Consider the following 1,153,433-nt stretch of genomic DNA (forward strand, 5'->3'; position numbering starts at 1 on the left):
CCTGCCCTTAAGCAGTTAACATTCTAATAGAAGAGGCAATGTACAAACACACACACACACACACATATATATATATAAATCAAGCTAAATACAGGATAATTAGGGGGGAACAATGAACAGAGGGAAAGTACAATAATTGAGAGGTAAGGAAGGGCCTCCTGTAATAGATCGGATTTTAGTTGGGACTTCAAGGAAGCCAAAGAAGTCAGTAGGCAGAGTTAAAGGGAATGAGCCTTCCAGGCATGGTGGACAGCTAGAAAAAATGCCTGGAGACTAGAAATGAAGTATTTTGTTTGTGGCACATCCGAGAAGACAGTGTTCTTTGACTGAAGAGTACATGGTGAGGAGGTAAGACTAGAAAGTTAGAGGGGGCTAAAGTTATCAAGATCTTTGAAGAAGTTGGAGTTACCTTTTCCTGGCATGTATGGAAATTGTTGCTTTGGGGCAGATGGAAAACTTTCAGGTTCATCCCCTTGCCACCTTCCCTCAGGGGACATTAAGTAGGAGATGGAAAGCATAAGGTAAAATGATGAAAGGAATGATTTCAGGGAAGCCTGAGGAGATACGAAGTAATGCAAAATGCAATAAATAGAACCAGGAGAACGATTTATACAATGACAACATTAAAAAAAATTGAAAGGCTTAGCAACTCTGATTAGCATAATTTATAAAGCATCTACTACATTCCAGCTTCAGTGGGAAGCATTAAAAAAACACATATTAACTCATTTGATCTTTATAACAACTGGGTTGTGTTTTATCTACTTCACTACACAGGTGTTTATGAGCTCTGAGCCTGGAGTCAGGAAATCCTAAGTTCAAATTCCACCTCAAACATTTATCAGCGGTATAACTCTGGACAAGTCAATTAATCTCTGTTTGCTTCAGTTTCCTCAGCTGTAAAATGGAGATAACAACTCCCTCTCAGCGTTGTTGTGAGGATCAAATGAGATAATATTTGTGAAAAGCATTTCCCATGCCTGGAACATAGTAGGTGCTTAATAAATGCTTATTCCCCTCCTTCCTTATCTGTGTCAATTTGCTTCTTTCAGTAGAATGTAAGTTCTTTGAATTCAGAGACTGTTTTGTTTCTGTCTTTGTATCTACATTTCCCAGACAATGCCTAACATTTAGAAGGAGCTCAGTCAAATACTTGTCAAGGTGTGCGGAACTAAACTGAGCTGAATTGCTTTCTCTCTCTGTCTTCCTCATCCCTCCCCAGCTGTGTCCGGGATTCCAACCTCAGTGTCCTGAGGATGCTTCTATTTCCGTGTTCTGCTTAGAGCTAAGAAAAACAAATCGGCCTTTTTTTTTTTTTCCTGTGGCTTTTTGAAAGTGAGTGTTTTTCTTAGGCATGATGCCAGGTGGATGAGTATGGAAATCCTGGGTTGCTATAACAATAAAGTTTGCTATAATTTCCCCCAGAACAGTTGCTCTGGGAGCTCCTCTCTGTCAGCGGTTGATTCGCACCAAGCACCATCTGTAGCATGCATCCCATAGAGCAATTTTAAGCCCAGTATTGGCCCAGTCCTGGAGGCTCTCCACCCCCTGCTCCTTCCCTATTGGAAATCCAAACGGTCCCTTTCCCAAAATAACCAAACTCCCTACTCCGGCATTCAAGGCACTCTACAATCTAGTCTCAACCTACTTTTCCAGCTCCATCTCTCACTGTACCCTTACATGCACTCAACTCTTAAGACATTTCTGCTTTTAGTCACATATTCCCTCTCTCCTAGGAGAATGTCTTCTCTCTTCTTCTGCAGTTGAATTCTACCATTCAATTCAATTTAATTCAACAAACTTCAACTATGTACAAGGATCAAAGAATCATAGGTTCAGGGCTGAATGGATCCCCCAGTATAGAGGGCTGAATCTCTGAGCAGATGCACTTGGATAACCAAGCACTTAAGGCTAATTACTTATTGGCCAATACTCTATTAGCATTTGCCTGGAAAATGCCCCCTTCCCCCCCCCCCCATCCTGTGCCGGCTTCATCTGTTGTTGTATAGAGAGACTGGGAGGAGGGATTGGAGGGTGGAGTAAGAGTGACTCCTGGCTGGATTTGTGTGGCCATTCCTCTCATGTCCACAAAGAATAAAGATCAAGGACTTTTGCTTATCCTGATTCCTGGCTGATTCTAAAGTATCCAGAGTGCTAACACAGTCATCACACCCCAGGGCTCAAGGTCATCCACAATTAAGTATCAACTATGCATAAGATCAGAAGATCATAGATTCAGGGCTGAATGTGTCCTCCAGGGCTCATGGTCATCCACAATTAAGTATCAACTATGCACAAGGATCAGAGGATCATAGATTCAGGACTGGATGGGTCCTCTAGGGCTTGAGGTCATCCAGAGATGAAGAAACTTATAGAGAGGGTAAATGATTTGTTAATAGTCACAGAGGCATGAAATGCCATCGCAGAGCTTTCTGATTTCAAGTCTTAGCTCTGTCCACTGTGAGAAGGGAAAAGAGAGGGAAAGGAATAAATATTTCTATAGCACCTACTATGTGCAGGTATGATATTAAGTGCTTTTTGTAAATAATTTCATTTGATGTGGAAATATGTTTAGAAGAATTGCACATGTTTAACATGTATTGGATTACTTACTTTCTAGTGGAAGGGGAGATATGAAGCACAGGTTTTGCAAGGGTGAATGTTGAAAACTATCTTTACATGTATTTTGAAAAATAAAAATCTACTTTTAAAAAAAGAAAAAAATGTCATTTGATCTTCACAACCTGGAAGGCAGGTGATATTATTATCCCCATTTCACTGTTGAATAAACTGAGGCAAACATGTTAAGTAACTTGCCTAGAGTCACACAGCTAGTTTATGTCTAAGGCTAAATGTTCCTAACTTGGGCTCAGCACTCTATCTGCACCACCAAAACTATCTCTGCCACCAAGCCTTTGGCTGTGCTAGACATTCAAGACAAAAATCAAAAGCTTAATAGTTTCTGTTGCTCAGGGAGTTCCTAGCCCTGAACCCTTGGTTCTTGAGCATCCCTTGTGCCAAGCACCATCTGTAGCATGTGCCCAATAGAGCAATCTGATCATTCAAGAAGCTTACTGGGGGAGCTTATTATTGAGCTTATTGTTTTACTGGGAGGATGCAAAATGTACACAAATAATTATAAGGTTAGTTAAAAGTAGTGGGAAAGGGAGAGGAATCGGAGAAAACTTCATGGAAGAGCTGACATCTGAACTGAGTCTTGAAGGAATACAGAGATTCTAAGGAGAGATTTGGAAGAAGTGCATTTCAGGAGAGGGGAGTAGCCTAGGGTACTGTACAGGTAGTAGGATTATATAAAAGTGGATAGGTAAGGGTCGAATTGTAGAAAGTCTTAAATAACAGAATCAGGAGTCCTTATCTTATCCTAGAGCCTGGTCAAATGACTGTTCTTTATGGTGAATGGGTGGAACATAGATTGGAGAAGAAAGAGTTGAGAAGCAGGGAGACCCATTAGTAGAGTAATGTAATAATTCAAATGAGAGGAGATGAGAGTTTGAACTTAGGTGGTGACTGTGTGAATGGAGCAAAAAGATGAGCTCCAAGACTTGGAAACTGATTGGATTTGGGGGATGAGGAAGAGAGAAGAATGAAATCTCAGTGACTTGGAGGATGGTGGTACCCTCAGTGGAAATGGGGGAGTTGGAGAATGGCATCTTCAGGCTAGGGAAGAGAATGAGTGCTGTTTTTAGGCATGCTGAGTTTGAGATGTCTACCTGGCTTAAAAGAAGATGCATTTCTCAGCCAGTTGTTGACGCAAGACTGGATCTCAGGAGAGAGATTCGACCTGGATAAACAGTATGGGGAATCATGTGTGTGGAGATGTTAATCAAACGGATGGAAATGGATGGAGCTGCTGAGAGAGAAAGAAGAAAAAGAAGAGATGAGAACTCTGGTTAGCATTTTGGGGGAAACCCACACTTGGAAGGTGGGAGGTAGATAGTGATCTAGCAAAAGAGCCCGAGAAGGAAGGTTTGGAAGAGTAGGCGGAGAAACTTTAGAGAACATTGTCATGGAAGCCAAGAGAGGATTCAGTAGGAGGGGGAGCTGGATAACAGTGCCAGAAGTAGTAGAGAGGTCAGAGAAGATAAGTGCTGAGAAAAGGCCATTGGATCGAGCAATTAAGAAAGCATGAATAACCTTTGAACAAGCTCGGCTGAGTGCTGGAAGCCAGATTGCAAGGGGTTGAGAAGAGAGTGGGTAGTGAGGAAGTGGAGGCAGGGAGTGTAGATGATTCTTTCTAGGAGTTTGAGAGTAAAAGGGAAGAAAGATTTAAGGAATATCTTGGTTTTGTTAACTCTTATTGAGGGTTCTGTTAATATAGTAAGCAATTACTTGTGAATCCCCCAAGCACTGATTCACATCTCAAAGAGATAGGGAGATTGAGATAGATATAGAGCTATTTATACATAACAATGTATAGTATAGTATATAGAGATGTAAGATATATATTTTTGAGGTTTCAGTTATATATCTTATATATATAACTATATATGTGATTTTATATATAACACATATATACCTATTATATACATTAATTTACGTGTCTCTATGTGTATGTATATATGTATACATATATATATACAGATAAATGTACAGACATAAAATTGTTATTCAATTGTTTCAGTCATGTCTCACTCTTTTAAAAAATTATTTATTTTTAATACACATTGCTTTATGAATCATGTTGGGAGAGAAAAATCAGAGCAAAAGGGAAAAACTATGGGAGAGAGAGAGAGAAAAAAAAAAAAACCCAGAAAAAAGAAGTGAACGTAGCATGTGTTGATTTATATTCAGTCTCCATAGTTCTTTTTCTGGTTGCAGATGACATTTTCTATCCAAAGTCCATTGGGATTGCCTTGGATCACTAAATCACTGAGAAGAACCAAATCTTTCATAGTTGATCATCACACATTCTTGCTATTGTTATGTACAATGTATTCCTGGTTCTGTTTGTTTCACTCAGCATCAGTTCATGTAAATCTTGCCAGGCCTTTCTAAAATCAGCCTGCTCCTCATTTTTTATAGAATAATAATATGCCATTATCTTAATGTATTGCAACTTGTTCAACCATTCCCCAACTGATGGGCATATGCTAATTTTCCAATTCTTTGCTACTACAAAAAGAGCTGCTACAAACATTTTTGCACATGTGGGTCCTTTATGATTTCCTTGAATACAGACCTAGTAATGGCACTGCTGGCTCAAAGGGAATCCACAGTATAATAGCCCTTTGGGCATAGTTCCAAATTGCTTTTCAGAATGGTTGGATCATTTCAAAACTCTACCAACAATGTATTAGTGCCTCAGTTTTCCCACATCCCCTCCAACATTTATCATTATCTTTTTTTGTTATCTTAGCTAATCTGAGAAGTGTGAGGTGGCACCTCAGAATTGTTTTAATTTGCATTTCTCTAATCAATAGTGATTTAGAGCACTTTTTCATATGACTATAGATGGCTCTAATTTCATCTTCTGAAAATTGTCTGTTCATATCTTTTCACCATTTATCAATTGGGAAATGACTTGTATTCTTATAAATTTGATACAGTTCTTTATATATTTTAGAAATGGGATCTTTATCAGAAACACTAGCTGGAAAGATTTTTTCCCCAACTTTATACTTTCCTTTTAATCTTGTTTCTGTTGGTTTTGTTTGTGCAAACCCTTTTTAATTTAATGTAAACAAAGTTGTCCATTTTGCCTTTTATAATGTTTTTAGTTCTTTGGTCACAAATTCCTCTCTTCTCCAAAGGTCTGATAGGTAAATTATTCCTTGCCCTCCTAATCTGTTATGGTACCATCCTCTATGCCCACATCATGTACCCATTTTGACCTTATTTTGGTATGGGGTGTGAGATGTAGGTCTATGCTGAGTTTCTCACATATTATTTTCCATTTTCCTCAGCCATTTTTGTCAAATAGTGAGTTCTTATTCCAGAAGCTGGAGTTCGGGGGTTTATTAAATACTAGATTACTATAAACCTTGATTATTGTATTATGTGTATCTAATCTATTCCACTAATCCACTTCCCTATTTCTTAGCCAATACCAAATGTTTTTTTAAATTATTATAGCTTTTTATTTATGATATATGCATGGGTAATTTTTCAGCATTGACAGTTGCAAATCCTTTTGTTCTAACTTTTCCCCTTCTTCCCCCTACCCCTTCCCCCAGATGGCAGGTTGACCAATACATGTTAAATATGTTAAGATGTAAGTTAAATACAATATATGTATACCTGTCCAAACAGTCATTTTGCTAATACCAAATGGTTTTGATGACTACTACTTTAGCCCATCCTCATTCTTTGTAACCACGCTGGAGTTTTCTTGGCAGAGATATAGGAAGGGTTTGCCATTTCCTTCTCCAATTCATTTTACAACTGAATAACTGAGGCAAACAGGATTAAATGACTTGGCCAGGTTCATACAGCTGGTAAGTGTCTGAGGCCATATTTGAACTCAAGTTCTCCTGAGTCTAGGCCTAGCACTCTATCCATTGTACCCCCTAGCTGCGCTAGTCTATTTATACCCAGATGTTAATAATAACAGCTAATTAATTAATGTTAATATAGCATTTTACATATGATATTTCATTTGATCCTCACAACAACCTTGTGAAATTGGTGCTATTATTATTCCCTTCTTACAGATGGAGCAATTGAGCCATATAGATGGTTAAGTTATTTGCCCAGAATCCTAAAACTAAATGTCTGAGGCAGGATTTGAATGTAGCTTTTTCTGATAGGTTTTCCTTCTTTTTGCTGCATCACTAGTTGTTTAAATTTTTAGTGACCTATTTTTCTAAATGAAACACAAGCTTCTCGGCTTGGCATTTAAAGCCCTCTACAATCTGCTTTCCGCCTAACTTTCTAGGCTCACTTCATATCATTCCCCTTTACAAATTTTAAGTTCTAGTCATGATGACAAATTTTCTGTTTCTCCAACTGGGCATTGATTCTCATACTTCAGTTTGCTGCACAGGCTGTACCTGATAGCTGTAGTGCCCTCCCTCTTTTGGAACTATCCCAAGGGTCAGTGGAAGTGCCATTTCCTTACACTCCTGATGGAGTGTAAGGTCCTTAGGGACAGGGGCTTTTTCACTTTCTATCTCTGTATTCCCATTCCCAGCATGGCCCCTTGTCCTGAAAGGAGCTCAATAAATTCTTGTTGAACTGAACTGTTGAATCAGTTGGGGTTCTAGACCAGATATCACATAGGTCAAGAGAATGTCTTTACCAGGCTGCTGGGATCTTGGAAGCTGTAGCCACATTTTGTTTTTTTCAAACATTACAGTTTTCCCATTTATTAATGCAATCCCACTTGATCAATCCTTGGCAATGGGAAGGCCTCCTTGGGCCTCTGAGACTGGAGCAAAGGAGACAAGGGGGAAGAGGTAACAGAGTGTAGGGGAGATGAGAGAGCTTGCACCAGTTAGCTTGATTTTCTCATTCAAGTAGGAGGTGAGATCATCTGTTGAGAGAGAGGGGGTGGAGGTGGTTGAAGAGCTCGAATATGGAACAGTCACTGTGATGTGAGAGTGGATTGAGAGGGGAGAAAGAGTGATGGAAGAAAACAGGTTCCAGTTGAGATTAGGAATGTGAATGTGGAATGGGATGGAAACGGGGTTTCTTCCAGGATTGTGGAACAGCTTGGGAGGGGGGTAGAGAAGGAAATTCCCCCAGTGACCCTGTTCCTGGCTTTCATTTCTTAGGCTGTTGAAGAGGATGTGGCCTACACGGGTGCTCAGTCCTGGGAAAGCTATGTGTGACCCACTCAGTCTCTCATTGGAAGGCTACTATTATATTTGGAGTTGCCTTGATCAAGAATCTTATCTGATCTTAACATGTGCAGGAGAAGGGTTTTTAAGGCTGCTTTTTGAACCTGGCAAAGCATTGCTCCTTATTAGGCCTTAGCTTGGTGTGAGGAAAAAAATGAACTGAATTCAGTCATGAATTTGGGCCCTTCTGGACCAGAACATCTACCCTTCTGGGGCCAGGGTGGTACCATAGGAACTAGACTGTCAGCTTAGCTGAACTTACTGGACAAGACCCACATAGACTCAGTCATTCCAGTTGATTCCTCAAAAATTGATCACTGCTGACCACCCAATACCACATGGGTACCGAGAAACAAGTGTTTCTGGTTGGAGCTGAAAGGATGTTCCTCTTAAAGTGCCACATTGCATGTGCTCTCTCTCCCCAAGAGTCTCTGCCTCCTTGGAAGCCTGTGTTGGAAGAATAGAAAGAATACTGGACACTGCCCAGAGTGATGGACCTCCTGGGGTCATGGAAAACCTGAGTTCCAATCTAGCCTCTGACACTTCCTAGCTGTGTGACCCTAGGCAACTGACTTAATGTTTTTTGCCTCATTTGTTCATCTGTAAAATGGGGATAATACTTTTCCTCTCTGTTGTAATACTTTTCCTTTTGGTTGTAAAGGAAGTTTGTTGAAAACAAGTATTATTATAAAAACATGAGTCATGATTGTGAAGTATTGAAAGAATGGTGAGCTGTTATTATTATTATCATTATTGTTAGTGAGAAATTGTAAATTGGTTCATCTGATGATTGGGCAAAACCATCAGAATCCATCTGGTCACATCAGTGTTAAATGCTAACAAGTTCCCTGGGTTGGAGACCAGGTAGTTTTAGGGAAATTGTCCTACTTTTGTAATTGGTTCCCAGGGCTCTTCTCAACGATTATTAAAATACTGACATGAAATCTCACTGAGAAATTGCTTCAGGTCCTATATTTATCATTGGTTTCTCTGTGACAAGCAGAGGCCTTTCCACAGAACGTCATCTCTGGTACGTTTGAAGGTCAGATAATTAATTTTCCTCAGCAAGCCTCAGATTTGCAAAGGGAAAAGGGGCCCAAAGCACATCTGTGCCTCATTCACAAGGTACAAGCATCTCTTGGTTAACAGGAACGCACATCCCAGAGTTGCTAACCTGAGGAGTCTGTGAATTAAGCTGTATGTTCATTCTACAGAAACTCCAAATTGGGGTGAGGAGCAGGGTAGTTAAGGCTCTGATTTGTGCCTAGAGTCCAAATCTCTCATTTTACAGAAAAGGAGACTGAGGGCTTATTCAAGGTCATAGGGAAGTAAGTAAAGGAGGCAGGGTTCTAATTCATTTTGTGACTCTGAGTTTGGTGCACTTTCCACAGCACTGAGCCAAGGCCTAATAAACATCCGTGCCTTCCTAAGTGCAACAATGATTTGTGGAGCAGAAAGCAGCCTTAGAGCCCCTCCTCCAATAGAGAGTCTCTCCTGCATGTGTTAAAATCATATACAAGACTCTTCGATCAGTGCAATCTTAGGTATAATTTTGTTCATCAGCTATTATCTGGTTATTATATGATATAACAATAATATAATTATTATATATTAATAACATAATCTGGTTATTATGTTAGGGAGGTGTGTGTTGACAAAGATTTTCCGGCTATCCTGTACAGAGTCCACATGGAAGAGGGATTCCCTACCGAAATTGCCATTGATGGGCAAACCCACGTTCCCCACCATACTACAGCCTGCCACCTGTAGCCATCGTATAGGGGGGCAATCCTTGAGGAAGAGGGGTTGGCATCCTTGTACCCCACCCCCACCAACTGCCATGTACAGACAGGTAAATCCAAGATCCTTGGGAACAACAGGACCTCCCAGCCCACTGGCCCTGTTTCCATCTTGGCCTGTGAGTAATAATCAGGAAACGAGCCTTGTGGAGATGCTACCTGGCAATTTCCTTTGCAGGAGCCTCAGGCCCTGCCTCCTCAGCAGCCATGGTCATTGAAACTCTGGGAAAAATGTCCTCATTACCAAAAGGCCTTGCCAAGTGGCTCAGCATCAGAAAGTAAGATGATGTTAAGGATGAAAACAACATTAAATAAAATGGAAAACTACAAAGGCTAAGCCTCCTCTATGGGTTGTCTCTCCCTATTAGAATATGAGCCTTTTGAGGAGAGTGACTATATTGCTTTTTTATTTATTTTACCATAGAGTAAGTGCTTAATAAATGCTTTTTCATTCATTCATTCATTCACAGTAGAGCTCTTCAAATGTTCCTCTTTGCAGATATCTTCAAATGTCATCACAGATAAATCAATAACAATTAATTCTAGCCTCAGACACTACAGGACCTTTTCAGTGGAAGCCAGGGCCAGTTGAAGGAGACTGGCCTACTAATCCATATGAGAGACACCAAATGATTGAAAAATATATATTTTGCACAGTTTATAATGTATAGCTGGATGAACTATTGTCTGAGCTGAGCGATAAAATCCTCTAGACTAGACTCTGGACTTGAAGTCAGGAAAAAGTAAGTTCAAATCCTACCTTTAATCCTTACCTGTGGTCCCTACCTCAAAGGGTTGTTGTGAGATTCAAATGAGAAAATACACATGAAACACATGCAAACTTCAAGGGACTGTTTTTTCCTCTCTCTATAAGCCAGTGATTCTCAAACTTTTGTTTTCAGTATCTTTATCCTATTAAAAATTATTGAGGATCTTGCCAAAGCATTTTTGTTTATCTGGATTATATTTATAGACATTTACCATATTGGAAATAAAAACTATTTTTGAATTTGTAGACCCTCTAAAAGGGTTTCAGAAATCCCCAGGATTCTCTAGACCATACTTTGAGAACCACTGCAGCCATCTATATTCTATCTAATCTACTCCACCTCTCTATAGCAGAGGATCTTGACCTTGAAAAATTATAGTCATCTCTTATGAGCACCTTCTCCCTAGTTTTACATTTTGTTATTGTTGAGTTGTTTTTCAGTTTTGTCCAACTCTTCGTGACCTCATTTGGGATTTTCTTGGCAAAGATACTGGGGTGGTTTGCCATTTCCTTCTCCAGGTCATTTTACCAATGAGGCAACTGAGGTAAACAAGGTAAAGTGACTTGCCCAGAGACTTACAGGTAGTAAGTATCTGAGGCTGGATTTAACTCATGAAAATGAGTCCTCCTGACTGTAGGAATCTAAAATAGTTGCTTTAAATCAATTCAAAATTACCCTCTACTCTCTCTTCCTCCAGATGCTTATAAAGAGGTAGTTTTATCTCTTGCCTGCCCTGATACCTCTTTTTTGGATCCCATCCTCTTCCATCTCTTCTGGAAACTTGTATTTTCAATCATCTTCTCCCTTCCTCCTCTAGTCTTTAAAATTTCCTTATTCACTGGTTTCTTCTCTGCTACTTACAAATGTGTCCATTACATTAAAGAATCATCACTGATCCTGCCTTGCCCTCAAACTATTGCCCTATGTGTCTCCCCCTCTCATAGCCACACTCATAGATAAAAATCTTTCAGAGTGCTGATTGAGATGCTTATTTTTTGGACGTGGACAATGTGGGAATTTGTTTTACTTAAGTATTCATCTTTCTTAAAATTAATTTTTGTTGTTTTCAATTAAGAAAAATTGACCTTCTCTCCCTTCTCTTCCTCCAATTGAAAAAGAAAAATAAAAATCTTGTTATAAATGTGGACTAAACATTTAATTGATTAAAAAATTAGTTACGCTTATTGCTTCAGTTTCCTTCATTACCCACTTCTTAAACTCTTTCAATCTGCTTTCTGTCCCTACTTGACTCAAACTGCTCTCTCCAAAGTTCCCAATGCTTTCCTTTTTTGTTGTTGTCCTTTAAAATTTTTTTGGTTCCTTTGTTGGTGATATGGATAGAGCACTGGGCCTTGAGTCAGGAAAGCTCATCTTCCTGAGTACAAATCTGGCTTCAAAAACTTCTTAGATGTGTAATTCTGGGAAGTTATTTAGCCCTGTTTGCCTCAGTTTCTGTATCTGTATCTGTAAAGTAAACTGGAGAAAGAAATAGCAAATTACTCCAATATCTCTGCCAAGAAATCCTCAAATGGGGTTTCGGGGAGTCAGATATAATTGACTGAAAAATGACTTAACAACAACAATTTTATTATCTTGTTTTTCTCTCACCTATATTTTTCCCTACCCCCAGTCTTCCTCATGCTCTCTCTCTCCCAGAAAGCCATCTTAGTGTCATTAGAACTGAAAAGGGAACCTAGATCCTCTTCAACAAAAAAAGGAAAAAAGAGAGAAAAACCCCCAACTGCTCAGCAAAACTAATGAACACTTGGAAAAAGTCTGACATTATCTGCCTTTGGTTCCCCCCTTGCCAAAGAGGGAGGTGTCTTCTCATATCTTTTCTTTGGGGCCAAGCTTGGTCAAACTAATTTCACAGTATTTAGCTTCAATTGTTTTGCTGTTATTATTGTTCCTCACTTTGCTGTAGTCATATAGATTATAGTCCTGGTTCTGTTTGTTTCTTCATAAGTTCAAGCAAGGCTTCTCATGCTCCTCTGAATTCTTAATATTCATCATTTCTTATGGTGCTGTAATATTCCATTCCATTCTCAGACCGCAATTTCTTTAGCCATCCCCCAGTCAGTGGGCGTCTACTATGCTTTCAGTTCTTTGCTACCATCCAAAGTGCTGCTGTAAATGCTTTCATGTATTTGAGACCTTTCTTTTTATCATTGACCTTTTTGGGGTAACAGTGAAATCTTTGGGTCAAAGATTATGGGCACTTGAGTCATTTTCTTGCATAGTTACAAATTGCTTTACAAAACACTTGGAACAATGAATGGCTTAACCAACAGTGGATTACATTGCCTGTCTTTCCCCAGTCCTTCCAACAATGACTATTCCTATCTTGTTGATCTTTGTCTAAGATGTGGGCATAAAATGTCAGAGTTCTTTGGATTTTATTTCTTTTGTTATTCATGATTTATAACATTCTTTCCTATATTTGTAATAGCTTGCAACTCCCCTGAGAATTTTTTGATTATATACTTTGATTACTTGCCTATTAGGGAATAACTTTTGACCAGTGATCTCTTAATTACCAAATTTTCTCGGACCTCATCCTACTCGAATCTGTGTAGCCTTGGCCATTATTTACCTTCACCACCTCCTAGACTTTCTCCTCCTTGGGTATAAGTGATTTTGGTATCTCTGATTGCTCCTTCTCAGTCTCCCTGGCTGGATCATTGTTATCATGTCCCCATGGGCATGCCCAGGACTCTGCCCATAGGTCCTATTCTCTTCCCTCTCTATAGTTTCTCTCTTGGTTTTCTCATCAGATCCCAAGAACTCAGTTATCCTTTTCTGAGTTTATCTTTTATCACCAGCCACCCATTCAGTGTCGCCAACTACATGTTTTGTAGGCATTTTAAATTTGTTGTTGTTGAGTTATTTCAATTGTATCTGTTACCCTATTTGGGGTTTTCTTGGCAGAGATACTGGAGGGGTTTGCCATTTCCTTCTCCAGCTCATTTTATAGATGAGGAAATTGAGGCAGATAGGGTTAAATGATTTATCCAAGTGATTATCCAAGCTAGTAAGTGTCTGAGATCAGAATCTCTCTGGGTCTCTGTTTCCTCTTCTGCAAAATGGAAGGATGATCTCTCAGGGACTTTCCAGTTGTAAATTCTAGGATCCAGTTCTCAACTCTATAGATTCCAGATGGAGCACTGAAAGTGAACTGAAACAATCCTTCTCCCCTCCCTTAACATTCCCCTCAAGTCAAGTCCACAAACATTTGTCAAGCACTTGCCAGATGTGCTATATGCCTTATATTATTAGAAGCACTGTGCTAGGCACTGGGAAATACATATATGAGCAAAAAGTCCCTGCCCTTATGGAGCTTATATTCTTGGGGGAGGAGCTGAAACGGGGACAAGGGAAAAACAACACATGAAAGGGAACTGAAAAGGAGTGGGCAAGGGGGGAAAATTCTGGTGGGATGATGGTCATTCAGAAAGAGGTAGGAGAGGGATGATGAACTACTGATTGGAGCCCTTCCTCAAAATGGAGGCTCCAGGAGGACCTCATTAAGAGGTCTGAAGGAGCTGAAGGGTGTTCCAGGGTGAGAAGGCCATGGCAGGACTAGGGCAACTCGGTCTACAAACTGCAGCTAATCACTGAGGCCATATTTCCAAATTAAATTCTAATTCCACTGGGTTTTCTGCTGCCTTAGGTGAAGCTCTTTTAGCTCTGACCTCAGAGATGAGCTTCTTTTTTCTTCCTTGGCTTATTTGGGCACATTTCTGTCCCAATTACAGATCTGCCATCACCTGTGTCAGGGTGTAGTCATATAATACCCAGAATAGTAAGAGACTAGATCATCTAGTCCCCAAGAAAAAAAACACAGAATGTCACAAATTCAGAGATATAAGATATATGCTTCCCTTCCTAACTTGCCACCTTTTCCAATTAAAATGTGATCTCCTTTTGAGGACAGAAACTATCTCGTCTGTTTTTATTTGTATTGTCCGTAACACAGGTTGTGGCACATAATGAGCACTTTATTTTATAAAGTTTATAAGAGCTTATAAGCACTTTCTATCCATTCATCTATATCAGTTTATTTATTTATCTTTTTATCATCTATTTCTGAGTTTTTAAAAATAATTATTTTATTTCCCTAAATATATACAAAGATAGTTTTCAACATTCGTCTTTGTGAAAGTGTGTTTCAAATTTTTCTCTCTCCTTCCTCCACATTCCCCCTACCCAGAATAGCAAGCAATCTGATATAGATTATACATATGCAATTCTTCTAAACAAATTTTATTTCCTAGCTTCTTAAACTGTGGTTTGTGATTCCATTTGGGGATCTCACAATTGAAGCGGGAGTTGTATAATTATGATTTATTATCACTAAATGTTTGATTTGTATACCTATTTTATACACTTATATCAATCTGGGGCCAAGTAAAAATTTCTTGGGTGAAAAGGGATCGTGAGTAGAAAAAGTTTAAGAAGCCCTGATCTATCTATTATCAATCTGTTTATCTTTAATTATTTCTCTTTTATCTATTTATTTGGAAGCTCTCTATTGTTTACATTCTGCCTTCTTTCTATTATCTATCTATCCATCCATCCAATCTATCCATCAATCTATTCTTACTTGGGAGAATCAAGGACTTGAAATATTGGGAAAAGTATTGTCTTTGGAATCCAAGGATCTGGATTCAAATGCTGTCTCTGTCATTTACTACCCTTATGTCTTTGCATAAGTCACTTCATCTATTTGGTTTTCAATTTCCTCATCTGTAAAATGAAAGGATTGGTCTAGATAATTTCTAAGATCTCTTCTAAGATTATAAGTCTAATTCTGTGAATGCTAGTGCAAATCTCTTTCCATTTTGCCAAGACAACACAATTTATTTCCATTTTTCACTTTTCACTTGGTTCTGAAACCTTTTGTTGTTGTTGTTCAGTTATTTCAGGCTCATTTTGGCTCCATTTGGAGTTTTCTTGGCAAAGAAACTGGAATGATTTGCCATTTCCTTCTTCTGAGACCTAGTGCAAGAATATAATAGAGCTTTGGAATCGTAGCTCCTTGACACCTGCCTCCCCTCCTACTCCCTTTCTGATTGTGCTTCTTACTCTCTGGATGCATTTCACACCATTCTAGAACCCCTCCCCGAAGGTCCTTTCTTTCATATTTTATAATGATGTGTTTAATTTTCTCATTGGGCCAGAAACTGTCTTTCTGTCTTTATTTGTATATTGACTATGTAGTAGTAACACAGAATAAATGCTTACTAAATCCTCTTGCCTTATTTTGCCTTGCCTACCAACAGCCTCTCTGCCCTCAGTCCTGGGAACGTCCAGTTTCAAATTCACCATGTTTTTGCCTCAGAGATACAGAGGCAGGTTTTTGTCTTGGAATATGGGTGGTGCTGGGGATGTCCTAGCTGGAACTGGGATGATTAGGATGATTTTCTGCCACTTTAGATATGTAGTCTGTACCTTTGCATAGTCAGTTTACTTCACAAACTTGCCAGGAAGCTAGTCTGTCCTCAATTTGAATTAAGTAATACTGTGGTAGAGTTTTCAAATAAAGACACCTCAATCTTACTGCTGGGAAAAAAAAATAGGCCTTTCAGATGCTAAAATTTCCCAAAGTTAGGAAATAGCATCACTGATCCCAGAGGGGAAGTAAATTGTCCTGGAATAACCCCAACTGCCAAGAGAAAGTCAGCTCTTGGTAAAACTGTGAAAGCTGGAGCCTGTTTTTTTGGGGTCCCTGCCTCCTTTTTTTCTGTGTCCTTCCCCTGTCTCTATGTCCCTTTGAGTGGTCTGTCTTCTCAAGTTCCCAGGATTTCAAAGCTGCCCTTGTTTTTCCTTTCAAGGAAGAAAAAAACTGGTGAGTGAGAATCCTAGAATGTGAAAACTAGAAGACATCTTGGGGATGATCTAATTTGGGGGTTCTTAACTTTCTTTGTGTCAAGGACCCCTTTGACATTCTGCTGAAACTTATAGATCCCTTATCAAGATATTGTTTTTCAAGGGATAAATTTTTTTTTTTAAAACATGGCATTTACAAAGGAAATCAATTACTCTGAAACAAAGTTATCAAAATAATAATAATTTTTAAATAGTTCAGGTCCCCAGGTAAAGAATCCTCGAATGTCATCTAACCTGTTCTCTTTCCATTGTGCCATCCAGTGCCCTTTGCAGGCAGGACGACTTGGATGGCTTTCTGCCCCAGCTGTCTGAGTTGGGTCAACAGCTTGGTGAATTTCCAAGAGATGGGGAGGACCCACTTGTGGCCTGGTGAGCTTGTCAGCCAGTCTCCAGGATGAATGAGTCTAACAAGGAAGCAAACATTACAAAACCTGCTGTGTTGGTACCTTTATTGGCAAAGTCAGCAGGAAGAAAAGTATCCAGTTTGAGTTGCCCTTCTGTAATGTTAAAGCAACCGGTCAATTTGGATAATTCAGTGGAAAAAGAGGCTCACCAATTCATTGACTTTATATGCCCCTATCCAGCTAAAAACAAAACAAAAAACCTGTCCTTTGAATTGTTTACCTGAGGTTGTGTGGCTACTGGATGTAGACGTGGCTTTTGGCACTGCTTACTCACTAGCACTGTGATTTTGAGCAAATCACTTCTCTCTGGGCTTCCTTTGTAAAATGAATATTTCTTTGCTTTCTTTTTAACATCTCATAGGCTTTATTTTTAAAAGGCCATTTATCTACTTTACAAGAATTTGTTCTCTCTCCCTTTCATTGTCCCCTTTCTTGCCTACCATGTAAAAAAAAAAGAAAGAAAATGAAAAACCTTATAACATTTATGTGGTTTAGCAAAACCATTTCCCATATTGACCATGTACAGAAATTGTGAATGAGATATTTTGAAAGGTCTCTTCTAATTCTAAAATGTATAAAATATCTTATAAACTAATATATTATATAAATGTAATTATATATAAAATATAAAATAAAATGGCTTCAGACTATCAGAATGACATGCTAGAATAATCTGAAAGTGGGGAAAAAAAGTACTAGGTTTTATTTGGCAGTGGAATAGGATGGAGAATGGTCTCCCACAGCAGAAAGGTCATTGGGGAAAGTTCCATTGTAAAGCATTCCCAGATCCCTACTTTCTTTGGTAATATAGTTAATTAACTTCTTCCAGGTATTCAAATGGATCAAACAATGAACATATACATATATATGTATATATAAAGCTAATCTTTGACCTGGAAAAACCCAAATTCAAGTTTTGCCTTTGAAACATACTGACTTTGACACACACACAGACGTATTTAAGTCATAATCTTCTGAGAACTCTCTAAAACCATGATATATAGAAAAAGTGCTCATCCTCATTGATAGAACTTCCTCATCTGGGAGTTGCCAATGTCGATGCAATTATAGGTCCAGTATTTATTCCTTTCCACTGTTCTAGCTTCTGGGGATATGATGACAAATATGAAATCGTTCCTGCCTTCAAAGTGCTTATATTCTTTTACAGGAAGTAACCTGTACAGATTTGAGTATAGATAAAATAATTTTCTTGGTGGATATCAGTATATGGAAGGATCAGAAAAAGCATTATGAAGGAGATGAGATTTGATGCTTGCCCCTCTCCATCTTGTTCCAGTCAGTAGAGATGACCCTTAAATTGAGGGGTTGGATTCCTATCATAGGTATAATACAGATATATGGGGCTTTCTGTATATCGAGATGCAGATGTCATGGATAATTATGATCTGTCTGGCCCACTTTTGCATACCTATACTACCAGCAACTTTAAGGGAAGGAGAGAAGACAAGAGGAAGTAGAATCCGGGAGCCAGAAACTTCAGAACCTGAATGAGTGATCTCTCCTGTCTCTAAGAAGTGGACCTGTCTGCCGTCCTTCAAATATCTCTAGGGACACAATGTTTGGTGATTCAGAATGAAAGTTGCTTCCCTGATTGCTAGCTAAGGGGAAGGGTAACTTTTATCTTACTGTTACCAGTTTTTAGTCCCTTCCAATCAAACCAGTATGTTACACAAAAGACTATTATGAATCTCAATAGCAAGTTATCTCATTTATCTAAACGAATATGAAAAAGAAATGGAAGAAATTCTACAAATTAGAATATTACTTTCCTCCCTTCCTCCCTCATGAGCTTCTCACCTGGGAATAAGATAAGATCTCAGGTTAAAACAAAAAAAAAAACAAAAAAAAACAAAAAAAAAAGAGAAAAGTATCATCTTTTGAAGGGAGCCATCTACACTCAGAGAGAGGACTGTGGGAACTGAGTATGGACCACAACATAGCATTTCCATTCTTTCTCTTGTTTGCTTACGCTTTGTTTTCTTTCTCAGTTTTTTTTTTTTTTTAACCTTCTTGATCCCATTTTTCTTGTGCAGCAAGATAACTGTAAATATGTATACATATATTGGATTTAACATATATTTTAACCTATTTAAATGTATTGGATTACTTGACATCTAGGGGAGAGAGTGGGAGGAAGGAGGGAAAAATTTGGAACAAAAGGTTTTGCAAGAGTCATTGCTGAAAAATTACCCATGCATATGTTTCATAAATAAAAAGCTTTAATTAAAAAAAGTATCATCTTTGGAAAATCCAATCTCAGTAGTCTAGGATTATAAATCCTGGAGATCAAGTTAAGTTACATTACGTCCAGTGATGGATTCAGGAGTTTTTATATTTTCCCCTGTTGAGGAGTAGAATCATCCATAAGCACACCTTTGATGTTATCTCACGACATGAAATATCCCTGGTTTCTTGAACACTATTCCAGGGAAGCCTTTCTAGGTTGATAGAATCTGCCTGAATTTGAATTTGAGTACAGTGATTTAAGATAGTGTCTACTGTCTGAAGGTCAGCCTAGCTAAGTACATAGAGGTCTGCCACGAATAAGCTGGAAACCGGGCAATGAATCATTTGGCTCTGGCAACCCTTGAATTAAAACAAATATCCCTTAATCCTGTGTGTCCCTTTTCTATTTCTTCAGTAAAAGTGGCAGAAAAGGGGGCAGAGTGCTAAAGAGGATTGTTTTTAGACTGTACACATTAACTTTTGGTATTTTAAACGGGAGCTTCTTCAGTTACCAATGAGTTGGTATACTCCAGGAAGATATGAATCATATCAATATTGACCTTCTTACCATAAATGGAATCATGAGGTAATGGAAGAATGAATAAGCAAATTATGTTGTAATCCAATCAAGAAAGATCCTGAGTCCCCACATTTGGCCTATCTAAATATTACAATATATCGATTGGATACAAATAGATCTGATAGACAAATTGACCCTGCCTGGCTTTTATTTTGTATTTTAATGTCCCGGTACTAGGAAGGATGAGAGTATATATCCAAGAGAAGCAGATCTCTCAGCTAGAAATAAGTGGCCTGAAGCACTTAGTGCAAATGGCATTTTATAATAAGGGATAGACAAAGACACGCTGGTGAACTTCCAGAAACCACTAGTCTGAGATAAAGAAATTATCTTGTTTGTATGAACATGTCCAATCTATTTAACTAAAGAGAAAGATACATTTTGAGTGACAAGATACCCCTATTGCTCTGTGACCCCACTCTACAAATTAACACTATTAACTCCTAGTTGAATACTACTACCAATTTAAGTGACTTAACCCAGTGTTAAGTGTCTGTGGCCAAATTTGAACCCAGGTTCTCCTGACTTTAGGGCTGGTGCTCTATATACTGTGCCATGTAGCTATCCTGATGATCTCTTAATAATTAAATTGCATTTTTTCAGTCCTTATCCTTGGTAACTTCTCTATAGCATTTTGACACAGTTAACCACCTTTTCCATTTGAATTTTTTTCTCTGAGTTTTTGTGGCATTATTTTCTTTTGATCTTTCCCTATATATCTGATTGCCCTCTCTTAATTTAGCTTTGCTGGGTTGTAGCAGGTGAAAGAGAAAATGACTGAGAAAACAAAGGTTTAAGCTTTAGAGTATATTAATTTATTAAACAATTCCTGGCAATTGCTCAAAAAACCAGGAGCTACAGGAGCCTTCCTCAGTTTTGGCACTGGACCCCAAATATAGGGGGAGACAGATTTTTATACATTAAAAATAATCAATCAAATATGGTCAATTAATAAAAAGGAAATGACTAACCACAACACAATGTAAAGTAATCTGATTTCTAAATAGAAGAATGATCAGGGACTTTGCAAGTTGGGAGAGGGATAGTGAACAAGTACAATTCCCTGAAATAAAAAAAACAAGGGTCCCACTTTCCCCAAATGCCTTTGACTAATCAAAGGAATGTGAGAACAATAGCTATTTTCAGATAAGACATTGCTTAAGATGTATAATTGTGAAAATTACTTGCTCTATCTTAGGATCTTACTGGATTTATGGTCAGTATAACCTAGGTCTTTCTTTAGTTAAGGATCTCTAAGCAACAGAGAGAGGTAGGTACTCTAGCTTCCCAGACACATAGGGCTAGATTCAAACAATATAATCAAGTCCTGTCACAATTCCTACAAGAGAATACAATTTTGTTTTTTCCAGATGAGATAGAAATTGGACTAAATAATCAAATAGAAAGGGAACTGAGCTAGCTTCAGAATTGAATCACAAAATGGAATTTCTGTATTCACTCAAATCCCACCACCACCTGCTGCTCCAATCCTCTTAATTTCCTAGATTTCCCCCTTTTGATCCATGAGGTAGTGGTCATTCCTCACTGATCATGAGTCATAATCACAATTATATAAGTCAAGTTGCAATTCATACTATTTAGAGATTGCTAATTTTGAGATGAGAGATTTACATGTCATAAAGCAACCAAGAAAACTTAAATTTAAACACAGTGAAACAACAGGACAAAGTAATAAAATAATGATCATCAATTAACATGAAGTCTTCTTGTATCCTAATAATACCCTCACTGTTTCACTTCATATTTTGTCTTGAGTTGTTTATTCCTTGATCTTCTCTTAGACATTGTGGAATGCACCTTGTTCTCAGGGCAGCTCTGAAGGGAGACCTACTTCTTTGGTTCCAAATCACTTGTGAAGGCTCCTAGATAATTCTGCTATAATCTGCTAATAATAAAAAAAGATTTAATATATAATTTAACACAATCTCTTAAATCTGGTTCTTCAGATTTGAAACTTCAGAAAATTTCAGTTTTAATATACAACTTGCTGGGTGTTTTTATTATTACCTAAACCTTAGACTTGACATAAGAATCTTTAAAAATTTAAAGAGTTTAACTGGAAAACGAATTCTTGTGTCTTTTAAATTATCATATAGACACTTTAAAATGGAAAAGCAATTTTACTTTTTTTGCAACCATCAATGCATTTGATATGTAAAATCCTTAATCCAATTTTAAGAACTTATTCCTAAAACATAAAGTTTGAATTTCCATGTTAGTTACATCTGGAAGCCAATCAGATGTGTATGTATATAGTTTTTAGAAAAAAGTCAAGTATTGTTATTTTCTTAAAATTTACTATTCCATTTAATTCAAATATTTTTATATTACATCTTTGTCTAATAGTCTTTTTGGAGGATATCATCCCAATATTATAATTTGACCACAAAAAAGAGTAAAATTGTTAGATTTTTCATACTCATATATAGCATCTTATTTTAGTAACTCAGAGATGTTTTAGTATCAATCAATTAATAAACTTAGTATTTTATTTATAAAACTTCTACTGCCCTGATTATAAAAATTTTCTGTTAAGGGAAAAGGAGGGACATGGTTATGACAATGTCAAAACTTGTCCCAAGAAGAGCACAGGCTTAAGTGACATATACAATAACAGGAGAAAAACTTCCTTGGCTCTGATTCCGGGCATGAGTCCTATCTTTCAGCCAATCATGTAGTCAGAGTTTCAAAAGCTAGGCTCAAGATTAGCTAGATGGGTAAATTGCCTATTCAAAAGGGAAATAGCACAATGGAGAAACTGAGTCAAGAGGTTCCCATCTTAGACTATGTCAAGGTCATTTCCCCAGCTTTCCATTGGGACTGCTATCCACTTGTATCAGGTCTCAGATTACCGCACATGCAATTTTCTACTATTGACTTCATGACAAGACAACATCCCTGTAATCAAAACTCAAAACAATAGTAAATTGTAGTTCCAAGAGTTTTTACCTCATATAGCAAAATTTCACTAACCATAACTTAGGGCTTGAATATTATTAATTTCTCATGTTTCCTTAACAGTTATATTTTATTTATCCTTTACTTATAAATTAAAACTAGTCACATTATGGGCTTTCAAATATACCTTTCAGACCCCTCTTCTTCTCATTTCAGAGAATTACATCTACTCTCTCCCTCCCAACTTGGAAAGTTGGTAATCATTCTTCCAATTAGAAATCAGAGTACCTAATGTATTCTAGTTAATTGTTTCCTTTTAATTAATCAGTCTTATTTGATTGATTGTTTTTAATATATAATATATATAACATATTATTATATATTACCATATATATTATATATCAATATAATAAATATTATATAATAATAATATGTAATAATCTGCTCCTTGTATTCAGGGTCCAGTGCCAGAGGAAGACTAGAGGTCTCAGTTTGTTGAGAAATTTCCATATATTGTTTAATAAATTGTTATTCACAGAAGCTTGAGCCTTTGTTTTCTCAGTCATTTCATCTTTCATCTGACATAGGATCATCATGCATATCCTACCCCTGAACTATGGATTGTCTCTCATAGCTTTGTCTTGGGCTGTCTCTTCTCTCTGCATTTTCCCTTGATGATCTCATCAGGTCCCACAGATTCACTCTCATGCATATATCCAACACTAGTATCTTTCCTGAACTCCTGTCACAAGTCACAAACTGCATGTTACTTTCAACTATATGTATAGCTTGATCTTCAATAGAATGTAAATTTTGGGGGACAGGAACTATTTCATTTTTATCTTTGTATCCCCTGGTGGCTAGCAGAATACTTGACATGTAGTAGAGGCTTTATAACTGTTGGTTGATCAATTCTTTTACATTATTAATAGAATCACAGATTTGAATCTGGAAAATTGGACCTGAGAGGTCTAATTCAGCCCCCTTATTTCTAAATGCCTGATTGCTATTTGCCATTGACAGCATTTCAGGTCTGTCTTCCACTTTCGCGTCTTTATACAGGTTGCTCCCTTATTGCAATTTCCCTACCTCCTTCATCTGCTTTCTTGGATTCCATAGTTTCCTTCAAGACTGTCCAAGTATCACCTCCTACATAAAGCCTTTTCTGATCTCTCCCCTGCTTAAATTTTAAAAATTTCTTTATTCTCTCCTCTTACTTCCACATTTAAGTCCTTAAGGGTATTTAAGGGTGTTTTTGGTAATTGTCTCCCCCATCTGGCCTAGAACTTAATAGAGCCACTTAATAAATATTTGTTAAATTGAACTAAAGAGAACCAAGTTATTTCACATAGAGATAAAGTGATTTGTCCAGGGTCACACAGACAGTAAATGGCACATCCAGGCTTTAAAACAAGGAACTCTTGACTTCAAATTTAATGCTTTCTCCTTTAAGGGTCAGTCCTTTCTTTCCCTCTTACAGAGAAGTAGATTTAGTCTCAAGGTAAGGAAGAATTTCTGAATCAGTTCAACAACGAGCTTTTAATAAGTGCCTACTGTATGCCAGGAACTGTGCTAGGAATCCGATCAGTTTTCATGGGCTCAATTGTCCTCTCAGTACAAATGATTCCTATATCTATATTCCCAGATGTAGTATCTTTCCTGAGGTTCAGTCCAACATCATTAATTACTTTTTGGACAACTCTACCTAGATATCTCTTGGACATCTCCAACTCGATGTGTCCCAAATGGAATCTATTTTCTTCCCTCCCTTTTCACTTTTAATCCCAGCTCTTGCTCAAACTCAGCTCATTCTGAGCTTTAATACTATTGATAAAGTGTTGATTCTTAAAGGACCATGATACACTTCTATCTTCATCCTGTGTTATCTGTCCTTGTATCCATCTTCTAAACATAGTAGAGGAGGAGGTGGAGCAAGCTGAGATAGCAAGTCACTTTTCTTAGTGTACTACTAGCTCAATATGTTAATAATGTGATAAACAAAAAAAAATGTAATTTCAGGCTACATTGAGAGAGACATACTATCTCTGGTTAGAGAGGTAACCTCTCTATCCTAGTAAAGCACAATTTGAGTATTATGTTCAGGTTCTGGACATTACCATTCTTCCAGTCACCCAAGTTCACAACCCAGGGGCCATCCTCAATACCTCATTCTCTCTTAACCCCATGGCCTTTGTTTGATAAATCTTGTTGATTCTGCAACCTCAACATTTCCCGCATCCATTTCCTGTTCACTCCATAACCACTCTCTTTCATGCCCTCATTACTTCTTGCTGGAATGATCACAATAATTTCTACTCCATCGATCTTCCACACAACTACCAAACTGATAGTCTGACCATGTCACTTCTGGGCTCAAGAAACTTCAATGGCTCCCCTTTGCCTCCAAGATAAAACAGACTCATTGGTATTTAAATGGTAAATATTCCATTTGTTTGGTACATATTCTATCTTCAGTCTCTCTTCTGAGGCTGATTGCATGTTCTTCACTTTCATGTACTCCATACGTTAGCCTATTTGCTATTCTCTCTATATACAGAACTTCATGTTTTGCCTTTGTGTTTTTGCATACTATTCCTATGCCCAGAATGCTTTCCTTTCTTACCTTCACTCCTGGAACTCCTCCCTCCCTTCAAAATAGCTCAAGTGCTATAGCCTCCAAGGGGTCTTTCATGATTTTCCCAGTAGTTAGCTTCTTTCCCATTGAATCCCTGCTGAAATCACATTGTATTTATTTTGCATGCTTCCTCTTTTTACTTATCTGTGCACATGTTATATTCAACCAGTAAAATGTAGGCTCTCTGAGGGCAGAGACTGTCATATTCATATTTTGCATTCTCAACACAGTGCTCTGAATATAGAAGGGACAGTATAAATGTTTGGAGATGAATTAATTGGTAAGTTGGAGAATGTCCAGAGGAGGGTAACAGGATGATGAATAGCTCTGAAATTATGCCATCCAAGGATGGTCTGAAGGAATTGGTGAGGTGTAATCTGGATAAGAAGCCTTAGGGAGAACATGATACTGTTTTAAAGTATTTTCTCTGCTTGGTCCCAGAGGATACAACTACAGCGTGTGGAATTTGCAAAGAAGCAGATTTAATTTCAAAGCAGGAAGAATTTCTAAATCAATTCATCAACCAACTTTTAGTAAGTGCCTACTATGTGCCAGGTACTATGTTAGGTGAAAAAAAGACAGTGCCTGGAGACAATTCCTACTTATAAGGATCTTGTATTGGAATATAAAACTGTGAACTACAGTAATGTACTTGAATAATATATTTGAATGAGAACACCTGCACTATTCTTACATCGCAGGATTGTTGTGGGGATACATCTCTTTGTAACTTGCCAAGTGACGAGTCAGTGCTCTTATAATCTTGGATTGTTCTTTAATGGCTTAATGTATGTCAGCCTTACTACCACCTCTTGCTGCAAAGTGGTATGTTCCTTTATGCCAAAGATTATGTCTTTTATTTGATCACTATGGCTATCATAGAACTTGGCTTACATTAGGTTCTTGGGGAGAAGGAGGAAAGAATATTTGTTAAGGACCTACTATGTTCCAGGCATTGTGCTTTCCAAATATTACCTCATTTGATCTTAGTGCTTAGTAATTATTGGATGGCTCGATCCATTTGGAAGTCTGTGCTTACACAGTGCTTAAAATAACTCAAGAATTAATTGGGGGAAAAATGAACACATAGCCTGTTGTTGACTATGGTGTGGGCAAGAAATAGAAAAGGGTAACTGATTCCCTTCAAACATATCTAAATTGCTGTCCATCTGGTTATTCAAGTAGCAGCTAGTCACAATGGTCAGTGGCTAGACAAATCAATTAACTTCTCCCTGCCCTGGACCATTCTCTAAAACTATAAATTAGGGGGTGGATTAGTTGTAATTCCATGTTGTTGGAGGATATTTCCTCATAGATTATGCTGCCCAAATCACAGACTTGAAAAATAAAAAATTAGACAAATGGCCACACAGCAGAATTTGTTCTTTATGCTCTCTCATTTCTGCTGTTAGTCTCTTTACCATTATTGTTAACTAACATCATGACACCAGCACCAAATACACAATCAAGACGGATCTGAGAATTTCTACCAGTTCAAACGTTACATAATGCGTGGCTTTTTTTTTTTTTGTTGAAATGTAAGCTTTGCAAACCAGAGAATGCTTTTTTAAAAGGTCAGCAAGGTTAGTCAATGTTTTATTTTCATGCATATTTATAAATGTTGAATTTCACTTTTCTGTTCTCGAAGTTTCCATGTGCTTGAAAACATGCATAATTCATCATCCTGCTCTTTTTTTGTAAGTGTAGAATAAATGAGCTGATTAAAAAATAATAAAAGGGGAGCTTGTTGAAGTTTCATGTCAAGCACAGCCAATAGTGGGGCTTTGCCTCTGCTAAAACACCAGAGTAACCAAAGCTTTGATTCCAAGGCATTCTGGGGCAATGGAAAGAGCAGTGGATTTAAAACTGAAGGCCCTAAGTTTGAATTTTAATTCTCATTTATTAGACGTGTGACCATAAATAAGTAACTTCATCACTTAAGTTTCAGCACACCAGAGATAATCATGCTGGTACTGCCTGATTCATGGAGTTGTTGTACTGTAAGGTAAAAGTTGTACAAGTTACAAAATGTAGTAATCCAGCATTTGTATCATGATTTGAGGTCTGTAAAATGTTTTGCAAACATCATCTTGTTTATTTCTCACAACAAACTGGGGAGGTTGGTGCTATTACTATCTGAATTTTGCAAACAAAGAAACGGAGGCAGGCAAAGGTTAAGCAATTTGCCCAGGATCACACAGTGTCCGAGGTTAGATTTGAACTCAGGTGTTTCTGATTCATTGCTCTATCCACTGAGTCACTTAGCTGACCTGTTTAGTCTTTAAATGAGACTAATGAAAAGGAGATTCAAAGAAGGGATAGAACTACTTCTTGGAAGAGATGGGATGAGAATAATGGATGGCAGAGTCTGCTTTTAAAAAAGATCTTGACAGGTCTTAACGTGGGGCCGAATTTAATGAGATAAAATTGAATAGGAATAAATGTGAAGTTTTACACAAAGATACGTAGTCTTAGCTGTTAGATGGCACAGTGGATAAAGTTGGATTTGGGGTCAGGAAGATCTGAGTTCAAAGTCTGCCTCATTTGTATACAAGCTGTGTCACTCTGGGCAAGTCAATTTACTTCCTTCAGCCTCAGTTTCCTTATCTGTAAAAATAATAAGAGCACCTACTTCTCAGGGTTGTCACAAGTAACCAATGAGATAGCAGAGGTACGGGGCTCTTCAAACCTTCAAGTGCTATGTAAAAGCTAGTTAGTTTTTACATGTGGCTTCCAAAATCCTGTGGCAGCAGGTTGTCATAAAAAATTTGGAGTCTTTGATCCATTGCAAACACAGTATAAATCTATGGTGTGATGCGGCAGTCAAAGAAGCTAGTGTGATCTTAAGCTAAGAGACACAATGTCCACATATGAGGATCATCTACCTCTAGAGTATCATGTTCAGTTCAGTGGGAAGCATGTTTTTGTTTTTGTTTTTTAGGAAGGATATTGGTAAATTACTGATTATAAAGTAGTCCAAGAGGAATGGAATGGAAAAAGGTCCAGGGTATTCAAAAGGGAAATGAGAAGGTGATGGGTGGGGGTGGCCTAGAATATTGCCATATTGCCCCCAAATGGGTGCCTCCTCCTTTGTGTGCTATCTTTCTCAATTAGAACATAAGCTCCCTGACCATAGGCACTACCTTATTTATTTGTATCTGGAACCCAGTGCTTAGTACACAGCAGGTATTTAATAAATGCTCCACCTATCTAGTTACTTCTACTTCCCACCTCTCTCTCTCCTATTTATTATCTAAATATCTATTCATCTACCTATCCATTTATCTATCATCTAAATACCCACTTAAATATCGATCATCTCTCTATCATATAAATATTTATCCATCTATCATCTAAATACCTATTTAAATATCTATCACCTATTTATCTATCTGTTTCTGCCTGTTTACTAATACAACTTGTACAAAAGGAAATAACTATAAAATAATACAAAGTAATACAAAATACTTTCAAGCAGGAAAACATTCTGCCAATTGTGGGGCTTGGGGGAAGAAAGCTCTCAGGTAGGTAGTGGGACCTAGCCTGGATTTGAAGGAAGTTAGAGAATGCAGGATGAGGTGGATATTAAGATAAAGTTCAGTCCAGAAGTGCAAAGATATGCATCCATCTCTCCTCCTCCGGCCAAGTCTTCTTTTTCCAGTTTAAACATTCCCAATTCTTTCAACTGATCTCCATATGACATGGCCTTTCCTTTTTCTGACTGCCATTTCTTAAATATTTTCCAGCTTATCAATGTCTTTAAACTATGGTGCCTCCAACTGAACACAATACCTCGGATGAATCCTGACAAGGCCAGAGTAAAGTGAGACTATCAATTAATTCTCTATTCCTGGAAGTTGTGCTGCTGTTAATGTAACTCAAGATTTCTGACTAATTGCTCGATCCATTGAGCCATGTAGCTGACTTGTTTAGTCTTTAAATGTGAACTACTACTAATAAAGAGGAAATTCAAAGAAGGGATAGAACCACTTCTTGGAATAGATGGGATGAGAATAATGGATGACAGAGTCTGCTTTTTAAAAAGATCTTGACAGGTCTTAACATCTGTGACAAAAATTAGCATTTGTTGTTGTTGCCACATCCTACTGCTGACACACATGGAGCTTGTAGGCTCCTAAAAGCATCAAATCTTTTTCAGAACAACTACTGACCATGTCTCTCCCGTCATGTATGGTGAAGATGATTTTTTTTCTGTACCCAAGTATAATACTTTACATTAATCCATACTGAATTTCATCTTAATAGATTTGGTCCGGTGTTCTAAATGGTCAGAATTTCTTTGGATCCCAACTCCATTATTTAGTGTCTTTTCTTTCTCTTCAGCTTTGTATAATTTGTAAATTGGTGACTCAGGTTCCAGGAAGCTAATTCTTCCCTCCCCACAGGAGGAGTCATTTGGAGCCAAGTGCATCTCCATCACTGAAATCAGTGTTAAACAGTATAGGAGCAAGTATAGATCCCTGGAGCACATTCGACTGGAAAGAGCCCTCCTGCCATTATGATGTTAAGCCATCACCAACTACTTTTTGAGTCAGGCCATGAAATCAGTTTGAAATCCATCCAATTGTATCATCTTCTCACAAGAATAGAATGTAATACTTTATTAAAATCTGTCTCATCAACTCATTGAGTAAATGAAATTCACCCCAAATTACCTGTTCTTGATGAAGACTTGCTGACTCTTTGAAAGCACTCCTTCCTTTTCTGGATGTTTGCTAAAGGTCTTTTTATTGATTCTTTCTAAAATTTTTCCAGGATTCAAATTCAAGCTCATTGGCCTATGGTTTAAAAACTGTTCTCCCCTTTTTAAACACCAAGACAGAGAAAAAAGACAGAAAATTAAATTTTGCTCTAAAACATGAAAATTATGGAAATCTCTATATGATTCTGTGGCTTTATTTCCAATTTGGGAGTCAGGTCTTCTCTTCTTCTCTCCTTCTTCCCTCCCTTACCACTCCCTCTCTATCAATCTCTTTCTCTTCACCCTTCTCTCTCTCATTTATTTCTCTTCCCTCTTTCCCTCCTTCTCTCCTTCCCTCCTTCCCTCTCTCCTTCCCTCTCTTCTTCCCTCCTTCCCTTCCCTTCTCTTCTTCCCTTCCCTTTCCTTTCTTCCTTCCTTCCTCCCTCCCTCCCTCCTTCTCTTTCTTTCTTTCTTTCTTGGCAATCAGGGTTAAGTGACTTGTCCAGGGTCACATACATAGCTTATAATCTGAGGCCAGATTTAAATGCAGATCCTCCTGACTCCATGGCCAGTATGCTCTCCAATGTAACACCTTGCTGGTCTCCATAAATGGATCTTTCTATGTGAATGCTTTCTCTGTTTCACATTGTCATAAGCAATATACACTCTAGCTACACACAATGTCCTTATGCAAAGAAAATAAATAAGATATTTTCTAAGATCCACTTTAAGGAGTACTTGACCTAATCCCCTCTTCCCTATGAAAGCTCCAGATCATTTCTCAATGTATGAACTTCCTCCTGCTATATTTCCTGCTCTGCATGATGAAAAGAGTGGGAATGGGAATTATGCATCTAAGACTCCTTTTCACTCATCAGGGCTCTTAATAAACTGAACTAAGAAAACTGGGGAAAAAAGAGTTTACTTCACCAGCTGATATAGCTCTTAAAAGCTGCTCATCTGACTGAGTGCCTTGGAATCTGTCTCTGCTTAAGATCTGAATCCCAGCCCTGATTCCTAGTAGCCATAATATAGGCATCTTGCATCTTTGCTTTGATTCTCAACAAAAGACATCTTTTGTATCTCTGGTTACAGCATTCAGAAGCTTGAATCACTCCGATTATTGTGGCTGTATCATAAAATATCAGCTTAAGCACAGCCAAGCAGGGAAATCAACCAGCAGGCTATCACAGTAATCAAGGTGAGAGGTGATAAGGACCTGAATTAAAGTTGTGTGAATTGAGAGAAGGGATTGTGTAAGAAATATGGAACTAGGTATGGCAAGTCATGCTAACAGGTTGGATATATGGGGTGAATAGGAGTCAGGAGTTGATGATGACTCTAGATAAAGAGCCTGAGTGACTTGAAGCATGGTTCTGCCCTCAACTTGAAAAATGGTAAAACTACAAAGATGATGGTAAACTCAACAGTAATAGGCAAGTTGGGAAGATGGGGAAGTCTTAGGGAAAAGATAATAAGTTCTGTTTTGGACATAGCGAGTTTGAGATTGCTGCAGGATGTACAATTCAAGATGTCCAAAAGACACATGCTTGACCATAGTTCAGGGGAGAGACTAGGGCTGTATTTATAGATTTGGGAATCATCTGCATTGAAATGATAATTGAATTCATGGGAGATGATGAATTCATCAATATAGAATAGAGGGAAAAGAAAAGGACCAATGTAAAATTTACCCACAAATTCATGATTGTACAAACTCAAACAAACAACTCCTTACAAATATTTGGAGATTATTACTTACCTTGGTGCACAAAAAGATCTGTCTCAACCCAAAAACAATAAAGAAAAGAAAAAAAATGAAGATTAAAAACAAACAACTAAAAATTTTTTTTAAACATATAAAGAAAAAAGAAAAAAAAAACCCTGCTTTTTGAGGCGGAATGATCCTAAATGAACTCCTTGACTTCATCATGGTTACCCTTTATCTTCAAGTAAGAAATCAAAATATTTGGTGTGAAAATTCTCCTAATTCAGAGGTTCTTGACATCATTATTAAAATAATATTTTATTTTCCTCAAATACATGTTAAAATAATTTTAAACATTTTTTAAAAGTTTCAAGTTTTGAATTTTATCTCTCCATTCCCTTCTTTTCCTCCCTCTTTTTCCAACATTGTATGAAATCTGATATAGGTTATACATGTAAAATCATGTAACACATTTCCATATTAATAATTTTGTGTAAGAAGACTTAGAAAAGAAAGAAAGAAAGAAAAAAAGAAGAGGGGAAAAGTGAAAAACAATATGCTTCATTCTGCATTCAGACAATATCAGTTCTTTCTCTGGAGATGGATAACAGTGTTTGTAATGGGTCCTTTGAGATTGTCTTTAATCATTGTATTGCTGAGAATAATGAAGTTATTCATAGTTCATCACACAATATTGCTTTTACTCTGTACAATGTTCTGCTCACTTTATTTTGCATCAGTTTATGTAAATCTTTCTGGGTTTTTCTGAAATGATCATGCTTGTTATTTCTTATAAAACAATAAAACGTCACAATCATTTATCACAACTTGCATTCCCCAGTTGATGCACATAATCTTCATTTCAAATTCTTAACTATCACAAAAAGAGCTGCTATAAATATTTTTGCACAATATTTTGTCATTATCCCTTTTAGGTACCTTTTTTGGGTAAGAGAGCTAGCAAATAGTATTACTGATTCAAATGATATGCACAGTTTTATAGCCCTTTGGGCAAAGTCCCAATTTGTTCTCCATAATGGTTGGATCAGTTCACAATCCCATCAACAATACATTAGTGTCCAAAAACGTCCCCAATACATTAGTGTCCTATTTTTCCCATATCCCTTCCAATATTTGTTATTTTCTTTTATTTGTCAAATTAGCCAACCTGATGGATGTGAGGTGTTACCTCAGAATTATTTTAATTTGCATTTCTTTGGTCAATAGTGATTTAGGACATTTTTTGTCATATGTCTATAGATAGTTTAGTTTTTTTTTTTGTCTGAAAACTGCCTATTTATGTTTTTTGGCCATTTATGAATTGATGAATGATTTATTTTCCTATACATTTGACTCAGTTTTCTATATTTTTGAGAAATGAGGCTTTTACTTGTGACTTGTGATACTTGTGACAAAATTTTCCTGTTTTTTGCTTTCCTTCTAATTTTGGTTGCATTGGTTTTGTTTGTACAAAAATTTTTTAAATTTATAATCAGAATGTGTGTAATAAGCACTTTTGATGTAGTTTCCTTATAAGAATAATGATTTTTAAAAAATTCATAATGGAAGGAAATGTTAAATTTCAGTTAGAGGTTAATGGAAATAAAGGTGCAATTTTTTCCCCATCCAACTTCAAACATCTCATGAAATTTATCTGGATAACCATAGACCCATGCTCTCAGGTTTGCACCCCTTCTAATGACTCTCTTTATCACAAATAATTTATAAATATCTCCAGCGCATTCTTACAAAAATCATAGGATCTCTAAATGAAGGTTTATACAAAACTTCTTTAATGGGTCCCTACAATAGACAGGGCACCCCAAATTGCTCCAAAGACTCCCTGAAACATAGAGAACATTTCAAATGGAGATCTGAAGCAATCCTATACTATAACAAATGAGCTAGCTAAAAGAAATTCAATAAACTCAAGAAAAGCCTCAAAGATGTATAGGGTTCCCCAAAAAGTATTAAATAGGACTGACTACTTGGGGCTTCTAGGCCATCTGAGAAACTTTATACTACAGACCAGAAGTCCATTAGGGATCTTAGATAAGCTGTCTGGATTCCTGACAAAATAGGGTAAGCAATCTATGTTTGCTCAAGAGTGAAATTAGAAAAAAAATTAATGGAGGAAAGTCCCCATTGACTACATTTCTAGGCACTAATATTCTAGTGCTGTCATCTATATTGTTGATATCAGCTCTTATGCTCATAATGGACACAGTAATATAATTGATATAGTAATGAATCTTTAACCATGCAAAAGTTATTTCCGAGCAACTGGTCTAACTTACAAAGGGAACACAATGAAAAACTATCCAATTACAATCTAAAAATAAACAAGTAACCAAAAAAATCCTTTTTTTCCCTTCTATTATATCCTTGCAATAGTGGGGAATCAAAGATTCAGAGAACACCACAAATATATCTCAAGTAAATTCTCAAAGTGTAACACCACCTTCATTTCCAAGAAGTTATATTCTCTGGAACTCATTCACACAGATTAAATGATCTATGGGATAACTCTTTATTTAGTGGCTTTAGGCCACTATAGTTCGGCTCCTGTTCAAGCCAACCAGCAATCTCAATCTCATCTAGGGGCAGGGATTTTAGAAATGAACAGCCATGCCCCACTGCGGGTGTTTTCTAAAACTATAGATTTCAGAAGTACTGTCCATCTGCATGTTTGGAAAGAATTTCATATAAAAGGTCCCTATACTAAAGAAATCACACATTTGGACCAAACTATAGAAATGTGTAAATAGCAAGAGAATTTACTCAAAAATTAGAAATGGAATTTTATTACAATAAGTGACACATGTTTTTGTACCTAGATATGTTTTTTTTTAATCTCTACCCAATATTAACAACTTCTGTTGTTAAGTGCATAAGGATTTTTAAAATAAATATTTGTGTTTTTTTTAAGTCCTCAAAAAAATAACACTAATCACCTTATGGTAGTCAAGTGGGGATAAAGGTAAAAATTGCAGGAGTAACTTAGCAATTTCTTTGGAACATACTCTAAACCCTCAGATAGTAATGGGAACATTAGAATATTTTCTTCTAGCTGATTGCAAATTTGTTTATTTTAAATGTTCTCTTGGGTATTTACTTTAAATCTCTACATTTATAACTGCCTATGTTCTTTTCCCCCCTATAGTTACAGTGCTTGCTCTCCTACAATCCTCTGGGATATCTTCCTGTCCTCTATGATTTCTTAAATGGCCAATGGCTCTAAGGTGATATCTGCCATTTCCTTTTATAGCCCTGGGGGCTTGTCATCATTCTTTGCTGATTTGATGCATCCAGTTTGCAGAGTACTCCCCAACTATTTTTGTTAAGGTTTGATTTTCCATCTATCTATTCCAATTAGCATTTTCCTCCAGTCAATTGCTCCCATCTGATCTTTTCTCAATAGACTGAAATTTTTAAAAACCACACAACACTTAAAGAATCCACCTTTTTAACCTCCTTAGTCATTAGTGTTGCCTTCCCTCTTCTCCACTCCTCTAATCTTCCAAGGGAACACAATTTATATTTGTAGATGGGATTTTTTTTGGATGCTTTACAACGTTCTTTGCTAGTATTACCTCCTTTCAAACATTGACTTTCTCATTCTTGTCTTGATCATGAAGATGTTGTTTCTTTTCATCAATCAGTGATTAAAGAAACATTTTTAAGTGCTTATTATTTGCTGAATACTATGTGGCCATCCTTTAAAAGTTATTAAAAGAGAGGTTAATTAAAAGAGGATTATAAAGTAATTAAAGGACAGCCTTGCTATAGTAAAGATCCAGATGAGACCGGATAACATGAATTTGCAAAATACCCAATCAGGGTGGTTGGAGGCTTCCTTCCAGCTTCATTTATTGGCTGGTGAGCAGGAGAAGAGTAGGAAGATGGGGAGAGAGATACAGTGCTGAGAACTGGAAAGAGAAAAGTGACAGTAAAACAAGGGATAACAGATCCTAGGGTAGACGCTAGCAGAGAGCGGAAATAGATGATCTACTATTGGGTTGAGATTAGAGAGAAAGGAAAGTGAAGTCAAAAAGGGATAATTAATGATTTGAGAAAGCCTAGAGATATCCCTCCAATGGAAGGATTAGAAACTTCATGAGCAAAGAATACATTTAGGAGAGGTGAAGTGATGGGGAGGATTGGAACAAAAGGGGATTTTGGTCCAATGTTGAAATTTCTCATTAGGGAGGCAGAACAATTGTGAGTGATGGCAAGATATAATGTACAAACATTCCTATGTAGGACTGAAGTTCAGGGAAGGGACTTAAGGAGGTTGAGAGAAAGGGAGTCTTAGGTAGTTTGAGGGAGCCTTATAAATGGGTATTAAAGTTTCCTAGTATAAGGGCAAACGTTGGTGAACAAAGGGAGATGATGAACCTGGAACTGAACTCCTTGAGAAAGAAGAGGAATGACTTGAGGGTGTGTATACAACGGCTAATTTGGATTGGGTGGACACTTTTTAATATAAAAGTATAAAAAATGAAGAAGAATAAGAATCAGAACAAATAGTGGTTAGAGTGATGGTCTTGGAGTCAGCAAGTTCCTAGAGTCTAATCATTTAGCCCTTAATGGTTGTATGACCTTGGGCAAATCAATTATCAGTTTCTTCATCTGCCAAAGAGGCTGATAATAACTCTTATCTCATAGGGCTATGAAGATCAAAAGAGATAATGTATATAAAGAGCTTTGAAAATCTTAGAGCACTATATGAATGCTAGCTATTTTTGTTATTACTAAGAGAATGACATAATATAACATGTAATTAAATGCTAGAATATGTGGGATCTGTGGGTTGGGGTTGTTAGGAAAGGCTTTATGGAAAAAGAGGGAATAGAGAAGGCTCTTGAAAAATGGGCAGAATTGAGATGATCAGAAAGAAAACAGAAGCCATGGGAGCCAGGAGAAACAATCTAAAAAAAGCACAAAGGTGAGAATGAGTGAGTGAATGTGGGTAGAGACGTAAGTCATAAAAGATGAATGATGGGGAGGATTTTCTGTCAAGATGGCAAAATGAAAGACTCCAAAAGAGCCAAGTTGCTAAGATAATACTAAAAAAAACCCCAACAACAATAAAGACACCCAAGAGAAGAAAAATGACTTTAAAAAAGCACATGAATACAATATGAGAATCTACCAAAATAGAAAATGAGCAAAGCAAGATGAGCATGGACACGATTTAAAGGAAACAACCAAAATACTCCAGAATAACTAAATACCTAAGTAGAAGAAATATCACAGATTTTAAAAAACCCAACACAATGCAAGATGTCCCAAGAGACATTCTCAAGTGGATAAATGACACTTCTAAAGAATGTGAGCAAGAATTAGCACTGACAAGAAAAACAACAAAGGCATATAGACCTGCCTATAAAAATTAAAGAAGTAAGCCGAAAGAGACAAGTTGGGCCCAGGTGATGGAAGCACTTTTGCAATACTGGACTGAGGAATTAAACTTGATTTAACAATCAATAGAAAGATTTTTTTTCACCCTAAACTTTGACAGTGAGATAGTTCTTTGTCATCCCACTGGAATTTTAGGAAAATAATTGGGCAATAGCAGATTTGAAGGAAAAGACCTGTATTTCTATGTGTGTATATCAAATAATACCAACAGTTTGTTCATTCAATCACCTTGACCTGAAATTTCCTTTTATGTTATCAATCTATCAATCATTCAGTCAATCAATAAGCATTTACTGAATGTCTACTTAGTGTATTAGGCATTGTGCTAGGTCTTATTGCTGTGCCTTGCCAATCTACTCCCTTTAGATAGATTGATGCCCAAATATATTCTGAAAGTGGTGAAAGACTCAACATACAATAGAGAAAAACTTATTATTGTGTATATGACTTCTTGTGTATTTTGGGAAATCTGCTTTAGTCGAGGCCTACAAAAATTTGCTAAAAATCTGCCATTCATAAAGAATGAGATTATAAATAAATTAGAGGAACATAAGATAATTTACCTCTCAGACTTGTGGAGGAGGAAGAAATTTGTGACCAAAGATGAACTAGAGATCATTATTGATCACAAAACAGGAAATTTTGATTACATCAAATTAAAAAGCCTTTGTACAAACAAAACGAATGTAAACAAGATTAGAAGGGAAGCAACAAACTGGGAAAACATTTTCACAGTTAAAGGTTCTGATAAAGGCCTCATTTCCAAAATATATAGAGAATTGACTCTAATTTTTAAGAAATGAAGCCATTCTCCAATTGATAAATGGTCAAAGGATATGAACAGACAATTTTCAGATGATGAAATTGAAACTATTACCACTCATATGAAAGGGTGTTCCAAATCACTATTGATCAGAGAAATGCAAATTAAGACAACTCTGAGATACCACTACATATTGGCTAGAATGATAGGGAAAGATAACGATGAATGTTGGAGGGGATGCGGGAAAAATAGAACATTGGTGCAGTGTTGGAGGAGTTGTGAACGAATCCAACCATTCTGGAGAGCAATCTGGAATTATGCTCAAAAAGTTATCAAACTGTGCATACCCTTTGATCCAGCAGTGTTACTACTGGGCTTATACCCCAAAGAGATCATAGAGAAGGGAAAGGGACCTGTATGTGCCAAAATGTTTGTGGCAGCCTTGTTTGTAGTGGCTAGAAACTAGAAAATGAGTGGATGCTCATCAATTGGAGAATGATTGGGTAAATTATGGTATATGAATGTTAGGGAATATTATTGTTCTGTAAGAAATGACCAGCAGGATGAGTACATAGAGGTTTGGAGAGACTTACATGAACTGATGCTAAGTGAAATGAGCAGAACCAGGAGATCATTATATACCTCAACAACGATACTGTATGAGGATGTATTCTGATGGAAGTGGATTTATTTGACGAAGAGAAGATCTAACTCAGTTTCAATTGATCAAGGATGGACGGAAGCAGCTACACCCAGAGAAGGAACACTGGGAAATGAATGTGAACTGCTTGCATTTTTGTTTTTCTTCCCGGGTTATTTTTATCTTCTGAATCCAATTCTTCCTGTGCAACAAGAGAGCTGTTTGGTTCTGCACACATATATTGTAACTAGGATATACTGTGGCATATTTAACATTTATAGGACTGCTTGCCATCTGGGGGAGGGGGAGTGGAGGGAAGGAGGGGAAAAGTCAGAACAGAAGTGAGTGCAAGGGATAATGTTGTAAAGAAATTTTTTTTCAAAATAAAAAAAAATCTGCCATATACAAATGCTGTACTGGGCACTGGGGATATAAAGACTAAATGAAAAAAAAATACTCCTTCAAGCAGCTTATTAAAATGTAAGTTCTCTGTGTATATGCCTTCAGCATAGGGTCAGAGGAGGGAATGTCAGGCAATGCGATATATAAACTGATAAGCAGATAACCAGAAATAGTTGAAAATAGAGATTAAAAAATGTTCTGGAACAGGTTTTCTACCTGAAAAATTGTTTGTATCAATGAACCTATAAAGAACTGGGCCCTTTGAGATACTTAAAGAAATGGGCTTTGACCATTGGAGCCTGGATAATATCAAGAATGACTTGGCTAATGTCCAGAATTCTCTGTCTTAGAATTCTTCAGATTTCAGCAGCTTGAGCCAATAATCCTAATAATGGCTGGCCCTTAATGGTATTGACTGCATTTCTGGTTTTGGCTCTCACATGGACATCAATTTAGGGTCTGCATTGCTAAGAAAGGCGCAGTGAGAGCGTATACCTAACGCTTCTCCAAACTGAATCTTAACATCTAAATGATTAATGAGCACATGCTGGAAATAGTACCTGATTTTCCCAGTGCCTGTAGGATGCTTAAAAAAATCTTTTTTTTTTCTTGCCTTTTCAGCAGTTTTAAACATTATGCCAAGATTGAGATGCAGGTTTTATTTTTGTTGTTGTTGTTATTAGGATATATCCATTACCTGTTATAAACAGATTTACAGTGACTTGGAAATAGGTCTTCTGTATTTATATAAGCTTTATTTTTTTTTCCTGGTTACAGTGAAAAGAGTACTGGCCTAAGAGACAATCCAGAATCTAGTTTGCCTCATTATAACTTTCTGTGTGACCTTGGACAAATTACTTAAATCATCTGAACCTACCTGCCTGTAGGGTTATTGCAATGATCAGATAAGATAATGTATATGAAAGCATTTTGAAAAGCTATAAAGCATTAGATAGATGCAATATTATTTGAATCATTATTGAATCTGAAATTCTTTAGCACATAAAAATTGCATAGGGCTGGCTATGTGCTTTTAGTCTCATAAATGTGTCATAAAGATATATAAATTAGCCTAATATCTCTCATTATGTCTGAGGCCCTGAGTAGATCACTCTGCTAAGTCACAATGACCATGCTATGTGACCATGCTTTGTATCCAGCATCCTATACAACAAGGACAAGTTACTCAATAGAAATCTTTCTGAATTTGGGACTATGTGACTCTGAACAAGTCATTCTGTGAACATTATTATCTTCATCTGTAAAGTAAGGGATTTGGACCAATTAGCTCCCAGTGTCCCTTCCAATTCTGAATTTATGATTCTATGACTTCTCACAGTATCAGAAAGTGTGACAGTCAATCACACAGCTGGAACCAATGTTGAGACAGGATGTGAGTATTCCCAGTGGCTGCAGATGCAATTGTTTGCACCTATAACTGGGGCTGAAAGATTGAGGAGGGGCAGGGTTACAAATGTGAAGAACTAGGGAAAGGAGGACACTCCTTATATACTGGAAGAACTTTCTTTCCTTGGCCACCTTTCAACAGGTGTGTGGTCAGAGGTGTTCTCAGTGTAAGGGAGGACCCAGGTATCACCTTAGGGTGTGATATCAGAAGGATACTGGGAAGTATCCGAATTGGGATTACATTCCTCCCCGTCTAGGGGCTGGATTGCAGGGCACCCTCTGCCTTTCCAAGCCATATATATATATATATATATATATATATATATATATATATATATATATATATACCTTTGATAAGTTCATGACTTCAGCACTATCTTGGAGACTCTAGATCTGACTGATTGACTCATCTCTCATTTCACTGATTATCACTTGACTTTACCAACTCTCTGTCACTGATTGACTGGTCCTGACTCGCATCCACTTGACTGATTCTTTTCTTGAAGCCCTGTATAAGTTTGCTCATTCTGGGTTTCCCCTCTCTTTGTGGCTAATCAGGGTAACTTCTGTCCTTCAGATCAGCCTTTAGGGACATGCATCTCAACCAGAATATCATTTCACATGGTAATTGTCTCTGAAGTCCAAAAGCTGGCATATTTTGGGCTATGGACCAGCCATTTGTTCCTGCTGGGGACTTCTGGGAGAACACCCTGGGATGGAGGAATGAGGTAATAGAGCCATCATTAGTATAGGATGATTAGGATTTTGACTTAGGCTATTGATGTGGTAGGGAGGCTAAGAGGGGCACCCTTCCTCTTTATGAAGCACCCTTCTTTACACCTGTTCTAGAGTCCCTAGGGCTTCTATCTTTCATTTAGATTTACGATCATGTCCTTGGACCTCCCAACAACCTACTCCCCACCTCCCATAACTATTGCCCCATGAATCCTGTTACTAGCATGCTCCTTTTTGGGGGGTCATCTAACCTAATGCAGAGTGAGGGTCAGATTCTTTGGGGGATAAATTAGTCCCTCTCCCAGCATGAAGACAGGGAGATACTATGATACAGTGGAAGAAACAATTGATTTTTAGACAGAGGATCTGTATTCTCTTGGTCACTTTCTGTCTTGGACAAATACCTTCACCCATGTGAGTATTTTGTTTGAATATATACAAGAGGGGTTAAATTAGATAGCATCTGAGGTTTCTTTTAGATCTAAATCTATACTATTATTGGTACCTACCCTTCTTCTGACTCTGCTACCTCTTTCCTCCCTGCTGTGATGTCCTCTTCTTTAACCCTGAAATATTTCTGACCCAGGTAAAAAATTTTTAATTCTGATTTGAGGTATGTATATGTGTGTGTGGGGGGGGGCAGTAATCACCCAGCACTCAAAGATTCTTGGGATGCCAGTGACATGGATGAATGTAAGACTTTTCCCTGAAAGGAGAGGCTTAGACTCATCATTCTTGTATGATTAAAAAGATTGAATACTGAAGTGCTTGTAATAGTAAGGGACCCTCTCCAGAGACCTGTTTTATTGCTCAGGATAGGAAGTGTTTGAGAATTGTAGACTCTTTTGGGAATCCAGAAATCACTTTTGGCTGAAACCATTCTTCCTTGTTTTCATAGCATCTTAAACTTGAAGTATTTAAACATCCGCCTCTAATTTGTCTCAAAGCTTTCTGAGCCTCAACCCAAGGGCTTTTCAGGATGAGGTATGTTCTACCTCAGTTGGCAATATCTGCTAAAAACCAAAGTAGGCTAATCCCTTATTTTGATAGGAGTATTTCTTTAATGCTTTTAATGTTTGTAAATGTTGTCCTTCTATATCCTCTCACTCCCATGATATAACTAGGCCACATCCTTTTCCAATTCTACATTTCCTGGATGATATTATTTTTAATGTGTATTTTTTTAAAGAAAAATTCTGAATCAAACACCTTTCCTTCTTCTAGCAAATGAATATTTCTATATAAAAATATAATGGGAATCTGCTTCATTTATTCACAGACCCTATTGGTTTGCTCTGCTGCTGGCTTCTGCACTCTCTCCATGTGGAGGAAGCAAGGGAACTATGTAGAACTTAAAAAGATTACGTGATTACATAAGACTACAAATCTTTGTTATATACCAGCTTGTTTATTTTTTTTCTTTTCTTTCCTTTTTTTTTTTTTTTAAGAAAAAGTATGTAATAAATTCAACATGGTATTTGGAAAACTGTCCTGTTCATCTGTGTTTCCTTCTGAACTTCCTTCTGTTCTGTTTTGTGTATTTTAAAAATGCTTTATTGTTCCTCTTTTTTCCCCTTCTTTCTTTTTTTCCTTCTTTGGACAGTTTGGTGTTCTAACACTTACAGCTTATATAATGTCATCAGGAGAGCCCGGATATATAAAACACATACAAATATCTATACATACATATCCATATGCATGCATATCTAGAAATACCCACTTGCATATATAGCTACATATACCTTTGTGTATATATATGCACGCATGCATGTATTTTGGATTTAAAACAGCTTGGGTTTATTAAAAGTGGTACATATTTTCTCAGATGCAATCCAGCCTTCTGTCTTTCTCCGAACCAATTGTAAATTCAACTAATTGTCCATCCATATTTAATCCCTGTTTTTAAGTATATATGTCCTGATGTGCTAATGAATAGATTAATCATTTACCTATATGTTGTAACACTAGACATTAGGCCTTTTGCATGCATTTGCTTTTTCCCTTGTGGAGAAGTAATCCTTTTTCTCTTAATGATCAAAATTATTTCTCTCACCTTTTAGGCTCAGGTCCTGTCCCATTCCTTCTATGGATCATTGATTACTATAGTATTTTCTCTGGGGCCTTTGGAATCAGAGGACCGGGATTTGAATCTTTGCTGTTCTCTTTACGGCTTGTGTAATCTTGTGATAGTCATTTTTCTTATTTATGCCTCCCTTTTCTCTGTCTCTTTCTCTCAAGTTCTTTTTTGTGAGACAATTGGGATTACGTGACTTGCTCAGGGTCACACAGAGGCCTCCCATTTCTCATCTTTAAATGATTTTTGTTGTTGTTATTGTAGGCTAGGAAGACTTGGTTTTCATCATGCCTCCACAGCAATTGGCTGGTAAGTTGAAATATGGGTTACTCACACTCTTTGAACCTTGAATTTTCTCATCTGGAAGATGAGGATAACAATATCTGGATAATTCAGGGTTTTTGTGAGGTCTAACATATGATGATGTATCTTCATTTCTTCTTGTATATGCCTCCTTGAATGGAAATGGCTTTTCCCTAATCATGCTTGTCCTTCAAAAGTTTTACTAAAGACACACAATTTTATTTTTTTCCTTACTCTTCCATATGCCCCCCCCCCTTTTTAAAAAAAAACAACTGGGATAAACCTTAACAATCATCTAGACCAAGTATCTATTATGAAATCTTTAATTTCCTTTGATATCCATGTATTTAAAAGTAGCGTGGTATATTTGATAAAAAAACTAGCTTTGGAACCAGAAAAACCTGTGTTCATGTCCTGCTTTTGACATACTGCTTGTATGAAAGTCATTTACCCTTTCTGACAACACTCTAAGACTATAAGTTGCCAAAAATGTGCTCATCTGCTTTGATGGAAGGTATTTCCTTACCCATGTCTTCCCTAGAAAAATGAAATTATAGGTCCTGTTCTTATTAATACATAACATGTATCATAATATGTAACATATGATATGTATCATAATATGTAACATAATATGGTACATAAATAGTATCTCATTTAATCTTTTCAACAACCTTTGGAGGCAGGGGCTATTATTGATATTCCCATTTTACAAATGAGGTAACCGAGGCAATGGGGGGTTAAGTAACTTCCTTCAGGTCCCATAGCTAGTAAGAGTTCAAGGTTGGAGCTGACTCCAGTTCCTCCCCACTGTGCTCCTAGACAACTTAAGTCTCAACACTCAAGTTCATTTAAATTATTAGGTGTTTTCTCATGACATTACTCTTTTAAAATCTTGGTCTTCAATGTCTTGTTAAACCTTGATAGTTCTATTTCTAAAATCATTTTCCTTTATGCAGAGGAAGCAAAATAGTTAAGTAATTCTGTTTTCTTTTTGTTCTGTGTTAATATTATACCATCTGCCATAATCAGTGGGCTTATTTTCACTTCTAGCTTCAAACATTTCTTAAAATTGTTGTCCTTAACATTTTTTTGGTTCTCCCATCATCCTCCTCTGTGCCAGCTAATTGATATAATTGTAGAAAGTAAGGGACAGATAACAAAAGTTACCTGGCAATAATTTGCTGATGGAGTACTAAGATATGTCTATGCCCTATTGTTCCATTTTTTAAAGTATGAAGGAGTTTTCTGACTTAATTGGAAACACAATAGTAAAAAATTGTCTCTGAGCCTTGAACACCTTTAAAAAACTAAGCCAGTCAAACCCTTAAAAGACAGCTGAGAGACTTCAATGTATCTTTTAGATGCATCCAGAAGGGAATAGAAACACATATAGTTTAAGAAGACCAGACACAGAAAAAGAAACATTGTAGGCATGAAATAGCTTCAAGCAGTGGCAGCAGAGAAGAGAGCTGATTATGGATTTAAGAGAGAATGAATCTTGGCAGCTAAGAGTCAATCTGCAGAGAGGAAGAAGCCCTGGGAGCCCAGCAGAGGTTCACAGGGAAGAATAGCATGAGTAATCCATGAGAAGAGACAACAAAAACCATCAGGGCTTTGTGGAAGCATTAGTTTATCTTGTTACATAAGTTTCCTACACGTATGTTTCGTTTCCATTGAACTCTAAATTCCTGCTCACTGAATATTGTATTGGTGGGAAGGTGCACTCCAGGCTAATGCAGGGAATGTTTTGCAATTAATCTTTTTTACTTTTATTTATTTATTGATCCTCTGATGCTATTTTATTAATTGACATAGTTTTGGGTTAACCATTTCTATTGCTGATTATTAAAAGTAAGCCCATTCATGTAGACTCAGGGGCAATAGTTTTAGGTATATGGACCTATAGACTCTATTCCAGAATCTATGAGAATAAACTTTCTCTAGCAAAGTAGCTCATGAGATACATTTAGGTTGTCTTTTTTCTTTTTGAAAGCCTCTTTTTAAAGTAATTTTTTCTGGTTAGTTAATTAATAAAAGCTTAGCTAATAAAAACTTAATGAATACCTATTTCAGGTGAGAAACTGTACTAAGTATAGGGGAAACAAAGAAAGGCAAAAGGCAGTCCTTGTCCTCGGGGAGCTTACAATTTAATGGTAGAAACAATATACAAACAACTATATACAAAGCAAGTTATATACGGGATAAATGGGGGAAATCAATAGAAGGCAGACATAAGAATTAAGAGAAGGGGTGTAGGGAAATGCTTCTTGTAAAAGACAGGATGTTAGTTGAGACTTAAAAGAAGCCAAGGAAGTTGGGATGCAGAGTTGAAGAGGGTGAGCATTTCAAGCATGGCAGACAGCTAGAGAAAATGTCCAGAGCCTAGAGATGGAGTATTTTGTTTCTGGAACAGTGGAGGCCAATGTCATTAAACTGAAGAGCATGTGGTAGGAAGTAAGTATAAGGACACTGGAAAGGTAGGAGTGGCCTAGAATGCCAAACAGAGCATTTTGTGTTTGATGTTGGAGACAAGAGAGAACTACTGGAGTTTTTTTGAGTAGGGGGTGACATCACTGGATCTATGCTTTGGCAAAATCACATTAGTGGCTGAATGGAAGATGGATGAGAATGGGGAAAGATTTGAAGCAGGCAGACTTACCAATGGCTATTGCAATAATATTGTGAACCCATGAGGACCTGCATCAAGGAGAGGGCAGTTTCAGAAGAGAGAAAGGGTATATGTGAGCTGTGTTGCAGAGGTGAAATCAATAGGCCTTGACAATATCTTGAATCTGGGGAATTAGAGAGAGTAAAGAGTTCAGGATAACTTGCAGGTTGTGGGTCTGAGGAGCTGGGAGGAGGGTGTTACCCTCTATGGTTAAAGGGAAAGTTAATAGGGAAGATAAGAGGCAGGGGCAGTTTAGGGGGGAAAATAACAAGTTCAGTTCTGAATATATTGAGTTTAAGATGACTAATGAACAAACAACTTGAGATGCCCAACCAGCATGTGGAGATTTAAGATTGGAGGCTGAGAAAAAACAATGGAGAAGAGGATGAATGACAGTATCAAAGGCTGCAGGGAGGTTAAGTATATTGAGAATTGAGAAAAGACCCTTATATCTGACAATTAAATCATTAGAAATTTTGGAGAGAGCATTTCAGTTGAATGATGAAGTCAGGTCAGAAGCCAGACCACAGAGAATTAAGAGAAGAATTGAGAGGAAAGGAAGTGGAAACACCTATTAGATGACCTCAAATCATTGGAAATAGTGATAAAGGTTGATAGCTAGCCAGGATAAAGAAATGGGAAGGAAAATCATATTACCACAGCAAAACTGCCAAAGTTCCCCAGAACCTTACCTGGCCATTCATCTTTATTCTTTCATACTCTATCCACTGTGCCACCTGTATATTCCTCTGCCTTTATTATCTGTTACAAATACTAAAATGGCATGGTCATTTCTTCTCCCTCTCCTCCCCCTGCAAGATTTCTGGATACTGCACTTCACCAATTTTTTTTTCCAGAGTGGTCAGAATTAAATCCAGAATAGCAATTCCCCCTTAAATCCTCTACATTCTAAAAGCTCGAACTGTTGGCTAGGCAACTCAAGAATTAATCATTTCCTCTACTTTTGGTGGAATGAAATGAACAAAAGATATCAGAATCATTAAAATCCCCCATTACTGCCCTATCTTGTCTTGCACTGATTTTCTATCTTATATTGGGAAGGTAGTTTCCCTGACCACAAACTCCTTCGTTAAGCCTTCCCAAGACTACTTTGGTCAGTGTTGATCTCTCTATTCTCTGTGCTCCAATAACATTTAGTTTGTGTTTCATATTTTTAAAATATTTAATAAAAATCTGTTAATCAAACATGGCTTTCTCTTTCTTAATTGTTTCACATATGGTTCCAGAAACATTCTGTTTATTGCCTGAGAATCATATTAAACTGAGTAAAGAGAAGCTCATGTCTGCTAAAAAAGAAAATGTGTTCTTAGACTAAAAAGAGGAATAGTGTTTATAACCAACAGTCAGGTGATATAGAACTACTATATTCTGCTCTGTTCAGACCCCATCTGTGCTCTGTGTTCAGTACTGATGGCACATTTTAGAAAGGACATTGATAAACTGGAAGATATCCAAATGTCCATGACATCACATGAGGATTATTTAGAGGAATTAGGGACTTCTAGCTTGGAGAAAAATTTGAAGGGACATGCTAGTTTTCCCTCTCAAATCTCTAAAGGGTTTTCATTTGGCAATCTTTCTTTCCTTCTTTCTTTCTTTCTCTCTTTCTATTTCTCTTTTTCTCTCTCTCTCTTTCTTTCTTTCTTTCTCTCTCTTTCTCTCTTCTTTCCTTCCTTCCTTCCTTCCTTCCTTCCTTCCTTCCTTCCTTCCTTCCTGCCTTCCTGCCTTCCTGCCTTCCTGCCTTCCTGCCTTCCTGTCTTCCTTCTTTTCTCTTTCTTTCTTGTCATTCACAGCTGATAACCATACAATGTTGCTGTTATTGTGTTTTAGTTCTGTTTACTTCATTTTATATCAGTTCATATCTTTCCAGGATTTTCTGAAAGCATATGGCTCATTATTTCTTTTTTCCCCTCAATAGTATTTTATTTTTCCAAATACATGTAAAGATAGTTTTCAACATTCATTTTTGTAAGATTTTGCATTCCAAATTTTTTCACTCTCTTCCTTACCTCCCCTCTTGCCAAGGCAGCAAGCAATCTGATATAGGTTATACATATACAATACTTTTGAACATATATCCATATTTGCCATGTTGCACAAGAAAAATCAGACAAAAAGGAAAAAAACAAAAGGAAAAAAAAGCAAATATGCAAACAAACAAAAACCTAAAATAACTGTTTTGATGCACATTCAGTCTTCATCATTTTCTGGATGAGAATGGCATTTTCCAGCCCAAATTTATTGGAATTATCTTGGATCACCAAATTGCTGAAAAGAGCTAATTCTATCACAGCTGATAATTACATAATCTTGGTGTTCTTGTGTACAATGTTCTGGTTTTGTTCACTTCATTTAGCATTAGTTCACCCAAGTCTTTCTAGGTTTTTCTGAGAGCATACTGTTCATCATTTCTCATGTCACAATAGTATTTCATTACATTCATATTCCATAGTTTATTCAGCCATTCCCCAATTAATGGGCATTCTCTCAATTTGCAATTTTTTTTTGTCATAGTAAAAACCTACTATAAAGATTTTTGTACATAAAGATTCTCTCTCTCTCTCTCTCTCTCTCTCTCTCTCTCTCAAATATCTTTGGACTATGGACCTAGTAGTGGTATTGCTGGGTCAAAGTGTATGTACAATTTTATAGTTTTTTAGGCATAGTTCCAGATTACTCATGGAGACATTTTCTAACAATTACAGCCTTGTCAAGGTGAAATGGGCTGTCTCAGAAGGTAGTGACTTCCCATTCATTATAAATTTAGTGGAGCAAACCAAGTATCCAGATGAGAAATTGAGTTAACTTGAAAGTCACCAATTTTCTTTTTATTAAATCCTGTTGGCTAAATGTTTTGTGGGCATTTTGAAATCAACATGCCTAAAATGGAGCCTAAGATCTTTCCTTCCAAACTCATCCATCTTCTTACCTTTCCCTATTTCCATTCAATTCAATTCAACAAACATTCAGTAAGCATGTCTATCTCCCAGGAACTTGGCTAGACCATGGGTTATGAAGACAAAAACAAAACATGTCATCTATGAATTCAAGGAACTTCCATCCCATGGGGGAGAAACTACATGTGAATAGAAAATTAAATGTAAAATAAAGTATAAAATAAAATTAAATATAAAATAAAGTCTGGACAAGGGAAAGTAAGACATTTGGACTGAGGAAACAAGATAGCCTTCCTGTAGAAGATGGCATTGACCTGAGGTTGATATTAGCTGAGTATTCAGGGAAGGAGAGATAAGGAAGAAATATATTCCAGGCAAGAGGGAAATATAGCCTTCACAAATACGACAAAGGTATGGAAATATCAAATAGGCCAGGTTTTTAAAAGCCAAACAAAGCTAAACCTAGTGTCAAGAAGGAGACATTAGATTTCTTGTAACCCAGGTTTTTTTACCCTAGAATCTTTCTTAATCTTCATGTTCCTCAATTCATCATATAATTAATTGTCACAATTATTCTACCTCCATAATAGACTTCACTCTCTACCTTGTAGAATACCTAGCTTCCTTTAAGACGTAGCTCAAATCACATCTTCTGAAAGAAAATTTTCCCTTTCCACCTACTTTTAGTGACTACCATCTATTTTGTTTCTTGCATTTGAGATGTCTTTTTTGCCCTTGTGTCAAATATATAAACTCAAGTAAAAAAAGTTTCCCACATTAGCTACATCAAAAAAACCCAAACCTCTCAATCTACCCCTTGTGTCCATTATCTCTTTGTCAAGAGCTGGACAGCATGTTTTATAATGAGCCTTCTGGAATTATGTTTGGTCATTGCATGGATCAGAGTTCTTAGTTCTTTAAGAGTTGCTTTTTAAAAAAACTATTATTATTATTGTATACTTTGTTCTGGTTCTGATCACTACATTCTGCATCAGTTCATAAAATCTTCCCAGGTTTCTCTGAAACCATCCCATTTATCATCTTACAGTACAATGCTATTCCATCACATTAGTATATCACCATAATTTGTTTAGCTATTGCTCAATTGATGGACACCCCACTTATGTTTCCAGTTCTTTACTACAAATATTATTATACATACAAGTGCTTCATATATCAATTATTGTACATTATCTTTTCTATTTGAATGTGAGCTCAAGTGACAGGATCTTTTTTTCTATTCTTTTCTTTTTCTTTGTATCTCCTTAGCAGTGTTCCATATAATGCCCAGCCTTTAGTAAATACTTAATAAATGCTTGCTGTTTGATTAGATTGTTAATAGGATGGAAGCTTCTAGGAAGGGCTAGAGACTTCAATATAAGCTGCCATAAAAACAAATTCCTGGCACAATGGTTGTGTGGATTGCTACTTTATCCCTTGTCTCTAGTATTTCAGGGATTTTATAAATGTGAACTACTTATGAAGTTGATAAGCCTGGAGCCCCCAGGCTAGAGAAGAGATCTTTCTCTTTTACAACCATTGAGTGAAAGTAGCTATTCTATCTTAGTTCAGCTAGTCATAGCATTTCCCATCAACCCCTTCCCCCATCTGCTTGCATTCATGTATAAACAAGACATTCACAACAATTGTATGTCATGATGAGAGGAAGATCACATCCAAATAAAAGAACAAAGATTAATACAGCTAGGAGGCCTATCTGCATGGTTACAGACAGTGTTCACTCTTTCAGAGTGGTGAAGGGAGTAAGGAGATGGAATAGAAGGGAGAATTGGTAAGCAGTTTTTGAGCAATTCTTACAAGGTGTTAACTCACTAGTCCTGTGAATTGATGCTTTTATTATGTTTCCTGCAAAGCTGAGGCTGACAGTTTTCTATGCTCATTCCCTTGTCTTGAAATACAGACTGTGTGACATAATCAAGGACCATGTCAAACCTACTTCACTCCTTTCCCCAAGAAAATCAGTTTTCTCTCTTCCCTTCTCAGTGCTTTGCCTTTTCAGTTCTCTCACCTTGACATTCAACATCTGAAAATTCCAAATGCTTCGCAAGTCCTTGGATGCTTCACCCTTGATATAAAAAAAAAAGTCTTCTTTGCTTTGGCTATGGGGTTTTGGCTGTCATACATTATCTAGTCCAGCCCCCATATTTTACACCTATTTCTTTGCTCCCTTTTCACAGCATCCTAAAGACTAATTTTTTGTCTGCATGCCTTTGTAGAAACTATACCTCATGCCTGTAATGCTCTCCCTCATTGCTTCTGCATCTTGGAATCCCTAAATATTTTTTAGAACTCAGTTCAGGTGTCAACTCCTACAGGAGATGTCCTTTTTTTTTTTTTTTTTTTTTTTTAATAATTTTATCTTTCTTTTATTTCCATTCTGTTATTTGCTTTTTTTTTGTTTTCAATAGTATTTTATTTTCCCAAGTACATGTAAAGATAATTTTCAACATTCACTTTTATAAGATTTTGAGCTCCAAATTTTTCTTCTTCCCTCCCCAAAACAGAAAGCAATCTGACATAGATTATTTACATACAATCCTTTTAAACATATTTCCATATTTGTCATCAACATTCAATTTTGTAAAATTTTGAATTCCAAAATTTTTCTCCCTTCCTCCTTTACCTCCCCTAAAATTTTCTCCTTTCCTCTCCAAGACAGAAAGCAATCTGACATAAATGATACATGTACAGTTATTTAAAACATATTTTCTTATTGGTCAGGTCAAAAAAGAAAAAAATCAGAACAAAAGGGAAAAACCATGAGAAAGAAAAAGCACACAAAGAAAAAAGGTGAAAATATTATGCTTCATTCTTCAATCTCCATAGTTCTCTGTATTCAGAGGGAATTCAGGAAATCTTTCTTAATCTTCCTTTCATCCCTTTGTTAATTCTCTTCCCTTATCTAAATGACTTTATAGCATTTATTTTTTTACTTGTGACTGTGTGATCCCTTGGAAGGTAAACTTCTTAAAAAGAAAAAGGCTTTTTTAAAATTTTGTTTTGTTTATCAATGTATTCTTAATGCCTGGAGGAAGGACTTGTTCAATTAATAAATTCTTGTTAAATTGAAATAAATAGAATGAAGACCCAAAGAAGGAGAGGGTCCAGGGTCACAGAGATAGTGGCAGAAGCAGGATTTTTAATCTTTGCCTCTAAATTCAACATTCTTTCCTTGAAGTCAGTTTCTGACCTTTCTCTCTTGCTACACTCTTGGGACTGCAAACATGTCTACTATGTAGGTGACTCTCAGATCTATATTTGTAGTCTTAGTCTTTCTCCTGAGCTCTATGACCACTTGCCTCTTGAACATCTCTACCTGAATATCACATGAGAATCTCAAATTCAGTTGTGCAAAGTAGAATTCATTATCTTCCCCTCTCATCCTCTCCCTCTTCCAAATTTTCCTGTTGAGGAACCCATAATACTTGCCATTACCCAGACTGACCACCTTATACTATAGTCATACTCAATTTTACCTCCTTACAACCATCAATATGTCTGGTTAATTTGACTTCCAAAGCTGTTCTTTCATGCATGCCCTTCTCTCCCCTGAGAGCCACCACGCTAATTTAAACCCTCCTCACTGTTCACTATGGCAATAGCCTCCTTGTTGCATTCTAGTTTCCGTTGTTTCAGTCTGTCTGTCTTCTCTCTCATCCATCCTTTATTCAGCTGCTAAAAGAATCATCCCAAAGCACAAGTTTGACTATGTCACTCCCTTGCTCCAGAAATATGACAGACTCTTTTTTGCTACTGGGATAAAGTACAAATCTCTCAGCCTGATATTTGAAACCTTTACAATCTGGCTCCATCTTACCTTTCTAGGCTTATTCCTCATTACTTTCCTTTATGCACTATACACTTTGGCTGTGCTAGCCTGCTCTCTCACAGACAGTTTCCCATGTTCAGAGGGCTTTCCTCCATATTCCCTTCTCCCCTGCCATGCTTTACCCCTACTTCTTAGCATCCCTCCTTCAAATCTGAGCTCATGTGCCTTTTTCTGTGGGCTGTCATTTGATTTCTTTAGTTTGGTGGCTTCTCCCTTCTCCTAAAATAATCATCTTACATGTTTACATATTGCATTTCTCTAGCCACTTATATTTCTTCTCCACAACTCCTCCCACCCTACCCCCAATATGAGCTCCTTAATGGCAGGGACTATTTTTCATTTTTTCTTTGTTTCATCAGCAATTTAAAATTTTTTCTTGTTTTAATTTTTTTTTAGGTTATACGTGTACATTCATTTTTTACATATTTCCATGAGTCAGATTGGGACAGAGAAATCAAAACAAAAGGGAAAAAACACAAGAAAGAAGGAAAATAGTATCTTTTGATTCACATTCAGTTTTTGGATGCAGATGGTGTTTTCCATCCAAAGTTAATTGGGATTGTCTTGGATCACTGAGTTGCTGAGAACAGTCTTATTGTTGGTGTGTACAATTTCATGGTTCTACTTGCTTCACTTAGCATCAGTTCATGTAAATTTGCCCAGGCTTTTCTAAAATTAGCCTGTTCATCAGACCAATACTATTTAATTATTTTCATAGACCATAACTTATTCAGCCATTTCCCAATCGATGGGCATTTATTCATTTTCCAATTCTTCCCCTCTACAAAAAGAGAGCAGCTATTCCAAAAAAATTCACATTAGATGAATTCTCTAATCTCCTCTGCTTTTGTGAAATTATGGGGAGATATGGAGAGGAATCATACATGACGGGCAAGGCACAGATGGGCTGCTATCTACATCACTGATGGGAACATTTATACTTATGAGATCATAGGTACCTCTGAAAATAGTGCCTTGTAAGCAGTTATCCACTTAGTAAATGCTGTTGGTGGTCCCTTAATACACTTTTAGAGAAGTTATTGACTAGTCCAGCTAATATTTAAAACAATTTGGAATTATGCCCCAAAATTACTAAACTGTACACACCCTTTGATCCAGCATTACCATTAGATCTTTGCTTCTGAAGAGGTCAAACAAAAAGAAAAAAAAATCCTACGTACAAATATATTCGTAGAAGCACTTTTGAAATGGTAAAGAACTGGAAACTGTGCGAGTGCCCATCAATTGGGGAATGGCTGAATAAGCTCTGGTAGTGAATAACCTGGTATGTGATTTTGGGGTTTCAACTGGTAAAAGTCATACTATTGGGGTGAAAGTCATTCCAAAGTGTATATGTGGGGCTACTTTAAGAACACTGTGCTTAGCAAATAACTTTGTATGTGTCTGGGAACTGATTCAAACTGATCAGCACATGGCCTTGTGGGGTTCCAAATAGATTGAAAGCCAAAATAAGATTATAGTAACCAGGTGCAAGCTATAGCAAGACATAATGAGGACACTGTGACCAGAAAATAATCTTCACCACCAATATGTCTACTATATAACCTTGGGTGTCTAGGCTTGCCCTGGGACCCAAGCCCAAAATTAGAGCTGTTAACTAAGCATATTGCAAATCCCTAATGACATATGTAATGATACTTTGCAGCTCCTTCTCCCTTTGTTTGAATTCTATAATTATAACAGGACTTTTGGGGGATCTTTGTGGAGATCTACTGAATATTCTGCCCTCCGCCCCAGATTGCCTGGTGGGGATCTGAGATACAAGGAATTGTCTGGCAACTGCCCCCAGACACTCCCCCATCACCATGTAAATAACTCATTATGATTATTAAACTACTTGCATAACCACTTCTGACTTTGGGCAATTGCAGGAGAGTAGAATCCCTGGCTTTGATTTCAGGGCAGAGAGGTGACTTAAAGTTTGCTGCCATGGGACAGACTGCAAAGACAAGAGGTGTCAATGATAGCATGGCTGGGAGACCCAGTTATCGCTCAGGGACAGAGAGGAGTGCTCCCCAGAGACAGTTCAGAAAACAACATGTAAAAAACATGAAGACTGAGGCATCACTCTACACACCCGAGGACTAGAATCTGATATAATAATAAACCACTAAAATGATGAGGAAGCAAAAGAGAATAAACCCAACCACAGATAGTTACTATGAGGTTAGAAAAGACTGAGGTTCATACTCAGAAGAATATAGTGAAGTTAAAAAAGCTACTCCTTCAAAGAAAAATGTCAAATGATTTCAAGTCTAAAACAAGCTCTTGGAAGAACTTAAAAAAGGACTTCAGAGATAAAATAAAAGAGGTTGAGGAAAATTTGAAAAAAAAATAAGAGCAATATAAGAAAATCCAGAATATTATTAAAAGAAAGTAAACCAATTAAAAAAAAAGATCCAAAAATTTAAGGAAGAAAACAGTACCTTCAAAACTAGAATTGGTCAAAGGAAAGCTAATAAGATAAGAAACCATGAAATAATCGAACAAAATTTAAAAAATGAAAAAAAAATGAAGAGAATGTGAAATAATTTCAATGGAAAAACTACTGATTTACAAAACAGATCAAAGAGAAACAATATAAGAACTATTGAACTATCTGAAAGTTATGACAATAAAAAAGAATTCAAATATATTATCAGAAATTATTAAGGAAATTACTTTAAAGTTTCAAAATGAGAAGGTAAAATAAAAATAAAAAAAATCTATTAATACTACCTGAAAGAGATCCCAAGGTAAAAATTTATGGGAACATCATAGCCAAGTTTCAAAGTTCCCAGGTTAAGGAAAAAAAATACTAGAAGCAACAAGAAAAAAGTAATTTAGGGGCAGCTAGATGACTTCCTAGCTGTGTGACCCTGGGCAAGTCACTTAACCCAATTGCCTCAGCAAAAAAAGAAAAAAAAAGAAAAAGGCAATTTAAATATTATTGAGGTACAGTTAGGATAATACCAAATTTAGTAGCTTCTACTTTAAAAGACCAAATGGTTTGGAACATTATATTTCAAAGAGCAAAGGAGCTGGATTTTCAATCAAGAGTAACTTACCCAGCAGAACTGAATATAAGCCTGAATTTTTTTAAAAAAGATGTTTACTGAATTGTAAGACTTATGGGTATTTGTGACACAAAGATCAGAGCTCAATGAAAATTTGATATATAAGATCCAGGAGAAACATTAAGCAAACATTAAAGACTAATATAGGAGACTAGTAAGATTGAACTGCTTATGGGGAAATGTTATCTGTATTCTTAAGAATTTATTATTTATTATTACTTGGGTAGTTTGAAAGACTATAGATAGATAGAAGAGTTGGGTTGAGTTGAGTGTGATGGGATGATTCTAAAAAATAAAATTGAGTAGGGAGAGATAAATGAAGCAATTATTTCATACAAACAAGATGTGAATGGAAGAACTGTTACAGTGGAAGCATGTGGAAGTATAGGGCAAATAATGCTGGAATCTGTCAACTGGACAGGAACACATCTCTAGCCTGTGGATGCCGAGAGCTGAACAAGCAGGCTAGAGACAAGCGAGTCAGTTCATAAATAGAAATTTTATTTCAAAGTGAGGAAAATGACTTGCTAAAAAAGACATATGTACTTATTGGGGCCCCACTCCTAGTGATGGATTGAAAGTAGTGGTGGTAGATCATGTAGTGAGCTATCCTGCTGACAATGAGGGGCAACAGCAAGAATAAAACAAGTTTGATCGATAGCATATTCCATGATTGAAATATGGGCAGTATAGGTACATGGTCATGCTCAGAGACTAACTGATTCTGGAGTGAAACAACTCTGGGATTTTGCTGTGGCTGAGATAATTCTGAGGATGAGTGCAAAGGATTGTTGTTATGCCAAATTCAGAACACAGCCTGCTTGCTGTGCTAATGCTGGGCATTATTAGCTCTGGAAAACAATGAGTCTCCTAATATCCTGACAAAACTGATTTTCATTGGACCTGGATTAAAGAAGAAATAACATATATAACTTCTAAGTTTATGAAAAAATAGGAGGTTGAGGATAATGACAAGATAAGGGAGATTTTAGAAGGCTGTATAGATCAAGAGGTAAGATAGTGGGGGATTAGAAAATTAGGAAGAGATTCTTAGAGAGTTAGGGAGATTAAGGAATAGAAAGGTAAGGGGAAAAGGTAAAGAAGTTATTCTCAAAAAGTGTGCAGATTAGGAAGGTAATAGATATAAAACTGAAATGTGAGGAAGGATAGATTAGAAAGAGAAGTCAGAAGGATAATAGCGAGGAAAAATAGCATATAAGGAAGTACACAACTAGTAATTATACATCTTTGAATGTGAATGGGATGAATTTACCTATAAAATGGAAATGGATAGCAGAATGGATTAAAATAATAATATGACAATAGTTTGTTTACAAGAAACACATTTAAAAATGAGAAATACACACAGAATTAAAATAAAGATCTAGAGAGGAATTTTTTATGCTTCAGCAGAAGTAAAAAAAAAATAGACAAAGCAATCATGATCTCAAAATAAAGCTACAAGAAATATAATTAGAAGAGATAAATAAGGAAGCCATCTTATAATAAAAAGTACATTAGTAAAGGAAACAATATCAATACTAAATCTATATGCCCCAAATGCTGTAGTATCTAAATTTTTAAAGGAAAAGTTAAATGAATTACAAGTGTAAATAGATAGTAATACTATAATAGTAAGGGATTTTAACCTTCCTTTCTCAGAGTTAGATAAATCTAACCAAAGAAATAAGAACAAAATTAAAGAGGTGAATAGGATCTCAGGTGAGCTAGACATGATAGCCGTCTGGAGAGATTGAATGGAAATTGAAAAAAAAAACTCATTTTCTCATTGATATATGATATTTACAAAAATTGACTGTATATTAGGGCATAAAAACTTCATAGTTAAATGCAGAAAAGTAGAAATATTAAATACATCCTTTTCAAGTCACAGTGCAATAAAAATTGCATCCAATAAGGGGCCAAGAAATTATAGATTAAAAAATAATTGGAGATTAAGCAATTTAATTTAAACAAACCTATGAGATGTAAAAAGTAGTAATCAGAGTAATATATCTCTAAATATTTATTTCAATAAAATAAAGAGAAGATGAGTGGATTGGATATGCAATTTAAAAAAATCTAGAAAAAGAACAAATTAAAACTCCAATTAAACAACAAATTGGAAATCTTAAAAATTAAAGATGAAATTAATAAAATTGAGTGTAAGAAAATCATTGAATTAATAAATAAACCTAGGAGTTGGTTTTATAAAAAAACCAATAAATTAAAAAAAAATTAATTAATATGATTTAAAAAAGCGAGAAATCCAAATCAGTAGTATTAAAAATAAAAAGAGTGAATATACTTCTAATGAAGATAAAATTAAAGCAATTACAAGGAGATATTTTATCTAATTATATGTCAATAAATTTAACAATTTAAGTAAAATGGAAGAACATTTACAAAAATATAAACTGTTTAGATTAACAGAAGAAATAGAATATCTAAATAAACTTTTTTAGGAAAAAAGTAAAGAGGCCTTAAATGACCTTTTAAGAAAAAAAGTAAATCCACATAAATCATCAGCATTTCTATATATCACCAACAAAATCCTGCAAACAAAGATAGTAAAAGATACCCCACTTAAAATAACTTTAAACAATATAAAATACCTGGGAACATACCTACCAAAACAAACTTAAGAACTACATGAACATAATTGTAAAATACTTTTTATACAAATAAAGTCAGATTTAAATAATTGAAGTAATATTAATTATTCATGGGTAGGCAAAGTCAATATAATGAAAATGATGATTTTACCTAAATTGATCTACTTATTCAATGCCCTACCAACCAAATTACCAAAAACTATTTTGCTGAACTTGAAAAATAATAACAGAATTCATTTGGAAGAACAAAAGTTCAAGGATATTAAGAGAATTAATGAAAAAAAAGTAAAGGAATTTTAGCAGTACCAAATCTTAAAATATACTATAAGGCAGTGATTATCTTTTTTTTTTTTTTTTTTTAATTTAATAGCCTTTTATTTACAGGATATATGCATGGGTAACTTTACAGCATTAACAATTGCCAAACCTCTTGTTCCAATTTTTCACCTCTTACCCCCCACCCCCTCCCCCAGATGGCAGGATGACCGGTAGATATTAAATACATTAAAATATAAATTAGATACACAATAAGTATACATGACCAAAACGTTATTTTACTGTACAAAAAGAATCAGACTCTGAAATATTGTACAATTAGCTTGTGAAGGAAATCAAAAATGCAGGTGGGCATAAATATAGGGATTGGGAATTCAATGTAATGGTTTTTAGTCATCTCCCAGAGTTCTTTTTCTGGGCATAGCTAGTTCAGTTCATTACTGCTCCATTAGAAATGATTTGGTTGATCTCGTTGCTGAGGATGGCCAGGTCCATCAGAACTGGTCATCATATAGTATTGTTGTTGAAGTATATAATGATCTCCTGGTCCTGCTCATTTCACTCAGCATCAGTTCGTGTAAGTCTCTCCAGGCCTTTCTGAAATCATCCTGTTGGTCATTTCTTACAGAACAGTAATATTCCATAATATTCATATGCCACAATTTATTCAGCCATTCTCCAACTAAAGGATATCCATTCAGTTTCCAGTTTCTAGCCACTACAAAACGGGCTGCCACAAACATTCGTGCACATACAGGTCCCTTTCCCTTCTTTATAATCTCTTTGGGATATAAGCCCAGTAGTAACACTGCTGGATCAAAGGGTATGCACAGTTTGATAACTTTTTGAGCATAGTTCCAAACTACTCTCCAGAATGGTTGGATTCGTTCACAACTCCACCAATAATAAGCCAGTGATTATCAAAAGTGTCTGGTACTGACTAAAAAAATGAAAAGGTAGATCAATGGAACAGTACAATATACAATATCAAATGAGTATAGTAACTTTGTGTTGAACAAATGTAAAGGTTTAAGCTTATGGGATAAGAATTTAATATTTGGTAAGAATTATTGTGAGAGTTGGAAAACAGTCTGGCAGAAATTGGGCATAGAACAATATCTTACACCAATTACCCAAGATAAGATCAAGATGGATACATGAACCAAATATAAAGGGACATACCATAAGAACATTATAAGAACATGGAATGTATTATTTATCAGACTTATGGATGGAACAATTTACAAGTAAACAAGAGTTAAAGAGCATTGTGAGGAATCAAACAGATATTTTCAATTACATTAAATTAAAAAAAAGTTTTGCACAAATAAAAACAATGTAGCCAAGATCAGAAGGAAAACAGAAAATTGGGAGAAAATTTTTATAGTTTTTCAGATAAAAGTCTCTTATTTCAAATATATAAAGAAGTCTAGCAAATTTATAAGAATAGAAATCATTACCAGAGTGATAAATGGTCAAAGGACATGAATAGGCAGTTTTTCTATGAAGAATCAAAACTACATATAATCATATGAAAAAGTGCTCTAAACTGTATTGATTAGAGAATTACAAATTAAAGCAACTTTGAAATAGCATTTTATGCCAATCAGAGGGCTAAAATGGTAGAAGGGAAAAGCAACAAGTGTTGGAAAGGATATGGAAAAACTGGGGCACTAAATTCATTGTTGATGGAACTATGAACAGATCTAACCACTTTGGAGAGTGATCTGAAATTATGCCCAAAGGGTTATAAAACTATACACCCTTTGATCCAGCAAAAAGCATGTAGGTCTTTTTCCCAAGGTAATTAAGGAAAAAGGAAAAGTTGTATTTTCTAAAATATTTATAGAAACTCTTTGTGTGGTAAAGGTTGGAAATTGAGAGGATGCTTATCAATTGGGGAATGGCTAAATAAATTGTGGCATATGATTGTGATGGAATAATACTGTGCTAGAAGAAATTATGAGCAGGTTGATTGTGGAAAATCATGGAAAATCTTGCATGAAATAAAGAAGAATGAAATGGGCAGAACCAAGAGAATATTGTATACAATAACAGCAACATTATTCTAAAAACAACATTCAATGACTAAATTATTTTGAATATTAACTCAAATACAAAGGAATATGCTATCCACATCTAAAAAAAGAATTGTTAATAGAAATATGTATAGTTTTGTTTTCTGTCTCTCTGTCTCCATCTCTGTGTCTGTCTGTCTCTCTCTCTCACACACACCTGCATATATGCACACACACATTTGTGTCTAATAGTAGTCTTCTCGGTAGGGTGGGGAAGAAGAGAACAAAAAAACCTTAGAAGGAAGCAAGAAAAGCAGGATAGCTTTGAAAATGATCTGTAGTATATATCAAATAGTTTTTTTAAAGTAAACAATTTGAAATGGAAATTCATGGTTTTATATTGAATATTTTATACTGAATCCTCTTTTATGTTGTGTTGTGCACATGAAAATGTTTCTTTTTTGTTTTTTTGGTATTTAAGTTCAAAATGAAAATAATAATAATAATAATAATAATAACCTTATCCATGTAGATTGGGTCAGACTGTAATGCACAGCCTAAGAATTAAAAGCAAACTGAGAGCATTGACCATGCTAGACAGTGTCTGAATGCTGCACACACACAAAGAGACACAAATTTTTAGGTGGGACCTGGGGCTGCCTCATCCCAGCTTTTTCTTTCTTTCTCATCCTCCTTTTTTTCATCTACCACTTTATTTCTTCCCTCAGCCTTCTCTTCTACATCACTTTCTAATTTCCAGTCCCTATTATTACTTGGAGATCTCAAATACAGATGCTAAGGTTCTACCGTACATCCTATTCTCTCTATCTCTTGTCTCTGTCTCTGTCTCTGTCTCTGTCTCTGTCTCTCTCTGTCTCTCTCTATCTGTCTCTCTCTGCTTCTCTCCTCTCTTTTTCTCTCTCTCCCTTCTCTCTTTCTTTGCTCCCCCCTCTTTGCTATTTTATTCAGAGAGTTTATGTATTTTTATGATGACTTTTCCTTATCTCTCAATTGCTATTGCCCTTTATCTCAAACTTCCTTGTAGTTTCATTAGTTTGTATGTTGAATGGATTCACTTTTATATTTATTCTGTGAATACTTATTTACAACTTGTTTTCCTTATAAGATAAAAGTTCCTTTCAGGTAAATTTTTATATTCCCACAAGGCCTCAGACAGTGATAGATACAAAGTAGGTGCTTAAAAAGTGCTTGTTGATGGGTTGATTAATCTAAGCCTGTTATAATGGAAAATTTGACACTAGAGTCACAGTCCCTAGATCTAAGTCCCATCTCTTATACTTACTAGCTATGTGAATTTGGGGAAATCCCCGAACCTCCTTGGGCTTCAGTTTGTTCGACTGTAAAATGAAGAAATATGACTCTATGATGTCTTCTAGTTCAAGTCTGTGATCCTATGTTACTTGTTTCCATGTGACTCCCAAACCCTGGACTCCAACCCATGAGTATTTTAACCAAGTATATACCATGTCTCAAGAAGAATTTAACATTCTGTGACTTATTTTTTTTAATAGTATAGATATACATATTTTTTGCTGAGGCAATTTAGGTTAAGTGAGTTGCTTAGGATCACACAGCTAGGAAATGTTAAGTGTCTGAGAACAGATTCGAACTCAAATCCTCCTGACTTCAGGGCTGGTGCTCTATCCACTGTACCACCTAGCTGCTCCAACAGTTTATATTTTTGAAGTACAATTAATAATTTTTTAAGATTTTAGTTTTATTTTCTTTGATGAATAAAAAAGCATTTTATTACTGTGCATTCAATAACTGTTCACCTTAAAAAAATTATCCATATGTCCACCCTGATGAAATATGCTATACATATACTTATGATTCAATCCTGGTCTCTCTCCTGAGTACCAGTGCAATATTTCTAGCTACTAGCTGGATATTTCCATCAGAAAGTTCTATCAGCATGGCAAGTCTAATATGATTAAAAGAGAAATTATCTTCCTGCCTTGAAGTATTCTTTCTTATTGCTACTTGACCCTATCTTAGTTATAGAGACTAGAAACTATTAGACAATCTCTTATTCCTTTTCCCTGAACTCTCATTGCCCCCAACTTCACCCTAAGTCCAATCACTCACCAAGTGCTATTGATTCTTTTTTCATAATCCCTCCACAGCCATCCTTTATTCTATTGGGGATTTTAGGATTAATGTTAGGTTTCCCACATTAGAAGTGAATGTCTTGCCAGATCCATCAATTAACCAATCAACAAACATTTATTAAATGCTTACTATATACCAGGCACTATACTCGGTGTTGGGGATACAAATACAAAGAGTGAAATGATGTTTCATCAAAATAAGCTTACATTTTCATGATGGAGACAGCAAAAACATATACAAATACACAAAACATAAATATAAAGGGAATAAGTATAAATAAATACAAAGTAATTAAATGTCAGACAGTTTGGGAGGGAGGATATTAGCAGGTGAGAGGATCATCAGGAAAGGCTTCATGAAGAAGCTGGTTCTTGAGTTGCATTTTAAAGGAATCAGAGAACTCTATGAGGCAGAGTTAATGTAAAACATTGTTTTGTTCTTTGTACTTGCATCCTAAGGTCTTAGTTTCCTTATTTGTAAAATGGGAATAATAATAATTGAACTATCTACCTTAGAGAGTTGTTCTCAGCTTTGCAAGCTATCAAGTATTATTAAAAAGGTGATTTCTTATTATAGATTCAAACAAAATGAAACGATAAAAATAAAACAGAAAGCTGACAAGAACAGATTGTTTTTTGACACCTTAAACTTAAGCATGCAATTTAACACTGAGCTCGAAAGTGTATGTGATACTAGTGAGTTTATAACTATTAGGGAGTTACTATACCTAGAATCTAGAAAAGGAGATGAAAATAAGAAGGGCCCCTGAAAAATGAAAGTTAAGAGATTAAAAAAATGAAATAATTACTCACCATAATAATATAATTATAAATTATAATTAATTATTTTTAAATAATGACGAAGGATAACACAAAAGGAAGACTTTATGCACACAGGTTCAAAATGAAATTAGAAATCACCCAATCCAACTCCCTCATTTTGCATATTAAAAAACTAAGACTCAGATGGAACAGTGATTAGTCCAAATTTGAATTGCTGAGACTCTAAATCCAATTCTCTTTCTATTATGCCATGATTTTTCTGTTCAAGCTTTGAAGCTATGTAGAATCAAGAAACTAGTCCACAAGTAATTAAATATTTATGCCCAAGGATGCAGCTTCATGCCACATGCTGTAGATGATAAAGGAATACTTTAAGATGTAGTTGTTGCCCAGAAAGATCTTTCAATCTCCTAAGAACAACAAGAGCAACGAAAGGAAACAGTCCAATTGTGAGCCCAGGTCATTGCAATGTCTGCTCTAGATAAATATTTAGATGTTCAATGGTCTGCCTTTCTGTTTGCATATCTAGTGTTTTCATCCACTTGGTTTTTCTTGTGTAGAAAGAATGAGCCCTTTAGAGGGATTATGGATCTTATTTAGAAGGTTTAGCAATGTTTTCTGATTTGATACTCTTAGAAGTATTTGTATTTCAAGGAGTATTTCAAGTATATCCATAGGGAATCTTTTCAATTTTAGCTCTGCCTTGGACATGCTTCATGAAAGTGAAGGGCTCACATAGATCTGATCTTGCATACTAACTGAAAAAAAGTCACTTATTCCTTGGCTCATTGTGTCCCCCTGCTCTTTCCCACTTTACCTTGGACAGTCAGGCATCATGCCTGTAATCCCGTTTCCTTTCATTAATTTGTTGTTCTTATAAAATCTAAGTAGAAACTGGGTTAGAGAGATTTGAGGTAGTAAAACCAATTAAATGTCTATTTTCTTAATCCAAGATAAAGGTGATGGGGGCCCAAACTAGGTAACTATGTGAAATGAGAAGGGAGATATATCCAAGAGATCTTGTGAAAGTTGAAATGAATGCCAACATTTGACAACAGATTGAATATGTGGGTTGAGTGATAGTGAAGAGGCTGAGGTTGCAAGCCTGGTTGACTGGAAAGCTAATATTGTTCTTAACAGGTAAAAGAGTTTAGAATAGGAGAGGCTGTAGGAGGAAAGTCAAGGAGGCTTATTTTGAACATAATGAGTTTAAAATGACCATGGAACATTGTTTAAGGTGTTCAAAAGACAGTTACAGGAAACCCATTAGAGCTAGAGCCCCAGATCTGAAAATCCTCTTCAAAAAAGATAATGGAACCTGGGAGAGTTGATAAAGATCACCAATTGAGATAACATAGAGGGAAAAAAAGAGAAGGGGGCCTAGGGCAAGAGCCTTGAGGAGGATGGAGAGTGGAAAGAGAGGGAGACAATACCTAAAGTTAGTGATCTGAGTAGATAAAAGATAAATACAAAGTAGTGTTGGGAAGGAGAACTTTGATAGCTGATACCAGGAAAAGCAAAAGAAGGAGTTGCTTGATCAACTAAAGTCTAAGCAGAAGTATAGAAGGGAGAATATTCTAGACAGGGGGACACAGCTAGTACAAGGCATAGAGATGGAAATGGAGTGTTGTATATGAGGAATAGTAAATAGTGAGTTTGGATGGTAGGAGAGGAGATATAAGAAGACTATAAAGAAAGGAAAGGGCCTGAGGCTTGATATACTAATGGATGAGTTTATATTTGATCCTAGAGCTAAAAGGGAGTCAGTAGAGTTTACTAAGTAGGGGGATGACATAATCAGACTTTACACTTTGGGGAAAAAATTCACTTTGGTGGCTGAGTGGAGGGTGGAGTGTATACATGCACACAAATGTCTATAATAAGTGAAGCAATTGAAAGGTGTGCAAACAACAAGACTTGTGAACTAGGAACTGGACTCATTGAAGATGGAGGGAAAGTTATTGGAATCAGTAAATAATGGCTCCTGAAATCTGGATTAGGTGATGAATTTGGGTTCCAAGGACCTTAAATAATGAGATTGCTCATTGATAGATAGGGTTAGAAGAAGAGTCTGGAAGTGGCAAAAGATAGCAAAGAGGTATTCTGGCCCTCGAACTGCAACCATTGATTTGAGGGGTGAGGGAAAGAATGAAAAAAGCAGACAAGCCCAGAAAGGGTGACTAGGGATACATTGTCACTGAGAGGAATCTGTGTCTCAGTGATTGCTAATGGACAGAAGGAGTAGGAAAGGAAAGGAACCTTGTTAATTTGGGAGAATATGTCCCAAAGGGCAGATCCGGAGCAAGCATTGTTGGTAGGGTTGAAATGGATGAGAATGAAGGGCTATACATCTGGAATTGAAATGGTTTTTTTCCCCTTTAGATCAATAGTATTGATAGGATGGAGAGAATAAATGATAGGAGCATGCTAACCTTTAGGAAATGAGTGCAGGTAGAGTATCAAAGAGCTGTTGATTTAGGAAGGTGATCAGAAGGCACCAACCTCACTTGTCTGGCAATGGCAGGCATGAGCAGGGGGTGGTACATTTCCAGCTTGGAGGTTGCTTGGTCTTGATAAGACATGGTGCTTATTAGTGTTGGGACCTTTGGCACATCTGGAAATCTAGGGAGGATGCAGGCAGTGGTGTTTCCCAGCTGGTGGAAACCAAAGGAAAATAACAGAAGATTGTATGTTCCAGCCCAAACTCAGGCCAGTTGATTTAAAAGAAAATCAACCAATAAGCATTTATTAAACACCTTCTATGTCATCAAACATACAATGAGGAAAAAACACTCCCTGTCTTCAAAAAGCTTCCATTACATCAGATATTGAGATGTATAACTTTCCACACTCAAAACCAAAGAGGCATACTTCAAATAACCACTATCCACTTATTGGACCTTCATTTTTACATCATCTAGTTTAGAATCGGTGCTTTTAATTCCCTAGTTGTTCTCAAGCCAATAATCTTGTCTTTTTACCTGAGGAATTATGGCCTTCATTCAACACTCCTCAGGCCCCCTTCTTCTCCTTCCTCAATGTAGACAAACCCTAGAACTCACCCCTTGGCATTCTCTTTACCAGTCACTGCTGGGAAATCCCAGGATTAAAAGTTGGCGGAATCACAGACCTAGAAGGGACCTTAAATATCATCTACTCCTACCGCTTCCTCTTACAGTTAATTTATCTTGGGCCGGGTTTCTTGAAAGGACTCGACCAAGGACACAAAGGTAACTGGTGCCCCAATCAGGCAAAGAGAACCCTGGGCCATGTTTATATGAAAAGATCTATCCTTTTCCCCTGCCCCTGCCCTATATTCAGAACTGATAGTGAAAGTTGAATTTCTTTCTTTTCTTTTCTTTCTTTCTTTTTATAAATCCAATAAATAAATAAACACGTAAACATGATTAATTGATGAAATGGAGGAGACCAAGGAGGGGAGGGGAGTCAGATGGCCCAGCTTCCTGGTAGAGCTCAGTTTTCCAGCTTCAAGGGGTAGCATGGAGGAAGCCTCTTTACAGAAAAGGTTCATCATTGTGTCGTTCCCCCCTCCTCCCTTTTGCCGGGCTCCCCCCTTTCTTTGGGACAGTCCCACTGGATAGGAGGGGGTGAGGGCAGCCACCAATCTGGGGAAAACCTGCCTCCAGTTCCCAGTTCTATTATGTGGGAGTCTGGGCCCCCTCTCCCAAGATCTCTGGGAAGGATCCTCCCCCATATCCAGCCCAGTCCTTCCCTTCTAACTGCCAGGACATTTTTCAGGAGGCTACAGCGACTCTTGTCCACCCTTTTTCTAAGCCTGGGTCACAGGTGCGTGAGGGAAGCCTGGGATGGGGAGATTGTGGGGAAAGCATGGGCTGAGTGACAGGGCATCAGCGTGGGGACTGCCCATCCATCATCTTTTCATCCTCCAGGCTAGGCCAGTCCAGGCCAGTGGTTGCTGGGACCCGCCCCTAAGTCCTCGGTACTGGTAGGGGGTGAGCCTGAAGCTCCAAAGCCTGCAGGGGGCTAGGGAAGTGGCGGTGGTTGGGGGCCGAGGGCAGCCGTGAGGCTCGATCCGGCCAACCTTAGCTCTCTAGCTCTAGGGTGGGGGAGGTAACCTCCTTCTCCCGTCTTCCTCTCCCCCCCCCCCCAACTCCTGCCCGATCTCCCGCCCCCCTTCCCCCCCCCCCCCCCAGCAGCTCCAGTTCTAAACACGTGGGGCCAGCTCGGGTTAGGGGGTGGCGAAGCTGGGTCCGTCTGTATTGGGGCCTCGCGGGGTCCTAGCTGTCCGCCCGGACTTTGGAGAAAGAAGAGAGCTAGGGAAGGAGAAAGAGTGAGAGGAGGGAGGGAGGACCCGCGTCAGGAGGAGGGGAGAGGAGGGGAGAAGAGAGGAGAGGAGAGAGCAGTGCGGCAGCTTGGGCGGCCTCGGCAGCGGCAGCGGGCGGCGCAGCGGAGCCGGAGCAGGAGGCAGCCTCGGGGGCGGACCCCCGAGGGGAGGGCGTGGGGGCGCGGGGCAGCGGCGACCGAGCCAGCAGCCCGTGGAGCAGCCGCAGCCGCAGCCGCAGCCGCAGTCACAGCCGCAGCCGCAGCGTCGGTCCGCCGGTCCGCACGCCCGCCTGCCCGACCGCCCGGGCACTGGCTCAGGGTCCGGACGGCAGCCGCAGCCGCAGCAGCCCCAGCAACCCCCGGCAGCGGCCGCGGCACCGCCAGCGGCGGCAGCGGCAGCCGGAGCATCCCGCCGCCCGGAACCCGCTCAGGTGAGGCGGGGCGGCTCTCCGGAGGGCCCACGGGCTCCCGCCACGACCCCTGGCCGGCTCCGAGCTGGGGCTCTGGGGAAGGGAGGGCTCGCATCTCTCCTCCCTCTCCCGCCATGGTTGTGCCAGGCCGGAGCGGCCAGGGGAAGGGAGTCCGGCGCAAAGAGGGAGCGCGGTGTCAGCTGTGACCTTGAGCCGGCGGCAATGGGGAGAGCACGGCCAGCAGCCGAGGCTGGGCTGGCCTGGGCTAGGGATGGACGGACTGACGGATGGACGGGAAGCACGGGCGGGAGGTGGATGGGAGGAAAGGCAATAGCCCCAAGGAGCTGGGGTTCCTGCTGCCTAGGCACGAGAGTGGGGGAGAGATTGAATTAGAGGAGGGGGTATTGGGGCGTCTTATGTGTGTCGGAAACTTTTCCAGCACCTGAGTCGCAGCTTGAAAAGGGGAGGAGTTTGGAAAAGGGTCGGACCAGGGACACTTACACGGAGTTGGGGGAGGGGGTAACCCCTTGTCCCTTCTCTGAGCTCAGGCTCAGGGGGACGTCACTGCACAGAGAGGCTTCGGTGACCCGAGAGAGAAGGAGACGGGCTCTTCTCTCGGAGGGCCACGGGAGCATCGGCGTCCACAGCGAGGGAGGAGACACCTCCAGCGTTCTGGCCGTCTCCCCCGCTCCCCCTCCCCAGAACCCCCTTCCCGGTGCTAGGGGGTGTCCGAATGCTTGCCTCCGCCGCCTGCCTTTCCCCGGGGATGGGGCGGATGTGTGTGTTAGCGGAGACGTTCTCCCTGGTCCAGAGACCATGACCGCTGGCTCAGTGGCTCAGAGGGGAGATGCTCTCAGGCAGAAAGGAGCAGGGGCGGGACCTCATCTCCGCTGCTCCTCGGAATCCTAGTCCTTGGCCTCTTCTGATCATCCCGCGGGACTCTGCCCTCTTTCCCTTCGGAGTTTTGCGGGTTCCGTCTCGGCAGGGTGGGCTGACCCCGCGGGCTTTCTGCAGCTGGTTGCATTCGGATCTCAGATCCTCTGGCCACATTCTCCCACCTGGAAGTCTAACATTCTGTCCCTGCTGGGGTTTTTAGCTTCTCTGCATTGGTTAGCTGCAGTTGGAAATCTCCGCCAGGAAGTGAATTACCTCCTGGGTTGTCAAATCTGATTTTTTTTTCGTGCTGAATCAGAACCTTGTCCATTCCACAGGCCCTTGAACTTGTCGTTCATTAAAGCATTCGAGTTATTAAGAGCAGCTTGTGCCAGGCGCTGTCTTGCACTGGGGATGTTGTGCCCAACTGGATGTGAAACCTACATCCTCTGGGAAGGTGCAAATACCCTGAATCAAGGCCAGGGCCTGGGGATCTTTATTCGTAGGACTTTAGAGCTGGAAAGGATCTAGATATCATTCGAGTTCAAGCCCCTCTTTTAAGGAGGACGTTTTTGAGGCTCAGAGAGCAGAAGTGATTTTTTTCCAAGGTCATTCAGTTAATTTGTCGGATGGCATGGGATTTCCCTAAGATAAGGTAAGTTGGGGGTTTGATTTGGATGCATATGAAGCTTAGTTTTTTTTTTTTTAAACCTCCATTGGAGGAACCATCAATTTCTATTAAATCTTTTTGCTCTTTGGTAGGGATGGGAATAAAGACAAATCAAAGGCCATAGCTTAATGCAGGGCTTGATTTAGAGACATTCTAAATGGGGCAATATTAAAGAGTAAAGGGGAGGAAATAAGAGTAGGATCTCCCGAGGCAGGAGACTACAGGATCAGGGAAATCCTGGCCAGCTAATGCTGTCTAGACTGTCTGGCTTATGGCTAAGATTGGAGTGCATCTCTAGAATATGTACTCAGTTGCTTTGAGAATGAGAGATTTCACCCAAAATATTTAGGCCAAGACAACTTCCACCTCCCACCTTCCACCTCCCAAATAAATCAGAAAGCATATCTTGGCTTTTCTTCAAGAAAGTTAAGTCCTTCCATTTTCCATCTCCCTTCCCCTCTTCAATAAGAAGTAAGGACAAAGTTGAGAAAGGCATGGAAAGAATTGCAGTTCCTGGATACGGTTTCTGAATCTTCCAGAAAGCCCAAACAACTGACCAATACTTGAATTTTTGGTTGTTTCTCATCTTTCTATTCAATTTCATGTCCTTTCTCTTTCTTCTTGTCTTTCTTCCTCCTTTCCTCCCTCCCTCTCTTCTTTCTTTCTTTCTTTCTTCCATTTTATTATTTATTCCTTGACAACTTTTCCCTTTCCCCCAGGGGAACCAAAACCAGGGATAATATTTGGGCATTGTGGACAGCTATATTGGGGATTGCTTCATAAGAAAGTTCAGGAAAGAATAGGACCTAGGCTCTCAAGGACAGGATCTAGGCAACTGGCTATGGTTGAGGTAGAGGACATATGAGACTGAAATTTATCTAATTCACCTTTGTTTGGTTTAAGCCTGGACTTCACCTTGGTCTTCAGTTTCTGATAATTTCATGGCTGTTTCTTATAAGAGTGAAGGAAGTGGAAAGTACTGATTTCTCTACTGAGAAGGTTGCTGTGGTCCAGGTAATATATATATATCCCCCAGAGGATGGAGTGGAACCAAAGCTAGGAGAATAGGAGTGAAGATGGTGGTTAATGTGACATTCGTGGACAGACCCTTGGGCCCATGATGGAGCTCTGGTTATTCTGGTTAACTTTCCCTGGTTATTTGTTGTTGGTGATCTCAGTCTTTCAGGTCAGGGTCAGAACTTTGAGAAGAAAGAAATGTCCTTTGTCCAAAGGCTTCTGTCTCATTTAGTTTGGTGTGAGCTGCAGAGATTTATACATTTTTACTTATTTATATCTAGATTTCCTCATCTGTAAAATGATGTGTTTGGAGCAGATACCTAACTCTGAGTTCCCTTCCAGTTATTTTTTTTATTTTTTTATTTTTTATTTATTTAATAGCCTTTTATTTACAGGTTATATGTATGGGTAACTTTACAGCATTAACAATTGCCAAACCTCTTGTTCCAGTTTTTCCCCTCCTTCCCTCCACCCCCTCCCCCAGATGGCAGGATGATCAGTAGATGTTAAATATATTAAAATATAAATTAGATACACAAGAAGTATACATGACCAAACCGTTACCCTTCCAGTTCTAAATCTCTCTACAGTTTAGACTTTTTAAAGGAAAGGAGTAAAAGAGGCACACCCAATCCTTTGATTTCTTTGGTATAAGGTTCTCTCTATTGCCAGAGATCAGCACCTGCTTAGTAACTTAGATCCCACTGAGATTCCTGTTTCCTGAAACCAGTCAGTATCTAAGAAGTACTCAAGGCCAAGCACAACAACTTGCTTTTTAGTACCCATCTTAGATATACTTAGATTCTTCCTCACTGGGAATTTTCTACACTGATGAAAACACAGGTCTAAATCCCACCCCACTCCATACATACATATCTACCTATCTGTCTGTCTGTCTGTCTGCCTCTCTATATCTGTCTGTCTACACCTACACACACAAATATATACATATCACACACACATGTATATATGTATAATATATACATTAACATATACACTTATGTATATTAAATATGTGTATATGTATATATTTAAATCTCACCCCACGATATATATAATATATATGCAAATATATTATATATCTATTTTAAAATTATGTGATATCATTAGTGTTGATACTTCCTTCATTAATACAGATTTAAAGGCCTTCCCACCTTAGTGAAAATGATAGGAGAGGGTTGGACTGAATGGCTGCTAAGATCTCTTTTTACTCTACATGTATGATCTTATGATTCACTGCAGCTGAGTCCAACCTTCTGGTTGGGAACTTAACTTAGTTTCGCCTCAGAATTCAGTCCTTGGACCTGGGCTTGTAGGATTGATCACAGTGAGACTCCATTGGTGTAGATAGTATTTAGGGAACTTTAGGGGGTCGAGAGACATGAATCTTTGTGTATATATTTGTATGTGGCACTACTGCTTTTCATAAAAACATTTCTGTGCTACCAACTTCAGTTGGTCATGTATAAAGTAGATGGTAGCCCATGCAATTGGAGGAAGAGGGGGCAATAGAAATAGCAACCTTTCCCTTCCAATCCACTTCCTTAATTCTGAGAAGAAAGACAGGTGCCTAGTGGGAGGGGAAGAGGTCGGTCATTGACTCGGTGGGGATACAAAGAAAGGCAAAAGATAGTCCCTGTTTTTGAAGAGCTCACAGTATCATGATATGTGTGTGTATGTGTGTGTGTGGGAACAACATACAAACAATTATGTACAAAAACAAGCTGTATCTGGGGTAAATGAAAATAATCAACAGAGGAAAGACACTAGAATTGGGGGACAATAACAATTTATTTTTCTATAGCTCTTTAAAGTTTACAAAATGCTTCCTACAAAAACCTTGTGAAATGTGGCTAGTGCAAGAATGAATATTCCCCCTTTTCTGAAACTGAGATCCACAGAATTTAAGTAAGGAGGTTGAAATATTAGTAATTGTGTTAACTGGGATATGCACCCAGGTCTTTTCTAGTTTCAAATCTAGCTTGCTCTTCACTACATCATGACTTCTGTGGGTGTGTCTGAGGTTTTCTCTAGGCACCTGGGGGTGAGAGGAAGTGATGAAAAAATAGGTGTCTGAGGATACATAGTGGTATGTTCAGGACAGAAATCTCAGATGCCATCTGCCATAAAAAGAGATATAGTAGTATTGGATTTGTAATTCAGAAGATCTGAGTTCAAATCCAGCCTCATATCTTGTTAGCTCTTTGATCTATAGAAAATCAGTAAACCTTTCCCTGCCTTAATTTCCTCTTCTATAAAATGGGGTTAATGATCTTACCTACTTTATAGGGTTTGTCGTGAAGCACAAAAGAGATATCAGATATCAAGTACTTTGTAAAACCTGAAATGATATGAAAATATTTATTATTATTATTATTAAAAACATCCCAAACAAGGCTTTGGGGAGTAAATTGCTATCTGGCAAAGCTTTATTACTCTATTTTTCTTTTGGCTCCAGGATCTTTGTACTTTCTGGGGAAAGGGGATTTGATTGTTTAGATGGAAGTGAGGGGGATACTGGAGGTGGAGGGAGGTGAGCAAAGTTGAGGGATAATTGCTACTTGAGCTGCAATTATCAGCAATTATCTTTGTTCTTTCATCTTCCTGATACAATGGAAACAGAGCACAATCAGACAGAGCAGTGGGATTGTGTTCTAAAAGTTCACCTGTAAGTTGGTTTGTTTGGAACCTAGAAAACATTCTTCCTTAGAAACCATCTTATAAATTGGTAGTTAGGTTCCCAAATGATCTGACAGAAACCCACAGTGCACCTGAACTTCTGAGTAGAAGGCATCAAGGTGTGATGGAGAGCTGACTTGCCAGTCTGGAGACCTGTGCTATTCCCCCCTCCCTGGACGTGATACTAACCTTATGGTTTGGGACAACTAATTTTGCTCTAATGGGCCTCACTTTCCTTAGCTGTAAAATGAAAAGTCCAAAATCTTTGAGACCCCTTTCAGTCCTAATGGTCTGTTAATAATTTTATCTATAGAACTATAATTCTCATGGAGAAAATGCAGCCTAAATTCCATGTGGGAAATCAGGAAACTGGGGAATCCATTTTTCTCTTTCTGCTCTCCCATGGTGAAAACCAGCCTTTTCTTTTCCTCTTCTTTCCAACATAAAGGAGTTTTACATTTTCCCCAGCTTTGGTGAAAGGGCATTCCTTTCTTCTATATCTCACCATCCCTTTTAGCAACAACTATCAAGACAGGGTATAGAGGTGAAGAATTCCTACAGGGAACTGTGGCAATACCTGTGTGACCTTGTTCAAGTCACTTAACTAACTGTCTTGGGCCTCAGTTACCTCATTTGTAAAATGAGGGTTTTGTCCCAGCTAGAAAGCACTTTCACAATATTTTTCTCCATGGAAAATTTGTTGTAATGAGGTAAAAAAAACCCACTCCTACTATGCTAACTTTTGGGTCTGGGAAATAGAGAAAACCCTTTTGTAATAGGTTTTTACCTTGATCTGAGAGGAAGAAGTGAATTTGCTAAGCAAATCGATTGTATTAGCCAGGGAAACGTTAACCTACTTAAAGAGTATAGACCTTTAATGGCATCATTTGAAACAATGAATGTGTTAATTATAAATGGATTCTTATCTATTTGTTAAAACACTTATTCTCCAGCCTCTTTTTCCTGGGGTCAGCAGTGTGACTGCTCTTACTTGTAGATAATAAAATGGAATTAATTTAATAACATTGTATTACTCAGAACTTTCATTAATTCAACCCGACCTTTTTCCCTCCTCCTCCTCCATTAAAGGGAATTATTGAGGCTTTACTTATCAAAAAACCCTGAAGCCAGCAAAAAGAAGGAGAGAGAGAGAGAGAGAGAGAGAGAGAGAGAGAGAGAGAGAGAGAGAGAGAGAGAGAGAGAGAGAGAGAAAGAGAAAGAGAGAGAGAGAGAGGTAGAAGAGAGGGAGATGAGGGGAGGGGAAGGGAGAGAGGAGAAAAAGAAGGAAGGATGGTAGGGAGGATTAAAAAAGAGGAAGGAGAATCCAGATCAAGGTCAGAAAGATGAGAGAGAAATGATGAAGAAAAAAGGATGAAGCAGGGGAAGATCAGAGAGGAAGAGATAGAATAGAAAAAGAGATGGAATGGAAGAATGCAGCAAAAGAGAATATTATCATCTAATGCAATAGATGTCCTGGGGAAGATGACAAATTTAGGACAAAATTAGCCTCTGACCTTATAGAATTTATAATTCTGGTAAGTAAGGAGGCTAACACAGAAATAGATAAATATATTGAACAATCACAAACATATCTTAGAAGAAGTGTATGGATGAAAGGCAAATCAATGTCAAGAAGCATTTATTAAGTATTTGCAATTATAAAAACGAATATCATCATGACATTAATAATTATAAATACATAGTTTATTATAATTATAATATGAATATATTTATCATATCACTATGTGCCAGACAATAGATTAAGCACTGTGGATACAAAGAAAGGGAAAATCCAATGTCTTTCTATTGGGAAACAACATGCAGACAATTGTGTACAAACCAGATATGGACAGGACAAATTGGAGATAATTAACAGGGAACGTAGTAGCATTCAGGGGGTTATTGTAGAAGGTGGGATTTTAGGTGGGACTTGAAGGAAGCCAGGGAAGCTAGAAGGCAGAGATGAATAGGGAAGGCTTGTCAGGCATGGGGGACAGTTAGTGAAAATGCACAGCACTGGAAGGTGGAATGTTTTATTTGAAGAACAAAGAGGTTGGTGCCTTTGGATCTCAGAATAGGTAGGATGGTGGAAATATAGTGTAAGGAGACTGGAAAGGTAGGAGGGGGTCAGGTTATGAAAGGTTTTGAAAATCAAACAGAATTTGATATTTGATCCTGGAGGTGATAGGGAGCCACTGCATTTTATTGAATAGGGAGATTGATATGATTAGATCTGCACTTGAGGAAGATTAATTGGACAGTGATGGACTAGAGTGGAAAAAGATATGAGGCAAGAAAACCAGCAGCCTATTGCAATAGTTTGAGAAGATGACAAACAAAATAATGATAGGTACATAAATGATTATACATGGTCTGAGAATGAAGGTCTTTATATAATAAAAGAATCAAGGAAGGAAAAAATGGAAGGGAGAAGAAGGTAGTTAGAATCACAGAATTATAGCATTAAGTCAATCTTCAGAGGCCCTCACTTTAACCTTCACCTTGACTCAGGAGAGTTCCTTATATAACATTACTGACCATGTTGTAGAAGTGTAATGGGGAATTTTCTGTCATATATTTATTGAATATATAAAGGGTGCATTGTCATATTCTGGCTAATGTTTTAAAACTGCAGTGTTTAAACCTCAAGAATGACAAATTATAAAGATAGTAATCAAATAAAATAGTTAATTGGAAACTAACAAATTAATTCTCTAAATCATGATGACTATACTTTTAGGTAGTTGAGCATAAAGGGTGTATGTATAAATAGTTTTACATTAATGATTATTTTTGCAAAGTCAACTAAATTTTTAGTTTTTTTCTTCTCGCTTTGTTAGAGGTCCCTTTTAGGTAATCATTTCCCGATTCCACTTGCCACTTAAATTTTCCCTGAAGATCAGAGGCTATGTCTGTTATGGTTACAATGGTTATATATAGTTATATGTGATTATAATGTGGTTATGTATGAAAGCCACCACCAAGGTGTCTGCCATGTGTGTGTATGGCCATAGAGGGCATCATCTCACACAACCTGAGCCAAAGATATTAGGTTTTATTTTCCAGTAATTGGGGGTTGTGCCGCCAGGCTCTACTTCCCCCTTCTGCCTTCCCGCTAATGGCTAGGACCTCTAAGGTCACCTCCTCTTTCCATCCATGTTTCTTGTATGATGTTGTCTCCCATTAGAATGGGAGCCCCTTGGGAGCAGAAGTAGGGCTGTGGTTTTGCCTTTCTTGGGGTCCCCAGGGTCTTGAACACAGTAAGTACTAAATAAATGCCAATTGACTGACAAGGCTGAGGTTTCTGTTGTTTTGTACAAGGGCTCCCTTCGACTTTTTTCCCAGGGAGTGTTCCCTTTGCCCTTCTCCATCCACTGAGAGTCCTTGCTTATTGTGCCTCTGTGTTGTGTGTGCTGGTTAGTGGGAGGCTCAAGGCAGCAGAAGCTCTGGGCAGAGGACTATGGATTGTCTACAGACTGGCAAGAGAAAGCCTCTTATGGCCCACCAGATATTGTCTACTCTTCAACTTGGCCTTCAAGGCTTTCTGCAATCGACATTTCCATCTTTATGTGATTCACTATTTCCCTTTCAGGTATTATGAACTAGACAAATATGGAATGTTGTTGTCCCTTGTATCATGATTTCCTGTGTCTGTTTTTTCTTTTGTTCTCAGTGTATTCAGTCCTTCAGCTACTCTTCTTTCCTTTTCTATCTCCATTTATTTAAGTCCTTTCCCTTTTTCATCCTCAGCAGTCATCTACTACATGAAACCTTCCAGTTGAAAGTGAACTTTCCTTCATTTCAGATCTGGTATAACCTTTTGCATTTCATGTTTTTGTATTCTGTTTTCATCAGTAGTTATTGCATTTTATAGTAAATCTCTCTCTCTGTATGTGTGTGTGAGAGACACACACACAGAGAAAGACACAGAGAGTGTGTTGTATGTATGAGAGAGAGAGATAGAGAAAGGGAGGAAGGAAGTAGGAGAGAGAGAGCAGATGGAGAGAGAGAAAGACAGGGAGAGAGATAGCAGATGGAGAGACAGAGAGATAGAGATAGAGATAGAAAGATTGAGACGGTGAAAGATGGAGAAAGTATGTGTATGAGAGACAGCGGAGAGAGAGACAGAGACAGAGAAAGACAGAGACAGAGAGAAAAAAGAGAGAGACAGAGACAGAGAGAGATTGAGACAGAGAAAGACAAAGATAGATAAATGGATAGAAAGATAGAGAGAGGGAGTGAGTATGGGTGTGGAGGTGTTCTTCCTACTTCTCTCCCCTACCATTATAATCTCTATTGGGCCAGGGAATGTGTATTAAATGTGATATCTAACCCTGAGTCTAACCCACTGGAGCCAGTGGATTTGTAGTCAGGAAGACCTGTGTTTGAATCCTATCTCAGATATTTACTTTTCTTGTGACTCTGGGTTAGTCATTTAATTTTTCTGTGCCTGATTTTCTTCATTTCTAAAATGAGAATTTTAATAGTTCCTATCTTCCAAGATTGATTGAGGATCAAATGAAATAATGTATGTTGAACACTTTGCAAATTTTAAAGCATGTATACGTGCTATTATTATTGTTACACCTTTTATTATTAATATTAATATTGTTATATGATTTCATCTCTTGTATCTAGCACAATGCTTTAAAATTAGTCTGTGTGCTAAGTAATAATTGAATTAGTGACTTTTATGTTATCACCAATGTAGAGATATATAGGAAGTAGGATTTATAAGAACAATACAGGTAGCCCCCAAAGGTTTACAAATCCAAATTCTTATGGACCTCAGCATTTTGGTAGCTGGCTTTATTGCCTTTGTCTATGCTGGGATAACCAGAAACCGGGCAAAGATGTTTTAAGTTCTATATGGCCTGGTCCCTGCTGGGAAATTAGTGGAAGAGATGATACCTGGCCTTGTTCCCAGGTGCTTGAGCAACAGATTAAAGAGAGACATCTTGTCTGCCCTCAAGGAGTTTATGACTTGGGAGTTTGCAGAAATAGGAATGTGCTGAAGAATAGAGCTCCATAGGAGGGAAGCAGCAAAGTGGGGATTTTGCTGGTGAGTTAGAGAAAGAATCAGGCTCATTTGAAACCTCTCACTCAATACTGTAAGGCAGCTGGAAACCAGGGAATGGGCAGAATAGTTTGTCTTTGGGGGATGTTTGTTTGGCCTGGAGAAGATTTGGGGAACGTGATCATATTAATCAGATTCAGATCTAGAAAGGACCTTGGAAACTTCCTAGTTTCCTGTTATACAGAGGGAGAAAACAGGCCCAGAGAACTTAAGTGATTTGCCCAAGATCATATAGATAGTAATATTTATATACTATATATTGTATATAATATATATTAGTTGTTAATTTATCTATATATAATAATAGTTGTAGGATATGAACTTAGGGTCAAAGCCAGCACATTTTATACTCCACCATGTTGCCTCTTTTGGTAGTGGTTTTTAAATATTTGAAGGCATGTATTTTTAAAAAATATATTTTTATCTCCTCCCCCATTACATGTTAAAACAGTTTTTAACATTTACAAAAAAGTTTTGAGTTCCATATTCTCTCCTTCCCATCTTTCCCTCCCTTTTCATAGTCAGATAAACTCCCCCATCAGTGGAGGTTTTCAGACAGAGACTGTGGGATGTTCTGTCTGAGATGGTTTTTGGAGGGGGATGATTCCTGTGGTAGGTAGGAATTTGGAAGGAATAGCCTCTAAGCTCCCTTTTAAATCTGGAGCACTGCCCAGAATAGGGTGGGTCTTGAGGTATAGTTTAATTAAATGAAGGGAAGGAGACTTGGGGTGGGTGAAGCTCCAAGGAATTAGTAGGGAGTTGCGTTAGTTACATGGGACAGCAGAAGGCGAGTTCTGGGGCACAAGAGTGACAATCGACAGAAAGAAGAGTCATCCAGACTGGGACAGAAGGTGTAGGATTGGGCTATGATAGCTACTGAAAAGGGATGGGTATGTTAAATGTTAGCTTAGGAGAAGAACTGAGGATAACAGCAGATTTTCCTCTAGGGGGTAGTGAGATGTCTCTGAGGAGACCTAGATGGTAGTTGAAGTGACCAGCGTGGCTATTGAAGTTAGTCAGAAGCTCACAGAAACAAGCAGTCAACAAATGTTATTCAATTGGGTCTACTGCCTTCAGAGGGTCTGGTTGGTGAGATAAAAATGGTCATGAAATTCTGAGGAAAATAACTTAAAGCATTTATATCGTTCCTACTATGGTCCAGGTTCTATGCTGGTTGTTGTTTAGTCGTATTCATTTCTTCTGGCAAAGATACTGAAGTAGTTTGCCATTTCCTTTTCCAGCTTATTTTACAGATGAGGAAACTGAGGCAGAGTTAAGTGACTTGCCCAGGGTCATACATTAAGTCACAGACACACAATCTAAGTAAGGTTAGATGTGCCATAGGAAGATGAGTTGTCCTGACTTTAGCATAGGCTTTAGCATTCTATCCACTGTACTAGTTAACTGCCTGCAGACAATACAGATAAACTAGATAGTATTTTATTGTGGCAGGATTTCTGGGAGGAAGCTTGAAAAATTCCCTTGAGCAAGAATTTGGGGAGGTGGAGATCATTTTAAGGTAGGGGGATCCCAGGAATGAAGCCATAGGGGTATTCTTTAAAAAAAAATAATAATAGTTTTTTATTTTTCAAAATACATACAAAGATAGTTTTCAGCATTCACCCTTGGGAAAACTTGTGTTCCAAATTTTTCTTCCTCCCTTCCAACCTCCCCTAAAAGCAAGTAATCCAATATAATTTAAACATGTACATTTCTTCTAAATGTATTTCCACATTTGTCATGATGTGCAAGAAAAATCAGATCAAAAGGGAAAAAAAAGAACGAGAGAAAAAACCCCAAGCAAACAAACAACAACAAAACAGTTAAAATACTCTGCTTTTCCATCCCAAATCTATTGGAATTGTCTTGGATCACCTCATTGTTGAAAAGAACTAAGTGATCACAGCTGATCATCATATAATTTCATTGTTACTGTGTACAATTTTCTTTTGATTCTGCTCACTTCAGTCAGCATCAGTTCATGTAAGTCTTTCTAGGTTTTTCTGAAATCATCTTGCTCATCATTTTTTATAGAACAACAATATCCCATTATCTCAATATACCATAATTTATTCCGCCATTCCTCAACTGTTGGGTATGCACTCAGTTTCCAGTTCCTTTCACTACAAAAGGCTGCTACAAACATTTTTGCATGTGTGAGTGCTTTTCCCTTTTTTATGACCTCTTTGGGATACAGATGCATTGGGGCATTCTTAAACCTATTCACATGATAGTGAGGAGAGTGCCTTATTGGTGGAGTGGGAGTAGTGTAAAGTGAGGATGGGTGGGTCAAATTAATTGAGTTTCCTACCTTAATGGAGGGCCTTGAATGTGATGAAGTATCAAAAGGGAGCTATTTTAGGATTTGAGCTTAGGGATGATATAAAGAATAGAATGAGAATGGAGAGGACTACAAGGGGTATATGGAAAAAAGCCATGGCTTTGAAACCAAAAGACCTGAAATTTTGAACAACTTTCTCTTTATAATACCTCATCTTTTCTGGCTTCACATTTCACATCTGTATAAGATAGGGGGGTGGGCTTAGACTAGATCAGGATTCTGTGAACTTAGATGGGGAAAACATTACATCAATATTTCTTTATAATTGCTTTCTTCTGTAATCCTACATATTTTATTTTGTATATTAAGAACACGATTCTGGGGAGTTTGTAGGCTTTATCAGATTGTGAAAGGGGGCCACCACACACAAAAAAGTCCAGAATTTCTGATTCACTTGATAGTCTTTAAGATCTCTTTTAATTTCAGATCTAAAGAATAATTGTAGGGAATCTGATTTGCAGGGAGATCAGTTAAGATCATTGTAGTGATCTAGAAATGCGTCACTGAGGAGTTGGACTTGGGGGGTGCCAGTGATAATGGGATGTGAAAGGAGAACAGCCATTAGGAAGGAAGAATAGATAATGTTGACTGGCTAAATAAATATAAGGAGAGAGATGAGTCAGTATGAATGGGGAAAGAGAGAGATACATGGTAAACCTTTTTAAACCAAAATGGTTTTGATGACTGTTGTATTAATATAGTTTGAGGTTGTAAGTGCTATTTTCTCTTCTTAGCTTCTTTCACAATTTAAGTTGATATTCTAGAGTGTTTATTTTTCCAAGTGAATTTTGCTAATTTTTCAAGTTCTGTAAAATATCACTTTAATAATTTGATTGGTATATTATTAAAACTGCAAATTAATTTTGATAATGTAATTTTTGATATATTGGCATGGCCCAGTCATGAGCACTGAATATGCCAGTGCCATTGGTTGCTCTTTAATTGCTTGAAGGAACACTTTGAAATTGAATCCATATAAGTATTGTATGGACTTTTTGTAGATTAATATTCAGAGATTTTAGGTATTTTATAGTTATTTGGAATGTAATTTCATTTCCATTATTGTGCCTTAGATTTTATTGTTATATATAAATGCTGTTGATGTTTTAGATTTTATTTTTTGGCTTCTGAGTTTGCAGAAGCTATTAATTTACCTTAATTGTATCTTTGCTGGCTCTCTAGGATTTTCTAAGTAGATTATTGTAGCCTCAATAAAAATTGTATCTCTTCTTTATCTACATTTGCATCTTTAATTTTTTTCATTTTATTTCTGTTGCTAGTATTTCTAGAACTCTCAAATCATATAAAATGAATATCCTTGCTTTGCTTTTGTATAATTGGAAAAGCTTCTAGTAGTTCCTCTAGTTTGCATGTAATGTTTGTTTTTGGTTTTAGATGTCTGTTTTTATGAAATTTAAGCATAAATGACTATTGTACTTTGTAAAATGCCTTCCCTAAATCTACTGTGATAATCACACAATTTTGGATGATTTTGTTTTTAATATGTTTAATTATGTTGATTGTTTTCTTAATATTAAACTATTCTTGGTTTCCTTATATAACCTACTTAGGATGAATGATTTCTTGGATTAATCAGTGTAGTCTATTTAAAATTTTTGAATCTATATTCATAGATGATCTATGTTGGTCCATAATTATCTTTCTATGCTTTATCCTTTCTTGTTTTAGACATTAGGATTATCTTTGTCTATTAGAAGGTAGCTTGCTTCCTTTCTCTATTTTTGAGATTAATTTGTGAAGCATCAGTACAAATTATTTAAAAATTTTGATAGAATCCTCTTGGAAATCTATCAGAACCAGGAACATTTTTCCTTTGTAGTTCCTTTAAAACTAATTGTATTTTCTTTTCTTTGATTGAATTATTTAAGATCATTATTTGATTTTCTGTTTGGCTGTTTTTTATTTTTGAAGATGGTCCTTTATTTCTTTTGATTCTCAGTTTTGTTAAAATACAACGGTATATAAAATTTTCTGTCCTGTTTTGAAACAGTTTGGATAAAGGTCTATCAATTTTATTAGTCTTTTCACAGAACTAGGTTTTAGTTGTTTTAACATTTCTTTTTATTTTATTTTAATAACTTTTTATTGACAGAACCCATGCCAGGGTAATTTTTTACAACATTATCCCTTGCACTCATTTCTGTTCCGATTTTTCCTCTCCCTCTCTCCACCCCCTCCCCAGATGGCAAGCAGTTATATACATGTTAAATAGGTTACAGTATATCTTAGATACAATAAATGTGTGCAGAACTGAACAGTTCTCTTGTTGCACAGGGAGAATTGGATTCAGAAGGTATAAATAACCCGGGAAGAAAAACAAAAATGCAAGAAGTTTACATTCAATTCCCAGTGTTCTTTCTTTGGGTGTAGCTGTTGTTTTAACATTTCTTTAGCTTATTTTTTGGTTTGTAGTTTTAAATTTTTTTAATGTACTTTGCTTTTTGCTTTTTTGGGGGGATTTATTTGTTGGCCTTTTAATTTAATATTCAAAACTGAGTATCTATTTAATAAATCCTTTCTTTTTCTATTTTGTTAATATATGTTTGAGGGAATATGATTTTTTTCCCCTAGAGGGCTGCTTTAGTTGCATTTCAGAAATTTGGGTATGCTGTTTCATAATTATATATATTTCATAATTATAATTGAATATATGTATATATATTCAAAATATATAGTTGTGTCTGTGATTTTCTTAATTTACTCTTTATTTAGGAATTCAATGGTAAGCTTCCATTTGGGTCAGTGTCTTTTGTCTGTGCTTCTTGAATGTATTACTATTTTTATTGTGTTACGGTCTTTAAAGGATGAATCTGCTATTTCTGCCTATTTATTTTTACTTTTAATATCTCTGTGGCCTAACACATGGTTATTTTTTGTAAAAGTTTCATGTGGTGCTAAGAAATACATATGATATTTAGTAGTTTCATTTATAAGATGTCATGAGTTTTTTAGTTCTAGTTTCTTTAGCAATTGTTCAATTTTATAGTTTCCCTATTTATCATTCTGTTAGACTTATTTAAAATTGAGAGACTGACATTGAATTCTCCTGCCACTATTGTTTTATTGTCTGTGTTATTTTTGTGGGTCAGTTAATTTTTCCTTCATGAAGTTAAATGGTAGGGCTTTTAGAGGATGTCTGTTTACTCTTGATATTCTTTTGTTGTCTATGATTTGTTTTGGTGTAATATAGTCTTCTTGCTTTTCTATTTTTAATTTTTGAATGATTTTGTTTTGTTTGATACCATGATTAAAACTCTTACTGTTTTGGATTTACCTGATGCATAGTAAAAAAAAAATTCAATCCCATTCTGTGAATGTGTTTATTTTTAAAGTGTGTTTCTTGTCAGCAAGTAGATAATGAAGTTTTGTTTTCTTATCCAGTCTATCAATCTTTTTACTTTTATTGGATAGTTTCAGCCATTCACATTTGAGTTATGAGATTTAAATTTATATTTACCTCTGTGCTTAAAATTGTTCTTTTTCAAATGAAGATTTTTTTTTTCTTCTCTCCTTCTATAAACATGGTACTTTGTATCTTTAGTTATTTTATCTTAATCTACTTTGAGGAAACCTGAATCTCACTAGATTTCATCTCCTTATTCTCAGTCGTTCTATCCCTGCCTATTTATTATCCTGTTGTCTCTAATTTTGAAGTTTTATTTTACTTCTTAGTTCCTTTTTTTCTTCTTAATATTTAGTTATTTAATTTTTCCCCTCAAATAAAGCCAAGTAAAATCTATCTTTCTCTCCTTTCCTTTAACTTGTTTCATTTGTTTAAAAACTTTTTTTGTATTTTTTTCTAAAGAAAAAAAAAGGATTTCCACCCCCATTCTCTTCATTATTTATTATCCTTTTTTGTCTTTTCTCTACTTTTGTTCTTAATTTTTTTATTTTTATTTAATAGCCTTTTATTTACAGGATATATGCATGGGTAACTTTACATCATTAATAATTGCCAAACCCCTTGTTCCAATTTTTCACCTCTTACCCTCCACCCCCTTCCCCAGATGGCAGGATGACCAGTAGATGTTAAGTACATTAAAATATAAATTAGATGCACAATAAGTATACATGACCAAAACGTTATTTTGCTGTACAAAAAGAATCAGACTCTGAAATATTGTACAATTAGCTTGTGAGAAATCAAAAATGCAGGTGTGCATAAATATAGGGATTGGGAATTCAATGTAATGGTTTTTAGTCATCTCCCAGAGTTCTTTTTCTGGGCATAGCTGGTTCAGTTCATTACTGCTCCATTGGAAATGATTTGGTTGATCTCATTGCTGAGGATGGCCTGGTCCATCAGAACTGGTCATCATATAGTATTGTTGTTGAAGTATATAATGATCTCCTGGTCCTGCTCATTTCACTCAGCCTCAGTTCGTGTAAGTCTCTCCAGGCCTTTCTGAAATCATCCTGTTGGTCATTTCTTTCAGAACAGTAATATTCCATAATATTCATATACCACAATTTATTCAGCCATTCTCCAACTGATGGACATCCATTCAGTTTCCAGTTTCTAGCCACTACAAAAAGGACTGCCACAAACATTTGTGCACATACAGGTCCCTTTCCCTTCTTTATAATCTCTTTGGGATATAATCCCAGTAGTAACAGTGCTAGATCAAAGGGTATGCACAGTTTGATAACTTTTTGAGCATAGTTCCAAACTACTCTCCAGAATGGTTGGATTCGTTCACAACTCCACCAACAATGCATCAATGTCCCAGTTTTCCCGCATCCCCTCCAACAATCATCATTATTTTTTCCTGTCATCTTAGCCAATCTGACATTTTGTTCTTAATTTTATGGCCATTATACTTGCTAAGTTTTCTTTTGTAAGTCTCTGCATTGCATATAAAATTAATGCTTCTAAAATACCCATTTTGAGTTCTCTCTTCTAAATTGTTTCTATATTTTTGCCTTGCAGATCTTTCCCTGTAATTTCCTTTTTCTGTTTAGCTTCACTCCTAGAAATATCAATTTCTGCATGTCATAGGGAGGATATTGCCCCATGGTAAGAATTTTCCTATGTTCCTGATTATGCAGTTTGTTGTTAACCTTTTCCTTTTCTGTGGTCATTCCTCCTCTCCCTCCCCTTTTGCCATGAAATTTTGTCCTTGTGTCCATACCCTCCCACTCCTCTGAGTGTCTGTTAAGCCCTTTTCCTGAGGCAGGATGAGTCACTCTTTTTTCTACACACCAGATCTCTTCAGATTATACATATTGTGAGGTTTCTATCTCCCTTTATAGTTGATCTCACTTCCCCAGTGTGTGCTTTCATCAATGGTACCCCCTCCCATCACTGAAACAAAATTGCCATTTTAATCTTTCCCTTTGCCTCTTTGCCCATTCTCCTCTAAGGCTCTTTTCTTCATCTTTATATAATATTTTATTTTTTTCATATTAAAACAATTAAAAAACTTTTCGGATAAAGTTTTGAGTTTCAAATTCTCTCCTTCCTCTCTCTTTCCTTTCTTTTTCCTTCCCTGAGAGGGGCAAGCGATCTTATACAGTTTTTAAATGTGCAATCATGTAAAATGTATCCACATTATTAATTTTATACAAGATCTCTTCTTCTTGAGAAGATTATAGGAGTTATTTTCCCTTCATTATGAACTTTTGACTTGATTACAGTTTATCGTCTATTTCTTCTGTTTTTCCCTCACTTCTCTACTATTATCCCCTCTCCAATTCTGTAGTTGTAACCTGTCCAATTGACCTGTAGGAACTGTTTTATGAGATTTAGTCTGGGATGTTGCAGACCTGTATTTCCCTCATTGCTTCAGTTAGCCTTTGTCCTTTGCCCACCTCTCCTCTCTTACTTTTAGAAAGAAATCTCCGTTGCTATTTTGTTGTAGGGTTACTGTACTTGCTTACCTTTCTTGTATTTTTCTTGCCTGGGGTTCCCTTCCAGTTTTAAATCTAGGTTCAAATGTGCTATTTCTAGACCCAGCTCCATAATAAACTAGTTTGTGTGACTTTGGACAAGTCATTTAAATCCGTGCCTTCATTTCCTTATGTGTCAAATGAGGGGGTTGGACTCAGGTCTCTTCCTGTTCTAAAATTGGCTCATGTGGAAGGGCGAGGCAGCTGTGTAGGAGTGGGAGTCAAAGATGACTCAAGATTTTGGGCCTGGGTGGCTGCAAGAATGGTGATGCTTGTTTGAGGTGGGGGAAGAGATGGAGGAAGGTGAAATGAGGTGAGGCAGAAATGGTGGAAAGGGAGGAAGAAGGGAAAAGGAAGGAGGGTGATGAAGGGATGGCAAGACTGGAGAGGTCATCGAAGGGAAGACTAGAACCCAGATGGTTTAGTGGTGGGGAATAAACAGGGGATGGCCTTGTTCCAGTGACTTTCACAGCTAGGTGGTACAGTAAGGGAATCTGAATCCTCTCATAGATATTTACTAGTTCTGTGACTCTGTCCAAGGGATGTAACCTCTCTGAACCTAAGTTTTCTTAGCTGTGAAATGGTGATGAAACACTTATCTCAAAAGGTTGTTGTAAAAATCTGATTACATATTACATATGTGCATTTGCAAACATTAAAAGTGTTTTAGAAATGTTAGCAATTATTATAATGATCATTACTTGACAATGTGAGAAATATATATATTGTATGTATGTATGTATTTAAAAGAGAGAGCCACTGAAACTCACCCTGATGTTTAAGACTTAGGGGGCAAGGGTTTGAAAAGAGTTCAACAATTGAAATAGAATTTACAAAAAAGTACGTGTGAGCACCACAATTATGCTAAGGAATGAGGCTATGAAATCCCCTTGAAATCTATTTTTGGTGGCAAGGTTTTATAACCAGAGTCAGAAATTGAGTGGAAGTGTGTAGGAGGGTGACTCTGGAAGGTTTCCATTTTTGAGAGTAGGGGAAAGAATATTTTTAACTCCCAACTCTGAAGCTCATAGGGTACAGCTGGAGAGAAGTCAATTTCTTGTTCCAGGTTCCCCTCCCCACTGTCATGACACTCGGCTTATCTAAGACAGCAGTTGTACCCACTTAAGCATCTCCCTCAACTCTTGTCCTAGGTGTGTGTGTGTGTGGGGGGGGAGTGATGAGCCCATCACTACCTGGTCCAGCCAGGTAGCATACCTGGTAATTTCTGGTCAGGTGATATTCAAGTTGAAATTGTGAAGGATTATAGATTCAGAGCTGAAAGAGACTTCAGGGGACCAGATGCCCAAGCCTCTGATTCTGAATCCAATGCTCTTTCCATTGCTTCTCACCTCTTCAGATGAGAGGACTGTGTGGGGAAACCTGTTTGGAGCTGAGCTTACCTACATGTGTAAGTTGGCTTGAAGAAATACTCTTTCTTTGGGAAAAGGTGTCTAGTGTGTTCTAAGTGCTGTGAGGCTGGGCAAGTGGCCTGTATTGGAAGGCCAATTTGTATTTTTAGAATAGGTTATTTGGGGATAGGAAAAATAGAAGCCTGGTAAGGAATTTGACCTCTGCAGCTAGGTGGAGTAGATACCTTTTTCCCATTTTGCAAATAGGAAAACTAAAGAATGAGGCTGGTAGGTGGTGATGATGTCTGTTGCATCGCCCAGCAGAACTAGGAAAAGCAAAATCACTGCTCTTGATGTAGCTCACTGGATCCTTTTCCTTTACTTGGACATGTAGGATCCAACATGCTCCCTCTATGCCTCTAATCTGAGATCCACGAACTTAAAAAAATGGATAAGCGAATTTCAATATATTTGATTTCCTTTGCAATCTATATATTTTATGAATTTTAAAACAAAATTCTGAGAAGGGTTCATCTAGCTGCCCAAAGGGTCCATGACACCCTAAGGGTTAAGTGTCAGATTATCTCAGTCTATCAAACTTTTTCTTTCAATGCATGTGGAGAAGGGCTCTCTACTGTAGCTTTTTGTATACATTTGAATGAAGGGCAGAAGAGGTAATTGAAAACACTGTGAACCTGGCCCTGCTTGTCTCTTGAATCTTAGCCTGCTCCCTGATCTCGCTCTTACATATTCTATTTCTCCCAGAATCTGCAGGAAGCCATAGGGTGAAGGTGGGAGGAGAAAGAGAGAGACTACCTTGGGAGGAGGCTAAGATTTGCCCTTCTCTACTTTTCTTCCCATTCCTGGGAAAAGAAGTGAGCCAGGAGGGGATAGGTCAGCAATATAGGATGACTCTTTTTTTTCTTTCCTTTCTCTTGGAGCTGTCTTTCTCTTTTAAATGGAGATAATAATTTCTTCCTGGAGAAATGAGAGTCCAGGATAGTGGTCCAGTATCCAAGGGACTATTTTCTTACAACCTATTTGGATTCTGGTCAAAGATTTTCATTCCACTTTTTAGTCATATTATAATAAATAATCCAAAGTAGAATCGGCAATTTTATTTTATTTAGCATAACAAAATTGTGTTCAAAAGTCACTTTCCCTGCTATAGGAATTTTCTTTAAAAGGACAGTTATTCAGTTTTTTTGTGTAGATAGAGGTTTCCCCTGCTAATTTTTTTCTGGAATGTTTCAAAATTTAATTGTTTGTCCTTTGGTTGGTCATTTTCACTCAGTTTCCTACTCTGAAGAAAAAGCTATATGGAGAAGAGGTAGTTCAGTGTGGAAAAAAGAACAATGGGATTTGGGGTGAGAGGAGTTGATTTTGGATCCTGGCTCTCCTGTTTAATTAGACTTAATGTGTCTTGTATCATTTGATTCTCCTCATTGAAATCTTATTTTTCTTATTTGTATCTCTCAGGCTTTTCCACACTTTGATGAGTTGATCTCTCAGGATCTATCACCTTTTGATGAATTAACCACTCAGGATCTGTGACCCCATGATGAGCTGATCTCTCAGGATCTGTTATCTTTTGATTAGTTGATCTCTCAGGATGTGACTTTTTTGATTAGTTAACCTCTCAGGATCTATGACCCTTTAATGAGGGGACTCTCAGTCTCCGCACCCACCTTCAAATCTTGGTAATCTCCAAAATCCCTTCTAGTTAGGATATTCTAAGATTCTGAAAAAGATTCAGGGCAGTTCATCTCCTATCTCTGTGCCTTTACCTGTCTATCTCCCATTCCTGGAAGATTCTGCCTCCATGGCCTTTGCTTGTCCTTCAAGATATAGCTCAAGTCTGACCTTCTGGGGCAGGCTTTTCCCAGCCTTGCCAATGGCTAAAGCCTTCTTCTGTGACATTTCCTTCATCAATTCTGTCTGATGTAGTGTCTATGTGTGTTTATATTGTTCATATAGCATGTGAGCTCCTTGACAGTTTTTTAAAAATATGTGCAATATTTTAATATTGCAGTTTTTTACTTTTATTTTTGTCTTTTTTCATATACCTAGTGTTTAGTTGTATGGTGGCTGGCATATAGTAAATACTTAATAAATTCTTGTTGACTGTCTTATTGGCCTGGCCCCCATCCTTTTGTTAGACTCTGAACCGTTCTTCACCCTTATTTCTCCACCGCTTTCCTGGCCTGGATGGCACAGAGGAAAACTTAACATGACAGAAGTCAGTTTTTTTTTTCTGTTATTTCCCCATATTCTACTTTAACTCAAACCCACAGTGTTGACCTTCTGTAGTACAAACAGACCTTCAGCATAGAAGGGACAGAGGCTGGTTTAGGGGTTCTGATTTTCCGTGGAAGCCACAGCCCTCCTTTGCTTGTTCTGTGACCTCACCTTACTCACCCCATCTATTTCCCCGGCAGGTCCTTGCTAACATTTATTACTTGCCAGCAGAAAGGGGCCATGAGGTCGAATGCCACTTAGCTTCAGGCAGGCTCTCTCCCTCTCTAGTGGGTTAGTCCAGAGCAGCACAGAACAGAAATAAATGAATCCCAGGCTGGGGAGAGGAGGGAGACGAGAGCTATGGCTATTTTCGGTTCTCCGAGGCTGTATCTGGGTTCTAACTTAGTTCCCATCTTTGAATATAAATTGAATTCGTGTTGCTTCAAGTTTTGTTTTGGCAGCAAGTTGAGGGCACAAGTTGGTAGGTAATATGTAAGTTTATAGGTTTAAGATTTAACTCCGAGATTCTTGGTCCAACTTACATGATTCATAATAAGCCTTCTGTTTATACAAATATAGCCTAGTTTTCTCCCACCTTTCAAGAAGAGGCAGGCTGCTTCCTGGAAAGAGCATTGTTTCTAGCAAGGAGGAGATTTGGAGTCTAGTTCAAGAAACTGTTGTGTAATCTTGGGCAACTTTGCTTAACCCCTCTGTGCCTAGAATGGGAGACTCAATAAATACTCTGTCTTCTAGGAACAGGCAGTGTTTGGATGAGGGAATTAGATGGAGAGCTATGAAGGTTTTTGGAAAGGAGACATTCACAACCCCAGTTTCATTGATGATTTTAACTGTTAATGGGATGGCATATCCTTCCAAGACTCTCAACTGGGGGTTCCTACTTGATTCTTCTCTCTTCTTCCTCATGCTCTGCTTTCTGGAATTAATCAATCACAGGCCAACTTATCAATTCCATAAGCTATCCAGAGCTGCCATCTGCTTCCTTCTTGCCCATGACATGCTCACCCATTCTACTTCCCTTTTATTGCTTTCTCACCCGGGACTAATACAGTAGCCTTTTAATTGGTCTTCCCGATTCTATTGTTTCCCCTTTCCAATTTATCCCCTTTGCACACACTGATATTCCTAAAGTACACTTCTAACCATGTTACTTCCCTGCCTGAGGGGGTAGCCTAGTAACTTGCTCATGCCACTTGGAAAATATATGTACTCTTCTGAGAGCCATTTAAAGCTCATCCATAATCTGGCTCCTGGTTTCCTTTTCTTTATACTGTTGCGGGTGTACTAATATGCTGTTTTTTGGGACAAAATAATGATAGCTGATATTTAGGTAGCACTTTAAGGTTTATAAAAAGCTGTCTACATTTTCCCATTGGAGCCTCTCAGTAACTCAGATGAAATATGTATCATATTCTATAGATAAATTGAGACTGAGTGTACTCATAGAAACTATAATAATAATGAGCATTCAAAAAGTGTTTTACATATGCTATCGCATTAGTTCTCACAATAACTTTGTAATGTAGGTGTTATGATCCCCATTTTACTGATGGGAAACAGAAAGCAAACAGATGAAATGACTTTCCTGGTGTCACACAGCTTGTGTCTTACTGACCACTGTACCACCTACCTGGAGAGGGAGGATTCAAATCCAGTTTGTTCCTGGATTTCATACAGAGTTTAGTGCTCATTTTTTGGAAAATAAAACTTAAAAATGATCAGCAGGATGATTTCAGAAAGCCTGGAGAGACTTACATGAACTGATGTTGAGTGAAAGGAGCAGAACCAGGAGATCATTGTACACGGCAACAAGATTAAACGAAGATCAATTCTGATGAATATGGCTTTTTTCAATAATGAAATGATCTAGATTAGCCTCCAATGATCTTGTGATGAAGAGAGCCATCTGCCCCCAGAGAGAGGAACTGTGAGAACTGAGTGTGGATTACAACATAGTATTTTCACTCTTTTGGTTTGCATTTTGTTTTCTTTCTGATTTTTTCCCTTTTTGATTTGATTTTTCTTGTGCAGCAATGATAATCATAGAAACGTATAGAAGAACTGCACATGTTAAACATATATAGGATTACTTGCCATCTAGGGGAGGGAGTTGAGGGAAGGGGAGAAAATTTGGAACACAAGGTTTTGCAAAGGTCAACATTAAAAAATTATCCATGCATATGTTTTGAAAATAAAAAGCTTTAGTAAAAAAAAAGAAAGAAAAAAAAGAAAATAAAATTTAATTGGTTTTGGTGGTTAAAGGGAAAAATAATCAGTTTTCATCAGCAACTGATGTTTCTTGATAGATTTATTTTAACTTAAGGGTTTTTTTCCCCAGTTTTAGAGAGGGCATAGTGGAGAAGGCACTGAACTAGTCTCTAACCTACCTTTTCAGATTTGTTTGACGTAATTGTCCTTCATCCAGAGTGTCCCCAAGTCAGTATGGTTTTAAGCTATTAAAGCTTAAGGCTTTTGGGTAACCCTGTACGTTCCTTGTTCTAGCCACACTTGCATATTTGAAGTTACCCTCAATATTACATCTCCCACCTCTGTCTTTTTGCACGGGCTATCCTTCCTGCCAGGAATGAACTTCTTCCGAACTTCTTCCTCTTGGAATCCCTGGTTTCCTTCAAGACTCAGCTCAAATTCTTCCTCCAGGGAAGCCTTTCCTGATTCACTCCTTCCTCAAAAAATTATACACCTGTAGAAGTATACACACTGACTTATTTACATGTTGTATCATGTTCCTCTTCCTCTGTTAGATTGTAAGCTCCCTGAGAGGAGACACCGCTTCCTATTCCTATTCCTAGGAGACTAACCTCCCATAGGATGTGCTGACTCTCAGATGAGAGAACTGCCTTTACTGGTACTGGTCAGTAATCTCAGAACACTGAAAGATTAAATGACTTTCCCAGTGTCACACAGATAGGACCTGGATGCAGCTCTTTCTGGGCAGTTCTTTATCTGCTATTCTATGTATACTTCTCACTCTGGACATGCAGTAGTATGTGCTACCTCCTATAGGAAGCTTTTCCTCTTGCCCCTAGGACAGTGTCTTATATGTAATAGTTGCTTAATAAATGCCTATTGAATTGGATTAGAAATCAGAGCCTAGGTTTGTTTCCTAGTAGAAATCATCAATGTAGTGTCGCTATGTTTAGTGCTAGGGTTTTGTTTGGTTTTTTTTGACAGCAGAGATTCTCCTGGCTATTTGGTCATCTGAGGTCTCAGGTTGTGAGCTGGGAAACGGATAAAAAAGTCGCTGTTTGTTTGGGGAGCTGCAGAGCCGGACCTCGGAATGTGAAAGCTCAGGAGTGAGCTGGACACATTCTTCTTGAAGAGATCTCTTTGTGATACCTGCAAATGTTGAAAGGAAACACTCCAAAGGGTCCTGAGAAACACCTGGGCTGGGAGAAGCCAAAATGATCACATTCCATCTCCTAGGGAGAGATAGCCGTGGGCTTATTTGACTGTGGCCATGGTGCTGATATTTAAGCAGAGGACTGACGCTCAAGAGGTAGTGAGATAGGCCTGCTGGAGGCTCTGGGCATGGGGAGGAATGTGCTCCCTCTCACCTCTGCCTTCTCTAGTCCCTGGCTTCCTGAAGACTCAGCTCGTGGGCCACCTCCTGCTGGAAGCTCTTCCTCGCCTCTGTATAGGATAACACAGTCTTCTTCCCTAAATAATAGAAATAATAATATGGTTATTTATTCCATATCTCAGGGGTTAGGGGCGCAGCTCCCCCACAGTCTGGAAAATCTGCATTTTCTATCCTTTTGTCCCAGAGAAGTCTGAATTATTATAGTATATTATACATACATATATTATAGATATACTATATATTATAGTATAAAAATAAAATATGTTGATATTATACACTATCATACATATATCTTATGTATTTGTGAGTTTCTAAACTTTTTCTGTGTTATTTGCAGCTTCTGAAAAAGTCCCACTAAATACCCATTTATTTATTTGTTTTGCTGAGGCAATTGGGAATAAATGACTTTCCCAGGGTCAGACAGCCAGGGTCTGAGGCTAGATTTGAATTCAGATCCTCCTGACTTCAGGACTGGTACTCTATCCACTACACCAATAGCAGCCCCCCATTTATTTTCTTATGCCCACCTGAGACCTATCAAAACCATGTTGGGGAAAATCACAATGTGGAAGAGATAACTATACAGAGAGGGATAGCGACTAGACGTGGGTTTTCCTTGGTACTGGGGACTTTCAGATGAGGGAGCTCCCTTTACCAGTGCTGGTCAGTCCTCTTAGAGCACTAAAAGATTAGGTGACTCTCCCAGTGTCATCCACGTAGTGTACGTAATGGGGAGGACCTGAACGGTCAGCTCTTTATCCACTATGCCATGTATACCTCTCAATTGGGACGTGCAATGACAAAAATGAAAATTTGAAGGTAAAAAATGAAAATAGACTTTGACCTCAAGAATCTTGCTTTCCATCTCGACCCATCCTTTGATGCCTTTAATATCCCTTTCACAGACTCCTTGACAAGAACAATACTTACCTCACCTATACACTAAATTGTTGACCCAAACGGAGGCAGTGTGGAGCAGTGAGTAAAGAGCTAGACTTAAGAGGAGGAAGGTGTGAGTTTGGATTCTGGGCAAACCACTTTACCTCTTAATGAACCTAATTTCTTTACCTCTAAAATGGGAATAATAATAGCTGTTGCTTATGAAGATCAAAGGAGATGTGCCCTATAAATGCCAGGTATTGTTAGGTGGGACAGTGCTTTGTAACTTAGGGACTGTCTAGCACTCATCAATGAGAAAGAAAGAGTGGAGAAATCAATGAGGAATGAAGCCCTGGAAAATAATGGCAAACCATGCACCAGTGTAATCACTTAATCAACAAGCATCTGTTAACAACCTTTTGTGTGCCAGGCACTGTGAGGTAGCCCTTGTTATTTTGGGACTAGATACTAATGGTGGAGGGGAGGCTGAGTTCCAAGACTGGGTTCAAGTCTGGCGTATGACTGTTTCCTAATCATCTGTCTAAGACTATAAATTACAGAAGGGTTGCCACACTCGGAGTCACACATTTCTCTTCCCTCTCACATTTTTATTTCCTTAGGACATCTCATTCAGTCATTTCAATGTCCCATGAAGTAAGTATAATAGATAGTCTTGTCTCCATTTTATAGATGGGGAGACTGAGGCTCAGAGAGGATTTTGTGAATTTCCAAGATTCTCACAGCTGGGAAATGTCAGAGGAAAGATTTTAACTCAGGCATTTTTTTATTCTTAAGTCCAGCCACTGTTCTTTCCACTAATTCTTACTGCCTTTTGATCTGCATTTCTTCACTGCTTTTCCAAAACAGCTGCCTGAAAAGTGATAGGAACAGTTAGTAGACTAGTTGAATAACTGATTTTATGAGTAGTTCTCTCCCATCACTCTTTTCACTGAAATAATTTGCTAGTGATAAGAAAGTACAGCAACAGATTAGTAATACAAGCTAGGAAAAGTCTGTTATTGGCAATTGGGCTTAGCTAAGCTAACAGAAGGACCAGAGGAGCAGTATTAACTGTATCCAGCAAAATGACTTCATGACTCGTTTCCAGAAATAACAAAATTCCTCTAATTCATCCAACACTGAATTCAGGAGAAATAGCTCATGTTTCTTCTTCATTTTCCCTCTCCTAGATCTGCTGGCTCTGAAAAGGGTTTTTAAACACACACACACACACACACACACAGACACAGACACATGCAGAGCTAACGAAAATACCCATACTTGGGGATTGTCATTTTACTGAGAGTTCTTGTTAAAGGATGAATGATGTTGCCGAGGTCAGTGCTAAAAATGGGGTTTGCCCGCATCAGTGCCCCATGGATAGGAACTGGGTTTATTCTGGGTTGTCTATGGAATGTTCATGGATTTGGGAATTTTCCAATGTAGCAGTGGGGACAAAGAAGAGGAACAACTGGTGTGTTCTTTATAATTCAGGTAGAAGGAGTATTTCTCTCTGTGTGTACATGTATGTGGGTGTACATACATGTATTTGTATGTATATTTATATATGGAATGACCTTGGTTCAATCCATTCCATAAAAATGGGATTTCATGGTTTTAGACCTACACTGTGCAACATGTCACTAGGATTGACAAATTAAGAAAATATCGATAGTTGTGTGTTATAATTACTTTTAATTTTGGGGGGACTTTAAAGAAGAAAAAATACTGAGCCATACCAAGCCAGAGAAGTCTCAAAAGTCATCTTATTCAATATCCTTATGTTATAAGTGAAGGAACTGAGGACTGAAGTAGCTTCTGTTTATGTGGGCAACCACACATAGGAATATATTTGATATTCATACACATCTCACATGTATACACATCCTTGTTTTGGATCTGTGATTTTTATCAGTGATATCCCGGTATTAAAACTCCTTTCAAAAGTGCTGACAGACTACTCCTCTGTAGCTTACCATCTGAGAGAGTTTGCTTATGGCCCCAAGAAGTTAAATTACTTGTCCAAGGTCATGCAGCTAGTATAACTTTGAGGATGGCAGAGTGTATGGTTTTGGAAATGGGGAGATTTGGATGCAAAGCTTGCCTTTGGTACATGTTGGCTGTATGACCTTTGGAAAGTATATTAGACTCTTGAGTTTCAGAAGAATAGCCTTAGTTGAAGCTCTTTCAATAATCAGGTGTTCCCTATATGGATCAGAAGTTGTATTAATTGCTAATTTTCATTCTCCAACATGAGTATTCCTTATACTAATGAAATCATAGTTCTGTCTATGTCTCTATCTTCCTCCATGTCCTGCCATATCCATATATATGCATACCATTCATACATGTATATATATACATAAATGCATATTTGTGCACAAATATATGTTGTTCTTTAGTCATTTTTCAGTCATGTCTGACTCTTTGTAACCCCTTTTGGGTTTTTATGTACAGATAGATAGTGGGATGGTTTTCTATTTCTTTATCCAGCTCATTTTCCAGTGAGGAAATTGAGACAAACTAAGTTAAGTGACTTGCCCAGGGTCACACAGCTCATAAGCATCTGAGGCTGCATTTAAACTCAGGTCTTCTGACTCCAGGCCTACAATGTGCCAATTAGCTGCCTCCCTCACTTAAATCCAGTTCACTAGCATGTTATGGTATCACCTCCCTGTTATCATGGTCCTCTGAGAATGATGGACAAAGAACAACAATAATAACAGCTGCCTTCACAAATAAGTAGTGAATATATGTGTATATATATATATATATATATATATATACACACACACAAATAAACATGCGAATATATATGAAAAATTCTGCTATACATTTACTTAAGCTGTATAATGACTTACAAGTTATTTAAACTTTCAGAAACTCAGTTTCCTCATCAATTGGATATGCAAAAAGCTATAGAACATCAGAGAGTTATCTTAAAAGTCAAATTACACATATATTTGTAACCTTAAAGTGCTGTTGTCTTTTTGTTGGCTGGTTATTACTATTATATTATGTTATAATTTTACTAATAGTATTATAATGTCTGTCCAGCAGACAAAAGGTCCTTTACAATAGCTCAGAAGTCATTTAGTCTCTGCTGAACATCTCCAGTGACAGTGAAATCACGGTTCAACTCTGTTAATTTAAATTCAGCAAACATTTGTTAAGCTCTGACTTTGTGCAAATCATCATACTTCTTCTCTCCCCCCACCCCGGTCCAAGTATATAAGAATCCATTCGACCCCTCTTTTATGTTTCTGCATCAGTTTCATTGTGGGAAGGCAGCATGGGCTATTCTCCATGATGTTAATGTCTAATAGTTGCTAATTGATCTTTGTGTTGTCTTTTTCATTTGTTCTGACTTCCTTTTCAGAGAACTAAGTAATTCTCCCATCATCTTTTTCCTGAATTAGGTGAGCAAGTTCACTTTCATATAGATCATTCCCCTTTTCAGGAGGCATTTTTTTTTTCAGAATAAAGTGTCCTAATCTTTTATCACTGGTCTCATTCTATGCTGTATTCTTATGATCCATCCCTCCATCCCTCCATCCATCTATCCTTCCAAATATCTCTCCACCCAACATTTATTGAACATTTGTTCAGCAGGAACTGATTGTATTTAGAGAAGCAGGAGTTCGATATTAGAAGACCTGGGGTAGCATCTGTCCCTGCTATTTGCTAGATTTATGAAAATCACCTTGGAAAGTCACTTTTCTGGGCTTCATTTCCCCAGGTCTGATATGAAGGGTTTGGACTAGATGGTCTCCTAGGCCCCTTTCCACTTTAAATTTCTCAATTCTTTGGAGTTGAATTTGGAAAATTCAATTGAGTTTGGGAAAAAGAAATGCATGTATGTGTATATGTATACACGTGTGGTTATTATTTTCACATATATGGAAGAGAACTTAGACTTATTCTATGTGGTTTTAGAAGTCAGGAAGTTATAGGGAGGCAACCCCGTAATGATTATGGCCATCTTCTCAAATCCATTTTTTCTCCTTGATAGTATTTTGTTTTTCTAATTACATGTAAAGATAGTTTTCGATGTTCATTTTTGTAAGACTTTGAGTTCCAAATTGTTTTTTTCCTCCCTCCCCAAAACAGCAAGCAGTTTGATATAGGCTGTACATGTACAATATTTCAAACATATTTCTGTATTAATCATGTGAAAGAAAAATTAGAACAAAAGAGTAAAACTACAAGAAAGAAAAGTGAACCTCAAATCCATTCTGAAAACAGGCAAGGTATAGCTTGTAAACCTCTTTGACTTTCAGAGGTGGCCAGAACTGACATAGACTCCCACCTTGAGGAATGGTTGGATTGCTCAGTATTCAAAGTACATTACAACTCTGTTCCTAAAAGTAGTTACACCATGCTGGCACAAATCTTCCTCTGCCATATGGACTTCAGAGTCTATTGGGATTGAAAGGTTGTCTAATACATCCCCTAACTGGATCAGGATCCCCTCTATGCTCTCTCTCTCCTGAAAAGTGGTCACCCAGACTCTGCTCGAAGATTATTAATGATGGGGACCCCCAGCTAGATCTCTGCTCTTTCTGCTGCCATCTAATGGTAGGGGATGATAGGGATAGATAAAGAAAGTCAGCAGATGATGGAAGAGGAGAAATGTCGAGGCTTTTTATATATTAAGATATCCACAAAAACCCTTGGAGCATAAATAACAACATTGTCTTGACAGCGGTAATAATAGTCTTTATGACACTGGGGCCTTCAGTCCAGATTTGCTTCAGTAGTGCTCCCCTGCAAGATGCAAGGTAGTTTATTTCCATTATTAATTCATGTGACCTCTTCCCTGGCCTCTTAGAATGGCCATGCCATCTTAAAGAATGGCTCACAGGGTAAATGCAGACCTAAGTGGTTTCCATATCTGCATAAGGAGGGCAAAGGCATTCATAATGGCTTCTCTGTGCCTGTTTAAATTGAGGCAGCAAGCTAAAACCTTTTCTGGGTTGGGGCCCATTATCTCTTAACTGCATTTCCCTTCCCAATCAAGCTAAGTGATCAATCATCCCGTCAGATTTAGCTGAGAAGTTAATGGCATTCCTTTTGGTTAGTAAGCATTTTGCGAACCATGGTTTGTGTAAAACGGGACTTTGCCGGTTTGGATGTTGTCTCTGACTGTAGCTGGGACAGTGAGTGACAAATGAGATAGGGTGGCTATCCATTTTTAGTTTTGGTGTTGTTTTATTGTACTCTCAAACCAGATTATATACTTTTGTTGGGTTTTCCTGTGCATCAAGGTTACCTGGCTTGAATTGACAGTGATAAATTGGTAACAAGAAACAGAGGTAGACTCATTTCTGAATAAATGTTGTACCATTCAGGACTTAAAATAGATTGTACTCTGTAATGGAAATTTTTTTGGGAGGGGAAGGAGGAGAAAATATACTCTCATCCCTATTTCCTATAAAGAGCCATCACAGAAGAATGAAGTCACTCATGTCTCCATCAGAATCATAGCATCCTAGATGCCTTGCTTTGCTATGTTGTTGCCCATTTTTTCTGATGAGGAAACTTCAGCCCAGAGAAAGGGCTCATGTTATTGGCAAAATGGCAAAGAAAAATCAATTTTCTTGACTTCCAGTCTATGTTTCTTTTTATCTAGCAGCCCAGCACCTTCCTGGCATTCAGAGGGGGCTTCAGATCCTTTTGATCCTTCCAGCAAATAAATCTTTATGCAGATATATATTTCTTTCAAAGCATTTAGGAAGAGGAAAGTTTTAGATTGAATACTATAGGCATCTTCATTCATTGGCTCACCCCTGATATAGAAGTAGAATGTGCTTCTTCTTCTTTTCTTCTTCTTCTTTCTCCTCCTCCTCCTCCTCCTTTTTTTTTCCTGAGGCAATTGAGATTTAGTGACTTGCCTGTGGTCACACAGCTACGAAGTGTTAAGTGTCTGAGACCACATGTGAACTCAGATCCTCCTGACTTCAGGGCTGGTGCTCCATTTACTGTACCACCTAGTTGCCCTGAATGTGGATCTTCTAAGAGTGATGACTGTCTGCCTGGCCTCTGGGTTGCAAGTCTGCAGAATATATTAAGATTCTGCCTTGGCTCCAGGAGGCAGCCCATCCTGTTAGCTGGAGATGTGTGCTGGTAGGGTTGAGGAAGCTTTCTTTGCTTTGTTTCTGCTAGGTCTCTTGTGGCACATAGATTAAATGTTAGATGTGAAAGGGACTGTTGGTCACCCAAGAGAGGTCACCCAACAAATCTAGTCCTTTTCAATTATTAGGATGGTGGAGTCCTGCTCTATTCTCATTGGCTCTGCCATGATGTTTTTCTATTGTTGAGCACTTCAGGGCAAAGAAATTTCAGAAGACATGGACCTTCTTGGATCAACTCCTTACTGATGATGGCTGTCTTCTTAAATTCATCTTGGAAACAGGAAAGGTATAGATTGAAAATAAATAGACTTCCTGTGTTACCTCTTTATAATGCAGCTTGCCCATCTTTAAAGTGAGAGGATTGGACTAGAGCATCTCCAAAGGTCTTTCCAGCTGCAAATTCTTTGATCCTGATGTTATTTGCAACAAATCTAATTTCAATGGATCTAATTCTTAATTGTGGAGCTTTTTTTTTTTTTAGTTTGTAGATAATTGGAAACTCGTGTCAGTGGTTCTCAAACTTTTGTTTTCAGTATCTTTATCCTATTAAAAATTATTAAGGATCTCTCTGAAGAGTTTTTGTTTAGCTGGATTATATTTATAGACATTTACCATATTGGAAATAAAAATATTTTTGGATTTGTAGACCCTCTAAAAGGGTTTCAGAGATCCCCAGGATTCTCTGGACCACACTTTGAGAACCACTGCTCATGATGTTTCTTCTGTATGCAAAGCTAGGCACCGTGGGAGAGAAGAAAAGTTTCATCTCATAGTCTAGCTGAGAGGTCGGTATCCATGAGACTTGATTGGAATTCGTATCAATAGGACTTTTTATTAGGGGCCATCTATGTTCAAAAGATCATGGTAGGTTTTGGGCAAGCAAAGACAAACGCAAGAAATAGTCCCTACCTTCAACGAGATTACATTCTACTCAATATGTCTATTTAGCCTCCATGAAACATCTGGTTGGACCTGCCAGAACTTGGATTCAGCTGCAGTATTCAAGAACAAAGGGAGCAATAATAACATAAAGGAAGACTAGTGGAGGCTATAAAGTGGAGCAGGCCATGAGATCAGGAAAGTATGAACTTAAATCTAGGCTCAGATATTTACTAGCTGTGTGATTCTGGATAAATCACTTAACTTCTGTCTGCCTCAGTTCCTTTACCTCAAATGGGGATAATAATAGCACATATCTCCCACAATTGTTGTGAAAATCAAATGATATAATGTTTGTAAAGTACCTGGTACACAGTAGGCACTTAAGAAGTCTTTCCTTCCTTCCTTCCTTCCTTCCTTCCTTCCTTCCTTCCTTCCTTCCTTCTTCCTCTTTCCTTCTTTCCTTCCTTTATTTTTCTCTTTCCCCCTCTCTCTTTCTTTCTCTCTTCCTCTTCATCTTCTCCTCTCCTCTCCCTTCCTCCTTCCCTACTTCCCTCTCTCCCTCCCTTCTTCTCTCTCTCCCTCCTTCCCTCCCTTCCTTTCTTCCTTCTTCCCTTCCTGAAACCAAGTCTTTCTGCCTCTGATACCAGCTTTCCACCCCCATGCCATTGCTCTCATTAATGCTGTGATATAGACACAAAAATGAGAAGGCTGGCCCTTAAGGAGCTACAGTCTCTCTTTGCTTATCCTTGAAGACCTAACTGAAAGGCACCTCCACTGCATCCCCATCCCCTGAAAGTTCTTCCTGGTTCTCCCTTGCTGATCATGATCTTCCTTCTTAGCTTGTTCTTTGTTTCACTTTGATGCTGTCTTGAATTGTAGTTAGTGGAGCTGGTGCTTTATTCCCTTCCTTTAGACTATAAGCTCCAGAAGGCACAGAATTTGTTATATATAATTTATAAAATGAGTAGAGAAGGAAAAGGCAATCTAGTATCTTTGCCAAGAAAACCACAAGCGGGGTCACCAAAAGCCATACTCTATGGAAAATAACTGATAAAAAAATATCAAAACCTCTTCTAGCTGTTTGACTGGGCAAGTCATTTACCTGCTAACTACCTCAGTTTCCTCATTCTCATTCCGTCAAATGGGGATGTTAATGATAGCATCTGCCTCACAGGGTTGTTGTTAGCATTAAATGAGATGATATGTTTGTATAGTACCTGGCACATAGTAGGTGCTTGTTTCCCTTCCCCAAGTCCCTTCCTTTAGCTTATGTATTTTTTTCTGAGGCAATTGGGGCTAAGTGACTTGCCCAGGGTCACACAGCTAGAAGTGTCTGAATCACATTTGAACTCAGGTCCTCTTGACTTGGTGCTCTATCCACTGCGCCACGTGGCTATCCCTTCTTCTTTTAGCTTATCAACCAGACCAGAACTGGCTTCTAGCCTGTCTGTGGCCAGAACAGAACAGGCTAGAGAAAGGAGAGTAGGACACAAACAGAAGTTTAACTTTAAAGTGAGGCAAATGGCTTGCAAACAAGGACACATGTGCCGGAGCTCTGCCCCTAATGGGAGGAACCCAAAGCAGTGTGGGGAACTCTCCGTCCTTATACCTGTGGCGATGCTGTCCCCTGTGGCCCTGACAGTGAGAGGAAACAGCAACAATGAGACAAGTGTGATTTACTGCAGGGCTTAATGATTGGAACATGGTACCATAGTTGCTTGTTCAAGCTCAGAGACCACCTGATGCTGGTGTGTGAAACAGCTCTGGGATTTTGCTGTGACTGAGATCATCTAGAGGGTGAGTACAAAGGATTGTCACACTTGAAGAACTTGCTGGACCTTAGCTCTGAAAAGCAGGGTATCTCCTAATGTCTTGACAAGCTGCAGCCTTCTATTCCAATCTAGCCGCCTTGTAAAACTTGCACAGACCTGGGGGCGGTGGTGGAGTTGGCCATGTGAGATAGATCATTATCCAGGAGAACAGGTACTTTGGCACTGAGCCTTCAGCAGGTATGCATGCCGTGGTTATCATAATGAGCTTCCTGGCGTGTCCTTTCTACCTCTCTCTGCCCCAAACCCAACAGCTCCCTCCTGCTCAATTTGGAACCGTGGGAACTCAAGGTGGGGATTAGCCAATTGTGCACCAGGAACTCGGTAGGAGGCGAGAAATCTCCTCCAACCCATTTCTGTTAGTGCAGCATCCATTTGCTTTCTGCTTGGTGACCGCAGTTGAATGGCTTTTGAAGCTGAGCTGGTGAAAACAAGTGTCACTTTACAGATTTTGTATAAATCTGTCAGTGACCTTTAATAAAAATTTATGACCCTAATAATCTTGGTCAGTATTACTGTAGTCATATTACCACTCACAGGTCAATAATCAGCAAAGCTTTGCTGTGTAATGACAGAGTCCTGGGGAAATGCCAGAGGTTTGGCTTGAAGTGATGGCAGTGGGGTGAGTAATTATTAATCGGAACTGCTGAGAGGTGAATGCAAAACTTTTTTAAACACAGCACTTAGCTCAAAATCCTAGAAAGATCAGTAGTCAGAGGATGGTCCAACTTGAAAGGCCATCAATAACTCCTCTTCTGGCTACAGAGCTTGATTTGTGAATATGTAAAAATCTAGGTGGTACAGAGGACAGAGCACCAGGCTGGAGTCAGGAAGTTCAAATCCTATTTCAGATACCTACTAACTTATGAAGCTGGGTAAGTCATTTAACTCTGGTTACCTCAGTTTCCTCATTTGTAAAAATGGGCTGGAGAAGGAAATGACAAACCATGTTAGTATCTTTGTTAAGAAAACCCCAAGAGGGGTCATAAAGAGTAATTAAACAGCAACAATATTTTCCTTTTTGAAATCTGCTTTCTTCACTCTTCATCACTTCATCTGAGTCCTTCTATGTGTTTCTGAAATCTTTCATATTCATGATCTCAATGGCTCAGTAATAATCCATTATGTCTATATACCCAAATTTGTTTATCTGTTTTCTACCACTTGTGTATGTTGAAAAGTTGCTCCTAATCTGCTTGGGTGATATAATGATAATAGATAAGGGACCCGTGTTGGAGCCAAGCCTCTGAATTTGCTAATGGGATCATGGGTAAGTTACTCAATTTTCTAGGCAACCTGAGAATCTAAGGTATAAAGGAGTGGCTCCTGATATGCACTGATGGAGGGAATTTTCACACTGGGAATTTCTTATATCTGATGAAATTGTAGGTCTAAATCAAAATAACCTGAGCTTCCAGGGAACTCTTTTCTTTGGTTATAAAGTGTTGATTATAGGGATTTTATTATTCTCTCTGAGGCAACTGGAGTTAAGTGACTTGCTCCCCATTACATAGGTAGGAGGTGTTAAGTGTCTGAGGTCACATTTGAACTCAGATCCTCCTGACTCCAGGGCTGGTGCTCTATCCACTACACCACCTAGCTGCCCCTACTTTTGTTATTCTCAATTATTAAAAAAACAACTAAGAATTTGCGGAAGGAAGAAAAGGAAACATTTATAGAGTATTTACTATGTGCAAGGCACTGTGATAAACATTTTACAATTATTATTTCATTTGACCTTATGACAATCCAATCTTGGAAGATAGGTGCTGTTATTATCTTACTGTTATAGTTGAGGCTTGTTGTTCAGTCTTTTTGGTCATGTCTGACTTCATGATCCTATTTGCTTTTTTTTTTTTTTTTTTTTTTTGGCAAAGACACTGGAATGATTCTTGCCATTTCCTTCTCCTGCTCTTTTTGAAGTTGAGGAAACACAGGGTTAAAGTATTTGCCCTATATCATATAGCTAGTAAGTGTCTGAGGCCATATTTGAATTCCTAGACTGGCACTCTACCTACTGTGCCCCTTGGTTCCAGGGTTATAGCTGAGGAAACTGAGGCAAACAGAGCTTAACTGACTTGTGGAAGGGAACAGAGCTAATAAGAATCTTGAGGCTGAATCTGAACTCTTCTTCCTGACTCTAGGCTCAGAATCCCACCCTCCCTGCTGCCTCTGGGTAACTGTGGTTCTACTTTGTGTTCCAAAACCCAGAAACTAGAAGAGAGTTCCTTTCTAGCCCAAGCAGCTGAAGCTATGTTCAGCTTCTGTTCTGGGCATCTATTCCACATGTTTGCATTTCTTTCTCTGCAGAAACCTCATTATTTTAACTGGTGGTGATATAATATGTTATCATGTAAGATCTTGAAAGGATTGCATGCACAGTTCACCATTAACACCGGGGATACAAGGGTGGCCTAAAATTGCTACCTTGGCTTTGAGGAAGCATTGCCAACCCACCAATACAGAAATTTGCATGGATATTGCTAGTTAACTAACTCACACGCTGCTTTCCAGCGGCCAGGTTACCTTGGAATGAGGCTTCCTGGCTTGTGAGATCATCAAGGGCTTCTGAGAACTCCACAACTGGTGTGAGAAAAAATATTTTAGGGTTCCTCAGAACAACCCCAAAGTTATCAGGATTTTTATTCTTCATGCAGGTAGACCGAGAAGCTCTTTCACAAGTGTTTTTTTTTTTTTTTTTTTAACTTTTGGCCCTTGCTTTCTCTGTCTCCTCAGACTTGAACTTGTGAGTTGTTCTCAGTAGAAAATGGAAGGAAGAAAGAAAGGGAAAAAGCATTTATTGAGTGCCTACTATGTGGCAGGTACTGCACTAAGTGATTTACATATATTACCACTCCAATTTTATGTCACAATCTCTTTTGGGATAGAAATGAAGAATGCTGGATTCTCTGTTTGGAGCAATGAGTAAGCTGCTAGGTGGTGCCATATTGCCCAGAATAAAAAAAAGGAATAAAAAAAGATGAGCTCAAATTCTACCTCAGACACAATTAGCTGTTTGACCCTATGCAATTTGCTTAAACTGTTTGCCTCATCTTCCTCATCTGTAAAAAGGACTTAATAGCACTTACCTCTCAACATTTTTATGATAATCAAATAGGATAATATTTATAAAGTGCTTAGTACAATGCCTGGCAAATAACTGCTTAGGACAGCTAGGTCACAAAGTGGATAGAGTACCAGATATGGAGTCAGGAAGATTTGTCTTCCTGAGTTCAAATCTGACCTTAGATACTTTCTAGCTATATGACTCCGGGCAAGCCACTTAACCTTGTTCCCCTCAGTTTACTCATCTCTAAAATGAACTAGAGAGGGAAATGGCAAACCACTCCAGAATTTTTGCCAAGAAAATCCTAAAAAGAGTCACAGTCAGAACTGAAGTAGCTAAACAGCAACAATAAATGCTGATTCTCTTCTTCTCTCTCTCCTATCCCTTCCCTTACTTCTCTAATAAAAGAAGGGAGGTATTTTCTCATATCTTCTTTGAGTTCAAATTTAGTCATTATAATTACATAGTGTTCAGTATCATTTTATTTTTCCCTCATTTACATTGTCACTAATCAGTATTGTTCTTCTGGTTTGACTGCGTTCTGCATCTATTAGTGTGTATGTGTCTTCCTATGTTTCCCTGAATTTCTCCTGTACCTCATTATTTACACTGTATTGATATTCTGTTATTTACCACAATTTGTTGAGCCTTTCCTCAGTTCCTGGGCACCTACGTTGTTCTTAGAGCATTGCTGGCACAACAAATACCACCATGACTATTTTTGTATATATGGGAATCTTTGTTTCTAGCACAACCCTTTAAATATGAGAGAGAGAGAGAGAGAGAGAGAGAGAGAGAGACAGAGAGAGAGAGAGACAGAGAGAGAGGCAAAGAGAGAGACACACACAGAGAGATACAGACAGAGACAGAGAAAGAGACAGTCACAGAGACAGAGTGACACACACACAGAGACAGAGAGAGAGAGAAAGAGAGAGAGAGAGAGAGAGAGAGAGAGAGAGAGAGAGAGAGAGAGAGAGAGTGTGTGTGTGTGTTAGTTTTGCAGGTATGGGAACTTGATCCACAAGGCAGTCCTTTGTCACATTCTTTCCAGGAACAATGGCAGTATTGATTTTATGATTTATGTAGCTAATATTGATTTGATTCTGTCATATAGCCAGATGGATTAGTGCATAATGAGTTTGGAGGTAGGACTAACTGAGTTCAAATTCTACTGCAAACACTGCAGTGACAAGTCATTTAACCTCTGATTGACTCAATTTTCTTACCTATAAAATGGGCTCACTAAATAACACCTGCCTCTCAGGGATTTTGAGAGAACCAAATCAAATGAGATAAGCTATGCAAAGCACTTTGCAAACCTTAAAGCATGATAAAAATATTAATATTATTATTATGCCCGGAGCAAGAGAGTGGGTGGAAGGAAGATGTAGGCTTGGCAACAAGGTAGATGGCAGAATGATTCAGATGGATGACTGAATTACATGTGAACAAAGAGCTTTGTTTAATAGCATTATCAAACTGTTATTGTTTCCCCAGGCATTATTGTGCCCACTTTGCAGATGAGGAGAATGGTCTTCTTGTCTCCCATGGTGTGGGAGCAGGAGTTTTATTAAATTGTGTGAGATAGTTGGCTTTTTTTAAAGCCTCTCTATTGCACCACTGACTAATGTGGAGGTTGTGGTCAGCTCCTACCTTAATTTCTTTTTCATGTGAAGTATTGCCAAGTTAGAACTCTCTTTTCTGGAATTTCTATAGCTTTTTTTTTTTTTTAATCTAAAGCTAGAATTTTACTTGTATCTCCACTAGATTAAATTTTGTCTTGTTTCTGGCCACTTGTGCACTGAAGCTAGATTTTGTTCTCAGATAGATTTATATCATCTTAAGTTGGAAATCAGTCTAGTTGGGGAGACAACGTTACAAGGATCAGAAAATAACAGAAATATAAGGAGGCTGATCTAGAAGGTCCAGTGTGAGGTCAGAAGATACTCAAAAGAACACCTTCGAGGAGTTTACATTGGTTCTAGGGATCCACTGTCTATTTAAACAATAAAGGACAGGGCTAGATTTTGAAAATACTGAGTTCCCTTCGCTTTAAGTAGGACACTGGTAGATGTATGACTTGCCCAAAGTCATACAGTTAACGGACACAAGCTGTTGTGAGGGGAAAGTCTGGCAATCTGCAAAATGCCCTTTTGCTACTATGTTATCAAGATGCTATTCTGATGATCATAGCTGATACTTCTTATATAACATTAGGTTTGCTAACAGCTTTACAGAATGATCTCACAGTACGTTGAAAACACTGAAAACTCTCAAGAGCTATGTAAATGAAGGGATTATGGTGATATATTATTGCTAACAACATTTATTAAGCACCTGCTGTGTACCAGACACTATATTAGGCTCTGAGGTACAAGCATCTATTAAGCATCTGCTGTGTACCAGACACTTTGTTAGACTTTTGAGGATATAAATATGAAAAAAAAAATCCCTACTCCAAGGAGGTTACCTTTTATTGGAGGAGACATGTACATATGCATAAATAAATAAAAACGCGCATGTGCTGTGTGTGTGTGTGTGTGTGTGTGTGTGTGTGTGTATGGTATGTGGTAAGGAGGTGGGTACTAGTAATTGAGGATCAAGAAAAGCTTATGGTGGCAGGAGCTCCTTGAGCTAGAGCTTCTATGAGGAGGAGGCAAGGAGCAAATGCATTCCAGGTGTGAGGGAATGACTATCACAAAGATGTGATGACAGAACTATGTATGAGGAACAAATAGAACTTTGTTTCTAATATTTTAGCTGGATTTTGAAGAGATGGGAAAGAGGGATAATTCTGAATCCGGAAAAGGAGGATGAAACGGGTAGGAAAGGGTTTTAAAAGCCAAACAGAAAAATTTCTATTGGGCCCAAAAAGGAAAAGGGAGGCACTAGGACTTTTGAGTTTCGGGGAGTGATGCGGTCACTGAAGATGAATCACTTTTGGCCTCTATGTGGAGGATGCATTGGTATGAGGAGAGACTCAAGGCAGAGACAATGGCAGTATATAGGTGCAAGGTGATTAGGGTTAGATTGTGTACATGTCTGGGCTGCATTAGTGCTTAAGGTCCTTAGAGTGTACCTTAGTAGTTGGGGGATTCGGGGGACAATCTTTAGATCTTGTATGTCATGGCTCCTTCTATCCTATTCCTGGTCTGTGTGATTTTGTTAACTTGGGGGCTCCCTCTGCTGATACAGATGTCAACCCTTCCATGACTTATTAGATGGTCTTCAATAATAAATGCTTCTTTATTGATTGATTGATTTAAAAATTGCTGAGCCAAAAAAAGTCATTACCTTGCAGCCAACCTGGTAATGAGTTGCTCTGGATTTATTGAGGTTGGGTCGTGGATGGCAGACATATAATTTGTCACCAGGCTCAAACTTGAAGTCTTTCCAGCTTGGTTGGATCTGCTGGTACGGGCTTTCAGAACAGCTGAGGGTCACCTCCAAGCTAAAATAAGTCCCAATAAGGTGAGACCTTGGTGCTGGGAATGAAGTAGTATCAATTGTTTTTCAACTATGTCCTATTGCCAGGGAATGGAAGCCACCCCAGATTTGATAGTGTGGTAATTGAAAAATTTGGTGTCCTAGGATACTCTCTATTGTTCTGGTTTTCAGAAGTGCTCATAGAGGGATCCTTTTGATTAAGGTAGTTCTTTGAGGCCCACAGAAATTGGCAGACATTTATTAAATCCTTCTTATATGTCATGCAAGGTGCTGCAGGTACAAAGATAAAACAATACTTACTCTTAGGGAGCTCACATTCAAGCATGGATCCTAGACTCATTGTTATGTTCATATGTTACAGGTGCTTAGAGATAGACAGTCTAACCCAGCACTCCCTTTTTATAGGGAATGTGTAAAGCATCTTGTGCGAGCCTATGCAGCTGGTTAATGGCAGAGCTGGGACAGAATCCACTTCTTTTGTTTTTCAGCCTTTATTGGCCTCTCCACTTTAGTTCTTCTTTTTCCAGAGTTCTAAGAATTATGACATGAGATCTTCAAAATATATGAAGCCATGTGGAGGGAAGAAGTCCCTCTTTTATCTGGGAATGTTCTATTAAGATTAAGCACCTACTGCATGCAAAACACTGTGCTGGTGTTAGGAAGTTATGTCATAGACTGCTCCCAAAGTTCTATAGCACAGATTTGTAAACTAGGGTTTAGTGCATTTAAAAAAAAAAAAGCTGTATTTCAATATAATTGATTTAATTTTAGAACTTTATGTATTTTATTTTATGAATTTAAAAATATTCTGAGAGAGGTTCATAAGTGTCCACACTAGGATGCCCAAAACACACAAAAATGGACAAAACTCTTAGGTCTTATAAGACCTTTTGGCATCCTAATGTGGACACTTATGCAGGAAGTTTTAGTACCTTGGAAAGACCACCGATTTGGGATCCAGGGATTCTGGATTTAAATCTCATCCCTGATACTTACTACCTATATAGTTTCTGGCAAGCCACTGCACCAGCCTTGGTCTTACTTTCCTCATGTCCATAATGAAAGCTTTGGACTGAATTTTTTTTTTTTTTTCATCTCTAGTGCTGTGACTCCTATTAGCCTATAAATAATAGAGCTGTGTGTGTGTGTGTGTGTGTGGCGTGCGCGTGCATGCATTCGCGCAGGTGAGAGAGAGAGAGAGAGAGAGGGAGGAATGAGAGAGGGAGGGAGAATGATGTAATCTCTACCATGAGAAGACTTTAAGCAGATGTTGACCATTCAAGCAGATGACTGTCAATTAAATTCAAGAAGGATTAAGTGTTTACAATGGACCAGGTATTATGCCTGGTTGTAATCATACAAAGACAAATAAAGTAGTTAATACCTTTGTGGAGCTTACATTCTATTGGGGATGTGCATAAATTTATGCAGATAGGTAGATACAATAGATCAGCAAATAGAGCACTGGGCCGGGAAGACCTGAAGTCAAATCCAGATTCAGTTGCGTCCTACCTGTATGACCCTGGGCAAGTCACTTGATCCTGTTTATCTCAATTGCTTATCTGTAAAATGATCTGGAGAAGGAAATGGGAAGCCTTTCTAGTATCTTTGCCAAGAAAAACCCATACAGGATCATGAAGAGTTGGATACAACTCAGCAACAACATAAAGTAAATACAAATTAATTTGAGAAGGGAAGAGAGCTCTGTGAGGATCAAGAAGAGCTTCCTATAAGAGGTAGTCTTGAGGAAGGTGAGGATCTGTAAGAGGGAGATGAGGAGCAAGTAACTTTTAGGCAAGGGTATTAGCATGTGCAAAGTCATGGAAATTAGTGAAGAATATTAAGCTCTTGGAACAACAGTAGACTACTTTCATTGAGTACCATGAAGGGAAGTCTTGTGGATTGTCTCCAAAGGCTCCATGAAACCTTTCTTGGGAACATTAGGTTACATTGGGAACAATAACATGGTACCATCTACAGACCAGTCTTGCCATGAGGCATACAAAGAAAGACAAAAACAGTTACTGTCCTTGAGAAGCTTACTTTCTAATATTCAAGACAACATACAAATACTTAGGTATATATGAGATATATACAGGGTGACTTGGAGCTAACTTAATAGGGAAGGCATTGGCTTTAAGAGAATGCCATTGAAGGTTCTATTCAGGATTTGGGATTATGGGATTCTTGCTTTAGAGTAGTATTTCTGGATGAAGTCAATGGAACTAATTACTCAACCTCTCCAAGTACATGCTCAACCTGGATTAACTACTCCCATGTTCTTTGTTCTTGCCCCCTTTAATTCTGTATTAGTAGTCCAGTGAAGCCATAAAGCTACAAGTACGCCAGTCTGTGAGCTAGTAATAGCCTTTCTCATCCATTAGGAGAAATGCTCCACTCAGTAAAGACAAATGATATGGTATAAAAGAGAGAATGGAAACTGGATGATCTCTAAGGCCCATTCTTCTCTGATAGTTTGGTTCTAAAATATCATTCTAAGTTCTATTGACCCACAGTTTAGGAAGTGGAGGAGACTTAAGGAAAAACCTCTTGTGACTGTCATTTTGGTCTAGCTTTATCCCTGGTTTAAGAAATTCCCCAATCATCCACTGAATCCCATTGGTTCCAGAGAGGGAGAAAGAAAAGCACCCACAATGGACAGGGGTAGAGGAAGGCTCCTCTTCCATTTTTCTTGCTCTTCAGGACCAATATTGTTGAGGAAGGATTTCTGTTTTCCTCTCAGGAGTAGGTTGACCTGAATTATCTCTGAATTTCTTTCTACTCTGTGGTTTTGGGATTGGATAGGAAGGAGAAGGGAGGGAAAAGATATTATACTAAAATGTAAGAGTTGACTGTATGCTTAGGGTCTTTATTCCCTTTTAGCTCCCATCAGTGGAACTACATGCTTTTCTCCCACCCAGATGTCTCCCACCCATTCCTTCAATCTCTGATGAGTCAATCTCTCTTGAGTCTTGAGGAAGTCACTCAAATTCTTATAACCAAGTCTTTCAATATCATGTTATCTATGAATCCTCACTCATTCACCCCCTTTATTTTTGATTCTATCTTCATAATATCTATTGCATATTCCTCTTTCTCTCCCTCTACCACTGCCACCAGCCTGAAGTAAGCCTTCATCACTTTATGTTTGGATTATTGCAGTAGTCTACTGTTGGGTGGGTCCGCCTGCCATAAGTCTCTCCCTATTCCAGTCCAACATCCTCTCAGCTGTCAAATTTTTCTTCCTAAAGCACAGATATCACCATGTTATCTCTCTAGTCTAAAATCCAGAAGCTCCTTGTTACATCCAAGATCATGTATAAAACTCCAATTGGCTTTGAAAGATTTTCATAATCTGTTACTCTCTTACCTTTCCAGTCTCTTACCCCTCATTTACCCCCCCTCCCCACTTTATGACTTAGTCACACTGGCCTTCTAGCTGTTCCTTGCACAGGAGAATCCATCTCCTTTCTCCAGGCAATGTCACTGGCCATACTCCAAGCCTGGTATCTTCCCCCTTTTCTCCATTTCCTGGCTTTCCTCAAGCCCTTGCTAAAATCCTATCTTTTACAAGAAGACTTTCCCTATCTCCCCCCCCCCCCCCACTTTAAAATGGAGTGCCTTCCAATGCTCTAAATCATTATTCATTAGAGAAATGCAAATTTAAAAACTCTAATACATCACTTCCCACCTATTAGATTGGCTAATTTGACAGAAAAGGAAAATGATAAATATTGGTGGGAATGTGGAAAAATCGGGATACGAATGCATTATTGGTGGAGTTGTGAATTGACTCAATTATTCTGGAGAGCATTTTCCGTAAATTTTCCATGAAACCTTTTGACCCAGTAGTATTGCTACTAGGTCTATATCCCAAAGAGATAAAAAATGAAAAAGACATGTATATACAAACATATTTATAGCAGCTCTTTTTGTGGTGGTAAACTGTTGGTATTTTTCTCTTCTTTAAAATAATAAAGGTTCTTTCTGGGAGAGAGGTTTATTTCTCGGGGAGGTTTTCTGGAGGCAGCCTTAGTTTCAGTTACAATCAATAATTACTCCAAAATCGCAGCCAGCTGGTAAAAGTTCAGATCTTTTATTGTGTCCTTCAATATAGCCTGGTTAGCTCAGAGGCCTACCTCTCTGCTTTGTTCTAAGAGCTCTTACAACTTTGTCCTTGGCTTCTGCCTTTGCTTTCTTCAGCCTCCAGCCAACACCAAAATGAAAGTTGTAATGAATCTCTCTTGCCTCAGACAGAGGGCTTGTGGGCTTCCTCCCAGAGTGCTTCCCTCTGACCCCTGGGAATGTTCCCAAGTAACTCTCCTAAAGCTCTAAGAGCTTCCTCTATATATATGATTTCCCAAAAGTTAACTCCTCCTGTGAGAGAATGGGATTATGGGTTATCTCCCAGAGTGCTCTCTGGCCCTAAGAACTTCAAGGGAGGTGTGAATTCAGATATCTCTCCCAAAAGTGTGAACTCTATTGAGTACTTAAATACTTATGAGCTCTCTAAAGGTGTGAACACAAGCATTGTTTCTATCAGTTGTACTTAGTACCTTGTTTCACTTCTGGCCCAAAATATCTCCTTCTAAGATCAAATCAATCATACTGAACCATGCTAAAGTAGATAATTATTGTCTCTATCAACTCTAATGGCTTAACAGTTTGTAAAAATTCCAACAGTAAACAATTGGAAATTGAAGGAATGCCCATCTAACATCTGAGAAATGGTTGAACAAATTGTGGCATGTGATTATGATAGAATGCTATTGTGCAACCAGAAGTGATGAACAGGATACTCTTAAGAAAAACCTGGAAAGACTTACAGGAACTGATGCAAGTGAAGTGAGCAGAACCAGGAGAATGTTACACACAGTAACAGCAATATTATAATGATGATCAACTATGAATGACTTAGCACTAATCAGCAACACAAGGATCCAAAATATTACTGGAAGACTTAACGATGAAAAATGCTATTCACCTCCAGAGAAAAAACTTATAGATTCTGAATGCAGATTGAAGCATATTACATTTCACTATTTTTTTCTTTATTAGTTCATGTTTTCTTTCACAACATGACTAATATGGAAATATGTTTTGCGTGACTGCACATGGATATATCAGACTGCTTGTCTTCTCAACTAGAGGGGTAGGAGAGAAAGTGGAGATTTGAAAAGCAAAATTAAAGAAATATTAAAAATTGTTTTTATCTGTAATTGGGAAAAATAAAAATAAAAAATGTAAATATAAGTAAAATAAATATATAAAACATAAGTTAATTATAAATAAAATAAATATATAAGATGTAAGTATGAAATACAAATAAGATTAAAAAAAAACAACAAAAACCCTTGTGCTTTCCCTCTTATTGATTAACTCTAATTTATTTTGTCTGTGACTTGTTTATACATAGCTGTTTACAGGTTCTTTCTCCCCTTTAGATTGAGTTTCTTGAGGGTAGGGTCTGTTTTTTTGCCTTTTCCCTTAGCACTTAACATAGAGTCTGGCATATGGTAGTAGTTTAATAAATGCTGGTTGAATGCTTAGGAGCTTATGGCATAATATAGCTGAAAGTGAAAGCTCTTTGAACATAGAAAGTGAGATGTTTCTGCCACTGCCTTAGGTGAATTAGATCCCTAATTGGCCCATTTAAGGCTTCTATCTCTGAGAGGAAAGAGCCTTGAAAAAGATTCAAGAGAATTGGGTTCAAATCTTGACTGTGCTCCTTCTCGCTGGTGTAACTGAGTAATTCATCTCTCTAGGTCTCAGTTTCCTCATCTGTAAAATAGAGGTGCTGGACTAGATGATGTCTAAGGGTCCTCTCAGCTCTCAGTCTCTGATTCTGATTCTGTGATGCTGGCAAAAGCCCTTCCAGTACCAATTGTCCTACAGTCGGGGACACTGCCTTGAGATCAATGCTAAAAGAATGGAGGTGCTCAGCAGGAGAGTTTGTGCAGACTTGTTCAGGAATAGTTATCTTCCCTTGGAATCTGTCTGATCCTGGGGAGCCCTGGCTCTGAATATTCAGCATGACTGCTGTAGCCTGCCTGGGGCTGGCAAGAGACTGCTTATTCTTAGCCATTTGGGTCCTGCCTCTGATTTGAACCTTCATTTCCTTGAATCAATCAGTATTTATTGAACACCTGCTCTCCCTTAAGGCCCTAAGCTGGGCCCAGATTTCCCTGGACAAACCAATTTATCCAGAAATCTTTGCTGAATTGTCCTTATTTACTGTCTCCAAAGTTTAGGAAAATATTAACCCTGTGATTCTAGACCAGGTGAAATGAATGGCACTTTCTACTCCCCTTCCTCTATTTTTTTATTTTTGGTTACCTCTCCTGTCTTTGAGAAGGAAGCAAAAGGAAAAAAAAATCATAAAAAACCCCCATCCACCCACCCAAGGCTCACAAAAATGTTTTGGTGAAATAGGATTAGGTCTTAAGTCTCTGAAAAGCTTGTGGAATCATGCAATGTGCAGGAGAGCTGTTTAGCCTACATAGAAAACAGGATCACATGAATAAGAAATCATTTAGACCTTCAGTTCATGTGATGCCCTGTTCTCGTTGGAGACAAATCTGGAAGAAAAGGTACTGGAATTTTTAATGGGTAAGTAGCCCAGGCCAGATCCAACCGCTGGGTGATGTTAGGAAGCTGAGGGTTTTTTTTTTTTTTTTTTTGGTTTGTTTGTTTTGATTGAAAGAGAAGCAAAAGAGATGGAGAGAATATGGGGGAGCAATAATTGCTCTGATTGGGTTAAACCCATCAGCCAACAAACGTGCTTCCATTGACTTCTGTAGCCAGTCCTTTGTAAGTCCCTGTAGGGGTAGGAAATATTGGTTTCTTGTCCTTGAGAGAGACAAGAATAATTTAACAAGTATGAAACCATAGGGAACAATAGGACTGTGTTGCATGATAAGGGAGAGGGCAATGTGGAGCAATGGAAAGAACAGTGAACTTAAGAAGCATGAGACCTGGGTTCTACTAGTTGGGTATTTGTGGGCAAACTTTATTCTTCTCTTTTTGAGCAGTTCAGATGGCAGAATTAGCATATGGAGGGAGGGGTTGGTGTTTGCTTTGTTTTTGGCAAATGTATGATCTGAGAAGATACAAACTGTGTCTGGTGGCAACTAGGTGGCCCAGTGATTAAAGCCATTCTATAAATGGTCATTCCTTTCTCCACAATAGGTTTTTCTCTCATTATCCCTGAAAGCATTGTTCCAATTATAGCTTGGAGGTGATTTTGGGTTTTCAAAGGCTACATAAATGGATTAAAATCACTTAACCAACAAGTATTTATTAAACATCTCTAGGTGCCATATAGATGTTATATATATTATAGGTGTTAGATACTGAACAGTTTGAATTCGAGACTGACTTGGCTTATTTGGAAAAAATTCCTCAGTAGGTTGACTGCAAGTGATGAAGCTTTTTTGACCACAACAACCCTTGAAGATCATTTTCCAAATCAGAGAGGTAATGATTTATATCAGTTGAGGGAATATCAACATTAGTGAAATCAAAGGCTACTATGTATTATAGTGGATCTAACTTTTTCTGTAGAGCACATCTTCCAAATGTTAGGAAAAGGAAGGAAGGGAAAAACCATCTATTAAATGCTTGCTATGTGCCGAACTCTGATAAATACTTTAAAAATATTATTTTAGGGGGCAGCTAGGTGGTGCAGTGGATAGAGCATCAGCCCTGAAGACAGGAGGACCTGAGTTCAAATCTAATCTCAGATACTTAACACTTCCTAGCTGTGTGACCCTGGGCAAGTCACTTAACCCCAATTGCCTCATCAAAAAAAAAAAAAAAATATATATATATATATATATATATATATATATGTAATTTTACTTGATTCTCCCAACTACCCTGTAAGGTAAGTACTGTTATAATCTCCATTTTACAGTTGAGGAAACTTGAGACAGAAGTTAAATGGCTTGCCCAGGATTTCACAGCTAGTTTTCACCCACTGCTGAGGTGGAATTTAAATCCAAGTCTTCTTGGCTTCAGATCCAGTCTTCTAACTATTGAGTGAATTAGCTGCCTAGGAGCTAGAATTGAACTGGCTTGGAGATTCTTCCCCACTTGATGGTTCTTAGATTAACCAAAAGGAGTTAGTTTAGCATAGAATTTTACTCTCAGAAATTTAGAAATTTTTGCTATATTAGAATGTGATTATGCTTTTTTGGTGGATGACACTTTCCCTAGAAATCCAGTCTTTACCTAATGGTTTTTATTCAGCACCCACTGGAGAGGAAATTCCTAAACTGAACACCTTGGTCAATTCTTAGCTCTTGCTACTGGAGGGCACTAGAATAGTTAATCAAAGCCAGGAGATAACAGAAGAGTCATGTGCACTTGAATAAAAAGATGTGCACTCTGATATAGGAATGCATAACTTCAATATTTCAATGGAGCTGTGATCTCACTGGTGGAAATATCTCTTCTAGTGACAATAATTGTAATCTTTCTGTCCCTGCCCTTCCTGTGCTAATCTGATCCATATCCCACAGTGAGCTCTTCCAATGTTCTAGAGCAGGGGTCCTCAAACTTTTTAAATAGGGGGCCAGTTCACTGCCCCTCAGACTGTTGGAGGGCCATACTATAGTAAAAACAAAACCTTTGTTTTGTGGGCCTTTAAATAAAGAAACTTCATAGCCCTGGGTGAGGGGGATAAATGTCCTCAGCTGCTGCATCTAGCCCGCGGCCGTAGTTTGAGGACCCCTGTAATCTAAAGAGTCTTTGTTGAATTTTCTTGACATCATATGGATACCAGCAAAGTATCCAGACTATCTACTGGCTATCTCTTTTTCTTTAATTTAAAAGTTTACTGTTTATTGATTTTAAACATTCCTTTTTTTAATTTTGAGTTCCAAATTTCCTCCCTTTTCCCCTTTCCACCACCAGCTGAGAAGGCAAGCAATATGATCTCAATTATACTTGTGAAATCATACAAAACATATTTCCATATTAGCTATATTGCAAAAAAGTGAGAAAATTGAACTTCAATTTATACTCAGAATCTATCAGCTCACTTTCTGGATGTGGTTAGCATTTTTGTATCATGAGCCTTTTATAATTGTCTTGGATCATTGTATTGATTAGAGGAGCCAAAGATTTCACAGTTGATCATTATAGCATTGCTGTTACTGTGCACAATAATTTTCCAGTTCTTCTCACTTTACTTTGCATAAGTTTATATAATTCTTGCCAGGTTTTTTCCTCTTGAAACCATCCCTCTCATCATTTTTATAGCATAATAATACTCCATCATAATCATATGCTATAACTTGTTCAGCCATTCTCCAATTGATGAGCATCCCCTCAATTTCCAATTTTTTGTCACCAGAAAAAGAGTTGTTATAAATATTTTTGACATAAAGGTCCTTTCCCTTTTCCTTTTATCTCTGATACAGACTTAGTAGTAGTATTACTAAGTCAAAGGTTACATACAATTTTACAGCCCTTTTGATATAATTCCAAATTGTTCTCCAGAATTCTTGGACCAGTTTACTATCCCACCATAGTGTAACTATTTTCCCTTATCTCCTCCAGCATTTGTAATTTCTAATAGGTATGAGGTACTACCTCAGAATTGTTTTAATGTGCATTTTTCTAATTATTAGTGATTTAGTGCATTTTTATATGACTATAGATAGTTTTGATTTATTTTTTTGAAAACTGCTTCTTCATTTCCTTTGCTTTTTAGATTGGAGAATGACTCATTTTTTAAACAAATTTGAATCAATTCTCTATATATTCAAGAAATGAGGCCTTTATCAGAAAAACTTGCTGTAAAATTTTTTTTTGATATTACTTCATTTTCCATGGTACTTTTTAACAAAATGCAATTTCCTTGTTTATCTCTTTTAATTAGGTTTATTTTTGCTTTTGTATTGTCTGAGATTATGATTGCTGTCTCTGCCTTTTTAACTTTAGTTGAAGTATATTAGATTTTGCTCCAGCCCTTTTTAAATTATGTGTGCCTCATGTGTCTCTCATAAACAACATCTTATTGGATTCTGGTTTCTTATCCATTTTACTATCTGCTTTCATTTTATGAGTGTGTTCATTCCATTCACATTGACACTTAGGATTGAATGTGTGCACATACATATACATATACATATACATACATACATACATATATATTCTTCCCTCTGAATCTATTCCAGTGAGAGTGAGGTTTAAGCATTGCCCATTCTCATCCCACCACTTTTTTCCTTCCAATGTAAAAGATCTTTCTTGTACATCTTTTTTATGTAAGAAAATTTCTCCATTCCACCTCTCCCTTTTCTATTCTCTCAGTGCAACCCTCTCTCTTACCCCTTTCATTTTTTTTTTTCTGGAGATCATTCCAACATAATCAATTCACTCCTATGACTTTTCACTATGTAAATTCCTTTTTAATGATCTTAAGTCCTTAAGCATAACATGAATCATTTTCCCCTATAGAATTGTAAACAGTTTAACCTTATTGAGTCCCTTATGATTTCTTTTTCATGCTTACCTTTTTATCCTTCTCTTAATGTTTCTCTTGTGTCATGTTTAATATAGAATCTTCTATTCAGCTCTGGTCTTTTCATCAGGAATATCTATTTTTCTCTTGAAAAAATATTGATAGTATTCTTTGCCTTTTGACATATCATATCATTTCATGTAGAAACCATTAAATATTATTTGAACCTGACTATGGCTCCATGAGATCTGAATTATTTCTTTCTGGCTGCTTGCAGAATTTTCACCTTAATTTGAGAGTTCTGGAATTTGTCTATAACATTCATAGTCATTTTGGGGTCTTTTAAAGGAGGTGATAAGTAGATTTTTTCAATTTTTATTTTATCCTCTAGATCTAAGATATCATGGCAGTTTTTCTTCCCAAATTTCAAGAAATATGTTGTCTAGTTCTTTTTTTTTTTTTTTTTTTTTTTTTTTGATCATGACTTTCAGGTACTCTAGTAATTCTTAACTTATCTTTCCTCAGTCTATTTCCCAATTGTTTTTCCAATGAGATGTTTCACATGTTCTATTTCTTTTGAGTTTGATTGTTTATTGATGTTAATGGGACTATTAGCTTCTAGTTTTCCAATTCTAATTTTTAGGGAATTATTTTCTTCATTGAATTTTTGCACCTCTTTTTTTCATTTGGCCAATTCTACTTTTAAAGAAATTTTTGTGTCTTTTTTACATTAGACCAATTTTGTTTTTTACCAAATTATTTTCACTGTTTTGTGCCTCATTTATGAAGCTGTTAATTCTTTTTTCATAATTTTCTTGTGTCATCTTCTTTTCTTTTCTAAATAATTTCTTTACCATTCAATTCATCTCTTTAACTCTTCCAGGAATTCTTGTTGAGCTTCTGTTCACGTAACATTTTTCTTTGAGGCTTTCATTATAACTGGTTTTTGTGTTATTGTCTTCTTCTGAGTTTATGTCTTGGTCTTCCTTGCTCATTTCCATTTATCCTCCATATCTGTACTTGTAGTGGTCAATACATTCTTAGGAAACGCACACTAACTTCTAATATAGGACTGCTTTCCTTTCTAAATTTGCTTTCAAAAAATCTTGTTATTGATATAGTCTAGGGTTTTGTTAATGTTCAATATGTATTTTTGTATGAATAACAACTTTTCTGTAACTGGAAATCCCTGATCAAAAGAGCCTCCCTTCTTAGAAAGATGACAAATACCTATCTAAATTAAATTCCTTCTATAATGGAGCTTCTCTCTTTCATTGGTTTGGAGATAACAATTAAGTATTTTTGTTTAGCTGGTTTCCTCCTATACTTTTCTCTACATAGGAGAACAAATAAAGGACTCTGCTACCTACATCATTTAATTATTATTAATATTAAATAATTAAATAATAACAAATAATTAAATAAAGTAAATGAGAAATTGAAAATAAGATTTGTAGGTCATAGAATAATAGAATTTTGAGTCTGGAAGAGATCACTGACAGTTGGTTGACTTGAATTCACAAGAAGAAACTTTCTCCTGAGGTTGTTCATCCATTTCTATATGGCTCTGATCATTGGGAAGTTTTCCCTTCGCTTTTACTAAATTTTGTTTCTGTTACCTCCTATGCTGCTCTTAGTTTTGCACTCTGTTGCCAGACAGAACAAGTCTGAGTTTGATAGTCTGAGTTTTTCCATTTGACAATCCTTTAAAAATTTGAAGGTAAATGCAATCCTTCCTTTCAACTCTTCTTTAGATTTCATTCCCATAATAATGAGAATAACAGTCATTTTTCATTCCCTTAATACTGGAAAAAATGGAAGTGATATATGTTTATTGAACATCATTTTGTGCTTGGTCATTGTGCTCAACAATGATGGAGTTACAAAGAAGCAATAGATATGGAGATTTTCCCAAGTAATTTATAATGTGTATGGAAACAGATGATAGAATTAGGAAATTATAGAAAAGATGGATACAGTTAAAAAGGGAGCTAATGTTACCTATAAATCCACTTGGACCAGGAATTTTTTTCCTGATAGTTCCTTTATGACATTTTTTGGTTTCATTTTCTAAAACTGGGCTGTTCAAGATCTCTATTTATTATTTTGTTAATATTTGTATTTTATATTATGTAAATGATTGTCTTGGTTTTAGTATATACTATAGACAGAATGTCCTAATGATTCTTTTTCTTTTCCTCTGTTGTGAATTCAACTTGTTCATTTTTAATTTTAGTAATTTGATTTTATTCTCTTAAAAATCAGATTTGGCAAAGCTTTATTGATTGCATTAGTTTTTTAAAAGTATGAGCTTTGAAAAGTAACTCTTAGTGAACAAATCTATAGCAACATATAAAAAACTATTAACAATGATAAAGTCGAGTTTATATCAGGGATATAAAGATAGTTAAATACAAGAGAAACAACATAATCTTATTAAAATAAAAACAAAAACACATGATTACATTGATAGATGCAGGATAATCCTATGAGAATAGTATAACATTCATTATAGCCCCCAAACTCTGAAAATATAAAAGTAGAAAGACCATTTAAAGTATGATAGATTCCTAAAAAAACAAAATCAAGCATTATTTTCTATAAATAAATACTAGAAACTTTTGCAATAAAGACAAAAATTCTAAATTTGAAGTGATAGCTGTGGAATGAAATTAAAGGCATAGACATTGACAAAGAGAAGACAAAATTATTCCAATTTGTGATGACATGATTTACTTAGAAACAACTAGAGAGAAAACAATTGAAATAAGTCCACTACAAAGTAAATTCATTATGCCAAGACCATTTCTATATAGCAATAACAAGAACCTAGGAGGAAAGATGGAGAAAACTGATTCAAAATGATTTAAACATGTCTAAAAATATATGGGAACTCATTCTGTCAAAACACTCTCAAAACTTATAAAAATATGATTACAAAATACTGTTCTAGTAACAAAGGAAGACAAGTAATTGGAGGAGTATTCATTGCTCATGGTTGAGCTGCACTAATATAGTAAGATAGAAAAAATGATTATATTGCCTAAGTTAATTAGTATTAGACCAATCAAACTGTCAGCTAGAAAAAACAATAGCAAAATTTATTTGGAAGAACAAAAAGCCTAGCCTCCCAAGGGAAATAATAATAAAAAAAAAAAGAGACTGAAGCATGGGAGGAGGAGGTTGTAGCAATTCCATACTTCAAGGTATATTTTGAAGCAATTATTATCAGAATTATTTGGAATTTGTTAAAAGGTAGAAAAATAGAGAAATCTCTTTCAAAATGCCTAAAATATCTGGAAATTAGTCAAGACATTAACAACTTATAAAAATATAATCGAAGAATTCTCTTTATAGGAATCAAGGAAAACTTAAAATAATTGGAAAACTATTCATTGCTCGTGGTTCTATTGAACCAATGTAATAAAAATGTTGTGTCTAAATTAATTTGTAGTTATAATGTGATACCAATCCAACTAACATCCAGATAGAATAATAGTAAAAATTTGAGAGAACAAGAAGTCAAACAACTTAAGGGAAATAAAGAAAAAAATGGAATAAAAAGCATTTCCAAACTTCAAACTGTACTGTGAAGAATAATGATTAAAATTATTTGCTACTGGTTAAAAGATAATGAAACAAACTAGACAAGCAAGAATCACAGCTAAGAATCACAATTAAACTCAACATCCCAATGTTTAATAAACCTAAGAATATAAACTTATTGGGGAAACATTTCCCATTTGACAAGAATTATTGGGAAAACGGGAAGGTCCTTTAGCAAAAAATAGATTTAGACCAGCATTTACATCATATGTCATAGGGAGTCATAATTGACTATGCTAATTAAATGTTAAAAAACTCATATGTTAAAAATATAGCAGGAAAATTAGTCACTTTTTAAAACCATGGCTAGGGATAGAATCCTTAATAAAACAAGAGATCATCTAACCCATAAATAGGCATTTTTAATTACCTGATTTTGAGAAGTATTTGTATAAATAAAATTTATTCAGTTCATATAAGAAGGGAGACAACAATCTTTTCACCAAATATATTGAATTTTCAGATTCTCTGTGACTTCATCAGTTTGGAAGCTCCCTTCAAGGATGTATATTTGAACACATTCAAACCTATCTATCCTATGCAGCTCTTGTTCAATAACACTACTTTGGAATTCCTTGTTGGTGATATATCAGATATCTGTAGATCTGATATTTAAGCTACATTGAACCACAAATATATTAGACCAAGGGTCATTTCCCAATAAATAAATGGTCAAATTAGAGATACAGATAATTCTCAGTTCTCTTCTCAGAAGAAGAAGAGCAGTACTGCATATTTGTAGACTTTGCTCCTGGGGAGACTGAAGCTGATGGATCACTTGAATTCAGAAGTTTTGAGCTTCAGTAGGGATAAAGCCTATCAGATATCTGCACTAAGTCTGAACCAATATAGTACTCTTGGAATTGAGACACTCCCTGACCAAGTTGGAAGTAGAGCTGGTTAAAGCTTCTATGCTGATCCTCAGTGGGGTTGGACCCCTGAGTGATCATTACATTTTCAGCCTGGAAAAGATAGGGATTCCTAGTTTTGAAAAATAATAATTGTAAACTTCACAGTCATATGAAAGAATCTTCCAAATCACTAGTAAAGAACCATATATCAAAATAATTCCATAGTTCTTTCTCAGTTCAGTGAAGATGAAAATAAATTAGGACCATTCCAGTATTGGAGAGGCTTTAAGAAGATCGGCATATCCAATGTACAATAAAATCCCTTGTATTGGTATATCCCTATCAATCCAGTGATGCTGGGTTTGTGAATTGGTCCAGCCATTCTGGAAAATACTTTGGAATTGTGTAAAAATAGTGATTCAGATGTTCATATCTTTTGACCTAGACATCTCACTCCTAAAGGGAACTCATGGAGCAAATGAAGCAAAGAAACAAAGACAAAAATAAGTTCAGATGGATTGGGGAATGTTGAAAAATTGTGGTATATGTGGTATATGATTGTACGCAGTTGGTAGCCGTTTCCACCAACTGCTCCTATTTATTTGTTTTGTATATATTCCTTTTTGACTCATCTGAGAATCATCGTATGCTTCAATGGGATATAAGCTATTTGAGCACTGAATCTGTCTCACTTTTGTGTCTATATTTCAATTATATGGCACAATTTCTGGTACGGAGCTTGTGTGGAATAAATGTTTATTAATCACGTTTATTTATTGTATTTATCCTGTCCTTGTTCAAGTACTACCTTGTGACATTTTTGCATTGATATCTTTTTTTTTTGACAAAACATATGCATGGTTAATTTTTCAACACTGACCCTTGCAAAAACTTCTATTTCAACTTTTCTCCTCTTTCCCTCCACCCTCCTCCCCTAGATGGCAGGTAGTCCCATATATGTTAAATATTGCATTGATATCTTGAATCAACTCCACCCTCCCCCTTTTAAAAAATAGTTCTGACTTGCTCTCTAACCAACATTGTAAAGTAAGGCACTCCTCTCTGGGTCTTTCCAGACTCCGAATCTTTTTTTCTCTCCTCTTAGATTGTATGTATGTTCTTTGAGCATAGGTGTCACATATTACAAGATGTCCCAAAATTTTAGTGTGGCTTTAAGTTTGAGTAGCTTTAAACTGTAATAAGATTTTTGGGACACTCTGTATCTATCAGGCTATTATTACATCCCTTCCCACTTTCTACCTCTCTCCTGTATTACATCTAGCAGGCTCTAAATAAATGTTTGTTGACCAATGGAAGAATTTATTTCCTTCTCCAGATCGCATGCCTGGAGTTTTCACTACCCCTTCTCTTCCTGTTCAAGTGTCTCTTTCAAAGCCCAGCGTTAAGTCTCTTTTCCCCTAAGAAGTCTTCCCTGACCCTCTGAGCACGGATGATCTCTCATTTTGAGCTCTCATGGCATTTATTTATTTCCTGCCCCACTCATGTTGGTACTTAAGCTGCCTTGTACTGGCTGTTTGTCAGCACATTTTCATATGTTCCCCATCTCCCCACCCTCTAAGTCTCCCAGTGAAATTGTAAACTCCTTGAGTGAAGGAACAGTGTCCTCATCTAGCCTCTTATATCTCTGAAAGGTCTTACCCCAGGGCTGGGTACTTTAGGAGCTCAGTTAATTCTTGTTGAATTGAATTGCTCTAAGCAATAATTCTTCTTGGGATGGCATATGAGGTAGGAACCAGCTGATTACAACTGGGCTGGAAATGGGGACGGAGAGAGGAAGGTGGAAATGAGGAGGAATAAAGGAACATCCAACCCTGTTATGGGCTTCTGCCAAATCATGATCACAGTTCTAGAGTTGGAAGAACATCTTCTCCAGTCCCATCATTTTTAGATGAGGAAACTGAGGCAGAGGGAGGTGAAGTGATCTTCTTGAAGGTCACATAGATTGTATCAAAATGGGGATTTGAATCCCAGTCCTCTGTCCAGAGTTAGTGATTTCCTTGTTGTACCATGTTGCCACCATCAGACTGTAAAGCAGAACTTAAACTTTTTCCCCTCATGGAAATTTTTACATGACCCCAGTTTATAGGCATATAAAATAGGGATACAAATCAAATATTTGCTGATGAGAAATCATAATCCACTACATTCAGTTACAAGACCCCAAATGGAGTCATGATCCACAGTTTAAGAAGCTGGGGAATAGAGGATGCTGGATTTGGATTCACTTCCTACCTCTGACACTTATATGACATAGGACAGACAAGTCTATGGACAAGAATACCGTCTTTGGGCCTCAGTTCCTACATTTGTAAAATGAGAGAAGTTGGGCTAGATGACCTATGGTCATCTCTGAATATATATGTTCACATCCTCATTTGCACTAGCTACCTGTGTCATTTTGGACAACTTATTCATCCTCTCTGAACATCAGTTCCCTTATCTGTAAAATGAGCATGGGACCTGGCTGCTTTTTAGTTTCTCTGCCAAAAGCTCTAACCCTGTGCTTATCTCTAAGAAATCTCAGTGTCCCTCTGGTTTTCCCATGTGGCTTCCCTTGTCTCCCCCTGCCCTGCAATGGGAGGCCCTCCTGTTGCCTGTGTTTCCTAACTCTTGCTGAGTCACTTTGCTGACAGATGTTGGCAGATGCTGGCTAAGTTGTTTTCTCTGTTCCTTCCCACCAGTAGATTTAAGGAGACATGAGTGTCTTTTTTGAAGGTACTGTTGATTAGTTGCATAAATGATGAGAAATGAGGATCTGGAGTAAAAGCTGCCTTTTCTACAGAGACTGGATAGCCAAACTGTTTCCCTAAAGTTCCTGCCTAAGATGGGGTTTAGTGCCAGCAGGCAGAAGTGTGCTGAAAAAAATATTGGCTTTAGAGTCAAAATGGAAATGCTGGCTCTCCCTTTTATTAATTGGGCAAACCTGCTTAAACCTCATTTTTCTCTATAAAATAGGGCAAATAATTGTTCTATCTATCTCCTACACAAAATGATAAGGATCAGAAAGAAAAATGAATTGTAAGGGCTTTGGACCTTTTTTGGGGGGGAAGGAGGATTGTGTCTGCAACTGTGGTTTCATTAGTGAAGGCAAAGACCTCCAAAGATACCAAATGTCATTCAATATGGTCTCTGTAACTTATATTCTTGTTAAGTGACTTGCTCAAGGTCACATAGTCAATATAGATCAGGTTATGGCATGAGTTATTTCTTTCTTTAGAACAATAATAACAACAGCAATAATAGCTAACAATTAAAAAAGATATAATATAACATATATATAATAAAAACCTCTATACAAATAAATAAGATATATTGTATTTAGGATGTCCAGATTGGTCCAAAGATAACATAATAGATAAGGCTGAAACCATAAAAAAGGTCAATTATAATAAGAGTGACGATGATTGTAGCTACCATTTATAGAATTCTTTTAAGATTTGCAAAATGCTTAATACATGTTATCTCACTGGATTCTCACAATAACTGTGTGAAATAGGAATAGGGATGGGACTAGACTTACTGTTTCATTGATATAGGGAACTATCAGGAAGGAATTCCTGTTACTAGGGATGATAAGTAATTTCTCTGCATGTGAGAATCTTAGAGAGTTGCCCTATGCGTCTAGTAAAGCAAATGACTGGCCCAACATCACATGAAAAGGAATAGCCTGAAGAATTTCAATTCAGGTCTTCTTGTTTATAGGAATAGTGCTCAATCCATTGTGTCACATTTATTAATCTATTCTATGCAAGACTGGATAGAGCATTAAGGCTGGAATCAAGAAGAGTCCTGTTCAAGAGTTCAAATCTCTCCTCAGACATTTACTAACTGTAAGACCCTCTAGTACTTAACCCTGGTTGCCTCAGTTTACTTATCTGTTAAAAAGAGGAGGAGGAGCAAATAGCAAACCACTCCATGGCAAAACACTTCTTTTCCAGGAAAACCCCAAATGGGGTCATGAAGAATATATGATTGAAAATTACTGAATAAGAATAACAATAAATGTGCAAGTTTTAGGGTTTTAGGACTGAAATGACCTCAGGTATCTTACATTCTACTGAATATAACAAGTATACAAATAAGTAAATGTGAAATATGAAAAAAAAAAACAAGTAAAAGAATAGTTTTGAGTGTGGGGAAATGAATAATTATAGGAAGTGGCTCTTGAATTGAGACTTGATGAAAGATAAGCATTCTAAGAGATGAGGATAAGGGGTAGTAAGCATTTTAAGTATAGGGGACAGGCTCATGCAAAGGCAAGGAAGTGAGAGATTTAATGTCATGTCTGGAGAAAAACAATTGCTTAAAAATCATAGTTCTAGAGCTGACATAGGAAAACTTCTAACACCAAGTAAGTTTTCTCTGCTTCCACAAACATTGAGAAGCTGCTCACATATTCTACCTAGAGGGACATTGTGTAAAATAGTTTGGAAACTCTGGGTATAAATTTAAGAGGAGTAGTGGTTGGTTTGAAGGCAGATTCATGATAGGAAATCCAAGAGCCCAAAAGGATGGAAGCATGATACAGAGTGAAGATACTTGGAGGGAAGAATCAGATAATACATCATTGTTAAAGCAGATTAAAGCTCACCTGGACAGAAAAGTTAAGTTGAGCTTAGTGAACTGCTAGATCATAAATCTGGCATGGAGGAATGATATGGTGGTGATGTGTGACTTCAGTTAATTCTACATCTGCTCAAGCCAAAGGCCAAAGAATTAATAATTTAAAAAATATTATTGGAGTTCTGATTTCATCTATGTAGGAAACTCCTGGTGAGGGAATTCCCTTCATCAATGCTGAGCAACAACTGCTCTGCAATTTACAGTCTTACAGAGTTAGCTTTTCCTCTGTGATCAGAAGATGAGATGACAGGAGGAACTGCTGTTCTGGACCAGATCCTAAGTCCTAAGAGGAGCTCTTGGAAGAAGAGGAATTGATAGAAATGCCCTCTCTATTTAGAGTTAGAAAAGCCAAGAGGAATCTGAGTTCGGTACCCTAGATTTTGGGAGAAAATATTTCAGAGAGCCCAGATTGGGTGGAGAGATCTTAATAAAATTCTGCAGAAAAACTAAAGTCATTCCAACAAAGGAGAAAAGTGACAATTTCTTTAGAATCTTAATGTGGATGTATAGGGAACTTATCAATCACATTAATCTTATGTGGAAAATGGAAGCAAAAGCACAGGTTACAAGGGTATAGTGTGAACCTGCAAAAAAAAAACAAACAAGAAGTGCTAAAGTTCAGAGGAATGTTAAGGACAGTAAATAAGTTATCAATGGATTAGTATCATTATGGAGAAAAGGGCTCTGATTTTTTGCCTGAGGAATTTGTTCATGGTCCTATGCTATTTACCAAATTGTTATCAAAGACTTAGATAATGACATAGATGGAATCTTGTCAAATTTGCCGATGACACAAATATCTAAGACACATAGCCAACATATTTGGTGACAGGAACTAAAAGAACTCAACAATCCTCAGTTTCCTCATCAGCAAAATAGGATCTATAATAGTACCTAATTCTCAGGGCTGTTGTAAGGATTAAATGAGCTCATAGTTGTAAAATACTTGGCAAATGTTAAATCACCCTTAGTCAAAGACCACCTATAACTACATAACATATAACGCTCAAACCATAGCTGAACAAAATTTCTCTGGGTAGCATCCTCAACAAATGGTCAGCCATCTTTGAAAAACTCTGGAGAGGGTGGGCTGAATCAAATAGGGTGTTATGTACCAGAGATAATGTAAAGTTCTATAGTTAGGTCCAAAAACTATAGCTTGATATGGCATAGCATCATAGATGTAGGGCAGGAGGGGATCTAAGAATCCAACCATATCATTTTACAGATGTGGAAAATGAGTGATTTGTCTCAGAACACACATTAAGTGGCAGAATCAGGATTCGAATTTAGGTTTTGTGACTCCCAAGTTCAGAGTTCTTTGAACTATATACCACACTACTTCATCTGAGAAAGATGGCTTTTAGTGGGCTGTGTGTTAAGGTATAGAGGGAGGGGAACAAGAAGGGAAAAAAAAAACATTTATTAAATAAATTAAACAAATAAACAAATAAATAAATAGATAGATAAACAAGCAAACAAATAAACAAATAAATAAAATACTTACTATATTCCAGGCACTGCGAAGTGCTTTACAAAATATGATCTTGTTCTATCCTGTGTCTACACATAGTCGAGAGGTGGGTGCTGTAGCATTCTCATGTTACAGCTAGGTGGTACCATAGTGCACAGAGCGCTGAGTGGGGAAGACTCATCTTCCCAAGTTCAAATCCCACTTTCTACACTTTCTAGCTGTGTGATGCTGGTCAAGTCATGTCCCCTCTGTCCATCTCAATTTCCTGAGTATCCGAGAGGGATATTAGTGGCACCTACTTCCAGTTATTGTTAGGATCAGATGAATAATATTTGTAAAATGTTAGCAGAGTGCCTGACACATGGTAAATGCTATATAAATGCTTATTGTCACAAAATACATGTAGATTGATTGTTTAATGATAAATTCAAATATTTGAAGACGTATTATGTGGAAGAATCATCAAATCTTTTCTGCTTCCCCCCAGAAGCTTTGGAGCAGTGAAGGAAGTGTCAGAGAAGTAACTTTAGGCTTGATGTCAGGAAAAGTTCATATTTATTAGAACTGCTTTGAGATGTAGCTATCTTCTCTCGAGGTCTTCAGGTGAAGATGAATGACCACTTATTGGGGATGCTACCCAGAAGAATCTTGTTAACTTATGGTTTGATGGTTATATGTTAAAAGTGACCTTTGATTGATGATGATTTAAAGTTTGCCAAGAATTTTACAACTGTGATCTCATTTGATTTTCACAACAGCCCTAGGTGCTATTATAATTCCTAGTTTACCCTTGAGGAAATTGAGGTACCACTTGGAGGGGACTTGCCTAGGGTCACATAGTAAGTGTCTGAAGCCAGATTTGAACTAGTCCCAGTGCTTTATCTATTCCATCACTTAGCTCTCTATTAAGTCCCTTCCAACTCTTTCCAACTCATCACTTCTGATATTCTGTGATGCTGTTAACCTGAGGCAATTTAAGTAGCCAGACAAGAAAAGCAACCTCATTACCCCACATTATCATACTCTGTTGCAGATGGTCAAGTGATTGAAGATTTACCAGCTTAATCAAAGCAGTGGATTTGACTAAAACCCCATCCTCCCTTGCAGTGTGATAGTGGTCACCACTGACAATAATCAAACAATTCACTGCAGGCTCTGAAAGGAGTTTCCCAAGAGGCTTTGTTATAAATGGATCATAGCATTAGTAGCTGGAAGGATTGTTGAAGATGAATGTAGTCTAACTTTTTTGTTTAGAAATAAGGAAATGGAGACCTAGAGAAGGTTAGGGACAGCATCCAGGTTCACACAGATTCCAAGTAGCTAAGTCAGGATCTGAAACTAGGTCTTGATACCCAATTCAACGCTGTTCTACTTCACTGTGTCATATCAAAAACTTTTTGAAAAATGCCAACTTTAATGGAGTATGATTCCTTCAAGAGCAGGGCAATACTCATTCACTTGTGAAATTTCTGATATTTTCACCCAAAAGGTCCCATCTTTAAAAAATTGTTTTTCAATTAACAAGCATTTATTTTTTCTTCCTTCCATCTACCCTGCCTCCCCATTAAAAAACCAACCAACAATTTCTAATAATAAATATGCATGGTTCAATAAATTCCTTCCTGCATTGGTCATCTTGCTTAATACCATCTTGTTAATGCCTTCCTTGCTAAGAAATCCCAGGCCGGGAAGATGTGATCACCTTGATGAAAGTATGAAGAAAGGGCAGAGTTTGAGGGAGATTTTTTGTGCTAACCTAGAGAGCACTTGGTACTTTCCATCATATATGTAAAGGTCTACCTGCTGGAGACATGATTGTGTTTCCTGGACCTCCGGTGCTTTGGACAGATTCTATTTGCCGGGATTGAGCGTAGTATTTCTTTTCTCATGAAGGCTTTTGGTAGTTGGGTCTGAGGTCAGCTCCTGGGAAATCAGAAAAACAGACTGGGTTTGATAACCAGCAGCTTGGGCCTAATGCTCTTGATTCTGCATGACCTATAGAGAGTGACCCAGCTTAACCCACTTAATTGGGATTTAACAGGCAATCTGTGAGAATATTTATTTCACATTTTGGATCTCCTGAAAGAGCGGTTGACTCAGAGGTTGGAAGAGATAGGTCATAGGATCCTGGATTGAGTGCTAGAAGGGACATTAGAGGTCACCTAGTCCAAGCTCCTCAATTTACAGGAACTTATACCATGAGAGGTCAGATAACTTACCCAGTTTCACATAGCCCATGTCTATTGTTGTTCGTCCTTTGTTCTTGAAGACTAGTGCATCAGGGAGCTGATGCCATGACATGCAAGTGAATTGGATTTAAGTGACCATGTAAGGTCACCTGCCTCACTTTCCCCTCCAGAACCATCTGGATCCAGTGTCAAGCCCAGGATCAGGAAACAGGAGATGTCTCTGCATACAGACATAGCTGGTGGCATTTGAACTCAGGTCTTTCTTTCTTCATGTTTAGCACTCTCTCCTACGTTATATAGTTTGTTTCTCTCTCAGCTCATCCTCTCACTCTCACCAACCTGTTATCCACCTGTCCTTTAAATGCTATATTTTGGTGAAGGAGGGAGGACACAGAATTTACCAACAAAGATGGCTACTGCTCTACAATTTATAGCTTAAGAGAGTTTATTGGAGGTTTGAGAAGTTAATTGACCTGTTCAGGTTTGTGTCAGGGTGGAACTTGAACCCATGACTCTTTATGATTACAAAGCTGTGTCTCTATTACTGGTCTCTGTCCAATCTATCCTTTACACCATTGCCAGACACATTCTAAAGTACCACTTTGCACATGTCAGATTTCTTGTTCAAACCCTCTCCAATCATTCTTCTTTGACAGGCAGGTTTTTAGAAAGCTTTGGAATTAGCAGAGGCCATTTGAAACATGAGAACTGACGCTGGAATCTTAGAATATGGATTCAATCCTGCCTTCAATCCTTGTGTATCTGGGTCAAATTACTTAACATATCTAGCCTCAGTTTCCTCAATGGTAACAGGAAAGAGAAGGATGGCCAAATGGTTTCTGTGATCTAGTTTTATATTTATGATTCTTGGATTCAGATAAGAACTTGCTGAATGATCATGGACCAGTCATCTTTCCCCTCAGAACCTCATCTTCCTCATTTGTCAAAAAGGGAAATAAAACCCCTGTGGGTGTAAATTCTGTGAGTTTTTATACTATAGAGAATTTATGAAGGTCAAGTGAGCTAATGAACATAAAGGGCTTTACAAACTGCAGAGCACTGTAACGTCAGCTTTTCTGACCGGTATATTCTACCTTATATTATTAGTTTTTTCTTTTTAAGGCATACCTTGTCTTCCTGAGGAAGGCATTGCTTCACAGGTTTAGAGCTGGAAGGAACTCAGAAGTTAAGTTGAATTTCTTCCTTTAAGTCCAGAAAATGAAGGCCTAAACTGATCAAAGGCTTTGGTCTAGATAATATGGGAAGTATTTAGGAGAGCTAGAATTCTGCTCCAATTCTAAACGCAGGCAATTTTTCACTGTCTCTCTTTGCATCCCCATGTAAGGGCAAAGACCATTGGAATCACTTAACATAGTGTCTCAGACTCCTTTGGCAGTGTGGTCTAATCTGGAACCCTTTTTCTTTTCTTTTCTTTTCTTTCTTTCTTTCTTTCTTTTTTTTTTTAAAGATTTTTATTTTCAAAACATATGCCCAGATAATTTTTCAACATTGATCCTTGCATAGCCTTGTGTTTTAGATTTTCCCCTCCTTCTCCCCACCCCCTCCCTTAGATGGCAAGCAATTCAATATATGCTAAACATGCTAAAATATATGTTAAATCAAATATGTATAAACATATTTATACAATTTTCTTGTTGCACAAGAAAAATCAGATAAAAAAAGAAAGGAAATGAGTAAGAAAACAAAATGCAAACAAACAATAACAAAAAGAGTGAAAATATTATGTTGTGATCTACATTCAGTTCCCAGAATCCTTTCTTTGGGTGTAGATGGCTCTTTTCATCACAAGGTCATTGGAACTGGCCTCAATCATCTCATTGTTGGAAAAAGTCGTATGGAACCCTTTTTAATATTATTTTTAAATGTATAAGATAAAACAAAGCTTTACAAAGGAAGTCAAAGATTAGTGAAAATAAATATATATTTTTTCCCATCCAAGTTCCCCTTCCCCTTCCCCTTCTACAAATACATATATGTATGTGTCTGTATATATATATATATTTATATACACATATATAAACCCTAGATTAAAAATATGTATTAAAAATATTCCATGGAAAGGGATCTGTATTTGCAAAAATGTTTGTGGCAGCCCTTTTTGTAGTGGCCAGAAACTGGAAACTGAGTGGATGTCCATCAGTTGGAGAATGGCTGAATAAATTGTGATATATGAATAATATGGAATATTATTGTTCTGTAAGAAATGACCAGCAGGATCATTTCAGAAAGGCCTGGAGAGACTGACATGTACTGATGCTGAGTGAAATGAGCAGGACCAGAAGATCATTATATACAACAACAATACTATATGATGATCAATCCTGATGGACATGGCTCTCTTCAACACTGAGATGAGCCAAATCAGTTCCATTTGTTCATTAATGAATAAAACCAGCTACACTCCGAGAGAGAACTATGGGAAATGAGTGTGAACCACAACATAGCATTTCTACTCCTGTTTTTGTCCGCCTGCATTTTTGATTTCCTTCTCAGGTTAATTTTACCTTATTTCAAAGTCCAATTCTTCTTGTGCAGCAAAATAACTGTATGGATATGTATACATATATTGTATTTAACATATACTTTAACATATTTAACATGTATTGGTCCACCTGCCATTTTGGGGAGTGAGTGGGGGGGAAGGAGGGGAAAAGTTGGAACAGAAGGTTTTGCAAGGGTCATTGCTTAAAAATTACCCATGCATATATCTTGTAAATAAAAAGCTATAATAAAAAAAAATATCCCATGAAGTCTCCAGTTTAAAAAAGTACTTTCCCATCCCTAGAAAGTAGTCTGTGCAGAACTGTATATGTTAGAGATGATACTTGACTAGTCAGCCTGAAGACATTTCCACAGCTCCCCTTTGCCCTCCATAGCATCCAGATTGGTTTCATTGACTTGCATAATGTTGCTTTGCTTTTCCTTTTTAGTCTTCCCTGTCTCTAGGCTCCACTCCTTTTATAGACTAGAGACAGCCATAGCCTTTCAAGCCATCTCTCTCCATTACTACTCTTTCCTCCATCTCATGCACTCTTGGTCTCTATCCTGCATGCTTTTGTTATTCCATTGCCTCTACTTAGGTTGTGCTTCCCTTCTTTTTCCTCTTTTTGTTTCTTCCTATTTATCTTTCAAGGGTCCACTTAAAATCTCACCTCCTCCAAGAAGATTTCCCTGACTACTTTAGCCTCAAAGTTCTCTCTTTCCTTCCAGTTCCTATACTACATACACTCTCTTGGGACACTGTGGGCCCTAAATATTATTGCCCAATGTTTTTATTGAACTGATTAAGTGCTTTTCAAAGGGCAGGGACTGTCTTACATATCATGTTTTTAATTTAACATTTTTATTTATATCATTTAACACCATCTTTATTTCTTTAATATTCACTTTTCTAAGACTGTTATTTCAACATTCACTTTTGTTAGATTTTAAATTATATAATCCTCATTTCTGAATATATTCTTGGCTCCTTCTCTACCCAAGGAGCTATCTATCCCTAGTAATAAAAAAGAAAAAAAAAGACAATATAGTCAAACTAACAATATATAAACCACATTTGACAGTAGATGCAAAATGTGAATTACTTGTCCAATACTTATTGAATTGGGAAGTGAATATGGTACAGTAAAAAGAATTACTAATTTAGGCTAAAGTATCTAGGTTCAAATCTTGATCTCTTAATCTTTGTGTGAGTTTGTGCAAGTTGATCAATATTTACAGACCTCAGTTGTATCATCTGTAATATGATTTGGGCTAGAAGATTGTTTCCCTTCCCTCTCTTGATTCAACACTCTTATTTATTAAAACTCACACCTCAGAGACTAGCTGGAGTAAAGAAAGAGCAATTCCCTTGGAGTCAAGAATCTTAGTTTATTTTCTTACTTCTGACTCTTACCTTTGGTTTGATAACAGGAAAATTTACTTAGCCTCAGTTTCCTTATTTGTAAAAATGGGGACATTACTATTTCTGGAATATAATCAATCAACAATCTCTGCTTAACTAAGTTTTTCAGAGATAGCTTTAGTATTTTACCTTTAAAAGGCTTGGAGAGATCCTGGTAAAAAGACTTCCAATGCAAAACTAAGAAGTGTCTCAAAGTAACCTGCTTGGAAAATATGATTGTCTCTGACATATATGAGCTAAAGTGCTATGAAGTTTGTTTCTTCTACATATTTATAATCTAGAAATGGGTTATCCATAAGGAACCAAGAACTAATGATCAATTTAGATTAAGTAAGCAAACACTGTTTAACATATCACTATAGGTTTCAAAATTTAGTACCTGTTGTATACCTAGCAAGACATGACCTGATAGTTAGAATTATGCATCAGAAATTAACTATCTTTGTCTAAAGAATTGGCGGTCTTAGCTTTATCTATGATAAATCCCTTGCTAACTCTTATATTTGTTTTTTTTTTTTATTTAATAGCCTTTTATTTACAGGATATATACATGGGTAACTTTACAGCATTAACAATTGCCAAACCTCTTGTTCCAATTTTTCACCTCTTACCCCCCCCCCACCCCCTCCCCTAGATGGCAGGATGACCAGTAGATGTTAAATATATTAAAATATAACTTAGATACACAATAAGTATACATGACCAAAACGTTATTTTGCTGTACAAAAAGAATCAGACTCTGAAATATTGTACAATTAGCTTGTGAAGGAAATAAAAAATGCAGGTGTGCATAAATATAGGGATTGGGAATTCAATGTAATCGTTTTTAGTCATCTCCCAGAGTTCTTTTTCTGGGCATAGCTAGTTCAGTTCATTACTGCTCCATTAGAAATGATTTGGTTGATCTCGTTGCTGAGGATGGCCTGGTCCATCAGAACTGGTCATCATATAGTATTGTTGTTGAAGTATATAATGATCTCCTGGTCCTGCTCATTTCACTCAGCATCAGTTCGTGTAGCTAACTCTTATATTTGGTTATTACCTAACTTTTAATGCACATATTCTTTTTCCATGCAGGCAAGGCAAAATAAAGCAAGGTAACAAACATTTCTTAAGTCTTCTATATCAGGCACTATGCTAAGCTCTAGAGATACAAATACAAACAAAAAAGACAGCAAACTATAAATTCCTTGAAGGTAGATTCCCATGGCTGGCACATAGTAAACACTTAATAAATACTTCTTGTTGCTTTGCCAATTATGCCCAAGAATTCAACAATAAACTCTACTTAAAGGAGACCATTATCATTATTATTCTTAAAATCTGAGACATGCCATTGATTATCAATCCATATGGATCATTGATCTATAGTCTCTTAAATACTCAAAAACATTGTTTTTAATAGATGTAACTCTCCCATATACTCCTAATATCAAAATTATATTGAATGAAGATCTCTTAAAATACAGAGAAACCCAGCACCATGAATAGAAATCATGAGGTGTTTGATACTGCTGTGGGAGTATTCCCCAAGAACCTTTGGATGGAAATACAGAAAATAAGCTGAGATGCCAAATTTATTACCAAAAGCAGTTATTTTCTTCACCTAGACAATAGTCTTCAGAACATTCAATATAAAAGAGTAATAGCCAAAGCCCCAGGACCATACTGTCTGAACACCAGTGAAAAAGATGTTAGAAGAATGATTTTAATAATGATAATGATCATGACACATGGCTTTACCATTCATTTTCCACTACTTTTATCTTGTATCTTTTTGGTTATTATTATTATCTTAACTAATAGCTAATTTTTATATTTGTTAGCTCGCTTTTAAGGTATGCATGCCTTATAGTAGATTATCCATTCCCTGATGGCAGGGGTGTCTTAATAGGGCATTGTAGGGGCATCTAGGTGATGCAGTGGATAGAATACCAGCCCTGAAGTCAGAAGAACCTGAATTCAAATCTGGTCTCAGACATTTAACATTTCCTACCTGTGGGACCCTGGGCAATCACTTAACCCCAATTGCCTCAGGAAAAAAAAAGGTCATTGATTCTCCTGGAGCATTTAATATAGGGAAAGCCACATAGCAGGGCTTCAGTAAACATCTATTAAATACATACTTTAGTATAAAGTTGATGCTCAATAATTCATAGAATTATAGTTCTAGAACTTAAAGAGACTTCAGAAGTCATCAAGTCCATCTTATCATTTTTCAGGAAATTGATACTTAAGGTTATTAAATCATACAAGTGATTCCGAAGTGGTTTTCAAACCCAAGTCCTTTGCCTGCAGTGGCTGCTGTGCACTGTACTGTCCTCATTGTAATTGCTTCAGAGCTCAGCCCAGGAGTTTGAGACAAAGTGAATGGTCCTGAAATATTAGCCCCTTCAGAGCCAGCCTGGTCTTGAGGACTATTGAAATCTGAATGAGCTGGAGCAGAGGGAGGCGAGCTCCTCTGGGGGTTTTCAGATCACAGTGGCTACATGGTGCCTTCTGAGTTTTACAGGTTCGGCCTTGGGAGAGAAGGAAGCAACCTTAAGGGGAAAATGTATTTCTTCCCTTTCTCCTTCTCTTTTGTCACCTTCCATCAAGTGCTGATCCCATGTGTCACTGTGCATTTGAATGATTAGAAGAGCTTGAAATCTTATGGGAAAGTGCTGGGGGACTTTAAGATGCTCCAATAGGTATCACTTGCAGCCTGGTTCTTTTGACTTCAAGACCCTGGATCCCATTTTCTTTCTAGCAGGAGACTGGGACCACTGCAGCCTTAGAGGCGGGGGGAGCAAATACCTTATGGTCAGGGTATGTGCATGCAAAGAGCAGTCTGCTGAGTGGGTCCCATCACAAGTACATTCCCTGAGTGCTCCTTATGTTAAATTCCATTCTCCAGTTGATAAATGTTCAAAGGTTATAAATGGACAATTTTTAGATGAAGAAACTGAAACTATTTCTAGTCATATGAAAAGGAACTTTAAATCACTATTGATCAGAGAAATGCAAATTAAGATAAGTCTGAGGTACCACTGCACACCTCTCAGATTGGCTAAGATGACAGGAAAAGATAATGACAAATGTTGGAGGCGATGTGGGAAAAGTGGCTCATTGATACGTTGTTGGTGGAAATGTGAACTGATCCAACCATTCTGGAGAGCAATTTGGAACCATGACTAAAGGGCTATCAAACTGTGTATGCACAAAGGGTATCCCCTTTGATCCAGCAGTGTTTCTACTAGACTTATATCCCAAAGAAATCTTAAAGGAGGGAAAGGGACCTGTATGTGCCAAAATGTTTGTAGCAGCCTCTTTGTAGCGGCCAGAAAATGGAAACTGAGTGTATGCCCATCAGTTGGAGAATGGCTGAATAAGTTATGGTATATGAACATTATGGGATATTGTTCTTTAAGAAAAGATCAGCAGGATGATTTCAGAAAGGCCTGGAGAGACTTGGATGAACTGATGCTGAGTGAAATGAGCAGAACCAGGAGATCATTATACATGGCAAGAACAAGATTATACAATGATCTATTCTGATGCACGTGATTCAGGCCAGTTCAATGATTTTGTTATGAAGAGAGCCATCTGCACTCAGAGAGAGGACTGGGGGAACTGACTGTAGGTCACAACATAGCATTTTCATTCTTTTTGTTGTTTGCTTGTATTTTATTTTCTTTCTCATTTTATTCCATTTTGTTCTGATTTTTCTTGTGTAGCAAAATAATTGTATAAATATGTATGCCTGTGTTGGATTTAACATATATTTTTTACCATGTTTAATATATATTGGATTACTTGCCATCTAGAGGAGGGGATGGAGGTAGGGGGAAATTTGGAACACAAGGTTTTGCAAGGATCAGTGTTGAAAAATTATCCACGCATATGTTTTGAAAATAAAAAGCTTTAATAAAAACAACAACAACAACAACAGCAACAACTAAAGGACATCCACTCAGTTTCCATTTTCTAGCCACTACAAAAAGGGCTGCCACAAACATTCATGCACATACAGGTCCCTTTCCCTTCTTTATGATCTCTTTGGGATATAAGCCCAGTAGTAACACTGCTGGATCAAAGGGTATACACAGTTTGATAACTTTTTGAGCATAGTTCTAAATTGCTCTCCAGAATGGTTGGATGTATTCACAGTTCCACCAACAATGTATCAGTGTCCCTGTTTTCCCACATCTCCTCCAATACTGCTCATTATCTTTCCCTGTAATTCTAGCCAATCTCACAGCTGTGTAGTGGTATCTCAGAGTTGTTTTAATTTGCATTTCTCTAATTAATAATGACTTGGAGCATCTTTTCATGTGGTTAGAAATAGTTTCAATTTCTTCATCTGAGAATTGTCTGTTCATACCCTTTGACCATTTATCAATTGGAGAATGGCTTGATTTTTTATAAATTAGAGTCAATTCTCTATATATTTTGGAAATGAGGCCTTTATCAGAACCTTTGACTGTAAAAATGTTTTCCCAGTTTATTGCTTCCCTTCTAATCTTGTCTGCATTAGTTTTGTTTGTACAAAAACTTTTCAGTTTGATATAGTCAAAATTTTCTATTTTGTGATCAGTAATGATCTCTAGTTCTTCTTTGGTCATACATTCCTTCCCCTTCCACAGGTATGAGAGGTAAACTCTCCTGTGTTCCTCTAATTTATTTATAAACTCATTCTTTATGCCTAGGTCATGAACCCATTTTGACCTTATCTTGGTGTACGGTGTTAAGTGTAGATCAATGCCTAATTTCTGCCATATTAGTTTCCAATTTTCCCAGCAAGAAAATGAGATGTAGTGAAGGTGAGTTATTCTCCCAGGGGTTTATGGTAGTAAATGGGGAAGCCAGGATGAGAACTCAGAAATCCCGGACCCTGAGAAGTGGAATTGTCGGTCGATGGGGCAAACTTGGTTCTCAGCTTTATATGCTGACTTTATACTCTCTATATTTTGGTAGAGTGATATAATCTCTATATCACTGCCTTGAGGTGCCAGTTGTGAGGGTGTTGCTCCAACATTCAAGGAGAGACTTTTGTGGCAGAAGGACTTTTGTCTATTTTGGTGTTATTCTCACCTTCTCACTCCTACCCACTCCAGTCTGTTGTCAAATTTTACCATTTCTACTTTCATGATATTTCTTGTATATGTCTCTTTCTCTGTAGCCATCTTTACCTTACATTTGGACTGTTGCAGCGGCATTCTAATTGGTCTCCCTGCCTCAAACTTCTCCCCATTCCAGTACCTCCTCTACTAATCTTTCAGGATGATCTTCCTTTTTTAAAAAAATGAACTAAATGCAAAAATGAGAAAAAATAGAATAGAAAAAAGACAGAAAAGGAAAATAACAAAACAAAACAAAACATTTTCATATGTCCAGCAGAACAGCAGGGAGGAGTCAAAATACAAATTTCCATTTCAAGAAAGCATATGTAATAATAGAAGAAATTATATTCATGAATGTTCATCTTTTCTTTGCTTCCTAGTAGGTTATTCTTTTGTTCTCTGCTGAGCAATTTTTACTTTATTCTTTTTTCCCCTTTCATTTCCCTCACCTCCCCTGAGCAGGCTACAGTTAAGCACAGATATATTATACATAATACATATATATGCATATACATACCACATTCAGACTCACCCACAGACCCACATACATATAGGTATATCTATATACACACATATATAGACCTACATGAATATGGACTCACAAATACATGCATATTCATTTAACCCATATGTAAATATGCATCTAAAATAATAATAATATGACTGACATATTTCTTGATTGAATCTTTAGGTTTGATTTTAAGATCAGTGATTACTAGATTTACTTTTTTTTGTGTGGTAAATTCTACACCTGATTCTTCTTGTAGTGTTTCTGTATTTCTCTTATTTTCTCTCCCTGATAACTCTTGTACTTTAATTCTGCTCCTTAACTTACCTAGCAATTACTTAATCCTCTCCACCCATGGATGCCTCCCTTATCTTGTTTCTCCTCCCTTTCCTTGCCTTTGTCCTATTCCCACTAATCTATACCCCTATCTAGAATGATCTTCCTAAAGCTCAAATCAAACCAAGCTCAGCATAGTTTATAACCTCTCACTTCTTAGGGGCACATACAGTGCTTCCTAGCATGAGTCTGACCTTGCCTCCTAATTTCTTCTAAATTATATCTTCTAAATTCTTCTAATTTCTTCTAAATTATATCTAGTTAGTTCAGGTGTTCTTTGAGAGGATATGTTGTCTAAGCTATGGTGGACATATAATGGATTACCTATTTTGCTGCATGAGTTAATTCAGATTCACAGAATCTCACTTCCTGATTTGGTCTGATTAGGGCAGATCATGTTCACCTTTCTCTTATATAGTAGGTTTCTACTAATGTAGTGTGAGACTACATTAGCATTTTAAGTTGCAATGTTCCATTGCTATTTATACTGACTCTGTTGTTTATTGAAACCTCCATATTTTTTCAGCATACTCTACTTATTGTTTCTCTTTCTCTCTCTCTTTCTTTCTTTCTCTTTCTCTCTCTTTTTTTCTCTTTCTCTTTCTCTTTCTTTCTCTTCTCTCTCTCTCTCTCTCTCTCTCTCTCTCTTTCTTTTTTCTTTCTCTCTTTTTTCCTTTTTCTTCCTTTCTCTCTCCCTTCCTTCCTTTCTCGCTTCCTTCCTCTCTTCCTTCCTCCCTCCCTCCCTCCCATTCTTCCTTCCTTCCTTTCTTTTCTTTCTCCTTCCCTCCCTCTCTCCCTTCCTCCTCTTACTTCTCTGCTCCTTTGTCTTAAGTTCCAAGATTCCAGCATTTCCTACCATCCTTCTTTCTTTTTCTCCTCCCTTCTTCCTTCTGTCCCTCTGTCCCCCCCTTCTTCCTTTCATGGATGAAGCAATGGACCTGGAATAAGAAAAACCTGACTTCAAATCTTATTTTATTACATTTTTTTTGTTTCAGTTTTTAAAAATAGTATTTTTTCTCCAATTGTATGTCAAGACAATTTTTAGCATTAATTTTTACAAGATTTTGAGTTTCACATTTTTCTCCTATCTCTCCTTTCTTTCCCTCCCCTATTCCTTAAATGGTAGGCAATTTAATATAGCTTATACATATGCTATAACGTAAAACATATTTCAGTGTAAATCACAATTGTGAAAGAAGAAATGAATCAAAAAGAAAAGAACTACAAAAAAGAATAAAGTGAGTGAAAAAAGTATGCTTCAACTCCATTCAGAGTCCATCAGTTCTGGTGTGAATAGCATTTTCTTTCTTGAGTTCTTTGTACTTGTTTTGGATCATTTGGCTGTTGAGAAGATCTGAGTCATTCATAGCTGATCATTGTACAATATTGCTGATATTGTGTACAATGTTTTTGTGCTTCTGTCATTTCAATTTGTATAAGTTCATATAAGTCTTTTCAAGTTTTCTGAAATCTGTCTATTGGTCATTTCTTATTGCATAATAGTGTTCCATTACATTCATATACCACAGCTTGTTCTGCCATTCCTCAATTCATAGTTATCCTCAATTTTCAATATTTTACCACCATGAAAAGGACTGCTGTAAATGTTTTTGTACATATAGGTCCTTTCCCCTTTTTAATTATCTCTCTGGAATATAGACCTAGTAGTAGTATTGCTGAATCATAGTTTTATGGCCCTTTGGGCATAGTTCCAAATTGTTCTCCAGAATGGTTGGATCTATTCACAATTCCACCAACAGTGCATCAGCATTCCAGTTTTCTTACATCCTCTCCAAAATTTATAATTTTCCTTTTCTTCTCATCTTAGCCAATCTGACATGTATCTCAGAAGTAGTACCTCAGAGTTATCTTCATTTGCATTTCTCTAATCAAATGTGATTCAGAGCACTTCTTCATTTGCCTATAGACAGCTTTGATTTCTTTGTTCTGAAAACTGCCTTTTCATAGCCTTTAAGCATTTATCACTTGGGGAATGGTTTGTATTCTTATAAATTTAGTTTAGTTTTCTCTTTATTTGAAAAATGAGGCTTTTATGTGACATACTTTCTATAAAGATTGTTTCCCAGGTTTCTGCTTTTCTTCTAATCTTGGTTGCATTGGTCTTGTTTGTTTCAAAAGCTTTTATTTTAATATAATAAAAATTATCTATTTTGTATTTCATAATGCCTATAACTTACTTAATTTTTCCTTTGAGAATGGATGCTATATATTTGGTGCATATATGTTTCATATATATATATGTTTGTTCTCTCTCTCCTTTTGTCCTTTCCCTCTTCATCTTGCTTCTATCACCTTCTCCAATTTGCCCTTCCTTCTGTTAGTTCCCAAGCCCCCTTTACTTCATTTCCTTCCCTCCTACTTCCCTGAAGGTAAGATAGATTTCTAAATTCAACTCATTGGCCAGTTCCAATAGTCCTGTGATTAAGAGAACCATTTGCACCTAGAGAGAGTACTGTGGGGACTGAGTATGGATCACAACATAGTCTTTTCACTTTTTGTTATTATTTGCTTGATTTTGTTTTCTTTCTCTTTTTTTCCTTTTTGATCTGATTTTTTCAGCATGATAAACATAGAAACATGTATAGAAGAACTTGTCATTTAGGGGAGGGAGTGGGGGAAAGGGAGGGGAAAAATTGGAACACAAATTTTTGAAAGTGTGAATGTTGAAAATTATCTATGCATATGTTTTGAAAACAAAAAGTTTTAAGAAAAAATTTGACTGTATATTATTCTCTCTTTGAGCTAATACTGATGAAAGTAAGGTTCAAGCAATGCCCATCACCCATCCTCCCAACGTTCTCTCTACTCTAATAAGTCTTTCATGCCTTTTCATATGAAATAATTTACTTCATTCTACCTCTCTTTTTCTTCTGAACCCAGTATATTCCTCTTTCTTATCCCTTAATTAATTTTTATTTCATCTTCTCAAATTCACCTTATACCCAATACCCTCTGTCAAAATATGGATGTCCTAATAGTTTTGAAATTTTAAAGAATTACGAGTATCATCTTCCAAGCAGAGAGGTAAACAGTTTAGCTCTTTTGAATCCTATGTTTTCTTTTCATTTTTCACCTTTTTGCCTTGGGTCTTGATATTGAAGATCACATTTTTGGCTTATTTCTGGTCTTCTCTTTATGAAAGGTTGAAATCCTTTTATTTCTTTGAAAGAGCATTTTTCCTGCTTGATGTATTATTCTTATTTTTGCCAGGTAGGTGATCCTGGGTTGTAGTTTTAACTCTTTGCCTCTAATCTTTTAATATTGCACTTGTTAAGTCCTATATAATCCTGATTGTGGCTCCCTGATACTTGACTTGTTTCTTTCTTGCACTTGCAATATTTTTTCCTTGACTTGATAGTTCTGACATTTAACTATAATGTTCCTTGGAGTTTTTATTTTGGGATCTCTTTCCTGAGGTGATTGGTGGTTTCTTTCAATGTCTATTTTATCCTCTGATTCCAGAATATTAGCAGAGTTTTCCTTGATAATTTCTTGAAAGATGCTGTCCAGCTCCTCCTTTTGATGACTTTTAGATAGTCAAATGATTCTGACATTATTTCTCCTGGTTCTATTTTCTGAGTCAGTTGTTTTTCCCATGAGGAATTTTACATTTTTCTTCTATTTTTTCTTTTTTTTTGGATTTGTCTGATTCTTGCCCAATTCTAATTTTTAAGAAGTTGTTTTCCTCAATCAGCTTTCGAACATTCTTTTCTAGATAACCAGTTGTACTTTTTTTGTTGTTTTTTTTTTCTGTGGATTTATGTATCTTCTTTTCCATCTGACCAGTTCTACTTTTTCAGCAGTTATTTTCTTTTTCCAAGCTGTTGATTCTTTAAAAAATTTTTTTCTTGCATTACTTTCATTTCTTTTCCCAATTTTTCTTCTACTTCTGTTATATAATTTTAAGATCTTTTTAAAATGTCTTCCATGAGTTCTTTCTGGGCTTGAGATGACTTTCTGTTTTTCTTTGGGGTTTTGTCCATAGATAATTTGACATTGTCCTGTTCTGAATTTGTGTCATCTTCCTTGTCACTATAATAACTTATGATGGTCAGATTCTTTTTTGTTTTTGTTTTTGTTTTTGCTCATCTTTTTTAACCTTTCCCCCTTTCTTTTAAATTTGAGCTCTGCCGCCAGGGTAGGAGTGTCACAGGTTTCTTATGCCAGTCCTTGTAGACCACTATACACTGATATTGTCCTGAGGTCCATGGAGAATTCTCAAGTCTGGTGTTGTGCTGAGGGGATGGGGTTGTGGGTAGTTGGTGCTACTAGAGGGTGTAGGGGTCTGGCAATTTACCTGATGCAGAGTTGGGGAGAGTTGTAGCAATTTACTGCTTATGTTGCCATCTTGGCTCCCAGGAGTCACACCCTGCTTTCTAAACACTTGCCTTATACTTGTGCAGTTGAATTTTTGAATCCCAGATACAGCACTTTACATTTATCCTTCAAGTTTCACCTTATTTGATTTGACTCATTTTTCTAATTGTTGAGATATTTTGGAATTTTGACTCCAATATCTATGTTGTAACTATCTTTCTTTCCCATATGATAGTAAAATCTTGCCTTCAAAATTGATTACAAATAAATTCAGAGATAAGTAAAATTTCATTGTTGATCAAGTCTTTGATTTTACCCCTGTCTTTCCTACATCCTTTTATTTCCTAATATGTCTTCACTGTATTGATGTTATTTCCTTACCTCAACCTCTGTGGAAGACTTTGATAAACTTCTTTACACTGAAGGGTAACAGAAAGATGAGTTAATGCTTTTTTTTTCCCTTGTAGAGGTGGTAGTTACATTTTGGTAGGAAATAGAGCTTTAAGCCAAAGAAAGAAAATTCCATTAGCATGATTATCATCATGAGGACATACATGCCCTGGGGAGGCTTTTTTGGGGGTGATTGGGTGGGAGGAGTCTTATTGGTGTCTTTATCACAAGTGTATACCCCTGCTTATTCAGGAAGACATAGATGGATATATATTCTTTCCTTGGAGCAACCCTAAATCTATCTGGCCTAGAAATCTATCATCATTCTTTGAAGCAGGGGGATTTTGCAGACATCTGTGGAGGATCTTGATAGCCATCCCAGCCTGTAATTTTGGGATCCCCAAAAGGATAGTTTTTGTAACTTCTATACATTGTGAAGGCCAAAACTGAATGTATTCCTCAGTGAAAAGCTTCTGGAGAGTCTATTTTATCTAAGTAAGATTTATTCTATTGATCAGAGGCAAGAAGGCTGATTTTGTTAAGCTTGGGCTAGTTAATGGAAGCTGTCTTTTGGTTATAGAAAAATCTGTGCTGTCCATCAGTGTGGAAAAAAAATGTACCCGCAGCCCATTCTTTCTGATCACAGAGGTAGATTTCCCCATTCAGTGACAGATGTGGTCTGTGGTGGAATCACTGCAGCATAACTAGTCAGGAGAGTTAGAATAATGTGATGAAAGAAGTGCTGCAAGAGGAGGCAGAGAACTTAGCATCTATTCTCCTCCCCCCTACCCCTCCATCTGGCTTTGTATTGTTGGGCAAACTCATTTAACCTCAGTTGTCTCATTTGTAAAAGGAGGATAATAATGACTTATTTTACTGTTCTGAAAGGGGACTGAGACTGATGCCCTCTTGGAACTAGGCATTCTGATTCTATATCATTCTGGGACACTTTCTCAGTCATGGTCACAGATCATAATGCTACCCTTGGTTCTTTGTGCTTAATTAAAACCATTCTGGATTTGGAGGTAGGAGAATTGGGTATGAATTCTGCTTCTGCTATTTTCTACCTGTGTGAGATCTTGGAAGACTAATTCCCCATCTTTTATCCTCATTTTCCTCAAAGAGTCATGTAGTAGGAAGAGAAATGGTTTGCAGTCAATGGATTTGGGTTCAAATACTAACTTGGACATAATCTGGGTGGCCCTGGCCTCAGTTTCCTTATCTCTATTACAAAAGATTGGATTTGAAGATCTCTAAGGTCTCTTATTAGTGCTAAATCTAATAAAAATATGAACCCTAAGCCCATCCCTTGCTGATAGAAAGAGATAAAGTTAGAATGGGAGAGGCAAGATGTATATAATAGATAGCTAGAGTATCTGGCCAGAAAACATTCAGTGTGGTGTCCCTTCCTCCTTCCTTTTCTTTCTTTTTTTTCCTTTTTTTTTTTTTTGTTTTTTTTTTTTTTCCCCCCTGACTTTGGCTCAGCAACCAGGGTGGCCAGATATCACAGGAAGACTGAGTCTTTAGATGCTAAGGGAAGAAACTTCACTTGAACAGAGAGAGTCCAGCCCTGCAGATGCCTCTGTTTCCTCTGTGGCCTGTAGCCCTGGGGGCTTCCAAGTCTTGGCTGCCGCACGCCACAATATGGAGACTTCTCTCCCAGCTGATCACCAGGGGGCTCAGGAGAGCAATGCAGACCTCTTCCATCAACTTGTCAGGCCAGGCCTGAAAGAACAGCCAGTCTGTTGGTGAACAAGTGAGAGGTAGTTTGTTTTCCTCTGGCACTGGCCTGCATCAGCACTGTAGTGAATAATTAAATCCTGCCCAGCTATGCTCAAATCTTGTATGTTGTGTTTGAGAGACATGCTTTTAAGTTGCTTGACATTTACCTTTTATCTTATTTCTCAACCTTCTTCTTCACCCTCCATCTTTTGCCATAGAACCAAACTGACAGGATTAAAATATTTAAAAATGGAGGGAATCTTTGGTATCATAATTTGAAGGTCAATTGGTCCAACTGTTTCACCTTACAGATAAAGAAACTGAGACCCAGAGAAATGAAATATTGTAAGCTCATAAACCACAAGATCATAGAACCCTTCATTTTACAGATAGGGAAACTGAGGCCCAGAGAGGTTAAGTGAATTTACTGAAGGCTCACAAGTCATAGTTTGTACATCTAGATCTTAAAGGGATTTTAGGGGTTATCTAGTCCAGCTTTTTATTTTATAGATTAGGAAAATTGCAGTCTAGAGACATTAAATTACTTGTCAGAAGTTACAAGGAAAGTAAGGGACAGAGGCAAACTATGAATGCAAGGCTCTTTTTACTAATATGCTATCTGAATTGAACTAAATTTTTTCATTTGGGTTCTCAGTTGGCTTGAAAATGTTAGAGCTGGAGGAGATCTCGGGGGCAGTCTAGTCCAGCCCACTTACTTTACAGAGAGGTAAACTGAGGCTTAGGGAGGGAAATGACTTGTTTAATCAAGGTCATAAAGTAGGTTGACATCATAGCCAGGAATATGACCCAGTTCTTATTTGGTACTCCTCTTACAGTTTTCAATTTAAATATTAAAATCCTTTGCTGGATTTAAGGCCAATCTTTTATCATTCATATTTCCTGGACCTGAGATGATATTTTAGCTATGTCATGAAAGTGCTAAGGGCAAAAGATGTGGTCTCATGGAATTGTCTCTGTAAGAAAGAATAACAGGGGAATTCAGGACAAGGTATTTAAATCCTCTTGCCATCTTCTTGACAATGTTGTGTTCAATTCTAAACCTGTCATATTTGTTATTTTTAAAAAGGGTGGTGTCAGAGCAGTGTTTGGAAGGGAGATGTTTTTGTGCCTTCTTGTTTAGATTATAAAAAAAAAATCAGATTCATTTTGTGAAGGACAGACATGGAGTTCATGGCAAATGGATTCACCTGTGTTTGTTTTATAGGTCATGTGTAAGAGTGAAGGCTTGCTTTCCCTGCCTGTCATTTTACCTGACTAGACATTGGAAAGGCCCCTTAAAATGCTTCTGTATGCCCCTCATTGAATCCACAGAACTGCAAATTCTTGGAGTAGGAAAGATCCCAGAAAACACCTAATTTGTTCCTCACTTGCCCAAGACTCCTCAATTTCATATCTAACAACTGCTCAGTCCACCTCCAGTAATACAGAATCCTATGCTCTCTCCTTCAAGGTAGGCTGGTCCACTTTGAGAGCGCTCTAAGTGGTAAAAACAACAACAAAAACCCCTCTAAACCTAATGTGAATAGGAAGTCTAAAGTTGCCTTTGTGTATCTTTCACTTACCGAGTCTATTCCCTTTTCCACACGATGGCCATTCAAATGTGCCTGACTTCATGTCTCCATGAACCGTAACATGTCAGTCCCTTCTATCCTCTGTTATCTCTTGAAGTCTGTCCAAGTTTATATTTGTTATTTCCATGACACTATTTGCTCATCTCTGTCCTAGCTAATTATATCTCTCCTGAGTCTTCTCTTCACTAGACTAAAAACCTGCAATTTCTTTAATTGCCAAATGGTAAAATTTGAAGGTTGAGGTGTGGAGAGCCAGGAGTGGACCTTAAAATCTCACTATTAAGGATTCTTCTAGGTTGGAGATTCTTAAACTGGAATGTATGGGATGAACTTGTGCAAAGTGTCAGATACGGGGTCATGATGATCTGGGTTTCAATTGTGCATCTCATAATATATTGACCATGTACTCTGCACAAGGCACTTAACCCATTAGCCTTATTTTTCCAGGTGGCTCTGGGGCCAGATGTTTGGGTCTATCATCAAGAGAACTTGTTCTGAGTGGGCTCCATTTTCTTGATATGTTCTTTACTAATTTTGGCCTCATTGCTAGCCCAATGGCCTCTTTGAAGAACTCACTTTGTCATTTGGTGGAAAGGGTATATAATATTAGAGAAGGAGGTTCTAGGGTCTGGCTTGGCCACTAATCAATAGTGTGAGTTTGGAAAAGACATTTCTTCTTGCTGAGATTCATTTTCAAAATAGGCGTGGAGCTGTGGGAATGGAGGCAGTTTCTAAATCACAGGCACAAATCCCAAATGCCCTGTTATTAACTCATATTTATTTAGTATTTTATATTTTTAAAAGATTTTTTATTCACACCAACTTTCAAAGTAGGAAGTGAATGTAATGCTATCTGCATTTTATAGGGGAAGAAATGGAGATCCAGTGGGGGAATAAAGTGTTTTGCCCAAGGCCATCTAGCCTAGACAGCTCTAGGGTTTGACCCAAGTTCTTTCACAGTCATTATTGTTTTTTCTGCCAAATCATTAAAAAAAAAAATTTTTTTCAACCAGGTCAACAGAAGAGAAACTGAGATAGATTCAATGAAGTTGGCAAATACAGTTTTAACTTTGCTTTTCCTGTTCGTCCATTGATGGGAAAAGGTAGACAAACTTTTCTGCTTCTTCAGTTCCCAGACTGTGTCTCAGTTGAGATTCAATTAGCCTGAAGGACAAAATGGTTCTTTCTACACCTACAGAAGCAGCAGCTCTTGCTGTTAAAAGCAGGTTGTCCCTCCTGAAGTTTGAATTCTGGTATCCATGGGTCTGACTTCAATTAGTCTTTGGCCTGATCGGCTAGAAACTCAGCACATTCTCTTTCTTTCATTGCTAAACCCAGTTTTCAAAAGAAGAGCATTCTGACATTGCTGAGATTGCTTCTGTGTCCAGGAGTGCCAAAAGTATTCTGGCCTGGCAGGATTACTGAAGCTTCACCTCGGGCAGTAAATGAGGATCTAAATGTGTTTCCAATATGGACATTAAGAGACAGTTCTTCAACTTCCCAGTTTAATATACATATGTCTATAAACTGTAAGAGGATTTTTGCTTGAGCATATCATAGAAGAATTTTGTTTAAATGAATTTATGCAAGGGATTAGTAGGCTGGGACCTTGGGTGCTTTCTGACTATATGGCAAAAGGAAGATGAAAGGGCTTTTTAAAGTGATTTTTTTAAAGGAAGAATTTTAGTAACATTGCATTTTCTGAAACACAAAAGAAGACTGAGAAGTCCTAGAAATACAAAATTTTTGAGCTGGAAGGGATTTTAAGGCTCATATAATGCATCTTTTTCATTTTATGAATGAAGAAACTGAGGCACATAGAAGTAATGTGATTTCCTTGAGATAGTAGACTAGACCATATATTCCTTGACTTCTAATTTCAGGCTCTTTCCATAACATTGCACTGTCTTCTCCTTTTAGGGGCATTTTTGGGGATCTATCATGCTGTACTTTGATGGTTCTGAGGTCAATTTAATCAATTAACAAAACTCTTTGAGCTCCGAGTACATGTATACCATGCCCTGAACTAAGTGCTGAGGATGCAAAATCAAAAATGAAATATTTGTGTTTTTGAGCATTGATACATGTTGCCATTGCAGATTACATTTTTCTTCATCTCATACTCTGGGATTCATTTTCATGGCCTTCTTTTAAATCCTCTATGAAGGATCCATCCAATGAATGCACCAATGCAGATACCTTCCCCTGCTTTTTTTTTTCTTTCTTTTAATATTGTCAGGATACCAGTACAGCCCTTGAATCCATTATTTCGTGTCTCTCTTTTGTGCCACTTGACTGGTCTCACCTCCTTTTGTCAGTTACACGCATTTTTAATGGTGTCTGATTTGTCACTCTCACCATTTACCTTCCATCACCTCTAATCTTGATTCTTTTGAAGATTGTAGAGTTCCATGATTCACAGCCTATTAGCATCTCTGGGAGAATATTAATGGAAAAAAGTCGGGCCTTTGTGTGTCAGAGCAGCTTAGTTGGAAGTGCTAGCTAGTTTCTCAAATGTGACCCAGCATGATCTCCTCCCATTCACTTCTGGGTTCATTGTCCATCATCAGTGTCTATCTAAAATTGATGCACTGAAGGATTGACTTAGTGGATTGTCCATCCATCATAGCCTTCCCTCCCCCCCCCCCCCCGCCCCCCTGCCTTCTGCTTATAAGAAGAGGGACACTTCAGACTCAAGCTAAGGTGCAGTTACAGAATTTACAAATAGCACCTGTGACAAGAGTAGATTAAAAAGAAAATTCAATAATATGATATGATTCATGGATCACACGGCTGTCAGAGTAATATTTCTAAAGCATAGGTTCATCCATGCAACTCAATAAACTGATGATTCCCTATCACTTCTAGAATCAAATAAAAAAACATCTTTGTTTGGCATTTACAATCCTGCATGCAGTGCTTCCAACTTACCTACCCAGTCTTATCATATATCTTCTCCTTCATGCCCTTTGGCCAAGCCAAACTGATCAAGCTGTTTTTCAAATAGGACACTCCAGCTCCCATCTTTGTACATTTGTGCTGGCCTGAAGTCCATTTCTTTATCCCTTTTGCTCCCTAGCTTCCTTCAAAGCTCAAGTCACATACTTTAACAGGAACTGTTTTCTGGAATATCCAAGAATTATTTTCTGAATTATCTTGTATTTCTTTTGTATAGATTGTAAATTCTTTGAAAACCAGGCACTATTTTTGGCCTTTTTTTGGGGGGGGTATTTGGGGAGGGGTATCCTTAGAGAACAATCACCGGGGCCTTTTTAATTTTCACTTTTGCTAATTTTAGGCTCGGAATTTGAGTGGGGGAGACTCCATGTTCCATCTCCCTTGGTTCTCTGGCCTCAACTCCTTAGGAGGAGGGATCAGCAAGGTTTTGGGGGAAGGAGACACATGCAGAGCAGAAAAGTCTCCATCAAAACCCTTCAGGGGTCCTCAAACTTTTTAAATAGGGGGCCAGTTCACTGTCCCTCAGACTATTGGAGGGCCGGACTATAGTAAAAACAAAAACTTTGTTTTGTGGGTCTTTAAATAAAGAAACTTCATCCCCCTAAGGGGGATAAACATCCTCAGCTGCTGCATCTGGCTCGTGGGGCCAGTTTGAGGACCCCTGTGTCTAGATGATTGCTTCTACCTGCTTATCAGCCCATCTCTGGAGATGCACATAGGTCTTTTTCCAGAATCTCCCCAGGATTTATGTGTCACTCTTGTGGGGCCTGGATCATTAAAACTGTCCTGAGACATTTTCCCTCTATCTGCCCCTCCTTCTCCCCCCACCCCCCTGCCGCATTCTGGAATTCTCAGTCCCCTGGATCTCCAGGGTTATCTCAGGTCTAGTGCCAGAAATTCTCTCCTTGTGCTTATAGCAGATTGGAAATGAGAGGGGGATGGAGCTCACGGGAATACTGGGAATACTCTGAAATACCCTTCAGATAAAAGGGTCAGGGCCCTTCTGGTAGGTAGAAGGGCCAAATTACCAGCTCCCCCATGGCAGTACCTGCAATGAAAGAGTCTGATTATGTTCTTTGAGAAGGGAAAAAGGAGGAGCTGAGCCCAGTCTTTGGTTTAATTTAGTTTTTATCCTGCTGCTGCTTTAGATTCAAGGTAAAAATTGGGGTTTTCCATCTTAGCTTGAGCCTAGGGGTGCCTCCCTCCCTTTTATCTCCCATACCAGGCTGTATTAGGCAAGAGGGGCCAGTTGTCAGGTACATGGATTTTCCCTCTACCCTTAACCCCCCCCCCCCCCATCTCTTTAGGCACGAGTCTGCTTCTGTGCCAGGAATCAAAGACAAAGCTTCAAATCAATTTTTCTGATTCATCAAGAATTATTTTAACTCCTACTATGTACCAGGGACTTCAATGAGAGAAAAACATTCAGAGGTTTTCAGGAAATTTATAGTCTATTGTGAGAAACAATTTGTAATATGTCAGAATAAACAAAACAAATGCAAGATAATTCTTAAAAGTTCCTCCCCTTAAGATGTTTTAGATTGACATTGAGTCATTTTCACTTGCATCTGACTCTTTATGACCGTTTGGGTTTTCTTGGCAAAGATACTGAGGGGTTTGCCGTTTCTTCTCCAGCTTATTTTAGAGATGAGAACACTGAGGCAAGTGGGGTGAAATGACTTACCCAGCACCATACAGCTCATAAGTGTCTAAGACCAGATTTGAACCCATGAAGATGAATCTTCCTGCCCACATGATCAGCACTCTATTCACTGTACCACTTAAGCTGCTCAAACGTTTTAAGGTACTTAAATGATATAAGATAGGAGAGCATCTGACTTGAAGTTTGAAGTTTCCTCAAGTACTTACTATCTATGAGTGACCTTAGGCAGGTAGCTTAGTCACTTCCAGGTTATATTTCTTTACCTGTAAGATGGGGATAATAAGAACATTTTCCCTATTTCACAAAGCTATTTGTAAGGATAGAATGACATATGTGTGCAAATGTGTTTTACAAATCTTAATGTGCTAGGTAAGGTTAGCTATTATTGTTATAACTATAAGGTATTGAGAGAAAACAGCAGGTATATAGCTATGTAAAAATAAGTTGTGTGCAAAATGAATATAATAATAATAGCTTGCATTTATCTCACTCTTTATGGTTTGCAAAGCACTTTAGATATTTTATTAGATAGATGTGAAGCAGATGTGTCTGGGCTTATCTTATTTTGGATTCATTAGCCCTGATTGTGCCCTTCCCCAGTCCAAAAATGTTTGATGACTTCCTACTACCAGAAGAATTAAGTCCAATTTTCTTCACTCAGTATTAAAAATTCTCCCCTTTCTTATCCCAAACTGTCATTTCAGTCTTTTCTCGGTCTATATTAATGCTCTCCTTCAGTAGAGCTAGTCTATTTATTTCTCATTCTGTAGTCATGTCTGCCTCTGAACCTTCTCTTAAGCTTTTACCTCCTCTTCTATATCCATTCTACTTTTTAAAAAAAATCTGAATAAACCTAGTACCTCCTTGGAGGCCTATATCATGTCCTCCTTCCTCCATGATGCCTCAATCTTTAGGAATATATCTCACCCTCCCTTAGAATCCTGTAACCCTTGGGTTCTTGTAGATTGCTTTATCTCTTGGGTTGTTAGCAGATTTTCATAGATTTAGAAAGGCCTTTCCAACCTGTGATCCTATGAATGTCAACATTGGAAGGTGCTTTAGGTAGTCCTATAATGTATATATATATATATATATATATATATATATATATATATATATATATATATGATATAGCCTCTTTTAGGGAAAACTGAGTCTCACAATGAAAATTCATAGTTTGTATAGGACATTTCTTATATGTAGAGGGGAGAAATGGATTTTTCTTTTTGTTTTTGTTCTAGTAATTCTTCCATGGCCCTCAGGTAAGCTAGGTGGTGCAGTGAATGGAGCTCTGGGCCTGGAGTCGGAAAACTTGAGTTCAAATCCACCCTTAGAAACCTATTAACTATGTGACTCTGAACAAAGTATTTAACCTTTATTTGCTTCTGTGTCCTCAGCTTAAAATAGGGATAATAAAATTTCCTATCTCTCAAGTTTGTTGTGAGAATCAAATGAGATGTTTGTAAGGTGTTTAGCACAGCACCTGGCACATAGCAAGGCCTTAGAAAATGCTTATTTCCTTTTTTCTTCCTTCTCCTAGCAGAACTGTTTGCACATAGTAAGGGCTTTATAAATATTTCTGGAGCAAGTGGTTCCTTGGGTTTGGGAACAGGTATCTGGATTTTCTTAACTGGCTTCTAAAAGGTTAAGCTCTTACATACAAAAAATGTGCCTTACCTCACAACCTCCCCAGGAGAGAGAAAGGCAACACATTTATTATTTCCTTATCTCAGGCAGCTCTCAGGTCTGCTGCCTTCTGCTTATTACTTTATTGAAAGGAGTTCACAATCCAGAAAAGAAAATTCTGATTTTTAATGGATGAGATCTTCAGGGTAGGGTCCACTGACAACCAATGAGATCCGTCATGAAAAGACTTTGCTTCTTAACTGTTAGTTTTACTTAGACTCATAGAATGTTAGAGCTGAAAGGGATAATCCAAGCTCCTCAGGATACATATGGAGAAACTGAGGACAGGGGGGAGGGAGTGAGAAAGGGGGAGTGGTCTCTCAAGTTGTCTCTTCTGCTAGTATTTGAAATTCCACTGTTAAAAGATTCACTTCCTTTTTGGCCCCCACTGTGAGTCCTTGGGGTCAAGCTAGGGGATGGGGTGAGAGGGAGAGTACTGTTAGTCACTATAAGCTTGCTACACTGGAGAGAGGTTAGTTTAAGTGATGGAGAGAACAGGGAGTCTGTGAGGGGAGAAATGAGATGCCTCTATGATTTAGCCTCTAGTTGGCTCTGTGGACAAAATGAGCAATGGACTGGACATGAGGTGGCACATCGAAAAAGCCTTATTTTTGAGGAAGGAAAATTTTCAGTGCATTTAAAGAGGTTTTGATGGTGTCTGTATCATACAACCATATCACAACTATTTAATTTAATGTAAAAACAGTCTAAAGGAATGTTTATTAAATAAACATTGTTTACAAAGCTGTGCTAGATGCTGGGGGAGATGCAAAGTTCCCATAAGACATTGTCCCTGTCCTCAAGAAGCTTACATTCCAGTAGGGGAAGTACATGTGCACATCAATAATCCATAGTATTACAGCTTTTCACGAAGATTTTGAGAGAGACAGAAGAGTAAAACCCGCTTCTTCTGTTCGCTGTTCTGGATTAGTGGAATCTTTTACCATATGACAACCATTATTGCCAATTTTCTCAAGCCATGGTGTGACCTCCAAATGTTCTGATTCAATGATGCTTTCCATGTATAGTGTGTGGATATCAAGTTCAACCACTTGCCCTTTAATTTCTATGATTCACATTCAAAGTGCAAAAACTTCTCTGTCAAGCTCCCTCTCCCCACTCTCTCATCCCAATTTAGCTCAACTGTATCCTTTGCCAGTCCCTCTGTCCTTCTGTTCTCCCCTTGTCCTATGGCATAATCTACTTTTTAAAAAAAGTACATATTAAGGGCAGCTAAGTGGTGCACTGGATAGAGCACCAGCCCTGAAGTCAAGAGGACCTGAGTTCAAATTTGGTCTCAGACACTTAACACTTCCTCATTGTGTGACCCTGGGCAAGTCACTTAACCCCAATTGCCTTAGCAGTAAATAAATAAGTAAAAATAAAAAATAAGTTAAAAAGTAAATATTTTTTTCCAATTACATATAAAAAATTTAAACATTTGTTTTAAAAAATTTTTTTTGTTCCAGATTCTCTTCTTTTTCTTTGAGAAGGCAATCTATTACTATTATCTCTGACTAATAGCTTCTCCTGTTTGCAAATATCTTCCTCTCATATTCTTTCTGGCTTCCTATGCTTATTTCAATTCTGAACTCTGTAGTCCAATTGCTGCTCTCCTGCTTGGAGATTTCCATATTTGTAATAATGGCCACATGAATATTTTTGTCTTTAATTCAAAAATTTCCTCACTGTCCATTTTCTTTCTATCTCAGCTATAGACAGACATGGTAGATCTGTTTTGTCCCCTAACTCTACCAGCTCCACATTTTGAATTCTGAAATTTTTCTTTCTTGTTATACACATTTTTTCTTCTCTTTCCCTCTCAGCTTCACTTTTTCTAAATCTATTATTCGTTCTTAACACAATCTCTAGCCTTTCTATTTCCTCCTCTCAAATTCCATCATTCCTGCTGTCTACAATTTTCTTCTTTTACAGTCATGACCCTGTAGTTAAGTGGTTCCATTATGTACTGACTTAAATCTCTTACCCCTTGTCCAAGCAAAATCCATATCCAGTCAGTAATATTTAACCTTGGCAATATTCAGCTCTGGGTTACTCCTCAATTCACCTTATTTTCTTCCCCTACAATTTTTTCATTGTGAAACACATCTGTTCCTATGGATCCAATGACTAATTCTACATTTATATATTTCAAATTCTAATTTGAGAGCTAATGTCTCTCCTTAACTCCAAGCCAATGTTATCAATTGCTTTCTGGGCACTTTAGCCTAATAGATTGTGACAACTCAGATTCAAGATTGTCAAATTATCACTCATCATTCTCTCTCTTAGACCTACCCCTTTTCCAGATTTCCCATTTCTGTTAAGGAATGTTTCCGTCCTTGTAATCATCCATATTCATAATCCCGGAATTGTCCTTAACCTCCCTCTCTCATCCTTACCCTGCAGAGGTACTCCCTCATGAAATCCTATTGATTCTCCTTCCACAGCATCTCTTGTGATAGCACTGATAGTCTTAATTCGGTCCCCTGCTTTTTTCTTTTCCCAAACAGTCCTACAAAATAATCTAGCAGAGCCCTTGCTCAGATACAGATCAGATCAAAGCTTCCATGCCCATCAGCAGTGAGATCAGGTCCATGAGTGGTTGCTATAGTTCAAACCCGGGTGAGATGCAGTTCAAAAAAAAATGTAAAAAAAAGAGACAAAAGCCAAAGCACTTCTTTATTCCACAAAGGTAGGGGTGTGTGTGTGTGTGTGTGTGTGTGTGTGTGTGTAGGGGTGGTGGAGGAGCAACAAATACATGGAAAAGTCAATAAAAAAGCAAATAATGGTATAATTGGGTAGGTGGGTGGGAGATGAAGAAAAGCTTGATGTTAAGAGGCGGCTCTTGAGCTGAGACTTGAGAGCAGCTTCTGAGAGAGGATTCTAAGAAGCCGAGATAAGTATGGAGAGCTTTCCAGGAGTGGGATGAGGTGGGAGGTAGGGCCATCTATCTGAAAGCACAGGAATGGAAGATGAAATATCATGTGCTGGGAACAGAAAGTAGGTCCAGTTTGTCTAAAATGTGGAATTCATAAAAAGGAGCGATGTAAAAGAAATCTGAAAATAGAGGATTGAACCATCTTGTGGAGAGCTCTGAAGGTCACACAGAGAAGCGGGCTTTTTATTGGAGGGCAAGAGGGAACTTGTTGGATAGAGGTGTGATGAGGTCACACTTATGCTTCAGGAGCAGGACTGGGATTTGTACCTAGACATCCTTCCGTCTTTCCATTTGCCATACTGCATTGAGTTGGGAAAGAGAATAGGAAGAGGGTACCCTTCAAACCCCTGTGATTTGTTCCTTATGGATGGGCTTTTCTAGATGGAACCTGAAAACCCAGCTTTTCCTATGGATTTTTCTTGCCTTTCTGCTTCCCGGAGGCAGAGCAGTCAGGACAAAGCTCTCTTGATCAGAATGTCTGTAACTCAAACTGGGTCGTTATTTATTGAGCCTAATCTCCTGCCCCTTAAATGCTCTTGAATGGCCAGCTTCCTTAAGGGATATTCTTCAAATCCCAACTCGAGGAAAAGTAATCTGGAAACCTAAGGCCATTCAAACCGGGTAGTTTAGTAGATCCTGTAGGGGCTGGCCGCCGTCCAAAAAAGGTACTGTCCTTTTCTAGTGTTTCAAATCAGGGACACCTTTTCTCTTCCACTTTACAGGCTGTGAACAGCACTCCTGCATTTCTTTATTTCTCAATCTGAGTGTGGGTTCAAGGGCATTCTCTGGGCTGGTCTCATCCATTCATCTGAATATTTATGTGGCACTTAACTATATGTAAGCTCTGATAGGAGTCACAAAGAATAAGAAGGCTCAGTATGGGCACTCCTTGAGTGCCCATATATAATTTAGTAGGAGAGATAAGACATGCATCTGGGGAAGTTTTTTTTTTTTTTTTTTTTTTTTTTTTTTTTTTAATTCTTCTTTAGTGCTTGGGAAAAATTGAGGGAAATTTTGCTTTTCCTGGTTGCCTCTTCTTTAGCTAGCAGTGAGAGAAATCACTATTCCCTTGACTTTGGTGCTTCTAGGGCACATTTGTTATTCGTTCATTCCAGTTGTGTCCAACTCTTCATGACTCCATCTGGAACTACTGGAGTGGTTTATCATTTCTTTCTTCAGTTTATTTTACAGATAAGGAAATTGAGGCACACAGGATGAAGTGACTTGTCTAGGTTCATACAGCTAGTACGTGTCTGAGATCAGATTCGAACTCAGATCTTCTTTAGTCCACTACCAGCACTATCCACTGGGATTCTATTAATAGGTGCTGCAAAGTCTTGGGATGCTCTGTGCTGGGCATTTGATGATCTGATTTGGCTATCCCAGCTTCACTATGTGATTGTGGGCAAGAATTTAACCTCTTTGAGTCTAAGACTTCTCACTTGTAATTTTCCCTATCTCAAAGGGTAGTTGTAGGGGAATATTTTTGATACTAAAATGCTCTAGGAGTGTAATTAAATAACAGTGATATAATTATCATTGTATTGGAAAGTTGTATGAGAGTTCAGATGACATCTACTTTCAAAACCATTTCTTTTATAGTATGTAGTGTGGCAGATCATGTGCAGCCTGGCATAATGACCTGGGTGTTGTTCCTGGAGTCAGGAGGTCAGGTTCAAAGTTGACTTCTTACTCTTAATTGCTAAATGATCTTGGCAATCTTACTCAGCCTGTTTTCCCACCTGTAAAATGTAGTGTAATATAAAATGTAAAAAGTAATACCAGTATTACTTGTTTTGCAAGACCTTTGTAAGGCTCAGCTGAGATGTCTACAAAGTGCTTTGTAAACCACAAAATGCTAAATGAATATCTCTCCTCCTTCACATCTCCTTCATGCTCCTTTTCTTTTTTCTCCTCTTGTCCTTCTCCTCTTTTTTCTTTTTCTGCTTCCTCTTTCCCTTTTCTTCCTCCTCCTTTTCTCCTTCTTCTTTCTCTTTTCTTTCTCTTAATCCTCCTATTCTTTCTCCTTTTCTTCTTCTTAAGTCTTCTTCCTCCTCATTTCCTCTTCCTTTTTTTCTTCTACCTGTTTTTCTTCCTATCACCACCACCACTACCAACACAACTACCACCACTATCATCATCATCATCATCACCACTATCAATACAACCACCACCACCACCACCACCATCATCATCATTACTACCAAAACAACCACCACCTTCACCGTAGTCACCATCCACCATCACAAGAGTGGTCTATGGGCCATGGTCTCATTACTGCCTATTTAGTCTTAGGCACATCACTTCTCTGGGATCCAGTTCCTCATCTATTAAACAACAGGGTTGGATTAGATAATTTCCAATTTTAAGTCCATGATCCTATAATCTTAAACTTTCTCAGTGGTGACTTTAATTGAAATTCAAGACTCTGAATTGAAATTCAAGCTAAGCAAGACAGAGCTCTACCAACAAAGAAGCTCAAGATCATATTACATTTAAATCATTTGGTAACCACCATTTATCCGTAAAAATAGACTGAAATAAGGGGCAAGGACTAGTCAGTATTGTAGAGTGATGGGTTCCAGGGAGGTTTGCTTTTCATTCCAATACGATCACTCTGAGAATCATCAATTTTGTCTGGAGAGTTGTGCTATGTGTTAGAACTCATTGCATTTGGTTTGTAATTAAAAATATATATAATTTTATCAAATACATGTAGGCTTTCTTGAACAAAGTTCAAAAGGCCTACATGCTACTCTATGATAATTTTGCTCAATAGAGCTGAGAGATTTATGGCTTTCTCTTTGAAATAAATCACTTATTAGGTTATCATTAAGTGTGATAGGTTAGTTGCTGGCCAAGAGACAAATGGAATGGTTGTTGTTGTTGTCTAGTCATTTCAGTCATGTCCTACTGTTTGTGATCCCATTTGGGGTTTTCTTGGCAAAGATACTGGAGTTATTTGCCATTTCCTTTCTCAGCTCGTTTTACAGATGAGGAAATTGAGACAAACAGGGTTACATGACTTGCTCAGGGCCATAGAACTAGTAAGTGTCTGAGGCCAGATTTGAATTCAGGAAGAGGAGTCTTCTTGACTTCAGGCTGGGTACTTTAGGCTGTGCCACCTGACTACTCTAAAATGGAATTGTACTTAGAAACAAAACAGAGACTTCAATGGATTTCTATCCAGTCTGAAATTATTGATCTCTAATTCCCTAATGAGTCTACTCTTTTTTGATTCATAGAACTATAAACTCTCTTGATGAAAGGGATCTTAGAGACCAATCTGTAACTCTCTAGGGAATTCTATTGAACTTGTCAGAAGAGGGCATTGGATGACCATCTTTCTCATCTCATCATCTTCCCCTCATTTTGTGATGTGACATGTTATCCTAGGTGGACGTTAACTTCTGATAAGTCCACATCTTTTGGACTAGTGCAGAGAGTTTGACTTCTGGAAACATTTTGTGGCAATTTTGATTCACTTGGAGTTAGCTAGAAATAATTAGTTCTAAGGGATTTCAGTGGCAGGATAATTTTTCAACAGCTGGTTCTTTTGGCAGGTGGTTTCTCTCTTTGGAAACTTACTATCTAATAAAGCTTTGGTTCCAGACTGGGACAAAAGGAAGATTTTTGTTATTGTTCTCTTAACTTCTCCCAGGAGAGGCAAAACTGGAGAAACTTGGGTCAGAACAGGACGAGATAAGAGCACTGCAACTGATGTTTACTTCAGAGGATATGTCCTTTCTCCCATTCTCTGTTGGTGCACAAGGCATGGGTATCTCTTCATAAAGAGAAAAGAGACCTTGTGGAAAAGTGGTGTCTACGATGGAATTATTTTTTTCAAAGTCCGTTTCCCCATGAATTTATCTTTTTAATGGTCAATACAATTCAATTCATATTTATTGATTACCTCCAATGTGTAAGATTCTAGGGATAAAAAGGCAAGAAAGGAAATGGCTCCTGCCCTCAAGTTTACTTTCTATAGAGGAGCTATAACATGTACATAAAATGCTCTATTTGTACATGCATACACTCACACTCACCATTCACATATACTCCTGTGAACTGGCAGGTTTCATTTGTAATTAACATATAGACTGCTTTGCTTTGCAAAGGATTTAGGTAGAAATTTTTTTTTCAAAACACGTTTTTCTGCAATCTGTTGATATGGTTAATTTGTTCAGAGAGTACTTTTCCCCCCATGTGTTTTAGAGCAAAACTAGACTTGAGGTTGACCTGGTTCATTGTCATCATTTCTGAATCATCCAGAGTACAGATTCAAGAGGTGTGGTTGTACTTTGTAAGTCAGGTTTCTACAGAGAAATGGGTCTTCAGGATTAGCAGGGGATCATGGCCACTGGTGTGGTGAATGGGACTGTTTCTCTTAGAGATCTTTCAGTTCCATGAAGGGAGTTCTTGTCCAAATTTCCAAGGCAAGATCTCTGCAATAGAGAAAGAATCAAATTCATGTTACTTTCAAAATTATGCTTAAAAAAAGAAAGGGGAGCATGAGACATTTCCTTCTACTCCTGCCCCCTACATGGTGGTGTTTAGTTCTTTCTGATTCTGTGATCATTTGTGGGGTTTTCTTGGCAAAGATTTTGTTTGGTTTGCCATTTACTTCTTCATTTCATTTGGTAGATGGAGAAACTGAGGCAATCAGGCAACCAAGGATAATACAGCTAGTAACATTTGAGGCCAAATTTGACTTCAGGAAGATGAGCTTTCCTAGTTCCAAGCCCAGTGCTCTATCCACTCTCCCTCTTCTACTAGTTCTATAATTTCAAAGTTCTGTCATTTCACACAATCTTTTGTAGAAGTTTTGTAGAAGATAGGAACATATCTTATTGATCTTTGTATGTCTCCCAGAACTTAGCACAGGACCTTGAATGTGGAAGGTACCTAATACTTCATTTCTGAATGAAATCGCATGATAGTTAGATAAAGCAAAACACTCAAATCTGTATTTCTAGACTTGAGTCAGTGCTGGCTGATACTCATTAGTGAGGGCATAGCCTGCTGGTTGGGAATGCTGGAAAAGTTGACTCAGAGCATCCAAGTCTGTTTGTGGTCTTTAGGTTCTTAGAATCCATCCTAGCCTTGCTGAATTCCCATGTTTCCTGGACCAAATTAGACTTGATCTTTAACCCAAAGGGACAGAATTAGAAAGATCAGTGCAGACTGCAGAGAAGCAGATATAGTTCTGGATATAAGAAAACATGGTAATAAGATTAGAGTTGACCCAAAGTAGAAATACCTACTTTTATAAATAGGGAGTGCCCTGTCATTGGAGGCCTTCAGAGAGGAGCCAAATGATTGTTCTTACATGATGGATCAGAGGGGATGCCTTTTTAGGTATAGTTCAGACTGATTGGCCTGTGAGGTCCCTTCCCCTAATGATGTTTTAAAGAAAGAATATACTTTTAAAGCAAACCAATTATATTGAAATATAGATGTAATTTTTTTGGTCTGTGGACTCCATGCTAAGATTATTACCTTATTATACATCACTTGCTGTCACACATTGTATGTGGTCCACCCAAAGTGGCCCAGTTGTTCCTTATGTGGGGCACACCAACTTCCCTTTTTGTACCTTTTCACTGACTATCACCAATGCCTGGAATGCACTCATTTCTCACCTCTACTTCTTATGCAGTTCATTTATGCCAAATATATGCATGTTGTCCTCCACAGAGAGATTGCAAGTTTGACATCAGCCTGTTTCTTTTTGTCTTGCTTTTCCAGCAAATAGCACAGTGTCTGACATGGTAGATGCTTAATAAGTGATTATCGATTGAAAATTGAGATTCCTTTTCAAAAATGAATTAGACTAGATGGTCACTGAGAGCCTTTAATTCTCAAATTCTGTGATATTATAGAATATCAAAGATGGAGTTCTTTGATTGATGGTAATACTTTGGTGCTGTCATGGGAATAGAAAAAAAAATACCTGTGTGTTCTGGGACTTGCATTTAGATGAGCTGGGTTGAAGTGATGTCTAAGGCTTCTTAGATGTGGGACCCATCTCTGAGCCCCAGTTTCCTCATCAGGAATAATATGATGTTTGCATTCTATACCTCACAGTGCTGCCATGAGAGATGTGCTTTGCATACTATTAAATGTTATATAAATGTGAGCTATGATTATTTATTTATAGGTAGAATGATGTAAGTGAAGGGCTTTCATCTGTTTGCTAATGTAGATGAAATTTTAACAAAGGCGACATCCAAGAACCTGGGTCCCCTTAGCCACACTTCACATCAGGGGCTGGGGTCTCCTTTCTACCCTAATTAAAAATTCAATAGCTTGGACGGATAGCTCATCAATATTTCACCTTGCACATTCCCCCTAGGAGAAGTCTGTGAAACTCTTGTTGAACCAGGTCTGTCTGGGAAGACCCTAAGGACTCGATACTCTTGTCTAAATGGGTCATAGGTATCTTGTTGACAGGTGTGTAATGGAGGTCTTGAAGGTGGGTGGAGGGGGAGGTCTTAGCTCCTGGGAGTGGAGTGCAATGAGTTTGGATGGGGGTGGGAGAGAAGAATCACACATAATAGAAGACTGAGACTGAGACTAAACTATCTGCATATCAATGTCATGGTGGAGTAAGTGAGTGAGACTCTTTGAGGCTCAGAGCTACTAAATGACAGGTCAGAGAAAAAGCAAAGCATTCACTAAATAATAAATAAGTAAATACTCATTAAATAAAAATGGCGTAACTCTATACATTCATCCCCTACACACCATTGGTCATCCTAGGCCAGACTATTTATTTTTATTCATGTCCTAGTCATTAAACCAAAGGGGACAGGATTAGGATAGGGAGGCCAAGAGGTCAAAACTAAGGCATAGTTCCTGGGGGATAGAAAAGTTATTCAGGACAGGTATAGACAGGATGAAAATGAGAACCAGGATGAGCCCATCAAAGGGAACTGGCGAATAGATTACATCTATCTATCTATCTATCTATAAAGCTTAAATGGACATGACAGAGTGTCTTGGAAAGGTCCCTGACTTTGAAGTTAAGTCCTTACCTCTGCCTCTTAATTAAGCTGTGTGATCTTGAATTAATCACCTCATGTCTTCAAGCCTCAGTTCCCTATTCTGTAACAAACAAAGTGCACAGGTTATTACCTCCATTTTAAAGAGGAAGAAACTGAGATTCTGGAGATTTGAATGATTTGCACAGCTAGTAAGCAGCTGAATCTGGCCATGAACTTAGCTTTCCTAATAATAATTAGAGACTCACTTTCCCTTCTAAATTAGAATGGACTGCTTCAGGAAGTAGTAGTTTCCCCCTCAATGGGAATTTTAAAGCAAAGGCTGGATGACCACTTATCATGTTGTAGATGGCTTCCCTGATCCCTTCCAACTCTGAAATTCTATGACTTTGTGACCCAACTATCTTTAAAGTCCTTTCCAGCTTTAAATCTCCAATCTCAATTCAGGTTACCATGGTGTTTTTAACACTCTGTTGGATGCTTCAGTCATATTTCTTCTTGACCCTACTAGCAGTGACTTTCTGGAATTGAGTTCTTTTATGCATCATCCAGAGATTTTGGGAGAGCTCACTTGACATTTACCCATTATCGTCTGTAGGTTACCCCCAAATCATAGACTTTGTTAATGCTTGATTCAGACATATTTCTTTTTAGGAAGGGAAAGAAAAGGGACTGACTGGTTGTATTGTCTGCCATGCTCTGGGATGGATGTATATTTTTCTTATATCTGTAGTACCCATATAAGCCCCCCTCATATGTGAGTACCCAGAAAATGATGCCATTTTCAAGTCATGTGTCTCAGCATGTCTCTATGTCATTACCTATTCAAAGCTATAGCTCATCAATGGTGACCCATTTCTTGACTTTTATCAGCTAATTAGATGAGAGGTATTAACTTTTTTTTTGGTCATGGACCCCTTTGGTAAGATCACAAAGGAAATGAATTCTATTGAAATATATATGTTGAAATATTATGCCAACTTCTGAAATGCTTAATGAATATACTATTAAGTGCATTGAAATATAGCAATCAAAATATTAAAGAAGACATTTAATCAAACTGAATAGCAGCATGATAAGATCTGTGGACAGATAGGATGCTACATCTGTGAAGGAGGGCAAATTCCCAAAGAATCCATGTCAACAGGGAATATGCAAATAGAGAACATGTAAGATGAGAGAATACACATAAAGAACACACACATAAGAAACTCCTATTGCCAAGACAACTTGTGCCTTCAAAGCTGTGTAATCCCTCATGGACTCTGGTGCCATTTTTGCTCCATTCTCTGCTGTATGTTACCTCTACTGTGCATCTTTGGTTTTTATTGGGCATTACATTGTCTATGCTGGGTCTTTTATGTTGTATCTGTTGGACTGGTCTCATGATTGTTGAACTATTTTCTCCCACCATCTATTAGTTCTTGAAATATCCATCCTCTTCTGGTCTCCACCCCCCTCCTCCTTTAACCATTTGATGAGATGTAGTGGTTAGTAAGCCCTTCCTTGACAAAGAAGGAAAAGCTAAAGTTATTTTGATATATAGCCCAGGTCTAGGAGCCAATATATAATAACCAATAGAAGCTAGTCAAAGTTTTTATATTGTCTTTTATTTTGGACAGTTTTATTCTGATGTTGATTCTCCCAAAAGTATTGGGCCTCAGATAAGTAATGGACTTGGGGTTTGGAAATTCCATTGAACTCCTGCTAAAGTTCTTATTGTCAGTCTGTGTCCCTGTAATACATTTGGGAGATTGCACCACCAGCTCATTCCCCACCTACATCCTCAGAGCTGTATGAGGGATGGGATCACCTCCCACCATGTTTCTTCTGTTCAACATGCAAATGAACCTGAAGCAGCAACAAAATCATTGCTTTTTGATCTAGTTCAAGTCAACATAAGCACCAGTGCTATCCCTATTTATTTTTTATGCAGCAGTAGCAGCAACAACAATAATCACCTTGAATCAGGAAGATTAGTCCAAATACAATCTCCCAATAGATATGTGAGCCTGCGCAAATCATTTTTATCACTATCTGCCTCATTTATCTCATTTGTAAAATGTGGATAACAATAGTACCTACCTCTCAGCATTGTTGACATAATATTTGTGAAGTACTTTGGAAACCTTAAAGGGCCATATAAATATTAGGTGTGATGAAGAGGATTTATTATTTACATGATACTATTTTCACAACATTTTGGGGAACAGGCTCAGAGAGATTCAGTGAGTTATTCAAGTTCACATGGATTGTAAGTGGGTAACCTAATTTTCTTTGCTTTCTGTTGCTAAAATCAACTTTCTGCCCTGGTTTTTACTTCTCCTACCTTGGTTTTTCTTATGTTCTCCCATGCTTGATTCCTTCTCTGGCCTCCCCTATTTCTGTTGAGGACACCACAACCTTTCTGTTCACCTTGGTTTTGTTCCTTGAAGTCACCCTCACTTCTTCACTTCTTTAGCCTCTCTAGTCAAGCAGTTGCCAAATCATATTGTTTCTTTCTCCTCAATACTTGTCTTATCTGTCCCCCTCCTCTCCTTTAATTGTTCTTTGATCCTTCTCACTTTTCATCTGGGTTAGTGTAATAGCCTCCTAACCAATCTCTGTTTCCAGTCTCTCATTTATCTCCCAAACATTGACCAAAGTAATCTTTCTAAAAAAACATTTCTGATCATGTCATTGTCATTTCCATGTCATTGTCTGCCTTAAGACACTTACTAACTGTGTGATCCTGGGCAAGTCACTTAACACTGATTACCTCCAAAAAACAAACAAAAAATAAATGAATACTGAAGAGAAGAAACTGAGACTGAAAGAGGTCAAGTGAATTATTTAAGGTCATAAAGGTAGCAATTAGAAGGGTCAGGATCAGGATTTGAATTGATGTCCTCTGAGTCAATGTCAGGAAGGAGAACTGAATCTGGAGGACCAGCTGTGTAAATGGGAATAAGACACTTAAACCTCTCCAAAATTCTCACCTGAAAAGTAGGGGTATGAACAAAATAACTGCTGATGTCTCTTCCATTTCTACACCTATGATTCTTTCATTCTACATCTTTGATCCTTTCACCAGTATTCTTAATATTCACTGAATTATGCAATAGTTCTTATGTGATGTGGGAGATTAGTTATAGCATGGCATAATGGGAAGATCCTGGAATGTCTGGGCTTCCATTCTGGCTGGGGGAGGGAAAGAGAGAGAGAGAGACGGACAAATAGAGACATACACATAGAGACAGAGGGACAGACAGACAGAAAAAATAGGAGGAAAGAGAGAGAGAGAGAGAGGTAGAAAGAAGAAAGAGACACATACAAGAGATGAGACATGAGGGGAGAGATAGAGACACCAAGTCAGAGAGACAGAAACACAGAAAAAGAGACAGAGACAGCTACAGAGACACAGAGAAACAGAAAATGAAATAGAGAGGGAGAGAAAGGGGAAAAAATGAGAGAGACAGAGAGGAGAGAGAGAGAGAGAGAGAGAGAGAGAGAGAGAGAGAGAGAGAGAGAGAGAGAGAGAGAGAGAGAGAGAGAGAAAGAGAGAGAGAGAGAGAGAGAGAGAGAGAGAGGACTTTTTCCATGAATAAGAATGTTTCCCATACTGTATAATCACTCAGTCTTTTCTTGAAGATTTCCAGGAGCAAGAGCCCATAAATCTGGAGTCAGAAAACCTGGATTCCAATCCTGCCTCTGTCACTTGCTTCTTGAGAGACCTTAAACAAGATACTTCCTTTTTAGGAGGGGTGGGTGTGCTAGACTAGAGTTCCCTTAAACCTTTTAATCCTATTGTCCTGTAATCTCCCCTGATACTAGTATTGTCATTAATAAGCTACTCAGGCCTTCCAAGCTTTGAGCTCCTCATATTTAACATGATGGCTCCTCCAGTTACTTCATGGTCTTGTTAGGGGTTCTGGATGAGATGATGCATCTCAGCAATTGATTCAAATGGTGTGCAAATGTGGGTTCTCCTGGCAATATTAACCGTTGTCTCTAGCTGTTGTTGCTACTAGGGACACTGGAAAATTGGCCAAATTATTCTGTTCTTGGTACAAAAATTTAAAAGTGAGAGGTCCTTTGTCTTCAAGTCAAGCCAGACCTACTTTAGTTTAGTTTGCTCTCCCATGACACCAGTCATTTTCCATGTTGTATTTGTGAAGTAGAATGTAAGCTCTTTAAGATCAGGGACTATTTCATTTTTGTATCCCTTCTGCCTAACTCAGTGTCTTGCACTTAGTAGGGGCTTAATAAATCCTTGTTGAATTAAAGCGAATCATTTCCTCTCTCCTATTAGTTTACAAGCTTCTGAGGTTAGGGATGGTGTCTTATTTGTCATTGTCTCCAACAGTGACTGTGTACCTAGTCAGTGTTTAATAAGTGATTGTTGGATGAAAGAGTGAATAAATAATAAAGGGATAAGTCTGGAGAGCTCACTTCCAATAACAGTCTTCACATTCTTGTTTGCAGGTTGGAGTGTACCTGGAGACTGGACATATTGGGGAAGGATCCAAGACACCAGGTGAGAGTTGGAGGAGCTGTTTCTTAGGAGCCCATCATAACTTGGAGCAAACTCCAACTTTTGCTTTATAAAAACCTCATTCATTCTGTACTCATGCCTTCATTCTTTGTTTGAACAAACCAGTTGTTATTGAAAGAATTGAGCAAGATAGAAGATGGGTAATGGCGGTGGGCTTGGCCCTTGCCATAAGCAGAGTAGGTGGCAATTACTTTGGTTATGATTTAGGGGGAGTGTCAAATACCCTTCCCCCAGTCATCCACTAACCTGCCACCCTCCCCCAAATCTCCCTTTAGAGTCATTCTTCTGGGTTAAGACACTGAAGGCTTCTGCAAATAGGTTATCTGGGATGAGTAATGTTATACCATCATTACCCATTTCCTCCCTGGTAAAGATCAATTTATCAGATAATCTGTAGCAGAGAGAGAGGAGAATGGGAATGAAACCCAGATTAGGTAAATTTTGACTTTGTAATGCTATGTGGATGAAAGGGCTGTTGTGGAAGAGGAGGAGGGAGGGAGCTTTGACTTTGGGGAATAGAGATTCACTCATGTCAGTCTGACTTAACTGTTTTCAGTGAGGGCCTAATCATGACCATTTTTTCTCAAGTATTGGATGGGCAATCTTCCCTGCAATATCTGTCAAGCAGGCCTTCTCAGTTTCCTGTGAGTCTCTGGAGTCCATAGACATTGCATTATTTATCCTCATTTGAAAAACCTCCTTGCTGTCAACAGCCAAGTTCCTCACATTCCCTTTAAGAGACTTAAAGACAGAACAGACTGGATACATGTTTTTCCCCTGTGCTCTTGTTAGTTTCTTAGGTTAGCTTTGTGGGTATCTTACCTAGTTCAGAATCAAGCATGGAAAGTAACTGGGGCAAGTGAGCCTTCACTTTGAGTCTTTAAAATTTAAATGATCCTTTTAGAAGTATGGTAATGTTAACTTTGCAACTGGAATCTTTATGAGGTGCAGTGGGAAGGCTTTATCACAGAATTGCCATGGCTGGACAGTGCCTTGGAACAACTAATCCAACCCCATTTCAGAGAGCAGGAAACAGGAGCCTGGAGAAGGTGAATCACTTTCTTTAAGTCTTTAAATAGAGTCCTAGGATTGGGGTTAGGAGACAGGCTGTCAGGTCCCTGCAGATTCTGTGATCTAGAAGAAAAGTTGAAATATGGCCTTGATCTTTGTACCAGAACTACCCATTGCTGGGTGTGTTCTTTTGTGTCCCAGATAATGAAGTAGGGCTTCTTTTGCTTTTAGTGCACACCTACTTAATAAACATAGAGGCAACAATGTATGGTGGAAAGGGCACAGGATTGGAAGCTATAGGATCTATGCTTAGATTTAAAGTCTCCCATTGTTATCTTTATTTTTCTGCAAGTCACTGTATTTCTCCTAGGCACAGTTTCCTTCTCTCTAAAATATGGCTGTTGGACTAGATGCCCTCCAAGATCCTTCCTAGCTTTAAATCTGTAATCATTCAGTCTCTGCTTGAAAACATTAAGGGATGGCAAATTCTCATGCTACTTGGCTATAGATTAATTGTTTGTGTTTCCTGACAGTGGCCAATATTCTTTCTACTGTTCTGAGGGAGAGGTTAGGTTCTCACTGTTTATTAACCTTTTGGGGCTTCACTAAGTTTTTCCTTCAATAGGGTGACAGAACCATGCTCTGGGTTTCCCCACTCTGATCATACCTTCTAGACTTTGTGCTGCAGAGGCATGGCCTTGGTGACTCCCTCCTTCCCCTCCTCCCCGGGTCAATTGTTGGGGCACAGTAAGGGACTGGACTTGGATTTCATCAGTATGGAGAATTCCCCCTCCCCGCCGATGCAGCTCTCCCTCTCTACAAAGTTAAACTCCTTTTCCAGGATCACACAGCTACTAAGTAGTTTCTCCTTCTCTCCATCCTTCTCCTTCCCCAGCAAGGCTGTCTGCCCTGGAGCCATGTCCTCATCACACTGCTGGGTGACTAAGGAAGAAATCATGAAGTGATGGGAGGAATTTCTATACTGGGAGAAACTGTCAAGATTTTATAGGGAGTTTCCATGTAAAGTACTTACTGAAGATAAAAATATCTCCCTGAAGACACATTCAGGAGCTCTTGCTACCACCCTACGCACATCTCTGGCTTTTCAAAGTGCTATCTCATCTCCCATCTTACTGGATCCTCCCTCCTAGCAACTTGGTGGAGGAGGCAGGGCAGGAATTATCATTCCTCTTTGACAGCAAAAAGAAAGGAAAGCGCAGAGAGTGGAGTTATTTTTCCAAGGTCACACAACCAGGGAGTAGCAGAGCTGGGACCCAGTTGAATCCTTGTGACTTTTAGACTCTGCTCCCTCTGCTTCTGGCTGTGTCTCCCATAATAACCTCAGCCTGAGGTAGGAGGGACAGGTTGGCTGACAGAGCTCTCTCTTGAACACAGTGATTCGATTTAGAGTGACTGTCCTTGCTGGACACTCATATTAGAAAGTTTATCTATAGCACAGGTGGTTATAAGAAAAAAGAGACCCGAGGCTCAGATCCAATGAACTCCACATAGGGGATTCTTAGTGAAGAGGATTTAGCCTTTTTTCCCTTTTATTATTATTATTATTATTTTTAGTTTGGTCTCTGAAGATAGAACTAGAATCCTTATGTGGAAGAAACAGGGATTAAGATTTTAGCTCAGTCTAAAAAAGACATTTATTATTAGTACAGTAATTCACAAAAAAGAGTTTAATTATAATTATGACATATTTAAATTAGCATTGCTGCATGGGGTCATTTTCCCCTTACCAATTTGCATTTGCAGGTTTGAATCCTCCAGAGAGGCAGCTGATAAATCATGTTCTAGTGCTAACCTTTGTAAGTAAATCCCTCGCAGATGTGCTTCCATTAATGTTCATTGAGTTGATTCAGTGAACTCTTAGAATTTAGTTAAATGGAATAGCGAGAGCAGTAGTTATACATTATGCCTAAAAAGCCAGGTCATGCTCTTATCAATATATGCAATGTTTGAGGAAAAGTCTGGGTGCAAATGGAAAGCACACTCATAATGAGACTAAGTGAACACCTACAGCCGAAGCAACTAAGAATTCTGAAACTGCAGAATCCCAAAGTTCCTTCTGCCTCTGTAAATGTGGGTCTGCAATGTCTTTTCATGCCTCTAAACCATAATACACAAATTTACTATAAGGCATAGTTCAGTGCTTTATGGATGGTTCTGCTTTTGGGTGGGGATGACATGGGTTAATTTCTCATGGAGAACAGCATTTCAGTTGGAAAGAATGATACCCTGGACTTCCTCAGCTGTTCTTAGGATGGGATACTTTGGGCTAGGATGAGCTGTTCCTTTACTCAATTAGGTTTACTCTTTGATGGAAGCTGTATTCTCTGACACTTTTTATGTCTTACTCAGCTGAAGCCTTCAACTTAGAGTAATGTTTTATTCGTTCAGAAAGGGCAAAGATACTTAGCTTAGGTTTGGCAGAAGCTATTCTATTTTTAGTATCTTGGATGGGCTCAAACTTTTTTTTCCCCTTTTTAGGAAGCAGGTAGCAATGCAGAAAACTATCTTTTCCTTTTCTTGGTATCTCTTCCTGGTTCAGGGGTAGATCCCCTAGTGAGTGATCTTATTTTAATTTATGGTGACCACCCAGTACAGTTCCTAAGTAGTTTTCTCAACAGACTGTGGCCATTTGTCCAATATTCACCAAAAAGCTTTGGAGTTCAGGATTCCCCAATTATTTAACTCTTAAGTCTCTCCTTCTCTGTACATGTAAATGAGTGGCTGGTGAAAAAAGGTATTGAGGCAATCTGTGTCCTGCATGCAAGTCTGTTTTCTCTGCTGCTTTCCTGGCTTTGCAAATCAGTTGCTTAAAGACCCACATTGTTTCTGTCCCCGCTACTTAGAAAATATAAATTTGTTAAATTCTGAAGGAGGCATCCCCTTAAATTTATATACTACTTCAAGATTTGGGAAATGGGCTGTTTTGGGTGATTGCAAATTCCCATCACTAGAGGTCTTCAAGTAGAGATTGAATGACTGTTCACCAGGGATTCAAAAGAATTCAAAATATAGGTTGGGGTCTGAATTTTATTTTTAAGATCTAAGTTTATAGGTCATGTGGTGTAGTGGAAAGAACATAGATTCTTATGTCAGAAGATTTGAGTTCAAATCCTGCCTCTTCAGTTTACTACCCAAGTGTCCTTGGAAGATCACTTAATCCTGATAAGCCTCTTTTTTCTTACCTGAAAAATGAGGGAATTGGTTTGGGTACCTCTATCTTAATATGTCTGATTTTATAATTCCAATATTTCCTCCTTGTACAGCTCTCAGCCATTCCTAATAAGCTAAGACTTTCATCTACTCTTCTGCCTCTGGACCCATGGAGTTATTTTCGCTTCTCCTAATATTCCTTTTCTAATTAGTTTCCTCGTCTTGTTTATTGGAGACAGCTGGGTATTACAGTGGCTAGGGCACTGTTGTCTAGAATCAGGAAAAACTGAGTTCAAATCTAGCCTCCGACACTTACTAGTTTGGTGACTCTGGGCTTTACTGCTTCAACTATAAAATAGGGGTTTATGATAGTACCCACTTCTCAGTACTTAATTGTGAGGATCAAATGTTGTAGAGGGCTGAAACTATTGAGTCAATGCACTGAGGTCAGCACTGCTGAGCACTTGAGGCTAACTACCCATTGGACAATACTCTATGGGCATATCCTTGGAAAACGGTCCTTCCCTCTATCCTGTGCTGGCTCAATGATTGGTGTATACAGAGGATTGTAGGAGGGACTAGGGGATGGAATAAGACTAGCCAGGGTGGCAGAGATTCTTCCTGTTCAATCCTGCATCTAAGGACCAAGGATAAAGACTAAGGACTTTTGCTTATCCTGACTCTGGCTGATTCTGGGATGTCCTGGGTGCTAGCGCGGTCATCACAAAATGTGGTAATATTTATAATGTTTAAGACAGTGTAATATAGTAAGTGTTTCATAAATATTTATTTTCTTCCTTTTCCTTCCCCTTATGCTTTCAAATGGAATTTTTTGTTTGTTCTTTTCTTTCCACTCTCATTTATTTACTACCCTTCCTAAGAGCCTCACCTCCTCCCACCTGTACTATTGTAACAACTTCCTAATTGATCTCCCTATGTATCTACCCTCTTCCCTACATCATCAATTTATCTTTCACACAGTTGCCAAAATAACCTTCTCCCCCCATTTTCCCATTAACTTTTTTAAAAGTTTTTTATTTTCAAAACATATGCATAGATAATTTTCAACATTTATCTTTGCAAAATCTTGTGTTCGAAATTTTTTTCTCCTTCCCTTCTTCCCTTCCTATCTCTCCTAGACAGCAAGTGATCCAATATATGTTAAACAAGTTCAGTTCTTCTATACACATTTCCACAAATATCATGCTGCACAAGAAAAATCAGATCAAAAAGAAAAAAAAATAAGAAAGAAAATAAAATGCAAACAAACAACCATCAAAAAAAGGTGAAAATACTATGTTGTAATCCAGACTCAGTCTCCACTGAGTTTTCCCTCTGAGTGCAGATGGCTCTCTTCAATATAGGATCATTGAAAATGGCCTGAATCATGTCACTGTTGAAAAGGCCATCAGAATTGATCATCATATAATCTTGCTATTGCTGTGTACAATGTTCTCCTCGTTCTATTCACTTTACTTAGCATCAGTTCATGTAAGTCTCTCTAGGCCTCTCTGAAATCATGTTTCTTATAAAAAAATATTTCATAACATTCATTTACCATAACTTATTCAACCATTCTTCAACTGATGGGCATCCCCTCATCTGGCTTCATTTCTTTCTTTTCTCCTCTATACATTTGATATTTTAGCCAAATTAAACTCCTAGCTGTTCTCTAATGTACTCCCTCAGTTCCCATGTTTGGAATACACTCCACCCATATCTCTACCTGTAGAAATATTTTTCCTTTAAGGAAAGGAAGCTTGAGTTTACTCGCCTCCATAAGACTATGCTTGGATTTCCCCAATTGAAAATGGTTTACCCCATTTCAAATAAAATATTGTTGTCTATATCTCTACTTTGCTTATAATCTGTTCTTCATAATGTCTTACTAATAATACATTTCATCCCTTTTATTAGAGTGTAAGTTTATACTTTTTGAGAGCTTATAATTTTACAAATCTTACAAAAACCGTACCATTTTTCATCTTTATATTAATCAAATATTCAAAAAGTGTTTACTAAGTGATTAACATATATTAGGCACTGTGCTAAATGCTTGGGATACAAAGACAAAATAAAAATAGTCCTGCCTTTGGAGATCTTATATTCTAATTAAAGTTATATGTGCTTATAGATATATACAAAATACATATAGATTAGACAGACACAAAGTCAATTTAGAGGAGGAGGTATTATCATTTTGGGAAGACCTGGAAAGACAGAAATGTTTAAGCTGAGTTTTTTAAATTTAAATTTTTTAAATTTAAAAAATGTTTAAATTAAATTGATTTTTATATTTATTTATTTATTTATTTTTACCCAATATGTTTGTTTATTTATTTATTTAGATAACTTTTTATTGACAGAACCCATGCCAGGGTAATTTTTTATAACATTAACCCTTGCAGTCACTTCTGTTCCGATTTTTCCCCTCCCTCCCTCCACCTTCTCCCCGAGATGGCAAGCATAAATTGATTTTTAAAAAGCTGAGTTTGTAATGAAAATCAGGAATTCTAAGAGGTGATGAGAAAGAAAAGCATTCAGGTTTTGGGAGACAGCCAGTAAAAGGATCACAGGTGAGAGATAGAACATTGTATATGTAGAACAGTTGACTGGACCACAGCATGAGTGAAGGGAAGTAATGTGTAAGAAGGCTGGGGAGTTAAATTAGCATAAGGGTATAGACGGTTTGAAATGCCTAAAGTTTGTTTTTGATCTTAGAGATATATTGAGCAAAAGCTGTAATTTCATCAGTGGGAAGCAGCAGGGTGTTGTGCAAAGACCACTAGATTTGGAAAAGTTTGTGTGACCTTGAACTTCCCGTTTCTGGACTTAGTTTCTTCATTTAGAAAAGGAAGGAGGGACAGCTAGGTGATGCAGTGGATAGAGCATCAGCCCTGAAGTCAGGAGGACCTGAGATCAAATCTGGCCTCAGACACTTAACACGTCCTGGCTGTGTTACCCTGGGCAAGTCACTTAACCCCAATTGCCTCAGCAAAAAAAAAAAAAAAAAAAAAAAAAAAAGAAGGGATTAGATTTAATGATCTAAAGACCTGTCCATGTCTAAATCTTGTGATTTCAGGGTCAGTAGCTTAGGATTTAAATATCATTAACCTGTCTAGATCTAAATCCTATGATTCAGTTACACAGTTAGGAAATATACAATAACTTGGTTGACATTCTAGGTGAGTTGTAGTCATTGTACAAATTTATTATCTATAGGCTAATCCTAGAACCACCATTTTTACTCGTAGCCAGACTGGTGCTTGGACAACTGACCTATCCCTATGTCACACTAATTTGTGTTTAATATAGAATATAGAGTTTAAAATGTAGTAAAAAAAAAAAAGAAAATGAAATATCACTTTAAAAAGTTTAAATTAAGATAAGCAAAGAAAGAAAAATCTCTTGAATTTAGTTGTGATTGGTGGAAAGGGCAACCCAGTTACCAAATCTCATCTCCGAAGCTAATTAGCTGTGGGAAAGAGGGGATAAGTTATTCACCTTTCCACTAGCTTCTAGGTGTTCTCTGAGACCATAGATAATGGAGGAGCTCCTGATCTTTATCACTGGAGAGAGTTTGCACGCCAGGAGTTCCCTCTGTTGATAGGGTCTGGAACAACAACAAGATGAATTCAGATATGGGAACCTTACATGGTAGAAATTCCCTCCCCTGATTAAACTTGGTAACCTTGTCTCAGGTGCCATTGGGCCTGGCATAGGAAGACCTGAGTTCAGTCCGGCTCCTGACACCTATTAGTTATGTGATCTTGTGGAAGTCACTTAACATGTTTGCCTCAGTTTCCTCAACTGTCAAATGGGGAAAATAATAGCACCTCCCTTCTAAGGTTGTTGATCAAATAAGATTATATTTGTCCTTAAGTACAGTATGACACATATAATTGTCTCTGGGCAGCTAGTTGGGGCAATGAATAGAATGCTGGGCTTAGAGTCAGGATGACTCATGTACCCGAGTTCAAATTTGGCTATAGACACTATCTGTATGAGCTTGTGTAAATCAATCACCATTTGCCTCAGTTTCCTCATTTATAAAACGAGTTGGAGAAATAAAAGGCAGATTTCCAAGAAAACCCCAAATGAGGTCTGAAGAGTTAGACAAGACTAAAAATGACTGAAGAGCAACCAAAAATGTAAATGTTCATTCCCTTTCCCTTTCCTTCTTACCTATAACCTAGTCTTAGAAATTGCACTGACAGAGAACACTGCTCTAACTATATTGCTAGTATATTTAGGATAAAAGGATTCTAGATCTACAATTGGGAAGGAGGCCTTTTAGTCTGAATTCCTTCTTCTACACTTAAGAAAACTGAGGCCTCTTGGCATTAAATGACTTGTCCAAGTTCACATGGAGATAAAGCATTAGAGGTGTGATTTGAATCCAGGTGTTTTGACCCCAGCATTTTATATACCGTGGCAAGACTCAAAACCAGGTGTTTTGGACTCCAGGACTGTCATTCTATCCACTGTGCCACCCTCCCTTTTAAAACTGCCCCTGCAATCATATCACAAAGACCAACAGCAGAGGTGGCAGAGAATAGAGCTAGGGAACTTGGTGTTGTCTTCCTTGATGACAGGAAGGCTTATTTGATAGAACAGAATTTCTTTCAGTTCTGAGCTTTCCTCCTGGGCTCTGCCCTGGGGGTCAGGAAGGATTGATGGAGAACTGAACATATTTGTAGCTGAGTTGTACAAGATGAATAAAAGTCATTTGGGTAAATGCATCGTCGTTGGTGCAGGACAGCACATTAATTTTTTTTTGTGTGATTTTTTTTCCTCTGCTGCACCTCATCAAGCTAAGATAGCTTTCTTTTTTTGGTATTTTTTTTATTAAAGCTTTTTATTTTTAAAACATATGGATGGATAATTTTTCAACATTGACACTTGCATAGTCTTATGTTCCAAATTTTCCCCTACGTCCCCCAACCCCTTCCCCTAGATGGCAAGCAATACAATATGTTATACATGTTAAAAAATATATGTTAAATCCAATATATGTAAACATTTATACAATTATGCTGCACAAGAAAAACAAAATCAAAAAGGAAAGAAAATGAGTAATGAAACTCAAGCAAACAACAACAAAAAGAGTGAAAATACTATGTTGGGAACCACATTCAGTTCCCACAGTCCTCTCTCTGGGTATAGATGGTTCTCCTCATCATAAGATCATTGGAACTGGCCTTAATCATCTTTCTGTGATAGATTTCAAACCAGCACATTTTTTTTTATTCTAATATCTGTCTATGCAGCAAGCTGCTGTAATGTAGTGAAGAAGTGCTTGACCAAGAATAGGGAAGCTCTGATTTCAAATGTCACCTTTGACACTTACTAGCTGTGTGCCCATGGAAAAAATCACTGAACTCTTCTGGGCCCCCTCAGGTTATGAGTGATAGAGTGGTTGTGATTGGTTTCCCACACGGATAGAAATACAGGTCATTGATATACTGAAGCAATGACTTATCTTTCTATTCTCTAGTGCACAGAAATATCATGCATATTCTTCCTCTGCCATTGTTCATAATATAGTTTCTTCTGACTTGGAAGCTCTGATTTCTTTATGTCATTGCTTCAAATTCTAAGCATTCTTCAAATCTCAGTTACTTCACATATAAATGGGGATGGTTATAACATCTCCCTCAGCCAGTCAGTCAATAAGCATTTATTAAGTACTTACTATGGGTAGTCACTGAGATACAAAGAAAGGCAGACAATCACAACAAAAATCCTGCTGTCAAGGAATATTCATTTTAAATAAAGAGAAAACATTCAAATTTTCTAGCTACACATAAGAAATAAATGCAATAGATGAAGATATTATGGAAAGAAGTAATTAGCATGTAAGGATATTAGAAAAGGTCCTCTCTAGAGCTATCTGGGGAGACTAGAAAAACTCCTCTCTATAGCCATCTGTGGAGACTAGAAAAGGTCCTCTAAAGAAGGTGGGGATTTGAGTTAATTCTTGATGGAATCTTAGAATAGGATTGAACAGTATAAATTGAACAGTATAACTGGATAGTAGAGTGCATGCAGAAAGAGGGCTTGAAATATGGGAAGGGAAATGGTCATGAACAAATGAGTTAATTTTTTGATATTAGGGTTAACAGGGAACCATTGGAGCTCTTTGAACAGGGGCTGATGTGGTCAGAATTATGCTGTAGAAAAATTGTCTTGGTTGTTGAGTGGGTAGATGGACTGAGATATGGAGACCAGTTAGAAGGTCCTTTCAGTAGCCTGTGTGAGAGATGAGAGTCTTAACCAGAGTTAAGACAATAGGAGTGGAAGGAAGGGATGAATAGATTCAAGCTCAAACCTTATAGTTTATCATTAAGAATTTTATAGTTGTGTCCAAATGCCATTTTAATATCATTGGAGATGTCCCATGAGAAAAAGGAGCTATTACATTCTTTTTGGTTGGAGGCATAGAGCTTGTTTCTATCCTTGTACATTAAGCAATTAAAGATGTTTTCCTTCAATGCCTCTTTTAATTTTACAGTCATACTTAGTTTTATTCCGGAGAGATGATGATAAACTTAAGGCTAGGCAGAATCTCAATGAACTAAATTGATCATCATCATTACTAACATTTATATAGTGTTTTAAGGTTTGCAAAGAACTTTACATGTTATTTCATTTAATCCTCAAAACAATTCTGTGAGGTAGGTGCTATTATTATTGTTGTTGTTGTTGTTTTTTGAAGAACTGGGGTAGGGAAGATGAAGGGAATTATCCCAAGATACACAATAAACCAGCATCAGGGGAAGGATTTCAACTTGGACTGACTCTAAACCTAGTTCTCTTTTATTTGTAAAATGAGTGAATTGGACTCTGTGGCCTCTAACTTTCCTTCCAACTCTTAAACATATCATCCTCTAATTTGAGTCTTCCTTTGATATGACAGTATATTTATCTCACATGAGAGTAGAGTATGACATGTGATATTAATTAGGAGATTGTGGGGGCAATTACTTCTTGGGGAAAGTCTTGTGGAATCTAGGTGTAGAACCAAGAAAACAGGCCGTTATTAGTGCTTTCTCAGAGTTCTGAAATCTGGTTAAGTTAGATAAATATAAAACACTTTTGCAAGAGTGAAGATTCAGCACACTAGGTTAAAACTAGATGGAGAGGAAAGACACTGACAATAATGGAGAGCTGACTTTTTGGTATGTTTCATCTTGTTTTCCCAATGTGTTGGCACTTTAGGCTAGCTTTGTATATTTCCCAACCATAGGCTCAGAGAAACCATCATTTTATCACCACACTAAGCTATATACTATGTAGTAATAAAAGTTTTTGTTAAGTACAAGTTTGTACTTATTTTCTGCGTACTAAAATCATTTTAGTAGCATTGAATGTTAATTTACACTTGGGTAAATTTACATGATGTCAGAACTCCCTTTGAAATGTTAATTTTGGATAATTATTACATTAGGGTAACATTAATATTTTTGTGCTGGGTCAAAATGCCCCTATTTGGGACTTTGTGTCCTCCACATAATGATATTTGGGAAACATTCTATTTATCTCTGAAGGTTCATATTCAGAAAAAAGACCTATTTGCAAATGGAGTAGCTATTGACAACTAAGATCAGGAGACTGTGGCAATAATAGTGATGTAAGATGATGAGGTTGTAGACCTGCTTTTTTTTGACTGAAGAATTAGAGAGGAAGGGGGTAAATAGAAGAGGAAATTGATAATGTTTGGTGACTGATTGGATGTGTTCTACTGAGAGGATGAAAAGTAACTGTAAGGCTCTGAGCCTTTAAGAAGCTAGTAATCATGTTGAAAGAGTAATCTCACTTTACTCAAAGAGAGGATGTTCTCAGATGCATATATTTGAGTGGATGCTGTCCAGATATTACTTCACAGATTCAGCATTGCATATGTCCTTCAGTGGTCCTTGTGCCCAAGGATTTATTCAAGAAATTCTAAGCATGATCTGACATGTAAGCTATTCCAAGGGACAAATGATATAGACACACAGGGAAAGCCACATAAGGGCAACATACTACCAACAAAGAGGATTCATCACTAACTCTCTTTTCCTTTGAGATGAAATTCTCAAGAGTATGATGGTTCAGCCTCTGAACAGCCGCCCAGAAGTTCTGGCTCTCTTTTTTATCTGCTTATTATAGAAAGGCTGAGTGCTACAATGGTTCTTGTTACTGCCCAAAGTTCTTACTTTCCAACACCATAGCTCAACTGCCTTGCTTTCCTTTTTGTGTTTACAGAAATAACACTATTGAAGAAAGGCCTGAGAGTGTATGCAGTATAATCAGAAAAAGTTGGAACTTCTCATTTGTTTTTACCTGTATTATAGCTTACATAGACACACCACTATCTTCTCTTCCTTTGCCTTCAGCAGCAACTGTTGCATTGAAAGAATAGTTTATTTACCTAATATGCACAGGTGTCAAAATGCCCGGGGCTTAGATGAATCAGCACTTTGGCCAGTGATCTTCCCTGTGGATCGGCTGGCCTTGTCAGCACCATGGCTAGCAGCCAGCTTGCTGCTTCAGACAGCCTAGGGGACATTATTGTTCCTTAGTGATCATCTTTATTAAAAATTCTTTATTGTTCTCTGACTATAATCACCAACACCTGACAGTTATATAAGACTTTAAACTTGTCACATCTGTTATTTTATTCCCACAGTAATTCTGTGAGATTGACAAAGCAGACATAACTACTTAAGTTGAAAGTAAGCTTCTAGAGGACAAGGATTGTTTTATTCTCAACTTTATATTCCTAATGCAGTATTTTAAATGTATTTTATTTGGTCTAGACTTCATTTTTCACTGGTGAAGGAATCTCTTGGTGAGTACATTTTTTCTCTCTGTCTAAACTGACAGCTTCTTTGTAGCTTAGAATCTTTTGTATTGGGGGGGGGAAGGCACTCAGAATTTGTCTTTCTCCACATCACACAGGCAGAATGTTCAGGGCTAGGACCTGAACTCAGGTCTTCTTGACTCTGAGCCTGGCACCTTATTCACTATACCATACTTCTACTTCTTATTTTTATGCATAGTAGATATTTAATAAATGTTTAATTAAATCAGAGAGAGATAAAGGTATGAGAGATTATTGTCACAGCTATTTCAGAAACGGAATCATGGACATAGGACAGTTGCATATGATAATATCATTGGATAGAAGCAGCCCTTTGTGAAAGGAAAGATCATGGGAATTGTGGAGTTTATTAACTGGGAAGTCAACATATACTAAGGCATAACCATTTTGTTTTAATTTGGATACTTAAATTTAAAACAAAACAATCAACTTTCACAGTAAATATATATATTTAATTGGTCATTTTGTGTAATTTTTAAAAGCACATTTCTTTGTTTTTTTATTTTGAAGAAATTTTGTTTTAATGGGTATCACCTATATTAGGACCAACATGGTGGTGCCTTTTGCAAAACTCCAGTGATAGATAAGTTGATTATTCACATTGGTAAATAGATTTTGCTTACTCCAGTGAAAAAAAGGCCCTTTACACTTGAATACTCCCTTGGTCTGTTCCTGCTCATCCCTTTACAAACTCCAACATCTGATTATTCTCACTTCTTTCCACCTTTTTTTTTTCTTCTTGAGAGAGTACTACTAAATGCTGCTAGAGGAAACCATACAACAACATGGACTTAAATTCATTACATATTTACACCATCATATCTCAACTAGCGTCTTACTGTTGCACAAGAATTATTTTAATCTTTTCAGATTGACTCATCATTTCCATAGCATCTATTACAAATTTCTCTTGAGTCACCTACACTGCTCCCTTCTTCCCTTCTCAGCAAAAGACCTTGCTTCATATTTCATTAAGGAAACTGAGGCAATGTGTTTTGACTGTTTTCTTTCTAATTCCAAATCTCAACCCCCCCTTCAACATCACCTCTTCTTCTTTCTTTCTTTGGTCCAGTCTTAAAGGATGGGTAGTTCTACTTGAATTTGTAAATGCTATATTTGTGTTTTTTAAAAATAATTTCTTCCATTTTCCCTGGGATCTCACTCCCTTAGATCATATTTTTTTTTGTAATTTTTAACCTTTCTTTAGTCATTGGCTCATTTGCTACCTTGAAACACGTTCAGATGTCCCACACCATTAAAGGATCTTCCATCCCTTCAAGCTATTGCTCTAAGTCTCTCCTTACTTTATCTACACACCGAGAAAAAAAACTGTATAAAATCATTCTCTTAACCCAGTCACTTCTCAACCCTTTACATCCTAACATGCCCATGTTTCCAGTGATATCTCATTAAATTCACTAGTTTTTTCTCCTTTATGTCTCTGTAGTGTTTGATACTATTTCCTCCTCCAGATGACTCCTCTTCCTAAATTCTCCCTCTTCCATGAATTTTCAATTTCTCTCCTGGTTCTCCAACCTGGGCAGCATCATCCTTGTCTCCAGCAGCTGAGTGACACAGTAAACAGAGGGCCAGTCCTGGAGTCGGGAAGACTCATTTTCCTGAGTTCAAAATCTGGCTTCAGACACTTATTAGGTGTATGGCCCAGAGCAAATCACTTTACCCTGTTTGCCTCAGTTTTTCATCTGTAAAATGACCTGAAAAAACAAATGGCATACCAGTTCAATATCTTTATCAAGAAAACTCAAAATGGCATCATGAAAAGTCGAATGTTACCATTCTGTCTTTTGAAGATTTTTATTTGATTAATTAAGGCAGCTAGATGGTTTGGTAGATAGAGCACTGCTGGACCAGAGGCAAAAAGACCTAGATTCAAATTCAGCCTCAAGCACTTATTAACTGTATGACTTTGGGCAAGTCCATTATGAATATAAATGCCTGTAAAATCTCACATATTTTATTTGGTGAAGTAGTTATCAAATAAGTCGAAAGTAAAATTCTTCTACTTGTAAAGTGGGACAGTAATAGCATTTACAAAACATTTTACATATGTATACATATAAATGCATACTATATACACACTTTTACAATATAAATTTATACCTATGTTGTTTATAAATATATGTATATTGGTATATATAAAGACACATGCCTACTTGTGTGTATATATATATATATATTTATATAAACATATATACACATTCATATATGGCTATATAAATGTGTTGATTGATAATTAGGTCATTAAGACCTAGGCCAGACCATGAAAATTTCAGGGATTGTGGGGGTGGGGAGGCATGTCAGTAAGCAAAAGTTGGCATCTGTGGGTTTTTGAGTCACTTTTTTGAAATTCGACTTAAGGCTCTACAGTTGAAATGTACACTTTTTCATGAGATATTTCTTCAGTTTCAACAATTGTAGGCCTTTGGGGCAAGGTCATCCATATATAAGGGTATTCATTCTCTTCAAGATCAGATCTGGGAACCATCAATATCTTTGCTGATCCCATGTGCTGTGAAAATAAAGTATTTATAAGGTAATATCACCAAATAAAATATGTGAGGAGATTTGACAGGCATTTATGAGCACAATTGAATTTAGAACTACAATATAATTTAGATATTATCTGGCTAAGGACAGTTAAGTAATTTGCTGAAAGTCACACAAATAGTCATCTGAAATTTGAATTCAGGTCCTCTGGCACCAAGTCTGGTCTTCTTTCTATCATCCCACAGATAACCATAATTTCACCAATGAATAAGGAGGCCTTATTTTTTCCATTAACCCTTCTCTTGGCCATGAGAAAGAGGGTCAGATCTAGAAGTTTAAATGTACTGACTAAACAATTGTAGTTTTGGGTCAATTCCTTAGAATTTTGGGGGTTTCAGCACTTGCTCCTTGAGTTCTGGTTTTTCTTATATGTAAATCTATCTGCTTCTCTTGGGTTCTGGTGTAGCTCCTGGAGGGATCTGAGTGGGAGGATGTATGGCATGGTAAGATGTGTGGTTAAAGGGGTTTGAGCCAAATAAAATCCAGTTACATAATCCTCTGCAGTCATTTTGAGAGGTGTCTTATGATAGTTCATGAGGTACGACACAGCTCCATCTAGGGTTTTTTTGGTTGTTGTTATTTTTTGGTGGACTTGTAGCCTCTTTTTGCAGGAAAGAACCTTAGAAATCAACGGGACTAAGTCCCGATGATGAGGAAAATAAGATCCAAAGAAATCAGGTAGCTCTCTCAGAATTCTTTAATGCTAGTCGTGCTTCATTCTGAATCTCCATCATATACTATGTAAGAGCAGCAGACACCAAGGACAATGGAGAAATTCTAGTAATAATGCAGAACTGGGAGGAAACCAGCATTTTTGATTTATATGAATAAATACATAGAATTCTAAGATGATACAACTTTGCCCTTTTTTTTTTTTTTTTTTTTAATTGGACCTGGTTCACTAGGAAATCCATTCAGGTGGATTGGAGACCAAGTGAGCTTTCAGTCTGCAAAGAAAATGTCTTTCACCTGATTTTTCAAGGGAAAAAGGCAGGATTAAGTCAAATTGTGCCAATTCTTTGTAAACCTAGTGGCAGATTGCCCTGGGAAGAAACCCTAAGGAAAAGTTATGTCTAGAAATCCATCCTCAACTCTGAATCTTCCCTTTCGGCTAATAGGAAACTGTTTTGTGATAAAGTGGTCTAGTCTTTTACTATTAGTGCAAAGAATTCTTACATATATAAGGAATAATGCCAGTTGGGATTCCAGTCATTGGTCGGAGGGGCTAGAAGCAGTGAAGACCCTCCCCCCTACTTTACATTCTGGCCCAATTGGACTTCTCATTATTCTTCTATTGTAAGATTCCACCTCCTGCCTCCATATCTTACCTTGGTCTGTGGTGCACTCCCTCCTCAATGCCATCTATTAGAGTCCCTAACTTCCTTCCAAGTTTAATTTATAAATTACCTCTTAAATGAGACTTTGGGTTCTGGTGTAGCTCCTGAAGGGATTGAGTAGGAGGATGTGGGAGGATTTCCAAGTCACCAGTCTCCAATGAGACCTCTAAATGAGACTTCCTCCAGCTGCTATTGCCCCCTAAAATATAGTAAATATACATTTATTTTGTATTTATTTTTGAAGATTCACATGTGTATATTTTGTTTCCCTGATAGAATGTAAACCCCTTGAGATCAGAGACTTCCTTCAGCTGCTATTGCCCCCTGAAATATAGTAAATATACATTTACTTTGTATTTATTTTTTAAGATTCACATGTGTATATTTTGTTTCCTTGATAGAATGTAAACCCCTTGAGAGCAGGGACTATTTACTTTTGACTTTGTATCCTAGTAAAATGTCTGAATTACAAACTTACTAAATGGCCTTGGTTGGTTGATTTAGCTAGAGAAAGATACATTGTAGATTTTTCTCTTAAGGCAACATATTATCTGGCAACATAGAGAGAAGTGTCCCTGCCTACCACAGCCCTCTTTTCCCCTCCCCGCTAAGGCTAGTTTGGTCCTGGAACTTCTGAAATCCTAGTACAAGATGCCCATGCACTGTAATTCACTAAGTCTTATTTTATTGAATTTTTATTTGATAATATTGTTTTGGAAAAACCTCAAACACTAAATATCTGTTTTAGATGGGCTAAAGGGGAGGAAACAGGCATGTACATGAGGCCCTGTGTGAACTGAAGACCGGAGAAGAGGGCAATTGCAAGCATTCCTACATTCAAAAGCTCAGTGTGTGAAGAGGAAGTATAAGATCGGTTAGGAGACACAAGCCCACGAAGTATTGATCTTGGGATTGGCTGTGAGAGGAGTGAGCTTTCTTCCTGTCTGAAGGCTCTTTCTCTAGAGACTAAGATGTGTGCCTCGTGCTGACCACTGACATTCACATAATAGACTCTCCAGTGAAACTGACTGGATTCTGCAACTATCAGGGTTTGGGAGAAAAATGTCAAAGAGCCCATGTTTTCTTTGACCTCTTTTTTCCTTCCTTCGCATCTTTCTCTCTCCTAGTTTCTTTTTCATCGTTCAGTTAAAGGTTTGCCTCGTATGTTACACTATGCAAGAATTCTTCTTTGAACTATTTTTGGGAGAGTACTGTGAAGCAATTGGAATTAAGTGACTTTCCCAGGGTCACACAGCTAGGAAGTGTGAAGTGTCTGAGGCTGGATTTGAACTCAGGTTCTCCTGACTCCAGAGCTGGTGCACTATGTACTGGACCATCTAGATGCCTCTCCATTGAACTATTAAATAGATGTCTGGTACCTTTAGCCATCTGGAAAGAAGGACCACATTGAGAGAACAACTAAGAAGAAACTTTTCCTTCCAGGATGAGCAGGGACAAAAATGGGCAAGAAGAGGCAAATGCTCTTACTTAGCCTATTATTTATAGCACTATCTATGACTTGGGGCAAGTACTTCATCTCTTTCAGGCCTCAGTTTTTCCATTTATAAAAAGAGGGAGTTGGATTGGGTGACCTAAACACTCTTTCAGATCCAAATTCCTTTTTTTAAAACCTGAGTTGCTGTGATATCCTTCTAACTAATCATCTTTTTCACCCTTGCAATCCTTCACAGAATGGCCTGAGTCATTTTCCTAATGCTTTGATTTTAATATACCACTCTTCTATTCTAAAACCTAAGATGGCTCCCCATTGCTTCTTGGATAATATTTAAACTTTGGAATTCAAAGCCCTCCGTGATTTAGTTTCAATCAGCCTCTTTGGTTTTCTCTTACACTATTCTCTTTTTTGTCCTTTTAAAAGAGATATTTGTAAATCACTCAACATGGCACATAGTAGGTGCTTAATAAATGCTTTTCCTAACCCTTTCTTGTATTTTTAAAATCTCTGTCTTTGTTCTTTCTCTCAGCATAGCAGGAATATGTTGCCTATTCCTTTCTCCACAATCTTTGTCTGTTGAATTCTTTCCTTCTTCCAGAGGCTAATTAACATAGATATTACTTCACTCATAAAATCTTCCTTGAACCACCCCTTTCCTAACTTCTTTAAGGTAATGGTGACCTCTCCTTCCTCAGATTTCTCATAGCACTTGGCAAAAGGCTTTCCCATGCATTTGACTCACTCTCTCATCTATCAGTTATTTGTCTGGCTGTCAGGCTTCTCAGTTAGATTGTGAAATTCCGGAGAGTAGAGGTTGTATTAAAAAAATTCTTTGTATCTTTGCATTTGTACTTTGCAGATAGTATGGACTTTAAGATGCCCATTGAATGGAATTATGTTTTTTAAAAGGTAAAATAATGACATGTACAAACTGGCTTGTTTGGCTCATGGACCAGAAGAGATGGTCCCAATGTCTCCCAAGTTCCAAATCTCTTCAATGTATGAGGCTTGTCTTTTCTTGGTTGGCAGTAATAACAGTTGAGTCCCTTTAGAGTAGAAGTTAAGAATTATTGATTTAATCATTGACCCTATGACAGCAGAAGTGGTAGTTCTGATTCGAAGTAGACAAGAGAGGCAGTGTGGTACAGTGGGTGGGGAACTTAACCTAGAGGCGGAAAGACCCAAGTTTTTTGGTATGGCCAATTTTGTGACCCTGGATTGGTCGCTGAATTTCTCACTGCCCTGGCAACTCTTTAAAAGCTATTTGTTACAGAAAAGATGCTGGCCAGCTTTGGTGGAGGGAATTTCCTCACTTGGAGTTCCTTATCCCAGTGAAGTCACAGGGCCAATAAAATAAATAAACAAAAAAGAAGTGAGGAAAAAAACCATATCCAGAAGTGAGAGAAAAGTGCCAATAAATAATAGTGAGGCCCAGAAGGTGGGAGAGAAAACTCTCTAGCTTGGACAAGAGAGCAGTCTGGGAACATTCTATAAAGGGGCAGGCAGTTCTCAGTATATAAATAGACTTCACTATTAGGTGGCTATTTATTGCAATAATCCTGCAACTATTCAAAATTGGTTAAAAATAGGTTCTGTCTTATAACAGTTCACATTTTTCTAGACTGCATCAAGTTCTACAAAGCTCTTTTCAATCAACAAACCTGTGAGGTGGGTAGAATAGTGGATCTTATTCTCATCCCCCATTTAACAAAGGAGGAAACCAGGATCCTTTAGAAGCAAAGTGACTTGCCAGGGCTAACATAGCTAGTAAGTGTCTGAGTCAGTATGTGCTCTGTACTAAGGGAGAAGAGGTGATGTTATTCATTGTAGGATGGTTTCCAATAAAAATGGTTAAAATGAATGAATGAATGGAAAAACACTTATTAGGTTTTTGCAATATGCAAAGCATTGTGAATTAAATCTAAAAGGTTTGGTCCTTAAGGGGTTAACCTTCACTTCTCCAGAAACCCTCAATGAACCAGAACACCAACCCTACAAGGTATAGAACATTTTCATTTTCCAGGGATGACTTTTGGTTTGGCCTTCATCGGGGGAAGACATATTTCTGAGTGAGTTACGTACTTGGATGGATTCTACACTTTTTTTTTTTTCTTTTGGAGCCCCGAAGAGACTTGTAGTAGCAAGAATTATTGATGCTGAGAACCTTTGCGCTCGCGTTTCTGCCAATGCTGCAGTCCTCAGCGGAGGCGGCTGCGGCGGCAGATTCCCATCAGCCTCACAGGGAATTAGGAGGGCTGCATTTTCTCCTTCACTCCTTCAAGCCCCTGGTCTGTCTGTGGAGCTGAAGGGGAGGAGAGGAGAGGAGAGGAGAGGAGAGGAGAGGAGAGAGAGAGAGAGAGAGAGAGAGAGAGAGAGAGAAAGAGAGAGAGAGAGAGATTGATTGAGAGGCTCCTGCGGCCAAGGATGTGGATAAGCTCTGCTGTGCAGGGTAAGTGGAGATGTGGCTGATTGCTACACCCACCTGGGAAGGGGGGCTGCTGGGTAAGAATAATACCCCCCAAAAAAGAGTGAGGGAAAGGAGGTTGAAGCTGCTTATGTTTCAACTGGTTTTGCCGGCAGGGGGAGGTGGAAATTGTTTGGGAACAATGGTCTGGTTCTATCACTAAGGCAGTGTGACCTTGTAATGACCTTCGGGGTCTCAGTTTCTGCCTTTGTCAAATGAGGGATTAGGATAGAATGATACAATTCAATTAAATTCAGCTTGGCTAGCATCTCTTAAGGCCCTACTCTGTGCAAGGGACCTTACTGGGGAATCCAAAGCCAAAAAAGAGACAGTTCCTGCCTTATTTAAGTTCCCTCCCAACTCAAATATTAGATCTGAGTACATGTTGATTGTAATTTTATAGATGGGAACTTGATTTTGACTCATACACGCTTTGAGTTGGTGTAGCATTTTGTAATGAAGGTTTATGTTATTTCCCACCTCAGAGGGAAGGCCTTGGAAGGAGTTTGTTTGATGTGGTTTTACCTTGTGACTGTGAAACCTATAGTACTCTCATCAGGGGTGGGTACTGAGCCAGGGTTGGACTAATGTTTTGTTTTTTACAATCAAGGAGCTTAACATTTCCAAACAGTTCTTTCACCCCAAACATCAACTGAATACCTATTGTGTATTTGTACTATCCTTATGCTAGGTGAAAGCACTAGAAGGGAGCTCGAGGTCCTTCAAACCTCTGAAGATTTCTGGATAGGCAAACTGAGGTTCAGAGAAGGGAGATATTTGGTCTACAGTAGCTAATGATAGAGCCAGGATCCCAATCTAATTTCTTGGGATTCCAATTGTAGCTTTCTTTCTTTTGCATCTTGCTACCTAGTGGAGACTCCATAAATGGACTCCATAAATACTTAAGTTAATTGGATTCCATGTTGGCCAGCAGTCTGGTAGGTGTGGCCATTTTTGGCCCAGACTTAAAATTTTCTGCTTGTTCTCTGGGCAGCTATTGCAAAATGTCAGTTCTAGGGAACCAAAACAACTCCAGGGCATAGTAACCCTCCATCTGATAGAGAGGGCACCATATAACTTTTCCTGGTTGGGGGATGATGTGGAAACCAGGGGCTGTGGGACTGATAGAAATCATATAGGGAATCTTGAAATGGGAACTGGGAGCCATGAGATGGAATTGGGGGTTCCCCAACTCCAAATCAGAAGACCAGAACATAGCTTTCAGATTTGGATAAAATTGAAAAAGGGGAAGAATGGAAAAGGATTCATAATCCCTTGTCTGCTCTAACTCTTTATATTTCTCTATTTCAATTCAATTCAGGAAAATTAAAAAAACATTTTGTGTCAGCTTCTTGGTTTAAAAAGATGAAAAACAATAGTTTCTGCTTTCCAGGGGGTTAAAATCTACAATAGTGGTGAAGGAGAAAATGTGTAAAAAAGTATAATGCAAGGTAGAGCAAGTAGGATGGGGACAAATGAGAGGGTCAGTGTTCTTAGAGACAGAATAAAGGGGGAATTGGGGGAAAAGCAGGACAGGCTTCATGAAGGAGGAAACATTTTCTATTCCCTTGTATTCTAATTCTTTATCTTCTCCTTTACTAAACTCTTATGCTTCATGAAGGTCTTATACTTTTGTATTCTCTCCTTTTCCCCTCTTGAATTTGGTGTTAATGGTACTGATCATTTATAATTATTGTATCACAAAACATGTTTGAGATGCTATACACACGTGTGCATAAATATATATTTATATATGCACACACACATATATACATACATATATATGTGTATATATGTATTTCATACTCATAAAAACATGGTCCCTCAAGAGACTTAGAGTTGTTTTTGTCTGAACCTCTGATTTCATTACTGTAGGGAACTCTCAGTATGGAAATTCCCTTCAAGAGGGCAGATAGGCAACTCTTCTGTAACATATACTTACCTGGGGCACTGGAGGGTTAAAAGACTTGTTCTAAAATATCCTACCTATGTTGCAGAGGCAAAATTTGAACCCAGATCTTGATTTCAAAGCCCTCCCTTTTTGTTCTACTTATATTTTCCCCAGTTGCTAAATAAACCTTTTAAAAATGGTCTAGGGAACCCTTCCCTCCCCATAGATAGCCTAAGATAAGGCCCCAGGATTTGAAATGTAGATGAGACTATTTTACAGTAAAAACAAAGAAAGGGGAGGTCTGTTTTAACCCTGGGTTTTTATCTCCTCCCATGGGATGCTGGGAAAGAGAAGCCAGCAGGTAGGTTCTTGGAATTTTCCTCAGTGAAAGAGAGAATGAATATGCTGCCTAGGAATGCTAAGGTGAAGGGAGATATTCCTTCTTCATCTTTCTGGCACTGGTTCCTGTGGAGGTCTGCTACAGAAGACAAGCCTTGCAAGGCAAGGGGCTGCTTGGTGACATCCTAAGCAATTGATGCCTGGGGTTTTCCCCATAAGGTAGAATCACCTCTTTGCCTCAAGCTTCACCTGCTCCCTCAGAAGCTGTCAGGCTTCCTGGAATTTTTATTAAGGATTTCAGGGCCCTGGAGATACATTTCTGAGCTAACTGTGACAAGTTACCCAAAGAGAAACTTAGTCATTCTGCTTTTTATTTAAAGGTCTGGCAGGAATTAGCAAAAGATCACCCAGGAGGCAAAATCCAACTTCTGTCTCTCATTAGCTGTGTGACCTTGGACAAGGTACTTCTTTCTAGGCTTTGGTTTTCCCCAGCAGATAAATGCAGCAGTTGGACTACATGAATTGAAGTTATAACAATCTGTGATTGTATGAAATGCTTTCCTACTTTAAAATTTGGGGTAATTATTGAATCGGGAGAACATATATACAAGCCTGGACTAGGGATCTGGAGCTTAGCTTCTAAGAGCCCTTCTGCTGCTGATTCCTTTGTTTGAGGATGGTGGGCTATATAGCTCTCATATTTTATCAGCACTGGATCTGTGGTTGGTGATGGCAGCAAAACACAGAGAGAAGACAGTAAACTGGGACTCTAAAAGTCAGGGAGTAAACTAGAGTCTAATTTGAAAGTAGATCAATAGTCAGGAGTCCAGAAATACACAAAAATGTCTCAGTGAAGTTAGGACTTATAAACCATATGAATTGACAAGAACAAGGAGGATTCTAAAACTACTATTCTTGTATAAAGTTAGCCAGATCAGCTGAAACCTTCAGGGTTAGAAGGCAGTAGCTGTGGACACTGTAAGGTGACACTTCCCCTTCCCTCCTTACTCCAATGCTACTTCAGTTAAGTGTGTACATGATAAGAAGAGTAATTGTGATGGTTCCTGACCCTTGACATAATGTAGAGGGAAACCAGTCCCATTGGGAGGTGATTTTTTAAATTAAAGCTTTTTATTTTTCAAAATATATGCATGGACAATTCTTCAACATTAGCCCTTGCAAGACTCAGTGTTCCAATTTCCCCCCTTTCCCCCATGCCCTCCTCTAGATGGCAAGTAGTTGAATATAAGTTAAACATGGCAAAAATATGTTAAATCCCATATATGCATGCATATTTATACAGTTATCATGCTGGACAAGAAAAAAGAGAAGCAAAACAAAATGCAAGCAAACAACAACAAAAAGAGTGAAAATACAATGTTGTGAACCACACTCAGTTCCCATAGTTCCCTCTCTGGATGTAGATGGCTCTCTTCATGCATATGTTTTGAAAATAAAAAGCTTTAATAAAATTAAAAAAACAGAAACCCAGTCTTAGTGAGCTGATCCAGAAGTGAAATATAGTTTAGGCTAGGCTCTGGGGAGTAAACTAACAAATTACAAAAAAAGAAAAGGACTTTGCATCATGTAGGGATAGGAAAAGACCATGATCCATACTAAATTTTATTTTCTCCTTGTCTTCCTCTTGGGTTTTGTGCATTTGGGGATTTCAGATTTTGGTTTTTTGAGAGGGTAGGAGGTATCATAGGCAGCTGTAATGTTCGGGCTAGCTTTCTGGAGGTCTTGGCTTCAGCAGGATAGACACCACGAGAATGGACAAGAATAGAATCCAAAGTCTTTATTGTCTCTTACACAGTCTGTCTGTCATAGTCTGACCCAGTCTCAATCTGACCTAGTCTCCTCCAGCAGTCTGCCAGTCTGCCAGTCTCAACCAGTCTCCCTCTCTATCTGAGTCTGACTTTGTCCCCAGTTTAAGTACCCTATTACAAATACATCATTACAGCATACTGAGTATATGTGAACTACAGAACCATTATATCACCATAATAAGTATATGTAGAATCATTATCTCATCAATTCCACTGAGTTAACTTAACACCTTGTGTTAAGTATACTTCTCCAGAGTTCCCTCTCTATAGGCAGCAATGGAGATGTTTGAAGTTGAGAGAGTGAAATTGATCCTTAATGGTGGAACACAACATGTCAAATAACTTATCTATAGTTCCTCTCAGCTCAATTCTTCTATTGCCTCATTTAATGTAAACAGCATGCCATTAGATAATTTTAAAAAGTGGGTATTGACCTAAACAGATAGGTCCAGAGAAACCCTTTTTTAACCTAAGATTTGTGGTAATCAAATTGGTGAGATTATGGGCCATTTTCAGAGATGGGGAAATAGCCTTGTTATTCAGAACCCTAGTAATGGGATTTTTTCTTATAAAAAAGGAAAAGAGTTGCTAAGCAGATTGATAGTTTAACAAGACTACTTTAAAACAGGTTTTCAGAGGCATCATTTGCATTTTAACAATGAATGTGCAAATTATAAATGGTTCCTTATCTATTTTTAAAGCACTTATGAGATTCTTTAAGACGTATAGTCCTGTCTTGCAACCTCCCCCCTCAGCATACAGTCAGCAATGACATTCTATAGGTACTTGAGAGTAGGAAACTGCATTGTTTTAAAGATGCTCTATTACCATGTCTTATCATTAATTCAGACTAGCATCTTTTTCTTCTCAATTAAAGTGAATTAGGGAGGTTTTGCCATGGCCTTAAAACTTTGAAGTTAGAATCAGGGTGAGTCACCCGTGGGTTTAGAGAGCAGAGAGGGAGGCAGAAAAGGAGGAAGAAAATTGAGAAACTCTCAGAGATAGAGGGATGAGGAGGAGAGAAGGATGAAAATGCAGAATAAAACTTAAGTGATATTCTGAATGTCACCTCCTTGGAACTATACCTTCTGGGTTCCTAGGTAGTTATATCATTACCTAAGTGTGTTGTTGACTAGGATTCTCTCTAAACCATATTTGGATGGTTTATGGATGGAGTTTGTGTTTACTGGTCAGCCAGATGATACATTGGTTTTGTTAAAAGTATTTAAGTACAATAGCAGTTTAAAGGAAATACTAGTGTAACATTCCAGTCACAAATCTTGAATTGATTCTCTAATAAATACATATGTGCACAGTGGGAAGAATTGATCTTTATGGAGATCACGTATGGGGCATCCACATGTGGGTGACTAGGACATTTACATGAAAGGATACATATATTAAAAATGTATCTGATCAGAGCAAAGGTATGAAGGTTAACTCGTATCTCCAACACTGAAAAACTGCTCTGAAAAATAAAATAGCAGCTTGAAGTGAAGGAATAGAGTAGATAGTATAAGAAGGGGGGAGTTGGAAAAGATATAGAGGGACTGAGAAGGAAAAAGCAGGGAAAAAAAAGGAGGTAGGGGAGACCAATAAGTCAAAAGGGGAGAGGAAAAGGCTAAAAGTGCAGATCACTGAACTGGGATATGCCTAAAAATAATTTTAATGTCCATAAAATAATGTAATTTTTTTTTTTTTTTACCTCCATGAATGTGTTCTTAAAATAAAAGCCTGGAGAGAAACCATGGGGGGTGGCAGAAAGATTGGGGAAAGAACAAAAGACAAAGTATATGATGAAAGGATATGGCAAGGTGGGAACATCAAAGATAAACCAAGTGTGACAGTTCACTGGCCTGGGTCTTAATCCAGCTTCTGACATCAGCTCACTGTGCAACCTCAATCCAACATGATCCCTTTCTGGTCTTCAGTTTTCTTGTTCATGAAATGAAATGGTTGAGTAAAATCAGAGACTTCAAAATTGGTGGATACTTGAGGTGCTTACAGCCTCCCAAATTGTACTGTGTACTTCTTTTCCTATGTAGACAAACAAATAATCATTTTGATAAATCTTTGTTTGAAAAGAAACAAAGATCTGGAGAATGTAGTAGAAATAGATTAGTGGCCAATCCTTAAAAAACCCCCAACACAGTTTAAACTAAAGATCACCCTGAAAATGCCTTCCAGGTTTGAACTCCTATGATGTCTGTTTCCCCATTTCTCAGGAGAATGGGAATACTCCTGGGTATTAGTTACCCTAGATAACTGTCAGTCTGAGCAGGTCTAGTTTACATGGTCCAATTTCTGCCAGTTTAACCATGTGTAATCTCTCTAATGTCATATAAATTAATTGCCTCCAGAATGAATAACAGGGGCACCCTGAATTTGGAGGTTTGGGGTGCAGATGAAGGAAAAGAAAATGTTAATTTCCACTACCTCAGCATGGGGCTTCAGGAATGGGTGGGCTCCTGATGTTGGGTTAGGGTAAGTAGAGCATGATCTGAAGGCCTAACTTTGTTCTAGGAAGGGGAAACCAGGAGTGCCCTTTGCTGGAGGCAGTTATTGAGCTACCTTCCACCCCTTCCACTGGAGCTCCTTTTCCTTGAAGTTATGATAGTAATAATAAAATAATATATCTTTCTCAAGGCTTCTGGTTCCCTTTAAAAGCAGCCAGCCTGAAAGACAGTCAGTCACACCTGACCTCAAGCACTGATTGGCTTGTAAGCACTTGATCTGTGTCTCCTAATGGGCAGGAGGGACTCACAATTCATTCACCGTTCATCCTACAGTCAACAAATATTTATGAGACACCTTTGTGCAGGCTGAAGGGGAAGAAAAAAAGGAGGAAAACAAGATGATCTCATTTTACAACCTCCCCAGTCTTTACTGTCAGTAAAGGGGTGAGATGGTGAAGGGTCTCTTTGGGACAGGTGCACATTGGTCTCTAGGTCCTCTGCCAGTGGCCTTCCCTCCCTTTTTGGTATATAGTCAGAAGCTCTTGGTCAGATGGGGAGTTACTAAAGATGGATTATGAGTGAACTGTACCCAACATTTAAGAGGAGGAAGAGCAGAAGCACCTCAGAGATGACTATCTTCACTTAAGCCCCCCCTGCCAATCCATTTAGTGTAAAGTGCGTGTGTATATGTATGTATGTGTGTGTGTGTGTGTGTGTGTGTGTGTGTGTGTGTGTAGGAGGAGCAGGAGGGAGATCAGACCATTGATTTATAGGTATAGGGAACTCCCAGTGAGCGAAACTCCCTCTACTAGTACAGAGCAACTTTTCTTTTGCAACTTATAGTCTTAAAGAATTGCCCAGGACAGTGGGACTTGTCCTTGTTCAGATAATTATTATGTGGCAGAGGTGGGACTTGTCCCAAAGTCTTTCCAATTTAGAGACCAACACTCTCTCATATGCCATATTTCCTCTCCTCTTTAGGAAAGTTTTCTTCTGGAAAATATTGGAAAGCCTGGCCACTTTTCCTGTGTTACTCCAAGCCTCTGGTATCATCTAGGTAGTTTCCCCACCCCAACCTCCCCTCTGGGTTCACCTTGGAGAGGGTAATAGCATGTCAGGGCAGTAGTGGGAGATTTAGAAATTTGAATGATAAATAAGTGAAGTTTATCTGGTTTCTGAAATTAGAGGCATGTAGGTAAATCTGCTCCAGTTGCTTGTAAGAGGAATCTGCTTTAAACTATGAATGAGGCTTTTGTATGTCCTCACTCATTTCTGTGTGATCTGTGATTCCATTTTAATGAAATGCCCAGCTGTTTGGCCTCCACTAGGCCCCTGGTATCATGTCTGTGCACACTGGCTCTGGGGCATGTGGTTGATGGGGACAGGAATACTTGGTACTTGACTCTGCTGAGCTGTTCTAGGTCAACCTCATTCACTTTGGTTCTCCCTTTGGTGTCTGTTAGTAAAGGGCACAGATAGGCAATCAGTGATCTCTGTCCCAGAGAATGTTCAGCAACTGGCTAATGTCCAGAAATAAGCTAATGTCCAAAATTATCCTTTGGAGGTCTGGATAATGTCCATTATAGTGGAAAATCCCCAGTTAAGAAGGTGAATATGACATTAATTTCATTACTTTTTTTTTTTTTTTTTTTTTTTTTACTGAGTTGTGGGTGAAGGATTTCTTTATTTTTAACTGAGATCCTCAGAAGGACTCAGTAAAGAGTTAAAGAGTTATAGAGTATCATATTTGGAGGTTGCCTTAGAATCATTTGTTGGAACATCTTATTGTTCAGAGGAAGAAAAGATGAGATAAGGAAAAGTGACTTTTTCAAGTTCATCCATGCAATAAGCCAAGTCTAGACAGACCTTGAGTCCCAGGGGGCTGTTCTTTCCAACACTCTACCAGTCTGCAATGCACTCTCTCCTTACCTCTGCTTCCAAGGTTCTGGTTCTCCCATCTCCTTTAGAGATCAGCTCGAGTTTTCCCTCCAAGGGAAATGATTTTTCTGATTCTCCTAATTGTATTGCCCTCCTCCTACCATTACATTCCCTTTATTTTGTATCTATTTACCTGAGTTTGTGATATTTTCTGTGAAGATAAGCTCCCAGAAGTGGGTTTGCTTTGTTTTTGTCTTTATAGCTATCCTCTCTCAAATAATAAACACCTAATAAGTAGCTACAAATTGATTGATGGGTCACTAGTGAATAGCACAGTGAATAGAGCAGTGAACTTGGCATCAGGAAGACTCATTTTCATGAATTCAAAATCCAGCCTCAGATACTAACTGGTTGATCTTGTGCAAGACATTTGCCTCAGTTTCCTCATCCATAAAATGAGCTGGAGAAGGACATGACAAACCACTGCAGTATCTTTACCGGGAAAACCCCCAATAGGGTCACATAGAAAATGACTAAAAATGATTAAACAATTGTTTGATAACATATATCTCTTACATTCTTTAGTTTTTATTTAAAAGGATTATTGATACATTATTTTTATATCTCTTTCATTTTTAGATATTCCCTTTCCCTTTCTTTACAGAGAAAGTTACTCCTACAGGAAAGAATAAAAAAGAGAGAAAAAAAGGCAGCTCAGTTTTCAACCTACATACTGCTTTCATTTTAACCATGCTATAAGTTAGGTAGTGAAAATATAATGTTTTGCAGAGGACATAAATGAGGCTCTGAGAGGTTCAATGATTTACTCATGGTTACCCATCTAATAAGTGTCTTGGGATGAGATTTAAACTTGCGTCTCTGCAGTCCAGCCCTCCATTTGCTGCATCATGATGTCTCCCAAGAGACTGGTAGCTTTCCCCCTTTTCCTCTCTGAGTTTCATCTTTTCTTCCTCTGTACAATAAGAGGCTCCAATAAATGTCTCTAATTCAACTTCCAGGTATGAACAGCTTTTGATTCTGTGTTCTGATGGAGCTGTTTATGTAGGCAGTCAGCATCCAACCCCCCTGCTGTGCTAATCTCTGCTTCTTGCCTCTTTTTTGAGATCCTATCTAATGGGTATGTGCTACCGTTTGGTGCAGAGGCATTTTTTGCTCAGTAGGGTGGAGGGCACATGGTGGAAGGGATCTAGAGAGCAGGTTAGATTTCAACGCTGACTCAATCCTATGCCTAATCTTGTTCTTTGCCCCTTTCAGCTTTCTACTCCAGCATGTGGCTTGTATACATCTGGGAAAACATGAATAAAAAGCCCACCGAGATCAGTTATACCCTTAAAGAATGCTCTCTATGTCTTAGCTCTCTGACTTTTATGTGCCAACCATAAGAGAGGTCAGCATTCTTATTGCTTGGGGGTAAATATTTTGCAGGTTTCTCCCCTTCTTTGTTCACTTAATAAGGTTAAGTGACAATTATTATATATCCAGTATGTATACTCTTCATAAAGGTTTTCAGGGAAATCACTTTGGCTCTCATTGATTGGCTAACAAAAGGTCATAGGCCAACTTGGTTTTAATTTTGGTCCTGATTGTGATGTTCTCACCAGACTCTGAGAGCATTCCCTTCCTAGACTGATTCCTTTTTTTTTTTAAGCTAGGTAAAAGAAGCCATTCTCTGCCTTCTTTTTATTTAGCTTTAATCATTGAATGGGCACTGTCTCAGTCAAAATGACACTTGTTGAAGATCTTAAGCTTAAAAAGGCCAAGGTCTCCCATTTCACCCATGACCATCTCCAGTCCTCCTGATCTATATCTGGCCACTAGATCGAGATGGCTCTGCAGGGGAAAGTGAGGCAGGTGACTTTGCCCAGTCTTCCCTCACTTACATCCAGTGCATTTGCATGCCATGATAACACTTCCCTGATGTTAGGGTTGTCTTTGAGAAGGAAGGATAAACAACAACAACAACAACAACAACAAAAACAGGAAGAGCCAGTGGAGATAGACTCCCAGTTGTGGGATCCTCATTTCTTTAGAGAGTAAAAGTCTTCCAGGGAAGACATGGAGACCAAGATGGGTTATGAAGAATGAGGAAGATTTGAAAAGGAAGAAGGAGGCAGTCTAGATGGAGGGAAAAGCCTAAGTAAAAACTCAGGGGTAGGAAGCAGTAAATAAGGCATGAGCAAGGAAGGTATGAGCTGCAGGTGAATTTATACAAGAGAAGGAAGTCCCCTAGGGAGCTAAGACTTAATCTTGGCAAAGGCCTCTTTATTCTCTGGGGTAAAAAGAGCAGAAAGGCCCAAACCAACATTTTTATGTAACCCTCTTAACTGGAAAACATACAGATTATAAGATCTACTTCTCATAGCTTTGTCTTGCCAGATCTGGTCTTAGAAGTGAGCAGGATGTAGAATTGAGAGATCAGAGTTTTAATTTTGTCTTTGAAACACACTGTTTGACTCTGGGCAAGTCATGTAGCTTTTTCAAATGAATGGAATGACACTTATTAAGTACTTACTATAGACAGAGAGGCAGCTAGCCCAAACATTACACTTCTGAATTATCATTCTGGATCAAAACAAGATAAAAGAGGGATCTGGTAAAGAATTAATTTCAAAATGTTCTTTACTTGAGCAAAATTAAAAACTAGAGAATTCAGAGTATCTGTTCTCCAGGTCAATAAAAATCAAGTGCCTATACATTAAATTCCATTTTCTCTCAAGTGGAATTAGACAATCACTATAATGTTTTTGAACCTTTGGCTACTTTAGTGTCCTGACAGAATTTGTCTCTCTACCAAGCCCCCTTTCTCCTTCTCTCCCATCCTTCAAGGTCTTAACCAAACTCCACTTCTTCTTTATGGCCATGTTAACCCTTCTAGGATCGCCAAGATACCCCATATTTTCAATCAGTTGATTCTTAGCATATATACAACCTTGCTTGCATTGCTAGTTAGCTTTTTTGGTGATAGCTCTTGTTGCCTCAAATTTCCAGGGGCCAGGGGAAAGGAACAAGACTTTGCTGGCTTTTTGTATACTCTTAATACCAATATAGAAACTGGCCTTCAGCTGGTACTTTATCACCATTTGTTCACTGATTGGTTGATTTTTTTAAACTCCTAAGCCCTATTAAGACTCTTGGCTGGTTTCTCTCTCTTTTTTAAGCTAGGGATTAATTTCTAGACTATTTTATTGCCACTTGAAGACTGCAAAAAATCCATTTTTCCATTTTGGGAATATACATTTCTTGAGAAAAGAATGTGTGTGTACGTGTATGTGTGTATGTGTGTGTGTGTATCTGTATAGGAGAAACAGAGATAGAGAGACAGTAAGGGATTGAGGGAGAGGGATAAAGATAGAAGGAAAGAGAGGGACAAAAGGAGGAAGAGAGAGAGACTTATTTTGAAGCAACCCTTTGAGAATACTATGTTTGAGGAGAAGAGTTTCTGTGTCTTTGAGGCTTTTCTGGATTGTTACAGTCTTTATCTGGGAATTAAACCTTTTTTCAACTATGTGTTTCTTTTCCTCTCTTGGGTAGACGCTGATATCACACTGTAGGTTCTGGCTCTCAAGGGACAGCAGTCAAGAGCCCCATCAGAAAGTGAGTCAAGTCCCTACTTCAGAAGGCTGGTTTTCTCTTGAGTTTAAATGGGAGAAATGTAGCACAGTTAGTATTTAGAGGAGCTTGGTGGGATCAGTTTTTCCTTTTGAGAGCCATGGATGCTTTCTGAATAATCAAGGCTATATGACCAATTTACTTAATATTGGGTTACCCAATAGTTTGATCTTATATTACTCTCCCTTGCCTTCTAAGGGCTTAAGCCATTGAATTCCTCTTGTGAACAGCCCTGATCTGTGAAATCCCTTCTCAAAGATGTACATATACCATACATATGCCATATACATACATACAAACCATATAATCATTCAACTTAGGCTTTGTCGTTTGTCTTCTCAGCTAGGTTTTAATGGGTCTCTCCATGCCATACACACATATATACACAGATATTTAGATATATGAACATGTGTATACATAAATATACAATCAAAAAATCCCCAACAAAATATATTTTCTTTAAAAACTCATCAATTACCAAGCAGCATCTTATTGCCTTATAAGTTTATCAATTTATCGGGAAGCTCCATTGATCAATTATTTTGAGTATTATTTATACATTGTAATTTGTACATGAAGGGGAAATGTCAAAAAAGCATGTATTTGGGCTCAGTGTGAGCTTAAAGCTGTACTGCTTCTTAAGTTGGGATGAGGTCTTTCTGGGATCCTTGCTTTAGCTGGAAATCTGACCTCAGCTGGAGGGGGCAAACCGGGTATTTGATAAGGGATATCAGGAAGGAGAGAAACAGGAACTGAAACCACTGAGTTCAGTCATAGATGATACAGTCACAAATTCAGGGGCAATTGGTTAGAGTGTCTGGTAATCAGAATCCAGAGAATACTAATAGACAAAACCTGAAATCCAGAAATTCAAGATGGGAGAGTCACACACAGCACAGTTCACACTATGGACTCTGGTCCTGATGGTGGACTTTTTTGTCAATATTTTATCATTTCATATATGAAGTCCTACTTTTTACTACTGATTTGTTCTATAAAGTTGAGCAAGTCATATCTGCTCCTTGGGATTTGGTTTTTATTTTTTTTTTAAATCTGTAAAATATGGAGTTTTGACTACATGCATTTTAAAGTCTGTTACAACCCTAAATCCTCTAATTCTAGGTCAGATCAGGATTTTTTTTAGCCCTTTTTGTGTCATATATCTTTGGTGAGGCCAATGGAGACTGTTGTCAGAATATTTAAATAGTCAAAGAGAATACTGAATTTCAGTTTGTTATAAGTAAAAATAAAAATATAATCTTATCCAAATTCATGGATTTCATGAAATCTACCTATTGAGCTTTGGGTGGATTTCTTGAATTCTACCCACAGATCTGTGAGTGTCTATAGATCACAGGTTAATAACTCTGAGACTAGATGATCTCTAGAGCCCCAACTCTAACACATTGATGAAAAAAATCCTGTGAAATATTGTGATTCCTGAATCCAGGATCATTTTGGTAAGCCCATGAAACCCTAGCCCTTCTGAGGTCCCACTTGCATGGAAGGGAAGCAATAACTTTGGAACAGTATTATAAAACACTTTTAGCCTGATCTTGACAAGGGAGGAGATAGCATTAGATCTGACAGTTTTCACCCAGTAATCACTTAGAGCTCTCCAGGGTCCTGATCCTGATCTCTCTTCAAGATCAGTTTTCTTTCTTTCTTTGAAATGGGACTTCTAAATATGTCAAAATGGGTAAACACTGTGGTCTTAAAAGGGCACAGGTAGTCCATGATCAGTGACATTAATCTCTAACATTTACATGGTGTTTAAAGATTTACACAGTGTTTTATATACATATGCGTTGTTTCATTGAAGCATCAAAAGAACTCTGTGAGATAGGTATTGTTTTTCCTATTTGACAGATGAAGAACTTGAGGCTCAGTGAACTAAGTGATTTGTCTGGGTCTACACAGATAATGCCAGAGACATTATTCAGACTCTCTTTTTGGCTTTCCACCTCAAATCCTTCTCTTTCCCCATTCTATGATGCTGTCTCTTGAATGTCAGGAACTAGTGCCCTATAATCAAGTTATTATCCCAGTGACTTAGCATTACCTCTGCAAAAGACCCTCCAAGATAGTAACAGATAATGAATGTCAGTCTTCTGGCCTTGTTTCTGAGGGCCCTCACTCTGTGGACTCTGGGTTACTATAAACTTTGACCTCTTCTCTGAATTTAGCTCTCCTTTACCTCCTCCTATTTTCTGCTTCTAATGTACTAGCTTATACCCTGACCAATACAGGTTCATTTCACTATGCTGTTTGCCAGTCCCTTGGTGCTAATGGGCCTGGTATTCCATCTCTAAAATGGAAAATTAGCTGCCATATTGGGAGTTCTAGGAGGATAGAGGGTAAGTAATTCTTACTTATCTTTCTGCTCTCCTGTAGAGCCTCAGCAGAATTCTGTGTATAGATGAGATGCTTAGTCAATGGCTGGCCCCTGTAATTGCATTAAATGTTGACTTGCATGTAAGAGGACCTTGGAGATGAGGTGAACTGATTTTTAAAGGAAACTTTTAAAGCCCACTCTGGGATAGGGAACATGTTGTTCCTTGCCCCCTGTGATGTTGGAAGAGTAAAGTGGCCCCTTCCTTCCCAATCTAAATACATTTGTTTCTTAGCAACCACCTGCCCACAGCCTGGCTTTTTACTACTCAACTTGCCATCAGCCATAGAAAGCTACTCAGAGCCTGCTCTCTAAAAGGGCAAGAACAAAGCAGTTCCAGGAGAACAACATAACAAGATTTAAAAGCAAAAATTTAAAGTGACTTACTCACCTCCCTCCTCTCCCCCAACCCCTGCCTCCCTTTCCCAAGGCTGGGCTTTGTGGGTTGCTAGCAGTAGCACTTTCTGGGGAAACAGTTAAAGTTATTTCCTGGGCTTGAGGAGCTGTTCATATTTACTAATAGAATGTAAGTGGTCTGAAATTTTCTTTTCCCCAACTTTATAAATACAAGATGGGGAAGCCATGGCTGGACTGTGGTTCATCTGAAAAGGGCCTGGGGTTTTTAGTGGATGGGAGGCTTAACATGAGTCAACAGGATCACATGACAACAATGTGAACTAGTTCTTAGGTTGCATTGAGAGACATGGCATCTGGCAATAATAAGCTCATTTTCCATTCTCTGTTCTACCCCTGCTCAACCTACTTCAGAGAACTGTGTTCAATTCTAAGGGCAACATTTTAAGAAGATCATTTGAAAAACTGGTGAATGTTCAGAGGAAATAAACCAGAGTGGTAAAATATCTGAAGTTAACAAAGTCTGAGAAACTGGGGGAATGCTTAGCTTATAGAAAAGAAGAGTCATTGGAACCAGCTAGTCCTCTTAGAGTTTTTGAAGGACCACAGTATGGAAGAAGACATATCTAGAAGCAATAGGTAGAAGTTATAAAGAGACAAATTTAGGTTTGTTTCAACTACCCAAGAGTGAAATGAGTTGTCATGGGAAGTGGTAAGTTCACTTTCGTTAAAGGTCTTCATGTAAAGTCTAAATGATCATATGTTGGGTGTGTTGTATTCTTTGGGGAGTCTAAGTTGGACTAGGTGGCATTTAAAAGTGACTTTCAACTTTAAAATTACCTAGAAAAAATTACTCCACCCAATTCAATACAACAAACATTTATTAATCCCCAAATATATGCAGGATAACCTGCTGAATTCTGGATATGAGTTAAATAGTTGATACCATCTTGTAGAAGGACAAGATTCTTGAAATGCAGAAGTCCAGAAGAGCAGATAGGTAGGAAATGGATACATGACTTTACTGACTTGACTGATTGCTGGGAATTCAAGGGCAAAAACAAAATAGCCCCTTGTTTTATATTTGTATCCTTAGAAAGTCCCGATTGATCTCTTAGTTATGTACAAACTACACTAGTCGACAACAAAGTGAAGCTACATCGATTCCTCACTTTAGTTCTTTCCTAGTTGCTCCCTGCATTAGCATATAGGTATTTGGTAGGAGTGGCGGGGGGGATAGGCAGTTATGTGTTTTAATGTTAATAATCTCATGGATGTATAACTTTGCTGCCTTATAGACTCACTGTTAGAAACCATAGCTAAAGAAACTTTTAAAAATGTTAAACATGGTAAAAATGTTAAATCCAATATATGCTTACATATTTATACTATTATCTTGCTCCGCAAGAAAAATCAAATCAAAAAGGAAAAAAGTGAGAAAGAAAATAAAATTCAAGTAAACAACAACAAAAAGAATTAAAAAGCTATGTCATGATCCATCCTCAGTTCCCACAGTCCTCTCTCTGGGTGTAAGATGGCTGTCTACATCACAAGATCATTGGAAGTAGTCTGAATCATCTCATTGCTGAGAAGAGCTTTTTCCATCAGAATTGATCATCATATGATCTTATTGTTGCCATACACAATGATCTCCTGGTTCTGCTCATTTCACTTAGCATCAGTTCCTGTAAGTCTCTCCAGGTATCTCTGAAATCATCCTGATGATCATTTCTTATAGAACAATAATATTCCATAACATTCATATACCCTAACATTTTCAGGCATTATGGGCATCCACTCAGTTTCCAGTTTTTTGCCACTACAAAAAGAACTGCCTTAAATATTTTTGCACATGTGGCTCCTTTCCCCTCCTTTAAGATCTCTTTGGGATACAAGCCCAGTAAAAATACTGCTCAATCAAAGGTAAAGAAATTTTTCTTGTAGAGTCTCTTGGCAGTATGAAGAAAAGGGGATTGAAAGATACTTGTGGTGGCTGAACAAAGACTGGAGAATAGTTCTGAGCACTCCCTGGAGAAAACGCTTAATACTCCTTCACTAATGTCCCACTCTGCCAGCTTGTGATGGGGGTGGAAGTGAAGCTGGCTTCTTTAGACTGTATCTGAAGCAACTGATCTCTTGAAGGTCTTAAAAAGACTTTGGATATGACTGATGATGAGCTGTATGTCTCTTGTCTGTGGGTGAGTTGAGCTGAGTTTGGGGAGGCTCACTGCCATGTTGGCTTCAGGGAGATAAAGTTTTGGGTCAGAGAAGCCCGCATATTGTGAGTGATGGAGAGAGTTCACCAACCAATGAAATTTCAGATTCATGAAAAGTTGAAATAAGAGGGAAATGAAAAACTCTACATTTCTAGGACAGAAGGTGATAAAGGAAAGATTTCTCTTTAATGAAATCCTTCCCCTGATCCCAAGCTTATCTTTGACCCATTCTCATTTTAAGAAAAAAATCTTAAAATTATCATGGTCTTATATTTATTTAAACTTGTGAAATAGAAAGATATGTCATATTGCCTTAGTTCAGTGATTCTTTTATCGCTTTCTTCACTTATTTTATATTTCCTTGTCCCTTCTATCTCTCAGTTCTTATTCTTGAGAACTAATAACAATAATAATTAACATTTCCATAACTTTATAAGGTTTTTATCCAGATGGTGCCATGAATAGAGTATTGGGTTTGTAATCAGGAAGTCTTGTCTTTCCTAGACAATTACTGTGTTATGCTGAGCAACTCACTTAATCCTATCTGCTTTAGTTTCTTCATCTGTACAAGGAAATGGCAAATAACTTTTGTATCATTGCCTAAAAAAATCCCAAATGAAGTCACAAAGAGTTGGACATGACTAAAACAACTGAACCTGAACAACAACAAAGGTTTTCAGAATACTTCATGTATATTATCTCATTTGACTTCCCAAGAGTCTTGTAAAGTAGTTGCTATTATTATCCACATTTTACAGATAAAGAAACTGTGACACAGAGAGGTTAAGTAGCTTGCCCAGAAGTCACACAGACCCAAGAGTATGAAGCAGTTTTTGAATCCACTTCTCCTTGATTCCAAGTTTAATAGTCTATCATACCACCTAAATGTACAATTATTGAAGCACTTCTACATTTTAAAAATCATATTTGACATTCATAGAAAATACAGTTCTACTGTAGTTCGGACTAGCTGTTTGCTAGCTCTTCTCCAAACGTGGTGAAAATGAATCTGAGAGTTTCCATGACTTGAAGCCAAAGGTCATACAGTCAGTAAAGGAAGCCAATAAAAGGGAGAAATCTCTACCATTCTGCTTCTTTGTTTACATTTAGAGACCTAATGGAGGAAAGTGGAGTAGGGGAACACCTTAAGGAATCAAATTTGTTAAATAGAAGGGAAAATTCTTATATAATCATACATTTATTGCTTGCAAATGTGATTGCTAACTTTTCTCTCTTTAGTTAGCTAATATTACTCCATGCTTAGTTCACTTTCTCCTTCTTTCTTCTTCTTTTTAATGGTTACAAGTAAAATCTGAAGAAATATAGAGTTCTGTGTAACAAAGCTATTTCTATCCACCTTGATATGACCCACAATAAGTGTTTTGTTGCTATGGCCACTGAAGACTCTTTCTGACAAATGCTTTCCCCATCCTCCCCTATGGACAGTGCTAAGAAGCACCTCATAGGATGAAAAGAAAAATATGTTGGAAATCTCATTTCATTATGCAAATGTGGGCTATGGGCAAGTGGTTCTGGACCCGGAGAAGAATGACCATCTCTTAAAGGGGTGAAAGACCCAGCAATTAGACCTTGTTCAAGTCAAGTCAAGCAAGCTTTTAAGTGTTTACTGTGTGCCCATATGATGCTCAGGTCTAGGAATAGAAGTAGAACAAAAAGAAAGCCATTGAATCTCCTCAAGGAAAGAGAAAACGAAAAGTAGCTTAAAAGTATATGTGGGAGGAGCTGCTATGGAGGATGGTGGAGAATAAAGTTTGGAGAAGCAGGAGAGGCATGAAGGCATGAACCCCAGGAGACTGGCTGGACTCATTCTTACAAAGGAGATTCTGGAAGGAATTGGCTGACCAGAGGGAGGGGGATTTGTGGACTCTTGCAGTGAGAGAAGGATCAAGATGTTTTCCCCTACCATTTAACAGTTGTCTGATCTTGGATAAGGAATATGAATGTTTTTCTGTTTTCTTATTTGCAAAATGAAGATGATAATTCTTGCATATTGTATAATGCACAAAGCCACCCTGGTTCTCATCAAGAGCAGGAAAGAGTTAGAAATCAATTACTCTGAGAGCAGAGATGGAGTCTTTTTTTGATCTTTGTGTACCCAGTACCTGGCACAGTGCCTGGCACATAGTAGGTGCTTCATGAATGTTTGTTAATTGGTTCTCTGATAGGGTCAGGCTGTGTGGTTCTCTCTTATAGCACAAAATTAAGGAACAACTCATAAAATAAACACTAAGATTTCCAGGAGAGCAGGACAGGGAGGATGGGGAAGTTTATCACTTCCTTCTTTTCTCCATTAAGTTTATAACTTAAGCCAAATCACTTAACTTTTCTGTATTTTCATCTGTAAAATAAAGGGGTTGGTCCCTTCATTAGGTTTTTAGCTGAGTGATCATAGACAAATCACTTAATCTTTTTGAACTTTTCTTTCTTTTATAAAATAGTAATACTAACTCTATTTGTCTCATAGAGTTGCTGTAAGGAAAGCCTGCTGTAAATCTGAAAAAAGTCATGTCTTGTTCAGTTGTATCTGACTCTTCATAACCCCATTTGGGGTTTTCTTGGCAAAAATATTGGACAAGTTTGCCATTTCCTCCTCCAGATAATTTTACAGATGAGAAAACTGAGGCAAATGGAGTTAAGTGACTTGCTCAGGATCACACAGCTAGTAAGTATCTGAGGCCAGATTTGAATTTAGGTCTCAGAGACTCTAGTTCTTCTATTTCCCAAGCCTATTACTTCATCCTATTATAAACTCAGCCTTCTCAGGATTTCTGTTTTAGTGACTTCCTATGTTGGAAAGTTCTTAAAGAGGTTTTAAAATCTTCAGCTGTGGCGCTTTACAAAATCAAAGAAAAATGAAAACTCGTTCTTAAGCCTGTGAAACTAGTAGTGAAGGAGCAGAAAAGAAAGTAGTGGGTGATAAGCAAATATAGATTTCTGCCCATCTAGAAATTCTTAGTATTTATATCTTTTAAATCATATGAGATGGTTTTATGCATATACCAAGGGTTTCCTTGATGAAAAATGTGATCGTTTTATAATTAACCAAGCAATAAACATTTATTAAGAATGGACTATATGCCAGTCACTGTGCTAGCCACTAGGGCAACATAAACAAACGAAACAGTTTTTCCCCTCAAGGAGCTTACATTCTAACAGGGAAGACAATGACAACTATTCCTGAACAAACTGAAGCACTTCAGTATTGACTGTAATTCTTACTGTAATTGAAATCAGAAGACATAAAGAAATTGAATTTTAATGTAAGGATGGTATGCTAATTTTTTTGAAAAGAAAATTGGTTTCATTATGTCTCAAATGTATTGAGAGAAAATTTTCATGTTGTTGCTGTGCTAGTTTCTCTTATAATTCTTATGATGAACAGAAGCAAAAAGACTACCAGGCAGATAATTTCAGCTAATACATCAACAAAGGATCATTGATTAAGAGCTAGATGGGATCATAAAATCCTGCTGTTCCAACCTCCTCTTGAAGATGAAATTTTTAAAAATTATGCAGATTTTGACAAAATTCTGCTTATCAAGGCAACATATAACTTGCTAAACTTCAGTGCAAAGGTATATACAAAGGAGAATGCAAAAATATATAACTGATTGTACCCAATAACAAAAAGATTGTGATGATCAACTATGACGCACTTAACTCTTCTCAGCATTGAGGTGATCCAAGACAATTCCAATAGACTTGGGATGGAAAATGCATCCAGAGAGAGAACTATGGAAACTGAATATGGATTGAAGCATAGTATTTTTACCTGTTTTTGTTTTTTATTTGCTTTTTCTTTCTTGTGTTTTTTCCTTCTGATCTGATTTTTCTTGCACAAGATGACCAATATGGAAATAGATTTAAAAGTATTGTACATGAACAACTTGTATCAGATTGCCTGTGGGAAAGAGGGGAAAATTTGGAACACAAAATCTGACAAAAATGAATGTGGAAACTATCTTTACATGTATTTGCAAAAATAAAATATTATTTAAAAAAGAAAGCATGGTTCAGGAATAATAAATGGAAGAGATCGAAGATTTATAAGCCATTCAGAAATCTCATGACCTTTTAAATACTTTGTTCAAGAAGAGGGTACACAGAGTCTGAGTCAGAAGGTATCAGACATATGAAGTCCTGAAAAATATTACAAAAATGAACTCAACTGTTTCTAGATGAAGAAGAAATGACTGTCGATTATGACCATTTCCTTTCCCCTCTGGAGTACAGGATGGTAGTGTGCTAAACTCCTCTCAATGTCTTCTTTTACAGCGGTAGAAACTACAACTCAAATCATTCTACCTTTCATCTGCTGCTCTTCCTGGTTTCAGCTTCACTTTATGAAACAAGATGCCCTTGCTCTGAGTACTCTATAGTCCTGTTCCTCCTCTATGCTTTCCTGCTTCCCGTTTTTTTTTTTTTTTGTTTGTTTGTTTGTTTTGTTTCATTTATTTATTTTGTTAAAGCCTTTTATTTTCAAAACATATGGATATATAATTTTCAACATTTACCTTTGCAAAAACTTATGCTCCAAATTTTTTCTTCCTCCTTTCCCCCTTATATATAATCCTGTATATGTTAAACATGTGCTATTCTTCTATGCATATTTCCACAATTATCATGCTGCACAAGAAAAATCAGATTAAAAGGGAAAAACGAGAAAGAAAATAAAATGCAAGCAAAATATAACAAAAAAGGGAAAATACTAGTTGTGATCCACATTCAGACCCCACAGTCTTCTCTCTGGGTATAGATTCCTGCCTCCCTTTTTGTTTTGTTTCTCTCTTTAGAATATAAGTTTGTTGAGGGCAGGGACTGTCTTTCTTTTTATTAATTGTATCCTTAGCTCTTAGCACAATACTTAGCACATTATAGACACATAATAAATGTTTATTGTATTGTATTGCTGACGGGTTGGTTCATCCCATTAACTGGTTAAAGTAAAGGTCAAAGTAAAAATCACATTAGCAGAAAGGATAAAAATGAGAAGACACTTTATACAAATATTCAGTACCAATTAAATTGTACCAAAAATGTACAATACCAAATAAAATTACAGTATCTATTAAAATATGCTGATAATGCTGAGAAATTGGAAATGGGTCAAAATAAAGACATTGACTTTGAATATCAGCCTCTCTTAAGACAAAGTTTAATTAATGAAAAGCTGTTAATTCAAGAAGGTCCCAGAAATGACTCTAAGGAGCTGCAATCATCCAGTGTTGCTAGGATATGAAACATAAGGACAACACTGATTTGAAATACAATTTCATTTATAAAGCATGAAGGGGGGGTTATAATAAAATCATCACCTTTTAAAACAATGAAAAATGATGGAAGAAAAACAAGGTTGGAGAAGATTTAGTATGGGATCCAAGTAAGCCAAATCATCCAAGGAGAATTTTTAGATGAAACTGGCAAACAGAGTCCAAACTGAAACAAATCTACTAGCATTTCTATAGCAATCTATTCTCATTGTCAATGACATAGAACTAACAACATCAGCCAGTGTGAGTGCTATATGAGAAAGTGGGAAGGGCATTAAAGATAAAATTGGGAAGAGCAAATGGGACTTGACCAGTTATACACAGATGAAATTGTAGCTGGAGGGAACATAGTTTTGAAGGCACTGATTTAAAGATATGTCAAGGAAGGAAAGAAAAAATATAACAATAATGGAAAAATGGAAAAAATTTTCCTGGATGGTATTATTATCTTCAAAAAAGATATCTGAGATGACATCAATGACTATAGATTTTATACCTCTTTTCATATTTATCAAAACTTTATGAATATATTTTATGCATGTGACAAGGTTTCCTTGATGAAAAATGAGATGGTAACAGGTGGGGTTTTTCAAACCATTCTTCTCTAGGAGACCGTATTTTCACGATCTCATAATTGACTGAAAGACACATAGAATACATGCTTTTCTTTTGTTAATTTTTTTAAGTGTTCGACTTAAAGGTATCTGCCTGTGCATATGTCAAAATAACATAAGCTTGATTCCTGGATAGCTGCAATCATAGAGGAGTTAACTGTTTGAAAATCTATCAATATTGACTGAGGGAGATAGAAACTTTTCATTATTATAGAAGTTGCACTAGGTAAAGTTTAAACAGAAGAAAAATATTTTTTAGATGATGAAGTCCTGCAGATTTTTTTTTAATGGACAACATAGTTGTATCAAATTTTCTCAGTGAAATTCATGGCCACTTAGTTGAGATTAGCCTAGTAATCCACACAGGAAAAACCATATGAATAAAGAATATCTATTGTTTGGATTATGACAGTTAGATGGACAGGCAATTGGTAATAAATCTGGGTCTAGAATAATAGGAAGATAGTGGACTAAATCACGTATATTAGAGATAGAAGGAGACGAGTAATATATAGAGAATATCACCCACAAAGTATTAAATAACCTAGAGTAATTTATTCCTCACAAGTGTTAGCAAGAAAGACACATATGGGAATGTCTGGTCAAATACCATAAGATCCACCAGTAATGTTATGTAGCTGAGAATCATGGAGTGCTAGATTTAGAATTAAAAAAAAATATGATTCAAATCCTACCTCTGCCAACAAACTGCCTGTAAGACCTTGGGCAATTCACTTTAACCACTCTGAACCTCAGTTTCCCTGTGTGTAAAATACAGGGAAACTCTGAATGAGAATTGTTTCATTAGTAACCAAAAGGAATTTGTGTTATATCTACTGGTCATCCTGCCATCTGGGGGAGGGGGTGGGGGGTAAGAGGTGAAAAATTGGAACAAGAGGTTTGGCAATTGTTAATACTGTAAAGTTACCCATGCATATATCCTGTAAATAAAAGGCTATTAAATAAATAAATAAATAAAAAGGAATTTGTGTTATATGAGAAAGTGGAAAGGGCATTAAAGATAAAATTTAGATTTTAGATGAAGTACCTCCTTACTCTCATCAAGTTTAAAGTATAGTAGTATTTCTTAAGTCTTCCCAAGATAACTGGCTACAAGTATAATTCACTTGCTCACTCTCTGATATTCTGTGATCTTATCATTAATGGGAGCTCCTAGGGGAGTATCTACCCTACATCACAGAGAGAGTATCTACTCCCTTTATCAATGAGGAATTCATCTATAATTCAGAATCTAGAACTAGAAAGATTCTCAGATGACATTTAGTCTAAATAGCCCATTTTACAGATGAGAAAAGTGAGACTAGGATTATTCCTATCTTGGGGAAGAGAGGAAAGAAAATGAAAGCGAAAGCTTCCTGGGGGAGAAGCTAGGCCCTTTAGCACAAGAGAGATTCCACCATGAACAAAACATTTATCCTTTTTTTTATTTTATAGCTTTTTATTTACAAAATATATGCATGGGTAATTTTTCAGTCTTGACAGCTGCAAAACCTTTTGTTTCAATTTTTCCCCTCCTTCCCCCCATCCCCTCCCCTAGATGGCAGGTAGACCAATATATGTAAAATATGTTAAAGTATGAAAACATTTATTCTTTGGGGATTAAACTGGGTCTTCCTTGGGGGGTCTTCTTAGGAAATGTAAACCACCCCTGAGGAGAAGGGTTTCTAATGTCTTTGTGTGACTGAATATTTTTCTTTTGTCCTGCTCCATGTTTGAAACAATTAAATTATGTCTAGTAAGGAAGGCCTGAGATGGGAGGGCCACAGACTCTCCTGGGTGAGGAGGGGAGGGAGGAGAAGGTGGGCTTCTTTTGCCTTTTCATGTGTGGGTCTTGCCTCCAGATCCTCCTTGGCTCTTCTTTCTTCTCCTGAGCGATGAGCTCTTCATTAGAGGCTGCTTCATAATGAAAGCCTGGGAGCACAAGGAAATTTTCCTTCTGGACTTAGCCTGTTCTTTGTGAAGTCTGATGAGAAAGTTTGGTCTTTGAGCTAAGCTAATCCTTTTTTATTGGCATACAGAACCAACTGGGCTTTGAATGCAGGGTTACTAAGTTTCTCCTTATAAAAAAAGCAACCCCAACACCCCAAAACAAGATCATATCCAGCTCCAAACCCCAAACTACTCCCACTCACTTTTTTCTTGTAGTCTAGCTGGCCTGGGACTGGAGAGTAATCTTTCATTTTCATGGTGTCTGTGTTTGAGGGGAAGAGTGAGGCAAGAAATTGGTGGTGTTGAGGTGAGATAGGAAGAGTTACTGGGTTGAGCATCCGTCTTTTCAGGGGATTTTCTGATGTTTAGCACTTGTACAGAACATGGCTGTTGGAGAACTGAAGCCACAGGGCCTGGAGGAAAGAGTATTCTATTTAAACCCCAACTATGTAGAATGTAATGTCCTTGAGGACAGTGAGTGGTTTATTACTTATGTCTGGCAGCAAGCATTTGCCTGATGCATTGTAGGTCCTTAAGGTTGCTTATTGATTAATTTATTGATTAAATCCCTTTCCAAGTTGCTTACTAGACTTCTGTGGGGGCAGTCTCTGAGCTTTAGTTTTTTCATCTGCAAAATGAGGTTAATAATGACTTTACAACCTGAAGTATCTTGGCTTAGTGGCTAAAGAGAACTAGTACTGAGAGTCCAAAAGGCCTGAGCTCTCAAGTCTAATCTTTGGCTTATATGAACAATGCATAAGTCATTTAGCCACCCAATGCTTCCAGAGAGTTGAAATAACATTGTCTGGTTTCAGAGGATCTGGTTCAAATCTTGTCTCTGATATTTACTGCCTATGGGGAAATCACTTAATCCTCCCTTAGTCTCACTTTCCTCATCTATAAAATGGGCTATTTAGACTAGATGTCATCTGAGGCTCTTTCTTGCTCTAGATTCTAAGTTATAAATGAATTCCTTATTGGTAGAGAGAGTATCTACCCTGGGAGCTCCCATTACTGATAAAATCACAGAAAATCAGTGAGAGAGCTAGCAAATCCTACTTGTAGCCAGTATCTTGGGGAGACTTAAATACTACTAGACTATAAACTTGATGAGGTATTTCATCTGAACACTGTATCTTTTCCATCAATGAGCATCCTGTGGCCAGAACCCTATGCTTCCAATCTCTGCAATACTCTCCTACAGACACTATTTTCCAACCAATTCACTTGTATTTTCCAGACTGAGATTTAATCATAGAAGCTGCCAAGTAAATGCTTTCTCACATATTCTCTCATTTAGTTTTCACAATGATCTTTAGAAGAACCATTTTTATTTGGGGCGATTTTTATTAGGTAGTTAAATGACTTTTTCAGAGTTGCATTGCTTATAGGTGTCAGAGACTGAATTTGAGACCCCAGATCTGATTCGGATTCCAATAAAACATACAAAAAGAAACCAAAAGAAGGTGATGTGGACTCCAGCATGGTGTCAGAGTCTGGGAAGTCAAAGGCAAAGTCAGGAGGGGAATGAAAATTGGTCAGTCTGGGCCCCTCCTCAAAATGGAAAGTGAAAAGAGTGGGCCAATATGGCAGAAGGGGCTGTTCTAGGATAAGGAAGCTCAGGTACTAAAGGAATTCTATTATTGGCACATAGGAAATATTTAATAAGTGCTTGTTGCCTTGGGTAGAACATAGGAGCTCTTCAAGCCAGAGAAGAACTTGGGGGCTTAATTTTAAGTTAGAGAGTGGAGACCTATAGATAATAAGGTATCCCTTGGTGGCTGTACCACTAACTAGCTATTTGATTTTGAGTATGGAGAGGAAGTTTGGTTAGTAGCAAGAACATTTTGAATCTTGAATCAGAAGACTCAGATTCAAATTCTACCTCTTGCTTACTACCTGTGTGACTTTAGGCAAGTTGTTTTACCCCTCTAGGACACTAATATGAGGGGGATGGTTTAGATGACTTCTAAAAGCTCTTTCAGCTCTTAATTATGTGTTCCTATGATCATATCACTGGAATCCTTGCAAACATGAACTATAAAATCAGTTTCATATCATGTAAAAGCTCAAATGAGCTAATAGAAATCAGAGTACATTGTAAATAGTAAATCACTGGCCAGACAGGAGAGTCTTTTATTGTCAAAATTAGTGGAGAGATCATTGAGAGCTTATGTATAGGGTCAACTCACTCTGGTGCGGAAGGACACAGATTCTATCATACTCAGCTCCTTCCATGTGTGTGCTCAGCATTAGATGGGGATTTTTTGAGTTTTGGGCCAGCCCTGTGCTCCCCTCTGTCTTCTCTGCCATCAAACTGAGATCTCTGATCTTCCCATGTCCCATCTGCCAATCTTCCCAGTCACTGTAATGCACTCAGGCCAATCCAAACCTGGTTTTCATTCCCTTTCATTTCTTTCCTGCTACTGGCAAGCAGTGCCCATGAATTCCTATGGATATTTCTTCCCAGTCTCCTTTCCTACTTTTATCAGTCATGTACCAACTCCAAGTTACTGGGCCTAGAATTGCCTGAATTTAAGATGCTGAACAAATCCTCTGTCTGTTTTAATTGCTAATCTCTCCACGTTTTCCCAGGTTTAATCTGAGTTTGCAACTCTCAGCTCCCAGCCCAGTAGCTTACCTCCTTCTTCCTGAATGCTGAAGCTTTTTCATTCCCCATCTGTTGCAATGCTTATTTCCAGGCATTCACTTCAGAGCCCACTCTCTTCTCTATCCCTACCTCTTTACTGCTAAGGACTCCTTTGCTGTCTGTAGGATAACACTTCTATTTGCAGGTGGCCATATGGGACAGAGACAAGGCTTTCCTTCAAGGAGGGAGGCAACACAGGATCATGTAAAGATTTTAGGACTGGAAGTTTGGACACATCCTTTCTGGCAAAGTATTGCCGTGGATAAAAGTTGGATTTGGTAGGGAGATACAAGTTTGAATCTTGCTCCAGATTACTAGTTATGTCACTCTGGGCACGTTACTTACCTTTCAATCTTATTTTCCTCATCTGTAATGTGGGGATGATGACAATAGGACCTGCCTCACAGGGTTGTTTGAAGGTCAGATGAGATATTTATAAGCATCTTAAAGCACAAACCTCAGAGTTTAATTTAAAAGCTAGATATCATCATCATCATCATTATTACTAACAGTTTCAGTTTAACTATCTGTGTAAATTCAGGCAAGTCACTTAATTTCTTATCACCTATTGCATTCTGTAAAAAAAGAGGACTGACTCTGAAACCTGTTTTGATTATAATGTGTTCTGGTTCTTTCAATATTAGATTTTGTTTAAATTTATTACATAGGAACTAGAGAAATAAAAAAGCTTTTATGTGTTAGGAGGAAACCCTTAAAATTTGAGAAGAGGATGAAGAATGAGGGAAACAGACAAAGAAGGACTAATTAATTGTAGAATATGAGAACCAGGAGATTGCATGTTTTGGAAATCAAGGAAAGGAAGAGTGTTCAGAAGGATGAGGAAGTCATTGATTGATAAATGTTGCAAGGGTGATAATTGGAAAAAAAGATAATCAGAACTGACAAGTAGGTCACCATGACCTTTGAAAGATCAGTTTCACTTGCATGGTAGGGATGGGTGCCAGATTGCAGCAGGTTGAGGAGAGTTGCTAGTGAAGAGTACACATGTTGGGTGTAGACAACTTTTCCAATGAATTTAACAGCAAATAGTCAAATAAGAAAAGGAAAGTAATTGGTTGGGATAATAAATAAAAGACAATAAAATATAGATAATGTTTGTATGTGATTTTCTAAGTGAGTACATAGCCCACAGGGGTCCCTATGTATGGATGAGTGGTTTCTGTTTTATTTTAGTTCTATTTGATACCATTGGTGTTGAATCTTACTGAAAATTGACTCAATGGTAGATTTGGGAGACTTAAGTCCTTCTCATACTCTCACCCATATGGCATTGGATACCATATAAAATCTAAAAATAAATCAGGATCCCTCTTGAACTAGGACCAAAATCATCAGATTGAAAAAAAAAGTTAGGTCAACCCCTTCATTTTTTTCTGTCCAGGGAAAGCTTTTTGATGTCAAGGACTGTTTGCTTTTTGTTTGTATCTGCAGAACTTGGAATTTCCTTAGTACATAGTAGCCACTGAATACATTCTTCTTGATTCATTTATTGGGGAAACTGAGGCCCAGACCCAGGGAGGGGAAGTACCTTGTCCAGGAGCACCTCCTCAGTGAGTGACAGAGTCAAGTAATGGGCCCTTGGCTTCTGACTTTCAGAACCGTGCTAGAGTGTGATATGTTGAGATTATAAAGAAGGCAACTTTCCCTTAAGACACAAGCACCAAGTCCACATTCTTGAAAGCTCTCAAAGAGCTATAAGAATGTGACTTATAATGCCACAGATCCTTTGTACTTGTGGGAGCCTTGTCAGCACGTAGTAAGAGGGCTAGAGGAGGATTTGTTGCAAAGTCATTCGCTTTCATGGCCTAAGTGAGTTAATAGAACTTTAATCCCATTTGGATGGGGAGATGCAAATTCATATTGCTGAAGTGAGAGCTCTTTCCCAAATGCAGTTCTCTAGCCTCTTCTGGACTAACTTCAATTCAGTTCAACAAATATTCATTAATAACCCTGGTATGAACAAGGCACTTGGTACACAGAGAATAGCTAGCATTTATCTAGGCTTTATTTAATCTATTATCTGATTTGATCCTTGAAACACCTTGTGAAGCAGGTGCTATTATCACCCCCATTTTGCAGATAAGGAAGCTCAAGCCCAGAAAGATAAGAGACTTGCTGAGGATCACCCAGCTAGTAAGTATCTGAGTCTTCATTTGAATTCAGATCTTTCTGATTCCTGGTCTTGTGCTCTATCTTGGGTCCTGTCAACTTGCTAGACCTCATGATGTTGTTTATTTGCCATCTGAGCTGTTTCCTATTAGATCTGAGACTTTGATCAAACTTGCTTCTGATTTCAAAAGATTGTAACCTGAATTTATTTTGTCTTTGTCAAATCCCAATTCAGTTAAAGTCTGCAAAGGAAGGGAAATGAGAGAAGAAAGACCAATGGGTACTGGTTAGTAAATCAACAAGCATTTGTTGAGTGTTTACTGTGTGCCAGGCATTATGATAAGTGCTGGGAATACAAAGACAAAGCAGAAATAGTTTACATTTGAATGGAGGAGGCAACATATATATGTATATATACATATATAAAAATGAACATATAGGATACTTATGAAGTAGAGGGAAGATCAGTTTTATTTGTTTGTAGTTTGATATAATTCTACATATGTTATCATGTAAAACCTTTCCATATTAATCACAGTCATGAGAGAAAATACAGATCAAAAGGAAATAATTATGAGAAAGAATCATTTAAGTGAAAAAACGCTTTCATATGTTTCATGATGATTTGTTTCAGACTCCATCGATTCTTTATCTGGTTATGGATAACATTTTCTTTTATGAGTTCTTTGTACTTGTCTTGGATTCGTTTGTTGATGAGAAGAGCTGAATCAATCACAGTTGTTCATCACATAATGTTGCTGATACTGTGTATAAATTTTCCTGGTTCTGTTCACTTTATATGAGTTTGTACAAGTCTTTCCAGGTTTTTCTAAAATCTGATTTTTCATCATTTATTATTGCACAATAGTATTCCTTTATATTCATATACCACAGCATATGTATTCCCCAAACTGAGGGGCATCCCCTCAATTTCCAATATTTTGCCACCATGAAAGGGCTGCTATAAATGTTTTTGTACATGTAGACACATCCCTCTTTTTATGATCTCTTTGGTTTATAGGTCTAGTAGGGACATTGATGGATCAAAGAGTATGCACAATTTTGGGCATCATGCTCCAGCTTTTCAGATTGCTCTTCAGAATGTTTGGAACATTTATCACTTTCTTTTTTGGTCATATTTACCAATCTCATAGGTGTGTGGTGGTATCTTGGAGTTGTTTTAATTTGCATTTCTCTAATCAAAAAGGATTTAGAGCATTTCTTCATTTGTCTATAGACAACTTTGATGTCTTTACCTGAAAATTACCTATTGACCATTTATCAACTGGGGAATGGCTTGTATTCACATAGATTTGACTCATTTTTCTACATTTTTGAGAAATGAGACTTTTATTAGACACACTTGCTATAAAGATCATTTCCCAGATTTCTGCTCCCCTTCTAATCTTGGTTTTATTTGTATAAAAGTTTTTTTTTTAATTTAACATAATTAAAATGACTTATTTTGCATTTGATAATACTCTCTATTTCTTGCTTGGTCATGAATTTCCCCCCTTCTCATAGATCTTACAGGTAGACTATTCCTTGATCTTCTAATTTGCTTATGGTATCCTATATTCTATTTACCTCCTTAGTTTCTTTTTTGTTTATTTTTTGGTCAGATTTATCAAGTTCTGAGAAAGGACAGTTGAGATTCTCCAATAGTAGTTTTGCTCTCTATTTCTTCCTATAACTTGCTTAACTTCTCCTTTAATAATTTGGATGCTATACTACTTAGTACGTATATGTAGAGTATTGATATTACTTCATTATCTATAGTTTCTTTTAGCAAAATACCCTTTCATTCCTTATCTCTTTTAATTAGACTTATTTTTTGTTTTTACTTTGCTGAGATCAGGATTGCTAACTCTTTTAAAAAAACTTTAGGTGTTGTATAATAGATTCTGCTTCAGTCCATTAGGACTTTTACTCTATGTTTGTCTCTCTGCTTTAAATTTGTTTTTTGTAAACAATATTTTGGAAGATTCTAATTTTTATTCATTATGTTATCTTTTTAGTTGTTTTATGAGTTAATTGGAGTTAAATGATTTACCAAGGTCATGCAGCTAGTAAATGTCAAGTATCTGAGGCAGGATGTCACCTCAGGTCCTACTGATTCTAGGGCTATACTCTATCCATTGCACTACCTAGTTGCTTCTGGAAGGTCACTTTAAAGGGTAAAGATCTAAAATCTGGACGTGACTGCAAAAGAACTCCTGTAAAATGTAGCATTTGAGCCAAGACTTGAAGGAAGCCAGACATTTTGAGAGGCATTGGTGAGAAAGAGCATTCTAATATAAAATCAGAGATGGGAGATAGAACATCTTATGTGATTAATGTGTATGGCTAGTCTGTAGATTATATGGATAGTAAATGCTAGAAAAGTTTAATTTGATTTTAGAGGTAGTGAGAAGCCACTGGAGGTTATTGAGTGGGGGATGATGTAGTTGAGTTTAAACTTGCCTGAAGTTTTGAAGGAGAATCACAAAATCTCACTGCTGAAGAGAGTTTATCACCTCTCTAGTCCAATCTATCTCCAAATAAGAATGCTCTATAAGTGATCACCAACTTCTTCTTGAAGACCCTCCATATGTCCCTACCTCTCACCTCCAGAAACAATACATTCTGTTTTTGGAGAGTTCCTATTACAAGTTTTTTCCATGCTATAGAATCTACATTTGCCTCTCTCTACCTTTCACCCATTCTTCCCAGCTCTGTTCCCTGGGCTCAAGCAGGAAGAGTCTAATCATTTCTCACTAATAAGTTTTTGTTGGTATTGATCTTTTTTTTTTTATGATATCTCCATGTGAAGGAAGTTTGGGCTGGATTCATCCAATTTTCCCTTAGTTCTCTCATTTGAATTGAAGGAAAAGGACCAAAAAAGTATTCTTTAGTGGAAGGGCTCTCCAATATTGTTCCCTAAGGTGCTGTTTTCAAAAGAGAGTCAACGTGAACATTGTGAAAAGATTAATAAACTTGAAATCAGGAAAGATTTGCTCTTAAATCCTACCTTAGAAGCTTACTAAATTATCAAGTTATTTAAGATCTGAGCCCCAATTGTGAATAGTAACACCTGTAGTTAGAACCCTAGTTCTAGTTCTAAATCTAAATAATTGGAAAACTATAGCTGGAAGGAATCCAATTCCCTTTTCCCCCAACTCTGCAGGATTTACAGATGAGGAAAGACCAGAGAAGGTAAGGGGTTTGCTTGTAAGTTCCTGTTTTCCCTGTTGATTTACTTGATCATATTCAAGATCTTTGTGTTTTCTTCTTCCCAAAATCTTTCATAATTTTTATCTCCTTTCCTCCACCTTATTTTCACCTATTGCTCACTTTCTGAACTCCTTCTCAATATAGTTACCTTCTCTTACAGTGGGCAATTCATGGTTCTCTAGTCTAAGTGTCTGCCTCAAGTGACTTTTTTGATGATCAAAACTTGTCCCAGCTGGATGCTGTGCTTTCCCCCTCAGGCTTCATGGAGTGCTTCCATGATTGCTTGCTTCTGCAATCCCCTCATCTTGCTGTCATGTCTTGATGTTTTACCCCACTCCCTCTGTTCCTTAGTTTTTTGGTCTAGAACATATAGTTCCTGATGATGCTACAGGATTGCTCCCTTAGGCACCAGAGTTCAAAGTTTAGAAACGAAACACTGGTCCCAGGCAGGCTGGTGCTCTAAAAGGACTGTGCCTGGACTGACTTGCAGCTAAGGCAAATTTCCACACCCTGGAACTGGAAACATGGAACATGGCACTGCAAAGGGGTTGGGAGGTTGGGACTATGATTGGTGAGGGAATAAATTTTGTTGTAAGCTTGTGTCATGTTCTTGGGTTTAACAGTGTAGCCTCACTCCTACAGTACTAGAAGGGGAGAGATGCTGACTGAGCACAGGGTTTTTGAGCACTCATGGATTTTGGTTTTTATTCAGTCTTTTGGATTCAGGGTGTCCTAAACTAATGAAGACAATTGAAGTTGCTTTTTTGATGCATAATTTGTACTGCAGAAATTAGAGGGATCAGAGAAAATGTTTAGTCCTCCATCTTGTTGCTCGTGTGACTCGAAGGTCCAACAATATCCTTTTAAGCAAACTGAGTGAGCCAAAGTAGGTATGAGAGAACCACTTTCCCCAAAGACATCAAATATGAGCTGTGTCAACTGATACTAGCATTGAGATTTCTTGTCTAAATAAATATCGATTCACTCCTGTTGTGTACAGTTTCCAAGGCAGCTTTTGCAGGCTGGATGAGGTCTTGGGCTTCCAGGTTTAGACTAAGCAGGAACCAAATAGGTCATCTTGTTTAACACCTCACTTTACAGATAAGGTAACTGAGAAGCAGAGAGATTCAACCCATGGTTGAACCCATGTCTCAAGTGCAACTTGAACCTGGGCTTCTTAACTCCCAAGTTCCTTTTGCTTTCTTTGTTAAACTATAATGTCTGTCTTGATTATAGGGATTCATTGCCACAAACTTGTTTGGAATCGGGCAAGGATGAAAGCCAAAGTCAATTGAGGGTATTTAGAAAGGATTTTGTCTTCAGATTCTCCATGTTATAAAACATTTTAATATTTAATGATGTAAATTAACAAACTCTGAAAGCTTTTATGGATCACAAAGGGTTTAAGGTTGTATGTTCTGCATTGAGAGAATCTAAGTTAAAAAATTAGCTTTCAAAGCAGATCAATTAGGGGCTGATTGTTTACTTCAAAACTGCAATGAATCCTTTTTATTCTAAATGGCAAGCTTCTCCAGTGCATTTAAAGATTTATTTGATTTACATGTCACTTACTTAGAACCAGAGTCTTAGAATGTGAGAGCAGCATGGAAAAATAGAAATCTTAGGCCCATGCATCTGTCCATTGTGTGAAGTGCACTTGATTCTACAAGTGCATCATCTTGGGGTCATTTTCCACTCATCTTTCCTCCTGCCCTTTACATCCCATACATCAGCAACTTGTATGTATTCCCTTTCAATGTTCCAATTGCATTTGCATTTTTTCTATTGCTGCATCTCTTCCCAATTACAAAAGCCCAGGACTGGAAGTTATATTAAAAGTTATTAAGCTTAAAATCTAATTCAATGTGAAATTTTCCTTTAAGTTCCTGATGGTTCGTGGTAACTAGAACACTTCTAGCAATGAAGAACTCACTGTGGATAGGAGTTGTACTGTAATGGGAACAGCCCTGGATAGCCCCAGGAGAACCAAGTTCATGTTCATGCTTCCTGCTTGACTTGGAGATGATTGTATTAACATTTTTATCATCAGTTTCCTCATTTGTAAAATTAGGTGACTGGATTAAACTTTGAAATCTTCTGCCAGGTCTACATCTAGAATTCTATGAACCCTAAAAGCATCTGTTCCATCATTGGTCAGATACCATAACTTGGAAGTTCTTGATATTGGGCTCACTTCTGTCTTCTAGAAATTTCTGCCCTTTAGTTCTATTTCTTCCCTTTGACTGCACAAATGATGTTTTTGGTTATTACCTCTTAGTTGATCTTCAGGCAATATTGTAGCTTTCACTTTGCTCCAAAAAGGATTGTTGAACCCAAATGTTGAGATTAGAAAGGGGGCTCCAAAAGTTTGGGGTCATAGACCGGTATCACGAGGTATCTCAAAGAATTTGAAGACTTGAACCCATTTTCTAGTCAAGGGGCAAAGTTTTATTGTAATTGTAACACCATTACAAGCAGATTAAGTTCCAAAAGAAAACAGTAAGGAAACAAAAGCAAAGAGACACATTTATCCAGCTTTCTAACACTGACATGCTAATTTTGTGGTCCAGGGTAAAGGTCAGAGAGTGGTCTTCGGAGTTTGGTTCTCACTGACCAACAGGTTATATATCTGACAGTTAGCAATGAATTGAAGAGTGGTCTATTCACTATTATCCCAGGAGTTTGATCTGTGGGACTATCCTGAGGCCAGAAGCTATCTGACTGAGAAATGGTCTATTTAGAATTAGACAGTTTGGGTATAGGAGTTCCCTGAGGCAGACTCCAAAACCAAAATATTCAGGACTGCTGACTTATTGCTAGAAAATAAGTCCCCCTCCCCAAATTATTGTTGTCTCCCCTAGAAACTATATTATATCACAAACAGTGGTAGAGAAGAAAGAAACATTTGACAAGGACCATTGTTCTTTCTAATTGAAGGAGTAATGAGGACACTAATAAAGTAATAGGAACTATTTATTCTATAGAGTGTATTATGAAGGTAATCAGGAACCTATTAAATCCTTATCATTGTTGTTTCTCAGCATTGGCAGTTCTGTAATCTTTTGTGTCAGAGGCTCCTTCCCACTTTGAAGACCTCTTACTTTTTTGATTTGTTGCCTCTGCTTGGATGACTTGGGAATAGCTATGTCTTACACTCCCCAGAAGGGTATACCTTAGACTACCTTATAAGCACTCGGGCTCACAGAGCTATAAATAAAATAGTGTTATTTACAAATTAATGAACATAGAAAAGACTCACTTATTTTTGAGCCTTTAAAAAGTTAAGAATCACCCTCATCTTTGTCACTTATACAGTATTTGATTTACAGTATTGATGAGACCCTTCTATACCCATGCTCTTCTCTGGCTCCCTTTTATACCACACTCTCTTTCTCTTATAGGTTTTTTCAGGTGCTAACCTTTGTAGATTCCCTGAACGAGATAATGATTATTTGCAGGCTTTGCTCTCTTCCAAGGTCTGCTTTCTGTGGCACTGCTCCTTTATTAGCTTCCACACTTCTTTCATAATTTAACAGGTCCCAAGAGGACCAGCCTTCAGCAGTTGGCCTCTGGAGCTCCTGCCTTAGAAAAGGGTGGATCCCATAGTCCCTGCCTTCCCACAGAAAGGATCCCACAGGGGACTAAAGGAACCCACAATAAATGAACACTCAAATGAATTTCTTTTTATATCCCATGTTTGTTTATATTGAATCAGAACCCTCCCCTCTTCCAAGTTTCCCAAGCGGTATGCTTTCCTTTCTGGTTACTACTTCCTCCTGAGCCTGGGGTTGAAAGGGATACTTTCAGCCTACTAAACACTTGTCTTTCCTGTGCTCATCTTTCTCTGGTAATTGGGCTGGGTTATTCTGATGCCTTGGGGGCTGCTTCCTAAAAGAAAAAAGAAGTTCTAGGGGAGAACTTCCTCAGAAGTTCCCATTGTAGCTTTGTGCTCTAAGAAGGATGATTTTTAGTCAGTTACAGTTAAAAGGCCTTTTCCTCAGTGATAAGGCATTTCACTTTCTTGTTGATAGACTGAGGAAAAGCATAGATAGATCTGTTTTTATGCCTCATGTTTCTTATACTGGAGTAATTTCACGGATCTAAAACCAGGAAAGCAAGGTGACAAAAATGATGTACTGGATTTCTCCCTTCCCATTTTGAGAGGGAAATGGAGGAAACTGTTTTCTCTATTTCGGTTGCCTTTTGCCAGTGTATACTCCCCTGCTTTGAAATAAGAACCTTCCTTGGTATCAACAGAGATCTCCTTAAGTTGGGGTCCACAAAGTGTTATGTGAATTGAAACCACTTGTCATTTCCTGAAAACCTGATTTGGACAATAAAGTCCTTGGATGTGTCGGGGATGGGTTTGGCAGGAAAGGGGGTCTTTGAAGGGAAGGCTTTGTGTGTGACATTGTGGGGTTCAGGGAGTGAATTATGACTAGAATTTTCTTTCTACCCCAAATTTGAATCCAAATAATTGAGGAAGAGAGTAAAAGGCTTGAAGATGAATTTGTACATTCCTATTTTAAATACAGAAGACTTTCAAGGAAACAAAGGGTTAAATTAAAGGTACATAGTTTTAAGAGATTTGGATTTGGGAAGCAAACTTTTAGGAGGGGGAGCATAATTCTTGATATGGAAGGAATTTAGGGATTATCTATTCCAACTACTGCATTTTACATATAAAGAAACTGAGGTACAAAGAGGTGAAATTTCTTGTCCAAATCACATAGGTGGCAAGGAGTAGAGAGCTGTTATTTGAACCCAAGTTTTTTGATTGCAAGTTTAGTGTTCTTTTCCCTGTTCCACCTAAAATTCAACTTTAATCATTTATGAAATTCTTGCTATTATTAAGTCTGTGACAGGTGCTGGCTTTACAAAGTCAAATATGAGACAGTTGCTGTTTTCAAGCAGTTTATATTTTATGGGGATGATATAATGATCAGAGGATCACTGATTTAGAGCTGGAAGAAGATTCATTGAATTAATTTCTTTCATTTTACAAAAGAGGAAATTAAGCCTTATGTGATTTACCCAGAGTACTAGAACTTGCATATGAGGCAGGAGTCAACCCATATCCTCCTATCTCCATAATCCATTGCTTCATTTACAATGTCACACTGCCTTTCTTAATGACTTGTCTTAGGTATCCATTAATAGTAAAAATTATTCATTGGAACAAATTTTGTTTGTTCCAGTGCTCATATCTTGGGTATATTTGACAGATGGAGAAACTATTGAGTGCACAAGGGAGTTTGTAGTTCACTGACAAACATTTCAATTGTTTATTTTGTGCCAGGCACTGTGCTAAGTGCTGGACTACAAAGAAAGGCCAAAGACAGTCCCTTGCTTTCAAGGAACTCACAGTCCAACAGAGAAGAAAACATGCAAATAACTACAGCCAAGGAATAACAGTATAAATTAGGAGATAATCACCAGGGAGAAGGTGCTAGAATTCGAGGGGATGGGAAAAGGCTTCTATTAGAGGGTGAGATTTTAGCTACCTCTTGAAGGGAGCCAGGAAGTAGAGATGAGGAAGGAGAACATTCCAAGCACATGGGACTGCCCGGGAAGGTGCCCAGGGTTGCCAGAATTCACACATCTTGGGGTAGGGCAAGAGTTGGCTCAGATCTTTGGATGCTTGGGCTCATTGATTCTATTATCCTATGCTGTCTCTGGGCCTGGAAAAGCCTTCCAGGCAGAAGTTCTGGAACTAGTAGGGACCAGCATAGCCTAAAGCAGGTATTCTGGCCAAAGCTTTTAAACCAGGTGACTTTTCGGTACAATTTGTAGCTGGCCCTGGGCTCTAGTTTCTATATTCTGAAATTTTGCTGAGTATGTACTGGTCATGGCAATATTAAATAGATGACACTTAGGCAGTGAGGTTTCAAAATGTTTTACACACACATGATCTCATTTGACTCTCTGATGATATTATTGTCATCTCTGTTTCACAGATGGGAAAACTAAGGCTGGGAGAGGTTAAATGACTCGACAGGCAAGAGTCACACAGCTGTTTCTACTGATTCTTAAGTTCAGAATTCTTTCTATGATGTTTCATGATTCTTTTGGTTACTGGTAATTGAAAATATGAATTTGCAGTAATTTGAGAAGTGTGGTTGAATAATAAAAAGGTAGAAGAAGACAGAATACCTGGCCTGTTAAGTCTGGCCCTAGCCCGTGTGTGTGTGTGCATACATGTTTATATATACATACATGTGTATATATGTGTATAATGTATGTATATATGTATGTATACACATATATCTCAGGACCATGCATAAGTCATATCATTTCTCAGAGTCTTAGTTTACTCATCTGTAAAATGAGAATATTAATACTTTTACTACTCACCTTATAGGATAGTTGTGGAGAGACTACTTTGCAAATTTTGAGAAGATTTGTTCCCTAGAATCAGTCAGAAGGAACTTCTAATTCAGGATCCTGATTTTACAGACTAGGAGGCTGAAGCCGTTGGAGTTTAAGTGATCCAAGGTCAGAGAAAATAGTTAATATCAGAAGTGGGATTCAAACCAGGCACTCTGACTGCATAGGCAGAGTTATTATCATTGTACCATGAGAATCATACCTTTTTTTTTTTTAATCATTGGTATGACTGGTTGACAGCATGTAGCTTTAGCAGAAAAGGCGCTGAACTGAGAAAGAGTCTCATTTCAGCACCAATACCATAGGACCGAGGGCCAATTACTTTCCATCAACATATAGCCAGTTCCTCATCTATAAAAGGAAGCGGTTGGGGCTATGTGATCCTGAGGCATCTTCAGTCATTAATATCTTGGAATTCTCTGAGTCATCTGTTAGCGGAGAGAAAGCTCTTTCCTACCTTGCCCAATATGGGCATTTGAAAATCTAAGCCAATTCCTGCTCCTTGGATGTGCCTTGCTTCTGAATATTTCCTGCTCTGGTGGGAATCATCCCAGTGGGATGCTGTGTGATCAGTAAAGAGAAGGTGAAAATGACCTGTCCTGGCTTCATAGGTATAGTATGGTGTATGATAAAAAGCTAATAGAAATGGTAAATTCTAGGAGTGAAGAAAGGGGTCATAACTCTTTGATAGAAGGGGCAGTAATAATTTTTTTTTTCCTGGAAAGCAATTTGGAACTATGCTTCAAAAGTCACTAAATTACACCCATTCTTTGAGCCAGAGATAATATGACAAGTACTATACCCACATTTCCATTAAGATATCCAATCTCTAGACAACGATTGTGATGAGAGCATTGGATAATCAGAACTGTTCGTGGTTGCATAATTCCTGTATATAAATGATTTCCTTTGAGACGTTGTGGTCAGAAATGGAGTTAAGTGCTACATCCATTTAACAGATAAGGAACTGAGTCTCTGATATTTGTTGTGACTTGCCCACAGTCACACTGCTATTGCTGTGGCCCATCTCTGACTCATATTCAGTTCTTCTGACTCTCAAAAGAATTTATCCTTTTTTTTTTTTTTTAAACTGCATCATAAGCACTATATACAGGGCTGGCTGGTATGACTTGAGAAGCATACAAACAAATCATTTCCTCTTCTAAGCACATTTTGTCTTCCTTACTAAAATTCCCAACTTCTCCTTATCTCCTCTCTAATAGTGTAATTGTTATCAGTTTATACTTTATTGCCAGCATTTGAGTCAGGAAAAATTGGATTCAAGTTTTGTTTCTGACACACTGTCACCTATGGATAAATCATTTTTTCCTCTCCAGGTTGTTAAGAATGTTGCAGAACAGGAACCAGTCTTCACTGAGAGAAGGCAACTCCTTGTTGACTATTCCCTTTATAAAATCACAATCTGGAACCAGAGCAAAAAAAAAATTGTGCTTGATACTATGTTAGATTCAAAGATAAAAATGAAAAATCCCCTGCCCCCAAAAAACTTATCTATTACTAGGTAATAGATAATGCACACTGCAAAATGTCCTGTTTGTGCCATACAGCTAGTGTTTCTGTACTGATACATAAAGCAATTTCGGGAGGAAGAGAAGGCTAATCCTGAGTGTTGGGGGAAATTATCTGAGAAGGCTTTGAAGGAAGCTAAGGTTATAGAAGGGAGCATTTTCTGGTTATATGCAAAGGCATGAAATGGAAGATGGGGGAAATTGCCCCAACTCACTGGACTAAAGAAACCTTTTGAGATAATCGTATTAACACTGCTTCCAATCATCATTGGTTCTGAACCAGAAAGGACCTTCCTTTCTGCAAAAATACAGTCATTTTTGCATTGGCCAGAAATCCTGAGGGTATTCTCATACCAGATTAATTTATTTATTTAGATTTTTTTTTTTTAGATTATTTAGTTCAATACTATCAGTTTGTAGATGAGGAAACTGAGCCTAGGAAAGGAGATGGGTGACTTCCTTCAATTCACATGAGCAGTATGTGGCAGAGCTTCTTTAGCTATGAAATGCTAAGCAGAAGGTGGACCCTCAAATGTCAAATGAAGAGAATTATATGCCTCCAAATTACACTTTTTGATAGTGACAGGGAAAACAAAAGTGGGAAAGAAAGAAAAGAGAAATTAGGTGATTGTTAAGTCAAAGAACATTAAAAATCTCAGATAGGGTTCAGCAATCCTTCTGTTTTACAGATGAGGACCCTGAGAATTGATTGGTCCAAGATGAAAGAGCTGGAATTAAAGATTTTGTCCTCTTGTCTCTAGAACCTCCATTAGAAAAGGAGGAAATGTGGATGCATAATATAAGGGTTAAGTCAAAGCATATCCATATCTAAACATCTCTCTAAAAGTTGAAAACAAACAATTCCTTAGCCTTCCTCCTCTGGAGATTTGACAGAATAGTCTGACGCTCAGCAGTTGGAGAAGGTTTGAGTTGGCTGGAGGCAGGGGGATGGACAGCTCCTGAACTGGAGGCCCTGGGACTAAGTGAATTGGGGAACTGGGGCAGGAGTCCTCCCCAAGTAGCACTCTCTTGAGGAGTTCCCTTGAATCTGGGGGAATTCTTCCTTTCTTAAATGGCCCTAGACAAGTATGTGGTTTCCTGGAGCTTGCCAAGGAGAAGACTGCTCCTTTTGTGCAGAGTTTTGGCTGGTGAGACAAGGACTGCATTATCTCTTTGGCCCTGGCTAGCTCTCCTCCCCTTGTGCGTGGTGCTTTTTTTCTGTTTTTCCTGATAAAGGAGTTTTGTTCTCCTTAATAAAACAATCCATCTTTAAGTCTAGCGAGTTACAGAGAACTAATTAAGAGATGGGGCTTCCACAACATAAGGCAGGCTTCTGGTTTCCGGAACTCTGTCTGGCCCTCCTTGCCTTTGGGATTGTGGCTTTGGGTGTTGGTATAACTCTGGGGGACCAGGAACCGGTTTTTGGCTCAAGGGTGGGGATGGCACTAGTGTGTCATGAGCCCTCGGGGAAGCTTGGGCCCTCATCTATGAGTTGGTGCAGACTAATTTTGAAGCTGAGCTTTTTTCTTTTGGATACCAGGAACAACTACTTCCTTCTCTTTCTCAGCTAGATGACTCAGTGGATAGAGCTCTGGGTTTAGAGTCAGGAACCTCCCTCCCTCCTTTGCTCCTTCTGTCCACATAAGGATCATACCCTTACCTACAGATGCTCTTAAAGCTTTTTTTTTCTTTTTTGCAACCTTTGTAAGATACCTTGAGACCTACTAGCTAGATTTCTTTCTTAAGGATCAGACCTTAAACCTAATCCAATCTGATTGTCGTTGGTCACCAATAGGTCCTAGAACAAGCCCCATTTGGTCATTGTTGGGTCCTGTGATTGACTCATATCTGCACTGGCCAGAAATCCTGAGTGTCTTCTCATACCAGATTCATTCATTTATTTATTGGTTTAGGTGATTTTTTTGGATTCAGTAAAAGTCCATTCTTTGCATCAAATGCTATGTAGCCTTAACACTCATTGAGCATAGTCTGAGTCAAACTGAGACCTATTGAAGACCTCAGCTTAAAAAGGTCAAGGTCTCCCTTTGCATTCAGGGCCATCTCCAGTTGTCTTGATTTATATCCCGCCACTAGACCCAGATGGCTCTGAAGGGGAAAGTGAGGCAGATGACTTTGTACAGCCCTTTCTCATTTAAATCCAATTCACTCATATGCCAAGGTATCTCCTCCCTGATGTCATGGTTCTCTTTGAGAATGAAGGACAAACAAAAACAGATAGTAAAACCGTATGATCCTGAACAAATCACTTAATACTTGGATTAAAATCCTGCCTCAGATACTAGCTGTGTGAACCTGAGCAACTTATTATGTGTTACTTATGTAAAATGGGGATAATCACAGTATCTACTCCCAGGGTTGTTGTGAGGATCAAATGAGATATTTGTTTAGCAAATGTTATTAAATAAATTATAATATTAAATTAAAATATTAAAGCACATAGCACAGTGCCTGACACAGAGTAGACATTTAGTAAATGAGTTTTTTCCTTTCATAAACAATCATCGATTTATAGTTGGAAGGGACTTTAGATAGACCAATGAATCTAACTCTCTCATTTTAAAGATGAGTAAAGTGACTGATGCAGAGATAAGTTTACTTACTTGCTTGGGGTCACACTGAGCTAGGAAGTTTATGAGACAAAAATTAATCCAGATCTTCCTGACCCAAGTCTAGTGTCTGTCCAACCTACACAATGTTGTCTCTCAAATTTGATAGAAGGAATTGAGAATATGAGTGAAATCTTATTACATGTTATTCTCTCAGATGAACTTTCTCAAAGTAAAATACCTAGCTGAAACAAAAATCCAGAGAGAATACAGTGTAGCCAATAACGTGGACTTTTGTTCTTGCTTTATCTACTTGTTCCCTAAAAAAGTGTTTCCCGAGCACATAAGTACTTATCCCTGTGGTAGGCAATATGAGTTGTCAGTGATCAAGACATGATCCGTGATCTAGTCTGGGAGATGATGAGGATGATGAGGATTTGAATCGAGTTTAAATACAGTACATATTAGACGTGCATCCAAGTCTTTCTGCCTCTCAAGTCCAGCCCTTTATTCACTATATTCTCAGTTCTATGATGGCGAGTGTTTGGCTCCCCAAAACCCCTCTAAGGGGAGGGAGAAATAATTACCAATTCTAGATAGCCTAGAAATCACCCTCGTCACTGAAGTAATAATTGTTGCTCTCATCTTGCTAGTGTTTTATGGTGAGCTTCAGATCCCCTCTGGGAAGTCACAGTCCTCAGGGCTAGACTTTGAAGGTCTTCCAACACTATCCCACTCTTGAACAAAAGTTCACTCTCATGTTGCTGATGCGTGGTCACCCCAAATCTACTTGGAGATGTTGACTTGGAAATGTTGAGCCCACTACTTCCCCAGAATTCCATTCCAATTTCAGACAATTTGAAAGACTCCCTTTATATTAGGCTCCAATGCAACTTGTCCCATTTGCTTCCTCTTTTGCCATCTGAGGCAAAAAAATTTTGTCTAATCCCTTGTTCTTTTTAATACTCGAAGCCCTTTCTCATGGGCCCATATTTCGTCCAATAAGAAATTCCTGGTGTGGAAACTCTCTGCTGATGAAGATGGCCCATTTATCTGCTACTTATAGTCCTCAACAGTTGCCTGGGAACCCTGAGAGTTCCAATGACTATTTATATAACTAGTATTTTCTTGAGATAGTTAGCTCTTAGATTCAGGTCTTCCAGAAACTTAAAGCCATGCTTCCAACCACTGGACTATGCTACCTCTCTTTAACAGGAAAACTTAAATCACTCACTTTTGATAATAGTTGGGTATGTATAGAGATTATACCCCAGAGCTAGTTTAATAATACCTGATTTATCTTTAAAAACAGCAAATACTAGAATTTGGTACATCTGCATGGGTGTGATTTCAGAACTGTCAAGATAGAAAGCTGCATGTTTTCCGCACTATTGCTGCTATTCTTCTTACCATTTTGGAAATTACCCTCAAAATGACATGTGAAAAACTCTATAAAAATCACCCTGTACTCCACTTTAATGCTTTATTTTTGAGGGGGCCTAAATTTTACTCCTTTTTTCCTTATTATTTGGTTAACAAGAGTAGCTAGCAATAATTCAGCAATTTAAGATTTGCAAAGTGTTATCCTCTATCCTCACAACAATTCTGTTCTTCATTTTATAGGTATGGAAACTGAGGTTGAGAGAGGTTGTGTTTGCCCAGTTAGAATCTGAGGCAGGATTCAGGCTCAGCTTTTCAAGTTTTGTGCTTTATGTACTATGTTACCCACATTTCCAGTGACTTCTGATTATTTTGAAAAGTCAAATCTTTTCTCTTTTTAGGACTTCAGTTCATTTATCTATAAAATGAAGGGCTTGAGCTAGAATCCAGAAATGTCAGCCTTGTGGTAGAATAGGTAAAGTATCAGCAAAAATTCCAGAGTGATACTGAATCAGATTAAAATGTAATTGGGAAATGTTTAACAAAATAAATTGAAAAAAAAAAACAAGACAACATAGAGAATTCTAGTTTATTATTTTCTATGATGAAAGGTAGAGATATGGACTAGATAAGAGGTTCTTAGCTATTTTTGAGTCATAGTCCCTTTGGGGAGTTGGATTGAGCTTATAATATTTTGTTTCCTACATTAAATGAAGAAAATGGTAAATTTCAATTAGAGTTTAGTGAAAATATTTTTTTCGTTTTTCTATTTTTTCCCAATCCAAATTCATAGACCCTGTGAAATCTATCTATGGATACCTTTGGGATGGGGATGAGTCCTGTGGACCTCAGGATAAAAATCCCAGTGGTCTCAAAAGTCTTTATAGTCCTTTCCAGTTCTTAACTCTTATAATTCTAAAATGGGTCATTGCAACCTAGAACCTTGCTAACTTTGACATTTTTTCATCTAAAGTAAAAAGCCCAAATAGAACCCATAATTTTTGAAGAGCAAAACAATTTAACTGCCTAAATCAAAGTTTATAGGTTGAAGTATCCCACCAAAAATGCCCCAGGGAACTAATTTACTATGTGTTAATTTTTAAGAATTTTTTTTGGTGTCATTTAATTTCTTCTTTTCCTGGCAGCTTCCTGGTTGACCCCTCTTTCTATGATTAACTGGGAAGTCTCTGCCTGCTTTTGTAGGAGCAGGTAGAATGTCCTAATTACTGCTCAGTAGACATGGTTTCAGTTGGGTTTGAGACTCATGTAGGAAATTAATGAAGATCTCTACTTGATAGTGAGGGTATTCTGGTGACAAGTGCTCTACCGAACATTCATTGGGGAGGAGAAAAGGCAGTTTCTGCTCACAATGTCTGTCATATTGGGCACATGCAGAAATTGCCCTGAATGACTTCCCCAAGTGTTTCAGTCTTCTGGGCACACAGCCCAGGGAGATCAGTCAGAACGATCATGCTCACAGCAGCATTTTTGCTGATGGATAATAACTAGGAATTCAGTGGATGCCCAGTGATTAAAGAATGGTTGAATAAATTGTAGTATATGAATGTAAAAGAGTTTTATTGCCATGTAAGACAATTAAAAAAAAAACAAAGGTATTCAGGAATTTGTTTGCTTTACATTTCATCCCATCGGTGTATCAATCCATGTGATCGATCCTCACAATACCACTGTGAAGTTGGTGGAAACAGGTGATGTTGTGTCGCCAGGATTGCCCAGCTAGTGAATGGCTGAGCTGGTTCTGGACCATTGGTCTTTGAGTTCCCATTCTAGTATTCTTTCCAATATAACTTGTGGTCTGTTTCTACTTTCTTCCTCCTCAAAGAGGACTGTACTTTAAAAATATCTATTTTTAAATTTTTTGCTCAGGAAAAACCAGAAACATTTAAATTCATAAAGCACATAAGTTTTTATTAGATAAACTTCTGTTATTTAGCTTTTGCCTTTCTTTGTACCCTTTGTATCCTCACACACAGTAAACATTTAATAAATGATTTGTCGACTGCCTAGTTGCCTACTTTCCTTTTTCTTTACATTTCCATTTATTTCTGGGCATGCAGTTATAACTCCCTTTCCCTTTCCTTAACATGTATGGATTTACAGAAAGCCCCTCCAGTTTGAAGTACTTTGTGTGTCAGAATCTATTTTTAAAAAGAGCTTATGTGCATCCAAGGATGGATTTATATTTACTTGGTCACCAGATAACATATTAATTTCAATTCATTTTATATTTATCATATAATATATTGTATATTCATTTTATATTAATGTTATCTATTTTTAAAATAATACATTGTTTTGCTTAGTTTTATTATTAACTTCATTTACATTATTATGGTTATTGTGTCTGTGATTTCCTGGTTGAGTTTATTTCATTTTCTATCAGTTTACAGATGTTTTCTCTTGTTTCTCTGAATTCTTCATGTTTGTTGTTAATTTTAGTGCAGTAATACTCTATTCATATACTGCATTTCTTAATCATTGGATGCATGCTTTGTTTCTAGTTATTTCTTTCCAAAAAAAAAAAAAAGGGCTGCTAGGAATATTTTGGTATAAATGAGAGACATTCCTGTCTTTTATCTCCTTGGCATATGTGCCCAGTATTGGGATTTTTGTGGTTAAAGGATATAAACTTTTGTGGTTTTTCCCCTACATAGTTTTTCCAAAATGATCAGACCAATTCACAGCTCCACCAACAGTGCATTGGTGTGAATATCTTCTAACAGCCCCTCCAACTGTGACTATTTCTATCTTTTTTCATCTAGCAAGAGACATTAAATCAAACAGCATACCAAAGTAAGGAAAAAGACTCTCCCCAGGAATATACTTTTTCATAGCTTACTATACCTTAAAGGAGGGTAATTCACACATGGAAAACATCTGACTAGTAGAAATATAAAAAGACATGATTATGGATATTTGCTTAAAGCTGTTGATACCCTCTCATGATGCATTCCACTCTGCTAGGTGACTCCTTTGTCTGTCCTTATTGTCTGATAATCAGCTGCTATTCATCTTCCCTTCTGTAGAGGGAAGGATGATCCACTGTTTTTGTTATTGTCGTACATAACCCCAGGGCTAACTTTAGCCCTTTTGGGATGTAGACCATAGCCAGCAGTACCAAGTCAACTAAAGAAGTTCTTAGGCATTCTTAAGAGTCTTCTGTGTTTGCTTTCTTTCCTTTTTCTTTTTTTTTTTCCCACTTGGGGTTTTCCAGTCTATTTTCTTATTTGGGTTGTGGTTCAAAAATTCCTTTTTACTTTCATCATACCCTTAGGTCAGGAGACTATATCCTTTTAAATCATTCCATGAACTCTTCTTGCCAAAGGCATTAGGTGAAACTATGATGAAGAGATTTCTTTTAATTCACATAATGCGGGTGATTATCATGCAAAAAATTCAAAAGCAAGTATCAATATAATGACTGGGATTAGTGGAGTGGGCAGCCTTCACCTTTCCTTTAGAAACAAAAAGTTTCTTTACATGATGGAGACCTCTTGCTACAAACAACCCTATAATGGGAATATAGAAATGATTTTAGGACTCTTGCCTCAGGTAGGGTTGGGCTGTTTTGCTTCTTCCTGTAGATGGGGCAGATAAGTGAATTACCATTCTGGAATTATTCCTTCTGGAAGCTGGGATGGTGTTTAGTTTTTAGCTCAGTGTTGTCCCATTGACTGTTCTAGCTCAGCTGGCCATCTATCCAAACTGTGAACATTTCTCCATCAGGAGGGAATCTCTTATGTCACAAAATTCCTGACACCAGGGGAGCTGTGGAATAGGTTTGGGAATTTGATAAGGAATACATAATTTTCCTTGTTCTTGGTCCTTAAAGGAAGGAAGCAAGTAGGGTTTACCTGAAAGGACCCCTGTTTCCAAACAGTCACTTCCTGGATCAGATAAAGTGAGAAGGGATCTGATGGCTAATTTTTCTTGTCACAGGAATCTGCTCTGGGGAAAACTGGAAGGCCAGGTAGCCAAGCCTGGTTTTCTCAATAACCATCCTTTAGATCATTCACTGTTGCTGTATTTATTATCCTCTTCACATTGTAAGAGACCCAGGAAGAGTTTTATTTGGTGATAGAAGGGACAGAATGGGATCAGTAGCCCCTTGATTTAGAACTGGACGCAATCTTAGGGACCATAGAATCCGACCTCTTCATTTTGTAGATGTAGAAACCAAGGTAACAAGTTAAATGATTTGCCCAAAGTCACACAGGCACAAAAAGCGGGGAATCTAGGTTTTTTTTAACTCCAAATCTAGACTCTTTTTATTGTTTCACACTATGTAAGCAGAAGAAAAGAAGAGGTTCTTTTGACTAGTTATAAAAAATAATCTGTGAATCTCTTTCCTTCAAAAAGCCACATTGAAGCTTATATAGAGAAGGGAACAAGCATTTTTAAGTGTCCTTTATATATTAAGCATATATTTTACAAATATTTTATTTGATCCTCACAATGACCAAATAAGATAAATAATATTATGATCCTCATTTTACAGTTGGGGAAACTAAGGAATATAAAAGTAAAATGACTCATTCAGTATCACATAGCTAGTAAGTACCTGGAGTTGAATTTGTACTCGGGTGGGATCCTTGAAAGCATGGGATATCTTTTCTATTTTCCTAACACTTAGCCCAGTGGATTGCAGAAAGCAATTGCTTAATAAAGCTTTTCCCCTTCCCCATTCACTCCTTCATTCATTCATTTATTTGTTCTTTTTCAGATGAAAATCCCCATGTCCTTTGGGGAGTAGAGTATTATCCCCCATGGTTCCTAATGCAAATCTCTTCTTGAAATCAGGGGTGTGTATTTATCAAGCACCAAGGATCCCCCACTTTGTCATGCATACATTTCCTTCTCTCTCTTCATACAAGACAGAGTGGGAAACTTTCACCCTAATTCCCTTCAGGAACAAAAATTGATGTCTTCTTTACAGGATAAAGTTCCTTGTTACAAGGAACCCAAAAATGGGGATATAGAAATGATTTTAGGACTCTTGCTCTTCCCTAGAAGTCATCACTAAAATCTAGGATAACTACATATTGGGTATGAGGTAGAGGGAAAAATCATCAAGCAAAGGCTAGATGGTTGGGGGGCCGTAAAGATGGGGCTGTTGCCTCCAAAATCCTCTCAACTTCAAGACTTGAGATTTGAAATTCTTTGATATTTTCCACTTGGGGGTGGGTCAAATTATTCTGAGTTTTTCTTTACATCAAACTTGCATTTTTAACTTTTGACCACTGTTCTTGCTTCTTCCTACTGGGAAGAAACAGGACAAATTCAATTTGTCTTCTGCATGAAAGTACTTCAGATACTTGAAAACATCTATTTATGGCCCTGAGTCTTCTCTTCTTTTGGCTAAACATGCTAAATTCAGTCCAATACCTTCATTTGAGAGAACAGCAAATAGGAGCTGGGAGAAAGTAGGTCATTCTCTGGAAGTCCCTAAATAGAACCCTGGGCAGGGTGTTGAGAGAGAAGCCCTAGTCTTGTTTCTGCTGTTAACTTGCCAAGTGACTTTGACTAAATCACTCCTTCTCTAAGTATCAATTTCTTCATCTGTAAAATGATGAGCTTCAAGGTCCTTCCCCCTCTCAATCTCTACTTTTGGATAGCTCTCATTGCTAGGAAAATTTTTTTGATATCATTCCCAAATCCATCTCTCTAATTTCTGCTCATTGATGCTTGTTCTGTCTGCAGGAACCAAGGAGAAATATCCAGGCCCCTTTTACCAGAAAACTCATCAAACATTTGATTCTGTTGTGTTCCTCCAAGGAATCTCTTCTCTGCTCAAAACATTTTAAGTTCCCTCATTCTCAAATGATATAAAGTGAAGGTCATTCACTGTCTTGGTTGATGAAGCTTATAAATTATATTCTTTTTAAAAAATTAATTAAAAAATAATAGCTTTTTATTTTCAAAGTACATGCAAAGATAGTTTTTAACATTCACCCTTGCAAAAACTTGTTCCAATTTTTCCCTCTCTGTCCTCTACCCCTTCCCCTAGACAGCAAATAATCCAATATGTATTAAACATGTGCAATTCTATACATATTTTCACATTTATCATGCTGCACAAGAAAATTCAGATTTAAAAAAATGAGAAAGGAAAAAAAAACCTAAACAACAAAGGTGAAAACACTGTTGTGATCCACACTCAGTTCCCACAGTTCTCTCTCTGGATGCAGATGGTTCTCTCCATCACAAGTCTATTGGAATTGACCTGAATCACCTTGCTGTTGGAAAGAGCCATGACCATCACAGTTGAGCATCACATAATCTTGCTGTATACTATGTTCTCTTGGTTCTACTCACTTTACTTAACATCAATTTATGAAAGTCTCTCCCGACCTTCCTGAGATCATCCTGCTTATCATTTCTTATAGAACAATAGTAATGAATGATCTTCTTAAAAGGTGATGCCTACAATTGGGCCCATTGCTCCAGATGTGTCTGGCTCAGGGATGAGACCAGTGGGATTATCTCCACCCTCATTCTAGGCACTAATCTTCCCTTAATACGGCCCAAGATCATATTAGTACTTTTTTGTTGTCTGCTATATTGTACTGCTAACTCACATAGAACTTTAAGAGTTTTTTAAAATCCCCCAATGTTTTTTTTTTCCAGACAAATGACTATCTAGCCATGTTTTCTCCATCTTGTCCCTATGAAGTTTTTTCTTTTTGATCCTAAATATGACTTGACTTTTATTTCTATTAAATTTCATCTTCTTAAATCCAATCCAGTCTCCTAGCCTGTCAAGACTGTTTTGGAACTTGACTCATTCTTCTAAGATGTTGGCTTTCCCTTCCAGTTTTGTGTCATCTGAAAATTTCATGTTTATGCCATATATGCCTTCATCCAAGTTAGGGATAAAAATTCTCCAGGAAGTTTCACAGAGTGGGAAGAGGTATGAAAACTTAGGTTTGGATCCTTCTGGCTCTGCTGGGATTTGGGGCAAGTCTCTTCTTTTCTTAGCCTCAGTTTACCATCTATTGGGCTAGAACAGGGGTTCTTAATCTGGTACCCACAGAGTCCCAATGATTCTGAATATAGATGAGAAAATTACATCAACATTTTCATTTAATTGGATTCCTTTGTAAATCCCTGTATTTTATTTTATGCATTAGAATAACAACATTTTTTTCCCTCTGAGAAGTTCATAGGTTTCTGCGCAGACTAAACTGGGTCTATAACATACTAGGTCTTTTCCTCAAAGGGAACCACACTAACCAAACATAAATCTGGAGGAAATAGAAAATTATTCTGCTTTCCTATTCCTTTCTTCTGCCAAGCCAGGAAACTTCAATGTCCTTCTTATTTCCTAACCCACAACTGGAATAGAATATATAGTCTCTCAATCTCAAGCAAGGTGGGAGTCTCTGCAGGGCAGCCTTCTCTGAATTATTGCCTGCTTGCCTCACATGCTTCCTGATTTCAGCTTTACTCATTCATTAGCAGAGTTAAGAGACCCAAATGAGTCTGAGATTCTGAATGTATGTGAAATTTCATTCCTTCAATTTTCTGCTGGGTTACAGGGGGTATGGGAAAATGTCTTAGTATGTCTCTGTCTCTCTGTGTGTATCTCTCTCTGTAGTAGTGTCTCTGTCTCTGTCTCTTAAAGTCCTTAATAATCTGACTCTTTCCTAGTCATTCTAGTTTTCTTATACCTTACTGTCCTCCACAAGCTCTGAGATCTAGTGACAATGGTCTCCTGCTCCTTCCTTGCATATGACACTCTATTTCTTGACTCTGGGGGCATTTCCCCTGGCATCCCCTATACCCTTCCTCCTCATCTCCACTTTTCCGACTTCCTTCACATCCCAGGTAAAGTTCTGCCTTCTACAAGAAACCCTTCCCAATTTCTTTTAATGTTAGTGCTTCAGGACCATCTCTAGTAATCTTTATTAATATCTGGCCAGTGGACCCAGACAACTCTAGAGGAGAAAGTGAGACAGGTGACCTTGCCCAGCCCTCCCTCCCTCAAATCCAATTCATTTGCAAGTCATGGCATCACATCCCTGATGTCATGGTCATCTTTGAAATGAAGGACAAACAGCAACAATATTGCTAATGTCTCTCTCAATTATTTCCCATTTATCCACTATATATCTTTTTGGTACAAATCCTTTTGCATGTTTTCTCCTTCTTGCACCTTTAGATGGTGAGTTCTTTGAAAACAGAGAGACAAGATGAGGAGATGTGACAGACAGAAAGAGGGAGAGGAGATGCAACAGACAGACAGACAGACAGAGGGAGAGGAGATGCAACAGACAGACAGACAGAGGGAGAGGAGACGCGACAGATAGACAGACAGACAGACAGACAGAGGGAGAGGAGACGTGACAGACAGAGGGAGAGGAGACGTGACAGACAGAGGGAGAGAGATGCGACAGACAGACAGAGGAAGAGGAGACCTGACAGACAGATAGAGGGAGAGGAGACACTACAGACATTTTTCCTGTAGTCTGATTGTTCTTAAGTCATTTGCATAGAGTCATTTCTTTTTTAAATTAGTACAAACATAAAAGTAGAGCCTCAATTTCCCCTCTTATAAGATGAAAAAATTGTATTAGGTGACCTCCTAAATGTCATTTAGCTCTGGATCTATGATTCTGTGAACTGCACTTACCTTTCTAAAGCCTAAAAATTTAATTTCAGATTTTCCTAATGAAAACACCCATAGGACAGCATGATTTTTGAAAGAGGAAGGATTTCATGAAGATTTTAAATCATGAGATCTGAGTCTTGAGTCTGATTCTGATACCAATTTTTGTGTTGAGGGAAAATCACTTAGTGTTTTTGGGTCTCAGTTACCTCATCTGTAAAATAGGCATAGAAGTAAATATAAATAGGTATTGGAGAAATGCCTCTTGAAAAGGAAACACTTTTTAGACTATAAATTCCAGAAATATCTCTTAAAGTCCAGTTTAGAAGATGCTGTGCCAGGCTTGGATGACATGAAAATAAGTGTAACCATTCTGCTTCTGCTTCTCTTTAAAAAATTATTTAATTTTTAATTTATGAGATAAAACAAGCATTTCTATAACAATATAATTAAAAAAGATTGCACATGAAAATGCAAATCTATTATATACATCTTGCTATTCCATTTAAATATATAATAAAGTTATTATGTAAATTTCTTTCTTCTTCTTTAATTTCCCTCTCAGCCCCTTCTATTTTGTTGAGGAGGGGGACTGTTAAGGGAAGGTTATAATATGGACACAGATCATTATTATACAAAGCAGGCTGTGATCAGGAAACAGGAGCAATTTAAACCAAGTACTCTAGAAAAATATGAGGAGGAAGAGAACCCATTTAGTTGAGATCAAATCTGAGAAGGCTTCATAGAGGAGTGAGCTCCCAAGCTGAGCTTTGAAGGAAGAAGTGAAGAATTCTGAAATGTAGAGAGGAAGGAGGAGGGATTTTCTCTTATTAATTTCAACATCACAGCAAAACTGCTGTATTCAGAGGTGGAGCCCTGATTCAGGAAGCAATTAACATAGACATTCAATCAATTATTCATCATATTACAGATTTGTGGCTGAAATCAAATTGTTCTTTAATATCTTTATTTTCTTTTAATTAACCCTAATCTGAAAGAATAGTTAAGAAGTTCTCATGTTGAAATATTTGCTTTAATTGAACTATAAATACCACTTTGGGTTGCTGGGTCCCAGAGAGGGCTGGCTGCACATGGAAGAGCTTATTTCTATGGTATGGTTGGGAAGGGGGATTTTTGGAAAACTTCTGGGGAAAAAAGTCCTGACATGATTTTTTGTGGACTATACTTGTGATTTTAGGGTGGAAGCAACTATGGATATGGGAATTCTTTTTGCCATAAATAATCCATTCCTTCTGGAGTGAACTTTACCCTTTGGGGGTTTCCTAGTAAATTGTACACAGTTCCTTGGGAGCTTCACACTTTAGTGTGAATTTGGTGAGAGAGGAATACATTACTGAATCTCAGGATTAAGGATTTTAGAAGGGAAATTGAAGATAATCTAATCCATTGGTCTTTCCTAGGACATAAACTAAGACTTTCTTAAAGACTATAGACTTCTGGGGGTGGGGAGTGGGGGGGACGGGATTCTGGGAAGATGGCAGAGTAGGTTGGTAAATTTCAAGCTCTCCTGATTTTCCCCACTAATAGAACAAATTTGCTACTTAGGGCAAACATAAACTTGTGAAAAATCAAGAAGACTTGGGGCAGAACTGGGGTCCACTTGATACAACCAGAAAAGATCTGAAGAAAGGTCCCAGGCTGGGGATTAATCTGTTTGAAGTGTGAATACCTCTGGGCTAGCTCCTCAGAAATGCCCAGCAGGGACCCCTTAGGCTAGCTGGGTGTGGCAGGAGCCTTATTGGGAACAGAAACTTTCACCTCCTGGACTGTTTGTAAATTTGGGGATTGAGTTCAGGAAGACTGAGTGAACCTTGACTGATTGGGAATGCCAGGCCTAAGTGTGTTGCTGAGACAGCTCTGAATGAGAAGGAACCAACACCCTTCGAGTGCAGATTGAGGTAGTGGAGCAGGAGCACTGATGACTTGTAGCATGATGGAGCATTTTGTTTGGGGTTCCTGGTCAGAGTGGAGAGCTGAAGGAAGCTTGATGCACCATCCCCCCACCCCACAATTAGAAGTGCTTATACTAATAACTCTTATTTTAAAAATGAACCATCAAAAGAAGAAAGAATCTCACAACTGAAATATATTATGGGACAGGGAAGACTGGGATTTGTCTTTAGAGGAAGATGCTTTAGTTTAAAAAAAAATTCTACCCCCAAAGAATATCACGAAATGGCTCTCCCCCCCCCAGAAGATTTATAGAAGAACTCAAAAAAGAATTCAAAAACCAAATGAGAGACATTGAGGAAAAACTAAAGAAAAAAATAAAAACCATTCAAGAAACCAAGAAGCTTATGGAAAAAAGTTAACTAACTAGAAAAAGATGTACAGAGTCTCAAAGATGAAAATGATGCTTTGAAAATTAGAATTGGGCAAGGGGAAGCCAGTGAAGATATGAGAGACCAAAAAATAGCAAAACAGATCATAAAGAATAAGAAAATAGAACAGAATGTGAAACATCTTCTAAGAAAAATGACAGATCTGGAGAACAGATCAAGGAAAGAAAATATAAGAATAATTAGACTGCCAGAAAGTTTTGACCAGAAAGAGAACCTTGACACAGTAATGCAGGAAATAATCCAAGAAAATTGTCTTGGAATTATAAAACATGAGGGGAAAATGGAAATAGAAAAAATCCACTAATCACCACCTCAAAGAGATCCTGTGTAGAAAACACACAGGAATATTATTGCCAAATTTCAAAAACCCCAGATCAAAGAGAAAATTTTGCAAGAAACAAGAAAAAAAAAACAATTCAAATATGTTGGAGCTACAATTAGAATTGTACAAGACTTAACAGCAGTTATAATAAAAGATTAGAGGCCCTGGAGTCATATTTACCAACAATCAAAAGAACTAGGCCTGTGGCCAAAAATATCATATCCAGCAAAATTATCCATAATCCTGAATGAGAAAAAATGGATATTCAAAACTGGACTTGGGAGAGTTCAAGAACTTTTTGGAGGCAGTCTAGAGATCAACATCCTTATACAGGTTTATGTGATCTAAACCCTTTTCCTAAACATCACTCCTCAAATCCTTCTCCCAGAGCCTGTCTTGTTTCTCATACTTTATAGAAAACTGAGCTAGATTCTCTGGGGGGGATGATGTCATCCCCTGTTCTGGTTCGAGTGCACCCATGATTATTCTGCTTTCTTTGTCTAATGTATTTATCCCTAAATTTTTTTTTTGTTGCTGCAAATGTAATTTTTTTTTCATTTCTTACTCTTTCTGTTTCACCAAAGTACAAGAGAGGGATATTTGAGGGTAAATAAAACTGATTTCATGCCTCAGCACTTTGTCACATGCCTTGGTCTTACAGGGAAGATAATATTTGCTGAATTGAACTGAACATCTTTATACTTCTGACTCTTTTCTTAGACCAGACATGACTTCCTCTTGTTATATTGACATTTGGGTGTGACCCTCAGAAGTGTCACAGAAATGACTTTTCGAATTCTCATTGTGTTTAGAAGGGATTAGGATCTATAGATCTACCATCTTCTGCAGGAACACTGGAGAAGGAAAATGTCAATTACATCCTTGTTTTTAATCTATGATCATACAATCCCATAATCCTTTTTCTTTTCCCCATTTGCCTCCTCCCTAATTTTATCCAGGTGAAATCAAGCTAAAGGAGCATCAAATGCATCTTAGAAGAGAAAAATAAGTCAGGTAAAGGCAGCATGGTGGTGGTTGGGGAATAAAACAATGATGGAGCCTGATTTCTTTGGTGAGCTCTCTCTCTGAGGAGGGAAGAGATGGAGGGAAGAGAGAATGCTTCATTCTCCCTCTCAGCAAAGGCTATTTCAGCTCAATTATGGAGAAACTTAGCTTCTTCTCTTTCTAGTTTCCAGGGATTGATGAGGAAGTTGTGTTTCCTTTAGTAGGCAGAATCTCCTAGCAGGCTTCCTACTTTACTAAGAAGATTGGGGGCATCTGTGGAGAAAATTGAGGCCATCCATTAAGAAGACTGGGGCCATTTGTCTTGAGTGTGTTCATCTAACATCCCCCACACCTGAAAGTCTCTCACCCATGCTCTTCTCCTTTGCTTTGATCTCAGAGGATGAGGTGGCCCTCCTTCTCAGCAGCCTTGATCCCATCCCCTCCAGTAGTCTCTGTGACTTGGCTCCATTAATCAATTCCTCTTTCTCATGCTTATCTGTAGTTTTTCCCTCTCAGGCTTTTCAGGCTTCCTATGAACAGACTCAATTTTCCCTTGATCTAAAAATAAAACATACAAACTTTCTTTTGCCCTGGATTTCTCCCAGGTGGCAAGTGGCTTAATTACCAAACCCACATCTCTTTCTCAGTCCTTGTTCTCTCTTTTTAAATAGTTCTATAGTATTTGAAACCATTGATTTTCCTCCCTATCCCCGTCTTCTGGATACCCCCTCTCCTGATTTTGGATTTTAAGGGGTTGATCTCTTCTCATTTTCCTCCTGCCTATCTGATCCTTTCATCTCAAATCTCCTTCACCAAATTATCATCTTTCACTCTTATAAGTGTGGCTATCCTATAGGAAGGCTTTGTCATAAACTTCCTCCTTCAGAGTTATGAGGAGAGAGAGTGGGAGAGGAAGAAAAGAGAGAAGGTAAGGGGAGAGTAGTGGGAGAGACAGGGAGAGGAGAATCGGGAGAGATGGGGAGACGGGGGACACAGACAGAGAGGGAGATAGAGAGGTACATTGAAAGGGCCAACCTCCTGGAGTTCTTAATACCTTTATTGCCTGCTCAGATGAGGGGGGTCATGGGACAATGGGACAATAGGACATGGAGCTATTTTGACAAGGGGAAGCGTCACATTTTTCTCAGAGAGGTAATAAGGGCAGGGGAGAGCATTAGTGAAGATGCAGCAGAGCTTTGAGGTGGGGAGAAGAGGGAGTTTATGAGAGAGGGGGCTCTATTTTTTTTCAGTAAAAGAGGTGTAAGTACCACTGGTGTCCTAAAATTGCCTGTCTTTGTCTCTTACTGAACTCATAAAATCTTTTTCAGCCCACCTGCAGCCTCCTATGTGGCTTCTATTTTATATGTACGAAGATGCATTTTTTAATTCAAGTGTACGATTTTACCTCTTACTTTTAATCTTTTTGTTTTTGTTGTTGTTGTTGTTGAGGCAGTTGGGGTTAAGTGACTTGCCCAGGGTCACAGAGTTAAGTGTCTGAGACCAAATTTGAACTCAGGTACTCCTGACTTCAGGACTGGTGCTCTATCCACTGCACCACCCAGCTACCCCTCTCATTTTTAATCTTAATAGATTTAGCCCAAGGCTTTTGCCTGTGAAGACCTTTTGGATCCCTATACCTGTCATCTGTTGCATCCCTTCCTAGGTTTGTGTCATCAGAGAATTTCTTAATTATGTTATCTATGTCTTCAGCGTGCTTATTGATAAAGTGAAAGGAAGATAATGGAAAGGGATAATGGAGATCAAATCTCAAATTTAAAGTCAGAAGAGCTAGCTCTGCCGTTTGGTATCTCTTTGATATACCTTTGATATAAGTAGCAGAAGGCAAAGTATAGTTCCCTAGGGCACTCAACTACAGACTTCCCTCCAAGTTGATATGAAACAACTTTAGAATTTAATTTTCATGGTTGCCAGGTTTGTCTCCAAACTTGTTATCTACTGGTAGACAAGGCCATGTAGCCAATGGAAACAGAGAAACAATGGAAATCAGTTTGGATTAATCAAAGATGAAGAGAGGACAAAGATCTGAATACAAGTCATTTGTCTTGGAAGTCTCATTGGGTTGGATCTGGTTCCTATATGGATGTCTGATTATCTGGAAACACCAGGTTTTTTTTTTTTAGGCTTCTCTCTATTTGTTGCCAATTATTATGTCCACTTCTTGGTGACTTCATTTGGGGTTTTCATGGCAAAGAGACTGGAGTACTCTGCCATTTCCTTCTCCAGTTTCTTTTACAGATGAGGAAACTGAGGCAAACAGGATTAAATGATTTGCCCAGAGTTCCATAGCTAGTACATGTTTCAGTACAGCCCTGCCGTCTATCCATTGAGCCACCCACCCACCTTGATGGCATGGTTAAAAAGAAGTCTTGAGTTTTGCCTCTAATTTATGATTTGCTTGTAGGCCTACCTGTGTGGCCCTGGGCAAGGATCATAGAAGCTCTTTTTTAGTTTCTCTCATTTCTAATATGAAGTAGTTCCACTAGGTGACCTCTAAATTTTACAGAAATATTTCAGAATTTGAAGGGACCCTAGAGGCCACCTAATTTAACCCTCTTATCTTTACAGCCTATGATCTGATGATCTCCGAAAGGTTACTCTAAGCCAGTGGGAACATCAGAATTGGTTTGCAATAATCTGATTACAGAGAGCTTTCCAGGAATACAGCTCGGGTGTAAAATACCTGTATAGAGGACACAGATCCTAACATGTTAACTTGCCACAGAATTCCTAGGGTTTTACCCCCATGAGGAGGCTCGGTGGGAGAGGAGTAAAGCCAGAAAAAATGAAGGTCAGGGTCATCATGTATTGGAAGTACGATGGATACCCCTTCATTTTCCTTCAGGGGATGTGCGTCCATACTCTCTTGTTCTATGTCTACCATGCTGAGGTTAAAAGGAGACCATAGGACTTAGCCTTGGAAGTGACTTTAGAAATCATCCAATAGGACTTCCTCATTTTATTGAAGTGGAAATTAAATGCCAGAGAAGGAAAGATCCTAATGCTTTTAGCTAGCACAGTCAGAAATCTTCCGATCAAAAACTGCAGCATCTACTTCATATAATGGATGCTTTAGTTATCCAAAAACACAATCTTTATTCTGGGTAGAGTATTTATTCTGAATTCTTGGCTGGGGCAGCCCTGGGCTCTTCCCTCTACCTCTTGTCCTTGAGTCCAAGGCAAGATTTAAAGATCTACTCCCTCATATCCTTCCCTCTGGTGCCTTTAATCATTATACCCTTTGTAGTAGAAGATGTCTCCCAACTTAAAAGAGTATTCTTTTTCTTCCTTGTCTTCCACTGAGAAGTCTTGACTGTGTAAAGGCTTATAAAGCTTCCTCTTTCTTATCCCCTACCACCTAAAAATTACCATTTCTCTATTTGCTGATTTTAGCATCCAAATGCTAACACTATTTAGGCATCCCACTCCAATATTGTCATGTCTGCTCCAGTGTGGAGCACACTGATTGTGTTGTTAGTGACACAAACAACAACAACAACAACAAAAACAGTTCAAGATCCCTGCTCTAATGGATTTCTATTTTTGCTCAATATTGGAGGTGGGGTAGGGAAATGCTACCCAAGGGTTGATCCTGGTATAAAGATTTTCAGTAAATTTCCAACATGGTTTACCTCCATCCTAGAGTGTGATTTGGGAAAGCATGAAGTATAGATCAGTTCATTTTCATTTTGTAAGGAAGTAGGGACAGAGAAAAACCTTAAATGGATCTGTTCATTATATTTAGACTTGGTTTTCCACATGTATGTATTGACTCTAGAAATTTGGAGGATCCAAAGGTATTCTCTCGGGATACAGGAAGCTGTGAAAAAGATTCTTTAGAACTAAACCAGTGGGATATAAAGGGTGGGTGAAAGGTTATTGAGGCAGCAGGGTCATGGCTTTAGGAAAACTATATTTAGTTCAGATCTAGAGTTAGAAAGAACTGAGTTCAAGGGGCTTCAGGCACTTCCTAGTTATGTGAGCTTAGGCAAATCATATAAGTTGTTTGCCTCAGTTTCTTCATTTGTAAAATAAGCCTGAGAAGGAAATGGCAAATTACTCTAGTATCTTTACTAAGAAAACCCCACATGAGGTTTTGATGAGTTGGATGGGACTGAAAAACAACTGAACAATAATAGCTAGCATATAGTAGGTGATTAATAAATGCTTATTCCCTTCTCCCTTCAGGGGATCTATGGACTTGGATGGGAAAAACTCAAATTGAAATTTAGCATTTTCTTCAATTATGAATGGAGGCAACAAAATAGTATTCTGAGTTGGGGTCCATAGACTTTATTAGATTGCCTAAGGGCTCATGACATAAAAAAAGATTGAGAATTCTTGATCTAGTTCAGTCCTCTTAGTTTACAAATGAGGAATAGAAAAGTGTATTGACTTGCATAAAGTCAGATTAGTTAATGAATAGATCTGAGATTTGAACCCAGGCTCTCTGATGTTAGAACCAATGCTCTTCCCATGACCTCACTAATGAAGGGACCCTTTGCAGATCATTTAGGCATTCCAAATCTTTCTGCAAAATGAAGACAATAAAAGTCACCTGAAGCCCATAGTTGAGTAACCTCAATGGTCACTTTAGGAAATTTTCTCTTATCATTTTGAGTTTTTATTGGTTCTGTCCTGGGCAGTGGGAGAAATTGGACTGAGGAAGAAAAGACCAATTTTCAAAGCAGCAACTCAATTTTACCTCCCTTTGGCACATCATAATTCCGCTATCATCTCACTCTTCCTATTTTGTTCTGTTTCATAGCACCTCTTTGTTTGGGTGAGTCCAGGTGTGTCATCCATCATTTCTTTGTTCAAGTCTAACCAAGCCCACAAGGATTTGTTTAACATTTAGTCTGTACCAGGCACTGTGCTTGTTCAAGGACATTATTCTAAGGGGGAGGGGGTGTCCATAGATTTTATTAGATTGCCTAAAGGGCTCATGATACAAAAAGATTGAGAATTCCTATCAAATCCAAAGCCTCTTAGTGAAAGATCATGAACTTACATGTTTATGAGGGACTATAGAGGGACCACTGAAAAGGTGAAATTTGGAAACTTGTAGTAAAAAGACCATTGGCATGGACCTCAGGAATGAATTCTAGTCTCAGCTCTGCCATTATTAAGATTTATGATTTTAATCAAATCACGTTCCCCTTTTGGATCTCAGTTTCCCCTTCTTTGCAACCAGGGGATTGGATATGAAGCTCTCAAAGATCCCTCTGAGTTCTCATATCCTGGTACTCTGTAAATGGGTCTCTACCAACATTTTCAGTCTTTAGGAGTGAGTTAAAAAAAAAAGAATCTGATTTCCAGTTTAAAAACAAAAACAAAAACCATGGCTATCTTATCACAATCAAAGACCAATTCAGGATCTGCTTGATGAGGACCCCTCCTTCTCCCTCCAAGGGGATCATTTCTCTTGCAATCAGTTACTGGAAGGTGGGCTTCTTTAAACACTGTAGGGATAGGTCTATACTCAGGACTTTTGAAAATCAATAGGCAAGAATTTAAGTATCTACTCTAACTAGTGACAAAATCCTTTTAGGTACTACAAGAGTTGAATTTTCCCCTATGAAATGCAAGTTTTCAAGTACTTGGACATTGGAGATCTTTTAGGTTACCTGTGATCACATGTATTTGTCTTACATTTACTAACTGCTCCCCCTACCCTTCACCATATGTCGCTTAGAAAGCATTTGGAAAATCCTGTCTCTTAGGTGTTTGCATATTGAATAGTGGAAAATTCTGCAAGTGGAAAGAGATCATTTTAGGGTTGGGAATAAATGTATAAGGCTTGATGCCCACTGTAGAGTAATTTAAACAGCTATTAAGGAATGTGGTCCGATCTTATCAGTGAAGTCATGCATGATTCTCCAGTTTAAAATGAAGACCAAGTGTAAATGAGACAGTTTCTTCTGAAGGTAATTTTTACCAAGGAAGGCCAATCTGACATGAAGATAAGTAGAGGTCTGGTTAGCTTGTTTCCAGTGGTGGAAATGAAGGGTTTGAGAGCAGCCTTCACCTTGAATTTAATCAATTATAAGAGCAGGGAATAAACTCCCTTACCTACCTTTATACTATTGGATGGTAAAAAAGAGGAAGGGCAGTGTTGGACTTTGATTAACTCCTCATCTCTGATCCCCTACTTGTGTGAACCTTGCTGATCCTCAGTTTCCTGATCTACAAAATGTAGATAAGACAATTTCTGTAATAGTTATCTCAAAGGGATTTTGTGGGGGCTACATGAGATTGTTTGCAAAGCATTTGCCAATTTTAAAGCATTAAATATAAATGGCAATAGTAATTATTATCATTACTCCTATTTTTCCTTCTTTCTCTTTCCTTTATTCTATCTTCTTATATGTATGCATGGTGGAGGTTTTTCCTTCTTTCCCTTTTCTTTAATCCATCATCTTCTTCTTATATGTGTATATGGTGGAGGTAATAGTGAAATTAATTTTTTTCTCTTCTGTAAGATCACTCAAATTTCTATACCATTGTAGGCTGCCTTGTAATCTCCACTCCTCTCCTGGGGAGTGGAGAGGAGGCTGAATGCTCAGTTTTGTTTTGAAGATCCCATTCCATTAAAAAATGTTTTTCATATGTGGGTGGCCACAGTACTCCAAAGTCATGATTTGAAGCTGGAAGGAGATCTTTGAGGACACTGAATCCAAACCCCTCATCTTAAAGGTAAGAACACTCAGAGGCAGAGGAAGTGAAGTCTTCAAGCTCATAAGTGTCTGGGAGTTAAGATCTAGGCCTGATTCCAAAGCCAGTATTTCCTTCTCTTTCCTCATTCTCTTTCCTCTCTTCCTTCATTCTTTGCTTCTCTTTTTCCTTTACCCTTGTTCTCTTTTTCCTTTCCTTCTTCCTTTTACATTCCTCCTTTACATACCATTTACCATCTGAGTTATCATGGTCAAACCACTTAATCTCTCTAAACCTCAGTTTCATTGGCGGTAAAATGAAACTATTGGACTGAATGATCACTAATACTTTTTCAGCTTTAAATCTATAACTCTCCAATGACTCTTGGATTTGATGATTCTAAGAATGGAACTAGAACATCTTCTTTCTCCCTTCCCTTTCTCCCTTCTCCCCCCTTTTTTATCATCCAACCCTTTCTCCTTTCCTTCATTTCTTCTTCTCTTCCCCTTTTCCCTTCCCCTTCCCTGTTTTCTCTGTTTTCTTTTCACAGACATTATTATAATAGACTGAATCTGTTAAAAAAAAATAACAGGCTTTCACCATCTCTTCTCCCCTCTTTTGTCTTTTCTTCTCCCTCTCTCTTTTCTCTTCCTTTCTTTCTTTAATACTCCTCCCTCTTCTTTCCATCTTCCTCTCTTTCCACTCTTTGTGTGTCCTCACAGACATTATTCACTTGATGCAGGTTCTGGAAGCTGAACTGTAGATTCTCTCACAAGGGAACAATGGACAAGCGTCTATCCTTGGGTTGGACACCTGAAGGAAAGAGAAGGGAGAAACTTTTTTTGAACATCCTGACTTATTTTGTCCCTCCTATTCATGCTTATAGACAGGAATATTCAACTAACTGAGTTCAAATCTGGTCTCATTTACTAGCTGTGTGATTCTGGGCAAGTTATTTGAACCCTGTTTGCCTCAGTTTCTGTAAAAGGAGTTGGAGAATGAAACGCCAAATCACTGTGAAGTGATTTCTGTCAAGAAAACCTCAAAAGGGTTCAGAAATAACAGAAAAAAGCACTGAACAACAACAATAGTAATATATTAATAACAATATATATTGTAATATATATATAATAACAAAACAAAAAGAAATGTTTTTCTCCCCAAGAAGAGACATCTGGAGCTCCCAGGGAAGGAGAGTGAAGAAGAGGAAAATCTTGGTGAGCTGATTCTTGAAATAAATTAAGGATACTGAGTCATCTGAGATGAGGAAGAAGTTTCTTTGAGCTGATTGGGACTTTATTTTCAGTTTTCATTTGATTAGAGATTGGAAATTTTTGCTTCTGTTTTTTGGCAAGGGGACGTTTTGATCTTGTATTTGGAGGGATGACATGGTGATGAGGTGGCCACAATGTATGTGCCATTATGGTGAGAGGAGCAAAAAGCTTTTGTTCTCATCCCCCTAGCACATCCTGCCAATATGAATGGCTATTCCTTAGTCCCCAACTTATTAAATTATAGATCATGACTCCATATAGGCACTTGTAACTGAATGTGGTAGTCATAAAATTATGATTTATTATAATTAATGTTTGATTTGTGTATCTATTTTATATACCTATATACTGGGGTCATGTAAAAATTTCTCAGATGTAAAAGGGTTGCAAGTGGAGAAAGTTTAAGGTTTGCTTAGATAGAAGCTTAGATTTATTTCTTCATGGCTCCAGATATAGGACCAATGGGTAAAATTTGCAGGAAGGCAGATTTGATTCTTAAAGAAGAAAAAAAAACTTCTTAACAATTTGATTTGTCTAATAATAGAATAGTATTAAACTTCTTTCATGGGAAGAGCTGAAGCAGAGACTGAATGGACACTTGTAGGTATGTTGTGAAGATGATTCCTTTGCATGCTGGGAGGTTAGGGAGAGACAACGTGGATGGTAGACAGGGTCTGGGGTTTGGTATCAAAGGATTTGGGTTCAAATCATTACCTATCTCTACTATTTACCACCTGGGTTATCATGGTCAAGCCACTGAATCTCTCTAAGCCTCAGTTTCAGTGTCTGTAAAATGAAGCCTTTAGTGTCTCTGTTTAAAGTGGACTGATGAGCTAGCTAGTGTGGATGGCAACCTTGTACTGAGTTTGGAGAATAGGTAAGTATGAAGGCCTAAAGGAGCCTGTACAGTGAGAATCATTCAATCCTGGACTATGCCCCTGATGGTGATGGTAGGATTTTTCTGCTCCTTTCCTTAGAGAGTTTTAAAACTGGAGGAAGTCTCTTGTCAGAGGATGGAAAACCTTGATGACCACTTGAAACTCAATAAAGCCTTAATGTTTCATATTTCAAGGATGATTACTCCCTGTAGTGATGCAGTTGCAGCCCATGCTAAAGCTAAAAAAATTTAATCCTCCATTGGCATTGACTTTTTAATGATGAGTCTCTCCAAATTTTCCAAGGATATTCCTTGGACAGAGAAATAAACAGAGTCCATTGCCAGGCTCATGTTTGAAACCTTCCCAGTATGGTAGAATCTGCCAGTTCTTGGAATCCCTGCCATAGTCTTCAAGATTCTATGGTTCCTCATCATGAGGCCCTGGAGTAGAGTTTATACTATGATAAAACCTTAAATACTCTACCTCCTCCCTGCCACATTGCCATTTTCAGTCCCTACCAGGAGATGACAACTGCAATTGTTATAACCCTCAATTGTTGCAACGAAATAGCAGTACTACGGCGTGCAGGTGTGCTGCTGTAGTCATGAGCGCTGAACCCTGGAGGGGGATAGAAGAAGGCTAGGGGCAGAGACAAAAGCAGATTTATCTGTGAAGAGTGGGGAGGATGGTGTGGAAGCTCAAACGAGAGTATGAGACATCAAGGGCAGGAGAGAAATAGGGAAGCACAGGAGGAAGTAGAGAAATAGAGATGGAGGGTTGGAATCAACAAAGGAGGAGACATTGGCAAGGATAGGAAAATTGCAAAAAGGGAGGGAGAATGAGAAATATAGGCAGAGGAGAGAAATGAATGGGTAAAAAAGAGTGAGGGGAGACAGAGCATTGGGCTGGGGAGAAGAGAAAAAGAAGGGAGCGAGATGGTGATTAAGGATAAGGGTCATTACCATATGTACCTAGGTGTACCATATGCCTCTAGAATTTATTAATAGAATCTGGGAGGTGGAAGAGAATGTATTGGTCACCCAAGCAGGCAGTCCTTATCCCTAGCAGATGGTCAGCCAACTTTTGTCTGAACATTTCCAGTGAGGGAGAGCTCATTATTTTGAACGGTAGAACTCTATTAGCAGATTCTTGTGCTAGGCTAAAATCTGCCTCCCTGTAACTTTGATCTACTAGGTTTGTTGTCCCCTCAGAAGTTATACAAAATCATAGTATTCAACTCTGCAAATATTGGAAGACACCTCCCTTGTTTCTCCAATCCCCCTTAACTCACCTATATCTTCTCTTCTCCAGACAAAACTATCTGTTTCTTCAATTGTGCTTCATGGGATAAGATTTTCAAGTCACTCCCCACCTGATTTTCCTATCTTGACCTGTTCCCAGTTGGTTATTGATACTCATTAAATGTGGTATCCAGGATTGAATACACCATTTCTGCTCTAGTCTGACTAGGGCAGAGTACAGAGACATTAGCTTGCAATGATTAGGCTTGGGATATCAGTTCTGTCGTCGAGAGACAAATGGAGGGCTAGCTTTGGAGTTAGGAAGATGGATTAAAAGACTTGTCTCTGACACAAACTAATGCTGCTAATGATAGCTAACATTTATGTAGCACTTACTATGTGCTAGGCACAGTACTACACTCTTTACATTTGTTATCTCATTTGATTCTCACTACAAGCCTAGGATATAAGAGCTATCATTTTTTCAGGGGAGGAAACTAAAGCAAACAGAGATTAACTGAAATGAAGCTAGTAAGTGTTAGAGGCTGGATTTGAATTCAAGTCTTTCTGTCTCCATTGTAGCAAATACTATCTTTCTGATGCTGGAAAAGTCACTTAATCTGTCAGTTTTGGAGACATCTCTTTAAGACTATAGTCTTTGCATTGAAGGTACAGATCTGCATTGGTGGGGGGAGTTTCTGACCTGGGATTGACTCACCTGTGAATTCCAAGTCCGATTCCTAGCCATACCACTTCTATCAGTGCAGTCTCAAATTGTATTGGCTTTTTCTAGAGACCACATTTCATTGTTGGTATGAGCATCGCTGAGTAATGGAAAGGCAAAATTTAGTCAGAAGCATTGAGCTGTAGTCTTGGATTTTCAATTTCTAGTTGACTTGGAATGAGTCTCTTAAACTCTCTCAATTTTATTTTCCTCATTTGTAAAATCAGCATGATAATAACTTGCTCTATCTAACTTGCAACTGTTGTGAAGATCAAATGAGAAATCATCCTTACATAAACCCAAGCTGTTCTTAGAGATCTTTCTCCTATTCCCTTGTTTCTTATCTGGCATATATTGTCAGATACTCCTATTCCTGGCAGGCAGGGTATCCTATTTCTAACTTCTTAGGATGAGTGCTCCCTAAGGCTCTGGCCCTTTGCCTTTTCATTCTTCATGTTCTCTTTGGCAATCTCATTCACTCTCAAGGCTTAATTGACCTCCTCTGTGCAAATGAATCTTAAATCTTTTGTCTCCAGCTGTGACCTCTATTCTGTATTCCAGACCCTTATTACCAGTTTCCTATAAGACATCTCTATTTGGACATTCCACTGGCACCTAAGATTCAACAAAATGAAATTGAGCTTTGGCGAAAGTACATCATATCACAAAAAGTGAAGTTGATTACATTTTAACAAGTCTTCAACTGATCCATTTAGACAAGTTACTGATGTTGAGATATGGGAGCTAGATGTGGAATAAATGATATTGACATCAATTATAATTCTTCTAGGTAGAAGTTTAACAAATATAAATCAATTGTCATATTTACAATACCAAGAGAAGCTAAAAACTGCCATAGTCAACAAATCCTTGACCTATTTTGCTGAGTGGAGAGAAATGGCAGCAAAGGCCAATAACATTTTAGATCAATGGTATCAAAATTGTTGCAGGTTCCATATTGACTTAGAAATCCCCAAAGTTGCATTACCTATGTAGTATGGTATTTTTTAAAAAAGAAATTTATTTTGTAAGACATTATCCAATTTCATTTTAATCTCCTTTAGGTGATAGCTTTGAGTTTGACATCTCTGGTTTAGATTATAGATTCACTTAAACAATCTTGCATAGAAGGATGGCAGAAGATTTTTTAATGTTATCACCTCATAAAACCCTGAAAAAGACAGGAGAGGGGAAAAAAGCATTTTAAACAAAGCTTAATGAGAGACAGACCTTCCCTTCTGAAATAGTCACTTAAAGATCAAATTGAAAGGAGAACAAATAGATGAAAGATGGAAAAGATCTGGAAAGACAGATTTTATTCAAATTCTTTTCACCATCAAACACAATAGTTATTTCATGTGGACTTTTGCCATCAGCTCTGCCTGACAAGCTTCCAAAAGAGGTAAAAGAAAATGTCAATGAAGAAGACAAAGATGGGAAAGGCAGCCTGATGAGACCAACCACATGCAATTTGAGGCAATTCTGAAGGTATTAGTGGATTGATTCTTAAAACTATCCAAAGGAGGGAACGATACTAAAATCATGGTAAAAATTTCAGATGGATGTTAAAATTACAAAAATAAGATGGCTAGTTGAATGTCAGTAACCAGCAAAGAAGTCAAACAGTAATTTTTTCTGTGAAATTTTATGAGTATGACATACATATTCATCAACAGCTTTCTTGAAAGATGATCAGAGGGGAGAAAGCAGACAAGTAATAAAGGTATGGAAGTTTAGAGTCAGAAAGAATCCATATTCAGTTACTAATACCAGCTGTTTGAGGGAAAGGAATAGTATTTATATAGCACCTACTATTGTCCAAGAACTATGCTAAATAATCTCTAAGAATTTTTTTTAACAAATATTATCTTATTTGATTTTGACAACAACCTATAAGATAGGTGCTATTAATATCCTCATTTTACAGTTTCCTCAACTGGCAAACAGAGGTTAAATGGCTTCTTCAAGGTAACATAACTTGTAAATGTCCAAGGTCAGATTTGGACTCAACTCTTCCTAATTCTAAGTTTAGTGTTCTATTCATTGAACTACCTAGATACCTCTGGAACCCTGGGCAAATCATTTAACTTTTCCTAGCTACAATTTCTTCACCTGTAAAATCAGAAGTTGTACTCTAATGTCCCTTCCAGCTCTTAATTTATGATTTCATGATCCTTTATTCCATAGTAGATGGCTTTTGTCATTATATAACTGAAATTGATCTAGAGAAATCAAAATATTGTTGTGCTGATTGTTATCATCTCCACTCTCCCTCCACTCCTCGCAATTTCTTGCTATTTACTTTGGATTGAGCTATCAGTATATATGCTGCTTCACCCTCCTTCCCTTTCCCCTTCATAGGAGAAGGACTGAAAACTTTTTGAGGGCTGGGACTATTAGGCTTTTAGTATTTGCAAGTACAGCTACTCCTTCTGATCGGGTGTTCAATAAATGCTTGTTAAAATAAATTTAGCTGACTATAAAAAAAATTGGCACTGAAGATCTAAATAAAACTTTAAAGACTTTCCTCCAACATTATGACTTTCATGCTCATGTCAGAAGGATAATAGAGTCTTAGAAAGACCTAACAGAGAGGATCTTATTCAAGAACCTTCTAATTATGAAAATCCAGTGAGGCAGAAAGCTGGGGGATACTTGTTGGCTGAAGGTGTCCAATCCTGTCACAGAAGAAATCCAGCTCAGAGTATGTCTTAAAAATGAATGCTTTGTGAATCCCAGTGTGAATCCCTGGATATTGTACTTAATAGTACAATTGTACTTGTTAGATTGAGCCATAGAATAATGCAGAGTTTTTCAGATCAATTCTACAACTTCTCACTAGAGTTTGGTCCAACTCTCCATGTTTGGGAAAACTAATTGGATAAAAAAATGCTGATTCTTCAGAAGATAATTTTAGTTGAACAGCCAACTAATAGAACTTTTCCATTAATACATACACATGTGCCTAGATAACATGCACACAGACACATACACTTATTGGGCAAACACTGGAAATGGACAATAAATACTTTATGAGGGTTGAAGAAGAGAAGAAGGGTAGACTGGATTCACTCTGGGCCACTTCAAGGTTCTTTAAGTGACCCTAATATTTCTCCTAAAACACAGGCTCTTTAATTCCAGTTTCTTATGTTTATGTTGGATAACTTTGAATCATGGGAATTCTTTAGTCTTTGAATAACTGAAGTTAAGAATCATCCAAAAGTCAATAGAAAGGCTCATATAATACATCATCAACAAGAAATTAATTACACAGGAGATGTGATGGAAAGTATATCATCAAAAGAAGTCATATGGTTACAATAAATCATAATTCATGGACTTAAAGTGTACAGAATAGACAGATGAGGATGGGTTGAAATATATATGATTAGAGGAAATATCCATATCTATGAAATCCCAGCTGCCTTGGAGTATTTGGGTTATGATACATTAGGGTGTAATTGCCTTTATGACATATTCATTGTCTACAGCTAGATTTCTCCCTATAATATTGGGACAAATTGGCAGGTCCAAAAACAATGTATGAATACAGTATTTTAGAGTACTCAAATGTCACCTCTTCTATGAAATCTTCGTTGATCTCTCCTTATCAATAATGATCAATAATGGCCTTTCTCTCCTAGTTTTTTTTTGTATAGCCTATTTTCTTGTACCTCTCTAATATACTTTATATGTAATGTTGCATATCATGAGGCAGGCAGCATGTTGAAATGGGAGGAGTGTAATACTTACAGTCTGATGTTGAAGGTCCTGGCTTTCTACCTGTGACAGCTGTAGCTGACATTCTATGAGCCACTGGCTGGTTCTTTCCCAGTCCTTAGCAAACTGCTCTGAATATCATAGACACTTAACAGATGATTGTTGAATGCAGTTTTAAAAATTGGTCAATTAAGATTTCAGGATTGAGGAATGGAAGTGATCCAGAGGCCCCTTAAATCCAGAGTTTCTTATCCATTTCTGTGTTATGGATCCCGCTGGTAGTCTGGTAAGATCTATGAACCCCAGCCCAGAAGGATGTTTTTAAATGGTTCAAAAATAAGAGAAAAAGGTCTTGTAACAATTCAAAGCTTTTGAACATATATTGGACTGCACCAAGAGTTAGTGAATGAGGGCAGCTAGGTGGTACAGTGAATAGAGCACTGGCTCTGGAGTCAGGGGGGCTTGAGTTTAAATTCAGCCTCAGATATTTAAACTATATGTGTGAACCTGGACAAGTCACTTAACCAAGTTAGCCTAAGTTTCCTCATCTATAAAAATGAGCTGGAGAAGGAAGTAACAAACCATTATAAAGTACCTTTGGCAAGAAAACTCCAAATGGTGTCAGGAAGAGTTGGACACAATTGAAATAACTGAACAAAACCTAACAGGATTGTTTTGAAAAGATGAAATATGTAATAAAAGTACAAATGAGATAATATTTGTAAAATTCTTAGCACAGTGTTAGGTACGTAGTAAGTGCTTAATAAATACATATTCCCTTTAATTCCTTATACAAATATCAGCTGATAGTAATTGTTAGACCCTTACCATACGCTGTCTTCCATTCTTTCATTTGCTTGTGTTTTCTCTTATCTTCCTAACTAGATTGTAAACTCTTAGAAGGAAAATCCTATCTTATACATTCTTTTTTTCCTATATATACAGCAGTGCTAGATATTTGGTAGGCTCTGATAAATGCATGTGTTTTTTTTTCATCATATAAGATAATGTATGTCAAATGCTTTGCAAACTTTACCATGCTATAGAATTATTAGTTAGTTGTTTTGTTTGCACCATTATCTGATTCCCATTTTTTTTGGCTGGAGTTTATACAAAAATGGTCCATTGAAAAGTTGTTATCCTGCTGTTATTTTTTTAATATGTAATATTATTTAGATTTTTACATGTGGGTAAAATGAGTCTTGAGATGTCATCATCATCTCTATGATCTCTTAGGAACTCTATTTTGTCATCCTTGTTAACTTTGTGGCATCTGTACATTTAATAAAGGTGCTATCTCTACCTGTATCCAAATCTCAATAAAATGCTATGTGCTGACTTGAACTGTATGGGAAAAGAGGGAAAATATGGATAAATGAATTGAAAGTCAACTTGGCAAGTGCAAATTTATCAAGTGTTTACTGTGTGCCAGACATTATGCTAAGCTCCAAAGGAAGAAAATTGGGATGAGAGAGAAGGCAATGGTCAAAGCAGAAGATAAAATGTCCTGAGTAGTTATATCCTCTGCTTTTTTCTGTCTTCTCTTTCTTTTCTTCTCTCTTCCCTTTCCTCTCCCTTTGCCCCATCTTTGACAGCTGCCAACGGTCTGATGGATACATAGTAAGAGAAAACCCGAGAAGTTAGAGGGGCTGTTATATCTCTTGCTATGCAAAGGGCATGGGTTCTCCTCCTTTTTACTATGGCTTACATGAGCTTTGGGTCAGACTGAGTAATTAATTGCTTCCGTGGTACTTACAACGTGGAATTTTGTTCTAGTTAGTCACTCTCCCCCTTTTTTTCTTTAAAAAAAGAGTTCAGAGTTACAAGTAAGGTACAAAGATAAATCCTATTGCATTTGGAAAACTGGTGCCATTGGCTTTTGAATGCTGACTTTCCTTGGATCTTATTGGAGAGCTAAGTGCCTATGTTCACTGTTACACAAACATTTCCCAGCCTGCTCTTGGAATCTGTAAGTGCAGGAAAACCTCATTGGGAATAGGCTAGCTTCACCCCATCAAAAAAATACTCCAGGCCCAAGTCATATTCCCCATCTGCTGTATCAGTACATGCAGAAAATCTCCTTGGACCCTGATATCACTGTGCCGCAGGAGATGCTCCCTCTTTGAGGAGGGAGAGGTTCTGGCAACCCTCTTCAAATGACAAATATGTGGCTATTTGTTAAAGGCATCAAAGGTTCCAGACAGCTGCCTTCATTTTCTCCTTTTTCAGTTCTTTTTCAATTTGTCACCAGAAAGCCTCAATTAGCTATTAATGGTTGTTAACACCTCTCTTTAACATCTTTTTAAAAAATCTCCCCTTTATTAGGGACCCAGGACTCTGCATTCATCAGCTTTGAGGCGAGGAATATTTGAAACTGACTGATTCTGAATCCTCAAAGCTGGAGGATTTCCTTCCTTTAAGGGTTACCCTTGGCCCCAACACCAGCCAGCCTTGGATTGTGATTCCACTGAAAATGCTTTTCACGTGTTTGTTCTGAGGCACAGCTGTTCCCTTTGAGCCTCTCCCGTGTTATTATCTACCGAGTTTCTATATCTTATTGTGAAAATTTAATTGCCTCTTGTATTGAATGGGTTCAAACCAGCTGTTCAGGTTTTGGAAGTCAGTGCTAAATGTTCCAAGATCAAGAGGACTGGCTTTTTTTGAGAATGTCTTAAAATCTGAGAACTTTTCTCTTCCCAGTGGGACCAAAATCACCATGCTAAGCATCTGAGTGCTGAACAGCAGTCTATATTAAAATTGCTTGTTTCCTTCTAGTATTCTCTGATCAGAATGATGCTCTGAATTTTGTTTTCCTTACAGGGGCAAGATAGGGTATCGATAATGTAGCATCCCCAGGAAGGCAGGTGGCCAGATGGATGCTCAGAGGCCTTTGTGGTCTCCCATCCTAGGATATTTTTCACTGTACACTTCCTATGTGCTCCATTCTCTTCATAACTCTCTGGGCATAAATATGAATTTAGGATTTAAAGGGGCTAATCTTGGTGCCCTTGATTTACAGCTGAAGAACAGCCATGTGGAGAGATTGTGTGATTTGCCTGGATTCACAAGTGTTGCCAGTGTCACAAGGGGGATTTGACACCAGATCCTGGTCCAGTAGCTTCAAATCCTTTGCTCTTTATATTATACCACCCTGTCTCTTGAGGCATGAGGCATGAGGTCTGCTTTGCAGCAGAGGCTGAGAATAAGCCCATCCGTATTTGCTCTTATCACTTTCTGCATGGATTATGAAAGTCATTTCATTGTTTTTATTTCAGTTTGGGTGAAAGAATGTGGGGAGTCTGAATCACAGAATTTGAGGTTTGGAGGGAACTTTAGTGTCTATCCAGTCTAACTTACACACCCAAGGAATCCCCATTATTAATGTCTTTCTTAAACCGTGACGATCATAAAGGAAGATAACACTGTAGATTTGATCTCATTCTACCATTAGGCGGAATATTTGATGTGCTAAAAATTCCATGAGTCTTTTAAAATTTATTTTTATTTTTTTATTATAGCTTTTTATTTACAAGATATATGCATGAGTAATTTTTCAGTATTGACAGTTTCAAAGCCTTTTGTTCCAATTTTTTCCCTTCTTCCCCTCACCTCCTCCCCCAGATGGCAGGTAGACCAATACCATAAGTCTTTTTTGGTAAATCAATTAATTTTTTAAATTAAAGTTTTTTATTTTCAAAACATATACCTGGATAATTTTTCAACATTAACCCTTGCAAAATTTTGTTTCAAATTTCCTCCCTTTCCCACACCCTCTCCCCAAGATGGCAAGTAATCCAATACATATTAAACATGTTAAAATATACATGTTTAATCCAATATATGTATATATAGTTATATAATTATCGTGCTGCACAAGAAAAATCAGATCAAAAAGAAAAAATGAGAAAGAACATAAAACATAAACAACAACGAAAAGAGTGAAAATGCTATGTTGTGATTCACATTCAGTTTCCACAGTCCTCTCTCTGGGTAGCTCTCTCCATCACAAGATCATTGGAACTGGCCTGAATCATCTCATTATTTAAAAGAGCTATGTACATCAGAATTGATTTTTGTATAATCTTGCTGTTGCTGTGTACAATGATCTCCTGGTTCTGTTCATTTCACTTAGCATCGGTTCATGTAAGTCTCCCCAGGCCTCTCTGTAATCATCCTGATGATTGTTTATTATATAACAAAAATATTCCATGACATTTATATACCACAACTTATTCAGCCATTCCCATGAGTTTTTTTTTTGGGGGGGGGATTTTTTACTGTGTATTTCCAGCTCCATATTGTGTGCCATTGTAGGATCAATATAACAAGATCTCTGTCCCTCAAGAAGTTAATAGTCTAATTTGTTAAACACCTTACCAAAACTGGAAACAGTAAGGAATAATACAAGAGAGAAGGAAATTAAAGGGCTAATGACCAATAGAGTCAATAAATGCTCAGGAAAGACTGAGGATGGGGCTATGTGCCAATATTTGAGAAAGTTACATGGAGGTAATAAAATTTAAGCTGGAATGGAAAGGATTTGAGTAGAAAAAAGGGACAATTCAGATGGGGAGAGAATAGCAAGAGCAAAGGTATAATTGAAGGAATTACTGCCTTGTATTTGGGACAGTGAGAAGGGAAATGTGTCATGGGCAGTTGATCATTTTGAAAAGTAGTAAGATCTAAAGAAGCATAAATAGATAGGCTCAGAAAAGAGAGATCTTTGAATGCCAGAATAAGAGTGTGGAAGCCATCAGATAATTATAGAAGATTAGCTCTTTATTAGGTAATCCTTTGTTTAATAATCTACCATGTACATAATGGTATGAGTGATAAAAAGGTAAATAAGATAAATCTTTCCTTCATAGAGTTTAATTGAAAAGTTTTGTAATCCATGAGATCTGACCAGTCTGTGATTCTTTAGTTTTCACAAAGTCAAATAGCTAGTCTGCTGAAGGCATTTCTTCAAAAGAATTGTGAGCTAGACATATTGATTCCTGACTTTCCTTTTCTGTTTTCTTTCTCCAGTCTCTCAATGGCCCCATTCTCCAAGCACCCAATACTCTCTTGTCTAGTCCCTCTTGTCTGGGAGGAAAGCAGATCAAACTTATTTATATCAAACATAAGTAATAGTTTGTATCGACCTCAAAAACATTTCTATTTAAGGAAGGATATGGGGATCAGACAAGGCTTAGCCAAAAGAATATCTCTCAAGTGGTGGAGTGTTGTGTATTCTGTATGTGTGTGTACATATGTATGTTTTCCTGTGTCCCTCAAATCACATCTCATTGGCAACTTTATCCCCAGTACTCAGGCAATAAGAAACCAAGAGAAGGTCAAATAATAAAATAAAAAGAAAGAAATTCTGAAACTGAAATTGGACATCAGAAAAGAGGGGTTTAGATTCCCTGGGGCCAAGGAGGACAAATCAGAGGTGGGAAATTTTCTTGCTTTCTCCCTGGGCCTTTCATAGGTTCATATGGACATCTAGAAAGAGGTCTTTGAGACCATATAGTCCAACCATCCAATTTTAGAGATGAAGAAACAGTCTCACAGAAGTGAGGTCTAATATATTAAGGAGGAAAATCATAATTTGAACCCAAGTCCTCTGATTTCAGATCCAGTTTTCACTGTATCATTCTGTCTACTTATCTTTCTTGGATTTTAGGAGAGGGTATAGAAAAGGCACAATGATACTTGACCATGGCAAAGTTATGAAGTTGTTGAAGTTGGTCTTTCTTATGCTTCTTGTTCAGCACTCTCCTCTGCCCTCCTGCTGCTTCTCCCTCAAACCTAGAACTGGAAGACAATTTAGAGGCCATCTATAAAATTCCATTTTCTCCTCATTTTACAGATGAGGCCTGGGGAAATCAAATGACTTGCCTAAGGCCACATAGATAAATGCAGCTTGGATATGAACTCGGATCCCCTGACTTGTTGGCCCTATGCTCTTTCCTTTGCATTAGCTGCAGGCATTTTATAATAATGAATTCAAGGGACTCCCTTTCCCACTGGCATTTTATCTTGAACCACTGAAAAATATTTAAGATAAAAATACCTGAATTCTGAAATATAAAATATGAGATGATCTTTGGGAGGAATTCTTGGGCAAGGACGTTTTCTTGGTCCTCTTCAGTGCCCATGTAAGTCACAACCTTGTGTCTATGTAGCTAAGGCTGGCCTTCCATCTTTGAGTATGGCAACCATTTATGCAGAGGTGACCATAAAAGTGCCTGCTAAACCTAATTCCTACTGCTTGCCTTGGACATTAGGGATGTGATGCCATGACATAGAGGTGAATTGGATTGAAATGAGGCAGGGCTGTGCCAGGTCACCCCTCTTACTTTCTCCTCCAGAACCTTCTGGGTCCAATGGCAAGATACACATCAGAAGGGGAGATAGCCCCAGATGCAGTGGGAGATTTTTTTTAAACTAAAATCTTTAATAGATCTCAGTTTGTCTGAGACAACCACCCATTCAGTGCCTCGAAATACAAGGACAATGGAGATATCTCTGCCTTTGAGAAACCTATGTTCTATATTATATGCACTTGTTATCAATTAAACTTAAGCAATACTTTTGATTTCTTGGGGAACATAACAATGATCATCATCATAAATGGAAAGAGCGTTGGATCTTGGATTAAGAGGATTTGGGTTCAAATTTTGTCTCTACCATTTGTGTAAACATGGGTGGGGTCATTTAATTTCTCAGGGCCACACTTTTCTTCATCTATAAAAAGCCAGTGATTGAATGAGATGATCTCTGATTTGCCATCTAGCTTTAAATCTATGAGTAAAGGAAATAAATGCTAGTTCTAGATATGGCCTTCAGGGAATTGAGAATGAGCTAATCCTAATTTCTGAACCAAGAAAAGACTGCCTGCCACATTTTGAATGCCAAAGGGTTAGTAATTGACTCAGCTTCTAAGAGTCCAAAATATGTTTCTAAAACCCAAGTTACTCCTTCACACATATGGAAAACCTTTAGAATTCCAAAGGAAACTGAGCCTTCACTTCAAAAATAAACTACAGAGTGTGAAAATGAAAACAGACCAACTCTGTCCCCATGTGGAAGGGACATTTCTAATCTGCTATGCAAGGAGATTATCATTTTAAAGGGCAGTGTTAACTTACTTTGCTACCCACAGCTCAGATGAATAACAAGTGTGATGTAAAATGGATTTTTATCTGAACTGAGGCGACTGTCTCTTTTTCGCCTTCTCTCTTACCTGAAATCTCTACTGACTCCCCTCCTCTCTTTTTCCTTTTTACCTTTCCTCTGAGTATCAGTTTTTACATGTCTTGCATTAAGTTATCAGGTTTTGATTCATGAAGGAAGACAACTTGGGGCAATTGGGAGGTTTGGTGGATAGAGTCAGAAAGACCCATCTTCCTGAACTCAAATTTGGCTACTTACTATTCGTATGACTCTGGGCTAGTCACTTAACCATATTTGCCTCAGTTTCCTCATCTATAAAATGAGCTGGAGAAGGAAAAGGCAAACCATCTTTGCCAAGAAAACCCTAAATGGAATCATGAAGAAAACCCCAAAGAGTTGGACATGACTCAAAATAATGGAACAATGACAGTAGGAATTCAATTTGACTGGTTTAATTAGGATAGAATTTATTTGCATTGTATACTGTTGGGCTTGGAGTCAGAAAGAGCTGAGTTCAAGTATTGCGTCTAATCCTGTGTGATTCTGGGCAAAGTAATTTAACCTCTCTCAGATTTTTTTCCTCATCTGTAAAGTGAGGGATCAGATAGAATTTTGACCATGGGATCTAGAAGATTAGACTCTGAATCCTGCTGTAGACACTAGCTATGTAACCCTGGTCAAATAATTTAATCTCCTTCACCTTCACTTTTCTCACCTATAAAATGAGGTGATTGAACTCAGTGGCTGCTAAAATCCCTTCCAATACGGAAACTATGATCCTGTGAAATCACTCTATCTTTTTAGAGGTTTTATTTCTTGATCTATAAAATGGGAGCTTATAGAATTATATATTACAGAATATATAAAGATACATAATTATATAAAGTGGGTACAGGATGCAGTACTTAGCATTCCAGGTTGTTGTGAGCTCTAATTTGCCCTATACAAATCTTAAAACATTGACTGTGTCATTGTCAGCTATTTGTCTTCAAGAAATAGCATTTTCATTATTTTAGATGGTTAGAAAAAGAACTGGGCTGCTCATATGGGGAGGGTAAGCAGTGACAGATGGACGCTCATGCAATGTAAAAAAGCTTCCAACATATTGGATGGATCTTCTATGGCACATCAATGGAATGGTGTGGATAACAATCACATTAGATCAGTCATGGCTGCATCTCAATTCATACCAAGGGAGGGATTGCCCACACCAATTAGGTAACTGAAATGCTGACATATCATTAGGATTATTTGGTTCAATCTGTAAATAGATCCATATGGCCACATACTCTCTTGATGCACATCACCTCCCATCTGTGGCTTCTTATCCTGAGTAATTCTTGTTTATACCTTTATAGAAAGACACTATAGGCATTAGAGATCTTCCTCTTTTCCTTTTAAGAAGCATTATGTAATATTGGTTGTCTATCTCTCATGTTCTGTTCTTGACATTTGACTGGCTTATATCCTTTTCACTAAGAGTATTTACCTGGTGCAATTACCAGATCTTATTTAGTAGGTTATCACTATTAATAACAAGAATGACAATAATAATGGACATTTATATAACATTTCAATGTTTACAGAGTAACTTAATCAAATTTTCTTATGACCATTTTTATCCTTAATGATATTTTTGATACCATTTAACTTAATTAAATCCACCGAATATTTATGAAACAATTTCTAGGTTCAGATATCTGCCCTAGGTAGTAGAAATAGAAATAGTCTTTCTGTTTGGTGGGTAGAAAGCTTGAAAGATATTCATTCTCATCTCAAGATCTCATCTGTATTTATTAGGCACTGAGGCCTTAGGGGCTAACTTTAGTGCTTCCTCCTCTCATTAATGAAGAGTCCAGGGCCCTCTCCAGTTGTCTTGATCTATATCTTGTCATTGGAACCAGATGGCTCTGGAGGAGAAAGTGAGGCTGATGACTTTGCACAGCCCAATTCGTTTGCACGTGATAACATCACCTTTCTCATGTCAAGCAAGAGCAAAGGACAAACAACAACTGAGGAGTCCACATAACTAGAGAAATACTAGCAGATTGGTTCCATTTTGTCTCTCTATTTTCTTCCTTTTTGATTGACCTGGTTTATGTTGATCTCATGCCAACCTCCCTATAGACTTGTTTTCTCTGTGGTTGCTTTTCACCTTTTTATAATGAAGCTTTGTCAGCCACTTTGTTGTATCCATTTATCTTCTTTAATTCACAGAGGCAGTTTCTTTAACTTATTCATTTTCATGTTTTTTGAGGCAGGGAGTGGGAAGAATATCTTATTTGTTAGCTCTATTATAACACTATCATTTTCCCAATTTAATTTTTATAATTTTGTGTGGACTTTGACCTTTGCTGGAAAGAGTATAATAAAAGTACTAATAATACTAACATTAATGCTATCTAATATTTATGTGGTATTTTGATGTTTACAAATTATTTTGCATTTATTTTCACGTTGGATTCCCATAACAACATACCTGTGAGGTAGGTACTATTTGTTATCCTCATTTTACAGATGAAGAAATTGAAATAGACAGAAGTTGTGTCCTAGCCACATCCACACAGCTGAGGCAAAATTTGGCCGTGGGTCTTCCCAATTCTCTGTCCAACACTCTATCCTTTATTCTGCTTAGTTGTATCATAGACACAGACGAATAATTCTGGAATGATTGCTATATTTGTAACCAAGCAGGCTCTGTACATGATGCCCTGATTTCACTTTTTGTGATATAGTTTCATGCTCACTCTACTTCCTAGTTTCTTTTTGTGTCGAAGTGTCATAGATGGTCACTGGGGTCTCTTCCAATTCAGAGATTCTATGACTCTTTGATTTTCTTCATGCTTAAAGCTTTTTAATAGTGTATAAGACTTTGTGTTCTTTCTACTTTTGCCCATCAGCCTTATTTTCCAGCATAGGATAGTGATTTTTTTTTTAACTTCATGACGGTTTGAGACATCAGAAGATGAGTTGGTGGGGGAATAAGATTGCTAAGTTTGTACCCTTGGCTCCTGCTATCAAACATACAGACACATGTTTTGCTGTCCCATAACTGAAATATTTCCCCATGCTATTTCACAAGTCTTATTGTTATATCACCTATATGCCTGAGTCCCTTGAACACCTCAAACCTTCTAGAAAGTACAACATTGTTACCAGGTACAGATTTCCCATTTAAATTAAAATTTGGGCTTATTTTCTATATTCCCATTTTCTTATAGCTTATAATGCCAATTTCTCTTCATCAGTAGAAAGACAGATCATTTATTAAACACTAGCAGTGTACCAGGAACTATACTAAGAAACGGGCATACAAATACAAACAAGCAAGATATTCCCTGTCCTCAAGCAGTTTACATTCTGAGAAGTCACAGAATGGAGCTCAGGGACATGAATATATGTACTTCATATGATGTAGAGGGGTCTAAAAATGGTGAGAGAGTTAGGCCCCAGGAAGAGAAGCTAAATGCTGGCTTATCATAACTAAAGCACTCAAAAGTTTACCAGTAGGGAAGAGGTGAAGATGCTGGTTGAGTTAGAAGCAATATAGTTTGGAAAGTCTGGAAAGTGGTGATAGTACCTGCAATACAGCAAGATAATAATTACCCACAACCCCCATCAGATACTTTCCTCACAATGCCCCTATCCAGTTTGTAGTGCCATTATGATTTAAATTTTTTTTTGATAGCATTTGTTCTTATGTTACTTTTCCTCTTGGAACTTATCACATCTTCCTTCCCAAACCATTCTTTGTAACAAAGAATTTTTTTTAAAAATTAAAAAAGAAGAAAAAGAAAAAAACAACTTCAAGAAGCAACTACTACATCAAAATAATCTAATGGCATTTTAAAATTTTTGTCTGGAGACGAATTTCTTGCCCTTATAATTATACAACATTCAAAGGGGAACCTTTCTCCCCTTTCTGTTTACATTGTTGCCCCTAGGTATATACTTTTCCTGATTTGGTTTCCATTCTGTATCAGTTTATATAAATCACTTCATGCTTCTCTGAAGTCATCATTTCTTTCATTGTATTGTAATATGAACATTACAAAAATGTTCCACATTTTATTTATTTATTTCTTGACTGACAAGTATCTCCTTTATTTCCAGTTCCTTTTTATTCCCCCAAAATTGTTGCTCTGAATGTTTAATATGGGATACTTCTTTTTGTCTTTGACCTTTGTGACTTATATGTCTAGAAGTGGGATAGCTAAGACAAAGAGTATAGAACTTTTAGTCACTTTATAATTCTTAATTGCTAACAAGGAAGTTTGGACCAATTTGTGGCTCTACCAACAATGTATCAGTGTACCCGTTTTTCTACAGTCTTTTCAACATTGATTCTTCCCATCTGTTGTCATCTTTACCAGTCTGATGGGTTCAAGGTATTTGCATTTCTTTACTATTAGTGATTTGACACTATCTTTCACAGGATTGATAACACTACAAGTATAATCTCCATTTTTGCAGAGGAGAAGCCAAGTCACTTGGCCGTCATCTTTCATAATGAGTGTTTTGGTGAGATTCAAAGACAGATTTCCTGATGTCTAAGTCACCAAACTGAGATAGACTAGCCTAGTAAAAACAATATGTCTAACTAGAAGCTGAGAAAGGACAGATTATTCCCTCCAAGGAAAGAAAGCTTCATGGGGCATCACCTTTCCAGGTCAAAGAGAAGGTAGTTCCAAGACTTGATAAGCCCAACAGAGAGCTCCATCTAAGGAAAACTTTTAGCAATATGGTTTCCAAGGGAAACGATAACCTGAGAACCATGTACAAGGAACCTCTGAAAATCGTTTTTAGTTACTATGGCTTGAGCAGACTGACAATTAAATAGTGCCCTCATTCACACAAACTCTGTTATAGTTGAAAGTACTATTTAATCTAAACAATAATTTAGTCTTTATTAGTGAATCTGTTTGGTGAGGAAGTGTTCAGAAACCATGGATTACAATGTCATAACAATTAGTCACTGGGCTTCCCCCTCCCCCCCATGATGACACTAACACGATTTTCTAGTCTGATGTATAGATAAGCATCTTTATGGGAAACTCTTCTGAGTCTGGCTTGGATCAGTGATGGTTTCTGAGTTGGTGTCTTTGAGATTTCAGAGGAATTGGTTCATTCCCTTAGTCCTTAGCATGGCTTGGAAATAGCCTGTAGATTTTATAGATTGACAATGATTTTCTGATAGAACTGGTGAATGGGAAATGGGATGTGTGCAGATTAGAACAAATATTTCTGAATATACCAAGCTTTTAGATTAGACTCAAAAATTATGAGTAATAACACAAACTATTTGGTGTACCTTGATAGGTTTGTTGCTTCCACCACTGGTGGGACCTGGGAGAAAGATGTCTACATTTGTTTCCCAGGATATAGGTCCTCATGTTTCTATTTCAGAGTGGTCAAAGAGATATTTTATGGAGCATCATCATATTTTGCCTCATCTAGGATCATTCTTCTAATTGCCCCTAGCTCTGATGGATTGGATTTCCAGAGGTCTGCTCCCTACTTTCCCCCTCTTGGCTCTAGATATTAACTTGAGTGTTTGAGAGAGGATTATGAGCCCCCATAAAGTGTGTACTTCATTTAATACCAGCCAATCAAATTTAAAATTAGGTTTCAGAAACTAATATTTACTAAAGGCAGCTAGTAAGAACAGTTTGTATATAACAAATACTCCAAAAAGTCTGGAATTTCCCACCAGGACATTCAGAGTATAGGGAAGGATGGGTTCACCTGTAGGGAGCATGTGAAGTCCAAGTTAGCTCCCTATTGAGCTCAAGATCAGCCAGAGTCAGGATCAGCAAAAGTCCTTGGTCTTTAGGGGGAGAAGTAAAGGAGGTGGACAAAACTCCATGAGGCTGGCCGCCCACCTCCTCTCTCCTCCTTGTCTTCTGCAAAGTAATACTGGTTTGTCTTACTCCACCCCCTAATTCCACCTACAATTGTCTGTACACACCAAAAGATCGAGCCAGCACAGAATACTGGGAAAGGCCATTTTCCAAGCATATGCTAATAGAGTATTGTCCAATAGGTAATTAGCCTTAAGTGGTCGGTTGTCTGATTCCTGTGCACCTATGCAGGGTTTCAGCCATTTACATCTCCCACTTTCTTTTCTTTTAGAACTCAAGTGGTCATGCCATGCCTGATTTCTCAGGGAGATGAGAACCCCCCAAAAGAAGGTGATCACGCCCTCCCTGACTTCTAGGGAAATGAGGTGAAAACACCGAAAAGGAGGTGATCACACCCCTACCCCTGACTTCTCAGGAAGGGAGATGAAAGCACTAAAAAGGAGATGATCACACCCTTCAAGAGAGATGAAAAACACCAAAGAAAAGTGGGGAGTCAAGCCAGATATTGCTAGCGGGTTTCTGGGCTGAAGGGTCTTATTAGAAACAGGTATGCACAAACCCATCAGCATGGAAGGTATTACACAAGCACATAGCTATAAAGCAGAGGCGATTAGTGATGACTCTTCCCATAGCCGGTGCAGACTTAGTGTGGTGTAACAAACATGAATTGTACATGCAAGTAGTGATATAACAAACAATTTAAATCAACATGATGTTGTAAAAGATTTCCAGAAGTCGCTAGAAGGAGGATATGTAAATAACAATCACACATATGCTTCCTTTAGCAGCCAAGGAATAGTCCAAAACCAATCTATTGTCCACTGCTTCACGTGTCAGGGAATGCAATGATCTCTGGAAGTTTTTGAAGTCTTGCAACAGTCTTTTTATGTGTTAGAGAATCCAATGATTCCTGCAGATTTTGAAGTCCTGCAACAGTCTTATCATTATTCAGAAAATCCAATAATTCTTGAGGGTTTTCAAGTCCTACAACAGTCTTATCATGTCTCAGAGAATCCAGTGATTCCTGAGAGTTTTCAAGTCCTACAACAGTCTTATCATGTCTCAGAGAATCCAGTGATTCCCGATGGCTTTCAAGTCCTACAACAATCTTATGTCTCAGAGAATGCAATGATTTCTGAGGGTTTTGAAGTCCTACAACAGTATTATCATGGTCTCAGAGAATTCAATGATTCCTGAGGGTTTTCAAGTCCTACAACAGTCTTATCATGTCTCGGAGAATCCAGTGATTCATGAGGGTTTTCAAATACTACAACAATCTTATGTCTCAGAGAATGCAATGATTCTTGAGGGTTTTCAAGTCCTACAACAATCTTTTGTCTCAGAGAATCTGATGATTCCTGATGGTTTTGAAGTCCTACAACAGTCTTATCATGGTCCCAGAGAATTCAATGATTCCTGAGGGTTTTCAAGTCCTACAACAGTCTTATGTCTCAGAGAATCCAATGATTCCTGAGGGTTTTCAAGTTCTACAACAGTCTTATATCTCAGAGAATCCAATGATTCCTGAGGGTTTTCAAGTCCTACAACAATCTTATGTCTCAGAGAATCCAATCATTCCTGAGGGTTTTCAAGTCCTACAACAGTCTTATTATGTCTCAGAGAATCCAGTGATTCCTTAGGGTTTTCAAGTCCTACAACAGTCTTATCATGGTCTCAGAGAATGTAATATTTCCTGAGGGTTTTCAAGTTCTACAACAGTCTTATGTCTCAGAGAATCCAATGATTCCTGAGGGTTTTCAAATCCTACAACAGTCTTAATTAACATGCTTGGAGAATCCAGTGATTCCTGAGGGTTTTCAAATACTACAACAGTCTTATCATGTCTCAGAGAATCCAATGATTCCTGAGGGTTTTCAAGTCCTACAACAGTCTTATCATGGTCTCAGAGAATGCAATGATTCCTGAGGGTTTTTCAAGTCCTACAACAATCTTATGTCTCAGAGAATCCAATGATTCCTGAGGGTTTTCAAATCCTACAACAGTCTTAATTAACATGCTTGGAGAATCCAGTGATTCCTGAGGGTTTTCAAATACTACAACAGTCTTATCATGTCCTCAGGAATCCAATGATTCCTGAGGGTTTTCAAGTCCTACAACAGTCTTATCATGGTCTCAGAGAATGCAATGATTCCTGAGGGTTTTTCAAGTCCTACAACAATCTTATGTCTCAGAGAATCCAATGATTCCCGAGGGCTTTCAAGTCCTACAACAATCTTATGTCTCAGAGAATGCAATGATTCCTGAGGCTTTTCAAGTCCTACAACAATCTTATGTCTCAGAGAATCCAATGATTCCTGAGGGCTTTCAAGTCCTACAACAGTCTTATCATGGTCTCAGAGAATGCAATGTTTCCTGAGGGTTTTCAAGTCCTACAACAGTCTTATCATGGTCTCAGAGAATGCAATGATTCCTGAGGGCTTTGAAGTCCTACAACAGTCTTATCATGGTCTCAGAGAATGTAATGTTTCCTGAGGGTTTTCAAGTTCTACAACAATCTTATGTCTCAGAGAATCCAATGATTCCTGAGGGTTTTCAAGTCCTACAACAGTCTTATGCTCGGAGAATCCAGTTATTCCTGAGGGTTTTCAAATACTACAAACAGTCTTATCATGTCTCAGAGAATCCAATGATTCCTGAGGGTTTTCAAGTCCTACAACAGTCTTATCATGGTCTCAGAGAATGCAATGTTTCCTGAGGGTTTTCAAGTCCTACAACAGTCTTATCATGGTCTCAGAGAATGCAATGATTCCTCAGGGTTTTCAAGTCCTACAACAGTCTTAACATGCTTGGAGAATCCAGTGATTCCTGAGGGTTTTCAAATACTACAACAGTCTTATCATGTCTCAGAGAATCCAATGATTCCTGAGGGCTTTCAAGTCCTACAACAATCTTATGTCTCAGAGAATGCAATGATTCCTGAGGATTTTCAAGTCCTACAACAGTCTTATCATGGTCTCAGAGAATGCAATGATTCCTCAGGGTTTTCAAGTCCTACAACAGTCTTATCATGGTCTCAGAGAATGCAATGATTCCTGAGGTTTTTGAAGTCCTACAACAGTCTTATCATGGTCTCAGAGAATTCAATGATTCCTGAGGGTTTTCAAGTCCTACAACAATCTTATGTCTCAGAGAATCCAATGATTCCTGAGGGTTTTCAAGGCCTACAACAGTCTTATATCTCAGAGAATTCAATGATTCCTGAGGGTTTTCAAGTCCTACAACAGTCTTATCATGTCTCAGAGAATCCAATGACTCCTGAGGGTTTTCAAATTCTACAACACTTTTCATGTTTCACAGAATCCAATGATTCCTCAGAGTTTTGAAGTCCAACAATTTTTGATGTCCATGAGTCAAATGCCATAACTTCCATGCTCTTTCAGTGATGGGCACAGTCAGTGACAGAATCACTCGATGTTTCTTGCGTCTTCTCCTTCATTTCAAGGGTCTGCTCTGTCTCTCTCTGATGGACAAGGGAAATACAGCTTTTTGGCACCTATCTGATTCCTTCTCCATCGATAGAGATACAAGCAAACCCTTTCCCCCAAACAGTTAGCCTATCTGGTCCCTTTCATTTACCACTTTCTGGGTCTCTCCACATCACCTGGTGATTATCTAAAGATAGTGGAGCCGCTTGCACTGGACACTGCCCTTCCAGTGAGTTATAAAACCTGTCTGCTGGAGCCAGTGCATCTTTATCAAAAATCAAGAAGTTAATAGTATAAAGAGCTAGATTTAGAAGTTCTCTAGGGTTACCTGTGGCTCCCCCTCTCTTTTGTTTTTGGAGGAGCATCTTAATGTCTCTGCTTCTCCTCTCTACTATTGCCTGTCCTTGAAGATTAAAGGGTATGCCAGTAGTGTGTAAAATCTTATACTGTGCACAAAAGTGTGCAAAATGTTTAGAAGTATATGCAGGACCATTGTCTGTTTTTATGGCTTGTGGCACACCCATAATGGCAAATGCTTGTATAAGGAATTCAGTGACCAATAATAATTAATTAATGTTATTTGCTGCTGGTATTGCAAAAGTGAATCCCAAAAAGGTGTCTACTACAATATGGATAAAAGACAGACGACCAAAAGATTTATAATAGGTCACATCCATTTGCCAGATTGCATTGGGTCTCAAACCATGAGGGTTCTTCCCTGGAGGCAGTGTAGGAGCGTGGAAAGGAAGACAAGCTGTACAGGCTTTTACTGTGCTCCTAGCCTCCTCTTTTGTTATCTCAAATTGCAAATGTAAAGCTTTACCAGCCTGATGATATTTAGAATGAGATTCTTGGGCTTCTTGAAATAAAGGAGTATTGACCAACATAGTTAGAAGGCTATCTGCCTTTGAATTACCATTAAAAATGGGACCTGGAAGCTCACTATGAGAGTGGACATGCAAGATATAAATCTTGCCTGGATGTTTTCTCACTTGCTTTTGAAGTTCCTTAAAGAGCTGATATATATTAGAAGCTACAAATTTTATTTGGACTGTGGCAATTCTTTGTACCACACCTACTGAATAGGCTGAATCAGATATTGTATTTATATCTCCTGGATAATAAGTAAGAGCTAGCATGATTGCATACAATTCATTCTGCTGAGTGGCCTGCAAAGGAGTTCTGACTACTCTCTTTATAGTTAAATCATGAGAGTATACACCACAAATATTATGTTTGGATGCATCTGTAAAAATAGTTGGTCCTTTAAGAGGAACTTTAGAACTTTTTCTTCAAGAATCCATGACCAATTATGTAATAGTTGGGTTATCTTTAATGGAGACTCATGTGTAAGATTTGGAGCTGTGGCCAATAAAATTTGCCACTCTGGGATGGCACACATTAATTTGTACATTAGTGTAAAAGGTGTATATCTTGTCAGGTCTTGTCCCAGATAATTGTACTGCTAGCTTAATGGCCTTTAATAAAATTCTAGCCACAAGCACTGGGTAAGGAGTAAGGCTTTGTTCTGGTTGTGCCGGGAGGTTCACCCACTCTATCACACTGTCTCCTTGATGAAGAACTGCTGTGGGTGCCTCTTGTGCGCAAAAACTGATATTTCCAAGGGTTTTTGAGACTCTTTCAACCACATTGGATAAAGCCAGTTCAATTTCTCTCAAAGCCTCTTGAGCTTCTTTTGTAAGCTGGTGTGGTGAGTTTAAAACACTGTCTCCCCTTAAAATGTCATATAATGGTTGTAATTGATAAGTAATCAAGTCTTTCACTGATTGCATCCATTGGATATCTCCTATCAGTTTCTGAAAGTCATTTAAGGTGTTTAGCTTCTCTGTTCTTAAGGAAAATTTTTGTTCTGTGAACACCTTAGGATCATATCCTAAATATTGAAAAGGAGCATATCTTTGAATTTTTTCTGGAGTTATGTACAATTTGTAGTTCCTTGGTATTTCTATGGTCTTTTATAGACATGCTTCTAATATTTGCTCCTCAGGTGCACATCCCAATATATCATCCATGTAATGTAATCAACATAACTTTTGGAAATGCTTTTCTTACTGGAGTAAGAGCAGCAGCAACATACTTTTTGACACATAGTAGGGCTGTTTTTCATTCCCTGTGGCAAAACTGTCCATTCATATCTTGTATGAGGCTGAGCTAAGTTAACACTGGGCAGTGAAAAGGCAAATCTTTTCATACCCTGCTTATCTAGAGGAATAGAATAGAAACAGTCCTTAATGTCTATAACCCAAAGAGGTCATTCTTTAGGCAATTTAGTAGGAGATGGAAGTCCAGCTGAAGAGTTCCCATAGTTTCCATAGTTTCCATCTGTTCATTTACTTTTCTTAAATCAGTCAGCATCCTCCATTTTCCAGATTTCTTTTTTACAACAAACACTGGGGAATTCCAAGGACTTAGAGAAGGTTGCAAGTGTCCTTGGTCAAGTTGCTCCTGTACTATATCTAATAAGGCATGAATTTTATCGCTAGCTAAGGGCTACCGTTCTATCCACACTGGTGTATCATTTTTCCATTGAATAGGAACAGGTGAAAGTGTTGGCAGGCCTTCAACAGCAGCCCTACCTAAAAACCAAAGTACTCATTTGTAATCCTAAATGTTGTAAAATGTCTCTTCCCCACAGATTGATGGGGATTTTTTCAACTATAAAAAGGAGTTAAAACTGCTATTTCACTTTCAAAAGTCCATCTGAAAGGGATAGCACTAATTCCAGCTGCTATTGATCCTCCTACACCAGACATGTAGGTGTCTGCCTTAATCTTTGGCCAGTGACTGGTCCAATTGGCACCTCTAATGACTGTACGATCTGCATCTGTGTCTACAATCCTTTTAATGGTATGCCATTTATATAGAAAGTGAGCTTAGGTCAGTCAGCTGTCACAGCTGCTGTCTAGAATATTCCTGGATTCTGTTGCTTGGAGTCAGAATCTGAGTAACTATCACCATATTGTTTATTAGGAATCTGTATCAGTAAATCTGATGCTACTACTTCTCCTGGGTGATAAGTCACACATTGTCAACCTATATTAGTGACTGAGATATTATCTACACATTCCCCAGTTTCCCACATCAGGGTATAGATGAACATTGTGTTTTGTGAGTACTCTCAGAAGGTGAAATGGTCAAGCCTACTGTGCCTGGAAGCAAGGGATCCATAGACTGGAGAGGAACAGATTTCATCTCTTCAGGGGGTATGTCAGTTGTCCCAGCTGCATATAACTCTATTCTCCCAAATTGTAATCCCTTTCTCCCATCATATGGCTCCCTGGCTGATTGGTCATGTCTGGGTATTGAACTTCTAAAGGCTCTCTTGGTGTAGCATCGGCTGCCATCATGCCCTACGTATTTTTTGTCTTGGGCCCTGGGGCTGGGCTCCCCATCCCGTTTCCCTGAACTTGTCTACATTCTGATGCCCAGTGGAAGCCTCTGTTGCATTTTGGACATGGGGTTTTGGGTCTTGTTCTCCCACCCTGTTTTCTCACTTTGTCTCTATACCAACATTGAGCTTTCAGATGCCTTACTTTACCACATTGAATGCATTGACGAGTCTGTCTGGAAGGCCCTTGCCAGAAGGGACCCTGTCTTCCCATGTTGGGATCTTGGGAAGGCTGCATCATAGCCTGGCTCTAAAAGGCATTTGTGCCCACTGTGGCACAGCGTCTTATGATCTCCTCTAAAGGAGCATCCTTGCATAGTCCTAGTATAATTCTACAAACCTCATTCGCATTTTCTTTAATAAGTTGCCTTATCATAATGTCTGTTACTGAATTTTCACCATTAGTTTGTACAACAGCTGTCTGCAGATGTCCCACAAAATCAGCAAAGGGTTCATTTGGCCCTTGTACTATTTTTGTGAAGGCCTCACCCTTGTGTTTACCTGGGATAACACCTCATGCTTTGATAACAGCAGCAGCAATTTGCTCATATGCTGCAATGGGGTTATTAATCCGTATTGAAATGTCTGCATAAGAAGCTACACTTGTTAGTTGGTCATAGGTCATTGGTATATTAACTCCAGTTTGCATTTTTCGTTGGGCTTGTATTCTACAGAGCTCACTATATTCAGAAAGCCACAACAAATTTTGTCCAGGTTCTAAGCATGCCCTTGCTGTAGATTTCACATCCCTAGTGGTTAAGACTTCATAAGCCAAAGTCTGTAATAACATCTTAACATAAGCTGATGCCGCCCCATAAAGAGTGCAAGCCTTTTTCAGGAGTTTGAGGATTTCTAGATTAAAAGGGGCGTATTTTCTACTTTCTTGACCTGAAGAGTTAAACTGTTGAATCACAAGATACATTTCTATTCTCAAATCAGCTAAATCCTGCCCTTCTTCTGTGGCTTTAAGTACTGCCTTTTGTAATCTAGTCATAGGAGGGGGTGATTTCTGGGGGGGGGAGGTGTTGGTGGTATCATTGTCCCTCCTCCTTCTTCTCCCCCCTCCATCCCAGAAGGTGGAGTTGATGGGAGCGTGTCAAGGATCTGCTCTGGTGTAGGTGGGGTTGAAGCTGCCTTATGAGAGAGAGAATCACCATGACCTTCAACTTCACTTAAGTTCTCATCCCCTCTAGTGATATTGCCATAAACCTGTCCTTTGTCCTCCTCTTTTCCCTCACATTTCCTCATCTGGCTGTTCTTAAAACTTTTCTTTTTTCTATAACTTGCAGGATTCTTTAAGGCCAATTGTATTATGTTGTATATATAGAATGTTTCCTTGGAAACTGAATCAGGACCATTATCATTATAATATTCACATATCTGATCTCCTATTAGTTTCCAATTATCTAGCCCTATATCTTCTTCCTTTAAGAACCAAGGGGACGTGAATTCTAATGTAGCCAAGAGTGTAGCAATCTGCTTCCAAGTTACAATTAAATTTTGTCTCTTGATCAACTTAAGTAGGCTTTCTATAGCGCTCCCTTGGGGTGGGGGTGGGGCTGGGGCTGGGGATGGGGGAGAATCTTTTCCTAATATCTGCTCCATTTCAGCCAGAAAAGGTTACTGGTTTACTCCTTAACACAGTAAATTCCCTGTTTGTCTATTAAAATACTCACCCTATTTCCTGGTCCCTGGGGACATCTTGCGGTGGAATTAGGGTCCTTGGTCCACACGTTGGGCATCAAATGTGAAGTCCCAGTTAGCACCCTGGATACCTTAGAATCAGCCAGAGTTAGGATCAGCAAAAGTCCTTGGTCTTTAGGGGAAGAAGTAAAGGAGATAGACAAACTTCCACAAGGCTTGCCACCTACCTCCTCTCTCTTCCTTGTCCTCCTGCAAAGTGACTCTGGCTTGTCTTACTCCACCCCCTAATCCCTCCTACAATTCTCTGTATACACCAAAAGATTGAGCCAGCACAGAATAGTGAGAAGGGCCATTTTACCAAGCATATGCTTGGTATTGTCCAATAGGTAATTAGCCCTAAATGCTTGTTTGTCTGATTCTACTGCATCTATTCAGAGTTTCAGCCCTTTACAGGAACTCATATAGCAAAAGGGATAATTCACAACTCTAAGTTGGATGGAATTCTTTTGTTTTTCTGTAGAGTTCGCAAGAAGTTCCCTTTAGGTGCAGCATTCTTGGACTTGTGGAGTTGCCTTCTTGGAGTTGCCTTCTCTCTGCCCTGGAAAGGTCAAACTCCCTGAAGATTCTTCTTTTCATGTCATCTCAGCTTTCAGCTGGACATATTGTTTACTACTAGTTTCATCTGTTTCATGGCCCGACATGGTCAGTGATGGTAGGGAGCAGGAGAAGGACATTTTGGGCTCCTTGCTCCCATTCCCTTTTGCTCCCCTAGTGTAGGGACAAAAGATTTGCCTGAAGTGTTGTTCCCAAAGCTTTTTTCTTCAGATACTTGAATCTCTACTCTGATCTACATAGGTCCAGAAGACTGCCTCATTTTTTCAAGCAATTTCCTGTGCCAAGTAATGTCATCTGATTTATCTAATTTCTCAAAACCCTTCACTCCTTCCAAATTGATTAAGGTCTTGTTCTTATCTAATTTATCCTTTTAATTGGTTGATTGATTAAATTAATGAGAAGCCTAGGCCTTTTGTGAATACATTAATTTGGATAAGGGCTTGTGAATATCCCATGTCCCTTTACACAGTGGCATCATGGATTTAGAGCCAGAAGAAATCAATAAATCCCACCTTCTCATTTTCCAGATGAGGGAACTGAGTCGTAGAGAAGTTAAGTGAATTGCCAAAGTTCATACAGCTAAGGAGTATTTGATATAGGGTTCAAACCTAGGTCTTCTTCCAAGTCCAGCACCATATAAACTATAAATCCTGGAAGGGTATAGGGTCTTTGTGTCCCTCATAGCCTCAGCTCCCTCATCTCTAGAGTGAGGATTTAATAACAGCATCTACCTTTAAGAAATCAAATGAGATAATGTATTTAAAATGCTTTGCTATCCTTAAATCATTATATGCATGTTAGCTATAATAAGGGTACTTATTATGTAGGGTGTGTGGGTTTGGTTTATATATGGTGATCTGTCCCTGTCCTTACATGGTTTTCCCCACCTCCAACTTCTACTGCCTAGGGATAGCTGTGCTGATATCCACTCTTTTTTCTCCCTTCCAAAATTCCTTTTTTTCTCTAGTTTTTTTTTTTTTTTTTTTTTGCAGAGCTTAGTGAACTGGATCAAAAAGTGACCTGCAATCTCTGGACATCTTTCTGGGGAGGTGTTGCCATGTGGCAAATGCCAATAGCATTAGAAGTTAGAATACTTGGTTCTGGGCCAGAGAAGGGCTGCCACCAAGTAGGTAGCTAACCTTAGCCCCCACCATTCATTGGCTTTGGAGACACAAATGGACTTTCACTTTCTAAATGGAATCAGCTGGGGCTCAAAGAAAGTGATTAATTATCCTGTGATCATATCTGAGATTATGCACCAGATTCTGTGACTCCAGATTCTACACTCTTCTTATGTTGCACCATGCTATCTTGTCTTAGTTCCTTATATTTTAATGGAAGGGAATAGGACTTGATGGCATCGAAGTCCAGGCCCTTGATGGCCCTTCAAAGTCCAGTGAGTCAAGAGGCTGCAAATGAAAGCCCAGAAGCATCTGTGGTGAGTATTTTAAGGTGAAACAGCAGAGGAGTTTGTAAAGTCTTTTTTTAAGTCTTCTGAAGTTCACACTTCCCAAAGCATCTGTGTTCTCATCAAACTCTTTATTTACCTCAGTACCAGCGACATTTTGAGTCTTTCTTTGGCAGAATGGGTTAGACAGGAGAAGGGCAATTCAGACCAATTTGTAGCTCCTCTTGTGTGATTTTGAACAAAGCAACACACTGATTTTTCTGCTGAGAAATAATTGTTGATCCTTGATGTTGAGGTCTGTCTGCCTACATCCTTGTGGCTTATAAATAGACCTGCAGGAAGGCCAGAGTTGGATAAAAGCAGAATTGCTTTCTGTGGTCATTAATGATTAATTTTTCCAGGAGTGGGGATTGGGGAGAGAAGAAATTGATTGGGAGAAGACTGCATTTTTTCTCTTACCCTTTTATGCTTCATATGCACTGAAAATGCACAGATGAGGGAGTGAATGGAAACTGGAACATTTGAAAGATCTTTATAACCATGACATTAACACACATACACACGCACACATTATTGCCTTGATTAGGTAATTTTTTTTATTAAAGCTTTTTATTTTTCAAAACATATGCATGGACAATTCTCCAACATTAGCCCTTGAAAAACCTTGTGTTCCAATTTTCCCTCCCTTCCCCCAAGCCCTCCCCTAGAAGGCAAGTAGTCCAATATATGTTAAACATGGTCTAAATATATGTTAAATGTAATGTATGCATACATATATATATATATAATTATTGTGCTGCACAAGAATAATCAAATCAACCCAGTAAAAAAAGAAGTAAAATAAAATGCAAGCAACAACAAAAAGAGTGAGAATGTTATGTAGTGGTCCACACTCCTCTCCCACGATCCTCTCTCTGGGTGTAGATGGCTCTCTTCATCACTGAACAACTGGAACTGGTTTGAATTATCTCATTGTTGAAGAGAGACTAGGTAATCTTTTAGCAATTAAGTTCTTTTTAAAAACAACCTAGCTATGGAGGGATTATGGAGGTTGGGGAAGTTCCTTTTGTTTTTTAATATCTTTTTGATGCTTGTTATTTTGACAGGATCATTGTTTCATCCTAGTTCTCTCCTCCTTCTTAGAGCCCTCCCTTATAATAAGGAAAAAAGTTAAACAAGTCAAATACACACATTGAAAATAGACAGTGTATGCAGTTTTTGATACCTGTAAACTACCGTCTTTCTATTGAAATGAGTGGAATGTTTTGCCATCGGTCCTTTCAAATCAAGATTGTTTATTTCATTCATCTGAATTCTGGTATATTTTAGTGTTATTTCTTTTACATCTTGTGATTCTTGAGTATAGTATATTCTTCTTCCTTCCTTCTGCACCTGTGAATACAGGTTTCCCCAAATTTTTCTAGATTGTTCATATAAAGAATTCTTTTATTTGTTTCTTTAAAGGAATTCTCAGATGAATTCCTATTTTTGTTTCTGAGGACACAGTTGTATTCCATTGCATTGGTATGCTCTGGTGAGCTTGTTTACAGCCTGATTTGACATTTAAGGATGTCTTGGGTGGGTGACTAAAAATGATGTGGCTGTGGAGACCATTTTCAGAGTGGACCATTGTAGACTTAGTGGAGGTCAGATGTGACAGGTTTGTCTGACCTATGGGGAGGGAGGGAAGCAGGGGAATGACCTCACAGATGTATGAACCATAGATCATGAGATCTGTAAGGGCACTAAGTGAATCTTGTAATTTTAATTTTACCCATGAAGAAATCAAGATATTCATGTCTTTGGAGCAGACACAAGTCTCCTCCTATAGAAACTGAGAGGGCCAAGGGAACTACAAGATCACTGGAGGTAGAGCTGAGAGAGACCTTAGAACTCCAACATTCTCATTTTATAGATGAAAAAAAAATTATAGGAAAAAAGGAGCTGACCTTAGGCCACAAAGATGGGAAATAGAGAAGTAGGAAGGTGAACCAGGGTCTTTTTATGTGAATCTAATGCTTTATGATATAAAGTTTGTACCATACTGAGATGAAACCCTCCCTCCTGGAATAACTCCTTCAGACAATGACAGAATTTACATCCTTAGAAGTATCACTGTAATTATTTCTTCTATTTGTGACAAAATTTCTAACAATGGAGTATGATTGCTATGTGTCAGAAAGTAATATAAGCATCACTTTCCACATGCCCTTCTGTCTCTTGCTTTTCCTCTCATTTCTCTCAAATTTCTCTCATCCATTAATATATTTTTATCATCTCAGTAATATATCTCTTATTTATCTCTATATATCTCTTGGCATCTTTTTCTCCCTTCCCTCTTCTTCCTTTCCTTATTCCCTTTCCTTTCCCTCTTTCACTTGCTCTTTTACTTCATCCTTTACTCTTGCTCTCCCTTTTATTCTTCCTTCCATCTTTCTTTCACACTCCTTCCTCTCTTCCTTTCTCCCTCCTTCTGTCTCTGTCTCTGTCTCTCTTTCTCTTTCCCTCCTTCTCTCTTCTCCTCTCTGCTCTCTGTCTCTCCCTTTCTCTCTGTCTCTCGGTCTCTGTGTCTTTTTCTCCCTTCATCCCTCTCTCCCTCCCCCTTTCTTTCTTTCTGTATGAGCACTACAGAAACCATGGAGAGGCACCGTAAGTCATGAATCTTTGTTATCCAGTGACTACTAGAAGTTAGGAAGGTTTTAGTTATTATTGTTTTGTGGTATGGGCTGAGGGGTGTGTATGTGTAGATTTTAGAGGCAGATTTCTCTTTTCTCTGGCTTTCTCACTGTCAGCCATGCATCTGATCACCTTCTCTGTGGATAATCAGGTAGACAGGCTGGGGTTTCAAATTTTGTGGTTGCTGATGATTGGTAAATGATAAGACTAGAGTTAGCATCCTCCAGGGTATAGAAAGTCAACGGAAACAAATATTGTTGAAGGAGAAGCAGGGTACAGTGGAGAGAATTTTAAGAGTTTGCTTCACTCCAAATTGAATGAGCATTTATGAATTGCTAGGTGCCACACTGAGGATCATGGTTATAAAAACAAGGGGAAAAACAACGCTGTCCTTACTCCTTTGTTGTTGTCCTCCTGCTGACCGGTTTGGTTATTTGAGGAGTCCTTGTGAAACTATGTTCATCTCTAAGCCTGCGCTAGCCCTGACTCACTTGATTACTTGCAACCATACACTCTATTAATGAACTCAAGTCATGTATGCTCTTGTGATATCAAGTCTCCATCTAGTTGGGCTGGTTTTGCGTCTAAGCTCTGACATTTCTTCTCTGCGACTGTGAGCAAAGTTCTTTGAGCCTTGGTCTCATCATCTATAAAATGGGCTTATGGATATTTGTATCACCTCCCTTATAGCCTTTTGAAACAATGAAGTAGACCTGGGGAGCAGTGTGGTACAGTAGAAAGAGCAGTAATCTAGAATAAAAAGTTCTTGTTGTTCAGTCTTTTATTCAGTTGTTTCCAAGTCTCCAGGATCCCAGTTAGGATTTTCTTAGGTCCTGGACTGCCTTGCCATTTCTGTCTCTAGCTCATTTTATAGCTGGGAAACTGAGGCAACCAGAGTTAAGTAACTCATTTAGGGTCATACAATTAGGAAGTGTCTGCAGCCACATTTGAACTTATGAAGATGAATCTTCCCAAATTCAAGCCTAGAGCTCTGTGTACTATGGCACTACCTAGAAGTCCTGTGTTCAAATCTCATCTCTGTTACTTGCTGCCTTACACCTTAGACCTGTGACCTTAGAAAAGCGCTGAAATACCAAGCAGTTATTAAGCTCCTGTTATATACCAGGCACTATGTGTTGGCTGTACAGTGATAAAAATGAAGATAACAGGGAGATGACATTATATAGGGGGAATCTGACTAATCATGTCATTTAACCTTTTTGCATCTTTTATGCTACATCTGTGAAATGAGAGAATTAGACTGGATGGCTTCTGGGGTCCCTGACTTTAGACCTATGATTCCATCCATGTGATCTTGGACCCTTCTCAACATCAGTTTTCTAATCTGTGAACTGCTTGAATGCTTTATAACTTTTTTTAGGTCATCTGTTTCTTTTGTCTGCAGGATGGCAGCTGGGTCCCCTAACAGATTCGTTCTGGCACTGGTTTTGCATACATCTTTATAAATGATCTGGGCAATGCCCCATGGAATCTTCATGTTTGCAGATGACTTTGTGAGCTTGTGAAGTCAGAGCCAATGAATTCCTGAATTGGGCAATGCTAAGCTTATGGAGACAAGTCTTAGGAAGATTTTACGAGGTTGTGGGAGTGGGCTGGAGAGAGCCGAGAGGGCTTCAATGTAGACTAGGGTAAGAGAATGTGTTTGGGGGAAACCAATCCCAGCTATTTTTGTGGTCCAGTAGGCTCTGTGATATGGCCATGGGAAGAGTCACCATGGACTCTTATCTTGTAGGTGTCTGCTCCCTGTTCTTAGTCAATCAGGTCAACAAAATGCTGGCAGCCTCAAGAAGGGAATTGGAAATGAGATGGGAAATGTTATTATCCCTTTGTAGGAAACTATGATGCCTTGGAGTCATTTTTTGGGAACCTGCATGCAATTGTGGTTTGTTTCAATTCAATTTAAGTGTCTATTGTTGTATTTAAGGTATTGTCCTGAATACTTAGGTTACCAAAACAAAAATATTTTTTGTTTCTCTTTTTTAATTTTATTTGTTTATTTAATATTTTCCTCCAGTTACATTCAAAATATTTTTTTAACATTTGTTTTTAAGATTTTTGACTTTTAGGTTCTCTCCCTTATCCCCACTCACAATTAAGAAACCACATGTAAAGTTATGTAAAACATTTCCATAAAAGTCAAGTTGTGAAAGAAAACAGAAAAATTAAGTTAAAAAGAAAGCGAGAAATAGAGAATGTTTCAATCTGTATTCAGACACAATCAGTTCTTTCTCTGGGTATGGATAGGACTTTTCATTATGAGTCCTTCAGAATCATTGTGGATGATTGTAGTACTGAGAATAGCAAAGTCATTTACAGCTGGTCATCCCAGAACGTTGCTATTACTTTGTATACAGTATATTTTACTGACAAAAAATATGAAATACTGCCTTTTCTCAAGGCGTTCTTTACATTTGTAGGATGGTAGGCTACATTAGTGTTTTTTGTGTTAAGAGTTTTTAAAAAATAATTTGAATATAGAGAGAACATTAGCAATCTAGGGGATCATGTAAAGCTTTGAGGAGAATGGGGCATCTGAGTGGAGTCTTGAAGAAAGACAAAGATTATGAGAACTGGAAATGAGATGGGCACACATGCCAGGAATAGGAGATGTTTATGCAAATGTTTAGAGGAAAGAAATGGAATGCTGACTTTGCTGGTGATTTAGAACAGAGATACATACAAATATGTGACTGAATGTGGCTCACAATTCTCCTGAGTGTAGCCCAAACCAGATTAAAATGCAATTGGGAAATATATAACAAAATAAATAAAAATACAGCCCAAAATAGGTAACATTACTTTTCATAACTGAATCAATATGTAGCTCACAGGGATGCCCATTTCTGTGTATGTGATCCCCATTTCTATTTGACTTTGACATCAATAATGTAGAGTATCAGAAGGGGCTTGAATGAGGCTGGAAAAGTGAAAGTGGATCGAGGTTATGGTGGGTCGTAAACATTAGGCAGAGGAATTTATATCAAGTAGTGATGGTGTATCTCCTGACTCCTACTTTTAAAACCATAGAAGGTTAAATCTGGAAGGATCACAAGGATGAATATGGGTCTAGAAGGAGAGATATAATTATATATATTATATACATGTATATATATATATATACAAATGTATATAAGGTATATACATATATATATATATACATATATAAAATATATCATGTTATAGAGGAGAAAACAAGCCAATTAGAAATGTTTTTTCCAGGGTCACATGGCAAGTTAGAATGATTATCTAGCCTGGAACATGTCTCCTGTCCCATTCTTTCAGTACTCCTTCCATGGTACTATCAAATTAAATGGTCAGTTTCATCTTTTTATTATCATCATTAGTGATTTATAAGGAACATTGGACCGTTGAGAGAATGCACCCTATAAGCCATTCCAAGAGCAAATGGGCTTGGAGCTGTAGTCTTCTGAAAGAAGGAAGAGAAAAACAAAATCCTGCCGTTTTGGAATATCATGTTTAGAAAGCCTATTTTGTCTAAAACAATAGCTCTTGGTGAGATCCTCTGAGTCTTAGCAACTACTCAGCACATAGTAACAAGCCCAGGATTTTATAGTTATATTTATTTATCAAACAGAAAATAGTATTTCTAAAAGAGAAAAATCAAATCCCTTCCAAATAACTGCAAGCCCTGCCCACAAAAAGAGCAACTCATCTGAGTTCTTGCTCTCGGGCAAACTCTATTATATGATAGAGGAAATAGTAGCACAATTACCACCATACCATGTTATACCATTGAGTCTCAATCAAGAAGAATTTTTTAAGCTCCTACTATGTAACACTATTCAGCTAGGGCTACAAAGACAAAAAATGAAATGGTTGCTCTCCTCAAGGTGTCTATATTCAACCATGGGAGTGGTTGTAGTAGTGATATGTTTCTCTTCCCCCCTCATGTACGTATGACTGATTTTTAAGTTTAAACTGTATTAACATTTTATCCATCACTTTTTAAACAAGAAATCAAACCTTCATTTGTAGTGTTGCTTGATTTCTGCGGTGTAAATGCTCACATTAAATATTTAACAATTGGCCCTTGAACATTCTTATACGAGAAGTATATACAAGATATATTTAGAATAAAGTAATTTCGAGGAGTCTTGGTGACATGATTCCCTAGGGAACCAGGAAAGGCTTCTTGTGGGAGGTGGGACTTGAATTGAGTTTTGAAGGAAATTAGGGATTTTCTAAAGTTCAGTCAAGGACAGAGAAGATGCTAGGCAGGAGGGACAGCTTATATAAAGACACGGAGATGGGGAATGGAACATTGCATGTATGGGATGGTAAGAAGTTCAGTTTGGTTAGACCAAAGAGTTTGTGAATCTAGACCAAAATGAGTATTTTCTCATTCTCCCAACCCCAAGTTTTCTGGATCCATGTACAGTTTGTTTACTCTTTGATACTTTAGTCTCCCATGAGGAGTAACCTAGGGTGTTAAATTCATGCGTTAATATTTTAGTGGATCTCAACAATGTTAGTACTCCTTCCAATCTTGTGGCTTACATGTGACAATCTTGTCTTTATCTTTCAAAGGATACCTATCCAATTTGGAGTTTTTCCTCTTAAGCTTTTAACATTCTCTAAGTACTTGTGTGGCAGTTAGATTGTTGTCCCTTGCCCCTAGTACAAGTTTCCCATCTCTATATCATTGAATTATCTTTTGGGAAAGATCTCTTACTCGGCTTCTTGGGTTCAAATCACTCCTGGTCATATGCTGCAATCTGCTTATAAACATGATACAGCTCTCCTTTGGGTTGTCCACAAGTTTTAATCTTCAGAGATTATCACATTTCTTGTTCCAAGGACCTAGAGCATCGCCAGAAGAATAAATTTTTTTTTAAGAAAGGATAAGGTTTTTTCCCCCCTCTTCATCTTTGTCTTGTCTTCTGACATACAGGCATAGAACTGGATTGGATTTTATTAAATTTAATCCCCCCATTTTATAAATGGAGAAACTGTACTTATGGAAGTTAGAGAATTGGTTGTGGGGTAGATATCAGATGCAGAATTTGGAACTTCCTATTTCTGGTGCGCATTGCTGTTGTTTGTCTTTCCTTCTCCAAGAGGACCATGACATTAGGAAGGTAACACCATTACATGAAAAAGAATTAGATTTAAGGGAGGGAGGGATAATGGCAGCTGTCATTAATGTATGATCACTGCAGAAGCGCCCTCTGCTGACAAGGTATAAGAGCCATACTGGGCCATGTCAATGGGAATATTTCAATCATTTGTGAGAACCCGAATGAGAAGGCTGGCTTTGTTAGTGGAGATAAGACCTGTCACTTATTAGATATGGAAGTGGTATGTGAGAGACAAAAGTCAAGAATGGCTACAAGATTTGAAACTCTAGTGACTAGAAGGATGATGGTCCCCTCAAAACACATTAAAGAATTAAGAAGAAGAGAGGGATTTAGAGGGAATGATAAGGACCTCTGATTTAAGCATGTTGAGTTTGCCTGTGGGCTAAGAAAAACTATCACAGATGATTGATGGACCATTAAACTTCTCCACTACTATCTGATATTCCACAGAGTTAATAATCAGTTAATGTGTACCCCAGCCTTCTCCATTCCTAAGGAATCAGTACCCTACATGATGTGGGATTGAGGGAAGGAAGAACCTTAACACAGGACTTTCAGAAAGCTTAATAATCCTCCTTCAGAATACCCTGTAACTATAAAGTCAACAAGCTTCCTTCAAAAATAGAGCTATCAGTGGTCACCCTATGTAAGACCCACAATGGATTCCTGCCTGATGGCCTCTTGCCTCACTGTGTGAGCAATGAACCTTAACTGTGGGTCAAAAAGTAGGTATCCAAGAGAACTTTGTTGTCAGGCTTGGTTTTTTCTTTTGGAGAGTATAGTGTTCATAGGACTGCCTGTAGGATATGACTGTAAATAATTGTGCTGGGACTCTGGTTTTTAAAAAATGATGAAGAAAGAGACCAGAGGCAACGGCATTAAGCACTGTGGATTAGCTCTTCCTTGATAACTTCTCCTTCCTAGTCTTTGTGATCACCCCCTTTCAGTTCTCCTCTTCCCTCTTAGCATCCTTTGCTAGATCATTTTCCTCGTATGGGTAGACCCAAGGAGCCAGTCATGTGCACTCATATCCTCCTTATCAGATCTCTGTTTTTAATGATTAATTCCCTAACGTACATAATCAGCCTTCTTCTCTTTCCTGAGATCCAATTCTATGTCATTAATACATACTGGATATTTTCTTGAGGCTAGGTACTGATTTCTTTTGATTTTTGTATCATCCTAGCTTAGTGCCTTTCACATAGTAGGTGCTTAAGAAATGCTACTTGCATGAATGTCTGAAATGATTTCGCTTCTGTCATAAATAACACTAAACATATGGAACTACTGTCTTTTTCTATAATGCTTCTATTTCATGCATTTTTTCCCCTCTAGAGTTGCCTTTGATGTTTATTTTTGCCCAGGATCATCTAAAAGTGATAGTTATGTTGGGGAAAAGGGGAGCTCCTGTGCAACTGCTGACCTAGAATAGGTGCTTAATAAGAACTAATGGACTATGATTGACTCAGACCAAATTCTTCTGACTCGCAGCTAAAGTTACTTTCCCTGGTGGCCACTCATTGGGAAGTTGTATCACTCTGATCAAAGGTCAAATCCTGGAAGACTGAAACTTGAGGACAGGGACTTTTATAATCGTATCCCCAGGGCCTTCCATATAGTAAACACTGCACAATTGCTTGTTGACTAATCGACTGATTTGGAGGAATAACTATTTTGTCCTGTACCTTGCACTGGGAGGTCTCTAAGTAGTATAATGGGTAAAGAACTGGATCTCCAGGCAAGAAAACATGAGTCTGAATTCTGATTCAGGCATTCATAATCTGTGTCACTTACCTCTCCTACCTTCAGTGTTTTTATCTGCAATATGGGACTTGGGATTACTGTAAAATTCAAATATTATAACATATACACACATATGTGCATGTATATGTAATATGTGCATATATGTAGATATATATTTGTGTGTATGTATGTATGTTTGTGTATATATATATATATATTTGAATATGTAAAACCACTCTAGTGTTTTTGCCAAGAAAACCCCATCACAGTATTGGCGTGCTATGGTCCATGGGTTATGAAGAGACAGACACAGACTGAACAGATTGAACAACAAGAATAGAGATCACTTTGTTGTGTTCAGTACCATGTAAATATTAGTTATTACATTATTACTCCAGCGGAAAGTCTTGGTTAGCTCAGGAATTTATGTGACGATGGCTCAGCCATCCCAGGGATTACACAACCACACTACATCTCCCAACCTGAGCACATCCCAGGATCTCAGGGCCTCCCACACTATTTCTCTGGACTCGAGACAATCCTCTTGTACAGTTTTCAAAGGTTAGGTTATAATCACTTGGTGGTGAGGGGGTTAGTCTAATTAAAGATATTCACTCCACACTCCACTTAGCACAGACTGAAAAGAATGAGACGCTGCTCTCCCTTTTCTATAAGTAGCAACTCCATGGGCCTCAGCTGTCAGAGTCCTTGATAATACCTAAATGCTTTCACTCCTACACAGCCCCCCTCCATCCACTGTAAATGTAGTGAGTCATGGCCCTGGAGCATAAAGACTTTCGCTCCTATTATGCAGCAGAAACCAGAATCTGCTTGAATTTCTGCAGAGCCATCTTTGGGAGCCCTGATGAGCTCTGGTGGAAGTATGGCCCCCTTGTACTTGTAGTAAAGTGCTCAGTCAACCTTTTAAATGGATAGTTTGTATTTGGTTACAGAGAAAGGCTAGTAAATATGAGACTTTTCATTCCTCAGGGAATGAAATAATTGTAATTGGGAGTAATTATGTTCAATTGCTGGGCTGGAAGTTGGAAGTCAGTTTTAAAAAAATCAATTTCTAAATATAAGGCATCCTAAAAATAGAGATGAGTTTTATAGCAAAACATTTCCTTTAGAGCGGTCCCTTGTTTTTAGACCCAGGCAGAGGGAATTACATTTGTATAATTTGTCATTTCTACCCTCCATTGCCCTCCCCTTCAAGAGCCTCACCTCCCATTTCCTGAGGATGTAAAGGTATTTCTAACTTTGGGAAAATCTTGGCAACCTCAGTGAATGAACTGGGATTTTCTAGATCATATGATGTAGTGGAAAGAATGCTGTTTGGGGATCTGAAGAGCTGGATTCAAATCCCAGCTCTGTCTCTTATTAGCTGTGTGACAGTGAGCTTGCAACTTAACTTCACTGGGCCTCAGTTTCCTTATTTGTAGAAATGTAGTAATTAGATGAAATCACTTCCGATCTCCCTTTAATCTGTAAATCTGTGTTTCTAAACTGATGACTTCTTGCCTGGAGAAAAGAAAACAGAGGGGATGTATGATCATTGCTTTCCAATATCCAAGAGATTGTATGCACATAAATAAGATATTAACTTTATCTTGAGTCTGGAAGTTAAAGGAAAGTTAAGAAATGTGTTCTAACAATTAAAGCTATTCAAAATTGGATTGGGCTACCTTGGGAGCCTATCTCCAAAGGCCTTTATGGGAAGCAGTGTTACTATTCTAAGGGCACAGATTTCATTCCTCTGCTGAGAAAAAAATAATAGCTCCCTATTTCCTCTAGAATAAAATACAGACTGGTGAACCTGACACTTGAGGTCCTTCACAATCTGACTTCAACTTTTTTTTCCCCTGTGTTTACATTATTTCACTGTGATGGTCAAGCTAGACACCAAGCTTAATATTCCACCTTTTCCCATTTTGGCAATTGCATCAGCCAACCTTTTTCCACATATATGTCCCTTTTCCTTATCTTTGCCTCTTAAGATCTTTATTTTTTTTTCTAGATTCATCTCAGGATCCACCTTCTCCATAAGTTAATTCTCTGAGTCAGTAGTAGGATCTGTCATCTTCTATTCTTCTCTGGATATGGGCTCTATCCCCTTCTCCCCCACTAGAAAGTAACCTCCTAGAGAGTAGAAGTCATTTCATTTTTGTTTGTGTGTCCCCAGCATATGTTCGAGCTTCATAAATATTTGTGGAATTGAGTCTTTGAAGCTCACTACCTGTGTGGCTTCACCCAAACTGCCTTAGTTTCTTCATTTGTATTAATAATCACTGAGTTCTTTTTTCTGACCTTTTTAAAAATTCTGTGAATGATCGATCACTCTGGAGGATTGGAGGAGTGGGGATTTTTCCAATGGATGGAAAATTCGTAGGTATTAGACCAGAGATTTATAACCTTCTTAGTTTCATGGAGGACTCCTAAATAATTAAAGGAAGTGTTAAATCCTAATTAGTGAAAATAATGATGCATTTTTCCCATCCAAATTCACAGATTTCTCCCCCCCCAAAAAAAAATCTATTCATGGCCCCATGGGCCCTGGTTAAGAATCTTGCTTTAGAGAATTTATGAAGTGCTTTTACATGCTGAGTATATATGATTTTCTAAATTGAAAGACAGACATGTATATGTTGCAGCTGTGAGAATGTTTTGGCCTTTCCCACTGATAGCATAACTCACCTAAAAAGGAAGGATTTACAGTCAATCTGCTGCTGATTTTCCTTTTATAAAATAGAACTGCCTGTGGGTTTTTTTCTCAATGAATTCACTGAATGAACCATTGTTTTGGTCCATATCATGAACACACTCCCTGCTCTTCAGTTTGACTAATTGTCCTCTTGACTAATTAAGAATCATGAATAGATCCAGATGAGGTTACCCTAGGGTGAAAATGAAAAGCATTTGCATTATCATTTGAGTGGATTTTCATGCCCTTTAGATAACTCTCTGCTCAGTGGAATGAATGACTTTGGTACCTTTACAAATTCTGATAGAAGGAAGCTTGGCAGAAGCAGAAGACTATCCCCAGATCCATCCTTGTGTCTGGCAAGGTCTAGGGGGCATTTTTCAATGTGCCCAGCTATTGTTTATTAATTTTTAGTTTGTAAATTTCTTCATAGGATCATAAAATTTAAGATTATATATTTAGAGCTGGAAGTCATCTATGTCTAGTCTAACACCCAAACTTGACAGATGAGAAAACTAAGTTTCAGAGAGTACACAGACTTAATTAGGGTCACACAGTCCTTTAACACCTAATTCAATGCCTTTTCTACTACAGCAACCTTTTTCTCTGTATGGAAAATTTATCTTTAGCCTCTTTTCTCCCTTTTTTAATCACACATACAAATACACCCCTTCTGACCCCACAAACTCATGGCCCATTTTGACAAAGTATTTCTAAGGAAAGAACCTTAGAAATCATCTTCCCTTACCAATTTTTTTTTTCAGGAGTATATATTTTCCAATTAATGTAAAGATAGTTTTCAACATTCATTTTTGTAAAACTTTGTGTTCTAAATTTTTCTCCTCCTTTCTCTTCTCTTCCCCCTCTCCAAGATGGCAAGCAATCTGATATAGGTTAAATATGTCCCTCACCTCATTTTATTTTTTGATTTGTTTTATTAATCAAAGCTTTTTATTTTCAAAACATATGCATGGATGATTTTTCAACACTTACACTTGCAAAATCTTGTGCTCCAAATTCCTCCCCGACTTCCCCTCTAGATGGCAAGTAATCCAATATGTTAAACATGTGCAATTCTTTAAATTTTACACAATTATTGTGCTGCACAAGAAGAATCAAATCAAAAAGGAAAAAATGAGAAAGAAAACAAAATTCAAGTAAACAACAACAAAAGAAGTGAAACTGCTATGTGGTGATCCATATTCAGTTCCCACAGTCCTTTCTCTGGGTGTACATGGCTCTCTCTATCATAAGATCATTGAAACTGGCCTGTTTCATTTCATTGTTGAAGAGAGCCATGTCCATCAGAGTTGATCGTCATATAGTCTTCTTGTGCTGTTGTTGCCTGGATAGGCATCCATTCAGTTTCCAGTTTCTGGCCACTACAAAAAGGGCCACCACAAACATTTTTGCATATGCCTTACCTTATTTTCAAGATGACATTGATATTAAATAAAGTGACTTCTTTGGGGCTAGGATTCAAACTCAAGTCTTTTGGCTCCAAGTAGACTGTTCTGGCCACTCTACTTTTTTCAAGTTGAAGGAGGGATACCTTTAATAAGAGTCATTCTTCAGACCTCTAGGATCTGGGGTGGGGTATCACTCCTTTCTTGAAATGTGGTTTGTGACAAAATCCCCACTGGTTTCAAACACCACTATTGGCTAAATTATAGGCCCCACTCACTCAAAAAATACATTTGGCTGGATGGCAACCAGCATGGTACAGACTTGAGTTTATGTTATAAGAAGATTGATTAAAATTAGTAAGCTGGAGAGGAGAAGACTTGGGAAACTGGAGAAATATCTTCAAGTATTTATCAAGTGGAGAAAGGATTAGATTTGTTTTGTTTGGACCCAAAAGGCAAAATTAGGAGTGATGAGTGAAAATTATAAAGAGAGTGATTTGGACTACAGGTCAGAAAAAAACTTTCTGCCAATTAGAGCTGTGGAATGGAATTTTTGGAAAAGTGGTGTTTCCCCTTCTTGAAAGTGTTCAAGTTAAGTTTGGTATGTCACTTTTGGGATATGTTGTAGAAGGGATTCCTTTCAGATATGGCCTGGCCTTGATGGCAGTAGAAATCTCTTTCATATTTAAGTTCTGGGATTCTGTGATTGAGCCAAACATAATTCTATTAAAATAAGTCCTCCTGGTTGTTAAATTATTATTGTCTTATAATTTTATTATGATTAAATTATTATTAAAGCAAGGCTATGATCCTATTGTCAAATTAATGTTTTACATAGGAAAATTAAGGTTGGAGAATTTTAGGCTTGCAAAGAACATCAAAGGACATTTAGATATCTTTCCTTCTCAACCCAATGCAGGGATTCTCAAAGCAGTGTGACCTTTTTTATATCATGGATCTTCTTGGCAGCCTAGTGAAACCTATAGATCTTTTCTCAGAGTAATGTCTTTAAAATAATTGAGGGAAATGCATAAATTTCAGTTAAAGGTTAATTAAAATAAAGATGTAATTCTTTCCCTTCTCCTTCACTCCCCCATCTTAGTTCAGACACCTTAGAAATCTAAGTACCTACTCCCTGGGTTTATGGACCATAGATTAAGAATGAACTCCTATTCTTCATGAATTCAAATAGAAGGAGGGTATTAAACCATATGGAAGAATCTATTTGAGGTACATATTGACAATTCAAAAATGCTAAATGTTTCCCAATTAAATTTTAATTTTGTTTGGTCTCTACGAGGAATTGTTGTGGAACCCTGTAAACCACCTATTTGACACCCCTGATCCTTTAGTCTTTACTTGAAAATTTCTGTTCCTGGGAAGCTCCTTTCCTCTTGAGTTATTGGACAGATCTCATTTTCAAATGAATTCAAATCAACAAATATTTGTTAAATACTTCTTAGATATAAGAAACAGAAAGATGAAAAAAAATTCATGTAGTCTCTGACTAAGGTAGAGTGGAAAGTATATTAGCTCTGAATTTGGAGGACCTGGATTCAAATCCTTTTTCTGATGCTTAAAACACGGTTGATCAAGTAAATAATTTAATTACCTGGTATCTAAGTTCCCTAATCTGTTAAGTGACAAAGATGGACTAAGTGACTTTTGTGGTTCCTTCCAACTCTACATCTATGATCTTATGATGAATTTCAAGAAATTGATAAATGTCAAGAAAATATACAAATTTCAAGAAATTTATAATCTGACAGGAATCATGGAATATGTGCAAAAATAGGTATGCAACTGAGTTTGGTGGTGAGGCAAAGTAGAGATCCTGCTGGGAGAAAAGGGAAGACTTCATGAAGAAGCTGTTACTTAGAACTAGTCCATGAAGGGAGAAAGATTTCAGTAGTCAGAGAGGGGAAGAATTGTTGTTTGTCCTTTGTTCTTGAATAAGATCATGTCATCAGGGAGATGACACCATTACATGCAAGTGAATTGGATTTAAGTTAGTAGGGCTGTGCAAGGCCACCTACCTCACTTTCCCCTCCAAGGCCATCTATTAATTATAGTGGCAAGCTATAGATCAAGATGAATGGAGATGACCCTGGATGCAATGGGAAACCTTGGCCTTTTAAAGCTAAGATCTTCAATAGGTCTCAGTTTTGCTGAGGTTGCAACCACTGAATGATTAAGGCTAGGTATCATCTGAGGCAAAGAATCTCCTCTTCACTTAGTCAGAAAAAAATCAAAATAAGTAAATAAATAAATCTGGGAGGGGAAGACCCTCAGAGTTTCTTGTCAGAGAAGAAGTGATTTCTATTTATCTTCATTCTGAGTCAATCAGGACCCAAATACTGACCAAACGGGACTTCACCAGGGATCTGTTGGTGGCCAATCAGAGATGGGAAGGGAGTGAATATAGAGCATCAGAGATAACCTAAGTTATTTGAGAACAATCAATACAGTTTGGAATCTAGAGTGTGTGGAAGTAATAATGAATAGGGTAGAGAAGAAGGTTAGAGGTATCGTATGGTGGGTCTTCAAAGCTACACTGAGAAATTTATAAAGGTGATAGAAAATCACTAGGGCTTTTTCAGTGATTTCTACTTTGAAATCATCCTTTTAGAAGCTATGTGAAGATGGATGGGAGACAAGATTGTATAGGAATATAGGGAGACTGTAGGTGAGAGGTGATGAAGGCTTGACTATATATGGAAATGGGAAACTTCATTGAAAGTATAATTTGATAAATGATGAAAGATAGTGGGTGATTCACTCTCCACTGGCTAGAACCCTCATTTACTTTAGATTCCCTAGGTCTTGTAAGAGAGAAATTTTGGAATAGACATTGGTTGGGTCCAAGAAAGGAGAGAGTGATTACAATGCACTTCAAGTCAGCTTTCCTTCTTGATATAGTTGGCTTAATTATTTTATCACAGTAGTTTTGAGGGAAGCTCTGGCTTCTGGCACATTAATTGCCAATACTCTACAAATACATCTGGCTGCAAGAACAAGACAGAGCACCTTCTGGGATCACTGTGCATAACCTTGCCAAGTCACTGGTATAGACTCTCTCATTAGTACTGGAACCTAGCCCTGATGCTTGGTAATAGGATATAATTGTAATAATCTACACCTTGGTCCTGAGGGCAACTTGTTAGGGCAGAAAAGATGAGGTTCCAGGGGTAGAAGTTTAATTGGTCTGAGGAATCTGGCAGATGATGTCTGTCGAGAATCAGCTTCAAGGACAGGCTCTTCACAGATATAAGGGAAGACTTGTTGTGAAACAAGGAGCTCTTGCATGAAGTACTGTAAGCCTGAGAGGAAGAAAGAAGTGTAGAGTACAAAGAATTGTATTTACAGTGGATTTCGGTTTAGGAAACTTGGGTTTTAATTTTGGTTCTTCAACTGAGGACCTATGTCCTTAGGGCAAATGTTTTAACTTCTTGGGGTCTCATCTTCTGCTTCAGTAAAATGAAGGCAGTAGTTGTATCACTTAACAGAGAACAGGGATAATTTATTTTGAATTGAAAAGGTATTTTAGGAGACCATCTATTCCTATCCCCTTATTTTATAGATAGTCTCTCTAAGGATCCTTTCAGATCTAAGTCCAATATTCTTGTGCTCTCTGGACTTCATTTGTTAACTTTCCCTTCCTGTTGTATTAAAGCATCTCACCCTTGTCTGGCTGACTAGACTATAAGCCTTTGTGGGCAGGGACTGTATCTTATGCCTCTTATGTTTCTGGTGTCTAGGAAAGCAATCTCTCTCCTGTCAATGTCTAATAGTTTGTGGTGAGAATAATAACTATGGTACTGGAAGTGGTGGAAGCAATTGGTTTCCCCAGGAAGCCAGATGGAGATGAGGTTGAGGATCTACCAGTGGGAAATACGGCCAATTTGCTGACCACAGAACTATAAAGGCTCTTAAGGGCTTATCCACAAAACATATTCAACATTAAATGTCAGACAAAAGAACATTAGATTGTAACCTCCTTGAGGACAGGGACTGTCTCTTTGGCATTTATCACAATGCCTAGAACATACTAGATGTTTAATAAAAGTTGGTTAATTGGTTGATTGGATTAGCTCCTAAATTATATTTTTAAAAATAGATCAAAGCTCATTCTATTTTTAAGGCTGCCACTCTCTTCCAAGGTTTCTTGCTTTTTTGGGGCAAATTTATCTAGAGAATTTTTTTGTGTATTTCTAAAGACCCCAACACAGAAGAAATAGGCCGATTTACAAATGGATTTGATTCACAATTCCCATTGCTAATTGCTAACCTAGGCCAGGTGCAGAGGAAAGATTAATTTGAGGCTTAGGATATAATAAAACTCAGTTAAAAATAATTAGAAACATTAAAGAAGTCCCACCTTTTGGTAAATTAACAGATGGTGAGTTATAAAACAATGAAATCAATTTAGCAGACCTTTCCTGGAAGTTACTCAAACTCACTCTTTTTTTGAATTAATTTTGAACTCTATTTTTCACTTTAAGTGAAAATGTTTTTTATTTTGTGTTGTTTTTTGCTCTGCCACATTTTTTAAGATGGCTGTTCTAAGCCTCAGTTCCTGTGTAGTATTTTGTTGATGGGAAGGATCGTTTGCAGATGAACTATTATTTGAATATGACTCTTAAAAAAATTTCAGTATTTTATTTTGCAAATATATGTAGAGATAATTTTCAACATTCATTTTTGTAAGACTTTGTGTTCCAATTTTTCTCCCTCCCTCTTTTATCTTCCTCCTCAAGAAGCAAGTAACCTGATATAGGTTAAATATGAGCAGTTCTTTTAAACACATTTCCATATTTGTCATATTGTACAAGAAAAATCAAACCTAAAGGGAAAAAACCATGAGGGAGAAAAAAGTGAAAATACTATGCTTCAATCCAATTCACTCTCCATTGTTTTCTCTCTGGGTGCAGAAGACATTTTTCATCCGAAGTCTATTGGAATTACCTAAAATCACTACCACTTTGTTGAGAAGAGCCAAAGTCATCATACTGATTTTCACATAATCTTATTGTTCCTATATATATTTTTGTGGTTCTGCTAGCTTCACTTAACATCAGTTCATGTTGGTCTTTCCAAGATTTTCTGAAATCAGCCTGCTCATCATTTCTTATAGAACAATAATATTCCATTATCCTTATACCATAACTTATTCAGCCATCCCTCAAGTAAAAGGCATCCACTTAATCTCCAGTTCCTCACCACTACAAAAAAGGGCTGCTACAAACATTTTTGCACATGTGGGTCCTATTACCTTTTTAATGATCTCTTTAGGATACAGACCCAATAGTAAGACTGCTAGATCAAAGGATATGTGCAGTTTGTGAACATGATTCTTAACATATGACTTACATGTCACAACATAACATTCTCACTCTTTTATATTATAACAGGACAGGACAGATTAAATTTATGGAATCTCAGAGCTTTAAGGCTCCTCCGATTCTAGAAATGAGAATATAAAGAATGCAAGACTATTAGATCTGAGAGAATCCTTTGAGGCCATTGAGTCTTGTTCTCTACTTGTCTGGAATAGGGTTTCTTAAACTTTTTCTATTCACAATCCCTTTTTGCCTTTTTTACATGATTCGAGGTGTATAGATATAAAAAATAGCTATACAAACCAAACATTTACCAATAATAAATCATCATTTCTCAACTCCCACATTCAGTCATGAAATTCCATATGGAGTCACAACCCACAGTTTAAGAAGCTGGGGTCTAGAGGAGGAAATTGATATCATAATGTGTAGTGACTTGTCCAATGGCACTTCTTGGTAATCAGGACTCAAATCTAGAACTCTTGACTGCCAATTAGTCAGACAACAAGCCTACTGTGTGACAGGCCATTCTAGTTCTCCAAATGAAACAATCCCCATTCTATTTATTTTTTTGGTAGAACAACAAGATACATGAAAGTATTCAGAGAATAAATATAAAGAAAACAAATATGAATAAATACAAAGAAGCTAAATACTAGTTAGTTTGAGGTGGAAGGGATGTAGGAAACTAGTGAATGAGGGATCAGGAAAAGCCTCATTTACAAAGTGATACTTGGGAGTGTCTTGAAGGAAAAGGGGTTCTGTGAATCAGAGAAAGATGTCCATTTTAGTCATGGGTGATGGCAGCCAGTTCAAAGGTATGGAGATAGATGATGGATTGTCACATACAAAGAACAGAGAGGTCATTTCACATGTGAAGAACAGAGAGAAGGCCATTTTGGCTGGGTCCAGCATGGAAAGGGAAACTAGTGTATGTAAAAACTGCAAAGATAGTATGGGCAAGATTGTGAAGGGCTTTCAAGGTAAAACAGAGGAGAGGAATTCACATTTAATTCTATAGGCAATAAAAAGTCACCAAAGTTTATTGAATAAGGAAATGATCTATATGTAAGGGAAATTATTTTGACAACTATGTGTAAAGGATAGATTTAAGGGGATAGAAATTTGAGGCATGTAAATAAATTAGGAGTCTAACAGTTCTGGCAAGAGGTGATGAAGACCTGAACTAAGGTGATGATGTATTAGTGGAGAAAAAAGGTTGAATGTTAGAGATGTAGGGGAAGTAGAAATGGCTTTGTAACTCGATAATTCATTTGTGAGATGAGAGAGAAAGGCAGAAGCTGAGAATAATGCTTAGGTTATGAACTTGAGGGCCTAAAAGGAGATGTTGGCACTTTTGACCGAAAAAAGAAATTTTGGAAGAGAATTTTGTTTTGAGAAAAAAATAATGAGTTTTCTCTTGGACATGTTGAGTTTTGGATGTCTTGGGATATCCAGGTACAGGACAGAAGCATAGGGAAGAGGCTTTGACTCAATATATAGATTTGGGAGTCATCAGTGAATAAACTTAGGGAAGCTGATAAATGAGAGGTTTTAGAGAGGAAAGAATAGTTAACCTAAGACAGAGTTTTCGGGAACATTTAGAGGTGTGCTGGATAATGAATCAGCCATGAGCATTGAGTGGTCAGAGAAGCAGTAGAAGAAATCAGAGAGAGTATCTAGCAGGAGAAAATGACTAACGGGGTCAAATGCAACTGATTATTTGAGAAGGAAGAAGCCTTCAAATGCTATCAGATTTAGTGACTGAGAGATTACTGGAAATATTGGTATGAGCATTTTCCCTTGAGTGATGAAGTCTGAAGCTAGATTTCAAAGAACTGAGGAGGGAGAGGAGAAAAGAAGCATTTGCAGCAAGAGTGGCCACGTTTTTCTAGAATTTTGTCTGAGAAGGGGAAAAAAGATATGGGATGATAGCTTGATGGAATGGCATGGCAAGGGAAAGAGCCCCTTCATTTCTAGAGACTGGAGAAAAGAAAGAAAGAGGAAGTGATGCTGTCCTGAGTTATTCCACTGTGCAGTGTTGCCTTGCTCAGTATCAATTTGGTATTGTAAAAAGGACAGACCTCTCAGAGGGGCCAGTGAGAGAGAACACAGCTTGAAATAAAATGAAGAGAATACACACTGCTTAGGGGCAAAGGGACCTTGAACTGCAAACAGGTTGTATGTGAAGCTGGATGCAGCTATCAGAGTGAAGCATTTCAGAAAGATCTCTCTTCCAAAAGAATGAAGAAAAGCCAAATTCTTTCCACTAGAAAACCTTACTTTTAATAAAGTAAGATAAAAATAATACATCATCATGATCATATAATAATTGTTATTATATAAGGTATTATATGTTATATTGATATATCTACATAATATACACATCATATAATATATTAACATAACCAATATAATTGATTTAATTGTATTTAGCATATCATAACTAATCATACAATTGTATTTAATATAATTAGAATTAATATGTTATAAAATCATGTAATTATACATGATTATAACTTATAATTATATGTGGCATATAATTATAATGAACATAATTATAATTAATATATTAATAGTTACTTTTAAGGTTTACAAAGCATACATTATCTTATTTGAATCACACAATAACTCTGTGAGGTAGGCATTCTTATAATTTCCATTTTAATCCTATGTAGTAAGCATCTTTATAATTTCCATTTTAGAAATGAGTAAACTGAGAGAGGCCATACCACACAGCTGAGGCTATATTTGAACAAAGTTCTTCTGGACTTCAGTTCTAGCACTCTATCTATTAGGCCATCCACATGATCTTCCTTTTCTGCTGTCAGGTAGTGTCCGCTGCTCTTTTGAAGCCCATCCCGACTGTGTGTCCCTATGGGGATGACCTACAATAAGCCAAAGACAGAACATAACAGAGGGAAGAGGAGAGAGGGGGGTTGGGTTTCCGAGGCTTCAGCTACAAAGCCTTCCCCTACTGTTGTGGACAGTGATTCCTCCTTTATCTTACTAATCATACAGTCTGCCTCATAGATTTGCACAGAAATAATATTAAATTCTTTCATGTGTCCTTGTTTTATATCCCAGCTACATAGACCTCAGGAGCGGCTCATTGACTCAGTGGAGAGAAGGCCATTCCTGAGTGAGAGAGATTCATCTTCTAGAGTTCAAATCCAGTCTCAGACACTTACTAGCTTTGTGATCCTAGACAAGTTACTTCACCTTGTTTGCCTCAATTTCCTGTAAAATGAGCCAAAGAAGGAAATGGCGGACCCCTTCATTGTCTCTGCCACAAAACCCTGAAATGGGATCACAAAGAGTCAGACATGACTCTTTGCAACAAGACCCCATCAGGCAAGACTGGTACACCTGCCATGCTCTTTTCTGTGGTCAGCACTTGGCCTGCAATGTATCAGGCCCTTCATCACAGAGGACTGAACATGGATTTGCCCTTGGGATCATAGGTGGAAAACTGGGAGGGTCTCCGAGGACCTTAAGCCCAACTCTCTCATTTTAAAGATGAGAAAATTAAATAGCCTATGGAGGCAAAGAGACTTGCTCAAGATCACTTAGAAAGTGAAAGATTCAGGATTACAACCCATATTCTTTGCCTTCCAACTTAACATTTTGAACAAAAGTTAGGATGATTTAAACCCAGGTCCTGTGACTCTAGAGAAAGAAGAAAAGGAGAAAGGCAAAAAGGAAGAAAAAGAAAGAAAGAAGGAAGGAAGGAATGAAGAAAGGAAAAAAGAGAAGGATCTGTGTTACTCAATTGGCCAGTTCCAGTTGGGTCCCTAGTGAAACAACTCACAGAGATTTATTCTTGAAGAGGATCATGATATCAGGAAGATGATACCGAGATAATGAAATGTGTAATGAGTCAGTCAACAAACATTTATTTGGCCTATGTATCAGATACTTCATAAGGAAAAAGGCAGGATATGATGAACACAACAGAGAGGTTCCTGCCATGGGCAATTTTCAGGGGATGGGATTCCATTCAAATCAGGGATATCAGGAAAGGCAGCCTCATTAGACGGGGTGACTCCCCTCTACATGAGCCTTTGATGGGATGGCTTCCACTGGGAGAAGGTGGGAGGAGAAGGGTGAGGATTTCATTTCAGTTGGTGGAGACCCTGGGAACAAGGGAACAAAGATGGGAAAGGACAGAATTCGGGCCAGAGTAATATGAAATATTAAGTGGATAGAATCCACTTAAGCATATATGGATGTATGTATGTATATTTTTAAGGACTGAAGTTATGGGGATATGGAAGGGATTGATAAGGAAGAGATAGTTGTTATAGAAGACAAGAGAACAAAATGTAGAACCTTGGGAGATATGCAAGTTTTAGCTAGGAGGAGAATAATTAGAAAAGGACACAACTTGTAGTTGTAGCTGTATCTTGAATATCCTGGAGCATACATCTTTTTCTTCAATAAGAACTGAAGAGATCTGGAGTTCTCTGAGTGATGCACTCAGATTTTCTTAACTCCCAGGTCCAGCTCTCCATCCACTGTGATACCTAGCTGCTTAGAGGATTGCTTTTATAAGCACGTATGAGCAATGGTGTGAAAAATTTATCGGAATGAGAAAGACTGGGGGCAGAAAAATCATGTAGGAGCCTTTTTTTTCTAGTAGTTTAGGGGAAAGATAAATGAAGTCCTTGTTTAGTGTAGCTGCCCTGGGAATGGAAAGGAAAGGACAGATAAAGGAGTTATTTTGTGTGTATTTAAGCAACAAGGACTTGACAACTGATTAGATAAGGGAAATAAAAGAAAAGAAAGCCAAGATTTTAGACATGGGTTCTGGGAGGATTGTTATATCATTGACTAAAAAAGGAAAGCTGAGAGGAAGTTCAAATTGGGAAGCAAGAAGATCAGTTAAGTTTGAGGCAGATGTAAAGACTCCTAGTGGGTGATGGTAATATGAGAATTGGACTTAAGAGAGATACCAGAGTTGACTATTTAGATATGGGGGTTATTTTTAAGGATTGAAGTTATGGGGATATCGAAGGGGTTGATAAGGAAGAGATAGTTGTTACAGAAGACAAGAGAACAAAATATGAAACCTTGGGAGATATGCAAATTTTAGGCGGGAGAAGAATAATTAGAAAAGGATGCAAGGGAGAGAGACATACACAGAGAGACAGAGACAGAGACACAGCTAGAGACAGAGATACACAGAGAGACAGATAGACAGATAGAAAGACAGTCACATAGAAATAGAGATAGAGACAGACACACACAGAGACACAGACAGAGAAAGAGGGAGAGACAAAGACAAAGGAACACAAAGAAGTAGAGATGAAGGGAGGAAGGGAGGAAGAGAAGAGAGAGAGGGCATGGGAAATAGGAGAGAAAGAGATAAAGAGAGAGACAGAAAAAGAGATGAATAGACAGAGATGTAGAGAGAGAAGAAAGGTAAGATGGAGGGTGAGGAGGAAGTGGACAGGGGAGATGAGAGAAAGATAGGCAGAGGAGACACAGAGAAAGATTAATATGGAGAGAGACAGAGATAAAGATACACAGAAATGCAGAGAGTCAGAAAGAGATAGAGAAATGGTGATAAGTTAAGGAGAAGCAGAATCAAGAAAAAGTTTTTCTATGATGATACATTGATTAAAGATACTAACTCTTGGATAGTGTCAGCTAAGGTAAGGAAGCAGCTGCCATGACTTTCACATCTAGAAAAAGATTCTGACATGAATTATGAAAGGGACTAATTAAGGGAGCACCTTGGCAAGACAGTACTGATTAGTCCAAATTTCTCTACACTGTGTTTACATTTGGTTCTACTTCAATGAACAAAACAAAAGAAAAATCCCAAACCTCCAAATATGAAATGCTATTTTTAGCCGCTTAAGTTGATTAGATATCAATGGAAAGAGAGCCACAAAGGAAGAGAAATAAAAGAAGGAATAAATAGAAAGGAAGAAAGAGAAAAAGGAAGGAAAAGAAGGAAAGAAGAGTAAAGAAAGAAAAGAGGATGGAAAGAGGGGAAAAAGGAAAGAAAAAAGAAAGAAGAAAGAAGGATTCCTTTTTGTTATTTCTGTCTAGTTCTGTGGGGACTTGGGATTCTGCAGCCTGTGAGGAGGATACTGCAGTAGCTTTGGATATTTGGAGCTTGTGCCAAATCAACAGCTCTTCTCCTACCTGAGCTACTGTGGGTGTGATTACCCCCTTTGCCTTAAATAGACGGTGGCTTGCCCTCGATCAGGACATAAGCACAGTAGGATAGCTTTATGAAGAACAGAAGGACGAGCCCTTTTCCTAGTTCTCTCTGCTTGGTGCATAGTAGGGTTCCTGGAACATTTTTCTGGAGTCCTGAGTCACATCTTTGTGGCATCTGCTCCTGAGTGCTGTTCCATCCGAATCATAGAATTTCAGAGTGAGAGAAGCCTTGGGGATTAGCCCATTGAACCCTTCATTTTCAGAAGGAAAAATGTGACTTATTCAAGATTACATGGCCAGTCATTGGCAGAACTGGACTAGAATCCCTAGCAGTTTCCTGCCTTCCTTTCCAATGTTGTTCCTGCTACTTCTTGGCCTTTTACTCCCCATTGGTTGGCTTGACCTTAGAAGATTAAGTCATATGTGTGGGAAAAGTACAGTAAGCCCAGCATTACCTTTCACATGTTCCTTTTATGTCAAATGTAAAACTGGAAGCCTGACCCTACTTTCAACTTTGGAAAGCCTGTCACAAGTGAATACTATGCTCCTGGCTTGGAGATTCCATAATAGAGACACAATTTTATTCTGTCCTTTTGGATTCCCCACCATTCTAGGCTAGCTATATTAAGGCATGCCAGAAGTCTCTTCATTTTGTTGCCTTTCCTTGGAATGCTAGTTACCTAGTTCAATCCCCTCTCACCAATCCTTCTCCTCTCCTTCCTAGAATCATCCCATATAATAAATGATTAAAGAAAAAAAGGAATAAAAGGGAAAAATCAATAAACTAGTCTGGATATTGGAAAGATTTAATTTTATATGAAATTCTTTATACTTGTAGAACTTCCCTGGCCTCCCACCTCATACATCTCTCTGCAGAGGAGAAGGAGTGGCTATCTTCTGTATTTCTTATTCTTCTTTTCTTTTTTTTAATATTTCTTCTAATTTTGGCCTTCTTGTTCTTTCTTCCTTTTTAAAAGTTCATTTTTAAAATCAATATCTTTGCTTTTATATCACCTGAAATTTCCCTCGCATCCTTTCTCCTCTCCTCTCCCAGAAAGCCATTATATATAATAAAGAATTTTTTTCAAGTACAAAGAGAAAGGAGAAAAATCTACCAAACCAATCAATTCACAGAAAAAATTATAAAAGTAATGCAGTTTTCTATACTCATGGACTCCTAATCTCAGCAAAGGAGAGAGGGGGGATATCGTCTCCCATCTCTTCTTTGAGACCTGGTACTTCTTCGTAATTTTGCAACATTCACTTTTTATTGGTTTGTGGTTGTTTTTTCTTGTTGTAATTATGTGTGTTGTCTGTTACTCTCTAGGACAGTGGTTCTCAAAGTATGGTCTAGAGAATCCTGGGGATCTCTGAAACCCTTTTAGAGGGTCTACAAATTCAAAAATAGTTTTTATTTCCAATATGTCTATATGTCCAAATGTCTATAAATATAATCCAGATAAACAAAAACTCTTTGGAGAGATCTTCAATAATTTTTAATAGGATAAAGATATTGAAAACAAAAGTTTGAGAACCACTGCTCTAGGATATACTTAATTTATTGTTTATCATTTCATATAAGCTTGTACTTTTCTGTAACCATTATATTTATCAATTCTTAAAGCACAGTAATATCCCATTGCCTTCATATACCACAATTTTCTCATTCCCCACTCAATGGGCATCTACTCTGTTTTAAACTCTGCTACCACAGAACTGTTGCTATAATATACTTTAAATCTGATATGCTATTTTGGCATATATAGGGTTTTTCTTTTAGAGTGACTTTGGCATATATTCCTAGTGGTAGAAATCAGTGGGTCAAAGTGTATGGACATTTTAGCTATTTTATTTGCAAAATTTCAAATTGTTTTGCAGAAATGTTGTGTAATTTATAGGTCCTCCATCAATGTGTGGAATGCATCTCCCTCTCCCTACCAGCATGATACGGTGGAAAGGTCACTGCATTTGTTATCAGAGAATCTGGGTTCAAATCTTGATGCTGTCACTATATATGGGACTGGGCAGTGATTTCATATCAATGATGATTGATTTTCTTATTGGAAAATAAGGGATTTGGACCAAAGGACTTTGATTCTATGTAATTGCATTTACTTATTTGAATTCTACTTTCTACATGAAATCTTTTTTTTTTTTTTATTGTGTCAAATCTCCTTGATTTCTAAATGTGCTGCAAAGGGGGTTTTAATTTTAGTCCATAAAATTAAACTTTTTGGGATACTTTTATTAATTTAATATTATATAATACAATACACAACATAATCTTATGTATTTATGCATTTAAAAACATGATTCTGAGGGAAGGTTTTCAGGTTTCACCAGGTGGTCGAAGGTCCCCATGACACAAAGGAGGTCAAGAACCCCTTCTCTGTAAGAAGAGGCCACAAGGAATTCATCAGGGTCCACAAGTAGATTATGAAATCTTCCCAGTTCATCCAGTTGCTTCTGCTTGATTTCTTTCTTTGCTGGGAATCTTAGAAATAAGAGAGAATGGGGACTGCAGTCAGCAAGAGATAACCCTTCCCTGATCCTTGAAGGGATTTTATTTTCAGCATTACCTATCACTGGTGATCTCAAGACTTCAGGGGAGTGGAAAACACAACAAACTAGTTGTACTAGTTGACCTTCTCATACTCCTTTCAAACCTCCTTTCTATAAATCCTCATACAAGGATATATTTGAGATTCTTGCCTTATAATACTGGTTAAACAATTTGACACTGAATTATTTGTATAGAACCCTGTATTATTTACTAATCATGTATATTAGTTCTATCTCTTCAACTAGACTTGAAGATTCACTAAAGTAGAAATTATATTATCTTTATCAATTATAGAGTTGCCACCTATATGGCCAGCAAATACATGATTGGTTTTCTCAAAGATCCTTTTCTCTTTTCCTCTATTCCTATTGCTCTTTCCAGGGGCTGTAGACTTTTTTTGGAGGAAGGGAGATGGAAAGCCATCCCTGCTTCATTAAGTTGCTGTTATCAATTTGTTTTGGGTCCCAAAATCCCATGATCAGCCTCCATTTCCATCCTAAGAAATATCTTGTGATTTCAGTTTTTGTCTCTAACGGGTTCACCATTTCCTTGGTGCCTCTAGTTTATTATAATCTCTCTTTTCCCTAACTAAGCACTATATTTGGAATCAGAGTCCTTGACTTTCAAAATAGTTCTGCTTCTTAAGAGACTATTTGATTATACCATGTCACTTAATCTTTCCTAATTTCAAATTCCTCATTTGTACAACTTTAAGAGAGGGTTTAAGTAGAGGAGCTCTAAGGTCCTTTCCAGTTGTAAACTCTCTTGTTCTCTATGGATCCATATATATAGTCCTGTCCTGTCTTGTCTGTATATGAGATTAGAACGGATTGTTTTTTGGATAGTTCTGTGATTTCATTAATGAGGTGCTCTATTCAGTGGTAGCGATCAATCCCTCGCTATATAACTTCTCATCCTGAATGACTTGTCCACATCTTTCAAGAATTTCTTCCCAGGGGATTAGCCAACATGCTTGGAGCCTTCTTCTAGGTCTCTTCCCATTGTTTGAATACGAATGGAATACATAAGTTATCCTTTTGTTATCCCTTGACCTTACTATATGATTTGCCCACCTGCTTTTCTGATCACATATTCCTTGTGATATTAGGGAATAGGAAAAGAAAAGACTGTCTTTTGCTTTAAATTTCCCTCATCCTCTAACCCTGGAAAGGGACAGGTTTTTTGGGGGGTAGGGTGACCCAGTGACTGTTCAGTACATGGCAGTTTGAATATTTCAGATCTACTGAAAGTAAATATTTCTGCCTTTTAATTGGTGTGTGGCAGATGGTACAGTGACAATGAGACTTTGCTTTTGGTTAAAAGAACCAGAGGAAGCCAATAGTGATGGCTGATGGAAAACCATGTCAAAAGTGTGACTTTAATCTTGGAATTCCATGGAAAATTGTGTTGTTAACAGACAGGAACAAATATTACTTGGAGAAGTTGGTCTTAAAAGCCCCGCTACCCCTTTTCCTGTTCTTGGCTTCTTTTGGAGGCCTATCTTGTGGCTTGTTTCCAACTGGCCTTGTTCTTATCCTTACCAAAAAATTCAATAATTAAAAAATTAACAATTTTTTTCTTTCTGCTCCATTACCCATTCCAAAAAAAGGAAGGAAGAAGAAAGGAAAGAAAGAAAGCATTTATAACAAATATACCTGGTTAAGCAAAACAAACCCCAGATTTGGTCATGTTAAAAAAAATGTCTCATTCTCCATACCTGTGTATTAGAATGGGTTAATACACTTCATCATTATATTCTAGAAGAGCAATTGATAGTTGCATTGATCAGCATTCTTAAGTTTTTCAAGTTTGTGCTTAAATGTTTATTATTGTATGAATTATTCTCATTTCATTCTGCCTCAGTTCACATGTCTTCCTAGGTTTTTTAGAAACCATACCTTTCTTCATTTCTTACAATGAATAGTATTCCATTACATTCATGTACCATAATTTGTTCAGTCATTCCCCCTTTGATGAGCACCCCCATAGTTTCCAGTTCTTTGCCACTATAAAAATAACTTCTATAAGTACTTCCGTACATATGGAAGTAACAAGTAGAGGTAACTTGCCACTTTTGCATCAGCGCAGCTGCTTGGTTTGCTTCCAGAATATCCTGCCTCATCCAGGATATGCTGATCACCTGAAATTTCATCATCATGCTGATTGCCTCAGTTTGTGGTGCTCAATACCTTCTCAACTCAGTCTCTGATTGGAAGATTGGAGGGTGGAGCACTCAACTCCTCCCCAAACCTTCCTTTATAGAGGATTGGGATAAGAATCTTTCTACTCTCTATCAGCACCTCTGGTTTTGACTTTGGGAACATTATATCCCAGGATTGGCTCCTTCATCTCCTACCCCCTTTTTAGCTTCCTTTTTTTGTCCTTATTTGATTGTAAGTTCCTTGAAGGCAAAGCCTGTTTTTATTTTTCTTATTTTCTATTCTTGTATCTTCTTAGTGCTTAGCACAGTACCTGAAACATAGTAGGCACTTAATAAATATTGAATTGAATATTTTCTTTGTTTTGGGGCGATATGCTTTCATCCCTTCTATGATTTTACCCAATAATGGTTAATTGGTTCCAACTCTTGGGGATAGGCTGATTTTCACAAGGATCTCTAGAAGACACAAAGCCTTAGAGTCCCAAAGAATGATGGTGATGTGGTGTAGTGAGACAATTAGTGAATTTGAAGACAAAACTCCCCAAATCCTGTCTCTGACATTTATTGTATTTGTGAGCTTTGGAGAATCTTAATTACTCAGACTTTAGGCTTTTCAGGTGAAAAATTACAGGGTGAATTTGATGACTTCTAAAGCCCCTTCCAAATCTAATCTATGATTCCATGAAGATGGGATGAAAACAATAGGGAAAAAGTAGATATCCTAGCTATTCAGAGAGATGATGGTAGAGTGCAAGATAGTATAAAGTTTCTTATTGAGAAATAGGAGATTTGGTTCTAATACCAGTCTTTGTTTCTGCCATGCCAAGTGAAGAGTGATATTTTCTGACCCTGGGTAGAGCTGTTTCATGGGGTGGGGAGATTTCTGACTTCCCCTTTACTTAATAGTTTTGCCCTTTGGTGAACTTCTGCTCCAATAAGGATTCTGGGATTTATTATTTGGGTTCATAGCCCTGCAGATGTGAACTTGGGATTTTAAGAAAGGAGTTCCATAGGAAATATGAATTTCTTAGGAATGGGATACAGGGTACAGTTTGTGAAAGTAAAGGGAGCATATCCACTAAATGAATATCAGTAACAGGAGACCGGAGAAGAGCAACAAGTTCACAGCTTCCTAATTGGGTTCACCAAATCCAGTTATCCCTTCCACATCACTGGAAATTTTTTGGCTCTTCCTTTCTACCAGAGGAGAAGTCTGAATTTTATCTTTTTCTCTTATGAGGTGGCTACAGTACCTTATTGTAAAATCTGGATTGATACTATGCAATATTATAATTATATATATATATATATATATATATATATATATATATATATATATATATATGCATTTATTCATTGCTTGGTTGTTGTTTTTCATTCCTGAAGAGAACCAAAATGGCATCATTATGTTAGAATCAAGTTACAGTGTGCTCAACTGTGGTTGATAAGATCAACATGAGCTCACAATACACAGTCACAGGTTGGACTCAAATAGTCTTTATGGAAAACCATGTCAAGAGTATGACTTTAATCTTAGAATTCCATGGAAAATTGTATTATTAACAGACAGGAACAAAAGCATTACCTGGAAAAGTTGGTCTTAAAAGCCCCACTACCCCTTGTCCTCTTCTTTGGGATAGATTCTTTAACTATACACAGCTGATGTTTCTTCTGAGCTACTTCACTTCTGGTATCTATTATATAGTCTAAATGGGCAGCTATGTGGTTTGAGCCTGGAGTCAGAAAGATAACATGCTGAGTTTAAATTTGATTTCATACTTCTGAGCTGTGTGACCCTGGACCAATCACCCAATCACTTAACCCTGTTTTTATCAGTTTCCTCATCTGTAAAATGGGCTGGAAAAGAAAATGGCAAATCACCCCAGTATCTTTGCCAAGAAAACCCCAACTGGGGATTCACAGAGAGTTAGGTATGACTGAACAACTCTAAGTAGTGCAGAAATTAATAAGGTAATCCCTATCCTCAAGAAGTTTATTCTCTAAGTAAGGGAGATAGAACAAGTCTTTAAATTCATTTAATACAAAGCAGAATAACAAACATTATAGAAGTTATACAAAGTACTGGAATAATAATAACTTAAATTTTTATAGTGGTTTAAATATAACATTTTGGGAACTCTGTCATTCATGGGTAGCAAAATAACTGCTTCTTGTTTGAGGCCCCATGTGTCAGCACCCAATCAGAATTATTGCTCCTATGTTATTACTTATACTGACTTATTTAGAAAAGCATGAATTCAAAATGAGAAATTGAATCAATGTGACAGATAGGAAACAAGGAACAAATCTCTTCCACACTCTGCACACATGGGGCCACTTTCTCTTAAGCTACTGCAACATCAGTGATAGGGTATAGATGCAGAGAATACATATGATTAGAATATCCATGGAAGCTCCTTCTACCTCCGTCCTTGAAACATGTATGAAGTAGAATATAACAGGAGCCTATCTGGATAGAATACATGTTTTAAAAGTATATGTATTAGGTGTATAACCTATATCAGATTGCTTGCCATCTTGTGGAAAGGAGAGAGAGATGGGAGACAGGAAAAAAAATTTGGAACTCAACCTTATAAAAGTGAATGTTGAAAATGATCTTTACATGTAATTGGAAAAAATAAAATACTATTAAGAGTATACATGTTAGGTATGAAAGTGTCTAGGAAATATGAGTGGGGTGAGTCTACGTAAAGATATTGTATCTAAAATACGTGTGATCAGGGCAGCAAACACCTTCAACATTGCCCGATTACTCTGTGTAAATAATCAAATTATTTTTGGTTATTCTCTTCTGGGTATCACACCTCTACTACTACACACCTCTACTCTACTTGGTCTCTTGCTAGCCAAGTTGCTCCCTGTTACCATCTCCTAAGCTTCAGTCATTCAAGGCAATCTGTTGTTCTGTACTTCCATCTGCTAGGTGTAGTGGTCAGAAATCCTCTCCCTGCTGTGGGCTTGCTGATAAGCTTTTAGCACATGACTGATCCAGTAAACCTAGTTAAGTTAAATTCAGAATGTCCTACAATAAGATGAACTTTTTTGTTTGTATTTCCCCCCTAGTGTTTCTTTGAGATCATTGGTTCCAAATATCTAAAATTACTTCCCTCTCTAATACTTTTCTTTCTTTCTTCCTGCAATTGTGCCTGGGATAAGGTGACCCAGACTTTGTCCTATGTCATGGAAAGCTAGAGTATAAGTTCACTGAAGGCAGACGGTATTCCTTTTTCTCTTCTTGTTCCCAATACCTAGTACAGTTCCTGGCACAGCCAAGGCACTTAAGAAAAAAGCTTGATTGAGTAACTATTATTCCTTTACCAGTTCAAGAACAACTGACCATTATACCTCATTAGTTCGAATATTCCATTATGATAAGATCAGGTGAGCTACTTATAGATGGTCCTGCTCCTACTGTTCTTCCTCACTTAGTAGCTTGACAAATCCTCAGTGGTGTGACGTGTCACTGAGTCAATATTTCTCTCATGGAGCTGTGTCTTGTGATCTTTTTTTTCCCTAGGGACTTGTGCTCAGGATCTGGTATACAAGGTTTTATTGACCAAGGTTCTGACATTATTTATTTTTTCTTAAGTTGATTTGAGAAAACTTTAATTTTGATGCTACTAATCTTGGGTTTCCACACAGATAATTGATTCCACCTGCTTGTTTCTCATTTTCCCTGTTTTCTTCATTTCCCTACCTTTTCCCTTTCCATTTTCTTTGCCTGCTTTCGCTTTTCTTCCTTGTCTCTTTTATTTTGCCTCTCTTCTCTCTTTCTGTCCACTCTTGGATCCCCATTATTGACCTCTTCCTTCCCCTTTCTGTTATTGGCATCAAGATTCCTAGACATAGTGTTTCCTGTATATTTTTTAGATATGATGAAGACTCAAAAATTACCTTTATATTGGGATCAATAATCAGGAAGGAAAGGAGGAAAGAAAAGGAGGTCAATGTGAATTAAAGAAAAAAATCTGAATAATATAATATGATTGAATAAATGGAATTATGGTTCAAATTAGAGAATCTTCCCAAGCGTTATAACACATAGAGAAGAATTAATTCATAAAGGCAAATTATTATTTATAAAGAGTGCCATGAAATTCTCTACTCTTAAGTAGTTTAACATTTCTCTGGTTAATAATATCAATTTGCTTAGCAACACTCCATCCCCCCTATATCCCCTACCTCTACCCTTTTCCCCATAAATCCAGGTGAAATTTCCCTTATAAGGGCTCTATTTAAAGAAATTATTTTCCAGAGTCAAGAAATGGTCCAGAATAGGAGTGCTCTGTTCTTCTGATTACTGTAATTTCCATTAAAAGATGGTTTTTCTGGCCCTTGTCCAGGTTAACAGTTAATAAGGAAATCCCCAGATGATGTGCTCTCTTCATCACAGGAAGTAAGAGAAATGGAGAGCAGAGCCAGGCAGCTGTAGATGGTCTGTGTTCTGTATTCAAGTCTGAATAACCCTACAATGACTCTCTATCCTAGCTATCACATTGAGGTAGGGAAATCATTACAATGACCAAATAAAAAAGCCAAAAAATTCAAGCAGCAAAAAGGAGGAGGAAGAGGAGGAGAAAATAGAAAAAGAAAAAATGATATGTATTTATCCTTCTAGTCTTCCTTAGGTCTCAGAAGTCATTTTCTTCTCACTAATTCACTTTCCAGAGTCAGTCTTATTTGGAATTTCGATCAGAACAAAGCCCCTAGCTTCTCTACATTTTGTATTTCAGGAATAAATGTTTATTGCATACATGAATGAATGATTTGGATTCAAATTTTATAGTATACATGGGATCCTGACAGTATCCCCTCCTCTTATTCTTCTTAAATCTTCAACTTCCTCCTCAAAGAGCTTCAACTCCTATCTCACTACAGTGAAGTCTGATTTGTTCTGTGCGTTTCTTTCCCTGGAGAAAAGTAAATGGAAATCCCGGGACACTCCAGCCCTGAAGAAGCTCCTTTGACAGAGGCATAGTGGAAAGATTGCTGGATCTAGAGTCAGGAGACTTGGGCCCTAATCCCTGTCTGACCACTTACAGCCAAGTTTCCTTCAGCAATCTGTCACTCACTCAACAAACACTTATTAAGTGCTTAACTATGCTTAGCCCTAGGGATGTGAAGAAAAATAGAAAACCGTCCTCTACCTCCATGATCTTAGATTCTAATGGGGGAGATAATATGTACAAAAATAGGTATGTACAAGATATATACAGAGAAGATACAACATAACCTTACAAGGAAAAGCATTAGTAGTTGGAAGGAATGAGGAGAGGTTTCCTGAACGAGATACAAACTCATCATTCTAGTCTATTGGGCTTCATTTGGATTGTGTCCCTTTCATCCTGCATGTCGGCTGTCTCCCCTAAATTTTTGTTATCCTCAGATTTGAAGGTGATGGTTGATTTCAGTCTTGAAGAAAGCCAAGAATTCTGAGACTGTAGGTGAAGAAGAGAGGGGATTCTGGGTATTGCAAAGGCACGGAGATGAAAGATGGAGATGGGTTAGGCTGTGTAAGAGGAACAACAAATTGGCCACTATATCTGAACTGTAGGGTATGTGTCACTTAATTATCTTGGATATATGAGAGACATTTTGTTTTTCTGAAAAGGTGTCTGGATCTCCTTTGCCTTCCTCTTTCTGCCCCTTCTCTCTCTCTCCCCCCAATCTCCCTAAGACTGGGAACAGTTTTGATTCTGAGTTCAGGCCTTATTAATTACTTCATGGAAAAGACTTGACTCCACTCTGACTATGTAGACACTGTATGTTTCTGTCTCTCTCTTTATCTTTCTCTGCCTCTCCCTTCCTGTCATTTTAATAATAACTGATGTATTATCTATCATTATTATCTTTCCTCCCAAGCCAGCTCCTTCTCTTTGACTTTGCTGTTCCTGTCAGTGACTCCTATGTTCGAAGCCTTGGTGTTAGATTTGATTCTCCCCTTCTTCCCTTCCTCCCACATCTCCCATTCAATCAGCTACTCACTTCTGTTGATTTTATCTCTGTGACATCTCTCAAATTCATTCCCTCTTTATTTCCACTGCAGCCAGCCTCACCCTCATTACCACCTGGTTGTCTGATTGCAATAACTTCTTGATAGACCATCTTGCTTTTGCTCATTTCTCTCATCACACACTAAATAGCACAGTCACAGGCACCTCAAAAGCCCTTTACCCCAGAACTTCTTAATCTGTTTTGTAGATCTATGGATATATTTCAGGGGGGGTCCATAAATTTGGATAAAAATGATTTTTTTATTTTTACTAACCTCTAATTGAAATTGAACATTTTCTTCAATAATTTTAAAATGTTCTGAAAAGCATTCTATAGGCTTCTCTAGATGATCAGAAGGCTCCATTGTGCAAAGATTTGAACTCCTGATGTAGTTTGACTTCTACCTACAGAAGAATCTCTTTTATAACATAATAATTATAATAACTAGCATTTTGTAGTTCTTGAAGACTTGCATGGTATTAAAATACATATACCTTCTCATTCGATTATCTCAAATGGTCAGATAGCTTTTCCTTGCAAATCACTAGTGAGAAGGAGCCTACTGCCTTTTGAAGCAACTTATGATACTTTTGGAGGATTCTGCCATCAGGAAGTTTTTACTTTCATTTGTCCTAAATCTGCCTTGTTATAACTTTCACCCATCACTTTCTAGTTCTGCCTTCTGGGGCCAAGCAGAACATGGCTAATTCCTCTTCCATGTGACAATTCACATTCAATTCATGGGAGATGTATCCTTTCCCTCTTTCCCTCCCCACCACATTATTCTCTTACCCAGATTAAATATTGCTAGTTTATTTAACTGATTTGTCTAATGGCAAGATCCCAAGGCTGTTTGTTCTCCCACTCTCCTGATTGCTCCTTTGCTTATTCTTCAGATTGCCAAAGCCCTTTGTCAAATAAGGCCTCCAGAAATGGAAAAGAAAATTCTCTTTTCCAGAGAAAAGAACTCTCCATGGGTTCTGACCAGGAGTAAATACATGCAAACTTTTGGCATCCTTGTTCTGGATACTGTATTTCTCATAATGAAAACTGAGACAGTTTGTTGGGCTGCCTTATCTCACTCTTGACTCATTGAGCCTGCAATCCCTCAAACCTTCAGATCTTATTCAGACAAATTGTTGTCAAAATGTTCCCCCTATCCTGTAGTTGTAAAGTTGATTTTTTGAATTCTAGTGTGGGATGACATACTTATTTCAATTAAATTTTAGAGTTATCCTGTTTTTCTATCCTATTAAAATCATACTACATATTAGCTATCCATCCCAGCTTTGTTTTCTTTAAATTGGATAAACCTTCTTATCTTTACCTTTTCATAGATCATTGATAAAAATATTAGATGTCATAAGGAAATGAAAAAAGCCTTGGAGCACTTCATTAGAAAGCTTCTTCCTAATTGAGAATGGACTATCTATAACTACCCTTGATCTCTGACCACTTAGATGTGCTATTGTTTAGTCCATATCTCTCTATCTTATTTATAAGATTAGCATTTTGTCAAATGCTTGCTGAAATCTAGACAAATTATGGCTACAGTTTCCAGATCTTCCAATTCAGTAACCCTGTCACATGATAAGCCAGACATGATCTTCTCATTAAAACCATGTTATGATCTATTACTATCTCCTTTCTTACCATAGGTTTCAGCTCCTTATTACCCATTTTGTTCAGTGTTTTCCAATCCAAGAATCTTTCTGCTTGACAAAGGAAACAAGCAAAGTTAGAATTAAATAGTTCTTTCTTATCACTGTTACCCATTATCAATGTTCCATCCATTTTGAGCAACAATCTTTGACTCCACTTTCCCCCAGAAGAACTTGAAAAAAATCTTTCTTTGTTCTTCCCATTCTTTGTTAACCTTAGCTCATTTTGGGCTTCAGCACTCCTTAATCTATCCCAATAGGACCATATCACACTTTTGTATTCACCTTCCAATATCTGATTTATCTTTTTACCTGTCATTCCAACATCCAAGTTGAAGAATGAGCTGTTCATTCACATAGATCACTTTAGACAATCCTTTCTTCCCTCGTTCTCCCCATTAAGGAACTGATTGAGAGCTGAAAGCTTTTGAAGTCCATGAAGAATCCTTCGTTTACAAAAAAAAGAAAGCTTGATTAGGAAGATATTTGAGCTAGTTCAAGTAGATAGAGTTCCATTGGGAGTCTCCTTAAAGTTGCAAGATTTGAAGAAAGCTTGATTCTGTTTGATAAAAATGGTCCCATCTCTTTCATTAGATCATTCCTATTTCCTTCTTCTTGATTCCCGCCCCCCCCATCTCCCATTCATTCTCCCCCAACAGTAACTTTGTATTTGCTTTAAATATACATTGTATTCTCCAAGATAAGTTCCCTAAGAGCAGGGACAGTTGATTGTTGTTTATGTCTCTGATAAATGGAACTGTATAATGAACATTTATTGAAGTGAATGAAAGGTAACATAAGTATTATTATCTCTCTAGTCCCTCCCCCCTTTTTCAGTTACACAGTAAAGGTGAGAAAAAATAAATGACTCATCCAGGGTCTCAAACTGAATATTTCAGAATTTCCCTCTCTCCTCCCCTCTCCCCCCAATCAGGTACTTGGTCCACTGCAGAATGTCTGCCATATTTCTTTATGTAGATCAGAAATCTTCCATATAATCATTGTGTCTAGCTCTGTTCTCGTGAGATACACAGGATAATTCAATTCAAGTCAGCAGGCATTTTAAAAATGCTTAGTATGTGCAAGGTGCTATGTGTGAGAAATCTAAAGACCAAAAGAAAAACAGTTTCTCTTATTATTCTGTATTATCAAATCCAGCTTGAAATCCATCTATTTCATTGAATGGCTATTTGTTTTTGATTGGGATATTTGATTGGGCTTAATTTTGCCAGCTATATTAATTGATATATTTCATTGTACCACAAAGTTGTAACTTTTGAACTTAAAGGTCAGAGGATCATTTATCCAGTTAGTCATTGGGTATTTATTAATCATGTACTATGTACTTGGTACTGTGTCAGCCACTAGGCAGACAAAGAAAAGGAGCTCACAGTCTAATGAGGATGGAGGAAACAAGATGCAAATAGCTATGTTCTAACAGCTCCATAGGCTCCAGAGCTGAAAGATACTTCCAAAGTTATTTAGACTCATGCTCTCATTTGATAAGTAGGGAAACTGAGGCCTGAAGAGGCTAAGGGATGTGACCAAGGTCACAAAGAGGTAAGTAGATTTTAATACTTTGCCATAACACTTTTGTATGTGTGTTCCACTTATTTCATAACCAGTCATTTACTATACATAGATTTGTTGGCTTTCCAGGCAAATTGCAAATACCTTGAGGGAAAAAAAGAAACAAGACTTGTACAGTTGCATATTTTGCGTCACCCATAGTTATTTGCACAATATGTTACATTTATGAGCCATTTGTTATTTAAGCTGACTCAGGTGACTCATTGAATGCCTGACCTAAGTGCTACCATCTGACACTCTCCACTGTCCCCTTCTCATTGAATACTCTGCTAAATGTGCTCTTTCCCTGCCCTTCAGCATTATACTTGTATCTCCAGTATAGCCATTGACATATTACAGTCATTTGGATGAATGACACAAACGCACGGGGCACTTTAAGGCTTCTAAGTGATGTCATAGTGCATAGAGCGCTGGCGTTGAAGTCAAGAAAATTTGAGTTTGAATCCTGCTTTAGACACTTATTAATTATGTGCCCCTTGGCAAATCATTTCATTTCTCAGTGCTTCAGTTCGTTCATTTGTAAAATGGCTATTTTATAAAATAAACAACAATAATGCCTTTTTCCTGGCATTGTTGTAAAGATCAAATGAGATAAGATTTGTAAAGTGTTTTGCAAACCTCAGGGTGCTAGATAAGTGCTAGTTATGATGATGATATCACTTCCCTTTCTTTATTAAAAGTTGATTTAGAACAGAAGCCAGTTTCTCATTCATCACTGTGTTCTTCAGAGCTCACAGCATCATACCTGACATATAATGGGAGCTTTGTTGACTTAATGAATAAGTTTGTCCCCTTGGAACCTTTTCTGGAAATATGGTTAACCTCTGTTCTGATTCTTCTTTTAGATCTGAAGCCAAGAGACTCCAATCCCCTGAGAAGGACCTGGCTATGAATCTTGTCTTCCTGTTTCTGAAGCCCTCCTTCTAACTTGGAAACATTGAAGGGTGAGTCTTTGAGTGGGCCAAAGGAACCCATGGGTCTCAATTTATTGGGTTTGAATCAAGTCTGGATCTACAATTGAATGAAGCTTGCTAGCTCAATGGAAGGCTTAATTTGGTATTGTCTAACAGAGCTGCTGCAGGGGAACATGCATTAGGGAATGGCCAGATTGCTGATTTTTTTAAAGACTTATCAACATTGTAAATAACACCATGTAAATGGTGGGCATGAGAAAAGGGCAAGATAGGCTCATTCCCCAGTAGTGGGGAAGGTGCAGCATGAGTGTGACTGGGAGGAAGGAGATGTGTTAGGCTAAGGGTCAGTCTGCCATGAATCATACAAAGGACGGTCGGGTGCTTAAGAACACAGGGCAGAAATCAGTAAGAAAAATCGTGATGAACTCAATCTCCTCTGTACTCTGTGAAGGAGATACATACATACACAGAGAGAGATAGACGGACAGACAGGGACAGACGGACACAGAGACACCAACAGACACACAGAGAGGCAGATGGATAGAGAGAGAGAGGGAGATGGACAGAAAGACAGAGAAAGAGGAAGATGGACGGGGGAGGGAGGCAGACAGACACAGAGAGAGAGAGGCAGACAGACAGAGAGAGAGAGAGAGAGGCAGATGGACACACAGAGAGTGGCAGACGGACAGAGAGAGGGGGAGAGAGAGAGAGAGAGAGAGAGAGAGGGGGGGGGGGGAGGAGGAGGTAGATTAACAGAGAGAGACAGAGAAAGAGAGGCAGACGGACAGAGAAAGAGAGAGAGGGAGGGAGAGGTTCAGACAGTCAGACCGACAGTCTCACACTTGGGCACCTCTCATTTTGCTACCCTTTCAGTTTTTACCCTATGATTGGGCTTCACCAGGGTGTTTTCAAAACTTTTACATAATTGCCTCAATTTCCTTCTTGTTCTTTTGCCAAATACCGAAATAGGGAACATAAACATGGATGTTGGGCTTGGAAATTGGGTTAAAGTAAAAGCATTTCTAAAGCCAGCTAACTTACTTGTTCACTGCACTCAGGGTGTTCCATACCCAATCTTTAATGCCTTTGCACAACCTAGTCATGATGTCTAGTGACATCTCTCCCTCAGTGCCTCAGAGAATCCCGAGTTTCCTCTAAGTCTCATCCCACATGCCATTTCCTGTTGGAAGCCTTTGCCGATCCCCTGAGTTTAGTGGTGTCTAAGTCAGTAAGAAATTAATGTTATCTGTGTTTATTTTATTAAACATTTTCCAAGGACTTTTTGGTCTTGGACTCCCACAGTTTGATATATCTGCCTTGGTTCACTGAATCCCAGAGTTGAAGAGGAACTTGGATCCTCAGTGACCATTCAGGACCTCTTCACTTGAAAGGACTCCCCACTATTTAATGCTGGACAAATTCCTAGTATTCCCTTCCTTTTCCACCAGTGATCCCATATCTGCCTGTTTACAGGTTACAACTCTGAGGGCAGGCACTTTGGGCTTTGTTTTATTTTATTTTTTTATTTTTATTGTTTTTTGGGCTCCATCCTAGCACTTAGCATATTAACTGGCAAAACAAAAAGGCACTTAATGCATTCTAGTTGGATTGGATTGGATCGGGGAAGGAGAAATTGAAAGTTCTAATAATAACAATAATGAAAATAGTACTTCACAGCAATAATCTTATTTGTTCCTCAGGGCAGTCTTGTGAGGAAGGGACAATTATTACCCTCATTTCTCAGACGAAGAAATAGAGGCTTAAGGTCACATAGCTAGTGTCTAGCTTGTATGATGGTTGATTTGCATCCAAATTTTAATGACTCCAATTGTTGACTCATCTTGCCTCCAATGGATTACTTTAAAATGTTTTGAAAGTCATTGGATTTAGAAGTACAAGAGGCTTTGGAGATCATCTTATGCAGGAGTTCTTAATCTAATCTTAATCTAAGGTCCTTATATTTTAAAAAAAATATTTGAAAGCTGTAGTTGAATGCAGTTGGTTTTGTTTTACTCATATATTTTAATTTATTCAATTAAAAACACGATTTTTGATGAAGAATCATAGGCTTCATCACACTGTCAAAGCTGGATCCAGGACCCAGTGAAAGGTTAAGCCTCCTGATTTAATATAACCCTCTCATTTTAGAGAAAGGGAAATCAAAATTCAGAAAGAGGGAAATAATTTGGCCAAAATTACACAGGTGGCAAGTAGGAGATGCAGGAATTGAACCCAAGCCTGCTGACAAATCCAGGGTATCTTCACATTATACTAATATTATGAATTATTAATATTTTATTACATCTGCATGAATGTCACTCCTCCTATTTCTGTAGTATGCACATTGGGTTTCACCATGGGATCCCGTGTCATTGGTGTCAAATACAAATGAAATTTATTCTTTAAAAAGGGTTTAAATCACAGAATGACAACTTTGAAAAATGGTGTGCTCAAGATCTGACTTTGTTCCATCTGGTAAAAGGAAGAGGCATTTGGGAAGTGTTTGGAAATTGGGACTGTTATGTATTGATGTCTACTTGCTGATAATAATAGCTGGTGTTATTTATAAAGCACTTTAAATATTACAAAGTACTTTTTATATACAATCTCATTTAAGTTTCATAACATCCCTTTTGAGGAGGTACTGTGGTTATTATCACCATTTTACAGATGAGCAAACTGAGACCCAGAGAACTTAAGTGATTTCCTCACAAATCACACAAGTAGTAAATATGAAAAGTGGGATTTGAATTTGAGTCCTAATGGTTTCAAGTCTTAGCATTCTTTCAGCCCAACATAGCTTTTCTTTAGAGGCCTTGAGTGACTTGACAGCCCAAAATAAATGTCTACCTACTTTGAGAGTCAAGTTTTCTGATAGGAAAATCTATAATCTTAAAATAATAATTAACATATGTCCCTTCTATCTGTTTGTCTGCCATACCCCAGGATACTGTCTATCTTGCTTACCTCTAGTTCCAGCTCTTAGCACATCACTTCCATGCTTTAAAACCCTCTTTGGCTCCCACTAACTATCTAAGGAATCAAGACCACATATCTCAGCAAGACATTTGAAGCTCTCTGCAATCTGGCTCCCACCCACCTTTGCAGCCTTAGCTCACACGCCTCCGCCTCAAATGCGCCATGTTCTAGCTAAACTGGGCTCTTTGCTGTCCTCTGCACACATCCCACTCTTTCCTGCCTCCCTGTCTTTGTTCACATTGTTCCTTATTCCTGGAATGCCCTCCTTCCCTTCCCTGCCTGCTGATGTCATCTCTACTTTTCAGCTGTCACCTCCTCTAGGAAGCCTTCCCTGATGCTTTTCATCTTGCTGGGTGAGTACAAATGGGATCCCTTATTGGATCTCATAGCCTTGTGCTTTACTCTTTTCCAATGATATACGTTGACATTTTTTCCTCATATATTATTCCCTTCTTTGAGATATCGACCCCTTGAGGGAAAGGAACTTGCTTTATTTATCCTTTTCTTCTTCAGCGTCATGAACGGTGCTTTGAGCATAAATTATCAGCTCTTTGAGGACAGGAATTTTGTATTATTTATCGCTGGATGTTTGATAATGCCTTAATTCTACTGCAGAGCTTATGAATCATAGATTCATAGTCTTAGAACTTGAAGGAAACCTTGAAGTTGAGGCTAAAATAGGCTAAGTGACTTTCCTAAGACCGCTTGGTGAGTATCTGAGGTGGGATTTGAATTTAGGCCTTCCTGTCTCCAAGCCCAGGGCTCAGTAAGCCTTCTAGCTACCTCTAGCAGGCACTTAATAACTTCCAAAAAGATGAGGTTGGTAGGCATGTATAAGTGTGCCAGGACTGCTGATTTAACTGGAGTGGTGTAGATAAGGGAGTGCATGTGTCTTATTTCCCTCATGCTTCCTCTCCTTTAGCCTCTCTTCATTCTGGCCAAACAAGACTATTCATTCTCCACATCCTCATCCCAGCTCCTAGTCCGGGCTTGCTTTGTCCCTCTGTGCTCAGAAAGGCCTCTGCCGGATACCCCTTCTTCGATTCCTTCTCCTGAAATAATCCCTTTCTTCATGGCTCAGGTGAGCTGCCACATTTTGTATGAAGCCATTCTTAGTCTTATTCCAAGACCTGAAATTTCTCACAGTACTTCCTCAGGACTTCTCCTTTGTTTAGCTCACATTCTTGTTTTTCTTATATTTATTGTTCATGTTTGATCTCCCCATTTGGGAAGGGTAAATTGTTGAGGGTAAATCTACTCAGTTAGATTGTAAACAAATCTTCCCTATGAGGTTGTAAGGTCATTGAGGGTAAATCTCTCATTATTAGACTGTAAGGTCATTGGGTAAATCTTCCCTATGAGACTGCCGGCTCATTGAGGGTAAATCTCCCCTATTAGACTGTAAACTTGTTGAGGGTAAATCTCCCCTATTAGATTTTAAGTTTGTTAAGGGTAAATTTCCCTTGTTAGGCTGTAAACTCATTGAGAGTAAATCTCCCCTTTTAGCCTGTTAGTTTGTTAAGAGTAAATCTCTGTTAAAAACTTGTTGAGGCTAAATATTTGTCCATTGCATAAACTGGGGAATGACGCCAGGAAAGATGACCTCCTTGAGATTATCTTAACCTACCTTGAGGCATCCAGATGACTAAGTGGGTCAGGAAGTCAGGAAGATCAGAGTTCAAGTTCTACCTCAGATAGTTATTAATTGTGTGATTCACGGGCAAATCATTTGACCATTCTCAATACTAGTTTCCTTATCTGTAAAATGGGGATAGTAACAGTACCTAACACATAAGATTGTGGTGAGGATCAAATAAATTAACATGTAAATTTTTGAGATTCTTAAAATATATATATAAAGCTAGTTGTCAAAAAGTTTCCCTAAGGAAAAGTTTCAGCTTCATGATGAAATGCACAGTACTCTTTACATAGAAGGAGCTTTCATTGCAGAATATATAATGGATTACTGATAGATCAGTCCTAGGGAGCTGTTTGTGGACTAGCAGTTAAATGATTTGGCCAGGCTCACACACCTGGTGTATGTGTGTGTGTGTGTGTGTGGGGGGGGGGAGGATGTCTCATAGGTCTCTCAAGAGCTAGAAAGGACTTTAGGTTTTCCCTCAGCCAATCCTTTCGTTTTGTAGAGGAGGAAATGAAGTTTAAAGGAATGAAATGACTTGGCCAAGCATAATACAGCAGAGATCTGGAGTTTGAGCCCAGGTTCTCTACCTCCATATTAAGCACTTTCTCCATTGTACCACCCCGCACTTGTACCTGGGTAGATGTTCTTGTGGCTCCTGGGCTAGTAAGATTGCCGAAAACCAAACGCTCCTTAAAAGGAGATGCATGAGAGTTGGCACTATTGGGACTATTGGGGAAGGGAAGGAAGTTGGTGGGTGGGGATGGACCCGTTTTGCAACAGGACATTCCACCCATCTTGGGCTCCATGCTTTTCTTAGATCTGTCCTCCCCCTCTCCTTTTTATGGTTCAGACTTATGGTTTCACGGATATAAGTGATATCTAATATGAAAACTTTCTTCCTTCTTGCACCTCAGTTATTGAACTTTAACTTAGAGAATTGCCTGAGATCCTCAGAGTTTTTGACTTGTCGATTGTTATATGTCAGGCAGGATTTGAATCTAGGTTTTCCTGACACCGATGCTATTTCTGTTTTATAATATTTATAGATTTCCTATTATAGAGTGGCTAGTAAATGCTTTACTATTATCTCATTTGATTCTCATATCAACCCTAGAAGGTAGGTGCACTGTTATGCCTCAGGTCAATTAGGACATGCAGTGGATAAAATAGTGGGTTTGGAGTCAGAAAGCCTCATCCTCCTGAATTCAACTCCTGCACCACTCACTCACACACTATTTGTGTGACCCTGGCCAAGTCACTTAATCTCATTTGCCTTAGTTTCCTCATCTTTAAAATGAGTCAGAGAAAGAAATGGCAAACCCTTCCAGTATCTCTGCTGAGAAAACCTTACATAGTGGGAACTTAATAAATGCTTATTCCCTCTCTCCAGTTGTGAGATGAAAATAGCAGTGATTGCACTATTATCCTCTCAGAGCTGTTGTGAGCATCTAATGAATCAAGGCATGTCAAATTCTTTGTAATCATAAAGTGCTCTGTATCTGTTGAGTTACTAACATTAACACAACCAAGATTTTCTTATTAAAGGTCACTTCAGCTCTTAATCTAGCCACTGAAAACCACTGAGCCCTTTAAGCTGGCTAGTCTTTACTTTCTCTATAATTTTGTTTATGCCATTAAGTTTTTCAGGAAACCTTTCCTTAATAACAAACATTTATGATGACTAGTGAAGGTCAGCTTGTCAGCCCTTGAAGGAAATCTGCAAAGTGGATTTCCTAGAGTGGCTTTCCTGAGTACAATGGCCAAGATAAACAGGTCCTAGAAGTTCAGTGCCCAAAGGGGCCTTAAAGATCATCTTTCACAATACCCTCATTATCCAGATGAACATAAACTCAGAGCAGAATTGACTTGGCCAGGGTCACAAGGTTAGTAAATGGAGAGCTGGGATTCGACTCCTGGCCCGCAGTACTAGTATAAGATAAAATAAAACCCTTTCATTCTATCCTCTTCACTTTAGAATTAGTGCCTTCTTTTTGCTTGTTGATCAAATTAGTAATGGAAACCTATTGTGAGAGAACTAGCTAAACCATTTCTGAGAACAGACTGCTTTCAAGGCCCCCTCAAGAATTTTCAAAGTACCCATTTACTCACAAACAAAAGATGTGTTCATTATAAAGGGTCGCTGTCTATTCATTAAAGCTGGACCTCTACAGGCCGACTCTAGTCCAGTGGTCCTCTTAATACCTGAAAGTAAAGACTAAAGCAATATTAAAACAAACAAACTGGTTTGTCACTAATTCTTACTGCTCCCAATAGTCCAAACTCATGAGGTCTTACTGCAGGAGCAACCATTTTATATACTTCTCTGATTATAGCAGTGTAGTCTCTGGGTAGAAGATGTGCTTGAGTAAATGAGGTGAGACTCTTTTTGTTAGCACTGAGCAGAGATCAGTTAAAAAGAGGCTCTGGAGAAAGGAGAAGGTAAAGAGACAAAATTCTTCAGAGGCAGGTTTTGCTTTCTTCTTTTAATCTACCTGAAATGAAGCCTTGGAACTTCTGGAAGCCAGTTGAAATGGAAAGGCCCCTCTGATCCCAAAGTTGACAGCCTTCCATAGTTACCATGGTCCTGTTCTGAACATACAGGACCTCCTAGGATACACCCATGCTTTCCCTTGCAGCAAAGATGCTTACTCTTTTCTTTTTCCTTTTCTGTATTGGCCTTCAATGCTAACCAAAAGGCTTTCTCAGCCTTTGATCATGTGTTTTCCCCCTCCAGTAAACCTTGCAGGGCAACTGCATTCTTTATATCTTTCTAGTGGGGAGTATTGAATGTTCAGGAGGACTTAGTGAGAGGGTTGCTAATCCAACTTTGATGTCCACCTGATGCACCCAACTCTCACCTATGGCTCTAAGAAGCTGTAGTGTGCACACCATGGTAAACTACCAGATGGACTACTCAACCAGTCCTCAAACCCATGGATGACTTAGGCTATGAATATGTAGCATATGAAGACTTTCCCTGGTGAAATGGGCAGATGGGAATAATTTGTTCCAAGGCTGTGAAGATGACTGAAACAGGCTCTGTAGAGAAGTTAGAGCTTGGTTTGGCATCAGCCATTCCGAGGTTACCCTTTGCATCCCAAACAATCATCAGGCATCTTGACCTTTGTCCTGATACTGGTCTTTGATGATTCAAGAAGAGAAAGTGGGACTGACCCTCCCTCACAAGAAGTCAAAACGCCACCAGTCATATTGTTGGACCTCTTTGAAAATGAGGAATAGCTTTCTAATATAGAACTTTTTAGAAGATATTTATTATGCATCTACTATATGCAAGTGTCTTAGTTAATAAAAATTTATTAAGCATTTAAAGACTAAGTAGTTTTGCTAAGCTTAGTTGAGCAAAAAATATTATTTATTTTGGTTAATAAAACCAAAATAAGTAATAAAAAAATCCCAAACAAAAGCCAGTTCTTGACCTTGAGGAACTTCTGATAATCTAAAGGGTGAAGATAACCACAAAAGGAAACTAAATAGGAAGGAAGGAGGAAGATACCACGTTTCCTTATCGATGACATGATAGATAAATCCAGAAGAGTACAGCTAAGATATGGCTAAGTTGTGTGGCTTCCTTGAGTGGAGGGTCTGAGTGGAACTCTCTGCCTTCTGATTGTAGGAGAACAGCCCCAGGAGCAAAGGGCATTAGAGCCGAACTCCAGGACTGAAGTGATCTTGCAGAATGAAGTAGATCCTGAGCTGTGATGGGGATGGCTAATGGAGTAGAGCCAAGAGAGAAAAAAGAGAATCATTGTGCTGTGATTTTAATTAATTGGTCAATAGGTGTTGATTAAATAGCTCTTAGGTGCCAAACACTATACTAGGCACTGAGGGGACAAACACTAAAAAGATAGTTCTTGCCCTCAGGAAATTCACACTTTACTCAAATGATACACCAAGGGCATAAATAAATATATACAAGTTATACAGAAAATAAATATAAGTGTTTCAAGAGAAAAGACCTTCTTGAATGAGGGGCATTTCAGCTGAGCCTTAAAGAGACCTGATAAGCTTTTTTAAAATGAATGGCTATGACAATTCATTTCCTGATATGTTGGATGCTAATTGCTGATTCCAGGGTATTCAAAGATTAATCTGTCTATTCTCAAAACCACATCTAAACATTAAAATCTGATTGACAATCATTGCTTTAAATCTGCCAACTTCTCAAGCAAATACACTCTGGGTCCTTAGTATACACAAGACCTTGTGCTGGGCACTGGGGACATCCAGAAAGAAGACCTGCCCTCAGGGAGCTCTCAATATAGTCTAACTGTTGGAGGCAAAACTCATACATGGACATTTCAAAAAACAGGACAGTTGAGGAAAGGACAGAATTAAGCTTTTTAATCAATCCTTAATAGATATTAGTCAAATACCTATTATGAGCCAAGCACTGGAGATATAAAGAAAAAAATGAAATGGTTAATGTTCCAAACAAGCTAATATTCTCCTGGGGAGTTGTGGAGGGAGAATGTATATATGAAATGTACACATATACATATGTACACATATACGTGTATAAAATAGCTACAAAATGAATCCAAGATAATGGGAAGGGAGAGAAATTGGTTGCTGAAGGTGGCAGGGGCATCATTAAAAAGCTTGTACCAGAAGTACTGCTTGAGTTGAGCTTTGGAGGAAGCTAGGACTTCTAAAGAGCAAAGATAAAAGGACAGAGGGGACCGCTGGGACAAAGGAGATGAAGCAGCCTTGTGTAAGGAATGACAGCAAAGCCATCTTGGTTCTTTCTTGTTTACTCAGAATGTAAGCTTCTCACAAAAAGAGATTGTTCATATTTGTCCAAGTCATGCTGCCCCATCCTCTCCATTTTACTTTTCAGTGTTTTCTTCTTTTTCTTTTTCTTTTTTTGGAATATGTCCTCCTTGAGAACAGGAATTATCTTGATGGCTCCTTGGTCTTCAGTATAGACCCTGCTATATAGCAGTGATCAATAAATCATCTGTCTATTTATCTATCTATATCTCTCTTTTTTCTGATTATCTATTATTTTTTCTATCACCATCAACCCATTCATTTAATCTATCTATCCATCTACCTTTCACTCTGTCTTTCTATTTTTCTGACTAACTTTCTGCTTATCATCCATCCATCCATCCATCCACCCATATAATCTCCCTATCCATCCATCTACCTTTAAATCTACATTTCTAATTCTTTGATTGTCAGTCTTTCTACCTACTTATCTTTCTCTATCCATCCATATAATCTATCTATCCATTCATTTTTCAGTCTATCTCTCCATCCAATCTATCTACATTTTCTTTTGTATTTTTATCACCTTGAACAGTGTCAGTTACATAATACCACAGCCAGAGACTGATTGATTATAGACTATCAAAGATGGAATAAATTTCAGAACATAAACTTTTAGAAAATTGGACCTTATAACTAAGAAAGTCAGCACTGGAATGAATTTTGAAGATGCCTTCTTGGGGTCATTTCTCATTTTGCAGATGAGAAAACTAAGCCTATAGGGGAAAAGTGGTTTGTATAAGGTGGCAGAGGACCAGTGACTCCAGAGCCACTGCCATGTTTCTTACAACACATGCACCAGAAAAGTAGAGAGTCACAAAGATTGTATAGCAGGGGAAGACTTCCCAGAGGAGATGAGACTTTTTTGGGAGAATTGGTAATATTCCATAGGTGAATGTTGTGACCAGAGGTATGAAGAGGTATTGCTTGTAGATAAGGGAACTGGAATGATGGAAAGAAGGGGGGCTTAATGCTAAATTGGGAGGATGAGGGAAAATCCACTGTTGGGGATATAGGGTTGATAACCAGAAAAATGCAGCAAAGTAGTATAGTGGTTAAGTAGCCAGGCCTGGAATCAGGGAGATCAGAGTTCAAATCTGGAATCGGGCATCTACTAGCTGTATGACACTGGGCAAGTCATTTCATCTCTATTCATTTGAATTTCTCCATATATAAAAAAATAGCACCTGCCTTCCCAAGGTGAAAAATCAAATGAGATAACAATTATAAAGTGCTAGCACAGTGTCTGGCACATAGTAATCACAACATAAATGTTAGTTATTGTTAATACTATTATTAACCCTCACAATCACATTCTGTCTTATGATATCACTTAGCTCTAATCTTCAATGTTAGAAAAATCTATGTTCTGGGATGCCTTTCAATCCCTTCTACCTCCATGCAATATGTACTCCTTAGAGTCTGATGATAGTTGACCCCTGTTTTACCAGAAACACACAGAAATCGGTGGAGCCTGCAAGCCTATTCTCTTATAAGTAGAGACTACTGTTGTATTTGATTAATAAGGTTGGCATAATTTCAACTTCTACTTTACTCTTGGGTGTTTTCACTGTCCCCTGTACCCTGGCAATGCAGGAGATAGTCTGATTGGTTTCTAGTTGCCAAACTTAGACCAACCCACTGTGGGACACAGAAGTCAATGAGGCCAGACAAAGGAAGACATTGACTTGAGATTTTTTCCCCACTTGTCTTTGGGCTGGGCTAGGCAGGTTTATCCATATACTGTATATAGCTGTGCCTTTGTCTACAAGAGATGATTTGAGACATGAGAAAATTCTCCTGTGGGAGAAAAAAAACACTGATCACAATTTATTTATCCAGAAGTAATTGATATGGTAACCTTTTCAATTTGGAATATACCTGAAAATCTAAAAAAGAGCTATGTCAGTTACTCAGAAGCCTTAAAATGTTTTATTGATAGATTTTGTTTTTCTACTGCCCATATTTCTTCCTGTGTCACTTACCTTTTCTCCTCTCTGAGAGCTAGAAGTTTTCTTTTTATGTTAAAGATGTCTGTGCTTTAGAAGTCATATTCCTTAGTCATTGGGGAGTACCTCAGGTTCTCATTCAGAATTAATTGATTCTTATTTTACATAGAAGTCTAATATTCATGGTTACCCTATTTCCTAGCCATAACAATTTAATAGCAGCATATTAGAAGGATGAGACCAGCTAAATCTTAACAGACAGTAGGAAAAAGTGATGGCAGTTGACAGTGAGAGAAGAATTAAACAAAATACAAAAAGAATTTAAAAAGAAAATAAAAAAATAAAAAACAGGAAATTTTAAAAAAGTAGACACAAGAATCCCCAAAATTTAATGTAGCAATAAGAGGGCCTTTAAGGTATTGCTATATTCTAGTGCAATCTGTTAATTGATGACTCCACTCCCTTCTTCCAGCCAAGTCAGTAAGAAAAGATCAAATTGAATTCAGAGCACTTTTTTTTTTAAAACAAGAAAGTAGGAAATGTACTTTAAAGTTTTGTTTTCATTCATGGGTCAAATACAAAAGTGATTTGGCTGTTAAAAAGTTCTGCTTCAATTATTTGGCGAATTCATCTGTGTGGAACAGTTCATTCTCTCATAATACAGATAAGTGAGGGATTATTGTACAGAAATTAGTGTGCTTAGCTTTTGTGTGGGTTGAGGAAGGGTGGAAGGGCACATTATGGGACAATGAGGACGAGTTATAAGACCATCAATAATTGGAAGATACCTTAGTGGCTGCTGATTCCAACCCCAGCATTTTATACAAGATGAATCTGAGGATGGTTTGCCCATGGTCACCCTCTTGTAAAGTGTCTGAAGTGGGATTTGAACCTTAGGCACAGGACAGGGTAGGAGAAATGTACTTCCTCTTTCTTTTCCTATTAGTCCTGAAAGGCTTCCTAGAGGAGATTCATTGTTGCTGTAACAAGGACCTTCCCTCCCCCATGGGTCCATCTAGGTACCTTCCTGGAGTCTCTCCAGTGACTGGTTCATGTGACCTGTTCCCATTTGACTTTTCCGTTCTCTGGGCCTGGCTGAGTTTATAAAATAAATCTGAATTCCTTTCCCCTGCTTTCATTGTTCATAGTGTACAGTCCTGAATTACAGTAAATCCTTAGAACAAAAGAAGTTCCAGGTAATGGAGGATGAAGTCATTTTGCTGATAGGATCAGAAACATTATTTGAACAGTAGCCCGGGTTAAATGAGAAGGAAATCGGGGGAACTGAGAATTACCCCATTGAGCCCTGTTGTCTTTGGCAGGGGCAAATGTTTTGCCAAGTTGTGAGTCTGGGACTTACGGTAGTCGCACTTGGCTGGCACTCGTCCTTCACCACGTTCCCCTCTCGGTGCTTCGGAACCAAAAGGAAGAAGTGGAGGAGTTCTTCTTGATCTGATCGCCTTGTCCAGAGTGGCCAAGAACTCAAGATCTATCCTTATCCAGAGAGAGACCCGGAGACTTGTGGCTGATGTCAGATGATTCTGGGTGTGAGTCTGGGGCTGTATCTTATTGAATGAAACAGAGTGCTGGGGAGCTTACTCCTAGATTTCCTTCTGGGGTATGAGTGTAGGGGTCAGGTGGTGGCTTGACCTGCAGAGGAGATGGGCTTGCAGTGAAATGTCCTTCACATTGGCATGTCAAATGGATTGTTGCGATCAGGGCATTGTGTTCATTGTCGTGTGTGAGGGACTGGGGAGAAATTTCTAACTCTACTTGTAGATAGATTCATGGGCAGTTTCACTTTGGAGAGAGCACTGAATGGCATTTCTTGGACAGTGGCCTTACTCAGTCATGCCCTTAAAAGGCTAGAGAAGAAACCACAGCAGTAGGGGTGAGGAGTGGGGGGAGCAGAATCCTACTGAGGTTCAGTCTGGATGTGAGCTCTTAGACCTGTTTTGGTTTCCAAATCTCAGAATGATAAACTGGGAAGGGACTTTAATGATCTCTTGTCCAACTCCCACATGTTATAGATAAGGAAGCTGAGATTCATAGAGAAGAGATTTATCCAATGTCACACAATGACTTATTGTCCCAGATTTGAAGTAGGAGGATCTGATTTCGAATCCTAGTCTTATCATGCATTGTTTATTTCTTCATGGGAAAAATGAAGAGGTCGATGATTTCTCTAGTCCTTTTTGTCTCTTAATCTATTCTCTTATGATTTCAGATCTCTTGACTAGTGCCGGTTTACTGTTTGTCACATAATAGACTCTTAATAAATGTAGCTTAATTGATCGACTGATATTGCATTGAATGCTACTTAAACTAGAGGCATCCACTGTCTCATTGGCCTTGAAACAATGTCTCTCAGTGAGTTTGTTCCTTCTGGTGATTGAAGTGAAGGAAGGCAAAAAATAAAACTCAATATTTGCTGCTTGGACTTTTCTTTCATAATTATTTCATTTAATTCAGTTATCCAAGACACTGGATAAAGCACCAGAGACTGGTTAGAGAACCTCTGACATTTACTAGTTATATGGCCATGGACAAGTCCCTTAATCCTAGATATCCAAATCACACAATAGACAGAGTGATGGATGTGGAGTCTGGAAAATTTGAGTTCAAATCCAGCCTCAAATATTTACTAGCTGTATGATCCTGGACAAATCACTTTACCTCTGTCTACCTCAGTTTCCTCATTGGTATGATGAAATAATATTTGTAAAATGCTTTGCAAATATTTTAAAATAGTGTTTTATGTTTCCAATTACAGTAAAGATAGTTTTCAACAATCATTTTTGTAAGAATTTGAGTTCCGTTTTTTTCTTCCTCCCTTACCTTCTCCTCCCCAAAACAGCAAGCGATCTGATATAGGTTATACATGTACAATCATTTTAAACATATTTCCACCCTAGTCATGAAAGAAAAATCAGAACAAAGGGAAAAACCATGACAAAGAAAAAGCAAACAAAAAAGGTGAAAATAGTATGCTTCTATCTTCATTCAGTCTCCATAGTTCTTTCTTTGGATGCAGATCACATAATCCATCCCAAGTCTTGGATCACTGTATTGCTAAGAAGATCTAAGTCTATCATGGTTGATCTTCACTAATCTTGTTGTTGTTGTGTACAATATTCTCCTGATTCTGATTATTTTACTCAGCATCAGTTCATGCAAGTCTCTCCAGACCTTTCTGAAATCATCCTGCTCATCATTTCTTACAGAACAATAATGTTCCCTTAAATTCATATACTATAACTTGTTCAGATATTTCCCAACTGATGGGCATCCACTCAGTTTGTGGTTCCTTGCCATCACACAAAAAAACCTGCTACAAACATTTTTGTACATGTGGCTCTTTCCCCTCTTTTATGATCTCTTTGAGATTATACTAGTGATGCTGCTGGATCAAAGAGTATGCACAGTTTGACAGCTCTTTGGAGATAATTCCAACTTGTTCTCAATAATGGCCAGATCAGTTCACAACTCCACCAACAATTGTTTTGCAAATCTAAAAGCATTATGTAAATGTTAGCTAGTGTTATTAATAACTTCTTTGTGCCTTAGTTTCCTCGCATGTAAGATGGGAGCTAATCAGAGCTGCAGGGTTATTACAGTTTTGCCTCAGAAGAGGTTCAAGAAGATAATGCGTGGGAAAGGCTTTGCCAGTGGAATGGTTGTGAGTCAGTGTCTGTTTTAATTGAAATTATATTTAGGGCAGACCAGTAAGTTCCATGGTGCTCTTTAATCACAAGCTACTTAGCTGTGGCCTGAGGCTCCCTTGACCCTCTTGCTCTTCTACTGGGTAGGTGTCTTTTTCTTCAAGGTCTGCTTATGGGAATTATGGATGCAATTGTTTTGGATAGTTGGTTTTAAACTGCAGAAATTGGTGTTCAGGAAAGAGTGTCTTGCCTGGTGATTTAATGTCTGAATTCTCCTCAGCTCATCAGAACACAGACTTTTTTTTTGGTCCAGGTGAGGGAGGGTGACTTTTTTTTCTTCACCTATCTGATTTTGTGACCATTCAATTCTCCTAAGGGCTTGTGGTTAAGGGACTACGTTTGATTCTTAGGATCTTTGCCTTTTTACTTGGGGAGGAAGATTGAGCACAATGCAAGGCTTTGGGGATGTAGATTCCCCAAGAAAATATAGGCCTTAGAGACAACAATGGGTAGTGGAAAGAATACTCCTGCATGTGAGAGCTCTGCTTTTGAATCCTACCATCCATACTTATTAGCTATCTGGCCATGGGCAATCACTTAACCTCTCAGAGCCTCAGTTTGCTTAGCTGTAAAATTGGAATGATTGCAGCACCCACTTCACAATGCTTTTATGAAAGTCATGAGCCACGGTATCTAAAAGAGGCTGCATGGAATAATTGGCTAAGAGTTAGGAAGTCCTGGGTTCAAAACCTTGCTTCCAACATCGATTATCTGTGTCAAGTAATCTCTCTGAGCTTCATTTTCCTCATATGTAAAATAAAGAGATTGTACTAATGGCTTCTTAGGTCTCTTTTACCTTTAAATCTTTGGTCTTACGTAGTCCCCTACCAAAAAAAATGTAGCACTTTTAATGTTTGAAAAATACTTTTCATGTATTATCTTATTTAATCTTCTCAACAGCCCTCTAAAGGATGAACTATTATTGTTCTTATTTTATAGATAGGGAAACTGAGTAGTTAGATGACTTTTCCAAGGTCACACAGGGATTAAGCATCTGAGACAGAGTTTGATTTCAGGTCTGAGTCCTTTAACACTTTAACTATTTATTTGGGTTATTTATTTGACCCTCAGTTTACCTGTCTGTAATATAGGGATGATGATAGCACCCACCTCATAGGGGAGTTGTGACGTTCAAATGAGTTTTGGTATCTAAAGAAGGCCATTGGGAATAGTAAGTAGAGAGTTGAAGTCAGGAAGGTCTGACTTCAAATCCCTGCTTATGTGATGGCAGGTATGTTTTTTAATTTCTCTAAGATTGTTTCCTCCCCTGTAAGGAACAGGGGCTGCACTAAATGCTATATCATTGTCAGCTATTATAAACTTTCTGATGGCCAGCATGGTTTCATTTTTGTGTCTATATTCTCAGCCTTTCACTGAGTTCCTGGCATATATTAGGTATTTAATAACTATTTGTTTGCTTAATTATTATTTAATTCTAAAAATGACTAGATGACAATGCTTTACACAGCTCTAGCAGTTAAATAGAATATCCTGATTCCCATCTTACAGATGAAGAAGGAGAACCTGAATGTTGAAGTCATTTGTTATTGGTCATACAGTTATTAAATGGCACTGAACCTGTTTTCAAATCACTGAACAAACGTTTGAGGGAGGAGAAACAGAGAAAAACCTCTTCATCTAGTACTGTTCCTGAACTCAGAGAAAAAGAAATGGACTTATCTTGGTTCCTTTGTGATTAGCAGAGTCCATCTTCTGAGTGTGCCCAATGAGAGCAGTTAGATCATAGGATGCTGCATTGGGAATTAGAGGACCTGGGTTCAAATTCAAACTGTGTACTTTAATAACTGGAACTCTGGTAAATTCAGTTAACTTCTTCACTCTGCATTTTTCTCATCTATAAAATACGGAGATGGGAGAAAAATGACTTCTAAGGTCACTTTCAGCTGAAAAATCTATGCTCCTCTAAATCCTTCTCCCCCCACCTCTAATTCTATGATCCTTATAATTAACAGCCAGATGGATCTGGAAGAGGAGGCATATTATCACTTCACAGAAACAGTTCTGTTCAACTGGCTTGAGAATTGGGGAGATTTATGGCAGGAACTCTCTCTCTTTCTTTTTCTCTCTCAGAAGGAAGGGAACTTAGATCCCTTGAGACTCATGCCTAGAATTCAATACACTGCTTTCTTTTCCCATCATCTTGGAGCCAACCTTGCCTTTTGTTTCAATAACCTGCTGTCAGAGATTATGTATAAATAGATTTGTATCCATAATTCCTCCCAGGGGAGGGATTATCCCTAGTATTTGTATAATTCCATTCTCTTCCCACCCCCATGTTTTTCTCAGGAATTTTGCTGACAATAGCTGACATTTAAGATACATTGAGGCATGCTGAATGGAAAGTTGGCTGTGGAGTAGGATTCAAGTTCTTCCTCTGATTCTTACTGCCTATAACTAGACCTTTCAGTGACCCTAGAAACTCCCTCTGCGTTGCAGAGAAAGCTGTCATCTTAATTATTATAGAGAATGCCTTACCTTATACAGATGAAATCACAGATCTGGGGGAATAAAATAAATTAGTGCCATTTATATGGGGTATTCCCAAAGGCTTAGGGCACTTTTGAGCTCATTAAAGCTTAAAACTACCTTAAGAAATTTGGGACAGCCAGTATAGTGCTTTAAAGTTTGTGAAATATTTTATGGAAACTATTTCATTTGAGCAAGTACCTTCCTGAGGCAGGTACCTCAAATATTATTATTCTTATTTTTCAGATGTGTAAAGTGACTTCTCAGGATCATCTAACTACTGTCAGAATGGGGATCTGAATTGATATCTTTCTGATTCCAAACCTGGTAGCTCTCTATCTACTATTAAAAACTTCTTAAACTTTGCCCATTTACAAATGGAATTGCAAAAAGGATTCCTATCCCCTTTTGTCCAAGAAATTTTTACATGACCCCAAGTATATTGGTATATAAAATAGACATACCAATGAAACATTTACTGATAATAAATCAAAATTTTGCAATCCCCACATTCAGTTATGAGACTGCATATGAGGCTGTGAACCACAGTTTAAGAAACTTTGCACTATGCCATATTCTTCCTTTCCAGTCTGCATCTGGTGGTATTGTTCCTACTAGGAATCCTGTCTTTTGATAATATGTAATATGATAATATGTAACTGAGAATATGTCACTTTATTGCATGTATTGCTCTGATCATGTAGTAACTACATTTTCCTCCAGAGGAATCCTCTGAAGGTTGGACGCACTGGAAACAGTGGGTTCAGTCTTCCTGCTCCAAATCAGATTGAATTCCTCTTGGAGGCCTCTTTCTTTTAGGATAATAGTTAATGCAGAAAGGGAAGTTTGAGGGGGACTTGAAGGAGATCTAGTGGTTTTTGCAAAATCTGTTTCATAACCTTACTTGTATTCCCATAATCATTTGGCTTTGGCTCTTATAAGTTGGAAGTATATGATATGAGAGAGAGCCCCAGGGGCCATTTAGTCTGACCCCTGCTTTTTCAAAGAAGAGTTTGAGGTAGGTGGGATTTTTGCCCAAGGTGTTTCTGTCTCTCTCTGTCTCTGTTTGTCTGTTGTCTATTCCTCTCTCTCTTACACACACACACACACACACACAAACACACACATGCACACACACAAACATATATACACACATAGTTATTGACAGTAAAGTCAAGACTAGAATCTGGATCTCCTACTCTGCTATTCAGGGTCTATTCTCTTTACCAAGCTTCCTCCTTTCCTGTCTCCATGTGATGTGTTGGTGCACAAGCCCCACATCTCTGCAAATGAATATGCAACCTCAGTGCATGTCTTTATGGTTCACTCCCTGCTGCAGATATACATTCTTTCTCTGATGTCTATTTTCTAGAGAAGCCCTGTCATCTTCCCCTGTCAAGATCTTGTTGTTTTTGCTCATTGGGCTCCTTATTCAAACACTTCCCTGTCATTCACTGGGGTGTTGATTAGAAACCAGTTTTCCCACTGTACTTGGTGCTCATGGGCCAAGGACTTTCAGTATTTCTTGATCTCCACCCCTCATCTCCCTCCCAGCCTTTCTGCTGCCTTATCTTTTCTTTCCATTGGCAAACTTGCCTTCCTGACCTTGCCCATTTGTATATCTTCCAGAATGGGGGACAAGGAGAATACTCGGGCAAGACCCAGTGATTAACTGGCAAGTCTGGCCAAGATGTGATTGGGGAAGTGCCTTGGGAGGCAGCATGAGGTCATGGCAAGGACACTGAGGCTGGGCATCTGAGAGACCTGGGGTCCAGTTCTTGAATGTTTATTACCCCGCTGTGTGCCTTCAGACAATTCACTTTGGGTCTCAGATCCTTGCTTCTATAATTGGCCTTAATGGTCTACAAGTAGCCTTCTTAGGTCTAGGTAATATAAGACCAGTATATGACAAAGGCCTAGATTACTCAAACTGGTAGGAGTTCCTGAGAAGGAAAGTGAATTAATTGGTAGCTTTTGACCTTCCAGTAATTTGGAAGTTATTCTTTTCCAAGTTTATAACTTGGCCAGTCTTTGAAATTGGACTTTTTTCTTATAGAACTACCCTTTGATCAGCCTGTCTGTTTATAGTTGAAGTTAAGCTAATTTCTTTCAACCTTCAAGACTTTTCAGTTACTAAAAGGCAATTTCTCCTTTTTCATAGCTTTGATTTTACCCAAGTTGTTGTTTTCTTCACTCCTGCCTTCTCAAATTTGAGCTTTGTGAGGTGAACACACACACACACACACACACACACACACAGCCAAATAGATGCAAGGAGGGTATGTGTAGAGAGGACCTCTTTCAACTCCTGCTACCTAGACAATGGGATGGAAATATATATTTGTGCTTTGGAAGCTGGTTTTAGAAAGTAAATTTTGACAATAATATGAGACTAGGTTATCTCTGTCCTCAGAATTTATCATTTGTGTTTACTATATTAGTTCCCTCAGAAAAAGCAACTGAATTTCCCTTTAGAGCCATGATAACTATAGTAATTATAATAATTATTATGTAATATATGTTATATAATAATAATAATAATAATAATGTCATAGGTTTTCATGAGTTAGTGGATAGAAAGCTAGCCTTGAAGATGAGAAGACCTGATTTTGGGTTCTGCCTGTGAAATATTAGATGCAGGTCTATAGACATTAATTAAAGGGAAGGTATGTAATGCAGTGGATAGAGGGTCAGGCCTGAAATCAGGAAGACCCATCCTGAGTTAGATTTGGCTTCAGGCACTTACAAAGTCATTGTGTGACTCTGGGCAAGTCACTTAACCCTGTTTGCTTCAGTTTCCTCATCTGTAATATGAGTTGGAGAAGGAAAGGGTAAACCATTCCAGTATCAGTCACAAAGAGTTAGTTAGACATGGCTGAACAACAGAAGACATAACCTTTCAGGGGCCCCAAACATCACTCTGAGATTTACTAAGCATTTACTCATCTGTGGAGGAGTTCCCTCCACTGATGAAATAAGAGATGTAGACCTTCACTGCTGCCTCCATCTAATCTCCTTTCCTAATCACAGGGCATCTCATTAGCTACTTTATCCAGATGGGACTTTAGCTGAGGCTTGAAGAAAAAGTGTCAGGTGCTCAGAGATAGATGAGGAAGGAGAATGCTCAGTGAGCCTTTCAATTGGTTTCTTCCTGCTCAGAACCTAGCATTTAGGTAGAGAGAGAAACCCTGCTTTGAATCCATGATCGTAGGGCCAAATGCTGGGGTTTGCTCCCTGGAAAGGTTATTTTCAATGCCTTTTTTGCTGGATGGTTTCCAAATGAAAACTCCCAATTCCGGAGAACAAAGCAGACTGAACTAGAATGCCAGAGCAGGAAAAAACTTTGAATTTTGAATCTAAGTCCCTCATTTTCTATCTGAGGAAGCTGGTACCCATAGAATTTGGATAACTTGACCAAAATCACATCAGTTGTAAATAGCAGAGTTGAGATCAAACCCTGGTGTTCTGATGTTAAATTTTACCCTCATTTCTCATTGCACTTTGAATCTCTCATTTCCATCTTTGTCATATTCTGTCTTATGTAAATTCAATTCCACTCAACAAACTTACTGTATTAATATTTAGATACTTATGCTCCCTGATTCAGATTCCCAGGTTCTAGCACAGAGTAGGTGCTAGATACTGGATACATTGTACACCTATAAGATATATTGTAGGTGCTATGGATTGAATTGAAGCAAATATACTCTTTTGGATGTGACTGCTTAGTACAAGCAAAAGATTTTGAATTCTGATCTTCTGGCTTACCGCCAGCATTCTCCCTCCTCATCTATCTTTGAGCTCCTGATGCTTTTTCTTTAAATCTCAGCTAAAGTCCCATCTGGATAAATCTTGGACAAATCATATAAACTTTCTTGCCTTCAATTTCCTCATTTGTGAAAAGAGGCCATGTTGGACTAGGTGGTCTCTGAGGTCCCTTTCAGCCCTAGGTCCTGTATCTTCTAGGATGCTGCCTTCATTAGCTGTTTGGAAAAGTGAAAGCAGGCTTCTAGACATGTGTTTGACTTTGCCATCAAAGCAAAACTTCCCTTGCATTGGGATTGACAGCTCAGTACATTGAAAAAGGGGCACCTGATTCTAGAGGTCAGAAAGATCCTAGTCTGTTGAATAATTGTCTCTGCTAGTGGAATGAGTGTCATGGGCTTTCCTGGAGCCTGGGGAGGAGGCAGATGTCAAAAGGAAAGGAGACTCATTACTTTGTGGCAGCAGAGGCAGGGATGGCCTCCTGGGTAAGTCTCTGTGTTAATAGGAATCATCTTCTACATAAAGCTTTTCCTGTTTGCTCCAGCTTCTAGTGTGCTCTCCTTCCCCTCTTCCAAATTTATTTTCCATAGACTTTGTGTACATTTATTTATGTACCTGTTGTATTTTCCAATGGATGATGAGTTCCTTGAGGGTAGGGCTGTTTCATTTTTATATGTTGGGCCCCAGAATTTGATAATAGTAGGATTTTGATTAAATATATATGTTGAGCTGTAATTCTCTAGTCAGTTACCATGTCTCATAAATTCTACCTATATCACATCACATATATCCCTTATCCTCCCAATAAAGCTACCATCATCTTTCCTTTAGACTATTGCAACTGCCTCCTCATTTGATGTGCAATGTCCATTCTATCCTCAACACAGCCACCAAGATAATCTTGCTAAAGACACCTCTGATTGTGTAATTGCGTCTTTTGCTAAACGTCGCTTCAGGCTTCCTATTTATTGCCTCTAGGATAAAATATAAGTTTCTCAGATTGGCATTTAAAGCCCTTGACTCTCTGGCTCTTTCCAGATTTATTTAACAAAGTATAAATTGCAGCAAAAAAGTTAGATATAATTTCCTAAATCCAGTATACTATCTCTGAGCCTTTGAATGGGGTTTTCCCCAGTCTCATCTCTTGAGAGTCTAAACTTCTCTTAAGATCCACTCTATATGTAGTTTCTTATGGGAAACCTTTCTAATCCCTGAGATTCTGAGTTTTCTCTCCCTCTTCAAATGATCTAGTATATACTTATCATTTTTTTATATCCTGTATCACTGCAGTAGATTAAACTCCTTGAAGGGAGGGGCTGATTTTTGTTTTATCTTTGTGTCCTTTGCTTATAGCGTAGTGTCTCTTACACCACTGAAGTTTAATAAGTGTTTATTGAAGTGCTTTTGAAGAACTTTAGCTATTCCTAAAGCAGAAGAATCCCAGCCTTCCTCAGTAATAGTTAGGATGCTCCAGCATAACTTTGGCTTCCCTGGATTGGGATGAGGAGATGTCACCTTGGAGGAGATACCAGTATAACATATGGCAATGATACTGGCCATCCTAATGAATAATGACGTGTAACCCTATTAACTTTATACCTGAGGCAAAACTATAAAATTTCACCTTCCTTCCCACCCCCAATCCTAACAGCATGGTATGCTGTATATTTGCCCCATAGTTTTGTGTGCCCAAGGCATATGCCTCAGTTGCATTAGCCTAGTTTGGGCCCGAGTAGACATACTGAAATGGAACAAATTCAGGAAATTTCTTGTTAAACTCTCTTTTTTTTTTTGCTCAATGTACTGATAACAGTTGACTATAACATGTGCATTTGTGTTTGTACATGTGTATGATTAAAGCATTTAATATGAATATTACTTTTATGGAACTGTGCTATATAACAACCTTATCTAATTAAAAAAATAGATACTTTTTGTTTTTTACTTTACAATTATTTGGGATAATACTCCTATCTGCCTTGAGCCTTTCATTGTTAAAAAGAAAAAAAAATAAGTCTGACCAGTTGGCACATGGTCATTATCAGACTGTGTGCATCAGTCCATACTTCTAGTCCCCCATCTCTCTACTGAAAGGAGGGTAGTATGTTTTGTCATATATTCTCCAATATATAATAATTGATCATTATAATTATTGAGAATTTTGATTTCCTCTTAGTGATTAAAGCAACAACAGCATTAACAAAAACATTCTTGTCGTTATTTGCTATAATATTCTCTTGGTTCAGCTTGATTCTCTCCTAGCTCATAAACGTCTTCCCAACTTCTCTGAATTTTTCATGTTTGTTGTTATGGCACAGTAATATTCCATTAGATTCATATATTACAACTTGTAGCAAGCTCATCTACCTAGTTTGGTCAAGAACTAGGAAATATGCATTAAAAAGTTCCCCTGGGTGACTAGTACCTTAGCATTTGAGATTAGTTACCGCATTCTCTCCATATACTCTCTATCTTCTAATTGCCTGCTGATTTATATGTTGTATCTCCCCATTACACTATAAGCTCCTTTATTTAAAATGAATTAAAATTTAAAAATGTAAAATTTTTCTTTGACTCTCCAGTACTTAGAACTTGAGCCTGATACATAGTAAGCTTTTCATAAATGCTAACTGATTGATTAATGGTGTTATAAAGTTCCTTCCCCCAAATCCCCATTCTCTAAAGTTCATTTGTTTTACTCTTTGGAGAGCCCTATAAACCCCCTTCCTGGACTTAATTACTCATACTTTAAAACGAATTGTATTAAATCTGGTTGTCTGTTTTCCTAGCTCACCAGAGATTAGAAATAACAAATGAGAAGGGATATTACAGAAAAAGACAATGAGAAATGTTGCACCCTATGGCATAAAGATATAACCATTTACCAAGAAGAGTAAAACTATTAAAAACAGGTCCCAGAACTTAAAAAGCACATGGGAAGTGGGACATTCAGTGTAGAACAATCAGCTTTCTCTACCCTAGTAGGACTTGAGAACATCTCTATGTTTCTTTTTGCTTGTACCCTGAGAGTTATTGCTTTGAGGAGAATTTTCCTTAAGGAGAGATAAGCGGAGAATTGTGTTGCTGAGGTCACAGCCACAAAGAAACATAGTTCTCAGGTAGAGAATCATAGTATTGATAAGATAGCAAGATCATAGTAGAAAGAGAACAGAGAGCCTTACTTTGAATCTGAGCTCTTCTAAGATTTGGATGTTCCCTGGTTTCTTCATGTCCTGTTTCTCCTTTTGATCTTGAGCCATGGGTCCCTCACTGAGTACAATTAAAAAAAAAATCTATCCAGACTGACTAAGACCTTCATTGAACTGCTCTTTGACCACCTTGCATCCCCTGTACTTCCTATGCCCTTCCTATTTCCTGCCCTCCTCCCCGACTTTCCACTTCAAGGTCTGGGAACATTAATGAAATCAACAGAATACATTCTTCCAGGAAAAGACATGTTGATCAGTTAGTTACTCAGTGGTTTCATTCACCATTTTTCTGACTTCCCTGCCCCCTTCCCAGTTACCACACCCCTATGTAGGTTGTTTTCTCATTTTAGAGTTTGAATTCCTTAAGATCAGGGACCATAATGCCTCATGTATTTCTCTTTGTCCTTCTTACAATCCCTGGTACATAATAAACACATGATCAACTTCCATTCATTCATTCATTTGTTCATACATTCTGCTTCCTGACTACGTGACCTCAGGTAAACCTCTTGTCTTGTCTAAACCTCAGTTTACTCTTTTGTGAAAAGAATCAATTGGGCTGAATGACTCTGAGTTCCCTTCCAGCTTGATCATTTGATTCTATAAAATAGCTAAAGAAATTGCTCCTCTTTTGGGGGCAAAGACAACCAGAAACCAAATAATTTGATTGTCACCTTCTGGTACTACCCAATTACTTTATTGCCCTTATACAATCCTTATAAGTGGCTTGGAATAGTCTATGAGAATTTATTATATGAATTTAATACCATGTAAAATCAGACTTAATAGATTATACTATATCAATAATGTAGACAGCAGAAAAAAAAGTAGACAGCTGGTAAGGTTTGATTGGATAGCAAGTAAAATTTTGTGGTGGGGATATTTTAACTCTGCCATCTCAAATTCACTATTTAGGCTGCCTTGAAGCCCCACTAAGTCATGTTACTTAACACTGAATCCCTTCCTTTAGATATAATCAAATGAACTTTAACAATAAGGCTTCGTGAAAACAAACTCTGGTTTAAAGAACTGTGTGATTCTTCATTAACAGAATCTAAAAAATAGCTTCTATTTTAAAACTTTTTTTTCTTCTAAAAAACTTACAGTTTATTCAGAACTATTGGCAACTTGCCAGTGATATCAAACCCTTAGTTCTGATTCTGAGGAGTGTGGTAAAGACAATGTTGGACAGAGAGGTTAGAGAGCTATGCTCTAGTCCTGGCCTGGCTGCTAACTTTGGGATGTAATGTGTCATTCTGGAAAACATATTAGATTTGGAATCAAAGCTTGCTTTGGATCTTGGCTCTGTGACTTAGGGATTTGAATGAGTCACCTTTCTGAGCCCCAGAGATTTCCTTATTTGCAACAGAGGGTGTTGTGACTAGATTTCTAAGGCAGTTCAGTCCAGCTCTAAATGTTATGAATTCCCTGATCCCTATAAAATAATGTCTGCTTTTCCCTTGGTTTCCTCCTTTGGAAAATAAGGCAGTTGAGCTCAAGGACCTAAAAGTCCCTTTCAGCTCCCTGCCTCTGGTTATATGCTTCACTAGGTGCACCAAACATGTCTCTTGTTAGTTTCTGACACAGACAGGCCATTTTTCCTCTGAGGGCCTGAAGCATTGGAACAACTGAGCTAATTCAGCACCTCAGTAAATCATTGTAAATTATTGTTAATTAAGCTAGGGTTGCCATCCATTTTCTTGGAAAACATCACCCAGGTTACTTTATCTTCCACTGATATCTCCACATATTTCAGGGTCTAGGAATCTATTTTCATTGGGTTTCTCAGATTCTTTTATAAAAAATCTTATTGCTGTTTTTAGTAGCGAGATGGGGAGGGCTTTGTAAGGTAGGTCAGGTTGGTATCATAGGATTTGGAGCTGGAAGGGACCTTAGAAATCATTTCACCTAGCCTTCTTATTTTAAAAAGGGGGAAACGGAGATTCAGACAGGCAACAGTCATTTGCCCAAAGATACACAATAAGGAACTAAGGTGTGATTTGACCTGTAGACTTGAGAATCCTAATCTTTTGCTTTTCCTAGTATGGTGCATAATAGTTTCTTGGGAGAGGGAGTGGGCTAGGGTTCTCAGGGATGTCTTCCTGGGAAGATGGTACTTGACCCAAGCCTCGAAGGCTAGGCAGGAGAGGAGGAGAGTAGCATTTCAGGCAGCAGGAATGGCATGAACAAAGGCCTGGAGACGCAAATGAATGTGATGTGGCTGACCTATAGGTTGGCTCTCCTGGGTAGAGGCAGGCACCATGGGGTAGATAGCAGACTCCCACAAATCTGTCCCAAAGTGCAGTGTTGTCCTGGAGAGTGGGCAGCTATCCTTGTGGTGTGATTGAAAGAGGCCATTAGAATTTGTATTCTCTTTATAACTTTTCTATTGCCTGGTCCTTTTGGATCACAAATATCCCTGTAATGCTTTATTCAGCATCTGCTAATATCTTATGTAAAATTGGTTTATAACCAAGAGATAGCAAGTCTCCGAGGAGGGATAACAGACTGATGGATATAGAGGAGCAAATAGGATGGAAAGAAGTAGAAGGATACCCTCTTAAGGAAGAACAGGGGGGAAATCTCCCAGTGGTACTAGTAATTGACAATTTTCCTATAGACTACGCTCATGCTTTTGAGTGGGAGTCATTTCATTCTTTTTACTTGTATTTCCAGTACTTAGCATAGTGCCTGATGTTTAGTAAATGCTGATTGCTTGATTGATACTAAGGATCATAGGCTTGGCAGCTTCAGGCACCTTAGAGATGACTTAGTCTAACCCCTAACTTATTCATTCTATAGATGAGGAAGGCCCAGAAAAGGAAGTGACCTGCTGAAGGTCACACAGTGATGGAGTGTTAAAATCAGAATCCTAACCTATTTCTTTTGCCCCCAAATTCGCTCCTTTTGGGTTGATTGTCTATGAGGCAGAGAACATTGGGTTTCTCTTGGTTACCAGTAGAGGTCCTGTGAACATTGGTGGACACAGCTGGGTTTGTTTTATCTGGTCTTCACTGGCTCTGGAGCCCAGGGACTTCTCAGCTGAGGACATGTGGGTGAAGAAGCCAACGTGTTATTGTGATTTCTTCGGTAAGGGCCCAGGGCCAATGTGATATCCCTTCGCGGGAGGGATTACAGGAAATCTTCCTCTCTCTTTGCCCTCATTGTCTATTGTTTCCTCAATTTATCATCTTTTTCAGAGTAGAAAGAGTCCTCCTTTATTGGCCCTGACTGGGACTCTTCCTCCTGCTCCTCATTTTTCTGTGCCTTAGATGTAGGAGGAAGTAGTGAGCTTCCTGAAACTACAGAGCCTGCATTGATACCAGGCAGGAGTGAGGAGTAGAGGACAGCATCTTATTGGAGGATGGATTATATGCTTTCTGAGGTCCTTTTCACTTTCTAAGAGCTGTGATTCTGTGATCTTTTCCCTTCCTGCTGCTATAGGAGTCTTCCTACAGGCTTCATCCTGAGTCATTGGCTGTCATGGCTGAAGCTTCCTTCCCAGGCTCTCCATCAACACCTTCACTTTCTGCCATCTGAAATGCTAGTTTTCTTCTTTCCCCAGTCTGTTGTGCACATCCATCCATATCAGCGCTCTTTGTCCAAAAGTACTAATTTACTCTACTCATCCTCCCATTGTGCCCTCTGAAATTTCAGTTCTTTTATTATTTTACTGCTCTTCATATAAGACCTTTATTCCCCCTTCTGTCCTGAAATTATTGTGTATTGCATTTTCAGCTTATGTATTGTTTGCCCTCAATTGAGAGTTAACTCCCCAAGGGCAGGGACTACTTTTGACTACTTTTGACTATCCCTAATCCTTAGCTCAATGTCTGGCCCATAGTATCATCTAGAAGATATTTAAAAGCTTTTGGGGTTAAGCTGAATTGAATTCATGATCCTTAGCAATTCATTCATAATAAATAATGCACTAAAAATTCACAATTTCTAGAGCACTTTAAGATTTATCAATAATGACAATAACCGATAATAAATAACTGATTAATAATAGCAATATCAGCACTTCAAAATCTACAAAATAGTTTTGTACATTAGTTTAATTTGAGCCTCACAATGACTCTATGAGATGTGTTACAGATATTATCACTCCCATTTTATAGATGAGAAAAACTGAGGCTCAGAGATAGTAAACAACTCACCTATAGTCTCACCTCTAAAAAGTATTTTTAAATGTACACTTTTATATTTAATGCAGAAAAAAATCTTTCTTTATAGCATCCCTATGATGTAGGTAATATGTATAATATTGTTCCTATTTTATAGAGGGAGGGCAGAGAGCTGAGGTTCAGGGAAGGTTAGTGCCTTGCCCTTCATCATGGATGTCAGATTTGGGCATTGTTCCAGCTGCTTAGTCACAGAGCTGGAACTAAAGCCCTGGAGTGTAGCCCCTTTGCTCCCAGTTCTCCAAAACTTTTTTGGAGAGACTTTTTCTCTTTTTTTGAAGAGATTCTGGAATGTTGTAAGAGCCTTATATTATCATTATCTGCTCATTATGTGCCTTTATCTGCCTTCCTCATTTCAGAGAGGAATTGAGTTTGGGAGTGGATAGAAAGATAGCTTAGAGTGAAGCTGGGGTATAGGGGAGGGAGTCAGTGAGAATAGTTTGAGTTGATTGGCCATCAAGAAGAAAGCTAGAGGAAAAATGGAATGCACATGGTGAAGGGGATGTCAGAAGAGGGATGTAAGAAGGGAGCAGGAGCTGTCTATAAATACTATGTGCAGAGGGGTATAATAAATAGGGCAGTTATGTATGTTAGTCATTGAGGTCAGAACAAGAAGTAATAGCCTTTTGCTGAAAAAAAGTATACTAGATAGAAGTTGAGAACTATTTAAAAAAATATAGGTGAGCAAAGCAGGCAACAGCTCAGGGAGGACATGGAATTGCTGGTCAAGGTGAGAGGAAGATCGGCAAAGAAGTAGGGAGGAAAACTATAGGATTTTAGAGCAGTTAAGACCCTGAGAACATAGAATAGTAGTACTAGAAGGGACTTGAGAGCACATAGGATTTTCAGACCAAGGGAAAACATGAGAAAACACGGAATATAAAAGGTGGAAGTAGTCCTAGAATATAGAATTTTAGAACAGAAAAAGACTTGCGGGTCAGAGTTGGAAGGGTCCTTACATATATTAAAATCCAACTCCTTTGGCTTATAGGAAAGAAAACTTTTTACAGAGAGAAAATGACTTGTTTATGATGACCTAGATGGTCAGTAACAGAGATGGGCCTTAAACTCTGATCCACAGCTCATTTGCTTTCTTTCAAGTATCGCAATCTTTCTCTGAGTGTTTCCACTATTCAGGTTTTTGGAATCCTGCATAGCTAGAATGGTTCCTTTCCATAGGCTGAACTTTCATTTTTGTGTGTACACCTATAAAGAGATTGAGATAGATCATTTACTAGGTCAGCACTGCACCAGACATTATGTTAAGTATTAAATATGCGGAGATGCGGAGAAATGCCAAAACATGGTTCCTGCCTTCAGGAAGCTCACATTCTAATGGGAAAGAGAATGTGCAAACAAGTCTGAATGTAAAAGATAGATCTAAATCTAGATCTATCTATCTATCTATCTATCTATCTATCTATCCATCCATCCATCCATCCATCTGTTTATCCACCTACCTATATCTATAGTAAATGGTAAGTAGTCTTAGAGGGGAAGACACAAGCAGTGAGGAATTGTGGAAAACAGAAAGGGCCCTTGTAGAAAATGAGGAGATGAAACAGGTTGTCAAATTCCAGAATTCCAAAGAGTTATTAGTTCATCCAATTCAGCCTTTTATTTTATGTTTGATAAAACTGAGACTTAAAGGGACTTGTTCAAGGCTTCATAGCAAGAGGGTGCCAAAGCTGATATTAGAACTCAGATGTCTAGCATACAACCAGACTGATATTTAAATGTTTCCATTTGCAAATGTTAGATTGGGGTCTCTAAAGATCACAACAGTATGTGAAGGTGAGAGAGGACAGGCTTCATCTGTTAACCAAGACACTTTAAACAGTAGCCCTTTAATTTTTTTAATTCTAGCATATCACTGTACTCAGTTTGCTGTGGACTAGTGTGACCCAGCCTGGAATTAGTCTTAGTATAAACAATCATGGTGAATCAGAGCTGATGAAGTGGTCATGCTATTTATCATTTGCTTGAGATGTTTTAAAGGACTCCTCTGGGTACTAGTGCTGGAGCTGACCTTTGCTGTTTATTATTCCTGGCTTGAGGATGAGTGGGTACAGTGTGAGTATGACATAAAAGCATGCAGGACTGTGTACTAATCAGGTTTTTGAAGAAACATGCCAGAATTTGTCCACTCAATGAGCATGAGTGCTCTTTAAATGTGACCCCTTCCCATCATGCCTCCTGCTGCTCAGATCAGCATAGGATCAATATTCCAATCCAATATTTATCGGAACAATGGGTGGCATTTGTACAGCACTTTAAGGTTTACAAAGTGAAATACACATGCTAATTCATTTGATCCTCACAATAATTTTGTGAGTTGGGTGAATCTAATAATAGGTGAGGCTATTATTATTCACATTTTTATAGATGAGCAAACAGGCATACAGTGGATAAGTGACTTGCCCAGGTTCACAAAGCTAACTCACTGCCTGAATCAGGATTTGAATTCAGATTTTCCTGACTGCAACTCCAACCCTCTATCCACTGGGCTACCTAGTTGCCTAGATCTAAAGCTAGAAAGGAGCTTAGGGGCCCTCTAGTCTTATTTCTTACTTTCATATATGGGGAAACTGAATCTCAAAGAGTAAAACCATTGATATGCCCATTGAGGTATGTAGTAAAAAGGAGCAGAAGCAGATTTGAATCCAGGTTCTGACCTTGAGGTCAGGGGTCTTTCTCCTGTTCCATGCTGTTTCTTTTTGGGGGATTGCCTTCAGAGACTATTTACCAAATACACTGAACAATCTTTGCTTTTTAAAGGAAGCATATATTAAATGCTTGTTTTTTCCCCTTTTTTCTTTTTTTTGTTAAAGCTTTTTATTTTTAAAACATATGTATAGATAATTTTCAACATTCACCCTTGCAAAAACTTTTGTTCCAATTTACTCCTCTTTTCCTCTACTCTCTCCCCAGATGCAAATGCTCAAATATATATATATTAAGCATGTGTAATTCTTCTATACATATTTCTACAATTATGCTACACAAAAAAAAAATCAGATGAAAAAGGGAAAAAATGAGAAAGAAGACAAAATGTATTGCTTTCTAGTTAACCTTGATTTGAACACAAAGAAGTATGACCAGCTCTATCAACATCTACCCTCTATTAATTGAACTGAATCCTTAATTGACTTTTATCTGTCTGAAATTTATATCCTTAGAGGATGGGATTTTGCTGTTTGGTGAGGATATTCTATATTCCAGCACACCCTCTTTCTACTCTCCGACCAAAAAAAAATTACCTCAATTTCTAAAGGCTTTTTTCAAAAAAGTAGGTTTTTTTCTCACAAGATCTTAAGCAGTAACAGGCTTATGGGAATATATCTATTAGTTTCCAAGATGCTGTGACTAATGCTTTGAGATTTTGTGTGTGTGTGTGTGTGTGTGTGTGTGTGTATGTGTGTGTGTGTGAGTACTAGTCAGTTTCCAACAACTATTGCTGAGTCCATTGTGGAGTTCTTGTCGCTGATGCTTCTATCCATTCTCTTAGGAAGAATTTGACTTTTGAAGGTAGGCAAAAGCCATTTGGGGCCAAGTTTGATGAGAACTGCCTAAAAATGACAAGTGATAACAGCTGCTAAAGGTTACAAAACCAGCTTTTGTGTACTCTATAGGAGCTAGTGTAGTGGTTATTGTTATTGTTGGTCATCCTTTGTTTGAGGACCAAAAACATACAATGTACAGGTTATAGGACTGGGCTTTGAATGCCACTTGTGACAGTCCCTGTTTGACTTCGGGCAAGTCACATAACTCTCTGGCCCTCAATTTACTAAAGTGAGTCTGGATGTTCTGAAATCTTTTCTAGTTCTTGATCTCTGATCAGCTGAACTTTCAAAGCCAGTTTATGAATGACATGAGAAAACTCAGTTTCTTGTTTCCTAGTCTCTTCACCATATTTTGTCTTGGATAAAAGAAAATGTTTCTATTACTATAATTTAATTATAAACATGATCAGAGACTCAGGGTGCCATTTTATTCTATTTCATGCCATTCAAAATTCCATTTTGAGTGAAAGGAGGTTGGAGGGATCTCTATATGGGGTAAGTACTTACCTGTTGGAATTATGTGTTTGAACTGATGCATCTATTGCTTCTTCCTGATGACCCCGCCATTTGTTTTGCAACCACAGTTGGTCTTTGAATCTTCTGGTAGCATTTTTTGGGCTACAAAAATGTGGGCTACACAATTCTCGCCAAATTTGATCCCAAATGGTTTTTGGTTGTCTCCAAACCCAAATATTTCCTTAGAAGATGAAGATATGCCATTCTTGGGGATAAACCTTTCTTCTTACCCCCAGTTGCCTCAGGTTCTGAACCTTTGGGGCCAGATCTGATGAGGATTTCAGCCCACCTCTCAATCTTAGTACTCTTCATGCTCATTTTTGTGAATCTTCTCTAGGGAGTCTTGAAGACAGCTCTACTTCACTATCACTATTCCTTTCTCTCAACTTCAATAATAATTTGCAGTCTATGTGGCACAGTTAAGCACTTGACTATATTGTCTGTTGCTATTCAGAAAAGGAAATGAATAGAAAGCTGGAAGTTAGAATGACTTGGTTCACATTCTACCTTTGGCACCAGCTGTGTGGCTGTAAGTAAATCACTTAATTTACAGGTAAGTGAATGAAAAAAACAAACTCATTTGTTAAGTGCTTACTAAGAGCTAGGGATCAAAATAAAAAGTTAAGACAATCTCTTCTCCCACATAACTTACATCTTAAATTTTATTTTTGTTTTTGGATTTTCTTTTTCCCTTCAACTCTTCCTCTACTTATTGAGAAAGCAAGAAACAGGACCTAGTGTTAGGAAGACTTGAATTCAAACCTGGTCTCAGACACTTTCTAGCTCTGTGATCCTGGACAAGTCACGATTAAATGACTTAAATTAAGCCAGAGAAGAAAATAACAAACCACTCTAGTATCTTTTGATTACAAAGGGACAGACATGACCAAACAACAACATGTGCCGGGTACTGTACTAAATGCTATACAATGATCTCTTGTAAGAACCTTACAAAGTCATCCTGAGTCCAGGCCCAGTGCTTAGTCCCCTGTGCCACTTATATTTTCCATTTGTATTAGTGAAAGGAATTTCTACACTGGGGACTTTTCCAGGTTAATAAACTCACAGGGTCATATGTTTAGAGTGAAAAATATAGGTCTTTTACTTTTTATATCCTGTTCAATAATAATTTCATATAGATATAAAACCAAATCATCCATTTAAATGGCGAACTCCTTGCTAGCAAGACCCACATCTTAAAAAAATGGCATCTGGTGTTTACATAGCACTTGAAAGTTTATAAGATCTTTTATGCTCATTATCTCATTTGAATTCTCTCTATGTGAGGAGGTACATTAGATATTGTTGTCATTGTTTAGTCATTTTTTTCATTCATATTCAATTCTTCATAACTCCATTTGAGGTTTTCTTGGCAAAAATAATGGAGGTTTGCCATTTCCTTCTCCAGCTTATTTTACAGATGAGGAAACTGGGGCAAATAGTTTTGACTTGGCCAAAGTCATATGGCTAGTAAGTATCTAAGGCCACATTTGAACTCAGGAAGAAGAATCCTCCTGACTCCAGGCCTGGGACTCTAAACACTGTGCCACCTACTTGTCTAGTAACAATAGGCATTGTTATTGTCGTTTTATAAATATGGAAACTCAGGCTCAAAGAAGTAGGGTTGAACAGCTAGTAAATGATAGAAATTGGATTTGAACCCTCATATTTCCTGACTTCAAGTTAGTTTTATTCTATGCCACAATGACTCCAAGAAAATGTATGCATGTGCATATATGTTTATATATGTGCATGCATAATTTTATTTGTTCATAGTTTCTTTTTGTTTTTTTCTTGGTTGTTTTTTTATTCGTTCATTTATTTATTTAAGTTGCATAAGAGAGAATTCAAAATATAAATTAATAAATTTCCATTTTAAGAAAGCCTATATAATAAATACTACACATTGTATTCAGAGCTGTCCACCTTTCCTTTGCTTCCTTGTAGGTTTTCTTTTGTTCTCTGCCATATACTTTTTACTTGATTCTTTTTTGGCTTCTTCCTTCCTGCCTTCAGCTAAAATTAAGCACACACATATGTTATATATACATATAGACGCACATGTATGCATATATACATGTATATTCATACATCACTATATATACACACATAAAATGTAGATATATAATATGTGTGTATAGATACATATATATATATATATATATATTCATAGTTTCTAGGAGAAAACGGAATACTCACACATGCTTAAAAATGAAATCCTCAAGCTGGAAGAAAGCTTAGAAATTACTTTGATCAAAGTGCCAAACATGAATCAAACATCACTTCTGATTGGAGCCCAAACCAGAATAAAATGTAACTGCTAAATGTTTTTAAGTAAATAAAAAATACAATAAAACACAGTTAATATTACAGTTAAAAATTAAGTCCAAATGCAGTCTGATCCTTATTCAGTGTTACCTATTTCTATTTGAATCTGACACCCTGACCTAGGACTACCCCCACCTCTCAATTTTACGGATGAGGAAACAGAAGATTAGCCTTGGGACCACAGCCTTAAAGCATAGTTAGTTTTTGTTTTTATATCACCTTCATTTCCTGATGTATCCCTCTCCATTCCCCTACATAGCCACTCTTTGTAATAAAGAATTTTTTTTTAAAAAGAGGAAACAAAAATTAGGCCAGCAAAATGAACTATTATTATCAACTGATTCTCATGTTATATTCAATATTCCATACCCATAGTCCTCCACCCTCTGCAAGGAAGAGAAAGAGGTGAATTTTCTCATCTCGTTTTAGGGGCCAAACTTGGACTTCTTAAACATTTAGCAAGCACTCAGTCAAGAAACATTCGTTAAGTTCCTACTATGCACAAGGCACTGTGCTAAACGATGGGGATACCAAAAAAAAGCAAAGGTTACTTACTGCCTCTACAGTAATCACTCCAATGGCTTGGAGGTGGTGGTTAGGCCAGGTGTATATGTTGATTCCCCGAGGGGACAATTTTGTATTGTTTAATGACATATGGCAAATTGCCCCTGAAATATGGTCAGATTCTTCCCCCTTCCTATCAAGGGAAATGTGAGGATTTTTCCTCGAAGCCTCTGTGACATTCTACTGTCCTCTAGCAGAGAATTTCAGAGTTAGAAGAGAATTTAGAGAACATCTGTCCTGTCTTTCATTTTTGCAGAAGGATTTTGGTGGACAGTAACATAACTTGGGGTATTAGCTGTCTTTTCAGGAGGGATGTCTATGGCTTCTACTTTGGGTTTAGACCCAAAAGAAAAATCCCTCCCCTCCCCTTTTTTTTAAAGAGGGGAAGAGGGATTGTTTCTCTCTTTCCACCAAGGGATCTGAGGGACTGATATAGAGGGAATGAGTCATTCCTAATTAGTAATCTGAGCACTGGAAGAACACATTGGTCAGAGCTTTCCCCCCCCTTCTTTTCATGCACCTCATCCTTTCCCTATTGATTCAAGGTTTGTTTGACCCCAATCCCTCTGGAGTGTGATGGATAATAACTGCTACAGGTGCAAGATGCTAAGGGCTTCCACCTCCTTCTCCTGTCTTAAAAATATTGCACTTGGCTAATAGCCATAAGTACATCTTATCTGCCAGATGGCACCATTTACAAATGGAGAATTTGATACTGGGTTCAAGTACTGTGGCTCTATAGAGAGATTCCCACTGGGGAGCCACCACTATTTAAACATAAAGGTTTCTACCTGGAAGGAGTGAGGCAGTGTAGTGATCCTGGGAAGCCTAAAGCCTGATCTGGAAGGGAATCTCTCCTTTGTGAAGTAAATTGGTATGTCCCATGATCAGTCTTGTGGCTTGCTTTTAGGGGTATCAAGTAGACCCTTCTTCCTTTACTCTTCTCTAGTAGGCTTCTCAGCCTGATAGATCATGCCCCAGCTGTAGACCTTCAATTGGCCAATACCTCCTAGAATTTCCATTTTAAAAAATGCATCAAGACTAATAATATTCACCCCTTTATTCTTCTTCAGGTTCTGCCTCTTTTCTAGTTCTTTTTCTGTGCTATCTTTTTCTCATTAGAATGTAAACTCCTTGAGAGAAAGGATTGTCTTTTTGTATCAATTTGTATCTCCAGAACTTAGCACAATACCTGGAACAGAATAAATGTTTAAGAAATGTTTGTTGACTTGATTTGACCCTACTGCCTCTAGTTTTGTCCTCCCTCCACCAATAACGTGATACATTGCAGGGCTTGTCATATACTAGGCACTGCATAATGCTTGTTGATTGAATAATCAATGAAGCAGTTGAGATGGGTAAATCTGAGCTTGAAGTCAGGAAGACCTGAATTAAAATCTGGCCTCAGACATTTATTATGTGACTGTGGGCAAATCACTTAAAAAACCCCTCTGTTTGACTCTGTAAAATGGAAATAATAATAGTACCTATTATTGTTGTTATGAAGATCAATGATTTAATAATTGTAAAGCATTTAAATCCAATAGCTAGCACATAGTAAGTCCAAAATAAATGTTAGTTATTATTATTAGTCGTAGTAGTAGAGGAGGTGGAGGAGGAAGGGGAGGAAAAGGAGGAGAGAGAAAAGGAGGAGGAATAGGAGGACAAAAGGGAAGAAAAAGAGGAGGAGTAATTTTTCCAGGACCTAGCACATGGCTTAACACATATTAGATACCACATAAATGCTTGCTGATTGATTGATCAATAAGGCAACTGGGGGTGGAAATTGATAAAGCTGGGCCTGGAGTAGGCACTCAAATTTAAAGCTGGACTGAGACACTGTGTGACTCTTGACAAGTCATTTAGCCACTATTTGTCTTTGTTTACTCATCTGTAAATACTGTTGATTATAACAGCTACCTCTCAGGTTATTGTGAAAAACAAATGAGATATTTGAAAAGCACTAAGCCAGTGCCTAACACATTATTGTTATTGTTCAGTTGTTTTTCAGTCAGGTCTGACCTCCTATTTGGGACTTTCTTGGCAAAGGTACTTGTATAGTTTGTTTTTTCCTTCTTTAGCTCATTTTACAGATAAGGAAATTGAGGGAAGCAGAATTCAAAGACTTGCGTAGGATAATATAGCAAGTAAGTATTTGAAGCTAGATTTGAATTCAGGTCTTCTTGACTGTAGGCCCAATGCTCTATCTACTATACCACTTTGTTTCCTTCCTTCTTTCTGTGATTTCATCAATGTGCATACTTCCTCTGCCAATGAAACTTACAACCTACTCAAGCCTTCTTGTTCCATTTTGCTCTGGTCCTCACCCTCCCATAAACCCTCCATTGAGCAGCAGTTTCCAATCTTTTTTTCTATGTTTAATCTTTTCCCTACCTTTGGCAATCTGGTGAAACTTGTGATTTCTCATAGGTTTCTTTCTCAGAATTGAATGGTAAAGGTAGTAAATAAAATGTAGAGATTAATAAAGGGAACCGATTATTTTGAAACAGTTTAAAAATTAAACAATTAAAAAATTGGACCTTGAATTAAAATTCCTTTGCCCTAGTGTATCTATCCCATACGGGAAGGCCTGCCTCTAGGATTTAAAAAAATATGTTTGCAGATACTGAGGTGATACCCAGGGTGCCCAGCTATTATTCCTTGCTGCTGTACTATCCTGGCCCTCTCCTTTTCTTCCTGACCCCTTTAGTGTGCTAATCATCACTGGTGATGTGTTGGAACTCACTTGTGCCATACTTACCCCCTATCATAATGTCAAGATTCACCTTTATGAAAAAGCAAACTTGCCTCCAGAGCACAGAAATAGGAGCTCTGAGCAGAATTAGTAAAGAGGTAGATTTTAGTTCCAGAGAAGGAAAACTTACCAAGGGTTGTTGTTCAGTCATTCTAGTCTCGTCTGACTCTTTGTGACCCCCTGGGGTCTTCTTGGCAAAGATACTGGAATGATTTCCATTTCCTTCTCCAGTTCCTTTTATAGATGAGGAAACTGAGGCAAACAGCGTTAAGGGACTTGCCCAAGGTTATATAGCTAGTAGGTGTCTGAGGTCATATGTGAATTAAATCTTCTGCCTCAAAGTGCCTCTATATGCTATTCTAACTTAAACTAGTAAATTAGCACTTTAGGATCTGTCTTCCTGATTTTAAGTCTGGGGCTCTATCCACTGTAGCTGCCTTTTTATAGAGCTCCCCAAAAGGAAAATACATGGGCAGTTAATGGTCACTTACATTGAGGACCTGTAAGTTTGTCAGTATAACTTCCCCCTCTCCCCATTTTATAGAAAAGCAAAATGAGGCTAAGGCAGATTAAATGACCTGTCCAAGGTGGATGGGGATATGAAAAAGGAAGAGAATAAGCATTTATATAGTACCTGTGTGCCAGGCATTGTGCTAAGCGCTTGACAAAAATTTGACCCTGTTATCATCCTGTCATTGGCCCCCAGTTTGTAAATGGCAGATTTAAACTCTAGTTTTCTGATTATGAGCTCCGAACTCTGCCACCATTCTCTGCAGTCTCCAGTGAGACTCTCACCATGGAAGCCCTAATCATCCTCAGGGCTGCTCTAGAAATTAATTCCACTAGTGTTCATTCTCTCAACTACTTTGCATTCAATTACTTTGTGTGTACTTTTATTTATTAACTTTCTAGTTATAGTGTATATGTTTTTGTATTTATATTTTATATATTGTATTTTTATGTATTTGTTACATTGTTCCTTATTTTTGTGCATTGTTACATCCTCCGTTAGGATATAAAAGCCTTCTCAGGAGGGATTGTTTCATTCTTCATGTTTGTATCCATTGCACCCAGCACACAGAAGGTGCTTAATAAATGTGTATTGATTAATTGATTTAGGTATCACTTAAATCCCTGTGGGATCCTTTGCAACCTTGAAATTCAATGGCTCTATGATTCCATTCTAATTTAACAAACATACAAAGCTCTCATGTATACTTCTGTGTGTAAGGGGAGAGGTAGAATGATGTAGCTACTAGAAGCTGGAGGCAGGAAGTCCTGAGTTCTGGTACTGCCTCTTCTCATATACTGATTGTGTCACTGGATGAGACACTTCAAGTCTCAGTGTCCCAGGCAACACCATAAGACTAAATTATTTAGCTGGGAGTTCCCTCTTTTGATGAAGTCTTAGGTCTAGTCTCAAGGAAAATGTGATAAGTTTTGGGCCTGCAGAGATGGCTGTTTTCAGTTTTGGCAACTTACTCACTATGGGTATGCCCTCCACTGAGGGAGATTTCCACAGTAAAATAAATTTTTGAGAACTGCTGGGCCTGAACAATCCGTCACCATATGACCATTCTTCTGATGAGTCTTGAACCTTAGCTAGGCTGGTCCTCGGATGACAGGTGTGTAGGCTCTCACCAGGCTCAGATATGAAAAATGATTTAAAGAATGGCACTATCTTTGTCCCCAGAAAGCTTCTGCCCTTTTTAGTCTTAAAGGCTTCTTGATTTTTCAAAAGTTCCTATGGAGAACGTTCCATGTAATCTTCAGCATCTCCCAAGTGCTTATTTTCTTCATTTGAAAGATAAGGGGATTAGACTAGATGATTTCTAAGACTGGAAGCAGCTCAATACAGGAATTCAGGAAGCTGATTTCCACTTCTTTTCTTCCTGTAAGTAGTTCCTAGCACATAGTAGGTGCTTGATATAGATTTATCAAATTCAACTAGTTATATGACTCTGAATATCCTATCAAATCTGTTCCTATTATATTTTAAGATGGTATGGAAGAAAGGAATTCTTTCACTGGAAATTCTATAATTTTTTTTTAAACTAACAAAGGCTGCATCTGCAGTATTGTATTCTGTCACCATAACAAAGCTTAGGAAAGACACTTGGAAAATCAAAGGAAAACCAAAATGATGGTGTCAAGTCTAATTCCTATGAAGATTGGTCAAAAGAACAGAGGTTTTAGTCTGGAGAAGAGAAGAGTTAAGGGTTATATGATAACTATTTTTGAGCATATGAAGAATTATTATGAAGAAGAGAGTAAACATTTTTTGCTTGGGTGAAAGTTACAAAGAGTTTTATTTAGGTTTGATGTTGGGACAAATTGCCTCACAATTAGGACTGTCTCATAATGAGATGGACATCCTCAGGAGAAAGTGATTTCCTTTGTCTAGAAGTCTTCAGGGAGAAGCTAGAGGAATATTCGTTGGGTTCTTTTTTGGGTATGGGTTGGATTGTGTAGTTACAAAGATCACTTCCAAGTCTTAAATTCTGGAATAAAGCAGAACTGTAAGAAGTAAATCCTTGTTTAGAATTTCAACAATGATCATAGATTTAAAGCAGAGCCCACCCCACCCCCTTTAAATTAAAGCATTTTATTTTCAAAACATATGCATGGATAATTTTTCAACATTGGCCCTTACAAAATCTTGTGTTTCAAATTTTTCCCTCCTCCCCCAAACCCCCTCACCCCCACCCCTCGCCCAAGATGTTTTTACAAAGATGACAAGTTAAGCAACGTGCTTCAAGTCACTCAGGTAATAAGTCAAAGGTAGGATTTGAATCCACATGTCTGACACCAGAGCCATTTCCTTTTCTATTGTACTAAATCTTCTGCCTCAAAGTGCCTCTATATGCTATTCTGACTTATACTACCAGGTCAGCACTTCAGGATCAGTGCTTCTTTCTTTCCAAAATATTATAGACTCAACTACTTCAAAGCTTCTTAAACTGTGGGTCATGACCCCTTATGGGGTTGTGCAACTGAATGTGGGTATCATAAACTTATGATTTATTATCAGTAAATGGTTGATTTCTATACCTATTTTATATATCTATGATACCTGGGATCACATAAAAATTTCTTGGGCAAAAACGGGTCATGAGTGGAAAAAATTTAAGAAATCTTGATACCAGAGACTTTGAGACATCATCCTGTTTGGCCCCTGCTTGGGAAAGATCTGTAAGGGAAAAATAGACGACAATCAGAATTCCACCCATGCTTATGGCCCTTTTCCATCATAAAGCATTTTCTCATCCATTATCTCATTGGCTACTGAAAATTAATCTGGAAGACAAATACTGCTAGTATTATTTATTATCCAGATTTTTACAGGTGAGGAGAGAGACTCAGCCAAGATTAAAGAGCCATTAAAGGTAGACCCAGATTGTAGGACTCCATTGATTGTACTTCTCTCCCTAAGATGTGGTAGTATTGAGATTGGAAGATGGTGGCTGGCTGATGGATAGCTGCAGAGCAAGAGGGAATCTGTGCTAGGAAGGCTAGGAAGACAGCACGATGACTTGGATTCTGGAGGACCGGGCGGGTGTTAATACTATCTCTGGGATGTTGTGTATGATGTAACTTTTGTGAACCTCACCTTCCTTATCTGCCAGTCAGGGGTTACAACACTTGTACTACCCACCTTGAAGGACTGTTGCTAGGATTGAATTAGAAAATATTGTGAAGTGGAAAGGAGGTGGGAGGAAAAACTGGGGAATCTTGGCAACCTCCAGATCACATCAAGGAGGTGTTTTCTGGACCTGGTTTGTGAGATACATACTTCTGGAGGATGCTGTTTGGGGGGATGATATGGAATCTCTTTCCTTTGCAGGTCATTTGGGAGAGAGGAGAGAGTCCCATGCACATAAGTGTGGAAGAATGGAAGACTGAATTAATGGATCTCTTTGGGGCTGCTTTGATCCCTCCAAGAGACTTGAGGTGGATTTTTAGTGTTCTGACCCTTACTAGTTGGGTGGTTCTTGTTTAGAAACTTAAATACTTAGAGCCAGCGAGCCTAGCTTTGATTGTGACAAGTCATTTTAATCTCTCTGCATCTCATTTTACCTCCTCTACCAAAGAAGGGGATTAAACGAGATAAATTCTGAGTTTTCTTTAGCTCCAAATCAATGATCTATCACTTCTCTGAGCCTCAGTTTTCTCATCTGGAAGATGGGAATGCTTATACCACCTATGTCCCAGAGAGAAAAATCAGTTTGTAAACCTTAAGGCACTATCTATCTATGCAATTATTTTTGTCATTTTTTTATTGGTGAAGGAAGAAGCCACAACTGCCATGTGGCGAGAACATCCTGTTCTCGCAATCACCCCAGCAGGACAGAAATGGGTGTTTTGGAGTCTTATCTAGGGCTTTCAGGATATGAAACAAGCACACACATTTGTCAGGAGACATTTGGCATCCCTCTCTCCCCAGCACACCAGAAAGACATGTTGTGATGCCAGGAAGGAAAGGCAATTCTGTGAAAAGGGACGAAGTCTACCACTGCAGAACAGGTACCTGGAATCAGCGGAGTCTGGCTAGCTGCCCTCCTTTCACAGCTGTGCTTCGGATCAGGGAGCCAGAACCCAGCTGGGGCTCAAAATAAGATGTCTTTTAAAAAACAACAACAAACCACAGACTAGAAAAGAAAATCAACTATAGACATGCTAGGACTTTTCTATCCAAATAAGTGTTGTCTTGTTCAAAGTAGACTTGCAGGAAGGTTACATACTCTCCACCACAAGGATGTGGAAGTGCTGAGAATACATCATTCTTTAGTGATGGGCCAAAGAATTCTTCTGAATCTCATCAATGGCGGTACATCCTTGCTGATAGCGTGGGGTTAGGTTTTCAGGGAAAGGTGAAAGCCACCCAAAGCTAAATGGTTAATGAGAAAGTGGATCCAGCCTAGGGGCAAAAACTTAAGAGTGATGAGAAAAGAACAAGATCAACTTTCTTTCATGGCTTATAAGCAAATTCTGGCAATGGTCTCCAAAATGTTTTTAGCAAAGACAGCAACTTCAGAATGGCCACGAACCCCCCTTCTTCCCATTGCAATCTTCTTTCTCAAGGGGACCAGGGATGGTTAAGTAGACAAAGCATTTATTAACCCTTTCCTATGTGTCAAGCTCTTTGCTAAACACTGGGGATAGAAGAAAACCAGACAGGCTCTACCCGCTTACATTCTAATAGGAAGAAGTCAAGAAGCAGGGAGGGATAGTCGGCTTGTGGCTGTGTGCTTGGCAACTGGTGGTGAGAAAGGGAGTTGCAGATCTGATTTTGGACAAAGTAAGGTGAAAACTTGTTATCAGAGGCCAGAGTAGTTTTTGGCGTGAAGTCCAAGGTTGGGGGCAGACAGAGGTGAGGGTGGTGGCTGGTATTGAGGCGTATGGTACAGAGACAACACTAAACTTCATTGCAAAAGGCCTGGATTTGAATCCTGCATCCAGTATCGATCATGGACACAATCAAGTCATGAAACCTCTCAATTTCCTCATCTGTAAAATGGATATAACACTACTTGTTGTACTGCTTTCCTTACAGGATTACTGGGAAGAGAATTCTTGGTAAAGCATAGAACACAGTCAAAGTTTTCTATCATTTAGATATTGATCTGTGCCTTACAATCAGCTCCATTGATGTACGGGCACATGGAGGAGTGGGAGTGGTGAGAGAGAGGCTGCATAGTGCCCAATCAGAGAACGCATAATAAGTTGTAGGACTTAGAGTGTAAGAGTTGAATGGACTTTAGAAATTATCTAGTTCAAGCTCCTTGTTTTACGGAGGGGAAAAATGAAGCCTGGATGGGGAATTGACTTGCCTGTGGCCATGTGAGTATCAATAGCAGATTCTGAATTTGAACCCAAGTTCTCTGATTCCAAGGCTGGAATCCAGAAATTCTTTCTGCTTTACCACTGTGATTGTTTTGGTAGAGTTCTTCATTCCTTAAGAGTTTCTCATTGGTTGCTGGCTAAAGTCTAGACTCCTCAGCCTGGGCATTCAAAGTTCATCATAATCTGACCTCAGCCTACCTTCTCCATTCTATTTCCATTTGCTCTAATCCCACTTTCAAAGTCTCAGTCATACTCTTGCTTGCTCTGGTGTCTTTGTTTATGCTGAATTCCCCTCCTCCTTTACTTCTCCCTCTCTCCTATCAACCCCCTTCCATTCCTCCTTTCCAACCTCCACTCCTAAGTTAGGTGACACTGAAGACCTTAGTTTAAAAAAGTAAAGGTCTCCCACTGCATCCAGGACCATCTCTAGTCATCCTGATCTATTATCTGGCCCAGATAGTTCTGGAGGGGAAAGTGAGGCAGGTGACCTTGTACAACCCTCCCCCACTTTAATCCAATTCACTTGCATGTCATGGCTTCACCTTCCTGCTATGAAGGACAAAATAATAATGGCATAATGGATAGAATACTATATTTGGAGTCAGAAAGACCTGAATTTGAATCCTTCCTCAGGCATTCACTAGTTGTATGAGTCTGGACAAGTATCTTAATCTCCCTTTGCTTTAGTTTTCTCTTTTGTAAAATAAGAGGGTTAGACTAGAGGTTGACCTCTGAGATCTGTTCTAGCTAGAAATCTATGATCCCTGAATTCCTTACCATTCATCTCTGTCCCTTTTGATTCTCCTCATTGATCAAAATCTCATTTAGATTTTAAGGTCTAATTCAAGTGCCACTTCAAGAAGTCTCTCTTGCTGTCTCTGTGCCTCTTTCTGTCTGTCTTTCTCGCTCTGTCTCTCTTGTCTCTGTCTCTCTCTGTCTCTGTTTCTCTCTGTCTCTCTTTTTCTTTCTCTGTCTTTCTCCCTAGCTCTTCATATTCAGGACTAATCTTTTTCCTTTATGTATGTATCTATGACCAATTACTAGTACTTCTGTGATAGGACTTAGCCCATTCTCTCTTATTTTACTTTGTTTGCCATTTAAAACAATCCTCCATAATCAATCTCAAAACTATCTTGTCAGATAAATTACACATCATTCCCTTTCACGCACTCTGTCCTTCAGCCAGACTGGCCTCCATGCTGTTTCTGGATGTACCATTCTATCTGCTACTTCTGGTGCTTTTGTTTAAGCTTCCCTCAGTGTTTGAAATGTTTTTCTTGCCTAACCTCTATCTCTTTGAAACCTAATTATCCTTCAAAGCTCATCTCATGTCACCTTCCTTGAGCCATCTGAATCCAAATTTAGTGTTCTAAAGATTAGAACTGTGTCTGACATAGTTGTTATTTGTCCTTTGTTCTTGAAGAGGACCATGACATCAGGGAGGTGACGCCATGACAAGCAAGTGAATTGGATTTAAATGAGGGAGAGCTGGACAAAGTCACCAGCCTCACTTTCTCCTCCAGAGCCATCTGGGTCTAGTGACCAGATATAGATCAGGATGACTGGAGATGGTCTGGATGCAATGGGAGCATCTGACATAGTAGATGCTTAATAAATATAGGAAAAAATAAAAAAGAAAAATTTTCCCCACAGGCCTTATGGGAGGGCATGTCCACTGTTCTCTATTGTTTACTACATCCACTGCCTCTCTCTTGGAAAAGGGAATCAAGAAAGGGACTTCTGACTTATTTTCAAGTTCTTTCTACCTGAGAGTATTCCAGAATTCCAAGGCCCCAAAATTAGGGGGCCAAAGGGAAAGGCTCAAAAAACAGAGCTTAGAATCTTGTGTACTGGTCACAAATGATCATTCCAGAAGGCACTGTGGAAGTGCTGAGAACACAAGGTAAAGCAAGTCAGTCTTTTATCCTCAAAAAGGCTTCTAACATTCTATGGGGGGGAAATGACATGCACAAAAATGGATAAATAGAAAAATATATAATAAATGAACAGCAATTTTTTTGGATGGGAACAGAGCACTGAATACTGGGCAGATCAGGAAAAGGAAAGAAGACTATAGGTCCAAAAGTATTTACAGTTACCCAAAAATTAGCACAGTCCATTAGCAGTCTTCAAGGGATAATAAGTATTTTGGTTAAAGGGAAACTTTAAAGTTGTAAAAGACTTGAGAATTTAAAATAACAGAAATGAAAGGATGTTAGATGTAATTTAGTTCAATCCCTTAATTTAATTTCATTGGTAATTTTTAAAAATGGTAACTTCATTTTCATATATCTCTCTCTTCTCTCTTACTCCATCAAGTTATCTCCTATAGCAATGAAGAAAAAAGAAAGAGAGAGGAAAAAAAGCAGTTCAGCAAAACCAGATTAATTTTTAGCTCTGTCTTTCAGAGCCAAGTTTGGTCATTATAATTATATAGTTCATATTTGCTGTTCTTTCTATTTCTGTTGTTACAGTCATTATGTTTATTGCTTTCCTTGTTCTCCTTACTTCACTTTGTATCAGTTCATTTAAGTCAGTCACTTCATTTTTCAGAAGAGAAAACTTCTACCCTAGAGGGAAAGTGTCTTTCTCAGGGTCACATCTCTGGTTAATAAAGGAACTAGGACTAAAATCAAACCCTAGTCTTTTGCTTTAGTTTCAGCTCTGCCACAGTCTAAGGCAGAAATTAGCATTTAACGTATGAGTGCTTTATTCCCTTATCTAGAAAATGGGTCTCCCATACAAGCTCTTGGTGCAGGAATGGGCATGTATTGCAAACTCAGTAAATATCTGGTTAAAAAAAATAATGGATCAAGGAATTTTAGACTCCTTTCCTCTTTTGTCCCCTCCCTTTCCTTCCCCTCCCTCCTCCCTCCTTCCTTTCTACTCTTCCTCTCCCCTTCCTCCCTTCCCCTGCCTTCTTCCCCTCCCCTCCTCTTCTCTCCCTCCCTCCCCTTCCCTTCCCTTTCCTCCCCTCTCCTCTTCCTTCTCTCTGCCTCCCTCTTCTCCCCCCCACCATCTCTTCTCTCCTTTCTTTTCCTCTCTTCTCTTCAGTGGCTCTATGAAAGTAAAATGAGCTACAGGAACATATTCACTCTCATTATTTGGATAGTTTTGTTTTCAAAGATGGGACACCATAGAAATTGGGATCTACTCATTGTTACATAGGATCAAGAGTTGGAAGAGACCCTATATCTCACCCTTATTTTAAAGAAGATAGCAGCTTGAAGCAGAAGAAGAAAGGGAACTTAAGAAATTTACCTTCCCATATGTCCTAAGTAACAGAGTCAAGATTTAAATGTGGGCTTTCTTAACTTCAAGCCCAGTGTTCCTTGCACATAAAGGAGAAGGAGAAAGGGCAGATTCTAAGATTATAATGCAGGGAATGTTGGTCTAGAGGAAAACTTAAGCCAATCAGACAGTAAATATTGATTATGCACCCACTATGTATCATAGTACCAAAGCTATAAATCTGAAAGGGATCTCTGAGGCTATGTTGTCCAAATTCATTTTGCAGGAGAAAACTGAGACCTGGAAAAGTTAAGTGGTGCATAAAGATACATTGATAGTAATTGCCAGAGGAAGGATTTGAACACAAGCCCTTTCACTCCAAGGTCAGTGTTTTTTTTCCAATCTAACACACTGGGAATACAATATGACAAAAATAGTCCCTGACTTTGCAGAGCTTATATTCTACCAGGAAAGATAATATCTCTTTTCCCCCACCTTCTATGTATATATATATATATATATATATATATATATATATATACATACACACATAAATATCTATACACATTTGTACATATATTCATAAATACACTTGTATGTGTATAGATAAATATATATGTGTGTATATACATATTTGTACATATATACATAAATACATATGTATGTGTCTGTCTGCATGCACATACATATATATGATAAAACACATAGAGAGTAGGCACAAAGCAACCTTAGATGGGAAGGTATTCTTGACTGAGGGATCCAAGTTTCTGTAACTATACAAATGCAAATAACTTTGGAACTGGAAGGGACCTCAGAGCGTGGCTTAACCAGCCCCTCTCATTTTACAGATAAAGAAATTGAGGCCTGAGGGAGATTCACGGGATTGTCTGAAATCGCACAACTTAGTGGCTGAATCCAGATCCAAATTCAGGATTTGTTGTTCTAGTTCTAGTACTGCCCCCTATTTGTCAGTGTCTAGATCTGTAACTCTCGTGTCCTTGGATTATTTTTTATTTAACATATTTATTAAGTTCAGGTGAAGCTCAAGCTATCATGCAAGTAATTGGGAAAGAAATAAAGAAGACACGACATGTTGTTGCCAGGTGGGGAAGAATGTGGGTAGTAGATGCAGATGTTTACAAATAATACTGCTTGAAGCAGGGTAGTCACTGAAAAGGAGAGGAAAAGAAAGTGCTCTAAGAAGCTTAAAGAAGATAAGTTTCTTTCTCTCTCTCTCTCTCTCTCTCTCTCTCTCTCTCTCTCAGTGAGAAGTCTAGGATGTCACTGAGATTGAGAATCTGGATGACTGAGTGATATTCTCAATAATAATAGGAAAATTAAAAGGGAGAGATAAAGTCTGTTTTAGACATTGAATTTGAGATATCTATAGGACATCTAGTTCAAGATGTCCAAGAGATGTCTCTATTTCTCTGACTCTCTCTTGTCTCTCTCTAGCTCTTTCTTTTCTGTCTCTTTGTCTCTATATATCTGTCTCTCTGTCTCTGTCTCTCTCTTTCTCGTGGCTGTGTATGTGTGTGTTTGTGTGAGAAGCGAGGTTTCGTAGACAAAATAAAACCTCAGCTTCAGCGTTAATGGTGGGGACAAATTTTAATAGATACACAATAAGAATGCAGATTTTGGAGGAAAAGAATCTCATTTGCCAACTTCTGGCAAATGCTACCCAAGGTAGTGTTGAGTAAATCATTTCACCTACCAAGGCCTGCAATTCTTCATTTATAAAACATTGGAGGTTTAGAGTAGATGGTCTCTGAAGTCTGTCCTTCCATTTATGACCGGTCCTTCCATTTATGATTTGGACAATTCATGACCTTGGACTAAGTCATCTTAGGCTTTGGATTTCAAGGTCCCATCTGTAAAATGAGGGAGTTGACCTTGATGGTCTGTAAGATCTTTATCCTAAATTTAGGATCCTATTATCCTATAACCTTGAAGGTCCTTTCTTTGGCTAAGAGGAAGACTGGGACCTTGGGACTCTCTTCCAAACATGGAGGCAGCATAAACCAGTTTAGCAATTGGCAAGAAAAGGATGAGAATGGAAGATAGGGGGAGGCAAGGAGTATTCTCATCTGACTAGAACAAAGGCTTTGTGAAAGGGAGTAATGTGAGATAAGGCTGGAGAAGTGGAGCTTGGCTTCAGACTGCATAGAATCTGGAATGGCAGGATCAGACGTAGATTGTTTATTCACTTGGCAATGGGGAGCTGTGAAGGGCATTTAAGCAAAGTTGGTTTGTCTGGGCCTGTCTGTGCCTGTAGAGAGGTGTCTGGCCTGCAAAGCATTTATATGAAGACGGGAGGGGAAATGAAAACATGGGAAACTCTCACTTCTAGATCCTGGAAAGAGTAATTTCTAGGATTCATTATGTTACTTCTGAAAAATAAAACAATTGGATTGATGGAGTATCCTCATCTTGATGTGAGAGGAAATAAAAACTTACTTAATTGGATTTAATCACTATTCCTTTTATGGCTACCTCACACCTGGTGTCTTGAGCAGTTGCCCATTGTCTACTACATTGAGTAAAATGTATTGAGTGGAGCACCCCCCAGGTGAGTTCAGGTGTCCTCTCTAACCCGTGCTTAATACATATTCACTTCCTTTTTACTTCTCTAAGAATCTAATCCTAGAAGAAATTATTGACATCCCTCAACTGCTCTATTGATTTGACAATGTCATGGAATTGTAAGGTAGAAAGGGACCTTGAAGGTCACATTGGTCAACTTTCCAATGTGAAGGTTGAATGAATTAACAAATGAATTTACAAACAAATTAGGTACCAGGCACTGTGCTGGACTCTGGGATAAAAATATAAAAATGAAACAATTATAGTCCTCCAGGCACTTCCACCAACGGAAAAAGCCTTTCTTGAGCATAGAATCTGAGCTTTACAGGATCTCAGTTGGAAGGGACACCTACTAGAGCCCAAACTAGAATCATTTTTCTGTTGCTGAGTAGTGGTCCCATGGCTTTTGTTTGAATACCCTTCACTCCCTGGGCAGCTCATTCCACTTTGGGATGGCTAGCTCTAAGTGTTAGAGGTTTTTTTTCTTTTTCTGAAATTCAGGCTCAATTTGTTATTCCTAGTTCTGTTCCCTGAGCCAAGAGGACATATAGAATTTTTGAACTGGAGGGGAACCTGGATACCATCTGAATTTGAAGCATGAGTTCTTTCTACAGTGTCTCCCAACTGTGCATCCAAACCACAGGGAGTTTGCCATCTTCCCTTTGGTAGATACTTTCTCATCTTAAGCCCAAATCTACCTCCCTATGATTTTCAACTTTGTGTCTATAGCCACAGAGATTGTTCCCTTTTTGATGTGAAAATATCTTCCAAAACCAGTCCTTTAGGAGCCCCTTGAGATGATGGTGATGGTTCTAGCAGCAGTTATGCTGCTAATACAAATCAACAACATTTTTGATAGCAGCTTGCATTTATAGTGTGCCATACAGTTTAAATGTGTAATTGATGTATATTAAGCACCTGCTTTACAAAAAGAACTAACTTTGGGGTTGGGGATTCAAAGATAAAAATGACATCCCCTGCCCTCAAGGAACTGATGTTCTAGTACATGGTTAGAATGAATCTTATAATCTTATGTTTTGTGCCATTTTTCACCCTTGAATCTTTATCACCAGTACAGTGCCTGGCACAGAGTAGTTAGTAAGCATTTATAAAGGACTTACTATACACAGGCACTGTTTTAAGCCTTTTAAAAGACAAATATCTTGTTTTATCCTTACAACAACCCTATAAGGGAGATGCTACCATTATCTCCATTTTTCAATTGAAGTAACTGAGGCACACAGAAATTAAGTGACTTGCCCAGGATGACACATTTTTTAATTATAACTTTTTATTGACAGAACACATGCATGGATAATTTTTTACAACATTATCCCTTGCACTCACTTCTGTTCCGGCTTTTCCCTTCCCTCTCTCCACCCCCTCCCCAAGAGGGCAGGTAGTCTTTTACATGTTAAATATGTTATAGTATATCCTAGAAACAATATATGTGTGCAGAACCATATAGTTCTCTTGTTGCACAAGAAGAATTGGATTCAGAAGATAAAAATAACCTGGGGAAAAAAATTCAAGTAGTCCATATTCATTCAGAATAACACATTTAGTAAATGTCTGATCCTGGATTTGAATTCACATCTTCCTGACTTCAGGACCAACACCATCCACTGCACCACTGGGATAGCTCTGGAGGTGACTCATAACCTCTAGGTGAATGTTAGAATACTGATCCTCCTACCAAGGCGGCCTCCTCAAATGAAGAAACTTCTGTGAATGGTAGCATGAACTCCAGCTTTAGGATAATCCAGCAGCAGACTACTTCCTGGACTGGGACAGACTACCTCCTATGACTAGGACTTGAGGATGGAGGTAGCCTAAAGAGATAAATAAAATCAGCCTGCTACTCAGAAGGTGTTTCTGTTCTCTTTCTAATCTATATTGAGCCTTCTTCTTGCAGATAGCCCTTGACCTTTTCTCCTTATTCCATGCTGGATGGCATTTGATTGGAGAGAGAGCTCACAAGCATGGTCATCCACATTTTATAGATAAGCCAACTGGCCCTGAGAATTGGAAGAGTTCATCCAGAGTTACATGGGGAATGTCAGAAATCAGGATGCAAATCATTGTCTTCTGGACCCATATCTTCACCCTCTTTCTGCTCCCTTACTGATCTAACAAGCCATGTTTACAGAGCACTTGAGGGTTTTTAAAGCACTTTTCTTATAGCTGTGTAGGATAGCTAGGGGGAGGACGGATAGTTCTATTTGGCAGGTGAGGAAAATGATTCTGTGTTGGGGTTAATGGATTTGTCCAGGTATCCTGACCTTCAGCCCCATCCACTGTTCTTCCCTTGAAATGAGACTGACATTAGAGTATCAGCTTTGGAATTAGGAAGATCTGAGTTTTAACTTCGCCTTGGACAATTAGTAGATGTATGACTTTGGGCAAATCACCTACCTCCTTTCCTCATCTGTAAAATCAAGAGTTGGATTCTAAACCCCCTAATGTTCTTTCTGTTCTAAATCTGTGATACTGTAATTTGAAGTCCAGAAATTATACTTCAAATTTAAATTCTGATACTATGGGTCTATGTGTGTAATGGGATCCAGGGAAACTTGGGCTATGGGAAAATTACTTAAGCTCTCTGAGCATTAGTGTGACCCTAAATTAGCCATTTCATTCATCCTGAACTTTAGTTTCCTCTTCTGTAAAATGGAGTTGATAATAATACTTATGCTTCTTTTTTCGAAGGATTGTTCAGGGAAAGTGCTTTGCAAACTGTAAAATGCCTTACGAATGTAAATCATTATTGTTATCATAATAACACAATCTGTTGAGTATATGGATAGTCTTATACTGTTTATCCTTGAATTGCTCCTTGTATGTTCTTGCTCTGGCTCTTTCAACTCAGAATCATAATGTTGTACATAGACGGTTTAATCCAAGGGTTTTCAGTCTGGGATCCATGAACTTTTTTTTTTTTAAAGCACAATTTATCAACTGTACCTTAATGCAGTTGGATTTCTTTGCAATCCTATGTATTTAATTTTATGCATTAAAAAGTATTATTCTGAGAAATGTTCTGTATAATTTATTCAACTGCCAAAGTGATCTAAGACTTCCCAAATGATTAAGAATCCTTGATCTGATACCCTCAGAACATGAAACTTAGACCCAGAGGCATTATGGGCAGGCCCACAGAGCTCTTGACTCCCAGTACAAGTTGATTCCACAAATATTTATTAAGTCCTTAATTTGTACAAGATAATGGGAACAGAAAGACAAAATGGAAAAAATTGCTCTCAGGAAGTTTACATCCTAATGGGGGAGTGAGTCTATAGCATGTTAACATGAACATTTGAACAGGACGGATAGAGCACCAATAACTGAGGATGTCAGTCATCCAATTGTGCCCATTTTTTCTTGAGCTGGCAAACTGACTCTGGGATTTTCTCGGCAGACAATTTGACAAAGAATGTTTTTTCCGTTTCCTTACTTAGTTTTATGCAGGCAGGGGTAAAGTGACGTGCTCAGAGTCATACAGTTCATAAGTATCTGAGGTCATATTCGAACTCAGATCTCAAAGCCAAGGTTCTATCCAGTGCACCACCTAGCTATCACAGGGCTTCCCATAGGAAATGGCAAATGAATTGTATCTTCAAAGAAGCAGGAGAGATACTAATAGGCAGAGTTAAGAGGGAATGTGTTCCATGCAGGGGCAAGGGAGGGGGGAGCCTGGGCAAAGCTTTGCTTGGGGATGGAATGCTGAGTTTTGGGAAACAAATAGTAGGCTCATGTGACTGGAATTTGACCGTGTGAAATAAACCTGGAAAGACTGGCCACTGGAAAAAGTCACAGAGAAACAGGTTGACTCATACAGTTACGTGTTGAATTGATTACACATAAGAAGAAAAGCAAGATTTATATAATGGAAAGTCACGATTTCATGTAAAAATCTTTCCGATTCTAAACCGCATGTGGAAATACTCATTTGAGGTTTGTTAACTTCAGAATCAAAATAAAATTAAAGTTAAATAATAAAGATAAGTTGGAACTAGATTATTAAGGATAATATATGCCAAATAAGAATTGGCTTTGTCTTTGGAGGTAATGGGGAACCACTGAAGCTTCCTGAGCAGGATGGAAGGCAGAAGATGAGCCTTCTACTTTGTATCTCCCACAGCAGCTAAGGAAAGACTGGATACCATAGAGGCTCCAAAAATGTTCTTTGAATAAGATTGAAATCCTCTCCTTCCTGCTACCTCTCCCTCCCTTCCGTCCTTTAGGTATTAATCTCACCCCCTCCCCCAAAATCCCTCTCCTCAGATCTGTCATTTTCCTTTGGACTGCCCCTTGCACAAGCCTGAATCAGCCCCCTTTTGGCATTTCCTCACTTGGATCTTCAGTCTTTTCCAGCTTCCTCAAGGAGTGACTCCTATCCTACCCTTCCCAACTTTCTTGAATCTGGACAACTTATCGTTTAATGTCCCAGAATTACCCCTACAGACACACCGTGTCCCTCTAACTCCCTTCCTAACTGTGAGTCTTGAAAAGATCAGATGATGTAGATTTCTCTCTTTTTAATGGAAAGGAGGCCCAATGAGAGATGCATTTGGACTCATTTGTGAACAGGGGCTTTCTAATCACCAAAGCAATAGAACAAGCTCATGAGGATGGGGAAGGGGTTTGAACCCATTGCACGCACACACACACACACACACACACACACACACACACTTTGGATGAAGGAACCAAGGATGTTTAGCTTTGAGAAGAGAGCCTTCAAGGACGATGGTAATTGTCTTCAAGTATCTGAAAGATTGTCATGAAAAAGAGGAATTAGATTAGTTCTATTTGGTCCCAGAAGGCAGAGCAGCGAGCCAGGTTGCAAAGGAGGAAAACTGAATCTTGGTGTCAGAGTAAAAACCTTGCTAATGTAATAATAGCTAACATTTACACGGTGCTTATTATGTTCTAGGCACTGTGCAAAGTGCTTTACAATTATCATCTCATTTGATCTCACAATAACCCTGGGAGATAGGGGCTGTTATTATCCTCATTTTACAGATGAGGAAACTGAGGCAAAATGGTGGTGAAGTGACTTGCCCAGAGTCACATAGCTAGTAACTGAGGCTGGCTTTGTATTCAGGTCTTTCTGAGTCCAGCCTGGTGCTCTCTCTACTGCATCTCCTCTCAGCTAATCTAAAAGTGTCCCTGACTTGGTGGTCTTTATAGAGAGAGGGGGGCATCCAGGTGCCTCCAGGGAGACAGAAAAATAGCTTTTTGAGTTCAAATCTACCTTCAGATTACTTACTAGCTGTGTGGCTCTTGTGTGACCCACATAATGAAGACAGGACTCATAGGAGAAGACCTTGATGTTGGGAAAGATTGAAGGCACAAGGAGAGGGGGGACAGTAGAAGGTGACATGGATAGTATCAGAAAGCAACAAGCATGGGCTTGGATAAACTGAGAGATGGTGGATGATGGAAAGGTTCTTTTAATCTGCTTTAGTGGGCCTGACCTTGATTGAGATTAGGAATAATCTGGAATGGGAGAAAACCCAGATAACCAGGATTTGCCATCTCTTCCCTAGCCTGATAGGAGTGTCCTTCCTCCCAGAGCTCTTTCTGGGCACCTGTACTTTCACCTTATTGGACATAAGGGTCTGCCTTCTCTGAACAGTGTCTGAACTTTAATTTGAATTTCTAATCTGGGTTTACCTTTTCCATCCATTCCCCCAGCCCCTTCCCCATCATAAATTGTTAGAGCTGCAAGTGACCTTAGAGATCAGCTAGTTAAAACTCACTGAAACCCTCTCATTTCATAGAGGAGAAAACAGGATCAGAGAAGGAGACTGGTGTGTCCAAGGACACACAGCTGCTTAATGGATGATCTGGGAACCCAGCCTAGGTCACCTGATTCCTAGCCTGGGATTTTTTTTCCCCTTCTCTCCTACTGCATTGAACTGAGCTTGGAGGCCCAGCTGTCTGCCAGCTATTTGAAGGGAGCAGATAAACTTCCCTGCACCAAAATGATATCTGCCTGTATCCTTCCAGGAATATTTGGGCTTTGAGCAGAGGAAAAGGACTTACCCTGCAGGAATGGGTGAGCAGTGATGGAATTCCCCTCCTGCCCCACTGACCTGTCCTGGGCAACCTGTGCCATTGGGGTGTGTGTGTGTGTGTGTGTGTGTGTGTATGTGCGTGCGCGTGGTATTTGGCATCCCCACACTGAGTAAGCAAGTGCTTGCTCTGCCTACATATGAGACTGCTTTGCGGCAGATTCATAAAAAAGCCAGTTACAGAAAGACCTTAGCCTCTTTCCCAGGGCAGTGCCCTTACCTCCATCTGGCAGCATTATTTACTCACCTTTTCCCCACTTCCCTTTCACCTTAGCCAGCTATAAGCCTTCCTCTCCAGCTTGACTTAGAATCTCTCCTAAGTAGCAATGGGGTTGTTACTTGCTTGGAGATGGAAGGAAATCAGCATCCTCTGGGCTGGGTGGGCACTGCAGCTTTCTGGGGTCAGGGCTGGAGCAAATGGAGTTAGAGCCAAGGCAGACTCTCCTCCCGGCCGAGGGAGAGCTCTCTAGCTTGAGGCTATCCCCTGAAGCTACCCGGTGAGGCTACCTCTAGGGTACAGAGAGGGCTTATGAGTTCCCCTTTCCATAGGAAGCTGCTTTGAGTGAAATCTGGTTAAATTAAAGCATGGGAAGCTATCTTGAAGAAAAAGGATAAAGGGGACAAATGTTATCACCAAAAGGCAAAATGTAGCCTGAGGACAATTTGTGGAAGTCATTGTGGTGTTTTGGAAAATCCTTTGGGTTTGAGTTCTGAAGGCCTTGATTCAAATCCTGCCTCAGACACAGCAGTTGTATGTCCCTAGGTGAACCTTAGCTTCTTCATCTCTAAAATGGGGTCATTGGCTTTTATCTCTTAAATTTTTAATCCTGTGATACAGATGATGGTTTGGCATTATAGTTAGGACTGGGGTCTGGGAGGAATAGGGTTAGATGTTTTCTGATATGAATTTCCAAAGTGTTTTTTTTTTTTAAATCCACTAGCCCCAGTCCACTGGGTCCTCTCCCCAGAACTTCTTTTCCCATTGATCACTTTGCAGTCACCATGTGAGTGAGTCCCCCACAGTGGGGTCTTTCTGGAGCCACAGCTCCTGCTTCCCTTCTTTCCAAAATATTGGCCACCATCCTTGGCCAAGAGCATATGTGGTCATGCAAGGATCACTTTGTGCCTTCAAATGATGTGGCAGTGGGAGATGCCTGGATATAGAGTCAGGGTTCCCCGCATTTGAATTGTGGCTTAGAGTTTTACTACCTGTATGAACATGGGAAATTCCTCCTTTCCCCAGTCCTTGATTTCCTGCCCTGTAAAATGAAGGGGCTGGACTCATTGGTCTTCCAACTCTAGTGTTCTAGCATCTACCTTGATGCTTTCTCCCTGTGTGACCTTGCTTGGACAAATCACTTTGGGTCCCTGAGCCTCCAGCATGGTGAGGTTGACCTCCATGGCCTCCGAGGTGTGGAATCTACTTCTGTGTCCTCAGATAGCCACAGCCCCCAGAGGATGGTAGGGAGGGAATGCAGTGTGGGGCAGAGAAAAGGAAGCTAGCCGGGCCATGGAGCTGGAGTGTCCTCTCCCTCTCTCATTGGCCAGGTGAGTGGATTTGACTGATTAGGGATCTTGGCTGTTCCCGGCTGCCTTCCTTGTCTCCCTCCCTCCCACCCCCTCTTCTATATTGCTTCCATTTTGGTGCAGTGCAGACTTTTGGTTTTAACTAGCTGAATTGATATTCTGAGCAAGCCTGTGAGCAGGGATGACAGAGCTTCTCCAAGCATATGGGGGAGCTAGCTGGGCCTGCAGCTGCCCGCTCTGTCCGTCACGGAGTCTGGCTGGCCCCAAATGCCTCCCAACTTTAAAGGAACAGAGGAATTTTGGCTTTTCCTCTTTTCCCCCTTTCTGTCACATTCTGTGGGAAGAGGCAGGGGTCCACAGTCAGCTTGACGTGTGTGTGTGTGTATGTGTTTGTGTGTGTGTGTGTGTGTGTGTGTGTGTAAGGAGGGGGACAACACAGGGCCATTCTGGGATGAGACAGCCTGAGGCAGGTCACCTGTTTAAGAGCAAAAAGAAACAGCCCAACCAAAATCACAGAGGGGCCACTGACCTTGGAATTCCTGCTTCTTCAACTTTCTTCCTTTCCCCTTCCTCTCAAACCCCTTGCCCCTTCCATTTTTCAAGGAGACAGATCTGCTGTTGGGAAAATTGGGGAAAGATTAGACTCTGTGCATTATTGTGGGTGATAGACCCCCCAGGGGGCTGAGGGATGTTTGGAAACGAAGTCAGTGCTCAGCCTGTTAACTCTTTACACGAAGTGTGTTTCATCCCCTTTACTCTTCTTCCTTGCAACAGGTATTCAGGCAACATAAAAGCACATGGTTTCTTGCAATCTGAGGAAACCCCAGGGATCAATGACTCTGAAGCAGCCGAGAGCTGGTCCCTCAGAGAGGCTTCCTTTCAGGCCAGAGTTGCAGGGAATCCTAGAACCTTAGAACGGGAGAGCTGACTAGGGAGAGTTTAGGGGCCTGTCCACTAGGGTTCCTTTCCTTGATGTTGGTGCTCCTGGCACCCAGCTGGTGTGATCAGTGGGACTGGTCTTTTTGCCTTAGGGGAAGGGGAGACAGTTAAACTGTATGTGGAAGCACCTGACCTCTGGGGCCATTTGCCTGGTGGCTCTAGGTCCTGACCACTAGAAGCACATCCAAGTTCACACCAATACATCTCTCTCTCTATGTATGGCCCCTGGGTCCTAGCAATGGTCCTGCCTACAGACGCCTGGGAAGAGAATGGGATTGGGGGAGATTGTCTGTGCTCAGCTCTGCAGGGTCAGGAATAACTGACCAAGTTGGTCAGGAAGAAGGTGGCATGCTTTTTTTTTTTTTTTTTTTTTTTTTTTTTTTTAAAGAAACTGACTTCCCTGGGAAAACCACCTGGACCCCCTTCTCCCTCACTCAAACTCATTAACCAGGCAGACCTTGGGGGGTCCCCCCTAGCCCCCAACCTCACTGCCTCCCTTCCTTCCCCAAAGGATCACAATCGAACCTGACAGTCCTTGTCCTTGACGGTTTCTCCCACTTCTGGGTAGGTGGCAGATTCCTGGGAGTTTGCCATCTTCTCTGTTTGTTGTTATCCCAAGGGACGTATTAAAGGAACAAACAACAACATGGTGGTTGATTCCACCCTCCCCCTCCCCTCCCCCCCAATCCCCCCCAATCCCCCTACCTCCTGCTGGAGACAGCTTTTTTTTTTTCCTTTACTACATCAGCCGCGTTTCTTTCCCCCTTCCAAGTGCCTTAAGCTGAGGGCAGAAACATCCCCTGAGATTGCATTTTGCTGGTGAGATGCTCTCATAAATATACCAGCTCCCTCCCCTACCTGCTTCATCAGGATGGTACAGTCTGCAGAGGGACTCCAGGCGGCTAGCCCAGCCTCTCACCGCCTTCCAGATGCGGTACAGTGATTATTCGGCTGGGCAACTGGAAATCCTTTTGGATGGGTGATGATTTCTTAGCCAAGTAAGTAGCGACATCCACAGCATGAGAAATAAAAACCAAAGCTTTCCCCTCTTCCCTTCCCCCGCCACCTTCTCTTTTTATTTCGAGGGGGGAGGGGACGGGGGATGGCTTTTGGGGGCTTGTTTATTTAGCAGGCTGTTTCTTTTGGAATCAGGAGCCGTGGCGGGGAAGTGTGTGTGTGTGTGTGTGTTTGGAAGGGGTGACAGCGGCTTAATCTGATGGAGGCTTTAGGTCTGGGACCTGGGAATCTCTGGGAAGGCAATGCACATTTACATGGTGTTACGCAAGGGTATAGCAGAAGGGCAAGGTTCTCTCCAAAATAAATAGCACTTGGGGTGAGGTTGAAAATTAGCCGCGGATTGCAGGGCAATAGGGGTTTTTTGGCTAAAAGTCCCGGGGGTTGCTGCAGGTTTAGCTTTTCCCCGGAAAGCAGTTATTTCCTAAGGAGGGAACCCAGCACAGGTGAGCTTTGCTGGGAATCTGGGGATACTGGGAGTGTGATTAGCTGGGGTTTTTATTTTATTTTACTGGGGGTGGTGGCGGCTTGGGGGTTGGTTTTGTGTCATTTATATGGTGTCCAAGAAAACCTCGGGAGGAATGGTCTTGCTGGGCAACTTTCCCAGGGGCTACTGTGGACAGTTCTGGCTTGTCACTGGCCAAGGGATCGGCACCTGTGGGGGCTCAGTGGCAGTGGTGGGGTTAATGTGCTTGGAAAGGGATCACTTTGCACCATTTATGTTGCAGGGTGTAGTTAGAGAGTGAGCCTGGGCTGCATTAAAATTGGATGCCTTTAGGAGGATGCTGGCTCATAGTTGTGTCTTTGGAGAAGCTCGCTACCCGCACAGATGGAGGGGACTCATGGGCTACTCTGCTGAGTTCTTTTCCAGCCTCTTGTGAATTACTGGCCGGGGCCTCCCCCTCCCCTAGCTGCTTGGGAGCCTTTCACAAATGAACATGTAGGGGCAGCTTCAGCTTTCTGCATCTGCTTCCCTATCACCCCGGGTCATCAATTTTCAAACTCCAAGCAGGGCTGTCACCAGGCACCGAGGAGGAGCTTGCTGGCTTCCCCCCTGCTTGTTACGTAAAAGACCCAGCAGCCTCTTCATCCACTTGGGAGCCGGGACTTTTCTGTTTGATGTGGATGCTGCATCAGCTCAGGGTCTGGGTCTGGGTCTGCTCGGGCTCTGGCTCCGTCCCCTGTGATCTCATTTACCTGCTATCACTTCCCCAGCCCTAAGCCCCCTCCCCCATCCTGCAAGCTGCAGGATTTTCTAAGCCATTGCCTGTTACTTCCTCTGACTTAATGAAATGGGAACTTTGAGCCATCTCAGGAGCTTGGAAGTCTGCCGTCTGGAAGGTAAGTCATGGGCTTGCTGAGCAAAAGGAAAGGGTCTTGCTTTGGGGCAATCGATTGTGGGGGGAGGGCTGATCTACATTCCCTTTTTATATGAAAGCTGAGCTATTTATTGAGTAAATCCATGAAGAATGGAAAGAGCTGATATATTCAGGCTTTTTAAGAGCAACGTGTTGGTATTCTATGAAGAAAAAATTTGCCTTTGACTTGGGAAGTTGGAGGGGCTCGGGAACTCTGACCCAGGATGGCCTTGGCATTTGAACTTGGTGAAGAGAAGAGTTAATGTTGCAAAGGGCCTGCCCCTGCAGATGGAGGAGAGATGTGCTGGGGGGGTGGGAGGACTGCTGGTGTCCGGAGGCCGGGTGGCATCTGCAGCCCCTCTGGATGTACACACATTAGTGCAGCCTTGGCTACACACCTGTGTATTAATGCATAAAGCACGGTAGACCCACCTTCCTGTAGGTGTGTGAATGCTGTCCTTGTCATGGCACACACAGGTACACATGAGCCTGTATGTGCCCTCCCATTAGGGCTTGCACCCTTTCCTACACATTTATGAACACAGAAGCACAAATGTCCCTTTCACCTTGGTTCTCCTCAGTCCTCTGCATTATGTCAGTGAACATTTCAGACTCTCGGGGGGGAAAAGCGATCTTATGGTTCAAGCTGGTTGAAACCCATCCTCCCAGCCTTGCCTTAAGCAGGAGGGCACTGGAGATATAAAGCTAGGGCACTAGCTGCTGTGCATGGATGATGGGGAGGGTGTGGTGCACCTGCATTCTTGGGGAGGCTTGATTTGGCCCCAGGCACTTTCAATCCACTGAGATTCTGTGGGAAAGGGCCTGAGCTGCTTTTTTTCTATCTGCACATGGATAGCCAGTGTCCATTCCTGGTGCATTACCCCCCCTTTCCACCCCTGTTGCCTTGCTTAAGGATATGGATGGTCTCCAGAGCCTGGTTAGTGTGGCACCTGGCAAGGCTCAGACCAGGTCCCCCTGGGCTGTCCCCAAACTTGCTGCTTCCAGAGGTTCATGGAAAACGCTCTACTGTGGGGCACCTGGGACTTGGCTCCCTGGAGATACCTGATTGCTCGGGATTGTCTCTAGCCTAAGCTTGCTATTAGCCTGCCCAGAATTCTACTTGCCTTTCCTATCAATTACTTGTAATGATGCTGATACTTCTCAGAATTTAGGGATCTTCCCACATTACTTCCCCCCTTCACCTTACTTATCTTTCCCTTTTAATTGTACTCTTCCCCTCCCTTTCTCTGCTCCCCTTCTTGTCCCTTTTGGGGACCTGCAGAAGGTGACATGTGGAATTTGCCATAGGCTAGATCCCCAGATGTTCTAGGTGTAAATGGGTATAAAGGAAGAGGAGGAAAGCCTGTACAGTCCAGTCTGGCCAGAGACTAGGGAATCCCCACCCTGCTGAGGATGGTGCTTTCCAATTTTAATCTATATCTGTTTGAGAGAAACATGACTTTGTAATTTCAGGCTTTCTTTCTGTTCTCTTCTTCAGCCAGAGCCCCAACCTCCCCTAGCTCTCCCTTTGGAGCGGGAAAACTAGATATATTCCTTTGGTATCCAGTGGAGAGTGTCTATGTATCCAGTCTCTCTAGGGGGGCCAAGGGTAAGGGAGGCAGGACTCCTACTCCTCCCAAGTTGCTTTTTTGACAAATATTTCCAAGAAGGGGACATGCTTTTTGGCATCACTAATTCATCAGAGCAAGAAGATGGACCAACCCAACCCCATAGGGAAACTGAGGCCCAGAGAGATGACTTTACCTAAGATCCTGCAGTTAATCAGTGGCAGACAGCTACAAGTAGAACTCAGGCTGTCGCCTTCTGACTAGTTTTTCTCCTATCATGTGCTACATGGGAAGGAACAATAAACAAAGAAAACATTCTCAGAATCATAGTACATAGAGCTGGATGGTACTGTCTAGTGCCTCATCTGGTCCAACTATGTATTTTATAGTTGGGGAAATTGAGGACATGAAGGTCACATGATTTACTCAAGGTCACATGGCTTTAGAGCTGAGATTCAAGCCCAAAGTCCCCCAACTTTAGATGCAACATTCCTCTGTGACTCGTGTAGATTATTTGTATTTTTTAATTTATGGTGGGGTCAGAAAAGTTATCTGCTTGGTCTGTCAAAGGAGAGTTAGCCATCTTTACACAGAAGCAAAAGAAAGTGACCCCATGTGTAAGGAAAATGCCCCCTGGACAAAAACCAGTCTCCAGATCTGAAATTCCCTTTATATCTTCTGTTAAGAGAAGTGATGTGGCTTCATGGACAGAGCGCTGGGGGCAGAGTCAGAAAGTTCTGTGTTCAAATTTTTCCTCGGCCACCGTCACCGGCGGCATCTTTTCCTGTATATCACTTAACCTCTGTTCCTCGGTGAGAAAATGGATCCAATAATAGCATGTTTCACAATGAGCTGTGGGGAAGAGAAAATAAATAGAAAAAGCACTTTGTACACCTTAAAGTGCTATGTAAAATACCATAGATATTTCATTCCCATTTCCATAAGCTTTGATCCTGTGGAAAATGTGAAGTTTAAAAGGTTGATGAGAGCAGGGGATGGGGTAGAGTTGGTTGTCTTATGTTAACCTATCATCAGTCATTTATATCTCAGGTAGGAAGGAGCAGGCTCTGGAGAAAAGATCTAGAGGAAAGGAAGGGGGAAAGAGGAGGAAGTCTCTAGGTGTCTGAAATAGGAGAAGCCACTTGTTGAGTGTGGAAAAAGAGAGCTGGATTTGGGCTCAGAGCAGATGGGTTCAAATCTTGATTCTGCTACTATCTTCCACCTATGTGACTGTGGCCAAGTCATTAGTCATTTTGGTTTCAGCTCCTTTATAAAAGGCAGAAAGAGGATTAGACTAGATTCCTTTTAAGATTTCTTCCCTCCATTCTTCCTTCCCTCCCTTTTTCCCTATCTCCCTTATTCCCCTCCCTCCTCCCTCTCTTCTTCCTCTCTCCCTCTCTCTCTCCTTTTCTTCCTTCCTTCCTCCCTTTCTTTCTTTCTCCCTCCCTCCTTTCCTCTCTCCTTCCCTCCCTTCATTTCTTCCTCCTTCTTACCCTCCACTCCTTTCCTCCCTCTCTCCTTCCATCCTTCCTTCTTTTCCTCCTTCTCTCCCATTCTCCTTCCTTCCTCCCTCCCTTCTTCCCTCCTCTCTCTCCCTCCCTCTTTCCCACCATCTCTCCCTCCCTTCTTCTTTTCTCCCTCCCTCTCTTCTTTCTTCCCTCCCTTTCTCTTTACTCCTTCCCTTCCTTCCTCCCTTCTTCCTTTCTTTCCTCCCTTTCTCTCTCCTCCCTCTTTCCTTCCCTCCCTTTCTCCTTCCTTCCCTCCATCTCTTCCTCCCTTCCTTCTTTCCTCCCTCCCTCCCTTTCTTCTTTCTTCTCTCCTTCCCTCTCTTCCTTTTTCCCTCTTTCCCTTCCTTCTTCCCTCCCTCTTTCCCTCCTTCACCACATTCCTCCTTCTCTACCTCTTTCCCTCCCTCCCTCTCTTCCTCTTTCCCTTCCTCCCTCTCTTCCTCCCTTCCTTCTTTCCTCCCTCCCTCCCTTTCTTCTTTCTTCTCTCCTTCCCTCTCTTCCTTTTTCCCTCTTTCCCTTCCTTCTTCTCTCCCTCTTTCTCTCCTTCACCACATTCCTCCTTCTCTTCCTCTTTCCCTCCCTCCCTCTCTTCCTCTTTCCCTCCCTCCCTCTCTTCCTCCCTTCCTTCTTTCCTCCCTCCCTCCCTTTCTTCTTTCTTCTCTCCTTCCCTCTCTTCCTTTTTCCCTCTTTCCCTTCCTTCTTCTCTCCCTCTTTCTCTCCTTCCCCACATTCCTCCTTCTCTTCCTCTTTCCCTCCCTCCTTCTCTTCCCCTTTCCCTCCTTCCCTTCCTTCCTCCCTTCCTCTTTCCCTCCCTTCCCCTTTCCCTCCTTCACCACATTCCTCCTTCTCTTCTTCTTTCCTTCCCTCCCTCTCTTCCTCTTTCCCTTCCTTGCTCCCTCCTTCCTCCCTCCCTTCTTTCCTTCCTTCCTGCTTTCATCCTTCCCTTTCCCTCTCCTTCCTTCCTTCTTTCCTTCCTTCCTTCCTTCCTTCCTTCCTTCCTTCCTTCCTTCCTTCCTTCCTTCCTTCCTCTCTCCCTCCTTCCCTCCTTCCTCTTCCTCTTTTCCCCTCTCTGTCTCTGCTGTTCTTTCACCTTTTTGAATTTTTTTGAGTTAGAACTGCTCTGAGAAATCAGTCCAACTTAATTCCCTTCTCTTCCCCTCATATTACAAATGGGGAAACTAAGGCAAGAGAGAAGTGACTTGCCAAATGCCAAGTAGCTCATTAGTATTAGAGTCTGGACTAGATTTTCATGCTAATAGCAGAGTTTCCTAGTAAGCAAACACTGTCTTTCACAGGATGAAAATTATGAATGAATCTTTCATGTGGGTTCTATCTATAAACTGGACCCACAGAAGAAGGGTGGGGGATCCTTTGTCCTCAAATAAGAGTTGGGGGCTCTAAAGGTCAGCATCTCTACCTTGGTCTTCTCGGAATTACTGCTGAGTTTGATGGCAGCCACAAGGTACAGGAAGACTTGAGTGACTCCTGCCTCAGACAATAGCTAAGTGATCCTGGATACATCTCTTAAGTTCTCTCTGCCTCGATTTCCTTATCAGCAAAATGAGGATAATAATAGCCACCAACTTCCAGGGTTTTTATGAAGATCCAGTGAGTGATATTGATAAGCACTTGAAAAAACCTCAAGGTCCTATGTAAATATCAGATATTCTTATTAGTCATTCATGGTCAGAACCAAGGTTGGACTAGACACATCCTTTGTTAAGTGACCTAGGCTTAGGAGCCGTTGAGATGTATGGGCAAGCCGGCAGGAAAGGAGGTATATTCAGGATGTTGGGAGGGCAGCCCTTGGGCCATGTGACAGGCTCCGTTCTGGTTCTGCTCTGTTCACAGGCGGTTCAATGTGAATCCAGCAGGCGCATCCCTTGGAGAGTGGGAATAACTGGGGCCCCTCCTCCGTGGGTTTCTGCTATTCACGTGTCTATGGCTCCCAGCTCCCTTCTCAGGGAATTTGACTGGAAATAGACAGTAATGTGGGTGTTTAGAGAGAGCCTCCGTGCTCTCGTTCTGATCTCGTTCTTGATCTCATTCCCACTGCTCTCTTCATATCCCATTTAGCGTTGGTTGCTATAGCTATTGAAGCCCAGATTGATTAATATAGCCTTATCCTCAGAGCTACAAATGGAAAAAAAAGGGAAAAAACCCTGCAACAACAATTTAGCGACAACTTTTGAGAGGGAGCATAGCGGAGGAGAGTGCCCAGTGGATGGCGCATCTTGATGTAGCCAGGTAAGGAGGGTGGAGAACCTTGTACGTTCTGCTAGGTGACCTTGGGGCAGCTGCTTCCCAGAGGTAAGTGCTGGGCTCTGTGCCCTGGCTTGGATTCCCATCGAAGCTGCTGTTTGCTGAATAGAAGGGGTCCTGAGCTACCCAAGCTGCTCCTACTCTATTGGAGTCTGGCTCTGCTGGTGCAGGGCCAGACTACAGAATGAATCATAGATTTAGTGCTAGAAGAGATTTTGAGAGGCCATTGATTTTAACCCTTCAATTTATACATGAAGTAACTGAGGAAAGCAAAGTTAAGTCATTTTCTCTGAGCTATATGGCTAGTAAGTATTTGAAGTATAGTCTGAACCCAGCTTTTCCTGACTGCAAGATCAGTGCACCATATTACCTCAAAAGACTTAGCCACAGTATATTCTTTAACTGGTCTCACTCTCACATCCCAATGATGATGGGAATCTTAGTATCTTTGTACAAGTGGGCCAGTAACTCATTGAGCGATCTTCTGGAAGCCCCTATACTTCTTTGGACCTTCGTTTCCTTTTCTGCAAAGTTTAGAGGGTAGGGATTTTTGTTGCAGTGAAAGATTATTGGTTCTGAAATAAGGGTTCCTGAGTTCAAATCTCAGTTTTATCACTTACTAGCTATATGACCTTTACCCTTTTTGGGTCTTACTTGGTTTCCCAATCTGGAAAATGAGCAGTTTAACCCGGATGACCTCTAAAATTACTTTTAGCTCTAAAATTATTTTTCTGTGAGAAGGTCTCTTCCAATTCTTATGTTATATGTGTCAATAATGAGTGAAACAAATTATCAAGAATATTGATATCTCAGTCAATAGTCAGTTAGTCAGTTGGGCGGGCAGGCCGTCAACAAGAATTTATTTATTTAGGGCTTACTACGTGCCAGGCATTTGGTTAAGTGCTGGGGATATAAAGAAAGGCTAAAAACTGAGACACTGCTCCCAAATAACTCATGCTAATGGGGGAAGTATAAGATATAAACAATACTTGCAAACAAGATACAGACAAGATGAATTGGAGATAACCAAAAGAGAAAAAAGATTTGGGTAAACACAAAGATTTCAGGTTATAGAATTATAAAATTATTATTAAGGGGAATCAGGAAAAGCTTCTGGTAGATGGTGGGATTTTAGCTAGGACTTGAAGGAAACCAGGGAGGGTGGAACAGGCAGTGAAGTAGAGGATTCCAGGTCTGGGGGATAAATTCCCCAAGAAAGGAGATGATGAGTATCATCTCCTTTGAAGTCATCATTTTAGGGATGGAGAGGCTCATTATGTTGCCACTACTTAAGGCATTGTAGAGATTCTTCTTTGGGAATGACCTTCAGAACTGGACAAATGTTCTTTTTCTCTTGGATAACATTACTGCTAAAACTCTTTGCCTTTGAAGGAGGGATTTGCTTTTTATAAAAGTCCAAGAGCAATTCAGAGCTAAACCTGAGTAATAACATGGTGAAATCAGGCTGGGAGAGTTCTCTTTTGAGTCCAAATGAATTGTGACTACCAGGTAATAAGACTGATTTTCTCCTCAGTCAGCTCTAAAAACGATTCCCAAAGATGTCTGGAGCAGAGGCAGTCTCTGTGGAAGAAGGGCAAAGCTGCTGGAACAGGATAGAGCTCATTTGGATGGCTAAGCTCTAGTCTGTTCAATAAGTAGTCTCATTACCTTGCAATCATATCTACTACTCAGAAAGAAAAATCAGATGCAATGGAATTGAATTTTCCAAATTTTGTGATGGGTCATACAGTCATAGAGAACTAGCAGGGCCTTCAGGGGTCATGTACCTCTCCCACTTCATTTAAAACTATATTTTTATTGGTATGTCTTATTTTTACATCAACAGTGTATCTCTCCCTTATCTCTTTTTTTTATTTTTATTTTTATTTTTTTATTTTTTAATAGCCTTTTATTTACAGGATATATTCATGGGTAACTTTACAGCATTAACAATTGCCAAACCTCTTGTTCCAATTTTTAAATTTTTAAATCTCTCCCTTATCTCAAAGAGCTATCCATATAGTAAAGAATAAAAAAAAAGGCAGTCCAGGATAACTACACAATGAAGAAATCTGACATTTTATGCAGCGCTCCCTTCCATAATTCCAAACTCCTTCCAATCTTCTGTGTTCTTGGTCATTACACTTATACAGTATTCCCTTTCCATCTTTATATTTCTATTCCTATATTCATTGAATATGTTGTTTTTGTGGCCATCTCTTCTTTGTAAAGAGGGAACCTGAGAAGCAGAGAAACTTAAATTATTCAGTCCCCCAGGAAGGAATCCCTAGGAATGAGATCCACATTCTCTGACTCCAATTCTTTTGCTCACTTAATGATGCCAGTTTGATGCTCTTTACTGGGGGATTTGCAAATGTGGGGCAGGGCTAGAGCCTCTGAGATCATGAATCTGAGATGGTGACTTGAAGGTCCCAGAATCTTTGGAAGCTTCAGGCTGCTGCTCAGCCTTCATGAGACCAGTTAGCTGGTGCCCTCCTTGGTCCAGGAACCACCACAGATTTGGTTTCTCCTATTAATGATCTCCAAGCCCGAGCTTCTGCCAGTCCTCTTACTGCAGATTCTAATCCAAATGACTGTGCCGCCATATTGATTGTTGGGTTAATTTGCTCTTGTTTTGGAGAATTAGAATAGAAACTTTGGATTTTAGAGCTAGAAAAACCAAGAGCCATTGTCAAGATCACTTTATAGATGAGGAAATGGAGTGATTTACTCAAGGTCGTAGGTTGAATTGGAAAAGAAGCCAGAAATCATCTAGGGTATCCCTCTCATTCTGCAAATGAGGGCAGAGAGGCCCATTGAGGGCATGTGAAGTGACCAAAGTCTTAGAGATAGTTGTAAAGTGGCGCTAGTAGGTTTTTGGATTTCAAATCCAGTGTGGTTTCCAATGAACTGTGCTACCTCTCTGTTTGTCTCTAGTCTCCTCTACATGTCCTTTCCCCTTCCCAATCATTCCTTGCCCCCAACTCTTTTTAATGTTAATTTTCTGGGCCATCTTGTCAGATGATCCTGTTCTTGTCCCTACTTTGAGGGTTTACCCTAGCAAATGACTCTTAGGTGTCTACCAGATTGTAGACTTATTTGGATTGGAAGATCCTCCTTTAGTTTGTGAGCCAGGGACTGTCTTTTGTCTCTTTTTTGTATCCCCAGGCCTTAGCACAGTGCCTGACTGTATAGTAGGTGTTAATAGATCTTTATTGACTCATTGATTATTACTTCAGTAAAAGGTCAACAGTCAACCCCTCTACTTAAGCATTTTCCTAAAATGTTAGATTTGGAAATAATCTTAAAGATTACTCATTTGTACCCTTTCTTTTTACAGAGAGGGAAACTGAGTGGTGGACAGGTGATGAAATAGTTCAGTCCTTGATTTTGAGCCACTGGATATGGATTCAAACCCCACCTTTGAAGTCTTGCAATCTGTGTGACCTAGAATGTGTGACCTAATCTCACAGTTTCCCTATAAAATGAGCAGTTTGGACTAGAAGATGGGATTTAAGATCCCTTCCAACTCTAAGATATGTAACAGCAGGAAAATTAACTTGTCGAAGGTAACAGCATATAGTAGCAGAAACCGGATTAAGGCTGGGTATCCTGATTCCTTTATTTAGCTAGTTTGTGGCAGAAAGGGGATTTAAAAAAATCATTATTCCATGTTGGTCTGAAGCTCCATTTTTCTGTATTAGCCAAAGCAAATTCCTCTCCAGTGCTGTGAAGGTGCCTGGGCCAGAGTGGGAGGGGGCTCAGCCCAGGAAACCAGTTTGCTGGAAGGCAGACAGTCTAATCTACTGCGAGTTTAAGACTTCAAGAAGGAATTAGGGCACCCATTACAGGTTGTTTGTTCTTCCTTTTTAGTTTCTGCATGATCATGTGACTTGAGTGCAGTGGGGGGAAAAAGTGTCTGGCTGTTCTCTGGCTCCCAGGCAGTGGCCAAGGTCAGCAGAGCAAAGCTGCGGGCTTCCCTTGGCTCTCTGCAGTGGCTGCAGTATTGACACAGCAAAACTCTCCCGAGGAGAGAGCAAAACCACAGCTGGCCCTCTGGGTTCATCCTTGGCCAAGAAACAAGTGGGAAGCTGGGAGGCAGGAGACGGGGATTCTAGTCTCACATGTGTCACTGACTTGATGCTTGACCTTGGACAAGCTGTTTCTTTCCCTTAGGGGGTGGGGAATCTTAGGTTTATTAAAAATAAGGGGATGTGGACTGGAGTGATGACAGGTACCTTCCAATTCTCAGATTCTAGGATTATAAAATTGTTGACAATCTCAAGACCCTGAAACTCAAGGAAGATCCTTTTTCCTAAAGGAGAGAGTCTAGAATGGTAGGGGAGTGGGAGAGTTGGGGGAGTATGGGCCGCAAGAAGAAATAGAGGTCAGGGTTGCAGTCAAACATTATCTCCGGAAAGCAATGATTAATTGATGTAAGTAGATTAAGGATACAAATCCTTAGAGAACAACAGCATTTATTCAATTACATAATATTTTTTAGATTGAAATAAAAATGTTTCCCCCTCATGTTTTGATTTTAAAATGTGGTGTACCTTGGTGTTGTGGGAGAGAAGAAAACATCAAATATTGAGAATTTACTTTTTGTATGGCCACGGGCGAGGCTGTGAATTCAGAGGAATGATTTCAAATCATACTTGCTACAGATGTAACTTTGGGCAAGTCATGTAATCTGTTTCCCAATCTATAAAATGAGAGGGTTGGAACAACTGGCCTCTAGGTCCCTTCTAGCTAGCTCCACTCCTATGAAATCCAGAGTCAAAGACATTGTCCCTCCCGACCATCCCTCCAAGAAACCAGATGTGGATTCAAGTCAACTCGATAAGCGTGCAGTACCTTTTTTTGTGTGTAGACATTAGACATACAGAGATGAAAATCAGCTTGTCTCAGCTCTCTAGAAGCTTACATTGTATTTGGAGGGAACAAAATTAATAGACAATTAATGCTAAATACTCAGAAAACAATTTGGAAGGCAATAACAATTGGTAGAATTAGAAAAGGTTTCTTCTATAGGCTCTGGAGAAATAGGATAAAAGATATAAGACTCATACATGGGAGAAATTAACAAATGGCACAAAGTAGCAGTAAAAGGATGGGGCAGATGATATAATGAGTAATTATGTAGGGTGTAGGAATTATGGGGGTGGGGGGAGATCCCTGTGGCTGAAGCAATTATATGAGGCAATATTCATGGAGGAGATGGGTTTGGGTTTGAATTGGCAGAGGAAATGAAAAAGGGCATGCTTAAGTGGTGATAATGGATTGTAGGCTGATAAATTTATAGATGGGATGGACCTTAGTGGTCATCTAGTCCATTTCCCTTTATTATCATAGATGATAGTATGTTAGATTTAGAACTGGAAGAGGCCTCAGAGGCACCTGCTCCAGCTTCCTCATGTTTGCAGATGAAGATGCTAAAATATGGAGAGATCATATGAGTAACAGGGTTAGGATTCAGCCCAGGTTTCCTGATTTCTCCAATCTAGTATTGTTCCTACTGATGTGCCCTCAGGGTGATCCCTGTGTGGGTCCTCTCCCTTCAATATAGTGTGAGGCTTTGAAGGATTGCATGCCCTGCCAATCTAACTCATAACCTAGAAGGCTGGCAGTGGGGGAAACAGGAGCCGAAGTGTCTAGACTTGACACTGTATTAGTTGCTCTCAAGGACTTTGGGGAAGAATTCTGTACCCAGAGTCAATTCACATTGACTTGAAACAAGAGAAAAATGTTCTGGGGCCTTTTGGGGATAGGGACTTTCTTGTTATAGGAAAGTGATGCTTTTGTTCATTTTAGCAAAGACTTATGAGGAGATAATGGAGGATAGAAGGACCCGGTGTCACAAAGAGTTGGATGTGACTAAACGAATGAACAACAGATTGGTGTATTAGAATGAAAGAATAGATGAATGAAAGAGTGAAAAAGCATTTATTAAGTGCTTTCTGTGTGCCAAGTTCTATGCTAAGCACTGGAGAAAAAGGGAAGATAGCCCCTGACCCCAAGGAGCTTACATTCTAATGGGGAAAGTAAAATATGTAGGAGAATTAATAATCATAATAATTTATCTAATGCTCTGATCTTTGTATGTATATATGTATGTGTGTATGTGTCTATATATATATGTATATGTATATATTTTATTTAATCCTTATAACAACTAGGAGAGGTTTCTTATAGAAAAGAAAATCTAAACGAATGGAAATGATTATACAAGTTCACATAGACCAAGGCTAGAGCCAAAGTCACCAGTTCTTCAGACCAATACTCTTACAGTTCTATGTGCCTGTGTCAAATGGACTTAGGGACATTCAGGCTCCTGATTTTCCTCAGACATTCTCATTGTTTTTCCTCACCTACCTTTTTCTGTCTTCTCCATAATATCAAGAGAAAAACACAATTGAAGAGTTCCTAACAAATGCGTGTTGTTACGACCTTGAAGGATAAACTACATGTGTATATGTGTATATGCATGTGTATAAGTGTGCATGCAATGCATGGGGACATGTATATATATATATGTGTGTGGGTATGTGTGTTTTATGTGTATGTAAGCTGAAGAAAAGAGGTCCTTGCACATATATATGTATATATGTATGTAGACATGTATATATGTCTGCTTGCATGCATGCACATGGGTGTTTGTGTTTGTATGTATGTCTGTAAGCTAATGAAAAAGTTGGACAGTTTTTGTGCCATTTTGACTCTACCCATGGTTGTTGATACAGGGAATCGAAATACTTTATGTTGGCTGGGAAATTTCCTTTCTGATCATTTAATTAGATTAGATACCCCAAATGGGGTTTTCTATCAAAGAGTCAGACATGATTGAAAAACAACTGAACAACAACTGAAAGCATTTAATCAGTGGCTACTATAATCCCGGCACTGTGATAAGTAGGGAGGGCTTAGAGACTAAAACACAGCAGTCCCTGCTCTCAGGGAGTTTATATTCAACTAGAGGGATGTAGCAGTCATACTAATAAGTAAATGCAAATAATACAAATGGTAATTTTGAGGAGTTTGTTGTAGGTGTCCTCCCCCAGACCCCACTGCGCTTCTCTGGGTTAGACATCTGAGATAGTTAGCTCCAGTGTGGTGGGAAACATGTGCCTCAGTTTTTGCATTTGACATCCAGTGGCTAGTTCTTCCCCAGGTTGGGATGGGACATCCCATCAAAGCTCTCCAGCCATATATGCAGGTACAACATGAATAGGGGGAGTGTGGTTAAGTGAGTATGTCTTTAGACTGGTTGTCAAGAATCAGGCATTTCTCCATCTGCCCAAGCTCCCTGCAGAGAGAACTAATATATTAGAACCATGGAACCTGAGTGTATAATAGAAAGAAACCTCAAAGGTCATTGACAATCTAGTCAATGAATAGATGATTTATTTTACTGAGGAGAAAGCTCTGTAAGGGTTTTGTTACTTGGTTAGAGAACTAAGTCCAGTTAGGGATGACAGAGATTTTTTGGCAGAGAAAAGGATATGGATCTAGTCCTATATATTGTCCTTTAATGGGTTTTCAGACTGCTTTCATGATTGAATCTCTGAATTATTTTTTCCTGTTATTTGCAGTTTTAAGGACAGAAATGTATTTTCTATTGAAATTATTCCTGAAAATGTCCCGGCAGTATCAAAGAGATTGGACCTTTGGAAATGGCTAGCAGGATGGAATACCAATCAGCACATTAGTATTGAACAACTACTATGCTTCCACTCATTACTAGACACTGTGGGGGGATGTAGAGGAATAGGCCACATGTCTAACTTCAGAGACAGATTATCATTCAAGAATCACAGAATGCCAGAATTGCAAGGAACATCAGAGGTACCAAGTTGAACTCATGAATGAAAAATAGCATTCATTAAGTGCTTTCTAAACCCCAAGATTTATGCTAATGGCTGGGGATTCAAATGCAAAAGGGAATTCAGTTCCTGTCCTCCAGGAACTTAGATGCCAATGGGTGAGATAAAATATATTGGCCAGTGGTGAATGATGATGACCAATATTGAAATAGCATGACAATCTTAGAAGATATGATAACTCACTCTCTCTCTCTCTCTCTCTCTCTCTCTCTCTCTCTCTCTCTCTCTCTTTTGACATAGACAATGAGTGTTCATCCAATTTTTGCTTGGAGATCGCCATTGGAGAATGCAACATATGACTTTTCTGGGCAGATCATTTCAGTTTTACATAATTCTAAAGTGTTATGATAATTTTCTTTACATTAACTTAAATCTACTTCTTTCCATGAAGACCTCCTGTCAGGGAAACACATTCAGCTGTGGGATAACTCAAATCATTCCAGCCTATATGTGACTCTTAGCATCTTCCATTCATTACCTATTTTTCTACCCTATGTGTATTAAGCAAAACAAGTCTAAAACCATTAGTTTGCTATGTTGGCTGAGACTCCATAAGTCAGTTTATTCAATACCCTAGCTTCATTTTGCTGAACCTTTCTATGGCTCCAACCATCCATTTACACGAGTAATGTCATGTTAGTTCTCTTCAAGAACAAATTCCAACCTACTTCTTCCTTGTCACCTTTTTTATCCCTTCTGTTCTCATCTTCCTTCATGTACCTGAAGCTCCTGAGATCATTGACCATTCTTTCCTTCTTTATGCCATTTCTGCTGATTTCTGTGACAACATAATTATGATTTTCTTCAAGTTGCTTCTTAGCTTTCTCCCCTACTGTCTCCTTCCCATCCTATTTCTATACCTTAAAATACTTTGTAATTTTGACCTTGTCCCTCTTCTCTATACTTTATTTCTTGGTGACATCATCTTCTCCCTTAGCTCTAATTATCACCTTTATGCAGATGACTTCCAAATCTATATCTACACCACTGGCTTCCATCCAGAGCTGCTATTTCCCTTTTTCCAACTCCTCCCTGAATATTTCCATTTGCATGTGCCACCAGCATCTTAATCTCAACATGACCAGTTCTGAATTCACCCTCTTCCCTCTCCCTAAAGTTCTTTATTTCTGCTAATAGTACTACCATTGTCCTGACCAATCAGACTATGACCTCAGAGTCACCTTTGACTCTTTCCTCTATCATACTCCCCGTAGCTAATTTATTTTCAATTTATTTCCTGTTGGTTCTTCCATTGGCCATAACACTTGGGTCCACCCCTAATTTGCATTTTTACTGCCACCATCTGTTCTATTAGGGGGCCTCCAATTTCAGTGTAGAGAATCTCTTCTTGACTGAATCATTTAATAGTTGGATCTCCCTTTCTTCAATTTTCCCTTACTTCATTCTTTTCATAGTTGCCAGGGTCATTTTTCCTATTTTATTTCTCTGATGATGTCACTTGTCTACTAGATAAAACCTCTATTGGCTTTCTATTGTCCACCAAATAATGCAGATTTTGGAGCCTGGTATTCAAACCATCTACAACTTGTTCCACCTTTCCAGCCTTATTGCCTACTATTCCTTGTTCTTTCAGTTTTGGTTAAACTGAATGAAATTAAGATTCATTTCCTATCATCCCTCTCTTGTGCTTATGCCTTTGCTCAATCTCTCCTCTACTCCTGAAAGGATTTTCCCTATTCCCATTCTTTCTTTGCTTTCCAAAGAATTCCCTCCTTCCTTTCTTTAAGATCCATGTGTTCAATTATCATTGTTATGTAAATGTGTCTAAATTGCCACAGCTAGCCCTTTTTTCTCTCTTTGACTTTCAATCCTGCATCACCAACAGTCTATTGGGTATCATCTGAATATCCATCTCATAGACATCTCAAACTCAATGTATTCAAAACAGAATTCATTATCTTTCCCCTAAACCCCTCTCCCCTCTTCCCTCCCAACTTCCCTTTTTTGGTCAAAAGCACTAAATTCACTATAATCTTAGCAGCCATTCAGGTTTGCAACTTCAGAATCATTATTCTTCATTTTCCCTCCTCCCTCTGCCCCATATCTAGTAAGGTTACCAAGTTTTATTGCTTTTATATCTATAGCATTTTTTCCCCAAATTTATCCACATCTTTCCATCCGTACTTTGACTCTCTTAGTTCAGGTTGCCATCACCTCTCACTTGGATTGATGTAAAAGACTGATTCATTGGGCTCCCTATCAAAAGGCTTCCCCCAGTCCACCTTCCCCAGAATTGGCTAAATTGCTATTATTGAAATATAAGTTTGACCATGTTCTTTTTTCCCTTTCTCAAGAAACCTTTGTGGCTTCTCATTCCTTTTAGAATAAAATAAGAACTTCCTTTGCCATTCAAAGACATTAATAAGAGTATTCCCACTGATCTTTCCAGATTAATGTCATTAATTCTGTTCATTCATTCTACCTTTCAACAAAATAGGTTTATTGGATGTTTCTTGTAAATTGGATTTCATCTCTCACCTCTGAACCTTTGATTAAGCTGTTCCTCATACTTGGACATTCTCTCTTTTCGTCTCTGAGTCTTAGAACCCATGATGCCCTTCAAGGGACAACTCAAAAACATCACCTCCTATAGGAGGTCTCTCTTAACTTCTGCCAAGTTGTTATTGTTCTCCCCAGAAATTGGAGGTTTTTTTAAATTGTTATTTATTTTTTTATGCACGTATTGTTTATCCTCATTAAAATGCTTGCCCCTTGAGGACAGGGACTGTTTGATTTTTGTCACTGAATCTGGAGTCTCTGAACAAAGTGTTTGGCATATAGTAGGTGCTTGATAAATACTTGTGGAATGAAGTTGAAGCCACAACTCCGGTACTGCATCTTCTAGTTTTCTAAAACATTTCCTATTGAAAGTGATCTCCCTCTTGCGCCTCCCTCTCCCCTCCCCTCCGTATCTCTGTCTCTCTGTCTCTGTCTCTTTCTATCTTTTCTCTTTGTCTCTGTCTCTCTCTGTATCTCTCTCTGTCTCCTTCCACCCCTCCTTCCCTTTTTCTTTCTGTCTCTTTGTCTCTCTCTTCTTCTCTGTCTCTTTCTCTGTTCCATTTTATGCCATGTTGCCTAGTCTTCTTTGCTCTTATCAAATTTCCACTTGTAATATATTTCCATATCTCTTCCTCTATCATTTCTCACCCCTACTCAGTAGACTAAAAACTTCTTGAAAGCTACATTTCTTTATATCCTTCATTCTTCTATACTAGTGCTAATTACAGTTCCTTGTACATGATGAGGGTCTGCCCGTCTAATTTAGAATTCTAAGGAACAGAGATGATCCCCTCTACAATCTACCCATTACATACTCCCAGGTTTATGTCACTTTTCACAAACAATTGCCTCCCAAATAATATAAACTACACTTTTTGGGATCTATTGACAAGGTTCATTAATATGATCAAGAATATTCACACTATCAATAGCATTAATACTACTGATGGTTCAAACACATACAAAAAGAATTGAAGGAGACATGCGCTCATAGATTTCCCTGTTATCCAGGAATCAGGGTTGCTTTTGGTCTTAAGGGATGAGGCTTGAACCTAACAGGTCCAGACAACTTCCAGACTTCAGATTGGTTCTCAGAATCTGGACAGGGTTATGACTAACACCTTTTATACCCAAGAGTACAAAGGGAACTGGATCCCTTTAAAAATGTACCAAAGTAGCATATGTAAGACTGAGGTCACCTTGAATTACTTCACTCATTACATTTGGATAAGTGGGAACATAGGGATTAGGAAAAAATGCCTTTGGAGTTGGGGGGGAGTATACATATGGACCCTTCTGTCATTCTAGTTTCTCTTTCATTGTGTTCCTTTTGCCCTATCCCAAGGGAGAGGGCCTAGTCTGGGTAAATGTTGCCCAGCATCCATATCCATTTTCTGGACCATTTTGGCCAAAGCACCCCTGAATTTCCTAACTGTAAAGGCCACCTAATGAATTAATGAAAAGGCCAGATCATTCATGAAAGACACTAAGCAGGGAACTGGCCTACAGGGAAAGTACTTAATATATGTTTGATGGAAACAACTCAAAAGATTAGGAATCTCAATCTGACCATAACATGGAGGAGAGGCTAGAACTTGGAAGCAGAGAGGACCACTATTTGAATAATCTAGGACTAATGTGAAGCAGGTAGGTCTGCTCAACCTGAGCCAGTTCAAAGGGATAATGGAAGGAATGCTTGCTCTAAAGAAAGAGAATTTGAGTTTAAATCTAGGTGTTTTCTACCTGTTCTACCTTAATATAGCACATAGTCTTCTTGGGTCTCAATGTCCTCATCTTCAAAAAGAGGGGATTGGACTAAATCAGGAACTCCTATTTAACTTGGGGTCCATGGACAGATTTCAAGGGGCCTGTGAACTTAGATGGAAAAAATTACATTTTAAAGGTCAATATTAGTCCTGTGGATTTATTATTTTTAAAAATATGATTCTAAGAAGTGGTTCATAAGCTTCATGAAATTGGCAGAAGGAACCATGACACCCTAAAAGTTAAACACCCCTGTACTGAATAGTCTCTAAAGTCACTTCCAACTTGGTGATCCTATGAGAGAAGGGGATTTTATGAGAGACTTTTAGAAGGGAAAACCAACCAGATTGCATATGTGGGTATGTACCTTAGTATTTTTATTTATTTGTATTAGGATTATTGACTTCCTTGTCTGGAGCTATTGTGAGTAGGTGAGTGTGCCCATGGCCCTAGGTGTGTGTTCTCCCTACATGCCAGTTCCCTGCTTAGCCTCTTTCATGAATGATTTGGGTCTTTCATTAATTCATTAGGTGTTCTTTAGAGTCAGGAGATTCAGGAGTGCTTTGGCCAAAATTGTCCAGAAAATAGAGGCTGAGTACCATTTATCCCAGTTTGGAAAAAAGAAGCTAAGAAATGGAGGTATTTGCATTGTGGTGAGACTCAGCTAGAGAGGACGCAAAAAGAGGATCTCCCTGACAGGAAGAAAAAAGGGGAGAGCCACAAATATCAAAATTTAGGCAATGGAACTGGAAGAGAGCTGAGAGATCATCTAAGCCAATCTCTAAACTAGAGGCAGTGCATGGAGCAGGGAGCCTGACGTTTAGGGAAACTTGAGTTTGAATTGGGCTTCAGGTACTTACTAGCTATGTGATCTCATGCAAATCACTTAGTCTTGTACTTCAACTATAAAGTGAAGATAATAATAATATACTATTAGAGTTATTTCCAGGATCCAATGAGATAACAATAAAACATTTAACATAGTTCCTGGCACGTAGTAGATATTTAATAAAGGTTTATTTCCTTTCTACTTAGGAGAAAACAGGCTGAGAGGGATAGGTGCTAGTGTGACCAAGATCACAGAGGTGGATTCAGGTCTCCTGACTCCTATTTAGTGTCCCTTTTACTTTATTTCAAGGTGTAGATAGACAAAGAGTCCAGAAGGCTTCATTTTAAATGGCCTAACTCCATCATGTCCCCTGGATTTGGCTCTTGGTTATATAACTCAGCTCATATTGTCTCATTTAAAAAAACCCAGTCCAGTAAGCTTATTGGACTTGTACCCTTACCCTCTTCCCACTCTCACCCCAAGGGAATGGAGTAGTCTGAGAAGGACTGCAGCGCCAAATCTCTTATAGCCTATGAAGTACACCTACGTGTATGTCCTCTCATCACCTCAAACTCATCTTGTCCCAGAATGAACTCATTGTCTTTCTCCCAACTAGATCTTTTCCCCAACAATGTCATTCTGGCCCCATGATTCTTCTGGACTTCCAAAGCTCTTTGATAACCTTCATTCTCTGTAGCCAGTTCTCTGAATAAGTTCTATCTTTTTCTCCTTGAAAATAACTCTTCCATTTACCTTTCCTCTCCATTCCCATCACTGTCACCCCAATGAAGGCCCTTCTTTCCTCTTGCCTCCTTTACTGTAAAACCTTTTTAACTAGTTTTCTTGCCCACCCCTGAATTCCTTCCAGTGACTCTAGCATGTGCTGGCTGAGATGGTCTTCTCGAAGACACTGTCTGTCTGCTCTGCAGAACTCATTGACTTGATAAAGTCGCCCATGTGTTCAAGAATCTGCCATATTTTTTATTTCTTATCGCAAAAAATTCAGATTCATCTTTCTAGATGGGGGTCTCCATAATCTGACCTTTGTTCTCTAACCTTTAATGCTCATGATTGCCTAGCAGCTATCACATATTCTACTCAGACTAGTTTTGTTCTTATATTCCAAACCTACTATATTCCTGTCTTCCTTGTACCTTTGTCTGGCGTGCTCTCCCTCCTCCTCCATCTATTTCTATATCCTCCCAATCTTTCTAGACCAGAAGTTTTTTTTTTTCTGATTTTTTTTTATCAAAGCTTTTTATTTACAAGATATATATGCATGGGTAATTTTTCAGCATTGACAATCGCAAAACCTTTTGTTCCAACTTTTTCCCTCCTTCCCCCCACTCCTTCCTCCAGATGGCAGGCATGTTAAATATGTTAAAATATAAGTTAAATACAATATATGTATACATTAGACCGCAAGTTTTGAACTTGTAAGTCACAGACTCCCATTGTATTCATGGATAGTTTCAGGAGTCTATGATTTGGATGGAAAAATTATGTCTTCATTTTTCACTTGTCTCTAATTGCTATTTCATATTATTTTCAATTATTTAATAGCATTATTCTGAGAAGGGGTACATAGACTCTCAAAACCCCATTCCCATTCATGAAGGATCATAGATTTAGTAACCTGTCCAGGATTGTCCAGCTAGTGAGTGGCAACTCTTTGCTTCATTGGAGTAAGAGCGAGGGTTGTGGTGGTCCATACACCCAGAGGGAAGTAAGAGCCCCATTGAGCAGCCAGTGGGAGTCTGCCCTACCTCAGTCTTGGGTTCTGGGCAGTTCTGTTGGCACCAGAGCCTGGAGAGAAGAGAGAGCAGCCCCTGCCCATTTATAAACTGGGGCTTTGTTGCATGTTGTTTGGATTTATTGTTGACTTTATCTTTATAGCCTTAAAGAACCCTTAATTATAGGTTTGCAGCCAGGCCTTAATAGCAGCAAATATCTGCTGATTAGGGATGCAGCCGATTGAAATTCCCAAGGCTTCCTACCCTCCTTCCCTGGCCTGGCCTGGCCTGGCCTCTGAGCACAGTGTTGGAGTTCCAGAGATGGCACTCTGCCTTCTTTTGGACCCAGTATGCTCATTTCCATCTCTGCACCCTGCACATTCTCTTCCTGTTTCTGTCTCTCTGTTTCTATCTGATTTTGACTTTCTCTGTCTCTCTCTTCTCTTTCTCTGCTTTTTCTCTGTCTGTCTCTTCTCTTTCTTTCTCATTTCTCTCTGTTTGTCTGTCTCTGTCTTTCCCTCTGTCTCTGTCTTTCCTCTGTCTCACTATTCCTGTCTCTGTTTCTCTGACTCTTTCTGTCTCTGTTTCTCTCTCTCTCTTTTTCTATCTCTGTCTCTATCTCTCTGTTTCTCTTTGTTTTTTTCTCTAACTCTTTTTGTCTTTGTGTCTCTATCTCTGTTTCTCTGCCTCCCTTTCTTGTTCTTTTTCCCTCTCTCCCTCTTTCTTCATCTCTGTTTCTTTCTCTCTATCTCAGTTTCTGTCTCTCTATCTCTTTCTCTCACAGGCACAGAGGCTGACTTCTGAGATCTATAATGTCAATGAAGATAAACAGCCACATTAATTCTCAAAACATGAGAAACTAGGCTGAGAGCATGGAAAACTTTGAGTGAATCAAAACTCCCAATCAATAAGTATTGACTGAATTTGAGCTGTTCTTTTTAATTCAGTCCCACATTTATTATGCTCCCACTGTGTGCCTGGCACATGTTTGGGACTGAGGATGCAAAGACGGAAATAAACTCATGTTTGCCTTCCAAGAATTTACACTCTCCCAGATGATGTGCTTTACATTGTACTTTAGGGAAGCAAATGGCCCAGAAGTAATTGTTTCCTCTCTGTCCTTCCTGAAAGGTTTTCTACACATGCAATCTAGTGATGAGAGTCCATGTGGGGCAGTGAGATAAATTAACATTTCCTCATAGATCAAGAAATCTGTTTTTCATCTTGGTCTCAAGCTCAAGCTCACTGTCCTTGTTCATTTAATTTAATTTTATAGTGCCTCAGTTTCCTTCTCTGTGAATTATGGTTAGGTATATAAACCTCAAATCAGAAACTTTTTTTTTCATTCCCATATTCCAGTTCTCCTCAGAGTGTCTAGTAGAAGTGGATATTTAATAAATAGCTGTTGATTTGAGTTGAATGATGAGAACTTTTTGTTAATTTTTTGGTTTGTTTTCATGGACAATAGTTGCCATGGCAACAATTTGTAAACTGCTATGGCTTACATAGTCAGCTTTGACTGTGGAAGTATTTAGAATTGGAAGGGACCTTAGAAATCTGTTAGTTCAGTTTCCTCTTTTCACAGAAGAGGAAATCTAAGGCCCTCAAAATGAAATTATATGCCCTAAGATATACAAGTATTAAATGGCAGAACTAATGTTTGAACCCAGGACCTCTAACTGTTTACTCGTTAGTTGCTAGCTACCCTCCCATGCAAGATCCTATTCCCGAGGACAGTTTTGGGTTCAAATTCTAGCTCTGAAATTAATTTGTGATTCTTGTGCGAAGGGATTTCCTGCTGATTCTCACCTGTGCTAGGCCTTGTTTATTTATGGCTCACAGCTGAATTTTTTAGAGCTGGAAATGACTTTAGAGTCTGACTTCTCCTTGTATATAAAAGGTAAGAGGGTGAGTGTCCCAGCCACAGTGGGATCCAAGGATCATAAGTTTAAACTAGCCATCTAGTATCATTCACCTCATTTTACAGAAAAGGAAATTGAGACCCAATTTTCTGGGGTAGCTGGCTAGCAAAGAGGATAGAGAGCTGGACATAGTCAGGAATAGCTGGATTTCTACCCTGCCTCAGACATTTATTTGCTATGTGATCCTAGGCAAGTTATAACCTCTCAGTGCCTCAGTTTCCCCATCTAGATATATTGGATTTGATAGTCTCTAAGGTTCTTTGCAGCTTTTAATTTATGATATTATGAGGTTAGGAGACTATCTAAATAACCACAGGTAATGAGTATCAGAGGTATGATCTGACTTCAGAGCTATAACGAGTCTTTTCCACCACATTGAGCAGGAATTCAAATTCATGTCCTTTGCATCTAAATTCAATATTCTTTTTACTCTATTGCACATATTTTCTCGCCCCCTAGACTGTGAATTCTGTGAAGACATTAACATTATTGCATTCCTCTTTGTATCTCTGCCAGCATCATCATCCAGAACCCCGCTTATGCATGGTCCACATTTGACTAATGCTTGCACAAGGAAGGGAGTAAGGTAGGGAAGAAGGCAACCTGGAATGGACAGCTCATCCCTTGTCTTTGCAAAGACATCACATGCTCTTTCTCCTCTTTGCTGCCAGGCCCACGAGAAGGGACAGGAGGGGGAACAGATGTCCAGTATCTCCAATGCCAAATGTGGGTTGAAAAGGCAGCGTGTTTAGAAAGAAGAGAGCAGATATGAAGGGCTTTTTAGTCAATAACCAGCTCCAGCCAGCAGGCCTGTCCCAATCCTGTCAAGGCAGCAAAGACCAACCAGGGCTGTCGCCCTAGGGATTGAGAAGCAGGGACACGCTCACTGAACATCCCCTTCTGTTCCGATAGAAGCCGTTCAGGGTAAACAGCATCAAGGGTGTGAGGCCACGCTGAAGAGAACCCTGGGTCGCCACACTTGCCAACCACTCCAGACTTCGGTGCCCCTCCCTTTGGAGGATTTTAGCTAGCTTGGCCTTTTGCTTCCAAATTTGGTTGGAAAGTTGATTTGTTTAAGGAATCCTCAAATGTCAGAGCTGGGAAGGAGACTTGGAGAGTATCAAATCCAACCCTTCTTCTCACTTACCCCAGTCCACTCCCGAAAAACCTTCCCCTGAGACCTTCTTCTTTTCATCAGTGGCTTCCTCCCTGGGACAACATTTCTGGAAGGACCCTAGCCCACGCTGTATCCTTTACTACAAGAGGATTACAGAATCCTCTTCCTTTTCCTTTGAAACCCCATTTTTTGCTTGCTTTTATTTGTATGCTCAGTTGTATCAAAGTGATTGGCACATTGTAAATGCCTAATGAATGCTGATTTGCTGTTTCCATTCATCCATCTGACCATCTGTCTGTCTATCTACCTCTATTATCTATCTATCCATCCATCTCTCCATTCGTCTATCTATTGTATCATCTATTTATGATACATTTCTGTCTCTTTCTCTCTGTGTGTCTTTGTCTCTCTGCATCTCTGTCTCTCTACCTCTTTCTGTGTGTTTCTTTCTGTCTCTATCTGATTCTTTCTCTGACTCTATTTTTCTCATTTGTCAAAGGTCAGATAGCTACTTAGTATCAGAATTAGATATAACACAGGTTTCCTGATACCCCCAACAATCTTAGGAAGCTACTAGTTTAAGTATTATTATTACCATTTCCTGAATGAAGAAACTGAGATAAAGTGAGATTCCGTGACTTGCCTCCAGGGTAGGAAGCAGGATTTGGTCACATCCTTGTGTACTCTGATGGAGGAGGTCATTTGTGCTGGATGTCTGAGGTCCATATCCCCAGACCATTGGGTGAAGGTTATGTCTAAGGTAAGTATTCTCCTGGGCACAGCCTGTGGAGTTGCCAATGTGGATATCTGAGACAGAGCCAGGGCTCAGGGGAGTGCTGCTTAGCAGGTGGATTCCTTCCCTTCCCTAGGGCATCTGAGTCTCTATTCCCCCCAGACTCATTTGTGGCTTGGCACAGATGGCCCAGTGAGGTACGGCCTCAGATGTTTGTTGCTGCTTTGCTCTTTTGCCAGGAAGACGGTGCTAGTAGTGACGATGAAATCTCTGGGACATTGGAGTCAAGGGATATCCTAGAATAATAGATTTAAAAATGGATGTCATCTAGGTTCACTCCATTCATTTTACAGATGAGGAAACTGAGGTTCATAGAGGTTGTGTTAAACGACTTATGCAGGACCATCCATTTCATAAGTGAATGATGTAAGATTCAAATGCAGCTCTTCCAGATTCCTAGTCTGATGCAGTCACTCAGATATCACATGGCACCATAAGGAGAGCATTTCTCTTGTCCCAATGATATATACATGTCACGACTTGGGATGGATTGAAGGGGGTATGAGGGAGAGAACTTTTGACTTTCTCCTCACTTCTCCTGTGCCCCTTGCCTTCTCTGAAATCCCTTCTTGGTGCCCTCCATTTTGGAAAAGTGAGTCCTTAGGAAGGTAATAAGCAGATGATAGAATATAGATAGATATTGCAATACTGTATTTTTATCAGAGACTTTGGTCCCAGGGGCTTGAATACTTGAGAGGCCTGAAAGAACTCAGGGAAAGAACTTGGGAATCAAAGGGTCACAGATTAAAAGATATAATGGGCCTCAGAATGCTTCTGATCCAACTGGAGAAAATTGAGATTCAGAGAAGAATCAAAATTTAGAGCTCAAATGAATTGTAGAAGTCATCTGGCCCAACTTTTGCATTTTACAGATAAGGAAACTGAGGTCAAATAACTTGCCCAATAAATAATAATAAAAACCAATCAATTTATATTTATTAATGTGTATTTACACATTTATCAGATATAGAATATAAATAATAGCAGCTAACATTTATAGAGTTTTAAAGTTTGCAAAGCATTTTATATATAACATATTATCTTATTTGCGATAACTCTCTGAGAGAGATTAAATGTTTTTCCTTGGGATCTAACTCAGTTTCAATTGATCAGTGATGGAAAGAAGCAGCTACACCCAAAGAAAGAACACTGGGAAATGAAACTGTTTGCATTTTGGTTCTTCTTCCTGGGTTATTTTTACCTTCTGAATGCAATTGTTCCTGTGCAACAAGAGAACTGTTCGGTTCTGCACACATATATTGTATCTAGGATACACTGTGACATATTTAACATGTATAAGATTGCTTGCCATCTAAGGGAGGGGGTAGAGGGAGGGAGGGGAAAAGTCAGAACAGAAGTGAGTGCAAGGGATAATGTTGTAAAAAATTACCCAGGCATGGGTTCTGTCAATAAAAAGTTATAATTATGAAAAAAAAGTGTTTCCCTGGGTCACACTGTTAGTAAGTTCCTGAAACAGGAGAAAAACCCACATCTACATACAAGGTAGAATTCAGGACTCTAAACCTCCTGTTGTTAACCTCTTTTACCTTATCTGCAAAAAGCCAACACATATAGAGATCTCTCCTTAATGCCTGCAGGGAAGCAGGTTGTAATAAAGATAGTTTTATTAATAATAACAATAGTGATGTTTTCAATTAGTCTATAGAAGATGAGCTTACATTTCAATTCATATTTAATTTAAAAGGCAGTTATTTTATACACTTTTGTAACTGTCTGCAGAACATTATATATAAAAGAACAATAATCAGACAGCAGGCATTTATTAGCCCTGTAATGGGTTAGATTCTGGAGATACAAAGATGAAAACAAAAAGTTCCTTCCCTTAAGGAGTTTAGCAAGTAGCGACTTGTTTTCCTGACAGTTTCTCTGGGAAAGAATGATTAGTTCAGTCACCACTGTCTGTCCTCATGGAGTTTGTAATCTAATAAAGGTATGAAGCATAATAATAAAATAACTCATGGTTGGAGAGACATAAACAAAAGATTGTGCAGTTGTAGTCAGAAAGCATTTATTAGGCACTCACTTCTGTACCAGGCACTATGTTGTAAAGAAAGGCAAAAATACAATCCCTATATTTAAGGCACTCCTGGTAGAATGGGGGAAACATAATGTAAAATATGATACATACAAGATATAGTATATATTGAGAAGATGGAAACAAAATTGGCCAGAAGAAGCAAGATGCAGTATATACTGAGAAGATGGAAACAAAATTGGCCAGAAGAAGGTCAGAATAGCTGAGTTCCTGATGGAGGCAGGAGCTCAGAAGCCTTATTCCAGGAAGTACAATTTGAGTAGAGTGTTGAAGGATGTCAGGGACTTTAGAAGTTGGAAGTGAGGATACTGCTGAGAAGTACGAGGTGTCAGTTATAACAATTACAAGAAAAACCACAGTAATAAATGACATTTCCATAGCGCTTTCAGAAAACACTTTATACATATATTTCAATGAGAGGGGCTTGGTGGGCCCAGATGCTTCAGAGAATTCTCCTAACCTCTCTCCATCCATTAGAATGTGAGCTATCTGAAGGGAAGGATTCTTTTTTACTTTTCTTTCTGTTCCCAGAGCTTGGTCCCGTGTCTGCACAGAGAAAGTGCTTCGTAAATGTATTTTGTTTTGATGAAGGGTTCCATAAGGCAATGGTGGACTGACATTATTTCTCCAATAGTGGGGGGCTGTGTTACCCTGCTTTTCCACTCAGATTTAGCATGGGAATTTACAGAAGGACCTGTCCTCCATGAAAGCGATATCAGATCATTTATCTCTATCACTTAATCCAAGAGAGCCAGAGGCTGTATGCAGGTTACAGCTGGCACTCAGTGGCCCTTGGGTTTCATGCAGAGAGTAGGTCCTAATGAGTGAGTGACAGATTTATCATCTCCATTTTCAGCTACCTTAACTTCCTGTTGAGAGCACTTTTGGTAAGTCAGGTCTGCTTATGAAACCAGCCCAGGGCCTGGACACTGCGGGGCCTCCTTCCTGAGAGTGTGTTCAAGTGAGTGGGCCCTGTGAACACTCATAGAACAGGAGAGGGAGGTGGTGTAGTGGTGGGAGTGAGTGTGAATTAAGTCTAAGGCTGGTGAATATGTGGGCATGTGGCTCCCTCCTTGGTATCCACATCACCCACACCGAATGCATCATTGTCCTGGAGAACTGGGTTGAACTGCAGAGATCTAGAGACCAAATTCCACACTCAGGCATTTTGAATTGCTTGATGTAATGGAAAGGACACTGACCCTTGAGAAGTCATAGGATCATGGATTAAGAGCAGAAAAGGATTTTAGATAACATCAAGTCTAACTCCTTTATTTTAAATAGATAAGGAAATTTAAGGGTCCCAGGAGAAAGAGACTATGACTTGTAAGGTGACTTGTACAAGATCATACAAATAGTAACTAACAAAGCCAGAATTAGAATCTAGGTCTTCTGGATCGAAGTTTAGTGCTCTTCCCATGGATACCACTCTCAAAAGATAAGGATTTGAGTCCCATTTATATTGTTTAGCATGTGACTACAGTTAAATCACTTGCCCATTCAACTCAGGTCAACTCAACAAATGTTTATTAAGTACTTACCAGATGCAAAGCATTGTGCTAGACACTGGAGATGCGAAAATCAAAAGAAAACAGTCTCTGTCCTCAAGAAGCCTCTGATCTATTAGGACTTCATTCTCTGGATCTGTAAAATGGGAACAGCATCAGCCAATTTTACCTGGTTGTTATGAGTAAATTTATTAGATTTCCACCAAGAAAGCATGTCTTATCCAGTCTTGACATCTCCCCTAATAACTGATTGGTGCAGTGGTCTATGTATAATAGCTGTTTTGGAAATTTGACTTGAATTTTATTGAATCAAACCTTAAAATGCAATATAAACATGAACTATTTACATTCTCATTATTATTACTATTACAGTAGGCTGCCTTCCTTTGGTCTTTATCAGGAAATCCATGTAGACCTGTGAAATATTAGGTGACGTAGTAGATAGAGTACTGGACACTGCAGGGCCTCCTTCCTGAAAGTGTGTTCAAGTGACTCAAGGAAACCTGGAGTCAGGAAACCTGAATTCAATTCCAACCTTGGACATTTTCCCTGATCAAGATTATTTAATCTCTGTTTCCTACTGTTTCCTCAACTATAAAATGGACTTATAACAGCATCTTGTATGATGATAAAATGAGATAATATTTATAATGTGCTTTGAAAATGAGATAATATTTATTTATTTTTTTTTTAATTTAATAGCCTTTTATTTACAGGTTATATGCATGGGTAACTTTACAGCATTAATAATTGCCAAACCTCTTGTTCCAATTTTTCACCTCTTACCCCCCACCCCCTCCCCCAGATGGCAGGACGACCAGTAGATGTTAAATACATCAAAATATAAATTAGACACACAATAAGTATACATGACCAAAATGTTATTTTGCTGTACAAAGAGAATCAGACTCTGAAATATTGTACAATTAGCTTGTGAAGGAAATCAAAAATGCAGGTGGGCATAAATATAGGGATTGGGAATTCAATGTAATGGCTTTTAGTCATCTCCTAGAGTTCTTTCTCTGGGCATAGCTGGTTCAGTTCATTACTGCTCCACTGGAAATGATTTGGTTGATCTCGTTGCTGAGGATGGCCAGATCCATCAGAACTGGTCATCATATAGTATTGTTGTTGAAGTATATAATGATGATCTGGTCCTGCTCAAAAAATGAGATAATATTTATAATGTGCTTTGAAAACTATAAAGTATTATATAATTGCAAGCTATTTTTTTTGTCATCCAGACATATCTGAACAGTTTCCCACATGTGATAACTCAGGCATTATTATAATCATCAAAGATACATTGCCAGTGGTAACAAATTAACTTAAATAAATCAATCAACAAATATTTTTGTTTTATTTTGTTTTCACTTAATAATATCTTTTAATTACATGTAATGATAGTTTTCAACATTCATTTTTGTAAGATTTTGAGTTCCAATTTTTTCTCTTTTCTTCCTTCCCTACCTTGCTCCTTCGCCAATACATGTACGATCATGTTAAACGTATTTCCACATTAGTTATGTTGTGAATGAAAAATCAGAACAAGAGGGAAAAACCATTTTAAGGGGAAAAAATGAAAATAGTATGCTTGGTTCTGCATTCAGATTTCTTAGTTCTTTCTTTGGATGTGGATAGCATTTTCCATCATGACTTTTTTGGAATTGTCTTGGATCATTGTATTGCTGAGAAGAATCAAGTTTACCTTATTAACAAGCATTTTTCAAGCACTTCTCATGTGTCAGAAACTGTGGACTAGAGGTACAAAAAAGAAGCAAAAGCAGTTCCTACCCTCATGGAACTTCTATTTTAATGGGGGAGTCAATGTATATAGAGGTCTCATCGTAGAGTAGATGGGGGTGATAACCTAGGCATTAGCCATGAAAGGTGCTGAATTCACTCTCCTGTAGAATATGACATTTGAACTAAATATTCTGAATCTTGAATATTGCAGGAAGCCACTGAAGCTAAGAGACAAAGGTGAGGAAGGAACACATTCTATTCATGAGGGACAACCAGTACAAAGGCATGGACACTGTATTCTTCAGTGGGAGAGCTCCATGAGAGAATGAAGTGAGGAGAGTGATATTAAGAAGAATAGAAAGATAGTAAGTGATGGTTGAGGTTAGGAAGAATATTAAAAGCCAAGCAAAATTTAAATTTGATACGAGAGAAGCCATTGGAATTTACTTTGTGGGGGAGGTGGCGAGATGTATACTTTTTTGGTGTGCGGTGTCTACTTTGGAGTTGGGAGAGGCTTGAGGCAGAGAGACCAGTTAAAAACTCTTGGAATTCCAGTATATTAGAATGTTGTTTGGATGAATGGAGAAGAGGGAAATTATAGAAGAGATGTAGAGAAAGAAATGACAAGATTTGGCAGTTTCTTAGATATATAGGATGTGGGAAATAGAAAAGAATATATATAATCTATCCTGAAATGCTCTTAGGCCATTCCCCACCCTGTTCTCAATCTATTTTTTCTCCTATGTCTTTTCTTCCCGTTAAGAGATTTTTGCATACTCTCTAGTTACAGATTTGGCTTCCGATGACCTGGTTTGAGTACCAGCTTTGTTATTCTATCTGTGTGTTGTTGAATTAGCCTGTCGTGTTTCTGAGCCTCAATTTCCTAATTTGTAAAATGACCCATTTGCACCTAATGGCTTTTAAAATTCCTTTTAGTTCTAAATCTAATTGTTCTTCTGTCCTCTGCTTCCCAGTGGCTAAGGGCCCCTTCTTATTTATGCTGTCCTGGTTTTGACCCTCTCTCTGAGTTTGGGTTTGGAAAGTTTTGACTGTGTGCCAATTGTCTTGTCTGGACACAGCTACTGCCCTGAGAAGAGTCTTCTTTCAAGAGTCCATGTTAAGCCATCCATCCAGAACCCCTGTTCAGCACTTCATTGCCTAGAGGTGTCCCACCAGGTTCTCTATAAATGGTCTCAGACTTATCCTCCAGAAACTCTGCATCCTCAGACTGAAAGTCAATTGGCTGCCCAAGGGGAAGCCAGAGCTCTGGCTCAGCTCAGCTTCTTCATCTAGGAAACCCTCTAAGGTTGCAATTAATTTTTTTTTCCCATGGCCTTCAGACTGAAGATGATCCAACATTCATTTTGAGAACTGAAAGGGGTCTTGGAGATCAATTGGTATAGTCCCTGTATTTGACAAATAAGGAAACTGAGGTCTAGAAAAGGAAACTGGTTTGTCTTGGGTCACACAGGGAGAAGAAACAAAGGTAAGACCCTCTCCTCCCCCATAAGCCTCTGATGTTTCCTTGAGATGTGGGTGTCATGTTGGTTTTTTTCCTCTCCTCCTTCACACAGGAGCATTGGGTGTAGGGATGAACAGGGTAATTTAGCTTCCCTCCTATGATTCACAGGGGCCAACTTTAGAAAGCTTCAACTAAGAAGAATAGGAGAGAAAAATAAAAGGACAACTTGATAGTTCTGTAGAAATACTCTGGTTTATGAGACTTTTTGAGTGTTGGTGAGTGTATGAATAGGGAGGAGTTAATATATCTGGGATGTTGCCCATGACAGTCCCAGGCTTCTGCCTAGGAGGAGATTAGCCCTGTCAGTCAGTCACTTTTTAGCTCTGTTTCTTGCCTTTCCCCACTGCCTCAAATTCATCCTTTCCTTGAGAACCCCCCCCCCCCCTGCTCCAACCCTGTTCTCTCCAGTAAATAGCAAGGCAGCTAAATAGTAGTGGATAGAGTGCTGAACCTGGAGTCAGGAACATCCGAGTTCAGATGCAGCCTCAGACAATAGCTGTGTGACCTTGGGCAATCTCAACTACAAAACCGGTATTTCCCAGCATTGTTGTGAGGATAAAATGACTTAATATTTGTAAAGCACTTTGTAAACCTTAAAAAGCTTTTCTTAGTATTAGATATGAACAGAGATTTTACTTGAGTTTTGCTACAGAGCTCTTGTCATCTCTCCTATATTTATAAGACCAGTGGATGTAAAATTATCAAATAGCCTTGAATGCCATCCCTCCCCTTCCTCTACAATGGAGAAAAAAGAAACCCAGAGTGTTCATTAGATTATAGACTCTGGGCTGAAGGGGACTTCAGAAACCATCAAATCCAAGGTCTTCTTTTTAAAGAGGAAGAAACTGAGTCCAGCCGAAGTTAAGTGACTTCTTCAAGATCACATTGGGCTTGAATGCAGACTTGGGATTCTAAGGTCATTTGATTCAAAGCTGTCACTCTTTCCATGTTTGTTACTACAGATTGTTCAGTAAGGAGCAGAGCTAGAATTCCAAATAGCCCTCGTTCTAAATCCAGTTATTTCTAGAGAAAGCTTTTTCTCTTATCTGCAGAATCCCAGAATTCCCAAGGTATGTAGGACCTTTCAACGATATACCTGCTTTCCCAAGCAACATTTTGCTTGGACCAGACCCATTTCTTTCCTTCAGATTCAAATTTTGTTTTCTTCAAGAAACTATACTGAACCTAGAACCTGAGCAAAGAAATGCATATATGGTCTGCACCAAGCTGTGGCTCCCCAAATAATTGTGGGACACAAAGAAATGCATATGGGGACCAGGGAATAAAATGGAGTGGTATTTCCAGCTGCAGGAAATATACCCCCAATGCTAGATGTGATTATTTACTATAATAAAGTGGAAGGAGGCCTGGCTAGGAGGGACCAGACCCAGGCTTTACTTCTGGTTTTGACACTATCTCATCATGTGACCTTTGCAATCTATTTCCCTTCTTCGACCTTCAGTTGCCTTAACTGTTAATTTGAGATTGGCTTAGGTCCCAGTATCATTATTTCCATCTGATAGAAATAGAAGTGCATTTAGGGTTAATAAGTTGAAGTGACTTACCCAAGATCACTTGATTAGTAAGTGGTAGAATTGGGACATCTTGTATTCACCAGGGTGTTCTTTTCCCAACACCACCATTCATTTCCTTTTTTAAAAAGCTCATAGTCTCCTTTTTTGCCTGTCTTATGCCTAAAAAGTGATTCCAGATGGACCATGGAAGTGATTAGAGTTTTCTTCCAGGACTTTATGTAGCTTCAGCCTATGCTGATGTGGGGGATGCTAATGGTCAGGGTATATTGAACCATAAGGGAGCAGCAGTGGATCATGGATATATAGCTGGAAGGGTCCTTGGAGAACAACTTGACCAGTACCTTCATTTTTACAGATGAAAGATCTTAAGCCCTAAAGGGAAAGTCACTTTCCTAAGATCACAAAGGTATTAAGTAGCAGAAGGGAGATTTGAACCTAGATCCTCTGATTCTCAATGCTGGGTTCTTTCCACGGTATCTGGAATGGGAAAGTAAGAGTCTCTGGCAGTCCACAAACTAATGGAGATAAGCAATTGTTGACTGTATCTAGATATACTTGCCTGATAAGAATATTTCTCTCTGTAATATTTCTTTATCCTTGACCTTTCTAGAAGACCCCCCCAGGATTCCTCCTGACCTAATTTCTGTTTCCCTTAATATTCTTTCCTCATTCTCTCTCTCCGTGGGCCCTCCCTTGGGCTCTGGTGAGAGACCAAGCTAATCAGCATTTAGCTGCAGCCTTGTCCAACCTTGAATACCAGAATGTCAAAGCTGATAAGGACCTTAGAGATCATTTTTGTTGAACACCTTAATTTTTCAAATGTAGAAACTGAGGACGAGAGAAAGTAAATGAGTTAGTTGTCCAAGGTCACAAAGGAAATTAGTGGTAGAGCCAAGACTAGAAGCCAGTTCAATGTCTGTCTCTTCATTTTTTCATAAGATAGGCCTTCTCCCACCCATGTATGTGTACCTGTATCTATCTATATCTATGAAATCTCCTTTCATCCGTACAATCATACTCTGAAGTTGGTACTTTTATTGTTCCCTTTTGCAGATGAGGAAATTGAGATTTAAAGAGATTAGGTCACTGGGTTCACATAGCTACTGTATATGTGTCGGAGGCATAGTTTTGAATTCAGGTTTTTCTCACTTCTAGTCCCACTCTATAGCTTAAGTCCACATTATCTAACTGCTTTGAGAGGACAGTAGAGATTTCATGGAAGGTGACTTAATCCAGAACTGGAAGGACAGGTCAGTTTGTATAAGTAGCTGGGATTTAGACTTGATGATCTCTTCTAGCATAAGCTTCTAGCTTTAAAAAGGTCTGTGATTCTACAAGTCTGTAATTTGATGGTTCTAAGCTATTAAAGCTACCTCCCACTAGCTTTGTAAAAATCAATTTGTATGTGGTCAGAAAGGAGGAAACAGAAAGCACAGGATTGAAAAGGACTTATAAATTGGAGCTGCTCATGGGAAGGGAAGTCCATTTGTCTGGAGACAAAAGCCAGGACTTTTCTTCCCTGTGATTCAAAGATTACTCTTCATTTCCTTCATTACCATGAAGGGTCACCATTACCTACCTCAGCAACCATATAGATCAGCCTACACATGAACAAAAATCCATTTTACTATAGATATGATAGTTGTTCACCCAGCTTTTGCTGCCTTAATATTTGCCAAATACCATCTCATTTTATCTTGGTTCTGCCTTTTGGAGGCCAAATGGATAGTCTGTTGACTTGAAATTCAGATCTTAATCTGGACATCTCTAACTGTGTGACCCCGGCCAAGATGCTGAATCTCAATTTCCTCAACTGTAATATGTGTTTAAAATGATAGTTGTGCTACCCCTTCACAGCCTTGTGAGGAAAGTGCTTTGTGAAGATGAAAATATAGAAATGTGAATTGTTAAAACACTGCAGAAACTCCTTTTTGGGAAGTCTCTTTTTAAGATAATTGACTTCAACTCTTTAAATTTGTATCTGCCCACTTAATTATTCACCTTATTTGCCAGAGTGGGTTCTCAACAACTTTTAACTTTTTCTACTCTCTAGAGATACTTAAGCTATTTAAACAAATGGGCTCAAGGCTCTGAAGACTGTTTCCAGAGAGGCAGCCTTCTAATGTGCTGAGTAGTGGTTTCCTTGTTAGAATTAGTGTACAATTAGACAAGTTCATTTGGAGTGTTTGCTTCAAAAAGAAAAATCATCTGTCTTATCCAGTCTGTCTACCTGATAGACTTTATGATGCCTAGTGTCCAAATTTTGTCATCTTTGCTACCCTGCTTGAGATTGAATCTCTGGTTAATGGGTAAATAGGATAAAATTTAATTTCCTCTTAAGTACAGGCTAATCATTTATGGTTAGGGTATTTGGTGTCTGAAATAATTAGTTTTACATTATTCTTGGAAAAAACAACAACCGAGAAATGTTATTTCTTGTTGCCAAGCATCAGATTAGCGAAATTGGACTACAACTGTGACTTCTGGGAGTGCTAAAAGCTTTGATAAATTAAAGGATTTAACCCCAAGATATTTCATTTACCAACGGTGTCTACTTGTCTTTGTGTCTCTAAGTCCTGAGAGGAGGGTCTTGGCTAGATTCTGGCTGCCTAAAGTATACTCTTTACTTTATGTCTCACTTTTCACTGCTAACTACATTGGCAAGGGGCCTTGGTTCTGCTGCTCTTTTTGTTTTTTGTTTTTCCATTGTAGATTGTATGTGTGTGTACATATGTATGTATGTAAGATTAACTGGATTGTTCTATATATGCCTATATTAATCTCATTCTATAAAGCCTGTTATTGTATAAAATTGTTCTACTTGTTCTGTTCACATCACTGTACATTAATTCATGCAAGTCTTCCTAGGTTTCTCTGGAACTATTCCTGTTATCATTTCTAAGGAATGGTAATATTCCAAGTCATTCATATACAATCATTTTTTAAACCATTCCCAAATTGATGGACACCTCCTTTATATTCAGCTCTTTCAATCCTTTTGTTGCTGAAAATCATCGTGTGCCCATGACTGGCATATTTTGCAGGTCTGATAAAAAATGATAACAATCAGAGATGCTCACATCTGTAGAGCACGTTGCAGTTTTCAAAGTATTTTTCCTATAACATCTTATTTTCACTTTATACTTGAAGAAATCAAGATTCAGAAGAGCTGTTTGTTGGATTCAATTTAACTCCATTATTTTTAATCAATATAAGTACCAACTAACAGTATAAAACATAATCCATAGCCAATTATTTTCCCATTCTGTTTGATTCTTTCTTTTTGCTTTCTATAAATTTTCTAGTGAAAATCTAACCTTTTCTTTTGTATTTCTTTTGATGTGTTTATTCTCACTTTTCCTACATCACTGGTCTCTTTCCTTTTCTGGTCATAGTCATTCTTAATTTTGTGTTTTGTACAAGTACATCATTGAGATTTTTGGCTGCCTGCTTACAACCACCTTGTACCATTCCATTGCTACAGCCACAAGGAGAAGAAATTATTGTCCTGTAGTTTAGACCATTTCCTTTAAGCAATATCATCTCATCATTCTCGTCCTCCCCTATTTTAGCACAAAATTTTAGCGAAACAGAAAATAAGGAAATTAAATAAATGGTGAATGTAGCAATGAGGAGAGTTGTATTCAGACAAAACCATCCAGTGTAAGGAGAGTGGAGGCTTGCCTCTCTGCATGCTCTGGTTAAAGTCATTTTCTGAAAGTTACATTAACTGATAAAAAGTGAACAGAACTAGGGAAACATTGTACATACTAATAGCAGTATTGTTCAATAAAGAATTGATTTAATTACTCTCAGAAATGCAATGATCCAAAACAATCCCAAGGAATCATGATGAAAAATGTCTTCAGATTAATGTCTTTCAAATACATACCAAAGCATACTGTTTTTCACTTTCTTTTTTTTTTTTAATTTGCTTTTCCCCCTCCAAATGACTAATGTAGAAATTTCTTATATGGTCACACAATTATAAACTATATTAGATTGCTTATCTCAAGGAGGGGAGAAAAAAAAAGGGAGCTACCAGGAGCCAAAGAGTTAGCAGTTTAGAAGTTCTTGCAATGAAATGGTGCCTTAGCTGCAGAAAAGTCACCTCTTACAAGTCACTCTCTAGTCTCCTCCTACTTTAGGGTGTGGTTTGTTGCTGATATGAACATAAAACCCCTCCAATCAGTCTGCAGCAATCCTCCTATGAGAAAATATGTACTAATAGCCTCTTTCCTTCCTCAGTGTCCATGAAATATTGGATATTCTTTTTTTTTTCAAAATAAAGTCCCTTACCATGCGTTCTATGTGGTAATGAAGACTGAGAAATGAAATTGCTCTTTTCTCCCTTTTCTTCTTCTTTTGGGCTTTTCATCCCCACCCTCTTCCTTCTTGCTCATATGGCAGATGGGAGGCCTAGTAAAAGTGCAAGGATGAGTGGGATGAGTGATGGTTGCTAACTCTATTTCTATTGACCTTTTGCTGTACAGTCTGTTTTGAACAGGAGCACTTTCTCAAATCGGAAATGATAAATTATGTCTCCCTTGATCTTGATCCAGCTAGTAAAAGAAAGCAGGTTAAGAAAAGGCAGAGCTACAGAGGGCAGTTCACCTCCCCGTCAGAGCTTCAAGATTCTAAGACCCGATCAAGTGTTAAATACTATTCTGTGTCAGTTATGCATGCATGTTTTTTCCTCCTTCAAAATTTCCCAGAGGTCTTATCCTTTGGAGATACAAAACTCCAGTCATTTTGCTTAGGACTCTAGTGCTTGAAAGCACATCACAGTCAACTAATCTAATCCTCTCACTTCACATATGAGAAAAGTGAGCCAAGGAAGATAACTTTGATTTGCCCAAGGTCACAGGTAGTAAGCATCAAAAGTGCAATTTGAAACTAGATCCTCTGACTCCAGATTGGTCGGTTCTTTTTCTATGTTCTGTTGTTTCTATTATTTACATGATGATTGCATCTTAGGCAGCCTCTGGCTTATTCCAATTTATGTGTTCTTTGGGGACCCCTGTCTATCAAAATCTTGTCTTCCTTCAGAATCCATGCCCTATCTTGACAGAGATAGGGAGACTGAGAGACAGGAACTGTACTCCCCCCCCCCCCCCCCCCACCAAAAAAACACCCAAGGAAGGTGATTCCATTTATGACAAACACATTATTGTCTCTTCCCTTTCTTCTCTATTGGCTGGTAGTAGATGGGAAAGTCAAAGTGATGAAGGATCCATAACTACTCAACTAAGAGAAAAATGTGACCCTATAAAGACATCAACAGATCATGGTCATATGAAGTAGTTAGTACCCTTTTCCATGATAAACCAGATACTAGAATAAGAAGGCCCTGTAAGTTTTCTTGTAGTCATTTCAGGGTGGGGTTATCCCTGGGCCTACCACTTCAGAGATAATAAAACCCCAGAGGGCAAAAATTTTGTGTAAACAACAGCAGCTGTCCAAGGTACTGATGCTGCTTCTGTGGTCTTGATCTATATCTATATCTGGCCACTGGACCCAGATGGCTCTGGAGGGGAAATTGAGGCAGATGACCTTGCCCAGCCCTCCCTCACTTAAATTCAATTTACTAGCATATCATGATGCCATCTCTCTGATGTCACAGTCCTCTTCAAGAACAAAGGACAAACAACAGCCTTCCTTCACCTTGACTACTTAATTCTTTGAAAAATTCTCAGCAATTCTATCTTTGTAGCTAGACTGCCTTTTGAACCTTGCTCCTCCTTCTGTGCTCTCGATTCTGAAAACTCTCCCCCAGCTTCTATGGATTGTCATGAGCCCTACTGGTTTGCTCACATGACCATGAATTTTAGTTATGCCTGTTGACTTTCCCAATTCTCATCTTTTCTAAAGTTTGTCATGCTGTAGGCATTACTTCTTTTCCTTACTCCATGTGTCCTAGCCTATTCTAGCTTGTTCCCCTTTGAATTTGAATAAGCATTGTTCTGTGGACTGAGACTGTATTAAGGGCTAAGTCAATTGTCAAAATTCTCACTATACTAAGGGTGCCTGAGCTCTGGTCCATCGCCACCTTTTTCCCCTTGAAAAGGTTTCCAGATATCTTTACTAATATTCTGAAAACCAATTTTTTGTGTGACTTTCCTGCTCAAATACCTTGGATGACTATTTCCTACAGCATCAAGTTTATATTCTTCTGTCTGGCTTTCAGAATTTTCCTTATGCTGGGCCTGATCTATCTGACCAGACTTCATCTTTCCTCTACCATACACCCAGAACTCTCTCCAGTTTGATATCTTCACTGTACTGTCAACATGACATTCTTTAGAAAGAATAAAGTTAAGTAAACCAAATTAGTGGTATGATGATTGTACAGAAACTCAGAATCTTGATAAAATCTTTTAGAGAACTGAAAAATCAAGATACTTTTCTATTTTATGTTATCAGATTACTTATTAAAAACTGTTTTTCACCTTCTTTCTCTATGCATATCGATAAATGTGTTTTCACTATTTCTGCTTTCTTGTACTCCAACTTAGACATTTCTGCCTGCTTTCAACTTCTAAATCTATGACTATGTGAAAGGAATTGAAGGAATATATGATGATATCTGAATGTTATGGAATACTACTGTGCCTTAGAATGATGATGGTTTTGATGAATCCCAGGAAAACTTGCATGAATTGATACAGAGTGACATGAACAGAACTAGAAGAACATTTTATACAATAACAATATTGTAAAGACAAAGGTTTGAGGACTTTGATCAATCAAATGACCAACCAAAATAATAGAAACTATGAGAAAGCATGCTATTCTCTTTCTGAAGGAGATGTGGATTCAAGGTGCAGGTAAAGCTATAGACAGAAAGAAATAGATATAAAGAGTAAGGAGACTAGGCTGGCTGGAGTCTCGGAGGCCAGATGTTAGCAAGCAATGGAGAGGTAATGGAAAGGATAAATTCAAGTAGGGAGAGGGGGACTAAATTGTAAAAGACTTTGAATATTAGGAAAAGGAGGTTCAATTTTATCCTGTAAGCATGGGGGAGACTTTGCAACATTTGAATGTGGGATTTTGAACATCATAGAATTTCTTCAAGTTCTCTGGAGGGACATCATCATTTCCCAGTATCTCCCAACTCTTGTGGTAATATTTGTATTTCATGTTATAAGCAGGTGACTGTCACCAGAAAGTTTTTCAAATGGACAGGGTTGTGCTGTTTCCTAGTGGTTATAACTTTCCTTTTAATATTTTATTGAGGCAATCTGAGGTTAAGTGACTTGCCTGTAGTCACATAGCTAGTAAATATTAAGTATCTGAGGTGGGATTTGAACTCAGGTCATCCTGAGAGCTCTATTTACTACACTATGTAGCTGCCCATTTGATTTTCTTTTAGAAACAGTGAGCCAGACTTAAACCCTCTCTGTTTTTTTCTTATTAAAGGAGAGAAATACATTGACCTTAGTTGAAGAAGATGCTTTTACAGCAAAACAGCAAAGAACCCTAGAGTATTAGGTAATACGGTGTAATAGAATGTACTGGGATTAAAATCCCAGAACAAAAGAATCAAAAAGTTCTGAGTTCAGTTTCTGTTTTTGATGTTAACTAAGTAGGCAACAATGGATAGATCCCTTAGTCTTTCTGAGCCTGTTTTATTGATTGGCAACTTGGGAATAATACTTACAGTGTGCCTAGTTGTGAGGGTCCAGTGTGATTGTGTCTCCTTCCCTTCCTCTCTCCTTCCTTTCCTCCCTTCATTCTTCCCTCCTTCCTTCCCTGCCATCTCCCCCATCTCCCTCCCTCTCTCCCCATTTCCCTCCTTTCCTTATCCTTCCTTCCTCCCTCCCTCCCTCCCTTTTTTCCTCCCTCCCTTCCTTTCTTCCCTTTCTTGATTCTCCTAGTGGTCAATGCTCTTTATCCCCTCAAATATATATAGATTATATTTGTGATATAATATTATTTATTATATTATAATAATATGTATTTATTATATAATTATACATAATATATAATAAATATCATTCTGTTTAAATCTTGTATCCCTTGAACAGAATATATCAACAAATTTTTAGAATATAAACGCCTTGAAGGCAGGGGCTGTTCTTCATTTTAGCTTTGTATCTCTAGGTGGGAAGAAGACTAGCATATAGGAGGTGCTTAGAAATCCATTTTAAATTAATCTGAGTGTTTAAGCTGATTCATTCCCATTTTCTAGAAATGTACTGTCCTCTTCTTTGGACCTTGCATTCCTTCCTCTCAGATTGAGAGGCACTGCCATATAGTAGATAGAGCTCCAGACTTGAAATCAGTAAGTTATTGTTTTTCAGACCTTTTGGTTTTACACAACTCTTTATGATCTTGATAAAGATTCTGGAGTGGTTTTCCTTTGCCTTTTCCAGATCATTTTACAAAAGAGAAAACTGAGGCAGAGAGGGATTAAGTTACTTGCCCAGGGCCGCACAGCTAATAAGTGTCAGAGGCCATCTTTGAACTTGACTCTAGGCCCAGTGTGCCACTTAATTGCAGGAAGACCTGATTTCAAATCCTGCCTGAAACACTAGCTAGATAGATGGTCCTAAGCAATCTGCCCAACCTTAATCAGTCTCAGTATCTTCATGTATAAAATAGGAATGATAATAGTAGCAACCTCATAGAATTGTTGTGAGGATCAAGTGAGATAATGTATGTAGAATGTTTTGTAAATCATAAAGCAATATATAAATATTATTATTATTTCAAAAATCCTATAGCTCCTGAAAAATCAAGTTGGAGTTTCCAAGGTCATGTTCTTTTGTAGATGATTGGGGAGGGCCCTGGATTGAAGCTGGCTGCTTGTTCTGCTCAGTTGATTTGGCACTGTTGCCTTTCCTTTGGACCTTAAAGCTATTGTACATGTCCTAAAAATAATCCATGCCACTTGGCATTACTACTTTGTGACTAATGTCTGAGTCCCATCATCATGCAATTAGAAAACAATCACCTTTCCTTTGCATTTTTGATTTTTGGGGAAAAAAAAAAACAAACCAGAAAGGTTTGACACATTCAGAAGAATGCTTTATATTGTATCTTAGGGCAAAATTTCTTCCCACTGACACAGATCTCTGGCATCAGAGTGAAAAAGATGAAAAGAAATTCTCTATACAGATTCCCTTTCCAGGCATCTCAGTAAATGCTGAAAAATGTTGGCTGCTTTTGCTTGAATAGAATAAACTCGATGCTTCTACCCGCTTGAAATGAAAAAGAGAAAAGAGACCTGGGGGAAACTGAGGCATTATGGTTTAGTGGAGTGTGATATAGACTGCATAAGTTAACATCTTTGATTAAGGAAAAATGGGATCCTAGGTTTAAATCACTTTTCTTCTACTTTCTTTTTTAGCATCAAAAGCCATCATTCCCTCTTTTTGTTGTTCTCAATTGATTCGATTCTTTTGTACTTGCTGAAACCTTTCGAAGGAGTGGACGGGAAGGGGTAGGAGATTGTGATATAGAGCAGCTGAAAATTCCTAGCTTGCTTTTTAATATCATTCTTGGTGTGTCATTTAATTTCTCTTGGCCTCAGATTTCTTATTTGTAAAACAATGAGGCCAGACTAAACAAGGTTGCTGTAAGTTTTAAATCTGTGACTTAGTTAGATAGCTCAGTGGGTAGGGCCCTGGACCTGTACTCAAGAAGGCATGAGTTTAAATGCAGCTTCAGAAACTTACAAGCTCTTTGATCTTGAACAAGTCACTTCTTTCTGCCTTGGTTTCCTCAAACTCCCAAGGTTGCTGTGAGCATGAAAGGATAAAATATGTTTAAAGGCTCTGTCTCTGGTTTGTGGTAGGTACTTAATGTTTATTCTCTTTTTTTCTGTATATTTGTATCCGAACCAGCTTTAGACTTGTTCTAGTCCCCAGTAATTTCTTGTCTGAGCCTCTCCCCCCCCCCCCAAGATCTGTTAATCACCCAGAGTAACCTTGATCAGGAAACAGAGAAGGCAAATTAGTTAATATAGTCTGTCTGGTGCTGTTGATGTTTTGTTTCTGTTCTAGGTGTGGAACCCATTTCCTGAATCAATCTTAGAACTTAGAATGTTTTTTTTAGAAATGGAAAGGACCCTTAAAGATCTTCTAATCCAACCCCCTCTCTCATACTCTAGACTTGGAAACTGATTTCAAGGCTGGGGGGTTGGAATCTATAATCGATTGATCAGTAAGCAATCACTAAGTTCTTTCTTTACTCTGGTCTGAGGAAACAAATCTAAAAGCAAGCAGGGTCCTACCTTCCATTTCCATTTGACTGGAAATTAGAACATGGGAGTGGTCAAACTTGCCTCCCCAACACCCCTGGCTCCCAATAACCCACTGACTTTCACTTGGCTCTTTCTTATACTTCAGAGTTGCAGAATAGTAAGGCATTGGATCGTGATGGACAGATCATGGCGTTAGCCACTGGGATACTTGGTTTTGAGTCTCACTTTGCCCTCAGTCAGTAAGCATTTATTAAGCATACACTCTGTGCCAAAGATTGTGCTAAGTGCTAGGGATTCAAAGAAAGGCAAAAGGTGGTCACTGCTCTCAAAATCCTTTTGGTCACATTCTTATTCTGAGCCTCTGCTGTCAAATAAATGCACTGGACTCAAGGATCCCCAAGTTCCATTTAGTTCCGAAATTCTATAGCTTATTGTCTGGGACATACATTATCACTCAAGGGCAAGGCCTGGATGTTTTAGGATTTGGGCTGGAAGTCAGGGGATGTGCTGCTATCTGTTCACTACTGCCAAAGACTGGGCCAGGGATTTGGCCAAAGCGTGTTTCCCTCTTGCCCTCTGTCTGCCTGCACCCACCCCGTCTCTCTACAGAGAGCATCTGGCACCTAGAAGGCTTCATTTCAGGAGGCTGGTTCCCAGCTGTCTCCTTTGGATGGACTTTAGAGTTATGACCCAGCTGTCTATTGGAGTTGAATCAAGCCCCTCTGCCTAGGTCCCCTTCTGGCCTTCTGTATCTCCAAGGAGCCAGACTTTTGTTATTTCATATCTGGGCCAGGCAGGCCCAAATCTTTATAAGCAATGTGGACAGAATATAAGAACTGGGCAGATTCTAAATGAGTCCCTTCCAGTTCCGGAGCTGAAGTTCCAAATATTACTATCGTGTACTTCAAATCACACAGGTAGATAGTTCCAGGACTAAAACTCAGCTTGCCTGACTCCTAGTCAGTCCATTGTCTTTCCATGATATCCTAGGTATACTGTAAGCATCTTATTTGTCATTCCTGGAGCCATCATCCTGGCCTTGCTTTTCATGCTCAGGGCACCCTGGAGGCCTAATCCTGGCTCTTTTCCCCAAGCCCTAGGATAGCCAGGCACCGCATATTTAATGCCAGGAGCTGGTGGATCTGTCAGGGTAACAGATTTCTGGAAAGGAGCTGTGTGACCCCTACAACTCTCTCTGGGCCACTTGGTTCAGTAGCCTAAAGCCCTCATTGCTGGACTGAGAGATAGCATTTTATGAGTCAGAACTTATTGATTGAAATGTTGCCTGTGTGCCCAGCCCTCTGCTGGGCACTATGTGGATAATGCAGATAAAACAATTCCTTTAGAAAAAACAAATGGAGAATAATTTTATTACATTATGTGATATTTTTCAATGTATAATAAGAAGTCAGAAGTAAGAGACAGAGAGAGAGAGACACACACATACACACACACAGAGAGATAGAGAGAGAGACATAGACAGAGAGAGAGAGAGAGAGAGAGAGAGAGAGAGAGAGAGAAAGAAATGAATGAAGTCTAGAATAACTAAGGAAAGGGAGATATTGGGATTTGTGGTGGGTAGTGGGTGGGTAGGATTGGGAAAGGAGAGGATGCATTCCAAATAAGGGGAAAAGGCATATAAAATGATGCAGAGGTGAGAATGAACATGGGAAACTTTGGGATGAAATGAGCCTGCCTGAAGTAGAGGGTGAGGATTGAAGAATCCCAAAGGGCAGCGTTAACTAGCTCACATCAATCCAGTGTGTGACGGGCCTTGGAAGGCAACCTCAGCTCTAACGATCTCTTTCCCAAAGGCTTTGCAATTTGGGACCTAAACTTTTGGTGCTATGTGGTCAGTTATTTAGTAGGGCATATGAAAGAGGAAAGAGAAGGGAATATATCACTCTGGAAGGTTTTTTAACAGCTGGGTTGTTTCAGAAAGGATTAGTGAAGGAAGGTTTGGGAACTAATTAATTACCAGCATTTAGTAACTACTTATCAGTCAAAATAAAATGATCAAGCCAGAAGAGATTACAGAACATAGAATTCCTGAACTGCAGGAGGCCTTAGAAATAAAATGTTAGAAAATAAAATTTTTAAAAATTAATCAGTTTTATTTTTCATTGCTTTCTTTGGTTTTTAATGTCACTCTCATTTCTGAACATATCCCTTCATTTCCCCTACATAGTGAGCCATCACTAACAAAGAGAACTCTCCACCCCTTACTCCCTGCCCCCAATCAACTCATCAGTCACATTCAACACTGTAGGAGTGTCCAGGAGCCAGTTTATAATAGCTTTTAAGAGCTAATTGTTAAATTTTCAGGGTGGGGATTTCCATATTAGATATCAACAAATGGTATAACTCAGGGCAGGATTTAATGTTTTATTGATTGTCTAGAATCAAGAGAGTAACGGAAAAAATTTTAATAATGCCAATTAAATTTAAATGTATGTTGAGTATTTTTTTGGGAAGTCAATTGTTAAACATTTATCATTTTTTGTTTGAATGAATTTGAATGAATTTATCATTCTTGTTTGATAGCATTCACAATATTCTTCAACCTTAGTTCAAAATGGCCAAAGTGGCAAGAGAAATGTTCAGACCTAAAAGGGACTTTAGAACATAGAACCTTAACCGTGAATGAGGTCTTAGAATATGGAACATTAGAGATTCAAGGGACCTTGGATCTCCTCCCAGTCTAGCCTCTCATTTGACAGAGGAGGAAACTAAGGCCCAGGATAAGTGACTCGGTCATTTATGGGCTAGATCCAAAAATATGTCTAACAGTCTTTGTCTTCAATGAGCTAACGGTTTAATTGGGGAGAGATTGAGAATAGACAGTAAGAGAAGACAGTGTATATTGGGGGTCAAGCAATTTTGCAGTATTTAGAGGCTCATAGAAGGATGAAAAGTCTTCCTGGGGACTTGATTTGGACTTTGAAGGATAGCACTTAATGTAGGCAGAGACAGAAGGAGAGTATTCTGATAGAGGGACAGAAAATGTCCAAATACCCATGTTCCAAGGTCTAATGTTAATCAGTATCACTGGTTATTTTAGTGGTTCTTGTTCCCTTTATTATTGATGCAATAAAGACTCAAGCATTTCTTCCCTTTGGGTCTCAGTTTCTCAGTCTACAAAAGGAAGACTTTGGATAACCCTTATGCTCTGTTCTAGCTCTAAAATGATCTGCATCTCGTTGCTTTGACTTGTCTAGGGATACTTACTGGAGTGTGCTGAACTTAAATGTCTAGTTCAAGGGCCCATCCTGTGTCTAGCTGGCTCCCCTTTGTCTTTTAAGAACTCAGTAACCCAGAAGGGAAAGAGACCTTGTATGTATGCATAGATTCAGCTGAATTTTCATGAAGCCAAGTTTCCTTGAGAGAATATTTTGAGTCAGTACCTATTGGACCATGAAGAAATGTTCTCTGCCAAAGCTGGGGAGCCAACTGAAGCTACAGAGCTCCAAAAAGAAAATGACTCAGAAGGTGGAAGAGCAAACGGCATCTTGAGAAGAAGCCCCATTGTTTTCCAGTGCTGGCTTGGCCCCAGACTCACCAAGTGATCTTGGCTGAGTCCTAGCACCCCTCCTTTCATTTTCCTCTTTGGACAGAATGTGATGGTGACTCAGGGACTGTTTTAAGAGGTGCTCTGAAATTACCCACCAGCCTGCTGTCTGTCCAACTGATTCTGCCCAGACTGGAAATTGCCAAGGATCTTGTGACCCTGTCTGATCCATGATTTGCCCTTAGGTTCTGTGTCTCTCTCTGCCTCCATCCGTCTGTCTCTCTTCTCTGTATCTGTCCATTTGTCTCTGTCTCTGTCTCTGACACTCAACACTCAACTGTTTTCTCCTTTATAACACATATTATAAAAATCGATCCATATAAGTTTAAAATAAAATAAATAATATGATCTAATATAGAACATACGGTTATATATCATATCTCTTTCTCTCCAACTCTACCTATCTTTAATTACAAGGGGGGCAATGTGACATAATGAAGAAAAAGCCAGCCTCAGTCAGGAAGACCCAGATTCAAGATGTGCCTCTGACTAGCTTTGTGATCTTGGACAAGTTAGATCAACATTCAGTGACCTCCCCGGAATTCTCAAAGATTAGAAATTGCAGAGTAGAGAGCCGAGTTATTTTGTGATCGAAATCACAAATCTGGGACAAAAGCAACATTGATTACAAACAATCAAACAAACAAATAAACAAATAAATAAACAAACGAAAGACTTCAGAACACATCTGGAGCATTTTTAGGTTCATAAAACTCTCTGGGAACAAAAAAATATACTTATTTTCATTCCTATTTTGCAGATGAAGAAACTGAGGCTCAGAGAGACAAATAGGTAGCTATACAGTTTTTAAGAGTCAGATGTGAAATTTGAACCCAGATCTTCTGCTCCCAATTCAGCATTCTTTCTACCATAACATGCTACCTCTCTAGAAATAAAGAAATGAGAATTTTTTCATTTTTTCTCAATAATATTTTATTTTTCCAAATTCATGTAGAGATAGTTTTCAACATTAATTTTTGTAAGACTTTTTTCTTCCTCCATCTCTTACTTCCCTTATCCCCAAGATAGCAAACAATCTGATATAGGTTAAATGTGTGTAATCTTTTAAAGTGCATTTCCATATTTGTCATGTTGTGCAAGAAAAAGCAGACCAGATCAAAGCATAGTATTTTCACCTTTTTTGTTATTGTTTGCTTGCTTGCTTTTTTTCTTTCACCTTTTGATCTGATTTTTTTGTGCAGCATGATAATTATGGAAATATATTTAGAATAATTGCACATCTTTAACCTATATTGGATTGCTTGCAGTCTATGGGAGGGATTAGGAGAGAATGGAAGGAAAAAAATTTAGAACACGAGGTTTTGCAAAGGTGAATGTTGAAAATTATCTTTACATGTATTTGGAAAAATAAAAAGCTATTAAAATTAAAAAAAAAAAAACAAAAAGAAAAATCAGACCAAAAAGAAAAAAATCCTGAAGAAGATAGAGCAAGCAAACAAAAAAGGTGAAAATACCAAGCTTTGATCTACATTCCGTGTCCATAATTCTCTCTCTGGATGTGGGTAGCAATTTCTAAGGGAATAAGAGATTGAACCACTTATGAAACCATCAAGATATTTAGAGTTTTGGTCAGTGTTTAATGATTTGATTTTCAATAGAGAAAATACTTATTCCAGGTATAGTATCAGATTTGGAACGAGAACTGTTTTCTCTCTTTTCCCTATCTCTGGCTTCAACCCTTTTCTCTGTCTACTATCTCTTTCTCCCTCCTTCTTCTATGTCTCTCTCCCACTGTATACCTGGTACTGTGGAGCCCAAGGGGTAAAACTGCAAAAGTGAATCATACAGTGCTTTTCCTGCAGGAAGGACCCTTCTACTCCACCGAGAATACTGTAAGAATATCTCAGACCAATCCCCTTTACCTCATCACATGGGAGATCATTGTACATAGCGCTCTCAGTTTCTTTTTCTGTAAAATGGGAGAATTGGATTAGATGAATCAAGAGTCCATTCCAGATCTAAATCTCTTAAATTGTGTTTTTCTCTTCCCTCTCTCCACTTGTATTCCTTTGCCTGTACTTCTTCTTTTTGGCATCTTTCAAGTTCCTTACTTCATTACTTCTGTCTCTGTTTCTCTATCTTTGGTTCTCTGTCTTCCTCTCTTTAAATGACTCTTTGTCTCTGTATTTCTCTGTGTCTTAATGTCTGTGTCTCTGTGTCTTTTCTGTGAATTCATCCTCTTTGCTTCTTGTACATTGTGCTTTGCTCTGGATATAATACATCAGAGGAATGAGAGGAGAGAGTCTGTATCTTCCTTTTGGAACCAAAATACAGTTCCCCATGATCCCAGGATCCTGGTTCTGAATGTCCTACATGAGCCTGGGCTGGACCCGGTCTCCGCCCTCAGTTCCCAATAGTGAAGGGGAGAAGTGGGGCAGGTGCAAGAACTGAGGGGTGGAGGGGAACGGGCCTATCATTACCATCTGGCTATCGCTTCCTAGGAGCAGGGCGCTGTAACCCAGCACCTTCATGAAATATTACTGATTGGGTGCTAAGGCTGAGTTTTGCTACAAGGTGAGTATTTTTGCTTTTGATTTTTGGCTATTTCTCTGTTGGGAAGTCACCTTCGGGCTCTATCCCACTGGTTCCCAGTTGCCTGTATTCAAGCCCAGGTTGGGTTTCTCAGCAGGACCCATCTGCAGATTTGGTCAGCGATTCAATTCAGCAGAAATATAAATAGAAGCCGGGGCATTGGGCTCGGCGGGATAATTTTGCCTTTTGCCTGGTTGCACAGTCCCTCGGCCCTCTGTCCAAGCTTGGCCCCTCAGCACGTCCTCAGGTCAGTATCGGATGTGGCGCCTCCATGGTAACCTGGGGGGTTGTGTGTCCCTTGGCAGCGTTGATGCTCAGGTTGCAGGGGGGGAATGGGGAGGAGAAAAAAAAAAAACATCCCAGGCGATGTGAAATCAGAGGTCCTGGGGAAAGGTCACCACTCTGGCTGGGTAGCCTCCTTCCCTTCAGTTCATGGAGAACTGGTTCCAGATAAGCAGACCATTGAGGGGAGGGGGCCTGACTAGTTTCTGTGGTCATTCTTCATTGTTTTCCTGGAGGTCCTTCCCTCCTGCAAAGGGATGTAGGGAATTCTGGAGCTGCTGCTAAACAGGTAGTACTGGGGAAAAGGTTGCCAGGGCTACAGGCCAGAATGTACTTTCTTACCTTTACTGTATTTGCTCCTGATTTACCTCCTGAGCTTTGATCATCAGGAGCTCTGGCTTCTTACTCTGGTGCTACCATGATGAGGTGATGCTGACAAAGGCACTTGACCCGTGTGGCCCTCAATTTTGCACTATGGAGAAGGAGGGACATGGGGTTGAGAAGAAGTGTCTGGTTCGCCCTGCTGGGCATTTTCTATGACAAGAACCCAGAGCTTTCCCATTTGTTCCTTGAGCCAATGACTCTGGTGAAATTGTAACCTGTGAGGGATGTCCTAAACCATTCCCTAGCAACAAAAAGGTGATAGCTCAAGGCAGCCTTGGGTGTTATGGAGCCCTCTGCAGCTCTCAAGATTCGTGTCTGCTTTCCCTGGGGTGACAGTGGCCTTGTAATCTAGCCTGTCTTCTGTCTGGGGAAGGGCCTGGGGAAGCTGCCTTCTGTCTGGCCTCAGTTGTGCTAGTGGACAAACAAAAGGGCGGGCCTGTTGTGGCCCAGGACTCTACAGAGAATGATTTCCCCCTCCCCAAACCTAGTGTGAAGATTTAAGGAGGAGATTAGCCTGGGATATTTTTATAGGCTGGTAGCATGTGGTCGGCTTCAGGGAGGGGGAAATTGGAGCCACATGCTGCTAACTGATCTGGTGGTTGTCACAGTAAGTTTTTTCTAGGCGTTCTACTGCATCCCTTGGAGTTTACATAAGAGCAGAAGTGGGCCTCCTTCCCCCCAACCCCATAAGCCCTTTAGCCCAGGGTTTTGTCTCTAATGGAAGCCACAAGGGATGGATTGTTTCTAGACATAGTCGTCCTTTTTGGCATCAGTCTGAGAGTGGGAGACACCCTCTGGTATCATAATTTTGCTTTGTAACCCTTAGGAATCTCTTTCAGTAATTCCTTAGTTTCACAGACTCATCATCTAGGGCTGAGAGACCTCACAGCCCATCTAGTCTAACCCCCTCAATTTTGCAGACCCAAACAATAAGATTAATAGAAATAAAGTGACTTGCCCAGGATCATGTGTGAATGTTGTAAGTCACACAGTCGCACTTGAATTTCAGTCCTGTGATTAAAATGTCACCATTTAGTGAAAATTTTCTTTCAAATGTCTTTATATCTCTTTAGTATGGGAGTGCAACTTTGTTGGCTAGTAAGTTTATCAAGTGGGACAGCTAGGTGATGAAGAGGATGGAATATTAGCCCTGAAGTCAGGAGGATCTGAGTTCAAATTTAGCCTCAGATACTTAATACTTACTAGTTGGACAAGTCACTTAACTCCAATTGCCCTACCCCCCCAAAAAGGAAAAAAAAACAACCCAATAAGTTTATCAATCTAAACTTGTTGTATAGAGGAGGCAGTACACTACAGTACAATAAGCTTTGGACTGAGAGTCAGGAACATTCACTTTTACTGTAAGCTTTTTCTGGCCTCAGTTTCCTTAGCTGAAAAAAAATGAGGAAGTTGGAGCTTCTGAAAAAGAATTTTGCTATGTCTTGAAGATCATGCTCACCGAGTTTTCCTTGTCTATGTAATTATCTGCTTCTGCTGCCAATTAGCATTGTGATTTTGGCCAAATCCTTTGCCTCTCTGTCCCAAAAGGGAGTTTGTTTAGAGGGTATTGCTAAGAGCTCTTTAAATGCAAAAGCTTCTGATCCATTGAGTTCAATTGAACAACAAACATTCCCTCATAGGTGCATATGCTGGGGACTGTGGCTAAAGAACCAACAGCCCAGTCTCCAGCTTTGTAGAGCTTACATCCTATGGCATTTTAAAGCAAGATTTCCTTTTAGGAAAACCTTCCATAATAAATTAAACTTACTTTGCAAAATATAGGATCTTCCCTTGTTTTTGATTTTGACAATCATGTAGAGTGTATTTTTCACCTAGCTTTTAGGGTACAGAAATGAATCTCACTGGGCAATATTTACTAGAACAGACCCCCTATCCCCTAGAGGGCTTCTCATAGATGAGTCTCCTTGGCAACTTGCCTGTCCTTTGGCACTGTGGACATTTCTAAAGACAGGTTACCCAGGTTGGCCAACAGTTCAAAAACATTTCACCCTTGAGTTCCTTCCGATCTCTTAGGTAGATACCATCTGGTTCCAGGGCTTTACCTATACCTAGCCTGTCAGTGAGACTTAGTCATGTCCTGTGACTCTGTGACCTTTTGTTCTTACGTTACTGCTTCAAAGGGCCAATCAGGAATGGGAATCTCCTTAAAGTCTTCCTTCAAAAAAGGGAAGCAAGATGTTGATTATGTCCCTGGAAGCCCTCTTGTTATGGTCCTCCTTGTGCCTTATGCATTTTTATCATTCAGTGAATACATATTGGAGCCCCTATTAGGTGTCCAAGATATCAAGTGAACTTGTGGATTAAAACACCATCACCACCATATTTTGTACCTTAGATTTTTTTTTTCCCTTTGCTTAGAACATTCCTTGGATATGAGTAACCATCTCTCATCCAAAAGAAGGTTGAACTTAAATTTGTTGGGTTTCAATTCAACTTAAACATTTGCTACGGGCTTACTACATTCTAAGCACTGTGCTAGGGTTACAAAGGATTACAAAGAAAGAAAAAAGTTTATAGAAAAAAGAAAACAGAAGGTTACAAATCTACAATTATAAAGAAAGAAAATGAAACAGTCCCTGCCCTCAAGGAGCTTATATTCTACTTTCATAATGGGAAAATGGTTCTTTCTCTGCTGACTCTGGAACCCATTCTCTTTCTCACTGGAGATTCCAATCTGTGTTCTAGGCAATAGATTCTAGACAAACTAATACTCCACAGTTCTCTAAAATGGTAAGGTATAGAATCTGATGCACTTAGTATTATCACTCCCATTTTGTAGAAGGGAAAATAGGGGCTCTGAGAGTTTACTATTTATTTGATTGGAGAAGCATAGAATCATCAAATCTTGGAGTCAGAAGGCATGAGTTTGAATCCCAACTTTGACTTTCTGACTGTGGGACTAGAACAAGTCACTTAAAATGTATAGTTGTAAGTTTTCTCGTCTCTATGGCAGGTTGAGACAATTTTTTTTTGGCAATTCATATGATCTCTCAGTGCTCTGGGTACTAAGCCAGTAAATTCTTTAACAGTTATTTTTCAATTTGATAGAGTTTCATCATTAGGAGTTTTCAATATCAATGAAATCATGGGTCCTATTAAAAGCTATTTTCCTTTTGGTAGTGTTTATCTCACAAGGCTGTTGGAAGGATCGAAGGACATCTGCATATGATGTTCTGTAAACTTAAAGTTCCTTGTAAAATTCAAGTCATTATTTTTATTCATCTATTAAATGGGTATCTTGACAGTTGTACTACCTAATTCACAGGCTGATGGGATAAAAACAGTTTGTTTTTCTCATAAAGTATTATATGGCTATAAACTGTCACTCTCATTTTTGCATCCCCAGTCTTCTCTTCCCTGGATGAATGACATTCAGTGACATCACCAGAATGAAGGGGTATTCTACCAAACCACGTGGCTGAGTTGGGAGGAGGGAAAGGAGTAGGAGGATAATTAGAGTTTCCCTTTACTATCTACCCCTGAGCTAATTTTACAACTTCCTTGATTGTTTCCCTTTTTCCCAAACTTAACTTTTTATCCTGGCCAAATGGCTCATAGTAGCGCTTCCTGCACAACTCTGTGCTTGAAGTAAAGGATTCCTGGTCACAGAAATTCCATTGTCCTTCCATTGTTTAGTGCTAGTTTCACCTTCTTACTTCTTGTTCTTAATGGATCCAGGAACATGTTTGCCAGCTCTGTCCTGTGGAAAGTTTTCTCAAGCCCACTATATTGCTTGTGAGATAGCAAACTAGATACTCCCAGCTTGTTAGGCCTCTACCACTTCTGGTATTAAGTATTGGATTAGGAATTAAAAAAAAGTTAGGTTCAAATATCGATTCCAACATCTATAAACTGTGTGACCATAAGCAAGTACCCTTAACATCCCTGAGCCTCAGTTTCTTCATTTGTAAAATGAGTATTATAGTTGGGAGATTCATAAGATATTTTGCAAAACTTTAATGAGCTATTTAATAACAAAAATTTTTTTTCTTCTCTCTATCTAGAATCCTAAAAAATTTTAGACTTGGTATGTTTATAGAACTAAACGATACCTGAGAGATCATTTGGTCTTATAGTTTCATTTTGGAGAGGAAAAAGCTAAGAGTGGGAGTGCTTTTTAGGGTTATCAAGAAGTTCCTTCATTTTAAAGCAAAAATTAGGAGCCTCTCCAGACTCTCAGCCAATGATCCACTTCCATTTGCAAGATTTATGGCTGGTTGTTAGAATACTCCCTTGATTAACTAGCTTTGTTCTGAATGTGCAACTCATTAGCCTGAGGCTGTTGAAATTCCATTAAGCTCTGAAGGAGAATGTTTAGTGGGGCTGTTTATTTGGCTGGGTTGTTCAGGGCCTTCCTTTAAATGTACTTTTTCTCCCCCACTGGGGATGCTCTGGGCTTTTTCATCAGGTCTAGTGGAGCTTCCCAGTTTTCTCCTCTTTAAGTTTCCCTTACACCTGGACTCCCTCACCCAGTGGATGCAGACTCAGTACACACTCCCATACAGATCTATATGGATATATCCCTTCCGTATAGATTTAGAGCTATAGGCCTATTGATGTTGCTCTTCCTTCTTCCTTTCTTCTCATTGAGATCTCTCTAGCTTTTCCTTATGCACTTTTTCCCTCTTTCCTGCATAGAAATGGCCTTTTTCCTTTGCTGGTACACTCCTTAATTCATGCTGCATCTCTTCTCCTTCACTATTCCTCAATCATCCAGGTGTACATAACACACAGAGTTCCATTATAATATCCCCTTTATTTAGTCTATAATGTCATAGATTTTTAATCCCAGAAGAATGCTTTGAGATAATTTAACCTACTCTCTATGTTTTAGAAATGAGGGTCTCTAAGTCTCAAAGGATGAAAGTGACATGCTGCAGGTCACACAATTTATTAGTGGAAGTTTCAGATTAGAATAGGTAGATTAGAACACTGTTCTTGAGTTCTTTTCCTCTCTGGATCTAGTTTCTAGCCTAAAATACATTTTCCTTTCATGGTATATTTTAATTTTATTTTTTAATTAAACATGAATTCTCCTTCATAGTATGGACAACTTGCATTTAAAAGAAAAAAAAAAGAAGCAAATAATAAAACCCTTGTAACAATGTGCACAAATTTCCACATTATTCATGTCCAAAATGGTATTCTTTCTCAGTACTTCTGTTTTCAGCTTAGTTTATGTAATTTCTTGCTTTTCTATTATATAACAGTAGGTAAAAGGAAATAAGGTTTTTATGAGTGTTCTAGAGTTACCTCTTCTGTTTATATCGATTTTTTTCCCCAGAATGCATGGGTAGGTCAGCCCAGTCCATTCACATGGGAATTGGCTCACCTTAAAATATGAGAAAGCAGAAGGATCTAGGAATCTCTGTTCTAGTTCCCCATGGATATTAGACCTTAGAAGAGGGGCCTCCATCAAGAAAGACTATTATGAAACAGAATAATTAAAGGACTCAGTCCTTTTCTGGGCTTTGCATTTATGTTGAGGTTTGCAAAAGCATTATCCTGCTATCACCTTGCACCTTTGGCACTCTCTGCCTTGGGGAGGCTGGGGCCAGGAATAGCAAAGTTTTCTAGGTCACAGCAGTTGGGAAACCCAGCAGGGCCTGGACTTGTTTACACCTTTACTTCTGCTTTGAAGCCTGAGGTTATATAGAAACAGTCTTTCCCCTATTGCTCTGAGGACTTGAACCTTAAATCATTATATGATTTGGTCTCTTCCTCAACAATTTTCTAGAAGAAGGAACAGAGGCAGTCATTCCTACTGATCATCACTATTAGGAGATTCTGTGTCGCTCTGGTAAAGTTGGCAAACCTGATTTTAAATACAGATATAGTAGATGGTGGTGGTTTAGGAAGAAATGATTTTGGAGACATCAGGAAAATCCTTTATAATGAAAGCCCCATTCCATGTCCTTATTATTGCTGCCTGAAATTCTATGAATTTCACACTTAAAAAAAATAAATCTGGGGTAAACATTGCCTTCTTTCTACAGTCCTAGTTGAAACTGTTGCTTATCCCCTTGAAAGGGTTAAGTCTCCATAACCCCACTGAAAGTGATTCTGACAGCTTTCTTCCTGGCTAAGATGGTATGAAAAAAGTAGTTCTAGGAAGATATGAGTTAGGAGAGGCACTGAACTTTGCCAAGAACCCAGCTGTATAAACTTTAGTATGAAAGATATAGGATTTGGAACTGAGGGACTTTGTTTCTATGCTGTCTAGGTTACTTATGTGGTGACCTTGGACAATTCAACTTAGAACCGTAGATTCTGCAATTCTAAGAATTGGAAGGGACCTTGGGAATCACCTTTCCAAGTGTTTAATTTTACAAATGAAGAAACTGAGACTCAGAGAGATTAGGAAAAATAGAGTTGACAGTAATAGCACATTGTAGAGCTGACATTTAAATACAGACCTTCTGTTTTACAGTTTAACACTTCACTTTTATTTCCTGGTCTTCAGTGTCCTTATGTATAAAACAAAGCAATCAGAATAGATGTTCTCTTAAGGCCCTTTTAGACTAAATCCATGACTAGGGTTGTACGTAGTTAATGACAAATCAAGGCCGTTGCCAAGAGTCCTGGATGTTAATGATTGGGCAGTTAGTTACTCGGGAAGATGTCTGGGTAGAGCTGCTGGTGATGGATGTCCAGATGTTATTGTTACCTGTGTACAAGTATGAAGCTTCTAGGATAACTGTATATCTATAATTATATCTATATCTATAGTTATATCTATCTCTATATACTATCTACATATCAATACACACACACACACATACAATTATCCTAGAAGCTTCATACTTGCACACAGGTAAAGTTAATAAGACTGCCAGCGACTATTCACCAGTGGTCTCCCTGGATTGCTCTATCTCCTCACTTTGGCTGTATGTTTTCTCTGGTTACCTTCAGACTCAGTTCAAATCCCACTAGTGCTGGAGGCCTTTCTTAGTGGCCCAATCCCACTCCAGTACCTTTCTTTTGAAATTACCTTGAATTGCAATATATGTTTGTATGTGCATACATATGTTTGTATATATTATGTATGTGCACATGCATGTATATGCACATCATATATATATATATATATATATATATATATAAATAACTACCATGTGTGTGTATATATATATATATATATACACACACATGGTAGTTATTTTTATGGTGTCTACTTAATTAGAATTCAGACTCCTTTTGGAGGGTACTCTTTTTGCCTTTATATCCCTAGCATTTAGTATATACTTAATAAACGCCTGTTGGCTGATTAACTGTCCCACCCATCAGACCATCAGCCTCCCTTTGTAATAACTTTCCTTCTCCCAAGACCTCATTTGACGCCCATTTTAACTTAATTCCCTTAATAAACATAGTAGAGATAGAGACACTATGATTTGCCTTGACTGTGAACCCTCAGGAAAGTCACTATAGAAAGATTATAATTGGATCCAATTTCTTTCTCTACATGTCAGTCAGAACATGAGTCACCTTTAGATTTTTGAGATGGCCAGGGATGAGCAATTCAACACATGTTTATTAGGTACCTAAAATACTGTGCTAGACATCAGAGGAGATACAGAGTTTTGCTTCTTCTTGTTTCAATCATGTCCCATTCTTTTTGATCCCATTTGGGGTTTTCTTGGCAAAGATAGTGGTGTGGTTTGGCATTTCCTTCTCCAGCTTCTTTTATAGAGGAGGAACTAAGGCCATGACTTGTCTGGAATCGAATGGCTAGTAAGTGTCTGAGATCAAATTTGAATGCAGGCCTTCCTAACTCCAGGCCCAGTATTTTATCCACTGTGTCATCTAGCAGCCCCTAATCTAATCAATTCCTTCATTTTAAAGATGAGGAAACTAAATTTTAGAGAGATTAAGAGACTTGTTTAGGGTTGCATAGATTGTAAGTGTCAAAGGCAGGATTTTATTTAGCCTTCCTGACTTTGCCCCTTTTAATATATTGTAAATATCTAAAGCCAGATTTGAATTTAGGTGTTCTTGACTTTAGACCCAGTGCCAGGCCATTGTACCACCATACAAAGTTTAGATAAGACATGTTCTGTTCAAGGCCTACTAGAGATGATTTAGCTCTATTATTTTTCCTGTTTATGAAAATAATGCACATTTAGATAGCATTTTGTGGTTTGCTAAGAATTGCCTTATGTTGATCCTATGAAGTAGGTAGTATAAGGTGCTTAAGGTTTCTCTACTGGTTTAGACTTGTGATTTCCATGAATGCAGGGAACTTTACATAAGGACAACCTCTCTACCAGTGCAGATTACAGATTGTTTGCCAATTTATAGCCTTGTGTTCATTGAGAGGCTGAGTGACTAATCCTGGGTGATCCAGTAGGGGACAAGGCAAGGCTTGAACCTGGGTCTAGTCACCTCATCCATACTACTTTGCTTCTCTTTCAGTGTTAAAATTATTTCCCCCTTTTACAGGGAAGAAAATGGAATTTTATAGAAACAAAAACCTAGGATATGGTGTGGATGAAAAGAACCATAAAAGTTATCTATTATAATTCCCTCAATTTTCAGGGGAGAAGACTGAGGCCCTAAGAAGTGAAACCATGTGGCCAGTGTTATTTGGGTATTATTGGGCTCTGCTTCCAGATCTTCTGATTTTGAATTGGTCATTTTTCACTATGAAGCATATATATCACAGAGCTGGTCAAATAGCAGAGCTGAAACTCAAATTCAATCCTTTGGTCTCCAGATTCAGGTCTCTTCCCAAAATATGTTGCTTCCTGAGTGAGTTTATACTGCTCTCTCTTATGCAAGGCAAGCCTCTGTTCCAGCCAAATAGGGGCTCTCATTGTGACAGCTGTTGCTTCTTTTCCTCCCCCCCCAACCCCCACTACTAACCCTCCTGGTAGATGAGGGCAGGGCCTGGGAATGTTGTATCTCAGACAGAAATTCTGGGAGTGACTTGACTGTGAGCCAACTTTTATCCCAGGTCAGTGACCCACTGGTGGCTTAACAGATTGAGAATCAGACTCTGATTACCTTGAGTCCACAGCAGTACATGCAGATTAACCAGAGCTCTACAAAAAGCGTCTTTCTTTCTTCTGCATACTCAGGAGACACAATGTACTTATACTAGGTCAGGGCAGCTGTCCCAGTGATAGCATGGGACACATAGTGCTCTTGATGAATGACTAGGTCACTAGATACTGTGGGGACCAAGTTCATCATGGCATTGAATCCTAAAAGACATGTCCCCATCACATCCAGAAATATTTGAATGTACCTGTTAGGTGTACAGCATCCTCCAAGGCGCTGAGTACACAATTATAAGGATAAAAAATGGTCCTCTCCTCATGAAGCTTACAATATACAATGGGATATCAAAATTTGAGGAAATGGAATACACTAATTATTCAAGGGAATAAGGAAGGCTTCTTATTAGGAGCAATTATGCTGAGTCTCAAAGCACATGGATTTAAGAGGAGAGTCAATGGGAGGTAGCACTCTAGGAATAATCTATACCATCTCTAGTATTATTTTAATCTGGTTTTTAAAAAAACATTTTGATAGTTATTGCAATAAATTTTGTTTCCTCTGCAATTCTACATATTTTATATGCATTTAAAATATTCTTTATTCAGTGAATTATCCATAGTCTTTACCAGACTGCCCAACTAGTCCATGACACACAAAATGGGTAAGAACTCCTGCTTTTAAAATGATGATGATGATGATGATGATGATGATGATGATGTGATGTAATGATATAAAGTTCCTTCTTTCCTTACCTTGACTACTTATAGCAACCTGGGAAATATGTAAGGCAAAGATTATTATCCCCATTTTTGCAGATGAAAAAAATGGGGTTTAGGTAGATTAAATGATTTGTCTACGATGACATGGCTAGCAAATGGCAAGGTCAATCCTGAAACCCAGAGATTTGAATTCTAGTCCCAATGTTCTTTCCACGTAGCTCTACTTCCCCTTCAGTAAACTTAGAGTATACTATCACAGATCCCCAGTAATGCAATGGATTCCTATATTGGTTCTTCTGCTTGCCTCTCCCAGTTCCAGATAAAAGACCTAGCTGCCACTGTTTTGGCTTAGTGCAGTGCTGTGCTTTTGGGATAGTTGGTTTATTTATCTGTGTCGCCACACCCATTAAAACACCTAGTAGTTGATGGTTTCACTCAACTAGGGCATGGACTATTTCTTTTTTTGTCTTCGTATTTTCAGTATCTACAATTCGGGGTCCTTAGTAGGCACTTATTTAGTGCCTACTAAGGCACTGGGGAGGGTGAGGAGCCAGCCTCAGTACCATGGTCAGCATCCTATTCTGTGCTCCCTCACTTTTCTTAGCACCATGGCCAGGGGTTTGGCTGCTCTTGGTAGATCTCACCTTAACCCAGACCAGTCTCTTCTATATACTCTGAAATTCACCATACTAATCCTTACTTATTTTGTCCATTCCCCCCCCCCCTGCCCCTCCCCATCCAGTTTGTCCTCTCCCCCTCTTTTCCACTTAACATATTCTGAAGGAGACGCTGATGGCCCACACATAGTTAATTTTTTTTTTTTTAATAAGAACAATATTCTTATCGTGGAAATAGGCCCTAACATAATTCAGAGGAGCTAGTTCCCTGTTATCTGGGAGGTAGTCAAACAAGGCTTTACAGAAGAGATGACACTTGAGCTGAGCCTTGAAAGATAGCTAAGGCTTGGGGTTAATGTAAGATGTTGTAAGCAGAGAAAATCTGTGGGTCAAGATAGAAACAACCCAAGACAGCTTTTGGGGACCGTCAAACCTGAATTGCTCAAGTAGAGTGGAGAAACAATAAAAAGCATAATTGGGGCCCTGTTTTATTCTCTCTTTCTTTCTTCTGGCCTTAGTCAAGAATTCTTCGCATTAGGTTTTAACAGCTCTAAACAGTCCCTGAATGGACCTGGCTGGCCCCCTGTTTATCTCTTCCCTAGGGAATGCTGAATTAGCATCTGTCCCTCTGCAGATGGCTGGTGAACTCAGCTAGTGTTCCCCCTCCCTTCTGTCACCAGGATTTGTGTATGGGTTCGGCTGAAATCGGGAGTGTTGTTCTGTGTTATTTTTAGAAATTGTACCATCTGTTCAAGGTGCTGTTTGGATTTTATTCATCTTTGCAAATGGCCGATGGAGAATGATGCTGAGTCAGGAAAATGGCCACACCATGGTAGTGAGGTTTGGAGCTGGTGGCAGAGAAATTGTTACGTGAAAAATTAACTGGGCCCAAATGGATAGGATTTGTGTCAGCCAATGCTTATTTTCATGACACATCCTGGCTAGAAAAATGCCTTTATTAGAAGACAGCTTTCTTTCAAAGAGCAGCTATTCTCAGTGATCCTAGAAATGAAGCCAAAGAGGTTCTCCTGGTTGGAGTAGTTGAAGCTGTGATACCCTAACAACCAGACATTCGATGCCTTGGTGATGTTCAGTTGAGAATGACTGACTATGCTGATGGGAAAACAACCACAGGTATGAGATCTGAAAGAGTTAAGATGGATGATTAAATATGAATAGTAACCAAAATAAAGGACTACCCTTCCTACCTTCTCCTGTTCATCCAAACTCAATATTTTTTGCCTGAGAGAGACATTCTAGTTGGACACTGAATGAGTAGACATGACAGGTGGGAAACCAGAGAAGTTTTAAGGAACAGACTTATAAAGTAGTGTTAATGAGCTTTTTATAGAGACCATAAGGACCACATTCATGCTAAGTCACCCATATGAGGTTATTTTGACTTTTCCCTTCAACCCGTGCTGCTCTATTAAGCCAAAACATCTTTGCTTTGTTGCATTGCCTGGCAGTCTATTAATTGCCTTTAGGTTCGAGTACAACCATTGGACACTTTATAACCTGACTCCAACCTAGTTCTTCAGGATTATGGTACATGGGGTCTCCATTAAATACTCAGCATTCCCTTTAAGCAAATCTACTTGCTATTTCCTAAGCCATTATAATGATTAATGAGTAATGCCAGTAATGAGGATGCCATTCCTGGAAAGTACTTTCCCTCCACCCTTTAAATCCCTACGTCCTTCAAGGCTCTGTCTGGTGAGTTCTTCCTGCTTCTTGCCAGACCTATGTGTTCTCCCAAAATTACTTTGCCTTTATTTTGTCCGTAGTTTGGATTTCCTCAGCTGTATTGACTTTTGTATTTTTAATTTGTTTACCTGTTCCTCTCTCACCCACCAATGCAACTGAAGCTCCTTGAGATCAGAAGCTATTATGTCTTTTGTCATTATATTCCAAGTGCCCAGTGCTGTGCCTAGTGCATAGCAATCCTTCCAAGAAATGCTAGTTATGAGAATGGATAAATAGCTATTCTTGTAGTTTAAGCAGCTTTCAGTTACTCTATAGAGAACAGAGGAGGGAAGTTTTCAGACATTTATACCTTAGAAAATGAATTAATTTTATTGGATTTCCTTTTACTTAGCTGGTGATTGAGGTTAAGGCACTTGGACACTAAACATTTTGTGGGACAGGTAGGGAAAACTCAGAGGCAATTTTTGCAAAGGGCACTGTGGGAGAGGACACCAAAGACCAACATTGCAATCTCTGTAGCTTTTCCCAGGATATTTCAGTTCAATTTCATGTTGTTAGCATGACAGGAGAGGTCCCCTGACTTTTGTTTTCTTTTTCTTTTTTCCTTTGACCTCTTCTTATTCCTCCATCTCTTTCTTACATTGAAGGCTAAGGGTATGGATTATTTGATCCTATGGAAACAATGACCAATTGTGACTGTGTAGCACCTCAGGGAAGTCGGTGCATTAGCTACAGTCACTAGGCACTTAGAAGATCAAGGGCAGTGAGTGCCCTGAGTTCCACTCTGAAAAACAGTCAATGAACAATAGAAAATGGCAGTGTCAGAGATATATCCACCTGGGATTCTTCCTTTGACATAGGGTCTCTCCTAGGACTAACTTTGCAGAGAGGGAGAGAAGGAGACTTGTTGATTTTCTTACAAGTTTATATTTCTTCCAAAAGTGTTGATAGTAATGAGGAAGAATCTCAGAGTGTCCAAGTATTTACCCCTTTCCTAGCCTTCTTGTCTACTTTCAGTTTCTGACATTGTCCCTGCTGATCTGATTTCTGCTTCTGAGGGTGTGATGTTTTCTCTTCCTTTATGTCTCTGAATTTCTGACCTGCATCAAGGTGATGGATTCATTTATGGAAAGGTTCTCTTTTGGGCTGAGGATCAGTGGCAAAACTGTTTTGAAGATAAAATTTATTTTTAGACCTTTTTAGATTCCTTTCAGAATTAGAACTTTGTCATCAACTAGCTGTGTATTTTTTGGAAACTTGCCTGTCTTCCCTTTTCTGTAAACTGATAACATGATTCACCCTAAAGAGTCAGCATCTTAATATGCTTCCTCTCTCTCTCTCTCTCTCTTTCCAAGGGGTATCTGCATTTTAAAATATAACTCTAGGAACAAGACAGTGACTATATACAGGAATGAATGACTAATTCTGGGGACTCGGAAACAGAGATGAATATTAGGGGATATCTTTTGAGACCATGGGACTTTCCAAGTCATTACTGAATGCAGGTGGCTTCTGTAAGGCCATCTCAGAGCAAACTTTTGGCTGACATTCAACCCCCCCCCCAAAAAAAAAAAAAAAAAAAACCCTCTACAATGGGATTTATCCTTGGTCTTGGGCCATGGGGCCCTCTCCATTATCATCAAGTGCACAAGGACAGGTCCCTCTGCTCCACACTCTCAGACTCAGGTGTTGAATCAGAAGGGAGGCATCAGGAGAACCCAAGACGCTCTGCTTGTTTTTCTGTAATGAGTCAGCAGGCAGACAACTGCAGCAGAGCCTGTTTTTGATCAGTGCCTGCTCAGAGCTGAGCTGAGTTTTGCTTATGTGAGACCCAGAACTTTCCCCCTTTTCTTACTCTGTTCAAGTCAGCTTCATATTTCTATCTTTGGTCATTATTTGTGAACTGATTTTTGCCATACAGAATGTCTTTTGGATTATTTCCTCCTTTTTGGATTATTATTTCTGTAAATCACTATGTTGCCACAGAATTGATGGATTATAATCACAGTGGCAACGTCATAAACAACACCACCATTGCTGCTACCACCAGCATCCCCTCTAGCACCCTTCAAAACAGTTTCCTCACTACTAACACCCTGTGAGCACAAATATTATATCTCTATTTTGTAGATGAGTTAATTGAAACTAGAGAATTTAAATGATTTGTCCAAGTGTACAAAGATGGCAAAATCTGAGTTAGGAAGGGAACCCAAATCTTTTACCCATAAGCTTACTGCAGGTTCTAATCCATGATCTTGTTCCTCAAGGCCCATTAGTTGGGTATGATGGATCATGAGATCTCAGACTTAGTCTTTACTTATTCCCAAATGATATAACTATGCATCGCGGTAGAAATGGATCAACAAGTCTACTTCATTGCAGATCTTGTTAATTAAGGGACAAATACAGAAGCTGTATATTATATCATGTTAATATTAGCTCATTTCAATTTATCTAGTACTTCAATGTTTTAAAATTGCTTTACATTCATGAGCTTTTCTGAACTTCACAACCAACCCAAAGAAATGGGCCAGGCAAAGATTACTAGCTCTTTTTGAAGATGCAGAAACCAAGGGAAGAATGTGAGGTGACTTGCCCAAGATCATATAACTATTTCTAGACCAAGGGATTAGAACAATTATCTACTTCTGTTCCACAGTTCCCATTTTATCTTTCTATATCAGAATGTACAGAATCTAAGGATTCAGCAGCACTTGAGAATCTATTCAGTTATAGAACCATAGATTTAGACCTTAAAAACATCTAAAAGTCAATTAGATTCATTTCTTTTATTTTACAGATGAGGAAAACCATGCTCACAAAGGTTGAGTATCTCCTGGGTAGTTAGTGAAAGAGCCAGATTTCAGCTCAGACTCTCTGCCTCTAAAGTCCATGGGCCTTTCTGGAATAGCAATTTTTCTTTCAGATCAGGAGTCTCCTCTCCTCTCTACCATGTGCCCAATGAGTGGTTATCTATGATATCTTTGAATAACTCCATGGAGTGGAAACCCATTATCTCTGGAGGCAGTCTGATTGTTAGGTATTCCATGCATCAAGCTTAAATTTGCTTCTTTAAAGCTTCTATCCATTTCTATTCCTAATTCCACCCACTAGGGCCAGATAAACTTGCTCTAATCCTCTTTCTATATGATATACTTAAAGACCATCATCATATCTCCTTTTTTTTTTTCTTCTTTTTTCTTCTCTAGGCAAATGTATTCATAGTTCCTTCAACTGATTTTCATGTAGTCCAGTCTTATGACCCTTTACCATCTGGTTTATCATCCCCTAGATATTCTCCAGTTTATAAGTACTCTTACTAAAATGAAGCACCTGGAATTGACTATAGTTCTCCAAATATAATGCAATGGGACTATAATCTCCCTCATTTTGGGCACTCTGCAGTTTAAGGTCACATTCACTTTTATAGAGGGAAGGAAGGAAGAGGAGCTATTTCAGTATAAAGTTGATTCATATTGAGTTTACAGTCCACTAAAATAATCTAACTCCTTTTGTTTTTTTTTTTTTGACAATCTGATGTCTCTCTGTGCTTCTTCCCTCTTGTACTTGTGAAGTTGCTTTTTTGAATCCAAGCATAAGACTTTACATATATCCCATTCCATTTGATATTATTAGATTTGGCCGACTGTTCTAGCCTGTCAAGAAATTTTTGGATCCCAACTCTGTCATCCAACATGCTAGTTATCCTTCCCAACTCTGTACCATCTGCAAATCTGATAACCATGCCTTCCCATCTATGCCTTTATGTAAGTCATTGATAAAAATATTAGATAGCATGGGGCCAGAGACAAATCTGCTAGAAAAGCCTTTCCAAACTGACACTGAATCATTCATGACTATGCTTTAGGTATGACCATTCAACCATTCTGAACCAATGGAGTCTGCTATTTTCTTGTCCATCATAAAATAGTGGAGTAGATAAAATTAACTCCTAATTTTGTTTGAAGTTAAGAAGACCTGGGCTTACCTCTCCCTTCTCAGATGCCTACTTACTACCTGTGTCATCCTGAGCAAGTCACTTGGACTCTTCATGCCTTTGTTTTACTGTCTGTAAAGTGAAGTCCTTGAAATAAATGGCTCCCAAAGACTTTTGTATCTCAAAATATATGATTTTAGGATCTTTCTTCTCTCATAAAAATAAATTGAGCAACTTTGTTGCATATTTTGTTAAAATTTTGATAAATTATAGTAATAGCCATATTTTGACTGAACAGTCTATCCCTGCTCCTAAAGGAAATGTAGCTGATCTAGTATGAGATGTTCTTGATGAAGTCATTGCTGGTTCTTTTTGATCACCATTTCCTTTTCTGGATGAATTATTCTTATTGAACTAGTTCTATAAGATTTGAGAAATGATTGAAAAGCAATTTAAAAGCTAGGATATTTAAGAGGATATTTGTAATGAATAGTCACAGATCTCCAAGACTAAGACCCAGGCAGGTTTCTATATTTAAGTCTCACTTTTAGCGATCAGTTAAGCGTTTAGTAAGCACCTGCTATATGTAGAGAATTAAGCAAATTTCTAGAGGAGGTACAAAATTTAGTTGAGGCAATGTCCTTGCCCTCATGGAGCTCAGTGTAGAAAGACATTTCTTTCTTTCTTTTGACAGTTACTGAAATGGCAGATCAAAGGAAAGTTGTTATATCTTGAGTTTGGCAAATCACATGAGAGAGGAAAAATGAGTTAATGTATATAAAATACTGTGTAAATCTCATATTGAGGTACAAATTCTAATTATTATTATTAAGGTTCTTATGGAAAAGATGGAGAGCTATGTGAAAGAATATAAAACAGTTAGATGCATTTAAAAATGATTGAATGGCCAGACTTACCAAGTAATTGTTAATTTTTCAATTTCACTTTGGAAGGAGGTTTCCAGTGGAGTGCCCCAGGGATCTGTGCTGGGCTCTATGCTGTTTAATTTATTTTTAGATCATTGACTTGATAAAAGCATAGATGGAATGCTTATCAAATTTGTAGAGGAGATGCAGGAGAGAAAGAGAGAGAGAGAGAGAGAGAGCTAACATGCTGGTAATAGAGTCAGACCTGAGCACTAGGTTGAATCTAACATGAAATTCAGTGGAAAATAAATGTATAGCTTTACATTTGGGTTAAAAAAAAAAGTCACCCTCACAAGTATATGAGAAACGGAGTTTAGCAATTTGTCTGAATAAGATCAGTATAAGGATTATTGACTTTCAAACACAATACGAGAAGACACAAAAAGGTAATGTGGGTTTTATTAAGAGAAAAATAGCTTTAAGGAAAAAATAAGGAAGCACCAGTCATTTTTCACTCTGTCATCACTTTCTGAGTTATCTTTCTGAGTTCAAATCTGGCCTCAGACCGACACTGTCTGTGTGATCATGCACAAGTAACTTAACCCTGTTTGTCTCAGTTTCCTCATCTGTTGAATAAGCTGGAGAAGGAAATTGCAAACCATTCCAGTATCTTTGGCAAGAAAACCCCAAATGAGATCATGAAGAGTAGTGTATGACTAAAAAAAAAAACTCAAAAATGCAACAAAAGGCCAATTTTCTGTGATGTCTAAAATGGGAATAAGTTGTGTTCTCCCTCTTTAGAAGTCTTCAGAGACTAGATGATCACCTCTCATTTATGTTGGAGTAGAGATTCTTTTCAAGTATTTGTTGAAATCCATTCCTATTCTAAGATTCTTTGTTTCTGGGACACTAACAAAGATAAGTGTATTATATAACTTTAAATAAACACATTAAAGGTCTACAAAATGCAATGAGATTATAGATTCATAGAGTCTTTTGGATAGAAGATAACTCAGAAACCATTTTGTCCAAAACATGCCTGACCAAGTATCCATTGCTTCAGTGCTATGTGAAGTTTGAGAAGAAAGGTAATTACTGAACTAAGGGTTGAGTGATTATATTCTTGAAGATTCTTTATTCTTTAGCAAATGGCATTGATCCTGGCTTTCCTTGGCCATATGGTTGCGATGACCCACAACATGGGAACTATCATGGTTATTTCATGAGCATAGTGTTAGGAAGTAAAATGATTTATTCAGCTCTGTAGAGTGAATCCCCAAACCTCTTTTTCAGTAGACTGTTCCATGTATCATCAAGCACCTAACAAATCCTATCTAGAAATATCTGGGGTCTTTACTCTTGTCAAAGGATGTAATTTGGCAAAGTATGAACTCTTGGTCCCATGAGGCAAACGGATGCTGACTTTGAAGTTCTGGGCTATCCAGCACCTTTCTTTAGGATGTTACCTTTAAAATTTATTCTTTCTTTTCTTTTTTAGATTAAATCTCCCCATCTCCTCAAGGTTAAAATTGCAGTGACCACTCATGAACGGAATCCCAGTGCTATTGGTTAGATGCTTTGGTCTCTGTTTTTTTCAACCTGGTCTGGTTTGTCCCTCCTTCAGTTACCTCATAGTCCTCTGCTCTCAGAACCTCTCTGTGTTAATTGCTCTTACTGCAGATATCTGATTCATTTGAGCACTGCCACCCTTAGACCTCCCTAATTCAAGCTTATCACCAGTCTCAGCTTCTCCTAGTAGCAGGGATGAGAGATGTGTTACACTGAGACCATTGGTGACTTCCCCTCTTTTTATTTCATTCTATTCCCATACAAAGGGAAATAATACTATAGCAAGATTTCTGCTTTGCAGGAGAACAGGAATAATGAAATAAGGAGTTTTCAACTTGTCAAATCCAATTATTTAGCACTTTTTTACTTAGGACATTTTTACTTAGAAATAATGCTTGATTTCCAGGGCAACCTAATTAATTAATCATATACATATTTATCTAAAACCACAGAACATGAGTTGTACAAGGATCTCAAAAGTCATCTAGTTCATTTTTCTGCCTAATTCAAGAATGCCCCTTATTATAATCTAATCATCTTGTCATTTTTTGAATATTCCTCCATGACATATTATCCTAAACTAGTCCCTAATTCCAGTAGGAAACATGGGGTCTTATCCTCTTCTACTCACTTGGTGTTCACCATAAACAAATCACTTTACCGACTTCATCATATTTTTCTTATCTATATAATAGGGGGATGACTCTACCTAATTATTTTCTAATGTGATTGAGAAAATCAAATGAGAAGATGAAATTTAAAGAAAAAAAGTTTTGTGGAATCATTATGATTTTTTTGATATTCATCTACCACCACAGTTCCTCCCTGATCACTCCAACTTGGAGATGATTTTGGGTTCTTAAAGACTGAGTCAGTAAAGTGCAATGTATTGTAAGTCCCTTAAATCTTGGGAGCTTTTGAGAAATGAGCCTGATTCTGGACTGAATATTACCATCCAAGCTTAGTTCAGAAGGATTCATCACCACAGTTGGATATTTGATAATTTTTTCCCACTAGCCACAAAAACATGCAAAGATTTTCTAAAGTAATTGGTGGCAATTTGTTTCAGAGGAGGAAACACCTATATCCTTGGAGTCATGAGTCTTTGAAGTAATGAAACCCTTTCCCTAGTAATAATAATTCTATCTTTTTCACAAATATTTGATTTCCTTATGTTGCAGCACAAATTCATTTTTATTAAGGTATTATCATTGTTAGAATATGTGTTTTCTTTGTAATTTTCCCATTCAGAAAATGCCATGATTCTTTCAAATATAATTTTTACGATAGTCTATTCTGCTTTATTTTTATTCTTTTTTTTACTTTGAAATAGAAATAATAAAAGCTTCTGCAAATATAGTTTTACTATATGTCTTTTTTCCAATTCACTTAGTCCTTTATAAATTTAAATATGACAACAACTCATGCATATATATTTAATAATGATATTGTTTTATTGTTTATGGTGCCTTAAAGAATATCATAGTTTTCTTGTTTTTTTCTTTTAATGCTGTGGATTTTTATTGTTGCCTTATCTGAAATAATGATACAAACTCCTGCTTTTAAAAAATTGCCTGCTGAATAGTAAATTTTTGGGGAGGCTTTCATTTTTATTCTGTATGCATTTATATTTTGAATGTGTCTTTCTTAAATGCAGCAAATTGTTGGGTTTTGTTTTCTTATAGAGTCTTACCTTTTATGTTTCTAAAACTGTTCTTTTTGAAGATTGTCATTCTGGTTATTATTAGCAGTTAGAATAATTCAAAAAACTGATGCCATTATATTTCTTTTATGAGAAAGAGATTTGACTAAGAATGGTTTTTTTGTTTTATTTTGTTTTGTTTTGTTTTTGCTGGTGTATATGTTTAACTTCTCTATTTATCAGGTTGACCTGAATTAGCACACCATGATCTTTTAAGATTATGTAGAAATAATCTCTCACCTGCTCTGTGTAGGTGGCAAATGAATTCTTTCTTTTGTTTTTGGGTTTATTGACTTGAACTCAATCTCTCAATCAGATTGATTCCTGAAAGAACCTTCTCTTCCTATTTTGGGCTCCCAGAGATGCTTAACTGAGTGTATGGTTTTTAAGGAATATATAACCTTAAAATAAAGAACTACCCCTTTCCCATGTTCATTCCCTGGAACTGGGCAGTTGATAAGGGGGACAGGTCAATGTGACCTGGAGTTACTATAGATAGCTTTCTGGAGGAGGAACTGAGTTGGACATTGGAATTTGATTATGGGAAATATCTGAAAACCAGATGAATACAGGTTTGAAAGGAGGATGAAATGTGATATGGACCAGAGTCATTTTAGAGACATTTTGACTGAATAAAAGACCCAATGTGGATTTAGGTTTCATTCTAGCTTTGAAACCCAGTCCAAAAAAAGTTTATGGGATAAGAAAGTTTTCCAAAATTGTTCAAAAAAGGGAGATTAAAACAAGAAGCCAACAACATAGAAAATAAATTTAGGAAGTTAGGAAATTGGAAACTTCAAGCTTGCAAGGGGAACTGGTGACATTTGTCAACAGTTTATCATTCTAAGGTCATTTTAATATATTTTAGTCATTGTCTTCCAAAGGTAGCATGCTATTCAATGATAAGAATAACAAAGCTGTTAGGGATGGAAGTCCGCTGATATGGAGGGGACCCAGGAATTATTTTATATCTCAATACTTGTAGTTATCTGGGGAGGCCTTATTTGGTAGCTTCTTAAAGAAAATCTTCCGTGGCATGTCTCTAAAATCTTGTGTTTGTCCCTGTGCATTCTAATATTTTAATAAATAAATTAGATCAAGGCATAAATGGCATGTTTATCAAATATTTGGTTGAATAAAGCTAGGAGGAATAATTAATGTGTTGGATGTTAGATGCAGGAATAAAAAAAAAAACTTGGAATAAAACTTTGAACCAAATTTAATAGCATGAAATTTAATTAGGAAAAAATATAAAATCTTAGATCAGGATTTTAAAAAAAGTGATTTTAGCTACCTTCTTTTAGGTCAGCCTGCCACGGCATTCTACCTTGTAATGTCTTTCTCCTTACCACTTCCCTAATGCTACATGGTATCTCCCCTAACTCCCTTTTGCTTCCCAGCTCTACTTCTCCTTCCAGTCAACTAACTCTTTTAGGGTGCTAAGTCCCTTTCAGGATTTAGCCCATTAGCTAAGGGCATGCTCCAACATCATAGGGTACTCATTTCTACCAGGTAATCCAGATTTCCACTGAGGAACTTGTCTTTCATATGCTTTCCCACTGTTTCCTGTTTACCATTCCCCATGTCTCTTGTATCCCTTCATTTTGTCTGAAACCTGTTGCCTAAATAAATCCTAAAAGGTTGGGGTCATAGACTGGTATCCTGAGGTATCTCAAAGGAATTTGCAAGCTTAAACCCATTTCCAAGTCAAGGGGCAAAGTTTATTTTTTAATTGCAATGCCAATGGAAGCAGGCTAAGTTCCAAAAGGATTTAGCAAAGAACCAGGAGCAAGAAGACAAATTTATAGGAAAAGATAGAAAAATCTAGTTCTTCCTGTCGCTGATAAGCTAATTTTATGGCCCAGGTGTCTATTTCACCATTGTTTCAGGAACTTGGTTATCACTGACCAGAAGATAATCTGTCTATTTGTAGGACTATCCTAAAGCCAGAAGACAGTGAGTAACCTTTTGGTTTGAATTTGAGTTTCTAAGATACTGTTTGGAAGGAGAGCAGTTTGAGTAGAGAATTAGTGTTGAATGTCACATTGCAAAGAAGTGAATATGATGAAGTGGAGAGAGAAGTGAATCTTCCAGGATTTTTAGCAGCCAAGGCGAGGAGAGTTAAATGATAACATGAAGAGATGACAGAGTCAAGCACTGCCTTTATTTATTTATTTTGAGGGTGAGGAAGACCTGAATGTGATAGTAGATGATGGGAGGGAGCCAACAGAGAGAAATTTCTCAGATACGATGTACTTGGCTTTAGGTTAAAAGAAAAATCAGCAAAATTCCTCACTATATTCTCCTTCAGAGGTTAGAGGGATTAACAGTACAGTCAGTGAAACTGGAATTGTTCCAATAGCTAAACAGATAAGAGTGATGATTAATGAATCTACATCAACTCGGAGAGAGAGAGTTCTGTGGAGTCCTACATAGCTCTGTCCTTGGGGGTAGTAATGGACTACACCCTCAAGATCATCCAACACTGAGGTATGAAAGCTGAGAAAACTACAGTGATCACAAGTTGGGTTATGAAAATACAGTCACCAGGATAGGGAAGGGGATAATGCTGATGTATCCCTCCAGAAAATAATGAGGTGTGCCAAGTGGAAGGTGACTAAGAGGGTACTAGGCAGTCATCTCTTATGAACATTATTTAGGGCAACCAGAGATATTGAGCCTGGAATTGAGAAATTTTGCTGGAATGTAGTCATGAAACTAGATTCAAGTATTTGAGATCATCACATCACATTTGAGTGATGGTAAGTTTAGTTTTTTTTTGGTCTCATAGGGTAAAATCTGTGGGAGCCATGGACAGAAGTTGCAAGGAAAATTATAGTTCAGTATAAAGAAAAGTCGCTAAAAAATGCAGAAATGGAGTCAGAGGCAAGTATTCACCCCTTCCTGGAGGTTTCCATGTGAAGTCTGGGTGACCACTTGCCATTAAGTCATAAAGAGGCATCCTACATAGGTGTGGGTTGAACAAGATGGTCCATTTTAGCTTTGAGACTCTGTGATTCTTTGGAGAGAGGAAAAGGGATAAGAACATAAGAAAGGAAAGCAGTGTTTGAGAGGGTGACCTGTTTGTTCATTTTAAATAATCCCATTCCTGAGAGTTTTCTAATGGATCTCTTGCTTTTCATCTTTAAGAGGCGAAGCAATAGTTAACGATATGGATATGAAAATAAAAGACAAGTTAAATTGTGATGTTTACCTGGAGACCTGACCTCTTAGCTTGCTGGTTGTGCACTAATGTGAGCTTTTCTGTCCCTCTCTCAGTAGTTAGCTTCACTGGCAGGCCTCTCTTCCCTTTTGCTTTAGAGTCAACTCCTATGGGCCCAGGGCTGATCCCTCCCCATCAGGCAGGATAAAAAAGTAGAGAATAAAGGGACTCTCTGATAGGATTAGAGCCTAGAGTCAGAGAATCATCAAAAGTCCGAGTTGAAAGAGACCCTAGAAAGCCTCTTGTCCACTGTCCACATTGGAAAGATGAGGAAACTGAGAATCACAGAGGGAAAGTGCCTTGCTTTGAAGTCTTTTAGAGAGTTAGTGTTAGAGCTAGAACCTTAACCGATGATTTCTGACTTCTAAACCAAAGCTTTTTCTTTCTGTCACCCTGACTCTGAATTATCAGATTCTGGACCTAGATTGTCTGGTAATGATATATTTGAACTTAGCCCTGTGAGGTATTATCAACTTTAATACCCCTATTTTACATATGAGGTAACTGAGGCTCAGGGAGGTTGTAACCTGTTTGTGGTCATTCAGCTGGGAATTTTCCCATTTAGTAATTGATCCTATGACCTTCCTTATTCTTAAGTCTGATTCTTTCCCCATTATTTCTCAGAGGGTATTATTAGATTTTTTTTCTGCTGTTTAGATGGACTTTTAGTCTTATTTTTCTATTCCAGCTCCATTCTTGCCTATCCTCTCACAAACAGCTGATTACTTTGGCAGGACAGTGACTAGAAAGGAAAGGGAGCTTTCATCCTCCTTTGCTCAAGGAATAAGCTTTTCTTTTCTCTGCAACTTCAAAGGACTTTGGGTAGGAAAAAAAAGTCCATAATTGGGGGCCTCCCTGTTTTATCATGACTCATTTATGGGAGATTGCCTGCTCAGTGTCAGGTTAGTTTGGAAACTCTTGGTCTTAGCATGGAAATCTTAGACTCTTTCATAAACATTTATTAAAATGATTACAAACAGATGAAATGAGCTGTAGAAGATGGCTTGTAAGTTACACACAGACCAGAGGAGATTGAATTCGAGATCCCTGATTTTTCTATTCATATAGCACTTTATTGTGTGTATTATATCCCATCATTTCACCAAACAGGAAAAGCAACTTTAGATCAACCAATCAATCAATAAAGATTTATGAGGGTAGTATGTATTTGGCATTCTGCTAGAGCATAATAATCCCTGCCCTCAAGGAACTTACATTCTATTAATGAAATCACATGTATATGAACATATAAGTAATTTCAAACTCTATACTGGAGCAATTGCAGCTAGGTGGGTGGGGCCTCATGGGACCTTTAGCTGGGTTTTGCAGGGGGTTGATTAATGATTATAAGAGGTAGAGATGAGGAGGGAATACATTTCAAATAGTCTAACCTGTGTAAAGTTACAGGAATCAGAGATGGACTATTATGTGTGAAGAATAATAACAAGGACAACTTGACTGGACTATGGAGTGTATGATGGGAAGTGATGCTTGGAAAAGTCAGCTGACTCCAGATTAAGTGTTTTAAATGCCAAAAAGGCGTGTTTATATTCCATCCTAGAGTTAATCGGATACAATTGAAGCTCTCTTGTCCCATTTTGCTAGGCCTGATATGCAGATGACAGTCCTGACTATACTTAATCCCTAGGGCCATGCTTGAAATCTTGTAATTGGTTGGTACCTGTACCAAGGTCTCTGCTTATGCAGTTCTCTAGAGTCCAGGGTTATTTCCTCTCCATAATGAATACTTTTTGATATGACTTTAAAAAAGAGAAAAAAAAAAACTCTGGAAAGAATAATGGAACTTCCTTTGTATGGAAAGGGTGAGAGTTTTAAGAACTTGAAGATGCTATCTGGGACCAATACAGGGTAGGGGATTGTGGATTGACTTTGACAGGTATTCAGGACTCCTCAGCATCAAGGTGTTTCTAAATCCTTAGGTCACTTTCTAGGAGTGGCTTCACTGGCTAATAAGATTAGGGCCTATCCAGGGAAGAAGCAAATTAGAATGATCCAAGGAATTCTCAAAGGGATAAGAAACAGGTTAGGAGTAATTATAGGATGATAGAATTACAGAGCTGGAAGATCCCTTGGAGATACTGCTTAGTAACTATTTGATCCGTCCAAAAAGGATTGCCATCGTCCAGAACCATCCCCTTATTTTTGAGGGCAGGAAGCTGAGTCCTAGAGGAGTTAATGAAGCTGGTTTCAGGCAGAGCTTGCCCTAGAAGTTACTTCAATGCTACTGATCTTTCAATGCTTTAATAAATCCATGGCAACATGAATTACCACCCATCTATGTTTTATCATTCTCTATAATTCTTGGTTATTCTTTGTAATTTTAAAATTTTGAAATTTTCCTTTCCCTCATCCCTCCTTCCTCACCCATTGAGATGTCCTCCATTCTTGAAGAGGATCTTGACATCGTGGAGGTGGGGCAATGACATGCAAGTGAATTGTATTGAAGTGAAAGAGGGCTGTGCAAAATCACCGATCTTACTCTCTCCTCTGGAGAGTGGTCCAGTGGCAAGATATAGATCAGGACAACCTAGCCCGGAAGTGCTAAGTCACACACTGAATAGAATATCCATTAAGATAACAGGAAAGACAAAGCATATTCTACACATGTATAATCAAGCAGAACAAATTCCCACATTGTCCATGGCCAAAAAAATTTCTGTCTCAATGTATATTTTGATTCTATCACTTCTTTGTATGGAGGTGGAGAAAATGTTTCATCAAAATTCCTTTGAAATTGTGATTGGTCATTGTGTTAATCAGAGTTGCCCAAGTGTTTCAAAGTTGTTTATTTTTACAGTATTGTTATCATATGAATTATTCTTCTGGTTCTATTCATTTCATGTTGCATCACTTCATAAATGTCTGTCCAAGTTTTTCTAAAACTGTCATTATTTCTTAGAGAAATAGAGATTTCTATATCATTTGGAATATGCCAGATTACATATATATCATACATATACTATAACTTCTTCAGCCATTCCCCAGTTGATTGACATTCCCTTAGTTTCCAATTCTTTGCCACTACAGAAGAACTGCTATAAATAATTTTGTACATTTGGTCCTTTTTCTTTTATCTTTTTTAGGGTGGTATTTAGTCCAATAGGGTAAGTGTAATTTTTAAAAAAAAATTTCTTTTCATAAATCATCTAGTGAGGAGCCAGTATGCTAAGAGCTTTCTTTTGGGTCTTCTAATGTTACTTAGATGAAAGGACAAATCTTGGGCTGTCATTCTCACTGCGTGACTGCTCCACCCCCCTTTCTGATTTTAAATGTTCCTGTAGATGTCATTCATGCTGTGCCTTACACATGCCTTATCTTTCTTATTTGAAATTGGGACAACTCACTTGACTTTTCTCAGAAACAGTTTCTTCTTCATCTGTGAAATAACAACAATAGAATCTATATCCCAGGATTGTTATGAGGATAAAATGAGGGAATACATATAAAGCACTTTGCAAACCTTAAATCTATAAATATTATAAATGCTACCTAGCAATGCTAGCATATTATCTCCCCCCTTAAATTGTGAGCTTCCTGAGAGCAGAAACATCTTATTTTTGTCTTTGTTCCTCTGCTTAGCATGGTGCTTTGCACCTAGTAAGTACTGAATAAATTCTTTCCTTCATTCATTCCTTTTTTGAAAGCACTTAGCACTTAGTTCTTGGGATCTAGTAGCTGCTTAATAAATGTTTATTCATACTGTTTTTTATTATTATCCTTCCATAGCATTTTTACATCTCCATTCCTCCTTAGTCTTTCCCATCACTTTAGAGGTATAATTAGGCACTTATTAAATACCTGCTCTCTGCCAGTCATTATTCTAAGTTCTGGATGTACAAAGCCCCAAACTCACTAGTCTCTTCTCTCAAGAAGTTTTAGACTCTAGGGATCTTGGGTGTTTTTTTTTTTTTTTTTTTTGTGTATGCCTCTAAGGATGAGTTGCCACCCGCTGACAATCACGGAAGGACACAGAACACCTTCTGGGATGCTTTTCCTCAGCCCTTTCAACTGAGCAGTGAAAGTGAATGGTAGTACAGAGTCTTCATTAGCATGTGATGCTCCTTCCTCATTCACTCAAAAAGCTAGTTTAGAACCTAAGTCACTAAAATTCTGCTGTCCTACTTATTTTCCTCCTAGAGCATCAGCCAACACCAAAAATGAGATTTCCTGGCCTTAAAATAAGTCAATATGGTAAAATGGCAGCCAGAAAAGTCAATGCAGTCTCAGGCTATATTAGGACAAGAATACTCATGGTACTCTTTCCCTGCCAGGCCACATCTGGAGTCACATGTTCAGTTCTTGGTACCACATTTTGGAAAGGCTATCAGTAAGCTAAGGAGTATCCAGAAGTGGGCACTGGATGGTCTTCTACCATTTCTGAAAATGTTTAGATTAGAGAAGAAAGGACTGCAGATGTGTATGGAAGGGTTGATATCTGTGTTGAAGATTGAGATTTGTTCAAAATTTAGTTGAGAGACTATGCTAATTTATAAGGAATAGTAAGCAGTAGATGCTAGATGTCAAATGGAGGCAATAGAATGACTGCCAGTGTCATAAGAACACAAAGGAGAAAAAGTTGCTGAGTGTAGTGTCAGAAAGAGCCCCAGATTTTGGAGTCCAAGGGACCTGATTTCAAATCCCAACTCTGCTGCCTTTACTTTTTAAAACAATATTTTATTCCCCTATCTTTACTTTTTAAAATAATATTTAAACTATCTTTACTTTTTAAAATAATATTTTATTCCCCCACCCAATTACAAACTAAAGTAAATTTTGACATTTAAAAAAGTTTCACGCTGAGTGCATGCCCATCAGTTGGAGAATGGCTGAATAAGTTATGGTATATGAATGTTAAGGAATGTGATTGTTCTGTAAGAAACAATCAGCAGGATAATTTCAGAGAAGCCTGGAGAGAGTTACATGAATTGATGTTAAGTGAAGCGAGTAAAATGTTTTGTTTTCATTCTCATTTTTTCCCCCTTTTTATTCTGATTTTTCTTGGGCAGCATAATACTTGTGGAAATATGTATAAAAGAATTGGACATGTTTAACATATATTCATTACTTGCTGTGTAAGGGAGGAGGTAGGGGGAAGGGAAGGAGGAAAAAGTTGGAACAAGGTTTTACAAGAGTGAATGTTGAAAACTATCTATGTATATATTTTGAAAATAAAAAGCTTTAAAAAAAAGTTTCATGTTGTAAATTCTACTCCTCCCTCCTCATCCTCCCAGCCACACCCCTGAAAGAGTAAGCAATTTGATATAGGTTATACCTGTGCAATTATGTAAAACATTTGTCTATTATTCATTTGTAAAAAAGAAAGAGTAGAAAAATAGTATTCTTCCTGTGTTCATTCTGTATTCAACATGAATTCTGTCTGTATTCAGTCTGCATTCAACATCAGTTCTTTTTCTGGAGGCGGATAGCATGTTTCATCATCAATTCTTTGGAATTATTTTGGATCATTGTATTGCTTAGAATAGCTAAGTCATTCATGGTTCTTCATCATACAATATTGCTATTGTGGTGTACAATGTTCTTTTGGTTCTGCTCACTTCAATTTGCATTGGTTCATATAAATTTTTTACAGGTTTTTCTGAAATAATTCTGCTTGTCATTTTTAATAGCACAATAATATTCCATCACAATCATATACCGCAGCTTGTCTAGCCATTCCCCACATCCCCTCAATTTTCAATTCTTAGCCTAAAGAACTGCTAGAAATTTTGTATTTTTCATACAAATAAGTCCTCCCTTTCTCTCCTTCCCTCTTTCCCTTTTTCCTTCCCCTCTTTTACCCTCTCCTTCTTCTTCCTCTCCCTCCCTCTCTTCCTTTCTTTCTGTTTCTCATGTCTTTGGGATATAGACCTGGCAATGGTATTGCTGGGTCAAAAGGTATGCCAGCCCTTTGAACTTTCAACTTGCTCTCCAGCATAGTTGACCGTGCTCATGATTTCACTAACATTAGCATTAGTATCCCAGCTTTACTAAATCCTCTCCAACATTTGTCGTTGTCCTTTTTTGTCATAGTTGCCATTCTGATAGCATTGAGGTGATACCTCAGAGTTGTTTTAATTTGCATTCTCTAATCAGTGGTGATTTAGAACATTTTTTCATGTGATTAAAGATGGCTTTGATTTCCTTGTCTGAAAACTGACCATTTATTGATTTGAGAATGATCTGTATTTTTATAAATTTGCCTCAATTCTCTATATAGTTGAGAAATGAAGGCTTGTTATCAGAGAAACTTGTTGCAACTTTCCCTCCAGTTTTCTGCTTCTGTTCTAATTTTCGTTGCATTGGCTTTGTTTGGGCAAAAACTTTTTTACTTTTATATATACGTTTTACCTTTTATAATGCCCTCTATATCTTGCTTGAGCCTAATTTCTTTCATCCATAGATCTGACAGGGAAAGTAGTCTATTCTTTCTTAATTTGCTTATGTTTTCACTCTTTATGTTTAAATCATGTATGCATTTTGACTTTATGTTGGTATATAGTGTAAGATGTTGGTGTATAGCTAGTTCCTGTTATATTGTTTTTCCAGTTTTTGTCAAATAATATTCCAAAAGTTTGGATCTTTGGATTTATTACATACTAGATTACTATGATCACTTATTATACTGTATTGTCTAATTAATTTGTTCCATTTTCCACTACTCTACATCTTATCCAGTACCAGATTGTTTTAATAATTACTGTTTATAACACAGTTTGAGATTTGGTACAGCTGTATTACCTTTATTCACATTTTTTTCCCCTTGATTCCATTGATGTACTTGATTTTAATTTTTTCATATGATTGTTATTATTTTTTTCTAGCTTTATAAAATATTTTTGTAGGTTGATTGGTATTAGATTAAGTTGGACAGAATTGATATTTTTATTATATTGGCTCTGTCTATCCACAAACAATTAATATTTTCCAGTTTGTTTAGTTCTAAATTTATTTGTGTGAAGTGTTTTGTAATTGTGTTAATATAGGATCTGGGTTTGTCTTGCCAGGTAAACTTCCAAGTATTTTATATCATCTACAATTATATTGAATGGACTTTCCTTTTCTATTTCCTGCTGCTAGATTTTGTTGGAAGCAAGACGGAAGATTTATGTGAGTTTATACTCACTACCTTTTCAGTCTCCAGCAAGTCACTTAACCTGCTTTCTGGGTCTCAAGTTCCATATCTGAGAGGGTCAAACTAGATGACATAAGATGTTCTCTTCTCAGCCAGCCTCTGTCTGTCTCTGTAATATCCTATTTGGGAAGCATCCACTGACCTGCACAAATCTTTCCTTTTTCCCCTCATCAAAACTTACCTGACCTCTCTCTCCTTTCCTCGGGGCCCCATTAGATAATAATAAGCTCTCTAAAGAACTAAGCTGAGCTGGTGGGTTAAGGGTTGAAGATATCTGAATCATTCCCATCACTGTCAATTTCTTCCTGTGTGGCTTTTAGCAAACCTTGCTCTGGTCTTCAAGCTCTTCAACTATAAAATGAGAGAGTTGGACTAATGACCTCCAAGATCTCTTTTATCTTTAATTTTTTTTTGATACTTCATATATGATCCAGGATTAAGAAAACTTTCAGAGGGGATTTCTGCAGACTGCAAAGGAATACCTCGAATGAATAGAAAAACATTTATTTAGTGCTTTCTGTATACCAGAAATTTCTGGTAACAGAAATAGAAAAGTGAGATAGCTCTTGCTCTGTATATCCAGGAGCTACTTAGCTATGGGATCCTGAGCCCCCATTTGGTAGTTTTGGGGAAATATGGAGAAGTCACACAACTCTGCTCAGAACTGAATTCTTCAATAAAAGTCATCACTTATAGCTTAGAATACATACAGGATATCATGGCAAAGGAGATCTGAAAAGATCTGCCCTCTTACCTCTGTTCTCTTGAATAGTTTTTCAGTCCCTTGCACTGTGTCAATAACCAAGAGATATGTGCCATGATTTAGAGTGACCTTAAGCAAGTCATGTTTGAACTTGAAGATGCTATCTGGGACCAATAAAGGGTAGGGGATTGTGAATCGACTTTGACAGGCATTCAGGACTCCTCAGCATCAAGGTGTTTCTAAATCCTTAGGTCACTTTCTAGGAGTGGCTTCATTGGCTAATAAGATTAGAGCCTGTCCAGGGAAGAAGCAAATTAGAATGATCCAAGGAATTCTCAAAGGGATAAGAAATAGAATATCATGGAAAAGGAGATCTGAAAAGATTTCTTTCCTGGTATTAATTTCCAAAATTCTAGAATGAAAGGGCAGAACCAGAAGGTGCCTTCTAGATTTCAAGTTATAAAATTTAGTCATCTGGAAAATGAGAAATTTGAATTAGATGATGGAAGGGTTGTAAATGGAGGGTAGGAAAGGATCTCAGAGGTCAGCTAACTCCCTCATTTGATAGCTGGAAAGTGTAGGTTATTTAACTTGCCTAAGGTCACACAGATGATGTCACAGAGCTGGGAATTCAATCCAGGTCCTCTGACTCCAAATTGAGTTTTCCATTCATTATAGTTACTCTAAGGTACTTTGCAGCTCTAATCCATGATGATTTTGTGGATGACTGGTAGGCCTTTGCCCTGCATTTTCCTGGGGATGTTAAACCTATGCCCCCCCTTTTCTTCTGTTGGTAACTCCCCAAAGGCATCTATTCCTCCACCCCCACTCCCATGCTTCTCAAGGCTTCAGATCCAGCTTTATCTAGAACAGCCTCCCAGGAACAGTGACTCAATCACCTCTCCTTCCTCCTTTCCATTGAAAACCCATGGGTACTGCCTTTTATTCACCAGGACTTTGAGTTTAGCTTGTTGCCAGGGAAAACAATTTCATTAGCCAATTCCCAGCAAGATGTTAAGGGCTGATAATGCCTTAACGTGCAATTTTTCCCCAGGCATTTTGTAATTTTATGGAGGAGTCCTAGGGACACAAAGAATGAAATACTGTGAATTTCAGAGGCCTGGATAGAATGTCAGTGGACATTTCCTTTTGTGGGGGAGGGAGAAGGAGAGCACACCCTTCAAATCATATATGGATAAGTAATCACCGGATCACTGGGCAGACCCCTAATTGGGAAAACAGAAAGGTGCTAGTAATTAAGAATACTGGGTTCCCTAGCTAACCGTTTAATCAGGGATAAATGGCCTCTGAGTCTCAGTGTCTTCATCTGTAAAAAGGGCATTGTAATAGTTATACAACTCACCTCATCCAATCAGGGGGAGAAAAATACGCATTAACCCTCAAAACACTATAGGAATGTGAGCTGCCATTGTACATATGCCTTGATGTTTGACTGGAACACATTTAAAGTCTGTTTCATCTCTCTAGATTCCATGAAAAGAACACTGTATTTAAAATCAGAGGACCTGCATTTGCAGCTTGCTATGTCACTTGATATTTTTATTTTTATTTATTTATTTTTTGCTTTTTGCTTTATGCTGAGGCAATTGGGGTTAAGTGACTTGCCCAGGATCACACAGCTAGGAAGTATTAAGTGTCTAAGGCCAGATTTAAACTCAGGTCCTCCTGACTTCAAGGTTGTTGCTCCACCCACCGCACCGCCTAGCTGTCCCCACTTGATATCTCTAACAAGTGACTTTCCTTCTCCAGTCTACATATTCCCCATCAGTAGAATAAAGGGGCTGAGTGAAGCCAGATGATCTCTACAGGCCTGAATGCTGGGATTCTATTATCCTGCTGTATTAGCTTATTCTACATGCTGGGAATTGGGAGGTAGTTTCAAAGTCACTCATTAGTTGTGTGACCTTGGACAATTCACTTTCCGTTGCCCCCTTAAAAATGAGGCATTTGGGTGAAATGATTTTGGTGGTTCCTTCCCAAATTCAGTCTCTTTTCAGGCTAAGTGACTTCTGGGTGTCTTTGCTCACAAGCATTCATCTCTTTTCCCTTATTTTTGCGAAGTAGGGAGGCTCCAGATTTTGGAGTGGGATTGGCTCAGGCTGGCCTAGAGATGGGTGTTCCCAGTAGCTTCCTATGGGGGTCCTGGCCTTGATGTCTGACTGTAGAGAGGGTGTTCACAGCTCTCTTGAGAGCTGTAACTGCTCATCTTCCCCAATTGCCCCTTGTTGTCGATTGCTGTTTTATTGGCTTATTTTTCAGAGCCACTAGACAGGCTAAAGTGCTGTAGGAGAAATTACAGGATACTGCATGGGCTGCTTTCTTAGCTTTGCAGCTAAGGACAATCAAGGAAAAGCTTAGGAGCTGTCCAAGTCCTGGTAGCTGTCAGACAGAATTCCTCTTCCCAGTCTTCTCTCCCCAAACTTCACCAGCAGCGCAGCCATATTAGTTTAAAAGGATAAAGGGAAACTGCTAGGTCTCTCTATCTTCAGCTACCTTTAAGGTTTTTAACTATGGGGTTTCTTAATTTTTTTTTTTTAAATCAAGCAGACTTGGATAGTCTGCTGAAGCCTGTGGACTCCTCAGAATAATGAATAAATGAATAAAAAAGCACCTAATAAGTACTGCAGTCTTTTTAAGTGCATAAACTTAAATACAGAGGATTACAAAAGAAATCTAGTTAACTGAAGCAAGGTTACCCAAATATTACTTTAAAAAGTTCATGAATACCAGGTTAAGGGCCTCAGATTTAGAAGCCCAACCCTGTGTCATTAGACTGGGGGTTCTTCACATTTTATTGTGTAAGTGATGAAATCTTTTGGATCCTATCAATTCCTCTTCAGAATAATATTTTTAAGTAATTGAAGGAAATGTTTAATTTCAGTAAGAAGTCATTGAAAATAAAGTCATAATTTTGTCCCTAAAGTTCTTAGGCTTCTTATAATCTATGCCGTGGTATTAGGTCAAGAGCTTTCACTTTAGAAAAAAATAGCAAGTCTTAATTTGCTTGTAAGGTGTACTATTTCTTTTCCCTCATCATTTTCTTTTCCATCTCTCAGAGTTTGAAATCCACATAGGTGTGACTGATGTCATACACTGCATGTGAAAGCATTCTGCTGCACATACTCTCCCACATACACTTATTTTTCTTTCTCACACATATCCAGGTGCTCAATTCCAGGTACTCCCTCCCCCGTGCACATCCTCTTATTCACATGCTTTCTTTTTGAGAGGTCACGGAGCACCTCCTGCCATCTAGATGAGTCCAATAGACACACTTAGGCTTGTTATCCAAACATTTATACACTCACAAAAAAATATTTGTGCTCTCAGCCAGACATAAGTAGAACATAGTTCCACACACCCCTGGGTGCTGATGCCCTGACAAGTAGATATTGCACATTCATTCATATTTTTTTCAGCTCTCCACAAACACTGGCCCATGAAGATATATACCCATGGACATAAATTCACATAAAAATCAAAATAACATTAATAATCAAAATAAATACCATTTTGATAGAGCAGTGGTTCTCAAAGTATGGTCTAGACGCATGGATCCTCAAACTACAGCCCGTAGGCCAGATGTGGCAGCTGAGGACTATTATCCCCCACACCCAGGACTATGAAGTTTCTTTATTTAAAGACCCACAAAGCAAAGTTTTTGTTTTTACTATAGTCCAGCCTCCAACAGTCTGAGGGACAGTGAACTGGCCCCCTATTTAAAAAGTTTGAGGACCCCTGGTCTAGAGAATCCTGGGGTCTCTGAAACCCTTTTAGAGGGTCTACAAATTCAAAAATAGTTTTTATATCTAATATGGTAAATGCCTATAAATATAATCCAGATAAACAAAAACGCTTTGGAGAGATCCTCAATAATTTTTAATAGGATAATGATACTGAAAACAAAAGTTTGGGAACCACTGTGATAGAGCTTTAAGGTTTAGCGAGATTGCTAAATGTTATTAAATCTAACACTGCCTATGTACACAGATGTTCTCCTGATCAGGTAGACATGAATACATATATTTCTCTACATACATGAACAGATGTGATCTCAGATAGATATTCCTTTCCTGTCACAGATATACAAATACTTTTTAATATGTAGATGACACAAAGTTTTATCAGCTTTTTTTTTTCCCAAAAAAATCCTGTCCCCTCATTTTCCCTCTGTGGAACCAAAAGACAACAGGGTCTTTGGAACCCTCTGGCCAGTGCTGGACAAATGTTCCTTGAAGAGTTGAGCTGCTATTTTTCCTTCCTCAAAAGTCTGCAGGCATCTGCTGCTTGGTACAGAGACCTCAGCTGGACGTGTCTCTGGGATGTACCCGGCTGGTGATCCTGGCATCTGCACTGAGCCTCATAGGTACCTTTGGCTGCCCTCAGGACCACATGGTGTTTGGGGGAGGATGAGGGTTTGAGTGATTCTTTCTCTTGATTTTTCCTGTGAGCTCATGGAAGATGTGAGCTTCTGGTTGCACTATTTTTCCATACTCCTCAGTGACCTTGGGGCAGTGTTGAGGTCATTGCTCACCTCTTGCTGCTAGGAGAACTTCTGCAGCTCTCCTACTGGATATTTTCCTTGAATTGCTTCTCAGAGCCCACATTCATTCTCTCAAGACTCACACAGCTTAGAAAATTGGCTTCCCCCACAAGGAACCTGGCTTGACTGCTCTGTCCTAGTAAATGCCTTCTTTTTTAAACTTAAAAATTGATGACATTGAAGGCTCTGCTAGCAAGGAAAAAGTGGATGAGGAAAGTCATATGTCTGTGTGAGAACAGGCTGAAGACATTAGATTCATATGTCTGGAGTCTCCAAGCCTCAGCCACATTCAGCAAATTTCTACTTGCTTCCAGATTGGATTCACGTGAAAAGGTGATAAAAATAAGTAGGTATTTAAATACAGAACATCTTAAAACAGAAATGCTGGGCATCAGGAAGTTATTTTTAGCACAGAATTCATTTGCAAATGTCACAGCTAACATCCCTCACTTCATTTTTGAAAAGTTTTTTTTTCCTCTTTTTTTAAAAATCCTTCCTTCGAAAGATAATGTTTCTCTTTGTTAAGTTAACTAAGGAAATATTACTCCCCCCCCCTCCCCTTTCTAATCTAGTGTTTTTATTAAGGCTTTTCAACTTATTCTTGAGGCATAGTCATTTAAATGCTAATAAGAGGAAATAGAAATGCATAAATCCAGTATGGTCAGAATATCCTTGGAGATTCTGAGATGCTTAGAACATTAGGTTTGGAAGGGAGGGAGAAAAGGAGAGAATAAACATTTATAAAGCACTTATTAAGTGCCAGGCGCTTTGCTAATGCACTTTTACAAATAGTATGTCATCTATCTTCACAACAGAAGCTGTTGTTCTCTCTACTTTAGAGTTGAGGAAATTGAGGTAAACACAGGTTAAATGACTTGCCCAGGATCATGCAGTTAAGTATCTGGGGCTGGATTTGAATTCAGGTCTTCCTGATTCTGGTTCCTTGACTCTAGCAGTTGGGTCATTTAGATTTGTGCACGGTCTCACAGAAATGAAGACCCAAGGTCCAATAACTGGTTTGGGCCAGAGTTCTCATGAATTAATTAATAATAGATTGCATCCTGGTTCTAGATTCTGGGGCAGAGTTCAAATGGTGAGAGCACACTAGTTCTAGAGCCTGGGCCAGAGTTCTAATGGCACAATAATAGACAGCACATTTATTCTAGAGCCCAGGCCAGAGCTCTAATGGTACAATCATAGACAACACTGGTTCTAGAACTTGGGCCAGAATTCTAATGGTGTAATAATAGATGGAATACTCTCTAAACTCTGAGCTAGCTTATCATTATCCTGAAACTGTGGTGTCTGGAGCAGAGTATAATAAATCAGAGGTGATAGTGCTATTCTATTCTGCCCTGGCTGGATCCCATCTGGGATACTGTATTCATCTTTGGTCATCATAGTTTAAGAGAGTTTAGTATAAGAGAGTTAAGAACATAGATTCCAGTTCCAACTCAGATCCTGTATAATCTGGAACAAATGCTTTAATCTCTCTTTGCATCAGTTCCCTTAAAATGAGGGAGTCTGATTTAATAATTTCAAAGTTCCCATCCCATACGAAATCTAGGTTGCCTGATCTCTGAGCAAGTAAGTGAAAGTTTGTCTTGTGGACAGGGATAGTGACTAAACTTGAAATTTTTTTTTCTGGTAAATGGAACTCTACCAATGCAGAAAAATGCTTTCTCAGCAACTTGTAGTCTTAGAAAGTTGCATAGAACCCAGCTACCCCATATGGGGTCATGTAACTGAATATAAGGATAGTGAAATCATGAATTGTTATTAGTGTTTGATTTAAGTACCCTGTTTTATATACCTATGTACCTAGAATCATGTAAAAATTTCTTAGGTGAAAAGGGGTCACAAGTGGAAAAAACACAAGAAGTCTGGACATAGAGCACTGAGAGGTTAAATGTCTTTGCCCAAGATCACATGGTATATGTTAGAGGTGGGTCTTGATTCCATGTCTTGGCTGTGAGGATAACTCTTGGTCCGCCATTCCATGTTGCTTATATGTAAGAGGAATTAATTAGTTTTGTTATCTTTGGACCCAAAGGATAGAGCAGGAGATAATGGATAGTATGTGGAAAATGACATGTGTAGGTTTTATGTTAAAAAAAAATGGTCCCAATTAGAGCTGTCCAGAAAACAAAAGAATCCATTGGGGAAGTGGTGGAAGATTTCCCATCTCTGGAGATCTCCAGGCCCATTCACCGTATTGTAGAGGAATGTCTTTTTTCTGGAATGAGTTGGACTTTATGGCTTCTGAAAATCCCTGTCACTCTGACATTATGAGACTCGGTGACTGTGAAATTCTGGTTTTTTTTTCCAGCCTCAGATTTGGAAATCGAGGCTGTTGGAAGATTGAAAAGGTAAAATCACTTGTTTAAGGACACACATTGAATTAGTAACAAAGAGAGATTGACAGGACAATTGGGAAGGGAAGGAGGAAAAGGACAAAGGGGAAGAAATGGGAACTGAGACGTGGGAACAAACCTAGGGTCATGGACTTGAGTTGGAACGTACTTTCCAACCTGATTGGGTTTCTAGTTCTAAATCTCTGCATTTAAATCTTTCCTGCTTTTTCTTCTATACCAAAAGACAAATCACAGTTCTAGTCCTTGAGGGAATTACAGTGATAAGTAAGATGAAACCCCATCCCTCAAACAATTCACAAGAAATATGGTTCCATAATAAGCTTCTTCACCTCAGGTCTCATGACTGTCATAGACCTAAAGTGCCAAAATGGCTTTGCGGCTTAGGTGATGTAAGAGCAGTAGACTTGGAGAAAGGAAGATCTGAATTCAAATCCTCCCTTAGAGACTAGCCATGTGATTCTGGCTAACTTTAACCTCTCAGCCTCAGTTTCCCCATCTGCACAATGAGGATAATATAGCACCTACCTCATTAGGTTGTTGTGAGGATCAAATGAATTAACATATGCAAATCTTAAAGCATTATATAAATGTTTATGATGAATGTGGTGATAATGATGACAATGCTTGCAGAACTGCATTTGAGGATTGTTATTTAACTTTATATGTAGCAACACCTTTTCTCCCTTGAGAGCAGGATCAATATTTCATACATCTTTTTCACCATCATTGAACTTTGTGTGAGGTTTTGTAAACAGGATTGTCTTGATAAATATTTCAGGATAGAGCAGAGTAGAATATACTTAAATAGAGGGAAAACACCATGTAATATAACAACAGTAATAAATAATGTTTACAGATTATACCAGTTATACAGTTTTATTCATATATAGAGTTTTATACACACACACATAAACACACATACACACACAGAATTACACCAGATGTTGTGCAAAATGCTTTATAAAGATTAAATGATTTGTCTAGAGTCACACAAACTAATAGGTGTCTGAGACCATATGTAAACTCAAGCCTTCTTCATTGTAGACCCAAAGTCTACCCCCTGGACCACCTAACTGTCATAAGATTCCTCCAAGGTCTTGAAGGAAGATGTGTATGGGGCGGGGGGAGACTTATCTACAGGCTGTATTAGAGGGGCTGAGAGATTCTAGTTAGGGTAACCAGTTTAGAAAGTTTTTGAAAAATTTACAACCTTGATTGATCTCTTGCTAATTTTCCTTTGCTCAGTGTCATCTCTGATCTCTGACCTGGGGAGTTTCTATTCTTTAAATAGAATATTGCATCTTCAACTCTGTTTTTGTACTAGATGCCCCCTCTCCCCCATCCCCATTTCTTGTCTTTGTCTCCTGGATTCTTTGGGTCCCTTTAAGTCTTTTTTTTTCTCCTGAGGCAATTGGGGTGAAGTGACTTGCCCAGGGTCACACAGCTAGGAAGTATTAAGTGTCTGAGGTCAGATTTAAACTCAGGTCCTCCTGGCTTCAGAGTTGGTGCTCTATCCACTATGCCACCTAGCTGCCCCAAAGGTCCCTGTAAGTCTTAAATCAAATTCTACTTTCTACAAGAGGCCTTTCTTCACCTCTCTCTTCTCACTGCTGATCGTTTCCCTCTGAGATGATCTCAACTTTATCTTGTCTATATCATGTATGTACAGACTTGTTAACATGCTGTCTTTTCTATTAGGATGTGAGCTTGAGTGCTGGGACTGTGGGTTTAAAAAACATTTTGTTAACTTTCTCTGTATCCCAAGAACTTCACCCAGTGCTTAGAACATAGTAAGAACAACTATTTTTTGGTTATATTTTATTTTATTTTTATTAGTTAATTTATTTTTTGTTGAAGCAATTGGGATTAAGTGACTTGCCTAGGATCACAGCTAGGAAGTGTCAGGGGTCTGAGGTTAGATTTGAACTTGGGTCCTCCTGACTTTAGGGCTGGTGCTCTATCCACTGCACCACCTAGCTGCCCCTGTTGGCTGAATTTTAGAGGGGATTTTTTTTCTTGTATGATTTTGCCCAGGTGACAAAATTAGGTCCCTATGAACTTGAGTCTAAAAGACATTTTAAAGGAAGAAATACACTATAGTGGAGACAAAAAGAGCATCAGATGAGGAATCAGAAAACCTGTGTTCTATCCTAGCCCTTCTACTTATTCCCAGTATACTTTATTCTCTTGGGCAAACCATTCAATCCTATCTTGACCTCAGTTTCCTGATTTGTAAAATGAGAAGGTGGGATGAGGAATTTAAATTGATCTCCTATCTTAGGAGTGAAGTGGACAGAAACTAAATCACTCTTTGCTTTTAGCTGCTGCTTGTCCAGGTGGTATTTATGCAAGGATTGGTTTGTGACTTAAATGATTAAGCAGACAAACTCATTTGCATATAAATGGGGTGTTTTTCCTAGCGGCTGGGACTCAGGGCAATGACATGGACTTGATTGCTTTTGGCATTTGGGCCCTGAAGACCTAGTCCCAGTGGCTTAGAGGAGGGAAAAGGCAATGTAGAGATACTAATAACAATAGTAGGCCACCCTTTATCTAGCACTTTAACGTTTGCAAAATGCTTTACATACATGATATCACTTTATTCTCATAATAGCCACGTGAAGTTGCTGCTATTTTTAAAAATAAGACTTGTGATTTCATTGTTTTAGGGAACTCGGAGAGAAAAAACTCTTTCTACCAGTTTTTGGCAGGGAGAAGTCACTGAAGAAATGTTTTTAAATTGGTTGAGTTGATTGTTTACTGATTCAGATCATCTACATGGCAATTTTATACGTTTAGCAAGTTGCCTGGCTGCTATTTTTATCTCCTTTTACAGAGGCTAGATTGAGTGACTTTCCTGAGTAATGAAGATAAAGGTAAAAGTGGTATTTGAACCCATCATCTTCTTGACTTCGTCTTCAGCATTCCATGCTGCCTTTCCAGGAGAATGGGAAGAGAGACTGGTTATCAGGCCATCTGAGGGCTTGTGTACTCTTCCCATCATCAGCACCTCAGTTCTTTTTTTTTTTGCTAAAATGAAGGGATTGAGCTGGTTGGTGTCTGAGGTCCTTTCCTGTCCCAAGATTTTTGGCTCCATGATCAGTTGTTGAGTGCCATCCATCAGTACTCAGTTTCCTTAGAGTTGTCTAATGCTGAAGTTTTCACCTAAGAAATCTACAGTTTCAAATTGTCCAAAAACAAGAACACATGTATATTAAGTATCTATTATTTTAGCCCCTATGCTTAGTGCTGGAGAGGGAAAGACAAAAACACAAATTACAATAATTCCTGCCCTTATTGAGCTTACATTTTATTGAGATGGAGGATTAGAACATGTGTATAGAGAATTAATATAAGAGAAGAAGAACTGGAGGGAGGGTGATCAGCAAAGATTTCTAGTAAGAAACAAAGGATGGCACAAAGAATAGGTAAGAACATGACTTCCAGAGATATGGGATGATCTGTATGCAAAGGTATAATGATAGGAGAAGACTTGACAGATTTAGAGAGAAGCAAGTAGTGTAACTTGACTGTAATGTGGAAAGATGTAATATATTGGGAAAGATTATTTCTAGCCAGACATTGAAGAGCTTTGAATTTTAAACTGAGGATTTTTAATTTAAATCAATAGAGAGCCACTGAAGCTTCTTGGGTAGGTGAATAATAGTATCCTCTCTGTGCTTAGGAGGATTATTTTATGGTAGCAATGTATAACATGGATTGGAGAAGGGAAAGATGGGAAACAGAGAAACTAATTAAAAGGCTGCAATAGTTCAAGCCAGAGGTGATGAGATCTAGAACTTGAGTGATGACATCCCAGGTAACCTGACTTCTGCATGTGCATGTCCAGCAGAACTATAACTAGGACTTTTTTTTAAGCCTAGAATAAAATAGGGTGGCAGAATGACAGTGGGCCAAAAGATAGTTCAACTGCAAGTGTAATTGTGGTTAGAATTTAGGCTTTTAACCTTAAAGAAAGAGTGAAATAGAAAAGTCCTTGGGATGGGAACATCAACCTGATGGGATGCTGGGGTGTTAATGTGACCAAGCAATAGAGTAGTTAACCCAGGTTCCCTTACTCATCTGTCACTATAAACCACAAAAGTCAGCAGAAGGTTTGAAACATGGAAATGACATTCTCTGTTGGAAATAAATCTCCTTCCCTTTCCCATGGAGGAAGTATACTCCCAATGTCAGCATCTTTGGATAAAGGTCCAGTTGTTTCACTTTGGTTATAGCTCTTACAACTGGGGTAGGACTGACATGTCTGCAGCAAATATTTGCTTGTATCTAAAGACTTAAAAAAGAGTATCTGAAGGTATTGATGATGGTTCTGAGAAAGGGAAAGCTCTCGTAATCTAGATTTAGGTCAAGAAAAAACACATTTTATGAAAGGTCAGTGTTATCTAGACCAGTGACTGAGAGGGGAAAATAGGCTTCTGGTGCTCAATTGGAATTGTCTTCCTTCTGGATTCTTTCAACCAACTAGTTAAAATTAATACCATTAATACTGATCCTCATTACCTTTTGGGTTCAATTTAGACCATATGTGCCCAAAGGATTTTGCATCTCTGGTTTGCTATAGTTCCTAAGGAAAGTGGGGTTTGGAATATCTGGGGAATGTGCTATTGATAGAATTTTATGTTATGGCCCATCCCAATTTTATCACAGAAAAGACATCCGCTCTTAGGAAATGAAACTAACATTTCTTCTCCCTGAACATCTTTCAAAATTTTTGGAAGAGATAAGGTCTTTCCATCTTCAGACTAAGCCTTTGGACTTTCTTCAGCCAGTCTTCTCATGGTATGGTTCTGCATCCTCTCATCATCTTGGTCCCTCTCTGGAAATGCTGTAGCTTTAGTCCTTAAGTGGAGAAGGCTACATATGGAAGAGGTCAAAAATAATCTGGACAGGCTTTGAAAGATGGGTATTATTTGATTGGCTAGAAGCTAAGGATTCTGTTATGTTTAGTTTCCAAGGTTATAAACTTGAGTTTTGCTCAACCTGATTAGCAATCCTACTCCTTGGAGATAGTCTGGTATAGTGGAAATAGCACTGCCAGTGGAAAGATCACCATTTTTGGAGAAAGAAGACCTGATTTTAAGCACCACCTCTGACATGTTAACTTCTGTGACCATGAGTAAGCCACTTATTTCCACTCTTCCCCATTAGCCTCATTTTCTTTATCTGCAAAAGGATGTGGGTTAGACTAAGTGGGCTCAGAAGCTGCTTTGTTTTAGTTCTATTGTCCTATCATCTTCTCTATCCTTGCCAGGCATTTCACAATCCACACTCCCCTATTTTCCACATTTACCCCCACCCATTCTTTATAGACTTCTGCCTTCCTTCCTTTCTTAATAAACTTAGTCTTCATCTAACTCATTCATTTAAAGCTCATCCTTCCTCCTGTATCTCTCACACTTCTTTACCTCCTATTCTTTCCTCTCCTGCCAATTACAGATAAATGGACAATGACATAATTGGCATTGAGAAGACCTTGGAGAGGGGACTATTCATCAAGGCTATACCCCTACACCCTCTTTTTCACTGGCTATGGGTCCAGTTCAGTAGGAGAGCCATCCAGACTCAAAAATTCTATAGTTATCTTCCCTCTTCCTCTTCTTTCTGGATATGGGGTAGGAGGGCAAAGGAAATAAGGAAAAGAGATGTTAAGATCCTCCAAGGGAAGGGTTGTAATGAAGATTTGGGTGGGTACCTTCCTGGATCTACTTAGAACTCTGAGAGGCAAGGCTAGGAACAAATCAACTTACTTCCTTAGAGCCTTATTTTCCCGGGCTGGATAATATGCCCGTCAAGCTTTTCTTTACAAGCCTTTTGGGAGCAAGAGGATAGGCGTTCACATTTGATCTGTGTGCTTTCTTTCTGGAATCACCTGGAAGCTTAGAAATCTGTCTTCTTCTAAAACTCATCTCAAACTTCAACTTTGGAGGAGACCTTACTTGGTCACTCAGTCACTAGTACCATCTTCACTAAGATTATTGTCTATCTACTCTATGTATTTTGTAAATATCTATTTATGTCCATTAAATGCAAGCTTCTTTTTTTTATTTTATTTTATTTTATTTAATAGCCTTTTATTTACAGGATATATACATGGGTAACTTTACAGCATTAACAATTGCCAAACCTCTTGCTCCAATTTTTCACCTCTTACCCCCCCACCCCCTCCCCTAGATGGCAGGATGACCAGTAGATGTTAAGTATATTAAAATATAAATTAGATACACAATAAGTATGCATGACCAAAACGTTATTTTGCTGTACAAAAGAATCAGACTCTGAAATATTGTACAATTAGCTTGTGAAGGAAATCAAAAATGCAGGTGGCATAAATATAGGGATTAGGAATTCAATGTAATGGTTTTTAGTCATCTCCCAGAGTTCTTTTCTGGGCATAGCTAGTTCAGTTCATTACTGCTCCATTAGAAATGATTTGGTTGATCTCGTTGCTGAGGATGGCCTGGTCCATCAGAACTGGTCATCATATAGTATTGTTGTTGAAGTATATAATGATCTCCTGGTCCTGCTCATTTCACTCAGCATCAGTTCATGTAAGTCTCTCCAGGCCTTTCTGAAATTATCCTGTTGGTCATTTCTTACAGAACAGTAATATTCCATAATATTCATATACCACAATTTATTCAGCCATTCTCCAACTGATGGACATCCATTCAGTTTCCAGTTTTTAGCCACTATGAAAAGGGCTGCCACAAACATTCATGCACATACAGGTCCCTTTCCCTTCTTTATAATCTCTTTGGGATATAATCCCAGTAGTAACACTGCTGGATCAAAGGGTATGCACAGTTTGATAACTTTTTGAGCATAGTTCCAAACTACTCTCCAAAATGGTTGGATTCGTTCACAACTCCACCAACAATGCATCAATGTCCCAGTTTTCCCGCATCCCCTCCAACAATCATCATTATTTTTTCCTGTCATCTTAGCCAATCTGACAGGTGTGTAGTGGTATCTTAGAGTTGTCTTAATTTGAAATGCAAGCTTCTTGATCTGGCCCATTTTAAATAAGCACTTAGTATCTATAGGATTATAACTCTTGCATTGGAAGGGACTTTAAAGGTCATCTAGTCCAATACCTTAATTTTATAGACGAAGAAGGCCCATGGAGGGTAAATTAGTTGCCCAAATTCAAAGTTTTGAATGTCACAGTTGGGATTTGAACCCAGATCATTCGATTCCAGAGCTAGCCTTTTTTTTTGTTTTCTACTGGCTTGTTGATTGATGGAATGGAATGTACCTGAAACTCCTTGATGAGAGAGAAAGAGGAAGAGAAAATAACAGAAAGAATAAAAAAGCGAGAGAAATGGAAAGGAAAAAAGAAAAGAAGAATAAGAGAAAATATATGGGGAGAAAGAAAGAAAAATGGAAGGGAGGAAAAAAGCATGAAAAGTTTTGGCAATTCTCTGTCCATGCGTCCTCTCTGGGACACCTGTGTTGGCTGCCTCATGCCCATCCCTAGAACATGTGGCATGGTGCCCCGTCCCTAGCTCTCAGGTGTGGCTGAAACCAGGGGAAGGAGAGAAAGCCATTGCTACTTCCAGGTCCTTTGTCACCCAATGCTTGCTGTGGCTGGCAGCAGGCAGGTATTCGGTGTCCCCTTGGGGGATTTGGTTCTTGGGCTGGCAAGAGCTACAGATACATTTATCTGACTGCCTTCCAGGCTGGCAAGGGAACAGCCTCTGAATTTTATTCCTCTCTTCCCCTTTTTCATTTCTCTCCTTGGACTGACAAATAGTTCCCATAATGGACCCAACCCCTAGGAATGGGGGCCCAATTACTTTCTTGGCCTTGATGGGTCTTGTGGGACTTTTTGGTGCTTGTCAGATGAGAGATTGATAGAGCAGTGAACTAGATCTCATGCTGGAGGCCACGAAGCTGTTGGACTAATGACTTCCTTATTAATATGCATGAGCTGTCTCATTTAGCCAGTGCTCTTGGGACTTGATTAAAGTAAGGAGGACTGCTGCTGTGGGAGAGGCCGGTGTTCGACTCAGTTGGCTGTGCCTTCTATCCTGGAGAGAGCAGGGGCCATGTCAGTCTGGTGGGGGTAGATTTAGACTTCTCTGAACAAGTTATCCTTTTCTCCCTTTCTCCCTCCCTTCCTTCCTTCCCTTCCTTCCCTCCCTCCCTTCCCTCCCTTCCTTTCCTTCCTTCCTTCCTTCCCTCCTTCCTTCCTTCCCTCCTTTCCTTTCCTTTCCTTTTCCTTCCTTCCTTCCTTCCTTCCTTCCTTCCTTCCTTCCTTCCTTCCTTCCTTCCTTCCTTCCTTCCTTCCTTCTTTCCTTCCTTCCTTCCTTCCTTTGTGTGTGTGAAAGAGAGAAAGAAATTTAAAGATAAAAATCACAGGAGAGTATTTGTTTGACTCTTGAAGATATATGTGGGTAGAATATGTGGATATGGGGAGCTGCTGCATTTATGGGAGAGTATAAGTGGGGGGGTGAATGAATGGCTGTTCATAGGGATGAAACATTCATAAGAGAGAAAGAGACACACACATACACACACGGAGAGGGAGGAGGGAAGGAGAGAGAATATGAATAGTATGTTGTGCAGGGCAGAATGCTTGTGGGAAGATGAGCATGGGGCAATGGAGGTACACATGTGAACAGACTCGTGTGTGAGGGTGCAGGTGAGAAAAAGTAAAGAAGATGGCTTCCTAGCCAAAGGCAGCCTCTCTCTTGACTTGTACCCTCTGTTTCTCCCTGTAGGTGCCAGGAAGGGGCCATGACCATGTAGACGCCAGCCCTGGGAAGTAGCGGCATGGGCAGCGCTGAATGGGGACGCCTGGGTCTGCAGTCTTGAGACCCACCATTACTGACCTTCGAGCTGGGATCCCTGCGTGTCGAGGTGTTCCTTTCCGAGCTTGTCACAGTTGCTGCCACACTGGCCCATCTCCATTTTCTCCCTTGGAATTGGAGCCGACTGCTCAGAGTTGCTAAAGTTGCTTCCTTCCCGAAAGCCGTATAGACCTATACTCTAATTGGGAACCTGCTTCTTTCTCCCCCTGCCCTGAAATAAATAGTTTAAAAATAATAACAACCCTTGGATCTGCCCAAAGTGGAGCAGGAACCTCAGCAAAAATGGGAGACATGACCAACAGCGATTTTTACTCCAAGAACCAAAGAAACGAAGCCAACCATGCAGGCGAGTTTGGGTGCACAATGGAGGAGCTCCGCTCCCTCATGGAGCTTCGGGGGACAGAGGCTGTGGTCAAAATCAAGGAGACCTATGGGGACACTGAGGGGATCTGCCGGCGTTTGAAGACCTCGCCTGTGGAAGGTAGGTGCTGCCCCCTTGGAGCCCTGAGCCATGGACCCTCGGATGCCCTCAGAGGAGTTTCCCCTTTTTTATTTTGAAAAATAGGGCTGGAATGAGAAAATCTGAGAATTGGGGAGCCTCAGAGGCGGTGATGGGGAACTGGGAAAGAGCAAAAAAGGTGGTTCACACTGAAGAGCCAAGATACCTCAGAGATAGCTTGGCTGGATGAGACAGTGACCGCCTCCTGAACACCAGACGCGGGATGGCATGGGCGGCGCGGGCACAGTATCCCTTAGATGGAGGAGCAGGGTTTGCAGTCTGTCAGCTGGACAAGGAGAGAAACCGAAACCTTGTTTTCCTCGTCTGATCAGTTCCTTTGACATGAAACCAACCCTTTGGTGTCATTATTTCAGTGGCCAGCTGTTCACTGGAAACCTGGTTGTGCTTCAGGAGCCTCTGTTTTCATGTCCCCTGCTCTGTTTGTCTCATGTGCACGCGTGGCTCAACCCCCCCCCCCCCCCCGGGATCCCTAGAAACAGCTGCTGCATTGTCCTATCTCCCCCTTCCATCAGCAATGCCCTGAGCCCCCACCTGATGTCGTTACCTTGCAGGGGGCCGGAGTGCACAGAAGGGTCTTAGTTTTGTCTTTCCATTTAGTGAAATATATTCGCTAGGAACTTTTCTTTAAGGTGAAGAGGGACCATGATAGCCTATCATGTTTGTACCTGCTTAAAAAAAGTCTTGATTATATTTTATAAATAGAAGCTTTCCTTTTCCTCTCCAGGATAGCTGTATCCCTAGATTTTGCTGGGAACCCTTGTGAATTCTTGAGTCCCACAGTTGCTTTATATGTTGAGGCAGGTAGTAGGGGCAAAGACCTTTCATAAAAAGATAATACCTTGGCACCCAATCCATTTAAAACCTCTTGGGTCCATCGGGCAAAGAAATGCCCCTGTTGCTTTCCTACAGATGTGGGATTCTTTTTGATTCCTGAAAACACCATGGCCATTGGCCAAGACATGGGTTGGTGCTGAGTCTGGAATAGGTAGAAATACCTCTTTGAACTTTGTTATATTTGGGACGAGTTCTTGGCTATCCCTTATTCAGAACCTGGGGAAAAGGAAATGGGAGGCGGGGAGGTCTGACTTTGTTACCGTGTGCTCTATCCACAGTCAAGCTGTTTCCAGAAAAGGGAGATTAGAGTTTTTGCTGCATTCATTCCTGCTTAGACTTCTGCACACTTTAGGAAGGACACAGAAGGAGAAAGTGAGAGGAATAGATAACACGCCACACAAAGATAAGTTGAAAGAATTAGGGATTTTCATTAGGCATGGAGAGATTTTGCTATCTGCAGCTCTTTGAAGGACAGTCCTGTTGAAAAGGGAATTGGCTGGTTCGGCTTGGTCCCAGAAGGCAGAACTGGGAGAGATGGCTGGAAATTTACCGAGAAGGAAAATACAGAAAAGGAAAATTTTAAATTGATATAAAGGAACGCTCCTTAGCAATTATAGCTGTTGGCTGGTAGAATGGGCTTCTGGGGGAATGGGTTCCCCATCAGTGAACATATTCAAACAAAGGACAGATGATCAGTTGTTGGATGTTTTAAAGGGAGTTCTTACTAACTATTGAGTAGATGAGATGGCCCCAGAATTCCCTTCCAATTCTGAGATCTGGAGATTCTGTGAAGCTACAGTTTCCTGGAAGGGGAAAAGGGTTGAGCTAATGGTCTCTAGGAATCCTGGTATTCTAGGAGTTGGGATGAAACAGATAAGAGGATCCTAGAAGGAAGAGATGACATTGCAAGTCTACGGGCTGGTTTGCACTTTTGGTCAATGTAGTAAGAAAGAGTCATTGTGGCGTGGGACTGAATCTGGGCCCTGAGGGCTTAACAGCAGGGCACAAGTCCTGGCAGGTCTTATTGAACTGGAAAGACTCAGAAATATGCTTGGCAGCAGGGAGTATGTTTGTTGTCTCAGGATGGACTCTGACTTCAGAGGTTCTTCTCTGGATTGGCCACAAAGTTCCAGCTGGAAAATCTCATAAAGGCTATTTTCCAGGACCCCGAGAATTGGTGATTTGGGAAGAGGACCCAAATTAAGGAGCCTAGAAGGTTGATGATAGCATGCAGTGGTGAATGGTGATGTGATGGAATGGAGTGAAGACCTTGAATCAGGCACAAGAGGACCTAGGGAAAGGGTTTGTCGAGCCAGAAGCGAGTACTAAGCCTAGGATAGAATAAATGGATGAAGAAGGCTGAAAAATGTAGCAGATTTAGCAAAGGGAGGGATAGCGTAGCAGTCTCAGTGGCCAAAGTGTTGGAAGCCTTTTCATGGTGACTTGTTGAACATATAGATAGAATCCAAAGGAGGGAGATCAGTGTGATGGATGATAGTGGTTCAGAGACATCACTGGGTTTAGAATCTGAGGCACAGGATTCAAATCCTGCTTTTGCTACTTACTCCTTTTGTGTATTTTACCTCTCTGGGTCTCAGTTTCCTCCCTTGTAAAATGAAGAGTTAATTGACGCAGTGTCTACTATTCTTTCTGTTTCTAAAGCCTATAATCATAGCATCATAGATTTAGGGCTAGGCAGGGCTGGTCCCTCTTATGGCTTTGACCTTTGTCACATGAGGGCAAAAGGGAAAAGGAATGGATGTGGAAATGCAGCATCTATGTGAATTGCAATATAAATAGGGGAGGACATTCTCTACAGTTCCAAAAGTCAGAATCAAGACTTATTGGTAGAATGTCCAAGATCAAAGATTTCATCTCAAAATAAGGAAACTTAATGATTCTACGTCACATCGATACTTTCATGTTTTGAATTCAGATTATATTTAGTTTCATAAATACTTTAGCATTTAAATATCCTTTAATTGTCCCTTATGCATCAGTTGTTACAATCACATGGTTTAGGGTTTAGAGTAAAAGGGGAGTTAGGGACCATTTAAGTCAATACCTTCATCTAGGGGAAGTGACGCATTGAGAAGAGAAGTGACTTGTCTAAGCTCACAAAGGCAATGCTAACCAAAATAACTCATCCCTTTAGAACTTAACTGTGCTTCCCTAATAAGAAGCCTAGACAAGTATTGGTATTCCCATGGATGAGAAAACTGAGATTGAGATAAAATCACTTGGCTAGGGTTGCCTAGCTAGTCAAGATCAGAGCTGGATTCAAACCCAGGACCTCTGGTTGCAAATCCAGTGTCCATTTCATTGCACTCTACTGCCTTTAATGATTTGTGAATATTCACATGGTTAGTAAGCATTTAGTTAGGACTCTGTCCTATTTTCTCATAGTTCTGTCTTTCTCTATATGTATGTATCTATATGTATCTCTTTCTTTCTCTTTCTTTGTCTCTCTTTGTCTTTTTTTCTGTCTCTGTCTTTCTATCTGTCTCTGTCTCTCTAACTATGAACTCCACAACAATAGGGCATGTGTCATATTATTTTTTGTATCTTCAGTTCTTCTTACCCCCTTTTAGGGTTCATCCAGCATAGAGCTAAATGTATAGTAATTTACCCAATAAATACATACTGATTGAGTAAAGTACTCACTGGGCATTTGCTGTATCCGCCTGATGGGCAGGCCATTGCTAGAACTGCTGATAGAACTCAAGTGATAGGTCACAGAGGATGGCTAGAAAACTCCAGTTTTGAGCTGGAGATAGACCAATCAGGAAAAGGGAGGTTTTCTGCCATCTTAATAGCAACAATCCAAATAATGTTATTTAATTCACAAAATGATTTCTTCAAACAACCCTGGGAAGGAGGTAGTCAAAGGATTATCATGCCCATTTTACAGATGAAGAAATTGAGCCTAAGAGGTCAAATAACTTGACATGGCATTGTAGCTAATAAGTGTCAGAAGCAAAATTCAAACTCAGGTCTCCTACTTTTCCTACTACCCCATACTATCTCCTAAGCTTCAGTTTCTCTTTTGGCAGCTGCTTCATTGAATGACTTTTTCTTTTCCTCTCTTGATTTTCTGTAAGGAATTGGCCATCTTTCAGCCCAAAGCCTTATTTTCTTTGTGACTCAGACCAGTGACTGCCTTCTTCTTGGTAAGAAAATCTCTCAGGGCAAGGTGACATAGATATGTAGAGCCCAGGGCTCTTGAATAGGGGTTGAAGGGAAGGGAAGGAGGCTGAGAGGGCCAGGGCAGCTGGTATCTCTTTACATTCCACCTGCCTTTGGCCTTTGTTGCCCTGGTTATTTACCAGGTCCGGCTGCTCTTCCTCCCCTGATGGAGCCTCTGACTTGCTCTTCATCCACCTCCTCTTCTAGCCCCTTTTCCTTCTCTCTGCTGCCTTCCACCTCCCCAAGTGTCTCTCCTGCATCTTTTTGCAGTGGTCATGATTTTGACTGTCAGCTCATCCACAAGTGTCAGCTATTGATAGCTTATAGTGTTCCTTGTCTCAGGGATATTTGTGTTTTTTCAGCCTCTGGAAAACAGAACAGTCACTAACGCCCAGTTCTAACTCAATCCAAAAGCACTTATTTTGCACATTTTGTGTACCAGACATTGTACTAAGTATTGCAATAGCAATAACAAAATAGTCTTTACCCTCAGATAGCTTACATTCTATTGGAGGAGTGCAATGTATAAATAGGGAAGCAAATTAATGATTATTTGGGGCAGAAGAAGCAAGCAGTAAAAGTAGATCTTGGCAAGAATACTCAACTTTAAGTCATTAAAGGCCTGAGTTGAGATCCTACTTTTGACACTTACACAGGACCTACAACCTTAGAAATCCTCGGCTTATATTTAAATCACTTAATATCCCCAAATCAGGGCTTGGTGTCAAAGATCTTAAGTTTAAATCAATTACTATCTTTGGGAACTTGGGTCAGTTAACTTCTCTGGGACTCAGTTTCCTCATCTGTAAAAGATTGAATGAAATAGTCTCTGAAGTTCCTGCTGAGTCTAAGGTTATGGTCATTATTATATAGATGGACAAATAGAAATTCAAAAAGGGGAAGATCTTTGCCCCTCCTAGATGATATAGAGAGAGAGCCCAAATACAAATGAAGGCTTTCTAGTGGAAATACTATGTGTAAGGGGAAAGTAAGACTGGAAAAGTGGTTTGGAACTTTATTGTGAATGCCAGGTACTGGGACTGATTAGAGGGAAAGAGACATTTTGAGGGTGAGATTTGGGGGAATGAGGCAGGCGGGCAGGACCTGAGAGTTTTGACACCTCTAGGAGAGGGAGAAACTATGGAATTTTGGAAGAGGATGGGTAGCTGGTACTCTAGGACTGTGGAGGGACTGCTCTTCAGAAGGTGAGACTGGGGGAAGACTTTGAGGGTTGAGGTAAGAATGCTTAGATGAAATGGCCCTTAAGTACTACCCACTGATCAGCTTTAGGGCCTAGGGCAGCTTTTTATGAGTCCAGTTCAGCTTTCATCATCTTTTGAATTCTGGGATATCTCCATGAGTTTCACTGTTGCATATTCTGTGAAATATTTATATTAGTTTTTCCAATTTACATTTTTTCAGTAAATCTAGATGATGATGATGATGATGATGATAATGATGATCATCATCATTTTAAATCTAGTCCTCATGGTGAAGAGATTGGGTAAAATGTTTTATCTACATCTAGGGTATGATTAAGAAACTACATCTTTTCCTTCCATCACCAACACTGCCACAAAAGTCTTCCAAGATTACTTATCTCTGAAGTTGCAGCTTCATAGGATCATTCCTTAATGTATAAACTTTGCCTTCTCTCTTCAGGCTCATTTAAATGTAAATCCATCTTGGACAAAAATATATGAATTCCTCAGTATTTTCTAAAGTTATAGATAAAGAGCTAGAATGAGCTGAATCACTGAGTTTTTTGAAATGCTCAGGACTTTAGTGACCATTATTTTACAAGATTATCTAATGTAGCCATTTTGTTTTTATAGATAAGCAAACTGAGACACTGGCAATGGTTATGAACTTATTAGAAGATTTCTAGTAGAAAAATTATATGAAAACACCGAATACCTGCAAGGGATAATGGACTTCTAATTTTAGAATTGGAAGGAGTCTTTAGAGGTCAACCAGTCTAAACTGCTCATTTTACAGAAAGGGAAACTGAGGCTCAGAGTTTAAGTGATTTAAGTAGAAAGCAGCAGGCCTTTGATTCAAACAAAGGCTCTCTGCTGCTAAATTCAGTATATTTTCCATTGCACAGGGATGAAGTGGGGATCGAGTACTGACTCAGGCTCTAGGGCAGCCTCTAGAAAGAAGCACTGATGACAAACAGCTCACTCCCCAGTCTTGCCAAGGGTCAGCCCTGCAGAGTTATCCAAGGCCAGGGCAAGAGCCAACATCTATCTTGGGATCACTTAATGGATTTAAGGAGCAATATGACCAATGACATATTTATGATCCAAGCTAGAGAATGTAAACATTTAATAAAGTTCTCAGATATAACCTGCCACAAGTGCTTTCTTTACCACACAGCTGGATGCTGTAGAGTATCCTTGTATAGCTCACTGGGGAAAAAACCCTCCCTGAACTCATGGAAATACAACCCCAAAAGGACATGCTAAGATTGTTCTGCTCATTTATGGAATTACTAAAAGCAGCCAACTTCTGCCCCTTCAGGAATTGCTAATCCTATTTCCACAACCCTCTTCTTCCCCAAGATTCTTTTCATGATTGTATACACTCCGCCTGTCATGCCCAAAGAATTAGAGATTAATTTATGCCCCCCTCCCCAGCTAGAGTAGATAATAATAATTACTTAATAGGTACTTAGGGGAAGGGAAAGAGAATAAGTATTTACATAGGGCCTACTGTGTGCCACACACAGTGCTGAATGCTTTTTAAAATTATTTGATGCACACAACAAAAAGTATTTGGTACATACAACAACTTTATAAAGCAGGTGGTTTTGATATCCCCATTTTACATAGGGGATACGAGGCAGACAGAGGTTGTGACTTGCCCAGGGTGACATAGCCAATAAATTGTCTGAAGTGGGATTTTAATTCAGGTCTTCCTAATGCTAGACTCAGGGCTCTATCCCTTCTGCCTCTATCCATAGAATACTTCAGTGGGTCCATGCGCTCACTGATATGGCTGTTCCCTCCTAGGGTACAGATTACAACCTGTCCATACCATTTCTTCCTGTTCAGCTCTAGTCTAAGTTCTCTGAATTTCCTCAAAAAGGGCCCTCAGTGCACCTCTGATTATTATTATTATTTTTTTTTAACATTTGTTGGGTACCAATGCCACACTCAAGTTTTCCTTTGTTCTCCTTCTCTGATTGGCCCATTTCCATATCTGGCCAGACCTAAATCTCACTATATGCTATTGCCAGGAAACTGTAACTTGTCCAAAGGCACACAGCTTGCAAATTATTATTTGAATGCAAGTTTCTCTGACTCCATTTCCAGGGCTCTCTCAGAGGTGCTTCCATCTAGAAAAAAATTTATTCATTTGGTGCTTTATTATATCTGCTGTCTTATGAGTGGAAGACCTGGAGGCATTCCTAAACAGAAGAGGAGGAAAGTAGGGATGCCATAAAAAAAAGACATAGAGAGATGCTGAAAATTACTTTAAGGAAAAAATATACAATGATTATCAATTTTAGGAAATCTGTTTGTGAGATATCTAGAACTTAATAACAAAAGACAAAGCAATATGTAATGGGTACCACATGGGAAGCCCCTTTCACCAATTTAGATTGTGACCCTCTATGATATAACTTTGAAAATAAGTCCTAGGAAGATACCTGAGTTAAATGTCCAGGGTCACATAGTTGGCAAAGCTTAGGAGCTGATTTGAATCCAGGACTTTCTGAGACCAAATCAACCATGCTGTTTGCTATGCTATGATGCCACTGATTTGTTTTTAAGAGTAGACTATATAGGGATCCTTTACCTAAGTTTCAAGCTTCAAAGGGATGGAGTATAGCTAAACAGATTTCACTATTGGAAAGAGCAATAAATTTGGAAATTGAGACCTGGGTTCAGATTTTGCCCCCAGTCAGAGACCCCACTCTAAGGTACACAACCACGCTAGGTCCCATATGTACCAACATGATGGCAATATTTTAACTACTACCAAATTTAGTAATGAAGAACTGGAAAGAACGCAGCCAGATGCTTAGCCAAGTTGGGTAAACATCTATATTAAAGCATCTATTATCTATATTAACATTGATTTCTTCCAATTCTTTGCTATTACATAAAGTACTCTTATGAACAAATTGTAGGACATAAGTGTAGTAGAATATTATTACTACACTATAAGAAACAGTGAATGATAGGTGTAGAAAAGCATGGGAAGGTTTAAATGAACTGATGCAAATGCAGTAAGCAGAATCAGGAAAACAAAAGTGTAAATGGGAAATGATAGTAATGAAAAAGAAATTGAAATGGAATACTTTTAAATTATACCAACCAAATTTGGACATAAACTTAGGCATCTAGGTGGCACAGTGGATAGTGACTTGGGAGTCAAATCCAGACTCAGATATTTATTAGCTGTATGACCCTGAGCAAAGTACTTAATTTTTTTCTCAGCTTTGTAAAATGAGAATCATAATAAGACTGTCTCCCAGATATGTTGGGAAGATCAAATGAGAAAATATTTGTAAAATACCTTGAAAACTTCAAAATACTAAAAATGCTATTATAATTAATTTAATTAAATACATGTGATGTCATAGGCATTATTAGTTATAATTAAGATAAACCTGATTAGTTTCCCAATCTATTATCATAGATATCATCACCATCATCATGTAATCATTAAAAATATATGTCAATGAAATTTACTTCCTTCTTTACAGAAGGGTGGTACTATGGGTATAGAAAATTGGCTTGAATGTTAGACCAGTTTTATGTGTTGGTAAGTTTTACAGAACAATTTCTTTTTCCTCTTTAAAAGTCTTTGTGTTATGGGGTAGCTTGCTAGGAAGGAATAGGAAAGAAGTATATGAATAAATGTAGACAATAGAAAAACAAAAGATAACAAGATTTTATAAAGAGAGAGTTGGGACCAGAAGTTCTCTGAGGTCCTAACTGCAGATCTATGACCAAAGGGGAAAGGAATCTTGGGAGGTGGGAAGGGAATTTTTATTATCCTTATTTTTACACAAAAAGATATTGAAACCCATAGAAGTTATAACTTGCACAGTGAACAATTAGGATTATACAATAGATCATCTGACTCTAGGACCAGTTTTCTTTGCTCTACACCATACTGCTTCCTTCCTTCATGTGGAAGCATGAATGTTTGTGGGTTAGTAAGTGGAGGAAGAGCCATCATTTCACATATGGGCTAATAAATAATATTAAAACTTCAATCAACTTTATATGCATTGTCTCTCTTGAGCTTCATAAATACTACAGGAATAATTATCCCCTTCTTACAGTAGTTAAAAGTGAGTTCAAAAACAAAAAAAAAATGATTTGCCCATTATGTTATAGTAACTTTCCAAAGCCATTTATGAATTCAGCTTTTTCTGACTTCAAGTCCAAAATGCTCTCAACCATTCAGTGTTTTCTCTCATGGGAACAGCTTTCCAGAGGAGATAAGGTCATAAATTCTCTGAGAGATGGAAGAGAAACAATTTTGATAGAAAGGACTGAATTGGAAGGAGCTGTCCAATGAGTCTGTGCTCTCCAAGAATCTTGAGATCATAAGATCATACATAGATTCTATGTCTCAAGAGAACAGTAGAAGCTGTCAACTTCAATCCTTTCACTTTCCAGATGAGAAAACTGAATCCCAGGGAAATGAAATATTTTGCCTGAGGTTACACATGGTTAGTGATATGCTTAAGTTTGGAGAAGGAATTGGCAAACCATTACAGTATCTTTGCAAAGAAAACCCAAATGGTGTCACGAAGAGTTATGACTAAACAACTGAACGACAACAACAAATACTTGTTATCTAATAGAAAAAGTCCGAGACTGGCAGTGAGGAGACCTGCATTTTAGTCTTGGTTCTGCCATTATCCCATTTGTGGTTTCAGTGGAATCACTGGCTTAGTTCAGAAAAAAAAGTTACTTTGAGCCCTGGTTAGTTTGATAGCTAAATTACACTGTGATGTTAATGGTCTTTTGATTTGACATTCTTATGGGCTTGTTTCTGACATTCAATGCCTCTTATCTGCTGATATGAGGAAAGAGCAGGCTGGTTTGCTGGATTAGGACTCATGCTGTATGAATACATTCATAAGCATGCATAAATTAGCTGTCCTGTTCACATCGCAGCTAATTTTAAGCAGAAGATCTCAACAAATGATAGATAAATTAAAAAGAAATGAGAAATTACCTCCCAGTGACAGACATTTCTAGTTTCCTGAAGTGGAGAAATGGTTCTCAGTTTTCTTACTTTGAGAGTGATATCTGATTTTATTTTTCAGAGGTACAAACTCTTATTGCATCATATTAGATGTTTTGTCCCTGTGGAAATTCTGAATTGGGGGATACACCTTGGTCTGTCTAGTCTTGCTCTAAACTTTGTCCTGTGGGGCATTTGGTCAAGTATAAGACATGGTCTCTGCCTTTAAGGATCACTAGAAATTAAATGGCCCATCACTCTTGTTTTAGGAAACAGGACACTAAAGCCAACAAAGTTAAGTATCATATCGATGCTCATTTAGATACATCTCCCTCCCCCACATTTATATGGGGCTTAAATTTCTGTAGTACCTTAAATTTGATAAATTTTCCCTCCATTATAATCCTGCAAGGTAGATGATATACATGTTCTTTTCCTTTTGAAAATAGCATTAGTAGTGCAAATTGAAGGAAAAGAGATGTATTCCTACTCACCTGAAGCTTACTACAAGCTTTACTAGATATTAACACAGCAACCAATGATGGCACAAACTCATGCAAAGAAGGTAGAAGAGATATAGCTGTTCTTCACTTCACTGAGACCCAGATTATTCCTGGATCTTGGTTTTTGCCTGGTGTAGAACAGCAGAATTCCCAGAAAATTAAATTAATCTAATTTATTGATTCTAGATGGCCTAAAGATGTTGGTACTGGGAGATTTTATATGTTGAAAGGTAAAGAGTGCATTGAATATTCTGTTACAGGATAAGCAAATTCCAGGTGTCTTTGAATACTTCAAATAGGAATAAGTCTTATAAACTTGAACTTGGAAAATGGAGTCAAGGACTGCCCTTATAGCTATTCATCAGTTATATTAATTACTTCTCTCTTCCCCTATTTGAGCAAAAGAGTCCAGGTTTAGTAGAAATTTAGCCATCAGAGAGATCAAGCAGTTTATCTGAGATCACTCAGTTATTAAATGTTGACTGGATTTGAACCTGGGTTTTATGAAACTAAGGTCATTCTGTTTATTGTAAGACCATAGCATAGTGGCTAGAGCTCTGGGCTTGGAGACAAGATTTAAATTGCAATTTAGCCTTGGATATTAGTTAGATATATCACCTCTTCAGCCTCAGTTTCACCATTTGTAAAATGAAGATATTGGACTGAATAATCTCAGCTCTTTTCCAGTTCTGTGATTTTTGATCTGGTCCTAAGATCCATTACGATCTTATGATCTCAAGACTTAGACTAATTCCTCAGCATTTGTAAAATAATACAAGGTCATAGAGCAGGCATTACATTGATTCCAGTGGCATGTTAAAATATCATGAATATTTATCAGTGCCATGGGCAGTCACGAAGTAGTCTGCTGTTATCAGGAAAAACCTCAAAAAAGGATTCAGGGTTTGCAGCAGGCTTTGAAGGATGGATAGACTCTAAAAGGTCAGAACTCTCTCAGTGACTGCATGCACTGAAGGAGTTGGGCACATGGCAGACTTTTATCTATCCACAAAAAATGCAGGATCTGGTGTCTGAGATACCAAGAAGACTTGAGCCAGAGTTAGAGCTTGGCGCCCATGGTGCTCCTCCATGGATGTCCTAAGAAGCTCACTGTTAGATGCACACTTCGAAAATGGTAGTGTTTTACAGACTGCTGTTTGGGTGTCCACATTACTGCATATTTCATGATAGGCACTTGCAGAAAAAGAGACACAGGGGCGGGGAAGACATCGATACTCCTGAGTGTTGTGAAAGACAATCTTGCATTAATTTTGTAGGAATCAAGCTGAAGTAAAGAAACATGCCTACTATGCGCATCTCTGTGTGTGTGTGTTTGTGTGTACAGGTGCACATGACCTTGAAGACCTATAGTGGGAGAGATGGGAAAGGGAGATTTTTTTTAAATAGAAATTTTGCTCTTTACAAATACATGTACATACACATTGAAATATACCCCTTTGTTTATAAAGAAATATTGAAATGTATATTAAGCACTGTAGTATAGTGAATAGTTGGTCTTCAAGCCAGGAAGATGGGTTCAAGTCCTCCTTTTGACCCATATTGGAAGATTACTTGACCTGTCAGTAGCCAAGATTATTAAACCAAAGAGAAGGTGCTGACTGCTCTGGTGGAGCGTGTTTCTTCCCGTGGGAGTTTCTTATACCAGTGACATCACAGATCAGGCTCTATCCCTTTATATCAAGCTTCATGCTCCATTTAAATAAGAGAGTCAACAAGATTGCCTTTAGACATGGCAAGGCCTTTCTATTAGAAAGCTCCATCATGTTGAATTTGAGTATTATCAATTCCAAGTGACTATGCTTTGTCCAACTGGTGTGTGGAACCATAGAACAGGACATGTTGAGGCTGTATCTCTTTAGAATTCTATTCAGAGTTATTGTGTAGAAAGGAAGGGGGAGGGAGAGGATGATAACCCAGGTTTTCAGGCACCTTGAAAGGTACAACGGTGACTGGATAAGACCCAGTAAATCAGAAGATCCAAGAGACTTGAGAACCTTCATTGTACCTATCATATGGGAAAAATGGTAGGCTTTCCACTGAAGCGTTTAACAAAACCTAAGCCAAAAGATCTTGTCCAAATAGGAATTTTACTTCACATACTTAATAGCTAGATGACCTTAGGTTTTCCATTCCTCAGTCTCCTCATATGTGAAATGGAAATAAAAACAATAATTTTTATCTCTTAGGGATATTAGGAAAGAGCTTGGCAAACCTAAATGGACTACAGTAAAGGGAATTCTTGTTCTTGATTTTCTTCCAGTGCCTCATGGTAGCATGGAGGTGACCTGGAGTATTTAAAACATGTAGCAGGGTAGTAGAAGTTGTGGCAAGTTTCCCCGTGCTGGAAAGGCTTGGAATGGGATTCCAGTAACAGACTGAGTTTGTTTTCTGAAGATCAGCTCAGCCAAATCCTTAGAGTTCCTCCCCAGTAGAGGATTGTTCCCCAATAGATCTGCCAATAGTTGACATTTTTTGGCCATGATGACTCGGCTAAACAAGAACAGAACAAAATGTTGTTTGGTCTTGTGTGGTGGCCTGTGGTAGGAAGGGAGCAGAAGGTATTAAGACTCACGCCCTGTTTGCTGGTGCCATTAATGTGTGAGTTTGCCCGGTGACTAAGGAGCATACTATAAGATGTATTGAATTATATCAATTTTTAATATTCTCAAGAGGCATTTAGAAGCAATTAAATAACAAAGTAAACAGTAATAGACCTGGAGTGAGGAAAACTTGAGTTCAAATCCAGCCTCTGACATTTTCTGATTGGGTGATTCTGGGCAAGTCGCTTAAAATCTATCTGCCTCAGTCAATTCATCTATAAAAGGAGGAAAGTAATAGTACTTCCCTCCTTGGGTTCTTATGAGGATCAAATTAAATCAAGTCTGTAAATTGCTTTGTAAATCTCAAAGCACTGTATAAATGTTTGATATTCTTCTTCTTATAAATGAGATCAGAAACCAAAAAGAATTTGCAGCTAAATGAAAGGATGGTCGACAGGTTCTCCTTAAAGAATATCATAAAAAGATTGGTGGAATTGGCTTTATCAGCTTACTTTGAGTAATCTACTCATTGTATATACTTACAAATTGACCCTCATGAAGGTAACATAGCTGGGGGATCACTATCTATAGCAGATGATGAAGAGGAAGAGAAATTCAATGAAGAACTTGATGAAACCCAGGTTAAATCTACCTTATTTTGGTTTTTGATGACATTAGTACAAAGATGGAAACAAGTGAGGATGGTGATGTAGATATATTAGAAAATGTGGGCTTGGACCCAGGAATGAGAGAGACCTGTGGATGAGACAGAAGCCTCATAACTGTATATCACAAACTTCCTTTGTCAAAGAATTGGCAGGCTCTAACGAAATGGCCCAAAATGGATTGATTATATTTTAGTAACAGGAAGTGATTCATTAGCGATATGGGATTCATTCTGGAATCACCAGTTTGTGTACAGTTGTATATACTGACTTGGAGCAAGGGTTGAAATGACTTTACAGCTAGAAGAAAATAAAATATGCTGTGTGATTAAAATAACTCATTGTGTTCAAACATCTTTATACAAGTTATTACTGTTGGAAAATGGAATATGGATTGAGAAAAGATATGAATACAGGAATAGAGACTCTAAACCTGTGATATCATGATGGTAGGGAACTCCCAAGTGAGAAAAATCCCCCCACCAGTGAAAAGGTTTCATAGTTTCCTAGAACTTTGAGAATTGATTTGCTCAGGGCTACAAAATAAATATATCTTAAAGGCAGGATTGTGTGCTTCTGAATCTAGCCCTTTCTGGTTTCCTTTGCAAGTTTAATTGATATAAATAAATTGATTTGTAATTGATAGAAATCAATTGCCCTTACAAGGAGACTAAAAGAACCCCCAAAGTCAATAAATATTTGACTTTCTTGCTAAATGGAGGGAATGAGAAATAGAAAACATTCATTAGATACTTACTGTATGTCAAGCTCCATGCCAAATGTTTTATAAATATTATCAAATTTGATCCTCACAAAAAACCTAGGATGAAGGTGCTATTATTATCTCTATTTTATAGATGAGGAAACTTAAATAGATAGAGGTTAAGTGACTTGCCAGGACAAAATAGCTAGTGAGGTATGAATCTTTGAAAATAGATGCAAAAATGATAATTGGAAATATATATATATATATATATATATATGAATTGCACAGGGTTGACACATATCAAATTACTTGCTGTCAAGGGAAGGGGGGGAAGGGAGGGAAAAAATTGGGGGCACAAAATTTTGCAGAGTTGAATGTTGAAAATTTTCTTTGCATATATTTTGAAAATAAAGAACTATTTTAAAAACTGAAAAAAAGAAATTAGATGCAAGAAGTAGTGGAGTTGTACGTGATTTCCAAAAGATTGCTAGTCAGAAACCTGTGTTTGCATTTTGGCTCCCCCACTTATTAGCTGTGTGACCTGATGCAATTCACTTAGCCTGGTCTCAGTTTCCCCATTTGTAAATGAAAGTGGGATCCTTGAATTAGATGCTGTTTATATCTCTTGCTGGTTTAAATGGACAGAACAAACAGTCCTACCTGGTTTATGTTTTATAACAGAAGCAATAATCCAGCAAAGAGGATTAGCTGAAGGCCCTGTATGTTCCAGAGCCAGATCAGAGGCTTCAGCTCTTTTTGCTTTGGAATAGTCCTGGGTCATTCTTAAAAAGGTGGGAAGGATACAGGTGTATAATGTGACCGCAAAGTCATAGGTCTCTCTCTTTTCTTAGCCCACCAAGAAAATGCAGAAAGAAGACTCCTATCTCCACTTATCTATCTGGGGTTTTGAGAAAATTTTGTTCCAAAATCTTAGATAAGATGCTCAGAGTTGAGTTGACAAATTATGATCACCTCATTGAAGCAAGGGTGAGAGAACCCCTATCTAGGCTTCCATAGGAGTGGCCTGGGGGATGGAAGGCCTGTTAGCTCTCTTGTGAAAGCTGGAAGAAAATCTCCTTTTCCAGAGGAGGAAATTGAGTCCTGGAGAAAATGCAGCATTTCTCAAGGTTTCTCAGATTGGAGGTGGTAAGCAGCCTTAAGAACATGAAATCAGTAAACTAGTATTTATTACGTTTACCATGTGGCAAGCGTTGGTGACTAAGCATTGGAGATACAAGGAAAGGCTTTTGATAATCCCAGATCTCAAGGTGGTCACAGTCCAAGGGGGAGACAATGTGCAAACAACAAAAGACAATTTATTTGGATATATTAGAGAGAATCAATGGTGGGAAGGTGCTAGCTTTAAGGGGTTTAGGGAAGATTTTTGACAACAAGTTGGACTTTGGTTGAGATTTGAAAGTAATCCAGGAAAGGCAGGAGGCTGAGATGAGGTGGGCGAATGAGATAAAGAAGGCTACAAAGCAGGATTTGAAATAAGGTCTCCTGATTCCATCCAGGTTTTTTTTTTTTTTGGGGGGGGGTAAAGCAATTGGAATTTAGTGACTTGTCCAGAATCACACAGCTAGTAAGTGTTATCTGAGACTGAATTTGAATTTGGGTCCTCTTAACTCCAGAGTTGGAATTCTATTCACTGTACCTTCTAGCTGTCCTTTCTCTAGCTTTTTCCACTGCAAATACCCACTCAGTTTCTTCATTTGTGAGCTGGGGATAATAATTTCTTCTCTGCATATTTCTCAGGGATGGGGGAGGACAGTGTGTGCTTTGTGAAGATCAAAAGAATTTTGGAAAGTAGGAAACAGTACACTGACATTGTTTTGTTATTTAGTAATTTTCAGTCATGTCTGACTCTTCATGAACTCTTGTAGGGTTTTCTTGGCAAAGCTACTGGAGTGGTTCACCATTTCCTTCTGCAGCTCATTTTATAGATGAGGAAACTGAGGCAAGTAGGGTAAAGTCATACAGCTAACAAGTCTCTGAGACTGGATTTGAACTCAGCTGTTCTTGACTCTGCACTTAGTACTCTATCCATTGTGCCATCTAGTTGCCCTGTAAGGGTGACTGTAATTCTATGTCTTTAGACAAAATGGGTTCATGAGCTGCCTGAATTATTTCTTTTATGTGTGTCCTGGGTCACCCTTTTCAACCTACAATCCTGCTCACTATTGCCTACTTGATGCCCATTTCCTAAGGTCCTTATTTTACTCTGGGATGATCGGTGGGCAGGGCGGGCATCCTCCTTCTCTTTGCCAGTCACAGAAGAGGCTCAGAATGAGGATGGTAATTTATTTATACATTCCTACTGAGAAGCTCCACCTTTTCTTCCCACTCTCTCCATGATTATTTTACCTGCACCTGGCTATACCAAAACCCCTGTGGTGTTTTCAAAGCCATTTATTTATAGATGGGTGGAAATTTGCACCTCAGTGGGGAAGACTGGGTTGATGTCACGCATACTTCCTCCAACATAAGACCTGGAGCCTGGAGGGAGGATTCTTTGGAAACTTCTGAGTACCAGGCAAATGACCCTAAGAACCATTCCTTGCTGGGAAGGCTGCCTTCTGCTTTTGATACGGCTACTTGCCCTTTATGGCACCAGCATGTGGGAAGGTTCCATCAGGATGGACTGTGTCCTAGGAGTCCCACAGATACCCCAAGTAGTACCCATCCAGGCTTCAGGTTAAGTACAAACACCTATTTTTTCTGTCTGATTTTCAGTATTCACAGTTGGGCTGAGTAGGAGGGAATCTATCTTCTCTAAAGGCAGTTCCTAGTGATTTGTCTTTTTAAGGCTATATCTCCCTAAAATACTTGCCTCATTATTTTTTTTATCTTTATTATTAAGAAAGACATTTATTATTTTAAAGTTAGAAAAACATTTTACATCTAGAAGCTAATTGGCACAGTAGGTAGCACACTGGTTTTGGAATCAGAAAAATTTGAGTTCAAATATTGCTTTAGATCTGATGTGTGACCTTGAGCAAACCACCTTATCTTAGTTTCTTTATCTCCAAGTTTTGTGAGAATCAACTGAGATAAAATATATAAAGTTCTTGGAAAACTTTTAAGTGCAATGATTTGTTTCTCTTCCTTCTCCTTTTACTTCTACTACTTCTCCTTCTTTTCCTTCTGATTTGATCCTTCAAACAATACTGTAAGTTGGTGCTATTATCATCACCATTTTTCAGTTGAGGAAACTCAGACTCAGTAACGTTTAAGTGTACTTGCCAGGAATCTCAGATATGAAGTGTTTGGGATAGGATGCAATTTACAGCATCAAATTAATAACCTTGTGCTTGACAAGTTTTGGGTTTAAAAATTCATTATTTGATAAAAATTGCTGGGAAAGCTGGAAGGCAATCTGGTAGAAATTGGGTATAGACCAATATTTTACACCATTTATCAAGATTTCCACACAAATCTTTTTGATCCACATTCAGTTAAGAGTAGAAGAAAAGAATAAGAAGATGGCTTAGAGGTTTTTTTTTAGAGATAGAAATAAACCTGGAAGGTAGTAGTCATGGCTAGTCAGCCTTGGGAAGGAGCTATTAAAAAGGTCTAGTTGAAGTTAGGTATCAGAATCATGTAGAACAACTATAATTAGAACAACCAGATAGTGGCAGGACAGTTAGGTGACTTAGTGGTCACAGTTCTGAGCTTGGATTCAGGAAGACACATTCAAGTCAGACTTATAGTAGTTGTATGATCCCAGGGAAATCATTTAACCTCTGTCTACCTCAGTTTCCTTAACTATAAAATGTAGATCATGCTAGTATCTAATTTTAGCACAATGTGTGGCACATAATAGGTGCTTAATAAAAGCTTCCTTTTCCTATTTCTTCCTGGACAGGAAGTTGTTGAGTGGGATTTGCCTAGTGACTTTTCTGCCTAGCATAGTCTCCAAAGGACTCCTTGTCCTTGGCCAGGCAAGAATCTAGTATCTAGATGGTCAAGAACCAAGCATAAAGAAAATAACTAAAAGAACTAGAGGAAATAAAAGAAAAGGATGGAAAGAACTGAGCAGATGTGAAGTCATTCTAATTGAAAAAGACACTGTTAATTGCAAAAGGAGACTTCTCAGGGGCCAGAATTCTTCTTTTCAAATATTTAAACTGCCATCATGTGGAAGACAGAAGACACTCATATGTGGTTCTGGAAACCAGAACTAGGATCAGGATGGGTGGAGATTACAGGGAGTTAAATTTCAGCTCAGTGTAAAAAATTTCCCTTGAATAGAACCTAAACTTTTGAAAGCCAGGTCTGTTGTTTTCTCCTGTCTTTGTATTCCCAAACATGGAACACAGAATCTCACGTGTAGTAAGTCCTTGAAAAATGCTCATCTGACTGGATGATGGGAAGCACTTTCTAACAGTGGGAGCTGCCCAATAGGGGAATGGACATGGTCTTGAGAGGCAGGGAGCTTCATTTTATTGCAATATTTCAGCAAAAGCTACGTGGGAGGGATGCTTAGACAGGGTATTCCTCCAGTCCAGAAGGCTGGTGGAGCGTTCCTTCTGGGGGAGAATTGTCCATGGTTCCATTCTGTGATTTTAGAAGTAACAGCAATTTCTCTCTGGTCCCTGTGGAAGGAAACAACAATGAGCTAGTTCCAGGCTGAGCAGATGATTAGAAATACCTGGACCAGCTATGGAGTGAGACAAATGGCAATTTGTGACCAACAGATGATGACAGCTAAATAATTTCTGTGATTCCTTTATGACCTGAGTTGACCTTATGCATACATGATTTCCTTTATGTTGAAATTTAATTGTCACCAGGTAGCTTGTTTCATTTTGCTGAAACTCTCCACTTTACTCACACTATCCTTTTACATGTATTCTTTCTGAAAGGTTAGTTTTTTCCTTTACACATCAGATCACAGATCTAAAGCCAAATAAAATCTCAGAGGTCATATAGTCCAACCTCTCATTTATAGATCTCAGGCTTATCAATATTGATTTGCTTAAGGTCACACAGGGGGCAGACAGTAGAGTCAGAAAATGAATCCTGGTCCCCATGCCTCCATGTTCAATTCCTTTTCAACTTCACTCTGTTATGTATGATGAGACCTTGTTTGACTTAGCTTATCTATATAAGAGCATATGCTTATTTGGATGCTCTTTATAAGATGGTGCCTTGGAGTACTGAGGAAGTGGAAGGACTCAAGTTAATTTTTTTCAATGAATGTCTTAAAATGCTAGGGGGGCATATTCTTTTATGTGGCTTTCCCTTTCCTAATCCATCCCATTTATAGTCCCCCCTTTCTTGTTTCTAGCCCACTGAGAAATTTGAGTCTTAAAGCAGAATACAGCAATAGTGATTATTTGGTTTAAGTTAAAAATTAGAAGTAAGTCTCACAGCCCTTTATGAGTTAATTCTCAAAGTCCACAGAGGATAATCCAGGATCAGGATGGAGGTCATTCACTTGAATAAACAGGTGCAAAGGGAAAAGCCATAATCGAGTCAGTGGAGATCTAAGGTCATTGGGGCAGAGGCATAAATCACTCCCCCACCCCAGTACTTTTGGTATTATTTTGACTGTTCTTTTAAAATTTCTCCTCTCTCCCTTATTCCTACCTCTATTTTCTCCAGATCCCTTTTCCAGAATCTCACATAGGTTCTTCTCTAGAATATATGCATATATCCACTTCCTTGGATATAGGAAGAGTTGGGAGAGGGGATACTGGAAAGGAGAGAGATCTTCCCTCTACTCCTGCTAGAATCTTCATTTTCATTTCCTAGTTTCTTGACATGGAACTCCTTAAGGACAGAGGTCTACTTTTTCTATTGCATTACCAGCACATAGCATAGCACTTTACAAACAGTAAGTGCTTAAAATGCTTCATTCATTCATTGCTATTTTGCTGTGTCAACCTAAAAGAGTACTTAATAGTTTTCTAGGCAACTCTCTAAGACCTGAAGTTTCAGAGAAAGTACTGACTTGCATTGGTAAAGGAAATCTCTGTACCTGGGAGTTCCCCAAAGCAAGGACAGCTCAGAAATGATCCTCTCTATCTCTTATCTAAATCCTGGAGCCTTTCTCTCAGAACAGGGAAGAGGGGGAAGACTTCAGAGAGGTTCTGGGACAAGGATAGAGCCAGACTCCATTTGCTTTGTCATCTAATTACTAGAACTTGTAAGACACAGTCCCCAATACTATCATCAGGCATGAAATGTAGGGTGGAAGGAAAGGAAGGAAAGAGGGATGTCAAGATCAAGGTGTGATATTTCAGTCATTCTTCAGTGTCCCCAGTGTTTTAGTTCAGTTTTAAGCTATTAAAACTTCACAAATATCTTGGTTGATCCTTACAGCAATCCTGGGTGGTATGTGCTATGAAGATCCCTATTTTCCAGTTGAGGAAACTAAAACAGATAGAGGTTAAGTGATTTTTTAAGTGTCTGAAGGATGCACACAAAAATGAGACAGATTCTGCCTTCAAGAAGATTATATTCTCCTGCAGTTTTCTATTCATCCATAATTTTGGAAGACCCAATCCTTTAGCCCAAGTCACTTAATGGTGGGAGGAACCATGTTCACAATATATGAATGACAGAATAGAAACATCAATCGAACACATGAACAGACAGTTCTGTGGCATGAAGGAGCTGTCCAACTGCTGGGTTTCCTGGTGGTTTTGTTCAGGAGATTAATTTTCTCCTCTGTTGACTACTTCTCTAGGTGGCCTAGTTCCAGGATAATGGGATCATAGAATAATAGATTTAAAGCTAGAAAGAGACCACAGATGCCATTTAGTTAATTCTCATTTTATAAATAAGGAAATTGAGACCCAGATTGGTTAACTTGTCCAAGGTCCCATGGATAGTAAATAACAATACTGTTATTTGAACCCAAATTTTCTAACTCCAAATTCAATGCCTCTTCTCCTTGATGTCATCTTCATGATGCTTCTGTCTCTTTGTATCTGGGAATACAATGACAAAAAAGAAACTATCCCTGCCTTTTGTAGTTGAGGGAGGAAACATATATCTGTATCTATATCGATGTACACAAGTATATGCAGAATAGGTAAAACATTTTTAGATGGGGAGAAGTAATAAGCAGTTTGTGGAACCAAGAAATGTCTCATGTGGAAGGTATTACTCTAACCTTTAGCTTAAAGAAAGGAGGAATTCTGAGTAATGGAAGTGAGAGAGGGAGGAGTGCATTCCAGGTATGGAGGCAACTAATGCATTGATGTAGATACTGTACCATGGATGGAAAAGAGCTCTAAAGCCCATTTGCTGGACCATTATATGTGTGGAAGGGACTCTAAAGAAATTTGTTAGTGAGGACAACAACCTGTAATAGTTGTGGACAGCTTTTATTATTAAGCCTTCATTTGTCAGGTTGAGTAATTATGACTTCAAAAAGAGAAATAACTAGCCAAAGATCTCCCAGCTTGGTAGAGCTACAATTTTAATTTCACAAGTTTCCTATTAGGGCTTTGTCCATAATATTCTGCTGCCTTCAAGAGGGGCATCTTTAGCTTTAACTTTGCTTCAGGACTTCTGAGAAGGAATAACCCGGTAAGTTGCCCTGTGTAATTTGAACTGTATTCTCCATTACCTGTTGCCATATGGGAAGTTGATAAATCCTTTGGCTTTTGGAATGTGCAGTTAAAATTCTGAGCAATGAATGATAGATGAATGAGCCTGAGTGACTAGACAGGGCTGGTATCAGATCTGTGTTCTGGGAACCTGTGAAAGGTCTGCTGAAGAAAAGGAAGTCATGAATAATGGATGGATCTGCAAATGGTTGAGGAGGTCAGCCTTGGCCTATATAGCTCATTCTGCCTGCCTTCTCTTCCCTTCCCCCTTCATCTCCCCTCCTACACAGTATTCCTTTTTCCCATACTCATTCCCACTTCTGACCCTTTGATCATCTTCTCCTTACCAGTGATCCAGTTTCCCACTCATTAAACACTCAATCAATAAGCATTTGCTAGATGCCTTCTATGTGCTAGATATTTTGCTAGGTTCTGGGAATGCAAAGAACACAAAACATAGACTAGCCCCCTAGGAGCTTACATTTCAATAGAATAAGCAACATTTGTTGTTGTTCTGTCTCATCTGACTCTTCATGATCTTATTTTGGGATTTTCTTGGCTGAGATGCTGGAGTAGTGTGCGGTTTCTTCCTCTAGCTCATTTTATAAATGAGGAAACTGAGGCAAAAAGGATTAATTGACTTGCCCAGGATCATATTGCTAAGATTTGACTATGAACATGAGTCTTCCTGATTCTAAGCCCAATGCTCTATTCACTGCACCACCTAGCTATCCAGGCAGTTATATATCTATATCTATATCTATATCTATATCTATATCTATATATATATATATATCCATAGAAGGTAGATACAAGGTAGCCTGAGTGGGCAGAAGACACCCAGTAGATGAAGGGTGGGGGTTCCATGAAAAGTTTAATACAGAAGGTAATGCTAAAGCAAGTCTTAAAGGAAATTAGAGGTCATTCCAAGTATGGCAGATAATAAAAAGGGGCAATGGAATGTTATCTTTGAAAAAGTTTATAGGTTAAATAACTGAACCAGAGACTATATGGATGGGAATACTTTGTGATAAGTCTAGAAAATTAGGAAAAGGCCGTATTATGAAAAAAAAAACTTTAAGTGACAAAAAAGTTTACATTTGATCCTGCAGATAACAGGGAGCCACTGATGTCTATTGAGTGACATAGTTATATTTGTGCTTTAAGAAAATGGCTTTGTTAGATATATGGAGCATGGATTGAAATGAGGAGAAATTCAAAGCAGGGAGGTCAGTTAGGAAGCTATTTCAGTGGGCTGTTGAGGACTTGATGAGGGCCTGAGTGAAGGTAGTAGCTCTTTGTGAGTGGAAAAATATTTCAGTCATATTGTGGAGGTAGAAATGACAATGATTTAGCAACCAATTGTCTATCTTGAGTGAATGAGAATGAGGAGTTGAGAATGGCTCTGGCATTGGGCTGGAGGAATAGTGAGGAACTGAGGTTCTCCTCAGGAGAGGGATGTGATGATGGGGATAAGATAAGTTTTGTTTTCAACAGTTTCAGGTGTCTCTGGGATATCCAGTTCCAAATATCCAATAGAAAGTTGGTGATATGCGACTGGAACTTGGGAGAGAGACTAAGGTCAGCTTTAAGGCCCATTTCAAGTCCTGATTACTCTAACCCATATGGATCTATCTTTAAAGCATTCTCATTTAAACCAAATAATTCATGCAACAAAGGTTTGCTGATAGCCCTGCTATGCTTACCAGGCCCTGCTCTCAAGACACTTATGATCTAATTAAGAAGGAGGAAGTTACACACATACCAACCAATTAGCCAGTGCCTAAGTGCCGAATATGTGGGATACAACTAGATGTTACAGAGCTTGGGAGATGAGAGAAATCCAGCTTAGTGAAAGATTTATTGAAGGAACTAGAGATGTTTAGGCGGAAGGAGAGAAGTCTCAGAGGAGGAATTTGTTATCAAATATTTAAAGGATTGTCACTGGAAAGAGAAATATTGAGGGTGGAGCTCTGTGCTTTGGGTAGAAATCTGATGCACAGGATGTCTTGGGAAGTCCTTTTTACTTCTGAATCTCTGTGATTATAAAATAAGAACATACTTCTGGAGCTTCTGGAGCTAACTTTAGTTTCATCTCCCCTTTTTTAGTTTCCCCTCCCCTTACCTCTCTTCCTTTTGTAGTATAGGACCTTTCAGATCTCCAGGTGGAGTCCAGATAAGTAATGATAGGGGAAAGTCATGAGAAAAAGGAAATTCTGCTTCAGACATTGAGAGATGTGGGCTGAAGCTATCTATTCTCTATATATTTTCTTCTTGCAAGAAAATGATCAGACTTGGGTTTAAACTTTAATCATGGAAGATTATGTATCTTTGATCATGGACTAATCAGCCAAAACATAAGCAGACCTGGGTAGTGATGTGGAATCCACTCATTTGAATTAATTGATATCTGGATTCTACATCATGACAATTAGGATTTCTGAGAATGGGGATTTGGAGACTGGCATGAAGCAGTCAGCATTCCTCTTAATGTCCTATGAGATCTAATTACCCAGACAAGGTGAAATTGCTCAGCAAATTATCACCTAGCTTTGAATAATCACTTGGGTTTTTTTTTTTACTCCTATAGTTACATGGCACACTGTATACAGAGCCTCTCATGTTCTGATGACTTTTATTTTCTGGTTTCTGTAACCGTTAGCAATTTGATTTGATCTTGTAAGCCGCCCCCTCCCTTTTTTCTCTTTTGCTCACCCCCAAAAGCTTTTCTAAATCATCCTACTGAGTACAGTTACATGGAAAGCCAGCCAATCATCATTTCCCACTAGTAAGTTTGGAGCAGTAATGAGCCAACAATGGGGAACCAGCGGGATCTAATTGAACATTCTAAGCCGCCGTTGTGACCTAGGGGTTGGTGTCCTTAACCTTGTTCTAGCTTTTATTGCTGAGTTATGGGCCCATTGCTGGATAATGGGGGCTAAGGGAGAGGTTCTCAGATCCTTTAACTTATTTTTTTTTTTTGTCCACTCCTGGTTGTAAGTTGGTGTTTCACTAAACCTGCAAAGTGATGATCATCCATGACCTGATCCTGCAGTCACTTCTCTGAACTTTACAAGCTCCCAATAGATTTCTGAAAAATTTTAACTGTATTTTTTGAGTTATAAAAACCTTAAAATGAATCCATTAGATGAAACAGGGTTTAAAGAGTAGACACTTCCATTTTTATTAGTGGAGTCGAACTCATATTATTCTACTCTTCTTCATTTTAAAGATAAGGAAACAGATTTTGAGAGGGAAAGGGAGTCATTCAGGGGCGCTTGGCAAGACCTCAAACTAGAACCCATAAAGTTGGCACCTCAGCCCTTGTCATGCTTTTTTTTTTGACTAAGGTCAAATTTTAACAATTCAATTAAAAATATTTTACCTTGAATACTTTACATGACAGTGGAGAGAACAATAAGCTTGGAGCTAGGAAAATCTGAGTTCAAATCCAGTCTCACATACAAGCTGTATGACTCTGGACAAATGACATCACCCCTTTCAACCTCATTTTCTTTATCTGTACAATGGGGATAATAATAGCAATTGTGAGAATTAACTGGGATAACATGTAAAGCTCTTTGTAATCCTTAAAGCTCTATATTTGTACTTGCCATAATGAGTATTATTAATAAAGGTACATAAAATATGATTACAAGATTATTTTGATGCATTGAGTTTCCTCCTCCATAAAAACCAAAAAAAAATTCCACGTCTGGCAAAACAACAGGACATCCAGATTTGAGGTTTCTGCGTAGCCAGTTGTGATTCAGATGGAATGATTCACCTATGGGAAAAATGGCCAATCCATTTAAACAAAGGGCAGGGAAAATTTCACAAGAGAAGGTTAATGAAGATGAAGGTATTGTTCCCATAGGAGGGGGGAAGCAAAGTTAAAGATACAAGAATACCAGGGATTTATAAAATGGGTTCAGAAAGCAAAGGCATATTGAGAAAAATGCATCTTTTTGAAAGAATTACAATTCTTCAAAATAGAGAAAGAGAGAGAGCAGATTTCAGCAAGGAAGGAGCAAAGTTAGAATTTTGAAAATGAGCAGAAACATTGTGCTTAAGAGAATTATTCATGTCCCCAAGCTGCCTACATTGGGATGTCAGAGTTAGACTATGCTTTAAAGCATAGTCAGAGCTTAAAGGGATTTCAGAACACAGACTAGAAAAACTGGAAGGAAAACATAAAGATCATTCAGCCTATCTCTTTTTCTTTTCATTGTTTAGTCTTTTCAGTCATGGCCAACTTTTCATGTGCTCACTTTCAGTCATGTGCATAGATACTGGAGTGGTTGGCCATTTATTCTCGTTTATTTTACAGTTGAAGAAACTGAGGCAAACAGGATTAAATGACTCACCCAAATCACAAATTAGATTCTGAGATCAGAGTTGTACTTAGGAAGATGATTCTTCCTGACTCCAGATTGGGCACTCTATCCACTGTGTCACCTAGCTGCCATGTTTCTCTTATTTTACACATGGGAAACTGAGACTTAGAGAACTCATCCAAGGTCACATGGAAGCTTGATTGTATTAGGATGCAGAACTCTCTCACCTGGGTTCTTTCCTCTTAACCGGACAATCTGCTGGGCTTTTAAGAGAGGAACAAGAATAGGACAAAAACAAAGATGGGAGGTCAAATAACTGAAAGAGCCAATTTGGGATAAGAAGGCAATTTACTTTGAAGAGGATATGAAGGGACATTTTATCATCAACTAGGTCTAGCTAGTGGGTCCTTCTCAGCCCTGTTAGCATAAGGACCATCTGATGAGAAAGTCACAGGCTGGCAAAAAATCAAAACAAAATAAAACACACATTTTTCTGCTAGAAAGGTTTTCAGATTAAGTGTTCAATCAATAAACATTTATTAAGGGTCAATTATGTGCCAAGTGTTGGGCTAGACCCTGGGGACATAAAGACCAAAAAATAAAGCAGTTCATGCTTGCAAAGAGTTTTCATTTTATCCAGGGAGACAACACATATAAGCAAATATATATAGAACAAATGCAAAATAAATATAAGCTAGAACACTAGCTGTTAGAAGAATCAGAAAAGGCTTTATGTGGGAAGGTGGTATGAGAGATGTATTTCAAAAGAAGTAAATAGAGTTATAGAATGATGAGATGGAAAGACCTGAAGATGAGAAGGGTATGTGTGTATGGGAAGAGAGAGATAGAGAGACAGATACATACATAAACACACACACGCATATACACACATATAGAGAGACATAGATCAACAGACACACAGAGAGAGACAGACAGAGAGGGGGAGGGGCAAGAGGTCCTAAATAAAGCTTTGAGAGATGGCCATATTTAGCGGGTAAGAAAATGATGGGCAATCCAACATGGAGTTTGAGGAAGAACAGTATGAAGGTAGGAAGATTACATGGATTAAGGGAGTAAGGAATACCTGGGTTAAGGGATGGGGTTGACAGGGTCAAATACTACAGAGAAATCAGGAAGAATTAATAGAAAAAAGGGTGTTTGGATGTTCCATTTAAGAAGTTGATGGTAACTTTAAAAAGAGCATTCTCAGTTGAATGAAGAAATCAGAAGTTAAATTGTAATATGTTTAAGAGTGGGAGGTGAGGAAGTAGAGAATAAATGTAGGCAGCTTTTTGCAAGAGTAGATGTGAAAGGGAAAGATACAGGATCCAGTATGGCAACCTGAGGGGATAGCAATCTCGAGCAAAGATATTTTTAGGAATAGGGGAGGCCTAGGTATGTTTGCAGGAAGAGAGGAAAGAATCACTGGAGGGAGAGATTGAAGATGAAAGAAAGGGAGAGATGATTTAAGGGGCAAATTTCTAGAAGAGAGTTGATGGGGTAGGACCAAGGACAGTGCTGGAACAATGAATTATATATCACACATTTGAAGTTTATACATAGTGAGTGTTTTGCTGAGACTTACATGTTTAATTATCATATGAACCATGATAGCATAATTTTCTGTCTTTCTTGACTCAAAAATAGTTGAATGTAGTTATTTCTAAAATTTTAAAACTGACTTCTATACTTTTATTCATTCATTTATTATTATCATTTAAAAATTTTCAATTACTTTACTGGACAACATGTTAGGACGATCTACATTGGGTTAGTTAATGACCAACATCGAAAAGATCTCTGAATACTGAATTAAAGAAAATTCAAAAAAACCCCTCAAAAGCCGTCTTCCCATTCCTTTGCTGAGTTAACATTAAATTTCTAGAACAATCATGATATAATTTTTTAAATATGGATTTCATTTATGAACAGAATTCCCAGGGAGGAAATACTCTACCAATGAAGGTTAACACTTACTCTCCAACTTAATAGTTTCAGATAGTGACCTAGAGCACTGAGGAATTTGTCTCTGATCATATGTGTCAGAGACTGAGTTTAAATCCATCCCATCTGAATCAGGAAATAACAACCATAAAATACTATGTTCAAACTTCCTTCCTTCCTTCCTTCCTTCCTTCCTTCCTTCCTTCCTTCCTTCCTTCCTTCCTTCCTTCCTTCCTTCCTTCCTTCCTTCCTTCCTTCTTTCTTTCTTTCTTTCTTTCTTTCTTTCTTTCTTTCTTTCTTTCTTTCTTTCTTTCTTTCTTTCTTTCTTCCTTTCTTTTCTTTCTTTCTTTCTTTCTTTCTTTCTTTCTTTCTTTCTTTTCTTTCTTTCTTTCTTTCTTTCTTTCTTTCTTTCTTTCTTTCTTTCTTTCTTTCTTTCTTTCTTTCTTTCTTTCTTTCTTTCTTTCTTTCTTTCTTTCTTTCTTTCTTTCTTTCTTTCTTTCTTTCTTTCTTTCTTTCTTTCTTTCTTTCTTTCCTCACTCTCTCACTCTTACCCTGTCTCTGTCATACAGCTAATAGGTATCTGAGGCTGGGTTTGAAATCAGGTCCTCTTGATTCTAGGACCAGCTAAGTAGGTGTTTTTAATGACATTGAACATGGAATATTAACTTCGACTCAGTATGTCTATTGTATGTATAAATATTTTCTCTAGACTTGTAATTTCATTGGTCTAGTCCAGGAGTCAGCACACTGTCTAGAAGGCCATCTCTTGTTCTCTGCTTGGGGGAAGCTAAGAATGGCTTTTACTTTTTGAAATAATTTTATTGTGTTTAAAAATGTAAAAACCAATCTTAGCTTACAACAGGGGCAGGCTAAGGGCTGTAGTTTATTGAATTCTAATTTGACAACTCTCTGTAAGGAACCTTCCTACAATGAGGGAGACTGTCAACTTGTCTGTAGCTTAATCCTAAGAAAGTTGCCTGGGGACCTGGAAAGACTAAATGACTTGTCTGTGGTGACACAGCTCTGTGTATGAGGCAAGACTTGAACCCCTAAAGCAACAGCCCTTGACCCACTGTGGCAAACCATCCCTCATTGGTACCCTCATATACACATTCATAAAAGATGCTTTTTATATATGCATATATATGCATATATACTTTTGAATCCATCTATAAAAATGGCTTCAAGTTATTTTCTAGTCTCACTGGACATTGTTTTCCCACCTAAATGATGAGCTCCTTCCTGATTTACTTTCTGTTTCTCTCTATCCTTCCTTTCCCATTTTGGTGCCTTTGAACTGGCTGTGATGCATGCTTGGAATTTATTCATTCCCTAACTACTTCACAATGGCTTTCTTTTCTTTTAATATATATAACTCATATACCATCTTCTGTAGTAAGCCTTTTCTCGTCCCTCCAAATGTTAATGAGTTCCCCCTAAACTACTTTGTATTTGAATATTATATTAATATTTATTAACTTTTAATTTATGATATATATACACACACAAACATATATATATACACAGATAGATATTTATATCCATATGTGTATATACATATATATGTACACAGATATATATTTATGTGTATGTGTATGTATGTATATATATATATATATATATATATATATATATATATGTATACACACTTAAATACTTATCTTTCCAGTAGAATGTAAGCTCTCTGTAGTTTGGAACTATGCTCAAAAAGTTATCAAACTGTGCATACCCTTTGATCCAGCAGTGTTACTACTGGGATTATATCCCAAAGAGATTATAAAGAAGGGAAAGGGACCTGTATGTGCACGAATGTTTGTGCAGCCCTTTTGTAGTGGCTAGAAACTGGAAACTGAATGGATGTCCATCAGTTGGAGAATGGCTGAATAAATTGTGGTATATGAAAATTATGGAATATTACTGTTCTGTAAGAAATGACCAACAGGATGATTTCAGAAAGGCCTGGAGAGACATGAACTGATGCTGAGTGAAATGAGCAGGACCATGAGATCATTATATACTTCAACAACAATATTAGATGATGACCAGTTCTGATGGATCAGGCCATCCTCAGCAACAAGATCAACCAAATCATTTCTAATGGAGCAGTAATGAACTGAACCAGCCATACCCAGAAAAAGAACTCTGGGAGATGACTAAAAACCATTACATTGAATTCCCAGTCCCTATATTTATGCACACCTGCATTTTTGATTTCCTTCACAAGCTAATTGTACAATAATTCAGAGTCTGATTCTTTTTGTACAGCAAAATAATGTTTTGGTCATGTATACTTATTATGTATCTAAGTTATATTTTAATATATTTAACATCTACTGGTCATCCTGCCATCTAGGGGAGGGGGGGGGGTAAGAGGTGAAAAATTGGAACAAGAGGTTTGGCAATGGTTAATGCTGTAAAGTTACCCATGTATATATCCTGTAAATAAAGGCTATTAAATTATTAAAAAAAAAAAAAAAAAAGAATGTAAGCTCTCTGCAAGTAGGAAGTGTTTTTATTTTGCAGTTGCATTCCTAGTACCTTGCAGAGTATATAACACATTTTTCTACTTAACAACTATTGATTAATTTGCTTGCAATCTGGTTTAGTTTCATTTTACCTAATGTTGTATAGATAATTCTTGTCTGTGTTTTTGTTAATGGAGAGATCTCAATGACACATGTTTTAGTGAAAGAATAATATGAAAGAGACCTAGGGGCAGTTAGATGGCTCACTGGATAGAGCACAGGCCCTGGAATCGGGAGGACCTGACTTCAAATCTGTCCTCAGACACTTAAAACTTATTAGCTGTGTGACCCTGAGCAAGTTGCTTAGCCCCAGTTGCCTCAACTCCTCCTTCTTCCCCCAGGGAGGAAGGGAAGGAAGAAAAAAAAGGAGGGAGGGAGAGTGAAGGAAGTAAAAAAAGGAAAAAAAGAAAGAAAGGAAAGAAGGAAGGAATAAAGGTAAGTGAGCAAGCTTAGGACATATACTGTTAGAACTGGAGGAATCTTAGACATAGAATGTTAGAAGGCACAATGTCTTACTCTAGAAGGAATCCCAGAATATAATTGCAAAGGACCCTAAAACATAGATGCCAGATCTTGAAGTATTCTTAGAACCTAGAATGCCAAATTTTGATTTGGAATATGGGATGTCAGAACTGGAAGGGGGTCTAGAGAACAAAATATCAGAGCTAGAAGGAACACTGTCAGAATTGGACAGATCCTCGAACATGAGATGTCAGAAGTGGAAAGGATCTTACATCAGTGCAGTTATGACATTGTTGTTATTCAGTCCCTTAGTTTTGTCTGACTCTTTGTGATCCCATATGGGGTTTTCTTGGCAAAGATATTAGAGTAGCTTGCCATTTCCTTCTCTAGCTCATTTTTACAAATGAAGCAATCATGACACACAGAGTTAAGTGACTTGCTCGGGGTCACACAACCAGTTAAGTATCTGAGGCCAGATTTTGGACTCAGGTCCTGCTGATTCCAGGGCCAGCATTCTGTCCTTAGTACCCTGCAGTTACGATGCACATTGCTATTGGTTCACCACTTGTTTCGTACATGCACGATGGTTCTTATGGCTGGATTAGAATGTACTGTGTCAAGCTTGAAATATGTGTGATCTAGGAAGAAAGCATTATCCCTCCCAGCTTGTGAGCTTGAGAGAGGATACTGCATTCATGTAAATGTGTCTCCAGGGAATCATTCCAGCTATTAATAGAACATCAAGGTCCCTTTGTACTTTGGCATCTTATTCCACATTTATCACTGGAGAAACTCCTTCTATTGATAACCTTATTTTACATTTATGACTTCAGAGAAAATCCTTATCTGTATTTCTTTCTGACAAATCTCAACCAGTCACCTCGGCCCAATTGCCTTGCATTTAGGCTGTCCTAGTAAGGCCTGTCAAGGAAGCAGCCCGAGCCCCAGCCATGATCAATTTTCCATGTGTGTAAGAAAAACAACCCAGATAACATGGGGATTTTATGTCTTTGGCTGTAAATGTCCCAGAATGAAATCTTCTGCTTTTATGTCGCTTTGGTCTTGGTTTTCATCTCTCCATCTTTTTATCCTACAGACTGGCAAGTTCAATTCAGGTTACCAAACATTTATTTATGAAGCTCAGCTCTCTGCCAGACGCCGTCCTAGGGACTAGGGATAAAATGGCAAAAATGGAAATTGATCTAATAGGGAAATAAATTTTTTTCGAGGGGAGGGAAATGGTATGAGGAGGAATACTATAAGTATAAATAAAATGCATATTTATGTGTAGTTAATTTCAAAAGTGGGAGGTCCTGATGTTTGAGGAGACCAGAAAAGGCTCCTGTGGCAATTGAGCTGAGTCTTGAAGGAATCCAGGGATTTTTAAAAAATAGCAGTAAGAAGGGAGGGAGAATGCTGGTCATGAGAGACATACTGTGCAAAAGCATAGAGCTGAAAAAGAGAATATTGTGTTTAGGGAGCAATAAGTAAGTCATTCTGTCTAGACTTGACATCTAGACAGAATGATGGGGAATAATGTGAAAAACTTGACAGTGACAAACACTTTGACAAACACTTGGCTCTCTGTTTCATGCCTCACTTGTTACTATTAATTGGAGGATCATCTACTGTTATTTTGTTATTTCATCAATGAATGTCCTTAATTTTCAAAAGTGAAGATGGTATTTAAGTTCCTTACTTCACAAGGTTGGTATATGAATGTAATTATTGTTTTTATAGCTCAATCTAACTAGTGTTCCTATATTTTTATATTGGTCATTTTGGTTTATGAGCTTGGCCAAACTCCTTTTAATTATTTATTCAACAAATACCCATTCATCACCTTATATCTGTAAGGACCCATACTGGTTACCATGGATGATTAAAAAAATGAGACATAGTCTCCTACAGAAGGGGATGAGATATCTACGTTATAAAAACTGTATGAAGTATGATGAGGTTAGGGGTCAACAAATAAAGTGCTTTTGGGAACTTAAAGGAGAAAGAGGTCACTTCTGGCTGTTGGGAGTCACCCAAAATGTCACAGAGGAGAAGGTATTCAAACTGAGCCTTGAAGAATGATTACTTCTAACTGTGGAGGTAGAGAAGGGTATTATATCACAAGATAAGGGAATGGTATGAACAAAGGTGTGGAGATGGGAAAGTGCTTCATGTTCAAGAAAAGACAAGGTGTGTGGTTTGGATGAGTTGTAGGATATTTGAGAGTGACATAGGAGAAAAGACTGAGTCTATATCATAGAATATTTTGAAAACCAAAGTCTAGACACCTTTGTCAGATCACAAACCTAACATGGAGACCTGGTCATAGTAGGGCTGAATTCCCACCCCAAGACAACTGCTTGAATTCTTTCCTTGCCCAAACCTGAGTTTCTCCTGAATGCTTCACTCATTTAAATTAAAATTTCATTCTTCCCAAAATGAACATTCTAGACCCAATTTTGATGAGCAACATGATATTGGTTACTAAATAGAAATTAAAGAACCATTAATTTGTAATAGAAAAGTGAAAAGAAGCTGGACCCAACCTGCCATATTCCCTAGATTGTGGAAGAGCAGCATTTCAAAGGGTTTAGGGCAAGAAGTAGCATGCTAAAATCTAGGAGACATAGGGGATGGGACGCACTTAAAAATGATGACCACAGTAAATCAAGTCAAATTAATAAATATTTATTAATATAAAGAAAGGGCATGAAAGATGGAGCGGCAGATAGAGTGCCAAGTGTGCATCCAGGAAGGCCTAAGTTCAAATATAGCTTCAGACACTTCTTAGTTGTGTGACCCTGGACAAGTCACCTCACCTTGTTTGCCTGTTTCTTCATCTGTAAAATGAGCTGTAAGACTGAGATACTGTGATTAATTGCACACATACATGTGTAGTGTGTGTGTGTGTGTGTGTGTGTATTTGTTCTTTTTACTGTGAGAATCATTTCATTTCAATAGCTCCAAAATAATATTCTATTACTTATTGGTCATTTGATTGAAAGTTGACTTTCTTTCTGACCTATTCTCTTATACTTTTACCCATTGATCTGTTTATTTTCTGTTTTGAAGGCTCACCTTTCTACTATTTTGAGTGTATGAGTATGTCAATTGATAACAGCATTATAGCTTTACAGTTGGAAGAGACTTCAAAGACCATCTAATTCATCCCTCTCATTCTGGCCCAAATTACACAATTAACCAACATGCATTGATTAAGTTCCCACTGTGTGATAGATGTTCTACTAGTGTCTATCACTGGGGCTACAAGTGCAAAAGTGAATTTAATCCCTGCCTTCAAGGTGAGTATAGTCCACTTGTATCATACATTGTATTCACAGATAAGTGGTTAAGATATGGCACAACTGACAGAAATGGAGAAATAGTAGGACTCAGTGGTGGGAGTGGGGTTGGAAGGAGGAGATGAGACATCCTCTAGAAGTAGTTTCAAGAAGAGATCAAGGCTGAGAGTGTACATTTAGGAGTGGTGGTTGTTGAAATTGGAAGAGTGGTCTGCTCTTTGAAGACTCTAGTACAGAAGATCAATACATTGCTCCATCAGCCTCCTTTCAGAAGGGAGAATGTCTGTTCACAGTGAAAGTTATTGAAAAGGTTCACAACTCCAGGTTTTGGCTAAGGCAGAAGAAAAGTAAAAACAAAGCGTAGGTTGTTCATAGGTTGGCTTTGGTCAAAATTAGGAACATACCTGAGGCATCTCTAGCTTCTTTTTCATAGAAATAGAGTACTATGGGAACATGATCCTTCTACTTTTAGTCCCTGTGTGATTTCAGGCAAGTCACTTCACTGGGCTTGCAAATGAAATTCTCCTTGGTAGAGCTCTCTGTAACTGAGGGCCTGCAGCAGGACACTTTTGGATTCCAGAGTTACACAGACCCTACAGTGGAAAGACTCGAACCTGGATCTTCTTTGCATCAAAGCTTATTTTCTATCTCTCCACGCTGACTCTAATTTTATTTTTCTTTGTTTTTTTCCTTTTTTCTTTTCTCTTTAATTTGTAGAATAAAACAAGCATTTCTATAACAGTACAATAAAAATTATGATTGCATATGAAATTGCAAATCTGCTATGCAGAACTTGCTGTTTCTTTCAAATATACAATAAAATTATCATGTTAAATTTTATCATGATAACATTATCATTCCTTTTCTTCCTTCCCACTCCCATACTAGTGATGGCTATCAAAAGGCAGAAATATATATATATATATATATATATATATATATATATGAAAGATAGAGAGACAGACAGACAGACAAACACGGAAATAGAGAGAATTATTCTCTATATACTTCTATTTTTCACTTCTTTCTCTGGATACAGATTGCATCTTTCTTATGTCCTTTAGAATTAATTTGAGTATACAGTTATTTATCACCCTATTCTATCATCATGATCATCTTACATTAACCATGGCCTGCCTATGGCCTTAGGGCTTCTGTAGATTTAGCAGTGCCTCTTCTGTGGTTCAGTTTTACCAGATAACTTCTTTTCTGTGTTGCTCAAAAAGGTTACAATTAACCTTTCTGTTTTGTGGGAGTTTGGAGCATGACACCCCATCCCATCTTCTGGAGAATCTGTTTAAAATTTTTTTGGCTCTCTAGAGAAGAAGTCTGAATTATTATGGTATTAAAAATAAAATATGTTGATATTACACAGAACTATACATATAATTATGCATTTCTCAGTTTCTAAAGTTTTTCTCTGTCATCTGCTGGCCTTTGTCATTGCAGTTCCCACAAAACTCCCCCAAAATTTCCATTTGATTTCTTATGCTGACCTGTGATATATCAAGATTGATGTGGGGAAAATTGTGATGTGAAAGGGATAACTGTGTTTTGCTTTTCCACGATCTGTGCTTCTGTCACCTGTTTCTTCTGACTGAGACAAATCCAGTACAGCCCCATTTTCTCACCTGTAACTAATAGCTAACATTTGAATAGTCCCAACTGTGTGCCTGGTGCTGTGCTGAGTGCCTTACTATTATTATCTCATTTGATCCTCACCACAAACTTGAGAGAGATAGGTGCTATTATCATCATCCCCATTTTTTAGAAAATATAAATTAAGTGACTTGCTCAGAGCCATAGAGCTAGTAATTGTAGTTAGGGTTGAACTCAAGTCTTCCTGATTCCAGTCCCCGAGCTCTCTCCAGTTGCCACCTAACTGCTCCAATGTTATTCCTTCTCTTACATACAGAACATCAAGATCATCTGGTCCAATCTTTCCATATTACACAAAATTTAACAATGACACTTAGAAATCTATCTATTGAACTTAGACATTTAGAGACCTCGACCGGCTGGTCAGTTGGATTGGAATGGGATTCAGGAGTTTATACCTTTATATATTTATTGGGGGAAGAAGGAAAAGGAGGAAGGGAGAACAAGGAGAGGAAGAAGAGAGAGGGAGAAAATATAATCCCATATTAGAGGGACTCTAGTCAGTAAGGAAATTTTCCCTTCTCAATTGAGAGGAAAATATCTTTTCTATAGGAATCCACCTATGAATGTTTTTATTTACTTATAATTTACATTTAATGGTTCCATTAGTAACCAGTTTTTATAGAGGAACAAATACAGATTTTTATCAGAAACACATTTCCTCCCGTTGTACAATACCAAGATCTCCTCGTTGAACTATTTTTTAAACAGAGTTTAAACAGAAAATTTCATGTATTTTTAAAATCAGAGATTGAAAGTGGTTTTGCCTCAGATTGATGTCAATTTAGTCGTTGTAAGTTCTTTTCCAAGTGGATTCATTGATTTCACCCATATGTTTCTATGACTTTTTCTGCGATTGTTATCTCAGTGTGAGCTTCATTCAGTTCTTTCATTTCCCAAATATTTTCTGAGCATTTACCATGTATTTAGCCCAGTGCTAGTTTTTATTAAGGGAAGGGAATATAACATGTAGGGTCCTTGGTTTATAGTCATTTTGGTTAGAACATGTGAAACATATGGATAACAGCACCAGGTAGCAAATGTTAAGTGCCATGTAAGTGATACAGACCATCAGAGTGCTGAGGTGTATGTACCACTGGAATACCGAGGAGAGATCATTGTAGATTTTTGCCAGAATGATTTCATGGATAATGCTGGATTTTAATTGAATCCTGAAGAAGGAACAAGATTTCGATAAGTCAAATGGTGGGCAAAGGGCATTAAAGATGGACAGATTCAAGATTGGATGGTTTCTCAGAAGGAAATGGATAAAGATGTCTGATGATATGTGTATAGGCTGACACTGATGAGTCGCCTTCTGGGTTTTATGGCTGATGCCCTTCTAGAATTAGTCAAACACCGAGATGTGGACCATTGAATGCCTTTGAATGACCTGCCTGCAAAAACCAAGTCAAGTGAAGATGATATAATACAGCTTTTTCCTAACCTTGACCCCTGAAAGTCAACACTAGCAAAGGAAATTTGTGCCGCTGAGAATGTTCACTTTTCCTATAATGATCTTGCTTCTGCTAAATACTGGGTCTGTGACTCCTGGCAAGTGGTCTCTTTTGTTCCTACTTTCTTCCTCTTTAGATTAGGGGGTAACTAGGTGGTACAGTGGATAGAGCACTAGCTTTGGAGTCAAGAGGACCCAAGTGCAAATCTGTGTTCAGATACTAGCTTTGTGATCTTGGACAAGTCACTTAACTCTGATTACCTCCTCTCCAAAAAAAGAAAAAAAAAATGAAGCGTTATACTAAATGACTTTTAGGTATTTCCAGATTTGAAGGTCTTTTGATTTTCCTCCATGTATGAATGAAAAAATATCGAGTAGATGTCTATTGTTTTCCAAGCACAGTGGAATAAAAATACAAAAGTAAAGGTACTTACCCTCAAGAATCTTATGGGAGGAAACAACACATGTGAGGAGAGTGGTGACCAGGAAGAGCACTTTTATCCAGTAAATTACAGGAATGGTGAGTAGGGGCAAGGAAGACTCATATTTATATAGTGCCTTATAGTGAGAAAGCAGTTTAATTGCATTATCTCAAAGGATCCTCACGGTGGTCTGTGATATTGGAGGTATGAGAGTTATTATCTTGTATATAAATGGAAGCACTTAGCACAATAGATCTGGAGTCAGAAAGGCTTATCTTCTCGAGTTCAAATATGGCCTCAGACACTTACTAGTTATGTGAACCTGGGCATGTGACATAGCTCTGTTTGCCTCAGTTTCCTCATCTGTAAAATGAGCTGGAGAAGGAAATGGTGAAACACTCCAATGACTTTGCCAAGAAAATCCCAGATGGGATAAAAAAATCGGGCATGACTAAAAACTTTTAAAAATAGCAACAAATAGCTCATGGAAGAAGTGATTACACCTTGAGAAGGGGGATAGCCTTATAAAAGGGATAGTTTGAATGAGTTATCTCAGTCTCAGGATCCTAAGAGAAAGCTTGGTATAGTGCAGTGGTCCTCAAAGTGTAGTCCAAAGAATTGTTGGGGTCTCTGAAACCCTTTCAGAGGGTCTACAAATTCAAAATCATTTTTTATTTCTAATATAGTAAATAGCTATAAATATAACCCATGTGAACAAAAACTCTTTGAACAGATCCTGGATAGTTTTTTTTTTTTTAACAACATGAAGATACTGAGAACAAAAGTTTGAGAACCACTGGTTCTCAACAGTGGAAGGAACATAGTACTTAGAATGTGGAGACCCACACTGGCTCTAACACTATTTACCTGTGTGACCACGAAAAAAATCTGTGCCTCAGTTTCCTGATCTGCAAATTGGAGAAAATATCACTTTCCCTCTGTATTCATAACACTTGAATGTTTTCAAGGCCAAATTCTTTGTAAACTGTAAAATGCTAAAGGAATCTGTGTGAATTATGGTGATGGTGATGACAAGTATCCACCTATTTAATAATAGCCCACTCATCCTTCTGGGCTGAGCTCAAAGACTGCCTTTTTTATGAAGCCTTACCCCATCTCCTTGAGATTTGAACACATTTGCTCTTATTTTAAGATGCTATAATGACAATAATACTACATTTGGTGGATCCGGAAGTCCCTGGATTTGAAACTTAGCTTTGTTAGGTATCACTCCTGTGACCTTGATTGGACAAATCACCTAAACTCCCTGAGGGTAACAGTTTCCTTAGTTATAAAGCCCGAGGGCTGCCTTCTATGACCTCCAAGGCCAGCTGAGGGACATTTAGGTAGCACAATGTAATGGTAGACTCCAGATCTTTGCCAAGAAAGTCCCAAATGTGGTCACAAAGAATTGGACACAATTGAACAATACAACAAAAAGGCCAGTTAGATGCATGATTTTAGGCTGGTAGACAAAGAGCCAAAGGGACCTCAAGAGAGCTTAATTTAGTTGTCCCTGCTTATACAGAAATATGTAGGATTCGAACCTGGGTTCTCTGGCTCCTAATTTATATTGTGTCTTATCCATTCTGCTAGACAATTAGGACCTTGAGAATTGAGACAATAATACATAGGTAGGGCAGTAGATAGAAAACCTGATTTCAAATCTTGTCTCAGATACTTAGTAGTGTGTGACCTTGAGTAAGTCAATTGACCTTATCTACCTCAGTTTCCTCAAATATAAAATGAGAATAATAACAGTACCTTCCTCCTAGGGTTGTTTGAGAAGTAAATGATAATAATTGTCAAGTGCGTAGCACAGTGCCTGGCACATGATAGGTGCTATATATACATGTTTATTTCCTTTCCCATTATCAACTTTACCATGATATTTTGGGTTACAAATAGTAAGTTTTTAAAAAATAAGTATTGAATAAATGAAGATAGAATAAGTTAAGCCCTCACACTGAAGCACTGTTAGCTGCCTCTCTCTTTCAATCCAGATGTTAGCTGTTCCAATTCCAGTTGCTCCTTCTCACCCTTCTGGGGGATGATCAGTGCATCTGGAAGGGCCTTAGAAGAAGAAGAAGCAGTTCTGGGGAAGCTCATCCTTCTGTTTAAAACTGCCCAATCTTGGAGCCAGCTATACAAATGAGCACCCATACCGTGAGACTGACTCCTTAATGATACTGAAAACAGATAGTGCCTTTTACTTAATTAAGACTCTCCAGGAGATTCTGCCCCAGACAACAACTGCATCCACTTTGAGACAGTCAGAGACAGCCGCTGGGGCTGCCTCTCTCCTAGGTGCTGAGTGTCACTGGGAGGAAGCAAGCCATCTTGGCTGCCTGTTCCTCCGCCCAGAGTCTGTGTGAAGTGCTCAGGGCATGTGAGGAATTTGGCTCCAACAGCAGCATCTTGCTCTGGTGGAGTTCCCATTTCTCTACTGATAGACAGGCCCCCTGGGTTCATTCCAGTCCAGCCCCTTCTTCCCACCTGTAACTAATAGCTAACATTTGAATAGTCCCAACTGTGTGGCTGGCACTGTGCTGAGAGCCTTACTATTATTATCTCATTTGATCCTCACCACAAACTAGAGAGAGAGAGAGAGAGAGAGAGAGAGAGAGAGAGAGAGAGAGAGAGAGAGAGATAGGTGCTATTATCATCATCCCCATTTTTTAGAAAATTTAAATTAAGTGATTTGCTCGGAGCCATAGAGCTAGTAATTGTCTGAAGTTAGGGTTGAACTCAAGTCTTCCTGATTCCAGTCCCTGAGCTCTCTCCAGTTGCCACCTAACTGCCCCAATGCTATTCCTTCTCTTAGACATATAAAACGTCAAGATCATCCGGTCCAATCTTTCCATATTACACAAAATTTAACAATGATACTTAGAAATCTATCTTTTGAACTTTGACATTTAGAAACCTGGACCAGCTGGTCAGTTGGATTGGAATGGGATTCAGGAGTTTATACCTTTTCAGAAGATAAAAGGAAAGTGCTGATTGTTTGGGGCAGGGGAAAGGTATAATTTAACAGAGCTCTGGGAAACTTATTCAGTCACAGAATGAATTCTGTGTGGATTGTCTAAAGATACCAAGTCACTAATTTTCTGGCTCTCTTAGTCATCTTGGTCCTATCACCTTCCCAATTCACATTGGCAGAAGCAAGCTAAAGTTAGCCCTATCCAGAATAATGGAGCTGGAACTAACTTTGGAGACTATTAAATTTAACTCCTTTCATTTTAGAGAGAGGGAAACTGAGGCCCAGAAAGCCAATAAAGGATCTATAGTTAGAGAATTGGGTTTATAGCCTGCTTCTGAGGCTTTCTGTAGCCATGACCATGACCAGCTTATTTGATTTTTTTTTTTTTGGCTTATAGGTAAAGTTGTTGGATTAGATGAATTTTAATGGCAGCTAAATGGTGTAGTGGATTGAAAGCTGAGACTGGATTTCTGAATTCAAATTCAGCCTCAGACATTTACCAACTGGATGACATTGGGAAATCAATCAACTTCAGTTTTCTGAAATGTAAAATGGAAATTATAATAGTATTTCCCCTGAGTGGTTTGGCCAAAGTTAACCAGCAAACTAGTGCAGCAAACCAGCACCATGAGAGGCAAAGTCTCTCAAAAGTGTGACACTGGGCTACAACTTTCCTTCAGTGAATTTTCACATTCAATTTGGAAAAAAGACCCTCATTGTACTTTATTTTAAATCTTGGAAGCAGGAAGCTAACTTCTTTATGGTGTATTTTCTTAAGTCTATTGTTGTTCTGGCTGTGATCAATCATAGAAGGAAGGAAACAAACATTTGTTAAACATCTACTATGTACCAGGCACTGTGCTAAATGCTTTACAAACATTATCTCTTTTTATTATCACAACAAATTTGAAAGGAAGATGTTATTATGATTCCCATTTTCCAGTTAAGAAAACTCAAGTTAATTGACTTGCCCAGTGGTACTCACTTAGTAAGTGTCTATGGCTAGATTCAAACTTAGGAGTGACTAATTTCAATCCCAGCCCTCAATCCACTGAACTATTTAGCTATCATTAAAAAAGCATTTAGTCCAACTAGCTTATCTCACAAACAAACAAATGAAATCTGGAGTGGGGCAAAGGCTTGCCAAAGATCTTGCTGATTACTGGCATAGCTAGGTCTAGAACTCAGATCTCTCACTACAGTCTAGTGCTCTTCCCACCACAATTGTCCAGAGAGAAAGTTTGGGGGTCTACCCACAGATTTATAAATGGGAGGCGCTGATACTGCTAGAATGTTGAATGTCTCTCTTGATATTTCACTTAAAATATTAGATCTCACCTAAGATTTGTTTTCCCCATTAGAAACAGCCACTTAAATTAAAACAGAGATTCCTCTCGCCAGTGAAGATGGGTATTATATAGAGATGGAGATTGAAGGATAATTGCAGAATGGAATTCCCACAGTGCTCTTTGCCTTTGTTTGCTAGCTGTTCTTTCAAGTGACATTATCCTTTTGCTGGAAAACAATGTGATGTTTTGTAAAGGACCCTGGCCTGGGAGGAAGCAGCCTGGGTTCAGGTTTCTACTAGTTGTGTGATGATGGGTGCAAAGGCAATGAGGCTTAGGGTCTTCATCTGTAAAATGGGGATAATACCCACTGAATCTTGGGTAGTTGAAAAGTTTAAATGAGATGTTTGCTAAGTGCTTTGCTATAGCAATATGTAGATAATAATAATAATAATAGCAACTAGGTGATGTGGTGACTTGAATCAGAAAGACTCATCTTCTTGAGTTGAAATCTAGCCTCAGATATTTACTAGCTATTACTCTGGGCAAGTCACTTAACCACCTTGATTGCTTCCAAAAGCAAACAAACAAACAAAAACAAAATAAGAAGCATAGATAATGATTCATTTACTCTCTGAGCCTCAGTTTCCTTATCTGTAAAATGAGGAAATTGGATTTGATAACAACTAAGGTCCCTTTCAGGGACCTGTGATCCTATAATCCATTAGCATATTTTAAGTTTTACAAATATGTATCATCTTATTTGATCTTCACAACAGCTTCACAAAACAATAACACAAAAAGTGTTATTATCATCTCCATTTTACACATGACTTCCTTACTTCTAGGCATTGCCAACTGACTGCCTCTTAGACAACTCAAAATAGATGTTTCAGAGACCTTGTGAACTCGACGTGTTCATTATCTGTATACTGTACTACATGTTGGGGGATATAATAACAAAAAAGTCAAGTCAACAAGCATTTATTCCCTGTTTTCTATGGACCAGGCATTGTGTGGAATAGTTTCTGCCTTCATGAAGGTGACTTCTATTGGTTAGGGCCTTGACCCTTCTTAGCCTCCAGTAAGGCTCAATACTCCCAAGAACTCACATTCATCTAGTCCTTTCAGGTTCATAAAACACTAAGGAAACAGATTTCCTCCAAACACCATAGGCTCAGAATGAGCTTTCTTCTGAGATGATTTATTAATCTGGGCAGCATCATTATAATTTGAACTAATTCAAATAGTTAATAAAATGTCTTGAATTTTGTTAGTGCTTCAGGATGGGCTTCCTTCATGATAATTTTGTAATATGAATAGACTGAGTCTTTTTCTTCAGTTTATAGATGCAGCGAGTCCCACAAAGTTGGACTGATCTGCTAAAGGTCACATAGCAAGTAAACGGCAGAGCCAGGAATCAGCCAGTCAGCCAGTTAACAAACATTATTTAAAGTCTTCCTATATAGGAGTCTCAGTATTAAGACTCAGTATTAAGCTTAGTATGCAAAGAAAATGAAAGACCTCAAGGGGCTTACGTTCCAATGGGGGCAACAACATGGAAATACTTAGGTTCATACCAAATATCAAACTCAAGTCTTGTAATTCCACATCAAGGATTTTTTCCCTACCACATTCAGCTATTGGCAAACACCGAGAGTTGTGACTCATTTTTTTCCTTTGTGTGTTTTTTTTTAATCAAGGTACTTGGTTTTGTCATATCTCTTCACCTCCAAACTCATTGATATGGATAAAAGAATTTTCAGAGTTGAAAAAAAGAAGAAATAACTGTGAACTCATTTTCACAGATATATTTGAGCTTTGTCCTTTCTCCCATAGAAACCAGGCTGACAGAATGCTTCTTTTTGAACCCATTGACCCTCTTGTTTCCTGAAGAGGAGGCTAATGCTTTCCTTGACTATCTATTATTTTTTCTTCTTTCACTATCTTGTCATTTGAAAGAGGGAATTTTCAAGAAGTGATGTAAGACTCTGGCTCAAATCCAACATATGAATCAGCAAACATTTATTAAGTATCTGCTGTGGGTCAGGCATGTTTCTAGGGGATGCTCTTACAAAACAATCTCCCCTCCCTTAAAAAACAGATCCTATATTTCCCATGTCATTAACTACCTGAACCACTTTCCTTACTTGGGCAAATTCCTTGGGAGAGTTTAGAGAAGAAAGACCTGAATTTGAATTTTTCCTCAAAGTATCATTTTATCCATTATATGACACTCATTCTAACATGTTATTTCCTTTTAAAGAATTAAGTATGCTTGAAAAGAATAATAATTGCCAGCATTTATTAAAAAGTGCCCTAAGATTTACAAAAAAAAATGAACAAATAAACAAACAAAAAATAAGACCAGAAAGAAAATAAGCATATCTTACAACAATCCTGAGTGATGAGTGCTTATATTATACCATTTTACAAATAAGGGGACTGAGGTTGAAAGGGGTTGAATGACTTGTTCGAGGCAGGATTTGAATTCAAGTTTTTCTAATTCTAACACTGCCAGTGTACCACCTATTTGATGGATTCATATCTTGTCAGTTCCTTCTCAATACTTGTAGCCCATGGTTATTGCCATTCCCCTTCTCACTGCTCTGAATTTATCCTTTGGCCATATTCTGGAAGGGGTGATTTCTTCAGGCTACTCCTATTTTGGCCTTTTGGCTTACAGTTCAGGTTCAAAATGATTTCAAGTAAAGACAAAGATATGAAAATTGGTGTTGTTCAACTCCATATATGCCCTGTTGTATGATGGAACTATCATGCCTCACAAAAAATTATGGTGTTAGTGAAAATAAATAGACCAAGAAAGAGACTCCCTTGCTCTTTGGGACTGCCCTTCGCCCTCTGGACCTTCTGCTTTTGGTCCTGTCTCTCATTACTCTAAGGTTGGCGAGCCTTTCAGAATTAGAGTGGTAGGGAATCACTGAAATGAAATGGGTCATTTCCACAGTTCATCAGCTTTGCTGGGCTCTCTCCATCTTGAGTTCTATCTATGAGTCAAAAACTGAGGGTGAAAGTTGGCATGAAAAGGCAGAAGGATTTCAACACATTTTTTGTTTTTGCCATTATTGTGGAAGAGTTTAATGAAGATAATATAAACAAAGAAGTGACATGTAGTTCATAGGATTGTAGATACTCAGAAAGATGTTAGTAGCCATGCAATCCAATAACTTGGTTTCTTCATGGAAGAACTCTACTCTGGATAGGTTAGTATCTTGCTCAAAGCATCTGACAGATCTGGGGTTTCCCCAGGGTTCTCTAACTTCAGATCCCTTGCTTTTTCAACCTTCCAACATTCAACAAAGAAGCTTCTTGCTCTGACTCAGTCAGTTTTTTCTGTTTTTGAGGAATCTCTCCTATTTGGCCTTTATCCACAGGACACACTTCTTGGCTTTCTGTTAGTTGCTTTAATTTTTAATGGTAAGTCATCTTTCCTTCATGAACTCTTTAGTGCACTAGGAATAGACCTATTAGAATGTGAGGATGTCCTTGTCCAAACTGAGTGGTAGTAAGCAGTTATGGACAGGAAATTATAAAACTGAATTTTGACTGGTGGCAACATGCAATATTTAGGAACTCTGTTATTTGGCCCTTGACCCATCTTCTTCTGTGTGACTCACCAAGAGGTCTCCTTTCTTTCCCTAATTTTCTTGGGTTCCAACCCTTAGATTAGTCTGAGAAATCTCCCAAGTTCTATGAACACCGAGGAAGCTAATTTTTTTTCTAGTTTTCTCAGATCTTACCTTTTAGCTCATATTGACCTGCTTCTCTGATAGCTCTTTGCCATCCAAGTCTCTCTAATTCAGCGATATTAATTTTTTATGTGTTTTGGATCATTTTGTGTGTTCTGGACTCTAATGGCACATGAGTCAGCATGGTATATGGGCAAGAACACTGAACAAGGAATTAGGACAGTACGATTCTAGTGTCTTCTCTAGTATTCTCCTTCTCTATGGACCCCTTGAAAACTATCTGTGGATCCCTTAGAAGTCTATGGATCTAAGATTAAGAAATTTGATTCTAATACTCCATCTCCTCCTGGGAACCACTTTTCTGAGACTTCCAATAAGAGCTATGATTCTTAAGTTAAGTGACCTGGATTTGAATTCTGCTTTTGATTATTTCTATTTTGTATCCTCGAGTAATTCATATCTGCTCCCTTGGCCCAAGTTTCCTCATATGTAAAATGAAGAAAATAAACTAAATGATGAATTCCCTTTCAGCTCTAGATTTATGGTGTTATGAGCCCACTTGTCTTCTTCCTTTCTGCTCCAAGTTAGCTCCTTACAACCTCCTCTCATTTTCTTTTCTTGCTCACAGGTGCCTCTGCCTTTTGACGCCCGGGTTCTGCCTATTCATTTTTCTGATTACAATAAAAACAACCATTTACATTTCCACCCAAGATTTGCAAAGTACTTTATAGATGTTCTTGATCTTCACAATAATCTTGAGAGAGTATTTCCATGGGTGTTATTCTTCCCATTATACAGATTTGAAAACAGAAGCTGGGAAAGATTAATTTACTAATTCTCTGAGGTAGAATTCATGCCTAGGTCTTTCTGGCCATGTTCAGTGCTTCTTTGTACCTTTACATTCTCCCAGTCCTGCTATCCCATTTACTAAGTTTTAGCATGGCAGAATAGTTAGAGAGTTGATCTTTTAAGATACAGGTTCAAAGCCTATCAATGAGACATACAGACTTTGAGGCTGTGGAAAAGTCAATTGACTTCACAGTTGCCCCAGGAAACTCCATAATACTATAAATACCAGGGCAGGCACTGGTCTTCATTGATAGAGGGAGTTTCCTCATCCAGAATTCCTCATATCAATAAAACCCCATGTCCTGCCCCTCTGAAACAATTCTTATTACACATAGTCCCTAAATGGGGTTCATGTAATACTCACACCAAAGACAAGGGAGCTATTAATTATAACTGGATTCTTCTTATATATAGGAGGATAATTGGCTATGATTGTATTTGTATACACAATTGTAAGAAGAGAGTATTTGGGCAACATTTGGAGCAGGCTATGCTCTGGTTGTGTATGTTTAGTCTTAGGTGTTCTTCTCTGTCCTTGAAACACAGTGAATCTAAATTTCTTGTCCTTGGGCACCATAGTAAAACCATCATTATATCCTCCCTATAGCTTTATATTTTGGATAATATTGACAGCAACATGACTTGACATTGTGTTTAGAGAGAACCATTTCTAAAGTGATTCAAGAACAACTGAATCCTTTTTTTTTAACCAAGAAAATTCTCCATGTATTTTCTCAAAATGTGTGCAGTTTCTAATGAATGCTTATGTTGAATATGAAGTTGATTCTAATGACCTATGAGTCAGCATGGTGCATGAGCAAGAACATTGAACCAGGAGTTAAGATCCTAGGATTCTAGTCAAGGATTTAATATGAACTCATTGTGGGAATATGAGAAAATTACTTATCTCACCTTCCTGGGATTCAGAAACTCATCTAAATAATGGAACTGGAAAGGGAGATATCTTCTTGCTTTAACATTCTACTATTCTATCAGGTTCACATAAAGTCACACAGCTTGAGATTTGTCAACTTATCTGGAGGTCAGTGGATGCATTGAATCCTAAATTAATCCTAAAGAATTAAAGGAAGTAATGTATCTTCCCTCTGAACACACACACACACACACACACACACACACACACACGCACACACACTCACATTGGATATTGACCAACACTTTTAGTCAAGTGGTGAATATTAACTTTAACTATTGTAAGCTTATCCAGACTTTGTGAAATCAAGAGAGAGAGACACACAGAGAAGAGACATACACAGAGAGTGACAGAGGCAGAGACAGAGAGAGACAGAGACACACACAGAGAGAGACGGACAGGGACAGAGACAGGGAGACAGGCAGAAAGAGACAGAGGCAGAGACAGAGAGAGACAAAGACAGAGAGATAGTGAAAGACAGAGAGACACAGAAAGACAGAAACAGAGAGAGAGAGAAAGACAAAGACATAGAAATAGACAGAGACACAGAAAGAGATAGAGAGAGACAGACAGAGAAAGAGAATGGAGCTATCATCATCCATGATTCCGCTCCTCCTGGTCTCTTGTTCTCTGCTAGCAAAACTTATTTAATCCATGTTTGCTAAGAAGCTCTTGTGTAAGCCAGCCTTAGGTACTGCCATCTTCTTTTCATAGCTGCCACAGTTATTTTTAAGTGAGGGGCCTTGTATTTGTTTGGAGTTGCTGACAATTAAGAGCCTCCCTCCCGAGTAGATGTCTCTCTCTCGCCTTTTAATTTGTATTTGGATCCAGAATTATCCCAAGCAGATGTGGTCGTGTCTGTGAGAAACATGCCAGAGCCAGCCATCCAGCCGTCTGATTTTTGGCTGCAGCTGCAGTGCTGGAAATGCTGCTGTCTGCTGGGCTGTTAATATGTCTCTTCTTAGAGTCAAAAAGGACTCACACTACTTCTTTTACTTCTTTTGCGTCCTTCATGCATTTACAGCTCAGGACCCCCACTGCTCTTGCTTGGAATACATAGTGCCTGGAGTATAATTCCAGGAGCTTGCTCATGCTCTAGCACTCCTGTGGTCAGACAGACTTGCTGATGGCTTTGGGGTAGCAGGTATACCCTTGACTTTGTAGAGAGGGCTTTAGAAAGAGGAGGAACAACCAAAGACTGTGAAAATCAACTGTATAACCTATCGTTCTTCTCCATAACACTACATGACTGATTTGTTACCACTGTGTTCATGGGGATGATTTTTGCTTTTAAAAAATCTTTTAATGGTATTCTGTTTTTTTAAATACTTGCAAAGATAGTTTTAACATTCACCTTTGCAAAACCTTGTTTTCCAAATGTTTCTCTCTCCTGTCCCCCTTCCCCTTTCCCCAAGACAGCTGTCAATCTGATAGAGGTTAAATGTATGCAATTTTTCTAAAGATATTTCCATATCTGTCATGCTGAACAAAATAAAAATCAGATCAAAAGGGAAAAACATGAGAAAGGGAAAAAGCAAGCAAACAAATAATAACTAAAAGGTGAAAATACTATGATCCATATTCATTTTTCATACTTCTCTCTTTGAATGCCGATGGGTTTCCCCATCGCTGGTCTATTGGAATTGGCCTGAATCATCTCATGGTTGAAAAGAACCAAATTCATCACATAATCTTGTTACTGTATACAATGTTCTCTTGGTCTTCTTACTTCACTTAGCATCAGTTCATGTAAGTCTTTCCAAGCTTGCTCCCTCATTTCCAAGTTGTATAAATATTGGAATGTATCTTCTCTAGGTAGAGATTCAATCCATGAAACCCATTGGGAATTACACCGTAGGATAGTTCCTAAAGAGACCCTCATGTTTAGCAATACATAATCTTCATTTTTGATGTTCTTGTGGTTCTCTAAGTTTGGAGCTTCTTCCAGGGCTCACCCTAACTGTTCTCAGTGCAAGACATACCAAAAATGAGGTGGAGGTGCTTTACATGTCATAACAGGGCTTGGATAGATGATTGGATGGGTTGTAAAGCATGGTGTGGGGTCTGATCCCAGTTGTACATAGTAAACCATTTGTGTTTGGGCTGGTTGACTCATCATTCAGGACAGCATGTCCTCAGAGTTTCAGTTCTAAATCTTAGTGAATTATATCTCAGAAAAGCCAGAGCTCTGCAAGGAAAAAAGTGGTGGGACACATGGCAAGGGAGAATGGTGGGATAGGAAAGTCACTTAGCCTTTCTAATTCTCAGTTTCCTCATCTGTAAAACAAGGAATTTGAATAAGATTAGTTCTAAGGTCTATTCCATATCTTAGCACTGAGATATCTAGAGAAAAATAAATACTACTAATAAGAACATCAACAGTAATAATAATAACTAGTATTTATGTCAAGCTTTAAACTTTACAAAGCTCTTTGTATTTCCTAAGTAAGCATAGAGGTAACTTAATTTATTCAGATAAATTCTTTCTGAATCCTTGAGCACTAAACTTTGGAATGGTGATTGAAAGAAATTAGTCCTTTGAATATGTCACAGAGGAATGTTACTGAACTAAGTATGAGGAGACTTAAAACCAGTCTTGGCTCTGCTACTCATTAGCTGCATGACTTTGTATAAGATACATCACCTCTTTGGTTCTTTGTTACATACAAAGGGAGAGGTTTGGATTAACTCACTGGATCATAGACTTTGGACTGGAAAGAACACTAATGGTATCTAGATTTCTAGATTTGTTCAAGTTCATGATCTAGGAACATGGTTACATCCAGAATTAGTATCCATGTTCTTTTTAGCTAAAAAAAAAAAATCTCTCTTTTTTGCATGACAGTATGCTGTGTTGCCCTTTCAAAACACTTCTATATTCTTTCAGGCTTTTCAAATGTTCTCTAATTCTTTGCTGCACATAAAAAGTTGGAGCTTGGCTGATTATCTCTTCCAACTTACTAGTATTTACTGTGCTGGGGTGATGACATTTCTTGATTGAATCAGTCAACCAGAACTAAATGTGAACAGGTCCTCTACACCTACTTTAATCAATCAAAGTCATTGAGTGATAGACTTGGTCAGGATCCAAGGATTAGTATAAAAAGGAAGAACTATTTCACAATCAGAAAAGTTTCTGAGGATTTAGAAATGGAAAAAAAGAGCTGGGAAGAACTAACAGTTGAGGGATCTTTAGCAAAGGAAAAAGAAAAGGCTGAGCTGTGGAAAAGAAGGGAGATACCGAGAAAGACCATCTGACCAAATTGTGTCTTCAGAGAAGACTCAGTCTGTTGCTAACAGTTGTATTCACCTACTCATGGTCTGAGGAAAGTTCCAAAAAAGCCTGCTTCTTTTCTAATTTTTCTCATCATGAACTTATCCATAAACACTGTAATGTAAAACCTGCTGCTTCATTTCCCAAACATTTCTTCCAATATTTGTCTCAAACATAAAGAGATCATAGGTATACTAGAAACACCTATAAATGTTAAGTTGGTAGAGAACCAAACCTTTGCTAACATTTTAAGAAATGTCCTAATTAGAGAGTCGGAGAGATTTTGGTTATATTAATATTTTGAAAAGTAAACTCCCTAAAGCTGAAGAGGAGAGAACCACATGGACCTTAGAGGTCATTATATTACCATCTGGCATAAAATAAACTAATTACTATAAGAGAGTATTATATACACCAAAAATAGAGCTTGAGTCCATGTGACCTAAGAGTACTGGGAGCGAAATTATGTGAAATACTTCCCTAAACAACATTCACTTTATCTATAAACCAAGAATCATACTTAGTGGCTAACTGCTGGAGGCAACATGTGCATATATATGCATATGCAAACATATATAAGATGATTTGGGAGGGAAGGTACTAATTGCTGATGTAATCAGGAAAGGCTTAGGTCCCTTCTAGTCTGCAGTCTTTGATTTATGAGTCTATGACATCATCTGTTAGATGCTGAGGTTGATCTAAATGGTCTAGGAGGTCCCTACTGAAGCCTATGGTTCTATGATCCTATAATACGATGTAACACAGAGCCTGCTATGGCATAAATAACTAGAATGAATTGAAACCATTAGAGAGGTCATGCTGGCATAATTTCATGCAAAATGAACTTGAGGAGAAGCCTGACTTGTGTCACTTTTTTTTTTTTTGTAATGAGTCTGTGTCATCCCATTATTACCTTGGTGGTTCCTTTGGGACTGGTTTTTTCATGACTGCTTCTCAGATTCAGGCAACAAACACTTATTTAGTTCTTACTGTATACCAGTACAGTGCTAAGTGCTGTGGATGGAAAGGAAGACAGAAACACCGTTTTTACTCTTGAGCATCTTATGTTGTAATGAGGCATGACTAAGGAACTAAGTAGGTACATAACAGATAAATATACAGACTAGATAGAAGACAATCTCAGAGGGGAAGGCACCAGTGTGAACACTCCCGGTAACCAGCAGAGTGTTATTTTATAATCACAACTCATTTTTAGGGCTCTTGTTCCCAGCCTATTAGTGGGACTTGCTGTTAACTTGCTCAATGTCACAATGTTGTTTGAATTGATAGTGATGAGCTGGGTCCCTTAGAGCTGAGTGTTGAGTGTGATTACTGTGCATTTATTTAAGAGAGTGTCAGTGATGGGTGAGTGAGGAAAGAGCTGGGAAGTGCCTCAGTCACTTTTATGGAATCTTTCTGGATGAATAGGAGGCCTCTGGACCTCTCTCTTCCTTAGGAAGAAGTCTTGAATTTGAGCCAAGAATTCAGTTCCATCTCCATTATCCTAAGTAATGAGAAATGTACCTCCCTTACTGCATCCCCTTGAAAAGAAAAAGCCCTCATGTCAAGAAAAATCCTCATCCATTTACCTTCTGCTTGATGTATGATAAAGTCATTATAATCAATCCTTAGGACTGTTGTGAATCTAGTTGTGGTTTTTCTCATTGTTTCTCTCACCTCTTTGCCTGATTTTCTGCCCTTACTGAATATTACCCATATCTTGTCTTCCTGAGTACCACAAGTTCTGTACTCAATACAATAGAAAGAGCCTTATATTTGGAGTCAGAGAACCTGAGTTCAAATCCTACCTCTGAAACATGTTACCTGGTCAAAACTCTTAACTTTTAAGACTCAATTTCTTCAACTGTAAAATGAGGACATTGAACTGGATAAACTCTGAGGTTATTTTAGCCCTTCTTGATATAGTGCCTAGAATGTTGGATTTGAATTAAGGAAGACCTGGATTTAAATCCTGACTTAGTCACTTATGACCTGTATGACCTTGGGCATGTCAGTTTTCCAACTTAGCCTCAGTTTCTTCATCTCTCAAATTAATAAGTTGGACTAGATGGCCTCTAGGACTGTTCCAACTCTAAATCAAAAATCCTATGATCAATGATCTTATGACTTGAGAGGGACAAGAGACACATATAGAGAGAAACACAGAGACAGAGACAAAAAAAGAGACACATAGAGGTAGAGAGAAACAGAAAGAGAATATCTATATCTATCTATCTATATATATATAGAGAGAGAAATATTCACAGACAGACACACAGAGAAAGATATAGAGACAGAGAGATAGAGGGTCAGAAAGAGGGAGACAGAGGCAGGGAGGGAAGAGATAGACAGACAGACAGAAACACATACACAAAGACAGAAAGATACACACAGAGAGACAGACAGACCGCAGAAGGACACACACACACACACACACACACACACACACACACACACACACACGCACAGAGAGAGAGAACTCACTGCTTCCCAAGGTGATCCATTCCACTGTTGGATAGCTTTAATGATTAAGAAGCTTTTCTTTAGGTCAGGCCTGAATTTGCTATTTGAAATTTCCACTCATTTTTCCTAATTTTGCCCTACTGGAGCTAAGCAAAGCACATCAAATGCCTTTTCTTTATAACAGTCCTAGAAAGTCCTTGCAGACAGCTAGCATATGTCCTCTCAGCTTTCCTCCTGAAGCTAAACATTTCCAGTTTCTTCAGCCAATCTTCACATTGTGTTATCTTGAGATTTTTCAACATCCTACTTGTCCTTTTCTAGCAGGGAAGTTTCTCCAATTTATCAATACCCATAAAACGTAACATCTAGAATTGAACATCATAGTCATCTGACTAGTGCAGAGGACAGTGGGATGATCACCTTGGTGGACTTATACTATTATGGGTTGTGCCCTTTTCTGCTTAGATTACATTCACTTTTTGGGCTGCTATATCTACTGTTGGCTTCTATTGAACTGGTGGTCCCTTAAAGCTCCCAGATCAGTGGTTCATGGCAGAGCCATTTTTTGACATAGAACATTTAAACTGGTACCAAAGAAGAACTCTTGGGCAATTGGACCTTCAGACTTATTACCAAAATCTTGCAGTCCCTCAACCTCTCCTTCCCTTGTCCCACCTCTTATCTTTTTTTCTTTGTTTCTTCCCTTCCTAAGAAGGGAACAGAGTAAGCTAGGCAGCAACTGCAACAAGGGACTTTCCAGAATGCCTCGTGGTAACTCACTGGTATTTATCCACTATATGGCATTCCCCAGGGCAGCCAAAATCCCTATGATGAATTTGTAAATTCAAATGACTTTTTAAAAATTTAGATGTATTACTTTGCACCCATCCCTATTCATTTTTTTTTAGTTTCATCCTAATGTTCTAGCCTGATTTTAAATATCAGGCTTGAGAGTTTGTATGTTGTACCTTCCTCAAGATGCTGCCATTTTGTGATGCTCAACTAATGTACTAGGTAGCCATGGCATATGACCTGGCTTTAAAGTCATGGCTATTACTAGGTCATCTATGTTAGTATGATGGTTCCTCACTTCAGTCTGAGCTCATCTCATCTGACTCTATTGCTAGCTTTTTTGTAGTATTTAATTTGAAATAAAGGTGTTACTTAAGCATATCTAAAAGCTACAATTTTCCAGATGTTTTATTATCATGTGAAGTATGATGCGGGGAAAATTTGGTTTTCCATACTTTGATAACATTGTCATTGAGTCACTTCTTTTGAATCACCTTTCTTCATATTGTCACAACTTCTGTTTACTTCCCCTGCCCAGCAAGAAGTAGAAGGCAAACAGATTTGAGATTCTCTCACCAATCACCAGAACCTGTATATTAAAAGTTCTAGCTTAAGGCAGATTGCTAGTCAGACATGAATAAATTTAGCAAAAAGGTGAAAGGCTCTTCTTGGCCTGCTGCTTAGCACCATTTGGAAAAGTTAGGATGCTCAGTAATGTCTAGTTCATTGTTAAATTTCCATTGTGAAGTTTTTTTTTTTTGAAGAAAATGGTCATCTGTTCTTATTGATCTCCTCCATTCTATGTAATTTCCACCTAAACAATAGTGTTTAATTCTTCTTCTAGACTTTTATCCTATATTGGGCTTTCAAAGTAAGTTTTTTTTTTAGTAGCTTCTTGTTTTTGTGGAAACTGGGAAATAGAGATTGGGACTGGACCAGTGCTTTCATTAACATAGAAAACTGATAGATAACTCCCTCTCCCAATCCTGGTTGACAATTTTTCTACAATCTATAGTCTTAGAATTATCTAGATCACTGAGAGATTAAATGACTTGTCCAGAGTCATATAGATATTATGTGACAGAGGTGAGACTTCTGTCTTCAAGGCCATCTCTCCATCTTTTATGCTCTACCTTTCTCAGGCCCAAAGACCCTGAATTGGTTCTTCTTAGTATAGCTTTCTTGTTTGGGTTGAACCATTATGAATTCCTAGACCATCAAGCATAGATTTCCAGATCTAAAGTATTTATTTAGGATTTGGGGATAATCTTCCCTATTCCTTTCTTCCATTAGGGCAAATAATTAAGAGCTAATACAGAGAGACTAATTTTAGATGCCTCTTGATGTCACACAATTAAAGAAGAAAAAATCCAACAACGCTTTTCATTTTTTAATTAAAACATTGTTGGCCCTTCAGGAAGCCCATAGCAGAAACCTTTGGGGGAAGTTGTTTGGTTTCTTGAGGATGCACACTTAATTACTTTCATCTGAAATTTCATAAGGGCCTTTGAGATGTGGATAAAGAATAGACAAGAAAGTTGTCTGGCTTGAATCAATAACTTGTAATGACTTAATAAGGACTAGGTCAATATTGTAGCTGAGTAGGAAGCTTTAGGGTTTATTGAGATGTTGCTTCTGATTAGCTCATGACCCATAGGGCACCATGTCACCTAGTAAACTGTGGAAGTCAGACTATAAACATTTGACCAGATTCTTGATTACTCACATGAGCTCTAGACTGTTAGTTCTTGAGTACTGGAGAATTGCTCCCTGAAGAGTTCTTCTGTGCCTCCTTTGGGTTTCTCTGATCAATGGGATGATTAATGGTTGGGGGGTGTTCTAATATAAGAGTTCTTAATGTTTTTTGTATCACAAGCTCTTTTGGCAGTTTAGAGGAGCTTGTGGATTCCCAATAGTTTTCCTATTTCCCTATATTCCTATTTCCCATTTCCAATATTCCTACTTCCTATTTCCCAACAGAAAATGAAGGAATATCTACAAATTCAAAAATAATATTTCAGGTCAAAGTAATAAATTAATATTTAAAAATTAGCATAGGCTGGATATTCTGATCTTGCCTGACTGAAGAGTGAGACCACTGTCCTCATCTCATTCCCATTCCCTATCTCTGTAACTGCTGATGAGAATCATGCTCTCTTGTTGAATAGAACATAGCCAAGGTGAATTTGGCATCTTTCTACCTGCATTTTTAGGACTGAGTTCATTGGTACATTTTCCCAATTTCAGATTTACTCTCATCTAATTAGGAGGCTTCCTGATGTCTTTGTAGGCTTCTGATTCTTAACCCATAGCACTTGTAGTCCCTTTGACACAACATTCTGTAGGGGATAAAATGCTAGATCTGAAGTCAGGAAGACTCCAGAGTTTAAATGTAACCTCTGACACTTTCTAGATGTGTGATCCTAGGCAAGTCACTTCATCTATTTCTGTGTGCGTCAGTTTTCTATATTGTAAAATAAAGTACTTAGACTCAAAGACCTTTTAGGTTACTTTCAGTTCTAAATCTATGATCCCATGGGCTTGTTATCATTTGCTAAGTAGATATAACTTACCTCAATCAATCAATCAACCAGTCAACCAATAAGCACTTGTGAAGTTCTTGCTAAGTCTAGGTACTGTGGATACAAAGAAAAAAATGAAACAGACCTTGCCCTCAAGGAGCTTCCATTCTACCTAGAAAAAGCAACATTTACATACACACATACACATACATATATGCATACATATATACATTGCAACACACACAGACTGACTTGGTAGAAGGGTTACAGAGGGAGGAAGGCCCTAACATCTGAGGTACTTAGCAAGGTGTCTTGTAGAAAGGTGCTCGAGTTAAGTCTTAAAGGAAAAATAGGTGTTCTAGAGATTGATCTCTCACTAAGGGACCAAACAAGGATATTTATTCACAGGTTCCCATCACCTCAAAATCAGAAGAACTGATCCCCATAAAGGCCACCTTTAAAGTTTGAGTTCCTCATTTCTGAGTCTTTTGTAGAGGTCTTACTTTTCATTATCTGTTAAGTGAGGGTAGTGGTCCTGTCCTACTTACCTCAGACAGTTGTATGGATAAAATGAGAGAAAATGCTTTGAAAAGTATAAAACTCCATGCAAATTCCAAAGCTCTTCCCCATCAATATTATTATTACAACTTTGCAGTAGGAAAAATGATCTGATTGTAAGGGAGGTGGTGTTAGCTCTAAAATTCAACTAGCATGACTCCCTACCAACTGTTCCCATCACTTTGCCTGCATATACTATAAATATTTAACTAATTTTCTCTGTTTATTTGATGTATTTCCAAAATTTCTGCCTGTTTTATTATTAGATTGTGTCAGAATCTACCTCAGGCCACCATCTCCTAGGCACCCATCCCTCCAAGCATGACCGTATCCTTAGCTTACTGGATCAGGTTGGCCCACAGCCTGGGACTAGTTTATCCCTGACCTGAGAAGAATTATGCAGGTACCTCCTGAGTGAAATTTGGCCTCTGGATCAGTGCTCTGATTGATTGCTGGAACCATTATCAGCTTACCTATCCTCCTAGATCGAGCTTCCACTTTTCTTCCTTCACCTCCTATACCTGTTTTACTCCAGCTATGACTTTGCTATGATTTTTCTGTGCTTCTTGGTTCATTTTCCACTATCTGAATTCCTCTTCTGCTGCCTGCTGTGACCCTTGATACCTTTATTTGCGCAATACCTCCTCCCAGTCTCCGCTTCATTTCTTCTTCTTGGTCCAGTGTGACATTGTAGGCTTTGAGAGCTCAGTGATCATGTCCGTTTAATAGTTTTTTTTTTGTTTTTGTTTTTTCACAGTGGCCAGGGCAGATGATCCTATTATATAATACAAACGCTGAACTAAGCTTAGGTTCTGCTGACAAAGGTAGAGGTAGCCAACTTTCACTGGGGTCTGTGTAGCCATGGACAGCACCAGGTTCTGAAGTAGGGCTCGGATGCTATTTCCTGTACTAAATCTTTTCTGATTCTCCTATTATTTTTAGTGCTTTCTGGATCTCCACTTTGCTTTGTATGAAATGTTACTTCGTTATCTTCACTTTTTATTCTTGTCTTCCACTTCCTTATCTTCACCTCTGTTTGCCTTAACTTTCTCATCTGTGAAATGGATGTAATAATAGCACATACTTCCTAGGATTGTTGTAAAGATCAAATGAGGTAGTATTTATAAAGTGCTTAATACAGTATTTGAAGCATAGTAAGTGCTCTATAAATATAAACTATTATTGTTATTAATTATCGGTGTACATGTTGCTTTCCTGAAAGAGAATATAAAATTCTATTTTTCTTTGTGTCTCTAACATAATTCTTGGCACCTTGTAGGTACTTGAGACATTTTTGCTAAATTGATTCCATCAAGAAAGGTGTGGATTCTCCTGCCAGGGCTGACATTTTTAAAATGATAATTATATGCATAAGTGTTGCTATTTAATTTTAATGTTTCAAATAGCCTTGATTTTTTTTTGTTATACCTTCTTCCTTCACAGGTGCAGATAGCAACTCCTCATAGTACGCTTTCTTCATGAGTTGCTTTGACCAAAAACTTCATCAACTAATAACTAACATTCTGAGGATGTTTGGGAAACAAGCATGTATTAAGCATCTCTTGTGTACCATAGAGCTAAGTAGTATGGTGATTAGGAGCACAGAATCTAGAGTTAGAAAGACCAGCATTCAAAAATGCTCTTAGACATTTCCTAGCTGTGTGACCCTGAGCAAGTTACTTAATCCTATTTGGCTCAGTTTCCTTATGTGTAAAATGAACTGGAAAAGGAAAAGGCAAATTACTGCAATATCCTTGCCAAAAAACCCCATGGATCATTGGTTCATAGGATCACAAGGAGTTGGACACGATTGAAGAACTGAACAAGAACAAAATGTACCAGATGTTAAGCTACAAATATTATCGTACTCAGTCATCTCCATAACCACGTAGGGTGAGTGCTATTATTATTGTCATTTTACAGCTGAGGAAACTGAGGCAGACAGAGGTCAAGTGTCTTGTTCAGATTCACACAGACACGATAAAAGTTTGAGGCTAAATTTCAATTCTGGTCTTCTTTACTCTACACCTAGGCCTCTATTTGTTGCACAACCTAGCTTCCTAGGGATGATGGATGAACTACTCTGGGCATTGGGAGGCTGATCTTGGACAGCACACGTGTGATGTACCATTCTAGAAAACTTTCCAGCTTGGTGGGACATTGTCTCACTGACCTTGAGATCCCCTTGAGTTATATCCAGACAATAATGACATAGTAGAGAACTGCCTTAGAGAAGGTTTTACTTAGCAGAGAAGAATAATAGGTTTGGACCAGAATTTGGAAGGAAGGGAAAATTCAGGTCACATCTGCAAATATATATAGGATGTCCTCAAAATCTTACCTCAGCTGTAAGCTTTTGAACCTTGTACCATACTAAGACTCTTGAGACATCTTGTCTAATGTATATCCTCAAGGAGTTTATATTCAACTGGGGGATAAAATGTATACGATAATAAATAAATACAAAACATATGCCAAGTATTATGGAGTAATTTCAAAAGATATAGTGCTGTAGTCATTGAAGATGGGGAGAATCAAAAGAGTATGTAAATTGTGAGATAGGATATGAAATGCTCATGGAGTTATACTTTTCACTATAAACATTTGAAGCATATCCTAGGTTGCTTAAGGAAAAAAAATTGCTTGTAAATGAACATATTAGTAATGACAATAACAATATTTTCAAATAATAATAGCTAACATTTATATAGTATTTTGAGGTTTGCAAAACGCTTGACATGTGTTGTCTCATTTTCTCTTCATGACAATCCTATTAGGAAGGTACTGTAATTACTCTCAGATCACATATTAATAAACTGAGTCAGGAAAAGAGGAATTATTTCCCAGAATCATAAAACTAATAAGTGTTTGAGGTAAGATTCAAATACAGGATTAAAAAATACTGTCTTAGAGTCCAGAATTCTAGCTCCTCTGCCTTCTAGTAAACTTATTATCTTATAGCTATATTCCTTTAAAATTGGTAGTCCAGAGAGGGTTGACTGGATGAGAAAAGAGCTTTGAAATGTTCTTTCTGGCTACCCAGGGTTGCTATGGGTCACTCTCTGGGGCTAGCTCTTTTTGGTCCCTAGCAACAGAAGGTGCTTTGGGAAAAAGTGGGCTCAGGAGGTGGAGCCCTCTCTGCACACTGGGGGTGAATGGTTTGTTTTTATGCTAAAGCAAAGCAGCAGATGGAGAGTCTGGGGGAACTGATTATTATGATTATTTTTTACTTGAAATAGTTTACTCAAGCAAAGGAACATCCCAATTAGCCAGACAATGGGCACTAAATATAAGTCAGGATCTGCTGGCTCAGAGGCTTTCTCCTCTATGTCATGTTTGTTACCAAGATGCCCCAGAGTACAGTTCTAAGAGTCTTGCAGTCATATAAGCTGGATTTGAGGGGATTTTAGAGATCATCTAGTTCAGCTCTCTCCCCAACACCTCCCCCCTTCCAATATGAAGGATTCCCAGGGACAGAATCCCTGATAGCTAGTCATCCAGGATTTCCTAGAACATTTCCAGTGACAGGAAGTTCACTATGTTCTTGGCTTTGCTTCTTACTAGCTGTGTGTTATAAGCAAGTCATTTCACGTTAGCAGACCTCAATTTCCTCCACTGTAAAATGAATGGTTACAACTAGATTATTTCTACAGTCTCTTCTGTCTCTAAATAATAATAGCTCACTTGTATATAATGCTTTCAGTTTTGTTAAGTGCTTTGCATATGTTATTTCAGTTGATTCTCACAACAATGCTATCATGTAAGTGCTATTATTATGCCTATTAAAATTTTTTTTTTCAGTTGAATCTGACTCTTTGTGATCCCTCTTTAGGTTCTTTTTGCAAAGATACTGGAGTGGTCTGCCATTTTCTTCTCCAGTTCATTTTACAAATAAGGAAGCTGAGGCAAATGGGGTTAAGTGACTTGCACAGGGTCACATGGCAAGCAAGTGTCAGAGACTGGATTTAAACTTTGGTCTTCTTGACTGCAGACTTGGTATTCTATCCATTGTATCATCTAGTTGCTCTATATTTATTTTACAGATAAGGAAACTGAGTCTGAGAGAGATTAAATCATATATCTAGGAAGCCATTTCAAGTATCATTCAAACTCAGGTCTTTTTGATTTAAAGTCCAGCAATCTATCCACTGTGCCACTGTATCTTTAATCTATAATTTCATAAGGTATTTTATTACATTGTTGGACAGCTCCAATGTTTCGATGCTCTTCTTTACATAGAACCGTATACTCCCCTATAAGTTTCCTACTATGCACCTGAGCCTCTAGTTCTCCTCTATGCATCTACATAGTAATCTACCATAATTTGTTCAGCTATTTTTAGAATTGATGGGCATCCCTTCAGTTCTTTGCTATTATAATGAAAAGAGTATAAGTATTTTTGTACATGTGTACTCTTTCTTTTGTATCTTTGTATGTATGGTCTAGACCTCCTAGTAGTATCCCTAGATCAAAGACTTAATTGTTCCATTTAGGGTTTTTTTTTCTGTGGGAAAATTGGAGGGTCTAATTCTATTTTGATTTCCCGAATGATTGGACCAATTCATGGCTTTACCAACATTGTATTTCTGGGATCATCTTCTTCTAGCCTTTCAACAATTCTCCATTTTCTTTTTTTTTGTCATCATGAGCCCTCAATCTAATGGATATGAAATAGAAAATTCAGAGTTGTTTAATTTGCTCATCTTTCACCATTAATGATTTTGAGCTTAAATTTCTTCTTTGAGACATGATTGTTTGCATAGGATCATTAGATTTAGAAAAGGATTTACAGATCATCTAGCCCAGTTTCCTTTTTACAGATGAAGAAACTCGGGTTCATGGTGGGGAAAGGGACTTGTTCAGCATCACACAAGTACCAAATGGAAGAGCTAGGATTTGTAGTTTGGTTCCCTAATTCCAATACTCTTTTGTGTGACTTACCCTCAAGGTCACACAGATAGTAGGTGGTTACAGACTTGGGGCAGGGCTCGTACCTAGTGATCCCAAACTTCTGTGATTTTTCATTGCCAAGTGCCCATTCCCCAAATCTCATCATGTAGGTATCTACACTCCAGCTCTTGTTAAAGCATAAGACCTCTAGCATTTTGTTTTTATTGGATGCAAGTGGCTTTTTTTCAGCAACCAGGGCAGCTGAAAATCATGCCTTTATCCCTTCCACCTCTGTCTTCAGATTTGGCTTGGAGACCGGGCTGTCGCTTCCCAGAGTGGTGCTATTCCTGGCCAAAGTCATTTGGGGGAGAAAGAGGGATTGTTCAAAGGAGCTCCCCCTCCTTCTGTTTCCTATCTATTCTGTTTGTAATGATACCACCTTGCCTTTTGCCTCCCCAGGGCTGCCTCTGCTTGCAGAGAATAGCACCAGGGAAGGACTGTGAGGATGAGGTCATCGAATGGGGATCCAGCCTTCCCGGGCCAGATCTATCAAGGCTGAGACAGACCTTGGCTGGAAAGGTCAGGGTTTGTTTGGTCCTGTGAGCTCCCCAAGGAGACTCTTCCTCAGGCTTCCAAAAGCACTTTGGCAGATACTAATTGGAGTGAGCCACGAGGACCAAATTTTTCTTGCAATTTAGCGGATACAGAGAATGCCTTTAAGGACCACTTTTCTGGATTTAAATTAACAAGAAAAAAATTGAATGAGCTTGGGAGTGGGGGTGGGGAGGAGAGTGAAAAGTGTGGAGAGAGAGGAACTTAGATTAATAATAGGGATGATGATGATAGCTAACATTTATATCATTCTTACTATGTGCCAGGCACTGTGGTAAGTGCATTTTATTTTCACACCAACACACTGGGGAGAAAGTGCTATTATTTTCCTCATTTTATAGATGAGGAACTTAAGGCAAACATTTTTTTCAGTTTAGATCACATTATTAACATTTCCCCATCACTTTCTTAAGTCTGGATGAGTAATAGATCAATAAATAAAGCCCCTATTTGTAGCATTTGCATATTCTCCTTGAAAATTTAGCAATCATCTTCAGCTTGCTAGAGATGACTCCTGTATACCCTTGGCTTCGGCTTCATGGGCTTTTGGGTCCCTTTCAGCTATAAAATCCATGGCTCTCTGACCATTTTCCACATCTTTAAAATGAGAGCTTTCCTAGGCAAGATGATCTTGCAGTTGTACCATTTTTTGTAAATCTTTGTTCTAACTTTACCAGCTGTAGGATTCTAGGCATGTCACCTTGACCACAGTCCAGGCTTTACTTACTACCCTTTGTGAAATGGGCAATTTCTTCTACTCAGAGTTCTTGTGAGAAAATCGTTGTACTTGAAAATGCTACATAAGTGACTGATCATTGAAGTCTTACAACTAGCAACAGCGGGGATAAATGTCATGTCCTGAAATTGGGCTAAAAACTCCTTGTCACAAGTAGAGGGTAATAGAGAGCGGATTAGCTTGGTAACACTTCATGTAAAAAAACACCAATAGATTTTCACATTACAGATGATCATTGTTGAAGGAGACATCCCAAACATACATCATGTGGTGATGTATATTTGCTTGAAAAAAAGAAAAAGAAAGGGCACAAGCTACCAACAGAGCTCATTCCCTATCTGGGATAGCTCTGATGGAGGAAAACCTTTGAAATCATTTAGTTCAACTCTTGCATTCTTTTACAGAGAGAGACCCAGAGAGATTGAGACTTATTTAAGTTTGCACAAGTAATGTGAGATGGAACTGAGTCTTGAAACCAGGTTTCTTGACTTCAAATTCAACTATATGGTATGGTTAATGTCATCTATGACATTGTTAGTCTGTATACTTTAAAGTTTTTTGATGTTCTCTGAAAAATACAGAGGACAATATGATGCCCTTAGTATGTTCTGATCAATACAGAATACAGGAGGGTGGTTCTTTCTACTCATTAGGACCCTATTCTTCTGTTGTGTTAATTTCAAGCTCACAGGTCTTTATCACATTCACTAAAATGATCACAGTCCTATAATGTGTCAGTAGAAATGTGCTGTTGGTATGGCAGGATGAAAACATCTTGTTGTCAAAAGGTCTTTCGTTGAATTTTCCTTTCCTTCTGTTGATATTTTATTTTTATCCTTATGCCAAGGACACAAGGACATAGCATCATTACATACACATTAGGTAAATGATTAATAAAAACTTGTTGAATCAAATTGAATTGAATATAAGAGAAAGTCCATTTTATAAATGGACAAGCAAGACATGAAAACTAATGTGATTTAGTGATGTAATACAACAATAATAATTAGTAATAATAATATCTAGCATTTATATAGCATTTAGTATGTGATGAGAATTATACTAAGATGGAGCAGGACTAAAACTGAAGATTATGATTTAGAGGTCAAATTTCAGTCCTATTGACTATTTCTTTTTTCTAGAATTCATTTTCTTTTCTGATGAAAAGAAGGGTTTTGGAGTCTCAAATGCCTTTTCTAAGGGTATAGGATTGTAAGTTTTAACTACTCTGTGTCCATCCCCTTGCTAAAACTCTATGGGGGATGTATGACCTCAGGAATTCCAGCCTTACTGATTTTATTAAAAAAAAAGGCTGCTGGGATCTGTAGGACTGGTATATACCAGCATTTTTAAAAGTGTGGTCCTGAGCATCTTGGGAAGTCTCTAAAACTCTTTTAGAAAATCTATAAATTCAAAATTAGTTTTATTTCTAATCTATAAATATAACCCGCAAAACAAAAACTCTTTGGATAGATGCTCAATAATTTTTAATAGTATACAAGGATACTGAGAAGAAAAGTTTGAGAACCACTGGCATATTCTATCTATCTATCATCTATCCATCCATCCATCCATCCATCCATCTATGTATGTATGTATCTATCAATCTATCATCTATCTACTAAAAAGTAACACCTTGCATAGTCTGTAGGGAATTCAGAAGCACAGAATTTCAGAGTGAAAGAGGACCTTAGGCATCTCATAGTCTCATTAGTACCTGAACAGAAATCTCCTTTACAATAACTCCATAGAAGTGACCATCTCTTTTTGAAGATTTCTGGGGAAGGAGAAACCACACAAAGAAGTATAGGTATACTGTACATGCCAGATTTTAAATCAAGAAGATTTGGGTATGAAACTTACCAGCTGTGTAACTCTAGGCAAAGCTGCTCACTTTTTTGGAGTCTTTTTTAATCTGTCAAAGAATCATAAAAACACAAAGAATACCTACTTTATAGTTTTGTAGTAAGAACCAGATGACACCCTGTATGTCAAACACTGTGAAAATCTCAAGATCGGTGTAGATAGCTCATTCCCCTAGGACGCTCCTGCCAAACAGGGGCTATTCTGAAAAACTGCAACAAATGGCAGCTAAAGAACTAAAAAGAAATTTAAGGAATCCACAAATAAAGAGAAAGTAGATATAGTATCTTGTAATGAACTTGCTTTTGATATTGAGAAAAGGCATGTGCAGAAGAATATATTGAAGAGATTGATTCAGTCTGGAAAGGCCATCGTAGTTACAATTCTCATAGTGTTTGGTCTTAAGACTTTCCTACCTTGTAGCTGTCATGGTGGGCATGCTCATTCCTTGCTTCAGCGGGTTGCCAGTACGTAATATAAAATGTAGACTCCTTGAGGAGCAGAGACTATTTCATTTTCGTTTTTGTATTCCTAACAGGTAGAATAGTGCCTGGTATATAGTAGGTGCTTAATAAATGTTTATTAACTGATTATAAACTTGAACCAGAAGTAGAAGTGTAAGTGATATAATGAAGATTGGGGTCAGGTTCAATCTAGAACTGCCTATGTGAATTGTGCCATCTTAATTCCTAATCTCCTGTCATCTGGCATCTAGTTGCCATTTTTTCCCAAATTAAGAGCGTTCTCTGGTCCTGTCAGCACTCCTTGGGTGCCAGAAGTAGTGAGGCTTCTTTTTCTGTTCAAAGTCATATATTCCTCCATGGGCTGCCTCCTAAGTTCCTGTTTTTATTGGAGGAATACCTCAGGCTTAACTCCATTTTAGAGCTGAGATGAAGAACATCCTGAAGACAATGGCACATCCATTTTCTCCTGACTCAGGTTAGTCTCCACTGACCTCCCCAGGGCACTGGCTTTGATGAGTCATCAGCTCAGGTATTCCTAGACCTTTGTAATTTCCCAAGTCCTTTAGTTATTTTATAGTAGAAAACATTTTAAACATACAATCAATACTATATGTACCCACCAAGAGCTAATGGGAGGATATTGCCTTAATACCTTTTCTCTCTTCTTTAATGGAACTCCAGGCTCTGTAGAAGCTCTTTTTTTTTTTTAGAAGTTTTAGACAAAACATCATGGAATTGTTGACTTAAAAGAAGAAGGGAGTTTAGTCTAACCTTATTTTATAGATAAGGAAACTGAGGTCAAGGGAAGTCCTTTGCCCAGTGTGACACAGGGGCTATTGGGAGAATTGAGGATTGGATCCAGTCTCTCTATCTTGTGATGTGGCCGAATGAAGACTTTAGCTGGAGATGGAGGACCTTGGTCATAATCCCACTTCTACTCTTCAACTAGCTTTGCATAATTTATTTTTCCTCCTGGGTCTCAGTTTCCTCATCTCTACAATAAGGGTATTATGCCAGGTGACCTCTAAGATCATTTCTAGCTCTAAACCATATTTAGGACTTTGTCTGCAGTACCATGCTAACCTGATGCAGTGGTTTGCAGCTTTGTATATCAGTTTCCTTGCTCAATATGGGAAAGAGGAGGCAGGATGAGAAGATTTCTTGTAAAACTAACTTAAAGAATGAATCTCAGCTACCTCATTCTGTATTTCCAGATGTCACAGTTCTTTTTAACTCCAGGAGATCCTTTGACTGTCACTTTAATACATGGGGTAACTAACTTGTATGTTATGTTAAAGTTTGTATACCACTTTACAAACATTATTTTATTTGATTTTCCCAAATTTCCTGGGAAGTACATCTCAAATATTGATTGCATGACTACCTCTTTAAATCATGGGCTCTCAGAGAGGTGAATGGATTTTATTTGGTTTTAAATTAAATTATTAAGTTAAGTTGTTTAATTTAAAATGTATTTTCTTTTTCTCCCGCTCTTACAGAGGGGAAAAAACCAAAGTTCCTTCCATATGTCCTCCTTTAAACAATCATTTCATAATCAAATCTCAAACCTTCATTTTTCCCCTTAGCATTTGTAGCATGAACAAATGGCATCATCAAGAAAAAGAAATTCTTACGTTAGCCATGTCTAAAAATGTCTAGTTCATTCTGCCTTTTGAATTCATCACCCCTGTTAGCAGGTGGGCAGCTCACATTCATCACTAATCCTCTGCACATGGATAAGAGTTCTTAAATCTGTGATTAGATTTTCCCAATGTCATAGAGGATTCTGGGCTTGAGTAAGGGTTTGAACCATGTGACTTTGAAAGACTCCATCCAGATCCAAGTTTGACTTGTCCAAAAGTTACCTAGCTAGTCAGTGCCAGATTTGGTATGAGAATCAAGGCTCCTTGATTTCAAATTTAATACGCTTTACTCCCTTTATTTAGAAAATTGTAAGAAATGAAAACACACATACAAGGGAAAAAAACCTCCAAAAAATGATTCTCTTTCCCAAATAGTCACACTCCATAATCAGATCCCAAACCTTCATTTTTGCCATTTTCCGTTAGTTCCCTAAGTTTATCTAGAGGTATTTGACACAGCATATTAATTTTTAATATGCTAAATGGTGAGATGCACTGTAATCTAAATTGAATCTCAAAATGCCATTAGTTTTTCCCACTGTTCTCTGTTGTTTATGCTCCCAAAAATAGGCTTGTTAATTTCACAGCTAAGTAGTGAGTTCATAGCATCAGCAGTACAGCCCAGTGATCACGATAGGGTTGCCTTGAAATGTTTGGCCCTCAGACAAGGACAATATCTATAAATTGCTTTTTAGATAGACTATCTTCTGAAGTTCTCTTGGAATCTAGAAAGGCTAGAGATGATGATGATGATGATCCTTTATATAGTGCTTTTCTGTTTGCAAAACATTTTAACAGCTATTATTTTCTTGATCTCTACAAACAATTCTATGAGTTGGTACTTTTATTATCCCCATTTTGCAGTTGAGGAAAGTGGGATTGAATGAAGTTAAATAATTTGCTTAGGGTCATTTTGTTGTTATTTGTTGTTTGTTCTTCATTCTCTAAGAGGACCAATGACATCAGGAAGGCAATGTCATGATTTGCAAGTGAATTGGATTTAAGTAAAGCAGGGCTGTTCAGAGTCACCACCATCACTTTCTCTGCCAGAGTCATCTGGATCCAGTGACAAGATATAGATTACGATGACTATAGATAGTCCTGGATGCTGTAGTCACCTAGCTAATAAGTGTCTGAGAAAAATGTGAACCCAGAGCTTTAGGGCTACACATCTAATACCATTTGCTATGTTATATTGCTTACTAGAGTTCTGAATTTGGACTTGGATACTTAGGTCCATTCTCAGAACAGCATTCTCTAATGCCTATTGATATTTCTTTGGGGGAAGGAGAGTAGAAAACCTTAAGGGACTCTTCAGTTTCTCTTTCTGGTCCTTTCCTGTAGTAATTACTTTCCAGAAGGTCATATTTCTATATGTCTTTTAAAGTTTACAAAAATTTTGCAAGGTAGGGGCTACAGATAGTATTTTCCTCATTTTATAGATGAGGAAGGTGAGGTCCAGAGAAGTGTTGTATGTTGTCTACACTGAAGAGAGGGGACAGTATCACATCCAGTATTTCAAATTTGTGTCTCCTTGGTGGTCAATGTTCAGGTCTTATTTTCATCACATAATTTTATTCATTAATGTCTTTACTGGCATGAGTGAAGAATCATTTATTAAGCCCTGACTCTATGTAATACACTGTGCTAAGTGCTAGAAATACAAAGCTAAAAGATAAACACTGCTGCTCTCAAAGTGCTCTTATTGAGAGATACAACACACAAAGTACACCCTAAAAGAGTGCAGCAGCAGTACAACTGGAAAGGTCTAGTTATGCTGAGAGGACAAAAGTGGGGTGGAAGCTGAGGCCTACGGGCTCTTAAAGGTTAACCAAAATTGAACGTAATATACCATATGCTTTATGTTTTAGTCACACAGAATTCAGGAGATGAATATTTCTCAAGGCCTGAATACTAGATCTCTTTAAATCTAACCTCATTTGGAATTCGCTAGCAAATAAAAATAAAAATAACTAACATTATGCTCCTGTTGCTTAAAAAGAGATAAGAGAGAAGGACACAGTTCTTGCTGTAATGTAGCCTCATCCCTCCTTATCAAACCATGTCTTTCAATTATGTGCCATAATGGATAGAATCAGAAATATCTGGGTTTGAATTCCACCTCCTTATGAGATCCAAGACAAATCATTCAAATCCTCTGAACATCAGTTTTTTCATTTATAAAATGGAAATATTAATGACATCAAAAATGACTATTTCCATCTATACCTTTATATATATAAATATACACATATACATATATAGCATGCACATATGTATATACATATATATAAATAAAATACAAACACATATATGTGATATAAACTCCGATATTTATATCTATGTCTCTATTTATTGTTTACATCTATCCATATCTTTATATCTGTGTCTATAATTCTACTTCTCTCTAAGTTTTATGTATACCTCTTTTCTTGTCTGTATCTATGTCTAAGCCCATGTGTATGTCTAAGTCTGTTTCTATGTCTATCTAAGTTTATGTCTAAGCCTGTGTCTTTGTCTGTTTCTATGTCTATGTCTGAGTCTGTTTTTATTTCCATGTCTAGGTATATGTCTTTGTCTGTATCTATGTCTATTTCCATGCCTAAGTCTGTTTCTATGTCTGTGTGTAGGTATGTTTTTGTCTATTTCTATTCTATGTCTAAGCCTATGTCTATTTCTATGTCTATGTCTAAGCCTATGTCTATTTCTATGTCTATGTCTAAGCCTATGTCTATTTCTATGTCTATGTCTAAGCCTATGTCTATTTCTATGTCTAAGTCTGTTTCCATGTCTATGTCTGGGTATTTGTTTTTGTTTGTATCTGTGTCTGTGTCTATATCTAAGTCTATGCCTGTCTGTTTCTGTGTCTAAGTCTATGTCTGTGTCTATGTCTATGACTATGTCCATACCTCTACTTCTGTCTCTGATCTCTACCTGTACCTATCTTTATGTCTACATCTCTGCTCTCTCTCTTTTTTCTGTCTCTACTACCTCTACTTTTATTTGAATCTGTATTTTTTTCTATATCTACACCTATACCAAAACCTATACCTATATCTGTGCTTACATCATCTATATTTACCTGTAGATCAGTTTTGCAAAACTCAAATATTAATAATACTAATAATAATACTCAAATAATACTATATTAATGCCGCCTACTTCCTGAGATCTAACCAACTAGTCTGGTTTTCTTTACTATTTGCAAACAGGCTTTGCAAATTTCTGCCTCTGTGTCTTTGCACATACTATTCTCCCCTCTTAGTATGTCTTTCATTTGATTATCTGCCCTCCTCCCCCACAAGTCCTATCTATCCATTGGAGGACATTTTGGGCCTCATCTCCATGAAATCTGTCCTAACCACCAGAGCTGACATTCTTTTCTCTAAACCATCATTTTTTGTTGTTTTATTGCTGTTCTTTCATGCTTGTGATTAGATTGCTCTAGGGAACTCTCAGAATGCCTACTGCCAACTGTCCCACAGCTTAGAGTCTTAGAAAATTGCTTGGGACAGTGTTGAGTGACTTGCCTGTCCAAGGTCACATAGCCAATATGGTTCAGAAGAAGAACTTTAACTTGAAGCTTCCTAATTCTGATATTGGCTCCCACCCATTGCTCCACATCACCACTCATCAGGCAATTGCTAATAGTGTGCTATACTCTGAGATTTGTATGGTCTCTTTCATGCTTTATAACTCTAAATCAATGATCCATTCTATGACCCTGTCCAGGTAACCTTAATCAAGTGTTTTGCCTTTTTGGGGGGTTTCCCTGTTTTCTCAGATAGAAAATGAGAGGAATGAACCATATGACCTCCAGGGTCAACTTCCTAGTGGGTCTCTGAATCAGAATTTGAATTTAGATCCCTCCAAATTTAACTTTCTATCCACTACATCACCCATTTGCTTTATTCTTGCTTTTAAGATGAGCAAACTGAGATTTGGAAAGTTTGAATACATTGCTTATGATCTCATAGATAATACTTATTAGTTTGGGGTATAGAAATCATGAATCTCAAATCCATGTCAACATTCATTGCTTTTTTTTTTTTCAGCATTCACATCTGTAATGGCATTATTGCCTCTCTTCATATGTCTCTCTCTTTTTCTAGGGTGGCTCAATGGATAGAGCAGTGGATAGGAAGATGAATTAAAATATTGTCTGACACTTAGTAGCTGTGTAAAATCACTTTACCCTATTTGCCTCAATTTCCTTATTTGTAAAATAAGCTGGAGAAGGGAATGGAAACTGCATCAGTAAATTTGCCAAAAATAATACCCCCCAAAGGGATCATGAACACAAGTGAAATAACTGAATAATAACAACCCTTTTCCTAGCATGAACTTAGCCTGGTCCCTTCTTACTTTTCAATCTGCTTATATCTCCCTCCTCTCTGAGTACTCTCTACAATCTAGCAATTCCAACTTCTTTGTTATTCCTCCCACACTACCCTTCATTTTCCTAACTGAAGCCTTTTCCCTGGCAGTCTTCCATGCTTGGAATTCTCCTCCTTATTTCTGCCCCCTAGCTTGACTTCCTTCAGATCTCAGCTAAAATCCTTCTTTGAAAGAAACTTTTCCCCATTCCAGTACCTTCCCTCTGAGATTATCTCCAATTTATTCTGTCTCTATTTTGTACAAAGTTGTTTGCAATTTACCACCCTCCATTAGACTGTGAGCTCCTTGAAGACAGCAATATATTTGCCTTTCTTTGTATCCTCCATCCTTAGAACAGTGCCTGATGCATTAGAGGAGCTTGGGAAATGTTCATGGAATTGACTTCCAGGACAATGTTGTGAAGGGAAATATTCCTGTGTATGATCAGAGGAGGTTTGTTTGAAGCCCCTTTCTTCTTTTATGTACTGATGAGATAGGAGGGACAATTTCCCCCTGTCCTCATCTACTGCTGCTTGGAAAGGCCTTTTGGTTAGTGGTAAAGAAGGTTCAAATTCGGATTTCATTTTACTCGGTCTCTGCTTACTGTTAAATCTTCCTCCTGGCCTCTGAGTTTCTCATTTGGGGTCTGAATGCTCAGATCTAATCAGTCTCTGATTGTTTTGTTGTTGTGGAAACCATTTGGCAGGTTACTTGTCTGGGGGTGGGACCAGCAGAACACACAAATATTTTTGTTCCGTTCAGCTGTTATTTCTGAGAAAACAGTGGTAGGCGGGAATACTCTTTGCAGAAAGAGGGCTAGCTTGAGGCCCTGGGAAGTGGGAACAATGGCGGACTTGAAACAAGGAGCTGTGGCTTCTCAGCCTGGCTAGGCTACTGGCTCACCTGAGTGGCTCTGGGCCAGTCCCGGCCCCAACTCCACATTTATGAATATCAGCTAAATCTGCCGGCCTTCCAGGGATATTAGAAGATGAAGTGAACATTTATAATGATAGCTGCTCCCATTTTGGGACACATTTCACATATACATTTTTATACAGATTATGTCACAACAACTCTGTGAGGTAAATGCTATTATTAATCTTTGTGTTATAGATTGAAAAAAAGTAAGGTTAAATAACTTGCCCAGGGTATTCTGAACAAAATATTCATAAGTGAGTGCCTGCCCACATGAGAGGATTAAAAATATATTTATCAAGTTATAATTGGTAGATAAAACTGAGACTGTCAGAGATTCCATTTAGAGAAATACAATCCTGATAGTGAGTTTTCAGGCAGAGGTCAATAGGTAGGGGAGTCTCTTGAAGAGGTGCAAAAGTTTTTTTGGTAACCTCTTTCTCCCACTTACTTCACCTATTGATAAGCCTATCGTTGATCCGTAGATGAGGTTAAATCTCCTTTCCAAAGCAGAGTGGCTGAACTCTTGGTATTCTTTCCCAGGCTATTAAATAAGTCTATTAAAGCTTTATATTGTGTTAAGACTTCTAGGGAAACCCTTTACATAAACACTGACTTGGACAAAGCTGGAGATAACCTGCTTATCAAGCCTGTAGAAGACAAAAAACTGAGGATAGACTGTATTCTTGATAGCAGGTCTTAAAAGATCAGAAAACTCAGCCAAATTGAATGATATTAAATTTCATCAGGAGAAATAGAAAGCCTAATAGCCTATGGCAAAATCCAGTTCTTTTGCTTTAGGGGCAGATATTTTCCTTTTTCATGAGACTCAAAAGTGTTCTAGTTTCCTTACCTGTTGCCCAAAGTTATCTAGTAAGTTAATGACACCCAGTCTTAAGGCAACCCACAAGGGAAAATACATTGGCTTTGGGGTCCAAGCCCTGGTTTCAAATCTCACTTCTGATATTTATTAACTTTATAATTCCCTGGTCTCCATATATTTATCTGTAAAATGTGAGGGTTGGACTCTATAACCTCTGAGTACTCTCAATACTTCTGAGTCCATTTCTAGATATATAATTCTTTCTTTCTTTTGCTGAGGCAATTAGGGTCAAGTGACTTGCCCAGGGTCCCACAGCTAGGAAGTGCTAAGTGTCTGAGACCAGATTTGAACTCAGATTCTCCTGACTTCAGGGGTAGAACCTTATTCACTGTACCACCTACCTTCCCCTTTAATATATAATTTCTGAGGAGAACCCAGGTCTCCTATTTCTAAGTCCAATAGTGTCTTCACCATATACTTCACCTCTCATTGGATGATCCTTGGTCATCCCTTGCCTTTATTTTGAGCTGGGAATCACAAGGCACTAGTTAATGTCTTAAATAATTTTCATCTTTCCATATTACTTCAGTCAGATTCACTTTTTTTTTATTTGTTCACAGGATTGCCGGGCACTGCTCCAGACTTAGACAAAAGAAAGCAGATTTTTGGGCAAAACTTTATACCTCCAAAGAAGCCAAAAACATTCTTACAGCTAGTTTGGGAAGCCCTACAGGACGTGACTCTTATTATCCTGGAAATTGCAGCCATCATCTCTCTGGGACTTTCATTTTATCATCCTCCTGGAGAGGGGAATGAAGGTAAGGGTGAATTGTTGTTGTTGTTGTTGTTGTTGTTGTTGTTGTTGTTAGCAGCATCGGGTTTTCCTTCACCTCTATCTGCTGAGAATCATCAGATCACAGTCTCAGAACTGAAAGGGGTTCTTAAGAGATCATGAAGTCCAAATCCATGATTTTAATGAGGAAGAAACTCAGTCTCGGAGACAAATGATTTCCCCAGATTCATAAAATAAGTCAGCAGTAGTCCAGTCTTCCAAATAATAATGAAAGAAACAAGCATTTATTAAGTGCCTGTTGTATACTGGGCACCGTGCTAAGCATTTCACAAATATTATCTCATTTGATTCTCATGAAAAAATCTTTGAAGGTAGGGACTATTATGATATTACAGTTGAGGAAATTGACTTACTCAGGGCCATATGTCTAGTAAATGTGTGAGTCAGATTAGAACTTGATTTTCCTGATTCCAGGCTCAGAACTTTATCCACTGGTCCATCTGGCTACCTCTAACGCAGTTATTGCTCCCTAGTACATTGTTTCCAAAGCCTAGATTGGTCTTATACTTGTGGTCAGCTCCAACTCTGCTTGCCTTCAGAAGCTTTGACTAGAGCATGGAGTTTTGGGTCAGGGTGCCACAATCTGGAGAGTGCCCCAGAACACTCTCTTATGGTATGCTCTCCCCATTTCTGTGGCTGCTGCCTAGATGAACTCCTTCATGCCCCAGTCTGTCTCTTTCAGGTGCAAAAATTCCAAGTTACTGAGAATTAGTCTGGTAAAATCCTAATTGCCTTAACCATCTGCAAGGGAGTCAACTCTGCAGTATTTATATAGGTGACTAACTGTTGGCTATTGTACCGCCACACAGAAGGGTACTACACACTTTTTCTTTTATAGCTATGACATTCTATGGTTCACTTATTCCTCACTATATCTTATATTCCTCAGAGTCTTTCTGTTGGCTGGCTGTGGCTAACTCCTTTCTATCTCTCTTTCCTTCTCCTCTTATCTCCTTTTTTCTGTCTCTTTTAACTGGACATCATATATTTTTTAAAAGTAATAATAGCTTTTTATTTTTCAAAACAACTGCAAAGACAGTTTTCAACTTGTGTTCCAGTTTTTCTCTCTCCCTACTCATTTCCCTTCTCTCATGGACATCTAGTAATCCAGTATACATTAAACATATAATTCTTCTAAACATTTTCACATTTATCATGCTGCACAAGAAAAATAAGATGAAAAGGGAAACAAATGAGACAGAAAAAACCAAGCAAGTAAATAATAACAAAAAGGTGAAAATACCATGTGGATACATTTAGTCTCCATAGTTCTCTCTCTGGATACAGATGGCTCTTTCCATCACAAGTCAATTGGAATTGTTTTGAATCATCTCATTGTTGAAAAGAACCAAGTCTATCACAGTTGATCATCACATAATCTTGTTTCTATGTACAATGTTGTCTTGGTTCTATTCACTTCATTTCAGCATCACTTCATATAAGTCTTTCCAGGCTTTTCTGAAATCAACTTGCTCATCGTTTCTTACAGAACAATAATATTTCATTATATTCATATGCCATAACTTATTCAGCCATTCTCCAACTGGCATCCACTTAGTTTCCAGTTTGGAAAACATGTGTTACTGAAACTAAACAGTTTTAAAATCTTCTTCATGAAATTAAAAGATTTTTACAACAGGAATAGACCACAGCAATTATCTAAATGAAGTAATATTTGCAAAGCCTACATAGCACTGGAGACAGACACTTGTGGGATGCTAGCCCTCCCCAGAGATCCCTAATGATACCTTGGAATGAGGGGACTGAAACAAAAAAGGCTTTAGAATAATGGCGATTAAAAAAACAACTGAAGCATCATTCCCATATAGATTGGTTGTTGAAATGTTGGTCCCCAAATATAGGGAATAAGGAAGATGTAGGAAGCAGAACTACAAAGCAGAAAGCCAGGCTAGTGACAAAATGGCCTTCTGGAAACTAAGGAAGGTAGCAATAGGAAGCAGTAGTAGGAACAGTAACTAGTGATCCCCAGAGAGAACCTAGGGAGTCAAGACATAAAACACTCAGTGATGTCCAGAGGGATCTGGAGAGGGCATCTCTATTGGGGAACAAACTCTGGCTTCCCTCTTTTAGCAGCCTTGCCAAGGCAGTGTTGTAAGTCACCAGCACTGCTGAACTCTTTCTGGGGGAGGCTTGCTCACTGATAGAGATGGCTACATTTCACAGATGTGTTTTATTCTTTATAGCTGTATTCCCAGAACTTAGTACAATGCCAGAGACATTGATTGATTCATTTCCATGCATCTGTGAATTCCATAGTGAAAGTTCTGTTTGCTTCCACTAATTTGCAAATAAAACTCTTTATGTTTCAAGCCTAATCCTGTGTGCTTGCAAGGGGAGCTGGTGACCACCTTTGGGGGTAGGGCATGTGTCACATTCTGCAATGCCAAGATCATTTGGATGAGTGCAGTGAGCCTGGGAATTAAGAGGTCCCTAACATGTGCCAGATTCTTCCTATCCGAAGGGCTCCTTTGCTACAAAGGCTGCATTACTGAATTAAATTTGTTGATTAGAATTTCATGATTCTTGAACTTATTTTAAATCATGGTAGAATGTGTTGGCTTTTGGTTGTCTTTCAATGCAACTTTAAATGCAACTAAATGAAGTGGCATTTTACTTTTGGGTGGTCCTCAATTGATTTTCCCCAGGGATCATAGACACTCAATAGAGAAAATGTTTCCTATCCAGTTTTTTATTTTTTTCTCTCTGCCCAGGAGATCACACCTCATATGCAGAATCCATTATACTGACCTCTGTTCTCAAGAAGCAACAGCTTAACTTTTCATTTTTTCCTCTGCATTATCTCAAATATGGATGAGCATTCTTCTGTCAAAGTCTGAGAACCACATTGTGAATGGTTCCCATCACTACATAGAGCCATGGATGCTCTAAAAATTATCAATGGGTTAAATTCATTAGGCTTAAGCTCATCAGAAACTTTTCCTTCTTTTTCTTTGTATATTGGGTTGACTCTCTGTGTTTAGCAGTGCAGACTTGTTAGTGGTAGTGTGAAGAGAGCCCAAATGTCCCAAATCTATTATTATTAACCCTTTATCTTTATGGACAAAGGAGATGTGGTATAAGCCTAAAGATAATCATCAGTTAATTAATTGGGGATCAGGGTTTTTTTGACGAATCTTTGGAATCAAAAGAACCTTTGGCTGGACAGTTTGTCAGTTTGAGGTAGGAGTGAGATAGACATCTGGCCATAATGCCTGGAGTGTGGCTTTCAAGTGTTCTGAACCATGTTGCAATTATAGTAATACAAAACTCGAAGTATATGATTTTTATGAAGCAATTACTATATGTAGAATTATGTTTTGTGCTAGAGAGATTAAAAGTTTCTGTAAAACAGTCCCTTTTCTCATGGATTTCCTGGACTTTGTAGCATAAAACAACAATATATATAGCTACAATATATAGTACTTCATGAGAATAGTGACTAGAGAGATGCCCTTATTCTGCAGTCACCTCAACCTCAACCAGGCCAGAATGGAACTTGACATCGTCCCTTCTCATTCTACCTCTTTTCTTGATTCTTCTAGTCATCTCTCTTCATCACCTTAGAATCATTCTCAATACTTCCTTCTCCCTCATTCTGTATTAGATCCAATCAGTTGACAAGCTTTTTAAAAGTCTGTCTTCACAGTATTTCTCACATCCATCTTCTTTTCATCCTTTACACGGTCACACCCCTAATTGAGGTACCCATCACCTCTCCCCTGGCTTTTTGTATTTGTCTCTTCATTAGACTCCTGGTTTCCAGTTTTTCTCCATCGTATACTGTCTTCCATAGAGCTGTCATCTCAGTCTTCTGAAAGCCCATGTCTGATAATATCATACTGCTGCCCAGGAGACTTTGGTGGCTCTCTACTGCTTTTATGATAAAACTGATTCCTCGACTTTTTGTCTAAATCCCTTCACCAAGTGGCTTAAGGTACCGCTCCAGGCTTATGTACATCATTCTTCTCCATAGCTTCTCCTGTCTTGCCAAACTGACCAACTTGTTTTCTGCACTCAACAGTTCTTTATTTACCTCCGCAGGCTGACCTCATGTCTTTCCTCTACTTCTTAGAATACTGGAGGACAGAAATTGGTTTTTATTTTGCTTTGTAGCTCTAGTCCCAAGTCTTGCACTTTGCAAAGTAATGGAACTTAATAAATGAATGTTGTATTGTATTACATTGTATGTATGACTTTTATTTATATAGCTCTCTAAAACAAAATGTTTTACAGATGTCATTTCATTTAATCCTCACAAGTCTGTAAGCAAAATATGGCTTCTTCTTTTACAAACAAGGAAATGGAGGCTGAGAGATATTCACTGATTTAGTCAGGGTCACAAAGCTGGTTTGAGGTCAGATTCAAATTTAGATCTTCCCAATTCCAAGAACTATACTTTAACTGTACCATTTCATTGTATTATGCTGTGTTGTATTGGACTGGAAAACAAAAGTTGTCACTTCCTGAAAGTGGTGGAATTCCCATTGAACTTTAGGCAATAATCATATATGTAGTACTTGGCATATTCCAGGCATTGGGCTAAGTTCTTTTAATAAACGTTTATAGTACATTAATCATATCATTTCATATTGTATATCTTTAAAAGATGGCTGAGATTTTAATAGATGAAGAGATGAAGGGAGGGCATTTTAGTCACCAAAAACTGTTTAAGCAAAGGCAAAGAGAAAATAGCAATTTATCCCCAGTGCCTCTCCATCTCCCTCCTCCTTCCCTCCCTCATCTTCTGCTATAGTCAACCTTTCTATTACACAATCATTGTTCCCTCAAGTTGTCCAAAGTTCTTGACCTTTTCTTTCTCCACCCAGACCTTCTTGCACTATGTTTCATTTTTCTAAGCCCTGCTGATCTGAAAAATTAATTCCAGCTAAGGTGTTAATGCCTGTTAATGACTCAATGTCTTTACTGTACTTTGCCTATTAACAGGTTCATTTCAGTAGATATTTTCTGAAAGTGTGGATGATAATTTTTTTCCCGAAGTCAAGTCAAAACTATGGCTAGGGTTGAGTTATTTGTAGGTTAACTGCAAAGTTAATGTCCCTCTTCCCTACAGCCCATGGGACTCATTTAAATTGAGGGGAATTGAACTAGATGATACCCAGTAACTTTTCCTACTTGAGCACTCTATATTCTAAGGTCCTTTCAGTTTCTGCCACTCTAAGTTCTAAAGTTCCTTCTAGCTATAATATTTTATGATTTTAAAACTTGCTCTGCCTTTCAAACTTACACAGACTTGTATTATGTTATTATGCTACATCACCTTTGCTCACCCTAGCCTTTCCATTCTCCTTACTGTTCCCAGAACTGGTATGTCTATTTTTGCACCCAGCCTTTGCTTATATAAAAATCCCAACCTCCCAAATCTCAAAAAACTCTTCCCTTTGGGGGCAAACCTTTCCCTTCCTTAACTCAAGTCCCATTTCCTCCAAGAAGCCTTTCCAGATCATCCCAGTTGCTGGCGGTCTCCTTATTCTTTGAAGAATAGCATTTACTTTCTAGACCACAGATCTAACACTTGGCACAAATAGCTTGGTGTTAAGCTAATTTTGTATATGTTTAAGTCTTACAAAGAATTTACAGCTTCACTTTAAGCAACTTAAGCAAAGCAGGGATCCTAGCTTATACCTTTCTGGAGCCCATACAGTACCCGAGCCCACTATTGGGCTCAATAAATATTTATTAATTAATGGAAACAATCTGCAACTGCAAAGAACTGTCCAAATCAGTGGATGAGACAAAATGATTTCTAAAGTCCCTCCTGATTTGAGATTCTATAATGATTTTGTAGTAAGGTGCAGCCATTTCAATTTCTTCCAAGATTTTCAAGTATTCCTGCAATGTATTGTCTTATGGATAGGAAGTATTTTAGGTTAGTGAATTCTAGTCAGTTCTAGAAAGCTGAAATTAAGTCCTTTTATTCCCATTAGGAATACCATTCAAAATTTATCATTTAGATACAAATCTTACCCAAATTTATCCTATAGCTCTTTGACTTACTAAATAGAATTTAACCTTTTTCCTGATAATTGTCATCATCATGAACATCAATTACTATACAGAGCAATAGCAAAATGATGCCCTCAGTAGCTATTGATGTATATAGAATAACTCCCCTCTAGCCTCAATGGCCCCAGATTTTTTTTCCAGTTTATGTCTCTTCTTCTCCACTGTCAAGATGCTATCACATATCACTCTTCTAGGAGTTTCTTTTCTACACAATTCATCATTTCTAATATTCCATCCATGATAACTTAGAGAAAAGCTGAAGGTTGCCAGAAAGTCTCTAGAAAAGCATGAGTAAAACAGTTTCAGCAGGTAAGAGACTGGATTTGGAATCCGGAAAAACTAGGTTATAATCTAATCTAACCTTAATAGCTATATGACCATAGGAGTATGGTCATAAGTCAACCTAGGAATTGGTCTCATTCAGTCTCATTCTTCTTATCTTTAAAATGGAGATAATTGCTATACTACTTCTCTTTCAGGGTTATGATTTCATTTAAATAAGTTAAGATATATAAAGTATTTGGTAAACTTTAAAACAGTATTTCTTTGATTTATTCAGAATACTTGTTTTCTTAAGAATACTTTGATAACTTTCTCTCAAACCACTCATCCATCTACCCATTCATTCCCCCTCAACATATGTGTGTGTTTGTGTGTGTGTGGTGATTTCCTTTGTAATCCTTTCTATTTTATTTTACTTATTTAAGAACATCATTCTGAAAAAGGTCCAGAGGCTCCACTGGAGGGGTCATTACACAAAAATGGTTAAAAGCCTCTCCAATAAAATATTATATTGATGGTAGTAGTTACTATCACCACTCTTATTGCTATTGGATTCACCAGGTTTGACCTGAGGGCTGCTCAGCTGGTTGCTTTTTGATTAAAGTTTGCAGACTCAGTGATCACTTTTCCTTCTCAGGTCACAGTCATTGTTTATTTTGGGGCTCAGTGTTTTTTTTGGCTGTTTAAAGTCGGCTGATCAGATAAATGAATTGTTGCTAGCTTATAAGAAGGCTAATGCCTTCCAAAGCTCTCTGTGGCCTCCAAAGTGGTTGCTGCAACAACTGTGGGAAGTCAGCAGGACAAGTATTATTTCTTGTCACCATTTTTACCAATGAGGAGACTCAGCGTTCAAGAGATTAGGTGACTCATTGAATTTCGCATAGCTGGTAAGTGGAAACATCTGGACTTGCATCTGAGGCTGACCCACTGGTCCAATGTTTTTTCTATTATATTCTATTCTTTTCCCCTGTATTTTTGCCTGTCTGTTTCTCATTGTCCCTTCCAGTCTCTGTGTCTTTTTGTCTCTGCCTCTCTTTTTGAAGGGGTTCTTCAAATTATACACACACACACACACACACACTTTATATATATATATATATATAGTATATGTACACATAAATACACATGCACATAGATATATAGGAAGTCCTCCTATATATCTTTTCTCTCTACCCCTAAGTTAGTGCTCAAGGGCATTTCAACTTTCTTCCCTCCAGTTAGTTTACATTTATTTTATACATAGTTTATATATACTGAGTGTCCCAAAAGTCTTAATACAATTTAAAATTTTTTTTGGTAGGAAGGGAATGGAATTGGGAGAGGGACACAGCATTAAACTATTGAAGCTTAAAATTGCTCTAAGACTTTTGGAATACATTGTTTGTATTTGCTTATTTTTACAGTTATTTTTCCCTCCTGTGGAGTGAAAACTTTTTAACTGTTTCCTTTTTGTTCTGTAACCCCAGGATATGGCACAGTACTTTGTTGAGAGGATAGCGATGAGGCCATTGCTGAAATGTTGGCCCTTTTGGGTAGCTGATGGTTTTATCATTTATAATAGATAATAATATTATCAATAATAATAAGATCCTAGTTGAGGATCTTAAAGTTCATCTCCTTCATTTTACAAATGGAGAAACTGAGACACAGAGTGGTCAAATGATTGCCAAATAATTTACACAACCAATAAGTGTTTGAGGCCAGATTTGCTCAGGTTTTCTTTACTTCAGATCCAATACCCTAATCACTGCACTACCTAGCTTTCTCCTTTACTACATTATCTTGATTCTCAAAATAATAATTTTTTTTCAAACAGAAAAGGGTATTTAGCTTTGAACCACAGACAAGTGCATACCAGCAGCAGTGAAATGCACCAAGTTGTGAAGTTTTTTGTGGATGTGAGGGTATTGGTTATTTTGATAAAAAAAAAAAAAGTGAACACCTAAAAGCTGCCTCTCAGCTCACGGAGAGCCATTGAAATTTCTTCTAACTCCATAAAAACTCCTCAGCAAATGTTTTCTTTTTAAGAGCACATTGCTAAGGACTGAAGGCCAAGGAGTTCTCTTTCAGTGCTGGGACCTATTAGTGCACAATCCCAATTCACCTGAAGGTTTTAGCGGATGGCAGTTTTTCAGATGCTATCTGTCGTTTCCCCCCTTATACACACACACAAAGTGCCTTAGAGGCTAGCCTGGAATTAGACACTTGGTGGTGGCCAATATAATTCTGCCACCTCAAAGAAATCAGCATTTCAAATCTGTCAGCTAGACACTGAATGCAAAATGAATTCCAGGAAATTCTGCACAAGAAATAACATGGGCTCAGTTGGTGAAAGCAGAAAGCAGTTATTTATAATCCCACACAGCTCTTGGTCTTTGAGGTCTGTTCTGAAGGAATTGTGGGATGCCTTTGCTTCAAGTGAATCCCAGGAGCTGGAGGTAATCATGGCTACACCATATTCATCACTACCGTTGATGATGGTACCACTGCCATTAACAATGATGGGGGTAATGATAATAATAGCCATCATCCCATTTTGTGTCTGCAATAATGATCAGAACTCACATTTCTGAAGCACTCTAATTTTCACATTTCACTTCCTTGGTTACCACAAAACTCTGTGAAGATGGTTGATGTATTACTATTCTTGTAGGACAATTAGATAGAGAAATGAATGGGGTCCTAGACTTGATGTTGAGTTTGAATCCTTCCTCAAAGATTTCTGAACCATGCAATAGGTGAATTACTTCTCTCAGGCTCAGTTTCCTCATTTGTAGAATGGGGTTAGCCAGCTGGTACACGGGACAGACTGCTGGATCTGGAATCAGGATGACCCGAGTTCAAATTCAGCCTCAGACAATTGCTAGCTGGGTTACCCTGGGAAAGTCACTTAATTCTGTTTGCCTCAATTTCCTTATCTCTAAAATGAGCTGGAGAAAGGAATAACAAATCATTCTAATAACAAACCAAGAAAACTATAAATTCTCATCATCATCATTATTTTATAATTATGTAATTATAATTAATCGTTAAAGTGTTCAAGACATTCAGGGATTTGAGGTGACATGTCCAAAGTCATACAGGGCATATATAGTCCAAACACTACCAGCATCAAAAACTGAACCAAAATCTACAAGCAGCAAATTCTATATTCTGTCTGCAACAATGTGCATTTGGGGTAGGCAGGATAGTATTGAGACAACTTGTAGTTTAAAGAGATAAAGTCACACAGCATGCTTATGGTAGAATTGGAATTAGACCTGGATCATCTGGACCATGAGAAGCAAGCAAACAACAAAAAAGACAGAGAGAGAGAACTGATGAAGGAGGGTCCTAAGAGACTGGCTTTTAGCAACCATATTCAAAAAGCAGAAGGAATATATAGAGCCGGTCTGGAACATATTCCCTGTATATATTTTCCATCTTCCACTTCTGAGCTCTGTGATCTTGGGTAGGTTATTTGACCTCATGCGCCTTCAGCTTCATTAACTATAAACAGTTTTAATGATATAAGCCTCTGATGTCTTCAAAAATAGTTGGAGCAATTATGCCATGGACTTTGAGCTTTAACAAGTGAGAATTTCATTCATCCATTAAAGAATGTTTTTTGAATGCCTACATTAAGCTGGAAAAGGAAATGGCAAACCATTCCAGTATCTTTGCCAAGAAAGTATGGAAGTATGAAGTATGGAAGTATGGAAGAAATGGAAGTATGAAGAGTTGGACATGATTGAAATGACTCCACAACAACATTGAATCCTGACCCAACAGCAACAACTATACTGAGTCCTGACACCACCACCACCACCACAGCAACATCGAGTCCTGACTCAACAGCAACAACAACATCAAGTCCTGACTCAACAGCAACAACAACATCAAGTCCTGACTCAACAGCAACAACTATACTGAATCCTGACACAACAACATTGAGTCCTGCTTCAACAACAACAACATCAGATCCTGACTCAACATTGAGAATTAACTCAACAGCAACAACATCAAGTCCTGACTCAACAGCAACAACTATACTGAATCCTGGCACAACAATATTGAGTCCTGACTCAACAACAACAACAACATTGGATCCTGACTCAACAGCAGCAACATCATTGAATCCTGACTTAACATTGAGAATTAACTCAACAGCAACAACAATATCAAGTCTTGACACAACAACAGCAACATTGAGTCTTGACTCAACTGCAACAACTATACTGAGTCCTGACTCAACAGTAACAACAACATTGAGTCCTGACTCAACAACAACAACACTGAGTCCTGACTCAACAACAGCAACATTGAGTCCTGACTCAACAGCAACAACAACATCAAATCTTGACACTACAGCAACACTGAGTTCTGACTCAACAGCAACATTGAGTCCTGATTCAACAGCAACAACTATACTGAGTCTTGACACAACAACAACAACAACAACAACAACAACGAGTCCTGATTCATCAACACCAAGTTCTGACTCAACAACAACAACAACAACAACAACAACAACACTGAGTCCTGATTCATCAATAACAACAATGAGTCTTTGCTTTCATCACTTTGCAATTTAGTTGCAGAAAGATCTACATAGACATGTGGAATAGTTGGAGAACAGACCTTGAGAGAAGCATCACGGCACAGGATGCAAAGATTTTGGAAGTGGATGAACTGGACTCAAATCACAAATTGACCTTTGTGACCTTAGGTCTCAGTTTCTTTGTAAAATAAGTGGATTGGACTAGATACAGCTCCAAATGTATCCTCTTGTGATGTTTAAAACAATACATAAACATGGGGAAAGTGATATAAGACAAAAGTGGGTGTGTAAGTGCTCCTAGTCACAGAAAAATTCAGGTCCAGAAATTTGTGATGATTTCCATCTGGACATGTGTCTCAGACTTGTGCTAAACATTATAGGGGAGTCAGGGTAATTCAGTACCCTATAATGCATGATCAGAGAATTTACCAAACATTTTAGCGTTTGAAGGATCTGTGATTTTTTTGTTGTTGTTGTGGGCATTCTCTTTACTAATGGGTATGGCAATTCATTTGTAACCTAGCCAGTTTTGGGGACTTGTGGTTGAAAATTACACTCCTTCTGGCCATTCTGGTGATGAGCCTCTTCAAAGCTTAGGTTGGTCCTTAGACAGGGGACATATAAGTTATCATTAGACTATCTATATTCTTTCATCTTGGTGGGGACCAGTCAGAGATAATAGAATAATAGGGTAATAGCCTAGAATTAGAAAGACATTTAGATGATTTCTGGTTTAATGTCCTCATTTAAAAAATGAAACTGAGGCCAAGAGAATTGAAATGCCTGATGCAAATGATAGAGACAGAATTCAAACTCAGGTTTTTGAATTCCAAATATATTAATTTTTCTCCTTTACTACCATTGCTGCTTTTTTTGGTATAGTCTTTGAGAACATAAAGGAGGGTCACCTCCCGCCAGAATCAAATTTTGGAAAGGATTTCAAGAGAGACCCTAAGATAGATTTTAGGAGAAATCTGGTATCATTCTTAGGACTGGTCATTCCTTCAGTTTCTCCAGTTTGATGTCATAAGGCAGCATGTGATGAATTGCCACAGCAGCAGAGACAATAAAGGCTGCAGCAGCTTACCGAGGAATCGGCTGCTCCATCAGATATGCCCTGACTATCTCCTGCTCACAGGCTGCCGCCTGGAATTCAGAGAAGTCGGAGACATAGCTCATGCCCTTAAGGGCCTTCCTGCCTAACTGAGGAGACGAGCACTGCACACACAACAAGATAGCACCACCAGTCGTATCTGGTGCATGCTAAATGAGTGGTTCTGACAGCGAGTTATCAGAGGCTCACACTTACATGGGAACGTAGGAGCCAGCCAAGCCAACTCGCGTGTGAACAAAAATTTCGTCCACGGCATACCTGGCAAGCAGTCATTAAGCTTTTGTTTGAGGCCTCCTTCTACTGATGTGGAACCTGCCAGCTCCTCAGGCAGCTTGTTACCTTCTTGTGTAGTTATAATTATTAGGAAGTTTTTCCTTATCTGAGATCTAAATTTACCTCTTTGAGTTGTCCCTAGCTCTGCCCACAGGGACCACTTAGAAAAAGTCTGTCCTTCACCTAGGTAATGGACCTTTAAATATTTGAAGACGGCCAGCAGATTCCCCCAAGCCTTCTCTTTCATAGACTGAACATCCCTAATTCCTTCAAGTGATTTTCATAAGGCTGCTTGCTGATGCATGGATAGAGTACTAGGGCTGGAGTCTGGAAGATCTGAGTTCAAATGTAGCTTCAGACACTTAGCTAGTTGTGTCACTTCCCCTCTGCCTAACTCAGTTTCCCCATATATAAATGGAAATAATAATAGCCCTTCCCTCCCAAGATTTGTTGTGAGAATAAAATGAAATAACATTTCAAATATTAAAGCATTATATAGATGCTTCTTATTACAATGATGATGGATTTTTACCATCACGGCTGATCTCCCCCAAGTTTATTGATACTTTCCCTAAAATCTAGAGCCCCTTACTTTCTACTTGAAGTTTTTCTTGAGCCCTCTAAGTTCCCTCCCTCCCTAACTATCTAGAATTTATTTAGTTTTTACTCTGTACATAGCCGTTCTTTATATTCTTATATGGACACGGTGTCTCTCTGATAGAAAACAAGCCCTTCAGAACAGGGATCATTTCATTTTTTGGTCTTTGAATCTCTAGCTCCTGGCACACTGTCTGGCACATGATATGTGCCTAATAAATGCTCTTTTTCCTCTCTCTCTTTCTCTTCCTCTTTCTTTTCCTCCTTCTCTTTATCCTCTTCCTTCTCCTTCTTTTTCTTTTAGCCTCATAGCAACATGGGAGGTAAGTGTTGTTTTGATTCCCATTTTATGGACAATGAGACTGAGGCAGAAAAAGGTTAAGAGAAAAAAGGTCAAAAAAATTAGAGAGTGTTTGAAATTAGATTTGAACTCAGATTTTCCTGGCTCCAAGTCCAGTACTCTGTTGACTGAAACCACTTAGCTGCTTTCCTATTAATTATCTCCAGATTTGATAAGCATGCCATCTCTGCCTTTATTCCAATCATGACAAATGATGTAAAAGTTTTGTTCCTATAGTATTGTCCTGATCTATATGTAGATATGGCAGATAATTGATGTATATTCCAATTAGACTGTAAGTTTCTTGAAGGACTTTGTCTTATACATAGTTGTTGATTTTTCAGATATGAAAAAAGCCTATATTGACAGCTGGTTCATTGAGCATTTTATTGATGAAGAAACTGAGATACAGATGGAAGAAAGTGACTTGGGCAAGATTAGCCAGATTGATCAATTAACAGACATTTATTAAGCACCTGCCATGTACTTGATAATTGACTTGTGTTCTAGCTGGGATGACTGTGGGCTAGGGATTTTTTGGTACATATTTTTTTCCACCACTCTGGCTTCTGCTTATCAAATTGTATCCATTTTACAATTCCCATCTCTGTTTGGATCTATCTAATTTTTCTAACCCTCATTAATAATTGAATATATAATATATACTATCTCAAGTTCTGTTTCATCTATGTTATTCATATTTCCTCAATTATATTATAATTCCCTTTGTTCAGATATTATGTCTTATTTGTTACTTAGCATAGGGCAAACTTTTCTCACTTTCAAATGGGCCTATGAGCATATCTGTTTCTTCCAACAATATGAATTTTAGCCCATCTGGGTCTGGCTATGCTTTGTGATTAAGGCAGTAAGACAACACATAGAATACTGGACCTGACTCCAAATCTAATCTCAGATAGTTTTTAGCTGTGTGTGACTGTGGGCAAGTCACTTCAACTCTGTCGGCCTCCTCTGTAAAATGGGGATAATAATAACATCTATATCCTGATATTATAAGAAACAAATGAGATGTTTACAAAGAACTTAGAAAATTTTAAAATACTATGTAAATGCTGTTTTTATTATTATTTTTTTATGAATGCTAGCTAAACTAGCCATTTAAGTGGTAGAATAGAGCAGAGCTTCTGACTCTTTTTTACCCACAAATTTTTTTGTGACCTTGGGTATATAGATATATAAAATAGGTATATAAATCAAATATTTACTTGATAAGAAATCATTATTTTTTGATCTGCACATTCAGTTACAAGACTCAATTTGAAGTCTTAAACCAGTTTAAGAAGCTGAGAATAGTAGGGCAGTAAACTTGAGAGTCAAGAAAACCTGAGTTTATATCTCACCTCAAACTTTTACCAGCTATGTAAGGTTGGGCAAGTTGCTTAATCTCTATGTGTCTTAGTTTCCTTATCTGTAAAATAGGAATAATAATATCACTTTTCCTTCAGGATAGTGATGATGATGATGATGATGATAATCATCATCATCATCATCATCAGGGAACTGTCATGAGCTCTTCATTTTTTCTGAGCACGAAGAGAATGCCAATAGAGTAGATGGGTCTTCCATCGGCTCACCACTCAATGACTCCATCTTCTTTTTTGTTCATTCATTTCTTCATCTTATATACCTACTCACTTCCATAATTATTTGTTTATAATCTTGTAGCTTGCTCACATGCTTACCATAGGTATTTCTGTTACTCTTTGGGTAACCCTCAAGTTTGACCCTCAAGCTTGCTCACATGCTTACCATAGGTCTTTCTATTACTTTTTGAGTGACCCTCAGTCTGACTCTTCTAAAACACTTTTTAAAAGATTTATAGAAAGCACATTTCTCACAATGATTCTGTGAGGTCAGTGGTATAAGAACTGTCACCCCCATTTTCAGGTGAGAGACTAAAGTTCAAATAACTTACCTTGGGCTGCACAAAGCTAGAAAATGAGCCAGCATTCAAACTCATGTCAACCGACTCTATCTTCTGTGCTTTTTCCACTAACGCATAATGTCCACTGAGCCTGAAAATTTAGGAAATAAAGAAAAGAGAATCAGCATCTCCCCTTCTGGTGAGGGATAAAGAAGGGACAATTCTTCTGAGTCTCATGAGGATGTCTATGGTTCAGCCAAACTGGTCTTTTTCTTATTCCTTACACATGATCTCCAATCTCTAAGCCTTTGCATTGGCAATCTTTTATGCCTGAATATTCTCCTTCCTCACTGTTCCTTCCTAGAGTCTCTACATTCCTTGAAAACTCAGCTCAAAAACTGCTTTCTTCATAAAATTATTCCTTATGTCTCCAGTTACCGATCATGTAACAAACATCTATTAGATGCCTATTGTGTGCCAGACATTCTATTAATGCCTCCTGCCATGCAAAAAATTCCATCAACTATGTTGTATATTCTTTTATATGCACATTTTTGCCCATGAGAGAATGTAAGTCTCCCAAGGACAGTCAGTAAAGTTTACCTATGCTTTTGCCTTCCCAGTGCTTAGCTCAGGTCCTGGCACAGAGAAAGCATTTAATAAATTCTCATTGATTGATTTGAGTTGCTGGAGAGATGAATGGTAAAAATGAGTTTGTATTTTTGAGAGAAGTTGTAATTTGTCCTGCATTATACATTGTCATTTTGAACCCTATGGTCACTAGTCTGCACTATGTAGTTCAGTAAATCATTAACACAAATAAACACTTCTCATCTCCTATCCCCTTCCCCTAATCTCCTTTGGAAACCATGACTTTGGATATCCAAATGAAAATATCTCCAGTCTGCTTAGGAGCTTCAACCCCAGCTGAGATCCATTGCTATGGAACAAGCCTTCTGGTGGGTGTCTAGGTTTGGAATGCATTTTAGAGCTTCCCTATAGATGACAGGTAGAGTTGGATTCATTTAAAAAATTAAAATACTGCAGTAGGCGGGATGAGATTTTCCACGAGAACTTTGGAGGGGGCGTCCAATGGCACAAGGTGTTCCACTTTTAAAAATAGCATCCTGGAGGTGGGGTGAGGTACAGAAGAGGCTAGGTTGGCAGTATACTCCATCGATAGAAGTCAGGACACATACAGATGTTCAGAGTCTTCCTATTTTAGACTTTTTTCTGATAATACTGTCTGATTGGTAATTACTGCATTTAGCTCAGGACTGAATGAATTCCTCTCAAAATTATTGGTCTAATCAGAGCACAGCCCTATAAAGACCTTTTATAGCCTCCCTGCCAATGCTCTGTGGGAAGGCTGAGTTGTCATTCATTGCTTTGGCATATATTACTATGCAGATTTTTTTTCCTTTTCAATTCCCTGAGGTGACTAACTATTTATTCCTTGAGTATTCCCCAATTCTACTTACTGTTTTCTATTGGAGAACATGGGAGCCAGGATGCCAGAGGAAACCCAATAGTGGAGAATGCTCTATCATTCTAGGATACCCATCCTTCCATGTGGTGCTATGCAAGGAGATTTTCCTAATTATATTTCCCCAGTTTCCCAATATGGAATCATACTATTAGAGGTTCATTCCTCTGCCTACTGAAGACTTCTTGGATTTAGGACCAGAGATTTAAAGTTGAAAGGGATCCAAGAAGTCATCACATCCAAATCTCTCATTTTACAAGCAAGGAAACTGAGACAAGGAGAAAGATTAAGTAACATGCTCAAAGCCACATATTAAGCAGCTGACAGAGAATTTGAATTCAGTTCTTCCTGACTCAAAGTGTGGTGTTCAATCCAAGCCATGAAGAGAACATGAAAAGATAATCCAAATCAACAAGAGCAGAGATTTATGGTTTCAGATATTAAAGCATATTTAATTTCTCTTCATTAAGCAGCAGTGATCTATTTTTTTCATTCTAAAAAAAGAGAGTTGAATGGTGTGTGTTTTGTCCATCACTATTCCTCCATCTGGTGGTTTTGCTTACTTGTTTCTAAGGAAAAATATCAAGATGTTGTTGGGAAGTGATTGTTATGTTGTCAAAACAAAATGCAAAATGTAGCCATAAGATACATGGGATGTATCAAAAAAAGCTCCAGGGCAAGCTCCTCTGGCTTCATAATTTGTTTTATCAGAGCCAGCCTTGGATGTAGAACTTTCTTCCCTTGATGTTCCACCCGCATTTTATTAGTGTAGGAATCATTGAAGAGAAGTCATAAGGTGCGATGAAAAATCAGAGGCCTGTTCATGCATATTCACTCTCCTTAGTAGGATGAATGAAGTAGGTTAATTGTTTTTGCTTTTCTTCATGCCTCATCTTTCTTCCTGACATCCTTGGTAGTCAGGCATCCTGGGACCCTATGGTGCTTCTGGAAAATCCAGTTTAAGAACCCTTCACTCTTTCCCTCTCAGATACTGATTTCGCTAAGTAGTTTTCTAGACCCTTTTCCTTATCTTCTTCACTTATTAGCTATATTTCTCTGGCCAAGTTCCTCAGCTGAACCTGTTTTCACATCTATAGATGGAGGTATAGTAGCACTTCATTGAACTATACTGAACCTCAAATGAGATGAGACATGGAAAGGGCTTTGCTTTGTAAACATCAGCTTTATTTTTCATCAATATCACCACCACATTTAGTGTTGTTATACAGGTTGTTATTTTCCAAGTATGCATTGTCCCAAGAAGTACTCCAGGACAATTTCTTTCTTCTTTCACCAAGGGGATTCCCTTAGAGTCTTCTTCCTTTATTTTTAAACTGTCAATGAAAGATAATAGACTAATCATTTACCCTTCCCAGGGCAATTTGTAGTTTTTAGTAAGGGCTATATTCTTGTAATATTTTGACTTGAGAGAGTGAGTTAGTCATGAATGTTTGGGTTTTCATACAATGTAGCAAACCCAGTAGAGGAGTTTCTGTTATAGCAACACAAACTGTCAGAACAGAAAGGGATGTTAATCATTACTTATTCTAATGTGCTCTTTTATTGAAGAAGTTCAAATTGGAAATACCTCTGTTTATATGCTCACATGATAGAACCTGTACCTGTAATCCCTTCCACATCTTTATCCTTTTCCATTCCCATTTATCAATTAGGAAGTTCTTTTTTTCCTACTGGAAAAGTCATGCTCATTTCCCTTTTCTACTTGCTCCCAGCTTCCATTCTGCTGTCCATGGTGCTAGTCCTATTTTTTCTCCCCACCCTGTTCTCTTTCCTTTATCACACCCTTGGGATTCTGATACAAGATTTCCTATGACTGAGAAGGTGGAGGTTTCACGAATGCACAATTACTTTATTTTGCTTATTAAAAAGTTCCTTTTATAATTAGCCTCCAGAGGAAATGAGAGGCAGCCTGATGTTATGGAAAAAGTACCAGTTTCAGAGATCACCCAGAATTCTAGCCCTAAATCTCCTACAAACACAACGTGTGAGCTTGGGCAATCTTCTCTTCCCTGGATCTCACTTTCTTCCTCTGGCTAATAGTAAGAGCTAGAACAAGAGTTGTTTGAGGTATAGAAACCCTTTCTTGAGAGAATCTAGACTTTCCTGTACAATAATAATAGCTAGCATTTAAATTTGCAAAGCATTTTGAATATTTCTTAGTTGACTCTCAATACCCTCTGAAGTAGGCGCTGTTGTTATTCCTATTTTACTGCTGGAGAAAGTGAGGTTGAAGGAATTTTAGGGACTTGTCTATTATCATACAGATCTCTAGGATCCTATTAATTACCAGGTTGACAGCATGGTACAAGAATTCCACAGGAATGTCTTCCTGATTTCAAATCCAACACTGTTTGATGTACCTAGAGGCACTGTAATGATCCCAAAGTATCTTTTGATTCACTGGCAAAAGTTAAAATGATTTCAGTTGTGTTTAAGTCACTTTTCAGTTGTGTCTGATTCTTTGTGACTCCATTTGAATTTTCTTTTTGCAAAGATACTAAAATGGTTTGCCATTTCCTTCTGTCATTCATTTTATAGATGGGGAACTTCAGGCAAAGAGGATTAAATGACTTGGCCATGATCGGTGTTACGCAGCTAGTAAATGTCTGAAGTCAATTTTGAACTCGGAAAGAAGAGTCTTCCTGGCTCCAAGCCTACCCCTTCTCCATTACACTACCAATTTCCCCAAGTTTTACTTAATCTTAAGTAAATTGTAATTAAAATTCTTTAAAACTTGGTTAACCATGCATATGTTTAGCTTTCTGCCTCAGCCTTTTTTGAAAGCAATATTGGGTTTTTTTTGGCACCAACAGGAAATGAGAAACATGGTAAAGCAATATTTGTAATTCTGTAATGTTGAATTCATAGCTGTGATCTTTGGAAAGGGAGCCAGGAAAGCGACTTGGTTCTCCAACAGATGTTTATTCGCTGTATTATCATCTTCTCTTCAACATACACAATTCAACATTTGTCACTTGCCTCCTGTGGACAAGACACTATGGGAAATACAAAGGCAAATGAGATGAGCTAATTGTTCTTGAGGAGTATTTTTAGATTGATGGGGAGAAAACTAGTTCATCCAAAGAATATAAGGAAATACCATTAAACAGACATAATATTGTGGAAGTTTAGGTGAAAAAGACATATTGGAGATGCACATTAGGGAAGCTTTTGAGTTGTGTTTTGACTAAGATAATATAATAGTTGTCATTTATATAGTATATTAAGATTTGTATATGTTATTTCCTTTGAGTCTCACAGCTACCTGATGATTGTGCAGATATTTTGCAGCTGAGGAAACTGAGGTAGAGAGATTAAGTGAGTGGCACATAGTCATCACACACTAGTGTCAGAGACTGCATGTGAGCCCAGGTCTTCTTAATTTTAAGTCCAACACTACATTTGTCAAGTTAAGAAAGAAATAAACAGAGATGAGAGGGGAAGACATGTTAGGTGGAGGAAGCAACATGTGAAAAAAGACATGGAAGCTTAGAATGCCCAGAATATATCAAGTTATAGGCCAAGAACATGTAAGGGACTGTACTAGGTACTCTTGGGGATACAAAGATGAATTACACCATCTCTCCCATCAATAGAAGAAAGATAAGATCTATATAGGCAAATCATTGAAATTTTCTGGCCTTGGTTTTCCTATCTGTAAAAGGATGATACAAGACAGGATACATGACCTCTAAGGTTTAAATCCAGGATTTAGAATTCTTCTAAATCTAGGGTCCTATTAATTACCAGATTGACAGCATGGTACAAGAATTCCACTGGCCATGATAGGGATCACATTCTCAGACTTGTTAAGGGACATAATATATCCCATACCTGAATAAGCATCTTCTTTACAACAACCTAAGAAGGAACCTATCAGTCTCCACTTGGACCTCTAATGATGGAAAACCCACTCCATCCCTGTTTTGGACAATTCTATCTAGATTTTCCTTACATCAGATTGAAGCTATCCTCTTCTCTTTGTACCCACTGCTCTTAGATTTGCACAAGTCCTTTCTAAACTTTTGCTGTTTAAAACTGCACAGTACTAGAGATGTGGTCTGACTAGGTAGAGTACATGGTAACTGTCACCTCCATTATTCCTTTAAGTCAGTCTAAGAGCATATTTTTTTTTGAATTATGTCTCACTACAGACATTGATTTTGCAAATTGTACAGCTCCTAGATCTTTTCCTCTTAAATGGTTGTTTAGCCACGTTTCCCCCATTCTTTACTTGTGGACTTATCCAATGAATTTCTTGAACTCAAGTGTAAGAATACATGTTTTCTAATACTTCAGTCTTACCTTATTAGCATTGGTACTTTTTTTTTCTAGCACTGGAAGGATCAGAATTTAAGAATGCCTTGAAAGACCAAGCACATTTTCCCATCAAATGATACTCGTGGTCTTTTTAAATGTTAGCTTTGTGGGATTTTGGATCTGGATTCTCTCTCTAATGTATTCTCTTTCCCTCAGTTATATTTAGCCTCAGATCTCGTAATATGTAACCTCTATACCTTCACACAAGGTACTAATAAATGTCAACTGAATAGAGCTAAGAATCTAGTGGTCTTCAACTAGAGATTTGTCTTTATATTGATGTTGATAACCACTCTTTGGGTCAGGAATATCATGTAATGCTAAATCCCTCTTAGGACTTTCTCATCCATTTTACAGGGATATCAAGAAAGTCTTTTTCATACACATTACAGGAATTCAGATATCCTAGGTCTTCAACATCATCATTAATTGCCCACCTTTTAATTCTGTTGGAAAAGAAAATTATGTCAATTTGCTAGGTTTGTTTATGACAAACCCATGTTGTCTCTTAATGACCGTTGCTTCTGGAATGTTTATAAATGTTCATAAACATTCCCTCTAATACATTCTTGAATTTTCCTAGGACTTAAATTCCAGTTCTGCAGGCTTTATTTTGAAGAATCTATTTTATTGCTCTTTTTGAAAATTTGACTATGTTAATCTAAATTTTAGAGTAAGTGGGTATTTTCTATCATGGAGTCAACATTGGGTTGTTTTTGGTGGAGGAAGTAATATACAATATTGTTGCCAGTATAGCTGACTCCATGTCATATATACAACAACAAAACATATTTGGACATGTTATTTACCTCATAGTTTGTGCTGTTTAAACAGGTGGCTCAAATCACAGAAAGGACTGATCTAGAAAAGCTGTTAAACTGGTCAGGAAATAAGAAAAAAGTTTTTGAGAACTGATATAGTGGCCTTTGAACAAAATATAACTCGTCTGGCCAGGTGTCAGTCAGTGAGTCAGTAAACAAGCAATTGTTATATATTAACTATACTCCAGACTCTGTTCTAAGTGCTAGAGATACAAAGAAAGGTAAAAAAACATAGTCTCTGCCCTCAAGGACCTCATATTCTAATGGGTGGAGCCAAGATGCAATAACTATCTACATATAATACATGTGTAGATGGAAGGCAGTCTTAGAAGGAAGATATACGAGAAGGTAATTTTAAAATGATATGTGTACATTATTTCCAAAAAGTTATTTGGTACTTTTCCTATTATCATCATTTATTCATGGGTTGCCAGAGCTGAAAGGAGCCTAAGGAATTATCCTGTCTAGCCCCTTTCATTCTATAAGAGGAGAAGTGATTGCTGGCTGCCCTGTAGGTGTGTTTTCTAATGCTTTGGTCAGTCTAATTTTAGATTTTGTCAGTCAGAGAGAGTTCAACATTGATCTCGCAGACAAATGTAAAGTCTTATACTGTTCTTTTCCAGAAATTTTTCTCTAGTTCTCAGCTTTGATTCTCCTACTTTGTATGCTACTACTTCTCATTATAGCCTGCCTGCTCACCATAAATCACTCTTCTTTCTTTCTTGGGGCAAAATTGAGCCCCTGGTCCCTCAACCACAACTCCTTTGGGGAATGTTTTTGAGGGGATAATTTGTACTTTTGTGCTTCTATCCTCCTGTGCTTAAAAGCTTAATTGCCCTTCTGAGTCAGGCATCTGTGGTTAAGAAAGTTTTCCAAACTGTTCCCCTGAATAATTGGAAGGAACACTTACTTGGCAAATAAATAGCATCTCCTTGAACTGTCGAAGGTGAGCAGCCCTTAAGACAAAAGCATGATGGGAAGAGCATGAACTGGAAGTGAGAAAAGATGGAGTTTTAATTCCAACTTGTTGCTAGTTTCGTGACTTTTGATGTGCCTCTAGGATTTTAGAGCTGGAAATGACCTTAAAGGTAATCAATTATATTCTCACTTGATAAATGAAAACACTTCTGGAAAGTACTTTCAAATTCTACCTTGGACATTTACTAGCTGTGTTACCTTTTTTAATCTTTGTGAGTCCCAGTCTCCTCATTTATGAGTTCCCTTTTTAGTATTAAAGAGAATAGCAGCATAGTCTAATGAAAAGGATTCTGTACTTGGTATTAATTACCCATGTAATCTTGAATAAATCACTTAACTTCTCTGTATCTTATAAACAAAATGAATAGATTGAACTAGAGCATTTCTAAGATACTTTCCATCTCTAATCCTTTGCTTCCCATCATTCTAAGAAGCTGATGAACAAATCAAGTAAGCAACTTTCTCAAGGTCTCTCTATTATAAACAATAAATTAATTTTGGGGGACACAGTTTTCTCATCTGTGAAATAGGAAGGAATAATCTAGCCTTTCCTGTTGTCCAGGGTTACTATCAGGGGAAGATATAATAAAAGATGTGGAATTGTTAAAAAAAAAAAGTTATGGTCTTATGTGTATGATAGGTATGATCAAGAAGTCATGCTTACTTAGCTTTTACTATTGGTGTTTAACCTTTGAGAAGGGCAAGATCCTTTTTGGTAGGCTGGTCAGTTTGGGTCACTTATTTTCTCAGTTATTTTTGTCTTGTTTTGGTGAACTAAGTTACATTTGTTTGCCTGCTTTCCCCTTCTTATTTGATTTTGCTTATGGTTCTTCTTCCCTTCTTCCACATAGGGTGTGCGACAGCCCAGGCAGGGGCCGAAGATGAAGGAGAGGCAGAAGCTGGCTGGATTGAAGGGGCCGCCATACTTCTTTCAGTTATCTGTGTTGTTCTTGTCACTGCCTTTAATGACTGGAGCAAGGAGAAGCAGTTCCGGGGTCTGCAGAGCCGAATTGAACAGGAGCAGAAGTTTACTGTGGTCCGGGGAGCCCAGGTGATCCAGATTCCAGTGGCAGAGATCGTGGTTGGTGACATTGCCCAGGTAAAATACGGTAAGTTTCCCAGCCCTTCCCCTCCAACCACCACCACCTCAGAATCTCTATTGTCTTCTACTCTTTCATAGTTTTTGTGCTTGACTTAGAGTTTAGGTGATGTGGGGTGGGCCAGCCTGGACATCTAGGTCAAACCTTGGTTGGTCGAAGAGAACAATATCAGTGTTTGATTATTCCATTATGGACATGAAGGCCAGTGAGCCCAAAGGTAGGTCTTATCCTATGGGGAAAGGATAGGAAAGAAGAGCCAAGGTTCAAGACCAAGCAATGGGCTGGAAAGACAATCATTGGAAGTCTGGTAAAAAATCTAGACAATTATTGATTGAAACCTAGGAGAAAACATTAGAGGCCATTTAATCTATTTATGGATGGAAAAACTGGCAGAACTGATGAATTCTGAATGCCGTTTGAGGCACACTTTTATAATTTTATTTTTGTTTTATTTTGTTTGTGTTTTCTTTTACGTCAGCCTAATATGGAACTATATGTTGCATGACTTAAAAAAATAACAATCCATTTTCTCCTCATTTCTTATACTGCAATAATAGTCTATCATATTTATATACTATAACTTTTTTAGCCATTCTTTAATTGTTGAGCATCTCCTTACTTACTCTCAGAAAAAGAGCTGATGTAAATATTTTTGCACATATTTCTTTTCCTTCTTCTTTTTTCTTTGGTCTCTTTTCCTATTTCTTTGATCATTTTTGGGTATAGGCCTAGCAATGGTATATTTTGGTCAAAGGACATATGTTTTTTAAGTACCTTTTTAGGGCATAATTCCTAATTGCTTTCCAAAATTTTTGTTCCCATTTATAGGTCCACCAATAGTACATCTGTGGTGCCTGTTTTCCCACAGTCCCTCCAGCACTTATCTTTTTCCTTTTTTATCATCTTTTCCAATTTGAGACAGTTCTCAAGGGAAGAAACCCAGGATATCTATAGTCATGTTTTAAAAAAGTTTTAAATCACTACTAATTAGAGAAATGCAAATTAAAACAATCCCTCCTCTTTTCTAAGTCAGATGCTCCTATCAGTAATAATAGGCAATTTAGTAGCTCTTTAAAGTTTTTGAATCATTTAACATATATGCTATATATACATATAATATGTTATCTCGTTTCATGTTATAGAATTTAAACTGGGAATACTATTTGATAAGGTGGGAGGAGAGAAAGATCTAAAGGCAGCGGGAAAAGTCTGGTTAGAGATACCCACAGATTTTTAGATTTGGAAGAGATTTTATTAACCATTTAATTCCAGTCCAGGGGTGGGGAATGTCCAGCTTCTGAACTGTATGAGGCCTATGAAGTCTTTTGCATAATTAACCATCAGTGATGAGCTGAAGGCTGGATATAACACTCTCCTGCTGTTTTAGTTCTATAAGTTGAAAATTTTGTATAGCCCATGAATCATGTTCTAAATATCCAAATGACTCTTAGCAGAGAAAAAGCTTCCCTACCTCTCTTTAGTCCAATAGCACTACAAAAGGAATATGCCTTCTCTGCATATTTTACCTAATTTTCTGGCCCCTTGATCTAGGTAGACTGATGAAGATATATAATTCTAGGATTTACCTCTTCAGAATAGAAATGCCAGTCAATTAATGAGTATTATTAAGTACTCACTAGTTGTCAGACTGTGCAAATAAGTGAAAATTAAAATAAAAAGCAAGAACCATGGCTGCTTCTCAATGAGCTTACATTCTAATGGGAGAGCTGATATATAAAGATCTAGATACATGTAGGAAATATACAGGATAGATGAATGTATTATGAAAATGGGAAGTTCATTGGCATGTATAAATATTAGTTATCATTATTGTCATTATTATTCTAATGGGGAGACATTTAAAATACAAGGTAGCTAAAATGTATTAAAATAGAAGTCACTTTACAGGGGGAATAAATAGCAGTGAGGGGGACTGGAAAGGCCTCCTGCAGATGATGCATTAGCCGAGTCTTGAAGGAAATCAAGTAGTCTGTGGGATGAAAGGGAAGGAGAAGAGCATTCCAGGTATGGGACAGCTAGTCCAAAGGCCTGGAGAATATATAACTAATTATTTAGGACTTACAGTGATTTGTAGATCAGAGATGGATACCTTTTAGATGGGGGTGGGTAGGGCCAGGAAAGAAGCTGAAAATTCTTTGCCTTAGGTGGAGAACTCAAGCAGAAATTTATGATGCCAGAGAGCTGGGGAACAGCTGGAATTTCTGTAGTCTAAATGTTCTGCGGTCTAAATGTTACAACAGAACGCTTACATATTGAACTGGGATGGGCTATTGTGGGATTCTCTTGCAGAGGCTTTTAAACTGGAGTCCCTAAACTTATTTTTAAAATATTTTGATAGTTATTTTAGTATCATTGGTTTCCTTCATAATCATTTGTATTTTATGTATTGTATATTGTATGTATTGTATAAAACCCAGATTCTGAGAGGGATTCATAGTCTTCCATTAGACTCTTCAAGAAATCCATTATTCAAAAAATGTCAAGAACCTTTGTTCTGCTAGGAAAGATTTTGATTCCATGGTCAAGTGGTACCCTGTATGCCATTAAGGATAGTGCATTCTTTTGGAGTGAGAGGGTCAGCATTTTCAAAGAAGGATTTTCACTCACTTCCTCATCTTTGTTCTGCCTTTGTTCCTTTTAACAGGTGACCTACTTCCTGCTGATGGGATCTTCATCCAAGGCAATGACCTTAAGATTGATGAAAGCTCTTTAACTGGCGAGTCTGACCAGGTCCGCAAATCAGTAGACAAGGACCCCATGCTGCTTTCAGGTGAGATGTAGTGATACTCTGTTTCCACTGTAGAAATTTCCACATCATCCTCTCTTCTCACAATAATTGACTGATAAAAATTCTTTCCAGTTCAGAAGATGCTGTTATCTTGGTTTGTCTCAGAGACTGTCCCTCCCTTCCCCTGTCCCTTGTGCATAGGGAAATGATATAAAGTCTTGAAAAGACAGATCATTAGTTTTGAGTTTTCTTTCCCTACTTTAACCAAAATGGAGGAATTCATTCTACTGAAACTTAACTTGATTCATTAAATAGCAATTCCTGTTTCACTTTATGAAAAGCTGAACTTTGTTCTCATTTCTCCCAAATGATTTGATGTTAAAGCCAGGAAGGAATGAGAATTGTGCCTCCTTCTCTCTTATATAAACAGGAAGCAGGTATTTCCTGTGGAATGTGATGGGGTCTGGCCACTGGGTTATCTTGGTCTGACCTGACTATGATTTAAGCTTATTTATTTCAAATGGGAGAGCCAGAACCTAGAATGTTAAAACTGTTAAATCTGAAAGGAATCCTTGAACATAGAATATAATTACAACTTTTTAATCTGAAAGGGATCTTAGAACCTAGAATGTTAAAAAAAAAAAAAAAACTGAAATTTGAAAGGGATTTTAGAACCCAGAGTGTTAAAACTGTGAAATCTGAAAACTGTGAAATCTTAGAACATAGAATATTACAACTATTAGATCTCTTTATTTTTTGTGAGACAAACTGAGGTTAAGTAACTTGCCTAAGGTCACTAGGACACAATTACTAGATTTCAAAGGGGGCTCTTAGAACATAGAATATTGCTATATGGAATGTTCAAACTGAAAGGAAACTTAGAACATAGTATATTTGGGCAAAATCTATTAGATTTGTGAGGGACTTTAAGACACAGAATATCACAACATGGAATGTCAGAGTTAGAGGGGAGCTTAATGTTCTAATATAAAATATCACAACAGGGATTGTCAGAGCTAGGAGTAAATTTTGACCATAGAATGCTAGAATGTAACCTGTTGGTTTTGGAAGGGACCTTATAACATGAAATATTAAGATATAGAATATTGTTAGAAATAGAAGGATACTTTAGAAGATAGAAAGTTATAAGTGAAAAAGACCTTAGAAAACAAATTATTCAGTTCCCTTATTTTATGGATGAACTGAAATTCATAGAAATAGTAACTTTTCTAAAGTTACATGGAGATTCCTGATAGGATTGGGGCTCAAATCTAGATTTTCTACCTTAAACCAGTGTTGCTGTTACTGAAATCTACGTTGTAATTTCTTCTCTCTGGAGATTAGGTGCTGTAGTTTTCAAGTGCAGTTGGAGCCAGGGTCAAGATGGCTATTGCCTTGAATCAATAGTTTTTATTTTCAAAGGATTTTTTGAAACATCAGAGTTGTAGTGCCTTTTAAAAGGGAAAGAGTTTTGAAGAACCGAAGAGTAGAGTAGTGAGTAGGTGAATCTCCAGTTGAAGTCACAGCTATAGCTTCTCCCATTTTGTACCTGATTTTTTTCTTTCTGTTTCTTGTCCAGTCCCTAATTACTTTTACTTGTATTCTCATAACAGTTTCAACCCTTTCCTTTCTATCCTATCCTATACACAGTTAGCAGATTACTTGGAAGAAAATCTCATTTTACCATACTCCCTGCTCAGAAACCCTGTGCCCCCCAAACTATTGTCTAATAAAATCATAAAAGTAAAATTATCTTGACTTTCATTCAAAGTCTTATTTATCTGGTTCCAACCTAGTTTTTCTCACCTTCCTCCACACTAAGCATTTTCTAATCTAAGTAAACTAGTCTCCTCATTGTTGCCCAATTATGTCATGGTCTTTCCCACCCAGTCTATGAAACTCACCTCTGCTTAGAATGCTTTCCTCTTTCTTTTTCATTTGCCTGAATTCTCCTTTCTAATCTTCAAGCCTGGATAAAATCCCCCTTCTCCAGAATCTTTATCTACTTCTCTAGCCCCAGGTGATCACACCCTATTCAGAAGTCATTAAGGGTCTTTCCGAATCACTTAATTTATGGGACCTTTAGGGACTTCTACAGTATCTCTACCTTGTATCACTCCAAGCTATCTCCCCAGCTAGTAGTAAGTTCCTGTGCCTTCCCATCAGCCATGGTAGGTGCTTAACAGTCCATTGATGGAGATGATGGGAAGTGGCAGCCAGGCCCATTGAGCACTTTCCTTTCAGCCTGGGATGCTCAGGGTTGATGAATATAGATGACCTTACTCGGGAAGAAAATAATGTTTTATGATGGGGAAAGAGGCCTGGATTTGGAGTCAGAGGACCTGAGTTCAAATTCTGCTCCTGCTTCCCATTTAATTATCATGGGAGCTCTGTTACTTAATAATCACATGAATTTGACAAGTGATTACACTTCTCTAGCCTTCAGTTTCCTCACCTGTATAATGGGGATAATTGTAATTACGCCATCTACCTTGTTTAGGTATTATAGAGAAGCTTGGTATATCTGAGAGTGCTATAGAAAATGGGGATTAATATGCCTTTTCTTTTGTCATTAAGGGAAAAGAGTCCTCTGAACCAATGATTTCTTCATTGTAAAGAACTCCTGGTGTGGACTTTTATAGCTACAGATCAATTTTTTTTGTCACTTATAATCTTAGAAATTAATCAGGGCATTGAGAGATTAAGCAACTTATCCAAGGTCACCTAGCTAATAGCATGAGTCAGAGGCAAGCGACTATCCAGGTATTCCTGATTCTAAGGCTGATCTGACTACTGCACCATGTCGTCTCTCATTAATATAACAAAATATCTGAAAATAAAGTGGGATGCACTGGTTGGGGGCATTGTTTTAAGGTCCTTTTCAAGTCTTAAAACTATGATCCAGGAGCTTTCTTCCTAATAATAATAGTCATGGAAGGACTATTATTGTCCCATTGACTAATAGGAGCGAGTGATAGGATCTGGGTGTTAGGAGTCACAACATTTGTTTTAGGCTTCAGAGTTGATCAGACAAAGATCAGCTTAGCTTCCTGAGGTCAGCAAAGGCCCAGCTGAGCCTTCTGTCTCTGAAGCCCCCGTCCTTAATGCTATTCTATTGTATCCCAGCTCACTGGCCTCCAGTGGTTGAGCAGTTACATTATACATTCTGCTTCTCTTCTCCTTCCCACCCCCAGGAGCAGAGCTTTTCCACTCACACAAAGGGATGGCATTTATTCTTTCTCTCTGTCCCGAGGCCCCTCCATGAATTCTGAGAGCACTGTAGGCAATGAAGATGTCACTCCCAGGGAGGAATAGAAAAAAGTAGGGCACCAGATTCCCTTGGCATCTGTGCTCAGAGAGAAAGTCAGAATGTCCTCGTGCTTTGGACTTCTCAGCAGACTCAGTAGGATTTCTGACCAGACTCAGTGAACCTAACACTCATGCTGTTGATCATATTTTTGAGTCCTGCTCATAGATGGGGTGCACGCACTCCTGGTTGGCTCAGTGCTTTCTTTCAATTTTCACCATTGCCATCCCTCTCACCCATGGACTGTTCTCGTTATACTATCCAAATTCTGATCGTCATCTCAAGCCCATTTTTAGCACTCTTTCTTCCAGTCATTCTTGACCATTCCAGACCAGTAATCTTTTCTTCCTTTGAAATCCCATCACAATTCCAATGATATAATTGCCTTAAAATCCAAAGCAGAAAACAATTTTAACATGTTAATAATTATTTTCATGGATGGATATCTTGCCTTCCTAGCAAAGGATTTTAAAAAACTGAGAGTGCAAACCTACTAAATACTTTATATACATGATCTCATTTGGGCTTTTCAACAACTCTGTAAAGCAGATGCTGCTATCATCCCCATTTTACAGATAAGGAAACAATCAATTAACAAGCCACAGAGTGGATCAATGATAAGTTCTTGGCCATATAGCTAATATAGCAATAGTCAGAGGTGAGATTTGAGTCCAGATAGCTCCTGACGCCCAACACAATACTCTGTTATAAAATCTTCTCTTTGTTACATAAAGTAGGACACCTAAATAATTGGTGAACAAATTAATTTCTGAATTTCTTGAGGGCAGGGGCCCCTCATTTTGTGCTTCTCTTTCCCAACCTAGACTAGGTCACATAGCAAGTGTTCTTCAGTGAATGTTGAATCAAATATGTCTTGCTTGAACTCAAATAAAGCTATATTCAGACTATTCTACCCTTATTCTACTTTAATCAGTCAGCAAACATTTTGTTGAACATTTACTATATGCCAGGTGCTTTTTTAGGATGCTTCACTGTCCATGGGAGAGGGTGGAAAGGAAATAATGAAGAAATAATAACTTCCATGGACACATTTATTGGATATTTAATATAGGACAGGCGTTGTGCTAAGCCCTGGGAATTCAAGAAGAGCAAAAACATTCTCCTTGTCCTCAAAAAATTCCAAGTTTAAAGGGGGAAGACTACATGTCAATAAAAAGGTACATACAGAGTAGATGGGAAGTGATTTCAGAAGGAAAACCCTTTTGCAAAAAAGTTTGTAAATTACTGTGTAGATAGTATTATCTCATTTGAGCCTTAGAATAACTTCAGAATCAATATGAAAAGAATTTTGATGCTCCCACTTTACAGATGACAAAACTGTGGGTTCACAGAGTTTAATTGACCCACTCATGGTCACATAGCTATTAAGCATAGTATTTGATAAGCATAAACATAGGCATTGATCGTCCTATCTCTTAAATCCAGCATACTATCCAAAACATAATGCTACCTCCCCATTCCTGGCCCATCCCACTTTCTTTTTCTTCCCTACATCCCTTAGGAGTTTAGGAGATGTATTCATGCCAACAAGTTACAACGATAATAGCATTTATATAATACTTTAGAGTTTGCAAAGTACGATTCATATTATCCCATTGGATTATAGCCTAGATATATTAAAAGCAGGGCTTAAGATGCTGACATTGTCTACATTTTAGGAGCTGGCTAGGTTGGTGGGAGATTGGAGAGAGATGTATTTAGAATCAGTCAGATGTTAGAGCAGAAAAAATTCTTAGAACTCATTTGATCCAAACCCCTTGTCTTACAGTTGGAGAAAATAAGGCCAAGAGAGGGCAAATAACTTGCACAGCTTGTTAGTGTCTATTATTGCCAGAGCTGGAATCCAGGCTCCCCAACCTCAAGACCAGTACTCTTTTTTTTTTTTTTTTTTACACCACATCTCATATAGCTCTAGAGAGAGAGAGAGGGAAAATATTCTCACTGGGCAATGCCATGTTTTGCTTGTTCAGAGTCCTGGACTTCTAATCTCCATTGTGCAACGAAAGACTGTGAGCAATTGATATGGCTCTTGAAAGGTTGTCCTGGGCCCTCTCTTTGAGTTGCAACAATAAGGAGTTCCAACATATTCTAAGGCGTCTGGAATCCTTGGCTCTGGGGCTTTGCCTGCCTGGGTAGCTGGGTGGCCCCATGCCAGGGCAACTCAAAGTGCAGCCAGTTCCCTTTCTTTGAACATCAGTAGGCAGAGTTCTTCTGATCAGGGATACTCCAGCTCAAGTGCAACAGGGAGAAAAATAAATCCTTTGTGCTAATTGGCCATCCTGAAGTTTAAAACGGGAACTCCTTAAAGGTCCTGAAAGCACTGGTAGAGAACTTTCTGTTTTCCATTTCTGATTCAGTGAAAGTTGGGAGAGAGGGGTCCCAGAAAGATCCAGCTATATGAGCGACAACAAACAGGCAAATTTCAGGTTAGCCTGGGGGTGTCAGTACATGTACTTTACTTGTAATAGGCTAATCCTCACTTCAGGGAGATTTGATAATTCTCTGTGACTCTCTTCTCCCACCTCACCTGCAGAGGAAGGATTTTTTAAAAAAGAAAATCTTCCTGACCATTCTTTCCATCATCACTGTCATTCAGTTTAAATCATCATCTATTCATTAAATACCTACTATGTTCCAGGCACTGGACTTAGAAGGATTAAAATGAAACAATCCCTTTCCCTTAAAGGAACTTAGAATCCATGGTGGAGGTGGGATATAACAAGTAAATACAAGTCGGTTTAGGGAAAGAGGAAGCATTAATAGGAATAGGGACTAGATATGTGATTTTAATGGTCTAATAAACTCCAGAGGAAGAGACTCCTTTTTTCAAGGCATGTGGGCACCTAAACAATTTAATTGCCAAGAGTACCAAGATATTATTTGTCTTGCCCAGGATTGCATAGTCAGTATTGTAAGAGTTATGATTAAAATCCAAGTATTCCTATCTCTGAGACTGGCTCTGAATTCATACCACTATGCTGTCTCTCAATGCTTCTGGTGAAGAGGCAAAAATACAGCAGAATGGGGGAGTAAAAACTAATCTTAATCAAGAGTCAAAAAACTTGAGTCTCTGCTCTGCCTCTGACTAGCTGTATGTTCTTAGGCAAAGCATTTCTTCTTCTTGGGCTTCTGTCTCCTCATCTGTAAAAAGGCAGGCTTAGAATGGATAATCTCTAGGACTGCTTCAACACCCTGACATTTCATAATTTCATTTGGTGGTCCTCAAGCCATTGGTGGCTGAGATATTTTCAGTGATAAGTATCTTTCCTTTCCTGAATCTGTTTCCTCATCTGTAAAATAGATAAACTTAGAAATATAACTTCCTTCATGTAGCTATTGTGAGAATACTTTGAAAATCCCCAAATCCTGTAAATTATGATAATAATGATGGCTACTACTATTATTAAAAATAACAATTATTAAGTTGTAATCATTGAAAGTAATAATAGTAGTCATCATTATTGTCATTGTCACCAATTTAGAAATAATTGTAGGAGTAAGAGTAGTAGTAGTAATAATACTGATTAGTAGTAGTAATGGAAGAAAGAAGAAGAGGAAGAGTAGAAGAAGGAGAAGGAAGAAGAGTCATGTGATGATGAATACAGGGATGGTAATATGGATAGGGAGGCTTCCATCTTGGATTTCACTAGCTTTTTAATTCCCCCTTCCAAAAATCATGACATCTTTTACAACATTTTTCTATGCTGTACACCTATCACTCTGAGGAATTGAAACTGGGTCATTATTGACCTCTGAAAGAGTTCAAAATCAATGGAGAGATTCTTTCAAACAATGAAGCTCATATCCCATCACTATTTCAGCCTGTGCACTATTTACATGTACTTCCTTAGATCTAAAACTGGAAGAGACTTCAGATACCATGTGGTACGGCCTCTCCCCATTTTATAGATGATAAAACAGAGAGATATTAGTGATTAGTCCATGTCATTCAAGTAATAAGTAAAAGAATCAGGTTTTGAACTGGATTTATTTATTCTGAGTCTGGACTGGAGGCCTTCTTCAAGGTCAGCAGCTCATCACCTGAGATCCCTAAAATGCTGTATGTTCAAGGAGTTTGTGGATAGTTTTCAAGCAGGCTGTGAACTTGGATGGAAAAATAGTCAATTTATCTAACTGTAAGTTAGCATTTCCCCTAATTATGACTAATATAAAATAATATAATAATTATGATTCTGATAATTAAAAATCATTATTCTGAGAAAGGATTCTTATATTTTGCAAAACTGCCAAAGGATCCCAAGGCTCTAAAAAGACTAAGAGCTTCTTCCAAGGATATTTTTACATTGCATGGACATCACATGACGTCTATGGAACTCCTCTGCAAATGAATTGGGTAGAAGAATAAGTAAGTAAGTAAATAAGCCCAGTTGCATTTGGGAAATTACTTTTTAGTATACTCAGCTTCACTAAGGAATAAAAGCCTATTGTTTTAATAGTCATGTGCTGCTGGAGATGTTGTCAGGTTTTGAATTTGAATTTACCACTACAATCATCTCTGAAGAATTGAAGCAGTGGGAGATCTCAGGGGAAAAAGAGAAATGTATACTAGGTGTAATTAAACTACCATGTTGAGATGATACATATGCAAGATGTGGTATACTTAATATTACTGAAAAAAATGGTCTGATTAATAGAGGACAATGGCCAGTTATGTGATAAGAGCAAAAGATAATAAAGGAATAGCTCAAATGCCTTTTAAAATAACATAAATTACACCAGTGTGCTTAAGTGACTTATCCAAGTTTAGAACCCAGTTTCCCAACTTCTAACCCAAAGCTCTTATTATCAAGGCTACATCACTTAAAATTGAATTGCAGTGCTCTTAATGAAAGTCACAAACCATCATTCTTCTATTATGATATCCTTTCTCCACCCCAAACTGAGGTTCATCTTGGGGCAGACATACTTGGGGCCTATAACAGATGGCACATTTCTTTCTGCATTTGAGGGAGTTTAGGATTCACTTGGAAAGCCAAGCAAGAGGGATAATTCATTTCAAATGCCTTTTCCCAGTGTTTTCCTTTTTTTTTTTTTTTTTTTTTTTTACTTCTTTGCATCAGTACTATGAGCATTACAAATAATCCTCAGAAACTTGGAGGAGACCAGAACTTGCTATTGCAATTAGAGTTCTGTAGGGATGGTGAAATTATTCCTGATTCCCCTCATCTTATTGTTCCACAGGAAGGTACCATGGTATGGAAGAAAGATTGCTGTATTTAGAATTCCAAGGCACAAGTGCAAATCCCTGTTCTGATACTTAACCTCTCTGAGTATCAGTTCCCTCCCTCACCTATAAAAATGAAAGTTTGAATTAATTTTCTCCAAGGTCCCTTCTAGTTCTAAATCTCTTAAGCCTCCGAAGCCAAAGCTATAGATAGTCTGCTACAGGGACTTGTGGTGTTTTTAATGTTCAGCAAAGATTTGTTGATAATAATAATAGCTGTCATCTAGAGACTTCTTTACAGTTTGCCAAGTATTTGGCACCAATCATTTCACTGTTTCTCAACCCTGTGAAGGTCCTGTTGTTATTATGGTCATTATTGCCATTTTAAGATTTAGAAAGGTTAATTCATTTGCCCATGGCCATATGGCTAAGTCTTTCTTTGGGGCATCCAAAGTTAGGCTTACATACCTCCAAGTCCAGCAGCATTCTTCCTATGGCCCATGATCCTGGGAAAGATGATTCATTAGCTAGGAAATAGAATATATTTCATAATCTCATGTTTGGGAAGGGACCTAAGTTTCTGTCTATCCAGTCTTTTTCTGGGTATGTACCACATCCCTAACAAGTAACATTGAGCATCTCCTGAAAAAGCTCTAGCAATGGGGCTCACTACCTTCTGAAATAGCTCAATTAGTTTTAGAGCAGCTTTCACTCTCTTAAAGTTTTATTCCCCTTATATCAGACCTAAATTTGTTTCTCTTCATTGCACAGGGTGGATACTTGATAAATATTTGTTGAAATGTTTATTGAGGAATATGGTGGTGTTTTAGGACTTTAAGAAGTCCAGCTTCTCCACAGATACTCCAGTAAAGTTTTAAAAATGACCTAGAAGGAACAGTGATAACAGAAACCCTAGAAGATCTCTGTTGAACCCTTCTATTCAGGCCAGGAGCACATAAAAAGAATTCCAGAATTTTGCAGAAGTACTGAGTGGGGGTGTTCCAGGAGAGGTGGAAGACATAGTGTGAAAAAAAAATCTAACCTTACAGCAGGGGATAGGGCCAAATCAGTGCCCAGCATGGTGGAATAGAGTCCAGGAGCCTAATTTGAAATTGCAGTAGGAGAAGGGCCAGAGCAGTAGCCAGGAAGTCATGGTTTATTCCAGTATCAAGGCAGCCTTGGTTTGAACATTGAAAGGAAGCTAAATAATTCCCACCAAAAAATAGATCCTGATCTTAATCACTGAATCCATGATCAAATAGGACACATACATACCAGTCAGGAGTGTGAGAACTAATTTTGACTCAAACACCAGCTCCTAACCCAGAAGCTGAGGCTGGAGGAGAATGTAAAATTTTTTAAAAAATGCTTGGCATAACAAAGAAATACTTACTGGGAGCAATCTAAAAGAGAGTAAATATGTGACCAGTTCAAGTGGAACTTAAGAGAAAAGGATGTCCTGGTTATAAGGACTAGATGAAAAAAATGAAACAAGTGATACAAAATGGAATGGACAGGGAGGGGAAAATGGCAAGGAGAATTAGTAGTAAGAATCAACTGCAATAAACCTCACCCAAGAATTGAATTCCTAGAAAATTAGAATGAACCAAAGAGAAAATCATCATAAGCTGTGAATGACTCAAGGGAGAGTGGAGAAATGCATGCTGGGGAGTGGTAGCTACGCTGCAAGTGTTTTTCCAGGAATGATATTTGGGTGAGACATGGAGAAATGACTCAATAAGACATTAAGAAAGAAATATTAAAACAAAGCAAAAAATTGACTCCAGATCTATTGCCATTTCTGCTCTGCAATTCTGCCTTCCCTTAGCTGGGTAAAGGTATAAGGAGAGGCTATTCCATTCATTGGAACAGATTTGAGCATCAAAGGGAACCAAGGCACCAAGGTTCTGGAGAGATCAGAATGAGATCAGTGAAGAGCAGTAGTTTAGGTTGGGTGAAATGTTGTGTAAGTTAAGGGGACGGTTGTGTGATAAAGCTGAAAAATGGACTGGAGCCAGGTTCTGAGGGACCTAGATGCTGCTTAAGTAAGTTATAACATCTATCAGCCTTGGTTTTGTCCTCTCCCAGAACTGTGAAGGTTAAATGAGATAATATTTATAAAGGAGTTTTGCAAATCTTTAAAATGCTATTTAATTGATAGGTATTGTTTACCATTATTATTTCAGTTGATTCTCTACCCTTATATCTCTGGTGTTCAAAGAACCTTCCCCTTTCCACATTGTCCAAAAAAAAAAAAAGAAACTCTGGATTAGGATGACCACTTTCTTCTTGCTCTTGAATTAATAACACCTGAGTGTGTTCCCCTTAAGATGGAGAAAAGGCAATAATCCCAGAGGCCTGAGCTCAGAGACAACAGGCACGGGGATGGCTAAGTAAAATAAAGCAACAAAATGAGGTCTGATTGAGGAATCAGGTCATTTGGTGCCTGAAGAAAAACCACTCAATTGTATTCTCTTCCTTACCACTGAACACCTAGATAGGGCTGGATTTCCACATGGCAAAACCTAGAGAAACACAGAGACCCCAGTTTTTTGAGCTCTGAGGGTCCACTCATGCACTGAGAGGAGTCTTTTGTGGAAAGGATTGTTTTACATCCTTTGGGGATATTATAAACATTTTCTACCTTGGGAAAAACCTACCTAGAGTGAGGGAAGGAAGTTCATTTTCAAGATACAATCATTACATATCTGTGGGTCTTGGTCTCTCATCTGTAAAAGCAAGGAGTTGGGCTTGACATGGGAAGTTTCATGTCTTCCTTCAAATCCTTTGTATTTAGCATAATATCAAGCATACAGCAAGTGCTTAAACAATTCTTGTTGACCAACTAGCTAACTGGGGGAAGGAGCTGACTTTGTAATCAGAAAACTTGCACTGCTATTCACTAGCTATGTGACCTTAGGGAGGGAATGAGAAAGAATAGATGAGAAAGAGGGATTCTGTGACAAGTTCAAATCTTTCCAATAATACTTGCCAGCTATGTGACCCAGGACAAGTCACCTAACCAATGGCCAGAGTACTTTCTGAGACAATGTTACAAGGTTTACAGTTTGCATTGATGTATGGAGTTTCCATGCTAGAAGTTTCTTATTGGACCAAATCATGGGTCCTAAATGTATGAGGCAGAAATCTGAGTCAGCTGACCTATGTGGGAAGATTGGAGTCCAAGGCAATTCACAACTGTATCTCTATACATGAAGCATCTTCAGATTTCCTCCCAGCTCTGAAATACTTGGGTTTTATGATTTTAACTCATGCTTTAAATATTCTTTATCTTTTTATTTATTGTTCTCTTTTAGTCTATACCTGCCCCCAATCTCTGCCACTCTACACCTTATTCAACACAAGCTCCCAATGTTGTCTAAGACAACTCTTCATATGTGTTATATTTCCTATGGAATAAAATTCAAACTCAAACGAGCTACCTGCCCTAACCAGACTTTTCTGCTCACCATTCATTAAACATATTCTTCCCTTTCCTACCTTTCATCCTGTTCTCTCCACCTGAATTCGCCTTTTCTTTTTCTTAATATTACCAGTCTCATCTTTCTCAAAAAATTACATCCATCTTTTATGGGCCTAAGGTGCAGGTCTGACCATATTATTCCTCTCCTCAAAACCCTTATTGACTCAAGGATAAGATACATATTCTTTTATTTAAGGCTCTCTTCAGTTTCTCTAACCTGCCTTTTTTTGTTCTATTACTTCAATTTATACATCTAATATTGTAGTTCAACTGGACTTTGATCTGATCCCTAAATGGATCAGTCTGTCTTCTATCTTAATGTATTTACTCAGCCTGATGTTACTACCTAGGAAGTATTCCTTCTTCACTTTCACTTGCTAATATTTTTCTCTTTCTTTAAGCATCATTTCAGGTGCTGTCTCTACTATGATTCCTTTCCCACTGCTAGGACTGTGATCTCTCTGTTTTCAGATATTACCCTTTGTTCCTTACCTTTTCTACATACTCTGTAGTAAACTTATTTGTTTACATAGTCCATAAGTAGATTGTAAACTCATTGAAGGTATAGATTGTCAATGTTTAAATTTTAGATCCCTAATAACAAGTATAAAACCTGAAATGCAGTTAACACTTAATAAATATTTATTGACTGAATAAAGACCAGATTCAGTGGCAAAATATGGGAAAGGGCTGGATTTGGAGTCCAGATTTGGGATTGAATCCTGCTTCTGACATTTAGACAAGTTGTTTAATTTTGCAAAGTCTCAATTTTCTTATCTGTAAGATAGATTTAATAATATTCCCACTAGTTACCAGACATACTCACAGGGCTATTGTGAAGAAAGTAGTTTGCAAGCCTCACGTACTATATTAATGGGCAGTTATTCATATTCAAAGACAATGTTATATTCTTCATCAAGTCTTCTTTAATTCCTGCCATCTTCCTTCTCTAAAAGCAAAATAGTTTTTATTAGTACTATCTATCACACTTAAGACACATAGACTTCTGGGATAGTAGGAGGAGTCACTGACTAAAAATAATTGTCCTTTTCAATGACATTATTCACTTAAAATCTGTGCATTTCTACATATCCTTAAAACTATAGCAGAATGTGGAAGACTGAGTGCTATCACATTTTTAAAAAATTGGCAACATTTAAAATGAAATTTTCAAAATACACGTGCAAATGATTTCATTTCATGCCACCCAAGACATGAAAGGTAAGACATGAAAGGAAAAAGTGACTTGCCCAGAATCGCATATCTAGCAACTATCACATGTAAGATTTGAACCCAATCCCAGCTGAGCTACATTGTACTACCTCTTTTTGAAATGAATTAGTTTGGAAAAAGGAAAAGAAACAAAATATCCTAACCTATCTCTTCATTTTACAATTGAGGTAATTGAGGCAAACAGCAGTTAAGTGGCTTGTTCAGGGTCATACAACTAATAAGGGTTTGGGCTAGATCTACTGTTCTATAGCTGCTACTCAGCTGTCACTAGATATTTTTAATAATATGCTTAATTTCACCTACTTATACAATCTCTTCAGAATCTATGTATGTTCACACACACTAAAGAATTACAGGTTTCTTGAGGACAGGGCTACAGATTATTCCTATTATCCTGGCTATAATACTCTTTATGAAAGTCCTTCCAAAATCCTCCATCACAGCAGGTGTATTTTTGGTGCATCTTTTAGAAGGCAATCTCTGGTATGATTTACAAAACAAAGGACCTTTCAGGAACAGGCCTTTGGATCAACTGGGTGGCCATCACCAAAAATCCATCCTCTGTAAAGGAGAATTTTTAAAGTTTTGAAAAATTGAAAAGGCTCATTTCCAAAAGTCTAGCATAAGGTGATAAGTGTCTTTGGATACAGTAACTCATTTAAACTATCTTCTTAATCCTGGAGAGTCATTGGTGGAGGAAGGATGTAAACTGATGAATTCACAGACCTCTCACTATGCATATTTGTTTTACTTACCAGTTCCAATCCTTGATGACTTCCAAAGGGCTTTTCCCTTCAGAATGGATGACTTTCTTTTGATCCTCATGATAGTCACACACATCCTGACAAGTTTGAAAGGTCTTCATGGACATCCTGAATCTTTGAGCTCAAAGGGTCCCACCATGAGTTATTAACCTGAGAGGTTGTGAACTCATTTAAAAATATTTATAAAACTGTATTTCATATAATTGGTTCCCTTTGGGAATCTATTTTATTTATGCATATAATATCATGAGAAAGGATCCATTGGTTTCCCAATGACCACAGGGGCCTATGACATAAGCAAGGCTAAGTACCTATATTAAACAGGGTAATTTGTGGGGAACAGTGCTCAACTTGGCATAAGAGATGCCATGTACTACTTGTAGGACCCTAGGCCAATTGTTTCACTGCTCCAAGCTGCACTGTGTCTATCTAGAAAAAGAAGATATTGTGACTTTTTTGTACTATCTACCTTCCAGGGTTCTTAGGAGTAAAATGCTTTGAAAAATTGAAAAGTCATGCTCTGTAAGGACAAGTTGGTATTATTATTATCTCCAAGACTCTCCGTTGCAGAACTAAAATGTATCAGTAGAGATATGTTCTCATCCAGATGCCTTATCTCAATGAAAGCAGCAGTCCTGGCTAATAATTTATCTACTCAAATCCCTTTATTATACAGATTAAAAAACTGAGATTTATGGAAATGATATGACCTTTCCAAGATCACATAGGTACTCAATAGCAGAATCAGGAGTAGAATCCAGGATTATGATCATTAGATCCGAGATTTAGAATTAGAAATAGTACGTTAAGTCCAACCCTCTCATTTTATAGATAATAAAGTTTAAAATTTAACTAGAAAGGTTAAATAACTTGTCTAGAGTTACACAGCTGGAGATGAACCTTCCTGATTACAGTTTCAGCTTTGAATTCCACGATGCTACATTGTCTCTGACTTAGAATCTAGTGCATTTGCCATCACACTACATAACTTTTCACACACATACACATACACATGCGCGCGCACACACACACACACACACACACACACACAGACCCATACATACAAATCCACACACTGATCTTCTTTTTGTTCCATTTTAAAATGCATATCCCCTCATTTTAAAATGAGGAGGAGTAACAGAATGTGTCAATCATACTGTTGTGTGAATCCACCAACATTTACTGATCATAAGCAATACTCTAGATGCTGTCCTAAGTGCTGAAAAATATGAAACTACCTACTTTCAAGGAGCTTACATCCACGAAACAGTCCTTACTCTCTCTTAAAATATATATATATATATTAATAGCTTTCAATTTTCAAAGTGAAACAGTCCTTAGTCTTAAGGAAATTACATCCTATCAGGGATTCAACTTGTTGATATATAAACAAATACAGGAAAAATACAAAATGAAATAAAAGAGTATAATAGAAGGTAGTCAGGGAGGGAAAGCAGTTATTGGGGGAGAGAAGGAGGATCAGGAAAAGCTTCCTATACAGCTAGTGCTTAAACTATGTCTTGAAGGAAGACAGTGATTGGTGGAGAAATAGCCAGGCTACATTGGTCACAGCTTTTGCAAAGACAGAGATGTGGAAATGAGTTAATAGACCTTTGTTTGAGGAGAGATCACTTCTTTGTGCTTATCTTTCCACTGTATTCCCACTTCCCCATTGTTCTTATGCTATCAGTCAGGTGGAAAAACCTTAGTTGCTTAAATCATCTGTTGATTTGATGGAAAGTGCTAAATCCTATTTTCTAGGAAGCTATAAGTAGTTTTTTGGAGGCTACTCTTTTTAGTCCTCTATATCAGTGAGTCTTCCATGAGCTGGCTCTAATAAAGTTTCACTTTGCTTAGGCTGAGACATTGGTGAGATCCCCTTTGAGATACGTGTGAGTAGATAAAAATGTCATTTGTAGGTCTGATTATCTTTGGTGGAAATTGGCCATGGTTGCCAATTTTTGCTTTTGCCATCCTTTCTTCTTGATCTGATGGAAAAAAACACATCATCAAAAGGTTTGTATAACCTCCAACTTTAGTTGAGCAGAAAAATAAGCTGTATTTAATAAAAATGGGCCTGAAAATTTTGTCCAGTACTTCTCTTTCTCTTCTTTTTTTTAATTTTAAGAGAATCCAAAGTGATCATGGATTATTCCTTTGGTGTCTGAATTTTGTCTTTCTTTGGCATGGATAGAATTTCTCTGTACATCTGAGGAATAGAAGGACAAATTAAAAAACCCTTAATTATAATACAGTCTTTATCTTGAGTAAGAACTATGTCTGAGCTACTGACTCAATTCCCTTTTATTCTGTGGCCTGTAGCTGTGTGGGCCTCTTTGTGTGTCACTGGAGACAGTCTGGGAAAGTGTGTCGGCCCCTTCTTAGAATAATGTTTTTAAATGATTAAATTATAACATAAAAATTAAAAAGGAAACTCATTAGTGAATGGATAAAGATGATGCTTAACTGGTACTTTCTTGTAAATTGAGCTAAAAGAGGAACAACTCATAGATCACAAGAAACATGGACTAAGATATATGCTGTTATATCTCACATAAAGAATATAGTGCTTTTCAAACGGTAAAGTATTCTAATAATGCTACGTTTTATTATTGTTATTATTAATAAAGTGTGATTCATCTCACATAAATAAAATTTGATTAAGAGAAATGAAAAAAGCATGTTGAAAGGCCAGTTGGTGTGGTGGGAAGAGCATGGAGCCCCAGTGTTAGTAGAAAGAAAAGTTTGTATTTCTTGTGTGAACCTAGAGAAGTCACTTAACTTCCATGAGTCTAAGTTTCCCTTTCTGTAAAATTATACACTTTCAGCTATAATACATATGATTCCTCATTCCCAGTAGAATATAAGTGCCTGGAGAATAAGAACTTTTCATTTTTGTCTTTGTTATTTCCAATGCCTTGCACAGGTAGATACTTAATTTGAGTAGATATTTAATAAAGACTTGTTATGTTATGTAATTGTTATTCACCTGATATGAGCTAACCTGTAAAGTGCTTTGTAGTCATTAGTGGCATTAACACCAGTGGCAGTTTTGATTCTTATGGGACCCTTACCAGCTGACATGAACAGTGGGGTCTTTGAGAGGAGCACTGAGAGTCTCAGTGGCTGCAGTCATGTTTACTTGGGGTGAGGTCAGAGGTTGGGTTGGGCAGGCTAACAAAAATGCTAACTTGACTTTCCTTTCACTTCCCATCAGGGACCCATGTGATGGAGGGCTCGGGCAGGATGCTGGTCACCGCTGTGGGAGTGAACTCTCAGACTGGCATCATCTTTACCTTGTTGGGGGCTGGTGGTGAAGAGGAAGAAAAGAAAGACAAAAAAGGTAACTCCCCACCCTCGTCACTATTGTTCCCGAGTCCAGCCTGTGCCATTCTTTTAGGAACTTGGCTGGGGGCAGCCAAAGAAATGCTTTCCACAGTATCATCCACTCTCAAATGCAGGCAGATGCCTTCAGTATTTACACCAGCTGTGTCGTGTTCTGCCCTTAGGCAATGGACTCTCTCTCTCTTTCTCTTTCTCTCTCTCTCTCTTTTTTTTTTTTGGTAGTAGTTTTTTTTTTTTTTTTTGTCTTGTCATGTCATATCATTCAACCCACCCAAATGTTTTTTTTTCTGTTCTTTGTGCCAGGTGGGATTGTTGATATCATGTTCTGTACTGATCCATTACTCTCTTTAAGGATATCAAGAAAGGAGACTGCTGTCTCTATCTATGCCTTTTGGATTGAGTGAAACTACAAGGTTGCCTAAATTCTTCTTGGTTTCCACTTGACCTTGTATGCTATGCATATAGTACTGATAATCACTCCCGGTCCACTCAGATTGAACAGGAATGGTAAATGTATGCTTTCTCACAACAGCCAGAGGAATAACCCAAACTTGTGATTTCTTAGATAATGATGTTTTGGATGCCAATGGTCATGAACCTAGGCTGAATCAATGCAAATTACTGTAAAGGGAAGATGATCCATCAAACAAGGGAATTGAGACAGAGAAGGGATTTGGAGTGAGGAGGTGATGTCAGAAGGTAAAAATGATAGAACAAGATCACTGCCAATCTTGGAAAATCCTGAAAAATTTGCCCATCCTCCCTCTTTGTGGCACTAGTATACATGCAGCTGGATCAATAGTGACTTTGATTGGCTGGGAGTACTCCAGGACATGGGAAAGAAACCATGAGTCGAGGTCTTGATGAATGAATCCTTGCTACCTCTATTTAGGACTATAGGCTTCCAAGTTGTGAGAAACTTTTAAACTTAACCCTCTCTCACCTTGCAAAGAAAATAGAAAATAGTTTCTGAGTGACACTAATGTCTGTGATGAGAAAAAGCTCTGCCCTTCATGTCCAGCAACTAAGGATTATTTTTGTTGCACACTAAAGCCTCTCCAAACATCTTCAGATACCCAATTTCCTGGTCTGAATTCCAGACTATTTAAAGTTAATTATTTCCCAGCTGTTTAATATATGACCTCATAATTCTGAATTTTTCTTAAGGAAAATTGTTTTTGAGGATTATACCCAATTGCTTTCTTTACTCACAAAGTTTAGTAAAACTTTCACATTTGGACTTTGTAAGATTCCAGTTGGAGACCTGACAAAGAGGATCTTAATAAGATCTTCTTTTATAGCTCCCTACAGAAGGATGGGTTTGATCACAGACAGCCTACCTTCTCCCTTTTTGTCATCTATCCAGGACTGGGTAGTTCTCTGTGATCACTAGCTATGTTTGAAACCCAAGTAGTAGTCCAGCTGCGTCTAACCAGCAGGGCTAGAGATTTCAGAAAGAAGGGCATTAGTGGTGTTCTGCTTGAAAGAAAACATATAGAGTAATTGCCTACATAGTCCATATACCGAGGAAGCTAGAACATGTAGTCATCACCAAGCCAGTACTTTTCCTCCTGTTTTCCTTGGTATTCCTAAAGTGAGCATCACAGAACCTCATTTTAACAAGAACGTTTGAATGAAGAACATCCATTTTGAAGCTTGGATGAGACACTTCTTTTTGGACCTTAGTTTGCTTCTCTAAAATGAGGGGGTTAGACTAGATGAACTCTTGGGTTCCTTCTATCTTCAAATTTAGGGTCCTATGTTCCTACCCTGTCCTAAGAAGTTTATTACTAGAAATATTCAATGTGTTGTCACCTTTCCTATAGTATGAAGAACTGCAAATCACCCACTCCCTAAAGGGGGTGGATCTAGGCTCTCATAGGGATGTGTCTTTTCCCCATTCTTGAGCCTATTCAGCTTGGTTCTGAATCATGAAAATGAAGACATGCTGAGGGCAGGGGTGGGACTTAGAGAAGTTCATTGAATCAAGAAGCTACAAAACACTTCTTTGGGACATTCAGAACTCTACACTACTACCTCTCAATTCCAGAATGTCCATTTCTTCAGAAGCCTGTCATTAATGATGTCCACTTATCAGTTTACATTTCAGTTTGAGCCAGGTGTGTGTGATCAAGTGTAAATGTGTATGCATATGTTAGAAAGAGAAAGTGCATGTGTGTGGATATTAGAGACATAAAGTATGGGTGGAGGGAGAGAGAGAGAGAGAGAGAGAGAGAGAGAGAGAAAGAAACTGTCATATTTCTCCATCATTAATATATTTTAAAAATCATCACACAGGTGTGACCAAAGTGGATGGCCTTCAGCTTCCAGGTACAGTAAGAAATACCTCAGGGTAGCTGACATTTTTAATAGTAGCACTGTCCTCCAGGGGACGCAGGGTTATGTTTACAGAATCCACACATAAACACACCATGCTACAAACCACTACTCAACATTAGATAAAACAATTCAGTGATACATGGCTGATCATGATATATATGCCACCATAAAATATAGGAACCTAAATACATGATCATGCCACATGACAGTCTCACCTCATAGCACCATATTGCACATCATAACAATGCAACAGTATATATGTACCATAAAATATGACACACCGCAATAAACTTTAACTTTATAACACCACCATATAGTGTGACATAACCCATATTCCATTATGGAGTATCACAGATGGCTCATTACAAATCCACACAACATCAAACCACCAAATACATTACCCTAATTTATGGTACATGAACATTCTTCTTGTGATTAACTTTGCCAAAGTGAGGAATGGAATAAGATGTAACTTTGGAATTCTTGATGTTTTTGAGAATTAAAATGGAGTGATCAGAGCCAATCAACATATTGAAGACATACCCACTACATTTTGTTTTATTTTACTTTATTTTATTTAGTGAAATGTAGCATATCACCTTGTGGATTAATCATTAACCTTAGGATCATTGACTTCTTGGGTCTCTAAAACTCCCTTTATTGGGCCCAGAAATTCCAGGAGTGGACTGGCTTCCTTGTGATAATGGCCTGTCCTGACAAGGTGTTAGCTGGGACTGAATCGAGAGCACTAGATCACAGTTAAGCTACTCTCGATTGTTCAGTCATTCTGGGAGTATGGATCCCATCAACAGACCCGGGAGTATGTCTCCTAAGGGTGGATGGTATTGTTTCTCATCTAGTTCCACACCAGGAAGGCTGAAATACATGAAACTCAGCCAACCTGGGTAGGTGGGAAAAGGGCATTCCATCTCTAGGTGACCCATCAGAGTCCCACTCCAACTAGAACAATCCTAAGCATCTCTAGCAGAGTGGGACTCAGTCCTATACAATCCAGCCTTCACTGATTATCTTCCCATATTTATTTTCAAGATGTTCCATATCTCAGTTGTCCCCCTGGCTTTTATAACATTTTTGTGATGGCATTTCATTTTTCTAACATTACGTTACTTAATTTCCAGCCAAGTTTTTTTTCCCCTCAAGAGAACAGAACCACATTAATTCCATGAATGTTGCTATTTTGTCATGTGAATTTGTTCATGTTATTATTATTACTACGTACTATTCTTTTTATCCATTATTACTCAGTAGATTCTTCCCACCCCTCCCACCCTCCTGCAGCTACAGATGGTGCAGCAGGTGCAAATACCACCGATAATGCAAATTCCAGCTTAGTCAATGGTACGTCAAGAATACTGAGCTTTTGGGTTTTCTTTGGTGGACTTCTCTTCCAATTCTGTCTCTCTCCTTTCTCTTTCTTTCTCTCGGCTCGCCTACTCTTCTCAACAGCACACATGGTGTATGTGCATGTGTTATCTTGGGATAGTGCCTCTTCTTTTCACTCTGACAGTAGCTTATAAGAGGGGCCACGCTACTCTCAACTCTCAGGGTGAGGTCACGCTCAGCGAGAGCTCAGCCCCTCCTGAGAGCCACCTGCTTCGCAAAGGATGCCTGTCTCCTCAAACGGGTCCTCGGTGCCCCTTTGGCGAGGTTGTGGCTTTGGAATGGAGCAAGGGGAGAGGAGGGTTGATAAAATTGACTTAGTATTTGGTGAAAAAACCTCACCAAACCCTTGCAATCTGCTCCCTCCAACACATGCTCCTTTCTCCCAGCGTGACGCTCTCATAAGCCTACTTAGTCTCACCATAGCTTTGGGAAATCAATGGCCCGGGGTCAAGAATCTGGTTCTGAAGCAACATGACCATGCCGTGGACCGCTCTCGGTTCTGAGCATCGGCACCCATGAACATTTTACGTGAGGGAGAGATGTCTTTGTTCATCTGTTTGCCCGTGCTTCTGGCTTGGCCTGAGGGTTAAGCGTCAAGGGCTCTGGTCCTTCACTCCAAAATCTAACCTCAATGAATTTTGATATTGTCTCACTTACAGTTTCATGACCCCATCCTGTGGCATGCTGATACTTTAGCCAGAACCTTTCTTCATAGTCTTTTCAATCATGAATGGGTAGACACTTTAGCTTAGGCCCTGAAGTAGCTCTTTCTTTTGTTTATTTCTCAATGATTCTGGACTAGCATTATCTGCTGTTGGCTGTGCTGTGCGGTGTATGTTTCCTGAAATTCTGCATTCTTTTAGAGCACCTTTGGAGTAAGGGAGGGGGGAGACTGGGGGGGGAAATCTGGCTTGGTTTGGGTTGGTCTTGGCCTTGACCTTAGTGGGTAGGCCTCAGGAGCTTTGGTGCACACCAGGAATGAAGAAGGGGAGCTTTGTTGCAGGTTGGCGGTGATCACAGTCAATCAGGATCCTTTTTGTGGACTGGCCAAATGATGGGATTGGAAATGGGACTGAGGGAGATGGCTCATGGGAAGTGTGTTATTAGACTGTTAAGCAAAGCTGAATTTAGGGAGGATGCTAAGATACCCTGGTATTGAGCAGGATAAAGCAGATATTCTCCCAGGTATCTCCTATTTTTTAAAACAAGATCAGTCCTGTTTCCATTCAGCTTCCTACATCATAGGCAACACAAACTATAGGATTTGTGGGAAAGAAACAAGATGGAAGAAAAAGGCTTCCTTTAGCTCTCTTAACATATTCATTGTCTTGAGCTTAATCAGACTATGTTTGCCCTCAGGAAATCACTTGCAACATTCCAGCCACATCTTATGGTGAAATATGTCTGTGCCATGACACCTTTGAAAGTGTCTGATGAACATATACAGGCCATTGCAAGGCCAGGTGGGAGGGATCCCTGCAGAAACCACTGGGTCCTCTGCACAGGAATTTTGGCCGGCTGCCCAGTATTCACTCAATGCAAACTCCTTGAGAGAGGGCAGCTGTTAATTAGCTTCCTCCCTCAGCATTACATCATGTAGAAGAAGGTGGGGATGGGTTGCTTTGACTGATTCAGGCAGCCCTGCTGTGGATTTCAGCTGGAAGGACATAGTAGAAAGCTCTGAGAAAACTCTACAAAAAGTTTAAGAGCAGTAGTCTGTGTCAGGGAACAAACTATTTTCTCCTGAAAATTTAACTGAATTTCCTGACAAAAGGAGTGGTAATCTGTGTCAGAAAAGAGCTGTAACCATCCCATGATACTCTACTCATAGCTCTGTACAGTAATGAAGATTTATAGTGAAGAGTGATTACTTTCCCCCTCCCACCCCTCTAGGAAGGGAGCTCCCTTCATAAGGATAGTTTCCTGAAAGGATGTCAGCCCGAGGAAAGCAGGAGGAAGCAAACAATCTAGGTTTCCCTTTAGCCTTAACACTTCCCTTCTTAAATGAGATGGGAGGGGGGAAGTTGGTCTGTGACATACTCTCTGTCAGTGGCAGCTGTGTTTAGTGACAAAATTACTTTTGCAGAAGCCCACTTCCAGGACAAGAAAGTGAGAATCCCTCCCGTGCTGAAGGGCAGCTCAGTAGCTTCTTAAAGAAACGTGGCCCCTGGAGACAAGAGGGAAATGAAGGCTTTGTGGTTATATTTAGAATGCTATTTTGGGAGCTGATCTGAGCTCATCCCCTTTGTGACTGCAGTAAGCTGTGAAGTCTGGTTTCCTGGTTGGGAGTGGGCAGCTGTTCAGTAAGGCTTCAGTTAGAGTAAACTCACCTTGAATTTAGGGGCTATGTAGGGTGGTGAGTGTGGTAAAAGCATGGGAGGAAGCTCTTGAAGCTGATAAAAAGCTTAAGAAACAGAACATCACAGAGTAAAAGCTTTACAGGAAGCTTATTCTCATGGGGGCAATTTACAAGCTCCAACTCAATCTCTGCTCCAGATCAAAGCTCATAGAAAAAGAAGTTATTTCCTTGATTCTTCTCTCAGAGACTGCAGTACTTCTTACCACATTATGACTTAGCAAAATAGCATGAAATTCCTCCTTAAGGGAATGTCTGTGGGGGGCAATGCACCCATGGATGGAGACCCAAATGCTTGGGGCATGAGCTGTGGCTTTGGAACCAGCTTAGGATGGATAGTCTTGGATGAAGGGAGAATCAGTAGTGGTTAGTGTAATACTCAGAGGATAGTAATTGGGATCTGCAGTATCACATCTCCCCCTCGGACCAGCCTCTTTCTGCTTTTAGCTTGATACTGTCATGGATCAGTTCCACTGTCTTTTCTTTAAAGGCCCAAGACCCTATCTTTATGTTTAAGGAACTGAGAGTAAGGGCCTGAGCTTCTTGATTTGTGGCTTTGGGTAGTATAATGGATTTGAGGAAGGAGAGCAATCCATTTGTAGTAAAAACTATTCAGGATAAAAATGCTGAGCTTCTTATTTCAGAGGGTGAGTGTTAGAGGTGTAGATCCTAATGTAAATTAGTAGAATTTTCTATTGGACATCTTCCCCCAAATATACAAATGCTGAATTTCCCATTAGTGCTGGAGACAATAATATGACCTTGATGCCCATTGTGGGATTAGGCTATCTGACCTGAGTAGTCCATTTTAGTATCAAGTTATGCATGATGGGAATGCATTTAGACAATGGAAAAAGGTGACCCACCTCTCCTAAGATTCCAGCAAGAGACATTTCCTTTGCTTCAAAGCTCAACTTTTCAACTCTTATGCAATTTCCTAGGCTAATCTAATTTTGGTTTTTCAACTTTAAAAGTTTTCTTCTTGAGCCTGTTTGAGCTACACAGACTCATGGAACTGGGTCTGTGTCTGGCCTTCTTCCAGGGATAATTGGAGGCTCCCTGACTTCTGGCCCCTTGTATTGTGATGTTTGTCTCTCACCAGGCCCATATCCCTGTCCATAGCTTTATCAACAGTCATTATGGATCACAAAGAGACTTCTTCTGTCTCAGATTAGACCCAGGGTCTTCCTTCTTGTAGAGCTTGACAGTGTTGGGGGAATGATCATTTTGGTTAAATGAGAACTGAGGAGAATTGTACATAATAAGCTCAAGGTTTTTTGTAAAATGGCTTCATTTTAAAGAAAGTTCCTCCAAGCTCCCATTTCCATCCCTAAAACAGCAAATGTTTAGTAATATTCACCTAGCCATACATACGTCCCCCAGCCTCTTATCCTCTATTTTCCTGAAAGAACAGGTTTGCTGGTATTTTCATGGCCATGTAGATAGGATTGGAATTAAATGATGAAATTAATGAATTGGTCTTAATGAGCACATGGTTATTTAATCAGAAACTATGCAATGCCAACAAAGGCTCTTTGTGCTCAATAAAATCATGCATTGAAGTCCATTCTTCCTCAGTAGGCTTAGTATGTTTTTTTAAACCCATGATTCTTTTAATTCACCCCTGAAATTGTTTATATTAAAAGGATGGCAGGATTTAGAGGAGGGAATTTTCAAAGGAACCAAAGCAAATTCTTTTCCTGTACATACTTCCTGTACATATTTAACTCTTTGATGACTGACTGGGGATTTCTGGAGGAAAGTGGAAAGGGAAGGAGAGTGCTCGATAACAGATGAGAACAATTTAGAGGATTCCAATGTCTCACTGATGGATGAAGTACATCAAAGTTTTTCTCTCTTTGCATCATCCTTAATGTTTTGAAATCATACACCAATGGGGGAGGTTTCCTTTCATATGACATCCAGGAGTCAAACTATGGCTCTTTCCCAGTAGATTTGATCATTAAAAAAAAGGAATTTCCAAGTCTCACCTGGGGAGTAAGTGATAACCTCTTACAATTGTAAATATTTAATAAAAATATATTTATTATCTTGGAAGTATTTTGTTTTACTTTGGGATCAGACCTATGTTTTCAACTATATAGGAGACTTCTGGTGTGGAAACTCCTTCTAGTTATGCCAATAGACATTTTCTTTGTGACTTACTTTCTTAGAGAGTTGCCTTGTGAAATAACTTGTCCAGAGAGTAACACAGATGGTATATCATAGGCAGGACTTAAAGCCTTTTCACAGTAACTCTTAAACACGTCCTCTCTCCCCTATGCCATGCTACCTCTCACCTTGGAAATTAGATAGGCAATATCATTTTGAATTTTATAGATGGTAAAACTGAGACCCAGAGCTTACTTGCCTTATCCAAGGTCTCACGACACAAAGTGTCAAGACCCAGAATTCATGTCTTCTGAATTCTGTTCTGATGATATGTTCAATGCATATGCACTTCTTATGCTTTATTTGTTCTATCTCTGTAGAACTAGTTCCCTTGAAGACAGAAAGGAAAACAGTTTTCAATAACTTGTCCCTAATTTTCTTTCCCCCATCTTATCTCATAGAAATAACTCTTAACAAAGCTCAAGCAAAGGCCAGCATAGCATATTTCTTGGCATTCAAAGATCAACTCTGCTATTCCTGAAGTGTTCTTGTATCTCAGTCTTCTGAGATAAAGAAACTACTTCCTTTCTTGTTCCTCTTCCTCCCCCTCTCTAGTGAGTTCTAATTGTCTTTTGGGAAATAGAATTCCTTGGGCAATTGATCCTTTCCAAAGGTGAGCAGCTTGAGAAACCAATTAGCAAACCTGCATTCCCTGTATTCTGATTATTTAGTGGAGGAAGTATAGGAATGTTGTATCACAGATTTAGAACCAGAAAGGACACTAGACAACAGATAATTCAAACCCTCAATTTATAAATGAGATAACTGAGAATTTGAGGGAAGAAATGACTTGAGGAAAGTCAGAGGTACTGAATAGAGACGTCACGGGGATGATGAGCAAAATGTGGTCAGCCAGGTACCTTTTTTGGACAGTACCATTTGGGATGGACTGGCCACCAAACATTGAAGAAAAAGGCTCTTTCCCTCTTTTTGGTTTTGAAGAATGCCAAGAGAGATAGCCCACACAGTGTCCTCTTAATGCCTGGATAATGAAAACATTTCCCTTGTGGCAGATTTTGTGAACTGTCACAGATCCTAAGGCACAGACATTGAAATCAATTAAAGTTAAAAAGTTAAATGGCAAAGTAATCCCTTGAGTTTTTATCCTTTCAACTTTTAAATGTATATCACTTTTTGACTAAGGGAAGCTGTATAGCACAGAGGGAAAGGGGGGGGGGAAGAAAATTTGGAGTTGGAAGACTAAGTTCAAATCTCAGGCCTGAGATTTGGTAGTTATTCCATTCTGGGCAAGCCTCTTCCTCTTTCTGGTCCCAGCACTCCTTGTCAAATGAGAGAGTGGACAAGGTTGTCTCTAAAGTCTCTTCTTGCTCTAGAAAATAGTTTTCAGGAAATTAGAAAAAAGATATATACAAATGCAATGATACAAATGCAAGGAGTTAAGAGATTTAACATGTGATTGATTTGACTTAGTTGAATTTTAAAAGAATTTCTTTTTTTTGTAGCTCATCGAATAGTTTAAAAAAGGTCAAAACCCCTATTTTGAACCATAATCCCTTCCTTCTGGTCTATTCCAATTTTTACTTCTGTGATCATAACCTAATGGAATGACCATCTCACCCAGACTACGTAGTCTTTCCCCCTCTTCTCTCCATGAGGAGAGTCTATCTCATGAGCCTTCCTTGATATTGGTGGATCAGCCAACTGGAGAATGTTGTTCCTTTTATCTAGGTTGATATAGGGCCTTGGATTTGTTTGTTTATATACACCTTGACTTTGAATATATGTTCTATGACCCCAGGCTTCCCAGACACGTTTCAGTCATTGTCTTCATTCCTTTACTCTGGTCCTCATATCAAATTGTTCCCATTTTGATGATCTAATTTGGCATCTCCTTTGGTGTTCAGGCTGCATCTAGTAAGAATTTTAACATTTTTCCTTGCTTTGGAACATGTCAGATAATACTTTAGTCTCCCTTCCAAGATTCACAATATGACAAGCATTTTGCAGTTTAGAGAATAGTAGGAGAATGGTAAGAACCTGTTGTGAGAAATTAGCCAGCCATGGTGGCAGTAGACAGCCCACCAACCTTGATAGATTAAAAAGTAGAAGCAATCCAGGCAGCAATTGCTCATGGTATCTTTAGTGCTGACATTTTCTGGACAGCTGTCCACTCAGTGACAAAATAAACCCACAAAACATCATCATCATAGCTGTTCATCAGCAAAGTCATGCCTTGATGCTGAGATAGACAGAGAAGGTTGTATGTACAGGAAAATCTTGATTATCCTTTGGCTCAGTGACCAGAGTGTGTGGAATATTCTGATGCCTTGAGTCTATACATATACATGTATGTATATGTACATATTATATTCATCTGTGTATATATGTACATGCATATATTTTAATTCTCCATTGAGTTTGTCATCCTCCAGTTGTTTTATTGCTTATGAAGTTCTGTCCAAGGGGACTGAAGAAACTAGAAAGGGAAGGGGAAATCTTAAGCCAATCTCTCTGATTGTTCAAAAAGAAGTTACACCAAACACCATGCTCTGAATCCAGTACTGATTATGTTTCTCCAAATCATAACTCGTCCCAATTTAGGAACAAAATCCCTAAATAAATCAACAACCACAATGATAAAAATCTTTGAAAATGAAATATGCCTGCTTTGCTTTTATCAGACAGATGACAATTCCACAATTTGTTTCTGTTTTTGCCTTATTTGCCAGAAAATAAGTACTATTTTTATTGTCCAAATGTTATATTACACTTAATTCAGAGGCCTGAGAGTACTTATTCCTTCTTTTTCCTTCACATGAATAATGACCTATTTTCTCTTTCTCTTACCTTGCTCTGTGTTTTCATCTGTAAGCTACCTTAAGTCCTTTTGGAGGTAGATGGTATACTAACCTTAAGTAAATAAACTTGGTAAACCGTTTTAGTTACCATGGGGATATTTATAGGTACCTGTATACCATATTAGGGATAAGGATATACTTCATTTGAAGATCTTATTCCCTGGATTATAGTCATCCCCTCCAAAGAAAGACATTCATAGACCCCATCTGAATTGGCAGATGTTGCATAATTCCACAGGGAATTACAATGGTTTTCTTTTTTCTGTTTGGGACCTAGTTAGATAGGTACTCCCCCAAGTCATGAAAGAAGAGATGTCCCTGAAACCAGTTCATTATCCAGTCTTTGATTTAAATGTCCATCACAGTGTTCTGTTTGTGTGATGACCATATATTGTCTGTTCTTTGTTGTTTGTTAAAATTCTTTATCATGTAGGTAAAATGCAGGATGGCAATATGGACACCAGCCAGAGCAAAGGTAACCCTTCCATTTTAACCAGGTTGTGGTATGTGATGTGTGGTCCCAGCCCCCTTCCTAAGAATGTGAACTTCAAAGCAGAGTGAAAAGAGATTGACCTTATAGTGAAGGCCAATTTGCCAGGCACATACATACCTATCCAAGGACGTGTAGCCTTTTTAGTGGATATAGTTGTTACTTGGACTTGACTTGAAAAAATACTAACAATCCAAATCTGAGTCACATAAAAGTCAAGTTTCCCCAGGCCTCTTTTCTTTACTTAGTTTGACTAGGGGCTCTGGTTGGTGTTCTGCAAGTTTTTCAGGATGGAAGCTGTTCATGGTCCAATGTGGTCCAGGACAGTCAGTGTCTGAGAATCAACCAGGTTTTCGTGGTTAAGATTTGAGGTTAACTTTGGGGGATGAACAAATAGGATGGCAGGAAGCCTAAACCTGGGACTAAGGGATAAGGAATAGCTTTCCTTGGTTTCTTTCATCCCTGGTAGCCATCACCTGATGTCCTAAGAGCAGACATGAAAGCTCAGCCTAGTCTATAGCACTGCTTTGGGGGCACAGCTTGAGTAAGTCTCTGTTCTCATCTCTGAATGAGAGAAGCATGGAAATTTGCTCTGAATGGTATGTAGATATATGGGTTTTAATATCTGATTCATGAAATAAGTCATTTTGAATAGAAGTCACTGTGTTATGATCCCAGGCTAGTGATGCATCCATTTCAGAGGGAAGATGATTGTTAGGAATTAAGTGGGGTTGGATACTTATGCCCTTCATACTTCCTAAATTCTTTGGAATATGAAAGTAGACCTAGGTTTTAGAATTGATCTCTGCTTTGGGCCCACTGAATACCAAATGTCTCCTTAAGAATTATGCTAGAGCCCTTGGAGTTTTGGGAGATTATGACCTTGAATACTTTATGGACAAATGATCTTGTCTTTATTAATGAAACTCGTATCTCATGAGTTACATGGCTGAGATCAAGTTCCAATCATATAGAATGGGCCCAATGACCATAATCTATGTGATGGAGTTTCTGAGTAAGATAGGAATGGGGAGGAACATGGAACATGAACTCTTACCACTAGAAAACCACAATTGTACTCCGAGTTCTTTCAAGATTTCCTAGAATATTATTGGCCAAGCATTGTGATATCCATTGCTCTGCCTGGGGAGTCAATCACAGATTTCTTGAGAAAGTCTGACTCTCCTCTGCCTGAAGACCACAATCTTCTAACCCAACTAGTGGATCTATATTACTCTGCCCTGGGGGACTTCTTTATCCTGCCTCCTGGCATTGGTTCCTCCATGCAGTTTCAGGCTCATTCCTGTTAGAGAGGGGGCAGTTCCTTGACATCACAGCTATGCAATAGAGTGGGGTTCTGGACTTTAAGATGATGGTATGTGTTCTGCATTGGTAGCCAAACAACAGGATGGGGCAGCAGCCATGGAGATGCAGCCTCTGAAGAGTGCCGAAGGGGGAGATGGAGATGACAAGAAGAAAGCCAACATGCACAAAAAGGAAAAATCAGTCTTGCAGGGGAAGCTGACCAAGCTGGCTGTGCAGATAGGCAAGGCAGGTAAGTGTTCCAGCTGAAGGAGAGGGAAGGATCAAGGGAAAGAGAATAACACACTTCACATCTGACCAAACAAATGTCGGCTTTAGTTCAATTCATTTTAGTTCACTTCACTTTACCCTGGGTAGAATGCAGTATAATGGGAAGTACAACACAGGGTCTTTTCTTATGAATTTTGACTCTAATAGGGAAGGAGGAACAAATACATACATAATAATGATACAATGGAAAGTGGAATGAATAGTTAGTCAGAAAGTATTTATTAAACACCTATGTGAAAGACATAGAGGTTGGCTGTGGGAGGCAGGCAAATGTAGTCAAACAAATCAAACAAAGGAAAGCAGATGTAATCAAACCTGGAAAGAAACTTAAAGAGGGCAGAAGAAGTGAACAAATAGTTACAAAAATGCCCTCTATCATGTTTTATTCTAATATTATTGGATATCCAAGAGAATGGAAACACCTTGAGAGAAAGACTCCCATTTTTATATTTATATGCTCAGTGTCTTGCACACTCTAGGTGCTAATAAATAATTATTTAATTTCTTTGTATCATTATTTCAGCATAGTATAATTTTGTTATAATAATAACAAATTATTATATTGCTAGAGATCACATCTCTTGTTTCCAAGGTCTATATCAAATAGACCTGTAGCTCAACTCTCTTGGTGAAGTATAACACAACAAATAAAAGTATTCTCAGTTCGGTAGGGAGAACATGTAATTATTTGTGTATATGTACATTTATTATAATCTCTCCTAGTGGGCAGTAAGCATCTTGGGGACTTAGTCTCTTTTTTCTCCTCTAATTCTTGTATAGTGTCTTTTACATAAAGTAGACTCTCAAGGAATATTTTTTTATTTAAATAAATGGCTAAAAGGCATATCTACCAACTTCTACCTTTGTTCTTTTTTCAAGACATAGATACTTTTCCTATTGTGTTTGCCTATTGGCAAGCTTTACTGTTTTTTATGATAAGAGTACCAAAAAAAAAATTAATAATGCTGTTTCTATGTACGATGTAAATGACTCAGTGTCCTTCTGTAGATGACATGTGACATTCTCAAGGATAAGAGAAAACATCCATTTGGTATTCACAAATGAGGGAAATATGTATAACCATGAGAATTTCAATAAAAAGTACTTTGGATCAAGTAGTCTAATGCCTTTACTTTACAATTCAGGACAATGCAACAAAGATGGGATTAAAAATAAGATCTTTTGAGTCAATATGGTTATTTTCACCTCACTGCATTGTCAGATCATCAGAACAATGTTACTTTGGATTGTCTCTCAGATTGTGAAGCTTGCTTCTTAATATAGATTAGTTTATTGTATAATTATATGATTTTTCCATTCTGAAGAAAGGAGTGATATCTCTTATAAACAGCTTGTTCCTGAAGTTTTATATAGTTTTAAATTATTAAAATTGGTGAATCATCCTGTAGAATAATGCACTGTTGATTGTAAACAAGTGGAATATAAAGAAATGAAGAGTTTATCTGTTTGGGATGAACTGGTATAAGAGACATTAGTATCAGCACCTTGGAGAGCTCCAAATGGTGAGGCTGTTCCTGGGAGTCTAGGTCTTGCAGGTGTACTGTATTTTCTTGAAGTCCTGTATTACTTGACACCTTCTTAGTTGTGTGCTACATTCAGATATGTCATCACTCAATCAGGTTTTATTTAGCATTCATTTAACATTTATTGATTCAGTTTGTATCAAAAACTGTCAGGCTCTGAGCAGATAGCCAATAATCTGAACTTGGTCAGCAATAACTAGCCAAGTATTTTAAGGAGCAAATAGGGGCACTAATCATAGACAAATAGTTTGTAAAGTGCTACCCTTACAAAAGTGCTTACCTTTATAAATTGCTAATCATAGTTCTAGACTTGGAAAAGAATTTAGAGATCATGCAGCCCAACCTTCATACTTTAAAGATAAAGAATGGTGTTCCAAAGGGGTGAAGCATTTTTCTCAAGGTTATATAGATAATAAAAAACAGAATTGGGATTTGATTCCAAGCCCTCAAAATATTTTCCATTGTACCATGCCTCCCAAAAATTGAATTATCCCAATTATACAGATGAGAAAAGTCAGGGATCCACTAATAGATAAGAAAACAAGAATGTAGGGTAAGGAGGCCATGTCTCCTGAAGGTCTTTTATGAAAATACAACTTTGTCTCTCAGGAACAGAATACTGTTTCACTCAGGTTAGCTCCCAGGGCTTTCCCTACTCTGCTTGACTCCATGAGGACATTAGTTGTAGTGAAAGCTAAACACAAATTCCTTGCTTCTCTACTCTTCAGCAGGTGCTGTCCCCCAGCTCTAATTATAGCAGCCATGGTTTGGAGAACAGTAGCAAATTATAGGCTTTGCTGACTATATTTAAATGAGGAGCATTGTAACGATCCTGAGCTCAGTTTCCAGGCTCTGAACATGTAAGGCAGGGCCTGGAACACGTGGCCTTTAAGGCAGAACAGCAGGGGGCCCTGCAGCTGCATGCAGAATCCAGGCATGGAGCCTTTCTGGCACCTGGGATGCATTGCTGCTGCTTGGCGGACCAGGATCCACTTGTCAAGTGCTGACTGCTCAGCATCCACAAAGGAGTGCAAGTATATAGGCTTCCTCTTGGTGATACTGAACATGGCATTGACAAACATTAGTCTTCAAAGCCCTCCCATAGCCTTACTTCAGTTTGCCATCACAGCCTGATTTCCTTAGTCTTGGTGATTTACTAAGCATCTGCCTTCTAACCCTGTCAGGAAGGACTTGCTAGCATCATGTATTCCCATTTCACACATGAGGAAGTTAAAGCTCAGAAAGGTTAACTGACTTTCCCAGAGTCGCATAACTAGGAAGTGTCCCAGTTAGTGTTTCAACCTATTTCTTTTTGGTTGAAGACCATTATTCTTTCTTCCTGTTTAGGTCCTCAGTAATAATTATACTTGGTTAACTTTTCCCCATATGTGTCCCTGGGAATTTGTGTTTCTGTCTTTATTTAGGCTGCAGTCTCTATTTAAATCCAACCTTTGCTTCAAACTCCCCTTCCTGCAAAAATAATTCCATGATCCTGACAGCTTATGATGACCTCTTCTTCCTCTAAGCACCTAAAGGACTGACTGTTAGCAAATTATCAATTTATTGTTTCATATGTCATCTTCCTATCCAACTTGTGCATTGCTTAGCAGGAGTGATTTATAGCTTTTGGTTTCTCCTGCAGGCCTTTGTCAAATAGGTACATACACATGTACATATATACATATATGAACACATGTGTATGTATGTATATATATATGTGTGTGTGTGTACGTGTGTGCTTTATATATGTACAGATATAAAACTGTGCAAACTCTAAAACTCCATTTCATTTATTTATTTTTTATTATTATTGCTAATTGTCATGTATAGACTTGAGAGATATAAGCTGAAGGTGAGAAGCTCACAGAATTTCTAGTCCAACCTCCTTCTCCATTCACAAGACCAGAATTTATATGATAGAGAAAACCCTGAACTTGAACTTGAAATCAGATTCCTAGCTCTGGTGGAACATTCCTTCTGTAGGTAATCTTAAGCAAATCATTTCCCTTCTCCTTCAGTTTTCTTCTCTTCAGTAAAATGAGAGGGTTGGTCACTCCCATCTTTGACATTTTCTGCATCCCTTTAACTTCACGTGCATTTTGAAAAAAATAAAAAAGCTATTATTTATAAAAAAGAAAAATCCCTGACATTATATGAGATGTTACTCATATTGTTCTGAAACAACATAACACCAGTGAGAAGCACACAATGTCCTGTTCATTTTTTTTTAATAGAAATGTAATTTCATTAGAATAGAAAACACCCAGTGAAGAAACTCTCTCTACTAATGCAAATTGACAAATTTATCATTTTACAGAGTTGCCTGGGGGCATTCAGAAATTATGGCACTTGCTCAAGGTTACTCAGTTCATAATTTAAAAGGCAGAACATGAACTCAGGTCTTCCTGGTTCTCAGGCCAGATATCTTTTGACTACATTATACTTCCATGCTCATAATAAGCACTTACTAAATATTTTTTATTTATTACCAAATAGATTTTTTTGTAATGCTGTGTATCCAATGGTAGGATCTCTAAGAATGTCAGAAACTTCTCTCTTGTGGAAACTTTTGCTCACTGATCCTCATTATCTCCTAGGAATCAAAATAAAACAAACTTTATTCCATTTATTTGAGAGGTTTGTCCCATTCTTTCAAGTATTACTGTCTCTCTACTGAGTTGAGCTCAGCACAAAATTAGTACTTAATAAATGTCTATCACATTAGCATTCAATGAGAACATGGTCCAAAGTACCCTTCTTAGGAAACCAGCCTTCCCAATGTGAACAGAGCCTTATCTGAGATCTTGTGAGCAGGCTGCAGAAAAAACTGACTAATTCAAAGAGGGAGGCAGAAGAGACACTCTTGGAAGTCACTGAGGGACACATTCAGCAGAAAATATGAATAAATAGGAAATAATGAGGCTGTTGATTTAAAAACCACATCAGAGCTGCTGGCCACAAATGAATGTCACCTTAGGAGTGAGTGACATATCTGATACAGTAGGTATTGACTTCCATCCCAGTAACATTGCCATCATAAAAAATCCTCTTTCTGGAGCTGCTCTACCTCAGAGCCAGTTCATAAATCACACAGTTAAATGACCTTGTTTTGGACTCCAAAGGAGATGGGAGAACAGAGGCACCAAGATAAATGTGAATCAGTCGATGACAGAGCTGGGATTGAAACTGAAGATTGACTGCTAATCCCAGTTTGTTTGACTTTGAACAAATTGTTTCCAGTTTATGGATCCCTATAGAAGTGTGAACTAGACAATCACTAAGGTCTCTGCGGATTCTAAAGGGCTATGATTCTATGAATCCCAAAGGAGAAGCTTAGGTGAAACACTGAGAGAATAGCCCTCATGCCAGATGGGCTGTAACAGAGCCATGTCATCAAAGTGAGTGACATGAACCCGCTATGTTTAGGTGAGGCTCATCAGGTGGGAGTCTTCCAGAAAAAGGACTTACTTATTTCAAACAATTAAAAAAATAAATACAAAGATGGGGAAAAGAGAGAAGGAATGCTAAGCCATGATTCCTACCTTCATGGAGCTTATATTCTAGTTGGGGATATGATGTTAGTCTGAAATACATACATGAAGTGACAGCATGTGACGTGAGGCTGTGAACAACTACAAAAATGATTATGTGGCTCAGGTCATAAATAGCACGAGCTTAGAAATGAGGAACATGAATGGGAATGAATGGCCCTTGAAGTGGCTTTGTATTAAAAATAAGCTAAAGCTAGGTCTTGCTGGATTGGTAAAGTGTGGGAAGGAAGAACATTCCAACTAAGATAGGACAATAAAATAACTTTTCATTGCTTTGTACACATTTCCTCCTTCTGGAATATGAATCAAGGCAGGAAATGTCAGATTCACAGTCCAGGGATCAGCATATAGACTCCTAATCAGATATTGATCTGGATTGGAAAGGGCCTCCGAGGCCATCTAGTCCAACCTTTTGACTTTATAAGTGAGGAAACTAAGGCGAATGGAAAGAAATGAGTTGGCTAAAGTCATACAAGTTAGGAATTTAAACTTGACTCTACTAGGACAGAATTAAATACTTTTTCTCTACTCCAGGTAGAAGAAGATCCAGGAAACAAAGACTTAGCTTCCTACCAGGAATCCTCATTGTCTCATTGCTGATCTAACTTTGCTTATTCAGAAGAAATAGGGCTCAGGACCTGGCTATCCTGAAAAGATCCTCAAGTTAAGCTTTGGTTATAAGTCTGCCAATTTCTTTTCAGCTTAAAAAATTAGAAACACTTAACATTTACTAACTGTGTGACCCTGGGCAAATTGCTTGCCCCCAATTCCCTTGCAAAAAAGAAATAGAGCTATTTAGAATGGAAAATATATTAGGCAAGGCATTTTGGTTGTCCTCAAGTAGCTGAAGGGTCTTAACATGGAAGAGAAGTTTGTGCTCATTTCCAGAGGCGGACCTAGAGTAGCAGCAAGAAATTGCAGAGAGGTAGATTTCTGCTTGGACTAGCTTCTTAACATCTGGAACTATCTAAAAAAGAAATCAAATGGCTGCGGATATCATGAGTTGCCCATCTCTCAAATTCTCCAATGTTATGTTCTGTGATGACCTGGCAGGGATGTTATAGAGCAGTTTTCTCTTAGGTATGAACTGGACTCCATAGCTGCATTTTAATGTTGAGAGTTTGTGATTCATCCTTGGGTTGGTCCCTGATATCTCCTTTAGTTGGTCTTCTCCTGTGTTCCAGGCCTTGTGATGTCTGCCATTACGGTGATTATCCTGGTGCTGTACTTCACTGTGGACACCTTTGTGGTGAACAAGAAGCCTTGGCTGCCTGAGTGTACTCCAGTCTATGTGCAATACTTTGTCAAGTTCTTCATTATCGGGGTGACTGTGTTGGTGGTTGCTGTGCCCGAAGGGCTCCCCCTTGCTGTCACCATCTCTTTGGCTTACTCTGTGAAGGTAAGAGGCAGGGTAAAGACCCCAGTGATGAGCCAATCAGGTGATGCAGCCCCCTGTAGCACATTGTGTTTCTCATTCTCAGATGGTGGGCAATGGGGACAATTGTCTTGGGGCTTGGCAAGAGCCTGGGGTCACAGCAGCAGCTGAGAAGAGTGTGCTGATGACTGCTGTCATTCAGGGAGAGGGCATGTGAAGCTCCAACCCCTTCCCATAAAGCCTCTCCACCTGCCTTAGAAAGGAGCTCTGAGCATCATTTCTATAGCCCCTGCCTCAACTCTTGCTCCACAGAATTATTCAGCTCATCCTAGTATAATACTGGAACCCAAGGGTCCCCTTGAAGCTTGGAAGAGGTAAGTTGAAGACAAAATTAAATTGTTCTTCATAAAGCAAGGATTCAAGTTAGAGAACCTTGTGCCACCAAAGGTGGTGATGGTCTCAGTATCGAAGGAGCCTCCCCCCAAATTCAGATTCAAGAATGAGAGGTGCAGAAGTGTGTTTATAAAGTAAGATGGGACAGCTAGTTAGTACAGTGGAGAGAGCACCAGCCCTGAAGTCAGGAGGATTTGAGTTCAAATCTGACCTCAATCACTTAGCACTTGTTAGCTGTGTGACTCTAGGCAAGTCACTTAACCCCAATTGCCTCAGAAAAAAAAAAAAGAAAAAGAAAAGCAAAATGTCTCGATATCTTCTTTGCCTTTTCATATCCTACCAAAAAATACAATTGTATCTTCTCGTTGTACATCTACCTTGTGACTCATTAGCTAAATGATAGACTCAATGGACCAGCATTTGTCTGAGTTGGCTATTGATATATGACATTCAATTCCAGTTCTCTGCCCCAACTTCAACTCTGGAACACAATATCTCCTGTGTTCATTATCCCCATTGTAACCTTTATATTGGCCTTCATTTCACCTGGGTGGAAGGACAAATATTCTTGGAAAGGCAAAGAATCATGTCCCCATTTTTTAGAAAGGAATTTTCAAGAATCGTCCAAGTACATGGCAAGAGCCAGTTTCCTAGCTAGGACTTGGGTTTGGGTGCCCAGCTGTAATTTCATATGGAAAACAGATCTCTTGAAAGTTGCCCAAAAGAGCTGCCTCACTGTAAGTTATACACACCTTATCACTACCATTTTTAGGGTACACCAAATAAATAGAAGCTTTACCTTAAAGCCCCAAATTCCAAGAGTTGAATCTAACACATAGCATCTCATAGAATTTTCAGGAGAATTCTTTTTAAAATTTTTAGCTGGCCTCCAAATTAGCAATTTCAGTGGACCCAATTCTCTATTTAGTCAAACATGAAAGAGTTGGCTTGCCACCTGGGGTTGTTTTTCAGTAATTTAGTCCTCAAGTTAAAATGTTTCCAGGCCTATAATTGATGGGTAACTTACACAGTTCAAAACTCTTGTTTGCTGTCCTTTATCCATAACCCTATGGAAAACACTAATGGGGTCTGGGAGCTGTCCATGGCTGTGGTCCCTTCAAAGCAATGGGACAGCACAATTGGGATTGTCGTGACATACCAGAACTCAAGAATTTGATGGTACCCAGACTCAATGTATTGATTGATGTTGGATCTGGATTCTTTGAATTTAAGTTGGTTGGTCTGGATAGGCTGTTTCTCAAATGTTTGCCCAAGCTTGGATCATATTTTCCTGTTGTTCCCCTTCAGATCCTATCTCTTTAACATTGCCAGTGTTCTTGACCCCAGGTATGGCTCCTACCTCTGATCCCTCTTGGCTTGGTATCTCATGCAAATTACCGTAAGAACTGCCCTCTTTTGGTCAATCAACTTATTTTGTCCTTGACTAGTCTCACAAACTGAATTTATTTTTCCACCTAAACTAATACGCTTGTTCTACAACTAATACTGTGGAGAACTCTCTTGTATTGGTCCCTCTTGGTCTGATCCTCTGGGAAGTAACCCCTATTGACCAAGGTAGATTTTTCAACTGTCCCACAGTATAGTATTTGCTTTCACTTAATAGGTTTGAATATGCAGCCCTCTAGAGGCTAATTATTTTCTCATGTTCTCTATCTCTGGAATTCTAGTATCTTTCCCCAAGTAGGTAGGGCTGCCTGTAAATAGTTATCTATGAGAGCCAAAAGACAGGCTCTCATCAATGGCAAATAATCAAAAAAAGATAGGATCCTACAAATTTTTCCCCACACTAAAAAAAGGAAAATGTAAAATATTAAATGAACATGATAATATAATCAAATATTAATATATCTTATATACATATATTTCATTTAACATATACTTTAACTATTTAGCATGTATTGGTCTACCTGCCATCTAGGGGAGGGGGTGGGGAGAAGGAGGGGAAAAGTTGGAACAGGAGGATTTGCAAGGGTCAATGTTGAAAAATTACCCATGCATATATATTGTAAATAAAAAAGCTATAATAAAAGCATTAATATATCTAATTTCTATCTTTGTTTCATGATTATTAAGAAAAGATATCATTTAAAACAAAAATAAGTGTTGTCAACTCCAAGGTACAGACTGGTACCTTATTCATGATAGATTTATAAGTTATGGTATGCCCACTTGTCCAGATCCTATACACATTTCTACTAGTCCCATAATAAATAATGGAGATTTTAATTATTTACTTCCTGTGTGTTTTTAGCTTGAGGGCCCCAAAGTATATAGGAAGATGGAGATGGAGGAACAGTGATTAGGAAGAAATGAGAAATTTAAGAAATATTTGAACTGGTAAACAAACCAACCAGTCAGTGTTGGAGGCTGATCCTAATGATGACTCTTTCCATAAGATTTTACACATTGTGAGAAAACAGACTAACTCATCATAAAACCATTTGATTAGTCTGGGATTCTCTTCCTTTCATTTTGCTATAGTGGTTGCCCTTTCTACACTAAGGCTCCTGCCACTTGGCCAAAGCCAGTTGTGAGCAGGCTATGTTTTTCCTTCTCTTTCTCTCTCTCAGAAAATGATGAAGGACAACAACCTCGTACGGCACTTGGACGCCTGTGAGACAATGGGCAATGCCACAGCTATCTGTTCTGACAAGACAGGGACGCTGACCACTAACCGGATGACTGTGGTTCAGGCGTACATTGGGGATGTCCACTACAAGGAGATTCCAGATCCCAGTGTCATCAACTCCCAAACCATGGAGCTGCTGGTGAATGCCATTGCCATCAACAGTGCTTATACCACGAAGATTCTGGTAAGTGAGTGGGGACTGCTAGTTGCAGCGGTCAGTGATACCCAGTGCATTGGAATCACTGGGCACATTTTAAAACATGATTCATCTTAAAACATCTTACCACTGGCCACAAGATACTCAAAATGATTTTTCAGTATCTAATTAGACCATTCCGTTCATGATAAATTCATCTTTTTATTATACTCTCGTTTAAGAATGGGGAACATTAACTATGTCTTTAATGGCTGAAACTTAGGCTCAAAAGTTGGGGGGTGGGAAAGGGTCAGACATACAGATGTTTACTTTTAGATGTTTGACATTAAGGAAACAAAACACATAAAGAATAAAATGTTTCACACTTGTTCCAGATGTTTTTCTTCTATTATACTTCAGAGAATAATTTCTAATCAAGTTTCTGGGGCAGCTATCACCTGTCTAACTTCCCTTGATACCCCCACTACCACTCTGGGTATTAACACTTCTCAGAATCATATTACAATATAAATGAAGCCAGCACAAAGAGGCAATGAAATTGGAATGGGTCACTGAAAATAAGATGGTCTCTCCTGTTCTTCAGACGTTGATGTGGGGAGGAGTGGCAACTGCACTGTGAGGAGAGCCTCCCCATATCCCTGGGGCTGAGGATGTGAATGAAATCAGAAAGTAGGTCAGCTCGGTATGCACAGAATGCTAATGAGGGAAGGACCCAAGGTGCAATGCAGAGGACCACAAGATGGTTCCCTTTGCAAAATTAGAATTTTAAAAAAGTGATGTGCATTTCTACTAACTATTGAAGCAGGTCATTACCTGCTTATGGACTTATCCTAAAGATATGGTGGACTAGGAATTTCCTAAGAGGCTCTTGGGCCATTTGAGGGGAGTGAGAATTATGGAGAATGATTGAATTTCATGGAATGGAATGGTCTAGGAGTCAGAGGATCTGAGTTCAAGCCCCAGCTCTATGACTAACTTGCTGGGTGTTGTAGTGTGATTTTCTTTATCTATCTAGTTCTCAGTTTTCTTATCTGTTCAATAAGTGTGATGGTCTGCCACCTAGCTTCAATGACAAGATCAAGGTTACTCAAACAATCACAATAGGAGCCTAAATCTTTGTGTACCTAAATCAAAAGTCTTTGTAGGCTAGAATCACTGATACTGGATTCAGTATTTAACTGGGATTAAAATCTTGACTTTACAACTTATTAGCTTTAGGTATATCATTGAACCTCTCTGATTGACCTATATCACTGGTGCCAAATTCAAATAGAAGTTGATGCTGGACAGAATATTGATTTAGAAAACCACAAATTAACATTATCTATGTTGTATTGTATTTTTATTTATTTTATTTAAAATTTCCCAAATACAATTTAATTTGATTCCTGGAAACAACTAATTAGTTAGGCTACCTAGGGGCACCCAAGCTTTACACTTCTGTCATCTTCTGTCCTAGATGATTATTTTAGAGCTCTTCTAACTTTAAAACTGTAGCTATTTTGGAAACATTAACAGCAGAATGAGAATTGCTTTGCAAGATCTCGAGTGACTTGTGTTTAATTCATACAAAATAGTCTGAAGAAATAGAGTGATTAATTTTTTAATGCTTGATGATAGTGATAATAATGCTAGCAATTGCATTTATACAATTCTTTGAAGCTTGCAAAGCATTTTGCATGTTATTTCATTTTGATTCTCCCATCAACTGTGTGAGATAGGTGTTACATATTCCTATTTTACAGGTGAGGAGACTGAGTCTGAGAGAGAGGCTAAGTGATTTGCCAAGGATCACCCAGTTATTAAGTTTCTCAGGTAGAATTGGAATTCAAATCTTACTCTCCGTGCATTGTGCCACTTAGTTTTTAAAAAATATATAATTAAAGGATTACTGAGCTAGGAATCAAAAGATCTGAATTTAAGTCTTAGTTCTACCAGTGACTAATAGGTTGTATGATTCTGGGAAATCCAATTAGTCAATTTTCTTCCGGAGATCTCTATTCTCTCATCTGTAAAATCAGAGGGGTGAATCCCATGGTTACTAAGGTTACTTAGACTCAGAGCAGGAAAGAACTTTATGGAGCATCTATGTCTCTTTTATTCCTGAGAGTCTATGATTTATGATGAATTTCAATTGCTCTAAGAGAGCTCTAAGAGGGTGAGTAAGAACAAGAGTGAGAGAATAATGAAGGAATGAAGAAGGAAGGGAAGAAGAAAAGGAAGGAAAAACCTTCATCATCTTGTAGCCACCTGCACTACGGATGAGTATTTCTAAATTTAATTAGACTGGCCCTCAGACATCAGAAATGGTGCCCATTGTCATATTTATCCATACCCAGTGCCTTTTTAACTTGCTGGACCCCAACAGATGCTTTTATGACCTTTGGGAATGCAAAATCCTTCCTCACTATGGTACAATAAGGCTAACCTGTAATTGGTCAGATGTAGACCACTGGAAGGAGGGAGTTCCTACACCAATGTTATGGGGGAATTTGTGTTATAATTGCAATATAGCTTGGTTATCTGAGCATTTCAGGGATAGAGTTTTTTTTCCTGTACTTCATAATGCAGATATTTGTCTCAGTTCTCCTCTTCTGATGTGGTCTTGCAGCCAGCATCATGGTTTGTTGCTAAGAAGAGCAAGGCTGTTTAAAGGAAGGGTTAGAGCCATCTGGCCAGTGTTTTATTCCCATTTGGTTTCTGAAATGGTTGATTTAAGCTGAATTTTCTTGACAGTAGTGTTGAAGTTAGCAAAAAAATTATTAGACTATTAAACTGAGAAGGAACTTTCAGGATCAAGATTATGGTATAATGCTCTCATTTGCTGTTTTTCTCTCCTCTTTTTCTTTTTTTAAGTCTTTTAAAAACAGTACCTTATTTTTCCAATTATATATTCCCAATGTAAATATAGTTTTCAACATTCATTTTTGTAAGATTTTTGAGTTCCAAATTGTTTTACCTACCTTGTCCCCTGCCAAAGACAACAAGCAATCTGATGTAGGTTAAAATGTACAATTATATTAAAATATTTCCATATTAGTCATGTTCTGAAAGAAGAATCAGAATATAAGGGGAAAACTATGAAGAAGAAAAAATTTTACATGTGAAAGTAGTCTGCTTCAATCTGCATTCAGACTCCATAGTTCTTTCTCTGGATATGGTTGACATCTTCCAACACAAGTCTTTTGACTTTGTCTTGGATCACTGTATTGCTGAGAAGAGCTAAGTTTTTTATAATTGGTCATCAATTATAACTGTACTGTGTTGTACTGTGTACAAGGATTTCCTGGTTCTGCTCACTTCATTCAGCATCAGTTCATCTAAGTCTTTCCAGGTTTTTCTGAAATCTGCCTGCTCATCATTTCTTATAGTACAATAGTATTCCTTTATATTCATATGCTGCTATGTGTCCAGCCATTTCCCAATTGATGGGCATCCCCTAAATTTTCAATCCTGTGTCACCACAAAAAGAGCTACTCTAACTATTTTTGTATATGTGAATCCTTTTACCTTTTTATGTTCTCTTTGGGATATAGAGTGCTTGTTTTTCTTTAAGTTATAGGATTATAAATACAGGGCTGGAAAGAACTTTAGAAACAATCTAATCCAAATCACTCATTTTACAGATGAGGATAATAAGACCTAATGAAAGGGTAATGAATGAATGAATGAATCACTAGGGATATGTACCTGGAAGAAAGGGAAAGATAATGAGTTTGATTTAGGACATATCTTTATAGATACCTATGGGCCATTTAGATTGACATAGCTACCTACATGTCCAGAAGACATGTAGAGATTCTCAAGTGGATCTCAGGAGAGAGATGAGGGTTGGATAGGTAGATCTGAGCACTCTCTACATAAAGATATAATTGAACTGAAGAGAGGAGCTAAGAGAGAAGAGAAGAGGATCCAGGATGGAATTGGCTTCAAGTTTGAAAGACCTAAATTTAAATCCTGCTTCAGACACTTACCAGCTCTGTGATTCCGGGCAAGCTGCTTTTAATCTTTTTCAGGCCCTGAGTTTCCTCATGTGTAAAAGGGAGCTCCTAATGGCAATTACCTTAACTGGCTAGTTTGAGAATTTAATGAGATTAAGTATGTAAATCATATTGAAAACCTTAAAGGGCAATAGATTAACTGTTAGTGAAGTTAATAATAATAATAATTATTATTATTCAAAAAGATAGTTTATGAAATCCCTTCAAAGAGCCATCACTATAGAATAGGCCATGAAATAAGATGTGTAAATATATCAGATGCTCTGACAGAATCTTGAGAGGGTGAAACATACAGAAGAAGTGAGTTTCAAATCCTAGACCTGATGCTTATTACCTGTGTGATGAATGGTTTGGTCATAGAATTATCAGGACTTTTTTTTAAGTTAGTGTTTGAATCAGACAAAGTAGTTTACATTAGTAAATCCTGTTGCTGGAGAGGTAGAGGCTGCTGGAGCTCTTGAGCTCAGGAGTTCTGAACTCTAGTGGGCTAAACTAATCAAGTATCTGTATTTTGCCCAGACCCATTATGGTGAGCCTCTGGGAATGGTGGCCACCAAGTTGTCTAAGGCAAAGCAAACCAGTCCATATTGAAAATGGAACAGATCAAATCTCCCATGTTAATCTGCACGAGACCAGCTCTGTATGTAGCTCCTTCCAGCTTAAATGTGATAGGAAGACCCAGCCTTTTAAAAAAAAGAAAAATGGGCTGATGCAAGGTGAATAAAACAAACTAAGAAAAATGGAGCACTGTTTTCCAAGAATGGGTGTAGCCTACTATGATTGTTCCTAGAGGATAGCCAGTGTCCTCTCCAAGAAGGAGTTGTTTTGATGCCCTTTAGAAAACCCTTTAGTTTCAGAGTCACAGAATTTGGGGTCAAATCCTGACAAAGTCACCTAACCTAGCTGATCTTCACTGTAAAAATAAGAGGGTGGATTTTTGATACCCTCAATTCCTTTCCAACTCTACAGCTGTTGGTCTGTGTTCAGATCCCACTTCTCATTATTTGGAGCAAGTCATTTCTGCGTCTCAGTTTTTACATCCATGAAATAAAGGAGTTAAACTAGAATTTTATGATTCCTTTCAGTTCTATATCTATGATTCTGTTCCATTATACAACTCTTTCAAATGAGGTGTCAACAGAGATTTCACCTACTAAATAGCTGGGTGCTGAAGACTGCCAGTTTTATCATGAAAATCTAGAACTCATACAGACCTAATTATTGCATGTTTTGGTGAAAGCCTTGCTTTGGCAGGCTGTCAGTCATTGATGTAGTTAGGCAACATATGTCTTAAGCACAAGAAAGTGTTCATTAGCTCCATAATTTGAGTTTAGCCACCTCAACACAGGGAACTGGCATGTTCTTATACCAGTTTTCATCCAAGCTCTTGTCACATTGAGCAATTTTGTCATTAGTCCTGTTTGGCAAAGGGTTCATGAATCTGGTAGACTTTAATCCCCAGAGGACAAGTCTCAGGATCCTTTACAAGTAGCTTATAGGTTTTTAGAGTTTCAAGGGATCTTAAGTATCATCTGTTTTTAGAGGAGATAAACTGAGACAAAGAGCTAAAGTGTCACATCTGGGAACAGAAATGAATCTTTCAGTTGTAAAGCCAGCCTTAACTTCTTCCACCATTCATGAACTAAAATATTAAATAAAAGACTTAAAAGAGAGAGCTAGTGGTATTTAGTGAAAACTTCAATATCTAAGGGGCTAAACCTGAGTTCACATCTAGCCTCTTGGACATCTTGAACATAACAACTGAACTCTTGGGACATTTTCAATACTAACATGCAAGTGTATAAAAAGGAGTTCTATAATTGAGGCTATAGCTCTTGACTGTTCCCCCCCATGCTTATGAATCCTAACTTTGTTCTTCATCCTCACTGTCACTTCTAATCCCTCTCACTTTTTCCCAGGCTATGACATCTGCACTGGCTTTCCTTCAGTATCTTGATCTTTTGGTCAATCAGTTCAACTTCATTCTCTGCTCTACACTAGAATTCCATGCTTCCTTATCCAATTATTGATCATACCTTGTCAAACCTTAACCATGGATTACTCTCTCTGCTGATTTTCCCCTGTTTCACGAGCTGTCCAAAAAAGATGGAGAAAATCATGAAGCAAGAGTGACTGGCTGACCAAATTTTGGTTATATCAGTGCAACTGAGTCCTCACTTCCCCAAGGCAACATTTTTACAGTTTTCTAATCAGTTTACTGTCTTGCGACTGAGGAGGCCATTCTAAACTCTTTCATCTCTCTTCAAGCCTTCTATGGCACCTTTCTTCCACCTCAGCTGAGGACTTCCCTCATATTTATAAAAAAAGAGACTTGCTGAGACTGTTCATTTTATATCTTTGAGATGACTTCTTTGATTGTCCCTTTCTCCTCTATTTCATGTGAAGAAATGATCTTCCTCCTTGCTGAGATGAGCTCCTTGACATACACAAGTTGTCCCCTACTATACAATCTTTTCTACCAGATTTCTCCTTTCTTTCACTCACTACTCTCTCATTATTCTTCAGTCTCTTTTCTGTCTACTGATTGCCTCCTTGTTGCCTCCAGATATTCCCATATCTTTCCCATCCATCTCCATCTGGTAGCTATCATCCTGTATTTCTTGTCACCTTCATGGTTAACCTCCTTGAGAGAGCCATCCATACTCAATATGGATGTTGGATAACATGGCTTTGGGCCTCACCATTCAACTAATGATCTCTCAATTGCCAAATATAATTGCTATTTCTCATTCTTCATCCTTCTTGACTCCTTTTTGGTATTTGAAACTGTCAAATTCTTTTGCATAGTCTGTCCTCTCTAGATATTCATGAAACTTCTCTCTCCTGGTTCTTCTCTCATTTGTCTGACTGATTCTTCTCAATATTCCTCTAGACTAGTGGTTCTCAAAGTATGGTCTAGAGCAGGGGTCCAAAAATTTTTTAAATAGGGGGCCAGTTCACTGTCCCTCAGACGGTTGGAGGGCCGGACTATAGTAAAAACAAAAACTTTGTTTGTGGGCCTTTAAATAAAGAAACTTCATAACCCTGGGTGAGGGGGATAATAGTCCTCAGCTGCCACATCTGGCCCGTGGGCCATAGTTTGAGGACCCCTGGTCTAGAGAATCCTGGGGATCTCTGAAACCCTTTTAAAGGGTCTACAAATTCAAAAATAGTGTTTATTTCCAATATGGCAAATGTCTATAAATATAACCCAAATAAACAAAAACACTTTGGAGAGATCCTCAATAATTTTTAATAGGATAAAGATACTGAAAACAAAAGTTTAGATCATTCTCATTAACTGTGGATATACCTCAAGGATTTGTCCTTGGTTCTTTTCTTCTTTCCCTCTATACTATCTCACTTGGTGAACATATCAGCTCTTATAAATAAGTTCAATTATCATCTTTGTGTCAGTAATTCCTAGATTTAAATAGTTAGTTCCAGTTTCTAAATTCTAGACTTATGTTACCATTTGCTTCTTGGATATCTTGAGCTGCATGTCCTATAGATATCTCAAATTCAGTATGTCTAAAACAGAATTTATCTCTCCCTTCCAATTTTTTATTTTTATAATAATAGCTTTCTATTTCTCAAAATACATGCAAAGATAGTTTTCAGTATTCCCCCTTGCAAAACCTTGTGTTCCAAATTTTTCTCCCTCTTCCCCCAGAAAGCAATCAATTCAATATAGGTTAAACATGTACAATTCTTCTAAACATTTCCCCACATTTATCATGTGCATTACTTTTAAATATATTCTTTATTTGTCATGTGTGCAAGAAAAATCAGACCAAAAAAAACAGCATGAGAAAAAGGCAAATTAAAAAAAAGGTGAAAATACTGTGCTTCAATCCATATTCAGTCTCCATAGTTCTCTCTCTGGATGTGGATGACATTTTCCATCCCAAAACTATTGATTTTGACTTGAATCACTTGCATTATTGAGAAGAGCCAACCCATCACACTTGACCATCACACAATCTTGCTGTTACTATATACAATATATGCCTGGTTGTACTCATTTCATTCATCATCAATACATTTAAGTCTTTCAAGGTTAAAAAAAAACCCTGATCATTATTCCTTATAAAACCATAATAAGGAAGGGCTAATTAAATGCTCTACAGATTTAAAAGGATTTTTTTAGTTCCCCTCATGTCTCCAGTCCAGATGAGTGGAGGCAGGAAGATGAATGTCTCTGATACCATAGGAAACATCCTTGAAGCACCTGGAAGAGGGAAAGCTCTCTGATGGTCACTAATCAGTTCCTCATAGTTTTCAAGCTGTTTGGTTTCAATTAAGTTTGAATGGCCTAGGTTTCAATTAGGATTATGTCTTTACTTGAAAAGGAAACATAAACAAAAACAAAGCACTTGTTTATTTCATTTAAAATCAATCACCTTTAACTCTGATCGCCTCTACTCTTAGAATCCTGATTTTGTTCTATTTTCTAAATGGGCTGCAGTCTTGTTGGAATCCTTGGGAATTTAATCCCACACTGTTGGGATTATCACTACTAACAGTAACCATGAGAATAATTATGGTGATGATAATAATTCTTTCTAAAACACTACATTTTTAGAAGTTCCTTTATTACAAGAAATCTGTAAGATAAATAGCACAGGGGCAGCTAAGTGGTACAGCAAGCCTGGTGTCAGGAAGACTCTTTGTGAATTCAAATCTGTTCTCAGACTCATTACCAATATGATTCTGGACATGTCACTTAACCCTGTGTTACCCATTTACCTTAGTTTCCTTATTTATAAAATGACCTGGAAAAGGAAATAGCAAATTTTCCAATATCTTTAATAAGGAAACCCCAATTAAGGTCATGAAGAGTTGAGCATGATTGAAAAATGACTTCATAACAACAAAGTAGTGCACTACTCTACCAACAATATATCTGTATACATATCTTTCCACAAACCCTCCAGCATTGACTATTTCCATCATTTTCCATCTTTCTCCATTAAAGTCATATAGTAAATGACAGAGCCAAGACTAAAATGATAAGACTGAGAACTGGAAAGGACTGTTGAGATTATCTAATCATAGGACCTTGGGAGCAGAGAATTAGAACTGAAACAGAACTTAGAGACCATTGAATCCAACCTTATCTTATGGATGGGGAAACTGACGCCAAGGAAGGTTATATTACATAAGCTGATTTTGATTTTTACTAGTGGTAATAGGATAAATGAAGTGACATTCTAGGTGAGTGAATGAAAGGAAGGGCTAATTATGAGGTAAAATCTCAGAATTGCTTTGCTTTTCATTTGTCTTTTGTTAATGACTTAGAACATTTACATGGTTATTAATAGTTTATAATTCTTCTTTTGAGAACTGTTTTGTGTGTATGTTTGACTATTAGAAAATGATATTTCCATTAACTGAGTATATATCTTGGATATTAGACTCTTATCAGAGATATTAGATAAAAGAATTCCCCACTTGACCTTCCCATCCTGATCTCAAAAATGGTTATGGAACTTGAATATTAAAGACCATATCATAAAAAAAATAGAAAAGAACCAGATCAAGTACCTTTTAGATGACTAGGCAGTAGATTCTTAACAGAACAAGGGATAGAGGAGAATATAAAATATAAATGCATAATTTTATTATATGAAATTGAGAAAAATATATGTAAACAATATAGTATCCTTTTCTTTGAATAGTTTGTGATAAGATTTGTGAAGCACTTTGCAAATATTAATATGATACATTAAATATTAGCTATTACCATTATGATTATTATCATTTTTGATTATTGGAAGTCATCAAGTTAAGGCTTAATAACTGTTTGTTGGCTCATTTGTTTATGGAATTCATTTTCAAGAGAGCCTTTGGACATAAATTGACATTTGAATGACCAACATGTGACTTATTTTGTTCCAATAAGGAACTTATAGAATCGGGATTGATTTGAGTCTGGCCAAGCCCCAAACGAGGAATTCTATTCTTACCTCTTGTGGCAGCTATCTAGCAGAAAAGTTGAGCCTATGGCTCAGAGACCTGTGACACTTCCTATCCATATACCATGCCTGACATTTACAGTTTTTACCAACAGACACTCAGACAATATGCAGAATAGCAAAAGCAGAACCCCACATGGGACCATATCATGCCATGTGATTTATTTTTGGGAACAGTTCTCAGTGTGATAATAGAGGCAGAAATACCATTCTGGCTAAATTTTATAGAAGTATGGGAGAAGCATCTTAAATTTAATCAACTTTTCTATTACGTACAACATTCCATTGAAAATTGAAATCCTTTACCATAACAAAAAAACCCAATAGCTGACAATTTTTTTTTTGTTGTTGTTGTTGTTTTCTGGTGTAGGAAACTTACCAAATTTGATCCAGCTATTTACTTAGCAAGTCTACACTTATTAAAAGAGGTATATATGCTGATCCAGTAGCCTATCAAATAATCAATTTTTGTTAATCAAATACCATATATGAGGAAAAGTGTTAAGAAATGTGGTATAATAGAGAGAACAATGAACTTGGTGCTAGGAGATCTGGGTTCAAATTTTGGCCCAACACTTATCAGTTTATAGCTATGTCACTTCACATCTCTGTCTCTGTTTCTTCATCTATAAAATGGAGACAATAACAATTCTATTACTTACCTCATGAAATTGTTTGTGAGGAAGGTACTTGCTTAATATATAATAATACTTAAAAGTATTATAAAAATGGGAGTTGTTATTATTGGCAGCAATCACAGCTAAGTGTTTAATATTCTGGACTAGAAATCTAATGTGTTTTGGTGCAAGATTAGCCATCCTTATGACTCAATGGTGATGAAAGTCTCAAAAGTTTTGGAACCTTCTGAGAGTTTGTGTGGAGTAGTGGAAAGGACAATAGCCTAGGGGACAGAAGTGACTCTAGTTACTCTTGCAAAATGAAGGGGTTAGATCAAGGGTCAGTTAGTTTTTCTAGGATGTACAGTTGCAAAGAATCATGAACTCAGGATCTCAGGTGCATCTTTGGAATCTTAGCTCTGTCCTGAGTAACCTCTAAGAAAGTATTTATCCTCTCTGGTTCTCAGTTTATTCACCTGGAAAATGAAAGGATTGAAGATATGACCTCAAAGGTATCTTCTAGGTCTGGATTGGGGATCTAATGATCCTATTATATTCTCTGATATGATGAATGTTGACAGAATATCATCTTTTCTCCCTCTCCTCAAATCAGTTAGGGAGAAGTCAAAATGAAGAAAAAGGGAATAGGGAAGAAAAAGGAAGAAGCATTTTTATAGTTCCTACAGTGTCAGCATCTGTGTTAATCATTCTGATAGGAGGAGGACCTAATATTTATATAGTGCCAGGAAATTTGCTAAGCAATAGTAATAATGTGGAAGAGGAGGAGGAGAAAAGGGGGAGAAAAAGGAGGAGGAGGAATGGTGGCAGTAGTAGGAGGAGGAGGAGGAAGAGGGAGGAGGAAAAGAAGAAGAAGGAGGGGGAGAAGAAAGGGGAGGAGGAAGAGTAGGAGGGGGAGAAGAAAGGGGAGGAGGAAGAGTAAGAGGAGGAGTAGAAATAGTAGGAATAAGAGGAGTAGAACGGCAACAGCACCTAATATTTTTATAGTGCTTTACAATACAAGACTTTACAGGAAGTTTGCTAGGCATAGTAGTAGTAGTAGTAGTAATAGGTTTAGTAACAGCAACAACAGTTAACATTTATATAGTATTTACTATGTTCCAGGAACTACACTAACATTGTAGCAAAAGTAGTAGTAGTAGTAGTAGTAGTAGTAGTAGCAGCAGCAGCAGCAGCAGCAGCAGCAGCAGCAGCAGCAGTAGTAGTTGTTGTTGTAGTTGTAGTTGTAGTTGTAGTTGTAGTAGTAGAGTAGCAGCAGTGGCAGCTAACATTTATATTGAGCTTATTGTGTGCCAGGGATTCTGCTAAGTGCTTTGCAATTATTTTCTCCTTTGATCTTCACAACAACCCTGGGAGATAAATACAGATGAGAATACTGAGACAGAAGTTAAGTCACTTGCCAGGGTCACACATTTAGTAACTGTCTGAAGCCAGATTTGAAATGAGTTCTTCTTAACTCCAGGTCCAGTGATCCACCCACTGTACTGGAATCCAAGAGATTCTAATCATGTGCCACTGATTGTAAGATGAAGGTTCCAGGTGATAACTACTATGGGAATTCTGTAGTAGGAGAGATTTTTGTAAGCCTGGAGTAGCCAGGAAAGGCATGAGGGGAAATGACAGTTGGGCAAGGGCTGGAAGAACTCGCAGAAGTAGAAATGGGCATAGTCATGGTAGCAAATGATACTAGTCTCAAAGCAATTTGACTGCACTTTCTCGTGACCTGACCTTGAAGTATCCCTAGGTAGCAACCAATCATTTTGGGTTACTGGAAAATTACAGTGAATACCTTATCCCTTCTTCAGGCAGCCATCCCTTGTAACAACAAAGCTAAGCAATAAAACCAAGAAACACAACAATGGAGTCTGAAAGTGTTTATGTATACACATGTACTAGTCGCCACCCTGCAAAGAAGGGAGGGAGGTACATTCTCATATCTTCTTATTTGAGTCCAAATGAGTCAGTGGTAAGACTCAGTTTTCTTCACTTGTAAGTTATGTCATAATTAGGATGACTCACATCTTATTCTAAAGATCATAATATTTCACTAGAGTATATTTATATAGTGCTTTATGGGAACCATGTGAGATAAGTAGTGAGAATATTATATCGGTTTGATTTCTGAGAATACAGAGGCTCAAAGAAGGAAAAAGACCTCCCCAGTGTTGTAGTTAGTAGAATCCTGCCTGTATTCCTTACTACTTTTATGATCTTACACGTCATTTCATCTCTCTGGGTCTCAGTTTCCTCTGTGAGAAAGATTAGATTCTTCCAACTCCCTATCTCCATTTCATTCTCTAGTTTGGTGACATCATCGAGTCTTGAGATAGGCCTGGACAATGGGAGGGGGGAACAGTTGGATGCAGGGACAACAACACCCGCATAGTACCTGACACATATTAGGGGTAATGCTTATTTGCTTGAATTATTTTTGTTGGTGATTCTAAAAATAATTTATGGAATATTATTTACATCTTCCCATAAAGTACAGTATAAATGGTAACTTGTTTTTATAATTGCTCTGAAACCGAGGAGGTGATTTAATGTGGTGGAAAACCATGATTCGGAATCAAAACAATTGGGGTTAAGTTGTGGGACTGCCATTGCCAATTCATGCCACCTAAGGCACGTCACTTTGCCTTGATTCACCGGTTTCCTCAGCAATAAAATATAGATAGTAGCTTTCTTCTACTTCTAAAGGCTGTTGTGACAGAAATGGTTAATTTTCAAAGTTGTCTTACAAATGTGAGCTGTCTTATTTGTAAAATAAGAACAATGCTTTTACCGCCTACCTCACAGGGTTGTTGTGAGGAAAGCATTTCATAAATAAATGGCAGTGCCCTGTTAATGTGCGTTATTTTATTGTGATTATTGGTTCTTCCTTTGGATGTGATAAGTGGAGGTTGGCTTCTTTATGTAACACTGCAGCCAAATGCAAAATGGTAGTTCTGAAATTATTTTTGACCCTCCCACTCCCCTCTTCCATTAGCTGAAAGTCATTTTTTCCTCATCGTCAATTGTAACACAGCATATATATCTTGTACATTTTTTCCACATGCTTTTTAAAATGTAATTGATTTGTATCTCTTTCATTTTGAAATATATTTCTCTACCCCTTCTTCAGGCAGCCATCACTTGTAAAAAACAAAGCTAACTAACCAAACCAAGCAACACACCAATGGAGTCTGAAAGTGTAAATGTATATACATATACATAGTCTCCCTCCTCTGCAAAGAAGGGAGAGTGATACATTCTCATATCCTCTTATTTGACTCCAAATCATAATTATCATGATTACACAGTATTTTGTTTCTTTCTTTTTTTTTTCATTGGTGTTCTTTTCATCGACATTGCTATAATGATAGTGTCTTGTTTACCTTGTTCTGCTTACTTCATTTTGCATCAATTCATCTTTCTTCCTATATTTGACTATATTCTTCATATTCATAATTTCTTTTTTTTTCATAATTTCTTATAGCATTGTACTCTTCCATCATGTTCATTCATACACCTTGCTTAGTCATTCTCCAGTCAATGAGCATTTACTTTGTTTCCAGTTCTTTGCTATTAAAAAATACAGTTATAAATATTTTGCTATATGTATCTTTCTCTCTTTTTTAACTTCCTTGTGGTATATTCAGTGAGATCTTTGAGTCACAGGACATCAGCATTTTCGTCATTTTCTTTAAATAATTCCCAAGTGTTTTCCTGCATGGTTGGACTAATTCTCACTTTCCCAATGGTGTATTAATGTGCTTAGCTTTCCCCAACCCCTCCAACACTGACTGTACCCCTCTTTGGTCATCCTTGCCTATTTGCTGTTTGAGGTGGGACATAAAACATATTCTAATCTATGATACTTATGTGTTTACTTGTTCACCTCCCTATTAGATTGTGAACTTCTTGATGGCAGGGTACATGGCATATATCTTTGTATCTCTCCCTGTTAACTGCTCTCTATGTATAGATACTTTATAAATGTTTGTTGAATGACTTGGAATCATTTGGTGTTTCAGTTGGAAGGGACTTCAGAGGTCACTTGTTTTAATTCTTTAAGCTAAGCATCTTTTCTGCATTATACTTCATAAGCGGTCATTTAGTCTTTATTTGAAGTCCCTTCAGAGAATAGGAGACTGCTGCCTTTGAAAGCAGCTCATTCCAATTTTAGCTTGCTCTGATTTTGTCTTACAATGAACCTAAGTCTGTGTCTCTGATATTTTCACCTATTACCTCATTCTTCTAGGGCTCTCAAACCCTAGGTATAAACCTTTTTCAGATAATAGCTATTTGATGTCCCTTGTAAATCTTTATTTCTCCAGGCTAAGCATTCCTGGCTTATTTTTAGTAAATCTTCATGTGATGTGAGCTCAAAGTCAGCTGAGGCCATCCTAGTCCCCTCCTCTGGATAGATCCTAACGAATAAATTCTGATGTTAAAGTATGTTATCCCGAACTGAAACAATATTTGAAATCTGACTGGGGCAGGAAACAATGGGAGTACCACCTCTATAGCTGGTACTAGAGTTCTAAAAACTATGTCTTTTCTTGTATCTTAGGGATAGGATTAATTATTTTGGTTGTGATATCTCACATGTTGAATTATGTTGAGTTCAGTCCTCTCAAATTCCCAAATGTTATTCGTAATCAAGATTCATCCATCTATCAATAAATAGGAATTCAGGGGCCATCTAGCCAAGCCCTATCATTTTGAAGAGGCCAGGAGGTTAAATGACCAGACAAATATCACCCAGTTAGTAAAGTATGAAAGGTGAGATTTGAACCCAGATCTTGTTTCAGAGCATGTAATCTTGCCACTGTACCGCACTGAATCCTATTCTGTGGATTCAGTCTTGTGCTAGCTACCAAAGAGGACATAGGAGAATATAAAATACTGTCCCTTTCCACAAAGAATTTGAAGACTAAGTGAGGAGTTATGACTCACTCCTAAAATAGCCAGAGAAAATTAGGTTCAGAACTGGATGATACTAATAGAAACAAGAAGAGAGCTAAGAAACAAAAAATAATAATAATGAAAGGAGAAATTGTTTATATCCATACAGGCAGAGCTCTTCCTTGGGACCTGAATTATCCAATTAATTAAAGGATCCAGGACCCAAAGGGCAGAGTTAAGCCAAAGTCCCTATCATGCTTCTCTGAGAAGGCATGGGACGTGACCTCTGGTGCTATGAGCAAGTGGAGGCAGCTGGAAGAGGAAGTAGTTTCTGGCTGAAAGCTGCATTCAGCAGTTGCTGACAAGAGTCCCTTATGGCCCGAGTCATGTCACAGCATAACCAGAAAAGGGCAAGCAAGCTGAAGGAGCAGGCTTTAGAATCTTGAAATCTTAGCCTCAGAGAATCACCATGTTTCTCAACAATACATATATAGAAATGAATGTTCATTATTAGTAAGAGCCGGTCCAGAATTGTGGATCAAATGTTGGAAAAGTAGGAAAAATTGAATTCAGATTTTTTTCGTGATACTATTTGTGCACCTATGGATGGATAAATTACTGATACTTGCTGAGCCTCAGTTTTTCATCTGTAAAGTGGGAAGAATAATACTTCTAATACCTACCTTACAGAAATAATGTATGTGAGGTACTCTGCAAACCTGGAAGTATCATACAGATTCCACTTATTTTAATTGTTTGTTTTAATTATTGAGAATAATGGCAGAGTATTGAGAGGCAGTAGAGCCATAATGAATAGAGAGTCAGCATTGGAACCAAGATGCTCTTAGTTCAACCTTACCCCTAAAAATTCTGACAGGATGACTCTAGGCAAGTCACTTAACTTCCTGATTCTCTGGACAATTCTTTAGAAGTATGAATGACTGAATAATTACCTATCTGCAGTGATAGATGCAGTCCCTTACTTGGAGCTCCCTCCAATGATGAGAACACAGGTCCAGTAATAAGTAAATACAGTATTAACGAGAATTTATGGAACAACTAGATGATACAGCAGATAGAGCACTGTCCCTGAAGGCAAGAGGACTTTACTAGCTATATGACCCTGGGCAAGTAACTTAACCCCAAATGCCTGACCAAAAAAGAAAGAAAGAGTCGGTTAATGATGGTGATTATGGTGAGGTTGACTATGGAGCATCTCCTGGACTTAGAATCAAAAGTTCAAAGCTCAAGTCTTAACTCTGCTACTTACAAACCATGTGACTTCAGAAGAAGCATTGCATTTTAAAATTGATTTTGATTTCTGTCTCTGCTCCATAGAATCTGCATGCCCTCAGTCAAGGCATTTCCTTTTCCTGGGCATCATCTACAAAACAAGGGGAGATGGTTAGATGAGCTCTAAGGTCCCTCACAACTCTAAAATCCTGTAATTTTTTTGTACCTCAGTTTTCCCATCTATAAAGTAGGGCTTCTACTGCTTGTATCTCTCAGGATGTTTATGGCAGTGGAGGGAGTTATTTGTAAATTCTAAAAAATGTTACAGAAATGTGTTATTATCATCACTGAGTGCTATGAATTCTGGTAGAATGTAAGCTCCTTGAGGGCAGGCACTATTGGATTTTTTGTCTCCGTATGTCAACTGCTTGGCAAAGTGCCGGGCACAGGCTAGACAATAAATGTTTGAAATGAATTAATTTGAATTTAATGGAACCTTGTGCTGTTTACATATAAGGATATATATAGAAGAACTTCAAGGAGCAGTCAAATTGCTGAAACAATATATATATATATATATATATATATATATATATACATACATACATACATATATATATAATACTTAGGGACAAAAGCTGGATGAAAAGGGCCCTGGAAGCCAAGTAGAAAACTTGATTCCTTAAACCAAAGGCAATTTCTCCTGAGATCTCAAAGACAGATTCCCCTTCAGCCTCCCTTAGGAGACCCAGCAGTGATGGAGAAGGTCCAATAAAAAATGAGTGAACATGGCAAGCCGGCCAACAAAGATTGCGCCACTTCGATCTAATAGTCTCCCTCTCAGCTTCTGTCTGTGCAAAGCCTATAAAACAATAATGTGGCAGACAGAAAACCTAGGCTCAAATCTCAGTCTGGACATTAACAAACTATGGCTCAGGACAAATCACTTTCTCTAGGGCTCAGTTTGCACATCAACAAAATAATGAGTTTGAATGAAATAATCTCTGTGGTCCATTCCAATGATAAACTTTGTGAATCAATGAATAGAGAGAAAGAACATGTGATGCTCGAACCCAGAAGGCACCAGGATTAGTGCATCCTATTTTTGGGACTTATCACAACTTCCTTGGACCTTTCTTTCCTAATATGGCGCTAGATAAACTTTAAGGTCCTGCCAGCTCTGAGTCCTATAGTCCTGGGATCTTATGAAGCATAGAAAGTGTCAATGAGAGTTCAGAGGGATGTTCAGGAAATGCTCCATGAAAGTAGTAAGATTTAAATGTTTTTTTCTGGAGCTTTTCATCCACTGCCTGCCAGGGTCCTTTGACTTATGGTGTGGACATGCCTAAGAAAATAGGGAAGGATTCAGAAAATGTTAGGAAAGAGTGACCTGGTGATCATCGAGACCCAACTCCCTGATCTTTAGTGCCTTGACCTTTTGTATAAACTGTGTCCAAAAGGTCAGACAATTTATAGTTCATCTTAATGCACAATATTCCTCAGGGTCATGCAAAGATAGACACATGCAAAGTCATTCAAGTATCTAGACTCTCTAGAACTCCTCAGAGTTGCTACAAAGAGCACTCACTCTCTCTTTCTCTCTGCCCCCTCTCTCTTTGTCTCTCTACATCTATGCTTTTCTCTCTATGTCTCTCTCTGTATCTCTATCTCTCTCTGTTTCTTTCTCTTTCCCTCTTCTATGTATCTCTCTGTCTCTGTCTCTCTCTTTTTCTCTCCCCATCTATGTCTGTCTCTCTTTCTCTCTACCCATCTGTCTCTATCTTTTTCTCTCTGTATCTCTCCCTCTCTTGTCTGTCTTTCCCTTTCTCTATCTCTATCTCTGTGTCTGTCTATCTCTCTTCCTCTTTCTGTCTCTGTCTCTCTCCATCTATGCCTCTCTTTGTCTTTCTATGTGTGTGTGTTTCTCTCTCCATCTATGTCTATTTATCTGTCTTTGTCTCCTTCTGTCTCTCCCCCCTCCATCTATATATCTCTCTATCTCTGTGTCCTTCCCTCTCTCTGCCTGTCTGTCTCTCTCCCTCTCTGCCTTTGTCTCTCTCTCTGTGTGTCTCTCTCTGCTTCTATCTCTCTACCCCATCTCTCTCTGTCTTTCTCCATCTATGCCTCTCTCTTTGTTTTTTCTGTGTATTTTTCTTTTTCTTTCCATTTATATCTGTCTATCTCTGTTTCTTTGTTTCTCTGTGTATTTCTGTCTCTATCTCTTTGCCTCTTTCTATCTCTCTCCCCCTCTGTCTATGTATCTCTCTCTCTGTCTCAGTATGTGTCTCTCCATTTCTTTCTGCCCCCCCCCCTCCATCTATGCCTCTCTCTTTATCTTTCTGTGTTTCTCTTTCTCTCTCTCTCTCTCCATCTATGTCTGTATATCTCTCTCTTTGTCTGTCTCTCTATGTCTCTCTCTCTCTCTGTATCTCTCTGTCTCTTTGTCTCTTTTTGTCTCCCTCTCTCTGTCTATATATCTGTCTCTATGTCTCTCCCTCTCTGTATGTCTCTTTCCCTCTCTTTGTCTCTCTGTCTTTCTCAATCTCTCTCATTCTCCCCCCCACAAAAAAAAAACAACACAAGTCAACTGCTACAGTATAACTGGGGCACCTCAAACAATAGCCTAAAGATTCAGATTCTCTTTACCTTTATATAGGCAGACCTAGAACAGTTGAGAGTTCAATGTCCTTCTTAGGGTTATTGACAATAGCTACTGCCTCTCTGCTCCATATATCAACTGCCCCACCTTCCTGTATGGAGCACATGATTATGTCTTCCTTGAAGGCTCACCATTCTGTTCTCTTTCCAATGATCAGAGGAGGAAGGTGATGCTATCTCACTAGGTACACTTTTTCTGGTGAGCCAGTGCTGATTCACGGACTACTCCTGAGCCAGTATCCCTGAATATGTAAAGGACTTAATGATCTGCACCCCTTGGTGCACCCCTCTCTAGAACTCTCTATATGATCTGCCCGCCTTCTTGTCCCTATAGCAAAGGGCTTGTCTGTATTAACAGCCACTCCAATACGTTCCTTTGTATCTTTAGGGTTCTGCCGGGAGGGGTATTCTGCTGACTCCTGCACCTTCTTCTCTTCTTGAGGCCTCTCAAACCCAGGTGGAGGCTTGAACTTAAAAGTTTTCTCTACTGGGAGCTTCTTCTCACTCTGGTGTCCAAGAGCCCCTCCACTGCCATCCTCACGGTGAAGAGGACGCTGGTCAACCCCTCCTACCGCGTTACCTTGACTCAAGGCTCCGGCTACTGGTGTGGGATCTTGGGAGGGGTTGAAGACTCGCCCCCTAACCTGACTCAGAGGGGCGATTTTACAACCCTTCCCACGATTCTGCTACCAAACCCAAAGAAAAACTTCGCCTGCTTCACAATTGCCCTGTAAGTCAGCTTTGGGCTTTTGAGAATCTGTCCCCATTATTGGATTCTGGGGATACCAGCTTGAAAGGCAAACAGCTGTGTGTGGAAGGTAACAAGGCGAGTCATTGCTTGTAATAATTCATTATCCTCAACTTCAAAAAAGTGTCCAAGTGTTATTGATGTTGGAAATAAATAAGGGAAGATGATGGGGAAACTGGTTTCTGGTATCTGTGATGGAAAGTATGGGAAGCAGTGTTTCTGAGTATGTGAAAATAGCACAGTTTGCAGAACCCACAAGATATACAGTACACGAGTGGCCTTTTTTTTAAAAAGATGTTTTTAGAAGATTTTAAACAGGGGTGTGCTGGAGTCAGCTTGAACTGGCTTGAGAGAGTGCTGTTAAATTTTCAGTGTGAACAATTATACCTCAGAAATCACCAAGTGCTACAAATCAAGGCTTGATTTTTTTTAAAAAAAATTCTATTGATTTTCCAAACTTAAAGTAATGGAGAAAATGTTTGTAAAAGTCTTGTTCTTTCCTACAACTTGTTAGGAAAGCTAGTTAGTTAACTAACTTTAAGAAAGTTAGTTAAATATTTATCAGCACACTCCTGCTTCTCTATCAGTACTTTTCCTTTCCCCTTCCTTTCCTAACTCTGATGTGGCTGTATCAATGGATCTCAATCTAAAAGGGCCATTTGAATTTCCTTATTCTGTGTGTCTGGTGGAAAGAAGTAACCTCTTTGTACAGGAGTTTGGGCTTTTGAAAGTCATGTGGTCAGAGTAGATGGGATCACCCTGAACTCACGGTTTGGGGTTTTCCCTGCACAAGCAGGCCAGCCGATGGGTATGGTGTGTGTTCTTCATTTGCTATATCGGTATGTGAAGTAGTGTGATTTTTGTTCACGTGGAAACTCCCAGTATAGAAACCCCTCCAACATCCTCAAGCTAATAAAATAATGATAGCTAATTTTTCTATATCAGCAACTAGATAGGGCAGTTATTTAGACAGGTCCTTTCTAGGGTCCTAGATCTCTTCCCCTTCCCCACTAAGTTATATGTTTTCAAGATAAAACATTCCAGATCCCCAGGAAAGGTTCTACCCATACAGAGGCGTGAGTTGAAATATAGGATTTTGGGAATGTTTACTAGCACATTTTATAGAGATTCCAGAAACTTAGGTGAACAGTGAGATTGAAGCAAATTTAGAAGTCTTTTAGATTGTAGGCTTGAGAAATGCTTATTTTCTCATAAAGTAATTGGATAACTAACTAGAGTTAGGGAGTAGCATGGCGAGATTGATTTGGCGGGAAGATTATTTTAGCAGCATAGGAAAACAGTGAGAACCCAGAGAGCGATTGAGAGACTTCATTTCCAAGCTCCCAGCATGGAGCTTTGTAAATCCCTGGTCCCTCCCTTCATATATAAGGAGTGAAGGAATGGGGGGATAAGGTTGAACATAAGCCACAAATGACCCAAAGCTGCTTGGTCCAAAAGAAGAGAACATGATTAAGGGTGAAGGAGAGGAAGGAGAGAAGAAATCAATCAGACTGAGGTCTCTACAGGGAAATAGTCAATAAACATTTATTAAGCCCCTGCTACATACACTGTACTAAACTCTGGGGATACTGAAAGATATTCCCTGCCCATGAGGAACTTACAATCTAACGTGAGCTCCTTTCACAAAATTTCTATATAGAATAGAAGTCATAACAGAGTGCCAGGGGGCTAGTCATGGCCCATCGAAGCCCAAAACAGCACTTCCAGAGCCATAGAACTAGGTCTGTATAGAGGATGGCCAAGAAAATCATGGCAGAGGAAAGTGAATTATAAAGTGCCCGAGTCTGACATTTTGTCTCACCTGAGGACTCTGTTCAAAACTGTCATTTTCTGGAAGCTAGACACATACTCTCCATCCCCAATCCCTTACTCCATCCCCTTTGCTTAGCTGCTGTACTGCTGGAAGTCTATACAGCTAAAGGCTCTTCTGAAACCTTAAATAAATTATGTCTGCTATTTTACCTTTGTCAAATATGTCCTTGCCTTCCTCCCCGGCCTGCCAAAGTATACAAATAAATGACCGAGTCACACTGTCCCTTTATTAAAACCATGTCATCTTTCTCTGAATAAGTTGTGATTCCTTCTGGGTGCAATGATCTAAACCTTATTATTGATGAATCCATAAACTTTCCAAGCATGGAAATATCAATTGCCAGTTGATCATATCCAAAGTTACAGCCAGTTTTTCTGAAAGATTTTATTTACTGAGGTAGCTACCAGCAAAAAACTACAAGGAGATCAGAATCAAGCAACACAGCATCAAAGGAGATTTGGGTTTAAATCCTGACTCTGTGATAGGGAGCAAGTCTCTTAACCTTGAGGAGCTTCCATTGTTTCTAATCTATAAAATGGGATTATTAATAATCTCTGTAGTGGCTATATCCCAAGGTAGTTGTGAGGCTCAGATGTGACCCTAAATGTAAAGCCCATTGGAACTTTAGAATACTATAGAGATGAGTCTGTTATAACACTAAAGACTTCCTCTGCTTCCTCCACCATAATCATTACAACCATTATTACTGCTACTACTACCATCACCACCATTACTCCTCCTCCTCCTCCTCCTCCTCCTCCTCCTCCTCCTCCTCCTCCTTCTCCTCCTCCTCCTCCTTCTCCTCCTCCTCTTTTTGCTCTTCCTCTTCCTCCAGCTGCTGCTCTTACTACTACTCCCACTATTGCTCAGATACCAACCTGCTTGGTAGTGAGAGGTCTCTCCTTGGACTCTCCCTATAGTAGTGGGAGCAAAGGTCCTCAAAAGCACTTAGAGTGCTAGAGATTTGAAAGGTTCAAGGGAAGATTCCTCACTACCACTGACTTGACAAAAGATACAACCCATGGAAGTGAGAATCAGTGAAGGAGCTGAGTTCAGGCAACCTGAGGTTTGGATGCAGCCAAAGATCAAATGTAGTTATTGTCAAAGAGAAGGAAAGAATTTGGGAGCAGAAGCTCCCAACACTCACGTTAGAGATGATTCTTCATGCATGACTTGGGCTGTTGGCGTAATCAGTCTGCTGGGACATAGAGGAAGCTTCTGATTTCCATAGAGTTTGCTTTCTTGCTTCTTACCATGTGAGCTGCAAGCAGCATGAGTCTGTGTTCACTCAGCCACATCATTGTTGCTGTCTTAACTTCCCCAGCTTGATGGGAATTGTCATGCTGCTCTGTTACATAATTACACCCAGCCATTCAGCTTGCAATGATTAGATGGCTTTCTGATTAGCGAGTGATGGAGAGAGATGTCACTTTTTTTCTTTTTTCTTTTCTCCATGAAAGAATAAAATCAGACTGATAATATTGGTTAGATGAATGAGAGGTCTTGAAGTTGCACCTTCATGTGGAACTTATAAATGTAAAAGCTGGAAGAAACCTCATAGAGCATTTGGTTCAAAAACCTATTTTACAGATGAGGAAATAGAGGTCAGAGAGGGGAAGAATTAAAGGCAATGTTAAAGTTTCCTGATAATTTCCCTTGAATTCATTACATGATACCAAGCACTCGGCACTTATGAATTTCTGTCTACTTCAATTCCATGGAGTAGGATCGACACCGTGAAAGATTCTCAGGCTATTTCTTTTTTTTAGTTCTTTTTTATTAAATCTTTTTTTTTTTTACTTTCAAAACATATATACATGGATAATATTTCACCACTGACCCTTGCAAAACCTTGTGTTCCCAATTTCCCCCCACTTCCCTTTTCCTCTTCCCCATGTTAAATATATATCTTAAATCCAATATATATGTATATATTTATACAATTATCTTGCTGCACAAGAAAAATCAGATCAAAAAGGAAACAAAATGAGAAAAAAATAAAATGCAAGCAAACAACAACAAAATGGCAATGTTGTGATCCACACTAAGTTCCCACAGTTCCTCTCTCAGGTTATAAATGGCTCTCTTCATCATGAGATCATTGGAACACTCAGGCTGTCTCTCGAGAGGCAATGTGGCTCAGTGGAAATATCACTGGACAGAGTCAGGAGATACCTAAGTACAAATCCCAAGTCTGATATACACTAAATTAGTGACCCTGAGAAAGCCATTGAATTCCAAGTCCAAGGTTCTTGCTCTTCAAAGTAAGGATAATGAAAGCCTCCAATTTAATTGGAATTTAAATTTCTATTTACGTTAAATTTATAATTTTCCATTTAAATGGAAAATCCATGTTTGTGTCTTATTTGGCCTTGTCATGAGGTCTGATTTTAGTAATGGTTTGTTTAACAATGGGAAGAGTCCCTCTGGCGAGGGCAATCATTTTGTCCTGGAGTGTTGACATTTGGTGGTTGGGGATGGTCACTTGCAGTATTGTGGCAATATAGAAATTACAGACTTTGGCATCCAGTTAGCAAGAGTAATTAGGTGAAACAAGGAATGCCCTCATACCCCAAGTGAGCCTTCCCTAGACTGGATCAAACTTCTTGATTCTGTTCCCCCTTACACACAACCACACACACACACATACACACACACACACACACCACCATTTCTTTTCTTATTCTCTCTTTTTCTTTCCCCCCTTTTCTTCTTTCTCTTTTCTCTTTGTTCTCTTTTTAAATTTTGTTTTTTCCCTTTTTTTCGCCCCCGTCCCTTTTCGTATTTTGTTTTTCCTTTTAAATTTTTCTTTTTTTGTCTTTTTTTTTTTTTGTTTTTTTCTCTCTCTTTCTTCTCTCTTTGCTGTCTCTCTCTCTCTCTGTCTCTCTCCTCTCTCTCTCTCTCTCTCTCTCTCTCTCTCTGTCTCTCTCTCTCTCTCTCTGTCTCTGTCTCTGTTCTCTCTCTTTCTCTCTCTCTCTCTGTCTCTCTCTCTTTGTCTGTCTCTCTCTCTTTCTCTCTCTCTCTCTCTCTCTCTCTCTCTCTCTCTCTGTCTCTCTTCTCTCTCTCTCTCTCTCTGTCTCTCTCTCTCTCTCTCTCTCTCTGTCTCTCTCTCTGTCTCTCTCTCTCTCTATTTTTCCCCCCCCCCCCCCATTTCTTGGGCTCTGGGACAGACACATTTTAAGTTGTTTCCCTATTTACCTTAGTTTATTGAAGTTGCTAGTTATGACTCTGGCATGGAGAATCCCCAGAAGATCCACAGATTTTTTAAACAAAACTTGAAATAGTTTAAGAATTTACCTCTATTAGTCAATCAACTATTAAACTTTTATTAAGTGTCTCCTATGTGTCAAACACTATGCTTGGTGCTATTAAATGCCTGAGTCAAGGATCACAAAGCACGGATGGGGAGCCTGTAGTCCTAATTCTCAATGGGGCTAACAGCAAATTTAGTGAAAATGAAAGTTGAAGATTAGATTACTGGAACATCCTGCTATTACATAGTCATTTGGGGTGATTGGAGAGCATAATGGCTCAATCATCAGTTAGTTGGAAAATTCTGTTTCTTAAAACATTCTACACTGATAAGCTGAAGTTTGTCCACTGTGGACCAGGCAAGTTAGATCACCCAATAAATCAATGGCAGAATCAAAAATTGAAACTCAGTTTTGAAAATTGGTTCTTCTGACTTCCAAATCCATCGCTCTTTCTACAATCTTTGCAAATGATACTTGATTCTAATTTGACTGTAATTTGACTAAAGAGAATGACTAGTCTCTTCTGTCTTCAATGTTGGACATTTTACTGTCCATGAAATTCTGAAATGCTTTCTATTAAAGCCAACAAGCATTATTAAGTGCTCACTCTGTGTCAGGCATGGTGCTGAGTCCTGGGAATACAAATACAAGAAGAAAGCCTTTCCTCAGAGGACGATCACAAATTAGAGGTGGAAAGGAAATCTGGTCCAACCACCTCATTTCACAGTTAAAGCAGAAAGAAAGACAGCCCCTGCCCTTAAAAAGTTTACATTCTAATAGTAGAAGACAACACATAGTATGAAACTTTTAGGGGAAAAGCTAGGGACAAGGTAGTCGCTGATGAATATGATGGAGGAATTCTACAGAGTAGGGGTTAAGTCAGAAACATAACTTGAAAAAGAGCAAAGATATGGTTGATTTGGACACTTTGCTTAATTTCGAAGACCTAGATCTAAAAACATCCATCATCTTCAGTGAGTGAAAGTGACCATTTCCTAGGTTTGAGAGTGAGGGACAGAGCAGACTCTTTGAGGATCCTAGGTTAGAGAATCTTCAGTCCTTTTCAAAAGAAAAGTATCCTTCACTTTATGAAAGATAATAGAATAAAGAGGTTGATGTCTTGCTAACAAGATCCTGTTCTGATGGGCAAATAAGCAATTGAATATTTTTCATTATGTGAAGATATCTATTGTCTTTCTCTTTCATTAGGAAAATATGAATGAGGTCATTTGTGTATAGACAAAAGAAGAAAACAAAAGAAGGTTATCTGTTATACACACAAACACATATACTGTAAATACGTGTATGTATACACATAAATATATGTATTTTACACATGTACTTATATGTACACATGTACTTATATGTGTGTGTTTATCCATACAGACATATATGTATAAAAGATGCTTCTTTTGTGTGTCTTAAAATACCAAAAATAATTCCTGTTTCCTGACTGGTTTTTTTTTTGCAGGGAATGGTTGGTCCTTTTGCGGCATAAGGCAAAGAATGCCACATGTGGTACTAGGAAGCATGCATGCTTTGTCTTCAGTAAGGCAGCATGGTTTAGTAGACAGAGAAAGAGATTTTAGGTTGGAGGACAGAATTAGAGCCTACTCATGTGGCTCACTGAATGATCTTAGGCAAGTCACTTAATCTTTCTGATGTGAAATGAGAGGGTTGGGTACCCTTCAAGATACCTTCTACCTCTGAGAGAAGGTTTTGCTATCAGTCATTTATAGTTGAGTATAAATTTGTTCCCATTCATAGAATTTTGAGTTAAGAGGGTCTTAAATATCATCCAACCTGTCTGATTGGAGACATGAAAACCTATGATTTGAATTCAATTGTCCACAATTACGTAGTTGATAAATAGGTGAATCAGGTTTTGAGCCAATACCTTCTAAATCTAAACACAGTTTGCAAGCCATTGAACAAATAGCACTTTCTGACTTTCTGATAAAACTGAGGACTGAAGCCTATAGACTTCTGGAAAAGTGAGGTCAGGCATCAACCAGGATCTGGGGACAAGGACAAAGTCCTCAATCTAGGGTCCCTTTCCTGCCTTGTAAGTGTGAAGTCACCTTCATTGCCTCTGTGTATGGTCACACTAAGTTCTGTCTGGATGTTTAAATTCTCTTTCTCCTTTTTGAATGACTCCTGGAAAAATATGGGTAGCAGCCCTGCTAGGCTCTGGTATATCAATATACCCCGACACTCTCCGGGGGCTAAGAACTAAGTGGAAGAAGACAAAAATCCTCCTGGAAGTGATATCAATGAAAAACAATCAAACATCTGGAGTTTGGTTTTATCTCACCTGCCTCTGCCTGCTGTTGATTCTATTATGATTCTTCCTGTTCAGCCACCGATTTAGGAAGGAGGAATGTGTTATGAAGGAAGGAGCCTGTTTATAGTGACAGTATAGCTTTCTCAGTTTCCTAATTCAGGACATTTAAAAACACAACAACTACTCAAGCCAGCAATAAAGTGGCAAATCTCTCTGAGTTTGGCATGGAGCTGTGAATTCTGCTCTTTTAAAGGGCTCTCAGATGTATGGTGTCTGGAAATGGAATGTTTTTTTCTTCCTTTTTTTCTTTTTCTTCCCCCCCCTTCACTTTTTCACTGAGAGTTAGTAACATACTATGCAACTTGTCCCAGATGGAATCAGTTCGTTCCTTCCCTCCCTTCCCTTCCATTTCCTATTTTTGACAAGGGAACCTCCTGAGATTATGTCTCACTCTGACCTTTTATAGCTAGTTGATTCTCAAGTCCTCTTCACTCTAGCCAGTCCCTCCATTGTAGTACCGCTCGAGAGACTCGTGTATTTTTTAACTTACCCTACCATATGCCTAGGCTATTGTAACAGTCTCCAGATTGTCTTTCCCCTTCTAAGTCCTTCCTCCCTTGAACTTCCTTGAGGGAAGAAAACCCCAATATTTATGCCCTTAAAATACATATGTCAGTTGACATTTTTCAATATCCCAGTGATGTCCTTTCCTCCTTCTCATCACACACAATAGAATCAATCAATTGACAAGTATTTATTAAATCCCTACTATGCTTCAGATATTTTGCCAAACACTGGGTATCAAATATAAAAATAAAATAGAACCTATCCTCAAGGTGTGTACATTTGATTGAGAAGATGCAATACTTTCACAAATAAATCAATACAAGGTACATCAGATACAAAGTATCTCAGATTTTGGCGCTACTAAGAACTAAGAGATATTGAAGAAGATGTCACTTGAATTAAGTCTTTAAGGGAGCTGGGAGTTCTAAGAGAACTCTTAAGGGATGGAGGTGAGGAACAAGATTGTCCCAGACTGGGGGAATTTTCCTTTGTAACAAAAATGTCCAGTTAAAAACAAATCAACCCATTGGCCATACCAACCAATGTATGTCTCATTCCATACTAAGAGCCCACCACATTTCTATCAATCCATGCTTCACACTTCTATCAGAGTAATATTCTTTGAATATAAATCTGACCATGTCACTCCTCTGCTCAGCCCTACTCAGTGACTCCCCTTGGCCTAGCAGACAAAACCCACTCATATTTATTAGGAGGCCAGAGCTTGAGAAGGAAACTTCAGGAACATGGAGCCCAACCCTCTCTTATAGATGGGAAAACTAAGATCTTAATTTTATCAAGGTCACTGAGTGTATCAGAGGCAGATTCTGCTTCTACTTTTTTTACTCTGTCCCCCTTGACTATGCTGCTCCCTCTCTCTTTTTCCTGATTAAAAAAGGGCATCATCTTTCCCAGTGGGCTGAACTTTTCTGCTAACTCAGGCCTAATGGGACAGTATTGGGCCCCTTACGGTATGAGCCAGAAACTAAACTGTGCCATCTTTTCTCTTAGCCACCAGAAAAGGAAGGTGCCCTGCCCCGCCAGGTGGGCAACAAGACCGAGTGTGGATTGTTGGGATTTGTTCTGGACTTGAAGCAAGATTATGAACCTGTGAGAAGCCAAATGCCTGAGGAGAAGCTGTACAAAGTGTATACCTTTAATTCCGTCAGGAAGTCTATGAGCACGGTGATTAAGATGCCTGATGAAAGCTTTCGCATGTATAGCAAAGGGGCATCAGAGATTGTCCTGAAAAAGTAAGTACTCAAGATGTATGGCCAACTTTTCCTATTCACAGTCAGTCCTAGAACTGGAAGGAACTTTTAGGAGGCAATCTAGACTAGCCTCATTTACTTTAGACAAGTAAAAAGAAATCTAAACCCTTCAGGATAATTATCTTTTGATGGACTTTTAAATTTGTAGCCCACTAGAGCAGAGAGAGAGATCTTAGGAGTAATCTAGACCAACCCCATTGGGAAAACCAAAGCCCGGGACTTGTGCAACATTCTATGGTAAATTGCTGACTGAGTCAATATTAGAACCCAATTCTGCAAACTTCCCAGTCAAATCATTGTGAAAGTCTTCAGAACCAGAAGGTTCATAGATTCTCTTTGTTTGTTTTGGTAATAGGGTGTTTAAGGAAGATGTGATAAGATTTACTGTCAGTATTTGTTAGTGGTACCTTGTTTATGATATAATTAAGAATAGAATAGTGGGAAGATTATGGCACTGGGACCCAGATTCCCCAGGTTTAAATCCTTGCTTCTCTGTTTCCTCATCTTTCAAATGCCCAAGGTCAGCAAACAAGTGAGTTGCAAACCTAGGATGAGAGAGCAGCTCTTGATTGTTATCCTAGGCTTCTTTCTCCCTCTCAAAATGACTAACTCATTTCCAGAGAATAACATGGGATCCCAAAGACCTGTGTCTAGTGGTTCTGCAGGTGGTTTATTTCTAGCAGGGGGGTTTAAGCCAGAGAGTGACCATCCACTGCATTCTTTGCCTGTAGCATGTGGTACAGTGTGGAGCGGTAAACAGAACATTTTATTGGGAGTTAGGGAACCCTAGTACCTTAATGACTTTCTACTTGTGTGGCTTTAGCCAAACAAAAGTTTCTCTAGACCAGAGTTTTCTCTTTTACATTGAGTGGCTTGCACAGGATTATAAGATTAAAGAGTTAGACCTAAAAAGATCCTTTAGATCCTGAGAAGGGACCTTAATACACCTTATTTTACAGAGGGATGAACTGAGACCACAGAGAGTCTCAAGTGACCCAAAATCACACAGATAGATTCTGTCATAAGGAAACATGATGTAAGTGGGTACTGTTAACCCATAAGAAATAGATTCATTCTGTCATTGGCAGAGAGAAAAAAATTCTCTACTAGAGGAAATTGTCATCTTTTTGGCATCTTAGAGTTTTAGAAATTTTACTGGAGCACAATTAAGTGACTTAGAACCACTCAGTCATTAGGTGTCAAAAGAGAGACTCAAACTCACTGTCCTGGTTCAGAGGCCCACTTGCTACCCACCAAACTACATTCCCTCTTTTATCTTAATCCTTATACCAAGTCCATAGAACAATACATTCCCAAGAAGAAAGAAAATGCCTGAATTATACACACACACACACACACACACACACACACACACACACACACATATATATATATATATATATATATATATATATATACATATGTATATATAATTGTATTGATGAAGACCTGATCTTACTGAATCCATCTAAGGATGGGGAAAAGTGAAGCATATGGTTGGGCTCACATCTAGTGCAAACAAAAACAGAGTTCTCTAAAATCCTCCAAAAGAATGAATGAGTATTTATTAAGCACTGGCTATACTCCAGATACTAGGGATAGAAAAAGCAAGACATTGTTTGACTTTGAGTAACTTATGTTCAAACTCTCATTAATCCCATTTTCTCAATACTTCCAAGCTGATCAGCCAATTGAGTTATTGTCTGCCTTTCTTTCAGATGCTGCAAAATCCTCAGTGCATCTGGTGAGGCTCGAGTCTTCCGACCTCGAGACCGAGATGAGATGGTAAAGAAGGTGATTGAGCCCATGGCCTGCGATGGCCTCCGAACCATCTGCGTAGCTTATCGGGACTTCCCAAGTAGTCCAGAGCCTGACTGGGAAAATGAAAATGATATTCTCAATGATTTAACTTGTATCTGTGTGGTGGGCATTGAAGACCCCGTGAGACCAGAGGTAGGTACCATCTCCACCCAGATCTTTTTAGGATTTATTGGGACACACTCCTGAGGGAGAGCAGTGAAAGAATCAATCTTATTGATTGAGTACATTCACCAAGGGCTTTGACCATCTAGTCTGTATTTTAGGAGGGAGTGTTAGCCACCCTTCTTCTCTTCACAGCCAGTGAATTAAGATGCTTTATAATTGCTCTATTCCTGCTTCACAAATGCCACCCACAGAATGATTCATTGAAATGTCCCAAGTAACTTGTCATTTACTTCCCTATCAACTTTCTTTTATAATACCTTGACCCTTCTGTCATTTTTTGGTTGGCATTAAATACTTATTTTTGTATTGGTGGAAAGATCTCGTCGTTGGCAGACCTCTCCATAATTGAACAGAGCAGTGTATGAGATGTGACTATAAAATAATGAGAGTGGAAACAGATAATGTTGCCATCCACTTTGAGAGCTCCCCTTCAGCTTTGGGTAACAATATACTTTTATCCAGTGATGTTGTCATTGCTTAGAATATTTTTTAGAATTCCTCTATAGTAATTCTGAGGAAACAGTAAGATGACAAATTTTTACCCTTCAGAGTTGGATTTGATTTGGAAAATGTCCAAAGATCATGTAGGCGTAGGATCACATTGGGAAATTCTGTTAATGGTTCAAACTAAGGTGTGATCATCACATAATGAAACTGACTTACATTTTTTGTTTGGTAAACTCAGTTTTACTCAAGAAGACTTCCAATTAAGGTTTGAGCCTGGCAACCTTATTAGAATGAATATGTAATCTTTAATAACTGCTTTGAAGGGCAAAACCCATGAAGATGCTGATTTGTCTGGTCTTCTCTGTTTAAAATTTCCTTGCTTTTTATTACATCTCTTATGCGACATTTACAAATAATTATAACTGTCTGTAAAATAGCTAGATGTGACTTGCCCAGCTGTTTAGAACCATTAGTGTGTTTCACAAAAAGAGTTTGTGTTGGTATTCTTTGAAAGAACATTGCTACAAATGTTGTGACCTTTGATTTGAAATAAATAGAATAAATTAAACATTGAAATGATTAAAAGATACTTAGAAACATTGCAAGAGTGAATTTGAAAGACAGAAAGCTGTCAACAACTTATTTCCACTTGGACAGAGATCTATTCCCCTTGCGTAGCTCAAGATAGTTAAAGTCATGGTTCTTTACTCCTGAGGTAGAATTTTGTGTCCTCTCTCTCTCTCTCTCTCTCTCTCTCTCTCTCTCTCTCTTTATATATATATATATATATATTTATTTATGTATGGGCAGTTTTTCATAGTTGAGTTATAAGATGATCTCTGAGAACATTCAGACAAGGGTGAATTTGAGAGGTGGTATGATGCCAACAATAAACTGATAATGTGCCAATCAATAGTGTCCAACTGATTAAAGTGAAAAACACTTCATCTAGCTCCTGGATGAAGCAAGGACTGGATAAAGATCAACAGTCAGAATGCTGTTGCTTGTTTTTAGACAAAAAAAAAACCATACAAAAACAAAAACTAGGAAATGCATCATGGTTATGCTGGTCTTTCACAGAAACTGCCTTTCTCTTTGTCATCAGACTAGCTTCAGCCAAATTTGTATTTGCTCCCAGAAGTGCTGGTAACTAGGGAGCAAAAAGCACTATTTTCCAACTGGGTCTAGTTTGGAAATGGTGGCCTCTTATCCCAGATGTATGCTTTACTATCCCCAATAGTGTTTTCTTACTCCTCAGATAATTTTGTATTTACTCATCAGATTACCTGTTCGGTCTCCTAGTAGAATATAAGTTCTTTGAAGACAGGGTCTGGTTTTGTTTTATTGTTGTATCCCCAACATCTTGCACAAGAAGAAGCCACTTGAAAACGTTGTCAGTGGCATTGGTTTGCATTGTATTGCATTGAATTTCTTCATTGGCTCTGGGTCTCTCATTGTTATCATACCTCACATGGGATTACTCCAGAGATTAGTCTAGGACTGAATGCTAGGACTTTGAGTATATAACTTCTTTTCCTCCAGTGGAATTCTGAAACCAGGAAAATCCCAAATACTTGGGCCACATTAGCTATAGGGCTAGCATCATGAGAACTGCTTCTTTCAATTCTATGGATGGCAGTTACAGGTTTCAGAGTTATTTCACTGAAGGAACATCATATATTGATTCCTTTGCCCAAGTGGGTTCTTTAGAACCTTAGACAGCTGACCTCTTGGATTAGGAGTTCTAAATCTACTCTTAAAATTTGTCATACAATTTCCTGTAAAAATTATTATGGTATTTTAAAGAGAATGGTAGCATAAACTTCATTCAAAAAAGCAATGATAGCCACGAGAAATCGAAAATCTTTTAAATGATTGAATTCTGACCATAACAAGAATTAAAAAACAGAGTTCCTACATGAGGATACTTTCAAGATGCAATGTAATATGCACGGTTGTATTTTTTTTAAATAAGGAGGATTTTTTTAAAGTTGCAAACAAAGTTTACTTTCCTGATGAGCTCCTGATTTTAAAATGGAATGATTGCAACTTCTTTTTTTTGGATTGTGTGTTATGTTATTCTGTAGTAATTAATGATACTTGCACAATGTGGTCACAACTTAATCATTCTAGCACTGGTCCTGCCAAAGGATTATTTAGTTGCAACTAGTGATCAGTAAGGGGGTAAAGAAAAGGAAGAGGTACTTCTGCTAAGACATAATCAAATATGAACCCAGTTTTGAAAGAGAATGTCTCCTTATAGAGTCTGTAAAGGATAAGCTAATGACCTTGGTACTGATGGCCTGTTTCTTGACTTATTAAACAGATTATAAGTATTTAAAAAGGAAAGAAAGAGATGAGTAGTATGATCTGATGTCAATTGGTGAAGAACAAATCACCTAAGACTGACTTCATCTCCATTTTAGCAGGATTATCAGAGTGACAGGTTAGAGAAATACTTTAGACACTATATATTCTTCAGTATGCATCAGAAATAGGTAAAAATTTGTGAACAGAATTCTAAAATACAATTATTTTTATGTAATTTCTTCCAATTAATATAAAATGGTAATAAATCATTAATTCTAATTAATGCAAAAAGATATATTAAACCCAATAAAAGATTTTATAATAAAATAAAATTTAATAAAACATAATTTTACCAAAGAAATAAAAAAATACCATTTAGGTCCAAAGCAGTTGATTTCAGAAACATAATAAGTGTGGTGGTAGTGCTCTTTGTTCAAGGAATTATTCACATAATACTTGAGTCTTCTATACACAGAGCACAACACTCAATGAGTTGGGAGATATTATAGGATGACCCATAAAGCCTTCGTAGTTAATGTATTCATCAGTAAAGTAAAGCAGGAAATTGTAAAAGTCTATAAACAATGAGTAAAGAAATTTTTGTTTTTGTTATAAAGAATATATTCTTCAGGCATCAAGATTAGAGTCAATAGTTTTATGAACATTTGTAACATTTGGATTTATAATTTGGGAGACTGGTAAATTTGTATATTTCCACAGATCATTTGAGTAAGTCTCATAACTCAGAAAAGATAGAGAATTATGGATTTTTATGATAGCACTGTTAATTGGAATTCAGACTAGTTGAATTACCAAACCCAAAGTATTGATTAATGGCTTGATATAAACCTGGAAAAGAGGTCTCTAATAGAGTTTCCTAGTGCTCCATTCTCTCTGAGAATTGTTCTCTTGTTCACCATTTTTATCAATGACTTTGATTAAGGCATAAATAAACTATCAAATTTTTAGATTATATAAAACTGTCAGGGAAAGTCTTAAGTTGATAAAGTGATAGTTAAAAAAAAACAATCTTGGTAGGCTAGAAAGATGGGCCAAATATAAGAAATCATATACAAAATGGAAAATGGAAGATATTTGATAGGAGATAGTCAATAGAGAAAAAAATTTGTTGCTGAACTTTGGCAAGTATGGAAATAGGGAGTCATGATAAACATAGATAATAGAAATTTCTATTCATCCTTGGTTAGGTAGATGGTCATCTAATTTATTCTATTTTGATCAGATTCCATCTTTGTGATTGCTTTTCAGTTCTGATCACAATATTTTGGAAGGAATTTTGACAATTTTGGAAGGAATTGAAGATAGCCATGATGGTGTCAGTTAAGGGAACTAGTTGGTTAGCATGGAGAAAAAAATTGACTTGGGGGGGGGATCATGGTCTCTGTCTATTTGGAGGGTGGTCATGTGGAAAGGTGAGGTTTACTTTGTGTGTCCTCTGAGAAAAGAGCTAAGATCAGTGAGGGTTAATTTCAAAGAAGTAGATTTGGCTATGTATAAGAAGGAACTTATTAACTTTTAAAGCTTGCAATAAACAAAATGGCCTTCCTTGAGAGATGAGTTTCCTGCTCCTGGACTTGTTCTAGAAACAGCTGGGTATCCATTTTTGTTGTACAAAATATTTCTCAAAAAAAGAAAGGAAAATATTCCTGTTCAAATATAGGTTCACCTTGATGACCTCTGAGATCCCTTTTTTCCTCACTAATATTTTGTAGATTTCAGAGTTGTAGTTTTGAAAAGAGACTTAAGAGATAATCTGGTCTAAGTCTTATTTTACAGATAAGAAAACTGAGTCTTAAAGAGGTAAAGCTAGTGCTGTGGGCAAGGAAATGCTAAAAAGCGGAATGGGGGTCCCCATCCAAATCTTCAGACTTCAAACGTGGTGCCCTTTCCACTACACTCCCTCCCCTGATTCTAAATCACCTTATATCCTCTCTGGAATTTCATTTCCTTCTGAGCCATGGTCTCTTGTCCTTTGACCAAGCAACATTGAATTTATCATTTAAAGAGTGAATCAAACTAGTATTTTAAAGAACTCAATTTTCTTATTTAGAAAACAGAAAACAAGCTAACTGCCTTATCAAATAAATTATAGGAAGTGTTTGTTGGTTAAAAAAATTAGATTCACTGAATGTTTGATTCACAGGATCATTAAAACCATAGGATACTAGAGTTGAAAAGGACCTTTGAGATCAATCTGGTCCAACCCCTTCATTTTACAGGTGGGGAAACTGAGGCCATGAGAGGTGACATGCCTTGCCCAAAGTCACACAGCAAGTTGGTGGCAGTGCCGGGACTAGAACCCAGGTCTCCTGACTCCCAGGCCAGTGTGCTTTTACATGATTGTTTCTAAAATAGAAAAGCTCAAAGTCCTGTGCCTCTTAGACATTAGACTTTTACTTGGTTCAAAGCTTGGAGAGATCTCAATTTTTCATTAAGCCTTATTCAGAAAGAGGGAACTAGGAGGGGAGGGAGGTGAAAATGTGTGGGATCCCTTGGAAAATCATGCATTTCCCCTTTTACCCATCTGTGAAGATTTTTTGTTCCTTTGACTGTGTGTACACCTTCTACATATATAGGATTAGTAATGCTGCTTTTAAGAAAATAATTTGTGTCTGACTCCTTGATATATAATCATTCTCTTCTACTGTGTTTTTATTGCCCCTGAGATAGTGTTTTCTTATCTAAGTAGAATCTTGAAGCATCACAATAAGGACCCTTAGAATGCCTTATTTCTTTTCAGGTATTCAGAATTTAAGACATCAGTGCACTGAAATAAATAACACTGGAAACTCATTTGGTGCAAAATGGGTGATCTTAAATGTATTTGAAAGTTTGATTTTTGCAAATTAAGTCATATTTTCCCATTTTCTTCATTATAATTTCAGAGATATGCATCAGAGATGCATATCTGTAAACCATCCTCTCCCACCTCTCAAAAAAAGGGAGCAATTTCAGAAGAAAAGGACAAGAGAGGGGAAGAAAAATAGAATGTATATTATAACAGGCTTTTTTCAGTTATATATTCATATATTCAAATATTGAAATGAATTTTATTCTCATAAATTTGTATGATGAAGCTCATGCTGCATCCATGTTTATCTTGTAGAGCCCACCTGTAAGCAATCATGTATTTAAAAGAAAACTATGTCAGTAGTAGTAGTAGTAGTAGTAGTAGAAGAAGAAATAGTAGTGGTGGTAATCGTCCTGGTATAATAACAGTATTGTTTTAAATACATGATTATATAAATACAAATTATATAAATTCCAGATAGTGGTACTATTACTACAACTACCACAATTATTATTACTACTACCACTACTACCACCACCACTGTTGTTGCTGCTGCTGATACTACTACTACTTTACTACTGTTGCCACTACTACTATCACTACTAACACCACCACTACAACCACCAGTGGAGCTCCTGCTGCTACTACTACTACTATCACTGCTACTACCACTACTACCACCACTACCACCAACTAGCATTTATGTAGAGCTTTCAAGTTTGCAAAGTGGTGTACAAAAGTTGTTTTATTCCCCCAGCAAGTCCTGGAGATAGTTACTATTATTATTACCATTTTATAGATAAGGAAACTGAGGTGAGAAGTGATTAAGTGACTTGCCCAGGGTCAAACAACCAGTCAGGCAGGGCATCCAGATTTGAATACAGCTTTTCCTGACTCCAAGTTCAGCAGTCTATCCACTGTAATGTATCCACTACATTAACAGTCATTCTATGTCAGGTTGTGTAGTAAAACTGAAATCATAGATTCTGTTTTGAATAATGATTTATGGTAAGAAAGGAAAAGCATTATCTTTAGAGTATAAAGATTCTTTTGAGGATGGGTTATTTGGATAGCCTTTCATCTGTGTCATTTTCATGGAGCCATCAATCTAGTGACTGTCTAATACAACCCCTCTCACTTTCTAGAAGTGGAAACTGAGGCCCCAGACAGGTGACTTGTCCAGGAACACATAGACAATAAGTAATAGAGCATTAATTTCAACCTAAGTCCTGTGGCACCAAACCTAACTCACTTTCCATTGTTATTTCTAATCAACCCTCCAGTAACTTTTTTCCCTTACTGGTTAGACACCTTTAGTGGAAATGCTCAGTGAAAATGCATAATTTCAATCATTTCCTATTCTTTATTGATTTTTTAAAAAGAAATCTTTGACTTGGTAGAACCAAAACAAAGGCTTTCTCCTGACACAAAATTTCTACTTTCCATGTTTTAGAAAATTAATACCAGACACAACCACAGAGAATTTTTGTTCATTAACCCTCTCCTTATTCACATCAAATGAGGCATTAAATAAGACAGATGTCTACCAAAGTTTTCAACAGCATCATGAAGTATCTCATATATAGAAAGGAAACAAAAAGATTCTCTTTTGGTGTTGTGACAGTGTAGTATGGTGAATAGAGATGGCATCTTGGATCCAGGAAAACCTGATTTTGAGTGCCTCTGACACATATTGTCTGTGAGATCTTTGGTAGATCATTTACATTCTCAATGCTCTAGGCCAGTGTTGTCAAAATCAGATAGAAACATGGGCTTCTTGTGTAGAAGAATTCCTATGAATCACATATTGACTTAGAAAAACCACATACTTACACCATCAGTGTTTTGTTGCATTTTATTTTGTTGTTTTGTTTATTTTGTTAGCTATTTCCCATTGTATTTTAATCTGATTTGGGCCACACTTAGGAGAGTTGTGGGTGGAATGGATCATATGTTTGATGTGTCTGGTCTTGGCAACTTTTCAAGATCATAAGTTACAGGGAAGGTGCCAACCTACATCGGTAGAGGAAAGTCCTTTGGCAGTGCTCTGTGCCACTGAATCATAGGTCTTATCTCTATTCATATCATTGCCGAGGATCTCAGAATGGTCCCATTTTACTAAGGGCATTATAGGCAACCACAAAATTTTGCAATGTTTCCCCTGGAAAATATGTGATTATTCAAAAGAGATCAGACACTTCCTACTCACACTGGAAAAACAAAGAAGATGAAAATGCTCTTATTCAGATTATGCCATCTTACTGTTGTCTAAATCCTTCATTTATTCCAGGAACGTATGCATTTTGAACTGATTCTATAGCTGGACAATAATCTAGAGCCAGAGTTAAGTTGGTTGGTTGGTTGGTGCCCTTCATTATTGAAGAGGACTAAAATGACATTATTATGTTAGAGTCAAATTACAGTGTGTCCAGCTATCAGCTGATCAGACCAACATGAGCTCGGAATGCTCTTCCACAGGCGGGCACAAAGAGTCCATGTACACATTGGAGGTGGGTTTTCTAAATCTGGGCATCTTGCATTTCTTTTGAGCCACTTTAGTTCTGTTTTGCTCAGTGCTTTCTTTGATGCAGATATGCCATACTGGGTGGTCCTTTGCATTTATCATATCACACAATTAGTTCCAAAATTCTTCAGAGAGAACAATAGTTAATTAAAAGGAGACTGACTGAATTTACATTTGGTAAATCAAGAAATGTCATGATCTTAAAAGAAGCAAAAACACCAAAGTCCCCAGTAACAATATAAAAGAGTTGGTGAGTTTAAATTGACAGAGGTAGATTACCAGTGATAATTTATGCATGTGAATTGGTAGGAAACACCATCAGAGGAGTTTATGACTGGAAAAAAGGAGCCATGTAGGGAAAACAAGTGCTTAGCCCTAGTGTTCCATTGATACCTTCAAAGTAAGACCCAAAGGAAGGCTTTAGACATATTATAAGGATCTTAGATCTTTACAAGAGGATTTATAGAAGGACCTGGATGATTATCACCTTGAATTTGTTGGAATTTGGAGGTATAGCAGTGGAAGCAAGTATTGTCCTGATGAAATAATATGTCCATCTAGGTGCTCTGATCCTTCCACAGATCCATGATTTCATTGGTATGGATATTTCTTCCTATGCTAACAGATGGAAATCCACAAATAACTTCTTCTCTTAAGTAAATCTTGCTTATATCATTCTGTAAATCTTCCATTGAGAATTTATATGTGGAAATATGCTGGTGTCTCTTAATATTTCTATCACTCTTGATCACCGCACTTAGCATATTCCCAGGCATGTAATAGGTACTTAACAAATGCTTGCTCCTTTCTCCCCTTTCCTTCTCCTCTTTGAACCATATGTGCACATGTGATTAGCATTTTCATGAGCATGACATTATCAGCAATATGTTGCAACCTACTTATACTCCCATGCTACTATCCACTAACTTTTGGTTTGCCTGAAATTTAGATTTTCCTGAGATCATATTCTATGTTTCATAGCTGTGGGAAAATAATAGTTTTAAATATATGGACTTTTATAGCAGGGTTCTATTGAAAATACTATGGCATCTAGCTCTTTTCCTATTTATTGATCAATCCATCTCATCTTCTATTTTCTGTGTCTGCCCAAGATAAACTCAATCGAACACTTTCATGTCATAATGTAGTTGAGAAGCAATTTTTTTTACTCACTTTGTTTTCTCTGTGGGTTGTTAGGACCTTTTTCTTTTGATTAATCACAAATGCAGTTGAGGAGGCCCTAAAATGCACCCAACAACAATGAAATCAGCATCATGTTACCTGAAAACAGAAGCATTTGGCACATTTCTTTTTTCAACTTTAAGAAATACTTCTTATCCTTGAACCTATAAAATTGGAAGACTTAACAGGGCATTCGTTTTGAATGACATCGTGCTGTGAATTTAGCTTTTTGCATATATTTTCTAAAAACTGGAAATTTGGAAGATATTTGAGGCTTCCCAGAACCATCTTCACTACCACTCCTTCCCATGTTACTCTCTCAATAATGCCTTGGTTCTAAAATGAGAATTATTGGAAGTCCAGAAAAACTTACATCTTTTACTGTTGAGCCAGTTGATTTGAAAAATTTGGACTTCTGCAGTTCCAGACACAGTGATAGAATTTTATCCTTCCCAGCTCTCCAATCCCTCCCAAGACTAATCGACAAGGGTGATCAGTGGTTAAGCACTTGTTCCTTTACTTTCAATAAAACAAGATCTTTCCTACTCTTCGGCTGCTTAGTTCAAGCCTTCAGGGGATCTCCTGAAAACCAGAGGGAGTATTTTTGCAAAGAGAAAACCAATTACATATTTACTCTGCAAAATTAGGTTGTAGGGTTTTTTAGGGGGAGGCATAACTGTGGCTCCCAATGGCCTCTGCCTCATCTTGGCAGCAATAATTGCTTGCTGCATTTGTTTTTCATTCATCTCCACATCCTAACCGTTTATGCCCTTTTAGATTAAAAATTACTAAAAATGAATTTGTGTTGAGTGAATGAATTCTCAAGGATACTTTGAAAGATGATCTTATTTGCTACTAATACCGTCCTCAGGGTCTTCTTCAGGAAAATCAAACTGAGAGGACTTTTCATGCTGGTGAGGATAGGGAAAAGAAGGGAACAAATATTTATTAAATTCCTACTACATGTTAAGCAATTTACAAAAATTTGATTCACACAACCACCTTGGGAGGAAGATGTTTTTATTATACCCATTTTATAGTTGAGGAAACTAAGACAGAAATCATACCATGTGTCCAGGGTCACACAACTTATAAGTAGTAGAGGTTAAGTTCTTCCTGACTCTCAGCCCAGCCTCCATTATGGCTCTTTTGGTGAGGGGTAGAAGGAGATTGTTCCCGCTGATGTTTGGCAAAGATACAACATAAAAATACCCCTACTACAATGACATGGTAAAGATCAGAATTCAAAAGACTTGTATTCGAATCCTAGTTTTATCATCTTGGCCAAAGCTCTTTCACTACTAAACTTCAGTTTTCTCCTTTCTAACAAAATAGCTAATATTTAGAGCTGGGGATAGTGCCTAGACCTTTGGTTTCTTTAAGGACTCCCATGTAAAGGCATTCTCCTAAGCAATGCAACTTTTCTTGGGGAGGGTTTCCTAAAACTCTGAGCAGTAGGTGACTGATCGTGCAGCTGGTGTATATCCAAGGTAGTCTTTTCTTCAAGGCATGATGATCTCCATCTGGATGCCATTCAGTTCCATATCCTCCATTTCTCTTTCTTAACCTCTAAAATGAGAAAGTTAATTCAAGGGATCTTAACCTTTTTTGCATCACAATCCCCCTTTGTCATCTGAAGAAGCCTATGGGCACCTTCTCAGAATATTTCAAATATAAAAAAAAATCAGATACATGAGATTACAAAAGAAACTAGTTTTAGTCCAAAATGCAGTTATAAAAGTGTTTTGAAGAATCGAGTTAATAACCTGTCCCACCAGATAACAATTTCTGGATTAGGTGCTCTCCAAGGTCCTTATGAGCTCTTGATGTCATGTAATGCAACATTTTAGAGATCAGAGGCCCACATACAAACCATCAATCCTTCACTTCTCATAGATATTCATTCCATCATAGATCATAGAACTGGACCTGGAAAAGGCCTGAGGTCAGCAGGTCTAATGCTCTCATTTACAGATGAGACAAGTGAATTCTGCAAAGATTAATTGACTTCCCCAAGGTGACAAGTATTAAGTGGCAGAATCAAGATTCCAACTTGACTCCAAATTCTGTTCTCTTGCTGTGGTACTTCACTGGCTCACACTATGACCAAGCAATAGGACTACTTCATCCTTTGGATTATATTCAGAATTCTTTTCCAAGGTCCTTTTAGCCCCCTCTTATGATTTTATAGCTAAGAATTATTGAGGGAGGAACAAGGGCATGCAAACAATATGTTTTCCTTTTTGCCAGCACTCTTGAGTATAAGTAAATAATGAGTAACATCTGTAAAATGAAGAGAAAATGAGATGTAAAGAAATATTATTAAAGCACTACTGTGTGCTGGGGACTGTGCTAAGTATTTTACAATCATTATTTCATTTGGTCTTCACAATAGCCCTGGGGGGTGAGTGCTATTACTATCCTGATTTTTACAATTGAGGAAACTGAGGCAGATAGGTTAAATGACATGTCCAGAGTCAGGTAGTAAAGTTCTGAGGCCAGATTTGAACTCAGACCTTCCTGACTCCATGCCCACCACTTTATTATTGCCTTTGGAAGTAAACTGCATGTTCTCTAAAGTCCTTTCTAGATTCAAATCTAATATTCTCCCAGAATAGGCTTGATGTTTCCTCTTTACTACCAGCAGAGTGCATGCATTGGAAAGAACCCCCAAGATCCAGAAATGAAAATCTGGATTCATACTCTCACTATACACTTATGAGCTGTATGACTCAGGTGTGAATCAGGTAACTCATTTCTCCTTGATAAGCCTCAGTTTCCTTCTCTTTAATAATAGTAGCTGCATTTGCATAGTGATTTAAGATTTCTCAAATGCTTTTCATGATCATCTCACTTTACTCTCAAAATGTCCTTTGAGGTAGATATCACAGCTATTATTTCCCCAAATTTCCAGCCAAGAATGCTGAGAGAACTTTAGTGATTTCCCCAACATGCTCTGCCTAGGAAGTGTCAAAAAGAAGATTTGAATCTATATTTTCCTGACTGGGGATCTGGTTTGCCAAGTCTAGATATGTAAAGAGTCCTGTCCCAATAGTTCATAATGGAAGCTGGAAAGCAGATCTTTTAACTTTCATTCCTTCCTCACTCTGTGTTCTGTTTTCTACAACAGCTTGCCTCTTATGAATAAACCCTAACATTAAAGAACGACATTGAACCTTTTTTTATGATAGAAAATGATAGCACACATTGCATCTTATTGAACAAAAGGAGACCAATCTTTGTATCTTCTCTCATATTCTTGTTCCCACATCATCATTATAATCCTGACAACAAGAGACTCATAAAGAAAATTAATTTGAAATAGAAGAAAAAATACATGTTGAGTAAAATAATCAGAACCAGTACATAATTTACAAAGTAACCAAGGAAAACAATAATAAAAAAGGTGATAACTGATCAATACAATAGGCAATCATAACCTCAGAGGACTGAGTGATGATCACATGTGCCTCCTGCCCCTCAGCGTACCAACCGTAGGTATGGAAGGAGGCATACGTACATCCTCATATACGGCCAGTGCATGATTTGATTTGCTCCACAGCACTTATTGTTACAAGGGAGTATTCTGTGGGGCCTTTAAACTGAGCTGCCTTTGTAAAATTAAGGAACAGGTTAGTTAATCTCTTAAAAGTTCTTTCCTTTTCTGAGATTACATGGTTCTGAATGAGTGCATTCATTTCTCCAGTATTGAATGGCTACATTTATGTCCTTTGTCATTAATTGTTTGGGACTATATCCTCAGTCATAGAAGGGCAGCAAGAGGAAATCATCAGGCAAGGAAAAGACTGAACCTGCTGCTTTTTATTTAGCAGCTTTGTTTTCTGGCTCCTTCATACAGAGTGGGAGCCATGAATCATGAAGATACTTCAGCAATGCCCAACGGTGTTGGGTTCATGCTGTGTAGTATAAGAGACTTGTCTCTTGGTGAAAACTCTACAGCCCCAGGTGTAAGAACCCCTTACTTCTTCCAGACTCCCTTCCTGGACATTATTCCTCCAAAATTTTATGTTTATGTCTCTTAGTAGGGTCATAGATGAGAATCGCATGTTTCCCAAGTCTTTCACCCCCACCCCATATTTCCAAAGAATTTATTCCAAAGAATTATCCAAAAACATTATTGAGGGATGGTAACTAAGTATCAGAATGTTAACCTGAAATAATCTAACATTTGAAAGAGGTCAAAGAGAAACGTGATGACATGTAATGGAAGGGTTTTAAAGGAATTTAGAGCATTTGTGTACTCAACCAAAGCAACAATAAAGAATGTCTCTTTGGGGGCAGCTAGGTGGCACAGTGGATAGAGCACCAGCCCTGAAATCAGGAGGACCTGAGTTCAAATCTGGCCTCAAATACTTAACTCTTTCTAGCTGTGTGACCCTAGGCAAGTCATGTAACTCCAATTGCCTCAGCCAAAAAAGTCTCTTCTCTTTAAATATGTGCCTTTTCTGATCCTAACACAAGTGCATAATATTAGGGTTCTTTCCACTACTTAGGAGAGAATCATGTAAAACGCTCCAGAAATGGCTGGAAATCTGGAGTCTAGGATCACAGGATTATAACTTAGCAGCAAAAATGAATCTCAAGACACTTACTTTTTCATTTTACAGGAAACTCAGGCTTGAAGGGGGTGAAGCAAAACTTTTCAAAGGCTACATAGGTAGTTAATATATCAGACTGATGATTTGAACACAAAAATTCTGACTCCAGGGGGCAGCTACATGGGGCAGTGGATAGAGCACGGACTTTGAAGTCAGTAGGACCTGAGTTCAAGTTCTGTCTCAGACACTTAACAGCTGTGTGACGCTGAACAAGTCACTTAACCCCAACTGCCTTGCCAAAAAATAAAAATAAAAATAAAAAAATAAGTAAACTTTGACTCCAGGTCCAGACCTTACCACTCATGGGATCATGAATTTTGAAGGAAAATGTTTTCCAAGTGCCAGATGGAGGCCAGAGATGGCCTCCAACCCTTTTTCTTACAGGTGATGTAACACTGATTTCATTTAGAATTCATCATGCTGGAATTTGGAGGGGCTTAGAGACTTTAGGAGATGAAAATGGGGGTGAAAAAACTTACATCCCAGGTTGGAGAGAAAATAAATTATAGATAAGCAAAGGTAGGGAGATAGTAGAAAGCAAGATAAAACTGGAAGATGGAGACAGTTTGATTGGACTGTCATAAATGTGAAGGAGATTACTAGGAGATAAGGCTGAAAATATAGAGTGGAGGTAGATAGTGTCAAGCCTTGAATGTCAGAACCAAAGTTTATCCTTCATTTGGTAGACCATGCATTAATGAATGAAGTATTGAAGCATTCAGAATGTGCAAAGCATTGACTACCAGAAATAGTCATCAGAGGCCTTTGAGCAGGGGAGTGATATGGTCAATAGTGGTATAAAGGGTGGATTAGAGAGAGGAGATGCTGGTCTCAGGAAGACGAGTAAGGAGGCTATTCTAGTAGGTTAGGTGAACAAGGATGGTGGCAGTGAGAATTGAGAGGAGGGACATGGATGTGTGGGGACTCGGTATCTGATTTATTGTGGGGAATAAGGGAAGGAGATGGCAGAACTGAAGCTGATTTTGCATGTCAACAGAAAATCATCTTGGTTACAAAGTTCCTGTGCTGTTGACCAGTTTTTTTCCACTGCATTCTAGCTCCCATCTAGGAGGTTTTATGACATTTCTCCCCCTCCTTTTCCATGCAACATATCTAGTTTTTAAAGAAAAAAAAACCTTCTTAGGTTGTGTGGTTTCCCCATAGTTCTTTTGTCTTAAAGGATGTCCTGGGCTTGGCAGCCCTTCCATAATGGTGCACCAAGGTTTTAGACAATTCATCTTATGATATGTTGACAAGAAAATGACTACAGGTTGTCAGAATCAAGTGTGTGCTTTTTTGTGTGTGGCTGTCCATCAGTCACCAACTTCCACAAGAAGATAAATCTGTTTATGATGAACAAATCCTATTACGAGTCAGGAGATTAAGGGATAGAGTGGTATCGACCACCAGCCTGTTGGCCTTGCCATGGATCAGATGTACCACTTCTCTCCTATGGGCCTAAGTGTCCTTTTTAAAATGAGGAGTTTGGATTAGAAGATTTCTTCTCTTTTAGCTCTAAAACTCAAACTCTGAGTCTAACCAGCAGCATGAAGTACTGGATGAGCTATCTCAACTTGGAGTCAGAAGGACATGGATTTAATTGTACCTCAGACATGTATTAATTTTGTTACCATAGGTAAATTACTTAATTTTTCTGTGCCTCAGTTTCCTCATCTTCAAAATGGGGTTTTTGGGCTCAACGGCCAACAAGACTCCTTTCCAGGTCTATAATCTATGATTCTCTGGTCTTTGGCAGGTAATCCACAGGTTTTTTAAAAAACATTTTAGGGATTCCTTGACCCCAACTTTAGATCACTATGGGACCCCAAGGTTACTCTGCTACCCCCACCACTCTCTTCCCTTCACCCTAATCCCAAGGATCCCCCAGCACATGAAGGCCCAGCCTATCTGGAGTTCCCTCCTTGGTGTTCGGTCCAACAACCATTTATTGCTTGAGGGTCATTTATATCTCATGATGTTCTTGTCTTGGCTCCAATGTTCTGCAGGTCCCAGAAGCCATAAGGAAGTGCCAACGAGCAGGAATCACCGTCCGCATGGTCACTGGGGACAATATCAACACTGCCCGGGCCATTGCCATCAAGTGTGGTATCATCCACCCTGGGGAAGATTTCCTCTGCATTGAGGGGAAGGAGTTCAACCGGCGAATCAGGAATGAGAAGGGAGAGGTAACTCTCAGCTTGGGCCACTGAGGAGATGGACTATACTATTAGCCAAATTGTATCCAGCTGACCTTGGAGTGAATTGTAACCCAACCTTGGATAACCTTTTTTATTCCTTAGTTTCCATATCTATAAAATGGATAATTAAATAATAGAAAGGGTACTACCTCTGGAGCCAAAGGACCTGGATGCAGATCTCAGCTTTGAAACTTAATACCCGTGTGATTAGGAGCAAGTCATCCATCTTTCTTGAATCTTAGTTTTTCCATCTGTACAATGATAGGATTGGAGTAGGAAGTTCTGAGGTCTCTAGCACCTCTGAGCTCTAAGGTTCCTCATAGAGCTAATGTTCTGTGATGTAGAGGCTTAACATGGCATCACCACATGCTCAAAATCATTACGCATCTCTGCCTTCATCCGCTGGGCTCAACCAATACTATTGAATGTGGGCTTTGCTAACCACATGGGAGCCACAGAGGGTTAAGAGTATTCCTCATGCTTTTCCTCTTTTGTCTGTCACATCAGCCTCCACCTTTGCCTGTTTCCCTCTTCCATACCACATCCTCTGGTAACAAGACTGAGATTAGCTATTACTCACCTTCATGAACCTCAGGGACCCCAAGCTAGAACCACAGAACCTGAGAATTGAAGGGGTCTTCTCAGCCAGCTAGCATAACCCATACCTAAAAAGGTTCCCATCTATAATATACATGCCAAGTGGTTGTCCAGCTTCTGCTTAAAGACTCTTGGGAGGAGGGAATGTACCTCCTCTCCAGGAAGCCCTATTCTACTCCTGGCGAGCTCCAGTGGTAAGCCATTGTTTCCTGATGTGAAGACCAAATCAGCCTCTTCAAAATTTCTACCCGTCACTCTTGGTTCTACCCAGAGGGGTCAAAAAGAACAAATGTCACCCCTCTTCCACTCAACAGTCCTTCAAATGCTTGAACATACAAATCCCATTCCTCCTGAACCTTCTTTTCTCCAAACTAACCACGCCTAGTTCCTTCTACCACTTCTCATAGGACATTGGCTTTTAAGGTTTTTCATTCGCCTGACCAACCTCTCTTCCCTTTTCCAGATTGAGCAGGAACGAATAGACAAGATCTGGCCCAAACTGCGGGTCCTTGCTCGCTCCTCCCCCACAGACAAACACACTCTGGTCAAAGGTAAGACATTGGATGTGGAGGCTTAGTTCCAGGGAGGGTCTGAGGCTCGTGGCCACATCTGATCCAAAATGGAGCCAACAATGTGGTTCTGTTTCCACTTTGCCAGTCTCAAGACATGGGAGGAGGGGGGTTGGAGAATGAGGATATATTGCAAGAGATTCACTGTACATTGGAGTGATAATGATATCATAATCTTCATAGTCATAGAAAACCCTCTAAAGATAAATCACTTGGTCATTCAACAAACACTGTTGCCTCTTATTTGTCAGACCCTGGGCTATTAGGCACAGTGAATGATGCTAAGACAAAATTAAAGAAGTCTTTGTAGATATAAGGGACTTTATGTCTACTGGGAAAAGATAGTAAAATGAAGGAATTTTATTCTTGACTCACTCAGAACTTTGTACTGAATATGGGTTGAGATAGAACAGAAAACAATACTAACTAGGTGGAGATGGTGAGACCACGTGGTGCAGTGGCCACCCTTTAGAACCACAATTCCTGGGTTTTCAAACTGTGATGCTGATGGCCAGTAGGACTGGGGGCAAGCTACAATCCCTCCCTTGGCCTCTTTTTCCGCACTACAGTATGAGGAAATTGGAACCAGGAGATTTCTAAGATTCCCCCCAGTTCTGACTTTCTAGAATTCTATGACTTTCTCTTTAGACTCTTTAAATATAATCAGAAACAGAAGAGTTAAGCCCATCAAACCCTCTCTTCCCCCCTCCATGTACAGTTCCTCTACTGCTGTATAGCCAAAGGAAGAAGGTTCTTTTGGAACGCTTCCATTCCATAGGGTGGCAGAGGAAAGGCTGCAGTGGAGTACTGTTTGAGTCTCCATAGCTTTATCTTGGAATTCACTCCAAATCCTACCTTAGTCTTTTACCTAAGCAAGTCATTTCACTTCTTACGGTCTCATTCTTCTCATCCATAAAATGGGTGGACATATTATTTCCTTGCTTGGGTATTATGAAGACTAAATGAGATATTGTCTGTGAAAGTTGTTTGAAAAGTACAGCATAGAATAACACTGTAACAGAAGGCATTGGGATACAATTCTGATGTCAGTAGACCTGGGTTTAAATTTGTGTTCTTCCATTAAGTGTCTATATGATTTTTTTTTTTTTTTGGCTAACAGCTAGTAAGTGTTAAGTGTCTGTGGTCAGACTTGAACTCAGATCCTCCTGACTCCACAGTCAGTGTTCTGTCTACTGCACAACCTAGCTGCCTGAGGCTTATGTGATCTTGAAAAAGTCACCTCACCTGCCTGGGTCTCCACCTGTTGAAAGAAGGGATTGGACTCTTGTCCCTTCCAAACCTGAATTTGTACTTCTATGAATATCCTTCAAAAAGGATTTTTTTTTTAACTTAGCTTCTTCAAGTCCCATGTGTGTTTCAAATCTAAAAAGAATAAGGGGGATTTAAAAAATTCATTGCATTATATCTATAGAAGAGCTGAGAAGCCACATAAAGCTTCTATAAGGAGTTTCAGGTTATATTAAGAGCACTGGATTTAAGGGATCTGGGCGTATCTAGGTGGTGCAATAGATAGAACACTGGGTCTGGAGTCAGAAAAAATTCATCTTCCTGAGTTCAAATTCAGCCTCAGATACTAACTATGTGACCCCGAGCAAATTACTTAACCCTGTTTGCCTCAGTTTCCTTATCTGTAAAATGTGCTGGAGAAGGAAATGACAAACCTTTCTAGTGTCTTTGCCAAGAAAATCCCAAATGGAGTCATGATGAGTCTGATGTGACTGAAAAATTACTAAACAATGATGTTGTATTGTATTTTTATTTATCTTCTTAAATGTTTCCCAAATGCATTTAATCTGGGCCTTAGGCATACTTGCCACCTCTGGTCTAGGTGATTCTGGATCTAGATCCCTGCTTGCTCTCTAGATCTACAATCTCTTGGTCACATAATTGACTATTGCTGGAGGCAGACTTGACTTCTAGCATATCATTCTCTCCTTTGTATCTGGCTGCCCCAATCCCATTTCTGCTACTAGGTAAGTCACTGAGCCTCAACTTATTCCTATGTAAAATTGTAAAAGCTGGATTAGATATCCTAGTCTTGTGATTCTGTGAACAGAGGCCCTGTTTGAAAGGATTGGGTTCCATGCTGGAATGTGGTCAGGAGACTCCTGAAATGCCTTGGTATAAATATCACTAGATCTTCACATTTGATCACCCAGCAGGTTTACTTTTGATCTTCTTCCAGTCTATTAGTCATGCATGTATCTGAAGCATAACTTATCAGCAGAAAGGGTTTGCAAACCCCAGTGGTACTGCTGCATGAAAGCTTTATTGTTTTGCTCCAAAGGGTGAAATTCAAGGCCTGACTGGTAGAGACTTTGATCTCAGCAAAAAGTCGAAAGGGCTTCCCTCGGATAAGGAAGAGGCAGATACACCTTCTGACTCATCTGTTTCATGTTATCTTGTTGGGAACCTGAGCTTCCCGTCAAGCTGGTGTGAACCATTGTTTTTGAAAGGACTGGATTTGGAATCCGTGTCTGGGTTCAATTCCAGGCCTTGTTGTTTGTTGACTATTTATGTGACCTCGTCCAAGCTACTGAATTTGGTCTAGATGGCCTCTGAAGTCCCTTCCAAACCTAAGCCTTGGTTCCGTCATCTGTAATTTAAGATTATGAGTGTACCCCAACTACGTCATTATGAATAAAAAAGTCGTAAGCATGTCTTGTGTGCCAATCCTTGTCCTAAGCACATGGAATGCTGGTAGAAAAGTGATACTTTTATTATTCTCTAATTCTAATAAGGAAAGGCAACATATAGAGGAGGAGCAGCTGCAGGGCAGATGGCAAAGTTCACTTGTCCTTAGGATGCAGCAGCAAAGCTGATGGCAAGACCTGGGATCTAAAGGACATGATGGCAGGCAGATGATAATAAACATAAAAGTACTATTTAAAATGTAGAACACTCTGTACTTACCCCGGACTTTAACAATCCATGACTTCTTCCAGGTGTAAGAATACCATTTCCTTTTGTAGATGGCAAATGATCGATATTTTCATGAGTTTTTATAGGAAAATAAACAAACATAAAACATCCCCTAGTGGCCACTGGTGATTAACCTCTCTAAACTTACCTAGGATGATCTTTAGACAAAAAACAATTCCAACTCGGTATAGGCTTTCCAGGGCCTGAATTTCTTCTATTAGTGTAACCTTTGAGAGACCAGAGGATATCTATGAGAGAAAGCACCAATATCCTCCAGGCTTTCAAAAGCCTTTCACTTATTCATCTTGAAACGATTGTGGTGCTTGGGAGAGGCCTTGAGATGGCTTCGACCCATTTCTCCCACAAGGTTTGCTCTTCCAGCTTTGAGCTCTGAGACCAAAATGGTTCTGTCCTATAGAAGTAATCAGGCCTGGAAAAAATGGATCATGACTGGGAAATATATTGATACCCCTCCAAAGAGCTTAATATTGGGTAAGGGGCAGGGGGGTTGACTTAAGAGTCCAATTGAAATTATAAATAACTTGCTTAATGATTCACAGGACACAAGTCCTCATTAGATCCATGATAATTTATGAGTCAATCTCTGAGTTGAATCTAATTGATCTCTGTGACAACTGTTAATAGACCAGATCTCTCTTTCCTATCATTATGTGAATATTCCTATTCAGTTGTGTGTCCATGCTAGTCAGTAAAGAGCCTGGTAGATCAGGATCATTATCCTCCCTCAAACTCCATTTACAATACATTCATTTAATCAGTTAGTCCATCAACAAGCATATATTAAGCAACTGCTATGAATCAAACACTTGGAAACCAAGATAAAAAATTATATAGTTCCTGCCCTTGAGAATTTTATATTCCAAATGGGGGAAAACATATGTATATATATCCAGAGATCATGAATCCAGAGCTGAAAAGGATCACAGATCAAACCCTGTAGGGCTGGATTATTTGCCAAAGCATAGAGAGGGTATAATACATGGCATAAGATCTTAGCATGAAACCTAGGAGGCCCTTAAAGGTCACTTAGTCCATCCATCTCATTTTGCAGATGAAGAAACTGAGGCAAAGTGAAGGTTACAAAGCTAATAAGCACTCGAGGCAGGATTTAAGTTTAGGCCTTCATAACTCCAAGTCCAGGGGTAATATCCAGAATCAGGATTCAGGATTGGAACCCACGTCCTCTGTTTCCAAATCTGCTGTTCTTTTTGTTAGGAAACGATGCCTTTCTTGTTCTCCTTCCTGTGGTTAAAATCCCTGGGCCTTTACTATCCCCCTCGTATTGTCATATTGTGACTGAGTCCTTATACATCATGGTTGGTGTTCCTTAAAATACCCACATCAAAAGAGGTGTAATTAAATAAAGCACAAGAACATTTGCAAATTTAGACTCTGTTTTGTTCTCATTTCCAAAGAACCAAACTATATATAGATCTCTTTTCAAAATCATTTTCAGACTCATTCAATCTGAACTCATCATTCTTTAAAGAGACCAATAGGATGGCAGAACTGGAAGGGATTTTTGAGTTCATCTAATCCAGTATTCTCATTTTAGTATATCTTTTGTAATTTTAGTGATGAAGGAATTGGATATATGTGGGAGGGGGGAGAGAGAAATGACTTGCCCAAGAACACCTGATTAGTCAGTGGCTGAGTTGGAGCAGAAGGTGGGTATTCAGATTCCTAGTCCCACTGCATACTAGAGCACTCCTCCATACAAGGGTGATATGCTAGAAAGAACAGGGGAATGAGAGACCTAGCTCCTATCCTTAGCTTTTCTGCTGTCTCTCTGTGTAACCTTGGGCAAAGTGGGGTCACTTTTCTTCTTGAGACCCTTGAGGTGAGACTCTTGAGGGGTATGGTAGACAGGACTTGCCTCATGTTCCTTGCTTATTCCAAGTCTTTTCCTTCCCCATAGGCATCATCGACAGTACCCACACAGAGCAGAGACAGGTCGTGGCTGTGACTGGAGATGGAACTAATGATGGGCCAGCTTTGAAGAAGGCAGATGTTGGCTTTGCCATGGTATGGATGAGTGGTCATCCAAACTTTATGAGTCACTTCTCATATCTTCAGACCAAAACACTGGGCATAAGTGGGTACAAAATGATCAAATGTGATTCTTGGCCTCAAAAAGCTTGTACTCTAACTGGAGAGACAAAACTAATGCATTTAGAGTAATTAGAAAATTCTGCAAGAAAAAATAATCAGCTACAGACCAAAAATAAAGACCTGGAGATAAAAGATAGATAGATGGAGGAAGGGAGGCAGGAAGGAAAAAAGGAAGAGAAAAATAAAAAAGGAAAGAAAATAGAAGGAAGGACAGAAAGAAGGAAAGACAGATAGATAGGTAGTAGATAGATGGAGGGAGGAAGGGAAGAAGGAAGAAAAAAGAGAGGAAGAAGGAAAGAAAGAAAGATACACACACATACACACATATATATATTTAGGCTTACATGCATACATACATACCAGGAAGCTTGGAATCCTTAAAGAAGACTTCACAAAAGGAGTAGATTTTGAGTTTTGTCTTGAAGGATAGGATAGCATTTGGGGAAAGGTATTCTGGGTGAGGAGATAGTAAATGAACTTCATTTGTATATTGATATAGGGCAAAGAGTGTTGGAATTAGAAAGTCTGAATGAAACAAAGAATGAGTGTGAGGGGAAAAATGAGAAAAAAGTTTTCATAGGCTAAGTGGAACGTAGTTGTGGAAGAATTTGTTGTCTAGTTATTATTTCATTATTATTCTCCTATAATTAATTCAGCCAGCAAACATTTATTGAGAGTCTGCAATGTGCTAAGCACTGGGAGAGAGAGAAAGAAGATTTAGATATGACATAGTCCTTGTATTTGGAGAATTTAGAGAACAAGACTCTAAAGAGAATGTTAGTCCTCCCATAGCCAGCCTAGCACCATATGCACTGAGGCCCTTGTTCAATGTTTTCTCATAATGGTAAGAGAAATATAAATGGAAGCAATTTCATGAGACTGCACTGATGAAGTGTCCATGTAGTTAAATGGAGGATGTTACTCAGTGAATGAGGCAGAAGCAGGTCTTCTACCTTTGGAAGATAATATACCAGATTGAATAAAGGCAGGGAGATATGAAGAATATATTTAAGTATATAACAAATATATTTAAATATTTAGATTATTCTAAGCTCATGGGTATGGTACCTTTAGAGGAGTAAATTGTCAAAGGGAGTGCAGAGGTTAGTGATAATTCTTAACTCCATTGAATTATTCAGAGGATGTAGAGTTTAGGTATATCTGTCTCCTGTTTGCACCCAGAAATGCTAGGGCTCCATGGTTGTTGAAGAGAGCATTATCCCCAAGACAGAGCTAATGCTAGGACTGAAGACTGCCCATGGTCCCCACGATTTCCTAACATAGAAACATACCTTCTTCGGGGGATTCTCCACTATTCACTTGGTCAAATTCTGTATTCATCAGTTGGACATTAAAGGAGATAGCAGCAGCTCTTATTTCTGAAATGCCTTTGTTCAAAATTATAAGAGCAGAAATTGAATTTGAGACCAAGCAAGATATTGGGTTTTTTGGTGGGTTTTGCTAGTTTCCTTATAAGAAAATAGGTGTGTGCTTTGAGAGTTGGTATCTTTCCATATGTATTGGACAGATAGGTACATATGGCAGAAAAAATGGTATAGCTATGTATGGGGCTGAGTGCTTTTCTGTGGGTGGAAGTCATGGGTACAGTGGTATGTTTTTATGTGGAGCCAAGCATTTGAATGTAGCGGTGTGCATATGTATATATGTATGTTCATCATTACATGCACGTAGGGGTTGGGTAATGCAGTCAGGTGTGCATGTATGTGTGCACATGCATAAGTTACTGAACATGTCTATATGCTTTTACAAAACATTGCTTGCTGGACTGCAGCAGGGTGATCTTATAGCTAAGAAAGGTGATAGGGCAATAGTCTTACTGTTCTCTGCTCTGGTCAGACCATTTCTTGAGATCATGTTCATTTCTGAGGGTCCCATTTTGGATGGATGTTGATAAATTTGAGAGAATCCATTGAAAGGTGACCTGTATAGTGTTGGGCCTCAAATTCGTGCAGCATGAGGAATGGTTGGAGAAATTGGGGATATATAACCTGGAAAAGAGAAAGCTTAAGAGAGACATGATATATTTTTGCTATGTTTAACATGTATTGGGTTACTTAGCATCTAGGAGAGGGGGTAGAGGAGAAAGAGGGAAATTGGAACACAAGGTTTTGCAAGAATCAGTGATGAAAAATCATCCTTGCATATGTTCTGAAAATAAAAAGCTTCAGTAAAAAAGAAGTTTGAATAGAATGGATTGAGGAATTAATTAAAAAACAGAGAGAGAGAGACACACACACACATGATGTCTATTTTCAAGTACTTGGAGGATGAAGGAACACACGGAACAATGGATAGACACAAAAAATAAAATTTTGAGTGTTGATGGTCAGGGAAACAAAGTCCTAACAATAAATGCTTTCTTTTAGTAAAACTGACTGCCTTAAAGAGATAGTAGATTCCCCCTCTGTGGGGTGTGTGAACCTCTAAATGTGGAAAATATCAGTTTCCGGCAGAAGTTCTCAGGTTCCTGTAGCACAGAGGTCTTTTTTTGCTTCCCTGCATGTCCCTGATGATCCTTCCCTAATGTGACTTGTTTTCTCTCTCTCAGGGAATCGCTGGTACTGATGTTGCCAAGGAAGCTTCGGACATCATTCTGACAGATGACAACTTCAGCAGCATTGTCAAGGCAGTGATGTGGGGCCGCAATGTTTATGACAGCATCTCCAAATTCCTGCAGTTCCAGTTAACGGTCAATGTGGTAGCTGTCATTGTGGCTTTCACGGGTGCTTGCATCACACAGGTAAACTTTGGTCATGTTATCAGGCCCATCCTCATCTCTATTAGGGGACTGGGAAAGGAGACAGAAACAGTGCAAATAATGCATGGGCTGCTATTGTATTTTTTAATTAATACCCCCTCTGGGTTCTTTTTTATTCTTTACTACAGTTAGTCTAAGTGTAAAAGGGCAGGGTTTGGGGAAATTGAAGCACCATGGCCAGAGTGATAATGTCAGCTGAGAAGGAAAAAAAAGGAAGCAGAGGTGGGCCAAGGACTTAATCCCATTCCTTCCTTTAGTAATCAACTGTCTGACAACAAGACTCCATCTTTGGAATGTGTAATAGAAGTATTATTCTATCCTACACTAAAAATGGAGGAATATAACTCTTTGGGATGGTGGGAATTATTTGGAATGTTGGATTATCTCCAACATTTGTGATATTTGAGCACTGAACAGTGCCATTCTCTCTATGGCATTGAGTTTTTCACATTTACTGACTATAGGTGAGATGTTCTGGTTCAGATTGAAACCTGCCAGGACCAGCCATGTTTGAGGAGCTTTGTTTTCAATGGACTGCACATTGTTTTAACATATTTAGTGTATGGAAAGATACTAGGAGTTTGAGAAAGGACCATGAATGAAGAGGGTCCATGGTGCTATTTGGACTCTCTTCTGCTTGGGGACTGAAGATGAGCAGAAAGTTCTTGTCAGCAGGTAGAGATCCTTGATTCAAAATCTCTAAACCCCATATCAAGAATCAGCTGCTAAGTCATTAAATAAAATTGAGAAGTAACTTCAAAGGTAGAAGCGGGATCAAAATGAGAAACTCACAAAAAGGTCCAAAACCTTGACTCATGGTCAATAAAGTTGTTTACAGACTTCAGAAGTTCCATCCTCAATAACAAAAGAGGAATTGAACCAGATAGATGTATACTCAAATAGTCACACTCAAGGAATGGCTTCACAGGCCCTCTGTCCTTCACACCCCCTGAAACTTCCTTTAACTGGAGAGCTTCCTGTGGCACTCCCACTTTTATTAGCTTTCATTAAAATCTGTGGGTAGATACTGGGAGTCTGGAGAATTGGAGGCTAGTCCTGATTCTGCCTCTTACTCTTTATTTTAGTTCAGTTAAATCATTTAATTTCTCAATTTCATCATCTCTTAAATGGGAATGATAATATCTCCCTTGGGGATATCAGTAATAGTTGTGAAAGTGCATTGAAAAAAAATTATGTTAAGGAAATTTGTCATGGAAATCCATTAAAAAATTAGTCTTGCGTGAAAAAAATTTGCTGGCTGCCATTTTATTTTGAGATGATGAAATGACTTTTAGCTCTAATAGAAACTGTCTTCTTTTTTTTTAGTCACTGTCTGAAATTTAAGGGGAAAAATCATTTTCAAAAATGTATTGGGAATTAAAATAATTAAAATATTTTTTCCATATTAGTGTCACAAAATATTTCCTCTTGCTAAAATTATTATTATTGATATTTTGAGTGAAAGCAATGTGATTGAATATAATTCATCATTGTTGACTATCCTTATTGAACAAATTATGATGTTTTCATTTCAAAATCTTTCTGGTTTTACACTAAGTTCATATCTTTTTAATATCCTTTAAATCCCTAGATAAATCCCTAAACTGACTTCAAGGCCTACTCGTACTACATTGTTTTATAAAATGATGAAAGTAAATGAACAAGGGAGGGTGCTAATATCAATTCCTCTGTGGTAGGGAACTTCCACTTTCCTCAGGATACCACATATACCACATGTATCACATTACTGATATACAAATTGAATTAGTGCATCAAGGACAATCTACATATTAAATGTTAGCAAAGCTTAACTTTTTTAAAGATACAAAATAAAACCAGATTTAATATTTTCTCCTTATGCCTCAATGAATTTTTTGTACATTGTAGGTTGTATGCATCTTGCCTTGGTGACAGTTGACCAAGAACATTAAACTGACCCTATATACTCTTAAAAATTTTTTGAGAGCTTCTGAGGATTGTGTCTAGCATATTTTGTACTATATGAGAAATTCTGTGTCATTGTCCAATTCTTTGTGACCTTATTTGGGATTTTCTTGACAAAGACATTAGAGGAGTTGGCCATTTCCTTCTCCAGCTCATTTTACAGATGAGGAAACTGAGGCAAACAAGGGTAAAGGGCTTGCCCAAGGTAATGCAGGTCCTAAGAAATTATATATCACATTAGAAATTAAAACATTATAGGATTATAATGAAAATAGTTCTGATCTCACATATCCCCTGAAAAGGCTAGTGGAACTCCACAACTGCTGAGCTGAATGTTAGAAGAAATTTGCTCTCCTGGTTTGCTTTATGCTACATGTTAGATACAAAGCAAGACTGACTGATGAACCATCCAGGCCATTCCAAGGAGCCAGATCATGTTGGCAAGATCGCAAGGAGAGATTCTTTCAATAACTGTTCCTGGGTGTCTACCAGAATTCTCAGCTTTCCCTTTCATGAGTTTAGCACTGACTTTAGCTATTTTTAATGTCTTTTCTAGCTCTAACATTGTCTGAAGGTCATTTCCCACCCTAACAGTCCATATTCTAAAGTTCTTTCAACTCTTATGTTTTATGTTCTAAGGGCTTTCTTTGCTCCAGAATTCGGATGTGCTAAGATCTGTTCATGCTCTAACACTGCATTCTAAGTACCCTTTCAGCTCCAATATTCTTTGAAAAACCATGTTGTGGTCTTTTCTGGGGACTGTGATACCTCCGCCTAAATCAGTGCCTGAATTATTCCTACAGCCATCTAAGGCCCAGAACTACAATATGTCCCAAGCCAGACGCTCCAAGAAAATTTAGCAATTGGTTGGTTCTTTTCTGAGCCTCAGCAGGGTTGTTCCTGACTCCTCCCAACCTCCTGCCCTCACCCCAGCCCCTTCTGTAAGGACAGCCCTGCCTGAGCTGTTAAAAGGTCAGGTTTTTCCTCTCATTAGGAGTACCTCTCCTAGGTCTGTGGTTAAGCAGTGCCCTCTAGTGTGTACTCCAATATTTACGTGTTAAGAAACCAAAGGTTTTTTGTTTGTTTTTGTTTTTGCATCTACATCTAGCCATAGTCATTGTTAAGCCTTCAGCTTCCCTGTGGACATCTCAATTAGACTCAAGGCTTTTCTTGTTTGTGTCCACCTATACTCACTGTGACCAACTCAGTCAAGAAGAAGCAGGGTGGAAAGAGACCTGGGTTTGCAATTGTAGGAGATGAGAGGTAGCATGGTGAGGTGGAAAGAATGCTAGACTGAGAGAATACGGGTTCAAAGTTCAGCCATTCCATTTGCTACCTGTTGTTTAGGACAATTCATTTATCTTCAATGGGTCTCAGTTTCCTAATTTGTAAAATGGAGATGGTGCTACTTTTATTCACTCTCTTACAGGATTGTGATGAGGAAACTATAAAGTTCTATAAACTATAAAGAATGTTGATGCTGCATCTATTGTTCCATGTTATCCTTGAAAATCTAACTACCCTCCCCAGTTTATTGATTGGGTCAAGGAGGAATTTAAAAGCTGGTGTTGTGATTGAGAAGGAACAAAGAGATCTTTGTTCCAGTTAATTTACAGTTAGTATGTATAGAATGCCCTGGTGACCAGTATCCAAAGACATTAAGACTCCATTAGATTACAGGATTTAGAGCTGGGTGGGATTTTAGAAAATAACTAGATTCCTCCTTCCATTTTTATGGTAGATCAAGTTGAACCATAGAAAGATGAAATGACTTACAATGACACAGCTAGTAAGAGAACCAGAATTTAGGTTCTGTTGGTACGGTTACACTCTCTCCCCACCTCCACCCCCCCACCCCGCGATACTTTGCCCACAACCATCACCCAAGATAACAGATCTTTAGGCAGGAAACCACTTTAGTTGCAGGGAAAGTGTTATTCTAAAGAAAGAATCTCAGGCTTCACTTAGCCCTCCTTGATTTCCTTGAGTACGGATCTGACCATGTGACTTTCCTGCTTATCAACCCTTTTGCTTCCTATCATCTCTAAGATAAAATAGAAACTTCTGTTTAGTTTTTAAAGCCCTACACAATCTGGTCCTACCCAACCTTTCCAGACTCATTGGACATTATTGTCTCTCATCCACATATGGAACCGTCAAACTTGTCTTCTCTTTGTTTCTAACATACAACACTATCTCCAATCTCCTTGTCTTTGCATTGGCTGTGCTCCATGATGAAAATATGCTACCTCATTAACCCTGCCTCCTAGAGTTCCTCTCTCTTCCTTTAAGAATCACCTTGAGCACCATCTTTTCCCTGAACCCTTTTCTGAGTATCCTTCTTTTTAAATTACCTCATATTTAACTAATTCATATATATTCATATTTTTAACTTTGTGTTTATATTGTATATATATATATATATATATATATATACATACACATATATATCTGTAACTGTAAGTGTATAGATAGATGTTATGGATATAGACACATGTACTTGTTATCTCTACCACTAACACATCAATTCCTTGAGAGTAGAGATTATTTCATTCTTTGTACATGTCTCCTTAGTATCTAGCATAATGCTTGACACATTGTTATCGTTGTTTAGTAGTTTTACTGACTCTTTGTAACCTCATTTAAGATTTTTCTCAGCAAAGATACTGTATCTCTGTTTCTCTCTCTCTCTCTCTCTCTCTCTCTCTCTCTCTCTCTCACACACACACACACACACACTGCTGATGGAAACTGCTATACCTTATTCTGTGGAGGGGGGGCTGGTAATGGGATATTCTCTTACTCAGAACTGTCCCAACCTGGTTCCCTCCATGCTGTGACTGTTCATTTTTCTTTCTTTTCCAGGACTCTCCCCTAAAAGCTGTACAGATGTTGTGGGTGAATCTCATCATGGATACCTTTGCCTCCCTGGCCCTGGCCACAGAGCCACCAACAGAGTCTCTTCTGCTGCGTAAGCCATACGGCCGCAATAAGCCGCTCATCTCTCGCACCATGATGAAGAATATCCTAGGCCATGCAGTCTACCAGCTCACACTCATCTTCACCCTGCTCTTTGTTGGTAAGTCACTGTGTGGTCCTCTGTAATGCTTAAATTTTGTCCATCTCAATTATAAAATCCTCAAGTCATGGACTCAAAACATTATGGTCTAGGACTGAATTCCAGATGTAGAAAGGGATCTTAGATATCATTTAGCCTAATACCCCTATTTTACTGAGAAAAAACTGAGGTCTAGAAAAGTTCAGTGGCCCACTAGAGCTTTGCAGCAGTGTAAAGGTTTCCTTGATTCAATAGCCATCCGGAATGGCTCTTATGTCTTGGGTTTAAGTATGATGAAATGAAAGAAGGAAAGAAGGAAGGAAGGAAGGAAGGAAGGAAGGAAGGAAGGAAGGAAGGAAGGAAGGAAGGAAGGAAGGAAGGAAGGAAGGAAGGAAGGAAGGAAGGAAGGAAGGAAGGAAAGAAAGAAAGAAAGAAAGAAAGAAAGAAAGAAAGAAAGAAAGAAAGAAAGAAAGAAAGAAAGAAAGAAAGAAAGAAAGAAAGAAAGAAAGAAAGAAAGAAAGAAAGAAAGAAAGAAAGAAAGAAAGAAAGAAAGGAAGAAAGGAAGGAAAGAAGAAGAGAGAAAGAAAGAAAGAAAGACAGACAGAAAGAGAGAAAAGAAAAGAAATGAAAAGTTTTTGAAGACCTAGTGAAATCCTCTAAGGGCTACCTGTTCTCTAATTGCTTTCCTATAAATCCATTAGTGTTTAAACATATTCACTGAGAAAGGACCAAAAAAGTCATCATTAATGGTTTGATATGGGTTGAGAACACCAAAAAATTTAACTCAGATACCTCATAGTGAAGTGATAGTGACTGGGTCTCAACAGCAAAGCCAGTGAAGCAAAAGCTCTGGCAGGTTTTATCATACTTAAAAGGCCTTTGAGTAGAGACTCAGAAACAGATTGGAATCTTCTATTTAAGGACTAAGCTGGCATTGTCAGAAGTCTCATCAGTAAGCTGGCAACTTGGCAGTGAACACTTTGGCCATGTCATTTCATGAAACAAAGGAAAATCCAATACGGTTCTTGGTTCTGTGAGCATCCCCTATGCTTCTATGATGAAGGTAGCAAAATCATGGGAAATAAAGGGCAGCGGTTGCTAAGGATCACCTTATTTTTAAGCCGTCTATGATTCTTGGCTTAGCTCTTGGTAGGTTCAATTGGGATTTCCTTATTGAATTACTAAGTGCACATTCTACTAAAGGAAATGACTCATGTAAACCTTGACAGTCTTTATATAATTGAAATCAAAAGAAAAAAGGAAGTTACAGTGGAAGGAAACTTGTCTGACAGGTTCATCTTATAAAAACAAATTAGAAAATTGGTGAAGTTAGTTAATTTTATGCATGCAAAAGCAATGAGAAATGTCACTTGAGAAGGCATTTTGGTCATCTCAGTGCAAGTATCTCTGATGTATAAAAAGACCATTATTAAATTATAGCTCATAAGAGGATGAAGAGAAGAAAATCTCTACAAGAAACTTAATAAGACCCTCCAAATTAAGTGAACACAGATTCTAGTTCTTTATGACTTTAGAGGAAAAGGAGGAATAGGTCAACAGGATGAGAACACCTTTGATCAGCAAGAAGGAGGGAGAGGGGCCAAAGGCTTTTAGGCTACATAAAAATCTTCTCTATATTAGGCACACAATTATCAAGAAAAGAATTAGAAGGTGCTAGACAAGGAAATGGAGAACTTGATTGAAATTCATTTTGCCTATATTTTCACATACAGGAAATAACTCAGTAATTTTTTTTTTTATGTGGGATTCATTCCTTTATTGGTTGTCTGTTTATAGTCAGACAATAAATATGTTAGAGCAAATATCAAAATTAGCGTAAAGCTAGAAGAAAGAATAAACATGAATAAGATCTGACATGCAAGTAAAAGAATTTAATAACAAAAAGGGAATGTGGACATAATAGAGCATATAGACAAACACTATGATAATTTCACATACAAGTTTAACTGATACAAATCAACTATCATAACAAGAAGATCAGGAAGCCTAAAAAGTACTCTAGTCATCAGATTGATTTAGTTACTAAGAGAGCTATGACAGCCAAGTACAATACTAACTTTAGTTCATAGACTCATTTCTAAAACCTCAAGGAGGAGGATGAAATGCTCGGAGCAATATTGTCTCATAAAATGGAAAGAAGCTGTAGGAGTAAAACCAATTTAGAAAAACTTTAGTAAGAGAACCAAGTAAGAAAAGTCATCATAAGGTTATTTAAGGATAACAATGGAAGGAAGAAAAACAAATGAAAGAAAAATAGAAAAGATCTGCATTTTTATAACAAACTTTTCTACCATTAAAACAGTAGCACCTTCATTATTTGACATTACAGTCTTGGATATGTTTACATGGAAATTAAAAGTCACACCAAGGAGCATAAATATGATAAAAGCAGCTGAATTAGGCCAAGGAAGATAGAGGAAATTTTTGCTGGAGGCAATACAAAATTTTAGAATAATAAGAGATCACTTCTCAAAATATTGGTAGGAGAAGAAACCAAAAGTATGGTGAAAATTCCACTCGTTAATATTTATGAAGATTAACAAGAAAATGAAAAAAAATATTGGTTTGCATACCTGTTTTCACAACTTTATAAAATGTTATATAAAAATTTGTTTATCAAAATTTACACATTAAGTCTACTAGTAAACAACAGTCAGGCTTTAGCAAAGAATACTACAGAGTATACTGTATATTTGCCATCATACAATTGGCTGAAAGTTTTAAAGAAGATAAGATCCCATTGTATTTAACTGTTTATTGACTAAAAAAAAGATTCCTTCAGTAAAACAAAACAACCACTTGAAAAGTTCTCTTGCAGCAAAGAAGAACAAGAAGTTTTCTTTTACCTATACATCAAAATTTTTCTCTACTACTTAAAAGATATAGGAAAAGAGATCATGTTGATCCTAAATAGCAAATGGGACATAAAATAGAGGGACATATGCTTATCAAAGGTGTTTCCTGCTGTTGGAGTTGATCCACTGCAGAGTCCAAGCTAAAGAAGAATTCTCTAGGGATAGTGAGGTTCTTCAAATATTCCTGTTTATGAGTGGATGGTGCTACAACCATTTAAGAGAGCTTGACTTAACCATCCAAATAGGGAAAACAAAGACCAAGAAGTTCTATTGTATAGATTATGACAAATAGTTAAATGGAAAAGATTTCTAGATCAAAATTCATCCATCAGTTCTTCCTAGCCGTTTCTCTTTCCCCATATATACACATATACCCACATATATTTTATGATATATATATATATATATATATATATATATAAATGTGTATATATCTATATTTATATATCTATATCTATATATCATGACAGGGAATACTAATCCACTTGAATGCAGAGTTGAACAAGAGGAGAGTAGGCAGGATTCCCTCTGGGAAATTGCAAAGCTCCTTAAGTGATCCCAAACAGAATTCTCCTTGAAACAAAGTATTGACTTTTTAATACCAGTATCCTATCCATGTTGTATGCTTAGGAGTCTTAAAGAAATATAGTTTTTATAGAAATAAAAATGAAGCAATAGTTGGACATTTGGTAGGCATGAGCAGGTTGCAGCATGTAACGCATGAGTCATCTTGAAAAAAGCATAATAAAGGATTTCATTGGGGAAATGTATAATCAGAAAAACATGGGGTAATCATAGAATTAGAAGGAGGGATAGACCATGAATAATTTGCATATTCCATGGGTATTCTCAAAATGTTGGTATGTCAAGGAAATCTCTTAATACACAAGGAAATCTCTTTATACACAAGGAAGTCTCTTAATACTACCTTCAAAGACTCTATGGAACATGATACATTAGAGTTGCCCAAAATGAACAGAAATACTTTGAGCCACAACTTCAGTAGGAACATCCACACTGCTAAGATCCATTGAAGCAACTGAGGCAACAATGTAAGAAGTCTCTCCTTTGAAATGTATAGAAATTTAACTTGCAAGCACACAAGCGTTTTTATAGTTCCCTACTGATAACACAAAGAATAATGTGCAATAAGGTAGAAAAAAAAGTTTATGAACCACTTTTGTAAAAAGACTTATTTTTATATATCCTTCTCTTACATTCTCCCCTCTCCCTTCCACTTCCTGTCACTATTCCAATACCTACATAGTCATTGTAGAATAGACAAGTAGAACTAAAGAATATTAGCACTTAAAGGGATCTTAGAGACCAGTCTAAACCCTTAATTTTATAAATGAGGAAACTAAAACTAAGAAAAAGTAAGGCTGTTGACCAAGCATGTCTCCGAGGGCTCTTTGGTTTTATTTGCACTTTCTTTTCTATAGGTGAGAAGATGTTTATGATTGACAGTGGTCGCAATGCCCCTCTCCACTCCCCTCCCTCTGAGCATTATACCATCATCTTCAACACCTTTGTCATGATGCAGCTGTTCAATGAAATCAATGCCCGGAAAATCCATGGGGAGCGGAATGTGTTCGATGGCATCTTCAGGAACCCCATCTTCTGCACAATTGTACTGGGCACCTTCGCCATTCAGGTAACAGGACCCTGGGGCATCCTCATTGGAAGAATGTCACCTGGCACCTGCCAGCAGGAAGTCCCAATCTCTGCTCTGAGAGATGAAACTTGTCCTTCTCCTGGTGATGGGTTTGTGTCTCCAATTTTGTCTCCAGATAGTCATTGTGCAGTTCGGGGGAAAGCCATTCAGCTGTTCTCCTCTTCAGCTTGACCAGTGGATGTGGTGTATATTCATTGGACTAGGAGAACTTGTCTGGGGTCAGGTAAGCTCTTCTTGGCAGGTTCCTGTTCTCAGAGTGGAACACAAGTAAGCAGCCACTGCTGCTGAAGCAATTGGGGTTAAGTGACTTGTCCAGAGTCACACAGCTAGGAAGTCTTAAGTGTCTGATTTGAACTCAGGTCTTCTTGACTACAGGGCTGGTGCTCTACCCACTATACCACCTAGCTGCCCTTCCCCCCCCCACCCCAGCATGTCTTTTAAGTGAATACTCCATACAGTGCTGGGTATTCCACAAATGTAGAGATTAGTATCTTCTTCCAGTACTATTGAGAGGCTGTGAAATTCTCTCTCTAAAGGGAGGCCACTGTTAGCTTAGAGGCTTCTGCCCAAACTGAGCTATAGAATTGACTGTCAGGCTTTTCGTTCTGAACCATAGACAAGTCCTGTGGAAACCCTGGGAAAAGGGAGCTGCTTCTCTCTTGTTGTTCTAAAGAAGATGACATTTTGTTTTCAGGATGCTAGATTTGCTTCTTGCCATGGTGGATAAATTTTAAGTTTTTGACTCATGGGACTTGTTTGCTGGTATTGCAGATTCCATCTCTAAATGAAAGGAATGAACTAAGTAAAACATAATGAATCTCAGTCCTTTGAATTCTACTTTTGCAAGATAATATAAATATACCACATACATATACAACCTTGTCAACCAGTTAGAGGAACCATCACCCTCTTATTCTCATTTTCAGCTTCATGCCTTTGCCTGTTATATTATTCCTACCTGAGGTATCATCCTTCCTCTCCTCTACTTATTCAGAGTGTCCTGGGCTTGTGATCCTAATATAATCCACATAGACAATATAAGCCACATAATAGATACTCATCTATTGAGTATCTGAATTAGCACAGTGCTTAACACATAGTGGGGCTTAATAAATTTTTTTTTGACTGACTGGATGAGGAGATGAATGAGTTGATTAGGAGATGAATTAATATTCACAAATGAACAAATGTGCCTCTGTTAAGTTCTTCTTGTCTCTTTTTAGATCATCGCCACCATCCCAACCAGCAGGCTCAAGTTCCTGAAGGAGGCAGGACGGCTCACTCAGAAAGAGGAGATTCCCGAGGAAGAACTCAATGAGGACGTTGAGGAGATTGATCATGCTGAGAGAGAACTTCGACGTGGACAGATCCTGTGGTTCCGTGGCCTGAATAGGATCCAAACTCAGGTATGTAAAGTGTGGCCAACCAAGAGACATCCTGGGTGGAAATGAGCACTCCACTTTATACCGGGGCACTACACATGAAGGCTTCTGGCAAAAGCAAGTGTTTGGGGGGGAATATGGGTGGGAGAAGTAAGGAAGAGGAAGGGTCATCTTGACCAGAGTCCTGATAATCAGACTCCTCAACAGAGTGGTAAAATTTTTCTCCTTCCTACAGTAATAGTCCCCAGAGTCATAGTCATCCTTCTGGAATTATTAGAGAAACAGCCATATTTCTGTCCTTCCTTCCTCCCCTACACCAACTGGGATTCATTTTCCCAAGTCACGCAACCCCAAGATCCTATATAGTGAGATGTCCCCATTTCTGTGAGTCCATCTGCAGCTCAGAGAATAAGGCTCACTCCAAAACAAAGTCACTGTTTTGTTTTATTTATATATTTTTCCATATTGGAGTGGCCTCCTCTAATGATATTTTGTCTCTTTGGTTAATTAATCATCTCCAGTTTATAAGTAATTAGAATAGGCATGAAGAGCAGGGAAGGAAAATAGCAATAACTAAAGTGGATAATGAGCTCAGGGAAGGGGGCAGGAGTTCCTCAGTGAGTCTGGGCAGGGTTGAGAAGCCTGGGGATAGGGTGGGACTGGGGGAGGGAGGGAGTAACTGCTTCCCCCCAAGTCTACTTTAGCTGACCAGCAGTTTTCAGAGGTGAGTGTTCAATCCCAGACTTACTGGCCCAGGCCGGGGTATCTCCTGGGTGGACTTGACAATGCTTGCTTGGAGTGGGTAATTGGACATATCTAGCATCTCTTCACCACAGAGGCTTTTACTATAATGAGGAAGAACAAAGAACAATTAGAGGCCTCTAACCCAATCAGGGTATACTCTAACCTAGCCCAGAGCCCTTTGTAGGCTCCTTCATCTTTTCCAAAGTGTTTCTTTTTCATTTGACCTTCACAACAATGGTTCAAGGTCAACATATGACATACCTTTCCACAGCAATGGGCATGCACACACATCCAGAAAACACTCAAGTGCAAACCCACTTCTCATAAACATGCATAGACATAGAAGTAGGCCGCTAGGTGGCTCGACAGATAGAGTAATATTCTTAGAGACAATAAAATATGAATTAAATCCTTTTTCACTTGTTAACTATTAGGAAAACCTTGTTCAAGTCTGGCCTTAGACACTAGTTATATGATCCTGGGTAAGTCACTTAATGTTGTTTGCCTCATTTATGTGTAAAATGAACTCTCTGGTATCTTTGCCAAGAAAACCCCAAGTAGGGCCACAAAGACTTAGACAATTGAACAATTTCTGTGTCCTTTGCCAACCTACTCAATGTCTCTGAATCTCAGTATCTTCATCTGTAAGAATAGTCTACAAGGTCCCATCCAGTTAAACCTAAAGTCAAGATTCTAACTCTACTTCCTCATACAAAAATGTACTTCTGAATCACATGCAGAAACACAACACAAACTTAGAGAAATGCATGTGTATTTACATGTATTAATGTGTATATGCACACACAGAGACTTAGTATATGATTTTTTTGCAATTGCTCTATACATATTTCTACAAATATCATGCTGTCTAAGAAAAATCAGCTCAAAAAAAGAAAAATGAGAGGAAACTAAAATGCAAGCAAACAACAACAAAAAGAGCAAAACTACTATGTTGTGATCTACATTCAGTTCTCACTGTCCTCTCTCTGGGTGCAGATGGCTCTCTCCATCACAAGACCATTGGATGAATCACCCCGTTATTGAAGAGAGCCATGTTTATTGGAAGTGATCATCGTATAATCTTGCTGTTGCTATATATAAGGATCATAATGTATGATCTTTGCACATACAAAAATATTAATAAGTATATATGCACATATGCTCATAAATCCACTCTCATGTAGAGCTGTCCTTGTGCACACAGTGCTGAAATACAGATGCCTGTATACACAGAATATTCATTGTTGTTGGGTTCCTTCAGTCATGTCTTTGTGACCCTATTTGGGATTTTCTTGGCAAAGATACTGGCGTGGATTGCTATTTCCTTCTCTAACTCATTTTACAGATGAGGAAACTAAGGCAAAGTGGGTGAAGTGATCTGCCCAGAATTACACAGATAGGAATTTTCTGAGGCCAGATTTGAATTCAAGAAGTTGAGTCTTTCTAACTTTAGATCCTGTGCTCCATCTACCGCACCACTTAGCTGTCCTTGCAGAAATTTATGTAGCATATGTGTGTGTATAAAAAAAAAATCATGTTGGTACATGTTACACAAACTCACATTTATAAATATACTCATGCATTTAATATATATCCATTTCCAAACATGCTTATATATGAACAGAACCATGCATACATCCACCAAAACATTCTAGAACCTCACTTGTAGAAATGCATCTGTGTATATATACCAGCAAAAACCCATATATACATGTGCAAAAATTTATGTGTAGTGCCCACAAATGTAGAAAACTGCTTCTGTGAATAACTTACTTCACCAGATTATTGCTGAGATTCTGAATGATTGGTTATTTATCCATGTAGCGAATTGGGGGATCTCAAATGGGAATAATAGACAATATATCAAGCCATATAGTGTGGTCCACTAGAAAAAGCTCTGCATTTGGAGGCAGAAAGACCCAGGTAGCAAAATTTGTTCTGATGTTTACTAGCTCAGTGACCACAAGCAGGTGGCTCAATTGGGCTTCAGTCTTCTCATCTACAAAACTGAGATAATATATATATACACACACACTGCCTACCTCAAATGGGGAGTAAGAAAAATGCTTTGTCTTTATCAGAACCTTTGAATGTAAAAATATTTTCCCAATTTATTGCTTCCCTTCTAATCTTATCTGCATTAGTTTTGTTTGTACAAAAACTTATTAACTTAATATAATCAAAATTATCTATTTTGGGATCAATAATGATCTCCACTTCTTCTTTGGTCACAAATTCCTTCCACAGATCTGAGAGGTAAACTATCCTATGTTCTAATTTGTTTTATAATATTATTCTTTATGTCTAGATCATGAACCCATTTTGACCTTATCTTGGTATATGGTGTTAGGTGTGGATTAATGCCTAGTTTCTGCCATACTAGTTGAGGAAAATGCTTTGTAAAGCTTAAAAAGCTCTAGAAATGTAGCATGTGTACATGTCTACCATATGTAGCAAACACTACCATCTACCACCCATAGAGGATGGGTATAGTTCTTGGTACAAGGCATCATTACACACTTCTTCTCTTATAATCGATCTCAAGTCAGTACCAGAACATGGCCAAGTTTGCTCATCGAACACTTTTCCCCTCAGGAGTCAGGGCTTGTTTCTAAACAATTCCACTCTTTCTCCCAGAAGGGAATAAAGGGATTATGTGAAGGGCTCTAAAGATGGAGACAATAAAGGTTCCTAGCTTCATAGTCTACAGAAAGGGGAGAAATGGTGAATGGTCTCCTCAATTCTGTGTCCCAGGCTTGATTCTGCAAATATGTCTCAGGGTCAAATATTTATTAACAAAATTGGCCTGTCTTCTCCTTGGAGAGTGAGCAGTCTGGATGTCCAGGAACTGGAAAAATGAAGGATGGTCAAGAGAACTAGTGTTTCTAAGTTTGATTCTTTGCCCAATACCCCAATTGCTTCTGGGAGGTCTAGAGTACTTACATCTCAGTGATTTCCCTTGATCATTTTTAAGGCTGCAAGGGCAGTGTGAAATGACTAGTGGAAAGATTCCCTGGTCTTGAGACTTCAAAGGCCTGGGTTCAAAGCTCAGGTCTATCTCTTTCTACCTGAATGAAACTGGGTGAGTTGATTGACCTCTCTGAACCTTGGGTTTGTCATAGGTAAACTGAAGATAGTAGCACTATCTACTGTCTCCACCTTCTAGGGTTGTGGTGAAGCTTGACAGAGATAATGCTTGTAAAATATTTTGTCAACTTTAAAATGATGTGTCAGTTATTATTGACACTCTAGTAGCCCACTTGTATTGAGGAAAGGAGACAGTTTGTCTGGTAGACTTTTTTGTATCTCTCTTCTTCCATCATAAGTATCTGAGGGTGATTCCAGTAGATAAGCTTATTATAGTAGATTAAACCAAAGTCCACAATATGGTGTGCCATTTCAATAGCTAAAGTTCAATTCACCCAAACCACAAATCTGTGAAATGACCTGGACATGTCTGTTGGGGGGTGTCTGGGGTAGCCTCATTCCCTACATGGAGATGAAGCGATGGGGTTCAGTGTTGGAGATCCTAGCAAGGGGCTCATTGTAGCCTGTCCCCACAATCTGCTCAATTCACACCATGAGGAGGAAAGTGGGTCCAAAGTGTGAACATTTTTGCAGTTTCCAACCTTCTCCAATACCCTCTTATTTAGGACCTCTTCCTTTAACCCCCAGGCTTTATTTTAGTTACCCTTGGGAAATAGGAAAAGGAAAAAAGTTTCTGTTTCCTCTCCCCACCTTTGCCTCATTAGGAGAAAGAGTGGCAGTTTACAGGAGAAACCAACTAAAACAGCCTTCTCAGCTGGAGGAGTTTCCAAAAGGGGAAGGGGCTAAGCAGAAATTCCTTAAGGCATTTTAGTTTGTGTTTATTTATTTTTAATTTTTTTAAATTTAAGTGATATTATTATTATTATTGTTGTTGCTGTTGCTGGTGTTATTGTTGCTATTATTATTATTGATTATTATTATTATTATTATTATTATTATTATTATTATTATTATTATTGCTCTTATTTTGGTTGTCATGCCTGTCACTTGTGTAGCCGTTGTGTCCACCCTTTTCGCAACTTGTCTCGTTCTCTCCTCCGTTGCAGATTGAAGTAGTCAATACTTTCAAGAGTGGCGCTTCCTTTCAGGGGGCTCTCAGGAGACAGTCCTCCGTCACAAGCCAGAGCCAGGATGTAACCAATCTTTCTAGCCCTAGCCACGTATCGTTATCCAATGTTCTTTCCTCTCCTACCAGCACACCTCCTGCTGCAGCTGGGCGTGAGTGTGAATTCTTAATGCCTCCAATTGCCAGAGATGCCAACTCTCTCAGTGGGCAAGGGGTGGGCAGGTGGGCGGGCAGGGGTTCCTAGATGGTTGGGAATCTCAGTCACAAGGAGTAGTCAGTCAAAGGATCATCACAGTCAGCAATGAGTTGCAGTTGATGGACAGAATATATAACTGGGGGAGCATAATCAGCGACAGGGAATGTAGTTGATCATGGGGGCCATCCAGTCCTGGACTCAAATACCATTTCTTTCGGTCCTATTTTTGGGGATAAAGTGGAATCCATTCTGTCAGAAAGGGAAAAGGACATATTTCCAAAATTCCAGTTCCTAATCCCTTCCTTGAATTGGCTTGTACTGAGACTGATTTCCCTCAGGTCACTGAGCTATGATTTGGGTCTGGTTCCAAAAGCTTATTGGTCTGTAACTGGAAGGTCCCTGTGGCCCAACTAAATTCCTCATCTTCAGTTTGAACATAAGGCCAATGATTTGGTTAGTCAGTGGTGATTTTCAAAATTCTCATTAAGCATCACTAGCAAGGAAGAGAAAGAGGTTGAAGAGAAGGAAAAGGAACGTGTTTATGTTCCTTTTCCTTCTGTGGGGCTTAATGTTCTTGCTGTCATATAGACAAAGGCAGGGAAATAGATTCTCATATGATGTTTGAGATTCACAAGGATAATATTGGAAAGTCAGCCTTAGTGACTGTCTAGTTTTGGTAGTCAGAGAGACTTGGTTTATCCCAGTACCTACACCTCCAGTCTTCATCTCCATTGTCCATAAATATATGAGGGTCAGTAGAGCCCTCTGTAAACTACTGTCAGTTCTTTATTCAGCCTCAGAATAAGAACCTGGGTGCATTCTCCTCCTAAATAGTCCTGATGTGCTTTGAGGCCCTTTTGTTCAATGAAGACAGCACTGGTCCAGAGAGGAAGTCATCAGTGTTAGCAGGAACCCCAAAGATAGCTCCATTCTTGTCAACTTTACCATTTTATAGAGGAGGCCCCAGAGCGAGGTCTGCCGGAAGTGTCAGGGTATTTAAAATATTTATCAAGTAACAGAAATATGGCCACTCCTGAAGACATTTAAGAATACCAGCAGATTTTAAGTACAAATCAACTGAGGTAGTTTTAAAGACATAAGAAATCTTATCCTATGGCCCTTCCAGTCCAAGATTTGATCTCTCACAGAGTACCCAAGCACAGCATTATCACACTTGGTATCAACTTCTTGATTTCAATTATCTTTCTCATAATGTTAATACTGCAATTGTTATTGATATTACTGGTAATAATATCACTTCCCTTGAATGAGCACTTTCACATCTCTACTCTGATAAGATTTTGTAAACTCCTTATGGATAGTTTCCAGATTAAAGATGTCCCCAAACAGTCCAGCTTCACATAATAATGCTTTAGGGATCAGTCCTCTTCAAATTTATTCAATAGTTCTTTAAACTCTGTATATATTCTATCTTCTAGTCATTTTCTTTTTTATAATAGCTTTTTATTTTTCAAAATGCTTCATATATTTGCATGTCATTCTTGAGTAGGAGCCATGCTAATCTTTTCTGTATCATTCCAATTTTAGTATGTGTGCTGCTGAAGGGAGCACTCTTTTTCAAAATACATGCAAAGATAGTTTGCAATATTCACTCTTGCAAAACCTTATGTTCCAAATATTTCTCTCTTCCTCCTCCTACCCCTCTCCCCTAAATAGCAAGTGATCCAATATAGGTTAAATACATGAAATTCTTCTAAACATATTTCCACATGTATCACACTGACACAAGAAAAATCAGATAAAAAATGAAAAAGAAAAAAAAAGCAAGCAAACAACAACAGAGGTGAAAATACTATGTTATGATCTACATTCAGTCTCCATAGTCCTCTTTCTGGATCCTGATAGGTCTCTTCATCATGAGATTCTGTCCTTTTCTATCCACTTGATCTAGACATTTTCTGGAGTAAGTGAAATGGGTTCTTATTTGCATGTCCAGTGATGATATTGATTTTAATCACATCCCTGCATCCATCAGTCTTGCTTGAAAGACTTCTTCTTCATACCCTTCTGCAGCAATTGCCTCATCATCTCAGTCAATTTTATTGTCTTCTTTAGGTTGTTCTCCAGCTCTGTTCCAACTTCCTTGAGATATGTAATCATAAGTATACCTCCAATCGTAGCTGGTCTATACTATGATACACAATAAAGAAATGGATTTCATTCTCTTATTCTTTTCAGTCCGTTTCCTTTGTTGAACTTTTGGGTCATAGGTATATAAATGACCCGATATATTCTGAAAATAGTCTATAAAATAATTTCTAGTTCCCTGCTAGGCTGTGATCACTAGCTCTTGATGCATTGTCCTGTAAGTGAAGCTTGATTTTTTTTCCTACTTTAAATGTGCCTTTCATTCCTTGCTTTCTGTACAACCTCAAGCAGTCTTCTCGGTGACACTGTGAATAGAGTTCTGAGTGTAGAATCAAAAGATCTGAATTCTAATCCTGCCTCAGGTATGTAGTGACCATACTCCTGGGTAAATTTCTTAATTTCCCTGGACCTTAGTTCCCTCATCTGTAAAATGAGGGAGTTGGGTTTGATGATGACTAGGGTTCCATCCCGCTCTAAATCTACATCTGTAGCAGTAATGAGGCAAGATCCATCCCTGTCACCTACAGGATATTTGAGCTAGTTTGGAGTTTTCTTGTATGCCCTGTAGGTGAGAGGATGTATTATCCTAATGTTTTTCTTAGTGGTATCTGATACTATAAGGTGAACTACACATGGAACATGGGATTCAAATCTCAAAGGTCCCTTCCAGCTCTGTGGGCCTACGGGACCTTAATAACCTATGAAAAAATCTTCCTTCAATTTGTTCCCATCATCCTGCTATCTTCCACTTAAACAGCTGACCACCATGTGACATTAACCTAAATTTTTCACTATGCAAGCTTTTTTTCCCTTCACAACCTTTATATGCATTAAATATGTCCAGATCCTTGGAAACTTTACTGTTTATGATTTCTCAGCTCAAAAAATGCCCTAGCTTTTCTTTCCATGACAGATTGAGCTTCTTAATTCCAAAATGATTCATGGTTTTGATGTAGAACTTCATTCAAAGATTTTAACAATTTACCAAAGCTAGAGATAGTACCCTTCAAACAACTCTAATTAATTAGAAAATAAAACAATTGCCTTTGAGAAGAGATCATCATTTGTTTTTTTTTTTTTCCCAAATGAGTTTTGTTTGCTGGAATGTTCAGGGGTCTTACCCTTTACTAGAGATCCCCACCATCCTGATTAGTATAGAAATGAGATTCACTTTTTTCTCAAAAATTCTTGAACCCTTTTTGTGAATATGGCTTCAACTGACAATTTGATAGTCATTCAGTCCAAGGACTAATTCATGGAACCATAGTATCTTAGATTGAATCTTAGAAATCCTCTAATCCTATCAGTTTCATTTTGGAGCTGAAGAAATGCAGATCCAGAAGAAGGAACTTGTCTAAGGTGACATAAGTAGTGATTGTAAAGCCTGACTTCAATGCAGTTCTGACTCAACATCAGTCTTCACACTATTTTTTCCAGCAAGTCATACTTTTAGGCCAATATTTCTACACTTTTCCTTTTGATTTCAATAGTATCTCCTCCTTCATTTAAGAGCCTTTTTATTTTCTCTAATCATGGCCCATGAGCTTCTCAAGGATAGATAGGCTTTACCTTAAAGCATGTCCTCTCACTTATAGGAAAGGATAAGGCCATTGGACAGAAATCTTAAGAAGAGAAAGAAGGGCTCTACTTTCACTGGCACGTTCCTGGGAGGTGATGCTGTTCATTCCTGAAAGGGGATCCAGATTCTAGCGTAAAGAACAGGAAGGAGAGAAGCTTTAGAAAGCTAGACTAGCTTTGGAGTTGAGTCTTTCTAAATGTAACCTCATTAATATAAATTTTTACATTAAACAAAGTTTATATTCAAATATATTTGCATTACAAAATCAAATAGTTGAGACTAAGTAGTTGCTCCCTTCTCTTATCTTGGATGTTTAAAAGTTGACAGTATCCACTAAAGCTTATTCTTTATGCTCAAATTCATTTGATGTTTGTCTCCAGATGCCTAGGAAGTCCTTTGTACCCTAATTTCCTGATGTCACAATTCACCGTTTTTCCAAAAAGTTACCAATGAGGGAGGAAGTGGCTGGCAGAATAGTAGATGTAGAGCCAAAGTCCAAGTCAGGAAATCCCAGATTCAAATGCTGTTACAGACATTTCCAGTTGTGTGACCTGAAACAATTTGGACTCCCACGCCCTCATCTTAAGATGAAGAAGTTGGGTTCTAACCTGGTCCCTTTTAGCTCAAAATCTCCTATCTTTTCTACCAACAACCTCAATGATGAAGCAAGGACCATAATTGTCATCTGCAGGACCATTAGGCCCAAGCAGGAGTCTTTATTTTAAGCCTTGTAATGTGAGTCATCCTTATCTTAGTAAGTTTCCCAGTGGATTTTGATATCCTAAGGCAGTATTTTAAGATACACATGAGCCAGAGTGTGTCCTGTTGTTTTTTATTCCCTTCCCAACTCCCCATTTGGGATAGAAAGCCATTACTGGAAGCCCACATTTATGCAGGATGGCCCTGCTTTTCCAGGTAAAAGATGCTAAATACACACTAGGATGATTCAGTCTATTCCAGAGCCATATCTTCATTTAGGGAGAAATATTCCTTATGGAAAGCCAGAATAACATTTTATATCTTTTTGTCCTTCTATCTTTCCAACCTTCCCTTCAGAACCAAAAAAACTTTTATTTTTGTTTATTCAAGTTTTTCACATTAAGCTTAGCCTCTTTCATATTAGCAACCATATTTGTAGCATGCTTTCAAAAAACCTGGCGCTTCATAGGCATCTAATGAGATTCTGATCAGAATACCCTAAGTTAGAAGCTAGCACTAGGAAACTCTCTGCTACAAGTACTTTCCTCCAAGCCTCAACCCCCCTCCCCCCTACCTCCCGCCATGGACTAGAAACCTTCCTGCCCCCTTTGCCCCACTAAGATTCCCGATTCAGAGTGTAGCTAGGTCAAAGAGTTGGCATCTCTTGGGAAAAAAATAAAATACAATAAAAATTGGACCTCTTGTTTGCGTTTTGGTACTAATCACTTATGGATCTTTCGCTAGCGTGAAAAATGACTTGCTTTTGCAGTGCCCTCCTCCTCTCTACTGTCTGAATATTCAATGTGTTTGTTTCCCTAGAGGGCTAGAGAACCCTGGACTGAGAGTTCAGCAAGAGAGAGTGAAATTAAAAGAGGTTGTGAGTCTTTAACTTGAGCCTGACATGAATGTGAACCAATCCCAAGACATTTGGCTTCCTTGAAGCCGGGTAAACATTCGAGTATAATCTCAAATGCTCCCTGTTGAGCCTGGAAGAGGCCTGATGTATTTCACTGCAGACGAAAGGGTTGAATCTCACTTTAATTTCTTCAGATGAGCAAAGGAAAATTAGAAAGCCCTGAAATTTCTCTTCTGTCTTCACTTGGCCTGTATTACCATGATCCATGTGATATATATATTTTAAAAATTGAAATCTGATTTTCAGCATGTGGGAGGGAGATGAAGAGGCTTTCCCCCCTTTTTTCCTCCCATTTTTTTCATTTCAGCCTTGGAGAAGACCGAAGTGGAGACTTGAGCCAGCGTGGCAGGATGCTCCTAAAGTCTTGTCCCCATAGTCTTGTCCAGAGCAGTCCATTCTTTCTGTTGTCTCCATCCCTGTGGAAGGAGGGGCCTGCATCTCATTGTGTGTGTTCCCCATCCCCTTCCTACCTGCCAGCCAGCTTTGTCAGTTGCAGATCAGGCCAAACTCTTTATAGTTCACAGGGATGGGAGCTCTGGCCCTTAACCTTTCAATTACTTATTGATAGGTACCTATCAATACCAGAAGGCATTTCTGACTTCAGAAAGTCAGGAAATGCCATATCTACTCAGTTACTTAAGTAGAACAGGCAGCTAACAATAAGATTTTTTTCCCTTCAAATGAGTTGTATAGCATTCTAGCTATCAGATTTTGGATAATACCCAAGCTTTGAAACATAGCTACCCATCTAAAAATTAGAAGGGCTCCTGAGTTTTCATCTCGGCCCTAACAAAACCCTGACACTAAAACTAGCCCCTTCTCCTCTTAGATACAGTTTATTCTTACTCAGCACTCAGTTGAAAAATCCCAAATGGGGTCACAGAAAGTTGGACATGACTAAAATCTGACACCTCAATTCTAACACATTTCATTTTATGATTTCTCTTCCTACATCAGATAAACAAAAATAAAAGGGAATCGTATAATGAAATCTTAAAAAGTAAATACAGAAATAGGCTATTTGTTTTTGTGTAACAGAATAACCTATTTGCCGAAGAGTTACTCTGAGACATCCAGAACAAATTAAATGATGCTTGAGAAGTCAGGGAAGCATGCAATGTACCAAAGGAAAAAAATATCAAAAGTAGTTAAAGCAAAGTTACAGCAGTTATGATCTTAACCTTCTAATTAGCTAGAAAATTTACTCTTATAGGGGAGCTCAAGCTCCAATGATGCCCAATAAATAAGTTTTTATTATATTTTAAGTAGGGCCTCTTAATCTAGGACTGAAAATATGATCTTATCCATTTCCCTGTCTCCACACAGGCCTCCCCCATCAAAAAAGGCCAACACTGTTGCCCCCTTTGAGGGGGTGTTTTGACAGTGCCATTAAATCTAAAAAAAAACCCAACACATTATGAGCCATGGATCCCAAAGTATTGGAGCTAGTATTGTTCCACTGCCCCTATCCCACTGCATGAACTCTTCAATCACTCAATGATATGGACTGGGTTGTTTTTGATCTGAATTTGGTGGTTGGGGAAAGAAGGGTTAGAGTTCTCCTTTTTTAAAAGCCTCGGTCATCTCAAGGCACAAAGCAATCTTAGTGAATTGGGAAAATGACATTTCCCGCAAAGGGAATCTTCCCTTTTCTCCCCACTTCAACAGAATAGACTATATTAGGAAACAGTCACTCCTGGTTCATTCACTATTAGGAATCATCCAATCTAGACCACTTGCCCAAAGTCATGTCGGAGTACCTGTAGAAAGTTTCTAATGGATGCTTATTGACTAACTTATTGATAGATTGATTTGATTTTTGTAGTGTTGTGGAAAGTACACTGACCTTAGAGTCACTGGTTCAAGTCACAATTCTGCCACTTCTCAATCATGCGCAGCTCTCTTATTTTTCTGAGACTGTGTGAATTTATTCAAGAAGATCTGAGTGACAATCCTACCTCAGACAGTGTTAGCAGTAGGGACCTGGAAAAATCACTTAATTTCTCAACCTCAGTTTCTCATTTGGTAAAATGAGGAAATAACCATTTCTAAGTGCTGTTGTAAGGATCAAGTGAGACAATGTATGCGAAATACTTTGCAAATCTTTAAGGACTATATAAATGCTATTATTAAATGATTTATTATTATTATCATTAAATAAAAACATCTCACAAAATTCTTCTAAGGAAAGTGCTTCATAAATTATAATGTGTTTATATAAATGTGAGCAGCTACAGGGAGTAATTTTGGATTGATAGCTCAATAATAATAAAAGCTAGTATTTATATGGTACCCACCAATGTTGCAGACATTCTGCTAAGTGCTTTATAAATATCTCATTTTGATCTGTACGACAACCCTGGGAAATGGATACTATTATCCCTATTTTGTAATTGAAGACACTAATATAAATAGAAGTTAAGTGATTTATTTAGAGTCATACTACTAGTAGTATCTATGTTTGATTTCCACATATATATAATATGATTTCCATGCTTAGAGACTAATTTTGTTAAGGTCGGGACTTTGAACTTGAGGTCTGCCTAGAAAGAGTTCTAGAGATCTTGTCAGAGGAGAACAAGGTATTAAACATTAGTTGGGATGACTTGTATATGTAATATTGGATGATATCTTAGATATGGTCCACTGCCTGTTATCTTCATTAATAAAAGATATGCAGAAATAATCATCATTTTAAAATAATTACTTCACTGGATAGTTTTCCCTAAAGGCCATCATAACAGGTCACAGTCCTATCTCCCCCATTAACTAGCTGTGTGACTTCAGACAATTGATTTCCCTGGTCCTCTAAGCTTCAGTTTTTATATCCATTAGAGGAAGGGCTTGGGTTAAATGGTTTCCATTGCTCCCTTGCCTGTTTTAATAACCTGTTATTCTACTTTGCATTTAGTTCACTCAAGTCTTGAATCAAGGAATCAAGGTTGGCCCCTCTAGCCAAATTACAAGAGAAGGAAGAATTATTCTAGACTCCCCATCCATTCATACCTATGACTTTACTTGGCCCTGAACTGTCCATTTCATGGTCAGAAAGATTTGATGCCATTTTCCAAAGACCCAATTTTTATTAACCAGAGAGAAGCTGACCCACTGGAAAAGTCTGACTCACAGATAATTTGGAAGCAAAAAGTATTGCTGACAATTTACCTTAAGGGGATTAGGAAATATAGTGACAGTATAAACAATAGATTAAATTTTTTTTAAATTAAAAAAAATTAACTTGATGAGCATAGTTCAGAGCTGAGACACAAAAATTCAAAGAACGTGACTCAATCCTGTGCAATCCCCAGAATGCTATCTTGGGGCTGGGTAAAGGATTTGGCCGAAAAAAAAAAAAAAAAAGTAAGTGAATAAATGATTACAAAGCCAGTTGAAATGAAAGGCCAGAATGTTGAGTCTATACTCGAGTGTTTACCTCCCAAATGCATGAAGGCAAAGACCAAGTTGGAAACAGACCAATCTCTGTTCACATTGTCTAGGCTTCCAAGCGTAGCATTGGTGTGGCAGTTCTGTGTGTCTGTGTGATTATCAAACTCCCTTCTGCCGTAGCATGATTCTTCCCCTGAATGTTGTCTGCTTGGCTCCCCCGTGCTTCTGGCTGCCTCTGGTTTTCTTCTCTGAAAACTCTGTACGTCTGGTTTGGGTTTGGTTATTTTTTTGTTCTCAGTTTGGCTCTTCCGTGTTGTCTCCCATCTTCGCCCATCTGTCTCAACATTTTGTTCTTTTCTGTGTGTGGAGTGTGATATGTTATATGTTGTATAGTTTCTTTCACAATAATGTTCAGTTTTCTGTTTTTGTTTTTGTTTTTATTTTTGGAAAAAAGGTTTGGTTTATTTTTTTAAGCCGACCCTATTTTACTCACATCTGAACCTGCCCCCTCCCAGCCCCATGCATGGTTTCGACCTGTGCATTGAAATTAACACAGCTTGGTCTTTTACTACTAGGTATGGGCACCCACCTGAGTGGACTTATGCTTTCTTAACTCGTGCTTCCCATCAGCTCTTTGATGGTTTGCGACTCGAACTATTCTGATGTTGCAGTTACATATGTTTGCACACATGTGCACACACACAACCCCCAAGCGAATGCACAAAACTTGAGCCCATTCCTTCCACCCCATCCCATCGATGCTCCTAACATCCAGCGACTGGATTCCAGCCATCTGCTGTGCCCTAACCCTTTCTGCTGTGCTCCTCCAAAGGCCCCCCTCAGCCTGTTAAACCATTCCCCTCCCCTAAATCCTATCTAGAGCTTAGTGCTTCTGACCCATTTCCCAATGTTTCCCTTCCAGATCCGCGTCGTGAAGGCATTCCGTAGCTCTCTCTATGAAGGTTTAGAAAAACCTGAATCTAGAACCTCCATCCATAACTTCATGACTCATCCTGAATTTAGGATAGAAGACTCTCAGCCCCATATCCCCCTCATTGATGACACTGACCTGGAAGAAGATGCCGCTCTCAAGCAAAATTCGAGCCCGCCATCGTCATTGAACAAGAACAACAGTGCAATCGATAGCGGGATCAATCTGACCACTGACACGAGCAAATCAGCTACCTCTTCTAGCCCAGGGAGTCCTATACACAGCCTGGAGACATCGCTTTAGCGGGAAACATTCACATCTCAAAAAAAAACAAAATATACAAAATAAAACAAAAAAAACCCCACAAAAAAAAAAAACAAACAACAACAAAACCAACCCATAGCCACCACCAACTCAGAACAAACCAACCCAGAAAACTCAACCATGAAACAGCACCAAGAAAACAAAAATAGACAAAATGGGAGGAAAATATATCTCCACCCAATAGAACCTTTCTCTGGCTGAGAAGCTGTTTGAGCTCTTTGTCCCTTTGAGGCAAGTGACGGGATCCCTGATGTGGGTTCTTGGGAGTGAGCAATAGCCTGATGTGCCCTTTCTTGCTCCCGCCCAAACACAGACCACCCACCACCTTCCTGCATGGACGTACTGTACCCTTTTCTTGTTTATTATTTTTTTTCCTTAGGCAGGAACTGCAAAAACAAACAAACAAAAAAAACAAACAAAAAAAAAAAGAAAAAAAAAAGAAAAAAGAAAAAAAAGGAAAAAAAGACTCCTTTCTGAGGCTTATTTATCCAATTCACTGGTCTGTGAGTTTTTTGAACTGAACTGCTTGTGTGGCATGGTCTCAGTTGTAGAGATTAATTTAAATAACTTTTTGAAGTTGCGGAAGCTTAACTTGCACAGTAGGGTTATAACAATGGGACAGAAGAACTTCATAGACACTAATGAGATTATATCCATTTCTTTGTATCTATATCAACGTATACCTCAACGAGAATGTATACGTCCATATAGATAGGTAGATATATATGTATATCTATATACATGGATATATAAAGTTTTTTTGCTGGCATGTTGCCTTGTTTTTGCTTAAATTGCTCTATTTTAACTTATTTATGTCTTAAAAGAAGAATGTAATTTGTTTACAAACCTGTAGATAAACGTCCTTCACTATTTGTAGGGTTAAGAACACTTCCTGCTGAGAGAGTATAAGGACTGCTCAGCTCATCAGATACTCCTCTCAGATTGCATCCTCGATGTTTTACGACAGCTCGGCTCTGATTTTTTGCCTGCTCTTTTTTTTTTTTTTTTTTTTGTTCAGTAATGTAGCTCCTGCTGGTGAATGACAAAAGAAGCCAAAATATAACATATTGGATGTAGGAATATGCTTCACAAACATGGGGTCATGGGACTGGAAGCTTGGCTCTGTCAGGGGAAAAAAAACCACCATGTGCAACAATCAGGTTTATTTTTTTTTGTAAAAAAAAACAAAAACAAAAACAAAAAAAAACCAAACACAAGCAAATAAATAATAAATAAATAACCAAATTTCTCAGCCCAGTTTCAGTATGCCCCTCACTGACCAGAGGCTACCTTGGTAGCCATTATATTACGATGGCTTCCATGGAATATATATATTTTTTCCACAAGACTCTCCTTCTTATGAAACTCCTTTGAGTTTATTGAGAGACTTAAAAATAAGTTATATTTGGCTTTATATGGAGATCAAGGTAGTGTTGAAATATTATGAACTCTATTGTGTTGATTTTTTTTTTTTTAGTCACTTAGAAATTGATTTTCTTATCATTCGCAGCTTATGAGCTGTTGGCATTTTTGAATGAGAATTACTACAGCTTGCTGCTTTTTTTTTCTTTTTTTAATTTTGGAAGAAAACTATCCATTCCCCCCCCCCCCATTCTACCACCCTGCACTATTCAGATCTGAATGAACTTTATGATATGTATATTGAAAATGTGCTCTGTGTGATTTTTAAACAAAGCTTGTCTTCCTGTAATCACAATATATACTGTAGCATTTAACAGTACGTCCTGCCTTCCTGCAAGGGAAGCCGTTCTGAAAGTCTACAGTATCACAGGTGAGAAAGTTTTTTGTAGTTCTTTTTTCCCCCCAGGATGGTATCAGCACTAATAATCAACTTACTATGAGCTTCTTGAATTGCTACGTCAGCCACTTGAATGCTAAGCACTTTGTGGGCCACGGCTTTTTTTCATAAAGAACTTTTGTATTTAATACAAAGTTTGCTTTGAGACTTTTCAGCACACAGTCTTTTTTCCATAAACTTGTACAGTGCAAAAGACATTTTGAATACATAACACGGTTGGTGATGTCAGATGTGTCAAGGAAAAGCAAAGCATTTCCGACTCACCTGCGAAATTAATTTGTCCTGCTGACCCCACCCACCCTGCCATCTGTCAGGCCCCTTCTCCGAGCCTAGAACTTGGCAAACCAGACAAAATCTTCTCTGCATCCCGGCTAAGAAGGAGCATTCTCTTGTGCAGATGGCCAAGATTAGGTAGAGCCCTTCCCAGTAGGGGTGGCCAGTCTCCCAACGCTGCTAGCGGAACAGCAATGTATCCGATCTGCAGTCAACCTCCCGTCTGGTCTAAACTGTCCTTTACAAGAGGCCTGTGCCTAGGACAGGAGGGCCTACAATCCCCTTTCTTTTGAATCGAGAACAGGGTCCCCATGTCAACTGTAAACAGACTGGCAATGAAAGCAACGCTGAATATCTCAGAATGGCAACTTAGCGAGGGTTTCATTTCCACGTTGTAAATGTGGAACGGAACCTTAGCTTTCATGTATTGGATTGGGGAGGGGTTGAGGGTCCTGTTCTCTGTTTTACTTATGAGGAAGGGGGAGGGTGTTGGTTGGTTACACATCTGTGAAATGGGTCTGTTCTGGAACATGATTTAGTTTCTCTGTCTTAATTGCGATGAGTTATTTTTCCTTTTCCAAAGCTCTCCCAACCACCTCTTTCCTTCAGTAATGCTCGTGTTTACCCGGGAAGAGCACTAAACCATTAGGGAATCATTTTGCGGACTTGGATTAGCTTCTCACCTGTGACACTATTTCTTCCACCCAGTGGCTTCCTGTAAATCGAGGTGCCCATACCACACTGGGCTTCTCTCCAAGAGAAACCAGAAATCTGGGTAGGTTTGAAGGATTGGTAGTAGGGCGGGTTCTGGAAAGGAGGGGCAGAAGTCCAGGAGAAAGTTTGTCAAAGTAATATCCAATTTCGCAAATACCTAAAGTTCAGTCTTGCAAACCCGGTCTCCTTTCCCACTTGACCTTCTCTTGTTGGGAACAATGGCTCCAAATAAATGGCGCATGGAGATCACGGTTGGTTGAATCTCACCACAGTACATACATCACCTGCATCCTGCCCTCTGTCCTTGGCCGCATGGAGTTTGTGTTCAACAATAAACAATACCCTGGTACATTTGGCCATCCATCCCATTAGGGGGTAATAATTTATGTCCATTCATCTGTTTTTATGAATTTTTTTATCTAGACAACAATTGTAAATAAAGAACTCACCGTCTCTGTTCATTTACTACTATGCAATGGCTATGCTTTCTCTTACTCTGGTTCATCAGATTTCTACAATGTGGTCCTGGAATGTTTATGGTTTAAAAAAAACAACAAAAAGAGTAAACTCTGTGACAAATTCTTAATTAGTTTAGAACAGAATGATCCAACTGGATTCTAACTTCCTTCCTTTCCCTTTTTCTCCCTGTCCACTATTGAATTTTCTACCCAGGTGCCCCAGGTAAAATTAACAATCAACAAATTGCTAAAATCAACTCCCACGGTAGCATGAACAGCTATGGTCTAAGCTTGCATCTTCTGTTGTGTACTGCACCAATCCCCCATGCCCATATACATTATATTCTGCTCCCTACCATGGGTCTGAGAACATAGATCACAGACATGAGCTGTCATTCTGTCCTGGAGGGATATGGCTGGTGAGAGCTGGAGGAAGTCATGGAACTAAGGTATCATGGTTCCAAGCCCCATCCCACTTCTTCCCAAAATAGCTTCCTTGAGGGGGCCATATTTTTAGCTACACCATGCAGCAAGGAGTCCCTCCCTGAGAATGGCATAGAGCCTAATGACGTCGCCTCCTTATATATTTGTCAGGAAGCTGAGAAATGCCTGAAGCCTTAGGAACAGAGAGGGGTGATTTTGTTTGGCTATGGGTAGCACCTTTGCTACACTCCCAACAGAATTCTCATTGACCTCAACTTTCCCCTAAGGGATAGGGAAGTTAAGATGACACAGCTATTAGATGGGAGACTGCTCCACTGAGGATGAGGAAGGGCTCTCCTGCCTCTTGAATGGAAGCTCTGATGTCCCCTTGGAGTAACCCCTTCACCCCTTGTTCCACATTCCCCCCCTTCCCCAGGAGAGACATCATGAGAAGCTACTTCCTTCCCCTCCCTCGCCTGGGAGATGCAAGTACCAGAGGGTAACTCTCCATCCTCAGCCTCTGGTCCTCTTCCTGTCAAAAATGCACTTCCCAGTGAGGGTTGGGAACTTCTCCCTAGCAATGACTAATATCTGGCTGGAACACCCCGTGTTCCCTGGGTCCACTTTCCTGTAATAGAGGAGCAAGAAATGAGACCCAGAGATAGTGAAGAGTAGAAAAGGTACTGAATCCTGTAGCCAAAGACCTTGCCATCTACTTCTCTTTGAAGTCAGTGGGAAGAAACCTTGGCTCAGACAGGAAATTTCTGCTTGGCAAAAAGTTTCATCCTGGCAGCCCCTATCAATTTCCCATTCCCCAAAATAACAATAAGCATAGTAAGAATATAAGCCTTCCCTGTATGTGTGCTTACCCTGTGTGTGCATTTGTTTGCACACCCTTTTCAGATATTCCCACATTGTTTTAAGAGGCCTAAAAGCTGCTAACTTCCCGACCAGACACCCCTAGCCTCCCCAAACCCCACAGGGTCTGCAGTCTGGCATGTGCTCAGGACTACCATATTCCTCCTGCGCTCACCATATCCCTGCCAAGGCCCTGCCTAAGATCTGGCTGGGCTTTATTAAGGACCAGAGGACAGCAGTAAGCTTAGGCCTCTTCCACTGTCTAGAAACCAAGCTGCTTTCGTTTTTATTTCCAAACACCAGTCACCAAGCCAAGAGTCGCAGTCACTAAGCCCAGCTTCCAGCTCGTCCCGGGTCCAAGCCTCTCAGTGTGAGGGGCACACGGGGCCCCTGCCCAGCTCCCCAAGGGACAGTGACCGATTCCCAAGCTGGCGAGCGCCTGAGAATTTAATGTCTGTCGTCTACCCCAATGCCATGGAAATATTGTCTTCGCTACAGTTTCTGTAGTTTTGTAACTAAGTGGCTCTCTCTCTTTGACCTTTTGCTGGTCGCCACACTTTCATAAATATTGTATGTATATTTTTTATAATCAATAGTGTAAAGTTCTCTATACAGATTCCAATGATCACAGACCAGTTTCAAAGAGCTGTTGATGCTTCGTGGGATACTTTGGAAAACATTTGGTTTTGGAAAAAAAATGTGCTTACACTGTAATATCTTTTATTTTTCTGTATCCTCCTGCCTTGCTCTTTGTAATAGTGTGTTTGTCCGCCTTTTCAACACTATCCGAAGCAATAATAATAAATGCACAAGTGGAAACGCAGACAGAGACACATGTGGCCTAATCCTCTTCAGACACCCTTTGGTAGGGCAGAGTCGGGGCCCTCGACACACGGCCTCCTTGGTGTCTGTGGCCCTCTGCCCCCTGACTTTGGGAATCTCTTCCTTTCCCCATGGAGTACACCCCATTTCGGTGGCCTGCCTCTTCAGTGGCAATGTCAGGGTCCCCAATGGGGGTTGTGGTCACGTATAGATTGTGAGAGGAAGCTAACAAGCAGGTCTCTCTCCTGCCCCACAAAGAGCTCCCCTCTCCTTGTAATAGTGCTTGAGATCCTTCCATTTCTCTTCCCTTCAAATTTTAGAGGCTTGGTCTTTAAAGGATCCTCAGGAAAATTAAATTACTACCCTGGAAAGAAGGTCAAGTTTTAGACATTATCATTCAATGCCTCTGTGGGAGTTAGCCTGTTGTGTTCATACTTGTGAGAATGGAGCCTAGGACCTGATTCTGGCAAAGCAGAGATGGGAAGAAGGATGGTGAGGGGAGATGGGCAAGTACCAGAAATAGATTTCACCAGTCACACAGATCATAACTAAAGTTATCCAGTTATTCTAGTTAGATTCCCAAGCCTGCCTGTTTGACTACAAGGGACAGGATGTTAGAGTCCATGTGTTAGGTCTGTCCCACCTCCTAGCCCCTTCTCTGCCAAGGAGGATAAATCCTTTGGCAATCCCAGGCAGACAATAGCTCAGGCAGGTGAGTGTTCCCTCTTGTTTCTTTCCCTGTCCATCCACAGAGGGGAAGTGTCAGAGAGAGAGCATAAATTGGAAGGGAAACATTTCCAGAAAAGATGGCTAAGCCCATTTATCCAGAGTGGAAACCTGAGATAGGTAGTGTTCTAATTTTGGGGGCCCCTAGGACTCCAAAAGGACTGACTTGGAGACACACGTTTTAACAGGTAACTCGACAGACTGATTTCTTGGCTAGCCAAGGTTCCAAACTTGTCAGGTCTGAGAAAAAGTATTCAACCCTGGCCCCAGGCCCAGTCCATTGGAACCTCCAATCATTCTCTTAGCTCTGTTTGCCAGGAATGGTCCAAATGGGGCTGTTCCTATTTGGAAATAGGGTTGAAGATTGTCATTTAGAGAGTATTCTGAGAACTAGGGACCAATTTTACCACATGCCCCATCATACAACACATTTATTTAGGTTTAGCAATCAACCAAGGAAATCATAAAAGGGAAAAAAGTTGAAGAATAACCTGTTTGAGTTCTTAAAAGATAGGGATGAGTGGGTACAGAGGTATTGCCAGGTAGGCAATTCCCAATTCAACCTAAATTGACTTGATGGTGGGAATGTAATGGGGATTTTGGACAATTAAAAGCCCATAATGTGCAAAGCACCCTGATGAGCTTTGGAGAGGAAGCAACAAAAATTTAGGCAGCTGACCCCAAGGAGCTTACAGTCTGTTTATGTGTGTGACTTTTTTTTAAACACCCTAACTGATGGTAGATATCTTCTCCTGAATTCCCTAAATCCTTGGATTTAGAGCTGAAGGCAACATAGGTTATCTAGTTCAACTCTCTTTTTTGACAGATGAAGAAATTAAGACCTAAACAGCTTCAATGATTTGCCCACTTTTATATAAATTGTAGATAAAAGAGCCAGGATTTGAATTAGATTCTATAACTCTATAGTCCAGAGTCATTCCATTATATGACACTGTCTCCCCTTAATTTACCACCACCATCATCATCCTTATTTACAAATGGGGAAATTGAAATTTAGAAATTTTTAAGTCAACTGTTTGTAGTCACACTAGTGAAAATTAAATGAGGCCTCCTAATTCTTAAGTCAAAGTGTTCATTGAGTGGTTTAGTGAAATTATATACTTTATGCTTTAATGAAATGTGCCAGAAGCATGATTCTAAGAGTATTTCTCTACCCTCTTCTTCGGGGGGGAATTGAACCCTACCCTAAAAATACGGGTTGTCCTGGAAGCCCATAAGATAGTTAGAATTAGTATTGGAGGGCAGGGTGGGATCTGAAGAGGGGAGATTGACTGGTTTGGGGTTCATGATTGAGTCCTCTTTGTGGGTTACAGGGCAGTAGTTTGGGATGATTGCAGGGAAACATACTTCTCATGAAGTGCAGGTTGATGGGGCGTGTATGCTTATGAAAGAATATATTTTATAGGAGAAAATTTAAGGTTAGAAGAAATAGGAAATAGGGCTAGGCTTTTGAGGATGTCTGTAGTAAAACTAAAACCCTGTCCCTAAAGTAGGACTTTTCCTTAGAGCCCCACCTTAATCTTCTGATATTTGTGGAGCAATTATCTTCTAGTCTGACCCTTCCAACAGGAAGGAGATTGAGCCCAGTCAGCAAGCACTTTTACTTAGACATTGTGCTAAGCAGTAGGGACACAGAAAGGGCAGACATTGTGCAAACAATTATTCACATTTATATACTGGGGTAAATGGGAAGTAATCTCAAAGGGAAGGCACTGCCAGTGGGAGGAGAGATATGGAGTCAGAGTGAGAAATCAACAAAAGGCATAATATAATGAAATAGCCATCATCATCATCATCATCATCATCATCATCATCATCATCATCCTTATTTGCAAATGGAGAAACTGAAATTCAGAAAGATTAAGTCAATTTCCTAAAGTTACATGAGTGAAAATTTAATCAGGTCTCCTAATTTCCAAGTCAAGTTTTCTTTCTATCACACCACTGCGTGGTTTAATAAAATTATATACTCCATGCTTTAAGGAAATGGATAATGGTACTACTGTTAGTGAGATGTACCTGATGTACCATTTCATCAAACCTTTCAGGTGCTCTTTGTAACATACCATTTATTTAGAGGCCAAATGCTTATATTCTACATAGAAAACCCATACCTTCCTACTGATAACTTCCTTTAAATCGAGTTACGATATGCTGAATATGGCACAACCTACACAACAAAGCAAAAAATAGAATTGGTTATATCCAAACCAAAGGAAATTACTGGTTTCCAAGGTAGGAATCATTTCCAAGTCATTTGTCTGTATAAAATTACACCATAAACTATTTAGAGCAAAGATAAACACAACACTAAATTAGAGGAAATGATAAATAATAAAAATGAGCCAAGATGGCATTCAGTTAAATTAGCATCATTCTGACTTATTTTTTTTAATAAAATAAAAATTTTAAAGATACATTTATTCCATGATCAGTACAGACCACGTGCATATCAAACAAGCTAATTCCTCCAGAGTTTGGCCAAAGCGGAGGCATCAATATTGTACTCTATTGCGGGTATTTATAACACATAATTTTGTGAACAATTCAAATTATAAATTTAAAAAAATAAAGTGAAAAACATTCTGGACCATGGAGGTAGAATATAGGTAGGAGTGGGATCCTTGATAGTGAAAGGGGATGCCCAAGATCTCGGCTATGGAAGAGCCCAGCCCTTCCTGGGCTCAAACAACTCAAAACAGATGTGAAATTAAAAAAAAAAATAACAGAAAAAACAAAAATACACTCTCCCCATTTTTTTAAAAGAGAGAAATGCAACTTTATGTTTTTGCAGTTAAAAAATATAGACTAATAAAATGAAATTGAGTAAAATATAAGCAGGGGTTTTGTGTTTTGCATTTTAAAAAATTTTGTGTGTTTTGTTTGTTTTGATTTTTTACACCAATTTTGGTGGAGTGATCAATAAACCTCAAACAAATATACATCAACTATAGCCACTTTCACATACTACCCACAATTCAGGTTAATGGGGCGTGTATGCTTGTGAAATAATGTATTTGTGAAATTTGAATTCCTCCATTGCCATAGCTCAAAAAAGAGACTAAAATACCCATTCCACATTAAGCAGTGCCTTTGTGTCTGAAAAAAAATTTTAATTAAAAGAACAAAAAGGAAAAAAAAACAAAGATAGAAAGGAACTGGCTTTAGAAAATAGTCTTGTTCCCAGGCAAGGCCTCCCACACACATGCTATGATGCCCACTTCACTACAAATGGCCATGGTTACTCACACACTTGGACTGGACTTTTCCACAAGTGAACGCTAGCAAAGAATGACTCTCGATTAAAGGTTTGAAGGGGATGAGGGTTGGGTGGGACTCTGTTCAAGGCAAGTCCAGTGACTAGGACTTCACGCAGCTGGAGGCTGTTCCCAACTATTATTTCCCCTCCCTCCCAATTATAACAGCACAGGAGAGCTCCTGCTCTCCATGGGTTACCTTTGTAACTCCTGGACTTACAGTGTAAAATAGAGATGATCAATCTGACCTATTTAAATAGGCATTAAAAATAGGAAGTGGATCAAGGAACAAAGATGTTCTTACATTGATCACCATCCTTCCTTCTAGAACACAGTAGGGGATATTTTTTCCTCTTAAAAGTTATTTGGATATTTATAACATTATTAGCAGGCATAACAAATGATTAACTTATAGAACTCAAACAGAGGGAGACTATTGTTCTTAGCTTTTAGCTTATCGTTGTTGTCTTAGCAAAAGATTTTGTGGGCTTTCTACAACCCAGGGGCTGAATGTTCCCCACCTCTAGGAGTTTAATAGATATGAAGCAATAAAGAAATCTACAAGAACTTCAAAACTATGTCAGCAAGTAAAAGTATTCTTTTTGCCAAATAGGGAGATATGACAACTAAAGAGTACCAGTTTACAATAAAAATCCATTGGTAAAATTTTACATATGATGATGAGAAAAGATCAGGTAACAATGGATAGAGCAGAATGTCCTGAATTCAAATTCAACTCCAGAAATTAGCTGTGTTACCCTAACCAAGACATTTAATTTGTCTCTGCTTCAGTTTCCTCATCTGTAGAAAGGGGATAATAAAAACACCTACCTCCAAGGTTTGCTGTAAGAATCAAATGAGATATTTGCAATGTGCTTAAATCTTCAAGCTCTACATAAATGCTGCTATTATTGTTAAGATCATAAACATATTATTATGATCATAAAAGATCATAAGATCAAAAACAATTATTAAGATCCATAAATTCATGGAATAAAACTTTTGAAGGAAAAAATGAGCTTACAGACATCTTGTTCTAAGACTCAATTAAGGCACATTATCCTAGAGCATTTAAGGATGAACCTGGAAGAAAGACAAGAAGGTTAAAATGGAGATCTGTCAAGATTTCTATTACTTTATTATTTACTTTATCAGTGATAATTTATTTCGAATCTAATCATGTGCTTGATGGAATCTTCCTGATGGAGCAGAAGTGGCAATAAAACATTCACAAAGATACTTCATGGCATCATCAATCTCGAGATGGAAGAGACCTCTGATTATACTTAGGACAACACACCTTTTAAAAGCACCAATTTTCTCCTGCTAATACTCTCTCTGGAACACCTTCCCCTGCTACCTCAAATCTTTTCATCCTTCAAGGTTTTCCCCCCCGAGAAGACTCCTGTAGCTATCTGACGTTGTGTGCTGTTTCATATCTCAGCACTTTAAAAATCCATGTTAGAAATGAAAATTTCAGACTCAAATTCTTGGAGTAAGTGGAGAAAGACTTTATATGCTTTTTGTGAGAAGCAGATGCCATGTCCCTTTAAGAGGGCACAAACTCAGTTTATCGAGGCCAGCACCAGCAGTTATATTCTATAATCTCACCCTGTCTCCTCATCCCCATTTTAAATATACTAACGTCTAGCATATAATCGATCCTAATTCAGCCATGGCTTCTTCAAAATTTAGATGGACTTAGATGGGATATAGTACATTAAAATCTGATCTGAGGCATTTACTAATTATGCTTCCCTTAAAGGGTTCCATAAATGCTAGCTATGATTAACATAGTGGGAAGAAAGAAGGAAAAAAAAATGCTAGAAGTTCTGTGTTGGAATCATGTCTCTAACACATGATCTCAGAATCACTAGGTCTTACGTTAGTATATTTAAAATGGGGATGAGGAGACAGGATGAGATTATAGAATATAACTGCTGGTGCTGGCCTCTATAAACTGAACAATATAACTTTCTGTGATCCTGTGGGTACATAGTAGTTGAAAGAATCCTAAGAAGTTTTTTTAACTGCCAAAAGCCAATTTCCCTTCTTTCTCTACTCCTTTTATTCTCCTGATTCTCCTGACCATCATCCAAGGAAAGGAAGAAAACCATCAAAATTCAGATACCTGGGCAATTTTCCTTTCCTTATGTCCTACTAGGAGTCCCAAAAGTCTTTGTGCAAGTTTAAACGCAGAAGGCTGCACTAAGACTTTGGGGATACCTTTTATCATGTATTGAATGTGAAGAAAGCAACATTGTATCACCGAGCAATTTGTTCTTAGTGAACTTCTTAGTGAACAATGAAATGCTCTAACTCAGAGTCCCATGATTCTTAGTGTATCTCTTGCAATGGACACATACATTGGAGGTTCCTGACCCTCCATCTCCAGTGATCCTAAATGACTTCCAATCCCCTCCCCTCTTGACCATAATAAATAGGACAACCCTAGGAAGATTGAGCAATGCAGAAAAGATAACGGTGCAATATTCCCAATGACCACAAGGTGACAGCCCATACCAACACAATTTGGGACCTTTACAAAGACAAGACAGAAAAGCCCTATGGGCTCTGCTTTCAGGCTTTAAAACTGGAAGAGAGTCATATAGTCTAATGTCCACATTTTACAGAAGAAAAAATCAAGGCCCATAGAAGTGATGGGATTAACTCAAGATCATAGAAAGAATGCCATAGAGGCAACTAGATGATGCAGTGGATAGAGCACTGGCTCTGGAGTCAGCTGGATCTGAGTGCAAATCCAGGCTTAAATTTAGCTGGGTGACCCTGGACAAGCCACTTAATCCCAATTGCCTTGTTTAAAAAAACACCAAATGAAAGAATGACAGAACCCAAATTTTGAACCCATAATCTGTGATTCCATTACAATTGACTTTTCCCACTGTACCATCCTATCTTTTTATCACTGTAAATAGAGAGGGCAGTAGATGAGGAAAGAGGGAGTTCACTCATACAAATTATAAAACAATCCTATAAGAATCCAGAGTCCCTTGAGTGTCCTATTCCCTCAGGGCTTAGCTAGCTGTCCACTATTCTACTGAGTTCAACAAGTATTTATGAACCACCTACTGTGTGATAGCCCCTGAGGTTATAAAAAACAAATAGTTCATGCACTCAAGAAACTGACATCCCCTTGGGAAGAAGGAATAAGCATATATAAAAGTACAATATTTTCTATCAGAGGTGTGAGATTATGTATCTTTGTTTTATTAAAGTTTTTTTTTTTTTACTTTCAAAACATATATATGGATGATTTTCAACATTTACCCTTGCAAAACCTTGTGCTCCAAATTTTCCCTCCCTTTTCCTCCTCCACCCCTTCCCCTAGATTTAATATATGTTAAACATATTTCTATATACATTTCCACAAAAATATCAGATCAAAAAGGGGGAAAAATTAGAAAGAAAATAAAATGTAAATGAAAATACTATGTTTTGGTCCACACTCAGTTCCCACAGTCTGCTCTCTGGGTGCAGATGGCTCTCTTCATCATAAGATCATTGGAACTGGCTTCAATCATCTCATTGTTGAAAACTATGTCCATTAGAATTGATCATCCTATGATCTTATTGTTGCTGTGTACAGTGATCTCCTGGTTCTGCTCATTTCACTCAACATCAGTTCATGTATGTCTCGCCAGACCTCTCTGAAATCATCCTGTTGGTCATTTCTTATAAAACAATAATATTCCATACTATTCATATACCATAACTCATTCAGCCATTCTCCAGCTGATGGGCATCCACTCAGTTTCCAGTTTCTGGCCACTACAAACAGGGCTGCCACAAACATTTTTGCACATGTGGGTTTTTCCCCCTTTTTAATGATCTCTTTGGGATACAGACCCAGTAGAGATATTGTTGGATCAAAGAGTGTGCATAGTTTGAAAGCCCTTTGGGCATAGTTCCAAATTGCAGAGATGAGGTATCTTACACAAGCACAAATCATTCAGTTTCACTGGATTTCCAAGTACATTGAGGTGAGTGAGGTATAAAAGTATTGGAAAAGTAAGAAAGGACCAGACTATGAAGAGCTGTGAATTCCAAATAGGGCAGTTTGTATTTGATCCTGGAGTTGATAGGGAGCTACTACAGTTTGTTGAATGATTAGACTTGTTTGTACTTTAGAAAAATCAGTTTGATAGCTAAGAGGAGAATGAACTGCCATAGGGAGAAAATGAACTGAGTAGAGTCAGGGAGCCCAATTGGAAGGCCACTGTGGGAGGTGATGAGAGCTTGCATCAGGATGGTGGCAGTTCCAGAGGAAAATATATTTAAAATGTTCCAGAACCTAGTCAAATATGCAGAGCAGGACTTGGCAACTAATTGGACATGGGAAATGAGAAAGTGAAAAGTAATGGATGGAACCTAGCTTGTGAGTCTGGGCAACTGAGAAAATGGTGGTATCTCTGAAAGCAACAGGGAACTGCCAAAGAGGGAAAGGTTTGGCAGAAAAGGCAATCATATCATATACTCTGAGTTCAGGGTGACAGTGAGATATCTAGTTTGAGATGTCCAATAGGCAATTAGAGATGCAAGACTAGAAGTTAGGAAAGAGGTTAGGGTTGGAGAAAGAAACTGATAATCATCTGGCAGAGATGATTATAGAATCTATGAACTCTGATGAGATCTTCAAGTTAAATAATATAGAGGGAGAAGATAAGAAGGTCCTGGACAGAGCTTTAAGGGATAGCCACTATTATCAGGCAAGACTTGAGTGAAGTCTAAGATAGAGATGATGGAAACATTCATTTTTACAATGGAAATCCTTTGACTCACAGAAAAATCAATTAAAGACCATATTTACATGTTTTCATACACACACACATATGCATATATTTAGATCAGCTTGAGATGGAGCTAAAGACCGATAAAAATCAACCAATAGATCAACAGGTACTTATGAAGTGCCTACATTGTACCCTGGTACAGTTCCTGAACTATGTTAATATCATAAAAGCAAAACTGAAGATTTTTTTCCTTTAAGAAGAAAAGGAGGGAGAAAGAAAGGGAGAGAAAGAGAGACAGAGTTAGACAGATGATGATGATGAAGATGAAGAAGAAGATGATGATGATGATAATGATGATATATATTTATTATTCTTCCTGAAAGACAATGCAGAGTACTGAAAATAGTGTTGGATTTGAAGTCAGAAGAAAAATCAGATGTGGCTTCAGATACTTTTTAAGTCATGAGAATTACATCATGAGCAGTCATTTTCTCTCACATCAAGTTTTCTTGTCTTCAAAATAGGGATAAGAATAGTTGTCCCACAATCTCATGGGCTTATTGAAGGAAAATATTCCATAAACTTGTAGGCCTTGTATAAATGTGTATTATTATTATATTATATTGAGATAGATTTCAGAACTTCAAAGATATGCAATTTCAGTAACATGGTCCTGCTCTTCCCACGAATGAAATAGATAGCAACTCCAGCCCCATTTTAATAAAAAGTCTTCATGAGCTACTGTGAACAAAAAGTTTGCCACTTGGTGGCCAACCTTCTGGTGATGAGCCTTTCTGAATTTAGCTAAGTTGGTCGATCAATTCATCAGAAATATTCATTAATTGTGTAGTATGTGCTAGGCAATGCACTATGTTCTGAGGAAAGAAAGGGGGGAAAGTGATCTCTGCACTCAAATAGATCTTATTCCACACGATGGTTCCTCACGTGAAAGACAGACACATAGTCATACAGGCTGAAAATTAACTATGGTTGCAACTCATGGGTCATTGTAATCTCTGGAGAGTTAAAGGTGAGGATCACCCAGAGAGCAGTAGGCAAGTGCATTGTGGGCATAAGTGGGTTGTAGTGAATTCCAGAAAAGTGGTGTACCATATGCCATATAAGAAATGTCCAATTGAAAAAAGGCATAAAATTAGAGATAACTAATAGAGAGCCCCCTTGCTCTATCACGATCCTTAAAATATCAGGGGATTTTGAAGAAGGCCCTCAGTACTTTAAGCCATATTGTCCACACATCCAAGATGGACATGTGGGAAGACAGGGAAAGAAACTTTCAAAATGGGCAGGCATAGGTTGCAATCTATACTTTTAGGGAAGACCCATTACTGTGATCATAGTTCCATGCGAGATGATAAGCTCCCAGTCTGTTTCTGCTTTGTCCTAAACTCTTGCTTCTTAAGTTTAAATGAAATTTCTTCTGCTTCTGGCATTCCAGGATATTTATACTAAAGGCTATGCTCACTACCTCCAGCCATTTTGTGTATTTGCTGATGTGAACTAAGGTCTCAGCTTAACAAAAAATAACAAGGCTCTACTATATGCTTTGCACACTGTTAGGCACTATGTATGTAGAGGGATGGGAAAGGGAGAGCAAAAAAGAGTTCACATTTATGTAGGGTCTTCCAATTTACAATGTAATACCTTTAAAACAAACTTATGAAATTTTTATTAGTGATTTTAAAAAGAAATATTTGTTGCTATATTCCTGTTCTACAGATGAACAATTGGAAATAATTTAATTAAAATCCCAAAATAAATTAGTGAGTCTGTAAAAAGAACATCAGTTGGAGGAACTGGGAATATTTAACCTAGAAAAGAGGAGGGACTCAATGCCTATCTTTGGGTAATTGAAAAGCTATCACATGGAAAAGAGATTGGATTAGCTTCTTTTATACCCAGAGGGCACAATCAGAAACAAGAAGCAGAAATTTAGGTTAGAAAAACTTTTCTAAAAATGAAAAGTGTTCCTAAGTGGAGCCTTAAGAGTTTCCCCTCCTCAGAAGTCTTTGAGCAAAAAGTCTGATGAACACTTGTCAAGTGTGTTGTAATGGGGTATTCCTTTGGAATGCATGATTTCCCACAAAGCCAGAATTCAGATACATCTCCTATTTCTACATTTGGTTCCCTTCCATCACAACTCAGCATCAAAACAGATGGGTCACACTCTTGATCTTTGGGGAGTCTTGCTTCCAGGCAAAAAGGTAGCACAAAACTATACATCTCCAGTCATAAACAAGACAGGCCATATAACCACACTACATCATTTGAGAGGTCACACAAAAAAGTGGGAAGAGCTCTTCACTTTTGAAATTAGGAGACCTGGATTTTGTCCCCTGGTTCTAACTCTCACCTACAGCAGTGGGAAAGATGGAACCTCAGAGTTGTCGGGAACTTTTGAAGCCATTTGGTTCCACTCATACCTGACCAAGATGATCTTCTACAACACTCTTAATCATGGACATTTAGTCTCTGCATAAAGATTTCCAGAGGGAAGTTGTTTCCTTCCAAATCAGTTGTGTTACATTTTTGGAGGATAACTCTAATTATTAGGAAGGCTTTGTTTACTTTATTTAAAGTCTGTTTCCTAATCAGTAAAATGAAGGGCTTGGACTAGAGTCCAGGATGAGGTCCTAATCTGGGGATCATGTACCTATTTTTAAAAATAAACCTATTTTGCAAACTATTTCAACATAAGTGGTTTCCTTTTTTAGTCTTCTTATTTTCTTTTATGCATGTCAATGCCTAATTCTGAGAAGGGGTCTGCGATTCATACAAAGGTTAAGAACTTTGAGCTAGAAAATCTCTTAAGCATCCTCCAGTTCTAAATCAATGAACTAAGCAACAAATAAATGCCCCAGAGGAGTTCTGAGGAGGGAAAGTATAATAATGATTCCCAAGTCCCTGGTGTGTCTCTTGTAAAATTACTTTTTCTCTCCAAGTCTTGTTTTCCTAATCTATGAAGTGGAAGAGCTATTTCTAACTAAAAAAATAAAAATAAAAACAAGCAACAACAAAAATAAGCCATCTCTGAATTTAGGGAGGTGAATTTAAAATCTGGGAGAGGAGAAATTAGTTTCTCTATTATCCATGGCCAGTCCCCCAGCCACTCTGTGGTTTATATATATTCATCTCTAGAAATCTCGAAGTCCATCAGTATCACTCAGGGTCATCTGCAGAAATACTGTAGGGGAAAATGAAATATGTTGTTAGGTCATTTCCAATTTCCTCTTTTCATTCCCATTTTCCCTTGCCTCCCTCCTTGGTCGTCTCTTCAGCCTTTCGTCCTTCCAGTTGCTCTTTCCCCAATCCTGCCTGTCAAAGACTGTTCTTGGGGAAGTAGTATCTATTTACGATCATTGATATCTGAGAACACCCCAAAGTCCCTGTGTTACCTCTTCCAGGGATCCTGCTGCTTTAACCTTTCTCTCATATTTTGTAATGAAGGACATTGGTCCCTATTAAAGTGATCTTCAGACTCAAGGAGCATGTTGGGAAGGTATTTGAACACACAGAGGGAATAGCACTGTGGATGTACCACACAGGTAGAAATTTTCTGCCATTATAATACGGTAAGAGACCTGAACTCTGAGTTAAAGAGGTTTAGAATCCTGGTGCTACCAGCTCTTCACCTCTTTAAGGCTTCATCTCCACATCACTTCAATGGTCTTCACTTTTTTTATACCCTCATTGCTTAGCACTAGATACTAGAATACAGTAGTTGCTTAATAAATGCTTTTCATCGCTATAAAAGCAAATGGCCACTAAGATCATAGATTTAGAGCTAAAAGAAATCTTAGATGTCATTAAATCCAATCCTCTCATTTTACAGAAGAAACTGAAGTTCCAAGTAGTTTAATTAAAAGGTTGCCCAGACAAGAAGTGGAATGACCAGGATTTTAATCTGACACCAAATCCATTACCTCGAGCTGCCTTGTTTTATTTCTACAGAGTCGTTTCACAAGTTTAAGTTTCTTGTTATTATCAGTAGCTTGCCAACTACATTCATGATGACTTGACTCAATGACCTTTTGGAGCTAGCTTGGCTCACTGTCTGGGTAGGCACTAGGTCCCTAATGCTCTGTCAGAGTGTAGAGACCTAAAGACAATTTCTGCGTGGGAGGTTGTGTGTATGGGAATTCATCAGTGATAAGCCAATGAGGTACTGGTCAGTGAGAGAGGAGGGGAGTTGTACTGAGCATCACAGCTGTTGCCATAGAGACAAGGAATCATGGGATGCCCAGGCTGGGGAACATGCCCAGTGAATGAATAAATGTGGCCCATTTTTCTCCCTTTGTTTGGTGGGCTCTCTTCAGACTTCCTGCTGTCAGGCACAGCTGTGGAGACTGCTCTATTTGCATGCTATCGAGAGCTGGACCCAGCCACCTGGCAGAGCTGTGTGCTGGGTACTGTGACTGCTAACACTGAGATTAATGCCGGGCAAACAATCCGGACTTTGTTTCTGTGGGAAAGTCCAGCCTCCCAGGAAAAGGACTTTCCTCCAGTCCCCTGTATAAGGAATCACTTCTGTTTAGAAGGAAGGTCTCCTACAAATCACAGGACCCAGTGGTCACAAAGACCGGCTTTCCTCATTCTTAGGGGGGATGTCTTGACCTGTTTCACCCAGGCTACTCAAAGTAGCGATGTTTCCATGAAAATTCACTTCTGCCTATTTCCCTCCTTCCTTCCTCAGCTCCTGCCTTACTGCTCTCTGGCTGGGGTCTGAGCTTTGTCAGCATCCATTATGGAATTGTCCCATGGCCACCAGTCTGGGGCTGTTTGGGATGCAAGTCTTTCAGCAAGAACCTGAGGGGCTGTGTGGCTACTGTCCAGCTGGCTGGCATCAGTGGGTGGCCACGTGCCCAGCCTGAGCAATAAGCCTGACTCTGGCTCCCACAGCTCACTGGGGTTGAGGTGCTAGCTATATTCTCAGCCATGAACCTCGAGCTGATGACCCCGGAAGAATGAGGACTCTATTGGATTGGCCCAGAATCAAGCTAAAGGTTCCTTGCCAAGACAAGGTAGAGATCATTGATAGGCATAGAATGTGCCTTCCTGATTGTTATACTGTTTCCTTTTCTCTGAAGTCCCAGTAAGGTGTTAAGTCATTAAACTTCATTAGATACTTCCTAACAGTAAAGAAAGTAAGAATTTATTCTCGTTTCCTAGCCTCACCTCTACATTCTTTGCTTAAACTCAATGAAACATGGTCTAAGATGTCCAAATCCATCTTAACTCCCCTCCCCCTTTTCATAACAATCAGAATTCTGAGACTGGAAAAGCCATATCCACAATCCCATTTTGCAGATCTGGCAATTGAGGCTCAGAGAGCTTAAGAACTTATCTGTGGTTCCACAGTTAACAAGTGTTAGAACAGGGACTCTTGGCCAAGTCAGTTGGTTGCTACCCCAGCATTCTTCCACCATATTGTAATTCTGAATGGTCTCCCTTTTAACAAGAGTGACATACCCTGGCTCAAGCCAAGAATAATACCAAGAAAAGGCAGGGGGAAAACAGATACTAGGAAATATGAGGTGGCTGAACCTGTGAAGTCTTATCAGTTAACACACAGAAGCAAAATATTTCAAATCAGAAATAATGAATTTAAAGGATTTCCATCTGATCCAGCATAAACACATGGAATTTAGGGTATTGCACACATCACTGCCTGGCTCAAAGACCTACCTAATGAAAAAAGGCATTTTTAACTGTGCCTCCAGGATAGAATATATAAATTTCTCAGCCTGATATTTAAGGCCCTCCACAATCTGGATCTAACCTGTCTGATATTTTGTCATATCCATATCCCTCAGGAATTCCATGTTTCAGCTATATTGGAGATATTAAAATATCTATGGATCTATGGATAAATATATATCCAATATATTGGAAATATTGTTTCCTAAATTCAATATTTCAGTTTCTGCTTCCATAAATAGCTCTCAGAATGTCTTCCTAAACTCACTATCTCCACTTCTGAGAAGCCTCAGTTGCTTTCAACTCTTAGTTCAGGTGCCACTCCTTTATGCACAGGGGTATTGTGTATGATTGGGGGAGAAACAGACAGACAAACACAGAGGCAGAGAGAGACAGAGGCAGAAAGAGACAGAAAGAAAAAGACAGAGAGAGAGAGAGAGAGAGAGACAGACAGACAGAAACAGAGACAGGGGCAGGGAGGAGGAGAGATTTTTAAAATTGGAAAGAGGTAGTTTCCACTACCTGGGGCTTGAAATGAACTAAAGAGATTTTTAGGGAAAATGTTATTTTTCAAAGTCCCCCAAAATAGGGATAATATTGTCCTGTGAGTTCAAACCAAATTCAATTCTCCTAGTTTAAGAATGAATTAGGCAGTTGGCAGGACAAGAGGAAGGAGCTTTGGCAGGGAGATTTCTCTCTAAACCCCTCTTAGGTAGTTGACTTAGATGAAGAGGAAGAATAAGAAAATTCTGTTTCTGAGGCTCATTGCCTGTGGAGTAAAGGCAGCTAGTATAAGTTCATGAGAGACAATTGTTAAATGTTTAGTGTGAGTCTTTCCATCTTGGAAAGCAGCAAACCCAAGCTCTTGAGATCAAGTTTTGATTGTTCTAATGATTGCCTAAACTTAAGAAAGTGATGGGGAAAACATTAGCAATGAAGGTTAAACTTAAAAGTATCATGGTACCATTTTTATTTCGAAAATTCAATTATTAAAGATATCTTAGCACACTCCTGAGCAGAGACTTTAACTGAGAAAAGGTCACACCTAAGGGTACCTGAAGGAAGGAGAGTAGAAAGTATGGCTTTTTCACACAAGGTTTTGTTCACAACACCCCAAAACAGATAGCTGGTTTTCCTGTTAAAGCAAATATTTCTAACCCTTTGCCACTGTCACATTGTACTATATTTATTTTTATACATTATATCTCCCTAATAGATTGCAAAACTCTCTTAGAGAAGAAATTGTTTCGTGTCTATCTTTATATTTTGTCCTTGTCCACAAGTAGGTACTTAATGTGTTGCTGAATTGAATTTATTGAACAAATATCATATTCAAGCACCTCTAGGGGGTGTGCAGCATATAGATCTGATTAAGAATGAAGATCTTGGGGCAACTAGATGGCATAATAGATAGAGCACCAGCCCTGAGGCAGGAGGACCTGAATTCAAATCAGACCTCAGACACTTAACACTTCCTAGCTGTGTGACCTTGGGTAAGACACTTAACCCTAATTGCTTCAGGAAAAAAAAGAATAAGGATCTTTGCTCCCCAGAGAGCCTATAATGAAGTGGGCAGGGCGGGGAAAAGGAAGGGAGGAGTAAAATAATTACACATATTACACTGTGCAAGCAATATGTGATATTCTGATGAGCCACTGATCTAACTCATCAACAGCGATTCCTTCCAATGGTACATATGACAATCTGATTGTGCTGTCTCATTTTTGTACCTGTTTTCATTAAATGCTCCATACTCACCATGATGAATACCTTTCTCTGATTCATTTATTATTTTGTGGATAGCAGGATGACACTCAGACTTTTCATTTATTATTCGTTACCCTTGTTGAATTGGATGGCACTTGCATGTACCACTTACCATCTGTATTCAACTGTTGCCAGGTTCATAACATTCAAATATTCAACTTGGCCAATGGGAAAATCTCATCCAGGCATTTCGGAGGTACCACCCACTCCCCTGCCCCTGATCTTTCTCCAGAATCACATAGTGTGTTGCCCTGCACCCCTCTAAAGCTATCGGAACACCCAGAACAAGTGATGTTCTATAGAAAAGTATTCATGTAAATCTTTTATTATCCTACTACATTGTAAAGTTCATGAAAGCAGGCACTATGTTATTACCTAAACTTTGTCTTCCAGAGGTACAGAGTGGTAGCTGGAGGCAGTCAGATGGTACAGTGAATAGAGCATTGATCTTGCAGTCAAGAAGACCAGAGTTCAAATTTTTCTCAGACACTTATTAACCATGTAACCCTGAGCAAATCACTTATTTTCTTCAGTTTCCTCTATTGTAAAATGGAGATAATTACAACACCTACCTCCCAAAGTTGTTATAAAGAACTTAGTACAGTAACTGGCACATAGTAGGTGCTTGCTTAAATGGCTTTTGAAGTTTTGAAAGACTCTTTTCCTTCTTTCTCTATTGCTTAGAACAAATCATACATAGTAGGGGCTGAATAAATAGTTAATAATTCAATAAATGAATTCTGTTTTATGGCACCTTCTGTAAGGCAGAGAAAGATGGGTCCTTGGGAGTTTTTTGAGGTCTATAATTGAAGAAGACACTTAATATATTTTGGATTTTACTTTGACAGTGGTTTCTTCTTCTCCCTGTCCCTTTTTTCCTTTTCAAATCATCCATTTTGCCAGACAAATATCTTTGTATTTAGAGACTGTCTTGGGCCCTGGGCTTAGATATACCTGCTGTATCACTTGGACTTAGGTCCACTATTTTATTAGGTTTTTGAATTAGGGCTCATTTACTTAGTTTCCCTCACTAGTATTAAAGAAGAAATTCCCTTCTTCTACCATTTTTAAGCTACCCTGTGGCAAACATTTCACCAAGCATCTCCATACTGAATCTATTTTTGTACTTTCACTTTTACAATGCTCTCCCTCCCTCCCTTTATTTCTCCCCCTCTTTGTCCCCATCTGTCTCACTCTCTTTCCTGTATGTCTCTCCTTCCTACCCCTCTCCTCTCCTCTCTTTATTGCCCCCCTTTTCCCTTTCCTCCTCTCCTCTCCCTTTGTCTCCTCTCTCTTCTCCCTTTTTCTCTTCTTTCCTCTCTTCTCCTCTCTCCTACCCTCTTTTCCTCTCTTCTTCTCCTCCCTCTCCCCCTCTCTCTTTTTCTCTGCTACCCCTCCTCTCCTCCCCTCCCTTCTCCCCTTCCCTCTCTTCTCCTCTCCAGTCTCTCTCTTTCCTCCCTCTCTTTCTTTTCTTCTTTCTTCCATTTTTCTATTCTCTTTTCTTATCCTCTTTATTTCCCTTTTCCTCTTCCTTTTTTTATCCAGATCATTTAAACTGCCACACATCAATAATAGGCAGCTCCATTTTATATTTCTTGTTCCTTATTTCTTTTTTGTATCTTTTCTCCCTTGATCTACTCATCTGGTCAGACACCAAATAACTTCATATTATTCCTGGGTCAGAAATATGGTGGAGTGAAAAAAGGTCATATATTCAGGTTCCAAAGGTCCATGTTCCAACTTTGGCTCTACTACTTAGTAGTTGTGTTTACTGGGACAAGTTCCTTGATTCTTTCTGGACTTAAATTATCACTTTGTCAGAAAGCAAAGAAAATTCATTTGTAAGCTTCAAAACTGATCAGGATCTAGAAATCTCTAGTCTTTATCATGATTAATCTCAATGAAATTTTCACCACTGTCTTCAGATGAGTAAGACCATTAAATATCAGCCCCGAAAGAAAAGAACTAACTTGAACCAAACAAACAAACAAAAAAGCACCGAAAGAGTAGACTTTAGAAGTTGAAGAGAATAATATCCCAAAAAGTAGTTTTGAAAATCAGAAAACCATTTTCCATTTTAATGCAGTCACTGGGTCACTCAACTAACGGGGGAAATGAAAGCTTATGTGTCAAGTCCATAACTTCCACCAACCTAAGTAAGACTTTCTTTTTTCTCCTCTATGTGCAATTACACTCAAGTTAGCAGATGTGGAGTCAGTCATGGGAAGATTACTTGTTAATTGAACCAAAGATGCAACTCACTAATTCCCTGACAGATGCAATGAAGCAAAGAGTCATCTCTAATGGTCTTCACTACCACCTGTTGGGGTTAAAAGGATAATAATTGGGAAGATGAGCAGAATGTAGGCAAAGGAACAACTGGGCAGGACAAGTCAGACCCAGACTGGAGAAGAGATTTATTCATGTCAGAGAAATCTAGGTAGAATATACAATTTCCTATTTGATGTAATTTCAAGAGTTCTAAGAATCATTATCAATAATACTCCCTCTCCAAAAGGGACCCACATGTACAAAAATATTTATGGCAGCCCTTTCTGTAGTGGCAAGAAACTGGAAACTGAGTGGATGCTCATCAATGGGGAATGGCTGAATAAGTTATGGTATGTGAATGTTTTGGAATATTATTGTTCTGTAAGAAAAGACCAACAGGATGATTTCAGAGAGGTGTGGAGAGGCTTACATGAACTTATGTGAAGTGAAATGAGCAAGAGCAAGATTATATGATGATCAATTCTGATGGATGTGGTTCTCATCACCAATGAGTCTTGTGATGAAGAAAGCCATTTGTACCCAGAGAGAGGATTGTGGGAACTGAGTGTGGATGACAACATATCATTTTAACTCTTTTTATTGTTGTTTGCTTGCATTTTGTTTTCTTTCTAATTTTTTTTCTTTTTGATCTGATTTTTCTTGTGCATATTTGTGTAAATATGTATAGAAGAATTGCACATGTTTAATATATATTGAATCATTTACCGGCTGGGGAAGGGTTGGGACAAAGACGGGAAAAAATTAGAACACAAAGTTTTGCAAGGGTAAATGTTGAAAATTAACTATGTATATGTTTTGAAAAAAAAACTTTAATTAAAAATAAATAATATTTCATCTACATACCAGAGTCCCTGAAATTTCACCATTGGAAAGTTTTTGAGGGATTTTAAAGACTTATTGGTCTTCCAATGTCCCCTGTAACAACAGGAACAACCCATAGTAAGACCTGCATTTTTAGAAGATCGTTTTAGAAACCAAGTGGAGGATAGACTGGAATGGGGAGAGACTTGTGGCAGAAAGACAAAGTAGTAGGCAATAACATTAATGCAAGCAACTTACTCCTCTGATAAATAATGAGACATTCTGCCACTTTCCTTGACCATGGCCTTTAATTGTCCCCCAGTTTATTCATTTATGAAATATAGAGAATGTCTGCTTTCTAATATCTTTTGGTAGAAGAAGTGGTTAGGTCAAGGGAGAAAAAATATGGAGGTTCCTGAAACTGTCCAGCATGAAGTAGAGCTTCTACATCTACTATCAATCAAATTTTTGTATTACATGGTACTGGCAGAGTACAGGGGATGAGCTCAATCAGGAGAAAGAGAAGGGTATATAAGAAAACCAAGAGAGGATATATGGACCTTCAGAAATAGCTCTATGAAATAAATTTCAGGCCAGAGAAATGCATGAGAGGTCTCCCTGTGTGTATGTGTATGTAAATGTGTTTATGTGTGTGTGTGTGTGTATATATATATATATATATATATATATAATATATATTTGTATGTTTATATTTATATACATATATGTGTGTATGTCTATGCATGTGTATCTGTATATCTCATTAGAAGTTAATATATGTGTATATACATCTATATATATATATATATATATATATATATATCTTTCATTATGTGCCTTGAAAGTCCACAACTGAGTTGTGTGAAATAAAAGTAGAGAGAAGAGTAGCTCTCAGTAAATATAAATAAGGTAATCTACTAGTTCTGCCCCAGAGCTTTCTAAGTTCTAGCTCTTAGACATGTCAGAGATACCAAAGTACAACTTTTTCAGAAAGCATTTGGCTTTCTGGGAATACCATTCACAAGAAAGTGCCCAAAGAGAAGGAGATAGACTTTAGGCTCCTGGGATAAAATGGGTTACTCTGGGTGCTAATATAGTGCTGACCAAAGCATGGGTATGTTCTTGAGTTAGGGGCATATCAAGAGGAAGGTAAAAAAATGTGTCATCAAGAAAAATCAGTACATTGGATCACTTGGGTTCAAATTCTGGCTCTGTTTCTGACTACTGTGTGTCCTCACTCAAATTATTTAACATCTCTGCGCCTTGGTTTCTCCATTTTTAAAATGAAGGATTGATCTGAACGAATCTATTCTGGTTCTAAATTCTGTAAATGGCCATCCTTGTCTATATCCTGCAACTTTCTTCATCTTTTTGACATGAGTTGGTTTTAGAGCATTTTAAATGGCTCTGGGGAATATTTTGAGTAGTTCCAAGGATCCCAAAGTCCCATAGTCTTCTGAGTGTGGTCTCTTATTGTCTCTCACTTTGAGACTGATTTTCTATCTCTTTCTTTGTATTTCTTCTGCCTGTCTTTCTTTCTCTGTATATTTATACATATTTGTGTTTATGGTGCCAGGGCATATATTCCCTTTCCCAACTGCTGAAATGGATCTTTTCATCCCCAAATTCTAGGCTTTGAGAATTCTGTACATCTCTGTCCTCTCAAAATCTTAGTTAAAAAACTCCTACCAATATATTGGTAGCAGGGGACACAAATATAAATATCACAGAAAAGGAGAACACCTTAAGCTTTACTAATTGTTAGGGAGATGACCATATTTTATATAGTGCCTGTAGAGACTCCATTAAAAATTCCTCTAATGTATAGAGAAATTGCACATATTTAACATATATTGGATCACTGGGGGAGGGGAGTGGGAGGAAGAGGGAAAAATTAGAACACAGGGTTTTGTAGGAATAAATGTCAAAAATTATCCATCTATATATTTTGAAAATAAAAAACTATAATTTTTTAAAAAGGGGTCTTTCTACCATTTGGAACAGAGCTCACACTGGGGATAGCCTGCCTGCCTTGGGCTGTATCAGTTACCATCACTCATAGTAGGTAAAATTTGAAGGTCCTGTAGTCCTGCAAACAAGCAAACAATTCTTTCCCCATAGATTATATGCCAAGGCCTCTGCTAGATGCCGTGAAAGACACAGAGAAATTCAAGAATTGATTCCCACTCTTGGACAGCTTGTCTGTCTAGAGGACAAAGAATCAACCCAGAAGCACTAAAACAATAATAATAGGTCAGGCAGGGAATGCTGCTTGTTAAGTGATAGTCTGCTTGCAAGGGTTTCACAAAAGGGAGGGATATGGAAGGATTGGATCAGTAATAAGAGACTTCAGAGAGTACATGGCACTTATTCTGAGCTTTGAAGAATAGTTCCTATTTAACCAAGATTGGTGTCTGGCAGGAGAAACGACCAGTATGGAAGATGGAGAGAGAGGAAGGCAAGGAAGGAGAAAAGATGATCTTGGTAATGAAAGCAGCATTTTTGGTCTCAAACATCTAAAATGGTTCAAACTCAGGAAAGATAATGTTGGAAGGGGGAAAATATCAAGTGCCTGCTCAAAATATGTCAATTGCTTTATAAATATTTCATTAGATCCTCACAACAACTCCATGAGGCAGGTATTATTAAGAGTCCCATTTTATAGTTGAGGAAGCTGAGTCAGTCAGTGGTTAAATGATTTCTCTAATGTCACATAGCTGGTAAGTGGCTGAGATTGTATTTGAACTGACATCTTCTTGATTTCAGACCTAAGTATGTATTTGCTTCTGAGTTATCTGGGACCAGATTGCAGAAGATATTAAGTGTCAAGATTAAATTTTTAGAATGATTTTCTATAAATGGATAGCTGTTGAGCTTTTTTAGCAAGACAATTATGTTAATTTTATATTTTTTTCAAGATTACTCCCGGAATTAGGAATAGCAGACAATTGTTGCAGTGATTTAAGCATGGGGCACTAAGGACTAGAACTAAGAAAATGTCATGAAAGAGGAAAACATGGATAAGAGCAATTAGGAAGAGAAAGGAACCAAACTTGATGGTTTAATCATAAAATGATGATAATATTTCTCTAGCATCACAGTCAGTTGTTGTCCTTTTTTCCCAAAGAAAATCAAAATGACATCATCACTATGTTAGAGTTGAGTTCCAGTGTGTCCATCTGTGATCAGACAAATATAAGCTGGAATGTTCTGATACAAGTTGGACACCAAGTAGCCCTTAACATTTGGTCTGGCTTCTCAAACTTTGCACACCTCAGTTTTGTCTAAGCTAATTCAATTTTACTTTGCCCATAGAGCATAGCACCTTCTCTGATGAGGACACGTCATGCTGGGAAGTCCTGTGCCAGTGTCTCCTGTGTGGCTCAGTGGAAGTGTGCTGGGCCCATAACACAGAGGATAATATATTGGAACTATCCTCTGCTAAAAAGGAAGCAGTAGAAGGGCAGATGGCAAGACCTGTTGGTTATTCATTCCACCAAAATAGAACTGTTTTCTTACATCTCTTTCATCCAAAGTTATATAAATAGCCAAGTAGCCTGCATCAGTTCTAAGTAGCCAAAGACTTGAGAGAAATGCAAGGGGGAAGTCTGTCACTCACTATTGGTTCCTTTGCTCATTCTGCCATTGACTTATCTGGGGCAAATTATTTCTCCTTTTTGGGTCCGAGTTGCTGATCTAGAGCATGTCTAAATCTTAAGTCCATTCCAACTTTCAAATTATGTTTTGAGAATCACTGCATCTTAGGATGGTAAAAGAGCTTAGAGGTAAACATACCCGAATAAAGATTATCTCTACGTCTCCAACAAATGGCTATCCAACTTGGGCTTAGGGTCCCCTAGTAATGAAGAATTCACTATAAATTCTGACCAGATGACTGAAATCTTCATAGTGAGGAAGTTGGCCTAAGGTGAGAATTCCTCTGGGCCTCAAAAAAGCTCTATAGAATCCATTACATGTCTGTAGGAAACAGATATAAAGTAAGTCCTACAGTTTTTTCCCCCTGACCCTCCCCCAGCCCTTCCTGTCCTAAATTCAGGCATGTAAAAATTTCAAGAGTTGATTGGAAAACACTGCTTCTTTTTCCTTTTTCCTACCACCCCATTCTCCTTTAGCTTTTCATCATGGAAATTATACCTAATTACCTTTAACTATATATAACTGGGCATTCATTCCACAGGATTTGTTTTGTTTTTGTTTTTTAATGGGGAGAAGAGAGATTTCAAAGAGGCAGGCTTTCAATTGCTTTTTATATATAAGGCCTGACTGATGAGGTATGACATGAAATGAACCACTTAAAGAGACACCAGCACAGGCTGAAGCTGCTGCTCATTGTGTCTAATATCATTGACAAGTAAATTTTAGAAAACCTTTCTTTTGATTTCTTCTTCTAATATTAGCCATTAACTGACTGAGTGTTGTTTGAATATTATACAGGCACAGGCAGAAAGGGGTGGAGGGAGTGATGATAGGGGACAAAGAAGACTTGATTGGAGATAGACAATCTAGTAGAAATGTCTGTATTATTTGCTCATACTTTCTCTATTCCTACTGTTTCCTTCTCCCATGTCTCCATTTTTCTCTGTTGAATTCCTACTCTTCTTTACAGATCAGTGTGAATTCCACTTTTTCCTTGGGTAGTTCAAAATAGCCACTCTGACCTTTCTTTGGGCACTGACCTCATTCTATTGTGTGATATGAATGTATGTTTGCAATATATCTACTCTATTATCTACCCCTCAAGTATAAGCTGCAAAAAGGCAGAGACTTGGCCTGACTGATGGTTGCTTCTCTCCACTTATCCTTTTCAGGAGTCATAATGTCCACTCAATTGTCCTGAATTTTCTGCCTATGGAAAGATCATCAGTGGCTTTCTTTACTCTCAAATTCCCCACCCCCCATTTCTTCTCTCTTATTTTTTTAAATTTTATTTTGAAAATTAATTTTCAGTTTAAGATTGCCTTAAAGTGGTTTAAAAAATTTAGATGTAGACCCTAAAGTATTGTAAGAGCTCAGAGCCCAAAGTTTCAGAAACGAAGATCCAGTTGCATGATCTTCAAGGAGAAGGGAATAGAAATTGACATTAAATTCAAGAACTTGAAAAACCTCAGAATTTGTTCCTAGGCATTTTAAGTTCAAGATCCCTTAATATTAAAGTCTAAGAGATGGCATTGTGCCTTCCAATACTTACTACGTGACCATAAAACATTGTAATGAGCATCGGTGGATGAAGTGGAAATTGCTGTTTGTTATTTTCCTTCATCCAGGAAGATGATATCTTGACTTGCAAATGAATTGGATTTAAATGAGGAGAGACTCATTCTCTCTTCCAGAGTCATCTGGGTATGATGACAAGATATAGAGCAGGACAACTAGAGAAGGTCCAGGAGACAACTGGAGGCTTTGGCTTTTTTGAGCTTGCCTAAGGTAACATCCATTGAATAATTAAGTCTAGATAAGAAATGACGCAAAAAATAGCCTTTTTTACCTACTCAAAAAAAAAATCAGTCTGGAAGGGGAAGACACTCAGGATTTTTGACCAGACCAGAAACAATTGCTATTTATACTCACAAAACCCAGAGAACCAGCTGAGGCTTGGATTTGGGCTCATTATTGGCCAATCAGTATGAGCAAGAGTGATATAGGTTTAAGGCATAGTCAAATAGCTCCAGTTTTGACAATTTCTTCCCTGACTTACTTCAAGTATCAAATAAGATTTATCTTCTATGGGAAGCCTTTCCCAACCCCTTCTAATTATAGCCTTCCTTCTTATAATTATTTCCTATAACTTAATTGTACATCTTCATTGTTTACTGACTCTCCTTCTTGAGAGAAAGCACTTTGTTCTGCCTTTTTTTTATCCACAGTGCTTAGCATAGTGCCTGGAATATAGGAGGTACTTAAATGTTTATTAATTATTGTAGTTATTACTACACAGCTAAAAAAATAACCACAGCATCTTGATTTTCCATTGTATTCTTCATTTCACTATAATCTCTGGTCAAAGTGTAATGCCAGAGAAACTGAGGCAAGATAGAGATTAGAGAATTTTTAATATTTTATTTGGATTTCTGAGAGGGAGAGATTGTGTTGGGGGCATATTGCCCCCAGGGCTAATGTCTCCAAGCATCCAGCAGTGAATGTGTGTTCTCAATGACATATATATACACAGATAGCTCCAAACTCAGATAGCTAAACAAAGACGGGGAATCCAAACTCTGGTGAGCAGGAATCTCCAGGAAGGGGACCATCAATCCGGTTCTGACAGGTTGAAAGTAGGACCATAAATTCTAACAAACTGGGAGTTAAGGAAGTCTCCAACCAGAGCCAGAAAGTCTGGACTTAGAACATACCAATTAGGTATCTGACATAGGACATCTGGAGTTTTATCTTTTGGAATGCCAGATCTCCACAGCCCTAATTATCTCAGTTCTAATAAGCAGAAAAGGGGGGTTGCAACCAGGAAAACTGAGGCAGAACAATTTAGGGAACCTGAGGCAGGACAATTAGGGAAACTGAGTTAGGGCAATAAAAGGAAACTGTAGCACAACAAAAGGAGGCTTTCCTCAAGCCTCTTTGCCCCATGGGCTCACTAAAGCACTTCATTTGCCAAGGAAGTAGCATGAAGACACCATTCAGTAGGACATATGTTTGATTTGGAATCAATGGACATGAGTTCAAATACTAGTTCTGCTATTTGCAACCATACATCATTTCAACGTAATCTCTTTTGTCCTTTATTTCTTCAATCATAAAATGAGAAGATTGGATCAGATCAGTGCTTCTCAAGCTTTTTTATCTTAAAATTATTAAATTAAAATTATTGAGAATTTCCAAGAAGTTTTTTTATGTGGGTTATGCCTTCTGATGTTTATCTTATTAGATATTAAAATAGATTAGTATTATAAAATACTTTTGACCTTACTAAGCCTCTTAAGGAACTGCAGGGACTCCCAAGAATCCCTGAACCATACTTTGAGAATCAGTGAACTAAATGGTCTCAAAGTCATAAACCAACTCTGAATCAATGCCTTCATGACATGATGCCTGTACTCTACTGATAGAAATATCAGTTTAAATATGATATTAGAAAAGTCTCCTTTGTCCTGATGAATACAATTTGTGGAAGGACAATTATTTCATCCTCTGTCTCACTTCCAAACATTCTGACATAGGGTCTACATAGTGCTATACAAAAGTGATCTAACCCTTAAGGATTTATGGCATAGGTAGTTCTCAATGGTTCTCTTTTACAATAGACTTGGCCCCATCAGCTTTCCCTGGATCCTATAGCCAGCTCATGGTACTGTTTCTTCCACCTCCTCCTCATGCCTGGCCCAAGAAATGATGCATAATAAAATTCATTTTGTAGAATAAAGAGAATTCATAGCCCTTCTAATATCTACCCCCCCCCCCATATCTTTCACCTTAAAAGTGGAAGAGCATCCAGAAGAGGGCAATCAATATAAAAAGAGACTCCAATTCAGGATATATTAAGATCAGTTGGAAGTGGAGATATTTAACAATCTAGCATAGTGCCTGGAATATAATAAATAATAAAGAAATACTGATTAATTGAATGAATATAGAAGATTTAAGTGGTACATGCTAACTATTTTCAAGTGTCTGAAAGTTTGCCAAGTAGAATAATCATTAGAGTTCTCTTTGAACACAGATATCAGAACTTGGAGCAAGGTATGAAAATGGCAAAGGTGCAAATTTAAATCCAAGAAAATCTTTTTACCTATTAGAACTTTCATTGGACATCTTCAGGCAAAGGCTAGATGATCAATTGTTGGGAATGCTACAGTAGAAAATAATTTCTGGTATAAGTTGACTAGATTTGATCTTGGAATTGAAGTCTCTTCCAATTCCTTTTGTTGCTAATCCATTTCTGTTTCTAGAGGAGAAATATACTCACCAGGGTAAGATTTTCTCAGTTTTACCCTCTACCAATACAACCATCAAAAAACCAAGGTCAGTGGAGCCAAGATGGTGGAGAAGAGCCAGAAATCTGCTCGAGGTCTCCCAGTTTCTCTCATAAACTATATGAAATCAAGCCTCTGAACAGATTCTAACAGAATGAAACTACTCTCCAGCTCAAGATAGACTGGAAAAACTTCAAGAAAGGTCAGTCTCACTGGGGTGAAAATGGTTTTCAGCCCAGTTCAGATAGACTCTGGGAAAGATGATAAGAGAGTCTTATTCATATCAAATTAGCAACTAGGACCTACAGTCCTAGCTCCATGGAGAAGCAGATCAATGGGGCAGCCTCCAGTCCCAACTCAAAAGGCAAACTCTGGGAAATCAGGCTGTTTCTGAAAAGAGCAGGCAAAGCTATCCCCCAGCAAACACAAGAGGCTTCTATGCTCAAAGCCAAGACTCAGAGCTGTAAGGCAGCTTGGAGAAGTATGCCTTTTACCCCAGAAGCAGTACGTATCCATAAAAATAAAAAGAGAGGAAATACCAAAAAAGGAAAGAAAATGATCAAGAAACAAAAAGAATCTTGACCATAGAAAGCTACTATAGTGACAGGAAAGACCAAAACACCAACTCAGAGAGGGACGAAATGTCCACAGAGGAAGTCTCAAAGAATGACATGAATTGGTCTCAAACCCAAAGAAGATTTTTGGAAGTGCTCATAAAAAACTATAATAAGGCAAATAAGAGAGGTAGAAAAAATGAGAAAAGAAATGAGATATATAAAGAATAGTTAACAGCTTGAAAAAAGAAGGAAAACAATTGACTGAAGAAAACAACTCCTTTAAAAAATACAATTGGCCAAAAGCCAAAAAAAAAAAAAAAAAGACACTGAGAAAAATAACATCTTCAAAAGAAGAATTAATCAAATGGAAAAAGAAACATAAAAGCTAATTGAAGATAACCACATATTAAAAACTAGAACAGGGCAAATGGAAGCTAATAACTCTACAAGATAGCAAGAATCAGTCAAAATAAAAAGAATGATCTCATTGGAAAAAACAGCCAACCTGGAAAATAGATCCAGAAGAGACCTGAAGACTATGATCAAAGAAAGGGCCTGAATAGCATTGCTCAAAATATCATCAAGGAAAACTTCCCAATATTCTAGAAACAGAAAGGGAAATACTTATTGAAAGAATACATTGATCATTTTTGGAAAGAGATTCCACAAGGAAAACACCAAGGAACATTATTGTGAAACTTCAGAACTACAGTCTCAAAGAAAAAATACTAAAAACTGCCCAACAAAAACAAATATCAAGGAGCAACAGTCAGGATTACCCAAATTCTGGCAGCTTCTATAATACTTTATACTATATACTATATACTATAATATTGGAGGGCCTAGAATATCATATTCTGGAAGGCAAAGGCTCTAGGGTTACAACCAAGAATTAAACTAACTACCCAGTTAGACTCAAAATCATCTTTCAAGGGAGACAATGGATCTTCAATGAAGTAAGAGACTTTCAATCATTTCTCTGAAAAAAAAAAAAAAAACAGAACAAAACTGAAAATGTAATCGACAAACACAAGTAAACAGGGGAACAATATATATTATTTAAAGATTAAAATGTCTACATCCCTAGATGGGAAAATGATATCTATAACTCTTGAGAACTATGTCTGTTACTGAGACAGACAGAGGAGGCATCACATGGACAGTAAGGGTGTGATGATGAATGGACTCTGATGTGATGATATTTAAAAAAAAATTAAGGGATGGGAAAAGGCCTGCAATGGAAACAGAGGAAAGGGGAGGTGCAATGGAACAAATTAAATCACCTAAAGGCATAAAAGACCTATTACAATCAAAAGAAATAAAGGAGGGGATGAAAATTTTCTGAAACTTGATCTCATCAGGTTGGGCTCTAGGAGAGAATAACGTAATCATTCAGTTGGGTATAGAAATTTATCTAATTGCATAAAGAAGTAGGAAGAGAAAAAAGAAAGTAAAGGGAGGTGCAGGATAGATTGAAAGGCAGAAACACTAGGAAAAAAAGGTTAAGAGAAGGGGGAAGGAGGATAAAAAATAAGGCAGTGATTGGGGTGGGTTAAAAAATACTAAGAGAAGGTGGGAGGAGGGATAGGAAATAAGGTAGTGAGTGGGGTGGGTAAAAAAACATACTAAGGACAGGGTGGAAAGAGATAAAATGATTTTTCCTTAAAATAATAAGCCGTATCTATCTAAAACCAACAGCAAGCATTATTTATAATGGAGAGAAACTGGATGCATTCCACAAAAATCAGGGGTGAAACAAGGATGCCCATTATTCCCATTATTATTCAACATTGTATTAGAAATGTTGGCTTTAGCAATAAGAAAAGAAAAAGAAATGAAAGGAATTAGAATGGACAATGAGGAAATAAAACTATCACTCTTTGCAGATGATATGATGATATACTTACAGAATCCTAGAAAATCATCCAAAAACCTATTCAAAACAATTAGCAGCATTAGCAAAGTTGCAGGATATAAAATAAACCCACACAAATCATCATAATTTCTGTATATTGCTGACAAAGCTCATCAGCAAGAGATAGAAAGAGAAGTTCAATTTAAAATAATTTTAGACAAAATAAAATATCTGGATGCCTATCTGCCAAGACAAACCCAATAACTATATGAACACAATTATAAAACATTTCTCATACAAAAAAATCAGATCTAAACAACTGGGAAAATATCAATTGCTCATGGTAGGCCAAGCTAATATAATAAAAATGACAATTCTGCCTAAATTTTTCTACTTTTCAGTGCTATGTCAATCAAATGGACAAAAATTATTTTATAGAACTAGAAAAATAATAATGTAACTTATGTGGAAGAACAAAAGGTCAAGAATATCAAGGGAATTGATGAAAAAAAAATTACAAAGGATGGTGGCTTAGCAGTACCAAACCTAAAACTATATTATAAAGCAGCAGTCATCAAAAACATTCGGTACTGGCTAAAAAATAGAGAGGTAGATCAATGGAATAGATTAGATACACATGACACAATAATAAAAGCTTATAGTAATCTAATATTTGATAAACCCTCAAGCTCCAGTTTTAGAAATAACAACTCACTATTTGACCAAAAAAAAAATTCTGAGAAAACTGGAAAATACTATGTCAAAAACTCGGCATAGACCCACATCTCATATCCCATACCAAAATAAGTTCAAAATGGATTTGGGCATAAAGGATGATACCAATAACAAATTAGAACAGTATGACATATTTTACCTATCAAATCTTTGGATAAGGGAGGAATTTATGACCAAAGAAGAACTAAAAAACATTATGAGAGGCAAAATGGACAATTTTGATTACATTAAGTTAAAAAGATTTTGTGCAAACAAAACAATGGAAACAAGATTAAAAGGGAAGTAAATACTAATCTGGGGAAAAATCTTTATAATCAGTATTTTTGATAAAAGTATCATTTCTAAAATATATAAAGAACAATGTCAAATGTATAATAGAAATCATTCCCAAATTGATAAATGGTCAAGGGAGATGAACAGACAATTTTCAGATGAAGAAATTAAGTCCATCTCTGATCACATGAAAAAATGCTGTAAATCACTATTGATCAGAGAAATGCAAATTAAAACAATTCTGTTGTGCATCTCACACCTCTCAAATTGGCTAAGATGACAGGAAAAGATAATGATAAATGTTGAAGGGAATGTGGGAAAACTGGGACACTGATACATTGTTAGTGGAATTGTGAAATGATCCAACTATTTTGTAGAGCAATTTGGAACTATGTCCAAAGAGCTATCAAACTGTGCATACCCTTTGATCTAGCAGTTCCACTACTGGGTTTGTATCCCAACGAAATCATAAAGAAGTGGAGAGGACCCATATGTACAAAAATATTTGTAGCGGTTCTTTTTTGTGTTAACAAAGAATTGGAAAATGAGTAGATGCCCATCAATTGGAGAAATGGGTAAATAAGTTGCGGTTTATGAAGATAATAGAATGTTGTTATTCTATAAAAAATGATGAGCAGGCTTATTTTATAAAGTCCTGAAAAGATTTACATGAACTAATGCTGAGTGAAACAAGCAGAACCAGCAATACATTGTACATAATAACAGCAAGAATGTGTGATGATCAACTATGAAAGACTTGATTCTTCCCAGTGGTTTAGTGATCCAAAGCAATCCCAATAGATTTTTGACAGAAATTGTCATCTGCATCCAGAAAAAGAACTATGGAGTTTGAATGTAAATCAACACATGCTATGTTCACTTCTTTTTTTCTGTTTTTTTCCTCTCCCATGGGTTTTCCCTTTTGCTCTAATTTTTCTCTCCCAGCATGATTCATAAAGCAAAGTGCATTAAAAATAAACAAAATAGAATAAAAAATAAAACCCAAAATAATCCAAGACCACCTTTGTATGACATCGAGACATCAGAGAAATACTTTAAGGAAAACATTTAGGAGTATTGACCATGATTGTCATGATCTTTTATAAAAACTAGACGATGCAAAATAATTGTCATAATGATGAAGAAACTAAAAAAAAAGCTTAGAAATTGTTTCAGCAAGCCAACCAACACTTGACCTCCTGGACAAGCAGAGAGATATGTCTGCCAAGAGCAATTTTTGGAAGAAACAGATGGGAGATTGTTAACAATATTGCCTCATAAAACAATATAAAACAGTTGGGGGAAAATGAGCCTGGAGAGAGCTTGACTTGAAAGTCAGCTAAGCTCACTTACCCCAAAAGTATTTGTAGATGAATGTGAAACAAGAATAACAAATAGATATGAAATAGAACAGATGTGCCAGCATTTCTATATAATTCTATGCTCCTCAGTGATGATGATTGAGCCAGAAAATATGAATTTTTCTCTCTTTCATGCCCAATGAGTTTCTTATAAGAGGAAGTAGGAATGAGACAGAATGAAAGTAGTAAGAATGGTTAAACCTTAATACACACACACACACACACACACATATAATACATATAATGAAGCAAAAGCTCTGCTTGAGTTCATACAATTTTAAAGATCTTTATATATATACAGAGAATATATAATTCTCTGTCACTGAAAACATATTATCAAGAATAACTTTTCAAAATATCTCAATGTAAGATTCCGAGGGTAGAAAATAATGGATAATATTGCTATTAAAATAGGGCAAATAAGGCATGAAAAATTGCTCTCCTTTATACTTACCTTTTCATTTCTATAAAATTTTTATGAGAAGGATTTATTCATAAATTAAGGGAATTGGAATGATTGAAGCACTCATGGTTCCAAACCATGCAGTTGACCTTCCAGATGCTGAAGGTAATTTCACTGTTCACCACCTACTAAATTGCGGTTTATTTACTTACCTTTCCCCAAGATTTCTTATAAGGTTTTTTAATGGATTTTTAAAAATATTGTAAAAGTGGCTAAAGAGACTTTAATTCAGTTGCCTGGAGGAGGATACTTATAAACTGTGGAGTTCCTTCAGAAAAGTATATGTCTTTAAAAGAAGAGCCTTGTGACTATAGAGATGGCAATGGCTGCAAGTGGAATAGAATTCTTGTACAAGCACCAGAATTCTGGGATCAACTTTTCTGAAGAGATAAGGAGCAGTTTCTAATTCATGAATCAGGGACAGAGTCAGATGTGGAGGCGTGAATTCAAACTTTACCTTCCTGTATTACTTCTGAATTATGTAGACTAATTAAGGGTGACAATGGGATTCACTAGCTTTTGACCTCAAAGGCTTTCCCCACTATTATATCAGGAAATTGAGGCAAATGGAGTTAACTGTGATTATTTTGGCAATAGAAATGAATTGAAGAACATTTCTAATAAAACACTTAGAGAAAAATGGAGGAGGGTGATTGCAAGTTTATTATATGAATCTGTAGAGGATTTAGACTCATGAGATTGAGAATGGAGGCAACAAGGTACATAGAGCACCAGGTCTAGAGTCAGAAAGAATCATCTTGATTCATCAAATCTGGCCTCAGACTCTTTCTAATTGTGTGACCCTGGGCAAGTCATTTAATTCTGTTTGCTTCAGTTTGCCTCACATCTGTAAAATGAACTGGAGAAGGAAATGGCAAATCACTCTGGTATCTTTACTAAGAAAACCCCACAACAACAGAGAGAACAGAATAAACTCTCTTTTAACTAGATGTGCTTTCACATCTTGGAAGGGCATTTGACTGACAAGGTAGTGTTAGAAGTATAGAAGACTATACTGGTACCTATGAGAAATGAGACTCATAAGATAGAGAAGGAGAATATCTTTGCTTATCTATGAACTCCATATTGAGTCCTTTGTGGGTTATATATTCTGTTGCATAGAAGAAAGCCAATCCTATATTCAGTTTAGTCATTAGAGCCGGGGGCCCTTTTATAATTTTTTTTGGTAGCAACTTGGAGGTGATCTCTGTTTTGATGTTCCTAGGGGAGATCTTTGATGGTGGAGGCAAAATGAACTAATTTCTGATGTTCTCAGAGAAATTCTGGGCAGAAGTCAAGTGAAATGATATGTGACATGCCCTTAAGGTTGAATTTAGTCCATGTAAACTCAGAGCTGGAATTCTGGACCACATGTTATGTCCATATTAGTCAATCATGATTTCCCTTTACAGCAATCACTCAGCCCTCCTTTAGATTGTGTTTTCTTAGGTGTGGAACATCAACATCCTTTGCTAAATATTTGAATTTGTAATTTGATTTGATCATTTGGTCAGATAGTAGCTAATACATCTTACTCTTCACTACTTGCCTATGTGATTATATTTATTTGGAAAACCTCCATAACATTTAATGCATCTGAAAATGCCATAAACTACTTTGAGAAGTAGTGAATTCTCTGTCACTGAAAACATTCGAGTAGAGGTTAAATTACTGTTTGGGGGGATTCTGTAGAGGGAATTCTTCCTCAAGTATTCATTTGAAAAAAATTATTTCTAAGAGCTTTAATAACTCTGAGATTCTGTGATTCTTTAGAATCCATATCCCCATCCCTAACATATATTTCTCTCTCAGAGCTGTTAGGAAGAAAATTCTTACCTTTTCTGTCAATTATAGAAGATCATTTTCTCTTTACTATTCAAACTTCCTCTCCCCCTACTTCTAAAACTGCTTCAAAGGGAGCTTTAGTGTTGTTCAAAGGAAAGCAAATATCTTACTTTTTTTTAAACAAGGGAGAAACAGATAAAAATATTTCATTCTCCTTAGGTATTAGCTGCCACACCACAGAGCCTCCTAATCCCATCTCTAAATAACTATTGATCAAATATGCAGCTGTAATGGGTTAGAAAGTAAAATGTTACCTGGGGGGCTTAGACAGCTATAGAAAATTGTGATGGATGTTACCTGAACTTACTTCAAAAGAAAAATAATCAGAAATGAAGTTGACATGAAATCAACTGGGGACAGGAAAGTGGGCAATTTATAACATTTTCAAGTTCAAATTACTAAGCTCCAGGGGACAATCAATCCCCCACCCCCATTTTTCTTCTAAGTGTTTTATTAAAAGTGCTTTTCAATTGATTTCTATTGCCAAAGTAGTCAGTCAAAGTCATGGTGGAGAATTATATTTCTTTTCTTCTAAAATTTTGGATAGCTAAGTGACGCAGTGGATAGAGTGAAGTGCCTGGAATGAGGAAGATTCATTTTTCTGAATTCAGATCTGCCTTTCAACACTTACTAGCTCTGTGACCCTGGGAAACTAACTTAACCCCATTTGCCTCAGTTTCCTCACTTGTAAAATGATTTGGACAAAGAAATGATAATCCACTCCAGTATCTTTGTGAAGAAAACCTTAAATTTGGTCACAAAGAATCAGACACAACAACTTTTAATGACGACTATAGATATACAAATACAGGAATAAAACAAATACAGGAATAAATATAAAATAAGAAAAAGGAACAAAAGAAATGGAAAAAAATCTATGTGTATAACCCCATTATTAATAACCATTTCCACAAAGATTATAGATATTATTACTATATTTTTAATTCATAATGGAGTTATTTAAATTAATTTTTGCCTTGAACTTAACAACAAATAAAATGAGGATTTCAATATGCAAAGTAAAACAGGAAAAAGGCTTGTCAGTAGAACAATATATTTCTTACATACAGCTTTCTTTTTCTTTTAAGTGTCATGAAGACTGTGTTCTCATTCTTGATATTCTGTCTCTCCTTCAGAATTTGAGGCATATCTCTATCTACTTAGGCCCTTGTTCCAGTATGCTCTACCAGTATTTCAATTCCATTTAACCAATTTGCCACAATGAACTTTTACAAAGATATAACAAGGGTCAACTCTCTTATATATCATGTTGCTTCCTTGGGAGAATGGGCTCAAAGATAAGGCATTTTTTATATTCACTACATCAAACTCATTTTCAAATGTGGCCTGGTATATGGCTAGATGAGTTTGTTTTTCTGCTATTTTCTGAGTTGATGTGGTTGGGTTGCTCAGGGTTTCACTCCTTATCATTTCCTGACAAATTCATATATAGACTTCAGCTCCTCGACTCTAGTGGTTTGTTCTGATCTTTTGAAGCTCAGAAAACCATAGCTATTTCCAACATCTTTACTGAAATGCAAAGGGGCAAAGAACAGAGGTCCATACTCAAAGTCCATGTGTCAGCTCCCAATGGAGAAAGCTTGCCAAAATACTGCTAAGCAGGAAAAAAGACCAACCTGGGACTAGATTTTGGATACACCTCAGTATAGTAATATTCTAGTTATGTAACTAATTCACAATCCATACTTCAACAGAAAATTAGCAAGAAAAAAGTAGCAACTAGCTACATAGTGTCTATGCAAGCCTCTTATATGACAAGTTCTCCAAGTTAGTTATGTAGCCAATTCACATCCATACCTTCATCAGAAAATGAACAAATCGGGACTAGCTACATAGTGTCTATGCATACTCCAAATCAGGAAACAAGACTCTTACATGACAAGTTCTCTGAGTTATATTAGCGTCCTGTCCATTACCTAAGTATATAACAAATCCAACATATAATTTCAAAGCTATCCAGGTTGTCTGACTTCCTCTGACTTTCTTTTCTCATTTTAAAATGCTTTAAGAATCCTCTATTCTATTTCTTTTTTTGGCAGAGATGGGGGAAAGGTAACCTTCTTAGTCTTCCCATCCTGAATTTAAAATGAAAATAAAAACCTTGTAGCCAGTATGCATCATTGAACCAAATAAATATGTACATTGAACACATCAAAAAATTCGTCATCTTGAGTCTATTACCTCTATGTCCTTATCAGTCCTTTGATATTGTGGTTGGTATTTACATTAATCAGAATCTTTATGTCTTCCAAAATTTATTTTTAAAATAATGTTATTGTATATACCATTCTCTGGATTCTGCCCACTTTCCTCTGATTCAGTTCATTCAAGCCTTCTCTGGTTATTCTTGAAACTATCCCTTTCATCATTTCTTCCAGCACAATAATATTTCATTGCATTCGTGTACTGTAATTTCTCCAACTTTCCCCAGTTGATTGATAAGCTCCTCTTTCACTTCCAATTCTTTACACCAACAAAAAGCACTGTTAGAAGTGCTTTGTCCATATATGTCCTATTGGTAATACAGCTGAGTTCCAGGATTTAATGACTTTGGGGGCATAATTCAAAATTGATTTCCAATATGACTGGAGCAAATCCTAATCCCCCCACCAGTGCCTTAGGACATAACATAGAGATAATTAATCCTCTCAATGATTCATTTCACTTATGAATCATTTTTTCCTAAAATATTTTAAATGTAGCATTTCAATAAGATCCTTTTCTTTTTTTCCCTAATAATTGCTTCATTTAAGTTATCTATTTCTTGTTTTGCAAAGTTAATTAATCCATCTCTTTAATATTCTTATTTTTGTTGGTGTTGCAACAGTATGCAACATTCCCTAATAACTTCTTTTATTTCTTCATTATTCATCTTCTCATTTCTAATATTGTTAATTTGGATTTCTCTTCATTTCTTTTTTATTTACATTAACTAATAGCTTATTTGTTTCATTGTTCTATCACAAGCACTTCTTTGTTTTATACATTTGGTTATGTTTTTATGCTTTTAACTCCCCTAATTGCTTCTTTTTTTTTTTAAGCACTTTCTTTATTTGTACTTTTTTGAAGCACATTAAATTGATTTTCAATTTTTAAAAATGTGAATAACTTGTTAATCTCTATTTTAAAACAAGTATCCAGGGAAATAACTTTGCCCTTTTTTGCAACCCATAAATTTGATATATTTTATTATAATTTTCATCATATTTAATATAATTTTATTGGTCTCTTAGATGCAATAAAAATTATATAGTTTGGTCTTTGAGCCAACAATTCTCATGTAAATGTTAGTCTTCATTTATGTCTGCATCTTTGGTCAAACTTCTCTCATTAAACACTATTTTAATGTGTTATAGTCTGGGATAGTAGTTTAAAATTTATGTTTTTTGGTATTACTTTTAATTTTTTTTATGTCTTAGAGTTTGATCAGTAATTACAAAGGTCTCTTACATATTTTGAATAACCAATAAATTTCTCAGTGAAACTATTTAGTTTTTCTGTTATTATTGAATCATTTCAGTCATGTCCAATGATTCATGATCTCATTTTTGGGGGAAGGAGGGATTCTTGGAAAAGATATTGAAGAGGTTTGCCATTTCTTTCTCCAGCTTATTTTACAGATTTGGAAACTGAGGTAAACAGCGTTGAGTGAGTTGCCCAGGGTTACACAGCTACTGAATGTCTGAAATTGGATTTAAAATCAAGATGAGTCTTTCTGATTCTAAGTCCAGCACTCTATTCACTGATCCACTGCTTTCAGTTTTTCTACATAAATATCAAATCTAACCTCTTTCCAACATTTTGCCCAATTCTTCAATGATTTTCTTGTTGATCTATCTGTTTGACTTTGATTCAGAAAGTGATATATTCAAGTCACCTAACATTATTGACTTACTTTTAATAACTTTTGCAATTCTATTAAATATTTCTTTAATATTTAGGTGCTATGCCATTAGGTATTTTTATACTTAATATTAATATAATTTCATAGTTAATGATTCCTATAATCATGATGTGGTTTCCAGGGAAAAACAACATAGTATAGTGAGTAGAAAGTTGGCCTTGTAGTCTAGCAAAGCTGATTAAAAGTTCTACCTTGAAACTTAGCGAAAAATGTACTACTAGGAAGGCAGGAAGGCAGGCAGGAAGGAAGAAAAGAAGAAGGGAAGATAGGTAGAAGGAAGGAAAAAAAAGCATTTTTAAGTACTTACAGTGTGTTAGACACTGTGCTAATTGCTAGAGAAAACAACAAAAAGGAACAAAAAAGTCAAGGAGAGCATGAAGGATGAACTAAATTAATTATATATAGAAATAGTGTAACTATAATAATGGAAGATTTCAATTTACTCCATCAACCTGAGATAAATTTAACCAAAAAATAAATAACATTTTAGAAAAATTAGGTTTGATAAACCTCTAGTACTTCTTGAATGGAAAGAGAAATGAGTGTTCATTTTTTCAGCTGTATGTAGCACCTTTACAAAAATTTATCACTTCTTAGGACTTAAAACCTCAAAAACAAAGCCAAAAAAAGCAAAAAATATTTTATATATCCACAGCTGATATTAATACAACAAAATTTTTTGTTTTGTTTTTTAATTTTAATAGCTTTTTATTTACAAGTTATATGCATGAGTAATTTTACAGCATTGACAAATGCCAAAACTTTCGTTCCAGTTTTTCCCCTCCTTCCCTCCACCACCTCTCCTAGATGGTAGGATGAACAATACATGTTAAATATGTTAAAGTATAAATTAAATACAAAATAAGTATACATGTCCAAACTGTTATTTTGCTGTACAAAAAGAATTGGACTCTGAAATATTGTACAATTAGCCTGTGAAGAAAATAAAAAAGCAGGCAGGCAAAAATATAGGGATTGGGAATTCTGTGTAATAGTTCTTAGTCATCTCCCAGAGTTCTTTCACTGGGTGTAACTGGTTCAATTCATTACTGCTCCATTGGAACTGATTTGGTTCATCTCATTGCTGAAGATGGCCAGGTCCTTCAGAATTGATCATCATATAGTATTGTTGTTGAAGTATATAATGATCTCCTGGCCCTGCTCATTTCACTCAGCATCAGTTCATGTAAGTCTCTCCAGGCCTTTCTGAAATCATCCTTTTGGTCATTTCTTACTGAACAATAATATTCCACAATATTCATATACCACAATTTATTCAGCCATTCTCCAATCGATGGGCATCCGTTCAGTTTCTAGTTTCTAGCCACTACAAAAAGAACCACTACAAACATCTTTGCACATGTGGATTCTTTTCCCTTTTTATGATTTCTTTGGAATACAGACCCGGGAGAGACAATGTTTGGTCCCAGTTTTATAGCCTTTGAGGTCTAGTTCCAAATTCCTCTCCAAAATGGTTGGATCATTTCATAACACCAACAATGTATAGTGTCCCAGTTTTCCCACATCCCCTCCAACATTTATCATTATCTTTTCTTGTCATCATACCCAATCTGAGAGAAGTGAAGTGGTATCTTAGAGTTGTTTTAGTTTGCATCATTTCTCTAATCAATAGTGATTTAGAGCATGATACAGGGAATTTATATAAGCCATTTTTAGTGGAAGAAATTAAATATATATATATATATATATATATATATATATATATATATATATATATATAAACTTCCAAAGAAAAAATTCTAATTCCAGATGGGATCACAGATTAGTTCTTTCACACATTTTAAAAACAATTAATTCTAATATCACATAAACTGCTTGCAAAAATAAAAAAGAAGGAATTCTTCCAAATACCTTCTATGATACAGAAATGACCATGATACCATAGAAGATCGAAATAGGAAAAATATATAGACCAATATCCCTACTGCACATAGCTACAAAAATGTTGAATAAAGTATTATGGCTGTTTAGTCATGTCTGACTGTTCATGATCCAAGGACCATAGCATGTTAATGTTGTCCATGGGTTTTCTTGGCAAAGATATTGAAATAGTTTGCCATTTCCCCCACAAAGGATTAAAGCAAACAGGAGTAAGTAACTTGCCCACATTCATACAGCTAGTAAGTTCCTGTGGCAGAGTTAAACTTAGATCTTCCTGACTCCAGGCCCAATACTCTATCCACTGAGTCACCTAGCTACAAAGATTATACAATGTAATTAGTATATATTTATATGAGAAATTCAGAGTTAGTTTAATATTTTTTAAAAAATAAACTCCATTAACCCGATCAATAACAAAATCAAGAAGAATAATCTGATTATATCAATAGAAGTGTGTGGAGAAGCTTTTGACAAAACAACAAAATGTTGTTAAAACAACAACAACTTAGAAAACATAGATAAATGAATCTTTTCTTAAAAAATTTTGATAGTATATAATGGAAACCAAGAGGCACCATTATATGTAATGGAGATAAACTAGAATCTTCTCCAGCAAAATCAAGAGTGAACCAAATTTGTCTATTGTCACTATTTCAATCGGATGTATTACAAGAAATGCTGGCTACAGCAATAATGCAAGAAATAGAAACTAAAAGAAGGAAGGAAATAAGTATTAATTGCCTACCATGAAGTAGGCACTGTGCTAAGAACTTTACAAATATTATCTTATTTGATACAGTTGAGAAAATTGAGGCAAACAGAGATTAAGTGAATTTTTCAGTGACAAAAAGCTAGTAAGTGTTTGAGGTCATTCCTAAACTCAGGTTTTCCTGAATTTAGACTCAATATTCTATTTTACTGGGCCACCTCGCAATCTAGGGATTGTTAGTAGGTAAAGAAAAGCAAAACAAAAAAAATTATCAGTTTTTGTATAATTTAATTTTGTATCATTTAATAATTTAACTTTATATAATTAAAAACACTAAAAATCAACTAAAATTAAGTGAAATAATTAATAACCAGTGAATTTGTAGCATATTAAATAAATGCACACAATTAAAACCCAAAGCAAAGAAATAAGAAATACCATTTATTACAAAACGTTTAAAACATTTGGAGTCTATCTACTAAGATACAAGATATACACAACTATATGATTAAGACTGCAAAGAACTATTTTACAGTATTAAAGACATACTTAAATAATTGAAATAATAAGCTGTATATATATATATATATATAATGCATAAATATAATAAAATGACAATACTAGTTAAATTTATTGGAGTATTTAAGGTTATATAGCTCAAACTATCAAAGGATATATTTTACAGGACTAGAAAAAATAATGACAAAAAGGCAAAAACAAAAGAATTTCAAGGAAATAATGAAAATAAATGAGAATGAAAGGAGTCTAAAAGTACCAGATTTCATTGTACAAAGCAGTCATTAAAAAAAAATTGGAACTGGTTAAAAGAAATAGATTGATCAGGGTAAGCAATTAGATATTCAACATACAGATGCAAATATAGCTAGTACCTTAGTTTTCAACATACATTAAAAGTTCAGTGGTTATTGATCAGAAATACACAAATTAAGACAACTCTAAGATACCACCACACATCTCTAAGATTGGCTAAGATAATGAATGTTGCAGGGGGATGTGGGAAAACTGGGACACTACATTAATACATTATTGGTGGAATTGTGAATGGATCCAGCCATTCTAGAGAGCAATTTGGAACTATCCTCAAAAAGTTATCGAACTGTGCATACCCTTTGATCCTTCAGTGTTTCTATTGGACCTATATCCCAAAGAGATCGTAAAGGAAAGAAAGGGACCTACATGTGCAAAAATGTTTGTGGCAGCCCTTTTCACAGTGGCAAGAAACTGGAAACCGAGAGGATCCCCATCAGTTGGAGAATGGCTGAATAAGTTTATGGCATATGCATGTTATGGAATATTATTTTTTTGTAAGAAAAAATCAGGGGGATGATTTTAGAGAGGCCTGGAGAGACTTACATGAACTGATGCTAAGTAAAATGAGCAGAACCAGGAGATCATTATACATGGCAACAGCAATATTATATGATGATAAATTCTGATTTATGTGACTCTTTTCAACAATGAGATAATTCAGATCAGTTCCAATGATCTTGTGATGAAGAGAGTCACCTACACCCAGAGAGAGGACTGTGGGAACTGAGGACGGATCACAACATAACATTCTCACTCTTTTTGTTGTTGGTGTTCATTTGCATTTTGTTTTCTTATTCATTTTCTTTCCTCTTTGATCTGACTTTTTTTGTGCAGCAAGATACTTGTATAAATATGATTACATATAATGATTTAACATATATTTCAATGTGTATAACATGTATAGGAATGCTTTCCATCTAAGGGAATGGGGGAAAATTTGGAACACAAGGCTATGCAAGGATCAATGTTGAAAAATTATTTGTGCATGTTTTGAAAGTAAAAAGCTTTAATAAAAAAATAAATTTAAATTAAAAAAGACTTCAGTGATTAAGATAAGGACTCCTTGAAAGGAAAAAGGAGACGTGGAATGGCATGAATAATCTGCCATAAAAAGAGGACAGAAAAAGCTTTTACTGTGAAGGGGAAGAGGGGAGGAAAGAGGGAGTGAGCAAACCTTCAGAGTAAGGCTTAAAGAAAAATAACATACACACTCAATATGGGTATAGAAATCTATCTTACTCTACAGAAAAATAGGAGGGGAATGGGCTTGGGGAAAAGGGGAGGGTGATAGAAGAGACGGTATATTGGGGAAGAGAGTAGTCAATAGCATAACACTTTTGAGGAGGAACAGGGTAAAAGGAGAGAGAATAGATGGGGGAAATTTAGTTAACAATAATATTTGTAAAAAATAATCTCAAAGCAGGTTTCTCTGATAAGGTCTCATTTTTCAATCATAAAGGGAACTAAGTCAAATTTATAAAAAAAATAAGTCATTCCCCAAATGATAAGTAACCAAAAAATATAAGCTATGCCCAAAGGGCTATAAATCCATGCTTATCATTTGATCCAATAAAACTACAAGGCATGAATCATAAAATGGATTTTTTTTTACAAAAGGAAAAGCATTTATATGTACAAAATATTTATAGCAGCTTTCTTCTCAGGCCACAAAAAAATGGAAAATGAAGGGATGCCCATCAATGGAGGAATGGGCAAATAAATTGTGGCATGTGGTTATGATGGAATATTATTGTTCTATGGGAAATGATGAGCAGCATGCTGTCAGAAAAATCTGGAAAAACCCTCCATGAACTCAGGCAAAGTGAAATATATTGTGTACAATGTAATAGCAATGTTCTGGGATGACCAACTTCAAATGACTTTGTTATTCTCAGCAATCCTCTACTCCTATGAAGGGCTTATGTTGAAAAATTCTATCCAGGCCCAGAGAAAGAACTGATTATGTCTGAATACAGATGGAAGAATTCTCTCTGTTTCTGTTTCTGTCTCTGTCTATCTATCTGTCTCTCTCTCAACTTTATTTTTTGAAGGATTTTATTTTTCTTTTTGAGGGGGATCTCTCTTTTCTTTTACAACATGACTTTTATGGAAATGTTTCACGTAACCACCTATTTTTTCTTAATGGAGATTGGGATGGGGATAAGGGAGAGAATCTAGAACTCAAAGTTTCAAAAACAAATGTAAAAATTGTTTTAAATGTAACTGGGGAAAATTAGAATATTAAATACATTAACTAATTTTTAAAAAGATAAGGGCTCCCTATTTGGCAAAAACTGTGAGGAAAATCAGACAGCAGTAAGGAAGAAATTAGATTTAAACCAACATCCCACACCTTCCAGTAAGATAATTTCTGAATAGATACATAAGAGAAATATGGGGAAAAAATTTCTCTCAGCTCTCTGGATAAGAAACATGGTTAAACAAAGGAAATAGAGGAATCCAGATGATAAAATGGATTTTGATTATGTAAAATTAATAAAATTTTTTGGACAAATATATCCAAATGAAACAAGATTAAAATAGGAAAAAAAATAACCAGGAGAAAAAAAATCACAGGAAGTTTCTCCGATAAAGGTTATTTTAAGGACAGCTAAGTGACACCGGGGATAGGGTATGAGACCTGAAATTAGGAAGATACCTCTTCCTGGGTTCAAATCTGGGCTCAGACACTTAAAAACTGTGTGACCTGTATAAGTCATTTAACCCTGTTTATCTCAGTTTTCCATTAGTAAAATGAGTTGGAGAAGAAAATGGCAAGTTGCTCTAGTTATCTTTGCCAAGAAAATCCCAAATGGAGTCACAAAGAGACTGAAATGACCAAGCAATAAGAAAAAAAACATATTTATATATAGAACTGATTAAAATTTATAAGAATAAGAGCTGTTATCCTCGATAAGTTATCTAAGGATATAAATAGATAGTCCCCAAGAGAAAAAGCCCAAGCTATCTATAGCCATATATTTTTAAAATGCTCCAAATCAACAATATTAGAGAAATTCAAATGAAAGTATTTATAGGGTTCTACTTCATATTCATGTGAATGGCAGAGATTACAAAAATAAAAATAACAAATGTTGGAGGGAGCGGGTACATGGATGCACTGTTGGCATCCTAGTGAATGAGTATCACTATTCTTGCAAACAATTTGACATTATGTAGAGTGTATTAAACAATGCATTCCTCTAGCTAAGCTACTGCCAAGTTTATATCTACAGAAGAAATCAAGGAAAAGATATAGGTAGATAGATAGATATATATACATATATATATATATGTATATATATATATATATATACACACACACATACATACATACATATGACAAATTGAAGATCTAGGCTGTGCTGACCAGAACTCAGTCCGAGCCATAGATAGATGCGAGAAGTTTTCTTATAATTGTACATTTCAAGCAATTTGTATGTTTTTAATCTGAAAACTGGCCCTGTACTGGTCAATGTTATTGTTTCTACAATCAATTTATTAAAGACAGTTGGTAAGACCAGGACCCTCTTTTTATGATTTTTGGGAATTGCACCTGATTGCTCTCTCCCTCCAAACTTGGAAAGTCTCTAATCTTTCCTCCAATTAGAAATCAAGTGACATTGTATCCAGATTGTTTCCTTTTAATTTAATTAAGAGGTCTAATTTGATCAATTGTTTTAATGTATAAAAGTCTGTCTTCAGTTGTATTCAGGGTCCAGCCTTAAACTGAGGAAGACATTTGGTCCTGATTTTTTAGGCAAGTAATGTGTATTGCTTAATATATCAATACACTCAGAAACTCAAACCTTTGTTTTCTCAGGCATTTCATTTTTCGCCCACCACAGGTAAAAGGGAAAGAAAAAACATTTCTATTAATTAAAAATATCAATTAAAAAATCAAGAAGTGAGGAGGGGCTCTAGATGTGGAATGTTACAAGCTCTTTCAGATGAAGTCACTGGGTTATTACTTGTTTGCTTTGCTATGGGAAGCTTCTAATGGAACATGGTTAATCTTTAAAAGCTTGTAATGTAAAAACAAAACATATCAATAAAACTTTTTTAAAATGAAACTTATTACAGATTTTCCCCAATTACCTGTTTCCCTTCTAACTTTAACTGCATTAATTTGTTTACATAAAACTTAAAATTTTATATAATCAAAATTATATAGTTTACATTCTACAAAATTTCTACCTGTTTCCTAATCAACTCCCCATATTCATAGATCTAAAAAGTAATTCTATTTTGTTCCTCTAATTTGTTTATTTTACCTTTTATAACTAAGTCATATATCCATTTTGAGTTTATCTTAGTACATAGTGAGAATGATATCTAATTCCTTTTAGAATGCTTTCCAGTTTTCTCAGCGACCTTTGTCAAATAATGAGTTGTTCTTCTAATAATCTGGTTTTCTTGGTTTATCAAATACTATGCTATTGTCCCAAGGTTTGCCCCTCCCCTCTTCAAAGGACTTTGGAGCTGCTGCATCACTCTATTTATACCCCCACTCTCTTGTCTCAGGGATTTGGGACTGCTTTCTGTATTGGGTTCTACATGGGTCCTCTCTGCTGCTGGATTCAGTAACCAATCCTGAGCTGGGATGGATCATGGTCTTCCTCTTTTCACAGAGATCCCTGGTCACTCCATGTAGTAAGCTTGTCTGAAGTCCTCACCTTGATGGGGATTGCTTCTCTCTAGTTTTTAAAAAAAATATTTATATCTCTTAGGCTTATTTGATCATAACATTTCTTCAAGCAACCATCTCATATTGGTGAAAAGAGCATTACTCTAAGTTCAGAGGAACTGATTTCAAATTCTGCCTTTGATGCTTACTGTTCTTGTGACATTGCTCAAGTCACTTAATCTCCCTATTGCTTTCATCATCATCCCTTTCATTACCAACCTCCTGGAGGAAAAAAAAATTATCTGTACCTACTGCCTCCACTTCCTCATCCACACTCACTCCTCAGTCCATTGCAGCCTGGCTCCTAATATTATCTCTTGATTAAAATTATTCTTTCTAAAGTTATCAAGGATTTCTCAACTGACCCTCGAACTAAAGGTGTTTTGTTTTTGGTGCTCATTCTTCTTGTCCTCTCTGCCCCTTGATCATTCTCCTGATTACTCTCTCCTCTCTTTTGTTTCCTACTTTTTCTTGGTTCTCCTATCTGTTAAGGCTATTTCTTATTAATGGACCTTATTATATCATCATCTGTTCTGAGCCCTCCTCTCTTCTCTCTCTTATCTGCTCGATTGGTTTTAAGTATCATCTCTATGAAGATGGCTAACAAAATTTTCAATTTAGCATCAAATCTCACCTTAAGCTCAATTCCACATAATGGATTGCCTTCTGTGCATGAACTCTTAAATGTCTCAAAGACATATCAAAATCAACCTTCCAATCTCTTTCTCTGAAAACCTTCCCTTGTCCCTAACTTTACTATGCTTCCTGACAGGGCAACCCCACTCTCCCTAGATCAGGACATATCACTTCTTTCCTGGTCTAAAAGCTGAATTATTTTTCCTCCCTCCAGTCTCACCTACCCCTGGTATATTTCCACCTTAGTATCAATATATTTTTCCTTAGGCACAGATCTAACTGTACAAACTCAAAAATCTTCATTTATATCCTTATTGCCACCTCTCCCCAACCCCATTCAGCAAACTCTAGTGGTTTCCTATTAACTCCAGGATCAAATATTTGGTTTAGAAAACCCTTCAAAATCTGTTTCCCACATTTCCAGTCTTCTTCTGTTTACTTCCCTCTTTAATACTCCATGTTCCAATTATACTGGCCTCCTCACCACTTGATACTGTTTCTCAACTCTGTGTATTTTTACTGGCTACTACCAATGCCAATAAAGCTTTTCCTTCCCCTCTCTTCATTTTCTGGCTTCCTTCATGTCTCTGAAAAATCTCACCTTCTCCAAGAAACTTTTCTAGAGCTCCCTCAAATCTAGTGCCTTCCCTCTGAGATTACCTCCAATTTATCTTCTATAAATCTTGTATGCTCTTAATTGTTTTGTCAACTGGACCAGAACCAATCTCTAACCTATGGGTGGCTGGAGACATAACAGAGCAGGCTAGAGACATGAGGATCAGGATAGAAATAGAAATTTAATTAATTTTAGAGTGAGGAAAATGACTTTTGCAAATATAAGCCCTCCATCCTAAAAAGCAGGGTTTAACATACTGAACCAAAGGCAGGTTTTATGTATCACAAGTAGTCTGAATTATGACAGAATCATTTTTAGATCTTAAATTAATGTTCCCACAGGCGTTGTGGGAACTGTTCTGTAATGGGAATAGGAGTGCAGTACCTACCAGTGACAAGGAACAGGGACTGTGAACATGTGGTGGATGGCCCTGGGAAATGGGAGATCTAAATCCCTCAGTGAACATCTGGTGCTCGTCCAAGCAATACACTGCCAGAACATGATATCATCCTGAAGGCAAAGGATTATTGTTATACCAAGCTCAGGACACAGCCTACTTGTTGGGTCTTAGCTCTGGGAAATTGGGTATTTCCCAAAATATTTTGATAGTTAGTAGGTTCTCTCCTGCTCCATGAGAGCAAGTTTATTTTGTTCTATTTCTTTGTTTCTGCAGCAGTGCTTGACACATAGTGGATGCTTAATAAATGCTTGTTAATTTACTACTATAAAAAACAAATTCCTCAGACTGACAATTAAGGCGATCTATCCTCTTACCCCTCCATTTGTCTTTCTTGTCTCTTTAATTATTTCTATTTTCCAAACAAATTGGACCATTCCATGAAATTTTTTGAGTTGAATATTTCATCAATCTCCATCTATGTATTTACAAAAGCCCTCTTTTGTATCTTAAATGCACTTTATTCTTATCTCCACTAATTATCTTAACCTTCCTTGCAGGCTCAGCTCCGGTATAAACTCCTTTGAAAATCCATCTTTCCTTTATTTCCCCATTGTTCTCTCTCTCCTCTTAATGTTCTTATGTAATATTTACCTATGGATTTGCTCTAATAATACATAAACTCATTGAAGACAGGCATTGTATCAATTTTTATCATAGTTTTCCCAGATCTAGCATAGTGCCTTTGATATGTAAAAAATCCTTTAAAAGTATAAGCTCAACTGAATTAGATCAAGTTAAATCATTCTTCTGGTCCCCTCCCTTGCTGTTGTTCAGTGATTTGACTGTTTGTGACCCAATTTAAGGTTTCCTTCACAAAGATGCTGGAGTGATTTGCCATTTCCTTCTCCAGATCATTTTACAAAGGAACAAACTGAAGCAGCAGAGTTAAATAACTTGTCCAGGATCACATAATTATTAAATGTTAAAAGCCAGATATGAACTCAGGAAGATGAATCCTGACTCCAGACCCTTCACTCCATCCATTAGGGTACTATCTAGCCACCTGACTCCTTAAAACAATTTTAAGACCTAAAACTACTATGGTTTTGGTGAACTTTTATAATTTATAAATTGAATTCAAGTTTTTACAGCTTTCCTAGGCTTTGATTTGTACATTAAAAATTTCCACCTGTTCTGAGTTTACTAGAAATTATCTAGATTTTTGTTCCCAAGCTTATTTGTACATCAAAGACCACAGCCATTTTCTCCTTTTTTTCTGTCAAAATCATACAAAGTTATAAATTATGTTATCAGCCTCGTTTTCATTTGAGTTTCAATAAATATTCATTTTTTTGACTCCCAAGCAATGGGTTTTTGCTTCTTACAGGTAGACAAAATAAAGCTGGATAGTTGGAAAAAACTCACTTCCTTAACCTATGTTTTGTTCAGATTCAAATTAATTTTCAGGGTAAGACAGGAGGGATCTTGGGAATTTCTGCTCTCAAGTCAGGCATTTGTTTTTTGAGAAAACTCTGATCTCAACTCCAGATATAAGAATCAAAAAGGGAACAAACCTTAACATTTGCCTGGAGATACTTTGATTATCTTTTTTTTTTATCAGAGTCTTGTGCCTATATTTGAAGAGAGGTCAGCCTTCCCTCATCGGAGAGAGGTTTTATAGTCACTACTTTCTAGTAAAATATATATATATAAAGCTGGCCTTTCACCTGGTAAATTCTGACCCTGATACTTAGTCCCTGTATGGCCATAGACAAGGCATTTAACTTGGGTAACTAACTAACTTCCTTTAAGATTTTAAGCTGTAGAATATTTGCAGATTAGTATTTTCTCACAGGAAGTTCCCTAAACCCATGAAGTCCCAGTTCCAGACTAAAAAATAAACAACTACCACTAAATATTCTGATATACTATAATTAATATGAATTAATTATAATTGATTAATAAAGAGTAATTAATTAACACATATAGAATTAAGATGACTAACAAACATAATCTGAAAACCGGATGCTAAGGAACTATTAATGCCCATCAGAGACTTTTATTTACTCCAGGACAAGCCCAGAAGATAGTTTCCAGATGCAAAGAGGAGCAGACCCATTGGTTGACTAGAAAAACAAAACAAAACAAAAACATTTACACATTAATGAAGAGACTAATCATGTAGTTTTAAGTGAATGTGGACCCACAAAGTCCATTAAACCTGGGGTAGCTATACTGGGGGCTCCCTGTATAAGAGGGAGATATCTTAGGAGCTCCAACTCTCTTTTCTCATTTTGGGTGAGTAATCCAGGGCAATTTGAATGTCACTTCCTTTATAAGAGATGCTTTTCTTCCTAGAGGCTTTCAAAATCCTGTCTTTGTTCATGAAACTAGCATAGGATGAAAATGTCTAAATGAATTAAAACTGACATTTCTCCCTGTGGCCACCAGATGGATTCTATTGAACTATATATTAGTACCCTCTGTTTTACAGATTAAAAAAACTAAAAGGCACAGGGAGCTGGAAGAGCAAGGTTACATACTGAGTTCTTTGGAGACCTGGATCTGGACATCTAGAACTCATAGTAGTTAGAACACCAAAGTTGGAGTTAGGAAGCCTTGTATTCAAATGTGACGTCAGACATTTACTAGCTGTGTGACCTTAGGAAAGTCACTCAATCCTATTTTTTTCAGTTTCTTCATTCATCAAATGAGCCAGAGAAGGAAATGGCAGACCATTCTTAGTTTTTGCAAAATAAAAAAATGGGATCGCAAAAAGTCAGACAAGACTGAATAATCAACACAAAAACAGGTGTAGACCTCCAGAGTCATTAGTTAGCACAGACTTCAAAAGGAAGAAACTTTTGTTTTAAACAATATCCCAAGGATTTTGTTGACACTAGAATTCCCAATTCAAGAACTCTCTCCTCCAGTGTAACTTGCAACCCTTCTATTTTTTATTTTTTCTTTATTAATTGTTTTATTATTTCTGGTTATACATATGTATTAGCTTTTTAAATACACATTTCTTTATGAATATTGATGGAAGAGAAAAATCAGTACAGAAGGAAAAAAACACAAGAGAAAAAACAGGAAAAAAGAAGTGAACAAACTGTGTTAATTTACGTTCAATCTCCATAGTTCTCTTTTTGGAGATAGATGATGTTTTTTATCCAAAATTAATTAGAATTGCCTTGGATCACTGAACCACTGAAAAGAACCAAATCTTTCATAGTGGATCATATAATCTTCCTCTTACTGTGTATAATGTATTCCTGGTTTTGCTTGTTTCATTCAGTATCAGACTTGCAGTCCTTTTATAACTTAAAGTTTTAGAGGATAAGGGTCTAAACCCAGATTATCCCACTCCACAAGCCACATTCCATTCACTAATCAAAGGGGTCCCTCTTTTTGTAATATAATATAAGGAAGTTTTCTTTAACAATTTCTGAAAAATGGTCATCGGACTTGGATTTTCTAAGGAATATGATGATTTCAATTATTTCTCTAAGCTCTGTTCTTTAGTTTCATGATCTTTGCTTAAAAGACTTTAAAACCCCCTCCCAATTGATTTATTCTTGAACCTCCTTTTGCTAATTGTTCTTCCATTGCTGCCGCTTTAGCTTCCAGCATCACCACTTTATTACTTGCCTAGCACGGCCATGTTTTTCTTCACAATTTCCTCCTATTTCTCCTTTTCATTGTTTTTGCTATCATTTTGTTGGGTTCTATTTTTACTAACGACACGAGCTCTCATTACAGATTTCATGTCTTTCTTTATGAACCATGGTTTCTTTTTTATATTCTTTTAAATGTTTAATATTTAATTTGACCCATCATGCTAGATTCACCTGCATTGAGAGGCTTTTGATGAAGTTAATTGGTTATTTCTGCTTTCCTTCTTGTACCTTCTCTTTGAAACTTATTATCTGTAGTATTTGTTTTTTGTGTCACGAGATTTTTTCATCTCCTTCTTACTGCACTTTGATCATTTTCTTTTCCTTAGCTGAGAAGTTGTTAGTTTTTGCAGCTCCAGGTTCACTGAATTGGGTCTCAGGGGCTCTAAATGCAGCTCTAGTAGGAACTTTTGAAAAATTGAACTATGGGAACTGGGAGAAAATATTATTGCATTGTTTGAACCTAACTCTGCGTGTCTAGGAAGCTGGACAGCCTGTACTTGTTGCTTAGAGTCCCTTGACTAAATGATCTAGGTTTATGCTGACTAGAAACCCAGTCATATTCAAAGATTGATACATGGAGTTTTCTCATAATTATACATCTCAAAAAACCCATATATCTTTACTGAAAACCGGCTCTATACTGATCAATCAATCATTATTTTCCATGTTCTTTTGCTTGTTTATAGACATTTGAGGCAGGAGTGGGACAGCTTTTCTGTCTGATTTCTAGGAATTGTACCTGTTCACTCTCCCCCTCCCAAATTGGAAAGTCCTTAATATTTCTTCCAGTTTGAAATCAGATTATCTGATATTGTATCTACACTGGTTGCTTTCCTTTAATTAAGTATTCTTATTTGGTTGTTTTTAATATATAAATGTCTATTCCTCCCTGTATTCAGGTTCTAGCCCCTAAGCTGAGGAAGGGCACTGGCTATTTGGCATGCATCGCTTAGTAAATCAATATGTTTAGTAGCTAGAACTTTTGTTTCCTCAACCATTTCATCCCTCATCCTCCACAGCATCCCAAACTAATTGAATTGCTGAATCCAAGGAGCAAAAAGGAATGGTTTGATATCATCTTGGAAAAAAGTCTTTATTGGAGTATTATGCGATTATTTGGTCTATACCAAGTTATTTAGCATTTTTATTAGATATTTAGATAAAAAACATGGTTGATGTGAGGTAAACTGTCCATATGTCACAAAACTAAGCAAGATAACTATCAAATTAGATGTCAAAGACAGGATCCCAAAATATCTGGTTTTTAGGCCAAATTTTTTTAGATAGAATTCAATAGAAATATATGTGAATCCTATGTACATCAACTTCACAAGCACAAGATAGATGGAGGTCTGGTACTACATAATTTATTGAAAAAAGACCCAGAGATATTAGTGGTTTGCAACTGTGGCATGTGTCAGCAGTACACTCCATGAGCCACAGAATCTAAGATGATTTTAGGCTGCATTCAAAGCCTGCAAATAAGAAGGTACTAAGTTCTCTATACTCTGTCTTGTTTAAACAACATTTAAAGCAGTATGTTTCTGTTCTGGGCACCACTTTTTTACGAGGGCACTAATAATAGAACACACAGTCCTGAGTTCACAAGTTTGAAGACCTCTGTTTCTATATCCTCCTCTCACCTCCCTTTTTGAATTCCTCTTCTTTCCACATGGAGACTTCATCCTCTTTCCTTTTTCCACCCTGCTCCTCCACCTCCAACACATACTTCAGTCTCCAGGGAGCAAGATGCTTTTATCTCATATTTTCCACACTATAACAACAAGGTTCTTAAGCTCCTGACTCATCTATTTCATCCCAGGTCCATGATGCAAAATGTCAGCTTACAATTTCATTTCCTACTCTCTTTAAAACATAATCAAAGGTTTGAATCTTCTCACTCAGCTCAGTTAACGTTTTCTGCATGTATTATGTCATTGGCTTGTTTTCTTAAAGGTGTGTGACTGGTAGCCAGACCTCCCCACAGATACCAGCCCCTGCTTCATGGGTGCATTTGTTAATACAAATTATTCTCTGACACAATGTTAAGTATAATCAGAAATAAACTTGGGGTACAGTATCATTCCAAAGCACATAGCTTTCTTCTGTATATAAAGATAGCTTTGAGAGGAAGAAAAGAGTTTTTTCTCCCACAATCTGGAAAGAAGAGAATATCTTCTCTGCTTCCTCCCTCTCTTATCTCCTTCCTGAAGAATCCTTAGAGAACTTCTTGTGCAAGAGAAATCTCAGGGTATCTCTACCTATTAACATGACTTTTAGTGACAGACTTACATCATGGAAGCAATTCTGAGTAGTGAAAAGAATACTGTACTAGGCATCAGAAAACCTGAGTTCAAATTCCAGTTCTGCTACTAATTATCTGAATGTCTTGAGAATTTTCTTCTTCAGAATGAATTTACTTGGAAAAGGAGAGGATTGGCCAAGATGATCTATGAGGTACCTTAAAACTCTAAACCCTATTATTAAATTTTCAGCCAGCCTTTAAAAAGCAAATAAAATCTTATTTCCACACAAATAGGAAGGTATTTAAAAGATGGTGGTGTCTTGGCAATTGATAGAAAGCTAGTGGTATGACTAATTTGGGGGGGATTTGGAAGGGGCCCAAATACAGTTGTACAATTACAAAGGAGTCCTAACACCATCTTATCAGTGTATTTGATTTACTAAAACTTCTGGAAAGATGGTAGAGTAAGATCTTATGGGTGACTCCCTCCTCCCCGTTCTCACTAAATCTAATAACCAAGAGAAATGTCCAAAACAAAGGGGGAGGTTGGTTAGGAGAGTTGAAGGAGGTGTTCAAAAGGTATAGGCTTCAAAACCAGTAACTACATTCAGACTTCAGTGGAAGTCAAACTTCCAAAAGTTTTAGTTCTCCCCTTCTCCCTTTTATTTTCTCCTCCACAATGGAAGACACTGCTTTCAATCTAAACTTGTCAACAATATCTAGAGACTTAAATAGGCATGAATGACTAATCACTAACTTCTTTCTAACAACTGTAATAATTTTATGAAGATGAATAAGAAGAGGAGACAAGGACTCATCTGGCAGTCATACTTCATCTGGATTTGAACTAGAAGGGATATATGGACTTGAATGAGAAGGGATAAATGCCATGTGAAAACTGAGTTGTTTTGAACTTATCTCCCATTCCCTCAGATTGATGTGGTGTAGCTCCTAGGGAGGATGTAGCAATAATTCTAAGACTACACATCAAGACCAAAGTGTGCTAGACTAAAAGGTTGTTGTAAATCCAGTTTACTAGAATTTCAGCAAAATATTTGACCTAATCTGTGCTATTAGAGAGATATAGGTAGATTCAGTATTGCTTAAGTAGATTCAGAATTGCTTAAATGGTCAAACCCAAAGAATAATGTCAACTTGGTAAAAAGTTTCTAGAGGATTTCCTCAGTTATCGGTATTGGTGCTATACTATTTAATATTGTTATAAATGACTTGGACAAAAGGATAGATATCATGCTTATCAAATTCACAGGTGATATAAAACTAAAAGATTAGTTAACATGTCAGAAGTAAAAGGTAGGATCCAAAGATCTCAAAAGGCTACAAGAGTAAATCTAATAAGATGAAAGGGAATAGGTATAAATATAGTTTGGACAGCATAGTACAGTGAGTGACGGAGTCAGAAGACAGGGTTCCAGTCTCAACTCCATCATGTGATGTGATCTAGATTTAATCTTTGGATTTCATTTTATTCATCTGTAAAATGGGGGAATTTTATTCGATGACTTCCTTCCAGGTCTAAATCTATGTTCTTACATGGGAGTTAAAAAATCAACTTGATGAGTATAAAATTAGGAAGAAATATAATCAGTACATAAGTTGAAAAGACAGTTTTTGGTTTTAATAGACCCATAAGCTCAATAGAATTCCATATAGAAGACAAAAAATTTAATGCACTTTTAAATTACAAGAAGAGAGGCAAATTATAACTATCAGATCTTTGGAGAAGGGGGGACATTTTGACCAAAGAAGAACTAGAGAACATTATGAAATAAAAAATGGACTACTTTGATTATTAAAAAGCCTTTGCACAAACAAACCCAACACAAACAAGATTAAAGGGAAGTACAAAGTCAGTTTTTCTTATAAAGGTCTTATTTCTAAAATATATAAAAAACAAAGTCAAATTTATCAGAATACAAGTTATTTTCCAATTGATAAATGGTCAAAGGATATGAACAGTTTTCAGATAATGAAATTAAAGTCATCTATAGTCATATGAAAAAGTGCTCTAAATCACTCTTGATTAGGGAAATGCAAATTAAAATAACTCCAAGATACACCTCACATCTCTCAGATTGGCTAAAATGACAGGAAAAGATAATGGTAAATGTTGGAGGGATGTGGAAAAACTGGGATGCTAATACATATTGGTGAAACTGTGAACTGAAATTTGGAACTATGCCCAAAGGCTATATAAAACTGTTCATACTCTTTAACCCATCAGTGTCATTACAGTGTCATCTATCCCAAGGAAATAATAAAGGAGGGGAAAAGGATCCACATATATAAAAATGTTTGTAGCAGCTCTTTTTGTGGTGGCAAAAAATTGGAAAATGAATAGATGTCCATCAATTGGGGAATGGCTGAAAAAGTTGTGGGTATATGAAGGTGATGGAATATTATTGTTCTATAAAAATGATGAAGAAGCTGAGTATTGAAAGGCCTGGAAAGATTTACATGAACTGATGCTGAGTGAAACAAGCAGAATCAGGAATAAGTTGTACACAATAACAGCAAGTATGTATGATGATCAACTGTGAAAGACTTCTCAGTGGTTCAGTGATCCAAGGCAATCCCAATAGACTTTGGACAGAAAATGCCATCTGCAACCAGAAAAAAGAACAAAGGAAATTGAATGTAAATCAACACATGCTATGTACATTTCTTTTTTTCTGTTTTTTTAATCTTTCCCATGTTTTTTTTCCCTTTTGCTTTCCCAACATGATTCATAAAGCAATGAATATTAAAAATAAATAAATTTACTAGAAAAAATATGTCCATTAATTGGGGAATGGCTGAATAAGTAATGGTATGTGAAAGTGATGGAATACCATTGTTATATAAAAATAATGAACAAGATGATTTTTAGAAAGGTCTGGAAAGATTTTTATGAATTGATGTTGGGCAAAACAAGTAGAACCAGAAATACATTGTACACAGTAACAGCAAGATTGTGTGATGATCAGCTATGAAATATTTGGTTCTTCTCAGTGGTTCAGTGATCCAAGGCAATCCCAATAAACTTTGGATAGAAAACACCATCTGTATTTTGAAGGAAAACTATGGAAATTGAAAATAAATCAATACATGGTATGTTCACTTTTTCTGTTTTTTTTCTCTCTCATGGTTTTTCCTTTTGTTCTGAGTTTTCCCTCCCAACATGATTCATAAAGAAATGTATATTTTAAAAAGTTAATATGCATATATAACCAGAAAAAATATAACAATTAAAAAAGAGAGGCAAACTATTTAGGACCAAATGATAAGGCTGCAGATGGGGAATTGTGCTTAGTTCATGGCATCACAGTTTCGGAATGATATTGCATAACAAAAAGTGTCTAGGGTGTGTGTGGAGGGGGGCAGCCAGGATGGTGAAAGGCTCTGAGATCATGGCATATGAAAATTGGTTAAAGAGAGTAAGGATGCTTAGCCAGAACTAGATGACTGTCTTCAAGTATTTATAGGGTTGTTACATGAGAGAGATTAGATTTGTTTTGCTTGGTCCCAGAGGGAAAAACAAGAAAATGGAAGTTGACCAGAGGCACATTTTGATTTGATATAAGCAGAGGTGTCCTGGTAAATGTTTAACAACCATATGCTTCAACACATTTTGAAATTTCATCTGTATTATTAATACTTTAAATCAAGACAAAAAATAATAAATCAGGCCTTGAGTTATTCCATTTTCTAATGCAGGACTTCTTAAACTTTTTCTGTTTGTGACCTCCTTTTACCTAAAAGTAAATAAGTATAAAAAAGTTGTGCAAATCAAATATTTACTTATAATAAAGCATAATTTCATGATCCTTACATTCATCTATGCAACCCCATATGGAGTCATAATCCACACTTTAAGAAGCTTTGTTCTAAGATGTGAGTACCCACATTGAAAATTTAACAGTCAGCTCTCTTAAGACAGTTAGAGCTGATTCCATATCTTTAGGTGTGAAGAAAATCTTCCTAAGAGCTTTTGCTAATAAGGAAAGGTTAAAGGGTCACTTGTTTACTATGATGGAAAAAAGATTATTAAGTTACTGGGGTCCTTTTGGAGCTGGACATTTTGTAATCCTGTAATCTCATTCATTCACTCAATAAATCAACAAGCATTTTGCTAAATGTGTCAGATTGGATATGCAAAAACAAGTCTCTGACTTCAAAAATCTTACATTTTAATGAGAAAAATAACTCTGACACATATAAAGATATACCAAACTTGTAGAAATGAGAAAAAAGTTATCTGGGCAAAGGGGAAACAGAAGCAGCTCTGAGGACCGGCAGAGGCTTCATGCAGAAGATGGTGCTTGAGCTGAGCCCTGACAAAAACCAGGGAGGCATAAGTGAATAGGGACTGTGTTCAGCCAGTAAAAAGGTATAAAATTGGGAATAGTGAGAAGATCAGTTTGGCTACAACATAGAGTGCATGGTGGAGAGTCAGGTATAAATAGATAGGAAAATAGGAAGTGATCAGGGAGCACTGTGTATTGGATCCCAGAAGGTTGGCTATTCTGTCCTTTGTTCAAGGCTCAAATCAAATGCTATTACATTTCCTTTTATTACTTCCTCATACACAGAAAATTTTGGCCTTTTTTGTTTTATGAAACTTCTTGACAACCTATGAACTTCTTCTCAGAATGATGTTTTTAAATCTATAAAATAATGCACACAGATTTTGATTATATTGTTATGTGTTATATTTTATAAACTGATTGTATTGAAATGCAACCATTAAAATGTTTAAAAAAAATAAATTTGTGAACCACAGGTAAAGAACACTTGTTCCACACTGAATTCATACTACTCCTTTGTTTTTTTGTAACAACTTATTTTGTATTATCTCTATGTGTGTCTTATCTTTCATACTAGATTATTCATTCAACAAACATTTGAATCTATTATGAAAACAGCCAGATGGTGAAATGGATAGAACAGAGAGAAAATTCTGAGGTCTTAGGGATGGTAGAATCATTTTGAGCTAGGGTCAAAGAGTGGAATTAGGAGACTTTTCATGTAAGAGCTCACACTTAAGACTTTGGAGACAGATAAAAGATGCCCACAGATGCATATGTAAATGAAGTTAGAGACTGGATGGTAAATATTATGTCTTATACAGTTTTGTTGGCCTCTGGGTGGCTAGCATATATTAAATATCCAGAAAATAATTGTCAAATGCATGCATCTTGATGAAAGATTCTTTATCACAGGCCTGGTTCAAATCTTTCTTTTTTAAGTTTACAGTCTTTTAAAAATATGTTCTCAATAGTATTTTATTTTTCCAAATACATTTAAAGATAATTTCCAACATTCTTTTTTTGTAACATTTCATATTCTAATTATTTCTTCCTCCTTCCCTTATATTCCCTCCTCCCCAAGGCAGTAAGCAATCTGATACAGGTTACACATGTACAATTCTTTTAAATATCTTTCTATATTTGTCATGTTTATGCAAGGAAACTCAGATCAAAAGAGAAAAAAAAATCACAGGAAAGAAAAAGGAAACAAACAAAAAAGTGAAAATTGTATGCTTGAATCCATATTCAGTCTCCATAGTACTCTCTTTCTGGATGCAGATGACATTTTCCATCCCAAGACTATTGGAATTGCCTTGGATCACTGCATTTCTGAGAAGGGTTACGTCTATCATAGTTGATTATCCTAAAATCTTGCTGTTACTATGTATAATATTCACTTGGTTCTACTCACTTCACTCAGCATCAGTTCACCAAGTCTTTTCAGGCTTTTCTGAAATCATTCTGTTCATCATTTCCATAAGAATATTCCATTACATTTATATACCATAACTTATTCAGCTCTTCCCCAGTTGATGGACATCCACTCAAGTTCTAATTCCTTACCACTACAAAAAAAACTGATCCAAACTTTTTTGCACATGTGGGTCCTTTCCCCTCTTTTATGATTTACTTGGAATACAGACCCAGTAGGAACATTGCAGGATCAAAAAGTATGCACAGATTTATAGCCCTGTGAGAATAATTCCAAATTGATCTACAGAATGGTTGAATGGTTTCACAATCCCACCAACCATGTATTAGTTTCCTTATTTTACCATATCCTCTCCAACATTTATTATCATTTCCTATCATCTTAGTCAACTGGATAGGTATAAAGGGGTACCTCGGAGTTGTCTTAATTTTCATTTCTCTAATTAATAGTCATTTAGTATATTTTTTCAAATGACTATAAATAGCTTTAATTTTTTCATCTGAAAATTGTTCATATCCTTTGATCATTTATCATTGGAAGAATAATTTGTATTCTTATAAATTTGACTCAGTTCTCTATATATTTGATAAATGAGACCTTTATCTAAAATACTGCATTGATTTTGTTTGTGCAAACCCTTTTTAATTTAACATAATCTAAGCTATCCATTTTTCATTTCAGAATGTTCTTTAATTCTTCCATAGCCATAAATTCCTCCCTTTTCTACAGATATGACAGGTAGACCATTTCTTGTTCTCCTAATTTGCTTATAATATCATCTTTTATGTCTAAATCACAAATCCATTTTGAGCTTCTGACATACTATTTTCCAATTTTCCCAGAACTTTTTTTGTCAGATAGTAAGTTTTTATCTGAGTATAAATCTTTTCTCAGTCATTAGTTATATGCTCCTGAACCTCAGTTTATTCATCTGTAAAATGGCAACTGACACAGATTTAGAAGGTGGTCTGTGGGTGGCAGCCTGATCTAATGATGACTTGAAAGAGTTACATAGGATCTTAGACCAGTTGAAATTATGATAAAGGATCACTAATCAGATCACCGGGTCATAGGGATAGGAATTCAAGTTTTAGGTGGAGGAAGGAAAAGAAGGATAAGGAGGCTAGAGCATGTCATGGAGATGGAATTCAGAAAGACACTATCTTGGGACTATATGTTCTGGTTTTTCCCCTATATCATGAAGGAGGATCAGATAAATTCTAAAGTTTCTTCTAGTCTTATAATTCTCAGAATGTATTAAATATCAAATCTTTAGGTTTTACTATTAAACATTTTCAAAGCAATGAAGGATTGCCTTGAAGAGCAAGATCATCAGACATGGCCTAAGTGTCTCATTGTAACAACCCATTACTCTTAGAGCTCCTCCCATTCTATAGTTGAGGGGTAGCTGGGTGGTGCAGTGGGCAGAGCACTGGATCTAGAGTCAAGAGTACTCATCTTGAATTCAAACACTAGCTGTGTGACTCTGGGCAAATCACAACTCTGTTTATCTCAGTTTCCTCACCTATGAAATGAGCTGGAGAAAAAATGACAAGCCATTGCAGCATCTCTGCCAAGAAAATCCCACATAGAATCACAAAGAGTAAGACATGACTGAACAGCAACATTCTATAGTTGAGGTTACAAGATAGTTTGTAGACTTTATTGATGGATAGTAGTGGAATGTTAGGCTTCCTAAGAGAAAGACATTTTGTTTCTGTCTTTTCTTTACATCTTCAGCATCTTTGCCTACCTCTTTGTGAGCATTTAAAAAATGCTAATTAATTGATATGTTTTGTAGTTCCAGAAAGAATTACAGACTGACCAGTAAATGTTATGCTTCTAATATAGTCCAGAGTATTAAGTCAACATTTGGCTTGACCAGCCATCGATATTGATGAAGGCTTTTAAGTAATCATTTGAGTTTGAGAAGCACTTTGGTATGATATATAATATGTCATTAGTTGGACCTAGAGTTGGGAAGATCTGGATTCAAATTCTTTCTCTGACATGTACTACCTGTCACTGTGGACAGTCATTTAACTAGTGTGAGACTTAATTTTCTTAGCCACAAAACTGGAATGATAACACTGCTTGTAGTGCCTACTTCACAGGCTTATTATGGTACTAATTTTGAGGCTCCTCCCATTGCAGTTATTCTATTACATCCAATTGGCTTAGTCCTAATATTTTTACAATTTTTTGTTTATAGTTAAAAAATTTACAGTTCCCAGTGCAGTTTACAGTTCCCAAGCTCAAGAGATCCATTCGCCTTACCCTCCCTAGTTGCTAGAATTTCAGACATACACCAGCACTGCAGCCTTTAGATGAACTTTACTGGACAATTTGAAATGTGAGGATAGATAAATTTATCAGAGCTGGGATAGAAAGGAAGAATGAAAAGGTTCTCTGCAATCCATCTTTCCAGCCATACACTCCTTAGTAGAATTTTACAGTCTAATTGGTTGCTGGTGAATTTTACAAAGGCAATGTGAAATCAGCTCTGTACCAAGAGACAGTAGGCTTGTATCTTCTGGTCTCACCTTTGTACCTGAGGTGTCCTGAAGCAATTCACTTTCTTAGTACTCAAGTGATAAAGATAATTTGTCTCAGCTTTTCTAGATAATTCCAGATAACTAGAAGCTTTAAAATTTTTATTCTTTTTTATGAAAGTTTATCTAAATACATTATGCCAGTAACTCTCAGATAAGAGATTCTTAGGACATGAAAGGCTTCATAATGATTTTGGAAAATTTTCACTTTTCTGGCTTTTAGTTCCCACTTAAGAAGATCAGGAAAATCATGATCTGATTACTCCAAGGTCACTTCCTCCCCCTTATAAGAACAGATGACAATATTGAAGAAAAGTTATGTTGAAATGATAAAGAAAAGAAAACAAAGACCTTTGGAAAATTAATGGAAATCCAACAAAAAACAAATCTCTCAAAGATCTCTGAATTCAAGTCATAAGTATTCTTCTGTTTACACACAGGTCCTTTCTATAACTTTTCCCCTATTTTTTTTCTCCCTGAGTACTTCTGGGGTTCCTTCTTCCTATCTGCTACTGCCCTCTGCTGCTAGAGTTTCTCCTGTGGTGGAATTCTCTCAGCACTGTCCTGTCTTCCAACTATGGCACCTTGCAGAGTATCAAGTGTTGTAGCCTACAGAAGTGTCGTGACATTTAGTCCTTTCTTGACATCACCAAAATTCATCTCTAGCTAGACATTTTGATCTTGATGCCCTCCCCATACTTCAAACTTCTCAGATTAAACTGCTCAAACTTAACTTATCTCCTACCTTAACCTAAGCCACATCCCAAAATCCTGCCCCTGTCCCCAATTCCTTTTTTCAGTTGATGACCCCACTATTTTTTTTGTCATCAAGGTTCTAAAACTAAGAGTCATCTCTGACTCTTCTCTCTTCCTCATCTGTAACATCCATTAAGTTGCCAATTCCTGCCAACTCCACAGCTGCATATTATCCATTCTGTCCACCCTTCATTATCTTTCATCTCACATGGATACAACCCCAATTTAAATCCCCATCATCTTTTGCTTAAAGTATATCTAAAAACTTCATAATTGAAACCCCTATCTCTATTATTTTCCATATGTAATCCATTCTTAATACTGCTGTCAAAATTATCTTCCTAAAATACAGTTTGGCACTACTTACCTTTCAGATTGGCTAAGATGACAGGAAAAGATAATGACCAATGTTGGATGGGATGTGGAAAAACTGGGACGATAATACATTGTTTGTGGACCTATGAACGGATCCAACCATTCTGGAGAGCAATTTGGAACTATGCTCAAAAAGTTATCAAACTGTGCATACATCCATACATCCATCCATACATACATCCAGCAGTGTTACTATTGGGCTTTTATTCTAAAGAGATCTTAAAGGAAGGAAAGGGACATGTATGTGCTAAATTGTTTGGGGCAACCCTTTATGTAGTGGCTAGAAACTGGAAACTGAGTGGATGCCCATCAGTTGGAGAATGGTTGAACAAATTATGGTATATGGATGCTATGGAATACTATTGTTCTGTAAGAAATTACCAACAGGATGACTTCATAGAGGCTTGGAGAGACCTACATGAACTGATGCTGAGTGAAATGAGCAGAACCAGGAGATCATTGTACATGGCAATAACAAGACGATACGATGATCAATTCTGATGGATGTAGCTCTCTTCAACAATAAGATGATTCAAACCAGTTCCAATTGTTCAGTAAAGAACAGAATCAGCTACACTCAGAGAGAGAACTATGGGAAATGAGTGTGGAATCCAACATAACATTCTCTTTTTTGTTGTTGTTCACTTGCATTTTGTTTTTTTCACTCATTTGCTTTCCTTTTTGCTATTTTTTCTTGTGCAGCAAGAGAATTATATAAATATGTTTACACATATTGGATATAACATATATTTTAACATATATAACATATTGGATAGCTTGCTATCTACAGGAGGAGTGAGGGGAAAGAGGGGAAATTCTGAAACACAAGACTATTCAAGGGTCAATGTTGAAAGATTATCCGTGTATATGTTTTGAAAAGCTTAAAAAAAAGATACAGGTCTGACTGTTACTATGCCTTTTTTCCTTCCTTCTCTCCTTTCCATCCCCCTACCTCTCTTCCTTCTATCCCTCCTACTTCTCTGTCTCTTTCTCTTTCTCTCTCTTTGTCTTTCTCTTCTTCCTTCTCTCTTTTTCTTTCTCTCTCTCTCTTTTTCCCTCTCAATAAACTTATCTTTCCAGTTTTGATAATCATATTATTCAAGGACAATTTGTGACAAGACACTAGGTGATATCATGCATGGAGAAATTGTTTGGATTCAGAGTGGGGAACAAGACAATGCTGTAAGAAACATCCTAAAGCATACTTGGACATTCTGTAGTGTCAAAGCTTCTGACAGGAGTGTTACTTAATGCTTTTCATTCTTGAATTTCTCCAGACAGATCAGGATATTTATTATATGCCTTATATATAAAGAGCACGAAAGCGTTAAAAATGTCTTTTTAAAATCATCTAGTTCAACCTGCTCAGTTTATAGAAGAAAGTTACCTAATGAGACAGTGGAAGAATCTAGACTAGAGTCTATGTATCCCGTTATAATTCTCTTTTTTACCAGGCCTGTACAAAGGCTCCTAAGCCTATTTTGGGCCCTGTGGTACACATCTGGAGATATGGCACCCAGCATCCCAGGTGTAATTTGCCATGCTTTTGTGCAAATAGGGATGATGATTTCTGTACTGTGTTCCAAACAATGCCTTCCAATTATGCCCAGTAAGTCATTGACCTTTATAGCCATGGTACATAGTAGGCCAATGTCCAGAGAGAAAAATCCATAATGAGTCAAGGACCCTTTTCTGGGTCACATCTGATAAGGGGGAGAATGATAGAAGTTTTTCAAGTTTGAATGGAACTCGGAAACTCTCTAGCCAATGTCTTCATTTTACAAAAGAAGGAATGGAGGTTTAGAGCAGAAAAATTATTTACTGTTGAGTATACAAGATAGTAAGATTTGTATTCAGAGAGTCTGAGTTCAACTACTTGTACTCTGCAACTTACATTTTAAAAATTTTGTTTTTATGTTATTATAAATATATTTTATTATATATATTATTATTACTTATATTTTATTATTATTATATATTATACATTATGTATATTTATTATATAAAATGATAATTTCCATAACATAGTACAATAAAAATATGATTCTACATGAAACCGAAAATCTACTAATGCACAACTTGCTATTTTTTTCAAACATCCAATAAAATTATTATGGAAATTTATTTTTTCTTCCCTCCTCCCTCCTAGAAATGATTACCATTAGACACAAATATATGTAAAATCATAGTCTTCTATTTATCAGTTCCTTTTCTGGATGCAGACTTTCTTCACATGTCCTTTATAGAAAATTTGGGAATATGTAATAGTCAAAATATCTTATTCACTCAAAGTTTTTCTTAATACAATGTTGCTATTACTGTATGCAATGTTCTCTTGGTTTTGCTCATTTCACTCTTCATTATTTTGGGCAAATCTTTCCATGTTTTTTTCTAAAGTCATTGACCTCATCATCACAATTTCCTTTAAAAAATAAGGGGGTGGTGGTGGTGATGGTAGAAGAATTAAACTAAATTATCCCATCCATTTCTGAATCCTAAGAGTGAATGACTTCTTTTCTCAAAATATCTGACCTATACCATATTATCACTACATTCTCTATTTCAATTTTCTTATCCTTTAAATTATTTCTCTACATTTATAATTATATGAAAATTAAACACTAAACATTATAAACACCACTTTTTTGTCCACTCACATGGATTAATATCTAACATTATCATTTTATTACCAAGTAGGTTTACATCCCTGAAAGACATCATCTGACAATCTGAGGAAGTTATATGCACTCACTAAATAAGATGCTTCCTAATATTGATTCCTGGAAGACTTTTATAACTATTTAATTGAATTAAATTCAACAGTATTGTTTAAATACCTATTTTGTGCCAGGTACTGTGCTGAAGATAAAAAGACCATTAAAAAGAAAAAGAGAAAAGATTAAATTGAAAAGCAAACAGTTCCTCCCCTATGGGGGCTTACATTCTTTTGAGGACAGAGAGAACATACACTCAACCTACATTTTAGATCTCTAAATTTATCCCCTACTGGTGGAAAACCATCTCCCTAGTATGATTAGGAATCATTTTTTAAAGTAATTTTTGATGTGGAATCTTATAAAATGCTATCTAAATGTCTAACTAAATAAAGCACATTGGTTTTCTTTTATCCACTTGCATATATCCCCTCTTACTTCCAACAAACTCACACATTTGTCAAGTCTGATTTCCATTTAACCAAAATATTTGCTAAGCAACTACTACATGCCAGGCACTTTACTATGTACTAGAGATTCAAATACAAAGAATAAAACAATCCTTATGCAAAAAAGAAAGAAAGGAAGGAGGGAGGGAGAAAGGGAAGGAAGGAGGGAGGGAAGGATGGAAGAAAGAAGGGAAGGAAGAAAGAAAGGAGGGAAGGAAGAAAGAAAGGAGGGAAGGAGGGAGGGAAGGAAGGAAGAAAGGAGAAAGGAAAGAAGGAAGGAAGGAAGGAAGAAGGAAGGGAGGGAGGGAAAGAGGAAGGGATGGATGGAAGGGATGAAGAAAGAAAGAAGTAAAGAAAAAGAAAAAGAGAACTACATATTTTTCCCTTGATCCCTCCTTCTTTTACTATTGTACTTCATTTTACCATTTTTTTACTTTTACTATTTTTTGTTACTTTTATTTTTACTTTGTTTTACTATTTTGAAAATAGACTCATTATTCAGTATTGTTCAGAGTCACTTCTGGAATTCTCTTCCTGTTGGTTGTCAGTCCAAATCTCAGCACAGTGATGGCGGGTTGCAACAGGTACATGGTTTCCCCCTGGAGTTCCTTCAAAGCTTCCAGGTTGATGCTAGATGGTCTTGGGGCCACAATTACACCCCATAGGAACCTTTGACATTCTGTGTAGTTATCACTACTCTCAGTCTTTAAAAGAGGGTTAAGAGGGAAATTTCTCAACATTATTCCTTAGTCCAGACTGATGAAGAACCTGTTTGATGAAACTCTTGTTACTAGCTTTATAGTTCTTTCCAAAGAATTGGCTACATTTTACTTTGCCTGATTTTTTATACATATCCTGTTCTTCCTTGACTTCTCCATCCTTTCTTTTTTGAAAAATGGCATTTTCAATTTTCTAAATATTCATAAAGGGTTGTTTTTTAAGTTTTTCCCTCAAGTGACTTATTGTTTATCCAAGTAGTGGTGTTTTTCTTTCTTTCTAGGTTCCAGCACAGTGTTTAGCATATGGTAGTCACAGTGGAAAGAGTCCGTGTCTTGATATTCACTAGCTTTGTGATTGGGGGTGAGTCACTATTTCTGAAACTTGGTCTCCTCTTCTATAAAATGGGCGCTTTAAAATAGCTATTTTGAAAAATTACCCATGCATATGTTTTGTCAATAAAAAGTTATAATACTAAGTTAGCTGTTATCAATAGTTCCTTTATAACCAAAACAGAAAGCCTTTCCTAAATCTTTTAGTTATTATCTTTCCTTCTTCTCTCACACATTTACGCGATTTGTGTTCACCCACTGAAATAAAAGAACCTTGGGGTCAAAGACTAAAATAATAAGCAAGTAAAAAAATAGCTATCTAGATTTTCCTTCTCATTTTACAGATAGATAACTGAGGCATAGAGAAACATTCCCAGGTGACAGATGGGGATCTGAACCATTCAATTATGGCACAAGGTTTTAGTAAAGGTCTTTACCTTAGTTTATTCAGCACTCAGTCAATCTGTTGTTTCTCACTTTTGACCCATGACTGGACGACTTCTCTGTCAGTCATCTGTGTCTCTCCTGATGCCTTCTTGTAAGTATATCATTTTTGGTAACTTACACCCACTATGAGTCTTCCCATTTCCCTTTGGGTTAGTCATTTTCTCCTGAGAAACATGTTGTTTGCTTGTCATGTAGACTAGCTAACAGCAGATGGCAATTTAAGGCAAGCCTGAGCTCTCTTTGGCTCTTGGAAAACTGACTACCTCTTTTCCCTTAACTCTGTATCCTTGGATTTGGTATGCTTTCTTTCATTGATACGGATGAATACTCTTCAGTCAGATTATGAGTACATCCTACTTGGGAAACTCCTCCCTTTCAATCTATACCTACAGTGTGCTACCCATTTATTCAAGTTTCCATGCATCAGCTGAACAGGTGTTTAAAGGAATTAAATAAATTACAACAAAACATCAAAATGCATTTCAGAAATCACAGCTATTTCAGTTTCACTCTCACTGGCTTCTGTTACACTATTCAAAAAATACTGTTCAAATGCTGTATTCAAACTTCCTTACTCCTGCTGGTCCGGGAAAAAGAAAGCATCAGGCAATCACATACCCAAATCAGTGTTAATATTCTGGGCTTAATCCCAATCTTCATTTTCTCTCTGATGCTATTCATCACATGAAAGCTGGAAGAATACTTGAGCCTTTCCCCCAACAGTCTCTTGGAGACTCATTAGTTTGTCTAGAAACCCACTGGTTTTTCTTGGTGAAACAGACATCCATCACTATGATAGATGGGATAAAACAGATTAGGATTTTCCCATAAGCAATCTTCCAAATACTTCTCTTTATAAATATCATTGAATTAATGATTCAATCAAGCCCTGCACATTAGGAAATTTTTCTTTATACTTTATCTAGATTTCCCTCCCTGTATCCTCTACCTATTTCTCTTACTTCTGCTACCTAGAGCCAAAATAACGGATTGAATCACTCACCTACCTGTCAAAACTAAAATATTTGAAAATAGTCCTTATTACCTGCCAAATAGGGGAGGGGAAGAAGGGAACAATTTGCAACAAAAGGTTATGCAAGGGTTAATGTTGGAAAAATTACCCATGCATGCTTTGGATATAAAAAGCTTTAATTTAAAAAAATTTAAAAAAAAAAGAAAATAGCCCTTATGATAGGCTTCATCCCAACTTTTTTTTATCTTGTCCAGACGAAACATCCTATTTGGTAAACTAATCTTTGAATAGTATGATTTCCAATCCTTTCACCATCGGAGGAGGTCACTCTTTTTTACACATGTGCTGAATTGTTAACTCCTTTTATAAAATGCAACACTGAATTGAACACAAGGCTTTAGATTTGATCTGACCACAACAGAGTACAATAAGATCATCACCTCCCTTTATCATGGAGTTCTTAAGGTATATGAACTTGGTTAAAAATATTTTCATACCACTATTCCAATATAATTGGATTACTTTATATTTTATGAATTTAAAAGCATTGTTCTGAGAAAAGGCCTATGAGCTTCTCTAGACTTCCAAAGGTATCTATGACCCCCAAAATATTGAGATTCCTTGTCCTATCATAATACTGTTCTTCCATTAAATTGACTTAATATTGAAATACATTTTCTGGATGTCTCATTATCTTAGTAACTCAAATAAAATTTCCATTGCAGTCAAACCAAGTCGTTTTTCTTTTTAGCATGACCTGTTTTGAAATCATAACATTTCATTTTCTATTTATTCACTTGATTTTTTTTTCAAACTAAACTGTAGAACTACATTTATCCCTGTTAAATTTCAATTTATTACATTCTGCCCATTGTTCTAGCCTGTCAGTATATTTTTGGATTCTGATTTTGTCATACAACATGTCAGCTATCCCTGCCAGCTTGATGCTATCCACAGATCAGAGAAGCATGCCATCGAGTTCTTAATAAAAATGCTGAAGAGATAAACACTAAAGACCTCCTATCATTCTGACATCACAGAGACTGATATAATCCTAAATGTGGAACTAGAATAAACCCCAAGAACTATTTAGCCCAACTTTTATTTTATAGTGAAACTGAGGCCTAAGGAGGTCAAAGTATTTGCCCAATATCACACAGGTAGAAAATATTAGAAATGGGATATATACCCATGTTCATACTCAAGGCTTTTCAACTGTTCTTCAGTGCTTCTGCCTAATACTCTTCTCAAGCCCACATATATCCATTTTGTACTCATGAGAAATTTATCAAGAGGAAACTTGTCAAATGCTTTGCTGAATTCCAGATGCATGTTGTTTATAACATTCCCTTGATCTACCAAACTAGTAACCTTGTCGAAAATAGAGATGATGTTAGTGTGACCTGATTTCTTCTTTATAAACCCATGCTGTCTTGTGACAACCATCAATTCCTTTTGTAAATATTCACAAGTTATCCATTTAATAATGCATTTTAGAATTTTGTTGGGAATTGATGGTAAGCTTACAGATTTATAACTTGAAGAATCCTTCTTTCTTTAATCTTCTTTTTAAAATGTTCCAGTTTCTATATTTCTAATTCTATAATTTTCTAAGTTCTAATTCTATAATAAGACATCCAGGTGGCACAGAAGATAGAACCCTGGTTTGGAATCTTCATGCATTCAAATCCAGTCTCAGATAACTCACTAGCTGTGTAACCCTGGGCAAATCACTTAACACTATTTACCTTAGTTTCCTTATTTATAAAATGATCTGGAAGAAGGAAATGATTAACCACTCCAGTATCTCTACTATGAAAACCCCAAGTGGGGTCATAAAGAGTTGAACATGACTGAAATAACCAAATAGCACTAATAATAGTATAGTAACTCTTGAATTCTTCATAATTTTCCCATATTATCTGTGGCTACTCAAATATCACGTTAGAGTTCTCAGTATCCTGGGATGTAGATTGTGTGGATCTATTGCCTCAAACTCATTGACAGCAGACAAATGAGAATTCATTTGCTGTGTCCTCACTTATCTTGAGTTTTAACCATTAACTCTTATGGCTTTATTTTTTTGTTGTTGTTGTTATTGTGTCTAATATCTCTTGTTTATCCACTATCTCTTGTTTTTACCACATCAACTATTTTTACTTCCTCCATGAAATACTATCCATCACTTTAGGGAACACAAATAACATTGCATAGTTTTACATTCTCTTTATGATCTCTTACTTTTGTCCCATCAATGTCAAGAGTTGTTCAATCTACCCAAATCTTCTTTTTATTACAATATAACAAAAATCATTTTGATTATCCATAATATTCATAGGCTTAACCTATTCTGACAATGTACATTCAGAACTCTTAGGATTATCTAAGAATAGGATCATTCTTTGCCCTCAGACTTTGCTACCATCCTTGCATCTATCTCCAGAAAAAAATCTCATTTAATTAATGAGTTTCATATGTCTCCATATGAGTTTCTTTAGACCCAGGATCATGGTGGAAGCTATGCTGTTCAAGAGAAAGTGATATATAATAAAGATACTATAAAGATAGAAACAGCAAGACTTGTCAATAAGTTAAATATGGGAGAGGAGGGAGGTGAGATAGAATGAGAAGTTAAAAACAGAACTGAAGTGACAAGTCTGTGTGACAGCAACACCAGTGATTGCCTCAATAGTATTATAAAAATTTGGAAAAGTATAGAGTTTGATAGATTGCTTGTAATATTAGATGAATTCGGGGGAGAGGTTAGGTCTGGAGGAAAAAATCTTTCATAGAGATGACAACTGAATTTTGGGAGCTGATGATATCATCAAGTGAGATAGTAAAGAGCAAGAAGAGGAGAGCCAAGGATAGAGCCATAGGGGACACTCATGGTTAGGGGATATACTATGGGAAAAAATCTAGTAAGGAAGAGGAAAAAAGAGCTGTCATTCAAGGAGGAGGAAAATTAAAGGAGAGCTACCAGGAAGAGAATGACTGATAGTGTTAAAGATGTCAGAGAGGTCAAGAAAGATAAAGATTAAGAGAAGGCCATTATATTTGTTTATTAAGAATTCACTGAAAACTTTGAAGAGAGCAATTTCAGTTGAATAATTAGGGCATCAGATAATAACCCACAACCACACACAATAAGAAGAATTAGCAAAGATTATGAAAGAAATTGTAAATTCTGTTACTGATAGGTATGTTTTAAAATATTTTTATGTGCATACAGATATACATACACGTGTGTGTGTACATACATACACGTGTGTGTGTACATACATACATAGATATGTAAGTATGTTATATAATTTATCAAGTATTTGAAAAACTTCATATTGGCCAATGTATCTGGATTATGGAATATGTGAAGGGAATTAAAGTGTAAGGAGACTGAAAAAAGTAAGAAGGAGCCATGTTATGAAGAACTTTATTATTTTTATTTTTTAAAGCTTTTTATTTTCAAAATATATGAATAGATAGTTTTCAAAATTCATACTTGCAAAACTTTATTACAAATTTTTCCTCTCTTTCCCCCAACTCTTTCTCTAGATAGCAAGTAATCCAATATATATTAAACATGTGCAATTCTATACACATTACTACCATTATCTTGTTGCACAAGAAAAAATCTGATGAAAAAGGGAAAAAAATGAGAAAGAAAACAAAATGCAAACCACCACCACCAAAAAGTGAAAATACTATGTTGTGATCCACATTCAGTCCCTATGGTCCTTTCTCTGGGTGCAGATGGCTCTATCCATCACAAAACCATTGTGTTGAAATCTCATTGTCGAAAAGAGCCACGTCCATCAGAATTGATCATAGTATAATCTTGTTGCTGTACTCACTCCACTTAGCATCAGTTCAACTTAGCATCAGTAAGTCTCCCCAGGCCTCTCTGAAATCATCCTGCTGATTGCTTCTTATAGAACAATAATATTCCAAAACTTCATAACTTATTGAGCCATTCTCCAATTAATAGGTATCCATTCAATATGAAGATCTTAAGATGCCAGATAGAAGAGTTCATATTTGATACTGGAAGTCATAGAAAGAGAATGTAATTTACTAAGCAGAGGTAATTTCTATGCTTTTTAAAAATGATGGCAGCTAGAATAGAAAGAAGCTGGTTTGGAGTAGGAAGATACTTGAATCGAGGATAACAATGAGAAGAATATTGTTTTAGTCTAGCCAAGAGACCTTAAAAGAAAGGATATATATGTGTATGTGCGTATATAATATACATATTATATATACACATATTTGTATATGTAAATATGTATACACATGTACATATATACTCATGTTGGTATAGTGATATATATGTGTGTATATACACTCACCTCATACATACAACTAGTAAGTATCTGACGTTTGATTTGAACTCAGGTAGACAAGTCATCCTAACTCCAGGCCCTGAACTCTATCCATCGTGCCAACCAGTTGCCAGAAAATAAGCTAAAGTTTGATAAATAGATGTAGGAGACATCTGTATAGAGATAAATGGGAGCTGATAAGATTCCCCCACAGGGCAGGATAGACTGAAAAGAAAAAGAGGGCCCAGAGCAAAACTTGAGAGATACCTATAGAATGCAGAAGCAGCAAAAAGATCTGTGAAGGAACAGTCAGACAGGTGGGCAGAGAGTCAAGATAGTATAGCATCAAAGAAATGCTGAGAAGAGAGCATCCCAGAAGGAGGAAGTGATCAACATTTTCAATCATTGCAGAGAGATTTAGAAGGATGAAAAATGAGAAAAGGCAATAGAACTCATAGTACAAGATTATCCATTAACTCTGGAAAGTTGAATTTTCAGTTGAATGATTGAATTGGAAATCAGATTAAAGCAGGTTTAAAAGAGAATAAGAGAAAAAAAGTAGAAGCATTCAGTGGTCAATGACTTTCTGAAGGAGTCATGATAGGGAGGAGAGATAAAAGATAGTAGCCAGCTTGGAGTTACATGAGGAAGAAGCAAGATGGGGCTGCTCTCAGAGAATAGCCTCATTTTTTTCAGTGAAGGTCCTTAGCTATGGAAAAGATTGAAAAGAAATGACAAGATTTGCAGCAGCTGCTATAGTCTTTGATAATGAATTGATCAAGGAACAGCAGAATGATATTGCCTAGCTGAGATCATCTAACAAAAAATTGTAGTGGCTCCAGTCAACATTATATAGATCATAAAATACTGGAAGAGACTTCATTTTAGAGATGAGGAAACAAGTCCAGGAAGGTTAAGTGCCTAGTTATGGATCATCCCAGCAGAAAGAGTCAGAAGGAAAATTGAAAAGAGTTCCTTCTGGATCCTGAGAGTCTTGCCTCCAAATGAAATGCCTGTAGAATAAATATGTATAAAGCTTTCTAGGGCATATATAAATAAATCAAAGCAAGACAGTCCTGTAACCGATTATATGCTTTTCATTTATTTAAAAAGCCCTGGGAAAGACACCTTCCAGGATAGGGACACAAATTGTGGGAATTGGAAAAAACCTCTAGGGAGCAATAAGGGACTGGGCAGAAGATTGGCTGAGAGTGCCAGAGGAACAGAGTTTGATGTATGTGTCTGAGAATGCCAGAAAGCTAGCTAGAAGTTTGTACACAGTCCATTGAAGTAAAAATCTCAAAATAAATGGTCAAAGAGCTTTAAGTATGCATCAATTTAAGTCTTGAACTGACTGTGCATTCTGCAAAGAACTATCCCTAATGATTTATTAAGTGATGTTCAAGGATGCAACCTTCAGTTATCTAAAAAAAAAAAAAAAACCACTTTCTTTCCAATGATATAAAATATCTTACTATGTTAATATCCCTTTTAAAGAATCTGTAGATTTTAATTGGGATACCAACTCAGATAACTACTGTAACCAGCTAGATGGCCCAATAAATAGCAAGTATAGGGCCTAGAGTCAGGAAGTTCAAATCTGGACTCAGGTACCAACTAACCAGCCTCAGTTTCCCAAATGAAAAAAGTATTAATAAAAATATATTTCACAGGGATGTTATTTAAAAAAAATTATTATAGCTTTTTATTTACAAGATACATGCATAGGTAATTTTTCAGCACTGACAGTTGCAAATCTTTTTGTTCCAACTTTTTCCCTCTTTCCCCCCAACTCCCTCCCCCAGATGGCAGATTGACCAATACATGTTAAATATGTTAAAGTATAAGTTAAATACAATATATGTATACATGTCCAAACAGTTATTTTGCTGTATAAAAAGAGTCGGACTTTGAAATAGTGTACAATTAGCCTGTGAAGGAAATCAAAAATGCAGGCGGGCAAAAATATAGGGACTGGGAATTCTATATAGTGGTTCATAGTCATCTCCCAGAGTTCTTTCACTGGGTGTAGCTGATTCAATTCATTACTGCTCTATTTGGTTCATCTCATTGTTGAAGAGAGCCACATTCATCAGAATTGATCATCATATAGTACTGTTGTTGAAGTGTATAATAATCTCCTGGTCCTGCTCACTTCACTCAGCATCACTTCATGTAAGTCTCTCCAGGACTTTCTGAAATCATCCTGCTGATCATTTCTTACAGAACAATAATATTCCATAATATTCATATACCACAATTTATTCAGCCATTCTCCAATTGATGGGCATGCACTCAGTTTCCAGTTTCTGGCCACTACAAAGAGGGCTGCCACAAACATTCTTGCACATACAGGTCCCCTTTCCTTCTTTAAAATCTGTTTGGGATATAAGCCCAATAGTAACACTGCTGGATCAAAGGGTATGCACAGTTTGATAGCTTTTTGAGCATAGTTTCAAACCGCTCTCCAGAATGGCTGGTTATATTCACAATTGCACCAATAATGTATCAGTGTCCCAGTTTTCCCACATGCCCTCCAACATTCCACATTATCTTTCCCTGTCATTCTAGTCAATATGACAGGTGTGTAGTGGTACCTCAGAGTTGTCTTAATTTGCATTTCTCTGATTAATAGTGATTTGGAGCATCTTTTCATATGGCTAGAAATAGTTTCAATTTCTTCATCTGAGAATTGTTTGTTCATATCCTTTGCCCATTTATCAATTGGAGAATGGCTTGATTTCTTATAAATTAGAGTCAATTCTCTATATATTTTGGAAATGAGGCCTTTGTCAGAACCTTTGACTGTAAAAATGTTTTCCCAGTTTATTGCTTCCCTTCTAATCTTATCTGCATTAATTTTGTTTGTACAAAATATTTTCAATTTGACATAATCAAAATTTTCTATTTTGTGATCAATAATGATCTTTAGTTCTTCTTTGGTCATAAATTCCTTCCTCTTCCACATGTCTGAGAGGTAAATATCCTATACTCTTCCAATTTATTTATAATCGCATTCTTTATGCTTAGGTCCTGAAGCCATTTTGACCTTATCTTGGTTGGTGTACGGTGTTGTGTGGGTCAATGCCTAGTTTCTGCCCTGCTAATTTCCAATTTTCCAGAGGGCTGTTATAATGATCGAATAGGATCATATGGTTATTTGCACAATGCCTACATACAGTAGGTGTTTAATAAACATCGGCCCCCCATTCATGAGACCGTTTTTTAGCTTCTCAGAAGCTGTTTCCTCCTTTATAAAATGGAGATAATACTTGTGTCAACTACCTTCTGGAGTTGTAACAGAGTTGTATGAAGTTTAAGAGCTAAAATCATTAGTCCGGCTTCTCTCATACTAGGGAATACCCCCAAATGATAACATCTGCATCTGTAACACTAAGTCGTGAGAAAAAAGATCACTAGGACAGGACAAAGGCAGTAGACAATGTCTTAGGGATTGTCTCGAGATCAGGTGAGGCAGGTGAGAGCCAGGCGACAGGGAGTTGAGGGAGGGAACTTTGCTCTCCATCCACTGCACTGGGCCCACTAAGCATCTTGGAAAAGATCTCTCTCTGCTCCTTTTACTTCTCATTGCCAGCTCCCTCAGACCGGCCCCCCCTCCCCCCCGCTCCGCCCCCACCAAAGTTGGGTGTGTAGGGAAGCGAGTGGAGAAGGAAGGGCCGTAGTAAATGAGTAGGGACGAACTGATCAGGCCACGAGGCTGCCGCGTTCTCCGGTTTTGCAGAGAGGGGGTTCTGGGGAGAGGAGCTGTCCTCTGTATCCTCTCCTCCCCGTTCCTCCCTCTTTCCCAGGGCAGAAAAGGGGCCGATAGCGAGCAGGGCCCAGGCTGAGGCTGGGACCAATTTGGGAGCGTCCCGGTGCAGCCATCCAGAAGGCTGGGCGCGATGGTGCATGTGGGGACTAGAGGCAGGGGACTGGCCTGGCTGGCCGCCGCTCTCCGCGGGTGATGCATTGCCGGCAGAGTGCGCTGGGAGCAGCCACATCCGTGGGTGAGAAGCTGAGCCGCCCGAGCCAAAGCTGGGGAGGGCGCGGGGGAGGGAGAAAGAGAGGGAGGGAGAGTAAAAGGGAGGCCAGAGAGCGAGTGTGCCCGCCCCCGCCTCCGCCGCCTCTCCAGGACTACCCCGCTACGCGGAGCCGAACCCAACCAAGCCAGCAGGAGAGGCAAGCGGAGGCGAAGGGAGCAGAGGGGAGACGAGCTAAGCCGAGCAAGGCTGCCCACCCCGGATCCCCAGTGAAGGGCTCGGGCCGTGCACTCCCTGGCCTCGCCAGTTCCTGTGCCTGCCCCCGTCCCTGGCACGGTATCCCATCCTGCCAACTTGTCTTCTTCCCCCGCCGCCCATCTGCCCTCTCCACGCCTCCCGCCCTCTGGGCCCCCTCCCCCTTTCTTCCTCTCCTCCCCCCTCCCCAGTGCCTCCTGAAAACCCAGCCCTCCCGGGGCGGCCCCGCAGTGCCAGGGACCCGGGGAGCCACCGTCGCCTGCGCGCTCTTCCGATCTGCCCTCGCCCAGCACCCAGGCTTCCAGTCCGCCCGCCCGTCCCACGGTCCGTCCGACAGTTCCACCATCAGTCCGTGAGCCCGGAGCCATGACCGCCGAGAAGGCTCTGCCCATAGGCAACGGGAAAGCGGCGGAGGAGGCGCGGGACCCCGAGGCCTCCAGTGCTAGCTTGGTGTCCGGCCGCGACAAGAAGGTTCACGAGCGGGGCCACTGGAACAACAAGGTGGAGTTTGTGCTGAGCGTAGCGGGCGAGATCATCGGGCTGGGCAACGTGTGGCGCTTTCCTTACCTGTGCTACAAGAATGGAGGAGGTGAGGGAGGGGCGCGCGCGGCAGGGGAGGAGGGCTCGGAGGCTCCGAGTTAGGATTCTGCCCCAGCCGAGCCAGAGGCGGGAGGGAAGGGGCGGTGGAGATGGGGGAGAGGGGACCTGGGAGGGGGAGGTGCCCGCCACTTTGGCCCAGCGGGGACGGGACACTCAGCCTCGGGAACTGTCTTCGGACTGGCCACTTTCCTACGTGAGCGAAGTTTCCGTGTGTGTGGCGCTGAGATTTGCACACCTAAGAGGGACATTTGAATGGCACGGTTTACAATTAGAAGCCCCCAACCGCAACACACCCTTCTGATGAGTTTATACAGCATTGTGTAGTAGCCCAGCGCAACGCAAGCTCCTTGAGGACAGACTATTCCATTTCTGTCTTTATCATCTGTGTCTAGGCATTTAATTAATGTCTTAGGCATTTAATAAAAGTTTGCCGCTTTGGATTGGACTGTGATGTTCACTTCTGAAACTCATCTTACTTTTGAGGATGAGAACACACACTTACCCTTGAAACCAGGACTTTTATTTATTTATTTCTATAGTGATGGTACAGAGACACTCACACACTTCATACTTTGGGGAAATTACCCCCTTGGCCTGCCTGCAAATATCTCTTGAGATTTCAGTAACACCTCCCCAGATATTGTTTGGTCATCGAAATAACTATTTGGTCTTAGTATTTACAAAGAAAGAAGCGTACCTCAGGCCCTCCCCAAAGACTGAATAATAAAACAAATACACACAAACTCAGTTGCTAACTCATTCAACTGTGTTAATTTCATATTAGCTATGGTCAGTCCCCAATCTTCCTTCCGGCACCACCCGAAATAAAATCCCTACCTGTGTAAGCCTCCGTGATAAAGTGGTTCACTGTATTTGAAAGCATGCTAGAAGAGTTTTAAGATCCCTCAGAATTTTACTATACAAAGTAGAGAATTTGAGCCTAATTGTTGCCTCTGAGGCTTTTAATCTGTGTGACCTTGGGTAAATCACTTAAATTCTGCTGCCCTCAGTTTTTTCATTAGTAAAATGAAAGGGTCCCATGGAACCCAATTGACCAAGTAATATCAAAGATAACATTTGTAAAAAGATTTTGCATTTCTCGGGGTGATGTGTGTATTTTCTAGTAGTGGAAGAGTAAGGCAGTCTGGTGCATTAGTGTAACTAATCAGTGGATAAGCATTTATTAAGTAACTGCTGTATTCCATGTACTTTGTTGAGCACTGGGGACCACAAAAAAAGTCAAAGAATAGTTCCTACCCAGAGGAGCTCACAGTCTAATGGGAAAGACAATATATGAGCAATTATGTACAAAGTTAAGTAGGAAATAAGGAATAGAGGGAACAGCACTAGAATTAAGAGAAGTTGGGACAGGTTTCCTATAGAGATTTGAGTTGGGACTTGAAGGAAGCCAGGGAATTCAGAAAGCAGAGATGAGGAAGAAGAGCATTTCCACAGGGGATAGCCAGTGAAAATGGTGAGTCTAGAGATAAAATGTCTTGTACAATAGAACCCTAGATTGAACATCAGGAAACCTGAAGTGCATTCATGACACTGGTAGCTTTATCATTTTGAACAACTGATTTGACTTCTCTGGCCTTGGCTGGTATTTCTAAGCTTTCTTCTAACATGTTAGGGTTATGAATTGAGGAGAGAAATTGACTTTAATAGGCATATTGCTGAGCTTTCATTTCCTCAGATCTGCTCACCTTATGACAGGGAATGAAAGAGAAGGAACTTTAATTAAGGGACAGTAGCAACAAATGGTTCAATTTGTCCCTGTCCCATTTCACTCTCACCACCCAAAAAGTGCTTTAGAGTCTCAGCAGTTGTGAGGGAAATATCCCTGGGAGAAAAGAAAGGAACTTCTGATATCCCTAGTATTTTTTCCCCTTGACCCCAGGGAAGCTTGTGCAGTCAATTTTGGGAATCTACAACTAAGTGGATATTCCTTATGTAGTCTAAATAATATGCCTTTCCAATAACATATGTATTACTGTTCTTCAAATGTATGTAGATGTTTTGATAAATAAATGTAAATTCATTTTTAAAATTTCGTAATTGAAAATAGCCTTTTGTTTTTTTAATATAATATAAATATAAAACTGTTATAAAGAGGTCCAACTTTCTTTTTAAACACTGCAAAAAGGTCTACTACTCATTTCTGCCCTAGAGAATAGAAAGAGTAGTCAAAGCATGTCCACAGGATAGATTTCCCTTCAATATAGAAAGGAGGGATCAGTTGACTACCATGTTCTTTACAAAAAGCCTCACCACAAATCACATTATGCTAACTTTGTAGTCCAAAGAAGTGGTTAGGTGTGTGTTACCTTGAGGGATTTGTCCAAGTCTCTTCCTTCAGCTAATCTCAGCTTTTTCATACATAAAATGATGAAGTTCAACTAGATAGTGCTTTTTAAGGCCTCTAACTATTTTAACCTTCTATGTATAGCACTGTGGGGATAGTGCAATGAGTTTCAGCAAGTCTTGCAGCAGACACCCATAACAAAAGCAAAACAAGATTTCATTTTTTATTAATAATCTTAATTTGTTATTATTTAGCATCAATGTACTACTTAGGAATTTCTCTGGGTCTATCTTTTTACTTAGCAAATTTATTTATAAGGATTTTTTAAAATTGCATGGTGATGGTGAAAGACTAGAATCATCAGGATCAGTAAATTCAGGTCAACAAAAGTAGATAATTCAGTGTCACAACTGAGTTCAAATTTAGCCTCAGACACTAAATGTGTAACTTGGGGAGAATCACATAACCTGCATGTCTCAGTTTCTTCATTTATAAAATGGTGATATCTATCTCACTAGGTTATTATCAAATGAGATATTTATAAAGTGCTTGGCAAACCTTAAAGTACTATATAAATACTAGTTATTATAATTGATTTTTACAATTATTTTCAATATATTTTCCTCAATTACATGTTAAAATATTTTAAACATGTTTTTAAAAAAGTTTTGAGTTCCAAATTCTATTCTTCTCTCTCTCTCCCCTTCTCTCCTTGCTAAGACAAGCAGTGCTTATTAACTATTTGAACACACTTCAGATCTTAATGAACTTAGATGCCCATCTGATAGAATACTCATCCTAAATTGCCTCCATCTTCATCCCAAACCCCAAATTTGCTTGCATGATTTCTATAAGATAAGGCCCACAGGATGTTTTTTTTTTACTCTGTTATAGTGACACTGCCTTAACACACACACACACACACACACACACACACACACACACACTTCAACCCAGCACACTCAAGTGGCTCATTTTGCATATAGGATGTTTTCCATCTGCCCAAAGTCTCTTTCTCAAGGTTCTTTCTGTGCCAATGGAATGGTGAGAACAGAAGAGAAGGGCCACTTCTTGGTTTGAGCTGTTTTCTTTGGAGACTTGCATAAATAGAGCAAGTTGATCTGAGTCTGCTCAGCACTGGTAATGAGGGGGCTTTAGCAGTATTTGTATGAGAGCTGGGTCTGGAAAGCAAGACTGCTATCCTGCCTTCTGCTGTGAGAAAGCTATTGCCAATGCTCAGATTCTACATGCTGAATTGTCCAGTTTGGTATCATGTTGAAAATCTGTCCCAAGATAAGAAGTTCCTGAATTCAGGTCTTGCTTTTCTCTCTGTCTCTGTTTCTGTCTCTGTCTCTCTGTCTCTGTCATTCTCTTTGTCTGTCTGTCTTTCTGTTGCTGTCTGTCTCTCTGTCTTTGTTCCTTTGTCTCTCTGTGTGTCTCTCTCTTTCTCTTTCTCTGCTTCTCTCTGTCTCTCTTTCTCTCATACACCACACACACACACACACACACACACACACACACACACACACACTATAAGATATGGAGAATCCCTTCACTCCACAAAGGCTTATAAGACTTAGTTACAGATGTCTTGTCAATGTAAGTAAATGAGGGAAGCTTCCAACAACAAAGACATCAAATATCTGAACCGAAAGAAAATTTTAAAATATTGTTTTGGGCACATAATAACAAAACATTTAACTCATCCTCTGCCAAAATGACTGCCTGCAGATTTCCTGATTTCTGAAATATGTTCTATAACACTTTGCTATGTGAAGAAAAGGAAGTTGGTAAGCAACCAATTAGAAAAATCTTATTTCAATACTTTGGTACTCACTGCCACAGCTGATTTTTTAATATTAGCATAAAAATACAGAAGGAAAAGTTTCATAGAAAAAAGTCCAATGGTATATTGTAGTAGAAAAAGCTCTGATTGCGATCCAGGAGACCTCAGGTCAATCACCGACCCACTTACTCCAACGACACATTTCACTATTCCAGGTCTACTTTTGCTCATCTATAAAAGCAAGGGATTGGATAAGATGGTCTCTGAAATTTCAACTACCTCTGTAACAATGTATGATTCTAGTGATTTTGCTTTTAAGCTAATAGCCCCAAATCTTCCCTAAAGTATATGTACACATACACACATGTGTCCCCATACACACACACACACACACACACACACACATATATATATATATATATATATATATATATATATACATACAGATATATGTTTATGTATACACACACACATATATATATATATTATCTTGGATGGGTTATCAGAAGAACCTTTTAAATATGCATTATCAGACAAAGGGCTTTGGTCATATTCAATTTGCAAGGTTAGGTTAGATACCAAATGTCAAGTGATACTTTACTTTTTAAAAATTACATAATGATTCAGTGTTAAACCATCTTCAAAAATGAAACCAAACCAAACCAAACCAAAAAAAAAAATTTGCTCAGCAAAGAGATGACACTTATCAGATATTTTTGCTACATTTAAACATTGGATTTCCTATATTTAAACAATGGATCCCTTTAGCAATTCAGCATTATTCTTGCCTAATGTGAAATGTTGAAATGGGTTAGACCACTGAAAGATTCAGAGATCAAGTTTACTTATTATAGCATAAATTGAGTGAAAAAGTTTTTTTTTTTTTTCCATGAAGGAACTACTGCCTGCCTAGGCAGCTAACAGATATCTAGATAAATCATGTAATTGACAGGCATTCATTTAGCACCTATTATATGCCAAATGAAGGTGATACAAAGATAAAAGGGAAACAGTCCCTAAACCTCAAGAAACTTACATTCTACCTAGCTAGTTAGGTAACACTAACACTAATCAGATTACAGGAATGAGGGAGGCGGAAGGATCAGTAATTTCCTTAGTAGTTTCACAAAATACAGATTAAATGAACTTTCCAGGGTTCTGTTGCTAATAATTAATCACATGTGGAATTTGAATTTAGTTCTTCCCCTCTCAAAGCTCAGCATTTTATCTGCTGTACCAAGATGTTGCTTCCATAATCAGAGATGAAACTCTATTTTTTTTAAAGGTGATTTACTTTAGTATACTGCCATTTTAAAGGCAGGCAAAAAATATATGATTATTGAATATGTTTTCACTGTTAACAAGGAAAGAGAGGGAGGTTTGGGAGAAATTTAATACCCATTGGACTTAATTCACTTTGGTTGTTTTAATTTATTCCAAAGATGAAACAATACAAAGAATACTAGAGAGGCAGCCAGCCAGCCAGACATAGAGACACAGAAACAGTGACAGAGAAAGAGACAGAGATAACGACAGAGACACATAGAGACAGAGAGAACAAGAACCACTATTTCTTTCCTTTAACTATTGATACATTTTTTTCTTTAGCAACATGCTCATTTCTCAATTAACCATACTTCTTTCCCCTAAATCCTTCCTTGTAACAAGACAAAATATTTAAGGAAAGTGTATTAACAAAACAACCATGTCTGGCAGAATTTGCAACATTCCATTCCCATCGTTCCCCCCACATCTCCATGGAATGTGTTTCAGCATCTGTTCTCAAGGACCAAAATTGGTCATTGCAATTTATCTGAATTTGTTCTCCTTTTATTGTCATTTTCATTCATGTTATTTTAGTCACTGTGTATATTATCTGTCTAATTCTGTTTAATTCACTCCATATTAATTCATGCTATATCAGTTGATACAAGTCTTCCTATGTTTCTCTGAGTTCTTCACATTTGTGACTATAGTGGTATAGTAATTCATTACATACATTCTCCAAATTTCTGCATCTATTTCTCAACTGATAGGCAATCATTTTGTTTATAGTTTTGATTTTTGAGGGGATTAGGCTGACACACATACACACACAACTTCTGTGGATATTTTGTTTACATACATGGCCTTTTTCTTTCTCACTTGCCTCTTTGGAATACATGCTCAAGTGGGTGAGTCAAAGAATTTCATTGCCCTATTCCAAATCTACAAAATTTCTTTTTTTAAACAAATATTTTTGTTATATTGCTTAAATTTTAAACATTCTTTTCTTTTTAAATTGGCTCCCAAATTCTCTCTTTCTCCCCATCTTCTCCCATCCCCACTGAGGAGGTGAACAATATATCAATTATATATATGAAATCATGAAAAACATTTCCATATTAGCTCTATTTTCAAAAAATAAAAGTGATACGGTGATAAAATTATACTTTAAATTCAAAGTTCATAAGTTCTCTTTTTAGAGTTAGATAGCATTTTTTTTTGGTCGTAATGAGTTTTTTTGAATTGTTTTGAATCATTGTATTGATCAGAGTACTCAAGTCTTTTACACTTGGTCATTATTATAACATTGTTGATATTGTGAACAATGAAACATAGTTCTCACTTTACTTTGAATCACTTCATATAAATCTTGCCATGTTTCCCTGAAACTATCCTCCTTATCATTTCCCATAGCACAATAATACTCCATCACAATCACATGCCAGAACTTATTAGTCATTTCCCAGCTGTCAAACATTTCCTTGATTTGCAACTCTTTGGCATGATAAAAAAGCTGCTTATAAATATTTTTAAACATATAGATCTTTGACCATTTTCTTTGATCTCTTTGGGATACAGACATAGCAGGGGTATTGCTGGCTAATTCCAAATTTTTCTCCAGAGTGGTTAGACTAATTCACTACTGTAATAACAATCCATTAATATACCATTTTTCCCTTATCCTCTCCAATATTTGTTATTTATGATTGTACCTTAGAACTGTTTTAATTTGTTTTTCTCTAATCAATAGTAATTTAGAGCATGTTTTCATAAAACTATAGAGAGTTTTGATTTCTTCCTTTGAAAACTGCCTGTTCATATCTTTTGATCATTTAAAAGTTTAGGGAACTACTCTAATTTTTATGAATTTGCTTCAATTCCACACTTGATATATGTTTGAGAAAGGAGACCTTGTATGAGAGAAACTTCCTGTAAAATTTTTTTGATATTATTTCATTGTCTGGTACCTTTTAGCAAAATGTAGTATTTCTGATTATCCCTTTTAATTAGATCTATTTTTGCTTTTGCTTTGTCTAAGATCATTATTGCTACCCATTTTTCCCTGCTGAAACATAATAGACTATGCTCCAATCCTTTATTTTAACTCTGTGTGTGTCTTTCTGTTTCAAGTGTCTCTCTTGCAAACAACATCAAGTGTTTATGATCTGATTTATAATCCATTCTGCTATCGACTTTTTATGGGTAAACTCGTAATTCACAGTTATGATTACTGTGTTTCTTTCCATTCTATTTTATTCTATTCATTCCTGTCTGTGTCTTTTATCTTGTCTCTCCTCAAAAGTACATTTTGCTTCTAATCATTGCCTCCTTTAATCAGTCCTCCCTTTCATCATCTTCCTCCTTCCTCTTATCCCCTTCTGCTCCTATTTCGCTATTGGATAAGTTACATTTTTGCCCACAACTGAGTGTATAGATGTATGTGTATATTTTCCCCTATTTGAACCAATTCTGATGACGTTGAGCTTCTAGCACTGTCTGCCTTCCCTCGCTCCATATTTCCTCCTCCACTGTAAAAACTCTTCCTTGTACACTTCTTTTAAGTGAGAAAAAGTTCTGAATTCTAACTCTCCTTTCCTCCCTTTATGCAGTATATTGAGCTTCCTCACCCCTTCACTTGTTTGGGATATTATTCCAACATAATCAACTCATATCTATGCTTTCTGTGTATGAATGCCTTTTAACTACCTTAATATTGATGAAATTGTTAAGAGTTACATGTATCATCTTTCCATATAGGAATATAAACAGTTTAACTTTATTGAGAGCCTTATTTTTATCTCTTAATGCTCCCCCTGAGTCTTATGTGCAATTTGCTCTTCTGTTCTGGGCTTTTCAGCAGAACCACTTGACAGTTCTCTATTTTATTAAAAATCCATTTTCCCTTGAAGGATTATGCTCAGTTTTCCTGAGTAGTTATTCTTGATCCTTTGCCTTCCAGAATATCAAATTCCAAGCACTTTGATCCTTTAGTGTGGAAACTGCTAACTCTTGCAATCCTTACTGTGACTTCACAATATTTTTAATTGTTTCTTTCTGATTGTTTGGAGAATTTTCTCTTTGACCTGGGAGATCTGGAATTTGGGTATAATATCCATAGAAGTTTTGACATTGAGATCTGTTTTATGAGGTTATTGGTGGATTCTTTCAGTGTCTTTTCTTTCGAAGAATAAGGGCAGTTTCCTTGATGATTTCTTGAAATATAATGTCTAGGCGTTTTCTTTGATCATGGCTTTCAGATAGCCCAATAATTCTTAAATGATCTCTCCTTGAGATCATTTCCAGGCTTTTCCAGGCTAGCTCTTTTTTTTTTTTTTTGAAGAAATATTTTACATTTTATTCTTTTTTTTTTATTCTTTGTTTCTTCATTTCTTATGGTGTTATTAGCTTCCGCTTTCCCAATTCCAATTTTAAGGAATTATTTTCTTCAGTGAGATTTTATACTTTTTTCATTTTGCTAATTCTGTTTTGCTTAAGGACTTCTTTTCTTCGGTGAATTTTGTGCCTCTTACCATTAGGCCAATTTTGTTTTTAAAATTTTCTTTTAAGAGATTTATGCCTCTTTTTTTCTTTTACTGAATTATTAATTTTCTTTTCATACTTTTCTTGCAGCATTCTTATTCTCTACTACTCTTATTCTTCTTTAATTTTTCTAGGAATTATTGTTGGTCTTGAATCCAGTTAATATTTTCTTTGAGACTTTGTTTGTAGCTGTTTTTATATTTTTGTCTTCTGAATTTGTTTGTGCCTTGGTCTTCCCTGCCACTGTCGAAGCTCTGTATAGTCAAATTCTATTTTTGTTGTTTGTTCATCTTTTCAGTCTATTTCTTGACTTTAAACTTTATGCTAACATTCTGCTTACCTGGATGTGACTAGGCACTGTCCTAAGCTTCAGGGGGGTTTTGCTGCTTTTTTCAAAGATAGTTCTGGGGTGAAAGTTTTTGGCGCTTGTCTGGGAGAGGTATAGTCACTGTTATCCTGGTCAGCACTCTGCTCTTTACCCAGGAAGGGTTTCTGATTTCCTGCAGCCACAAGTGCTAGCACTCTTTTTGCCTTGGAATGTGACCAGGGTCTCTGCTCCCTTGCGGTAGACCCCCATCCTTCCTCCCAACCTAGGAACTGCAACCCACAACTTTGTATGGGCATTAAAGTTGCCAATCAGTGGCAGCTGTACCCAGTGCCAGTATGGGGGTCTCTTATAATCTCTTTCTGAACAGTTGTTTGACTCCCTCACTGTCTCTAGGAGAGAATTCTTAAAGCTGTTGCTGCTGTTGTTAGGGCTCTTGTCACTTTGTTTGTGAGCTCCAGAAGGTTTTCACTCTGGTGTTATAAACATCTGCTGAACTTCTATATTTGCTTGGCTAGGAAAAAAAAGTCCTGCCCTGACCTTTGATTTGAGTTTTATTTTAAAGTTTTTTGGAGGAAAATGTTGAGAGAGTTTGATTAGGTTCCTTCAAATCCTCCATCTTCTACATTTTTGCTTTTTCCAAATGAATTAAAAGCCAGCTTTGTTGCACCTTTTTTTTAAAAATACTTTTCATTCTATGGGAACCCCGATGGAAAGATATTTAATTATTTTATGTCTGATCAATGCCACAACACACAGCCCTCTAAAAGGCTTATCTTATGGAAAAGATCATTTGTGATTGGTTCACTTCCTGGGTAAAACTGATCTTTTTAAAATCAAGAACATTTGAGAAGGAAAAGAAGATAAAGTTTTTCAGGAATGTGTGAAGTCATACCACTCAAAACTTCAAAATATGTTCAAGTAGATTCTAGAGAATGTTAAATTTTGAAGCAGTTTTAGTAAACTGATTTCTTGGCTTGTATTTATTTACTTTTTGCAGGAGCTTTCCTGATTCCATATGTGGTATTTTTTATATGCTGTGGAATACCTGTGTTTTTCCTGGAGACAGCCCTGGGACAATTTACTAGTGAAGGGGGCATTACATGCTGGAGGAAAATCTGCCCCTTGTTTGAAGGTAAGTTTCAGGATCAATCATATATGCATATGTGCACATATGTATACATACATATATATGCATGATTATGCATTTGTTCATGTATTGTGATTATATGTATTTTTGTAGTGTATAGTTTTGTTTTTAATCTGGTATTATGATTTCATTGGAATTGCTTTTAGCATGAAAAATCCAAAAATACTGGTCTTTCATTCCTACATAGGCCCTACCAGTGTGTAGTTAGTACTCTTAGGGAATGCCAGAGATACTAGGAGGTTAAATAACTTCCCTATGGACCTACAGCTGGAATGTATTAGAGGCAGCTTGCTTGTACCTTAGCTAAAGAGCCCACTTTGGCCCTGGGTACATGATACATTTCTTTGTGTGTATATGTATGTACTGTATGCTTGTCTAGGACCAAATGCACACATATGAACATGTAGCCACATATGTGTGTACATATTGGGCATGTGTCTGTAAGTATGTGTGTGTTTGTGTCATTGAAACCTTCCCATATTTTATCCCTTCCAGTTAGCTATTCCCTAGTCGGAGAACAAATGAATTGTTTCTAGTCATTTTTACTGTTATGAATAGGATTACTGTTAGTACTTTAGCACAAGTAGGTCCCTATTTCCCTTTATTGCTATTATATATCCTGAGGACTGGAAAGGAAGAAGCAAATGCTGTAAGATATAGGACTGACTGTTTCCTGAGTCTAAAGATATTTACAACTTTACTTTCTTGGGGAAAAGAATACTAAACTTAATGCCATCTTAATAGTAGATGGTTTTGTATTCTAAATTTTTTGTTCCTGACTTCTACCTCTTACTCCCACACCTAATGATTATCTTCATAGCCAAAGCTCTATTCTGTCAATAGATCCATTTCTTGGTACCCTTAACCACAGCTTTAACTATGTGTGCCTATTCTCTCTTGGTTTATAGAGATGCCACATAATTGGTCCTTAAAAATTTCTTGAATGGGTGAATATTATATATATACACATATATATATACATATACATATACATACATATATATATATATGTATGTGTATATATGTATATGTGTGTGCATTTAGCTATACTATATGATGTATAAGTAATAAAAAAACTACTCCTCCCCTTCCCAGGAGAAGTTAAGTTTTTTAAGGATGAGAATTGTGCATAATATTTTTCTGATAGTAGGCATTTAACACATTTTTGTTGAATTAAATTGAATTGATATTAAATAAATTGAATCAAATCAAAAGTGTGAAACTGAGAAGCTTGACTGGGAGTTTTGAGAAGGGTGAAAGAACTGACTAACTAACATCTGTTTCTCATATTTCTTCCTCAGGTATTGGCTATGCAACTCAAGTAATTGAGGCTCACTTAAATGTATACTACATCATCATTCTAGCTTGGGCTATTTTCTATCTGTTCAATTGCTTCACCACGGAGTTACCCTGGGCTACCTGTGGGCATGAATGGAATACAGGTACGAACCAAAAATCCTCTCTCAATGAGCCCAGGATAATTCCCTACTGCCAGACTGGAATGTGGTATAAACTGGAAAACATTCTGAGGGACATAAACAAGATGGTGGAAGTCCTTGAGTTTGTGTAATATGGAATGGGGTATATTTAGCCTGAAGAAGATAAGATAAGAGAAGGGAAGCATGAATTTTTTCCAAGTATTTAAAGGATTATAATATGTAAAAGATAGTAGACTCCTTATTGATTTGTCTCAAGGAGCAGAAATTGGAGCAATGTGTGAGACTTGCAGAGGGGCAAATGTAGGTGTCACAGAAGGAAAAACTTTCCAACGAATAAGGCTATTCAAAAATAAAAATTCTTGGAAAATTGTGGGTTCCCCCTCATTTGAAATCTCTAAACAATGATTGAGTGATACTTTTCTAATGTATCATAGAGTGGATTAATTTTCAGGTATGGGTTGGAATAAATAACCACAGAAACATCTTCCAACTTTGAAATTTTCTAATTCTGGAAGAGGAAAGACATTTTTAGACTTCCTGAAAGAGAGTGCTTAGGATGAATCCTAAAGAAATCAGGGGAATCTAAGAGTCAGAGTTTGTGAGAGAGAACATTCTAAAAGTTGGGGACAATGCATGAAAAAGCATAGGGAGGAGAAATAGTGCATCGATTGTGATGTCAAGTTGCCCATTGTGGAGTACATGAAGGAGAGTAATGTATTAAATTATTTGAAAGATTGTAAAGAATTTTAAATGCAAAATAGAAGACTGTGTTTGGTTCTTGAGGTAACAGGGAACCCTTGAAATTTATTGGGAAGGAAGGTGACACGATGAGATCTGAACTTTAGCAAAATCACTTTGGCAATAGTGTTGAAGTTGGACAGGAGAAGGGAATGACTTGAGGCAGGGAGTGCAATTGGAAGTCAATTGCAATAGTCCAGGCAATTTATGGAAAAGGTTTGATCTGGGTGATTGCCATGGGAGTGGAGAGAAGGAAAGAGATATAATAGAGATTGTCTACAATTAATTAGATATGTAGTCTCAATTAGGGGGAAGAGCTGAAATTGCAAATTTAGAGACTGGAAAGAAGGTGGTGCCATTGCTATAACACAAAAAATTGGAAGAGTTGTTTCAAACATACTGTTTGGATACCTATGTGACCTATGTGACCAAGTGAACAGGAGATAGTTAGAAATACTGTCTTTTGGGAGGGAGATAATGCTTGGATATAGATTTGAAATTTATTTGCATAGAGAAGACAATTGAATCCATGGGAACTATTGGGATAGATGTAGAGAGAAAAGAAAAGAGGGAGAAAAGTGAAGAGGGAGTGGGCTTGAGTAGATAATGATCCAGGAATAAAGACTGAAAAGGAATAGTTAGAGGAGACAGACAGGCAGGCAATTAGATAAAGACAGAGAGAGAGACACACAATGAGAGAGATATACAGAGAGACAGAGAGAAAGAGAGAGACAAGAGATACAGGGTGAGAAAGATAGACAGACAGAAACAGAGACAGACAGAGAAGAGTAGAATCACAAAATGTCAGAGAGGAGAAAAGTATCCAAGAAGAGCTCAATGGACAGTTTCAGCTGAATAAGTCTGGAAGTTAGAAATGCAGAGGAGGGGAAGTGGAGGAGGTGCCATTTTATCCAACCAGGCATTTCTCATGATGGGCACTGTCCAAAAGATCACCAGGAAGTTTATGAAGAACAGCTTGCTCCCTGCCATCTGTTGCTGATGGTGAAGAAAAATTGGAAATCTTTCTGAAGAATTCAATGAAATTCTCCAGATTAAATTAATATATATTTTAGACTTCAATCCAATGATGAACATAGAGGAGGATGAAAAAGATATTGGGTTCAAGGTTAAGAAATAAAAGAGAAAAGAAGGAAAAGCATTAATTAGACACTATTCTGTGCCAGGCACTGTGTTCAGTGCTTTATATTATCTTATTTAATCCTCACATAAAATCTGGGAAATATATACTATTATAATTACCCCATTTTGCAACAGAGGAAACTGAGGCAAACAGTTTAAATGACTTTTCCCAGGTCTCATAGCTACTAAGTCTTCAGGTCTTCCTGCTTTTGGGGAAACTAGGTGGTGTAGAGGATAGAATGCCAGGCCTGAGAGTTAGGACTTTTCAGTGTTATGAGTTCAAATCCGTTCACGATTATTATTAGTGTCACGATTCTGGGCAGTTCACCTAACCTTGTTTTCTTTAGTTTTCTTATCTGTAAAATAGGTTGAAGAAGGAAATGGCAAACTACTCTAGTATCTTTGCCAAGACCCCAAATGAGGTCATGAAGAGTTGGACATAACTGCAATTAAACATTAACAACTTTCTGACTCTATATCCAGCGAGATACTAGGTCTATATAAAATGACACATCTATATATTATGAATATGTTCTTGGAGTAAACTTGCTTTCCTTAAGGAGATTAAAATGGCTTATCCCCACCCTCTGACCCTAGGTACTGTTTATGCAATACAGCTGAGGAGGGGGACACAGAATAAATAGCTGCTGGAGGTGTGTTTCTTCAACCCCTAAGATCCTCATTTTTGACAGTTATATTTCTAGAGGACCTGTGGAGACTCATGGAGGAGCCATGAGTCTCTCAGAGTGGCAGGAATAAATGGATTGTGATCTAGTGTATTGGAAGAAATAACTACATCATTGAGATCATAGATCCATTTGAGAGTATTTGAGGATGTATCCCATTTTTCAAAATGTTTGAAAAGTGCTGGACATGGTGAAAGCTGAATATCAACAAAAAGAAGATAAATCAATCCTATTAGATTGGATGAAAGAGGGAAGAAATCATGTTACAGATGTCATGGATTTAGAAATCATTCCCAAATCAGCTGTCTTTGTGCAATTTGTCCATTACCTTGTTAGAATGAAAGAAAGAGACAAACATTTATTTATTTATTTAATAGCCTTTTATTTACAGGTTATATGTATGGGTAACTTTACAGCATTGACAATTGCCAAACCTCTTGTTCCAATTTTTCCCCCTTTTCCCCTCTCCCCTCCCCCAGATGGCAGGATGACCAGTAGATGTTAAATATATTAAAATATAAATTAGCTACACAATAAGTATACATGACCAAACCGTTATTTTGCTGTACAAAAAGAATCAGACTCTGAAATATTGTACAATTAGCTTGTGAAGGAAATCCAAAATGCAGGTGGGCATAAATATAGGAATTGGGAGTTCAATGTAATGGTTTTTAGTCATCACCCAGAGTTCTTTCTCTGGGCGTAGCTGGTTCAGTTCATTACTGCTCCATTGGAAATGATTTGGTTGATCTCGTTGCTGAGGATGGCCAGGTCCATCAGAATTGCTCATCAAAAAGTATTGTTGTTGAAGTATATAATGATCTCTTGGCCCTGGTCATTTCATTCAGCATCAGTTCGTGTAAGTCTCTCCAGGCCTTTCTGAAATCATCCTGTTGGTCATTTCTTACAGAACAATAATATTCCATAATATTCATATACCACAATTTATTCAGCCATTCTCCAACTGATGGACATCCATTCAGTTTCCAGTTTCTAGCCACTACAAAAAGGGCTGCCACAAACATTCGTGCACATACAGGTCCCTTTCCCCTCTTTATTATCTCTTTGGGATATAAGCCCAGTAGTAACACTGCTGGATCAAAGGGTATGCACAGTTTGATAACTTTTTGAGTTCCAAATTCAAACACCCAACAATGTATTAGTGTCCCTGTTTTCCCACATCCCTTCCAACATTCCGCATTATCTTTCCCTGTCATTTTAGCCAGTCTGACATGTGTGTAGTGGTATCTCAGAGTGAGACAAACATTTATTAAGTACTGATTAGTTCTAGGCACTTTGCTAAGCCCTAGAACAAGCAAAGCTAGCACTAAATTAGAAGAAAAGATTAAGGGAGGGGAGGTACAAGTTTCATCCAGATTTAAACAAGTTATTAAAGAAAAACAAGTGGAAATTCCTAAAGAAAAATAGATCAACGTGTACCATTCCATTTTCCTCTGAAAGTTTACCTGAGGCAAAGCAACCATTGCAAAGAAGAGACCAAAAGCAAAAATCTGCAGACAATTTGGTACAAAATCTAATTAAGCCAAGTTGTCTTGATGAAAATGTGATCTCTCTATCTGGAGTCTGAACATCTTAGTCCCTAATTTGCTATATAAAGATGTATAAATGGCACTAAATAAGGCAGGGTAAATAAAGCAGCCACTCAAAGATGTTTGCTACTGTGGCTGAAGATATTCAGTAAAAAATGCCTCTATAGATGATGAGACTCCTTATTGGACATAATATTGCACTGGTTGCATCAGGCCAAGGAACAACAGAAAATCTCCTACATAATATCCCCAGGCACTCTAAAGCAGAGACTCAGCTTTTTTTGTATGTCATGGATCCCTTGGGTGGCCTGGGGATGAAATCAATAGATTCGTTCTCAGAGTAATGCTTTTAAATGTGTAAAAAGAAATTCAGAGGATTGCAAAAGAAAAGAATTATATTGAAATAATTGCCACATATTAAAAAAAATCTAGTTCAAAGACTACCATGGTAACAACTCTTATTTTAATGAATTTATGCTCACAAACCATATAAGAAAAGTGGATGAAGGGGCCGTTGAGTGATGCAATAGATAGAATATCATCCCTGAGGTTCAATATACTGAGTTCAAATACTTTCTCAGACACTAGTTATATGGTTCTGGGTAAGTCACTTAACCTTGATCTTCTAAAAAGAAATGAATGGTGGATAGAGCACCAGCCCCGAAGTTAGGAGGGCCTAGGTTCAAATCTGGCCTCAGACACTTAACTTGTCCTAATTGTGTGGCCCTGGTAAGTCATTTAACCTCAATTGCCTCAGCAAAAAAAAATGAATGAAGACAGTTACTGCCCAACTGATTCAGTCCATTAATTTCTTTGTCTTTTGTGGATACTACAATGGACCATGGAACTGAGTCCAGAATTTAACAGACTAGAGAGAACTGGATGACAGTTTTTTTAATAGCCTTTTATTTACAGGTTATATGTAAGGGTAACTTTACAGCATTAACAATTGCCAAATCTCTTGTTCCAATTTTTCACCTCTTACCCCCCATCTCCTCCCCCAGATGGCAGGATGACCAGTAGATGTTAAATATATTAAAATATAAATTAGATACACAATAAGTATACATGACCAAAACGTTATTTTGCTGTACAAAAAGAATCAGACTCTGAAATATTGTACAATTAGCTTGTGAAGGAAATCCAAAATGCAGGTGGGCATAAATATAGGGATTGGGAATTCAATGTAATGGTTTTTAGTCATCTCCCAGAGTTCTTTTTCTGGGTATAGCTAGTTCAGTTCATTACTGCTCCATTAGAAATGATTTGGTTGATCTCATTGCTGAGGATGGCCAGGTCCATCAGAACTGGTCATCATATAGTATTGTTGTTGAAGTATATAATGATCTCCTGGTCCTGCTCATTTCACTCAGCATCAGTTCGTGTAAGTCTCTCCAGGCCTTTCTGAAATCATCCTGTTGGTCATTTCTTACAGAACAATAACATTCCATAATATTCATATACCACAATTTATTCAGCCATTCTCCAACTGATGGGCATCCACTCAGTTTACTGGATAACATTTTTAATGAACTCAAAGTCCACTCTCTTTTTGGAGGTACCATGGTGTAATCAAATTGGTTTGGAGTCAGAGGAGCTGAATTTAAATTCTGATCTGACACTCCCTGTGTGACATCAAAAAAACTCACTAATTTGTCTGGGCATCAGTAAGGTAGGGGATGAGTCTGGGCTAAATTACCTCTCCTGCTCTAGATCTTTGACTCAATAATTTGATAATGAGATAATCTCTCATGTAAAATATTTTTGGGAATCTATCTGCCAAAGGAACGTCAGGAACTATATGAGCAAAACTACAAAACACTTTCCACACAAATAAAGTCAGATCTAAACAATTGGAAAAATATTAAGTGCTCTTGGATAGGCCTAGTGAATATAATAAAGATGACAATATTACCTAAACTAATCTATTTATTTAGTGCTATACCAATTAGACTCCCAAGAAACTATTTTAATGACCTAGAAAAAATAACAACAAAATCCATATGGAAGAACAAAAAGTCAAGAAATTCAATGGAACTAATGAAAAAAATTCAAATGAAGGTGGCCTAGCTGTACCTGATCTACACTATATTATAAAGCAGTGGTCACCAAAACCATTTGGTATTGGCTAAGAAATAGACTAGTTGATCAGTGGAATAGGTTAGGTTCACAGGACAAAATAGTCAATAACTTTAATAATCTAGTGTTTGACAAACCCAAAGATCCCAACTTTTGGGATAAGAATTCACTATTTCACAAAAACTGCTGGGAAAACCAGAAATTAGTATGGCAGAAACTAGGCATGGGCCCACACTTAACACCGTACACCAAGGTAAGATTAAAATGGGTCCATGATTTAGGCATAAAGAATGGGATTATAAATAAATTAGAAGTACGTAGGATAGTTTACCTCCCAGACTTATGGAGGAGGAAGAATTTGTGTCCAAAGAAGAAGCAGAGATCATTATTGATCACAAAATAGAAAATTTTGATTATATCATGTTTAAAAGCTTTTGTACAAACAAAGCTAATGCAAACAAGATTAGAAGGGAAGCAATAAACTGGGAAAATATTTTTAGTTAAAAGTTCTGATAAAGGCCTCGTTTCCAAAATATAGAGACTTGATTCTAATTTAAAAGAAATCAAGCCATTCTTCAATTGATAAAGGGTCAAAGGATATGAACAGACAATTTTCAGATGAAATTGAAACTATTGCCACTCATATGAAAGAGTGTTCCAAATCACTATTGATCAGAGAAATGCAAATTGAGATAACTTTGAGATACTATTATACATCTGTCAGATTGACTAAGATGACAGGAAAAGATAATGATAAATGTTGGAGGGGATGTGGGAAAACTGGGACACTGATGCATTTTTGGTAGAGTTGTGAACGGATCCAACTATTCTGGAGAACAATTTGGAATTATGCTCAAAAAGTTATCAAACTGTGAATACCCTTTGATCCAGAAGTGTTATTACTGGGCTTAAATCCCAAAGAGATATTTTTTTTTTAATAGCCTTTAATTTACAGGATATATACATGGGTAACTTTACAGCATTAACAATTGCCAAACCTCTTGTTCCAATTTTTCACCTCTTACCCCCCCCCCCCCTCCCCTAGATGGCAGGATGACCAGTAGATGTTAAATATATTAAAATATAAATTAGATACACAATAAGTATACATGACCAAAACGTTATTTTGCTGTACAAAAAGAATCAGACTCTGAAATATTGTACAATTAGCTTGTGAAGGAAATCAAAAATGCAGGTGTGCATAAATATAGGGACTGGGAATTCAATGTAATGGTTTTTAGTCATCTCCCAGAGTTCTTTTTCTGGGTATAGTTAGTTCAGTTCATTACTGCTCCATTAGAAATGATTTGGTTGATCTTGTTGCTGAGGATGGCCTGATCCATCAGGACTAGTCATCATCTAGTATTGTTGTTGAAGTATATAATGATCTCCTGGTCCTGCTCATTTCACTCAGCATCAGTTCGTGTAAGTCCCAAAGAGATATTAAAGAAGGGAAAGGTACTTGTATGTGCTAAAATGTTTGTGGCAGCCCTGTTTGTAGTGGCTAGAAACTGGAAAATGAATGGATGCTCATCAATTGGAGAATGGTTGGGTAAATTGTGGTATATAAATGTTATGGAATTTTATTGTTCTGTAAGAAATGACCAGCAGGATGAATACAGAGAGGATTGGAGAGACTTACATGAACTGATGCTAAGTGAAATTAGCAGAATCAGGAGATCATTATACACTTCAACAACAATACTATATGAGGATATATTCTGATGGAAGTGGATAACTTCGAAAATGAGAAGATCCAATTCAGTTCCAATTAATCAATGATGGACAGAATCAGCTACACCCAGAGAAGGAACACTGGGAAATGAATGTGGACTGCTGGCATTTTTGTTTTTCTTCCCAGGTTAATTTTTACCATTCTTAATCCTATTTTTCTTGTGCAACAAGAGAACTGTACCGATCTATACACCTATATTGTATTTAAGATATACATGTTTAACATATATGAGACTGCCTTCCATCTAGGGGAGGAAGTGGAGGGAGGGAAGGGAAAACTTGGAACAGAAATAAGTGGAAGGGACAATGTCGTAAAAATTTCCCATGCATATGTTCTGTCAATAAAAAGCTATAATAAAAAAAGACTTTTTCAGTTTGTTCAGTTGTGCTTATCAGATAATTCTGTTTAATTTCTATTTTGAGGTTTTATTCACAATGAGTTATTGATTTACTGTATTGGAATATAAACTCCTTTCAAGTTGGTATTATTTCATTTGTTATTCTTATACCTGGTACCTCATTTCTGGCATCAAATATAAGCTGAATAATATTCATTAATTTCATTTATTTATTATTCTTCCTTTGCTAATTTGTTCCATGGATAATCTTTTCTATTTTTAACCAGTAATACCAAAAGATCAAAAAAATTATGTTTTATCAGCATTTATTACTTCACCATACTTAAATAAAGTGATAAAAAATGTTTTATTTAGTTACTTTAAAAATGAGATAATTGCTCAGATTTCTTCCAACACCAAGTCTTCAGTTCTGTCATATTGGCTGATAGGTACTTGATTCTCTGGACTTGGAGTGAGAAAGATCTGAGTTTGTAATTCTCATTCTGCTACTAACTTGCTGTGAGTCCTTGGAGAAGGCGCTTGCTCTCAGTGAAATTCAGTTTCCTTTTCTTTAAATACAACAGTAGATTCAAGTTCAGTGTTCTTCCCACTATATTAAGCAGTTCAGTGACATATCTCTTTTCCCTTAATCCTAATACTATACCATTCATATATCACAACTTAATCCAGCCCCATTGCTAACTGGAACAATTGACACTTTTAAGTCCATATGCTTTCCTGGAATGTATTGTCATGTTTACTATTTTGTTGTTCAGTCATTTCAGTTGTATCCAACTTTTAATTACCTCATTTAGGGTTTTCTTGGCAGAAATACTGAAGAGCTTTGTCATTTCCTTATCCAATCATTTGACAGATAAGGAAACTGAGACAAACAGGGTTGAGTGACATGCCAGGGTCATACAGCTAGAAAATATTTGAAGCCAGATTTAAATTTGTAAAAATGAGTTTTTCTGATTCCAAGCCCAGTGGAAGAAAAAAAAGGAGGCGAAGGAAGAGGAAGAAGAGGAAGAGGAAAAGAATTAATTAAGGGAATCAGAAAAGACTTTCTATAAGAGATGATTCATGAGCTAATTCTTGAAGGAAGCCAAGGGTACATTGAGGAAGCACTTCAGGCTTTGGGTACATCCTAGAAAATCAGTTTCAAAAATGCAAATAGGCTACTTCAGCTGGGATGGGATGTATGTAAAAGGAAGTAACATGCAATAATCCTGGAAGAATTGGCCTGTGCCAGCTTGTGAAAAGTTTGAATTGCTGAGTTGCTACAAAGCAAGGCTGAGCTCAAACTTAATAGAAAGTCTTCCGTCCATAAGACTATTGACATTATATCACAGTGTCCCCTAGGCACATCATTCTTAGTGTTCCTTCCATCTCATCTCACCTTAAAGAATCATTTGGGAATTGGCAAAATGGATAGAATGGAAAAAAATGTAGTCAGGAAGTTCTGAATTCTGGGTTTACCTTAGCTATTTACTAGCAATTTGACTTTGGGTTCTATGCCTCAGTTTCCTCATCTGTAAACATAAGGATAATTCATAATAGCACCTGCCCCATAGGGCTGTTGTGAGCAAAAAAATGGACTAATATGTATCAACGGGTTTCACAAACCATAAAATGTTCTATAAATGTTTTTATTGTTGACTCTTTTGAGTCATGTCTGACTCTTTGTGACCCCATTTTGGTTTTTCTTCTCCAAATAATTTTACAGGTGAGGAAAGTAAGGCAAATAGGGCTAAGTGAGTTGCTATCGGTCACACAGCTAATAAGTGTCTGAGACCAGATTTGAACTTAATGAAGATGAGTCTTCCTGACTCCAAGCCCAGTGCTCTGTGCACTATGGCACCACTTGACTGTCCTCTATGAATGCTAATTATTATTGTTACTGTTGTTGATCTCATGCACTACTCTCTACACAAGCTGTTCTTCCAGTCTCCTTCTTGAACCTAACAATTGAATTTACAAGTATTTGACTTAAAATATACTTTGGACTTACTCATTTATGTGTGTTCTGTAAGAACACATGACTTGAGAGCAATGGCTATTTATTTCTGTAAATATATCAGGCCAAGGAACACCAGAGTGTCCTAGCATCGTGCACAGAAATAAAGAGATTATTGAATTGAATTGAATTCAGTTAAATGGAATGGCACAGTCTCCTTTTTGGTCAGATTATCCAGAGTCAGGTGACGAGTCAAAGAGCCTTACTTTCTCCCTGGCCAGGCACATTGTCCTCAATGAAGTCAGTATGCTTTATGAGATCATTGTTGGATTTCCATTGCAGATCGCTGTGTGGAATTCCAGAAGTTGAACATGAGTAACTGCAGCCAGGTGTCCCTCCAGAATGCAACCTCACCTGTCATGGAATTTTGGGAGTAAGTATGATCAAGAACTCCCTTCTCCCTTTTCATCCCAGGAATGTTTCATCTCAGTATCAAAAAAATTGGGGAAATTGGAAATTGGGGAGCCAGCTTAGAGGGATATATGGAGCTTATAGAAACTCCACTGTTTTTTCAGGGCTTCAGGACCAAATACCCTTCTTTCCAGAGAAAATAACTGGTTTCTTATGTATAGGGTTTTAACTGGAAGCCCAAGATCTCAGATGTATGTTTTTTTTTTCCTTACTCAATGATAACCAGTATCATTGGGTATTAAACCTAGAAGGGTTTTAGTAAAATGTTGAGTATGTGTCTTTAACAGAAAATAGAATATTTAAAACAGAGTAATCAATGAGTATATTTACTTTCTAGAAGTGTCATAAATGGAAGCTTATATTTGGAGTGAGAAGCTCTGGTTCCAATCTTGGCTCAGTGGCTTACTATGAGATCTTCAACAAGTCACATGATTTACTTGATACTCAATTTCCCGCCTCTGAAAAATATAATGATTGGGCTAGATGACTCCTTTCTGACTCTAAAATCCTATGTACAAGTACCTGTAGAGAAGACTGAGAAAAGATATGACTATTGATTTTGAATACTTGAATTCCATTCAGAAGATGACACAGACCAATTCAATTAATCAACTTGTATCAAATATTTCTTATGCACAATGATAATGAAATAGTTAGCATTTGCATTTGGTTAAGATTTATAAAGTGCTTAAAAAACACAAACTCTTTTGGTCCTCACAACTACTCTTTTTGGTAAATTCTATTGTTATCCTCTTTTTACAGATAAGGACATTAAGGATCACCAAGGTCACATAGCTGGTTTCTGAGGCAGGATTTGAACTCAGCTCTTGACTCCAAGTCCAGTACTCTATCCACAATATGACTTAATTGCTTCTGCCAAGGTCCTATGGTAGAAATGGTAAAAGCTGTGAAGACAAAAACAAAATGTATATTTTGGAGTTATGTTTTTTTCTTAAATGCAGCTAGATGATAGCAGTAGAACGAGTGCTGAGCATCAGGAAGACCTGAGTTCAAATACTGCCTCAAACATTTATCTGACCCTAAATAAGTCACTTAATTTCTATTTATATCCATTTCCTCATCTGTAAAATGGGTGTAATAATAGCATCTACTTCCCAGTCTGATGATGAGTATAAAGTGAAATAATAATTGTAAAACATTTTTCAGATCTTAATGAGATGAAGACCAGTCATATAGCACTACTGGAAAAAACAAAACAAAATAGCTTTGGCTTTAGATATCTTTGTCTGCAAAATGTCTCTGCTTTTTAGTATTCTGCATAGATTTGCCATAGCTTTCCTTCTAAAAAGCAAATATCTTTGAATTTCATGGCTGTAGTTACCATCTACAGTGATCTTTGAGCCCCAAAATATAAAATCTGACCCTGTTTACATTTCTTTTCCCTCTATTTGCCAGAAGTTACCAAGATTTGAGGGGTCTTTTAATGTTAAGCTTCAAGTCAGCCTTTACATTCTCCTCTTTCACCTTTATCAAGAGGCTTCTCAATTCTTTTTCACTTTCTGCCATCAGAGTAGTATCATCTGCATATCTGAGTTTGTGGTTATTTCTCTTGGCAATCTAAATTCTGGTTTATGATTCATTCAGCTTGGCATTTTACATGATGCACTCTGCATGTAAGTTAAATAAATAAGGTGATAATAAGTTTTCCAAACCTAAACCAACCATTAGTTCCATATTCATTTCTAAGTGCTGTTTCTCGACCCTCATACAGTTTCCTCAGCACACAAGTAAGATGATCTGGTACTCTCATCTCTTTCAGGACTTGTCACATTTTGTTAAGATCCATATACTCAAAAGCTTTAGTGTAGCCAATAAAGCAACCGACATTTCTTTGTAATTCTCTTGTTTTCTCCACAATCCAGCAAATATTGCAGTTTGGTCTCTACTTCCACCTCTTTGAAAACCAGCTTGTTCTGGTAATTCTCCATTTACAAATTGCTGAAACCTGGATTGCAGAATCTTAAGCATAAATTTTGTAATGAGTGAGAAGAATGCAATTATTTGGTAATTTGAACACTCTTTGGTATTGTCCTTCTTTAGGACTGGGGCATAAACTGATCTTTTTCAACCCAATGGTCCTTGTTGAATTTTCCAAATTTGCTAGCATTTTTAGTGCAGAACTGTTAACAGCATCTCTTTTAGAATTTCGAATAGCTCAGTTGGAATTCAGACATGTCCACTAGCCTTATTGTTAACTGTGTATGTATAAAATTGTCAACTGTGTATGTATAAAATCTTATCAAATGACTTTTTGCTTTCTTGCTTTTCTTTTTTAAAGGTATTTGTTCCTTCCTCCTGTACAATAGTGAGAACCTTTGTCCTTAGGTCTTTAGACATTCTGTCTACTGGATCTGATCCTTTTTTTAAAAAATTATAGCTTTTTATTGACAGAACATATGCATGGATCATTTTTACAACATTGTCCCTTGCACTCACTTCTGTTCCAAGTTTTCCCTTCCTTCCCTCCATCCCCTTCCCTAGATGTTAATACATGTTAGATACATGTTAAACATGTTAAAGTCTATCTTAAATACAATATATGTGTACTGGATCTGATCCCTTAAAACTATTCCTTACTTCCATTTTATATTCATAAGATATGTTCTTTATGTCATACTTATATGATCTGATGGTTTTTCCTACTTTCTTCCATTTAAGTTTACATTTTGTAATAAAAAGCTCATGATCTGATCCATAGTTTACTCCAGGTTTTGTTTTAACTGACATATAGCTTCTTCACCTTTGGCTGCAAAATATATACTCAATTTAATTTCCATATGGACCATCTGCTGATAGCCACGTGCAGAGTCATTTCTTGGGTTGTTGAAAAAAGAGTTTGCTATGACCAGCAAATTATCTTGACAAAACTCTTATTAGTTTCTGCCCTGCTTAATTTTGTACTTTAAGGCCAAATTTGCCTGTTATTCCAATTATCTCTTGATTTTTGAATTTAGTTTTCCAATCCCCTATTGCAAATGTGATATCATTTTTAAAAATTATTCCTAGAAGATGTTGTAGGTCTTCATAGAACTGATCAACTTTGACCTCCTTAGCTTCAGTGTTTGGAGCACACATTTGTATTATTATGATGTTGAATAGGTTGCATTAGGTATGAACAGATATCATTCTGTAATTTTTGAAATTATACTTCATTACTGATTTTCTCACTGTTTTATTGTCTAAAAGGGCTATTCAATTTCTGCTAAGAGATTCTTGCCCTGAGCACCTGAATTAAATTTACCCATTTTCATCTATTTAAATTCACTGACATTCTAGATGTCCAGATTAAATCTTTCCATCTCCTATTTGACCACATCCAGCTTACTTTGTTTCATAAACCTTGTATTCCAAGCCATTATCCAATATTAATCTTTATAGCACTGGACTTTCTTTTTATCTTCAGTTGCATCTACAGCTGAGCTTGCTTTAAGTTTTGATCCAGTTAACTTCATTAGTTCTAAAGTTACTGGTACTTGTCCTTGGATCTTTCCCAGCAGCACGTTGGAAACCATGCCTGATTTCCTCAGTAGGTAAAGGTTATTCATTTGTTCACTACTATCCTATTACATAGATCCTAGCATCTAGATTATTCACTTTCCTTGAGCCCTTTTCTAGTCCAAATATTTTTTGATGATCTTCCCCCATATATGCTGGGTAAAAACAGTTCTTTAGGAGGGTAAAAGCTAATTGTTGCTCTTCTCAGCAGTTCTAAATTAATGCAATAACCCTTTGGTTTCATTCTTGATCGTCATGTCCTCCCTTTGGGACTATGCCCAATTTATCCTCTCTCTCTCTCTCTCTCTCTCTCTCTCTCTCTCTCTCTCTCTCTCTCATTTTTCTCTCTCTTCTTATTTCTGTCTCTGTCTCTTATTCTCTATCTTTTTTTCTCAATATGTATCTATATTTTCTTTGTATAGAGTCTTTTGCATGTTGTCCCTTCCCCTCCCCATTAAACTGTGAACTCTTTGAGAACAGGAAGTATCTTTTTCTCTTTATTTGAATCCCTCCTGCCTAGCATAGTGCCTAGCACATACCTGTCACTTTATAAATAATAGTCAAGTTGATTATTTCTGTGAGTTTCATGTTCCTCAAACAAGTGCTTGTACTATCCAGCTGAAAAGACTGATGGGAGAATGAAAGGTAAACGTTTATATGAAGCAGAGACAGAACCTGGGACAGCACAAATAATATTGGGGTAAGTGTCACAACATGTGCCCCCTTATTAATTTTTTAATCTGAATACTACCTTCTAAGGGTTGTGACTCTGAGATAGATCAAGACTACTCCTGAAGACACCATCTTGTGGAAAAGAGGGAGGAGCTTATGTAGAGTTGGAAGAAGCAGACTATTTAGTAACTTCCTATTTTAATTGATTTTTCTTGCTATTCAGTATTAAGACCTGTTTCTTGAATTCCTGCTTCAAATTCATTCAATACCTTCCAAATTCAGCTCTTATTGTTTGTTCTTTGTTCTCAAAGAGAACCAGGATTTCAGGGAGGAGACGTCACGACATGCAAGTGAATTGGATTTAAGTGAGAGAGGGTTAGGCAGTCACCTGCCTCATTTTCTCCCCTCAGAGCCTAGTGGTTAGATATAGATGAAGATGACTAGAGATGGCCCTGGACGCAACTGAAGACCTTGGCCTATTTAAGGTAAGGTCTTCAACAGTCTCAATTTGACTGAAACTACACCCATTCAGTGATTAAGGATAGGTAGCAGTTATGGGAAAGCACCAGACTCAATATCCTAGTTATGGTTCTTTAGTAAAACACAATGTAACTGTGAGTTATTGTTATTGATAAATTTTGTTATAAACTCTCCATAGGTAGGGACAGCAGTGTGTGTGTGTGTGTGTGTGTGTGTGTGTGTGTGTGTTTAATTCTCTCTTCATTGAATGAATTATAGTATTTCATGCAAATTATCAATTAATGCATGGACAATGAAAAAATATGTACAGAGTCTTAAAAACATCAGTCACTATTTTTCCTGATAATTAGTATGTTTCAGAAATAATTTTTTAAAGTATGTTTTTTTTCCTTGCCTCAACTAAATCTTCCTATGATGCTTCTTTGTGGTGAAGACTTGATTCTGGCCTCTCAAAGGATCTTTCAGAAGAGCACATGCTTTCTCAAGTTTTTTCTTTTACAAATAGTATTTGATTTTTTTTTCTAATTACATGTAAAGATAGTTTTCAATATTCATTTTATAAGATTTTAAGTTTTACATTTCCCCCCTTCTCTTCTCCCCTTCCCAAAATAGCAAGCAATCTGATATAGGTTATATATGTGCAATTTTTTCCCCAGTTACTTGGAAAAACATTTTTGGTTTTACATATGCATATTCATTATTTTTACATATTTCCAAATGGATCATGTTGGAAGAAAAATCAAAACAAAAGGGAAAAACCATGAGAAAAAAAGAGTGAAAATAGTGTGTTTATTTACATCCAGTCTCCATAGTTCTCTCTCTGAAGGCAGATTGTGTTTTCTATCTAAAATTTATTGGGATTGCCTTGGATCACTGAACCAGTGAGAAGAATCAAGTTTATCATAGTTATTCCTTACACAATCCTGCTGTTGCTGTGTATAAATATGTGTGAAATCTTGTAAACATATTTCCATAGTAGTCAGGTTGTATTAGAAGAAATAGAAGAAAAAGGAAAAACTACCAAAAAAGTAAAAATAGTATGTTTTATTCTGCATTCAGATTCCATAGATCATGTTTAACATATATTAGACTACTTGTCATCTCAGGGAGGGGGTGAGGGAAGGGGAGGAAAAATTGGAACACAAAGTTTTGCAAGGATTAATGTCAAAGAATTATCCCTGCATGTGTTTTGAAAAATAAAAACCTTTAATTAAAAATAGTGTTTCAAATACAAAAAAGCCTATTTTGTGGAAGAAAGTTTTATTTTTTTCTTTTCATAGTCTCCCACTAAATTGTAAGCTTCTTGAGAGTAGAACATGTCATTAACCTTTCTTCATATCTTATGTGTTTAGCTTAATAAATGTTTATTGACCTTAAAAAGATTCCATAGATCTTTCTCTAGATATGGGTGTCATTTTCCATCATGAGTTTTTGGGAACTGTCTAGGATCATTGTATTGCTGAGAAGAGCTAAATCAATCATAGTTGATCACTGCATAGTATTATTGTTACTGTGTACAATATACTCCTGCTTCTGCTCACTTCACCCAGCATCAGTTGATGCAAGAGTTTCTAGGTTTTCCTGAAATCCACCTGTTCATTATTTCTTTTATCACAATTATATTCCATTAATTCACATACTACAACTTGTTCAGCCAATCCCCAATTGATGGGCATTTCTTTAATTTCCAATTCTTTGCCATCAACAAGAGAGCTTCTATAAACATTTTGTACATATGGGTCCTTTTCCCTTTTTATGCTCTTTTTGGACTACAGACCCAGTAGTAACACTCCTGGATCAAAGGATATGTGCAGTTTAATTGCCCTTTGGGCATAATTCCACATTTCTCTCCAGAAATATTGCTTTGTCAAGTCTTAAACTGGTTGAGCTTCCAAGAAAAGCTGAGCAGAGGACTTTGTATTATTGGCTCTGATTTCATAACTACCACCTGAGGAAGAGCCTGGCTAAATTCAGAAACTCATCCGAAGCACCAACAGATATTTGGGGGGAAATACAGGAATGTGTGGAAGGTTTAAGATTTATGATGTTTGAGGGAGTGCCCAAAGCCCTGAAATCTCAGATATCTTAAGTACTGACAAATGTTTCCAAATAATAATTTTATGTTTATAGCATTATACAGATTGTGCCATTCTTTGTCCACATCTCCACAAGATACATGATATCTTTTATTGTGAGAATTGAGGAAGGATAGGGGGGAGAAACGTGTCTGATGTTAAAATTGCATTGGAGCTCCCAGTGTAATAACTCCCTCTATTAATATAGATTAGCAACTCATCTGTCATAAAATGTGGGGACATTTAGAGAGTAAATGACTTTCTAATACTCATAAAACAGAGAATGGAGCTGGGACTTGATTCCAGATTTCCTGACTTCAGTTTTAGTATGCTTTATAATGAGATTTTCATTCATGTCCAATTCTTTATAACCCCATATGGGATTTTCTTATAGATACTACAGTGCTTTTCATTTCTTTCTCCAGATTATTTTACAGGTAAAGAACTGAGACAAAGAGGATTAAGTGACTTGCCCAATTTCACACTAGTTACTAAGTGTCCGAGGCCAGATTTGAACTCATGAAGCTGAATTTGCCCTTACTCTAAACTTAATCCTCTATCCACTGTGCTACCTAGTTGCCCTTTTATTGTGACACTATAGGTGAAGTCTTTATGTAACACAAATGCCTTTGTTAATATTGATCTTATAACACTGCTGAACAGTAAAGTCAATTTCTGTAATTCCTTTTCTATAAAATTTCTTCTGGAGACATTCTTGACTATACCTCAGTAATACAATGGATCTATGATCTTTTCCATTTGGAAGCTCCTTTTAACAATTCAGATTGCAAGTCTTCCATGTCTGTTCATCCTGCAAGCTCATCTGTGTCCTTTTCTCAACTTGATTCACAGACTACTGGTGTCATCTCTCATATTTTCTTGACATTGTGAAGGTAGTAATCACATGTAGAAAAGTTCATCAGTAACTTCTTATCACATGATCAGCTTATCTTCTTCCCATTATATTTTGATGGTATTTTTACATCATTTCCCTTTTATAATTCTTCATTTATAATGTAAATTAGATTGCTTATGTCCACCATACGCCTCCATTGCTCTCTGAAAAATACTCAGAGACTAGAGTAACATGACTCCTTCCTCAGAATAACAATAGAAAAATGTTGGTATTAAAAAAGATGGATCTCTGTTCAGATAGAAGCTTTAAATCACTAAAAGGACTTTGAAGTTTCCAAAAGATAATCCAAGATCCTTTTTTTCTTATTCATTTTTGACTCAACTTATTTTTCATTTGAAGTGTCTTCCAAGTTATGTGAATTTATCAATTTCAATAGTTTGTCTGTCCTCCTATATGTCATGCTTTACACAATAGACATTTTTCGTCCACTTGTTTTTTCTTACATGGGGTAAACTCCTTTTGAGTGATTATACCTCTCATTTAAGATGCTCTGCAATGTTTCAAAAGAACAGAAAGTCATTCACAAAGACTAGCATCTGGAATATCTCACCATGTACATGTGGTTCCTCTTTGACTTGGATTTTGGGTGGGACTTTTTCTATGTTGGTGATAAGCAAATTTGGGGAAAATGCCTCTCCTTATTTTAAATCTTTTTTATTTGTTTTTGTTGTGTCTTTTTTTTTGCTGAGGCAATTGGGGTTAAGTGAATTGCCCAGGGTCACACAGCTGCCCCATCTTATTTGTTTTTAATAACCATATTATACAGATATTTCACAGGGAATAATGTATAATTTTGGCATAATTCATCAGAGGCATCTTTTTGAAGGAGAATTTTTAAGATTATGTTTTGCTCTCCCAATTTAAATACTGTTTTATGGTCACCAAATAACAAATGAAGTGGAATCAGTCAACAGTCAATAAGCATTTATTGAGCTCTCACTATGGGCCAGGCACTGTGCTACTCTCTGGTACAGATAGCTTTTTTCTGTCTTTCAAACAATTATGTGATGCTTGAGTTTTGATCTACTAAGGGATATTATTTTCTAGCATTTGCCTGTTTCTTTTTAAAACTTCCATCAAGGAGGGTTACAATGCTTTAATAGATATTTTCAAAACATTTCATATAGATGGAAATATAGGCAGATGTGGTTTGTTATAGATAGTGTCTTGGTTGCATCTTTTGTACAAATAAAATCTGAGATCAATTTTATGCCCATCTCCCCAATTTTGGTATCTTTTCTTCCATCAGATCAAATGAGATAATATATTTAAGCACTTATCACAATGACTGGGACATAGCAGATACTTATAAATGATAAACTTTATTATTACACTTTGAGAATCCATCTATCAATTGCTCCTATTTTACATAAATCCAAACATGGATCCCTGCTGTATGCACTTGGTATAATCCAAATGTTTTTTTAGGTTTTTGCTTACTTCAGTGACATATTTACTTCCTCTAAAGGCACATCCAGGGTGACAATATTAAAATCAATATGTGATGATTCACATTCATTATCTTTGGTGATGAAAATTTATTATAAAAAATCTGGGGGTCTTTTTCCATCTTTCATCTACTTGCTGTTCTTTTTCCTATTTCATCCATTAATGCTCTTGAAATGATTTTATTTAATTGAGTCTCTTGACCAAACTTTCTTTAAAGTGATTTCTCTTCACTGATTGCTATTTTGTGAAGAAATACTGCTCATATTCTACTGTTATTCTCTGTAAAAGTTTAAAAATAAGTTCGTGTGAGTTTCTTCCACTGCCATATTCTTATGCTTGGCAAGTAGAGCAATTGTTTGCTAATTAAGATCATTTTTGACTACTTTTTGTGGCAGTTGGTTTATATCACTTATCTATCCATATAAAAATGTTTTATATATATATATATATACACACACACATATATATATACACACATATACATATATATACACACATAAATTTAGTCTCACTCCTTATTTCCTGAATCATATTTTCAAACATATTTTCCTGTCCTAACTGTATCTACCTTTGTCTTAAAATCAAATATAAACATGTATGTAGATTTGTTTTGAATGCCTTATAAAGTTCTTCATAGAACTTTGCTACCAGTTTATCCTTAGTAATTGATTTTAATGTGTAACCTAAAATTACTTTCAAGTTGGTCTTTATGTACAATAAATAATGCATTATGAAGTGACCAAATGTGCCGTGAAATGTTTCTTTTTGCTTCTAAACACATAATAAAACTAAATTTACCAACTTCTTAATTTTTCCCTATGAGGAAAATACATGACCCATCCTTTCATTTAGCTTCAACTTCCTTTTGCATTCTTGTTTCATTTATAGTAAAACTTTTAAGATTGATAGAATTAATTTCTTCAGGAGTATCTTCAGGAGAGCCATTAAGACTCTCACATATAGATACAAATGGCTAAGTTAGCATATATAGGTTGTTTAAAACACATATAATTCACTGGGATGTCTGTCTCCTTTTTTGCCACATTACCACTATCATTTCATTGAATGGGTTACTCATTTTACTTGTTAAAGCCTCAGTAAATGGGGTAACCACCAGCTATCTTTTAGGGTACATAATGGGTTTTCTTTCTTCCACATGTATTCACACTATTAAAAGTTACAACTATACAAAATATAGTCATTGTTTCTAGCTCAATGGAGAAATAGGCATACTGAGTTGAAATAATGTGATCACTTCAAGGGATTCAGTATTCCCACTAATTGGAACTTTTATGTTGCCTATTTTATGGGATTGTGGCAAAGTGCTTTGAAAAATTTAAGATTCTAGAGAAATATGTGTTAATGTTATTGAAAAATTTACCTTTTATCAAAGCTTCAAGAGAAACTTGGAGTGATCTCAGGAAGCGAAGCTGCTTAGACTTTGTTCCAGAAGTTGATGTCATTCATTAATGTGATGCCTCGCTGCTATGGCAACAGGGTCAGGTTTTGTGTACTTCTGGTCAGCCATTCCTGAAACCCCATCTATAGTGGGGGTGAAGGGGGAAAGGTATAATCATAAGACCTTGGTACCTAATTCAGGTTATTTTTACCAGCCAGGTCAACTGTGTGTCAAATGTCATCATGCTGGATTGTGACTAAGAATTTATTCTTCTTTTGCATTGCAACTAGTGGTTACTGCAAATATCTTGACCCAAGAGAAGTCAATGAATAAATCAATTAAACAACACACTTTTTAAAAAGAGTGATGTACCTTCTACTTTGTTCAACATGGGAGATATAAATAAAAAGCAAAAATAATTCATGAGTTTATTTAGGTACAATTCCAACAAAGGGAGACAATAGTCACATAGACACATACCAAATACTTACAGGATAAATAGAAAGTAAGGATAAGGTAGAAGCAAATGGGGAGAATGAAAAAAGTCTCTTGCAGAAGGTAGAATTTGAGCAGAGTCTTGAGGGATACCAGAAATTCTAAAAGGTAAAGGTTGGGAGCAACAGTATAACTGGCAGGGAGGACAGCCAGGGAAAGGGATGGAGATATGGGATAGCATATCATGTGTGAGAAATGGCGAATCGGCTTGTATAACTGGAGACTGGAAATATAGCAAATAACTAAGTTGTGAAAGATAAATGCAGAGGAGTTTACATATGATTATAGAAGTAATAGTAAGTCACTGGATTTCATTGGGGATAATGTGGTTAGATTCAATAGATTTTTTTTCAATTTTCCTTAATTTTAATTTTTAAAACTTTACTGACACATTTTGTTTTTACATTAAAAACATTTAGAGATCACTCCCCTTTCATGAGAAATCTCCAAAACAAAGTTACACAGTAAACTAAAATTAATAATACAATGACCTCATCTGAAGGCGAATTTCATCATTTTGTACCATCTCCCACCTCTCTCCTTTTTTAAAATCAAAAGAAATCTATTTTTCTTTCTCTAACACCACTGGGAAAAAAGGAAAATATGTTTATTAAAAGAAACATGCAAAGCTAAGCAAAACAAATTCCCTCAAGATTGTGTAGAAAAAATACATATCGTATTCTTTACTCCCAATCCATCACCTCTTTGCAATGGATAGCATGTTTAATCTTTGGCTGGCTGGAATCCTGAGCGATCATTATACTGATCTTAGTTCTTGCAGTGGAATCACGCCCACATTTAAGGGAAATAATGTTGGTAACTGTGTGAAGAATGGACTGCAATAAAAGTTAAATTTGAGGCAGTGGGACCAATTAGAAAGCTACTGAAATAATCTAGGAAAAATGAGATGTCATATAACAAGTGGAAAGAGTCCTGAATTCTGGCTATAAGTTTTCTCTCTGACAAGTACCTTCTAAGGCATTATGCTTCAATTTCCTTATCTACATAATGATGGTTTAATTAATTTCCCATGTACGTACTATGTGACAGGCACCATCACAGTTACTGGGGATACAAAGAGAAAAATAAAAGCAGGTTGGATCTCTGAGATCTCTTTGCTAGTCAAGTTTTCTCTTCTTCCTTGTATATCTCTAGGTGTGGAAATTCTTCTTGAAGTATCACAGAGGCAACTGAAGTGCAAATGTGCAGAAACCTGAAGGACTATTTAATCTAAGTTAGGCAGTTAAATGGAACAATGAATAGAGTACAGGCCATGGGATCAAAAAGATCTTCACTCAAACTCTGTGTGACTCTGGGCAAATCACTTAACCTCTCATTTTTCTTATTTGCCAAATGGGGATAATAACAGCATCTATCTTCCATGGTTGTTGTAAGATATGTAAGGCAAAATTATTACATAAGATATGTAAGATAGATGAGATAACATTTAAACAGTGCTTTGGAAAACTTATTGTATTATGTGAATGTTGTTTAGCTAAATATTGGGAAAGGAATAATGTTTATAAACCACTTAGCAATTAGTAGCTTGAAAACCTCTAAGGAAGGGGAACTCATTACCTGTACATGCAGTCCATTTTCCTTTTTGTAAAGTACTAGTTGTTAGGCACTTTTCTCCTGAAAAAAGCTTCAGTTTTCCTTTGTGTCACTTTTATGGATTATTCCTGTTTTTTGCTTTCTGCATTATTACTTTGCCTCCTCTTCATGGTTTATTCTTTCTTTTTTGGAGAATAGATGTTTTCCTTCTATCTGGTAAATTCCCTCCGCCCTTTTAAGATTGCCACATTTTTCTCTTTCCTTCTTCCTCCTTCCTGATTGGCATCAAGTCATTCGTTCAATCAACAAATATTTATTAACATCTAATGTGTGTCAGGCATTTTGCTAAGTGCTGGGGACAGCCAACTAGATCTGACTGTTTCAATGATGCAATTCATAGTAGCCATGGCAGGGAATGCAACACCAAGATCCCGATACATAGCATTTGGAGATTCCTAAAAAGTTGAGAGATGCATGTTACTTCTTAAACAGAGAGGCTTCTGCAAATTGATTAGGAGATTTTTTTTCGTTGCCTGGGGAAGCTAAATAGTAAACATTTTTTTATTTTTAAATGTAAAATTTATTTTTAATTTATTATTTTAGCATTCTTTTAAATTTTTGAGTGCCATAATTTCTTCTTTCTTTCCATTGTGAAGATAAGCAAAATAATATCAATTGTACATGTGAAATCCTGCAAAACTCATTTCCATATTAGTCTTTATTCAAGCAAAAATGAAAAAAAAGAAAGCAAGAATATTGTGATTTAATTTGCTCTCAGAGTTGTATACATTTTTCCATCATGAATCCTTTGGAATTATGCTAGAACATTGTATTGAGTAGAATAACTAAGTGTTTCACAGTTGATCATCATTACAACATTGCAATGATTTCCCAGTTCTTCTCACTTCATTTTGCATCATTTCATTTAGGTCTTGTCATGTTTTTTTCTGAAACCAATCTCCTCATATTTCCCTCAGTATAATAGTGCTCTGTCACAATCATATGTCACAGCTTGTTCAGCCATTCCCCAATTGATTAGCATCCTCTCAATTTCTAATTCTTTGCCTCCAAAAACACTGCTATAAATATTTTGGTACATGTAGGCACTTTTCCTTTTTCTTTGATCTTTTTGGACTATCGACCCAGCAGCAAGAGGTATGGATCAAAGGGTAGTTAGAGTTTGCTAACCCTTTGGGCATAGTTCAAATTCTTCTCTAGAATGATTAGACTACTTACAACTTTACTAGCAATTAGTATATCTATGTCCCCTGGTCCCCTCTAACATTTGTCTAAGGCACTATTTTAATCAATAGTGATTTAGAGTACTTTTTCATATGACTGATAGAGATTGCTTTGATTTCTTCCGAAAATGGCCTGTTCATATCCTTTGACCATTTATCAATTGGGGAAAAGACCTTATTTTGTGAATTTCATTCTGTTCCCTATATATTTGAGAAATGAGAAACATTTACTATAAAATTTTTATATTACTTCACTATCTATAATATGTTTTTTAGCAAAATATAGTTTCCTTTTTTAATTAGATCTGTTTTTTGCTTTTACTTATCTGAAATCATGATTCTTACCCCTGCCTTTTTTACTTCCACTGAAATAGATTCTGATTCGGCCCTTTATTTTAACACTGCATCTCTTTGTTTCAAGTGTATCTCTTATAAATAGTATATTGTTAGATTCTGATTTCTAATCTATTCTGCTGATTTCTAATCCATTCTGCCATCTGTTTCCATTTTATAGGTGATTGTAGCATCTCACTCCCATTCATATTCCTCTTTTTTTCTTTCCTCCCTTTTTTTCTCCCTATATTTTTTCCCTTCCAGACACTGTGTTGGGCATTCAAAAAATGCAAAAGATAGTCTTTGCCCATAAAGAGATAATAGGAAGACAGCATAAAAACAGCTATGAACAAACAGGCCACGTACAAGATAAATTGGAAATAATCAGTAGAGGGAAGGCAGTGGAATTAAGACGAATTAGGAAAGGCTGGGTGATCTGACTTAGTTGGACTTTATGGCTGAGTCTGTCTTCTGCAGATATATTTTCTTCTCCATGAAATTTACTGTTTTATAGAGCAATTTTTCTTATCATTTCCCACCATCTCCTTTGTAACATTTGAGTTTATATGCTAAGCTGCTCTTACCTTAAATTCCATATTTCTTCTTCTTGTCAAGGAGATAAAATGAATCTTAGTTGGGGTGTTTTGGGGACTCGGCTTCCTTATTGTACCTAGTACTTCACACTGATTATTCTTTTATAGTAAGTAATGGCAGTCCATGTCACCATCTTTTCCTTTGTTCTTTTTATTATTTCTGGATGTCAGTAACATGATTATAATAATAAAATTATGTTTGTTTTATAAGGGAAATTTTTTCATATAAAAAGTTTTTTTTAATTTTCAAAATACATGCATAGTTTTCAGCATTTACTCTTGCAAAACCTTCTGTTCCAAAATTTTTTCTTCCTTTTTCCCACTCCCTTCCTAGACAGCAAATAACTCAATATATATTAAACGTATACAATTCTTGTGTATATATATATATATTTTTTGTAGAGGGATGAAACTATTGAGTCGATGTACTGAGGTCAGGACTGCCGAGCACTTGAGGTTAACTACCGATTGGACAATACTCTATGGGCATATGCTTGGAAAATGGTTCTTTCCACTAACCATGCTGGCTCAATGATTGATGTATACAGAGGATTGTAGGAGAGACTAGGGGGTGGAGTAAGACTCACCAGAGTCACACTTGGGTGGTAGACGAGGGAGAAGGTGGTTGTGGAGATTCTGCTTCCATCCTGTTCAATCCTGCGTCTAAAGACCAAGAATAAAGACTAAGGACTTTTGCTTATCCTGACTCTGGCTGATTCTGGGGTGCCCTGGGTGCTAGCGTGGTGATCACATATTTCCATAATTATCATGCTACACAAAAAAATCAGAGCAAAAAGGAAAAAAATGAGAAAAAAAAAACAAATTGCAAACAAACAACAATAAAGAAGTGAAAATATTATGTTGTGACCATACTCAGTCCCCACAGTCTTCTTTCTGGGTGCAGATGACTCTCTTCATCACAAGACCAATGGAACTGGCCTGAATCACCTTGCTGTTGGAAAGAGCCATGTTCATCAGAATTGATCATTGTATAATCTTGTTGCTATGTACAATGTTCTCTTGGTTCTCCTCACTTCACTTAGCATCAGCTCATGTAAATCTCTCCAGGCCTCTTTGAAATCTTCCTGATGTTCATTTCTTACAGAACAATAATATTCCGTAACATTCATGTACCATGACTTATTCAACCATTCTCCAATTGATGGGCATCCACTCAGTTTCCAGTTCCTTGCCACTAAAAAAGGACTGCTACAAACATTTTTGCATGTGTGGGTCCTTTTCCAACAGGGAAATATTTTTGATGATACTACCTTACCCCAAAACAGTAAAATGGCAGCCACTTAGAGAGAGGGGTATGGTTCTGAATTTTGATCCAGGCTAGTGCCCTTTCAATCTCAGCACAAAGGTTCCACTGTTGATATGTAAATATATCACTTCTGAGAATTTATTGTTTTCTCTATGATTAGATCCTGTATCTCCATGGTGATCCCATGAAGAGTTGTCTATGAATGATTCTCTACTCTTTCCGTTGGTGTTAATTGCCAGCACCATGGAGAGTGTGCTGGACTTGGAATCAATAAGATGCTATTTGAATTCCATCTCAGACACTTACTACCTATATGCTTCTGGCCAAGTCATTTCACCCCTTTCATTCTCAATAAGTAATAAAATAGGAATAACATTAGCATTTACCTTGCAAAATTGTAATGCGAATCAAATTAAATAGTTTATATGCAAAGTATTTTACATGCTGTAAAGTGCTATATAAAATGGCCATTAATTGTTATTACAACTGATGATAATAATTTTGGGAATGTACTTCCACTATCGTGTTCAGCTCGGCAATTGTTCTGTATTCTGTACTGACATATACTAATACTTGTTCTTAGCAACAAATATAATAGTTTTTTCTAGTGTCCACCTTCCTGTCTATTAGAGGCAAGTGACATACACACTTGATGGGAAAAGGGACCTTCCCTGTATTACTAATCAGTCCTTTCAAAACCACACAAAGTTTTGCTTAATTTTTGGAGAGGTAGCTTAAAAGCATCTCGTGGAAAAAAATGGTAACACTGCGGGGTTAAAAATGTGGATTTGAGTTATAGTTTTGCTATGGGACCTTGGCAACTCCTTTAAACTCTTTGAGAATTAGTTCCCTTATGTGTAAGATGAATGTAATTCTATTCTATTTGGCTTCTTGTTCAAGCAAACTTTTAGTGAACTGTAGAACTTAATATGACTGTGACCTCTGATGATAGAAGGTGAGTTTGAGTTAGCCATTCCTATTATCAATTCAATTAATATTTGAAGAGTAATAGTTTTTATGCCCCAACTTTTATTCAGTTTTGGCCAAAGGACTTCTACAGCTGTGATAAAGGGACTTTGTAATTCTAATCTGGAAAAAAATTCACAGAATGACACAAGTTAGTGAGGTGGGATAAAGAATATTTACCATAAAGGATATTTAACTCTGATTGTCCCGTAGTCTAGCTTTTCAAATTTTTCAATTTTCCATTCTCCAACTGATGGGCATCTACTCATTTTCCAATTTCTTGCCACTACAAAAAGGGCTGCCACAAACATTTTTGCACATGTGGGTCCCTTTCTGAAATACTACTCTTCATGCGATTATTGAAGAGGGTCAGATAATACAAGATTATATAAAGCACCTTGCATAGTCATAAACATTCATTTTTGTAATGGATTTTACTTTCTGATAAGCCTCAGTTCCACAGAATTGAAATCAGAGAATCTCAAAATATAAAGACATCTCTGATGTTATTTAGTCCAATACATGCTTGAAATCCTCTGTAGCAATTCAGACAAATTCAATCATTGCTTGAAGACTCCTCACTCCCTCCTCAATCAGGCCATCTCACTTTGGAAGAGTTTTCATGTTAGCAAGGTTTTTTTTTCCTGATCTTAACCCTATGTTTGCCTCTTTATAAATCTAAATAGTTGATTCTTATTCTATCCTTTAAAGGGAAGCAGGACAAATCCAATTCTTTTTCCAAATTTCCACTTTCACCAAGTGGTGAAAACATCTGTTTCATTGCCAGTTTTCTCTTTATCAGGCTGAATATCTCAAAGGCCTTTAACTCATCTGGCATGAGCTCAAAGCTATCCACTATTCTCTTTGATCCTCTCTGGACACTATCTAGCTTATCAAAGTCCTTCCGAAAATGTAGCATCCAGAAATAAACATAACAATCCAGGTGTGGCTTGAAAGGGACAGAGTTCACAGGGATCATCCCCTACTTATCCCTAGAAGTCATAGCTTGCATATTGCAGCTCATATTTTCATTAACTTTATTGCCTGTCATATCATGCTACTGACTCATGGAAAGCTTTCAGCATAAAACCTTGGGATCGTTTGCAGACAAATTGCTCTCTAGATATTTTCTCTAGTTGGTCCATTTCTATAACATGAAGGCATTAACCCATATGAGCTCCAAGGTTCTTTTCAGTTCCAAATGCCATAATTAATGTCCTATAAAATATGATCAAATTTCCATGTGTAATTAGTTTGATGGAAATAAAATCCTATCTCAAAAAGTTGGCATGGGACTCTGAAAATTATGTAGTTAGGATGATAAAGAGGTTTCCTCATTTACATATGAAGCAAATCAAGCCTAGAGAGATGAAGCCACTTGTGAGAAGTCACCCAGGAAGTTAGTGACTAAACCAGAATGGGAAATGAGATCTCCTGGCTCCAGGTTGAGCTTTCCTTCTGTTGCTAAGATTGTGTCCCCCGAGAAATCTGTAATTTCATTACTGTAGGTCTTTCCTACTTTAATGGTATTCCACCTTTGCTTCTTCCCTCACCTCCTGTGCATTAATCAATGGTGTTTGGCATATCTGGTCCTTGGAAACAGACATACAGTTTATCACTAGCCCATTCTCCAAAATTTTGATCATTTGTTATAAAGTACCAGAGATTTTCCTTTATAGATTTTGCTTTCATGAAAGCAATCACATCCAGACCATAGTGAGGTATCAGGGATGAACTTTCTGCAGTCCCATTTGTTCATCCATCAGAAATGTCAGTTGGTCTTATAGGAGTTCTTGAATACTTTACAGTATGGTCTTCTGTGGTCAGTTATTAGAGATGGCAGGTATGATAAATGCTTAAAATCAATATTCACAATGTCCAGAAATGATGGTAGCTATACATACACTTAAGTAACTACCAAAGTGTCATTCAAGTCTAGATCTCTGGGGGCTCTTCTTAATTCTAGCTTAAAGAGTATAACTAGAGAGTTGATATTTTCAGGATTAGGCAGTCCATGTCAATCATGGTTTGACCTTCCCTTCTTTCCCTATGCCTCCACATGTAAATAGTTCTTGAAAAAGAATTGTTTGAAAGATAGAAAGATCCAAAAGTTCTCTTCAACTGAGGGCTTAAAAGAAGGTAAGTCTGGGTTATTCTCCCAGATTGGACCTACCCAGTGACCTCTTTCCTAGAAACCAAGGTCATGGTCTGTTGATCTCCTGTTATAAGAGGATTATTTGCACTTTTTTGAAGAGGAAGGCAAGACAGAGGGGTTTTCTCCCTGGCAATTATTTTCATAATTTACAGTTTCAGGGAAGGCAGAGAGAGGGAGAGAGAGATGGAGGGAGAGAAACAGAGACAGAGACACAGAGAAACACATAGAAAGACAGACAGAGAGAAAGATAGAGAGACAAAGAGCTGGAAACAGAGAGAGGGAGACCAAGATGGAGAAAGGGAGAGAAAGACAGAGAGTCAGAGACAGAGAGAAAGTGAGAGAGAGAGACAGAGACAGACACAGACAGAGATACACAAAGACAGAGACACGGAGAAAGACAAAGAGAGACACAGAGAGGGAGACAGATAGAGAGAGAAATGGAAAGGGAGACAGAGATAGAGGGAGAGAGAGAGAGACAGAGATAAAGACAAAAAGACAGAGGCACATACAGAGACACACAGAAAGAGACAGAGAGAAAGGAAGAGAGAAACAGAGACAGAGACTCAGAGGAGAGAGAGAACACTTGGTTGCAGAAGTGGAGAAAGGGGGATTGATCAAAAGAATTTGTGGAAGTGAAATCAATAAAGTTTAACAACTGATTAGATATGGAAAATATTAGAAAAGGCAAAGTCAAGGATGACTTCAAAACCTGAGTGACTAGACAATTTGGAAGAGGGGAGCATTTTAGCCAGACAGAGGTGCCGAAACCAGTTTCTGCCAGAAAGCTGGTCATTCAATCGTCAGGGTAAGTATTTACCCTTCAGATATTGGCAAACACTATAGATTCAGATTTGTTTTATTATTTTGTTTATTGTTTAGATTTCAGAAAGTGATAAGGGGAATGTTAAAAGTAAGGATTAAATTTTATAAAATTGGAACAAAAAAGAGTTGGAAACAAGGGGAATCAAAATGTGCTAATTTACAAAAAAAGTAAAGAGGAAATCTAGTGGGGATAAATATAGTTGAGTTAAAAAAAATCAACCAGACATAGAAAATGGAGGTGGTAAGGCGAGATACCTGTTAATCTGAGAAAAAAATGGGTTTTTTGGTATACTGAAAGTTCAGTTCCACAATGAATTAAGGCAGCTGGGAAAATTAATCTTAGCTGAATTAAGAAGGAAATAATGTCCAGGACTTGGAAGATTATAGTCCTGCTGTTTTATATTCCAATCTCTGCTTTCTCCTTTCTATATGAATGCATTACTTTTTAACCTTCTCATCTCTTTTCCCTTCTAAAATAACCAATATATCCTCTGATTTTTTTTTTTTACTTAACTCCTCCAATCCCTCTGAAAATATAAAAGTCCTGAAGGGATAGTTGTATTTTCTTCCTTTATATAGAATGTTAGTACTACATCATATGGCCTCTTCCAATTGCTCAAGTAAATTTACTTTTCTAGTCTTACATTTGCATCACAAAGTTTATACTTACCTCTGGTCTTTTTTATTAGATATTATCAATTATCAATATCAAAATATTATCTCTATTCCATTAATTTTTTTTTCCTCTTTAGGATTGCATTTAGTTTTGCAGAGTATTAGCCCATGGTTTTGTTTTGGCTTTTGGAATACTGTGTTCCAAGATCTCCTTATTAGATGCTTGTTTCCTTCTTTCCTCTCTCTACCTTAATTTCATTATCTCCAAAATAGGATGATAGTAGCACTACCTTTCCAGGATTTTTATGAGGATTAAAGAAAATAATATTCGTAAAGTGTTGTGCAAACCTTAAAGCATTATACAAATACTATTATTATTGCTCATACATTCATTACTATGATTATTATATAACATCAGGTTAATCTTCCTAAATCAGAATGTGCATCCTATCACTTTCCTCCTCTTTAATTTCCATTTATAATCTAGAAGGACAAATTCTTTGGCTTGACATTCAAGGCTATTTAGAATCTGCTCACAAAATCTATCCAAACCTATCTCCTACTATACCTTGACATATCCATTCTATTCCAGTCACACTGACCTCCTTATTGATATGGCCAACAGACTTAGCTCATGCTCTCTGAATCTTTGACTTTTACATCATCATGACCCTACTATTCCATCTTAAAATAATATCTATCCCTCAAAGCACAGACTGTGTATTTATATGGATGTGTATATGTATGTATATACAGATAGTCTTATAAATATTCTCATTTGATTTTTATAAAAGCTCTGGAATGCTTGTGCTTTGAAATATTCATTTTACAGTTGGGGAAATTGAGACAAACAAAAGCAATTTGCCTAGATCCCATAAGAAGTAAGCCTCTGAGATGAAATTTGAACTCAGGTCTTCCTGACAGATAAGAGGGATAAAGAGGAAGAGAATCAAAGGTAATGCCAAGATTTTTTAATCTGAGTTACTAGGGAATGTTGACATCTTTTGAAGAAATAGGGAAGTTGGAATGATGTTGAATTCTGATATACAAAGTCAAGTTAACAGGCTAGGTGAGTTAATGAAGCCTAAGTCGAGAGATACAGGATAAAATAAGATACTCTGGTGCAAGGTAAGTCACGCCTAAGAATTCATAACATTGCGTCAAGCCTTGGGCATAATGCCACCAAGAGTCAGAGATATTTGGACTCTCATCTAGCCAGGTAATTCCAGACAAACCCTTGCTAATTTTCTTCTTGGCTTTTCTCCCTCTATAGTTTCCTAAGAGTTTCCTCATTATTAACATGAAGTCCTCTTTCCTGGGGATTGAAGTATAAAAAAGGAACAAGGAGAAAAAGAAAGAAAGAAAGAAAGAAAGAAAGAAAGAAAGAAAGAAAGAAAGAAAGAAAGAAAGAAAGAAAGAGAGGGGGAAGGAGGGAAGGAGGGAGGAAGGAAGGAAGGAAGGAAGGAAGCAAATTAAGAGAAATGGAGGAAGGGAGAAAGGGAGGAAAGAAGGAAGGAAACTCTGAAAACTCATTAGGCAAGGTAAGTTTGCCAATCTTATATGCTTTCATTTTGAGTAACTTTGTGGCAGTTGTGGAAGAGGTTTCTATTTGCCTTTGGATTGGGATTGACAGAGGGAGAACAAACAACACATTGGAAAGTGTTAGATACATAGTCATAAGATACTGTATTACAATCTGAACTGTCATTTATGATCATGTGATTTTTGGAAAGCTATTTAACCTTTTTGAGCTTTAGTGTTCTCTGCTATAAAATGAAAGGGAAGAACTAGATGATCTCAAAATTCCTTTTTATCTCCCACTCTATAATTCTATATAGCTACATATTTTTCTAGGACTCCAGGATTCTGGGGAAGGTATATTTTCCATGTGTGGTCACAAGGTGGTGCAATAATTCCACTGTCCCCAGCCTCCCCAGGAGAAAAATAACTTGGTATGGAACCTGGGAGTTTATTGATAATTCCAGTAGGCTCTTAGAAAATCTGGGACAATTGGAAAGTCCTAGAAGCAGGGTAAGGTGAGAAGCCTCCTCCATCCCCTATTTCCTTCCCCCTTTATGGGGAACTTGAAACCCCTACCAAAACTACATAATGAGAGGGTAACAAAAAAACACAAAGAAGAAAAGCATATAAAGTTGTAGCTCTACTAGATGAATGATCTAAATATGGGGAACAATGAAGAATCTAGGACTTCTGAGAGAGGCATCAAGTGATAGAGATTACTTCTGTAGTTGAGAGATCAGAGAAAAACTCTTGGCCACTTCTTGTATTTTTTCCTTAGGTTATCCCTTGATAGTGATCTAAGAACAGTTGGGAGTATAGAGAAGCATGCAATATGAGAAGGAAAGCTGAGGAAGACAGATGTTACTAGAGAATTACAGTGACTTAGTCATGGGCGGTAGGAAGGATCATAGCAATGGAGGACCATTCCTTCTCCTACAGGCAGTGCCTCTGAGAATGGGAATCTTTGCCTGTTTTTAAGAAGAATGAGGAAGAAAAAGAGGAAGAGGAGGAGGAGGAGACGGAGGAAAAAGTAAACTACTGAATGGACAGCTCTCCATCTGTCTTCCTCGCTTCCTCCCATCAGCTCTCAGCATGCTGTTTAATGTTCCCTGTTGTTTCATGCTTTTTCTCTTTTTCCATCTGTCTCTTCCCATTTGGAGGGCATATGATGAGGTATAAAGAATCATACGGTAGATGAGTATCTGTGAAATTGAATCCAGGAGCATTTCACTTTTCCATCCATTTTGTACTTTGTCCACTTTATCACATTTTGGGGGGGGGGGGGGGGGAGAGTGGATATTGTGTGAGAACTGACCCTAAAGTAATTGTTCAATACAACCTATAAGCTAATCCCTTGCAATTTCAAAGTCAATCACCCTATACTTTCTAAGAAGGAAAAACCTGGATACTTTACTAGCAAATGAATGTTAGTATTACAAGCCAATTAATCTAGCCTATATAATAATCTCCCGAGCCCTTCCCCCAGATCATTAGTCTCTTAATTGCTAGACCTGAAGAAGAAAATCAAATCCCATCTTTGGGTAGCATATTATACCTTCCATGCTTTTTATAATTCACTATTTAATTTGATTCTCAATAGTACAACTGTAATAAAGATTTAAATTTTTTAAAAAATGCATAACTTTCTTTTCCAAATATAGTATTTGTCTGCACAAACCTAAAGAGTCATTCTTTATAACAAAGAATATAAGAGAAAAGGGTGGGGGGGGGCAGTTCCATGAAACTAATCAATATGATAAGTCAAACAGTATATTTGCATCTATACTACATATATATATATATACTACACACATGGTCCCCCATGGGGGGGTGGTTCCCCCCCTCTCCAATGAAGAGAAGATTCTTATCAGGTTCTTACGTCTTTTTCAGGATCAAATTTGAGTATAATAATTCTACAGCATTCAACCTCTCCCTTCTCATTCTTGTCCTTTCCATCTAATAATGGTTCATATATATATATATACATATATATATATGTATATATATATATATATATATATATGTATGTATATAATTTTCCTGATTCTCCTCCCTTCATTTTTCATTTCAGACATTTTGTTAGTCTTATCGTGATTCTTTCTACTCTTCATAGTTTTATATAGTGTCATAATATTCCACAAAATCCTATAGCCAGTATTGAAATGAGACTTAGAAGTCACTTGGGCCAATTCCTCCATTTTAGCATTATAATCATGTGTCACAATTGAACAGTTGTCAAAGTGATGGATATCTGTTTACAGTTATTTTCTGCAACAACAAAAATTGCTATTGAAAATATTTCTAATCTGTTTTTTTTTTTTTATTTCCCTGGGGCACAAGTCTAGTCATGAATTTTCAAAGTCAAAAGGTATGGGCACTTTCTTAGCATAATTTAGAACATCTTTTCATAATGATTTAGCTAAATCATAGATCTTCTGACAATGTTAGTGAACCTGAATGCTCCTGACTTCTTCAACAAGTTACTTTAGGATGATTGCACAAGGTCAGTTCTATGATCCCTTTTGGATAAGAGAAGGTACTGATATAATAAAGACCATTCTCAAATCCATACAGCTACTGGCAGAAATAAGACTGGTATTCCAACCTGATGAGTCCTTGTCTAGTGTTAATTCTGCTAGTCCACTGGCTTCCTGTTTTACAGAACCTCTGTTTTCTTTTCTCTAGGGTTTTCTCAGGGCAAAACTCTATTCTTTTAAAATTAACTCTTCTTTTGCCTAGTATAATCCATGAACCTGAACACATAAGTCTTTAGGAGAGAATAAATGGGCTTAAAAATCAATCAGACTCATTTCATAAACAACTAAAACTTTAATTTAAGGATTTGATTCCCTTATTTTAGGTAAATCACATCAATAGACAAGTAATTAAATGCAAATTGATAAATCAACCGACGCAGTATGACTTTAAAAAATTTTAACAATGTCTTATTTTTTCATCCCCTTAATTTCTCTATATATTTCTCCCAGGGAATCAATAAGAGAGAAGGGATTAGAAGTGAAGGGAGCAGTTCCACAAAATTCAACAATATACCAGTTAGTCTGACAGTATATATATCCACCTTCATAAGTCCTCCAGGCAGGCAGATTTTTATAGCTCCTTTGGGGTCATGTTCAATCATTATATCTACTTATCATTCAATATTAATTGTTGTCGATGTTGTTTCCCTTTACGTTTTCTGTTTTTTATTGTGTACATATCATATATTATATACATATATATGTATATATGTATACACACACATACACATATATATATATCAGGGCTTCTTAAACTTTTTCCACTCATGACACCTTTTTTTGCCCAAGAAATTTTTGCATGACCCTGAATATACAATTACATAAAACAAGTATATAAACCAAACATTATAATAAATTATAAAGAAACTTATTTTAAAATACTTCATATAATTTTATCATTTATTAAAGAAAGAACAAATTTGCATATTAATGAGATGGATCACTTGTTTATTTTTATACAAGAATTAAATCTTGCTGGAATATTTGATAGCTTTTACTGTTTCCAAATTTTCCAACCCCTACATTTAGTTACATGATCCCATATGGGGTCATGATCCACAGTTTAAGAAGCTTTGATATATATATTATTACATTGGGTGCATATGTGTGATTGTGCATTTTGTTTTCTTAGTTCTTCTTGCTTTACTTTCTATCATTTCCCATATCTTTCCAGTGCTTTCCACTGCTCATATTCACAATTTCTAATAGTGTAGTTATAGTCTAATACATTTATTAGAACCACAATTTGTTCGACTATTCCCCAATTGATGGGTTCCTTTCGAGTTTTCAGTTCCTTGTTACTTAGGAAAAATACTGCTATGAATATTTGAAAGTATATTGTACCATCATTCTTTCTATGAACTTCCTTGGAATATAAAACAATATTATTTTCACAGCAAGAGCCTACAAAGGTTTAAGCAAAGAACCACTTTCAGATATACTGGGATGGCGTCATAATTCCAACTAAGCAAATTTATACCTAAAGATACATTCTGTGTTATTCAGGGGACAAAATCATGTTGATAGACACATCTGAATAAATCATAAAACCTTATCTGGAAACAAAAGTGTCTCTTTTGATGAAATAAAAACCAGGGAACATTAAAGTAGACCTAAATTACGACTGTTTTCTTGGTAAACATTTCCTATAACAATATGGGTTATACACAAGAATTCTGGACAGGATGTTAGAAAGCCTGAGTTTTTCATCCAAGCTCAGCCACAAATTGGATTGTGACAATGACTAAGTCATTCTGTTCTTCTAAGTCTCAATTTCTTTGTCTGTAAAAGAGGAGGTTAGAGCAAATGATTTATAATGCCTCTTCAAAGTCTACCATTCTGTATTCTAAGGTCCTTACAAGTCTAACATTCTAATGTTCTTCTTCCTAACTGTGTCTGTTCTAAGATCACTTCTAATTCTGCTACTCCATATTCTAAAAGTCCCTCAGTCCTGCCATCATATTATTCCACAATCTGACAGAACTGTTCCTTTATTAATAACTCAGAAAGTTAGTATTTCTAGACACTAACTACATCCCCAGATTTACACCAGAAATAGATTTCTTTAATATAATTGACTGATGAGACCCTTAACTTTATAATAAATGAAGACCAGATTTAACTAAAATATAAAGAATAACAGTGCTGATTTTCACTCCACTAGGATTTAGAATACTTTTCGTTCTGAGAACTCATTTGCAGCCCTGGCACCTCATTTGTTAATGGTGTCACTGGGAGGGAGATGGAATACTGAATTGTTACACCCATTTTATAGACAGAAGGAAGAACGGATGAAAGGAGCGTTTTATCCAACAGCTCATATTGAGGAGATGGCAAGAGGAAAAGCAGCATCTAATACTAAGAGATCCTCAGAATTTTAGAATCAGATTGGACCTTATCAATTATCTAGTCCAGGAATTTTGTGTCATGGACATAGGTGGAGCCTTTGGAACCTTTTTTCGAATAACATTTTAAAAATAAAGAATAGCTATCATTTATATAGCTCTTCAAAGATTGTGAAGAGTTTTATTTATTATTTCACTTGATACTGAACATGCATGGCTTTCCAAAGAAAACAGTTATATTAAAATAATTTTCAATTATATTGAAAAATTTTCAAGATGGTTTAAAAAAAACACTTTACAGACTGCACAATAAGAATCCCTAATCTATTCCAACGCCCTCTTCTTAGAGAACATAACTGAGGCTCCGAAACAGGAAGAAATTTGACCAAGATGGCATAGCTCCTTAGTAGTAGAGTCAAGATTAGAATGGAGGCAGCTGCCTGATCTGGACTCAGGAAGACTCATCTTCGTGACTTCAATTTCAGACTCAGATACTTACTAGCTGTGAGACTCTGGGCCTGTTTGCCTCAGTTTTTTCACTTGTAAAATGAACCAGAGAAAGAAATGGCAAAATCCTCCAGAATCATAGTCAAGAAAAACCCAAATGGGATCACAGAGAGTTGAAAACAAGTGAACAAGTAACAATCACAACATGATTAGAACGCTTGTCTCCTGAGTCTTTTCTTAGTGCATTATAGGTATAGTCTACTCAGACAGTTAGCAAGGAAAGTAATTAATCTCAAGCTTCTTCCTCTGGACTGGATGACAAAGTCCTCAGAAATGTTTGGTTCCCTATTGACTAAGAAATTGTGCTTTGTGAACCCATCCAGGGCCATTGTGGGGTTTGCCCAGATAGACCCCATCTGGTCTCTGCCATCCCTGGGCCAAGGAGTGTTGTAGCAGTGTTACTGTGGGGCATTCTTTTACAGGATGCCATTGGCAGCCAGTTCTCCTTGCTATTCAGGAGTCTACTCTGGCCTGGTACATTGGGAAGGATTATTAAGGAAGCTTTTTCCCAGTGTTATGTTCCCTGAGTCCCTGGGAGTTCAGGGCCACAGCCATGGGGCTCTCAAAGGCTACCCTTGTAGCAGCCGAAACAAACCCACTGCCCCCTCCCCTGGCTGTTCTTTTGCTCTTGTTGCCGAGTTCCTAAGTTGAAGTGGAAGTTGCTAACAGAAGAAAATATCTTGAGGATGTTTTCAAATAGTGTCTGATCAAATAAAAGAGTAATTTGTCTTTTTTAGCTTGTAGGAATCTAATTTCCATTTCATTGCTTCTTCAGGCAGGGAGGGGAATGAAGGAAGCAAGGACAATTCAATCTAAAGTGGACAGTGTACAAAAGTCGGATGTGAAAAAACAAAACAAAACAAAAAACCCCCAACAATCCCACATCCTGCCCCATCTCCCAGTAAGACTGCTCTCCTTTATTTCTTGGGGTTCCCCACTTTAGCTAGTTTTCAGTATTCTATCTTCAAAAGGGGAGTACAAGAAACAATATCATGCACAACTCTTCTGTCTTATTCTGTTTTTTTTTTTGTTTTGTTTTATTAACAGATTGAATTCAGAGTTTCCAGCTGTAAAGATAATGTCTATCTGCTGGTATCTGACTTCTATAGTCTCTATGCTGGAGCTTACTCTGAGGTCTTTTGTTGCTTTCAGTCTGGGAGGTGGCCAGTCAACAAAGGATGATTGATGAAGGGCACGTGGGAAAAGAAGTGAGCTTCGTTCACAATGAGAGACTGTGCGGGGAAGTGGGGGGATCAGGCAAGCAGGATCATTCCTTCAACCTTGCAAGGAGATTCAGTTAATCAGTCAACATGCATTTGTTAAGTTGTTTACTGTGCTTTGGGCACAATACTAGGTGTGAGACAAAAGACAAAAGAGAAACAGAAAATCTTATAATCTACCTCGAATAGGCAATTTCTTTTTTTAAAGGCATGTGTGTATATATATATATATATATATATATATATATATATATATACATAAATATATGTATATGTATGTATATACACATATATGCATAGAAATAAATAAATAGAAAGATAAATGAGTGGATAGAGAGATAGGCATATATATATATATATATATATATATATATATATAGAGAGAGAGAGAGAGAGAGAGAGAGAGAGAGAGAAGAAAGAAAAAACATGATAGTTGTAGGTTATTTAGGAAAAAGGCACATTAAATATTCTAGCTCTTAAGAAACTGGAACCATCTTTTCTTGAAAATTCAGAAGCAAATGTTCTTATTCCTTTCAATTGTCATTCACTCATTTTATAATTATGTCTGGCTTTTTGTGATCCCATTTTGGGTTTACTTGGCAAAGATCCTTGATGTGATTTTTACCATTTTCTTCTCTAGCTCATTTTCTAAGTGAGAAAACTGAGGCAAACAAGATGAGTCACTTGCTAATTGTCACACAGTCAGATTTGAACTCAGGGAGATGGGTTTTTTACTCTATCCACTGCTCCGTCTAATAGTCCTTGTTAATCCTATTAGGATGAATTTAGCATATTTCCCAGGTTCAGAATACTCTGCTAATTCTGAGAGTGATAGATTAAATAAAACACCATTTCTGACCTCAGGAATGGTGATCCCTTGTGTTCATTCTATGAGGCAGTCAAATTCTCTCCTTGCCTTTGCCCAGATCACCCTCTGTCTTCAGTGCAACCCATCTCCTTGTCTCCAATTCTTAGAATTCCTTATCCCACTAGCTCAGTTTAAGTCTCACTTCCTATAAAAGATCTTTCCCAATCACCTTCCCTTCAACTGCCATTCCCAGAAATTATCCTCTATTTTAAAGTATATTTTGTATAGTATTGTCTACATATGGTAGAGTGGGAAAAGTGTTGGCAGAGGAGTAGAAGGACCTGGGTATAAATCCTGCCTCTGAAAGTCCTATATATAAGACCCTGGGGAAGTCAATTTGAAGCCAGAGCATCTGCCTTCAGATTCAGTGCTACTTCCATTGCCTCTTCAGAGCTCAATAAAAAAAAAAAATCATCTCGCTTAAGACATCACACTCAAATAATTATATCCCTTTATTTTCAATTAAGTACAATGCTACTTTTTATTTCTGTCCAGCTCTTCTTCTTAGTGAGTATAATTCTCATAACCAAAAGGTATAGGAACCTGGGGGCCACCGCTAGAACTGGAGACAGGACTAAAGGGGATGGTCTAATTTTTTAGTCTCCCTGTACATGGTCCAGTGTTTTGTTTTTGTTTTTGTTTTTTTTTAGAGCAAAAACTGGCCTGATGTCTCTGGGCTAGGGGCTGGGGGTGGGGAAGGGGCTGGCAGACCAACATTAATTGGAATCATTAAATAATTAATACAGAATGAGGCCAGGATCTGACTCCCAGGGAGACAGACACCAAGAGAGACTTTCCAGCAAAGCCCAGACTCAGCTTTCTCAAAGAAGGTTCCCCCAGCTCAGGGCTGATTGACATAATTTTGGGGAGAGGTTTGGCACTCTGAATGGGGCTCATGGAGCAAATTTGGAGGGGATTTGTTTCTCACACAAGCAGCCGTTTGGTGCTATTTTTCTGACACAATTTGGAGTGTGCTGTGTTTTCTTTAAATGGAACAAAGAGTTCAGGCTCAAGGTTGTGTGGGGGACAGAGAAGGAAAAGCAAGCTGGTGGTCTTTTTTTATTGGTCATATCAAAAGAGTCACCTTTCTCCAAAGTCACCCTAGCAGATGGGCTAAGTCTATTGAGATGCTGTTGAGTTCTCTGTATACTATGTTCTTTAGATGGATTATCCACCAGCATCTCCTGTATCTGATACAGGAGCCTAGAGCTCTGTGCTTTTCCAAGGGGTCATTGGAGGTGATGGTTATTGATGATGAGGGGGCTTGACCAGAGGTTGCCCTTCTATCTCACAGTTCCATGACTCTCCACAGGCGCAGAGTCCTCTCCATCTCTGACGGGATCGAGCACATTGGTAAACTCCGCTGGGAGCTGGCCCTCTGCCTCCTCGCTGCCTGGACCATTTGCTATTTCTGCATTTGGAAGGGGACCAAATCCACAGGGAAGGTAAGGGCCAGCACGCCAGGCACCCAGCTGTTTGCAGAGGTCAAGTTGGAGTCATGTCCATCCTCCTCATCCCAACAAGGTCTGTGAGCACCAAGAAAGACCTCATTGCAGAGGGTCAGGCTGGAGTCTTCCCGACTCTAATGGGACATGGGGGCTCTATCCTTAGCAGCCATCGCTACTTCACTTTGGCAATCTTGCTGTCTTGAACAGCAGAGACCTGACAAAGAGTAGTGAATTTGAAGAGCCTTCATATCCTTAACATTTATGTGCCCTTAGACAAAGTATCTGCCTCCTGGGACTTTAGTTTGTTCATCTGTAAAATGACTTAGGGATGAGGTCTCTTTAAGACTACACTGCAAAGACAGTGCCAGCCAACATTCAGAGAAGTTTCCCCCCCCCCCCCAACCTGGGAGCTTCCCATGTCAAGGAAATCCCAAATCCAAATCTTATTCTCACTGGTCAGTAATCAAACATTCACTAAGCCCTTACTTATCTTGTGCTGGGAGCTGGATTAAGGACCCAGGGAAAGTTTAAAAAAATAATGGGCTGAGGCTTGAGTTGATGCACTGAGGTCCCAAGTACATGAGGCTAAATAGTAATTGGGCTATACTCTATTAATATACATGATTGGATAAAGAATGGCCCCCGCCCACTCTCCTTACAAGTCCTGATGTGTTGTATAGGAAATGATGATTTTGGGGGGTGGAGGCAGAGAGACAGGAAGAGAAGCTGGGAGAGATTGAGCCTGGGCTCCATACTCCTAGCGACTGGTCGTGTGGCTGCTGGTCTAGCTAGCTTCTTGACTCAGCTGCACACATTGCTATTGGCCATTCTCTTCCAACTCCGATCTTTCTTCACTGAGAATAAAGACTGACGATTTTCCCCTAACCTGAATTCCTGACTCTGGCTGATTTTAAAATATGCGGTCTTTACAAAGATATATACCAACTAGATAGGAGGGACTCTGAGAAGGGAAGACATTCCTTAGCAGGCATCATGATGTGGTGGCTATAGCAGTGGACCTAGAGTTAGGAGCAACCGAGTTAATATCTCATCTTGACACTTATTAGCTTATTATTGACACATATTATTGGATATGTCACTTAACTGTATTCTACTTTAGTCTTCTTATCTGTACAATGGGAATAATAATAAAAGCATCTGTTTCCTGGGGTTGTTGTGAAGATTGAAGAACAATATTTGCAAAATGCTTAGCACAACTTTAAAATGTTAGTTATAATACTGGGAGAAGGATTTCTGTATAAGTATTTGATTCGTATAATATTTGAGCTGAGTCTTAAAGCTGAGTCTTAAAGGAGGAAGCTTTGAAGGGGGGGGGGGGACAGTTAGTTCAAAGGCAGAGAAATAAGAGATGGAGAATCCTGTTTGTGGAATAATAAGGAAGTCAGTTTATATGAATTTAGAATCCATGGTGGGAAGTAAAATATCACAAGGCTAGATAAGTAGAAAGGCACCCAGTTGTAAGGCTTATAAATACCCTTAAAATCCTATAAGTATATGATCTAAAACCCTACACTTTCTCCTAATCATAGGGGCATCATGATGGGTCATGATGTTCAGGAGTGAAAGTGGCAGGGTGTAAAAATCAATCAAATCAAAAGTTATTGATCTCCTGCTGTGTACTTAGTAAATAAATTATAAGGTCCTTGAAGGGAGAAGCTTTTCTTTTTTTATACTTTATATCCGCAATACCTGACAGAAACTGCTACATAGTAGGCACAAAATAAATCCTTGCTAATTGAACAATTGTTCTAACCTAATGCATTTACCATCAGATATATAGCATTGTATTGAGCATTATGGGAAATACATAAGGATATAAGATGTCCCTGCCCTCAGGGAGCTTACAGTTGAGATGGGGAAAGAAAACAAAGATTCCTGAAGCAGTTAGAGAATATAGCAAGAACACATGAAGTCAATTAGGGAAAGGGAAGGGAAGGGAAGGGAAAGGAAGGGAAGGGAAGGACGTTAGTATTTATAAAACTGCTAATATGTGTTAGGAATTATGTGAGATGCTTTACAAATATTATTTCATTTGGAATGTTGAGTTCAAGGGTTACAGGAAGTAATCTTTAGAAGTTGCCTTGGTCATACCAGTTTATTTTACAGGTAGTAAAATGGAAATTCAGAATTATACTCACTTCTAAAAACAAATATCAGGACTTGAATCCAAACTCAATCACTCAAACCCCCAATTCAGTCTGCTTCTCTAATAGCCTTGATTCAAAAGAATGGAGTTTTTGTGGGCTATAGTTTCTTGGAGGAGGTGGACACTGGATGACCACTTGCTAAATGGGATTTTGAAGGGATTTTCATTCAAGTTTGCATTGGACTAGGTACTTTCTGAGGTCCTTCTCTGACTACGAAAATTTCTGATTCTAGGCTTTGATGTGGATCTTGGAGGTTAGCAAGGAGGACATACTGTGTAGGGCAAGTCACCTGATTCTAGGCTCTGAAATAGGAAAGAAAAGGAAATATCAGAAGGAGAGTTACACAACCAGTCTGGCTGCAGTTGAGACAAGAATACTGGATAGATCATATGGGACCAGATCCTGGGGCTCCTTAAAAGCCACATAAAGAACTTTATACTGAGTACGGTAGGAACTAAGAAGCTATTTCAGGAGAAATGGCAGAACATTAACTTATATAGTGCTATGACACACTTCTCAGGAAATAGTAACAGAGTAAGCTCAGCTAAAATATAATCTCTGTCCTCATGAAGTTTACCATCTACTGGAGGAAAGTAACATGTAAAAAAAAAAGACTTAGAGGGCTGCAGATATGGATAATGGGCATATTATTTATCTTCAAATATTTGAAGATCTCTCATGTGAACAGGGAATTAGATTTTTCTTGTTTCCTGGGAGTAGAGTTAGGAATATGGGTAAAAGTTTCAATGAGATAGATTTAATCTTAATTTAAAGAAAAACTTCAAAAGTAGAAGGAACTGTCTGGAGAAGCAACAGCAGCAGAAATAGCAGCAGCAGCAGTAATAGCAGTAATAGTAGTGGTAGAGGTGATGGTAGTAATAGTGATAGTAATAATACCAAGAGCAAGAGTCAGGAGAACCTGAGTTCAAACCCTGCCCTTAGTCCTTTCCTAGCTGTATGATCCTGGGCAAGTTACTTTATGTCTCTCAGCTTCAGTTTCCTCATCCATAAAATGGGAAAAATAATAGCACTTACTCCTTGTTGTATGAGGATGAATGAGATAATTTAGGTAGTGTATTTTGCAAACCTTAAAGTTCTTTATTAATGTATTGATTTTGTATCACTGTATTTTATATGTTTTGCTATCTATGCATGTCATCTCCCCTTTTAGAATATAAACTTCCTGAAGGCAGGGACTTTTACTTTTGTCTTTGTAGTCCAGGGCCCAGCACAATACTAACACATAGTAGGTGCTTAATAAATGCCGATTAATGGATGAATGGATTGATTGGGGTGGGAGGAGATAGAAAAGTATGCACTTTAAAATTCAGTGTAGTTTTTCACTTGATGTAGAGAGAAAGGGAAGGGTAGCCAATGTTCAAACTCTACTTAATATACTTTTACTGATTCAAAGATGGGCCCCCTAGCTTTCTCTTCCCAGCCTTTCACTCACCCATGAGATGATGCAAAAATGAAATAAAACTATAGTCCTACCTCCCTTCATCTTTTCCTTAAGAGTGAACTCTAAAAACTTTCTTTACTTTCCATCTTCCCCTTGGCCCATTTTCAACTTTTCTACATTCCTCTAAAGTGGCAGAGTGCAGAACTAAGTTCAGATTTTTATTCAAAAGTCTGTCCAGTACAGAAACAGATGGGGATATAGTAGCTTTGGGCTGAGCATGTGAATGACTCTTTGACCAAAGCCCAGACACCTTCAGGCAGCCTAATTACCAAGAAATATGGGCTTCATTGGTGTGTAACATGAGGCTATGGGAGGGAGGGCCATGCCCAGTGACTTAGAAAAGGTGAAAGAATGGTTCCCTTGAAAGTCCTGGGCTGCCTTTCAAGCACAGAGCATCCTAAGAACCTTCAGAAGGCCACAGTCCAAAGGAGGTCGGCATTCTTCCTCAAACAAAAAGTGTCTCTGACAAACTTTCTGCCTTTTTGGAACTGCATAGATTTTTAGATGATTCCAGCTAGAAGAGAACTTAGAGATTACTTAGAACAAAAACCCTCATTACTACTCATCAGGACTAGTGCAGTAAGGTTCTCATTGAATTCCTAGACTCAAATCTTGCTCCTCAGCTGCCATCTTCCCAATTCATCTTCCACTTAGTAGCCAAAGAGGTTTTCCTCAAGTGCAAATCAGCCATGTCACCTACTTGGAAACATATCTCTTGAATGTATTTAGTTATTTCCATGTTCTCTCCCTCATTAAAACGTGAACTTTTTAAAAAAGGTATGAACTAGTTTTGCCTTTCTTTGTATCCCAAGAATGCCTAGCACAATGCCTAGCATATGGTAAGCTTTTAAATGCTCACTGACTAATTTAGCTAGATCAAACACCTTTAATTCATAAATGAGAAAAAACTGAGGCCAGAGGAAGGGAATGGACTTGTCTAAGATCCCATAGCTAATTAATGACAGGACTTAAGGTTAGTGTTGCTGGGTCCCAATATGGTGCCTTGTCATAAGCACTTACTGATCCACTCTCCTCAGGGTTTGTACTAGGTGGGGTGCATTCTTCTCAAGGCTCTGATGGGAGAAAGTCAGTGAACAAGTTAGTGTATTTTGTGGAACTGAAACCCTTCTACCTTGATAAAGTCCCAGCATTTGAGAGAGGAAAGATTGTTTGTCTCCATGCTTATCCCCAACTTCTTGATATAATGACTGGGAACCTGTTCTACTGAACCCTTGCCAATTCTAAAGCCAAGAAAGGATTGCAAGTTTTGTTTCTTAAGTGTTATCTTTCTATTTGATCTGCCAGTTCTATTGGTAAGTGATAGAAATTCTAAAATATGGGCATCTACCCTGTTGTCAAGATCTCTGGTCCTTTGTGGAGTGTCCTGAGAAGTGCTGAGCTCTCTAAGAATATAGGTGTTAGGACTTCAAGGGACCTTAGGAATCATCCAATTCAAAAGTGCTTAAACAGTGGTTTGTAACATCATGTAAGGTCTCATAATTGAATGTAGGGCTCAGAAATTATGATTTGTCAACAAATGTTTTATATGTAAAGCTATTTTATATTATTATACACCAAGGGTTGTATAAAAATTTCTCAATCAAAAAGGAGTAACAAGTGGAAAAAAGTTTAAGATTCCCTGTCAATCAAGTCAATCAAGCAAGCAATAAGCATTCAGTAATCATTTACTGTGTGCCAGACTTTGTTCTAGAGTCCTTAGAGAAGTCAAAGAAAAATCTGGTTCCTATGCTCAAGGATTCTATTAAATTCTACTGAGGGAGGAAAAAATATATAGATAGATAGATAGATATAGATATAGATAGATATAGATATACACACACAGATAGCTCAACCTTCTCCTCTTCCAAATGAGGGACTGAGCCTAATGAGGTAGGGAAGATAAAAATTTCAAATATCTCTGTCAGGGTGCCTGAAATTTTATCATTAGGGATGTATCCCTTTGCATTTTAATAGGTTTCTGCCTGTTAAAAGGCCAACATATCAGTATGAATTAGCTTAGCCATATCACAGATTTAGAGCTATAAGAGACCTTAATAGTTAACTATAGTTTAAACCTCTATTTTATATGTGAGTGGCTCAGAACCAACTTGGGTAAGCAGTGAGAGGTGGGGTAGATTGTTCTAAGTCAGGGCTCCTTAAACTTTTCCCACTTGTGATTCTTTTTCATCCAAGAAATTTTTACATGATTCTGGGCATATAAGTATGTAAAATAGGTATACAAATCAAACATTTAATGATAATAAATCATAATTTCATGACACCCACGTGCAGTTGTGAGATGGGGTCTTAAGCCAGTTTAGGAATCTGGGTCCTACCAATAGAGCATTATACACAGTTAACAGCAAGACTGTGTGATGATCGACTATGATAGACTTTTCCCTTTTCAGTAATACAATGATCCAAGACAATTCCAATAGACTTGGGAAGGAGAAAACCATCTGCATCCAGAGAGAGAATTATGAAGGCTGAATATGGATCAAAGCATATATTTTCACCTTTTGTTGTTATTGTTGTTTGCCTTTTCTTTCTTGTGGTTTTTCTCTTTTGTTCTGATTTTTCTTTTACAACATGACTAATATGAAAAATGTGTTTAAAATGATTGTACACGTATAATCTATATCAGATTGCTTGCTGTCTCGGAGATGGAGGAAGGAAGGAGAAAAAAATTGGAACAGAAAATATTACAAAACACATGCTATTGGAAAAAATAAGATACTATTAAGTTTAAAAATGAGGAGGAGGGGAAGAAAGAGAGGAGACAAGGTGAAGGAGGAGGAGGAGAAGGTGAAAAAGGAGGAGGAGGAGGAGGAGGAGGAAGAGGAGGAGGAGGAGGAGGAGGAGGAGGAGGAGGAGGAGGAGGAGGAGAAGAAGAAGAAGAAGAAGAAGAAGAAGAAGAAGAAGAAGAAGAAGAAGAAGAAGAAGAAGAAGAAGAAGAAGAAGAAGAAAGAGGAGGAGGAGGAGGAAGGGAGGGAAGGAGGAAACAAAGAAGGAAGAAAACTGAATTCTATTTTTTTTTTATTTAATAGCCTTTTATTTACAGGATATATACATGGGTAACTTTACAGCATTAACAATTGCCAAACCTCTTGTTCCAATTTTTCACCTCTTACCCCCCCACCCCCTCCCCTAGATGGCAGGATGACCAGTAGATGTTAAATATATTAAAATATAAATTAGATACACAATAAGTATACATGACCAAAACGTTATTTTGCTGTACAAAAAGAATCAGACTCTGAAATATTGTACAATTAGCTTGTGAAGGAAATCAAAAATGCAGGTGTGCATAAATATAGGGATTGGGAATTCAATGTAATGGTTTTTAGTCATCTCCCAGAGTTCTTTTTCTGGGCATAGCTAGTTCAGTTCATTACTGCTCCATTAGAAATGATTTGGTTGATCTCGTTGCTGAGGATGGCCTGGTCCATCAGAACTGGTCATCATATAGTATTGTTGTTGAAGTATATAATGATCTCCTGGTCCTGCTCATTTCACTCAGCATCAGTTCGTGTAAGTCTCTCCAGGCCTTTCTGAAATCATCCTGTTGGTCATTTCTTACAGAACAGTAATATTCCATAATTTTCATATACCACAATTTATTCAGCCATTCTCCAACTGATGGACATCCATTCAGTTTCCAGTTTCTAGCCACTACAAAAAGGGCTGCCACAAACATTCGTGCACATACAGGTCCCTTTCCCTTCTTTATAATCTCTTTGGGATATAATCCCAGTAGTAACACTGCTGGATCAAAGGGTATGCACAGTTTGATAACTTTTTGAGCATAGTTCCAAACTACTCTCCAAAATGGTTGGATTCGTTCACAACTCCACCAACAATGCATCAATGTCCCAGTTTTCCCACATCCCCTCCAACAATCATCATTATTTTTTCCTGTCATCTTAGCCAATCTGACAGGTGTGTAGTGGTATCTTAGAGTTGTCTTAATTTGCATTTCTCTGATTAATAATGACTTGGAGCATCTTTTCATATGACTAGAAATAGTTTCAATTTCTTCATCTGAGAATTGTCTGTTCATATCCTTTGACCATTTTTCAATTGGAGAATGGCTTGATTTTTTATAAATTAGAGTTAATTCTCTATATATTTTGGAAATGAGGCCTTTATCAGAACCTTTGACTGTAAAAATATTTTCCCAGTTTATTGCTTCCCTTCTAATCTTGTCTGCATTAGTTTTGTTTGTGCAAAAACTTTTCAGTTTGGTATAATCGAAATTTTCTATTTTGTGATCAGTAATGATCTCTAGTTCTGCTTTGGTCATAAAGACCTTCCCCTTCCACAGGTCTGAGAGGTAAACTATCCTAAAAAACTGAATTCTAGATTACATTGGCAAAAACTAAGACCCATGTGTTTAGTGGTATAATACTGTAAAAGGAATAATGGATTGTGTCAATGGTACCTATCCTAGCTCTGCCTCTTCCTACCCATGTGACCTGGAACAGGTCACTCTACCTCCTCTGCTTCCTTATCCTCACTAGTTCTCAGTTATTCATCTCTAACTTGAGGGAGCTTGACCTTTAAGGTCTCTTCCAGAACTAAGTACCTGTTGTGACTTATCTAATACATGCTAAGGTATTTTTGCAGTTTAATAGGATACTTCCAGGAAATGGCAAACTCAAAAAAATTAATCTAAGATGGTATGACTGTGACAGAAAGCAGATGAGATATTTGAGATTGGAGGATCATTTCTACAGGATCTCCAAAGTCCCACCATATAAAAGTTAAAGTGAGCTTGGCAACTAAGAGTAAGGAAGACATTTCAGCAGTTCTGCTAGGCAGCAAAGTCAGTGACAATCTGATAGAGTATTGTGATTCTTTGCCCCTAAACCATTCTTTCACCTTCTCCAAGTCATTGGGTACATATGGCCTTGCCTTTAACAGAGTCAGGGAGGTCCATCTTTCTTGATATTATTGTCCAGCCGCTATTATAAAACTAACTCACCTTCTATAGTATTTAAAATATATAGGGCACTTTCTAACCAGCAAACCTTGCTCGAGATGGGATGGAAAGTTAGTACAACTGTCATTGCTCCCAATTTGTGTGAAGGAAACTAGGATTCTGGAATCCTTGTGGCTCGTTAGACTTTCTGATTTTATCCAATAGGATTTCCTCTATCTAACAGAAAGTCTCTTCCTTGGGGGAAATGGCCTAAATGATGTCCAGAGGGGCACCGTTCAGAAATTAGTGACCACATTGCCAAGGAAACTGAAGAAGGCCTGTTCAGACAGTCACAATCCTGAATTGTGCTCCTCTATGACCCCTTCTTCAGCTGATTCCTTTGCTTTTTTCTCTTCCTTTCCTGGTTCCTTCCTCCTTGTCCTCCAGTCTTTCCCTTTTCATTCAATCTGAGTGATTTACAGATTTCTCCCACTTCTCCCTCCTTCCTCATTTCCTGGTTTTTAGTAGGGAAGGATGCTGTTCTTATAATTGAACTCTCCCTCTCCCCTGTGCCTCTTTAAAGGAAGCTACAGGATAAATCCTGTCTCTTTGCCTCACCAAATCTCTAATGCTCTGGATCTATTCTTTTTTTGAATTCTAGGACATCAAAACCCCAACCTAACTGTTACAAACAACCATGAATAGATTTCCTTTTCTTCCTTAATTAGCCAGTTCCAGTAATTTCAAGGACTTTGGGCATGATTTATGGAACCTTCCTGTCTTCCCTCAAGCTAGAAAGGGACTTAGATTTTCAGCTTTCTCAGTCTCCTACCTGAGCAGGTGTTAATTTATTTTTCTGGCTAAGCTAGGAATTCTCAATCTTTTCTTCTATTTTGGATCCCTCTGACAGACTAGTGAACATTATGAACCCCCATTCAGAGTAATCTTTTAAAATGATTGAAAGCAATGTTAGATTTCAGTTAGAGATTACTGAAAATAAGGATGTCATTTTTATGAAACCTTCCTGTCTTGATTTCTTCAAACTAGAAAGGGACTTACATTCTCAGCTTTCTCAGCCTCCTACCTGAGCAGGTGATAATATATTTTTCTGCCTAAACTAGGAATTCTCATCCTTTTCTTGCATTTTAGATCCCTCTGACAGACTAGTAAACATTATAGACCCCTATTCAGAATAATCTTTTAAAATGATTGAAAGCAATGCTAGAATTCAGTTAGAGATTAATGAAAACAAGAATGTATTTTTTTTTTATGGAACGTTCCTGTCTAGGTTCCCTCAAGTTAGAAAGGGACTTAGATTTTCAGCTTTCTTGGTCTCCTACCTGAGCAGGTGATAATATATTTTTCTGGTTAAACTAGGAATTCTCATCCTTTTCTTGCATTTTAGATCCCTCTGACATACTAGTAAACATTATAGACCCCTATTCAGAATAATCTTTTAAAATGATTGAAAGCAATGCTAGATTTCAGTTAGAGATTAATGAAAACAAGAATGTATTTTTTTTTTTTTATGGAACGTTCCTGTCTAGATTCCCTCAAGTTAGAAAGGGACTTATATTTTCAGCTTTCTCGGTCTCCTACCTGAGCAGGTGATAATATATTTTTCTGGTTAAACTAGGAATTCTCATCCTTTTCTTGTATTTTGGATCCCTCTGACAAACTAGTGAATATTATGAACTCTTATTCAGAATAATCTTTTAAAATGATTGGAAGCAATGCTAGATTTTGGTTAGAGATTAATGAAAACAAGAATGTAATTTTTTTATGGAACCTTTCTGTTTAGATTCTGTCAAGCTAGAAAGGGGCTTAGATTCTCAGCTTTCTCAGCCTCTTACTTGAATAGGTGATAGGATCTTTTTCTGGCTAAACTAGGGATTCTCATCTTTTTTTTTTCTTTGCTCTTGAGTCCCTCCGACAGACTAGTGAACATTATGAACCCCTATTCAGGATAATCTTTTAAAAGCAATGCCATATTTCAGTTAGAGATTAATGAAAATAAGGGTATTTCTTTCTCATCAAGTTCATAGACAGCGCCCCTCAAAATCTATCCACATTATCTATATTTAGATAATATAGATATAATCTATCCATATTAATTTAAAACTCCCTGGGCAAAAGGGCATTGGGGAAGAAAGGTGAAAAAATGGGACTCTTCCCCCAGGTCTGCCCCTTCCCCTAGTAGCTATATTAATGTGTGCCCAACATGGGGAAGAAGACTTTATCAAATTATCCCTTGTGTTCCATGCTGAAACATCAAATTTGGAAAAAGCCAGTCCATACCTTTGGCCTCTTGCTCAATGGCTCCCTTCTCCCTCCCTTCCTTTTGGGGCGGGCCCCAGCTTGCGGCCAGTGGAGGTTCTGTCAGGAGTCCCCCACGGAAAATTTATTCTTCAATAGCCGCCCATAAAGCCCCTAATGGATTCAATGAGGCATAAAGAGGGAGTAAAGGGGCAGCCGCCAAGAGAAAGGGAGAAATGTGTGAAAAGGAGGAGAAAAAGACCCAGGAAAAGGAACTAAGCTGTATTGCTTCTCGCTCCTCAAGTGTCTTTTGTTGTAGCTTGAAGTAAGAGGAAAGAATGGCCCTTCATGGTGAGACTTTAGCATTTGGTCCAAGATTGATCTCTGTATTCAAAGGAGGAAAGTAGAACGTTCATGAGATGCATGCAGAGTCTCTCTCCCCAGCCTCCTCTGTGGGAGGCTGGAGGTTGGGGGAGGGAAAGACGGCCCCCCTTCCCGGGGCAGGCCGAGCATTCTGGGCCATGGCTAAGCTCTTGGCTGAGGGGTCTTTGTGTTGCTGGGGGGGGGGGGGGGCTTTTCAGAGAATCGTGGTTTGGGGGGAAGGATAGTGGTAAATTGTAACATTAAATCAAAAGAATTTAGTGTCTAATTCAGTCCTTTCTTTGGCCTTGAATGACAGAGGTTCACCTTTAGCAGGAACCCTGGCAGCGTCTGGTGAGTTAGGAAGAAGGGGAAGCTTCATGCCTCGGTAATACCGGCTTTAGAAAAGCACAATACCACCCCAAAGTCAGAGCGACTGGCAAGAAGGAGGGAAAGGAGGAGGGATTGGCTTCTGAAAAGTCCTGTAAGGAGATTTGGCTCAAGCCGCCCAGTGGAGATGTGGCCCAGTGGGAGCCTGGGATGTCCCGGAGAGGGAGAGCACTTGCAAACAGACAATGGAAGAGATCCTAGAGACTACCACCTCTGTCACTTTACAGAAAAAGAAACTGAGGCACTGAGGCTCCAAGGCATGAAGAGACTTACTCTTGGGGTCATACAGTTAACTAGTGGAGCAGCTGAAGCTAGAAACTGAGTCATCTGAATCCTGGTGAAGTGATCTTTTAACTTTTCATGTTCCTTCTCAAACTGTACTGAGAGTATACTTGTATATATGTAAAGAAAGAGGGAGGGAGGGACAGAGAGAAAGAGAGAAATAGAGAGATGAAAGATAGAGACAAGACACACAGACAGAGATATATAGAGAGAGACAGAGAGATAGAAATAGAGAGACAGAGTCACAGAGACTAAGGCAAAGAGAGATAGAGAGACACAGAGAGAGGGAGGAAGAGAAAGAAGAACAGAAGCAGAGATACCCTCAGAGAGAGAAACAGAGAGACAGAGACAGAAACAGAAACAAAGCACAGAGACAGACAGAGAGAAAAAGAGACACATACACAGAGACACACAGAGACAGAAGCAGAGAGAGAGAGAGACAGAGAGAGAGAGACAGAGACAGTGAGAGAGAGAGAGAAGAAGGAGGAGGAGGAGGAGGAGGAGGAGGAAAAGGAGGAGGAGGAGGAGGAAGAGGAGGAGAAGGAGAAGGAGAAAGAGAAGGAGAAGGAGAAGGAGAAGGAGAAGGAGAAGGAGAAGGAGAAGGAGAAGGAAGAAACAGAAGCAGATATAACCAGAAAAGAGAGAAAAGAAACATGAGATATACACAGGGACAGAGTCAAACCCAGAACTTATATTCTATTGGCAGAAGACATATGTTCACAGGAAAGCAAATGAATCAAACATTCACAAAAATACATAGAGTTTGTAGTGAGAGTACTAACAACTGTGGGAATAAAGAAAAGCCTCCTAAATGAGGGAACTCATAAACTAAGCCATGAAGCAACCTAGAGATTCCTAAAGGCGAGGTGAAGGAGAGCATTCAAAGCATGAGAAACGGGCAGAGGAAGGGGAATGAAAGGCATGGGGCACAGTATATGAAGCTGCTCAGGGTTTAGCAGAGAGTGTGCATGGGGAAGGAGTAATATACAGTTTGCCTAGAAAGATAGCTGGTACCCAGTCATAAAGGTCTTTAAGTACAAAATAGACATTGTATTTGAAACTCAAGCAATAGCAATAGGGAGCTACCAAAGCTTCTTGAACTGAAGAGTGACATGGTCAAACCTGTACTTGTTAAGTATCTATGTGGAGAGTGCATTGCAGAAGGGAGAGAGAGAATTCAGGAAGGTGAATTATGGGACTATTGTAGCAATTCAGATGTGGATAAGGTCCTGGAGAATGGTTGTACTGTGACTAGAGAGGAGAAAAAAACAAGAGATGGCGAGACAGTGGAATTGATGAGTTATAGCAAATGACTGGATGTGGGAAGTGAATAAGAGTGAAGAGCTAAAAATATCTCTTAGATTGTGAACCTGAAGGAATAGAATGGTGGCACCCTTAACAGGAGACAGGGAATTTAAGAGAAGGGATGAGTTTAGGGAGAAAGATCATGAGTTCACTATCAGGCATGTTGAATTTGAATTTATTTTCTATAGAACTACAATTGGAGAGAGTCAAGTAGACAGTTGGAGGTTCAAGACAAGAGCTCAGGACAAAGATAATGACTGGTTATATAGATTTAGGAGTCCTCTGCAGACAGATCATATCATCCTAATTCCAGAGCTAGAAGGGACCTCAGAGATCATATAGGGCTACTTAATCAGTGTGTCACAAATCCTTTGGCACCTCATGAAAATTAGGGACTCTTTTTTTTAGGACTGTGTTTTAAATACACAAAATAAAATGCATTGGATTACAAAGGAAAGCAATTATATTGAGATACAACTATCCAAAATTTGAAAATTATTTTTTTGATGCCGTTAAGAATTCTCAATAATCCCATATCCTCGTTTTACAGATGGGGAATTGAGCTTCAGAGAGGTTCTGTCATGAATGAAGTCATACAGGCAATAAATGTCAGGTGTAGAATTTGAACCTAAAACCTTTGTTTTTACGATATCGTGCTTCATTTCAATGGTAGTATTATTTATTAAATATTTTCTGCATTTGGGAAAATAAGAGAATTCTAAGATGTAGTCTCTGCCTTCAGAAAGCTTACAGTCTTCTTGGTGATATATATACATACATATATATATATATATTATATGTATTATTAGTTATACATGTGTGATATTAAGTGCACATATACACACATACATTTAGAACAAATTAAGATGAGTGCCTGAGAGTGCTATCCAGACAGTGAGTTGTCTAATCTGTCAGATGAATGAAAAATCAAGATGGGCTAGAATAGTCTGAGAAGGCTTTTGTGTGGTAAGGTAGGCATTGCCAGGTAGGTAGGACTTGGGGAGGATGTAAGTGATCATTCCAAGCCATGGATTCAATAATAGCAAGGGTCTAAAGAAGAAAGTACCCAGAATGAAGTACCCAGAATTTACGTGGTAGGAAGTAGTGAGAAATGAGACAAGAAACATGGGAAAAGGTCTCTGAAGATGACTGTCCATCTTTCACATCTCACTTAAGCTCTAGTGTAAATTTTCCATGTTAACTCATTGTTAAAAATATGTGTTAATATCCTGGTTCTACTACAAACCAGCCATATTATCTTTAGCAAATCCCTTTTATTTCTCTGAATCTTTATTTCTTTTTTTGTTTTTGTGTTTTGCTGAAGTAATTGGGGTTAAGTGACTTGCCCAGGGTCATACAGCTAGGAAGTGTTAAGTGTCTGAGGTCAAATTTGAACTCAGGTTCTCCTGACTTCAGGGCTGGTTCTGTACTCACTGCGCCACCTAGCTGCTCCTTGAATCTTTATTTCTTTATAAAATGATGAAAATATGTGTAAACTTATTGTGACAAAAGGACTTTGCAAGCAACTGTGCATTACAAAAGCATGCATAATTATTTTAGTTTAATATATCAAAGATTTGGACTTTCATTGATTTGGGATATTCCTTTTCCCAACAAAATTACTCACAATATTATTGTGAGCCAAATGGAGACAGGTAGGCTACATAATGGCACAGTTTAGTAAATCTAAATTTGGTTTCATGATTGGGTACCAAGAGATTCATGGAAATGGGATTAGTGTAGGGTGAAGTATCTCCTGGAGAACCACAATGGGTCTGTGTCATTCAAGAGTTTTGTTAATAGCATGAAGATTATATAACAGAATTACCAAAATTGCAAAAAAAAAAAAAAAAAATCCCACAAAGCTGAGAGGAATAATCTGCTTTGGAAGATAGAATTGAGTGTGATAGAACTCTCAATCATCTAGAATAATTAATTATTCTAGATTAATATGATCTAGAATTAATTTGAAAATTAATATGATAAGATGTAATATGGATGAATGTAAAGTCTTAAATTTTGGCCTAAAGAATCAACTACAGAAGTATAGGATGAGGACTCTATTGAATGGAATCATGCTGTTTAATCCCATGTTCACTGAACTGGAGCTAGGTGATAATCAGAGCTGCTATACCTGCTGCTAATCTCACCTCCGCAGCTACACATGGAAAAGTCATTAGGTTACCCATTTTGAGAAGGGGAGGAGAGGAAAACAAGACTACAATATACTCTGTAAACTCAATGGGTCTGGAATAAAGTTGCTATTGGAATTAGCTAAGAATTATAATAAAGAGAAAGAAGAAGAACAACAACAACAAGGCAGAGGAGGAGGAGGAGGAGGAGATGAGGAAGAGAAGGAGGAGGAGAAGGATAATGAGAAGAAGAAGAAGAAGAAGAAGAAGAAGAAGAAGAAGAAGAAGAAGAAGAAGAAGAAGAGGAGGAGGAGGAGGAGGAGGAGGAGGAGGAGGAGGAGGAAGAGTAACTTAAAGGAAGGAACATGAACTACTGGCAATAAGAATGCTCATAAGCAGGCCCCAAAGTGTCATTTGGAAGAATATATGGATATACTTATGACCATAAATATTGTCCAGTGTTTGGTATTTATGTTGGACATGGTTTTATTCAAATTTAAAAAACAACCAGCAGAAAACCTTAAGTGATACTTTCAGCATATATTTTTCTACTGTTTCTATGGTCATGATCAGTCAGTTGCTGAACATGTTTAGTTAAATTGAAGATATCTGGTGTTGTTTATAGTCTCATAGCAGAACTGTAATACTTCTGAGTCTCTGGTGTACAATAATTTTTGTTTTGTTAGGTCAGGGTCTTTGCAGATTCCAAAGTAGTGTGAGAATACATCAAAGTGGAGAAATGTTGTTGACATTTAATCTTTGAATAAATCAGTGATACACGTGTATGTATGCATATTATATATATTGATCATTACTACATATTAAAAATATTACAATTTTTTAAATATATAGAAAGGGAGACATCCATTCTTGTGAAAAATACCTGAAGATTGGGTTGACTAATAGCAAGCATTTTATATTATATATGTATATATATATATATATATATATATATATATAATCTTTAAGATTAACAGAGTGCTTTATGGATGCTATCTCATTTGATTTTCACAACAACCTCCCTACCTGAGAGATAGGTGCTATTATAATATTCATTTTGCCGAAGATAAAACTGAGGCAGATAGAGGTGTCACACAGTTAATAATTGTCTGAGACTGGATTTGAACTGAAGAACCCAAGCTCCTGATTCCAACTGCTCTAACTTCTGTGCCTACTAGATGCTTTAGAATACAAGCAATTCAATTTGATAAGCTTTTATTAAATATGCAATGTGTGATGGGGGTTGTGCAAGGCACTAGGGCAATGAAGACAATATTCAATACCTTTAAGGAGTTTACATTGTACAGATAAATAAATACAAGACAAGAGCAAATTAATTGGGAGGAAGAAGCATAAACATTTGGAAAGGTATTACTTGAGCTGAGCACAGAATGAAGCTAGGGTCAATATGTACGATCTCTGGGAAAGCAATGTCAAAAAGCAAATATGGTCTTAGATCGAGATTGAATTTAGAAAAAGTTGTCCAGAACAAGGAAGGCAACAATTCCTCTGTACTGATCATTTTGTTTCATATGGATAGGGGGGCAGGAATTAAGGGGATAAAAATTTTCTAAGCACCTATTATGTGCCTAGCACTCTGCTAATCACTTTGCAAATATTATTTTATGAAATTTAGCAAAATAAGGGAAAGATCTTCATCCTGCAAAAAGGCAAATAAGATGGTAAAGGGACTTAGGAACATGTTATATAAACTGAACTCATCATTCTCCCTCTAAACCCATGAATTCTCCAAGTTTCCTTTTTTCAATGACAAAACCATTCTCCCACCCATCCAAGTTCAGAACACTGAAGTCATTTCTGACTCTTCCCTCTCCTCAGTCCCCAGATCTGATCAGTTGTCTAGTCTAATCATTTAAACTCTTACACCTGTCCCGTTTCTCTACTACACAGCTGCCATCTTAATACAGGCTCTCATTACCTCTTACCTAGATGATTAGAATAGGCTTCAAATTTTTATACCTACCTCTAGGCTTCCCCTTTTCCTATCTATCTTCCAACACCACAAGCACTGAGAATGGGAAGAGATTTCAGAATCCATCTGGTGCATCCACTGGTGCATATACAAGAATTCCCTGTACTGCATGCCCTCAGGTAGCCAGTCATCTTCCTTTTGCCTGAAGACCTCTAGTAAGGAAAAACAAACTACATCCCAAGGTATCCTAATGCGTTTTTGGATAATTCTGATTTCTCCATTCATTCTGAAAGCATATTTAAAGCTTTAACAATCTATAAGGCTTTGAGTCAGGAACTTGGAAGAACAATATCCATAATGATATGTGTGTGTGTGTGTGTGTGTGTGTGTGTGTGTGTGTGTAAAGAGAGAGAGAGAGAGAGAGCGCTAGCATTTATATTACACTTTAAAGTTCACAGAGTGCTTTTAATATTACTTCATTTGATCCTCATAATAACCTTTAAGGTCAAGGTAATTACATCCCATATTGCAGATGAGGAACTGAGGCAAATAGCAGCTAAATGATTTTTGCCAGGATCACATAACTAGTAAGTATCTAAGGCAGTATTTGAACTCAATTCTCAAATCGAGGTGTAATGCTCTTTTTACTGCCACTCAAGCTGCCATATAAATGAAAAACAGTTTCTGATCTCAAAGAGTCCTCCTTCCACTAAAGGCTACAAAAATAAATAAATATAAGATAATTTGAGCCTGGAAAGAACCTCAATAACTAGTGGAGGAATAAATTCTTGGAATAAAAAATTTAATTTAACCAGGTATGAGCATATCTAGAAGCCAGAGAATGAATAGGTTTCATCTTAGTTCAAGTCACTTCTATCAAATTAGTCTCCTTCCACTCTCTTCCTTTTCCAATTCACCTTTGACTGAAATTACCTTTCTAAAACACAGGCTTTCTTTCTTTCTTTCTTTCTTTTTTTTTTTTTTTTTACCATGATACTCCCTTGCTTAAAGACTTTCAATGGCTCCCTCTTGCTTCTAGTATGCAAATGCAAATTCTATAAGCCCTCATAGTCTGACTTCAATTTATTTCTCCTGACGTGGTTCTTCTTTATTGTCTTCTAACCCATCTCTATCCTTTTATATAGAGTTTGCCTATGCCTATGCCTAGGATACATAATCCCTCTAGATCTCTATTTCTGAATCCTTATTTTTCTTCAAGACTTAGCTCAACCTTTAGTTTTTGATTTTGTTTTGTCTTCTTTACTGCTCAGAATGTTACTCCCTATACGGAATAACTTCCTCACTTCTTTCCACTTACTACATCTTACCAATCCTTCAAGTCTCTGGGAAATTCCCACTGTCCTTATGAAGCTTGTCATAATTATTTCAGTCCATACTGTTTCTTTTCTGAATTCTTACACTTATTGTTAGCACTATACTATCTAGTACCACACTCTTCTCTCATTACTGCATGCATCAACCTTGTCTTGTTAGATAGACTAGACACTATTTTAAAAATAGAGGTCCTGATACCTGACTTCTGAATTTCTAGGATTCCTAGGATGATGATAAAAAGGACAAGGTTACGGAGTTTTAAGTTTTCATATCATTTTACTTAAGGTAAATCCATCAGGTCAGTACTATTACGTGTCATCACAGATTTTTAATGAGGAAATTGAGAATTAGAAGGATTGAGTGACCTGAAATGGCCATAGAGCTAATACAATACTAGAGAGAGGATTTGAAGCCAGGTATTCTGATTTCCAAATCCAGCACTATCTACATACTGTTATAGATATTTGCTTCATTGAATAGCTCCATTTTTCACTGTGACTTCCCTGTACAACCTCCTACTCTCATCTACAATGAATGAGGATTCATTTAAAGTACTGTGGAAATACTAAGCCAGAAAATGTCACTCTAAAACATAATAGTAATTGAAAGTCACACACAAAGTCTTTCTGAGTTCTATGACTCTGTGTGTGTACTGGTCCACTTCCTGCAAAAAAGAAAGTATTAGGCAATGAGACTGATAAAAAAAAATCGAGAGGTCTTTTCAGGTCCCTGATAGGATGGTATAGGAAAGTATCTTGCACATAGTTGATACTTAATGAATGTTTATTGAATAAACAAAAGGAAAAAGTAGGCTTGCAAACTAGCTCTAAAGCTTACTTAACTTTGTGACTCTGGGCCTCAGTTTCTCTCTCTCTTGATATATATATATATATATATATATATATATATATATATATATATATGTATATATTTCAAATGGGAATAAAAATACTTCAACTACTTACCTAAAAAGGGTATTCTCAAATCTTAAATTGCTGTTGAGGTAGGAATTCATACTTTCCAGTGTTTGGTGCTTTCTATCAGCTACTCCCATCATGATTTCTTAATTAAAAGAGAAGGTTTTTCAGTTCAAAACTTATAGTGCTAAAGAGTTGCCAGGAAGGTTCAATGAGATATTTAAGGACATGTCCAGAATATGTGAGAGACATACCTTGTTCTCAAGTCTTCCTGTTCCTGAGACTAGCTCTTTATCCATTTCTCTAGGCAGTCTCTTATTGTAGTTAATATTGTTATTATAATTTTAACTTATTATTAAGTCATTATTTAGTCATGTCCAACACTCTGTGATCCCATTTAGCATTTTCTTGGCAAAGACACAGTAATAGCTTTCCATTTTCTTTTCCAGGTCACAGATGACAAAACTGAGGAAACAGTATAAAATAACTTACCCAGGATCACACAGCTAATAATTATCTGAGGCCAGATTTGAACTCAGGTCTTCCTAATTTCAAGCTAAGCATTCTATTCATTGTGCCACCTAGCTGTCATCATTTTTATTTAGGACCATATAATTATAGTTCAGCCCTGTTTTTTTTTTTTTGTTGTTGTTGTTGTTGTTATTGTTGCTTTTTTCTTTTTTGTGGCCTTGAAGTCAAAGGTGATGGCTATGGGTCAATCCTCATCTCCAGAGCCCAGTGACTTCTCATGGCATAGACTAATAAAGGACTATAATAGTGACTTCAGCATTGTGCAAAGGCTTATTATGGGCCATGGAAACACTCTGTGTATATTCAGAGACATCATCCTATTGGCAGCTGGATACCTATTGGCTATCCCTATGCCTATGACAGAGCAGAAAATACTGACCTGCTCTCTGAGTTTCCATCTTTGCCACAAAACATATGGGGCACTTGAGGGGCAGCCAGATCCATGCCAGAATGACACAAGACAAGGAAACAATCCTTGCAAGTCAACAATTTTTACTGCATGTTAACTATATTCCAGGGAGAATGAAAGAAGAAAAAAATTATGGGATGTGGTCTATTACCTCAAGGACCTTAATATCTAATCTTTGCAATTTCTGTAGAACTTTAGAGTTTAACAATGATGTTATGGGTATCATGTCATTTGGCTTCAATGAGAACCCAGTTTCTGACTTATGAAACAGATTATAATAGCACCCACTTCACATCACTGTTTGAGGATCAAGTGAACGTTGGAGAGCTCATATGCTTTATAATTATTATTTTGGTTAATAATAATGAACATTTTATAAGTATAGTGTCTTGAGATTTCAAAGGATTTTCATATATTATCGTAAATCTAAATCACAATGTGCATGGATCTCATAGCCCTTATATTGTTCCTGTGCATTCATCATCTTTGATTTCGGATGACATTTATCTGTGTGCCCATGTTATCATCCCTACTGGATTGTGAGTGCCTTAAGGAGGATGGAGATCAGTAATTATGGATCTTTTTTTCTCATCTATTGGTACAAAATATGTTCCCACACATAGAAGGCATTTTAAAATGTTTATTGAATGAAAATATTTTCAAATAATTTGAAAAGTAACTATCCTATAGGGCAACATATGGAAAGTGTCAAGTGAACAATAGAGATGAATATAGCTGACATCCATGTGGGCTTAAGGTTTGCAAAGCATCTTGATAATCCTCAACTCATTTGAGCCTCATTTTAGCTGGGTGAAATTATTATTATCACCCTATTTTACAGAAAGGATTGTAAAGGCAAGGAAAATCAATTAAGTTGTCATGATCCAAGGGCTAGTAAATATGGGAGGCAGAATTTGAATGCCGGCTTCTCCCAACCCACGTATAGCCTGCTTTCCACTCTGCTACAGCACTAAGCTATGAGTCTGGCAATAAGGTCAGAGAAGTTAGCTCCTTATAGCAAGACAGATCAGGAAAGACTTTTGGAATGATTTAGAAGTTAAATTAAAATGAGTAGAATGTAAAGAGTTGAAGAAGAAGAACCAGAGTTTTTCCTATGTAAAGTCCAACAATTTAGAACGGGGGAGACATGGCAAAATGCCTGACTACTACTATTGGCTCAGATTTGTCTTTCCTTGAACTACATTGTAGGTGTTCAACAAATATTTGTCAATTGATGCTTATCTAAGATGTCTCTTAAATCAGTGACTTTGTTTACCCTTCCCCTACCTCCCAAGTTTTGGAAGATGAAGAAAAAAACTCATAATTGTCCCTCTTCTAGTTATTTTTTGATTACAGTATTACTTTCTTACAATCCATAATGTTGAGTCATGTTGGTTTTGTTTCAGATTTTATTTTGTTTTGGTCAGAGCTGGTAATCTGGTTCACACAGGAAATGATTAGCAAGGAAATGACCACCACCAATATAAATCTATAACATGTCTACAGGTTATAATCTGAGTTGCCCAGACCACTGAGAAATTCAATGATTTTCCCATGGTGACAGGAGTATTGTCAGAGGCAGAATTTGAAGTGGAGTCCTCAAGACTCCAAAATTAGCTCTTGGGCCATTTTCCCATAAGAAATAAGATACCTGCCTGAGATGTATAATTATAATGAAGTCTGAAGGCTATATCAGTGGTATACTGAACAATGGATGAAAGGAGTGCAGGTGTGGTTTGAAGGTGAAAATGATGAAGAGAGAGAGAGAATAGACAAGGAAGGGGCAAAATAAAGAAAAAGAGAGGGAAACAGAAAGGGGAAGAGGTGACAGGGAAGAGGAAAAAAGAAGAGACTAAGGAAGGGAAAGAAGAAAGGGAAATGGAGGAGAGAAGAGTAAGAGAAAAAAAGAGGGAGCCGGGAGAGACAGAAACTGAGATAGAATTAGAGAGAAGAGAAAGATGGAGACAGACACAGAGAGATTGACAGAGACACAGAGATTCACAGCATTTTGTAGTAAGAAACTGAAAAACTATTTCATGAGAACTTATGGATTGGCAATGCCCAAGTTCTCCACGGAGACATCAACTTCATATTCCAAAGAGAGATGGATGATTGTTTCAGAGCATCATCAAAAAAGATTAAAGACATGATTTGGAAACCACAAATGAGAGCCCAGAACACTGGAGTGGATGATATCCATTGATGACTATCAAGCTGATTATTGCTCCTAACTTGTTTCCTTTTTTAGCTGCCTTAATGAGGGAGTCCAGCAAAAATCAATAGGCTTGGATGTGCAAAGACTGATCCAACCATTGAAATTGAATAATACTGCATCAACCATTTTTCAACATAATAAATGAGATTGTAAAGACTTGGTTTAAGATCTAGTCAAAGATGGATACATACTAATTATTTTATTTTGCAGGTTGAAGTAACGTGTGATGTTAAATTTAGCCAACTAAATTCTCAATACTTCCATCTATCTATCCCATGGTGTTTTTATTAAGAATATCATTAAGAATATCCATGAATCCTATTAACCTTGTGACTTGCACTTGAACTCAGGAAGACTTGCTATGTGATCATGGGCAATTCACATAGTATCACTGAGCCTTAATCTTCTCATCAATAACATAGGATAATAATATCTGTAATAGAAAAGCAGTATGGCACAATTGATAGAGTTGGTTTCTGAATCAAGAAGAATTATGTCCAAATCCTGCTTCTAACACATAGTAACTGTGACTCTGGACAAGTCACTTAACTTCTCAATCCTCTAAATAACTCTGTAAGATTGTAGTTTCTAAGAATATGACAATCTGTACTGGCATAAATAGAGTTTCCTCACTTGGGAGTTCCTTATGCCCATATTCTCCTTCTCAGTCTCCCTCTTACTCTGTTCTTATACCTGTAGTACTTACTCATCAGGTTGTTGCAAGGACCAAGATATCGAAGTTCTCATTCCTGTTATAAAAATAATATTATCTAGTAGATAGAGTCTGTACCTGGAGTCAAGACTTAGGCTCAAATCTTGACTAACTGGGTAGCAGTGGGCAGCTCTAGTATTCTTTCTGAACCTTAGTTTCTTCAAATATAGAACAAGGCTAATAAAGTCTGTGGAAAGGTCTTCCTAGGATACTTACAAAATGCTATAGATATCAGTTATTGACACTGTTCACTTCCCCATTAAATTCTTTAACTGGCTACTTCTTTCCTGTTCCATCCTTTCTCAATCTCTCGCAATATGGCTTCATTCCCTGCTACCCAGCTCAAACTTCAGTTTCAAAGTCACCCAAATTCAACACTTTCTTTTCATATTTCCACAAATACTCTGCAATACTGGAGATGAATGATGACCACTGACTTCTTAAAATTTTCTCTTTTCTTGAATATTGTGACATTACCATGTCCTATATCTTCTGTCTCTCTGGCTGTACCTTCCACATTTCTTTTGATGAAACATCTTCTTCCTCTTGTCTAAATTTAAGCATTTTGAAGTATTTTGTTCTTTTTGATCTATTTGTTTTCTCCCTTGCTGATATCTATCATATTGTCTATCATATTGAAATTGAAATTGCAGTTTTGAGCTGCAGGTTCATCTCATTAAACATCTTTATCTGGATATTCTGTAATTAGTCTTCATCCAAAATGTCCATATATATCATCTTCATCCTTAACATCTTCCTTCTCCTTATTTTACCAATTTTTATTGAAGTCACTAGCATCTTTCCAATACTTATCCCGAAACTCCAGAATTATCTTTGACATCTGCTCTTCCATCTTCATAAAGCAACCAGATATCAATCGCTAAGTCTTGCTGATGTCTCCTTCATTCTTCTCTCTGTTGTTTCTGTTACAGTCCTAATTCAGGTCCTTTTTCATTAAAAGACACCTGGGATTATTGTCTTTTAACTGATCTTCCCATTTCTAATCTCTTCTCACCTTTCCATCTACTTTAGATGTTTCTTGTATTTGTCTTGTTATCTATATGTTGTCTCCTCAACTAGAACAGAATCTTCTTGAGGGTAAGAACTGTTTCTTGCCTCTCTCTAGATTCCTAGTACTTAACACAGTGGCTGGCACATAAAATGTCTTCTAAATGCCTCTTGATTGACTGACAAACCTTTCTCTTATCCTTTATACTGCTGCTAGATTGATGTTCATAAAAGTCAGTTCTGATCCTATACATCCATGTTGAGAAACCTATTAATAACTCCCTGACTGCCTAACAAGTAAAGTCCAGACTCCTTAGCTATTATTCCAGGTTCTCCAACAACTGCCCCTCAATCTACTACTCCTCCTACTCTTTTTCTTGCCCTCAATTCAAGTCAATAAGCACTTATTAAGTGACTATTATGTACAGCCTGGACCCAACTGCCTCTGTCTGTTTGCCCATACTGTCCTTCCTGATTGAAATGTCTTTCTACCAGTCGTGTCTATTCAGCCTTCAAGATCCAACTCACATATCATTGCTTCAATATGACCATCTTCAAGTGCTTTGGATTTTGCTCTGGATTTCTTCTGCTCACACATATTTTGATATGTTTTCTTAGCAAAAGAAGCAACTTAGTGTAGTTAGACATGGAGTCAGGAAATCTAGGTTCAAGTGCCAACTTAAATACTTATTTGGGGAACTTGGGGAAGTTATGAAACAACTAATCCTTCAGAGCCTTAGTTTCTTCATCTTTAAAATAGAAATAGCAATACTTGCTTTACTGACTTTAAATGTATATTGTGAAGAAAGCATTTCTTGGTTAAGGCAATTGGGGTTAAGTGACTTGCCTAGGGTCATACAGCTAGACAATGTTAAAGTGTCTTGAGACCAGATTTGAACTCAAGTCCTCCTGACTTCCAGGCTGGTGCTCTATCCACTGTGCTACCTTGCTGCCCAAAGAAAGCATTTTAGAAACCTTAAGGCACAATTTAAATGTGAGTTATTAATATTCATTTCCCCTGCTAACATATTATCACATTAGCAAGAGGTGACATCCAGAGTGATAGACTGAAATCAAGAATACCAAGGTTCCAAACTTGCTCTGCACTCTAACTGTACGACCTTAGTAAGTCCCTTAATTTCTCTGAGCCTCAGATAACCATCTGGGACTATTGATTTCCTAGGAGTTGTGATCTACCTTAGAGGAAGAAGTAAAATTATATACATGTGATCAAATTAAAGATAGGGATGGATACTCCCTAATTACCTTGTCTGTATTGCTGGCTACAATGACATTTAAAACTTAGCCAACTAAATTTTCAGTTGTTGTTAAGTTATTTTTCAACCATGTCCAACTCTTAATAACTCCATTTTGGGTTTTCTTGGCAAAAATACTGGAGATAAGGAACTGAGGCAAATGAAGTTAAATGACATATTCAGCATCACCTAGCCAGTGTTTGAGGCCAGCTTTTGACTTAGATCTTCCTGATTTAAGGTCCAGCATTGTACCACTGCACCACTTAGCTGCCCCCCTCAAATTCTTCAAAACCCATCCCTCCATTTATCCCATACTATTCTCCTTAAAATTATCTGTACTTTAGTGAACACAGAAGTCTTGTTGGATAAATTGCAAACTTATAAAGGAAATGACTCCCCAAAGCTCCAAGCACAGGAATTAGAGCAGAGATAATACTGGTAAAAAATAAATACATAATATAGATGGCAAAAATTGTTTTAATGCATGTGGTACTTTGAGGTTTATGAAACAATTTAGGACTCATTCAGCAAATGATTAGAAAAGGAACTGATTTATTTAGTGATATAGCTTTTTTTCCTACTATTCCCCTAGGCTTACAATTCTTTTCTTTACTTCTTTTCCTAAATCTGTAGCATGCCACCCTCATCTACAGACTCTCCCCCTCTTTATAGAAAGGCAACAACAAACACTAGAATGGATGGTTTTTTTTTTGAGGTCAGGGACAATTTCCTTTTTGTCTTTATATCTCTAGCACCTTCGATCAGTATCTGGCACATAGTAGGGACTTAATTAATGTTGAATAAACCTCCAATTTCTCCACAATTTAGGAAAGCACAGTCCATGCCAAACTAAATTCCCCTGAGCAGGCTCCTTCTTGTCTCCAATCCTCAGTTCTTAAATTTTGGTTTAGTTAGAAGGAATATTTTCCCCAGGGATGTCATTATTGCTTTAACAACCTTCAGCCTTCCCGCCTTTGTTGAAGTTCCCCAGAGGCCATGTGCTAAATTCTAGCCTACAGAGAACCATTCTAATCCATTTCAACAAGCATTTATTAAGCATCTATTTTATTACACATTGCCAGACACAGAACACAGGAAGACAAAACAGAAACAAGACCCTGTCCTGAAGGAGCTTATATTCCTCCAGGGAAATACAAATAGTAAAATGGGTAATGCGATACTTGCTAGCTTCAAGTAGAAAAAAGTACTGATAACTGATGAGATCTGGGAAGGCTTGCTATAATGTAAAGGACTGCACATGAACTGGTCCTTGAAAATTAACATTCTAACAGATGGAGCTAAGGAGATAATACTTTCCTGGCATAGGGAAAAGCCTATACAAAAGTGTGTAGGTGGGAGATGAAATGCTGAGTTCAGGGAGTGGCAAACTGGCCGGTTTGGCTAAAAAAAAATGGTTTCATGAAGGCGATTGATGTAAAATAAGTCTATGTAAGTAGTCTGAAGCCAGATTGGAAAGGGTATTAAATGCTAAACAGAGAAGTTTATTTTTTATCCTAGAGAAAGGAAACTGAAAGTTTTGGGGCAAAGGAATGACATGATTAGATGATTTTTTGAGATTATCTAGAACAAAGATCTCTAAAGTGGAAGTTATATGGGGTTAAGATCACATGACACCTTACTTTGACAGATTGGAACAGGGCTCATCTCCAAGCAAAGCATTCCATCTCTTTATATATTGAGCCCCTTCCTACTGCTGGCCTCCACCAGAGTCAGGTCCCTCAGGATGGTTACAATCCAAGAGACGGCAACAGCAGCTCTGCAACTATTCAAAATCCCCATTTTCCCAGAATTATGCATAACATTCTTATCCTGGGTCCCTAAGTCACCTTGTGGTTGTGGCAACTGCTTTCAAGAGAGCCAAACTCTGCACTGTGTTTGCTTTCATGGGACAAAATGACTCACATGAGTTGGGATGAAACTTCTTTACACTATTCTTCTAACTTCCTTTTCTGACCTTCCCTGTCATTGTCAAAAGTGCCACCATATTCCCAGTCATCCAGGTCAGAATGTGTCATTTTTTACTCCTTATTCTCCTTTATTCTTGTTCAGTATTTTCAGTCTTGTCTAGCTTTTGATTACCCCTTTGGGGATTTTCTTGTCAGAGATAATGGAGTGGCTTGCCATTTCCTTTTCCACTAATTTTACAGGTGAGAAAACTGAGGCAAACAGAATTAGGTGACTCCTTCATTCCCAAACTATATCAAATAAGTGATCCAGTCTTATTAATTCTATCTCCATGGCATCTTTCCTACTTGTTAGCTTCTCTCTCTCTCTCTCTTTCTTTCTCTTTCTCTCTCTGTGCTTTAATTCAGACCTTCATCTTCTCTCATCCAGTTGTAATGCTTTCCTTATTGTTCTCTCTGCCTCAAGTCTTGGCCCTTCCCAATTCATCAATATCAGATTTGCCATAATGATTTTCCTAAAGCGCAGATCTGACCACGCTACCCTCTAGTCAATAAACTTCTGTTGACTGTAAGGTCAAATATCATTTAATCTTTATTGTGTATTTTTAAAAATTCTATTTAAGTTTTATGATACAAAAGTATTAGTAGATTTATGCATTTACAAAATTTATAAGTAAATAAATGTATCTATGTACTGTCCTTTGAGAGAGACAGTGTGGTGCAGTACATGACTTGGGTTAAAATCTTGCCTCTTACACTTAGTATCTGTGTGACCCTAGGTAAGTCACTTCCAATGAATATTTCACTTTCAATGAAATTTTGTATCTAATCCCTATCCCTCAGAATGGTTAGATAACTATTATTGAGGAAATACATAACTGGACTAACCTACAGGTATTCAATGAATCATCACATTGATGGGCTCATAGAGACAACCAATATATGCTTTACCCTTGCTGAAAAAGTATGGTGGGAGGAAGAGGGGAAGAGCAAAAGAAACTTTTTCCCCCTTGAAACAAGAAATATACATGTCTCAAGGCACCTGGCATACATGCAATTTTTGATTGGTTTGCTAATTTGTGGCAGTTGTTTGCCAGCATCCCCAGTGAGGACAGGGCAATCTCAGGACCTTGGCTAGTTCAGTAAGAAAAAGCTTGTTTTGACAAAGGTTCTTGGCTGACTTGGAGTTTTATTCTCAGTGCCTCAAGAATATCTAGCTGACCTTGATCTTCTAAGCAGAAGTCCCTTGGTGCTCACAAAGCTGTTTAACTATTACAATAAACCACAAGAAGAAACTAGCATTTATATAGAATTTTAAGATTTGGAAAGCACTTTGCATATATTATCTCATTTTATCCTTGCTACTACTCTGACAGATAGTCAGGCAGATTAATATTATCTCAATTGTCAGGTGATGCAGGCTAAATGATTTGCTCAGAATAATATAGCTTAGGAAAAATTTGAATTTAAATCTTTCTGACTCCAGGTCCAGTTCTGTATCTATCTAATAACAATAAAGATAAGGAACCAGGAAAGTCTTAGTTGAGTTTCTATTATTGTTTAAAATTAAACCAACTGAATATCTACTAATACAGATTGCCACCTTTTCTGTAACTTAAGATCTTAGAGTACTCCTAGGCCACTGTAATTAGGTGACTTGCCAAGGATGACATAGTTAGTATAGTTCATAGATATAACCAGAAGCCACATTTTTTGCCTTCAAGGCCAAAGGTCTAGCTAGCAATTGTGCCTTGCTATCTCCCAATAAATAAAATCATTATTTCTTCAAAGTCTACATGATGAGGAGAAAGGAGCAATTTGAAGTAGGAAAATTCCAATCAGGTTGAAATAGAGCAACATCATCAATTTAGATTCTGATACCTGTTTCCCACTCAGTGTGATTCAACTGGTCCGAAGAGTGAAAGAAATAGAAGAGATGGAATAAAATTGTGGGTTGGCTTTATTCAAAACCTTCATGACATGGAGAACAGTGAAACAAGTGAAATTCATTTTTAATCTGATGAGCTTTTTGAAGACAGAAATTAGTTTTTGCTTGTTTTTCTATCTCTAGTGCTTGGTGGCATCTGACACAGAATAAGTATTGAACAATTGCTTGTTGATTGTATGATCAGTTCTTCATGGAGGCAAGGGACTTTAGAACAAATCAAAAATACTTGTATCCTACCTGTTGAAAATATCTGTGACTAGTATTGACCACAAAAGTTAGTAAATCGTGAATTCATGTGAAAGGAATTAAAAGCGTAAATATTTTTATGTCAGTAGCAAAATTGGAAATAAATTTTAGCAGTTATAGATAAAAACTTCATATAGTTTTTTTTGTTAGTGGCAGCCCCAGGCCACACAAGAGTGTACTGGGAACAAGTGAAAATAAATATAAAAAATAAACTTTATCTTTAAATTGAGAGTAGATGGGGAGAGATGAAATCAAGGAACTATGAAAATCTGAAGAAGAAAAAAATTGAAGAATCTAGTAGTTTTGAAAATCTTCACTTAATGTAAATTGGAGAACTTCTATAAAATTCTGAAAAGAATTGACCAAAAAACTGATATGAATGGCTCAAATAACTTTGAAGAAATGGGCATCCTTAGACAGGAATTTCAAAAAAAAAGTCCTTTATTTTAATTTAACACCCAATTAACAGATACAAAATAATAATTTTAAAAGTTAGCATTTACTTTAACCATTGTGAATAAACTCATTCTTAGACAATATTTGAAAATCCACATAAAAATATCTCAAGGTCTTCACAATAACAGTCTGTTGCCATGGTGAGAATCACAAGAAGGAATGCAGAAACTATCCAGGAATACTGCCAAGGAAAATCATGAAATACCCCCATGACAGAAGAATTTTAAGAAAACTAGTGAAGACTTGTTAAGGGAACTGAAGGATTAAACCTATTTGAATTTAAATCTTTCTGACTCCAGATCCAGTTCCCTATCTATCTAATAATAATAAAAATAGGAAATCTTGAAAATTGTATTGTCTATGAAGTAGAAAACTTGAAAATTGTATTGTCCAATTAAAAGGAATTTTAAAAAAGAAATTTATGGAATGGAATCTGAAAAACAAAATTATAGCAGAAATTCTAAATTTCCATAGTCAACAACTGAAAACCAAAGTCAAAAGGTTGATATAAAGGGTTAAAATAGCCCAAAGAACAACATTTCCACCCCAAACAGAAACTTTATTATAGTGGATTGAGAGGCAAGGAAATAAGAGGAGAGAATGTTTGTAGGAGGATAATATGAGAAATGCTTAATCATTTCTATGGTCACCAGAAGACCAGTACCAAAAAAGGCAAGTTGGATCAAACAATAAATAGAAATTTTGCATACTATTCATACCATTATAATTAAATAATTATATCAGCAGGGTAGGGAGATGACTAGGTTCTCCACAAAACTGGAAAATGGCCACATGAAAAGCCACAATTTTGGGGTCAAATGCTTCAGTGGTACATAAATTAATAGCAAAGTCCCAGCTCCCTTCCAGATAGGAAGCTATAGTCCATTTTTTTGTTTTATTATAATTTATTTTTGAACATTTAAAAAAATTGAGTTTCAAATTTTCTCCCTCCCTCCAGCCCCTTCCTCACCTACTGAGAAGGCAAACAAAAAAACTATTTTCTACATATTTGAGAAATGAGTCTTATCTGAAAAACTTATTATAAAGATTTAATCATACTTCATTGACTAGTGTAACTTTTAGCAAAATGTAGTTTTTATTATTATCACTTTAATTAGTTCTATTTTTATCTTTGCTTTGTCTAAGATGATGATTGCTATCCCTGTCTTTTTTTACTTCAGGTGAAATGTAATAAATTCTGCTCTAGCTCTTTATTTTAACTCTGTGTGTATCTTTCTGTTTCAAGTGTGTCTTTTGTAAACAATGTATTGTTGGATTCTAGGTTCTCATCCATTTTGCTATCTACTTCTGTTTTATAGGTGAGTTCATTTAATTGATATTCAGTTATGATTAATAACTGTGCATTTTCCCTATTCTGTTTTCTTTTGTTCGTCCTTCTCTAGTTTTACTGATCCCTTCTCAAAATAGATTTCTTTATCAAATGAGTGTATATATGTGCATGTATGTATAAAATTTCCTCTTTGAATGAATTTCAATGAGAATGAGGTTCAAGCTACTTGTCTTCCCTGCCCCATTACCTCTCCACTATAAAAGCTCTTCCTTGTGTACCTTTTTTGGTGAGATAATCTCCCACATTCTTTTTTTCCCTTTATCGTTCTCACAATGCCTATCTCTTTTTCATCCCTTTATTTGAGCTCATCCCAATATAGTTAACTAAGATCCACATCTTTTATCTTTATAGACAGTTTCTGATGACCATAATGACGATAAAGTTCTTAAGAGTTACATATATCATCTTCTCATATAGGAATGTGGAAAGTTTAAACTTATTGAGTCTCTTTATTATTTCTCTTTCATATTTGTCTTTTGATGCTTCTTTTAAATCTTATGTTTGAATGACAAATTTTCTATCCAGCTCTAGTCTTTTCTTTAGGAATGTTTGAAAGTCCTCTACTTTATTAAATGTCTATTTTTCCCCTGAAGAATTATACTCAATTTTGCTGTATAGGTTATTCTTAGTTGCAATCCTAGATCTTTTATCATATTCCAAGTCTTCCTTTTCTTTAAAATGAAAGCTATTAAATCTTCTGTTATCTTGATTGTGACTCCATCATATTTGTTTCTTTCTGGTTGCTTGCAATATTTTTTCCTTGACCCTAGAACTTTGAAATTAAGCTATAAAATTCCTGGAAATTTTTATTTTGGAGATCCCAATTTTCTTACCAGCTGGCATCACATACCTACAAGGAAATACGAGAATCTTAGTGACAATAGTTATATGTCATTGGATTTATTGCTAAGATTTACAAAGAAAAAATGAGTTTCCTCTGAACAGCATCCATAAAATGACAAAGAAAGAGGAAGGTAGGGAGAATGTGGCAATGCTTTCTTATAGATCATTGCTTAGATGCTAAGCTTGATCATTTTGATTTTGCAATGTTCATTTTCTATTGCTTTGCTGTTCTTTCTACTTCTATTGCAATAGTCCTTATGCATATTGTTTGTCTACCTGTACTTACTTCATTTTGCATCGATTCATAGAAGTCTCTCCATGCTTCTCAATATTTTTTGCTATGTGGCTCAGTAGACAGAGCTCTGAGCCTGGGATCATGAAGAATTGAATTTATATCTAGCCTCAGACACTTACTCACTGTATGAACTTGGACACGTCACTTCACCACGATTTACCTCAGATTCCTCCACTGTGAAAAGGGAAAAATAATAACACCTATCTCACAAAGCTTTGGGAATCAAGAAAGATAGTGTATGTAAAGTGCTTAGCCCAATACCTGGTACATAGGAAGTGCTATATAAATGCTAGTTATAATGATGATGATGATGATACTTGTCATTTACTATAACATAACAATACATTCCATTACATTCTTTTAAAAAAATGTTCATCTAGTCCCCAATAAATGGACATCCATTTTTTCCAGTTTTTTTGCTAGCTCAAAAAGTGTTGCTATAAATATTTTGGTGTATATGCATCCTTTCTTTTCATCATTGACCTCCCTAGGATACATGCCCAATAGTAGAATATCTTGTTTAAAGGGCATTTTAGTCATTTTTAGAAACTGAAACTCAGAGATGCTATGTGATTTACTTATGATTATACATCTACAAAGAATTAAGGGACATTTTTCTATAATGGAGACACATTCTTTTTGAAAATTTCATACAAATATCATAGGGTAAAGGGCATGTAATCTAACTTAAATTGGCTTCATATTTATTTGCTCAGAGAACCTGAGAGGATCAGACCACAGGTGTGATCTGATCTAAATGGCCATTAATTTATTTTCTGTCCCTAAACAGGGTTTAGGGCCCAGTACAGAGCCAAGAATCTGTCACCGTGACAGCTGGTGGGGAAGATACATTTGGGCCGGGAACCAACCAGGTTTGCTTATGATATAGGCAGACAGCTGTAAGGCCCATCCTGATTCCCTCTCTCCCAGAGACTCAATAAGACATGAAGAGTCTGGGCACATTTGGGGGGGAATTTTCTAATTCTCTAGTATATCCAGCATCTAGGAAAACCAGAAAAAAATACATATCTTCCAAGATGTGGAGGCTGACTCCCCTCTTGAAAGCTCATAACTTACCATCTTATAGCAATGAGACTCTTTGAAAGAATGAAAAAATGGCAGAAGAATAAATAAAATATATCCAGTGGACAACCTTATTTGGGCTGTCCCACAGTTCTTTTCAACATAGGCCCCAGTTTATCCTTCAATGCAAACTCTTCTGGGTTTCCCCTCTACAGAAGGGGGGGAAATTCTGACAGTTATAGTTTTCTGTGCTCTAGAGTCTTAGTAATGTAATATTCCCCCCCAGATCAGGAGTGCTTAACATTGTGTCATGAATCCCTTGAGTAGTGTAGTGAAATCTATAGAGCTCTTTTCTGGGTCATGCTTTTAAATTCATAAAACAAAACATGTGGACAACAAAAAACCCAATTATGTTGAAATACAGATATTAAAAACAAATGAAAAATCAAAAGCCACAGGTTAAGAAGTTTTACAAGATTTTCTCTCAATGCAATTATTCTTTTCTGTCTACCTTTAGCAACATGAAAGTTTGCTCAGGGAACAAGATCTCCTGTCAGCAATTCTAAGTTCCACTCAATTCATCCATTCATCAACAAACATTTATTAAATATCTACTATATTCCAGGCACTAAGTTGGCTTCTGGAGCTAAATCTCAACCCTGAAGAGGTTTGCATTCTATCTAGACACTAAGCCTAAATTAAATTGTGAAAAAAAGCAATGCAAGGTCTTTGGGAATGGAGTGTTCGACAGTAACAGTTAAGAGATCATACAGGTTGTGAACTCTGAAGGAAACTCGATGACCATAAATAGATAAATTTAACTATGAATCTTGATAAAAGATAATGTTGTTCTGTGAGGTAGGTGTTATTGAGTATTACATTTCCACTTTATACATGAGAAAATTGAATCTGTGAGAAAGTAACATGCTATAGTCACTACTTTTAGAGAATGATAGTATTGATTTCATGACAATTTTCACAGCAAGATTTAGATAATGGGGTGAGGAACTGGAAAAGTGTACCCAGAGTATGGGGGAAGAAAGTGGCTAGGCCAGGATAAAGATAAAGAGGTATGATTTTTAAAAAGTAGGGTGGATGCCAGGAAGCTTGGAGCTCCTGATAGTCATGCTCTTTGGTAGTCTAGTTTGGAGGATGAAGTAGTTGGGTAGGAAATGGCTGGGAAGAGCTGCAAGCAAACCACCTGGCAAATTTGAAAATACCATGTGACTGTCAACTTCATCATCATCATCATCTTTTCTCCCTTGAACACCTGAGAAAGAGAGAACAACTAATTTAATCAGGAGCCATCCAAGCTACAACTTCTCCCTAATTAGCTCTTAAATATAAAGAATCTCTCAGACAACTGAGGGTAGTAGTTCATTCTCAGCTAGGTGGTGCAGTGGACAGACACAGGGTCTGGAGTTCAAATTCAGCTCTCAGACATTTACTAGATGTGTGACCCTGAGCAAGTCACTTAATTCTGTTTGCCTCAGTTTCTTCATCTGTAAAATGAGCTGAAGAAAGAAATGGCAAACCACTCCAATAACTTTGCCAAGAAAACCCCAAATGAGTTCACAAAAAGTTGGACACTACTGAGACAACTGAACAATAGCATTCATATCATTCAGGTCTATCATATCATATCAAGTCTAACACTTTCTTTACCAATAGTAATCCCACCTAAGAGCCCTGTAGAGAAGAGAACTAGACTTCAGTTTATTTCCATTCATTTTGATAACTGAAAGAACAGATCTCAACCCAGAACACAGACCTTGCTTAGCCCTTCCTATTTTTTTCCCCCCAAAATATGGCATCCTGTGCTGTGGTTTTTCAAAAATGCTAAAGTTGACTAGCTTCTCTATTTATAAGACTGGGAAATTAAATTAGAAGCCCCCTGATCTCCCAGTTCTAAATTCAATTAGTTGTTCCATTTACATAGTTTTTGAACATCATAATATCTACTACAAATATTATTAGCTCTATTTTACTGATAAATAAATCAAGGCTCAGAGAGGTCAGATGATTTGCCCACCATCACACAGAAAGGATCAGAAACAGGATACTAACCCTGGATATCTGCTTCCAAATTCAGCACTCTATATCATGTCACTCAACACAAGTCATTTTTTCTCTCTGCACATCAGTTTCTTCTTGTGTAAAATGAGATTAAATAGGCGATCAATGGGACCTCAGAAGTTCTAGCACTATTCTATTAACTTATTTTACAGATAAGAACTGAATCCTAGCGAGATTAAGTAATTTACTCAGAGTAAGACAAATAGTAAGAGGCAATTAGTTGACAAGCATTTGTTAATCATCATATAATTGTTTATTACAATAATTTCATCATAAATATTTATCACTAATTATTTATTAGTGATTTATCAATAATTAATTACTATCAATGCAAGATAGAACTAAAGTCTTTTCAGATGCAAGTGTTTATAAAATCCTATAGAACCTTATACAACCCTAGTGCTTAAGAGCTGATGGGGATTTTAGAAGCCATCTTGCCATCTTGTCTGAGCCCTTCATTTCACAGGTGTGGGAACTGACTTCCAGGAAGGGAAACTAACTTGTTCTAGGTGACACAATCAATTAACAACCCAAATGGAAAGCTAAAAGCCAGGCTTTTCTATACCCCAGGATTTTTGCCTCCTACCCCCAGTCATCATTTGGAGCTGTCCAGCATAGAGAGTTCTTTCCATCAATCAGTCAGGCTGCCTTCTGAACTCTGGGCTGTGATTAGCTGGTTCGATAATTCAGAAAGCTAGCTTTCTAATTAGTCCCATTGTTCCAGCAACTTGGTGAGGACAGGCTTGACTACTTTTTTTGTGGCCTTCAGAAGGCTTAGACAACAGCCCTGCTATGAAATTGCTGTGAGCTGGAAGAAGGGGAAAGTGGGAGACCACAATTCCAAGTATTGGTATGTAAATGAGCAATTAGGGTCAATTAAAACAGGATACAGTATAATTACCACCAATTGTGCTAACCTTTCTATTCATCCGGACTTGACCTATGGGAAAGGAAAAGCCAACAATAGGAGAAACTCCTTTTTTCCCCCAGGGATTTGTTTAGAGCAGTTTACACTTCATTTAACTAGGACGCCAGGGACCTCACAGATTAGTCTGCAGGGTCAATTTTTCACCTCAGAGGACCTGAGTTATACCAGTGGGCTGAGAGAGGTCAAGGTAAAGCCAGGCTTGAGGGAAACTTGTCAAAGACTCGATTGTCTTTGCATGAAACTATGCATGCATAATTTATCATAATGCTTGGCGTTCAAGGACTGGCTGTTAGGATACAGTTCTCGGCAGGCCTTCCCCTGCTTAGGAAATGGTAAGGATTTGAAGCTGAAGGAGCCTTAGATATATCTACTCCAAACTTCTCTTTTTACAGACTGGGAAACAGGTCTAGAAATGGAAAGCAACCTGGTGCAAGGTCATGGAATGAGTAAGAAACCTCTAAGAGATTTGAGTCGAATTCTTTGAACTCCAAATTCAAGCACTTCTACCTACAGGAAACTTTTTCCTGTTACTGGCATTTCTCTTCACTTTCCCCATTTTCCAATTATATTATGTTTATTTCATGATTATTTTTTGAGTACATATTATTTTCCTTGAAGAGAATGTAAGCTTCTTGAGTGCAGGAATTGTTTCATTTTTGTTCTGTGTCCTGATTCCCTAGTATAGTGCTTTGTGTAGGGTAGGAAATTTTTAAAATAATAATAAGCTTTTTATTTTTCAAAGTACAAGCAAAGATAGTTTTCAATATTTACCATTGCAAAACCTTATGTTACCAAATTTTTTCCTTCCTTCCTCACCTATCCCCTCTCCTAGACAGCAAGCAATCCAATATAGGTTAAACACATCCAATTCTTCTAAAGATATTTCCACATTTATCATACTGCACAAGAAAAATCAGATCAAAAGGGGAAAGAGAAAGGAAAAAACCCAAACAACAAAAACAAAAAGTGAAAATACTATGCTCTAATCCACATTCATTCTCCAAAGTTCTCTCTCTAGATGTAAATGACTCTTTCTATCACAAGTCTATAGGAATTTGCCATTGTAATGCCAGAGAAACTGAGGCAAGATAGAGATTCAAGAGTTTTTAATATCTTTTAATGGAGAGCGTGGCTGGGGGCAAAACAGGATCCATGCTGACCCCAGTCAGCTGGATTGGACTCTTGTCTCAAAGTATCCAGCGGGGAGAGAGGGATTCCAGGGATTCTTATAAGGCTCCAGCGATCAGGGGAACAAAGACAGGGTAGGGTTAGAGCTCTGGTGAGCAGGAACTTCTAGGAATGGACCATAAATTTGGTTCTGACAGGTTGGGGGTAAGGAAGGATCATAAATTCTGATAAGTTGGGAGGCTAGGAGCCACTGAGTCTGAGATAGGGGATATGACCACATATCTTGAAATTGACCATCTGAAGTTTATGACTTTTTGGAATGCTAGAGTAGCCAGGGCTCCCAGCTCTAATTATTTCTGTCCTAATGGCCAGGAAGGAGGGTTACCACCAGGGTGATTGAGGCAGAACAATTCAGGGAAACTGAGACAGAACAATTAAAGGAAACTGTGGCATAACACCTTGAATTACCTCATTGTTGAAAAGAGCTAAATTCATCAGAGTTGATCATCACATAATCTTCTTGTTGCTGCTTACAATGTTCTCTTGGTCTACTCACTTCATCTGATCATTAGTCTTTCCAGGCTTTTCATACATAGGAACTTAATAAATGTTTGTTGAATTAAATTCATAGTATCATAGAATTTATATTGTCAAGCAGAATGGATGTAAGAGCCTATCTAATTCAATCCTGTTATTTCTACATATCAAATTTTGAAGTTTTAAGAAATCTTAATCTATGATATTATTATGATACGGTTAGAATTATTTTCTGATATTTATGGGAGTGGTGTGGTACAAAAAGGACAGGGCTCAAAAATTGAAAAGAATTTGCTTCAATTTTTAATGTTGACATTTGCTTACTATGACTCTGAGTGGCTATCTTCCTCTCTCTGAGCTTCCATTTCTCTATCTTTAAAATGGACTATTAGAGGAGGAAAGCACTGTAGTAATCTTTAGGTGCTACATAGTAATATTAATTTCTCTAGGGGCTCTCCTGCCAATCATTATATGGCATGGGTTGATGTCCCCTCATTTGTCTTGTTTCTTTCTGCATGCTTTTCAACTTATTGATGTCTTTTCAAAATGGTAGTGCCTAGAGCACTATGGTAAGATCAGAGTGTATTGCAAAAGAAGTGTCATCTCCTTATTGCTGGAAGTTCCTCTCAAAGCAGCCCAAGAGCCCACTAATTGTCATGACTTCCATATTGCATTGCTGACTTATATAATACAGTCACCTAAAGCTGCAGCATATGATATTAAAATACATCATATAGCACTTTAGAGTTTATGAAGCTTCTTTCTTATAATAACTCTATGGACTAGTGTAGATATTATTGTCCCTTTTTTATATATGAGAGGAAACTGAGTGGGAGATTTTTCAGGTCCTAGAAATATATTACATTGTCTTTCTTTTTTTTTTAATTTTTAATTTTATTTTTTATTATAGCTCTTTATATACAAAACATATGTATGGGTAATTTTTATACTTTACCTTTGCAAAACTTTCTGTTCCAACTTTTCCCCTCTTTCCTCCCACCCCTCCCCTAGATGGCAGGTAGTCCCATACATGTTAAATATGATTGCATTTTCTTTCAATTAACTTTGTGATGTAGGTGTAAAATTATTAGAATCCCAGTTTTTCAAAGAGGGGAACTGATATAGATGCAGTGATTTTAAGTATCCTATGGAATAGAAGGAAGGCAATATTTGGAGTCAAGACTTGAAAGATGTGAATTTGACTTTCATTTCATTTTCACTTTTATGATAATACTTTCTGCCTTCAAAATACTTTCTCTGTCTCTGCTTCTTTCTTTGTCTTTGTCTCTCTGACTCTGTCTCTGTCTTTATATCTGTCTCTCTGTTTCTATCTGTCTCTCTATCTCTATCTCTCTTTCTACAATTGGCAGTGTGATAGTAAATGCTTAACAACCAACTCTCCAAAAATAAAAATAAAAAATATAGTCATTTTTTGGTTTCATCCTCATCATTAATATTTTCCCATCACTTTTCTCAAATATGATCAATCAAGAAAACAAACCCTGATATATAGCAATTGCCTGTTTCTGAGGTATAAAATGTTCACACTGAAAATTTAACAATCTTCTTTTGTTTGAGCTTCAACATTTGCTGCCAAAGATTATAGATTTAAAGCTGGAAAGGACCTCAAAGAAAATATTCAGTCTGTTTTACAAAAGGAAAAACTGAGGTCCAGAGAAGTATTTTCTTCTACCAAGAAGAAATCCTTTTAAAAATGCTGAACTTCCTAATCTGCAGAATGAGATAATCAGTACTGAAACTTCCTTTCAAACAAAGCTTCAATGGAATCCCTAGCAGTAAGATGATTTTAAACAATTTGAAGGTCAATGGTCCCAAATTACAAAAGTTGAATTTAGCCCCTTCCATCTTGAAGATTCGGTATAGTATACTGGAATAGAGCACTAATTGTGAGGGTAGAGACTCTGGGTTCAAATCCTTCTACTTCTGAATACTTGCTGACATTTCACTGGACATCTTCTCTGGCTATCATCCATCCAAGGAATGCTTTGACTTTCCTGGCTTCCTTCAAGCTCTAGCTAACACCCCCACCTTTCCCAATTTCCCTTCAATAGTAGCAGCTTCTCTCCGTTGATTATTTCCAATTTATCCTCTCCATAGTTTTTTGCATAGTCATTTTCCCTCCCTATTAGATTGGGAGCTCCTGGAGAGCATGGATTGTTGTATATTCCTTTATATCCCCCCCCCCAGTTAGCACATGTAGTCAACACATAATAAATGTTTATTGACTGACTCATTGATTTCAAGTGACAACCTCTCCCTGTAAAATGATGGGGCTGGTCCTCAGAGTTGCTGACCTTTTCAGCTTTAAATGTGTGATTCTGAATCTGTGGATTTGGTAGATGAGTAGGAAGCTGAGGCTCAAAGAGAAGTAACTTGCTCAATCACATAATTAGTCAGAGGCAGAGCTGGATCTCCTATTAAATTTGATTTCAATATTCCTTCTACACTGAAGACCACTTTTCTGGGAATTTTTCTTCCTTTTTGGTTAAGCATAATACTCACCTATTAGAACAAATTATTTTGGATATAAGAACTTAGCTGTTCCTACTGAGATTTTCTTGTCTGGAAATGCATTCAGTTTGAGACGGTAACCACTGATAAAGGAATAGAATGATTGATAAAAATGAGTTTGTTTCATAAACTTCTCTCTTTCTAGCTCACTTTCTCCTCTGGGTTATGAATGAGTTACAAAATGACTTTCCTACTTCAATGAGTTTTCTTGAATTAAACTATTGGGGGGGAAAGCCTCTCTAATTTCTTTTCTTCTCTTGGACAGGTCGTATATGTCACTGCCACATTCCCCTACATCATGCTTTTGATTCTTCTCATTCGAGGGGTGACGCTGCCTGGAGCTTCCGAAGGGATCAAGTTTTACCTCTACCCTGACATCTCTCGGCTCTCTGATCCCCAGGTAGGCTTTGTTCATGGATTGCCTTGTCCCAACTCTTTCTCTCACTCACTTTGTGACATTTGTCCGTGGATATTGGACAAATAATTCTATGGACTTACTTTCCTTATTTGTAAAAAGAGAAGATTGGAGGAAATAATCTCTTCAAACTCAATGATTTCATAGACTCTGTACTATAAAAATAATTTGTAAGTATGGAGAAACCTATTCATTCAGATCATAAACCAGAGGCCTACTCTCCTTGGCCCATTAAGTGGCATTTTGACTAAATTTGGCAGTACCTAGAAAGAAAGTAAATTGGGTTAGAGATTTAGATCTAGAAGGGACTTGGGAGGTCATTGAATCTGATTAATCCTCCTCATTTTATCAAAGAGGAAACTGCAGCAGACAGTGGTTAAGTGACTTGCCCAGGCTTATACAGCTAATAACTGTTTTAAGGCAGAATTTGAACCTACAGTGTCATTTAGTCTTGCAAATCAGAATATGCACAATGTTGGTAAGTATTCTTACAATTTTAAGATTCTAGGTCTAGGTTAAGAACTAGGTGCAAGTGTTACCCAGTCAGCCCTAAGTATTTAGGTGCACATACCCTGCGGTGTAAGGAATGGAGAGGAATCAGTATGATATGGTGAAAAAATCCAAGTCCTGACTGCTGCTAATTTTCTAGGTGATCTTAGCAAGTCATTTTTCTTCCTATGAAACTCAATTTCTGCCCTTGTAACTCAAGAGGAGTGGACTGAATGATCATTGACAGAATTAGAAGGAATATCCGAGATTATAAGTCAAACCCACTGTACTCCTGTCGAACTGGCCTCCATGCTGTTCCCAGCATTCAACATTCTAACCCCAGTGTTTCCTGCCTTTGTACTGGATGCTGTGCCCCATCTTTTGGTCTGCCTAATTCCTGTGAAGACTGCTCATATGTCACTTTCTACAAGAATTAATTTCCCACCACATCCCACCATCAAAATTTCCTTCCCTGTTTATCTTGAATTTATTTTGTATGTCTTTATCTGTCTAAATGTTGCTTTCCCTCATTCTATGGAAGGGCCCCTCCAACTTTAACATGTGATATGAGATGTAAGCAGGGGCTATTTTTTGTCTTTGTATTTTCCGTGCCTAAAACAGAGCCTGACACATAATAAGGCCACAAATAACTTCCTGCCAAATTGAATTGAACATCAATGATAAGAAGCATTTTGTCTCTGCTGAAAGATTCTACGGAGGTTCATTCTAGCTCGAGGATTTTTTTAAAAATCAGTGTTAGCTAAGGTCAAAGCACATAAACAAGATTTCCATTTGGCTGCGATTTCAATCAGGAGTTCTTTCTCCCATAGCTGATAAGCTGTAAATAACCCTTCAGGAATAGAAGAGAAACATCAGTCTGGAAAGGACCTTTGAGGTTATCCTGCCTGATCCCCTCATTGGTAACAAAATGGGAAGAGAAATAAAATCCTCCATGCAAGTTCTGGGCTTTGGATAGCTAGATGGTGACATTCAGGGCTAGAACAGCAGCTTAGAAACCCATGTCAGAATGCATTTTGTTCAAGCCTCCCCCTCAGTCCAGGGAACCGTGAAAGGTTGTAGCCAGAGTACATCTGTGCTCGCATTAGACAGTTGGAGGAGTCTTGAAGGAACTGCCTCACAGTTTTAGATTCCTAGCACATCACCTGAGGCTGTTTCCAGAGATGCACTGAGAGGTTAGAGAAGCATGTTAGCAATGGATGGGGGATTTTCACAAAAAAAAGCAAGGATATAGAAAGCAGCAAGAATAAGAAAGCAGCAGGTGCAGAGACTTTATTCCCAGTCTTTTTCCTTTGAACCATTTGGCAGGATTCAATTAAGGGGCAGTGGATCTGGGTTCAAGACTTAAATCTTGTCACTTACTGCCTGAATGACTTTGGATTTTTCAAGTCAGTATCAATTAGCATTATTATCATAACCATGAATTAAATTAATCCATTGACAAATTCATAATATACAAACATTTATTAAGTATCTATGTGCCAGGCACTGTGCTAAGTGCTGGAAAGACAAATATGAAAAAGGATAGTCCCTGCCCTCAAAGAGCTTACAATCCAGTGGGAAGAAGATACATAAAAGCTTAAAAGAGGTGGGGGAAAGTACCTGCTATGCCAACATGGAGAAGAAAACAAAGAAATCCAAAGTAAGTGTAGCTAAGTAGGAAATGAGGAGAAATCTGATGAGATCTCAATTCTGTTTCGCTCCTTAAATTGGGTAGTTTATGATTCCATTTGCCACTCAGAGTCAATCAAAGGGGACTGATAAGATGTGTTGTTCCTGTTGTTGTTCAGTCATGTCTGACTCTTCATGACTGGGATTTTCTCAGCAAAGATATTGGCCATTTCCTTCTCCTGCCCATTTTATAGGTAAAAATCTTAGGCAAACAGGATTAAGTTATTTGCTTAGGGTCATACAACTAGTAAGTCTTTGAGGCCAGATTTGAACTCATGAAGATGAGTCTTCCCAATCTCAGTATGCACTCCACAATCCCACCTAGCTGCCCAAGGTGTGAGTAACAAGGCCAATTGAATGATGAGGCTTCAATTATGAATTTACTATGAGGTATGATGATGGAGAAACTAAAGAATTCCAAAATGAGTATACCTAGGTGAAAACTGGACCTCAATTTTCTCATCTGTAAAGTGAAAAGGTTGGATGAAATGTGTAGAATGAGCACTGGCTCTGGGGGGAGAGGACTGAAATTTAAATCCCATCCCTGACATTAATGACCCAGATAATTTTGATCAAATCACTTTACATTCTTGGCATCTTCTTCCTCATCTATAAAGAAAGGGGGTCAGCCTTTTTAGCTTCTGGGGTCCCTTCTACCTTAAATCTGTGACATAGCACATCAACTCCAGATTATTATAGAAGCTTCCAATTTTTAGATTATTTTGCCTGGGGTCTTCTCCATCACCATCTCCTACCACACTTTAGATCCCTTCCATGCTCCTTCTAATCTCCTTTGGAAGTTGGGGAGATCATCATCAAAAGCAAAGAGGATTTCAGAGCAACAGAGGTCAAAGGACTATAGTCCAATTCTTGTGTTTTTTTTTTCTTGGTCTTAATTTTATTTAAATAGCAACAGGAAACACAATATCAGATAAAGGGAATTTCATGATCCCAGCACCACAGTTTCTGTAGGGTTTCTTTTTTTTATTATAATAACTTTTATTGACAGAACCCATGCCAGGGTAATTTTTTTACAACATTATCCCTTGCACTCACTTCTGTTCCTATTTTCCCCTCCCTCCCTCCACCCCCTCCCCTAGATGGCAAGCAGTCCTATATATGTTAAATATGTCGCAGTATATCCTAGATATAATATATGTGTGCAGAACCAAACAGTTCTCTTGTTGCACAGGGAAAATTGGATTTAGAAGGTAAAAATAACCCAGGAAGAAAAACAAAAATGCAAACAATTTACATTCATTTCCCAGTGTTCTTTCTTTGGTGTAGCTGCTTCTGTCCATCATTGATCAATTGAAAGTGAGTTAGATCTTCTTTGTCAAAGAAATCCACTTCCATCAGAATACATCGTCATACAGTATCGTTGTTGAAGTATATAATGATCTCCTGGTTCTGCTCATTTCACTTAGCATCAGTTCATGTAAGTTTCTCCAAGCCTCTCTGTATTCATCCTGCTGGTTATTTCTTACAGAACAATAATATTCCATAACATTCATATACCACAATTTACCCAACTATTCTCCAATTGATGGGCATCCACTCATTTTCCAGTTTCTAGCCACTACAAAGAGGGCTGCCACAAACATTTTGGCACATACAGGTCCCTTTCCCTTCTTTAGTATCTCTTTAGGGTATAAGCCCAGTAGCACTGGTGGATCAAAGGATATGCACAGTTTGATAACTTTTTGAGCATAATTCCAAATTGTTCTCCAGAATAGTTGGATCCGTTCACAACTCTACCAACAATGCATCAGTGTCCCAGTTTTCCCACATCCCCTCCAACATTCATCATTATTTTTTCCTGTCTTCTTAGCAATCTGACAGGTGTGTAGTGGTATCTCAGAGTTGTCTTAATTTGCATTTCTCTGATCAATAGTGATTTGGAACACCCTTTCATATGAGTGGTAATAGTTTCAATTTCATCATCTGATAATTGTCTGTTCATATCCTTTGACCATTTATCAATTGGAGAATGCCTTGATTTCTTATAAATTAGCAACTCTTGTGTTTTTAATCTGGGGACCACAAGGGGGCAAAGTCCAAAAGCTCCCTAAGGTTATCACTTCGATAATGCGCATGCTGGAGAGTTAGAAACCATTAGTTTATATATATTTTTAGATGTAGTATGGAGCAATGGAAAGAAGCTTCTATTATTAGAGAAGTCAAACCCTGGCTCTGTTGCTCATATAATCGAGGGCAAATCATCTTTGTGGACCTCACTTTACTTCCCTGTAAGATGAAAGACTTGGAACAGAAGACATTTAAAGTTCTTTCCAGTGCGGTGAGCTTATTATGAATTGGAGGATTATCTGTGGATTTCCATTATCCATAGACTTCTTCCTTCTCTGGTCCTACACTCAGTGACCATGGATAATTGAGAGTTGGCTCCCTTAGGCTGAGAAAGTAGGGCAAGACTGCTGCTTAGCATCAATACTTTATCAGGGAAAAGGAAAATTACAGTTAAAGGTTCCATAGGAATCTAGTATTGCTTCTTTTAATGGAATCCTCAATTTAGCAAGTCCAGATGCTTTTGTTGAATAAGAAGTCTGTCTTGTTTTTCAATTTGTTCATTCAATTGTACCAACAAAGGACAGTTTGGTGAAATTGTAACGAGGCCTGGTAAATTTCTCTAAAAACCTTGAGTGTTTGGCGGAGACTGGGAGTAGAGACAGCATGGGACAATGGGGAAAATGGTGGATTTGAAACCAGAGGGTCTGAGTTTGAATTCTGTCTCTGCCACATTAAAAAAAAAATAGATAGGTCATTTTCTTCCTTGAGCCTCAATTTCCTTGTAACTTAGGTGACAGAATTGGACAAAACTGGGGCCCATGAACTCTGTGTGTGTGGTGTGTATGTATGTATGTGTAAACATACACATAAATATAAACACATGTGTGTTTGTATATATCCATCTATCTATGTTCCATATATGTGTATATAGTCTCTCTCTATACTTATGTATGTATGTATATATATATATATATATATACATATGTATATATCCAGCTTCAAACACCTATTACTGTGTGATCCTGAGCAAGTCATTTAACTCTGCCTCAGTTTCCCCATCTGTAAAATGAATTGCAAACCTCTCTAGTATCTTTGCCAAGAAAAGTCCAAATAAAGTCACAAAGAATCAAACATGATTGAAATGACTAAATCATAGCAATATTAGCCTGAGAGTTCCAAGAAGAGTAGATTTCTAGCCTCTGCTACTGAACTTTCTACCCTGCAGGTTTGTCCAATGGCAAATATTTGTTGAACTGATACCTGACATTTAACTATTAGCTATTCATTCTTGGGAGAGACAGAGAGACAGAGACAAAGAGAGAAAGACAGAGAGAGACAGAGACACAGACACAGAGAGAGACAGAGAGAGAGAGAGAGAGAGAGAGAGAGAGAGAGAGAGAGAGAGAGAGAGATCAGGGCTGGTTCTCCTAATATGGAAATGGGGGAAGTAACTGAGCACTTTTGGTCACCAGTAAGATTGCCATGGTTAAAACTTTCAAAAGGAAAGGAGAGGGAGGAAGGAAGGAAGGAAGGAAGGAGGGAGGAAGGGAAAAAGGAAAAAGGGAAGGAAGAGAAGGAGGAAGGGAGGGAGAAAAAAGGAAAGGAATTGACATTGATTATTCATCAATAACCATTTATTAAATACCTGTTACATATTTAGAGGTACAAGAGAAAAAATTATATGATCCTTGCTTAAAAGGATCTGATATTCAATTGGGAAACTCATATCCATATGTAGATATATACAAAATAGAGGCCAGGTAATTGAAAGCAATTGGACAAGATCGAGAGACTTCTAAGCAGATGGTACTTGGGTGAAATCTTGAGGGAAACCAAGACTTCTGAGTGATTGAGGCAAAGAGGGAATACATTCCAGGCTGACAAAAAAGGTCAGTTAATTCTGTTCCCCCTGCTTAATTATTTGCAATGTGTCCTTATTGCTCTCTGGAGTAATGGGGAACCTCTGGATTCTCAAATTAATTTCCTTGGGGATTGAAGTTTACTAAGACTCTTAGCTATGCAACAAAATTGCAAGGATAATGTGTTAAAAGGATGAAGACAAATAAAACATATATTAAAAGTTTACTACAAGGCACTTTGCTAAAGTATATAAAAACAAATAAGAGAATCCCTGCCTTCAATGTACTTACTACTGATTGGGAAGACAGAACATAGGGAGGAATGGAAAAGTAGAGATGGGGAGGATCCAGTAAGGTATGAAGACACCCCTGGGGAGGTGACTCAGAGGCATGGGCCCTGGCATAATAAGGGAGAAAAACCACTTAGATTCTGAGGTTCTAGTGGACAGGATGAGGATGACATGGTGAGAAGGCCAAGAAGGGAAACCCTGAAATAAAGGCCCTGGGGATTACCAATAAAAAAATTAACAGGATCTCTCTTCTTAAGAAACTTACAATCTACTAAAAGGAGTCCTAGAGGGAGTCAGAGCAGAAAATACTTATGTGTAGTGGATGGTGAAAGATAGGTAGGATGATAAGGGTAAAGAAAAGATCCCAGCAAAGAGATTTCTGATGATTTAAAGGTGGAAAGAACATGTTTGTCTGGGAGAGATAAAAGAGACTACCTTGAAAGGAGAGAACGATTCTGAAAGATCGAACTAAGAAAGGCTTAACTGGAAATGGAGGCAGCATACACCATGGCAAATTCCAAGAAAAAGTTAGGCTGGAGCAGAGAATGTGACCAGGGGAACAACTGAGGGAAAGGCAGAAGCAGCTGGCAGTGGGCCTGCAATGAATGCTGAGATGTGGGTCTTTCCTAGGACCACCATCGCCATCCACACATCTCCACCCCCAGCCAAAGCAGGTCCCTTTTTAGACGTCACCTCCACAGCATGGAGTCAGAGATCCTTTGTGGACAGCCAGCTTCCATGATAAGAGGATCAATAAATCCAGTCAATCGAGAAGAACTAATTAAGCACCTACTATGTGTCAGGCATTAGGGATACACAAACAAATATGAAGTTGTGCCTGCCCTCAAGGAGCTTACATTCTATCAAGGGAAACAACATTATAGATGCAAGAATAAATATACATGTCTATAGAAATATACACACATCTACACATGTACATACATGTACCTACATGTATGCATACATATACACAACACACATGTATATCCCATCTATACATACACACATGTGTATGTATATATGTACAAAGTCAAGAGGGAAGTGGATTAGCAACTGGGCAGAGCAGGAAAGCCATCATTCAGAAGATGACCCCTGAAGGTTAAGGGCAGCCATGAGGAGGGAGGGCATTCCAGGATGAGGTTCTGGGGAAGGTAAGGATGGGGGGCGATCCGCACAAAGGATTGGAGACAGAAGCCAGGAGGTCATACCTGCCAGAAAGACTAAGAAGGCCAGAGTCTGGGGAGGAGGAATGTAAAATAAAACTGGAAAGATGGGTTGGAGCCAAGCTCTACGGGAGTATCCTGCTTCTCTCATCTGACAGAGAAGGGAGCCAGACCTGAAATATCCTGAGAGGTAAAGCAAAAAGAACATTGAATGAGAAGGTCGCTGAGGGGCTCAGTGGATAGGGTACCAGACCTAAGTTCAAATCCTTCCTTACTTATTATGTGATCCTGGGCAAATCATCTCTGTTTGCCTCAGTTTCCCCAAATGTAAAATAGGGATAACAATAGCACCTACCTCCCAGAATTGTTAGAAGAATTAAAAAAGATAATATTTGTTAAGTGCCAGGAAAACCTTAAAGTATGACATAAATGGTAGCCATTCTTCCTTTTGAATGGAATTGGGGACCTACCGGGTCTTAACCTTGGTTCTGCTCATAATTTATTATAGGATCATGCCCCTCCTCTAAGACCCCATTTCTTTATCTGTCAAAAGAGAGAGGCGACTGTTACTGGATGTCTAAAGCCTTTGTAGTTCAGAGAGTCTGTAGCCAGCCTCTCTCCATAGGATGCTTGGCCATCCCTCTCCTACACCCTCAATGGGAGGGTAAATAGGATTAGCGTCCTGGTGGGCTTTACTGTTTACAGAGGAGACTTGAGGGGGTGCAACACGAGTCTCTCAATTCCAGGGCAGCTGCCTCTACTCGCTTTGCTGACAGCTTACAAGTGCTTCTGACATGCCTATTTGCAGTATCATTAACATTTCTAAAGAAACACAGTCCCCAGACTGTACTAGAGCTTCTGAGATGCTGCTCCCAGACTGTTTCTTTAACATGAGAAAATCCCTTCTTCCCTTGGACCCCCTGAGCCTCTCTAGAGCCTCTGATGCATTTGGGTTTTTCAGGGTAGATTAAGTGTTTAGTCTGAGGTTTTAGTCCTCATATTCAGGACTACCTACCTTCCTCCAGTGAAGGAAGTTGAAGGGCAGTGAAAAAAAAAAGGGTATAAATAAGGTCTCTGTCTTTGGGTGGCCTTCCCAACTGTGCTGGCTCTGCTGTTGAAGAGAGAGGGTTTGTGCACTGGGAGAAGCTAAAATTAAAAGAAGATCTGGACAAAGGCATCCGGCGGAGTTGAAAGATCCTTAGTCTTGGAGTTAGCAAACCTGGGGTCAAGTCCCTGCTATACTCATGTGATCTTGGCAAAAAATTGTACTTCCTTGGGCGTTGTTGTTGTCCAGAAAATGAGGACTAGCCCCATGAGGATCTGAAGAGTCCACCCTGTCTCTGATGTTCTCTGTTCTAAGACTCCCTCTTAGTTCCAATGTTCTGTGTTCTAAGGGCCCTCCCAGCTCTGACATCCTGTGTTCTAAGAACCTTCCAAGTGCTGACATCTTGTGCTCTGAAAACCCTCCCAGCTCTAACATTCTCTGTTCTAAGCACCCTTCCAGTTCTAACATTCTGTGTTCCAAGGGCCCTCCCAGCACTGACATCTTGTGCTCTAAGAATCCCTCCCAGTTCTAATACTCTATGTTCCAAGCCCCCCCCCCCAGCACTGATATCCTGTGTTCTAAGCACCCTCGTACCTCTGATATCCTGTATTCTAAGAACCTTCCCAGCTCTGACATCCTGGGTTCTAAGGGACCTCTCAGTTCTGACATTCTGTGCTCTAAGCACCCTCCTAGCTCTGACATTCCATGAGATTGTTAGACTGATGTATAGGATGTCAGAATGCCTAAGGTGGCTAACAAAGGGGACATGGGGTCCCATTGTCAGTGGCCATGGTTTCTCTGTGTGACTTGGAACAAACCCCTTTGCCTCACTAGCTCAAACCCCTTCTCTGTCACAGGGGGAGAAGAATGCCAAGTCTGACTCCTAGTAGTTTATGTTTGAATAAAGCCTTACACTTTCCAAAGCTCTTTCCTCTGTTGTGAGACAGATGGGGCATGTCAGCATTATCACTCCATGACATCATGGCCCTATAGAAGGGATATATTAGCATTATCATTCCATACCATCATTCTATACCTGGGGAAAAAGGATCTAAAAAGAGATGATTTAGAGGTGTTACACTTGGAACAAGGATGACCTGAGTTCAAATATGGCTTCAGACACTTACTAGTATACCATGAAAAGTCATTTCACTTCTCTGAGGTTCATTATCCTCATCTCTAGGATTCTTTAGATATTCCTCGAGCATCCTTCCAGCTCTCACTCTTGGTCCTGAAATACTGCGCCCCTATGATTTTCTTAAGAGGAACAGGATGGTGCAGTGGCTAGTACACTGGATTTGAAATTGAGAAATCCAATCCTTATGAGTTCAAATCCAGCCCCTTACTAATTGTGTGATCCTGGCAAAGTCACTTAGCCATATTGTCCTCGGTTTCCTCATCTGTAAAATGAGTTGGAAAAGGAACTCCAATATGTATTCCAAGAAAACCTCGAATGGGATCATGAAAAGTTGGACACAAATGGGGAAAAAACAATGAAACAATGGTTAATACACATACCCAGGTTCTCTAACTCTAAATTGAAGGCTTTCTGTATAGCATTACGATGCTTTTGCATAGCTCCAACAAGTGAGTAACACAAGTATTATCATCCCCTTTTATAGATGAAGAAACAGGTTCGGAGACACAACCACACAGAGGCAGATTGAGGCAGAAGCAGGATTGAGATCACAACACTTGTGACTTCCAGTCCCAACTTTTCTCTCTCCACCATACTGTTTCTCTTAGGGCTAAAAGCTGATTGACATTGTTACTGCTCTCTGGCTTGTAGGTAGAGAATTCCTCTGGGTCCCAAACATTTCTGGACCACTTCTCCCATGAGCGCCCAAGCTTTTTGTGTAGCTACTAATGGAAAGTCTTGTGCAAAATCTGTGTTGGCTATACAGGAGCTCTCCTTGTCACCTGCTCCCTTGGAAGTTAAATGACTTGCCAGACTCACAGAGCTAATAAATGTCTCAATTTAAACCCAAGTTTTCCTGACTTGAAGCCCTACCCATTATGCCAGAAAGTCCAGCATCCATAATGCATCTTTATTATTAATATTCCTCCACCCGCTCCAAAGGGGAGCAACTCTGTGGGAGCAACCACGGGGCCAATTTCCCTTTTGATCTTGTGCATTCAGTGCCGGAGGAATCACTGTCCCTGTGCCTAAAGGGAGTGGCTTGAACCTCGGGCCTTTCTTGTTGACTCAGTAAATTAAGATTTTCATCGAGAAATGTGAAGCTCCATAGTGGCTGGACCTCTTTGTTTCTGTGTAGTTGGCATTCCGTGCTCTGTTATAACTTTCTAAACATCTATTTGTCTTCCCTGTCGACTCTCTGGTAGCTTTCAAGAACGGAGTGCTCCTGCCTCGGGCTTTTTTTATGTTCCATCTTTTCAGCATGCTGGGGAGCTGTGTGACCTTGCAGGCAGTCACATTCTCCCTGCTCCCCAGTCCTTCCACTCCCGCTCCTCATTGTGTTCCGAGTGTGTGTTTGGAGGGTGAGAACAGAAGGGACTGTCTCAGTTCCAAAGCCCAGGATCTGCTTTCCCATGGCATGACCCAGTCCCGAGGCTGGCCTCCTTGGCAGAATGGAAAATAGCAAATCAAGCCCCGCTCCTGAGGTTTCTGAACACACTGAAAAGGATTCATGGTCAGTTTTTGCTCAGGGGGAATGTCTGAATCGTGAAATTACCACAGAGTAATAAATCCAATTGTGGAAGCTGATATTCCAGATGTGTGAGTCAAATAATATTCCAGGTTCTTAAACTGTGGTTCACGACATAACTGAATGTGTGGGGTGTGAAATTATGGCTTTTTGTTAGCAAATGTTTAATTTATATAACTGTTAAATATACCTATACATCCAGGGTCATGTAAAAATTTCTTGGGTGAAAAGGGGTAGTGAGTGAAAAAAGTTTAAGAAGCACTAATATAATGGACACCAGTTGCTAACCTTGAACTCGGATCTCTGAACACAGAATCAAAACACATTTTGCCATGGAATATTCATGCACCAGGATACTTGGATATAAGGTTAAGAATCCACAGACTAGGATCATTTTTTAGGAATTTTAGGGATCTAAGAAGAGAGGCTGTTTAATTTAAGAAACAATGCAATATCTGTCTAAAATACATGTACTGAGAGCCAGCTCTATGGACTGTACATTTTATTGTAGGTAAGCCTCCACAGATATTCTTCTTACACTTGATGATCTTTCCTGTGTGGATGGTTGACCGCTTTTTCAATTAATATTTATTTTCTCTCCCTTCCACTCCTAATTTAAAAGGAAACAACAAAGAAACTCTTGTGACACATAAGCATAGCCAAGCAAAACAAACCCCTACATTGTCCATGTCCAAAAAATGTGCATCATTTTGCATCTTGCATGGATGATTCACTATTGAACAGAAGGGAGAAAGGAGGCTGAGTTCTTTTGAAGAGAAGTGCTCCGTTCTTTTACCAAAAGGAAGCTTCTCCCTGAAACAAAGGACAGTGTTTTAGCACCAAAATTCTTAATGTTGTACAGCTGTGAATCATGGTGCTCTTTGGTCTGACAGGATCAGAAAAAAAGCTCACTCAAAGGACCACAAAAAGGTGCATGAGCTGGCTGCTGTTAATTACACAGGGAAAATGATGGCAAGGATGTTGTCCCAGAATTCATGAGTGTGGGAAAATGAGGGAGTCATCAAAAGAGGGCCAGTGTTAAGACATAGACATGGCTTATATAGTCTGTTGGTATCTCTGCAAGAAGCCCTTCTTCACACTGGGTGGGGGTATGAGGCCATAGAAGAGTTACACAGTATGGATGGACATAGGAATTTATTTACAAATCACTTTGCTCATATATTTCATTGCATCTTCAGGTTTAGCACAGCAGTAGGTGCTAAATGACTGCTTATTGACATACAATTAGTAAATCAACAAGAATTTATTAAGTATCTACTATAATGCCTGACATTGTGCTAAATTCTAGGAACACAAAAACAGTTTAAAAATATGGTTCTTCCCTAAAGAAATTTACATTCTAATGGCCGAGACAATATTCAAATAATTATGTATCAACAAGATACGTAAAGTAAAAATGGAGGCTAAGGGATATAGTCTCTTGTAAATCTCAACTTTAGATCTTATAAACCTCAACATTTAAAGTTATAGACTATATCATGGCAAGCATATTTCCCATTCTTTTTTTTTTTCAAATATGGCGTAACAGTGATAAAAATGAGACAATGGGGAGTCAGATCTGGAGTATCTTCTTCAAATCAGGAGCCACACAGAAGCTACCCTTTCTAGTTGAGAATTGCTCATGGAGGGAAGGCTGGATTTAAAGTCTCCAAACCAGATTTTAGATCCTGCTTCTAAGTTGTTTGCTATTTATGTCTTTAGTAAGTCAATGTATCTTTGTGGGTTTCAGCTTTCTCATCTGTAAATGAGAGGGTTAAACTAATCAGGAATTCTTGACTTTGTTAGGGCCAGGGATCCTTATGGCAATCTGGGAAAACCTACAGACACCTTCTCAGAATATTTTTAATTCACAAAATACAAATGATTTTAAAGGGAAACAACTACAGGGAAATGCAATCATCAGAACATTTTTAAAATGCCAATGATCCCTTTGGTTAAAAGTCCTTGGAATAGTGAATCTCCAAGTATCTAGCTCTAAACTGATGGTTATCTTGCTATGTTACAAGTTGTTTCCTCTCGCTGAATGCCTGGCCAAAATTGGTCTCTGACCTCATTCATCCAGTGTAATTAATTGCAGTCACTTTTTAAGTATAGAACTCCATGGTGACAGAAAGGCAGTTAACATTCCATCTTCCCTCACTTCCTGAAAGCCCCTTAATGGGAAAGAAGTTGTCCTATCGATCTTTTTTGCTCTCAGAATGCCTGACTAAAGTGTTCTGGCCCCGCTCTAATACTGGCCATGGGCTGACATTCTGTCATCAGGGTTTTTTAGGAATTTTGACAGGACCTCACTTCTCTGGTGCCTTGTTTATAAAGCATTATTTGGCCATGACCCAATTGTCTGTCTACAGCTTGGCAAGATTCCCTTGCCTTTCCAAAGCACATGAGAGACCACACACACACACACACACACACACACAGTTTATTTGAGGGTCCCCACTTTTCCCAGCATGGTGAACAGTATTGGCTTTGTAGGAAGATCTAGGAAAGAAGCTAGATTTTTCTAATCAGGATCATCAGTCAAGTTTACATTCTGTTTCAAGGTTTACAAAGAGCTTTTCTCTCAATAGCCTTCTTAAGTAGTTAGCATATGTGTGACCCTGATAATGCTTACTTTATAAATGAGAAAACAAGAATTGGAGAAGTCCTTGAGCAATGTCTCATAGGTGGAAAGAAAGAGATTTAGGATTAAAACCAGACACCAAATGCAGGCAATTTCTCAGTACGCCATACCCTGCCTCTGACTTTTGGTAACATCCCGCCACTCCTGGAAGGCCCATAGGAAGAGGATATTATTGATCAAGAGGGACTAAAGACAAACTGGCTTCCAAGATCACTGAAACCCTTTTATAGAGTTGGAGATTCAGACTGGGCTTTTGCTCATATAGGGAACTGCCAAGGGAAGATAATCTTCTACCAGTGTGATTAATACTAAAACTATGAATCCATGATCTTCCTCTACAAATTGCTGCTATACATATTTGTACACATAAATCCCTTAATTTTGGTATTTGATTTTTTCAGGATATATACACAGCCTACTAGTGGGAAAACTGAGTCAAAGGGTATGCAATTCAGTAACTTGGGAAACATAGTTGCAAATTGCTTTTCAGATTGGCTAGATTGATTCACAACTCCATCAGCAGCACATTAATGTGTCAGGTTTCCCATAGCGCTTGCTTCCTTTATCACTTTTTCTTATCTCTGCCTGTCTGGGAGTGAAGTGGGACAAGAAGATTGCTTTAATTTATATTTCTCAAGTTGTGAATAATTTGGAGAAAAAAGGCCAAGGTCCCCCACTCCATTCTGAACCATCATTTGTGTCTTGACTTTTGTGTTAGCACTGGATCCAATGACTAGAGGAGAGAATGAGGTTGATGAGTTTGGACAGCTCCATCTAACTTAAATCCAATTCATTCTAAGTCAAAAGGTCCCCCCACAATGTCATTGGTCCTCTTCCAGAACAAAGGATAAACAATAGCAACAAAGCATTGGGGCATTAAGGGATTGGTTCAGATCACACAGACAGTATTTGTCAGAAGCAGGACTTCAACCCAGATCTCATGTGTGCCAAAGCCGGTTCAAGACTAGCTCTCTGTCAGCTACACCCAACATATCAAACTCACAGCCCATGTAACCATGTGGCCCACACTTCACAATGTTGTCTAATAGAAAATGGTTAACAAAACAAAACTAAAATAAAGTAAAACATAGACAGCATTACATTTGAAAATTAGCCAATATACATTAACTTTGTATATTTTTGTGCATACAATATACAACATACCTAAGGGATCCTTATTTATGGTTTAGTGGCTACCTTTCTACTTGAGTTTGATATCACTGTTGTACACTATGAGTGAAAGCTTTGCATGAAATAATAAAATCTTAGTGTTGATACGGATCTTAGAAGTAATACTGTCCATCAGGACTCCTTCCATGAAGGAAGTCCTTTTCCAGCATCCTTGATGGTTTTTATTTAAACCTGGCCCTTTATAGGGAACTCATCTTCTCAGAAGGCAAACCATAGCATTATCAGACAGAATAATAAGGGAGTTTATTCTTATATTGAGCTTAAACCTGTCTCCTCCTCTTTGTAAATACTACCTACTTAAACTACTACCCAGCTCTACCTTCAAGAGCCATCTCTACCCCCTGCCTGGACCGATATAAATCCCATTCTATCCATGATACAGATGTTTAGAAACAGCAATCATATTTTAGGAGACCCTTGCCTTGGATATTAACCAGCTATATATTTCTGGGCAAGCTATTAATTTCTCAAAACTTTAGTTTCCTAATCTGTCAAATAGGAGATGAATACCCATAGTATTTAGTTTCCAGGGTTATCACAAGACTAGTGCTTTGCAAACTTGGCAACCTTTAAAGCACCATTGAAATATGAGTTATAATTCTAACTCTTGAGCTATCAGGGAACCAAAAAATGAAGAATGGGAATAACCAATGCTATAGTAATAAATGTCTGTACAATAGAATGGAACTGCTCCAATTTTCTCTGGAAAGTCTCCAGTGTTAGAGATGGGAAATGGGGGAGGAGAGGTTCTTAGTACCAGAATATTGCAACAATTTGGATGGTTTGTTGAGAATTTATTAGTTACGGACCTAATAAATATCCTGATTTGGAAAGGAGATAATATTCATGCCTTCCTTTTGGAAATCCATTGACAACCTCTTTTCCTTGGGATGAACTGCAAAGTAACAAAATGTTTTGTAGATTAAAAACAAATAGGCTGAACAGAATTTAAACATTTAGATGAATGATATCCTTTTCAAAGTAGTCCCCTGGGAAAGTTCATGCACTTATTCAGATTAGGCAGAATGCCCTTTTTTTTTTTTTGGAAATTGCTTCTAAGGATAGTTTAGGAGCCACATTAGAAGTGTGTTAGTCACACCTCAATTTGGATCCTTAGGCCTTTTGACCAGTACAAGGCAGGGTATGATAGAAAGGATGCTAGAAGTGGACTTAGCTAAAGGATGGTGATATTTCCAGTAAAAAGGGACTTAAGAGATCATCTCCATTAGCCCCTTTATTTTACATTTCAGGAAATAAAGGTCCCGGGAGTTTATACATTTTTTTGAAGGTTGCAAAGATATTAAGATGAAGAACCAGGATCTGAATTGAGGACCTTAGTTACAGATGACCAGGCTTTGAGATATTGTTCTATTACTTACTAGGACTGTGACTATAGGCAGCTCTACCTCCTTCCCTCTGAGTTTTGGGTTGCTCTTCTGGAAAATCAGGATAATCTCTTTATGTAGTAACCACTGCTCAGGATTGATGGGAAGAAAATATTTTGAAAGCTAAATATCTCTAATGAAAAGAGCTAGGCGGTGCAATGGATAGAATGCTGGACCTGGAGCCAGGAAGATTGATCTTCCTATGTTCAAATCTGGCCTCAGACACTTACTAGCTGTGTGACCCTGGACAAATCACTTTACCCTTTTTACCTCAATTTCCTCATCTATAAAATGGGCTGGAGAAAGAAATGGCAAAATATGCCAGGATTTTTGCCAAGGAACCCCCAAAATGAGATCATGAAGAGTTGCACTCAACTGAACAACAGCCACAATTATTTCTAAAACTCTACACAAAATTTAAGATATTTTGAGTACTGGTAAGACTATAACCTTCCACCTTTCTCATGACTGAATCTCAAAAACCATGAACTTTTTTCAAACATCAGACCAATTTTATAACTATAATGTATAGTCCTGCCTCTGATATTAAGTAGCTATGTGGCCCTGGACAAGATACTTCACCTCTTGGAAAATCCCTCATCTGAAGGATAATATGCTTGTCCTATTTACCTAGGAGAGTTGTAAAAAGGGAAGCACTTTGTAAACCTTAAAATACTATGTAAACTATGACATACTATTACCAAATTAATCTTGCTAAAACAGGCCTGATGTGTAAATCCTTAGCTTAAAAAAGCTATTATTCTCTTTTATCTCTAGAATAAATGCATACTCCTTAGCCTACCAGATGGGCAGGGAGGCAACATAAATTATTTAATATACACTTTGCTGGAGATATAAATACAAGCCCTTCAAAGAGAGACAGTTTCTGCCCTCAAGGAGCTTATATTCTAATGAGAAGGGAACATATAAAAGGGAACTAAAAATCAGAAACCTGCTGGGGAGAGGTACCTGTGTGCTTCATAGTGGTAAAGTCCAATGAGTCAGAAGCACAAAGAGAAGAGAAGAGGGATGAAGTATGACTGGCTTGGGTCCCTGCCCAATTTGGAGACCCTGGAAGGAACTCACCAATGGGAGCAGAGGGCTATGAGGGTGGAGTAGGATTAAGGTCTACAAAGTGAGAAGCACAGCCAAGAGGGAAATCACTTCCATTTAAGTCTCTTTGTGATCTTATTCTTTTCCTTTCCTTATGTTTTTAAACTTTTCCATGCTTATTCCCCTCTATGCAAATTATGTTCTAGCCAAACAGCACTACTAGCTGTTTGGCCACTTTGTTCTGGATTTTGCAAGGTCATTCATCCCTCCCTTTGAGCTGCAATGTCTTCCTTGATTATTGATTCTCCTAACTGAAAGTCTGATTTTTTTCATTTTGATTTTTTACAATATTAATTAATGATCCATTAATTGCAAGGCTTTGTTAGGTGCTAGGGATGTCAGGCCAAAAGTGAAACACTTCCTGCCCTTGAGAAATTTGCCATCTATTATAGAAATCTAACATTTCCACAAATTATGTGTGTTCATATGTGTATATGTGAGTAGAGAGGGGGAGCACGAGAGACAGACAGAATCAGAGAGACAGAACAAGAGAGAGAGAATGAAAAAGAGAGAAGAGAGAGGGGGTGGGAAGGAAGGAAGGAGGGAAAGAGAGAGGAGAGGGGGAAAAGAAGGGAGGGAGAGAGACAGAGACACAGACAGAGACAGAGAGAAACAGAGAGAATGAGAGGGAAGGAGTGAGGGAAAAAAGAGAGGGAGGAAGAGAGAAAGAATGAAATAAAGACAGAAACCAGACAGGCAGACACAGAGAAAGAGAAAGGGGAGAGAAAGACAGAGACAGAGAGGAGACAGACATAGACTGAGAGAGTGCACTGCCAAAGAACTATCACTGGAAACAAATCTAATAGTCTAATACTGTGTTAGATGGTATGTAGCATGTAAGAGAAGTATAATGCTTGAAGGTTCTGCCTTTTTGGGATTGAAGAGATTTTGAAACATCTTATTTTGTGGTCTTTTTCTTAACTCTTTCCTGGATTGTGAACTTTGGAATTCTTTGAAGAGATAAAACCTTGGTTAATAAATCTTATTTTCTGTTTTTATTGTTATCATTTAATTGATGATATTATTTTAAATGATAATTTAATATTACAAAGCACTTTATTATCTTCTCAGATGCTCATAGTAATAATAACAGCTAACATTTATATAGCATTTACTATGTGCCAAGCACTGTGTAAAGCACTTTCCAATTATTCTTTTTGATCTCCCAACAACCATGAGAGTTAGATACTATTATTATCATCCCTATTTTACATATGAGGTAAAAAGAGGTTAAATGGCCTGCCCAGAGTCACATAGCTAGCAAATAACTGAAACTTGATTTTACCAAGTCTTCCTGACTCCAGGCCTGGCACTCTATCCATAGGGCTACCCAGCTGCTCCTCTGTGGTGGATACATATTACAAATGAGTAAAATGTGGCTCGGAGGGAGTGATATGATTTGCCTAGGTTCTCCCAGCAATTAAAGCATCAGAGTCAAACCCAAGAGCTCCTGGTTTCTAAGCCAGAGTTTTTGCCACCCATGCTGCCTCTTAGTAACAGTGACTAGCTTATGTGAGCTTGGCCAAGTCCTTTCACCTCCCAAGGCCTCACCTGTAAAATGAGGGCCTCTAAAACCTCTTTCAGCTCTAAATCTATTATTATATGGCTATATGGCTCCCTGGACTAAGACTAGATTGTCTCATCTTGTGGTGGCTCCTATTTGAGAAGTAGACAGTCCAGTAGAAAAAGAGCCAGAGGTGGACAGTGCCTCACGAAAAACACTGGCATGGAAACCCTGCTTTGAAGGTCTTGACTCTAATTGAAGGGTATTTGGGAACGAGAAGGATTCCATTAGTGAAAGATAAAAGGAAACCACACACAGAGTGCAAACTTCTGATGGAAACTTGAAATCAAAACAGAGCAAATGGCGACAGGCCAGTTGTCAGAGCCAATGGAGTCTGAGCTGAGCAGGACAGACTCAGATCTGGCTGGCCAAGACAAGCCTTGGATCCCCAGCTCATTCTCATTGACTCAGCCATGTGCTTCCCAGAGTTTTCTTGCTCCCAGGTCACCCAAATTGGGGCTTCTAAGAGGAGTAATTGTGATGAAAGCTCGCTGAGATAAATATTTCTCTAGTTCTTATAGAGGTACAGAATCATAAACTTTAGAGATTAAAAAGGATATCAGAAGCCATCTAATCCAAGTCACAACCAAAAGAAATCCTCTTCTCTAAAGTTGTTGTTGTTCATCCTTCCTTCTTGAAGACTTCAGGGGGGGTGATGTCTTGAGTTGCAAGTAAATTGGATTTAAATGAGGCATAAGTTACAAGGTCTTCCGCCTCTCTCTATCCTCCAGAGTCATCTGAATCCAGGAGCAGGACAAAGGGTATGATGACTGGTGATGGCCCCAGATTCAGTGAGAGATCTCGGACTTTTTAAGTTAAGGCATTTTCTAGATCTTGGTTCATATATAAGTGGTCATCTAATCTTTGCTCAAAGGCCTTCAAGGAGAAGGAACCCATTACCTCTTGAAACAAAGTCCAGAAAGTCAGAAACATAACCAGGAGGTGAATGAAGGATGACTGGCTCAAGCCCCATCCCAAAATGGAGGCAGTGGAAGGAAATTACCACCGGGAGAAGAAGGCTGTATGGGTGAAGGGATTCCAAAGCTCTAATTCTCAGGAAATTCTACTTGACAATAAACCCATATCTACTTTCATGAGGAGGATATTTACCAAAGATTTTCTCAATTTCCTTTCAAGTAGGTAATATTCCCTCTATCTAATCAGATTGTCACCTTCCCTATATGAATAGTCTTAAAAATTTGCTTAGAACACTGCCTACTGAATTATCCAGTGTCATTTGGAGTGAGTTAAAAGGAGAGATTTGAATCCAGTTCTTCCTGGCTTAGAAGCCAGTGCTTTATCCATTCTGAAATATATCTGTGAGAATTATATTATGCCTCAGAAAACTGAGGCTCACAAGAGCCAGAGAATTATGTCCAGAGTCAATGAGCTGATAAAAGACTGAGTGAGGATTTGACTCTTATTTGTTCCGGCTTCTGGTCGAGTGATCTTTCCAATAGGCTTACTACAAAGGGTAGGAGGAGGTAGAGATGGGAGCCAGAGGGAACTTCTGAAGCTGCTGATGTGTATGGATGTGACAGCACTCAGGTGGGGGCGATGAATGACATGATGACAGGTTGTATATATTTAATATCCATCAGTGCTGTTGCTCTGTGCTCCATTTCCTTGCAGAGATGTGACAAACCAGTCAGAAGAACCGAGAGAGTGTGTGATTACTTAACTATGAATATGATGGTCATTTAAGGCCTTTGAAAGACATGGACAACTTAGTAGCTTTGATCACTTAATTCCAAAAGAGTTCAGAGAAGACATTTTAAAAATACATTCTGTAGAGACACCCCGTACACATTTGGAGCAGACTGCAGTCTGCAGGTGATTCACCTCTCAATGAGGTTCTGACCTTTGGCAAATGTAAGGATCCTCAATGCTGGCAGTGATAATCATTCAATTCTTTATTGTGCTGTAAGGCTTGCAAAGTGTTTTCCTCACAATAATTCTATGACTGTTGGTCAACAGGTAAAATATATATTAAATACCTAACATGTGCTAAGCATAATATTATGTACTGGGGATGCAAAGGGAAACAAAAACATGGTCTCTGCCCAAAGGAGCTCACACTATAATAGAGGGCACAGCATATAAATAAATACATATAAGATATATTCTATGCATATTGAAAATAATCTCAGATGGAAGGCATTGATAATGTAATTGGGAAAAAGTCTCCTGATGAAATTTGGGGCATAGTTTTGGAGGAAGTCAAAGATACTAGGAAATAAAGATAAGGAATGGAATAGTGGATATGATGATAGCCAGTGTAAGAAAACTGAAAGATGAAATGCTATGTGTGTGTGCTATGTAATTAGGCCAGGATATTGGAAGCAGAGGAAATGTAGAGAGTTTATATATCCTAAAATAAAAGAAGAGTAGAAAGGTAGAAAGGTTGAGAAAGGTTTTAAACACTAAACAAGAGATTTTTATGTATTTTATATATTTCACATATATATATATATATGTACATTTTATACACACATACATGCATACATAATGGAGTAGGTGATTGACTTGGTTCTTTAGCATTAGGAAAATCACTTTGGCAAGCAAATATGGGAATTCCTCAGAATTCCTCAGACACTTAAGGTGGGGAGACCAACTAGAAGACTAATGTAATCAATGGTGTGGGTATGAGATGATAATGCCTTCCCCAGGGGAGTGACTGTAGAACAGGAGTGAAGGGAACATATATGAGAGATGTTGTAAGGAATAATGGCAAGATTGGACAATAAATTGGGTCCATAGGTTGAGTTTTAGTAAGAAATCAAAGATGACATGTTATTATCATCATTTTCATTGCACTGTTGGGAAAACTGAGGCTGTTAAGTTTAAATGTCTTGGCTATTATATCAGAGTCAGTATTTCAATAACTTTAAATTCAATAAGGGTAGTTATGGGATGAATTCAAATCCAGCCTCAGAAACTGCCTTGTGATCTTAGCAAATCACTTATCTCTGTTTGCCAATTGAATAAAGAAATAGCAGACCACTTTGGTATCTTTGCCAGGAAAGTCCCATGGACAAAATCCAGGAGGTCCCAAAGCCTTGAAAATGATTGAAATGATTGAATAACAACAAATTCAAGTAAATATTTATTCATAGACTCATAGAGGCTTCTTAGAAGTTATTGAGTCCAACAAAAAAGCCTAAGGATCAGAGAAGTTAAGGACCTTACTGGGAGCCATGCAGCTTTGTCTAAAATAAGATTCAAACCCAGGTCTTCCTGATCCAATTCTAGTACTGTATTCACTATATCACATGGCATCTAACTATTTTCTTTGGAAAAGAAAGATTGCTTTGCTACGTGCTGCATGCTGAGGGTAGAAGGTCAAAAATAAAATTGTTTCTCACCTTGAGAAACTCACATTTTATCCCTGGGACAACAACATATATATAGATAAATAAATACCAAATAATGTAAAACAATTTTAAGAAATAGAAAGCTCTAACCACTGAGGGAGATCAAGAAAAGCCTTAGGTAGGAGGGAAGGAATGAGATAGACATATGTAATCATCTGGTGCTAGTTTCATTATTTTGACTTTGCCTTCAGGATAGCTCCATGGTGTGAAGACTCAGCTACTGATCAGAAGACTTGTTTCAGTTCTTGTTCAGTTACTGACTTGCTTTGTGACCTTGACCAGGGCTCTGTTTTCTCCACTACAGGGAGATTGGACCCTTCTAGCTCTAATATTCTAGGAATTCTTCTCTCTGATTGCTAAGAACTCAGTATACTTTACAATGCAGTGTTGTAATTATTACTGATGCCACAAGCTGCCTAAATAGTCACTAGAAGTTTTCTCTAACAAATTCTGGCAGGATAATGAGATGTTGGGACCTCTTATTTTTGTTCCTGGATTGTAACATTTGGTATCCTTCCTTGAGAAAGATGATCATATCATCAACTTAGAGCTAGAAGGACTACAGAGGTCATTCAGAGGAAAGCTTCTTCAGAGTGCTTCAGGAACTAGATTAAAATATAATTGGGAAATATTTAACAAAATAAAATCACAATAGAAATGTTGTTCAGTTATGTTTGACTCTTTGTGGAGTTTCCTTATTCAGCTCATTTTACAGTTAAAAAAACTGAGGCAAACAGGATTAAGTGACTTAACCATGGTCATACAGGTAATAAATATCTAAGACCAGATTTGAATTCAGATCTTCCTGATTTTATCCAGTTCCAATATTCTGTCCACTGCACCATCTAGCTTCCCCCAATAGAACCATATATATGTATATCTATGTCTATACATCTATAGGAAAATCACATATTAACATTTTCCTATAGATGTGTGTGTGTGTGTGTGTGTGTTATATATATGGTTTAATCAACTGATTAATTGATTTTAATGTTTTTCCCAGTTATATTTGAAACAATTTTTTATATTTAAAAAAGACTTGTGCATTCCAGATTCTCTACCTTATTCCCATCCCTAGCACCCTTTAAGAAACCACATGTGAAGTTACACAAAATATTTCCATAAAAGTCATGTATTAAAAGAAAATATTGATCTCCCACCCCACCACCCTCAAAAAAATCCTCAAGAAAAATAAGGCAAAAAAGAAATAGAAATTATATTTCAGTCTGCATTCAGACGCAATCAATTTCTTCTCTGGTTATGGATAGGATTTTTCATCATAAGTCCTTCAGAGTAGTCATGGATCATTGTACTGCTGAGAATAGCAAAGTCATTTACAGCTGATCATCCCAGAACACTGCTGTTACTTTCTATGTAGTACATTGCACTTTGCTTGAATTCATGGAAGATTGTCAGGTTTTTTCTGAGAGCATCCTGCTTATCATTTCCCATAGACCAATAACATTCTCATAATCACATACAACAATTTATTTAACCATTCCCTAACTGATAATCATCCCCTCGATTTCCAATTTTTTCTTGACCTGGGAATAGAGCTGCTATAAATTTAATGTGATTTTCTAAGCCAACATGTGCTTCAGTTTTCTCAGTCAATCAATATGCATAAAACTAATGTTATGAATGGTAACAATTTCTATTTGAGTTTGACATTGCCGATTTAGATTAACTCTCTTAGAGAAGAAGAAACTGAAATCCAGCGAAGTTAAGTAATTTTTATTCACAAAAGCAGTTGGTAGCATAGTTGGAATTTGAATTTGGCACCTCTTCCTTTAAGTCCAAGCCCAGTGTTCTTTCCAGTACTCCCTGGTCTTTTTGTTAAGATGAGATCCTATCGTTATAATCTATTTAAACTCATAGCTCAAATTTTTAAATAAAAAAATTCTGTAATATGTTAGATGATGTTCTATACATTGTATGTGCCACATTATATATTAATAACAACTTAGCTACATAATTTACCACTGCCTAATCAAATCAAACAAGATAATACAGGTAAAGCACTTTGAAAAACAGTGAGATAAATGTTAGTCATTATTATTGAGATTTTTCTTTATGCACCAAATTATTTGGTTTTTTAAAGTAATAAGATGTCCTAACTGGAGAAATGTTAGTGTACTTCACCAATGATGAAATTCACACTTTCAGACTCGTAAAATCTTTATTTCTGCTATGTCAATGTTGTGATGCAGGAGGGCATAGTGTCCAAAGCACTGAATTTAGAGTCAGGAGATCTGGCTTCAAATGCCATCTCTGATACTTATTATCTGGGTAATCTTGAGTAAGTCACTTCACATGCCTATGCCTCCATTTTCTTATCTAGAAAATGGGGCCGATTCTTATGTCATTGTCTTCTTGTCCCACAATAGTCCCAGTGACAGTTTGTAAACCACAGAAAGCTAGGCAAACTCTTATCTTTGTTGTCTCCTGGTGATTCTTAATCCAGAGGCAGTAACTGAAAAGAAATATCCTCAACTTCTTAAGAGATAAGCTAAGAAGTGAAAGTCTCCAGATTTGGGTTTAGTGGTAAGGGCAGGTTTCCGAGGTATCAAGAAAAGTGTTTATTTCCATCAAAGTGATGAAAGAAAGTCCTTAGCATAATGACTGAGGAGGATGAAGTTGGTCTTTAAATTCACAGACATATTCATTTCAATGCCTTTGCACTAATGGTTCCTTATGTTTGGGAATGTATCCCCTTTATTTGTGCCACAGAGAACCCCTTAGCTTATTTTGAAGCACAGTTTAGAGGCCATCACTGAACTTACAGCCAAAACTCCTCTCACCAATTTGAATTTTCAAGTGACTTAGACTATGTTTTTGGTGGTGCTGTACACAATGTAGGGTGGAACATAGGGACTAGAAAAGATCAAAAATACTTACAGACTGCCTCATAACAAAGGCAGCAATGTTTTCCTTGCAGAGTTGAATCCTGGACTCAGTTCTTACATCATTAATATCTCTAAATATCAGTTTCCCAATATGCAAAATGGAAGAGAGCAGATGATTTTTCAAGTCTCTTCTTGAGCTAAAACCGATAAGTGGGTAATGAAGAGCCAAGAGTCTGAGACAAAAGTCAGTAAGTTTCAAAGAATTGGATGAGATTAAACCTGTGTGAGATTAAATGTAAAATAATACATTTAGGGATTAAAGGTTTATTTGGATTTTTTTTTTTGTGAAGAGCTAGAAAATACTTTGGAAATCTGGTTCAACTCTGTTGTTTTATAGTTGGAGAAATTGAGGCTCAGAAAGGTTAAGTGATTTGTCTGGGATTTCTCAAATACTCAGGGGCAAAATTTGGGGAATCACTGAACAAATTATGGCTTACAAATGAATGGAATATTATTGTTCCATAAGAAATGAGTAATTTGAAGAATTCAAGAAGTCTTGAATTATGTATGGTGTAATAGTGAAGAAATTGGAACCAAAAGAATAACATGCACAATAACTATGACAGTATAAATACTGTCAACACTTAGGGAACAGTCCAAACACAATGGACAATATTAAAAAACCTTAGCAACTGGAAAGTAACGTGCTATAAGGTTTGTGTTTGTTGTTGGTCAGTCATTTCAGTCATTTCTGCCTCTTTGTGATCTTGTCTGAAGTTTTCTTGGCAAAGATTCTTCAGTGGTTTGCACTTTCCTTCTTTAGCTCATTTTAAAGATAAGGAACTGAGTTAAGTAACTTGCCCAGGGTCCCACAGCTAGTAAGTGTCTGAGGCTGGATTTGAACTCACATCTCCCTGACTCCAGACTTGGTGCTCTATCTACTGTGACACCAGGCACAATTGCAATATTAAGTGATTTTACTTTTTTTTCACAGAATGGATTTTGTAGGGAGTGTCATTGAAAAGTTTATTGGAAAGTGCCTATTTCTGTGTCATAACAAGGTGTATCAATATTTTTTAAAGAACCAGCTTATAGAATCAGAATTTTTTTCTCCAGATCCTTAGCTCTTCTCACTCTAATATATTAATTAAAAGATTTGCATTTTGCTTTATGAAGTCAAATACTTTTTGTGGCAGGGCAGGGGGAAAGTGGCATTCTGCTACAAACTATAAATATTCTACAAATATTTATTCTACAAACTACAAAATATTATAAATAAATATAAATATAAATAAATAAATAAATAGTAAATACAACATCATGTGACCATAAAATTAAGACCTACTCTTGAAGAGCCATTCTCTTTGCATATTTTCATCAAGATACTCTGGATATGCATGTTGATCATTCTTGTAAAGATTGTATAAAAATGAGGAGATAGGTAAATGGATTGATCATCAAAGATGATGTTTTGGTAACCCTTCAGAATATTAATGTCATTCATGATTTTTTGCATTCAATTTTGCTATCTTCCTATCTCTGGCATAGAAGTTATAGCAATCTCTCCATGTTTTCTAGATTCTGTCACCTTCAGCAAGGATTTCCTCATTGTGAGATTAATCAGATCCAACTGACCTTCCCAACTTTATATTCTGAGATGCCTGCTTCTTCAGGAAATTCATGCAAGAAATACATACTTAGAAAACAAAAAAAGCATGAAAAAAAAACCAAATTCCTGGCCTCATGGAATTTGCATTCTGCTGTAATTTTTTTTTTTAAAAAGCAGCTTGCATTTTTCTAACATGTTATACTTTGCGAAAAGCACTTTATGCATGTATCTTACCTGAGCAACTCACCAACCCTGGGAGATAAATCTCCATTTTACAGAGGAGGAAACTGAGGTTCAGAGAGAGTCTCAAAGAGGTTAAATGATTTTCCCATAATCACACTGCTAATAAATATCAGAAGCAGTATCTCATCTTTGATCTCTGCAAGCTTCCAGTATATTTCTTTCTCTTGTACTACTTTGTTTGACTTGAAATACAATGTGAATTTCTGAGTGCTACTTGGGAGAAATCCATCAATGAATCAATAAGCATTTATTAAGAACTTGGGTGTGCCAGACCCTGGAGACATAAAAATGGCAAAACAGTCCCTGTCCTCAATGAACTTGCCTTCCAAAAGAACATAATATGTATATAACTCAGTACATATCCGATCAGAGTAGATGAGAGGTAATCCAAGATAAAGCCTTAGAGTAGACCAACTAAAACAACTAAAAGGACAAAAATATTTTATTATGGGGGCTGATAACAAAAGATCTTTTGCTTTTTCTGATTCTTTGTCATTTCTCTAATTATGGATTTTCTTCTCTTCTTCTCCAAATACAAATCTATATGTAGGAAGAAACTCAAGGATTATAGAAAGTTAGAATTATAAAGGACCTTTAAGATCATCTATTTCAACCTCTTTATTTTGCATATAAAGAAACCAAGGCCCAGGGAAATTGAATGACTTGGCCAACTTTCCACTGTTAATAAGTAGTTCTGTTGGAATTTGAGTCCGGGTTAAGATAGCACAGTGAAAGTCAAATGGAAGCTATAATTCTTATTCTGTCAACCTCTCCAGTCTCTTAGATTTAGGGTCAGAGTTGTTCTTCAGTCACTTCAGCTGTGTCTGATTCTTTATGACCCTATTTGGGGTTTTCTTGGCAAAGATACTAAAGTGGTTTGTCATTTCCTTCCTCAGATCATTTTACAGATGGGGAAACCAAGGCAAACTAGGGTGAAGCAACTTGCTAAGGGTCACACAGCTAGTAAGTGCCTGAGATTGGATTTGAATTCAGGACTTCTTTACTCCTGGTCCAGTGCTCTATGTCCTAACTGTTCCAGTATCAAATACTTGGGTTCAAACACAGTATTTGTTACTTATTGCTTGTGTGACCAGGTTCAAATTACTTCCCTCTATGGACTTCAATTTCTTCAGCTGTAAAAGGAGGGGTTTGGTCACTGGTTAACCTCCAAGGCCTGTACTATCTCTAATTCTTATGATCCTTTTTTCTGATTACTGAAAATCCAGTGAACTTTCTACTACCCCCACTCTACTTCTCAGGGAGAATTAAAAACAAAAGCAAAAGGCCTTTTCTTGATCCCAAAGCCTCTGTGACAGGTTTGGAAAGACCTGGTGGTTCAGTGATGGATTAAAAAACCAGAGCCAGGATCTTAATGTTGCTTGCTGGATCTCCAGATTGGCACCACAAGCAGGCAACTCCCCAGGATGGAAGAAGCATCCAACTTGACTCCAGTCAGCCCCAGCTCCTGCCATGCTAGCATTTGCAAATGGGTATGGCAAAGGGGACTTTTAAAGGAATTCAGACCTGTGGCCAATATCTGTCACATTAGGAACCCCTGGTGTGTATTAGAAAAGAGTGCATTGGAACAGATGTTGGAGGACCCATGTGCAAATTCTGACTCTGAGCCTCCCTCCCTCAGTGACCCTATGTAAGACACACAGCTTCACCAACAGTCTCTTATTCTGTGAAATGGTGAGCTTGGATTACATCTGAGGTCTTTTCCAGCTGAAAATTTCTCTGATTCTGTTCCTGCTTAAGAAAATGGATGTAATCACATTGGGATCGCTAAGTCAGACATTGACTGAAACAACCCCCCACCACCACAGTATTTGTAATCACAAAATGTTTTGCAAGCATTCACTCATTTGTTCCTCCCAATAACCCAGTGAGGTTGGCAGGGTTGATAGTATCACCTCCATTTGACAAATGAGAAAATTAAGTCCAGAGAGAACAGTGGACAAGTCATTTATCTCTCTCGCTTCGGATTGTTTTTCTGTATGAGGGTTTAGAATAAACTTTGGGAATATAGATATACACACACACATACACACACACACACACATATATATATATATATACACAGCATGTCTCTATGTGAATGTGCATACATATGTAATAGTATATACGTACATCTTTACATGCATATACACATGTATATGTGCATGTACCTATATGTGTACATACATTAGTATACATGTATGTACACTTGTGTGTATGTGTATACATGTCTGTGTGCATATAAACACACATACATTAAACTTTACTAGCTTGAGCTGTACTAAGACTTTTGGAACACTCCATAAACATAACAGAGCTCAGACTGAAGCTCAGGCTCACCAGACCCCATAGCTAAAATTCTTTCCACTTAATGCCTGATTGGCTTCCCTCTGTGGGCCATTGTGAGCATCAGATAAGACCATGAAGGAACCAAACAAGACATTTATTTATTAAGTAGTTCCATGATCCAAGCATTATCCTAAGCACTAAGGATATGAAAGAAAAGACAAAAACAAAATAAAAACCAGACCTGTCCTTAAGGAGCTTACATTCTAAGTGGGAAGACAACATGCTCTTAGAAAACTCCATATAAGATCACTTTTAATCTTTAGAGACTCTCTCCCACTAGAGAGGATGGAAAGAAAGACCTTAAGTCAGCCATTTTCTTCTTACTCATATGAGTTGTGTTTTTTCCTTAAGTGAAAGTTTAGCTTACAAAAGTTGGGTGGCTTTGTGTGTGTGTGTGTGTGTGTGTGTGTGTGTGTGTGTGTGTGTGTGTATGTGTGTTAAAGAAAAGGAAAAGGGAAAAAAATAACCATGGATAGTAAACTCCAGAAAAAAGAACAAGATCAAAGTTGGGAGTATCTGAAGACAGATGGTTCAGCCCCTTATTTTAGAAAGGAAGAACCCAGGGAGTATAAATTGAACATATAAAAAGTAAAGGCATAGAGCCAGGATTTGAACCTCGAGCATCTGACTGCGAATCTGGACCCTTTTTCTACCTCATCCTGAGTTGAAGCCTCCTCTCTTGCCTTCTTTTAACCTCCTCCCCATTACTCCACTCCTTTACTCAACTTTTTCATGTTCCCCCCTTCACGGACAAAGGTGCCAGAAAGTGGGCTGCTGTGGCCAGTTCTCCATGTTATTCATAAGGGAGAAGAGACAGCAAGGTCAATTTATATACATTATCTCTTCCTAGAACCGGTTCCTTCATACACCAAACTCTAGCATTTCCACCTAATGACACTTTGTTGGCACTGGCCTTGGCTGCAAGCCAGATTCCAAACTCTTACTTTGAGCCCCAGATGGGAGCCCAGAGTCAACCCAGGAGCCAGGGTGGCTCCTCCAAAGTGCTGCCTGGACATATCAGCAGAATATTCATAATATGACTTCTTCCATATCAGGATGATCCAGGACCACTTAACCGCCAAACCATTCCCACTGATTTAGCTGAGAGTATTAGCATTTAAATATGTCCAAAGAAGCTAAGCTTTCTCCCTCTGAAGGCCAACATTAATAAGCCAAAAAATTGGGTATTTGAATCCTTCTCCCCATCTTCCCTTTCCTCATAAAGGATATACTGTATTCATCGGCGTCTGTATATGGCATTAGCAGAAGGTGGGAGAGAGAGTGCCTAGCAACCCTGAGAATTCTGAAAGAGAGGTGGAGAGGAAGTGATTCCCATGTAATTATTCACTCCTACAAAAGCTGTTGTCAGGTAGATACTGGAAACACGGCTGTTTTATTCTTCTCCTAACCCACTTTTAATCTTTTGAGAATCTCTCCCTCTAGAGAGAATGGAAAGAAAGAGTTTAATTATGCCATTTTCTTCCTACCCATATAAGTTATGTTTCTTCCTTAAGTGAAAGCTTGGCTTACAAAAGTTGTGTGGCTGTGTGTGTGTGTGTGTGTGTGTGTGTGTGTGTGTGTTAAAGAAAAGGAAAAGGAAAAAATAACTATGGATAGTAAACTCCAGAAAAAAGAACAAATCTTATTCCCCCTGCTCACCATTTTCCACTTTTAGTTGCTTTCTGCTGGTGACAGTCAGCTTCCACGTGTGATATTGGGTCTAGCTTTTTACTGGCCATTTCAATAGATTTGCTTGGCAAGATTTTGAGACCACAAGATGCTCTCAAATTGAACAACAACAAAAAAATTGGCTGCTTTATTCAGTACTGGGTGCCAGGGGTGAGAACCAAAGACTTAGAGAATCTTAAGAGTTGGAAAGGACTTTCAAGATCATCTGTTCCAACCTCCTACCAACTCCAAGAATCCCTTCTCCAACATTCTTAATGAATGTTCATCCAGCCAGCCTCTATGTGTGTGGGGGGAGGTGGAAAGGAAGTTTTGAGACTACAAGCACCTTGAGGGCAGGGGCAGATTGTACTTTGTATTGCCTCCAGTAATTACTTTTTAATAAATGTTTGCTTAATGAGAGAATAAAACACCTGAAAATAATGGAATGTTAAAACAGGAAGAGGTGTTAGATATTAGTGGGACAGTTTGGATAGTGGTCTAACTGTAATCCTCCAAAAATCTTTTCTTAGTTCTTGATTCATCCCAATAAATTCAAGAAAAGGGAGGGCACCGAGTATCACTCAATAAAGGATGTAAAAGAAAGGAGGACAACAATACTGTTGGTGGTGGGAGTTCACTATATTTACTATATCTAGCCTGACCCAAACTCAGTAGACTCTGGGATCAACTTTCTGCCAAGCTATTGTGCTCAGCTCCCAATTTCTGCTCAGCACACCAGTACTCTGGTTTCTGTGCTACTGACGGACAAGCATTTGAGTTATCTTGCTGGTCCCAAACTCATCACTTTTCACTTTTTTCCTTTCCTATCACACTATTGGATGCATTCCATTTTGTCTTCCATCTCCCCTAACCCACCATCCTTTCCAATTTTTGCCATGGGAGCAGAAATGAAATCAACAAGACATGTCGATCAGTGGATCTAGAAATCAACTTATTGTCCCTGTGATTTTTCAGATCAAACTACCTCTCCCTGACTACATTTCTCATGATAGCTGGTCTTCTTTTATTAGAATATAAGTTTCTTGAGGTTAGGGACTGGTTTTTTTTGGTATTTGTAATCTTGCTTTTATTACAATAATTGGCACATACAAAGCATGTATTATTTGGGGGGTTTTATTCATTTATTCTTTATGTAAGTGTCTTTCTTTTAAAGATCTTTATAATCTGGTCTATTCCTACCTGTTTTTGCTTCTTACACTATCTTCCATTCCATGTATTCTGTAATCCAATAACATTGGCTTTCTTGATACTCCTCATGCATGATACTTTATCACTCAATTGCATGCCTTTTTATTGTCTGCTATGATAGAATTTTAACCTTCCTCTTTCCTGTTGGCTTCCTTCTTGTGCTAGATAAAATCCTACCTTCTGCAGAAGTTTTTTTTTTTAACCAATCCTTCTTAAAACTAATACGTTCTTTCTCTGTTTGGCTCCAGTTTATCCTATATATCTTGTATAACTTTCTTATTTGCTCATAGTTGTCAGCATTTTGTCTCCTCCACTGGACAGCGAATTCCTTGAGAGCCACAACTCTGTGGGAAGAAAAGGAGAGATGTACAGTAATGACTTATCTCTTCCTGTAAAATGTAAACTCCTTGAGGGCAAGATCTGTCTTTGATTTGTATTGTACCTCTAGAGTTTGGCACAATATTTGTCATATAATATATCATTTGTCATGTAATAAGTACTTAACAAAGTTGCATATAAATAGTTATTTAGCCATATCATGCCTCCACTCTGTGCTTGTGCAATTAATTTTACCCAGTTCAATTGTACATTTCTCTATAAATATCCATTTCATTGGATTCCACCATGGTTCTTTTATCTTTTTTATATTTATGTCTTTAAAATATTTTTATATATTTACATCTTTTTCAATTTTATTATTTCTGTTGACTATGAGATCCCAGTGGGACATCTTGGTGGAAATGTTTAGTAGAAACTTGGAGATGTCAAGCTAGAGTATAAAAGAGACATCAGTACTAGTAATAGAGACTTGAAAGATAACAGTTTAGTAGGACCATAGAAGAAGGTGAGATTATTTTTTTTTTTTTTTTTTTTTTTTATTTTTATTTAATAGCCTTTAATTTACAGGATATATACATGGGTAACTTTACAGCATTAACAATTGCCAAACCTCTTGTTCCAATTTTTCACCTCTTACCCCCACCCCTCCCTAAATGGCAGGATGACCAGTAGATGTTAAATATATTAAATATAACTTAGATACACAATAAGTATACATGACCAAAACATTATTTTGCTGTACAAAAAGAATCAGACTCTGAATTATTGTACAATTAGCTTGTGAAGGAAATCAAAAATGCAGGTGGGGCATAAATATAGGGACTAGAATTCAATGTAATGGTTTTAGTCATCTCCCAGAGTTCTTTTCTGGGTATAGCTAGTTCAGTTCATTACTGCTCCATTAGAAATGATTTGGTTGATCTCGTTGCTGAGGATGGCCTGATCCATCAGGACTGGTCATCATCTAGTATTGTTGTTGAAGTATATAATGATCTCCTGGTCCTGCTCATTTCACTCAGCATCAGTTCGTGTAAGTCTCTCCAGGCCTTTCTGGAAATCATCCTGTTGGTCATTTCTTACAGAACAGTAATATTCCATAATTTTCATATACCACAATTTATTCAGCCATTCTCCAACTGATGGACATCCATTCAGTTTCAGTTTCTAGCCACTACAAAGGGCTGCCACAAACATTCGTGCACATACAGGTCCTTTCCCTTCTTTATAATCTCTTTGGGATATAATCCCAGTAGTAACACTGCTGGATCAAGGGTATGCACAGTTTGATAACTTTTCGAGCATAGTTCCAAACTACTCTCAAAATGGTTGGATTCGTTCACAACTCCACCAACAATGAATCAGTGTCCCAGTTTTCCCACATCCCCTCCAACAATCATCATTATTTTTCCTGTCATCTTAGCCAATCTGACAGGTGTGTGAGTATATCTTAGAGTTGTCTTAATTTGCATTTCTCTGATTAATAATGACTTGGAGCATCTTTTCATATGACTAGAAATAGTTTCAATTTCTTCATCTGAGAATTGTCTGTTCATATCCTTTGACCATTTTCAATTGGAGAATGAAGCTTGATTTTTTATAAATTAGAGTTAATTCTCTATATATTTTGGAAATGAGGCCTTTATCAGAACACTTTGACTGTAAAATATTTTCCCAGTTTATTGCTTCCCTTCTAATCTTGTCTGCATTAGTTTTGTTTGTACAAAAACTTTTCAGTTTGGTATAATCGAAATTTTCTATTTTGTGATCAGTAATGATCTCTAGTTCTGCTTTGGTCATAAAACCTTCCCCTTCCACAGGTCTGAGAGGTAAACTATCCTATGTTCCTCTAATTTATTAATAATTTCATTCTTTATGCCTAGGTCATGAACCCATTTTGACCTTATCTTGGTTGCTGAGGCGTTAAGTATGGATCAATGCCTAGTTTCTGCCATATTAGTTTCCAATTTTCCCAGCAATTTTTATCAAACAGTAAGTTCTTATCCCAAAAGCTGGGATCTTTGGGTTTAATCAAAGACTAGGTTGCTATATTTGTTGACTGTTTTATCCTTGAACCTAATCTATTCCACTGATCAACTAATCTATTCCTTAGCCAATACCAAATAGTTTTGGTAACTGCTGCTCTATAGTATAGTTTTAGATCTGGTACAGCTAAGCCACCATCATTTGATTTTTTTTTATTAATTCCTTGAAATTCTTGACCTTTTGTTTTCCATATGAACTTTTTGTTATTTTTCTAGGTCATTAAAATAGTTTTTGGGAGTCTGATTGGTATAGCGCTAAATAAATAGATTAGTTTAGGTAATATTGTCATCTTTATTATATTTGCTCGCCCTATCCAAGAGCATTTAATATTTTTCCAATTGTTTAGATCAGACTTAATTTGTGTGAAAAGTGGTCTGTAATTTTGCTCATAAAGTTTCTGATTTTCCCTTGGCAGATAGATTCCTAAATATTTTATATTATCAGTAGTTACTTTAAATGGAATTTCTCTTTGTAACTCTGACTGTTGGATTTTGTTAGTGATATATAAGAATGCTGATGACTTATGTGGGTTTATTTTATAACCAAGCAACTTTGCTAAAGTTGTGGATTATTTCTAATAACTTTTAGCATGAATCTCTAGGGTTCTCTAAGTATACCATCATGTCATCGGCAAAGAGTGATAATTTGGCTTCCTCATTGTCTATTCTTATTCCTTTAATCTCTTTCTCAGCTCTTATTGCTATAGCTAGCGTTTCTAATACAATATTAAATAGTAACGGTGATAGTGGGCAACCTTGTTTCCTCAGATCTTATTGGAATGGTTTGCAGTTTGTCTCCATTACATATGATGCTTACTGATGGTTTTAAATAGATGCTGCTGATTATTTTAAGGAAAAGTCCATTTATTCCTATACTCTCAAGTGTTTTTAATAGGAATGGATGTTGGATTTTATCAAATGCTTTTTCTGCATCTATTAGAGATGATCATATGGTTTTTAGTTAATTTGGTTATTGACATTGGCCAATTATATTGATAGTTTTCCTAATATTGAACCAGACCCTGCATTCCTGGTATAAATCCTACTTGATCATAGTGTATTATCTTGGAGATGATTTTCTGTAGTCTTTTGCTAATATCTTATTTAAGATTTTAGCATCAATATTCATTAGGGAGATTGGTCTATAATTTTCTTTCTCTGTTTTCAGCCTACCTGGTTTAGGTATCAGTACCATGTCTGTGTCATAGAAGAGATTTGGTGGGACTCCTTCATTCCCTATTTTATCAAATAATTTATATAGCATTGGGACCAATTGTTCTTTAAATGTTTGGTAAAATTCACATGTAAATCCATCTGGTCCTGAGGGATTTTTCTTAGGGAGTTGTTTAATTGCCTGTTCTATTTCTTTTCTGAAATGGGACTATTCAAGACAATTTACTTCTTCCTCTATTAGTCTGGGAAGTCTGTATTTTTGGAGGTAGTCATCCATTTCACTTAGGTTATCAAATTTATTGGCATAAAGTTGAGCAAAATAACTCCTTATTATTTCTCTAATTTCCTCTTCATTGGTGGAAAGTTCTCCCTTTTCATTTTTAAGACTACTAATTTCATTTTCCTCCCTCCTTTTTCTAATCAGATTTACTAAAGGCTTATCTATTTTATTGGCTTTTTCATAGAACCAACTCTTAGTTTTATTAATTATTTCAATAGTTTTTTTACTTTCAATATTTTTAATTTCTCCTTTTAATTTTAGAATTTCCAATTTAGTATTTGATTGAGGGTTTTTAATTTGGTCTATTTTTAGTTTTTTAGTTGCAAGCCCAATTCATTAATCTTTTCTTTCTCTGTTTTATTCAAGTAAGCCTCTAAGGATATAAAATTCCCTCTTATTACCGCTTTGGCTGCATCCCACAAATTTTGGTATGATGTCTCATCATTGTCATTATCTTGAGTGAAATTATTAATTGTATCTATAATTTGCTGCTTCACCCAATCATTCTTTAAGATGAGATTGTTTAGTTTCCAATTACTTTTTGGTCTATTTCCCCCTAACTTTTTGTTGAATGTAGTTTTATTGCATCATGATCTGAAGAAGCATTTACTATTTCTGCTTTCTTGCATTTAATTTAGGTCTTTATGTCCTAATATATGGTCAATTTTTGAATAGGTTCCATGAACTGCTGAGGAAGAAAGTATATTCTCTTCTATCTCCATTCAATTTTCTCAAGATCCAACATACCTAATTTTTCTAATATTATATTTACTTCTTTAATTTCTTTTCTTATTTGTTTTGTGGTTTGGATTTGTCTAATTCTGAGAGTGCAAGGTTGAGATCTCCTACTATTACAGTTTTGTTGTCTATTTCTTCTTGCAACTCTCTTAACTTCTCCTTTAGGAAGCTGAGTGCCATACCACTTGGTGCATATATGTTTAATATTGATATTGCTTCGTTGTTTATGCTACCCTTTAGCAGGATGTAGTTTCCTTCCTTATCTCTTTTAATTAGATCAATTTTTACTTTTGCTTGATCTGAGATAAGGATGGCTACCCTCTTTTGACTTCACCTGAAGCATAATAGATTTTGCTCCAGCCTTTTACCTTTACTCTATATGTATCCCCCTGCTTTAAATGTGTTTCTTGTAAACAACATATTGTAGAGTTCTGACTTTTGATCCAGTCTGCTATCTGCCTCCTCTTTATGGGGGAGTTCATCCCATTCACATTTACGGTTAGAATTACTAAATCTGTATTTCCTGCCATCCTAATAACCCCAGATTGTGCTTTACTTATTCTTGCCTCCCCAACCCTCTTTCCCCTTTTAAACTTATGTACCCCTCTTGTATCCACGATGCTTATCCTCTTTATAATCCCTCCCTCCCCCCTTTGAGTCTTTCCCCTTCCTTCCCTTATTACTCTTTTTCTTTTCCCTTTCCTCTCCCCCGTTTTTAATGAGGGAGAGATTTTCTCTAAAACAAATGTCAATTATTTTTTCCTTTGAGCCAACTCTGATGAGAGTAAGATTACACAATGTTCCTCCCCTCTCTAAATTCCCTCAGATATGATAAGTTTCCTTAGCCTCTTTGTGGGATGTGGTTTCCCTCTTTTTATCCCTCCTTCCCACCTTATTCTGCCATCATCCCTTTTTCCATATCTACTTCCCTTTTTTATGTTATATCAGTACAATCAAATTTTACATGTATTTTTTTGTATATCCACAACAGAAATACAATTCTCAAAGGTTATTTTACCTTTTTCTGCATCTCTTGAGTTCTATTCTTGGAGATCAAATTTTTTGTTTAGTTCTGGTTTTCTTCAGAAACAAATGGAATTCATTTGTTTCATTAAACGATCCATCTTCTTCCCTGGAAGAAAATGCTCAGCTTAGCTGGGTAGTTTATTCTTGGCTGCATCCCAAGTTCTTGTGCCTTTCGAGAATATCATATTCAGGCCCTTCTTTCCTTTAATGTAGAGGCAGCCAGATCTTGGGTGATCCTTATTGTATGGCACCTCGGTATTTAAATGGTTTTTGGCTTGCTAAGATTTTTCCTTAATCTGATAGTTCTGAAATTTTGCCACAATATTCCTTGGGGTTTTATTTTTAGGGTTTCTTTCAGAGGTGTTCGATGAATTCTTTCAATGCCTATTTTACCTTCTGATTCTATTACATCTGGGCAGTTCTCTTTGATGATTTCTTGTAAAATAGTATCTAGGCTCTTTTTTTCATCATAGTTTTCGGAAAGTCCAATAATCCTCAGATTATCTCTCCTAGATCTATTTTCCAAGTCTGTCATTTAGCAAGTAGATAATTCATGGTTTTTTCCAGTTTGTCATTTTTTTGGTTTTGCTTGACTGATTCTTGCTGTCTCAATGCATCATTAGTTTCAATTTGTTCAGTTCTAATTTTTAAAGAATTATTTTCTTCATTAGCTTTTTTACTTCTTTCTGTATATGTCAATTGAGTTTTGAATGTATTGTTTTTGGTCTGTGGAATTTTTTCCATTTCACTAATTTTTTTTTAGTGAATTATTTTCTTTTCAATTCACAGATCCTACTTTCTTGCGTGTTCTTTTGTCTTTTCCAATTCACGGATCCTACTTTCTTGCAATTCTTTGTCTTTTCAATTCACAAATCCTACTTTCTAGTGAATTCTTTATTTTTCAATTCACAATTTTTACTTTCCTGAGATTTTTTATTTTTCCAATTCACTAGATTTGTTTCCCTGCACTTCCTGGGAATTTTTTAACTTTTCAATTCGTATTTCAGGAAGTTGTTGCTCTCTCTGTAAGGCTTCTCTTTCCTTTCCCCATTTATCTTCTAACTCTCTTTTGAGACTTTTAATGGTCTCTTCTATGAGACATTATGTAAGGAAGGACAGTCTGATGCATTTTTGCTGTTTGAGGTCTCTTCAGGTTTGCTGACCTGCTCTTTTTCTGCATAGAAGCTGTAGATCGTTCTTTTCATCTTTTTATTCATGTTTTAAAGCCTTTAGGGTAGGTCTCCTAGGCAAGGGAAGTTACCAGCTTCCTCTGCAGAGCAGGGAAGATGTAAACCGATTTCCGGCTCCGAGGTATGGGAGTGCTCTGGGTGAGAGTTTTCCCTTCCCCCAACAGGAGGTGGATTCAGCACTGGCGAGCTATCAAACTGCTTAGTAGGGCTGAGTGGATTATCGCTTGCCCTCGGACTGAGAACTAAGTGGTGAAAGTGTCACCGCCCAGGCCAGGACCTCTTGTGAGGACTGTGAGTATTAGCAGCTGAGCGCAGACTGCAGAACGCAGACAGCCACAAACTCTGCCCCAGTGTCTCTGCCTGATGCAAATCGGCCCTGGAAAAGCTCTATGGCCCCAAGCAGAGCTCCCCACTGCGCAGATTGGAGGCTAACCCGGGCTGCGTCCTCCTGCCGTGCAGGATCACAACTGCCCCAAGGAAAAGCCCCTTACTGCGGGTTGGGGCTGCGCGCTTGTGCTGAGATCTGTGCCTTCACCCTGGGTTTTGAGACTCTCCTCAGACCTAATTTCTCTCCCAGTCTGTGCTGAGTCTCCCCACTGGCCCCAGCCAACCTTTTTGGCGAGACTGCAGATTTTCTTCGCCGTGAGTTGTTACTTCTTATCTTTACGAATTGTAGCAGTCAAGACTATTTTTGAGGCTCAATATAATATTGATAAAGAGGGTAAGAGAAGAGCTTAGAAAGACGCGTGTGTCTTCTCCGCCATCTTGGCTCCGCCCCAGAAGGTGAGATTATTAAGAAAGAGAATAAAGGAAGAAAAAGGAAGGGGCAGAAAGAAAAGGAGAGGGAAGTGAAGGAAAGGGATGAATTTTTAAAAGTGAGCATCATGGAGTTGCAGAGGTGAGGTCAACAAAAGAGAAAAGAATCTTTGCTCGTAGGGGATCTGTCTAATAAGGAAAATAAGCTAGGCACAAATAAATATGAATATATAAAGACCTGAGTTCAAATCTCTCCTATTATCTCTTATTCATGCAACCACAACAAATCATGGCATGGCTCTGAATCTCATTTTCCTGATCTGTAAAATGAAAGTATCACAATATGCATTTCATGACTCCACCAGATGATTGTAAGGATCAAATGAGGTTTTGGCAGGAAAGTAATTCATAATTATAAAATACTCTATGACTGTGCTATAATTTTTATTTTATTTATACAATCAGAAGATTTAGAACTGGAAGGGACCTTAGAGTTTATCCAGTCCAATCCTTTGTCCAAGTTCACACAGAAATTAGTAACACAGTCTTGATTTGAATCTGATCTTCTCACTCCTAATCCAGTGCTGTTTCTGCCATAGACCTTACGAAAAATCAGAAGGTACCCCTGCAACAAGTTATGGCAAAATATGCTATGAAGACCTATTACCTACTCAAAGTGAGATGGGAGAGCCAGATTTTGTCTCCCTTCCATCTGGAGGGCAGTTCTTGTCCACTATTCCATTCCCATGCGGCTCATTTCTGTAGCTTAGAACTGGAGCAACTCTGGAATGTGGACAGGCCAGGGCTGTGACTGCCAGAACGCCCCCCATTCACCAAGTAGAGGTACAGCCGAGGGAACAGGGAGTGACCCAGCTGCTGACCCAGCTTCCATGGTTCTTGGGGTTTGGCTTTTTTTTTTCAACTTTTGTGGTTGTTATTGAGAACTAAAAAGCCCTTTTTTTCAGTTGACCTGTGCTGTGTGCAAAGTTTTGAAAGTGCCCAATCTTGTGAAACAGCTTGTCTGTCATTGAGTTTCTGCTACCCAGTTTCACTCTCTTTGAGATGTAGTTGGCCTTATTTGATTTAGCGTGACAGCCCCGGAACCATTTAATCCTCAAGGAATAGCCAAGGCTTCTTCTAAATCACAAATTATTGAACAGCGTTCAAGACCAAATTCTTCTTCGATAATATATAAAACTCCATCTCCTTAATGTGGTTTGAACTTGGACAAGTCACTTCCCTTTCCAAACTTCAGATTCCTCAATTGTTAAATGAGAATGTTGGGTTAGACCCTTGAACCAAAAAGAGAGAGCATTCAAAGTGTGAACTTTGATGGGGGGGGGGGGAATTGTGTCTTTATTTTCACAAAATTTTGTTTTCTGTTGTAATCATAGATGTTTACAAGTTTATTTTATGTATTTAAAACATTATTCTTAATAGAGGTCCGTAGACTTCACCAGACTACTAAAAGGGATCCTTGATAAAAGAAAGTTCAAAAGTCTGGACAGGATGATAACCAAGGTCTCTTTCAGTGCTGTGATTATGTGAAATTGACTCTGGGGAAGGTTTTCAGGAAAGAATTTCTTTTACTCAACTAACCAGCTCCCTCCTTAGCCTAGGCTGATTGGAGGGACCCAGAAAACTCTTCTGTGCTTTTATGCCTCTTGTTGTCCAAATTGTGCCATGGTATGGAAGACATTAATGGAATGTCTCTTATTGAGCTGAGTTAGTTATCTGGAACTACTATAACAGTTTCCATGTGGTTGAGAAAAATGCCTGTTTTTTAAAAATTCAATTAACAAGCATTTATTTTTTTCTCCCAGATCCTACCCCCTAATTGAGAAAGAAACTCTCTCTTATAATAAACATTCATAGATAAGCAAAAGTATGTCTGATTCTGTACTTTGAGTTCATAACCTCTTTATCAGAAGGCAGGTAGCATGCTTCATCTCTAAGAAGGCAGGTAGCATGCTTCATCTCTTATCTTATTTCTCAAAACATCTCTTCTCTTCTCTTCTCCTCTCCTGTCCCCCCCCTCTTGTTCTCACTCTCTTTGTGTGTGTCTGTCTCTGTCTGTCTGCTTCTGTCTGTCTGTGTGTCTCTGCCTCTGCTTTTTTCTGTGTGTGACTCTCCCTGTCTCTCTCCGTCTCTCTGTATGTTTGTCTCTTTCTCAGCACAAAAGAAGTACTCCTCTTCTTTAATGTGAACCCTTCTACCCATGTCCTTAATCCTATCCCTCCTCCAGACCTTGTTCCGGCAGTTTTTCCTTCTCTCATTAATCTTCATTCTTTGTCTTTCTACTGGCTTCTTCGTAATCTACCTACATCTGCTGACACACATGCTCAGGTCTCCCCAGTCCTAAATATATATTTCCTCAGACAGCTAAGCTTTCCTGCTACCATCCCATCTTTCACTTCATCTTCATCACAAAACTTTTGAGAAAAGATTGCCTATACCCTAAGAAGTTGCATCCAGCTTTCCTTTCTTATTGTCTCCTCTCTGTTCAGTGCCTTGCAATCTGGCTTTTGTCCCTACTCTACTGAATCTGTTCCCTCATAGAGTGCCAATGACCTCCTAATTAACAAAATTAACTTGGGTTTCTCAATTATATTCCCCTACAACAGTTAACACTATTTATCACTATCCCACTTAAAGGGAATTCTACTTTCCTTTAATTTTTCCTTTAGAGGCTTCAAACTCACTTGGTTCTCTGACTCCTGATCTTTCACTTTCATTTATTCCTCATCCATTTCACTTGTTCCTCATCCTGTCCAAAAGATGGACTTTCTCCCCAAGATTCTGCCCCTGTTTCACTTCTCTCTCTACACAGTTTCTAGACTCTGTCCTTCATCAATCCCATTTACTCTTAGTTTCCATTCTAATCTTTAGAGAAAGATGATTCCCAGATTTCTGTTACTAGCCCAGACCTCTCCCCTGAACACCAATCAAACAACCCATGCTATTTTAAATACTAGCTAGGTGCCAGGCAAAACAGATCCATATTTCTATTGGACATTTTAAACTGGATGTCCTATAAGCATCTCCAATTCAAAATATAGAAAACAGAGCTTATTATTTCCCCTCTGCCATCTTCTGAATTTCCTTCTTTCTATTGGGGAGATCACTATCCTTCCAGTTACCCAGTTGACACATCCTTAGAGTCACTTTCAACTCTACCTTCTACCTCATCCCATAGAGTTAATCAGTTGCCAATCATCATTAGACTGGGCTTCTTTAGAGAAGGAAATTTCTTTTGTCTTTCTTCATTTGTCTAGCTCCCAGAGTCTGGTACATTTTTCTTGTTCAATTTTTTTTTTTCAATTGCATCTAACTCTTCATGATCCCTTTCAGGTATTTTCTTAGCAGAGATACAGGTGTGGTTTACCATGTCCTTCTCTAGCTCCTCTTATAGATGAGAAAACTGAGGCAAAAAGTTCACACAGCTACTGAGTCTGCATTTGACCTCAGGAAGATGAGCCTTCCTAACCCAAGTTCTGACACTGTGCCACTTAGTACATAGAAGGTGCTTAATAATGTTTTTGACTGATTTATCATTGAAATTTCTACATTTTCTTACATGTGTCTGCTTTTCTCCATTCCTATGAATATCTCCCTAGCCCAGACCCTTAACATCTCTTGCTTAGACTAGCTTCCTCATTGGTTTCCTTGTATCAAATCTCTCTTCTCTCCAATCCACCTTCAAAATAGCTGCCAATTGCCATCCCAAAGGCAGGTTGCTAGCCAGACCATGTAACTTCCCTACTCACAAAGATCAAAGTAGTTCTTTATTGCCTCTAGTATAAATAGAAAATTCTCAACTGAGACTCCAGCTTTTTTACAATCTGCCTCTAGTTTGCCTTTCCAAATTTGTTTCTCATTACTTCTTTTCATACACTCTTTGGTCCTGCCAGCCAAACTAGACTGTTTTCTGTGCCCTATACGTGAGATTCCATTTCCCACCTCTGTACCTTTGTATAAAATGTGCCCCATGCCTAGAATGCCCACTCTCCTTAATTTTGCCTCTTGGCAACTCTAATTTTGTTCAGATGTCAACTCAACTCCTATACAATGTTTATTCCAACCTCCTTAGTGGTTGATATTTTCCTGCTGTGCAATTACATTGTATTTGCTTGCTATCTATTTTGTCTTAACTTACTTGCTTACTTTGTGTTCACCCATGGAAACATATACTTCTTGAGGGAAATGATGTTTCATTTTCATTCTTGCGTCCTTGGTGTCTGATACATAATAAACATTTTATAAGTATTTGTTGAATGAATGCATCCTTTCTGTGATTCAATCTGATCTCTCTTTTCAGAGTTTCAGGCTTATATCTTCATCTTGCTGTTCCACCAGTCCCTTAAACTCCACACATCCAAAACCAAGCTTATTATCTTAGTCTTTAAACACTTCTTTCTGAGTTAACTGAGTCTGTCAGTTAACTGCTCATCCAGTCTCCCATTTTCTAAGCATTAGCCAAAGGTTAGCGTTAAATAAAAACAAAGAGACCATCAAACCCAATCCCCTCATTTTACAGATCAGTAAATTGAGATATTTTAAGCTATTTTACCAGAATCATATATTATGTGCCTGAGGCTGAGATCATCCTCAATCTATGTACAGAAGTTTACCCATTACACCACAGTATCTTCACAATTGTCTTTGAGTCTTTCCTCATCCTCATTTCTTATGTCTGCAATAATCTTTTTTCACATCCATACTTTTGTTTCCATACTACCTTCTATATAGAGGCGTTCAGTACTAGCGATTTGAACTATAAAAATAAAATTCTTTAAAATTCCCTCTACTTTCTTCTCCTATAATCCACACTTCATGTTCTTGCTAGATTAATTATTTTTTGTTATCTATAAATTCTAGTCATGACATTCTACTTCTCAAACATCTTCAGTGGCTTTCTACTGTTCACTCAGTAAAGTTTGAACTTATTTGTTCAACATTCACAGTTCTCCGTAGCTGGACACCATAATTTCACAATCTTTTTATATAATTCTTCTCCATATACGTACTCTGTACTCTAGGCAAATGAAACTGTTGGCTATCCCTTAAATAGGTAATGATTTTTTGCTTTTTGTGTGTCTTCTTCTAACAATTTTTTCTATGCCTAGTATGTATTCCTTCCCCTACTTTAATAGTTAAATTTTGACTAATTCTTTATTTTCTAATTCAAATGCCTCCTTCCCCAAGAAGCTTTCTGTAACCAATTCCTTGTTAATAAAAATCTTCTCCTTCTGTCCTCAGTTCTATATCCCTCTTGGTAATATATAATATTTTATGCCATACCTATATCTTTGTTTCTTATCTCATACACTAACTTGTGAGCTCCTTCAGAGAACTGATTGTGTCTTATTTAAAATTTGTATATCCTACTATATATAACCCATATCTCTGCACACAGTAGATGCTTTATGAATAATTCTTGATGAATGAATAAATGAATGGCAATATTGATTACAGAGAAAGAAAAGCATTCAAGGTAATATATAATCAAAATTGTTGGAAAGTAGTAATTTCTCTGTCACTTAAATAACCAACCCATGACTTGCTGAATAAACATCAATGGATTCATACTTTAGTTAAGGTTTCTCTCAGTTCTTTTCCAATTCTTAAAATTCTGTGATTCATTAAGAAGTTAATAAAAATAAGTTGAGATGTTTGATGTATTAAGTCAATTCAAGAATAACATATTTGTTTTTTTTTTAATTGGTTGGTCCACTACATGAATATTTCCAAATTTGAATCCTAATTGTTTCCCAGGGAGACAAACAAAAAAGCAGAATCTCCTCATTTGTCCCTTCTGGTCTAATTCTTCCTCTGTTGTGACTCCTATGGTCTTTTCCTACAGGTCTGGGTAGATGCTGGAACTCAGATATTTTTCTCCTATGCCATCTGCTTGGGATGTTTGACAGCTCTGGGAAGTTACAACAATTATAATAATAATTGCTACAGGTAAGTCTCCCATAACCCACAAACTGAGCCTCAACCTTTATTCATAACACCTTTTATGGTAGAGGGGAATACTTGGAGTCTTTGATGAAGGCTGAACTTTCTTTCTCTTAATGGTCAATGCCATAGATGGATGTCATCAATCTCTGGATGCCTCTGCTTTCTGAGCTTGGCCAAAAGGACCAGGGATTGAGCTTAAATGGAAAGTGTGAGTGACATTTCAATACCTCAGGGACAAATAGCTGCATATGTATAGAGCAAATAGCTCTAGATTCTCTCCTGAAGGATACACAGACAGTTCAGAGAGGACCAATTTGTGCTTGAAAAATGTCCCAAATGCCTTGGGAAATGATCCTCCTTCTGCCCCCTCAATGGTCAAATTGATAAAGTTGACACTTCTTGGGAGAAAAGGAGGATTTGGTAGGAAGGGGTGTCTTGTTTTCAGCAGTGTCATTAGGAAAGTGGACATTACTGAACTCATATAATATTGGGCTAGACCTGATATGGTCAATCCAAGTCAGTAGTGTGGCTGAACAGCTTTCACCATTGACCTCTCTTTCAGCTTTTTGGGTATCTCCTAATACTCTCTGGATGGGATGCAGCAGGGTAGGTGTCAAGTACCCATCAAAGCCATATTAATGCTTTGGATAGATACAAAATATATTTCTTTGAGGGAACATTTGGGGATTGGGGATTACTAATTTAACTTAATCTTATTTTTTGCTCAGTTTAGTTCAATTCAACAGGACATTTAGTATTATTATCAATAGATTATCATTAATATCATAATAAAATAATCATATAAACATATTATGATAACTATAATATTAAATGTCTATATTTATGAATATAGAATATATTAATGAATAATGAAATATAAAATGAATATATAGTAACAAAATAATAAATTAAAACCAATAATCATAACTAAAATTTATATGGTACTTGTTGGTTTGCAAAATACTTTAGATATCACATTTATCCTTACAACAACCCTAAAAGGTAAGTTCTATTATTATCATCTCCATCCTACAGTTGCAGAAACCGAGGCACACAGAACTAAAGTGACTTGCCCAAGATCAAATGAGTATTTGATGCTGGAACTGAACTCAGATCTTTTTAATTTCAGGTTCTCCATTCTGTCTACTGGGACACCTAGCTACATTGTGTGACTAGCCATAAAGATGAATAATAGATAATCCTTAGCCTAGAGCAGAGCTTCTTAAACTTTTTCTACTCATGACCCCTTTTCAGCTGAGAAATTTTTGTATAGCTCCAGTTATACAGATATATAAAAAAAGGTATAAAACCAAATATTTAATGATAATAAACCATAATTTTGTGACCCCCCCCCCCCACTTTCAGTTACAAGATCCCATATGAGATTGCTAGCTATAGTTTAAGTAGCTGAGCCTTAGAGGAGATATTTTTTTAACATTTTTTTGTGTCTTGGTTCCTTTAAACTGGTTGGTAAAATCTATGGACACGTCAGAATAATAACCATATAATCTTAATCTTAAATGCTTAAACTGAAAGACATAGGATTACAAAGAAATTTATAATGGATTCAGTTCTTTTGGGGAGGTGGAAAGGAGGCAGAGGTGGGAGAGGAGAGAAGGATAAGAGAACATTACTGTTCCTTTGGTGTCTTGTCCAGGAATTGGCAGACCCTCTGATCTTGGCCTTTTCTTCCACATCCTCAAAAGATTGTCATTTTCCAAGAATGGGCTAGACTCAATTGTTCTGCATATGTGACTCCCTGTCTTTTCCTTTCAAGAATATTCTTTGGGCTTTACAGTCCAGGGTTGACAGGCAATACACTTTCCTGTCATTTTCACTCATTTGAGTGGAATTTTTTTTCTTCCATTATTCAGGGTTATGATGCTAGGCATTAGAAAGAAAAAGAGCAGATCATTCAAGTGCAAGTGAGGTGTACTTTCTGGGGAAAGAGAAGGGAGGGATGGGAGAGAAAATCCAGGTGAAGTAAAAACGAGAGATAGCAATAAAAATCTATTTTTATGTTGTATTACACTTGGATTTATTACAACTTAAAGCAATATAAAAATTGACAATTTTGCATTCACTCTTCCCTTTTTAATAAAGCTTTTTATTTTCAAAACATGTGCATAGTTTTCAACATTCACCCTTGTAAAACCTTGTGTTCCAACTTTTTAAAAACATATTTGGCTTAAAAAAAGAATCTACAACAAAAATTTTAAAAGCCATAATTTTTTCTTATGGAATAAATAGAAAAACTACTTAGTGAAACAATACAAATAAACAGAACCAACTATATGGCATTATAATTAGAATACAAATCCTGGAAATAACTTACTTTCAATCTATAGGGTTTATAAAATCAGATTGCTGATTTAAAAAAATAACAAACCTATCTCTCTTCTAAGCTTCCCCATTCCTGTTGATAATGCCCATCATCCCTCTAGCACAATGATTCATGTGTTTCTCTTTGACCTCAGAGAGCAGAATCAGGAGAATTGAGTAGCAGTTGAAGAAGCATCCAGGTTCACAATGTTGGAGTCATCCTTGATTTTCTCTCCTTCACCCCCTATATCCAGTGAGTTGCCAAGTCTTGTCCATATTACTTCTATAACCTCCATCAACTCCATCCCCTTCTCCCCACTCACATAGCTTCTATTTATAGATCAGGCTCACATCATTTCTTGCCTGAACTATTGTAATAGCCTCCTCCCCAGTGGTCTCTTGCCTTCAGTCTCTTGTTTCTCCAATCCATCTTCTGCCCAGATGCCAAATCATCTTCCTAAAACACAGATCAGATCATGACACTCCTCTATTCAAGAAATATGTAATAGCTTCTTACCATCTTTAAGCTAAGATGCGAAATCATCAAGACTATCTCAGTCTTGTTCCTACCTACTTATCCATTCTTACTTTCTCCTCATCATCCACTCTCCATCTCAGTCAAACTGTCTTACTAAGCTATTACTCATATACAGCATTGTATCTTCCATCACGGTGCCTTTGCACACTTATGGTTCCTTTCATTTTACCATATAATTCCCCCTCATTTCTGCCTCCCAGAATCCCTGTCATCCTTCAAAGCACAACTCAGATACCACTTCTACCTTGACACATTTGCCAATTTTCTCCCTCTTAAAACTAATGTGTATGGTTGTGTATTTCTACTTTATATTTTCTTACTCGTACACTTGCTCAATCCCTGAGCACAATGCAAGAACTTTGAGGACAAGGTCTATTTCAATTTTTTTTAAATCTCTAGTATGAACTTTAGGTATTTAATAAATGTTTGTTACATTGAGTCAAATTGAACAACCATGGCAAACTTAGATTGATAAATGTTCTTCAAAGTCATCAGTACTGGAGATAATGCACTTATTTAACTGAGCTGCAATGGTGCAAAGCATTTGGGACTTGCTTTTTGGGAATCAAAATCAGAAATTTGGAACGGGAAAGAACAATGAAGTTACTACCTACTCCAGTGTCTCGAAATAACTTCTCTATAGGACACTTTGCATCTTGAAATATATTCATTGAAGCCTATAAATTGCAATTTAATGTAATCTGGTATAACTCCTCTGTCACTGACTGGCAATATCACTTGGTACAAGTCTCTACCCATCTATGGGACTCAGTTTCCTTATTTTTAATGAGGTTATACTTGATCTTCTGCAAATTCCCTTCTAATTCTAACATTTTACCAACTCTATGAAGACACCTCGAATAAAGGGAGACGTAGTAAAATTTGGGAGTAAAATAAGAGAAATTAAGTCTTTTATTTCTAAAAAGCACCATACATGACAATTGGCATAATAGGATACAGACACAAGAGCCCTTAATTTGCTTAAACAGTTAAGCACAGATTTGATGTTTGGTTCCTTGCCCCTATATGTTTCTGTGCTTCCTCTCGTGTTGTCTAGTAATAATAATACACAATTTTTAGTACCTTAAGTTTATAAAGCTCTTCTTTTATAACAAACCTATGAAAGAAGTAGTGCAAGTATAATTATGCCCATTTTGCATATGAAGAAATGGAGACTAAGAAACATTAAATTACTTGCCTATGAGCACATACCTAGTGAATATCAGACATCTCCCTTTTATAGCAAAAGTTCTAGCTATTGTATGTGCATGTATGTCTCACAATCCTTCCATTTTTTCTATCCTGCAGAGTATTTCATTTGATCATTCTGCAGCAGGAGGCAAATTCCAGAAGTTTTATTGAAAAATCAGAATATTTTCTTCAGCCAAAATATTCTACCAATTCAAATCAATTCAATTCGGATCTTACCAAAATATAGCTCTTCTTTGTAACATCAGTAAGTTACATCAGTAACATCAATCCACCACAATTTTAAGGATAAATTAATCTGCTACTTTCTGTCCATATCATTATGTATGGAAGGAAATGAATAAAGGGGATTGTAAAAAGAAAAATGTTTGTAGGGGAAACCTCAGTTTGGGGTAATATACCACTTAACTTTGTGCGTGAGTGTATTTGTACCTTATGAACTTTGAATCAAGGGTTGAAATACATCAGAAAAAAAATTTAATGATTCTGCTAATTCAGATCCCTCCTTTTTTGAGTAAGGGAACTGAGGGCCAGAGAGAGAAAGGTTCAGTTAATTATTGATGGAGCTGGAAGCATGATTCAGGTCTCCTGACTCAGTCCAGGGTCTTTTTTCACTATAACACTTGAAAGACCAAATGATCAGAGAAGAAAAAGCTTTGATATGAGATATATGAGACTTGGGTTCTAGTACCACTTTGATGCTAACTTACTGGTGACTATAGAAAATACTTAACCAGAGAAACCTATTTTTTTTTATTATCCACATGGATATCCACAAACTGGAGTAACAAAGTTAAGAGGTTCATTTAGGCTCTCATCAGTTATTTGGACTACTGCAATTTCCAGGCTCAGTTCACTCCAATGGATCCATTGGAGTCACCAAATCATTACCAAAATCATCCTATAAAGCACTTTGAAAACTTTAAAGTACTATGGAAATGCTAACATAATAATTGTTGCTGTTTTTATGAATTTTATTGTCTTCCTAAAGCAAAAATCTGATCATGCCATTTCTTTGTTCAATAAACTTCAATATCTCTCTATATCTAAGATGAATTATAGACTCCTTAGCAAGTCATTTAAAGCCTTTACAACCTGGCTCCAGCTTTCCTTTTCAAACCAACACCCTTTTACGAACTCTATGTTCCAATTTGCTTCCCCCCATACAAACTGAACTCTGCCCCATCCCCCTTTTACCTTCATGCAAACTACCCTGCCTTCCTAGAATGTGCTTTTTCATTTCTGCCTTTCAGAATCCATGCATCTTTGCTGTATTCCACAGGAAATCTTTTCTAACCCCCCTAATTATGAGAGTGGTCTCCCTCTTCTGCAAATTATCTTGTATATATCTATCTACTTACATATTATATCTTTCCTGTCTTTCCTTCAGCTCCTTAAGAACTGGAATTGTTTTCTTTTTGGCCTTTCCCTGTACCTCCAGTTCAGAGTCTGGCACAAAAGCTTGATAAATGCTAGCTGATTGAGTGATTTGCTCCTTAAGGAAAAGAATTGTTTTCATTTTGTGTTTGTCTCAGAATGGAGCATAGTGCCTTGGGTATAGAAGATGCTAAATAAATGCTTTTTAAAAATTGGATTGGATTGAATCAATTCTTAGTCAGGAGGGAAATTAGTCAGAATGGACAAAGCCAGAGAAAAGAGCCTTTTAGGAGCTTAGGGCCAGTTCCTTCCTTTGTTCCAAGAAACGGGTTCAAAAATGATTCTTATCAACTACAATAAAAATAAGATTGTAGGCTCTGGGAACGAATAAGAACTAATCCAATTATTTAGTCCAACTCTAGGAACTTAGGTCCTGGTAGGCTAAATGACCTAAGATTGCTCTGCTGTGTTAAGTAGCAGGGCCAGTATCCAAATCAGTGTGATTATGGCAGACAACAAAACAACTAATGAACTCTCGGATTCCATTAAAAAAGGAACAATTTTTGAGAAAAAAGAGGCTGTTTTCTGCTGTTCTCTGCCCTGGTCAGATTTCAAATGGAGAAGTATTAAGTTCCAGGGACCACGTTTTGAATAGGATGTTGATGAAGAGAAGATAACCAGAATGATGAAGGACCTCAAGGCTCAAGTCTATGCCTTATGAGGATGCTTTGAAAAAAACTTGGGGCATTAAACGCAGGGAGGATGTTAGAACTGTCTTGAATTACCTAAATGGGCTGTTTTGTGGGAAGAAGGATTAGATTTGGTTTTACTTGGCTCCAGAGGGCAGAATTAGAATCAGCAGATAGGAGAAGTAAAGAAGTCAATTGCAGTTGAGGTAAATTTCCCAACAATCAAAGTTATCCTTAAAAGGGGATGGACTGTCTCCTATCTCACTGAGAGGAGGGTGGATGTGTGTGTGTGTGTGTGTGTGTGTGTGTGTGTGTGTCTGTCTGTCTGTCTTAGTTTGGGTTACATAAGGGTCCCCATTTCACCCTGAAAATTCTGTGACTGAAAACCAATGTTTTCTACTCCATCATGGTGTCCCTACCCTGATCTTCCCTATTAGTTTTGAACTTTAAATCTAGAATTCCAACTGTTTTTTGAGAAAGGTTTCTCCAGGCTTGTGGATAGAACTGCCAGGCCACAAATCTTCATCATTCAATCCTCAGGTCTCCCCTTGCTCATTTTAATAGTGTGATGGCAGCCATGAATGCCTGAAATCCAAAGTGAATGAAGCAAATATCAAGGTTGCTGGATTCACTTTCTTGCTTGCATCCTGATTCCTTCCCTTCAGTTTCATTTACCATACAGCCTCTGCCTGCACTGATCAGCACAACCTCCCTCGGGGGTCAGCTTCAATAAATGCAGATGAACTCTCCACAGTAAAGGCTGGCAGGTCACTTAAAGATCCCCATTTCCTTGCAACAATCAAGTTCCTCTCTCAGTCATTATTTCAAGAAAATGGCGTCTCAGCGATGGAATCCCTTGCCTGGGGGATTTGCAATAATGAAGAGACCAAATATATTTCTGCATCAATAGAGCCCATTGCTGATTACCCATGGCCCTGAAGGCCTCCTTTTCTCAGAGTTATGTCTTCCTTCCCCTCCTCACATTTTTCTCTCATCCCTTCACCTTGAGTTCCTAAGATCATAGATTCAAAGCAATTAATTTCAACCACCCTATTTTATGAGCAAGGAAACTGGGGCACAGAGAGGTTAAGTGATTTATCCAGTGTGACAGAGCTGGTAAATATCCAAGGCAATATTTGAATTCAGATCAGCTGTAGATAAAATCACATAAGCTTTCTCAGTCTCAGGGTCACCTGTAACATAAGCAGGATAGGATCGATGACCTCTGAGGTCCATTTTTATTCTCACTTTGATCCCATAATCAGAACTGGCTGGAATTCTCTGAGGTCCGCTTTGTTAGGGTGATTTCTTTGCCTCTCACAGAAATGAGATCCTAATGTTCATAACCTTGTTTGTGCTGAGGGTCTCTTTAGTGACTCATGGGGAAGTATATAGATCTTTTTCCAGAAAATAAAAGTCACAATTCAAGGAACAGATAATAACTTAGGGAAAATAAAGATTCCCTTTTTGATCCGTTTTGACATCTGTCCATTAACTCTTTGAAGGATCATAGATCCAAGTTAAGAATTATTATAATTTTTTTCCTCTGTTCTTGGGCAGCCCTGTCCCATAATTCAATTAAGAGAGCATGTTACGTGATAGATATGTTCTGGGGATTGTGTGAGATTCTACAAATGCAAAGACAAGCATGAAACAGCACTGTTCTCAGGGAGTTTACATTCAGAAAAAAAAAACATACACATATGAGAATTACAAAATACAAAGAAATTTGGAGGATGGGGGAGGCACTAGCTGTTGAGAAAAATCTTCATTGAAGAGAGGGTGTCTGAGCTGAGCTTTGAAGAAAACTAGAGTTTCTTTTTTAAACAATAGCTTTTTATTTTCAAAATATATGCCAACATAGTTTTTAACATTTACCCTTGCAAAACCTTGTGCTCCAAATTTTTTCTCCCTCCTTTCTCCTCACTCCCCTCCCCCCGGACATCAAGTAATCCAGGATGTGTTAAACATGTGCAATTCTTCTATACGTATTTCTACAATTACCATGCTGTGCAAGAAAAATCAGATCAAAAAGAAAAAATGAGAAAGAAAACAAAAAGCAAGCAAACAACAACAACAAAAAAAGGTGAAAATGCTATTTTGTGATCCACATTCATTCCCCAATTCAGATGGCTCTCTATCACAAGTCTATTGGAATTGGTCTGAATCATCTCATTGTTGAAAAGAGCAGAGTCCATGAGAATTGATCATTGCATAATCTTATTGTTCTACTCATTTCACTTAGCATCAGTTGATTTAAGTCATTCTAGACATTTCTGAAATCCTGATGATTGTTTCTTATAGAACAATAATATTCCGTAACATCCATATACCATAACTTATTCAGACATCCCCCAACTGATGGGCATCCACTCAGCTTCCAAAAAACTAAGGTTTCTTTCTAAGAGGCAAAAGTGAAAAGAGAATTCATTCCAAGATGGAGAACAACATATGCAAAGGCAGATGTCAGAGATGTGTTGCCTTCTGTGAGGAACAACAAAAAGCCATAGAAAGGTTGCGTTATTTTCTAATCAGGTATGATGATAGTGACTCACATTTTTAAGAAATTGAAGTATCCCTGAGCTGGCTATTACCATTCCCATTTTAGAAATGAAAAAGTTGAGGCAGTAAAAAGAAGTGATCTTGATTTTCTCAGGGCACACAACAAGTAAGTGTCAGGGCTAGGATTGAAACCCAGGTCTTTTAATGCCAAATCTAGGACTTCACTCAATCCTGCCCCCAATTCCACCCTTGCATGCTAAGTAGCATTTTTGAGGAATTCTAGCCCTCTTTTGGGCAGATAGGATGGGAAAGCATGGGACTTCCCTCAGATTCTTCTCCCCTAGTTTCACATGGTCCCTAGTGTGAGATAGGATGGAACTGGTTTCATTTCCTTCTTACTGGTGGTTGTCGATGCTGAATTTTATAGTTTTGAAATTGAAAGAATTACATGTCTTTGGGCAAAGCATCGAATCTTCCTGAAACTCAGTGATATTAATCTATATAGTGAAAAGAACACTCGTTCTTATTATCCCATTGGTTGGCTAGAAGTTAGAGCAATAAATTTAGGCATCAGATAATCTGGTCCTAGTTAACTTCTTTCTTACCATGTGCCCTTGATTCCTTTATTTCTTTGAGCCTCAGTTTCTTCATCTGTAAAATAAGAGTCACAACACTGGCACTATCTCCCTCCCAGAGCTGATGCAATAATCAAATGACAAGTCTTTGTAAATTAGCCTAAAGTCTCAAGAAAACATGAAGCCTTATTATGATTACATATGAGAAAGAGGCTAACAAAATAGAAAACACTGAACAAGTAGTGTTATTGTGATGGTCACAGTCTGCCAAAAAGTAGAATATTATTGCTGTACAGCATAGTGGGAATCAAAAATAATAGTAACTAACATCTGTATAGCATTTATTATATGCCAGGCACTGTGATTAGTGCTTTGCAAATATTATTTCATTTTGATTCTTACAACAACCTCAGAGGTGGGTGCCATTATTATCCCCATTTGGCAGGTGAGGAAACTGAGGCAGACAGGCATTAAGTGACTTGCCCAGGATCACAGAGCCAGGATTTTGAACTCAAGTCCTCCTGATTCCAGGGTGGTCTGTCCATATACTATAGCTCCATCTAGCGGCCCATACAGAACGAAGGGCTAGACTTGGGAGTTAGAATATTTTCATGCAAATCTCCTTTCCGATCCTTACTAGCTATTAATTATTTATTATGGAAGGGGACTTAGAAGCCATCTCATGGAATGAAATGGGAAGAATACTATGGACATTACTGACAAAGCCTTTTGTGACAAAAGTGCCTCATTTGTTACAAAGTGTTATGTAAAGATGAATTGTTCTTTTTTATTTTATTTTTATTGAAGATTTTTATTTTCAAAACATATGCAAGGATAATTTTTCATCATTGGCCCTTGTAAAACCCTGTGTTCCAATTTCTCCCCCTTTCTCCCACCCTGTCTCCTAAATGGCAAGTAATCCAATATATGTTAAACATGGTAAAAATAAATGTAAATCCAACATAGGCATATGTATTTTATATGCAATGTTACATATTATATAAATACAACTATTTTGCTGCACAAGAAGAATCAGCTCAAAAAGGAAAAAAAATGATAAAGAAAATAGAATTCAAGCAAACAACAACAGAAAGAATGAAACTGCTATATTGTGGTCCACACTTAGTTCCCACAGTCCTCTCTCTGGATGTAGATGGCTCTCCTCATCACAAGATTATTGGAACTGTCCTGAATCGTCTCATTGTTGAGAAGAACCACATCCATCAGAATTTTGCCTTTGCTGTTAATTGTTTTTTTTAACCAACAAATTCACAAATGAGTAATACCGGGGCCTCCCTATGTGGAGCAGAGTCTGCCATGTTGTGTTGTGGGAGCTGTCCAATGCCAGTCTATGTAAGGTCCTCTTGTTTTTCTCCTCCAGAGACTGCATCATGCTGTGCTGTCTGAACAGTGGCACCAGCTTTGTGGCCGGGTTTGCCATTTTCTCTGTCCTTGGATTCATGGCGTACGAGCAGGGGGTGCCCATTGCCGAGGTAGCTGAATCAGGTATGTTTTCCTGGAGAAGAAAACCACCAGGGTTTTGTCAATGTGTTTCTTAATATATCCATAAAATCTGTTTCAAGACATGTACAAAGTTACAATTAATATCCTCAATGTCTCCAAACCAGTGAAACAAGAGACAGCTACAGGTACAATAGGTAGAATTCTGAGCCTGGATTCCAGAATACCCAACTTCTGATATTTTCTAGCCTTAGGACCATGGTCAAGTAATTCAACCCCTTTCTGCCCCCATTACCTAAGCTATAAAAAGAGATATAATAGCATCTACTTTTATAGGTTGTGAGAATGAAATGAAATAATATGAGTAAAGCACTTAGTCCAGTGCTTAGCACCCATAACATCAGACAACCTGCCATCTAGGAGAGGCAGTGGGGAGAAGGAAGGGAAAATTTGGAACAGAAGGTTTTATAAAAAGTAGTTCTTTAGGTGTTTACGCCCTTCCCCTTCCTCCAAAACAAAACAGGAAAAAAGAAAGGGTAAAGACTGATAAGACATGCTACCTTATATCTTAATAGCAGTGATTCTGAAACTTTTGTTTTCAGTATCTTTATCCTATTAAAAAATTATTGAGGAGCTCTCCAAAGAGTTTCTGTTTATCTGGATTATATTTATAGACATTTACCATATTGGAAATAAAAACTATTTTTGAATTTGTAGACCATCTAAAAGGGTTTCAGTGATCCCCAGGAGTCTCTAGACCATACTTTGAGAACCACGGCTTAATAGGATTCCATAGTCTATAAGAAAGGAACAGTGGAGAGAATATTGGCTCCAGAGCCAAGAACCTGAGTTCAAATCTAGCCTCAACACTTACTAATTGGGCAAGTCACTTAATTCTGGTTGCCCCCAAAAGAGGGTGTTAACTTTAAGAAACTGATAATGAGTTATACATATATATATATATGGTATATAGTATATATACACATATATAATGTATATGTATATTATATACACATATCCAGGCATGGCTATATATGTAGCATTTTAAAACTGACAAAGCATTTTATATAAATTATCTTATTATGGTACAATGGACTCAACATTGGACTTGGTCTGGAAGACCTGGTTTCAAGTCTCCATTCTGACATTTATTAGTTGGGTGATCCTATGCAAATCAGTTAACATTGCTTGCCTCAAAAAAAGGGAGAAAGGAGTATGTCTTTTAATGTCTTTTAACTTTAATAAATTAATGGTGATTAACTTATATGACATATGTTTACATATATAGTATTTATACATGTACACCCTTTAATATATAGATATAGATATAGGCACAGATATATAAATATAGAGATTTTAAAGTTTACAAAGCATTTTACATACATTGTCTTGTGATGCAGTTGATTGAATATTGGACTTGGTATGGAAGAACCTGGATTCAAATCCCCCTTCTGACACTGATTAGCTATGTGATTTTGAGCAAGTCAATTAATCTCTGAGCTCCTCAGCTTCTTTATCTCTAAAAATCAATATAAAGTAACTTAAAATCTATTTTACAGCATCTTTTAGAGGTTTAAATGAAAAATGTTTTTGAAGCACTTAGATCAGTTTTGAAATTCTGCACAAATACTCAATGGTCATCAAGCATTTATTAAGCACTTATTATGTACCAATATAAAATTCAAAGAAAAGCAAAAACATCCCCTTTCTTGAGGACCTTATATTTTAATGGGAGAAGCGTCCGATTAGTGATAGGTACATTAAAAATACATACAGAACAGACAGAAGGTAAAGACTCTCACAGTTTTGTTTAGATTGGATTTTTGTTTTTTAATTTGATCCAAGTCTCTGATTTCATTGACAAAGAAAATTCCCAGTGATGAAGCCAGCCTCCATTTCAAATCATAAATATTCTGCAACTTACAGTCTTAGAGATTTCCCTAGGCACCTTTAGATGTTAAGTGACCTGCATAGGATTACATAGACAGTGGTGGAATGAGAAACCTAAATTGTGGCTCCCAGTATCCAAGATTCAGAGCTGGAAGTCCAATCCCCTCATTTTAAGGGGGGGTATGTGTTCCCCCCCCTCATGATGTGTCTGAGGGGGAGTCAGGTTAAATGATTTATCCATGTAACACAACTGCTCAATTTCTGAAGCAGGATTAAAACTCAGGGTTTTTTTTTACCCTATCCACTATACTGTGTTAGTCCCATTACCATCATCTTTATCACTGGCACTGCTACTAGTGCCATCTGATGCAATGGTCCAATTCCCTCATTGGACTAAGGAGGAAACCACATGCTGGAAAGAAAGACTCAGATCACATTGATAGTTACCAATAAGAGTTGGATTAACTCTCCAGCCTCCAGGATCCAGGGTCCATTCTATGCTCTTATCATTATATATCTCTACCTTCTTCCTGCCCTGCACAGAGTACTCCAACATCTGGAAATGTCCATGGTCACTGGGGTGAGATAGGATGGAACTGGCTTCTCTCCCTTCTTGCTGGTGGTTGTCAATGCTCCATTTTCTAGTCTTGAAATTCAGAGAGAATTAAGTGTCATTGGCAAAGCATTGAATTCATGAAATCCTTAGGACCATGGTCAAGTCACCCAACTCCTTTCTAACCCGCAACTATAAAAAGGAGATAATAATAGCATCTACCTTCACAATGAGATAATATGACTAAAACACTCAGTCCAGTGTTTTAGTCAGTCAGTCAACAAATTAGGCATGTATTATGTGCCAGGCACTGTGCTAAGTGTTCAAAATACAAAGAAAGGCGAAAAACAGCCCTGCTCTCGAGGGGTTCACAGTCTCGTGAGGGGAGACAACACACAAACAGCCCTATTAAAATATATGTACAGGATAAATTGGAGGGGATGCGGATAATCACAGGGGGAGGCAAGGAGCTAGGCGTGGGCGGCACCATACAAAACATTCTTGGAGCAGGAGTCTGTGCAGTCAGGAGACAAAAGTCTTTCTGGGGAGTCTCACCTCCAAAGTTGCCGGCTGTTCTTCTTCTTCCCACTGGGTGGCGCCATGATCCCAACATCCTTTTCATCATTTAGCTCTGTGTGAACAAGGAGATAACCCTCCTGGGTTTCACCCTCCATTTCAGAAAAGGAAGCATAATTCTCTGGCCAAAGTCATTTCATTCGGTTCAGTCCATTACCCAGTTGAGAGACACGTGCTGATGGAGCTTTAGACTTTCAGATATTAGGAGCACATTCTAATTCAGTAGAGTTTTTTTTTTTTTTAATTGTGATCTTGTTTCCCTCCAGCTATAAATTCTTTTATTCTAAGTGGAGGGTGAAGGAGTGCTAGCATAGGGCAAAGATTTGATTGGGTGACCCCAAGGTGCTTTCCAGCGTGAAGATTATAGAATTCCATGAATAAGCAGCCATGAACAGAGTTGCAGTCATATTGACAAAAAAGACAATAGTGTTGGAGCCCTTAGGTAAATTAATTTTCTCCAGAGCTAATCTATTAAGCTCCCTCTCCATCTCCCCTGCTTTTCTGCTTTTCTCGGGCTGAGTCTGAGTTCCTACTTTCTGCCACTGCCCAATTCCTCCTTGCAAGATAGAGGAGAAAATGGAAATGCATAGAAGATATTCCAAAATTCTACTCACTCTAAAGAAATTGACTAAAATTAGAGTCTCCCCATCCCCTAAAAGGAAAAGGAAAAGAAATGAAATAATTAGGAGCATAGATTTAGAGCTAGAAAAGACCTCATGATTATTTAGTCACAAAATCAGAGAATTTTAAAATTGCAAATGTCCTTGGTAAGCAGCTAGGTGGCATAGTGGGTAGGATATTGGAGTTAGGAAGACCTGAATTTAAATCCTGCCTTGGACACTTAATTAGCTGTGTGACTCTGGCCTTTTCATTTAACTTTTAGGAGCTTCAGTTTCAATTTTATGCGTTGTCATGAGAACCAAATGAGATAAATAAGTAAATACTGTGCAGATCTTATTATTATATTATAATATATATTTACAATTGATTTACTTAACATAATAAATATTAGTATTAGTATGACCTATTCCAGAAAAAGAATTTCTTCTAAAACATATTTAAATGAGCTCTTATGAGAGCAGGGACTGTATTTTGCCTTTTTTTGTATTCCCAGCTCTTAGCACAGTGTTTGAAATATAGTAGATGCTTAATAAATGCTAGCTGACTACTCAAAAACTCTAAGGGGAGGGAATCAATGGATTCTTCCCAAGGCAGTCCACTCCACTTCTGGATAATTTTAATTGTTAAGCCTAGTTCAACCAACCTGTTTTACAGATGAAGAAACTGAGACTCAGAGAGGTTTAGTAATAAACCTAAAATTCAATATGTAATTTGTAACTTGGATAGAGGGCATTTCTAATTATGCCATTTCCTTCTAATGCATACTATCATATCTCAATCTCCTAAACAGAAGCAAGAAACTAGAATTGAAGTACAATCAATCATCTGGGAAAATAATCTCTTATAAACCGACCTTCCCAGATGTCTTTCTGTTCCTTTTCATTGTTAGCAATTTGGTGAGAATTGCTTGGTGCCCCTGATGGGGGCAAAAGGGGCAGCTGTGTGGAAGATACCTGGAGATAGGGGACATACCACATAACCATTTCTTTCCTTGTCTCCAGGCCCCGGCCTAGCCTTTATTGCCTACCCCAAGGCGGTCACCATGATGCCCCTTTCTCCTCTGTGGGCTACCTTGTTCTTCATGATGCTCATTTTCTTGGGACTGGACAGCCAGGTAAGAGACTCCTCTAGAACACTTGGTGGGAAGGGCTCCAATTCTCCCCATAAAGGAACTGGCCTCCTCTTTCTACTTAGAGTCCAATTTAATTCACCTTAAATAACTTCAAAAAACTATCAAACAACAATTCGTTATGCTAAGTTTGGGGAATACAAATACAGATCCGAAACATCCCCTGTCCTCAAGGAGTTTACATCTTACTGGACTTAACCACAGGATAATGTATTCATGTATCATCTTTGCTTAACATTCGAAATCCTCCACCTGCCCAGGCCAACCTTATCTTGCTGTGTTCCCTGACATCCATCTTCCATTACAGTCAGGCCCACCTCCTCACTGTGCCCCAGACATTTCCCACTCTGATTTCTGGCTCTAAATGAATCATCCAACTAGTGTTCATGAAGTTCCTACCCTATACTAGATGCCCTATACTAGATGATGGAGATAATAAAGACAAAAATGAAATAATCTCTGCCCTTAAGAGGCTTACCTTACATTGAGAGACCTTTACCTATGCTGTTCTTCCCATTGGGAATAATAACTCTCCTTCTAACCTTTGCTTATTCAAATCTTGCCCATCTCTAAAGTTTAAATTAAATCCCCTCTCTTCTGTGCAACCTTGTCTGGTTTCCTCACCCATGAAAGATTTCTTTTCTTTGTCATTTAATCTACTATTTAATCATGTATGACCTTGTACTGTTATAGAGCTGTTTAATGCATATAAATGTTACAGTGTCTTTTAATAAAGTGAGGTTCTCCCAAGAGCAGAGCCTGTATCTGATATTCCTTCTGTATTTTTCTTTCATATCTACCTAGCTCAGGTCTGGGCACTCAGTAAGTGTCTTATGAGCATTTGAATGAATTACGTAAAGAAATTAATGATTAATTTATGAAAGGAATATATAGGCAAGTGAAGGAATTTCTGCAAATGAATTAATGAATAAATAAATGAATGTGCCATGGGACCAAGGATGACCCTCTAAAAAATCTATTTCTCAGGATGCTCCCCCAAATGCAATGAAGTTTCTCAAAATCTCAGCTAACCTCACGTTTACTGTTTATTCCCTTTGCTTCCTTGCCTAAGCCACAGAACCTGCCACATGCTCTCACTCCCTCCTCCCAAAACTTTCCTTCCTTGATCTCAAGCAGATCATGTCTTTAGCCAGCTCAATGACTTCTCTTCCCCCCTCTCACCCTCATGACTCCCAGGTCAATATCTCAAGGTCCCAATTAATCTACATCATCCTTGACACCACTTTCTGATGCCCTCCGCAACAGACCCACTGAAATTGGAGACCTATTTTCTCTTGCCAACCTTCCTCCTTTCAGCAGCAGCAGAGGGATAGTCAGAACCTCTCCTGAGGTTCCATAAGATCCTGGCAATAAATCCTCAGCCAGGGCATCTCTGCTAGGATTTCCCCAGGAGTGAAGTCTGAAACATTTGGAAAGGTGGTCACCACATTGAGAATGATGTATTTAATTTTCTTATTTGTTCTACTACACCTCTCATGTTAATTTCTAAGTCTCTGACATCCAGGATATTTCACCCGCATCCTATCTTGAATGGATCTTCTCTTAGCTCTTGTTTCCCCTTATCCACCAGCACAGCCACTTGCTTTTCAGGCCTCTGGGCTCCTGCCTCTGCAAGATTCCTTAGATCCTTCTCCTCTTTTCCTAGATCCCCATCTAAGTCCAGGGTCCCCAGGATGAGACTAGCAGGGAGACAGTGTGGTAGGGAGAGAAGGGAATTGGATTTACCCTCAGAAGGCTGAGTGCAACATGCCACTCATAGCATCTCTCATTGAAGTGAGGGATTCCTTCTCAGGAGGCAGTTTCCTCTTCAATAAAGAGAGGCTTGGATGCAATGACTCAAAGGGCTCTTTACGTCTAAATCTAAGATCCTTTGACAACAGACTCCTGACTAGAATCCCTGCAGTCTTCTCCCCTTCCATCCATATTGGAGATCACGCAGACTACTCTTCCTCAAATAATGTTTTAATAACCCTCCTCTGCCCCCGGACTGAGGACAGCTCTCCGCAGGCTCTCAGATCAAGACCCATCTCTTCATATTACCAAGCAAGATCTTTGTATATATAGTCTTATCTCCTATTACTTCCTAGTCCATAACCTCCTTTCCATCCGTGTGTGTGCTTGTGCCCTACATGTGTGTGTGAGAGAAAAAAGAGAGAAATTACATATGAGAGAGAGAGAGAAAATGAGAGTGAGAATGTGTGTGCATAAGAAAGAAGGAGAGAGAGTGCGAGAATGAGTCTGTGTATGAGAGAGAATGAGAGTTTGTGTAAGAGATACAGAGACAGAGACAGATAGAAACTAAGACACAGGGAGAAAGAGAGGTGGATTATAAACTTAAAACCACATAAAATTTATAGAATCATGATTTAGAGCTACAAGAAATCTTAATGGTCCAATCACCTCATTTCACAAATAAGAAAACTGAGGCTGAGAGAGAGGGAAATAGCATCCTAAGATTATTCAGGTTGGAAGCAGTGATCTAAAGTTTGAGCCCAGACCCCAAATCTACTCTAGGAGGGTGGGACTGTATTTTGCCCTTCTTTGTATCGCCAGTGCTTAATGCCTGACACATAGTAGGTACTTCATAAATGTTTATTGACTGACTCACCTATCAAGGTCTGTCCTCTTTTGTATCAGAATTAAGAAGCAGCAAAAATACATGACCAGGATTTAAACTGGGTAGTTTATCACAACCCAATAAGTCTCCCCTAATACCAAGGGGTTTTAAAAAGCAAATTCCTCAATGCTCAGATTACTTGGTTTTGTTCTCTTATTGGGAGGTCCCCAAAGCTGTGCGGGTCAGCAGCTACCCCAGATTGGCTCCTCTGTGACCTTATGCAAGTCATTTAACCTCCAAGCCCTTCGTTGGCATGGCCATCAATTCAGCCAGCCAAATCCAATTTCTTCCCCAGAATTGGTTTCTCAGCGATCGTTACTAAGCTGCCGTAGTGAGGAACCACGTGTTTCTCCTGATAATCACTTTCTATTGTCCCAGGTCAAAGCCTTGTGAAACAGGGGCTTGTCATCAGTTGAGTGACTACTGCAGACCGTAGGCTGGGGCTGTCAGGTCCCCCAGGGTCCCCCTGAGCTGAGCTCTGCATATGGTAGCACTCCAAGCCCCAAGCATGCAGAATATGATGGGATTGGTGAGGTGGGGGTTGTCAGAATCCCATTCTGCATTTCTAAAAGTCATTAATATGAGCCCAGAACAAAAGCAAGATCTGTACCATCCTTCACTTAGCAAGGGGAAAAATAATCACGCCACCAATAGGGATATACCAAGCACCACATGAATGTCCTGGCTCTGCTAGTGGCTGTGAGGAACGTGGTACTTCTCAGAAGTATCCAGAAACAATATTGTATCATGGCAAGAGACCAGAAATGACCTAGGTCCAAATCCTCCTTCTCTCTACTCCCTTTGTGTACTCCTAGTAGAGAGTATTCTTCTCTATTACTTGATTTAAGACAACTAATATCCCCCTCTAGAACCTCATTTCCATCTCTGAAAATGAAGAGAATTGAACTAGATGATCTCTATGATTATTGCCATGATCATTGGTTCTATATTGGATCTACCTTTAAGGGGCTAACTGGAATATAAGACTAATGGCAGAACATAGAATAAGGCAATTGCTTCTAGAAAGAACACTGGGTATGGAGATGTAGACTTGGATGTGAGCCACTTTCTCTTGCTATGACTTTGAGTGAGTCCCTTCTGGATCTTCATATAATGAACAAAAATAATAATAAAAATAATAGCCAGAGCCATAATATCGGGCACTATGCCGAGTGCACCACAATTGTTATTTTATTTGATTTTCCTCACAATTCTAGAGGGTGCTATGATTAATTTGCTTGAAAAAATCCAGAGCTGAAAGGGACTTCAGAGTCTATAAGTTCAATCCCCACATGAGGAAACTGAGGCACAGAAAAGTTAACCATTTTGCCCAAGGTCACACATGGAGGTAAGATCTGAACCCAGATTGAGCTCTTTCCACTGTACCAAAAACCTCCCAGATCCTCCCTCCATCAAAGTCTAGAAGTCTAAATGGGAGTAGAAGGAAATCATGTATCCAAGGACACATAGGTAATAAGTAGCGGAGAAAGGATTAAATTCAGGGTTTTCTCATCCTAGGAGAGCTTTGTTCCCTTCTTAAGGTGTTAAAGAAGAATTATTCCCTCTGTGAAGACACTCTAATCAACAAACATTCATTGAGCATCAACTGTGGTGGAGATATTTGGTTCTATTTTGAGCTCACCATGCCTACGTGCAGCCAGAGTCCCACAGGCTGCAGCGTTATGGGCTGTCTAACTAAGACTATCACCTCCCTTTAGTTTGTGTGTGTGGAAAGTCTCGTGACAGCAGTAGTGGATATGTATCCAAAGACTTTTCGGCGTGGCTATCGGCGGGAACTGCTCATCCTGGCCCTGTCCATCGTCTCCTACTTCCTTGGCTTGGTCATGTTAACAGAGGTAAGAAGCTTTTTGGTTTATTTTTTGTGTTTCCTCATCTTTTGTATTTATATTGCCTTCATTTCCCAACATACCTTTCTCCCTTCCCTGCCTCGTGATCTATCCCTTAATAACAAGGAATAATGAAAAAATAAAAAAGAGTTAAAAAATTATCAGCACATTAACCAAGTCTAAAAGTATATATGTAGTATTCATATAGCCCCTAGTTTCACAAAGATGGAATGGACGTTGGGTTCCATCAATTCAAAAATCAGTATAACTCAGGCTAGTATCAGTGAGCCACCTTACCAGTCCACAACAGACAGCCTTTTTCAATACATTCTGATCCCCCAATTCTTTCTGTGGAACCAATTATAATGGACCCAAAGCCTAAGGTATATTGTCTCCCTTGAGTTGCATTAAAAAAAATAAGGTGTGGTAGTGACATTTTTGGATGTCAGGCTCAGAACTGCAGGCGCTCCCACTCACTCCTCACTTGTCAAGCTCCTTTTCAGGTGAGGGGGTGATATAATTCTCCTCCTTGGTTCACCAAGATAACTAGAATGAAAACATTCTTAAAAAGCAGATATGCTCTTCCCTTTGTCTCTCCAATCCCTCCCCCATCTCCCCAACTTCTCTTTATCGAGAAAAGTCTTAAAAATTCTCTTAAAAAGGATGAGTTTGAGCAAATCTCCTGCTCTCTTGACTACCGTTAATGGAAATAAAGATTTCTTCTCTTAAACCTAGTGAAAGATCCTCAGTGGAGCTGAGGTTATCAGAGAAAACATTTTCAGCCTGTTTGGCTGCTGACACTTAAGGGATGCCGTGTTTTTTTTCTCCACATCATCATTCTGCCTGTATTTAAAGAAAACTTGTGAAATTCTGATTGCAGAAGAAGAGGACTTTATGACATGCAAATTGACACTTATGCTTGAGAGATAAAGAAACTCATGCATCAAAATGATGTCAAAAGTGAATATTTTGACTGGTAGGCAAGGTCCAAAGGCAGCAAAAGACACTTGGACTCACTGAACTCCAAAGTCTCTTCCAATTCTTGAGATTCTAGGATTCTATAATAATTTTTTAAAAAATGTTTATTGAATTAAATTTGAATCCAGGGTTCAGCTTTTTGGAAATAGTCTGATAGGAAATCTATGGTTCAGAAGAATACTATGCAGGGAAAGTACTAGCCATGAGCAAGAGTCATGGTGAGGCTTACAACTGATAGACTGTCTTTAATATGGATCATCCCATTTGACCCTTACAATAATCCCATGAGGTGGGCAGATCTAAGGCTAATTTCATTCCTTTTTTATAATAAGATACTAGTATCTTTGGTATTCCCTTAAAAAGTCAATGAGAAAAATGAAGATTCGTAAAAGGGAACGGACTAGTCCAAGGTTATATGACTGGTGATTCAGTTAAGCAATTCATCAAACATGTGATAAATTTCTACTAAATACAATAATGATAGATAACATTTCCATAGCATTTACTATGTGCCAGACACTATATTAAGTGCTTTATAATTATTTCATTTGATCCTCACAATAACTCTAGGAGGTAGTGCTGTAATCATCCTCATTTTACAGATGATGATGATGATAGCATCTAACATTTAGGTAGCATTTATTATGTACCAGGCATCATGCTAAGGACTTTGCAGTTTTAATCTCATTTGAGCTCACAACAATCCTGGGAAGTAGATTCTATTATTATCATTCCCATATTGCAGATGGGGAAACTGAGGCAAATAGAAATTAAAGTGACTTGTCCAAAGTCACACAGCTGATAAGTAACTTAGGCCAGATTTGTTCCTAGCTCCGGATTAGTGCTATTTCCACTGTACCAGCTGGCTGCCGAAGACACAGAGCTATGTTCAGGAGAGACAATGAAGAAAATGAAAATGTTTAGTATACATACCATGTATACTAAAAGGAAATACGAAATGACTACAAAATGATATAAAATGACTTCAAGAGGAAGAGAATATTAACTGGGGGAATCAGAATAAGAATAAGAATAAGAAGTGAATTCTGAACTATGTCTTGAAGAAAGGCAAGGATCACAAGAAGTAAAAGTGAGTGCAAAAGCATGGAGGTGAGAGGTGGATATGGCAGGATGCTGGTTATGAACTTAGTTTTCTGACTCCAAATACATTGATCTTAACTTTGCAACATATTGCATAGTAGAAATGAATAATTACATCTAGTTAAGCGAATTGAGAACATTAATCACTAACCCTTCAAAATCCTAATTATTGGGAGGTGTTATTAGGTGACAGTCTTTGATACCAACCATCTTTTCCTCTAACGGAACAGCTACCCTGGATTGACCCTCCCACACTGAGGATTGCCTAATGCACTAATTCACCTCCTGTTATTAGAATAATTATGGACTTCATTCTTCCTAGCTTTTACCATTTTTAAAAGCCCAACTCAATCAAGAGAGAAAAAGAATGGAATGTAAGACTGAATCCTCGGTTATTTTTTCCTAAGGAAAAGTCTATGGCTTGACCATTTAGTAATCATCATTTCATTTTCTGTTTGAATAACCTTTGGTTATTCAAGGTGACAGAAGAAAAGCCATTCATTGAGTCTAATTTAAGCAAATGCTCCATTTTGCTTTGAATGCTCATTCTTCTCAAACTTGGTGTCTAACAATTTTGACCTTATCCATTTCCCATGATTTTAGACAAAAAAATTTAGACAAAAGCACTTTTTTTCTAGGCTATGCTTAACAGATATAGAAATGGACTGTGGTCCCTGTTTTCAGAGAACTTAGAGTCTATCTAAAAAGATAAGATTTGTTCCATGAAATTAGCTATGAATAACACCGGCTTGACTAGAATTGACCAGGATTACCTAGTCACAGATTACCATTTCAAATTATAAGTCATGGAATCTCAGAGGGGCCAGAGATGGAACCATTGGCATGGCATCTCCCATGAAATGGACTACAGCTTATGGCTAGGGGAGATCTAAATAAAGTCTTCAGCCAAAAAAAAAGTCAAAGTCAAAGTGGATAAGGTACAGGAGATGCAAAGACAAAATCAAAACCTGCAAACAGGTTTTACCCTCAAGTAGCTTCTATCCAGAAAAAGAAATAGACAAGGAATAGAGAGATAGGGGAAAAACCAGGAGAATTGTAGGATGCTTATTTAGGAGAGGATGTCAAAAAAGAGAAGGACTGAGAAAAGCCATTGCATGTAATAATTCAAAGATAACTTTGTTAAAGTTTAAAAAGTTAACTTTGAAAAAAAAAGTTTCAATTGAATGATAAAATCATTGCATTGAATGCTAAGAAGTGAAAGAATAAATGTCACTATCCTTGTAATCACCTGGTTAGGCTTGTATTCTTCATGGCATACTCACTCCATCACCACCCCTACCATATTTAATCAGTTTCCCTGATACCACCTCTTTACTCCATCTCCTTTTCTCCACTTAAATTTAAGCCCATATTATCTCTCATCTAAACTATTGAAATAATTTATAAAAGCATAGGCTCATAAATATTGAGTTAGAAAACTTCAAAAGACATTTAATTCAAACCTTTCATTACATTGATAAGGAAACTGGGACTAAGGGATATAAAGGGATTTGCCTAAACTCACACAAATATCAAGAACCTGAGGTGTGATTTGAATTCAGATCACCTGAATCTAGAGAGGATGCTATTTCCATTATACTATGTCTGAAGTTTTTCTCCACTCCTTTTATCTACAAAGCCACAGGATAATATTCTTAAATCTCAGGTTTCTTAACATGTCACTCTCCTATTCAATAAACTCTAATGGCTCCCTAACATTTAGAGGATCAAGTACAAATACAACTATAGGGCACTCAAAGCTCTTCACAAACTGGTCCAGGTTGACCCTCTCAATATTATTCCAGATCCCACTACACTACTCTATCTACTCTCTGGTCCAGCTAAACTGACTTCTTTTTTCTGAGTTTTGGATGCATCAGTTTTTATTTTAATAGTATTTTATTTTACCAAATAAATGCTAGTTTTCAACATTCACCTTTACAAAATCTTTAAACTGATTTCTTAAGATTCCTCACATGTGGCCCCCCTGTTCCTTATCTCCATGCTTTTTAGTACCTGTCCTTCACCCCTGGACTGTATTCCTGCCTCCCTGAGCTAGAATCCTAAGCTTCCTTTAAAATTCAGCTTAAGGGCCACCTTCCACGTGCAACCTTTTGGTAATCCCTAGCTGACAGAGGTTTTCCTCCCCCCCAAATCATCTTGTATCTACTTTGTGTATCCTTATGATATAAGCTTTCTTTCCCATTAGAATGGACCTCAAGAATGGACATATATTATATTTTCATCTATTTTCCCAAGCACCTTAAGCAATGCCTCATCCATGGTAAATGCTCAATAAATACTTTTTGATTGAGTGATCAAATAAGTATGGATGGTTTTTTTCTCAGACTTTGTGAAAGGAAAAAAACCCATAAAATAATAGTTTCAGAGGATGATAGGGTAAATTGAAAAAATAAAAATAGGTAGGCTTGGACATGTTTGTAGGCAGCAGGAATGGAGATGATAGAAATAGAAGAATTAAGATTAAGAGAAACAGTGGAAGAAATCATCCAAGGAGTAGGGTCCTATTATAAGAGATGGGAGGAGTGGGATCAAAGGTACAAATGGAATCAAGGATGACCTTGTCAAAGAACAGGTCTATATTGTCCTTAAAGACTAGAACAAAAGAATCCAGAATGGGAAATGATGTCAAGATGTTTAAGTTATCTTTTAAATAAAAAATATATTGAGAAACAAACGAGGGGAAATAACTTGCTTAATGTCACATAACTTGTTAGAAATGGAGTCACTATGAAAATATCCATATGAATGATGAATACTCAAGTGAGCTGAACTAAGAGAACAAACTGTGAAGAATTCAAAAACTCTGATCAACATGTTGACAAAACGCTGTTCTAGTTGACTGAAAATGAAGCATATTCCTGACCTCCCAATAGAGAGGTGATAGACAACACTTGCAGCAAACATACATTTTCTGACATGGCCAATGTGGGGAATTATTTTGCTTGGCTATATATATTTGCTACTAAGTGGAAAATCAAAGGGGCTAGGACTGGGATAGCAAACAGATAAGAAAAAAAGAAAGAAAAAAAATAAATGTAGGAAGGGAAAAGAGAAAGAAGGAAAGAAGAAAGAAAAAAAGAAGAGTAGGAAGGAATGGCCATGTTATCTTTTGCAATGCATTTCTTTTCTCCATCCTTTCCTCAAAATACCTCCCTCCTATTGTGAAGAAATTATCTTTCCCTTCCAATTGAAGGTAATTTTCATGGAGCCTCTAAAGCTTAAAGCTTGAAAGGTCCTTAAAAATCACCCAAGCTAAACCTCTTGTGTTAATGATCGGGAAGCTTTGACCCAGAAAATGAGGTTAGAATCAATGGCAGAATCAGATCTCCTCATTGTATGCAGTTATCACTGCATATGTAATATCCCTTGGATCTTATTAGTTAGACTAGCATTCAGGTGAATATCATCCTTTTTGTTAGAGTGCTAAGGAATATGAACTAAGAGGCAACCTCATCATGCTTCTTAACACAGCAGACTAATGGTACCTGGAAGACTGACTGATTCCCTAATTTAACAGGAAGGGTCAGAGGAGCATTGCCTTTGTATTAGAAAATGAAGAGTTGATTTTAGGTAGGTCAAGAAAGAGAGTCTTTATCCTGAGGTAACCAAAGGTTAGTCATTTGGTGCAATAAAACAAAAAGACTCAGAATCAGAAGCTCACACAGATAATGGATTTGGACAAACTCCAAGTCAAATAATCACCCCAAGTCCCAGCCTCCTTCCTAAAAGATCCATGCTGAATAGACCAGTCACTGTGGTCAAGATGAGAGCTGCCCCTGAGCTTAAATGAAGACTAAGGTATATATGAAGTCATCACATTAATTCTGCTCTTGTCTCTCCATCTATCTCTACTGTAGGGTGGTATGTATATCTTCCAACTGTTTGATTCCTATGCAGCCAGTGGGATGTGCCTTCTCTTTGTCGCAATCTTTGAATGTGTCTGCATTGGCTGGGTTTATGGTAAGTATCATCCTGCCCTCATCCCCAGTGCCATTTGCCATGAAATCTCTTTTCCTATGCCAGCTGCTACCCATAACACCTGTTTGCCCGAGTCAGTGGGAGGCATAAGCTCTTTTTTCTGTTCAGCCAATACTTGATGTGACTGCAACTGGGCAGCAGCCCAAGCACCAGGCCTGGAAGGAGCTGCTGTTTTGTTCTCTGTGACTAAAACATTCTAGGCCTTGTTCCTTTATCTCTCTGGCTTTCTTCACCAGCCTCTACCCTACCTCATGCATAGATTTCAGAATTCTTAGCTTCAGGGTTGCAAGAGATTTCAAAAATTATCTCATTTTACATGCAAATTTTACAGAAATATAAGGAAACTGAGGGTTGAGGAAATTATGGCTTTCCCAAAGTCATATAGGTAGTAAGTGGCAGAGAAAAACTTGAACTCAAGTCCTTAGACTCCAACACCAGTACCCTTTCCATTGTATTATGAAGAATTATTACTTTCCATGGCTGTTAAGAATCCCTCCTAATATCTATCCAAAAATCTTTACAATTAAATTAAAGGAGATTTACAATTAAATTAGATTAAATGAGAGGCAGTGTGGTATATTAGATAGAACACTGGAGTCAGGGAAAATCTGGGTCTAAATCACGTTTTTAATACTTGCCAGGTATGTGATTATGAGCAAATCCTCTATGTCTCAGTCTCTTAATTTGTGAAATTAAGAGGTTGGAGTTAATGACCTCTAAGGTCTCTTTCAGCTCCAAATCTATAGTCCTATGAAACTTGAGTATTTTTTTTCCTCTCCTCAGGTGGAGCAAGGAATGTTCACGCATACATCCCCCTTCCCACTCAAAGATATGAGAGTAAATATATATGCCTTTAGTTTTCTTTTTTTTTTAAGGCTAAGAGCTCATTTTCTTTGGCCTTTCCATATAAATTTTGTAGTCTAGTAAGAGAATTTTTTCATTGTATCTTCTGTGCTAAGAATAATATAGTGGATAAAACCCTTTACCTGGAGTCAGCATGACCTGTGTTCAAATACTACTTCAGATACTTTATTAGCTATGTGACAAGTCACATAATCTTTCTAAATGTCAGTTTCCTCATCCATAAAATGGGAATAATAATATCACCTTCTTTGCAGGGTCCTTCCGAGAATAAAATAAGTAGCATGTGTAAAGTGTTTTGTAAAACATAAGGCACTATAGAAATGTTTACTATTATTATTGTAATTCGCATTATTTCTGTACAGGAAGCAATCGCTTTTATGGCAACATTGAAGACATGATTGGCTACAAACCACTATCCCTAATAAAGTGGTGCTGGAAAGTGGTAACTCCAGGCATCTGTGCAGTGAGTATCATTTGGCTAGCTTCCCACTGCCTCATAGCTCTAAAATCCAGACAACTAATAGTATGTTCTTTTTAGACAACAGGTCTGTAGTGTCTGGGACTCTCCTGGGTGACTCCTTCCTCAACCAGAAAGATTGTTCTAGAGTCAGACTTGTATCATCCTGGTTTCATCCAGTAAAGATTTAAAACATACATACACACACACACACACACACACACACACACACACACACATATACATACACATAAAACCATAGTACAAAATATTACATCACTGCTTCATAGAGGGAGATAAGTTTCATGAGAGGTTAGAGGAAGAGGAAGTTAAGAATTCTAACTCCTAACAGGATTGGAGAAGACTTCTAGAATATGGCATTTGACTCATGCATTATCACCACCTGAAAGAGACCCTAAGAAGAAAACTTAGAGGGATGTCTTAGTCAAGTTTTGAAATTCCCAGGTTAAAGAGGAAATATTACAATCAATAAGAGAAAAAAACAATTTAAATACTGAAGAAAAATAATCAAGATTTTAAAAGAACTAGTAGCTTCTCAATTAACATAATTAAACAATCCCTACTGGCAATGGGATTACGTTCATTGGGAGAGAACTATGTAAAAAGTAGCTAAAGGTTTGTAAATATAGACATGTACGTGTATACATCATTTGTGTGTCAGGGGCTATGGGACTTTACATGGTGTACCTCTTTCTAAGCTAGGATTTCTTTGAGAAAGAATCCTTGGGTGTCCCCTAGAGAGAAATGCTCCATTAGTGATTTAGATCCTCGTGACCAGGCTCTTCTTCCATCTTTCAGGGAATCTTCATCTTCTTCCTGGTGAAATACAAACCTCTCAAGTACAACAATGTGTACACATACCCCAACTGGGGTTATGGGATCGGGTGGATGATGGCACTCTCCTCCATGGTCTGCATTCCACTTTGGATTGTCCTCAAGATGTGGCAGATTGAGGGCACGCTCCTGGAGGTGAGTGAGAACTAGGTTCTGTCACCCACCCATGGAAAAGGGAGATTTGCCGGTTGGAGAAGTGAGAAAAAGAGCACACATAAAAAGGATGGTCTTCAAACTGGGGTCTTTCTGGTAATCATGGTGCCAAGGTATGTATGTACTGAAACTGGACTAAAAATCTCGATAAAGGAGGAGCTAGTATTTATCTAGCACTTACTGTGCACTAGGCACTGTGTTTAGTATGTTTTACAAATATTGCATTTGAGTCTCACAACTTTTTGAGATAGATGCTATTCATTATTATACCAATTTTACAGTTGAGAAAACTGAGGTAAACAGCCTGTAAGTGACTTGTCCAGGGTAAATATCTAATAAACTTATACAGTTAGTAAGAGTCTGAAGCCAGATAAGAAAGAACTCGGCTTCTCCTGACTTGAGGATGAAAAGAATAATTGATGTATATATATATTTATCTGCTAACTACTTATAGATTGCTTTTGGCATGATAATTCTTTGAGGTAGGTAGTGAATGTATTATGTTTTTATTTTATAGATGATAATAATAAGGCAGTGTGCTGTAATGGAAAGCGATCTGCCTTTGGACTATAATATTTACACCAAAGACATCATGTCATAGTAGATGGAAGATCAGCTTTAGAGTTAGAAGATTTGTGTAAAAAAACTTGCCTCTGATACAGACTAACTGTGTAACTCTGGATGAGTTAATTAATTTCTAAGTATCCCAAATATCTACAACTTACAGAGCAGAGTCAAGCTGCAGTGTTAGAGAGAAGTTCCTCACAGGGAATTCCTCCTATGGATGAAATATGAGATTTAGCTCTGTGTGTGTGTACACATACATAATATTTTTCTGTATGTATATGCATGTATATTGTGAGCATATATAAACACATCTAGCCATTGTCTATTTACATATATGTGCAAACATATGTATATGTATATTGTATAGTTGTGTATGAATATATTTCGGTTTACACCCAGGATTTCATCAATTGGGTGGAGGTGGAGGATTCCTATTGTGGAAACTTCCTCCTCTATTTGAAATTGTTAACTGATGCATAACTTGACTGTAGATTATAGTCTTTAAGAATGACCTGAGGCCACTAGGTAATAAAAAAAATTAATGGAACGGACTAGACAAAGATGAATCAGAAATAATTGAACTCAATAACCTAGGGGCTGCTCAACCTGAAAACATAAAATATCTAGGAAAGAGCTCAGTATTTGACAACAATTGCTAGAAAAGCCAAGAAGCAGTGTGGGAGAAAATAGATCTGGTGCCACATTTTTAATCATATTGCATTTCTTTGTATTTATTTATACAATAAATTCAAAATGAATGAAAGGCCATACTATTAAGAAAAAATTAAAAGACAAGCATATCATATATCTTTCACAGCTATATATGTAGAGCATAAGTTATTAATCAAATGAGATAGAAATAATTACAAAAGGTAAAATAAATAATTTTGATTACATGAAATTTTTAAAAACCTTTGCACAAACAAAATTAATTCATCTAGGGATGAATAAAAGGAAATAGTCAACTGGAGGGGAAAAGCTTTGTAACAAATATCACTGGTAATGGTTTAAGGTCCAAGATATGTAGACAATTAACAAAAATATATAGAAACAAAATTAATTCCCTAATAAATAAATAGTTAAAGAATATGAATCCCTAATTCTTAAAAGAATAACAATTAGGATCCATATGGAAGAATATTTCAGGTCACTAATAATTAAAGAAATGCAATTCAAAACAATCCTAGGGTTTTAATGTATGCTCAGCAAGTTGGTAAAGATGATCAAAAAATAGAAACAATCAATGTTGGAGGAGTTATGTTCACGCTAATTCATCATTGGTGGAGCTATGAATCAGTATAATAATTCTGGAAAACAAATTGGAATTATGTAAATAAAGCGCCTAAAATATTTATCTCCTTTGACCCAGAGATTACACTGCTAAGCATATATTCCAGGAAGGGTCATTGAAAAAAAAAGAAAAGCTCCACATATAAAAAAATATTTATAGCAACACTTTTCATGGTAGTTAAAAGAAAGAAAATAGATGCCCTTCAATTTTTAAAAAATGGCCAAACACTGTAGTACATGAATGTAATTCTTTTTTTTTTTTTTAATTTAATAGCCTTTTATTTACAGGATATATACATGGGTAACTTTACAGCATTAACAATTGCCAAACCTCTTGTTCCAATTTTTCACCTCTTACCCCCCCCACCCCCTCCCCTAGATGGCAGGATGACCAGTAGATGTTAAATATATTAAAATATAACTTAGATACACAATAAGTATACATGACCAAAACATTATTTTGCTGTACAAAAAGAATCAGGCTCTGAATTATTGTACAATTAGCTTGTGAAGGAAATCAAAAATGCATGTGTGCATAAATATAGGGATTGGGAATTTAATGTAATGGTTTTTAGTCATCTCCCAGAGTTCTTTTTCTGGGCATAGCTAGTTCAGTTCATTACTGCTCCATTAGAAATGATTTGGTTGATCTCGTTGCTGAGGATGGCCTGATCCATCAGAACTGGTCATCATCTAGTATTGTTGTTGAAGTATATAATGATCTCCTGGTCCTGCTCATTTCACTCAGCATCAATTCGTGTAAGTCTCTCCAGGCCTTTCTGAAATCATCCTGTTGGTCATTTCTTACAGAACAGTAATATTCCATAATTTTCATATACCACAATTTATTCAGCCATTCTCCAACTGATGGACATCCAATGAATGTAATTCTTTAAGACACAAGAATAGGATAGAGAAATATGAAAAAAAAAAGATGTGAAGTGATACAAATTGGACTAAACAGAATCAGGAAAACAATATACATAACAACTACATCAATGTAAATTTAAATAAAACAACTGCAAAATAAAACTGAATTTTGTGAAATTATAAAAAAATAAGACTTGGTTCAAAAGAAAAGACATGAGTAAACATGTCCCTCAATTACTTCTTAGAAGTATGAGTCTATTTTATTGTTGATCCCATCTATCCCCTGCCTTAGGGAGATTATTTTGGCAGCTCAGTGAAGAATGGATTGGAGAATAGTAAAACTAGGGCAGAAAAACCAGAGAGAAGTTTATTGAAATAACCCAGTCAAGAGGTGAGGAAGACAAGAACTAAGATTGTGATGAAGAGGGTAGAGAGAAAGGTGGATCTAAGTGAGAAATGTTTGCTTAATTTTGTTTTGTTTGCATTTGGAACTTAAAGTAGTGAATCCCTAGAATCACTGAGAATATTGGTCCTTGAAAAGGACTCAACGTTGACATAACTGATATTTTCCTGCGGGGTAGGACAACTGCCACACTGGTGAGTGTCTTCTTACAGAAAGCACAGTTCATTGGCCTGCTACAGGACCTCAGGCCATTTGGAAAAATGACCTTCTCTTCATGCCTTCTTTCTGCAAGGATGGTGGTTATTTCTGGAGCTAAGGTCCCTGTAGCACTAAAGATTCTCTTACTTGTGAAGAGATTGTAGGTCACCAGGTTGTTTTGTTAACACTTTGGGACATCATGCTAGCTTACATCTTCAGTGGAAACCTTCACTTGAAACCTTATCATCTTCCCCACTGAGAAAATACCCCAAGGTTTTCACTGGGTTGTTGAGGTTCAGAAATATCAACAGATGCAAGTTTCCTTGAAGATGACTTTAGGGTTTAGAATTTAGAACTAGTAGGGGAGGAAAAATAGACTCTTTGCTAAACCACCCAGTTTCTTCCCAAGGCAAGAATCTATCTAAAAACCCAATTATAAAAGAGATCTTATCTCTTCAGTTTTCTTATATGTAAAATGAGACATTTGGTTTAAGTGGTTTCTAAATTTCCTTCAGCTCTAAAATCCTATCTTGGAATAATAATTATTTTCATAAATATAAAAATGTAAGTTTTACAAAACACTTGCTAAATGTTATCTCACTTTATCTACATACCCAGAGTATTCTCATTCTTATTTTACAGATGAAAAAATTGAGGCAAAAAGAGATTAAGTGACTAACTTTTAGTGACAGTCAGAAAACATCTGAAGTGGATTTGAACTCAGGTTTTCCTGACTTCATGGCTTGCACTCTATGATGTATGTCACTAAACTGCCCACTTAATTGAGACTGCTTGTCTAATAGTCAATTACATTCCCTAGTGTGACAGTCCCCATATTTAAGAAGTGCTGAAAGAGAGCTACTTGGAGAACTTAGAGCTGCAATTAGAAGGAGATTCTAGAAGAGGCCCAAAGATTTAGCTACACATTAGTTCAAGGTTCCATCCATTAACTCACCATATGATCTTGAGTTATTCATTTGCTTTCTCTGGGATTTACTTAGCTCAGCTGGAAAATGAAGGGCTTGGACTCAATGTCCCTTCCAGTCTTGACATTCTAGAATCATTTCTATTTGTTTAATTATCCTACCATGGACATAACTCACGGACAATGTACCCCTGATTTTCATTCTCATAGGAATTAATTGACAAATAGCTAAAATTTACAAAATCCTTTAGATAGTCAAAAGGATTTATCAACACATGCTATGTGCCATGTGCAAGCTAAGTACAGCCATGACACAGGGTCAATTCACTTCATTTCTTCAAATGCATTTTCCTCATATAGAAAATGAGGATGATTGGACTAGAACCCAGCTTCTTAAACTATGGTTCATGACTCTATACAGGGTCTCATAACTGACTATGGGAGTTGTGAAATTCTGATTTATTATCAGTAAGTGTTTGATTTGTGTACCTATTATATAAATCTAACTACCCAGAGTCATGTAAAAATTTTCTCAGGTGATAAAGAGTTGCTAATGGAAAAAGTTTAAGAATCTCTGGCTTAGAACATCTCCAAGGCCTCTCTATCTCTGAATCCATTGTTCTAGGAAATCAGGATGGAGGCACCAAAGCTGGTACAGTTTGGACAGACAAACAGGGCAAGAGTCCAAGAAGTCCTTACTTACCCAGCTCTTGTCTTCTTCCATCACACAGAAATTCAGGAAGTTGATAGTGCCCAGCCCGGACCTGAAGATGAGAGGGAAGCTTGGCACTGGCCCACGAACGGTTATCCTAAATGACTGTGACGCTAAACTCAAAGGGGATGGAAACATTTCTGCCATCACAGAAAAGGAGACACATTTCTGAGAGACCTTTCTTCGACTGGGATTTTTTTTATAAATGAAGATATAAACTACTTCACTTAATTATAGGAGTCGCTTGTTTTGCACAAAAATTATTAACAAGTTAATTTTAAAGTGAACACTGTATACTTGTTTAAAAGTCATTATTTTTTAATTATTATGTAAGTAACAGTCACAAAGAGATAATATTGTATGGGATGCTAGCAAAAACTTCTTGTAATGTGGTGATTTAAATTGTCATTTTATAGGAATTAAGAAGGTCTGTAAAAACGTACTGTCAACCTTTTATACTTTGGGTTTGGGGGATGGGGTGGCATTGAAAAGCTCTCATTATGTTTCTAATCCATTTCCACAGACCATTTCTTTCTCTGTACACTGGAGAGAAGCTTCCACTCAGTTCTTGCCATCTTCATTTGAGCCCCAGTCTCCATATCATAGGATTTAGAACTTGAAGAGAATTTAGAGACAGTGAATCCAAGCCTCTCATTTGATAAATGAGATGCTAGAGAGTTTGGCATCCAGGTAGCAACTCCAGGCTCTCCAGGCTTTGAGGTATGATAGAAAAAGTTCTGGGCTGAAAATGAGGAATCCTAGACTTGATTTCCAACTTCCCCAGTTACTCACTTAAATTATCTTCCCTCTCTTAGTCATCATCTTCCTCCTCTGTACCATGAAGGCACTGGATGAGGTAACCTCCAAAGTCCCTTCCAACCCTGATGTCCCCCTATTTTCTAGTCTCAAAATCATAGATCCAGCCAAGTTTCAGGAATGGGAGGCCATATCTTAGAGATGATTATCCTTCAAATCAGCATCAAAGACATTGTTTTGTGGGACTTATTTCTCTTTAGTCTAACAAGCATCAACTGACTCTTACTACTAAGACTTAGGAAGTCCCTCCTCTCCATCTTTTCTTGCTCCAGCATATACTATCTTTTATTTGTCTCAGTATTTGTCTTCCACTTTGGTTGGAAACATCACACACTTTCTGTTTCATTCTATAAGCAAGTGAATACTAAGAGAAAAGCCACATCCCCTTAGCCAATAAAGAGTTAATTAGAAAAAGTCGTTAATATGATGAGCTTCATTCTGTCCTTTCTAGAAATGTTGGCCTTCAGCCCATTATTGTATTTGAAAAGTGATTGGCATAGAGTGATGGGGTAGAAGAACATGTTTGAAATCACTTCCTCAAGTTACTGGAATTAGAGTGGCATTTCTCTCATACTACCCAGGAGAGAAAACAGAATGGAAAGATCCCCATGCAAGCCCCAAATTCCTGCCACTAGTAAGATCTTAACCAAATAATTTTCTGTCTTGGAACTCATTTGCCACATCTGGGATCACATGCTTCAGAAGGTGTCTTCTAACACTAATATCCTATTCCTATCTTGCTTTTGTGGTATATTTTTAATTAATCCTGGGAGCTAGAATCATCCCCATATCTAGTATGTATGTGGTTCAAGTCACCTGAGAATGTGTTTGGATGTAGAGATATCCCCAAACTAGTGAGGCAGTCTTGGAGTGCAGACCACCTGGGTTTGGGTTCACCTCTGATATGTACCGACTGTGTCATCCTGGACAAGTCCCTTAAATTCTCAGTGCCACAGGCAACTCTCTAAGGCATTAATTGGCAAAGCAGGTGAAGGTTTAATTCAGTAGAGGAGTTTTTTAATATATCAATGAAACCACAGGTTCAAACAAAACAAAACAAAACCTTCCCCATTCCCATATTTTAGGAGGCTTACCAAATGCCTCATATGTTAAAAAAAAATAAAAATAAAAACTAAATAAAATTATAGAAATGGTAAGCTTACCCTAATTTTTAATACTACAAAATCTAATTTAATATTACAAAAAGATGTAGTTTTTTTTTCAAAAGACTAGATAGTCATTGTTAAGTTGATTTGGACCTGTATAAAATTTCCTTCAGCTCTAAGTGATTTCATCATTTCCATGATGCTTTTTCCCAGTCTTTATCAATCTTCTTAGCATATATCTTAGCACATCAGACTGAATATTCTATTTTGTGGTATCTGCCACTGATTAGCTTGGATAACTCTTTTTCCACTTGGATCTCAGTCTCTTCCTCTATAAAATGAGTGGATTGGGTTAAATGATCTCAAAGAGTTCCTTCAAACACTAACATCCTATGATCCTTCTTTTGGGTTGGTCTCTCAGTTAGATTTGGGTTTCCAGATCACTTTGCTTTTTCTTCCCTCTGGCTTGGGTAATGGATAGGAAGAATAGTTGTTCATGGGAAGTAGTCTGGAAATGACATATTTTTCCATCCAGATGTTACAAGCATGTTCTTTCCCTTCTCTTCATGTTTTTTTGAGCTCTCCCTTTTCCTTCAGCTTTGACTTATCTACACTATTTACTTTCCAAGACTCTTCTTCTATTAGCCAATGACAGTATTAAACTCTTTTGGTCCACTTCCTCTGTAAATGATTGTTCCAAATTTCCACTATTTCTCTCTTCCAAGACAATGTCTACCTGCTCTGTCAATAGTCAAGTGTTGAGTCTTTCATTTTTCTTCTTAATAGTCAATTCTTTCTTTGTTCCTTCCAAGTGGCCCTCTGCCCAGAGAAATATAAGCAGCTAGTTAAAATAAAAAAAAAAAAGGCTGTCCCTCAATGACCATGGTTTCTGAAGGAGGTATTTATGCTAAACTATAGTCCAATCGATTCCTTGATCTTGCTTGGTGGCTTTTAAAGCCATGTCTCTATACTTACTTACTTGAATTTTTTCAAACTAATATATCTGTTTCTTAATTATCATTTTAATTTTTAGGAATACTTTTTAACCTCTTGCCATTAACTAACTGACAGCCCTGAATAAATCACAAATACCCCCTTTGAACATCAGTCATTTCATTTATAAAATGAGGGTTTTGGGTAGGTAGATTTGTAAGGCTCTTTCCTGCTTCCTACATTTCTTGGAGATGTGAGCTTTTCAGAATCAGAACTTTTGGTTTACAGCACACTGGGGCTGAAAAGGGGAAATTTTGTTTACATCATAATGTTTGAAGAAAATGAAATATGATTTTGAACTAAAGTTTCCCAAACTAACTCATTTATCTCTTCTGTCAGAAATATATTTCTTTCCTCAGTTTTGTCATTTTGTCTTGATGGCCTTCAGTTTCCCATGGCCTTGGCTCTCTTTCTTCACTCATCATCTGATCTAGAATCCCATCTCCAAAAAGGTAACAAGATGCCTTCCTCAGGGATCTTGAGTCTTATGCCCTATACCTTAGGTTCATTTCTTTCTATGTTCACCAAGCAAGCATTCCAACAAATCCTGGGTTTGGAAGTTTTTCGGATTCTGCTGCTATAGATTGTTTTAATAATAACTTTATATACATACATGTGGGATTACATGGTCTGAAGTTACTAACATGCTGGGAGCTCAGTTTTTGTGCATTTAACACCTGAACTGCTTAACATTTTATTCATGGCGCACAGGAGGGATTTTTTTCCAAATTTCCTACTGGTATTTGTGTACCTTCTTTGGAAACAAAAAAAATGACACAAAAGAGAATTATGTCCTTATGGTGATGACTTTTTGATATTCATATAGAAGCAATAGATCCTTTCAGAGATATTTACAGTATTATTAAAAGAAAGGGTTGTATTACTGTTTTACACAGCTGAAGTTTTTATTTGGTATTCAAAGGGCACAAAAATTTTTTGTCTGCTTACTCATTTTTAAAAATTAAAGAAGTGAACAATGTGTGACAATTGTCTTGCTATTATGTTCCCTTTAATTTTCCTTGATCATCCTCTTTATGTGTCATATTGGGTCCCAGGATTGTTGGATAAGCCCCACAGCTAGTGGGAAGAGCTTTGAACTTATGGTGAGAAGACCAAGAAATTAGATCTTATTTCTAACATTTTGGGTATGGCCAAAATAAATCACTTCCCTTTCTCTATAAAATGAGAAGTGGGAAAGATTGGGCTTGTGGTTTACATTTATACAATTTTTTGAGGTCCACAAAGTACTTTGATCAAATTGTCTCATTGAAATCATCACAACCATTCTGGACAGTAAGTACTACTTCCACCCCTGTTTTACAGATGAGATGACCAAGATTCATAAAATTTGAAGCATTTACCCTGGATCACACAGTGAGTGTTTGAGGCAAGATCTGAATTTAGATTTTCCTGGCCCCAAATCAATTTTTCTACAACTGATTATATAGTTCTAAAGTCCTTTCTAAGTTTTAACATTATATGATTCTGTGACTATGTGAAAGATCTGAGCAAGCCATTTATCTGGTTACCAAATATTTAGCAATCTCAGATTCCTGGAACCTAGCAGAAGATGTGAGAAACTCTAGGAGTAATTAATCCCAATCTTCCTTTCTTTTTTATGTTTATTATGTTTTAAAACATTCATCTTTGCAAAATCTTATGTTCCAAATTTTTCTCCCTTCCTTTCCTCACCCCCTCCCCTAGATGACAATCCATTATGTTAAAAATGTGCAATTCTTCTATATATATTTCCACAATTATCATGATACACAAGAAAAATCAGATCAAAAAGGGGAAAAATGAGAAAGAAAATAAAATGCAATCCAACAATAAAAAGGTGAAAATACTATGTTGTGAACCACACTTAGTTTCCACAGTCTTCTCTTTGGCTACAGAAGGCTCTCTTCATCTTAGAACTCCCAGCGTTACTTTCTAGCCGTATCTTTTTCTCCTCCCCATTCATGGAGTGTGGCTGATGACTTCAGCTCTACTTCATTTAAATCCAATTCAGGAGCAAGTCAAGATATTACCCTCATGAAGTCATTACCCTTCTTTGAGAACAAAGGACCGCCATCTACAAAAACAACAATAACTAACTCCTCTTAAGCCAGAGTGAAGGACTTGCTATTTCCCAAACAAACTATATTTTCCCACCCCCCACTTCCCACTTTGTCATGAGGAGTCATCTTCAGTCAAACTCACTTTACTGCCAGCTAAAGTGACTCTCTGAACTTCTCTAACTACTTGTCAGATTCCTTCCCACCTTCAAGATGCCTCCATTCTGAAATCCATTGTCCTGATTGGTACATCCCTAGTCTACTTCAGGACTTCTTAAACTTTTTTCCACTTGTGATGCCTTTTCACCTCAGAAATTTTTGTGTGACTGGGTATAAAGGTATGTAAAACAGACCCACAAATCAAACATTTACTGATAATAAATCATAATTTCACAACCCCCACATTGTGTTATGGGACTCCATGTGGGATTGTGAATCATAGTTTAAGAAACTCTGGCATATACCACCATTTCTTGAGAGACTCTCTATCATCTTCCCATCCTGCTTTCCAGTTTCCTGTTGTGTGTTTTTATCTTCATTACAAATATTCTTTTATGAATGTATCATGGATCCCATTGGCATTCTGGTAAAGCCTCTAGATCCCTTATTAGAGTAAAATTTGTAGATGCATAAAATACATAGGATTACAAAAGAAAAGCCAATTATATTGAAATAGCCATTCTCCCCCTGCCCACCCATATTCACAGATTCCTCCTGTTATCTCTGATCATTAAAAGTCTTGTTTCCCAAATGAGACTTCTAAATTCCTTGAGGGGTAGGAATCTTTGCAGCATCTAGCAGCAGTACCTCACACAGAGTAGGTGCTCAGTTAATAACTAGCTTACATTTGTATGATGTGCTATACAGGAAACCAACCAGTAAGAACACCAGATCTGGACTCACTTTGGAGAGACTTGATTTTGAATCTTTCTTTAAATACGGACTACCTGAGTTTGAAGATATAGAGTCACATAGTGGCATGCCTGCTAGAGTTGGAGTCAGAGTTATTATTTAGTCATTTTCATGTCTTTTTGTGACCCCATTTGAGATTTTCTAGGCAGAGACACTAGAATGTTTTGTGTCTTTTCCTTCTTCAGACCATTTTACAAATGAGGAAAATTGAAGCAAACAGGGTTAAGTGACTTGCTCAAGGTCATATAGCTATTAAGTATCTGAGGCTGGATTTGAACTCAGAACCTCCTGACTGCTACCCAAGTTCAAATCCCAGATCTAGCATTCAAACTATCTGCATGACCTTAGACCAGTCCCTCTGAGCCTCAGTTTCTACAACTCTAAAATGAAGAAGTTGACCAGATGGAAATTAAGCTCTGTTTCAATTCTAAATCAGTGAATCTATTAAATTCCTCTGAACCTGTTCTCTCCTTTGCAACAATGAGGGCCACAATAGCTATAGCACCTTTCTTATAGTATTATTATGAGAATCAAATAAGATAATGTATGTTAACTGCCTTGTAAAGCCTTAGGACCTCATATAGATTCAGTTGTTCTCCTTATTAATTATCATTACATCAGAATGACATGGATCTGCCACCAACCTTGTGGGGCTTTTAATGGGATTATATTTGTGGATTTTATAGTGGAAGGCAATTGTAAAATTGAGATGATTTTTAAAGAAACTAACTTCACAGTCAGCTTTAGTGGAATTCACCAATTTTGTAAGAAAAAAAAAGATGCCTGTATATATTTCTGCTTAGCCTGAGAGTATGACTCTGGTAATGCAAACCCCTGAAAATTATGACACATCTCTACTACCACAGATACTCAAGGTGTCTACAATGTCTACTGGAAGTAGAAAAGGATTTAGGGAGCCTGAATCCCCTGAGCTGAACTATTGCTTCCTTTCCTGGAGACTTCCAAGAGTACAGCTGCCTCCCAAATTGACTTTTGAATGACTTGAATCTCTTTCTCTTACCCCTGATCCTTCACTCTGTCTAATCCCTGATATACCTTCCTGAGGCAGAAGGATATACCTGGATTAGAATGAGTTCCTGGCTGCCTAGCAACTTTAGCCAGTTTCATGTGAGAAAGGTCACTATAGACCACTGGAAAAATAAGTCAAGGGATAGGGAAGGGGAAAGATTTGGAACAGCTAGGGATCACTTGGGGGGTTGAGTGTCATAGAGAGTGGTCCCGGATGATTGAGGGTGAGCCATCATGCTGGACTGGAAAGGCCTAGAAAACATGATGAAGAGCATAAAATTTGAGATAAAACCTTAACATTTCTTTCATTTGAAATGTGGTGGAGAGAGGGAGAAAGGTGTGGGAGGGGAGGCAATCCATCTCAGGAAATGGTAGTGTGTGCACCCTCCCAAGAGACGATGTTCTTTGTGAAGCATAAATAAATATGTATCACTTCCCAATTTTGTATGAAAAGGTAATTACCCAGGACCCGCTGCTGGATGCCTGATTTGCAATCATGAGGAGACCCAGCTTTCATTCCTGAGAAGGCGTAAACACCAGGAGAGGCATGCAGGCAGCTATTTAAAGCAATAGGGGGGTCTCAGGCCAAGGTTGCCAATGACGTTGGTCTTGATGGCCTGCCTGTGGGCCGGTGGTATTTCTTGACAGTCATCCAGAAGAAGCCAGGAGCAGTGTTAGCTCAGTCCAGCACTAGTTAGGAAAAGGCTCGAGGTAAAATATAGCATTTGTCTTCTCTGCCTAATGTTTGGACTCAGAAAGCCACATTCTTATAACCGTAAATTGTCAGCATGAAGTGATTATTTTGGGGTCGTTACTCAAAGGTGGATATTGCTTAATACCATGGAGAGCACCCAAGTGCAAACACAGCCAGGAAAGACTGCTTCTGAAAGGGTGGAGATGAGATAAAGAAACGTCATTTCTCTCTCTCTCTCTCTCTCTCTCTCTCTCTCTCTCTCTCTCTCTCTCTCCCATACACACACACACACACACACACACACCAATCTTGAGTTTACACACAATTTACACAAAAAGGAAATATGGAACCTGAAAACAAAGACTTGCTTTAATCTGTGTCTAAGAAGGAATCTCTTGACCTCTTTCCCCAATGCTGCATAAATGCAAATCACAGGTTATCTGAACCTCATAACTCTGTACAAGCTGATAAAAGGCAATGCAGTCTCTTCCCTCAATCTCAGTTGCCTGGAAATATGAAGATGGAGTGTGATGAATGACAGGATCAGATACACATTGTCATAGAATAAGAGACTTGGGGCTGAAGAAGATCTTGGAGGCCATCTATAATCTAAACCCTTCGATTTTTTAAATAATGTGACTTGCCCCAGATAACATAGCTGTTGAGTGGAGCAGCTAGTGTTTGAACAAAGGTCCTCTGATTCCAAATCTAGAGTCCTTTCCATTGAACTATACTGTCTCACATGCTTTTTTCCCCATGTGGTTATAGTTTCTTGGGGATAGGGGAGTTCAAGGAATATGACTTCCCACTTCATTGGTTTCAATATGACAATAAAATATAGTAGAAAGAATATTGATGTAGATTCTGGAGATCTAGACTTTATTGCTAAGTCATCCACTTGGAATTCCTGGATTCCTTTAAAATTCAACCCAAGGCCTACTTTATCCATGGGATTTTTTTCAGCTACTAGTGTTTTTCCTTCTATGGATGCCTTCCATCTACTTTGAATGTATTATGTATATAGCTGTTATATATAGATATAGACGTAACTATAGATATAGATATTTTCCCAGTAAAATGTGAGCTCTCTGACAATCAGAATGAGTGAATTTCTTGCTTTGTAGCCTCCTTGCCTTGACAAACTCCTTAACATTTCATCTAAAGCCCTCTGAAGTGTGACTCCAACCTAGATTTCCATCATTGTTGCATCTTAAATCAACCCCTAACACCTCTTCCTTCCCCTTTATTTTAGTCAAATGGGACTAATAGTTATTGCTTTGAACTTTTCACTCCCTCTCTTGGCAGACACCAGGAGGAAGTAAGACTTGAGCTAGACTTTGAAAGTATCATATAAGTATATCAGCTCACATTCAGATAGCACTATAAAATGCCAAATTATTTTTTACCAATAGCTCATATAAATGTTACCACAACTCTATAAGGTAGGTACTTTTATTAACCCTATTTTACAAAGGAAGAAACCGATAGAGGGATTTACTGACTTGTTCTCATTTGTAAAACTAACAAACGTCAGAGACCAATTCAATCAACATCATCATCATTGCTGTGACCATTGTCACATCATCATCATTGTCATTGAAGTTGTATCAGAAAGACTCAGAATTAGAATGTCAGAAGGAATTTTAGGAGTCATATGGTCTAATCAGTATGTAAAAAAAAACATCCCACTATAACATATGTGACAAATGGTCATCCAGCCTCCACTCGAAGACCTCAACTAGCTAGAAGGAGAATCCACTGACTCTTTAGGCAATGTGTTTCACTTTGGGAGAACTTTCCCTGATATACAGTCTCAATTGGCTTCTTTGAAACTTCCATTAATTCCTGGATTTGCCCTTGGGGGCCAAATGAAACAAGTTTAATTTATACTCTGCATAATTGCCCTCCAAATGCTTGAAGACAGTTATCATCTTCCTCCTCTCCTCCATTTTTCTGCTTCCCACTCCCACCAAGCTAAACATGTCCACTTTCTTCAACTTATCTTCATATGACATGATTTCAAGACCCTTCATCATCTTGTTCAGCCTCCTCTATACACTCTCTAGCTAATTAATGACCTTAAATGCAGAACTGAACCCATTACTGATGAGGCATAAAGGGAGCAAAATAGAAGTGTCACTACAATCCAAGATCATATTTACATTTTTTGACTGCTACATCAGACTGAAACCCCCATATCTTTTTCAGATTAACTGCTAAAAAATCTATGAATCTTCTGTATTATACCTGTGGGAATGAATTTTTATATACCTGAGTGCAAGACCATATACATTTATCTTAAATGAATTTCATCTTATTCAATTTAACCTAATGCTGAAGTCTGTCAGGATTTAAAAAAGATAAAAAATAAGGAAGCAGATAGGGATATTTCATAATGAAAGGAATGAGGCACGCAATGAGCATCTGTGATCTTCCTACTCCATAGACAATTAAAGTGTTGCTCCCCTCCAAAAAAAAATTTTGGCCAATGAGGGCTCATCATTGCCTTGGCCAATGTCAGAATAGATAAACCTTTGTACCTTAAAGATGACCCTTTGGCAGAACAGGGCTAATCCACTGACAGAATGGGAAGCGATACAATATTTGCCTGAAATTCCTTTACCTTCCTTTCATCACTACCACCTTCTAAGAGTCCAGGGCCCCCATTCTGTGTTTCTTATTAAAGTGGGAGCAACCAAGTCCTATATACTCTTTTCCCCCCAATAATATTTTGTTTTTTTAATTACATATAAAGATAATTTTCAATATTCCTTGAGTAAGGAATTTTGAGTTCCAAATTTTTATTCCCTCCTTCTGTTTCTTACCTCCCTCCTTCCCAAGACAGCAAGCAATCTGTATATACTCCTTAAGACCCAGCTCGGGTTCCATTTTCTCCAAGAAAACTTCCCTAATTTCCTCCACCCCCAGCCTACTTTAATTTGCTCTAAGCTCTGATTGATTGCATTTATACACAGTCGAACACTTAATTATTCTGTTTCATATGTGGGTGTCATTTCCCCAGCCAGGATGAGTTCCTTGAGAGCAGGGACTGTGTCTCCTATTTAGTATTTGTGTGACCTTGGGTAAAGCTCAATTTGTTCTCTGTAAAATGAGTGAATTTAAATAGAATGTCTCTTAAGGTCCTTTCCAGAGTCAAATCCCACAATTCTGTAGAGCCTTCCTTTCCTTGTCTTCCCAACAGAACATTTTTGTGCATTAACTAATTCACGTAAGTAGTCCAGGATGGGAAGGAAATGAGGACACACAAAATCTCGGGCCTCAGTCAAGTTACGGAGGAGTCCTGATGAGACTGTGGAGGGAAAAACCTCTAAGAATCTTGGGATTCTCTTCTAGACCGGGTCAGATTAGGTAGCTCAGATGGTTTTTGCCTAGTTTTTCAAAAGACTCATAGAAAGCAACCACCAGATGGTGCTGCAAACTAAATGCAAACTGTCTCAATGGGACTATTGAATAAGGAATAAACAAGTCGCTGTCCACCCACGGCTTGAAGCGGGGAACAAAGGATCAAGAATCCAGGAAGCTGGAAGGTTGGGGATGTTCCGTCCTCATCTTCTATGTCCCCCACTTGCACTCTGCCCTCAATTTAGAGTCAGAAAGGTCAGACTTAATTTCTTCATTTATAAACTAAGGGAGTAGGAATAGAAAGCCTTTATAAGGTTCCTCCCAAGACCAGGTGAATGACACGGAAGAAAGAAACTGAAGATGACCTATCAGAGCAAATCTATAAAGACTAAGTGGACCAGAAATGTCCTTTAATTTCCCTTTCTCTACATATTCTCTGCCCTCTTGAGCTTCACTCTCTGATCACAGATAATTAGAAGCAATCTTGTACATTATCTCTAGTCCAATCCCCTTCTTTCACAGATGGAGAAAGCATGATATAGTGGGAAAGAGCAATGAATTTAGAATCAAAGGAACAGGGTTTAAATCCCAACTCAACTACTTCCCTTCATTCAATAAGCACTTATTAAGCATCCTGCATAATCATGGTACTGGGGATGCAGAGAACTTGCCTATGCAGTTCCCTAGAGAAATTTGCATTTTATTAGGGATGACACCGTTCACATATAAGTGTGGATGAAATAATTTGCTTATAGACCTTGGGGAAGATATGCTGTTATGGGATATGTAGTTCGAAGGAAACTAGAAATTCTAAGGAATGGAAATGGGGAGAAACTACAAGCCAGGCACAGACAATAGCAATACCTGGGAGATCTTTATGAATTAGGTGACTGTAAGCAAATTACTTTTCCTGATCTGTAATCTGTCCCTTACTGCTCTGCTTCTGTAAAATGAAAGCATTGAGCTCAATTAATTCTAAATTCCATTCCACATCTAAATTCTGTGAAGGGAAACTCTAAAATCTTAAGCCTAAAGAAGTAATTTGTCCAAGGTCAAATAGGTCATGAGATCTTAGATTTTCAGCTGGAAGACACCACAGAGGCCATCTAGTGCAGACCATCTTGCTATAAATGAGGAAACAATGATGCTTAGGACAGTTAGATGACTTGTCCAAAGTCACATAGGAAGTAAGGACCAAAGTCAGAATTTGTGCCCAAGATCTCACCCCCAAAACTAAGGTTCTTTCCACAGCACCATCCAGTCAACATAGTTGACTCCATCTCAGCTACAGAAATCCTTCTGGTTGGCTAGAAAGTCAATAGGGAACTAGACTAACTGCCAGGGGATAGACATTCTAGTCTTCTTTCTATTTTTATATTCTCTACCTTATATTCTTAGGCAGGTAGTTTTCTAATCCTTAATTTCCTCATTTATAAAATGGGAGTAATAATACCTGCCCTGGAAATAATGCTTTTTTCCTGCATCTTCTAAACTTTTGAGTGACAATTGAATGAGACAACAGATGAGAAAATAATTTTTACAAACTAAAACTCATTATATGAATGAGGTTACTATTGACTTTTTAGAGCTGGAAGTGGCCTTTAACCAACTTCTTTTATAATTTAAAAGTAGAGAGCTAGTTAATAACCAAGGCAAAATTTGACTCCAAGTTCCTCTCTACTTCACTGCCTCTTGGAGTAAATCATTAATACTTCAAAGTGAGTAACAATATGTTTCCCTCTCCCAGGAGTATTTGCATTTTTAAAGAAGAGCTTGAGCAACAGAAATCATTGCGTGTGAGAGCTCGAAAGGACTTTAGAAATGATTCAAGGAAATGAATTACTAATGGTGGAATTTTGAAGGTAATTGTTTCTAGCACTTTTTTAATCACATCAGACAGATAACCACCTATTTGACCTATATGTAAGGATGAGAGGGTTAAGATTGATATTTCAGGAATTAACCAGTAGTGGGGGAAGGGTCAAGAGATTTTGAATAGGATCTTCCTAGGTCTACTGATAATCACAATACATAGGTATCCACCTATTCAATCTAAGTGTAAGCCAAGCCTTCAGGACTCATGCTTCATAAATAGCAGCAAAGAATTTAGTCTCACAGAGCAATACCTGGCTATCTCCAGTGGCTAATGGGGCAAGTTCCCATTTGAGAAGGGTCTGTTGGGAAATCCAAGGCCAGCTCCTAAGTCAAATACCTTGCCTACTTCAGTGATTAAGAGCCTCAATTCCACACCAAGGGTTCAAGTGGGAACAAAGACTCAGAGTGAAAGAAAAATGAATCTAATATATCTGAAAGAAAGGGTGAGTCTAGCTCTGGGGGAGATAGTTCACATGGGGGAAGGGGCAGATCTATTGCTATAGAAATTCCATAAATTGTCTGACTACAGTGTGCATGGTCCCCCTGAGAGCCCATGAAGAGACTGAACTTACTAGCAATTCTCAAGCCAGGGGGTGAGGAGAGAGAAAACGAATCCACAATCGCATTTTTCTTGGTGACTTTTATAGGCATTGCCACAGCTGGGAGCTCAATGGGAGTAGGTTTGATGGTTCAGTGACAGAGGGCAGCCTTGGCTTTGATAGAGTACTCAGGCTTTTCGAGACCTAGCTGTATCCTCACAAAGGGAGGGAGGGAATCTCATTGTCAGCTGCAAGTGACTGCTTTTGTTTGGAGGAAATCTGGTTCCAGTCCATGCTTCTAGTATGTGTCAGAGGCAGAATTTGAACCTCGAGTATACCAACACTGAGGCTGGCTCTGAAATCACTACACCATATGGCCTCTCACTTAGTAAATATTCTGTATTAAATTAAGTCTGCGCAAGGTAAGTTCAAGTTCTCCTATCACAAAATGGTAGAGTTGGAAAGGACCTTTGTATCATGAACTCTGAACCTTGGGAGTGAAGTGGGGATAGGAGGGCTGGAGGGTGAAGGGGTAGAATGGTGGGGTAGTGGGGAAGGTTAATCTGTTTTCAAATATTTTGATCATTGTACTTGAATATAATAGGCTTCCTTTGTAATCCTGTTTATTTCATGTTATGCATTTGAAAACATTATTCTGAGATATCCATAGGCTTCAACAGACTGCCCAAGGGAGCCAGGACACAGAGAACATTAAAAACCCCTGTTATAGTCCAAACACCTCATTTTACAAAGCACAAACCTGAGAACCAAGGAAGGAAGGTAGCTGTCTAAAGTAAGAGAGTTTAAAAACCTGTTCTTAAAACTAACTTTTCTGATTCTAAGTTCAATATTCTTTCCATTATGTAATGCTGCCTCTGCGTTCCTATTCTAACCCTTATAGATTTGAGGGGTTCCTTTGTTACCAAAAGGAGAGGGCTCACAAATGTAGTTCCTTATTTATCTCTTCTATGCCTTCCACGTGGGGTAAAGACTCAATTGTGCTAAATATTTGAAATTTATAATTTAGCCATTGCAGATACTCAGCTAAATTCAAATCAAACTTTGGAAGGGAAATGTTTGTGCCTATCATGATACTGTTACCCTAGGTCATCTTCTACCTGACCATCCTAAAAGTCTTTTTCTCTTCTTGGTTCACTCCTGGAATCATTCATATTAAAGGATTTAGCCATTCTTCTCTCCACCAATACCCCTAAATTTTTATTTGTTAGCTATTAGATGCTAGGCACTGTGCAGGATACTGAAAAATCAAAGACATTATCTCTGACTTCAAGGAGTTTATAATCCAGCTGGAAAGACAAGATAAGAAAAAAGTAGAATAAGTGAGTAAATGAGAAGTAATAAGTTGATCCTGCTAATAAGTCCTAAAGTAGTTCAAGGAAGAGATGAATTTAATTTCAGATAGTGGGGGAAATTTTAATGAAGAGGTCATGATTTGAGATGAGACTTAAGCATGAATAAAGCCTAGTGAGGCAGAAAAAGAGAGAAAGGAGGGAATTTTAGATAGAAGGAACAGAGTGAGCAGAGACAGATATACTGGACCATATATCCTGTTCTAGGGACAAGACAAGTTCAATTTAGATTAGATTGAGGGCGTTATAACATCATAGATCATACAGGCTATCTAATAGAAACACTCTCATTTAAAGTTGAGGAAAGTGTTTAGGTGATTTACCAGAAATTAACAAGGAAGTAATTGGCAAATTTGGGATTCAAACCTAAGCACCTAATTCTAAATCTAAGACTCCTTACACTATCTCATATTGTAAAAAATAAAATAATAAAGATTTTATGAAAGTTTGGTCCCAGCCTACAGAGGTCCTTGAACTTCAAGCTAAGGAGTTTAAATTTAATCCTGTATACTAGAGGGGCCAAACATACAGACCACAACCTAAACCAGATTGAAATGTAATTGGGAAATGATTAATGAAATAAATGTTTTTTTTATGTTTTATCTATGCAACCCAAAGATTTCTATTGAAGTTTGAAACAATTGGGTAAGCAATATGAGCTATTATAATTACTTATGAATATTTGTGGGTCAGATCTATAAATTCTTTTGCATAGGGATTTGGAATTACTCTCCACAAATGAATACCTTGCAAATACTCTATGACTCCATGTCTTGGAGAGTTTCTGGAGTCACATATTCTTAGATACATAGCTAGTATAGATCAGTCAGAACTTGAATCCAGGTCTTTCTGATTCTATGCTTCCTCTCATTATCATTAATATTAGGTCACATTTCCAAAGCACCTTTATAAAAGTTTGCAAAGCATTCTCTTCCCTAATACTTTTTCAGAGTAAATAATGCAACTACCATTATCCCTGTTTTATAAGAAATTGAAGAAATTGAGGCTCTGAGAGACTCTAAGAGGCTGAGATACCCTCATGGGGTAGAAATAGCCCGGTCTGAATTCTCTGCATTCTCTCCAACAGCTCAGGGTAAGAGAACATGGTATCTCTTTCTGCTGAAAAGGGGTTTTTCCCCCAGCCTTGGGCTGGAAGCCCCACCCAAGTGGCTCTGCAGAGCCCCTCAGGCTGACAATGAGCTCTTGTTTCCATGTATCTAAAATTGTCTCCGTCTGATTAACGCTATACAAATCCTGTTCTGGGCTTCTCGTATCCAGTTGGTTCTATTTCAAGAACATTCTGATTAGTGCCCTGATTGCCAGCTTGATGGTAGCAAGCTGATTGTTCAGTCTATCTCCCACCTCTCCAATTTCCCTCCCTTCTCCCCACTGGCTGCAGTATGAGAGGGGCTAGATAGATAGGAATGCAATAGGAAAGTGTGAATAGTAAAAGATTCAAATGAATTCTCAGTTTTCTTATTTAAAATAGTGAAGAGGTGGTCACAACAATAGATGAGTTTCTCATTCTTTTTTAGCTCTAAACTTAAGGTCTAATACAATTCATAAACTAGATCAAGGTTCTTCCTGACTCCATTTCATGCCCATAGCTTAATCTGGATCTGCTAAATTGGCAGCATCCTCCCCACAAAGTCTTCAGTTTTTGAACTTGAAGTGTTAGATGTCACTCTTTAGCCATGACTGGATAGAGTACTCTTCTCTTTGGTTCTTAGAATCAGTCCCTCCCTGGTTTGGGAATGAGGAGCTGAGAACTATATTAAACTGTGAGCAATGTAGATTACCTCCAGGTGAAATATAGTAATCTTCGAGAATGTAGATCACCTTCAGGTGTTCTCACCTAAAACAAACTAAACATAGGGCATGGTGAACTCAGATTCTGATTCTGGCTTCCATGTCCCAAAGCAGGCCAGATTTCTCTCTATGCCTGAGTTTTACATCAATAAAATAAAGACAATAATCTCTATCCTGCCAATTTCATAGGTTCTGATGACCTAAAGAATGTGAAGGTACTTTGGAAAGTGTAAAGGACCAAACAAATAGATAGGATTATTATAATATAGAAGACTAGATTCCCTGCCCTAAGGAACTTGTGATAGACTTTAGGGTACCCAACAGACACTTTAGAATATTTACAATGTAAAAAATTATTCTAATAAAAATCAAATTCCTAAGATTTTGAGTTGCATGGATCTTAGAAATAACTGATTCCAACCATTTCCTTTTGCTGATGAGGAAACTAAAAAGAGGATTACTTGCTCAAAGTCACACAAGTAGTGTATAATAAAATTAGGGTTCAAACTCAAGGCTTCTGGCCCTAGATTCAAATTCTGTTTTAAATTCAAAAGAATATAAGTTCTGAAGAGAAAACATGCAGTGAAGAATGGGATAAATGGAATTGATCCAGAAAAGCCCTCCCAAAAAGATGTTAGGTTGATTGACAGACTAAGTGACTATGAATCTCATAATAGCCCCATCACTTCACATAATCTTTTGGGTCACTATATGAATGTGTCTATGTATGTATATATACATATAGATAAGAGTATGCACATATGCATCCATATTTATACATACACACATATATAAAAATAAATATAAGATAATTTTGGGGAGATGGAGTAGGCTTCATTAGTAAAATGCTGCAGTCTACTCATATCCTATACAGATCTCTCTACCAACCTTTGGCTCATTTTTCAAAGATGATTTTTGTCATCTTCACTGGGTAAATTCTGGCATTTTAAAAATTGCTTAAGTTTTTGATAAGTGAGGACTGAAATTCAGGGTGGGAGTCAGAGTTAATAGAAGTCATGTTGTATGAAAATTCTGACAAGAATAATGTAAATTGGAAACTCAGAGACTTTTAATGGAATATTCAATATGGAATTTTGGTAGTAAAGCCAATCAAAGGACATCTAGAAATACATCTGGTAGATAAATAGTATACAGCAATAGGCTGGAAATTTTTCTTTTATAAAGAAAGGCATCAATACCTCTGTAAGGGAAAATGGATATGACTGAGGGCTGAGATGTATGGAACAAAATGAAAAGAAATAATGAGAAGGTATTGGAAGTGGGGAATGTCAACCAAGTCTTAGCAGGATTAACAAGTTGGGTTAGGCTAAGAGGATGCTCTGCGTGCCTCCATCCCTGGACCAAGTACTGAATGACAAGTAAAGTTCTATCTATGACATAATGCTCTAAACTCAGGGGTCCTCAAACTTTTTACATAGGGGGCCAGTTCACTGTCCCTCAGACTGTTGGAGGGCGGAACTATAGTAAAAACAAAATCTTTGTTTTGTGGGCCTTTAAAAAAAGAAATTTCATAGCTCTGGGTGAGGGGGATAAAGGTCCTCAGCTGCTGCATCTGGCTGGCAGGCCATAGTTTGAGGACCCCTGCATCCAAATTGCAAGGTTATCTTGGCAGTTGTAAGTTAATAGTTTGATTTGTTGAATTTTAAGTACACATGCATGCTTCACTGATCAACTTTTGAGACTAGTTTTTGTCCTCATTCAGTCCTTAAAAAAAGAGAGATTTAGATCATCCAGGACAGACTCCCTAAGACTTCCCCATTTTGTTACACTTCTTAACTGTTTGGCTCTACTTATCAGAGTACTGATCCTAGCAGTTTTGGTTAGTGTACACTGTTGAAACACCAATCTGTTTCCAGACTCTTGATCACCCTGCTACCAATATTTTCTTGGATATGTGGCAATGCAGTGGGACACAATTGTTTCCTCTTTCTGCCCAAAAAAGTCTTTGGATCTTTTAGGAGATACTTCAAAAGAGACTGTGGTACACTGAATCTCACCCAAGAAAACCAAGCTTTCAAAGAAGAGATATTTAATCCATCCTTCCAAGCATATGACCTTTAGGGGAAATATCTAACAGTATAAGTATCTGAACATATATATATATATATATATATATCCATCTATGCCAAAAGATGAGAATATTTTTTAATCATTTAAAATATTTTAATATGTAATTTAATATTTAAATTTTATATGCTTTGATATTTAATGTTTCTTTAATACTTTAAAGTATTAAAAAAACAATTCTTTCCTGCAAAATAAAATGAGTATATCACAAACCAGTACTTCTTGAGTCTTATTGGTTTTATTAATTAAATTTTTGTAGCCTTCCAATTCTAAATTAAGTTGGAGTTAGAGGGGAAAAGAGTGTCAATTAAGCTTCTGCTCCATAATTTGACTTTTAATATGGCTACAAGGAAAGAAGATGAATAGAAATTGTAGAGAAGAAGGAAGGAAGGAAGGAAGGAAGGAAGGAAGGAAGGAAGGAAGGAAGGAAGGAAGGAAGGAAGGAAGGAAGGAAGGAAGGAAGGAAGGAAAGAAGATATCAATCTGTAATGACAGCATTGCCAGGGAGAAATTAAGCTGATAAGATTCTAACAGATATAAGGATCTTTAGACTAAAGATCCCAAATCCTAACCTCTATAAAAGCATGGTCTTAGACATCACATAAAATATCCATTAAGGATTGTTTCCTAGCCCAAGGAGAAGTAAGTACTTGATCATATATGAACCAGGAGGTTCATATAGGGACTTGAACCAGGTAGATTGGCTCTAGAATAAGTGGAAGCGAAGCCCTCCATAGACACAAGCAGGAGTTCCAGTCCCAATTGGCCATTTGGAAAAGAGCCAGTAATTTAATTGCCATAGAAACTTTAATCTGAAGCCATTATCTGTGAATAATGTGTTTATAAGACTCCACACATCAGTGCTTAAGGATAGCGCTCTATATAGACCATTAATATGAGAGTCCTGGGTTCAGTAAAAAGGATTTAAGGGCCAGGCACAGGAGGATTGTGTGTCCCAGTGCTCACCAATAGATCCTCTTTTCTAGTGGTAAGAAATCAGGAAGGAGATCAACTGGTATCATTTTAATTAGATTGGCCTTAGTTAGAGCTTTCATTATTGACAGTCTAATTCTGGTAAAATCTGTATGTGAGTGGTGGAACAGCATGAGCCAGATCTCTAGAACGACAGACTCCCACGAAGACACACCAGAACTATGATACTAACAAAAACACAAAGCCATAACCAGGACAGAGCAGCTAGAACTTGGCCAGAGGATGCTAAAAGTGTAAAGTATTGATGGTACTTGAAATCCATCAGTAGGATAAAAACAATTAAACTTGACAACTATGCACAAGAATACTTAACTTTTAGTTGATGTGGATTTTCATTACAAAGATGCAGATTATAGCCCATCTATGCCTGTGCAGTTCTTGTCCATGAGCTTACTTAAGATCGGGTGGTTCATCCAATATGTTGAAAGCCTTATTTATGGAAACTATAAGTTGTCTAATGATTATCCCTATATCATACCATGTGACCATCCCTTTGACTTTTTCCTCCATACAATTTTGATAACATCTTTACTCCAAACATTTTTGATGACATTTTTAGTCTTTGTAGATATTGCAGTCTACTCCCACCTACAACATTTTTCTGCCTTTCCCTCCAATGATATATACTTTTTAGTTTTTCAGAGACTACGTATGTGGCTATATATATAGCCTGAAGTCACACAAGAACTGGTAAACCATCAGTATTTTTTAAACGAATGTTCAAACTAATGAAAATGAAATTAGAAAGGAAGCAGAAAACTGGGGGAAGGGGAATATTACATCCAAGGGCTCTGATAAAGACTTCATTTCTAAAATATATAGAGAATTGACTCCAATTTATCAGAATATAAGCCATTCTCCAGTTGGTAAATGGAAAATTTTCAGATGAGGAAATTAAAACCATTTCTAGTTATATGAAAAAAAAAGTTCTAAATCACTATTGATCAGAGAAATGCAAATTAAGACAACTGAGGTACTACTTCACACCTCTCAGCTTGGCTAAGATGATAAGAAAAGATAATAATAAATTTTGGATGGGATGTGGGAAAACTGGAACACTAATACATTGTTGGTGGAGTAATGAACTGATTCAACCATTCTGAAGAGCAATTTGGAATTATGCCCAAAGGAACTAGGCAGCATTATCTCTACTGGGCTTGTATCCCAAAGAGAGCATGAAAAAGGAAAAAGGACCCACATGTGCAAAACTGTTTGTAGTAGCCCTTTTGTAGTGACAAGGAACTGAAAGCTGAGTAGATGCCCATCAGTTGGAGTGTGGCTGAATAAGTTATGGTATATGAAGATAATGGAATATTATTGTTCTATAAGAAACAATCAGCAAGTGATTTCAAAAAGTCCTGGGGAGACTTTCATGAACTGATGCTAAGTGAAATGAGTAGAACCAAGAGAACAGTGTACACAGTAACAAGAAAATTATGCAATGATTAATTCTGATGGATATAGTTCTTTTCAACAATGAGGTGATTCGGGCCAGTTCCAGTAGACTTGTAATGAAGAGAGATTGTGCATCCGGAGAGAGATTGTGAGGACTGAATATGGATCACAATATAGTATTTTCACATTTTTGTTGTTGTTTGCTTGCTTTTTGTTTTCTTTCCCATTTTTTCCTGTTTGATCTGATTTTTTTTTTTTTTTGGTACAGCGTGACAATTGTGGAATATGTAAAAAGAATTGTATATGTTTAACATATATTGGATTGCTTGCCATCTGGAGGAGGTGGTGGGAATAAGGGAGGGAGAAAAAATGCAACACAAGTTTTTGCAAGGCTGAATATTGAATACTATCTTTTCATATATTTTGAAAATAAAAAGCTATTATTTTGAAAAAAAGATGAATGTTCAAAAGAAAATTTTAGATACATTAAAGGAAATATGCAATTCCTTTAAAGGCAATCCGGCCTTCTCTTCTCTGCTTAAAGCAATTCTGAGCCTAATTAATTGTTCTTTACAGTATGCTGTAGTAAATGAAGCACTAAAGTGGAACTTAGGAAAACTGAGTTCAAATCCTGCCTCAGAAACTTACTAGTTGAAACTACATCTTGCTAAAGGATGCCATTAATAATGAAGTAATACCAATACTAAACATATGTGCATCAAGTGATATAGCATCCAAATTCTTGTAGAAGTTAAGTGAGTTACAAAAAGAAATAGACAGAAAAACTGTACTACTGGAGGATCTCAACTTCCCTCTATCAGAACTAGATAAATCTAACCACAAAATAAACCTGAAAGAAGTTAGAAGAATAGAAATTTAGAAAAGTTAGATATGATAGACCTTTGGAGAAAATTGTATAAGGATATAAATGAATATACCATTTTTCTCAGCAGTACATGGTACCTGCACAAAATCTGAGCATGTATTAGGACAAAAAAATTCTCACATCCAAATGCAGAAAGGCAGAAATAGTAAATGCATCTTTTTCAAATCATGATGCAATAAAAATTATGCATAATAAAGAGCAATGGAAAAATAGACCAAAATTTAATTGGAAACTAAATAATCTAATCCTAAAGAATGAGTGGATCAAACAACAAATTCTAAAAATAATTGAATTTTACCTAAGAGAATGACTATTATGAGACAACATACCAAAACTTATGGGATGCATGCAAAGCAGTTCTTAGGAGAAATTGTATATCTCTAGATACTTGCATAAATAAAATAAAAAAGAAATCATCAGTGAATTGGGGATGCAACTAAAAAGCTAGAAAAAGAACAAATTAACCCCCTTCAACTAAATACCAAATTTAAAATTTTGAAAATCAAAGGAGCAACCAATAAAATTGAAAGAAAACTATTGAGCTAATAAAAAACTAAAATTGGTTTTACAAAAAAAAAAAGGATAAATCTTTGGTTAATTTAATTAGGAAAGGGGAAGGAAAAAAAAACAAATTACCAGTGTCAAAAATCAAAAGAGTGAACTTACCACCAATGAAGAAAAAATTAAAGCAATAGTTAGGAGTATTTTGCCCAATTATATGCCAATAAATCTTTGATAATCTAAGTGAAATGGATGAATACTTACAGAATTATAGATTGCCAAGATTAACAGATGAGGAAATAAATTACTTAAATAGTCCCATTTTAGAAAAAGAAATTAAACAAGAAATTTTCTAGTTGTGTGACTCTGAATGAATCAATAAAGTCTCTGTATCTTAGTTTTTTCCATCTTTCAAATTGTTTGGTTAGACTCAATGACCTCTGAAGTATGTAACATGTTTATATCTATGAGTTTTAGTCACTTAATCTACTTTGCCCTCTATTTCCTAAACTGAAAAATGAAGCAATTAGACTCAATGATTTCAAAGGCTGTTAGATAAATGATACTATGACCAACTATAGTGAATATCCTAGATGTTATATTAGTGTGTGTGTATGCATATGCTGATGGATGAGTTCTATATGCTATCCATCTGACTAAATATTATAACCAAGACAATACACATTTTTCTTCCTTTTGGTTTTTCCTATGTGAATAGTTAGGCTAAATTTATTTTTGTGGCTAAGGATTTTATTCAGGGGAGTCTGATATGGAACCATCAAGATGTCATCCACAAACAAAAACATCTAGACAACACCACCATATGTAGGAAATCTTTGTGATTTGAACTCTCTTCTACATCTCTTTCATGACTATGAAAAATACCTTCAGTGAGTGTACATTTCCTTGTTTTAAGCCTCATCTGTTATTAATTATCAGACTAAAATTGTTAAGAAGTATTATCTCTGTTTTTGTTGACTTCTACATGATATTAAAGTACAAATAGTATGTAACTTACTGGAACAGATTTTAAAATATCACTTAGTTCTGCTAAATTAAATATTTTTTTAAACAATTAAACAGCAAAAATAGTTCTATCTTGTATTTGCTATACATTTTAGTCAACTGTATGATGGTAAAGGTGTGGTCTTCTGTAGGCTATCTTTAGAAGGTTCTACCTACTTCTTACCGATGCCCTCATTAAGGATTACCCCAAAGCACATACAGATTATTCTGATAAAAATTTTATGTAGATGAGAAAATAGGCACATGTATTGGTAGCAAGAATGATTAATTGAAAGTCTAGCATCTCTTTCTCTTCAATAATCATAGCCATGATGAACTCCTGTTGCTAGCAAGAATGTTTAATTGAAAGAAAGTCTAGCATCTCCATCTCTAGTCATAGTAGTCATAGTCATGATGAATTCCTTATTGCTTGGTTCGCCTTTCCTCCTTCCCGGTTTCTCCTTCTAGATGAGGATTAATGGTGACCTAGGGCCAGGAGTGTCCTGTTACCAGCACTCAAGAGCCAATTATTAAATTTTCAATGTAAGCATTTATATCATGGAAATTGACAAACACTATAAATTAGGCCATGGGTTATTGTTCTGTTGATTGTCTAGAATTAGAAAAGTGATGGAGAAAATTTTAATAATGCAGATTACATTTAAAGGTGTCATCTGTGTATTTTTCCTAGAGAGTTGGGTGTTAATATTTACCAATATATACCTCTGCCTACAGCCTACTTCCTCCTGCAACAGCCAAGTTCACTAATTTCCCAGGCATAAGCATTGCTAGTAATGACTTTGAAGAGAAAATTCCCATACCTGGAAAGAAAAAAGAAAGGTACCGGGACCATAACTGTGCTGCTCCTCTGCTTCAATTGGTCTCTCTTGCTAAGCTTCCTCATTCCTGTCCATCTCCCCATGTCCAGTCTACTCTCACCTTCTGCTCTCTACATAGCATTAGACTATTGTCTACATATTGTAGACTACATATTGTGGACAGGTTCTGTCAAGATGTATCAGCTTCCTTTCCATTCTTGTCTTTCTTCAACCCTTCAGGCAGTGTCCATGGACTTTTTCACCATCTCTATCTTTAGCTCCTCCCAGCAGGACCATTTGTTCCATGGTGGGTCAAGGTACCACTTGTGTCTTCTTTCACCTCTATATCTTATAGTATCCCATTCTCCCTCCTATGCTGACAAAATGGGCAATGAAATTATGTGATCTGCTCAGGGATTAACTGAAAGAAAATTGGCCATTCTATTTTTTAATTTTTTTTTTTATTATAGTAACTTTTTATTGACAACCCATGCCAGGGTAATTTTTTTTACAACATTATCCCTTGCACTCACTTCCGTTCTGATTTTTCCCTCCCACTCTCCACCCCCTCCCCTAGATGGCAAGCAGTCCTATATATGTTGAATATGTTGTAGTATATCCTAGATACAATGTATGTGTGCAGATCCAAACAGTTTTCTTGTTGCACAGGGAGAATTGGATTCAGAAGGTAAAAATAACCCGGGAAGAAAAACAAAAATGCAAACAGTTTACATCATTTCCCAGTGTTCTTTTTTCTTTGGGTGTAGCTGCTTCTGTCCATCATTGATCAATGGAAACTGAATTAGGTCTGTCAAAGAAATCCACTTCCATCAGAATACATCTTCATACAGTATCGTTGATGACGTATATAATGATCTCCTGGTTCTGCTCATTTCACTTAGCATCAGTTCATGTAATTCTCTCCAAGCCTCTCTGTATTCATCCTGCTGGTCATTTCTTACAGAACAATAATATTCCATAACATTCATATACCACAATTTATCCAACCATTCTCCAACTGATGGGCATCCATTCATTTTCCAGTTTCTAGCCACTACAAACAGGGCTGCCACAAACATTTTGTTGGCCATTCTAAAAGTGGGCAAGGAGATAGGAGAAAATTGAAGGACCAGCTAACTGAAAGGAATACAGGGACTGATTACTGATTGTCAAAATTCTCTCAGCTTGGCCCAATCCCACATGTACTCCTGAATGTCCCAATATCCCATGATTTTTATGATCTCAATGTGGTGCTCTCCAGCAATTCAGACCATAGTCATCCATGACTTCCTATTTACTGTGACTCTTGTCTATACCACATCATGAAATTACTTCTTAGTAAGAATACCAGCCACCACCATAATAATATTAATAATTCTCTCAATGCCAATCCATTACCCAAATAATATTGGCACGAGGAAAAGGAGAGAAATTGATAATGACAAGTCAGAGAAATATCAACTAGGATAATGTATAGCAGGAATTTTGAGTTTTGTGTGCCATTATGACTACTGTAAAAGAAGTGAAGGGCTACTGAAATTCCAAGACATTGGAAGTTTATATCAATTTTTAGCTGTTGTGCACAGTAGTTTAAAAAAAGGAAGGACATATTGAAAGGCAATAAAAAACACAAAAGAATAATGAAAAACAGAATATCAGAAATGGTTCATATTATATATATGACATGAAAAGCATAAATAAAAAATCAATACTTGATTTATCAATCAATCAAGACTTGATTGCAGAGATTGAGAAATAAAGAAATATCTATATCTATATATAGATATATATATAGAGAGAAAGAGAGACAGACATTCAGACAGACAGAGAGGGGAGGGAAGGAGGGAGGGAGGGAGAAAAGAAGGAAAGGAGGAAGGAAGGAAGGAAGGGAGGGAGGGAGGGAAGGAGGGAGGAAAAAAAAACAAATCCTAGAAGAAGGAAATGGAAATTTCTGATTCCAAGAAGCCCATCACAATAAAAATGCAAATTGGATCAAATGATAAAGAGAAAGCTTGTGCACAATTAATATAATGAATAACAGAACAGTTAAATCAAAGGAGGTGATTGAAACACTAGCTTTTCTGCCAAACTTGAAAGTAGCGAGTTTGAATAAGCTCCATAATTATTGGCTCAATTGCTTCACAGTGGCACATGAATTATTAGCAAAGTATTTAAAGACAGCTAGATGGCATAGTGGAAAGTACATTGGACTATGAGTTAGGACAACCTGAATTTGAGTCCTATCTCAGTTACTTACTAAGCATATGATTCTAGGCAAGGCACTTAAAATCTTTCAGCTTCAGTTTTCTTCAGTATAAAATGGGAATGATAACACCTATATCACAGGCATATGTAATATATAGATATTAGTTATTATTTTATCTATTTCAACTTAGATGCAAACCTGACCCTATGTTTCTTTTTTTCCTCTTCCTCTGGATTTAGATGGCATTTGTCATCCAAAGTTTTGTGAATTTCTTTGAATCAATGAATTGCCGAGAAGAGTTGTCGATCATGGTTGATCATCACACAGTCTTACAGTTGCTGTGTCCAATGTCTTCCCAGTTCTGCTCATTTCACTCAGTTCCAGTTTATGTAAGTCCTCTCAGGCTTTTCTGAAATCAGCCTGTGCATTGTTTCTTCTAAATGATAAATGTCATTACTTTTATATACTATAACTTCTTCAGCCATTCCTCAATTTATTGAGGAATTTATTTTTCATTTCTTTGCTACCACAAAAAGAGCTGCTACAAACATTTTTGCCCATGCGTGACCCTATGTTTTTTAAACAAAAGGCATCATATAATTATGACCAAAAATACAGAATGCCAGAGACTCTTTCAAATATGGGCTAATTACATGTTTGCCCAGTATACAAGTGCTTACCAAAAATCCATAAACGCTTATAAGAAAACAATATATTGACTAAGCAGCAAATACATATGCCAATAAAACTCAATGAGAACTTACTATCAATTTGGTAATTACTTGAATAGCCACCTGAAAGTGCTATGACATTTATATGACATCATTAATTAACACAAAGCCTTTCACTTAGTTCTGTACTCATGACTTGTTTACATAATATGAATATGTAAAATAGATATACAAAGAATAAGAATACTAGAGAATTTGATGCCCACATGGAGAACTATTCCTATTTGAAATCCACTACCAACATATTAATGTCAAGAGCAATTGCTATAAAATGTGCTGTTTTTCATGGATATGGTTCTCATTTTACTTAGCTTGGATCCTATTATCATGTGTCCTAAATACAGAGTATGGCAACCAAGATAAAGAGGAAGTAGAAGCTAAAGATGTGAATAATCACTTAATGTAGAAGAGTGAAATCAAGTTAAATTAAATTAAAGAACACATTAAAGAACCCTTTATCTCATGGAATCTTTCTCTGATGATATTAAAATATTACTATATCCAATTTAGCCCATTTTATGGTTTTTCTCATTATTTCATGTGTGTGAATAATGTGTCTTCCCCAACTCAATGTATGTTCATATGACTGAAGGCTGGAAGAGACCAGGAAGATCATCTAATCCAATGCCTGAATTTTACAGAGAAGAAAAATTTGGGGTTGGGGAGGTGGAATGACTTTTCCAAATTACACAGAGAGTAAATTTCAGATCTAAGATACTAATCTTGGTCTTCTAATTCAACTAAGCATATAGAACAATGGAAACATGTAGAATTCAAGTCAGAGGAGCAAGGTTCTAATCCTGACCCTGTTACTGTTGCACCTGTCTATCTTTGGTCAAATCAATTCAATTCTTTGTATCAGAGTTTTCTCATCTGTAAAATGGGGTACTAAATATCCTTTGAGATCCCTTTTAGCTTTAGATAGAAGTTTTTATGATTCCAAATCCAGGCCTCTTCCTTCTAACTCCTTAAGACCAGAGACTCTGTCTTATTTTCTTCTTGTCTCTCATAGTTTAACACAAGTACATAGTAAACTTTTGCACACTTACAAGCTGATTGATTCAGTCCCCAATGGGAAATAAAAGCCAAAACATTGCTTCCTGGGGATTTCAGCTTAGATCAGAGCAGGATGGGATTGGTCATTGCCCACTGCCAGCCCAGCTGCCATGATAGGAAGTCAAAGCCAGGAATTCATTTGCTTGCAAAATAGGGACATCTCTCCATCCCTCAGTTGCTAGGTAACAACTGCTAAGTGGCTCTTGTTTTTTAAAGATGGCAGACAACTGACTATGGAAAGGAACAGCTTCTTTCTCTGCAGATTTCCACATAAAGACTTCAAAAAGCAGTGAGTTCAGGCCACAACTTAACATTTTCTACTGATGTCCAAACCCTTGACTCCTCCTGACCACTTCGGACCATCACCCCTTATCTCTTTGCCCATCTCCAGTTGCCCTATTTCATGTCAGACAGCCGACGATCAGAAGACCTCCATTCATATCTTTCTTGCGATTATTAACTGTGTGACTCCATTTCCTCATCTCTTAAATTAGAAGGTTGGGTTTGATGGTTTTTAATGTCCTTTTCACCTCTAAATTAATGGTTCGATGTCTTCAAATTCTTCTCCAACTTGATTCCCCTCTTCATATATGTGAATAGTTTATCTCCCAACCAAATGTAATGAGATCATGAGATTGGAAATTGGAAGGGATAGGAAGAGATTATTTAGTCCAATACCTGAAATTTATAAGTAAGGAAACTGGTTCATAGGGAAGGGAAGGGACTTCAGAAAATTGAGCTTCTGTTCCTTATTACCTACTTTGAAATCCTACCTATTTCCTAGTAGACTTTAGGATTTTTGAAGGAACCTCAGAGGTCATCTAGTCCAATTCCTTTATTTTTACATATGAGGAAATTGAGACCAAGGGAAAGAGAGTACCTCACCCAAAGTCCCACAGGTAATATTTGTCAGAGGTGTATTTGAACCCTAATGTTCTTATTTAGAAACTAGTGCTGTTCCATTGAACCATGCAAACTCCCTTCAAAGCATAGGTCAAGTCCCACAGTTCTCCATGAAACTTCTCTTGATTGTTTCACCCTCCTTTTCCCTTCCGCTCATTGCTCAAAACCTAACATTATGAATAACCTTTTTCTGTGTTAGTTGGGTCTCCCAGTGCAGATTTCACACTCCTTAAAGTTAGTGGACAGAAAGGAAATAAAAAGTTCCTGTCTACAAAAGACAATGTCTAGTAGGGAAGGCAAATCATGGAAACAAATAACTAAAATTCTAGGAAGTATAAATGTGAACCCAATGGCACAAAGTAAGAGTTTATAGACATGTATCATAGTATACTCTATCATATTAATTACTCCCTGCCTTTCCTAACATCCCTGGAGAGTACTTTTCCCTTCCCCAAATTATCTTATGTCTATTCATCTTGTATATGTCCTATATCCTTCCCAATAGACTATAATCTCCTTGAAAGCAGGGACTGTTTTTTGTTGTTGTTGTTGTTGTTGTTATGTTATGTCTTTGTATTGCTAGTACCTAAGAGTATATGCAACTAATGAGTGCTGAATAAAAGCTTGTAGCATTGAATTGAAATTACATATTGGATTGGAGAGTACACTTGGAAGCTTGAAACATACTGTAAAAAGGTGATGTGTGACTGGTAGAGCCCATGAGGGCAGTGAGGCTGTCTTAGCAAAACTTTGTATGTCTCCCAGCAGCTAACACAGTTCTCTACACACAGCTGGAGCTTAATAGAATTTTGTTGAATTACATTGAATTAGTCTTATAAGAAGAAGGGTTCTGCTTTCCATAGGTGGAAATGAGGGGAGGGAGCCAGAGGGAATGAAGTGAGAAAAAATAAGGAAACTAGTAAGAGGAAGGACTGTGAGAGGAAAGGTGAATAGTCCAGATTGACAGACATGTAGGGCTAGCAAAGAGAAATTATAGGAAAACTGGCATGGAAGATTAAAACTGGCTTGGCAATAGCATCCCAGGTGGATTAAAGTGAAGTGGCAAGAAGTTGATTCAATTCAATTCAATGAGTGTTCATTAAGTTCCTCCTATGTGTAAGACACTATGATAAAGATAAAGAAATGAAGCATTAAGCAACCACTCAATAAGCATTTATTAATAACCTCCTGTGCTGGAGATAGGAGGACAGAATCCTTGCTTTCAAGTGGTTTACAGTCTAAAGGAGGCTGGATGATAAGGACAAATATGGAATTAAGGGACAATATACTTTGAGAAATCTAAGGAAGGAAAGATCACTTCCAGGGCCCAGGGAGAGACTCCATGGAGAAGAATGCATCTGAGTTGAACCTTGAAGGAATGGAAAGACTTTAGGGGATGGGATGAGGAGGTCTAACCCAAAGGATGGCATAAATCACTTCCTTATGAGATAAATAGTAAGAATATTATTATCCACATTTTGTAGATTAGAAAACTAAGGCTAAAAGAAGAAGCAATTTGCAAAGATCAGTGGACTTTTAATTGTCAGAACTGAGACCTAAGTCCAGATCTTCTGACTACAAGTCTATCCCACTACAGTGTTCTGACTTTACATAAGCAAAATCATGAATGGAGATAGTTGGAGAGAAACGGAGCTAGCGAAACCATTGATATTACTGATTCAAAACACTCCTCTGCCTCTCTAATCCCAGCTCACCAATGTTTGGAGTGACATTATTTTCAGTCATCTCAGGACCCTGGAGAGGGGGGACTTCACTTAACTGATCCATCTCCTTTCCTTTGACTATCAATTTTCCATCTCCTGCTCCCCTAATCCCTGTGAATTAGAGTTCCCATCTACTCGAATGGTAATTGTTTTCCCCTTGGTAACCTCTCCCCCAGCCTGATCCCTAACCACCTCTGCCCTACTTTTTCACCATCCCAGGCCCCCTCTGCCTTCCCATTCCATTGTGTTTTCTAAAACTCCTGCCCTGCTGTTAACAAACTACCCTTTGTTCTCAAGCTCTTCCACTCATGCCTTTTCCATCTTCTTGTGCTCATAGAAACCTGGCTCTCTTAGGAAGACACTTCATCCGCAGCTATGCTTCCAAACACAGATTACTCCTTTCATATACCCTGCCACACTGGGCTAGGAGAAAGAAGAATTTGGCATCCTTGCTTCCTACTGTGACTTCCAGACCTACCTTGCACCACTCTCTTTGCAAGTTATCCTCCTTTGAGATTTCCTCTAGATCTCCCTGCTTAAATTCTTATTCTTATCATGAGTTCTCCAGGCCATCTTCCTTTCTAAAGGATTACTGTCCTCCTCTTCACTCTTGCACTCATATATGAGTTCATGTCCTCTCAAACACATTTCCTTAACTCCCTGGACCTATGTCTTCACTCCACCCCAGTAAATCCATAGGGGATGGCCACAACCCAGATGTCATCATTATCCCAAATTGTTCTCAGGATCACGATCTGAAATTTTGAAATTTTCCTTTCTGACCACCGTCTCCTGCTCTTATATCCCTCCTTCTGCCTGTTTCCTCCCAAACCTATTTTCATCTTCCCCATAATTCCCAATCACTCCATTCCTCACTGTTCTGCTCAACAAAACCCACCCGCTTCTCTGGCATCATTTCCCCCCTCCTTTAGAGACTCTTGTTGACCAATTCAAGTAACCACCTTCCTTCCCCCTTGAATTCCTTACCTCTGATCCTATCAGTCCTGAAAAGTTTCCAATCTTCAGCCCCTATTCTGACAGGGACTAGATCAGATTTGTAGAATTGTAGATGATTGGTGCTGGAAGAGATCTTGCATATTATCTACTCTAGTCTTCCTCATGCAAATAGCTTGAAAGTAATAGAACCTCAAGATATTCCCACAAACCCTAGCCTAGCCTTGGCACACAAGTGTACAAGAAGTGTTTATTGATGAATGAATATGAAAAAAAAAAGATGGATATCTTTAGGAGTCTTATGTGTGTCTGGTCCTGGATGAGAAAACCTATAGATTTAGGTGTGAGTGTATCAGAGGTAGTTATATAATTATTATATTAGCTATGGTCCCCGACTATAGAGAGCATAATTAGATTTCGTTAGAGTCATCAGACTTCCATATATGAGAAGGGAACTGACTGTACAAATTAGCATATAGCAAAGGTCACAAGGATGTTTGCTCAATTATTCAATGCTCTGGTGGTAGGTTCAGAGCTCAGAGAGATCACTGCAGGCTCAGATGATAAGGGAAGGCTTTCAGGTAGGAAGAGGAAGAGAGACAAACTCTCTTTTAAGTATAACTTAAGTGCTTTTAAGTATAACTATGATTCCGTTAAGCAGAGAGGAACAGGAAGGCCATTCTAGGTGGTAGAGCATAAAATGAACCCACTGTATGTGGGTCTGACAGAAAAGCTACTCCATTGTCATCATATTGCTGCTCCTAGTGGTGATATGCTTAAAATCCAATGACCCATTTCCATCACCCACTAAATGTTGTCAAGGACCATCAGTGGCTTTACAAACATGTTATTCTCTGCTTTGTTAGTAGAGCTCCATTTCATACGTAGTTGTCCTTCTAGAATTATACAGAAATGGCACCAAACAAGGTCAGATGAAAACTGTGAAAACCCAGGTCAATGATTAGTGAGAAAATGTCCTTGATAACTGTGACTTTTCCTAAAGGTTGGCATCTGGTACAAAGGACATTTGGAATGGTCACTCAAATTCTCAATTTCTTAGCAGCAAATATTTTTTACAGGCTAAATTGGGGAGGTGGGAAGAATGGGTCTTACTCCCACTTCGTTAGGATATGGTTAATATTGAGAGAGAACTGCACAATGATAATACCCAAAAAAAGAGAATTCTAGGACATTAAATGGGGAAAGAGCTCATAGAATGTTAGAACATGGAATGTTAAATGAGGAAGAATAAAGGAAAAGGAAGAAAATAATCATTTATCAATGCCTACTATGTGCCAGGCACTGATAAATGCTTTGCAAATATCATCACATCCTAGACTTAGACCCTAGGCCACAGAATGTCAGAGTCAAGAAAGGGTCCTCAGAAGACAAAATGCTAAGATATATGTACGTTGTGGAAGAAGTCCTGAGAACATAGAATGCTAGAATGTGGAACGTTAGAACTGGAAGTGATTATAAAACATAGATTGTTTGACCATAGTATTTTAGATTAAGAAGAGAAAGAAAATAATCATTTTCCAGCACCTACTATGTGCCAGATGCTGCTAAACGCTTTATAAATATTACTGCAGCCTTAGAAGAGGGACACTTAAAACATGAAATGCTTGACTCTAGAAGGGATCCTTGGAGGACACAGTATATTAGAATGTGAAATGTTAGATCTAGAAGTGATAGATTGTTAGAATAGAGCATGTTGGAAATAATTTTAAAACACAGAATATTAGAGACACAATGTTATAACATAGAACATGAATGGTGGAGATGATTTTAGAATATGTTAGACCTTGAAAGTGAGCTTAGAACTTTAAATGCTTGACCATCAAATCAGAGATTGTCAGAGCTTATGAGAAACATCTATTCTCTCCTTTTTCAGAGAAAGGAGATGAGATTTTGGAGAAGAGATAATGCTCAAGGTCACAATGAGCAGTTTGTGGCAGAGCCAAAGGTCTCTTAACCCCAAGCTGAGTTGTTCATCCCAGAGCACCACAAAGACTCCCATCCCTACCCACAGGCTTAGGTTTAAATAGCAAATAATCAAGTAGTTGCTTGTGAAAGAAATCTTGGCAACTCAGCCAGGAAATTTACGCACAAATGATATCAATAAATAGCCATGTTATCAAGTGGCCGTCTCAGCATGATCTCAAACAGCTGTGAGAGCAAAGTTCGACAGGCTATGATATTTGGGGAGCTAACCAGGCCCACATGTCTTCTTCAGCTGATTGCACTGAAATCAGCCTCCTTAACTGAAAAGTTGGGATCTTATTTCTTCAACATGAGTGAGCCCAGTTCTGGGGAACCAGGCTCCAAGTGCTTAAGTCACTCTCCCAAGATTGCATAGCTGGGAAATGTCAGAGACAGAACTGGAACCCTGGGCCAGCACCTGATCCCTTTGCCTCTTATGGGAGTAAGTGTGTCTCATCCAATCTGGCCCGATGCAGAACTAATTTAGTATCTTCCAGGCTGGAGTATTTAAAAATAGCAGATTAATGTATTTTCACAATATTAAGCAGTGTAAGATATGATGCTGATTTTTGGTCAGGAAGACCCTAATTCAAATATTTAAATGATGTTTAGCTATGAAGATGATTAGGTTCACTGGGTCTCAGTTGCCATGGTCTTCGGGCTAGGGCAGGAAGAGAAATGGGGGACAAAGAACGATCCTTCAAAAAGGCTATGCTCAAATGGGGCATGCCCAAGTGCAGCCAGCTATCTGCTCTGCTTCTTCACATACTTCTGGCTTCCTTCAGGACTCAATTCAAACCCACCTTCCCTCAAAGAGCATAACTTTGAGTAGGAAGAAGCAACATACATAAAGGAATGGTAGCCAGGGAGGGATATTTTGGTGTGGGAAATTGTAAGAATGATCCTTCTGATAGCAATGGAGGGATTGATTCAATTAGAATTCCCCAGTTGGAATTGGGGCATGGGATGGGAATGAAGGATATGTGGGAAGATGGCTGCTGAAGAGACAGCTGCTGGCTTAGTCTTAGGAGACATGCACTAATTATCAGGACAGAAGGCTCAGATCAGCATGGTCTCTGTCAACAGACATTCATTAAGCACCTTCTGTGTGTAAGACAGTATGGTACACAGGGTAAAAGACAATCCTTGTCCTCAAGGAGCTCATGATCTAATGGAGGAGACAGTGGGCAAACAACCACATAAAACAAGGAGGATAGATTGGAAATAATGAACAAAGGGAAGGTGCAAAATTAAGGAGAATCAGAAATGGCTTCTTTGTAAAAAGTGGGATTTTAGCTGAGACCTGAAGGAAGCCAGGAGGCAGAGATGAAGAGAGAGAACATTCCAGGAATGGGGGAACAACCAGGAGAAATGACCCAGAGATGGGAGGAACAGCAAGGACGCAAGCATCACTGCCTGGATCATAAGAGTATAATCAGGGAGAGAGAGGCATAAGATATAAGAAGACAGGAAAGTTGCCAGGGGGAGGAGGTGGGCAGGTTCTGAAAGGCTTTGAATGTCATACAAATTTTATATTCGATTCTGGAGGTGATGGGGAGCCATTGTTGTTTATTGAGTAGAGGAGGTAACACAATCAGACCTATGTTTTAGAAAGATCTCTTTGGGAGCTAAATTAAGGTGGACCAGAATTGGAAGAGACTTGAGGTAGGAAGACCAAACAACAGGTTATTGTAATAATCCAGGCATCAGGAGGTGAGGGGAACAGTTTGGCATGGTCCAATGTTGAAAACTAAAAGGAGATCTACCCAGCCAGCTATCTGTTCCACTTCTTTACACACCACTCTTGGCTTCCTTGGCTTCCTTCAGGACTCAGTTCAAACCCACCTGCCCCCAAAGAGCATATCTTTGAATAGGAAGAAGCAACATACATAAGGAATGGTGGCCAGAGAGGGATGTTTCAGTGGGAGATACGTTCCAAAGCAAAATGGACAGATCTTGGCAGTGGATTGGATATGATGGGGTATCTGGGAGTAAAATTTTCTAATCTACATTATAAGATTCCTTCCATTTTTATATCCTTTATTTGCGCAGTGCTAAGCACACAGTCAGAGCTGAATAAATCATTGTTGACTATGTATACTTATTGTGTATCTAATTTATATTTTAATATATTTAACATCTACTGGTCATCCTACCATCTAGGGGAGGGGGTGGGGGGTAAGAGGTGAAAAATTGGAACAAGAGGTTTGGCAATTGTTAATGCTGTGAAGTTACCCATGTAAATATATCCTGTAAATAAAAGGCTATTAAATTTAAAAAAAAATCATTGTTGACTGACTAATATTTTATATTCTAACATTCTAAAATGTTTTTACAAACCTGAAAGTACTCTATAAGCATGAGCAGTATTATAGTTTCTTCTCCTCATTATTATTATTTCTTATCATCATCATCATCACTTCCAGCTCTAATAGCCCTCCCTGTGTCAAATCTCTGATGGATGTTGGATAAGCCTGAGCCATCAGGTGGTGTTGGAAAAATTTGCTTCCATCCAAGAGGAACTGGAAATGGGGTCAAAGGAAATGCATGACTTAGAAGACACAGAATGCAAGATGACATCTTGGCTGCTGGCCTTCCTCAGGGCAGTGGAAATAAATAGAAATAGGTTAATGTCAAGGTTAGAACTAACCTAATTCTGGGCTGTTGCTTTCTCTCCCCCTCCACCCAAAGCAGTGCCCATGGCCAGCATGTCCCTTCTCATCACGCCTGGGTGATGGTAAAGGCTTGCCTATTGATAACAGGGCAGCTCATGCTTCCTTAAGGCAGTCCACCATGAACAGACAGAGGATGCCCGGGGCAGCATCGCTCCTCCTGAGAAAGGCTCCGACTAGAGAAAATGAATAACTCACCAGACTGGTCTGAGAACACAGTGGATGCTGAGATGAGATGAGGGTTTGGCAAAGTGCCGGTGGCTTCCATAGAGGTGGAAAGAGAGCTTTTCGCCACTCCTACTGGAAGAAAAGGTAGGTCCCTTGACCAAGTCTGTGTCTAATCAGACATGAGCAAAAGAGCCCAGTGTTATGCTGTGAAGTCACACACTTAAAGAATTATTTTGGAAACTCGTTATGAATCGATGGCTACCATGTAAGCTTGAGGAGACAGGAGACTTGCTAACATGACAAAATCCTATGTTAGGACCAAAAGGGCCTTTCTAATCCTACTCTCCAGAATGAGAAACTGAGGCCCAGAGGGGAGATATTGTTCGCTCAAGATAGTACCTTAGCTATAATGAATTACTTAGACCACTCTCAAAGTTATGGCTACATGTACCTACAGAAACAGGTTTAGGGATGGGAGCGATTGGTTTGGTGCAGTCAGATGCATTGTTTTACTCCGTAGCTCTGCTTCCAAATTCCAAAATGTCTGCAAACTTAAAAAGAAAGGGTGGTTGGGAAGAGTTAAGTTTAGTCCTACTTTCTTTTTAACAGTTTGCAGACATGGATACAAACAGTTCTTTCCACTCATCAGATAACATTTAAAATGCATTGGGAGGGCAGTGGGGATCTGTTGGACTGGGGTTCCTTCCATAGAGCTGGAATGGCTCTATGGGGGAGATACCTACATACTCTTCTCAGCTCACTGTATGGAGTGGAGTACAAGCCTCTTCTACTCCTTGGTCCTCAGTGTCCTGATCTGCAAAAGTACACAATGATCAGGCAGGTTTCCTTCCCTTCCCCTCCCCCAACTCTCACATTTTAAAATTCTATCCTTGGTGAAGAGGGAGGAGCAGCTGGTCTCCATCCTCTGTGTAATAACCTTTCAAAAACCTGAAATGTGATTGATGCCTTTTTTCCCTCCCAGACACTAGCATGAGGAGGTAGCTCTGGTTTGAACCAAACAAAAACAAAAGCTAGTAACAGAGAAGGGGTGCCCTGCCTCTGGGCGGCTGTTCTCCATGCCATGGAAGGCTCTGAAATATTCCATTGTCTTTTCTTGGAGCTGATGTCTATGTTTTCCACAAAACCATAAAACAAACAAAGGGATAGTGCAGATGTCCTCTTGTATGCAGTCTTGGCTACAGGTGAGAGGCTTGGTTATCAAATGGAAAGTATTAGATCAATGCTGACAAATCTGTTGCTGGCCCAGTTTCCTTTGAAATCCTTCATCGGTCCCCCGAAAGCCATTGTCATTACAAGATTATCTCATGCCATGTTACATACAAGTACATCAAACTTTGTCTTAATTATATTTCAAGTGGGTGTTTTCTCACACCCTCATTTCCAAAAGCCACATTTACTCTTAGGATAATGTGATTTCCTGGAAAGATTTTGATATCAGATGACAGAGGAACCTCAATTTTTGTAAATATTTCTGATTTTCTCAGCGTGGAATTTCTAACTTCAGCTTGCACCTGCCCTCAACTCCTCTCTTTCTGCCCCTTGCTAAAATGCCCTGTTTGAGATTATAATGTTTTGGCTATATTGATGAACCAATATAGTCCTTTGGAGGATGGGGAAAGGAGGAGGGAGGGAGGCAAAAGAGAGGGAAAGAGGGAGGGAGGGAAGGAAGAAAGTAAGAAGGAAGGGGGAGGGATGCAGGGAGAGAAGGAAGGAAGGGAGGGAGGGATGGAGGGAGAGAAGGAAGGAAGGAAGGGAGGGATGGAAGGAGAGAAGGAAGGAAGGAAGGGAAAAGGAAAGAAGCAAGGAAGGAAAGAAGGAAGGAAGGAAGGAAGGAAGGAAGGAAGGAAGGAAGGAAGGAAGGGAGGGAGGGAGGAAAGGAGGTAGGGAGGGAGAAGGGAGGGAGAAGGGAGGAAGGGAAGGAGGAAAGGAGAGAGGGAGGGAGGGAGAGAAGGAAGGAAGGAAAGGAGGAAGGAAGGGTAAAGGTCTGAAGCTCTGAATAGGTGTACTGGAATCAGACAACCAAGCACTTAAGGCTAATTACTGATTGGACAATACTCTATTAGCATATGCTTGGAAAATGGTCCTTTCCACTATTCTGTGCTGGCTTGATCTTTTGGTGTGTACAGATAATTGTAGGAGGGATTAGGGGGTGGAGCAAGACAAGCCAGAGTCATTTTGGAGGAGAATGAGGAAAAGGGAGGTCGGTAGGCAGAGAACTTGTGGTGGTTTGTTCATCTCCTTTACTTCTCCTCCTAAAGACCAAGGGCTGTTCCTGACTCTGGCTGATCTGCCTGAAGGAAAGGAGGGAGGGAGGAAGAAAAGGAGGGAGGGAGAGAGGAAAAGGAGGAAAGAAGTACTTAAGTACCTACTATGTACCAGGAACTGGACTAAGCACTTTACAAATATTGTCTCTTTTGGTTTTCACAACAATCCTGGGAAGTAAGTGCTATTAATATCCCCATTTTATAGCTGGGGAAAGTGAGGCAAGCAGAGATTGAGTGATTTGCCTAGGCTCACACAGCTATTTGTTTCTGAAGTGTATTTGAACTCATGTTTGCCTGACTTTAGCTCCATTTTTTTCTTCAAAAAATTTCTCAAGACACACCTTGACCATGAAGTTATCTATAGTTCCTTTGGAAGCTCAATTAAATTATCATTTTCCTTTCCTAGCTCATCATTCATATACCAAACCACACAGAGATTTATTGCTAGCACTGTCCTGAGTTTTCTTCTCATGTCTTTCTACACTTTCTCTTATTGATCTCAACATCTTCCATAACCTCAATAATTACCTCCCTAGGAATTCCTTCCAGATCTGTATATCCATCCTTAGTCTCTTTTTTGAACTCCATTCCCACATAATTAATTGCTTAGAAGGAAACAAGCATTTATTAAGCATTCCCTATATGTTGAACACTATGCTAAGTGACTTACAAATATTAAGTCTTTTGGTATCATCTCACACCTACCAGATTTACTGAGGAAAAGATAGTGACAAATATTGGAGGGGTATGGGAAAACTAGGACACTGATGCATTGTTGGTGGAATTGGTGATGGAAATCAAATTGGACCTGTGTCCACAGGGTTATAAAACTGTGCATTCTTTTCTAGGCAGTGCTTATATCCCAAGGAAATAATGAAAGAGGGAAAAGGACCCATATATGCACAAATGTTGTAGCAGCTCTTTTTATGGTGGCAAAGAATTGGAAAATGAGTAAATGCCTATCAATCGGAGAATGGATAAACTATGTAAATGAAAATAATGTAATACTATTGCACTATTAAAAAATTATGAACAAGCTGATTTTAGAAAGGCCTGGAAAGATTTGCACAAACTGATGCTGATTGAAATAAGCAGAATCAGGAATATATTGTATACAGTAACAGCAAGATTGTGCAGTGATCAACTATAAAAAAGATTTGCTTCTTCTCAGCAGTCCAGTGATCCAAGGCAAACCCAGTAAACTTTGGTTGGAAAACATCATCTGCATCCAGAAAAAGACTTATAGAGACAGAATATGGATGAACACACACTATTTTCATCTTTTTTTTCCTTTTTCTTGATTTCCCCCTTTTGTTCTGATTTTTTTCTCTCCCAACATGACTAGAGAAATATGTAAAACAAACAAACAAAAAAAGAATGTACATTGTATAATCTAAAAAATGGGGAAAAACCATGTTTTATTTGGCCCTAAGAATCACACTCAAATGGTATGATTTTTTTTAGTTTCATATCCCCAGAATCTGTCCAATATAGCCAATATGTAGGTGACTCTTAATAAAATTATATTGTTTGTTTGAAAAATTCTTTATCTCATTTGATCTTCACAACAATGGTGGGAGATAGATATTTATCCACAACTTACACTTGAGAAAACTAAGGCAGAGTTTAAGTGACTTGTCCAAGGTCACATAACTATTAAATGTCTGGGAACAGATTTGAGCCCCAGTCCTCTATATACTGTGTCATTTAGTTCCTTCCTTATCTACAATTATCTATGTTTCTTTATCTATATCCATATCTATATATCTACATGAATATTGATATCTATATGTATCCTTTTTATTGGATAGATTAAAAGGCTTAGTCAAGGACTGCAAGCAGTATCATCCCCATTTCACAGATGAAGAAACATGACTTTTAAATGTTGAGGAAATGTGCATGGTATCACATAACAAGTGCCTTTGAATCCCAATCTCCTGATTCTGGGTCTACTACTCATTCCAGACCATCAAAGTAGAGTCAATGGGAATTTTCTCTGGGTTAGGTTTCTCCTTGTTGAGTGGGACGGGCTGGCCAAGATGGTGATGAGAAGCCCTAGAAGCCCAGCCCCACTCCCAAATCTGCCACTTAAACTTTAGGGAGCTAAAACCTATACATGCTCAAGAAAAGGCCTTGTGGGGTGTATTAATAGGTGCTTTGCCAGAATGGCCCCCTGAGCCATGGAATTAGCCGAGGAAAGACAATCTGTTTCCAGGCACAGCAAGGGGGAATCATTCGCTAGCTCTCTTTATGGGTGAGCACCGAGCAGGGACCATAAAATGGGAATGAAATCTCTCTTTCTCATTTCTTCTCAGTCCTGAGTGGCACATTACTCTACTGTGAGCATCCAATGAATATTTCTCTCTCAAGGAGAACATGCAAATGGGACTGTTTTCAGTTGCCAAGAGGCTAGTCTGTTTGGGAACCTGGGGAATTGGAATTAAGATGGCATCATGATAGACATGTGCCTTCTTGGTTCAAATCCAACTTCTAAAGTTTATTATCTCTGTGACCTTGGACAAGTCCCTCAGTTTCCTTCTCTGTCCATTAAGGAAGACCGCTGTGACCACTTTTAGCACTAGTTCTGTAATCCTGTAACCCTAGGTTTCACTCTCTGATGGACTGTACTACAAAGAGTATTTTCTCTAATTTCCAAATGAAAAAAAAACTATGTGAGCTTGGGAAAGTCTCCTCTGAGTCTTGGTTTCCTCCTATTACAAAGGAGAACGTTGAACCACTGAAATGCCCTCCAGTCCTAAGATTCAATGGATCCACTTGATAAAATGGAATGAGTCCTAAGTATGTGGTCAGAGGGACCTCTCACTTATTTTCTTGACTCCCCATCTGTAAAAAAGGAGTTGCAGTAGAGGCCCCCTAAGGTCTTTTCCAGGCCCAAGTCTATGATGTCCATTTTTAAATCAATGGAAAATTCATGGGATTTCAAAGCAAAGGATCTTGGTCACCCTTAGCTCTTCCATTGTCCTTTTGAGGGCCCCATGCCCCATCCCATCTTTGAATGCCTGGGTTACTTATTAATAAAAGAGCTAAGAAAATAGGCTTTTTGATTTTAAAAAAGGTCTTGAATTAGTATGAAAAAGAGAAAACCAAAGGAATAGCTTAATCATAGCCTATGAGAATGTTAAAAACTATTATAAAGCAGAGGCAGCAACCTCTTATCTACATCAACCGAGTCTAGGACAAGAGAAAATGGGCTGTAGAATAAAGAGGACAGAATCTCCTGACTCTTGGAATGGTTACATGATGACACAGTAAAAAATGACAAAAGAAAAATATTCTTTTAAAACAAGATGGATTCTTCCAAATATCTCAGGTAGCTAGGGAGGTCAGTGAATAGAGTATAAGGTTTAGAGGCAAGAAGACCCAATTTCAAGTATGGCTTCAGGTACTTCTTAACTGTGTCATGTTGGACAAATCACTTCTGTTTGCCTCATTTTGTCATCTCTGTAAAATAGGAATAATAATAACACTTACCTTTCAGGATCAAATGAGATAAGAATTGTAAAGTGCTGAATATAGTGCCTGACATATAGTAAGCACTTTATCAAGATCATTTATTATTACTGAAATATTTTTTATCAGGAAGCCAATAGCAAGGGAGGAAGAAAAGAGCAGGTAGATTGGCTTATCATCCTACCCTGTATGATTCAAGTTTTTTTTTTAATCTAGAAAACTCAGTTTCCTCAAGTCCTATTTGGGAGGTAAATTCTAGCTCTAACATTTACTATCTGTGTGAAGACAGGCCCATCACTTACTCTCTCCGATCCTCAGTAAAAGCTGTGTAATCGAGATATCCACCCACACTAATTGCCCTATAGGTTTGTCCTGAGACTCAAATAAGATCATGGTTGCTATAGAAATGTCGATAATTATTAATGTGGAGTAATTGAAGGAGGTTCAATTTTCAATGAAGGCAAGGAAGGCCTTCCTTCTACATCTCTGGATATATGAACAATCATCCAGCCTCAGCTTGAATGCTGATCCTCAGCAAATTGATAGTTTGTTCCTACTCACAAAGTTTCAACTCGTAAGAAATCTTGCAATTAAACAGAAATCCACTGCTCCTGCAACTTTTCATAAGGGCTTCATTCTTGCCCTCTTTAGCAAGACAGTAAGTCTATTCCCCCTTCCATTAGATGGACTTCCATCTATCTGAAGACAGTTCTCATCTTCCTGTTGCTTCTTTTCTCCACATTAAACATCCCATTTTCTTCGATCTGTCATTTTTCATAACGCATAAATTCACAGCCCCTTTGCTCTCCTTTGCTACTGTTCTCATGCTGATTTCTAAGCCATTCTAGACTTTAGAAAGGGTTGACTACTGAGGTGGAGAAAGAAGTGAACAGAGTGGGGGAGATGGGAGGTTTCCACCCTCCAGAAAAAAGTGTTCTGAATACCAACATGCTCTCACTCTTTCTAGGGCAAGGCAGCGTGGTGTGAATGCTGAATCAGGAGTCAAAGTTCTTAGATTCCCTCACTCCCTCTGTATCCTCTGGCACAGGGCACTAGATTTCATGACCTCTAAAGCCCCTTCCACTTCTACAAATAAGAAGAGCCAGCTTCTTCCCATTCTCACTGACTTGGGCCACCCAGCATCCAGTCACCTGATAATAGGGCATCAGCTCTAGGTAATAATCTTCCCATCTCCTCTGACTTCTCCCTCTTTCTCTTTCCAGTCTTCGTTTATGCAATCATCATTACCCAATTTGGAATCAGAGTACCAGGGTTCAAATTTTGCAGATTTGTCTCTAAGGAGTCACCATGTCAATTGTCTCTGAAGCTCTAGGCTGAATGTTAGCATAAAGGGAAGAAAAGAAATTTTTGGAGGCAAAGGTGAAGGGATTCTGATGGATTAGTTTGAAGAACCACAATTGAACCCTCAGCCCATAGATGGCCGGGATGGGGCCATCACCTGCAAAATGAGGTGCAACCCATTTGGGAACCATGGGCCAGCGAGGGGTCCTGGGGAAATAGTGATGCCATTTCTCATTAGGGATAACAGAGGGCAGCTGGTGCTTTGGGATTTTTAACATAATGTTTAAAATAGTGAGAGCTAGAGGCAATGAGAAAAATCAAGCAAAGATTTTTCATGTATGTGCTGCTATATATTATTGTCCCTGCTGTGAGACCATAAGCTCATTGAGAGAATGAATTGTTTCATTCTTTGCATTTGTATCCCCAGTGCCCTATATATGTGCCTCCTGGCACATAGTAGGGGCTTAATAGATGCTTGTTGATTGAAAGTGAAGCATAGAATGTTTTTCTCAAGGTCATTGGTAATTAGTAAAAGTCTTCATGACTTTTTTGTGCTTTGCTTGACTCTTCTGTCTTACTCCCATCAGCACTTCCATCCATGAGAACTCTGGCCAGCTCCTTTGCCCAATTATCACCAACTGGTGCCCTTTGAAACCAAAAATTGTGTTGCATCATCTGGACATTGGACCAGAACTATATTCTTGTCCACTCACCTTCTATCAACCACCTATTTTCTCTTCACATTTCCAGGACAAGCCATTGTCTGGTGGGAGACTCAGTCAAGAACTTCATATCAGAGATAGTTTAGCAAGGAGTTTCTACCCCCAAAAGCAGCCTACCCTAGACTCCCAAACAGAGAGGTGCTAACTTCCAGAAAAAGTCTCCTTGCATTCCCTTTTTAGTAGCTTTGTGGCTGTATCAGAAAGGACCTCAACTCTCTCTGCTTCATTCCTATTCCCTTCCTCCTCTACCCCTCTCCTTCTGCCTTCCCTCTCTTTAATCTTTTGTTTTTGTGTCTCTCTTATTCCTTATATCCCTTTCCTTTCTCCATCCTTCTCTTTATTCTACTTCTCCCTTCCCCCTCTCTTTCCTTTCTTTTCTTCTTTCCCCCTTCTCTCTTGATAATGTCCCTTTCATCTCTCTTCTCTTTTTCTTCTTCCTTTTCTTTTAGTCTTTTCCTTTTCTTTTCTTTCTTTCTTACTCCTTCCCCTCTCTCCTTTTCTTCCTTCTTTTTCCTCATATCCTCCCCTTTCTCTCTTTCCCCCTTTTTTCCAATCTATTCTCTTTCCCCCTTTCCATTTTCTTCTTTCCTTTTCTTCTCAACTCTTCCTCTTCCCTCCCTTCCCCTTCCCCTTCCTTTTTCTCTTCTCTTTTATTCTTTTTCCTTCCCTTCTCCTTTCATCTTTCTAATCACTCCCTTCTCCTATCCCTCCTCTCTCTCTTCTTCTTTCTCTTCCTTTCCCCTTCTCTTATCCTTTCCCCTTCCTTTCTTTTTTCTCTCTTTATTCTCTCTATTCCATTTCCCCATCCTCATTTGTCTTTCTCTTCCCTCTCTTTTTTCGCTTCAAATCCCTCTCTTCCTTCCTTCCCTTCTTTCTCCCTCCCTCAGCAGCCCCTGGCCCACTGCCTCCACTGGCAAATTCCCTGCATTGAAATGCTAGACACATCCAGTGCAGCCCCAAGGAGCCTTTTCATGCTTGGAAACAATTCCCATGGGTCTCAAAGCCCTATTTCCTTCTCTCAAGAAATGCTTAGAACTTAAGCACCTGTTCTTCTCCCTCTCTCTCCCTTCCTCCCCATCTCCCTAGCCAATCCAATCCAAGGCTCCCAAAGGAAGGGAGACAAACAGGAAGTTAATCTTGGAGCTGGGGGTGTTGGAAGAGTTTTGCTTTAGAAATTGCGGGTCGGGGGAATGTCATGGCCCTCAGGTCAGGCAATAGAGAGGGAAGGAGTCTAAAAAAGCTCAAGAAGAAGCAATGATTCCATGATTCTTCTTGGGGAATAGGGTCAGCATCCCCCCCACCCCTAGGGCTTTCAGAAAGATATATCGACACTGCAATCAACTACATCACTAGAACTTTGCTGAGACAGTGTCAAGGAAGTCAGAGATATGAGTTTCTAAATAATTTTTCTTCCTTCTGTCCTATAAAAAACATAGTAAAAATATTATCGTACCCATTTTATGAAGAAAGAAACAGATTCAGAAAAGTAAAACTCACAGGATTTCAGGATTTAGAGCCAATGGGGACATTAGAGGTTATTTAGTGCAACTTTATTTTATAGAGGAAGAAATCTTTGGGCCTCAGAGGTGATGTAAACTTGGCCAGAGACATCTAGGTAGTAAATAACAAAGTAATGATTTGAACCCAGGTCCTCTGAATAAAATATAGCTCCTTCCTAATTCCTCCCAGTCTGTGGCCTTTCAATACCAACTCAGGCTCTCATGATTAATGCCCCAGGGTCCTATCACCATAGGATTTTTTTCCCAAGTTTATCTTCCTCCCACTTCATAAACAGGTTACCCCAGGTAGCACAACCATATCTGAGGTTAGACTGCTTTTTGGGCTATCACTCCGCCAATCCAAATAAATCTGTCCCAGCTGCAGTCAAGACTAGCTACTGCCTTTGTGGAAGGAGATAAGTCCTTGTAGATAAGGGAGGTCTTCCCAGGGCCTCTCATGTCACACACTAGGAAGCTGCCTTCGGCTCCACATGAGGAAAGCTTGATGTGTGGATGTGTGTGCTATGATGATCTAGGTGGGACAAGAGCACAAAGCATTTGTCTGAATAATAATAATAACATAAAATCAAATCTATACTGAACTTTAAAGTTTATTAACCCCTTTCCTGAGTCTAATACTATGAAAAAAGATGTGTCTGTTATTTTCTTCCCTTTCAGGAAGTATGAATTAAGACACAGAGAGGATAAGAGATTTGTCCAATGTCCCACAGCTTTTAACAGAGGATTCAAACCTAGATTTCCTAACTCCCAATTCAGGACTCTTTGTGCTCTGCTGCCTGCCTCCTTTAGAGTTTAACTGAGACCAGAAAGTGGAGACATCTGGTACTAAGAACCTTGAATTTGTGTTTTCTGAGAACCTGAGAAGGCTAGTAACCATCCAACCAAGCACTACCCTGAAATAAATAGATAATTCCCACATGCTCCAGAAAAGTGTTAGACTCTTAAATGATAAGGACAAGAAAGAAGCACAAACTAAGACATCACCCCATGTCATCAGTCTTCTTCAAAACTGATGCAACAACAACAACAACAACAACATGGTCATAGGAAAAAGATAACTTAGAATCTGAGCTGGGAGGGATCTTGGAGCTCAACTAGGCTGACATCATATTTTTTACAGAGAGGGAAACTAGAACCAGAGTTCTAGTAATTTATCTCCAATTACAGATAAGCAGCTCATGGCAGAGCTGGGAATAGACCTTAGGTCCTAACAGACACCCAATTGATCAATCAATCATAAAACATTTAGGACATGTCTACTGTACAGCAGATACTGAAGTGGGACACACATGGCCATTCTTTCCAATCTGCTTAAACAAGTGGGTTCTTACAGGATGCTAAAGGCAGAGAAAAAAATTGAAGAATAGGCAATTATCAGAAGGACACAGATTATTTTCTTAATTTGTATATACATTCCTCTCTTCTCCTTTTTTCTTTATTTTCTTCCCTTCTTTTCCTCTTCCTTCCCTCTCTCCTTCCTTTTCTTCCCTCTCTCCTTTGTCTCCTCCCCTTCTTCCGTTTTTCCTTTCCCTCCTTCCTTCCTTCCTTCTTTTCTTCTTCCCTTCCTTCCCAACTTTTTTCCTTATTATTTTCCTTCTCTCCCTCCTTCCCTTCTTTCCATTCTTCCTTCTTTACCTCCCTCCTTCCCTCTTTCTTCCTTTCTTCCTTCTTTCCTCCCTTTTGTCACAACTTCTTTTTTTCCTCTCTCTTTTCTTCCATTTTCCCTACTCCCTCCCTCCCTCCTTCCTTTATTTTACTATTCCTTCAATAAGAATCTATTTTATTTCTAATTCCTTGTGATTACTCCTGTGCTAGGCAATGTGAGACAAAGAGATGTATGAGACATGGTCCCTGCCCCCGAGGAACTTACACTCTAGTTGGGATAGAGAGATACACGCCCAAGCAGCATATGATAAGTGCCAATGCCAATTGAATGATACAAATAGTAAGTGCTGCAGAAATTCAGAGAAGGAAGAGATCACTGTGGGCTGGCATGGTGAAGCAGGGCTTTCTGGAGGAGGGGTCTTGAGGGAGGGCTAGAATAGGATGGCCCATGCCCCATCTCCAAAGAGAGAACCCATAGATGTAGGAGAGCTGGATTTAAAGTTCAGGATTAGACAGGCAGGATTGGAATAGACAGTCCAATAAGCCACCTGGTAGAATTTTCCAAACATAAGCAATAAAGACGCCTGTCTTCATCTTCCTCTCAGAGTTGGTCTGTTGTCAGAGGACTGGCTCAACTAAGCCGAGATGAGCCCATCTGCAGGAAACGGGCTACTAGATGACACATTCTTTGGCCATGGCAACTCTTGAAACAGACAAAAGCTCTCCAAGTCTGTGCCCAAGTCTAGACCAAATGACCCCTTCTTTTCCTTCCAGCCTTAAGGCTTCCGGTCTGCTGTGGTATCCCGAAGATCCCCAGGGAAGTCTTGGGCTCCCACACGGTAAACAAACTCTCCCAGTATGGAGGTAAGGGTTGGAGTGCTCTAGTTCTCTTGGGAAATTGGAGCTGGCCAGTCTTTGGACAGTTACTTGGGCCAGGAGCCCTCGGGGCTGGAAGAGGTACCTCTGGATAGCAGCAGCTCCATTAAGAGCTGTTACCAGGAAGCTGCTGGCTCTGTCCCCTCCGGGCTCTCAGAGGAAGGACGGGAGGGGGTTGGGATGGGGCAGGGGGGTGGGGTGGGAGAGAGGGCGCTGGCACGCAGAAAGAGCATTTCTGGCTCCAAACCTCACATCTACTCGGCAGGCTCGGCATTGTTGCCAGGCAACCGTTCCTCTTCTTTCTCCGTTTGTCTCGGGGTGACAGCCCCCAGGAGCACATCTGGGTGGCAGCTCGTCCCTCCCCTCATTTGTCAACCAATAACCCCCCCTTCCTTTATATATAATACAACCAGCAGAAAAACAGTGCCCCACAATCCAAATAAAAAGTCTGTTGTTATTTTTAAATGATTTGTCCGTAATCCTGATCTGTGTGTGGAGCATGTCCCAGTATGCCCTTCTCCCCCCACCCCCAACAGATCTAGTCTGGGCAGAGACCTCTGAATGATCTGAGGGGGTGGTACTCCGCAAGGTTTTGCCTGCCCTGAATTAACTCCCCCCACAGCCTCGCCATGACACCTCCCTCCCTTCCTCCCAGGCCTGAAATTCCCACAGTGAGAAGCAGATACCCTGGGTTATACAACAAAGATAGTGTGGTGGGGGGCCAGGGAGTCACTAGAAAGACCCTAAGAAATGTACCTTATTTCAAGAAGGAGTAAACTAGTCCTGTCCCATCAAGAGACAAATGTGATTCTTGCCATCCCCTTCCCAAAGGGATTTTATTTGATTTTATCTTCATATCCCCAGCACAATTCCTTGGCCATATTAAGTGCTTAATAAATGTTTGTGGACTTAAAGTGGTTATTAATTTATTAATAATTCTCTAATTTATTTACCTTAATGCTATCATTAAACTAAATGAATATTCTCTCTCTCTCTCTCTCTCTCTCTCTCTCTCTCTCTCTCTCTCTCCCCTCAATAATCACACACTCCAATACCCTCATAGCTCCCACACTTCACTGCTCCAAGCATCTCATTAGGTTTCCTTGAACTCTATTCCTGATGTACAGACACTTTCACTTCATATGGTTACAATTTCTCACCTCTATTCTGGATCTCTTTCTCCTCTCCCAAATAGGAGTTTGGAGGAAAATGAACTTCTAGTTCTAAAGTCTTTGGTCCTGTATGTCTGCTGTGACCCTCAAACACACCTCAATTCTCTTGTGTGACAAGTTCCAAAGAGAGGTAGAATTCTACAGTGCTGGGATCTGAGGCATCATGCTTGTGCAGGGTCACTGAGGTCCTCTAAGGTCAAGTAGTGAGGAGAAACAGCATGATAGAGCACTAGGCTAGGGAAACAAGGGACTTTCAGTCTCGCCTCTGAAAGTAAATCTATGTGACTATTGTGACTTCAAGTTATGCAGCCTCTTGGTGCTTTATCAGTAACATAAAGGGGAGAGAGTGGACTGTATGGCCTCTAAGATTCCTTCCAGTTCTAAATGATCATTTTATCCTATGAAATTTGCATGTCTGTTAGAACTGTCCAAATCCTGGATGCCCGGGACCTATACCACTTGCTTAACTAACCCCCTTTGGGAAGCCAGAACTTGCCTATGAAAAACAAACTAAGCCTGAGGAAAAGGAGACAAAAATGTAAATGGGCAGCCACCTAATGGGGTCCTTCCAGGCCCTGGGTCTCTAAAAAATAGTCCTCTGAAGAAGTCCCCTGTGGGATCCTGATCGTTGGGTGCCTTGCAGATTTACCTCTGTTGAATAGTCCTGCAGGCTTGCAAGACCATTAATCAAATTGAGTTATCCCTGAAGTCTCTGGGCCTGGAGATGCAAAAGGTTTTGCTTTTGTACCTTGCCTACTTTTACCTTCAGGCCCAATTCCTTTCTCTTGTAGGATTCCCAACTTTTCTATCCAAAAAAACCTTTTTTTTCCTATCCAAAGCAACTTTTTTTTTCCCTCCAGATATTTAGCTTTCTCAGAATCCAAACAATCTTCCTAACATCTGCCCCTTTCCATTCTCTCAATCCTGAGCTGAAGACTCCATTCATGGAACCCTGGGCTCTGGTTAGTGAAAATATCACCTTATTGGGCCCAGTTTCAAATCCTCATCCCTTCTTGTCCATTCCCATGATCCGCCATCACCATCACTCTGCACCCCCCCCCCAACTATATCTATGAGATCAGTAACATTACCACTTCTGGCAAGGACATCTCAATTAATCGCCCCATTAATCCAATCACCATGCTCTTTGACTTCTATTTCTAAAACATTCTTCCCTGGACACCACTCTTCCATATGTTTAGTGTTTCTCATTAGAATTTAAGCTCCTTACAGGAAGGGGCCATTTTGTTTGCTTATATTTGTGTTCTCAGAATTTAACATGGTGCTTAGCAAAAAAAAAGCACTTGGTAAATGCTTTTGCATTCATTCCCTCATTCCTATAATTACTTCTTAGAACAGTTGCAAACTTGACTTTGTACCTCTGTATCTACATCTATTCCAATATATTCTCTATTCTGTTGCCTAAGTTCAACTTCCTGGCATTTCTGGCTAATACTGTTATTCCTTTAACTCAAAATACTTTCAATGACTCCTCATTATGGAACAAAAAAAAAATTCAACTCTTGGTCATGACATTCAAGGTCCTCTACAATCTGACTTTAACCTGTCTACCCAGTCTTATCCCATGTAGGGGAATGAATATATATGTTATATATTCTTTATGTCAGCAAACTAGATCCACCTCAGTGCCCAAATGACAGAATTATTTCACCCTCAATTTCAGCTCTGTAAACCTCATCCTGAATTGGCAAAATGCAAAGTAAGCCCAGAAAGCATGGCAAATAGAGGGCATAGTTAGCTCTTGATCCATCTCACTTCTGAATGATGAGCAGTACAGATCAAGGATCTTTCTCCTCACTTCCATCTTATAGAACTTTATGTACATCTACAACACCTGGGACAACATGCAAATCATCCTCAAATCAATTTTTAAGGTCAATTTCAAGTCTGAAGACACAAACTTTCGGGGAGAAGACCTGGGTATATTGTTGCATTGCTAATGAGAAGACCACCACAAGGAGAAAGAGCAGGATAAGGTGGGTGAAGGGAGAAACTTCTCTGAGGGACATCTGCTAGGAAGAGAAAATAAGCCCTCTGCTTGTTTCTTCTCTTAACTAATTATTCTTGCTTCTTGTTCAGTCACACCCAACTGCTTTGTGACCCCATACTGCCCATAGTATTTTATTAGTAAAAATACTAGAGTCATTTGCCATTTCTTTTGCCAGTAATTCTTACTACTTGGGTTCTAAGCTTCATTATTTCCACCTTACTGAAGAAGCATAAGTTCTTCCTGTCTCCTCTACATTTCCCCTCCACTGGGAGCAAAGCTACAGTCACTCTTCCTAGCTATAGCTCTGTCTGCCAACATTTGGACTCAGTGCACTCACCCTCAAGCAAGAGCACTCCTTTGTCACTCACTGAGCTTCAGATCTTCATGAACATCAAAATGCCCATCCCTAAATATCAAACTTCATTCATGGCCAAGTTTCAGAATCTTCCCTGACACTTGGAACAATCCTTCCCCATTCTAAATCTCAGTCCTTCCAAAGAAAAAGAGGAAGAGGAGGAAGGAACATTATTCACGAAGGTGAGAAATTAATCCTGACAAAAATCACATGCAGAGCCTGTGGGGCCAGTCCTCAGATTCTGGACAGCACCGAGGGAGACTCACCTGAATACTTTCCACTCCTTAGAAGAATATCAGCTAGGCAGGGAAATGTACTACACAAAAAAATCCAAAGAGAAACTAATTTTGGATTATTTACTTCATTGCTTCTGTTCAGTGTAGATAATTGTGATCTGATTGAAATGCAAATGTTTGATTTATTTTTCAGTCTACTTCATACCCTTGTTCAACAGCAGTGCAGTGTGTGCATACATGTACACACATGTATCTGTGAACTCGTGAATGTGTGTGCAAAGACCTATATTGCATGTGCACTCTGTGCATGCTCGTGTATGTGTGAGTATGTTTGTGTGTTTGCCTTCTAGCATAGGCATGAAAGAATGGATCAATATGCATAAATGTGATTATTAGACAGTGAGTGTGTGTGAGACAGGAAGAATGTAAGTGCATGTGAGAGAGTCAGTGTGTGAAAGCATAATCATGAGTGAGTAAGATTGTGTGGGAAAGAATGGAAGTCTTGGTAAAGGACAGTATATTGGGAATAAGTGTATGTTTTTGCACCTGCATGTGGGTTCCTTTTTTTCCTTTGGGTATTCTAGTTCAGATTTTCTTAATCTGGAATTCATTAATTTACACTTTTTTATATTTTGATAACTATTTTGTTGCTCAGTCGTTTCCACTTCCTTGTGACCCTGATTGGAGTTTTCTTGGCAAAGAAGTTTGCCATTTCCTTCTTTAGCTTATTTTACAAATAAGGAAACTGAGGCAAACAGGGTTAAATGACCTGTCTGGGACCACACAACTAGTAAGTTTTTGAAGCAAGATTGGAGTCTTTCTGGCTCTAAACTCAGCATTCTACTCACTGCACCATCTAGCTGCCCTTTGATAAATATATTTCAATATAGTTGGTTTCTTGGTAATCTCATGTATTTTATTTTATGCATTTAAAAATATTATTCTGATCAGGGAGCCATAGTCACCAAGTTGGCTGCCAGAAGCATCTAAGACACAAAAAAAGATTAAGAAGCTCTATTTTATAATTTTAACATGTTTAACACATATTGGATTAGTTGCCATCTAGGGGAGAGGGTGGAGGAAGAAGGGGAAATTTTGAAACACAAGGTTTTGCAAGGATGAATGTTGAAAAATTATCCATGCATATATTTTGAAAATAAAAGGCTTTAATAAAAAAGAATCTCTGTTTTAGTTAGCCTTATTTCATACCACGCTAGCTGTAGACTACAAACTTTAAAGGGGGCTTGTCAGGTCTACTGATCTGATTTGGAATAGAACCCAACGGGGCAGTGCCCCCGAAATCAGAAAACTTGAGTTCAGATCTGCCCTGTGCCACTGTTGAGCTCTGTAACTTAATCTTTCTAAACCTTTGTTTCTTCATCTATAAAATGGGTGTATTAAGACATACACTACTTATCTCCTTGGACTGTTTTAAAACTCAAACAAGATAAGAAATGTAAAACAGTTAGGAATCACAAAGGCAGCTCAGTGGTTCTGAACTGGGAATCAAGAAAACCCAAGTCCAAATCCTGCCTCAGATACTTCCTAATTGGGTTACTCTAGGAAAGTCTTTTAACCTCTCTCTCTCATCCTTATCTGTAAAGTGAGAAGGTTGGATTCCTTGGCTTCCAAGGTCTCTTCCACTTATGAATCTAATCACTGACATTTGTGTAACCCTTTAAGTTCGTAAAGTACTTCATATGTATTATCTTATTTGATCTCCATGAAAATAACCCTACTGAATAATCACTCTAGGCATTATTATAGATATTTTATAGAAGAGGAAAAAGGCCTAAATGGTTTCCCCATGTTCATGCTACTCAGAAGCATTGAGTGAGTCTCTCCTGCATCCATAGCCAAACAGACTTGAGTCTTCTGGGTACTTAGGGACACTTACTTGGATCCAGCCTTCTCAATGTAGTGGTTTCCCACTTACTTGGAAAATCATCGCAAATGTAGGGAAACTCTTGCTCTGCTGCCCACCTATGGGCTTCAGCAGATGGGCCTTCTCCTCCATCATGCTCCAGGTCCTTCCCTAAATCCAGCCGGGTCTCTGCCACATCCTTCTCCTGCCACTGAGGACAGAATGGCTGAGTATTTAAGGTGTGATGATAATTGTCTTTCATGGAGCTATCCAAGGTAACTAATCAGAATAATGATACCCGCAGCTGTGACTGCTAATGAAGTTAGAAACTGTCAGACTGAAGGTAATAATTGTCTCCTTTTAAAAATAAAAGCCAGTTAATTATCATAATTGGGGCATAATGGTCTAATATTACTCACCCCACTCAGGGCATGAATATGAATGGCACTGGAGCCAAGCTTTCAACCTGAGATGTCAATACCTGCCAGCAGGACTGGTGTTTCCCAGATTATTGGCAAAATACAATGAGGTGAATGACAGGAGCATTGTTTTGGAGAAAGGTACTTCTTCCATGAGGGCATCAAGGGGACCATATTCATTTCAGACCCCTATTTTCAAAGCAATGGTGCTAACTTTAACATCATTCAAGTCCTTTCATGTAACTGTTTACTGGACACACGCCCAGCCAAGGCTCCCACTTTGCAAAACTTTGAAACCCACCATATAAGAGGCAGGGTCATCCACTAAGTACAAAAATCACAATTCAAATCTAGGTCTTCTTACAGTCAATCTAGCGCTCTTTTTATTATATGATAATCTCGTTCCTCCATCTCTGCAAAGGGACGCGTCTTACGAGTCTTGTTGATGATATTGTAGACTACTCATCAGTGGAAATGTTTGATTAGAGGTTATGATCATTGGCCAGGAATGAGACTTCCCTATAGAGAAGTCTACTGTATTCATTGAAAAACTGAGCTAGTAGTGAGTCTGACAAGGACTCCTTGGTTTTCTAATTCCAGGGCTCTCCATCATACCTTCAGTACGTTTAGTTGCTTCTTCAACAAATAACTATTAAGGTCTTGCTTTTGCATTCCCAATGGGTTTCATACTCCTTGTTGGAAATAATGTTCCCTAGCACTAGAAATGTTTGAGAAGAGCTTGGGTGACTACCAGGGCAGCAAGATGATACAGTGGATAGAATGTTGGACCTGGAATCAGGAAGACTCATCTTCCTTAATCAAATCTGGTCTTAGACTCTTACTAGCTGTGTGACCCTGGTAAAGTCACTTATCCTGTTTGCCTCAGTTTCCTTGTCATTGAGATGGAGAAGAAAATGGCAAAGCATCCCAGTCTTTGCCAAAAAAACCTCAACAACCCAAATGGAGAGAAATAGTTACATTTTTTGAACTTTGGATGACTGCCTATTTAAAGAGGTGATAATAAGGAAGATGCCCTAGCCTTCTACCCTTAAAAAGCTAAAAACTGAGTGAAAGGGATAAAACAAAATTTAAAAACCTTAGAATATATTTTTGTGCAAGGAGTATTGCAAATCAATACAATTTCATTTGAGGTAAAGGTGATAGAATCACAGATTTAAAACTGAAAGGGACCTAAGTGGTCAGGCAAAGTCAGGAAAAGCACAAGACATGTTACTGGAGCAGCAATCCTGGGATCCAAATACTGAAAAGACTCATGACACAAGACTATCAATTGATGCAGAGAACAGTGTGGACACTGATTTAATCACCAGATTTCAGAGGACCAATTGGAGGATTCCCTTGTCGCCTGCAAGCCTGAGAGAAGATTTAGCCAAATTAATTGAAGTCATACTTTGTACCACAGAAATCAAATAACCTTGTAGAGAGCTCAGTACCTTGAGAGATGACATGGTTAAGGTATTTTTCAAACATGTCTGATTCTTTATGACTCCTTTTGGGGTTTCTTGATAGAAATATATATTGGAGTGGTTGCCATTTTCTTCTCCAGCTCCTTTTACAGATTAGAAAAATGAGCCAAACAGAACATGATGATTTGCCCAATGTCACAAAGCTAGCAAGTGTCTGACGCCATATTTGAACTCAGGAAGATGAGTTTTCCTGATTCCAAACCCAATGCTCCACTGTACCAGCTGCCCTGAGAGATGATAGAGACTGAGAATATAAATAGCTTAAGCTAGGATTTCAGTAAACAAATACTTAGGTTGGTTATGGATTATAAAGAATATAAGTAACAAAGTGAATGAGGTGTTGCTTTGAGGCATGGCTGGAAGGGCCATTTGTCTCTTCTGAGGCTGTGGTTCCTGCCTCTAGTGACTACCATCCCCATTCCTTGCCTTGGGGATTTTGATCAGACCAATCCCACACACCCATATCTACCCTACACCCACTGCATGATGCTACTTTCAGGATCTCAATTCTGTGGCATACCTCTTCCTGGCAACTTTCTCCCCAACCTCAGGATGGAAGGAAAAAAAAGAGAAGGAAGGAAGGAAGGAAGGAAGGAAGGAAGGAAGGAAGGAAGGAAGGAAGGAAGGAAGGAAGGAAGGAAGGAAGGAAGGAAGGAAGGAAGGAAGAAAGGAAGGAAGGAAGGAAGGAGAGAAGGAAAAAAATTTATTAACTGCCTACGTGCCAGGCACTGTGCTAAGTACTTTTTATAAATATTATATCATTTGAGTCTCACAACAATTCTGGAAGGCCTGCGTTATTATTATTCCCATTTTAAAGCTGACAAAACTGAAACAGGCAGAAGTCAAATCACTTGCCCAGGGTCCCACAACTCATAGGTATGTGAGACCATATTTGGATTCAGGTCTTCCTGGCTCTAGTCCTAGAACTTTGTCCATTTGAACTTCTTGCTCTTAGAAGCTAAAACCATTCTTACTTTTTTATTGTTGATGGAGCAGTGTACAGCCCCTTTTCCTTATGTGACTATACCTACACTTATACTATCTCTTCTGCCTAATTCCACCAACACCCTTCCCCCACCAACTAAATTTCTCTTAGGTCCTGATTAAGAAACCCAGCTGTTTGGAGAACATGCCTAGTCTTAGAGACTAATATCAGGAAAGACAAACATATCTTTCCACAGTCCATCTCTTGATACCCTAATCATTGAATGGCTTCTGGGCCAGAGGACCCATGGGGCAACCCACAGGGACCATTCTCACATTCTCTGAGGCTTGCAGCCAACTCCAGGCTCCAGACCATGGTGCTGGGTGACAAGCATTCATAATTTCATTTTCTCAAGAGGTCAAGCAACATTCTTCACACACCTCTTACAGAGAGGAAAACTTAGGAGGAAATGGGATGTGGCCAGGTTCATGTTGAGACCAAAATATTTATTTTCCCTTTGGCATTGTCTGTTTTCTCAGCTCTGGGAAAGTTTCTAAAAATATGGCACACTGAGAGAAGTACTAACATCCAATCAGGAGTTTTCCTAAAAAACTCCAGAGAGAGAGAGAGAGAGAGAGAGAGAGAGAGAGAGAGAGAGAGAGAGAGAGAGAGGCACAGACACACAGAGAGAGACAGAAAGACAAAGGGATAGAGAGAGAGAGTGATTCAGAGACAGAAACAGGTAGAGACAGAGACAGAGAAGAACAAAGAGAGAGACAGAAAAAGAGAAAGGTAGAAGATGGGGGAGGAGAACCATTCATCAAAAGCAGAAGTTAGTCTAATTTTGATTCTAATAATCAGTAAGATACCTTTAGGCAAAGTTTATGATAATTCTCCCCCCTCCTCATACACACACATACCTCTCTCCAACCTTATAAAGAAATATATTCATTGTGAAGGCAAAACCAAATTGTAGGTTTCACTACTACTCTGTTAGGAAAACTATGAATTTGATCCCCTCATTCTGGAAAGCAACTGGAAACTTTATGAGAAAAGTGCCAAAGCTGTTCATATTCTCAGAACTCAGTATACTGTTCTTAGGCATATATCCCAAGGAAGTCAAAGAGATAGAAAGGCTCCATATAACCTAAAATCTTTAGAGAAATCCTTTTTTTGGTAATAGCAAAAAGCTGAAAATAAGATGACTGCACAATAACCATAGCAAACATGAAGAGAATAAAACAATTATCACATAATAAGAAAGAATATGATTAACCAGGGGATCTTGGGAAGGTATGTTATATGAACTGAGGCAAAATGGAGTAAGCAAAAAGAAGACAAATACATGCAAAGTGGAAGCCACTGCCTCACTGTCTGAAAACCTGGATTAATGCAGTAGTTAATCTGGACTCGAGAAGTCTCATGGTGACATCACTCCTCCCAATACAGAACTAGACATATCTTGTCAGACATAGTCAGAGTCTTGTCAGAGGGAGTATGGGAAATGGTAGAAATGTTAAAAAGAAGGGCCAATAAAACCACTTTTAAAAGTAGTGCATTTAAACAGCAGAAGAGACATGTCTGGGGTTTTAGAATTAGGAACTATGCCTCTGTGTTCCAGGTAAGGAAATGCCTACCCATTTAGGCTTGTTTACTACAACATGGAGTCTTAGAAAGTCACCTAGGATCACCTAGCCAGAAGTGTCAGAAGCAGGATTTCTGAGTTGTACCCTGAGTCTGCCCCATCTCTGTCTCACGGGTTAGTCATTGAATTGGTTAGGAAGCCATCATGTCAAAGGGAATTGGAAAGGGAGGGATTATGGGATTGGAAACTGGCTGAGAAGTGAATTGTAAGGCAAAAAGCTCACCAAGCAGAGCCCATTGTGATTGAATGAGTCCTCCACTCCTATCCTACCCTGAAGTGACCTGTAACAACCAAAGAAGCAGAACAGTTAATCTCACCTCCACAGTGACTTAAATCCATGTAACAGGAGCAGTCTCTTATAATATTCTGAAGGGAGGTAAATCTGAACAATTCTATTTTGCCTTTCAAACATTCTGAACAATCTTTCTATCCCAAGTAAGATTACCACAAGGCCTGAGGATACTGAGAATAGCCTTTCTTGACTATGAGGACTGAATCTGGATCATAACATGGTATTTTCACTATTTTTGTTGTTTGCTTACTTATTTTTTTCTTTCTCATTTTTCCCTTTTCATCTGATTTTTCTTGTGCAGCATATAAATATGGCATTATGTTTAGAAGAATTTCATATGTTTAACCTCTATTGGATTACTTACTGTCTAGGGGAGGGGAAGAGAGGGAGAAAAATTTGGAGCACAAAGTTTTTCAAGGTTGAATGTTGAAAACTATCTTTGCATGTATTTTGAAAAATAAAAAGCTATTATAAAAAATTTTTAAAGAGAATAGTCTCTCTTGTTCTGGATTCATTTGAGTTCTATCTGTGGCTAATTAAAAAATTAAAAACAGTTCCAGGGCATTACTAATGGACGAAGAGGTGAGAGTCACATTTTGGGTCATTCTTATAGATAGAGCCAGTAAATAGCAGCTCCAGGATATAATTTGTTAGAGTGTTATTCTTTTGGGAAGATTCTGCCCTTATTGAAAATCAAAATTCCCCTGTAAGTTTGAGATGACACATTGAGTCCCTGAAATTACAATACAAATTAGCAGAAGGAGAGACAATAAGAAACATATTCATTGTGGAAGATGGTGGGGCAAGAGCTAAATACTTTGTTAGTATCAAGAGCCCAGCCTATTCGTATGTACCTAGTGTCTTTATCGAAGATTTATAGATGCTGTGGTGGAAAGAGCATTGTCCCAAGAGAGCTCACGAACCAGAGATGGCAAGTGACTTGATTATATTGAAATAGAAATTATAAGGTAGAACAGAGCCTCAACTCCAGGCCTTCTGGATTCTAAGGAAACATTTTTTCTCCTCTAGACATCTTAACTCTTCCTTCCCCTTTACAATATAACTACCTGGATGGCCTCCATCAAAGCTAGCCTCCTTGGTTAGCCACCAGTACTCACCTTCCCCCTGCTACCCTTTATCAGTGCTGGTTCTGGATTTAGTCTATATAACATCTCTAGTAAATGTGCTCTTCTCTCCACTTATAGTCATCATCCTAGTCCAAGATCTCATCCCTATTACCCTACTTCCACAGGAGACTCCTTTTTGATCTCCCTAACATCAAACACCATGTCTGGAAGTGGATAGTAACCCTGGATCATGCTACTGCATTGGACTTTGTGGGCTTTCTGTAATCCACTTCCTTTTTAGTCTTTAAAATTTGCTCTGACAGCAAGGGGGCAAAAAAGATGATGGGATGCAACGAGTGCAAAAGAACAAGAGTTCTGAATTTAGAGTCAGAAGTACCGGGTTTGAATTTTGATTCTTGGGTTTCTTTGAAATAATCCCTTTCTGAATTCTGGCCTCCTACACTTTAATTCTATTACAAATCCTTGAGTTATTTTACATGATTATACAATATAAAGATAGAAATGATGGCAAACAGCCTGAAACATGCCAAAAAAGATTGTTCAATTCCTTCATTATATTGATAGGAAAATGAAGGCCCACAGGTGCTAAATGGCTCATCAAGTTGACACAGTGGAGAGCAATGGAGCTCTCAAATCCAAACCTCAACCTTCAGTCTTGAAATCTACCAAACTCTCATCATTTTATTCAAGCGTCACATCTGAACTCTAATCATTATCTCTGCCTGTGACCTGGGAATACACAGTGTACAAATTGAGACAAATGGCTATTACAGACTACAAGTCACCTTGCCCTTTGGGGATCCAGGAGAAATATACAGTCAACCAGCCTGCATCTGACTTTGTTCTTCTGGTATATTTTGTTCCAATAGTAATCAAAACTTTCTGATACCATTTGAGCCAAAACTGGGACAGGTGAAATTATGGGAAGCTTTCCAGGTGGGGTCACTTAATATGTAGAAGTTTACATTTGCCCAGCTTCTTTATTATTCCAAGACAAATTTGATTATATCAGAATGTATTGACACAAAAGAAATTTAGTATCTGCTCTTCTACTGTCATCGTAGTCTTTCACTAAATCATAGAATTGCTGGAATACATGGAAGCCACCTACCAGTGGCTGCTAGAGGTCTAACTCAGACCTGTAGAAAGGATCCCTTTCTGTGAGAGGATGACGATGATACAAGGAGACTGAGAGGCAATTGCTGTTCTCTGACCTCTCCACTGAGAGGCAATTACATTGTCTGACCTTTCTCCTCTTCCCTCTGCCTCCAATTTATTTCATTCCCTGTCCACAAGCAACACCTGTGTCAGTAAAGGCTGTTTTGCAATTCCTTCAGATGTTATGATCCACAGCTGTGGAGGCTCTGGGAGAACTGACCTGCCCCTTGACCTAAGCATGGTCCTTAACAACTCATCTCACAACAGGAAAAAGTATAGAGATTATTTAGTCCAACTTTCCTCATTTTTCAAATGAACAGTCTCAGAGAAGTTAAGGGACCTGCCCAATTTAACCCAGCAAGTTATAATGACAGACCTGGGACTAGAACCCAAGCCTACAACATCCCATGCAGTGCTCTTTCAATGATATCCTGTTGCCTCTTTCCCTGACATGTTAAAACTTCATAGTTTAGTGATACCTAAGGTAAGAGGACATCTCAGTTTCAGGAGTAGCATGTGGCAGACTTGTCTGGAACACAGGTCTTTTGATTCTGGTCAATGATTACAGCGGGAAGTTGATGATTGGTAAATGGAAGAAAAGAGTGAATGTGAGAGTTCCCTAGTTCCCTTTGAAGATGCTGAATACATCTGGCCCTGGAGTTAGAAAATAGTAGGGAAAACCAGGTTTACAGAATTGGAAAATGGCAACAGTAGAGAAAAGTCTTCTAAAGTAGTTGAGGAAGGAAGGAAGGAAGGCAGGAAGGGAGGAAGGGAGGGAAAGGGAGGGAGAGAGAGAGAAGGATGGAGAGAGGAATAAGGAAAGGAAAGGAAAGGAAAGGAAAGGAAAGGAAAGGAAAGGAAAGGAAAGGAAAGGAAAGGAAAGGAAAGGAAAGGAAAGGAAAGGAAAGGAAAGGAAAGGAAAGGAAAGGAAAGGAAAGGAAAGGAAAGGAAAGGAAAGGAAAGGAAAGGAAAGGAAAGGAAAGGAAAGGAAAGGAAAGGAAAGGAAAGGAAAGGAAAGGAAAGGAAAGGAAAGGAAAGGAAAGGAAAGGAAAGGAAAGGAAAGGAAAGGAAAGGAAAGGAAAGGAAAGGAAAGGGAGGAAAAGAAAGGAAAGGAAAGGAAAGAGAGGGAGGGAGGAAAAGAAAGGAAAGGAAAGGAAAGAGAGGGAGGGAGGAAAAGAAAGGAAAGGAAGGAAAGAGAGGGAGGGAGGGAGGAAAGGAAAGGTAGGAAAGAAAGGAGGGAGGAAGGGAGAGAGAGGGTGGGAGGAAAGGAAAGGAAGGAGAAGGAGGGAGGCAAGGAAAGGAAGGATAGAAAGGAAGGAAGGGAGGAAAGGAAAGGAAAGAAAGGGAGGAAAGGAGGAAAGGAGAAGGAAGGAAGGAAGACAACTTTGTCAGTCTTTTTTTCTCCAATCCACTCTTCACACAATTGCTGAATTAATCTTTCTGTGAGACACAGGTTTCACCATGTCATTCCTTGTTTTAAAAAAAATTCAGTCCCTTTCTTTAAATCCCTTTATGATCCAGCAGCAAACAACCTTTCCAGGCATTTTACATCACTCATCCAGCCATTCTGTTTCAGCCAAAGTGCCCGCTTGCTGCTCCTCATGCTCAGAATGAACTTTTGATTCATCTGTTTTCTGAGAATTCAAGCTTCTTTCAAGTCACATCTCAGGTGTAGATTCCTATGAGATGACGTCTTTCCAAAGCAGTTTGTAAAACAATGATTATTCATATCATATTTATTTCCTCAAATGATGTCATTTTTATTCGTCCATGTGAATATTGTATAACTTTAGGAGAATGAAAGATCCTTGAAGACAAGAATGTTTTTTCCTTTTGTCTTTTATCCTCACTATCTGTAAATATATTTGCAAGAAAAAACCTATTTATCCATTACTTATTGAATTGATTGAGAATTACCAAACTCTTCATGGAGTCTCAGAAGGGAAATAGCTTGCCCAATGTCACAAAGTTTATAAGGGGCAAAAGCAAGACTCAAACCCAGGACTTTTGAATCCAAGTCAGTTGCTTTCTCTCTACAAACTATTTTTGTTCATCTTCCTTTTCTAAGAGAACTAATGACATCATGGGGTGGTGTCTTGATTTGTATATGAATTAGATGTGAAGGAAGTGAGACAGAGTTGCACAAAGTCATCACCTTGTCCTTTCTTCCAGATACATTGAAGTCCAGTGGTGAGAGAAAAGTCACAATGACCAGCAATGACCAGGGATGCCGTTGGCTTCTTTGCTGTCTGATCAGTCTCTCAGTTCCACAGTACCTGCTTCAGGCTCTGTGAAACAAATAGTTTTTGTCGGCCATTCCACTGGAGGAAGTCTTTACATGCTTGGAGTAGACATCTCCCTAACTCACCAACAGGTTTGAAGCCTGTAGGTTACTTACCCTCAATTTGATTTAGTCCATCTGCTGATATTTATTTTTTTTACCAGTTTTCTCTAAAAAACAAAAGCTATTAACTTATACAACCATCTATAAATTTAGAACTGGACAGCCTCTTGGAGATCATTTAAGGAATTATCCACAGTTATACAGATACACACAATATAGCTACAGTTTGAAACCCAGTCCCTCCTGCAAGTTCCCTTCCTGCAGCCTAGATTATAGGATGGGGTAAGACGGTTCTCTGATCATGAGGCTAGAGTCCAAGACAAAGTTCCAAACCCCAGGCCCACGGTGATAGCAAAGTCGGGAAGTCTGAGGCTCACCAGATGTGCTTCAGCAGGGGCCTGGCCTGAGTCTGGAAGTCCCAGCATGAGAGGCATCTGACTACATCTAATGACCTTGCTTTGTTCTCATCTCAGCATCTGTGGACTGCAGTTTAAACTCATTGCCAGAGTTTCCTGAAGAGCTTTATTTGATCTAACGGATGAAAGAAGTCCCACGCTGGGGCAGTGATGATTCTCGGCCCTGGTACAATCGCTTTCACTTAAGATATTCTGAAGCAGGCTGTTAGGGTGTTTGCTAACTTCAGACAATCCTCTCTTATTTGAGTCTTCTTCCAGTCATCTTAGACTACTTCTGCTCCAGCTGAGCCAGATTATATTCTAGATTCAGAGTATGAAATTCTCAAAACAAAAATAACTCCAAAGAATTCAGCCCTGGAGGGGAGGCTGGCCGTAGTTGGGTAAAAGCTACGTGCTTCACTGACCATAGCAGAGGATGGCCAAAGAGTTAGCTCACTACAGAGTGACACTGTCCTGTCCTCCACTCCCTACAATAGCATCTCCTTCACAGATGGCTAAAACTCCAGGGAAAGGTCATGTGGTATGATGGAAAGCACAGAATTTAAACTCAACCCCAAGTCTCTCCTCTTGGAATATGACTCTAAGTATCTTCTAACTCAGGAATCTATGATCCATCATTAGAAATTCCTCCCTTAAAATTATACATTACTCTTTACTTGAGTCTTCTTTCTAAAAAGAATCATCAGCCCCCTAGGAAGGGGACATGTTTGATCCATTGCCATTGATGCTTTAAGCCCACAGGGGTCCTCAAACTTTTTAAGTAGGGGGCCAGTTCACTGTCCCTCAGACTGTTGGAGGGCTGAACTATAGTAAAAAAAAAAAAAACAAACTTTGTTTTGTGGGCCTTTAAATAAAGAAACTTCATAGTCCTGGGTGAGGGAGATAAACATCCTCAGCTACTGCATCTGGCCCACGGGCCACAGTTTGAGGACCCCTGCAAGGGATTTATCAGATGTTTTGTTCCACGGGGAGGATCTTAAGAACAGGGGGGCACTGGCAGCATGGGAGTGGGGACACTGAATGGTGACAAACACTAGACTACCTCCTTCCTAATTTAGCTTATAAGGAGTCTTTTTTATACCAACTTAGAACTGCACAGTGAGCCAATTGGAATCAAACTTAGACTATTAGAGCTAGAAAAGACCTTAGTATATAGATTATCAGTCTTATCCAAAGTGACCTTAAAACAATATGCTAAAGCAGGCCTTAGGCTAGGAAATGTCAGGTCTGGAAATTAAAATATGGAATGAAAGAGTCAGAAGAGCCCTTAGAACTCAATGTCATTATTACAAGCAAACTTAGGAAGCAAGAATCCTGGTTGTTATTCAGTTATTTTAATCATGCCTGACTTTGTGTCCCCATTTGAAGTTTTCTTGGCAAAGATATTGGAATGGTTTACTATTTCCTTCTCCAGCTCATCTTATAGATGAGGAAACTGAAGCAAATGGGGTAAGTGACTTGCCCAGAGTCACACAGCTAGTAAGTTTTGAACCCAGGTTTTCCTGATTACTTAATCTTCTTAGACCTTGGTTTCCTCATTTGTAAAATGCAGAAGTTGGAATAGACAGCCTATAACTAAAACTCAGAGAGAACATGGTAGTAAGATATACAATCCAAACTTGAATCTACATGTTCTGACTCTAAATCCATTTAATTCTTTCTGGTATTTTATGCTTGAACTTTTTGCAGATCTTTCTTAATATGTTGCTGCCCCCCCCCCAAGATTGCCTCTTTCCCTAGCTCCCCACTTCTCCTGAAGTGAGCCTCCCTACAATCACAGACATCAAGATCATTGCCTGAATCATAATCATTGCCATCCTAGTCTCTAAATTCTCTTCCAGCTTTCCATCTATGATCTTTCACTAATCTAGATTCAGTCTAGTTTCCTTCCTTAATCTATCTCCCAGACACCTGGAGAATAAAAGACAAAGTGGTCATATTTACCATGCATAAAAATGATCATTGTCATAGGACTTTCTATTTTTCAAAATACTTTCAAATTATGATTTAGCTAAAGCTCTTCCAACTAGAAGAGACCTTGGAGTTCATCTGATACCACTTTCTCATTTTAAAGAAAGATAAACTGCAATCTAGAGAAATGACTTGTTCAGGGTCACACATCCAAATAATGACAACTCTGAGCCTGGAATTCATGTCTTTTGATTTTTAATACAGTGCTCTTTCCACCAAATCATGATTAATGTCCTACAGTTCTAGAAGGGGAAAAAAAGGTTCCTACATGGTTTCCTACTCTTTTTTGATTCTAGCCTAAGTTCACTGTTCTTTCTACTACTTTTGAACAATAAGATTTCAAACACCAAGCTTTGCCTGGTTTTATGGAATGAAGAAATGAGAAAGCATTGGTATTTATACAGACCCTCAGAGGATGTTTAAATCATTTCCTTAATTAAGCTTCAGCACTCCCAAGAGGTTGGCAATTCTTGGCTTCTTAAAAATAAAATAACCTGAGGAATCTGATGCTTGAAGAAATCAGCATGTGATTTAATGACTAGAAAAAGATTGGAGATGTTAATGCTGCTTTCTCATGAGTGCAATCCAAGCTCTTTTAGGCACTGGTATTGAAACTTTGCAAAATGACAGTTGGGAGGAACCTGAAAGGTTATCTAGTCCAGTTCCCCTATTTTGGGGATAAGGAAACTGAGTTTCTTAGAGAGCAAATAATTTGCATAAGACCACACAAATAGCGAATATTAAAGTTCAAACATAAACCTTGGTCTTCTGACTGCGAGTCCATGTAGTTTTCTACTACATTATGCTTTGAATTCTCATTTGTTATTGGCTCCCTGTGAATGCTGTCTCTTTTCCTAATTTCTTCATTTTTCCTTGATTGAATTTCATAATTACCATTTCAGTCATTATCATCATTCCCTAAATCACTTCCTTCTCTTCCTCCTTTTCCTTCTTTCTTTCTTTCTTTCTTTCTTTCTTTCTTTCTTTCTTTCTTTCTTTCTTTCTTTCTTTCTTTCTTCTTCTTTTTCTCCTCCTTCTTCTTCTTCTCCTTCTCCTTCTCCTTTTCCTTTTCCTTCTTCTCATCAATATTTTTGCACTCCTCCTTTTTATTATTTACATGTTAAATACCCATAAAATGGTTTTATATCCTACTCTGAATAACAGTACTCATCTCAGGCAAATGATCAAGCACCTAAAGGTACCTGGGAACTCTGGGAACTAGTCTGTGTTAGGGGACCTGTAGTCTCTTTCACTACTCTGACTAGATCCTTCTTTGATTTTTTAAGAAAAAGTGGGTTAGAGTTCTGATTCATAATGTGTCACAGTTGTGAAAATGAAATGAAATAATATTTATGAAAACCTTTTGTAAACTGCAAAAAACAATATAAATTTCTTTTGTGCTTGTCAATTCATTCTCTCCCAGAATTGTAATAAATATCATTTCATTATTGATATGCTTATGGCTAATTTTGTTGTTGTTCTCATCTTTTCAATGGGGTTCAGATAGAAATGGTTTGAAGTCAAGGCACAACCCTGCTTTTATTCTTTGTTCTTCAGGAAAATTGAGCAGGTACAGAAAATGGCTATTTCTTTTTGAAATTGATTACTAGAATGTAAACTAATATTCTACACAGCATTTTCTCAACAGCTCTGGTAGTAGGCATGGAAACAAGTATGAAGTGTACTTCTTCCTATTCCAACATGGTTTTTACTTCTTCCACTATATTCTACATTTTGAAAATTTTCCATTCCATGTAACTTGGAGATTAAGTAGGCTATATAATCATTGTTAAGTGATTTTTTCAGTCATATCCTACTCTCCAAGACCCCATTTGGGCTTTTCTTGGTAGATTTCTATATAATAGTATCTATTAAAACTTTTGTTCTTATGGGCTAGTGCTTTTCCAAACAATGGTGAACAACAGTTATGTCTGATGATGTTCTAGCCACAAATAGTTCATTTCTTGAATTCTTAAGGTTATTTAGAATAAGATTTATTATCTATTATTTAGAATCTAGTATAGGGATTAGTCATCTATTAGTTTATAAAGAATAATAAGTTTCTGGTGTGCGATTCTAGTCACCAGATTGTGTCTTTCTGGTTATGTAAAAGATGTTAAATCTTTTTAATGTGCAGTAATATAATTTCCACTTCTTCATTGCATAACCTGCCTCTATCAGCAAGTTTGGGTTCTTTAAGAATAGTGACAATGACCTGATCCTGAATTGCTATCGAAAAGTCTTCTGTTTCTATAAACAAATCTGAAAATCTTTGTCATTTTTTCAACTCTTTTTTTTGCTATATCTTTGTTGATTTCATATGAATGTCCTCCATGGAATGACTGCCTTGGGTTTCACTCTTGATTCTTGGTCTTTCCATGGTCTCTGCCTTGAGGTCACTTTCAGTTACACTTAACAAGCTAAATGGTATACACTTCTGTTCCATAGTTTTTCTGTACTTTTTAAACTTTTTAAAAGCATATCTAACATGTTAGATGTTCCAAGAACATTTATCAATAATTTCTTCTTTTTTGATGAAGTGTTATTCTTTTTATAAGAGCCTTGGAATGATAAGTTCTATGTTCTATTAACATTTTTTCCTGGAACCCTTCTGTCTCCATTGTTGTCTATTTTATTATGCCAAAAGTCTGTCTATAGTATAGATATTAATTATTCAAATATGTTCTTTGAGTTAGATTTTGATTTTAGGCTGCCAATCAGTCTCTTAACATGTACAGCCTCCACTTATTCCTTGATAGATTGATGCTCATTTGGTGAAGATCAAGATATTTGTAAAAGTCATCTTCATCTGCTGATTTATTCTGACTTTTTAATTCAAGCATAAAATTAATCTATATTATTCCTTGACACTAATAATTTCATGCTTATTGAGTTCAAACATCATTTTGATGCTATTGGACAAAGTTTCCACAAGGTGAAATGAATCTTAAATGTGCTTTTCAATGGCACCATATAATTCATGTCATTTATGTACATTGTTATTAATATGATATTTTGGCATCACTCTGTTTTTAATGAGAAAGCTATACTCATTTCTTTTCAGGCATGATGATAATAGATTTAATATTAGGCAGAACCATAATGACCTTAAACTTTCTCTCTGGAAGATGCCATATTCTATACTAATTGAGTATTAATGTGTAAAAGATGTGTTTTAAATGGAGAGCAGTTTTTCATCTAGACTTCTGATACCCTATTATTTTCATTGTGTTTTGATCTGCTTCATATATTTGTAGTACATGATTAAGTCATAAAGGCAGAATTAAATCAAAGATTTGTGATATTAAAAAGTAACATCCATATTGTAGTGCTTTGTGGTGGCTTGTGCAAAAATCACTGAATTAATTATGTGTACCCCAGGACTTCTAACATACACTTTTTGCTCCTCAGCCAATATATTGTTTTCCCATAAGTGTTTTTTTGATTTTTTGAGCAACATAAGATGTCAATCCTTTATATGAAGTACATAAATATTTAAATGCCCTATATTTCAAGGAGTCATTGTTTTCATCTTTTAGTAATAAAAGTGTGGGTATTGTTTTTATTTTATTATACAAGATGGAATCAGGCTTTCATCATAGAGAAATCTAGTAAAATGCTTTGTTAGTTAAGTCATATGCCACTGTGAGGCAATTAAATTGCATCTCATCTGGAATTACTATTTTTCAGTTTTGACAAAAAAAAGCTAGTTTCACTCAATCCCTTTGATATGCCCTTTTTATTCTTCATTATGATAATAATACACAGATTTTCTGTTTTACATTGAACCTAATTTGTCCTTTGGTTGTATTGAACTTCCTTTGATCAAAGATTGGAGATTTTTCCACATCTTCTTCAGGGGTTTTCTCTTCTTCTTCTCTATTTTTTGTTTGTTTCTCAAACCTCTATAATATGGTTTTATTAAAGTTGAATCATTAATTTTGTTCTTTGTGCTGTTTTGATTTCTCATGCTTAATCTTTTGACTTCTGCCTTCAATCTGTAAATTAGGATATCTAGAATTTACATTATAATTTTGTTTTCCAGATTCACTCTGCATGTTTCCTTCTGTTTTTAATTGGGAATGTACTGTTCAGATATTAATATAATTTCCCCAAATCTTTTCATACATATTCAGTAGTTTTCTCAATCTTCTCATCTTCTACGATGGTGGTAACAGAAGCCTATCCTTAAAAGTATTCCCAGGTAGTCCCACCTTTACTCCTTTTGTCTTTCAACTGTTATTCTGAAATCAGGCCACTTCGTTTTCTTATCATTTATGCAGTAAGGAAACAAATCTATAAAATTAGGTCAGTAATATCTCTCTTCCCTTGAGTCATAGGTGCCAGCCTTGGGGAAAGCTATAGAAGTAATTAAATTAACTTTGGCCCTATACTCCTCTCTTTAAGGCATAGGGAATTGTTGAGAAAATTATGAAATATATATATATATATATTATATTTATATATACACATATACACACATATATCTATACATATATGTATGTATAGGAATAGTACTATAACATAAGAAAAGATAAAAGAGATGATTTTAGAGAAATCTGGGAAGATTAGTATGAATTGGTGCAGAAGGAAGAGCAGGACCAGGAGAATAATTATGTAATATCAACAACATATACCTCTCTCTTACATAGTACACTCCTCTTTTGGATAACTCTAACAGTTAGAAAGTTTTCCCCAAAATCAGGCATAAATTTTCCTCTTTTCACTTCCATCCTTTGCTTCAGGTTATTTTCTGTGGGTCTTACAACAACATTGTAAGGACAACTTCAAAAAGTTTAAAAATTCTGATCAAAACAATGACCAACCATGATTTCAAAAGATCAGCAATGACACATCCTACCCACTTTCTAACAAAGAGGTGAGGGACTCAGTGAAGACTGAGGTATAATTTTTTTAGACATAGCTTTTATGGGAATTTATTTATCTTGACTATACATATTTGTTACAAGGGACTTCTTTCTTCTTTTTTGCAATGAAGTGTATAAGTAGGAAGGAGAAAAATAGGGTTTTTAATGAAAGAAAGAAAGAGAGGCAGGAAGGGAGGGAGGAAGGAAGGAAGAAATGAAGGAAGGAAGGAAGGAAGGAAGGAAGGAAGGAAGGAAGGAAGGAAGGAAGGAAGGGAGATTAAGAGAAAGAAAGAAAGAAGAAAAAGAGAACGAGAGAGAGAGAGAGAGAGAGAGAGGAGGGAGGAAGTGAAAAAGGGAGGGAGGGGAAAAGGGAGAAAGGGAGGAAGGAGGGAGGAAAGAAGGAAGGATCTCTATAAACTGTCCAAGTTACCCCAGAGGAAGATAGGTAAAATGAAGAGAAATAGAGAGAAATCAAGATTGACTTTTAAAATTTTAAGATTGTGGGTAATACTGACACAAATAAAAGGAATACCGGCTGGATATTAGGGTAGTAGAAGATTAAATGGACTAAAGCACCATGAACTGGTACAGAGAAGAAATTAGGAAGAAAAGATGATGCTGTAAGACCTGGACAAAAAATAAGAACAGAAGGTTGGAAGAAGCTGGAGGCATTCTAGCCCAGTATGGAAGAGATGCTAAGGGAATTTCTCCAGTTTCTAAAAATCTGGTTCCCTGAAGAGAATATAATAAGTACCATCTGATGGGGAAGACCTGAACTTTAGGGAGCAGCAAAGGAGAGCTGAGTGAGGCACCCTTGGTGAGAAGGACCACACCAACTGGGAGGAGATGCGGGCATCGTGGGGGAAAAGCACTTAAAACATCTGGTGGGAACAAAAGACAGCAGTAGCAAAAGATAGAAAATTGTAAGGAACCAGAATCTGGAGGAGAGCTGCCAGTGAATGAATAAATGAATGATCAAAATATGTTAAATGCTTACTATGTGCAAAGCACTATGAAATAGCAGTCCCTTAATCAGTGAGTATTTATTAAAACACCTACTCTGTGCTAGGCACTGTAATGGCTATTGGGAATAAAATATAAAGGAGAAAAAGTTCCTAATTCCAACGTTCTTAGACAAGAGCATGAATGTGAAGGAGAAAACCCCAGTTTTCCTCATTCTGGGGCCCCACTCGGAGAAATACTGAAAGTTGTTAGACTATGCTAGACTCAGAAGGAAGAAGTACCACTGAAAATCTCCTGACCCCTTATGAATTCAAAAAGTAAAAAAGAAAAAGAAAAAAAGAAAACTCCTCTCTACACCATTGTCAAGGGGAAGTAGAGGCTACTTTTGTTAGAATGACAAAAATCCAGGTTTTCAGACTCTGTCTGAGTGAGCACAGGAAGCCTAAGAAGTAAGAAAGCCCCAAAATGCTAATTGACCCTTCATCAGAAGAGAGATCTTCTGAAATATGGATCATTTATGCATTCTTCATAAAATTTTTGCCCTGTTTCTTTCAAGCAAGCCATTGTTAGCAAACTCTACAACTATTAACCATCATGCACATTTGCCCATATCTTCCCAATGTCCTTTGAATCACCTGTGATTCTGATCATTCTAAAATAACAAATATTATATTGATCACAAATAGTCTATTTTAAAGCATCTTGGGTGTGAGGCACAAATGACTATTTCTAAAATTAAGGAAGTATGGCTTTAGAAGAGCAACTCTGACATGAATAGTTAAAATGGCTTGGTATGAGATGAAGAATCACTGTTCTGGATGGCAAAGGATAGAAGAGGATGGTCAAAGGTCATCCACTTAGATTTCTCTCCTTCAACATCTTGAAAAAGAATTTGGGAAAAGAAGGAATAATGCATTCTCCAAGTAATACCAAAGCCTCTGAGTAACAACAAAAGATCAAGTGGATGGAAATAAAATACAGAAAGATCTTATGAATATCTACAAATGGTCAAAAAGATGTCAGGTCAGATTTAATGTAGATAAGGACAACTACTTTTATGAATAAAAAATTCATACTCTTCTCTCAGAGAGGGTAAATATCTATAAATCACAGAATACTACAATCTTCAAAGAATCACAGAATCAGAGAATTTCAGAATTAAAAGGGACCATTGTGGCCATCTAATTGGGAGGCCACGAGGTGGCACAATGATAGAGTTCTGGACCTGAAGTCAGAAGATTTAGTTCAAATACAACCTCGGATACTTACTAGATATATACCTTGCACAAGTCAATTAATCTCTATTTACTTCAGTTTCCTCAATTTTAAGATAGAGATGGTAATAATAACCATAGTACCTAACTCCCAAGATTGTTGTAAGGCTCAAATGAAATGCTTAGTATAATGTCTGGTTATATAAATGCTAGCTATTATTATTAGCTATCTAACTTAAATCCATATCTTAAAATACTACAATGTAAGGACAGCTAAGTGGCTCAATGGATAGAGCACCAGCCCTGAAGTCAGGAGGACCTGAATTCAAATCTGGCCTCAGACACTTAACACTTCCTAGCTGTGTGACCCTGAGCAATTGCCTCAACAAATATATATATATATATATATATATGTTTTTTTATAATGTACTTGTTAAGTAATGAGCTAGGTGACATAATGGATAGAGTGCTGGGTGTGGATTCAGAAAGGTTTCTCTTCTTGAGTTCAAATCTGGTCTCAGACTCTTACTAGCCAGGCAAGTTGCCTAACTCTGTTTGCCTCAGTTTGCTTATATGTATAATGAGCTGGAGACGAAAATTCCAAACTACTCCAGAATCTTTGCCAAGAAAACCCCAAATGAGGTCATCAAGAGCTGAACTTGATTAAAAACAACTGAACAACAAGTGGTCACCATTGCTTCAAGACCTCCAAAGTGGGGGAACCCACTATCTACCAAAAACATTCACCATTCTCACATTTAGGAAGTTTCTCCTGACATCAAGCCTAAATTTACCTCTTCAAAAATTCCAGCCACTGTTCCTTCAACTGTGAGTTGAAATAGAACAAATCTTTTCATGGCAACCCTTTAAATACTCGAAGATACCTATCATGCCCCCAGTCTTCCCTTCCTCAGGTTAAATATCCGATTATCATGTGACTCAGACACTAGGCCCTTCACTAATAAAGTTGCTCTTCTTCATGCTGTCAATGCCCTTCCTAAAATGTGGCATTCAATACTGAACAGAGTGTTGGAAATATGGTCTAAAAAGGGCAGAATGCAATAGAAATATGGTCTCCTTATTTCTGGAGATGGTGCCTTCCTTAATGCAACCCAAACTTAGCTTAGATTTTTTGAGGGATCACATCCCCTGGCTGATTCACACTAAGCTGGCAGAATTTTTGCTAGAAATCTAGGTAAATTATCTATTCACTGTTTCCCTGACCTATTGAAACAGCAAACATCTCAAAAAAGAAAAAAAAATCAGTGTAGTCTTGAATGATGTGTCTTTGAGGAATCCCTGCCAGATGTCTGCTAGAATACTTCCTCTTTTTCTAGATATTACTGCTTATTTTGTTCATGAGACATTCTGGAGATTTCCTGGAAAAATTAAAATCAATGATATTTGTGGATTTTTTCTCTGTCCTTCTACTTTTCCTCATAGGGATTGTTTCCCTTTGTGCCTTCAAAATTGTCTTCTTGAGTTTCCCATCCTTCTTGGACTGGTTTCTCCCTAAAAAAATTTAGTTTATGGGATACTAAGTAGGCTTGTCTTGAATCTTTTGAAATCTCTCTCAAAATCTAGAATGTCTATCAAGCTCTGCTCTCCTCTTTCACAAACTCTGGGAAGAAATGGTTATACCTGACACCATACCCACACCCATCATCCAGATTCCCTCCACTTCCACCATAAAAACCAAATTCTCCAATTGTCTTCCTGGGATAGAATTCCTCTTTGCTGTTTCTTTTACTTTTATAGAATGAAATTATTATTATTTTAAGAGAATGACAAAAAGAGTAGAAGGGAGGAATGAAAGACAAACAAAAAAGAGATAAGAAAGAGAGAGAGAGACAAAGTAGGAAAAAGGAGAAGTAAAAGGAGGAGGGAAAAAAGAGAAGGAAGATAATGGAGAAAAGAGGGAAGAGAGAGAAGAAGTGAGAGAAAGAAAAAGAAGAGGAAGAAAAGATAAGAAGGTGGAGGAGAAAGATAAAGCAAAGGAAAAGAAGGATGAAGCCAAAGAGATAAAGAAAATGGAGAAATGAGAAGACAAGAGAAATGGAAAAAGAAAGTGGAAAGGAAGGAATAGAGGGGAAAAAGTCTTTCATGTGGGTTTCACTATCCATAGTTAACTTCTTTATTTCCTAATGCTTTATCATTTGGCTTTTCCCGGGTTAGGATGCTGTTGGCCATGATTTCATTAAGACATTTTGTTCCTGAAAAAGGAACAATCTCTTCCCATCCCCCACTCCTAAGTATATTACATAATAAGATTCCTCTAGTTGCAGGTGGGCACAGATTGAGAGTTTTAGCCAATCAGGGAAAAATATCCTGATTCTATTTCCTACTAAAATCCTTTCTCAAGGTCACTGATCCACAATCTCATTGGTTAGCTCACCTATCACATGACTGAGCCCATCTCTTCCCGGGAAAAAAATTGAGACTTTTCAAATATTAAAAAAAAATCCTGACCTCAACTTATTATCACAGTCTCATTATATATCACTCCTTTTCCTGAATTCTTTTTGTCCTACCAGTCAGATTGGCTTTCCTTCTGTTCCTTGAACATCTATCGCCTAGTTTTATATTTCTCCTAATTGTCCTCTGTGTCTGGAATCTCCTTCCCCCTTACCACCAATTAATGAAGTTTTCCCTTCATTTGAGACATGGTTCAGCCACCACCTTCTATACCAAGCCTTTTGTGATTCCAAATGGCATTGCACTCCATCCCTAGCTATTGTATATTTATTAATTTTGTACTTATATATGTATTTATTTTATATATTTCTCTATATACATGTATTAATAAGAATATGTTTATATACATATAAATATATATACATATATACTATATATGCTATCATATATCTTTACATAATATAAATATATATATATATATAAATATATACTTAAAATTTACTTATTTAAGAAAAATATACTTATGTAGAATTCATTCAAGCATATACATATACAGAAGTTTTTAATATTATAAAGAAATATACCAAATATATATATATACATATATGTACATATACACACATATACATATTCTCTTTCCCCACAGAATATAAAATCCTTGATAGTAGGGATGATGAAAAAAGAATACAAAGAAATCATTAGGATCATCTAGTCGAGCTCCCTTGCTTTGCAGTATGGAGAAATTAAGGATCAGACAGATTAAACCACTTGCCCAAGATCATACAAGACTCTGATGGGCCCTTTGGAGGATGGAAACAATCAATTGATGCACCATGCATCTTCATTGCCTCTGTTTTGACCAGTGCTCTTGATGGCAGAGGCCATAGCTAAATGACTTTGTCCTAGAGCTCCTTAAAAGATGAGTTAGCAGCTGGAATGTTTTGGGAAAAAGTAATAACCTCTGAGGTGGTTCAGCCAATGGGTTCCCTAGGGGATTCTAAGCAAATCAGAGTGCACCAGTACCATTCTGGACTTTCATTTCCTCTGTCCCTGCCTTATCTACTTCAACTTAATAGCTGAAGATCTACAGTACAATAACTGATGTGAAAAAAAATGTCAAGTACCAATATAAGGCAATTTACCTCATACTTGGCCCCTAAATGGACAGGTCTGAGAGGAGTGACATGGATGGTGAAGAGTCTGGGAATTTTGCCATATGAAATTTGGACATATTTGAAATAATCAAGCATGTCAACCCTACAGCAAAGTATCAGGCTTAAAAGAAAAGTGCTTCAAGTGTTTGTGGAGATAACCCTTGGAAAAGGAACTCTATATGCCTAGATTATTCAGAGGATAAAGTACTAGACAGGGAGTCAGAAAGATTTTAATTTAATTCATAAATAGCCGCAGTCACTTGCCATCTTTCTGTCAGCCTCAGTTTCTGCCTACCTACCTCCTAGGTCTGTTGTGAGGATCAAATGAGATAATACTTGTAGAGCTCTGAAAACTTTAAACGGCTATATAAATGCTATGATTATTATTGCTTTTTTACTTGGCTTCTAAGGGTAGAATTAGAAGTGATGATGGGAAGTTGGAGATCAACTCTGGAAGCATCATAGTATCATAGGTCTCTTCTTCTAACAGTCCCAGCCTGACAACAACTCCTCCATATTCAGAGGGCAACAATGGGAGACTGAGAGCAGAGTCCCTCAGAATGAGAGGGTGTTCTTCATCCAATAGCCTAATATCCACCAGCCCAGGGGCCATCACTTAACAAAAGACAATGGAGTTTATCAGACTAATGTTTGATCTCTTTTCCTAATAAAGTCAACATGATTCCCAGCCACCCAAAGTCTACCAGATTCTCTCCTTCCCAACAATAGAAGGACAGATCTGTCCAGGACCTTGACCACCCAGAAGGATATGGCCATTCAATCGCTCATGCCTCTTATGAGCAGGGAATGAAAAAACAAAGACAATAAGACAGAGCACCCTCATCACAGGAATTGCCATGACACTTTATTTAATCAAAACCTTTTCTCCATGTCGGTGCCATCTTCCTAGCAAGTGAAGTTTCCTGTATATGTTGCATCCCCAAAATTAGAAAATGTATTTCCTGCACTTAACACAGTGTTTGATAAATAGTAAGTACTTAACAAATGCTTTTTTTCATTTCATTTCCTAGAGCTATAAGGAACCTCAGAGACCATGTAGCCCAATCCTATAATTTTACAAATGTGGAAACTGAGATTCATGGGGAAAATTCCTAGCAATTAAAGCTGTTTAAAACTAGGATTCAAATCCATTTGATTGTATAGAGCTCTTACGATGTGCCTGGCACTGTGCTATGCAAAAGGATAAAAAGACCAAAGGAAAATAGCATCCTGGAGCTTAAGACCTTTGGAAATTCATTTATCCAAATGGTAAAGCCAATGGAGGAATTGTAGAGACAATAAGAAAAGGGAGAGATGACTAACACCTAGAAGAAGTAATGTTTCTTCAAGTGAAAGCAGGTGCCATTTGTTGGTGAGTTGACAGAGGGGATTTCCTTCCACTCTGGGCCAGACCAGATGACCTCTGAAGTAGCCCCCTCCCAGCTTTCACATTTTGTGACTAATCAAGAGCACAGGTATTAGAACTGAGTTCTAAGCCCCATTCTGCTAGGGTAAATTTAAGCAAGACCCTTCACCTCAGGGTGGGGGGATCCTCCATCCTCTGGGATGGATACTCTTTCTTGTTCTTATATTTCAGGGACCAGAGCTCAGTTCATCCACAAGGGCAGCCGGTACCGTACTAGCCACAGACTCAATGTAGGCAATGGGGAATGAAATCCCCTGGATGGAGGTTTCTGAAAAAATCAGCAAGGATTTCTTCTGAATCCTCCCTGGTTCAGCTAGGGGGAAAGTATTATCATGGACTCCCAGCTTCAGGACCAAGGACTGAGCTCAGTGATCTGGGTGGAGGTGTACTCGGAGAGGTAAAGAGGAGGGGGCTTCCTGCGTTCAGTTCCCCAACCCAGCATTATTTATGTCCTACTTTATAAAAATGTCACATCAGCAATCAGGAGCCTAGTATGAAATGCTGCCCTTCCCCCAGCCTCTACTGTCCCCTCCTTCTCCCCCTAGCCATACAGACTTGCCTGTCAGGTCTCTTTTCCAACAATTCAGTGCTCTGGAGATTACATTGCAATTAATTTTTTTTATTGCTTCAGAGTAAATAAATACTAGACAGCCCTCAGTGTCAAAACCAGAGGGGCTTGGGCAAACCCTCTGATGATGGGATACAGGAAATCTGCATTAATTCCTTCCCAGAGAAAAGGAATGCTTTCTCATCCATAAAATTGAACTAGGGACCTTCCCCTCGCCATTGATGCTAACTGGTATTTACACAGTTCTTTGAGATTTATAAGCCCGTCCTCACATCTACTCAGGGTGAGAGGTAAGAGTGACTTTTGAGTATCAAGAACTGGCTTCTAACCCCAGCTCTGTTTCTTAGGACCTGGGTGACCTTGGGTTGCCTCTGACCCTCAGTTTCTTCACCTATAAAATATCTAGGCAGGATTGAGGATGGGGAGGAAGGTACACAGGGGTCAGGTGATATCTTACCATTCTAAACTACTTTATGTTTATTTATGAATGTACACATTCTCTCTCATGAATAAATATCATCTCCTTGAAGACAGGGACTTATCTTCTGTCATGGGTAATAAATGCTTGTTCATTGATTGATCAGTTGACCAACATCCCAACCATAATAATAGCTCATATTTACAGAGCACTTTGAGATTGACAAAATGGTTTCATCCTAAAGATCTTTGGGAGAAATTGTACGAATATATACAAAACATGCAAATAATTGAGGAAACTGAGGCTCACAGTAGTGAAACATATTCTCATAGGCACATAGTAAGCATCAGCTCTTACTACTGCAAAGCACAGGGTTGAAATCCTACGTTTTCCACCTGGATGACATGCCCCAACCAGGCAAATTACTTCCTGTCTACCTATATAAGAAAGGGTTTGGACTAGAGTACCTCTGATGTATTCCTTGCGGCTCTAAATCTAAAAAAGGCTGAGAGGATAAGGGGAATCAGCAAAGGGATTTTTGATAGGATTTGCCAATTGATTTAATCTTTGAAGAAGGAAGCTACAAATTTTAAAAGACAGCAATGGCAGGGGTTGGGGGGAGGGGGAAGAAGAGGATGTCAGGGACAAAGACCAACCAGGCATAGGCAGGGACTATGATGAAAACTATAGTGTATTAAACCTGTAAAGATAGGAAGAAGCCAGTAGTGAATGGGTTTTAAATGCCAAACAGGAGCTGAAAGCAAGGTCAAAAAATTACCTCTATCCCACCCTTTGTGACTTGCTGAATGTTTGTTGAAGGAACAAAGTGGGGATTAGATTGTGAGCCCTTACATTAGAAGGCCAGCTTCTTGAGGGCAGGCTCTTGTCTTTTGCCTCTGTTTGTACCCCCAGTGCTTGACACATAGAAAGCACTTGGTAAATACTTATCGATTGATGGGGAATCTGACATGTGTCCCTCTTCTAAATCCTCTGAAGTGCACTAGAAGAAAATCCAGGTTCTCTAAGGTTATGCTGCTGAGTCCTATCAAGTGGAAAAAGCTTTGCGGACAGCCTGCCCAGACACAGACCTTGTCTGCTGTCCAAGGACAAGCCAAGCTGAGTTCAGAGAGGTCCATTGTCAGATTGCCCCATAGGGTTCGTGGGCTTTAACTATGGCAGTTCTCAAAGATGATCATGTCTGAGAGAGTCTCTACTCTGTGTTGGAGAATTGAGATTCCATATTGAGGAAATAATGAATTTTTGAAGGGTTTAGGGCCATTTTGACCTCATTCTTTGATATCACAGTCCTTTTATATACATTATTCATCGGGATGTGTGACAATGTGGGAAGGACGCTTGTTTGACCAATGAGGAAACAGAGATCCACATCACTGATCTAAAGCTGGTCCTCAGAGACCATTTAGCCCACCCATCTCATTAATGATAAGGAAACAGAGGTCAAGATCATAGCTGAAGAGCTATAAGGTGCCTCAGACATCAACTAGTCCAACCACCCCCATTTTTACAGCTAAGGAAACAGGCTTAGGTGACATGACCTGTCCACTTTTATGCAGGTAGTCAGTATCAGGAGCAGGATCTGATCCTAGGTCCTTCCCTTCATTTCAGAATTAGTGTTCATTCCACTATGACAGGTTGTCTCCTTGGAACAGACAAAGGACTCAGTCAAGGTCACACAGAGAAATAGTGGCAGAGTCCTGAGGAGCCCAGATCCACTTGCTCTCCCAACTATGCTCTATACAATGGTGTTTATGCACAAAGTACTCCAGACCCAAATTTCAGGGAAAAAAAATCAACACAGCCTGAATTCTCTAATCCATAATAAGTTCCTTGAAGGCAGAAGCTACTGAATTTTTCATCTTTCTATTCACAGTGTATAACAGAGGACCTGACACAGAATAGGTACTTAATAAATGCTTTTTAGATTGTTGAACTGAATCTCTCTTTCCTCCCCTTCACTAGAAGTCAGAATCTTTGTATAGAACAATTTGAAGATGAATGCATAGTACATTTTATCCTCTATCTCATTTGCTTTAGGATTTTTGCCACATCTTTTCATCCCCTCTGTCTCCACTTCTCCAGAGATCTCTGCAGCCTTTTCACACCTGGAATCTGACCATATAATGGTGACTCTTAACCAAGTCATATACAAGACTAGCAGAAAAGCTTGTCCAAATATCTCAATTTTTGGGATAAGAATTCACTATTTGACAAAAACTGCTGAGAAAACTGAAAATTAGTATGGCAGAAATTAGGCATGGACCCATATTTAAAACCTTATACCAAGATAAGATCAAAATGAGTCCATGATTTAGGCATAAAGAATGAGATTATAAATAAATTAGAGGAACATAGGATAGTTTACCTCTCAGACTTGTGGAGGAGGAAGAAATGTGTGACTAAAGATGAACTAGAGATCATTATTGATCACAAAATAGAAAATTTTGATTATATCAAATTAAAAAGTCTTTGTACAAACAAAACTGATGCAAACAAGATTAGAAGGGAAGCAACAAACTGTGAAAACATTTTCACAGTTAAAGGTTCTGATAAAGGCCTCTTTTCCAAAATATATAAAGAATTGACTCTCATTTATAAGAAATCAAGCCATTCTCCAATTGATAAATAGTCAAAGGATATAAACATATAATTTTCAGATGATGAAATTGAAACTATTTCCACTCACATGAAAGAGTGCTCCAAATCATTATTGATCAGAGAAATGCAAATTAAGACAACTCTGAGATACCACTACATACCTGTCAGATTGGCTAAGATGACAGAAAAAATAATGATGAATGTTGGAGGGGATGCGGGAAAACTGGGACACTGATACATTGTTGGTGGAGTTGTGAACGAATCCAACCATTCTGGAGAGCAATCTGGAATTATGCCCCAAAAGTTATCAAACTGTGCATACCATTTGATCCAGCAATGCTACTTCTGGGCTTATATCCCAAGGAGATACTAAAGAAGGGAAAGGAATCTGTATGTGCCAAAATGTTTGTGGCAGCCTTGTTTGTAGTGGCCAGAAACTGGAAAATGAATGGATGCCCATCAATTGGAGAATGGTTGGGTAAATTGTGGTATATGAATGTTATGGAATAAGAAATGACCAGCAGGATGAATACAGAGAGGCTTGGAGAGACTTACATGAACTGATGCTGAGTGAAATGAGCAGAACCAGGAGATCATTATATACGTCAACAATGATACTGTATGAGGATGTATTCTGATGGATGTGGAGTTCTTCGACGAAGAAAAGATCTAACTCAGTTCCAATTGATCAATGATGGACAGAAGCAGCTACACCCAGAGAAGGAACATTGGGAAATGAGTGGAAACTGTTTGCATTTTTGTTTTTCTTCCCGGGTTATTTTTACCTTCTGAATCCAATTCTTCCTGTGCAACAAGAGAACTGTTCAGTTCTGCACACATATATTATATCCATACTATAACATATTTAACATGTATAAGCCTGCTTGCCATCTAGGGGATGGGGTAGAGGGAGGGAAGGGAAAAGTTGGAACAGAAGTGAGTGCAAGGGATAATGTTGTAAAAAATTACCCAGGCATATGTTCTGCCAATAAAAAGTCATAATAAAAAAAAAAAGAAAAAAAAAAGCTTGGTCCATGAAGAGATGTCTGTCTAGGGTTCCAGTCCTGATTTTTCCCAGGTTGACCGAGACTTTTAGCTAGATATTGCCATCACTCACACTGTTGACCTTGAAAAAATAACTTTACTTCTCATTTGTAAAATAGGATTATTAATAATTGAGCTAATTCATAGTATTAGAGAGGAGCCAGACAAACAGATGGAGGCAGAGACTGACAAAAAAAAACCAGAGAGATAGAAACAGACAAAAAGAGAGGGGAGAGGAAGAAAGAATACTAGGTAGGGGAAAACAGAAAAAAGATGAGGGAAAGAGATAGGAATGTGCTGGAATTTGCTCTTAAGGACTCATAAGAACCAATTGTTAAATTGGCTTCTATTCTATCAGATGAGATCACATGTAAATTCAAATTAAATATAAGAGATAATTGGAGAGGAGCCAGCATGGAGGGATTTGGGAAAGGCTTCATGGAGAAGGAAGCAAGGAATTTGGAGAAGGAAGCAGGGGATTCTAAGAGGCAGAGATAAAGGTGGAATGTAATCCAAGCAAAGGGGACAACCTGTACCAAAGCATGGAAACTGGGGATGGATTATTACATGTGACAAACATTCAGAAGTCATGTTGGCTGGACCATAGAGCTCTCACAGAGACAAGACAATGAGGCTGCAGAGGCAGACTAGGGTCAGATTGTAGATGCCTTTACATGCGCCAAGATAAGTTTAGATGTTGATCTACAAGGCAATAGTGAACAATTGGAGTTCCTTGAGTTGGAAGAGGGGAAAAGGCAACATGATCAGACTTGTGCTTTAGAAGAATCTTTATATCAGCTATATGGAAATGAGATTGGAAAGAGACTCAAGGTAGGAACAGTTATGACAACTCATTTCTCCTCCACAAATCCATCTTAAAGGTAAGAGGTTGCAAGTAAGAGAATTTTTTTTAATAATAGTAGTTTTTTATTTTTCAGAATACATGCAAAGATAGTTTTCAACATTCATCTTTGCAAAATCTTGTGTTCCAAATTTTTTCCCTCCTTCCCCTAGACAGCAAGTAATGCAATATAGGTTAAACATGTGCAATTCTTCTAAATATATTTTCTTATCTATCATGCTGCACAAGAAAAATCAGATCAAAAAGGGAAAAAAATGAGAGAAATAAACAAGGAAGCAAACAACACCAAAAAAGGTGAAAAAACTATGCTTTAATCCAAGTTCAGTTCCCATAGCCCTCTCTGGATGCAGATGGCTCTCATCATCACAGGTCTATTGGAATTGGCCTGAATTACCTCATTGTTGAAAAGAACCAAGTCCATCAAAAGTTGATCATCAAATAATCTTATTATTGCTGTGTTCTACATATGAGAATTTTAAAAGGAGAAAGATCTCTTCTAAAAGCCAAAGACTAGTTAAATGACTGGATTGCTTTTGGCTTTGGGGCTGGTAAAGGGTCATTAGCAGTTTCCTCCCACCCCCCATAATTCACAAGATCTATAAGAGTTAAGAAAACTCTCAGAGGTCCCATAATCCAAATTCCAAAAGGATTCATTGCCCTGTCCCTCTCTATTATAACCCTAAAAGATATTTTTTCAGCCTTTATTTGAAAGTTTTAACTCCCAGCCCAAGTGCATTTGACTATCCTGTATTTGTATTAAGTACACTGGCTCTAATTGAAATAATGAGCAAGCTGAGGCCCAGAGTAGTTAAATGACATTTTCTTATGTAACCTAATAGCCTTTGGACTTGTCATCTATCTTGTTGCTGAACCACTGGGATTATAAAACCTTTCCATCTACCCCTACAACTGAACTTTCTTCTACGTATTGCCTCTCTCAATTAGAGAATGGGCTTTCTGAGGGCAGGCACCCTCTCAATTTTCCTATTTGTATTCCTGGAGCTTAGCCCAGCATTTAGCAGATAGTAAGAACTTCATGACTCCTTTCCCACTTATTCACTCATTTATGTCTTTATTCTGGACTATATAAATCTTATTTCTCACCTGGATCCATGACTTTGAGACTTCTCTGATTTTTCCACCCTGGCCCCCATCAGGTACCTTCTCCATTCTCCTCCTTTCCAGCTTCCTTTTGTGTGTTATCTTCCCCCATTAGACTGTAAGCTCCCTGGGGTAGGGACTGTCTTTTTTTATATTTGTATCCCCAGTGCTTAACTCGGTGCCTGACATTTAATAAATCTTTGCTGATTGACTGCGCTCAGCGGTAGAGTCCTAATTCCAACAGAAATCCTCTGACTTCATACAGAATCCTTTCCCTTTCATTATTCTGTCTCTTTGTGACCTTGAGCCCCTCTTGGCTTCAGATCTCCATCTGTTAAATGAGGGAGCTGACCCTGAATTTCCTTTCCAATGCTAACACTCGATGAGCATGAAAAGGCAAGCTAGATTCTGTCTCTCCGATAGAGAATGACTCTATAGCTCACATCGGGGTTTTTGCGTACCCCCTAGAGTTCAAATATTTGTAAAGCTATCAGAAGTGAATAAGGAGTTAATACTGGTGCTCTCTTGAGTGTCATTCATTCTTCTGTGTGACTTTAATTAGCATTTGCAGGCTGATCAGGTTCAGGATATTAATGAGTCACTGAGTCGAAGCCAGTTTTCCAGCATGTTGGTTGATGATGAATTAATTGCCTCTGAGGGCTCAAAGCTCTGAGTTCCTTGTTTGCTCTAAGCGAGGCCTGGGAATAGCTCCGATATTTTTGTAAGAGGCTTTAGGACAGCCAAGCTCTCAGCAGCTCCCCTTTCCCTGCATTGGAGTGCATCACATGCAACGGGGCATCCGATGCCCTTCATAAAACTGACTTTATCTTCCCTATTTAATCTCATCTCCCATTACTGACCGACATATACCCCCTATCCGAGCCAATTAAACCTTGACTGTGCTTTGGAACTTCAGTAAAATGAGGAAATGGGTCTTTCTTGGCGTTAAATCCCATTATCTTATGCCAAGCTCATTCCTGCCTTCATAGCTTTGCTTGCACCATTTCCCATTAGTTGTCCAACTCATTTTCCTAAAGCACAGGGCAACCATGCCATTCTTCAGTTCAGCAAGAGGCTTCCTATAATCTCTAGGATCAAATATGAACTTCTCTGTTTGGCGCTTACAGCCCTTCACAACTTTGCCATCACCTTTCTTTCCACCTTCAATATATATTGCTTCCTTTCTGACCAGCTAAATTGGCCCTGCTGTTCTTCACACAATGCACTCCTGAAAGTGAATTTAATAAATGTTCATTGATTTGACTTATTGACACTCCCTCCCTAGCTCCTCTGACTTCCACTTGTACTAGTATTCCAGGTTCCAAAAAGATGGCTGCTACTGTTATTATGATTGTAGATGTAATTCCAAGGAGGTTTTTAGTACTATCGATCATGAGCCTTTACTAGTGAGATTCTCACTATGTCAGGCAAAATTTGCTTTTTTGGCAAAGACAGTTTCAATGGTATAGTAATAATAATTGGTAAAAAAATATTTCCCCCAAAAGTCTGAAGCAATTTCAACAAATACACACAGGGCCAGTGGGGAGAGTGGACACAAAAAGTTGAAGTTTGTAGTGAAGTATTCATATACAAAACAGTAACATAACTTATGTTACTCTTGGTCACGGCTTTAAATAGAGATATAGATACATTGGGGATATGTATACATCTCTTTTGCATTCTGAGTAGCAATGACTTTGGAGAGATTATGTCTCATAACTTCTCTCTATAATGAGGGATCATGGTCCCTTAAGCTCTTCAGTGACTATCTTCGTTGGTTAGGTTGTCTCCGACTGGTCCAGTTTCTCTGATGATCATCAGTGGGAATGGGGAGGAAAGAAAGGTTCTTTTTCTCTCCTCCTTTTCCTCCTTCTTTTCCTTCTTCTCCTCCTTCTTCTTCCCCTGTTATTCTCATTCTCCTTTTTCTTCAATATCTCTCTCTCTCTCTCTCTCTCTCTCTCTCTCTCTCTCTCTCTCTCTCTCATACACACATACACATTCATTCAATGAACCACTGCTTTATTGAACTGACTCCAAAATAGCTTGCTATCTTAATGTTTAGCCCAAGAAGTATGACTTGATCTTTTTATCCAATCACAAGAAGTTTTCTGTGCAGATTCATCTGTCTTTTGTCCAATCCTTTCAAATTAAGGACTACTTTATACCAAGCTTATACTTTTAACTGATTAATTCAATCAAGTTGTCTGGGCCTATGTGATTCCATTGATTAGGTTGAGGGTAGAACCCTTCATTTTTATACCTTTTGTTTCTCCCTATAGAATGTAAGCTTATTGAAGGCAAGTAACGTTTTGGTTTTGTCTTTATATCTTCATTATCTAACATACTCCTTTACATTATGGAGATTTAATAAACTCCTGTTGATTGACAAATTATTAAGTGAACCTCTTCCTTTCTCTTCATCACATTCAAATTATACTTGTACCAATGTTTGGTTCAAACAGGAAAGAGAATAGAGAAAGGGAGGAAGAAGAGAGAAACATGCAAACTAAGAGTTACACAAACAAACTGAGTGTCAGAGAAGACTGTCATTTCATGAAGTCATTTATGGATATTGTTGCATGTTGGACCAAGAAGAGCTTGCCCAACCCCTAAACAATTCGCTGCATAGTGTTGCTGGTCTTCCAGAAAAAGCTGTCTAGGCAGAGTTGATAGGGTCTATGGATTTCCAACATGATTCATTTTAAAAGGTAAAAATATTAGTTAGTCTTCACCTTAGGTCACAGAAGGTGAAGGGAAAACTATAGGACAGATTTTTCTAGCAAATAGAAAAAACTGTGGGAATGGCAAGATCTAAAAGCAAGAGGTCCAGTGTCCCTGGTCCTTAATGCAGATCTTGAAAGAGAGAGTAGAGCTGAAAAGCTCTATTAAAATTTTATCCGATTACCTCTGGGCAGGAAACAGGGGTGACAGCCTCTCTTTACCAGCTTCATAGATCATAGGATCATAGACTAAGGACTCTCAGAGATCATAGTTTAAAACCACCCTTTTATAGGTGAAGTAATTAAGACTTAGGGAGATTCGGTGACTTACCCAAAGTCACTTGGACAGTAAATGGCAGAGCCAGAATTCACTAAGATCCTTCTCCATTCTCATATCACTATGTATAACGCCATTGGCCTCCCTGGCTGGTCTCAGGCTACTCCCAAATTATTTAGACAAAGGTTCATTGTCCCTGCTCCTATTCAGAAAGGTCATAGTGAAGCTCACTGTCATTGTTTCATCAGGAACCCAAATGGGAAACTGTGGCTCCCCAGCACAATCGATCATTGTGCCTCAATAATGTGGAGCCAAGAAGTAGGCTGGAGGGTTCTGCCTAAGGGATCTTCTGTGTCTCTTTCGCAGACATTTGTACCCTTAAAGCTCTGCCCTTGAAACCAGTAGATGAACCTCCATCTCTGACAGGAGCTCTTTTTTCCTCCTATCAGAATGAGATGCTCGGATCTGTGGAAAAGACCAGTTGCTATGGCAACCCTGTGACAGAATCAGCCTGTTTCAAAGAGCTTTGCTTTCTAGCAAGGAGAAAGGAGGTGTGCACCTATCCTAATGTATTATGAAAATAGAACTCACCATCCAGCCTTAGGTTCATGACACTGGAGAAATAAGGCAGGAACCTCTTCAAGAGGGATGAGCCAACCCAGAAAAGTAGTAGCAGGGTAATTTCAGAAGGGTCATCACCTCTCAAACACCACATTCAGCAGTTCACCTCCATGCTCTCAAATATTCAGCGACTCCCTGTTGCCTCCAGGAACAAGTGATGCAGAGGAAAGAGTATTATTGGCTTTGGACCTACTTGGCCACTTATTACATATGTGACCTTGGCCAAGCCAATCTCCAGTATCTCTACCAGGTCTAGACACATGTTCTATTCCTCTACTTTTTCCTCTGTTGATATCTACCTTTTCTAGATTTCTATGGCCCTACCTTAAGATTTGATCATATTCTCCCTGGTGTTATTATTTCAAGATACATTGAAGATAACGGATAAATTGTTGGATTCTGAGATGTGCAATGCTGGGATAAAATTTCACCTCTAACACTTAATAACTGATGGGTCGATGCAGTTTACTTATCCTCAGTTTCGTTTATTTGTGCAATGAGACTATAATAATACCTGTAGGACCTATCTTACAAAGTTATTGGGAGATTTGGGTGAGATTATGTGAAAGAGATGGATATAGAGACCATATCTGTGATCTCATTGGTAATAGAGAACTGCTGGCTGAAGAAACTCCCTCCACTTTATGCAACTCCAAAACTTAAAATCTTAGAGATTTGCCTAGAGGACCAAATTAAGCCACCCAGAGTTACACAGACACTTAAGTATCTAACTGGGGATTTAAACACAGGATTTACTATATTCAAGGCCAGCTCTGTTATCACTAGGCTACAATGCCTCTCAGGATCTTGTATATAAACCTTAGAGTGATAGAATAATTTCCATTTTTGTTGTTGTTATCAATATTACCATTAAATCATTTCACAATCTCCCTTCCCACTTAGAGTACAATATAGGAACTGGCAACATGGCATTACATTAATAATCTATCCATTCTAAGAGCCTATTCATGGAAGGACCCAGAGAAACAGGCTAAGGGATAGTATGTTTATTCTCAGCCTTCAAAGGAAGCTATATCTCATCTTCCTGAGCACCTTTTTTGGCTTAGTCATGAATAAATATGCCCAAACTTTTCTCTATCTGCTTATGTTTTTCTCCCCTTACCACCTCTTAGGACTAACAGGCAGAAACGATTTTATTCAAGAAGTAATGATTCCTGTTTTTTTAAATAAATTTACCCTCCTCAAGTATCACAAGGCACTCTTCACATCGTAGGAACTCAGGATTTCTCATTCTACTCTCTATCTACCTGACCTAAAATGATTGTGATTTTATAATTTTTTATAATTTCCATCATGGTGCTCCTCATTGGGGGCATCATGGAAAGAGAAAGCTAGAGGAAAGCTTAGAAATCATCTGCTCCAAACCCCTCAATTGACAGTTAGAGATATTGAAGTCCAGCAAAGGGAAACTGAAGTCACCCCCATCAGTGAGTAGCAGAGCTAGGGTGCTTTAAGAAGAAAGAATAATTTAAGAAGGATTGTATAGTAGGAAATAAACTAATATGTGATAGTTGATGGGGCTCAAATTCTGGATCTAACACTGACTTACTAAATAAACCTGTGCAAATCACAGTTCCTCTCTAAGCCTTAATTTCCCTCATTTATAAAAATGAGAGGGCTGAACTAGATGATCTCTCAGCTTTTATCTAGCTGTAAAATTCTCTTAGCCTACGAATTCTATTTAAATGTATGTGCATAGTGTATATAAATGTGTGTGCATACATATATACTTGAATAGAGTATATACACACATGTATGTATATATGCATATAATATGTCTGTATCTAAGTCTCATTTAAGCATTTATGCTAAGCACTGGAGAAATAAAATAAGGCAATAACCATCCCCGGCCTGAGACGTTTAGTCTGATGGAGGAGACAACAAGCAATTACATGTAGAAAAGATATATCCAGATAAATATCTATCCTAGGGAGAGAGAATTGGAGGCAATGGAAAACACCAGCAGTAAGGAGGGCGCTAATCAGGAAAGGTCTCTGGTAGAAGGTGGGATTTGAGCTTTCCTGAAAAAATCTAGGAACCTTAGGAAGCAGAAAGGAGGAGGTAACACGGAGGACAATCAGTAAAAAGGCAAAGAGTCATGTATTAAAGAATCATGTGGGAGAAATAGCCTGAAGGTCTCAGTGACTAAATTGTAAAGAGCATGGTGGGGAAGAGAGTAAAGTAAAAGAATACTAGAAATGTAGAAAGGGGTCAGGTTTCAAAGGACTTTAAAAGTTAAATGAAGGATTTTATCTTTGATCTAAGTGATAGGGGAGCCACTTAAATTTATTGGGAGAGTTGTGGAAGGGGGGTCAAGGATAAAATAGTCCTACATTTTAGAAATATCAGGCAACTAAGTAGAGGACGGTTTAGAGGGAGAAGGATTCAAGGAGGGAGATTTATCAACAATAGTCTGGAAGTGAGGTAATTAGAGGCTACATCTGTGTATGTGTGTATATATGCATATACATATATATATGATTTAGGTATATATGCATATATGTGCATGTATACATACATATTATAGATAACATAGAATGACAAAATCCAAAAGTTAGATCAGAATATCTCTCTTACTTGACCAAAAATCTTTTCTGCAACATCCCATCCCATCATGGTCATCCAGTTTGTCTTGAAGGCCTACATCAAAAGTGCATCCACTACCTTCCTAGGCAGCATTTGGACAGCTCTCTATGTGTTAGAAGTAGGTCCTTATGCAAAGCTGAGTCTGGCTCTAATTTCTCCTGTGCCTATTGCTCCCAGTTTTTACCTCTGAGGACAGGCGAAGTAAATCTAATCCCACTTTTCCAAATCCAGTGGGCATGCTTAGCCTAAATCATGCCTTGCAGAATAAATTTCATCTGTTCTTTTAACCAAACCACATCTGAGATGGTCTCAGGGGTATGCTGAAGATAGCTTAAACTCGCTCACAAGAGCTGATTATTAAATTTTCAGTGTGAGCATTTACACAATAGATATCAATGAACCAGCACACCATAGCTTAATTTGTTGCTTTGTTGATATCTACCTTTAAGAAAGTGAGATAGAAATTATTAATAATGAAAATTAAACTTAAAACTGTGTTGAATATATATTTTCCTCTAAGAGAATCACTTGTCAGATATTTATCACTATACTCTTGTATGATCTATCCTCCCACAATCCTAATTATCCTCTGTTAGATGCACTCCAACTTGCCTAAGTCTTGCTTAAAATGTGATGCCCTCAATAGATATCACTGTATCAGAGCAGGGATAATGGAATGATATTTTGGATGCTATGCCCCTTTTAATGCATTTATCTTTGGAAGTTAACATATCACAATGCTGACTCGCATTGAGCTTTTGGCCTATTGAAACCTCCAGATCTTTTTCACAAAAGCTGCAGTGTAGCTGTAGCCTGTACCTTGTGGAAGTGATATTTTGACCCCAGTCATATGACTATTTTCCTCCCTATTAAGCTGTGTTTTTTTTTCAATTCAGGCCATCATTCTGCCTGTCAGTATTGTTTTGGATCCTAATCCTGTTAACCAACATGTTACCTACATCCACATGTTACCTATATTCTCCAGATTTTATCATTGGCAGATACGGCATCCATGCCTTTATCCAAGACATGACTTTATCCAAGTCATTGATAGGAATGTCAGATAGCATAGGTCCAAGGACAAATACTTGAAACATTCCACAGGAGACTTCTTAATTTGATATTAACTCCTCATGAGTCCATTCACTTAGCCATTTGCAAATCCATTTAACCATTTCATTCATTATTTGGTCCATATCTTTGTACCTTGTATACTAAGATAACACACTTTGTCAAATGTTTATCAAGATAAACTATGTTCACAGTATTGTCTTTTATCTCCCATGATAGTTGTCTTGTCTAATAAAAGAGACGAGCTTACCTCAGCATTACCTGTTCTTCATGGATCTATGCTTGCTTTTATTGATCGCTATTCCTCTTTCTAAGTGCCTATATGTCATCCCTTTATTCTTACATGCTTGCAGGAATAGAAATCAACCAAGTTTATTTGCAGCTTTTTAAAAAATAATAATAACAACACTTGCCTTCTCCAGCCTTATGATAATTATCCTAAAGCTCTCAAAGATCACCAGCTCAGCAATCACACTCTTCTATCAGTTCTTTCAGAAACTGAAGGGATAGTTTTCTTGGGCTTAGGGACTTGTACTTATTAACAGCTGCTAAATATTGCTTGACTCTAACCTTAACTTGACCCTCACTTATCTAAGGTTTTCATTCCCTGCTAACAGATTTTTTCCTATGCTTCAAATCACTTTTGATGGAAGAGAAAATGGAAGAAGAAAATAAATTTGAATGATTCAGTGTTCTTTCTATCATCTGTGGGTATGATTTCAGCCACCTTGAAATGTAATCCTTTCTCTCCTTTAACCCTCTCATTGTCCCCAATAGGGCTTTTAAAAAATTTTGCTTGTCTTTAGTATTCAACATTCGTCTCCAATCATTTTGGGTCCTAGCTCCCCTGACACTATTTCTACGTAACCTTGTTCCTCCTTGCATTCTCATTTTCCATTGCTTGTCCTTCCATATTCCATACAAGTCTTTTTGAAATATAAGTTGATAATGAGTTCTCTGTGCATTCATATCAGTCTCTTCTATCATCTCCCTCCTTTTTTCTTCCTCATTAGAAACATTTCTAGGTGCATTTTCAAAATTTCATTTTAGAGAGCTTTCTACCTCATGTGAGCAGACTTCACCTGTAAAATAGTGTGTCACCAAATCCTTCCAAGCCTTTTTTTGAACCTTCCAAAACCTGCTCCCCCCCAAACCTGGAATGAATGCTAGACCATGCCCAGTTTTCTCTTCCTTATCTACCATTGACTTCAATGATACCTTGCTCCTAAAATTTTCATCATTTATGCTTCAGCAGCCTCAGCAACATTGGAACCAGGCATAGAATAGTGGCTTTCCTTATTACTTTCTTCGTATCTTGATGAGTGAAATTATTATTGAGGGGAATCATAATTTAATTAACCTATTCTGCTTATTGGCAGTAGGAGCTCTGGTCAGTAAACTAGCATTAATAGTGGACCTACTATGAATCTTGGCACAGTACTAAGCACAAAGGAAGGCAAAAAACATCTGTAGGAGCTCACAGTTTAATGGAGAAGACATCATTTACACAGCTAGATATAGATTAGGATAAACTGGATGTTGTCTCAAAGGGAAGGCAGTAAGATTAAGGAGAACTGGGAAAGGCTTCTCACAGAAGATTAGATTTTAGCTGATACTTGAATCTAGAGATAAGGAAGAGAGAGAGGGAAAGAGAGAGAGAGACAGGGAGGGGGGACAGGAGGGAGACAGAGACAGAGAGACATACAGAAATAGAGAGAAGTGTACAGAGACAGAGAGAGACGGAAAGAGACAGAGAAATGGACAAACAGAAACAGAGATAGATAGAGACAGATACTAACAAAGAAACAGAAGCAAAGAGACAGAGATTCTGGGACAGAGACAGAGTGAAACAAAAAGAGAGAGAAATAGAGAGAAAGAAACAGAGAAAGAGAAACAGAGCGAGAAAGAGAGAAAGAAAAAGAGGGAGACAGAGACAGAGAGGCAGAAGCAGAGAGAGACAGAGTTAGTTAGTTTCAGGCATGAAAACCAATAGAAATGCTTGGAGTGAGATGACTGCTGTGTACATGAGCAGTTGTATCTCTTTGTCTAATTCCTCATCTAATTCCTTCTATCTGGATGGCCTATGATATGCCCTCACAGCATTATCATTAATTTTTCTCTTTATTTGTCCTTATCCACATATCCTCCATCTCATTTTTCGTGCCAAGTTACTAAATTTCCTCACATGTACATTATATATTTTCTTAATACCCAATGCTCCTTTACGCCACCTCCCTTTATCTCTTGTCTTCCATTTGAATAAAGTGTTTCCTTCCCAAGTCATATCCTAGACATGAGTTCCATTCCAAGTTTCAGTCACATTTTGAGATCAAATTTACCTCCTTATCTTAGATCTGTATTTCACCCTATTTACCACCTAGACTTTGTATATTTGAAGATGGATTTCAAAGGCTATGAGTTTTTATTGCCAGCTGTCTTCTTGGTTATTGTATCCCATGCCTTATCTCCCTACCCAGCCATCCTAAGTCCCTGAACACATGGTATCTATTTCTTTTGTGTTCATTTTATTGCTGATCTTAGATGGATGAGTATCCAGCATTGGAATAAAACAAGTTGCAACCCTGTGAGCTTCAAAAGGTCAGAACTAATAGAAGTCTCCCTCAATACTCCGAGTCGGTAGCAGATATCTGTTAGCAGCAATAATTGAGTTAAGTAAAGAATAAGACGTAATCTGCCTGACCCAGCTCAGCAAGGGATTGACCCATCCTCAGAGACACCAAATCGAACAAAGAGTTAACTCAGCTGAACAAGGAGCTGTTCATCCATCAATGATATCACACACCGAATCAAACTTGATTGGTACTCCATGAGGAGAAGAAAAGAATTCTCTAGCTTTGTTCACAGGGTTGTTATTAGAAATGTAATTCATAAAATGTCAAGATACTATATAAATGTGAATTATGATTATTAGGTCCCAAGCCCCCTTAAGAGGTCTGGCTGTGTGGTTTTGAGAATTAGCTCGAACAGGGTCTAGAATTCCAACTTCCCTATTGTGATCTATGTTGGTTTTCCCAATTCCCACCTCATCCCAATTTCCTACCTCCACCCCCAGGATAGTTCTAGCTTCTAATTCTCTGGGTTTTAAAACACAAGGACCTTAAAAAAAATTATACCATTAGCCAATAGGAGCAGCTGTCACTTGAGAGAAGCTTAAGTATTCTGTCCATCTCTTTCTACTCACACTCCCAGGGTAAGGAACTCATGTGATGCTACCTCTGAAAGAGACAGCAAAAGCCAATCCTTTCATTTTACAGATGAGGAAACTGAGGCAAATAGGATGAAGTAATTTGCCCAGGCTCACACAGCTAGTGTCATAAGCAAGTTTTGAACTCAGGTATTCCTGACTCCATACCTGACGTTCTAGCCACCGTGTCACTTAGCTGTCCAGTTAAGGACTTTAGTGGCCATCTTCTCCCCTCCCCACTTTTAGAGATAAGAAACTTGAAGTCTAGAGAAGGTACTCTTTTATACCTTAGGTCATACAGCTAGTGACAGAGCTCAGATTCAAATCAGCTCCTCCAAAATTAGTTTTGGACTGTACCACACAGCATCTTATTAAGAGTATGTGTGTGTATATACAATATATGTATGTGTGACATATATACATATATGTGCATTTGCATATGTGTAGACACATATATTATGTATATGCATATATTTGCATCTATGCACAAACATAAATGTATTCATATATATTTCTTCATCCTCATTGTGGGTGCTCCTTCTGTCAAGGCTGACGCCATCTGGTCCAAACTTTCTCGTCTCCTAATTGTCTGCATATTGTCTCTCCCATTGAACTGTGAGTTCCTTGAGAGCAGGGACGGACTTTAATCTTTCTTTGTGTTTCCACCTCTCAGGGTCATGCCTGGCATATAGTAGGCACTTAATGAATGTTTGTTGATTAACCGATTGATTCTTGTCCATATCTTATGAATCCTCCCTATATATTCTACAGACTTGCTGTAGGTCTTTCCATCTTGGATATCAACATAAATTTTGGTATCAGTTCTCCTTTGTTCTTGCTAAGAGATTTCCCATCACCAAAACGGCCCTAAAATGTGATGGCCACAATTCTTTACAGTAGCCAAAAGCATCCGTAGAAAGTTTAGAGATTACCTCATATAAATCTACCCCCACTTTAAAGATGTGAAACTCAAGGTTCAGGAACATGACCCCACTGAAGCTCTCTCTCTATAGTAAGCAGCAGAACTAACATTCAAATTTAGATCATCGGATTCCATGTCTAACTGTGGAAAGAAGACTTGCCAAATGTAATAATAATAATAATAATATAGACACTATTATATTCTATTTGATTCAATAAACATATTAAATATCTCTTATATGCCAGGCACTGTGCTAAGTGCTAGAGATACAAAAAGAGGGGGGAAATAGCCCCTGCCCTCATGGGGAAGACAATATGCAAACAAGCTATATATAGGATAAGTAGAAATAATAGAGGGAAAAGACTGGAATTAAGAGGGGTTGAAGAAGGCTTCCTGTAGGAGGTGGGGTTTTAAATGGGACTTAAAGGAAGCCAGGAAGGTCAGTTTGCCAAGTGCTTTATCTATGCTATCTCATTTGATTTTCACTATCTCTGTGATGGCGGAGCTATTATTATCCCTATTGTATGTATACATATATGAGTGTGTGCATATACATATATGTATATTGTGTGCATACCAGCAGGTGTAGTCTCGGGACATGACTCAGAGTCAAATTCTAATACTCCCTTTGCAGTATTGCAGGTAGCTGAGCCAAATCTTCCCTCCCTATGGTTCCCTAAGCTCTCAGCAAAGCAGGGCTAGGAAGGAAGGGAGGACCTAGAAGATGGTCCAGATGGGCCTTGAGATGCTCAATTTCCTGTCCCATGATTTAGCAGGTTTACTCACCCCTCATTTACTGACCATCTGTCGTCTGCGCCGGGAGCTTCCTGAGAACAAGATCTGTTCCTTTCACACCGGAGAGATCTGCTCCTCTCGCCAAAGGTTGCAGCCTGCAGACTGGACTAAAGGGCACTTTTGGCCTGCACTGTCCTCTGGGCTTTTCTCAGCCCCTGGTCCCTATCTACATGGTGCTATGTCAACTGATCTTCCAACCTCTGGGTTTATTCCCTAGACATTAATAAAGAGATGATAGAGTTTAAAAAGTGCAAACCCAAGAGAAACTTTCAGGGAAACCTCTGGGTTATCAAATTTATAAGAGCACTGTGTTTGGCAACCAGGTGGGATAATGGCATGCATGCAGTCAGGAAAAAAAAACATCTTCCTCAGTTCAAATCCAGCCCCAGATACTTACTAGCTGTGTTACCTTAGGTAAGTCATTTCGTCCTGTTTGCCTCAGTTTCCTCATTTGTAAAATGAACTGGAAAAAGAAATGGCAAAGCTACTCCTGTATCTCTGGAAGAAAACCCCAAATGTGCTCATGAAGAGTTAGATGTGATTGAGCAACAATAAAGAAACATTGTCCAAACATTAAAGCACACTCTAGCGTTTCAAGGGAGCAACTATAACAAATTATTCTCTCCCAGAGAATTCTTTACATGCAAAGTAAACTCACAAGTCAATGGAGCTAAAAGGGTTAAACATAGAATGTAAAAGCTATCTAGAGGGAGTTTTAGAAGTACCTAATCCAATTCCTAATCCAACTCTTATTTAGCAGATGAAGAAACTCAGAAAGGCATGCAGTAACACAAACACCAGATTTAGGCAGCTAGGCTACACAATGACTCGAGTTTTGACCTTGGAGTCAGGAGTTCAAATCCCATCGCAGATACTTCTTAGCAGTGTAACATCAGGCAAGTTACTTAACTACTTTATCCCTCAATTTCTTCATTTGTACAATGAAAATAATTGTAGCATTTACCACCCAGAATTGTTGCGGGGATAAAATGAAATAATATCTATAATGGGCTTTGCAAAATTATAATATGTATTATAAGCTATGTAGCTTAATTACCATTTATTTATTATAAAGATTATTATATGTTATAATTTTATATAATTACAAATATTAGCTTTTATTAATGTTATTATTTTTAGAAATTAGGAGACCTCAGTTTTCTCAGTTGTAAAAGGAGAGGGTTAAAGCAAATGATTTTCTAGCTTTACCACCTCTGCATTTATGGTCAGTGAAGGACTTAGCTAAGCTTGCAAAACCCAAGGTCCTGACTCCCAACCTATTGATCTGAACATTCTGAAAGCTCATTAATTGGAAATTGATCAATAAGCATTTATTAAGTAATTGAGCACAGGAGTTGTTCAACATAAAACACAGCACAGAACACAAAACTGAAGGAGGAAGCAAAGGTGACATCTTCCTCACTAATCTTCCAACACCTCTGTTCATAAAATCCATCAAAGTTCAGAGCTGGAGGGGACCCAAGAGGCCAAGTAGTCCAGATTCTACCTGACTAAAAATTCCCTTTATGTAATGGGCTGAGGCTTGAGTTGATGCACTGAGGTCCAAGCACGTGAGGCTAAATAGTAATTGGACTATAGTCTATTAATATACATGCTTGGATAAAGAATGGCCCCCGTCCACTCTCTGTGCAAGTCCTGATGTGTTATATAGGAAATGACGATTTTGGTGGGTGGAGGCAGAAAGACATGAAGAGAGGCTGGGGGAGATTGGGCCTGGGTTCTACTCTGGTGGTGCTGGTCTCGTGGCTTCTGGTCTAGCTAGCTTCTTGACTCAGCTGCACACATTGCTATCGCCTATTCTCTTCCACCTCCGTTCTTTCTTCACTGAGAATCAAGATTGACGATTTCCCCCTAACCTGAATTCCTGACTCCGGCTGATTTTAAAATACGAGGTCATCACACCTTTACAACAATCCTTCACTCAGTTTCCTCTTGAATACCTCCAATGATGGGAAACTCATCATCTAGCTTTCAATTTTGGAACAGCTTTTACATTCAGAAAGGCCTTCCACGTTGAGCTGAAAAATGGATCCCTGGCCCTTCTAATTCTCTCTTTTAGGCATAGCAGGAAAGGACCTAACTTTAGCAATCACTGACCATAGATGGCTAGTGGGGTAAAAATAATATCCCGGGAAGGGCTCAGCTACATAGATTAAACTAGTTTTCCCACAAAAAAATTGATTATACTTTACTTGAGGCTTAATTAGTCCAGAGACTAAGGCTCATGCTGTTGAATATAGCTTTATTATCCACTAAGTATGAAAATCCACCACACAAAGAGTCAAGGGCTTTTCAATCTTCACACAAACTCCAATTAGGCATATCATCATCACAACTGTGGAGCCTGCATCTAGTGGAATCAGTGTCATATCCTTACTGGATAAACCTATAAGCAACGGCATTTTGGTAAATGTTTAACATTCAGCTCTCTGGGTGGCAAATGTACACATGACATGCTTTTACTTTTAAATTGCATTACAAATATCTCTCCCCCTCACTTTCTTAAGTCTAGACAATTAACAACAACAAAAATAAATAAATCAAGTCTTAATTGTTACTGAGGTGTATATAATTATATTAAAGAATTTAATAATCAGCTTTTTGGAGTCAGTATAAACTGTTCTAGCAAACTCTTGGATAACAACAACAATAACAACAATAATAAATGTTATTGATGATGGTAGTGGTGATGATAATAAATAGTTAACATTTATATAGCACCCATTATAGTCCAGGCACTGTGTCGCGTGCTTTACAATTATGGTATTTGAACCATACAACAACCCTGAAATACTATTTTATAGCTGAGGATATTGAGACAAAAATGCCTTGCCCAAAGTCACATGGCTAGTAAGTGCCTAAGGCCAGATTAGAACTCAAATCTTCCTGACTCAGATCCCAGGCTTTATCCACTGAATCACCTACTTGTATTATTTTTTCCTAATCAAGAATCTGAACTCCTAACTCCAAAGTCAAAACTCTAGTCTTTGTGTAGCCTAGTCTGAACCAGAAGATCAGCTTGAGTTGGTCATGGACAAAAGCAGTTAAACAACAGGTCTTGATCAAAAAAAGAAAAAAGAAAAGAAAAAAGAAAATTCCTCTTTTGTTCAGTTTCAGTGGATGGCAATGGAAATAAGTCCCTGTCTTCCAGGAGTTTAATTCTATCAAGGCAAAAATAGCTTGCACAAATAGACAAGTAGAAAATAAAAACAACAGAAATGCAAAGTAATTACAGCAATGTGGATGGGTCATATACCAGTAACTAGGAAGATCAGTGTAAGGATAGTAGGTAGCATTTGGACAGTTCCTTTAAGGGAATTAAGGATTCCAATTTAGGAAAGCATTCTAATCAACAGTATACTATGGAAACCCAAAAGAGTCCATTTGAATTGAGTCCATATTAATCAAGGCATGGGGTTCAGAAGGAGGGAGGAAATAATCCCGCCTTACTCTGTCTTATTCTAGAACTATATTTTAGGAAGGATAATCATAATCCAAAGACTTAACAAAGAATGGAGAGAGCAGATTGGTAAAAAGAAATAGGGGGTTGTTTGAATGACCTGGTTAAAGATGTTTAAATTGCAGAAGAGAAAATATTGAAAGACACAATCCTAGTTCATAGGTATTTGAAGAGCTGGCATGTCAAAGAGGGATTTGATTTGTTCTGTTTGACTCCTGAGAAAAGAAAAAGGAGCCATGGACAGACATTGTAGATAGGCTTCAAAATAGTTCAACCTAAGGAAAATTTTCCTAGCCAACTAAATCTGTGTTTTAAAAATGAAGTTCCATATCAAGAGATAGTGAGTTTCCCATCACTGAAGGTACTCAAATGGTACCTGGATAACTACTTCTCCTGAAAGTATAGAGAGGATTCATGCTGAGATACAGGTTGCCCTGGATCTTGAAATTTTAACTTGAACCTCCATTGAGTCTATAGACAAATGTTAAGGGGTCTGTGAACTTAAAGAGAGAAAATAATTATGTTTTTATTTTATCAACCCATAACTGAAATTTAGCATTTCCTTTTAATATGAATATTGTCAACAAACAATCATCCTGGGAAGGAGTCCATAGACTTTACCAGACTGCTAAAAAGGATCTCGATACAAAAAGAGTTAAGAACTTCAGACCAAAATTAATTTTGAAATCTCTTCTATTTCTGTCTCTGATAGCTCTCTAATTCTGAAAACTCTTATGAGTTTCTATATTCCTCTAGTCCAGGTCTCTCCATTCAAAGAAATTGAGGCTCAGAGGGTTTAAATAAGTTGCCAAAGTTCATCTAGTTAACCAGAAATTAAACTAGAAGCCAGCTTTTTAGTCCCAAGTCTTGTGTTGTATCTATTATATCACCCAATCCAATTCTCCTCCATTTAACAAATGAGATAATTGAAGAAAAAATGATTTGGATAAAGTGCATGGAAAGGGAATCCAGATCTTCTCATTTCTGGTCCAAAACTCTTCCCACTATGCATCTCTGCCTCTTTAAAGTCTTAGAAAAAGTGCTCAATGTCCTTTTTATCCTCTTCTTCCGACAACGTGTATTCTGCCAATATTCCTATAGAAACTCTCAACTGCCTGTTTCTAACACTGGAAACAAGCTAAATCCTGGCTGATGCTATGCTTCCCTTCCTTTGTAGGGACAGCTACAGAAGTTCTCTTTATCCAGAGAGATTTCTACTTCTCTCTTCCCCTTGAGACCTCCAATTGAGCTATTTCCTTTATCAGCACAAACCAGAAACTCCTTCCAGATTGGCTCAAGCTTCCCCTGTCCCTTGATTGCCAATTGTTTCTCAAAGCAACATTTCGATATGGGGGTGTTTCTTTCCCCTCCAATAAGCCTATTCTTGTCAAATCTATAATTCTTTTTAAAATAAAATGCTGAATTCAAAATTTTAAAAAGGCAGTATTGTGATTAGTTGCCACTCTAATAAGAATCAGAGTCAAATGAGCATATTTTGACAATTTCCATTTTTGATTTTCTTCTCTGAAGAAAATATCCCCTACCCCCTTGATATCTGGAAAACAGGCATGGAGGGAAAAGAGAGCAATCCAAAGGAGTTTCAGGACAGAACTATTGGCTTATATCTCAGTGGTGTCCAGCATCCCATTTTTTATCCATTTCCTCTAGAATCACAGAAAAGTAGAGCTGAAAGGGACCTTAAAATAATAATCCAGAGGTGGGTGGGATTGGGAAAGGTATAAGAAGAAGTTCAGTACTGTGTGGGAAAGCATGGGATTGGGAATCAAAAAATTTGGATTTAAATTCCACTTTTGCCACATCCCACTTATGTGGACATTGGGCAAGTAATTTAACTCCTCTTGGCTTTGGTTCTGTTTGAAGAATCTTTAGAGATCATCTGATAAAACCTTTTCATTTTTCAGATGAGGGAACTGAGGCTCAGAGATGCTGTAATTTGCCTACATTTACATAGCTGTTAAAATATTGGAGCCAGGACTCAATTAACTAATTCCAAATCCAGTGATCTGGATTTCCAAGACACTAAGCTGCCTCTACTGATAGCATCAGCTGAGAATCTGTAAGTCATAAAGTTCAAATCCAAATTTCAATCAACCAATTAATAGCTACATGGTTTTAAGAGAACCACTTTTCTTCTCTTAGCTTTAGTTATTATATCAAGAAAGAAAGGATAATAACAACATGACTTATTAAGAATCTGCTGTGTATAAATTAAGAAATAGTTTAACATAATGGATAGAATAAGATAAAGAACTAGCCTTAGGATATAAGACATTTCCAATCTATAACTATTATTAAGTGTATCAGAGTTTAGAACTTCTGCCCAAAGCCCATTAGCTGGACCACCCAGCTATTATTTATTATTATATAGTAATTATTATTTTAAAATAAACTGGAAAAAAACTCTTTTCTCAATATGTTTTGTTCATCTCTCCAAATAAAACAGATATCCAATCTCTTAAGTTTAAATAATCATCAAAATTATTGGCTATATAAGTTATTAACAGTATAACAAACAATTAAACAAAATATAAATAAATTTTGTCATTGTATTAGCAGTTGAAAAAACTCACAGCCAAAGGGTCTTCTACTGCTTCTGCTGATTTCTCTTCAATTCTGGAGAGACAAGTATCACCAGTCATCACTCTTAGTTAGCAGTCAAAATCTCTCAGGAATTCTCCAAATAATGCTTCTGCACAAGAGCATAAGTTAAAATCAATCTTTCAGGAAAGAAGTTACATTAATCCTGTCTGCCTGTACCCCAGTTAGTCTCTTTCTAGCCAGTAGAAATTAACTCTACAGAACAACTGCTATACTCTCATCTCTCAAGATTAATATAACTTCATAGACTGTGTGAAAGAGGCTATTGAAATTGTTGTTGGGGGCGCTAGATGGCGCAGTGAGTAGAGTGCCAGCCCTGAAGTCAGGAGAACCTGAATTCAAATCCAGCCTCAGACACTTAATACTTCCTAGCTGTGTAACCCTGGGCAAGTCACTTAACCTCAATTCCCTTAGCAAAAAAGAAAAAAAAAAGAAAAAAATTGTTGTCACAAACATCATACATATATATCATATTTGTCATATATACATATGTGTTGTGTGTATACATGTATATGTAACTTTAAAAAGTCAAGAAGAATATTATTTCATGGAAAAATTCTCAGGAATGAGTAAATAAAGATGGGGCAAAATAGAGGAAACTTTAGATCAAAAAATAAAATCTTACCAGAAGCATGGGGATAGAGATGGGAGAGGCAGCTAATGCACTGGGTGATATTTAAGACTACAATAAAATACTTAACTTTAATAATCAAGAATTTGATAAAGATAGATGTAAATTTTTGTACTTAAGTTTAAAAATTCAACTTCTCAAGTACAACAGAAGGCTTATTCATAAAGCAGCTCATCTAAAAAAATATGTAAAGATTTTATTGGGTTACAAGATCAATATGTATTAATAGTGTGTTACAATAGAGAGGAATGATAATATGATCTTAGTTAATATTAAAAGAATCCTAGCATCCAGGACTAGGGAAGTAATAGCTCCACTATTCTCTGCCCTCTAAGTCAATCTATATATAGTTCATTAAGGAGCATTTATTAAGCTCCTACTATGCATCAGCCATTGTTCTGTGTTGGAGATACAAAGGAAGTAAAAAAATCAGTCTCTAGCCTCAAGGAATTTATAATCTAAAAGGAGATACAGATATAAGAAACTATGTACAAACAAGATATCAACAAAATGAATTGAGGATAATCTGGGGAAAGCACTATTAAGGAGGATTGGGAAAAGATTCTTATAGGGAGAAGTTTAGCTGGTACTTGAAAGAAACCAGAAAAGGCAGAAAGTAGGAAGGAAGAGGAAGAGCATTTTAGGCAAGGAATATAATGAGAGAAAATGGCTGGAGTTGTTAGATGGAATGTCTTGAGCAAGGAAAAGCATGGTGGTTAAGTTTCATTGGTTGGCAAAATGGTATCTAAAGCTTAAAGGTATCTTAGAGAGTGTCTATTTCAACCCTTGGTTTACTTTTTCAGAGTCTGAAGTAGGACTTCAACCCAGGTTTCTCATCTTCAAAGCCATCCTTTCTCTATTTTATCAGTGTGCATCTGGAGTATCATGTTTAGTTCTTGGTATTTCCTTTTAGGAAAGACACTGAAAAGCTAGAAAGCATCCAGAGGAAAGCAACCACATGGGGAAAGGCCATGAGTTCCTTTCATATGAAAATCATTTGAAAGAGCAGAGGATGTTCAATCCAGAAAAAAAGAAGACTTAAGGTGAGCATTAGGATGGTCTTCAAGTTTTTGAAGGGTTCTCCTATAAACAGTGATCAGACTTGTTACATCTATCCCCAGAGATCATCCCTATGAAAAATGGATAGAAAGTTAAAGTAGCAAATTTAAACTAAATATAAAGCAAAACTTCCTAAGAATTAGAGCTGTCCAAAAGTGAAAGGGGAAACCATGAAATATTCACTTGAAATCTTCATACAAAAACTGGATGAGCTTGTGAAGTATGTGGCAGCAGGAATTTTCATGGATGTATTACCTTAGATGGCTCCTGTCAATTCTGAGATTTTGTAAATTACAAAACTGAGATGTGGATTTGGATCCTGACTTCAACACTTCCTAGTGTATGACCATAGGCAATTCACTTTCCCTCATCTGCAAAATGGGAATAACAGCATTCCCACTGCTTCCCTCTCATGGTTGTTAAGAAAAAAGAGCATTTTGAAAATCTTGAAGCATTCAAAGCCTGGCAGTTATTATCATTATCACTAACTGGAATCTGAGAAATTGATTGTGGGCCTTACCATCAGGGGTTCTGAGGTGGGAAGCCATTTCCCAGTCCATAATTGAGAGCATGGCCCAGCAAACCTATGATTTAAAGCAATTTCATGGTTTCCTTTTTGCGTCTGAGTCTGAAGAAAAGAGGTTTGAATCGGGCTGGTTGCCGGCTCAAACAGAGCAAGCAGACACCTCATATTTAAGGCTCGGCAGGCACAGAACAGCCAAATCATGGGCAGGGAGATCCAGCAGCCAATGCAAAGCCAGGAGAGCTTATTAAGGAAACTGTCGGGTTTGCGTTCCATGAGGAACTAAATCGCAAGCCTGGTGTGGAGAACAAGCCAACCATTAGCATCCAGCCCAGCATCCGTCCAAGATTGGAAGGAGCCAAGCCCATTAACACCTCACAGCTTTGGTCTCACCCAGGGTGGTAACTGAGCCTGTTAGCAGTGCCCTTGCCTACATAGAATCTTGGTTATGATTTCTCTCCCTAGTACCATCTCCCCTGGAAGGGCAGGTTCCTTAATTTTTTTCCTCCCAGGTTTGTCTTTCATTTTAAGGGCCCTCAGTGAATTTCCTGGGATTATAGGGTTATAAAGGATCTCTTATGTTTCATTTTACAGATTGGAGACTGTGATCTGAAACATACAGACAACGAGTCATCAAGCAGTTATTTAAGCACCTACTGTGTGCCAGTAGAGAGAAGGAAATGGCAAACCACTCTAGTAACTTTGCCAAGAAAACCTCATGGACAGTGTGATCCAAAGGATCACAAAGAATCAAACATGACTGAACAACAATTGTGCCAGGGACCATGTGAAGCTCTGGGGATTTTGCCAAGCACTGGTTTGGAAGTGAAATTTGAATCCAATTCTTGAGGAAAGGGGATGGCTCAGTGTCAGCCCCAAGCAGGATTTTTCTTGTTTTACTCTTTTTGTAACAATTAACAAGTCTTTTCAACTTTTCAGATCCCAACTTCATCAGTTTTATAGTCAATGATAGAAATTTTTAGAATCCATTTTTTGTGGTTAAGAATAAAAGAGAATGATAGATATCTCATTTAAGGTCTTTGTTTATAGATGAAGAAACTGAGGAACAGAGATTAAAAACCATGTCCAAGATCAGACAGCTACTGAGATGGTACAATCAGAATTTAAACAAAGCTTTTCAGAATCCAAGTGCAATGAAATTCCCACCAAAGCGTGCTGTGACATATGATACTGCCCACACATGATTCCTACCAGTTCCTAAGGAAAGGGCCATTTCTTCACATGGAGCCATATGGACAGATCACAGCTTCAGCAAAGTGGGCTGAAGATCTGCTTGTAGGTTGTTGTAAAAGGCTAGCTGATTGCTCAGTCCTAGCCTTTCATGTCACCTCCAGAGAGAGCAGAATTCTTTCTGGTAGTAACTGCCTTGGGAATGTGGGCTTCCCACTTTGTATCTTGGTTGCTGCTCCTCATCAAAATGCATCATGCTGGTCACCTACTCTCAGGACAACAAAAACTTTTGCCTATAGACACATGCCATTTTTATTTTTCCATCATGTCTAACTAAGCATGACCCTATTGGTGATTTTCTTGGCAAGGATACTGAAGTAGTTTGCCATTTTGTCCTCCAACTCATTTCACAGATGTGGAAATTGAAGCAAATAGGGTTTTTTGACTATTCCAGCTAATGAGTGTGGTCAGGAAATGAATTCAGGTCTTCCTGACTCCAGGCCCATCACTATCCATTGATAGTGTCTGGATAGCTGGATGGACTGGATAGCTAGCTGTCCAGTCAGGTAGCAGAGGATATCTCCATGAAAGCTGAGTCCAGATTTCCGGACTAGATACAGAGACAAACTTGACCCAGCTAAGGAGACAGTTTATACTGAGCCCCCACAGAAAGGTAATTCTATCTGGTTTCAAAGTTCAGTTTGTAGTTGGTATAAAATTCTTTTGCTTGATTCTTGAATCTGTTTTTAATCTCTGAGGCTGACATGCTCTCCTTTAGATCACATTGCCCCTCATGAAGTCTCTAATTAGTTGTATTCTTCAGTTCCTCTCTCCAGCCAAGATTATTTTTGAAAACTCTTTGAGTTAGTTTCTGAATCTGGGTTCAATTCCCTTTATCCCCATCTGTGGATCCTATGGCAAGTTGCCTTTTCCCTCTGTTCCTCACTCTTCTCCCCTGCAAAATTCCCTCCAGTGATGCATTTTAGCAACACATCTACAACTTAGAGAGAGAGCCTGACATTCCAAAAGGCTAAATAACTTGCCCAGTGTGTCATATTGTAGCTTATTTGTATCAAATGAAGAACTTGAATCCTGACATCAAACCCTACACTCTCTTCACTGTGCTAGGCAAGTTTTTTTGAAAATCCAGTTTTCAAGTCTCTAGGAGAGCCAGAAAGGCCTTTTTGAATGATCCACAAACAGTTAACTACTGGAATCATTAACACTTGTCCACAGAAGATGGCCCAAATTCAAGCACATTCAGTGGGGTGCAATTCAGCACAGCAAGAAGCCTGTGATCAATGCCAGTAGGTCCTCCAGTGACTGTACAACCCTTTTCCTGTATCTGGCAAGACTCAAAATGAGAGAGAAAAGGTGGTTTTCATAAGTCTAGGAAACATAAGTTCAGCACACTGCAGTGGAGGCTCATGATTCAGGTATGAGTTCTCAGATTTCTCTCATTCTGAGGTCCAGAGATCTTCTTGGGCCACATCTGGAAAATCAAGTGAACCTAGTCACTAACTAAACATGTATTGAGCATATGGGAAAGTCAAGGCACCAAACTTTTCAGGGAAACCTACTATGAGATGTATGAGGTATTCAGGGTTGTTTAGCCACCTTAACCCAACTCTCACCTGTGGTTCCAAGAAGTTATAGCATGTTAAGTGTCCATACCCCACTAAATTATCTGAATAGATGAGCTAAACTAGTTTGAGGGTAACTGATAGGCCTTAAATCCATCAGTGAATTAGGAAAATATCTATCCCAAGCATGTGAAGACTTCCACAGTGGAATAGGTATATGAGAACAATTTGTTTCAATGACTTTGAGGGTGGCTGAAACAAGTGCTGTGGAGCTCTGAGAGTTTGGTCACAAATCAAAGATGCCAAGACCTCCTTCTCTATCTTGGGTCAGCAACAGTTGTTTTGACTTTTGTCTTGCCACTGGTCTTCTATGACTCGGGAAGAGAGAGTGAAGCTAATGACTTTGCCCATCTCTCCCGCATTTAAATCCAAGCTTCCTCTCAATTGGTAAGGAATCCTTGACTTCATTTATGGTCAGCTCAGTTGCTGTCAATCTTAACGAGTTTTTCCTAATCTGCATATAGAGGAAAGTTTTCTCTCTTCCTCTTCAAGTGATCATAAACAGTGTATATATAACAAATATAATAATATATAAATATAGACACACAATACATATATACACATATATTATTTTGAAGAAAATATGAACAGCATATACACACTGTATCTGATATCCCTCATATATGACACATTTCTCAGGTTTTTGCACTAGCCATTCTCCAATAAAGTTAAACTGTTTACATGTGGAAAGATGATCCATGTAATCCCAAAGAACTTTAACATTGTTAAGCTATTAGAAGGAGTCTTCATAAACAGAGAGTAAAGCTATAAACCTATTATATTGAGATGATTTCATAAAAAATAAATAAAGGAGTGGTACAGGCTATGTTTGAACCTTACTCTCCTTGAAATTGGATCAAAGAGGAAAGAATGTGCATACACATTTAGTGGAGAATAGAAACCTATTTTATCAAAAAGGGAATTAAGAAGGGAGTGGACCAAACACAAATGTAGGGCAGGGGATAAAAGGGAAGATGGCTCAGGGGAGGCAGTGGTCAGATGTAAAATAGACATTTGGGAGGGAACAGAATAGAAAGAAAAAGAGTTGAGGGAAAGAAAGGAAACAAAAGCAAATGAGATAGAAATATACAACAGGAATCATAACTGTGAATATGAATGGGATGACCTCACCCATGAAATGGAAGTGGACAGCTGAATAGATTAGAAACCACAATCCAATAATATGTTGTTTACAAAAAATACAGTTGAAATGAAAAACACACAGAGTTCAAATGAGGAACTAGAGTAGACTCTATTATGCTTCAGCTGAGGTTAAAAAAAAGGCAAGAGTAGTAATCATGATCTCAGACAAAGCAAAAACAAAAATAGATCTAATTAAAAGAGATAATTATAGAAACTACATTTTTCTAAAATGTACATAGCCAATGAAGTAATATTTTAAAAATTACAATGTTTCTCTAACAATCACTCAAACATATAAGGAAGCAAGTCAATTTTATAAAAACAAGAGCCATTCGTCAATTGGTAAATGATCAGAAGACATGAACAGACAATATTCTGAAGATCTCAAAGTTAAATATAATCATATAAAAATGTTCTGAATCACTATTGATTAAAGAAATGAAAATTAAGACAATTCTGAAGTACCACCTCTTACCTCTAAGATTAGCTAACATGACAGAAAAGAAATGTCACAGATGTAGAGGATATGGAGAAGTAAATCAACTATGACACTAGCAGAATTAAAGTGTTCCAATAATTCTGGAGAGCAATTTAAAACTATGTCCAAAGGACCATAAAATTGTGTATACACACAATCCAGAAGTACCTATACTAGGCCTTTACCCCAAAAAATCAAAGAAAAAAGAAAAAGTACCTATATGTACAAAAATATTTATAGCAGAATTACTGTAGTATTGGACATTCAGGGAATGCCCACCAGATAGAGAATAACTCAACAAGTGGTGGTATATGATAGTGATGGAATATTATTGTTCTATAAGAAATGAAAAGCAGAATGGTATCAGAAAAACTTAGGAAGACTTATATGAAATGAAAAAAATTAAAGTTAACCGAATCAGATGATTGTACAGTATTATAATAATGATCAACTATAATTAGCCACTGATAAATCCAATGATTCATGACAATACCGAAGGACTCATGTTGTAAAATGCAGTTCAACTGCAGAAAAGGAACTGATGAACTCAGTACAAACTGAAGCATTACTTGTTCATCTCTATTTTCGCTTGTTTTTGGCAACATAACTAATATGGAAATAGGTTTTGCATGATTTCATATGTATAATTAATATCACATTTCTTGCATTCTCAATGAGCAGGAGGAGGGCTAGAAAAAGGGAAAGAATTTGAAATTCTATTTTTTTAAGAATGTAAAAATAAATAAATTATACTTTTTGAAAGAAGAAGAATCACAGCCTCTCTGAATTGCAAAGGACTTTAGAGCTGGGCTACTATAGACCATAGCTAAATCATGAATTCCTTCTCCAACATCCTTGACAAAGGTTCATCTAACTTCAGGGTTCATACTCCCCTGCCAACAAGTCTTTTCTTCTAAATGGTGAGTACCTCCAGTTTAGGATAGTAGATTTAGAGGTACAAAAGACTTTAAAAGACAATCTTAGTCCATTCCCCTGGTTTTACATATAGGGAAACTGAGGTCTAAAGAGATCAAGTTACTTATCCAAGGTAGGACTTGAATTCAAGTTGGCTGACTTTGAATCTATTCCTCTTTCCAATATACAGTGACACTTTATTCCTCTATAGCATGACTTCCAGTCCCTCTTACTATCCTACATACCTTTTCCTAGACATTTTCTACATTGTCAATGTCATTCCTAAAAGGAACTCTTCATTATCATGGAACTATTGCCTTAGTACATTGCTATCTAGAATCTAGTATAGCACCATATTAATTAATTGTTGCCCCTCAAATAGGCATTACAGAAAGTCACCAAAATGAGAAATCAGAATGTATGTCCAATAGGCATCTTGAAGTCAACATGTACAAGACAGAATGTATAATCTTTCCCTCTAAATTTTACTACTTTCTGAATTCCCCAATTACAGTAAAGAATAACAGTATCCTTCCAGTCATCCAGTCTCACAATCTCAATGCCATTCTTGACTCCTTACTCACACTCATCCATATATATCTAAATTTTGTCATTTCTACCTTTACAAACTACTTCCAGGTATTTTCACTAGCATATCCCTCATGGAATTCTCTGCATCTTCATTTCTTCTTCCTGATTCCCCTGAATTCCTTCAAATATCAACCAAAATCCCACTTTCTACCAAGAAGTCTTTCTCCAGTCCCCTCAAAATCAGTGTCGAGTCTCTATTGATTATCTCTTTATCCTGTACATATCTTGTAGGTACATAGTTGTTTACATGTTGTTTTCCCTATTGGATTGTGAGCTCTTTGACAACAGAATTCTCTTTTGCTTTTCTTTCAGTGTTCAGTACTCTGTGTCTGGCACAAAGCAGGTGTCTAATAAGTGCTTTCGATTGACTAACATTTCTCATATATGACCATCTCTCTCCATTCATACAGCTGCAACCTGGTTCAGACTATTACAATAGCCTTCTAATTGATCTTCCTGCTTAAGTTTCTTTCTGCTCCCAACCATTCTCCATTTAACTTACAGTGATTGGAAGCAGTGACCATCTAACCTCCCTGTTCAGTGTCTTCCTATTACTTCTAAGATCAAATATAAAGATCTGCCCCATTTATAACTTTCCAGCCTTCACATACTTTACTACTTCCCCATCCAGGAATTCTATAATATAGTTACACAAGTCTCTTTGTAGTCCCTCTACCATGACATCCTATCTCCTGTTTCCATTCCTTTGTAGAATACTCTGTTCCTTCATCTCCACTTCAGTTTTTTTAGCTTCTTTGAAAACTCAGCTCAATTCCCATCTTCTACCACAGGCTTTTCCCAGATTCTCAGCTGCTTTCGAATTATATTCATCTATATTTTATATATGTTATATATTGATTTCCCCCATTAGTATATAGGCTTCTTGGGTCTTGAGGTCAAGGACTTTTATTTGTATTTGTGCCCCCAGTGCCTTCCACAATAATTGGCACACACTAAGCACCTAATTAATTTTTTCATTCATTCTTGAATCCCATGGGAATAGAAAGAAAAAGACAATCAGAGAGTTCATGAGAAGAATTGGACAGTCCTGATGACGAATTCAACATGGGAAATAAAAGAAAGAACACTTATTACAATGTTTAAACTTGGGAGTCTAGAAGAATATTCCTTTTGTTCACCTTTGAAAAAGAAAATGGGAAAACTGGATAAGGAAAGAAGCTTGAACAAGATTATGACAACTCTGGGTTTAGTGGATGGAGTGCTTATCCTAGTCATGAAGAACTAAATTCAAATCTAGCCTTAGGCCAAGTTACCTAAATTTTTACCTCAGTTTCATCTGTTATAAAATGAACATAATAATAGTACTTACCTTTTAGGATTGTTGTGAAGATCAAGAAACCATATATATAAAGTGCTTAGCACAATGCCTAGCACATAGGAGACCCTAAGTAAATGATAATTCTGTTAGATTTGAAATTAGATAGACATCTATTTGGAAAATTCCTCTAAACTTCTAAAAAGAAGGAACTGGAATTTTGGAAGTTAGAAATGGAAACATAGATTTGAGAGTTGACAACATTAAGCAGAGATTGAAGTAGAAACCACAGATGGACAAGCTCTCCATGGTACTAAATAGAGAGAAGGAAAGACAAAAGGCTGAGAATTAAGGAATACCTGGTTAGAAAGCAGAAGATAAAAAGAGAGCAAGGGAAAGATCTCAGAAAGATAGTCATTTTAATTTAATTCAACTAAACAAGCATTTATTAAATGCCTATCATCTTCAAGACTATACAGTAGGCACTGATGATAGAAAAATAAAAATAACTCAATCTTTGCCTTCAAGAACCTTGTAGCCTATGGAAGCAAGAAGACCCAACAGGTACACAAGTAGAGAAGGGGGCAAAGGAGAGATTCAGAAAAAATGATTTAAGAAAATGTTTGAAAGCAGAGAGTATTAACAGCTGGGATTAGGATAGACTTTCTGAAGTAAGGAATATCTGAACTGTGCTGAACTTCAAAAGTAAGAAATCTGAAAGACAAGATGAAGAGGAAGTGCATTTCAGACATCAAGAATGGCTTGTACTAATGTACAGAAGTGGGAAATGAAAGGTCAAGTTCAAGGAAAAGCTAGCGAAATTTGCCTGAAATATACAAAGCATGAAGAAAAGCAATAAAAGATTGGAGTCAGATTGTGGAAGACTTCAAATACCAAGTGAAGGAATTTGAATTTTATCCTAAAGACAAAAAGGAAGCTTTGTTTTTGAGTGAGGAAATGACATAGTCAAATCTATATTTGTGGAAGATTCTTTGGAAGCTGGGGAGAAAGAGAGAATATATTGGAAAAGGAAAAGATCAGTGTCAAGAACCTCAATTAAGAAACTTCCAGTGAAAAAGGACAAAAGAAGGATAAGTGAGATATTATGGAAGGAAACATGTAGAGAAGGAAGAGTCAATAATTCCAAAATTTGAATTTGGGAAAGGATAGATTGGGTAGAGGAAAGGGTTGAAGATGATGAGTTCTGCAGTACCACTACACACCTCTCAGATTGGCTAAAATTACAGTGTTTCTATGGGGCTTGTATCCCAAAGAGATAATAAAGGAAGGAAAGGGACCCACATATGCAAAAATATTTGTAGCAGACCTTTTTGTAGTAGCAAGAAACTAGAAACTGAGTGAATGCCATCAATTGGAGAATGGCTGAAAAAAGTTGTGGTATATGAATGTTATGGAATATTTATTGCTCTGTAAGAAATGATGAACAGGATGATTTGAGAGAAGACTGGAGAGACATACATGAATTGATGCTAAGTGAAATGAATAGAACCAGGAGATCATTATACACAGCAATAGCAATATTACACAATGATCAACTCTGATGGATGAGGCTCTCTTCAATAATGAGGTGATTCAGGCCAGTTCCAATGGTCTTGTGATGAAAAGAGCCATCTGCAACAAGAGAGAGGACTGTGGGAACTGAGTGTGGATCACAACGTGGTATTTTCACTCTTTTTATTGTTGTTTGCTTGAATTTTGTTTTGTTTCTCTTTTTTTTCCTTTTAGATCTGATTTTTCTTAGGCAGCATGATATTTGTGGGAATATATATAGAAGAATTGTATATGTTTAACATATATTGGATTATTTGCCATCTAGGGGAGGAGGTAAAGGGAAAAGAGGGAAAAAATTTGAAACACAAGGTTTTGCAAAGGTGAATGTTGAAAATTATTCATGCATGTGTTTTGAAAATAAAACACTTTAATAATTTTTTTTTTAAAAAATTACATTTTGATAATATTGATATAGGCGAAGCTGTCCAGCAGAAAGTGAGAAATATACAGGGGTATTATACAATGCAAATGAAATAATGGATATAAAGTGCTTTATAAAACCTAAAACATTATGTAAGTGCTATTTACTATTACTATTATGAGCATACAATCACCAAGCCTCCAGTCTGTTGATGATTTCATTTCCTGAAGCAACAGATTAATGTTTAACAACCAAACTCTCAAAGTATACACATGCCATTTTAAGTTTATGGATACTTCACTAAGTTCAGAAAATCAAAAAACAAAACAAAACGATAAATTAAGACCAAAATTGTAGTGATTACTGATTTCTGAGGTATAAATCCTTACACTGGAAATTTAATAACTCCCTTTCTTAAACCAGTTAGAGCTGCCTCCTGTATGCCCCTGAGGTATAAATACTTCAGTTCAGAAGAGATAGATTATGCATGAATATAGTCTACTACTATTACTATAGGTGATAATTGATAATTGAACCCGTGGAAACTTTGAGATCATCAAGGGAAATAATAAAGAGAGAGAGAAGAGAAGACAGCTCAGAGCTTTGGAAGAAAGGAGTAGAGTGCTGATGAACCCTAGCAAAGCAGACTGAGAAGAAGCAGTCAAAGAGTTAGGAAAATCTGGAGAAAAGGTAGGAAAGAATTTCCAAGAGGAGTTCCATTGAATAGAAAATATTAAAAGAGAGATGGAATAATATTAAACAAAAACAAATTAAATTAAAATGAAGACATTCAGAAAGTAGATAAATATGACAGAAAACATTTGGGTCAAGATCTTTCTGGATGAGCTACCATTAACATCTATGGAAATTCATCTTTTGTCCTTCCTTTTTAAACAATCATCAAAACAAATAGGAGATCTAGGATAGGAAAGTACTGCCTTATCCTGGGTGGATTCATGTTTTTTCCACACTATAAGCCAGCATGAGCCAGAATCAATATCTACAAAAATTGTAGCAGCCTCATCCTTATTTCTTCATGATGCCAAAAAGAACTAGATTGAAGCCATCTAGTCTGGACCTAGGCCAGGAAGAAAAGGGAGGAGAAAATATCCCAGAGGAGTAGGAAGGGCTCAACAGTGACAAAAATTGCAGAAAGGTCAAGAGGAAGAAGGAAGGATTGAGAAAAGGCCACTGGATTTAGTAATTAAGAAATTACTGGTAACCTTTGAATGAATGTTTTCTGTAAGATGATGGAGTTGGAAACTTGATTGCAAAGGGACAGTGGGTGAATGAATTGCTGAGGAAGTGGAGGTAATGATGGGAAGCTAGAACTCTAGGCATTAAAGAGTAATAAGGGAAGAGAAAGAAAGAATGATCAATCATTTGAGGGAACGCCAGGGTCTAGCAAAAGTTTTCAAAGATGGAGATCTGAGTGTATTTGAAGGATGCTAGAAACGAGACAGAAAATAAGGGAACATTTGAAGATGAGGTAGAAAGGTAAAAAGATTGCTGTGGCAGCAACTTTGAGGAAACAGAAAGGAATAAATCAAGCACAAGGATTAATTTTGGCAAAGACACAGGTCCCCTCCTTTTCTAAGGCTGAAGCAAGCTATAGGTTGGTGAAGATATAAAGATATTATGATGTAGTTAGTAATATACAGTGAGTACTCATTACATGTTTGGTGTCTGATTAGCTGGATGGTTAAGGGAGATAGGAGAATTTGCCATGGTTGACCTTAATTTTTCTTTTTACTAAAGGAAAATAAGTAATTTACCAAACGATAGGAAGGAGACTGACCTTGAGTCTATGAGAAAAAAAAAATTGACAAGAGTCCCTAGAGATATTTGATAAAGAATCAAGCAGATTTAACTAAAGCATTTGCCACATAGCAGTGAAGATCCAGTTGTATTTAGGAAACATAGATTTGTAGTTAACTTGACAGAGTTGTATGCTTTCCTCCAACAACATTATGGGGGTACGAGTGGAGAAGGTAGATAGGCCATAGGGTCCAACCTGGAGCTGAAAAGATGCAAGGCATGAATGGCAGGACAAAAGAGTAAGGGGCATAAATATAAAGTACAGTTGAATTGGTTAATGATGCCATCAAGACTTTAAGGAAAATAAGATGAGACTTGGGCTAATGAACCAGAACCTCAAGAACCTAAAGGCGTAGTAATGATGAAGTTGCAAAAGACTGAGACACAAAGAGAGAAGTAAGTAGGTTGGAATCAAGGAAGGGAATTTCAGATTTCAAGCTCATGTGTGACTGAGATAGGCTAGGGTTCCTGGTCAAAGAAAAGGAAAAGGTTATTTAACTGCGAAGTTAAATTCAAATTAAATTCAAATATTCTGAAGGTCATTAGTATCAATATCTAAAAGGTAAAAGTTGAGAGCTTGGTTTGGGATGAAGAAGATTGTAAGACAGGTCCAAACTAAGAAAAGAGGAAGAGGGGTGCTAAAAGGCGACCATAACAATAATCTAACCAAAGTTGGTAGATGGATGAAATGAACCAGGATGAAGGAAAAATTGCTAAGAGATGGCAACAAAGACAGTCTAGAAGTGACCAGGAAAAGTCATCATCTCTTGCTGATTTGAGAGAAATTCCCAAATGAGTAGCAATCAATCAGGTTTCTGCAGTTTTCCTTTCTAGGGTAATAAAATATATTACCCATCACAAATCAATATGTCCATTTGTTAGAATATATTGTTTATATTATAGTTCTAGAATATATGGAACATATAGCTTGATTTTTTTTTAGGGGAACAGATATTTGTTGAAAAAATTGGAATAAATAATACCTAGCGTTTATGTAGTTCTTACTATGTGCTAAGCACTTGACAAATATTATCTCATTTGATCCTCATAACCACTCTGAAAGGTAAGTACTAGTAATAATACCCCTATATTCCAATTGAGAAAACTGAAGCAGAAAGCAGTTGACTTAACTTGGCTAAGGTGGCAGAGTGTCTGAGGCTGGTTTTAAATTCAGTTCTTCTTGATTTGAGGGCCAGGATTATATCTACTGCACCACCTAGCTGCCAATTAAAAAATAAAATGAAAATGATCTAGGCTTTTTCCTTTGCCCAGGCTTTACCCCATACCTGGAATACCCTTTACCCTCACCCCTGCCTCTTTCAAGCCCTAACTCCCATAAAGCCTCAGCTTAAATGGCACCTTTGAAATGAGTCATTTCCTAATTGCCCTCCCTAATTATTTTCTATTTATTGTACATTGCTTTCTCTTTACTTAATTGTGTACCTGCTAGATATTCAGCACCACCCCAAGTACAATGCAATCTCCTTGAGGGAAGGAATTGTCTGTACTCCCAAAGCCTAAGATAGTAAATGGTACACAGTAAGCACCAAAATAAATGTTTGTTGTTCACTCGGTTGGTTGTAAGATATTGAGCATGTTTACTACCTCTTTCTGGAGGCTTCATATGGGAGGAATGGTGGAAGGTGACTGGATCAGATATTCTCCAAGATCCCTTTGAACTCATTGGAAACTGTTAGATTTGGCAATTGCAAAATTATTGGTATCCTTTAATCAGATCCTGCAATAAGCAAGGGAAACAGATGTTTGGAGAAGGGGTGGGAGTGGGGACTCAAATGGGATGCATAAAGAATTAATACTTTTTATAAATGTGCATATTTTATTGCCAGAAAATCCTGCTCTTCAAAGTTCCTTTATGTTTATTTTGTGATAAGGCACATGTGTTGTAGCACAAGCTCAAAGCATCTGATGGACCGACACATAGTCAGGAGGCCATTTTCCAAACTTGCTCAATACTACTTTCAGAAGAATACTTGGAAGGGGAATGATGGAATTAGGGCAAGAAGGGACAAGAAGGTGGTCTAGAAATGAGAGGGGTGGGTTATTCTTCTAAGAGACTAGCTTTGAAAAGAAAGGTACTGCCAAAAAAAAACTGGTAGTTCTGGGCACTAGAACATGATAAAGATGAGTTACAAATTTGCCTAGATTGAGAACTTAAGGGCTCCAGGGGTAGAAGACTCACAAAGAAACCCCTTCTGCTGACTAATTATTTACAATGTAATCTAATGCAAAATAACTTTTGGAGGTATGGAGAAAGTGTCCAGCCCATTACATTGTCTCTATTCTGTTCAATTCCTATCCTTCTGCTTTGTCCTGCCCATATTTGATTCAAGGATATGGGAAGTCCCAGGAAAACAATCTACAATCTGTACAATTTGCAGGCTAGAAGGGACTGTGGGGGTCATTTCATTCAGCTGCTTCCCCCTAGGCAGTGCTGCTGCTAAAGCATTCCCGGAAAGCACAAGTTATCACTATTTCTATTTTTTTCTAAAATAAATAAATTTCTGGCTCCAGGAGTCATTTTCAGAAGAGATGGGAATTTGAGACCTTGAGCAAAATTATTAGGACCTCTGGGACAAGAGGAGCCCTGCAGCCAGAGATATTTGCCTCACACAAATACCTATACATGTATCACTTCCTCTGAGTCCTGGGACTTTGTTATTCCTACCTCTGGAGCAAAGAGAAATAGGATTCTTCTTTGAGTCCCCCGGGTGGACACTCTCCCCAACCTCACTACATCTCAGTCTTTGCTTCCCTTCATTTCCCTTATCACCACTATCCCTCACTTCTACCCGCAAGGCAATTTTCCTCGGGGTATTTGGCTATCCAAATAGAATGCCCGTGGCACCAGCTTTGGAGAAATAAAGACCTCAAATATTTGGACAGCTTCAGGCAAGACGCCTGGCAAGGGCATGGTAAGGGAGACCAAAGATTTGAGAAAAGAGAAAGAGGAGAAAGTAGGGAGGGAAGAGAAGGGGAAAAGATAGAAGAATGGCGGGAGGGAAGCGAAGAGGAAGGAAAAGGAGAGCGGTAGAGGAGAAAGGCAAGTAAGTGGAAATAAAAGGAAGATCGGCTAGAAAATAGAAGGGGAATAGAGATGGAGAAGAGGAGTAAAAAAATGAAGATGTAAGAGGAAGAAGATGGAAAGAGAAAGGGAAAGGAGGAAACAGGAGAAGCGAGAGAAAAAGTGGATCAGGAGAAATGGAAAAAGAAGAAAGAAGTAGAAGGATAGCAGAAGAGAGAAAGGAAAAAGGATAGACAAAGAGAAGTGGGGGCCAAAAAAAAAAAAAAAAAAAAAAAAAAAAAAAACCAGAAAGAGCGAGAAGTAGAAAAGCAGCAAAAAAAGAGAAAAGAAAGGTGGGAGAAGAAGAGAGAAGATGGAAAGCGGGAGGAAAGAGGAGAAGGGAGACAGAGAGAGAAGTCGAGGGAGCAAAAAAGACGGAAGAGAAGGGAGGGAGAAGAGAATAGAAAAGAAGGGGAAAGGGGGAGAAAGGAAAAGGAGGGAGGCCGAAAGGGAGAGAGGAAGGGAGCGCTCTGTACTGAGGAACACTGGGCTGGAGGGGAGGGGAGGGGAGGGCAAGAAAGGAGAGGAGGAAGGGGGTGGGCTGGCTCGGGCCCGGCCCCGCCCCCGGGTGCCCATTCTGGGCTCTGAGCGGCGGCTCCAGCGCCCCTCCTCCGGCGAGCTGCGGAGCTTGGGAAGGAGAGCGAGTGAGGGAGCCAGCGAGTGAGGAGCGGAGAGCGGAGCGGGAGCGAATGATCAGAACGGTGTTGCCTGGCTTCGGGCAGCGCGACGCGGCTCAGCAGAGCGCAGCGGACGGAGCGGAGCCTTAACCGGCCCATGCGCCTCCTCCAGCCGCCCCAGGAGCGCAGTCCCGGCCCGGCCCGGCCAGGTCCCATCCCGGCCCCGGCCCCGGTCCCGGCCGCAGGTAGGAAGGCTGGCTGACTGCTTCGGGGTTCTCTGCTCCCGGAGGGGTGCGGGGAACGAAGGGGTGACTACCCGGGACCCACATCTGTCTCGCGGGGAAAGAGTCTGGGCAGTCTCCCTCTGGAGCTGAACCTTGCGCCTTCTTATCCAAAGAACTCGGGAGTGGGGGGAGGAGGGGCGGTGTTGGGTTCTCAGAGGGGTGTCGAGGAGAGCAAGATTTGAAGGTAGGAAAGAGGGAGAGAGAGAGAGAAAGAGAGAGAGAGAGAGAGAGAGAGAGAGAGAGAGAGAGAGAGAGAGAGAGAGAGAGAGACAGACTTAGGGAGACAACGCTGGGAGACTGGAATTGGGAACATCTGCCCCGTTACTCGTTTTCCCCATCAATGTTCTCAACTGAACTGGAGTCCTCCCTAAAGAATTTGGGGAGAGTGTTGGGCAAACCACACTCCTTCCTCGTTCCAGTATGGAAAAGAGACGGGAGCTCTTCTAGGCTCCTGATTCTATATTCCACTCTTCCCAGCATTTGGGGGCTAACTGCCCTCCCTTCCCAATCCAAGTCCCAACTCTCTGCTGGAGCTGGGCTCTCGACGATCGCCTCGAATGCCTTCCCTCCCGAGCCAGCCCTCCCCCATTCCTGTGATCCGTCCCTTCCATATCAGCGCCCCCCACCCCATATCCCAATTATTCTTCCAGGGACTAGTAGCCGCGAGGGTGTCTAGAACCTGAGATCGGAGACATCCTTGAACCCTTGATTGGGACGGCTAAGAAAAAGAACCCCAGCTTTTTCTCTGGGCTCTTTGCAAAGGAAGCTTCGAGGGTCTTTCCTGTGTGTTAGGTTTGTGTTTCAAGATGCGCTGCAGGACATCTGTTCTGTTACCTGTGGGCTACTGTTGTGTCATCTCCGTGTATGACAGCTGCGTCCAACTTGTGGTACAGGTGTAATCTTGAAGTGTTTCAGATGAGTTCTAGGTTTAGGTCAGAGGAGATGTACGGAGTCCAAAAAGTACATTTTCCTCTAGAGCCTTTTTCTCATGTGACCGCAGCCTCTGTCACCACCAGCCCCCACCCCCCCTCCTCTCGGTCTTGCCCCTTCCCCCGTCCAGCCCCAAGGGTAATTCTTAAGGACTGGGGGTCGGTCTGGCGACATTTTCATTAAAAATGAAAACTGATTTTTTCCTCCCCTACAAAGTCCTGCCTCCCAAGGAGACTAACCTTTTCCTCTGGTTAAGATCCCAAACCAGAAAGCTCCAAGTCTTTTGTCTTGAAGAATTTCCGAGCAGCAAAGCTTCGTAAGTGAACGTCTGAACTGCCGCTGCTTCTTGTTCTGAATCTCCCTCTTGGCCTGTCACTGCTTTCACAAAATGAAGTGGGAGGTGGGGCGGGTAGAAGAGGTCTAATGTACATACTAATTATGTATTGAGAACATTTTCTTTTGACGTGAACTTTTTCAAAAATAAATGTTCAAACGGTTTTTTTTAACGGAGAACCCCCTTCCTCCCAAGGTCGCAGGAGAAGATGGGGGACCTCAGACCCACAAAAGAGGTCAGCCGTGAATTTTAGGTAAATGATCCCTTGGGGAGTCCACAAAGAACAAGAACAATTTTCTTTCTTCTGGGCAATGTAAGTGAGGGTGAGGGGAGCCTCTGCTGCCTCCAAGCCATCGGAGTCAACAAAATGGTCAATTTCCACCCGTTTTCCCTAATCAGATGTGAATCAGACGATTTTTCGTTACCCAGGTTTGGGGCAGTGAGATGACCTTGACCTTAGAAGTTGAAGACTTGGGCATACGTATTGACATCTCTAGTAACAAGCAGAGCAAAATGGTTGAGGCGAGAGGCATGCTGAAACACTGGGAGGAAAACAAAGGGAGCTTTTGAGCCAAGAGCTGGATTCGTGGTGGGTGAGAGGACAAACGGCAGGTCCAGGGGCAATGGTGGAGACAAAGAATAGAGACGAGCTTGTTTCGGAGAGGAACAGCAGCCTGAGCTGGGGCTTCCAAGGTGAATTGAAATAACAGCCCCCTAAGCAGTCACAAGGAGTAGGGGAATGGATAGATGAGAATAAGAGAACTACCCCCAGAGGAGTAGATCCTACAATTTTGAGGGCTTTGCCTGCTCCCTGCTGGACAGATGGTTAGCAAGATGCGAGGACTTCCCCAAATTTGGATGAAAAAAAAAAATGCTGTTTCCTAACCATCAGGGAATGATTGCTATGTTCTAGTCAGGAAATGGGGGGAGGGAGAAACTTAGGCTACAAAAGGAAGCAAGAGAATTCAACAATAAACGAATCAAGGCAATATGTACAACAATCTTGGGGTCCCCAGGGACCTCCAATTTTACCTTCAGGGAAACAAACTATGTGATACCAAGCATACAGTAAGTACTCAGTCAGTGTCTGATGAAAAAAGATACATAAGGTTGTGATTCTCTCTTTGGTGTAATCAAACTAAGTGCCCTAAATATCTCCTGAAAGAAATGAATACAAATTCAGATTGCAATTGACAACTACCTCTGATGGCATCCTATTTCAGCAATTCCGTTGTGCAAGATTAAGGGAATGTGCTGTCAGAGGGTTTTATTTGGAGTGGAAAGAGCATTTGATAGGAGCTGTAGGACCTGGGTTCTAGTCCCAGCTCTGCTACTCACTAGCTGTGTGACCTTGAACAAGCCAGGATCCTTCTCTGAACCATCCCTATATAATAAGGGATTGGGACCAGATGATCTCCAAGGACCCTTCTAGCCCATAGTGTATATTTTCTTAAAAGTAACACTCTGGGTTCCTTTTTATGAAAGTCTCATAGGTGTCTCGAGTTCAATATAAAATACAGTCTAAAACAAAGGTCAGCCTATTTGTTTGGCATTGCATAAAAAGGGTGCTAGTGTCGTATCTCCTTTTTCAGTAGTATAGACATCCTGAGCCATTCAGAATTAGAAAATGTCTTTTTCTGCTTCCTTCTTGCTTGTAAGTGGATTATGAGCTGAATGTCAAATCTTGCTTCTTTGGTTCTATTCAACATAACCAACAAACCCATATCCATTATTACTTCCATAGTTAAGGTAGCTGAAAATAGCCCAGCTGATTATAAAATGAGATCACCATTCAGGAATAGCCAAAGATGAAATTGACAAGTTGGCAACCACATGCATTTATTAAACGCCTACTATGTGCCCAAAACTGTGCTAAGCACTGGAGATACCAAAAAAGGCCCAAAAAACCCCAAGCAAACAAACAAACAAAAAAACAAAAACAAAAAAAAAAAAAACAGTCTCTATACTCAGAATGCTTGGTCTAATGGGTAAGATTTCTATTTGAGAATAAACAAAGACCAAGTGGGATAACCTTTCATTCCATTCATCCTTGAACATCCATATTGCTTGACCATATCTGCTAACCCTAGAGAGACAGGTGGCTGAAATTCAAAAGTGGCCTTCACTGAATGACTGCCCACCTGTTCTGTGATCCTTCAAGATGGTAAATAAACCCTGATACCTCAGAGAAAGGGAGACAATGACATAATCACTATGAACATCCACTCATCAGTTGCAGTCCTGATGCTAAATTGAATCAGTGCCATTTAACTCCCCTATACAACCTAAAGTAAGAGAAATGTTCTATCAGTGACCTCTCTATGTCTGGTTGTATACCCTCTCAATTCAACCATGTATAATGTTCCAAGCCTTTCTCTGCCCATAATATGGTGTAGAGAGACACATTTCCTTTAGTAATGAAAGAGCCCAGCATTGACTCTGATTGGAATAAACAGCAGTTCCCCTTTTTCCTGGCTTGAATGGCTTGTTAATCACAACCCATGGCAGTGCCTCTTCAACTGCCTCCGTGGATTTGGCTCCCACTCCCTAGTCCTTCAGGCTTTTGCCTGCATTTCTCTTTCTCCAGAGGTAATTGGAATGAATTGGTGCATTATAGGGGGGAAAAGCTGTAAGCGCTAAATGCCAAAAGGAAGCCAAAAAAGAGGGCTTCCTAGAGCCTGTTGCCAAAGTAGCTTTCAGGCAGACCCCACACCATTTTCAACCTCTTTCTTATTGCCTCCCTGGGAAACCAATAGAATAGCAGGGTAGCTATTGGGGTCACTACCATGTGGTCCAGAAGATAGCTGGCTTGACATAAGCCAGGGCTAAGGAAAGATGGTATGGGGGTGGCAACAGGAGCTGTCCAGCTATGTGGAGGACGAACCATTTTGTGGATGAATTAATTGAGAGAATGAGAGATGGGGATGACAGATGTGTTTCAGAGGAGAGTGATTATTATAAATGGAGTGTAGCCCGGCATTATATAACTGATTGTCAAGTCACAGGGCAGGCTTGTATATCATAGGAGAGCCCCCCCATTCTCACAATATGCAACAAACCCATATAAACAAGAATGGCTACATGATATGGTGGGGAAAGACTGGATCTTTGAAATCAGAAGACTTGGATTCAACTCCCAAGTGAAATTTAAACCAAATCACTTGATTCTTCATTGACTTCTATTTCTTCACCTGTCAAAATAAAGAACTCTAAGTGTTCTAGCTTTAATTATGGTTCCTAGTGCTGTTGTCAGGGTTAATAAACAGTGCAATACTCTTTAATATTGTGTAAGCAGTCTTTAAAAATGAATCATATATTGATCCCTAGACTCCTAGAATTTGATGTGGACAGGATCTAAAAGGTTCCTCCTTCTCCATCCACATCCCCATGTCTGGTGCATAATCCCCCCCCCCCAACAGGTTCTCAGAGGTCCACTTCCACGTTTTGTATACAGTCTATGCCCCCAATAATCTAATCTAATCCAATTCAATGAACAATTATTAGGTGCTTGCTATGTATGGGGCAGGGTGTCACGCTCTTGGACTAAAAAACCAAACAAAAATTCTCTGCCCTCAGGTAACTTAATCATATTTATCTTTTTCTTACTGCATAGCAGAGAAAAGGTATAATGTGGTGAAGGCATGTCGGGACTGACCAACAATTATTAGCTTTCTAACCAGAGCAATTCAAATTGATCTTGCCGAGGCTCCATTTTCTCATCTGTTAAATGAAAACGATAAGATTTGCACGATCTACCTCACAGAATTGTTGTGATGAAATTGATTTATAGGCTTCAAAACATAAATGTGAGTTCTTGTTGTGTTTATCTACTCCGAAGAAAACATAATCAGATATTGGAGGGTTGTACCCTTCTATAATTTTCTAAATAGTGTCACTGTTTTTGAGAACCAATTTCCTATGGATGGGATAGATGGTAGCGAATGGAGCGGTCATTTCGGTTTTACTTGATCGGATATGACAACGAGATGGCATCCAATTCGATCTGAGCTGCCCACAGTGAACATTTGTCTATTTTTATATTTCTTGCAAATTGGAAATTACAAGGTGGTCAGAACCTGCCATGTGATTGGCTGTGGTGTTCTCAAAGGGGGGTGGAATTGCATCTCAGTGGAACAGGCTGCCTTGGGGTTCCAGAGTCATCCATGCCAGGAAGGGACAAATCCATGTTTGCTGTTATGACCTTGGGACAGGCTATGTGCTTCTGTGGATATAGCTGTTGACATGTTTTATTAGTAATAATTGGAACAATAGCTCACACAAAATCAGAGAGCTAGAAGGTACCTTGGAGACCATTTAATTGGACCCCTTTATTTGTTTATAAGGGAAAAGACACTTAGTGAGGGTAAGTGGCTTGCCTAATATCACACTCACACAGGTAGTAAACATCAGGTCCTCTAACTAGAGAGAAAAAAGGAAGAGACAAATATTTACATAGTGCCCACTGTGCTAAGCAGATTTTAAAAATTGTTGTTTTTAAATGTCTCATTTGATCCTCACAATGGATCCTGGTAGGTAAGTGCTATTATTATTATTACCACTTTACAAGTGAGGAAACTGAGGCAGGCAGAGGTTAAGTGACTTATTCAGATTCACACAGCTAAACTAGTAAGTGTCTAAGGCTGAATTTGAACTCAGGTCTTCTGACCCCTGACCCAATGTTCTGTCCACTGCACCACCTAGCAGTCTAACACTCCACTGGACCACTAAATTTTTAGGTTTATAAAGAATTTTACATATAGGATCATAGATTTAAAGCTGAAGAGTCCTCAGGGGCCAATTAATCAAATTTTCTCCTTTTACAACTATGAAAACTAAATGTGAGTAAGATTAAGCCTGAGGTCATATAGCTAAGAAGTGTCTAAGGAAAATTTCAAATTCAGATCTCCCTGATTCAAATCCAGTGTTTTATCTACTATATCCCTCTACTTTCAACCTGAAAGACTAGCTCTTCTTGGTGACGGTTACAAGAGGAGGGAGCATGACATATTTGCTTGGGTGGGTAGAGACCCTGGATTCAAAGCCAGTAGACCTATTCCGGAGGCCTGCCTATTAATCCTAAATTTTATGATGTTGGAAAAATTACATCACTTGGCTTTACTTTTCTCACTGTAAGATCAGAAGGTTGGAAAAGGCTAATTGTTAAGGTACCTTCCAGCTCTGAATCCTGTAGTCCTATTGTGATTTCCCAAACGGTGCAGCTCTGTGGATAGACCACTGGACCAGTGATGGAGAAAACAGAATTTTGTTTCTAGCTTTGTCATGAAGGAGCTGTGTGGCCCTGAATTAGTCACTTGCTCTCTCTAGCTTTTAATTTCCCCTTTAATAAAATGAGGTTTATGGACTATTTCTAGGGTTTATACCCCAGGGTCCATGAACCATTTTGGGGGGAGGAAATATTTTGATAACTATTTCTATAAAATTAAATTTTTGTAATCCTATGTAGTTTATTTTATGCATTTAAAAACATTTTGAGAAGATTTAGACTGACATTAAAAAAATGATTGTGAACTCCTGGACTGATTAATCAATGTGATCCCTTTCAGTTCTGTGGTTAGATGCCTTCTCCTGTAAGACAGGTGTCCAATGCCTCACTCCTTATCCTGAAGGGGCAATTCATGAGAATCTCTTTGGGATTCAAGAGTACTTGACACTTTTATCCTGTCTGCTGCCTCACTCACCTAGAATTTTAAATTATATAGTGCTGGGACAGAGGGCACATCTGGAAATTGAATATCTTCCCTCAGCTCCTAAGTGTGCTGGTAAGGAGATGGCACCCAGGGTCAGTCTTTATACCCATCTGGTAGCTTATCCTTGTTTGCCATCCATAGGAGACAGTCCTAGCTATCTCAAGTTCCAGGGATCACTAGAAAGGAGAACAGAAGAGATGTTATGAATGAGCCATTCTCACTCCCTGGGACACAAGTCAAGGGAAGCACTCTCGAACACTTGCAGGCATTAAGGGCACATCCTCCTCTGGCAGAAAAGGTGCTATTCTGTTTTGAGCCTTGGCAACTCATTTCTAGGCTTTCACACTCAAATCTGGAGCCAACATTACTACTGAATAGCCTTCCCACGAAGATGAATCAACAACTCCCTAAAGGTTGAAAAATCAGCCTCGAGCTGCAGAAAGAACACTGAATTTAGAGGCAGTAGCCTTAAGTTTGAATTCTGGATTTCCTTGGACAACCCATGACTCTCTGGAGACCTCCCACCTGTAAACTGAGGAAGTTGGATTAAATAACCTCTAAGTCCCCTCCAATTTTACATTTATAGTATTATCCAATTTTATAGTTCTAGTCTTTTCCAATTATTTCACATGCTGCTGTGATAATATAATAGCTACCATTTATAGAATACTTTAAAGTTTGCAAAGAGTTTTAAATAAGTTATCTCACTTGATTCTAACAACCACCCTGGGAGCTTGGTACTATTATGGTACTCATTTTATAGTTGAGTAAACTGAGGCAGGCAGAAGGTATGTGACTTGCTCAGTCACAGAGTTAAACCAATAAAGGTCTGAGGCACAATTTGAACTATCTTCCCGAAGAGATAAATGATGCAGTGGATAAAGCACCATTCCTGGAATCAGGAAGCTCTGAGTTTAAACACTTACTAGCAGTCTCACTTAATCCTGTTTACCTCAGTTTCTTCATTTGTAAAAATGAGTTGGGAAAAGGAAGTTGGGCAAATCGCTCCAGTAACTTTGTCAGAAAGACCCCAAATAGGATCACAAAGTGTTAGACACAACTCAATAACAATAACTGCAACGTCCTGACTCCAATTCAAGTGACAGTCATGCAGCAAGCAGTTTATGCTGACCCAAGCCTATTGCCATCCCTTTGGGCACTAACCATTGCTCTTTGGGGAAATTTTATTTCTGTGAACTCATGTTGGAAATCCCACATCTCTGGGTCAAAGCAAATAAAATTCCACAGGAATTCTCCATTCTAGATCCTTGTTCAGAAGAAACCAAGTGGGATCCAGTATCAGGGTCAGGTAGACAGGCAGCACATATTTATCCCTGCACACTAGGCAGGGGATCAGTAATCTCATGCTTTCCTTACCAACACTCCCTTCAAGAAAGACCAATCCAGGGACTTTGGATCATGGAACCAGGTAGGTGGTGGCTTCTGACAACACACCCAGCATTCTTGCCACTACTGCTTCTGACCCCAGATCAAATGAGCTTTCTGTTACCAAATTGCTTCCTCTTAGAACCAACAGCTGACACCTGGAAGAGCTGTTCTTTCAGACTGTGAATATCAGTGGCTGTATCCACAGACAGAAGCACATGTCTCCAGGTCAAACCATCACAAGTTGATTGAATCTCTTCACTTAAGGGAGTGACACATTCCATTACATCACATGTAAGAGAGCAATTCATCTCCCTATGATTACCCAGCCCTGAAGGTCTGAGCCCCCACCCTGGATCCAGAAACTGGTAACGTCATGTAGTGGGAAAAACCACTTTTAACAACTGAGTGCCTGCCTTCAGTTCCCAATACTCCTCTTTGAATGACCTTAAACAAGCTACTAATTCTGAGATTCATCTGTAAATAACAGACTTGGCCAAGATCTCTAAGACCCCTGCTTTTGTTGGTTGCTATTACTGCCTATCATTTATTACTCTTTTTAGACCCACCTTCATCTTAAAACAGAGGCTTTCCCTCTAACTTTCCTCTGGTGATGTGACTCAGTGAACCCCATGGGATTTAAACCCATCAGGACAGGGTCACAATAGGTTGAGCAAGATCTTTGACTCATAGTAAGAGGGTACTGTTGGCTTCTGTTGTTCTTACAAGTTTCTCTTAAAAGGACCAGAATAAAGAAAGACCATCATCTGAATACCATCAGACCAGTCACATTCTTCTAGAAATGGTCGATAGGTCTACATATCAGAAGTTCACAGAACTTAGAGCTGAGAGCTGGGAACAACTTTCCTTAATTTGATATTCATTCCAATGATTCATATTATTAGTTTGCATGAAGAATCTGTGATTTAATGGAGAAGGAGGGGGTAAGAGACAGAGGGAGAAGTGGGGAGCACTTGAAAGTAGGGTTATAACTTTATCAAGATCTATAAAGTTTCAGTGAGAAGATATGTTTGAAAAGATACATTTCTTATTTGTTTCTTAAGACCTAGAGCTAGAATGGGGGTCTCACAAAGCATCTACTCTAATCTCAATTTACAGATAAGAAAACAAAGGTCCATAGAGAGTATGTGACTTGCCCAACATTCCAAGTAAGTGTCTACTAAATATATACATGAAATTTGTCTAGAAAGATAAATTTAATTCTAGTTGTTTAGTACAGTGGAGTAGAGCAAAAAGAATTTGGTTCTAGGAGGGAGTTGGAAGATTTAGTTTATAGTTACAATTCTCTATTAGCTATATAACCTTGGGTAATTGATCTCCTTCTATGAGCCTCAGTTTCCTTATTTATTAAATGGAGACTGCTCTTTCTTTAATCTTTTTCAGTCCACATATTCTGTGATTCTCCAAAAGAGCGGAAGGAAATCAGCATGCATGGCTTCCTCCTCCATTTTCCCCCTTTCTAATAGCTTCCCCCAAATTAATGACTTGAGTGGAAGATAATGGCTCTTTCTTTGAATGGCATTGAATGCCATTAATGATATGGTACAGATGTAGCAGTGTTAATTATACTGTGGATATTAAGTGAAAATCTCAACCGCAGAGGAGTTAAAAGGCGCCACTAGACTTGTGACTGGGGAGCTTAAAAGGCTATGTCATTGTCATATGCAAACGAAGAGCTCAGACCCTGCAACCCTTGTCCAAAAGCATCCACTATAACTTAGGCTCATTGTCTACATAGGATGGTGATATCAGGGGGTGACTCTTTGCAGGGAGAAAAGTGCATGCTTCAGAACCATTGGATAAAAACAGGCTTCAAGGATCTTCCTTAGGAACTGAGCCTGGTGAAGGCAGTGTCTACATGGGCAGATATGGGAAAGCAAATCAAGCTGGGCTCCCTAAAAACAGGACAGTAATTTGGAACCCAGGTTTTTCTAGCTTGTATGGATGTATTTCCAAGTCAACCAACCAATCAATCAACAAGAGTGCTAAGCACTGGAAATATTAAAACAAAAATCCCTGCTCTCAAAAATCTCAAAAGCAATCCCCTTGACAGAGGATAACATTTCATTAAGGGACAAAATGTATATATGTATATTGTATACACACACACACACACACACACACACATATGTTTACAGATATATAGATATACACAAATATATGCATACACACATATAAACCCAACTAGCTCTAGCCAAGTGTCTTTCTCTCACTGGGGTGCAATATCTTTCTTTCTCTTTAAAATGAGGTTATTGGGCCAGATAGATTATCTTGAAGGTTCCTTCTAGTTCTAATATTCTTTTATTCCAACTCCCCTAAGGCCTCTGAATCTGTGTTTTCATCCATGCAACGAGAATTATAATAACCTGTCTAGTTGTTGTTGAGGTCTCGGAATCCTATATCTGGAGCTGGAAGGGACTTTAGAACCACTTAATCTAAATTCCTCATCTTACAGACAAAGTAACCGAGGCCCAGGAAGCTAAAATGGAAGGCTTGCTACTGGAAACACCTGGAGGCAAGCCAAAATCTTTGTTAAATAAATATTCCAGCTCAATGAAGACCAGTGGTTGGCTAAGATTGTCTATTGGATTTCATTTCTGAGCTATCCTCTTTCCGTCCCCTCCCCTGCCCTTCTCCCTGCTTGCCTCCCACTTATCCTGCTCCTACCAGGTTTCTCTACCCTTGTCCTTACTCCAGGACCATTAGCACCTGGCAGACTGAAGGGAAGTGCCTAGAATAATAGAGCTGGTAGAAGGATTCTGGTTGCCGTGACAACGGAACATGTGCCCTCCAAAGATAATGGGGGAGCCGGAGCCCAGAGCTTGATGCTCTGTGTGTGGAATGTTGATTCCGGCAGCTCTGTTGAATTTGTTTGTGGGGGCTCATCTCTTCTCCCATTGCTCTTCCCCTCCCCACAGGAAAAGTGTTCATTCTGTTAGGAAAATGGTCATGCCTTCCTTGGTTTCTGGTGGGAAGACAATATTGAAAGAGTACTTGGAACCAAATGGAGAGGGAGGCTGTCAAACACTCATTTCCCTGACCTACAGGGTTGAACATTGGAAACTGATGTTTATATGTGCACGTGGGCATGGGGGAGCATTTTATTTTTTATTTTTTCAATTAACAAGCATTTATTTTTCTCTCTTTTCGTTTCCCCATCATTTTTTTTCTTAAAGAAAAATGAAGCTAAATTCTTTTGGAACTTAGGCCACTTGAATTGGCATTTCAATTATAATTAACTTTGCCCCTTAAAAAAGAAAGAAAAGAAAGAAAAATGAAGTCCTTGTTAAAAAAAAAATGTGTAGTCAAGCAAAATAAATTCTCTCATTGGTCCCGTCCAAAATGAATGTCTCATTCTAACAGCTTGAGTCCATCACCTCACTGTCAGGAATTGAGTAATATATTTCATTATAGGTTCCCTGTAATTGAATAATCAACCAGTCACTTCATTGATCAGATTTCTCAAGTATCTTAGATTTCTTTGTCTTTACAATGTTGTTGTTATATGAAATATATTTCTGATTCTGCTTCACTTCACTCATCATCATTTCATACCAGTCTTATCAGGTTTCTCTAAAACCATCCCTTTCCTTATTTCTTATAGTAAAATAGTACTCTATTACAATTTGTCTGCCATAGTTTGTACGCCCATACCCCAATTGATAGACACTCCCATAATTTCCAGTTCTTTGCCACCACAAAAAGAGTGAAACAGTTTTTTTTTGCAGCCCTCTGAGACAGTTGGATCAATTGCCCTTAAAGTTCCTGCCAACTCTAAATCTATAATCTATCTCCATTCTCAACACTAGTAAAGACAAATCCATCCCAAGAGAAGTGAACATCAAAAGGGAGCTTTAGGGCCACGCAAAGCCTCAAAGCCCATCTGCTAGATTCTTAATTTAGGGTCCATGGATTTACTTGTAAAAATATTTTTACAATAATATTTGAATATAATCAGCTTCTTTTGTAATCCTATGTGTTTCAAATTATGTATTTAAAAACATTATACTTAGTACAGACTTGGCCAGAAAAGATCTATGGCACAGACAAGGCCAAGAACCGCTGACCTAAGGTGTGGAATGTTTACAATTTATTTCAGTGACAGTAATGCCCATGTTGGTGAAATCGTGATTTATAAGATTATAGTCAGAGCTGCAAAGGATCTCAGACTCTACCGAATTCTTGCTCTTGCTCTCTCTGGCTTTTGTCTCTATCTCTTCTTTTATTCACTTTCTGTCTCTTTGTCTTTCTCAGTTTCTCTGTCTCTGTCTCTCTTTGTCTCTTCTCCCTTTTCTTTCTCTCTTCTCCCTCTCCTTTCTCTCTTCTCTTTTCCTTTCCCTTTCTCTCTGTCATTTTCTCTTTTTTCTCCCCTTTCTCTTTTTCTACTTTTTCTCTTTCCTTCTCTCTTTGTGTGTCTCTCTTTCTCTCTGTCTGACTCTGTCTCTCTGTTTGTTTTTATCTCTATGTCTCTCTCTGTTCCTCCCTGTCTCTGTCCATCCCTCCCGTCCCTCTCACCTTCTTTCTTCTTCTCTCCCTCCCTCCCTTTCTCCTTTCTTCTTCTCTTTTTCTTTTTTCTTCTCTCTCTCATTTCTCTTCCGAATGACCATCATTTCATAAAATCATACATTGTTAGGTCTGAGAAAGATCTCTAAGATTATCCATTCTTACCTCTTCTTTTGGTGACAGATATCTAATGAGAAAAAAGGTGACTTATGCAAGACCATATAGCTAATAGGAATTGGGAAGTACCTCACTAAATGAAAACTGGACAGAACCTCTGTGATCATCCAGCTTAACTATTACCTAAAAAAATCCCCTCTACAATGTCCTTAATCAGGTAGTCATCAAGATGCCATTCCAATACCCTCAAATGATGGAGAATTAATGAAAGGAGCTAACATGGCATATTGGATGGCGTTTTGGATCTGGAATAAAAAGACTTGACTTCAAATCCCATCTCAGTCCCCTACTAGCTTTATGGCCCGAAGCAAGTATTTTAAACTCTCCACACTTTAGTTGTCCCACTTGTGGAATCAGGGACTTGACCTCTAAGCTCTTTTCCAGTAACCCCATAATTCTATTAACTCCCCAGTGATCTATTCCTAAATATCTCTAGCTAGTCTTCAGCTATCTGAGTCAGTCACACTTCTTTCTCTTTGTTAACCTAAGTCTCCAACTTAGGGGACGACCCTCATGCACAAATTGGTGAAATCCAGTGATTTTGAGGATTTTGAGGAACGTGAAAAAACTGTAATTGAAATTAAGCAATATGTCAAATCCAGGCCATCTAATCGGAAACTGATGGGGGAAACCAAATGTGGGAAACAAGTTATCCAAGTCTGCAGTGAAGTCAGGGCAAAAAAGAGACTAGATCAATTTTATACTATGGATAAGGGAAGAGTATTTTGGACCAAACCAGGGTTTCATATATGAGGGAATACTCCTACCAGGGCAGCTAGATGGCACGACAGTACCTAGAGCATTGGACTTGGAATCCAGAAGCCACCTTCCTGAGTTCAAATCTAATCTCTGACACTTACTAACTGGGCAAGTCAGTTAACCCTATTTGCCTCAGTTTCCTTATTTATAAAATGAGGTGGAGAAGGAAATGGAAAACTAAATCTGGTTAGGTCAGCACCCCTTTTGTTATCTCTGTACTAGATGACCTCTAAGGGTCCTCTCTAAACTATGATCCTATGATGCCATTAGTTATCTTTTACTGTGTAACTGGCACATCTTTTAAAAAATGATTTCCCTGTGGATATTCTTTACAGCATTTCTCTGCATAATTCATTGTTTATGATATATAGAAGCTGGCACTGTAGACAATTCAATATGTGAAACTCTGAGCTTAAAATGTTATGGGACCTCATTCATATTAAAAGAGGTTCTTCATATTAGAAAAATGCTTATAAAGAGGACTCCTTTTTAAATAACCAGTAACTCCTGTGTTTTAAATAACAATTGATTTGCAAAAAAAAAAAAATGATTGACAAAGAGTTTTTCAGGAAGATATATTGTCTTGGGAGAAACACTCGAGCATCTGAGAAGGCTTCAATCTGATTCTCCCTTGGCTGCAGAAAAGAAATGCAAATGCTTTTTTGGGGAGAGGTTCTATTTTGTACCAAAGATCTGACAAAAGAGACTAGAAGTTTGAAGAAGTGAGTTCTAGTCTTGGCTCTGTGATTAACTTGTATGACCTTGGAAAAAATTTGACCTTTCTGTAGATCTCAGTGTCCTTTTCTGTAGAATGGAGATAATGCCTCGGCTATCTCTCAGGAGGTGAGGGTCAAGAGAAGAACATATGTAGGTCAAACTGTATCTCACCATTTGGGACAGTCATTTCCCCAGTGATTATTTTAATGGAACTAATTCCCAACATTCTCTCTCCTCTATCCCAAAAATCTTAATTTTTGAAGGGTTATTCCTTATTTCCCTTCTCAATCTTTTAAACACATTTTAAAATAATGAAATTTTGTTGTTTTAATATAGTTGCACGGTGGTTTTCTCACCTTAAAAAAAGTATATGCAAAGTATAGTAAATAGACTCTCAAAACCTTGTTCCGAATGACCTCTTCCCTTCTGGTTTACTATGGTGAAAAGCAGAAATAGCACTGTATTTGCATTTGAAACTGAGGGATATTAACCCGGTTCATTTACCTTTCAGGACTTTAGTTAAAACTCATCTTTAAAACAAGAAGTTGGAGCTAGATAGTTTTTAAGGTCTCTTCCCAAAGTCTATCAAACTTAGTTTCTGTGGGATGCTGAAATTCAAAGAGTCATTGGATACCTTCCAACCTCCCCCTTCCATTTTACAGATGAGAAAACTGAGACCCCAGGGGAAAGGAAGGGAGTAACCTACCTAGAACCACAGAAGTTGTAAACAGTAGAGCTTAGATTTGTCAGCAGGTATTCTGATTCTCAATCTTACTCAACTCTGAGTTCTTTCCACCCTCATCTGTAAGGTGCTTGGCTCCCTACCTCAGCTCCCCCGGAAGGTACAGATACCCATGGTGTCCGTGTCTGCATTTCACAGTTATTCTCAGTTGGCACTGGCAGTTGTGGTAACATATGCTCGTCTGTGAGCTGAGGGTGGTGTTTTTCAGGAATTTCCTTTCACAAGGCAAGCCAGAGCTCACTGCTACTGAGAAACAAGTCATGTTTATTGTGAACAGGAGCAGAGAGTGGGTGAGACTCTTCCTACAACTTAAATCCTGTCCAAAAAGAGGTGAGATCACTGAGAGAGTAAAGAGCCAACAGTAGAATGCAGTAAAGAGTACCAGAGTTATTCAGGGGGCCTGGATTCGAATCCTGTGGTAGACACTTACTAGCTGTGTGATAATGAGCAAGTTATTGAGCTTCGATTTCTTCAGCTACAATATGAAAATATTAGCATTGAGAATCCCCCAAGCTACAAGGTTGTTGTGGGAGAGAGCATTGATAATGCTGCTTCATTCATCATTCCCAGTACGTCAGTCATGTGTTCAAGTCCTCATACACAGCATTCCATCTGCTGTGTCTTTGCACATACACATATCTAATGTACATATATTGTCTCCCCCTATAAAATGTAAATTACTTGAGGACAGGGACTGTTTTTGTTTTTCTGTTTTTGTACCTGTATTTAGCATAGTGCCTGATACCCAGTAGGTGCTTAATAAATGCTTGCTAGTTGGTCTTTAAATCAGCCAGGAGATGACACAATGGACTCATAAATGAGAAGAGCTGGATCCAAACCCCTGTCACTTAATCTCTCAAAGCTTCATTTTCCTCATCTATCACCTAGCTATCATAATTCCCCCAGGGGATTATTGTGGTCAGGCCCCAAAGTGATAAAAAGTCTTAGTACAGCTTTAAGCTTTAGTGGCTTGAAATTTGAGATTTGGTTTAAGCTTTATATCTAGGCTGTATATAAGGTAGTGTGCAAAACTTAAAGTGCTATGTAAATATCAGTTGTTATTAGGCAATATTATTGTTTATTATTCTTATTCTTATTTACTCAAGACCAAATGGTGACAGGAGTAATAGAGGTTGGACATCAATTATAAGACCTAGAATCCTTTAATGTGTCCAGAACTGTGCTGCGCAATCTAGGAAATACAAAAGGAACATTAGACACAATCTGTGCCCTTGGGGAGTTTACAGTCTACTGGGGGGGGCGGAGACAGGTTGTATACAGGAAACATCCTTAGGTACTTATTAAAAAGAAAAAAGAAAAAGAGCAGTTACTGTACTGTACAGACAATAATAGAAAAAATAGTAAGAAGATATAGGACTCAGAATTTCACAGTTGAAAGGGAATCTCAATATAAAGTATGCCAAAGCTGGGAAGAATTTTACAACAGAGAATGTCAGTGTTGGGAGGAACTTTAGAACCTAGAATGGCAGAGCTGGGAGAGGGTTAGAACACAGACTGTCAGAGGGGCCTTAGAACACAGACTATCAGAGCTGGGAGGGACCTTAAAACAGAGAAAGTCAGAGCTGACAGAAGCTTTATAACAGAGAACGTGAGAACTGGAAAAGTCCCCAGAATATAATGTTAGAACTATCAAGAATCTTTAAACAAGGAATGTGACGGTTAAAAGCGCTTAGGACCCAGAATGACAGAACAGGAAGGAATTTTAGAAATCATAGGATTTAGAGCCGGAAAGATCATTAGAAATATTCTAGTCCACTCTCCTCACTTTGTACAGTAGGACATGGGTCTGTGGAGAGGACGTGACCTGCCTAAGTTCACACAGATGGGTGGCAGGGTGAAGATATGAACCCACGCTTTCTAACTTTGAATCCCAAGATATCACCTGTCGAGGTTCCCCTCCCCCCCAAGCTGGTGAGCAGCAGAGGATCCAGGTCTCCAACTCTAGATAGGTCTCTCATTGCAGCAACACAAGGAAGTCATTCACCATCCCTGAAGCCACAGGCACTTGTAGTAATGGCTGGACCAAGGGGAGGCTGGCTGGGGAAGAGAGACTTCCTGGAACTGGGAGGGAAGAGACTCAAGTTGAATCCTCTAGGAAAACGAGCAGCGTGGCTAGGGCAGAGGAGACTTAGTGCTGTGCATGCTAAGGAGTCACACAGGACTGTGGTCATCAAAAAGACCATAGGATCATGAGTTAAGAGCTAAAAAAATGTGAGAACCCATATGGTCCAAATCTTTCATTTTATAGATAAACTGAGAAATAGAGAGGTGAGTAAGAAAGGTAAGATTCAAACCTGAAGCTTCTGACTTCAAATTCAGTTTTCTTTCCCCTTTACCCTACTTCCATCTTAGAAAAAAAAAAAAAATGAGAGATCATCCAGGGCAAAGCTTCTTAAACTCTGGGACTCGTCACTGAATGTAGAGGTCTTGCAATTATAATTTATTATCAATAAATGTTTGCTATGTTTACCTATTTTGTATTCCTATATACCCAAGGACACATTAAAATTTCTCAGGGGTCTTGAGCAGAGTCTTGAATGAAAAAAGCTGATCTAGCCCAATCCCTTCATTTTACAAATTAAACCAGGACCCCAAAGGGGTTTTTTTTAAATAGACTCAAGATTTGAACCCACATCCCTTGAGATCCCAAATCCAGCATCTTCCTGGACATACCATCACCAGCTCTGTCATCACGTGCTTTATTTCCCATCTTCATCCGGGAGGAGTGAAGCCAGTCTCAGAAAACGTTAAGGAATTCCTTGAGCTTGCAGCCACTGTGTGAATTCTGAGATGAGTCTTTCCTGCATTACAGAGGGCACAGGTGCCAAAGAGAGCTAGGTGTTAGACTGGCACAGTGCAGTTTATCCAAAACCACTGCCATGCTGGGTCAGGCAGCCCAGCACCAAGGCCCTGCTGGGGCAAACATTGTCCTGGGGTAATGGTTCCAATCTGGAAGCCAACACCTGCCGAGCATGTTGCAACAAAACCTCCAAGTCATACAAATTAGCCATTCTACCCCCCATCACACCTTGGATAGTCTACCTTCCCTTCGGTCTTTGGAACAAAGTTCCACTAACTTGTTTGTTTTTGTGTTTCTAATATTGATAACTGTAGCAATGGAATTTGTTTCTTTATAAACCCATGCACTTAAAAACATTCTTCTGAGAAGGGTCCCTAGGTTTTGTCAGACTTCCCCTGATCCCTCAAAAAGATTAGGAACCCCTGCTTTAGAGACAAATCATCCCCAGAGAGAACAGGGATGGAAGAGAACTTATTAACTCTCTGATTCATTTTATAGAGAAGGAAATCAAGGTTTGGGGAAAGGGAGTAATTTGCCCAGGATCACACAGCAAGACCAGTGGCACAATTAGGGATAAGACCCAGGCCCTTTGAACTCTTGGTCCTATGATAGTTCCACTATGATTTAGAGAAACTTGGAGACCAAGATGGGACTCTGCCGAGACCCTTGTTTCAAGATCTAGTTGGGAGAAGGAATAAGGCTAACCTCCCGCAAGCGCAACAGACCTCCCCACAAACTCCCTTAACTGAGGTTTTTCTGCCTCAGTTCAAAACGTGTTCTTTCTTCCTAATCATCAGTACTGTGACCCCCCAATAAAGAGATGGAAGCTTAGAGACAGTGACCTCAAGGTAGCAACAGTGACATGACATAACATGTGTCCAAGTGTATCCGAAAAATAATCAAAGGCAGGTTTCCTCTGAGGGAAATAGGAGCCTTTCACTAGAGATGGGAACCAGGGTTCTGCTGGCCTCAAAGGCTCCTTGAAAGACCATCGTTATCTAGGGGCTCAAGGGCTGGACTTGGAAGTGAAAAAATTGGATTCACCCACCTCTGACAATTAGTCATTGTATGACCAAGGACCATCGATCAACAAGATTTATTAAGTACCTACTATATGCCAGATGCTGTGCTAGGCATTACAGATATAAAAGGGAAATACCCCCTGCTCCTACAGAGATTGAATGATTCTCCTCCTCCTCCTTTTGTTCCTCCTTCTCCTTCTCCTTCTCTTTCTCCTCCCCCTCCTCCTTCTCTTCTTCTTCTTCCTCTTCCTTTTCCTCTTTCTCTTCTTCTTCTTTTCCTTCTACTTCTCCTTTTTTCTCTTCCTCCTCCTTCTCCACCTCCTCTTCTTCCTCCTCTTTTTTCTCATCCTCCTTCTTCCTCTGTTCCTTCTTCTTTTCTTTCTTCCTTCCTTTCTTTCCTCCCTTCCTCTCCCTTCCTCCTTCCTTCTGTCTTTTTTCTTCTCTTTCTTTCTTGCTTTTTTTTCTTTTTTCTTTCTCTTCCAATTTTCATCACTCCAGTATCCAGTGTTGGGCCAAGTAGGATCTTGTAATACTTGTGGACACTACCGTGTAGTACTGAGACACCAGAAACCACTAGTAAATGATGATTCCCATAGTATACTAAGTATACTAACTTACCCATAGTATACTAACAACCCAAAGATATGAGAATGAAAACTAGAAAATACTGAAGAAAAGTCCCCTGGGAATCCTTCCATTTGAAGAGGAACATGAGGAATATGTTATTAGAAACTGAGGCTCAAAAGAGTGAATAACTTTCCTCCAGGTCACAGAGCAAATTGCCTACAAACTAGGACCCAGATAGGTGCATTTTTTCCACTGTTCCATGTTATGTCACTAATTAATTAATGAGGTGATTAAGTGGGTTCTCTTTAGGGGGGTGGAGGTTAAGGGGGAAGTCCCAGGGGGATGTTGATAAAAATGTGTATTCTGTGTATGTGTTTGTTTAGTCATTCAATCATGACTCTTTGTGGTCCATCCTGTCCATGAGATTTTCTTGGCAAAGATCCTGAAGTGGTTTGTTATTTCCTACTCTAGTGGTTTAAGACAAACGGGGGTTTGCCCAGGGCAAAGTAAATTGGTAAGTTTCTGAGGTCAGATTTGGATTCAGGTGCTCCCGAGTCCAGGACCAGAGTTCTATCCACTGAGCCAGCTGGCTGCTTCTTGTTTAATAAAAATATTTTAAATCAAACATGGACAAGAACCACTCAGGACGAGCAGGCACAGATGGGTTGTGATCTCCTCCTCAAATCAACGAGATCCATTTAAATGTCTGAAAAGGAAAATCAGATGGTATATACTAGATGCAGCGGCATCGTGGGCATGAGCTGGGGTGTTGCCTCAAACATGTTTCCACACGAGCACCATGCTCTCCCTCTTTGCCAAGTCATTGGTTGGGGCAGAGGAAGCCTGGGTGCCCCCTTGTCACCCCTACTCACTCTGCATTGTGATGGGCTGGTCCTGAGCCAGGGTTCCCAGCTCCAGACAAAGAGAGAACTGAGCTGGAGCTTTTCTCCTGAATGTGCAGCCCCGGTCCATCCCCCACTCTGCCCAGGCCCCCGGTCACATCGTTCCAGTGTCACACAGACAATGGGAGATTGTGAGAGGGACTGAGGGAAAACACACACGCACAAACACCCACACACAGTCGGGACTTCTGTTAGACTGGGGGATCACCCAAGAAGTATCTTCCATGAGCATTTTTCCTCAGAACGAGTCTCCCCTTTCCTCCCTCTGTCTCATCACTGCCAAATCTTGTAAAAGGTCCTGGTTTGGGAGGCAGGGGAGCCGAATCCCATTTCTGACTGACTTACAGCCTACTGATTGTCTCTCCCGCCTTCAGCTTCTGGCGTTACAAAAATGGCGTCAGACTCAACATGCTCTCCAGCCCTGTTGTTCTCAGAGTCTCTAATTCTCAATAACTCCCCCAGCGGAATCTCAGGCCAATCTTAGAAGCCAACTTTGGACATCCTCATTTCCCATCTATCCCCCAAAGTGGTGACTATTCTCCTATGCCCCCTCTCCACAAAGGGGTAAATCCTGTAACCCTCTGGGGCTCGGTTTTCTCATCTGTAAATCAAGGGTCTCATGGAAAGAGCCTTAGAACAAAATAACTGGAATCTGGACACAAGATGTGACTGTTAGCATCCGGGTGCCCTACACAAATCTTTTTGATCCTTTAAGTCTCAGTTTTCTCATCAATAAAGTGGGAATGACCACTTGTCTAATGGGGATAGTGCTGGCTCTGGAGGCAGGGACCTAGGGTTTAAATGTGGTCTCTGATACTTACTCCCTGTGTGATTCCAGGCATTTGACCTCCCTAAGACTCATTTTCCTGAAAGATTTGAAAATCAGGTGAAAATTGGTTTTCTTTGGCTGTGCATATTTACTACAAGGCTTTTGTTTTCCTTTTTTTCCTTGTGAGGAGGGGTGGTAATTAAAAGTAAATGCTTATTGATTGGGGGAAAATAATTCAAATAAAATAAGGAGACTGGGCTAGATAACAATTAGCATTTATAGAGCATTTGACGTTTGCATTTCACATGCATCTTTTTTGATTCTCACAACAGCTCTCCCTCCCAAATATGTGCTATTATTATACCCATTTTATAGAGGAAATGGAAGTTAAAAATAGGTGAATACTCTTTGACTAGGAAATAATGTCTAGAAATGACTAGGAAATAATGAGCTCCCACATAATAGTAGTTGCACTATCAAGGGATTGCTAGTAAATGTTTAACATCCAGCTTTCTGGGGTGGAGAGTGGAGAGAATTTACCTATACCACACACACACACACACACACACACACACACACACACACACAATTATTCAAATCCATGTGATCCTAAGCAAGTCATTTGACTTCTATAAGTCTGTTTCCTTATCTCACACTTTAAAGTCTAATCTTCATTATTAAAATTTTCTCATCACTTTCTTAAGTCTAGACAATACACAAAAGTATCAAGCTCTAATTTGTAGCTTTTGTTATTTCTGAGGTGCAAGTGCTCACACTGAAAATTTAAACAATTGCCTTTATTTAACTGGTTCTATCATACCCATTAATGAGCATCAGTGGAGAAAATGCATGAACAGAAATTACTGTTTCAGTATCTCTTTCAAATGAAAGTATACTCTCTTCATCTCAACCAAAGTAGGCCTTTAATAAATGTCGACTGACATGTGAGAAATATGACATCATAATCATAATTGCATTATGTAATCTATTATTAAACATATTGTTACATATTATTGAATATAATGTAATAAATTATTCCATATTATATAAATAAATCTCTTAGCATGTATAAATGGGAATTATTTAATCTATAAAAGGTTTGGTTTCTTATTTAAAAATTTGCCTATGGTTTCAGAGACCCCCCCCCCATTCAAAATTCTTCTGGGCTTTATAGATTACTCATCTGAAAAATGCAAGGGCTATATTAGATTGGTGATTTCCCACTTTCTACTGTGTTTTTCAAATTAGAAAAATAAAAGACACAGAGAACTTATTTGGACAGGGTTACACAGTGAGAGGACAGTAACCAAGCAGTCTCCCCCACACATACTGGCAGGTTTCATGATCAGTGAGATTATTGGGACTGCTAAAAGAAAACAAAATTACAAAACAAATGAAAAAAATTAATGTGAATCCAGTCAGTTAATAAAGGGAAGGAAACAAACATTTATTAAACACCTACTATGTGCCTGAGACTGTGGTTAAGTGCTTTAGAAATCCTTTGATGCATCTTCACAACAACCCCTGTGAGATAGGTGCTATTTTGGGCTGTATTTTACTGTTGAGGAAATCATGAAAGATAGAAATTAAATGACTTGCCTGGTGAAATAATAATAATAAACATTTATACAGCTCTTGCTGTATACCAGGTACTATGCTAAGCATTTATAATTATTATTTCATGTGATCCTTGCAACAACCCTGGAAGACAGGTGCTATCATTATTATTCTTGTTTTACAGTTGAGGAAACTGAGGCAGACAGTAATTAAGTAATTTGCCCAGTCACAAGTGAAAAAATGTCTGAAACTGTATTTGAATGCAGATCTTCTGACCCCATGCCCAGTGCCCATATCCACTGTTCCACCCAGCTTCCTCTGTTGATATTATGAACAAGCCACTGTGCTAAATTGTGAGGATATAAAAAGAAGCAAAAGACAGTTCTATTATCAAGGAGCTCACAGTTTATCAGCAGTTTAGCCTTTACTTCCATTTCCATTTTGTATCTTAATCCCCCTGAGGAGAGCTGATTAGTTTAAGACATTATCCTTCCCCCCAAAAAATCATTCCATTTGCATTTTAAAGAGATTTAGAAAACCAAAACTCCATTTCATCCTCAAAGGAATGAATCTCTAATATTAGAATTTCACTCACTATGATAGGTGGTAGGAGTCCTGAGAAGAACCCCTTAAATCAGATCACTTTTAAGTGTTCCCTAGAGTAGTGCAGTAAGAAGTAAAATGAGGTAAGGTCTCTGTCTCCGTGTGGGTAAAGACAAGTCACTGTCTCAGAACCATATAAAAGTAATATATTACAATAAACAGATGCTATATTCCATATGGTACTTTTCAAAGTGCTTTTCAATATGATTTTATTTAACCCTCATAACAACCGTGAGGAAGAATTGTAGATACTATTGTCCCAATTTTACAAAGGTAAGTGAACCTTAAAGAAATTAAATTATTCATCCCATGGTCATACTATTAAATAAGATTTAGAGGCAGGATCTCAAGAAAGATCTCTCCTGATTCAAAGTCTAGCACTCCTTCCCAATGTGCCATATTTTTTCTGTCTGGCCTCTGTGTACTCATCTGTAAAAGGATGTACCCACCCAGAAGAAATCACTTCATAAAATTTAAAATATCATGGACCACAGAAATGTGACCCAAAACCTCCCTGCCAAGATCAGGGCTGGCTCTTTTCTGTCCCTTGCCGTGGCAAGCAAGAATATCCCAACCCAGCAGCCCCTGCCTTCAGGATGGGAAGAGTGGGTTGACAGGAGTTAGTCCATTCCTGTGAGTCATTTGCCCATACTCGGATGCCCTCCTCATCCCAGTCTCTCAAAATCCTGTCTTCAAGGCTCAGTTGAGCCACTGCCACCTCTATGCCATTTTCATTGATGCCCACAACTATGAGTGCTTTCTCCCTTAGGTTGACTGAAGGAGCAGGGGCAATAGAAAGTCCACCGAAACCAGTTTCAGGAAGAACTGAGTTCAAATCCAGTTTCAAGCATTAATAGCTGCGTGATCTTAAGCAAGTCATTTGACTTCTATAAGTCTGTTTCCTCATCTCTAAAGTATGAATAATGGTAGCTCCTAACTTCCATGGTTGTTGTGAGGATCAAATGAGTTATTTGTAAAGTGTTTAGCACAGTGTCTGGAATATGTTAAATATCTGTTCCCTTCTCCCTTCAAAAGTTGCCTAGAGAATTGAGAAGTCAGATCACTTGCCTAAGATCACATAGCCAGCTTGTGTCAGAGGCAAGATGTTAATCCAGGTCTTCCTGTCTCTGCTGCCAGTTCTCTATCCAACAATAAAAAAATAATAATAATAAAATAACAACATCAACAACATTTATATAACACAATGTTCCAGGCACTGTGGTATGTGCTTTACAATTATTATCTCATTTGATCTTCATGACTACATTTCGGAAGTAAGTGCTAGCATTATCCTTATTTTACAAGTGAAAAAACTGAGGCAAACAAGTTATGTGGCCAGCCCAAGGTCACACAGCAGGTAAATGTCAGAGGCAGGACTTGAATCTGGATCTTCTTAACTCTGTTGCTATCTCTCTATTCACTGTTCCCAAAGTGCTTCTTTTACACATGTTGTTCAATAATTTTTCAGTTGTGTTCAACAGGGGTTTTCTTTGCAAAAATACTATTTTCCCCTTTCCTTCTCCAGCTCATTTTACAGATGAGAAAACTGAGGCAAACAGAGTTAAGTTTCTTGCCCAGAGTCACACAGTTAGTAAAATATCTGAGGTCAAATTTGAATTCAGGAAAACGTATCTTCCTGACCTCAGACCCAACACTCTATCCAGTGTTGCTCATTTTTGTACATAGAAGATACTTACTCAATGTTTTCTGAACGAAGAGTGGAAATTACACATCTTTAGGGTGCTAGGAGAAGAGAAAAAAGGAGAATTCTAAGGTGCTTTCATCAATCAAGTGTTTAGCCCCTTATCAAGAAAATGTGATTATTCAATGACCTTCATCAAGGTCATTCATTCACCAATTGCTTATTCAATTCAACAAACATTTGTTAAGGGTCTACTGTTCTATTCTATTTCGTTATATTATAAAAAGCAGATGAACATAGCTCTGTCCATGAGGAGTTTACAGTCTACCAGGAGACTATGAAATGGGCACCCTGGTACCCAAATGAAATCAGATTTGATCCAGACAAAGGAAAGAATCCAGACAAGAAAAATATAAAGAAAACATTAGAAATGAGAAAGAATTTCTACCTGAGGGGACCAAGAAAGGCAGTAGCATAGAAGGGACATCCTGACTGGGTGAAATTGGAAGAGGATTTCAGCAACAGGAAAATGAATTTTGGGCCAAAAAGGGTTTTAGAGGTAACCCAGCCTTCCTGACAGGGAATATAGGATACTGTATGATTGCTTACATCTAGCATAGAGAATTGGACTTGAAATTAGGAAAACCTGAGTCAAAATCTTGCCTCAGATACTTATTAACTGGGTGATCCTGAGCAAGTCATTTTGCTACTCTGTGCCTCAGTTTCCTTATTTTTTAGGATGAGGTTTTGCAAGATGGCCTGGAAGACAATCCAGTTTTCAGTCCTATTATCCTCCAAAGCACAAAGCCCTGCCTCTGAAAAGCAGCCAGCCTTAGAGGAACAAAAGATACTGTTAATTTTTTGTTTCAAAATAGAATTGCCTGAAGCCTATCTGTCCTCTGGACGTTTTACAGTCCTGGTGAAACACATTTGTTTTTGCAGTAGTTGTCAATCAGTGTCTCATCATTATAATCATCATTCCTCTGATGGAGCCGGGATTTTTAATGTGAATCCTACCTTCGAGGGTACCCTGCAGATTCTTTCCATACCTCGTCTTACGTGATGCTTAGCTGTGTCTTCCCATAAAGTTCCCTATAAAGGACTACATAGTCCTATAAAGGACACCATCGAGTCCCCTGTAAAGGTCTTCTATTTGCCCCTCTCAAATCTTTAAACATTTGGTACTATCAGCATCTGAGGCTGAAATGAGATTGTCTTTCAGTTATCATTCCCTCAAATTACATTACCCATCAACTGTCCAACCCCCTTTTCCAATGATAAATCTTACTGATAGCAAGAATCAAATGAGATAATACTTATTAAGTGTTTAGCACCATGCCTAGCACATAGTAACTGCCATTTAAGTACTTATTCCCCACCCTACTCCTAGTTATTATTGCTGTTGATATACTGCCACGCACATCACCTACCCTTTGTCTTTCCATTACCTTATATAACAATTTTGATTCTTCTGAGATCAGAAAGTTCCATGTTGTCTCCCTCATGAAAATGGAAGTCCCCTAAGGGCAAAAACTATTTTTCTTTTTGTCTTCGTGACATCCAGAACTTAGCACCATAAGTTCTAAGCACATAATAAGTGATTAAGCTTTTTAATTTTTTCTTCCATTCTATATAATAGTAATTATAAATACTATAATTTTTGCAAGGCTTTTTACACACCTTATCTCATCTGATATTTAACAACCCTGAGCAGGCAATCAAACTGAGGCAGAGAAGTTAAGTGACATGCCACAGTCATAGGATAGCTAATAAATATTTGAGGAGAGTTACAAATTCATGTCTTTTTGAGTCTACACCCAAGCCCAATACCAGGCTCTATATAAATGTTTATTATTTTTCTTTCCCCCAACATTAACTTATTACTTCTAAGTACAAGTCAATGATACCGCCCTACATCCAAATAGCAGGCAGTATGGAAATGGAAAAAAATTACTCTCAACTAGAAATTGCAAATGCAGAGCCCACATCCTATCTCTGCCCTTATCTGGCTTCAATTCCTTATTCCAGGCCCAAGTTTTTAAAAATTGACCGATTCTAGATGAGCTGACATCTTGAGACTCTTTTAGCTCTGGTAACTTTGGAATGGTACAAAGTACTTTCATGATTTATTATCTCATGCAATCCTCACAACAACCTAGAGAGGTAGGTAAGACATAAATTTGACAGATTGTAAAATGAAGTTGGACAAGATGGCCTGGAAGTTTTAGTTCCAGTTATAAACCCTATTATCCTCAGAAGCACAAAGCCTTCCTCTGAAAAGCAGCCATCCTTAAGAGGAACAAAAGATTCTGTGATGTTTTTTGTTTTGAAATGGAATTTGACAGATAAGAAAAATTGAAGCTTATAGGTTTAAACCTGTGGGCCCAGGACCCCAGTGGGATTTGGACTCAAGAAGACCCGAGTTAAAATCTTTGCCTCCAACAACAGCTAGGCAAGTCACTTAATAACTCAGTTTCAATTTCCTCATCTGTAAAATGGAACTAATATCATCAGCAAATCCATACTCATGCCAACCATTGTCATTTTGATCCCTAGATAATATAAGTCTCTCTCGAGGACAGAGGCTCAACATCTGTCTTTGACTTCCCAACAACAGCTCCTGATATATAGGCAGCATTTTATAAGTATTATTACTGCTTGTTGTATTTAGCTCCAACATATTATGTATAATATATGTCATGCTTTTATGGAATGAATAAAAAATAACTTGATTATGTATGTGAAAAACAATAATATGTGTAGATAGTACATAATGAAAAACAAATTCATTTACAAGTTTTCCTGAATTCTCAGTAGCTTTCTGCCTTTTCATAATCCTATATTACCTCAATCAGGAATTATACATGGGAGTAGGTAGAGGTGGGGAAGTACCATAAATTGTTCATAAATTAAAGGCTATGTGAGAAATTGTCAATTTAAGGCCAAGGACTGTGAGATTAAGATCTGGAAGCAGAAAGGCATAAGAATTTACATAGCACCTATTATACAACAAGGACTAATAACAAAAAGATCATGTGATGATCAACTGTGACAGACTTGGCTCTTCTCAACAATTCAATTCAAGGTAATTCTAATAGATTTGGGATGGAAAATACCCATTCACATCCAGTGAGAAAACTATGGAGACTGAATACCATCCAAAGCATAATATTTTTCACCATTTTTTGTTTGTTTGTTTGTTTCTCATGCTGTTTTCTCTTTTGTTCTGATTTTTCTTGTACAACATGACAAATATGGGAATATATTTTAAAGGATTGAATGTTTAACCTATATCAGATTGCTTGCTGTCTTAGGGAAGGGGGACATAAGGAAAGGAGGGAGAAAAATTTGGAACACCAAGTGTCCAAAATGAATGTTGAAAACTATCTGTATATGTATTTGGGAAAATAAAATATTAGTGAGAAAAAATATATACCAAGCACTTCATTAAGGACTTTACACATATTTCATTTGATCCTCAAAAGAACCCCAGAAGGAGGTGCCATTATTGTCCCAATTTTATAGATGAGGAAACTGAAGCAGATCAAGGTAAATCCTTGCCCAGGATCACCGAGCTAGGATGTGTATCTAAGACTGGACTTGAAATCAGGTTCTCTTCTGACTCCAAGCCAGACTTCATCCACTGTACCATTTAACTGAATCTGGGGTGGGAACCCTAAAGATCATCTAGCCCTGGTCTCTCATATTTCATATGGAGACACTGAGATGCAGAAAAGTTATATTAATTTTCCAAGGTCACACCTCTAAGATTTGAATCTTCAAACCCAGCCCTTTGATTCTCACTTCATTAGCAGGGAAATGACTAGCTCAGAAGCACATAACTCAGTGGCAAAGTAGGATTCCAACTCAGGATTGAACTTGAACTGCAAGCCTGTCTATCTTTCACTGCCTCTGATGAATAGACGAAGATATTTTTCTAATTGCTTTTGGCACCTTTGTACTTGAGGTGAACCACAGACTTACCAGGGGATGGCTTAGCCAGTCTATTATAGAACAATTATAATATTTACCCTGAGGAAGCAGAGTCAGAATTTGGTAATTAACAGATTTCCCCATCTTCCCCAGGGCATCATTCAGAATATGAAATGTATTACAAAGAGAACTCATTTGAAAAGTCATCCACTGTGCAGGAAGCCTTCAGGAATTTAAATTTCCCTACAAAATTAGGTTTTAGTGCTGGAGAAAGCTTAATTGTCATGGAATCCATCCACTTCACTTGAGGAAACTGAGGATCAGAGAGAAATGATTTATTCAGTCACACAAGTAGCATGTAGCAAAACCAGGATCTGAAACATAGTAGCTAGGTGGCGCAGTAGATAGAGTCCTGGGTCTAAAGTCAGGAAGATCTGAATTCAGATTCATCCTCAGACTAGTTGTGTGATCCTAGGTGAAAACCTCCGTTTACTTCAGTTTTCTTATCTGTGAAATGAAAGGGGTTCAGTCCAATGACCACTGGGGTTTCTTTTAAATTTAATATTTTAAGATCCTCTATTTGCAGCTCAAAATTAAATTTACAAAAGGAGTCTTTTCAATGAAATAGATTTGGAGACTTTAGAGCCGGAGAATTCTTCAAAATGCATCAGGCCCAATGCTCCTTCTTCCCACAAGCAACAAATTGAAGCAAGTGAAATAGAAGAGGAAATTAAATCTCTCCTGCGGTGTCAAGTGGACAGTGGTGTTAGTGAAGCAAAAATCTGAGAGAATGCTAAAAAGTCAGGAGCTTCAAAGAGCTCTAAGAAAGATATTAAAGCAGAAGAGCTCAATGAAGGAGACAAAACAATTTGCTACTAAGCTGTTTCTTCCAAGTCAAAATTCATTTTCTGGGAAGTCACACTCAATCCCTTCCACACAAAGTTCTCCATTTGTGCATTCAGATTCTGTTTCTATAAAAAAGGCAACTAAACCAAGGCAAAGGAAAAGCAATGTGTGCAATTTGAGAGTAGAGTTTAGGATACTTTCCTTTTTGCCAAAGCTTTTTTAAACTGTGTTTCATGAATCCATATGGAGAGCAAATAATTTAATGTGGAGGTTGCAAAATTATGATTCATTATCAGTAAATGTTTGATTTATATATCTAGAATTATGTAAAAAAATTCTCAGGTAAAAAGGGATTGTCAGGGGGGAAAAGTTTAAAAAAGCCTTGCTATGCCATCAAGGCTTATGTAGTTGCAAAATTGTTTTTACATGTAATTGGAAAAAAATATTATTTTAAAATGATTTATATAGTTATCTTTGACCAGGTAGATCTCAAGAAGAATTCAACTTAGCAGGAAGAGAAGCCTGAATTCTGTGTAAATGAAAAAAAAACTGAATTTCAGAGCTGAAGGAGGATCCTGAAACTCTCTAAGCCAACTGATACTTGAATAAGAATCATACTAACAAATGGACATTCAATCTCTGCTTAAATGAGGAAAAGCCTCATGTTCAGGTTTTTAACAGCTCTAATTGTTACAAGTTTTTCTTTACTGTAAACCTAAATTTAACTTTTTGAAACTTTCATTCAATTCAATTTAATAAGTATTTTATTAAGCACCTACTATGTACCAGGCATTGTGCTAAATACTGGGAACACAAATAAGAAAAAGAAAGACATCCCTTACCACAGTGCTTAGCAAATAGTAAATGCTATATTAACATTTGCTATTATTATTTAATATTTAATATTAACTTAATTCTGCCTTTGGGAGCTAAGCAGAAGTCTCATTTCTCTTCCAAATGCACCTTCAAATTCTTATAAATGCTATCCCCAAGTCTTCTCTTCCCCAGCCTAAACAATCCCACATCCTTTAATAAATAAAAAAAAAGTCTTTGTGCAATGTTCTTCAGAGATTCTCTCTTTTACAAGGCAGAAAAGACATTAGAGTTGTAAGTAGAAAACTGGGTTATGAATCAACAATGCCACTTATTATTGACCTAATTTTGACAAGTCACAACTTTTCCAAATTCACGTTTCTTACTAGGTAATATGAAGGATTGGGCTAGAGGACTTGAAAAGTCCCTTTCAGCTATAAAGTAGCTATGATCCTCTGAGACTATATTTATAAATTATAAATAATTCCTAAATTAATAAATTCACCTATGACCCTACAAAATAGATTTTAATTCCTTATGCTAACTTTAATCTAGCCAAAACACTTCTAACCCTGCCAATTTAGTCTATTCTATGTTAACACTGGGTGTTGTCTTGCATCCCAAAGCTCACCTTTGCAGACATCTCCATTGTCCTTAATTATTAGTTAAAGGCTAGGCTACTAACAAGTGTGGGATCCCCCACAAATGTTGTAATATCATCCTCATGTTCACGAAATATAAACAGTTTTTAAAGGACTCATTAATATTTGTGAGTAATACTTTGCTTCTTTTCTTAACATGTTCATGGGAATAAATAAGACTATTATTTTAGTAAGACATACCATCATGTGACAGGCATTTGTATGATCATTTAAAGACTTCAAGGAAATTTCTTCTAGGGTGTGATAAAGTCAGACAAATTCACATCTCAGCTGTGCCTATGACCTTATTCTTTCAGATCTTCTCTCCTTTGGGGAATTGATGGTGATAAAATTGTGTTTGTATCATGAAAAAGCTCTTGGAAACCTTGAAACTTTGAAAACTCAAAGAATTCTTTTTCTCTAAAATTCTAGAGGATCTTTGTTACTTATGTGTTTTTTAACAAGTCATATTTTCATTTTGGGACTCAGTTTCCTTATCTGTAAAGTAAGAAAGTTACTATAAGAAAATGGTCAAAGGCTATGACCAATTTTCAAAAAAAAAATTTAAATAATCAACAACCATATGAAAAAAATTACTGATTATTAATAATAGAAATGCTTAAAAAAACTCTTGCCCATCAAATTGGCAAGCATAATAAAAGATAGAAGAACTATAGGAAAGCAGATATGCTAGTATATGGTTGATGGAGTTATTATTTAGTCCAGCTATCAAGTAAGAGTAAAGGTATACACTCTTTGACTCTGATTCTAGTGCTTAGGCATAACTTGAGGAAGTGAAAGGAAGAAAGAAAGGATTCACTCCACTCTCCATCTGCAGCTCTGCCTGTTTTCAACTCCAAGGAGCAAGATGTCCTTCTCAAGATATAAACTTATCACTTCTAATCTCATCACCATGTTTGTTAACTCAAGCCTTGATCTCATCTCCCCAATTCCCCTCACCCTTCTGACTGAAGAGTTGGAGATGGAGTGCCAAGCCTTCCCACAAACTTTTCTTTATAAATGCAGAACTTGGACTTTCAACTCACTTCACTTTATATCTGCAGTTCTGCTTGGTTTCATCTCCAAAGAACAAGATGCTTCTGCATCCAGCTTTTTTAGGGGTATTGTCTTCTTCCGTTAGATCATAAGTTCCTTGCCTTTGTTTCTCTTATTTGTATCCCCACTGCTTAGCACAATTCTTGATACATTTTTGCTATTTTCACTCATTTCAATCATATCTGACTCTTTTGAACCCCATTTGGAATTTTCTTGGCAAAGAAAGTGGAGTGGTTTGACATTTCCTTTTCTAGCTCATTTTACAGATAAGGAAACTGAGGCAAAAAGGCTTAAATGGCTTGGAATAATTGTTTATTGAACTGAATCAGGCTGAATATACCAAAATATATATAGCAACACTTTTTGTCAAAGAAAAAAAATGGAAGCAAAGTGAGGTGTCCAACGGTTACAACATGACTGAACAAACTGTAGAGTTTAATGCAGTGGAATATTATTATGCTATAAGAAATCATTAAAATAAGAGATCTGGAAATACAAAAGAAGAATTTATGAACTGATACAGAGTGAAATAAGGAAAACCAGGAGAATAGTATACACAGTGACTGCAGTAACACAACTGAAGCAACATTAAAAGACAATTGAACTCTGGTTAAGACGAAATGATGAAAGACCCTTTTCTAAGAGTTGGATCGCTCATATGCTCTTGAACATGATTTTTTATTGCCAAGTTTTTGCCTAACAATTTTTCTGTTATAAATGGGTATTTATATTGGGAAATGATTGTGATAGAAAAGATGAGAGTCAACAAAAAATCTTAAAATAAAGGGGTTGGATTAGAGAATGAAGGTCTTTTTCAACTCTAAGTCTTAAGACCTAGATGGGGCCTCTTGGATCATGTGGTTCTTACCCATCATAGGAAGCAACTATCCAATGGGTTGGGTGTTGAGGGAGTCTTTCCTTACCATGACTGATCATCTGGATCATCATAGAAGATATCGTTCTGGGTCCTGAGACCAAACTAAAACATAGGAAAGGCTGAAAGTGAATGAGGTCATCTCTGAGGATGAGAATCAAGTGATGTAAAGCTAGTGCTTTCCAAACAGACGCCCATCATTCCCGTCCAGCTCTCCTCAGCTTCTAGGAAGAGACTATGGCATTAGGTAACTGGGGATTGTGGGGTCCATCTCACATAGCAATGTGTGCATGGGGAGGAGGGAGGGGCTTACAGGGACCTTAAATATGGGGAGGTAAACCTCACAGTCAGCCGTTCTTTTGTGATTTGGCAGTGCTGAGCTGAGGGGCATCTTGGGGAGGGAAGCATCAGGCAGAGAGTTCATGATGCTTTGGCTGGACTGAGATAAGCCTGGATCCTGGATCTTTTCTGAGGTGATTGCTTCAGGGTTCACAATTTGCTGTGTGGGTTCCATAAGTTTAGATGTTGAAAAAAAATTTTTGAAAAAAGTCATCTATGGCAAATCAGCAGTTCTTCATGAGGTCCCAGAGGAGCTGAGAGCTCCTTGCATCATTTGCATTTTCTTCTGATAAAATTATGGAACGTCCTTCTCTCATCTCCACCCTTACTGACCCACTTGCCCTCTGCCCCGAGGACAGCCCACACAGGCACATTGCATGTCTCCAGCTCTCTGCAGTATTGGCTCCATGATGCATGGATATCAACACTGCCTTCCTAGGGGGGAGATCAGCTGGGCACTTATTCATCGCTGGAAAGGGCTGGCAGATCCCTACCCCCCACTCCCCTCCAAGCACTGCTGCAGGGCTCCCCGGTCCCTGGCCCCCAGGCCCTCCTGCTCACAGCTTGTTTCTTCTCTCTCCACAGCAAGATTGATAATACATGTGGATGGAACCTCACCCAGGCAGACTGACCACACAGATATTCCAGGTAACTGAAGAGGGAGCTCAGTGGGACAACAAGTGGGAGTCATCAGGAGGAAATAAAAGGAGATGTGGATTTTGAGATCGGAGAGCTTTGGCTCAAATCAAATGTTCTGTCTCTTGCTACTGCACCATATTGGACAGGTCACTTAAGCTCTCCTTTCCTCATCTATAGAACTAGGTGATCTCCAAAGTCCCTCCCAGCTCTAATCTGTGATATTTAGAAGTATCTAGTCTATCGCTTGGTCTATAAGCAAAAATATATCCCTAAGTAAGTAACAGTGATAACAACTAATAGTTAGCTGGTATTTTAAGGTTTGCAAAAGGTGTCACAGACATCTTACTTAGAATTCTAGTTAGGTTCATGAGTTGTCTTCCCCAACTTCCTAGCTGATGCAAGTTCAGGATGAGGGGGAAAGAAATCACAATATAATATAATATGATACAATATGATATATGATATAATACAATATGATATGATATAATATAATATGATACAATATAATGTGATACAATATAGCATAGCATAACATAACACAATATAATAAAATTAATTTAACCTTTGTCAATCACCCAAACAGTTTGCAGCTTCTGCTTTGAATATCTATGTAAGCATAAATGTATAGCTGAACTTGAAATGAGGAAGACTTGCATTCAAATCCTGTCATACACTTAAAAGCTGTGTATCCACAGGCAAGTTATTGACCTCTAGCCATCTCATTTTCCTTACCTGTAAAATGGGGATGGTAATCGCATCTACCTGCGAGGGATGTTGTACATATCAGAGGAGGTCAGTCAAGTCAAGAAGTATTTATTGATTACCTGCTATGTGCCAGGCACTGTGCTAAAAGCAATATATACATTCAAGATATTTTGCAGACTTTAAAGTGTTATATAAATGGTAGCTATCAGAATGATGATGATGATGGTAGTACCCTTTTTTATGCACTAAATCACAAAACATGCATGTCATTTGATGAAGCACAAAAACTTCTGGAGTTGAGGCATAGGTTCAAATTCTGACCCTTAGATTTCCTAGCTATATAACCATGACTAAGTTCTTTAATCCCTCAGTTTTCTCTTTTGCTAAATGGATTAAGAGTATTCATATTATGACCCTTCGATTTCTTAGCTGTATAACCATTAACAAGCTCTTTATTTTTCATCTGCAAAATGAGAATAAGAGTATTTGTATTATCTACCTAACAGGGGTGTGCTACAGCAAAGTGTTTTGTCAAGCTTAGAGTGGTCTGCCAGTGGGAGTTGTCTTATATAAATAGACTTGATGAATATCAGAGAAAGAAAAGGAGCAAAATTTTCTTGGACTAATCCATGGTCAACAAGTTAATTCTGTTTAGAGGCTGAAATCGTCTCACAGTACTCCATTTGAGCTTTGAAGGACAATCATTTTTCTTCCATATTTCAGTGGGCAAGAATTCAGGAAGGAAGAGATGTAGAATGACAACTCCACTAAATCACAACTTTGCATTTTCTAGGAGCTGAGGCCCACTTCCAGGATCTTCACACTCTGACCATCCCCATCATTCCCTCTCTCCCATTGATCCCAGCAAACTTTTGACTCCCTAGTTGGGTGACAGAGGACTGCAAAGCTGCTGTCCACGTGGACTGGGGCTGATATCTCCCGTCCATCTGCCAGGACCTCCCCATCCAAACCCAGAGACATGGCAACCAATGGGACCAAGATTGCAGATGGGCAGATTTCCACTGAGGTCAGTGAAGCCTCCATCACCAATGACAAGCCCAAGACGTTGGTGGTGAAAGTACAGAAGAAGAAGTCAACAGATCTTCCTGACCGGGACACCTGGAAAGGCCGATTTGACTTCCTCATGTCCTGTGTGGGCTACGCTATAGGACTGGGGAATGTTTGGCGCTTTCCCTATCTTTGTGGAAAGAACGGTGGTGGTATGTGATTATGGTCTCCTAGAGACTGGGGAGAAGAGGACAGTAGATAGCTCAGCCATATTCCTCAAAGGTTCTGAAAGAGAAGGAAAGGGGGGAAATGGAGGCAAGAAATCAATAGCTTTTTGGGAGAAAAGTCTGAGTTCTCGTTCTAGTTTGTCCTCTGTGTGACCTTCAGTAGAAATCTATCAGAAATGCCCCATTTCCTGTCTTATTCTTTTTATACCAAAGATACTCATCAAATGGTCAGATGGAATAGTGTAGTGAGAATTCCAGTTTTGAAGGTAACCAACCTCAGTTTGAATCCCAGCTTTTGACTTCCACAAGGCACTTCATTCTCTGGACCTTAGTTTCCTCATCTCTAAAAGAAAGAATTAAACTAATGTGAGTGTTTTTGGGGGGTGGGTGGCCTATGAATTTGGCTTTCAGGTAATTCATTTATTTATAATTACACTTCAAAAGTATCCATCTTCTTTGCAACCTCTGTATTTTATTTTTTGTAAAGACATTATTCTGAAAAGAAGTGCATAGACATCTCTTTATAATGAGGGTCTTTCTTTCTTTCTCTCTCTCACACACACACAAAGTTATAGGAGATATGGGAGATCATTAAACACCACCGTTTCACTTCTTAAACAGCTCTCACTATTTCTACTAAAATCCTAGTTTGGTGCCTTGTGATCTAGAGAGTGTTCTAGCTAGGTTTTCGATAGCTATGCCAATGGGATGCAAACTCCACAGATCTTTCCAAACTATTAAGACTTGATATATGGTCCCAGTGATGATCATCCAAGAGCCAGCCTGGCCCAGATCAGAGCAGCTCATGGCTAGCTACTGAAGGGGGTGGGGATTAAATTTTTGGCCCCAACGACTCACAAAGACCATCTGTTCAGTGAAGGACACATCCACAGGGAAGAAATCACAAAGCCTTGAAAGGCTGCAGGAAGTTTCTATTAGTGTGTCCCCCCCATCCCCTACCCCTAGGCTTCCTTTGATTTTTCCACTCTACTACTGGGCTAATGACTGTGTCCTGCCCAGTAAGTGGCCTTCCCAGGGTCTTGGTGCCTATTGTCTTTCTTCTCTCTTCTCTACAGGGGCATTTCTGATCCCTTACTTCCTCACTTTGATCTTTGCTGGAGTCCCTCTCTTCCTTCTGGAGTGTTCCCTGGGCCAGTACACATCCATTGGAGGCCTCGGGGTTTGGAAGCTTGCTCCAATGTTCAAGGGTAAGTTGAGGGAAAGAGAAAACTTTGTGATTATTGAGGAGGATGTGCCGTAAACTCCAATAGCTCTCAGGGGCAACCAGGTGGCCTTGTTTGGAGGCCTGGGGCTTGGTTGGGAGGCAGTGGGGTGGTAAAAAGCACCCATTGGTCTATGAGTCAGGATACAGAGGATCTAGACCTGCTGGCTATATGACCTTGGGCAAGGTAACTACTTCCATGCATCTAAATTTCCTCATCTATAAAAGAAAGGGATTCAATTGATTTCCTAGTTTTCTTTCCGAGCTAATATTCTATTAGGATGTATTTATTCAACAACTGCTTAGCATAAGCCTACTATCTGTGTATGTTAGTCATTCCACAAACACTCACTAATCACCTATTGCAAACAGAGCAGTTTTCTTGGGCTAGAAAACAACAATTAGATAAGACTCAAATTCTGCCTTTCCAAGTGAATTATAAAGGAAGGAGCCCTGTCTTACATGTATTTGCATCCCCTATGCACACAGTGAATACTAGAGAAACACTTACATGACTGATAATGCTTGCCCATAACCTTCAATATTTACTCTTCCTCTCCCAGGTGTAGGGCTGGCTGCTGCCGTGTTATCCTTTTGGCTCAATATTTACTACATTGTTATCATCTCTTGGGCCATCTACTACCTGTACAACTCATTCACCACAGTAAGTATTTCCTCTCCCCATCTTTCTGCTCTCTGCTTTAGGAAACAGATCCAGCTGGTTGAGGTGGAAGCCTTATAGGTCTCAACCCTAAAAACACTAAGAAGCTAACACAGATTGTCTTCAACCTCCCTTTCAACCTCACACATACACACACACACACACACACACACACACACACAAACACACATCCCATTTCTTCAAATTTCAGTATTTTCTCTAAATAAGTTGTTTCATATAAATTGTCTTCCTAATCAGTCAACAAACATTAATTTTTAAAATATATTTTAATTACTATATTTTATTTTCACATCACCTAAATTTCCCCCAATCCCTTAAAAAATCTTACATAACAAATTTCTTTTAAAAGAAAAAGAGGGGGGAAATAGACAAACCAATCAATACCCTGAAAAAAATCTAACAATACAAAAAATGTTTTACACCCATGGGCCCTCACCTTGACAAAAAAGTCAGGGAGAGGAATTTTCTCACAGTTCTTCTTCAGGGTCTAACTTCAACATGCATTTATTCTTGCTATGGCACCCAAGACCAAACAAGGCAGGGGTTATGAAGGAAAAGGAGTCTCTGCTCTCGAGGAACTTATATTTTTAAGTGAGAGAACAAACATGCAAATAAGCAGGTGAATACAAGAAAATAGATGGAAAGTAATCTGATGCCCTTCTTGGGTGTCAAAATGAAAAATGGATATGGTGTCAGATATATAAATGTTAAAAACCTCCCAGGTTCCCATTCTCTGGAAGAAAAGGAATTCAAACTATTCTTCCTAATTTGGTGTAAATTAGTTGAATATGCTCACCTTCCCAGAGATAAACTTTAAAATGAGTTAAATTTTAAAATGAGCCCTTAAAGGGAGAAACCTTGGCCACCAGTCCCCTTGCCCCAAATACATTTCTAATGGTGCAGTTCTAAACAATAGCACAATGGACCAGGGCTAGATAGAGAGCTAGTTTTCCAGTAAGAAGCACTCCTTCTGTCTCTGAAACATATAGTGGCCGAGCCCCTTAAGCTTTTAGAAGTCTCAGATAGCTCTGTATCACCTGAATCTCTAAGAAGGTGTTGATCTGAACTAATGGAAAAAGTTCCCCCTCTGTGAGCACCCTATAAATGGGAGAAATGGTTTTGGTATTGGGGGGAAAAATGAAAGAGGGAAAAGATAAACTTTATCCCTGTAGGACAAGGCAACTATCATCTACTTATTCTGCCTAGGACCCCTAGGACATCTACAGGCAGGGGCAATTCATCATACAGGTGTCAGAGAATGAGGGAGTCACAATCCTGCTTGCCACCGCCTTGAGAAATTCCATCAGTCCCTCTAGTTGTTGAGACCCTTTTCTCCTTCTCTCTCTCTCTCTCTCTCTCTCTCTCTCTCTCTCTCTCTCTCTCTCTCTCTCTCTCTTTATTTATTTATCTCTCTCTCCCTTTCCCTCTCCTTCTCGCTCTTCTCTCTCCCTCTTTCTCCCCTGCTGTCTGTTTCTCTTTCTGACACTTTTGTGTCTCTTTCTCTGACTCTGTATTTCTGTCTATGTGTATTTCTGTTTCTCTGTCTCCCTGTCTTTCTGTCTTGTTCTCTCTCTCTCTCTTTCTGTCTGTCTCTGTCTCTCCAACTCTGGCTGTCTCTATTTCTATCTCTGTCTGTTTCTGTCTCTGTCTCTCAGTCTGTCTATGAGTGTGTGTGTTTCTGTCTCTGTTTTTTCTCTCTCTTTATCTGTCTCTCTTGTCTCTGTCTCTCTCCTTCCCTCTCTCCCTTCTCTCTCTCTTAAATAGTTAAATAGTTCCTGACTCTCTCTGTATCTGTTTCTATTCTGTCTCTGTCTCTCTGTGAGTCTTTCTGTCTCTCTGCCTCTTTCTTTCCCTTCCTCTATCCCTCTCTCTATGTCTGTCTTTCTGTCTCTGTCTCTTTCCTTCCTTCCCTCCTTCTTTCTCTCTCTCTAGTTGTCAAGATCTTTTTTCTTTTCTCTCTCTCTTTCTTTTTCTCTCTCTCCTTCTCTCTTTCCTTCTCACTGCATCTCTCACTCTCTCTTTGACTCTTACTCTTTCTGTCTCTCAATCTCTCTGTGTGTCTCTGTCTCTGCCTCTCTCTCTGCATCTATATCTGTCTATCACACACACACACACACACACACACACACACACACACACTCCTTGATAGGCATCATATATATATATATATATATATATATATATATATATATATATATGTGTGTTGTGTCTTTCCTCATATATACCAGAGACACTCAAACTCTAAAGAACAGTCAGTCATAACTGAGGTTCCCTTCTTAGAAAGGTACTTATACCCAAGCCCTACTGCGTACAAAAGTCAGTTGCTAAGTACAATTGAAGCAGAAATCACCCCATTCAGTCAAAGAGTCACAGCCAATGACCAGAACACCCATGACGTGCCATCTAGGGCAGGGTCAGAACTTGGTCTTGTGACTCTTTGGGGAGATCATCTATCCCCAATACTAAAGCCAAACTTGATAGCTTTAGCCGGATCTCTTTCCCATGATACTGCCTCTACTGCAGTGACTTTGTCAATGTACTCTGTTGGGATCCAGGAAAGACTGTGACTAATAGAAATGCAAATCCTCCCTAGGACCTCAGCCTTGGCTTTGAGGAGCAGAGTACAAGGGCCACTATCCCAACTTTCTCCACCTTGCCTGACTCACCACAAGCCCTCTCCATGTAGTACCTAGTGAGTCTCTAACCTGATTGTATCTCCATAGACGCTTCCCTGGAGACACTGTGAAAATTCCTGGAACACAGACCGTTGCTTCTCCAACTACAGCATCGCAAACACCACCAATATGACCAGCGCTGTGGTGGAATTCTGGGAGTAAGTGTGGAGCTTCCTTTCCTCCTCAAATTCATGGGCTATCCTCCAGAGTCCTAAACTGAGAGTTGAGAGGCTATAGATCATAGATAACAGATTTAAAGTTAGAAGGGATCGTAGAAGCCCTCTTATTCATCACATTCATTTTACAGATGAGAAAATGAAAGCCTAGTGACTTGTCTAAAGTCACGTAGAATATTACAGACAGTGGTGGGATTTGAATGCAACTGAATTTTGAATGATGACTTTAAACTCAGTGCTCTTTCTAATATGCTAATTTCTTTACACTAAAAATAAAAAATTAAAAAAAGAATAATGCCTTTCCCTCCATCCAATAGCATTAATTAAGCATCTATTGTGTGTGAGATACTCTAATAAGCATTGGGGATAAAAGATAAGAGAAAAAATTCTATCTGCCTTCAAGAATCTTACATTTGACTGGGGCAGAGAGTGCAATGATTAAATATGAAAACAAATAGGTGTTTGAGGAAGGAAAGAAAACACTGATGCTATACCAGGGATATCAGGAGAGACTTCCAGGAAGATATAGCACATGAAGTGAATCCTGAAGAAAACCAAAGATTCTAAGAGTCAGAGATGAGAAGGGAGTATATTTCCTTCTTGAAAGGATCTGTCAGAGCTTGTCTATCACCACCTTGAGGGAAAGCTGTGCAAAGGTGTGGAGATGAGAAATGGGAATGAAAAGTCAGTTTATTAAAGTGGAACAGAGATTGGGTAAAGGGTGAACCTTAAATAATTAGGAAAGAGCAGGTGGGAAACACATTATGAAGAGCTCTAAATGCTAATCTAGGGATTTTTTTTGTCCCAGAGATAAAAGGAAACCTCTGAAGGTTATTGGATAGGGAATTGATAAGGTCAGACTTGTGTTTCAGAAAGATTATGTTGGAAGCTGGCTTTATATGCTTCCTAGTAGTATGACCATAAGCAAGTCACTTAACCATGTTTATCTCAGTTTCCTTATCTGCAAAATGAGTTGGAAAAAGATACTTTCTGTATCTTTGCCAAGAAAACTTCTAATGAGGTCATGAAAAATCAGACAGAACTGAAATGATTAAACAGCAACAAAATATACAGATTGGACTAGAGACGGTAGAACTCGGAAGCCAAGAGTCCAATTAGGAAGTTATTTCTGTAATCTGAGAGGTGATGAGGACCTGTACTAGGATGGTTGCCAAGGAAATGGATGCAAGATATATTATGAAGGGAGAACTAACATAAATAGACAAACCATTGGACATGGAATATGAAGGAGATGGAAGAGTCAACAATGACTTTAAGGTTGCAAACCTAATTGAGCCGAAGGATGATGATCCCCTCAACCCAAAATTGCAACATTTGAAGTGGATTTAAGATAAAGAGCTCTGTTTCAGACAAGTTGAGTGGGAAATGCTTACAGGATCTCTATTTGGAGATGCCCAACAGGTAGTTGGTGATGAGAGATGTCAGTTCAAGAAAAAGAGATTGAGGTTGATGCCTAGATCTCAGTCATCTGCAAAGGGATGATCATAAAAATCATTTAAAAAGCTGAGAAGACATTCAGTCATCCAATCAAGTAAACAAATATTTGTGTTCTAGGCACTGTTCTCAGCACTAAATATACAAAGACCAAAAAATTACACAGATCTTGCCCCCAAATAGCTAAAATTATAATAGGTGAGACATCATATTCATGTATAAGTATGTACAAAAAGATTTAATTTTGGATTGGAATGGTGGGGGTAGTATAGAGCCAATTAGCAGTTGGAGTTTATTAGAAAAGGCCCCATGAGGACATAGAGAAAGAGAAAAGAAGGCAAGTGGAAATCAAGAAGAGAGGAACCCCTTGGCTAATGGTGTGGCAAAAAAACTGAGATAAAATAATTAAGTAGATAGGAGAATTAAAGAGAGTCACTTCTTTCTAAACCCCTAATCTCCACTTCCAACCTTTCCTATTCCTATCTATTCCTTTCTAATTTTAACATCCCTTCTTCATTTCCCTGTACTCCATTTCCAGTACCTTTGCCCTTCTCTTCTTGGTCATAGGGAAAAGGGGAGGGCAGTTAATCATGACAGAGATGTTTCTTTCTTTTCCCCACCCCTACCCGTTTCCAAGGCGCAACATGCATCAGATGACAGATGGGCTGGAGAAGCCAGGACAGATCCGATGGCCACTGGCTATCACCCTGGCCATCGCCTGGATCTTAGTGTATTTCTGTATCTGGAAAGGTGTTGGCTGGACTGGAAAGGTAAGCTGTTTATGCTCTAAGTGGAGGAAAATATCGCTCATGGGCTTTGTAAATTCCTACATTGGGTGGTATGTTAGACCAGAGAATTTTGGGTCCTTTTTAAATTTAGATTCTCCAATGCCGCCAAGGTCAAAAGACAGGAACAGAAAACTAACTTTATCCAGAGCCTTCAGGTGTAGTCCTCCTTATTTCATTGACCTCCTTTTTCCCCAACTGATATGTTTCTTTAGTAAATGGGTCGCTTTAACCTACCTCCAAATGGACCCTTCCAGCCTGGGCTAGCCAAGTGCAGCTTGTATGAATCTCAGAATTCATTCATGTTTTAAACTCTAGATGAATTACTTTTTGAAAAGCAATGGAAGGGACAGGTAAGTGGCACAGTGGATAGAACACTGACTCTAAATTCAGGAGGACCTGAGTTTAGATACTTAAAACTTACTAGCCATGTTACTCTGGGCAAATCATTAACCCCAATTACCTCACAACAATAACAACAACAAAAAGAAGAAAGAAAAGAGAAAGAAAAAATAGAGCAGGGTGAGGGGGTGGACCTTTCAGTAAAAGAGGACTGGTTTTGGGGTCAAAAGATGGGGTTTTCTTTTCTCTTTTTTTGTAATTTTTCAGGCAGTCAGGGTTTAAGTGATTTGTCCAGGGTTACACAGCTAGTAAGCATCAGATCAAATTAACTCATGTCCTCTTGACTCTAAAGTTGGTGCTTCATTCACTGAGACACTTAATTGTCCCTCAGTAGATATAGTTTTAAATCCAAACTGCCCATTGCTACTGTGTAGCATTTAATGTCTTAGGTCTCAGTTCCCTCTTCTGTAAAAGAAAGGGGATTGGAATAAATTATTACTGAGGATCCTTCTACCTCTAAATCAATGAAACAATACAATTTCAAATCTAAATTATTTAACTTCTCTGTACCTCAGTTTCCTAATCTGAGAGAACTTGATCAAATAAAGGGATTGAAATCAAAGTTCTCTAAGGTCCCTTCCAGTTCTAAATCTAAACCTTAAATATAATTTACTGGTTGCTAAATTGACTACCATGGTATAGTACAATGGAAATATTACTGGGTCAGGGGTCAGAGAATGTGACTTCAAATCCTGCCTTTGATGCTTATTATCTGTATGACCTTGGGCACAAGTCATTTAACCTTGAAAGGAGCTGAACTGGATTATCTCTTCCAACCCTTGTGATACTATGATTCCTCAGGTCTCCACCAGGTTTAAATCTTTAAAACCAGGAAACATCACAATTTCCAGGGAAAGCCTTAATTATTAAAACAGTCCTGGCATCCCAGAAATACATGATGCAATGAAATCTATTTTCCCACCTGTAGATAGTTATCTATAACCTGGAAGGAGTGGTAAAATTGTGGGATCTTATAGCTGAAAGAAGCATTAGATATCATTTAATCCAACTGCCACATTTGAAGAAATTGAGACCCCTAAAGAGGTCTCCCCCAAAAGGGGAAGTAACTTGTCTAAGATTATATGAGTGAGTTGGGGCAGAGCTGAGTCTAGACCCTAGGTATACTGACTCTCAGTCAGCTCTTTCTTATTTCATCCTTCCTTTTGTTCAATTCTATGTTCCCCTTTGAAGAGGGTGACCTTGGGTCAACTGGATCATTCCTATCAACCATCTGCAGGTTAGGAAATCAAAAACCATCTGTACTCCATGCTGATCCATTGACATATTCAAGTCAGTCAGGTCTCTTTGTGAACCTTCCCCTTGCATGTTTCAGAAACGCCAAACTCAAAAAAGAATCTAAAGGATAAGCTTCCCTTCCAGATAGAAAAAACAACCCAAACTAAATAGATATTGGATAAGGGGACCAGTGTGTGCTGTGCTCCCTGAAACTTGTGAGTATGCCATTGGACAAGTCTCACTTCTTTATGGGCATGTAGCACAATAATAGAGGGAGAGGAAGCTGGCCAACGGAACAAGTCCTCCTCAGAGCATTCTGACTCTTGGCAGGGAAAGAGATTCAGGTCACTGACACATTCCACTCCCTGCCTTTAACCAGACCCTCCAATTCCACATAGCCTCAGAACACTCATCCATCCCAAAGAAAGGCTACAGATTCTCTCCCGCAAGAGTGAAACTTATAAGAAAGTAGAAAGGCCATCTAAGGAACTGGCTTATACACTGTCCTTCCTGCAGAGCAAGAAAAGAAAGAAGTTGCTCAATACTCACAGTGATGGGATAATGAGTACAGGCTAGCCTTAATGAATTCTGCTCTTGGACCTCACCATAGCTAATAAAAAGCTTCCTTCTCCCAGGATGGTGGGAGCTACAAGCCTAATTAAGCTACTAGATGAAAAAATGGCCTAATTTCATGACAGCTTCTACTATGGAAGCAGATTAATTCTGCCAAAGCCAACTTCCCCATTGCCCCTTAAAGTTCTTGCTCTTTTCAGTGATAACTAAGGGTGAGGAGACACCTCCCTGGCTCATCACTGATTTGTCAAAATCATCAACAAAGAATAAAGCTTCAAGAAAAGAAAGCCATGTTCCCAACTAGTGTCTGTCTTTAAGGTTATTTTTGGTCCTATGACCAAAGAATCATTGATCTAGGGCAGACTAACTCCTTCATTTTACAGATAAGGAAACTGGTGTTTAACAAGATTAAATGACTCACTTGGGATCACACATATATTAAGTGTCAGAGGCTAAATTTGAGCCCAGATTCTTTGCTTCTGGAGTCAATGCCCCTCCTCCTGTACCATGTTGCCTTCCTCTAGTAGGGACTCCATCACATCCAGCCCACGACTGACGTCTGGTCTAGAGAGAAATGGAGCCATTGAGTCAATCAGTTAATCAGCCAACACAACCTTTGACTAATGTCTACAATGGTCTGAGAATTAGTAGAGTACAGAAAAGTATGAGCCCCTGCCCTCAAGGAATTTGCACTCTAATTCTTAACCAGTAAACAACTAATTGCAATAAGATTGTTAATATTACACTTCATATATATTTACATATGTACATATACATCTACATATATATAAAAGTATAAAGAGAGAGATCATAGTTTTAGAGTTGGAAAGAACTTGGACATCCTCGTTTTATGAAAAAGGAAATGAAGACCTGGAATTATTCGCTGACCTATCTCAAAGTCACACATGCAGTAAATAACAGAATTGAGATTCTGTTCAGTCCAAATCCACTGAGCCAACTTTAGATCTCTTTCTACACCTCTACGACTCCAGTGTAGACTGGAAACATAGTTTATTAGACTGGTTCTAGTGTGCTAAATTCTAATGTGTTACTGTGCTTTTTAGCCCAGGAAGACTTCCTGGAGGAGACTTGAAGTAAAAAGGATGTGGGTGGAATTTATGTAGGAGAATAGAGAGAAGGGCTTGCCAGGTCAGAACAGTATGGAAAGAAAAAGCAGGTAAGCTCTTAATATGTGTCTATTTCTGATAAAGAGAGAATTAAGGAGCCCCTTAACACTGAAAGGATACATGTTGCACAAGAGTGTTATCTGAGCCTTGCCTGACACATTCCTTCCTCCTATTAGGTAGTCTACTTCTCTGCCACGTATCCGTACATCATGCTCATCATTCTGTTCTTCCGTGGGGTGACACTGCCTGGAGCCAGAGAGGGAATCCTTTTCTACATCACTCCCAACTTTGGCAAACTGTCTGACTCAGAGGTGAGCCTACCCCTTACCCCAGGCCAGGTGCCTTCCTACTCTGCATGTATGATTTCTGGGTCCCTGAGTAGCAAGAAGTAACCATGAGGCTGGCACCACAAGTCCTTGTCAACACTCATGGGACTTTTATCTGCTCAACAGGTGTGGCTGGATGCAGCAACTCAGATCTTCTTCTCCTATGGTCTGGGGCTTGGATCACTTATTGCTTTGGGAAGTTACAATCCATTCCACAACAATGTCTATAGGTAGGAAGAGCTCTCCTCGTGCTTTCTTTTCTTTCTTTTATAGTCTTCTTTCTTTAATTTCTCTTTGTCCTCATTCTCTGTCTACTTCTCTTTCTCTGTCTTTCCAGTTCTTACAGTCTCTGTCTCTGTCTCTCCCTCCCTCCCTTCTTCCTTCCTTTCCTTTCTGTGTCTCTGTCTCTTTCTTTGTCTCTGTCTCCATCTCTCCTTCCTTCCCTCCCTACTTCCCTTTCTTTCTCCATCTCTCTCTTCCTCTCTCTCTCCTTTTTCCTCTCCTCCTTCTCCCTCTCCTTTCTTCCCTCCCCTTTCCCTCTTCTTTTCCATTTCCCTCTCCCTCCTTCCCTTCCCCTCTCTCTCCCCCCACAACTTTGGTCATATTTTCTTTCTAACACTTTCACTTATCTATAATCATTTCTTTTAACTATTCCTTTTCTAGCCTTCACTTTGCTCTCCAATTCCATCCTTTCTCTGGCCCTATATGCAACTTTTGATTTTTGTCCTATTCCCCTTAATAAATCCATATAATTTTATTTTCCCCATTTCTTTCAGCCCTCTTTGACTCCATCTTTAATCTGTCACCTTCCTCTGTCCTCATTCCTTGTCATCTTTCTTTGAATCCCTTCTGACTCCTTCTTCTCACTATCTTTGTTTCTTTGTACTAGCCCTTTTGTTCCCAAACTCTTCCTTCTACCTACCTGTGGTTCCTTTATGATACCATCTCCTCAATGTCATCGTCTTTGACCCTTCTGTCTCCTTATCCTCTGTCTCTTGTTTGAGCCCAATTTGTCCCCTCTCTCTTTTCCCCATTATTACCATCTTCTTATGACTCCCTTTGCTCCCTTTCTTCCAGAGACTCCATTATTGTTTGCTGTATCAATTCCTGCACCAGCATGTTTGCTGGCTTTGTCATCTTCTCCATTGTGGGCTTTATGGCAAATGTTACCAAGAGACCAATTGCTGATGTTGCAGCTTCAGGTCAGGTACCATGTTTTATCTATCTCCCATGTTTCCCTGGCAATCCCTGTGATCAGACTTGGATTGAAGGGAAATTCATTTGGAAAGAAATTGCATAATGATGTTAATCTCTGGTTCTAGTTTGGTCTGGTCCTAGGCACTCTGGCAAAAAGATGACCGAGTTTCTTTCCTCTAAACAATCAGAATGTCATAGAATGTCATGGTCATAGAGATGGAGGGAACTACTCCCTCATTTACAGGTGAGGAATCTGAAATTTTCATAGATGAAGTGATTTGTTGTCAAGTTCATTATCTCATAGAACTGGACCACCACATGGTCTCCTGACTCAGAAATCCAACATTCTTTTCACTACACAGTGTTACCTCAAACTCAGATACACAGGGATTCAGGACAAAAACCATCAGTAACAACTTCACTAGTCAAGTGTTGAAATCTAGTGGGCTGAAGTGAGCATTCTTCCCACCCTCTTCCAATATTTTGTTTCTCAAGAAACATGACTCAAGGAAAACTAGCTAATTATATGGTAGAATCATAGAATTTAAGAGCTGAAAGGGACTTAAGTTGTCATCTAGTCCAGCCCTAACATAAATCAAAATGGCCTCCACAACATCGTTTTTTTAAATTATAAGACATGAATGCAAATAATTAGCATACATAATGCATAAAAATAATACAAAATTTTGTGAAATCATAGAAAGGAGAATATATCCATTTGAGGGACTCAAGGAAGACTCCTCATATTTGTCATTGATACTACTCTATCATTGGATAACTGTTTCTTCTTCTTAGTTCCCCATATTCTTAATCTTTTCTTCTGTCCCTAGAAAGTCACAGAGCCTAAGTAGAGGATGTAAAGTCATGGTTTGTTTCACTTTTTCCCACTCTTTTACTGATGTTTTTATTCTGTTGCTTTGTAACCAGTTTTCCATTTATTTCTGAGGTATAGAAACTAACACATAGGAGATCGAAGTAAAAAACGTCCTAGAACATAGAAAGTTGAAACTGAAAGGAATTCTAGGACATCCAATGTCAGAACTGGAAGGAGTCTTAAGAACTCATAATATTAGACCTAAGAAGTATCTTGGAACATGGAATTCTAGAATATCAACTATTAAAGCTAAAGATGGTAGATCATGAGAAGTTTGAATCTATCATGCAAGAGGTGAAAAGAACCTTAGAGATTATCTAATTTCAGGATTCTTTTTAATGTTATGGACATTCTTTAACCATCTAGTAAAGCCCATGGATCTCTCCTCAGAAAATATTTTGATAACAGAAGGAAATGTTAATATTTAGGTAGAGCTTAGTGAAAATAAAGTGTAATTTCCCCCCATCCAATTATATGGATTCCTTGAAGTCCATCCCTGGACCCCAGGTTAAGAACCTTTAATCTAGTCCATCTCCATTAGTTTATAGTTGAGGGCTGTAAATGTGAAAGAACTCAGGCAAGATGGCACAGAGAGATAATAGCCAATATAGAATTCAGGTTACCATATTCCTGGATTGCTCCCTCTATCTCCTTTCTCTCTGTTCTCTATATTCCCCTCCCCAAGGAGTTTTAGCACGAGTGGGTAAAATTCTATTAATAAATACTTAATGGCTCCCTATCACATGCAAAGAATTGTGCCAGGTTCTGTAAAAGAGAAGATGCTAAGAAAAGTCAGATTGTAAGTGATTTGTCCAAGTTCATACAAGTTGCAAGCACCAAGAACAAGATTTGAATACAAATCCTCTGACTCCAGAATTAGTGCTTATTCTCACAAATCATTTCCTCTTTCTAAATCATTTCTATCTGAAATATATGTTAATCCTATTTGTCCTACTTACCATGAAGGATTTCTATGAAGAAAGCACTGTATACAAGTGAATTATAAAAGGACATAGACCAACAATCTAATTAAGGCGATAAATGCAAATAACTACTCCACAGGTCAGTATGGGGTTAGTGATACAGACAATAGGTACTGCAGGACATCAGAGGAGAGAGAAGGAACCAAAGAGAAGATAATTAACTTTCTGTATTTTGAGATTCACAGTTGACAGTCTCTCAGTTCTCGGAGGCCTGAGCATAAATCTATTAGCTATTCTGCCCTTAGCCAAGAAGTCTAAAATTAGAAGCCTACTTATTAATAAAGCCCTAAGAGGTTGTTATTTTGCCTTTATGTGGTGTACAACCTTGGAGAGGCCATGACTTAGAGCTAGTCTGGGGCTAGGCCTGGTCCCCCAAAGAACCATGCTCACTGTCACCAGAAGACTCTTCTTGCAATCCACCAAAAGCACCACCAAGCCCAATTGATGCTGTGTACAGTTTTATATTGAGAGGGGAAAGAATGGGGAGCAAAGTGAGAATTATTGTCCTAGTTGCCATTCAGAATACTTCCCCATTCCACTGAACACCAGAGGATTTTCTATTTAATCCTGAAAAAATGATAAGGAACCAGTGGGAGTTTATTGAATAAAAGATAATAGCATAATCATAATCAGGCTTTTGGAAAATAAATTTGACTGTTGTTTGGAAGAGGGAGTTGAGTGAGAAAAGACTTCAGACAGAGACCCACCAGAAGTCTATTGCATTGAGGCTTGAGATGATAAGGACTTTCTTCACCATGGTGGTGAACTTCTTCAAAGATGAGAGAAGAGCGCATATACAAGGGAAGTTAAGAACTCAATAATGCAAGTTGAATTGAATTGGATTGACTCTTTTTCAGGTCCGGGACTGGCATTCTTGGCGTACCCAGAAGCAGTTACCCAGCTGCCCATCTCCCCACTGTGGGCCATCCTCTTCTTCTCCATGCTACTCATGCTGGGCATTGACAGTCAGGTGAGGATTCCCCACCATCCTTTTCTCTCTGTTTGTCCCCAGGACTTCTCATTAGGGAATCTTGAGTTTAGTTTTCATTTATATAGTGCTTTAAGACCTGCAAAGCATTTCCAGCTATTATTTTATTTGATACTTTCAATAATCCTGGAAGATAGATATTATTATCAGTACTATTATTATCACCATTTTACAAATGAACAAACTGAGGTATTTTCTTTTTTCCCCTTCCTTCCTTCCTTCTGTTGTTTCTTTCTTTCTTGTATTCTTATACAAAACTACTATTACATGTAACCTCCCACCCAGAGGTTACTGATTGCCAGTCTTGTCTAGTCCCAGGTCTTCAGAAATATTACCCAATCATAGTCCTCAGAGATTTCTGACCACTGCCTCTCTGAACAGTGGTTTGCATATCCAACAGAGCACCCAGATGCAATGGCTCACAAGCTCAGGTCTTTCTTTAACTCGATTACATCCTGTATTGCCCTACTTCCTGGTCCCCACTCCTTATATCAGGTCTATGTGGTCACATGCACAGCCAATAAGAGAAGGAGATGTCTCCCATTGATGACATGTTCTCAATGCTAGAGGAATCTCGCACAGAGGGAACAGAACTTCCACTCATGAGGCAGTCTATACTGCTTGCAGAGATCACATCCGGGTGCCTCAGACATCAAAAGCCTTACTTCTTGATCGCACTGTGCGAGATTCCTCTCTGGACCCTTACAATTATAGAAATGTTTTACATGATTATACTGTCAGATTGATTACTATCTCAGGGAGCAGGGAAGGGAAGGAATAGAATTTGGAATACAAAATTTAAAAAAATATATGTTTAAAATTGTTTAGCATGTGATCAGGGAAAAAATTAAATGTTGTTTAAATAAAACACAAAAGGAAGCTTTGGCCAAAAACAAAATCTTTATTTCTATAGACTTCTCTGTGATTTGGCATTATTGTGCCAAGCCTAACCCAAAAGAATTCTGGGTGGAGCCAAAGGACAGTAGAGACTTTGAGAGAATGTATGGAGATGTCAGGTCTTCTCCTAAATCTAGGACTCCAGAATTTTCAGGGCCATTAACTTCTCAGGCCAATTAGTTTGAATGGGATAGGAGCTAATTTTAAGGAGAGATGTGGGAATTCATTGAGGTCCCTGAGGGAGAGGATTCACCTCCTCTATATTATTTTTCTGAAAGTTCTGTACTGTGGAAGGATTCATTACTGCTCTGGTCGATGAGTTCCCAAGATTACTCCGTAGCCGAAGGGAGCTCTTCATTGCCATTGTGTGCATTGTCTCCTATCTGATTGGCCTTTCCAATATCACTCAGGTGAGTTTTGCTTTCTTCTCCCCTGTGCCACTTGCATCTCTGCTATCCTCCTCCAAATCCCTCCTTGTCTCCAGGACCTCTCACTAGGGACTCATGAGTTTAGTAACAACAGTTTTCATTGACATAGTGTCTTAAGATTTGCAAAGCATTTCTATATATTATCACATTTGATCCCCACAATAGCCCTGGCAGGCAAATGTACCATTATCAATAGTACTGTTATTATCACTATTTTACAGATGAGCAAACTGAGGCAGATAGCGGCTAAGTGATTGTCCAAGGTCACACAGATCGTAAGTGCCTGAGGCTTGATTCCAACTCAGGTCTTTCTGATTCCAGACTGAACATTCTATACATTGTGTCACCTAACTGCCTAAGAGAGCCTGGGGAAAAAGTCAGAAGAGATCACTATGTTTTTGTAGCAGAGACCAAGACCCTTGGCCTTTATTGAGTGATATTTCTCCATTTCTCCCTTCATTCTCATTCAGAATATTTTTACTGACTTCCCAATCTACTTAGCTCAGGGTTAGGTGCTTGGAGAAGATATGGATAAAGAAGACACAGTCCTTGCCCTCACAGTGCTTATTATTTAGTCTATTTGAAAAGAGGAACCATAAATGACTAATAAGGATTTCCTGATTAGAGAAACTCCCTTCATCAGTGCAGATCTGCACCTCTCCAGCTGTTAGTATTTATGAGTCACTGCCCAAAGCAGTAAATAGGGAAGTAAAGAACTGAGGAGATGCCCAGGGTCACACAGGCTGTATACGTTAAAAGTAAGACTTCTGTCCAGGTTTTTCTGGTACCAAGGACAGCTCTCTCTCCATTATACCAGTCTGCCCCTCATTAACAAATCATAATAGAGTTCAATTGCAGTCCACACATAGCCAGTCTTTGACCAAATGCACAGGGAACAGAAAGACTTGGGAATTTGGGTCACCATTGAGAGATTTTAGGAAGGGAAATGAGCTGCCCAAAAAGATGAAAAACAAATCCCCATGTCTCTCTGCCCCCTATGAACACAGTAAAAGGTTCTACAAGTTAAAATTCAAGAGTGGTCCTGGGCTCATGCCATGGAAATCATGAGTGAGTGAATATTACGAGATTATGGAGAAGGGAGTGACCTCTGTGGGCTAAAATTCTCCAAGAAGACTTCATGGAGGAGCAGGATTTTGTTCTATTTTAAGTGAATGATGCTATTGATTCCAGGCATCTTCATTTCCTAGGATAAATATATTTATCAAAGTAAAAGTTAGCTATTAAACCAGTTACATCAAGTGCAAAAAGAAATGAGAGTCACTAAACTATACATAAGCATCCTCATGAACCACATATTGACTTAGAAAACCACATATCAACATAATCTGTATTTTATTGTATTTTACTAAATATTGTCCAAGCATATTTTAATCTAGTTTGGGCCACATTTGAAAGTGTTTGAAAAGATGTAGCCTACTAAAACCATTCTTTGAGGAATAGCACGGCATAGGGAATTGAGCAATGATTTTACCATCAAGAAGACCTAAGTTCAGGTCTCAATTCTGACACATCCCTTCTGTGTGATCATGGGAAGGTACTTCTTCTCAGTGTCCCCCAGGAAACTCTCTAAGACCTTAAATTACAGAGGAGTTAATGATATGCGTCACTGGAGGGGATTTTCATATTAAGTTACTCTTTACACCAATGAAACCCAAAATCTAGACTCATAAAATTAAAAAAAAATTAAAGCCATCCTTAACTATCTCCACCAAAATACATTTTCTTTTGTTAGTTAAATGACATCTGGGACCCCAGACAGTCATGGAATCCATTTTCCCACCTCTGGCTGGGAGATGGCAGGGTCTGATAGCTGTTCTATTGAGTTACTTAATCTTTTTTTTTCTAAATTCAAATTAAAAACTTACACACACACATACAAACACACACACACACACACACACACACACACACACATACACATAGAAAGAGTCCTTTAAATTCTATGTTATATGTTCCTACACTAGACCTATGAAATAGTAAGTCAAAATCCTCAATCTTTCTAGCACATGGTCTGTCCTCATTTCACCTTCTGCTTTGCAGTTAACTTTCAAATCTCTTGCTTTTATCCTAGTCTTTATCTACTCTTATTAATTTTCTGGAGTTCTAAGGAAATCTCTCCTGCTCTTACAGGGTGGGATTTATGTGTTTAAGCTTTTTGATTACTACTCAGCCAGCGGGATGAGCCTCCTCTTCCTGGTATTCTTTGAATGTGTTTCTATCTCCTGGTGCTATGGTGAGTGCTCCCTCCTCTTCCCCCCTACCCCATCCTGTTTCCCCTCCCCCACCTCTGAAGATAAAAAGGCAAAGAGGGAAATGTAGTGATCTAAGTCCAAGGAAGTTCTACCCAATCAGTTCTACACAGCCTCTGTGGAAAAATAGAACCCCTCCTTCCTTCGCTGCAGTGTGCCCACACTTTTAATTCAGCTTGAGAATGGGAGACAATACAGTATAATAAAAGGGACATTAAGCTAAGTGTCCCAGAAACTTTCTATTTCAGCTCTGCCATCTATTAGCTTTGTGAATTTATTACCTCTTTTGGGTCTTAATTCCCTCTTCTTTCCCCCATTTGTCATAGGGTCCACAGACCTAAATCTCTGAGAACAGGGCAGGATCCCTACCAAATCTCCATCTTCACCTATTTTTTTACTTGTCTCAGGGGTCAATCGGTTTTATGATAACATCCAGGAGATGGTTGGCTCCCGGCCCTGCATCTGGTGGAAACTCTGCTGGTCCTTCTTTACTCCAATCATTGTGGCGGTAAGGCTGATCCCTGAATCCAGGTACACTTGGTACAAGAAAATGTTCTTTTGGAACAGAAAGGGATGGGTGCCCAGGCCATCTGGAGAGACTAGTATCAACTCCAGGAATTAATGGCTTGTTTGTATAAGCTTGTCTTCCCTCTTTATTTATTTCTTCTTTGGCAAGAAAAACATTTAACTGGATTTAGATCCTTATGATTTGCAAAGTCCTACCTTCCTTCCACCCAGTGGGACCTGAGAGCTACTCAAAATCTCATAGTTGAGTGCCCCACAAAATGGTCCAAGAATATAGTGGAAAGCTGCCCCAGTCCCTGATGATCAGGTCATCTTACCCTGAACCTCCTAGAATGACTGGTCATCATGAATGGTAGCTCTGGTATCATATTTGGGTGGGTGGGTGGGGACCTAACAATGATCAAGATGCTTTTAGAAACTGGCAAGAGGCTTTTTCTGCAAAGGAGTTGAAGAATCTGGGAGACCCCAATAGCTGGCCAACTGCTTGTCTTATGCTATCTGTTTGTTTCCCAGGGTGTCTTCATTTTCAGCGCAGTACAGATGACTCCACTCACCATGGGCAACTACGTGTTCCCCAAATGGGGGCAGGGAGTAGGCTGGTTCATGGCTTTGTCTTCCATGGTCCTAATCCCTGGCTATATGGCTTACATGTTTCTGACCTTAAAGGGCTCCCTAAAGCAGGTAAGAACACAGTCTCTGGGAGTACAACCAAATCTATCTCCTTAAGCCACATTCTCCTTGGACCAAAGTTCAACCAAGAACTCCTCCCTGACTTTACCCAAGAATTATCAGATGTTTTCTGAGCAACTATTATGTGTCATGGGGATACAAGAGAATTGTGAGACATAGCCCTTTCCCCTTAAGCGTTTACTAGCACACCTAAAACAATATGATACAACGTGACTGATGAAATAAATAAATGAGTTATTATAGGATTTTTAAGATTCACAAAGATTTCTTCACAACAACCTTGGGAGCTGAAGTATTATAATAGGAACTGCTAATATTTATGTGGCAATATGGCAGCATGAATAGAGGCCATCTTAAAGTCTATATTAGCTATATAACCACAAGTCCTAACTATATTACCATTCTTGTGTCTACATATGTGTATATATAGACATAGAGACACATGTGTGTATTTTATATGTGCTAGACATTTATATTCCCATTTATGTGGGCATATGCAGATACAAAGACATGTGTGCACATAGACATAGGCAGTAGCATGTACATATATGCCAATAATTAGTAAAAATGAACAGAGCACTAGACCTAGAATAAGGAAGAGATGAGCTCAAATGAAACCTCAGACATTTACTACTTGTGTGATCCTGTGCAAGTCACTTGACCTCCATCTGCCTCAGTCCTCTCATCTCCAAAATGGGAATAATACTACTACCTCTCTCCCAAAGCTAAAGCTAAAATGAGCTAAAACTTATAAAGTCTGTCTCAATCTAAAAGTGCTATATAAATGCTAGCAATTGTTGCTATTGGTATTTTTATAAATGAATATTCAGATACCCAAAGAACTTTGTGTTATTGTCTCATAAGAATACTGTCAAGTATTTAACTCCATTTTACTGCAGAAAAAAAATCAAGCTCAGGAAGCCTAAGCAACTGGTTCAAACAAGATCTAAGCATCAGAAGCAGAATTTGAGCTCTGCCTGACTCAAATCCAGAACTCAGTCCACTGTCAAAGTAGTAACAGTATTTTATCCCCATTTAATAAATAAGGAAATTGAGGCTTAGCAAACCTGATCCAAGATCACACAACTTCTGTGACTCAAACCCAAGCCTCAGGACCCCCAAGGGCAATGATCTTGCCTTTCAGACCTTAATTGCTTTAGGAGGTCAGATCCCTATGGACCACATATTGATTTAGTTTTTAAATGTGGCATTAGCCAAGTTTTATTGCATTTTCATTTATTTTATTAAATATTTCCCACTTATATTTTCATCTGTTTCTGGCTGAACACTGGTGTGTGATGGGTCACATATGTCTCAGGGACAGTGTTTTAAACATCTCTAGCATAATGAATGCAGAGATTTACCATTTACAATGCCCCAGCTCAGTCCCATGTCCACTCACCGATTTCTAGAGAACTCCCCCATGTATCTTTATTGCCTTCCTTTCCCCTCCACCTCCCACTTCCCATAGCGCCTGCAGGTCATGATCCAGCCCAGTGAAGATATAGTTCGTCCAGAAAATGGGCCAGAGCAGCCCCAGACAAGCAATTCAGCCAACAAAGAAGCTTACATCTAGCAGGTTGCCCGTGGCACCAAGACCAAGAGGACGCTGGAGAAAACTATCACTCAATCCAACCTGGTTGAACATGACCACAAATTGATGTCTGAAGATACTATCGATCAACCTACCTCTAGTGGCAAAATAAAAGACCATCACTACTCAAAGGGAAGTGACATGGGGACTGTCAGACCATTTGGTGGGCTCCAGTGGGTGGAAACGATTAGCGGCTTTCCAGCAATCCACAGACTGTTAGTGTTTTTAATCCTTTCTCAATAAGAATTGAATTATTGTGGAATTTGTAATTAACAAATAGGGCATTTTTATCCCACCTTGTGGCACAACCAATGCTTTGAGGTTCTGTGCCATGGATTTTTTCATCCTTTTCATGACCTATTTCTTACCCAGGACTGTTATCTCTGAATTTGCAGGAGTGCAATTCCATTTGAAAGCTGTTTTGTACGTGTGAATACAGTATTTTGTATGCTGAAGATTTCCAGAGAAAGCTTGCCCTTAAGGTGTCCGTAACCAGCTCTGCTCTTTGGTTATTTCTTGCGTTCTTTTCTCTTTGGAGGTAGCTTAAGCAGAGTGACGTTAACCACCCACCCCAAATCAGATCAGGAAGGTCCATTTCTTAGAGCACAGGCTTAATCCTTCCCCAGAGCTGTTTGCTGCAAAACTTTCCATCCCCAAAAGGAAACTGCCAATCAGGCTTTTCTAACCATCAGCCTATTTTCTCTCTTACTTGCCCATGTGGGTATAGGAAGCACAAAAAGAATTTTTCCCAACCATTCCAGGGGCAAAATGTCCCATTGCTGAAAGTCAGCAGAGGTGGTGCCATCATATGTTGGTTCTAAGATGCCTGACTCAAAGTACAAAACAGCTGCAGATTTAGCCAAATTAAAAGGGCCTGTCCAAGGCTCGGCTCTGACCTGTTTGCTAATTAATTTCTCCCTTTCCTCTGCCACCCCATCTGAAACCTCAGCATCTCACCATCATCCTTGAGTTTTACACAGTAAAGGGCTTTCCTCTATCCCCTACCCGCCAATGCCAGACAAAGTCACCAGTGTTATGCCAGGGACCCCGTTAACCCTTTGAAGATTTAACACACACATGTGCACACAACCTTTTGGTTTGGGGGATTTGGGTTGTTTATTTTGGGGAGTTTTTTTTCCTTTTAAGAAAGTATATCTTAGTGGCAGTTGTTGTGGTGACAGAGCCAGTAGCAGTGACAAGATGACAATGGCCTTGGCATGAAGACAGTTTCTCAGTAAAATACTAATATTCCATTCACAGAGCATCTCTCCTTTGGCAGCTCCAAGTAAGACATCTGAATATTGAAGGATTCCAGTGTCTGATTGTAAACAGCTGAGAGAACTGTTTGATGCAGCATGTTTTGCGACCAACTTTCTGTGCATCATAAATAAATCCTTAGCAAGCCCTCAAACCGCATAGGGCAAACCTGTGACAAATATGGTAACTAACTGTGACTTGGTTTATCTTTTTTGTCGTTTTTGTCTGAAGGTGACCAACATATACCCATTCTTGCAATAAAGTATTATTCTCAGAATGTTAAGCACATTATTGTAGAAAACACATATATACATATATAATATATAAATACACACAACACATACACATCTATTTCTGCTCGCATCATCCCCAGTCTCACTCGCAAAATGTTGTTCAATAGTTTTGAAATCATTTCCAAATATATATATAGCCTCAACTATAAGACATTTTCAATGTTGATAGCTGAACTTATGAAACAAAAACATCTTGTAAATCTTTGGAGTTTAAGATGAAGAAAAAGAAACCCACCGTAGTATAATCTCATGCTATCACAGCCATCATTCCCATGCTGTCTCTGAACTCCATTAGTATTTTAAAAAAAAACCCTCTTCCACCTTTTTTCTCTCGTGTTGAATGTTAAGTGGATTCCATGTTGTTCTAAGCTCCATGCTGAGTATTTCATGTGTGACTGTAAACATTTGTAAGGAAGATGTTTGGCAAGAAGTCCCTGAGCTGGTTTCTGCCCAGACATCTCATATATAGCACAAAATTAGTGTTGTAGCCCTCTTATGTGAACTGTGAATAACTGTAACTTTTTGTAGTATCTGCCCAGAAAGAAAAAAAAAGATATTGTATTATCATATATGCTTTTTGCAATAAGGAATTTATTCTCAGAAACACCAAGCAAATTTATCTCTATATAAAAATATATATGTAATATATACATATTCAAAACTATATACAGAGCCTGTTAAAAGAGTACAGTATTATTTAGAAGGGAAAAAAGACCTGTTCTATGGACCAAATGTAAAATATTTATAAATGAAAATGCATTTTAACTGTCTATAAATGGTGTCATAATTAAAGCACGATTGTTATGTAAGTTTCCAAGAGTCTAGAGAGACAAATAAAGGTACATTATATGATTCCTTTGTTTCCCTGTGGTGCTGATATTCTTGCCTTATTTTTTTTTCCTTGACACAAGATCCTCCCCCGCCAATCACAGCTTGACTAGAATCCACACAGCAATGGTAATGGAGCTGTCCAGGGGTTGGGAAGATGGACTAAGCAATTGTGGATGACTTTCAGCCCTAAGGTTGACACTCAACAAAGTTGTAAAGGTGAAAAGAAACCATGTGAATGGCCTTGGGCTCAGGACACACCTTTGGCACTTGCTAACTATGTAAGCAAGGGCAGGTCATGTAATTTTTTTCAAGGGATAGGACACAAATGATCTCTAAGGTCTAAATTTATGATCCTGTTTCATTCCATGCCCCGCATTCTTTATCCTAAGCTTATAGATCTCCAATCCATCTTATAGAGGATCCTTGACTTGGACTCATCCAATTTCCACTTGAACACCTAGAATGATTGGAAACTCATTATCTCATGAGGAAGTCCATTCCATTGTTGAAAGGGTATAATTATTAGACATTCCCTCCTTTCTATTCATTCCACTTCTACAAGTATTTCTTAAGCATATAGTTTGTGACATATAGAGTAAGCTTGTGGCAGTAGAAACAGAGTCTTCTTTAGAGACAGGGAGTCCTGAGTTCAAATTCTGTCTTTGATACATATTGACTATTGGCAAGTTACTTCATCTCTTAGAAAAGCAGGTAAGTGTTGTCCCTTGCTATAGTATAGGGAATTATCCTCATTTGAGTACTCTATCTATGAAATCATAAGCCCAGTCCCATCTCCAGAAATGCTACTCTTCCAAGTGACGACCATTCAGATATCAGAGGAAAGCTTCCATGTCCAGTTCCCATCTCCCAGGGCTTCTCTTCTCCAGGCTAAATATCTCAGTTCCTTCAAATGATCTAAATACAAAAGCTTTCAGCCTTTCCAGATCCTGAGCATCCCTCTCTAGCTTGTTAGCTCCCACTCCAAGCAAGTCCTTTTCTGTCCCTCAACTCTGCCTCATGCTTCCTTTAGGAGCATCAAAAACCTGTACAACTGTCTAGCATCCTGGCACAAGTGATCTGGGAGGCAGTGGGAGGAGAGGGGAAGGAAAGAAGTAGAGAAAAATGAGAAATGAATTAGAGGGAGAAGATGAAGGATGTAGAATAGGTGGGAAGGAGAGAGAAAGGAAGAAGGAAAGAAAGAAAAAAGAGAAAGAAAGAAAAGAAAAAGAAAGAAAGAAAGAAAGAAAGAAAGAAAGAAAGAAAGAAAGAAAGAAAGAAAGAAGAGAAAAGAAAGAAAGAAAAGAAAGAAGAAAAGAAAGAAAGAAAGAAAGAAAGAAGAAAGAAAGAAAAGAAAGAAAGAAGGAAAGGAAGGAAGGAAGGAAGGAAGGAAGGAAGGAAGGAAGGAAGGAAGGAAGGAAGGAAGGAAGAAGGAAGGAAAGGAAGGAAGGAAGGAAAGAAAGAAAGGGAGGAGGGAGGGAGGGAAGGAGGGATGGAGGAAGGAAGGAAGGAAGGAAGGAAGGAAGGAAGGAAGGAAGGAAGGAAGGAAGGAAGGAAAGGAAGAAAGGAAGGAAAGGAAGGAAGGAAAGGAAGGAAGGAAGGAAAGAGAGGGAGGGAGGGAGGGAGGGAGGGATGGAGGAAGGAAGGAAGGAAGGAAGGAAGGAAGGAAGGAAGGAAGGAAGGAAGGAAGGAAGAAAGAAAGAAAGAAAGAAAGAAAGAAAGAAAGAAAGAAAGAGAAAGAAAAAAGAAAGAAAGAAAGAAGTAAGGAAGAAAGGAAGGAAGAAAAAAGAAGGGAGGAAGGAAGGAAGGAAGGAAAAGAAAAGGAGGGAGAAAATAGAGGACATGGGAAGGAAAGAAAGGAGAAAAGAAAAGAGAACGGATAAAGGATGCACGAGGGATGTGAAAAAAAATAAGGGAAAGGAGGAAGAAAAAAGGGGGAAAAGATAAAGGATGTCAGAGTATCATAGAGAATAATAGGAGGAAGGAAAAAACAAAGAAAGGATAAAAGATGTGGGAGAAGTAGGATGGGGAAAAGGGAGGGAGAGAGGGCTAATGCAGCAGTGATGACTTCACTACAAACTGGATTTTTTAAAAGGAGGCCAACGAAACTCTAAGTTAGAAAAGACAGCAGATGTTCATTAAACCTTTCTATAAGTAAAGCAGGGTGCACAGTGTCGAGAGAGTTATGAGATAGGTTAGATAAGAGACAGACCCCGCCCATCAGAGAACATCAATTTCAGCACCTGACCAAATGTTCTCCTTGACAAGAGGTCATCTAGCTATTACTTGATATTGGGGTCAAGTTCTTGAGGCAGCCCATTTCCCTTTTGGACAGTTCTGGTCATTTGATGAAACAAATGTGATGCAACAGAAAGCACAGGGGACTTGGAAGGAGAAGAGAATTGGGCATGAATCTCATCTCTGATGTGTACTATTACTCCAAGACTCTGTTTCCTCATCTTAAAACAACAGATTTTTAGAGCTAGAAAGGACTTTGGAGATCATGTCATCTTATTGCTTCATTTTACAGATGAGAACACTGAGGCAGGAGAGATTAAGGTATTTGTGCATTGTCACAGATAGAGCTAGAAAATACATGATTTGAAACTAAGTCCTCTGGCCCCATACCAACTCAGTTATAAAATGAGGTTTAAAAAACTGGGTCTAGTTTCTTTGCAGAATTGCTGAAAGGAAATATTGTCCAAACCTTATTCAATCAACAAGAACTTATTAAATCTATAGTAGGAACTAGGCTAGGCACTGGAATACAAAGACACACATAAAGCAACTTACATTTTAATAGAGGAAACAACATATACATATTTAGATATATTTGGAATGCATACAATATCAATCCAAGATAGTTTTGAAAGAAGGGCAGTAATTATAGGGGTAAGGAAAGGCTGAATGTAGAAAGCAGAATTTGAACTGAATCTTGAAGAAAGGAAGCCAGGGATCACAAGTAGCAGAGATGTGGAGGGAGAGCATTCTAGGTAGGGGGAACAGCTACTGGATAATTCCAAAAGAACAGCAAATTGGGCAGTTCTACTGGAATGTAGGCTTAAAGGAAGAGTACTACAGAAAAAGGTAGCTGGGTGGCACAGTGGATAAAGCAAGTGATCTGGAGTCAGGAAGACTTGAGTTCAAAGGAGACCTTTAGCTGTGTGACTCTGGATAAGTCATTTAATCCTGTCTGCCTCAGTTTCCTCATCTGTAAAATGAGCTGGATTGGGAAATGGCAAACCTCCAGTAACTTTGCCAGGAAAGCCCAAAAAAAGGATCATGAAGAGGATGACATACCTGAAATAACTGTATAACAACAATATATAAGAAGACTGGGAAGGGGAAAATGGGCTATATTGTGAAGAGAGTTACAGGCCAGACAGAAAGGAGTTTCAATTATATCTTAGAAGTAATAGATACTCCCTGGAGTAATCAGATGACATGGTCAGACTCGAGGATTAAGAACTGGTGTCTATGTGAAGTATGAATTGGATCAGAGAGAAGAAGAGCAGAAAAGAGGCTATTGGGGAAGAGAGGCAATAGGAACCTGAACTGGGGGAAATAGAAAGAAGGGGCCAAGATTTGGCAACCAACTGGAAGTATTGGATGAAGAGGAATGAGGAATCAAGGATAATACCTGGATATCAACACCATCTGACCAGAAGGATGACACATTTAATATTCTCATAGGCTTGAAGATCTAGATTTTAGAAGTCACTCAATTTACAGATAAAACATCAGGATTTCCAATCAGTATGATTAGAAAAATAGTAGTGCCATCAACAGAGATAGAGAGGTTTGGGGGGCAGGGGGAACGGTTTGGAGGGAGCTAAAAATAATGAGTTTTGTTTCAGGTTGTTGAGTTCAAGATACCTAATAAGATGTTTAAGTGGAGCTATCCAACAAGCCATTGGAAATACAGGTCTAGTTTAGGAGAAAAGTTAGAACTGGATATTTTCAGAGCTTCCTTATAGTGGAAACAATTTATATGTATAAGAGAAAGAAGCAGAGGGGTATGGGAAGAAGAGTGCTCAATTAGATGTCAAAAAACCTACATTCAAATCCCAACTATGTGGTTTTCAGCAACTCACTTCTCCTCTTTCTCTGGCCTTAATTTTCTCAACAACAAAAAGACTTAGAAGACCTGAGCTGAAGCCCATAGCTACCACTGACTCACTGTGTGATTTTAAGCAGATCACTTCCCCTCTCTGAAAATCAATAACTACTTCTATAAAAAGAGAGGGTTGATGAAATGAACTCTAAAATCTTTTCACTGTTCCAACATTCTATACTATTCCCTGATCTATATACTGAATCTCAGTTTCATCCCTCCTCCCCCGTCTGCTACCACTGAACAAAACTCCCCAACTTCTTCTCTAATTGCTCTCCATTCTCTTTGTACCCTGAGCCTTTGTCCCATCTTCTCAGTATGAGATCTGCTTCTAATTGAGTTTGCCATTTTCCTCCATCCTCCCAAGTCCTTATCAGTCTCATATTTGGAAAGACAATTGCAGCTGGCCCTATCCAATTCTCCCTTCCAAGAGCATTGTGCATAGAACAAAGAGAAGCAGAACAAGCTTTGGAGAAAGGCAAGCAAGAGAGTGATATGCTCACAGCTGGAGGGGGGAGGGAGGAACAAGGAGCTTGGAGATTACAGGCCAGGCAGCTGATTTATTTGAGTTTTCTAGGATGGATAGGGCTATCCCCAGTTGGTGACATGCATGTTCATGTCAAGAAGCCAGAAAGATGAGAACATGAAAACCAAGATGGAACAGAGGTTGGCAGGGAGAGACAGGGCAGAAATATTAAGATGAAAACCACCACCAAATCCAGTTGGTGAAAGATGAATCCCTGGATGAATCCTTAAAGAATTCCTAACTTTGTGTTATGAGAGAGGCAGTGTGGAATAGTGGCTAGAGCATTATAGAGTAGGAAAGTCCAGGGTCTATATCTCATTTCAGACACTATCATCATTGTGGCAAACATTTTTATAGTACCTACTATGTGCCAAGCTTTATGCTTCGGACTTTACAATTATTATCTCATTTGATCCTTAAAACAACCCTGAGAACAAATGTTATTATTATCCTCATTTTACAGATGAGGAAACTGAGGCAAACAAAAGTTAAGTGACTTGCCCAGAATCACACAGCTAGCAAGTGTCTGAGAATGGATGTGAATTCAGATTTTCCTAACTCCACCCTGGACCTCTATGGACTCTATCTGCATGACTCTAGATAAGTTATTTATTCTCTCTCCATCTTAATTTCTTCCTTTGTAAAATGAAGAAGTTCCACTAACTGGCCTGTAAGGTCCCTTAAAGACCTAAATCTCTAATCTTATGATCCCTTGGTTGGTTGATTGGTTGGTAGTTGAGTTGACCTTAGCAATGTCATGAAAGAGATTTGCTGTAAATCCCTTCTCCTTTCATGGCTCTTTTCTTCTGCCCCCTTCTCCACCTTTCAATTTCATTGTGCTCTTTTTGTCTTGGTCTCTCTTGTCTAAGGTTTAAGCATAGACATAAAGGAATTATGCTTTAATGGGGGAATTTAAGGTATTAGAAACAAGCTAGTAGGGAAGATATTTGGGGCAAGTACAACCCATGTTTAATACAGCAACCTTCCTGGACACCCCTTCTGTGTCTCTTGTCCCTGTCAATAATTCCTCCTTCCCTTTCCCATATCCCTAAACTCTTCCTTTGAAGACCAAGGATTTCTGACTTTCATCTTTTTCCTTTTATAGAATCAAGATTTTAAATAAATTCTGGTATCAGGATTGCATGTTTGGGGGGGAAGGAGGGAGAAATTTAGGTTCCAAATTTAGCAGCAGTTAGTGAAAAGCTGAGTTTGTAGCACCCAACTAGCAGGAAGAAGGAGAAAGGACTTTATACTCTGATGGTCCTTAGAAGAGCCCTTTGAACTAGATCTTATGTCCAGTGTAAGGGCATTAAAAAGTGACCAGATTTTGATATATTGGTCACTTTTCAAATTTTTTGTTTTTTTCTTAAAAAAAAAAAAAACATTTATGCAATAACTATGGGAGAGGAAGGAGAATGCATACTGGAAGAAAATTTAGAGAGACTGAAACCAAAAGATATCAATAATTTTTAAATCTAAAAAAATATAGTCTT

General features: G+C 38.1%; 3 protein-coding genes, 1 long non-coding RNA gene and 1 other non-coding gene across 21 annotated transcripts; 3 read left to right on the forward strand and 2 right to left on the reverse strand.

Annotated features, from left to right (window-relative positions):
- The first annotated feature begins 68,217 nt into the window (after positions 1 to 68,217).
- Positions 68,218 to 715,393, forward strand: ATP2B2 (ATPase plasma membrane Ca2+ transporting 2). Of its 16 annotated transcripts, XM_031955187.1 has the most exons (27): positions 68,218 to 68,273; positions 172,125 to 172,176; positions 328,133 to 328,231; positions 485,398 to 485,968; positions 560,665 to 560,862; positions 584,451 to 584,708; positions 587,365 to 587,490; positions 604,660 to 604,785; positions 607,086 to 607,118; positions 608,427 to 608,486; positions 616,312 to 616,353; positions 617,765 to 617,923; positions 624,241 to 624,455; positions 627,416 to 627,658; positions 656,725 to 656,966; positions 658,703 to 658,937; positions 674,871 to 675,050; positions 676,123 to 676,210; positions 681,111 to 681,217; positions 683,874 to 684,065; positions 688,893 to 689,106; positions 693,404 to 693,615; positions 693,752 to 693,859; positions 694,860 to 695,042; positions 699,857 to 700,032; positions 705,279 to 705,333; positions 709,685 to 715,393. In XM_031955187.1, exons 4-27 carry the CDS (start codon positions 485,770 to 485,772, stop codon positions 709,994 to 709,996), a joined length of 3,963 nt encoding a protein of 1,320 aa, XP_031811047.1. In that variant the 5' UTR covers positions 68,218 to 68,273; positions 172,125 to 172,176; positions 328,133 to 328,231; positions 485,398 to 485,769; the 3' UTR covers positions 709,997 to 715,393. The 16 variants fall into 16 exon arrangements, with proteins under 16 accessions (XP_031811047.1, XP_031810963.1, XP_031811020.1 ...); XM_031955103.1 differs by lacking the exons at positions 699,857 to 700,032; positions 705,279 to 705,333 and adding an exon at positions 340,885 to 341,109 and having other exon boundaries at positions 709,685 to 709,996; XM_031955160.1 differs by lacking the exon at positions 705,279 to 705,333 and having other exon boundaries at positions 699,857 to 700,028; positions 709,685 to 709,853.
- Positions 315,596 to 326,282, reverse strand: LOC105749590. 2 transcript variants are annotated; one of them, XR_004232378.1, is made up of 3 exons: positions 326,010 to 326,282; positions 325,690 to 325,748; positions 315,596 to 315,791 (listed from the first exon to the last, which is right to left on the reverse strand). It is a non-coding gene; the product is annotated as an uncharacterized LOC105749590 (long non-coding RNA). The 2 variants fall into 2 exon arrangements; XR_004232379.1 differs by having other exon boundaries at positions 325,690 to 325,751.
- Positions 701,538 to 701,644, reverse strand: LOC111719449. The gene has a single exon (XR_002769589.1). It is a non-coding gene; the product is annotated as a U6 spliceosomal RNA (small nuclear RNA).
- Positions 715,394 to 792,933: 77,540 nt separating the features above from the next.
- On the forward strand, positions 792,934 to 971,511 carry SLC6A11 (solute carrier family 6 member 11). Its single transcript, XM_031955206.1, has 14 exons — positions 792,934 to 793,580; positions 803,814 to 803,948; positions 805,265 to 805,405; positions 815,967 to 816,057; positions 846,954 to 847,086; positions 888,235 to 888,369; positions 934,213 to 934,316; positions 944,907 to 945,031; positions 949,628 to 949,740; positions 954,112 to 954,249; positions 960,201 to 960,303; positions 961,548 to 961,648; positions 962,462 to 962,632; positions 967,635 to 971,511. Exons 1-14 carry the CDS (start codon positions 793,358 to 793,360, stop codon positions 967,785 to 967,787), a joined length of 1,866 nt encoding a protein of 621 aa, XP_031811066.1. The 5' UTR covers positions 792,934 to 793,357; the 3' UTR covers positions 967,788 to 971,511.
- A 150,284-nt stretch (positions 971,512 to 1,121,795) lies between these two features.
- SLC6A1 (solute carrier family 6 member 1) lies at positions 1,121,796 to 1,147,324 on the forward strand. The gene is made up of 15 exons (XM_003762415.3): positions 1,121,796 to 1,121,886; positions 1,123,376 to 1,123,802; positions 1,124,894 to 1,125,025; positions 1,125,603 to 1,125,703; positions 1,128,445 to 1,128,554; positions 1,130,665 to 1,130,797; positions 1,134,327 to 1,134,461; positions 1,134,603 to 1,134,706; positions 1,135,554 to 1,135,678; positions 1,138,388 to 1,138,500; positions 1,139,694 to 1,139,825; positions 1,141,995 to 1,142,097; positions 1,142,521 to 1,142,621; positions 1,143,152 to 1,143,319; positions 1,144,800 to 1,147,324. Exons 2-15 carry the CDS (start codon positions 1,123,562 to 1,123,564, stop codon positions 1,144,902 to 1,144,904), a joined length of 1,803 nt encoding a protein of 600 aa, XP_003762463.1. The 5' UTR covers positions 1,121,796 to 1,121,886; positions 1,123,376 to 1,123,561; the 3' UTR covers positions 1,144,905 to 1,147,324.
- The last annotated feature ends 6,109 nt before the right edge of the window (positions 1,147,325 to 1,153,433 follow it).

This window comes from Sarcophilus harrisii, chromosome 1 (genome assembly GCF_902635505.1).
Source record: "Sarcophilus harrisii chromosome 1, mSarHar1.11, whole genome shotgun sequence".
In the NCBI taxonomy this organism is placed as follows: domain Eukaryota; kingdom Metazoa; phylum Chordata; class Mammalia; order Dasyuromorphia; family Dasyuridae; genus Sarcophilus; species Sarcophilus harrisii.

Coding starts and splice junctions, on each gene's coding strand:
- ATP2B2 (XM_031955187.1), top strand. CDS start 485,770: ATGGGAGACATGACCAACAGCGATTTTTACTCCAAGAACCAAAGAAAC. Junction 560,863..584,450: donor TCCTGGAGAGGGGAATGAAG/GTAAGGGTGAAT, acceptor TCTTCCACATAG/GGTGTGCGACAGCCCAGGCA. Junction 608,487..616,311: donor AAATTCCAGCTTAGTCAATG/GTACGTCAAGAA, acceptor TTTATCATGTAG/GTAAAATGCAGGATGGCAAT.
- SLC6A11 (XM_031955206.1), top strand. CDS start 793,358: ATGACCGCCGAGAAGGCTCTGCCCATAGGCAACGGGAAAGCGGCGGAG. Junction 888,370..934,212: donor CTCGGCTCTCTGATCCCCAG/GTAGGCTTTGTT, acceptor CTTTTCCTACAG/GTCTGGGTAGATGCTGGAAC. Junction 960,304..961,547: donor CTGCATTGGCTGGGTTTATG/GTAAGTATCATC, acceptor ATTTCTGTACAG/GAAGCAATCGCTTTTATGGC.
- SLC6A1 (XM_003762415.3), top strand. CDS start 1,123,562: ATGGCAACCAATGGGACCAAGATTGCAGATGGGCAGATTTCCACTGAG. Junction 1,125,704..1,128,444: donor TGTACAACTCATTCACCACA/GTAAGTATTTCC, acceptor GTATCTCCATAG/ACGCTTCCCTGGAGACACTG. Junction 1,134,707..1,135,553: donor TTCCACAACAATGTCTATAG/GTAGGAAGAGCT, acceptor CCTTTCTTCCAG/AGACTCCATTATTGTTTGCT.